A 1,151,651-nucleotide genomic window follows, 5' to 3' on the forward strand; every position below is an offset into this window, starting at 1 on the left:
GGGTCATCGTTGGTGTTATTATATGAATTATCGCTTCAACACTTGATTGTGTGTCAAACTGGAAAACTTTCGGCCAGGTGGAATAATTTTTAACCACAGATGACTGGTTTAAAAAAATACACCATGACTTTCTTTGTTGTTACTATTGTTAAATACAACACTAGCTGTTTTCAATTATTATTTCACGGCAGTACCTTGTTATATGACCAATCATGCAACTAACTAATTCATCAACAAAGCCGGCTCACATCCATTGGTACTTGTTGTCATATTTTATATTAACAACTTTGACAGTCAAAAAAAACGAAGATTTAAGTGACGAATGGTTAATTAATTATGGGCACGGATAAGAGTCAGGGTTGGAAAATTGAATCTCAATTTCAACTTTAAATTTTGGCGGTAAAGAAAAATATTTTTGAACCTCTAATAAATTGAAAAAAAAAATTTCTTGGAGAAAGAGTAAATTTTGTTTTAAATTTATAATTCTAAAAATTTCTTGCGCCAAGAAATAATTTTTTTCTGAATAATTGTTATTATAATTGTAATTATAATGGAATGGATGAAGCTGCAGACAATGAAATGAGTAACGTTTGATTTTATGAAAGAGACAACTTATGGGAATGTGAGACTTGGAAGCGCCGAAAAGTCTCGCGGAGGTGACAAAGGTGAAGGAGGTGGTGAAGTAGGAGTATCAGAAATATCACCATCAACAGTTGTAGTATGGAGTAAGAATAAGAAGAATAAGAAGAGAGCTAGCAAGTGAACGAGCTCTGGCGGTTAAAGAAAAAGAAGTATTATAAAAGCCGAGAGAATAAGATGAGGAAGAAGAGTAGAGTAGGGCACTAGTGGGGCAAGTGACTACCGTTGGGTCCATTCAGACCAGTTGCCTGCTGTACGACGCGATTCTTACTTCTTGGAGTAAAAAAATAAAAAATACTAAAAAATAACTAAAAAAGAGTACAAACAAGCAAAACAAGTTGAAGCGCCCCTGAATTCCATAACCGCACCCCAGTTATATTCCTTTTTCTTCTTCTTCTTAGCCGTCTTTACTTGTTTTTCCTTTTCTTCCTTTTATTATTATCGTATATAGTACTTTCTCGCATTGTTCCTCCTGGAGCAAGAGTTCCTTCACTCTACTCGAACCAGAGCCAGTAACAACAAACTTCTTCGTTGCCCATGACCTCATCTTTTGGCTTCCTCACTTTCATTTCTTCTTATCCTTTCTCCGCCCTCAAACTATTGTCACTTGTAACTTGTGCTAATAAAATTATTGTTTTTTCTTCTTTTTTTTTTTTTACACAAAAAAAATTATAAAGAAGAAGAAAAAATACAAAATTCTAAAAGTGAATGAATAAAAATAAAAAAAAAAAAAAAAACACTTAATTAAAGTCGTAAAAAAGGAAAAAAATGTAAAAAATAATCATTGGCATAGAATTTCAGCAGGGTTATTAAGAAAAATCGGAGATGAGTGGTTGGAAAGGTGGTACATGGAGTGTCCCCTTGAAGAGTTCGCAGCTAGACGGTGCATTAGAACGTGAGCGGGCGCGATAGGTGCAGAGAGGGTTACAGAGGGTACATGTCCTTGTATAACTATATATGATAGTAGTTAGACGGTGAGGCAAGTGCCTACGAAAAGTAGAGAGAAAAAATTCAGAAGGTATATATATATGTACGATGGTAAAAAGCAAGCAGAGAAAAAAGAGGCGAGTGCAGAGGGGGCTGGGGAGGACGAGGGGACCGACGAAGAGCCAGAGGATGAGGATGAAGAGCTGGTGGTAGTAGTAGTAGAAGGTGTAGTAGTAGTAGTAGTATTCAGAAAAAGAGGAAGAGGAAGAGAAAAAAAGAGGTGGCTCGGAGGAAAGAGGCACCATCAGGGGGTGGACGAATGCAGGTAGGGGACATAGGGGGGCAGCAGTTGCCCCAGTAAAAATCGATCCACCCCACTCTTTTATACTTTTACTACCCCAGGAATGGTGGATTGGGGGACGAAAGAGGAAAGAGGAAAGAGGGTGGTTGAGGCTGCAGGGTTCGCAACGCCGTCGGGACGCCTTGTTCGACGTCTACTGTACTACTGTGTATGTACATTTGTGCGCGTAAAAACTTATACACATACGAGTAGTATAGTATATATATGCAGGGTTCCATTTGGGGGAGAATTCGCGATAGTGGACGACTGAGTGTGAGTAAGCTGCGAATGTGGGTGTAGAGATAGAGGTAGAGAGGTATGTAGAGGGTAAGAGGTAGTGGGTGGTAGAGCTGGCATGGGGCTGTTACTGCTCCCGCTGCCGTTGCCGAAGAGGGTAAGGGTAAGACGAAAAAGACGGGCACGTTAAGCGGGGGTAGCAGTGCCCGCTTTTACTTGGTATGCCATCGTCTGTGGCAACGTCGCCCCTTCTATATTATGTATATATATATATTATATATGTATATATACATATATGCCATCACGGCGCTTCTGTCGTCCGCTGCACAACGATGAAAAATTACCCAGAAGCACCAGTGAGCGGTTTTTTCTCACCGGCCCGACGTCGTCTAGCGTGGAGTCCGCGTGCCTGACAGACAGCTGCACCCGAGCCCTGATATATCGACCGGCCGGACCTACTACTCCTAACCAACCACCCCCGCTGCCACCAACTCTTTTTTCCAAGCTCCTCTCCTCTTTTTTATCGTCTCTTTCTCATTCTCTTCTCATACTCACCGAAAGCCCTCACTCTTTCTCTCCCTCACTCGCTAAAATTTTTTAACGCTTTCTACTTTCTTCTTTCTCCTACAACCACCAGTCTTCCACACTCTTTACAAGCTTCTCTCTATTATACACCTGCATCTATTTGGACTCCAACACGCGGGAGTGCTGAGCATGCCTCAAGCCGCCAGCCATCCTATTGCACTCACGTCAACGTACACTTATGTATGTGAAAAAATATATACACATACATGTATTCACAAAAAAAAATATAAAAAAATTTATATATGGATGTGCACTTACACCATCAACCGCGTATTTTCCTTTTCCACCGAAAAATACTCACGCCCCAACGACTCGGGCTGCAAATAAAAAAAAATTCAACGAGAATTAAAAATACGATGGAGAAAATAGGGAAAAAAAGATATATATATATATATATATATATATATATATATATATATATATATATTCTGTATAAATTAAAAAAAAATAAATTTAACAAAAATAATAATAAAAAATAAACGTGTACCGGTAAGCGAGGGTTTAAAATAATTGAAGACGAAGAAGGGTTACCTCTAAACTAGTCCGTCAAAAAATTCAAGAGAGAAATTTTAATGAATTTCCTCAATTTTTTTTTTTCTTAAACTTATTCGTTTACTTTATTTTTAAAAAATAGGAATATGGAAGCGGGAAGATATTTTTATGTGTTGGCGAATTGATGACGAAAAACAACGTTTTGTATTTTTTTTCCTAAATAATTTTATTATGTACAACATGCCTACGTTATTTTTTTTAATGCAGATCATCAAGATTTTATCCATTCCACTGGAATGTGTTGACATTATTAATAGTAATAATAATAGTTATAACTTTTAGTTGTTTTATCTTTCGATTACATTTTTAAAAACAAACAAATAAATAAAATAAATAAACAAACAAACATTTTCCGTTTTATGGAGTTTTACTACGGCAAGGGTACAAATTGTTTTTTTTTTTTTTTTTTTACATTTGTAAAATAATAGAAACTTTCAATGTTTGTTTATTTTTTCTATTTATTTTTTTTTTTTAACTTTTTAATTTTTTTTCTTTTATCATAGATTAGTTGCACGTTACCATCGTCATTTATCAACGTGCCGCGTTTTACTGATAAATGAGAATATACAACCTCTTTGGCATTTATACGACGTAAAAAGAAGGAAGCTGGTTTTATAAGGCAGTAAAAAGAATATCATACGGCACAAAGAAATTGAGTTGAACAAGAAAAATAATAATAATAATAATATTAATAATAATAACGAGTATAAAATATATAATTATTAGGGGTGTGCTAATAGTTGAAATTTACGAATTATTCGGAAATGTTATGGTGTCATAGCAAAGCCGGACCATGTTGACTACCTGACGAAAATTGAAACTAACACATGGAAAAATTACTACCGTAGTAAAATTTACAATGGTTACAGTAATTTGTGATATGATTATAAATTTTACTATGGACATAGTAATTTTTGCATGTGTTCGCTTCAATCTGCAGGTGGTCAACAAGGTCAGGTTTTACTCTGACTGAAGTTTTCGAGTGATGAAAAAATTTTCTTTTGAACGACTGGAAAAAATAATATTTTTTAGTAGAGCTCAGACACAAATTTAAGAAAAAATTATTTTTAGTTACTTAAAAATTACACTGTAAAAAATTTGCGAACGAGATTAAAACCGGACTGAGGAGCAGGTGACTGTTTACTGATTTCCCTTGGAGTTAAATTTACTCCGAAGGTAAGTTCATTTTAATATTAAGTTCGAATCGGAGTGAACGCGGATTTAAATAAAATCCAGACCACTCTGAAACCCCGCTGGAAAAATAAATTTAATATTTATTCCGTATGTGGAGTAATTTTTTCTAAAACTCTGAAACTCTGAGTGACGGATAAAATTCGGATTTAAATAAAATCCGTAATCACTCCGAATTCACTCCCGATTTTTTACAGTGTAAGCCTTCTGTTAAATAAAAATTAAATATGAAGGCTGATCGGAATTTTCTCAATTCAAATCAAGTAATTTGAAGTTTAAAATAATTGGAAAACTTTCAGATAATTCGAAAAGTTATGAATAGTTCAAAAATTCAAATTATTCGATTCGAACACAATTCGCACATCCCTAATAATTACAATGACAACTGAAGAAAATGCAAGCTTGTTTAATTTAAAAAATAAAACAAAGTAGTATTTGTAAAATATTAATCTGGAGACAGTACAGATGGGCAAGAATTAACCCGAAAAAAGAAGTATACAGCAAAAGCATCGCGATTCGTAAAATGCTTAGACTCAAATTCACATATCGATGTATCTTGTTTTATTTATTTATTTAAATATTAAATATATATTTTGTTTTTAAAATATTAATTGGTCATCTATCCTACTGCAATTTAAATTTAATAATTTAATAGACTTGATCTATTGCATTTATTAATTACTCATAATAATCATTATTATTTTAATATTAGATTGTTTAGATGAATTATTTAATAATCAATAATTAATAATAATAATTTAAATAACTATTTGTTACTTGTGTACAATGCGGTCTCTCAAAAAAAGAGTATGCCATACAAACAACTAAAAATAAACGATTTTATTTATCTTACCCTAATAATTAGTCAGTATTGTAAAATGTATATCAGAACTTTGTTTCTTTATTATTTTTCCTTAACATCAAACATTAACGTAAATAATTCTGGTCCATTTATCTCATTATTTATTTTTTTTTATCGTCTATTCAACGTTTTCCCTCTTATTACATACAAACATAAATAATTACAACTGTCATTAATTATTAAATGTATATAATTATTAATATAAGATCACCGCGGTAACTTTTCTTCTAATTTATAATTATTTATATGGACTTAAATATCCGTATGCATTTTTTTTTCGTTTTATTTTTCTTGTACTTAATGGTAAGTTGATTGATCTTTTTTTTTTTTATTTCATTTTATCGTTAACAGTAATTTAGTGACGTGTAAAACAATCACATTAATAATAATATACATCACATATCCGTGACCACATGTCCGACAAATGCATTTGATTTTTAATTAATCAATTAATAATAATAATAATTAATAATTAGTTATTCTGAAGTACCCCTATTCCCATATCATAAAAAAAATCACCAAATGTCAAAATATAATATAATAAATAAATATATATCTTATTATATTACATTATATATATATTATATTTACTATATAAAAATAAATATGATTACGTATAATAAAAAAAAAGAAATTAAATTAAATTAAATTAAATCTTCTATACTGCAGACTTAATTTAGTCTTCTTAATTAAACAAAACAGTAAAATAATTTAATGTTTCTTTAGTTTTATCAAGGAATGCACGTTTAAATGTTAACACGTAATCATTTTTTTTATAAATGAAACTTTTTATAAATTTTATTAATTAACTTTGTTCTTTAAAAAAAAAAAACTGATCATTGAAAATAATTACACTCGAAACATTAAATAAAAATATAAACATATGGCAAGTTGTACTTCACCTCGATAAATATGAAAAAACAAAAATCTATTTATATATACACATATTTAATACGTATATGTATATATCCATATATATACACTTATGTTTTAATTTTTAATAATTGATATTTATAATCGTAATGTTAATAATATTAATAATAATTTCAAATCAACAAAGATATTTAATTTTTTTTTTTTTTGACTGCATTGATATAAAGCTATGTATCAAATACAACGACACATCGCGACTTAGTGTACCTTTATTATTATTTTAAATATCTAATTAATGTATATTTTATTACCGTTGTATTTATTATTATTATATTTATTTTTTTTTAAATAATAAATCGTAAAACTTACGTCGAGGCATCGTCATTACTATCAGCATTAGTACCACCACCATTACTACTACCATTCCCATTGTTATTATCATGATCGAGTCGTGATGATCCGCATACACGACATTTACAACAAACAATACACGGCGCCGCTAATAACAATAGTGGAGAGGCTACGAGAAGTAAAAGGCCAAAACCCGCGAATATACCGATTACTTGAGTTCGATGCCAAATAACAGAAGCTCTTGAATGTCCTAATTTATTTTTACATGGTCCTTTATCGTAATGTCGCAATAAAAAGTCATCCTAAAAAATTAATTCATCAATAGTCAAAATGTATTGTATTTATTAATAAGGTAACGATACCAATAGCGGGTCAATAATTTTTACAAAATTAGTAGAGTGGAGGTATCATTTGTGGCCACTGCTCCATTTTTGAATATTTAATACTTTATTTTAATTAATGAAAGAGTAAAAAAAAATTTCTACTTTAATGGTGGGACATTTAAATTTTTCGTGCCCAAAACTGGCTCTAAAGTGACCAAAAATTGGTACCTCTACCCTATAATTATAATTTTATTTTTCTTAATGATTCTTCTTTAAATTACTAATTACTTTTTTAAATTCCTCGTATATTTTTACGTATACTAAGATTTTTTAAATTAAATGTAACTTTTTAATAACAAAAAATTACTGAAAAAAATTTTCTTAACTGTCCCGCTATTGGTCTCATTACTCAGTATATTAAAAAAAAAAAAAAACATACGTCTAGTGATGCTAAGCAATACCAACAGAACACATGTTTACATCTTTTGCACATCATCTGTGCACAGCCTTCGTCCTTTTCAATAGGCACTGAGCACATTGGACAACATTTAATATGATCATTGTCAAATGGTATACCCAGAGGAAGATTCGGACACGGACCATTGTGCCAGGATTCACGGCATACTGAACAAAAATCCGTAGAACAATTTGGACAGTGTACAGGTCCCGGTGACATACCATTGCTGCCTGGACTATTTATGGAACAAATCGTCTCACAGCCAGCACGTGGACACCACGCGCGGTCTTTGTCCATCGACACATCTGTATAAATAAAATTTATTTTAATCAAAACATTCAAACATATTGCAATTAACAATACAAACTTACTCATTATTTTTTTTAAGATTAAATAACACTTCGTATTTTTAATTAATTAAAAAAAAAAAAAAGTAATAAATTATGCATATTTTTAAAATGAAATTTTATTACCAATTAATCAGCAGACTTTTAAAATGTATTTGTTTAAAAAATATTTAAACTGTCTTGTTATTGTGATTTTTTGATATAACTTACTATATTTTTTTTTTCATTAACACACAACTCAATAAATATAATTATTTAAATTTATAATAACAAAATATTAATTATCATAGTTAATTTATTGTGTAATAATAATTAAAATCAAACGAAATTTCTAATTACCATTTGACATCAGATTACGCAACAATCAATAATCGTTAAAAATATATTATTTTTCTCAATAAATTCGAGAGCGTCATACATTGTTGCTAATTTAGTATTGTTATAATTATAGACATTAATTACCATCAGATTGTTGCATTCATAATTATTAATCAATAAATTAACTTACGTTTAATTACCAATAGATAAGCAATTTTTAAAAATTTTAATATTAATCGTTCGTTAAGTAAAAAATTTATAACTTAATTGGATCAATAAAAATAAATGTAAATATAAATTTAAATTTATACACACATATATGTTTTATTACAAGAAACAGAGAATAATTTAATCTATTTTAAGTAATTTTACGTCGTCTGTAATTTATTGAAACAGCATAAAATCAATAAATTCACTGATGAGTCATCCATTAGAACTTGACCCAGTGTCTAACAATATCATTTAAATAATATTTTTAAGTCCGCTAATTATTAATCGTATTAATTATCAATAATAAATTAGTAAATACTCAATAAGTTATCTATTCAATTTATAATTTTTTTTTTTTACTATTAATTCAATAACCAATGGATATTCATTTACCTTGTCCAAATAAATCATTGAAAGTTAATTTACATTCTCAATAATTAAATAAAATAAAAAAAAAAAAAAATTTAATCTTATACATAAATATAAAAAAAAAAGTTCTTTAGACTTTGTATTCTCGAAATAAAAAAATAAAAGCGTAATTTAATCTGCAGTTTGCTTTAGCATTTAGTTTGTTTGATTAATAAAATTTTTATTGTATATAAATATATATGTATATAATTTTTTTTAAAATTATTATTGTTGTCGTACTAAAATAAATACCTCTATTAAGTCGAAATTTATTATGTTTTTCCATTAACTCTGGACTAACAAGCGTCGATATTTCTTTTAACGTAAGAATAGAAGCCCAATCACACTGTGAATCCGGACAGCTTATTTCATAAGCACCTTCTTCTATTTCAAACTCAACATAGGCCTTCATACACTGAAATAAAATATAATAATTAATTAAACAATCGACATTTAAATTAAAGTAACATTAAAAATAAACAAAAAAGGAAAATAAATAAACGACTAAATGCTATTTTAATCCATATAAAATCAATCGTGACGTCATACTTACATCTCTACAATAAAAACATCCGCAGCCTTCAATCCTGAATATTTTAGACACAGTAACATCAACAAGACAAAGCTTACAAAGAAATTGACTGGATGTTTGCTGCTGCTGTTGTTGTAAATTTATTTGATTAGTTGTAGCCGGTACAAAATTACCAGCAGCCAAACTGTATCTCGAACTGGACGCCAGGGAAAGCAAACTAGAGCATCTGGAGCATACTCGGCTCTTATTGATGGGCCTGTTCTCCAGATGTAGTGTACTGAGACCAACAGCAGTTTCACACTTACGTAAATTACTCCCTGGTGATAAGTTCGCCCAACTGCCACCCCGAGCTCCAGGAACATCAGCAGTTCCTATTGAGGCACGTGTTTCAAGACTGGTACTGCTCTCTTGTCGGCCAAGAAGTGGTACATCAACCCCATTGGAGCTGTTTAGAGCAGTACCATTATCACAACCACCAGTACCAGTTCCCATTACAGAGTTACTCAAACCTATACCACTCAGACCACCTTTTGTAATTGTTCTTTCAGTTAACAAAAAATTATTACCACCACTTGCGTGTTCTTGTTTAACCAACGGTAATTTAAGTCCGACATTACTCAGTTTATTTGTAGCTTTATTACTACTATCTATTTTTTTATGAATTGTTCCATTTTTTGATGACGGCGGGTTAACAGAAGTTACTGAACTGGTAGCAGTACCCATATCCATGAGAGGAGCTCGTCGTACGACGAGCGATTGTAGGCTAGGCATCCCCTGATTAGAGTTTTGTGTGGTCAAAACTTTACAACTTACACTCTATTATTTATATTATTATCACCACCACAATAATAATATTAAATATATTTATATTAATGTATATATTTATCCATATTATTATGTACTTAAATCACTGACTTTATTTACCAGTCATTATACACTTCTTTGTGTACTAAAGCCACAAGATAAACATACTGGACTTATTATCACAATCTTCAATGACACTGATCCTACTGCAAAAATAAAATTCGATGCATCAACGATACTACCAGCAAGTAAATGTAGTTGTGATAAAGAAATAAAGAAAAAAAATTTTATATATACATACATATATTAGTATATATACATATATGTATATATGCAACTGTTTTAAGTAAAAGACACTCACGATTTCACGTTATGGAGATAACAGTATTACTGGTGCTGTAAGATGTGAGATTAAAACACCCAGATCTTTCCATCCACTCGTGATGGATCAACATTTGTCAATAATCATCATCATCATCATCATCACTATCACCATTACTATTGTTTTAAATAATAAAGTTATAAAATCCACTATCACATATACTTAGCTGTCTATTATTATTATTATTGTTGTTGTTATTACTTTAAAATTCGTTGTAAATGTGATAAAAATTGTTTTTTAATTTTTTTAGTATACAAAATATAAATAGCTGAGGACAACAAAAAAATATTTAAAAAAATTACGTCAAGTTTGTTGTTGATAAAACAACTAGATGATGACTCTTCATAGTAACAATACATTTTACAATTGTTACTGCTACTATTAATGTTGTTAAATTAAAAATAATTATTTTAATTATTATTTTAAATAATTTTGGTAGCACTGTTAACACACACGATAATTTATTTTTCTCCATTACACCAAGTGCTTGACATAGTTGACTCCGCGCACTCATAACTGCAGCGGTGCTGTTATATCGTATACATATGTATATATCTGCATATACATACGTATATATATATATAAATGTTGATATTGTGGTAAAATCACTACTACTTTCACTGTCAAGCTAGAGAGGCACTAAAGTATACTGTCGTCACGGTTTTTCTTTGCGGATTACGGATATTTTGTTACTTTATGGTTCGTATATATGTTACATATATATGTATATATTACATATATATACATAAATTACGATATTTAAAATTATAATTAATCTGCGGTTATTTACGCGTTAAATATTAAGTTGTACTTGACAACATCACAATTGTTAATATTAAATATATGTATATAATATATACATATATACATTAATATGTAAATAAATATTTAAAACACTTGTGACAATAACACATTAATGTTTTTAAATAAATCTATTTAGTTGATTCAATTATTTATTTTTAAAATATACAAAGTATATTATTTAACTTTTATAATTTTTTTCGAGCCATTTTAAATTTTTAAATTTAAAAACTTATGTACTCATTGATTGACACATTGTAATATATGTACTTGTACGTATGTTGTTTTTGTTTGGATTCGACATAACGCCCGTGTGACTCATTTTATATTCACGTTTGTAATGCGGTAAGGATACACTGAGACACAGAGAATTGACGAGAATAAGAAACAACAGAGAAACAACTTTTAAATATATTATATATATATATGTAGATATGAGTGGGAGAATTTTGCAGCATGTTATATTATGCATACATATGAGTATATATATACATGTGGATTAGAAGATGATGATTGTATGTTTTTTTTATATATACGTATGTATTTATATATAAATATAAATATATGTATGTGTGTATCGTATCTTTGTTGCTTATTTAAAGACTCACCCACAATTCAGAAATTCTTCATTCACGTTCTACGGAAAAACTCTTTAGCTGGCGAATAAAACTACAGTAGCGATGACACGGTTATTCTGAAGTTCATTGAAAATTGTTGAGTCAGTTCTGATAACATCCGGCTCTTTAAATCCCTAGATGTGTTTTTTTTTGTTACTTTGTTCTAGTAACTTTTTGTGGAAACAATTTACTGGTAAATGGTTATGATGATTGTTTTGTTTGTTTAATTTTTTAAATTTTCTTTTTTCTTCTTTAGGAATTTTAGGACCAGGTTTAAATGAGAGAGTGAAGTTAGCGGGCAGCTGACAAGTTTTTTAATTTTCAAATGGTAGCAAAAATTTTTGGCATAGGAAAAACAAAAAAATGCACGTATGAAAAACTCATTAATCAGTACAAGCATTTTTTTTAATTAGTTAATTTTTTTATATGTAATTTGAAAATGATGGTTTGCTGCATTTGCACTTATGATTTAAATTATTACTGCTGGTATATCTATATGTTATTAATGTAATTGAAGGAAAAAAAATGCGTCTTTTGTTATCTAGGGAATTTTCATTATTGAAATATTTGAGGAAACTCTTGGGAAAAATTAGATTTTAAGAATATATTTAAATTTTCTGTAAAACAAATTTATTTTTATTTATAAACTTTATTTTTATTATAAATATTAGTCAACATAATTAAAAAAAAAATTATCAACATAAATATAGTATTTATCTGGTACTTATAATTATTAATTTATAAGGAAACAACGACTGGTTGACTGAATTCTCCAAGTCTAGAATGGACATCCACAGCTCTGATGGCGAAGTAATAATTTATACCTTTAGAAAACTGAACAAAAAAATTACATATGAAATTACAATGCAGTTTTTTTTTATTAACTTTGAATACTACCTGTGCCAGTGTACGCGCCATGGGTAGTTTTAATGCACGAATATCACCAACTTTTTTCCACATTTATGAACTTGGTGTCTTTTCAGCAACTTGTGTGTACGCGTACAATTGATAACTTTCGATCTCCGCGAATTTTTCGTCCAGTGTCATGTTCCAAGATACAATAATTCCTTAAATAAATATATACTCAACATTTACAATAAACAGATAAATATATATGTACACATATTTATATTAATTGACATCAAGAGCCAGATTTTCAAACCGGGTTTATTTTTTTCGGGATTAAATTAATATTGCTAGTACATCTATAAATAGCGATATTCGAATCTCAATTTTTTTGGTGAATTTCTCACTTTTTTTCATTCTCAGTAAAAGCAAAAAAAATTAATATATGTCTTTAGTAATTAGCCCTGATTACAGAAAACTATTTACTCTATGATGAATGTATATCTATATAGTATTGAAATTAAATTGTTTTGAATCATTTTTTTTTAATCAGAAAGTCGGCTGCCCATTTTCAAAACACAGTAAGGACAAATTTTTTAAAGTCAATATTTTAGTATTTTTTATTTCAGTGGAGTCTTATCAACATTGTTCAATACATACTTCAAAAATTTTATTTTTTTTCAGTTACTGTTTTGAAATTGGGCAGCCGAAGTACACAGTGCAATAACTTTTTATTTATTTAAGCAGTAATTTCTTTTTGTTTTTTTTTCTTTAAATCAAATTTAAATTATACTGCTGATTGGTGTTAAATAAATAAATTAATAATATATATATATATATGACAGCAATAATAATTTAAACCAGGATTAAAAGTCAACCCGGTTTTAAAAATTGACCCTAATTGTAAAATTGATACCAATTGGAACTTTTGAAGTTTTTAGTAATGGTACCGGTGGTGGTAATTTTGACGTCGCATTATCAGGATAAGCAATTGACGATGGAAGTGGTGCAGGATGCTAAAATCAATATATTACAATTACATAATATGTCATTACTATTATCATTATTTTTGTTTTTCATTAATTTATTTAAATGAATTTACCTTCAATTGCTTCGAAACAACCATTTTTTGAGAAACAACTGATTAATTTTAAGAAAATACTTCCTGTTCTATTATAAAAAATATATTGATATTTAAGTACTTGAGTAATTATTTACATTTAATAATTTATGTAAAAAAACATAAACATGTAAAATTAACGCTCTGGTCTCCGGTATTTGTAGCTACTATTGAAATTATTCACAATTACCAACACAGGAAATTATGCAATATTTTTTAACGGAAAAATTTATGGTACTTTTTTTTACAAGGGTTTAGTTTCATTTCTTTATAATCCTAGGGATTTTATTAACATAAAAAATTATTTTCCTTTTCCTGGGAAATTTGTGATTTTAAAATTACAATGTCAGTTTTATAAATTATTTTGTACTAAAAATTGAAAACAAAAATTTTCTTAATACTAGAAAAAATTTCTTGACGAGGAATTTCTTTCTCACTCAAAGAAAATTTTTATTTTCAATTCATAATGCAAAAAATTTTTCAGTGCGAGGAAGAAATCTTTTTTTTCTGTATATAAGAAAGTTGTATGAAAATAATAAGATAATTATTTTAACAATATTTTGAATATTTATTTTCATTTATTCATCAAATAAATATTATTTATTAGCTAGTATTGTACATTCTCATATTCATTAATTGAAAAATTTATAATTTGTTCTTTTTTTATAACGTTGGTTTAGTATCTATTGATTATAAACAAACATATACTTGATAATTGATATATGAAGAAAAAGTAAAAGAAAAAATAAAAATATATATATTGTATTTAATTAAATAAAATAAAAATAAACAATCCAGTTTTAATTACTATTTTTTAAAACTATTATTAAACTGTTTTAAATATACGATACGCAATTAAATAAATTAGCAAACCATAAGATAATAAAGTAAATGAGAATTCGATAAATAAAGTACAGAATTATTTAATTATATCAAACAACAAATGTAATAAAAGAAACAAATTACATAAATTAATAGTAAATAATAGAAAACGATTAAAATTCAACGAATTACATTGTACTTTAATTATGAACAAAAAAAAGTTGATAGCAACATAAGCACAAAACAATAAAATGCCTGATTTTTTTAATTTTGTTTGTTTTTCAAAAATATAAATAATTTTTTTTTTTTTTTGTTAATTTGTTTTCAATTAAAAGAGAATGCATTTTCCATTCACCCATTACTTCAATTAAAAAAAAAAAAAAATGGAGTCTTACAACCATCTATTTACATTGTATGAGTATAAAAACATACCCGGAACACAATCCACAGTACTTTCGTAAATAAAATTTTAAATGTATGTGATGATTATTAAATAATATCATTATAATATGGACTTAATTAATATCTTAATTTAATTAATTGTGTTGAAAACAAATATTAGCTATAAAACATTATCATTATTATTATTATAATTATTATTTTTATTATTAGCACTATTACTATTAGTAGTATATAAGTATTTCAACACAATTAATATTAACTTAATTATCACTTATTAGTTACAGAGAAATGCTTCCTGGTTGACTGTATAGTCCAAATCTGGATAAAGTATCAACAGCTCGAACAGCGAAATAATAATTGTTTCCTTCAGAAAACTGTAAGCAATTAAAAAAAGTTTTAATTATAATTTTAATAATTTAATTCATTGATTTAAGTTTATAGTATCCCAAGTAGCACAGAGACGACTTCAAGATGTCTTTTAAAAGAATGACAAATTTTTTTTGTCTTTAACTCAAATTTTTTTTATATAAATAAGACGTACAGATGTTGGTCCTAGAGCCATAGAAAATTTGTGACATTTTTCTTATCTTAAAAAAGACATTTCAACTAAAAAATCGTTTAGACGACTTATTTGACAATTATTTGTAATTTACTTTTTGTTGTCACCCGTGTCAAGTTTTTTTACCAGATATTTTTTCGGTGACATTAATTTCTGACCGGTTTGTCAACATTTTGGTGCCTTATCGATAAGTCAAAAAACTAATATCTTATAGACGTCACAAGGTCAAGTGTACTACTTGGAATGTTGTGTGACAAGGGATGAAACAAAGCGATTTCAGACCAGAGTCAAGTTGGCTGACATCACCCGCAGGCTGAAATCGTGCTTAATCCTGAGTTACACACTGGAGTTTTCATAATTGCCTGTATTGGAATTTTAAGTTTCAGTGTCAGAAACAAATTAATTTAAAATCAATCGTGTGATCAAGGATCAACGCAAGCGTAAATTGTCATTTGCAATTTATAATAATTAATAATTTTTATAAAAGTTAATCACAGTTTGAACTGTCGTTTACGTAAATAAAAGTTAATGACCTGAAATTACTGTTAAGCAAATGACAAGTATCAGAGTTTAAATTGCGAAAGCTTTCAGTTAGGGGATAGAATAATTCGCGGCATTTGACTGAAATAAGCTTTTTCGACTGACTGTAGAGACACTGAAATTTCGTTTCGATGCTGGTATCAGGAAAAAAGTAAATTTAGTAATTTAAACAATATAATAAATTACCTGGGTCAATGTACAAGCCATCGGCAGGGCTAATGCCCGAACATCACCAACTTTTTTCCACATGGATGTACTTGGTGCCATTCCGATGACTTCTTGATACGCGTATAACTGATAACTTGCAATGTCTGCGTATTTATCGGATAGTGCCATGTTCCAAGATAAAACAATTCCTAAAATAAAATTTAATACCAATATTATCGTTAGTGATAATCATAAGATAGATAAATTACTTTGTTTATCAACAATAATTTACATACCAGTTGGAACTTTAGATATTTTCAACGATGGTGCTGGAGGTGGTAGTTTTGATGTCGGAGTTAAAGCATAAGGCGTTGGTGCTGGAAGTGGCGCGGGATGCTAAAATCATTTTCGTTTTTTTTAAATTTAATAGATAGTTTAATAAATATTTATACACTTAATATAAACTGACAAAAAAATAACTGAGAAAAAAATAACTTCTGTAAAATAAACATTTATTAATTTCATAGTTAACTTGAAAAATAATTTTATTAACAGAAGAAAATCGAAATTTATTCAGATAATTTTTTAAAAAAGTGAGACAAGTATTTTTCCAACTAAACGTAGATTTCTTCGATTAAGAAAATAATTTTGAATGAAATTTTCAAATTTTGAAACTAAAAATATATATTAAGTTGAAGTTGAAAATTTACAGTAGCATAATTTTGTGTAGAAATAAAATAAAATATTTTTTAAAGTTATTTTTTCTCTCAGTGTAATTACTAGTAAATTATAGAATATTTTACTTTAGCTTTTATTGTTGCTGATACCAAATTATTTGGGGCCGTTACAACTCGTAATGAAGCATTTGTTAATGTTTGTACACCTGAATAATAAATAGATATGAATAAGTAAATCTGTAGTTATTAATTCCGATAATCTTAAATAATTAATAGTATTTAATATTTACCTGAATAGGCAATTCCAGGAAAAGATTGTCTGGAATTTGTTGTAACCGCTGGCCGAATCTAAATAAAATAATCAGATAATAATAAATACTCATAATTTATATACTAATATTTACTATATTTTTTTTTTCTTCTATTTACCTGATGATTAGCTATAAGTAATTGTTGGCCAGTACCATTTCCTTTCATGACGAATAATTGTTTAGATGAATTCATATTCATATTATTCTTAAAAAAAAAAAAAAAAAAAAAAAAAATGATCATTATTGTTGCTGTTGATTATTATAATCTATTACTTATAAAAAATTAAAATACTTACAACTAATGCAGTCGGCGTAGGCCGGTCTGAAGGTTGTATGACTTTAATATTGGCAGGTTGCGATAATGTCATAGCTGGTGCCGATTGAACTATTCGCTGGAAACGAGATGGGCCTTTAGGCATAATTGTAGCTGAAGGATCTTTAGGCGTTGGTGCGATTGCAGCCAGTGGTGGTGGTTCTTAAAAAAAAAATTACAATTAAATTAATAAATAAATAAATGTTTCTTACACATCGAATGTGTCTACTAAATATTACTAATGTAAAAAAAAAAAAAAAAATTAACATACTTTTATTCTTTTCTTCTTCACCAGTAAGATCGATTAATGTGTTATCATTAACATTATTACTTCTTACATTAAGCACTTTCGCTGATCGATTAATTGGATTTTGAGTAGTTGTTATCACTCCATTAAATGAAATGGTTTGCTAAAATAAAATAAAATCAAATTAATTACAACCATTTACTACATTTTTTAAATATTCTAGGGTCCGTTCATGAAATACGTCACGTTATGTCACATTTTCTTAACATTAAAAAAAAAACCGAGAGAAAAATTTGCAAAATTGTTTGATGAGCTGCGAAAGTCACGTTTCCTTAGACCTCCCAACCCCCCTGTCAACGTAAACACCCTCACCCACTCATTTAAATGCAAATGTATTTTATGAACGGCCTCATATATATATATATATATATATATATTTATATTTACATTGGGCAGTAATTGATGATTAATAATTTGTGCGGTTGAAGTTATTGGATGCCGATTATCGACTTGTTTAGAAACGACTAAAGCCGCTGGTGTTACGCTTGCGACAGGGTGTGTTAAATGAATAGGTATTGGTTGTTGCTGTTGTTGTTTATGTTGTTGAATAGGCTGTTGTTGTTGTTGCTGTTGTTGCTGCTGCTGCTGCTGTTGAAGCTGTTGCTGCTGTTGTTGATGCTGTTGCAACTGTTGTTGTGGTGGTAATGTTGCTGTTGGTATAACAACTTGGGGCGGCTGAGTTTGAATATGACTTGTAATCGGTATTATACATGTTGTTGATACACTTGGTGAACTTCCAGGACTATCAATCTTACGTGGTGATCGTACTTTAATTCCCTTGACTCCTCTAGTCACGGGACCAATATTGCTATTAATATTATTAACCGACTCCTCATTTGTTTTTATTGGGAAACTAGTCGCGCCATTAATAATTGTTCCTGGTGTTGGTTTACTGTGCATCAATTGCCGCAAATTTTGCAGTCCATGATCCTGGTGATGAGAAATTATTTAATTATTCAATTCAAAAATTATTATAGTAAAATAAATATAAACTTACCGTTACAAAATTTACTTGTAATCCAACAGATCTGTTAATTTTTATTGGCGATATGAGTTTATCAGTTTTATCATGTTGTCTACGATCATTTTCATAACGTTTCAATACCATATCAAAATCTTTGACATGCTTAGCTAATTGTTGACATTTTAAACGCGTCGCTTCTTGATTACGTTCTGATATTTTAGCTTGCTCACGTAATTTACCGATTTCATCACGCATCGTTATTGTCTCAACTATTTTTTGGACCAACAACTCCTCTAATTCCTATCAAAATAAATTGAATATATTTATTGTTTATTAATTTAAATTGTAATTAAATTAAAATGTATTAAATAAGTTGCCTACCTCTTGTGTAAATTTCGACAATTTTTGTTTACAATCTCTCAAGAAAAATTTTCTAACATGTTCCAGAGATTTGTGTTTACTTTCCGGTGTAGTAATATTTTTAATGTCACTTTTATCATCATTATTATCCGTATCCCTCTTTGGTTTTTTTAACGTAGCACCGATATTAAGTGTCTCGTCTTTATCAAAACAGTTACGTTTTAACGCTGGTGGTGATGTTGATCGTGCATTGTGCTGATTATTATTATTATTACTATTATTAATATTATTATTATTACTACTATTATTATTATTACTATTATTATGACTATTAGGTTTATTATATTGAATTAACGATGATTGTTCACTAGATTCTGAATCACTTTCATTATTATATTTACGAATCATTTCCTGAGCTTTTTGTGCAGTTTCACGTTTTTGTCGAACATTTTCTTTCTCTGTAATAAGAATAATATTCATTTCATTAATTTTTTTATCAACAATCACATACATTTTTTATTTACTAATAACAACCATATTCATTTGTCTTTAATTAACATTACACAATTACTCAATTTAGAAAAATAAAAAGACATCAAAATAATATCTATTTAATATCGACCAACTTCATACCGGATTTATGAAAAATAAAACAAATAATTGAAGTGAGTTAGGCCCAGTTTTTCAAACAGAGTTTATTTTTAATCCGGGTTTTAATTATTATTAATTTAATCCCGGTTTAAGAACTAACCCTTAAGCCCATTCTCAGACAGTGCTCTCTACTTTTTAAAAAAATTTCAATTACTTTCGACTGTCATAAGCGTATCAAAATTTTATTAATTAATGTAAAGAAAATTAATGCATCAATTGAAAAAAGGACAACGTGCGATTCCGCTGAGATATAGCATTTAAAATAAAATTACTTACAATTGACATCAATTGAGAGTTAAACAAAATTTGGAAAATAAATTTCAGTGAAATCTTTATGTCAATTTTATAATTCGAATTTTCAAATTTTCTAGGCTTAAATTTATTCAACAAATTTCGTTTAACTTCTAATTGATAACAACTGCAATTAATTTTTTTTTAATTATATATTTTTGCGAAATTGTCTTTTTCAATTAACGTTTCAATTAATTAATAAAATTTGAGTACGGTTATGACAGTTGAAAGTCATCGCATATTTTTAAAAAATGAGGGCACTGTCTGAACATGCCCTCAATAGCAAAAGTAATGAATTAATTTGTCAATAAAAAAATGATCAATTTAATAAAAAATAATTGAAATAAAATAACAATAATAAAATATTTACCTTGCCCTTGATGAAGAGTACTGCTAGCAGGTGAACTTTTCCTTTTCTTACGTCTAAGCTTTCTTTTCGGGTGAACTTCATTTTGACGTTCAGGGCTAGATCTTTCTATATTTTTTTCCGTTTCCGTTACTATACTGGCAGTGTCATTTGTTTCTATACCACTGGCAACATCTTGTTTATTACAATCTGCATTACCATTGACATTATTCAGTATCTCACCATTTTTAACAGTCTTCTGAGCACTATCACTGTTGCTAACATCATAAACTTCAATAGTATCCTTTTGAATCTCAACTATTTCAACATTCATATTGTCATCCTCAGCATCAACGTTTTCAACATTATTTTGTTCTTTATTATCTAACTTTTTTGTAGCTACTGTAGTCATTGTTGTCGATGACATTTCACTAGATGGAACCAAAGTATCAATACAATTTATTTTTTTATTGGCGTTCTCAAAAACGTCATCCGAAATACTCAGACGACGTTTGCCAGTTGGTTTTTCAGTAGTATCTGGTTCACTATTGCCCATTAGTTTTGTTAATGGTTTGACAACAATAATATTGTTTACTTTATCATCAACACGGCTATCTTTATTCAATTCATTCGCATTAGATTCACTTGGTTTATTTATTTTACTACTTTCATCATTATCAAGATTAATCACAGAATTATCATCGGTATTCACAACAGGGTATTTTGAATCGTCAAAATTAATGTCATCAGTTGCTGCCTTTTCTGTCTCCATTTCAGCAGGTTCTAGATGTATAACTTCTTCCTCTTCGACTTCCTCTTCAACTTCGTCTTCCAATTCCTCAATGACGTTTTGTTCTTCTTGTTTATCTTCTTCAATTTCTAATTCTTCCTCTTCAAAAGTTATCGAATCGCAATTATTTATTTCTTGACAATCGTCAACTATACAATCACGTGATTCAACAGTATCCGGTTCATTAATTACCGATGAAGCTTTCGATGATAATGTTGAGGATGACAATGATGTTGATGTTGACGTTATATTATCATCATTTAATTTATCATCCTGCGTATCAACACAAGCTGCTAAATTTTTTTCATTATCCTCATTAGTTTTATCATTTATATTTATACCATTAACCGATGATGAATTATCTAATTTTTTCAAAGACAATTGACCTTCTTTTTCAACTTTAATGTCTATTTTTTTATCTGCTTCAACTTCTAATTGTTCAATTTTACCTTCCTTTACAATGAGTTCTTCTTCATTGTTATCTTGCTTTTCTTGTTTAGTGGGAAAACTATTACTATCACTTAGTGATTTAAATATTTTATCATCTTGGTTGCTATCCAACTTGTAATGAGCATTATCTATTCCGTTTAAACGATCATCAGTACTGGATGAATTTGCAATAGCTGAAACATTTTTTAGGGAGTTAAATCCCATTTTATAATTATACTTTCTATCATAAAACGACCACGGCGATGATGACGGATTTGATGAGTAACGAATTCCATATTTTTTGAAACGTTTGGGCCTTCCGTAATTTAAAATTTTATTGTAATAATAAGTATCACTATCACCGGAATTATTAGAACTATCATCAATGCTATTATTGTTACTATTGTAATACGGATTTAAATTTTTGTTATTAATATCATTAATTGAAAATGAATTGTTATTAGAATATAAATTATTTCTTCTATATCTGGTATTTAAAGACCGATTAGATTCGGCGGGTGTTTCGTTTAGTAAACTCATGGTTTGCTCTTTATCATCACTCAAATAATGCTCCATCAAGTCATAATCATTTGTAAAATCACAATCTACTAAGTGAGCATCGTTATAATAATAATAATAATAATAATAATAATAATAATAATAATCGTAATAATTATAATTATAATAACTGTCTCGAATTAATCGATGGTAAAATGAACTATCTGGAGCATCAACATCAGATCCCGAGTCTGCAACCAACAAGGAATAACCTCTAATTTTTATATTCTCCAGGAGTTTATCAATTGTTTTTATAAATCCTGTTTGCAATATTCTATTTCTTTTCTACTGCTACTACTGATAACAACAATAGCTTTTGTTCAACACAACACAATTTTTTTTAGTTTTTAAACTTATGAAATAACAATAATTCTACTTGTAGGTAGCAAGAGCAATATTATATTTTAAACAGGTTATGTTGTAAAATTAATAAATAACTCATTTCAGATAAGTTAATATCGATTAATTTAGTTTTAAAACTTATTAATCGTATTAATGAAAATTAAAATAAAGTATTTATTAATTTTATTACTATAATTTATTGTATGAACGCCTTAATATTTTCAATATAAAGATTAATATATAAATAATAAAAATTGTTTTATAATTTTTGTTATTTACAAAATTATTCAAATTTCAAATATATGAAACGGGTTTTCCTTGTTTTCTGATCAAAACTTTGGATCATAGATGCTTCAAAAAATACCATTACCCTTTTATTTAAAACTACGTAATAAATCTGTTAATTACCACGCGATAAATTGGTTTTGTTAAAATATGGGTTAGTCAAAAACAAAAAAACAATATATATATATAATATACAAAAGAAAGAAATAGAAAGAAGATTGACTGTTAATTAACGATTAATCAACAACTACAACATGTTAGAAAAAATGAATTTTAATTTTCTTAGGGTTAATGACTCACCAAGTGACTCAGTCTTTAAGGATTTGTGATGATTACTGGAAGTACAAGATGTTCTTTCATCATCAGCATCTGCTTCATCATCTGATAGCCTCAAACGTAAACTATCATCTGAAAGTGCATCATCCTCGTCTCCATCTTCACCGGCATCATACAATAATTCGTCTTCTAACTTTTTTGATATTTCATCATTTCCACGTCCAGTACATGACAGAGTAGAACAAAGGGCTTTGGGTTCGTTCACATGCATTGTTGGTGTTTTTATTGGTTCCATCATTTATTAAATTGTCTTTTTATGGTTTTTATTATTTATATTTTTTTTTAATTTATTTAATTCGAGTTATAGAAGAAATGATACTATGAGTAAACAAAAGCCGCTCGTTTCGTTATTGGTAAAAAAAAAGACTCTAGAATTATTAAATTTATTGAATATTTTCAAATCAAAACTAACTATAATTATTGATTCTCATGTTGCAATTGATTATTACCTTATAGAAGGCAGTGATAATTGTTTAATACTTAATTATTTATAAATCAATTATGAACTAAATAAACAACATTGCAGTTGATTTTTTTCGTACTTCACAGGTGAGCTTCAAATTCTAGGACAGAAAAAAAATACAAAAAATTGTATTTCATATTGTATAGGAAAAAAATCTCTAATACTCTTTTCCTAATATTGTCACATACTTCTAATTAATTAATTTTAAATTGTGAACATCAATATAAAAATTGTTGTTACGCGGCGCGCATGTTATAAATATTCACAACTTTGGGGTAGGGTATTATGAGCGCGCTTAACAAAATGTAATCGAACGCATGGTCGAAACGATACATCGAAGTCGATTCAAATTTCACTTCGAGATTTCTAACCTCTTTTGTTTTACCAATTTTCAGACAATTTAATTAACTAACTAACTAATCAATTCATCACATCTCAATAAGAACACACGAAAATAATTCAAAAATAAAAACCTGTCAAAATTATATTACAATTTGTTTTTTTCAATACCCAAAAAAATGGTTTGAATTTCAGAAAAAAAATTTCAAATTTTCTAAAAAAGAAAACCAATTCTATGAATAATAAAATTTTCAAATTTAGTTTTGATTTTGATAAATAAAAAACTACATTATATTGAAATGCCGCCAGTTTTGACTTTTATTAAATTTGAAAAAATTTCGGAGCTGATTTACCCCTGGTCTGATGAATGAACAATTTTTCTTAAATTTTCAAAAAAGATGAATGAAATAATTTAAAAAAAATTATCATTTTAGAAATTAAGAAAAAAAAAAAAAAAAAAAAAACTGATAATGTGCCGGCCCTGGTTTAAAAACAGCTGAAAGTAAAAGTCTGGTAAAGTTGAGCGTGTCGTGGCGTCTTACTCTACAGTACACAGCGCAAGTACCCCACTACTACAACCCTATCTAGTACTTTACACTACTGTACTAATAAATGTAAATCCGATTATTTAATGATTTAAGTAAATAAAAGCTCAATTATTAATATAATTAAACTGATTACCTTAAAGCCACCCATGTGTATTTACAAATATTTACAATTAAACACTTGAATACTGTTGTAAATAAATAACGTGTATGAGCAAAGTTAGCAAGGCGAATTTATCGACGGCATTGCACGTTTTACGTAGAACACTGAACCTAGGCCCCGGGGTACCATATAATCCGAACTCTACCGAACGGACACGAAGTCAAAAAACATGGCGGTATAATGTTCTCTAAAAGGATCCATTTCGATCCGTACCTAATACACATATAGATACATTTATTTTTGACTAAATGACTATTTATTTAATCATGATACTTAACAATCTATATCACTCTCTAATTACTTTTCGCTCTGCCTATCAACCGCAACCATTATCATTATACAGTAAATTGTCTAATTTTACATTACCCAATTTTAAACTACTGGTATCATAATATTTTATCAACATTCATTGTTCGATTATAAGAAAAAAAAAAAATTATTCCATCTATTGGCAAAAAAAATTAATTCGAAATAGTTGTTTAGGGCTAGTGGACCTTGCGCCCAAAATGAGAACCAAAAAAAAAATGGAAGGGTATTACAGAATAATTTTCGTGTAGTTGGTAAATTATTTGTTACAAATGACTAGTTAATTGTAATTTAATAGAGTACAATTTTGATGAAATAAAGCGAGTGTATTTTTTATTGACTGCTGCCAAAAATTATTAGAATTAGAATGAATGAGCGATAGACGGCGCCCATGTATACTTGTCCATTGATTTATTGATACGTTGTTCATGAATGTCTGCGCAATTATTATTTAATATAATAGTATATATTGAATATCTATGTGTGCATGAATAGATACACACAGTGATAGGGCGCCTTGCTACGCCGGTATTATTTGGTATGAATGGGAGTAAAAAATCTAATTATCGTACGAGAAATAGTTATCAATATGGTGTGTACAACACCCTAGCATAAATTACCCCAACGGTAAATTTTTTGTACTTGTGTTCGTGGACGGTGTGACGTTCAATTCGTAAACTAATCGATTCTGCGCGTTCACAAAATTACGCTTTGCATTATATAATAGTAGTCTATATACATAGGTATATATGTATATATATATATATATGTATGTATATATATATGATTTATTTATATGGCTGACGATATTGTTTTCGGTTAAATAAAAAAATATTGTCGAATATATTACTCAGGTTTAACAATCGCCGAGAAATTCTAAAAAAAATGACTACTGCTTCGTTCATATTCGTATGGACTTTCGTCATATGATAATGATCACGTGACAATGAAAAACTGATGGAGAAGGCCCCACGAGCAGTATTTCTATCTCACGACATATGGCTATAGCTTGCGAGAAATCGATAAGCTTTTATAATAATATTTTTTAAATAAATTCGAATAAGTAATCGATGGCTGCCCAAAAATATCTAAACAGCTTTATCTGTAACTGTACTGTCCTACTATTCCGAGTCGCGACAGCCGCTAAATGATACTGTCGAAATTAATCATAATATATATAACATGTATGCTAATCTTATAAAAGAATGAAATTGTCCCTAATCATGTTCCATTTGAAATTGAGCAGAGTATCAATTTTTGAAAAGAAGTTTTATTCAAAAGTTATTGTTATGGGAATTTCCTGTTGCTTTTATTTGTGAATTCGCATATACTTTCGCACGACTAAATATGTAAAATATATGCACCGCATAGCTAATAGTTTTGAATTCTTTAAAACCGATTTCTAACGGGGTAGGGAATTTTCGATTCCAAAATTATACAGCTCAAAAATTGAGGATTATTTGGCCATTAAATTTCTGATTATTATTGCTTGGGGGGAGGGGGGAGGGGGAGAGTAAAGTCAAAATTTTCGATAGAGCGTATTACTAAATAATCAATTATTTATTAATACGCTCTATCGAAAATAATGATCAAATTCAAAAGTTTGAGTTGATACTTCAACATTGGCTCGAGCCCAATTCTAACCTAAAAATTTTTTGTGTCCCAATACCATATAAAAATATATAACAGCTGAGATTTAAGAGACCCCTGTTTTAAAAATACCAATCCACAATAAAATAAATAAAATAATTAGTAATTGTTATCAAAAATAGGTAATAGTTATGAACAATGTAGAGTTCAAGGGTACGAGCATTCCACCTCTACCCGACCAATCCTACAGCACACGGCATTTCAACAAGATCTTACCAAATAATCATTATTAGTTAAATATAAGTTATATTGATATATAAACTATACTTACATTATATCAGGATTCAGTAGAAGTAATATTTTAAATACACGTATTTAAAAACTATTTTTAAAATTATAAAATATTTAACGCAGTGAATGAAGTTTCAGCCAAGTTGGACGCGCAGTGTGCTGTATCCAACAATCTACGCAACTCAGCAAAATCCGAACAGGCTGATGCGACGTTGCCAGATTATACAGCGTTGCAATTGTGTCCAATGTGGTTTACCCCACAACAAACCTGTACATTTTAACAATATACTAATTAATAAATACTATTTTTACTAATTACAATAGTTTTTATAAATACGCAATTATCGCATCTGTCTGTCTATAAATTTTAATTACCTTGCCCGATAATTTTCTATACATTTAATAATTTTTCAAAAATTTCACGATCGTTATTTGTCTATACGATTTTCACGCATGCGCAATAAATTTTTGGAAAACCTCATGGGTTTTTGGGATTTTTTCATTTGTATACAATATCTTTTTTCATTGTTATCATATGTGTATATATATATGCATGTATATATCTATACTATATGGTAGGAAGTATGTCATTGCTTATTTCGCTGATTGATGCTTCGCGATAAGAAATTTTGAACAAATTTAACAATCCGATTTTGAAGTACGAGTAAAGTACTGTAACTTAATTTATGTACTTCATTATAATTAAAATATATTTTTTTGTGGCTTTCGCAATGTTGGGAAAGATCGATATATTTTACTTTGGATACTTGAGCAGGTTTTTTGGTTCATAAGTTTTCATACTTTCAATTCCACTAAAGAATGTCTGCAAATTTGAAATAAGAAATTCTTGAAATGTTATTTTTTCAGTAAATTGAATGAATGTAAATAAAAATATAGTTATTAGGACAGTAAGGAGACAAATTTTTTTAGGAAAAAGTGTTGCATTGAAGTAAAATCCGGTGGCGCTATCTTTCTTTATTATACATACCATATATCTGCGCATGCGCGACTTCCAGTGTCTTATAATTGTTAATTATTTGGAAATTAAATATATTTATATTTTATTTGCCTAAAGTTAATGGATTCGGGTCAGGTTTTTTGAACTCTACAAAATTAACCCAAAAAAATTGATGTGTTCATATATTGACCCAATAACAATTTAGCGCCAATTATAATAATAAACCTTTTACTAATTTCTGGTTCCTTGTCTCATAAATGATGCATTGATTTAGCAGAGGAAACTGAAAAAAAAAAAAAGTAAATCAATTTAATAGACGTTAACTCTGCAGTACTTGTGTTTTGGTTTGCAGAGCTTTCCATAGCAACAATGCCTGATGAAGCTTTCAGGATTGCGTTCAGAATGAGTCAAAGGCAAAGGCAAGGCATAGACGTATTGTGGGACTTGCTGAGAAATTGCTGAACAGCATTAAACCTTTTGTGGTGTGACGTCACTGCGGCTCATACTGGTGGCTTCTCGTTGGCAGTTGGTATATTCCGAGCCGTATAACTGAATTGGTCTGGTGCTGGTCTACGCTGGTGTGTGTCCGTGTGGTTGAGTAGCGAAGCGAAAACGTACTCACACAAGTAAGTACCATTTGAAGTACATGTTGGGTAGCGAGAGGGGATTCATATGTATCTCTTTGGTCGCCGCGGTACTACTAAAGTCATTTGACGATCGATCGCTGAAATAATATAGTCAAAAAGTAACAAACATTTTTTTCAGTTCAGGTTCAGATTGTCATTGATTGTCTTGTCGTATTATTACGCTTCCGTTTATTGAGCGGCAATTGTCTGATAATTTTTGCTACGAGTGATCGAATATTTCGGTAAGTAGTGATTGATTTTAATTTGCTGAGAGAAACCCGCTCATAGGTTATTGATTATTTTATTAATTTAATTTAATTATTTTAAAACAATGTACTACAGTTTTGAATGCCATTTTGGAACAACGCCGGCGTGATCAGTTGACGTATATAGATCATTGATCCTATTTTAGTGTTGCTGTTCTTTATTTTTTATTTGTAATTCATAATTGTTTTGTTTTGTTGTATTTATGTGTAATTTTGATTAATTACTGTCACTTTAGTTTGTTATTATAATTATTATTGCGGCTTTATAAGGATTTCCGCTTTTTTTGTATATTCCTAGTTAAGAAAAATAATTAAATCCATGCTAAGTGTATATCTATATGTCAGTCGATTCAAATTGTTTTGAATCATTTCAAATAATTTTTTTTAATCAGGGACCCAATTATTTGATTTCTCAGAATTTTTATTGAACTAAAATACAGCTTTTGATGTTTCAATAATGAACATGATTGGATTTTTTTTGTTTTAATTGGTGGTGATAGTTTTTATTTTATTTTTTGAAAGAAAAGTTATTGAAGTTTTTAATTCTCGGTACTAAATACTTAGATTTTATGATCTTCTAATTAAGATTTATTTCGAACAGTTTCGAAATCTGTTATCATTGCTATTAATATAAAAGTAAGGCGTGAATAATGATTAATTCATTTTGATAACAGTAATTTTATCTGACAAACTGTAATCTTAAAAATTTATTTAACGTTGATTAACGATAATTTAATTTTGATGGTATTCTGTAATAATTACAGTTAAAAATGCCAAGCTACAAGTTGACTTATTTTCCGGTGAAGGCACTAGCCGAGCCCATCCGCTTTATCTTGAGCTATGGGGGTGTGGAGTTTGAAGATGATCGTTTCGACAGGAATGATTGGCCAAAAATTAAGCCCAGTGAGTTATTATTTACTAATAATTGTTTTTTCGAATTATAATAACAACAAAAAATAATTTCTATAGCCATGCCCTTTGGTCAAGTACCAGTACTTGAAATTGACGGTAAAAAGGTAAACCAATCCACGGCTATTTGCCGTTACCTGGCTAAGCAACACGGCCTTGCTGGTAAAGATGATTGGGAAAATCTTGAAATCGATGTGGCCGTTGATAATATTCATGATCTTCGCGCTAGTAAGTATTCATAATTTATTTAAACCATTTAAATTTTCTAGTTGACTATAAACAGAAGTAAAAATAATATTTATGTTAAAAAACAAATAAACTACGTAGTGAATTTTTTATTATTTAAGAAATCGGTGCCTGGCATTATGAGTCACATCCAGAAGCTAAGGAAGCAAAGTATGAGCCATTGATGAAAGAAATTCTTCCATTCCAATTGGATCGTTTGGACGAACAAGTCAAGAAAAATGGAGGATACATGGTCGGTGGTAAATTGACATGGGCTGACTTGGTGTTTGTTGGTTTGTTGGATTACTTGAACTTCATGGCGAAATTTGACATCACTGAAAAACACGAGAACTTGAAGGCTCTAAAAGAAAAAGTCCTTGCTCTGCCGAAGATCAAGGCTTGGGTTGAAAAACGTCCTCAGTCTGAATGTTAAGCAATTGTAAAAACATTGTTTGATGTTTAGTAGTATTAGCTACACGAGGCTCAGCATTCTTCCATTTGTACTTTTTCATTATAAATTTTGCACTATTTTAATACTAAATTTTATAATCAAATTATTATTATTATATTAAATTCACTTAATATTCGTATTAAGTGAATGTGGAATTATTAAAAATATTTTTAAATAAAAATTTTCTACAATCAATCAAGTATTTTATTTTATAATCCTTGCCCCGATTAAAAAAAAATGATTTACTCCATGCTAAGTATATATATATTAATCGATTCAAATTGTTTTAAATCATTTCAAATTGTTTTGAATCATTTCAAATAATTTTTCTTAATCAAGGATGTTCCTGATTTTATTTAAGTATTTTTATAATGAATAGGTTATGAGATTTTAAAAATAATTAATTTTATTGCTGTTGAAATATTTGTTGTATGATTCATCTGGTTGATTTTCCAATTACTTCCTTTTCCTGACTTTTTTCTTCAAGGCCATGTATTTATTAACAGCTATGTAATTTTTCTAGAAAACTTATTGCTTTTATGTTGAAACAATTTGATAAATATCAATAACAACACAGAAGTAATTATAATTGAAAATAATTCGATGAAACGCATTAATAATAAAATTGCTGGTCTTCAAAACCAGGAAGTAAAATATTAATCCCTAGAAAAAGAAATTATTCTACTTTGTTCCGTTTGTTTAGGCGATTAAGTTGATAAAAAAAATGGTGGGTTTATTGCTGGTGGTAATTTAGTCATAAACTGACTTATTATTCGTCAGGTCACTGGATTTCAAAAACTTTATGGTCAACTTTTGTCTAACCAAAAAGTATAAGAACTTATAAAGATTTTCAAGGAACAAGTTTTATGGAAAATCAAAACTCGTTTAGAAAAATATTTTCAGGCAGAATACTAAGCAATTTTTATATCGGCATTTTTATTCATATCAAGAATGAGCAAAAACGAGCCATTTTTTTTTTTTTTTTTCATGGCTTTTACTATAAGTGTTTTTATTTCAACATCCATATTAATGAGTATTTTAATGTCTCAATGTTTATTCTAAAGGTACAAAACAAGCGTTGCTTTTTTTTTAAATCCTCATTAGTCAAATGACGTCACCGAAACTTTTGATAAATAAATAAGAAGCTTTACGTTTTTGTACAAGGTATTATAAGATTTATGCATTAAACGTGTTAATAACAAAAAGTATATCATTAATCATGACTAATAAAACTGTTAGCAGTTTAAAATAGCTGATAGATTATTGCATTTACTAAGTTATCAATTTATTTTTTTGTAATTTAAAAAATAATTGATTTTAAATAGCAACTATTTGATAACAATATCAAATTAATTGTGTAAATAAAGTATCAGTTTCTATTAAATCGAAGGCGAACAATAGTTTTTTGTTTGACAATGTCATAACATTGAATGATGATTGTTGTGGGAGAACATTATAAAAAAAAAAAAAATAGATAATGAGACACTTTGTAAAACGATTACTGTTTTTTTGAATAGCAGTATTGTTAGAAAAAAAAAACATCATTACAAATTACAGAGAAAATTATTTTAATTTAAAGCAATAAATTAAAATTACTCAACATTTTATCTCTACGAGAATTGATAAGAGATTTTTAAATTTGATAATTATCAAAAAATTTAAAGATAAAAAATAATAAATAGAAATTATCTTAAATTGTGAAATTTCGAGAACGATAAATGAATATGTTATATAATGATAAATATGCAAGTCGTTTTGATGATATTACAATTAAAGCCTTCTCATAAATTTCTAATCTAAGGCATATGTCATATTTATAAATAAATAGTAATTAGCACCCATATGTAGCCGGTAATGGATGTTAATTTTTCTGGTACTATTCGAGTCATCTGACGTTTATTTATCCAACTATAGTTACCGTCAGTACTTTAAGTATAGCTCAAATACAAAATAAAAATTACATATCGTCGTTTATTTGCGACAATTGCAGCAGACCTTTAAAGGATATTTCATTCCGGTAATTATTTATAGCGAGACATATAATCGGGTGTATACCTAGCAATACATTGTAGTTGGTAATCAGTTCAAGCTCATCTTCACTACCAGAAGATTAGATTGTCCTGTTAGATTTATCAAATAGTATATATTTATTCGTATTATTTAAGTAAAAAATGTTACCGAAACTTTTCAGTGCCATTTCTATGCATTGTCGGCGTGTGACACACGCCGCTGGTAGGTCATTGACCCCATACTTTACTTCGTAATCTTCATTGTTTTACAATACGCATTCCAATATTTTTAAATGTAATGATAAAACAATACTCCTTTATTGATTTATCCTCTTGTATTTTTAAATTACCCATCGTCCAAATGTTAGTACTAAATTACAAAATATATTTACTGTGTTATTTTTCCGACATTTAATTGAAAAATTTTTTGCTGAAATGCATCCGATCATTACTAATTAATTGTACTGTTTTTTTTTTATTTATTTGCTCCTCTGATAGAATGTTTGATTAAATTTTTTAAATTCACTGAAATGTAATTCAATTAAAATCATAAACGAATAAATATTTACACTAATGTTGTTTTTCCTTGTGTATTTTAAATGTTTTTGTGAAGTTGTTTTAAGAAATGAAAATTTTTTTAATCTAGAATATTCCTTGCAACCATTTACGCAAACTATAACAGTGATAAGTGAAATAACATTACCTGATTGTGTTGTCATAAACGGTCTTATCAAAGTAAGAGAAAAATTATATTTTTTTTTTCTAAATAGATTTCATTTATTTTATTTTATCAATGCAAATAGTGCGATTTTTTTTTGTATTGATACTTTAGATAATTGAATGTATTTAAATTTTTTTTTGCTGATAGTTGCAGAAAAATCGCAGCCTAAATTCAAGTTAACTTATTTTCCATCGAAGGCATTAGCCGAGCCCATTCGTTTTATCTTCAGCTATGCGGGTGTGGAGTTTGAAGATGATCGATTTGAACGAGACAATTGGCCGAAAATTAAACCCAGTAAGTTTATATTTGTAAATGAAACTGAATGAAATAAAATAAATGAGTTTGCGTTTTATTGTATTAATTATCAAAGAATGACTATCGAAATTATAATAAATAAATTTATTAATAGCAATGCCGTATGGTCAAGTGCCAGTACTTGAAGTTGATGGTAAAAAAATAAATCAATCTGTGGCAATTTGTCGGTATTTAGCAAAACAATACGGACTTGCGGGTAAAGATGATTGGCAGAACCTCGAAATAGACGCGACTGTCGAAACCATACACGATATTCGTGCAAGTAAGTTCTATCCATAAATTATTTTTATTTATCACGAGATGTTTATTTTAAAAGATAAGTTAGCAATGTAGTAAATAAAAATACTTATCAATTATCAAGTTTATTTATATACACAGTGAAAAAATTTATCAAGAAAAAGTCTGTGTTAAATATTTAACATTTTTGTGTTAATTTAACATACTGTCTAAACAACATTAATATAATGGAAAAATTGTAGTCAAATATCAGCAAAGTTCCTCTATTTTGAAAGTAAAAATTAAATTATTTTTAAGACGCTGCAATTATGTAGTGATTATTACAGTTTCATTAAGACTTTTGCCAGTACTTAATATAGCGTTTCATTCATAATAAAGTTCGCTTTAACTAAAAAGAAAGTAGAAACTGTAAAATTTAGTTGTCTCTAATTGTAATTACTTTATTATAATAATTAGTCTTAATTATCACAGTGCAAACTAAAATACCTCAAGTTTTTTATACCAGGGCCTTGTCTTTGTATTTGAAACTGTAATTTTTCCACTGCTCTTTTTTCTGTGAAAATGTAACTTTAACATAGAGCTCGTGTTAATTCATTAAAATAACACAAAGAATTTTTTGAATTCCGTAGTCACTTGTTAAGATTATATACATAAATTTTTATAAGTATCAAATAACACGTCATGAAAATGTTGAATCAACACTACGTGTTGCAGCTAACATTTAAATGTGTAATAGTTTTAGAGCCGGTAACAGATAATATTAACATTTTATTTGTTTTTTTTTTTTTATACAACTAAATAATGTTAAAACAACATAAAAATTAGTGTAAAATTGAATTTATATTAATAATTATAAATTGTTTAATAATAGAGATAGCTGCTTATCATTATGAAACACATCTTGAAGCTAAAGAAGCAAGATATGAACCATTAGTTACTGAAATTCTTCCGTTCTACTTGTCACGTTTGGATTCCCAAGTAAAAAACAATGGCGGATACATGATAGATGGAAAACTTACATGGGCTGATTTGGTATTCGTCGCATTGTTGGATTACTTAAACTTTATGGCCAAGTTTGATATAACAGAAAAATATGATAACTTGACTTGTCTGAAAAAAAAAATTCTTGATATCCCTGGAATAAAATCATGGATTGAACGACGTCCTCACACTGATCTTTAAATACATATCATTTAATTACAGTCAGTACAAGACTCAATATTTGCATTTTATTTTTTACATTCATTACTGCAATATAAATATTTATATATTGTAATATATACACAATAATTACTGATATTTATACGTATAATGAATTACTTTAATAAATTTTATAAATATTTTGTACCAACACAATGTCGTTTTATTTTATTTTAAACCTCATTATTAATGAAATCACGTATTACAATATTTTAATTAATTATCTAAGACCTTCTACATTCGTGCGAAGAATATAACATTCCTTTCTGTATCAATTGAAGACAAGTTATTTTATTTCATTCAATATATATTACATTCAATTGCAACATCCTCACGTGATTATTGAAAGGGATAAGTTTTTTTTATTATTTTAAAGAAATATTATTCTTTAAAAAAAAAAAAACTATCTTATTATTCAATTATAAATTTTTTTTATAATTATTTTTCCTTCAACAAAGGCCGCGTAATTGTTACAAGTCGTAGAAACTTTTTTTTTTTTTTCAAATCTATAATTTACATTTCTAAGTTATTGATCTATAGACTTTTTATGACTCATTCATTTATAATTAGCACAAATACTTTTTCTTATACAAAAAAAAAAAAAATCAAAATCAATCATTGAGCTCTTTGATATCATTATTGTATTGATTTTTTAAAAATAATAAGTATAAATTTTTATTAACATGAAAGTTAAAAATGAACGTTGTCTCTGAACATCATCATAATAGTTGATATATTGCTATGATATTACGTATATATAAATATATTTATATCTATAATATATAATAGACATGCACAGTTTATAGTATGTAGAATAATAAAAAAACATGACCATGAGTCAGCATTGTGCGAAACGATTACCCCGTTTTTAAATATAGAGGGAATTGTTAGAGAAGATAACATAATAATAATAATAATAATAGTAATAATAATAATGATGATGATGATGATGATAGTGATGGTGATGTAACTATAAGCTAGCACACTAGCTTAGATACAATAACAAGCTGGGTTCTATGCACAGCGAATATGAGTACGTGAGTCAGTTGCAATTCAAGTGTTCTCACATCAAGACCTGCCTTTCCTGCCTCTGCGAAATTCAGGATATTTAATCACGACTTTCGTTGCGTGTAGGTATCAAGGATTTGCCGACTGTAGTTGACATGGTTAAATTTTATACCGGTCGTTATATAATTTTTTGTATATAAATTAATTATTTTAACAGATATATAAAATATTCCAGTTATTATTTATTGTTATCATTATAAACTAAAAATAAATATTTATTTTTAGATTGAATAATTAATTTGTCATTAAAAATGCCGACTTACAAGCTTTGGTATTTTAACATTACCGGTTTGGGTGAACCTATTCGCTATATACTGAGTTACAACAACGTTCCGTTTGAAGACAAACGTTTGAGTTTTGAAGAATGGCCTAAATATAAAGATCGTATGTATTATTTATTTATTTGAATATGAATATAATGAGAGTTGTTGAATTAATTAGCAATTATAGAGGATGATACAGCAATTTAATTATTTAATATAAAATTTTAGAAATGCCTCAAGGCCAAATGCCGGTTCTTGAGATCGATGGGAAAATGTATAATCAATCTAAAGCAATAATGCGGTTCCTGGCTAAAAAATTCGGTCTTTATGGGTCGGATGATCAAGAAGCATGGGAAATTGATGCTACTGCTGATGCTATTGACGATATGAGAGTTCGTAAGTTCATTTTTATTTTTATTTCTATTTATATTATAAATACTCTTCTGTAGACGCCACTGTATATATATATATAGAGAAATAATTCTTGTGTGAAATGATACACTGTAAAAAATCGGGAGTGAATTCGAAGTGATTATGGATTCTATTTAAATTTACTCCGCAGTTTTTTCGAATTTACTCCGAAAATTTTTTACAGTGTATAAATATAATATTTTTACAAAGACTTTAGTAAACTCATAAATTGTATTTATATCAGCTCTATCGACTTACCACTGGGAAAAAAATGAAGAATTCAAGGCAACACTTAAGAAACCTGCATTTGAAAAAAAGGATATGCTGCTCGCTAAATTTGAAAATCAAGTAAAAAAGAATGGAGGATTCTTTGTCAATAATAAGGTACAATATATATATGAATTATTCTTAAATAATAATTTATTCAATTTAATTTAATTTTACATTAATTGCTTACTCGGTTATTTTATTTTATTTTATAGATGTCTTGGGCGGATTTACTTTATGCAGGTTATACTGAGTATTTGTCTAATGTACTTGGTCACGATTTAAACAAGGATCATCCAGAACTTAAGAAACTTGTGGACAAAATTCGTGCTCATCCTAGCATCAAGGCTTACTTGGATAAACGTCCGAAAGTTCAGCTATAAAATACTAAATCGTGCCAAGCGGTGTTCAGATATTTTCCACATTAAACTTTTTTATATGCACTATATAATCAATATGTCTTTGAAATAATAATTACTAATTTGCATACGACTTTATTATTATTATTTAAACCTGCATAGTTTTTAGCGATAGGCGATTTAATTAAAACCATTTTCTCAGATTAAAATTACAAATTGATACTGGATTTTTTTACAAATCTTCAAGCGGTATTTTTTAATTTTAATAAAAATTTAACTTTAATAAATTACTGATTTTTAAATTAAATTTTGAAATTTTAATCTGTTATTCTTTAGAAAAAACTACAAAATATTATTTTTTATAATTTAGTTTTAAAAATTTGATAACTAGATGAGATGAAAGGAGGAAAAATTTTACGGTGACAATTTTAGCTTGGATTTAATTATTTAAAAGTCAAATAAATTAATTAATTCCTAACTATTAATTTTTAAAAATCTTATTACAGCATTAATTAAATCACAGGTAGCTCATACGCAATAATTTACATGTTACATATTTTAATTATTTTTAATACACGTAAAAAAAAATTGATAATTATAAATAAATTATAAAATGCTTTATCAAAAGTACTATTTTTTTTTTTAATTATTTATCATCTCTTATCAAGAGATAATACATCACACATAAATCCACAGTGTAAAAAAAAGAATAATTACAACAATAAAATAAAACATAAATCTATAAAATATTAAAATGCTCTGCAATAAATCTCAATTATCACATATATCAATCATATACAATTTTTTAAAGTCTCCTTGATATAAATATTTAAAATATGTTACAGATATTTATAACACGTTTTTTTTTGTCATTCAATTTTTTTTCTGTTCTCTGATCAAGTGACATGATCAAAATTCAATACTCCCATATATCGCGCAAGTTCAGTACCCATGAATTCAATTTTATCTAGATCTTGAAGGCTTGAATTACTTATAGTACTCGCACTTTCAATGCATGGATAACTTTTTATCTTATTAACTTGATGATTTGTCGATAAAATTTCATTTTCTACAGAACATTTTTTTTTAAATCGTTCATTTTGGTGACCAAAGAGACTATTTGTCTCGCATTTTTTGTTATCACTAAAAATATCTGAAAGCAATAAATTCAAAGTTCAAAATAAATTCAACAGTTTAACCAATAAAAATAAATATATATTTATTTGTATATTTACCAATTGTCACTGGTTTAATAGCTATTTCGTCCCTGCTGAAACATCTATTGATAGCATGAGAAATCCCTCCATTATTATTACAGCTGTCGTTGAAACCTTTCGCCAGAGACGTTACTAAAGTAATTTCTTCTGGCCGTGACCTCGACTTAAAACTATTATTATCATTATTGTTATTGTTATTGTTATTGTTATTATTATTATTTTTATTTATTTTTTTTTTCGTCTGCCAATTAATAACTTGGCCCGACGAATACGACGAATTTGACGGATTAATATTATCTAAATAATGCCGCATCATAACTTGTTCTTTATTATTTTTTTTAGTCAGTGGTGCTAACTGTTGAATGTCATCACTTGCCGATGAAGATGAATGGGGATCATGTCTTCTTAATGTTGACTTTTGATTGCGTGAAAAACTAATGTAAGTCTGTAATAATTGCGGACTGTGTCTTTGTGATGCTGATGATCTTGAAGATCTAGTGCGACAATGCTCCGCCAACATTGTCTAAAAAAATATTTTCTGTTATTATTATTAATTTAATTATCTATTTATTTATTTACCGCTGGATTATATTTTACCTTAAACGCTTCGCGAAATTTATTTGACATGATGTTGTACAGCAGAGGATTAACAGTTGTCGAAAGGTAATAAAATATTCCTGATATATATGTCAAGACTGTGTAGACTGTTACTAAAGCAGCATGTGGTTCTTTACCGGTACTTTGGGCATAAACAGCAAGTAATCTTTGGGCATGAAACGGCGCCCAGCAAATAAAAAATGCAACCACAACTGCAACTGTAATAATATTTTATTATTTTATGATTTTAAGTATACAGAAAAAAAGGAGTTCAGGAAAAATTTTTACTCGCCCCAAGAAAATTTTTAATTGAATTAGTATTAATTGTTAATTATCTTAAAATTTATTAGAACAATGAATTTTTAGAAATATTGTGTTTTCTTCTTACAAAAAATTGTGCTACTGGAAGTTTTCATTCTAATACATTTTCGGTGAAAAAATTTAAAAATTTCGTGCAAAATAATTTTCTTGATCGAAGAAATCTGTCCAACTCGAAATATAATGATCTACTTTTTTTTTAAATGTAAAGAAACTTCGATTTTTATTGATTTACGATTTTTCGGAGCAAGAAAAAAATTTTTTCAGTCCTAAGAAAATTTTTGTTTTCATTTCATAATGCAAAATATTTATGCTAAAAAATTGTTTTTTTTTTTTTTTTTTTTTTGTATATATTTATAATTCACTGAAAAAAAAAACTTTTGTAAAAACAATATTTTCTTACGGAGTAAGTCATTAAAAATGATGATATTAATTTCATTTTTAAGTGGAAATAATTTTCTTGACAGAAGAAAATCGAAGCTTATTTATACTATTAAAAAAAAAAAAGTAGATCAACATATTTCAAGCTGGACAGATTTCTTCGATCAAAAAAATAACTTTAAACGAAATTTCCAAATTTTTTAACTAAAATTGTATTAGATCAAAAATTTCCAGTAGCATAATTTTTGATAAGAAGAAAACACAATATTTGAAAAAATTAATTTCTCTAAAGTATTTTAAAATAATTAGCAATTAATACAACTAAATAATGAAGATGCCGTTAAATGACCTAGAAATTTAATGAAAAATAATTTTCAGCACTACTAAAGATTATTAGATGACACTGATGTACTACCAGATACTTTTAAATATACTACAGCCCATTTGCTTTCATTTACGTCTTACACTCGGCCAACTGAAGGATTTTTTTTATTATACAAGTACATTCATACTGACTTTTATTACTTTTTATTCTCCGCTAGTGTAGTAATTGATTCTTATAGGGTTTTATTTAAAACTTACAACTGAGAAAAACGGACGTAATTATTATTATTACTACGGATTTTTTTTATGACAATAAATTAGTTTAATAACTGAAACTAATTAAAATTTATTTGACGGTAAATTTAATTAAAATTAAAAATTATGAAAATTTATATTGTTAAATTAAAAATATTTAATGTAATTAAATGAATTAATTTAATTGCTGATTGGAAATGTAGCAAAAGTTTGTCAAAGGAATAAATTGTCAGTCCAGACTTTATATTGAACAAATAAAAGAAATCGAAGCCCCTTAATTTTCTTTGTCTTTACAAAGTTTTATCTGTTATCGGATGACTGTAAGTATTATAGAGAATCGAGAGAATAGAGTGATATCTACGTACACAGCGATAACTAAAATAACTTTTTTATTAAAGGATTGAATATATTTCGATAAAGCTTATACAGTTTTGAATCTGATTTTGTGTATCATAAATCGTGTTTACTAAAAAAAAAAATCAAAAAAATTAGCCATGAATCAAAGTAAAAAATAAAATACCAAGTTGAGATACTTTTGTACACAATCTCATTATTTGAATGGAGAGATGAGGGTTAAGATTTAGTAGCCCCCGGAGATGTTTCCAAAAACGTAGAAAAAAAGAAAAAAAAAGACGTTAATCAAAATATTTTTATGGGCATTCCATTTATCAAAATATATATATATATATATTTATGACGGCTAAATTATTTTCGAATAAATTTTGTGAATTTTAAAAAATTACACTCTTATTTATTAACGTGTCGTAAATATTGCGTATTATTTTTTTACTATTTTATATATACTCATATATTATTTCGCAAGGTTTTTCTCGTTGAGATAAATATTTTTATGCCCACACACGTTTTCATATTAAATTTTAAAGTTTTAAGCCTGATCCACGTACAAGAACTTAATTCACGTACTTATTTAAACTTCTAACTTTTTGAACCAAAAAAATATTATTTCCACGAAATTGTTACTTTATATACAAATATATATAGATATATCATCTACTATATCCGGAAAATGTGACTGGATTTCAGAAAAATCAGATGTTTTTGCAGAATATTTTCTATTATATCGGTTTCATAAACACGTCATTTGCATTCGTAACTTGATACGTTAGTTTTTTTTTCTATTGATTACAAAAAAAAAAAAAAGTAATTTACGTTTTGTGAATTTTATCTCACGCTCGTCAGATGCATTTCATTGTTTTTATTGGAGTAAATTAAACAATAAAGAAATAGCAACAATATTTTTAAATGAAGTAATCAGTCGAGAGAACATATACTTTATATATATAAATATATGTGTATGCTATGAAAATAAGAAGAGATGAAGTTTAGATCTGATCTGAGAATATATACATTGACAGACGTACTCATCATTACCGTTTGGTTGATTACGTTTGTAGATATAGGACATGTGTGTGTGTGTATGTGTGTGCGTGTGTGTGTATGGCTATTGGATGAGTAAATAAACTTAGATCGTCGCATTTCCTCATTTTCCCGGAAGTAGATTTCGCAATATCAGTGTGCAGATGTAACTGGCAAATATATATATATATATATATATATATATATATATGGAGGAAATTTGTAGATAGCCAAAATAAAATAAGCAACTTTAAGTTATTTTATGTAATTCAAACGAAACAATTTGGTTTTATTTGAATTTATTTATTTTCGTAATTCTGGATTTTGCTATTTAACGTTAATGAAGTAAAAGATATTAAACGAAGACTTTTGAATTATTGTCTACAGGACACTAATTATGCTAGACAACTCTTTTTGATTAAAAAAAATAGTGGCTGGAAATAGGATTGGTTTTAGGAAAATTAACTCTTGAACTATTCAATTAACGTGGAGATGCTTAAGGTCTTGACCTTCACAAAATATTTCCAAACGATTGAGTTTTTTTTTTTTGCGTATACTATAGCCATAAAATCTTTCTTTATTTCCTTATGACTTTCTTTATTTAATCAGTAAAATGGAAAAAAAAAAACGAAAAACATAAAAACCAGATTTAACGACAAATGTACGAAACAGCATATGGTATACCAGGCGTATTTTTTATGATGATAAAAATAGTAAATAATAATAAAGTTATAATTTTGTCATTAAGATATGTTAATTTTATTTTAGCCTGTTTATAAGCATTTATATATTTATGAATATGTTTAACTTTTAATATTAAGTTTAACCGGGTGTTTAAAAACTTCACTGAGAATTAGTTACGATTTAATGAGTCTGCGATGAGCCGTAGAAATTAAAATTATTTACAAAAAAATATAATAAAATATTTCTGAAAAATAACATTAATTAAAATTATTGTTAATTTTCTCGGTAAATTAATAATAAATATTACAAATATTGAAATCATCTCAAAAGTGTATAAAATAAAATTTTAAAAAATTATCTCTAAGAAGTAATTAAGTACTTCCTGTTTTTACAAAAACTAAGTGATGTTTATATAAAAGAAGATGATTTTAAGGTTTCTTATAATAATATTTCATAGAAATCAATGAACAGACGTTAATGATCATTACCCATAAGCGATTTTTCAAGAATCAAGTCGAGCGAGATAATTTTTTGTATAAGAGCCTCCCATTGCGAAAAGTATTTAAAAAAATTTATTTAACCGGTTTGGTCAAGTCGCAGCAGCCGTTCAATCTCTCACGTGGCAATATCGTCAACTAAATCTTAAAATTCAACACATAAAATTATATAAATATATATTTTTATGCATATAGAACTAACACTGACTGCATCAATGAGACCGATAATAATATCTTTAGCTTGACATTAGCTTTAGCGTTTATTACCATCATTTACTGCATCATTAAGCCACGCGACGGTAACGATTTCTCGATATTAGTTCCAGACATCTGTCGCGATTATGCTGCATTTAAGCTGCTGATTAAAAATAAACATCAGTTACAACATTAAACTCGTAATTGCAGATACAAGAAAATACAAAAGATTTCATTAAATAATCAAATCAATAACACGATATTTAAATTAGCCGACGTCTAATAATTTTTTGATTTTTTAAAAAATGAAACAAAAAAAATATTTTTAAAAAATGCACGTATAGTTTTTTAAATTTCCCACATGTCCATATTTTAGTTTTTTTTTTTTTTATTTTTAGTTATAAAACAAGTTTACAAAACGATTGGAAATAAAAAAAAAATTAAATGTCCTTTTGTAATTAGTAGCGCAATATTTTAAAAGTATTAATTAAAAAAAAAAAATTAATTGCTTTCAAAAATGTCTTTTACTTCGCGCCAGATTAAAAAAAAAATTTTAAAAATAGCTTTGAAATTTTTATCTGGAAGTGTCCTGATAAAAAATTATCTGGCATTTGTAAAAAAAATTACCGGTTATTTAAAACGTCTGAAAATTTTTTTTAGATAATTTTATGTAAGGTCGCAGATAAAAAAATTATTTATAGACTTTATTGGATTCTTGTCATTTAAATAAAGATAAATTTGTTAATATAACACCTTGGTATTTAAAATAATATTATTTTTGTTTGCGACAAAATTTATTAAAACATTAAATTAATACGTTTTTTTTTTTTTTTTTTTTTTTCATATCCACAATTTATTTCTGACCCATAATAAAGAAATAAAGATGATATTAATCAGCAATTCGTTTTATTACTACTTTATTAATAATAAAAATACGCTAATAAAATATATATATAAATAAAAATAAAAAAAACGTACCAAGCATCCTTATGACATTACGTTGAGCCAATCCTCGTGATCTGCCACTATCACCATGATTGAGACAGCCAGGAAATGGATTTCTCTTTATGGTAGTAAGTAGTCTTGAATGCCTCAATTTAATGGCAATGAGTATGTAGAGTACAGTGATTATTGTCATCGGCCCAACAAACAATAAAATTGTCGATATTTCAAATGCGTGCTCAATGATTACCCACTTTACAGAACACATTGCTGTATCCATTATCATCGTCCCATTCATCTCTTGTGAATAAACAACCCCAAATTGAATAGCCTGCGGTATAGCCAGGCACAGAGCAAGAAGCCAAATCGCGACAATGTATTTGACAGCCCGTGAAAGTTTGGACATTGTGTGAGACAGGAAAGGATGACAAATTGCTACGTATCTATACAGACAATGTAAATTTTTTTTTTCATTGTCATTACACTGAAAAATTCGCGGAGTGAACGCTGATTAAATTCGGAGTAATTTCAAAGTAAATGTGGAGCGGATGACTATTTATTTAATTTCCTTGGGGTAAAATGTACTCAAAGGGAAGTTTATTTTCAATTTGAACTCCGGGTGGGAGTGAAATTCACTTCTAAAGAAGTGAATTTAAATATTAAAACTCCAAATCGGAGTAAATGAAGATTTAAATACAATCCAGATCACTCTGAAATCATTTTTACATAAAAATTTTCTAGACTTTTTTTGAAAATTAATTTACTTTGGACATTTTTATTTTCATTTTCGTTAAGTCGTCACTCAAACGATTAAGTTCGTAACCAACCCAAACTTTACTTTTATTTACTTTAATTAAAGTAAGTGGGCTTATTTCGTATTAAAAAATTTAAAAGCAAATATTTATTTTAATTATCAAAAGGACTAATTTAAAAAATCTATTTAAAATTTTTCAGAAAAAAATTCATTTAATTAAAATTTTTTTTTCACTATAAAAAATGCAGAGTGGTTTCAGAGTGAATTTGGGTTTTATTCAAATTCAAATCTGAATACGGAGTTTAATTTTCAGCGGAGTGATGTGAGTTCATTTTACTCCGATTCGTAAAAAAATTCGCTTCAAATTCACTCCGAATTTAATCGGCCTTCATTCTGAAAATCTTTAACAATATACTTATTAATTAATTAATTAATTATTAAAATTACACTGAAAGTAAAAATAGCAATTAATAAAATAAAATTTACCTTTCAACAGTAAATGCCGTAATAGTAAGTACAGTTGCATTAGCAGATGTTTCAGCAGCAAAACTTTGTATCACACAAAAAGATTCACCAAAAATATATGGAAAGTGTGACCATATATAATACATCTCTGGCGGTAAACCCGAAACAAGTAGTAATAAATCCGAAACGGCAAGACTGAATAAATAATAATTTGTTGCCGTGTGCATTGAACGGTTTCTTGCAATGACAACACAAGTCGAAACATTACCCACCAAACCGGTGAAAAATATGATTCCATAAATAATTGTCACCGGTATGACAACATAAAGAGCATCGCGTCTCTCATTCGTTGTTTGATTGAAACTCGATTCTACACTTGCTGTCAGCATTGCAGTCAATGAGTTCGTATAATTATCACTTATCTTCATTGATTTTGACCACTCATTATTATTGTTCTCAGTAGTAATGATATTTTTGTTTTTAAATATCAGCGAATCGATTGTCAAATGCTTCTCACGTGCACTATCCACCCAAACTATTTTATCGTTTTCAATCATTATATATATATATATATATATATTTACCCAAACTTATTATTTAGTTTTTTCTTAACTTTTTTTATCGATGTAACAGAATAAAACATAACTTTTTCTCTTCAATAAATCGTGTTATCATGTTATATTATTTTAACGTTATTCAATGTCACTACTGTATATATTTATATTTATGTATATGTGTATATATACATAGGCCCTATAGAGTAAATTGAGAAAGCAGAAAAAATAAAATAACAAAATACATCTCAATTTTTCTCAATGGCTGAGTAAACTTTATTTTTATATAATATAAATACTTTGATGACGGTCTATATTTATTTGCAAGTTATCCTCAGTGAACTTGAACTCGCAGTGGTCAGAAGAAAAAAAAATTTTTTTTTAAAGTTATTATTATTAAAGTCATTTTTAACGATCACTTTAACCGTACAGTAAACTCAGTAATTATTAACACTGTAGATTTTTTTTTTTTAATTAATTATTTATTTATGTACTGTAATAAGAAGTAACGACAATAAATTGTACGGCAAAACGGCGGTCAATATATGTCAAGTGAATTGAATTACCCTCTTTCAATTTGTATTATTTTTATGTACTATTACTCTCTTACAGTAGAATTGCACTGGCGGTACATAAAAAATCCGTTTTTTTTTTATTCATTTATTCCCCGACTTTATTCAATCACTTGGATCACTGTTACGTTATTTTATCACACTGATGGTAATACAACTCGAAAAACCAAAGCTTCTTGAAGTATAAATAAAAATAAATATAAGGGGATTAAGTAAATGAAAACGAAACGGCAAACTCAAACAAAAGATTAAAGACTTTGTTCAATAGGTGAAATGTCATCCCTGGAATTAAACTCTTGTGTCCTCCCTCGTTACATCACTACTGATGTCGCGGTTTGGTATCGTACGTGCCGATTGGAGTACGAGGACAACTGCCAGATACGGTCTTCTTGCAAGAGATCGAGGGCTTTTTCTTCCAATGAAACGTGGATGAAACGTATGAAAGAGGGAGTACATATATATACATATATATACATGTATATACATGAGTGTCTGCGTATTCCGATAGTGTGATTTTGACTTTTCGATACTTGGCTGTAATTTTTAGGAAAATCTACTCGGCAATAAAATATATTTTACTACTGAAAATTCAATCACATTTTTATTATGAATCATAAAAAAAATACATTTCCTTGATGGTATATATATTTAATAAAGATTGTGGTAGAAAAATTTATTGAGAAATATTAAATTTTATATAAATGTCGCGTACGTGTATTGATTATAAATTATTGAGCTTAATGCCCTAATATTGTTTTTTTTTTTTTTATTGCTGACTGTAGATGTATATAAATATATATGTAAGCTTGAGAAATTTAACCATCAATTTGCTGTAACCTGTTGCACAAGTTTAAGTTGACTAACGACTTGCTGAAGCAATTGAGTATAAAAAACTCCTGAGCTTTTAATTTATTTTGTTCAATTACATACTTAAATTTAATATTTTTTATCTCGATCTTCTATTAAAATCTTTGCGAAAGAAAATATAATTATATACTTAGTGACTTCCATTAAAGTATTACCGATAAAATTCGATTTAAACGCGTTTTTTTAAAACACAGTTTATTTATTTAAAATTTTGAAAAAAAGTGTAATGTTGGTAAGTTTACAAGATTTATCGGGTGTGATAAAGTTCGATAAAATTTTTTGACAAAAGTAAAGCACAGTTTCACAGGTTGAATCCCGTGTTAGTTGCAATGTCTGACTGGTTGTGTGTCGGAGGAACTCGAGTTTGAGCTCGAGGGTGGGAGCCCAAGTTCGCGTCAGCGCTAACACCGAGTGACTCTCATCACATACTCGCGTGTCTGCTGCCGCGGTCGTTGCTGCTGCTGAATTTTACTCTGACTCTGATTCTGACTCTACGTACCCATGCTCGATCTTTTACTCTCTTTACCCCCTTTTATTAACTTTATTTTTTATTCAGCTTTCTCATCATTACTATCACTTACCGTTTTTTATCTCTGGCTTCTCTTTCTATTCGTCGGCGATAAATACGAATTGCCTTTCGATCCTCGGCACAATACAATACAATACAATATATACAGCCTCCAAATACTCATCTCTACATCATAAATATTTATGGAATCGCATGATTATATTTAAGTCATGTTTTTTTTTTAATTTAAATATCCAGAATTATAATAATTATATTTATGTGAGTTCTGTAAAAAAATTGACGTATTGTTTTTCTTTGAAAAATATTCCAAGGAATTAGAACAAGTTGTCAAGTACGGTGGCTCTTTTTTTTTTAGTTTTAAATTCTCATATTTTCTGTTTTTGAAAATTTGAAAATTTTTTTGAAATTTTCAAATATTTTTAGAATTTTTGGCCGAAATTACGCTGAAACCGTAGAATTTTATTCAATAAGGCCTAAATTTGGTCGAAATCTCACTGAAAGCGTAGAATTTTATCGGAAAAAGCCGAAAGTTGGCCGAAAACAGGCCGAAAATTGTTTTTTTTTAAGGCTTAATTATCGGCCATTTTTCGACTTAGTTAGTTTTTTAGCCTAGTGTTCACTAGCTGGGTCTTTTGTCGGTCACTTTTCGGCCGGAAAAATTTTATTATTATATTGACTTGAAATTTTTTTACCAGGGAATTGTAAAACATAAAAAATAAAAGATCTGTATACTTTATTTTCTGTATCTACAAATGCATCTGGACTGTATATAAATTCTGGACACAACATGTTACGATGTCGTAATTTTTATTGAGCGCAGGAACTCATTAATATACGTCGTCAAAATATCGACTTTTACATTAATCTGTGCTAGAGTATTTAATTTATTACGTTGTCTAATATAACTAATAGTCAAGAACTTAAATGACATTTCTATTCACTTAATATCATAAAATTTTAATTTTATTCAAATGATTCAGAATTAATTCTGTTGTTTTAACGTCTGAAGAATTAGACCGACTGTTAGAGGTACTTACAATTGATGATAAAAAATTTCAAATATAATTTTGGCTCTTTTTTTATCATAACATAGAATTTAAAAAAAAATCTCGTGTGTAAAGAATAATTAAGGATACATTTTTTTAGATTTTGTTGAAAAGAAAATCTAGGCCGTAAAAAAAAATATTGAAAAAAAAGTTTAGGAAAGTTTTTGTTGTACAAGCTAGGCTCAACTTTTTTCTCCCTCACTAGTCTCTTTAGTATCTCGTTTCATTTCGCACCCGGATAAAATATCTAGTCAGATAATTAAGAAAATCAAGAAGTAAAGAATAAAAGTAAAATAAAAAAAAAGTCAAGTTTGTATGTTTGTTTTTTCCTCATAAGTTTTTTGCCAGAGTAAAAAATTATCATCAATTTGCAATTAACAATAGTAAACTTTATTATATTTTAAACAAAAACAATTTTGTATTATTAGACATAAATATTAATATTTATTTTTATTATAAATTACAGGATATGAGATATAAATTTTCTATTTTTTTATCTTATCTTTTTTTTTTTATTTCGATTTACGCATTTTCCTTTTTTATCTTAACAATTTATTTTTTTTTTTTGGTACGCCACGACTTTATTATTTTGTTGTATACAGTGTGCCAACGGATTCCCGGGAGGATTGAATTGAAATTTATTTACTCCACAAAAGATAGCGTAGAAAAGTATGATGAATAACCAGAGGTTAATATTTTCATGTGTATTATTGTTTGTTCATATCTACATTTTTTTTTTACTCACATGTATATATTTAGTTATATTGCATGTGGGCGTTTCAGTGGATAAACATCTCACACAAATTATTTTCATACATAAACTACGAGATTTTATAAAACCGATTGTTCTCTCAACCCATTCGATTATTTGTCGCGTTAATTTTTTTTTCATTTGCTTTTATCATTGGAAAATATTTCACAAAAAAAATTCAATGACATTTTCAAAATATTTTAGCTACTCCATAACAATAATTTGCAATTTAATATCGATTTCTATTATTTTTTAGTTTTCGTTTTTTTATCAAGAAATGTCCAATCAATGCTGGAAATTCTCCAATTGTTTGGTGTATATATATATATATATTTATTTATATATTTATATATTGTACTCATATATGGCCATGAATTCAGTTGAGAAAATCCACACGTCCACTGGGAATGCTAAGGATTTTGTGTAGTCGACAACGTAATCGGCCATAGTCTAGATCCTTAAGATCCATGAAATAAATGGCGCAACCAAAGAGGAAAAAAGTGTCAAGATTTTTCAAAAAAAAAAAAATCTTATTCATTTGACAATGATAATAAATCTTAAAAACAAAAATTTCATATTATAAAATTGTTCGTAAAATTTTTTTTCCTTATAATTTTGAAATCATTGATAATTATTTATGAGTGATAATGATAAAGAATAAATTTAAAAAATGGCGGGTAATATAATTAAGTAAAACACTACAGTCAAATGGAAAGATAAATTGTCGTGCAGATAATAATTTAAATTTTTGTAAAATATGCAAATTATTAGTCGTTTCGTAACGAGATACCTCTTTTGACCAGAACGACTTGTGCTTAAGAGACTTTCGATTAATGAACCATCGGCTCACTTTGAGAATACCAAGACGGTTATGCAATTGATTTTTTTTTTTTTACACATGTATATATTTTTTGGCGCCGATATAAATTGCCGCATTCAATGAAAAACAAAAAAAAAGACCGTACAGAACGTATTTTATTTCCGGTTGATTGTTAAAAATCAATGGAAATCGGATGTGTATATACAAAAAAGAAACGATTGTATGCAGAGAAAGCTCTTGAACATAAAATAGTTACAATTTTACTGAACTCGTAAATGCAATCTAGCGAACGAATGAAAACTTTGAAACTTATAATTAAAAAATTCAAATTTATTAGATTTTATATTAAGTTTAATATATAGATAAATAGTAAATCACATTCTTTAGTTTGAAATTATTTCAAGTTTTATAAGATAAATCTTACAATTATAACTTTTTCTTACGGATTATCATAATGTAATTATAGTTTTGTTTCAAGTTTTTTAAGTACAATAATTATTTACACTATATTTTCATAATTTTCTTAAGAGATTCTCATAAATTTATTTTATTTAAAATAACTTAGAATTTTATTCGTCGGTCATTCGTAGAAGTAAAAAAATAATAAAACTTATATTTAAAATTTTTCACTTATCGAGTAAATGCACATTTTCTTTTTTAAATTTTTTAAATAACTCAAGAATTAATTTCCCCAGGAATACGTATTTTAGGAAGAGGGCATCGATCGTTATTGAATATTTCTTGACAAGCGATAGCAACATTTTTACCCAGTTTATCTGTAAATTTAACAGCAGTTCCATCGATTACAATTGGCTTCAAATAGCATCCCGTTTCTTCTGCTTCACATGGAGCGTAATGGTGCAAAAGTGCGATATCCGGTCTAACAATCACTTCGTTGAACTTATCTGCAAAAATATGAAAATTTACTAAGGTACTGGCGGGTAATAAGGCTCAGCTAAGGGAGATTTTGAATAGAATCGAAAATATTGCATTTAATTATCGAAATGTATCATTAATCTTTATTTCAATACATTAGCCATAAAATGTAATGAAGTAATGGTAACTTTTACCATAAACAATAGGCCTTATTTTACTACGGTAGGGTAATAAGACCTACGGGTTAAACAAACTTGAATAGTTTAACTATACTTAATAAAATTGGTATTAGAGATGAATCATCACTTAAATTTAGCAACAATACTTTTTAAGAATCAGAATACTAGATAGTTTTTTATAATTTCTTCTGTGCTACGACAGCATATGATGGATGATGAAATATAGAAGACAGGGAACGTGGTATCGAGACTCTATAAATTTGTCGTAACATCTAAATGCAAAACCCTTCTTCTAGAGTAGCCTTTAGTTGAGGCAATTATTTTAAATATCATTTCTGTCACTTAGGCCTTATTACCCGCGGGTACCTTATTCCAATTTTCAAATCAAATTTAATACTTCAATTGTCTAATTCTTTAATCATATAAAATTTATTAGTTTAATTTACTTGCACTGATTAAGGATTTTATTCAATGCAAATTATTATTCGTTATTCATACCAGAGTCCTGTTTTTCCACGATAAACTGTAATTTTTCCAGTGATCTTTTTTCCATACATGCACTCAGGATTTGATCCACGTTCACTCCTCAAATTTTTTAGAGTACGTCATATATTCTCTGTTAAATTAACCAACGTACCTTTGAGTAATTTAGTAGACTGATAATTGCCAATTTCAACAACATCATGAGTACGAACGATGTATCTACTTTTTACACCTGCTGCATGTGGATATCGCAGTCGCTGAATTTTTTCTTTTGTATAAAGATACGGTTCTATAGAAAAACGAAAAATTTATCAATTTGATGTTTTGCTTCAATTATTTGATACTTTAACTAAATACAAAATAATTCATCTGTAGTAAATACATTATTCCAATTTTTCATAATTTAATTACAATACCAGTAATTGATTTTATTGAAAAAAATTCTATTAATTAAAATTAAATAATTAATTAAATTATTTTTTCTTACCTTTATCATCTAGATTATTTTCATCGTCAGGATACATGGTATAAAAAAAAACATGTTGAAATAAAAAGGACACAGCATTACTATTTTTTTCTTCATACTCCAATGGATCTAAATAATCCATAAGATTTGAAAAATTTTTGTGAATTTTTGTAACTAAAAATTCATCGACATTAAATACTCCGAGATATTTAAAAGAATCATGTAGTGAATTTCTATAGAGACAATCATTTAATCCCGCGTATAATCCTTCTAATCTGAGAGTTTGCTCATAAATGTATGAAGATGATAAATTCCATTGTAAAATTTTCATCAAATCATAGTCAATAGCACGATAGTATTTTAACACACGACTGACACTTTCTGATATTGATGAATTATAAAAAATAAATTGACTTACTCCCATCAATCGATAGTACTCAATAAATTCAATCAGTTCTAAAGGACGGTCGAATTCATGATGAAGAACTGGAATTTAAAATATTAAATTTATAATTTGATAAAGTTTTAATCAAAATTAGTCAATGATTTAAATTACAAAAAGTTTTTAATGAACCTGGAACACAAAGCGCCATAAATTTATTTGAAAACGTGTCTGACTGAATGACTCCGTGCTTCGGATAATTTATATCAATTAATTGTGAAGAAGTATTGTCTGAATTTTTATGAACAATTCCAACGGATTGCGGTAATTGTTTTTCTTGATAAAATATATCATAATTATTATAATTCGTATGAGTTAAATCGCAAGTTACTACTGCACTCGAGTACTTCAATTTCCAGTTGACGTCAAAAAATTTAATTTTGCTCGCAGTTTTTTTTTTATAAAAATTCTTACGGTCTTTAGATTCAAATTTGAAAATACATTCAACTTCTTCAGCCTTTGTGTCAGAAGGTAAAATTGCTATGATTCGTACTGTGGCCCAAACAATATTCGTATAAAAATCATAATTTTCGATAATCACTTCGGGACGGGTGTCTAAGTATGCAGAAAATATATGACCGTCTAGTGATTCAATTGGAGTCCAGTGATCCTTGTCAGGATAAATTTCATTCGGCATATATTTTATTTCCAAATCAATTATGTCAATTATTGATGATTGAAATTTATATATACGAAGTAGTTTGATATTTCGCTATTTAATTAAATAAATACATAAAAACAACTAGGAAAGTGTGTGTTTATTAATTTTTATTGAAAGTATGTTTTTTTAATTGTAATTTATTTCAAAGTTATTTTTTAACGCGGGCTTTATAGTCTGTCTGTGATTATCAAAATCAATTTTTTAAATTGATTTCTTACTTTTTTCTTTTTTTTAGAATCTAGGGCAATTATTTGTATTACAATTATTTCTTACAAAATATATCTATTAAGTTAAAGATTAATTTTTAATTAATATCAATTTTTAATAGAGAGACTTTAATGACAAAAATAATTTCTTATCAATTTAAATCGGTCAATTTCCGCGCCTCAGGCAAGAAAAATAAAATCTCTAAAATTACATTAAAATTTTTAAAAAGCACCCGTATAAAATTTTTTTTCACATCCTTATTTTTTAAATACTAAATAATTACACTGTAAAAAATCGGGACTAATTACGGATGTTATTTAAATCCGAACTCACTCCGTCACTCAGAATTTCGGAGTTTATAAACAAATGACATATACGGAGTAAATAAAGAGTTTGTTTTTGTAGTGGAGTGATTTGGATTTTATTTAAATCCGCATTCACTCCGATACTGAGTTTTTATATTAAAATAAACTTCTCTTTGGATTAAATTTTACTTCGCAAATTTTTTACAGTGCCCGGAGAAAAAAACCTAATTAATAAAGTTTAATAAAAAAAAAAAAGTACTTACAAAACTGGTAGAAAAAAACAAAAACCCAAAAAAAAAGACGGCAAAAACAATTTTAAAATATTTGTTCGCAAAAAATGTATGACGTGTCATTTTTAAAATAATTATATAATCAGACTACATAATTGACGTGATTTTTAAAATTTAAAATACCTGAGCGACGATGACACAGATACTGTGCAGTTAAATACAACGTATGTATTAAAGTACTTACTATCAGAATAATATTTTTACCTCCTCGAATTGCTGATAAGATATCAAAAGTTTAATTTAATTCTTTACATCATATATTTTTATATCAATAGTACTGTACGTGCATCAGATAAAACATAAACGCATTAATCTTTTAAATTAATTTTATTACAATTAATAATTATTAAAAGTGGAACAATTAATATTAATCAGTACATTGTATTAATAATTATTGACGTACATATCTGTAAATAAATGAATAAATGAAAATAAAAAAAAAATATTAAAAAATTGAATAAATGCAAAAGTATATTAATTTAATAATTAATATAAAGTATTAAAAAAAATTATTTAACATGTGAACTCAGCCAGTTTTCTAATATCTCGCTATTTTTCTTTAACCACTTGATGTTATTGGCAACCGTTTCAAGTGCGCGGGTTCTGTAGGCTTTTCCCGCCCCCGCATCTGGATACTTATCAAAGAAAGCTTTCAATTCTTTAAGCTTAGCTTCAGTTGCGAAATTTTTAGCGATACCCGGTACCAATTGTCCCAAATAACGGTCATTTAATGTGTATCTCTTTACTAAAAATTCCCAGTTCTCACGCACCCAGTCCCAAACCAGTGGTCCGCCGACAGGATTAGCAGCAATTGACAGCAAACAATTAAATGTATCTTGTGATTTAACATAGTTAAGATCAACAGCAATACCAATAAATTTATTTAACAAATAACTTGATCTAACCCCAGCCAAACCTCTCATCAGTTTAAGTTTTTCATTAGCATTTGTCTCATTGATAAATCGTTTAAACATTTTGTCCCATTCAGCCTCTTTTCCAACATGACTCATACCGTACTTGTAAATAAACGCGCGAACATCAGGGTGAGGTCTAATGTCATTCGGATCATCAATCCAACGTTTGAAAATCACCCCAGCTTCATCCAAACACTCGGTGTGCTCTACCGTGCAAGCTAAATGTAGAATAATCCGGCGTAATTTCAACATATCGTGGTCTTCAATGCTATCAACTTGCCATGTCACATCGTGATAAGGAATTTCGACTAAATTTCTGACGTAATCGCGGAATTTAGATGATATACTTGTCGAAAATAATAATTTATCAATATTTAGTAGCATTGAAGACGCAACATCCCAGGGAACTGCATTACGCTCTTGGGCTAAGTATGACGTCATGTTTAACGCTACGGAATAATCCAGCTCGGATGCTTGTGCTAAACTGAACGCATCTTCTATCAAATTTGTACGATCGGAAACACTGAAACGCTTGTGGTGCCAACGCAATACATCATGGAGATTTTCCCATGACTGTTTGTCATAATTGATGCGATAGTAACCGATTTGTTTGTGATTAAATTTAATCCACTCGACGGGTTCCGTCAATTTAATGTTTAATTTCGGTGAGTCTTTGTCAAACCACACAAGGGTTGGAGTTGAATTTTTGTCGGTAATATATGTTATTGGTATTGTCCATTTGTAGTGATAATCTGATTCAAGAGGATCATATGTCGCCTCGGGGTCAAGCAAGAAACGTTTTTGCGTTAGCGTTAAATTTAAACCTGTTTTTTCAACATTTACTACGGGGAATCCCATTTGACGTGTCCATGTGTCCATTATTGCTGTTATATTTATCTTACTATTTATTGATTCTTGAAGTATTTTAAATAAATCTGACGTCTCTGCATTACTGTATGCATGACGATTTAGATATGTCGATACGCCGGCGATAAATGCATCTGTTCCGACAAAATTATCCAACATACGTAGTACCGATGCACCCTGAAAATATTTTTTATTATTTAAATTTATTTAAAATATGGGGATAGGGAATTTTATGTCGAATCACTGTGTTGTGGTATGAATCCACTTTATATTTTTTTTTCTTTATTTGATTTCGCGTTAAAGATAACGTCTATGAAAAATTGAAATTTAGTATTTAGAGATTCAAAATCTTAAGAATTTAAAGTTGCAATTCTTTTATCGAAAAATAATGATTACGACACAAATAAGAACATTATTTTTCTTACATTTAAATTTATTTTCAATCCATTAGTATGGATTTTTTTAATTTGAAGTGAAAAATCGAAATTTTTTTTATTTTGAATTTAATGACACAAAATAAATGACAAATCTCGAATTCGTATATATATTTTATAAATTTTAAGACGAAAAAAATTGCTACACTTTTGACACGACTTTTTTTATAAAAACTAAAAATTTTACATGAAAGCTACTTTTTAAATTTCTTAAAAAATAAAAAAATTATTTAAATCAAAGGTGACCATTGACGACCACAGTAATGTGACATAGAATACCTTACATATCAATAATAAAAAAATAAATAAAATACTTTGTTGTAAGTTATGACATCAAAAATAGCTGTGATTTCATCTGGATTTTCAACAGTTTGTACTATTGGATGTGAACTTAATTTAGCATCAGTCACGAGCACACTATGAAGTGTAGTAGTTAAGAAACTATCCATCTACAAATAACATCAATAATAATAATAATAATAATAATAATAATAATAATAATAATAATAATAATAATAATAATAATAATAATAATAATAATAATAATAATAATAATAATAATAATAATAATAATAATAATAATATTACAAGTAACTATTACTGCATTAATAATTAATAACAATAATAAGAGTGTACATACTAATCCCCACTGCGGAAGGATATTATCAGCACTTTTGTACTGCATATAACTTGCGAAACCTTCATTCAACCATAAATCATTCCACCATTTCATAGTCACTAAAATAAATTATTTAATTACCAAAATTTGTATACTACAAAAAAAAAAAAAATTTTTTTTTCTATTAAATTATTTTACCTAAATTTCCAAACCACATGTGCGCAAATTCATGAGCAATTACTTGTACAACACCCTCTTTATCCTCCGTAGAACTTGTTTTATCATCATAAAGTACTCGTGCTTCACGATATGTAATTAAACCCCAATTTTCCATTGCGCCAGACACAAAATCTGGTATTGCAGCCATATCTAATTAATTTAATTACATAAAGTTAAAATTTGATTGATTAACTGATGACGCAGACTAAAACTGACAAATATAATATATACATACCCAACTTGGGCAATGGATAATCAATATTAAATAATTGAGTGTAATATTCAATTATTTTAACTCCGATATCTAATGCGAATGATGCCCGTTCTTTTTGCGCCCTTCTAGTGTAAATACTAATTGGCAAACTTTTACTACCGTCTAATTTTTTGGCCGGTGCAGTTACTGCCACAAAATCGCTCACGATAAAACAAATTAAATATGTTGACATTGGCACACTTTTTGCAAAGGTTACTGTCGTCATTCCCGTTTCTGGTTTATCCACAAGAGTACTCTGTTTTAATTTAAGATAATTATTCAATATTGAATAAATATTAATGTATTATTCAGCATTAATTAAGTATTAAAACATCAATTACTTCAACATTCATGCTAGAAAGTGCTCCATAACAATCACCATTTGGATGAACAAGTTTTACTGAAAATTCAGCTTTGAATGATGGCTCATCAAAGCACGGAAATGATCTCCGTGCATAAGTTGGTTCGAATTTAGATGTCGCTATAGTTCTATAAATAAAAATAATTTATTATTATTTATATTTCTGTTATTAGGTCTCTCGAACATGATCACTGGCCAGACGTGGGTTCGAATTCCAGTGAAGCCGAAAGAATTTTCCACACAAAAAGTATGAGGTCTTTCGGTCCTGAGATTCGTCCCGCCGCCGACTTTTGAATTTGATCTGATTTAAAATTAAATTTGATTTGAATTTGAATTTGAATTCGACTCAGTTGGCCAGTTATGGGATTGTCCGAGGCCTAATAATTTTATGTATATATATCTATACTTTAAAGAAAAATAATAAATAAAAATTTATTATAAAATAAATTTCAAGTGAAGGTAACACTTATTACCTCGTAGCATTATTTTCATCTTTATATGTACTGGCATAAAAACCAACGATCTTATCTGGCTGCAATGCCCCATTGAATTCAAAATACAACTGATAAAGACCTATTTGTATGTCATCATTGCAACTAACAACCAATTCCTCGAGCTTATCGATAGTATACGTCTCCCTTAGCGATATTTCAAAGTTTTCATCACGGTCATAAGTTTTTAGTGTTGTTTTAGTTATGTTAAGATCTTTTTGATGGAGCGCAATATAGTTTTTAACTTCCATCACGTCAATTAAGATCGTAACTTGACCTTTGAATGTTCCATCAACTAAATTTGGATGGAGATAAAGATCATAATGAAGCGGTTTCACTTCTTTTGGCAGGCGAAACGATAACTCTGATTGCTGATGGTTTTTATTAGACATTCTGTAGTACACTTGCGGGTTATTTGGGTCTATAAAAATTTTTGTATTAAAAATTACCATAAAAAAATTAATAATTTTATTTTATTAGTACACAGAAAAAATGGATTTCTTTACCCAGGAAAATTTTTTGTCGTCCCAGGGGCAGGTAAAAATTTTTTGCCACAAGAGATTTTTTTTTCTGTGTAGTTTAAAATTACTATTAAATGTATCAGTACCATGCTTATAAATATAACTGATACATACCAAATATTTTATTATTATTATTATTATGATTAAATGATACTTTATTATTTAAAATAGATAAAAATCTCGAATTTTTAAATCTCACTGCTCGAGATAATCTTTGAATTAAAATCCGATAAATGTTTATGCTCATTTTTTATTCTGTTTAAATTAAATAATAAATAAAATTTAAATTTATCATTTTAAAGACCATAAAATAATTAAAAATTAAAATCATACGATTGGATAATTTAAAATACGCGCCAATATGTTTTAGTTGCGCATGCGCAGAAAAATATTTTTTAGCTGCACAGCAACAGTTATCGCGGTGTAAAATAAAAAGTTACAAGTAATTATTTATTTCTCACCTTGAATAAAGTCTGAAGAATCACTTTTGCGGTAAAGTAGTACTATAACAGCAATTAAAAAACAACAAAGTAATGTAAGAAATAATGAGAGACCAGACAAGCAACCTATCAGTAAACTACGACGCGAACTTTTTCTCCGGTCTCGTATATTTTCAATCTCTAATTTCTGTATGTTGTCAGACTGCAGGGATTCATTGACCTCAGGATTTGTATCATAATCCACCGACATTTTAAATGCGCACGCGTCAAAATTTAGTAACTTCAGCGGTTCTATTCAAAAAAACAAAAAACAAAGGTAATAATTACTGATCACTAATTACTCTTTAGAAAATTTTTACTAAACACTTCTTTTAACAATAAAATATCTCATATTATTGTTAAATACTTGACCCATTTATTTATGTAATTCAAAACATAATAGTCGAAATAATGAAATATCACCCGACTACAATGACTTGAACAAATATTTTAACAAGCATCAATTTTTCAGTGTTAATTCATAGTATATTTTGTTTGTAATAACACATTGAGTTTAAATAAAGTGAAACTGACACACTACTCGTAGTCATGTCACGATTTGTATATGAAACAAGATATAAATATATATATATATATAATACTAGACTTGAGCGCGAGTATAATTGTATAGTCAATGTTTTACTTTCTCTGATGATTCTTTCTCACGTTTTTATTTTTAAATTTATTTTATTCATTTCTTATAACTTTTATTTTTATAACTACTAATAAAAGTATTATTCAAATTCTATACTTTTCAAATTATCTTTTTTTTATTCTTCATTTACATATAATATTAATATATATACATATATATTTTTTTTTTATTATTGATATTTAAATTTACAGACAAAATTCAAACCCGTTAGTTATGACACGAATAGAAAATATGACTAAACTTTTATCTAGCTCCCTATTACCCCACTATTCTTATTGTTGTATACGTAATATAAGCTTACGAACAGGTTTTAAAATGTCTTTGAGTAATTGGTATAAATTGAGTAATTGTCAATGTGCTGATAACGCCGATTAATTTTTTTTCCGTACGAAAAATAATTGACTATAATTATTTTCAAAATTTATAAGAAATAAAAAAATTAATACATCAAATTTTCATTAAATTTTTTTTTAGTAATTAATTAATGTTTAGTTTCAATTAAAGGTAATTAGGGTTAATATCTTTAAGTAGAACAATTGAATTCATTAATTTGTATTCATTATGGATATGACGTTAATGACAATCGCGAATATTTAAAAGAGTAAACGGATAAAATTTGTTTTTATTCAATTTTTTTTTTTTTTAATTTGTTACAAATTTTTTGTTATCCTAAACAACTTTGACATTTTATCATTATATGAAATTTGTATATTTAAAAAAATGTTAGATTGTTTAATCAGATACCTATGAAGGTCATGCGAATAAAAGTAAATTCTCAAGCATCAAGTTTAATGACTTTGTATACATATTTGCATAAAATAATAATAGATAACAAACGTAATTGCACTCAAATTTTTTCAAAATTCATAAATAGTTTATACATTATTTTTATTTATTGGCCTTCATGTTTGTTAATAAAATTGTAACTTATATATAAAAATTAATTTATTGTGTGCAAGTCGGTTGAAAAATAATAATGAGGGTATCGCTAAATTATTTATTACAATTTAGTATTTTTACAGTAATAATTTATTCATAAATACAATGTAATTATTATTATAATTTTTTATTCACATATGAGGTGTTAAAAAATTAGAGGACTTAAGATAATAATAATACATGAAAATTATTTTTTTGTTTTAATAAAATGTTAATGTAATTTAACAATAATCGAATTAAATTATCAATCTAATTAAAATATTCAATTATATTTCCATAAAATTTTTAATATAATAATAATAAAATTTTTTTTGGAAGTAACTCCCTTAACTATACATAATTTAAATATTTATATCAATAACATAAATATAATATACCGGAAGACATAATAATATTTCTGTTAAGTAAATTTTATACTTAGGCAATAGTATATAAAAATTGTGCGTATTGAAATTGATTTAAGTAATATATATATCGCAGACTTTTAATATGCAATAAGTAATAAGTACTTTTGTTACTTATATTAATTTTCAATCTATTATTTAATATTCATGACTTGATTATAAAAATTTAATCCTGACTTTAATAATATTTGAGCCGAAAAGTATTTAAACTTTTTATTGCATAATAATTCATTAATTAATCAATTAATAGTGATAATTTTTATTTTAATCACTTTTCTTACTAATCTGAACTAGATTTATTTCATCAGCGGACATATCAGTGTCACCCCATCCCCAAATTGCACCCTCGTGTGAATGTTCGTCGTGATTTTTAGCGACTCTGGAGCCATCACCAGTACGAGCAGCACGTTTTTCAATCATAGCAACCGGGACGGTTTTAAGGTCATAAGCTTGACCGATGAAAGCGAAAAAATCTATAAATGCGGTCGTGAAGTTCCCACTGTAATTTCCGAGTTCAGCCGCTTTGTAGTCCCATGGGAAAACGTGATGGTAATTGTGCCATCCTTCACCGAAGGCACCCATTGCTATTTTTAAATTATCTGTTGGGCTTATCGAGCTAGAATAAAAAAAAGTAAAATAAAAATGCCATCTCGCAGCCGGAACGGAAGATACATTTTTTTAAAGACGTTCAGAAAATTTTGAGTTCTCATAGTACCAGTAAAATTAATTATACTAAAATTAACTGACGTCTAATAATTTTTGAATTTTTTTTAAAAGCTATAAATGAAAAAAAAAAAAATATTTCAAAAAATTGCACCTGTAGATTTTTGAATTTTCTACATGTGCATTTTTTTTTTGAATTAAATTATTGAGAAAAAATCCGAAAATTGTTAATTGTCTGCTAACTCAGGATCATCAAAATTACTAGTGATTAAAATCATAGTTAGTAATATTCTTGATTTTGTTGAAAGAAATAGTCAAAATATTTAGTTTAAGGACAAAAATTGCAGCTTATCAATCAAACTTTCAAAAACTCTTCACAGAAATTGCCTATAAGTTTTAGTTTTGAAGTTTCATAAACTTTAATAGTAAAAAAATGATTTTTTTGAAAAATTGGGAAAATTCAAAACACCATAACTTCTAAAGTAATCAACCGATTTAGCCCATCTTTGAACTTGATGAAGATAACTATCCATAGGATAAGTGTAGAAAATTTCACTCGGATTCCATAAGAATTGTAGGCACTACAGTGGTGACAAGGCTAGTTATATTACATAGATATATATTCATTTTTGAACGAGTGGTATTTTTGGAATCTACTCAACCAATTATGATGTTACGGCAAAAATTTCTTGAAAAATCAATCATGAGGACAAATACAACAGCTAGATTTTAGAAAAATATCAAATAATAATAATTAAAAATAAATATCTTACCTGTCATAAGGTTTCATTCCCCAAATATGAGCAGCTGAATTAACTAACCACGTAAGATTAAGTGATAATGTATATCTAAATATTGTTGCATACCATGCATACAAAGGTTTCTCATCCCAAAAATGTATTGGTATCCATGTTGGTATCAAAAAACAAAAGATCGGCATCAAAAGAATGTAAAGTCTATAAAAAAATTCAAACTGTTAGTTTTGGAAAACTGATTATTTAAAAAAAAAATAGCCGAGACTAAAAATAAAAAATACCTTCGTTGCCAAACAACAACGAAATCCTGTTCCAAATCACTCATATCAACAGTTTTTCCTTTATTGATAACATCTGGATGTTTACGAATCAAAAGCCAGCCCATGTGAGAAAAGAAGAAGCCGCGTTTTGCATTATGAGGGTCCGCGTCTGTGTCTGTAAATTTATGATGGACACGATGATCTCTTACCCATTCATAAATATGATTCTATAAATAATTATCCATTATTTACTGTTACATAACAAGTATAACTAATCAATCTATTTATAAGTAATTACTTGGAATGCGACGGTCTGAAGAATCATAAGAAGAAACCTCATTGGCCATTTGGCTTTATACGATTTGTGCGCCCATAGTCTGTGGGCACCTGCTGTTATTCCAACTCCAGCCAAAAATCCAAGTACAAATACTAAAATAATTGTTTAATTATTAATTTAAATTTATTTAAATATGTAATTGAAATAAATAGTAGTTACTTACTCCACATAAATGTTAAAAGTTTAGCTCCAGTGAATAATAAATATAAACCATAAACAGATCCAACGTGTAAATAAATAAATGCAATAACATTTCTCCACACAATACTCCACTTATATTTTTTATTATTATTAGTATTTGTGTTATTTGTAATTGACTGTTCGGTGGTTACATTTACTGGCTTATTAGTTTTTATATCTACATTAGGTTTGTTATTATCTTGAGCAACATTTTGTGATGCTTCCAAAAATAGGGTCGCCGAATTGCCAAAAAGATTCGGCGCCATTATTTATCTGTAAATAAACAAATTAATAAATACGTGATACTATTTCTTAATTTTAAAGAAAACAAACGAAATTTGTTAATTTAATTTATGATTCCTATGTAGAAATTTGATAATCATACAATTAAATTTAATTTCGTCACATGAAAAAAATTTTTAGTAAAAATGTCAGAAACAAAAGGTCAGTTGAATAGTTAGTAATTTAAAATACTGAAATTTGAATTTCTTTATTCCATTAGAAGATTGAATATTTTTATCAGCAAATTTCTAAGTCTTATATAAATTATACGTGCTATAAATTTACTTTTGATCGCCGTTAAATAAATTTTAGTGAAAGATGTTATGTCACATAAATGGTAAAATTACTTACAATTTAAAATATTTAAATAGAATAATTTATAGATTCAAATTAAGAAACGTGTAATTTTAAATTTAGAATACGAAATTTTTAATAGAAACTAATATGAAAAAAAATATATATATATTTTTTTCATTTTCTTAAATATTTACTAAGAAATAACTATTGCTCGTTGATATAAAAAGTATATGGTGAAAAAAAAAAGTGATAAGACGTCATCTGCATGGATGGGATTAGAGACGACAAGGTATAAATGAACGAAGCAAACGGGACTTGCCGTTATATTATCGAGCACGAGATGTGATCAAAGTGGGAGGGAGGACTGGGAGTGAAATGAGGAAGAGAAGAAGTAAAGACAGCATATAATAATATTTGTATATATAGATATAAAAACGAAGAAAAGAGAACTTGTACAGAGAGACAAGAACGTAAACGGGTTCTTCTTTGAGTGAAGATCGAGGTCAATGGCGCTTTTCAGGTCGATCTCCACTTAATTCATATATTAATTTTTATACCATTCTCATCAGACGTTACTTTATTGTTAATTTACTTTTATTGACTTTCTATCTCATTTCATTGCAAATTATTGTCTAGTTAAAAACTCCGTTAGCTGTAATTACACTAAAAATTTATTTATTTATTTATTAAAAAAAAAAAAAATTATTTAAAGTTATTGAAATTTTTTAAAAAAATATTAAATTGAGCTTGACGTAGTTTTGACAAGGACTTTGCGATAATATGACCACTTATTAACTTCAGTTATCTATGAATGTTATCGTTAATTATTAGTATTTATTGGCGTCTAGTTGATAAAGAAAACCCGCAAGTTATTGTGTATTAAAAGAAAATAAAATAATATTATAAAATATATAATTTAAAAAAAAATAATAATGATAATTTTACGTCAGTAGAAAAAATAAAAAAAAAAGTTCTTTCGAGAAGACGATAATTAAATTGGTAAATTGATTATGTAAATTATGAAAAAGTTGTTTTAGTAAATTCAATATTATAATATTCTAAACATTTATTTTTTTGGGTTCATGACCGTTAAAAATTTGAATTAGTAATTTTAAAAATTGCCTAATAACCATTAACAATCTCATAAATAGTTAATTAGGGTCTTAAAAAAAAAAAAGTGATTAATGTTTGATGATGATTTTATACTTTATTTCTTTGAGATGGATTTCTAATATTTATGAAAGTATGTCGGACTAAAGAGTGATGCGTGATGAATTTTGTTACACGTGTTCTTAACAGTATAATGAAACGGCTTTACAATTACTTAAAAAAAACTCAAATTTAACTTTCTACATTCTTAGTTTAGATTTTTTAAAGTGATTAACAAGTTCAAGTTCACTTATATAGACTAATGGTAACACAATAAATTAACAATTAATTTTAAAAATTGTAATAAGCAATTAAAATTTTTCCGATTATCAAAAATAAATTTTTCAATCCAAATTCTACTTAAAATTTATTTTTAATCAGTTAATTAATTCACCAAATAACTATTAATTAACTATAAATATAAAAATATATATCAGTATTAAAATGAAATAATATTAGACATTTATAAAATAAAATAAAAGTAGAAACTTACGATTTGAATTCCTATTCTTAGTATAAAATTAAAAAAAAAATTATATATATATGTATAAATTCCTAGTCCTTTATTTCAATAATTAATAAATGTATGTATTTAATGTACTTGAAATATTTGAAATCACTTAAGGTGAGCAAAACGATCCGAACTGATCGCGAGTTTACAACGAAGTACGGGGATGTTAGAGCGTATGTCCCACTTATGGGAGTTACTCTGTCTCCCGTAAAACATTAACAAAACTCCATCTCCCACTACCTGTTCACGGTATTCCCGATGATTCCTTAAGATTTCGAATATATATAAACAGGTATCTGTAATATACAAATATATTTAAATATGAACCTTTAGTTTTTTCCGGAGGTAACATCATTATTTATCACTAATCTGGTTTTATAAAATTTCCAAAGTGTTAACTTGTTTTTTTTTTATTTTAAATGTTTTGCTCGCAATTATTTCTGCGTTCGCTAAAAGTTTAAACGAGTTTACTTAATAACAATGATAAGAGATAGTGAAATAATAAATACATTGTCGATCTTGGGCACGAGTTTAAGCGAAAAATTTTCCTTATGAAAAAAAAAGATAAAAATTACAGTAAATTTTTTACTTTTAAGTATCAGTTTTATTTTATTATTTTTTTACTCATTATATTATTGCAAGAAATATTTTTATTTGCATAGTTTTGCGTCTCCATTAACGTCACAATTTAACATATTTTGTAAAATTTTAGGTGACAAAGTCATACATTTAATTTTTTTCTTATTTACTTTCGAGAATCGAATGCGTCTTTATTTTTCAAATTTCTTGTTTATAATAATAATCATACACCATAAAATAAAAATTTATTCTTCATTATTATTGACAAAATAAAAATATTAATAGCTAAATAAATGGCCTTAAATTACAGCTCAAGAAAAAAAAAGTTACAAAATTGTGGTTTTTGTTTAAAATTTATCACCATTATCCTCATTTCTATGTAGTTCAAAAAATTTTTATTACATTTAAAAAGAAAATTGACATCAATACCTACTAAATTATTTATGTGCTCACTTCTTTATGAGTTATGTTTTTAAATCCGTTAGTTCATTAGCAGAAAATAAAATTTTTGTTATAAGAAATTCAAAAAAATAAATTGAATTAATAAACGATTATTTGAATCGACTATTTTTAACCCTGTTCATTATTTTATTATTCAAAAGTACTATTAGAAAAAATATTATGTATCGTGTGATCTTGAAGGGCAAACCTGTTTGGACATCGACATCCGCCAATGTTAACAACTTATGTTGTAACCATATTTATTTCGACAAATATTAACTCTCAAAATTATATATATATACATATCTGCATACACATATATATGTATTATTTTTTACTAAAATAAATTTATAAGTTTGATAGACATTAAAATATTATTTAATTCATAATATCTTTCAAAAGAAGTATCCCAACATATATATTACGTAATAAAATTAAATAGAAAAAATTTTTAAAATAATTACAATGTACACTTAAGGCTTATAAATATATAAAGATATACTTATGAAGAAAAACGAATTGCACAAACTCAAACTTTGTAATTATTATTAAAAAAAAAATATCACTATATTGTCTATTAATTGAATTAATTTTACTAATGTGTATTTAATGACATAAATATTCAAATATATTTAAAGTATGATTATAACAAGATTACAGCGGCGGGTAATTTAAATATCTCGAAATCGTGTCGATCGTTTATTAAATTATTATAAAGTGTTATTGTTATATATTTACGTTTTGAAATCAATGCAGGAAATCCTCATTCACTAAATTGGAACATTGTAATAATATATTGCACAAATTTTTTGATTATTCAAAATGTCTTTCTTAATTTTTTTTTTCTTTTTATATATATATATATTTTTAATGTTTCTGTGACTGACTCATCGATGAATATGAACGAGCTAGTTCTTAAATGTATTATTTCAAAGTACATACGCAAATTATTCTTTATACTTCTTATTATAATTATGTTACCACATATTCAAATTTATACCCAAGCTCTTAAATAATTAGTCCATTTTTTTTAGTTCATTAATTTACTTTGAAAATAAAAAAATATAAAAGACAAATTTTATAATATAAATTTTTTTTATTGACGTCAAATTATTTCCTGATTTTCGAAAAAATAAAAATATTTATATTCGTAATTAAAACTAAATTTTAAATTCTAAAAATATATCACCATAAATATTTTTATTACGTAATAAAAAAATTAAATAAAATAAAGTATATAAAATATAATTAATAATAAAGAATTTCAGGTATAAAAGCGTGACTTAAATCACGTATTACATTTTTCGAGTATCAAAACAATGACACGAATCTGAAAATAAATAAGAAAAAAAGACAACACTTATCACACTTAAATTGTTTTTTTTTTCTTTTGTTATATTATTTTATTTTATTTTCATGTATTCTACTCTTGAAACGTTTATTTAGTACCTCACATACATTCGTTCTGCAATATTTAACCATACGTGTCATCTTCTCTGAATATCTTCAAGGCCTCAACAATTTCCGGCCAACTTTCCCTCATTTGCGGTAATTTATCAAACACTTGCGTCTGCATCTTAATCCCAATTATTTTTTACTAATCTCTGTCATTACATTTAAAATTCAAAATTCAAAATCTAGTCTGGTTAATTTAATAAATTTATAATTAAATAAACGAATGCTTGACCTTGGAAATAAAAATGATGGAGCCACGGTCGAGGACGTGGGTTAATTTATTAACTCGATTACGATAATTTCATCTCTAGTATTCAAATTCGCTTTGGGCAAAATTTCGATGGGTTCATTGTATCATACAAATTAATGGGCTATTGCGAAAAAAATATTTATGTTTAATGTTAAGTACTCGTGGGAATTTATAATTTATGTAAACTCAAGTATTTTAAATTTATATTTAAACTTAAAAAAAATTTTGATTTTTATCTTCTTTAAATTTATTTATTTTTTTTTTTTAAATTTTTTTTCATTAAAGTTTTCTAGATAAAAAGGAAATGAGTAGTAATAAAATTTAAACAAATGAGTGATTTTGATGTAGAGGCAGCAAAAAAGTGGAAAAAAAAAAAAAAAAAAAATTGTATCGATTAAGTGTAAAGATAAAAAGAGATGATTCTTCTAACTAGGAGAAATCGAAGGTGAACTGAATGCGGGACAAGATCTCTTCCATCAGCTCTATGCACTACAGCTCAATAATACTGTACAACACTTTACTCTGTTCTGTTCGTTATTCTGGTGAACGAACGCTGGTTGAAGCATAGCCACAGAGCAAATAAGGAGGCTGAAAAACGGTACTTGCTATCGGAAACTCAGCAGCGACATTCACATTTTATATTATATTTTTAATGACTCAAATATTAAGACCGGTCATGAGGAAAATTTTCAAAATTTATGACTTATAAATCAACCGGACCAATAATTACTAAAAAACATATATTTGTACTTTTATATTATAATATAATTTATAACTATTTACACTGTAAAAAATTCTGAGTAAATTCGGAGTGATCTAGATTTTATTTAAATCCGCATTCACTACGATTTGAACTTAATATTAAAATACTCCGTTTGAAATGAAGTTTACTCCGTAGAAAATTAAAAAAATAAAAAATCACCCACTCCGAATTTACCGGGTTCACTCCGTAATTTTTCTAGTGTATATAAAATTCATCTATCAAACAAAATAATGACTACGCTTTATTCTACTTATTAATAATAATAATAAAAAAATTAAAAAAAAAATATATGTTGTATTAATTCTCTATAGCAATTACCTAGCACTACATTACTACGTTTATTACTGTTTATTCTATAGCAAATTAAAAAATATATATTTTAGTTGAGTCTAAGTATATATGCGACTTCGAGTATCGAACCAAAAACCACCCTCGGCTGATCAATGACGATGGGGTTGAATCTCAGTCCTCTCAAGTATATTCCTTTATAATTTATCAGCTTTACTTTCTCGTTTTAAATACTTCTCTCCCGTTAATTGTTTATTGATCACGATATGCAGACGTAATAGTATAGTAGTGATACGTAGTAGTTTTGAGCTTTATGATATATTAATAATTATATATTTGTTAGTAGATACAGTCCGTACCCGATCAGCCGGCCTGTCGAGCACTCAAGCGGCGCTACTGCTTTTACAGATTTTAGAACAACTTAGACTACTTCACACATGTTACATGCGCAATACACTGTTGATAAAGCAGTTGACATCAAAATTTTAATTTTATGAGTTGTACATTAAAAATTTTCTCATAAACTTTTCACACATAATAAAAAAAAAAGTTTGAAAATTTATTTTCACTCATGAAAATTTTTTTCTCACATTAAAAATAATTATTTAAATATTGATACATATAAAATAACACATACATATACATATATAGTAATACATTAAAAATTATTTAAATTAAAAAAATTTATTTTCATTGAAAAATCATGAAAATTTTTTCTCACATTAAAAATAATTCTTTAAATAAATATATAATTTTTAAAAAATAATTAAAATTTTCTTTTTTTTTACTCAATTATTTTATATAAAAATTTATATCGGTGTTATAAATAGCAAGTCGTCTGACTCCATTTTTGAAAATCTTCCATTTATGCGAAAAAAAGTAATTTAAAATTTTTTTTTTCATTTAAAAATCAATTACATCTAGTATATATTTAATATTTTTGTCTAGGTTACTCAAATAATATTTTTTCTGACTACTACTGTCTAAAAATTGCCCAGAATCACCTGCTAAAAAATATTAAGTTAGACAATTCGCTAATTAGAATGTCGATATATTTAATATAGAAAAATAAATATTAGTATGATGAAATTTATAAAACTCGATACTTGTATTGATATATTACACGTTTTCTATTAAAAATCAAACATTGACGAACAAATAATAATAAGATGTATTATCTAAATATATATTACAATCGGATATTAACATTTGCATGTGGCCAATATATATAATGTTCGCAATCCTTTCGTAAATATAGTACTGTTGTATTTACAGTGAGATCGCCTGGAGCTAAATATAAAAATAAAAAAAAATTGGGTTGATTGAAAGTATGTAGTGTACACAAAAAGTATTATATCTGGTCTCTCATGAAAGAGGTGAGAGACCCGAAAAAATATATGCTTCAAAAGTTACGTTATGCTCACTACACCGAAGGTCAAGTGGACCTACTTCAGCAAAAGTGTAAAGAGACTCAAATCATCAAAGCTTAATAAATGACAATTATTCTAGAAAGTAACCCGCCAATAAGTTTATTTAAATAATATATAAATACTTGACTTCTAAGCTTATGTTTTTCTTATTTATGGGGTTTGAAATGTACAAGAGTTATGTTACAAACTTATTTATTATTGTATTTTATCGAATATTTATTTCAAACAGTAATTTAATCAAAAAAACAAGTTTTTAGGATAAAACTGGTTTTTTAAATAAAAAGCCATTAATTTGAACATTTTTATAAGACATTTTTTTTCTTGTAAATTACAATATAATAATTAAAACAAAATGAAGTCTATTATACTTAATGATTTTTTTTTTAATTAAACAAAAATGTTAAACATTATTGTTAATTTTAAAAATTAAATTTTATAATCTATCAAATTTTTATGGTGAAATTGAAAAATTTTCGTACCTGGGATTATAAAAACAATTAGTGATAATCAATGATGTAATTAAAAATATTTTGACAAAAATTTCATTAAATTTTTTTAAATTATTTAAAAAAATATTTTTTTAATGAAAATTCTTTACTGTAGTGACATCTTGCGACTTTTACTACTGTACCAGAAGATGATAAGTCAACAATCTATTTTTTTTTTTACTTATTAAAAATAGAATTTGAAAAAAAAAAATCTAAATTAAACACAAAATTATGAGTCAGCTTTAATTAAAATTACAATAAGTAATAAAATAAAACTTAAAACTTGTGATATTATTTTAAATAATCAAAAATAAATACAGTAATTATAAAATTAATTAAGTTTTAAATTAATATTAATTAATGAATAGTTTTTTGTGTCATTGAGTCATCAAAGTAATCAATTATTTTATTATTACTCAGTTAAATTCCACGAAGTCGAGATTATAATCAGCAAAAAAATAGTAATTGAAATCGATCGACTGGAGACTTTCCACTGACTTTAAGTCCAAATAAACAAATGCAAAAAATATCATATATCATATATATATAACAATACACATTTTAATAAACTAAATACATCAACTTACTAATTAAAAATTACATCTAATTACCATATTCTACATAGACTCAATTTCTTCCGAGAATTTCCGAGCTCTACTCCGTGTGACGTCTTGTTTTATTTTTTTTTTTTTATGAGAGACATAACAATTGTCCTTGGGGTGTAACACGTAATTATTTAAAGTCACGTACAATACAAATCATTATAATCTTAATATAATCGTGAAATAGCTTCACTCGAATTGTACTCGCGCAATTTAAAAGTTTCTTAAAAAAATATTTTACAATTATTTGCTTATGCAAAATATATACATATATTTTTAAAACTCAATCATCAATGAAATTAATCTTCATTCATTTAAATAATCATAAGCAAATATTTGAATTATTTGTTAACTGATTATTTACTTTATCATTTTTTTTGTTTTTGAACAATTCAATAGTAAAAATTCTGTAGCGAACTCAAAATTATAAATTATAAATTTAAACTAGTGCCGCTATTAGAAACTTTGGCTTTATGATTTCGAAATGTAAATATAAATATAAATATAAACATATATATGTATGATATAATCTATTACAGTAACATAACATAATATGTATAAAACATATATACAAACACATAAAAGTAAGTTTGGTGAGACGTAACAGCGAGTAAGGGGGGACTTGGGTGTTCCCTTCGTCTTTTAGTTCATGCCGGCAATGTGTTTAGTTGACACACGTTTGTGCTCTCGGTCTTGTAAGAGTAAATCAACATTTATTAATAATTTAAATTTTGTTTAAAGTATTTTAACAATTATTTAATGAGCACAACATAAATACTTGCACTGCATGTCCAGTTAAAAATAAAACTCAAATCGAAGTGTATAATTGTTGTGATAAATACCTAGTGTTACTTATATTTTTTTATAAATATTATGATTTTACAAAATATATAAAAGTACAGTGATCACATAAATACATATTAAGTACGTTGATATTTAGTTTATATATATTTACTAGTAGAAAATATAAAAGTTATGCATGTCAATGATGTCATGGTGTAAAAAAAATCGGTCACTGATATTTAATACTATTTAAACTTATACTTAACCGTTGGTTTTTTTTATTTTACCACTTTTCCTGTTGTGTCATCACCGCGAATGCTAAGTAAAAAAAAAAAAAGTTCGAGAAATATTTCTCAGCTGAAGCAGCGCGTTCGTTGCCATCTAATAGCTACGTAATATATTTTTACATGCGGCTTTATATACATTTTAAAGTTCACTATAATACATATATATATTTACATACTAAAATTATCCAATACTCAAAACTTTCAAATCCAATGATAAAAAATATGATCGGTAAAAAATTAAATTATCAAAATAATTGTACGGTAAATTTATTCCTATATATTACCAACAAATATATGTAATATGTAATTTAACAAATAATATAAGTATCAAGTCTTTTATTTATATTTGTATTTGTCTCTCATATGCATACATTTCATCATATAACGGGCGCGGCTTTATTATTTCAATTGTCAGTTTTATTGACTAATACTCGATGCGTAAATGTAAAAAATTGAATACATTTCTATGAAATAATTCCATTTTTTTACCCGATAATTTAACTTACGAACCTTATCGTTATCGGGCCATGAATTTGTAGGTAAAGATAAGCCGACAGATATAAAAATATTTTCAGCCAGATGTACAGTACAGTACTTATATATTAATTCTTGATAGATTATCGTAATACAAAAAGATTGTGTTGTAAATTATAATCTATACTTTTTAAATTAACATTAATTTATTAAGTACTCAATATATATCCACATACACATGACTCATTGGTAATTATTGTTATCAAGTCTAACTACTTAGTATCGAACATATTTTATCATTTATTAGTTAATTAATTTTAAATACTTTTTTTTTATACCGGTAATTATTAACAAGAAAAATTAATTTCTATTATTTGTTTTATTTTATAAGTCACTGTAAAAAATTTTCGGAGTGAACGCAGATTAAATCCGGAGTTATTTTAATATTAAAACTTCGGAACTCCGAGTTAATTCAAATTTCCAAATTCAAATTTTTTACAGTGAAGCCTAAATAAATTTCTAAAAATTTATCAGTATTGTTTCATGTTTGTCATTAATTTATCATTAAAGCGAGCTATAAATATTTTATCATTAGATAATTATTATTTTATTATTGGCGGTTTACGAATACAACCGAGTGTCCACGAAAATATTTACCAATAGTGTTATTGAAAATGTGTCACGTGGTCTTATTTAAATTAGATCAGATTTAAACTACTATATATATTTAATCGTCCGATAAATATAAATATAAATATAAAAAAAACACAAATAGTTATTGTCATTATTGCCAATCAATGAAAAGATAAAATCACTTGGGGCTTTTTTATCTTGATTACATATGATTCTCGTACTTGTTCTTCAAATAGATTTATATCACCCAAAACACTTGTCGCAGTTTTATCATTTCTCAGAATTGATACGACCTTGGTAATTATTATTATTACTATTATTTTTTTTTTAACTATCAAGTGACAGTAGAATTGAATATTCAAAAATAATAATTATTTTCTCCAACAAATCGACTGTGATATTTCATTTAATCCAAGGTTATTTCGATATCATTTAGTACAGTAAAGTATATACTGTAATTTTTAAATTATTTATTTATTTCGCACTAGACATACTTACTACCGGATGACAAATTTTTAATTGTCATGCTTACCAGAGTTACATAACACTATTGAAAAAATACTATAACCAATTCACTCTTATTATTATTTAGTTATATATTTAATACTTACAAACACATATTTATATTTTTTCTAGATCTCGGAGGATTTATACAAAAGATAAATTTATATATTTTGGAAATAAAAATTTTAAAAAATATATTTCATTATGTCGTCAAGGAAACCGACAGTACAGTCGACTGTTTTAAGTAATGATGATACATACTGTCATGCAAGTAATCTAATGAAGAAAAATAATAATTATACACAAAATAATAATAATGATAATAACAAGAACAATAATAATAATAATGAAATTTATATACCTAAAATAAAATGGTTAGACTTAAGTGTACAGATATTTATTCATGCCGGATGTCTTTATGGAATCTACCTCATTTTTACTCAAGCCAAATTACTCACAAGTCTATGGGGTAAATATTAATTTTTTTTTATTATTATTACTATATATTTATAGGGCAGAGGTGCCGGTTTTGGCCTCCAGAGACAGTTTTTGACATTTTAATCATTTAAATAAACAATTTCTAAAATACGCAATGACGTAATGAATTTTTTTAAATGTGATCAGACACTTTTATCACATTATGTCAATGGAAATTTTTTTTATACTTTTTCATTAATTAAAATGAAGTATGAAATGTCCAAAAATGGAGCAGTGGCCACAAATGTACTTCTACCCTACACTAAAAAATCGGGAGTGAATTTGTAGTGATTATAAATTTTATTTAAATCAGAATTTCCTTCGACTCTGAGTCCTGGAGTTTTAAAAAAAGTCACTCCGAATACGGAGCTTCAATATTGAAATTAATTTCTCTTCGGAGTAAATTTCACTCCGAGGGAATTAAATAAAAAAAGTCTTCCGCTTCGAGTCTGAATTTACTCCGGATTTAATTCGCTTTCACGCTGAAAATTTTTTACAGTGTAAACTTTGGCTCGAATTTTAATTAAAAATTACGAAGCTGAATAATTTAATCAATAGTTTTTTTTTAACTTTTCTACATAAACTTTGCATTAAAAAAAAAAAATGTCCATAAAAAAGTAGTTCACTGCTCAACAGGCGGTAGGAACATTATCCGAATTACAAATCAATATCTCGTGTGTTTACTGACTCATTCGCCTTCTTAAAGTGCTGGACATTCTAAGTACTAAATAGAAATACCTCTCAGGGGTCGTAGATACGCTTTTAATCCTAAGACAATAAACTGTATAAATAAATTTTATTTTTATGAACAAAAAAACTATACTTTGTTATGTTATAAAAGTAAAGTAATAAAATTAAATTTATTAAACAAAAATTTTTTACCTTGATAGATTTATTTTATTTGTTAAAGATCAAAAATGTCAAGCTCGCGTGTATTGACCAACGATAGAAATAGATGATTAAAAAATCATATTTAAATTAGGGTGTATTTTAGGTGATATTTTGTGCTTTTTATTTGATTGCATTCAGTATAGAAGGGAAAAATTATTGACTTAAATTTAATAACTAATTTTTGAATACGAGTAAAATTAATTTATATTTATTATAATAAATAATAATTCCACTGTAAAAAATTAGGAGCGATTATGGATTCTATTTACATTCAAATTTACTCCGATTTGGAGTTTAAATATTAAAATAAACTCCCCTTCAGATTTACTTCGCTAATTTTTTACAATGTGTTATTTTTAATTAATTAATTAAATAAAATTATTTTACAGCTTTTATGACAATATATATGTCAGGATTTGGTATTACTGCAGGAGCACACAGACTTTGGTCTCACAGAGCATATAAAGCCAAATGGCCACTAAGATTACTTCTTGTTTTTTTGTTTACAATAGCAGGCCAAGTATGTAAATCATTATAATTAACAATAATAATAATAATTTTATAGTCAATAAATATACACATATATTTTTTTGATTAATGTAGAGACATGTCTATGCATGGGCGTTAGATCACCGAGTTCATCATAAATACAGTGAGACAGACGCTGATCCCCATAATGCAAAGAGAGGATTCTTTTTCGCTCATGTAGGCTGGTTGTTTACTTCACCCCATCCAGACGTCGTTGCTAAACGTCAAGCTGTTGATATGAGTGATCTCATTGCTGACCCAATTGTTATGTGGCAAAAAAAGTAATTTTTAATTTTACAATTTTAAATAGTTCAATAACTTTGTTGTTTTTTTTTTTTTATCACTTGATAACTGGCCAGTAAATAATTTTTATTAAAATTTAATTTCACAGGCTTTACATTCCACTATTTGCTTTACTGACCATTGGATTACCAGTTTGTGTACCTTGGTATTTTTGGAATGAATCACTGTGGACGTCATTTTGGGTGAATTTTAATTTTCGTTTTTGCGTGACTTTGAATATTGCATTTTTTGTCAATAGTGTTGCACATATATGGGGTCAAAGGCCTTATGATAAGTACGTTTATCAATTATTTATTAATTTGTAACTATAATTATTAATTTGTCGATTAATTTAAAATTTATCTATAGAGATATATCACCAGCTGAAAATTTATTGGTATCGATAGCAGCATTGGGTGAAGGCTGGCACAATTATCACCACGTATTTCCATGGGATTATAAGACTGGGGAATTAGGTAGCTACTCATACAACATAACAACTGGGTTCATTGATGCATTTGCGCGCATTGGATGGGCCTACGATTGTAAATACGTATCACCGGAAATGATACGTAGACGCGCTGATCGAACTGGCGATGGCACTCATACTCACGATAAAAATGTATGGGGGTATGGTGATAAAGATATACCTTATGATGATCTCAAAGAACTCGACACCATGGACTCTCATAATCATTAATATTTATTTATAATTGCTAATTACATTTTTTTTTTAATTGTTCAGTAATTCATTTTTTTTCTTGAAGTTAAATTGTTTTAAAAATTAAATTAAAAAAAAAAATGAAAAATTTAATTTGAAAGTATTTCGAATTTATAACGATAAATAAATTTTTTTATTTTTTATTAAAACAAAAAATAATTCTCATTTACATTTTAAGGAACGTAAATGTCTTGGATATTATAAACTTAGAATTGTAAATGTATTCAATAATTTTTTTTTTTTTTAAATTGTATATTATTATTAGTTTGTATGCGACTTACGAGGAGAATATTTGAAACCGAAGTTTAAGTAAACTAGATTTTTCATTTCATTAAAAAAAAAAAAAAATATTTATTTATCACAAAGTCATCAGTATAATTATTAATTTAATGTATTAAAAAAGTATATAGTATTTTTTTTACTGTCATCAAGTAACTTTAACTGACTTAATTTAATATAAATATTAATTATACTGGTTATAATTTTTAGTATTTTTTTTGTTATTAATGGCTGTAATAGTATATAAAAAAAAGTTTATATTAAAAACTCGACAGTATTCATTAAGTCACGTCGGTTTAAAAATATTAAAATTTCCCTTTTTGTTATTGATTTGTTAAATAAATATACAAATATATATTTATATGCAATAAAATAAAAAATAATATATTATGTAATTAATAAATAAATATTGAATAAACAAAATGATTATTTATAAAATTGATTTAATTATTGGCTGACAAAAAGTCATTTAAATAATAAAAATATTTATGTATATATATTGTCGTGCTGTATTCTATAAATGTGTTTGAAAGGAAATGACAATGTTAATTAACGTCGAAGAGTACGAGTTTAATGAAATTTAAAAACCGGGTCACAAGGGTTAAATAGAGTACCGATCGTTTGTGAAGAAACATTTATACGTGGCCTCACAGTCTTTATTAAGACGTGCCAATAGTTATTTTATTCCCGTAATTCATTCAGGTAACACATGAGTTAAACCACTGTGATTTTTTAATGTTACTCTAGTGTAATAAAATAATTAAGTTTTAAATATTTGTTATAGTAATAGTTTTAGTAAATAGTGTAAAGAAAATAATTTAGAAAATTTATAACTCATAAAATGTCGGAGTCCAAAAAGCCAGATGCCGAAAAAGGAGACATCCAATGGCACATGGTACTTTGGTATATTCATCTCTATGCATTAGGATTGTATAGCATATGGTTACTTTTATTTCACACATCATGGGCGACGCTCTTTTTCAGTGTGTACATTTTAATAATTTTTTTATTTTATTTTATTTTATTATTTTCAAGTAATTTAGTTTTTTTTTTTCTAGCCTTGACAATAATATATATCGGCGGACTTGGGGTGACGATTGGCGCCCATCGTCTTTGGGCTCATCAAAGTTACGAAGCTGTTTGGTATATTAAATTATTTTTAATGCTCGCCCACACTTTAGCAGGAGTTGTACGTTCATATTTTATTGATAGAAATATTAGAAAGTGTCAATTAAAAATTATATAGTTTTTTTTACTTTAAAAACCTAGAATGGATAATGAAGTTTTGAATTAAAATTTAAAATTGTTGATTTTATCATTTTTACATATAATTTCTTTTAGAACTAGCTATTGTACAGGGTCTCATGTCGCAATTTTCAAAGAATTTCACTATAATATATATGATATACAAGCGCCATGTCAGATAGATGATGGATATAATTTATATCAGGCCTTAATGAAACTTAGTATACTTTTTCTTTGGGCAATTACCTTGATCATGTTCGAAAATGAGCAAAGTCGATCGAATAGTTTACAAGATGTGGGCATTTGAAAATTTTTTTGATTTTCGTTACATAACTTTTGAACCGATAACTTAATTTTGTAAAATCAGCTTTAATTTTCATTCCATAACTTGTGTTTTATAAAAATTTCTTCTAACAAATCGATGATCTCGAATATTTAAAAAAAAATTTAAATAATTTGAAAATGAGAAACGCACCTTTCCATTCGGGTATGGCTGGATGACATTTTTTATTTTTAAAATGCGAAAAAAAATGAAATGAAAAATTATGTAGCTTCAAATTTAGCTGTATTACAACATAAATTTTAATAATTACAGTATAGACTGCAAACTTGATGTTGTGTAAAAAAAAAATTTCATCAAAAATCTAATGGCTGTAAAAAAAAATTTTGACACATCCTAATTAAAATAAAAATATATTTTTAGATCATAGATAAAAAAAAAGATTATTTGTTCAAAATTACAGGGACCAATCTACGATTGGGTCTTAGCTCACAGAATTCATCACAAGTATTTTGGTACTGAAAAAGATCCATTTAATCATAATGAAGGATTTTTTTACAGTCACATTATTTCAAACACAATGACTAAGCCACCAAATTATGAACAAACTGCTAAGATTATTGACATGCGTGATATTCATCTCGATGGATACGTTTGGTTTCAAAAAAAGTACTTATTTAAATAAAATAAAATTAAAGTCTTTTAAAAATATATTTATATTATTGTTAATTATATTTTTTAGATTCTATTGGCCCCTATTTTTGATATTTGGAATTCTATTGCCAATAAACGCACCAGCAGAATATTGGGGAGAATCAATAGCTAATTCAGTTTTAGTACTTGGATTTTTACGTTTCGCAGTATTGTCAAACATGACGTGGCTGATCCACAGTGGAATACTAATTTGGGGACTTAAACCACACGAAAAGTTAAAATCAATTCTTGATACATATACGCTATTATTTAAACTTTTTATTTATAAACCACGTAGTCATAGTACTGTAGTAATTGATGATCAAGGAGTATACAGTCAATATATATACTGATATACAAATTCATCTGTTATTAATTAAAAAAAAAATTATTAATTAAAAAGTGCATCTGATATTAATTTTTAATTATTAATAGTACCCAAAAACTTATTTATTTATTTATACTTTTTTTTAAGGTATCCTCCTGATGACAATATGGTATTTTTAATAACAAAATCTTACTGGATTAATTACCATTATTTATTGCCATGGGATTGGAAGTGCGGCGAATACGGCTCTTATGACAAAGGTTGGGCGACGACTACTCTTAAAATTTTTAATGTTATTGGATTAGTCAATAGAATGAAAACTGCATCAAGTGAAAATATACGTGATGCATTATTTAAAGCAACTGCCACGAAAAAATCTTTTCAAGAAGTAATGAACGAAGTTAAAGAAATAGCTGAAGTTGAAGCTGATAAAATGAAACTTCGTTATCATCATTAATGACACTTAATATTATTTATTTATTTATTATTATTACTATTTTTAATTATTATTATTATTATTATTATTATTATTATTATTATTATTATTATTATTATTACTACTATTATTTTTATTATTATTATAAGAAATTTATTGTATTTAATAAAATTAATTATTTTTATTTTTGGCTTACACTGAAAAATAGTATATTACACACTTAGGGCGGTAAAGTAAAAAAGCCTCAGATCACATACTTACAGATTACATATGATCTGAGACATTTCTTACTTTACTGCCCTGAGTGTGTAATATACTATTTTGATTTAAATAAATTATGTACTTTATGGAGTTTTTTTATTTTTATTAATAAAGTATTTATTGGATCTGGATGTTTAGCTTTCGGAAAAATGCATAAGACGAATTTCCACAGAAGAGTTTTATCCTCGAAAATATTTAAAACGTAGTTAGAAATATAAAATCTAGAAATTCGGTCAGTAATGCCGAGCCTTAACAGAATGTGTTACCTAAAAATTGCAGAAGAAAGCTTGAAGAACAAAAGTTAGTTTCAAATTAACAGAAACTTGCGAGAAGAAACTTGAAGAACGAAAGTTTACTTCTAAGTTAACTACAAATTAACATCAACTAGTTGTACATAAAGTTTTTGCAGTCTTGATGTTTAATTTGAGCCGTAGATTTCCGTCAGTTGGCAATCAAATTGATGACAAGTATTTTCTGAAACTGTTGACTACAAATTGTTACCAACTTTCCTAAAAAGTTAGCGACAATCTACTGCCGCAACCTATCGCTAACTTTCTGGAAAAGTTGATAACAATTTCTAGTCAACTAATAGAATGCCAACTTTTGCCACCAACTTTCTCAGAAAAGCGACCAGTTCCCGTCAACTTATGGAAGTGCCAATTTTTGTAGCCAACTTAGTGACAAGTTGCTGCCATCTTGGGTATCCCCCGACAGTAAGACCCTGATCAGGAAGGTGTCAATTATTTGCGATCAAGATGATGACAACTTCAGCCTTCGTAACTGTTGACTACAAATTGTTACAAACTTTTTAAGAAAATTGAAGGCAACTTTCCATCAACTAATAGAATGCTAACTTTTGCCACCAACTTGCTCAGAAAGCTGCCGACCAGTTGCTGTCGACTTATGAAAGTGCCAATTCTTGCGGGCAACTAGGTGACAAGTTTCTGCAGTAGGTCGTCGTCAACTTGGCTATCAGGCTGAAAAAATTTATAAAATATATGTGTATATAAATTTTTCAGCAGTCGATCGTGTAGAATAGTTACTTACTTGTTGAAAAAAAAAAAAAAGTAAAAAAACAATTTTTAAATTCACACTTGAAAATTTATTAATTCTTAACTTTATAATCCACAGGCCATACAATCATAAATATTTAGGTTTATATTCGTAATAAACTTCAATCACAATGTACGTACTTAGATGTATTAATAGATGTTTATTTATTTAAGTTGGCTAGTAGATCGTAAATTGTAAAGCCTCAGATTCAAATGTTTCTTTAATAAATTTTATCCATTTTTTATAAAATTATTTAACTTTATTTTATTTAATTTACAAGGTAAGATAAAAAATAACTGTTTCAACTTTTGGACTATTTAATAAATTTAAATTTAATAAAAATGCGACCATTGTTCTGGTGAAAATTTTTATCAGTTAAAAAACAACTTGAATCAAAAATATATTTATATTATTAAATACTTATACTTTATTTGTTTCATTGTAATACGATACCAATATACTTTGTTCTGGACAATATAAATGAAATAAAATGATTGTACAAAGTTTTAATAATAATCATTCGTAAAATAAATGATATTATTTCAATAATAATAATCAATATTATTATTTATCGACTTTCGATTACTTTTTTTTATTCGTTTACTTTACTCACCATCGCGACTCAAGTTATCAGTATTGTTTTATATTAACTATCATAAATTATTATTCATCTATGAGTGTTATCATATTATCAGTTATCATTGTACATTAGTTATAGATATACTCATACTTTTAAATATTAAAAATGTTTTACTGAAGATTTAAATCACAAAATAAAACATGAATTGACAATAAGAAAAATGGAAGAAAAAAAAAACTATGGAATTCAGGTACCGCACAACAGGGTCTAGTATACAGAAATTAATAAAACTATGTACCGTATAAATTGAACTATATATATGTATATATAAAGATGAGATGTATTTATATTTATAAACATAATCAATAATTGTCATCGCTTAAAAATATTACTCGATATGAAACTCTTGGACGTAAAATAACTCGACACGATTGACATTAATTGATTAATGTATAATGAAAGATGAATTAATGATGCTATTATAGATAAATGTATAAAGAAAAAAAGAATATTAAACAGAAAGAAAAAATAATGATTAATGTAAAAGTACATCAATGGTCTTAACCCATTCTTATATTTAATTCATACTTTTTACTCATTTTTATTAACTTTTTCGTCTTCTTTTTCGTTTTTTTCTTTTCTAATGCCTGAGTTTAAATTGTTCTCATAAATTAAATTAGATAACTGAGAATTTTATTGTGTATGCAAATGATTTGTTATAAGAGCAGCATCTCTTTCGTCAGGAGTTTGATCTTTGTCGCCCCATCCCCACAAAGGATGAGTGCCATCACCGGTCCTTGTAACGCGCTGTCTTATCAATTCCGTGGATACGACTTTAGTATCATAAGCCCATCCAAATGACGCAAAGAAATCGATGAACGCAGTTGTGCTGTTGCCCCAGTATTTTCCCAACTCAGCCGCCTTGTAGTCCCATGGAAATACGTGATGGTAATTGTGCCAGCCTTCACCCAAAGCTCCCCATGCTACCATGACATTTTCAGATGGATTCATGTACCTAAAAAAAAAAAAATAAATAAATAAAACATTTAAAATAAACAGCTGACTACTTCTATTATTAAAAAAAAAAAAAAAAACTCACTTGTCATATGGTTTACCACCGAAGAAATGAGCCGCAGAATTTACCAACCAGGTCATGTGTAATGTCCAAACATACCGAAGAATAACAGCAACAAAGTATGAATTATTCCAGGACTCTCCCCAGAAATAGACCGGAGCAAACGCAGGTAAAATAAAGCAAATGAGTGGCATCAAAAATTTGTAATGTTTCTTTTGGAAAGCAACAACTGGATCAGCTTCAAGATCACTCATGTCAATACCTTTACCTTTTTCTTTAACATCGGGGTGTTTTTTACACAACAACCAGCCGACGTGAGAGAAAAAGAAACCGCGAGTGGCATTATGAGGGTCAGCATCTGTTTCACTGTATTTGTGATGGACTCTGTGGTCTCTGGACCACTCGTATATACTATTCTGTAAAAGAAAAAATAAATAAATGATAATTAGTAAAATTGACAACTGAAATTAACCATCCAATTAACTGTCAATAAAGACAATTAATCGTGATTATTCAATTTGCATATTTACTTGAAAAGCGAGTGTGTTGAAAATCATGAGAATTATTTTCAGTGGTAGTTTCGCTTTGTAAGAACGGTGTGACCATAATCGATGCGCTCCGGCTGTTATTCCAATACCACTGCACATGTAAAGAACGAATGCTGTAAAATAAAAGTTGTTAATATTTATTAGTATTGTAATCAAATGATTTTAATTACTGCATATGGTTAATTAGATTAAAAGTTGCATGCAAATAAATTTTCATTCATTTAAAATTTATTTTAAAATTAAATGTATAATTATAATGTATTTATGAGTTTTTCGATCCCGTTATTCTGACATTCAGCCGAATTGCATCGGTTGCACTGATGATCCTGAAGTCAACAGACAATTAACAATTTTTGGATTTTTTTTTTCCACAAATCAATTACAAAAAAAACAAAAAATAAAAATATGCGCATGTAGAAAATTTAAAAAACTGCAAGTGCAATTTTTTAAAATATTTTTTTTTTTATAATTTATAGTTTTAAAAAAATCTAAAAATTATTAGACGCCGGCTACCTTCAGTAACATGTTGCACCACACGATCGTCAAATTGCCCTTTAACTATTTATTAACGTTTGAATATTGTTAAATAACATGACCTTGAATATATTAATATCACGGATCAACATATTTGTCACGAGTATGCAAATTAAATTTATTTCGTAATAATAAATTAATTTATTCGTATTAACAAAATAACATAAATAAAATTATTTAAAAAATATTTAAAAAATTAAACAAATAAAAAATTACTTACCATAAAATGTTGTTAATAATTTAGCGGATGAAAACATAAGATAGGCACCATAAAGTGCGCCAATGTGAAGCAATGAAAATACCGCGACATTAAACCACACAATTTCTCGTTTATACACTGGTTTTGATGATGTAGTTTTAGCTAAATCCTCTTCACAGAGAGTTGTTAGAGCTGCTGTTACATTTGGTGCCATTATTAATCCACTGTCAAACGTTCGGCATTCACTGTAATGTTAATATGATACTTAATTAGCAAATGAGCAAATCAACATTGGATACATCAGCTTTTATATATGAAAACGAAAATCTATATATAGTATGAGATAAAAAAAAAATTTATATTTTAAGTAGGGGAATATTATCTATTGCATAATTTTCATTTTTGGACGAAAAAAACAAAGTCTGATCATCACGAACACGATAATAGCAAAAAGATTAAATTATTTTCTTATAGAATTATAACTCTATAAACTGACAGGTGACACGAAAGGTCAGCTGATAATATTTGTAGGATAATTTATCATATTATTGATATCAAAAATGCAAAGTATAATTTTTTCTATTTCAAAAAAAAAAAAAATTAGATAAATAAAAAATAATAAATAAGTTTAATACTGTATTAGATTTTATATATCAATTGTATGTATGAATGTATATATTTATAAGCTAAATAGAGGTATCGGGTTTAAAAATTCCATTATTGATTAATTAATGTTGTATATGATTTAAGAGGAGTCATTGATACTGACAGAAAATTTAGCAATAGTAATCGTAATAGTGACGTGTTCATTATTCTTTTACAAATCATAATTAGATTATGATGCAGATATACAATATTAATAAAATACAATGTGCAATTTGATAAGGCAATGATAAAAATCATAACAATATTGACGAACTTTGGCACCCAGACATTAAGATACTACTTTGACAAATAAAGTACAGGATGACGTAACAAAAAACACGAATGTACTTCATGTCCTGAGGATGGACAAATTACCTATTCAAATAATCTGTTCGATAACAAAGTAAGTCCTCAAGTCACAAGATACTTCATATTTATTACTACGTCATGATCTCGCTTGGACTTATAAATAACATGTGAACGACAAATTATTCAAAATTTTCCTTTTATAAAAAATTACTAAAACATCTTTCCACTCGTCCAGTTACTGCAGTTGTTATAGTTGGTAGGGTAAGTAAAAGTAAAATTTTATATTTTAAATTAGTCATGATAATGAAATTAGCGATGATACTGAAGTTGAAAGACGTCTGAGTATTTTTTAATTATTTTTCAAAACGATAAATTAAAAAAAAAAGACATTTAAAAAATTGCACTTATAGTTTCTTCAATTTTCTACATGTCCATTTTTTTTTTAAATTCAATTGTTGAAAAGAAAATCGAAAAATTGTTAATTGTCTGCTAACTACAGGATCATAATTAGCGGACGTCTAATAATTTTTGGGTTTTATTTTAAAATGACAAATTATTTAAAAAATTATTTTTAAAAAATTACACTTATGGTTTTTTAAATTTCCTACATGTGCAATTTTTTTTTTTTTTTTTTTTTTTTTTTTTTTTTCAAATTGATTCGTAGAAAAAAAAAAAACTAGAAACCATTAATCGACTTTACCTTATTGATAAATAGCTTCAGAAAATTCAGAGTATTTAGAAATGCGTACGAAAATTCATTGGTGATATTCACCATTGATAAACAAACGACCAAAAAAAACTTCTCAAGAGATATATGAGCGATAAAAATTAACGAAATTAAAATTTTGTTAAAAGTAAAAAATATGAAATAGATTTTTTTCTTTTGTTTCTTTTTTAATTTGATAAGTATTACGATAGAAGCCACTAAAACTTTGATATCACCCTAATTAAATATTTTTCGACAAAATAAGAGGGCGTTTAACATCATAGAGACGACCTATCGACTGACTGATAAATCCTGATGGAAATAGAGGAGCGCAGGCTTACAATGAGACGCCCCAAGCACGCATAGTTACTTTCAACTGCCCTTAATATATATAATATATACGCAGAATATATATATATAAATACTAGGATAGAAGTATCTAGAAATATCGAGAAAGTACTTCATTTTTTAAAGAACTTTTATTACTAATTATCGATGTCTAACAAAATAAAAATTGTTATTCATTATAATTACTTTTAATAATCACATATATGTAAATATATATGACTAATGGAAAATAAAATGACAAAGCTCATTAATAAAATTCATTAACTCTCTAAATAAATAATTTATGACATCGAATATAGAAGAGTATGTTGAACTTGTTATTTAATTAGTTATGTAATTTGTTATTTAATAAATAAATACATATATTTTTGGGTAAATGCTAACGGTTATCGTTACTAAATCGTTCATGCAAACTCCACGTGATACAAGGTGGCGGCAGGGTATCGTATCTGATGATGCTGACGTGATGGAATTTATGTATCGGGTTTTGTTCTTAATAAACAAAAAAGTTTATTGAATCATCAAGAAACTTCCGATGACTATTTTTTTTAAAAATAATATTCATTAATTATCTTAAACTATTTTTATAATTCACCCCGAATTACATGATGCAATCACACGATTATAAAAATGAGTTCAATTATTTGGTGAAAATATTTTTAATTCAAAAAGAAAATAGTTCAGCTTATAAATTTATCTCTAAAAAAAAAAACATTCAGATTAATAAAAATGTTTAGTCTATTATTGCTCCGAAATTTATTTTTATATAATATTTTTTAAGGTTTTTTCCGTGTTTTTTTTATACGATTGAAATAGATAAACTCGTTATATTTCAAGAACAGATTTGAATCTTTTATAGTCTAAAGTTTAAAACGTATTAAGTAAGCATGGTAACCGATAAGTTTTGTCATAAAAGCCGGTACACGTTCTCTGCTAATGCAAATAAAAAAAAATTATTGTACCTATTCATTTACATATATATATATATATATATATATATATATATATATATATATATATATATATATATATATATATATATATATATATATACAGAGAGAGAGAGAGAGAGAGAGAGAGTTTATATTTGATAGAAATAGTGTAGACATATTCTATACAATTTTAGTCAAAGTGTTAATTTACTACTACACATAAAACATATATTGTAGTGTAGGTAACTTTAAAACTCTTTGGAGAAAAGAGTAGTAAAATTCTAATACATGTATGTATATATGTGTGTATGTATATATGGATGTATGTATGTATGGATGGATGGATGGATGTATAACTCATATTGTAAATTGTAGGAGTTGAGAACATAATCATCATACAACTGATGAAACATACTCATACATTTACAAAAGTGTGTTGGATGCAAGCGTACGTGCGAAAGTGCAGGAACAAGCAGAGAAGTGTTGGTAGAGAAACAATCAGGGGGATACATTAGATGAGAGTTAAAGCAGAATCGACCAATGAAAGACGAGGCAGTACCTCGCGCCACCCAAAATCAACGAATCCGAGAGTCCACCGGAACAGCTGTTACACGCGCGTTTACGCTCACGTCACGGACATGATGTGCTTAGTTCTATCTTCCTTCCTTCCTTCCTTACTTCCTCAATCTCTCTTTTTTTTTGTCTATATTTTGTTATTCATTATTTATTTATTTATTTATTTATTCATTTCTTGAACATATAATTTAAGCAAATGCGATGGTAATTTTGTTTTTTGCCTCACATCATATCAGCAGAATGACTAAAAAATTAATATTCAAACGTCCACGTGGACATATCAAGAGATCGACGTTCGACAAATCAGTATGCTGATTTAAATAAAAAAATTTACTATGTAAAGACACAAAAAAGAATTTATAATGACTTTTTTATCGCGAGATAACACTTTTTTTTATTTTTTTAATGGATTATAGATGAGAGTATATTTTTATAAGACCAAGTTGGAGTAAATGTGGTCCTACTATTATTTAAAATAAAGTAAAAGTTCATTTGTAAATAATATATTATATATTAATCATTATGACCTTGATCTTGCAACTAGCAGTTGAGAATTATCAGGCTTACAAATTTAACTTTAAATGCGGAAAGAAAAATTATCTCTAAGTTCAATGAATTTTATGTAACTTTTTTTCCATATTTAGTAATTTAAAAAATTATCAATCAATTAAAAAAAGTTTTTTTTTCTTTTTTCAATAAAAAAAGAAATCAATTTAAACAAATATATAAATACAATAAAATTTCCCGAGTTTCATTTCGTCCCCGGAAGTTTTCAACAAAACCGCCATCACTTTCCCATGTTAGATAAAACCTGCGCTTCTAAAACTTATTCCATTGCATTCTATTGTATTATTAATGTAAGCATTATATTACTTCCTATACTATTTCAAATAATTATAATTCAACGTATGCTATATTTTTACGTATGTCAATTTGTAACAATGAATCATTATAAATTTTATTATAATTTTTTTGCATCTTTAATAAATCAGATTTTAATTTAAACCACATGATTTAAAATAATAATTTAAGTTTAAAGATAAAAATATATAATTAAAAAAATAATTGCAATATAAATATATATTACTATATATATTTATGTCAATAATATTAAAAGTTAAATTAAAAATTGTACCTGCAACAATATTTTATTTGTCACGATAAATGTTAACTGTACTATGGTATTAAATAACTGTATAAGGTGTCAAGTAAATATAAATATATATATGGATGTATACGTATAAATTATAAGGAAGTTTACTCAATTGTATTTAAGAGTAATACAATAGATCATATATATACATATATATAGGAACTTAAATGTTCTACGTGAGTGCTGACATGATCAAACTCAGGCAACTGTTTCTTTGTACTAAAATATATGAAACTTTTAAAAAATACAACTAATTACTAAAAAAAAAATATATAAATTATTTGTAATTTAAAAAAAAAGGATGAAATAATTAACATATACTATAATAGGAATATGTAATTGTGATGGGACTTACCTACGATTAAAACGACGCCGTAAAAAAAACCGTCTACCGGCTTCTAGGCTTCAAACAAATATATATGTATGAGTATGAGTATTACTTAATATACTGGAAATATCCACGTGGCCTCGAGAAAAATATTTCTTTTCTAATGGGTATATAAAAGTAGCCTTGTAATTACAACCCTTTGTATTTAAAAAATTCAAACGTATTTGATGGTGACTAAACAAGGTATGATGAAATGTAACGTCTCACTAAAATGGAATTACGACATGGACTGAAGACCACCACAGGATCAAAGGAAAATCCAAACGTGAATTGAAGCTCTGATTGGACTGGATTGTAACTAAGAAAACTCGACAATACGCGCCAGATTAAATACGAGTCGGTTTCTTAGGGCTCTATTCTATGCAAGCACAAAAAAAAGATATGAAACTTGATTTTTTTTTCTTAAGTTTTTTTACACTAGATGGCATGGATGTTCAAAGGTTAGAGGATTAGATGTGTCATAATTTTATGATGATAAAAAATTATTACAAAATGTCGTAAATTTTTTTTTTATTTATCATTATATTTGAATTTTTATTTTGTCATCCGATTTAATTATGATCAATTAATAGTTGTAGTATTTTTTGAACTGTCAGATTTTTAAATTTCACAAAGATTCCCGCGCTTTTTTTTATCTTGTGTAACGATAGCTTATCATTTGAATTTATAATTATTATCATTTAAATGATAGTTAAGTAATTTAAAAATATAATAAAATAAAAAAATAAATTTTTATTATTTATTGTGAAATTAAATAAATAAAATATGAGGGCAATTATGTGTACCGACTGTAATAGTATTATTGTTATATGATACAAGATGGCAGCAAAGTTAAATAATTGACGCCGGATATAGTTTGAGTCGAGCGCTGTTTTCTGGAGCTGAGTCTTTTGATCCTCTGCCATCATGGGTGAGTTTTGTCAATTTATAATATTTATTTTTATCAAATTACATCCGCGAATAAACTAAATATTTAATCAATAAATTATAATACAAATCTTTAATTATCGATTGTTTATCAAAATATTTATATATTTTTGATTATTTAACTTTAGTTTTATTGTTAAACGCAACTTAGACAATTGTCAGAGGTTATGAATTCGTTGATCATTTCTATCAAACGTGACTGCTGATAAAAATAAATTTGTAATTTTAAAACTGTCTTCAAAATTACAAGTGATCTAGTGCTGATTTGTTTGTTAAGTGATTTTTTATCCATCAATTGATTAATTAATTAATTTGATTTCAGGTATTTCGCGAGATCATTATCACAAACGAAGGCCCACCGGAGGTAAACGAAAACCTCTTAGAAAGAAGAGGAAGTTCGAATTAGGTAGACCTGCTGCCAACACCAAGCTCGGTGCCCAGAGAATTCACACCGTAAGTTTATACTTCTTTTCAATAAATCATTTATTAATTGACTTAAGAATATTCTCAAACAGTATTCCCCACATTTTAAAAATATTCAATGACACAATTATAAGAACCGTATTGAAATTTTGGCAATAAAACATAACAACGTTGAAGCTTTATTTGAAAAAACGGCTACGTAGTGACAATTTTACCGAGACGGATTTTTAAAAAAATTATTTACAGTTGATATCAATTGGGAGTTGAACGAAATTTGAAAAATAAACTTCAGTTACTTTGTAATTTTGTATAAATTTTTTAGGCTTGATAACAACTGTGAGTAATTTTTTTTGGTATTAATTAATTAAATATTAATACTGTAATTCACCGCCTGAGAATGCTTTTGATCAAATGTCAATCATACTGTTTTTATGATAGACATCCTAGTGTTTTGGGTTGCTATCTTTGACTAATTATTGTTCCAATTTAAATTTCAATTTACTTAAGAAAGTTAATGAAAATAAATAAATAGATCACAAGGAGTCAGGGCACGATAAAAATCAGAACATCAGCTTTGATTTAATTGTAAGTTTCGTCCCTTTATTGGGACTTCCCAGCATCTTATCAATTCATACTCCTTTACATATTGAAAAAACATGAATCGAAGCTTATGTTATGACTTTTACTTTGTCCTGACGCTCTGTGATCTGTTTACTTATTTATTAAAAATTTTTGAACATGAGATAAAAGATTAATGTTAATTGAAATTTTGAAGGTTCGTACTCGTGGAGGTAACAAGAAGTACCGTGCACTTCGTCTTGACACCGGTAATTTTTCATGGGCAAGTGAGTGTAGCACCCGTAAAACTCGTATCATCGATGTGGTCTACAACGCTTCTAACAATGAACTTGTTAGAACTAAAACATTGGTAAAGAATGCCATCGTTACTATCGATGCTACTCCATTCAGACAATGGTATGAAAGCCACTACATTTTACCATTGGGACGCAAACGCGGAGCTAAACTTGTAAGTTCATTTACTTTATTGATTAATTAATTACTGTTAATTTTATAAAGGGAGTCAACTAACTGATTAAAATCATTTATTGTTGATAGACTGAAGCCGAAGAGGAGATTTTGAACAAGAAAAGATCCAAGAAAACTGAAAACAAATACAAGGCAAGACAGCGGCTGGCTAAAGTTGAACCAGCATTGGAAGAGCAGTTCGCAACTGGACGTGTGTTAGCCTGTATTGCAAGCCGACCAGGTCAATGTGGTCGTGCTGACGGTTACATTTTGGAAGGCAAAGAACTCGAGTTCTACATGCGTAAAATAAAAAGTAAAAAAGCCAAGTAATGTAACGGCTAATAAACAAGTCTTCGAAAAAATGATAATACTTCGTTGTTTTTTTTTTATTTTATTATAAATACTTAATTTTTAATTCATTGAATTGACAAATTAAATGCTTAATTAATTAAAAAAATGTCCATTGAAGCAGTAGAAAAAGTTATAGTTGGGATATATTTTTATAATTCATCATTTATTATTTTATTAAATTTATTTATCTATGCTCCACGTACATTTGAAGAATTTGATTGAGCACTCGGTAATAATGTTGGCATAACAGGCTCTTGTTGCGATTGATGAGCATTATTTGTATGAGTATTAGGATTAGCACCATGAGGATTTGATTGTAATTGTTTGTGATGAGTACATTTACTCATGTGACTTTTCCAGTGCTGCTGTTGGCACGTTGGGTTGCAGTAAGACGTATTCCAGCAGCAATAATAAAATGCTTCTTGCCAGCACGAAGCACACCATTGTTTTGCTTTAGTTTCTAGAATATAGCGAGCTTTTTCATCGTTGACTTCTTTACGGATTTCTTCAATCGCCCGCAATCTTTCAACCTCCAAACTCGCTCTCATTTCCCTCAAAGTTCGATCTAAATAATTAAATAATTAGTTATGTCAGATTTATTATCAATTACAGTACAACCTGGTTATAAGTTACTTAGGTGCTACCAGAGAAAAATTTTTTGGAAATGGTTTTTCGTTACTACTATTTTTTACTTGGCGATTACTCGGTTTTATGCATGTGTGTGTCGTGTTTGTGTTTGTACCTGCGATCCTTTTGTGTTAGTTGATGTTTATCATTAATCTACGTACATTCCCCGGGGTATCTTCTCAGGAAAACAGGGGAAGAAACCACTACATGAAATTGCTACTATCGACGAATCCATTGCAAGCCGACATAAAGGAAGCCGATGCTTAGGATTCGATGACGAACACGTAGTGACTGTTTGGCACCCAGACGCAAAAGGATTTTTGATCTGATCATCGATTCTAGGGTAACGCTAATAGGGAGCTTATGCTCAATATTTAGCTATGACTATATTATGTAAAAAGTAGGCAGACTTCGGTCTCGTTAGATTAATTAATTAATTATCCACGTATATACTTGATTAACATAAAAGGACTGCAGAAACAATCACTTTCCCGACATTCGAAAACTTTGTTAATGGAACCAAAGCGGGGATACCATTTCGAGACAAGCAAAAAAGTAGAGAGGAAGTAACTTCTAATTAGGTTGTACTGTAATTAATTAATTATAATAAATATATACCTGTATTGTGTTTTATTTCAGCAAGATGTTGCTGATGCTCCCATTTCATACGTTCTATTTCCAACTCCAAGACAAATCTATTAACTTCTTCTTGGCTGTTTGCCTTCCCAGCAGTCTCTTTGATCGCTTCTTCCATCAATTTAGCCATTTGTCGCACTAATTCATTCGCACTACGATTCAATTGAGTGCTCATTGGACCAGCTTCAGGTGGAGGTAATTGATAATTCATTCCATTGTCATTACGTACAACTGGAATATTTAATTTAATGTCTTGTTTATCATTAACTTCTGTTCTATTACTGATTGATGCTGATTTTAAAAACGACCGTGTCGGAATTTGAGGTGGTTTATTAGGAAATGATTTTTTTGCTTTACTCTGTCGTTTTCCGGGAATTGAATTTGATGGCAGACTAATTGGATTATTTACTAGATGGTTAGTTTTTTCAATCGAAATTTCTGGACGAATTGAATTAACTGAAAATGAATTAGTTTCTACTGATTGATTGGCGCCCGTACTTGAAGTATTTTCATCATTAAAAATTTTTTTTTTCTCCTGGTTTTCTTCAATACTTGACCTTGTTACTGGAGCTGCTGGTTTATCTTGTTCTGAATTATGTAATTTAGCAGCTCTGTGTTTGTAAGGACGCATAATAGCTGGTCTATTTGATCTTCCATGGGCATTCATTGACGAATTTGTTTTCCGTAGACTATTTTGTTTATCGTAAATATCTTTAGATCCTAATCTTGTTGGTCTATTAATTTTATGATAATGTTTTTCAGGTGGAATAAACTTTTTAGAAATCCATTTACGTGATTTTATTTTATTTTCTGGTGCATTATTATTTTTAGTTGATGTTTCTGTTGCTGTTGTTGTTGGCTCTGTTGATGAAGTTGTATTATCTTGAGCTGATGAATCTTCTGATTGTGCCTTTAAAGAAGAATCATCATCAACTTTACTTCTAAGTGATTTCTTAGGTCCTCTTTTTTTCGCCATTTTTTTAGCATCGATTGGATTTCCGTCATCATTCATTTTACGTTTTCGTCCTTTTTTCTTCATAATTACCACAGAATCCTTAACAGGAGTCGAGGAACGTAAATTTTTATCATCCAATTTCTCATTAAATGGCACTGAATTTTTAACTGGTGAAGTTATCTCATTCAAACCGCTAGATAATGACTGTGATAACTGATGATTATGATTGACAAATGTCAAATCATATATACACGTCGGATCATACTGGGGTAGTAAAAGTTTTATTTGATTTTCATCATTCGGATTGTACATAGTCCTCGCCGGCGCATATGTAAAAGGTCCAAATGCCATTTCCAATTTTTTACAATGACGATTTATTTCTTTTAGACAGTCTAGCATTTCGTATCGTTTTTTTTTTGGCAATGATGTCGGTGGTTCTTTGGAGAAAAGATAAATATCTTTGGGTGCTATCCAGGCACGGTCGTGAGCTCCAAAGAATCTGACATCAACATGACCAAGTGCATTGACACGGGGCAAAGCTTTTGCCGGCCAAAATGGAAAACCTTTGAGCTTTGCCCAAATAAGTGGATGGGGTTTACTGCAAGCTTCGACAAACCAGGACGGATTCGCTCGTGGTAAATTACGACCACGCGAGTAACAGTCAGGACATGCTTCATACTCAGATACTTCTTGCCTCGCTATTTTGATAATTAATTTTGCTGCGTTAGTTAATTTTGACGTGTCTGCATACTCGCCACCGCCTGTACAAAAATTAAATTAAATTTTATCAACAGTAAATAAAATAATAATTATTTGTTTTAGCCAACAATTCTTACATGTATTAAATACAATACAATTATGTTGTATCCATTTGGCATCAGCCATAAATGCATCAGTGCTACCATAAAGTTTAGCATCGACATTACTCTCCAATAAATTTAAATCCATGGGTTTTACCACGTAGTCCATGTAATTTGGAACTTCTTTCAAGTCAACAGCATTCCAGAATGGCTCTGACTGCTTGAATAAAAAACAAAATACACATTTTTTATTAATTTAAAACCATTGTATAAACTGGTCCAAAGATAATGAATAAGCTTTTATAGTTAACGTACACCAACAAAATGTTTCATACATCCAATTACATATTTTAAGACCAAACAGAGCTGATCAACAGTGATATGGGCCATGGTAGGAGAACGAGTTGATGCATTTTCCGCTTGCAATATACTCGCGCATTCACCACATATCCAATTGTCGGTCGTTGGTGATGTTCCGCCGATGCACTTACGATGCCAAGCACGTGGGCAAGCGCTGCAGTTAGCTTCAACACCGTCTTTATGGCATCTCCAGCAATAGTTGTCTCGATTATTTGTTATTTTTGGATGTTTTGTATTTCTATTTGATTCTTCAGCGAGAGTCACTTGTACTTCATCTCTAAAAATGCATTACACAACTCGAATAAATAATAGTATATTTGTGACAAGGGGTGAAACAAACCGATTTCAGGGGAGGGTAAAGTCGGCTGACTTCACCCGCAGACTGAAATCGTGTTTCGTTCTGAGTTACACACAAGTTAATTTAAGACCAATCGTGTGATCGAGTATTAGCGTAATCATAAATTGTCATTTGGAATTTATAATTAAGCAGAAACTATGATTACTATTTATTATTGACATTAATTTTTACAAAACTTAATCATACTCAGAACTGTCATTTACGTAAATAGAATTAATGGTCTGAAATTATTATTGAACAAATTACAATTATCAAAGTTTAAATTGCGAAAATCTTCAGTCAGCGGGCAGAAACTATTTGTTTGTTTCTGCCCGCTGACTGAAGGCATTCACAATTTACGCGTTTGCTGATATTAATTCGCGGCATTGAGATACTGAAGCTTTAAGTTTCGATGCTGATAAGGTAAAAGACCTAGTACCCCATCAGGGAACTGGCACCCGATCTCTCCATGTAATTGTGTATTTATATTTAGTAAATAAAGACATACAAATACATGAATGATCGGGTACTGGGTCTCTTTACCTTATCATGAAAATAAAATTGATAAAAATATATATATTTCAGGTACTTACGTTGGTGATTTACGTTTTATTTCATCTGTTGTTGATAATTCATTATTGGTATCATCATTACTTTTACAAGTATCACTAAGTACCTGAGAATTATCTAAATTATCATTTTTTTCAACTTTTTCTTCTTCAACTTCTGTGATTTCTTTTGCTTCTGCTACATCTTTTGCTTCTACTACTTCTTTTGCTTCCGTTGTTTCCTTATTTTCTTTTGCTTCTTCTTTGTCACAATCTTTATCATCATCATCATCATCGTCTTTACTATCAACTCCATTAGCACTTTCATCAATAACTAAATTATGACTCCCACTACTAGCATTGTCAATACTACTATCATTTAATTTATCAAACGACTCTGAATTATTTATTTTAGCACAACATTGTGCATCAGAATCACTGTTACTATTAACATCAGGAGTTACCTTAAGATCTGCCTTCGTCACTTCATTTTTACCAGCGTTATCAACATCATGATTTACTGAATTACTGTTTAACTTATCATGTACATCATTATCTTTATTGCCCTCCGTTATTTTTATTTCTAATTCTTTATTTTCACTCTCGATCGTCTCCATTACTTATCAGAATATTTATATAACTAATTAATTTTTACAATAAAATTATCAGTATATTTTTATACAAACGTTTTTATGCGCAAAATCCATAAACGAATATAATTTATTCGTATCCAATATTTTTGATGATTTCTAGTAAATCCTAAAGAAAGAAAAAAAAACAAAAATTAGTAACTATTTAAATATAAATTATTATTCAAAAAAATAACTCTTACCTCAAATTAATTACATTCATACATTAATATAAAGTAGATTACAGATATACAGTAGATACCAGTTTATTTTTAATTAACGGTAAAAAAAAAGATAGAACACAAATTTATAATAATCAACTTAAACACTTAATTGATGTTAATTTAAAATTGATGTTTATGTAAATAACATAATTATTTTTTAATTCTAAAAAAAATTGGTACTTATATTATATTTAATAAATTTCTGAATTTATAGCATGATTTATTTAAATAAAATAAACAAGGCGCAGACTGAGATTATAAAATTTCACAAAATTTTACAGCTTTATATTTTTTTTCTTATTTTTGGAATACAAGGCAAGCAACAAAGTTCGCTTTTTTTAAATTTGGCAACAATGAAATTTTTATGAGTGTGAATGTAGCAGACATCAGACAAATTTTGAATTAATAAAATTAAATTTTAAAAAATGCGCATTTAAAAAATTCAAAAATTGATAAGTGCAGTTTTTATAAATATTATTTTTTAAATTATTTATAATTTTAAATTTGTCTGATGTCTGCTACACATATTTTTTTTTGTTCTAGTGGCTAACGTGACTTGTCTAATAATTATTTGATTTTTTTAAAAACAATAGATTATTGAAAAGAAAATATTTCAAATAATTTCACCTGTAGTTTTTTCAATTTTCTACATGCGCATTTGTATAGATTTTTTTTTGTAATTAATCACATGAAAAAAAAATTCAAAAATTGTTAATTGTCTGCTAACTTCAGGATCATACTAATGAGTGTGAATGCAGCAGATACGAGCCAATTTATAAATTTGAAATAAGTAAATAAATGAAATTTTAAAAAATGCGCGTACCGATTATTTATTTGTCTAAATACCCATTTTTTAATTTTTACTCTACTTAGATTTTATTCATTTATTCTAAAATTTTTAAAATTCCATTTGTCAGCTACATTCACACTCATTCATATTGCAGCTAAAGCTAACTTCAGTTGTCCTGATTATCCCTTCCCTCTAGCGCTGGTTCTCTTCACCATCATCGTTTACGCAATAGTCCACTAAAAATTTTTTCGTGCAGCCCGACCAGACCTGCGACAATATATTTAATTGTTAATTTAAGTAAAGCAATTGAATAAAACGTTGTAACCATGTTACGACTCGTAGCAGGACGTATTGGATCAGCTGTCCGGGGTATCGCTGCTCCAAGATCATCAGCAGCTACTCTTGTTAATTCGACCAGAAATTCATCCCACGGTCCCGAGGAAACCGACGAGGAGTTCGATACCAGATTTGAAAACTACTTCAATCGCAAGGACATCGATCACTGGGAAATCCGTCATGCAATGAATGATTTAGCTGGTAAGTCATCACTGCCTAATTAACTAATTTCTTAATTAATTACTTCAATAAACTCAATTATCATTAGAGGTTATGATGTCCTTTGTTCAGTTATGTAAAAATTATTTTTATACTTTCTATAACTGAATTATTTATATATATATAAAAATAAATAAATGTATGTCGTAGGTATGGATCTTGTTCCCGAACCTAGAATAATAAACGCAGCATTGAGAGCTTGCCGCCGTTTAAATGATTACGCATTGGCTGTCAGATTTCTCGAAGTTGTCAAATACAAGGGTGGAGATCAAGCCCACGTAATTTGGCCATACGTTGTCCAGGAAATAAGACCGACCCTCGATGAGTTGGGTATCCTTACACCCGAAGAAATGGGATACGACAAACCAGAATTAGCGCTCATATCTCCATACGATGTGTAAATCAACAATTAAACTAATTGCTTAAATAACAATATTAAAGAATGAAAAAAAAAAATAAGAATGATTAGTCTTATTCAAGTCACAATAATTAATATTGATACGCATTGGAGTTAGTTAATTATTATAATAAATTCATTGTAATATTTTCTTGTTAAAATATCATTGTGAGTAAATATAATAACGATTTAATAAAAAATAAATCAATAAATTACTAGTGATAAAGGTATTTAAGACAGTAATTAGTTAAATTTCCTTTTACATTTAAGTTGTACATTGATTATTGATAAAAAGTAACAAAATTAAATTAAATATCCAGGATTTTTGATTTTTTTCTTCATGTTTTCTTCTGTTATCGTCATATTATTTCATTTCTACTGAGTTTAATTTTTATTATAATTAATTAATATTTAATTATTTATGTATTTTAATTTTTTTCTTTTGCATATTTGTTTTTTTCTTTTTTCTTACATTTAAAATAACAAAAGCAAAGTGGGCGACACACAGAATATTTACAAATTACATTACATGAGTACACTGTTAATTCGTTATAGTCATAAACATACATATTAAACTTATTGTTATCATTATTATTATTATTATTATTTATTTTATAATCATAAATATGTATAAATATTTCAAGTTAATGACACGATATATCTGCGTAATGAATTTTTACTTAAATATTTAAATTTACAGGGTGGCTGAATAGTTTCAATGATGGTTTAATTTAAAAAATTAATCGGTTCTAGAAAAACCACAGTGTGAATCTAATCACTTACGATTTAAATTAATTTTATTAATGGTAATTAATGACAACGTAATTAAAATTTTTTAAAAAATGATAAAATAAAATTGCACAAAATATTGACATTTTTGTTGTATTTATTTTTCTATTGATTCTTAGAGATAATTATTAATAATTAAAAAAATATTTAAATTAAAAAAATTAAAATTATAATTTAAACTGAATACGAATTAAAAAATAAAAAACAAAAATATATTAAAAGTCTTATCCTATTTGTACCCGTCAGAAATGCTTAGTCTTCCTATCGGTGCTATAAAACAGATTATGAAATTCTTATAATTACTGCAATTATAATAGTGAATTACACTATTTATTATTTCAATTACTTGTTACTTAATTTATCTATTTATTTATTTCTCTACGAACCAACTAAAATTTTTTAAATATTTACTGTATTGTTTTTTTTTCTTTTTTTTAATTACTTCTAATTATTTTTAAATAATTATCATTACAACAATTAAAATAATTTAATTAGTCGTTTGATAAATTTTCAAAAAAATAATTCAAAACAATGATAAAAATAAAAACAATAAAATTTATCTCGTATCCAGAGTAATTAAATTTACGCATTTGAATTATTTAAATTGCCACATATTCCCGGCATATTTTATACTCTGGATTAATTATTAAACGAGTTAAATTATTTAAATTCATTCGTTAAGTCTACAGTTAATTATTTTTTCATAAACTGTTAAAGTTATTTTATTTATTTATTTTTTTCATTTCTAATTAATTATTCATTTATTTAATATTTTAAAATATGTGAATCTAATTTTCGAAGACTGTTTCAACGTAAATTCTTAAAGATTCACTATTTATCAATTATTTATTCAAATATAATTATTTCACACGTTGCCATATATTTTTTACGTTCCCCCGGTTATTGTAATAATATATATATTTATATTTATAACTTGTGACTAGATTTAATTATTAGACCTATGTAAAATGTACTAATTTATTTACCAGGGAACGTTAAACATAAATGGCATTACTACAATCTTAAAAAAAAAACTTTTAAAAATCATTACTCACAAAACAGAACGGAAAATAAAATAAACAAAAAAAAAATAATAATTTTTTGAATTTAAAATATTTTTAAAACAACTGTTAATAATAAAGTACAATATTTTTAATAATCATAATAATTCTTAAAGTCTAATCGAATGATTTTTTTTATAACATTCATCATTTCTCTTTACCATAATCATCACCATCAATAAAACACATTACAGTAATACATTTTTTTTTTCTAATTATTATAATAAGATCAAAAAAAAACTAACCACGCTTTAACATGCACACTCATCAGATTGTTTATTATTTTTATTTTTAATTAAATTTATCAATCATTGTCTGTTTTTAATGTCTTTTTATTTTTAAAATCTCTCCTTAGTTTTATAAGCAGAGATAGTGTAGAGTTACTGTGCAATTAACACAGTAATTAGTACTGAATTATTAAAATTCGTACTTCTATAGTCATTTGCCGTATTTCCATTGAAATAATTATTATTACAATGATCGTATGTAACGATATTAATAATAAAAATCATTCCGACAAGACTATAGAGTAAACCTCGCTTCATTCGGGACTTGATACTGTTTGCTGTTGCTGGCTGTCTTCGTCTTTTATTATTTCGCCTTGCATTGCTTTTGTCAACGCATTAGCATCCTTGAGTGATATCACTTGTAACACTTGGTGTTCACCATTAGCATTTATCATCGTCATCGGATGACCCTGAATAGTAACAGCTTCAATAGTCTCTCCATTTCCCGGTTCAACTTTTGGAACTTGTACCATTGGTGTGACCATTTGAACGGTACCATCACTTTGGATGTTAGCCACCATTGTTTGGTACATACTTGCTGATACTGGTACTGTGATCACACCGGACACTGAGACTGGATAGCCTGCAACACCGAAATTACCGTCCGTTTTCTTACCCGCGATTTAAGGATTCATTTTATTTATAATTTTTTTTTTCTTATTTTATTTTATTATTTTATCCAAATCTTTTATTCAATTAAACTTGGACCCGATATAAATAATAATTACTATACTAATTATAATTAAGAATTATAATAATAATAATGATATATCATGCGTGAAATAACGTTGATAACTAAACACATAAATTATAAACATTTCAAGTCTATTGTTTGATAAAAACAAATACACAAAAGAAATTATTATTATTATTATTTTAATTTTGCTTAATTTTTTTTTAATCAAATAACAATAAGCAATTATTGAATACGGTTCTAATTAAATAAAACACTTAAAAATTAAAAATTACACATTATTATTGATTAATAATTTTAATAAATGTAAATTGTAATAAATTTAACGCCTGAATAAACTTAATAAGAAAAAATATTTAAATTTATCTACAAATAAGAATAAAGAGAAAAATAATAATATTGAATGTAATTATTTAAAATTCCCGTTTTAAGTGATCAAAGTAACTTTGGTTGATTTTCGATGGCAAACAAAAACAAAAAAAAAAAAACAAAAAAAAAAAACAAAAAAAAAAACAAAAAAAAAAAAAACAAAAAAAAAAGTAGCCTGTATTTTTTTTTGTGATCTAGAACACTCTTTGGTACTTCATGCAAAACTGATTACTCGGTCTACGAAACGAAAAAAAATCCGTGAGTAAAAAAGAAAATTGAAGGTAAATCTGTTTACAGCTATTAAATTAGCCCTTAAAAATTAAGTATTTAATATATTATGTAATTAATTATTCATTTAATATTGTGTAATCATAAAGGGTTTAATTCGTCTCGCTATCTTATGAGATATCTTCTATCTGGTTCCTTTTATTTAGTTTTTTAACCCTCTCTCGCTTTCACTTAATTAGAGTAAAATTATAAAGAATCCATATATCGATCCACAGCCTATTCTTCTATTGTGATGAACTATTTTTATTTATATAAAAAATAATAATTGTTTTACAAGGCTAACTGAACATTTGATTGTACTGTTTGGTTATTAACATTGTACATTGTACTGTTTATTTTTCATTATATATATCTTTTTTTTTTTATTATTATTATTTAAGTATTATTTATGTACACTTCATTTATACAAATCGATAAATGCTATTTTTCGTAACTTTATTATATTTTTAATGTCTAATTATTTAATTCTGTCATTATCGCGTGTTTTAAAATTCTAAATCATTTGTTTATTTATCTGTCACGAATTTTTAATAAAAGAAACACATAAACAAGATATATAATCTTTGACACGTAAAGATGTTTTTTTTAAATATATATGGCTTGTAGATATCAATAAGACAATGGACTCTCCAAGATGTAATTAACATTACTTCTAATTTTTTAATCAATACGTGATAGTATTTACAGTACGAAAAAAAAAAAAAAAAAAAAAAAAAAAAAAAAAAAAAAAATAAAATAAAATAAAAAAAAAAAAGCTACTTTGGAAAAAAAATGAAAGAAAAATTCTACTTCGTTGGATGAAGTAATAAAATTAGAAAAAAAAAGTAAGAACAATTAAATTGAAAAATATCTCATTCTAAGATAGATCGCTGCAGGCAGCATGCAAAATAATAAGGGGTCCTGAACCAATTTAAGTGAATCACTGCTCGAGTAGTTCCTGGCCGGCGACGGTGCAGAGCGTATAGAAAACAGTTTTACCATGTCCATCTTCTCCTGTGAGAATAATTTGACCGTCTTGACCCAGTGTTGCTTCAGTGACACTGTTAATGTCAACAGAAACACTGCCTTCAGCACCTCCTACTTCACCAATTGTTTGAACGTCACCTTGACTCGTATGAATCTATATAATATATTTCATTTCATTTTTATAATCAGTAATGAAACAATAATTATTTATCAATAATTCAAAATTCAATTTTATTAGGCTGAATGAGGTAACGTACAGTGGCAACACCCTGAACTTGTGCAGTTGTACCATCGGGCAATGTTATTATCGGATTACTTGGATCTACTTGAATAATTGATACAGTTCCATCGGGATTCGATATCGTTTGTAAAACAGTTGTTGGATACTGTGTTGTCATCTGTAATTAATTTTATCGAATATAATATTGTAATACAGGTTTATATATAATATTCAAATATATATAGTAAGTTATAATAATGTAAATAATAAAATAAATAACGTAATTCAACATAGGGAAACTGAACACCTAATCAAATGTTAAATAAAACGAATAAAAATAATAGGAAATAATAAAAAATGAAATAATAATAATAATTGAAAAAATTAATGAATTAAAAAAAAGTTAATGCTCAAATAAAAAAAAAATAATAATAAAAATATTAAAAAACAAATAACAGTGAACAATTATTGTTATTTTTTTAAAAAGTCGCTCACTAGCACCTGAGTGGCAGTGGCAAGAGATGTAGGTGACGCGGAAAGAATCTGTTGTGGCGAAGAGTTTCCCTTAGATGAACCCGTGCTGCTAAGCCGAACAACTCCCACCGTTTGTTGCTGCTGCTGTTGTTGTTGTTCATTTTGTCCTTGACTTGATGATGCATGCGACGAATGTGGTGTCGTCTGCTGAACCAAAATATTTGATTTATCGTCGTCTTCATTGAAGGCTGGTAACAGATCCTCTCTTCCATGAAATTTGTAACAATTTATGACTATTTGTCTCAGCGCATGCGTCCAAGAAATCTGAAATATGCATACATACACATATGTTATGGATATTAGCGGGTGCATTCATTGATATTTTTTTCACATTTAAGGTAAGAGACTTAGTACCCGATTAGGGAACTAGATCTTTTATCTCATGTGAAATTAAAATGATAAATAATAAATATTACCTTTTGTTTTTCATCTTCAGACCTTGCATCCATACGTACATTTGCCCATGGCAATTCTTTTGGCCACCATGGTGGTCGTGTACTTTCTCTACCCCAACCTGGTTTACCTCTACCTGTAGAATACTTTAACATCAACGGTATAAATGCCCTGAGCTGTGCTTGTGTCATTTTTTCAACTGGTGTTGGTATCCCATCAATAATTAATGGCGGTAATTCATATAACGATGGATCATCTTGAACAGGTGGTGGTGCTTGTTGTGCTAATGCGCTCTCTAATTCTTCCATAATCATTGATTTTAAATTTTTAACTACATCTTCAAGAGGCTTTGCTCCAAATACTTTGTAACTACTATTTGGTTTTCCAGGTGTGGCTACTAATACTATTGCTTGTTGACCGACTCGTGTCGCAAATTCATCTATGGTTTGCTAAGTAACATAATTAAATTTATATTTTAATTGTCTAATAATTGATTTTTTAAATAAATAGTAATAACTGATAACTTACTCTGAGTTTTCTTAATAAACGATTTTGTTGGCGTTTTCTAATGCTGGGATTTGTTTCAAAACTGTGTGGTCTTTTTCGTTTTTTAGCTGATACGATTGCTGCTGCAGCGGCAACACCAACAGGTCCTAGATTTATTTTAAGGTGAAGAAAAAAAAATAAATTAAATTAGAAAATTTTGAATAATATTTACATTGTCAACATAATACAATAATAATCACGCTAATATAATGATGTGGAAATAATAAAGTAATAAAATACATTCGATAAATTGAAAACATTAAAAAAAAAAAAAAAAGCATAAGCAAGTAGTGATACTGAACGTGCACACGATTCAATAATAATAATGATAATGAAAAAATATTCTAACTCAAATTATCTAACAGTTGTAAAATGATTTTGAATAAATATCAAAATCAATCATTTCCTTTTTTTTTTTTTTTTTAACGATATAAAAATGAATGAAGAAGTAATTGAATGCAATTTAAAATAAAGACACTTAAATGAAAAAATAAAACTAAATTTAAAATAAATTAACTAGCAATTTATATATAACAGTAATTAAAAACAAAAAATACATATGCAATAAATTAACAAAAAAATGCACACAAATAAAAATAATTTAGTAAATACAAAACATTTATGTAAACAATAAAAATTGTTTACATATTTATAAAAAAAATTCTTACTGGATCTCTTGTAAATTTGCTTTTTTTTGTCATCAAACAACAATTTGTTTAATTAAATTATGATTTTTAAATATATTTAAAAAGTCAATCTTTCTTTCGGACTTTGAGATAAAAAGTAATATATGATATTAGAGAAGAAAATCATATATGAAAAAAAGCAAAAAAATGGAAATCACCATTAGCGCATTTGTATTGCCAACCTGCAGCGGCGAGCTGGGCCGTCACATCGTCATCCATAGCTTGTTGCATGAGGTCACCATCGTCATATGCCTCTGATCCACTGCTAGGCTCATCATCGTCGTCGTCCGTCAGTCGGTCCATTCGATCCATGTTGCCAGATTCAGTGCTCGGCAATGAAACCATCCTCCTTCTCTTTATCACCTCCAGCGTAGCGGATTTTTGTTTTAATATTTTTTTATAAATTATCTTCTTCTCCTCCAATTAACGGATTTGCAAGGGCCCACCAGAACTCTATGTCAGCCTTGGATTCCAACCAACGTACATCACCAGGCCCTGTCGAGTGAATAAAAAATATAAAATAAATAAAATCGATTAAAGTCAACAGCTGTAACGACAGCTTGCCTGTAAAATAATTAAACTATTGATTTTCATTCGGATCTTGTTTATTTTTTTTTATTTTTATTCCTAATCGATTACAACACTGGGCTAATAGTGTTCAACCTTGATACCTATGGTTTCTCTGAGTCATTCTTAGAACCCCTAGCATATGCCGTACGTAAGCAAACCCCTCCTTCGAATAATATACTTTACATTTTACAATATTGACCTACGGGGTGCGTACATTATTTATTTATTTTTTTTTTTTTTTTTCACTCAGTACGTCAATCAATTATTCAAGTACACAAAGTATATGCATATATATGTATACTTTGATCAAGTCATTAGTAAATTAGGGCACGAGTAGACTAGCTAAAATAGTTAATATATATCTGGTAAAAGTAAACTATTATAATCGTTGAAAAATATATTTTCCGAGGGAAAAAGAACACGCAATGGTAGATCGCAGGGGGTTGGGAACGAGGGTCGATGAACTGGCTAGGGAAAATAGACCTTAAGTACTCGTTGGTTGAGTGATGTCTAAGACTCAGCTCAGCAACAAGGGGTGAGTTATGATATAGGGGTTGTTGGGATGGGGTAACTTGATATTCAGGCAAATACCATCTTCCTGATAACAACATATAGACCAGACAATCGACCTGGATGTCGTCATCAAAGTCATGACAATAGCTGTTGTTGTAGTAGTAGTAGCAGCAATAATGTATAGAATAGAGAAAAAGTGATGCGTGGATTGACCAAGGAATACCTACATGTTGGAAGATGGTATCATGCTGATGAGCCTGATGACGGCAGGCTACTGTCAAGTGTCTCGTGTCCTGACAAAACTAAAAGTAGCAAAGTAGACTCACACACAAAGAGTATCATGATCGCGCGCACGATTATTAGCGAACGTAAAACGGCGCGTTTATTCGAAGAATGGGGGGCAATGAAAATGCGCAGGGCACACGTTTGGTTGAAAAGTAAACGGAGTTTACAGAACCGCGGGGGCCGCAAAGCTCATGACCAAGGAAGCCGCGAAGCCATGGAGCAGGCCCAGTTGAAATCGGGAGTTGCGTACGCACCTTGTGTGGTCCGTGAGTGGTCACCGCCGATCAGAAGCACTGAAGCTCAGGGGTATTGCGTCTGCGGAGAGGCCGTCGTCAGCAGCAGCAAGCGGTAACGCGCTAATTTTACACCACGCCCTAACCACGTTGTTCTTGTTGTTGTCCGCGTCGTCGTACCACTAACATTTCACAGAGGTTCACTCCTAAAATATTTGTTTTTATAAATTATTATTATTTATAACAATTATCAATTAGAATAACAACAACGGCTCGGACCCAGAACCGCGGGGAAACGAACGCGGCACCCTGTAACAACGTCTCGGCAACACAACGCGCACAACAGACACCATGGCCAGTTTTGCCAACGTCAGCGGCAGCGGCTTCATGTATCGATCGATTACGCGGGCCCTTCATCCATCTATCTGCTATAGGTATACACCACTTGGTAAAGAGCTACTTGCTACTCGTTCCTTGTTACTCGCTCTCTGCTCTTCTCTACCCAACAACTCCAGCACACACGAGCAACAACAAACGCGGGGTTATACACGGCACACGGCCATTTTGAGTGAGTCTGCGCATTAAAACCACCCACCATACTACTCCACCAATAAATCATCTACAGATTACATTTCCAATTATAAAACAATACCTAAATATTTCAATTTATACTTACATTATATTTTTATGCTTATTAATTATTTTAACTTACCAGACAACTACGGAATCTTGGCGTATAACCAACAGCTACAAGTGAAACACGAACACCATATACATGTATACGGGCCTGCAATAATTTCATTGGTTGATATTGTCTGGGGTACGCGTCATGGCGTCCTCATTATCTGCTATTCCATTGGTTCCTCAAACACGTGACGTATTATGTCAGCCATACAATTTATTCCGTTGATTAATATAAACTACTGATCAAGACTAACCTAACGTTTATATTTTTCTCTAGTAATTCAATCGCAAAACCTAAAGATTGCAGAAAATTTTATCAAATTGCGCGAATTCGCACAACAATATTTCATCAGTTATTTACATACTGGCAAAAAAAGTTTTTGAAATTTTTTTTTTGTAATTTTATTCGAAAAAACACTGGAATTTTAATTGTTACACTTTTCTCCTGACAATTATTGTAAGCATTATTTTATTTACTTGTTATTTATTTAATTGTCAAAGTTTTTTTTTTCTTTTTCTTTATTTTAATAATGAAAATTTTTTTAAAATTTGACGATTGGTATCATGAATCGATTGCGTTGTAAATGCGTAAAAAATATTTTTTTTTATTATGTTACTAATATTTTATTTATTATACAACTATTTATTTAACAAAATATATAAGAATTAATAATAATTTTTATTTATTTTTTAATATCTTAATTAAGGAAATGGTGTAAAGTAGCTTTACATATCACATCTGAATCAGGATAACATCACAAAAAAATTAAAATTACAATTAAAAATAATAATAGTTATAATTGTAATGAGTTTTATCGTAGTTAAAATCAAACTGATAATTTTTACTGGTAATAACGATGATGACAATTTAAGTTATTACTCATACTCCTATTTATCCATCTGATGGTACAAAAATATAAAATACTGGATGAGAGAGTTATTACTATTATAACTATACACTTAAAAGTAAAACATTATAGAGTTTGAGTGCTAAGCCCATGGTTTATTTTTATTACACAATTTACCAAACCATCCGGCATCGCACAGACACGTGTTGTCAGGTTGACAAGTTCCATTTCTACATGCTCGTGTGCACGCTGATCTCTGGGGCGATCTTCGGCCTATTTCACAGTGATCACCTTTGAAACCATTTGGACATCTACAGATATTATTTCCTTTACATTTGCCGCCATTTAGACATGGTATTACACATTTTGCTGAAAAAAAAAAAAAAGCAAAATTACTGTTTACTGTTAATTTATGTCGTAAGTACGTTTGTTGTCATTAATGACATTTTTAGATGTACCTGAAGATCGTGTTTTTCGCGAAACGAAATGAAAAGTAAAAAAACTACTGGATCTAGATTTCGGAAATGTTTTGCTTAGGTGTTAGTATGTCAACCAAAAATTGCAGCCACCCACAATTACCCCCAAGTCACTCTTAAGCAGTTGAATTACATACATTTTTTTCATTTGCAAAAAACATTCAGATCTTTAGAGACATATTTTTAGACAATGCCCCCCTCGATTATTTAAAAATAATGACCCCTAACTGTCATAAGTGTATTTACATTTTATCAATTAAAAAGGGTCTATAGTAATTTGTGTCCAAGTTTTTCTGTCAAACGAAAGCTCTAAATGCAAAATTGAGAGGAAGCTTGATGCATTACTCTATAATATAGCAATCTATGTTTTCATTTTCCAAAATGTTTATTTGTTGAAGAGAAAAACGCGAACAAAGTTTCTATTTACTGTGTAAGTGCAACAAGGATAGTACCGTTCATCGCCTCGAGTGTGATAGAGAAAAAAATTCAGACCTCTCTTAATTAAAAAAAAAAAAAAAAAAAAAAAAAAAAACAAAGTTAATGCATTAGTTGAAAAAAAAACAACGCAGTTACAATTTCTCCAATAATTTCTCCAATTAATAAAATTTTAATACGGTTATGACATTTAAAATTTTTGAAAAGTGGGGAGAGAGCACTATCTGGGAATACCTTTAATGCCTGGCTCCCTGTTTAGTTTTGATTTTAGTTTAGAGAGGGAGAGACAGTAATGACGGTACATCAATAAATTCTTTTTAAATCAAATATCAATGGTGGTAAAATCATAAAATTTATTAATAATAATTTAAATATTTTTCTGATCGCTAATAAAATTTATTGCAATTTATCTAGATGACCTTTCGATTTGTTTATCATCATAATATATCATTTGCACTATAAAATAGTTTTGTTTTTCTATGAAATTTTGTAACATTTAATATTCAATATATTGAAAGAGAGTAGGGAGAAATTGAGTAGAGGACTTCCCTTAGTAGAAGGGAACTAACAAAAGTAATAAAAAGGATAATATTGACACGCTAACCTTTTAGGGTAGATGGCTGTTAAGAAAACTAAAAAGATTGTATATTTATAAAACCTCCTGAGTATAGATTAGTGGGGGCTGGGTCTGATGAATAAGCTACCGAAACGTTGGCCAAATCAATAATAACAAATGTCAATAAATATAGCAATCGGTCAAAACAGTACTTTTTTTTTTGTCACTTTATAGATTATATCAATTGACGATGATTAAATTAAAATAATTTTGAAATTGTGGCTAAAAATTAAGCAATTTATTCATGATATTCTATATTTTTTTTTAAAGACTAGTCATGTTATTAATATACTTACAAAATTCGCAGTGTAAACCAAAATATCCTTTTGGGCATTCACAAGTATCTTTTTGAATACATTTACCGCCATTCAAACATTTTTCTGTGCAAATTCCTATAATTAAAAAATTTCAATTAATAATTTAATTGCAGGAGAAAATGTTAAAATTAGGACGTAATGGAGTACGTTTTGCTAGTTCAACATCCGTTGCAACGGCAGATACCAAAGCAGCTAAACTTATCGATTCAATAATACGAGTAAATCATGCTGGGGAATTAGGAGCTGACAGAATTTACGCTGGACAAATGGCTGTCTTAGGTAATATCAATTATTTGGTATTTAATTAAATAGAATAATGTTATTGAGTAAAAAAAAAAAATGATTAGGCAAATCATCAGTGGGTCCAACGATTGAACACATGTGGGATCAAGAGAAGAAACATAGAGAGAAATTTGAGGAGCTGATTCGAAAGTACAGAGCAAGACCAACAGCTCTGCTTCCAATATGGAATGTCGCGGGATTTGTTTTGGGTGCTGGTACAGCGCTTATGGGTGAGAAAGCCGCGATGGCTTGTACAGTAGCCGTTGAAACTGTTATTGTTGAACACTACAATGATCAATTACGTGCATTAATGGAGGATAGTAATAAAGACAATGGTGTTGATGAAGAATTATTAGAGACCATCAAAAAATTTCGCGACGAAGAACAGGAGCATCATGATACGGGAATAGATCTTGGCGCTGAACAAGCTCCGCTTTATGACGCTCTGACAAAAATTATCAAAGCAGGATGTAAAACTGCTATTGCGATATCTAAAGTCGTATAAATTTTAGCGACTGCTTGTTTATATTATAATTTAATTGATGCTCACGAAAGACTGTTATTGATGAAATATTATATTGTATATAGTACTCAAACTACTTTTAAAGTATAAAAATAAATTAAAACGTACAAGATAAAGTCAGTTATTTATGTTTATCTCATTTAAAAAGTAAAAAAAAAAAAGTAAATATATTTACCGCCTTCGCAATAAGGTCCTTGGAAACCAGGAGGACATGAGCATACTCCTGGTGCAGTACAATTACCGCCGTTCATACAAACTGGGTAGCAAAGGGCTTTTTTGCAGTGCGGTGGACCCATGTAACCATCAGGACATGGTCCTGGATTTGGTTCTGAAATAAAATAGATTATCATTAGCTAAATATATCAACTTGTTATTTAATGTTGAAGAACAAATTATAACTAGTGTGGGATTATTTAGTCTTTTTATATTTTTTTAGCATTAGAGTAACACATGCAGAGATTATTATTAATATTAATTTAAAATTAATTATTTAATTAATAAATTTTGATCATAAAGCATGCAACAAATTGGTGGTGATATGATTACTGGTGATACAGAACTGTATGTGTGAGTGGAGAAGTGGTGATCTTGGGCGCGACTGACGCACTCACCGCGCACGGCGCATTCTTTTCTCAAGTTGAGACGTAGGGGAGTCCCATTTAGCGGTTTACCCTTGCGCGTCTCAATGATCAGTCCAATGCTAAATTGTACTACTCCTGAGCTATTGCCAGAGCAGGTCAATAAAATGCTGAATTCTTAAAATAATATTTACCATTAATTTATATTCACTTAATTAATAATATTAATGATGATGATAATAACTGATTAAATTACCTTTAGGTCTTTTAGGCACACGACCTTTTGTTTTTATGGTGATCGATGGTGTTTTTAATATCGACTCGTCAAGTGAAGACAGACGATAAAAATTGTAATAATATTTTTTAACTCCAGACTTCCATGTAAAATTAACATAAGACACTTCACTGGGAATTATCGGTAATTTATTCTCTAATTCTGGGTCCAGCAAATATGACAGCACTCTGCCTTCAGTTATTGCATAGATTTCCATCTCCAATCCTGTAAGAATTTAAAACTATCAGTCTATCATTTGACGCAAAATTGATTATTTTAAATTTATGATTATGATTTACTTTTATTACAGGGAAAAAAATGAGCTCACCGCTAAACATTTTAATTTGCTGTCGATCAATCCAAAGTGATATGTCACCTTCAGGCTTATGAGGATTACCCGTGCGATGATGTCTGGCAATTACCTGTTCAGTATGAAGAATTACTGTAGCAAGAGTAGCAGCGACAGCCGCGAGGATGACATGCGAAACCCACGGCATTTCTCTTTGTAACAGGTGTTTTATCGGTAGCAGTAAAATAATAAGGATGTTAATGATGATGATTATACTTCACTGATTAACTTGTTTTATGATTAAGCTACTCAAGTAGCGTTAAATTTAAAATTTCACGGGTACTTTATTTACCTGTTGTGTTGAAGGAAGAAGAAAAGGATGGTGATGATGATGGTGAGAGAAGTGGAGGTGAAGGTGATACTGGTGATGTTGATGTTGATAGAGTGAAAGAGTAGGAGGAGGAGGAAGCGTGAACCAAAAGACTAGTAAGACAAGTGGGTGGGGGTGGGGAGATACAGAGAATACAGAGTGGATGTCCACAGGAGATGATGGAGAAATGGGGAGCGTGTCGACACGTTCACTGCGGCTAAGTAACTGACTGACTGACTGACTGACTCAATGAGAAAAGGCCTGCAGGCTGTGTTTCGTGCTCTCGCACCGCCCGAGATCCCTATCTACCAGTTCCATCCAATATATCAGGATAAGGGTGTGTGCACACTGTTGCACACCGGCGAAAAACTCCCGCTGCGGTACACCAGTCCCACGAGACAAGACAAGACAAGACAGCAAAAGATAAAAAAGTAAAAGGCTACAACCAAGAAAAAAGATCAAGACGTAGTTCCTTTTGCTATTGAACGTCAACAAGACAATTTTTCACATCGTGAAAACTTTATACCTAATTTTGATTTAGAAAAAAAAAACCTTTTATGCCTTTTGACACTGGTTGAAAAAAACATAAATATATGTCTATTACTGTTATTATTATAATGAGGATTAATAATAATATATTGATGGTAATGGCGTTGAAATTATTTAAATTTGCTAAACAGGTTCGCGTGTAACGAGATGAGTTGGTTGTAATAATAGTGGTATGAAGCTGTTTGTATATATTTATATTTATATATATATTTATTTATTTATACGTAAAAAGAAGAGGGTGTCCGGGAAATTGAGAATCCGGCTGCGAAGTGACTGCGGATTTACGCGCTCGTTGGAGAGGTAACCGATCCGAGAGGAGGGAACCAGTTTTTAACGTCACCTTTGGTTCTTCGGTCTCCTTCGTCTTTGCATTTGGTATTATAAGAGAAGAGGAGAAGATAAAATAAGAGAAGATCAGACTTGTCGACCAACACAAATCGCAGTCCCTCGACCTTGTTTCTCACGATGTCTTCGGTAGTATATATACTCTACTATATAGTTATTAGTAGGTGAGAGCCGGCTACTTAGCAAATCGAATAATTTTCAGGTCACGCACACGGTCAACACGCACGCAATACACACATCACTTTAACGATGCGTTAATTTATATAATGATTATAATAATAATAATATGAATAAGTATCTATATATAAAAAATAGCAATAAATAAACTTGGCGAATATATTTATTATTGATTAATTGTGATCAATCACCATCATTTCTGAAAGATCAACATGAGATAAATATATTCGGATGGAATAAAATAATCAATCCAATTAGCGACATACTGAGACACAATTTATTTTTAATAACTTCTATTTGACTCCGTGAGACACGACTAGTCGACTGGAGAGATATCTTCATCTCAAGCCTAAAGGCCTTTTAAATGCTGTCAAGATTAAATGATGGCAAAAAAATAATAAATAATGCACGGGGTACGCGGGCAAGCAACAGGTTTAAGAAAACACATACGATCAATAGTTGATAATAGTGTTCATTGTACTCACCAAGTATTGAGAGGAATGGGCTACCTAACAAATGGCTCATTGTTATACCTCGCATTTTCTTCTCTCAACTTCCTCTCTCATTTCTTATTCTCTTAAGACGACGACGACATTACAGACCGCGGCTCTTGTTTTATCCCCCGTCGCCCACGTTTCTGTCCAGAGAACTTTTTTTCTTGCTATTTATAATCGTATTTTTTTTACTCATCAACTCATTTAATTTTTCATCCTCGCAGAGATAAAAATATCAACTAATTATTCTTACACTGACCAGACCAATTTTCGGATCTTTTTTTCAACAAGTTCATTAAAAAAAAAAAAATTAAAAATATACACATGGAGAAAATTTTAAAAACTACGGGTGCAATTTTTTAAAATATTTTTTTATACAATTTTTCATTTTTAAAAAAATTTAAAAATTATTAAACGTTGGCTAACTTTGGTATTATAAAAAAATTGATCCCCATTTGCTCCAGTGCTGATTTTTTTTGTATGTTCGTTAATAAAAGTATTAATATATCTCAGTATACTCTAATTGAGAATGGATTGATGAACCACCCTGTAGATTCTGTAACAGTATCAATCGTGATACGACCTGCTACGCAATTGATCTTGTCTTGAATATTATATACAATCGTGGGAGAGATCACACATGATATAAGATCCAACACAAGATATTTCATACAAAGTTTACTTCATGTCTATTTATACGATCAATTTATAACATTCTATTTTTTTGATATTAAAAATAAAAAAAAAGAATATACCTAAGAATAAATAATATAGCTTACATTAATCTGTGAGCAACATCATGAAAGTTTATTTGCGCAGATCGCGATAATCTCCATCTCATCGTATCGGCAATTCTCGATCCTCTCTACTCTCTATATAATACACAAGACCGTACAAGAGAATTATTTTCATCTCTGTCTGCGCTGAAAGGGCCCCAAAGTGAGAGAGATACCGTGAGATCCATGTACACCACAAAAAACCTGTCCCGCATAATTACATTATCGGTCAGATCTCGCACGACTTCTGTCCAGACTCTCTGGACCCGTTCGACCAGGCCGAGAAGCTGCACTCTTGTCTCTTATTTTATAACTCTTTTCGTTTTATCTTCAGTTTCTCTCCTCGTCTTTCTTTGCCGAGTGTAGTAGTAGTAGTAATTTTAGTAGTATACAGATTAAAAGAAAGGAAGACACTCGCAATAACTAGTGAGACTCAAAAAGAGAGATCTGAGGATCCCTCAAAAAGACCGCAGGGGGTCGACGAGTCGTCATCCCTCTACACACCAACACCCTCATGATTGATCCCACGAATATGGATATTAGTCTACAACTATTTTATCATCTTCTTGACTTAACATTTAAGACTAGTAATTAATGGTTTTTTTTTTTTTAATCATTTTTATTTTTTTTTATCATTTTTATTTTTTTTTGACATGGGGATGTTACATGGACGTATGATGGAATGCGTTACAAAAATCGACTATAACTAAAAAAAAAATTTAATTATAATTTATACTTAAAAAATAATACTAATAATAATAATGATGATTTTCTTAACAATATGCAACGTAATAAACGTCAAAATATAATATGTATATATATAATTTGAATCGGACGAGTTGATAAGTTTTTTTTTTTACTGTCATTTGATGCATTGAGATTCATTATTAAATAAAACATCGAGATTCTTATAATAAATTATTTTCAGAGCCAAGTCTGGTACAAAAAAAACTTACGTTTGTATAAAATGGTGCCAATTATTCATATTAATCCACAACTGTATGTAAATATTTAAAATCTAAATGAAAAAAAAAAACTATTTATACATTTAGGCAGAAATATGAATCGAGTTATTTTTGCATCTTAGTACATAATATTTTTTAATTAATAGAGCGTACAATGACAACCATTGATGATGAACCAGCATTAATTAATAATTAATATTTATAATAAAATTGTATTAATTACTCATATAGTGTATATATTTATAATTTAAGTTAGTGTATTTGTAATAAATTATGCTATTAACTAATGATGGTTCATCTATTGACAATAGTATTTTTTTTTCTTAATATAAAAGCTAATTGAACAATAATTTATATTAACAATACAATAGAGCAATTAAGCATTTATTTTTTAGTTTTCATTTTATTTTATTTTCGTTTATTTCTTTTAGTTCTGAGACGTTCCAAGACTTAGTGGCAATTTGTATCTTATACGGCTCTATTGCAATCAATTTATTTTGTTAGTACTGAGTATCTTTATAATAATATTGCTATCAAATAAACTGAGTACCGTTGATTAATAAATTTACGCTGAATACTTATTAGGTATTTTTTTTTGTTTAATTATTTAAATGCGATTCAAAATAATAATTTAATAATATAAAATAAAAAAATATATATTAATAAATTATGTTGCAAAATATATATATAAATATATAATAAGTAATTGGCAAACAATTTCAATAGATTATTACATTTAATTTCAGTTAATCGTGGGCTAAATAATTGCAACAGAAATTTGAGAACAAAAGGATTAATATTAAAAAAAGAAACAAATGGAAATTAATGTGAAAAATACTGGAAGTTTACATGGAGGATTAATAATCCATCTAAACCGTGATCTAAATTTTTTAATTAATTAAGGAGGACAAAAAGTTTACTTTTTTTCTCTATTAATTATTTTTTTCTATGTTACTTTTTTATTTTTTTTTTTTTAATTATAATCATCCGAGATTTTATTACGGTAGAAAAATATACGGAATTAATGCCGATTAGTGTCTCGGAAGTCAAATCATTTATTTTTTTAAATATTTATAATTATTTAATTTAATAATTTTTTCTTTTTGATTCTAAAAATTGCGAAAATGTGCGCAGACATATTTTCCCTTAAGCTTTTAATAAGTCTTTGTTTTTTTATTTTATTTATTATAAACTTTGATACTCTCACAAGTGTTGATTTTATTTTAAAAATGAATTACTTTTAAATATTTTAAATGTTCTCTCATTAAAAAAGATCTAAGTTCGATGAATCTTAAGCAAATTGACTATCAATCACGTTATCTTTGCCATGTACTATTTTATTTTCATTTTTATACTTCAATTCACTCGCACCTTTTTTTTTTATTTATTTTATTTTATTATTTTTTTATTTTGTTTGTTTCATTTTTTTTCTAGTCTAATCATCTCTACACAGACGCGTCGCAACCTAATATATAATTAACTACAGGGACGTGCATTTGGTGCAAATATAATCAATAATTAATAATAATAATAATAATAATATATATATATATATACTTAAACTTTATCGCAATTATTCCATAATAAAAGATAATTAGCGACAATAATTATTATAATTACTTTAATATAATAGCTGCTCTTGTGTGTTATCATTTTCTCTCGAAATTTCTAACACTAACTCAATATATATATATAATATCTCTATATATTTATATATATATGTATATAAATATTCAATGATTCAATATTCTAAATAATCATACATATATATAATATTTAATGTATATAATTACTCTACAATTATAATGGCGCGCCAATTATAAAAAAAATTTATATGTATATATATATATTATATATATAGCCAAAATAATACATATAATAATTTAATAAGGAAGGCTAACTTTCATTTAATTTTAATGAATTTTAAAAAATAAATTTAGCGAAAGCGTGTTTCACATACAAAAAGCAACAATTAGAGGCCTTGTTATCATTAATCACGAGTGTATTTTTTAAATTTAATATACTAATAGTAATAGTAATATTTAAAAAACCTCTGTGTACATTAATAATAAAATGTACTTAATTATTATATCGTCTTCGTTTTTAAATATAATATATTTTATATATCGGTGTTAATATCGAAATTTATTTTCGATTAGTCATTTTTTTTTTATTTTTTAAACATTTAATTTAAATATTATGGTAAATTTTTTATAATTGTTATGTTGAAAGATAATTATATATTTATTATTGTGTTGACAGTTTAAAAAAAGGTAAATTCAGTCTAGGCCAGACCGTGCGACATCAGCTTTGTTATTTTTTTTCACTTAAAACTATCTATAAGATTGCACTTATGCACCATCCGAGTAATAATAATCGTTAATTATATAAGTGCAATCTATAAGAATTAACTTCTGTGTTAAATCTTAATAAAAAATCATTTATTAATTAATTAAAATTTTTAGCGCACAATTACCCTGTTATGCGGGATGTTTTTTTTTAGTTATTTATCCCTAGTAACTTTGTAAAATTTAAATTTCAATAGTAATAAATATAAATATAAATTTATAATTGTGAAATAAAGTGAAGAAAATTTTTTTTAAGGCGATTTCAATAAATTTGTTAATTAATTAATTAACTTATTACGCGGTTATAATTTATATAAAATGATTAATAATCAACTAACCAATTATTTTAATTTTAATTTTTTTTAAATATAATTATCAATCAATTGACAACAATAAAATGTAAAGCTGGTGTACGACATCTGGCCTGGATAAATAGTTTATTTAAAGTCTAATAATTGAAATTATTTTTCGTTCTTACATTAAAACTAATTGTCATTAAATATTTCAATTACTTTTATTTTATTATTTGAATAGCTGCCGGCTGAGGGACAATCTAAAGTATTTGGGTTTTATAGATTTTTTTATTTATTACTTTAATAAGAGACAAATTTTAATGATAATGACTGATTACGAAATAAGATAAATCTAAAGTCTTTTATTATTAATATTACTTTTTTTTCCTGTTCTCTAATAAATCTACAGTATAAAAATTGTACAAGTTACGTCGTTGATGATGAAATATTATAATAAAAGCATAAAGAAATATATTATTTCAGTTCAACAATAAAAAATTTTTAAATGCAATTCAAAAGACTCTAGTATTTTTTTTTCTTTTAAAGGGACCATTTTTTGTTCTCTATCACTCCCGGGTGCATAAAGTCTGTCCACAATTTTCTTCTCAACAAATGAAAACTTAAAAAAAATCAATCAAATCTGAGATTACCGAGCTCCTTTTTTGTTTGAGAGGAAAATTTTCATAAAATATCCAATGACCCCCGGTTAAATTAATAACTACAATTATTTAAATAAAATAATAAAATATGAATTTATATTATCAGTCAGTGTCTCTGGAGATGATTTTGTTGGTATAAAACCCAAAAATAAAAAAATCTAAATTGGCAGTAAAGAATGGACGTTGCGCACGGCGCAAAAATCTTTTACAGAGCAGCTGCATTCGGCAGGCAAGGATTCCCGGCCTCATATTTAATATGACCACGATTTTTAGTATTTAATTTTTAGTTTTTTTTTTTTTCTCTATTATACACATTAGTAAAATTAAAACATACGACGGTGAAGATGTCAATTGAAAACACGACGAAATTTAAACGTAAGTTGCCATCGAACCTGTTGGAATTGATGGTGTTTCATCAGGTCTTCCTTTTGGCCCATACTGACCAATGAATGATCCGTCTTCTGTGAAACGTCCTGTAAATTTCCAACAATCACAATTTAATAATACTGTTCAAAACAATAACAAAAAAATCTAAATACTTTCTATACCTTTATACTGATACGTCTACTTATTAGTAATTAAAGTTTTAAAAAATAAAAAATAATTGGAGATTAAATAAAATGATAAATAGCCCGTTAGTGCCTACCTTAGACTAACGTTGCAAATGCTTGTGAATTGGGCTCTGGTTTCCTTTGACGGCCGTATTGACCAATGAAAGACCCATCTTCATTCATACCTTCTGTTTTTTTTACAACGAAACGTAACAAAAACAAAAAAACAATACATTGGATGGATAAAAAAAATTGATAATTATGGTACCGATAAAAAAAAAAAGATAAAATTTTGATGATTAATAATATGGCAAAACTAATTTGCGAAAATAAAAATAAACGGGGATGATAAATGAACTTTAACTAACAAATAATGTAATAGTAATAAAGACAAAAATACTACGGTGGTTTGTGGAAATTTAACTAAGTAAATAAATATTTTTCTAGGTCCAGAAAAGCATGTGCGTATTTTCTATATATACAACAATTATTATGTAATCTAGAATAATTATAACTTACCGGTATCGCCTTCACCGTATTCAGCCATAGAGTCAGTATCAGATTCCGGATGTTTGCCGTCTTGATGAGATGATGATGCCAGGGAAGTGCGCCCGCCAGCAGATTTAGTATCCAGTGGTTGTGAGTACTCGTGGAATCCACCTTCTTCTGGATAATCACCACGTCCGGCAGCTAGTTCACGTTCATGTACCGCGTATTTGCCACCGCGGTTACGTTTTATTATGCAGACAATTATCAGCACCATTAGAAGAAAGACAATAGCCAGCATCATACCTAGGGTAAAAAAAAGTTCATTTGGCAGCCGAAACGGAAGTAGATTTTTTTAGTGTACATTCATTAATTAACTGTTAAAAATTATTATTATTATTTTGAAATTGTATTTAAGCTAAAAGATTGGGCACGCGGCCCAATTAGGACGGTAGCCAAGAAGGAAAAAAAAAAGCTAAAATTGATTCAATTAACTGAGAAAATCAGTTTTTCTTACTAATTAAACAGCTAGATTTTGTGATAATTTTTATTTACTGTTCATTACTACGCTTTATTTAATTAGAGTTTTTCTTAAACCATCCTTAAATAAATAAGTTTAAATTAAGCTTATGAAAGAAGATTTCAGATGCAATTAACGAAAACGAGCTGTCACTTTCGAATTAAAAATAAAATCAGAAATTCAGAGACCGATTTGAATAATTTTTTATCTTAGGTAAGAGACGTCAAAAAAATAAGTTCTAAGTTTGTGACAAGGCACAAAAAATTTGTTTTATAAATTTAAAAATCTATTTTTCTGTTGGTAAAAAATGGTTAAAACGATTAGTTAAATAGTGTAAATTGAAGGTAAGTAGAGCTTTGAATAGAAATAAACGGTCACCTCTTTATTGAAAATTCTGTACAGATAAATAAAAAAAAAAATAAAGATTTTTTGAATTCCCAAAATTAAAAATTCCCACTACTTCGAAGCTTAGAGAGCAATTTGGATAATTTTTAGATTCGGTCAAGATGCTTAACAAAAAAATAAGTGTGCCAAGTTTTAGAGATTTGTTGGAAATTGTGGCCATCATCCAAGTGATAAAGTGTTATATTTCATATATGTGTATAAACTTTTGAACCAGTGGTTTATTTGGAACCTACTCGACCAATTATGAATGATTGTGAGAAAGTTTTTTGAAAAATCTACCAGCATGAGGACAAATACTAAAACTAGATTTCTATAAAGTCGACCAACAATGAATATTTAATTAAAATTACTTTTAATTAATCTAATAGATAAATATAAAATGATTTGTTTACTTACCAATAAACCATCCAGCTGTGGCGACATTTTCTTTTGGTTGTATGATTGGGCCCTCACTACTTGTTTCGATCTCTTGAGGTTCACTTTCAGTCAAATAGTCACCATCAACAGCGACAATAGATACAACATAAATTTCACTGCTCAAAAGCCCTCTTATTTCGAGATCATCACTCAAAAATTCTTGCTCTGTTTCAAGTGGTATAGTCTCACCTCTGAGCTTATACTTTGCGAAGAAATGACTTCCTGGATAGCCATTAAGATTGCGTAGCCAAGTTAGTTTAATAGTAACGTATCCATTTTCTTTGGGTATAACTTGCCATTGGAATTGTGGCACATCGGGTTTCTGTGAGCTGCGAGTATCGGCGTCAATGTAAAAGTCAACACCTTCACCAGCACGCGTTGTCGCGCGTATGTGTACCCGGTATTTTGTTTCAGGCTTAAGAGTTGCTAATTTAGCAGAAGTGGCCTCTGGATTATTGACGTGAGGTTGTCGCTCTAGCAAAGGACCGAGCGATGTGCCTTCGACAATCTGGTAATAAATTCTGTAGCCCGTCAAAACACCATTTGACTCAGCTGGTTTAGTCCACTTGAGGAAGAGAGCACTCGAGCCTAACGGGTAAGCGTCTAAACTCAATACAGTACCCGGAACGCCTTCAGGTGTATTGAAATTCAATATCTCAGATGGGGGACCGTTATATCTGCCATTGAATACTAAAATTTTAACATAATTTTTAGTGTAAGGAACGAATTTATCAATAATTGCGTTTGTTGTATTAGCACCGGGAATCGTTATTTCTCGCATTCCTTCCTCGGCGTCTCTCTCCGTCCATGTTTGAATTTTATAACCACGTAATTCACCTTTAACGGTATCTCGAGGAACTGGAGACCAAGACAATCGTGCTTTTGTACTCGAAAGTACTTCTTCAACAGTAAAGTTACCCGGTGGCTGTGTCGGAACATCTTCACCAGAATAACCAATAACTACCTTAGGCTCAGACCGCGATTCTCCTACCTCATTAATAGCAACGACTTTTATTTGATATCTTTGATACGTCGGTTGATTATCTATCACATAACGATTTATACGCCAATTTGAAATGTCCTTTCTCTCCCATTCTTTCCCGGGAATATCTTCTCTCCACATAACCCGATACTGAAATTTCGGTCCATTGTGTTCAATTTGCGGCATAACTGTCCAGGAGATGACAATATTATGGGGGTCTGTTCCATTGCCCATAACATTCTTTGGATTTTCGTAAGGTACATCTGGCAGAGTAGTGCAGACTTGGCTGTGTGGTGACGGTGTAGATCGACCGACTTTATTTACAGCAATAACGCGGAATGTAAAGTTGGCCCAGGGCGACATCGGTGGATTGTAAGTTTGTGAAGTGCCGGGAATATTATCACGAACGACTTCCCAAGAGTCGGGTGTAAAACTGGTGTTGTATTCAACGATGTAATGTGAAATAGGCGCTCGATTGTCACCCATAGCTACCCAGTTAATTCGTGCTTCATTTTCGTAGCACTGTATTCCTTGTAATACTGGAGCATTTGGCACGTCTTGGACAGTGAGAGTTGCTGAGGCTCTTGTTTCATCTAATTCTGTCTTGGCTACACAAGTATAAATACCAGAATCCAATTCAGTTGTTTTAGATATCGTTAGCGAGTTGTCACTTGTTTGTACAAAACGAGGTTCAATCTCAAAGTCTATTGAATTGTTGTTTCTCAGCCACTCGATTTCTAGCTCTAGAGTTGAATCCGTGATAGCATTACACCTATTGATAGTGATAAAATATATATTATGTAGTATTTGATATTTAAATATATAAATAGATTAATAAAAAAATAAATAATTACCTAAATGTTGCTGAAGATCCTGCGTAAACTTCATAATCCTCAGGCTTGTCGGTTATTTTAGTTCGTTCTTTAACAACAAGTGTAGCGTTTCTTTCATCTTGACCAAGTTTATTAGAAGCATAACAGGTATAAGCACCTGAATCAATAAAACCAACATTGGTTATCTTCAAATCACCAGAATCCAGAGTCTTGAACCGTCCGCCAGTTAATTCTTGGCCATTGCGTATCCACTTAACCGCAGGTTTAGGTGCACCAAATACTCGACACGACATTATAATATCTTTGCCATCAACTGTCACAATGTCAGCCGGTGGTTGAGTTATTTCAGCTGGCAATGCCAATACATTGACATAAACATCTTTGTAAACGTATCCATGGGCATTGGTAGCGTTACAACCATAATTGCCAGTATCCTTTTTAGTTAATTGTCTAATAGTAATTGAATTTGTTGTTATTTCTCGTCTAGGATTGTCAGGTGCTTCTGCAATAGGTTTACCATTATAAATCCATTTTATATCCGGTTCAGGTACACCATGAGCTTCACATCTAAACGTAACAGTTTCATCTTCCGCGGCATTTTCTATTTCCGGTTCAACAGTAAAGTACGGCGCTGACTTGACTTGTAAATTAATCGAGTATGAAATAGCACGTCCAACACCATTTGAAGCCTCGCATGTATAAACCCCCTGGTCTTGGAAATCAACGCGTTTTAATATCAACGATTTACCATAATTACCGTGCGTAATACGGTCAGATGTTTTAATACGTTCACCATCTTTACTCCATATTATTTCCGGCAGTGGTGTACCACCGAATATGCAGTACAATTCGGCTTTTTTTCCACGAAATGCTATTTCATTTTTACGAGTTACATACTGTCTTACTGGTTCATGTTTATTGTGAGTATTTGAAGATCCGCCGGAAATAACATTCAATAAAAATGAATTACCAAGTTTAAATTCATTACGAGCTTGACTTGTTGCGGCACATTTGTAGTAAAAGTCCTCAGAAACGTCATTTCTGGTGACATTGCTGAACCAGAGTGTACCTTCCGGATCAAGTGTCATTCGCGAATTATTAATAGACTTAATGGCACCCTGGTAGTCTTGAATTAACCAAAAAACATTTGGCTTTGGCCAACCATCTGGTGACGCACAAGACAAATGAAACGGGTCACCCTCGTTAGCGGTCAGCGATTGTACTTCTTCCTCTTTGAACGCATTTAGCTCGGCTTTACGTACAAATACAGAATTTGAAGTTGCTGTACCGAATTCATTTTTAGCGAAACACTGGTACTGTCCCAGATCTTCATCCCGCGGTTTTGCAATCACGAGACTTCCGCGACCAGGTTGTACTGATATACGGTCATCGTACGCAGCATAGTTAAAAGGTTTTCCATTTTTTATCCACGTATAGCTAAACATTAGAAAAAAAATACGACGTCAATATTTTAATAATAACATTGGTATAAAAATATCCCGAAGCAAAAATATAAAATTAATATCATAGTTATTTTATACATATATCAAATTTTTTTTTCTTATTAAAAAAAATACTGTGGGATTATAAAAGTTTAGTCATACGATTTACTAAGGTCAATACGCAATGGATTTTTTATCTTTCTCTCTCACCCGGGCGTGGTAATTTTATACTTGAGACTATGATGAGGTCATCCAACTGATTAAGACTAGTTACTTAAAGCTTTGATGCATTCTCTCTTCCTCTCAAGTTAAATGTCGTGACATAAATGATGTTAAATATTATTATGATAATTTATCTTACATTTTTGTCTGCTACATTAATTTATCGTAATGATTGATTCAAGAAAAAAAAATAAATAAATATAACGATAACAATAAATATGTCAACTTACGCTGGCCCTGGTTCTCCCTCAGCTTCACATTCAATAACAAACGGCTTTTCATTTTCATTTTGCTGCGCTACTTGAAAAAGCAATTCATCTGTCGGTGGTTGTTTTATCATGCGCGGTGGTGATGAAACTGTAAATCATTAAATCATTATTATTAATGTTATCTTTTCTACTTATAAGTATAATTAAATTAACAATCAAACTGTTGAAAAACTACACTCATGTAATTATATATGTATGTGACTGATTAACAATAATCGACTATTGTTTATTTTTCAAGGACACACTTTCAAAAGTTTCAGTAGGGGAAAAAAACGCCTTTTAAAATTAGAGCTCTTAATGTCAAAATTACGCATTTCCTGATTAAAATTTTACATTTAACATTTAAATAACATGAAAAAAAAATTTTTTCAATGCATATTTTTGTAGAGAGTTAAATGCTTGACAAAAAAAGTTTCTTATCAATTTTTGATAAATTAAAAATTTCAAAAGTTTTTTGAGATCAAAGTTGAATTTATAGAATTTCTCTATTTTTCAACTTTAAGATGAAACAATCAGACTTATTACTAAATATTATAGAACATCTTTTGTAGAACGTTTCATTTCCAACAAATCATCCATTACAAATCATCCAAATTTTTCAAAATTTCTGAATGCTCTTTAGTTATTCGCATCCAAAATCAATCAGTTTCAAAAGTCGTATTATAACTGAATGTGATTCTAAAGCAAATAACTAAAGAGCATTGAAGACTTTCGAAAATTTCGTAAGAGATAATTTGTTGGAAATAAAATGATCTACAAAAATGGTCTTATAGTATTTTGTCATAAGTCTGATAGATTCATCAAAAAATTCGAAAAATCATAAAAATTCTATAAATTCAACTTTGACTTCGAATAACTTTTGAAATATTCAATTTATCAAAAATTGATAAGAAACTTTTTTTGTAGAGCATTTTATTCTCTGTAAAATTATGTATTGATCTTTTCAAGAGACTAAGTCTTTAATGAGAAAAAATTTAAAATTCAAAAAATTTTTTCTTATGTAATTTAAATAAAAAATGGAAAATTGCAATCAGGAAATACTTAATTTTGATATTAACAGACATTTTTTTACCCTACTGAAATTTTTGAAAGTGTATCCTTGAGAAAAAAAAATGTGCGATTTTTATTTAATCAGCCTAATATATATGTATATGTATATGTACATATTTAAATAGTAAGATATAAAATAAAGATGATGACAATAATGCAGCAAGGCAATATCACACTGATTAATTAATTAATTAATATTTAAAATACATATAATTAGGTTTATCTGGTGCTAAAAACTATAAACGATTATTAAGTGAATTATTAATTCAAAAAATGTCTTATGGGTATGATGATTTATATTAAAAAAAAAAAAAAGAATAGCACGATAATTAAATGGATCATGACTCATGACTCATGAATTTAAATGCATGTATGTATGATATTATTAAAGAGACATTAATTTTAAAAAACACATTTTCAGGAAGTTTGAATATTAATTGATGATTCATTAAGATAATAAGTAATGAATGTTGTAGCATCTTCTAAATGGTTCTAAATGATTAGAAAAAGCAAAGTAATTATAAAATCTACATCTCTGTCATTAATTGTCTTTCACCTTGTAATAAGCCCGGTAATCGAACTATAATTCAAAATAAAAAATTTATTACTAATTGTAATTCAGTATCTCAAAACTTACATGTAGAAAAAAAAAGTATATAGTAAAATATCTAGTCATTTAACAATGAAATTTTTAATTTAGTTATGCTGGAGAAAAAAATACTCTGAAAAGTCGATTGTTAGATGACTAGATAAAGTAATATTTCATAATATCAATTATCCAATAAAGTTATTAATTAATAAATTAATTAATTGAATTTGTTACTTAAACTTACCAATGGCTGATGCGTAAAGTGCTGAGATTAATATAATAAATATTGAACACTTCATGGTCCCTTTATTGATGAAACTAAAATAAATAAATAAATAAGCAAACTATCAATATGTTAATTTAATTAAATATAAAATATCAATTATTTAAATGTGTAATTAAATAAACCGGGTTCGATAAAATATTTTAATTGGATAATTTACTGTTTTGGAGTAACGGTTGCTACTGGAGACGCGTAAAAAGATGCAAAAAAAAATTACAATAATAATGAAGAATCTTTTGTCTACAATGTAATGAGTATAACAAAGTACTTGTGTACTCAGTTACTAGTTACTGGTATAAAGTTTGATGTCATCAACCTAGAGTATTTTAAAATGAATGAGAATTGTTGAATCTACATTAACAAGTATGTAGAGGAAATATAATGACCACAAATATTACACACTGCATTTATATGTACATATATTTTTATTATATGTACTCAGTCCGATTGTGTAATATCAGAGTAAGACTTAAGAGCTTGGCATGGATTTAAAACACGCGGATTCGTTGATGAAACAGGTAGTTTAGTTCTCTTTTGATGATCTCATCCAATCTCATTTATATCGCGGTTGAATTTTATGCTAAACGGATGAAATGACAGCATGGAATAAAAATAGATTTATATATAAAAGTTTTATACATAAATTTATATACTAGAATAATTATTTAACTGATAGTGTTATCAAAAAATGATCAGTCATTAGGTAAAATATTTTAAAAGTCGAAATATGTATACATATATATAAATATATGTGTATATATACATGTATAAACATTAAACACGATGGAACATGATATTATAGGCTTGGCAAACGGTCACACCCGACAGTAGCATTGATCGAGAATACTGTCACTGGAATCTCAACACATTTAAACATGAAATAAAAAATTTTTTCGGCTGTTATTTGACAGAGGACTTATCAATATTATTATGAATAAACTCACCGTTTAGTAAGTTAATTTTAAAATGGTAAAAAGCACTACTTCAATAATGTATCACCATGTCATTGTTAAAAAAATCCACTGTTTGATTCAACAGTACCGTACGTTATGGAGTATAGATGATGATATGGGTGTCTCACTCGCGGGGATTTCGGTCTTTCTACACACATATATACTTATATACTATGACGAATCATGGAAATATATGTATAGAGAACTACTGTGTAAGTAAACGTGTTTAGAATTACACATACAGCGGATCCAAGACGCGAAGCCCCTCCCGGGATCAGCGCGCCAGTCGATGTCACTATTTTTTATGCTGTTACGAATGCCATCTTTTTATGAATTCGAGTACTACTGTTTCGATCAAGGTAATCGTTATAATCGCTCGGTATGATTAATAATGCTGAAAAGATTTTCAATTAAAAATTAGACGTCAAGTTAATAAAATTAGATTTTTATTTTTTAACTTTACCTTCATATTTAAATATTAGTGTCACTTTTTTTAAAATTACGAAGTAAAGTATCAGTATCCAGCCGATGTATTTGAAGGCAAAAATTATTTTATGACAGATAGTTATTTACTTTTTTTACTAATCGATGAATCGATAGTTTGATTGTAATTTTCATTGAAATCTGGGGGAAAGACTGAATACTAGTATTCATATTCTGTAAATTTACTTATCTTTCTTAATATCATAAGCAATGATGGATGTTAATTATTTTAGCGGCAACAAAAAAAAACTTTGATTGTTTTTTTGTGACACATAAATGTACAAAAACTAACTTTTTAAAAGAAAATTTTTTAAACAGACCGCCAAGTATTGATTTTATTTGTAATTTTTAAATTCGGGAAGACTGCGGTATACTAATGGTCTGTTCGGATTCTCCGCTCGGCGCACAGGGGGCGCTTGCAATATACCCGGGAAAATTTTAATTCATAATTAAAATTAATTAGAAGACAAAAAGTGAATTACCAATTAAAAAAAAAATGTATTGATTAAAGTGAAATTTAAGTGAAACAAATCTTAGTATTTCAAATCAATCATTAATTGATAGAAATTAATGTTAATTTCGTGTGCGAGAAAAGCGTCAAAGTACCCTGGGTGGCGGGTCCGAACACACCAATAGAAATAAAACAACAAAAAAAATATAATTAATGAATTATTTAAAATGTATTTATACATATGTATATACGAGCCGTAGCGTGTCTGCAACCTGTCTCGTAGTGACTGCAATCTGTCTCGTAGCGTGTCTTGAATCTGTCTCGTAGTCTGTCTCGAATCTGTCTCGTAGCGGACAGGATTTTTTTTTGATTGGTAATTCACTTTTTTTCTACTAATTAAATTTAGTTATGAATTAAAATTTTCCCGGTTATATTGCAAGCGCTCCAGTGCGCCGATCGGAGAATCCGAACAGACCATAAGCTGTTATATATATTACCCCCTTCTCTCACTATTACGCAACACTTACGATAAATTTGAATTTCTGTACATTTTCAATGAGTGTGAATGTAGCAAATATGAGTCAATTTAAATTTTAAATAAAAAAATTAAAATGAAATTCAAAAAAATGCGCGCACTGATTTTTTGTTTATTTGAATACGCATTTTAAAATTCACTCTACTTACATTTTATTTATTTATTCTAAGATATATAAATTTTAAAAACATTCAATTATCAGCTACGTTTACACTCATAAATTAATACCGCGCTTTGAAAACTAAAAACGCGCTCACACGACAGAAATGAGAACTAAATCTTTGAGGTATAAAAATGTCATTTTTCAAATTCGATAAACTATTAAACTCATAATTATGAAAAAAACTACTTATATTATTTTTAAAAATATCAACAAAGATCTTAAAAAAACTAAAAGATTATTTTACACTATACTTATATTAAATCTAAAAAAAGATCTTAAAAAACTACGATACAGTTAATACAATGGTACTTATGAAATTAAATAAAAAATCAATTTTTTATTAACGTTTTACAGATTAACAATTATACTCATACATAGGAATACTTTATATTTATAAATATATATTAAACTAAAGTCAAAATTTTGAAGTAATTGAATTTAAATAGTCAGCTTGAATTAAAAATGTCATTTGCATAAAATATAATATTTAATTAAAATATTTTTTCTTACTCTGTTCGACTGTAGGTAATTTTAGTAATAATTAAAATCCTTATCACTTATTATAATTAAGTCGATAATTACTTTCACTGTTGATATTTTTTTTTTTTTTTAAATCCTCATTACATCAAATTGAGAAAGAAAATCACAATAAAACAATTCTTCATGCATAAAAATATTTACATTTATCGAAAACAAAAATTCATCTAAGTACTTATAATTAAAGTATTTATTATCATCTATCTATACAAATATATCTAGTCAGTTATGTTACAATTAATAATTAATAATAATAATAATGGCGTGTAATAAATATTTTAAAGACAATATGCAAATATATATGACTCTGCAATAAAGTTAAATTATAAATTTACTTTATATTTTACATATAAATCATAATTATTTTTAAATCTATTTAATAACGGAATGATAAAATACTTTGAAAAATGTTTATACAAAAAAAGATGTTATTCAATTAGTGATTGCTTATTCACGTCATTATTTTATTTTAAAAGGTTAATTAAAAATAGATATTAATTTTTTTCCGGTTTTTCTTCATTTATGTGTTTTAAGAAAAAGGTTACCTTTACTTGTTCGATATGTCGACATAATTTCATTGCTATACTTTCGCGTAGTTTCATGTGTTCCGTAAGAGATGGTAAATTTAATAATAAAAATGCCAAGCCATCAATTTCCTGTTTGATAAAAAAATAAATAACATTTAAGAACCAAATTAAATTAAACTGCAACCCCAAATATTAAGTATTGAATAATAATAACAATAAAAAAAAATATTTACCTCTTGCTTAACTCTGTAGGCGATGTCTTTGCAGTCATTAGTCTTACGAAGGTACCGGAACACGTCATCAACACTCCAAAATAGTGGATTTGTGTTGAGTTTTCGCGTTTTCGGACGCTTTGCTTCTGCTTTGCATTGGTCTGCCTCGACATAAACGTCTGAATTATCGGACTCAATGCTGTCATCCCAATCACGATCACGTTTATTCGTTTTTGTTTTTTTATTTTTTTTATTGTACTTGTTGCTGTTATTAACAACAGCAGAACTATTATTTTTGCTTTTACTGGTGTCGCTGTTGGGACTATCGGCACTATTTTTGCTTTTACGATCATTGAAAGAACTTCGTGAGTCATCCGAGGCATTGCTGGAAGGAACTTCAGTTTTGACATCGTCTGATTTATCTGACTTCTGCATGTCTTTTTCAATCATGACGTCTATTTCGGATAAAGGTGGCTTGCTGTCAAAGTCTTCGATCTCTTCAAGCTCTTCTTTAGGTATATCTATTGATATATAAGGCATTTCGTCATCTTGATCAGGCTCAGGTGAATTTTTTTGCTTGCCCTCAACACGTTTCTTGCGACGTTTTTTACCCCATGGTTTCGTTTTAGCCTCCAGAATACTTGGGAATCCTTTAGGTTTTCCTCGTTTCCCTATTACTGATATTAAAAAATATATAAATTATTACCATATTATTTATAATTTTATAAATTATTAATTAAATATTTTACTTACAATATTTAGTTTTAGTTGATCGATTACATTTATCAGGACAGTCATCTTCAGGTATTTGATTCGGGCCAAATAAATTTGGACAGACGCTCAATTTTTGGCAAATAGTTTTACAAAACTCTGGTACCATTTCACCGGAAGTTACAACAGCAACACTAGCACGGTAGGTATTATTTTTATGTTTAGCTTTTAAAATTTCAAGATGATAACCAGGTTCTGGTTTAGTGTCACACTGAAGTACTCTTAGAATACGTGCACTTCTGTAACCAACGGACACAACCATCGATAATACCTCTTTCATCACAAGAGTAACTGGTCCAGGACCCACAGATTTAGGTAAATTAGCAAGTTTGCCTTTGGATATCATCGGCCCGGTAAAGCAACGATAATTGAAATAAATTTTCGGACACCACAGAGACGATCGTGATTCAGGTATCGGTATATCAATAAAACTTTTTTTAAAATCTTCTTTCTCAGGTTTTTTTTGTAATTTTTTGCAAACTTCTTCATAATCTCTTGGTGGTTTCAAAGGATAGTGGTTGGATTCGCACCAACCAACGGGAAATATTTTTGATGAATGCATATGAACAACATGCTCAGCTCGTGTTTTATAATTATTTAGTGCTATCCACAATAAATCTTCTGTTATTTTTGATATAAAACCAGCGCAAATAGTATTTTCACTTTGTGGATCAACAGCTTCAAGATGCATACCCACTTCAAAACCAGAGTCGATTGCTGATTCGCGTGAATAAAATAATTCACTGGGTGCAGCTGTTGTATTACTTTCTTTTAAATATATGTCCCAATCAAATTCACCGGGACTGTGCAATGACCAACCTTTGGGTGCTGTCAATTTAACATCGTGCTCTTTAGCCCAACCAACTGGAAATATATAAGGATGGTCTGCAGTACACAGCCAAGTTGTTTTTTCATCGAATGAATACGATGAATTATTACTATTACTTTTTTTATTTGGACTAAAGGTATCCAACTCAACGAGAAAATATATATCATCGATCACTTTGACAACCGTTGCCGGAAATATTTTTGTACGCACAACAGGTGAGACTGCCTCCAACTTCATGCCAACAGTAAATTTATGATGAGGATGAGTTAGAGTATTATTGAAAAGATTCAATGTCTCTTGATATTCTTGTCCAGATTCTATCAGTTCTTTCCACTCTTCGTACGTATGAGTGTCCACTATCGAACTTGGTGGTTCTAAAAACCACTTCGAATTTGACTTAACTGTAAAACCATACGGGTGAAGAGATTCTGATGTACAAAATATCCAGAAATCTTTCACTGGAGCTTTAGAAGTATTTGGTACATCGTACCGTAACAAAAGTCTTCCTCCAACATTTTTTATTATCTAAATTTTAAAAAATTAATAATTTAATGAGAAATTATAAATAAATAAAAATAAATATTGTAATTGAATATAATTTGCTTACAGTAGCAATCCATATTTTGTATGGATTAAAAAAATCACTGACTTCAACCTTCATTCCTTGTTTAATTCTATCAATCATACTTAATTCCTCCTTTAAAATAAAATATTTATTTGTTATAATTAAATAAAAATAATAAAATAAAATAAAAGCTTATTCGATCAATACTTACTCCAGACAAGACTTGAACAGGTATTGATTTCGCAGCACCTAAAAAGTCTCCAAGTTTTTCTAAGCAGTCTGGAGATTTTTTTAAAATAACATCAGGAGGTTCTAATTTTTTATTATTCCCCAAACACCATCCTAGCTCATGGGCAGTTTCTTTTTTTAAATTAAACCAAAATTCAAGTGACTTATCATTGCTACCGAAATATCTCAGTCTTAATAATGATTCACATGCAACAACAATCGTTGCTACCCAATATGAAGTCTCTTCATTGGGACTTTTAGACGTTGGAACCTCTAGGGCCATTCCGATTTCAATTTCACTTTGTAATGTTAATTCTACATGGGGGAACATTATCTGTGGCACCTCAATACTCTCCGTAGCATCGAGATAATCTTGCCATACAAATCCATTATCTATTTATAAATAAATAATTTTTAATTTATCATCCATTGCATCGACATTTTTTTTTTAATATAAATTATTTATAATAATTTAAATTAATTTGAAAAATTTTATTAAAAAATTTTTCTAAAAATAAGACAAAAAAATTGGCAATGATTTTTTTTATCACATTTTATATTTTATCGTCATAAAATAATATATTTTTCAAAAATAAATAGTCGATTTTAAACCAACGCAATAATTTACCAAAATATGAATAATTTGTTACGATCTAATGTACTTTTAATAAGTAAGTGGAAAGGTAATTAACGAAATAATTAAATTTAAAAATATATAATGAGTTAGTATATATCGATAAATAACCAAAGGTTACAAAAAAAAAATTTTTTTCAAAGTTAAATCAATAAAAAAAGAAAATTGAATTTTCAATAATTATATAATCAACAAAAACTAAATGAATAACGAGTAATGCATCGTGTACAGTAATGTTAAAAATATATATACGTATAATACAAAAATGAAAAATGAAATTTAAAAAAATATATTTTACCTTCATCCAGCATCTTGTCTTGCATTTGATTTGTACTCGGTTCCATTATTTTGTTATAATTCACAATCTATACGTGAATAGAAGCGCAAGTGGATTAAAATTATTATCAATTTTTCTTAAGGAAATATAGCTATAGATATTTATATTTCATAAATTTCTTAATATTTCATTAGACAAATGTTTTTGAAATAAATTTAAATTTGTTAAATGTACTTACCAGGAAATTAACCAACAAATAAATTACACTACAATTTTATTATTATCAACTATTTAAATAAATTTGTTATTAAATTTTAATAACTTATACGATATAAATGTACATTTTTTATCATTTATTTTTCTGACTAAAGTAATGTATAAGTATAAAGCATGTGTATGTTAACGGCGCAAGTTATTCTGCGCTTGTGAAATACTCGAACGGCCAACAAAATGTTTGAATCCATTTCTGTTCCACCATTCCGGATTTTCTAACTACACACATGAATATATACACATATATGTGTATTTTAAAATTTTCTAGTATATTCTATATTATATATCATTACTTTAATTCATAAAAGTCATTTCTTAATTACTTACCTAAGAAGTTATGAATTTTTTCAGTTTAAAATTTATAAAATGTCAGTTACAAGTTAATTAGGTTACTTACTTTAATTATCCACTTATTGCTCTTGTACTTAAGCGGGATGATTATTTTAATATGGCGGGTATTTAAAATTATTTAAAATTAATTAATTTTTGATGGAAAAGTTTAATTATAGAAGGTATGGTTTGAAATAAAGTGAATAATTTATAAGTTAATAAATCAACTAGAATATTTTGGTGACATTTTAAAATAAAATGGCGCGAGTTGTATATTTTTTAAAATGCAGGAACGAAAATAATATGAAGAACGAGGAATTGGAACGGGCGAAATATGAAAAGGGATCTAGGATGAAAATAGTTTATTTAGACAAATTAGACAATGGTTTTTTTGATAAATTTATATGAGGATACGATGACTGACTGGTGAAATTTAAAAATAATGAAGAGAAATGTTTTTTTTATTGATATTTTATTTAAATTGTCGGTAAGTTTTAATAATTTTGTCGAGGATAAAAAGTAATTTGTGGACATGGGGTCAGTTTGTTATTTTTAATTTACTTTTATTTATTACAGAAACTGTTGAGTGAATAAGCAATTTTTAATAATGTTATTTTTCGCACGTGGATGGAGATTCGGCGGACGTTGCTGCCGTGATATTCTCGAGTTTAATAATTTTCAAAGAAAGTTTAACATTAACCTCAACGATAGTCGAATATTGGGGCTTAATCATTTTTGTACAAAACTAAACATATCTGTGACGGATAAAAATGTTAAAAAATATATTAAATCAATTACTAAAGCTTATAAATATAAATCTAAAGATGATGAATTGTTGACGTCGATTGTTAGTACCAGAGAGATCGTTACTATGTTGGACAATAGGCTACACATTGAAGAAAATATTAAGAGCCTTGAAGAACTTGGTAATATATATTTTTTTATAGTATATTTGATAGCTAATTAATTTAATTGTTAATTTACAGGACAGAGTGATGAAGAAATGAAAAAATTAGGGCAAGAAGAGTACGCAGATTATCAAGAAACTTTGAATCAACTAGACGAAGAATTAATTGAAGCGATAGCTGGTCATATTGGCAGAGATAATTGTCGTGATATAATATTTGAAATAACAGCTGGTGTAGGTGGTCAAGAAGCAATGCTATTTGCTGTTGATTTAATGAATATGTATCAAGGATACTTTGATTATCTCGGTTTCACTCAACAGCTATTGGACATTGACAAAGAAACAGGAATCGGTGGTATGAGACACGCAAGTATTTTAGTATCCGGTGATGGTGCTTACGAACTGTTGAGACACGAAGGTGGTGTCCATCGAGTCCAAAGAATCCCGGCGACCGAAAAAGCTGGCAGGATGCATACATCAACAGTCACGGTGGCTGTGTTACCGCAACCGACAGATCTAGAAGTTAATTTATTGGACAAAGATTTAAAAATAGAAACCAAGCGTTCAAGTGGTGCTGGTGGTCAGAGTGTCAATAAAACCGAGTCTGCTGTGAGAATTGTTCATTTACCCACAGGTATCGCTGTCGAAGCACAATCTCAACGTACGCAGATACAAAATAAACAAATAGCATTACTTAAATTACGTACGAAAATTTATGACATGCAACTGAATGAGCAAAAATCAACTAGGGATACAATGCGTAAAAAACAACGTGGTATGAGCCAGAGAAATGAAAAAATACGTACATACAACTTTAGTCAGGATCGTATTACGGATCATCGAATAAGTAACGGTACAATGCACAATTTAAAAGGTTTCATGGAAGGCGGCGAAGGTTTGGAAACTCTACAAAAAATGTTACAGAGAAATTTTCAGTTAAAAGTTCTACAAGAAGCTATTGAGAAGTGTAAATAGTTGATAATTATTTTAGCTGTACATAAGGTAAATTTTTAATTAATAAATAATAGATTATAATTTAAAATTAATACTTTATTATTATTAATTTAATAATATTTAATAAATAATTAAATTATTTTTAAAATTAATTTACAACCAGATCAAATTATTTATTTTTAAAAACATACAACAAGATTATCGTTTAACCGCGTGCCGCATATAATTTTAAATAGAAGGCACACAATCTTACATACCGTCTTAAATATTATGATACATTAATTTACAAAATTAATATTATTTAATATTTATTTATAATTATTATTGAGTGTTAGTTATCTCAAATTGATAAATTTACAAAGCGAGATTATAAACGTAAGTAATTATGTAATTTATTTTTAAAGTCATATTATTATAAAATCCTATCTATTGATTTGAGAATGCAGTATCCGATGAACTCGTGATGAGATATTAATTTAGGTGATACATGTATACATTAATTAATTAATTAATTAATTAAGAAACTTACGGAATTTTATTTGAATTCTGTACAATCGTTTTTTTTTTAATTGAATATCCATTAAATGGTCCATTTAAATTTTTAGTGTTGATAAAGATTCGTTTCGTCATCATTATTAATATTTTTTTTTTTTATAAGTACACTAAAGTACTTTGATTAACAAAATCACCGGGTTTAAATCCGATATAGTTTAAATTTGTTGATTATCATTTAATACTATTATTTTTCTTATTACTATTATTATTAATAATAATATACTCTCGTAAGAAAATTAACAGTTAAATTCACAAAATTACTTCTTCTTTTTTTTTTTTACATAAAACGTGCAACAATTTTTTAATTTTATACTATAGAATACTTATAATTTACGCTGTACATCATAAATTTATTTTAACCGTGACGTTAATTTTTTTGTTAATTTTTATCCCTTTTATTTAAAAAGCATTCGGATCTAAATTTAGCGGCTATTTTTTGCGATTGACGCAATAAATACAAGTTCAATAAAATGCAATTTTATCATATCAAAAATTACTAATTTGACATCGGCTCTGAACCGTTTATGGAGAATTATAAATTTAATTTGTTATATATATATACTTATACTATATTATAATAATAAATAAAAATGTTTAATTACGTATTAGTCTTGTGATGGTAAATACCGAAATAATTAATATTAAAAGAAGACCCGCGTTGGGTCCTATCGTCGATGCAAGACCACACCGATCTTTTATCTCGCTTTCCCGCGGATGATTTCTGATGCAAGACGACGGTCTCCGTCGTTTCAGATTTGTAAAACCTTTTTGGCAAGCCAGTGTGGTGTTGAAGTAAATAATTTCAGCAGGTTCCACATCAATGTATGGCTCTGCTGTATTTGGACAATTTAAATCAACAACTATTAATAACATATTGCTAAAATCAACCGGTTGGACGACGTACGGCCGACTGCATTCTTTACTTGTATCTAAATCAACATCATAAACTTTTGTCGAACTATTTTTTAATAAATAGAGATAAACTTCTTGGTCACAAGCCTGTGGTTTAGTTCTATTTATAATTACACGGTCGTATGCTTTCTCCCCTTTTTCTTCAGAGGTCCGGTCGTCATTATCTTCGTAATCATTGTGTCCATTGTCTTCTTCATTATCATAATCAAATGTATGTCCATACGCGTAATCTAATTGCCAGAATCCTACTTTAGCCCATGTCCATACTAATTGAGCTAAAAGCCAACTAGCAGCTTTCTGTATATTTTTAAATGGCTAAAAAATATCAATATTATTACTGCAGTTATTTAACTGACGAATATAAATAATTATTATTATTAATTAAGTAAAATAAATGCTTACCGTAAAAATTAAACTACCGGAATTAGGGTGGTGAATATTTTTAAAACAGACCCCTTGGTAATCAAATATTCTAATTTTACTAAAAATACCTTCATCGACTAAACTATTCATCACAGGACCTCTAACTTGACCGAAAAATTTACCAGCGTCTGACTCTTGTTTCGCAGCGATAATATATCCATTATTATCAATTAGATAACAAGCTAGACTGCTGTCATTGCAATTACGAGGGCAATTGATTGCTTTATCGCAGGTAGACGTGATATTGTGGAAAAGTTTTTGAAGAGCTGTATGCTGAAATTGAAACCCAACTACTGCTGCCGGTGCCTTAGCATTTCCTTCACCTAGTAAAAAAAATAACACATTACATACCAAGGGAGAAAAGTAGGGCATTTCAACTCGCGTGTTTAATTGTCTACCCTCCGAGTTGTAAATACGATTTTCCACCAGATCTGCATCTGAAAGTTTAAACTTCTGCCTCTGTGGGAAGAATGGCGCATGTGCTAATTTTTATCATTTGTTTTTTCATAAAAGAACGACTTTCTTCCCTCTAAACAGGGTGGGAATTCAAACCTTCGGTGCAGATATGGTGAAAAAATAATAGCTGCGATAATTACCTATAAAAATAGCTCGACTAGCAGTAACAAGTGTTGTATTATCAGCTCCTTCATCATCAAGTGGAACTGAGAATACAAAGCTATCTGGTTGAACGTAATACTGCTCAACAGCACGTTTATACCAAATTTCATCAATAGCCCGTGGATATAATCTACTGAAATGATCTTCCGCTGGTATTGATTCTTGTAAATCATCTAACGGAAAATCTTGCCACCTTGTCAACCCACTGTGTGTTGCCATAAATGCAAGTGTAAACCCAAAACGTTGTTGGAATTCTTTCCTACAAAAAATATAATGTCAGTTTATACTCAAATAAATTTTATTTTTTGTTAATTATTAATATTAACAACTGTAATTTTTTTTCAATCAACGTAATAAATAATAAGCTGTCGTGTACTGTCAAATGAGTTTTCTTAAATTAAGTAAATTACAATAAATTATTTAGTTGATCCATGTATTAATTACACAAGAGTAATTAGCTTCATTTATTTGTCATATAGTCGTATTATATTTATCGATTCCTGGTTACTGAGCCTGTAAAAACACTTGAAACCTATCTGTGGTAGACCCTCTTTACGAAAAAATACTTTACGGAGAACATAGAATGGGTTAGGTCGGTGTTAAATAATATACTTCAGATAATTGAAGATTATTCGATTAGGAAATGATGGAAGTAAAATTATGATAGTGGATAAAAGAAATTTTTAAGGAATTATGAGTATTTGGATAAAGATGTATACACTGTAAAAAAAATCGGGAGTAAATTCGAATTCATTTAGTCGGAATTCAGATTTCCGGAGTTAAAAAAAAATCACTCCGTATACGGAGTTTTTTTTCAGCGGAGTGATTTCGGAGTGATCTAGATTTTATTTAAATCCGTACTTACTCCGAACCGAAATTTTAAAATTAAAATAAACTCTTCTTCGGAGTAAATTTCACTCGAAGGAAATTAAATAAATAAACACTCATCCACTCCGGATTTAATCCGCTTTCACTCCGAAAATTTTTTACAGTGTAATTATAATAAGGATAAATAATTATTTAACAATGATCAATGATAAAGATAAATTATCTACTAAAAAACACAAGGTGCGATGTGAAGGCGTTACCTGGGCAGGAGGTTCATCAGCCTAGCTAAAGGTCTGCATGGCGTTAAAGTTGTAAATATTAGTAAAGTGCAATCTAGTGTATTAATGACTATTCGTTATTTACAAATAAAAAGTGTGTTACTCATAATAATATTTTATTAAAATATTATTTAACGTATCCACGTCATTATCAAATAATAAATTTAATGACGAGTGTTTGATGGGACTCCGAACTGTCCTTTACTCATTATTTCCACATTAAGTGTATTTTCTTTTTTTTTTATCACTATTTTTAATTAATTATTATTATTATCATTATTCTAATAAAATCTAGTCGCTTTAAAAAAAAAAAATGAATACACAAACGCGGGTGCTTGCAAATAATTATCATAATTCTTACCCCTTTTCTTCGCGAGTCTGGTTGATGTTTGCAAACCATTCGGTTACCTTAGCATCGTGAACCAGACTTTGTAAAAGTACTCTGTCACAGTAGTATGAATTTTTATCTGAAGTATTTGGATTCGCTAATAAAATAAATTTATATATAATTAATTAATTAATTAATTGATTGATTGATTGATTGATCAAGTAATTGTATGATGAGATATTTAAAAATTAAAAGCCTTACAATGTGACCCTGAACTAGCCGAACCAGAGACAGAATATTCCGGTGGTTGAGACGGCAGCTTTCTGTCGCTCCAAAACCAACCCGGCTGACGGGTCCGTGTCAAAAAATGCACAAGTAATTGTTCAGATGAATTATATTTATCTTTATGTGCATCTTCATAATGATATCTATAACCAATATAATTAAAATATTTAGTAATCCGTTACTCAATGAAAAATTAATTAAACTTTATAAACTCACTTGCAATAAATCCAATCTGGATGTACCCGCCAGTTGCTGTCAGCAAAATAATCTGTCGCATTTTGTCCTAAAAGTAGATTTATTATTTAATCACATTGTTATTCTATGTAATTACTCTACTTTATAGTAAATAACTGAAGCTAAAGTAATTAAATTAATACCATTAACGTGAGCGCGATGTATTTCCTCAGTGGCATGAACACGATAACTGCCATGACCGTGTTCTGGCAAAGAAACCACTAGTGTAAAGGGCGTATTATCAATAGCAGTGTAATCATATTTTCTTTTTACTCTACCAACTCGTTTCTAAAAATAACAAAACATCATTTAACTATCATATCATCTTTCTCTTATATCTACTCTTGCATCTATACTAGTTATCAAGTAGCAATAATCAATAAAATATTAATGATATTCAAATTACCATATCGTCATAGTGATACTTCGTATGGAGTACTACACTACCATTTAACTGATCGATAACTTCGTCTCGGAACTTAAACATCAATCAATCAATTTATTTATTAATTAAACTCTTTTCAGTTTTTTCTTTTGTCAGTTGATAAATTAAATCTAAATGCTTACGGTTAATATTCCCTCGTCAAATTCACGTGGACCTTTATTCGAATCCATTAACTCAACTTCGGCCATATCGACAGCATTGTATGATGGTTTCAGTATACCTTGAAACTTTAATTAGAATTTTCTCATTAATATATGTATATATATTTTTCATGATACCAGCATCAGACTTAAAGTTTCAGTGTCTCTACAGGCAGTCGAAAGAAGTCAATTTCAGTCAATGCCTCGAATTAATATCAGCAAACGCGGCAATTGTGAATGCTCAGTCAGTGGGCAGAAACAAACTTGTTTCGTCCCGAGGGAACAAACAAATAAAGTCTCTGCCCGCTGACTGAAGGTTTTCGCAATTTAAACTCTGATACTTGTCATTTGTTTGATAGTAACTTTAGACCAATAATTTTATTTACGTAAATAACAGTTCTGACTGTGATTAAGTTTTATAAAAATTACTGTGAATAATAAATAGTACTTATAGTTCTGCTTAATTATAAATTGCAAATGACAATTTACGCTTTCGCTAATGCAGGTAATCATGAAAAATCTAGTGTGTAACTCAGGATGAAACATGATTTCCGACTGCGGGTGATCTCAGCCAACTTTACCCTGGTCTGAAATCGTTTTGTTTCGTCCCTTGTTACACAATACACTATTTTTTTAACCCGCATTATTTAACTTGTTTGTAATAAAAAGATAATTACCACTGGTCTGAGATCAGGGTGAATGAGAACGTAACCATTGTTAGTTACGATAAAAGCAAATCCATTAACGCCCAACTAAAATTAAAAATAAATAATTAAAATTTTAAAATACATAAAATAAAAGACCGTATTACTGTCACTATAAGAAATATATTGAACATTATAACTTATTTATTGTATTGAATATAAATAATAGATAAATTTTTTGAACTTTTTTTTTTGATGTTTCTATTACTTGAATAGATCGATTTTACTTATAATAAATAAAATTTTATAAAAAATATATTGCATTTTAGATGATTACTCGTGTACCAATTACTGACATGCTATATAATCTCAAAGAAATTTCCAGTTTCGGAGACGTAATGAAATTTAATTTTTTTCTCGCAAAATCTTTTGTATTATTAACTAAAAGTTTGTGTTTCCTGGAATTCTACAGATTATATAAAAAGGTTAGTAACTTTAAAAGAATTTCTGAAGGAAATTTAAGTAAATAACAATAAAATAAAGTGTTCATAAGTGGTACCTTGTCAGAGATGGTACTGTGACTAGTCGCCTGAGGATAAAATTACCCTCGCAAAATAACCTTGTAGCAAAATAACCGCAGACGAAATAACCATAATATTAAAAAAATAAATATTTCAAAAAAGGCACAATAAGATTTTAATACTATAATTATTTGAATTCAATAAATATAAATTTTTTATAGTTTTTTTTTTTTTTTAATTTAGTTCAAGATCTCAGATTAGTGAATGGATTATTTTTCTAGTTATTATTGTATATATTTTTTTTTCTGCAGTTATTTTTTACGGAATAGCGAAAAAATTGAGTCTTTTAATTATAAAAAATTAAATTAAAAATTACCATATGTGGCATCATGAGTTTCTGTATTTCTTGTATCGGCACATCCGTCCCAGCGACTCCAAGCAAATCAGCAATTCTAGTCTGTAAATATAATAAATAATTAAATAAATAAAATCAATAGTTTAATTATAAATTAAACTGTTAAATTACATATTATATTAATTTAAGCAAATCTACTTAATTAAATATCAATAAATAACTATTATTACGATAAATCTAAGACTGATTCTATTTAAAAATTAACTAAATATAATACGTTTAATATTAATTAATAATAAATACTAAAAATAACTTGATTTACTTAATAATTAACTACTAATTATATCAACTTTTAAAGTCATTAGCACACGCTATCCTATTTATTAATATGTATGTTAAATATTTTAATTATTCTAATAATTCTAATTATCAATCAGTTATTAAAATTTATTTTTTATTTACGAGTAATGTGATTTATTGGTTGCGTTATTCATTATTATATATATATCTCTCAAAATCAATCATGTCGAGCTTTTAATTAATTAAATAAATTAATATATATATATAACATATTTTACGAGGCTTTATCATATTCGCTCTTCATATCAATCCAATAGTATCCAGGCAGGACCTTCTACACGTTGACAATGGGTATCACTAGCTTTGTAATCCTAAACCTACCTAATTACAAAATAACTAATTTTAAAGTTTATTTAAATAAAAATAAAAAAACAAAAAAATTAATAAAAAGATAGCAGAAAGACGAGCGTAGACCTATAAAATAATTAATGCAAGTAGCCGACGATCCATGATTCTTTTTATAAATATTATTTTTTTGTTATAATAAAATAAATTTAATTAATAATTTACCGTTACTGTAAATTACATCAGATATTTATTAAAAATTACGGGAATAATTATAGGCTCGTCGGTTACACGTAATTTCTATAAAAATAATAAAATAAAAAATTCAAGATTCTCAAATTGACAGGGAACGTCTATGCATATTCAATAAAAATAAAAAAAAAACTTTTTTTTATTATTTTTTGCTGCCAACCTCTCTTGTCTGAGGGATCCAGTAGGCTTCCTTTATCAGCACTAGCTCGGTGATATTCTGTGGACAAATATCGACTTACATACAAACAAAATATTCTTCAAATTATCTTATCTATATCCTCATTCTTATATTTTGAATTATTAATTATTAATTATAACTAACTATGTGATTTTATTTGAAATCTTTACAAAAATCATTCATATTCATATTCATTTATTCGTCACTCCATACTTGACCTCATAGTACTCTCGCATAATTTAGTAAAAAAAAAATAGATAATCCCAGTAATACAGTTAAAAAATCTCACCGCGTTTTCCCGTCGATCGTACACAGGCATACTGACAGATGTCATTAATTGATACTCCTGTAAATCAGGATCATTATGACTGTGATGTTGTTTTTTAGGTTTATGAACAAATCGACGATCCTTCTGATCTTTAGAGTTGAATAATTTTCTATCTCTACGATAAGCCAGAAATAATTCTTTCTGTTTTTCGCATTCTATTTGCTCCCAAAGCCAGTCTGTCATTTTGGGATCTGTTATATCTGCATATACTGGTGTCCATATTGTTGGATGATCGGTTTTTCCTAGTACTAAAGGTCTTGCCATTACCGGTACATAATTTAATACCTAATAAATAAATAAATATATTAAATAAATTGCTGTTATCAAATCATAAAAATAATAATAATTATTATTATATATTATACCTGTTCTCTGACTTCAGCATAAGTCGATAAATGTACATAGTAACCCCGATTAGCACATGCCATCCACTTAACTTCTCTAACATCAGTAACTTCTCTCCCTATTAGATAAGTGAAAACTCTGACAGGCATATCAGTTTTGTCTGGTTCATCAGTATTGTTCCAATTCCACTCTTGAAATATTTCCTTGAAATTATATGGTACTCCATCGGTGATAAGCATTATCGCTTGATTACATGCAGCACCTTCTTTATTCAAACGAAAACGCTCGAGTAATCTGAACGATTGGTTTAATACCAGTGAAAAATTAGCAATTCTATCAGTTTTAATAGTAGATATTGCCTCTTTTAATTCACGAACATTTGCCAAGTTTGCTTGTACAAGAGTATCATTAAAACAGGGAACTACCTCATGAGTTTCATTGGTAAATAATATTATGTTAACAAAATCATTGTTTCCAAGTGTATCCAGGATATTGTTCACGACATGTCGTGCTATTTCTTTACGCATTCCGGTCATGCTGCCCGACACATCAACCAGAATCAATATATCTTTCGGACTTGTCGCAGCTTCAATATACCAACCACGTGTTCTACAATCAAACAGATCGACTGGCTTTGGATTCCACGTTGTCGCTGGATATTGTCGCATAAAACCCGTAGCACTACCAAAGTATTGCCACGACAATGATGGATCATGTTCATAATTATTTATAAACGTTTGGTCTAATTCCTCAGACCACTTTATCGCCTTAATGACATCTGGTGCACGATCATAAACATTTGTCGGTACATGTACCGCTGATTTACTGACATTCACTTCACCACCAAAGTGCCGACTGAAGTCAAACTCAATATTATTATTTTTTGCGTTTACATACTGAAATTCTTGACCAGGCATCTCGTCTTTTGATGACAGTGCTGATGTTTCTGCTATGTCCATTATCCTCTGAAAATTTGTAATTATATTTAGTAATTATCAGTATAGTTAATTAAACAAATTTAAGTAGTACATGAAATATATTTACTTTGATAGCTGATATTTTTGATTCCATCATTTCTTTAATATCTTTGGCAATCTCATGGACAAGAGCACTGCCATCATGTGCTTTAACGTCAGCCTGCTTGTAGCTCTCTTCGAATTTTTGAACATTCGTCACGTATTTTCCCAGCTGTGAAAGCTCGAAGCCAAGTTTGTGCGCCCATGTCTTTACTCTATTGTAAAAATAAAACGCAGTATTTTATTAATAAATGATTTTTTTCCCCTCCGGGCGGAAAGCGTCAACATTCATCCCGTTGTGCAAAACGAAGTTGACGTTTTCCGCCTCCGTAAAGGAGAAAAATAGTAAACATATCTTGAGCAGTAAATAAGAAAGCCTCAAAAAACATGTTTGGTAACCTTGGCTTCGTCTCGGCCAACAATTATATGTGATCTGCGACATTTCTTACTTTACTGCCCTAGGTGTGTAATATACTATAAAAAATTAACATAATTAAATTTAAAACAACATAAAGTTGTGACAATTTTAAAAAATGAATTGTCAGTGTGATGTAAACTTTGATCTTCTTTACATTAAGGATTTCACTGATCACGTGTCATGTAATCTCTCATAATCTTCGGGTATCAGCTGAACCACAATGACAACAAATCTTACAACCACTCAATTATTTAAAATAATTTAAATTACAACGACGTCAGATGTGGACAATTACGTTCTTTTAACGCAGACTAAAAAGTGTACATCGTAACTTACGTGGCGAAAGAGACGATGTCGGTTTCTCCTGGAGTTGAAAATGTAATTAGAACAAATAAAATGGGCAGTAAGCATTCCTTCATCCCTCTGCTGATAACCACTTGAATTATTATTATTTTTTAGTCACTGATAATTTAGTTTATTACAATACTTATCACAATGACAAAAAACTAATAAAATAATAATAATAATAATAAATTTAATGATGAAAAAATAACACTGGAATATATTAAATATGACTTGTTTTAACTTAACAGTGATATGACAGAATGAAGAGCACGGTGTGGTCTCTCCCCAACTCCATTATCGATCACGGGGTCGGTTTTCCCGAGCTTGCGCGCGTTACGATATGCACTGGGGGATGCCCAATGTATGTTGTTTTAATTTTCTTTACTGAAGTGCACAGCTGATACAACAAATGTTACGCTCCGCGCAGATGACTGGGTAGTCATCAGCTCGAAGAGCTTAAGCTTAATCATTAATATTAACATAATTGACAGAGGGGATTCCAAGTTACAAAAAAAAAAACTGAAAAAATGACGTTTAAAGTTGTTTGAATTATTTTTACCACTCTTGAGGAGGGCTTACAAAATAATTTTAAGAGTGACTAAAATAAATAGTAATAATATATTAATATGAATTGAATTATGCAGTCTTGTTCCTCGTCCACATTGGTCTATTTCATCTTCCTCGGGATGCTCGGTAAAACATTTCTCAAGACGTCTACGTGGTAAATCGTTTAGTTTTTTCTTGTGACATGGCGCTGGCTCAGTGTCATTCGTATATTCACTAGGGTCTATTTGAACGGGTAATACTTCTAAGCGCTCATAACACGTGGGAAACAGCGTGTCGACGACTACGAGAAGAAGATTTGTATTAGGTACCTGCAATATTTCAAGTTTTTGTTTAGTTTTACAAAATAATGGCCCTGAAGTTAGCAGACGAATAACAATTTTCCAATTTGTTTTCAACTAATTAATTACAAAAAAAAAAAAAATTTTAAAAACGTTTGACTCTGTGGGAAAACCCCAAAACCTCGCTGTTTTCGAGTTTAGAGAGCTATCTAGATTTTTTATGAAATTTCTAAAGAATTTCTTAGACGGCGATCCTGATCAAAATTAAGGCGTCCATGAAATATTTGGAGACCTCGGGGGTATCAGGCAATTTTCAATTTTAATAGCGGGAAGTTGAAAAAAAAAATAAAAATATGCACGTACATAAAATTAAAACAACTATAGATGTAATTAATTGAAATATTTTTTTTTTTTATAATTTATCATTTTGAAAAAAATCCAAAATCATTAGATGTCGGCTAAATTCAGTATCATAATAAATAATGTAATTAAAAAAAAAAAACAAAATAAAATACTGACTAATTGAGCGAAAAACGGGCGTGAACATTGTTCTGATGAATTAGTTATTTGATTCACAGCCATCGTTTGATTCATAATATACAAAGTTCTCTTTAAATCACATGCATATGTTATTTCTACTTCATGCGGCGGTTTAGGTTTCTCTGGTAAATCTTCATCTGAATGTACCCTCGCAAATGTCTCCGGTATATTTACAAATTGCGACATTATCCAGAGTGTACGTACAAATAACCAGGTAATGAGATTGAAGATATTGCGCAGAGGATTAGTCAAAAAACTAGCTGCACCTTCGAGTCCCTGAATATAAATAATTATTAATTTTAAATTAAAAATATTAATTATATTTTTATAATTGATGGACGCACAATTTCTTTGCATAAACCTTGATAGTCATAAACATCAACGGCCTCAAAAAAGCCCTGGACAACCATTGATTTCATAACAGCGCCCTCGACGGCGCCCAAAAACTGACCAGTGTCATTGTGCGCCTCTGATACAACAACGAAACCGTTTTGATCGATTAAATAGCAGTCTATCCAAACGTGTGAGCAATCCATATCGGGATTGCTTGTCACCGAAGTTATATTTATAAATCTTTGATAGAATGCCGTCATGGGCATTTGAAAGCCAACTACAGCTGCTGATGCATTTTTGCCACCGTCACGAGGAAATATTGCCATTGAAGCTGTTACTGTAGCATCTGGCCCCGCATTCCAAGGCACTGAACAAAATTAATAATTAACGGGATTAAAAAAAAAAAAATTTTATTAATTTAAAAGATTTACCTGTCAGTAAAATACTATTTGGATTAATTTGATGTTGAAAAATAGCTCCCTTGTACCAGGGCTCATTGACAGCACGTCTGTGAAGATCACCAAACTCTAACGGACCTTTTGTCTCTTCCAAATAATCCGACTCGATGTACTGCCATCTAGTTAACCCACTCTGGGTCGCGACATACCTCAGATACACTTTATAAAGTTCCGCAAGACGTTTAGAATACTCGTCTTTGTAACTAAAATCTCCACCGTAACTTTGATTAGTTGCTTTTGCATCAAATACTAACAGCTGTACGAGTTCTTCATTGCAATAATAATCATCGTCTTCCAAGACTTGTCTACCGCAGTCTGGTTCTTCTTCTTCTTCCATACTGATGTCATAAGCCGTATACTGATCGGACCACTTCCAACCGGGTTGCTCAAGCCGCCAGAGAAAGTATCGCAATTCTGCTTCGGAATTCGGGAACTCGTGGCCTTCTAAATAGTGATATCGACAGTAAACCCACCCTGGATGTACTCGCCAACGATCGCTTCCAAAGAAATCAGAGATATTGATACCTGCTTGGCGATTTTTTTCAATCTCACTAGTCACCTAATTTACAATAATTAATTTTTAAAATGATTTATCATTTTTTGGATCATATAATTCAAACTCATTACCTTTATCCAAGTCTTTCCATAATTAGGAATCGCAACAGCAATTCCAAATGGTGTACCAGGTAGTGGTGCGTAATAATAATCCCGTTTTTCCAACATAACTCTTCTACTGTCATCATAATGAAACTTGACGGGGACATCTTTCATGCTACCATACTGATGATCCACTAGAGCTTGTCGTAATTTAAGTACTTCCGGTCCTGGATCCCTAAAAATCCATGAAACAAAACATTGTCACATTTTAAAAAATTTAAAAACAAATAATAATCAATAGTACAATTAATTTACCTAGGCTTCCGTCCGTCATCTAGTATCTCAACTTCCGACAAATCAATGCTATTGTAATTGAGCTTGAGTCTTCCTTCGCTAACTGGACGTAAATCAGGATGTAGTATTACGTATCCATTATTTGAGACAATAAACGCGTAGCCATTAACGCCAAGTTTAAATGGTAAAGTTAACTTTTGTATTGACTCTATTGGAACATCAGTACCGACAACACCCAGTAGATTTGCTTGTTTCGTTGCATTATTCCTATTTCCTTTGCGGTCAAACACCGGAATACTTACTGACGTAAGAAGACGGTACTCTTGCCATAAAGTACTATTGAAAACTCCAGCATCCAGACGTGGATCTTCACCTTTCGCGCGCTGTGAAATTTTAACAATAGTTATTATGCTAATAATAAGTGTTAACTGAATTACCAATTACAATCTATAGACAATCTCAATTGTATTTATTTTAAGATGTAACTCTGTGTGCTTTGGTAATTAAGAGGTACCGCTAGTGTGAAATTTTCAAAAAATCATTTTTTTTGCATATTTCGATAGTCTGTACCTTCAAAAATAACAATAAAATTTCAAGTGCATGTCTCGAATAGTTTTTTTGAGTTACAGCCATCTGAAGAGCAGCCGCTTATAGGTTTTCGAAAATACATTTTCCAAAATTGCTGCAGTTATAACTCGAAGACAAATCATCCGATCGATTTGCAGCTTTTTTTATAAATATTTCTACGTACCATGAACCTCCAGTTTTACGATTGAATCAAAAATGTAATTTTGGCAGGCCAAAAATCATCAAATTTTCACGCGAAGTTTGAAATTTTTTTCTTAGCCCGAAGGTTCGGGGAATACCTTCTAGTTTAATAAACTTTTTGGTTTTTTTGATTCCGGCACTGTGAAGGTCGCTTTCACTGCAGCAGTGGGGAGATTTTTTTTGTCGAGCGTTGGGAGATTGTAAACAACTCGCTGAATTTTGAATTTTTGGTCTAAAAATTTGCTCTTATATTCATTATATATCCACAAATATGTCCTTAAAACATTAAAACATTCCGTGCGGTAGTTTTCTTTAAAAAAATTTCCAAAATTACCATTTTTTCAGGTGGTCGCACTAGTGGTCCCTCTTAATGTAAGGAAAAAAATAATTAAAAAAAAAATTTATCGTTAGAAAGGATTTGAACTAGTCTAACGGTAAATTAATAAACTAAGGAGCTGTGATAACTAGTTATATATGTAAACCATCAAGCGTGTGTGGACCTAAAAGGATTAAGTGTAAAAAATACACTTGGACAAACACATTGTTGGGGGTAATTAATTAAAACCTGCTTGATGTAGATGGCATCTTCATTTATTCTCACGCCCAGACGTTTGCCTTCGAGGTACTTCTCCAGTCGTGACTTTTGCTCCGGGTGGTTCATCACTTGCCACAGCCACGAGGCAAGCGCTGGATTCTAATAGGATTCATTTATTTATTTTTCTTATAAAATAAAATAATTAAATAGTTAACTTCACTAAAAAATAAACTACTAGTTACTTAATTATATTTTAACACCTCGTGTTAAAAAAATTATCATTAAGAAATTAAACTTTTGATTATCATTTATAAAATAGCTTGTTATCGTGTAATTCAAAACCCTTATGCGGTGGTCTGTCGTCATTCATATAACGATTACTTTATTATCTATTATTTATTTTTTTCTTTTTATTTGACACGCGCGGTACACGCAAGACTAAATTCTACGAATAATTTTGTTAAAATAATTATCCTAATTTATAAGTATTTATTAATTTTTTTTTTTTTTTTATTTATTAATATTATTAAATTATTTGAATCGCTTGCTGAGTTATGGTAATAAGTATTTTAAAACTCATTGTCATATAAAGACATCAGCACATTTTATAAATTCTTACCGAAACATCGGTGTAAGCATGAGTCCACACAACTGGATGATGGTAGCCTTGAAGTACTAAAGGCCGTGCAACAACTGGGATGTATTTTACTACTTGTTCTTGTGCTTCCTCTTGAGTATGAACGTGTGTGTAATACCCGCGGTTTTCACATGCCATAAGTTGGATTTCTCGTACTTTTGTGACTTCTTTACCTAGCAAATATGTAAAAACACGTACTGGTATGCGCGTACCATTATCATATCTATTCCAAGCGTCAAAAACCTATTTAAAGTTTTAGAAAAAAAAATACCTTATTATTTAAGATAATTTTCAGACAATCTCACACTTTTTTAAAATATTCAATTACTTTGAACTGTCATAGACGTATTAGAATTTAATTAACTGATTAAAAAAAAGTTAAAGCATTAATTCAGCATTTCGCTAAGGTGTAGATTTAAAAAAAATTACTTAGTTAATATCACTTAGAAGTTAAACAAAATTTTTTAAATAAATGGCGGTAAAATCTTTATGTCAATATTATAATTCGAAACGTCAAATTTGGTGGGCTAAAATTTAGTTGCCAAATTTCGTTTAACTTCTAATTGATAACAATTGCAGTGTTGCTGCTTCTAATACCGCTAACTCACAATTTTTTACAGTAAGGAAATTTTTTTCAAATCGATATCATGGCGAAATTGTCCTTTTTTAGATTAATGTTTTAATTTTTTTTTTTTTTTTGGTAATTAATTGATAAAATTTTAATGCGGATATGACAACTGAAAGTAATTCAATATTTTTTAAAAGTGGGAGGAGGGGGCACTGTCTGAGAATGCCCTTAATGATCAATAATTAATATAAAAATAAATGAACGTGACTCATGACCATGACATTAAGAAATGTCGCGTGATCGAGCATGTCAGACAGTAATAGAGATATAATTAAAATAATAAGAATTATTATCATTATTAATAATAGTGACCTCGGATATATTTGAAGCAACACCATCAGTAACAAGCATTATAAGCTGATTACAAGGTGTCTCTGGACCGCATCCTCTCGTTTCGCGATAAGTTTTTAAAATTTCAAATGCCTGAGTAAATGCTTGTGTTAAATTAGCATTCTCCAGTGGATCTAATTCTTCCATATATTCTCTAAATGTATTCAAATTTTCTGGGGTTGCTTGAATAAGTTTGTCTTCAAAACAAGGTACTACATAATCAGTAACATTTGTGTAGTGTAGAATCGTGACGAAGTCATTATTAGAAAGCGTATCCAGAATAGAGTTGACAACAGCTTTAGCTGCGATGATAATAATAATTAATAATTTATAATTGGTTGATTATTAAGTTATAGAGTATGACATAGCAGAAAATTATTACCAATAGTATAACCCATGCCAGTCATGCTGCCACTGGAGTCAACTAGTATAACCATGTCCTTGCTGCAAGTTGCTGCTTCAATGTACCAGCTCCGAATGCGACAGTCGTAAAGATCTGGAGCGTTGGTATTGTCATTTATAGAGGTTCTCCACTGCATTGCTGGATACTGACGAAGTATTCCTGTCATTGACCCAAAATATTGCCAAGATAGAGCAGGATCTGACCTATAGTTTTGACGGAACACCTCATTTAGAGCTTCTGACCATTTTATCGCGTCTTTTACTGATGGCAACAGATCGTAAACATTCGTTGGGATATGAACTGATGAATAATTTGTGTTCACTGGGATATTATAGAAGTGAGAGTCTGGATTCAATTCTATTTCTCTGTAAGCCAATAGATTGATAATTTATAGTATTGATGATGGCAGTTAATTGATTGGTTAATTAATTAAATAAAAAGTACCTATAGACACTGGCATTTTTTCTCATATTTGAAGGAATCACCGGAGGATCTTTATCCATAACAGGACTATATTTACCAGACACATATGAAATATTATGACTAGCAGCTGTTGAATTCCATTCTTCAGCAGCATCTTCAGCTACCTTGAGAATACATCTTACTGCATCCATTTTACGTCTTAACATACGTCCTACGCTCTCACTTATTATGTCAATAAGTTCTTCTCCGGATTTATCCTCAACACGTGCATTCATAAGTTTGTATTTCTGTAAATATACATTAAATATAAATAGTATATAGCAACCATGATAATAGTATTAATCTACGTGCCAGTGTGTAAATGTCAAGCAAATATTTTTATATATTTTTTGTATTTTATGTTTAATATAAAAAATGATTGATGGTCTTGATATTTTTTTACGTATGATAATTTCACGGTCTTTTGATTTTCATGGACAATTTTGATTATCATTAAAACTGCTGTTACTTTTTTACGATGACTATATTATTGGGTTTTTTTTATTTGAAATTCCACCAGGAAATATTGATAATAATAATTTTACATGACTAAAGTTGACTTATTTTATTGTTATTATTTTAGTAAGTAGATATATGTATAATTAAAAAATATATGACGCACGAGTTTAAGTTCGTCAGGACGTGCAACCGCATTTGCTAGTTCCCATAATTCAGAACCAAGATTTTCCGCCCAGCGATCGACTCTATAATAATTAAATTTATTTATTTATTGATTTATTTAATAATAAGTAATATGTAAATGAAATATTTACTCACATTTGTGCATTGCGTGCGAGACAGACACCGGCTATAATTAGTAAAAAAAAATATCTCACCAGATACATAATAATTAAATTTTGTAAATTTATTAATCATCAATAACTTGTCTATTAATTGATAAATTAACTGATTAGTTGAATAGAATGATTATTATTTTTGATCGACAATGTAGCATTGCCATTGCTTTTTGAATACCAGTAACACATTAGCTACAGCCATTCGTATTCGTTCTGATTATTTTTGGTGCACGGGACCCGATGAGATGTAGAGAGCTGGAGTATACGTAGTCTACTCACTCTCTCAGTGGATATATTTATAAAATCCTAGTTCACGTGTTCAGCTTACACACACAGCTCTCATGATTGTTGTATTTTTCTTGAATGTATTATTTTCGATCATCTTAACTGACATATTTTTAAAATATTTTTCTTAGCTTCCGGATTAAAAAATCAAATATACCAAATTCTACGCGATCCTAAAGTTATAAGACAATTAACAATTTTTTGATTTTTTTTTTCAACGAATCAATTATAAGAAAAAACAAAACTAAGAAAATGCACATGTAGAAACTCAAAAAAGCTATAGGTGCAATTTTTTAAAAATATTTTTTTTTACAATTTATCTTTTTGAAAAAAATTCAAAAAATAATAGACGTCGGCTAACTTCAAGCATAAGAAAATTCAAAAACAATTAACAATTTTTGAATTTTCTTTTCAACAAATCAATGAAAAAAAAAAAACTAAAAATATGCACGCATAGAAAATTGACAAAACCATATGTGCAATTTTTTCAAATATTTTTTTTTTATAATTTATCATTTTTAAAAAACTCCAAAAATTATTAAACGTCGGCTAACTTCCATATCATAATTTTCCTCCCTATTTATTAATCCCGACATTTTTTAAAATTTCAAATCTAAAAAAAAATATAATTGAATTAATTAATTATCTGTTTCAAGCCGAAATTTTTTTTCTATTTATAATTGTAATCATATGAAAATTAATTTAATTACTACAATAATAACCAAACAAACATAATAAATTATATCATACAGTAATTGATGAAATAATAATTGAACTTCATAAAATAATTTATGAGCTGAATTATATTTATTAATCATTAGTAATATTGTGTAATAGTATTATTCAATAAAAAGGCGGCAATTAACATTTCTATAACAATATTTATTTGTATTGATAAAAATACTTGATATTTAGAAAAAAAACGTAAAAATAAAGGAAACAAATTGCCGGCAACTCGTTATCAGCTAAAGGTAGTCCTTGACTGTAAAAGTAACTTAAACACATGCATACTATTTAGAAATTGCATTGTTAAGTAATAATAACAATAACAAAAAAGGCAATAAATAAAAAAATAGAAATGACAATGAAGCGTTTAGTGTACTTGCACATGGTGAGATGGAACGTATATTAAGTAATTACAGTGAATCAACATGTATACTTAGAAAAGTCCGACGACCTATTGAGAGAAATCAATCAAATCAAATTGACAAGGTCCTTAATGTCAATGGTCCCACGTTGCTAAATGGGGGTAATATAATATCAATTATTGTTATCATTATTATGATTGTTATCATTATTGATTTTTAGTATATATTCTATTAGTATACATACCATATATACATATATATAGATATATATTATGGTATACCTACTAAATACAGGAGGAAGGGTATAGGCCTTTATATTACATACTTATAGGGGCTTCAGGCTTAAATCGGTAGTAGTCATGGAGAGTCAGTCGGCGCAGCAACAAATCCCACCTGGGATCCATATCGATACGTCTGAGTTTAGTTCCGTACAATTATGTATTAATCCAACTGAAAAAAAAGAGGATAATTATTGTTTATCATCTTCATTTTGTGGTGCGTGATTTATTATTATTATTACTATTATTATTATCTCATAATTTATTGCATGAAAAGAAAAAAAAATTTCTTACGTACTTATATTTTATTAGGCAAAAAAAGTTATTGCTCAAGCGTATCGTTATTTGTTTGCTGCCAATTATTATAATGTTGATTTAATAATTTTTTTAATTTACTACCGGTAAATTAAAAAAAAACAATTCATGTGAAATTTTGCGGGGAAAAAAACGCTGACGTTGGATAGTTTATCGTATGACAATTTTTTTATTTCAAATAATAAGAGAGTTTGGATAAAAAATATTTTAATGTTTTATTAAATTTTTATAATTTAAATATTAGTTTTTTTTTTTTTTTTCAATTTTGAAAATTATTCATTTTTTTTCTTTTAGAATATATACTGTTTCTAATAGTTTTTTAGATTAAGATAATCGTTAAGATAAGAGGATAATGAGTTAAAGATCTCATTACATTTACTTAATTATATGTAATTTAAGTAATTAATAATAGCTATTTTAAAAGTAAATATTTGAATTTACACAGGCATGAAAAAAAAATTATAAATATTAATTTAAAAATTCCGCTGGATTTTAATAAACAAAACTTTTATTTTTCAAATATATTTATTATTTTAAATTATCAAATCAATGTTTATTATTGCGCGTAATACTTATTTTTTATTTTTAAATAAATATGGAATAAAATTTCAATGACAGAAGAAATAAATTTATAAATATTTTTTGTTTTTATTGTAATATCACTAAGTGATTATTATTATTAAAAATATGTAAATATTTTTTTTTTATTTTAGTCATAAAGTGCGTTAGAGATCAAATGTACAAATATATGATGAGAGAGTGGGGGAACCGTTTGAAATGTGCGAAAAATAGGGGAATTTATTACTTATAAAAGGTTGTACCGTTTAATTAGAGTAAATAACTTAATAATCAGTCAATAGGCTCCGACATTACAGGTCAGTAATAACGAAAAGTAAATAACAAGATAAGTTTACGAATTTCGAAATTTTAATTGATAAATAAAACTAAATATTTGTTTATTTTGGTACAGTTGTATTGTAAAAAGATAATAGGGAAATTAAATTAATAAAAATTCAATAGTTAAGTGAAGAAGAAGAGAAAGAAGTAATAAATATATGATAGAGATAAGGTTGAGTATAATGAAAACGTAAATTATAAAATTGACTAAATAGATGATCGGCAAGTAAATAAATTGAATGGAAAAATTCTATATAACTGTGAATATGAATTACCTGCGTTCACGCGACCAAATGTTAATAATAATAAAGACAAGATTGTCACGAATTAACGTTAAATTAGTATAGATTGATTGACCGGATGACCACGACCTCTCATACATAAATATATATATATATTTGTCGCGCGTCGTGTGAACCTCAGAGCCGCAAACCATCATTATTAATTACTTCTTACCGTCTTTCTATTTCTATATTCTTTGATCATATTAAATTATCTATTTCTATAAATTTATTACTACAATTAAAATAATATTAATATTAATAAAATAATTAGCAACAATATAATTTTTAAATTGGAGCTTATTAATTTCGGAGTATTTACTATTTTTAAATTTGAGTACTTCTTTTTTTTACCGCCTTCAGCTAATTTTTATCGTCACCTGAGAATAAAAAATGAGTTATTATTTTTTGTTTAATGAATTTGAATTTTCTGTTGTAATAATATGCTCATTTTATTTTGTTTTCGAAAGAATTTTATTTTTTCATGATAACGAAAATTTTAACGGTACATAATGATACACCTAAATAAATAAGTGACTGAATTTCTGGAGAAACGTTAATAGTAGAGACGTATAGATATTTCTCTTTAAAAACCTGGAAAGATTATTTTATGAAGTTATTTTATGGAAAAATGTGAAAATTCTTGGGACGCTATTTACGATAGATAACTAGATAGATAGATAAAGTGTGTGGTCTGATGTTCAATTAATTTAATTCTTTAATGAGTTTTATAATGATGTGTCACGCCATATTTTACAATCGAAATTGAATACAGTGAAGGAAAAAAGATAAAGACTGAGCCTTGAAAATATTTAAACCATAGAAATAGCAGTTAGAACTGTAAAAATTCAAGTGTTAACTGTACTCATACTTAATTTGTTCCAACGAATTTCAAACATGTGTTCAAATGTCAAAATGTCTTGAATTAAATCCTGGGGATTCATGACTATTTCAAATAGCAATTTTAAAATAATTTCTGTCTCCAGACTCATGACAGTAATTACGATAATTATTTTGAGCAGTAGAAATACAATAAATAATTTGTTTTTCAAAATAAATTTTTTTGACGTTTAGAATCGGAAAATTTTTGATGCTTTGATTATTTCTTTAAAAATCCATTAACTTTATGATTTATAATTTTTTTACGATTTGAAAGATAGTTCAAAATAATCGTAATAACTTGACCTGACATTTAATTAATTATTAATACATAAAATTTACTTCTGTGCAAAAAAAATTCTTACGTATGAAATATGACCTTCTCCTGACAATTTGAATAATTTACATGTTTAGAAACATAATCTCTTGATTTTATAAAATAAAATTATCTTACAAAAAGTATTTTTTATTATATAATTCAAAGTTTGTAAATGATACTGAAGTTAGCCGACGTCTAATAATTTTTTTAATTTATTCAAAACGATAAATTAAAAAAAAAAAAATGGACTTTAAAATTATTCATTTTTTTTTAACATTTTAAAATATTTATAAATTACTAAGATAAATTCGCATTATATTGAATCATTATCCCAGTATAATTATCGCAGATCATTAATTTTTTTTTAAATAAAAAAACATTTAGCCTCATAAAATATTTATAAAATCTTTTATCAGCAATAAATTTACAACTTATCTAAAAAACAACATTCACTTATCATTTAAAAATTACGCGGGTTTTTTTAAAACTAAACAAACAAATAATAACTACAATAATTTACTTATTTTATTCAATAAATAATAATATTTATAATTGTTTATAAATATTTGCCGCGTAATCATTGACGAATTGATACAGTACTAAAAAAGTCAACGAGATGTCACTAGTGTCAACAAATTCTCCAATCAGCTGTTCAGGTGTTGAGTTTAAAAAAATTACCTAAAATCTGGAGATGTATCATCAAAATACATCAGAGTGTTGTATTAAAAATGTATCAGACTACATAAATTTCAAAAATATGTAAATAAATATAAATATATAAACACAAATATAGTGACGATAATCACTCTAGTATAATTCAAAATGTTGAAATTATCCTCAAAAGAATTATGGTTACTATTAATCCAACTGTGTACTCGTAAGTTTTCAATTTACACTTAATCTCCACTTTTTTTTCCAGTAACTAACAAAAAAAAAACAACAATTGCAATCGTAATTGATAAGCTCAAATTAATCTGATTTGTACGAAATCCACTTACGTCACTTTCTATTTCAATGAATAATTTCTTATCAGATAACAACGTTTATTAAATTTATCTCATGTTGACAGTAAATTAGTACGACAGCAGTCAGTTAATAAAAATAAATAAATTGACTAGTTGGTATTCATTTTTCAGGACGTCGAGCGATGGTGAACAAACTCTGGTGCCGGAAAATAAGTCGAGCATGGCTAGAAACAAAATCACCACCACCACATCCAAAATTGCTAACAGAATCAAGATTTAAAGCACACGCATCCTGGTGGTATGTCTGCTATCGTTGGTTGATGAGTCTTGCCTGGATATCGATTGTCATTTGTTCAATATGGGAAATAGGAAGTCAAGATCCGTCAGCAAGCAAATATGGGAGCCGTAAATGGGGCGCTTATTTAACAAACTGGCATTTAACATTTGGAGTTGTGCAAACAATTGTTGGTGCGGTACTCGTTACAAGACGTTGGGTACACCAGAGGTATCCTGACTTCAATCCTTACAATATTAAATTCGGGATGTTGGAGAAAATTTACTGGTTCCTATTTACCGTGTCATCGGCACTGGCTATTGGTGTTACAGTAGCATACTGGGTTGCGATCCATGATCCAAAAATTCACTACGTAGACAGTGTTAATTTAATGCAACACGCTCTCAACAGCGTACTTGTTGTTATAGATTTATTTATCTGCGCAATACCAATACGGCTGCGTTGTTTTTGGTGGACTGTTGTTGTTATTATTATTTATTTATTATTTTCTATTATTTATTATGCTGCTGGTGGCGTTGATAGGAAGGGCTATCATTATATTTACAAAATTCTTGATTGGAAGAAACCTGGTATCACATTATTGGTATCATTGGGAGGAATCGTATTTATAATTGTAGTTCACTGCCTACTTACTGGTCTAACTTGTTGTCTAGACCGATTCAAGTCGCAGAGTGATAAAAGTATTCATGAGCCATCCTTGTCATTAGATAGTAATGAACAGAGGACTAAAGTTAGAGATGTTGAAATTGTTTGAAATTATTTTCATGATACTAGCATCGGAACTTAAAGTTTCAGTGTCTCTACAGGCAGTCGAAAGAAGTCAATTTCAGTCCAATGCCGCGAATGAATATCAGCAAACGTGTAAATTGTTATTGCCTTCAGTCAGCGGACAGAAACAAACTTGTTTTGTCCCTTGGGAACAAACAATGTTTCTTCGCACTGACTGAAGGCTTTAGCAGTTTAAAATCTAATACTTGTCATTTGTTTAATAGTAATTATAAACTATTTTAGTATATTAAACACCAAGGAAGGAAAGTAGGACATTCCAACCCTTGTGTGTAATTGCCTACTCAAGCCGAAGGCAAGGGTGTCAAACACGCGGATTGGGCCGTCCTACTTTCCTCTATGGCTTGTATACAATTTTTGACCAGATTTGTACCTGAAAGTTTGAATTCCTACCCTGTTTAGCGGAACAAAAGTCGTTCTTTTCTTTTATGAGAAAATAAATGACAAAATTAGCGCATGCGTCATTTTTTCTACAAACAGCGGCAAAAACTTAAACTTTCGATGCAGGTCTGGTGAAAAATCGTATACAAATTATGGAGGATAGGACGTCCCAATCCACGTGGTTGCCATTACTGCGTGAATGTCCAACTTTCCTCCTTTGGTGTATAATATACTATTACGTAAATGACAGTTCTGACTTTGTGATTGAGTTTTATAAAAATTATTGTGAATAATAAATAGTACTTATAGTTTCTGCTTAATTATAAATTGCAAATGACAATTTACGCTTACGCTAATAGTCGATCACACTATTGGTCTAAAATTAACTTGTTTCTGACTGGCTGCTGACACTGAAACTTTAAGTTCCAATGCAGGTAATCATGAAAAATCTAGTGTGTAACTCAGGATGAAACACGATGTCAAACTGCGGGTGATTTTAGCAAATCGTTTTGTTTCAATCCTTGTCACACATTATACTATTGTTAAATAAATAGCTAATTTTTTTTTTAACAATAATATGCTCATTTATAGTAATAGATATTAATTTTAATTAATAACTATCATCGGCATCGTATTTGGTGTAGTAATCATTGTATGATATGTGGTATCAATTGATTGTTTTTATATATCAATTATGCGCACGTGGATCTCATAATTTTCATCATCATTTATAATCCATCTATTAATTGTAATTATTATAACTATTAAAAAACGTTAATTATTCTTAGTATTTTTAAATAAATAATTCCAAATATATATTATTCCAAAGAAAGTATTACTATCTGCTATGTAGATTATAATTAGTAAAAAAAATGTCATTCCATTAATTTTTTAATTAGATAGATAATCATAATTAATTGTAATTTTTTCTAAATAAATGAACACTCAGTAGAAGTGATTACTTCTAAATTGTGTTAGGATGATTGGGTAAAATTTAAATAATTTTTGTAATCATTAATCTTATTACTGTTTATTATAAAAAGCGACGACTTATTTTTTATGAGGAAAAAAAAAATTTTGACAATTTAATGGATAGATGCATTTGAATGTATAGATAATAATTAAATTAAGTAAATAATTAAAGTAACACTTTTATGAAAAAATATAAAACAATTTGTTTTTTTATTTATTTATTAATAAAAAATAACTTCTTATAATAATGAGCTGATTATTAATGTTGGCTAAATGAATGTATTATTATTATAATTATTATTATTATTATTATCATTATTATTATATTATTATTAGTACTATTATAAGTTTTTGATCACAGGCCATTTTACAAAGTTAATTAATGTTATATTAAATTACAAATATTGAAATGATTGAAACAATTTTATATAACTTACAAAATTAAAATCACAATTACTGAGTTTAATTTTTAAATTACAAAATTTATATATACAAATAGTTTTTTTACATTCTTTGGATTAAAACTTATTGATAATCAATATAGTTTATAATTAAATACGCCAATAATTTATAATTTATCATAGACAATATTAAACAATCAGTAATTGCAATTTTTTAAAATATAAAAATTCAAAGTATTTATAAAAAATACTTAATTTTATTTATTTGTTTCAATCACTTCAATAGTAATCCTATTGATTATCATTAACAACGCGATTGTTTAATTTAATAGTTAAAAAATTAAAAAATAATGTTGATATTAATAGTAATAACAATAAAAAATGACGTCCATTAGTATGCAGTAGTCTCTGAGTCCGTGGTAGTGGAGTCAAGTAATAAAATTTGACACTCACTACCAGCCATGTCATCGTGATAATACATCGAGGGTAATTCATCTGGCAGTAAAAGACCATCAGCTAGATCTGCTGTCCCAAGTACGACATCAGACGGTCCAATAATTGGGTCATTGAATGTTAAATTTTTTTCACTTTTTATTTTCCAAATGTCAGCATACGTCAGTCCAGTTCTTGCAGACCCATGATTACTAACATCTTTAGCACGATTATTAATATGTTTCAATAATTTATCATTTGGTGGTGGCTTAGGTTCTGGTAAACTCGATAATTCTGATACTGTATCAACTATTTCAATATCACCTTCCCCATTGACGTTAATACACCGCGTTGTCTTCAAAGTATTGTTCAAATTATTAGCATACAAAACATAGTCAGTTTCAGATGATTGACTTAATTCATTTTCTTCAATACAGTACCCATGAAATTTAATAATATGTGATTTTAGTGATACTTTTTTCATGTAAGTTCGCGAGCAATTCTCAATAGGACAAGAAAATTTTGGTTTTGCTGTTATTATTTCATTAACAACCGTCTTATCAACCAGCGCACCACTGCTTGTAGAATTGACAAGATTTTCAGCAATAAATGACTCCTGCAGCTGATTATTATTCACAATCTCCGACTCCAAGTCCATTGGCAATCCATTACAAAAGTTATCTAAATTATCTCCTTCAGTAAACGTCAGTCTGGTGCCCAGCGATTGAATACTATCAGTAGCAGACTCTGTTATTATTTTATTCTGATGTTTTTTAATATGTACATACAAACTACTCTTAGCTGAAAAGCTCGCTTCGCAAATGTAACACTGAAAATAACGTCCCTCGGAGTGTGTAAGTTTGTGTTCCTTCAAATGTTCCGAGCGCATGAAAGCTTTGCTGCATCCTGTGACATCGCAAATAAATTTCCTTTCATTGGTGTGTTTCTTCTCATGTCTCTTGAGTTTACTGGATGACGTGAATGCCCATGAGCACCCAGCAAACGTGCACAGATACGGTTTGGATCCAGTATGAGATCGCAAGTGCGCTTTGAGCCGACACGGCTTATCAAATATCTTCCCGCAACCTGGCCACGAGCACTTGATGTCTATTTCCTTGTAACTGTGGCACCGCTGGTGAGATGTAAGCGCGTTGCTGCTGTAGTAACGTTTACCGCAGCCTTCGTGCATGCACACATAAGGCGCGTGACTCTGGTCATGTGTTTTCATGTGTAACTCCAGCGCTCGCTTGGTCTGGAATTTTTCCTCACACTCAGGAACCTGGCAAGCGATCCGATTGGGTCTTGTGTGTAATTTTTCATGTGTCCACAAATTGTAGACGGTCGTAAAACGTTTATTACAGCCTTCAACTTGACACACATAATCTTTACGCTTCAAATGAGTTTCTTTATGGCGCTTTAATTTGAATTCTGAATGAAAAGCCCATGTGCATCCTTCATAATCACACTGAAAAAAAAAAATGTATAAATTAGCTTTCAATTATTAATAATTATTTATTAATTTATTTTATGTATCAAATAATCAGTACCTTGAATGGACGAACACCGTAATGAGCTAAAATATGACCTTTCAATGCGTACAGACGATTAAATTCTCTGTGACAATCATCACGTGGACATATCCACATTTTACCATTATCAGGCAGTGTCACCGAGACCAAATTATCTTCACTGTACCCCAGCTCCTCGAGTGCTTTTGATATAACAGCTTCTTGATTACTCAACGAATACGATCCGTTCACTTCCGTACAACTATTAATTGTTTCCGTATTAATATTAGTCAACGCTGTTTTAATATTTGAATTTTTCGAAAAATAACCAGTAGCTTCCATCAATTCAGACGTTTTACCCCGATATATTTGTTCGCCTTTGCCAGTATTTATAACAATTTGCGTCATATTGGAACGTTTGTCTGTTGAAATGGCAACCACAGCCATAATTTCATCTTTATTTTTACTCTGACCCCCTTGCTCTTGTTCTACAACCTGGTCATGTACATTACCATCGTCCAGTTGTTCAGGTACTTTGTGGCGCTTAGACATCAGTATGCTCGCAGCTTTAGTTTTTTCCAGCAAATTATCAGCAGCAGAAAGTGACGTATCTGCTGCATCAATCGATACCGTACTCACGGAATTGATTTCATCAAATACTTCATTATTATCATCATCATCATCATCATCATCATTAATGTCATCTTGATTACCATCATCGTAGTTGTTCAAATCACTTTCGTTAATAATATTAACAATATTGTCAACATTAGCCTCATCGTCATCATCAAACTTGTTTTGTAAATCATAAACTTGAGATGATTCATCGCAAATGTCATCAGTGTCTCCACCACTAGCCTTTTTAATGTCACCAGAATAAATATCCTGGTGTCCATTGATAGCAAGCGTTGATGAATTATTGATGCTGGTTGACGGAAGTATTTCACCAGCGACCATCATGTCATTGGGCGCAAGTGTCATGGGATCCAGCTTATCAAGCTGGAACTCCGGCATTATAAAACCGTCTTTCTCACAAACTTCCAGCAACTTTTCACTCTCCAATTCCTGCAAAATCGGGTCGTAACCCAGATTGAGTTTTTTGTCCGACAAGTCGATGTCTATTGATAGCGTGTCGGGATCCTTTTCCAAGAACCCGTGAGGCAGCTCGTCGCCCAGGTACCTGTCGACTCCCTCAAGCTGCCCACACTTTATTGGATCCATTTCCGCTGGTGGTATTGCAGAAGAGTCAGCACACGCTTCTAACCACTTCTCAATGTCGTCCACTGTTTCAATATCATCTTGCACTGGTGTCTGTCGACCACTAGCATGCTGCTGATGTTTTATCAACAAATTATGAGATAGATCTGGACAATCTACTTGATCAAATGTATTCCATCTCGCAGAGTCAACAGTATCTTCATCAGCAGACAATTTTATAATATTAAAGTCTTTCTTTGGTTTATTATTATAATAATAATAATTACTAGTTAACTGATGTAAATTTGTCGTTACCTGATACGTTAAATCCTCATTAACATCAACACTCTCCGGCGTAAATTTGAATAGTTTTTCAACATTTATTATTTCTCTGTATTGATTTATTCTTGGTATCAATTTTGATTTTATTGACGTAAAAACTACGTCCTCACGAGACATTTGATCATCTTATTGCCTTATAGGCTACTCCGGTTAACTTTGTAAGTGTTTTGTGTCAATATATAAAATTATAAAGCTGTATTAATAATTATGTATAGATACTTAACCTCCTTTTTATTACTACTTCAGACGTACCCGCAATGAAACGACATTTTTTATTATTTTTATTTTTAAATTTGTATTGGCACCACCAATTTGCTAATTCATTTTTTTTTACAAAGTTTCTCTGCTTGTCAGTCATGATCATGGACCGCGGATTGGGAGCTGTCGCCATCTGGTGAACAAACTCGCAGCAATTTGAATAAACTTTACGCACCGACACCAACACCGACACGATCGATTACTGCTTTTCATTTATTTCCACAAACGTAGCACCTGAAATAATTAAATGTAAACTGTATAATTAAATATTTTAAATATTTATTTTGTGTCTATTTGGTTCTTTGATGACTATTAATTAAATCAATGAATTACAAATTATTTGATTTTTTAATTTTGTTAACACAATTATCCATTATAATTATTATTATTTATTTATTTATTTATATTATCGTAAATTATTCATCGCCATTTTTAATTCAAACAAAAAATAAGTCTGCAGTGTAAATATTTTTATAATACTGAAATTAACTGTCTAATAATTTTTGAATTTTTCTAAAAAATTTTTTGAAAAATTGCACCTGTAGTTTTTTAAATTTTCTTCATGTGCATATTTTTAGTTTTTTTTTTTTTTTTTTAATTTAAATTGTTGAAAAAAAAATTAGAAAATTTTTAATTGTCTGCTAATTTCAAGATCATATATTTTTTTAGTATTAAAAGTAAAATAGTTTTGTTTAATTTATAAAAAAACTGCTCATTGATTGAAATAAAAAAAGTCTTGTTATTATTATCGTATATAAAATGTGACAATTCAGCATCTTTAAATTATATATTTACAATTTTATATTTTTATTAGTTTACGGTAAAATAAAAAATGGTAATGCCGTATCTGATGTAGAGTGTGGACACGAGTCCAGTGAAGCGACAGCGACACGGTTATACCAACACAGGAGGGATGTCAACTATAACATAAGACGGAGTTTGAGAATAAGAGTAAAACCGAAGACGAAGACGAAGACGAAAGATGAAGGAACGTACGGGGTGTAGATTGATTCAGCTTGGGTAACCGTCCCTACTTGTTCTCGGGTGCATGCCGGGTGGCGGATGCTTCCCATCCAAACAGAGCTTAAGTCTTTTTCAGAATCCCATCCCCCGTGTAGTTGGCCCCAAACGAGTCGCGGTGAGGAAGGGTGTTTACTCAAGGCACGACAATTCATTACGTAATTGAATTGAACGAGGCCTCGGTCTGTATCTCTGTCCTTATCTTCTTACTCACCAGACACGTCTCTCTTATTCATATATACGTTTGCTCAACAGCAATAGCAGCAGTAGTAGGAGCAGCAGCACCACCACCAGCAGTAGCACCAGCGATACAGAGTGTGGTGTCTATCCGACCGATACAGTTGTCGTGTAGTCTCAGTAGTCTACTGTTAAATTGGTAGTGTGGTGGTGGCAGGATACACCGGTGAGCTTGCCGATCTAGCATTCCGGGGTTAGACGGGGTTGGCGGGTAACAATTTTCACTCTCTCCAATTTCCCACATCCACCATCCGCATCCTGTCTTTGTCCCACTCATCTGGTTGCGAAACGACCGAATTAAACGATTAGTTAAACTGATTTCGAGTTAGGGGAATGAATAAGTAATCGGATTTCTCGTTAAGGTAATCGCATTGCGTCCTGATTGGCCCGGCTCGGGCCGCTGCTACTCGGTTGTCACACACAACCTCTTCATCTCTCCTTCCCTGTCCATCAAACGAAATAACTCAGTGTCTTTCTTGTGGGCAATGGGCATCTAGTGTCGCCCGGCTCTGCACTTGTCTCTTTATCCGCTCTGTACTAATAACACACACACCAGACTGATAAATTTACTTCCATCTCACTCAATCACTTTACTGCCAGTAAATTTTAGCGTATGTGTTAAAGTCTCTCTTTCGCAGCTGGTGGTACTGTTGATGGAATGACTAGCCAACGAGGCCCACTGTGGGCTGTCATGTGGAATATTTGCTCGGGCAATTACATTCCCGAATGCAATCGCATTTAAATATTGCCGAGTTTGGTGTCGGCAAACATCACCACTATGACGTGCCAGGGTCGCACTCTGCTATTTTTTCACCCTCTCATAAACATCACGTACAGATTTTCCCTTATATTTTAACTTGTTCTTTGCCCATAATAATTACGTCATTGTTTAACATCATTACAATTTTATATTGTCCAAAACTTGACTTGTTTATCAATAACTGCTTCCATCTGCGCCGTCTGATTCATCGGATAAATAATAATTAAAATAGAAAATCTACAGAAGGAGTAATAAAAAAAAAAGTTAAAAAAAATTTTAAATATATAGAAACAAATGACATGGGTAGTTGATGATACATCGCAGACTTAGCAGACTCCTCGTGGGGCTAGAGACAGCCGCGATGGGGGCATCCGCGCACGCGAGAATCCGCGTAAATGAGTGGAGGAGGTACCGAAGTGTGTTGGTAGTTGGCACCAAGTACGTGGAAATGGGTGAAATGCTAATGAGGTTCCACACAGCTCCCAGTTATCAGGGCGTATTTGGGGATGAAAACAGGGCGGCATTTCCACGCCTCCGATTGTGGGATTGGCGGCCGGCCGAATGGCGGCCTAAGGGGGCGCGTGGCGTCGCGACGCTTTACTCTCCAACCGGCCAGGCCGGATCCGTTGGTCGGGCAATGTTCGCCCCCGTTGGCAAGTGAGTCCCCGAGGATGGAGCAGCTAACCCAGTTCGTCTCCAAGAGCTTTGACCACGCGAACGCGAATCGGGAGTCCATCAGGAATAATACACGTACCGCCAATCTTGTTTGTAGTCCCGCTTCTGGTACCATTACACTTAGTGTTGCTCATCTTATTGGTTCCATTGACAATGCATCTTCTACTGACTCCAGTATGAATTATTTTACTTTTATCTTCATATATTTTTTGTGAAAAAAATAATTTATGTAAAAATGTTTTCTGTTGTTCTGACGGTGGGTCGATCGGGTCGAGAGAAATTTCGTGCAGGTGACGGTGCTAAAAGTAAAAAATTACAGTGTCTATTAAAAATTCATACATAATTATTAAAATTAAGTTTTTATTTACAAAAAAATAAAATATTTATAATTTTATTATTTTTACCTAAAAAATAAAAAACTCTCGATCCGACGCCTTGACTGACTGTGCTGACAAATTGACACTGTTGAACTTGCTTAATAATCTTCAGATGTCAAACCAGCTCCAGATCAATCACCGGACGATTCATCAACCGAGGAACGGCATCACACTGCATCGCCGGAGTCGCGACTGCAGCCAGAAGATCTGTCAGTCGCCACAAAGGTCACCAAGGAATCCGTCAAACAGAATACCGACACAGTACTACTGCCCCTAAAAACGCCAGAGCTAAAGTTATCAGTGAGGAAACTGCTGGGGTGCAGTCCGTCGCCGCCGCCAGTGTCACGGGACTTGTCACCGAGTAGTCCAGTCAACGTCCAAGAGGCCAAAGTATCGTCGCCTCAGTCACTTGACTCGCGGTGTGACAAAACCACCCGAAAAATCCTCGTTGAGGACAACTCAAAAGGTGAGTGTGTTATCATTGACGATCCAAAGACTACTGTCCAGTCTCTACCGTAGAATATATATTTATATAATATATAAAAAGCCAATAGAAGTGTCCGTCTGATCCGACGGAGGCTCAACTCAATACAGACTTACACCACTTGATATTTGAAGGTCAGCCACGAGGGTTCGATGCTTGTTTATAATTCACTAGATAGGCCAATAACGTTCAGAAATGATTCGACTGTTGTGAGTTGATCTGAAGCTTAATAGTCTTTGACTTAAAGATTATAAATCATGATCTTTCAAACAGTCAAGTCATCCCTTGTGTAAAGTCTTTAGCTTGTGACATTATTGACGACATCTGAAACTGATAAATGTAAATATAAATATAAATATAAATTTATAGTGGTAATATGTAAGAATACTTACACATGATGAGTGATGACATAAGGCAAGAAAAATATAATTTCAAAGCTCACACACACCATAGATTTATGATTTAATATTTAAACTCACAACACCATGGCACAAACGCCCCTAACACATTAAACGTCACTTGACACACGGGTCTATAACTTTTCCCGATTAAGCGCAAATCAAAAAGCAATCTGGCTCTGGTATGGATAACCATATACATATAGTACAGTATAACCAGCAGCCCCTACACTAGACCGTTCCACAAAAGTAAAACAATAAATATCATTTTTCCTGGCTGTGTAAGAAATCCAAGTGCCGCAGTACATCAGTCCTCCAACTGACCAGTCTTAGCTCTTATTTTTTATTTTTTTATTTTCTCTCTCTCCCTCCCTCCTCTATCTTTATTTTCCTCACACTTTTATTTATCCAAGTATTTTTTTTTCTGACAGCTTATGTGTTTTATGTCTCGGCACTTGGATTCGTTTTTACACCCACATCTCCATCACTTTGGCGTTTGTTCTACTCGTAGATGTAACTCGAATCTAAAGAGCAGCAATAATTAAAATGAATGTAAAAATAAAAATAAAAATAAACGTAAAAGTAATAAGAATAAAGTCATTGGTATTCAATTGAAATCTCGTGGCTTGACTTTGATTATTCATGAGACCGACGATGAGACGGCATATGCAATTGGTATACGGTTATAAGGTCTTACTATATCGGGTAGTGGAGCTACTGCTGCTGGTAAACGTTTGTAAGAGAAGAAAAATACTGTAGGGTGCGTGGATGGTAATCGAATTAGTGACCCCTCGTGTCCGAGTGTGATTGCTCTTCGGGTTATAAGGGTGAATACTCTTTTATACCCAGTATCTGCTTCTCTAATACAACTAAAGCTACCGTTTAACTTAACTGCCAATGTGTTATTGTTACCCAAAAAGGCTACTGGGTTAGTATTCGGGCCTAAATTTTAAAAACATCACTTTCTACTTATCGTAAAGAAGACATTGGCTTTAAAATCAACGTACACTTTTCTTAAAGCCAAAGCAATTTAATAAAGTTGACTCTCCTGGCAGTTAATTGATTAAAACAGTACATTATGCAGTACACGTTCTAAAACTATGGTAACTTTTCTACTCATTCTATTATATACTTTCTCTCTCGTTTAGTCTTTTATAAATGAGTATCTAACCATCTAGGATATGGTTTTCATAGGGTGATTAAGGTGAAATCCCCTTGGGGGTGACTAACGACCTTGTATATATAAGATACTCGCACCTTAGCACTTTGCTAAATTATATAAATCACGAGCCCATCGTCAAGTAAAGGGAGTTCTTGTATATGTATATATATATATATATTTAATCCCAACCGTGTTGCCATCTTACTTAAACTTTCCTCATGCTTATATATGTATATATCTTAGCACGGATTTACAAGCATTAAAGTATGCCTACTTTACTTTATCTTCACTAACTTTACATTAAACGTCCATTAATTAAGTCTACTGTTAATTGCTCAAGTGGTAATTTAACTCGCGGCAATATTACCTGAGGTAGTTATTTGCCATGTAATCATTGAATACCACTTGACAGCGACATTAGTTATACAAAATCAAATAATATACATTTATATTTATCTTTCGCGTATAAATAATTAAGTGTAAATTACTATACTGTAAAAAATCAGGAGTGAATCCGAAGTGACTACAGATTCTATTTAAATCCGAATTCACTCCATCACTCGGAATTTCAGAGATTTTTAAAAGAATCACTCCGCATGCGGAGTAAATAGGGAGTTTACCTTTTCAGTGGAGTGATTTCTAAGAAATAAAAAATTAATATTCTAAACAATAAATGAGAAATTTGTATGAAAATAGATGAGGATAATACTCATAGAAATTTTATCTTTTCCATACTCTTATCATGCTTTTACCATGCGTTTACTATAGAAAAAAAAATTTCTTGTAAGGTAAGAGACCCAGTACCTGATCACTCATGTAATTGTGTATATCTATTATAATAAATTTAATTTTAATTGTTTTCTAGAGTGTATAGCCACCTTACGGCCTTTTACACTTTTTGCCTTTATATCGCAAACTGCTTTACTTCTCTCCTCTGCCTTTCCGTTGTGCGGCTGTGGCCCGACTTGTGCTTATACTGTACTGCATCATTACGGTGGTGCCCTACAACCTCCCGTGTGCAATGGAGGTACAGTGACTAGAGGAACCACAGAGAAAACCTATAGCCAGTACAGTTCATTTTAGTTGAAGCTCCAGTGATCGATAAAAATTCCCACTTTACCGATCACTAGATCTTCATCCCGCGCCTAGCGATCAGAGACCTTCGTTCGAACCCGACGTGTGGCTAAACGGTCACCCAGCCAAGTAGTGATCATGCTCGATGCTACTTAACCTTCGGTGATGGCCCGAGCCACGCGCGTGCCGAACGGCTGCATCAGCCGCCTCTCTATTAAATAAAATTTCACTTAATATCGATATACAAATACATGGAGTGATTGATTACTAGTTTTTTCTAATCCTAAGAAAATTTTTGTCTTTAATTCAAATGCAAAATAATTCTTGCACCAAGAAATCCTTTTTTTCTGTGTGGATTTTATTTAAATCCACATTTACTTTGATTCGGAGTTTTAATATTAAATTAAACTTCCCTCTGGAGTAAATTTCACTCCGAGAGGGCTAAATAAATAAATAGTCATTTGCTCCGCATTCACTCCGAATTAAAACCGAAAATTTTTTATAGTGTATGTTATTCGATACCGATATTAGAAATATAATTTAAACTGCGAGCTTGAGTTTTGTGTTGTTAGCTAAATATTCAGATATGTAATATGCAATTGTATAAACTGGAGTGTCAAAAGTTTTAATAGTTTATAGCCGTTGTCGAGACGCAATAAATGACCTGTGAATGAAATTGAAAAAGTTTAATAGACTGGAAGAGGTATTATTTTATAATTCATATGAATTTTTAATGCTCATCATCAAGGTCCCAACTGTCGTGGTACTGCGAGTACTGGCGGTGGAGGCGGCGGGAATGGTAAACAGAGAAGATCGAGAACAAACTTTACTTTAGAACAGTTAGCTGAGTTGGAACGACTTTTCGACGAGACACATTATCCTGATGCATTTATGCGAGAAGAATTGAGCCAAAGATTAGGCTTGAGCGAAGCACGTGTTCAGGTTTGGTTTCAAAATCGTCGCGCCAAGTGCCGTAAACACGAGAGTCAATTACACAAAGGTAATTTATCTATGTAATTTTATTTTATTATCTTTTACGACTTATTAACATTCACATACTTGAGGATAATTGTCTATTTCTAAATAAATTAGGGAAATTTAGTTTTTGAATAAAGCGGCATAATTTAAATCGATAAAGAAAAAAATAAATTTTCATTCTTACAATTGTTTAAATTTATTTACTTACTTTAATAAAACTTTAGCTCAAAATTTTGGTACTAAAAATTTTTACGAATCCATGACTTCATTCATTGATATCTTCATGAAAAATGGACTCATTTATAAAAAATTATTTCCTAAAACGAAACAAAAAATAATACTCAACAATATTTTTTTATTTATTTTTCAGAAAAAATTTTAACATCAACAAATAATCTTAAATATTGATTAGTAGAAACTTAAAGCTTCAAAAATTTTCGACATTTCAAAAAAACTATTTCAATAAAAGTCACAACATTATAAACTTTTTTATTTTTCAAAGAATAATGTTATTCAATAATATATTCTTTGTTTGCCATTAAAGGTGGAATGGTATTAGCACCACGAAGTCCACCGACATCATTAGAACCATGTAGAGTAGCGCCTTATTTACCAGCACTGCGGCTTCATCCGCCATCGGTGCAATCATCACCGAATGTCAGTGCAAACACATCTGCCGCATCAGCGTTTGATCCAGCGGTACTTCATTATGCGGCGGCCGGCGGTCTTTTTTGTTTGCCACCTTCTCATCCCCAAGTACACCCGCTAAGTTTAGCGGCTTCATTCGCCGCGGCTGCTGCACGCTCTAAGAACAGTAGCATCGCTGACCTCAGGCTAAAAGCAAGACGACATCAAGAAGCTCTTGGACTTGATAGGCCCGCGTAAGACTAAATTATCTATACAATTTTTTTTGTTCAATACCATTAGTTATTATCATTATTGATATTATGGTAACATGACTAAAGATCCATTGACAAAATATCCACGACAAATTGAATATTATACATTTGGCTTTTTCTTTCAGGAATTTTATAATTTTGACGTGGAAATTTTGTCGTAGATACACTATAAAAAATCGGGAGTGAATTCGGAGTGATTACGGATTTTATTTAAGTCCCATTTACCCCGATTCAGAGTTTTAATGTTAAAATAAAGTCCCCTTCGGAGTTCTCACTCCAAGGGGATTAAATAAATAAATATTCGCTTCGAATTCACTGCGGATTAAATCCGTGTTGACTCCGAAAAATTTTTACAGTGCATTTAGTCATATTACCGATATTATAAATTAATTATTAGACAGCGGTACTGTGATGATTTACGTATATTAATGTATAAACTCATAGGCGGAAGTTCGGAGTGGTACAACTTGATGTTGAAAGACAAATTAATTTTCACTTGCAAAAATGCTTACTCGGTTATTTGGAGAGCTATTATTTGTCTGTATGACATATTAATTTATCAAATATATAAAATTAAATAGGTTGTATTCTTGCGAGAAATCAGAGTGAAGTACTTAGAAGTGGACTTTAAGAGAAAACTCAGCAGTATCCAGCAGCTCGGAGTTTTAGTTCTCATTCTCAGTATGAGGGATGAGTAGAAGATAGAGACGACGCGCAAGAGCATCGAGGGCGCTAATGCAATAACGCACCACCACGCGGATAAATCAAGCTGCAAAAGCAACCGAGCGGCTTCTGTTCAGAGAGCCTCTGCTACGGCAACACCGATACGATACCACCGGATAGGAGTAGTGTAATCGCGTTACCAGCCTCCCAGTCCCACGGGCGCCGTTATATCTCGACTACTACACACTATGTTATATACCCACTATACACTAGACTAGATACCGTATAAACAGTTGCTGTACATCAGGTACTTTCAACTGTATAATGACTTTATACCAACGGGTTAAGTGTATTTAGTTTGTAGCCAATGAGCTTAATGCCATTGACAATTGCCGCAAGCTCTATCAGTATTTCAAATTTCAAAGCTCATGTTGTGCTAATTTATACACTAACCAATTAGGACTTTGATCTCCAACTTTATTATTAATATTATTTAGTAATTTAATTCTTAGGTTTATATTTAATAAATTATTTTAAGGTTTCTCTAAATTTATTGCTTCATTTTTTTGCACGATTAAAAAGATGGGGTGAAAAAAAAATCGGCAATCGCGCGGAGATTTGTGAGACGCTTTTTTTTACCCGAGAGACTTGAATAATATAAAACTCCCCCGTTTTCGCGCTCGGGATAATTTTGAATAAAGAGAAAGAAAGAAAAAAAGGAAGAAGGTGGATAGGTAGATTGCCGGTGGTGATAGTCTGGGTGGTGGTGGTGGTGTCGGAAAAGTAGAAAGAGCAAAATAATACTTTTCGCTTATTTTAATCCGAGTTTTAAGAAGTTTTTTCTGTACCGCACAAATTGGCTGTCGTTTGGCGACTTTTCCTTGGGGATCCACCCGCCGAGAAACAAGGAGTTCCATCATACTTATTTTTATTTTATTTTTTTTTTCTTCATCACATTAACTACACACTTGTCTTAATTTTTTTTTCTCGACATTGTAATGTAGTACAGCAGTAGACGATGCGTTTAAATTATAATAAAATAGTTTATCTCTCGTGGCTTTAGTACATGTACAGAAGTATAATATAATATAATTTAGGGGTGGTAACGGGAAAATGATGCCCCGCGAAAACCATCCACGACTATCAATTACTTGTACAGTAGAGAAGTCTAGTTGTGTTGTGCTGAGGGTGAGTTTTGCTTAGCGGGGGTTCTCGCCACTTGTCCGCGGTAGAGATTATTAATTGCATCGGGTGAATATGTACAAATCGTACATCCTACGTATTATTACATACATATTAAAGCGTTAGTCATAAAGACAAAAAAGTAAATTGAAATGAAGAAAAAGCGTGGACTAAGTTACGTATTTCAAGTTTGACATATGGGAATGTGGATGTCTAGTATGGGAAGAGATGAAATAAAATTGAGTGTTCAAATAAAAACGATTGGTATATTATATTATACACAGAGTACGAGAAATATGTTGTGATTTAGGATAAGCCGTGGATAACTCGCGTTCTATTAAATAATAATAGTGTACTGCGCTTGCTCGATCTCAGTTTGCGTTAAATTTTATCTCTTTCTCAGTCGTGAGTTCTATTCGTATATAACTCGTATTATATATATATATATTTTAAAAGATTCGTCGAGACGCGGGCCGAGGTACACAGCACGCCCGTAGCGGTAAGATAGTGGAAGTCGTCAGAACATAGAAACAGGGGGTGGGTGGCCGAGGCCAACCCGGGCCTTCACATCCCCCACCAGATATATCATCGCTTGGCATTTATGTGTGTCATGAATTTTAGATTATCCTCGGATTAGATTAAGGGGCGGGAAATACTACAGAAGAGTTGTACTGGATAGTAGTTGAAGAGATATATATATTTATTAATATACGTACATATATATAATTTAAAGCGTTCGATACAAATTTTCCATTGGTTTTAATTTACCGTACATGTATAATAATTTAAAGTAAGACATAAATCACATTTTACTTACATAAAATATATTAGTGAATTAGTGAATGGAAAAAATAAAATTTAAATGTCATACTAAATGCTGGTGATTGAACATACGGCGAGGATGTGGAAACTATTGAGTACAAGCGAGCTTTTGGTGATGTGCTAAGTGATGGGTATCCGGGTGGAAAGTCCACGAGGTAGACAGGGGAATTTTATTTGGGCAAATGTATGTGAGTGTTACAAGGACGACAGGGATGAAATAATAAAAAAATAAAGAAGAAACGAGGAGCTAAGCGATGTTTCCGCCCCTGGGCAGGATGCGATGCCGAATCAATTCACGTAATAGTGTCGAGGTTGTATTGAGTATCGAGGGTTAAATCGACTGCGCTATCGCTATCTACGGGGTAGTATCAGTACATGTTTAGTTGTTGCTATTGTTTTGTTACTGCTGGCTACTTCTTCTTCTTTTTTTTACTCAGTATTTCTACTTACGCGGAATAGAACATACGCGCGTGGAACGGAATAGGAGTAGGACACGGACCATTACCACACCTGTCCCTTTAGCTTCAGTCCCAGTAGTATAACACGAGTATAAAGAGCCAGTAAAGCGAAACGAGAGTGCGTCTAATGAAGAGAAGCAATCACTTAGCCAAGTCGTTTTCATCCCCGAGTTCCCCAAGTTTACTATATGATACGTAAGGTTGTATATCTATAAATACGTTTATTCTGTACACTCCACATGTGTGTAATGATGTGATGAGGACAATGTAACATCTTAACGATTTAACGTTTTTATATGTCAATTCATTTGCTGATGTATCGGGATTATAATGTCAGGGGATTAGTGTCAAATAATTTATCATTTACTCAGTTCTCTTGTTAAGCATCTATATTTATTCTTAATTTAATATTTATATTTATACCATTAATTATTATTAAAAAGATGAATTTACAGTTTCATGATTGACGTGCAACACACTTAAGAGAATGTATATTTATGTTTTATTATTAATATTATTATAATTATAGTTCAGATGATTCTTGCGGAAACAGTAAAAAAAAAAGTATGGAAGTATCGTATGGCAAAAGAAAATTATGAGATAAAAAAAAATGAAGCTTAAATTAAACTGTTATAATTTTTTTATAATATAATACAACGACGTGTTATTTTATTTTTAGAATTAAATAGTAAAGTGGCCGATGTTTTTAAATACACTTATGATATTTTTAAAACTATACAGTGCAATTCACTGGTTAAAGAAATTAAATTGCGTTTAATTGGCGACAGACTTAAGAGACAAGAGTACTTATGCTAACAGAGTTCAGTTTTTTTTTTTTTTTTTATTCATTTTATTTAGTTTTTTAAATATTTAGGAATGAATACTTTACTTGTTTTTATTTTTCATAAGATTATTTATTCGTGCCGCAGGGATAGGATTATCAGGTACAAGGAACAGCCCGAGTCCAGATCCTTTGAGAAGAAAGAACTTAACTGATAATTTGGTAAATGGTATGATGGCAGTTGATATCAAAAGACACTTGTTTGTAATAAAAAAAATTTAAGCTAATTTCTGTGTGTTAAGTTAATATTTAATTGATTATTTAAATTAATGAATAAATAAATTTTAATAGTAATAATTATATTAAATTATTATTGTAGTTTCAAAGGATAAGAACCCACTCCGAACACTGCCCGCACGAAACATTACGATTAATTATTATAATAATACACATCGTATAATAATTACAATAATATAGAATATTAATTAAGAAGTATTATGTTATATAGTTTAGTTATTTAACCATGTAATATGGCTCAGTCTATTACGCTAGTCTTCATGCAACAACAACAATAAAGATACAACAATATATTTACTCGTGTGTTTATCATTTAATTTTTAATTTTACTTTAATTAATTCAATTATTATCTCCTTATTTACTTTATTTATTTATTAATCAATTAATTCATTAATGTTAATTCCTTTTGTTCTTCTAGCACTCGATTCATACATACAATACACACGCTTATTCAAAAAAAATTGATGGAATTTACTTATCAAATAATCAATTTCACTTTCAATTAATGTTCAAGTTCCTTTTTTTGTTTTTTTTTTTTTAATCTATCATTTTAAATAGACGTAGCCACGTATTTTGTAGTATATTGTGTGACAAGAGATGAAACGAAACGATTTAGAACCAGGGTGAAATTGGCTGACATCACCCGCAGTTTGACATCGTGTTTCATCCTGAGTTACACACTAGATTTTTCATGATTACCTGCATTGGAACTTAAAGTTTCAGTGTCAGCAGCCAGTCAGAAACAAGTTAATTTTAGACCAATAGTGTGATCGACTATTAGCGTAAGCGTAAATTGTCATTTGCAATTTATAATTAAGCAGAAACTATAAGTACTATTTATTATTCACAATAATTTTTATAAAAATCAATCACAAAGTCAGAACTGTCATTTACGTAATAGTAGATTATACATCAAGGGAGGAAAGTTGGACATTCACACAGTAATGGCAACCACGTGGATTGGGACGTCCTATCCTTCATAATTTGTATACGATTTTTTACCAGACCTGCATCGAAAGTTTAAGTTTTTGCCGCTGTTTGTAGAAAAAATGACGCATGCGCTAATTTTGTCATTTATTTTCTCATAAAAGAAAAGAACGACTTTTGTTCCGCTAAACAGGGTAGGAATTCAAACTTTCAGGTACAAATCTGGTCAAAAATTGTATACAAGCCATGGAGGAAAGTAGGACGGCCCAATCCGCGTGTTTGACACCCTTGCTTTCGGCTTGAGTAGGCAATTACACACAAGGGTTGGAATGTCCTACTTTCCTTCCTTGGTGTGTAATATACTAAAATGGTTTAAAATTACTATTAAACAAATGGCAAGTATCAGATTTTAAACTGCTAAAGCCTTCAGTCAGTGGGAAGAAACATTGTTTGTTCCCAAGGGACAAAACAAGTTTGTTTCTGTCCGCTGACTGAAGGCAATAACAATTTACACGTTTGCTGATATTCATTCGCAGCATTGGACTGAAATTGACTTCTTTCGACCTGTAGAGACACTGAAACTCTAAATTTCGATGCTGGTATCATGAAAAAATATTTTGCCTCTTCATTGAAACTTGAGTTTGATTATGAGTCACATGTTAAACATTAACTATGTATTAATATTTAAATTTAAATTATTTATTTTGTCGCGGTTTTTTAAAAATTTAAATCATATTTACATTGAATGTGTACTAAAAAATGCTTCACTCGTCTCATGTCTATTGAATGTAAAAATATGTTTTTTTTTTTGTTTTATTTTATTATAAAAAAAACCTGAGCTTTATCGTACTTGTAATTGATGAAATAATCTATCGGCTTATTGACTACAAAAAAATCTATAAAACAACTCGATGTAATTGTTGCAGACTTTAACATTTTTTTTTTTTTAATTTTTTTCATTTTACTATAAAGGTAATAATATTTTTTAATTGCATAATAAAAAGTGTAAAACGTAATAATATTTACAATAATCTAATTAATTAATAATTTAAAAAAATAAGCGATTGCTTCAACGCGGGTTGAGTTTTAAAAAATTTTCTACAATAATTTTTATCGAATAAAAATTATTTACAACACGTGACTCAGTTCACTCATTCAAGTTTATTGCTTCTAAAAAAAAGTAAAGAAAATAATATTTATAAGTAATAATATATAAAAAATATTAATATCACAAAATAAGTGCAGGCAGAGTAAGGAAAGGACTAAAAAATAGGGATTAAAGTATTCGACAAAAATATAATTGTCAATTGACGTGGATTAAGTCAGGAGCGGTCACGAATAATTTAATTTAATTCTCTGTTAAATAATTCCCTTCTCTCTTATTATATTAATTTTCTTATTTAATTTATAATTTTATAATATAATTAGGACGTGCAAACTTCATCAAGTGTACTAACATTTTTATAATCCATGTTTGCATTATCCACGTCTACGCCTTTTATTTAATTATTTATTTTATATAACTTTAGCTCTGTTTTATTTTAAAAACTATCATTTACTACAAACTCAAAATTAAATTATTCGACAGTACACTTTACTTGAGCTCGTATTTTCAATTACATCAAAATAAAAAAAAAATTGATAATAAAAATTCACTTATACATTACAAAAACTTTGCTAAGGCTTTTATTTATTAATTTTTTTTTTCTTAAATCAGCCTTAATCCTTTCATCGTCACACGTTAAATAATCTTATACTTGTTCATTATTATTTTTTATTTGGAATTTTTCAAGTCCATTGCATTACGTTAAATAAAATTAAATACATAAACCTCGTTGAAGAATATAATGATCACATGTCATGTTTTCTTTTTCTTTTCCTTTATCTTTTACTCTAAATACATTAATAGTGACAGGATTAAACGACAAATTTATATCGTTGTCACGAGAGTACATTTATTAACCATAGATTTCACGTCGTAGACTCAATAATCTGTGAATATTTTAGATAAAAATAATATAATAAATTACACCTTTTAAATATTTAATTACAAAAAAAAAAAAAAAATAAAAAAGTCTTATCGTAAAAAGACATATGAATTTAATATTAATTTTTTTTTCTTTTTTTTTTATTTTAAGGCCATCAGACAGTGTCCCCACTTTCTAAAAATTTTCAATGACTTAACTGTCATGAGAGTATAAAAATTTTGTCAATTAATTTAAAAAAAAATTTAAGTATTAATTGAAAAAAAAAAAAAAAAACAATAATAATTTAATTGAGAATTAAAAAAAAAATTACTTACAGTTGATATCTATTGAGAGTTAAACGAAATTTGAATTTTCAAATTTTGTAGGCTAAAATTTATTTAAAAAATTTCGTCTAACTCTTAATTGAGAACAACTATAAGTAATTTCTTTTAAATTCTATACTTCGGTGAAATTGTCCTTTCATCAATGAAGGTTTTATTTTTTTTCTTTTAACTAATTAATAAAATTTTGATACGCTTATGACAGTTTAGTCATTAAAAATTTTTAAAAAGTGGAGGGAACTGTCTGAGAATGCCCTTAATGCGTAATAATATAAATATCAAGTAACCTAGTATCACAATATACGTGGAGTTTTAATTTGTGAACGGAATGGCACTGTACGGACGTGTCCAGTCAGCTAATCGTGCAAAAATATGGAATTTATTTAATTCATTTATTTATTTTTAATTATTTATTTAATTATTATTTGACTAAACAAATCTACGGTCTATCATTTAACAACGTGTCACGTAAAAGATATAAATTACTCATATACTTTTGGTTTAGTTTTAAATTATCTTGCTTAATTACCACATTCATTCAATCTGATTCATGTCAATCTGATACATAAGAAAAATTAATTTATTAACAATATTTAATAATAACATTATGATTGCAATCGAACATTTAAACTCACAGTTTTTTATTTCAGTCTATAACGTGATATCTATGATTATTTAATTATTTATTTATTTAAACAATTATAGTAATTTTTAAACGACCTAAATTTATACATAAACTTAACTCTGGAAATAGAAGTTAAGCTGCTGGAGTGGCGATTTAGGTGTAACGCGAGGATATTAGACACCAAAAAGCGTCTTCGTAAATCAAAAATAGGTATAATTAAAATAATTTTAAAAAATAAAGTGTTAGATTAAGGTATCGGGAGTAAAAGATTACATTTTTTTTAGATACCTTATTTTCTTTTTTTTTTTAAGTGAATATCGTTGATGAATTATTTCCTACGATTATACTCCCTCCCGCCCTCCCACCCACCCATAAAACCCACCCACATAACTCGGCCATTTTATTTTTGTTGTTATTTAATAATCCACTTGTTATTTATTTTGATAATTTTAATTTAGTTTTTTTAAAAAGTCGTTCGTTATTGTTTATTTATTTATTTTTTTAAATTATTTATTCTCATCCATTTCTCACCCAGTTCCATTGCCGTAGCCACTCATCATGACTACTGTCGTCCCTCGAAGCTCACTTACGGGGACGAAGCCAGAACGTTGACTCGTCAGTAACCATGATACGATCACGACGACCAAGTAGACGATATTGATGAGAAGAGGCCGTGGTTTCACCCACCCACCCTGTTCACCCATTTTAATATTCCCCGCCCATCCCCAATCGGCCTTGCTTAATAAATGGCCGCCTGTAATTCAAAATTTTTTAAACTTTTTCTTATTATCTATTCAATTTTTATTTATTTTCTTAAATCATTACTATATTATTTTTTTTTCTTCAATATTTAAGATTGTTGAGGCATTATAATAAATTTCATATACATTTTCACTTTTTAAAATTTGGAATTTTATAAAATAATTTAAATTTTATTTTATTCAATAAAGAAAAAACAATAATTTAAAAATAAGAAAATGAAAACCACGTAAATATTAATGGATTTTTTTTTATTTACAAAGTTTTGTTTTTTTTAAATAAAAATTGATTACAAAAAATGATTTATTTTTTCTTTGTTTTTTTTTTTTTGCTGTTTTAATTTTGAAATAAGTCAAAGTTATAATGAAATAGTTTAATAAGTAGATGATTTAGTTCACTGGAACCAAAGCCAGGGTTTACTTTGAAAAGTTTTGTTAATGTCGATGTACGGCCTCAACACCCTCAAATATTTAATTTAAATATTTATTACTTACAATAAGCAGACGGGATTGTTCAGACGCCGTACATAGTTTGAAGACGTTCGCGAAGTTGTATGGGAAATTGATCTGAAAATCTTTTCCAGTTTTCCGCGCCAACTTGATTTTTAAATCCGTGTAATATCTAAAAATAAAAATACAGTTTAATAATATGTTGATTTATTTATTTTTTTAAAAACATAAATAACTAATTAACCTTTTGAAACATTTCTTTTAAATCATCTCTGGGTGTAACCCAGGACGCAACAGCGTCACAGAAAAATACAAAGTCAGGGACAACTCCAGCAGGATTTATTGTTATCATCTGACACATTCCTCTAAATGCTGAGTCTTTTTCTTCATTATCTCTTATATTTCTCAACGATGAGCACCTATTAATAAATAGACAATCTTAATAATTATTTATAAGTCAACTTAATATATATAATTTTAATTAACAATAACAATAATTATAATTATTTTAAAAAAGCTATTTTCCTTATATTCATATGCTTAATTATAAATAGCTATTAAATATATTTAGTCTTGTATAATATTAAACAAGTGTTTTAAGGGAAGAAGAAGTAGCCCTCGAGTCATAGCGTCCAACCCCAACACATTTTAAGTGAAATAAAATTTTTAAATAAATTAAAAATTGTAATTTAATAAATAAAATAATAAATATTTATGAAAAAGCGTTATAAGGTCAGACATTTAGTGTTAGCTATAAAATTTATTAAAAAATTTGTTTAAAAAAAAAATACTCGATAATTGTATAGTAAATAACTCATGCATTTTAAAGTAATTAAATAAAGTAAATAATTAAACCTAAATTGGAGATAAATAAATTAAAATATATGAAAATTAAACGTAAAAAATCGTCACATTAAATGTGCAAATAAATTAATGAGTAATGTAATTATCGATAATAAATATTGGGTTAAATAATAATTGCACGTTTAATGATCAGGTTTAAATGTAAATGGGATATTTAAATAATTTTGTAAAGTGCTAATAATAATAATTAAAATAATAATAATATAATAATAAAATATATAATAATAAGAATAATGTAATTTGAAAATATATAATAATAATAATAATAAATATAATGATAATAATAATAAAAAAATTTACACACCACTGTTGGACAAACTGCTGTAACATGGGGGCGACGTCTTGGGGACACACGTAACCTAGGCGACCGATCGTAATGGCTATACGATAATTAATCGTATTTATCGTATCAGTAAGTAGACAAGTGAAGTAGTGTAGTGAAGTGAACCGGAAACACAAACAATAAGACAAACTGATAGCCAACCAACAATTAACTTAGGTGATAATATGCTGCTTAATAAAACTTTAATCAAATAATTACTAAGTATAATTAATAAATAATAACAATAATAATAATAATAATAATAATAATAATAATAACAACAATAATAATAACAATAATAATAGCAATAATAAAAAATAATAATAATAGACAATGTGAAGCACAGGTAAAAAACGTTTGGGATACCGACAGTCGGACAGAGGAATTATATTATTGTACTATCGTAGCTGCTGAAACAATAATTTAAATTAAGTAGCAGCGTGCGAGCCTACTATTTAATAACTACTTAAGGATAAAAATTGTTTGTCACGATACCGGCATCGAAAATTAAAGTTTCAGTGTCTTTACATTCAGTCGGAAGAAAGTAATTTCAGTCCAATGCCGCGAATTAATATCAGCAAACGTGTAAATTGTGTATGCCGTCAGCGACAGCATTAGTTTTATTACGTACACTATTGCTCAAAAGTAATTGGCCATCTGAATTTTTCTTTATATTACAAACAATATATTAAAAGTACACTATTACGTTTCCTTGTTTGTATTTCACCGCAAAATTTGTATTGTTATTACGTCTAAGAATTTGCTACTAAATGATTAAAATTACTATGAAGTCGTTTCATATGTTCATTTTTATAAAACACCTTTTTCTGAGTGGCCAAATTCTTTTGGGCAGTAGTGTTAATGACAGTTTTTAAATTTAATAAAAATGACTATGAATAATAAATAGTATTTATAGTTTCTGCTTAATTATAAATTGCAAATGAAAATTCACGTTTACACTAATACTCAATCACACGATTGGTCTTAAATTAACTTGTTTCCGATTGGCTGCTGACACTGAAGCTTTAATTTTCAATTCAGACTGCAGGTGATGTCAGCAAATCGCTTTGTTTCATCCCTTGTCACACAATATACTATTATTTTTATAATTGTCGTTTATTTTGTAACAGTCATTGTCATTAGGTAGTACTGTACTATTATTGTTATTTGATATTAGATTATCAACTTAAAACTGTAATTAAAAAAAATATCTTTTTATAAATTGTCAACAACGCGTTTCGGTTTTAATTGAAAAACCATTATATTAATTTTACTATTTCAAATCTGTATATTATATATGGAATTATGAGACTCAGGCGTTCGCACACCACTAAATAAAATTTAAAAAAATATTAAAATACAATGTATGTAAATAATAATATAAATATTGCTGACGTTTTAATTTAATATTCAATTTAAATTGAATAAAGTGTATTGCCTGTTACATTGGTCTACTTTAATACCTATCACAATTAGCTGTTGGAAATAATTAAGTTGTTTTCTTCCTTTAAAAAAATTGAAGATGATTAAATAATAATTAATATGTTAATTAGTCCAAATAATATAGTGATACTGAAAATTAAAAATTTAAATGTTGCTGTGTTAGAAACGTTTAATAAAATAATTTATATATATATAAATATATTAATTAATAGTTAAAAATATTCCTGTTCCTTTCTTCATTTACATGTAGTAGAATTAATAAATTATTTATTTAAATAAAGACGTATGAGTGTACGCAATATTGTTTTCAAATACTTGTTTTTACTTACCGGTATTCTCTAGCAGAGTTTTCGGTGTGTTTGGTCGATTAATAATATCAATGAGTTGATTTATTATCAATGGAATATATACACTCGTGTCAGGTCCTTGAAAATAAAAAATTATATATATATTTATGACGAGTAGAGTTTTTCTCGATTACATTTAAAATTTAAGTGTGTTTATTTTATGTGGACGTTTAATTTTATTACCTAGTTTAATGGCTATTTCACCAATGGCCCATGATGCATTATTACACACTGATATAAAGCTAGGATTTAAATTGTCTCCTAAGATCGGCATAAAGTCGGCTAGAAATATAAATAAAACATTTAATAAATATTTTATTGGTAACACATTTATCGTGTTACTAATTCTACAAGGACTTATATTTATATACGCCCTCTTTGTTTTAGGATACTTTCCAAAGTCAAAAGGGCGCATAATTTTTTTTTATCACCAATCGTTTTGTGGACTTATTTTATAGCTAAAAAAAATTTTTTTTAATTTTCAACTTCTAGAATAAGTCTACAATATGAGTAGCAATTAAAAAAAAAACTATGCGCCCTTTTAATTTTAAACTTGACTCAAGTCAAAAGGGCGTATAAATATTTATTTATTCAACGCTTTCCGCAATTTATAAAATTTTATAATTTTCATTCACTTTATCAGAGTGCGATAATAAAAATTTTTTTTTTTAAAACTAACAAATGATCCAAAAAGAAATAAACATAAAAAGTCATACAGTTTAATTTCACAGGTCCACAAAAAAAAAAGTACTGTGTGCTGGCTGTCAGACTATTATTTCCTCCTGATCAAACTGCAAATATTCAAGAAAAATCTAAAAAAACCGATCAAAATCACGATTTAGTAATTTTCTCCGAACGATATTATCATGACGCGGTTTTTGTTTATTTCTCTCTGTAGTATCCAACCGTAATTTGTAATTGCATAGATTCATTGCCTATTGTGTCTATATTTATAATTAATAATTATTGGACTCAATTTTCACTATATTTTTGGTATATAAGTCCTTTTGGAATTAGTGAAGCGAGATTTAAAAAGAAAAAATATAAATGGAGAAGATACTTACGTATGCATGGAAGTACATGTTGATAACAAGCTTTCGTTAAATCACCAAGCAATGCAAAACTACTTTGCCTAACTTCTGGCATCGGATCTTGCATGCACTGATAAAGTAATTGCATGATATTGCTATTCATAACCAAGCGTTCAATGTGACCGTCCAGTCCTTCGGCTAATCCACTCAAAAGATCCAACGCAACTATCATAAAATCTTTGTCTGGTGCTTCAAACTGCTCGGGACTTTGTGTATTAGCTATATGTTGGTTTAGCGTTTGTTCGACTAGTGATACACAACGTCTAAAAATATAATATATTGTTTAATATTCATATTCTTATTATTTAAAAGAGGTTTGCTATAAATTTACCTGTAAACTGGTTCACAGTAGGGTAAAAATCCCGATCGCAGTGCCGTGGCAACGGAAGAAAGACACTCAAGAAGGGGAAATAGATCTTTATCTTCGTCTTTTAAAATATTCCATTTGTTTATTAATGGAGGCATTAGAATATTTATGTATTCTGGTTTATTTAAGTAGTGTCCTACTGACTCTGCTAGAGTTCCAATAGCATCATAGAGTATCAACAAATTTTTATGCTGATATTTACCTATTGTTAATTTATTTGCATTAATAAATGATAAATTTTAGTTGATAAAATAAATATAAATATATCAAAATTACCGAATGCAAAAACTAAAGTTTCTAAAATGACACCAAGATATGGTACTAGTTCAGTACCAGCTTCCTCCTCGAGTGTAGCGAATGCCGAACAAGCCGCTTCCTGTACACGTTTATTGCCATCCAATATTCTCTTGAGTAATTCCGTCATCAGAGGCTTCAAATAAGTTTCATGGGGTTGCGCACAGACCCAATGAGAGTATCTACTCAACGTCCAACATGTTATGGCACGTACTAATGCTTTTTTATCATTTAAACTGTTTATTAAATATGGGATCAGCTCAGACAAATGTGGAATCATACCTTCCATACAACCTGTTATTAAATAAAGATTACATATTTGTTTTATTATTTATAACCAGTAAATTTAAGAAAATTACCCTCGGCAATCGCTCCAAGTGCGAGTATTCCAGACTCTTTGATTTCCCAATTCTGATGAAATAACGTTTCTTTGAGAATTGGCACTAAAACTGGTAACAAATCATTTCTGAATACTCCAGCAAGCATATCTAGAGCTGCAGCTGAACATTTACGTAAATTCCAATCACTGACACTCGAATCATCGTCACATCCATCATCACAGTCGGAATCATAGCCACCGTTTTCTTCTGAATGTTTATTCATTAATGAATTCAGTGTATGGGTTTTAGTTTTGTGAAAACGTGGTCTTATATCTTCCTCACGATCGGGTATCATTTCATCCTCTTCGACATTAGCCTTCAGCAATATTATATCTATTTCTGAATATTTCATACCACCTACTAGTACAGGGACCAGTCGTGGTAAGTATGGAGCCAATGCTTGACGACACATGTCTTGTTCAGCCAGTGATAACCAAAACTCACAAGCTTCCAGAGCAACTGTCGCATTCGGGTCCTGTGTTCTTACCAACATGTACTCAATAATATTGTGCATATGAGGAATCAAACGATCTATTTGAACCTCTAGTAGCATAACGAATGCCCGACAAACGTTTTTACCAACTTCTGGATCTTCGTCCGTTGCCAAGTGGAAGAGATTCTCGAGAAATGAGTCTATGTGCAGCATCAAAGCCTGAGAACGGTTTACGATGAACTGATTGACACACGCTATTGCGTGCGAGCGTATCTTGGAACTTGAGTGACGGAAAAACTGCAAAAATTTCGGAATAAATACATTCAGAGGCCGGTTTAGTGTATCAGAATCAAGTAATTCTGCGGAATCTTCGCATATTTTTTGCAATGCGCTGAATGACCCATCGCAGACATTGTAGTCCTGGGAATCCAACATCTGACACAGCGATGGAAGTAACTCCGGCCATGTTGTCAGTTCACCTACGTAACAAACCAATCAATAAAATCAATTAGTCCCATTAAATTTTAATTGTTTCTTATTTTTTATTCAATTAAAATATATATCGAATACCTTTTGATGCAATAGTTGTTATTAATATACCCACAGTAGCTCGTATCATCGGATCCGGATCTCCAACCGCAGACAAACATTCTTGTTTTATAAAATTCGTAACTTCTGGTAAAAATTTATGGTAATGAGTCCTCACATTGTTCTTTAAAATAAGACCACTAAGTGACCTAGTCGGCACATCAGCTGGAATAATAAACGATTGAAAATATTGTTAGCATTACTCATACTCATACATCTGATAAGAAACTACAATAATCACCATTGATTTGCTAATAAAAAATTAATAATAAATAAATAAATCTCACCTTCTGATGTAAGCTTGGTCAATACAAAGATAAGATAATTATTAAAGTCCGGGAATTTGTTTAACTCTTCCAATTTCTTAACACATTTGTTAAGAAAAATAATAATAATAATAAGTCAGCAGTATTACATTGCAATAATAAAGCAGAAAAATTATAATAAAAATAAATAAACATATTGATTATTGAAACATAAAACTTACTTAGAATTAACATGATAATAAATATTTCAACTTTCAGCGGCATTCTTAAGATAAACACCGGAATTAAAAGTAAAAAAAATCTATTGATTTAAAATAAATACAAAATGAAGTTTGCGAAATAAAAAATAACTAGTGACATTAAATATAGAGCGAGTATACGAATGCAATTTAAAAAATAATAATTGATGTGATTATTCAAAAGTTTTTTTTTTACTTTTATTACTTTTGCGATACTAAAGACAAGTAAATAAGTATTGACAAGTAAGCAGTTCAAGGTTATCAATTGCCGCCAGAATAACTATTACTATTGATTTTAAATAATGGAAATAAAATAGTTTGATAAATAATATGATAAAATATAACCCGGCTGGATTTATAACATAAATTGTAATTTTATTTGTCAATAAATGCACGCCCTCAGATTAATATACTAAAGTATATATACTCAGTGAGTGTTAATCTAATACGAAATTTACGGTGAATAGTTGTATGAATAAAAAGTGTAATAGTAAGTAATAAAAGCAAGTTATTTAATGTAAATAATATTTAAAAAAGGATACTTGTTGTACAGCGCGTTGTGTTGCTGTATCAGGACTTTGCGATTCACGTAAAAGTGTTAAAATTTGTCTAAGTCCTTCTTCTTGTGGTTGCCACGCCATTTTCATCGTGTTTTTCAACAGCACCACCGAGCGCAACCAGCTTTCTCGTCGGAGCTCCTTCACAAGCGGAAGTCCCCCGTCGCCATATTCCCCTTCTCCGTTTAGTTCATCCCCACCGTTTCTGATTATGCTGCCGCTACATGAACGTGACCATGATAACATTTTTATTTATTTTTGTTATATATTATTTCTATTACTAATTTAATTAATTATTTATTTATTTATTAATTAACACTAATTATTATTTATTTATTTTATTATTATAATTATAAAATTGTTTTATAAAACATTATTATTTAAAATTCGGTAGAAAAATAATTTTGACAGGTTTTGAAATGGACAGTTGAATGTGAAGTTGCTGAAACTGACGCTTACTTCCGGTATACCAGGCAACTTTTTTTTTAACTTTTATCATTTAATTATTGATTTTTTTAAATTTTTTTGAGGCGGTAATTATTTATTATTAAGAAATGTAATTTTTTAAATTTGATTTGAATTTAAAATTGTTTTTAATTTATGAGTAATTGTTTGTTTAGAAAAAGGCGCGATTAGTTATCGGCGGATAAATTACTGAGGACTTTTGCACAGATGGAGTTTGTTTTAATATTCAGAGAAATATTATTTGTTTTAAAAATATTTTCTATCAATAAATTTGATTTCATATTTATTTAAATTTAATGATTTTATTTGACACTTTTGAATTTATGACGCAGATTTTTCAAATTCTAGAAGTTTTTTGTTGCTGTCACTCATTCAATGGTGTGATTTACAGTTATTCTCGAGCCTCTGAAACTTTCTAGAAATTTTCAAAATAATATTAAGTCTAAATTTATTTCTTTGCAAGATTAATGATAATCTTACGCGCGGTAAATTTAAATACAATCAACTATTGTACAATAATAGAAAGTTTAACTTCTAATATAAATATAACAAGTTTAATATTTTTTCATAATTCATTAATTAACACATGTAATTATCAGATAAAAAAATTGTTTATTGATTGAATGCTGCTTCTTTTTTTTTTAAGTAAAAATAATATTTGAATCTCGTCTTGGTCCATAGAAAATAAAGTTTAAAAAATTTTGCAAAAATTGATAATATTTTGCTGAGTAAAAAAAATATTTAAAGTGATCTCTAGAGTAATAATTTGTAGTGATCGGAATTAATTTTAAATCTTATTTAATTATAATCTTCTTTATATTTTGTTTATAAAATTCAACTTTTTCTGAGATTTAAAAACATCCATTTAACAAAAAATTTTTGACTTAACTTTTATAAATACATAATTGTGTAATAATATTTTTAAAAAACTGGTCAATACTTAATATCGTATTTTGGTTTACAATAATTATAAATAAAGATTACGTATAAATTTAACTCAACGATGCATTAATATTAGTAACGTGTAGTACAAAATATTGATAAATGTTTTGTTTTCAATTTAAGAAAAAAAAAAAATTCATGTTGAAATTCGGATAAAAGCAATTATATGAATTGGTGTAATTAATCGTTAAAATTTGTGATAGAATGATAAGTACTTTATAAAAAACAACAGTTAGAAAAAATATAAAGTTAAATAAAAGCTTCATATTAAGATTTTTAATCAATAGTTAAAAAAAGCAAACATTTAAAAATTATTTTACATTAAAACGCATTAAATAAATTTTGGCAGTTAAATTTAAATAAATTTTATGAATATCAGCAGACAAGTTCAGTTTTCGGTCTCCAAATTTGAACTGCGCCTTCTCCGCATACCGCAAGTACTTCGTTCATATAGTCCATCTAATGATACAAAAAATAAATAGTTTTTCATTGAAATATATTTCTTTATATATTTTAGACATTGAAAAAATAATTTTTTCAAATACTTTACTAGCTATATAAAAAAAATGAAAACTCACTCCTGCAATATCACCATGACGGCATTGTAAAATAGTAAATTGTCGTGGTGGATCAGTTGGACTTGAAATTCTTACTGTTGAATCTGCTGAACTGGTAATAATGCTACCTGGTGTAACACGAATGCCCGATATTTTATTGGTATGTTCAGTCTTGTAAGTTCGGATAATATTAAATTCTTTATTTATATCTAATATATGAATATTAGCAGCCGAGTCTCCAATATAAACAGTTCCTTTGAGCATGTCCATACTCATTGGAAATGAATCTTTTGAGATCTGTAATAATAAAATTATCAACTAATTATCACATCATAAAATTTAAAAAAATCTATGAAACCAATTATTGAAATTACTCAATAAAAATATTTTGGTAATTTATAAAAAATAACTAACCCTTATAGTCTGCAGTATTCGTCCAGCTCGTTGGTCCCAAATAGATACATGTTTATCTTCACTTGCTGATACAATATACTGTGAGTCCATTTTAACTTTAAGTACAGGTCCCTTATGAGCTTGATACTGATTGACCAGCGGTTCCTGTAGCCGTGGATCCAAAACAGAAATTGTTTTATTCCATGATCCAGTAGCTAATAAATTTACTTCTGAATTTGATGAAATACACAGCAATGCACTCGTTTTATCTCTAGAAAAATAATAGAATTAAATTAATTGATAATATAGAACCGATTTGTAAACGATAGTTAAATGATTTTCATAGTTTGATATGACAGTTATACCTGAATAATGGAATTCTATTTACAAGATTAATGTCAATGTTAGATACGTCCCATTCTATGACTCTCTGATCCCAACTACAGCTATAAATTTTATTATGCATTAATGTTAAATCACGTATCCATCCGTCATGTCCGAAGCTTTGATTCATTTGAATTTTCTCTTCATGCTCAGCGGATTTTAGCCTCCAGCATATCAACGATCTGTCACGTCCACCAGAAATGCAAGTTCTCCCATTCTGAATATATTTTATTATTATTATTATTATTATTATTATTATTATTATTATTATTATTATTATTATTATTATTTATAATTTTGCCTGATTGACAGTTCGATAAGTAATTAATTAATTATAATTATACGTACATCAATAAGTAATAATCCATCAACAGTACCATAATGTCCATCTTCAAGTGAAAAATTTTCATAAGCTTCGACATTTTTCCATAAAAACGATTGACGTTCAACAACAACACATGATAATTTCCAAAATAATTTATCATTTTCATCTGTAAATATATGTTATTAATATTTATATTCATTTTTATTATTTTAATATACATTCATATTTGAATATTTTTAATTACTTTAAGCGCTTTTAGTGTTAATTGCAATGGTACTAAAAATAACAAGCGTTATTTTAAATTAATTTATTTAATAATAAATAAATTGTCGGCTGCTTTCACGATCATTACGTGTATTTGTAGTTTTACAAAAAATAAAAAAGGATTTCTTGAGATAAAAAATTTTTTATAGTAATAAAGAAATATTTATTTTCATTTCATAATGCAAAATATTACTTGCGCCAAGAAATTCTTTTTTTTCTACGTATAAATAATTTATGATACTGAAGTTAGCCGACGTCCAATAATTTTTGGATTTTTTTTTAAACAATAAATAATAAAAAAAAAAAAATATTTGAAAAAATTGCACCTCTATTTTTTAAAATTTTCTACATGTGCATATTTTTATTATTATTTTTTTTGTATTTTATTTGTTAAAAAAAGAAATCCGAAAATTATTAATTTTCTGCTAATCAGGATCATAATAATTTCAATTGTTTGTATTTCAATAAAACTGTGGTCAATTAATTCGATTAATAGAATTTACTGATTAGTATTGGCTGTGCGATTAAGATGGTACCAATTGAAGCTAACCAGGAGGTAAAATTGGAAACCGTGAGTTGGGCCACACACGACTGATCCTAGTTTTCCATATTGAATCATCATGTAGAATATTAAAAAACTGTTTGCATGTTAATCCTAGACGATGGACAAGCGTTGATGCGTCAAGGAATGAACATATATGCAGAAATATCTGTAATAAATAAAATATTTAATGTAATTATAGTCAGTACATATAAGTATGTATTTTTATAAAATTTTAAATGACTGAAAACAGCAGACACTCAAAAATTTTTTTAAATTCATACTGAAGACTTTTAAAAAACTTTATGCGCATATTCTAAAATAATATTTTATTTGTTTGTAGAAATTTAAAAATTGTTTGACGTTGCTGTCATCATTATCATTTTAAATGATTTAAAAATGGCGTCAATCAGCTGGCGCACTAAATAAGTAAAATAAATATTTATTTTTCAAGTCAAATTACAATAAATATTGAATTCATTATTTATTTAAAAACTTTACCTCTACTGGAAGATCTTGTAATGAAATTTTGTCTGATAACTCATCCTGAGAATTATCTTCTGATGAAATGTCATTGTCTTGATCATCGATTGCTCTTGACATATTTTTTATTTATGGTTAAGTAAATATATTTCATTCGAATTTATCACGGTGTCTTAATATATTATTATATATATTTATTCTATTATTAATATTTAATTATTATTATTCAATTAATTATTTAACTAGGCTTAATCATTTTTTATTTTTAACTTTTTTAACTTTTGTGTTTACTTTTGGAGATCAAAACTTTCTAATGTATGAGGAAAAAAAAAAGACAGTAAAGTAAAGTGAGATGAAAACGCAGTTCTACCAACTTAATAATGAACTTTCATTATAAAATCATAAAATAAAATATGTAACTAATTATAATAATAATAATAATAACAATGAGTGTTAATCAGCAGGCATAGGACATTTTATAAATTTGAAATAAAGAAATTAATTAAAATACCCAGGTAACACACTTGCCTTTGTGACATCTATGAGATATCAGTTTTTAAGCTACTTTTTGACTCGTCAATAAGGCATCAATATGTTGACAAAACGATCAAAAAGTAGCCGAAAAACTGATATCTTATAGATGTCACATAGGCAAGTGTGTTATCTGGGGCACTCATATGATAATTAATAATGTAAAAAATAAATAAATAAATAAACGTCTTCTTAACAACATTGTAAATTTTATTTATAAAATTTTCCTATATTTCAACAATAATATACATTTTTAATTTATATTCATTTATCCTTTCATCAAAATATTATATATATATATAATTTACGTATTGACAATTTACGTTATTTAAATTTTTTTAATATACAGAATACTGTAAAAATAAATTCACTAATTCGCACAATTTTGAATTAAAAAATAAAGTTTTCATGATTTACTTATAAATATCAATCAAGTGTTTGAATATAAACTTAAAGTCGTTGTAAGAAATAATAAAAATATTTTAAATTGGAAGAAGCAATCATTGATTTTAATGAAATTGATCCCTATTAAAATGATTTAAGTAGATGTCAAGTCTTTCGTACCACGTGTAAATTCATCATTCGTTTAATTAAATCTTTGTCTGTATTAAAAACAATTTAAAAAAATTATCTAAAACCCCGGCCATTAATTTTACTAATAAAAACTATGATCCTGAAGCTAGCAGACAATTGATAATTTTCGGATGTTTTTCATTAAATTAATTAAGAAAAAAATGAGAAAATATGCACATGTAAAAAATTTCAAAAACTACATGTGCAATTTTTTCAAATATTTTTGTTTTTATAATTTATCATTTAAAAAAAAATCCAAAAACTATTAGACGTCGGCTAATTTCAGTATCACGAAGAACTACAATTCAATAATTAAAATAAAAAATTATCTATATCTTGTAAAATAAAAATGCTATTTAATGAGCACTTAGTGCCGTACATGGCGAGTAAGTTTGAAATATGTTACCGTATTTAATTAAAGTAAATATCGTTACTGCGCCGACCAGTGACCCAACTTGGGTAGCGACTCCAGTGTAATAAAGTCCACGTCCCGGATCACGACGGAACAATGTCGTGATTCCCATTTTGACAAAACCTAGCAAACCTTTAAGTACAATCCACAAAACTACGACTAATAATTCACCAGCCCAGGTGCCTTGAAGTGGCGGAGTTGGTGATTCAACAGCCAAGTACATAACAAAACTAGATATTACTAAAATAACAGCTGTAAGTATTGTAAAAAGTCTTTCGGACTTTGGAGGATTCCAAATAAACCCAAGACACATCGACAGTGGACTTGCCATCGACGAAAGTGTCACTGTTAAATGATAAGCGACATTGCCGTAGGGTAAACACGCATATGATTGAATACTCGGCAACGTACTGTGATCTAAGAAACAAATAATTCCCATAATTGTTAACAAATATATGTACATTTGCTTAGACATGCTCCACCCTGCAGTTGTCTTGTAACTTGGCGGCGCAGTTGTCTCCGTTGGCAGTGTCTCCATACAACCTGGTGGCTTAACTCGCTCACCACGTGCTGAAGGTAATTTATTTAAACCGACAAATGATATAAAACTTAACAATAATATCGTTCCGAGAATAACAAAAAATATCTCCGTCGAAAATCGTGGCTCGGGATGAATTTCTTTCAACTTCACTTCAGTGTCACCAGGCTGGGTGACATTTCTGCATTCTGAATTACCACCTACTCCTTGTATCAGTGCTATTGTGCTCGGTAAAAAACCACTAAGACCCTCGCCAACTAAATAAGATACTAAATATATTTCACGATAGTTTCGCATATATGGGATAAATAATACAGAGCTTGTACATCCTACAACTGCTGTCAGATACATTAAGCCAAGTAACGCTGTCGAATGATCGGTATCAAATATCGTTGACGTGAACTTGTATGTCAGTGACATTGCATAGATTGCTACAGTTGCTGTACCGAGTAGACCATAAATTATGTAGTGATCTCGAGACCATGGTGAATATCTGAAGAAAATAAAAGTTCATGTAATTATGCTGCTCAGTATAATTGATAAACAAGTAGATATTTATATGAGTGTAAATGTGGCTGATAACTGGCAGTTTTCAAAATTTTCGAGTAAATAAATTAAATGCAAGTAGAATAAAAATTTACAAATGCGTACTTAGATAATTTGAATACCAGTATGCCCAATTTTTTAAATTTTTTTATTTTAAATTTATAAACTGTCTTATATCTGTTACATTACACTCATAATATTTATTGATATGATCCTAAAGTTAGCAGACAATTAACAATCTTCGGATTTTTGTTTCAATAAATAAATTATAAAAAAATAGAAAATAAAAATATGCACTTGTTAGAAATTTTTAAAACTACAGATGTAATTTTTTCAAATATTTTTTTTTTATAATTTATCGGTTAAAAAAAAATCCAAAAATTATTAAACCTCGGCTGACTTTTGAACTTAACAGATGTCTAATAATTTTTGAATTTTTTTTTAAGCAAAAATTGTGAAAAAAAAAAAATACTTAAAAAAATTGCACATGTAGTTTTTGAAATTTCCTATATGTGCATATTTTTATTTTTTACTTTTTCACAAATGATTTGTTGAAAAATAAATTCGAAAATTGTTGATTGTCTTGTAACTTCAAAATCATGGCTGATTTTATAGATAATTACTTACTTGGCATATAAAGTGTAGAGTATCGGTCCCAAATTAGCTATTTGCACCAACATTACCATGTAAGTTGGCAGCTCCCATTTTTCAGGAGCTGATTGAACAAAAAGAGGCAATTGCACATAAATACCATTTACTCCGATCCATGCTCCAATACCGAACATGACAGCCAGTCCATCGACTATCAATTTTCTATTACTTAATTTATGCGATAAATTAGTCATGATTCAAATAAATTATCTACAATTAGAGTTATATCACAAGAGCTTGCCGATGTAAGTACAGTTCTTCAGAGCTCGTCAGTTTCTAATATCATCAGACGTTATCTTTCACAGCCTTACGTTTATAATTAAATGATATAAATTAAGTTAATGATTTTTTATTGTAGTACTAATCCACTTTGTACACAATTATATCCACGTACCTCATGATTGGAATGTTTCGTTGATGATAATTATTTTTTAAAAATTACTTTTATTATTTACAATTATTCTCTTAAATAATCATCTGCTTCGTGTTACATCAGATTTTTAAAGGTTGGGTCTTCTAAATTGTGTCAAATGTCAATCAATAGATATAGATATAGACATGTATATATATATATTTTTTTTTTAATACTATTGACTTTGGTTATTAATTATCACTTATTGTTAGTAATTTTTGCTGTTTATTGACAAATTTTATTTTTTTTGAGCAATTTTTTTATAATTTAATTACTTTTTTTAAAAATCTGAACTCACACAGCCAACAGTTGGTACTAAAGTGATTCTCATGGACTTTCTTACTGCATATGTATATATTACATATGTATGTATGTGTATAGAAAAAGCGGGTTATTTAAAATCAGCTACGTATATAAATGTCGACATCCATAAAAATGTATGTAAGATATAAATGAAATATCTTTACTACTGTACGCACGCGCATAATTACAAAAAATGAGTTGGCTACTTTTAATCACTTAGTACTTAAATCATTCAAAACAATAGAGATAAATGTTATCTATTATAAATAAAAATTTTAATATTTTAGTTAAAAAATTAAATTTTAAGAATGTATACTAGACATGAGTCTGAAGTTAGCCAACGTCTAATAATTTTTTCATATTTTTTAAACGATAAGTTATGAAAAAAAAAAAAAATATTTCAAAAAATTTCACCCATAGTTTTTTAAATTTGCAACATGTGCATATTTTTAGTTATCTTTTTTTTTTTTTTTAATTTAATTGTCGAGAAAAATAATTTAAAAATTGCTAATTGTCTGCTAACTTCAATGATAGTGAAGTAAGCAGACGTTTAATAATTTTTTGATTTTTTAAAAGACGATAAATTATAAAAATAAATATTTAAAAAAATTGCACTTCTAGTCTTTTTAATTTTCTACATGTGCATTTATTCAGTTTCTTATTTTATTCAAATTTAATTGTTCAAAGTAAAATCATAAAATTTTTAATTGTCTGCTAACTTTCAGATCATTTTAAAAATTATATACTGGACACTAAGTAAGAATTAGATGAACGACCCCCGCATAAGAAAAATGATAACAATTAACGGAAGACGTGGCTTTGGAAAAAATAAAAGGTCTTTCGTTATTAATATACATACAGTGTCATCCTTCTCAATCCTTTCCCGCCCTTCTGCTTTCTTGGTTTAGCTCTAGAAAAAAAATTACCCTGAGATTTTGCGAGGTTTTTTTTGATAGATGGCACCATAAGAAATGAAAACGATCATATTGTGTGGAGTTATTTCTAACAAGAGTGAATCTCGCAAGTTCTTGTGGTAAAAAAAAATTGGATTAGAGATTTTCAGGATAGTAGGATGAAACAGGATAGTTATTTAAATGGTAAATAATAAAACTCATTTTTTGAATATAGCAAGAATTTTATAAAAGACGAGGCAGACTCACAGATGGTTTAATAGTTAATTATATGTTATGTATATATATATGAATGAGTGTTTTAAAAATTATTTTTTAAGTATTTTTATGTGTCATGTATAAATTATTTACGCTGGAAGTCGCATGTGGAAACGAGAATTACAAGTAATGTGTGATTATTTTAATTATATTTTATAATTATTTTCATCATAGAGCCGGAAAAAATAATATAGCTTACGTTTTTTTATTTATCATTTTTTAAATTTTGATTTCTGGTCGTTTAGATAAATTTTTATGTTTACTCTCATCAATCCTCTTTCAAATAAATTTAATTACAATTAATATATATTATTTAAGGTATAATTTATAAATTTATCTCTCATACCAAATAAATACATGTATATCTAGTTACTTATACGTTTAATTTCATATGTAACTAAATATTTAAAGTAAGTTTCTTTCAGTTTTACTGAGAATGCTAATTGATTATTTATCATTATTCATTATTTTATCTTTCAAATTTTTATCAATTCATTAAATTTACATTCAATACATTAGTATAGAGTAGTGTTTTTTCTTTGTTTTTTAGTTTCTTTGTTCAAAGAAATGTAAAATATATATTCAGTCGTGTTCATTATATTGATAATTTATTTAAAAAATTATTGTTTCGTAAGTGGAAAAGAGATCTGATGAAATTTAAAAGATTTAAAAATTGAATAGAAAAATTCGTGACTTACAATAAAATAGTAGATAATTGGAATGTATATATATATATATATACATATATGTATGTAATTATTGACTATCGTCATTCGTTTATAATTTAAAAGTAAATAAATAAAATATCTCAATTATTTTTTGTATTGTGTAAATAATCAATAAATAAAATTCGTAATTGTGAGAATTAGGCTAAAAAAATAGTAATAATTATAATTATAATCAGTAATTAAATATAAACATATATCTAACAGTTATTATTTCTATTTTATAATATATATATATTTATAACCCACAATATTATTTTTTAAATAGAATTTAATAATTAAATACTTTAATAATGTGTTTACTCTTCACTTCCTCTTTAAGATTATCGACTTCGTTTAAAACTCTCTCTCTTTCTCTATAATAATTTCCTTGTAATTTATACTAACGATAAATATATCCATATTTTTAAAGTATATATGAATATATTTCTTTAGTGCTCTTGAGAAAATGAATTTAAAAATTTAGTGATGAAATTAAAATTACGTATACCCTGTTATAAATGAGTAGATATTAAAGACATATCCCATCATAATATAATCATTTATTTTTAATATAATATAATATAATATATATTCATTTATATATAATAATAGTAGTAAGTAATAATATTTATTTGTTTCATTTCATTTATTAAATTGACAATCCCAACGCGTTTGGCCAGTGTTTTTTAAAATAACATGAACTTTGCGCTGATATTTTCAAGTAAAATATAATACCGTCAATCATATACCATTTTGTTTTTTATATTCATTACAAAAAATATGTTTTCAATTTTCTTTATTTTTATTTATTTATTTATTTACTATGTATTCATTTTGTTACGCAGAGTAACAGCAAATATGTATTGATAATCGGACGTAAAAAGCGTGAATAAATGAACGCCAGCATTGAATTCCTGTCGATCGATAATTAGAATAAAAAAAAAATTAAATAAATAACGATGAAAAAAAAAAATATTTATCTCTCTCACTCATTTCCTCTTGTATCATAATTCAAATAATAAAAAATTTTATTTTTTATTTTTAATAAATTCCAATTGTCTGTAAAAATAATATAAAAGCTGCAACAAGTTTTACAGAACGTTATTTAATTTTTAAATTATTTTGTAATAACTAAAAAAAAAAAAAATAATAATAATAATATTAATAATAATAGAGTGAAATTCTAGAAATAATAATTTCATAACAAATTATTTATAAATAAAACAAAGCGTGACTTGCTTTCATTTGTGTCTGCGCCTTGCAGATAAAATATCTCTAACAATAGATAATGAAGTTTGAAGTATATTAATAATGATAATGATGAATGAAAAATGTAAAAGAGAAAGAAAGTGAGAGAGTAATGTATATGTCATTATATAGTATCCTTCATACTTAATCAGTTTTCATATTGAAGTGAAGGCAGGAAACTTGGAAAGCTCACTGGGTAATGAGCACAAGTCCTCGTTATGGAATAAATTTAAGTTTTATGTATACAGAAATATATATATATATGTATATGCATATAATTAATAGCAAAGCGCATTGGCTCCGTTATAAACTAACGATGATATTATACATCTATTCATTGTTATCACTATTATTATCATTATCATTATCATTATTATTATTATCAATATTATTATTATTATATAAGAGTATTCAAAGTGACTGGATTATAAATTATTTTTTTATAAGATATTGTATCGAAGCTTTGTACTGCTACAAGATATATATGAGGGCCCGGGCTCATATATTTTTTTTTCTATTTAATTATGTATCGTTATTTTCATTAAAATAGAAACAGTGCTCTCTGCATTATTACAGCTCTTGTGACTAATTACTATAATGCAAAAAGGACTAAAGAATATGTGCGATTGTCTTAATGCAAAAAAAAAAATACTGGCCAACATTAATTTTATTTCATACCGATCTTTTGCCGGTATATACATGCAGATAATTTTTGAGTAAAAATTACCCACGAAATTTGGTACTGTAAGGACATATAGCCAGTAACTAAATTTACTATGTTGTTAATAGAAATTGCAGTTAATTTACATGCTATCGAGTAGTAAATTTTACAATGCGCATGAGAAAAATTTATATATTTACCACATGTTCTCAGAGTATCATACTTTTTGGGTAATTTTTACTAAAAATTTCTCTGCGTATAATTAAAACAAAGTTACATTTTATTAAATCGAGTATGCTACTTTTAAAATATTTAAATTTAAATTTAAAAATTTATATTAGTATTGTGCATTAATATAGTAAAAGAGATTTTCTAGTTTTAATAAATAATGAGAGTTTAAAATGAATTTATAGTCGCTCATGATACGGATTATAATAATTTTTTTGTACGTTTGTGGAGTTTATGTACTTTGTGTGGAGAAGCTTTGTAAATATCGACATATGAGAGATTAGTTTACAACATGTACACACGTATATATTTATATATACATATATATTTGTAGCAGACTCGTGAAAATTGTTCAAGCAGGGAGTGCGCAATATGTGCATACGCTTGATATATTTTTTATTTTAAAGTTAATTAATTATTTTTTCTTTATTTGTATCCACTAAAGATCGATATATTCATATCATATATTGTATAGTCTATAATATGTATAAGTATATTAATATATAATTATTAATTGATAATTGTAGGTACAGATTTGTATCATTATTATTTTTATTATTTATTTGTTAATGCATAACGATTTTTCGTGTTTACGTAGAGAGCTTGCGTCGACTGTACTAGTGCTGTTCAGTTGGTGATGACAAAACGATAGATCCTCAAGCTCTCGGAACTTTAGGATTAATTGGATTATTAATTAATTGCATGCTCCTGGCGTCACGTATACACAAGTCTACGTAATCACGAAGACACCGCGACCGCAATAAAGATTATTCATTAGTAGATATGTACAAAGTATACAGACTCTCTGCTAAATTACCACATAAGAGTTTTTGGATACTTATGACGCTGCTTATGATCGTGTTTACACACTAGTTATTAAATTATTCTAAAAATTATTTGCTACCATAATTTAAATGCATAGTAATTATTTTAAGTGTTTAAAAGAAATATTAATGAATTTAATAAACGATTTCATGCTGACGATTAAATAAATTGGCATCTAATTGATGAAAATCTTTTATTCGATATAAATACGTCGATTAAAACAATTATGAGAACGAAAAGATGCAAATAAACTTCCTGTTAATTTCGGTCACGTATGGGAAAAGTAAATTGATGGTGAAAATAAAAAGTTTGATGAATTTGTTGTTTACTGAGAGAATTTTTTTTTACACGAAAATAACTGTTTGTCAAGTTGTTGACGCAAAACGTAAATTTACAGCTGTCAAAAATTGACAGTAAATTATAACATCATATGGTGAGTGTCTGAGTGTCTGATTGATCTACTGCCAGCGATTAAAATTTGAATTTAATCTACTCCGAGTTATCGATGGCGTTGAAAAAAATTTTAATAAAAACCTGCAAATGCTCAATCAACCAAAAATAAAATTGTTTATAATTTTATACTGAATTGGTAGCGTTTGTATCCACTCTACACACCTTTACTGTAAATTCCTCTTTTAAATTTCTTAATTATTATTATTTAATTACGATTGTTATTCATTACATACCTATAGTAAGAATGAATTCTAATTATAATTGTCAATCGATCATAAGATATAATTTAAACGACCGTTTATACGTAGATAAGTGAAAAAAGTCTTTTGTTATATATATTTTTATATCAGAAGAAAAATATATAAATTAAATTTATTTTTTTGTTGTCGAGAGAAATTGACAAGTAGATAGAAGTGTAATCGGAATGTCAATCTTACTATTATAGTTATTATTATTATTATTATTATTATTATTGTTATCAATGAATTTTTTTGACCTCATTAGAGTGACTACTATTTGAAAAGGAAAAAAAAAAATTGTTTTCCAACATTCCGATTGACGACAATCAACTTGTCTATTCAATTCTCAAAGCATGTCACTCCTACGTGCGGCCATTTTGGCTGCCCTGGAGGCCAAAGCCCCGAGAGAGCACACAAGCCCAGCAAGAGTTTCCCACAGAGTTGGCCGACGTCTCTTTTGATTAGCAGCCTGACCACGCCAGTATGAATCCGTAAATCCTGGAAAGTTTCGTGAGTATCCCCTACAGTTGTAGCTGTTGTTATTGTTATTACTGTTATTATTAATATTATGATTATTGTTATTACTACAGCTATTGTTAATATTGTCTACAGGTTCAGCGTAGCTGGATCGTGATCGTGGCTGCTGCTTGACAACACCACGTCCTTGTCGTGGATCCCTCTGTAGACGCGACGGACTGTATCCGTTGTCACGACAACGGGATCTTGAGTCCGAGTCACGTCGCATCTGTTGCTGAATTTGGACATTACTCAACCGACGGTCCATTAAATTAACAAGATTCTGGTGCAATCTCTGGTCGTTTTCCTGTATAACTGGCAGCTGATGAGCACTGCGTCTTGCTGGGCTGAAATGCTCGCCGGATCGATTGACTTCCGGTAGCACTTGTCAGGCGTATTCGGTGTCCGTTGAGGCGGATCTTTCCAAAGCACCGGCGTGCGGTGAATGTTGGCTGGTAGGCGGTGGAACTCCTTGAACCGCTTGTTGCTGTTGTGCTTGAGCGTAAGCGAGACTCTTCTGGTAGCTAAACAATTGACGTTCGAGACTGTAATTCTCGGCTTGAAGCGCAGCTATTTCACGTCTCATCTGTTGGTTATGTACACGGCAGACATCGTCGTATTTGTGGTAAGTAGCTTGGAATAGTAGATGACTTTCATTCCACTCGAGCCTGACCCTCAGTTGACCCTTGTCCGATAGGAAGGGACAGTGGTCGTCGTTAACTTCATTGACACCGAGACTTGTTTCCATTATGATACCTTCGTCAGCTGGCTCTTGAGGATAGTATCGACTAAATGGAGCTCCGGGTAATAAAATCGTCTCGATGTCCGGTTCATCGCCTCGTATCAAATACGCGGACCAACTGATGTACCTCAAATGATTACGCGGCACGTTATGTATGTCTTTGTAGACCAAATGAAATCTAACAGTGTCTGAGTGTAAGTCAGCGCGCACTGTCCAAGCCTGCTTGTCACGGTCATAACAAGGCGCTGCGGGTAACATTGTTGGTCCGAGTGCTTGAACCGCGACCTCGGAAAATGTACGTGCCTCAATCATTTCCAAAGATACACGCAGTGTACCCTTGTGAGCGATATCCGACCAACGGACACGAGTATGCCAACCGTAACCTCTACCCTCTGCATCTGACAGATCATCAATTTGACCTGACTCAATTCTTCTCTCACCCTCTCCCAGCACCAGGCTGTATCGCACACGGCAGCGATGGTCGAAACCCGTCAGCCGTATTAGATAGACACTCAATTTACCTTCAGAACGTGGCTCGTCTTCCTTGTTGCCTTGCGGATAAATTGCCAAGTTCCAATCGAATCCACCGAATGTAAAATAACTTGTCTCTAATTTATTTGACTTAGAGTGTCCTGCTGTAAACATTCCAGTGGGAAGTCGTACTTCTGCTGAAAATACCGTCCTAACGTTTGCCATCGATAGTTCCAGCTGAAACTCTCCATTTGGGTCGGCAAAGTTTCTGCTGTACAAATCTGATACGGGTATGTAATTTCTGTTCCCTTGAGCCGGTGCATCATAGGTAAACTTAACTCGTTTGCCAGAGAAACCCTCGTTGACGGAAAAATGCTCTCGATTTAGCAGCGTAAATGTGAAGTCAACGTAAACACGAAGACCTGGAGCTGCTCCACGCCAAACTAAATATACTCCCAATACCTGTTGATTAAAATATTTATTTTTTATTAATAAAAATAATAATAAAAATAATAAATAATTGTAGTAAATTAAACCGCAAAGCGTTAAAGTAACTTTAAATAGATTTAAATAAAGTAATGATATAAAAACTATTGATTAATATGTGTAACCTAAGTCTTTCGTGCTCATTAACTCATTGACAGAAATTACCATAAATTTGAATAGATTATATAGCTGACGGTTTAACTCAGCTAATTTATTAACAGGCACTTAAGACCAAATTAAGATATAATCTTAAAAAAATAAATATTATTTTTATCACCATTTAAAAATAGCATAAAATCATATAAGCTACTTGCAAGTATTTTAATTAAAAATTAATTACTGATGTTAAATAAATAATGTCATTACTACGGTGATTGTTGTGAAACAGCGGTACTAAAAGTTAAAAGCTTTCTCCCTATCTTACGTCTCTTGTTTTGTGATTGGCCTGATGCCATCTAAAGGTTTTATTTGAAACAATAATCAAATAAGTAGACGGAACAGAAAGAGGGTTGAAAAGGCAAAGGGTAGATTTTAACTTTTGTCATGGTGGGTTTTAAATAACCAAGTAACATCATTAAATTATTTTATTTAAAAACTAAAGTTAACAATTACGGACTTATAAAATTTATTTCATTAAAAAATAACAAAAAAAAAAAATAATGATTCCAGAGATAAGTTCTTGTAAGAAGCTTATGGTTTTATGTTATTTCCAAATAAAAAAAAATATTTATGGTTTTTTTTATGCTGCGTCAAGAAAAGCTTGGATTACATATTAATTAATAAATAATAATTTCCAAGTAAAAAAATATAATAAGCTTAAGTAATATTAAACCTTGTCTCCGCGTGAAAAAGCAACTGCCCATCTTTGAAATCCACAAACAAGTTCTTTGCTGGTGACGTCTCTCTCAGGATCCCGTACAACGCTTCGGGTTACCACAAAAGAGAAGACCCGCGTGCCACCGCGATCTGGTAGCTGCGCGAATCTGTACAACAGAGCCATCACCGCATCACGAGATTAAACTTCCAACTAAGTTTCCCTATTTCTTTTCCCGGAGCTTATTTTTTATCAACCACTTTGTCTAGTTTCTTCAGCTGTCACGTGCACCTGGAAAAGTAAATTTAACTTTAATTAAAAATTATTGATTATATCTAAATATTAATAAATATATGTACTCTGTAAAAAATTAGGAATGAATTCGGAGTAAATATGGACTTTATTTATGTCAATTCGAATTTACTCCGTCACTCGGAGTTCCGGATTTTGAAAAAAGTTACTCCGCACACAAGAGATTAGAGATTTTTTATGAACCTATAGTTAACAGACAATTAACAATTGTTGGACTTTTTTTTATCAACAATCAATTATAAAAAAAAAAAAAACTAAAAATATGCACATGTAGAAAATTAAAAAAACTACAACTGCAATTTTTTTAAATATTTTTTTTTTTTTATAAAATCGTTTTGAAATGAAAATCAAAAAGTTATTAGACGTCAGCTAATTTCAATATCATGATTTTTTTGGCGGAGTGGAGAATTTATATGAATTTCGGAGAATTTCACTCCAAGAGGATAAAATATATAAAAAATTATCCACTCCGGATTTAATCCGCGTTCATTCCGCAAATTTTTCGCAGTGTATTAAACAGAATGTGTTTTTGTGTTAATACTATTAAGTAATCGTTTATTAATTAATTTGTAATAGTAATATAGAAATGTATCAACGATATATAACAACTGACTAATGAAATTGCTCACGTCAACAACAATATATGTTTATCAACTTGTCTGACAGTTTTACAACCAATATACATGCTATCTTCACTGCAATAATTCAGCATGTAGGTTAATATTGATTTTATAAGATAGAAAAAAAATAAAGAAAAATAAAAATGTGAAAAATATAAAAAAAAGAAACGTCTAAATCACAAAGTAATTTATCAGGTAATTGGATAGCGGCTGATAGTGGTAGTTATATTTTTTTTACTCGTTATTATTATTTTTTTTTCAATTTCAACAGGGTTAAAACTCAGTTATTGCTTATACAAGTAGCTATTGATTTATTTGTTTTGTTATTTTTTTTTTTTTATATACTGACTGTATAAAATCTTCAAAGGTGTCACAAAATATTACATTTGCTATTCACCATCCGACGCGTTTGCTGATACTCCAGCATCATTTCAACTATCGATTTTATTGTAACGAAATCCAATCATGTTTCAACACAAAGACTCGGAAGCTTCGAAGCTACTTTGTGAGATGCATCGTGAGTGGGGTTTGAGGTTCAATAAGACCCAGCAGTATGAAGCAGCAGTAGCTGCGTTTGAGAGATCACGAGAAGAGGCCGGCGATGATGATCCAAGAACCCTTTTGGGCTTAGCCGAGGCATTAGTTAACTTGATGAGGTACTCTCAGGCAGATATTATCTCGGAAAAATGCTTACAGATGGGTATAATATTTTTTATAGTATTAAATTATGTGCGAGCTTTTTTATAAGTTTATCTTTGTTCATAATCATTTTTAAATGGGTAAAAATTACCACACTGTAAAAAAGTTTCGTGTGAAAATTACACCAAATATTGCTTTAAAAATTTGTACACTATCAATGTGTCATTTATGAAAATTTTGTATATTTAAATCTTCAAACTACTATTCAATACCTAAATAAAATTAATACACGAAAAATGGAGATAAAAAACGTACGAATTTTTATTATGCTGTCGACCGAACTTAAGGCAGGAAGTAGAGTCGTCACAAAATTATCCTGCAATATAATTATTGTGAGGATAATATTTTTTGTGGTGTAGCATAATAATTTTTTGGCAACTAAACTTCCTGTTTCAAGTTTAAAAATCTGTTTAATATTATTTTTTGCTCATTAATCAAAATTATAACGAGTAACATGGAATGGTGTAAAAAAGTAGATTACACGGATGTACACCACTCCGGTATTTTACTCTACGCGACCGTGTAAAGTTCTCGGTGGCCATTTTCACACTCAAATTTTTTACAGTGCACAACTTTTAAAATTCATAGTCAACTTGTGTAATAATTTAAATGATTACTGAAGCACCGAAGAATTATCTCGCCAAGTGGATGAGGATAGAAACATTGTACAGGATTGGAGAATTTTCAAAAAGTTTGATACTAGCTTATCAGGCAGGACACTCGTGTCGCTATCCATTCGAGGATGCAATTCATCGTGCTAATGAGACTGTCGAGGATTGCCTGGGTTATAATACGCTGAAGGATATTTTGGTGGCTTTACTTCCTTGGATGAAGAAGTTGGAGAAGCGGCGCAACGACCTGATATCTAAGTTGTCGGAACTCAAGGATGAGTTTGAGGGTACTTATGTCTTTAAATTTAACATCTTGATTCAAAGTTTTATTACTCAGTACTTTGGTATCTGCCTTATTTATAACTTACGAAATACTCCATGATAAAATTTTATTACTTAACATTTAATTTATATTTTTTAAGGTATAGATCAAGATCATTCACGATTTCCAGCTAATGATCCAGTTTACCAACGCGAGTATCGTAATAAAAAATTCAATGACATGTTAACACGCAGGTATCTTGAGCCACTGGCAGTTGATAAGTTTTTCGTTGAGAATTTATTTAAAAATCCGGGATTTAAAACGGCGAATAAAGAGGCGAGCCAGAGGTTACTTACTCTGGCACAAGAGCTCGTGACAGGATCAAATAAAGTAATCGAGGTTAATCGTCTTCGAAAGCCACTTTACGTCTATTACTTTAGAAACAGGATTATACCATCTTCTTTGAAACGCGCAAATCTAAAAGATAAACAACTGCGTAAAGATAATATTGTTATCGAGGCTAATTCACTGCTGATGAGGCTTCACAAAGCACGCGTTCAACGTGACTATAAAAGTTTTTTTATGTATATATATTTAATAATATATATGATAATTTAAATATTATAGATTAAAGTTCAAGTAAATGAATGAAAATATTAAAGATATTTAAATAAATAATTTTTAGGTACGTTGATAGAGTTAAAAATAAATTTGATTCGTATAAAGAATCCATGTTTCCGATGAAAAAAAAATGTTTGGATGAGTTATACAGAATAATATCACGAGCATACATTGATGCAAGAGACGTGACAAGTATTAAAGATGAGAATGAAAAGATAAGATACTTAAAACATCATCTTGGTTTGCGCGAAAGCACGTTCCCAACGGACAGCGATCTCGGCTGGGTACCATACAGTCTTCAAAGCCGGAAAAAAGCCCCAGAAGTGTTCAGAAAACGTCTGGCCATGGCATCTGAGCCACTGGAGCTTGCGTGGTTGTTTCATGAATTTGCTAAGCTTCATGTTGACATGCGACTTCTTGATGCCGGTCGTTATTACGCGAAAAGGTCACGAGACATGGGCTTGCAAGCGCAAGACGACAGATGGGTATTAAATGCTAATCACTTGCTCATGAAAATTGAAATTCATTCGAGGAATAAAAATGAAGCTCGCGATGCTGCACTCCTGGCTTATTGGTGTGCGAAAAAAATAGGCCTGGATTATTTAGTGGACTTTTACAGGCGGTTGGTTGCATTCATCGAAGGTGCTGATGTTGATAAGTTTTTTGGTGTCGATGGTATTGCGATGAGAGAACGTTTGATGGTTAAATTAATGCCGGGAAAATTTAAACGAGATATGGATCTGTTATTGCAACGAATTAATTTTATACCGGCTAAACGTAGATTGTCTGTAATGCCTGGATGTAAGCCCAGGGATCATAATTTCAAAATGCCCTGCAGGAGACATTCGATATTGCAGCAACGCCAGCAACAATATGGTGAAAGCTTTTCCTGTAATCGAAACCGAGAAATGGAAATGAGACACGATTCACTGCGACAGTCTGCTCCTTCACGTCATATTCTTGGTTGGATGGACTTTGAAGATTATCTGTAGTAATTTTATCTTCATGTTTTTTTTTTTATTCATCCAATGTATCTAATTTTCATAGATAAAAATATATAAATATAAATTCAAATAATATTGAGGAAAAATATATAAATAACTCCCAGTGTAATAATAGTCATATCAGGGAAAATATATATGTACAAATATCTAATAAAAAATATAAATAATATGTGTAGCTTGCTGGAATAAAAAATATGTAAATGATACCGCAAAAATAAATATCTGATAAAATATGAAGGAAAGCTATAAATTATGTTGGAAAATATTTTTAATAAATAACATGAGTAAATAAACGTATTTAATTTTTTTTTTCCAGCCCAAATTGCACATGATTAATGATCGCTGTAATTAAGTTAAACGAAAATGGAAGTGAGATAAAAATGTCAACTGTACTAACGACTGTACTTTCATTTTTTTTTTTTTAAACTATTTTACTCACGGAATTTGTACGTGTGATGTAGTAGATGTGGAAATAAAAAATAAATGTTAAGAGAAAAAAATAAATTGTGTTGGTCTACTGGGTGCAAGTACTCCATACTTTTCTGTAAAATGTATTGGTCGTTTTGTTGGGGCAATACCGTATCCGATAGCAAAGTGTGATTATATATCGGTATACCTATGGAGATATATTTTGTATAAAGGAGGTTGAAATAAAACCAAGTTATCTTGAAAGCCTGTAGCTTCGATTAGGAAATCTCGTTATAGTCTGTGACGCTCGCTTTCGTTCCTTTTACTGGGACAGTTTCATCGGCTGTCAGATGTTACCGATCATGTATTTTAAGAGCATTTTCAGACAGACCCCCACTTTTTAAGGCCATGCTCAGACAGTGCCCCCGACTTTTTAAAAAATTTCGATGGCTTTCAACTGTCATAACCATATTAAAATTATATTAATTAATTAAAAAAAAATTAAAACCTTAATTAAAAAAGGGAGCACGCAGGCAGAATTTCGCTATGATATAGATTAAAAAAAAAATTACTAACAGTTGAGATCAATTGGAAGTTGAACAAAATTTGTAAAATAAATTTCAGTAAAATCTTCATGTCAATTTCATAATTCGAACTTTCAAATTTTATAGGCTAAAATTAATTCAACAAATTTCGTTTAACTCCTGATTGATATCAATTGGAAGTCATTTTTTTTAAATTCTATACCTCGGTGAAATTACGACTACGTTCTCCTTTTTTCAATTAAAGTTTTAATTTTTTTTTAATTAATAAAATTTTCATACGGTGATGACAGTTGAAAGCCAATGAAATTTTTTAAAAAGTGGGGGGTACTATCTGAGAATGCTCTTAAAAATATGCAATGATTTTCAACTATCATAACCATATTCAAATTTTATTAATTAATTAAAAGGTTAATTGAAAAAAAAGGTAATTTCGCCGAGATATAGAATTTTTTAAAAAATTACTTGCAGCTGTTACCCATCAAGAGGTTGAGAAAATTTGAAAATTCAAATTATAAAATTGACATGAAGCTTTACTGAAATTTTTTTTCCAAATTTCATTTAACTCCTAATTGACATCAATTGTAAGTAATTTTTTTAAAAATTCTATATTTCAGCGGAAGTGCACGTTGCCCTTTTTTCAATTAATGTATTAATTTTTTTAAAATTAATTAATAAAATTTTGATACGCTTATGACAGTTGAAAGTCATTGAAAATTTTAAAAAAGAGGGGCACTGTATAAGAATGTCCTTAAGTGTCAAAAAAAATATTATACTCAAAAATAAACAAAACACAAAATTTAAATGTCATGTTAATTGCAAAAAATTGATCAGTTATTAATTAAATTAGCTTAGTGATAGATTGAGTATTATAACTGGCATTATAGCTATGTCTTACGATTCGACAATGGAATTGGAGAAACTAGCGAAGTTAGAGGAACGTGTAAAGCTGAAATCAAAAGGACGTCAATTAGCGAAAGCTTTGCATGAACAGGCAGATCTACTATACAACAAGTAAATTAATACAATTAAATCTAATACAATTGAATTTAATTTCATTTCATAGAATGCTATAGTATTGCGATGAAATATAATTTTGCAATCTACTTAAGACTTAATCTAAATCCTGTTGATGAGAAAATTTAATCTCTACTTTGTATGTATTATTGTGTCTATCATAGAGAGGATTACGAAGCAGCTTTGGTCCTGTATTACCGTGCGGCTAGTGAGAATCCTCGAGACACCAGCCATCATATTGCCGCCCGTAGAACGTCAAGAGCCATAAGCTTAGCAACTTCTGCTGCCGCCGCTGGAGATTCTGCTGGCCCTCGATCGCGAAAAATTACACGCCCGGTGATAAAAAATAATTCGGTCCTGCCATCAACTTTATGCGCATCTGATACTGCTAAGAAGGCCAAAGAAATTCTTAAGGGGTCGGTGGATCCATTTATTGATGTCAGCAATATTCTTAAGTGAGTATATGCTTGTTTTATATGGATTTAAAAATACAACGGTTATGTTTTATGTTTTTTTATGGTGGTAAGAAAAAGCTTTTAAATAAATCCTTCGTTCAGGTGCTTGGATTCACGAGGAAACTTTTTTGGTGATTGTGTAAAGAATGTAGGGAAAGTTAAGTCGAAAAATAGTCTGAGAAAATTGGCGAGGTCTAAAGTGCTGCTGAGACAGCAGCAAAACCAACAAGTGAATGAGCCGGTGAATCCAGGTTTTAGATTTTCTGATATCAAAAGGTCTTTCGCTGCCGGCGATTGGGATAAAACTATTGAGATAGCAAGAAATTTATTGCAGCATAAACAAATATCAAATAATAATAATAATTGTGTTGCAAATATTCATCGATATGCTGCATTGGCTTACGTATCAAAAGGGAGACATGACCATGCGGTTGTCGAAGTCTCGAAAATGATACAGGCCGCTAAGCAATCAAATGATGTGAAGCTTTTATCACGATCACTGGCGGTGGTTGGTAAAGTCCATTTGACCTTTGGGTATGTTCACGCAACTGCTAAAGCTTGGGAAAGACTGTCGAGAGATATTACAGAAGCTATACTTAAGGCTTGGTTGCTTCACGAAATTGGCAGATGTTATTTCGAGATGTCTCACTTTACAAAAGCACTGGAGTTTGCTAGAAAATGTGTTTCATATTCTGAACAAGCACAATCAGCCAAGTGGAAATGTTATGGTAAAATTCTTGCTGGTCAAGCTTTTATTGAACTTGGTCAATTGATTCAGGGTCTTGAATCGTTAAAATTAGCTGCCGAAATTCTGGATACTGAAATAAATGACAACGATTTATTAAATTACGTCCTAAATTTAATAAAAACTATATATTATTTTATGAGAAAAAAATATCATCAAGCAAATTTTAGTGGAAATAAAAATTTTATTAAGCCATTCGACGGTACAGAAAAAAATGCTGAGGTTTTAATTAAAATAAATGACCACGCAAATCAGCAGAATGTTGACAGAGAAAATTTCGACAAAAATTCCGAGTTTTGTTTCACAGATAAATGGAAGATGTTTTTAACTAGAAGTAAAAGTTCAATAATGACAAAATCTGGTTCTGTAGATTTTCACTCGTCTAATGTCATAAGAAATAACGATTCAACGAAAAAACAAGTTCTTTTATCTCGATACGACCTAGAAAAAGAAGAAGAAGAAGAAGAAAAAGAAATAGATACTCAGCCAATATTATCAGATAAAATGTCACTAGGACTTACAAAAGTTGAATCTTACAAACTATCGTGTCCTATAAAAAAAAATGAAAATAAAAACTTTAAACTTGAGTCTCCTGAGTGTTTCGAAATGACCGAAGATCAGTCTGACGAGTCTATCTTAACAAATAGAACTTATGATATAACTTGTTAATCAACTTATCTACTCTATTGCTGTCCAATATCATTGAACAATTTAAAGTAACTAACTTTTAAGTCAATACAATAGTCGTCCATCATCTTCATTATAACTTCAAAAATTTTTTGTACGAACAATAATTAATACTCATGACAAATTTGTATCCAGTGAAAATTTTCGATTATCATGGACTTGGATATTCAAGGCAACTGTTACCATGTTATTGACGGCGACACTGTCCTTTATTGTCTAGCATTCTGACAACACTGTATCTTGCACGTGATACCTACATGTACCACAATGATATTTGAACTGTCCAAGTTTCCAAGAGTAAATTTCATGCACGCATGCACACAATGAACAAACCCGCATTTCGTGCACATATCGAATGATGTGAATAGCTGACGTGATTTCGCTCAGATTGTCCCGGGCTACCTGTTGAGTTGTTGATATTCTAAGGCTTCTACTGACATACTTGATACATTTTATTATGTATATATATACATGAATTCCACTAGGCTGTTAAACGGAGACCCTAATCCAGGATTAAAATTATACAGAGTTAATTTAAAATTTACCGAGTTACATTCTCACTTGAGATGTTACTTATTATACTTATTTTCCTCAGGCTTATGAGTGATATGAATTTCATGTATTCTGTAAATATACTTTAATGAAACGATTGTATATTTTTATATGCAATGATTAAAATTCTAGGTCATGAATAAAAAAGTATTCATTACCGTCAAACGACGTCCTATTCATACGAGGCTTAAAACAAAAATGTTTTTGTCAAAAGAATTTTTAAGTACGTCAGTTTTTTTTATTTTTTCTTTTAATCTGTAAAAAAGGTAAGCCAAGCGGGGATATTTTAAGTTTAGCAAAAATTATACTTAAAGTTTTTTTTTTCGTTAACGGAATTTTAAATTCAAGTTAATAAAAAAGAATTTAATTAACCTGCATAAGTAAAAAGTTTAGTAGTATGTAAAACAGTAGCAGTTTAGAAATTGTGAAGAAAAAATTGTCTAATTTTTTTTTTTAGGACAGTGAATATATTATAAATATATTTTTTCTTTTGAATTTCAAATAGTCGGAATGGTGATTACTCACTACACTGTAAAAAATTGGGAATGCATTTTTTACATATGTGTCTTGCTGCAGATACTTGTGATTAGATTTAAATTGTAAGCCTAGTGCAAGCCTTGCACAAGAAATTCGTACCAGATTACCACTCAATTCTGGAGGAAGACAATGTTTGAAAATAGTTGCTTATGACTTGCTCAAGATCTGCTCAAGGCTCAAAATTGACCTTGAACCTTGAGCAGATTTTGAGCAAGCCATGCGTAATATCTACTGTAAGTTATACTGGTGCAAGAAATACGTCAGACACTTTTCATCGTGCCGAGTTCAAGATATCTTTACTACTCTTGCGTACAATACCACGAGCAAAACATACACAAATCTTGACATGAGTTTCTTGATACACGATCTTGCGAAAGACACATACGTAAAAAAGACACTAGCAGCTAGGGGTCTTGCTCAAGGTATTTACTCCAGAATCTTGCTCAAACACGAGTTACTAGGGTACGAGTTTTATTTCCGAATTCACTCCATCAATCGAAGCCCCGGAGTTTAAATAGAAAAATCACTCTGTATACGAAGTAAATAAGGAGTTTGTTTATTCAGTGAAGTGATGTGGGTTCACTTCGATTCGGAGCTTTATTATTAAAATGAACTCTTTTTAGGAGTTAATTTCACTCCGAGGGGATTAAATAAATAAACAGTCTCCCGCTTTGTATTTATTCCGAATTTACTTCGCTAATTTTTTACTGTGTCTCTTTTTAGTGATTAATTCATTTGAAAATTATATTGAAAATACTGTGTATTTTATTTACTAGTGATCAGTAAGTCACTAATTCAAATAGTGGTCTACTTTTCACAGGTAATAAGTGCACGTAAAAAATTGTAGTTGGTATAACAGCAGCTGTAGTTGAGGTTACTACAAGTTGGAGTAAAAGAATGCCAATTCTAACTTCTAACTTGGAATAACCTCAACTACACGTGTAGTAATGTCAGTAGTATTCATGTAGTATCCTTTACTACAATGTTGTGGTTAGAAGGAGCACAACATTTTCCGTGTAAATATATTCATTGCAAAATTATCATTTTAACTAATTCGTTTTTACATGTCAAATTGTTAATGTGATTTATTTTCACAGATCGTCGACCAAATATAAGAAATATTTTTCAAGTAAAATTCATTTTTCAGATTCAATAGATTGTTAGTAAGTAACTCAAAGAGAAAAATATTTGTAATATTGAAGAACTTTATTTCCTTTTGGTAAAATCCCTTATAAAAGCTTATTTCTCACAGTCATTGTAGCTACAACTCATATTATATTTAAAATAACACCTCTTTTTATTATACGTTAAATCATACCCCAAAACACAATAAAGCTTTTAATATTCATTATTGCCTATTCAACGTGAGTTTACATAAAAATATTAAAACCACCCTAGCCACTCTACGAAGGAATTCAGCCTATTTAAATTTACATATTCACATTATTTTCTTAACGCCACCATCCGGCTTCACCTTCGCCTTTGCCTGTATATCCGTTCCGAATACTTGAATTTTCACTGGGGAGTAAATTTAATAGGTAAATATTTAATTCACTAGCAGTATAATAAATTGTCAGTGAGTAGCTCTGAAATTGATCGTTACTATTCATGGTCTGGTCAATTTACTTACGGATAGTGAGTCCATTAGTTGGTGTTCTGGTCCAAGACTAATCGTCGTATATTTGGATTGCATGGAAATGAAGATAGAGAGAGAAAGAGAGAAGTAGGAGATGAGAACACGAAAATCCGAGAAGTAGAGAAGTAAAACTATCATATGTGTTTTATCAAATGATTCTAAGGTAGTTGCCGGAACCGAAATGATACTTAGTACGGTTCTTGAATATTCTCACTTTAGTTAACTGTTTGATAATCCCCGTGAAGTCAAAGCAGTTATAGTTGTTAAGCCAAGTATATATAAAAAAAGGTATTTATAATTTAATATTGAAAAATGATGATCTTGAAGTCAGCAGACAATTGACAATTTTTGGATTTTTTTTTGTTAACAAATTAATTACGAAAAAAAAAAAAAAAAAAACTAAAAATATGCACATGTAGAAAATTAAAAAAGCTATAAGTGCAATTTTTTGAATTATTTTTTTTTTTATTATTCATCGTTTCTAAAAGAATCCAAACATTACTAAACATCGGCGAACTTCGGTAGCGTGAAAAATGTATATTTTCATAAAATTAAAAATTTAATAAGCTCGATAATTATAAAAAAAAAATAATTTTACAACTTTTAGGTCATTAATATTTAATAGCTTTATTCAACAGTAATTTGAGCCTTTGCGAGTCGTTACAGACTATAGAGGAGTCTTTAGACACGTAGTATCGTTAAATAATTATATGCATAAGAAGAACCGCGGATTTTTTCAAGTCATTAACCACCAGCTCCCTCAAATTTTAATTACCACAATTAAATAAAAAAATAAATATTTTAATTGATAAAATTTTTTATATTTTTTTGTTGTACTTTTTTATTTATTTATTTTTATTTTTGACTCTTCTAACAAATATACACAGTGAGAGTTATTCGAGTGGAGTAAAAAAAAAGTGATAAAAATAGTGTGATCTTGACACATTGATATTTTAGTTGAGAAAAATAAAATATCTATAGTTTCGTGTTATTTGTGGAAGCGATTGTATTTATTATAAGGGTAAGATACGAATATCGTGTAAAAAGGGAATGATTTACTGCAAACGTGAGGACACTTACGTAACATTTTTATCTTACTTTTAAATAATGTCTTATAAATATTTTTTTTTGTAATTCAAAATTTTTTTATTGCGCCTTTGAATTTTAATTGAAATAAAATCTAATAACGTAATTTACTATAATTAATAACTCTTTTAAAACTATAAAAAATTTATTTCCCTCATTTTTTTGAATTGTAACGTAAGCTCTTTTGTAACTAAAAAATTTTTTAATAAGAGCTTCAATATAAAAGCGTTTGCGGGAACAAGTAGCATTTTCACACAAATGTTTGTTCACAAGTATATAGTGTACTTATGTTTGTTATTGAGCTCAGAAAACAAAGTGATCTGTGAGAGTTAAAAAAAAAAATGAAAAAAACGACAAATGATAACCGTAATTTCTTAACTCGCGACATAAAACTGCGGCAAAAGTTTATATATCATTTGTAAGATCTAATAAGAAAAATTTCTTATCATAAAAGTTGTAGAGCAAAAGTTTTTAGGAATTTCCGTCAGCAATTTCAATAGCAAACATGAAAATATATGTGCGTAACTTTGTAGAAAAATAATAATAATAATATAATATATGTTTTCTTCAGCGTTTCGAATGTTTATTTTATTTCACTATTGCATTGCAAAAATAGCGATGCTGTAATTCATGAAAATAGAATTATTGCAGATATGTCAAATTTATGAATATTTCAGTATACAAGAATGCAGGGAAAAGTGTACAAAAGAATATAACAGCAAACAAAAAAATAGAGTGAAGAGAACAGAAAATAAAAATGACGACAAGTGGATGATAAGTATAAAATGCCCGAGTGTAAGTCAAATACAAAATGATCTTACTGATGATTAAATAGCAAGTCAACTGTTGACCTCAATACAATAGTATGGGTGTTGATTGAACCACGCTATGAGCATGAAAACATGTAATGCTTATGATGTCATGACATTTATTACACATTTATGATAAGATTCATCATAATTTGTGTTTTTAAAAAAAATCTTGTTGTTGAGTCTTAATATTAAATCCTGAGGAGTGAATTTCATAAAATATTGCCCGTTTTAAAATTTTTCATATTTGTCATCTTGATCTTGAATTCCATAAATTCTTTAAATATGTAATGCTACTGGAGTCGCGAGGGCTTTAAAATATGAAGTCATATTCAAAATCCTTGGGTGATATATTACACAAGGTATTTTGTACAGTATCAAATAGACATCTGGAATGTGACGCGATCGATCTTTATGCAGTAGCCTGTTTATATTCCAGAGAGCAGAGGTTTCTATACCAGAAACTCGAGAGTTTGGTATGTCATGATCATGAGTTTTCGTTGACATGTCATATTGTAATTTGACAGAACGACAAGACTTACGGTACCGGTAATGTCAACAAACGTTATCGCTACTGTTGGGCGCACCTACTATATATTGTGAGGTGTGCATGTATTAATAATTTTATACTTGTTCTACATATATTGTTTATACATTAGTGTTTGAGAGTACGATATAGAACCTGAACCTTGTTCAGAATAAAATATATAGAATAGTGTTAGAGATACGCATTTATTAACATGCCACATACATGCCATGCACGCAATCAAGAAATTGTATAGGAAAGTCTATTAAATCGATCGGATCTATAGTCTTTATGTGATGTTGATATAGATATAGATATTGTTGGATGTATATAGTTTCAAGGCCTGCTAAAACTTGATAACATATTATTATTATTGTTATTATTATAATGTCAATCGAGCTTTGAGTAAACAATAGATACCTATGCCAAGGCTAAAAACGACAAAGTTATTTAATTTAATGAGTTTTGTTAATAAATTAATCAGCAATGAGATTTTGTGGGAAAGTTAATTTAGAAGTTTGATGGAAAAAAAATTTATTATTTAAAAATGTCATTGTGTCATTTGAAGATTTAATATTTAATTAAATTATTAATTACGGAATAAAATCAACCATTCGATAATTTTTTATTAAGTTCAATTTTTTTAAAATTTTAATTTCAACGATATATGCTGAGAATTTATGATAAATTTGGCTGGAATTTTTAATAACTTTGAGGTAGTAGTTTAAATCTCCAGGGTCATTTTATTATTAAATCCGTGATAATTAACTATTTAAATTATCTGGCGGTGCTGTTGAGAAACGATGAAAATAATGGCCTACATTTTGTTTATCGAGTTAATTAAAATTTATACAACAATACTTGTTACTCAACTTGTTACTTTAGTATGCAGTAGAATTATTATCTTGGATTGCTTACTGTATTAATTTTGTCGTAATTTTAAATAATGTTCAAAGGTGAATTATTAAATATAAATTTTTTTGTAAAGAAAAAAGTTTTTTAAAAATGAATTTAAGATAAATATTAAAATTGTTGTAAAGAATTTTTTATGGCTTTAAGTTTGATTTTTTTTCAATAGCTTATTTTTTTCAGAGTTATGTAAGTCTTGAAAAAAAAAAAAAAAAAAAAAAATGTTTTATTGAAGTCTTTATTTTTAACTTTCCGCTAAGAAAGTCGCAAATTTTCAAATAAAAAGGGAAGTTATTGGTTTCGGCCCGATTTTTGAAAATCGAGTTTTCATCAGATGTCGACGTTTTGAAGAGCTCGACGAGTTCAAAAATTCATAAGTAGTAATTTTTCCGAGCTCAGAGAGCTCGGAAACAGCGGGAAGTTTTCGGGCTGGCCCGCAGGGTCAGGCGGTTTTTAGATTTTTTTTTTTGAGAAAATAACAAAATGCATTTTTAAAGATTTTCAAAAAAATGGAGCTTCACTTTTCCATAATTACCGAATTTCAGTGATATTCAATTTTATTAAAATATTAATTTTTTCCTATCAATTTTTATTTTTATGAGTTATTATTTGTCAACAATATTCTGCTATTATTATTATTATTATTATTATTATTATTATTATTATTATTATTATTATTATTATTATTATTATTATTATTATTATGATTGAAGTATTCAAGTGGGTGTGTTTATTTAGTATATTATAGCTGTAGGGCTAGATTTCTTTTATTTGCCAACGAAATGTAATAATTGAATCAATTGTATTAAAAAAATTTATTCCATTTCATTATTAATATCAAAAATTAAATTACTTATGTACATTTATACAAATAGACGTAACTACCCCATTTCAGTTCAACTTTTTACCCACTCATATGTATCACCACTTTTTTCCATTGTATAACCAGCATAAATCATTGTAAAGATATTGTTAGCATGTAATAATAAAACTCAAAATATGTAAGCAATGTTACAGCACAATGGCTTTGAAAAATTGATACATATAATGTAAAAAAAAAAAAACATACAAAATAAGTCGATAAACTTCAAAGTCATTTGTCATCGAAGGAGCATTAGAGCATGAACAATCCTTTCTATATTTTATTTACACGGTCTTCGTGTACGCATCAATCTTCTTTAGCTTTCACATGGATATATCTCCAGATAAAATTCATGGCAATAACTCTGAAAGATAGAAGTGATACTAGAAATAAAAAAAAAAAATAGAAAGAAAAAAAGAGAATGTACATTACGTACAGATAGACAGATAGGTGGGCTTTAACAAAATTGGATTCACCGACTCGATACTCGATTATTGAGTCGATATGTCATTGGTGGCTTGCGAAGATATTCTGCATCTTAAGAATTTTCTTAGCTCTTTCCTCGGGCTTAAAAAAACCGAAGAATGTTCGACGAGTCGACTTACGAGCGGATAAAAAAACGAATTAAATAAATAAAATAAAGAATACGTGAGATAACGGTAACATTTACATAAGAAACAATTCTCAATGGTAATCCTACATATATATCTATTTGTATATATACATATATTATTGATCAATGTATGCTACATGCCATACCCTTGAGATTTTTGGTTAAAAACGAATGACAAAGTTCAATTGGTTTTTTTTTTTTTTTTTTAACATAAGCCCTTACTTGCTTTCACCCTCAACTTCCTCATGGAGAACACGTTTTAGTAATCATCTAGCAGAAAATTTGACCCTCAAACATTTCCGACACGTACGATACCTGAATCTCATTAATAATTATTGTACCAAAAGTTTTATACGATAACTCACATGAATAATTATATTATAACGTAATCACGACTAAAATCATTTTATTGGCTAGTTAGATTAACAAAGACAAAAATTAGTAATTAGGAGATGATTGAATTAAATACGGCATAAAATTGTCCATTTAATCAACTCTTTTCATCTCATCGTCGCTTGCCGTTGTTATGATAAATGCTCCCGGGTATTTGAAAGGACTTATTATATTATATCGAAACTGAAATCGATTCTCGATAAACTTAACAATGTTATAGCAAGTGAAACGTTTATCCAAGTGAACAAAGACAAAGGAAGTTTTCTCTCTGAAAGGAGGTATTTAATACAACTGTTTTTGACTATCAAGTATATAAAAAAAACAATTACTTTTAGCAATATACGTATATATATATATATATATATATATATATATATATATATATTGCTAAAAGCTCTGTCAGTCCACATGTCCGATAGCTATTTCGATCACTTGAGATGCAATAAAAGATGTGGTAGGCAACTCAAAAAATAATAAAAAGCTAAAACTCTTGACTGCTATAGAGTATTTTTGTTCTCAATGCGGTTTTTTATCAGCATATGTACTTTTTTATGTTTACTTTTTATTTTTATACTTACAAACGCTTGAGTTTAATTAACGAGCTAATTTGTTCTAGATTGTGGAGATAATCATAACTTGGTAATGAGAGCAAAAAAATTTTAAAAGTAGTTTTTTTCAGAGTAAAAATGTTTAATCTGTTTATAAAGAAGAAAAAAAACTATTTTTTGAGATTAGTTCTGGAAAACTACACGGAGAAAAATGGGCTTCAGAAATGTACGAATTTTTATTATGCTGCCAATCAAAATTGAAACAGGAAGTTGAGATGCCAAAAAATTTTTAGAGGCTAGCAATAATAATTATAGTACAGCATAATAATATTTTGATGACTCAACTTCCTGTTTCAAGGTTGCTCGACAGCATAATAAAAACTCGTAGATTTTTTGGCTCCATTTTTCTCTGTTTAGAATCAAATTCTAGTAAATATTTTGAAAAAAAATATATTTATATGTATAAATATATATAAATATATTGTGAGGATAAAAATGACAATACGGTGACCTGTATAGAGTTAAAGAGAGTAACCAGTAGCTGTTATAGTAGACTGTGCTTGTGCAGGCTCGAGGACCAGGTGAGTATTGATCGGGGACTGGTCGAGCTGGCGAACCGACGCACCACCGAGGTCCTTTTCCCTGGGATAAAATAACAATCTCGAGTCATTTACGTTTTTAGTAAAGATGAGAAGACTCGAGTAAATAAAAAAAGATTCAAAACTAAAGACAAAGAGACTAAAATAATGCATTAAAAAAAAAAGAAAATAAATTTCAAAGAAAAAATACAAAAAGTTTAGCGTTTAAGATAATCGCTTGGAGTCAGAACGTAGCTTGAGTGATTCTTTATCATGCCCAACTGTTGCACCAACCAGCTGTCTTATTTTTATTCTCACGGCTTTGTTATTCTTTCTTTAGACTTGAGTGGTCATGCCAATATTTTCCGAGCAGATCAGTGAGATTTTCGGATTTAAACAACAGAATGAGTTGGTCGCAATTATTTTATTAGTTTTTTTTTAAATCTTTTGTTCTATTAAACGGTTTGATTTAGCGAGGAAATTCAGGTTGGGCGTTAATCGCTCGGGGATGAATCAATGAACGGAGAGATGGGAAATTGCATGAGCATTTTATATTTATCGTAAAGACCGGATGTTAGCGGGATGTATAGGAAGATAGCTTCTGACCTGGTAAACTGGAGCAACAGGCAACCCTTGCTTCGACCCGGACAGAAAAATATGGTGGGAGAAAAAAAAGTGAGAGGATTTGGTTAAGAATGAGAATGAGAAGGATGAGAGATAGAATATGGATGAGGGGGACAATCGATTATTCTTTCATTCGTCAACTGACACGATTTAATAGTGTAGATAAAGTTTGTGTTTGACATATGTGAAACAATAAAAATTTTTTAACAAAACATTGCCCAGCGAGAAATGATGAATTTTAAAAGTATATTTTAATTTAAGTAGTGGATTTTTTACTTGCTTGCTCCTTTCTCTAGTTGCTGGCTAGCTTATTTGATGTATTATAAATCAGAAAAGTTATAGAGATATTTTAAAAACTACTTTTAAAGTTAAGCTCGAAGGTTTCGATGGAAATTGAAAGGAATTATGTTTAAAAGTCATCATGGAGAGAAATCTTTGAGAGAAAATAGGTGAAGAAAAAAAAATGAGATGGTGAAAAGATGGAGAATAGGACGATAGAAAGGTAAAAAAGATGTTAAAGGAGAAGAAAAAATAAAAGCTCACCGCAAGTTAATGAAAAAGAGAAAATTAAATATAGAGAAGAGCTAGCACGATCGATATCAGTATCAATTATTCTTGAGCTTTTATTTTTTATCTTGATTCAAAAGTTATTTTTCTCTATTTCCATTTTACCTCAACCACGTTTTTCTCCTTTTTTTGTTGCCTTTATTTTGTTTCAGTTAAGCTTTGCAGCTTTCGATCAGAACCCAGCTGAGGTGCCGGAAAAAAGTTTGACGAGCCTGCCAGAGGCTTGTAAAAAATTTAAGTGGGAAACAAAAAAAAAAAGCTGAGAGGCCTTGTTGGCTTGCGATCTGCTGTCGAGATTACAAGTTTTTTTACACCCGCATTTTACAAATAATACACGAAAAGAAAAATTATAACTGAAAAAAAAATTTTTAAAACTTCAATTTAGAATGTTTGTTTGAAAAAATTTTTAATAATATTTTATCCCTAGTCACTGAGAAAAAACTTTCCGCTGCCCAACAGTAATGGCGCCAAAAAAAGTAAATAATAAATAAAAATAAAAATGAAAACCCCGTTTCTAATTAATTTTTTTTTAAAAAAAAGTCAGATTACATGCCCAAGAAACATGAAGGAAAGTGAACTAAAGGAAAAGTTTATATCTTGCTTGGCACTTAGCCTCGAGTGTTTAAACTAGAGTGTTGTCTTAACTTGACTAGCAAGTAGCAAGAAGCAATCTATGGTCTGACAACGATACTTTAGGGAACAACCGGCACCATTATTATTGCCACTAAGACCACCCTTTTGAAGTAGCAAACTTGAATCAAATAAAAAATCGCCTTGAAGAAAAGTATATCAGTTGAATGATGAATGAGTTGTGAGTGTAAACTTCTTAACAACACGTGATTGAAAGTAACTTTGACTGAAACTGAATTGACCTCAACCTCTGTCTCTAGCCTTAGTTGACATAAGCAGTCGTAGTTCATGTAAATTGCCACGTGCTATTACTTCATTTGATTAGTAACTATCAAGTTTTTTAAACCTTTTCCTTCCGTATACCTTCAGCTGACATTGGCAATGTAAATCTGGTCTAGGTCACTAACAAGTTGTTAGTTTTTAAAATTTAATAATTGATGAATTCAGTATTGACTTCATAAAGAGTCAAGTTTACAACAAAGGTAACGTCTCTGGCTTTATCTCTCCTCAAGTAATGCTTTAACCAACTTGGTAATTTCTTGTTTACTTTGTTGTCTGATTGAGTAATTGTATGCTGACTTGTAGAATTATTCTACATCCTTGTTTACAAAATAACAACTCATAATCAAAGTTCAAATATAACCATTAAACGAACCATGATGGCTCGTAACTTAGTTCGTTAAAGTTTGGCACATTTTCACCATTTTTATTTTATTATTATGAGTTGTTTTTGGAATTTAAGTTGTGTAGTGTTATGAAGAGGTCGATTTTATGATCCTGTCCCGTTTAAGAATTTAGTACACGTGCTACAGAGTTCAACTAAACGTGTTCATAAATTTTTCTTTATTTATGTTTCAGTGATTTTATAGGATCTTATGATTTTTTATTGCGAAAATTATGTTCTTTTCTTATGGGTATTATATAGACAGCTGATAATATGTCAGGAGGTGATAATATTGATGTCTATTAAATCCTATTGGCGTTTGACGGAAAGCCAGGGCTTAAATCCTTTTGAATTCGATCAATAGTTTGAATATTATATTGTATATATACATGATATTATATTAGACAGCGGGTGGTAGTTTAATAAAGTTATACCAGTTATTAATTATTAATTTGAATAACGGAAATACTTTTTTCGTACAATAAAACTTGACTGATTATTAAATTTGTTAATTGAGTTAATTAAATTCGTCTGGGGCATCGGTACATTGGTATTGATTTTTAAAAACTGACGATGAGGTAAAATAAAGGTGAAGAAAAAAAAAGATAAATTTTATGAAGAAAAGTAAGAAAGAACAAATTTATTGTTAGAGTAGTAAAGTGAAAACGTCAGCATAACTCAGGAATAAATTTACTGGGTGATGGTGGTTACAATTCAGAAGAAAAGCAAAAGAGGAAGAAGTAGAATATGAAAAAAAAACTTTGTATTTATAGGAAAAGTAAATGAAGATAAAGTGATAGAAAAGGGTTAAAAGAAATCGCTTAACAGTGACAAGTGATTTATAGAATTAATTAAGTAACTAATTTCTTAGAAAATTGTCTTTTTAACCTGTAAGAATTGTATAGTCTCTTTCATGGCGAATTGGAAATACGGTAAATTACGACAATTACCGTAATTTACGGTATTCAGAAGAATTATGGTATTTTACCTTCAATTTGTAGCTCGGGAACGGTAATTTACCGTAGAATTGCGACAAGCCTGTGGTATTTTACCATAAAGTGAAGTATTGCACTGTAAAAATACCACTTATGGTTAAAATACCGCAAAGTGCAGTAAATTGTCGTATTTTTACCATAACTCGCTGTGAAAATGCCGTAAATTACTGTACATTTCGGCAAGTTTGACGTAGAAATACTGTATTATACAGTCAATTACCGTAATTTGAATCCGTCAGAGTTACCCGGTACAAAAAGATCATTAAAAAAAATTTATTAAAATTAAAGGACAAGAGGTGATAAGTATTATTCAAGTATTTTGTAGTGTAATAAGCGATGAATTTGAACGACAAACTAAAACAAATTGGAGCAGACTAAAAGTTATTACGAGTAAAAGTTATCATTTACTTATTTTTTCTAACTTTCATAATGAACTATATACAGTTTGTATATATTATGTGTGAATAGAATGCAAGTTTCAAGTGACGGCTTCATTGAATGAGCTTTGAAAGTATTCATACATTAGTTTAGCTTACATATTCAAATCACGTGTACTTTTTCTTTGAAGTAAATAAAATAAGCACGTGAAAACACGAGTAGGCAAAGGAAATGTGAGAAACAAATTCTTTAGTTTAAATATAAATAGATATTTTTTTTATTAATTTTCGAGATTGAAAATAAATGACGCATTTTATCAAATTACCCGTTTTCATCTGATAGTAAAAAATAAATAAAAAAAAAAGTAAAACCTCGGCTAGAATTATACGAACATCAAATGAATTTACCTTTTCACAACGGGCAATTGTTATTGAAACAAATAGAACACAAGGGGCTAGTTCAATAACATGAAAAATTTTGAATTGAAGATAAAAAAGCGCACAATCAGTTTTATTTTGTGCATTGCTGATCTAACTTTCAAAGCTCGCCCAAAGGGATCGTTTCAGCGAGACGTGATTCACATTTATTCGACTTTATTTTCCTCTCAGTATTTCGGTGGTTCTTATGTCGTATCCCGCCAATTTAGAAGCTCAAACATGTCTATCTGAACAATAAAGACGGTACGTGTAGTTACTTAATATTAATGCTCTCACTTATTTCTTCATCACGCACAATAATTATAATTTTCACAGTAAGCACAGCACTAAATAATTGAGTGCAATAATGAAACATACATGAAAATTTATCTTGACATGAACTAGTGAAGAAACTCGAGAAGATAGTAGTGCATCATTTCACGCACTAATAAGCTTCCCCACTGTGTAGTTAAACATACGACTTGAATTCTCGAACTGCCACAGATTAAATGTCGTAATATCTCAAACACTCTCTCGACTTGTTCCTCGCTTGTTATTTTATCGTCATTAGTGTACAATAAAATTTATTATAATTACTCGTATCAAGAATTTCAATAGCCATAGTTCATTTAAATGCTAACTAACGGCGCGAATTAGTTTAAGCAATCGAAATCCAGTATTATTTGAAATTTAAGCTGTTCTATAATTTTATTACACTGTTAAACCAAATTAATTGATCGATTATCAATGAATGTATTTATATGGTCGCGCACATGCATTAAAATTGCATGAATTGAATAATGATATATAAATTCATTGGAGTTTGATTATTCGGGGAATAGTATACCGATATTTTGATGGATATACTGGGGATGAATTATAAAAGCGGGCACAATCGGTTAGTCGCTAGTTCCAATCGTGCAGTATAACTCACTCTGTACAGGTGATATATAACTATAGCGTATAACTGCGTATAGAAGATTTGCTACTCTATTCAATTCAATATCTAATCGATATCCGTTGGACCGTATGCCGGATCAATGAGTGATATCACATCACACTGGGCGGACATCGTCGTCAGATGAGTCTGATCGTAATGAAGCGTCGACACGTAATTTCAAATTCGATGGTGCTGTTTGCACATCACATTTCTCTTCTATACATCTGCTGTGAAATGTGTTGCTGTAATAATCAAGTCGTTCCGGGTGCATATATATATATATATATATGAGTATATATTATATTGGATGTAATTTATTTTGAAATTGGAATACCTCCATTGCTGAATAATCGTTGGCAGGTGTAGTGTTATGTTACATTTTGGTATAATGATGAATATCTATTGGTTAGTTAGAATAACTGAGTACTGTTGGTGATGTGGATGTTATAAATATTAATGTTTATAAATTTAAATTATTAAGAGAGGTGAGAAGGACGCGAAGTGGTTGTAGAGCACTCAGTTGAGATTTGTGTTGGAGTTTTAAATATTCATTAACGACATTTTCTGTTATATATATATATATATATAGATAAGTAATGGTCTAGAGTCTAGACTCTCTAGACAGTAGACACAATGCTAGACGAATATAAGTTCAACGTTGACGTCGCTTTAATTCTCTTTCTATCTCAGCTCTCATTTCAGCCCGTGAGAATATTAACGTCTGGGTAAATCAGATTCAATCTAGCACTATCTTTAAGTAATATCTTTATGAAAATAGGTATAGATGAACGTTAAATCTCCCGGTGATTGTGATGATATTTTTACTGTGCATATTTTTTAGTCCTCTTTTCCAGAGATTGTCTTTTAATGAACTTTGTGAAATGGACAGTAGTCGTTTTTACAGAAAATATTAATAGCTAAATGATAAATGATGTTTATGATAGGAAATAGATGAATTATGATAACGTTCAGATTTACTGGGTAGCGGTTATAATTTCCTGAGTCCATTTCCGCTGACAGTAAATACACATTACTGGCAAATGGCCAAAGTTTATACTTTTTATGTTTCTTGTTAACTTTTATAAGAGTTTTTATACTACATATATTTTTTCTAATGTATACAGAAGTGTATATGTGTGGATACATATATATGTTTTTTTTTCATCTTCACCTTTACTCTTTACACTCTTGAGTTTTATTTACTTTTTAACCTGGCGGTACGTCATGTTTACATTTATATATATATATTTAAGGATATGAGTACTACGCAGGCAAGTGCATAGTAAATGTGTTTTCACATTTACCTTGTCTGTATGTATAGAACCCAACTCACCGTAAATAAATAGTAAAAGCTTGAAACTCTATATACTAATGTATGAAGGTGTGTGTGTTTTTCTTTGTTCTTTAATGTTCCAAAAGTGTGTATCGATATATTTGAAATAAATTTTTATTCTGAGCTCAACATCTTTACATAACTAAAATACCTCTCGGATTTTTCGTCGGACTTTTATACTCCAAAATAAAATTTACTTTCTCATCCATATGGCAAAGTAAATATGACAACTTATTGAATGAAAAGAGAAGAAGAATAAAAAAAATCTTTTAGATTTTAGCGAGTTCGATCATCGTTTTTCCGTCTCCTACGAGCCACCTCAATATAACCGCACGACTTTACCGCCTCTTTTTTCCCGTTTCCCCTGATCTCCAAGGTACGACCTAGTTACCTGGGAGGATCCATTTCTCGGGCACGAGGTGAGCGACGAGGTGCTCCGGGGCCCAGGGAATGCTACATTATTTTCTCGTCCTAACAATTCATGTCGTTATTTATTTAAAATTTTTTTTCCTTGTCATTTTTACAACTTATATTTACTTTACTTATTTATTTTCATTTAATATCTATTATATTCATCCTCTTGAGCATTTAGAAAATGTTTTATTCAAGGAGTTTATTAATTGTATTTTATATAATAGTGTTTCTAATAAAATTCGACAAGTTTTTTTTTTACTCTATTGGGTTTAAATCAAAATAATTTTTCTCATGCTGAGCATATACATCTCGCTTTCAATTTTCTTTCGATTGGTTATAGATGTGTATAAATTTCATATATATGAATATATATCTATAATCGTGTACTTATTGAGTAAGTGCATTAAATTTGTGTTCAAATCACGTGAAAACATTTCTTGCAAATTTCATCGAAAAATCCCCAGCGTTCGCACGTACGAATCATAAAATAGCCGTGATACTATTGAAAAAAAAAAAAAATATATATATATATATATATATATATATATATATATATATATATATATATAAAATAGACTTTATTAGGCAGCAATAAAGTCTATGAATTACATTTTAGAATTTATATATGATGCATAGCTTACATATGTTTGATACATAAATTTTTTTTACTCTGATATATTTTATTTTTTAAACCGAAATTACCCATAGTCACGACATATGCATTAATCAATATTTAATAGGCGTACATTTATGTACAGAGAGAATAAATATAGCATATGATAATAATGATGATAATAAAAGTATATAAATATATATAAAAGAAAATGATAGAGGTAGAGGGAATAGATTTTCCGCGTGATTGTAAGAAATTTCGAATTTTATCAGTGGAAAGCATCACGTTCAATACAGCGAGTCAACAATGCCGACAACCGAGTCGAGATCGGTCTAACCCTAGAGCAATTTACGTAACATTCTCTTAGTACATTGATAATAGTTGATGACGAACAAGACCGCGTAGATCAGTAGTTGCTGCTACTACAACTCAGTGAATCTCTCAACGTTTTCGAAACCTCAGGGATTATTGGCGTTAGTCTGAGCTTGTGGTGCACCTAAATATGTAAGCTATGCAAATTCTAAATTGATTAATGTTACATCAGACATACATATTCTAATATTAACTAACCCTACACGTACACAAGAATTATAAACACTATTGCGTAGTTTTGTAAACTTTTATGTGAAATTAATAATTTACATTGCGTGAGTTATTTCAGAATAGTTATGTTTACAATTACTTTGTATTATGACTCAAAGTATATTATAAGTTGTGAAAAAAGTTGTAAAAATGTTCAAGTTGATAAATTCACCTTGAATATAATAATTAATAAGTTCTTATAACAAACGATTTGAAGTTGCTTAAGTCCACAAAAGATTTTTTAAATATTTTAGTATTTAATAAAATACAAAAAAAAAAAAAAAGAAAATTTATATAAAATTTATTATGAATATTTTTTTAAGATATATAATAATAATAATAATAATAATAATAATAATAATAATAATAATAATAATAATAATAATAATAATAATAATAATAATAATAATAAGAAAGGTTTATTCCAATAATAATGAAGTTTATTATTATTAAGAAAGTCGAGAGATAACTTTTGAATATAAAATTCACCAAAGAATGGATAGAATTAACGAATGAAAAGAAAAGAGAGAAAAGATTCATTGGGATTTTAGTAGCTGCTACATGAGTAGTATGAGTCGTAGTAAAAGGAAACTTTGTTCGACTGTAACACGCTCACAACTGAGATAATATTCCATGAAAGGTGGATTCACGAGAGACTTTCGTCATTGAAGAAAATACTGTGTAGGTTGTTATGTGAGATTGTGTATTCATGTGTGTTGAGGCTAATGCACTTTCTCTATATATACGTCAATTTTAGATATATACAGATGAGTAAATATTCTGTTGTGCACCATATAGTTAAGTACAGTAAAAGAGCTAAAAGACGGGGTAAGAGACGAAGGAAGTGCATAGTCAACCAGAGAAGTACATGGGAATAGAAATAGAGAATATATATATCTGTACATTTGTATTAGTAGTGGTAATGTGGAATTTCGGATTACAAAGTCTATTAGCTCTGAACTACTCTATCTTCATGATTTTAGGAATATATTATTCGATGCTTTGTGAATGTTAATGTGCAATCGTCTGTATACATTCTGACGCCAGAGATTTACTTCGATTTGAGGTGGTTAAGGAGTTGGAAATATAGATGCTGGGTATTTTATCAGATAAAAGATGGGTGACGTAATATGTAGGCAGCAAAATATCAAGTAGTAAATAATAATTGACCCATAGTTATTACCTTCTCTTTATTGAGCTGAGACTACTGCGTAGTAATTTGAAATTGGATGAATAACTAAGTAAACAACGCAGTAGGTATGTTTGTACTTATAACAGAAATGGAATTAAATAAGAAATGTGGAGATAGGGAATAAAAATATGAATAAAACTGAAGATAAGCCGGGACAATGGCACTTAAATTAAATTTAATACATTTATTTTCTCGGTTCGTTCAATTATTTTATTTATTTTTTTAAAATTTAATTAATTAATTTTATTTCACAAAAGTAAGATTATATTGAGCTTTTTCCAAGCAATGTATATATAATCAAGAGTTGCATAAATTTTATTACGGTAACAAACGCACGAAGAAGTGCTCATTCGACCTTGTTCGTTCATTTAAGTTTAAGGGTTTGTAGAAAATTCTCTTGGGATTAAAACTTACTTCTCCCCTAGTCTCAACTGTTCAAATATATATATATATATTTATTTGGTAATCACACTGAGCACTTAAACTTGCGCCTTCATAATTTTCATCAGCTGTCTTTAGGTCGTTGTCATCTTAGTCGTACTCAGCGTGAGAAGATTTCTAATCGGGCATTCGCTTAGTCGGGACTTTCATTCAAAAGCACGTAGCAACCTCTTCCTTCACCGTCATCAACTTTGTCGTCCTTTCATATACATATATATAGCATATATGTACTAGTAAAATTCGTCTACTACCCAAGCTTACCCTCGACACTAGACTATCATCCAGCTTTCCCAGTGCCCCAAGTAGTGTAAGGCTTAACACCTCATTCTCAAATGCTCTTCAATGTTTCTCTTATACATTGTCGTGATAGAAGAGCTATACTATCATGCCACAAACCCTACACTCTACAACCCTACACCTAAAATCTCTATTCTAGTAATGTAATCCCCGGAATGATACGATGATCGACTTGCCAGAGAGTATATTCATGGGCATTGAAATTGTTTGGATGCTCTTCACTATCAACTTCGAGTGCTGAGCAGATATACTGCTATTTTCGAGGCTGTTTTGTGTCTCGGTTTTATATAACTCTACGGTATTATAGTCATTTATCGTATCTATGTAATGGTTAAAATGGTGAATGGATTCTCGCACAGATTTCAAACATATTTTATATTGTTGGCTTGTTTTGTAATGTGCATTCTGTTGCAGTTACAGTAATGTTACAGTCACAGTAGAGGGAGAAATAGTTAAATGAGAAACAGCAGCATTGCGCAATAAATAAATTTACCTGTTTTTTTTTTGCTTCTGATTTACGCAAAAAGCAACGGAAAGTAACATTTAATCAAGGAGTTGAAGAGCGAAAGTTTTCAAAAGTTGCTTCCCAAAGTCTTGGGTAGAACATTAATCTGAGTAAACTGTTTTGTGTATAAAATTGTTGGGATTAAGTTTAGTACAGGGAAATGTATTATTGGCAAATTTATCAAAAGTGGAAAATTCTTCGTGAATGTATACGCGAGTAAATAAAAAATAAAGTAAAAAAACAGTTTAGTGGTGTACACTGAAAGTCCATTACTATTCACTTACCGGAAAGAGTAACAGTTATAAATTTCATAGCATTTTACGATCTTTTGTGTATATGCGTTTGGTTGTATTTATTAAACTGGACTAGATAACACATAATCCGCGGGGAAAGTTTTAAAGGTTTTATAGCTTCCGGATGTTTGTTGTTTACTTTCGGTTTTTATTTATCGTTTATAAATATCTAGATAAAGGTAGTGGTTGCAGTAGTGGGTGGATTTGATTTACATGTCATGTGTTTTATATTAGACGATAATTAATGGTCTGAGGAAAAAATTCCATTGCGACTTTTTATAAAAATAGATTTGATGTGTCCATTGTTTTATGATAAATATTGTTTTCGTCCTTGCATATCCTGACATTTTAAAAGTGATTTATTGTGTTAAATTTAATCTTTATCGGTAAAATTAATTTAAATTTAATGAAATAAATTATCAATTTTTGTTTTATTTTCGCGCTCACCTCAAGCGTAGATCGTTAAATTTTCTGAATAGCACAGTATTATAAAATAAAAAAAAAAATTTAGTAATCAAGTGCGATATTATTTTAGGTCGATTTACTTTGTCGTTTAATTAAAAAAAATCTAATTCAATTTTCCATTTTGGTGGTTCGTTCGATGGCTGTTTGCGTGTTCGTGGTAACGACAACTTCCGAAATACCGAATAAGTTAACTTTTATTTTTATGGTATGAGCATCCAATTATTCTAGATTGGAATGCTATAAAAATCATTAGTGAGATTTAAAGTTATTAAATGTCATAGCTTGTAGTCAGTAAGGCGGAAATTTTATTTAGTCATTATAATTTGTACAGAGATTCAAATGCTGTCAAATTCACTTAAATTCAAAATATTATGAGTGTAATTATTTTTAATTTAAATTAATATTCATATTAAAATATGAGTGCTTAAGGTGTTGCTTTGATATTCAAACTTTTTTTAATTTCGCTTACCAGTTGCGCGAGGGTTTGTACAGAATTGAATCGGAGAGTGTGCATCAATCTTCACCTAAGTTCATTTTGACGAGTAAATATACACATAACTATTTACCCACATAATTAACGAGAAACCAATTAATTTTTTACTGCATCTTTTTTCATGAAAATTTCCATCTACGATAATTATAAACATATAATATTGCAATTTCGTACTTATAATTATTTATTTAAAATATTATGATAATAATAATGATAATAATAGAAGAAAAAACTTTAAATTAGTTAAAAATTCCATAAATTATAAATGAAAAGCACTCGTTAAATTAAATTATTTATACTTTTTATCCTTAATTAGACTTGACTTTTCAGGTGAATTAATTCACGGAATTTAAACTAAGTATATTTAAATCCGAAAAAGGTCTAATAAATGCACTGGAAAAAATTTAACAAATTAAAATTTATTTTTTTTTTTTCAAATACGTAAAAATAAAAAATAATCAACATTTTAATTTTTAAAAGAATTCAAATATATTGATAGACATTTATAAATATATTTAATGGAGTGAATAATGAAATGTGACAATGGAGCTAAAGTTTTACATTTTTTTTATCGCGAAAATGGAATGCAAAAGAAATAAAGGTTCTGCTGAATGTCAATGAAATATGTAAATGTCTAAAAACTTTTTGACTAAGTCAAGTGAATTTGATAATTTATTCTATACATAATATTATTTTTATCTATGTAATTTAGATGATACCCAATCGTCATAGATAATTTAATGTATTCTTATTAAACAGAAAAATTATACGAGAAAATATATGTGTATATATATATGACAATGGGATTGTTATTGAAAGAAGATATATTGTTATTATTGTCTGAATATTTGTGTTCTAGGGGAACGATTACTATTATTTTTAACAGCTTGATTAAGCAAAAAAAAAATCATATTTTTATCTGTGAATTTCAGTATTTTTGGGTGAGGGTCGTAAAAGTGATAAACAATTTAATTATAGATATGACGTAAATGCCCTTTAACACGTGAATCCGTTAACAGGTCTTGAAAAATATTTATGATAATAACGTTTGCATTATTTTTTATGAGACATGAAACATGCTTGTACAAACCAGCCATAAAATGAAAAAAAGTTTGAAAATCCAAAAGTGCACACCTCAATCACTCATGATAATAATTAATATTTTATTTTTTATTTTTGGTTCACATTTTTTTTTTAGTTTTTTCTTTCAGTATAATTTTCATTATTTAAAATTTCTCAAATCTTCCGCCTTTTTTTCTTAGATGCCGGTTTTTATTTTTTCGTTCTACAGTCAGCTAAGTTTTTCACGAATTACCGCTTTCAAATTTTTTATTAATTACAATTAAACAAAAATGATTTAGATAGTGAATTTCTAAAGAGTTCTTGTGACAAAAAATGCAAAACTGATAAAAAAAACAATTAGGGCAATTTATTATATTTTTGGAAAGTTTTCGTGGTTCCAAAAATTAATTAATTATAAATGGAATGGTAAAGAATCGATTTAACACCGGGTCGATACTATTTCTCAATAGATTTTCTTTATACTAGTACACAATTTAACTCATTTTAGAGTAATCAAAAAATGTAGAGATGATTTAACGTGAGTGAATTAGACAAAAAAATAATTTTGAAGTAAGGCGTTTGCGCTCGAGGTGTGCAACAAAAGAAACATCTATTTAACTTAATTTTTGTTGAAAAGGGAAAATAAGTAAATAAAGAATGAACAGGAAGAAGTTATCTACAGTTCGGCTTTACAAGTTAATTTATAAAACTCTGGACAATGGTAGACAGCTTGACACGATATAGTTCCAAGTCGATTAACCTCAAAGAAACAGCCTTTCTAACTTGTAAGAAACATTTTAAAACTTGATTCCTAACTTAACTTAAAGTTACATTTTAAGACTTCGCGCGGATCTTGTTGCTATTTCTGTTAACCGAATCAACTATTAATTCTTCAAAATTGAGCACAAACTTTAACATTGATTTCGAATCCAAGAATAATCTTCGAGGAAATTCAATTTTGGATGTGAATTAGTGTCAGATAAATTTTAATTTAAAAAAAATATTTAATTATCAAATCAATTTCATTTATTTGCAAAAAGTCGAGTTACCTAAAAGTTATCGGAAAAAAACTTTTTTTTTGTTGAAACTTCAATCAATCAAAGTTTGTTACAGAAAAAGTTACTTTCGTTAGACGACGATGATATCAGTGACAAACAAAAAAAAAGGAAATCACAACATTGTTAAAAGAAATTCAAATAATGACGTGAAATCAATTTTACGGTTGCTAGCAAGTCAATTGTCTGAATGATTTCTAGAGTTCGCTTTCATTAAATTTTAATTAATAATGTTTTGTGTAACAATAAATTAATTAACAAATAATAATATCAAGAATAATTTAAAATATATTTTTACGACTTAGTACCTTAAAGTACTCAAACAAAGTGACATCTTATTTACATAAAAATATCAGGTTCACTTTGTCAACCATTTTATGTAGCCCTGCCTTATATTGGCAAAAAAAAGTTTTTTTACTAAAACAAAAAATAAAAAAAAATTTTAACATTAGCGTTTAATGCCAGCGTCGTTTCTATATTTGCGTGTAAAAAAAATCTGTCAACGACATTAGAGTAAACCGAAGATAAATGATGATAATACATGAAATTTTTATATTAAGCATGACTACAAAAATGACTACAAATTAGCGATCACTATAAATCTATACAGATAACTCGGATCAGCAGCAATTTGTAGCGATGATGATAATTGATGTGCTTAAGCTTGCCCAATGAATAACAAAAAAAACTTTTTCGTTTATTCGAAACAACATTTTTTAATTCCCGGGAATAAAATAATTGGCCTGTGCGCGAAACATAAAAAATAAAAATTTTATTAGTTTACTTAAAAATCTTTTACTTCTGTCAGCGAGTGAAAATTCACGACAATTTTCATCCAGGATAATTTTTTTTAATTACTTCGTAGAAATTACTCACTGAAGATTATATACCGGAAACTGGAATTTCATTTAGACAATTTTCATCAAGTTTACAAGAGAACTTCATGATATTAAATAGAAAAAAAAAACTTCTTATAATATTTTTTTTTGACGAGACGTGTAATTAAATAATTATAAAATTACTTAATAAAAGTATAAGAACAGTGAAGTATTTCATGAGTTTTTTTATTTTTTTAAAAGTAATAATGAATGTAATGTATGTTTAATGACACGTTTCATGAGATTTTAACAAGAGTAATTACTTTAATGGGATTATAGTTGAAATATGATGTGTATCTGTATTATATATGATATGTATGATAAAGTATATAAATTATGAGCATTTAAAAGATGTATTATCGTGAAAGGCGTCAACGCGTAAAGCAGAGTTGGTATATTTTTATGTTTACTGCAGGAAACCGTGAAATATATATGACATTTCCTTAAGAGTAAGAAGAATAGTGTTGAGTTATATAACTGACCCCGCAAAAATAAGAACAAAGTCAAAGAAAAAGGAAGGAGTTCCGAGCAAAGTAATACGCGGTGCAAAAATAAATCTCTGGCTTTAACTTGCGACAAAAGATGAGAAGAAAAAGTATATTAAATGATGAAAGAAAATGAAATAAAAAACATTGTTAAATCTTGTGAGGAAACAAAGACAACTCTAAATGCACGTACTGAAGAGAAGAATAAGTCTTCTTCAGATAAACTCTCAAGATCGTGAGATTTGTGAAATTGCAAGAGCTCTCCGGCTCACGGGAGATAATCATTTTAACAATGAAAAATTTAACAGTGAATGATATTAAAATTTTAGCCGTTAAACTGAGAGACCTAGATAGTATTTGTTTTTTTTAAAATGCAACTACTCAAACACTTAACGTTAAATTTTTAAAATATTATAGAGTACTGCCGTAGTACAGTCTTGATATTTTAATTTAATACTAATTATTATTGAATGTTATCTTTACTTCAAAGTTAAATATTTTTATAACTATCACTGAAGATTAAATTTTTTAAAAGCAAATTTAAATTTGTTTATTTTTTTTTTTCGTTAGAATTATTTATAGTTGATATTGGTAATAATAAAATTTTTAAATTAAAATCTAAAAAAAAAAGAAAAACAAGATGAAATAAGCCGAGTTAAAAATAAGAATATGAATAAGAAGAAAAAGTAGATAGTCATGCTTTGGATGGCATAAGTTTTTAATAAGATTTCAAGTTGAAAAATATGAATATTTGAGGTATCCTCGATATTTTTCAACTGGACAACATGAAATGACATACGAGTTATTGGAATTTTAAATATTTATAAATTTAATAATTCAAAATATGGAATTTAAATTAAATGGAATTTTAAAAATTTCCAATACCATCTATATAATAACCATATATATATAGACATATAGTACATGAAACGACGAGTCAATATTTGAATTTATAAGCTCACAAAATGTCTCTCTGAATTCTCAAGGGTTTTCGGACTCTCGTATATGAAATCCAAATAAAATTACACTCGTCCTCTTATAATCCTACGAATTGAATGAGTAGCTGATAAATCTTCCGCATCATTTCTCCTCAGAGTCAATTTACCTCATCTGTATCACTCAACACCATCTATATGTACTTCCAACACCCGCCACTCTTATCTATTTTTCTCAGTATCTTATTCAAAGTAAATCGATTTTTTAAAATTACATTTTCGCCTCATTGATACTTTTACCTTTATTTTTAACGATAACATTAAATCACAATCTATACAAAAAACTAAATCAATGTTATATCCTTTGCGTTAAATTTCCCAAGACACTTCTGAGTGCTTTGTCCTTATTGTCATTTTTCGTCCGGCGATTTTTCTTACATAGAAATTTTCTTCTTTTCACCACCTCTTTCACAAAAGACTGCACATTAACAATAAAACTATATATATATATATATATATATATATATATATATATATATATATATATATATATATATATATAGTATATAAGACATAACAATTGTCTAGTGGTAAATATCAATTGTCCTTGGCTCCTTTCCGTCAAACAAAAAGACCGGGTGAAACCAATTGCCGTAAAGAATGAAGAAATAAAAAAATAATATATATATATATATAAACCAAAAATATTTCAAAAATTCCAGTCATACATAATTCGTCACACATAAATCACATTAAAAAAATATTTCGTAAAATAAATTTAAATTTAATTATCCATCAGGATACGTAAGCTCTACCCTCTTTGTCTCTCGACGTTACCGATTAATTTTATTAACTTTTGACGTTAACCGTGTGGTTACAAAATATATAACAAACTTGTTGTATATATGTAACGTACTTTAGTGTGCTATCCGCAATTAATTATCTCATTTTGTTTATAATAATAAACTAATAATTAAAACACCACGCAAGATAGTTTTGGTATAATCGAATGCCATAAACCGCGATTGAATTAGCTAATATACTCGGTAATTGACTCAATAATTAGAATACTGAGCGTACATACATATATGTATATAAATATAAATATATGTATGTGCATAAATAGGATATAAGTGGAGTATATTGATGTAAGCTCAAGAGTATAGAGCTTAACACGTCGTAATCACGTACCTGTTACTCTGAACGATGAATGTTATCCAACGTCTTTAGGATGAATATTTTTAAGGTTAAATGTTGTGGCAGATAAAATAATAAATCTTCTTAATTGGAGCTCCGCACGTGTAAATTGGCGCGCAATTATCTTCTTTAAATGAGAGAAATAAAATTTTTTTTTTGATAAATATATAATAATTGTTGTTATTGTTTTAAAAAATAATCTTAATCGCGATAAAATAAGGGCGAGATCTGGCCAATCGTTAAAGTCACTAGTCAATCGGTTGGTTCTGTTTGGCTCGCGGCCAGTGACCGGATTGACCGCACGCTCGGACTCGTCTGTCTTTCAATGAGTACGAGCTAGTATTGTGTACCTAGTGTGCCGCCGACGGAGGCGAACGCTCGCGTCGCGACGCCGCTCTGACGGCGTCTCATTGCTCGACCCGGGCTTGTATCACCTCTCTCGCCCACCTAGCCCCCTAACAAGCCTTCCGTCATACGATCTCACAGAGCTTTTCTGGCGCAAGCGTAATATATTTTTGATACGCGTACACATACATGATCGTATACCAACTCACCGGCGAAAACACACGCAGATGTAATTTCTGGATATGAATGATGACGAAAACAACAACAAAACTAAAATTATAAACATTAAACACACCTAATAAGTTCAACTAAAAGTAAAACAATAGTTATCATTAATGTATATGAAACGTAAACTTTTTTCCACTGGATTTGATAAAAAAAAAAAAAAAAAAAAAAAAAAAAAAAACTTTCAAAGTTAGTTGCTAGTTTAATTTTTGATCTGTGATAAAGTAAACAATGAAGTTTCCTTGAAAATATTTTTAACTTTTTTTTTATTCATTTAATTTTTTTTATCAACTTGTGACTAATTTTCAAAAATTAAGTCACTATTCAAAAAAAATTATTAATTTGTAGTGAAATTAAAAATTATTCATATAAATAAATTCTGCCAGTGATGTTTCAATAGCAGAAATAACTTTTCAATTATTCGTACGTTATGATTGCTAAATTTTATTGGAAATATATTTCATTTAAATATTTGACGTATGATTCACTTTTTAGTAATTATGATTGCTATTTTATTAAAATAAAATTTTTTTTTACTCAGATTATTTATTTTTCGAAAGTTCGTCTCATATAAATGATAAATTAAAATGGATATTTTATTAATAACATCTATATAATCTCCAGCGAAATAATTTGCCGTTTTATATTTAAAATAATCTCAATATCGGATTTTATATGCAATATATAATTTTATAAAATCATATTATGTATAACGAAATTTAAAAATTTTTTTCGTTTGGAAATATTATTAAACGAAATAACAAGCTATATTGGTACGTCGTCTCATCGTTATATTTGAATCGTAATCGAATTTACGCGAAGGTAGAATGCAAGATTTTATTCTGCATTTTTTTTTTTTTTATTATTATTTTTTTTTTTCTAGAGTGTTCGATCGTATACATAACACTGCAAACGATCTATGGGGGAGTAAATTGAGCTTTGTGTCGTGACATCTTTGCTGTAATCTCTTGAAAGTGAATCGTATATCATCCATGTGCTTCTTACTATACGTACTTTACACTTTATCTCTCTCTCTCTCTCTCTCTCTTTCTATCTCTCTCTCTTCTTCTTCTTCTGCTACTACTACTACTACTGCACTACGTAAGTACTACCTGTATTTTTTCCACCGTATACCCTTAGCTAACGACGATGCAATATGAAAATGCGGATAATAAAAAGATCGAGGTCACGCAAGCTTCTGCTCATAAATACTTAACTTTAAGTAAATTCTTGTTAATAATAAAAATGACTAACAAAATATATATATATATATATATATATATATATATATATATATATATATATATATATATATATTTTTTTTGTAAATTTTCCATCCGAAGAAAAATTAATTTTTTTAAATGGAATAAAATAGAAATAATGTTAGTAAATTTAATCAACGAAATTGAACAAGTTGACCTGTTTTATTTACTGATTTGATTTCTATGATAACGTGGAATACTTGAAAACATTGTGATCGTTTGGAATTGATTAAAAAACAGGTTTGAATATTTAATTTATATTTGCCGAATTAATTAGTAGTTATTTTTCTATTAAATATTTAAATGCATGCCATGTTTTAATTATTTATTTTATCGAGAATTGAGGAAATTTATTTATTGACAAATAAATACGTTGAAAAGATAATAAAAAGGGTAATAAAAAGCCCAAGGTATTCATTATACAAGTTTTCTTTTTATGTACAAAGTTTCAGCGGTGCATGAAAAAAGTGTGGTGTATACCAGGGTCAGTGGGTGTTATTGTGTCTACTAATGCGTGAAATGATGTGAGGTGAGGTCTTGTTTAGCAGGTGAAAATGATGGAATTTAGGTGCAATGCATGCATTGGTCAGTGTGCTGGATTTTAGAGTGAAAAGTGTTAGGGGTGACGGGTTGTGTGGGTGAGGATAAACGAGAGCAAAATAGAAATGGAAGGTTGTGGGGTGTACATACTTTGTACTGTTCTATATACACTACGAATATATAGTGATGTATATAAAGGTAAATCGAGTTGTAAAACTCGCATGCGCGTGTAAGAATTACCTCCAGCGATAACTACCTGCGACTGAACTGACTCAACATTGACCATCTCTACTGGCGACTGATCGGTCAAGGCTGCATCTAATATTTGCGCATTTCATTATACATTTTAAATATTATTCTCAATGATATTTAATTTTTTTTTTCGCCCTGAAAGACGTCTCAGTCACACAAAGAACTCAATTTTAGTTTTTATTGTTTTAAAACGGTTTCTAATTTATAAATCTGGTTATTACTCTTGTTCATGAAAGAAGCAAATAATTAAACTTTTAGTTTTTAATATTACTTTTAAAATATATTTCAATTTAATAATTAAAAACTTATTTTTTAAATTTAATAATTTTTTCCAATTTAAAAGTTTCTATAATATTTTGTTGTTGATAAATGTATAGTTTAATCAAGTTAAATTTAATTATAACGCATGGAATATAAGACAAAGTAAAGTATTAATCAACAGATTAATTGCAATTATTATTATTTTTTTATTTGAAATTAATTGGGGGATTTTTTAAAAAGTCAAAGCAATTTTTTTTATATTTGATTCATGTCCTGAGGGGAATCACGGAAATAAAAGGTTAAATCTGCGTAAAAAATATATCATCAGAGTATGTAGATTTTGGGTAGTGAGAAAATGATGAAAAAGTGTGTACGAGGATTACGTACGGTTGGGAAAAATTATATGAAAGGTCGAGTGATGACACCAGGCTTTCAACGGACGATATTCACTCGTCCGTGATGGTGGTGATGCACACGACAGCTACCACGACTACGGCAGAGAAAAAAAGTATAAAAGCTCTGGCTATTTTCAGATGTGGATCCTCTACTCTACTTCTTCCGAGAGTTTGTTCGTATATGAAAATTTTTCACGGGAGACCAATTCCATCCTCGTATCCTTTCATTTTATTTGTTCAATGTGCCTGAGAGCACTGAGTACATTCGCACGAGTTGTGGAAGAATTGGAGTCATAACTGCGAAAGGTAGTCTCAGGAGAGTGTGAATAAGCCAGTGAAAACCAACTCAGTCTACTGAAGATTTAGACAAAAAAAAATTCTTTTAAATGATACTATTATTTAGAAATAATTTTTTTTATTTTTGTTTTTTCAAGAGCTTTTAGCAAAGTATTTTTTTTTAAATTCATTATTTAGCGTAGTACTTTTTTGCCGGTCTGTAAACTCGTAAAAAATGGCATTTTATTTTAATTGGTTTTATTTGTAAATAATCGGTCTTAATTTCAGCATAAATGTGGGCTGTAGGAAAAGAGTAAAGAGGTAGAAGGAAATTGTAACAGTGCGGTGAACGTTCAATTTACAGTGGACCACGTGCACTACCGCACGTTTGTCTGAACAACATTCTGCGGTGGCGAGATTATGAGACAGGGGACCAATTGGTTGTATTCTGTTGTGAAGATGAAACTGTCAAATCGATTTTATCCAATGCACTAAAGTACTGATAGATAAAATTTTTTTATTTTTATGGTCTTTTAACAACCATCGAGACGATTGCACGAGCCATAAAAATAAGCGTTTAGATTTTTTTTTATTGCTTGTAACTTGATAAGTAATTTTATTTCATATCAATTACTTACAAATTTTACTTCTAAGGAGTAAAATAAAATAAATATTGCATTGAACTTTAATTGTTAATAAAATTAATATAATTTGTTGAATAATAAAAAGTTAAATAAATAAGTAAATATCATTGGGTGTATTGAAAAATGCATGAGACATGAAAGTTCAATATTAATGCACTGTAACATGGACTTAAAACATCGACTTCCAGTACTTTGGGTCGCGAAGATAAGGTTTAAGTTATCGCGTAGTTAAGAGGATAAAAATGTACGATCGACGACGACACTTTGAAGAGAAAATGTCTTTTAGATATTCTTCCTGTCTTCTACCATGTGTCAGACTTAAAAAAAAACTAAAGAACTAAAAGGAAATACGAAGGAAAAAGAAGTAGAAAAAATAAAATTAAAAAAAAATAAAATGACGTTTAATCGAAAGCTCTCATGGGTTTTGTTTGATACTGTAAGGAACGTATCCGGGGTCTATATCGATTTTCAACCGCTTTATATAACTCTACCTGCTCGTTTCTAGTTCCACCAATTACCGGAGTTACATGGTGTTCTCTCACGGACGTCCTTCATGAGAAACATAAAAAACGTCAGAGTTCATCGAGCTCGAGGACATCATTTTTGAATGATTAATCGTCTGTACGAGCTCCTATCAACGAATACATATCTGCCACGTGTCAAGATTATCGAAGATTTAACTCAAATAATTCTTTCATTTATCCTTTGAATTTCCCTCCCTGTAATCCTTAAAAAAAAAATCCCTCCCTCGTTATCTTAACTTTTTTCTTTAATCTCTTTCAAGAGTAAAAATTATAAATTACTCGAAAATTTATCGTCGAAAGAGTTGGTTCAATTTAAAAGTTTTAAATTTATATATATCGATAAATCAATTTTACCTGGACGGATAAAAGTTTTGAGCATGTTGTTATTATTTTTTTTTTTTTCATTTTACTTTTACTTTGTACTTGCAACGTGCAAATTTAACAAATTTATTTATTTTTTCTCTTAAATGTTAAAATAAAATTACAGACTGTAAGGGACTGAAATTTCAGTCGTAGAAAGCTGATACTAAAGGAGAGCACAATTGACTAAAAGGAGAGAAAATACTTTCTGTTGCAGATGGTACACGTCTGCAATGCTGTTTTACTTTGGTAAATCGACCGAGCATACTGGACTTACTATTGTACTTCTAGAAAATATACATATAAAGGCAAATATATACATATATATGTGTAATACACGCAAAGAGAATTGTAACCGCAAGCAATATTATTATTATCATTATTTATATATATATATATATAGTTGGATAGGTGAGCATACAACGAGATTGTCGCTCGTTACTTCATCGTCCTTCGTATCTTTTTACCTCATTGTTTCCGTAACTCTACTGTTGGTTGAATATATAACAATACGCATTTATTTTTCATGATTTTGTTTGCTAACTCTAGTGCTTTTAGTTACGGAAATAAAAGGTGTCATACTGTTTTTAAATATTCATTTAAATTTATTGTTGTAATTATGAAAAGTTTATTAAAGAACTATTAAAATAACGTAATCATAAAAATAGCTTTTCGTTTATGCTTTCCGAGTGCGTTTAAAAAAAACATTCCTTATTGAATTGAATTTTTGATTAAAAGTTAATGAATTTGGTAATGAGAGTATTATTCATTAACTTGAGAATCAATTATGAGTATATAAGAGTCGGATTAAACAGGACAAGGTTTGTTTTCCGTTGAAAATAATCTTAGGAACAGAGGGATAGAAAGCAATGAATGAGAACAGAGTATACTAGCCTGTATAGGGCGAATGGTCAACGAGAATTTGAGTTTGTTTCCGTTGGTTTTTTTTTTTGTTCGTTGAAATTGATACGGCTTGAATGAGTGAAGTGGAATGAAACGAACAGGACAAAAAATAAAATAAAACAAAGAAAGAAAAACAATGAAATAAAAATTTTTGAGTGGAATTGTGAAAAGAAAAAATAATAGTATTGCCACAACAATTTTGTCCGCTCGATATTTTCTATACTCAAGAGAATCGTAAAGAGATCAAAAATTTTTTCGGTGTTCTATTTTTTTTTTTAATATTTATTATTTTTTCTTCTATTCGTGTTTTTATTTTTTTTTTTTTCAAATATTTTTCTTTCGTTTGCCAGTGGACTTTTATTTAGTTTTTTTCCCAATTTATTTCTGCTTTATATTCATTTTATTGTGATGTATGCATTTTTTCCGAGATAGTTTTATTTTCATTTTATGGTAAAAAAAAAAAAAAAAAAAAAAATTGATGAAATGAATAGGTGATTGTGATTACGTATCATAAACAAACCGCACGATATCTCGGGGGATAAAAAAAATAGTGAGCAGGTGTGTTTGTTACAGACTCGGAGATGAAGTGATAAATTGACAATTCTCTTTGGATTTTGACGATAACAATAAAGTTTAAGTTAAATAAATAAATAAAACAAATGGATAATCAATAATTGAAGTTAAGATGAAACGGTAGATAAATTTTAAAAAACCCAAGTAAAAAGTTGAATAAATTTTTTTTTTATGGGGGAAATAAAATGATACCGATTATGTTGAAAAATAAGGAAAAGAAACATTGAAAAGTTTATATGAGATTCAGGGAAGATACGGAAAAAATACTTGAAGATTGCGTGTTATTGTTGATGAACGATAGTAAAAAAATCCATTATGGCCTTAAAAAAAAAAAAGAAATGATAAATAAAAATAAAACAAGGGTGGGTTTTCATTTGAAACATATTGGTCTTATCAAAAACTTGATAAATCCTCGACTAAGCAACTAAACCCCATGATGCATGTGAAACTGTGGTATATATTATATATCTCTGACGACGAGTTGGCGTTTTGTGGATTACTGTATGCAGAGAAAAAAAACACGGAAAGAATAAACAGAAATAGAAGAGAGTGATGTTAAAAAAAATCTAAAAACTAACAAGGATATGGAAAAATGAAAAAAATGACATTGCCTCAGGACTCTGTCTCATTTGTTTACTTTTTTATAATAGTTTTTTAAAGTTTGAAAAAAAGTACATGTGACTCATTGTCATCAGAACGTAAATAAAATTTTTTAAAAATGAAATTAAAATATTGAAATAAAATGTAAGAGAAAAGAAAAGGAGAAATTATACTTTCAAATGACAGCTTTTAAAAAGTATGGCGGGTAATATAAAAAGGGTTGCTTGATAAAAACAACTGTTGTGGTGTGATAAAAAAAAACAAAGAAAAGTAAAAATAAGTAGCCGAGGTAAAAGAAAATGGGAGTGTAGTAAATAGGAAAAGCCAGAGGAAAAAGTGAGTGTCGCCACGTGCAATTTCTCAGTACACGCAATACAAAATAATGATAACTATACAAGTTTTCTTAGGGGCTTAATTTTTTTTTATTTTTTTTTTTAATATAAATGAGATATAAAGAGGAAGAGAAAAAGAAAGAGAGTAAACAAATGCACAATAAATAAAAAGAGAAAAATGATTATCGGTTATGTAAAGGAAAAAAAACGAGGTTGTTTCTATTCATAAAAGATATATTCAAAGTAGGAATAGAAAAAAGAAACAGGATGTTGATGAGAGATGAGGAAGGGGATAAAGTAATAAAAGTAAAAAAAAAATAAGAGAGGCTTTGGAATTTTAATACAGCATAGTTTTAGGTAGATACATAAAACGGGTGTGGGTTTGTGGTTTTGTCTTGGTGAGGAAATTGTCCGAGGGCGACGTTCCGCATCCCGAATAGCCACTCATAAGAGCTTTATGAAAAGAGACACCGTGTGTTGTGTTTATAAAGCACAATAAAACCATTTAAAATACATGAGTCATATGAGTTGATAGTAAATTTTCACTCAAAACCATTATTCCGTTTATGGATATATATTATGTAGGGTATGATGGTAGTGATGGTGGTGACCTAGATTTGTAATTTTTATTATCATGTCTCGAGATACATTCTGCGAGAATTAAATATAGAAATGAGAAAAGTTCAATTTATTCGATTTTTCCCAATCGATAATACAATATATGTATTCTTTTATAGTGGATATATAAGAATAATGAAAAAAAAAAAAGAAAAATATGGTTAGAATGTTGACAAAAAAATATGGAATGTTGAAAAATAAATATAAAATATTGTGGAGAAAATGAGATATTTAAAAATTTTAAATCATGATAATAGGATATTAAAGAGAATGTTAAAATAAAAAATGGATTAAACAATAGAAAAAATATGATAAAATTAATAGAAAAAAGAATAGGAATTTTAAAAAATTTAATGAGTCATCAAAAAAATAGCGAGACAAAAAATTGATTAAAAATGACTACTTTGTGTGTGTGTTTGTTGTTTCCTTTCATATTATTTTCTTATCTAGTTTATGAAATCGGTGCGTGAATAAAAGGGCTTTTCTGTTCCTTGTCCCTGACCCTAGTGTAAAACGACATCGTCATCATCCTGTTACCGGTGTACAAACGTTGGGCAATATCTCTTGTGGAAAATACGATTAACTTCGTCTTTCTACTATAAAAATAATAACGAACGTCTGAAGTGAAGAAAAAAGAGCTTTTGAATTTTATATAAAGAAATAGTCAACGTTAACTTTAAAGAGCTCGATAATGAGGTCGACTGAGTCCTCTGAAATGTCTATCTAATTTCAAATGTGATGAAAAAATATTAAAAATTCATTTTTTTCTTTTTATAAATATATAAATATGTTTGGTAGATAAGGATTAGAGTTTGAAAAAAAAACCTTTTTTTTAATTATTTGTGGGAATAAATATTAAGAAGCACTGAAATTTTATGAATGTCATAGAGTAGATAATATTCAATATAGAAATTTTGGATTCATATCGTATGCTAGTGATATATGTTCCAATATATATATATATATATATATATGACAACAGTATGACATGTATAACGATCGTTAAACCAAAGGAACAGGAAAGAATATAAAAAATTTACGATTTATAAGAACAAATAAAAATATCGGAATTTTGGTGTTATATTATTGTTATTACTTAAATATCAAGTATTCAAAATATTTGTATATATCTATAAATGTATATACAAAGGTTTAGGAGACTATGTGCTTTAAAATATGATACATTTACAATCATTTCAACCCGGGTCAAAAAAATAGATCTGTTTTAAAATAAATGATAAATTAAAATATTTTTTCTTTAATTCAAGTTTATAAATCGTATTTATTTTATATAGGAATTTAATCTGTTTTTGTCCGTACTAGTCATTATCCAGGACAAAATCAGACATATTTTCGTATGATATTTAGTCTGTGTTTAATTGTTTTTAAGGACAACCAAAACAGGACTTTTTATAAATATAAATAATAATAATAATAATAATAATAATAATAATAATAATAATAATCTAGATTTATTAATTTGTTTTAATTTTCTTGGTATTTGAAACATGCTAATGCGCTTCTGTAATAAGATGTCACACGGAGAAAAATTTTGGCTCAAAACCTACTAATTTTTACAATGCTGTCGACCAAACTTCAAACTGGAAGTGAAGCATTCAAAAAATTATTGTGCTCTTATACAAAATGATTATGTTGTATCTCAATACTTATTACGCCCGAGAAACATCGGTGAGCTTTAATATCAATTACTTTCATACCTTATAATAATTTTAATGCAGCATAATAATTTTTTATAAGAGTATAGTAATTTTTTGGATGCTTTACTTACTGTTTCAAGTTTGGTCGACAGCATTGTAAAAATTGGTTGATTTCGAGCCAACATTTTTCTCCGTGGCACAAGAATTTAGATGTTTTGTAATGCCAACATATTTTCGATTTTATCCAGTAAATAAGAAAAATTTTTTGACATTTTAAGAGTTGTTTTATCACTTTTATTCAATGCTATAAATATTCAGTCAAGACAACTAGAAATTAAGCTGTCAAATTTTCATTAAGTGCCGATCCGACATTTTTAAACAAAAGATACTGAATAAATCGTAAATAAAACATAAGCAATTCTGCAACTTCATATTTTTTTCATAAATATTGCCTATGAATAAAAATTTTTTAAGTCCAAGAATTAATCTAGTTTGGTCTGCCCGTAGCGCAATTGTTTTTTAAAATAACAGGTCTAAAACAGCTTAATATTTTCGTAAATAACCAATAATGTGTTACTTTACGGTAAATGACTGCAATGTACGGCAAAACGCAGCAAATGACCGCATTTTACCGCAATTTACGGCAATTAGGTAATTTACCGTAATTCGGATCTGCTAGGGATCCTTCCAGCCTAAAATAATTTTGCATATAAATTCAATATTAAGAAACAATTTTTTTCATTAAAATAACAAAAAAAGAAAAAAAAACAAGCTGTAGTATTGTATAATTAAACATTCAACGCTGTTAACTTTAATTTAGCAAATTTGAGAATTAATTCGGATCAAGTAAATTGTCATCCCTCGGGTTATGATTAAAATTTAGATGGAAATTCACCGCCTGAGGGGTTTTCGTTTTAGGGACCTTTTCTAAAAACGTCAAGTTTTACTTCCGTCTCTTATTTTTTTTACAGTAAAAACTAAAAACCATTAACTTTATTATAAAATTTAAATGACAAATAAATTCCTTTATTTTGTTCACTTAAATTTTATTTCAAATTGTATAATTTAATTTAATTCAAATTTAATTCACTCCCAGTAGCTTTTAACTGAGCAATTAAAAGTTTTATTTTATTTCAAACATACTCTACACTCATTTTATCTTTTTTTTCTTAATGCATTATTTTTAAATTCATTTATCATTTTTATCGATTTTAATCTTGTAGAACAGTTTTCTCTTTAGCAAGACTAAGTTTAACTCATAGTTAATCTAAAAAAAAAATTCTAATTAAAAAATAGAAAAAAATTTATTTATTTTTATTATCCTTCTTAAAGAGAATTCAGTTATAAATAGCAAGTTTATTAATAGTACTAATAATCTTTTCCAGTGATTGAGGTCGTATATATATATATACTGTAGTATATGTACTATTTTACACATTTATATCTGTATGACTGTGAAAAAACTCGGGGTAAGTCCAGGTGGTGTAGGTGTTAAAGTTTTCAGTTGGGGTAAATATTATTTTTGCAACTCATGGTAAGAAAGCATTCATTCATTAAAATTTCGATTCGTGGAATATTTTTTAACACCAATTTAACATCGGCAAATCTGTAATTATACCGCCTACACCAGAATAATTCATTTTAAAATCGCATGGTATCAAATTGAGTCTATTTTTAAAACCGCTCTTTTTACCGTGAGGTGAAAAATGACATCAAATGTTTTATTCATAAAGCAACGGAAGAAATGAATACGCATGTTAGGTTTGTTATTCACACATATGTATAGATTAAAAACCAACCAAATATTAAATATCATCGATAAAAAAAAATAATAATAATATTCAACATTTCGAAATGATAATCACCACTACGAGAAAATAATATTTTTATCTCTATTATACTATAATTGAACTGCCGTATAAAATATTAAAATCCGCAGTAGATATATACTAGTAATGTGAATGTATTTTAACCCGGACATAGCAATTTAACGGTTCACGGCTCTAAAAGTGCTCTGGGTTATCGCGATTCTCGACTTACGTATATGAAAATGATAAAATAAAAAAAATATAACAGAGAAAAATTATAACGACACATATCGTTTTAGCTGAACAAGTTGAGGACTTGCAGCTTTGAAAATGTCACATGATCATGCTAAGTTTATTTTTATTCTTATATCACGCACTATGATCAAAGTGCATCAGTATTATTATTATTATTATTATTATTATTATTATTATTATTATTATTATTATTAATAATGATAATAAATATAAAAAAAAATATATTTAATGTATTTGAGTTCCCAAAAACTTACTATATCCTTAAGTCCCCCGTAGTTAAGGGTTCAAATTTTGACTGAATTTTTTTTTTTCTATATATTCTACATTATTTTGAGTCAGATCCTTGAAAAAAAATCTACACTGCAGTATATGCACAAGTTCGCACATTTATATCCCTATTTGCACTGTAAAACAAACAGAGTAAGTTCAGGTGATGTAGATGTTAGAATTTTCGGTTTTAAATTTAAATATTTTTTTATACACAGTTTAATAATTATAATATATATTGTATTAATTAAAACCAATATTACGGAACGTAAATTTATTGATGGACAAAATATTATACCCTTAAAATAAAGCCTTGATTCCCCGGAAACAATCGATTAAACGGTTAATTAACAATCCCGCGTTGTATCGATTTCCAAGCACAAGTTTACCAGTACGTAATGTTCGGAACAAAACTACAAACCCAATTCCAATAAAATGCTAATGATCTTGTGTTAACTCTTTAAGGTTTAAATTGGCATATTACAAGCTATCATATTTTACACATTTATAAAATATTATACTGAAAGAAATTTACGGAGTGAAATTTACTCCTAAAAGGGGTTTATTTTCATATTAAAACTCCGAGCCAGAACGAATGCGTATTTAAATAAAATCCAAATCACTCCGAAATCCCTCCGATGAAAAGACAAACTCCTTAATTACTCCGTATGCAGAGAGATTTTTTTTTTAATTTCGAGACTCTAATTATCGGTGTGAATTCGGATTTGAATAAAATTCACATCACTCCGAATATACAGAAAAAAAAAAAGATTTTTTGGCAAAAAAAAATTTTTCATTATGAAGTGAAAACAAATATTTTCTTACGACTAAAAAAAATCTCGTGGCTCAAGAGAATTTTCGTTTTGTATTCATAATGCAAAAAATTTCTTAGGACAAGTAAAAAATTCATTGAAGCGAGTGAAAATTTCTTACGCCAAGAAAACTTTTTTTTGCAGTGCATATATTGTTCTTATATTATAAATTTTTTTAATTGGGTAAAAAATATAGTACGCGGAAAGCTTAAGTGTGATTAATGTTTTCATAATATTTAAGCACCATGTTGTTGAACGCTCTATGAAAAATAATTTTAATGCGAATCATAAAATAATACCGCATTTAAATATTAATTAATTCTTGTCACGATAAAAATATGGATATTATCATATTATTTTTCATTCATCAAATATTTTTAAAGTAATTAATTTTTTACACTTATTACCTGTTACACTGGAGAGTAATTTATCATGAATGAAATTAAAAGCGCAACTAAGTATACAAAGTGTTTGTTGTATACCGCACATGTGATGTGTGTATAGCCAGAGGTGGATAGTTGATGGACGCTCTGTTGTGTTGGGCGTTACGAGTGCTCCTGAACGTTTGCGAACGTTATACACGAGTTAAACCAGGGAGAGCAGGTGAGGGTATGATGTTTGTGTCGGTAGATCGTGATATTTAATCACAAATGATCATACGTGACTATTGTATCATTGTCATTATTATCATTATTGCTAATAACTATTATTAATAATTATAATTATGTACTTCCGTTAATATTTAACGAAACAAATATTGTTATAATTGCATACTCGCGGTAAGCATGCACTGCAGAATTATATTATTAATTTTATTTTGTAGCAGATTAGATAGAACGAGAAGAGAGAAAGAGTTTAAATTGATTTAAAATGTTGTTTTGAAATTTCCCGGCCATTAATGCTGTTTAAATTTATTAAATTAAAGTTGATAATCTATTTAACGTTATTGGAAATTGATAACTTTGTTAAAAAATTAATGTAAAATTAAAAAAAAGGCCATTCGGCAGTTAAATGAAAGTAGATTTCTCATTAATTGATTATTTCAACCTTTCAAATAAACATTAATAACAAAATACATTTTTTTTCTGACATTCTCAAAAATTCTCAAGGTTTTATAGAACATCAGAAATTATCAAAAATTTTAAATTTAAATGCAAAAAACTTAAGAATTGAAATTAAAAAATTGAAAATATTATCGGAATGGTAAGTTGAATCGCGAGAATTAAATTATCTACGAAATAAATAAATAAAAATAGAAGCTAAAATATCGAGACAGGTTTTTTCAACGTTAATCAATAAAACTTTTTTGTCTTGCTATTAAATTAACATTTAATAATGTGGGCTATTTATATTTTTTTGATTTATTGATACCGGTATAATGATTAGTTTCTTCATCTGACGGCGGTGATTTATTCTAGCACCAAGTGCACGCGACGCAGCTGGTTCTTCGAGACGTAAGCATCGATTTTATCATCAAAAATGTATAACAAAAGGAAAAAAAATGAAATAACCGATTTGTTTTTCTTATATCTAAATTAAAATAATTAATTATGATATAACTTGGTTCGTTAATAAGAAAAAATATCTATCTTAATTAAAAAAAGTTTTTCTTTAATTATCAATTATAATTTTATATAAATCTTACAAGTTTTACAAATTATTCGCTAGTGTCTGTTATTAATTAAGATAATTGAGGCAACATAATTACAAAATCATTTGAACTAGAAATTAATTTAATAATAATAATAATAATAATAATAATAATAATAATTATAATTATAGTAATTATAAATACAACAACTACAAGAGTATGCTCGATTTATCACAGCAATTCGTACAAATTACATACACGTTTGTCATATTTCAGTCCATTAAAAAAATATATTTTACAATTTATATCAACTACTTAATTATTTAAATTATTCAATTCATTTCTTTTTAATAATGCGATTTATTCAGAAAACTTTAGATAATTTGTATAACATTGTCTCAATTATCTTAAATATTTTTTCTCAAAAGTTTATAATAAATAAACTCCAAGAAATTCAAACTTTTAATCAATAATTAAGAATATTATCATTATTATTATTATTATTATTATTTTTATAAAATATACAATATTTAAATGATCAGTTAATTGGTAAAAAAAATTAATTTATCGTGATCGCCGGTAGATATTAAGATTCAGATAAAATATCTTCTAGAGTTTTGTCGTCGTGTAATGGTGAGTGTCCAAGTGTCGGATCACTTTCCAAAAATTCACGCAATTCGGATTCAAGATCCGGAACGCCTGTGGACTCGTTATTGGCCATCAGTGCGGTTTGATTGTGCGTCATTCCGATTTGAATTTGCATTGGAGTTTGTGATGGTGTTGCAAGAACTATTGTCGAGTTTGTTTGCTCATCAGTACTGACAATACTCGTTTGAATGGGCGAAGTATTTGACAGTAAATTTGTGGCAGCAGCACTGGCACCAGTTCTCGATGCTATCCCAGTAGCAGACCGCCCGGAATTTGTTTGATTTAGTAGATCATTCTCAGCTACTATTGTGGGATTGTGAGTGATCGGATCAACTTCCATGGGCTCTGGACCACCAACTGGAGCTATTCCCATGGCGCGTCGCAGACCATCAACCGGCGCTATGGCCGATGGCGGTAATTTCTTAGCTATTTCCGTTAGATTTTCAGAGATCTTCTCAGCAAGATTAACTTCACTCTCAGGTGCTTTTGGTACGTTTGACAAGTGAGCAGGTGGTGGTCCTGATAGCCTGTCATGTTGAGCTTGACGTAATTGTCCCAACATTTGAGACGTCTCGTCTAAATGGTTTTGGAGCAATGAACGATCCTCGCATGACTTTACATCCTCTTCTGAAAATTAATTACTCATTAAAAAATAATAAAAAAAAAAAAATAAATAATGTAAATGGCCAAGTTAATAATTTTTATCTACCAAATAATCATTTATCTTAATAAATATTTTAAAAATAAATTAATTTATCGCGTGGCTTTAAGTTTTACGGGAAAAATTAAATATTAAAACCTATATCTGACCCTTAAAAATTTTTTACGTTCAAGTATTGAACCTTAGAAGTGACCCCAGGTTTAAAAAAGTTAAATTAACTTTTAATAGACCACTCTAATAGCAGTGCTAGTTATTGATTCCCGTATTTTAATATTAAAATAATTTTTTATGCGCCTAGTCATCGCTTTAATCGTTAACACAATTTATTTTTAACATGCACACCTATATTTCATCGTAATTGCGTACTATAATGATAAAAATCTAAGTTATTACAAACTGAAGCTTACTCTAAGCTCTTTTTCCAAGATTTCCACTCCACAACTAAGCTAACTTATACACCGCTCGCCATTAATTAATTTTACTTATTACAAGTAGCAAATAATTATCTAATTTATTTTAATGAGCAGAACTAAAATACTTGATACTTATTTAAATTTGAAATTGGGTCGGAAAAAATTTAAACAAATTCATTAACTAGGCAATTTATTAAAAATTAAAAAATGAACTTACCTAGATCATCTAAAAAGTTGACATCGATTCCTAATTCAGATAAAGTTTTGAGTTGGTCCAAGTCAACTTTTACTTTATCTTGTCCATTTTTGTCTAAATCATTCATTGGTTTTTCTAACAAGTGCTGAATTTTCTTTTCCTCTTCTTTGAGTCTTCGTTTTTCTTCGAGTAATTTTTTAGTTTTTCTATGATCTCCGCCAGTGAGAATGTCCAGTAGATCGTCGACCATTGTCAGTGTGTAGTCACAGTCTTTTGCAAAATCTAGTATAGATTCTGCATACTGTACAGCTGTTTCATCACCATAAGTCTGGTAAACTAATTCCGTTTCTTCTTTAGTGAGGTTGGCAAATGTAGAGTCGTAACTCGGTGCATAAGAACCAAAAGCACCGTAATAAAGTGACTTTACGGGCTTCGACATATTGCGACGATCTTCACGAAAGCCCGCCAGTACACCAGTGCCGTGACTTAACTTCCCAATTAATTGACCAAGTGATACTGGTCGTTGATTCGTACCTGGTATAACACCGTCTCCGTGTACAATTATTTGTAAGCTTGTTGTGCCGTCTTTCTTTTGCCTCAAGAAACCCATCTTGGAGTTGAGCCGTTTCATTGTTAATTTATCTGACGCAGCTTTAGCGGCACTACGCGCTTGTTTTAGTATTTCTTCGGGGGTAAGATCATCCGGGACAGCTTCAAACTTGCCAAGATTGGCTAGACGCATTTTACGTTGGTTTTCTTTCCTTATTTCCTCAGCCTCTTCATTGCGTTCCTCCTGTTCGCGCTCTTTCTCGATCTGCTCCTCAGTCACCAGAGTGTCTGGATTATTGGGATCCTCAACTCCCAGTTCAAATCCTAGTTCATCGCGCGTAATGTCGTGCATGTAGGTCAAAACGGGCCTCAACTGTCGTAATTTTTCAGGCGTAACCATTTTTAAGCCAACGTGCAACAGTTTTTTAGCCGCTTTGTAATAAATTGTCTCTGGATGATTATAAATCATAGCGTTATCACACATCAATTTAAAATCATCAATAAATTCATTTAAATTTTGATAATTGTTATCATCTATTTTTTGTTTTATCGAACTAAAATCCATTGGATTTTTAATTATTGATGAGTAACCAGGTGCTATATTGTCAGTGACTGGCCAGGCAAAGAATTGCTGCGGGTCGCGCTTCTCCATCGACCTTAATAAATGTTCTAAAAGTCGCTGCAGAGGAGTGCGCTCGGCTATTTTTTTCAACACACAAGTACGTGGTTCGCGATGCGGCGACAACGAGCTCGTATTGAGTCCTATTCTATGCTCCGTGCTCGTGGTCAATTTCGGAGGTGCTAAATGATGATTTGCTGGTATTTTTTTTGGTACTTCCATAAAACTTTCATCAGCATCACCAACAGACTCTTGACTTGACTCTTCTCTTCTGCGTTTCTTGTCTTTGTGGTGATGCTTGTGACGTTTATCCTTTTTCTTCTTCTTTTTCTTCAACTTTTTGTGTGTACTCAAGTATTTCTCATACTCGGATTCATTTTGAGTCACCGAGTAATTCATACCCAGCTGTTGGTACTGCTGAGACAACATCGCTGACGAATTTGGCGAATCACTTCCGTACTCAGGAGTCCCGCTGCTACCACCGACTTTTAGAATTAATTTCAATGTAGGCTTATCCGGCGTTGAATACAGCCCTTCTAAAATAATAATTTTTATTTAATTATTGATACTCCTGTCCATATAATCTACATTATTACTTATAATAACAATAATATTAATTAAAACTATTATTATTTATTTACAGTTCGCGTGAGGTGTAAATGATATAAACTACAAGCTAAATAACTACAGCATGCAATCAGCAGTCGCAGAAAAAATACCATTGAAGAGCAATAGAGTAACTAGATTTATTAAAAGAATATTTTTAATCATCGTTCTCTTTCTGGGTGAACCTCGTCACTAAATTTTTTTCATAATTAAAATTATGAGTGAAAAACAATCTTTAGTATTGCTATTCCGTAAAAAATGCTTCGAATTTTAATAGTTATAACAGAATGTTCGAGAGACTTTTGAATTTTAATATTTCCTTTAACACACGTGTAACAGAATAGACATTTTGACCGATTTGTGAACAAATTATGATTTTGCAGTTACGAGATTTTCCCAGAAAAGGGACGTTAGGTACCTGAAGATAGAAACGTTTTTCGTGATACGAAAATTTAAAAAATTTATGTAATTTTACTGCTTAAGAGACAGTTCTGGAGTCGGGGTTGGCTTAAGATTTTCGGTTGACATAACAGTATTCATACGAGAAACATTTAAGAAATCTAGTCATCCAGTAAACTTTTTACTTTCAAATTTTTTTTTTTCGTTGCGCGAAAAACGTCTCGGTCTTCAGATACATTTTAAATTAAAAGCTAAAGTGAACTAAACTAATGAATGATTTTAATTTTTAAAAACAATATTATTCTTTCATTAGTTTAAGAAAAAGTGTCCACTGTAAAAGTAAAGAAAAAAAAAAGAAATGGGTTTTAAAGAATAAAATAATAAAAAAAGAAATGAATTAGAAGCTGGCTTTTGATCATTATTAAATACAGTAGTAGTGACTTGGTTTTCACTTAATAAAACGAACTGGAAGCGAGGTTGGATGTAGATTAACTCATTACACGAGGAATCCACTTGTCTTACAGTATTTTCAATTTATAAATAATAACAATTATTATCAAAATTAAAAATAATAATAATACAGATTATACAAATTGAAAATACATTATTAAAGGGTCGATAAGCAAAGCATTTAGTGGCTTGTAATCGCCACAATTGACAACAGCCAGTTGATTGAAGTGCATCCACTTTGTAATTAAAAAAAAATTATTTAAATTTTAATTGTGGATCGAATGACTCGAGTTTCGATTGGATCGCACTTCAATCGGTACAAATAATACAAATAATATTTATATATATTTATTATGTATGTATTTATAATAATAGAAAAGGGATTTGGGGATTTAAAAAGTAACTCCCGAAATAAAAGTTTTTCTAGCTTTTCTCTCGTGCAACTAGTCGGCAGTTACCCCTAACTTACTTCGGTTCAGGAATTCAGTTCTTGCTATGGAACCTTCGTATTTTCTCTATTACCTCCCAATAATCCACTTTATTACTTCTACTCCAATCTCACTCTCAGTTTGTCCATGATGAAAACGTAGTCATTATTCCTGTACACCATTAAACTATGAGTAAGAAGGATTCATATTAAAATAATGATGGATTATTGTTTATTATATTATAAATCTATGTATTAATAAATATTACCCTTGTTTATAAAAAAAATACTTTTTTTTTATTTTTACACTGAGCAAAAAAATAACTGTTACAAACCATGTAAAAAAAATTGTTGAAAAAGTGTTGACTATTGTAAGTTTCGAAATGTGACACAATCACGAACTTTTTTTAAACTTTTTAAAATTCAAGAGGAAAATCAGTAAATATCTTGATATTATTAAGATATGCTAAAATAAAAAAAACATTCAGAAATAGTTCAAAATCAATTTCTTTCAAGATGTATTTTGCACTGAGAATAATTACGAAATCCAACAGTTTTAAATAACAGTAAAGTTGGCGGACATCTGACAATTTTAAAAAAATAAAATGAAATTGTTTTAACAAAAAATTTAAAAAATGGTTTTTTACAAAATTATAAAATCAGTACATGGACTTTTTTTATTTTATCAGTTTCATTCTTTAATTTTTTTTATGTGTAATTTAAAAATTGTCTTGTGTCTGCTATATTTACACTCATCAGTTTTAATGGAGCATCAAAAAAAATTTACAAATGAGTCAAAAACGAGAGTAAAAAACGAGTGTAAATGTAGCAAACATTAGACAAATTTAAAATTATAAATAATATTTATAAAAAATAAACTTATTAACTATAAAATTTTTTAAATGCGCATTTTTTAAAATTTTATTTTATTAATTATTTACTCTATTTATTAATCATTTTAAATTTGTCTGATGTCTGCTATACTTACACTTATAGCAAAAAAACGTTTTTTTTTGTATTTTCAAAAATTTAAAAAAGGTTCGTCAGTGTCAAGTTTTGAAGTTTAGAATAGTCCACTTCTTCAGCTTTTCTTTCAACGATTTTTTTACACGGCAATGTACACTCTTTTGACAAACTAATTTATTCAAAATAATTTTTGAAATTAATGCGATATTTTAATTAAACAAACAATTTTATTTAAAAAAAAAAAAAAAAAAAACATAATATTTTAACTTGTAACTAATGAAAGAAATTTGTGGTAACGTTTTTCAAAAATGAACAATTGTTTGACAAAAATATCTTCAATTTAATGTTAGCAAAACAAATAATTTAATCAGTGTTGTTTTTTTGATAAAAACTTTTTTTTTTCACTCAGTGTAGGCACCATCATTTATTTTATTTAATCCTTCGTATAAAGATCAACTAATTAAGTATATTTACAAAATTTTTTGTACAGTAGAAAAAAATCAATACTATACGTATATTACAATACAAATAATAAATGACTTAACGTATGACAAAAATGACAGGAAATAAACTTTTGTTTTTTTTAATTTTATAGATAAGTAGAATTTATTGAAAAAAAAATTAAATTTGGTACTTGAAAAAAAAAAATGATAGAAATGATTTCAATTGAAAACTCCGATAATTTTGCGCATTTATAAAATAAAATAAAACAGTTCATGATCATGCGTAAGATTCAAAATTCAAAAATCCATACTTAATAAATAAATAAATAAATCAATTATTTATAAAATAATAATGAAAAAGAGTTTGTTACCAATGAATATCGATGAAAAATGCACTGAGATAAATGATCGGAGAATTGTACTTTAGTATTTTCGTTTCTTTGTGGTAAATCACTGGGGAAGGGTTTAAAGAGTGAAATAAAAAAAAATAAAATAAAAAAAATACAACCCGGTGTGGAGAAACTCCAAAATAAAATAAAAGAGTCTAAATATGTGTACACATCTTACCTTCATGACGTTCACGTTTGTGTTTTTTGTGTTTCTTGGGTCCCATAGTTTGCAGTTGAGGCCACAGTTTGACAGATTTTGAAATATGACACGTTTAAAATAAATTACAAGTATTGTTATTTTTTTTTTTATTTTACGACGCGATTATTTTTAACGTTTGTACGCTAAGAATAATGGATGCTTACAACGATTTGGCGGCCATTTAATTATAACGATAATCGATTACTCGCTCGCTCCACTCTTACAATCGAGAATACTTCAAATCGATCGAGTTGCAATTTCTAAACGCAAGATGGCGCCACGGTCTTTGTTCTACCCTCTCCCTTTTTCAAACGGAAACCGTTTTGAATTTCAAAAATATAATAAATTTTTCTTTCATAAAAATGATAAAAAATAATAACATGTATCAATTTATTTTTCAACGACAACGGAAAATAAAATAAATAATTTTTTCAAAATGAAAATTACATTACTCACCACGCAGCCAAAATTTCTTATCACATATTTCCTGAAACAGAAATTTTTTTTTTTTTTACAAAAGCAGATTTTAAATTTTACAAGTACATAGTAGATAATTAGATATAAATACCAGCAAAGAGAACCAGCGGCTCTGGAACTTTGATTTAAAACTTATCACTCACATCACACTTAAATTAATCACAAGTATCACTAATTATCACTAAATTACCACTTATTTTATTTTTATAATTTGAAATTTTTAACATTTTCGCGCCATTATCGAAATAATAAAATCTACAAATTAATTCACCAACGTTCATTGCAATAATTTTTTTTCAACTTATGACTGACCTTATAGAATATAAATTTATCAAAATTAATTTTTAAATAATTTATGCGAATATTATTTAAATAATGATTTTACCAAAGATGATGGACAACTAAAAAATGTATATTGTTTATTGTAAATATGGTCACTGAATAGTTTATGTATATTAATGTTTAAAAATATTATAAGAATTGACTTTCATACGATTTAATTTAAATTATTTAATAATTATGACGAAACACTAAAAATTATAATTGAAAGTACCGGTAATTTTAATTACAACAATGGCTGTTTGGATGAATACTAAGTAATGCTGCCAATGTACTAAAGAGCAGTCAACTAGTGGCGCTCTCTGTACACCATCTAGCGTCAGATGACTGCGCATGCGTCAAATTCAAGATCGGAACCGTGTAGGTAGAGACGCCAATTTAGCGTAAATTTAAAAAAGTTATTAAGTATCGATAGTTTTATCGATTTTATTTGAAAATCTATATAGAAAATTATTTTATTATTTTAAATACTTCTATCATATTCTGCCGTCATTTTATTTTGATTTATGATTTTTAACTTTTCTCCCATTTTTAATGTTATTTTTTGAATATCTGAATTCACCGCGCAAGTAATGAGAATAAATAATAAATTATCGTAGAAAATAATTAATTCGAGTATGCTGTTTAGTCAAATTAAAATAATTATTGATATGAATAAATTTTAATAAAATTATTAAATTTCAATTTCGAAATTTCGCGCCAAGGTGGCGCCACTGCACGTCACTGTATTCAACGTACTAATTTTTGCTAAAGTCGGGGAGGCCGATGAATCGCAAAATCGATTGCTTCGTATCAACTGGCGGTCCAATAGCGGCAGTCAGTATCATCGACAACTTCAGTAGTAGCCCAGATCCTTTTTTGTTCTTTACGTTTGAATTAAAACACAGTATTGCAGTGGCGTCGTGTAATTATCCATAAAATTTTTTGTTTATAGTTATTGTTTAATTAAATTGTGCAGTATTTGTTAAATGTAAATTGTGCAAAGTGTCTGTAGTGTAGTGAAGTGATGAGTGTCCAGTGCTAGTATAAAGTGTTGCTGATGGCTGATGCTGATACCTTCCAAGTTCCTGAGCAAAATCATCTGGCATCGTCTGGTGGGAAATAGCAGTTAAGTGACGTTTTTTAGCTGCAATACACTTGGAGCAATTTTATTCAAATCTCCAAGTGTAGTAGGACACCCTTCTGCATATTATTTCGCTACCAAGGTTTGTTCAAACACTTACGTGTTTTTTTTTTTAATTTTTTAAATATTTTTCTATTAAATTCTGTCGCCATTTTATTTTGGCGTACGATTTTTAATTTTTCTTTAATTTCTAATAATCTATTTTTCAAATATCAAAATTTACCGTGCAAGTAATAATAATAATAATAATAATTAATGAGTGTGCATTTAAAAAAGTGATCAAGTATCGATAGTTTTATCGATTTCATTTGAAAATATATACTGACAATTATTACTACTTACAAAAATAAAGTTTTACAAATTATTATCATCATAAATGTTTATTAATTAAATTAAATCATTTATATAAATAATTTGATTAAATTTTTAAATTTTCGCGGCAGGCTTATACTGCAGCTATGCAAGCAATATTGCGCACTGCTTATTGCGCATTCTAGAATGTGCCTGAAATGTCGTCATCGTTGTCATTGGAGACGGAGTGTAGATCAGATTAGAACAGACGCCAAATGCGCTGTATGTATTTTCGGTATGAGTATAGTATAATACATAAATAAAAACCGCGAGTTAAATATCGTACCCGGTACTAGTACATGTGTTGTGTCTTAAGTATTCTACAATTGTTTAAATAAAATAAATTTAAATAATATTTTTACTAATAACAGTGAATATTTAATAACAGTGAAGTTTGTAGTGAAGTAAACAGTGATGTTTGTTGGAGACAATGGAGTTTAGCTAAAGACTTGTCATTTTGAAACCAAAGTTCTTATTAAAAATAATACCTCACAAACATTTATCAGCAGGTTAAATTTAAAAATCCTATTTTATGTCCGTATTTTTTATCCCAACATTTATTTATTTTCATAATATTTATATAAAATTTTCGTTTTATAATTCCCATATTTTGCTGCGCATTCATTTCACTTTAGAAAATTTATTTTTGAAAATCGTTATATTTTTAAAATTAATTTCAATAGTATGTAATATTCGAGATTTCATAAAAAAATATTAAATAATTACAAATAATTATTTATCAAACTGATAAAGTAGATTACAAGGAAAACAAAATCGATTTATAAAATACTAGACAGATGCTGCCCTCTTGCAAAAACTCTATCAGCGAATTGTTGTCAAGAAACACCGGTACTATTTTTTTTTTTTTAATTATGTTTCTGTCTGCGTGAATACACTATACGTCGATAACAAGCAGTCTGACAACCGGCATACGTACATCTGTATGTATTTATATTCAAATATATGTAACACACACATCATCCTTTTTAACATCAGTGTCAGTCATTAATCAAATAATATACTATTTAAAATAACCCGCGAAATTTTTTTAAATTGCCATTTAAATATTTAAATTTCCTAATTATTATTCAACTATGAAAAATTCAATTTCTTATAGAAGATCACCATAAATGTCAGGCACGTGGATTGATTGAGTAAATTTTTTTTAAAACACGAGTACGTCGCGTGTATGACGATCGCGTGCACAAATAGTGTTCATGTGTACGTGCGCTCGGTTCTTCACTGCACATGTGAATAAAAAAATAAGGAGGGAGTAATGCAACTAAACGCATAGAGTATACACGTATTTAATATTACATCAGTAGTATAGTTTAAGTTTTATTAAAAAAAACGCGCTCATTTAATTTAATTGTTTAAAAGTTTCGTGTTAATTTCCCCTTCTCTCGCAATATTTTACTCGTATTTCCTCTTTTATTTCATTTTTTTTGTTATTTAGTCCCCTCTAATGTGTATGTCTCCCACTGGGATACGGGTAACAAGTAGTTAGTCAACTACTAATATATATATATATATACATATTTGTATATACATATACATACACATACATTTGTACGATAACTTTCCTCGTTTTCTCATCACATCATACTGTCCAGACCAAACAGTCTCAGTCTAGTTTAATCACCGGGTTTATTCACACGGAATATTGCCCACTGTGCGTTTAACAAAAAAATTTTATAATATTAATTTATAAATATCAATAATAAAAAAACAATTAATAACACTTTTTTATTCAGCGAATGGAGTATTTGTTTACAAAACGCCGTAGGAAAAAAAGTGCGGGAAAATTTTAATTGTTTATTTTTAAAAATTTTTGACTAACTTATTTTAAACTGTGACAAGTGATATTTTATTGACGTGAATAGTTTTGAAATACTGAATTTTAATACTTTGATACTTTGAATAAATAACGAGACAAAATGCAAGAACGTTTTATTGTGACGCCGTTAAATAACACCACGGGGCATTATGAACGTGGTACGCTGCAATCTAATCTATCGTCCATTGAATTTGGTGAGTTTAATTATCTATTTTATATATGAATATATGTATAATTTTTGAAATATTTATTATATTTTATCAGCTATGAATACCTCTGGAATTTATTTGTTTTTCAATACCTTTAGATATTTTATCGATCGATTAATTAATTATTAATAATTCAAATAATTGTCTGTTTTTATTCCAATAATTTTGAATTAAATTAATTCTTTTGTTTCTCAATAATCTATATACATATTTAAATATATGCACGTTGATATATGTATATATGATTATAAATACAAGGTGAACATCTATAGTGCTTCCAAATCTTTAAAAAAATATTTTACTTTATATGATAAAATACTCAAATCCATTTTAGTTAATTAGCAATGAAGGACGAGTAAAATATTTATTTTTAAAAAAATTTTGGAACGTCTCTTGGAACTAAAAAATTGAAAGTTAATAATTTCGTAATAAACGTCGAATAGTTTTAAAAATAAATCAAGTGTCATCTTAAGTTGTGCTAATGACCTCGAAAATAAATATTTTTCTTCGTCTTGGTAAATATTGATTTTAAAATTTTAAAAATATTTATTTGTTTATTATTTTTAACTTAAACTTTTGAGGAATTTCAATGATGGGTTTTTAACCACGACCCAAGATGGTCATGGCGATAATTAATCTATCATCTGTTGTCGTTTATATGAGTCATTGTTTAGATTCAGCCAACAATATTTTAAAGAATTAACGCCGGCGAGAATGCGCCACTATTGACCCTCATAATTTTATATTTACGATTTAATAAATAACCAGTAAAAAGTGGATAAATCTAGATCATTCGAATCAATCATTTTTATTTTTATTTTTTTTTAACCACTATAACTCCATAAATATTTATTTATATGATACTGAAGTTAGCCGACGTCTTATAATTTTTGGATTTTATTTTAAATGATAAATTATAAAAAAAAAAAATTATTTAAAAAATTTTATCTATAGTTTTTTTTATTTTCTAAGTGTGCATATTTTTATTTTTAATTTATTTTTTGAATAAAAATATCCGAATATTTTCAGTTGTCTGTTAACTTCAGGATCATGTATTTATTTATTTGCTTTGGAATAAAAAAAAAAAGATAATATAGATATTGGTGATATTTTTGCGATATAAACTTACATACATGTATCAATGCATTGTTAAATATTTAAAATGTCATGAAATCCTTCTAAGAGTAATGTTTAATATATGTAGAGACATTGAGTAGTATAAAATGTCGTAGTTACTTGTATTTTATTTTTTTGTTCTGTTGTTGAGTGTATACTCTATTTTGGGATTTACTCCCACACCAATATCCAAACATCCGTAGTTTCATATATGTATACACATATACAACCAGCAAGTCAGTTTACTTATGGATTAAAGTAAAAAGTAAAGAGGATTTGTCGTCATCTTTACCCAGTAGTCCCGGAGGTTTACAACTAAGTGCAGAAAAGTTGCATCAACTTATATCCTCTAGATAATTCTTAAATTTTATATTTATTTATTGATCTAGACGATTCTATATCTATATTTCATATCCTACGATCTTGCAATATACTTTTTAAAAAAAATTCCATTAATAACATTACACTCTAATAAATGGCGTTCGATGTACAGAGAAATAAAGTCTGTCGCTATAAAAAAAAATTGATAGAAAAAAAAGTCCAGGTACTTTTAAGTTAACTCTCAGATTGTGTTCCAAGGGGTGTGAAATCGTGACGAGTGTGAGCTTAAAAGTGTTGGTTGCTGCATCGTAGTTATAAAACATGTAATGCAACATAAAGAAACTCTGACATTGGAGGGTCGATAATCGCACCCTCTTTGTTCTTTGACCCGTCTCACTATCACGTGCATTTATTTAGCCTTTTTTTTATTTCCTTTCTCGTCAGTAGCAGGTCGAGAGGTTTAACGTACGGTTCTTATCGTGTTCTGCCTTCCTACCTTGTCTTTAGTTGTCTATTGTATCATTGAAAGCTTTGTAAAAGGTGTTTCTGCACAGCGCTGAAGGGTGGCGCCTCTAGTTATCATAAATTTCAACCCTCTTATTTGTTCTACTTGAGAGTCTGACAAAAATCAAGTAAAATATGTCACGGCATTTTTTTAAAAATTCTCTACATTCTGTATTATACCGAAATTATTGCCACTGCTCCAAATTAGTTTTTTTGATTTTTTATTTCAAAATTATTTTATATTTATATTCAAATCTATTCAATGAATTTTCCCACTCTTCTTTTGTGTTAGTTTTATTTTCCAATTTGATTAATTAAAATAAAAATATGATTGACAATATAGTTTGAATAGGAAACATTTTATTGAAACGTCAATTGATACGATGACCTCAATGCTTTCACTCTAGAGGATGTTCGCAAAATTTATTGGTCAATACAGAAACAGCAGCGAGTTATTTGTAAAAAATGGATAAATAAATATATTTAGGTATATATATATATATATATATATTATAGGGTGGCTCAAAAAAACCGATTATTTTTTTTTCGCTTCTCCAAAAATCACCTCGATAGAAAACTTTCAAGAGGACCTTCACGAATTTTGAAAATATCAAAAATGATTGAAACTCAGATTTTTTACTTCTAAACTTTTTCTTTCTCGTGGCAGCAATAGTTTATATTTGTAAAATCATGTCTATGCTGAAAATTTTAGCCCAAAGTTTAAATATTGAAACGGCGCTCAAGAATTTTGAATAGTAACTGATAATATTGAACTAACACTTTGAATTAATTTTTGTATTTTTTTATGACTCAATTATTGTCATTTCACTAAAATATAGCTTTTGCATAACCATAAATATACAGGACAGTCTTAAACAATAAAATTTGGTGAGTTTTGAATAAACAAAAAAAACCTAAAAATTGAATTAGAAAATAAAGAAGTATGTAAATAATTTATTATTTTTATTTCTCGGGTTATATTTCCATTTATTGTAATCAAAAATGCAAATCGATGGTGAAAAAATCGAGAAGCTTTATTATCAATATTTAAGGGTCGCTCGAAAACGTTCAAAAGACAGCACTCGGAAACATTTAAAATTCTTGAGCGAAGTTTAAATATTTTAGTTTTGGGCTTATATTTTCAGCGTAGTCATGATTCTCAAATATAAACTATTGCTGCCACGAGAAAGAAAAAAATTTGAAATAAAAATTCAAATTTCGATCATTTTTGATATTTTCAAAATTCGTGACTAACCTTTTGAAAATTTTTTATCAAGCAGATTTTTGGAGAGGCTTTTTAAAACATCGTAAACCAACAAATTTTCATAAGAGACTCGAAAAAAAAATAGTTGGTTTATTTGGACCACTCTAATATATATAGATACTGAATTTAATTTTTTTTGTACATATATTATATGTTAGTAACACGGACGCATTATTTGTTCAACTGTGGCACTGTGCCAGTGTCAGTGTAATGACTTTTTTTATGTTTATCAACAATAATGAGTTATGTGACATTCTATACACTTTAAATTTATATATACATGTATAAATGTTGGAATTATACTTATCTACAATGCTCTTACTTATCTCTATCACTCTTACTAATTTAATCTCTCATTATATATTAAATTACTCCTCAATTTATTTTAGAAAACTTTTATATTTATTATTCCCTCAAACTTTATTATTTATCGAACACAAATTTAAAATATTAATTTGGATTTCCGTTAACGAAAATTAAATAAACTTTTCCCGCGTTCGCAAGTAATTGATAATTAATTTTTTCAAACGTACACTATTCAAAATTGTTATTTTGTTTATAATTGTATTGAATTTCATTACAATATGTGTTCAATATAAATTTATTTTCGAATTAAATTAAATTCTGATCATTGTTAATGCGTTAACAATAACATTCGAAGTTTCTGTTTGCTCAAAACCTCATTGAAGCTTCGAAACAGAAACTATGGACATTTAAATTTATCGCGAGTTGTATTAACGCGACAAATAAACATACTTTAGATAATTTATTAAATTAAAACGTTCATACTGTTTTAAAAAATTCATTTATTATTTGATCATTAATTATTATTATAGCAAAAGTATTAATTACATTGTTGGTATAATTAATTTGTTATCATATCAGTTATAATTAATATTCAATTATGATATCGTAAGATGATTAATTATTTAGAGTGACGATAAAAAAAAGTACTTACTTCAGTATGATGGGTCGTTTTACAGTCATGTTTATCAGTCAGTCGTTTAATTTATCTTGGAAAGAGATATTTTTTATTTTTGTTCCACTAGTTGTGTAGTAAATTTATTTAAATTAAAGTACTTGTAATATAATTGATACAAAAATTAAAAATAATTAAGTGTTACATTAATAGTAATTTATTTAAAATTTTTGTGATGACAAATAAAATATTAATTCAAGTAATTGATGAAATTATATACAAGTGCATTGGCTAATTATAATTATAATAAATATTATTGTGTAGTGTTGTGTTTAAGGAATAACGCATAACTCGTAATCATATCAATTGACTGGCGAGTTCGGGCTGGTCCAGTAATAAAAAATAAAGCTGATGATGATAATACTTCCGAGAAATATTTATTTTCATTATATCAAATTTAAAATACCAGAAGCTGGTGGTATAAAAGCAGGATTAGTTGTTAAGACAACCTCAAAGAGTATAGTGGTAGCTTCAACGAGACTTTATGAACCCGTGAGACGCAGTATTTTTTAATCGAAACTCGCAGAGTTGAGAAATTAATAGAGAGCAAGCTCTGAAGTAGGCAACATCAAAGAGAAACTATTCATGTGGAGTTCATGGTCTTTTTTCCGCTTTGGTTTATTCTTATTGTTCTTTTCTCGGTTCATTTATTGAACTTTGTGAAATATTATTCCAGTTTATAATTATTCATTAAGGCCTTGGATAAATAATTAATTATAAAATAAATTACTTATTAATTATTCATGTAATTTATTTTATTGTTATGACATTTTACATTTTAAATCAAATAAATTCAACAATTTATTAACTTCGATTTATGAGTGATTCATATGCTACTGTTGTAAGGCTGTACATAAATATATCTATAGATGCGTTCAATATCAGCAGCATTATTGTCTTCTCGCGACAGCAATTATTTTATTATTAGCCCAATTACAGCGTTTATTGTTTTTACACACTGATCATAATCAAGCTTTGAATTATTTTATCCAACTATTACTTGGCGTTTAATAGCGCACATCACACATCTTTCATTCCTTCACCAATAAAACAATACACGATCATAAAATCTTTTATTGTCGGTATTAAAATGTGTATTGTCTCATAAATAACAATCTACATTACAACTCAAATTTACGATAACCTGAAGCTTCTTAAGTTTGTACACATTCATACTTTTTTAAATACAAAGCAGACAATATTGAAAATAAGGCGATGGAAGCAATTTAACCTCAGTTTTTTCAATACACTGTAAAAAATTTTGGGAATGGACGCGAATTAAATCCCAAGTGAATGAGGAGCAAATGACTGCCTATTCATTTATGAAATTTACTCCGAAGGGGAGTTTAATTTAATATCCAAACTCCGGATTCGAGTGAATGCAGGCTTAAATAAAATCCAAGTCACTCTGAAGAAAGAACAAATTCCTTATTTACTCCGTATGCAGTGATTTTTTGTAAAAACTTCAAAATCCCGAGCGACGAAATGGATTCGGATTCAAATAAAATTCGTAATCACTCCGAATTCACTCCCGATTTTTGGCAGTGTAATTACGATTACTTTATTTAATAGCAGTTTTTCTCTTGAACATACTCTCAAATTTTATATGTTTATATAAATATAAGAGGTATAAAATAATATATAGATATATATAGAGATTAGTTTTTGTTTAAATTATGTTAGTTAAATAAACTAACAGATAAAAAATCAAAAAAATAATTTTTTTTAACCTTGTTCAAAATATCTTTCGAACGAATTAATTGATAGAAAATAATTATTGGCAGTAGAAGAAATTAATCAACGCCCAGCTCTAATTTGATTTAAGAATCGATCTGATTAGTAATTTATAAGTTATCTAGAATTTTTTTTTCTTTTTATTTTATCTATTAGATAACTTAAGAGATGTAAAGAATTAATTTAATCAAAGTCTTAACAAAACTTTTCTGAAAATATATAGGAGACTAAAATCTTCATTCTCGTATAGTACAAAAAAAATAAAATATAAATTGAGTTTAAAAAGAATCGAGATTAAATTTTTTTTTCTTTTGAAATTTTAAAAATTAAGTAAAGAATCATCTTGTTAGTAAAGTTTCCATTGATGACGGAATAAATTATTAACAAATATTGATTTGCATATATTTTCCATTGCCAGTCTAATCTAGTTTTATATTATTTTATAAACTCAAAATCAACCGAAATTCATAAATTAATATAGTAACAGCATATAAACCTTTCATCGAATAATTCAAAATTATTTATATTCAAATATTTTCTCGTATTTTTTCAATAGTGCTGATTTATAGTTACTCTCCTTAATCATATACGTCAGGAAGTTTAAGAAAATAAATGGCTATAAATAAAGCAAACAATAATTTTCACTTTCAATCGCAGAGCAATTTATGACAAATAAAAAAGACAAAATCGATAGGCAATTTCAAGCACTGCAATCGTAATTTAAATACAAGTAGCATATTCAATCGAGTGAGCAGACTACTGTTGATAATCACGAATATACCTCGATGGTATTTGAGTAGAGATCTATAAATTGTTGTTAGGTTGAGCGTAATATAATTTGAATATACGATCGAATGTGTACTTAGTCTCATTTATTATGCAACAACGTCATACACAACATGATGTTGCAGTAGCAACAGGAAATCTCTTTAAGGTCACTCAGAACATTATAAACTCTAGTAATAATGTTTATCACGTCCTTCTAAAGTAGGATTAAATTAATTTACGCATCTCGCATTTAATGAAAACCGATTGAAAACATTATAAATATATATACCATTGTCATGAAGAGCTTCACTATATTCATAATCGACATTTACGTCTCTCTATCTATCCATAATAATGTATTAACATTAATAAAATATAGATATCATATTCGGGTTAACCACATCAACGTGCAACTTGATGTGATCTTTGGTCAAGTGGGTAACCTCGAGCTTCTTGTTACGTACCAACAAATCTGGATAGCTTTCAAAGTTCCGATCACATTACTGACCGAGTTTCCTCTCTTTCTCTCTCTCAATCTCTATTTCTGTTTCACTTTGTAGCTACTTTGTATTTAACTTTATTGTCATTCACATTGTTGTCGTATTCTATTTTCATTTTCTGTGATGAGGATATTTAATAAAGTTACTAATTAACTTACTCGAGTACTTAGCAAATAGTATTGGCTGTATAGTAGTTCTCATTGTCATTATATGTGAAAAAACTTTAGCAGAAAAGTACTTTTTTTTGAATAATATTATAAAAGTTTTTTTTATTTCTATCCTTTATTTTTCGTTAATAGCGATGGACTCAATGTTTAGAGTGGCGGCATCATGTGAGTGTATGTATGTGCAGTCACACCCTTTTACTTCCGTTCCTCTTGGATATCATGCTATATATATATGTAGGTATAAAGAGTATCCAGACTGGATTCATCGACCGAGGGTCATGCCCAGGGCGAAACTCCAGCCACTCACGTTAGCACCTTCTGGTTATTATCTCAAATTCTCTTATCCTCTCCCACTTTTGTACGTTATGATGTAAAGCTTTTCAGACATTATCAGCAACGGCTTAAAACTTTTTAAACCATTTTTTTTTAATGCGCAGTATTATATTCTGAGTTATGACTTATTATACATTTAAATACCCTATCAAATCATTGTTATTAACTATCATTGTTTCTTGAAAAAAAAATTTTCCAAAGATAATAGAAGTTTTTTCCGCAATATTTTTGAATAGTTGTCATTGAGGAGTTTTTTGACTACAATTTTATGCTACACACATTTTTATATAAAAAGTTTCAAAATAAATGGACATACTTATGTATATTTCGGTATAAACTTTTGTCACTGTTGATTAAAATGTTGCAAAAAAAAAAAAAATAATGAAGGCTATATATTTATATTTTACAAAAAGTAAGTTATGTTTGCTTTGCTACTCATATATTTTGAGTTATAACTTCATAACTTATAAATATATTTGGAAAGTCATATTTAGGAGGTAATCATAAAATCTGTATACGTAAACTTTTCAGCTGGCAAAGGAATACTTTTACGAGATATTTTATGAATTAAAGTAGTATTCAAATTTTAATTAGCTTGATGATTTTAATTTTGATCATTATAAAAACTAATTTCTCTACTTAAAAAAATATAATAATGTGTAGTAAAACGGTCATTTTGAAATATTAACGAGAGGTTCCTTTCAATGGAACTTTTCTTTTTTTGAACATCAATATAAATTCATTTCTCTACACAGAGAGGTGTACTCTAGATAAAATGAGCTAAATATGTAAAATAAATTTTCTCCCAATCTATAGAGAGCAAATTTTTAAATAGCAATCGAATAAATTTGAATGAAAATCGAATACTAAAAAAAATATTTAAAAATAAACTTGCATAGTGTAGATCCGCTGTAGATTATACATTTCTAGCAGATTATTTACGATTAGTTTTAGTGCTGACATTGTATATATCCCTATAAAAATCGATTTACCCCGGGTGTCAAGGTTGGAGTTGATTATACGTTGCATAATATATTCTCGACAGTTGTGTGAATCTTCAGTATTTTAAGACAAGAATCAATTTTGTTCCTTACTAAATTAGACCGCTAATTTTAATCCCTATCGATTTTATAAAAGTATCCAATAAATTTAAATAAAACATTAGAAGTTTGTAGGTTTACCTCAAGTGTTGAATAAAAAATAAATCTTCACTAGCCTCTACAAGGATTCCAGTTACGAGTGAGATGACTGAAAATTCAAACAGGAAATTTTACTCGTAAACAATGGATTCAATCTTGTTTAGTGGCATCTCGTCATGCCTTTCTCTCATCCGTTTTAGTCTTTACGTCTCGCTGAAGCTATACACTGTATTTACTCAGCTTTTGCTACTACAATTTATAGGGTATGCTATTGTGGTGCACATATAGAGTTGAAAAAAAAAAAAAAAAAAAAAAAAAAAAGTAGAGAAACAGATTTTCATATATGCAAAAATGCATACATCCATATATACATTCATTCAATGCGTATGACCCATAGAAATAAGTATTACATATATATATATATATTTTTTTTTTTTCAGTAGCGCAAGCGTACATACGCTCAATATTACCGACATAAAATATATTCTCATATATGCCCATGCACCATGTTCGTGTGGACATACAATACAATAATATTTCAAATCGAGGACGGTGGAAAAATATTTGTGGAATTTTTTTTTATTTTTTCGTATTATTTTATTTTATTTCATTTTTTTTTATCTACATCTTTTATTCAATTGATTTTTCACCTTGACTGCTGTGTAAACACTTTTGTGTGTGTACTTCTATATATACAGCAATTTTGTTATTTTTATAAAATATTTGCCAGCACAACAATCTTCGAAATGTCTTGGATAAAAATACCCTTGACATTAAAGAATTTAAAATAGATTAAAAAATTAAAATAATCAATTTGCTCGAATTTTAAAATTTTATTAATCGCTTGGCTATTAATTTTCGTTATAAAAAAAAAAGTTTTTATAATATTCGTGTATTAAAATTAATTATAGTAATTTAATTTGATGGGAGAAAAAATTTAGTGGTAATGATAATTGAGTTGGGGTATGATAAAATTGAAAAAGTAAAATCTTTCTTATTCGTTGGCAAACAAACAAAAGATAAAAAGTATTATCTCAATCATTGTTTCCATTGTTCGTGGGTTATTTAAAACAGATGTTGCTTACTTAAAATGATAATAGAAGAAATAAATAAAAGATAAAAATGAAATAAAGGTGTTGTAAAAAAGAAAAAAAAGAAAAATAAGAAGAATAAAAAAAAGATGATTTTGATTGAAAGAAAAAAAAAGATGTGAATGATTGCCTGCGGGCGTGGCATCAACCATCACAACAATCAAGATCTTTAAGCTTTTTGTTCTCATCCTTGTTCTCATCTTCTCCATCGTCCATTTCTTGTTATGTAGTTGTTGTACTTCTAGTAAAGTTCTTGATAAATTTTAAAGTCTCCAGATGAGGCCCTGAACTAGGACGAGGTTCATTGTCTACGACCTCGACGGTACTTTCAGACCCGTTCATAAATGCAAGCGCAAGTCGATAGTTAACTGACGGCCAGCATGCAACCAAACCTTTCCACTAGTTATATTGCTGTAAATATATTTGTATACATATGTATAAATGTATATATGTATATAGTGTTGACTATGCGGACATTATCCTTGCCCCTGGTAAAGGGGTTGCACGAGCGTGACAATGCCAATGTTCCGCAATAAACTACACGCTATGTTTTCCCATTACATACACACATAATTAGCAGTGTCATTCGTTAAATCAAGGACAATTATTTCAAAAAGGTCGGACTCTTTTATTTTTATGAGTGTTTTCTTTTTTTTCCGCATCATTTAACCTTCACAGTTACCTATCGTCATACGGTTTTTTTTTTTTTTTTAACGATGTCCTGATGTCCTCGTTGGTGGTAAATTTGAAACGCTAAATTTATTACATTTGACAATAATTTTCTTGGCAGATAAAAATCCCCAGACGTTAAAAATCAAAGCCATTTGTTTCAATTCTGTGGCTGAACGACTATTTGATTTTCGCATAGCGTCCGGACGTCCTGACAATTTTTTACACTAATAAAAAAATAGACGGATGATAATAAAAAAAAAAAAAAAACAAAAGAAATGTGAGAAAAAAGTTAGAAAAAAACAATACATAAATAAAAATCGAGATAAAAGGTGGAAAAAAGACAGCGGGTAAAAAAAAAAAGATGGAAAAAATAGTGAAATGCTTTGAGAAAAAAAATTTTAGGGGATGATTGTGAAGAATGGGAATGACGGAACAGGTATGATTGTTAAGGTAAAAATAAATTATCACAATTTATTGTGTGGTATTGATTATATGTCTATATAGATATGATTAGGGAAATCTTATCGGGAGTTTCATTATAAAACTTTTTTTTTGGTGTCGATTGAGGTGAAGAGGGAGCATCTATTTGAAATAAAAGAGATGGAAAATAGTTTTCCTTTCTGTTTAATTCTTCTGTAGAGTATGCACTCGGATAAAGTTGAACGAGTTAAGTTTCTACGATAATTCTAATTTTAAGTGAACGTCGACACAAAACTCTATTTAATTTTTATGGTGGAGAGATATTTTATAAAAAGTTTTTACAGCCAACTGTAATTTATGATGAATAAAAATTGACAAAAATTTAATTTTCATTTTTTTTCTTTTGGGAAAAAAAAAACTTTTTCTTGTAAAAATAAAATATGGATTTTTTGCATAAAAAAAAAAAAGAAATTTCCATTACTTTAAAAAAATATCTTTTACCCATAATTGTACACGAGAAATGAAGTCCATGCGTCGGCTTATAAAATGCCCGGAGATGAGTTTCCGAACGTGACCTCGTCGTCCGATCGTTAAAACGGTTTTTGTGAGGCGCAAATTTAAGTACCAGAATATACTTTTTTTTTTAAAAATGTAATATCAATAAAAAAATTATTGAAATAAAATTAAATACCAAAGTTTTAAGACTTACTGGCATCGCTAAAACTTTATTGATATCGTTATTACTATCATTACTAGAAAAAATTTTTTAAAAATTCGTATAAGCCGAGAAATTTTCATACTAAAAGTGAAACAAGGTTTATACTTTGTTTCACATAACTGTTTATTGCTCTCTAAAATATTTATTTATAAAATTTATTTTAAAAATGTAATGACTTGCGCGACAAATTTTTTTTTTTTTAAATAATTAATTTCTGATATTACTTTAAACTTTATAATCTAAAAATCTAAAAACATAAAATAATCTATTTTTTACCTGAAAAAAAAAATTCCATACTTTTTTACAATAAAAAAAAATGATAATTTATTTTTCCAATTTCCATTAATTTTACATGCAAAGTGACTTTAGATTAACTTTGTGCTTAGTAGTTAATTTTCGTTCTCCTGAGTCAAAAACTAAAAAATTATCGTATAATTTCTATTTATTTAGCTGGACACGTCTAGAGCATCATATATAATAAGCCCATAAAATAAATGGAGAAAAATAAACGGCCGTAGGTTGATCGATACACACAGACATTAAATTGAGAATAAGCGAGAATGGCGATGTTTAGGCGAACGTTCGCGGAGCCTGGGGGAAACGAATCGGGTGGTAGTCGGCGACGCGGCTCTCGAGGGTGGCTGGCCTCCCCTGGTGGTGGTCTAGTACAAGAACCAGGGAGATTCAAAGCTTGGTTGCTAGTAGTTGTAGGTGCGCACCGAACGTTGATATCAGCAGGTGAGTGGGGCAAAATATACCCCCGACAAATGTGGAAATCACCGATCTATCTCACTCTCACTTACCCGCGCTCTATATAACAACTCGCAACTTGTCTACTTCGTCTATTGCCGACTCTATACTCAACCGACTGCCAACATCACGACGGCTATAGTCTTTCCCGTGTTCATATTCTATACAACTTGGTTGGCATCGTATCGTGACAGTTGGAACGTGACCGGAGTTGTTAGTTGACGCGCGAGTTTCACCGCTTTAAGGTATTGGCTCTCTCAATATCTGTCATTACTCGTAAAGACACGTATTTATCATATCTCTTGTTTCGACTATCTGAAGACGAATAGTTGTGTCATTTTAAATCAAAATTTATCTATTGTTTTTGTTGTCATGTACACCATTTAAATCAATATTTCACATCCTCTCTTGTTGTGTTTGTGCTTGTGCCTCTCGAACTCTATAACTTCCGTGCAACAGTTACTACCTCCGTGACATTTGACGTGTCCTAGTGACTTTTATTTTATTTTATTATTTTTTACACCGATATGTCAAGATCAAAAGTGTTTTTTTATAGTTTAATTTGTTGAAAGTGTAATTTATACTTTTTTAATTGAAAAATATTTTTTTTTTCTCGTAAAAAAAAAAAAAAAAACATCCATATATATTTAAAAAAAATTTAATATTTAATTTCCATTATTAAATTAAATATTTAACTTTAATTAAAGTACAATAAATGATATTAATATATGTAAATATATAATATAATATTATATGAAGGTCAATTAAATAATTGGTTATATATTTATAGTATTAGATACATGGTTACGATCGAGGGAAAGCGTTAATTTCATAAAGCTCGCATGTGACTAAATTTATAGGTTGTATTATACACGATACGACACATATACCGCGACATACTTTGTCGGTTACACAAGTTGATAAGTGTATTGACGGCACATAATCGTTAACGGGTTTTAAAAGAAAAATATTTAATTTTACTTTCAATCACTCGATTTTAGTTATCAATTAAAACTCGAGCTGAAAAATTTATCGTTTAAAATTTTTTAAATTTATTCATCGTTGCTATTCATTATTCTATTATTTTTTTAAAAATAGAATTAGTGTCTCCGAAAAGGTAAAAAAAAAATAGAAGCTTGACATTTACAGCGAGAGAGGATGCGAGATAAAAATAAATACTAAATAGAGATAAAAAAATAGTTTTTAAAATTACTGGTAAATTAATTGAATTATAATTTACCACTAATTCATTTTTATTCTTACTTTTTATCTTCGTTTCATTTGCACTACAATAGAGAGAGAGTGGAAAAAAAAAATTAGCGTGTCTGTTATATTAACGAGTTGTCTGACAACTTGGCGTAACTTTTCCCTTTGTCTGACTATAGATCCAGTCTACTACTACTACGACTACTACTAGTATTACTACTGCTACCATTACTAACGTTACCACAACTCCAACTACTACTACTGACTACTATAGTTATTACTACCACGTCGTCCTACGTCGATCCTTCGGACGATTTAATTCTATAAATAGTAACACTCATTGTCATTTGTCTAGCAAAATCGATTTTTCGCGTGTGCTGTTTATATTGTATTATAAATGTTTATATTTAATTTATCATCAACTAGTGTAAAGTAATAAATAATATTTATCATAAGGACTTGATAGTAATGAGTGCTTCCGGGGCAATACCGTTAATTTTGGCCTCCAAAGAGCAGATTATCGAAGGCAAGTAATTTATTAAAATTATTTTACAGAACTCGACCACTCATTTATTTGTATATTTATATTTACGAATTTCACTAAATATATCTATACAAATATATGAAAAAATCGAGTACTAAGTCTTTTACCTTACATATATTTATAAAATAATAAATTCTATTTAAATATTTTTCATTCAAAAATAAATATCGGATTTTAAAAAAATTTTACTACAAAAATTATTTTTTATTTTTTTTATTTTAATGAGAGAATATGAATAAAGGTAACGAAAAAAAAAATAGGAAATAAAAAAAATAGCTGAAATGACGTCGTTATCGTTTCATCGGCTGATGATTAATTTGAGTTAAATGAGCCATTTCCTGCATCATGTTGACTAGTGTCGTCGTGTCGAGAGAGGCATCAGTGGCCCGTTAGCTGTAATGGGATAACTGAGCGGACACATTAAAGTATAGTAGAAGTTATATATATATATTAGATATATATATCTATATATATATATATATATATATATATATATATATAGATTCGTGTATACATGTATATTTAGTAAAATCTTCCCCACTCACCTTTTGCTCCGACTGCCAGAACATCGATCTTTCTACTGTACCTAAGTCGTCAGTATAAATTTAAAAAAGGCTGGTTAAGTCACTTGGGAACAAGTTTTCATGTCTCGTCTTCAAGTTTACTCCCCACAAATAAATCCTCAACATATATTTGATATGGATACTCAGAAATTTAATTTAAAAAATTTTAAACTCCAAAAAATCTAAGAAAAAAAATAATGCGATTTATTTATTATTTTTTTTTTTTTTTTTTTTTTTTATTAAAGTTATAAATTTTGAAGCATCGTTACAGTAAAAATGTTTTATAGTTTTCAATGTGGATGATTTAAACAATAAATTTAACAGAAGTGTAGACCGGGTCGAGACTATTCAATGGGTTTTGTGTCTCGACTGCAATTGTGGAGAAAAATTAGAGCGATAAAGTTAAAAGTGTGGGTTAAACGTTTTCTTGATCTTGCTATTGGACTTGGTGTCTTGTTCATCTTACTTATACTTCTCCTTTTACTTTTTCTTTATTCTTACCCACAACTTTTACCCTTTGAGTTTGCTAGGCAACTGTTAATTCACTTTTAAATTCTCGTTAACATATTTATTCATTCAATTACCATATTCAGTGCAATGATTGCATATTTAAATTTAAATATATGTGCGATAATTTATTAAAAGAACAAGTTAAAAATATTGACAGCATTGTTCGACAGTTAATCTCATTACATTTATCGTTAACTAATATTTTTGCTTGACGAGACGTTTAAATACGAAAATATTGTTGTAATTCATAACCGTATTATGTTTGATAATCTCGACCTATTTTATATACCAGTATGCAATTAAATTTTATTATAAATTCCCGAGTGTAATATTTAAATTTAAATTACTCTCAAATGAATCCTTTTCACTAATTAAAACAGTATGTATATATGTAATTTTATCCAGACTACTAGAATTTTGTATGAAATGTATCAAAACCTGTTAATTTTATTTAATTAAAAAGTATTAATTTCAACGAGTATAAAGTTAAGACCGAATTTCATGTCTTTGATGTCGGTTATCTACTTTTTTTTTGTTTTAGAAATAAAATAAACTTTTTTTAATAACTAAATTTAGTGAAAAATAAAAAAAAACACTTGCATCTAGTATGTTCAAAATATTTTAAGCGACAGAATTTTAATGATACATAAATTTAAAAAATTCTTCATTTAAATTTTTCGAAGAAGAAGAATAAAAAAAAATCTTAAATTTATTCAGGTGTAAATAAATTTCTTTGTTTTTTGCAAACGTTCGTTAAAAGTTGAAGTTGACCTCATCGAAAAAAATAAATTTCGATGAAAAACGCAATTGACCTCTGAGTTTTTTTTAAGGTAAACGAGACGGTAGAAAAAAAATGAAAAAAATACTGGAATCCCTCATGTGAATGAGAATTTCAGTGAGCTTGTCATGTCCTCGTGCTGAGTGGTTAAAAAAAATAAATAATAAAAATATATATGCACACATGTACACACATGTATTAGTGTACATATGTATGTATTTATATAAAGAATGTATATATAAATAAAGGTGTACATACGATCTCTTTTTTAAATCTTTGTAAAAGAGAGCAAAAGGTTTTTTAGAATTAAAGCCAGGATCTCTGGGTACTTGTCGACTATACTCCTGTGTAAAGTTAGACGAGTCTGAAAATTCAGCGCGACCCACATTTTATTTTCTTCTCTTTCCTTTATTTTTTCTTTCTCTTGTTCCATCACGTTTTTTATTATCCTCCGATTGAGATTTAGAGCTAGAATGAGTAATAAGAAAACGATGATCGGTCGGTTGTGTTTTATTTTAGAACATTTGCGATGCCAAATGGACCGATGACCTTCAAGATGATCAAATTTAGGCGCCAATTGGTACATTATAAATAAAGTACGAAGACTTTTACCCTTAAACAAGGAAATTTAACAAAAGAACCAACAAATTTCCGGTTGTAAAATCACCTGGGGCAAGAGATATGTCCATCGATCGATCTACAACGCTTGCTTGCTACTGTTCCCTGGCGATAAATTTATCCTGGAATATAATCCGGAGAAAAATACACTGGCATCCACTATTTTCACGATAAAATATACTCTGTTATTCTTTTGTATTTTATATATATATATAAAATAGGAAAAGAAAAAAATGCATTTTCAATAGATAAAAATGACTGACCGTCGTGTGATAGTGGATAGTATCTTTTATGATTATTTTTTTATTTTTTTTTTCTATTAATACAGAAATAGAAAAAAGTAAATACACAAAAAGAAGAAAAGTGAACAAAAGTAGATAGTGAATCGAGTTATTTGTGAGGAGCTTTCGAGAGAAAAGTAAAGTGTATCATCGTGCTTCAGTTGATGCGCGTGAGCATCGGCTAACGAAAGCCTCCAATGACGCTCTGAGTTTCTCGATAATGGGTGTCGAGGTAAGAGAGGGAAGCCTCGTAATGTATAAATGTTTTATGAGAGCACACGGCCTTACTATCAAGGCTTTCTCCATTTAAAATCTCATCAAAGTACACCCGTTTACTTTATTTTTTTTACATTACATTTAATCAATTTTATTATATTTTATTCAAAGTACCACTAAATCATAGTCTAAAAAATCGTTAAATTCCTCCATGTTGAAAAATTTTTAATTTAATCCTTCTAATTAATCCATTTAAACCCGTGTTTTTATATTCCATTGAAGGTTAGCTATTGTTTCGTTGAAAATTACAAAAAATACTATAAAAAAATAATTCACCTACTTAACCCAATTGCGAAAGATTATTTAAAAAAAAATTTAGTTACATTTTTTTATACAGTAGTAAAAATGAAACTCGCTTTTTATTCTGTGTTGGATAAAAAAAAAGTAGAGATCAATTAAAACTGTTGGCTTAAAACAGATGTCGAAAAAAAAATTTCTTTGTATCATTAAAAAAAAAAAAAAAAAAGAGTTACATGTAGCGTTCATACATTTAACATGAACTTGGGTCAGAGTACAATTACTATAATACACACAAGTTTATTGAACTTACGATCGAACAACTGTGTTTAACTTGTCAGTTTGTTATCATCATCATCATCATTATTATTATTACAATTTGAAAACAACATTCTTTTTACATTGCTCACCAAAATTACGCACGAAAATTTCTTTGTCACCCACGGTAACTTTTTTTATTAAATTAATTGCAATACTTTTCCTCCAGTGATCTTGTTATCAGTTTTTTATTGGATTTTAAAAGTAAATGTCAACTATTGATAAAAAAGTAAAAAATTTCCAGTGACACTGAGCCGAAAAATTTTTATGCTTTTAGTGTCTCTTCACGACAGTATTCAAGTTTAAATAAGTCTATACATAGTAGTGAGGAAGTGAAACAGAGACACTGAAAGAGAGGTAGCGTGAGAGAGTACACAGATACTCAAACTCATTCTACCATGAAAATTCAGGCTCTATAAACCGATTACATGGCAATATCCGGGCGGGAACTGCTGCAGCAAGTTGTTACTGAAGTTGTCTAGGTTTGTTCAGTAGATACCCAAAGGTAACATCGTCATACATACTATACCACACTATATTCTACTTTACTGTCCTGCTATCTAGTCTTGCATATGTGTATATAGATATACATAAATATATGTGGAGTAAACTTGGTATGGTACGGTAGCAAACCGGCAAATTAGGCCAATCGAGTCCTCGAACGGTTCGATACCTACTTCACCACCGCCGTAGTAGAGTAGAGACAAGAGAGTTGAGTAAAGTACGGTGAGAGCAGAAGCTGCAACCGACTGCTTCCTTCCGTTCTTCGTCTACATACAGAATCGTCCATCTAATGTTGGTTGCCTAAAGGGATGAGAAATGCTGCAGCGCTAGCTAAAGTTCTGCCAGGGTCGATCAAGTACTGAGTGCTAGGACTTCTACAAGAAGAGGACGAAAACAATGCTAAAAGTATTCTCACTACTTGATGAATAGAAGTAGGAATAGAAATAAAAATAAAAATCAGGAGCAGAATAAGATTTCATATGACTTTTAAAATTTTAAAAACAACCGTTAAAACCGTTTAACTGTGAAGGACACGTCAAATGAAATTTCACAGAAGCAAAGAGCATTCGATGGATGTAAAAATAGAATGAATAGATATATACGTATATATATATATATATATCTTTGATATTTTTTACTCTTATCAAAATTAAATCGAGGTATCAATTTTTTAAATGATATTTTCTCCTGTATTTGACAGATGGAGGAAAAAATATATATAGAGTTGATTGTAGAAAATAGAAGACTTATTTTTATGTTTCTTGTGACTCAAAGAAACAACAGTAACAACTTTTTTATGATGTAACTATACACTTTTATACCTTTTTCCTATTTCTCATTTCCTTTAGTATTTTTTTGTTAAGACCAATTTATTTAACGACAACTATTTACTTCCTTTTTATTTATTTTTTTTTATATAAGATATATATTTACGTTTATACTTGGGTAGATGATTACGCAGCATTATTTTTGGTGATTCTCATTTCCCCACGGAGTGTCTCGCTAGAAAAGATAGAGGACAAAAAGGTAGTTGATAAATTGTCACTTGTCCTCCCCATGGGTTAGTTTGCCCTAGTGTCCAGGTTTCTATTTATGCGCCAACGTTTTCGCAAATGTATGCTATCCAAGAAGTCATTATGTTCACTTTGTCACTCCATTTCTATTTTCTTTCGAACTTTTTATTTTTCTAAAGTACCGAGGGCACAAATAAAAGTCTCGTATTTTGCATACTTAACTAGTACTTTATTCTTGTATCTTTTCACCCGTCATTAGCTTCAATTGTTTTTCAAAAAGTCTCTAAATACCAGTAGATTATCCACTGGTGTAAAAAACTTTTTCACCCAATTTCAGGCTAAACTTTCTCACATAATTTCCAAAGAAATAAACTTTAGTTCAACAGCAATAAATAGATTTTTTTAATTAGTAATTTATTTATACTAAGAATTAATTATTAATATTAATTATTTCGTAAATGGAATTCACATGATAGTTACAATACAATTTCCGTACAATTTTCATCAGGAGATACACAGTTTAATCTAAATCAATATCTAGATTATGTAAATGCAAATATAGAAGCATCTGGGGAAACGTAAGAGCTCAAGCTTGGAGCCCGAAGAGGGAGACAGAGGAACCGAACGGAACAATGGAATGACTGATGAATCTCTCACACTATGAACTTGGATGTTGACATGAGAGTCCTTGAAATTCAGTGCCTGGGCAATTTTGTCATAAATTAGACAAGTTTGCCAGTTTTACTGTGATTGCCTGTGACGTAATATCCACTTCGGTAGTTCTCCTTTTGGTTCTCCTTCTGTAACTGGTTCTCCACCTCATATACATACATTGATGCTACGTTATTAATTTATTCTAGCATATATACCTTCGTGCTTGGGTACACTTTAAAGTCACGAGCCATCATGTCAAGCCTGCTGCTGATTCATTTTTTGAGATTATTAATCACGCTTCGCTGTACAAAGCAACACACACACATACACACCTTCAAATGATAACAGTTTAGCTTGACATTATTGTGTTTTAAAGAGAGCTTTCTTTATCAGTTTTTTAGTTATTTTTTAAAATCATTATTCAACGTAATGCAAAGTGTTGAAATGAACTTTTTTATACAATAAAGTGCTTTACAACCTGAATAGATGAAGTATGTCTTTATACCGAGGCGCCAAGTTGTCTCGCTTTTTCAAACATTTGGACATTACTATCTCTCGCGAATGAACTAAATTTATATATTTTTCTTTATACATTTAACTTTAACACTGACCCAAATAGTCTATGGATAGCCAACGGAGCTTAAACTTTTTTGGGTTAATATTAAATAAATTTATAAATTTCATCTACAGTAACTACACAAATAAAAAAAGTGAGTTATTCAGGACGATTAGAAATTTCGAGGTTAATTGGACATTTGATTTTCAAATGAACATTTTAAAATTTCATTGAATAGCTCAACCTTGACCTTTATTAAAATTAAAATAGATAAAAAAAAAGTAGCAACTATCATTTGATTGTATATAAAATACGTTTCCTTATAAATATTTTACAGCTACTTATTCGTATTATTTTTTTCATCCATCTCCACTAAGCCAATAATAAATAGCTGGAAGTATCGATCAATATTAGTAGCTGGTTAAAATCCCGCGTTGAGTAAACGAGGTTGAGCGAATTAAGATTTCATTGAATGTTGGATTTGATAGAAGAGATTTGTCTGGCTTTTGTAAGTGCTCCCAATGCTCTATGTCGACAAATCTCACCAGTGAGATTGAATTAAGGAGCTCTACTATCTTCTTTATGTATACACCCAACCCTACTCTTCAGTGCTCCGCAGTTTCTTCACCGACTTAAATAATTGATGAGCTTCTCTGTTTTCACTGAAAACTCGGAGCAACAACCACTATTCATGAAATCACACCACATATTCATGTGCTGATTTAATCACTCAAATTGCCTTGATTACTATCAAAAAAAAAAAAAAAAAAATAGAACGCAAACTAAAATTTAATAAAAATGTAACTTTATTATTTTCTGAGTAGATAATAATTGAATTTCTATACACTCAAGTACTGCATTCGATGGGCAATAAATGAGTTTAGACTATGGTGAGTGGCTTTCAAAAAGATAAAATAAAAAAATTTTTTAACGAACCCGCGCACTCAAATCAGGAGTTTGGAGAAGGTCGAATGAGGTCGAGTATGCGCTCGATGCCCGATGGTCACTGGTGTAACATCGTGCGGGGGAATTCTGTGGTTTTATCGGACTGCACAATGTGGACACTGCGTTTGAGCCCACTGTTTAGTACTCTCTTGATTGCTAACCACCCTGTGTGATGTTTATTGCACCGTTTCTATGTATGTATGCATTCACAATTATTGGTTTTCATTATTATTCCATGATTTTATTTTTTCGTTTCGTCACCAGCTCGAGTTTTATTGTTTTCCATTGATTATATTCCGGTATTCTATTTGTTGCTATCCGAATAAATAGTTTCAGAATTTTAATGATTAATATTTTAAATTATACATTTTAAAGAAACGTCAATTATTTTAATAAGCTGGTTCTTCTACATTTGAATTAAATAATTTATCATTTTTAGCCGACGCAAAAAGAAAAATTTTAACATAAAAAAATGATTAAATTAAATTATTCAAGTAAATAATTGAGTTTTCTTTGTGTTTGATGAATACATGTTTTTATAATTAATCAATGTTGAATAAAAATCTGTAACTTTTTTTGTGATAGCAACCGAATATTAAAATTGCTCCGAGAGTCTTCAAGTTTTTTTTTTCCTTTTCAATCGATCATAAAGTTTACGATGGGCGAAAAATGTCGTGACCAGATTTAAACATTGTTTCAAATTTTATATGTCTGTCAATATTCTATCGTTAAAAAAAGTTTTAAAATTTAAAAAAATTTTTGTTTTTTTTATTTTTAATTTCATTTTAATATCAAAGTTAAATTGCCGCTAAATTGCTTTGATAAAAAATTACTAGGTGATATGACAGGAAATTAATAAGGAAGTTAGTTTTTAAATTGTTTTTATTAAATATTCACTCTCTGTAATTTTCTTTCTTCTCGCTTGTGTTTTTATTTTTATTTATTTTTTTTTATGCTTATTTTATCAGTTTTGAAACTGTAAGCACATTAAAATTTTACAATGTTTTTTTATAAATTCTAAATGGGCATATAAATAACGTATAATCGAGATGACGCGATAAAAAATTTAAGATTTTATTGAAGCGATGGTTAAAAAAGTCTAAAAAAAATTTTTTTTTTAATGGAGCAATCAGCAGATGAAAAAGACATTGATAAGTTTTGATAACTTGGTTCTTGGTTTCATTTATCAACAAGATAACTCCATGAATTCTCGAAGATAGTTGCATCTTTTAGATGCTATCCGATCCTATACCAACATTTTAAGGGGATTAAATTTTATTGTTATTCGATTGTAAGCCACAAAGTAGGTTGTGAATAAAATATATACCGGCTGTAGTATCAGTTGATAAAGCATAATAATCTATATAGATATATATGACCGAACAGAGAGCAGACGCAGACTCCATCGTATCGATCTTTTGCAACTGCAGGAGGGCAAGATGTTCCATGTAATGCCTAAGATAGAGACAGTGAAGATCGAGAAAATTAAAATCCTTTATTGAGCAACGATTCTCAAGGGATTTTCCATTTTTTTTTTACTCATCTCAATTCTTTCTCGTCTATTCGACAAATTTACGCTCAACTCCTTGCGATATTAAGTCAGAAAAGCTTATTATCTTGCTGTTCAAGTTGATGATAAGTTTTATATTATTTGTTCTTTCATTACTTTTCCCAATTTTAAAACTTGGATTTTGATTAACTTTTTGAAATTATGAATTACTATTTTATTTTCCATAAAATAAACTCAAATTTTTTATCAAAAATTATTCCAACACATAAATTAGTTATCGATTAAAAAGTTGTTTCCTTTTTGGAATTTATAAAATTATTTTTAAAAAAGTGTGTATTGGGAACACGGAAAGAAAATTGTGGAAAGTATTCCTATGTATTATGGGAATGGTTCCCATAATGGTATAGGAATTGTAACCATACTATTATAGACATAGTTCTCATAATATATAGGAACCATCCCTATAACAGTATGGGCATAGTTCCTATAATATTATGGGAACTATTCCCATAATTTCATGGGAACCATTCCTATAATGTCATAAAGTTTATTTTTCGCAAAATAGTGTAGAAATTTCCCTCGTGATATGGAAAGATTCAAATAAAGCTTTTTTGAAAGTTCGCGATTTTTTCCAAATTTGAGTTTTTATCAAAATTTAAATTTTTATTTCCCAAATTTGAATTTTCTTGAATTTTCCGTGCTGACAAAAAATTTCTGTTAAAAATTTCAACGTTTTTTCCAAATACGAATTTTTTTTTCATTGTTTGAATTTTTGTTTCTATGTTTAATAATATTTCAGTGTATTATAGAAGTGATTTCCACACTTTTCTTTAAATTAATATTTTCATAATAGTGTGCGAACCATTTCTATAATGTTATGGGAATGGTTCCTATAATTCATAGGAATCGTTTCCATAAAATTATAGGAACTATTCCTCTAATTATGGGTAACATTCCTATAATTATAAGAACTGCTCCATAATTTATGGTTGTCATTTCTATATTAGTATAGGATAAAATTTCACAAAATTATGTGAACCATTTTCATAATTTTCTTTCTGTGAATGATATTTTAAAACAAATATGCAATTTTTTCATTATACTTTCAAATAGAATGGAGTTTTGTTTCAAAATAAAGAGATAAGTGAAAAGAATAGAAGAGAAGAAAATAAATAAAATTCGTAATTTAAAATTTAAAAAAATATTTGACTGCAGATTTAACTGCAAACATGATAAAAATTTAGCTTTATTTTTACTTTCACATGTTCGTTGTTTAAACGAATACTAAAATTAAAAATCATGGGAGTCAAGGTTTGATAGAACAATATATAATATTACTCGTAATGTTTACTCTCTTAACCCAACCATTTCCATACCCAATATCTTTTCTGTATGCTACAGAAAAAAAAGTATAAACGTTCAGTTTATTATATTTTCCAATATTCCTACCTAATATATATTTATAAATACATACCTGCATGTTTGCTCTTTATATGCATGCACAGATAATCGCGAAATGGTTTTCGTGGAAAGCAAATATTAATTTCATCTCAACGATCCCAACATATTGCATAATAAATTTAAATATAAATTAAAACTATTTATTTATATTAAATAATAAATTAATGTGAATAGAGACTATACGTTAAATAAAATAATTTATTATAATAACTCAATGAATATAATAATTATTATTATTAAAGTACTGAGAGATTAACAGGCTTTAGAGCTTTAGAATGCAGAATCATCAAAAGCACATGCACTTAAGCTTACATCGTTTATTCATTATTCAAGGTATTAATTTAAAATCCATAGGTTTAGTCATTGTTTGAAGAATAATTTTAAAAAAAGTCTAAAAACTGTTAACCGAGTTGAGCTAAAAACATTTTATCAAAGTTGGAAAAATCTCATGTTCAAGCTAGCTAACAAGTTTTATCATTGAATGAGTGCCAGGATATAGGAAAAATTATTAGGAAATAAATCTGAGACGTGGTAAAATCTCCTGGGGTTAGTCTGACAATTTTCTGATGTTTCCGATCGCTGACTTTTTCATGTGTTGGAAAAAAAAATCCAAGATTTTATAACTAAGTTACAAACAAACAATTCTCCAAATTTTTAATTTCACGACAGCTGTAAGATCTTATAAAGAGTCTTAAAAATTTTAAAGCCAGTCGAATTATGGTATTATGAATTATTCGAGGGTCACGTGAAAAGTAGTTATTATATAAATTTTCTGCGACTGAAATCTCTTTGACAAATTAAAGCCAATCAGATTTTAGAATACTGGAAAATCTAAATTACTAATTAGTCTAAAATTTTCATGAAATCTGTTAATAAGCTCTTGCAAGTGGTGGTAGATTGATCTAAATTGGTCCAAGATATATGAAATATTCACGCACACATACGTACATATATATACAGACTCATGCATGCCTACAGACACTTGATCATCCTGAAAATAGCCAGAATAGTTTCCTAAGACTTGAAAATATTACATCCGTTAAGAACTGGGTGTTCGAAAATCGGCAGCTTTATGCGAACATTTTCAATTCTCACAATAGAAATCAAAAAAAGAAATAAAATATCAATATTATTAAAAAAGTACAATTGGGCTATTGAATTTTCTTTTGTGTGGTTCTGTTTTCAACAAAAGTTTTAAAATAGTTTACTGTGCAGTGTACATAGATTTTCTAGACTTGTTTTTACGAGTCGCTACGAAAGTTTACTACGGATATAAAACAGAGCTTTAGTGGGAGACTGAACATAGGGTGGAGTAAGTAGAGTGAGAGATACGACTTTTAAGTTTCCGAGATTTTCACGTGATTATCTGTGTGGATTCCAGGTCGATTGGGCTAGGCTACGCTGATTCTCTGGTTCTCACGCTCAGCATTGAACACTCCTGTGCAATTCCATTTAGAATCCCTGTTACTGTGTGTGCCCACTGACAAGCGGCTATTGAAATTAAGCTTTCAAATATATTCCCGCTCACTCCTCTTTGATGAGTTTAGTGCCTGTGGGTATTAACTCTTTATTGTTGCTTGTTCCATGCTCTTCAGTTATTTTATATATACTTAATATCCTCCGCAGCTCACGCTTAATCAGAGCTATTCGCTTTTATAAAACATAAATAGCTGGTTAAATAATCCTGTTTACTTACTTTTTATTAGACAATGAAGTTACCCAATTTTCCAAATTTCAAAAATATGCTTTGAGATTACATTATTAAGGCATTATTCCAAAATTTTCTATAAATATATTGCAAAGAGTATGCCAAGAAACAAATAGTATCGAGCTTCCAAAGGGCTAAAAAATTTAAAACTTAAAAAATGGATAAAAATTATGGAGCAAATTTAATGCGTTGGCGCTCAAAGATATTCCTTTCTGCTTCTGCTTTAGATTTTGCTACTGCTGGTGTTTCGTTGGTTCTGTTCCAGATTTTTAGTGATAATAAATTAGAATGACTTGATCTATCGATTGTCTATGTGATAGAGGAATTTCGTTGGGGACAAGTGGTATTGAATTTAAATTTGCTCGTTCAACATTTCAATCGCGAAATTCCTTACTGCGTACCACTGCTTCAAGCTTTATATCAGTCTACTTTTTTTTTCTGCTTTTAGATAATATATATCTGTCTTTACCCGTATCTATCATTAACTTTAATGATATTTATCCTGATACAATTTTTTTATCCAATCTTTTTTATTAAGTAAGCAAAGAAAATAGATTTTTTTATTAAAAAAAAAAGTATCGGAGGAATTTATCCATCAGTTGTTTTTTTCCACTAAAGTTCTGTATTATTTTTAACCATCACTTCACATTGTTCATTGAAGCTTTAAATAACTTGAACAAAAGTAAAATAATTCGGCACATCAATTAATCTTATTATTTCTTAATTAAAAATAAAAAACTTTTTTTTCCCTCGATAAAATTATTCAACATTTCCCAACACATTTAATAAATTCTTAGTTAATTATAATTACGCTTAAATTAAGTATACGTTATTGAAAGTTAAATTATTAAAATACAATTTAAAATTTTTTTAAGCTCAACAATTTATTTATTTTTTCATCCCATCTTAAATTTATTTACATTAAACCTCGGAATATTTTAAATCTTCCATACAAACGCTAATCCTCAATAATTTATGCATTAAATATAAAATTTTAATTAAAATCTTCCAAGCATTCCAATTAATATTTCAGTCAATCCTACTTTAATAAACTTCTACAAAAATTTGAATAAAAAATTTTAAAAAATTATTCAAAAAAGAAAAAAAAAAGCGACATCAGAAATCTAGTAGTATTAACGGACTCAGGTCAGCCCGTGAGATTATCTCAATAGCCTCTTTATATCCCGTACAACAAGTACTATTTTCAGAGCCTTGAAAATGTAATGCATGAATGCATCTCTCATTGTTTCGTTGTGCTTTAGTATTGCTAATGGTTCGAACATCACACTGCTGGCTCAATTCGCTTAACAACATACCAACCGGCTTTTACGCTTACGACAAAACTTGGCTAAAACATTTGAGCAGAGTTCATTAAATAGTACGTATGTACACTTGTATTAGTAGTAGGGGAAATTATACACAAGTATATACGACTAATCCTTATGTCTTCAAACAAAGTCAGCTGGATAATCATGTCTCGAATTTACACTGTTTCATCGTGTCTCTTAATTAGCTCTACATAACTCCACTCTAATTACCAAACTACTTATATATATATAAATATTTGTATGCATATGTTCCACCTACTTACATATATGTTTATCTGGTACATGCACATATACCTGTGTATATATATATATATATATACCTATATATGTTAACAGCTATTTCATTACATCAAAGTCAATGAATAGCGTTAAGTCAATATCCAAGTCACACTTCTCTACAAATTCTAGCGCCACGTCTCTTTAAAGATTACTTCACCCACTTCTGTTTGGCTATTCCTCTTCTTCTTTCTCTATCTGTATGCATGTAAACGTTCCTTTCATCTATCACTTGGTAAGACTATTTACATTCAAATGCTCTATTGAATCGTATAAACTTAACTTTACAATTGCATTCGATTTAAAAATATCTTGGATTTAATTAATCAATTTTTTATTTTTTACTAAATAATTTTTTTTTTTTTTGGTGAAGTTTATCTATTAAAATTAATATAAATTTTTTTTAATACGATGACTCGACAGTAAAAAGAAAAATGATTTTCAGTTAAGTGTGAAATAAAAAAATTATTAATAATAAAAAAAAAAAAAAAAAAAAAAAAAAAATAGATGATAGCTTAAGAGAATTTTATCATCAGTAAATATGCTTATAATTTTGTTGGTATTTAATGACGACGTAGAACTATCAGCCCCTGCGTGACGTCACACCCTCGTGACGTAAAACCCGGGAGCATTACGCTACGCAAGCGTCGTAGAAGTGTTGGTAGAATAGGGTGCGGTACGATCACCCACTGACCTATATTTTATTTTCCCTGCAGGTTGTGCCTCGAGATTTTTTTTTATTCTGATCTCTTTGATCCGTTGATAACTCGCAGAGGGTTGTTCAATGAGCACGAATACAAAAAATATATAATTTCTTGCGTTTTTTTCTCACATTACGTCATTAAGATTGACGACATTGACGCGCTAGTAGAATGATATATTTTTATATTAATATTTTTAGTTTTAATTATTATAGAAAATAGAGGAAAAAAAAAATTTTTTTTTTCTGCTGTTCATTTTTTTATTATAACAGGATTTGAATATAAGTAAAATATAGATTGTCTCTGAATAATGGGTATTTTATTTGTAAAAATAAATAAATTTTGTTGGAATGATAAAATAAATTGTGTTGTATTGAGTTGAAAATTTATTACGAATTCCGATATGTAGTCAAATAAAATCCAATTTAACCTGCAATATTCATATTGAAGATGAATATAGTATACTTTTCATACTTATTTTGTTTTTTTTTTAATTCTATTTATCAATAAAATACAAAACATTTATTAAATATTAATATTTCTCGCTTACTTGTAATACGAAATTTAAATTCATTGAAATAATTGAAACGTTTAAAGTATACTAATTACTAATTAGTAATGACCTATATTTTGAAATTTAACGTAAAATGTAAATTATCAATGGAATAATTGAAATTTCATTTAAATTACTAATCAAGTAATTCATTACTGATATATTATCCCAACAAAAAAAAAAATTTTTCAAATATAGTACTCACCTTAGAGTGAAAAAATTTTTTATAAATATTTTTAATAAAATTTTCATAGTAAAGTAATTTACATTACAGACAAAAAAAAATCCGATAATTTGATTGATAGAAAAACTTTTTTTCTCTGACAGTTATTCTATTTCCTCTTTATTCTCTTAATAGACGAGGATTTAAAGCCACGATGAAAAAAAAATTTTTTTCGAGTAACCCATTTTGCCCAACTCTAGATAATAAATTAAACAAATAAATTAAATGTAGCATAGCTACTAAGATAAAATATTATAACTACTTGTAAAAGTTCGTTTACTTGCAAAGTAATTTAAACAAACTTTAACTTCATGTACTTTTAATTGTAAAATCAAATAATTAGATTATTACTTAACAACTCATTACAATGTTAATAATGTTATATAACGTTACCGTTAATTAACAATTAAACGAATTATTACTATTATTATTTAGAACCGGTTGAATTATAGAAATAATGCAACAATACTATTCAAAGCTTAAAAAAAAAAATTAATTAATTACTTATGCTCTAATTAAATCGAAAGTTGTTCTGTTAAACGAAGCGGGAAATTTAATAAAATATTGTGAGTATTTAAAAGCATAAAATTTATTGTTTTGTTAGTAAACAAAAGTTATCTCGCTCATGAAATTCGTTTGTAAAGAATGCTAATAATAATAATTAAAACTAAGAATGTAAGAAGTGTGATAATAGCCTGAAAGAGTTTTCCATTCCGTCTGTTTAATTATTATTATTTAAAACATACTCTCAGTCGTCTATAAAGAATTTGAATCCTGACGTTGGTTCCGTCATCTTAAGAACGTCGCAATAGATTTGGAATTCTCATTAAGTTCAACTACGCCTTCTATTCAAAGCGACTTTACTTTACTCCTCTACTTCATTCACTTCTTCATCATCCAAAGACTTTACCTCAAGCTTTTATTTAATTTTCGTATCTTCAAAGTGTTATTATCATTATCGCAACTACTAAAAATTAACAATTTTAATTCAATAACAATAACCTGTTGGTTCATGTAGATTTCGTATTTTTGAGCTTTCAAGCTGATTTAAATTATTATCAAAATAAAATATCAACATTGACTTTCATTTCTCTTCTTCTCATTTGCTAATAAAAACCCGATAAAAGTTATCAAAAATTCACACCTGACAATTTATTTAACATGACAAATGTACACTTAATTTTTAACGATCCCATTACTATAAAATTAACTAAATTATCGATCAATTCATTATTCAATTATGCAGTAAAGAAATTACTGTGTGAACCCGGATTAAATCCGGGGTGAATGGGGAGCGAATAGCTGTTTATTTATTTAATCCCTTCGGAGTAACATTCACTCCAAAGGAGGATTTATTTTAATATTAAAACTCCGAATCGAAATGAAATAAAATCCAGATCATTCCAAAGGTGCAGATCACTCCGCTGGAAAAAACAAACTTTTTATTTACTCCATGTGTAGAGTATGTTTTTTTCTAAAATTCCGGAACTCTGAGTGGCGTAGTGAATTCGGATTTAAGGGGGTATTTTAGTCTAGAAATTTGAAAAAAATCGAAATTTTTTTTTCATAATCTCATAGTTTAGATATTCAAAAATTTCTCCCTAAAAGGATTTTTCAAAATTCGAATTATTTTGAAAGTTATAGCCGTTTTAGTGTCGTGGCAACTACTAGACCAGTTGAGCGGAAGACTGCAACTTTAAACCCGTTTTTCTCGAATCTACTTTTTTCGATGCAGTCGCCACAATATCTCAAGTTCTAATCAGCTGATTTACTTGAAATTCAGCGTGAATATTCTTTAAATATCTCTCTATCGCATGAACCATCAAAAAATGTAAATTTGAAATTTATAATATATTTAAAAAATTCGAAAAAGTTAAAACATTAGTGAAAAAATTGACCTCTATTTTTGAGTAGCCGCCATTTTATGAAAAAAATTTTTTTTTCATTTTTTGTTGGTTCATGCGATAGCGACATTCGTATTAATCAAGAATCCATCATTGTGTTATTTTTCACATGACTACAAGGGTAGAAATCATGGCGACGAGGACACAGCTTTTTTTCCCCCTTTAACTTCAAGTACGCATAACTTAATGAAAAATTTTTTTTTTTTTTTTTAAATTAATGTTGTGTTTTCTTCAAATATAAAGAAACAAATGATGAAAAAATGGATGGTAAAAAAATCGAATGATTTTTTTTTATTAATTGCCGAAAAACGCTCGAAATTCGGGCCTCTAGACTAAAATTCCCCCTTAAATAAAATCCTTAACCACTCCGAATTTACTCCCAATTTTTTACAGTGTAAAAGATTTTTAAATATTCAAAACTAATTATAGATTTTCTATTATTGCGATTGTGATAATTATTAAAAAAAATTTTTTTTCTTTTCAATTTTTTACTGGGATATCTATTAAAATATTATTATCTAGGGAATGTAATTGATGGAAAATGTAATTCGTGGAACAAATCAAAACTATGTGAGCTATTCCCCAATGTATTGTTTTAGTCTACAAATATCTATCTGTCTATCTATCTATTTATCTATTTATCTATATAGATATATTATTATTGTATTGCGAAAATCTGCAATGACGTAGGAGGGTCCTGACCTCGTGACGTTTAGGAGCCCATCAGAATTTACGAAGAGTATTCCTCTGGGTAGACTTGGTAGCAATTGAAAAGCTCCAGATTATATTGACCGTAGAAAAGGTGGTATTACGATAATGATAATGATAATAGTGGGAGGCTTATGCAGGAAAAAAAGCTTTGTGTCTTGTTGAGATTCAACAACAAGTTACTTACGAATCATGATACGCGTCCTACTTTGGTGAAATAAAAAAATATAATAATAGTTATCACAAGTAAAAGAAAAAATACCTACATGTAATAATGATAATGGCTAAAGATAAAATGATAAAGAAGAAAAAAGAAAAGAAAACATAAAAGATAAAGAAAAAAGGTCGTAGGAACTTTTTTTGTGACCTTTACAACTTGATTCTTTTGATCTCAATAAACTTTGAAAGTTAAGGTCACACTGTAAAAAATTGGGAGTTAATTCGGAGTGATTACAGATTTTATTTAAATCCGGACACTCGGAGTTTCGGAGTTTTGAAAAAAAATACTCTGCATACGAAGTAAATGGGGAGTTTGTCTTTTCAGCTGAGTGATTTCGGAGTAGTCTAGATTTTATTTAAATCCGCATTCACTCCGATTCGGAGTTTAAATATTAACTCTTCAGTACTTTCGTTTTTTTAGTGTCTCGCTTGCACTACAGCGACATCCTATAATTTGAATATTGTCCTGTGAGCAAAATGCTCATAACGGAAGTGCTGACAGGTTAAAATAAACCCCCTTCGGTGTAAATTTCACTACGAGGGTATCAAATAAATTAAAAGTCATCCGCTCAGCAATCACTCCAAATCCAATCCGCGAATTTTTCACAGTATACGGAGTAAATAGGGTATTTTTTTCAGCAGAGTGATCTGGATTTTATTTAAATCCTCATTCACTCTGATCTGGAACTTTAATATTATCATAAACTCCCTTGGAGTAAATTTCACCCAAAAGATTAAATAAATAAACCGTCATCCGCTTTGCATTCACTCCGCATTTACTCTGCTAAATTTTGACAGTATGCAGATAAAAAAAAACGGTTTCAATCAAAGAACAATATGGTTTGATATCATCGATAGCAGTCAGGTTTACTTATTAATAAACAATTTGGTAAATTTATTATCTATGTAATATTTATGACCGAAATTCCGTGTGAATAACTCGTCGATTAATCTGTCATGTATTGTCATCGATGTTCGTGCACTGAGGCGTGGCCTTGAATATCTTATGATGCAGTGGCAGAATGATCCAATCAATTGATTACATTATTATATATTTACGACATTTAACTGACTAAAATTATTATTAAAAAAAAAAAAAAACATTGATAAAAATAATAATAAAAAAAAAATTGTCATGCAGTTAAATGATAAAATTATACAAATATTTTGTATTCTAAATAAAATTTTTGACCAATCATTTGGAAACTTAAACAATGAACTTTTTTTGTTATCGGAAATCATCCAGCCGTCAGGTAATTTAATCAATTTTAAAAAATGAAATTTATAACGAGATAACAAGCGGTGGAAAAACAAAAAAGTAAAATAATCAATAAATAAATTGCTGGTTTATGTTTTTTATAAAAAATATTTTCATGTAATTGAGCCAATTATGGAGGTTTTACTCGAAAAAACAGATGGGAAATTCACGGATACACCAATAACAGGAGTAATGACAACAAAAAAAAATTAAATGGCATAAAAAATGATATTCGGGAGCATGAAAATTGAGCTAAAGCGATTAAAACCCATTGGTCATTTTTTGTTTTTGTAATCTAGAGGATAATTTTTTTTAGTACAAGTGAAGTTATTTACGGGAATTCGATAGTAATTTTGCGGTAGGATTCAGCCACCAGTACCTCTTTTCTCAACTTCTGATCCTGCTTCTCCAGCAGAGAGTGTTATCGCCGGTGAAGCTGCTGCTGGTGAAAACGAGAGGCGCGCGCCAGAGTTTTATAAATGTGTATACAGAGATAGTACACATACACATACCTTTAAATATATAAATATATCTATATCCTATATATATACATATACATTAAATGTGTCCCGGAAAAGGCGCAAGCGCAGATGCAAGGGTGGAAAAGCGGGTAGCAGCTCACTGCGCCCGGGACGTCACGGGTCGTGGTACGAAGCTGGAAGAGAAACGAGTAGAGAACAACTCTGAGTGTGACGAGAGTACCAGAGGATCACACGCCCTCTCATCCAAAACTCTTGTGCCTTGGATCATTGTATACCGCACACTCACATCAGGGCCGGAAAATAATTTTCACGCGTTTTTATTTCTTGATTTTTAATAAAACAATAAATAACGAGAGGGCTGGTGATTAAATGAGATCTTGATAAAAATTAAGAGAAAAAAAGTGAAATTTGTTATTGATTTACGAGAGATAGATATTATCGAAAAGTTTGGTTATTTTATTGGAGAGTAAAACCCGTGGTACGAGCGCCGAGAGAAGAGAACAGCTGAATAGTACGACTGGTGCTCTGAGTTATCGACCACGTTTGGCAGCTTCGATGGAAGCTGCGTCGAGGCCGCGATTCGCTCGGTGAAGACCCGGGGGTTGCAACGACTTAAGAGCACCCTCTCTGGAGAGGGTGAACAGTCTTTCGCTGCCTCCCGATTCTCACTCTGTGTGCAGTTACACTCACTCATTATTATCAACGAGTCCTCGTGCTCAGTCTCTCGTCCAGTGGTGTTTCGCTGTTTCACGCCGGAATTCACTCCTCACTTCCTGTACAGTTTATTTACTTTTTTTTTTAAACGTTATCTAGATCAAAAATTTATAATAATTTTTGAATATTTGGCGGGAAATTATAGTGACGTGTTAAATAATAAATACTTTAATTTAATTGTTAAAAAAGTATATTTATGAAAGAAAATATATTTTGAATATCAAGTCAAGGTGCTCGAAAACAGACAGTTGTTTAAAATAAATATTAAAAGTGATAATGTCCAAAATTATAGTTATGGAGAAAATTAGATTCAAGTGTTGAAAATATTTATTGGGGAGACGACTCCCTGGTTTTTGATTTTATAAAAATATTTAAATATAATCAAAAGACAGGTCAAAAATATATAACTCAAGATCAAAATAATATAATTTTATATAAAATAAATAAATTATTTATTTTATAAGTTTAAATTTTAAATTTTATCCGAGTTACTGAAATAAAAGACTAAACCATGAGTGGGGGATCTCCAAAAACTTCGCCGGCTAATCTGGAGTCCGGTATGTTAGTTTACTTATACATACATATTCTTATATTTATCTACTGTCATATTATATAAATATTTGTCATATATATTTAGTTAATATTTTTTTACTTTATATTTTGTTCTTTACTTACTGTTTACTCTGCATTACTTTATGTCGACTTTATTATGTATATTCAAGTAATTGTTGGGAAATGGGGCGCGAGAATTGACCAGTAATTAAGTCCACACCCCTTAAGACTGTATAAATCAAGGGTTAATATAAATTTACCTTAAATTACACGTTAATAATTCACCACACTTTTTTTTATTTAAAAACTATTTTTATTTTCAATTAATTTTTTATTTCCTGCGGTAATTGCTTTTAACAAAAATATTTTTTCTTAATTAAGACAATTAAAATTTGAATTTATTAATTTAAATTATTCAATTATTTCTATTACACTATTTCAGTAATTGCTTAGAAAAAAAAAAAAAAAAAAAAAAAAAAAAAAAGTATTAAGAGAAAAAAAAATAATTAGAATTTTGTTATTACGAGATTCATTTGCTCGCTTATGTGGGTGAGCATAAGTAAAAAAGAGAAATGGAAAAACAACATTTTTTGTCTGCTACGTGCCACTCCTATTGTTTTTATTAGTGCCAAGTGTTTTTATGCTGTATAAAATTTATTTTAGCGACAATTTATACTCATATTTTTCCTCACCACTCTGCTAATTTATTAAAACTGTTCGTAAAAGTTATAACATAAAATTTTACTTTTTATGTTGCTCGAAAATGAATAAAACTTTAATATTTATTATTTTTTTATATTTATCCAACGATGAAAAATACGATAGTTTATTTTTTGTCTGTATTATAGTTGATATATTGGACTTATATGAGACGTTTTAACTCGTATCGATAGTCTCGCGTGAAAAGGCCACTTTATTGTTTTAACCCCTAGCCTAAGACTCGATGGAAAAACGCATGTTCAATTGTAAGGCTGCCTGCAAAAACTCACATTTCTTCGTTTTATTTTTGCTTTATTTTTTTCCAACAGTTTCTTGCATCCATTTAGTATCAAATCCTACAGCAGTTGACCTTCCAACTATTATTTAATCGGTCTAATACCTGATATAATAAAACACTACAATATTCCTCGAACTAAACTTATAGATCATTTCTTTTTCTTTTTATATTAAATATTTTTATTTTCATGAATAATAGTAAAGAAAAAACGTCGATAGTATTCAAGTTTTATTTTGTTCGTTTTATATCCGTCCGTGCTCATAAAAAGAATTTTCGATGACTATTTCAGGTCTTTACCATTTTTAGTATTTTCCTTTCACAATACGATTTTATGAGAACCTGAAGAGACTCAAATAGTTTCAAACTTTTCTTTATAAACCTATATTTCAATAAAAAAAAAAAAAAATCAAAAACTGGAATTTGATAAAGAATAAAATAGAATTATAGTCTGCCCAAATATAATTACAAATTCTTATTTGTCAAATTTTTTAATTCATTCTTTTTCAAAAATTTTTATCAATTATTTGAACGAAAAATATAAATACCAAATTTTGTTTTTTGATTTATGAACACTTCTATAAAATTTTCTACAATTACTGTTATATTTTATAAATACGTTGTAAAATAACATTTAAAAAATGTAGATGGTGAACTAAGCCAACAGTACTTCTGAATTTTTTTTTTAAGTCATTGAAAGTCGGTTACATTGAGTAAGTGCAAAATTTTTTATTTCTAAGTTTCAAAGCTCTAGTTTAACTATTAAACTTTTTAAATATTCTTTGTTCTATTTCTGATAAGTCAATTCTGAACTAGAATAGTCATCGCGTTGATTAAAAGATTCAATATCAATATTTTTTAATAAAATTTTTTATAGAATGGACTGTCCATAGAATATCATTTAATAACCATGGAAAAAAAAAGCTTCCTCGTAAATTGAAATTTTGGTTCGTTATATTTTTACCTAATAAATGCGATTTAAAGGAATTAGCAAAAACTTTGAAAATATTCTCGCCACATAATTCAAATTAATAATGCATTCATTTCCAAAATACTGATAATCGGATTTTTATATTAAATTTCATACAAAAAAATGAACAATTTTTACAAGTATAAAAATAATTGCAACTATTGAAAGATATTAAAAATAATTAAACACTTAATTATAGTATTTCTTTGTCATCATAAATTTAATTCTCAATAAAAAAAAATGATCATACTTTATCCTTCATTAAAGTCGTGTAAATAATTGTAGGATTTCAAGTTACGACAAAGTAATTTGCGTAATAAATAATTATTGATATATGATTATATAATAATAGGTTATAAAATATATATAGTATATAGACATAAAATGATGATAACTATATTACACTACATGATTGTACCATGTTCACTTTAATTACGGTCGACAAGTGACGTCGTTAAAAATATACTTTTTTCTTATATATACATACTTTATTAGACATATGTATCGTAGAATATGAAACTACAAGGGACAGTATAACCCCGATTAAAGAAATGATATCTCTTTTGCCCTCATATTTGATGACACGTGTGATAGGATATTTCATACAAAAAATCAGGTCGCTGAATAACGTCTAAAATATGACTTATTTTTTATTTATCACAAACTAATACACGGAAAAAATTTTCGTATGAATATTGTCATGTTTTTTATTCCAAAAATTACTCTAAATCGAGTAATCTTTGGCCATTACGACTTTTTACTTTCAAATTACGAAATTTTACTCTTTCAGTGAGTAAAAATCAATCAGATTAATTTTTACTCATACTTACGAGTAAAAATTACACCTAGCGGCTGTCTAAATAAGTTCTCTCTTGTTCAATTTTTACTCGTCGATTATGATTAAAAGTTGATGATTCAATTTAAAAAATTTATATTGAATTACAATAAAAATTGCAATAAATAGGCTGAAATCCCATAAAAAATTTAAAAACCATCTAATTGCCTTAGAATATGAATCAATATAAATTTTTTGAAAAAGAATAAAAAAAAAATTACTCGTATTGTTCTGAAAAAGGAAAGATACAAATTTTTTTTTTTAATTTTAAAATAAATATCAAGTTATAGAGAGATACAGAGATCGTCTTTTTTTCCAAACCTACGTTTGTGTGCGTAACATGTCAGTTGTCGCGAGCAAAATAAAAGACCGATATTAACCGAAAATTAACGGAAACTACTAAAATATTACTCTGCAGTTTAGAGTAAAAATTACTTCCATAGATTGGAAAATTTATTTGTGTTAGAAGCAGTTTTTCATCAAAAAATTAATGGGTTTCAAAGGATGGTATATTGGGAAGTAAAAATTAATCGCATGGAGTAAAAATTAATAGATGAAGATGAGATATTCACAATAATCGATTAAATATAAGACTTTTAAAAAATTACTCAATTATAGAGTAAAACATAGTCCAGCAATGTTAATATGTAAACAAAAAGTTTAAATTTAAAACAAAAAACACCAATTTTTTGCAACGGCCCAGGATTACTCGAAATTACAGAGTAATTTTTATCAAAAAATTCTTTCCGTGTACTTTCTTTACAAGAAATACATTTTTTTTTACTTTTTATCATTATTATAAAGTTTATATAATTGCGGTATCTCAATTAAAAAAATGCATTTTTTTTCTTTTACTTAAATAATTCTGTTCATAATAAAACATTTTATTTCCATAAATTATTATTCTTTGAATTTCATAACTAGACAAGTGCATTTATTAAATAACTCATGCGAAAATACTCTCTTTAATATTGTATAGATATTTCATAAAAGCCAAAGGCACAATACTGAGATAATTTTTTTTCTTTTCTTTTTTTTTAAATTTTAAACGGATTTCATTTCAGAGGTTTATTTTATCAATTAAAAAATAATTCAACATTTTTCTTTTTTGTTTATTTATTTATTTATTTTTTTTAACTTATGAATTTTTAGTATATTTTTTATATATTTAGCAGTTGAGTATAACTCAAAGAAAAGTAACTAGGGAATATTTTAACGAGAGGTATAAAGTAAAGGAGAAGGATATAGAATAAGAAATGGAACGAGTAAAGTTTAGTATACGGGTTGTAACTTTGGGATATTATTTCTTCTCGTTTTTGACATAAAATGATGATGATGAAGGAGATAAAGTTGCTTTCATAAAATTTAATACCTTCTATGCCTCTTCGTCATTTACTTAGATTTCAATTAGCATTAAATATAAATAATGATAAGAATTTAACGTGTAACACGTTATCAAAAATTTAATATTTCACTTGGTACATTTTGTATGAGACAGAAAAATAAAACACAACATCAATCTTACTCAAGATCCATTAAGAAAATTTCACATTTTTTGTCAGCTTGAATTATTTTGAGTTACGCCACATGTTACGTGATCATCTACACTTGGATCTTATCCAAACAAATGTTTCAAATTAAATTTTAAAAACCAAATAATCTCTACAAATGTTTTTATCGTTCAATCCCTTTTTCAAATTATTAAACAATGAAATCCCTCAATATGTATTTAAATGAATACATGTTTTATTTTTTGGCACAACAATTATCGCACGTGTTATTAATAGTTATTTCCAATAAAAAAATATTTTTCTGTCCAAATAATTTTTCAATCTATCAAAAAAAGTTGACAGCTCGAATAAATATTTTAAATTGAAACGTTGGTTTTTTTCTATAACAAACATTTTTACAAAAAAAAGTTCAATCACAAATACTAGTAATTAAATTATTGGAATTTTTTTTAAAAATTATTATTGTAGTAATCAGATCGCAATAAATTCAGTGATTCTTTACTGATAAAATAATTATGTTATATACATTACAGACTCAATAATGTCCTATTTAAATTTGAATTTTTCAATAAATAGTTGGTGTAAAGTTTGTATCCGCGTTAAATTTTTTCCTGATTTTTTTTTCCAATTGAAAGTTTATAGAAACATTACATTCACCGATATTTTAAAAATAACAGTTTATTACCCTATAAAAATGATTTATTGCTTTGAAATGATTAAAATAATTTTTCAAAAAATGAAAAAAATTTGGATATCTCAATCCCTTTAATTTTTCACTCAAATAAATTGGCGCCTTATTTTTATCTAACAGCCACTATCTGCTAAAAAAATTTACTTTGATTAATTAATTAATTTATTGCCTACAACATTCAATATTTTTATAAAAGACCTAATTTATGTCAAATCGATATGAATAAATCCATTGAAATTTTTATTTCAAAATTATACATCAGACGAGTATTATTTTCAGTATGTATTTATTAATATCGATATATTCTATATTTAATATCGTATCGACTGACTATACATCGATAAATATTCTATGACAATTTTATACAGTAGCTTAAATCCATTTTCTTAATACGTCTAACTATTTTAATTCCGAATCTACACAACAATTCTTAAGTAACTATCACAATAATTACATAACGGTAAATTTAATAATAATTTTGAACTACAAATAAATTCAATAACATATTAAAAGCAATACTTGATCACGTATTCAATAATCCCTAAAACTATTATCAAATTTTAGTTGAATTAATTAGTTTTGCTTACAAAGTTCTGTAAACATCTAAATTCAATTTCATAATCATCCCTACTCTCTAATAATCAATTCATTTTCATGCATAACAATCCGTATTACAATCTGCTGTAAATTCAATAAACACCAAATGTAATTGTCGAACAAATTTTAATTTCATGCTAAATCAATAATCAAATAATAAAAGATTAATTTTAATTACTAGACATAAAAAAAAATCTGAAAACTGTCTGACTCTGTGGGCCTGTCCTAAAACTTCCCGCAATTTTCGAGTCTTTCAGCTCGAAAATATTATTGTTAATACATTTTTGAGCTCTTTAAGCCCAAAAGTAGTAATTTTACATCCTCCATTGTGAAAATTCAAGTAATGAACCATAACAAAAAAAAAAATAATGGAGTACATCGTTCGTTTTTTTTTATTTTATATCAGCTATATCTTTTGAAATAATAAACCGATTTTGACTTTCAAGGTGACACTCGACACAGTTTTTTACCTACTAAAGTAAAAAAAACTGCCATCAATCACCCTAGTAACATGTGTTTGAGCAAGATTCTGGAGTAAGTACCTTGAGCAAGACTCCTAGCTGCTAGTGTCTTTTTCTATGTATGTATCTTTCGCAAGATCGTGTATCAAGAAACCTATGTCAAGATTTGTGTATGTCTTGCTCGTGGTATCGTACGCAAGAGTATTACAGTTACCTTGAACACGGCGCGATGAAAAAGTGTTTGACGCATTTCTTGCACCAGTATAACTTACAGTAGATACTTACGCATGGCTTGCTCAAGATCTGCTCAAGGTTCAAGATCAATTTTGAGCCTTGAGCAGATCTTGAGCAAGTCATGCGCAACTATTTTCAACCATAGTCTTCCTCCAGAATTGAGTGATAATCTGGCACGAATTTCTTGTGTAAGGCTTGCACTAGGCTTACAATTTAAATCTAATCACAAGTATCTGCAGCAAGACACATACGTAAACGAAGACACTGGCACCTATCAATCTTGAGAGCAGACTTGCTCAAAAATTGAAAAAGATTGTTATATGGGCTGTTCAACGAATTTGATTTTTTGAAAATTTTAAACTTTTCAGCGGGAAGTTAAAAAATAGTAAATCCAACAATATAACGACTAATAATAAATGAACAGTTAATAACGTGAAATAAATTTAGAATTACACTTGACAGTAGTAAAATTGTCGGTCGACAGTAAACTACCTTTAACAGTAATTATTCAAAGGACAATGCCTCGCATACAAGTAATAGTACTCTGACCATTGGTTGTAATTATCTCGAGATACAATGTGCAATTACGGCAGTTGCATGTGTGACACTGTGACCTCGTATTTCCATCAACAATTAAACATTATATTATACACATACCATTGAGTGTTACCAAGTATGAGTGTCTGACAAGTGAATAACACAAAGCTTCTATCTGTACATATCAATCTATCTATCGTGATAGAATCTAATCCATTGACGAATTTCGAGTCTTGATATTAGAGCAACATCAACATCAATGTTGATTAGTAGTTTCTCTATCCGTCACTTTCCAACTGTCACCACTATATTCCTAAATAGCAGTATATATAATTCAAGTGTATAATTCCACCAATAGCCCGTATCATTTTGTCAAATACAATTGATTATCAACTTGTGCATAGCTGCAGTTTGTCAATTACCGTTGGCGCTCTGGAATTTCTAAAATCTGCTCATCCATTAAATTATTTAATTTACATTGTTTTCAAAGCAAGTCAAGTGAATTTTATGTATCCATAGTATTTGCTTCGATTGCTAATAATTTTTTTTTTTTATTATCATTCATTTTTATTTAAATGATGAATCAATTTAGAATTGTACAGAAGCTTTAATTTAATTTAATCCATTTGTTGTTTTATATATTTTTATTTTTAGAGCAATCACTTTGAAAAGCAATTTGAATCTGTTGTTTTGATTGAAAGCTGATCCTGATACATATTAATGAACACCGAAAAGCTTTTCTCCTAAGTACTTGAGATTGTTCAATCGCATATTTATTTTTTTCCTATCCATCCAGCTATCTATAGTTATATATGTATAAATTTGCATCATTTATATTCAGTGTGTATTCCCTCATCACTTGAATTATATTCTCGTAAAAAAGGTCACGAACTTTAATTGAAATAAATTGTGTCTGTTGTGTTGATGATAAACGCGATTCCCATGATGCATTGTCATTATCGTCTGTGGGCGTGCAATGAATTTGTTATAAGAATATAAATCATATCACAGAGCTCCTTTATTTATACTAGAGTACTTGATGGTCGCGCAAAGCAATTAAATAAAAAAATTAAATAGCATAAATAAATTTAACAGAACGGAAACTGCTATTTAGTAGGGAACAAAAGGATTTAATAAAAGAAATATGTATATATATATATATATATATATATATGTATATAGAATACGGATATTTAGAGCATTGTATCACAGTTAGAAATTTTGTATTAAAGTCAACACATTGCGTTCGTGTTGATTTTTAACACTAATTTTTTGTTACATAATTGAACACAAAATCTGTTATTTTGACAGAAAATTTGTGTAAATTTAACAGACGTTTCATGTTAGAATAATCTAATAAATATAAGCGCATAACCTAACCAACTCAAGTATACTGATCTACCCTTGGTACAACTTATGAGTTTAGCTAACAATTAGTTTGATTTTTTGTGATTTTTCTAAAAAACGGAGATATGAATTATTCTCCTGTAAAACGAGAATATAAAAATTATTGAACCTAATCATAAAAATATGAAAGTTATGTATGACTGTATTTACTTGTAAATCAATTAAAATCCTCCGTGAGATTAAGTCACCGTCAGTTTTAACCCCCACTCTTAGAAAACGAGTCTAATCTCACGCTGTTCCCACACATTATCATTACAAACCGAAAATTTCCGATGGATCCCGGCGGCAACTTACTCTCTGGGAAGACTTTATGATCCAAGTTTCCGTGCAGACAATGTTTTGCTTGGTTATAGTAATGAAGAAACGCGCGGGTGTTTAACTAAACAACAAAAATTTTGTGTTAATTTTCGAATAACACAAGAAATCTGTTACACTCAAAATTTTCTAATCATTTAGCATAAAAAACCTGTCAAAGTAAAATAACACAAACGATTTGTGTTAATTAACAGGTTTCTGAGTTGAAAATCAGCACAAAAAATTTAACCAAATAATTTTTGAACACCAATACACGAAGTTTCCAACTGTGTAAATGATAATAATATTAAAGAATAAGATGATTTAAAAACATTGCAACATCAATGATGTAAAAGTGAGATAAGATGTGCGCGGATTTATATACCTGCTGACAGAGAAATTTGAAGCCCCTCCACGGTCGTCGGCAAGTATTCACTCGTGCTCCAATTCGTTCGGAGAGCTTGCAAGAGCGATCGAATGATCGATCGTCGTCGTCCACCCTCTCTATTCACTCACTATTCTGTCTCCTCCTCATATACCATCTATCCCTTTTGCCTCCTTTCCCTCAGTTATACTCAGTCGTCTCTCTAGGTCTACTGTCTCCTAGGCTATTGCAAGAGGGTGAACCGTCGCGCGCGTGTCAGTTTCAGGGACGGATAATTGAAAGGTCACGTCAAGGAGTGAGAGCCTGGAGCTTTAAACACACACCTACCCTTCACACTCATTTACACCGACGTATATTTTCCTAAACTATAAAGCTCTAGTTCCAATATCTTTTACATCGTTAAGTAAAAATATTGCTCAGCCAATCAGCTCGCTACTCACCGCAATCAACATTTTTATTGTCAACTTCGTATTGTCACTTTTTATTTATCTCTATTTTTCCGCCCAACTCTTTTGCTTTTTCCAATGAAATAAAAGTCTATATATAAGTAAGAGGTAAATAGTAATAATAATTATTAAATTGACATGCTCATATTTTAGATTTTATTATGTCTTAATATCAAATATATATATCCGATGGTTACATTTATATTTATGAGATCTATATATCCTTACATAAATAATATATTCATATATTTATTGATATATGGATATTGATGTAACCATATCTGACATTTTTTACTCAAGTTACCTTTTATGATAATATTAAAAAAAAAAGTTTAATAAATAATCTGATGTAATACAGACATAAAATTCAAATTTAAAAGTGAATTTTTCATAAAAAATATTTTATTCATAAGCTTTTTGGTTATTGAATTTAATTATTTATAACATGAATTATTCTTATTAAATCTTAACCACCGAGAATGTCAATAGTAATAATAATAATGATAATAATTAATATTCATATGCAATTAAGGGAATTAGGAGTAACAGATGTAAATAATTATCACTGGCCCATTTATTTGTGAGTATTAGCGCGTTGTATAATGCAGCTAAGCGTAAATTTCTCATTACGGTATACAACATAAAATGTCACATGCTACTAAGAGTATAGTATACATATACAAAGTAAAATATATATATATATATATATATATATATATATATATATATATATATAGATACTTGTTAGTTTATTTTATTCATTTGTGTGGCCGTGAACCCGCAAGGGATTTCCATGGATGGGTAAATTCTCTTGTAGAGCCTGATTGAATTATCGAAGAATAACCGGAGCATAATACGGATTTTCAGAGAAAGATGTTAGACATTAGATGGTACTAGGTTGAGATGTTGGTTGCCAGTAAATGCTGGATCCAAGAGCTAACTGATGCTGGAGTAGGAAGATCGATTTTACGGGAGTCTAGGAAGCCAAAAGCTCCCTTGTTATACTCCAGAAAAGAAGAAGCTTTTTGCGCACAAATACAGTCATATTATTTTCTATGTATGTATGTATATATGAGTGTATATATATACTAACATAGTCAAAGAATTCGGCTTCTCACACCCTTGATGATTCGCGTTTCCTCGCGGAAGACCTACCGACCCAGTTTTCCGAGCCTCACCCGCCACACCCTGTCTCGCGCAATTTCCAAGCACTATTCTCTTTGTATATATGTTTAGGTACTGGGTAGATGTAGGTTGCTATATATATGTACATATAAATGTATGTATGTATATATGTACTCTGGCTTGCCATCGACGCCCTCTCTCGTACCCAATCCCATCCATGAGACTCGTCCACTCCCTCTGCTACTTCCTAGACTTTACATTTGGTTTTGCACAGTCACCGGTGACCTGCCTGATAATCCCGATTGTCCGTAGTAACTGTTGTGGTGAGCCTGATAAGAGAAGTGCTTTCCAACAACTTTCAAAACTATATTTTTATTTTGTACTTAACTTATTTTTTTTTTTTTTCACTTAAAATTTTTTTTATATTTGTTTATTTACGAGCATATATTTTATAAGCTCACTAGACAAAAAAAGATAATTGAGCTCTAGTAATAATATTTAGAAGATTTAAAATTAGCAGAATTTAAGTTTTTTAAAAAGTAAAAATATATGAAAATGACTTTTTAATTTATTGAAAGTCAAGATTCATAATTTCATTTTTAATCTCACTGTACAATTGTTATCGTTACTTTAACAATAAGATCCATATAAAAGTTGGGTTTAAAAAATAAAAGTTTTTAGCGTCACCTGAGGTCTCAATACCCAACGAAAAACTTTTCAGCATAGCGGTAACAAAGTTCTATTACATAACACACTTTTCTTCATGCACTGAATAAAATGTATATGCGCTATGAGAGTAGCTCGATATGCTACTCAAATATATATATATATATATATATATATATATATATATATATATATATATATATATATATATATAAATTTAAACCAATGCATATAGAACAATAAATATAATACTGTATATATTTATATATACATAAAGTTTACGAGAAACTTGTCTCATTTTGAAAACGAAAAATGGTTTATTTTCAACCATTAAATGAACAAGTTAGTGACGTAAAGAGATTGCATAAACGTTTTCTTCATTTTTTTTCCATGAAGCATCTCAAGTACTCGAGAATATTAAAAATAAAATATTGCTGGCTTAATTGTAATTATTCGAGGTAAATATTGTCAAAGAAAAATGAGATGAAACTAGAAACAATTTTTTTTTATTTATTTTTATTTACTATTCCTCGCGTTATTGCATTTAGAATAATTATAAGTATTTAATGTGACATTCAATAAATTGATGATAATTTGAATTCTGGTCTGTAAAATATATGTGAGTAACAAAAGGAGGGTTGGAATAATGAAGAGATGCAATTACAAAGTGCGACAGTTGTGCGATTGTATAATTTGTTCGTCGGGAAATCTTTTAAGTATTTGCATTAAAGAGATAACTGGGAATACTTTAAGATACATAATGTGGGCAAAAAAAATGAAAAAAACAAACAAGATAGAGAAGTAGAGATGGAAATAGTGATAGAGATAAAATATAAGAAAAGAAGCTGTCGCGTAGAGAACATAGACTTCATCTCGTCGTTTTGACGGAAATCATGTTGACCTCATTTGCAGTTCTTTTGTTAAAAACGCATTCACGTTTTGTTCTATTATCACGAGCGTACGTTTTGTCGGCGTTACCAACCCACTAACTATAGAATCAAGTCCTTCAAATGTCTATTTGTTACATTTTTCCACATATTTTGTATCTTCTCTTATATCATGGCGTACTTTACATCCATATATCTTATACTCTGATGATATTCTTATCACGAAAAACCACCCTATCAGTCTGAATTTTCTATCTAACAAATTCTCATGCACAATATAAAATATAAAAGGACCAACTTTAGAATTCAAATGTCTCCGTATGATGTTACAGAAGACGTTTTTACAATAAAGAAAAGTTTACTTGGTGGATTGAAAGGCTGTAAAAGTGAAATAAAGTACAGAAAAAAGTTTTTTCTACAAACTAAGAAATTTTTGCGGTTTTAAACTTCTTTGAACTGTAAGAAACAGGCAAATACCATTCAGCATTACGTTCCATCTCATTCAAATTCAATTTTATAGTTGACTATACGAAAGAATTTTCATCTTGTCATTGCAATCCTTTTTTAAATTTCTTGAAACACATTTTATTCACTTATTCTTTTTTTCCTGAAAATTCTAATTTATATTTTTTCGCATGACCTATTTAAATTGTACATATACTCTATAGATAAAAATTAAATTTTTAATTCAAAAAAAAAATATTTAATCCATCCATTTTCTGTCATCTATTATTTATATAAATTTTTAATAAATTTAATGGATGGTTATAATTAAAAAATAACTTGATTCCCTTGAAAAATATAAAATATGACATGTATGTTTAGATTTTAATTATATTTATAACTTGATTAAAAATATCGCAAATGGAATGAAATATTAAATGAACGTGAAATATCAAATGTATGAGCGTAAGTGTATTATGCTGTCAAGGTTAATAAAAAAATTTTCTCTGATATTTTTCAGGCGATGGCGGTACCGCTGGGGATGGCGAGCCCATTGTCGGGGGTGGCAATTCCGAGAAAAAGCCTGGATATGAGACTAACCTTTACTTGTACAGCGTAAGTACATATATATACAGATATTGTTTTTTTAAATTTTACTCTCAATTGCACTCAAACATACCCACAGACACTTTCTATCCCTACAAACTCTATAATATATAAATGCATATATTCTATGAAAGTTACATATATCATTGCTATTTTTTTTCCACTCTATCAACTATTTTCAGTAAAATACTGTTGTTATTGGCAGAATTCCACTCGTACTATTCACGAGATAAATTTATATGTATACTTAAGAGACAAGTGGACAGAAAATCATTTGCAGACAGATCACTGTCCAGGACTTTGACCGTGATATGAATATATTTTTTTAAATCATTTATTTTTTATATTAATAACATTAATTTTTTATTTGAAACCTTAGCAAGTGCAGCTGCAGTTAAAAAAAAACCGATGCTGTCAAAAAATAAAAAAGCTATAAAAGAATAAAGTTAAGGTCGAGAGACAAGTATTTGACTTCGATCAGCGATTCTTCAAGTCTCTTGTGATGCCGTCTCTTTAAATTTCAAACGTATTCCCAATGCCACTTGTCTCACATTGAAATATCTGCATTCACAATGTGGTCAATAAATATTCAATAGAATTTTTTTTTACTCTATTTTCATTTTCTTCTTTTACTTTTTTTGTTTCTATTTCTGTTTCTATTTTGTATTTTTCTTTTTTTTCTTTGCTTTAAATAAAAGAAGAGTATAGATTTTTATACATTTTTCGCAAGCTTACTTCGCTTTAAAAAAGTAAAGTGGAGGGCCAGGAGGCACACAGTGGATTGCCTGAAGGGCTTGAGCCGAGCGACAATTAAGAGAAGTCGAGTTGTTGGTTTTTTAATGAAGCACTCTTCTCATCTCAACGTGTTTTATACGTTGGCCCACTTTTTCTTATCAACCGATCCTTCGAACCACTATTTTTCTCATCTATATTTTATTGATCAAATTTTATAAAATTCCCCGCATCCTCATCCTCATTCTCACGTTAAATAAAAAAAAACGTCAAATATCTCGTTATTAAATCTATAAAAATATGACTACGTGGTTTTCATTTTGAAATAAAAAATATATCAATATCATAAATACATAAATTTTTTTTTTTTATATCATCATAAAAAAACTTTTGTTATAACTAGTAAGTTAAAAAACAAAAAAACTAAAATAACTTCTCGGGAAACTCGGGTTCTTATCCAATGAAGAGATTTTAGCTGTCATCTTTTCATAAACTTTCATGAACGTTAAATTAAAAAGTCTTGTACGACTTGGATAAATAATGCCATAACTCTCAACGTTTTTTTTTTTGTTTATTTTTGCAACAACAAAAAAAAAATAATGAATGAAAACTCCTTAGATATATATAGAAACTGTTTACTTCGATAACAACTGAAATTAGTGGGTAGAAAAAAAAATTTCTATAACGTGTGTAATCACAAGTTGAAAAAAAAAAATTATCTGATGATAAATTTACGTGAATACCCTCGTTGATTTTATATTCAAAGCTTAGCACTACACCAGCCGCCGGTTCCATCAGAATTAGAAGTAAAAGTTTTCCATTCGCATCACGAACAAAGTGGTGTAGTAAAAAACGTAATGAAAAAGAATATAAGTAAAATAAAAAAAATTTCTCACAAGTACAACTCAAAAGTTATCTGATCTCTTCTATTACCTCGGAAAGATTTAAAGAACAAACTTTATGGGTTCGCGTTAAATTCCCAAGCAATAGCAGTTGCAACAACGTGCTGAGCATTTCAAATTCTCTCTCTTATAATAAGATTATCGTTGTACGTACTACCGTAGTTAGCTTTTATAATTTATCAGTTTATATATTTGGTACATATATATAGGTATACGAAAGAGCCTTGTGGTATCAGAGCAGGTAATAGCTAGAGGAGGAAAGTTGAGCGAGAGCAGAGACGGGTATAAAATAATAAGATGATATTGAGCGTTGCGTCTAAGAGACTATTAGTAAATTAATGGGTTGAAATAAATAATGGATGGAAAATTGGTTTTGATATTTAACAGGAAGACCTGGACAATCGACCGCGCATTACCACTTTACTCAATAATTTGGCGAGCTACAGCAACACGATCCCCGTTGCCACTGACCCTGATGCTAAATCACCGCCACCTGCTGGTGCTCCTGGTGGTGCACGTATGGGTACACTTGTCGGTGTATTCTTACCTTGTATCCAGAATATCTTCGGTGTCATTCTCTTTATCCGTCTCACGTGGGTCGTTGGTACTGCTGGAGCTATTCAGGGATTTCTTATCGTCCTTTGCTGTTGCTCTGTCGTAAGTTATTTATATTATTACTGTCATTTTTATCTTAATAACTTAAATAACGACAAATATCAAAAATTTAATCGCCATTTATTGAGATTAAATATTTAACAGCTGTCGTGATTTATAACTTTATTTACGGTTAAAATTAATAATTACTGATGGCTGGATTTTTTTTAAGACCATGTTGACAGCAATAAGTATGAGTGCCATAGCAACAAATGGTGTTGTACCAGCTGGTGGTTCATATTTCATGATATCAAGAAGTCTCGGTCCAGAATTTGGTGGTGCCGTTGGAATGTTATTTTATACGGGCACGACTTTAGCTGCCGCTATGTACATTATTGGAGCTGTTGAAATTGTTTTAGTAAGTACTTAAAATCCTCTTATATTTAATGGCACCATAAATTATTTAATTTTACAAATGTAATTAATTACACTTTTAACTTATAATAATTATAACTTCAGACATACATGGCACCCTCGATGAGCATCTTCGGAGACTTTACCAAGGACCCGAATATAATGTATAACAATTTCCGTGTTTACGGTACTGGGTTATTAATGGTGATGGGTACTATCGTATTTATCGGTGTTAAATTTGTCAACAAGTTTGCTGGAGTCGCACTTGCCTGTGTCATCTTTTCTATCATCGCAGTATACGTTGGACTCTTTACTAATATCAACGGCAATGAAGCTCTCAAGTACGTTTTCATTAATTCTCCTTCTCCTTTTCCATCTTCTTCATCATCATCATCATCATCTTATTCTCAGTCTACTTATTCTTTATATAATAATAACTCATTATAATGTCAAGTTGAAAATTACTAAGTCATCGGATAAGCTGCACTAGGTCGATGAGAAAAAAAGTAACCCGAGTTCCTCGACCGTACGGCTTATTATTAACGTTTTAATTGTCACCTTATCATGTACATCATAAGTAGTAATTGTATGGTTAATAAATAATTATATTCTGATTGTTTATCAGGATTTGCGTGCTGGGTAAACGATTGCTCAAAGATATTCCCATAACAGCATGTTATAAAAATGAATCTGGTCAGCTTCATGATATTTTCTGTAATAAAACGACCCAAGTGTGTGATGATTATTATAGCAGCCATAATGTATCTATTGTAAATGGTATCAAAGGACTTGCTAGTGGTGTTTTTCTAGGTAATTCAAACCCCTAATCAATAGATGATCAATAGTTTTAACCAAAACATCTCACTATTAATAACTTTTTACTTATTAAAACTTGTTACAATACACTGTAAAAAAACGGGAGTGAATTCGTAGTGATTACGGATTTTATTTAAATTAGAATTCACTCGGAGTTCTGGAGTTTTTATGTACCTAAAGATCGAAACGTTTTTCGCAGAACGAAAATGAAAAGTAAAAAATTTACGGATCTATATTTCTGAAATGCTTCGGACGTCAGCCGGAAATCTTCAGGTACATGAGTTTTTACAAAAAATCACTCCGCAGATGGAACAAGTAGAGTTTCGTGTCTTTTTTAGATAAACCTCGTATTTACTTTTTTTTTCATAATTAAAATTATGAGTGAAAAACATTCTTAAGTATTGCTAATGCGTAAAAAAGCTTCAAATTTTAATAATTACAACAGAATGTTCGACTTTTGAATTTTAATATTTCCATTAACGTACGTGTAACAAAATAGATGTTTTGACCGATTTCTGAAAAAATTATAATTTTGTAGTTATGTGGTTTACCCAAAAAAAGGACGGTTTGTCTTTTCAACGAAGTAATTTGGATTTTATTTAAATTCGCATTCACTCCGATTCGAAATTTTAATATTAAAATAAACTCCCCTTCGGAGTGAATTTTACTCCGAGGGAATTAAATAAATAAGCAGTCATCCGCTCTACGTTCACTCCGCAACTTTTTACAGTTTATAATTTTTCTGATTAGCTATTAGCTTACAATTTATTTAAAACCGTCATCGAAATACTACATTTAAGATTTTTTTTTTAGAAAACTTATGGGGTAGTTTTCAAGAAGAAGGTCAATATGTCGCTTATGGATCCGACCCAGTAGATACTGACAGAATGACACCAACAACATTCAATTTCGTACCAACAGATTTAACAACTACATTTACTATTCTTATTGGTATTTTCTTTCCTTCTGTAACAGGTAATTAACAATTACAATTTTTTTTTTTAAACTAATTATACTGAGAAATCATTTTTTTGTGCGAAAATTACTAAAGTTTTCACAAGAAAGCTTTTTGATCTCGTTTCTAAATAATGCACAATACATTTTTTTCATAAAAAAGTAACGAATTTTCAAAGCAGACAGTTTTAAATTATTGTTAAGAAAAATATTTTCTCAAAATTTATATTTATCAGACAAATATAATATAATTACAAATTTTAATGGCCGAAATTTAAATTAATCAACTCATTAATCAAAGTAAATCCCTGGGGTTTGTTTATAAGCCGACAGAAAAAAAGAAATGATTCTGCTCAACTCCTATAAGCAAATAATAATTAATGAACGCATGTTTTAAAATTACTAGGTATAATGGCTGGTTCAAACCGTTCTGGAGATTTAGCCGACGCCCAAAAATCAATTCCCATTGGTACAATATGCGCGATATTAACAACCTCAACAGTGTATCTATCAACCGTATTGCTATTCGCGGGTACAGTTGACAATTTACTGCTACGTGACAAGTTCGGTCAGAGTATCGGTGGTAAATTAGTTGTAGCAAACATAGCTTGGCCGAATCAATGGGTCATTCTTATTGGTTCATTTTTATCAACCCTCGGCGCTGGATTGCAATCATTAACTGGTGCACCGCGTTTGCTTCAAGCCATCGCGAAAGACGAAATAATACCATTTTTGACACCATTTGCCGTATCATCAAGCCGCGGTGAACCAACTCGAGCACTTTTACTGACAATTGTTATTTGCCAATGTGGAATACTTTTGGGTAACGTTGATTACCTGGCTCCATTGTTGTCAATGTTCTTCCTGATGTGTTACGGGTTCGTTAACTTGGCATGTGCACTCCAAACACTATTGAAAACACCAAACTGGCGGCCACGTTTTAAATATTACCACTGGAGTCTGTCGTTCATTGGTCTGTCACTTTGCATCGCTATTATGTTTATGACCAGCTGGTACTACGCACTCTTGGCAATGGGAATGGCCGGTCTTATCTACAAATATATTGAGTACCGTGGCGCTGAAAAGGAATGGGGTGATGGAATACGTGGTCTCGCATTATCAGCAGCAAGATATTCGCTCCTTAAATTAGAGGAAGGTCCACCTCACACCAAAAACTGGCGGCCGCAAATTCTCATTCTCGTAAAACTGACAGACTCATTGGTACCGAAATATCGTAAATTATTTGCATTTGCAAGTCAATTGAAGGCCGGACGTGGATTAACCATTTGCGTCAGCTGTATACCAGGGGACTTTACTAAAAATTCGGGTGAAGCATTGGCGGCTAAACAGAATTTACGTAGAATTGCTGATGAAGAAAAAGTAAAGGGTTTTGTCGAAGCATTGGTTGCTAGAAATACAATTGATGGTATTAGTGCGCTGATACAGACAACTGGTTTGGGTGGAATGAAACCCAATACTGTGATACTTGGTTGGCCATACGGATGGCGTCAGTCTGAGGACGAAAATACTTGGCGTGTATTTATACAATCTGTGCGCAATGTAACTACGTCACGCATGGCTTTACTCGTACCCAAAGGTATTAACTTTTTCCCGGATTCGACGGAAAAAGTTGTCGGTTATATTGATGTCTGGTGGGTTGTACACGACGGTGGATTACTGATGCTGTTGCCTTTCTTACTTAAACAACACCGCACATGGAAGAATTGCAAAATGCGTATTTTCACGGTGGCACAGATGGAAGATAATTCTATACAAATGAAGAAAGATCTCAAAAAATTACTGTATAATCTACGTATCGATGGTGAAATTGAAATTGTTGAAATGGTAATTTATTTATATTCATTTATATTAGAGTGGCCCGAAAAAACCGACTTTTTTTTCGAGTCTCATATGAAAATTTGTTGGTTTAAAATATTTTAAGAAGTCTCTCCGAAAGTTAGCTCCGTATAAATTTTTAAGAAGTCGCTCACCAATTTTGAAAATACCAAAAATGATTGAAATTTTGATTTTTTTTTAATAACTTTTTTCCCTCCCGTGACAGAAATATTTTCTATTAGTAGAATCAATACCACGCTGAAAATTTTAGTTCAAAATATAGATTTTCGAACGGCGCTTAAGAATTTTGAATATTCTCTTAAACAATAAAATTGAGCAAGTTTATATTTTTGATCATTATGATACAAATTGATAGTAGAAAAATCGAGGTTTTATTATTCATATTAAAAAGTTGCTCGAAAACGTCCGAAAGGCAGAACTCGGAAACATTAAAAATTCTTGAGTGACGTTTGAATATTTAAATTTTGGGTTGAAATTTTCAGCATAGTCATAATTTTACAATATAAACTATTGATACCACGAGAAAGAAAAAATACAAAAATAAAAACTCCGAATATTAATCATTTTTTTACTTTTCAAAATTTGCGAGTGACTTCTTAAAAATTTTTTATTGCGTTGATTTGTGAAGAGGCTTCTTAAAACATCTTAAAGTAACAAATTTTCATATGAGACTTGAAAAATAAGTTTCTATATATATTAAAAAAAAATGTAAAGCGAAATGAGATATTAGAATTAAAACTGATTTAGTAAAATATTTTTTTATACCTGAAAAAAATAATTTGAACCTGTGGTTTGGCTGCATTGAAGTTAAAATTCAAAACTTTTATTTATTTCTTATTTTCAACAAGATTTGACAATCTGATAGAAAATACTAGAATTAACCAGAGGTGGCAGAAATATGAATTCTTATCTATACTGTAAATAAAAAGTCAATAATTAAAATAATATCTATCAAAAAATATTTAATATTTCGAGTATAAAAACTTAAAATTTTATTTGCTTCTCTGTAAAAAATCGGCATAGTTCAAGCAGAATTAACGTTTGCTGCTTCGATAAACTTTAGTTTAAGTTAACTTGGACAAAATAATAATTAATGAAATTAAATTCCACAAAATTAACTACAGCGAAGTTTGCCTTTTCCAACTTTATTGTTAAACTGACTTGAATTTATTTCAATCGAACTCCGATATTTTAATAAATATAAATTAACTCCGTACAAAGTAGAATAAATTAAAACTTTATTGCAATATTTCTATCTATATCTACTATATTTTTTTAAAGACTTTCATTTCGCTTTATCGTCCTCTGAATAAATCAAATAATTCCCTGAAATTTTAAACAATAATTGAAAACTTTCTCAGATGGACTCAGATATTTCAGCGTACACAGTTGAGCGGACACTAGTGATGGAGCAAAGAAATCAAATGCTACGCGAGTTGCAGCTAAACAAAAAAGAGTCACAAGGATTGGTAAGTATCTTAATTTACGTATTTGATAACAACTTGATTATTTTAAAAATAATTTTGAATTATAAATAAAATAATAATTAATAATTAACGTGATGAATTATTTAAATAACGATGGATACTGATAGGAATATATCTCTTTGTTGTGTGCTCGTCACGGATAAGGTGCCGACATTGGTGGAATTCAACGAGGTACACACCGAAGAAAAGTTACCTCTGGTTTGTCAGATAGAACCCCAACTTCCTACATCAAAGCCTTTAATTCCTAATTAACCTTCATTATCCTCATTACCAAGTATGATTTATCACTAAATTTATTATTCAAAACGAGTACTGTTAATATATAATTTTACACTATATACCATAATCCATAATCCATAATCATAGACTTACATAACGTGACAAGTGACGTGACAAATTTCGTTCCGTGTATTTTTATGCACAAAAAATTTGCGGAGTGAACCCGAAGTGAATGCGGAGAAAAAAAAAATTTTTTAAATTAGTGTTTGAAATTTTAACCCGAAGCCTGGGTGTAAATCGGAATTTGGACATTCCAAATAATAAATTTTATAATAAGTGTCATAAATTTTAAATATTTTAAAATTTTTAAAGTTAAGATATTAATTTTTCCTGCATAGATAATACATTTAAATATTCATCTTATAATTATTTACGTTTTAATTATAAATTAAGGAATAACTATTTAGAACGATACACTGTAAAAAAATTTTGAGTCCGCGGTGTGGTGATGAAATTTTCAACACTGCTGGTGTGAAAGTTATACGACGCACGGTGTTAAATGTATAAGTTATTTATTTGAAACTCTCTATTACTTTAACACTAGGCATTTAATTTTTATTTTATCTTAATCTACATCAATAACAATAATGATATACTAGTTATTATCGGACAGTATTTGAGCTAATAACACCGAACGGTGTGAAAGAAAACACTCATACCGTGTTAAAAATACTTCACCGTCAATTAGTAGATCGTGTAAAATCCTCGGGAACCATTTTTACACCAAAAATTTTTACAGTGTAGTATTTACTGATTATCACATTACTCGGCGTTTCTCAATTTATATACTTCATTTTTTTCCATATGTTTATTTATTTAATCCCCTCGGAGTGAAATATTAAAACTCCGAATCAGAATGAATGCAGATTTAAATAAAATCCACATCACTCCAAAATTACTCCACTGAAAAAACAAACTCCCTATTTACTACGCATACACATGGAAAAAAATATCCAATAAATTTTACTTTTTGTGAGTAAAACTGGATCTCCGTGCAGAGTGATGGAATGAATTTGAATTGAAATAAACTCCGTAGTCACTCCGAGTTCACTCCCAATTTTTACAGCCTATAGAATCATTTTCTAATTTCATTAAAAATATATTTATTTATAAATAATTAGTTATTACAACATTAATCCTGAGTCCTGTTAACGTTTTTACAGCTTGGTTGGCATAAACAATCATTGCCCCGGCTTTCATAGATATTTTTTTTTATATAGAATTTTTATTGGCGTTCATAAGAGCTTATCGTGCTAAGTGAATCATTATACACAATTGATTCACTTATAGAAGCATTTCACTATTTATTTAAGTTTTAAATAAATTTATCACTAAATATTTATTATGATAAAAAAATATAGGTGCAAGCTGTTGTCGACCATCACCATATTGATGTAAAGACTGCGACTAAGGTGAGATTCCAGGAGCCAAACTCACAGCAGCCTAATGGAATCGATGAGACGCAGGACAAATCTGCGACACAGGACTCTGCTGATGCTGTCGAGAGCAACGAAAAAGTTGAAGATGCTGTAGACAATAAATCAGCGAGTGGTGGATCACCTAAACCGGACGCTAAAGAAAAAAGCGATAAAGAAACCAAGGAAAATGATACATCTGGATCGACAACCAAAAAACCTAACACTCCGTAATTATTTCATTTTTTTTTTATATTTTCCTTAGATCTAATAGATTTAATTTATGCTCATTTTTCTGTTTCAGAGACCAAGATGACGTGAGACGCATGCACACTGCTGTTAAATTGAATGAAATAATCGTTAACAAGAGTCATGACGCTCAATTGGTTATTCTGAATTTACCTGGTCCACCAAAAGACACGAGAATTGAACGAGAAGCCAATTGTATCCTTAACTATTTTATTTTTATTTAAAATAGTCTTTATTTGAAATAGTTTTGAATTTTTATTTATAAAAATTTTTTATAAATAAAATTTATAGGGAAAACCTAAAATTTTGAGTAATTTTTACAAGTCGTTAATTTTAAAAAAAAAAGTATCGTGTCTCCAGTTTACTCAAATTTGAAATAATTTTAAACCAAGTATATAAATATTAATTAGAAAATTATTTCCATCTATAAATGCTCATTTTTCTTTTCCGTATTTAGATGATTTTAATAAAATTTAATGTCCAAAAATTTCTTCCATGATCATATATAAATCTATGGTCTAAGTTTCTCAAAAAAAAAATATTATTTAAATGATATCTTAAAAATTAATGATCCTACAAAAAAAACACAAATAACTAAAAATATGCACATGTAGAAAATTAAAAAAACTAGATGCGCAATTTTTTCAAATATTTTTTTTTTTATAATTTATCATTTTGAAAAAAATCAAAAAATTATTAGATGTCGGCTAACTTCAGTATCATACAAATAAAATTTTTCAAAAACCAAACTAATCTTTTGCTGACTTTTTTTTTTCAGTTCTCAAAATCTCATACTAAGTATATTTATAAATTTCTTTTTGTCGATATCGATCTAATAGCCAGCATATAAAAATTAACAAGTATTTCAAATAAGGATCTGTTACATACACATATATGATAGTTATTATAAAATTTAATGAGTTGTATTTTTCTTGACTTATAAAAAAATAGATATGGAGTTCCTTGAAGTATTGACTGAGAGCCTGGAAAAAGTATTAATGGTGCACGGAGCAGGCCGTGAAGTAATCACAATGTACTCGTGAAGTGAACTGGCAGTAATACATAATAATACCAAGCATCAACACCACTTGTACGACAATTACCACCACCACGACGTCATTCACACTCTTATTTATTTCAGATCTATCAATAAGAACTGGATGTCGCATATTAATAATATCGTGCCATCGCGCGCGGCATAACTCGCGTTTCTGCTGCGTCACTATCATTTTAAAATTTAATTAACTAACTAATAATCTACGGATTGCGTTTGTTTCTTACTTTGAATAGACTCTTACTACATAGCTCGACGTATATATTAAGTAAATAAATAAAATAACAATTATCGCACGAGGACGAGTTGGAGATTCCATTGAAGCGGACTTACCTTCTGGTCTCGTGACGTCCAGGTTTTCTAACAACTTATCGATGCCAAAGTTACGTGCCAATAGATAAGTTTACTTTTGGTGGATTCTAAGGGACGTTAAGAAAATTAATAATAAATTTAACAATCTACATAAATGTATTAAGTATTAAAAAATATTAATAAATTTAAATTCAAATGGTAGGTACGCACTCTTCGTTAGACGTCACGAGTAACTTGCTCCTTTAATCGAGTATAAATTTCGCTAATAGATAAACCGTCGCTGGTTTTCATTATCAACTTAAAAATTAAAATTTTAAATTTTAAAAAAATATTAATTGAATCCGAGTACCGCAAAAGATTGAGAGCTAGTCCTTGGTAAGAAAAAAAAATAAGACACTATTTAAAAATGTAATTCTTAATATATCTAATTGAAACGGAAATCAAAATTTCAAAATATATAAAAATTTTAATTGCAGTTAAAGTCGAAGTATTTATGAAAAATCACTGCCAGTAATAATTTCTAAATACTTCGGCATTTAATTGACAATTAAAATTTTTTTAAAAAATGTTATAGGCTCATTTTTCTACATGCATTGTCGTTAGACAGTTAGATGTGTAATGTCACTGCTTGTTAGATAATTAAAGTAAATTAAATAAAAAATAATAATAATAATTAATTGATTAATGTATATTTAGGAAGCTAGATTTAAATAATAGCAACTTTATTTTATTTAACTGTCAAAATTAAATATTAAAAAAAAAAAAAAAGAAGAAGAAAAAAAATTAATTTTAATTAAATTCGTGACTGATTAATTACTTTTATTTGGACTTTGTACTTTTAAATCTCAGATCTCGCGTTTATATTTATATTATAAATATATAAATATATGATACTTAACAATACTGTCCAAGGCCTATCGGTCAAAACGAGACGAAGTATCGTTAGCACCAAAAAAAAAAATAAAGAATAATAATAATGATAATTATAAAATTATAAAAAAAATTGTACGCCTTTTCTTACTAGAGATTAATAATTAATTAATTAATTGATAATTTACTAAACACTGATCAAGTAATTTGAATCTTACATATTTTGATCCAGTAAAAAAAAATATATATATATAAATAAATACTAGAGTTTAATTGATTGATTGATTGATGAATTAATGAATTAATTGATCGATTAAAATAAATGAATTTATTGACACATGCGTGTTACGTTGATGTGTATAGTCCCGATTTTACGGCTATATAACTAGATAGGCACTATAGTTTCGTGATCTTTTTAATGAAAAATAATGATAAATATAAAAAAAAATAAAACTACATATATATATGATAAAAAAAATTAACTAAAACTAAAATGATCTGAAAGGTCGTGTAGAAAAAATTTAACTCACTAGATAAATTATCCTGTCAACTTAATCGTGTCTGTAAAGAGATATATGATTATATACTTAATGAATAACGATTATGCGTAAAAATAAAAATTATATAGATAATTTATAAGACTACGACAAACTTCTAAATGTTAAATTTATTTGGACGAGTGTTAATGAGTTTAAAAAATAAAATACAAAAGCAAGATTAATTTCAAAATATAATTGTATTGATTAGAGAGCGTGAATCGAACACGCGGGCGTGTTAAAGTATTTAAAAATATATTTAACAGTTAAACGACAATGAGAGATTTGAAAAAAATATTATTATTATTATTATTATTATGTGGACTCACACAGCTCGATTGTTAAGTGCACAGTGACAGCAATAGTAGATAGGAACTCGAAAGTATGTTATATATAATATAAAAAAAAAAAAAAAAACAGAAAAACATAATAATATATATTATATATAATTAAAAATTAAAAATGAGATATCGCGATTGACGATTTTGTTTATTCACTCAAGTCCCATTTAAAATCTGTACAATTTACTGACTATCATTTATAAAATTTTTATTTTATTTAACGTAAAGATATAAATAAAATAAATTTCAATTTTTGCATATCCTGCTGTTCTAATTTAAATAAATAAAAAATTTACAACTCGTCTGTCGTGAATTTTTCATCGTGAAAAATGTTTTATTAACATAAATCTGAAAAGTACTTTAATAATCAGATTATATAAATATATATGAATAAATATATATTTATATAAATATAAATATCTATAGATTAATATTTATATTTATATATAATTATTTACACGGTTAATTAAGTAGAAAAAATTACCAAGTACTTGGGATATTTAGCATTTAATTTTTACTTACGGTAATAATTGAAAATATTAATCGCCGCTAGATGTCCTGGCACTGGGTAATTTTTACTGTGTAATCTACGTGTAAGTAAAAATATTTAAGCAATATAAACTTTATCTACGAACGATTCAATCTAACTGCTGCATCGTAACAAAAACAAAGTATTTAAACGCAGAGCTGATCAATAGTTTATATTATTAATATCATTAAATTAATTACTATTAATTATTAAGTATGAAATTACTTAAAAAAAAAAAAAAATATTATAGTTGAATAATTAAATTTTATTGTCAATCGTTACGATTTGTATTTTATAATTTTATTACGTTGATTAATTAATTAAATAAATAAATATTATTATTATTAATTACGTATGTATGTATATTTTAAATATCCATACGTATGGCCATATATTTTATGAGTAATATATATTTTATAGAAATCGGCACTGCATAGATTATACGTGAATGTTAATTAAAATTAACCAAAAAAATTTTAATATTATGACGATTTAAAAAATAAATAAATGAATATATATACAAAAGCTGTTTAAATTAAGTTGCTGATACGTTGTAAATAAAAAATTTAAATAGATAGCCAACGAAAAAAGCAGAACATTAATTCACCATATGCCCTGGTAGATTCGAATTACAGTAGATTACCGTAATTTGCCGTAATTTACAGTATTCAAAAAAATTACGGTATTTTACAGCGACATTGCGTCACGTCTGCAGTATTTTACCGTAAAGTGAAATAGTGCACTCCCTGGTAAATTCGAATTAAGTTAATCACCGTAATTTATCGTACTTTACGGTATTCGGAAGAATTATGGTATTTTACGGTAAAATACCATAATTTACGGTTAAAGACAGTATTTTACAGAGAGAGAACGATAATTTACCGCAAAATTGTAGCAAACCTGCGGTATTTTACCATAAACTGAATTATCGCACTATAAAACTATAACGATACAAAAAACATACAGCTTTTATGGTAAAAATGCCGTACATTACCGTAAATTGTCGTATTTCACTGTAATTCATGGTAAAATACCAAAGTACTGTAATATACCGTACATTATTGTATATTAAGGCAAATTTACCGTAAGTTGCGATAAATTACCGTAATTCGGATCCCTCAAGGCTGTCAAAACCCATAAAATAAAAAAGTATGCATTACTTACGGTTAAAATGCCGCAAATTACGGTAAATTGCGGTATGTGACTTTAACTTGCCGTTATGATTATAAATCGCCGCAAATTACGGCAAATTTGCTGGGAAAATACCGTATTTTTACGGGAAGGTTCCGTAAAATGCAGTAAATTACAGTAATTTACTGTAATTCGGATCCCCCAAGGATAATTATAATTAAAAAAAAAAACAATATTAATTAATTAGAATAATTGGTCGTATAAATTGATTATCACAAACGCAATTATTTATTCCGTGTTTATTTTAGTGCACAATACGATTGCCCGTATGATAATTAAATTGTAAAAAAACATAAATACATAAATAAATAAATAAATAACAACGTACGTATTGTATTATATACTTAAAAAAAGATTAATTGATTAACTAAAAAGCTTGGAATTAATTGAATTATTATTAATTAAGTATAAATATCGATAATTAAAATATAATTTAATTAATTATTATTATTTTTTTTTTTTTAAATGAATTCTTAAATAAATTTATTGGAAATAAAATCACCTCTAGGCTGTGAGATGCGAGCTAAGCAGCGAAACTTTTGCTCGAAACCTCAATCATGTGTCAAATGAATAAACGTTTACCTTTATCGTACTTATTATATAAATATAAATATTAATGAAATAATCCTCACGTAAAATATATATAATACATAAATTTACATATTACACAATAGTTGAAATTTTAATCACCCGTTATTTACGATCGAATTATTTTCATGTTTTCGGCATTTAATACTTCACGTACAACAAATATTTAAGTAATTATTTGTCGAGTCTTACAAAGGTAAAGAAATGATATATAAATATATAAATTACCTAAATATAGAAATTAAGAAAAAATGTTTTAAAAAAAAAACAATCAAGTTAAAGTATACACTTATTATTACAAAATTATATATTTGTAGATACAGAAAAAAAAAATTAGTCGTCTGGCTAGAGAGTATAAACAAAATATAGAGTCAATACTGTGAGATACCTATAATCCGCATAGATGCTAGTTGATAATACTTGTAATTAAATTATAATTAATAAACGTAAGATAAAATTCTATGATATAAAAAACGTATTACGATTAAAGTGATTTAAAAATAAATAATAAAAAAAAAATAATAATGATAAGATTTAAAATAATTATTTGTCTCCAGTTAAACTGTTTCTCATATTCTTTCGATTGATTTTTTAATTTATTGGAATTTCAGACTGACATTTTTTTTTAATTTTCATAAGTTTGGAAATCTCTTATTTGATATCTACGTGAATGCATTTTTGAAACTTTAAATTTTTTATCAAACTCGTCAACGATCAAAAACAAAATTTCACAAAGAATAAATTTCAAAAAAACTTTATAGAAAATTTTCATAGTTATTTTTTGTACCCGATCTGACTGATCTCGTCCAGAGTTTACTTGTCAACAGTCGGTGGTGTTTCTACTCTAGAATAATCATTTTTACTTGATAATGATAAAAATACATATCAATAAACACTCATATTTGTTAGAATAAATATCATTATTATATTTTATTATTATTATTATTTTTTTTTTCAAGCAAATCAAAACATTACAATAACATTTATCATTTTTCTTTGGTTTACTCGTATACAATAGTAATGATATGATACATTGACATTTAATTTTTTTTTCTAGAGCCAACTATATTTTTTTTTAATTAATATCATTATTATTATTATTATTATTTTATTCATTTTGAAACTTAACAAACAATTAAAATTCACACTTATAATATCGAATTTCTTACAGCAGTTGCATGACAGTGATTGACTTTTATATTTAATTTGATAAATAATTAAATAAATATTTTGAAACACTTTCTAATTATAGTAAGCAATCACATTACTTTTTATTCTGTCAATTCTTCAGTTTCAAAAACAAACATTAATTTATAAATGACTAGTCAATAGTCAATTGTTACATGAGCAATTAAAATAATTTAATTTAATAAATGCATTCAATTTGTTAATTTGTTAACGTTTGCACATTAATCATATATTTTTTAATTATTATTTATTGTATTACCCTTTTTTGTTAATCATTTAATTAATCAATTAATTAAATTACAACAATGCAACGTTTACACATTTCAACATCAATAATAGTAACATCTATACACTCAAACATATACACTCCAAGTATATATAAATATATATGTACACGAAAAAATTTTTTTGGCGCAAGAAATTTTTTGCATTTTTAAATGAAACCAAAAATTTCTTGGGCGGGAAAAATTTTTTACACCAAATCCTTTTTTTTTGTGTACATATATTGATATATACATATATAATAGTGATAATTAAATTTTCTTCATTGGCTATCGTCCCTATTGGGCTACGTGCCAATAATCAAATTTCATCTTTTCCATAAGTAAATATATATATAAACGAAATTAATAAGTGAAAAATTGTACTATTAGAATTTAAAAAATTCCCAACTCAAATAATTAATGAATAATAAAATTAAATATTTTAAAATGACTAGAAAAAAATGAGTAAAAAAAAATTAACACCTGAGTTTGGCTCGAAAATGTTCAACATTTTCAGAACTGATTTTCTTTTACAGGATTGTCCGCTGGAAAAATAATATTTAGATACGACAAATAATTTATTGTACGCGTAATCAACAGACGGTTCAAGACCTAACATACTTTTGAGAGAAGTCAAAATTACCCTGACGAAGCCAAAGTTCTGAGGTTTACGTATTTCATTTTATTTTATTTAATTAACAGGAGTTGTTACTTTTTTTTCTCTCACATTCAAGAGGACGAACGGTATTATCTTTATTGCACTTGTACAGCAATCAGGAACTATGACCGAGTTTTTCTCATAAACAAACGAATATTATCAAAAAATGAAAGCGCACTTCGCTAGACAAAACAGTAATACATCAATGTGCGGTCTGCAGTTTGTATTTAGAGATCTTGTTTTCAGGAAAAACTCAGCCGAAAATATCTGACGACTCCTTGTTAAATAAATAAATTTTTTTATACTAAATAAGTACGTATATATTGAAATTTGTACGTCTATTTGATGATATAATTAATTTAATAAAAATAAATGGGTATATTTGAGCCAAATACATTGCATGTAAATAAAAATAAAATACAAGTACTTGGCTCTTTGGAATATTGACTTGTTAATTTGAGTTGTGTTAAGTTTCCTGTACTCATACTCCAGACGAGCGTTTACTTTAAAAGTCAGTTTGTGGTCGCTTCGCAAGCCACTCAACGATCTCCGGAATCTCGTGAACTCGTTGTTTTAATCCACGAAGACCTGGGTAATTATCCAATGCTGCTACACCAAATATCTGCTCAAAATTCTCTAGAGCAACTGCCAAAACAAAGTCGGCCCATGTGGTCTGAAATTTTTAAATTCAATTTTAGATATATTACAAATTTTTATTTATTTAAATGTATGGTATAAATTACTATATTTTATTTAACTTACTGTTGAACCAACGGCGAATCCGCCATTTTCAACAATTGTTTGCTCAAACTTGTTGAGATAAAAAGGTATTGTCTCTTTAAGAAGCTTGACCTTCTTTTCTTCTTTTTTTATAAAATCTTCTTCTGTTCTATACTGAAATATAACTGTTGAATAATATTTATTAGCACTCATATATATTTTTTTATCACTAAAAAGTCCAATAAATGTCCGGAAAAATTTATTTTTAAAATTACTGTAATTATTAATGATTACGACTCAATTTTTATTTTCAAAAGTTATCATTATTTTAAAAATAAATAATTTTTCTCCAAAAATTTATCACCATTTAGAATGCCATTGAGTTTTTTTTTTTTTTTTTTATAGAACACGTAAACTTCACTTCTGAGGGAAAGTTTTAAACAATCGTTAAAATTTAAGTAAAAAGTTTGACAGTAGGGTTATTATACAATTATTGTAATACTTAGGATCAGTTATGGGAACATTTTATTTTAAATTTTAACGGCTGTTTAAAACTTTTTGTCAAAGCTCGTACATAAAATTTAAAATCCAATTAAATTCTGAATACCCTAAATATATTTGTGAATTTAATAAAACAATTATGAAATTCCAATTATAGTTTTTTTTTGTTCTATAGAATACGATCGTCAATTTTAAAAATAAATTAAAAATTACTCTGTAAAAAATTAACGGAGTGAACGCGCATGAAATTTTCAATGAATGCGGACCCAATGACTGTAAATTTATTCACTCCCCTTGGAGTCAAATTCACTCCAAAAGGGAGTTTTTTTAACTTCCCGCCAAGAAAATTGAAAATTAAAAAAACAAGGAAGTTATTGATTTCGGTCCGATTTTTTTATATTGAAACTCCGATTCGGATTTAAATAATAAAATAAAAGTCGTAATTACTCCGAATTCACTCCCAATTTTTCACAGTATATTGTAACGAGTTTTCATCAATAAAAAGTAATTAAAAAAGAGATGTTTTGGTCAAAACTATTGATCATCTATTGATTATTCCGATAAACATCGGCAGTTAAATTAAATAATAAAAAAAAAACTTGAAACGATGGTAAAAATTTAAAGTGGATCTACAATTTTTGAAGATAGTACAGATTCTATTAAAAATACGGTTGTATTTTACGCTTGGATAGTACCCGGTCAATATATCCTTGACCAAAATATCTCCAATCACTAATTACTTATATCGTGTTTCGGCTATAGACCCGTAGAAAAAAAATAATTTATTACAAACTAGGTCAAAGTATATGAGCTGTAATTTTCAAAAATTTTAAATCAACATCTAAATTGACTTCTTTAAATCGACTGAGTCACGTAATAGATCTCGTTAAAATTAACAGCTTAAAAATTTTTCTTTATTACATTCTGAAAGCTCTTTTAGATGTAAAATTTTAAATTATAATTGGACAATTTGACCTTTTGATCTTCGTCTACATAAATCTACACAGGATATAACTCTAAATTATTTTTTCCGGTTAAGCTTTTGAGGTAAAAAAATTGACGTCAAAACTGCTTGTTTTATAATAATTATTGCAAATGAGATTTATTATTTTTTGTGTGAGCTTTTAATACCAAGTCATTAAAAAAAATCTCGCCAACATTTTAGTATGTGAATAAAAATATAAATAATAATGATAAAATTTATTGATAAGAGGACAAAATTTGATAGTGTTATATTTTTAGCTTAGAGTATTTATATATAAATACGGGTGGTGTATTGATTTTTAGGCTAATTACCTAACTTAAGATCCCCAAGAGTATCAACGAGTACATCGCAAAGCATTGACTCCCACTCGTTTTGACCTGCAAGTCCGTATTTACGGGCGAGAAATCTTGCCACTGCATTGCTTTGGGCTATTGGTTTTCCGTCAATCTCTAGCACCGGCAGCATTCCATACGGCATTGCTACACCACAATTTCACTTATTATTAATAGACAAACTATTTTTTCCTGTTTTATAAAGATTAAAGAAAATTATTTTCCTTTTTTTATAAACCCACTAGTATAAAAAAAAAAAAAAAAAATTCCTGCAAATACTAAGTAGCTTTTTATTTCAAAGCTTCAGTAGCATTTTTCCATAATACTCTTGTGGAGATTTTTTTAAATCTTTAATCTCGAATAAAAAAAGTTCTACTTTAATACTAAAATAAAAAAAAATAAAAATTTAAATAATAAAAAAGTGCAATAAAATTCAAGTGCTAAATTTGCATAATAAATTTTCAATTTACTCTTAAATAAAAGGTAAAATAAAATTTAACTGGTTTTGAATTTAAATAGAAAAATCAAGTTCCTTGAAATAAAAAAAAAATTTCATGTCCTGATATTTTAAAAAAAATATTTTAAGCTCTCAAGTAAAAAACTAAAACTTTTGCTCTCTAAACTCAAGCGCAAGAAAATTTTTTTTATTCAACTTGAGTATGAAAAAAAGTTTTAAAAGTTTAAGAATTTTTTAATACCGAGACTTAAAGCGAAATAAAAAAAAAATTATTTCTTGCACTTTCCGGTCGGATGTTAAAGCTGTCAAGGATTTATACAAGCATGAAATTAAAAGTGTCAGTTTGTATTTATTCAGGATAAAATAAGATCTTACATCTCTTGACTTCTGGCCAACGTTCGTTCGGAACTCGTTCATCGATGTAATCTACACCGGCGTGTGCAAAAATGTAACGAATGTGCTCAGCTCTTCCTCGGGAATTGAAGTAAATTAACTTATAGCTCGGTTTCTGCTCTTCCGACATCCTGTTAAATTCTCTGGTTAACTAAACATATAAGTACATTATCTTGTAATTTTCTTTTTTTTCCATTTATTCATTAACATAAAAAAAGTTACCTCATAAATAAACAGACGGACATTTTTTTTTATTTACATATGACGCAACCCAACATGTAAAAAAAAATCCAATAGCATTCGCGATGTGAAACTTTTAAATTAAAAATAGTATAGAAATTTGAATAAAACTTCAGAGAATTTAAAAGTAAACATTTTATTCAAAATTTTATTTCAACGCATTTCCACTTCTATACAAAAAATTTTAGAATTTTTTAAAGTATTTGTAAAAATTGTTACGTGTTTCCAAAAGCGTAAATTTTTTTCTATAAACGTCAAAAATAATATTGTGTAATGCAAAAAATTAGTAAAAAAAAAAATTTGAAACTAAGAAAAATAAATTTTTATTTTTGAATTTTCAAAAATTTTTACTTATGATTCTTCACTGCCTGAAATTTAAAATTTATAAATTAGGAACACACGAAATTATTATAGAAATAATTTTTTTTTTACATGAACACGTGACATATGTAAGTAAAAATAAATTAGACAGTAAGATTAAAGAGACTAAATTTCATTGATAATAATAGTAGTAGTAATAATAATAAATTAAAGTTTCCCAGAAAAGTCTTGAGAATTATTAAGCCAACGATGTCGTAATATTTTAACACAATCAACGAAAACAATCGGGCATTTTCTGCTTCTCAAAGTAAACCTAACGTACGTTTTGTCTACAATTCTACTAGTTCTACTCATGCTAGTTTACTAGTCTAATTCGCCCGAAATCTTTATCTTAGTCTTGTGCGATTCTTGTTGGCTGATAAATCCACTGAGACGCTAACACGCAACCTGATCATTAGTTTCTCTGAATAAACTACTTTGATAATCAAATAATAAAAATTTCATGTTGATGTAAAAAATATTTATTTGTTTTAGTTTTAATGAATATTCTTTTCCTAAAGTAAATATTTGAATAAAAGTAAATTTCTGTTATAAAGAAAAAAATTTTTCAAGAAATATAAATTGAGACGACCTTATACTGTTTCAAAAATACACATTTTAAAAAGCCCGCGCTTAATCGCACAGCTGATCTGCGTGAGAACGTAACAGTCTTACGGTAAAAGTCACAACTTCCGTAACGATCGATTTTTGGTAGGATTTTTAAGCGACCCGTTTTACCCCACTTATCACTATCAGTATCTATTGATTATTATTTTCATTTTGATAATTGATTATAATTTCTACTCATTAAAAATTTAAATCATAAGTGCGATTCTTGACCCAAAATCATTAGACTAATAGAATAATTTTAATTAACGAACATATATGAACATAGATATCAATGTCTTTGATACCAATAATTATTTACTACAATCTATCTCAGTAATATTGAGTAAACTAATTGCACAGATTAATTGATGCTTAAGTATCCTTAATTATCTAATATAAATTAAGAAGTATTTTAAAAATAATCAAAGACCGCGTCAAAAAATGATTCAAATATTTTTCAACCAGCAAACTCATAATTAATTAAATAATATCTTTATAAAAGCAAAGAATCAGATTAAAACTAAATGTCTTACTTAAAAAAAAAAAAAAAAAAAAAAAAAAAAATTAGATTCAAGTAAATGCATTTACTTAATGAATATTTAAATTTAATTAAGTAAACATTTTTTAGCGCCAAATGTATATTCTTTGAATTTTTTAAATTTTTACTTGTTAAAATAAAATTTAAATTTATTCAATAAAATCCTTCATTGCTCTACATCAATAACATATTTACTTGCAACTAATGTTTATTTTTCTCGGTATACTTTGCTTTGATCTTCTTATATTACGATAATATCCTTCATATAAATATAGTTTTTTTTCCTTTCAATATTTCATTACCTTTTATACAGACTTTTATTTAAATTCAGTTTAAAATTGAAAAGACATGTATTTTATTCGGTATTACAACGGTAAAATGTATATGGAATTATAAGAAACTTAAATGTATTTTAAAAATAATGAAAATTAAATTTTGAAAAGTAAGAAACGTATATTAAATGAGGTCATAAAGTCACTTGTTTCTTAACTTAAATTTCTGCTTCTCAACTTTACTACAAATATAACATTTGAATACGAATGACAATGACAAGGTGACGCACATGTCAAAGGAATGAACTCGAGGATACTGTCCTTGGACTTTTATTTGTTGTAATGCAGAAAATAAAAAAAAATTACTTATAGATATATACAGATGTTTTATCTACTTTACTTTTCTTTATACTTCGCTTTGTTTGATATTCGGGTATTCTTACAACACAATAGAGTCGACTCAGTGACTATGACTTGCTTCGAGTCTACTTTTCTCTTCATATTTATATCGAACCCATTCTCAATGATAAGAAGAAATATGTAAAAGTTTAAGTATACGTTACATCTACAATTTATTTCCAAGGCAAGATTACTTTTAAGTAAAATTAAAATTTATAAAAGAAAAAAAGTGAACGATGATTAAGAAAGTTAATTAAAATGTATATGAAATCTTAGTAATGAATAAATTATTTGTAAGAGATGAGAAGTTCATAGTCGTTGAATTTTAATTAAAATAATGTTCCTACGAAAATTCTTTTTTAATCACTGTTAATGAATTTATATTGATATTTAGTAGTTTTAATGAATTATTGATCACCAAGTTTTTTTTTTATTTTAATCTGAAGGAAATAATTAGTCACTTGAAAAAAAAAATATACCTGCAACAGGATTTTTGTAATACAGTAACAGTTTTCTTGTTGCTTCCGTAGAATAAATTTTGTCGCAGCAACAGGATTTTTTCTTGTTGCAGTGCCTATTTTTTTCGAGCAAAGTGATAATAATATATTTCATAAATATTGGGGTAATACTTAAATTTTTAAATTCTAGTAATCTTCTGAAATATCTAGATTACTGTCACTATAAAATGTAACTATTCATAAATATCAAAATTCAAGAAGTCCTGAACTATCATGAAATATTATTTATTCAAATTCAAATTTATTGAATCTGTTTATTTAGACAAATATTGATATATTTCACGACGAGAAAAATTATAGGAATTATATTTACACATATCATATATGTACACGGAGAAAAAATTATAGTAACTGTTCCTAGTACGTTTATGAAATATCATCCCATACCGTTATGGTAATGATTACTTGGGATTATGGGATATAGACCCATACTTTCTGGGAAAGTTTCCATAAGTATGGGAACAATTCCTATCATTATGGTAACAGTTCCCATATCGCATGTGAAAGAATCATGGTAATGATTACCATGCTCATAGAAAGAGTTCCCATAAGCAAATAGGAACCAATCCTATAACCACATTGTAACGGTTCCTATAATATTATGGTAACCATTCCTATAATATTATGGTAACTATTCCCATAATATTATGGTAACGATTACCATAATATTATAGTAACCATTACCATAATTCCATAGGACCTATTCCGATACCATATGGGAATTATACCCATAATTATAGGAATGATTACCATAATATATATGGGTGCCGTTCCTATAATCAACATTTCAAAAAAACCGGTTACCATACAGTATGGGAACCATTCCCATAATATATTGTAACTATTACCATAATTTTCTCTCCGTGTAGAAAGAGAAGCAGGCAAAGTAAAACATCGAAATACTTTTGTAACAATAGTTAATTTTATTAAAAATATCATTTATTATTTTTAAACAATTTCAGGTGACGGAAAATTAACTTAAAAAAATTTATAAAGTTATTAAAATTCTTTAATTTTATGTACGTAGCGTTGCCATTTTGAAAAATTTTCTCTGTATTTATTTGTTAACTAGCACTATAATATGACACCTGCATCTTTATATTGCGAAGATACAATAGAAGCAATTGAATATTGCTATAGAGTAAATGATCGAGTAGAAAAAGGCTGTTACTATAATGACAATGCCAAGTAAAATTTACAATACACAAGATGTATTTTTTCAAAGTTGAAATAAAAGGTGTTGAGTGGTAATGGTGGTGATAAAAGATACAATAACAAGAGGAGAATGAGGTATTATTTTATAGCATCTCTAGTTTCTTATAATGAGTGTCACTACGTCATTAGACATTTTCAAGAGACTTTATTTCTATTTATATTTTTTTTCTTCACTTTCCATTAATTAAAAAGTAACTTTACACTTGTGAACATTTTTTACGGTCAAAAATTATAATCTCAAAAATAAATCTACTTAATTTTAAATGAACAAACTATTTTGTATATAAAAAAAAATTAATAAAAATTAAGTAGATGTTTTTTTATGAATTGAAAAATAGAAAAAAAATAAAACGATTGTGTAGTTCCTTCTTTCTTTTTATTTATGAGGTCGAACGTGGTGAAGTGAAATTCAATTTGACTGCGAATACCCACATTGATAGGAAATATATAGATTGTATATATGATTTGCTATCAGTCGTGTATTGATGATGTATCCTCTCGGATCTACAGGATATTGTGGAAGATCAAAAGGATTGAGAAAAATGAAAATACTAAAAAATATAAAGATAAAAATGAAAGTAAAAAAAAAAAAAAAAATAAATGTAAGGAAAGTCATGAAAGAGCATCGAATATGAAAAAGTACGACGTGCACCAGAATAAAATTGTAACGAGAACCCGGTAAAAATGAAAAAAAAATTGTTCTTGCTTATAAATGCGGCGATATTAAAATTACCGGGAAATCAAGTTGTATAAAACGTTAACTAAAATTATAACGCAATATCTGAAATGAAATTTTCCTTTTCCTTTTCAAAATAATAAGTGTATATATAGTTACTTTTTTTTTATAGTGATGTTCATTAATTTAAACAAGCTAAATTTAAACAGAAATAATTTAAATAAGCTAACAAACCGTACGAATTGTTTTAATTAACAACTTTTCTGAATAAACTGTCTTTTTTTTATTTATTTTTTTTTAACGTACGTATTGTATAAGTACATTTCTTTACATACTTATTTCTATGTAATTTATTTATTCAGTTAAATTTATAAAATAATTAGTATACTTTAAAGTTTATTCTTTTGAATTATTTAATTATTTTAAAAAAAAAAACTTTGTTTACTTTTTAATTACAATTTATAACGTGTAATGAGCTATAAATTTTATTAATTAACCAATATATACCAGTGAACTGATTATTAATTTAATAATTAATTAATTAGTAGTTTTTTTTTACTCATGAATTTAAAAATTAAAAAAACTTGTCAACAATAAGCAATTTCTATTCTTTGGCCGATAATTTTTTTTTTTAGGAAAAAATAGCAAAAAAAAAAAAAAACTAAAATGATGGATTATTAAATTACTAGTACTTCCAACGAATTTGCATTAATCGTATTAAATGTACAATAGAATAAAAGAGAGTCCATAAAAGAGAATAATTAAATGACGAAAAAATATATATTTTTACGTAAGCGGTAGATTTTTTATTGTTTTATCTTTATGTACATAGCAACAGTCTATTTTAAAATTTGCTAAGTCATTGGTTGTAAAAAAATAAAAAAATTAGTGAGCTTTCAGGATTTTACGAGCAATCACTCTAATTGCAATTATTTTGATGGCAGCCGGTTTTAGTGAAGAAGATAAATTTTAAGGTTCTTTGTGTTACAATGGGATTATTAGTCTTAGCATTGTTATAGAACCATTTAGATATTATTCGCTATTGTTTAGGTAGAATGGATTAATTAATGGAGCATTTATGGTGACGCACACAAGTGCAAATCATTCAAAGAGATTGATTCTCTGGCAACATAGGATGCGCTGGGTTCACATCATATCTACACTGATGCACTATGAACTCAACTATATATATATATATATATATATATATATATATATATATATATATATATATATATATATATATATGATGATAATAATAATAATCATGGTAGTAATGCTGTTGGCAATGTCATCATCAGATACCAACTGTAGTAGCGTTTATATCTTCACTCTGTTGTGTTTTACAATATGGTTATTATGGTTATAGTTATAGCGCAAATTGGGCTACATTTGATTATTAACGCTGTTAGTGGTATTTAATTGTTAAGCTGCAATGTTTTTTTTCCTACTCGAAAATATTATCGTAAAAATTAATTAATACTATTAGTAAAGTTATTAATTTTTGGTTAAAATGAAAATAATTTAATTAAAATTTAAATTAACTAAATTTTTTATGAAATTTTTTATCCAGAAAAATAATGAAGTATGTAAACCTCAACCAATTTTCCAGTAATTTTCTTGTTGGCTGATCAGCAGTTAAATATTTGCCAGAATGATTTGCATAATAGCTGAAAAATAGTTCTCGTTTTCGAATTAAAAGAAAAAATAAATATTTTTTTCATGGTTTTTTAAAAATCTGACGTTAAATTTTTTCAGAAAATCCAATACGAATTTTTCAATAAGGTTGCAGTTGCGTCAAAGCCTATGAAGATTTTCCATAAGACTGCAAGACTATTTTATTGTAACAGCCAATTTGACTCGAATTCAAAGAAAATTATTGTGAAATCTCCGTTTTCATGTAAATTATAGGGCTTCCGTTTGAAAAAACAAAGTATTAAATTTCAAGTGTATCTTTTTAGTAAAAATACTTTTTACAAAACAATAATTTTTTAATTTTTCAGGTCATTTTAGTCAAAACAAGTTCTCTGAAAAATCTTATATAATTAAATTCAAATTTTTCAAATTTTTAAATAAAAGAAATAAATAACAAATAGGATGACAATTTCCTACAATTTTTCATACGCTCTTAATGATGTTACTTTTTAATTTAAATCATCGAATCCAGTATCTGCAATAACGACACTTATTGAGAATATTATTGAATTAGAAACCTATTCGTTCTAGAAGAACCTCCATCAGTGACGATTTTCAAGGCTACAAGTTGACTAAAAAAAAAAAAAAAATCTTTACTCTCGGAATCATTTAATTTTTTAAGTTTTTCTTTAAAGTTCATTCGACCCAAAAATAAAATGAATTGACTTTTCAGAACAAACTCTAAAAAAAAATTAATTTATAATTGAATAAGTTTGACTTTGAAACCAGAATGACCTTAATAAAAAAAGCCATGTAAAGTGCTATCGATTAAGACTTAAATACATAGTAATGATTAAAAAATAAAAATTTATGACATGTGATTGTCTAAAATATAAACCGAGAGTAACTTTTAAATAAGTAATAGTCAGCTATTCTAGAGCATTGAGGTGGTTGAACTAGTGCCGTAGACGCCTAGGGTTTTCACTGAAAATCAATGTTTTAATATGTATACATGAACACTTTAAATTTATTCAGTTCAATTATTTCAATTGGCAACAATGATTTATTAATATCCCGTAACAGTAAGTTTAGCAAAAATAAAAGTATATTTTCATATTTTCTGCTTCGGTCATTATTTATTTGTAAATAAATATTTATTTTTCATATCTCCAGTATTTAATTTAGAATTCTTTATTCATTCTGTCGTCATGCTTAAAATTCATCAATACAAAGTGAAGCTATGAAAGATTGATGGCGTATTGATTATATATATTTTTTTTGGACGCAAGGGCGTGAAAATAAAAAAAAATAGGGGTGACTCGGATTATTAATTATTTATACCGTTGAATATCTGAGTAGTGACGTTAATTGTTTACTACATTGTAAAAAAATTCGGAGCGAAATCGAAGCGATCTAGATTTCATTTAAATCTGCATTCACTCCGATTCGGATTTTTAATATTACATTAAACTCTCTGGAGTAAATTTTACTCTAAGGGGATTAAATAAATGAACAGTCATCCGGTTTGCATTTACTCCGGATTTACTCTGCACATTTTTTACAGTGCAGTAGAAATAAATAGTAATAAATAGTAAAAAAAAAAAATACACGGTTTAGAAAAATGACTCATTAAACTCGCCGACGGTAAATATTCCTCAAGATAATTCGCTTATTAACTTTATTTTTCACCTGTAAATTATTTTCCGACTTTAGACTAAAAAAAAATTTTTTTAATAAAAATAAAAAAAAAAAATCAAATTTTATTTCCCTTCATTTTCAATTCAATTAACGCTCAGATTTTTTTTTTCATGAATTAAAAAGTATTCCAATTTTTTTTCGCTCGTTTCTAATTATCTCACATAAATGGAGAATTTAAATTGTAGGTTTGAATAAAATTAAATAAAAATTCGCATTTGAATATAAATTTAAAAGTAAAAAATAATTATGATAAAATGCTATGAAAAATTAGCGCGGACTCAGTAAGTGGAATGTGTCACTCATGTTGATTACGAGGAACCATGAATAATTGTTGTTGTTAGAGTAATAATAATAATAACAATAAAGATTATAATAAATCACCCACGAGTTTTTTATTTATCATCATCCACAATTGAAATTAATTTTCTTGGTTAGTGGACGGGATTGCGCTCGCACACGACACAACATAACAATATAATAGTTACTTAATAAATATCCCTAATGGTTCATTAGATTTATTTGGCCATCGTTCAAAGTGCCACGAGGTCACTTGGCTTGAAGGTCATAAAAAAAAAATTGTAAGAAAAAAGTAAATTAATTATTTGATATTTATAAAAGTCAAAACCAATAAAAAAACTTATTTTTTTTACCATCCTTCAAATAATTTCATTCAATACAAAAAAAAAAAAAAAAAATATCAAATCGTCTAATGTAAGTCGGAGTACAGAAACTCAATTAAGTAAAGTAAATTGAGTTAATGTCAGTATAAATAATTTTATCTCAAACTAAATTTTATTTTTCCAAATAAAACTTATGGTGAAGCGATGAACGTAAATTTGATGATTATAGAGTTTAAATTTTGTTTAAATGATAAATAATTGTTTGAATTTCAAATGTAAAGATAAAAACACGAGGAACTTACTCAGAGGGTTGATAAGAACGGAAGTAAGCAAGTTGACGTTGGATAGACACTCGAGCGAACGAAGCTCGGTAGAAACTGAACGTTAAACTCGTATGAGTCGATCCAGAGGAGGTTTAGTTCGCTTCGTCGTTCCTTCAACTCCACTTGCGCTCCTCTCTCACTCACAATTCGACCTACCTATGCTGGTGTACGCCGTTAAAACGTGCCGCCGCGCAACCTCACTAAAATTTATGACGTACCTAGTAGGGTGGCCAGGACGCCCGGCGTCGTCAAACGCGTTTACACTTGCCCACCGTCGTAACATCACACTACACAACTACGCTCATCTACAGCTAACAAGTTTATCTTTTTACACCCTCATCGCTTTATTATAACTTTCCGAACATACCGATAATTATTTTATTGTTTCATTTATTCCCGGGTCAAAAAAATAACTTGATTTTGGCACAATTTCAAAAATTTTAAATAAAGCATCTAGCAAGACGACACCAATTCAAGTTTAAGTCCTTTTTTTTTAAAATAAAAAACATATTGTGAGATATGAAAACACATTTGGTTTTGACTGTTGCTTACTTAGTACCGATTTTTGACAACTAAGTCAAATTAAAGCCACATTGTCTTGGATTTGACTTAATTGTGAGTCAACTAAGTCAAATCCTAGACAACATGACTTCAATTTGCTTAAGTTGTCTTACTTAGTACTGATTTTTGACAACTAAATCAAATTAAAGCCACATTGTCTTGGATTTGACTTCAATGTGAGTCAACTAAGTCAAATCCTAGACAACATGACTTCAATTTGCTTACGTTGTCTTACTTAGTACTGATTTTTGACAACTAAATCAAATTAAAGCCACATTGTCTTGGATTTAACTTCAATGTGAGTCAACTAAGTCAAATCCTAGACAACATGACTTCAATTTGCTTACGTTGTCTTACTTAGTACTGATTTTTGACAACTAAATCAAATTAAAGCCACATTGTCTTGGATTTAACTTCAATGTGAGTCAACTAAGTCAAATCCTAGACAACATGACTTCAATTTGCTTAAGTTGTCTTACTTAATACAGATTTTTGACAACTAAATCAAATTAAAGCCACATTGTCTTGGATTTGACTTAAATAAGAGTCAACTAAGTCAAATCCTAGACAATATGACTTCAATTTGCCTAAGCTATCTTACTTAGTACTAATTTATGCGTCACGTTGTCTTAAATTTGACTTAGATAACTTAGGAGGATATACCATCTATTCTTTTCCTTACACATATGTGAACAAACGAAAGGGTCATTGTTGCATTTTCATTAGCAAATAGAAATTTCAAATGAGTCGCTCTCAGATATACACTGAAATTTCTGAACGAGAAGTATTCATTTGATAAATAATAACTTTACGCATTGAATGAAATATTTTATTTAATGATTTGGGTCTTTATTTGTGAGAAAATTGTTAATTTGAAAGTCACCTACTTCACTCTCATAAAATTTTAAATTAAAAAAGTCAAAATCAAATTATTTTTTTGACTCGGGTTAATTTTTTAAAATTCAGAAATAAATATTATCATAAAAATTTAAAAAAAAATTTAGTATTCTGTCTGACTAAGTTGGACTATAATCACTGAAACAGTGAAGTTGAGTAATACAATTTGAATATTTAATTTGACAGATGACAATTAAAGCAGTCGAGTCATGAGTCACGAATTGTGATCTGGAAAACACGATAATAATTAAAGACGGATCTATTTAAAATGATATTTATAAAAATGTTATAAATAATTATTTGTAGTGAGTATTCATGAATCAATGATACATTTAAAAATATAAATGGTAATTTTACAAGATCCGTATGTCAGTCACGCATATCCGGGTCTGTTGATGTTGCTCTGGAAATCACAGTTCAGGATTTCCTTGTAACACTATCGTAGATTATTTTGTATTAGCGATAGCGAACAGGAGACGAGGACACATAAAATATTATGCCGTTAATTGACCAAGCCAGAGCCAGTTAGTTTCATTATGTTCCCTCTATCTTCGTGAGTTTCACACAATAGAATTCAGCCTATTTCTTCTCCGCCTTCTCCTCTTCTAGCTTCTTCATCTCATTATCTAAACTAATACATTACTACCACCCGTTTATAAATACTACGCCATCTCTTATTGGTAATCCCACTAAATAATCTCATACACTATTTATTTACCTCTAAAGTAATTAAATTTTTATTTTTAATGCTTTCATTTAAGCAATTATATCATTATTTAATTACCGTCGTATTAAAAGTATTTGAATTTTTTTAATAAATACGCAAATTATTTTTTATTTTTCATTAAAAAGTATTTTCATAAATAATTATTTGTCTATTTATTTATTTTGTCAGAATTCATTAGAGACAATGAACAGAAAAAATTAACAAGGACTTGGTCAAGGTCAAAAAAATTCAATGACTGAGTTGAATAGATTAATGATAATAATTAGGAGCGATAATTTATTATGATACTGAAGTTAGCCGACGTCTAATAATTTTTGAATTTTTTTAAAAACGATAAATTTAAAAAAATAAAATATCTAAAAAATTGCACTTATAGTTTTTTAAATTTTCTACATGCGCATATTTTTAGTTTTTTCTAAAATTTTTAACTGTCTGCTAACTTCAGGATCATCATTAATTTACTGATATTATTTTTGAAAATTTTCGAATTTTTTTTTTTCAACACTTTAATTTAGAAAAAAAAAAATTAAAAAATATGCACATGTAGAAAATTAAAAATAATATAGGTGCAATTTTTTGAAATATTTTTTTTTTTAAACGTAACGTTTTTAAAAAAATCCAATAATTATTAGAAGTCGGCTAAAATTAGTATCGTGAAAATTTAAGATTCTATAGAAGTTAATTTATTAGATTTGAGGATCTACGGGTTGGTGTGAATTAAAACAATAATAAATAAGTAAAAAGAGCCAGCAAGTAGGATGCGTAGGAGATATACAACATGACACACGACTGAGTGTGCAAATACGGGGTCTTTGAAAAGCCACTCTCTGTCCGTCCGCAACTTTTGTTATCGCGTGATAGATTGGACGATGCAGTTTAGTGCAAGGTTAGTCGGCGATGAGCAAAGTGACTATCTGCTCTCTTGCCTGGTACTCGAGGTACTGGTGCATCCTCTATTAAGATTACACTGAAAGGATCTGTTTTATTTTTTCCGTAAGAAACATTTATTTTTATTTTTACATTTTATTCCATTTATTTATTTATTCTGTCACAAAAACTTCAACTTTTTTCCTCATCTATTTTTACAGGAAATAACTTTTATGATAAAAAAATTTGAATATTAATAGATGTTGGCTATTATAAATCAGACAGGTTTAATAATTTATTATTTTTTTAATCCAAGATGACCTTATTTAACTTTTTATACTAAATTGCATAATACTGAAGCACTTGATTGTAAACTAACTAGCTCTTTTATGATAAATGTTTTAATCTTTTGATTAATAATAGTGACTCACTTTTACTATTATTATAATTATTGTAGAATTATTTCATTTATAATTTCAGTTTCAAAATTCCATTTGTCAAAATCACACTTTTTAAAAATTATAAATTAAATTTTTTTTTATAAAATCTAGTGTTAATGATTAATTAATAATATGTGAAAATTTTATCGGAATTATCTGATGAAATTATGAAAAGGATTAAATTTCCATATCTATTTTTTAATTATGATGAAGAGAATAAAAACCGGATAATTAATTCATAAACCACTTGAAGCATAAGTATCAAAATTGTTCTATGAATTTTGATAAAAGATAATCAATCGATGATTATTAATAATCACCTAAAAAAAAAAAATTTAGTATAGATTGACACAATACGGTCACGTGAAAATTATCACGGAAATACCTGTCAATTATTCGTCGGAAATGTTCCACACACATATATGAAAATATTTTTACTAATATTCAATAATAGAAACTGTAAAGCAATTTATTTTTCGTCCACGTTAATCTCTTAATCCTCTAGAAATAATATAATTTAATCGAGTGTTTAATTAAAAGATGTAATTTACAATTTTAATATTTTTGTTTATTCAAAGCCGATGAAAAAAACATCCTAAATTAATTCGTCTTATCAAATTAGGTGTCTACTTTTAAAAACAACCGCTGAATTAAAATAGTAAAGTGATGTTTAGTTTCATCATCCGTTTAAAGTTAACCAAATATTTTTTTATCATTAATAACAAAAGTAATTGTTATTATTGTTTAAACATAACAGATTAAATTTTATTGGATTACTTTTTTAAATGTCTTTGAGCATTCATAAAATACGATTACACAACCAACAGTTAGTTTAATTGTAAATTGTCCCACTAAGATGCAGCATCTATATATCAAATCAATATTATTATTATTGTTATTAATTTATTTTTTAACTTTATCTTATTTGACACCCGTACAGTAACAGAGGCTCAAATCATTTAAAAATAAATAGTTAAATTTTTTATGAATGATTGAATCGCTAAGACAATCTATTATTTAAAGAAACGATTTATTATTACTACTATTTTTTTTTTTTTATGATTGATTGATTTTTTTCTCGCCGCTTGACGTCTTTTTATCCGTTGCTGTTTTTTACCCTTATCTATTTTGTGACACTTTTCGTCAATCTATTCAAATAAATATATATACATATATATATTTATATATAACAGTTGTATAATATGATATATTTATCATGTGCAGATATATATCAGTAATTGTCAGTGATGACAAGTGAGGCGGAGTGTCGGTATGATTGGGTGGATACAAAACTGATTGTCTGTCATGAAACATGATACTTAGATTGACTTGTTATCATCTGAAATTTTATTCAATTAATACGTATCATTGCGCTCGCAGCATCAATGCTCATTTAAAACTCCGGCAACGCGATTCGTCCGAATACAATTGCTGGTCAATTCACGGTTGGATGTGCTTTTAAATATGCTTAAGTGTTGTCAAGTGAATCGCGTCATGATACGCTCTTAGTTTATTCAATAATAATAACTGTTATTATTATTATTGTCTGATACTTTTATTCTTTCAATTCATACTACTCTGCTATTCAACATAATTTTTTTTTTTTTTTTTTTTTTTTTATTAACATTGATATTTAACAGGAAAAGTGTCTAAAGAAATATTTATTTTTTCTATGGAAGATTTTTTTTTTGACCTCTTGGTAAAATATCTAATCCGCTAAAACCCATTTAATCCTTAAGACAACCTTGGTAGAAAAGAAAAAAATAGATAATAAAGTAAATGTAGGAAATATTTTTAGGATAATAGTTTTTATGGAAAGCAAAATGTCGACGTGTCCAGAATTCAAATTATTTAATAATACAAGTAAATCTCTTCTTCATCTTCTTTTATTATTTTTATTACCATTTATTTGAATTAAATAAATTAAAAGCAAACTTTGATATTTATTTTCAACTGAAGATATTTAATTTAGAAATAAATATATCGTTGTCTTTGAAGTAAATATTTATACAGGAATTTATTTACTATTTCTTTTCCTTTGTCAATATTTTAAATTAGTTTTCACTCTAACAAAAGCTATGTGTAGATATTCGAGACAACAGCAAATGTATACATATATATGTATATATATTTAGCTGGTAAATGAAATGACTAAAAGTTAATAACACCAGATAGTTAACTTGAAACTTAACTTGAAACATTAAACTAATTTTATTTTTATTTATATGCGGGCTAATGATGCGACACTCGTGCGATTAACGTCACGTTTTCGTGCGAGATAAAATGTTGCGAAGACTTGTAAGTGAAAATAAACCGTCGACGTTTATGGCGTAATACATTTATTACTTTTTTTTATTAAAAATACACTGTGATAAAAAATTTTATTATTTTATATTTTTTTTCTTACGTAATTTTTGTTTGCATATAAATCATTTGTTTTGTAATATGCGTCTTGAGATGGTACCTAATTGATAATTACTTGAACGTTATAATTTTTGATTAAGTAATTATTGTAATTATGAAAAATTTTTTGTGCTATTCTTTATTAATAAGTATCTGCTTCATCTTCATTCAATTGATGTAATAAATTTTTGAATTTTAATTTTCAATTATTACCTCCATGAACTAAATTTATTTAAATATATACACTATTCATTGTTTTGTAAATTTTATATCTTAATTAAGAATAATGAATTTTAAATTTGTTGTTCTATTAATTTTGAACCTGTTTTTTTATACGCTTATTACTAGCATTTAAAAGTAAATGATTGATGCTAGAAATTATGAACATTGATTAAAGATGACGCCAAAAACCCGTATTTATTAGATAAAAATTTATTTTTCAATAACAAACTACAGACTTGTCATTAAATTATTTTAATGATGCAACATCTTGTGAAATAAATTTATTTAATTTTTAAATCTTTTAAATATATGAGAGAAAAAAAAAGTGCGCGGGAAAAATTCAAAAGACAATGTATTAAAATTTTTAATGCAAATGACAACTGGAGATGTAAGAAAAAAAAATGGCTAAATATTTTGTCATTATACAAAATAATGACAATTTGAACGAGCAGTTTTACATATTCCCGTTAAAATATAAACGACGCGTTAATTTAAAATATATTTTTTTTTTTTTTACTTCGCGTTCTCGTTTTTCTTTTCGAGACCCACCTTTTTATCACTCTCACGACGGCCTCAATACGGAAGGAAAAAAATATAAACTGGGGCATGCTTGACAATATCGTCGTAAATTTTTTCCCTACGAAAAGAAGGGCTTAAAAATATAAACACACGAAAAACCACTTCCTTATCTTTGAGAAAATAATTATCATACATTTATAAGTAAAGAAAAAAAAAAATGTCATTTTAAATTTTTGTTTTATAAAAAAAAAAAAAATCGTAATCTTGGAGCCTGGATCTAAAAAAACCATCGTATTTTTTTTTCATTGTTAAATTTTAACCTCCATCTCAAAGCTATTTCGTACAAAGAAAAATTCTTACTTTCACGTTAAACTGGCTTTTGTCTTTTGTAAATAAAAAAAAAAAAAAAAAAAAGAAATTTCTCATTAACTAGGAAATACTATTTTATAAATTAAATTTTTTGTTATATCAAAAATTAAATTTATCATTAAAAAATCTATAGATCATATTCTTGATTAAATATCTACTTATACAAGCTTAAGGTACTTTTTATCCGTATAATTCCTTTTTTAAAATTCCGGTTAGCAAGGGCGCAATAATAAATTTCCACTTTGATACGATCCAACGTTGAATAATTGATGAGAACTCACATACTTACACCTGTACATATTCATATATATATATACCAGTCTATATAGACATACATATATTTAATACACTGAATCGTGAGTCATTATTCATAATATAACTATTTCAAGTAACGTCAATTGCTATTATGAAATTTATATAAAAACATAATTTTTTTTATTGTATCATAAAAAAACTAAGTTGCGGACTTAAATAATTATCTAAGTTGAGATTTCAAACAGATAGTATTACGATCAGTGTAATATTCTATAATAAAATAAATAATAAAAAAAAAAAATAATAATTAATAAAATAAGGAAATCTCCGAGGTTGAGACCTCGCGTTTTTACCCATCAAACTGATCAATATAGACATGCATATGCATTTCTTTTGTGCATCACGCTCACTTATTAAATCCGTTCAACAATTACGACCTTCTTGGACGTGTTTTTAACGTCATGAGTAGAGCAAAAAATAAATTAATTGTTTAAGGAAACCTTGTTTTACTCTGTAACGATACCGGACATACTAAAAGTTGTTGTTTAGTAAACAAAAAATAAATACAAAAATTTTATTTCGTGTCAACTATTATTAACATAAAAATAAATATCAGAGCAAGTCGAATCCTTTAAAGCGATATCGAAATTGAGACTTTTTGTTATCAAGTGTGAAGTAAATTTATCCATGTGCATAATTTTATTGTTACGTGACCTGTTTTTTTTTCTTTTTCCGTTCTCTGACTTCTGCGAATTCGATTTTTCAAATAGTGACGTATTCGTGAATGATTAAATCCGTTAGGATTTTAAAAATATCTATGAATAATTTACAATGTAGATTTAATTTAAACTTGAATCGCATGTAAAGAAGCTCTCGATTCAAATTATAAAGCAGAAAAATGACATTGCCGTTATTTTAATGAAAATTTAGTGATTGAGAATATTGAGCGGTAATTAATATAAAAATACTTCTTTTCTTTTAATTGAGGAAACAAAGTAAGATATAATTATCTAATAAATATGATATAAATATGATAATTTTATCCAGGAAACTGTAAGTTTCTTGTTTTCTTAAGTGTGAATTAACCTTTTCATCAGTTTAATTAAAGATATATCACGTATTAAGATAATTCACGCGCAGTAAATAATATATAACTTATATATTTCATATTTTTTTCAATGAAAAAAATTAAAAAACTTAAATTTGATTATATTTTATTGTTTTACAACTAAATGGTAATTTTGCTAGCAATGTAAGTTACGAGATAAAATACAATTTACAACTACGGTAGGTTGGGAAAATAAAATAAACAACAATTTTGGGCAACGGGATCTCTGTTTAAATTTATGAGCCAACTTTTGGTTCTGTTATATAGCGCACTAAATAGCTGTTTGTTCAGACGGAAGTACTGAGAGATATGTACTCGACTTTTTGTTTTAAACATCATCCCATGGGAAAAATAAAAAAAAAAAATACTAAACAAAAAAAAAAAACAAGAAAAAAATTCGAAAAAAATAGTACGTGATTTGTTTATTTATATTTTTTTTCTACAGTCCATAAATCCGAGGTTAGTTATGCTAGATTGATTTCCTACAGATGACTAAGAAAGTGAATATAGATAAAAAAAAAAAAAAAAAAAAAAAAAAAAAAAAAAATAAGCTAAATTTTTTTGTCACTAAATCATTCAACTTTGATATTAATTCTAGGGTCCAATTAATGTATTATCATATAATTATAATTACCTTGATATTTATTTAAATTTATTTGAACTAATATTTTTAAATAAACGGTAATTTAGTTGAGTAAATTGATAATAGATTTTTTTTTTTTTTTTTGCAAAGTTCACATCATTATTAAATGATATCTGCAGACAAAGTTACTTAACAAACTTCTCGCATTGTGTGTTTAGTATAAAGTTGTATTAGAGTTGAGATAATACTGAAAAAGGAACAGGTTTCGAAACCGGTTTGCGGCAAATTCGGAAGTTTCAAATGCCTCAAAATTCATAAGTAACTTCAATCTCGCTTTGTGCACTTATTAAACATAAATATATCATATATTCTGCATTTATTTATTCATTTATCTTTTGTACATATATAACTCATTAAATGCACTTTGTACAAACCTAAGAACAAGCAGCCTTGATAATGATCTCTTTGTAATTCCTATTCATTGACATGAGTTTTTTACTCTTAAATGGATTTATATTTATACAAATATAAATGTAACTCTTTTGTCTGCTCGAGTATTAATATTTACATATTTTTTAAGTATATCAGTCCTCAAAAATTTACTGCATAACTTATTTGAATAAAAAAAAATTTCTTTCTCATCAAAAGTAAAAGAAATTATTTATTTGACTTTGAGTTCACAGTCTGAGTTTGATTTTAAAATTACAGTTAAATAATAATTGGCCTCTAAAATTTTTTTATTATTACAAATGATCGACAATTTAAATATATAATCAGTGACTAGATTAATGGTTTTTTTTTTCATTTAATAACTAAATAAATAAATCAGCTAAAAAGAGTGTTGTAATATGAAGATAAATTGTTATCAAAATCCTTGAGAACAAGTTTAATAATTATATTTATAAATACATATATATATATATATATATATATATATATATATATTATATGTAATATTGATGTTTGAATAATAATTATGACACGTCAAACATTGGTCTAAATTATTTGTCACTTAGCGATGAAAGCGCGTATAGATGAATATTAATAAAATTTCTTTATTATTTTTTGACTTCTACGAAACCTACGTCATCGGGAATGTCTAACTATCTCTTAAATTGTGTGTTGTGTGTTGATGTAAGGGGAAGTCCATACAACGGAGTTTTGCATATGGTCACTCTATACTTATTGCTTTGACTTAACAACATATTAAAAGTATCAATAAATATAAGATGCAGTATCGGACACCTTGGGAAATTTTGAACCCAGTGACGTCAATTGCAAATACTGAGACCAATGAAACGTGTTTAATTATTAAGAACTTGGGGAATTTAAAATGTAGTGGGGATTTATCTTGGATGTAGAAAACTTATAAAAGGCCCTATGTTAAGAATAGAGTTACAGTACCGTGTTAACTTGTGATTGTACATAATAAGTGTGCGGTACTCTTAGTTAGATATAAAACATTATATATGTGTAATTTTGTTTTAATGATTTGGATCTTATTAATTCAGTATGTAGTTTAGTATATATATACTTATATTGTCGTATTAATGTTAAGTGTATGCGAGTGATTGTGATGAATAAGAAGTGGGAGGATGTCCAAAGTCAAGCATCATTTAGCTTTCGGTATTCTTAGATCTTTGTTACACGTGGTATAAGCAGAGTCAGTTGATAAATTTGTGATTTTATATTTTTATTATTTTCAAATTTAATACAATTTATCAAATAAATTTTAATTACTGAAGTGAAAAAACAAATGAATATTTATTTATATTTTTAATTGTAAAAAAAGAAAAAAAAATTGGGCCATTCTTCATAAAAAGGTGATTTGAATTAAGATGAAAAGTAAATAATTCTGGGATCATAGTGAAATTTGCTGTACACGGAGAGAAAAACATCGTCAGAGTGAGTATACGTTTCGCAATTCTGCCTATAGTCGCATACTCAACTTACTTGACGGTACCCCGTGTAGTAAATTCGGGTATACAGAGTTTCCTCAGTGGACCGTCAAAATGACGATCCGTATCCTTATTTTAGGCATTTTATGAATCTTTGACATGGCTATTACACAAATTACAGATTTAGACAACCGTGAACCGATAACGACAAAACGTATCATCAATTTAACTGTACAGGTTTTGACGTTAGTAAAATAGATAGCGTTATCAACGAAACTATTCGTATTTACAAAGGCTTAACGTGACAAATAGCCAGACAATTTTAAATTACGTGAATGAGTACTCACTTAACTTGAACACATATCGGCAAATTATCGAAACTTTTTTTATTTTATTTTTTTCCTTTGTTGGCTATCGTCTCGATAGGACCACATGCCAGCATTGACAATACTATAGACTGTTAAATTAACATGCGAGTATTCTTAAACAAGGTTAACGAATCGTTATTCTAAAATACGTCATTTGAAGATATTTTTCTCTCTATGTAGTAGAAATTTGCCTTAAAATATGTTTAATTTTTTATCTAGTTTAATATTTACGAAATTATTATTTAATAACTTAGTATTAATTGAGCCGAAGGAAATTTACTAGTAGATTAGATAACACATGCAAAAAAAAACACGACGGAGTTGCAGCAAAGTTTTTAACGGGCTTGACGAAAAAGTGCCACGGAAATAGAGTTTTAAACGTTGCACATCTTCGCACGTGTCTTTGAATTAAAACTGTGTCAAGAAATCTAAATACATAAAATTACACGTTAGATATTATATTTATTAGTTATTATAATATTGCTTCATAGTCGTTTTCACCGAGATATTATTGTCATATGTAAGTTGCAGAGTTACTTGTTATTAATTACTAGCTACTTTATATCAGGGATTGTGAATTAAATTAATTGCTAATTATAATAATTTGTTTTATTCAAATTTATTTGTATCGGAGAAAAATTTATATGATTTATGTTTGAATATTTATTTTATTTTATAAAAATATTTTACTTAAACTGCTTTTACGGCAATGGAAAGTTATTTAAATTTTATTTTATTTCGAAACAGTTGAAAAAATTTCAAGACGATTATTTCGATTGATACTATCTCGAAAATTTCTCGATACTAATAAGTTTATTTTTAAAAATAAAACTATTATCAATTGTATTGTAAGTTATTTTTAATTATCTTTTGAATCTTGAGAAATATTCAACTAACTGCTATCATTTTTTAAATTATTTATTGACAGTACACGGAGAAAAATTTATGGTAACCATTGCTTGTACGCTTTTTAAATAGCACCCCATAACGTTATTGTAATAATTACTTGGAATTATGGGATATAAGCCTATTCTTTTTGGGAAAAATTCCTATCATTATGGTATCAGATCCCATATCGCATGATAAAGAATTACGGCAATGGTTACCATACTCATAGGAATAGTTCCCATAAGCAAATAGAAACCAATCCTATATGCATATGGGAATAAACACTATATATTATGGTAACTATTCCCATAATATTTTCATAATCGTTCCCATTATACTATGGTAAACGTTACCATATATTACAGTAATCATTCCCATATTGTATGGGGATTATTACCATATGATTATGATATAGTTACTACACTGTGAAAAATTTCCAACAAATTTTACTATGGGTGTATTGTAACCCCGGACCATAAGAAAACTGCTACAAAATTTACAAGCGTCCCATAGTAAACGTATGCGCATAGGTCCAAATCGTGTCGTCTGCGCATACCATTTACTATGGGACACTTGTAAATTTTGTACCAGTTTTCTTATGGTCCGGTGTTATGCCCCCATAGTAAAATTTGTTGGAAATTTTTCACAGTGCATGTATTTTAGTAATGCTTATCATATATATGATGAATTGTTCCCATTATACTATGGTATACGCTATCATGTTTTAGTAATCATTCCCATAATGTATGGGAATTATTACCATATGATTATGATAATGGTTACTATACATTATGGGAATGGTCACAATATATTCCGATGTCAATTTTTATAATATTATAGTAATGATTACTATAATATAGATGGGCACCTTTTCTACAATTGACATTTCAAAAAAACTGGTTACTATGCGTTATGTAAGCCATTTCTATAGTGTATTGTGATTGTTACCTTAAAATTTTCTCCGTGTACGTAAAAAATAAAATAATTTATTTATTTATTTAAATTATAGAATAAAAAATGACGGTGGCTGCAGAAACTAACAAAGCTGAAGAAGGTGAACCCCGAGCAAAAATAGAGACATTTGATGACATATTGCCTTATGTCGGTGAAGCTGGTCGTTATCAACTGATTTTATTCATTATATTATTACCCTTCACGTTTGTTTATGCATTTCTCTACTTCACGCAATTTTTCCTGACACTTATTCCTAATGAGCACTGGTGCACTGTTCCAGAACTCAATGGCTGGAATTTAACCGATGCACAAAAGTTAGTATGCTATTTTTATTTTTTATTTTTCTAAATCTATCGAATCATGACTCTCCAATTTTTTTTTTTATTTTTTATACTGAGAAAATAAAAATTATAAAAAAATCAAATTTTACAAAAAAAAAAAATTGTTACAAATTACTTTCTAAATTTGAATATTTTATTTCATTCATTTCGATTTTTAATGTCAATGTATAATTCGAATGACAACAGTTACTTATAAGTTATATATCACTTATATAGTACATAGCCGTCATCGAATCGAATATTGAAATTTTCTAATTAATAATTACTGTCTACCTCTAGTCTTAATAGAAAATCAAAAATTTTATTTTTATAATTTTTTTCAATTATTATCGAAAATTAGCATTCACATTCTCGCGACTTTCTAAAAATTTATTACTTATTAATATAATTTGAAGTCAATTTGAAGAATATATTTAAACACGGAAATAGTAATTAATATAAAACAATATTCCTTTTAGACAATACCTTCAATTATAAACAATAATTAAATTTGTAATCCTATTGATACGATATATCAGAGAGGTAATTAGTGTTATAAAATATACGAAATACCATTTTGCATATATTTGTATTAATATACGAGAATAAAAAAAGTGCCAACGGCTTCTGTTATTAATATTTTTTATAACTCGATTCCGCGAAAGGTAGACTGATCTATTCGACTGACCGTGATTTCTTTCAGGTAATTTCACAGTGTGAAAGAGCTCGAGGGACTTAACCTTGTAGTCACTCCCTGAGTCTTAATAATATATTATTTAAAATATTCATAAGACCAAGGTCTCGCTTAATTTTAAAATTAATTCATAAAATGTGAATGAATAGTGATTAACTACAAATGATTGCATCAAATAAATGTGACTTAAAAATGCAATAAATTAAAGTTAATTGAACTTTATGTCATGAGTTATTTTATTAATTATTTCATCGGAATCTTGTTGATGCTATTAATTTTTTTTTATCGTTAATTTTATATATTATTGTCAAGGTGTTTACATAAGTAATATAATACATTGTGTTATACATTTTTTTTTATTAGCGACACAATGGTCATTAAGCTCGCTAATTGTTTCATTTGAATTTTAAATTTTATTATTATTGACAATAATAAATACTCATAAAATTATTTTAATTATGCTTCAAGAAATTTAATGCTATTATTAAGTTTTTACTTATAAATTAATTTACTTATTTTAATAATGAAAATCTTGAAACTATAAATTTATATACAAAGTGCTTTTATGACTGTAAAAAAAAAAAGTTTATGAATAATATTTTTGACTTTTAAGAGTTAATTATGTGGAAGTATGATTTCACTCATTTCCGTTTATAAACAATAAAAAAGAGATATCAAAATTTTTCAAAAAATATTTTACTTCGCAGTCATTTGATAGAAAAATATAGGGAATTTATCATAAATGAATACTTTTATAAAGTATAGATTTTATTCAGTTTGCATAAAAGTTTTTATAGGTAATGAAGTTATTTATAGAATAGTATAAAATAGAAATACCATTTGTGACCACTGGTCCATTTTTGGACATTTAATGTTTTATTTCAATTGATGAAAAAGTATTGAAAAAAAATTCCATTGAAATAGTGTGATAAAAGTATTTTTGAACGCATATAAAAAATGAATTATGTCATTGCGTATTTTACAAATTATTTTATTTTAAATTCCTAAGTGGCCAAAACTGGCCTTAAAGAGACAGATTAGTGTAATGTTACAGACCTAGCTCATTGAAAAATTTTCATTTTAATTTCAAGCTCTTAAAAAAGTGATTCTGACCGGAAAAGTAAAAAGATCTCCAACTTTACTTCGAGCTCTAATAACTTTTGAACAGATGGATTAATAAAAAAATGATAAGAGACCTTTTTTGTAGAGGGTTCAATTTCCTACAAAAATATGTATTAGTCTATTTGATTCATTGATTCGTTAAGGATTTAAAAGTACCTAAAGCTAAAAAAAAAAATTTATAGTATTAAAATTGAGTTGCCCTAATTAAGAAAAATGATTTGAAATGATTCAAAACAATTTGAAATGATTTCAATCAATTTGAATTGGATAATATATATAGATGTACACTTAGCATGGATCAAATCATTTTTCTTTATCAGGGTGTTTTGAATCATTTGTATATTCGTTTCTTTTTTAATCAGAGATAAAACAAGACAATTTCAGACAATTTGCATTACAGTTACACAAAGTCTTAAAAATCGTGTTTTATCTCATGCTGCACAGTATACTTTTCATAGTTGCCTGCATAGAATTTAAAAGTTTTAAATATCTGGAGCTGGTTAAAACAAATCAATCAAATACCAATAGCGCATGTACAGATTCAAGAATCAACTTGGTTAGTTGTGATGACGTATGCTTATTCAGAAGTTTATAATGAACAAGTGCGATTCTGAACTTTGATAGGGCTGAAATTAAGTCAGAAACTAACTATGCGGGTGGAAAACTAGACGTTCCTTTCCTGTAGAAGAAACCATCGACTTTCAACCCGCAAAATTACATTGATCTGGAACTGAGTTGTTTCAACCGGCTAGACAGATATTGAAACTTAAAGTTTCATAAAAGTTTTTATAAAAACTCATAAAATAATGAAAAAGTTTGTTTTACGAAAATAATTAATGAAAAATATTTCTATAGAATAAGTTTATCAATTCCATCGGCGAGCGATGTAATTGAAGCTCAATCAGAGGGTACGACTCATTTTTCAAGATGTCATGTGTACGCTGTAAATTTTACGGAAATATTGAATGCTGGTATAAGAGAAGCTGATCCTTCATGGCCTACTAAACCATGTGAGCATGGGTGGAGTTTCAATTATACTGCGGTACCATATGCATCGATTGCTGCCGAAGTAATTTCACTACACTAGTAATTTTGAATTTTTCTATTATGCCAAAAATAATAATCATCTTATGTATAAATTTCAGCTCGAGTGGGTTTGTGACAAAAATTATTTATCTTCAGCAGCACAATCCGCTTTTTTTATCGGCAGCATAATTGGAGGTTTCATATTCGGTTACATTGCCGATCACTATGGAAGAATACCAGCATTAGTATCGTGTAATGCTGTGGGATTCTTTGCGTCAGTGGCGACTGCATTTTGTGATAATTTTTGGACTTTTGCGTTAGCACGTCTAGTCGTTGGATCATCATTTGACAACTGCTTTAATATACTTTTCATAATAACTGTTGAGTATGTTGGACCAAAGTATCGTACGTTAGTAGCAAATATGTCATTTGGTCTATACTTTGCTGCTGCTGCGAGTTTATTACCGTGGATTGCTTATTGGATAGCCGATTGGCGTATGCTCAGTTGGGTAACAGCATTACCATTGATTACTGCATTCCTTGGGCCTTGGATTGCACCTGAAAGCGCTCGATGGTATTTGATGGCTGGCAAAGTTGACAAAGCCATTGAGATGCTCAAAAAATTTGAAAAGATCAATGGTAAAACTGTTAAGCCAGAGATTTATGAGGAGTTTGAAAAAAGTTGCAGAGCTATGGTTGAAAAAGACAAGAAATTAAACAATTATACTGTTCTTGATTTGTTCAGGAAGCCAAGATTAGCTCGTATTACTGTTGTACTTGTTATTTATTGGTAAGTTCAGTTTTTTTTTTATTTTTAAGATACGTGTACGTGAAAAATTAATAATAAATTTTTTTTGTAAGTCAGAGTAAAAATTTTGATAAAACACTAATCAGATGTTAATAAGAAATTTTTCAATTGCAATAAAAAAATGTACTTTTGATAAATTGCATTATTAGATTTGAAGGAAATCTTCAAGTGGTTTTAGAAAAATTTTGATTTTATAATCGGCATATTTTTTTATATATGAGTATATATAAAAAATTCAACAAATTTTTTTTTTAATGTCACTATAGATCGTCTAGCGTAATATTATTTCACAAAATAAAATTTGACTAATATTGATGAAATTTTTATTTATTACAATAAAAAAATCCTCGACTGATAGCGGCAAGGCCATTATTGAAAAAAATTAATTTGAATTTTTTAAATGGGTCCATAAATAAAAAATATACCGTGAATAAAATTACTTTTTTGGGTGTTCTAAAAGCCCTTATGTAAATTTACTAAATTAAATAAAAAAAAAAGTGATTTGGCATTTCCATAAATTTGCACTGTACGAACGAAATTATGCCGACAAAAAATAAATATAAAGTTGTATAAATAAAAATTACTGTGTATTTTTAGGTTGTTAATAATTTTGACATTTGATGGGCACGTCTGGAATATGAAACTACTACATCCCGATGTATTTACATCATTTTCCTTAGCATCACTAACAGAACTACCTGCTGCAATATTACTAGCATTATTCCTGGACAAATGGGGACGTAGATGGATGGGTTTTGCATCAATGCTCATTTGTGGAATATTCTCGTTCATCGCGCTAGCAACGCCCGAGGGTACAAATTTGATGACATACTTAAACTATAACTAGTAGTGTTATGCCACTGATTGTATCGCTAACTCCCGCACTACCCTCTAACTGTTACTATATAGTGTAGTCCTGTAATACTGTAATACTACAGCTGCTACACAAGCTCACCAGCTACCACTATACTAAGGATACTGGGAAGCTGTTGAAGCTCATGTACTCAGCATAGGTACACGTAAAATGTCTAAATCGATAAATTTATACTTGATTCAGGTTCCATTACCGTCGCCATGGCGATTCTGGCTCGTCTGGGTGTCAATGTTGCTGCTAATATAGGCTTCCAGTATGCCGCTGAAATGCTGCCGACTGTCGTCAGAGCTCAGGGAGTTTCTCTTATTCATATTATTGGTTACTTTGCTCACATAATTGGACCCTATGTCATTTACTTGGTAAATCCTTCATAATAAACGTCCATTAGATTTTAAAAAATCAACTCATCTTCTATTAAAAATAATTCGGGTTATTTTGAATAAATTTCAGGCTGATGTTAAAAAAGAACTGCCATTAATTTGTTTAGGGTTGATATCAATAATAGACGCGTTTCTTACATTAACGTTGCCAGAGACATTGGATCAAGAATTACCGGGAACTCTTCAAGAAGGTAATGACTTTGGTAAGGAACAAAGTTGCTGGTGGGTTCCTTGTTTATCTACGTAAGTACATAAATATATATATATATTTTTTTTACTATACAAAATATATACATATACATAATATTTTATTGTATTTTTTAATAATTTTAGATCACCTGAAAAGAAGAAAAAATACCGAAGAAAAGTCGGAGCTGTTAATACCGGTTTTAATCCAGGAAGCCTTACAAAAATAGACTCTACTAAATTATAACAATTGTAATTAATTAGTAATTAAAAATATTATTTAAAAACAATTGTAAAAAAAAAACTATTTAATTAATGCAAACATTTTTTTTCGGCACAGAAAATTTATTTCGTTAATTTAGCTGATACTTTTTGTTTACTTTTTTTATTGTTTGTATTCTCTAATTAATTATTAGAGTAAATATGAACTATAATTTAATGAATAATGAATTAAAAAATAACAATCAAAATTTTTTTCATGAAATTATTCGCGTACTTATTTGTGTCAAAAGAGTGTCAATATTATTCTAATTTAAGTATTATTATTATTATTATTATTATTATTATTATTATTATTATTATTATTATTATTATTTTTATTATTAATTAACAGTCAATAGTTTTTTATTAAAATAGGCTGCTAAGAGCAATTAATTGATATTTAAAATTCGAATCGATTTAAAAACTTTGTATAAATAAAATAAAAATATTAAAACATATCACTGTACTATACTCTAAGAATTTAAAGTATACATCATTGTATATCGTTATATTTTAATTAAACGTAACGCTGTAATTATTATTAAGCAATTAATAAAATCGATAGAGTAATGTTTATGATTTTTTTTTCAAGTAGTGAAGTAATTTAATGGTTATTGAGTAATTAATGAATAAAGTGTGTAATATAATTTATAATAATAATCTTTGGAAGATTCGATTCACTAGAAAAATATGTAGATAAATAGTATTAATGATTGTATTATAATAAATGATTATCGTTCTATCGTACAATTACTATTGTCATTTCTATGCCGCTCGACATCGATTTTATTGCAACAGGGAAATGACCAAAAATGATCACCTTTACTGAATTCCTCGCCCTGTTGTAATGTTTGAGGTAGTTCCCGCCCAGCTGTTTCTGGCAGAAATAATACTAACAATGATGTTGTTAATGCTAGTATACCAACAACCATCATTGGTAAACCAGTCCAAATTGATGCCTAGAAATATCAAAAATATATATTTACTTTTGTTTATGGCCTGTATATACTAAAAATACTGGGTATGTTCAGGCGGTGGAGGTGTTAAATTTCAACATCTTCGCCGATGTAAATATTCTGTACCGGTGTTAAACTAGCGCCGGCGCCGGTGTAGATATTCTTTACTGGTGTTAAAATATTTTACTTTGTGAATATTTTTACTTACTCTATTATTGCACACTAATAGAAGGATTTCTTAGCATTTAAAAAAGATGCCTTAATATTCAAGAAATTATTTCTTGATAGTTAGAAATCATGCCTTAAGAAATATTTGTTAAATCCCAAAAAATTATGTTTATCGAATGATTTCTGTGATACGAAGAAACCTTTTTATCAGTGTAGTAAAACAGTATTTTTATTTGTTAATTAAATTAATAATAATTGAAATGGTGGGCGTAAAATTGTGTAATTTTTAAATAAATTACGCATTACATAAATAATTATTTAAATAAGTACATAGCAAAATTGAAATTTCCTCCAGATAATATTCATTAAATTTTTATACTTTCTTTATATGCAATGCATTTTATTTAATTTCTATATGTGGAATTTTTTTTTACACCGATTTAAAACTGGTATTTTAACATCGCCAATTTACACCACCTACATCAATGTTATTTCATTTTAACGCCGTGTGGTATTAAATTGAGTCCATTTTTTATACCGCTCTTTTTACAATGTATGTAAAAGGAGCTGCATTTTTGGATATAAAAATTTTTCTGTGACTTGTAATATTTTTTTTTTTTTTTTTATAAATAATCAACTAGTATTGATTAATTTTTTTGCCAAAAAAAATTATTAAAATGATTAATCAAAAGAGATTAATATTTTAGCTGTAAAAAATCGTGATGATTACCAAAAATATTTTTAGACAGCATCATTAATATTGATTGAAAAGATCATTGTTAATACTGATGGATTATCATTATTAAAAAAAAAAAAAAAAAGCAAAAAAACCTTAACTAAAAAAATCTTAGAAGCGGAAGTAAGTTAAGCCGAAATACAATTTTTTTTTAGCGCAAGAAATTTTTTAATTTGATTTCCTTGTAGACTTTTTGCAGATATTTATTTTATAAAAATGGTGGATGTTATTTTATTAGTTTTTGTTCGTCTGTTTTTTTAATAAAAATAAAATAAAAATTAAATGAGAAAAATGAATCTTACGAGATCAGTTATATAAGGAGCTACAGCGTGAGCGAGAATACCAAACAGATGCACTAATGCAACGCCTTGAGCTCTTACAGGTGTTGGAAGTAATTCTGTAGCGTATTGAAGACCAATATTTGCAGCCATGTTTGCAGAAAATCGTGCCACCACTGATGAACTCAGTTTAGCTTCAGCTGAAAAAGGTAAACGAGTATTTATACAAATAAATTACACTTTCTACCATTCAAGTAAAAGTAATATAAAAGAACGAGAAAAAATGATACCAAATAAACTTTAGTTACTTTGAAAAATTATCGCGTTCAACAAATGTCTTATATAAATATTTATACTTATTTGTTTTTTCATAAATTACTTTAATAGATAACTGAAAAAAAATTCTAAATTTTAAACAAAAAATTGTTATTTTTCTTACAGAGATCTTAAATTTCCGTATGATTAAAGTTTATTGATCGAACATGGTATCATTTTTTTTTCGATCTTTTCCGATTGTTATTGTCGTCAGAAAAAAAAATATTAGAATTTCAATATGCAAATATTGAAGTATTGGAATATTTACTTGATGGTAAATAAAGTTCAGTAAAACTGCAAGCTCCAATAGCACCGAGAGTAAGAAATCCACAAAATCTACGTCCCCATCGATCTAGAATAAGTGTTACAAGCAAACCAGCTGGTAGTTCTGTTGCTGACGACAGAGTAAATGAAACAAATACTGAACTACGTAAAAGTCTTAACGAGTAGATATGTCCATCAAAACAAATAATCATAAACGTCCTGTTGAAATAATATTTTAAAATATCCATCGGTAATAATACTTAATAAAATATTAATATTCATATTTATTACATATCAACATAATTATTGAAATCGTAATAAATATTCAAAAGTAATTAATAAAATATATATAATCATGATAATGAATAAATGAATAATTTATATTATAAATTTAAAAATAATTATAATAGAAAAAAAAAATTATTTAATTACCAAAAAGTAATTAAGAGGATTGTAGTCCTAGCCAGTCGTGGTGTTTTAAATAGGTCGAATAATGTCGCAGACTCAACATGGTTATTAATATCACCAGCATTGCTCTTCAATAATATAAATATTAAATAATAATAATATATAAATTTAATATTGATGATGAATTTTATTAAAATATCACATGACAAGTATTTAATTAATATATAATATTGTTTATGATAAAAACTTACAATGAAGGTCTCATAAATCCTGGGATCTGGATTCTTGTCATTCACCCGGGCAACATTTTTTAAATTCTCTACTACTTTATCCCACTGCTCAGTAGATGCATACCATCTAATTAAATATAAAAAAAAATAAATGGATTATAAGCAAATTTTTATTTTTTTTTTGTTATGGAGAGAAATTAGTTACCGTGCACTTTCTGGTAAAATCCACGGTGTGAATAATCCAATAATTAGTGGTATAGAAACGATATACGCAAAATGTCTCCAGTTAGCAACATAATACGCGACCCATGGCAGCGCAGTACTCCCGAGTGCAAAATAAATTCCGAACGCGATATTAAATACTATTGTCCGTCTATTTATTGCCATATATTCAACAACTGCAAATAATTTATTATAATTAATTATTTTGTAATTGAAACAAAGTTTTTCTCAAGAAAACTTATATAAAATATATAATTAGGTTTAAAATGGTTATTTGTATTATCAATAAAAGTGATTTAATTATCCTAGAAAAATACTGTGACATTAAAAAAAATTACTAAATTTTATGAGTGTTTTTTATGAAAAAAAAAAAAAAAAAAGTCGTCTCAAATATAAATATATCCTAGCAAAACTGAATAAATTTGGCATGCATATTTATGACATTTAATATTGGATGTGACATATTTTTTTTTAAATGTATATTTTTTCAGATGGAAACATGATTTATAGTTTTAAAAATTTTACTAGATGCGATGAAAAGTTTATCAATAAAATAAATCTATCGATTTAAATTAATGAATTACTGCCAAGATTTTTAATTTGATTATATTTACATTTTTTTATCTAATATTTATTGTATAAAAATTATGAAATAATTACGATCCATAAATCGTATTTTAAAAATGAGTTTAAAGTTTTTTCTTACATGTAATTTTTGTACATATTTTGGAAATATTAAAAAATGAAAAATTTGTCGCATCATCCCTTTGTACCTTTCTCTCCCTTAATTTGATCTATACACATATAAATAATAGTAATAATAATAATAATGATACACTGTAAAAAATTAGGAGTGAATTCTGAGCGATTACGGATTTTATTTAAATCTAAATTCACTCCGTCACCCGAAGTTCCAGAGTTTTAAAAAAAATTATTCCGGATCAGGAGTAAATGGACAGTTTGTTTTTCTAGTGGAGTGATTTCGGAGTGATCTAAATTTTATTTGAATCCAAATTTACTTTGATTAACCCTTAACGGCTACATGGGGTGACCCCAGGCTTAAAAAAAGTGGATCTAGAGGTCTTATACCTATCAAGTAAATTGGTCAAAAAACGGGAGTTACTCCACGTGGCCGTTATGTAGCCTGGGTGAGGTGTGGCCTTTAAGGGTCAAAAGTTTTAATATTGAAATTTACTCCAATTCGGAATGAATTTTACTTCAAAGGGATTAAATAAAATTAAAAATACAGTCATCCGCTCTGTATTTACTCTGCGTTCATTCCGCTATTTTTTACAGTGTAATAATAATAATAATAAACTTACCGACAATAAGAGGTATATTAATACAATTATCAAATGCTAATCCAGTAATAAAACGACACAATGCAAAAGTCCAAAAATTATTAGACCAAGCAGTAGCAACAGTACCAACGCCAGATACTAAACAGCTGATAACTAATGCCGGTACACGTCCTTTATGATCAGCAACCCATCCAAATAGAAAGGAGCCAAGTATTGAGCCGCAGAAAAAAATTGCTTGTGTACTCGATATGAGGTATTCTTTATCGCATACCCAATCTAGCTAATCGACAAGGGTCACGAAACAGTCAATTCGGTCGCCTTATATTATAACTAATAATAATAATAACATAAATAAATGTAATAATTTATCGCACCTCGCTGCTTATTGACAAGTAAGGAACTTGAGTCAAATTATACTCCCATTTCTCACATTTAACTGATTTATTTGTTTGCCATGCTGCCGAATTTATGTCTATATTATACTTGATCAGTTCACGAAAGTTTAAATCCTTGTGATTGCACTTGTCATAGTAGGGAAATGTTTCCGAAGCGGGTATTGCCGCCTGCACTCTGTAATTTTATATAAAATTAGTTACAATCATAATATCAATATACTCGCGATCTATTTCAGTTGATAAATACACTAGATAATTATATTGTAAACAGTATAATGTAGCGATAACTACTGCAGTATAGAAATTATACATTTGTTAGTTCATAATATTTTCTTTATGAGCCATACATAGTATTCTTCAAGTTTAAATTGATAAAGGCAAGTGTGTCAACTATTACTTCATTGTTTTGTGAAAAAACAATAGTTATAAGTATAAAAATAATAATTGTATTAATATATATTTAATACGAGATATAATAAAGACGTTGAACTTGTAAATGTCGTGTCATATTATCAATGATAAAATTATTTTTAATTATATGATTATTTTTTAATTAATATGTAAACAATAAATATTTTCAGTTTATTTTTAAAGACAAATAATTTATTGACAAAAAATATTTTTTAATTGATAATAAATTCATCAAAAAATTTTAATTAAATTTAATAAAAAATAAAGATTATATTTAATTATTTTTATATGACGTCAGAACACTTGAAAATACGTTTGTTATTGATTGGACGGAAAAAAAAATTTTTAAGAACCTCCATAATGAGATAAGTTCGTCTATTTTTAGACACTGATACAATAAAATTTTTAATTAATAAAATAAATGAATTAAAAAAAAAAAAATTTGTTTTAATTAAACGTACCGTTGTTCGGCGGTGAGATTCAAATCCTGCAGTTCTGGTACGTAGCACCAGTACTCTTGAGGTACAAGTGTCAAAAAAAACGTCGAAAAATATAAATTTGAGTAAATGAGACCATAAGGAAATAATGCGAGTAATAAATACATCTGATATTTTCCAAAACTTCCCACATGAGGTAGAATGTCGTCAATAGATTCAAATTTTTGTCTCAAAGCCGTGCGTTCACTCAACTCCATGTCGTAGCTCGGTGTCTTCAAGTGTTCCTTCATGATTGCCGGCTTATTAATCTGGATCGTATCTTGGATTTTAATCTTAAAAAGTATTAGTTGTATTTATTATTATATCTTTGATGTGTATGTTATTTTATTTGTCTGTCTGATCAATAAATTTAAAATAACAATAGTCATAAGTTGATTGGTTATTTTATTAAGTTGTGTTTTATACATCTAATAACGTTTTATTAGTCTTTATTAATATAAATCATTATAATTACTAACCACGCACTATTTTTTACTACACACTTGTATAAATCCTTGAGTCAATTGATTTAATCAATCAACTTGTCAAACTATTTATTTTTAAATAATTATTAATCACTTTGAAGACGCATTTTATTCTTATTCTTATTAACATGTACTAAACAATAAATAAAAGTTAAATATTTAGCTGTTATAAAATAAAATACTTACTCGAAAAAAAGTTCGGTCGAAAGATAATCGATCACTGATTTGCACACATTGTTTATAGTTACGAATATTATTATAAAAATCACAGGAAATTTTTGAATAAACGATTTATAAACGCTATCCAATAATTGTGTGAAGTAAAAAAAAATAATTTAGCAAATAAACATGTCTTTTGATTATTTTGGCCTTCGCACTGACGGTAAATAAATTTATAATTTTTTAAGATAAACGCCAGTTTAAAATCTTTACGGAAATTTAAATCTAGCTGTTGAGTAACAACGAAACGAAGGAATGCTATCGACTGATGGACTATTGTATTGTAAGACTTATAATTTACGAATGTGGTACGATAACAAAAAAAAAATAAAGAAAGAAAGAAAGAGAGAGAGGCGCAGAGGAGTATAATTAACAAGAGTCTAATGTGTAAGTGAATTGAGAGAGGGTAAAGTATTTCAGGGAGTTGATTGTGTCATGGTCAGGAGCTTTTCACACAGTTCTCTTATTCTGTATATATATATATATATATATATATATATATATATATATATATATATATATTTAAATATATTTACGGAATGAGTGTAAGTGCATGACATTATGTAAAGAATAAATTGGTAAAAAAGTTTTTTTTTTTTTTAATAATTAATGAGACACTTGTCTTTTGGTAGATTAAATAAATTTTTATCCAGATTATGAATTATTTATGTATTTAATATATGTCAGATATATTAGTTTCTGCATATAAATCTAAAAATAGCAATTATGGTGTGACAGCTTATTTTTTTTCTTAACTTTATGTTAACTATTAGTTTGGTAATAAAATAATAATTAGCAATGAAGCTTTTATTACTTCCGGTGGTATTTTTTTTTATTATTAATCACACTTTTATATTTTTTTATAATTATATATTTACATTTTAATGACTTTATTCTAATTGTATAATTATATTTTTAGTATTTATCATATTTAATCTACGAAAATTTTTTTTCTTACTTTTGAAGAAAAAAAGCGGCAAATAATTTTTAAAAATTTTTTATTAATTTTACGAAAAATAAACTTGAGAAGTAATTCTGGTTTTGATGGAATAAATATATACAATATTGGAAGATACTTTCTGCTAAACTCTAGTGAGTAATTTAATTTATTTTCAATTCAAAAATTTGAAAAATTTTCATATTTAAATTTTGCACAGAGAAAAATAATGCTTACTGCGCTAGGCAGTAATGACCACTAAATATAATCAGGTAAGCAAGGAAATACCTTTTGAGATAACTGAAGTTACGGAAACTTACGAAAACCGAAGATACACGCACAGTATTCACTCGCTGATCCAACTTTACATGTGACTATACAGTTCTTTTTCATCTAAGCATGTAGTAAATTTGATCACCCGAAAAAAAACAATTAGTTCTATATCTCAAGCCTGTCAAATTAAAATAAATTAAGAAGAAATGAGACTTCCGTACAGTTATTTGGAACCGTACGAATTTGAAAAAAAAATTTTGGATTGACTTGGGAAATTTTATTTATACTAAAATTCAAAAATTTGTACAGTTAGATTAATTAACTTTTTGTAATTTTTTATCATTTTTTGGTTCTAAATTAGTACAAATCTAATTTTTTAAATAATTATATTCAAGCGTAAACCTCAATCATTTTTTCAAATATTCAAAGTAAAAATAATAAAAAATTATTATCATTTTTTATTTTTTTTTAAATTCGACATTTTCAAGTTTACGTAATAAATGTAAATTATATCGTCAGCAAAAATTATTTTTCTTGTCACCAATGGGTTTTCATTCTAAAGTTGCAACTTCCCGCGAAAAGAACTTGAATATTAATGAAAAAAAAATTATTACTTATTTCGTCTAAAAATAACTTTCCAACTCCATCATATTAAACCAGAATAACTTCACATTCGCATTTATCAATGTCTATAAAATAATTCAGCTAAACTAAATTTCGAAAAATCTTGTCAATTGAAATCATGCAATCGTAAAATTAATAAGTAATAATAAATAAAAAACGTTATGCATATTTTTTGATAACGCTCATAATGTGCTGTGATAACAAGCAATATCGTCTAAAATTACAATATCATACGATACATAAAAAAGAGATCGATAAAAAAATTATAAATTCGATACTTAAGAATTCTCGTTGAAAAAATATCTATCTTATATTACATCGATTAATACTCGTAACAATTCTCTTTCATAATAATTTCAAATTACAGTGACATATTATACAAAAATTATGATTATGATTTAATGAAAAAATAGAAAAATTAACTTACTAAAATAAAAAAAATGTTAATTTATAATTTTACTACCTCGAGAGGTGTCGACAAATTTTTCTGTGATCTCACACTAGATCTTTGGATCATGCTACTTCGCAACACTTCACCTCGAAGTGACAAGCGGCCAGAACTACGAATACTGTCTGTTCTGTATGACCTAATAAATTCTGGACTTTTTTCATGATCAGCTTTCCTATAATTTTTAAAATAAGTTTTGTTAATTAATTAATTTAAATAACCAGTTACACTGTAAAAAATTCGCGGGTTAAATCCGGAGAATGCAGAGCAGATGACTGTCTTTTTTATTTAATCCCCTGAGTAAAATTCACTCTTAGAAGGAGATTATTTTGACATTAAAAATCCGAATCGGAGTGAATTTGAATTTAAATAAAATCCAAAATCACTCCGAATTCAGTCCCGATTTTTTACAATGTAATAAATGAATAAATATTTACTTCATTAGACAAGGAACATCCCAAATGCCTTGATCTTTTCCAAAATCTTCGCCATCTTGCAGCGTCTGAGGCAATTCGTGATCGAGAGTCTCAGGAAGAAAAAGAGCAAGCGCACCACCGATGATACCCAAAATTCCAAGTAACAATAGAGGTAATACTGGTGATATTACAGCAAGATAAACGATGAAAGGTGCTATGATACTGGCAACATATCCCATTATATGAATAAGTGCCATACCCTGTGCACGTACAACAGTCGGTAATAATTCAGCGGCATACTGAAGCCCAATGTTGTAAGATATGTTTACAAAAAACCTGCCAACGATGGCCAGTGATGCTGCATAAATACCTAAAATTTATTTAAACAACTTTTATATTTATTAATCAATACATATATTTATATTTATAAGGTGAAATAAATAATTTAATTCATTTTTTTTATGGTTTTTATATTAAAAGTAAAAAACTTGCGGCTAGAAACTGCACAGGCTCCAAGGCTAAAGATCCCAGACACAGCCATTGATCCGAATGCTAGCCAACGACGTCCCCACCGATCAAGTAATAATGTCAGTAATGTATCAGCTGGCATTTCTGTGGCCGAGGCTATTGTGAATGTAATAAATACATTTAAGCCAAGATTGTCGACGTTACGTACGTGACCATCGAACACCAGAGATATTGCCATCCTGAAAATTAAGGTTACATTATTAATAATTAGTTGAGAGTCAAAAAAATTATTTATTAATATAATTAATTTATTTACCAGATAATAATTAATAATAATACTATTTTACGTAATCGTGGGCTTCTGAAAAGGTCAATCGCTGAATATGTTTTATCTGTTTCTTCGATTGAAAGTTCTTGTTCACAACTTTCCTAATAAAATTAAATTTTATTTTAAATTTTCAAAAAATTATATTTATAATTATACACGGAGAAAAAAAAGGTAATTTTCTTGTCCGACATAGTAATATTTCCTTTATTTCCATAGGAATTTTTACTATGCTAGCATATGAAAATTTCCTTATATAGGAATTATTCCTTTGTTGACAGTAGAATGTCTTATATAAATATAGGAAGATTTACTATGCATCATAAGAAAATGTACTAGGTTGACACAGTAACTGTTACTATGTCGACACAGTAATTTTTACCATGTTGACACAATAATTTTTATTATATTAGTATCGCACGTTTACCTATTTCGACACAGTAAAAATTACTATGTTGACCCATGAATTTTTACTACGTTGACACAGTAATTTCTACTATGTTGACACAGTGATTTTTTTTATGTTCACACATAATTTTTTACTATGATGACACAGTAATTTTTTGGATGTTGGTACAGTATTTTTTCCTATTTTTCCATAGGAAATTTCCCTATGTTGACATACGAAAAATTCTTATGTCCACACAGTAATAGTTACTATGCCAATACAGAAAAAACAACTTTTTTTTTCTCCGTGTAAGAGTAGTAATTTAAATTACTTTAAAACATTTGTAAACATTGTCAGGAACTTGGGTACCATTGATCCTTTCAAATTTCTTGAGAATATGAATGGCACGATCTATCTGTCCTTGACTTACGAGCCACCTTGCACTCTCAGGTACGAGCCACGGCGTCAATACAGAAATTGCAAGTGGAATGGATAAAACAATAGTGGTCATACGCCAGTCAGCTAGATAATAAGCTATCCATGGAAGTACGCAAGCTGCGGTTGTGAAGAACAATGCGATCGACATATTTGCCACAAAGGTACGCCATTTTGGTCCCACATACTCAAGAACTAAAAAATTTTAATTTAAACCAGACATTTATTTCCATTTATTTTTTTTTACGATATTCATTCATGAGGATAAAAATTAATTGGACCATAATGTCCTTCTCATCACTTAATCACTTATTTAACCGTGAAAAAAAAAATAGTAAATACCATAAAGGTAAATAATTAGTGAGTAATAACCGAGTGACTCTACAGGAGGTTTTATTTTATTATATCTCGATTGTATGCAAGGATATCTCCATTCTCGGTTGGCTGACTTCTTGGATTGTAATAATAATATATTTAAATTCGCACATTTAATATTATCTTACGCAAAACCCGCTTGCGTATTCACAATCTATTCGATTCAACGCTATCTATTTTACTCATTATGGAATCTTACTATGAATAACGTGCAACTGCACTTAGTGTTGGTAGTGCTAACGACCTGACATTATGTCCTTTATATATATAATTACATTTACAATATGTACATACATATTCATCATTTATAATCTTCTATATAATTAACTTTGGCTTTCACAATTTAAAGGTAAGTTGGATTGATGATAATTAAAAAAAAAAAAAAATAATAATGTGAATAAAAAAAAATGTCCAGTCATGTTAAAAAAAAAAATTCCATCATTAATCATCAGTTTCAATAAATAGGTATAAGGGGTTATATTCATTAAATTACCGAATCATTAAAAAATAAAAAAGTTCTTAGAAAGTTTAGATAAATTAGGCCAGGTATTGATATTAGATACGGGGGTCTAGTGAACAATTTAAATTTTAATTAAAGAAATAAATAATATAAATTGCTTGGATACTTGTATAAGTTGATATATATGCATATATATATATATATATATAGAGATTTCAAGGCTATCGAGTTCGTTGTCGTTTGTAATAATTATAAATTGTGATAAAAGTAAATAAATTTTATTGGTTATAAAATTGATATTTAATGAGCGTTAAATGTTAAGTGAAAGAAATTTATAATACTTTAGAGATTGTGTTGTGAGGTAATAAACTGGAGCAGATATAATAGATTTAACTTACCTAAAATATACATCATGGTAAAGCAATTGTCAAATGCAAAACCCAAAAGGAAACGACATGCTGCGAATTCCCAAAATGAATTAGAAAATGCAGTTGCTATTCCGGTGACACACCCGATTAGATTTGCGCCTACTAATGCGGGAATTCGTCCATATCTGTCGGCTATGTAACCGAAAAGTAAACCACCACATATGGCTCCAATAAAAAATATACTTTGAGCGTATGTAGGTAGTGCACCGTCATCACAAACCCAATTATTCTATAATAAATTTATATTACTGATAAAAAAATTTATTTTACTCATTAATTGTGAATAAAACTGGGTCTGGATGGATAATTACTCTTCCGTTCCTTGATAGTGTTTAATTATGGGGTAGAAAAACCAAATTTCGAGTAACTTTTAAATAAAAAAGAGTAAAAATTGAAACTGAAATCAATGTTTAGTCTTTCTATTTTTTTTGTTTTTGACCCAGGTTTACTCTAAATTGTAGGGTCAATTTTATCAAAAAATTATCTCTGTGTAAGGTAGAAATACCATTTATGGCCACTGCTCCCTTTTTGGACGTACAAAACTTTATTTTAATTAATGAACAAGTATATAATAAAATTTCCATTGCAACAGTGTAATGAAAGTATCTTTATACACGTTTAAAAAATTAATTATGTAATTGCTTTTTTTACAAATTACTTTATTTAACTTTTTCAAGCGTCCAAAACTGGCGCTAAGGTCACCAAAAATGGTACCTCTACCCTATAACTTTATTTTTAATAAATATATTCAGAAAAAATCAAGTGAATAAATATGTTGAAGAATAAATACATAAATAAATAAGTAGATGCTAGTATTAAATAATACTTTGATTGGAGATAATTAAGTCTAGAAAGTAAATTGTTTATTTATTTTCATTCTTTACCTCTGTTGCAACAGTTTCATATGGTATTTCCGTGAAATTGTATTCCCAGCCATACTGACATTTTTGTACTGGCCATGAGGGATCAGCAACAGGTATTATTCCAGTGCGGTTTATCAAAATCTCAGTAAAATTAACTTTATACATAGAACAACGTGAATTTCCAGAAGCACCGGCATTATCATAAATCCCCACGGGAGGTATCGCTAGTGCTATTCTATAAGAATAACAATAATAATAAATATATAGATATATATTACATAACTATTTTACAACTATAAATAAGAAAAAGGTGTTAATCAGGTCGTTAATACTTTGACATATGATTAACAGATATGAGGAAATATGCCGAAGTTATTTTTTAAAATCGATGATAGCGATAACTGGTTGTAACGAGTATTAATTGATTCATTGCTTCATGTATATATATTTTTTATCTTTATTATTGATATATAAACGTTAAATTATCAGGGTCTTCTTTAAATCGCAAAAGATACGATTTTTTTTCTCAGATTGATTAAACATGCAAGTGACGATAAACGCAACGGAGTGTTGAAATGCAATGTCCATGCGATTTTTTTACTTTCACGCTCTCATTGCCTGTGTGAAGGCTTTGCATAAATGTTTAATTTGTTTTATTGTAATTCATTTAAATTGCAATCATTTGATAAAATTTTTTTTCTATTCAAACCAAAATTCGATTCAAAATTTAAGCAACTAAAATTTAATTAAAGTTTACTTGACTTATCAAATCAACTAAATTACTCTATTATTTACAGAACAGAGTAAGAAGTTTTATAATCGTAAATTGTGGGTTCAAGCTCTTATACAATAAATAATAAAATGTTTGACTTATAACAGTGACAGTAAGAATATTAAAAAAAAAAAAAAAAAAATAAGAATAATAAGTAATTAAAATCTCTTGTAATGATTGATGATTTTATCTACGCTATTCTCTGGTTATATGATAGAATTATTTATTTATTCAAGGAATAAAAAAATTTTTATCGCACGCAAATAGATAGATGATTATAATTAACTGATTAGAGAGATTTTTCGTCTACAAACTTAGATGTGCGATTAAAATACTCAGAAAAGAATATATATATGTATAATTAAGCCAATGACATTATAATTAATTGCAAAATTGATGATTAATGATTGTATTGTTTGATGGTTTTAAATAATAAATTTTATTTACTAAAACCTTGATCGTTTCGAACCATTAATCACTTAATCATTGAATTATTTACGTGTCTTGTTTTTAGGTATCAACTCTCTCTTACCTCTGTTCAACAGTAAGGTTCTCTAATCCAGGGACTTTACACCAATGTTCAGCTGGCACTAGTGTAATAAATATTTGTGTAAAGTAAACCCATGCGACAAATGAAGCAAATGGTATCATTAATAAAAACAATATTTTTTGATATAATCCAAACTCTCCTACGTAAGGCAGTAAGTCATCGAAATCCATTTTTTTTCCTTCCATTGCCTTGGACACTTTACTTTTCGAAATCGTAAAAACTTCATTATTATTATCGTGTACTAATGAGTTTTGACCGTTGCTATCATTAACCGTTGAATTATTTTCAGTTGTCATAGTCGAGAATACAATAATTTTATATTTATTACTTGTCAAATAATAATATCAATCAAAATTTATAAACTTAAGCCCCATCTATTTTTAATCTTATCACTTTAAGATAAATAATACTGTTGGTATAGATTAAAATTAAATTGATAAATTAAAAAAAAATATGAAGGTTAATTTTTGTTTATAAATTATTTTTCGTATTAAAACGAACTAAAATAGTTAAGTTAATAGCTAGACTTGATAAAACCGCACTGAAACCATTCAGCGTGAGACTGTCTCTTTATAAGTTCCGACTAAGTCACTCTCCCTCTCTTACTTTTTTTTTTATTTAAGTAAACATTAAATTGAATACTGTTATTGAAAGTAATTTAGACTTAAGTATATTATTGATACAATTATTTTGATAGTGCACGAATCTCGATTTTTGAAATAGTTTTTTTTAATTACTCGTTTTTTTTTTTATTTATTCATATAAATTTTCATCACTTTTTTAGGCTCAACTTTAAAAAATTACTGTAGGGTATTTAAGAGGGAGTAAGACGGTCAAGTGTTTTTTAATTAAACAATTGGGTATAAAGTGATCTACTAAATGTTTTATTTAAAAAAATTTTTTTTTTTATTTTATTAATTTTAATCAAAAGAATCTAAATAAATATTTGGAAAAACTATATTATTAAAATACTATTTAGTATCATGAAAATTTTTTTTAAGTCATGTTTTACTTGGATTTAGACATTTTTTTCATTGCATTTAAATATCAGTCAGATGACTAAAAATAAATACACAAAAAAATTTTTTTTGAACCAAGTGTATAGTGTAAATGACTCGGTGTGAATTAAAAATTTTTATACCGCCAAAAATGTAAATATGTAATTTATGATAATTTTGCGATAAGAAAAAATAATAATAAAAATATTTAAGTGTAAAAAATACTATTGAATATCTAAATAATATTAATATAGTTATGGATTGAGTGGTTAAAGATATTCAATGGTGATTCGTTGCTCATTAATCAAAATTATAACAAGTAACACGGAATGGTGTAAGAAAAGTATATTACACCGTATTAAAATTACACGGATGGAAAATTTACACCGTTATTTCACACCAAACAGCCGTGCAAAGTTCTCCGGGTCCATTTTTACACCGATATTTTTTACAGTGTACAGATATCATTTATATCATCTATATTTTGATAATTAAATTACAATTTTGGAAAACTTTCAGACTATTGACTTGATTTTACTAAACTGACATCAGTTGACATCAATGTATATTTAAAATTTGAATAAATTTGATCTAGTCAAATTTCGATAAATCCAAATTATTTATCTATTGTTACTAAAAAGATATAAACAATAAAAAAAAAATACAGATAAAGTGTCAACCCCTTATTTAATTAACTAACTTTTCGTTCATATATGTATGTATATATATGTTATTTCATGAATATCGTTATTCCGGTTTATCAATAAAAAATATTTAAGAATTCGCTTACATCAGATAAATAAGTTAAGTAAGCGTAAATAACAATATTACGATACATATAAAATATGAAACAATAAATGTGACTAAATTTATTTATATGATGCGAGCTTATTAAATTTTTTTTTTGTTTGTAAAACTTTTACTAACTTTATTCCGATGAATTATAGTAACCATAAATATATACAATTACTAATGTATTGAATATATTATGAATTTTCAAAAAATATAAAATTATGTCAAATGAACTTTAATTTTCGAAATAGTTATAATTATCAACGGTATTAAATTTCTTGATTATATAATACAAACATATTGTGATTATACTTTCAGTAGAATATTTTACTTGACAACGGTCAAGAATTTATATTTTTAAACCAAAACAATATAAATATGAATATAGAATGATGTAATGTATTACAAAAGCGTTTTTGAAAAAAAAATGAAACCTTTTTGGTGTATACATAAATCTGATAGGATCCGCACTAAATAGTAATAAATGAAAGAGCAATTTTATTTTTACCTCACCGAATAATTACTTATGCAAAATATTTTTTTAAAGAACCAAATCAAATCTTACATCATTTTATTTATTTTTTTTTTTTTTTGCATTTATACAAGTTGCTTTTAGACTGCCTAGCCTCGATACAATACATTTATTTTTGTCATGTACCTAAGAATAATTGTTTATATATATATATATATATATATATATATATATATATATATATATATATATATATATATATATCTTTAATACTATTTAAATCATCAAAATGATAATTAATAGGCATATTTCATTGTTTTTATTACTACATATTTGTACTTTAACATAAGTGTCAACAGTAATTTTAACAAGGCTATTTCCTTAATTAATAAAATGATAAAAGAAAAATTTTTTTATATTTTTCTTGATTAAAAATTATAAAAGATAGGAATGATAAAAAATTACTATTAAGATCTATAAATAAATACCAGTATCATTTTAGTTAATATGTCGCTTAATTGTTTATATAGCTGTCAATGTCACGTGTTATTTGTTAATGAATACATGTCTAATTGAGTGGAAAAAATGTGCATGGAAATAAATAAATTCATATATGTATAGACAGAGAGAGAGAGAGAGAGAGAGAAACTAATATGAGTTACTTCCTAGAAAATATGTCACAAACATTCATATTAGAGTTATGGGCATGATTAATATAAATCAATGAAGTAACTAATTTCCGTGGACATTCGTATGCACTTGACGAGGTACTTGTATGTCTCATGTGTTAAGGTCTGCTTCAAATTATTTAATTAATGTCATCGTGATAGTAATTTAATAAAAAATGTAAAAGTTAATAAATAATTATAGGAAGAAAAAATACTTCATAAAAGTAAGAAAAATAAAAAATGGGTCAATGTCAATAATTATAGATACTTTTATAGTAATAAAATGTTAATTGAATTCTTGAATTATATATCTAATTGTATCAATTATTTTTTTTTTGCTATTATCGGAAATTAATTATTTCTGGTCACTGAACGACATTGCCTTACAATTGCTTATTTATTATCAATTACATTGATGTTGAACACTAATATTTTTTAAAAAATTATATTAGAAACAAAATTCAATAAAAAGATCGAGAAAAAGAATTTAATAACAAAGTTATTGAAAATTCATAAAGGAAAAAATTCGAGGAATTTTCAAATATGACAAAGTGACAGCTCGTAAAATATGTAATTTCTACTCAATAAAGCTGATGTAAATATAAAAATATATTTTTACTCGTAAAAAATATTATTTATTGTTACTATGTATGGAGATTTACGTACTGATGATCATGTAAAATAATTATTTGTTTTCATCTCTGAATAATTCTCTCAGTCATAAATAGATTTAAACACGAGTATTATATATTATTACTTAAGACTATTATAAATAATATACATTAATAATGATATTTATCGTACTCACATCGCATTAACACTATTTGTAGTTGCATTGTCTGATATGATTATGTATATGTTTATTAATTATGATTCGATAATACATTAAGTTAAACGATAGAAATTATGATAAATTTAATTAAAAACAATTTTTATGTTACGTCTATTAAAATAAATAGTAAATTATTTATTTGATTGTATGAGTGTAATTTTTTTTTTCATGTCAGTTACTGTGATAAGTGAAAAAAATTGATCTTTTGTGACTGAACATCGAGAACGTGAGAGATATATTTTTTGATGTAAATATACGTGAACATGAGAACATTTTTACGATTCTTTTAATTCCATTGCCTATTAAATCACTTAATTTGCCTTGAAGGATAAAAATTTTTTATGGTATTTTTTACTGTAAAAAGAGTGGTGTTAAAAATGGACTCATTTTAACTCCGCCCGGTGTTAAAATTAAATTACACCGGTGTAAAAGCGGAGTGATACTTGGTGTAAAAGAAGGGTAAACTGCGTCCGCTTGGAGTATTAACTTTAAAGATTATAAAACACAAAAAATGTTTGTTCTTTATGATAATTAATAAAAAAAATCATTTATTAACAAGTATAGTGATCGAGTAAATAAAAATATTCTCAAAGTAAAATATGTTAACACCGGATAAGAATATTTACACCGGCGGCGGCGTTATTTTAACACCGTTTTCGGTGTTGAAATTTAACACCGCCGATTTTAACACCTGCACCGTTTGGACTTTCCCCGGTGATTTTTTACGGTGTAGTTATGGTGATTCAATGGGTATATTTATTTTTATTTATGTTTTTTGATTGATAGTAAAGTAAACGGACATCTGACAATTTTAAAAACTTTTTAAATAATAAATTTAAATGTTTATAAAATAAAAATAAAAAAATGCATGTTTAGAAAATTCAAAATTCAGTACATGCATTTTTTTTAATTTCAGTGTTTTAATTATATAATTTTTTGATATGTAATTTAAAAATTGTCGTATGTCTGCTACATTTACACTCATATCTTTTGATATTATTTTATATGAATTAATAATCAAACAAATGTATTATGAACAAAAAAAAATATTTTTGTTTTAAAAATATTTTGTCGTCTCTAATTCGAAAAAATACCGAGAGAATTTATAATTTTTAGTGAACCTTCCAAGTTATTGCTCAATTCACTAATGACATTTTGATTATTGTTTGATAATTAAAATGTGATGTATAGTCAAAACTAGTTACCAGTAATTTTTATGACCGAATGATTAATAGAGAATGAAACGTATGATTAAATTGTGATGTCTTACTAATAGAAACTAATCACTATGTTTACAATTGATTTTAGTATAAATGGTTGAGTTGACTGGAAACCCGAAACCGTAATGTCATTTGCTTCAATTTATAATAGCATTTTAGTCAACAAAGTTATGACAATGAATTACTCGAGTTATAAATTTTACATTCAAACAAATTAATTTAAATGCCAATCAACAAACAGAGTTGAAATAATTTGCTTAACGAAGAAATTCTATAAAAAATCTATAAAAAATTGAGGCCCATGGCTAGGAGCTTAGAGAAAATGTCTTTTCTTTCAACATTTGTGTGCTAGTATTCTTCCAGAAGACTTGTCTGATACCCTCGAGGCCTCGAAGCATCCAACGGACGCCTTAATTTTTATCAAGATCGCCATCAAAGAAATTCTATAGAATTTCTAAAGATAATCTAAGCTCGGCTGTTTGAGTTCAAAAACAGCGGGAAGTTTCGGGATTTTCTCGCAGAGTCAACCCTTTTTTAGATTCTTTTAAACATATTATATTCAACTTCTTGCATCTTTTAAACAGTGCAGATAAATATATCAGGTCTCTGGCAATCCCATATCCGTCTAACTGAGTCGGATTCAAATTCAAATTCAAATCAAATTTACCAGATTAAATTCAAAGGTCGGTGACGAGACGAATCTCATGAGTTATGACCAAAAGACCTCGCACTTTGCGTGTAAAAAATTCTTTCTCCTCCACTGGGATTCGAACCCACACCTGGCCAGTGATCAAGTCAAGAGAACCGCTATTTCATTCTTAACGGCCTATACGCTGCCATCTATTATTTAAAATCCAAACTTCTTTACTGTTTGCCTGCAGTGGTAAGAATTTCATTTTATTCTGGATTTATTTTTTGGTCTTCTGGAGAATAAGTTCTCCCTACACAGAACCATCAAACCTAGTTCCCTAAAGTTTTATAGCAGCGTTACAGTCTACTAAAAAATAATGCGTTCGTATACTTTGATTAGCGAGACTGTGCGCTTCGGTTTTTTACCCCCACCATCAAGACGCAATGTTTTAGGTATGAAATTTAGATGGTGGAGATAAAAACCGAAAATATCGCAAGCGCCAACTCTCGCTAATCCAACTATAAATAACACCAATCACACACATATATAAGTGCGTATATATACTGATAATAAATGTTGTTCTTTTTTCAATAATTATCTAAATATATATTTTCATATAAATAATTCCACACGGAATTAAAAAAAAATGTTTACAATACCCCAAAAAAATACTGACTTATATTCAAATTGTGGGTAATTTAGCATTTATATTTATCCGAATTGAAAACCATATGAAGGTTAGTTCATTACTCAACAACAGTATTTATTTATCTACTTACATATTATAAAGTTTACTTTTTTTCTATTAATGATCATATTTATTTCCACTTATAATTTTTTTTTTTTTTAGATCTAGTATTGAGATAAAAATAAATAAACGTTTGTTTATTTATAACTAAAAAGTACTATTGCGTAAAAAAGGTGAAACGATTTTAAAAAGTACTGCTAGGTAACTATTGACAAAAATTTTAATTTCACTAAAAATTAATTAAAATAATTAAAAAAAACAAAAATGTTTCTAGGAAAATTAATTTTCTTATTTTATAGATAAATAGAGATAAAAAGTTTTGAAAAATTAAATTTATATCATAGAAGAATGACGAAAAATAATATAATGAATAAATTAACCCGGAATTACGATCAAACAAACACATGCGAACTTTCATCTCAAAGAATTTTACGATCTAAAAATCAAGTAAATTCAAACAAAAGTAACGAGCCTATAAAAAATGGTTTTGTACCTCGAATATCCCCTAGAAGAAAGAAACCATTTGAATCGACATTACTTCCCGCTTCAAAAAAAAATCAAGATCCGAATATAAATTCGTCATCAACAGAGACAACCACCGATTCAACGAGTACGATTTGTAAAGAAAAATTTCTAGATAAACTAGATCTCCATGTGAAGCCAAAAGACACATTAACGGAATCAATAACTTGTGAACTCTGCGATAAAAAATTTTTGAATGAAAATAAATTACGTTACCACGTACTTCGTGTGCATAAAATAGTAAATTACAAGGTGCCAATAATTAAAATAAGTCACGGTTCAAAAACAAATTCAAATTTAAAAGCAACGGCGCGATTAATAAGAAAGAGAATTCGACGTTTTGTATTTATACGTAAATATTGCGATCTTGGTAATTTACAGTTTGGTAAATTTCACAATCGTTTTGTTACAAAAGCTACCGAAGAACGTAAAGAACGCAGGAAAGTATTCCGACAGCAGATTGAACAAAATTTGGATAATACATTGAATAGTAATAGTTGTAAAGATATGAATGAGATTGATGACAGAAGCAACTTACAATTACCAACATCGACTGTTGAGATCGACGAGGGGTCAAAGGATAATTTAAATGATAACCCAATATCATCAACATCTGAAAATGGTGAATATACATCGCAAAAAAATCACTTTATCAATAAATTTAAAGAGTTTGTGCTAACAAATGGAGATATAATTAATTTATCTGCTATCAATAATCTCGAAAATAAGTCTGCAGACTCTGATGACGCACTACCGACTTCATCTAGAAGTAATTTGTCCAACGAATTACGTAACGATAAACTAACAGAAAGACAAAATACAGATCCCGGTAAATATACAGGGTTAAAAAAATCAAAGGACACGAAATCATCAGCAGTTTCAACTTCTCCAGATCCTGTTGTACGTAAAGTTTATCCGGGAAAGAAAAAATCAAAAGATTCTGTTGTTTATAGTTTGTCATTCCCAAAAGAAACTCAAATGGACCAAAAATACTGCAACTCTTGCACTGGAGTAATGAAACTAATGATAGAAAATTACAAGCTATCGGATGAACCAGGCGCAGATAGAATAGATTGTAAGTTTTGCTGTCATAAATTTAGGTCAGTAAAGAAACTTAATCGTCACGTTGCGCTCTTTCATTTAAATTGTAACTGCATACGAGTACCAAACTTTTGGGACAACTCGGTGTCCGTTGATACAAAACAACTTGATTTGGCCGGAGATACAGCTATGACTTATCACTGTCAGATTTGCTCTGCAGACTACAAAGTTTATAAAAAATTTAATTTCCATCGTTTTTATGTTCACGAAATGGAGTCATTATCAGAAGAGTTGCCCGATGGTACACCGAAGTATCTTAAGGATATAAAAAATAATTTTATGGTCGGACCATGGGTATCTAGTGCTTCTAAGACAAATTACTTTGGTAAAAAAATAAATAACGATGATTACGAGGACTATGAGTACGACAATGATCTTGAAGTTGATTTGTTTCCGACAGTATGCCACAAATGCAATGAAATATTTTTTAATAACTGCAAATATGTTCGTCATGTAAATAATTGCTACAGTGATTTTCACTTTAAGCCGGCGAAGCCAATTACTCAGTACCCTGTAACAACTAAATCTCTTAAATTTGAAGAGCCTAGAGAGTCTAGTCTTAAACTTGAAACAGACGGAAATCTCAACTGGGAAATAAAATCAAATATAAAATTACAATTTTTAAAAAATAATGTCCGTTCGAAACCGAAAAACCCGCGTAATTATGCAAGTAATTACGACCAGTTACGTAAGACCTGTCGTAAATGTAACAAGGAATTTAATTCAGTCAAGGAAATAAATTATCATTATTTTGTAGAGCATGCGAGCAAAGATAATGTCAATGGTAATAATAAAGATTCATTGTTGAAAAAAAAGGATAATAATGACAAGTGCGAGGATACAAACGATAATATTGATGAAAATACTATCACTTATGACAATTATAAAACTGAATCATGGTATGGACATAAAGTAATTCATAAGTGGCAATGTTTACACTGCAAATTGTCGTTTAAAATATTTCGCGCCTACAGCAACCATTTATTTTTTGAGCATAATGATGAATCGTTGGTACACATTTGCGAGAACTGCGATGAAATTTTAACGTCTATTGATAAAGTCAATAGACATATATGTGTTAATGTCAGTTCTTGGAGTTGTAAACTGTGCGAAGAAAAGTTTGCAACAAGTATGGAGTTCCGGGCTCATAATACGAAAAAACACTTCGAAGTTGCTGAGCCAAACCTTTGTTTGGGCTGTGGTAAAAAATTTTTGACCCATTACATGGTACTGAGACACTGGAAGAAAAATACCTGCGCTTCAGAACGTGTTATTGAGGATTTAATCAGCTCGTATCAGACTGAAGATCCTGAGGATGTTGAGCTCTGTAATGAGAAAGAGAAAAACGAAGACAAAGATATCGATGATTACATTATTAGTATTGTGGATAATATTACAATGGATTCGGAGGAGGAACGGAAAAGAGTTGAAGACAAAACTCTTGATGATACAGGAAATCTTTCAGAAATCTTACAGGCTGTTAATCAGGATGCAGAAGAAAGAACGACAGAGGCGGCGATTAAATCGAAAGAAAGTGAAACTTCATTTGAAGCTGATGTGGAAAAAATAATAAAAGTATTAGAGGAAAAAGAGGAAGAGACTGCTGGTGATAAAGTGGAGGAGACGAAAAAGCAAGTACAAGAAACAGACGATGAAACAATTAAAGAATCAATTGAAGAAGTAATAAATGATGATACTGCTGATGAACAAATTTTTGATGATGTTCCGATGGACGAGGAATCTATTGAAGAGACGAATGATGACGAGTCAGATGACAATTCTGAAGATGATGATGATAATGGCGATGACGAAGATTTTGATGATGAAGAGCTCGAAGACGAAGAGCTAGATGATGAGGAGTTTGATGAAGAAGAGTCAATAGATACTTTTGAAATTAGTGATGAATTAAAAGCATTAAATGAAGATAATTATAATAAATTGATAGAAATAAATGAGAAATGCAACAAAGTTGTTAATTTAAATGAAGACACTTATGACGAATTAGAGGGAATAAAAAATTATGTGTTGAAAAACGAACAAAATCCCAGTGATAGCTGTCGTAAGTCTGATGTGTCAGATAATTCAAATAAGCGGAAAAGAACCATTGGAGTTACCAACGATGGTGTTGAGTCTTTGGTGGATAAAAAGAAGAAATTAACAAAAATTAATGATAATTTTAATGACCAAGTTGATATATCAAATGGCCAAGACAAAACGACAAGTGTGAATAATTCAATAAAGTCATCTGATAAAACATCCACTTCATCCTTTCGTTGTAGTATGTGTAAATTACAATTTTTATCAATGGTATTATTAAACAATCACTTCAATCGGGCGCATGTGTCTGCTGTTGAAACATGTCAGCTTTGTGACAAAATGTACATCACAGGTAATCTTATAAAGCACATGGTTAAGGATCATTTTATAAGTTATACCATAATAGTTGATAAAGTGATTAAACATGAAATAAGTATTGAAAGAGATACCAGAGACTTTATAGGGATTATTGGGAAAATGCAACTCTTAGCACTTTGTAAATATCAAGAGCCACCACAAGCCAGCAGTGACGAGTCTGTCGATTGTTCAGACTGTCCGTTGACATTTGAAAATGCTGATAAATATCGCATACACTATGTCGAGGTGCACGATAAATTTTGTGCACTTTGTCTCACTAAACATCGTAACGGACACTTTGCGTCGAGACACAAAATAAAACATCATGGCTCGATTGCTCGCTACATTTGGTTTGCTAGTAAAGTAATAAACGCTATTGGTGATACTGATACTTTTAAAGAAGCTGTTGGATTGAAACCTAGACGAAAAAATATAACTGTTAAACAGGAAGAAAATGATTTTACACTTAAAGATAAAATATTAGATGTTTTACATACATCAAAACCAGCTTTAGATAAACTTAATTCGGAAATTCAGTCGACTATTCAAAATAATAAAACTAAAAATGATCCCCAGTATTCTTTTCAATTAACAGAAAATAATTCACCGATAAAATCTAATCCATCGGCATCGGCAGTAATAAATAAACATTGTACGGAATTTGAAACTCATAAATTTTCTATGGTAAATGAAACTAATATGACAAATAAGGACACAGATAAATCAACACTATCGAGTGAAGTTTCAACTCAAGACAATGGCGAAAAATTAATAATTATACAGTGTCCTAATGTAATATTGAGAAAAGAAAATAATGATAATAGTACGAGTGATTGTAATGAAGAAGACGATTCTGCGGATCATAAACTTGTGATAGTAGTCACGGAAAGCGATCTTGAAAAGTATAAAAATAATTTACAAGAATTAGCTAAACGATTTGATAATTTGTCACACATATTTTCCACGGATGAAATCACCCAGTTGTTGGCGGCACATTTAAAAGATAAATAAATTTTTTAAACTTTAATTTATCCAATGATAGATTAAATTTAATAATTGTGTTTATTTCAAGATACTTACTTTATTTTATTGAATATAAAATATTTTAATGCTCTTGATAATTGTATGGAAATCTCATCGATGCAATTTTTATCATTATTTTTAGTAGTAAGTATTGTCTAAGTGAATATTTTGTATAGATAAATTCTAAATAAAGATAGTTATTATAATAAATGCATTATTAAATATTTGAAAGTTCAATTATTGATGCCGGTTTATGTATATTGTGTTGGAAAAAATGTTTGCATTAAAAATAAAATAAATACATGTATGTGTTCACTCACCACTGGAAAATATAGAAAAAGATTTGATACTTTCTGAAAAAAAAATAAATAAAAATGAATTTTTATACTAAAATAAGTATGTATTTCTTACAATTATCGAGTAAATAATCCAACTCCCAGCTCTTTAAAACCAGCATTCTAAAAAAATTTTTTTTTAAGTTCGTCACAAAGACAAAATTTTTTTTTTGTTCCTTAATTAATTAAATTTTATTTTTATGCTTATAATTTTCAACAAAATAAATGCTATCTATATTTTTTGTTGTTTTATTTCTATTGGTGTTTCGGACCCGCCACCCAGGGTACTTTGACGCTTTTTTCGCACACGAAATTAACATTAATTTCTATTAATTAATGATCGATTTAGAATACTAAGATTTGTTTCACGTGAATTTCACGTCAATCAATACACCAATAATTAATACATTTTTTTTTAAATTGGTAATTCACTTTTTTTTTAGTAATTAAATTTAATTATGAATTAAAATTTTCCCGGGTATATTGCAAGCGTCCCATCGCGCCGAGCGGAGAATCCGAACAGACCATTAATAAAATGATACTGAAGTTACCTGACATCTAAAAGTTTTTGGATTTTTTTTTAAACGGTAAATTATAAAAAAATAATACTTTAAAAAATTCCATCGGTAGTTTTTTAAATTTCTCACATGTGAATATTTTTAGTTTTTTGTAAATTATTTATTTAAAAAAAATTCAAAAATTATTAATTATCTGCGAACTTCGAGATCATGTTAATAAAATATATATGACTGATAATTGAGTACTTTATCTAGATGCTTAATATTTAAATTACCTCCAGATGATTGCAGAAAAAAATTATCTTCAGGAAAGAGCATTTCTGGAACTTTATAACACAAAATTACCTCTCACATCACTACACTATAACTCGCACTAAATAATTAAACACTTGAACTCGTAAAAATACAAACTAGACCAATACTAATTGCATTTTATCAAATAATTATAAACACTAAAATTTTTGGAATTATTTCTGACCAATTTTTGATAAGACAGTTATAAATTAATACAAATTTACGAGTTTGAATGTCAGATGTCCGAAGGGTTCACTCTCAATTCACATCATTGTCATCTGATAACTTATACACATACAAATATCATTGTTATTTTTACAAAAAATGATGAAATCTTTTATTATCATTTAATTTGAATAATAATTTAATCATCATAAGAACAATAATCATTACTTAATACTGAAGCTACCTGTAACCGTGAGTTCAAGTTCGAACTTCACTACAAACTAAATTAAAACAGCCGCAAGAGTGCGCTCTTTGTTCCCATGAAGATCACGTCATTGGTTGTTTTTAAACCCGCGCGCTTTTTATTATGAGTGTGAATGTAGCAGACATCCGACAATTTATAAATTTAAAATAAATAAATGAATTTAATAAAATAATGAAATTTTGAAAAAATGCCTCTACTTACACAAATTTTTATCGATTTAAGTATACACTTTTTAATTTTTATTCTTCTTATGTTTTATTTATTTATTCAAAAATTTGAAAAATTGCTACTTGTCAATTACATTCAGGGTGTACTCTAAAATGCGATGCCAGCAGCTGTAGCATAGCGCATTTCGGAATGTGCCTTTATTAATTATTCTCATTACTTGCACAATGGATTTTAATTAAACAGTTGAAAAATAAATTATAAGAAATTTAAAAAAACTAAAAATCGTGTGTCAAAATAAAATGGCAGCAGAATATGGTAGAAAAATAATTAAAAAATTAAAAAAACAAAACACGTAAGTGTTTGAACAAACCTTGGCGGAGAAATAATATGCAGAAGGGTGTCCTAATACACTTGGAGATTTAATTTAAATTGCTCCAAGTGTATTCCAGCTAAAAAACGTCACTTAACTGCTATTTCCCACCAGACGATGCCAGATGAATTTGCTCAGGAACTTGGAAGGTATCAGCATCAGCCATCAGCAACACTTTATACTAGCACTGGACACTCATCACTTCACTACACTACAGACACTTTGCACAATTTACATTCAACAAACACTGCACAATTTAATTAAACAATAACTAAACAAAAAATTTTATGGATTACACGACGCCACTGCAATACTGTGTTTTAATTCAAACGTAAAGAACAAAGAAGGATCTGGGCTACTACTGGAGTTGTCGATGATACTGACTGCTGCTATTGGACCGCCAGTTGATACGAAACAATCGATTTTGCGATTCATCGACCTCCCCCACTTCACCAAAAATTAGTACGTGAATACAGCGACGCGCAGTGGCGCCAACTTGGCGCGAAATTTCAAAATCGAAATTTAATAATTTTATTAAAATTTATTTATGTCAATAATTATATTAATTATTCTTATTACTTGCGCGGTAAATTTAGATATTCTAAAAATAACTTTCTAAAAACGGGAGTAAAATTAAAAATCGTAAGTCAAAATAAAATGGCAGCAGAATATGATCAATTGTTTAAAATATTAAATATTTTCGCAGCCCATTTCGGAATCCATACACACATATTTTTTATTTCCCTCGAATTTCAAATCTTTTGAACTTGCGACTAACGCCATTGACGTTGATTTTTAGAACCAATAGGAAAACTCCTCTCTGTAATTTATATTTCACTGCTAGTTTACCAGTGTCGTGATTGTCGTGGTGGTGTAGTTGCTACCCAGTGTACTTACCCAGTCTTCTCTCATTTTCCATGCAATACAAGTAATATATATACATATATGTGTGTATGTATATATTTTGATTCCGCTCATTGTCCTCACAAACTACAAGCCAGTTATTAGTAGCTCAGCTGGGTTCATTTTACTCGGTTGATTCAGTCTCGTTCTGCCTGTTCACGGTTGATGTCTGTGGGTGATTGTGGTGGGTCTGTTGGTGTCAGTTGATGTCCATCAGATAGTGGATACAGTTTACTCGAGTATCTACTTATTCTTATTAGTATAATTATTTATCTCCTGGTACTAAGTCATAATACGTGACATCAAACTCTTGATTTGCAACCCAGTGTTTATTGTAATCGAAACTTTATGGCTTCAGAAGATTGCAATACAAAGAAACAAAAAATGAGCAACTCATCCGGAAGGTTGTCAATAACATCATCGTCAAATAACACGATTGCAACACCAAGTCCATCAATAGTACATCGCGAAATGGGATTCTACTGTTTTGATGTTCTCTATCGTCAATTGAATCAACTTGACCCACCAAAAACACCCAATTTCAGCAATGAGCCATTGTAAGTTGTTTATTTACATCACATAAATCTTATTATTATTATTATTTCATTATTTTCTTTGTGAGCTTAATCTCAATTTATCGTCGCCATCTTACGCTCTTTGTTCTGCATTATTTTTCACTCGACTCACGACCTCTATAAATTTTATTTACCAAGCACCTTCATGTTGTTTGTTAATATTTGCATCACCTGTTTACTGTTATGTCCAATTACTCCGTATTATTTACGCTCCAAAACCACTTTTATTTATTGTTTAATTTATCTTCTTATTTTCTACGCGTGTTTACAATTTGATTTCATTTAAAATATGACCTTCAAAGAGACAATCAAAATTTTACTAACAGTGACTTTAATTGCAGCCCAATATTTGTCACCTGGATGATTGGAAAAGACATGCGTCTACGTGGATGCATTGGTACGTTTAATGCACTGCAATTGCACTCTGGTCTCCATGAGTATGCGGCTACGAGGTTTAATATTTATATTTTTAAATATATCGATATTACAAATAATACATAATTGTTTTCTTTTCTTTTCTTTTTTTTTATTATAATTATATTATTTATCAGTGCATTTAAGGACTCGAGATTTAATCCAATAACTCGTGAAGAATTACCTCGCTTGCATGTGAGTGTATCAATTTTGCTACACTTTGAAGACGGGTCTGATTACTTAGATTGGGAAATAGGTCTACATGGAATTCTTATTGAATTTTATAATGAGAAAGGAAACAAACGTACTGCTACTTACTTACCTAGTGTTCCTGTCGAACAAGGTATTGCTTTTTTAATTGTAAATTATTTTTTCAACCTGCATAAGAAATTTATCTGAAGATCGGAACGTTTTTTACGCAACGAAATAGTAAACAATTTATGTAATTTGACAGCTTAAAGTTGACTTAGGAGGCGATTGTGGCTGAAATCTCTGACTGACATACTGGCAGGCGAGATATCAGAAATTTAATCCAGTAAATTTTCGACATCATTTTGTACTTTTATTTTCGTCTCGTGAAAAACGTTCCGATCTTCAGATACATCATAAGATGGATTTATATTACATGTTTGAAAAGTATTTGGGGTTTTCTTTCACATTTTTATTTCTATTTCTTATTATGATTATTATTTTTTTAACAATTATTGAGAGCAGTGTTACATGTCTACTCACAACATATCTACTTAAGGGAAATGGTTATAACTCTACTCATTTACTTTTCTACTCAAATATTTTTTAACTCAGCTTTAACTCTACTGAATTATATCTTTACTTGTCTTCAACTAGACTCAACTACAACCCTATTCACGTACTTTAGTCCATCGATAAAATAGCAATTCTTTGTGAGTAGAGTTGTAGCTGAGTAATGTTTTCGCTGAGTCCAGTTAAAGCTGAGTGAAGATATAACTAAGTAGAGTTGAAACGGAGTTAAAAAACATTTGAGTAGAGTTGATATGAGGCTGAGTAGAAAAGTAAATGAGTAAAGTTATATTCATTTTTTTGAGTAGAAATATTGTAAGTAACTATATAACACTGCTATTATTGAGAATTTAAAATTGATGTTTTTATAGAAATAAGGACTTATTGATAATTTATTAAAAATTAAACAATATAATCACCAATAAAATGTCAAGTAAAGTTTTCGACAATTGATTGAATTAAATCCTTCTTACGTATTTTAATTAATAATTGATGTAAAGTAAATAAACTAATCTATAATTATCAAATTATAAAATAAGGTTGGGACCAGATTCAAACAATAGATTCATTGCTACACAAAGGAGGATACAGAGGTTCAGTAACACCTGACTTAAGACGTAGTTTAAAATTAAAACGGTATCAATGTGAGAAAATAACAGTCAGCTACCAAGATTACATAACTCACTGGAACAATAAACGTTGTTAGCAAAAGGCCGAAAATCGGGTTTCTATTGCGAGTTTTCCACGTTTGCCCACCAACGGCAATCGCTTTAACAACAGCAAAAACAACGTCATTGTAAATCGTAATAGTTTTCAGCTTCCCCACTTAAATTCTTGTAACTACAATTATTTAACAGAATATCGACAACATGGACGTATGGCTCAAAACAATTATTCACATCAACAAATGGTGTCATTAGTACCACCATCAGTTGCATTACCAGCAATGCCGCAACAGTTGTATCCTTTATGGAAATTACCCGGTCCTTACTCAATTAATTTTCATTACCCAGCAATTCATTCATATATGTTAAATAATACTGATTATTTACGAAGAAAAAATTACACTGGCCGCAATTACTTTTAATTACTTTTTTTTTGTTTATTTTGAAATGGTGCCTAATCTTTATGTACTAACATACATTGTTTCACATACCTACTAACAATTAATTATTATTATTATTATTATTATTATTATTTAACAATAAATATATATTTAATAATCAATATATAAAAAAATATAATTTTTCAATTTTTTTTTCGGAATCATAATTACTTTAAATAAAAACAAAAATTTATTTTGTTCATTTTGAAAACGAGCGGATAATTAAATTACGTATAAATAAATTCAATGATTTATTTCAAAATTGTTTATTAAATTTTTTTTATTTAAAAAAATTAAATTTATTTATTAGTTAGTAAAATCAATCGGTTCAAAAATTTGTTAATTGATGTGTAAACATTTTTTTTCAGTTAATTAATTTATAATACAAGTTTATAATGTCAAGTATTTAAATACATTTATTGTTAATTAGCATGGTTTAAAGTTCATTATTACTATTTATTATTGATCTTATGACATTAAATATGCGGTATATTTTTTTTTTCAGTAATAAAAATAATCAATTGGCATGATTTGATGATTTAATTTAGATTAATGAATATTTTTTACATTAATTTAATAAAATTACATAAATTATGATTGTGGTAAATCAACTTGTATAAAAATTTAAACTATTAAATTATGAAGATATTGATAACGAGTTTATTAATTATATAATAAATTAGAGACAGTAATGACGATAATGAACGTAAAGATCTCATTGTGATTTTAAATGAGTATAAAAAAGATTATTAAAGATTGAATCAACACAAATGAACTTAAAAATGATGACGAGATTTTGTACTCGTTTAATTCATAAATAAATTGCATTAATAACTATTTAATATTTAAATACATATATTGGTGCGTAATTCTTATAATTCAATTAGAATTTTAAAACGTTCAATTATATAAATCGTCAAGTAATGTACTATAATTAAATAATTATCATAGTATAATGTATTAACGACACATTTTAAATAATTGAGTAATTGGCAGATTAACGAAACTTTTTGTGATTTTTGAGTAGCTGTACACTGTAAAAGAAACCAGGGTAAGTCCAGGAAAAGGAGGTGTTAAAATTTTCGATGTTTAAAATATTTTACTTTGTTAATATTTTTCCTTATTCGATCACTAAAGTTAATCAGTGTTTTTATTAATTAATTAAATTATTGGTGATTAAAATGGTGGCCATAAAATTGTCTAATTTCTAAATAAATTACTAATTACATAAATAATTATTTAAATAAATACACAGAAAAATTGAAATTTCCTCCAGATAATATTCAAAAATTGAAAAAATTTTTTTTTATGTGTGATACATTTTATTTTTCTAATTTCTATAAGTGAAATTTTTTTTTTTACACCAATTTAACTACGAAATTTTAACATCGCTCTTTTTACAGTGTATCTTTTCATATATATCCTGCTTTGATTTATTCATAACGGCTTTCTGCCCAGTTTCGTTGCTGAAATTTATTTCACTGCCACACTATTACCGTTGATGTACTAATTGTTGCTATTATTAATTATTTAAAATCATTGATTAGTAGAATACTATGAAAAGCAAATATCTATGTTTTATTGTAACTTGTAATCGTTACTTATGGTTAATTTTATCAAGTGTTGAGATCTCGATTTATAATTTCAGATAAGCAATAAATTAAAATATATCAATCAAATTAAAAGAAGCGCCCAATTAACTGCCAATAATGCTTTATAAAATTGTTATTTAATTTTAATTAGTGTAATTGATTGAAAATTTCATGTTCAATTTGATTTTATTTTTAAAAAATGTGTCGTAAATTTATGATCACAATCGTTATATATTAGAGTATTAATCGCTGCCTTTTTATTTTGCTAGTTCAAGTAACTTACTAACTCTCTATTAAGACAATTAATTTTTAAAAACTTAATAATTAACAAACTAATACGCAGCGAGTAGTTCTCTTTGTTTAATTAATATTTAGTAAAAATTTTTAAGCATAATTTGAATATTAATATCCACTTTTTGCTTACATATATATTAATAATTTATTAATTGGCGTAATTACTCTGTTACAAACAAGTTTACTTAAATTAAAATTACATGATTCTATTCTGAACAAAATATAAATAACTTAATAAATATGAAAGACGATCCTAGAAAATGGCTCACGCTCGGGTATTTAATACAAATATATCTTCTATAAAATTATTATTGCATATGAAAATATTGATATCAACTTAAATTATTGACAATATTTTTATACTGATAAAAAAATAACATTTATAAAGATAATATTTATCTGATTATTTAATTGTTATAAATAATTTTATCAGCTGAATAAAAATGTAAGCTCACTATCTAGTGATTGAATTGAAATAAGTTTTCTTTTGTGAAGAAAACTTGGTTGATTATTCAAAAATTTTTAGAACATTTAACATCTCTAAGCAATTTTTAGTTTCTGTGTATAAAAAATGTCAATTATGAAGATACAGTATTTTTTTTCTTATGAAATAATAATATTTTATGGTAAATATATTAAGAACATTCTTGATATTGATGGAATTGGGAAGAAATTGTTACTTGATGTTTTAATTCTTTTAAACTTATTATTAATTAAAGTTTGATTAAATCAGATAGAATTGTAATTCAAATAAATGTATCAGTTATAAATACGCTTTTCAATAAACAAACGATTAAAAATTATAATAATTAAATAAAGTCTTTAAATATATTTGATCTTATATATTATATATATATATGAAATATATTAATAATTTTTTTTCTAGAAAAATAATTAGTCCAAAATTATAATTGATTATAACGAAATATATTGTGCCTATATGTGAGATTTCAATTACAATTTAAAAAATTAATAAACTGAGTGTAAACAATTACTGTGTTAATGGAAAATAAATTCAAAAAATTTCATACCGATACACAATTTTTTATTTAAAAATAATCTTTACAAAAATTAATCTAATTGTATAGTTAACTAAATAATAAAAACAACTTATTTATTCTCGTTTTCCTCACGAGCTTGATTAGCTAATTCCAGCATTTTCATTCGAATTGTATGAACTGATTTAGCTTCCGCGTAAGTTATACACCCAGCGAACATAAAATTAATAACTGTTAACATCAAAAATTTGTCGCGCATCGGTTTCATGAACTTAAGCCATAATTTGAGTATTTCCTGTCCGTTTGCGAAGTGTGGTAGTCTATAACTACCAATTCTTGCTGCTATCTACAGAATAAATCATCCATCAATTAAGTGTATTCTCAAGTAGTGCTTCTCCCACTTTTATAAATATGTAATGACTTTTAACTGTTATTTTCGTATACAAATTAACATAATTAATTAAAAAAAAATTAAAACCTCAATTGAAAAAAAGACTACGTAGTAATAATTTTGCCGAGGTATAAATTTAAAGGATTTACTTACAATTGTCATCAATTAGGAGTTAAACTAAATTTTTTAAATAAATTTTAGCCGACAAAATTTGAAAATTCGAATTATTAAATTGACATGAAGATTTTACTGAAATTTATTTAACAAATTTCATCTAACTCTAATTGATGTCAACTGTAAGTAATTTTTTTGTAAATTTATACTTTGGCCAAATTGCTACTACGTTGTCTTTTCTTCAATTAAGATTTTAATTTTCTTTCAATCAATTAATAAAATTTTGATACGCTTATGACAATTAAGTCATCGAAAATATTTAAAAAGTGGAGGGCACTGTCTGAGAATAGTCTTAACTAATAATTAATCAGAATAAATTTAAATAAAATAATATAGATATAAATAACTTACAACAAAATTAGCTAGTGGTGCACTAATACAAGGATACAATACGGCACCGGCAACTTGAAGAAATCCTGCTCGCGTTTCAATACAAAGTGGGCATGGAGTTATTCTTAACAGAAGGTCCTGAGTTATATACTGATAAAAAATAAAGATATTAATGTTAATGTTCAAGTTCATAAGTAAACAAATGAAGTAAAATAAAAAGTATAAATTACAGTAAGATGTGGTGCGGTCGCGAACATAATAGAACTGATTGCAGTAGCAATTTGTGATACTATTAAGCCATCACGTCTTAATTTTAATTTTATTCTAAAATGACGATTTATCATCAAAGCTGATATACCAGCTAAACCAGCAAGCATTGGGACTCCTACTTTAAATGACCATCTGAATTTAAAATAAAACAATAAATATGATGAGTGTGAATGTTGCAGACATCAGACAAATTTAAAATTATTAATAGATAGAGTCAATAATTATTAAAATTAAATTTTAAAACGCGCATTTAAAACATTTAAAAATTAATAAGTGTATTTTTTAAATCTTATTCGATTTACATTTAATTAACTTATTTCAAAATTAAAAAAATTGACAATTATCGGCTAGATTTTCACTCATAAATATGATACTGAAGTTAGCCTACTTTTAATAAGTTTTAGATTTTTTTAAAAGCTACAAATTATAAAAAAAAAATATTCAAAAAAATCACCTATAGTTTTTTAAATTTTCTACATGTGCATATTTTTAGTTTTTTTTTTTTTTTGTAATCGACTTGTTAAAAAATATTCGAAAATTGTTAACTGTCACCCTCAGAATCAATTATTTTTATACTATCATTAATAATATCATTGTTAAAATAATATATAATATAATTGTTTAAATAATAAATCCTTACATATCACTAAAATGTGGCCAATTTTTAATTTGCTGGTATTGATATTTGAATGCTTCATTTCTATTAAGTTTAATTGCACCTTCAGGTATTGAACCTTTAACCGGTAGTAATGCCATTATTTAAAATGAATTATAAAAATAACAATTAAACAATAATTGCATAACCTTATTTGCAAATAAATATAACAATTACAATTCCATGAAAACGCGCGCACTTGATTCTGCGCTCAAGAATTGCGCATGCGCGCTACCAGTTGAAATTTTAAACAGTCACCACAAGATGGCGCCCGTTGCCTAGCTCGGCAGCTAGTGACGCGACTGTTAGTGAAAAGAACTCGTTCAAAATGCCATAGTATTTTTTACCCCTCGGTAAATAAGTTTGAATAGGAGCCAAGTGTATTCTGTAGTGTACTTGTAGTGGTTTAACCCTTTCAAACCTGATTTTTTGTTTTTTGGAATTTTCATGAACCGATTTTTTTCCTGTTATAGTAGGTACTACTGAGTATGGAAATATTGAAAAAGCTTTTACGAAGTTTATAATGTTCGCAAACAGAAACAACCGTTTTTAGTTACGTAAATTTTTATTTTGCTATATTTATTTAACAAAACTTTAATGTCCTCAATTGTGCACGGTAGGTTTGAAAGGGTTAATATAGGGATGATTTTGACAGACGCATTCTACAAACCACCACGGGTTCGTAGCGTCGTTGTGTGACGTCACAAGACGCAATCGACCAATCACACCAGCCGGGAGTCAGTTTTCCGGCTGCTCTAAACTCGCGCTTACGCCATATTGCCGTGGTCGTGGTGTGTTTATGTATTATATTGTTATATTTTATCGTTAATTATATTTATTCGCGTTGTTTTACGTGTAAAATCTCTCGAAATTTTTTAAAACCATCGTCAAATGTCTTTAATCTATTATTTTTATTTACTATACGTGTGTTAATATTTGTGACACTAGTGTTTTTTTTAGTCAGTGTAACGTGAACGTTTGTCAGTATTTTATTTTATTTAAAATTAGTCAGTTTTTTTTTTTTAAATTATCATTAATAATCAGTCGTAGTTTAAATATTTATTTTAACTGTGTGTAATTATCGCGAGTACGCGTTTTGTCATCGAGTTTTTCGTCATCATCAACCCCTAGTAATTGACAGTGGGATAAACTGCAGCAATCAGCTGAGATGCCTGTTCGTAAACAAGGTGGTAAGCTCATAAAATAATAATAGAGTTTTTAAGTTTATGATTTTATATTTTATTTATTATTATTATTATTATTCTCTTTCATCTTATTGACGTTTATTTATTTTTAAAAATAAATAAATCGTTTTACAAGATGCCGATAGTCGAGTGGTAAAGTAGATTTCAACCCCTGGAGTTTGCCCTGATTTATTTGAGGTCACTCGGTCAGCTCTGACAATTATCACACTACCCTACATTAACATAAATCATAACATAACTTCCTCAAGTTGTTATGAGTAGTCGATATTATTGTTTATTTGAAGCTCTTTTTGGCAATTGTCCTTGTCAGTTTGCCCTCGAGACAGACGAGACAATAAGTTTTACGTCCGTTTACGCAACCCGACATTGTTCTTCCATCATCGCAACCGACATGTTAGTTTCCGAGCAGTCTGCTTTATTAATGTAGGCCAAGATTCTGTTGCAATAATATCTATATCCATAGATATATAAGTTTGTTGCATTGTCTCTGGACAAATGCCAAGTAAATGTTATAATTTCAGTGCTGGCGCGACAGCCTTTGATCGTTTTAAAAGTTCATACTTTAATAATTTTTCAAAACTTTTTATTATTATTGTTATTGCTCAATTCTTTTTGGAGTAAAAGTTAACAAATTAATTAATTAATTAGTTTTTATTTATAAGCGACAGAAATATTTTAATTAAAAGAGCCATTATTTTTATTTATAGATAATAAGGTCTCTTATTATAGGAAATATAGTCGTGTATTTTTTTTCCAAGCGTTAATGATTATAAACAATCGATAAATCGATTAGAGCTGATGATTTTAAACCAATTAATGATTAATAAATAATTTGCCAAGTATTAAATTATGGGGAGTAAAATTTTTTTTATTTTTTGTAATAAATATAAAAAATTTATCGTGGATGCTTGAAACTCTTGATAGTAATTTTTTTATAAGAACGTGAGCTGAAAGACTATAAGTTTGATATGAAAAACGCTTAGGTTAGCGGTGTTTACATCTAGATGCCAGAGTCATTCGACCCTATCATCGTGTGTCTGAAAAAATATACAATAGCACTTAAAAGATTTCAGTCTCTGCATATTGAGTGTCTTCTTTGTAGTTATTAATATGCAGTACTATAGATATTGTCTATTGCAGATTAAGATGTAGACAATAGAATAACGAAAGATGTGTCAGTAAATTTTTAATTTTAATCTCAGCATCGGAGAATTCAAAAATAAAATTATTTCTTTGATTTTTTTTTTGTGGTGAATGTATTCGAATGACAAATGTCAGAACTGATGATTAAAAGTAACGGGATGAAAAGTGAACTCCAATTTTACTGGATGTTGGGCAGCCGCGGATTCGTTGATGTCATTTACATACAAATGGTTCAGTAGATTTTCAGTTTCGATGTGTGTACACGTGGTATACGCAACCGCGTGTGAACAATTGGATTCATAGAGGTTGTGGCTGGGATTTTACATATGACGCATTGAATTATTACAATATTCATAGATTCATTGAGCGATAACAGAGAATAATTGACAAATAGCTGTAGTATATTTATATTTTACTTTTAATAGATTTTGAGTCATTAAAAGGTTTTTTTATTTTGGTACATTTTCATTATAGTATTTTGTTTAAATTTGTTTTTTTAATCGATCAATTTAATTTGCTGAACTCAATTACACGTAATAATTTACTTTGAATATTTTTTTATCAATTGAAAAAAGTAGAAATAACAGAATTCGTACCGGCATCCTCTGAATATTTTATATATTTATAGAATACATTTTTTTAAAAATAATGTCAGTTGATTTTTTTTTTCTTTTAATGAGGTAATTAATATTTTTACATAATTTTAACAAATTCAGACAGTAATACGACAGTTAAATAGTCATATACGAATAAAGAAAAATACTGCAAGTTTTTCTTACTCGTGTTTGACTTTTCTGATGTTGTGTTGTCATTCCTAACACTCTTACCGTAAAAAAATGAGTCTCATTGCCATCTAGATATAAAAGAAATAAAAATATAAGTATATAAATAAAAAATTTCTCAGTGAAAAAAGCTAAAAGAAGGAAGAGCCTATGTTCTTTTTGCCGTGTCAGAGCTTTTTATATTTTGCTTCCGTTTTCTCACCGTCACCTCATCGGAAATTGATTCCCAATCATTTTCTTGCCTCGAGGAGTCATCTCCCCCAGATAAAAAAAATCCGAAAAATAAAATAAAATATAACCCTTGAGAAGCTATATAAGAGTACAGATAGAAAACTGTCTAAAGATGCAGTCAACGCGGTCGCCAATATCTCGTTTCCTATACTCCGATTACACCTATACTCTATACACATTTATTATATCCTCACGATCTTTGACACGGGATAGGCTCAATGGGATATACGATGTCATGCTATCGTTTTGGGATGACGAATTTAATGCGACCCAAGCGTGGAAACGGTGCCAGAATAGAGCGCCATCAAGTCCCGCCGTAGTCCCTCTGGCAAAAGAAAAACTGAGAAAGATGAGAATAAATAAAGTCAACGAGCCTGCTCATGTTCTTCGAGATTTAAAACGAATATAAGCCGCAGTTCACATTTCAGCTTTCGGCATTCGGCTTTACGAACCAACCATTTTCCATTTCCAAGATTTAACTAAACCACTACGCATACATCTTTAAACTATATGTGCAAATGTATTTCCGTTGCATTCATGCATATAATTTTAATATATAACAACGTATATACATATTCTCATCTACGGATGATACAATGTCTCATATTGAGTAAACATCCATATGGATGGTTACATTTGTTTTGGATTAATGTTCAGTACATATACACATTTGGTACTACATAATATGATATATTCTCATTCTCTACATCTCATAAGTTTACATATATGTATATGCTGACATTAAATTTCGCTGTAGTTGTTGGTTTATATAGTATCAAACATACGATGAGAAACGAGATAAATTTGTCGTTAGAATATGTATTCAAGTTTGGCGAGCGATCCAACTGACACGTTCGGCAACCGGCTTCAAGCACTAATGGTTTTACTCGGATCTTCGCTTCCTACTACACTTTACTAGACTAAACTACACTTTGGCCATTCCACAGTAAACCAACGATGCCATGCTACTGCAGCATATCCAAAATCACTATTACATAAAGTTCCACCAGCAGTAACAGCAGCGCGCGTCCACCGTATGCAAGAGTACTTTAACATTGATACGAGGCATCGTGAAATGTCGATAAAATTATTCATGCACTAGATAATACAATATTACGCCGGTCAAAGAATATGATTATTGTTTTTGTTGTTATTAATGTCGACGAACAACGTCATCAGCATCATCGCGCGAGTCAGGTTTTTATTTTAAACGCTTTCCGCAGTCACCTGAATTAACAAACAGAATGCTTTTAGGCTTAACTTAGTTGACGTTTTAGTTTTTTAAATCTTTTTTACGTTAGTGACGATAGGCAGCACCAGAGGCATCAGCGTAGTGGCAAAACTATGTGGAACACATTCATTCGAGATCTCTAAATTTAGTCCGAACGAGAATTAGAATATAGTATATAGGTAATGCTAAGAATCTTTAAATCCATATAGTAGAGTGATCACTCAGTGAGTATTCTCAGTGGTAGTGGGCCGTGTGGGTTTTAATGTAAGCTTTTCCGGTTCTGCTCCTGGATAGCCTCGAGTTATATTTGACGGGATTTTAATCAGTACGACAAAAGAATATAGATTTTTTATTATTCTACATTCTGTATGTATATATTTAATGTGTGTCTGCAGCTGGTTTTTTTTACCGTCTTTTTTTTTATCACGTCTTGTTTTGACATCTTTCTGTGGCATACACATACACATCACGTATGTGTATAACTGTGGCAAAACTCCGTCGGCACAGATATACATTTAATTTACCTCATTCGTACGTACGTACATTCGGTCGTTCGTTCATCTTCCTCGTCACGTGTCTCATCAGTATCCACGTGGTGTTTTGTGATAAATAAATATTACATACACTTGATACTGGCAATGAGCCAGTAGACGTGTCGGTTTACTTATAAATTTGGAAGTACCTAAAAGTCATATAATATAAATAACAAGTTCAAGTTGATATTTATAAAAAATACATCAGACATTTTATCGGACTTTTACTCTTTTTTTTTTTTTTTTTTTATTTTTGACATGACAATGTGGCTGCCGGTTATATCCATAGCATGGAGTATTGTTTACTTGGTGCAGAATAGATTGCGTATTACAGGAACTGTATCTAGCGGTAGTTCAACAACAGCACGTAGGAATTTGAGAGGTAATATTGACCTAATATGAAATTTATCGTCTAATCGTGGTATCCAGCTTGGATGTAGGGAATCTTTAAATTTTCGTCGGGTTTACAAGGGCAGAGGGGCAGGAATTATGAGGAAAATTGGCGACGTGTTTGGCCACGGGCCTAATGATACAAAGCTTTCTCTTGTTCTCCCTCTATATTGTTAGTTTGTGTGCTCTCTACCTCCGTCGTATTCTATATTGGTGTCGATGTGAAATACGCACAGAGCTGGAATTATACTCTCCAATCATCTTGTGCGCATGATTATACTATTATGATCCTTACTACATTGTACAGATGTTGTTATATAAATAGATATATATGTATGTATGTATGTCTAGTAATTTAACTGAGAGGATAGTCCTGTTTAATACATCATCTCGTGTGACCGAGATATCTATGAAGTTGCCGTTGTCGTGTCGTAGTTAAGACACATGCATTTAAACGAGTTGGTTTTTCATTAATAAATCATTTTCCATTTTCAAATACTTCTGCATCTACATGTATATTTATAAATACATATGTGTGTGTGGATGTGTATGTAGGGTATGGCAGAAGGTTCATGTTTACATACACACGATTGAATTTTTTAGTGAAACCCATTTGTTTAACATGATTTTTTATTTTTAGCTGATTCACTTATTCATTTTTTTATTCCATTTGGAGTGTTTTTAATGGCTCGGTGAATTTTCGATTCGTTAATATTTATCTTCCATTGAGTTGCGGTGGTAAAAAAATTGTTACATATATAGATTAATAGCTCGAGGGTGAGGGAAAAGGATGAAGGGTGTGAAGGGAAAGCCAACCATCAATCGTTAATGTTGGAATGGGATACGTCAAAGAACTGAGAGAAAGATAAATTTGTTATTGGTTTGGATCTTGCAACCAGTTGAAAAACTCATAATACTTTTGAGAATTATTTAGTTTTTATAAAAACTAAATAGTTAATTTGTTTATTTCTCTTTTTTTTTTCTAATGTGTATATTTTGTTTGTTTCGCGGGGATTGGTAGTTTTGATTTAAAGTGTTTGGATAACAGATATTGAACTCGATTATTCAAAAAAAAAATTGAAGTGCATTTGATCTTTTCAAAAACTAAAAAATCTTCACAGAATATTTAATGTCAATATCCCGAGTAGAATTTTTTTCTGATTTGCCTGAAGTACTAAAGATCCTCATGTTCTTCTCAGGTTAATATAAGGTTTGCCTGAATAGGGAAAACCTAATGTGTTTCTAATCAAGACCACATTAGGATTTCCTTTTTCAAAAAAATTTTATTTGTCATCAGTTAAACCTGACGTGTTCTTTATCAGGATCACATGAGGATATCCTTATTCAAAAAAATTATATTCGACTATTAGTTTGTTTTTTTATCTCTTAAAGATTTTTAATTGGCAATGATAAACGTTATCTTGAAAATTCATATTTAAATAATTTTTTTGTTTCATTGTTGATTGGAATGGATCCAAAAGAGTATGCAGATATGTCTCATACATGTTGGTCAATTGGTCAAGGTTTAATTGCCAATGAAAAATCTTAAAGTTTGTTAAATAAATTAGTTAATTTTAATTTATGGAATATTTGTTTTACAAATAGAAACAGACAGTTTATATATGATAGACGTAATCTATTTAGAGTTTTTCAATCTATTTATAAATTTTTGCGTGACGTTGTGATTATAAACGGAAATAGAGTTGCAAGGGTACAAATGCCACGGGCACTTAACAGTCTCGACGACTGCTACTATGACGACGACGATAACGACGTCTAGCTTGTTCACTCGTTTGTCTTTACTTTGTACTTCACTTGTCCCAGCCAATTCTTTCACACACTACTTTTCCGCTTGTCGTAATGTAGCGTGTCACGACTTACGAATGTCTTAAAGGTCAAGCTTTTCAAAGTAAAACCTCATGACATTTCTATCGACAAAATTCTTTTATTTTTAAATATTTTATGTACAAAGGCACGCACTGACGTTTTTTGTCAACGTCATGGATAAAGAAAATTTTATTTTACTGTTGAATAAATATAAATATATTGTTTCAGTATTTTTTTTCTTTCATTAAAAATTGTTAAAATAAATTCAATATAATTTTTTTGTTGAAACCGCTGTCAAAAAAAAATTTACATGATATTGCTTTTATCGAAAAATATTTGAGACAACCATTGCATGACAATTTTTCATCGCGATTATTTAAAAAACCATTTTTTTTACTTTTTATTTTTCGAAAAAATTTTAAGTTGGAAAATTACTAAAAATCTTTCTGAAAATTAAATACAGAATTTTATTTTCAAAAATTTTCTGTCGGACTTATGATTTGATTTATAAAATAATTCATATAAACCTTGAAATATGTTCTTGAAATAAAGTCTAGATCTATTTAATTTTTAATCTCGATTACCTAAGAATAAATGTCTCAAACAATTTACGCTATTTGAACTTGGCTGTTATTTAATTATCGCGTAACTTATGTAATTATTATTCTATCGATGAATTTATATTTTTTGCTTTTTAATTATTTCCTTCCTGCAATTTTAATTAAAATTGATTCATTTATTATTTTCTCTTTTTTTTTTTTATTTTCTCCATTCTCAGGTATTTTAAATTATGCATTTTATTAAACATACTGGTTTTAAAATTATAACAGCAGGAAAAGCCGATCGTTTTGTTTCAAAATTGAGAGTTAAGTGGGTCAGGGGTAGCACAGGAGAATCGTATGCATACAGTGTAGTGTAAAACACATGTATATGGATATAAAGTAAAGGGGGTAGAGGGCAAAATGGAGTTGAGAGAAAAAGACCCATAACGTGCGAACCATTTTCTACAGGCCTGTAGGTAGACGTTATGCGGTAAAGAGAAAACGGGTCTCGCGTATATCGATCGTCCTCCAGTGCTTCGTTATGAACGTTAAAAAATAAAGAAAAAAATATAAATGCTGTAAAAAAAAAAAAAGAAAGAAAATATTACGACGTTAGAATGCAATAAAATTTTTTAATTACCACGATTACTGAAAGATGAGGGCGAAAAAAATATATTTTTTTTTCCTTTTAGTTTTATTTTTAAAGAAAAAGCTCGAGTACAGCTTAAAAATGATATACATATTACATTCCACAATAGTAACACACATTTCCCTCTTATACACGTCATCTTAAAAGTGTCTCCTCATATATCCGTCGAGTACACTTGTCTCTATTTCGTAACTTTTATTTTTTTTCTGTTAATTATACTGCGTAGCATTATCTTCTGCTCTACTTTAGTTTTTTAAAATTTTTTTCATTAATAAAAATTTTATTTTTTACTACACTGCAGTTTTTAAGCATTTGTTTAACGATTATATGGTTTATTTATTTTATTAGTTACATACTTTGGTATTAAAAATATTGCACTTAGAGTCTGTAAATTTTTTAAGTATCGAGCGTTACTTTTATAGCTGACTTTCCTGTTTTGTTATCTTGTTCCAGGTGAGTGCCTCGTCCTCGCTCCAGAGCTAGAGCCGTCGAGTAAAATTACAGCATTATACGCTCATGGCATTTGGCGGCGAAATTTTAATACAGGTAGCGTTGTGAAAAAAAAATTTTAAAAAGATAAATTATGGTATTGAACTTTTTTTTTTTACAAAAGATTCATTGCTAAAATTAATAACTCTTGGATATTTTATTATACAAATAAAAATGATTAATTCGTTAATTATACTTTTATTAAGTGCGATAACAGCACGGAAAATTTTACTTTTTACTGCAGTGTCTCTGCACCATGTAGGCATTCACTTGTTTGAATAACTTTCAGTAGGTTTTACTATGCAGATATGTATGTCCATTCCTCGTAGTAAAGACCTAAGAGAATTTTTCACTTTACTTTGCGCAATTGCACAGGTCAAAAGATTCTGTGGAATGAAACTAAATATATATATATATATATATATATATATATACATAATTATATCTACGACCTTTTCCGGATTTGCTTGATGGAGTCGAGAAATTTTCGTAGCATATCCTTTTTCCGGGAAAGACTTTTCGATCGATCATATCCTTTTTTTTTTCGCGTTTTAATTTTTTTTTTGTAAAATAATTTCCTGTATACTATGATATTCAACTAACCACTTCTATCATTTTATATATATTTTTTTTCATAAAAATTTTATCATAAAAAAAATTTATTATTAAGTTAAATAATATTTAGCAGAAGTTCTGATGAATTTTCAGTAACTTGTTTTACTCGTCGACATAACTTTTTACTTAAAAAATAAAGTACTATAAATATAAAATAGCTAAAAATAAAAAGTTTAAGTTTTTAATTATATTATTAAGTTATATATATATATATATATATATTAAAAAAAAAAGTTTATTTGCGTTAATTAAAAAATAAACAACATTTTGTTGTGGCTATAGCTCGAAGCAAATAATAAACAATGAATTTAAAAAATACGCGAATTTCATACAACGTTGTACGTCACGAAATATTTATTTTAGTATGCATATGAGCAAGAAAGGACAAATATTGTGTATATGCACTCACGTTTAAAGGGTTTACTCGTAGGTCGAGGGTGCTCGACCTCTTATTGAGGAATACTCACTACTAAAATACAAATTTATATGCATATACAAACTCAACCTTTATATCTCAGGATGATTGTTCAAATTAACAGTAAATTTAGTTATTAACATATTTTGGGTGTAGTATTTAGCGACGAACCCAATCTCTTCATACCTCAGCATCATGATGATTGAGTTACTATCACAATATTCTCATAAGCCAAGTCCTGAGGTAATTCCGTCAAGACACCTAGCAAGGGACCTCAAGGGTCGATGGTAACGATAAATTATGACAACGTGACAGCCGTTGCTCATCCTTCTGCTTCATCTCATGTTTGCTATATCTATGTTGATGTATATTCTCTGAGAGTAATGAGATAAAATTACTTACAATTAGTTCTCGTATACTCAGAGACTAGAGAGTCATACTAACATAAAATGCCCGTCATCATTCATCTCATTCCTCTATAATTTCTCAGTTAATATTTTGCTTACTGACTTCAACTTGTTAATAAAAATTTATCATACTTTCAAAAACCTCTAATCTGGATTTATCATGAAATATTTTATTTAATTAATTCATTGTATTCTTATAGTAAATCTCGAAATAATAAAAGTATACTTTATTCGACCTAGAGTATACCGATGTTAAAATCCACCCATAATCCGTACTTTTTATTTCATTTTTGTAGGTTGAGTTGATAAATATAAATCTAGGTTAGTTGTGGAAGTCTGTTGAGGATCAAAACACACAGCAGTGGCTCTCGGGTGATCTCTTGCTCTCTTGTACTCGGTGGGTTGGTACTCCGCTGCAATAATTTGCGGCCGGCTTACCTGTCATGTTGACCACACAGAGGGGGTCATTTACCCCTCTGACCCTTTCCAGTTAGCACTCTGGCTAACGTCTGATGACAATGCGTGGTCATAAAGTACGTATATCCGTGGGTATAATGTAGATACGGGTGAAGCGGTAAACTCAAGGGGTGCAAGTTGTTGGTCATCGCGTGCCGTCACCCTCTCTCCATTCTATATAACGCGCCCGTATACTCTCGACTAGATCCATCTACTAACTCCACTACTGTACACTTGTCTATGTGCTGCTATATTTAAAGGCATCTATATCTATACATATATGTATTTAGTATGTGTGTATACTTATGGTGTTTGGGTCAGTATGCTGGTCGTATAGTGGTAATGGTGGTGGCAACGACTTCGGCGAACCGCGTGCACCGGATTAGTCGTCTAGAGAGTGTAAATGGCACTGGTGGAATTGCGCGTAAATCATCGGGTGCACTATGAGCCTTGGCGTACTCTGGCGTACCAGAGAGTAAAGGTATAGCTGGACAGAATGCACCAGTCACCGTTAAAAAATTAAATAAAAACTATAAATAAAAAGAAATGAAGAAAAGAAATATGACATGGATGATGAGCGTATGGAATGAAAATCGTTAAAAAATACGATTATCTCCACTAGCAGAATTTCCCCAGCTTTATAGAACAAGAGAAAGCGAAAGAGAAAGAGAGAGAGAGAGAGAAAAAGAGTGACAAGAAAAATAATTCATGTACTTGGTGGCTTCAGATAGTAATAAATAATATTTTTATTAATTTCAAGCACTATTTTCTTGACAATGCTAATATATAGTAATAAATTTTTATTACGCTAAAAATAGCCTGACGAGTAGATATCAGTATTTTTTTAATTTTTGAATATTATTTGCTTATTAAGTAGTTACTGATAAATTATGACAGTAGGATTTAAAATTGATTTAATATTTTTGATTGTTTGCAATGATAATATTTTCATATATTTCTTGTCGTATGACTTTTCTTATCAGTTTAGGTGGTGTTGTTTTATTATTATCGTCACTGTCAGTTTAAATTAGAATCTCAATCTAGTTCAATTGTCAGTAGAATGTTTCATCTTAGAAATTTATTCAAAAATTGGCATACATGGCCTCAGTGGTTCGCAGCTTTTGACAGTAAATATCAATATTTTATCCATATAATTTCACAATTTTGCTAATATTCAATTAAATAAAACTGTGAATTATGTATTAGAAGAAGTTAAAAAAACTTTTATTAAATTAAATAAAATTTTTAACAGTATTTTTGATTGCCCTTGTGGTTGGTCTCGAAAATGGCTGGGCCTCGCCGTCATTAGCGAAATTAACAAGTAATAATTCAACATTATCAATAAATGAATATCAAGCATCATGGATAGCATCGTTATTGAATACAGGACGCGCATTTGGTGCAATAATAGGATTCATAAGTACCGAATACTTGGGAAGTAAAACATCACTAATTTATAATGCATTTGTACATGGCACCGGTATGATGTGTCTACTGTATGCGTACTCAGTTAATTGGCTTTATGCATCACGTTTTATCGTTGGTCTTGGCTCAGGAATGTGGTCAAGTATATTTCCAATTTACGTTGGTGAAATATCAAACCCTAAAATCCGTGGTGCATTAGTATGTCTTATAATGATTGGTATGCCAATAGGTTTTGTATTGGGCAATATTATTGGTGCTTACACAGACATGTGGCTATTTGGTACAATTAGTTTGATACCTATATTGTTATTTTTGATTTTATTTATGTGGTTTCCTAAAACCCCCCACTATCTTGTATTGAATGACCAAATTGACGACGCATTGATATCCATTGAATGGTATCAACGTGATGCAAATGCAATTATTGATCTGATTTCAATAAAAAAGTTTGTTGAAGAAAAACGTTGGTTAAAAGCATCTGACTATGCTAAGGATTTGATGCTACCATTTAATCGAATGGCGTTGATTAAAGTTAATATTATGCATTTCTTGTTACAAACAAGTGGATTTTGTACTATAGGTTATTACATGGAAATAATATTAATGCAAGCTCAAGTGACATTGATGGATACTGCATTAATAGTACCAGCCATCGCTGGAATAGGACTAATAGGTGGAGTTATATCGATATATACCTGCGATAAATTAGGTCGAAAAGTTTTACTAAGTTGTAGTAGTATTGGTATGGCATTTGGTGTGCTTGGTATTGGCATCTATTTTCATTTATTAGATTCAAACTTTGCTATTGCGTCATACGATTGGATACCTATACTGTTGTTTATAATTATAGAATTTTCCAATGATTTGGGAATTGATCCAGTATTGGGTACTATTAATAGCGAAATATTTTCACCTAATATAAAAATAATTGCCTGCTGTTTGACTAATTTTATGTCAAGTATATTTGCATTCATCGCGACACAACTTTATCAAACGCTTGTCGACACAATGTCCATACAGTATGTTTTCTATTTTTATTGTATGAACATGACATTATTAGCTCTATTTGTATTGTACTTTTTGCCAGAAACAAAAGGGAAAACGTTGCAAGAAATTCAAGATATGATGAAAAAAAAATGATTCAAAAGTTCATTTTATTTAAAAAGTGGAAATTTTATGTTTTTACGAAAATAATTTTGTATTTTATTACTATGAAGAAAAAAATATACGTATTATTTACTAATTTCTTCTTCATTTTATTTTCATTGTAAATTTGGGTTTTGGATTTGGAATTTATTGAAAAACTTTGAAATGTCACTTTATTGAGGTATTGACATGGGTGAGAACAATGGAATCTGGATGAAATAAAAGAATGTGTTACTTTATTCTTTTTTTATTTTTCTTTTTTCTTAACACATATAAGTTGACACTGTCGTAAGGTAGTTTAGAGTCAAAAGTTGAAGTTTGGAGCCTGAGGACTCGCTTCTTCTTTTACTACTTTCTCTATTTCTTCCACTTATAACTTCTTCGATGGATTTATAGAAGTGGTTGGGATGGGTTACTGAACCGCGCCTTTGGATTTCTATTTTCAATTCCAGCTTTTTTGGCATCTATATATATATATATATTATATAAACGCATATAGGATACAGTATGCATTATTCCAGTGCTAAATCGTTTGTGAATAATGGCTGTTATGAATCTTCTGAGCATCGATGAAACTATCTTAGCATGTAGTATTCTCATTAGCTTGGATCAAATTTACTCCACTTGATAATGCTCTCCAAAAGTCATTAGTATACTGAACAAATTATTTTAATGAGAACTTACTATAGTCAACCTTTTATTACCATAAATTACATTATGTTGTACGTAACTATTTTATTTTTGTGTAAACATCATAATTAATGATTTAATAAAGTTTAAGTAATTAAATATGTCACATAATTTTGATACGATAGTCGACATATTATAACGACGTGCATCATAAAATTGAATTGTCAATAGCAGTATTTATTAGTGTGTACATTAATGGATTTAAACTCATAATCATGTCAACATGAAAATAATGAAATTTTCAATCAACTAATTGATGCGTTAATTTATCTGTTATAAATATTGTAGTTTGATATCAATTGAGCTTGTATATGAAAGTTTTAAGAGGAGGTTTTAACGGTTGTAGATAAAAATAAAAAAAGTATAAGAATGGGATTAGAGAAGCAGAAGGTTAACACTACCGAGGATTTACGATCTTCCAATCGCTTAACTCTCACAAGGTGGCTGCTATTTCAGCATTTTTTGGTAACATCAGCAAGTTATTACGGCTAACGTTTTATCATCTTTTGCAATATACTTTCTTTACAGAATTGAAATTCTCGTATAATATGTATGTCTATATATATATTCGTTAAAGATGTGTTATAAGATATTCCAGCATGCCAGTTTGGTAGACTTACATTGAATGAAGATATCATAAAGGAAATGCCCTAAGGATTGTATACGATGAAATAGTAGTCTTGTAATGGTTCGTTTCGTGCTGCTAGTGGCAGCATAGTCTGGACAAGTTTCTGGAGGAGTAGTATAAAGTACTTGTGAGACAAGTGGCTGGTTCTCAAGTCTCTTCACACTGAGACTCGGTGGGCTTAGAGTTCAAAGCTACTTAGAGTACTTCCCTTAGCCTTTTTTACGTTTTCATACAGTACTCATTATGTCATTATTTCTTTTATATTTTCTTTTTTACTTTTTGTTTCATTTCGTGATTCCACTTTGCTGGTTAGTTTTTTTTTTATAAATTTCACATAAATTAACAATTGAATAAACTTAAATTGTATTTGAATATATATTCAATATAGCTTATTGTTCAATTAAATTAATTGATCTGGAAGTTTATGTATATATATATATATACATAACTTATGGTTATTTTATATGATAGTAGAAATAACTGAGGTAAACCATGGATGGTTAACAAATCGATAAAAGCTCTCATGGATTACCGGAAGTTGCTTTTCAGAAAATTTAGGTCATCTCTTTCCCAACCCTTTAAACGAATGAACGAACGAGACTCATACTCACATAACTTGGCGTATAACCAATGTTGTTTGCTCTTGTGTATCGCTCATGCCCACAGCATGACATATAACTCGAACTCTGTCGGAATTGTCCGTAGCAGATTGGAAAATTTAGCCGCATTCAAGGGGTAATTCATTGACTATGACTGTAGACGTGTGTGGTAACGCGAAACCGATTACATGGACTATTTATCACTTTCATCAATACCTTCACTACTATACTTATTATTATCATTACTATTATTATTAGGATCATTATTGCTATTTTTATTTCCATTTTCATTTGCTGAAAAGAGTTATTATGATCTATAGAAATAGTGTAGTGAATAATACAATAGTGGTGGTACACTAATCAAATTATTTTTTTGCGCATGTTAAACAAATCGATAAAGCTTATTCAATGCAATAATATGACGGATTAATGTTTGAACAAGTTCTAATTAATTTAAACCATTGGTAGTTTTCAATTAAGCCGCTGGGAGGTTTGATTTTGTAAACAACAAACCAATAAATTAATTAAAAACACTATTCAAATGAATAGATTTTATATTTCATTTTTATTCGTTATACAAATTGTTAAGTTTTTGAACTAATAATAATCGAATTTTGAGAATTTTACTTTTTTAAAAATATTTACGATGAATTTTTAATAAAAAGTAAAACAAATTCTGATACCATTTGAATATCGTGTTCGCCTTAAACATTATTCATATTAGGTGACAAAAGTTTAAGCCGCGTGTTGTGTAGTGGTATACTGTTTTAGTATAATAGCCTGCTTCTGTATTGATCCAGACATTTGAATAGAGCTTAGTAGTTTCCTGATACGATCACGTGGTTTGCTTTTTTTCTCTTCACTGAATGAATTCACGCAATATATGTATCGAAATATTATATTTCAGTCTGCAAGATGTCTTGAGATACTTGACCTACTTGTTAGTTGACTAATTATTTGTAGACGCACATAGAATGCTGAGTTTGCAACCGATTTTAATGAGTAAATGATGCATTACGGAATTAAACTTGGGGGGATTATCATTTATCTTTTATCCCTTACATATATCATGTATTCGCATTGGTTTTCACGTGAAATTATGATTGACATATATATATTTATAAATAAAATGAAAGTATAATAAATCAACTAATATAGAGATGGAAAAATAAATCTATTTATAATTTTTGTAATGAAAAAAAAGTAATATATATGTGAAAACCAGACGGAATAGGGCACTGAAGATAAAATAGACTGAAGGGGTATCAAAAAATTTTTATTTCTAAAATGATTTAAAATCATGTTTTTTGAAATAATTTTAACGTAATTAAAAATGCTCGAGATTCATTTCTGCAAGACTATCTTCTTTGGTTTCGCTATACTCACAATGTGTAGCAAGTCGTTTTTTTTTTATTCAAATTTATACGTGAATCATAATTTTTAGTAAATTTCGTTGAAAAATTTGATCAAAATCTATTTTTTGAGCAAATAAAACACAAGATAGCATACTCAGGATCAATAAAGTTATTTTTTTCTCGTTATAATTTTTATTTTTTTAGGCTCTCCACTAATATACTTTAAAATAAATAACCAAACAATATTGCAGTTAATATATTTATTTTTATAAGTAATAATTGTTATTTCAATTTTCAATTATCATAATAGTATTATATATAGTCATATCTATATTTGTAAATTCTCATTTTTATGATAATATTTGAGCATTCATATTTGCAATAAACAATATTCAATAACCATTACTTCGAGCTAAATTAAACTATATTATTTAACAAGCGAATTTTTGATGCAAGCTTTTGTCTGAAAAATTAATACTGAATGTTTATAAATTAAATAACAAAGCAGTAGTAATTAGTAACTAAAATTTTTTTATTTATAAAAATAAATATGGCTGGCATATTGATTCAGTTCTTTCAACAATAGTATTGTTACTGGTTGAAATTAAAGGCACATTACAAGTAAGGTACCCGTGGGTGATAAGGCCTGAGTGACAGAAATGACATTTAAAATAGTGGAGGTGATTTAAGTTGGCGACAATCCTGCTTTGACATTTGACGACAGTAGAGCACTGCCTCGCCGACTCGCGTTCGAGGTGTGCAATAATCACCTTTACTAAAGGCTACTCTAGTAGAAGGGTCTTACATAGAGATGTTACGACAAATTTACAGAGTCCCGATACCACGTTCCCTGTCTTTTATATTTCATCATCCGTCATGTGCTGTCGTAGCGCAGAAGAAATTATAAAAAACAATCTTGTCTTTCGACTCTTAAAAAGTATTGTTGCTAAATTTAAGTGATGATTCATCTCTAATACCAATTTTATTAAGTATAGTTAAACGATTCCAGTTTGCTTAACCCGTAGGCCTTATTACCCTTCCGTAGTAAAATAAGGCCTATTCGTATGGTTTTTGTAAAAATACAATTTTTTGTTTGTTTATGGTAAAAATTACCATTACTTCATTACATTTTATGGCTAATGTAGTGAAATAAAGATTAATGATACATTTCGATAATTAAATGCAATATTTTCGATTCTATTCAAAATCTCCCTTAGGCCTTATTACCCGCAGGTACTTTAGCCTCAGAAAAAAAATTTGATTTATTTATTTCGAAACTATTCTGAAAATTTTTTTTATTAAAACATGTTCAATATCTTCAAATATTTATACTTTTATTTTGAACATATATATAAGGGCAATTATATAGCATATCACTCACAATGGTTTCAAATTATAAATCCAATAGACATTAGACATACATTTATCTGACTATGAATCTATAACAACGTCAGAAATGTTTAAGACATCAAAACAATTATTGCTGATGTAACATTATCAATATAGACCGCAATTCATTTCATTTCCAGGGGAAAAATGTTATCATTTACACTATATCACAATATCAATTATATTTATTTGAAATAATACATAATTGAGATGATTGGTCAACACAAAGACTATCGTTTCAATAAAAACTATAGTTCAAAAGTATAAAAGGTATCTTGAGTATATAAAATTATATAAAGAGTATTTCCTTTATTCAAATTATTGATCACCATAGATCTCGTAAATTATTGTCATCATTGAATTACCGACTGTTCAAATCATTCTTAACACAAATTGGTATTCACTAAACCATCGTATGAAATTTAATACAGTTAAACGTTTTAATCAAAAACAAATACTGTAAATAATTCTCGACTAATTTCAGTGGAAGTAAATTTAACGCTTACGTTATTTGTATTAAAATGTTTGTACCCATCACTGTGTGACAAACTTGTTTCTTGCTCATTTATAACATAACATTATGAGATGAGTAAGCACAAGTAAGTACAAGACTCATCTTGCTTCCATAATTATATGCACAAGTACCGCACCTGTGACGGCTTTAAATTCACGTCCTAGATTTAGAATTGATGCTATCCAAGTTGCTTTCTCAACTGATTTATCGTCTGTCAATTTAGTCTGATATGACGAAGACCAATCGTTAGTAAATCCTCATTGCATAAGAATAAAAGTTATTTCTGCAAATAAAAAATTAATTTTTTAAATGATAGCATTTTTTTTTTAAATAATGCATATATTTATACACTATATTTAGTTCTTCAAAGTAAACTCACTTATGCTTATGGCTTTGTAGATTATAGCTAGTCATGTATAAAATTCTCCTTTAGGAACATTTGAATGTTAGTTTTATTACACAGTTATGTTTGTATGTTTTGTCGAGACTGAATGTCAGGAGGTAAACGTTTTGAATTTTATTTAATAATTTTGACATTACCCGTCATATGGTTATTGCGTTATATTGTGTACTTTTTCTTATATTTTAGACTCTTAGTGGAATATTGTACGTTGGTAAATAAGAGACGAGATGATAAGATAAAATACATCGTCCTAATGAACATTTAATACTAAAATGGAGAGGGTTATTGTTGTAATTTTATTTTTTCATTTGCTACAGTGATTAATTATACACTACGTATCCTTGAGTAAATTAATGATATTTATATTTGATTAAATCTTAATGATGTTTAAACATCAGTAGAAATACGGAATAAATTTATTTCATTTTATTTAAACGAATAAATAGTTTCTTGTTTTTTTGCTGCCGGAATTTGATGCTATCATAAAATACGACTAAATAAAATTGATTTAGATTTTTGTAGTTCAATTTTGTCCTGTTATTCAATGGTAAAAACTTTATAAAATCGATTGTCTATGTACATATATTTCTGCAGATGTTATAGGTGATTACGATTCGATGAGCAAAGTTCAATAGCAGAATATGTGCAATTTTTAGCATGTGGTGTAGAACAATTTTCACTCTCTATCTCGGCTTGTTTTTACTTATTTTCATCTGTTTCATATATAAAGTCAAATAACTAAATTTAATAATAAAGTCAAATTTATCGATAACGAGCCTACTTTTGGTTTCAAAATAAATAAAAGTGACGAAGCATATCTTCGAATAAGAACAAAATTATAAATATATATTTAAATATTAATATATATAACGTATACAAGTACACGCGGTCTCTTTCACAATCATTGTCTTGTGAGTAAGATTAAAATTATCAGGGTAATAAAAAATAAGTAAATTTATCTATTATTTTAATGGCTCCATTAGTTGACAAAAAGTAATTATCGGGAAAAAATTTCCACTTATTAGGAAATGAAAATTATTTCAGTTAAAAATACAATTTCAAAAATGAGCATTTTTTATTTTACTTAAACTATGTCTTCACACTTGCATTAGTTTGAATACTTCACAGTTGAAACTACATACTAATAATATTTTTATTATTGATTGAAATTTTGTAAACTTATATTTTTCTACACTTGTATCTCGAAATAATAATGAATAATGAAAATGGAATTAAAATAAAACGTAAAGATTAAGAATTTATAAATTTAGACTTTAGAGTTTGCTTAGAATTTAATTTTTATCAGAAACAAATATAATTATAAAATATAAAAAAAATCATAGTCATTATAATCATATAAATTAAAATAATTTAATCTATATCACAACTGTCATATTTTTTCAGTAACTTTAATTTCATCTTTTTGTTTATTTTTATTATTTGATTTTACTTTAACACCTTGAGATAACATTTGTTGTATTTCCGCAAGAGATTTACCTTTTGTCTCAGGAATAAAAATTATTGAGTATAGTCCCGAAATAATCATGAGTAAACTATAAATCCAAAATACATATTTCTCAGATAATACATCTACCATAGGTTGATAACTTCTGCTTGCAGCAAATGCACATAATCCAGATATTACACTGCTGATCGAAGCACTGAGATTTTTTACATTTGGTGCAAACATTTCACTAATCAATGTAGAGGGTACCGGCAGCAAGCCTACGGGAGCTGACATTTGATATATAACTAATGCAACTATAGAGATCCACTGCAAATTTGGACTATCGAAACTGAGATCCAATAATTGATAATGAAGCCCCCATAAAAACATCGCGATTCCTACACCGGTAGAAGAAATCAGAAGCATCAGAGGTCTACCGTACTTATCATTCGTGTAAATTGATAACCAACTAGAAATAATGCTTACAACGTTCCCACTAATTACTAAAGTTGAAGGCACTATAACGTTTATACCCGCTTTCGTTAACAAAATTTCCATGTAGGCATTTACTGTGTAATTGCCACTGAGTTGAAAAAAAGCAAAAACAATATTGACCATTATTAATGCTTTCCGATTCACTGGTGTATTCAATTCACGTATCGTATCTCTAAATGTCAATGACTGATTTAACTGGATGAATTCTTTAAGATCTTCGAGTTGATTTGTGACGTCAGCATTTCGATCATAAAATTCAATCGATTTGGCAGCTTTTTCTATTTTATTACAACGTATTAAATAGTGTGGTGTATGTGGCATTAAACCAAATGAAACTAAAAATATTAAATTTGGCACAAGAATTATGGCTGCATAAACCCACATATCAACGAATTTTCCTATTATCGTGCCACATAAATTTCCTACCATAAGACCTTGCATAACTAAAGCTACTAATGCACCTCGAATCTTGGGATGCGAAATTTCTCCGATGTACAGTGGAAAACAACTGAAAAACATTCCGAATCCGATACCTCCAAGTGTACGTGACGCATAAATAAAAGTCACCGAATTCTGGATGAGAAATAAGACCCAGCCTAGTGCTATTGGTATTCCAACAAACAGCGAAGATAATTTTGTGCCGATAATATGAGTAAATATTGCTCCTAAAATTGCACCAGCTGGCCGGGAAAGATTGATGAGCGATGCTATCCATGAAGCCTCGACTTTATTTATTGGTAGTTCAGAATCTGGATTCTCTATTTCGTCCAATTTAGCCAAGTATGGTGAAGTCCATCCTGCTATTGCACCCACCATCACCGATAGCAGGAATACTAAAATCATTACCAATTTACAATTCAAATACGACTAATTATAATATCAAAATAGTTTTCCGACAAATATTATTTTACTTACATTCAGTACCCGCCAACCATTGTTGAAATAAACCAAACTTCTTTAATTGCTGTGATGAATTCATAGTTACACAATTTTCTCACTAATTGTTTAAAGTTTTTTCATCATAAATCGTAATGTGAACGTTTACCCGTATTTTTTTTTATAAACTATAGTTACTGTTACTACTGCATTAATAGAATTTTCGTTTGCGCTCCGGACTAAGAACAAAGAATATAATTTTAGGCATAGCCTTTGCCGAAGTGACAGAGTCGACTGAAGTTTTAAGTTGGATCTTATCTTTGCTTATATATGTTTGTCGGTGTCGGTTCATTAGAAGGTAATTGAAACAGTCAATCATATTTTATAAATTTAATAAAGCATTAACAGCGTCAAATAATAAACACTATCACAATAACTCGTAGTAGATAATGAAACTAGTATTATCAGTACCGTCATAATGTTTATGATTATCACCACTGTTGAAAATAAATATTCTAGGTAAACAAAAAAGTATATATAATTTTGCCTGATCATTTATAATTACATATAATTATAGATATGAATTGCATACAATCGTATATAATCATAATTACCAAATTTTTTTTACCTGGGATATTGTGTATATTAAATATTGCTTATATTACTATATATCTAGGGAAGTAAAGCAAGAAATGGCTCAGATCACATGTAATTGTTGGCCGAGTCGAAGCCGAGCCACATGTCGAAGTGTTTTCCGATAGATATCAAAATTTTTAAAATAAAATATAACTTACCATAGTTACTGAAATATCTATGCTGTTATGAAATAATGCTACTAAAAAACTATACCATAAATTAAGATTGTCAGTGAAACTGTTATTGCTTTTCTGATAAGAATTCAGATAATATTTACGTGTTTTATAGATACAGTCAATTGGAAATTGTGTGAACTAATAGTTATTATCTACTGGTCAAGTAAATATATTTCATAATTCAATATCTTGTGTTAGCTTGGAAAATTATCGATTACATTTTATTCCAATGTTAATTACAGTTATTATTTAATTTACCGTTCTTGAGTTTGGAAAGTAACGGGAAATTTAGGGGTTGGATCAAACCAACTACCAAATCTGCACTCAGAAAATTAAATTATTGGAATTATCATCTAGTTATGGTAAAATTCTTACCATCAATCTAATCGTAGTGAATGATTGTATAAATCATCTAGATAGTATTCACTACTATCAAATTGATGGTAAAAATTTTACTACAACTAGATGGTAACTCTTATTATTTAATTTTTTGAGTGTGGAGAATCTAAAAAGTTTCCTCGAACTTTCAGTTGCATCATTTCAATATACGTAGGAATTGTGTAAAGTCCGCTTTTAGCGTGCAAAAATAACATTAATCATCAGTGATATTTGACGATTTACTGGAGTATTAATAGCAGACAATATTGTTCGGAATGTTGGAGTTTGATTTATCTGCATAAATTGTCTGAGAGCATCAAGTTCATTGATGACGTCAGCATTTCTATCGTAGAATTGAACTGAGTTAACAGCATCTTCTGTCTTATCGCGAGACACTAAATAATGTAGTATATGTGGCATTACACTAAATGAATCAAGAAATGGTATATTAAGAACAAGACCTATAGCAGCAAATTGACACATGTCTAAATATTGTTTCATTATACTGTCACACAAATTACCCATCAAATAATCTTGCAACTTTCTCCAATATATAGTGAAAACTCGCTGTAATGTATTCCAAGACCGATATCACAAAGTTAACAAGAAGCATAGACAAGTGTCAAAATGTAATGTGTACTGAATCCAGTTTTGATAAAAACAATGAAGTCAACTCGACTATCAATTCGGTCATCATTGACATTGAAAACACTATATTTTTTTTACCAATTAGTGTTCGTCTGTAGAGTTGTTTGCTTTCTTACTAGTAACATCATAAACCGTACAAAAAGTTTTTTCACCATATCTGCACCAAAAGTTTAAATCTTATCCTGTGTAGGGGAAAGAAAGTTATACTTTTCTGATCAGAAAGAAAAAGATGGCAATTCGCGCATGCGTGATTTTTTCCTCAATCAGATGAAGAAATTTAAATTTTCAGGCTTAGTACTTGTGAAAAATAGTATACACGCAACGGAGAAAAGTGGAACGTCCCAATCTGCGTGTTTGTCACTCTCGCCTTCGGCTCTAGTAGGAAATTACACACGCGAGTAAGAATGCCCTATTTTCCTCTCTCAGTGTGTAATATACTATTACTCGATAAGTTTAGTTGATTTATTTTTTTATCGTATACTTACTTTATTTTCTTTCTATCATATAAATATGTCCATATTGTTTTTAAATTGCAATTAATCAAACAAGTATTTTATGTATCAAATATAAAATTTATTCAAGATCTTTTTAAAATATTACTACTTCATAATTATCATTATTGACATTCATTCGTAAGCATTCTAAAAATAATTACCAGTATTAGAAAAATACTATTGTCACTGTTAGTTAGCAACTTAAATTACAAATAATGTAAAACAAGGTAGACTGGTTGAAAGTAATGATGTAATAACCTAAAAATATATATATATATATATATATTCTTAGTTTTTTTTTTAACGTCGTCACCACTTATATTAATTGAAAAAAGTTTTTATTTCGAACCTACAAATTATTTTATGAAATCTTAAATGTATATTAAGAATAAATATAATCATTAGCTTACCAAGTATTTTAAATTGAAATCAATTATAGAGTATTGTTCAGTATGAGTAATAATATATATTAAAAAAAATTCTAATGCCAGAATTTTTAACCAATTAATCTACTGCTGACAGAATTGCGTTCGGCTTTATTACTTAAACTTTCTACTTAATATTATAATGACTTTATCAGCCAAAATAAGTCTTATAAAATTAACGATTGATATAAAAAATATTTAGAAAAAAATAGCCATTATAACCATACAAATGAAAATAGTTTTATCTATATCACAACTTTCATACTTTTTCTACAACTTTATTTTCGTCTCTTATTTTACTTTCATAATTTGGTTTATTTTTAATACCTCGGGATAACATTTGTTGTATTTCCGCAAGTGATTTACCTTTTGTCTCAGGAATAAATATCATCGTATAAATTCCAGTAGTAATCATAAGTGAACCATAAATCCAAAATACGTATTTCTCAGATAGAATGTCTACCATAGGTTGATAACTTCTGCTTGCAGCGAATGCAAATACACCAGAAATCCCGCTGCTTATGCAAGCACCTATACCTTTTACACTTGGTGCAAACATTTCACTTATAAGTGTTGTGGGTACTGGCATCAGGCCGATAGCAAGAGTGAATTGGTATACAATTGCTGCAGTAATTGATAGCCATTGTAGGTTTGGATCGTCATAACCAAGATCCAACAATTGATAATTCAAACCCCATAAAAACATTCCTAATGCGACACCAATGCTTGAAAGTAATAGCATAATTGTTCTACCACATTTATCATTAGTATACGTCGCTATCCAACTGGAAATAATACTTATTACACTAACTCCGATTACTAAACTCGATGGCTTTATAACGTCAACACGAGCTTTTGTTAACATTATTTCCATATACGCAGAGACAGTATAAAGTCCACTTAATTGTACAAATGCAAAAATAATATTAACCATTAATAATGTTTTACGATTTATTGGAGTATTGAGTGCACGCCAGGTATCTCTGAACGTCTTTGTTTGATTTGACTGCATAAATTGCTTGAGAGCATCAAGTTCACTGATAACGTCAGCATTCCGATCGTAGAACTTTATTGATTTAGCAGCCTCCTCCATCTTATTGTGACGTACTAAATAGTGCGGTGTCTGTGGCATCAGACTAAATGAGCCCAAAAATATTAAATTTGGAACAAGACTAATGGCAGCAAAAAACCACATGTCTAAATATTTTCCCATCATTGTACCAAATAAGTTACCCAACATAAGACCCTGCATGATCAAAGCTACTAGAGCACCTCTAATCCTAGGATGTGATATTTCTCCCACGTAAAGTGGAAATGAGCTGTAATACATCCCGAGACCGATACCGCAGAGAGTACGTGATACATAAACTAACGTCACTGAATTCATAATTAGGAAGCTTGCCCAACCCAATGCAAAAGGAATCCCAGCAAGCAACGTTGTTGGTTTACTACCAATATTATAAACAAATATCGCTCCTAAAATTGCACCACCTGGTCGGGAGAGATTGATGAGTGATGCAATCCAAGATGCTTCAACTTTAGTTATTGGAAGTTCCGAAATCGGATTTTCTATGGCATCTAATTTAGCTAAATATGGCGATGTCCAACCTGATATCAACCCCACCATCATTGACATCAGTAGTACTAAAAATATTTTATTCATTTCCAATTATTAAAATATTTACCCCTTTTTTAAACTAATTAATTTTTTTTTCTGCTTACGTTCTACAGCTGCTAACCATTGCGGCCATAAACCAAAACGATGCTGACTTTGTGTCGATTGGTTGGTCATTATCACTTTAATTTATTCACTAATCTATCATAAATTTATTTATCATCCAAAACACTGTCACTGTTTGAATATTCAATTATAAAGTTATTTATTTTTTTTGGCTATTATCTTCAGCACATTCTTTCGCGGTAAATCTCATTCTTTATCTTATTATCTAATAACAGAAACCGTACAATACTGTTTTTTTTTCTTCCTTATAGTTTGTAACGACAATGATAACTGAAGATTTAATGGATGTATCATACTATTATATATATTAAATTGCTTCGCGTCGCTTAGTTGACGCACAACACAACTGACAGAGTCAATCATATTTTATCATCTTAAATGAGCATTAGGAGAACTAAAAAATTGATAAACGGGCTTATGACACAATTTTTTAGATAAAAAAATTTAATTTGTCAACCTTGTTTATTTTATATTATATACATATATACACATATATTTTTTTTATCGAAAGCAGTTCTAATTATAAAGATAGTAAACATTATATTTTTAAATCTCGTTGGTATATAAATTATAAAATGTGTAAATATTTTTTTGGGAACTCAATTTTGATATTTGTCTAAATATATATCGTTATCATCTACAAAAAAAAATTTTCATAAATTTAATATAAATTTGTCCATCATAATTTCGTTATGAAAATATGAAATATTTAATTCGATCTTTATAATTTACGTAAACACTGTAATTAAAACATCTACAAATATTTATTTTACATTAACCTAAAAAATATGATGTTTTATTAAAAACAACCCAAATTAATTTAAAAAAATTCTTTTTGCAAATGTTTTTTTTTGTTTCTGAGTTTGTTTAATAATTTATCGTAATACACTTATCACACGGAATCTTTTTTTATAAAATTGTTATTTTATTGTCATTTAAAAGTTTACAAAAATATCTTATCAAATCCAGTATTTAATAATACCATTCATATATTTTTTCAAAATTTTGATATGTTAAACTCAAATCAGTTTTATTTGTTATAAGTTCGCAATTTATGTCTGCATCTAATTGAACTTATCGTGTATTCAATTGAACTCAATAGGGCAGAGATCAATATGCTATCAATGTCACTATCTGTTATTATTAGCATTGAAAAAACTTGAAATAATTCATCAGTTGATAATCATTCAATCACTCTTTAGTAATTTGTTATTTTATTCTTTATCACATTAATTATAGTCCAAAACAATTGTTCATCATCTCTCTACTCAATTCAGTTATTTATTTGTCGTAAATTATATACTTCCTTACTACCGCAATTAAAATACTAAATAACAATGTTTTTTTTTTTTTTTTATTGTATGATTATCTCTAAAGCGGAACTTTTTCTTCAGTTGATTTCCTCATATTAATGATAATAGTATACATATTATTATCATCTTTATTTTTAATTCTCACACTGAGAGAAAAGTGCATGGTTGTGGTAATTAGAAAGGAATGGAAATGAAAAAATAGTCATCTTAATTAATATTTATAGTTTCTTGAACTATATTATAATGGCCGAAACTATTTGAAACTAGTAGTGTTAAGTATTTAATATTATTTCTCAGAACTTATACTTCAGCAGAATCACAAATGTTTCAGCAATCGCACGATTATAAATTCATTAATTTAGCATCATTTAAGTCGTCGACGAATATAATTACGGATTTTTCTTCATTATTTTTTTGTAATAAGAATAGCATTTTTTACTTAGTTACGTTCGCTGTTGTCATTGTTCATTGAACTATAACACAGTTAAAACAACTATGATATCATCGAACATTTTACAACTATATATTAGCTATCTGAACTGAGGGTTATAGTGGAAGCTTCATTGAACTATGTTTTTCATATTTCAAAAAACCAGTTTTTTCTCAGTGCAATTGCAAGATAGTTAGCTAAATGGTAAATCAGTATTTAAAGCGGTTTGTGAATCATCACCTCGGCTAGTATATGCAAAATTGATTTAGTTGATGATATCCAGCTTGAAAGATCGTCAACATCATTCTTTATCAATAATCGATAAGCGGCATCGCAGCACGTGCCATCTAAAGATAAGAATTGAACTTTTATAATGTATTTTGACTCCACCAATAATTAGTATCTATTCCAATGAATTAAAAGTTTATCGATGTAACCAGACCTCTAATTGATTCATCAGCTTTATTGGTCTATTGATTTCAAGTTGTTCGACAGTTGTTAGATGCCAATTTCAGAATGAAGTTGTTAGAAAAGCTATCAACTAAAGAGTCAGATCAAATCCAGACCTTCCAGTAGTTGAACTTTTAGGACTATACAATATTTATTAGCGCGTATCAATTACTCAATTATTTTTAAGCTAAAATCTCAATTAAAACTTAACTATGGTATACTTTTAATTGATTTTTTTTCGCTGCTTCATAACTAAGAATTAATGATCAATCAACGTCCGTAAATTTTCTAGTCTCGACGGTTTGTTAGTAATAAATAAACAAGGCAAGGTCGTCATAAGTAATTTTAGTAAGTGAAGACAAGAATGGTTTTTAACAGGTGAAAAATATTCTAGGTTGAAAAATTTTATAATAGCTGTCGGCTGGCTATTTGTCCTGGTAAGTCGTTCATCTAACGTAACGACGAGTAATAAGGCGTAAAAGCCATTAGGTCGCTAAGATCTAATACGCCCTCCCATTTCTCCTCGAGGCACTAGCTCGGTAAGCGTTCACGAGAATACGATGAAAGAGGATTTTTTACTTTCTTAGAACGAGAGTACAACGAGGGTCGAGTAGTTCCTGAGGGTTCAATCGGTTTCTCCAGCCTGTTCTTGGAAAACCCGTCTCCTTTTCTCTCTTACAAACCCCTACATCATTTCCTTCCTCCACCTCTTTTCTTTCCTTCCTTATTTACCTCCTTCCTTCAACTCTGCTTCTTCTACTTCACCGTAAACTTTTTTCTTAAAAAACTTTTCTAAATTCCGATTTCGAATCGGAAGCACCACAAGAATTGTCTCTGGAATCTCTAACAAATTCTCCAATGTCAAGTTTGTAAAAATATTTTCCCTGTCTCACGTTCATAATGTTCACCTTTTTTAACCTCTCAAAAACTTTTACCCTTACACTGCAGTATTATTTTAGTTTTTTATTTGTCGTGTTTTTCTTTTTTACTTTTTGATACACTGAGAAGAATAGCAAAGACACATGAATGAACGAGTGACGGTAGTTTGGAAGAGTAGACGATGAACTCTTTTTTTTCCACTTCTTTCGTCTTTTATCTCAAAAAAAAAAAAAAAAAAAAGAAAGCTTTAAGTAAAGTAAGAATAAGAGGTTCGTGCAACTCCTAACCAAGGCAAACATAACACAACACTTGTTAAGTATGTGTTAGAAAGTGAGGCGACGTAATACGGATGGTGGATGATTCGGAAGAAGGCCAGAATCATCAGAGATATAGCTTGGTGGGAATGCGGATGAGATGGGGTAGTTGTATAGTGGGTAGTTGGTGCTACTGCTGGTGGTGGTGGTTGCGGGGTCAGGGATGCTGCACGCTAGGTCGTTGGGGGTGAAAAGAGGCGACGCCGGCAGTCAGTGGATTCTAGTCGTTCTGTTCGGTCGTCTCTGTGTGGTGGTAGTTTTACTTTGCCTCGGCTGTGCTCAACAGTAGTTTTGTACGTGACTCAAGCTGCATTGCTCCTGACTAAAATACTAAATTTCTGTGACAATCTGTCTATTTTCAGAAGGCTCAGCGCACTCGTTACTCGTGGATTACCCTTAGATGTTGTGCAACTTTTATTACTTTTCTTTCTATTGATGGATTTTATTTTATTGTGGAACATAAATTTTATACTTCTTTCTATTCTTTAACAAAAAACATATTTATTTTATCACCAAAAATTTTTATTATCTACAACTATGAGTGTCTGTAAATTTCAGCCACTTATATTTATCCATTCAATTAGTGACCTCAGTTCAAGGTCTATGCAAACGCTGGATATATGATTCACTTACATATTGTTAATTTTATTAATGGTTACAGATGTTTGTTGAATTAATATTTTTCAATTACGGTTACTTACAATTGCCGTTCATATTTTTTCAATTACGAAGCCCATAATTACAGAGTATTTAGTGGCCAAATCATATTACTAATCTCATTAACTATACTTGTGTTTAATAAATAATAGTTTCTTGAGATAATTTAATCACCAAAATAGTTAATGTAAAATGTATAATTTCAATTTGAATTATGGTTTGTTTTGTTTTACCAACCAGTATATTCCGCCACGCGAGAGAGCTTAGTTTAAACACATATAAATACGAAAATTAATGGTAAACATGAAACACAGACAAATATTATTCAACATGATGACAGATATTGTAATTATGGTAATTCAAGTACATCTATATTGTGAAGTTATTTGCAAAGTGGTTTTTAACACTTCATTTAACTAAAAATATGAAGTACAAGGGACAGTATTGAACTTTTTATTTAAACATTTTTATTTTATTTATTTTTTTTTTTATTATAATATAATATTAACTATGAAATTTTGAGAGGAACAAGGTATTTAATAATTATCTGACAAACAGATTTAATTATTGTGCGAATTAAACATATTTGTGATGAGTTGATGACGCGGTGTTAGTGACAACATTAGTGAATGCTAAAGATTAATGGATCAGTAACATTGATAGAATCCTGTCACTCGTTATGAATAGTTGACAGATGAAAAAAAAAAAAAAATGACAAAAAACGGCTAAAAAAAGTGAAGGCATGTTGAAGTGATCTCACGAGAACAATACTCGATCGAAATGTACGCACACGTTCACGGAGAAAATGGCACGTGCTGTTATATACCAACTGTTCTTTACCTTGAACGTTACCGTAAGTTTACAAATTAAGTACTCGTGTTTTTTTATTTTTGTTCTTCAAAGAAATGTTACATCGTTGACATATAGTACCTCAAATTAACCACAAGCACATTGTAAAAAACAGGGAATGGATTCGGATTTTATTTAAATTCAAATTCACTCTATCACACAGAGTTCCAACGTTTTAGAAAAAATCACTCCGAGTACGGAGTAAATAAGGAGTTTTTTTCCAGTGGAGTGATTTCGAAGTGATCTAGATTTTTTTTTTAACATTCACTCCGATTCGGAATTTTAATATGAAAATAAATTCCCCTTCGGAGTAAATTTTACCTCAAGGGAATTAAATAAATACGCCGTCCGGCATTTACTCCGAATTCAATCCGAAAATTTTTTACAATGCATTGATAAGTATTTGAGATAAAACGGTAACTGCTGTTTTTCCTGCAACAGCTTTTGCTGATACAACTGTATAGATATCAGAGTTAAACAAATTTTAAATAGAAATTTGAGTGATACTTGACTTACATAAATATGGTAAGATAAGACACATAAAATTTGATAGACGACACTCTTGAACTATTTTTGATGGGAGATAATAATCTGCATAATAAAGTTATAAAGTTTTGTTCATCCTCACTGTAAACTCATGCCTGTAAATGAGATTTATTCTCCTTCCTGGTAACAATATATCTAGAATATTTTACATCACATGATAATTCAATGGCGCATGTTAAAGCCAGTTTAAAAAGTTTCACATAAAGTAATTACTTAACTGAGTTGAAATTTTTAAATTAATTTAAAATTAAAGTAAGTCGGAAAATTGAATCGAACTGTGTAAAAAAAAACTTGATAATTTGTCCGTCACTTGTTGCTATTGAATCAGATAATAACCTGTTTCAAATACGAGTGATTCCTAGTGCATTGAGACTGAAAAAAGGACGGAGAAAAAGCAATCGCAGTGAAATTAATGCGCCATGAAAAATAGTTAGATTTTTTTTTCGCTTTTTAATTATACGCGAGGATTTATTTAAATTCAAGTTGAAAATTTTATTCAAAGATAAATCATGTGTAATTGAACAACACATAAATACCTCACGTATTTATAATTAGAAGATAATAAATTCATTAATGTTTACTATTTACGTCTTGTTTTACTGATATTGCACAATGGGATTTTTAATTTTTACAATGCTTTTCATTGTATTTTTTCTTATTTATATTTTATAATCACGTTATTTTTATAGTATAACGCATTGATTTAATGGCATTGAATTCAATTTAGTTTCATTAGAGTTTTCAGAGAAATCATAAGTCAATTGCATTTATTGTTGTTGCAATAAAAATAATCTACGATTTCAATTAAATATAAATTTTTTTTCAAATGAACTTCAAACAGATTCAACGAATCATTTATGTAATAGATTCTTCGATTATTATAATTGTGAACGGTAACCAGTACAAAACAATTGCTTATTCCAAAACCTGTTGCGTCTTTATAAGTATAACCATCTTTCGTTTCTTTCTAAATGGTTTTTTGGTCTGAGTTTTAAAAAATTTTTTTATTTAAACAAAGCAATTTTACAATTTCCAGTAAAAATTTTTTTATCCCGATTCAATTATTTTATTGATTTGAAATTTCTCTTAATTTAATTTTTAACATTAAATAATTTTATTATCTTGTCGTTAAATTTAATTTAAAAAATAAAAATTTTAATAAGGTATTAATAAAAATAATAATAATAACACTTGATTTAATTTTCAAGCACTGAAATTGCATTAATAATTCCATTCTCATTCCAATATACAATTTCTCTAATTGGGATATGGTAATTAATTATATTTAATAGTGATTTACGGTTCACTTAAAATTTACAAGTACTCTACTTCCAATAACTCATCGCAATTTTTTATTTTAATTTAATTTTTCTGTTTTTTTTTTTAATTCCAATTAGCATCGCCTGTTCGTCTGAATCTGCGTAGGTAGAGCTGAAAAACGATTGATAGAAAAAGGAAGTTTTCATCTGACGTAACGTTGAAAAAGTCATAAAGGACTTGAAAAAAAAAAAAAAAAAAAAAAAAAAAAAAAAATAAATAAATAAATAAAAATAATAATACACTTGTAGTTACATGGCGATAAAAATCCCTTTTTTCTATTATATTACTTACGATAGGTTACGTTGAAATGTTTTTAAATATTTAGTTATACATTTAAAGTTTCAACGTATATTTTTAGTTGACTGATCACTTTATATGGATGTTGTTACTTTCCAAACGTTCTCATCTATAACCCCCATCTCGTTCTCTCCCTCGTTTTGCAACATATCCACTTTTGAATATAAAAATTTTCAGTAGAGTATTCAACAGTACAGTTGTCATTTTTTTTTTATTTCTATCCCTAGGGCGCGTATGCTGTACAGAATAAAAATTATCCATACCTAGTTTTCTTCGTACGCGATATGAAAATCCAACCGTGTTTTGTTCCGGCAAAACGAACAGAATTACTTTACCTTTTTAGATTTTTATATTTTATTCAACTTGTACAAAATATTGAAGGAAAAAAATCCAGGTATTTTTTATATAAAAAAAAAAAAAAAAAAAAGCGGTAACATAATTAACAGACAGTTGTGACGTAGAAACTTTGAGAAATCTTAGAAAAATAATTTATAAATGTAATCTGAAAATTATAAGGTATTAAATTTAAATAATAATAATTTTCCTAGGAAATTTCATTTTTTATCGTAAATGTATTATCCTGAAATTGTTTTCGTCATACATATTTTTTTCTTATGCATGTACTATTAAATGAATAAGTAGGATAGAGCACGAGGATAGAAGAGTAATCAATCGTGACGTAGATATAGAGAATGTCTGGAATAAGTTGATCGGCGCCTAGTATATTCTCTAGTTCCTTGGCGGATGTATACGAGCAATGACAGCACTTGATAAGTGAGCGAAAAAAAGAAAGAGAAGGATCGTTTTGTTCATATATATATATATAGATATATATACATAGCACAATTATCGTATGCTGTTTCTTGGCGCCGCGTTATTTCTCTGCACTACATGTATAGATGTATATTTTATTTGGTTGTACATGGTTTCAGAAAGGATATAAATAGATATGCTGATGGTTAAAAGCCTCGTTAATAAATAGATGACAATGTCGTTTGGATTATTCATTGGGTTATTCAATATCAAGTTAGCGGAAATAAAAAAGTCACAAGTTTTTAAGTATTGGAAGTAGGGTTTTTTTGAATTTTTGTAACGGATTGAATATTTATTTGGAAGCTGATTCTATTTACTAGACGAATTAACAATGAACTGACTATTACTTTTATTATTGAAATGCTACTAGCCAAAACATGTTTCTATGTTCTATCTAGTAATCGCTTTGAAATTTATTTATTCGAGTCATAGAATTTATTTATAAATTTTGGTTTTTGTCATGGAATTCTGATCACTGTGGTTGACGATAATTCAAGTTATTTATGTTATTTTGAGTTAATTTAAAAAGAATAAATCTTATAAATTGAAACAAAGACATTTGTTAGGTTTATCTTGTAGAGAATAAGGGCCTCCGAACATTTGTCTTGGCGAACATTTGCATGTGAGAATGATATATGTGCACTGGCTTGATCCAGACTCTAACGTATAGTACAGCGGTAGTTTGCGTACGATTACCACTTTGGGCTATATGTAGACGCTTTCACGTTCACAATTGCGAGACGACGAATTACGGGAGCTGTATAAAGGGGACTCGATGAAGGAATGAGAAAGCAGATAAAATAGACGAGAGAGAAACGGAAGCTTCTCTTACGGTGAACAAGCTTCTCGTACTCACGGGGTACTTTTGTTGGCCTCAATATTTCATATCCGTTCAGTGGTCGTTGTATATTCCTAGTATTACTTCTTCCTCCTGTCCCTCTTTCTCATTTTCACCCTATACACATACAAGTGGTGCCTTTCACTACTAGAATAAAGTTGTAAAATTCATCATTGTCATGTTAAAGCTGTCGACACTTTTATTTCTCAGTCATTACTTAAATAACTTTTGAAAGCTATAGATATACGACACACATGACATTAAAATATTTTATTTTATCTGTTTTAAGAAGCAATACCAAATAAAAAATAACCTCATAAAAAAGTATCTGGGTTAACAGTAAATGATTTTTTTTTCTTATTTCTTCTTTTAACAATATATTTTCCTGGCTGCGTGCTGGCAAATGTAGAGAAAAAATACATCGTCATATTTTTTTGACTTGACGAAAACGCTTTCATGTCTAGATATATAGAAAAGAAATTATATATATTTATACAGAATACCAAAAAAAAATATAAAATACTTTTTTCTCTTTTTAGTGAAATGCGCCCTGATTTATTAGGGTGCATTTTACGTTTTTGAGTCTATTCAATTTCCTATTGACAGATTTAATAATAATAAATCTACTTAAGTATTTATACAGAGAGCAGAAAGCAGAGCATAAAGAAAATTATCACAAAGGAAAGGTGAAAAATTCTTCTATAGCACTCTCACAATCATCAACCTGGCATTTAGTCACGATACGTGGGTTGTTAATGGACCACGTAGCTCCATTACTTTTTGTAATCGATCGTCTCACCAATCACTACCAATCTTTTTAAACTTTACACGTATTTTCTGCAGCTCACCACCTCGCTGCATTTTTAAACTTACTCTCTTTCAGATTGTTCGAATGCTTAGGTAAATATATGTTTATTATCTTCAAACCAATATCTTCAGCTTTTACAGATCGGATTTAGAACTTTTTTGATACGACATAATAGTTATTTACGTCTAAGCATTTTTATAATAACATATACTACAAATTTAAAAAAAATTGAATTACGATTTAATATAAAAAATGATTTTCAAAAAAGAATTTTCATTCCTGGATTCTTAACAAAACTGATAGTGGAAGCAATGAATTACGATTAAAAACTGAAAAAAAAAATTTGGGTACTCCATTTTACCCGACCCTCCTTTGTAATTAACTTATGCATCATCAATTCTTCTTTATTAAAATTTTTTGTTCTCTGAGAAATTATTATGAGCTTTTGTTAGTTTTCTATACACATGAAAAGATAAAATTGTATAAAGAGAAGATGCTTATAGGATTAAGTTTGGATTCTGTGAATGTTTCCAGTACAATATCTTGCCTCCTCGCTCCGACGTTAACGATCGTGACGCCTAATTCATTTAACGATGTTGGAATTTTCCTAGTCTCATTAGGCGTAAGCTTGTGTATAATTTTTCAATCTTCAGCTTAAGGAACACTTGTTTCCCAGACTATTACTATATATATAAACATCTTAATTATCTGTTCGACGTAAAAAAAAATATCCAATTACAATTAAAACTTTTTGTTTTTCCCCATTTTTAAATGAGAATAAATTTTTCTTTCCAAACTTGAATTTAATAAATTTATTTTTCAACAAAGATTAATTTATAAGAGAAATTGTCAGCAGTCATTTTAACGATCGCCCTATCCATAGGTCAGAGTCTTAATCTTGTGGGTTTAATGGATGAGGGTCGTTCGAGTTGTAGGTTGAAGCGAAAGTTTTTTTTTTAATTTATACGTTTTACTTGGACTTTTTTTTTCTTTTGGCACGTGACCGGATTTCCCAGACACTTTTATATGTAAGTGAATATAAAAAAGGGTAAAAGATCCAACGTTACTGCGAAACGAGTTATCGAGAATGAATATGTATACATTAAAATCGCCTTCTCTCTCTATGAATCTCGAAAAGCAGTCAAGTAAGGAGATAGACCGATAAAGAGAAGCAATTAAAGTAATTGCAAATGATAGAGATTAATTGAATACCAGATTTTCATTACTATCAAAACTGTTACTTAATCGTAATTGTCTATTCTGATCAATATTAAATGTAAGCACAGAAATACTATATACACCTTGGTATACACGGAAAATACTTGTTTCTAAAGCAACACCATTGGTACATATTTATAACCATACGCTGTAAAAAGTCCATAGTGAATTCGGAGTGATTATGGATTTTATTTAAATCCGAAAATTCTTCGTGACTCAGAGTTCCAGAGTTTCAGAATAGAAAGTTTTTTTTTTTCAGCGCAGTGATACAAATTCTGTATCAGTTTTTGCGCATGCTCAAATTGATCATAGATTGTAAATAGCTATAGTTAGGTTTCACATTAGACTTTATAGAAATTTTTAGATTTTAGGAATTTAAAGAGCAAACAATAAATCGTCCCCTTTCTGGGTAAACTTCATAACAACTTTTTTTTTCATAATTAAAATTATGAGTGAAAAACATTTTTTAGTACTGCTATTTCGTAAAAAAAGCTTCAAATTTTGATAATTATAACAGAATGTTCGAGAGACTTTTGAATTATAATATTTCTATTAACGCAGTGTAATAGAATCGATGCTTTGACCGATTATTGAAATAATTATAATTTTGCAGTTACGAGATTTACCCAGAAAGGCGAAATGTCATTTTAATTTTCTATGTTGTGGAAAATTAAAATCAGAATAATAGTTATAAATTATAAATGTTTTAACGTATACAAAACTGTAGAAAATTTAGTATATTAAATACCATGTAAAATACATTCAACACAAAATTCAAATCAAGTGGTATAGTTTTTTTCCTTCTATTGAATTCAATTTTATCTTTCGTGCTGTGGTTATAAAATCTCAGGTTACTTCAAACATTCACTAATTGATGAAACTGATACTAATTATTAATATTCACAAAAAGAATATTCATTATACGTTCAATTTCGCATCAACTTCAATCCATTTTTCAATTTTACATACGAATCTAAGCTTTGACACCCGAAACAATGATCTACTCTGTATGAATGCATACATGAAAATTATTAATCATCATTCTACAGCCTGCGCAAAGCTCATACAATTGGATCATAATTATCGTTTTTGTTTCGTATTAACTTGCGATTGTATTGAAATCTCATTATAACTAATATTACATTTTCTAAAAATACAGAGTTAATCCTTTAAAACATGTGACTTTTGCAATCGATGTTAAATTTAAGACAAATTGAATTAAATTCGAATTTGTAGTTGCCTTAGTACTAACCCACAGGTTCAGAACGTCTTTTTACACTTAATCTTGCTTTTCAACCTGTCCTGTTTGTTCCGCACCGTATATAGGTTAACCAAAAACTGAAAAGAAAGTAAAGAAAAGTACGATCACAAATCAACATTAGACGGTTTTAATAAATTCTAATAAAATTTAATCAACACATGGCTTAAAAAAAATAAAAAATATCTAATCTTGTAAACTGACTTGAATTACTGAATTTTCTTTTTAAACCAATTTAAAAATTCAGTTTTTTTTTATTTATATTTATATTTCTCAATTGTCTGAACTAAACAACTTTCCATGTATGACAATTCCGGACCTATAGGTCTTCAGTTTTGAAACATCTCTGCTCTAAGTTAAATAATAACTTTAGAATGAATTGAAAATGTTAAAGGTTTCAATATCCAGAAAATATAATTTTAATCAAAAGTTGGCCATAGATGAAAAAAAACTTGGAAATTTATTCAGTCTTTTCGTATTTACTGCCATTATTTATATTTATGTCATTAAGAAAATGCACTTGGTACCTTTTGTTTCATATATAGTCAATAGTCGTTTTAACTGAATAGGTAATATATATATTACCTTTATACACATACATATATCTGGCTATACACCTAAAGTTTCGTGAAAATGTCCTGACACACTGATCTCGCGTATACATATAATAATGTGTGTAATAGTGTTAAGTACGTACGAAAAATAAAGGTGATGCACGAAATGGGGATGAAAAGTACAAGCGAAGTAGCTATGAGCCAGTGAGAAAGGAATGAGGATCATCTAGAAGAAAACTTACTAGGAAGACTAAAAGAAAAAGTAAAAAAAATAAACAAAGTTAAATAAAAAAAAGTTCAGTGGAACGACGTTTTTCGCTTGGCGTGGCATTGTATCAGGAAGCCGATGCAATCGCCATTATTTGTTCCGACTCCCAGTACTCACGTTAAGGTCATTTTCGCGTCGTTTACCATACAGCTTATAGTTATATATACTTACATTACATTAAACTGCACGTCAGCTGAATATATATGTTGCAGTTGTACTTGTTGTTTTATTTTTATTTTTTTTTGGAAATTGTCTTGTACGAAAACGTATCTAGTAACTATTCTTATACTTATTACACACAATACAAACATATTTCATTTCCTTACAAAAAGTATTGCTAAACTTTTTACTTCCTCAATTTATAATAATAATAATGGTGGTTGTAAAAAATATATAAATAGTAATAAATAACTATAAATCAGGTAAAAAATTAATTACATAAAAATTTATCCATAAAGTAAATTGAGATTAAATCTCATAATTTTGCATCTTCGATTTTATACTCTCTTGAGAAGAAAAAAAAAACAGAGCAAGAAGGATAAAAAAAAAGGAAAGCGCCAGTGATGTGGCGTCGCTTCTCCTCGTAACTTGCTTATTGAAAGTAAATTTAATAAAGGTCTAGGAGAGCACCGAGAGAAGACGATCTTACTTTTCACCGAACAGAGAAGAGAGCAAAAGGCTAACAGCTTTGACGTTGGTATACGAACCAGCAATACCAGTCTTCACTGCCAACGACTGCTGTAATGAAATTCAATCTTGTAGCTCGTCATATTATCCAATGTTGCTATTGCTTCCGTACACTTATAATAACATCAACTACTTAACTGTTTATACTGTTGTATTTATTTTTGAATCAGTGTATATTTTTAAAAAATATTTACTTACGCATTTGTGGTTACAGAAGCTCATCGGGCGTTAGAGCTGCTCGAGGATTATCACGCAAAGCTGACAAGACCGCAGGATAAACAGCTACGGCTTGCTATTGAGCGAGTCATCAGGATTTTCAAGAGTAAACTTTTCCAGGCTCTTTTGGGTAAGTTTTATTTATGCACTTGACTTACGTACACATCAGTTTTGTTGTTGACTCAAGAAGATTTAATGTTTGCTGTGAAATTTACTTGAATTATATTTACAGCAACAAACACTGTTGAATTAGGGAATTAGTATCTATGGGTAATTACAGGGTTCGTTGCAAAAGTACATGTCAGACGAGCTTAGATGCACATTGCCTTGTGTTTAAAGCGTAATAACTGGCAACAGGAGATATTAAATTATGTGCATTAGTTGTACTATCTTGTGAAACATTAAATACATGTCTTAACAAAATTCCGTTGTAAATCATCACTAACATGTTACGTTGATTATTATTTTAAATTGATTACCGTCATTATCAAAATTGAACTAACTCAGTAGTGAATATATTATTCAAAGCTAAAATTATCCATATATATTACATACTTTATAGTTGAGCATTCAATTGATATAGAAATATACCAGTGCACATGTAGCAATAATGATCACAAATGAATAGACTTGTAAGGGGTCAAGAGGTTACTCGACTGGAATTGTTGCCAATTCATTGGATGCTTTTTCAAATATACATTCATTTGAAAATTATATTACATTACTATATTAAAATTTAAAATATATATGAAATTTTATTATGTAGATTTGAATATTAGGATAGAATATAAGGGCATTTTTACATTTACATTTTTTTTTATTTTTGCAAAGACGCCAGTAGAGAATATTGTAAAAAAAAAAGTTCACTCTTTTTGTATCCAAGCTGCAGCAATTTAAAATAAAAAACAACAAGGTATATTTGATGAATACTTTGAAAAATTATAAAAGATATAAAATTCAATGTGTCGAAGTCTTCAGAGATTCGTTGTTTTTTATACATAAATGTAAAGATAAAAATAATAATGATGACGATGATTGTGGTATGAATGCTTTGTACAGTAAAAAATAAAACATTGCGTCTTGTAGGTTTCGTTTTATTGTCGAAGTAAAAAAAAAAAAACAATAATAAAAAAAAAAAAAAATGTCAGAATTTCTGCTGTTGTGAAGACTCATTATTGTTCTGCAGCTCTGTCAAAGATTAATCTTCTTCCGTGTTTCTTTTGTTTTGAAATACATTTGGAGTTGAGAAAGGTTGTAGATGGTACACATGTTGAATTATGTTGACTTTGTAATAATAATAACAATAATATTTATTATTATTATTATTATTTTTATCACTATTTTTGATTATCGGAAAATTAATTCAAACTTATGTGATGATTTATGAACGAGATTTACAACTGAAATAGTATTTGATATTAATCCTGAAAAATGACATTCTTTAAATGCTGTGTAAAAGATGAATGGAATCGTATTATTACTTTCTTATGTATTTATATTATCATTTAGGATTTATTTTTTCACAATGCAAATCGAGAATAAAATGTATCAGCACGCAAAGCAAGAATTCGTTTATCATATGCAAATTATTCCTTATGCATAAAAAGAATTTAAGACTCTTTGCATTAAATAGAACAGAATATATATGATAATCGAGTTTTTAGTTTCTAGTTTTTAAGTTTCCTTTCGGATATTATATTACTATCTACGGATCTAAGCTTAAATGACTTTGTTTAACGATGAATATTTTTATCTCTTTAATTATTTCATTTGATATTTTTTTCTGTTCATTCAATTTGAATTCAAGTACACGGTCAAAATGTATGCGTACTTTTGTTCTCACTCTCAGATTACACTCATAAATTATTACTCGTTCATTATATTTCTGTAAACGGTAACACGGAAATCTGCAAAATGGAGCGTTATAAAAATTTTAATTCCTAATTTATACATTTCTACACTTATTATAAAATAATTTTTTTTTTTACATAAAAAAAGTTTTAGAACATACATTTATGCACTATTTTATACTTTAACTGAATTTTAAAACTTTTTTAACCGAATTGTTGAATGAAATTAAACAAGAAAACAATTTAAAATCCTATTTCTTTTTTTTTTCATTAACTTTTATTTTCAACTTACGAATTATTTTTTTGTCTGTGAGAAATACTCTAAATGAAGTATTTACCAAGTAAATTCTCTTATTTTTTATTTTAACTCTACACCAACAGCACAATCGCTCGGGTGTTAATAAGTATGTATATAAGTCAGGTTAAATAATTTAACGTACTAATTTAGCACTTAAATATTGACTTACTGTCTAGAAATAGTGATAATAAATTTAATTTATTTTTATCACAAATTGCCGTAAATTAAATTTTTAAAATAACATAAATCATAACAAAAAATACTACTGTGTAATTAACGAAATAAATGTATTACCCGTATGAAAAAACAATATATGGTTAAAATATATAAAGCATATATGTTTGCAACAAAAAAATATATGATATATTATATTGTATATTGCAAACAATCATAATAAGATTTTCGCCGATTTAATATAAAATTATATACAGTAGTAAATATATGTATTCTATATATGTAACTTATATGTTTTTTATATTAAGCCATATATACATTTACATTTTCCTTATAATATATTGTATTGATATATTTCTTTTCATATTAAAAAAAAATATCAAATTTTTATATGAAATGAAATATATGGTAGCATATAATTTATATTGTGTATGGCACCATATATTTTCTTTGTTATATTTAAGCATACATTTTATTCGGTGTATGTATATGTATATGGGTATATTATATATTCGCTTCAAATTAACTTATTTCGAGAATTTCATCTCCAATTTAAAGAGCATATTAAAATTTAGATCTAATTTAATTGGAGCTGGTCATACGAATAAGAAACCTTTTTTTTCCATACACACTATAAATATATGTTTTTATATACGATCAGAATATATTTTTCGTATCTGATAGAAGTATATATTTTTATGTATGATAAAAATATAGTTTTTGTATATGACAAGAATATATATTTTCATATATGATGAAAATATATTTTTTGTATATAATTGACATATATATTTTATATATGTTAAACATATACGGGCTTATATATGATGAATGTTATATTTTTTAATATAAAAAAAAATATAGTTAAATTCGCCACATATATTTTCTGATATTTATCATATATTTTGACCATATATGTTATTTTCATACGGGTAATTCATTTGACAAATGCGGTTTATCAAAAAAAAAAAAAAAAAAAAAAAAAAACATCAACTTTGAGTATCGTATCACTTACAATGTACGTGGACTAATGGTAGTAAAGATACTACTTACTAACAGTTGGACTCTCGAGTAAGTTGTGTTCGCCTTAGTAGTCTGTGCGATTTAATTCAAATTTTATTAAGTTCCCATGAGCATCGTTGGATTCCTAACTAAGTTAAGTAGTGGTTTAGAATAGGAGATACACGAGAGTCCATCTGCTAGTTTAGAAAGCTATATAGGAGACACGCGATTCAAACTTGCATTTTGCCTTCTATTCTGTAGTTACAATCCTCTTCAAAGTTTATCTTCCTCCTTAGTTTAACGTCAGCAATGCTGCTTTGAACCTGATCTACAAGACAATAATATAAAAACTTGCTAGCTAATTATTCTATTCACAGAATTTCATTTGTAAAATATGATTATTTTAATTAAAAGAGCCTTCGTATATTTAATTAACAAGAAGTCGTCGGTTCGAACCCCAGCCAGGGTATTTTTTACCCATACATTTTTTTTTCGTTTTTCAAAATAATTAGTTCGTTTTAATCAACTTAAAAATGCTTATTTTAATAAATAATTTTATGAAATATTAATTTTGTTAGTCAAAGATTTAAATAAAAAGCAATTAATCATTATTATTTATTTAAAAATGATGAATAAACGTTTTTAATTATGATTAATATGACGGTTAGTACAAGTAGTAAAGTACAAGCGTAGTTTCTAATTAAACCGTGTCTACAACTGACAAACATTTCTCATTAGATCGACTACTGTCTTATATACAACAACCGTACATTCAGTACGGATGTACTATCTAGTAGTTTTAGTTTGGTGTACGATCTTTTACGAGCAAGTATACAGTTAAACTTTCTTTAAATTCTGTATATATACTGATAGATATATAAGAGTTTAAAAAAGTATAAAAAGTAAACTAATTTCGGTTCGATTGAATCGTAGTTTTCTCTAAAGCAATTAAAACTTTAATCTAGTTTCATTGAGGAATGATTTTTTTTATTTATTTTGTTTTGTCTATTTAGTTATTTTGTCTATAAAAGCTAATATTTTAAGAGCCAAGTTAAAACTAATATTTTAAAAGCATGTGGGTTAGCTGCTTATAGTTTTTTTTTTTTTTTCTACTGTAATGAAACTATTTTCATCAAAGTACTTTCTTAGTTACAGCAATAAAAGTTCGTTCATAAACGTTATTTCTAACGTACTAAAAAAAATTAATTTTTTTTTATTCTTCATTGCCCGGTGTCCGATTTGTTAGAGTAGTTTCATGATTCTCTGGTGAATAATTTTGGAATATGTTAATTTCTAAGCAAATGAGAGTAATGGATACGCTGTAAAAATAAATTATTTAAGTGTGGAAAATGATAATTAACTTAAAATAATAATCATAATATAAGTTAATTATTAAATAGTTAAAATGGTGAAAAGATGGTGTTAATAATAGGTGTGATGTAGATTTATGGAGGTTTATATACATGGATCTATATAAATTTCTTTCATGCCCAGTTTAGTGTAAACATGTATGTTTATTGAGGATCGTAAAGTTAACGAGATACGTGTAAATACTTAAACGTATTAAATACTTCAACCGGCTTATTTCGTGTTTAAATATTTATACATCCGTGTACCTTGTGTGTGGTATGTCTCGTTATTCTTAGAGCCATTAAATGCACATAAATGTCGTTGTGGTTTATGTGCTGTGGATGTTTTTGGTCCGTCAAATTCTTGTTGAAATTTCTTTTTTCTTACTTACCAACTTAAGGTTCTTTGATTTAAATTTTGTTTTATTTTTAAACAAAAAGACATAATTGGAAAAACAGTAGGAAAAGAAAGAGCAGAATGAAGTAATGAAAAAATAACCAAATTAGTTTTTTTATAGTCTCATAAAAAGATTAAATGAAAATTAACATTTTCAAACATTATCTTTTATTATTCAAGTAATGATAGAGCTGTTCAAATGTTTGTATTCGTTTCATTTGAAATTTCAAATTTTCTTTACGTTTTTTTAGATTTTTATAATCGGAAAAAAAATTGGATGGTTCTATGAAAAATGGTCATACAAAAACAAGAAAAAGGATCCTCGAAGCTTAAAATTCGAGCTCAACGAAGCTTAAATGATGAAATGGTTGATGAAAAGAAATATTTCCCGTAATTTTTAAGAAATAAATTTCAGCTCTATTTAAGAATAAATTATCTTTGAAAAATAAATTAGAAGTCAATAGAAAATACATTGTCTCGATTTATAAAAAATATGTCATATATAAATGTAATAGATTAAATTTCTTTGATTAATTTTTATAGGGATGAGAATAGACCTATGGGAAAAATCATCGCGATAAGAATGATTCCGGTAATTCAGAAAAGGCTCACAGAATGTGCTTTAGAAAAATTTATTTTTTATTTAAAAAGTTATATTTAGGGATATTTTCGAAAGCTTCTGGCTCGGCTGAATGTAAAATAGTATGGATCGATAGCTTAGATTCCTTCGGTTTCGTTTTATAGGGATAAAAATGGACGTACAGCAAAAAATCTCGATGAGCATAATATTTCCGTTCAAAAACCCCTTAAGTAAGTTGATTTTCGGATTATTTAAGCATTCAACGATGAAAAAGATGTTTAAAATCAACTCTGGATTGAGGCGAAGCATTTTTTTTATCTATTAAAATGTTCTCCATATATTTACTCTATATTATATCTATATAGATATATACTTGCCACAAGTTATGTATTGACAGTATATGATATAATTTTTTCATTAAAGTATATTATTCACGTATTTCAATATTTATTGTTCCGTACACTAAATATATATTATTTTTATAAGAAAATTTTGTATGCAGCTGAAGATTCGAGCAGCAATCGGTTTTTAAAAGTGTTAGTTCAAAAACAAAAATTTAAGAATTTTTTTGCTTCCTTTTCCTCTGGCAACTGTGCAGGAAAAATTTTATCTTCGGAAAAACTAAAAGCATTTTAAAGTAAAGACTTTAAGCTTCCAATCGTTTTTCTTTATTTCGATTCGACGATTTTGACCCAAGTTGTAGCCTTCGGAAAACTCGTATTTTCTTTGAAAAAATAAATAACTCTTCAATTTTTTCGATTAATTTTTTTTTTTTAAGCTATAACAGTAATTTTTTTCTAAAAGCAAGTTATTTCAGTATGATTAATCATGAATTTTTTCATAATATACGTTAAAAAATATTTTCTGCATTCTTGTTACAATTAAAAAAAATTTCTAATTTTTTTATAAAATCGAATACTCGCATATTTCCTTTGTAGTACATCTTGTTATTATCTATTTGTGAAATCAAGATGCATATTTTTAATGGAATTTCTTTGTATTCCATCGAATATTTTTAAGTTATACTTTATCGTATCGTTTTTTAACTTCATTTAACTCTGATAGATTTGAAAACAAATTCCTCTGTATTGTATCCAATAAAAAAAGAAGTGAATACTTTTTAAAAATTTTTTTTATTGATTATAAATATTGAATAGTAGTTATTGCTAACGGAAAAAAAACATTCAATATTTTTCAATCTCAATTATTCGAAATACTTTTTTTATATTTATTGAATATAATTTTCAGGAATTATTAGATGAAAGGCCGTGCCTATTCATTTTTAACAGCATTTAAAGTGAACATTAATTCCAAAAGCACTATACGTGGAGCAATTATTATTATTGATTTCTCGTGTAGTGAAAGAAAAATCGTATTTCAATCTTTTTATAATTTGTGAATTATTCAAAAACAAAGCGCGGCTAGACTGATAATTTTTTTTATTTCACTTTACTAAATTAGTGACTCGCCATGGTAATATTTTGAAAAAAATATAAAAAAGACTGAAGTACTTTTTCGCAAGACGCAATATCGTTGTGCTAATGACAAATATTTCTTGCTGAATTGGCAAGCCAAGTCTGGTGTTTGACGTTTACGAGCAGTCAATGAACTTTCTCGCTCACACGGGGTTATATTAGACTTTAAATGGGAATACCATCAGCGAAGCTGGCGTATTTTGTCGATTAAATTATTGCTGGTCTATATTAAATAACCGAGGACGCAGTTCTTTTATTTTTTTAATATTTCAATTTACAATTAATGGACTTTTTTATGGTAATAAATATAATTTAATTGCTGAATAAAGTTTATCATGCTGGAAATAAGTGAAATTGAGTTGGCTAATCGAGAGTTTAGAGGTATATTAATCTAGGTGAACGAGAAGAGTGAATCATGTATCATATTTCCACTGTATACTTCTGTATGCCAACAACAACAGTTTAATATAAATCACAAGTTCTGCATCCAAGACTGCTACTATCCATTCAAGCGTGAGACTTTTCTCATTTCTGTCATCACCTTATAAAATGTTGCTTGAATCAGACAGCAATTACATCGTAAAGTTTATTTCAAGTACAAAAATATTTTAATAAACTCTTATATAAGCTTTAGTTATTTTATTTGATACTTCTCAAAGCTTATAGAGTATCTATATTCATGATAATCTTTGAAAGAGCACTGAATAGATGAAAATAATAATAGGGATGGTGGTGTTTATTTTCATTGAGACCATAAGACTTTGTTCTTTAAGTTTAGAAGTTAGTATTTTGAGTAAATGTGAAAGGCTACAAAGAAACTTGGGGTTTTTTATTTTTTGATAAAGAGTAGAAAAGAGAGATGATGAAGACGGTGTTCATCATAAGCAGCTTTCTCATTTGATGCTCATCCGGCTCGGTCTTCACTCTCTTTACTTGTTCTACTGTGAACCTCATTCGAGACGATGTCGTTTTACAAGTATATACTTAAGTGTACATACAGAACTTATGCTCTGTGCATCATGGGTTTTTAAACTTTCTGCTCTAAAAATTTTAAACTGGCGGAAAAAGTAAAACTACTGCGATCAATGCGGCCATTAAATATCATTCTTTTCAATAGATTTGAATTTTCAAACCGAGATGATTACTTCTAATTATTTTTTAGAAGACACTGGAGTCAACAATCTGTGCTTGAGGTTTTAGATGCATTTTCTAATTTCATAATAAATCTATTCGAATAGATCAATCAATTGATGATAAAAAAACTTATGATTAATCCGGTATACATTACTCAGTTGTTAAATTGAATCCTACTAAAGTTGAATACATTCTATGATAATACAGTCGAATAAAATAGAAATGAAAATCGATTTCAAGAGTAAGAAATTACTTTTCTTAAAATTGAGTGCATTTATAGCTTGAGGGGAAACATCTATTCTATTTCTCACTCAAAAAAAATAAATTAAACTTTTGTTACTGCATGCACACAATAAATGTAAATTTTCAAATAAATTTTCATTGTTATGGAAATCCGAAATTTTTTAAAAATCGAAATTTACAAAAAATATCTATAAACGTATATTCGATTGTTCGAGCATTTCTTCGCGAAGAAAATTAAATTCAAGAATTGGTTACCATTTTACTTCTTATTAATTAGATACCATTTTTTTGTTTTTAATTTTTTTCTGAATAAAAATATAATACATCATTATTATATTTTTCAATCGGAAATTAAAATGAGACCAATTGAAAAAAATTAAATTCTAGCAGAAAAGATACAGCTTTAAAATCAGAGATACAGGAATATATAGTTTCAAAAATAAAATAAAAATGCTTTATTCCAGATATAAGCTCCGCTAAAATAGAACAATTAACTACATATGGCGAGTCCATTAAACAAAATTTTCGCATGAGTACTGATCGTATACAATTATTCACGGAAATATTATTTCAAAAAATACATTTTTTCACATCCATCATTCACCATTAATATTTATATTATTTATTGTAGTTATTCATAAATTTATAGCCATCATTTTAATTATCACAATTTTTTCCAACCTCAACAAAATAATAATTTCAAACATATCAAAAATTTTCAGTTTTTATATAAAGAATTTATTAGTTAAAATCGTAACACATAATTTTATCTATATTTTATGTATATATGTTAAAATACAACGATAAATTTAATACGACATTGACATTTATTATCAATATAAAATAAATGATCGGTTTTTTTTTATGAAATCGAATTACAAGTACTTAGTATGTTGATTTATTTTTCATATTTGATGTGGTCTACGTTTACGAAATTATTATTTAAAGCTTTTTATGTATCTCGTTATCATCAACAGTTTTTAAAAATATAAAACATTAATTTCTTAACCAGAATATTATTGTAATCATTTTTCAAAAATATGTTCTTGAAAAATTTTGAAAAAGTTTTAAAATAACAAAAGGCTCCATGATTTTTATAAAATATTAAAATTAACGGCAATGTCACTAAAGTTCATTTATATAAAAATATTTTATTTTATTAAAAAAAAGTAACTGTATTTTTATCCTGAATTCTAAGCTAATGAAAATAAATGTAGAAAAGTTTTGTTGATATTTTCATTAGCCAATAACCTAGATTAAAACTTTTGTTCACAATAAAAAAATCCAGCGTCATAAACTTAATTAACTTCATTGTCTCACCTAAAGCTATTACCGTAATATTTATTAAATAAATAATTAAACAACTTACATAGTTAGCAAATTTTTCTCTATCAGCTATAAATATAACAATAAAAAAACTTCATAATTTATGGAGTTTAATTTTCATTAAAATGTCACTAGCAAAAAATAAATTTTTTCACACAAGACGAAGCTAACAAATTAACAAAAAATTTCTGTCTTATCATAAAATTCCTTCTGTACCAACCGTGTTCAAAGCTTTTAATTCTTCATATCGACATTACCGACCTTCGCAAGCTCAGCTTTTTTTCGGTAATGCAGATGTCTAACCTTGCTGCTGTTTTCAAACATTTTTCTCGTTCTTCTCATCATCCCTTAATACAACCCTGATTTCTCTTTATCAACAGCAACTTCCCTTTTGTTATCGTTGTTACCATGTGCACATAAAATTCACCCTGTTTTTCCAGTGAGAAAATAGGAAATTCTCTCTACTAGAAATTTTCTACTTTCACTATAACATTTACCTTTCATTGAAAATAAAGCGAAATTTCAAAGTTTTCAATTGAAGGACTAAAAAATATCCTTCGTATTATTACCGAAACTAAAAACATAAGTTACAACGATTGCTTTGATTATTTAAATATTTTCCGCTATAAAAATTGAGGGCAATAAAAAATAAACAAGGATAGGTGACATGAAATACGTACATTCAAAGTATTTAGAACGAAAAGTTTATGCATTGAAATTGTAAGAGGTTACAGCTTGCTCTGGTACTAATGTTTATATACATATCTATATATATATTTATAAAAGATGTAAAGTAATTTATATGATAATTACCAAGTTCGTAAACGGCATCTTTCGAATACGTAAATTTGTTCATAGCATTCAAGTGCAGACTCGTCTTCTTGCTTTCTTCTTTCGAGTTTTTATCATAAAATGCACTTTACGCATACATCTTTGTTTCTTTTTTTTTTTTTTTTTTTTTTTTAAAGGGACAAAGAATTAAAAGCAAAAGTGTTTTCTCCCTTTTCTTATGTATTTTCGTACTTTATTTATTCTCTTCTACATACACGCCAAGCTATATGTGTTCATCAGCCAGCAAAATTTTCATCTATATTCTAAAGTCTATTTCGTATTGGATGTTGATAGAAAAAGCCAGCAAGGCTGATGAGAAAGGAAAATAGATTGCTGTAAAGAAGGAAATTTAAAAAAAAAAAAAAAAAAAAATTGGCTTAAGTTGAATCCCACGAGAAATCTTCTCCATTGCTCTTCACTTTAAGTCGATGCTTCTTTATTCGGTATTTCTACATTCGACGTGTTGTAAAAAGAAAATAAGAATAATAATAGAAAAAACTCAGACGTACACACAAAGTGATCTTGATAGTTTCATATATATTGCTCGAAGTAAAAAATGAACGCACACCACTCTGTTATCATTATTATTTGCAGAATTTCTAGGGAATAAATTTTTTATTTTTCATTTTTTCAATCGTTTTTTTAGACAAAATTTTTTGTGTTATTTTTTGAGATGCATTATGCTGAAGAAATAGAAGAGATGAGCGAGATACATTTCATGTGGAAGATGATCCGCTTGGGTATCTTGGATTACAGTTGAATACAGTTTTTAAAAGCACAGAGAACCGATGGTCTTCTCTTTAGTGGTCGAGGATCGATTTCGATTTGTGACCCAAATCATGAATAACTGGAACCATCGTTTCGCTATACCCATCGGCTATCACCGCAAGCCCGAAGTCTCAATACCATTTCATTGTTAACCACTGGAGTGAACTCGCTGATAATAAACCACTCAAATTTTTGATACAACCAATAAATAAATAAATACAAGTGTAGAATTTAAAACCGAACTACAATCAATCGCGTCACGTATTACTAACGAGTTGTGTATAGATTTCAATATTTGTTAAGCCGTAAAACGATGAAACATTGATTGAAAACTACTGAGGTATGATAAAAATCATTCGAATGAATAAATGTTTATACATAATTTCAATCGGTATTGTGATTAAATAAATTTTTGACGTGACAAAAAAAAAGTAATGATGACAATGTTCGTGCAAGTATTAAATTTAAATTTATTTTTATGAATATTTTTTTATCTGCATTTTCAAGCATTAAAGCTTGTTAATTTGATCTTAGTGAGCAATTTATATAGTTCAATTACCACTAGGTAACTCTAATTTATCCGAGATTAAATTGATTTCCAGAAGCAATTTGCATCCTCGGTTTAATATACCAGAAGCATCTAATTTCAAGTCATTAACTTTTCTCGTCTTCTTATTTAATGAAAAGTTGATTTTGACTCTTGCTGCAGTTGCTTTTTACTGCTGCCAAGTTTGCTTATTACTTCAATAACTTTATGATGTGTTAATTCGCCAATCAAAGAGTATGGCCATTAAATCAGAAAAATAACTTATAATTAAATTCATAGATGGTTCTATTGAAAAGATTCCTAAATTAATCATATTGAAGAAAATTTTTTTTTTTATGTAATTTAGAAACAAACTTTCGGAAAGAATTTTTTTTACGTAATTCATCTTAAACAGCGCCCTAATAAAATGAAAGGTTTCATTAAATATAATGTGCTGAAATTTTTCAAATGAATGAAAATTTTGATAAAAAAATAATGACTAACTTTTGTTATTATATGTATATATCAAACGGAGGAATATTCTTTAAAAGAGGGTCATGAAAGTCTGTGAGATTTTAAGAGAGGGTACTTATATTCAGCTGCGACAGATTCTTATTAACGGCCCTTGACCTCGTGGCAGACTTTGAAGCACCTTGATTCAGCATAAAACGTACTAAAGAATTTCTTTTCCCTTTTATATTTTTCTGCGTACAAAGAGCCCATTTAAGTCGGATTATAAAATAAAACATTTATTATTTGTTAAACAATGTGATATAGAAAACGACAGTGAAGCATACCGACGATCAATTATAGACAAACCGATTCATTCGTTGTCGCGTCGTTTCAGTTACTGATAACGTCGGTTCGGATAATTTACGAATATCAAAACCCGTTATAGATAATAGTATAGTTTACCCAACTATATACAACAGCTACTCGTATGACGGATATTGTCAAATTCGTACGCTGTGAATATTTGCTTCCTACAAATATATTGGGTCCGATCGCCGAGTCGCGCTGGTAGTCAGATAACGTTAAATGGGATCTAGATAAGAGATAAAATTTTATTGCCTTCGGCATCGCGAGTAGAAAAAATACAGCGATTTATGTGAACATTGACTAGAACCGGGAATTTAATTTACCGTAGGTAATTTCGGTGATTAAAGATACGTTGTTTTCGAAGTTGTTGAAGAACATGAAGTAGAGTACATAATATGTACATCGGAAAGTAAAAATAGATTTGTTTATTTATTTTTTTTTTAATTATGAGTGCTAGAAATTATGTTGGCTATGAAAAGTTACATAAAATTTAGTGCATTTTAATAAATTCAGAAGAAATTGTTTGTTTTACGAATTTAATTAAAAATGCGTTTAATATAGTATTTTATGGATACTTGAAATACTTCAAAATCTTGATACTTTTAAATCTATTTAAAAAAATTTAAATAAAAAATTTATACAAAAAGTTCTATAGTGATAAAAAAAAAAAAAAATACGGAAAATAGTTAACTTTGTGAGCCAGCCCAGAAATATTTCTGTGCTTAGTAACTCAAAAATTAGGCAGATTAGAGTTCATAATGTTGACATCCATCGAAAACAGGGAAATAAATAAGAATAATATTTTTTCAGCTGTTTAACATTGAATTTATTTTAAAATAATATCACAAACATTTTCCATGAATATTTAAGATAAAAAAATGTGTTTTAAAACTGAAATAGTTGAATAGAGAAATGAAAATGTCAATGACATGATTATAATTCCATTCCTTGAAATTTTAGCAGGGTTGCTTGCTCAACGCCACGATGATACAATTTAAATTTAGATTTGTGATCGCGGAATTTGCTTGCGGTTTCACCACGGCACGTACATTTAGATCCACTGCCTTACCACTACTACTACTATTAGTACGAGGATAAATTCACGTGCCTATGAAATTTCATAATGTCACATTTCATTCCTCATCCCCGCACTAAATTATTCTACATTATTGCACGTTCATAGTTGTATAACATTGTTCACCTCCCCCATGTATGTGTGTATGTAAGATTAAAATTTAATCTAGTGATGCATCTAAGTATTTTGCCAAACACTTTACAGAACATACTTCTAGACAGTAAATACCATGAGATAATTGTTTCACGCCGCATGTAAGAAGATTAAGACTAGTTTTGAACCACTGTGCATACATATATATATATATATACATATTCACTGACACTATCTTTGATGTATATATTTATTCATCTGTATATATGTACAACTCGCAAGACTAATTAGTTAATGAGACAACTTCCCATCTCTACTATCTACAAAGAAGTTAATCACTGTGAGGGTAAGAGCGTAGGTACTACTTGGTTGCTGCCTGTCACCTCTAATTAGATTCTCCGTGTCAAAGCTTCTCTCTCTGTCTTTATCTCTATCTCATTCTATACTCGGTTGCAGAATCTGCAAGAACGCGAGCCAAGAGAAATGAAATTCCTTGCAGTATTTCGTTAAATAAATTAACAAAAAATAATATTAATTAATTTAACGAGTGTTGTGTTTCCATCCACTATAAATAATTATTTATACTTTATTTCATTTTATCTTATTCAATTATTCAACGTTTTTGTCCAAATATTCACAATAGTAACTTGAGAAAATAGTAAAAGGTAATAAATTTAAGAAAGTTAAGAGGATTGAGGTCATAAACAAATTTTACACGTACACTTGCACACTAATTAAAGTATTTATTATTAAAATCATTGGATTTTACTATAGATAACAAATAAATAATTTATCAGTCTCGAAATATTTTAATTGGAATTTTTTAAGTGAAATTATGGATTAAAAAAACATACAATAAATAAATAAAGGGGTATTTTTTTTTAACAGAACCAGCAGACAGTATTAATTTAGATAAAATATTCAGTTAAGTGAGTTGTTTGTTTTAATTTGTAATATAACGTGTAAGCCATTTAAAATCACTAAGACATTAATGAAAGTAGCATTTTCAACTTAATTTTCAGCAGAACTAATTTACCAAGTTAGAAAGTCTTAGTAGTCCATTTATATTAATGAAAACTCTCTTTGCTCAATTCCACCTGCTCTTACACTCAACGCATACATTCAACTTTTTCATTTATCACCAAGCATCCATGTACATCTATATACATATACAAATATCTTACAGCAGGGAACATTCTTGTAGTAGTGATTATCAACATTTTTGGTACGACAGCGATCGTCTTCTATAATTATTATTTTTCCTTATTTTCCTTTACTTTCGCGTTTCTCGTTTGCTTCATCCCTCTACGACTATTTAATTACTTTTTTGTCTGATCATTACAAAAGTACGACGTAACTACCTGGTTAATGTAAAGAGTATTACCGAACTCTGAACAAAGTCACTCGACAATACGATTATTAAACTTTTCTGATCTGCTTTAGTCTTTTATTTAAAAAAAAAAAAAAAAAATTAATAATAATAATAATGAACGCTGACAATTAAAGTCAGTACTGTATACTTATATTTTTTAAAATTCATTTTCGCCAATTTTATGATCACTTGATAACTTTTTTATTATCGCAATCAAAATAATTTATTTTATTTTAAATAAAAGCTGTTTTAAAAAGTTTATCGCAAGTATGCAATGAAAAAATTCCTCAAAGTAATATATATATCTATATAAATGTATATATAAATAGGTAAAAATTTCAATTAAGGTTTCTTAATAAACTTTTAAAATGCCGAAGGATTTAAAAAAAAATTACAAAAGTATTTCGACGAAAGTTAACGAACGAAGTTTCCTACTTCTATCCGCTTCAAAAAGCCAGTAATAAGTTTATAAAAATTGTCGGGTGTTAATTGGTATTTTTAAATTAAAAAGCTTATTCTATATATAAGTAAGATATAATTAATAATTGCAAGTTATGTATCATATGTATATGAGAACTCGAAGCTATAGATCCCCACAAAACAAAACTAACGTTTCAGATACTTGGGGAATTCTATCATGTGGTTGCATTCTCGTAAATCCTATGGGATAGTCGTTTATCGTACGCTCAAGTACCTAAATCAATTAAATATCTCTCTGAGCTTGAGTGCCAACTCGGAACAAGTTTAATTTTCATTGGCATAGTTTTCATCTCAATAACTTGGTTCGTACGGCTAAAAAAACCTTTTTATTTAACTTAACAAGCATAGAAAAAAAAACCTAATTAGAACAATTTTAATTGAACTCTAATTTTAATTTTATTACATCGATTAAAAATAAAAGTTTAACACTACGAACTCGACATCCTTTAAAAATAATATTCCAGTGTTAATATTATTTTTACTTATCCTCAATTAACTTCCGGTATGTCATTATGCTCAATACATTTCTTAACATCCCCAATAATAGAGCAGCCTGCTTTGAATACTTTCTGCAGAATTTTTTTGTCGCACTCCAAAAATTTCATGATAATGCGTTTTTTAACTTTATACTCGAGACTGAAATTGCTGTCAATTTTTTTTGCAAGTGCATTAACATTTGTTGTTAAACTAGAGAGACTTTTATTTAAACAAGCCAAACGATTTTCACTGCGCATGCAATCTGCAAAAACCTTGTCAGCTTGATCTTTTAATTGTAGCGCTTCATTGTGCAATTTTAATCTCTCTTCACATATTTTATCTAACTCGACGGTATATTTTTTGTAACACGTTACGAGTGTTTCTTTCATTGTTCTCTGCATGTTATCTAATTCTGGTGTTTTTTTATCGACACACATTTTCGCAATTTCATCCATATTTGCTAATTCCACGAGATAGTCTCTTGTGTATGCTATTGCTCTTACAATCTAGTTCAAAATTTCAAATATGTTAAACATATATAGACAATTAAGTACTTGAATTAATAATAAATTTGAATAATTTACTTCTGTTTGTGCACGATTATCCAAATTATCCAATTCAGTGATAACTATTTCACGGGTGACGGATATTAATGATGATAATTGTCGAATTACCCGATGTGATTCAGACATGAGCCATTCCAGAGTAACACTTTGTTGAACTGACGTACCCACGCCCATGACGTCAAAATTTTTTTATTTATCTACCTCTTTTTATTTATTTTTTTTTTTTTTGTGTACTTATTTTTATTTTACTTTTGGATTCTTTCTTTGTTCTCTAGTTTCAATGTTTTAGCTCCTTGAGAAGAGAACAAGAAACAAAAGTTTCATATTCTCAGTTGAACGTGAAAAAAAATCCAAAGCAGTTAGACTTGAATTGTAAGACGACGCCTTGAGAAATTCAAAGTTCCGGCATTAAATATATGAGAAAAAAAAAAGTTTTTTAAAAAATAAAACAGCAAACGATATATTTGATCTTTTCCTTGAAATAAACATTTCACGTTCTACATTTTCCGTATCCGGTCATCCGCAATAATCATTTTAAATTTACTTCCGCTACAGCCAGCGGCACAACCAACTCATTCCCTTCATTAAAATAAATAACAAAATAAAAGGTTAGAATATTAAATTTCATTTTTGTTTGCATATTATCTCAAAAATTTCAATATTAATATAAATGTTCATTCATTTACTTTAAATTATTTTTTTTTTTTATATTAAATTCAAACTTGAATTGTTAGTTGAAAAATAAAAGAAATAAAATTGACAGTTTTCATTTTTTTTAATTACAATTCAGAATTATATTATTGATGTAACTAGGATACGCGCTTATGAATAAGAGATTCGTAATTAGCCGCAGCAGAAGCAAAGCCAAAGTTTGATTAACGACGAGAGCGTGTTGCATTTATGTGCGGTTTTGAACCTCTTGCAAACATAAATATATTCATACATATGTATGATACAAGCATTAAATTGTTTATCGTTAAAAATTAAAATTACCTCACAAATTTCCATTCATTTTTAATTCATTTATTGTTATTCGAACGACTTGCAATTTTTCTGGGTTAAAAAAAACCAAGACTACTTAATTAAAAAATCTATAATAAAAAAATTAAAAAAAAAAGAATCGATTGTTCATGTATAAATTAAGTGGCTATATTCATGACACACAAGTAAACAGTAAATATAAAATTGTCAATAAGGTTATAATTGAATTTATTAAAAAAATTTTGAAAATAAATTAACGATAATAATTAAATTATAGTACATAAAAATAAATAGTTAATTAAAATGGGATGTTACTGGTCAAGTAGATCGACCCAAGATTCAACTTCGATAATTGACATATCGATGGACCCATTTGTTGATACAAGTAGGCTTGCTAATATGCCAGTACCTATTGTTTGTATAATCGGTGGTCCAGGAGTCGACAAAACGCGTCTCGGAAAAAGTTTAGCCGCTGAATTTGGACTCACTTCTATTACATGCTCAGAATTAATCAGACTAGAAGTATCTGCTGACACGGAACGCGGTAAAAAATTCAAAAAAATAATGCTCAAGGGTCGTAATATTCCGGGCGAAGTGGTTTTCAAGATGATTCAACAAAAAATGTTGGAATTCGATGAATCCCCGGGTTTTATGATAATTGGTTTTCCGAGAACTAAACATGAAGCACGTCTTTTACGTAGTCAAATTAAAAATCCTGATTTGGTACTTTATATTTGGGCGAGTAAGCAAATGCTCGAAGACAAAATGTCTGGACGAATTGTCGCCAATGACAGATTTGATGACACTGAGGAGGCTGTTCATGTTCGTATTAAAAAATTTTTGCGTAATATTGAAGATATTATTAGGATACATAAAAATTTTGTGACTGTTGTGGACGGACAGAAGAGTTTTAACGATATTTTGCAAGCTTGTTTCAATGCTGTCAATATTGTGTTAACCAAACATAATTATTATCAGCAAAATCGTCCTACTTAAGATCATTCCTTAACTATTATTGTTATTATTATTAACCTAATTAATTATCATTTTTTTTTAAATATTTAATTTATTAATAAAATTTATTAAAACATTTATTTATTTAAAAAAAAATTTTTTATGAATTATATATAGGTTTAAAAAAAAAATTCCTGACTAAAAAAAATTTAATCCGATGGGGTTGATATCAATCGAACGTACAATAATAGCAGAATGTGAAGATAAATAAATGGAAAAGAAGATTCTTGGACATTCCACAGCTCTGGAAGTTCAATTTAGCCCATTGAAATTCATCGAATCTTTGAAGGCGTCGAGTGGATACAGAGGTTGAGATGAATGTTTCTATCTCTATTTATATTTAATTTATTTTTATTTGTTGTGTAAAAAAACTTGCGGATGCAGAATAATTGAACGGTTCTAAAAGTTTTCGGTCACGTAAAGGTCGTCTTGATCTTCAAGTAATGCCCCAGCCTTTAAGATAAAACCCGCTACATTTTTTATTAGCTATTTTGTCTAAGTCTTTTACCTTTTTCGATCTCATCTTATTTTTTTTTTTTTTATCTATTTTCTTTTTTTTTACTCTCAAATTATTTACAAACACTAAGACAATAAAAAAAAAAATTTATAGCATGACATTCAGGCAGCTTTTATTGTGAATAATAGAACACTCGTATCCGAATTATGTTAGTGAAAATAAAAATAAAAAAAAACTCCGTACACAAAATATAAGATTGAGATAAATTGAATTTTCTTAAAATGTCACGTATCACGTAGTTCCGTACGGGATGTTACAATAGTTTCGTGACGTTAGACATTTCGTGGGAAAAAAGAGGTCGTTTGGATAGTATATATATTTTAAAATGGTAACAATAAGCTTGAAAACTCTTGAAAATGGGATCAGACGGTCAGACTATTTGCTGCTTCTGCTACTACTACTACTAGACCATCAGATAACTTGTAAAACTTGCCCAATCAGCCGTGGGATTGCATATCCCAGTTTCCCTAGTGGTGTAACCCAGACACAGTCCAACGTCTGAATCGAATATCTTTCTTCACATGGGTCAGTCTAATATTATCTTTTTCATAGTGAAACGTTTTCATGCCATTGTTATCTATAAAATTAAACTTTTATATTTAAACTTGATATAACCATAAAAAGTCATGTCTTCAAACCTCAAAGGCATTTAAAATAAATAATTATAAGTAGAAAATATATACATGTTGGAAAATCATGAAAAAAAAAAATAGCGCAATTGTAGGAAAAGGAAAATCTACGCGCAGATAATTTTTGAGTAATAATTACCCATAAAATTTGGTACTGCAAGGACATCTAACCAGTAGCGAAATTTTTACTATGTTGGTAGTAGAAATTGCACTTCATTTACATGCTATCGAGTAGTATATTTTGTAATGTGCATGGAAGAAATTTAAATACTAGGTAATTTCTACTAAAAATTTATCTGCGTGTACTTGCAACTAGTATTTATATTTAAAAGTAAAGTTTTTGAGTTAAATCTACTTAGACATAATGTTTTTTTTAATTTAAAATTTAGTTTTGCACGACCACTAGTTTACGACATCAATATCACAGTAGTAAATCCGAAACTACAGCGCCAAAGGTTCAAATATCCCTTTGTCATACCTTGATTCGTGATAGGTCTATTGTTCGGGTATTTTAACACAGAACAATAATTAAACCGGACGAATTTCAGGGAATAGAATTATGTTCCATGAAACGGAAGATTCAAAATTTTATTCAGTGAATCTCCAGCTGTAAAAATACCACAAAACATTTATCATTTTTTTATCAAAGAAAGAACGTACACGACTTTATCAAAGTAAAAGTGTAATTTTAATTTATAAGCCGGGTCGGAATCTGGTTATAAAAAGTCTTGTTAACGGAAAAACAAGAAAGACATCATACAAATTATTTTCTTCAGACATCTATTTTGCCTCTGTTTACCTTATGGATATTTATTTTTAAAATTATGCAATGAACTTGTCATAAATTTAAAAATCCATAAAATGACGAAGTTCTGAAGGCAGATTTTCTCTTGTTTCCACATCTATACGTTAAGTATATGTTGAATATTTTATTCATATTTGAATTCAACTGTTCTTCGTATCTGAATGATTGTTGACATAAGCATAAAATTCCACCTCAATTTTTATAATCCCAGCGGATACGTCATCTCATCTTGCATGTGTATAGTGAGGACAAGATAAAAAATAAGAAAAAGAAGAGTAAGCAGAAGCAGGGGATGTAGAAAAGCCTCGACAATGTTCCTCAGAGGGTGTATGCATTGCATTACAAGAAGCAATATTTTTGAGTTTGCTACTCCTGTGAAGAAAAGTATTTCTACTATAAACTACACTTTATGACTTGCAATTTCAAGTTTGTAAAAATGTAAATAACACTAGGGATCTCTTGCTCAACATCTTTGTGACTATACAGCCTTTTTGAAAAAACAGCTAACAAAAAAGGTTCATCTAAATATAGATGTTAATAAATTTGTCTATTTATCTTAAACTTATATACATATATTACATATTTTTATACTAAAGCTAATATTTCTTCAATAAATATTTCAAACATCATTTTAAAACCAATCATATTTTGTAAAAACAATTACTTTTTTTTCGTGCTTCTCAAAAATGATAAAGCTGTCATCAATGTATTCAAATAAAATTTTGGTTACTTCCAAACGGTAAAAATAATTAAACGTCAATAAGGCAATATTCATTTAATAGAGTAACTTAATTACACAAGCCGTATCCAATGCAATCTTAGGGTTTCTCTAATAGCAAATATAATACATCTGTACTCACACACTATCTTTGTAGATAATCGACCTATTCTCCGCCATGCATGTCTGCAAGTCTATCCAGATTGTCGAGTTTCCGGTATTTCCATCGATTGTGGATCCTCTCAATACCTCTAGTCTGCATATCCGCTTCTATCCATATCCATATACATTTATCTGGTTTCTCGACCATCACCGTAATACTCTCTAGTCGTAAATTTACATGTGTCCTATATATACTACATACTTTACATACTCGAATTATTTCAATTTACCTCAAATAGTAAATTCACTATCCATCCATAATCACTCTTTCTAAATTATTTAAAAATAATACCCTGCGGGACTCAAAAATTTTATTCCGACTATATAATTTTTTTAATCCGATTAAATTGATAATTTATTTATTAATTAATTAATAATTAAATCCTTGGAAAGAAGGTAAAAATACATTACTATATTGCAGGTGTAGAGACATGTTTTTTTTTTTTTTTTTTTTTTTTTTTTTTTTTTTTTGTATTGAAACTTTATTGGGCTTCGTAATCATACAGTCATATAAGTACACGAATGCGCTCTGACTTAAATGCTTTTCATTATGAATGTCTTCTTGTTTATTTTTGTCTATTTTTCTTTGTTGCAGTTAAATTTGCTTACTGTATCTATTTGAAATGCTTTACTCACTTTTATTTAATTTGAAATATTACTTATTTCTAGACTTAGATATTTATAATTAATTTGATTCGTGAATACTAGGACTTTCATATTCAACTTATGAATTTATGAAATGCCAAGGAAAAAATTCAAAAATACGTTGTATAAATTATATATTTTATCTTTTGTGTGTTGCAAGTAGGAAGATAGAAAGGCATGTAGCTTAAACTTCAAGATACATTTTACGGATTTTTACCCTCTTCTGGCAGTTTTCGACATCCAACTCTTTATGCTGTCTGCATAAATCATTTTCTACCTTGACTTATAATACCCCTTCCTCGACCATTTTCTACCATTACCATCACCATCGGCATCACTGTTACTAATACCACTGTACTATATTTTCAACAAGAATCATATACTTATATATTATTATTTCGATGGTACTTGAAAACTTTACATTCATCTTTGGTTGAATAAATGCTGCTGCACTCACTTTTATTTGTATATCTATATGTACATTTAAAAAAGAATAAATATATATATACATAAGCATCTTTGGAGTAAATGCTTTGTTATTGTCTTTTATACTTCATAGCCACGCAAAAAATTTTTTTTTTAATTCAGATCAATATTGATCTCGATCAGTCTATTTAAATTTACTCGACTTCATGCAGGTATTTTTTTTATCTGTATTTTTTTTTTTTTTCATAAAAATTTGAAATCGTTTTTAAAATTAATATTTGCATAATTTAAATAAAATAAAAAATTTAAGTCTTTGTAAATCCAAATTATTTTTCTCGGATAATCATAAAAAAAAATTATTAAATTGATGCATCAATTTCCGCGTAAGCTACTTTTATAAATCTTCTCAAAATATTTAAAAAGTTTACTTTTTTTCTGTCAAAATATAAAAAAACAAAATTTAAGGGTCGATGTTATTAAAAAACAACTAAAAAAAATCTTTCCCTTTTTTTATTATTACTTTCTTTTATTTTTCTCCACAGTTACAGATAACTTTTCTTTTTATCCTCATTCACCCTCTGAGTATTAGAGTCTTAACACCAACGACTTGGGGATTGGGCTCTTTGTTCAAGTTCTATATATATATTCGAACTAAATCCGCCTGTGGCCAGCAAAAGAGGAGACTAAGTTCGTAAGAGGGATGGTGTAGTATATTATGTGAGGAGTGTTTTGTAGGGAGGTTAGAAATTGTGGTGGTACACGAGTCTGCAGATGGCTCAAGGAAATTACATGATTCCGATACGATTGTCCACAAGTTAATCAAATAAATGGAACCATGCCCTGATTGTAATAGTTTACCAGATGCTTTTACATTTACATATACATACCTACATATATACATACATACATACATACATACATACATTTATATCTACATAACAGACCCACATGAATCAAAATTTAAATTCAATATTCAACAATAAATAAAAATCCTATCAGTACTCTAGGGCACTAAAGTTATTAAGCTCCGTCAGGATTAAAGTTGTATTTTGATAATAATGATTGAAAAGTTATAATTGATATTCAAACCAGAGTTTCGTGAGTTATAACTAATGGTAAACAGCAATTAACAATAATCAATGAATTATTCACGATAGAACGGAAGAAGAAATTAGCAATATCACAGTAAGCAAGTGTGGGTTGTGTGAGAATGTAAGACTTATAGCCCAAGGCACTTTACTACGTCTAGACAGCTCGGTCTCTACATCTTTACGGACCACTTCACTTCTAAATAACTGCTGCTTCATCGTTGCTTATACTATATACATATGTACTCAACTAAAACTACCTGCACTGGCATACTATAATACTTGGACTTGGTTTATCCTCAAATGAAATGCCAACCAGGAGTTTAATACCGCTATTACAATTTCTGTTATATAAAAGAGACTTAACGCAATATCAAATTCAATTCAGTTTCCTTATACTCACAGCTAGAAACTCAAATGGACAATCAATAAAATTTCATTAACATCAAAAATTTAATATAGTAATTTATTTTTTTAGATATTGTGCATTCAAGTCCTAAATATTATAGAAAAATATCAATAAGACCGAGAATAATGAAAATATTTGATAATATAGAACAAAGTGGCTAGAGTGAAAAAAAAATTCACATTTTCGTATTAATAAAAATCTAAACCAAGACTCTGGCATTTTTTACGTGATCCGAGTACGCTAGATAGTCGTGGTATTACATCGCTATATCTTTTCAACCAAGAAAAGATTCTCTTTTGTTTTATATATAGATATACTTATGTACATATATATAACCGTTGCGCTATATAATCTCATACTCTTTCCGCTGAAGTATACTTTTTTTTAACAAAGGAAATCTATATGCTTAACAGGGAAAATAAAATTCTTGAAATATTTTTCGCCTGTTATTTTTTTCCCCAACATTTTAATTTTCATTTCAAACAAATGCTGATAATTTTTTTGAATTTTTATTTATTTTTTTTTTTTATACATTTATATTAAATTTATTTTTTTTTCTGTTGCAGGTAAGCAGCTTATTTAATTAAATACCGAATAGTGAGTAAAACGAAATGATTATGTTGTATTTATAAATAAAAAAAAAAAAAAATGATAATGACGTATATATTTAAACGTATAAAGCGATGCAGAACGTGACACAACGTGCTATTCATATAACTAAAGTTATATCTCTCGATATATGATTTTTATGTATATATTTATATACATTTATACTGACTATATATGAATGTATAGAGCAAGCACAAATTTTAAATCGTATGCTTCATCTTTCGCATATATATTTATAGTTATATTTATATATGATATTGGGAAGACGTTGAATGTGCTGGCAATTTCTTTAGCAACTCTGTCACGATTCAACGAGCATTGAAATGCTATAGAATAGTATGGAGATCTTGTATATTATTAAATTTATTTTTTTGCGAAACGTTATAGTAAATGGAAAATAAAAAAAGAATTTTTTTTTTTAATCTATTTATTTATTGACTTAGGGAGTAAAAATATTTTATAAGAGATAAGACAGAAGACAGGAGTGTTAGTATTTAGGAAGAATTAGATGCTCGAGTGAAAGGAAAATTAAAATAAAGTTTAAATTTAAGGGTCAAAATGTAAGACAAATTAGTTGTAGATAAATTTGTAGAGCTGGCGGGTCAAAATAACAGGACTTGATCCCGAATTAGAGAAGGTAGGTCGCGGTAAAGGCTGCGGTGGAAGAAAAGTACTGAAACAGGGTCGAGGGTAGCCTCAGGGTTTCATATAAAGTCGCTTGACTCTCGTGGCAAGGGTTTCCAACTGTTAGAGCAAGGGGACATTTTTTCAAGGGTTTTGAACATAAAAAAAAAAAATAAAAGTAAATCTACGTATTTACTCTGCTGTTTTTTATTAACTTGAAAATAAATTTTATTTTTTACAACCAAATGAAAAAGAAAAAAAAAATTTTTTTTTCTTCGTGGTTCTGCTAAATATAAAAGGGAAAAAATGAATATTTTAAACTACAAATTTGCACCATTAACTTTTCGAAGTATAAATTAAATTTTTTAGTGGATAATTAATTTAAATTATAATTCCGGTGAAAAATTTTATTTTAGACTACTGTAATAAAAAAAATTGATATTTTAGAGAATCATTAAAAATTTCAATGAAAGATGATATAATAATTCGCACATTTTATATCGAGTTATGAAGGAAGAATCGATGTGACGGTAATGGCAATAGAGGTTGTGTAGGTGATGGTGGTGATAGTGGTAGTTTTGCCAACAAGAACTGTGTTATGAACAATGACAGGTGCGGAGGGTAGAAAAGTGGCATAGTTGAAAGCAGGAGAGAAAGTGCTGCACAAGTGGTAAGGCTAGTCTCCGTTCACTAAGTGCTGCAATTTATTTTATTACTTTGCGTCTCCATTCGACCTAGAGTTTCTTTTGGAGCCAACAAGATAGCTACAAATACACATATATATATAGAGAGAGAGAATGAAAGAGGAATAGAGAAAAAATAGACTAGAGCGACAGTAAGACAGCAAGATAACAAGATAGGAAAAGATAGGGTGCGTGGAGTGCGCCTTGAGAAAAAAAAAGTAAAATAAAAATGTGAATATAACTAGGTCTCTCGTAGCCTAAAGGAAAATAAACGTGAGAGAGCTAAAACTTTATTTAATGAGTTGTGTTATGCCAAGAAGAGGTTCACTTCAGCACACGCCAAAAAAAAAATAACTTTTACCACCACCACCAGCATCTGGCTCTACCACCATCGCCACCACAATAATTCACGCCAAAGCATTTCTCTCTCGTATTCCACCGGAAATTCTCAGTGATGTTTTATCGTGGAAACTCGATTAAACGAAGCGCTCTGGCGTTATACCCAGGTTATCCCCCTGACATTTCATGCAACGGCACTAAACTTGTAATTGAAAGTCTCCTCCTCAGCTTAAGTAAGACTGAGAAGTCATAAGATGAAGTAGGAAGGATAAAAGTTGAATTTTAACTTTATATATTTCTTTCTTAAACTATTTTAAAGTATAATTTTGTCATTTCTGCACCTGTCAACAATATTTCCTATTAACGTAATTCTGATTTACGAGTATATTTAGGTAATTTTTTATTTTTTATTGAACCATCTTTTATTTTCCTCCAAATAAAAAAATAAACGTGATGAAGAAAAATAATAATCGCCTACAAACAAAGTGTCCATCTAGGTGGAAGAAAATTCTTTTACAGCACTTTTATGTCTCTGACGTTATACTTTATAGCGAATGTGAAAAATTTTTATCGATAAAATTTAACAATAATTCTTAGCGGAAATTCTATCTATATATAACAATAATATCCTCCAAGAAATTACGTTCATTTCCGTCCAATACAAAGTAACATAAATCAATCTAATTGTCATCAGCTTTGATTTCTATTTTTATCATATTCCTTTTATACTTCTAACATTATTTTCTTTATCTGCAATTACGTTTCAATACAATTATATCGTATAGAAAAATAAAAATGAAGATAATTTATCACAATGATTCTCTTTTTTCGTTATTTATTTTTTTTTTTTCTATATAGAGGTAAAAAAATTAATAAGACGTGATGCCATCAGACAAAAGTAATTTCTGATGAAATTGTTATAGATTATTCTTATAATTTTTTTATATCGAATAGTTTTTTAAAGAATTGAGGATATTTACGTAACAAAAAGTGTGACATATACGAAACAATTAGACAGTAACTGTGAAAGATATCTCAGTATAAAAGGCATCAGTAAAAAGAGAGTGATATTGAGAGAGAGGAAGAGAAATTGAAGGGGATATAAAAGAGGGCGCGAGTGAACCGTGGCGTTTGCGCCTAGGGGTCGTTGAGAATTCAACGGGGGTGGTTTATTTCTAGGGTGGATGACGGTTGGTTGCGGCAAGGGGAAGGCGTGGAATCGGTGAAGGCAGTCAGTGGCTCGCCGCGCGCCACAACGATCATCATTTCATCTCCTCCTCAATTTATAATCTTCGATATTATTAATTCTGCATTAAGCACTTGTATCGTATTATTGTTATAGTGCTCTAATAATTACACTGGATGTTAATTAGTGTTGAGTGATCTTCATTTATTACTGTGATTATTGTTATAGCTACAACAACAATAATAATAATAATAATTGTGCTTTCATTTGAATATAACTTTGGAGATCAGTAAAAGTTTTTTATAATATTTTAAAAACTCAGTGACATTTAAAAGTTTTTGTGTGATGTCATTTGTGTCGTAAAGTGATAGCATTAAAAAAAAAAAAAGAGTAAATTGTGATATAAATTTTAAAAAAATACATGCTTATATTTATATGTAAAAATATTTACATATGAGGTAATGTATAGAATTTAATAAGCAGGTTTAAACTTTTCGATATGGCTGACTAAATATGGAGGAAACTACTGATGAGGAAAATCCCTTTGACTAAGACAGAAAGCTGTTGGTCAAAGTTTTCTTTTGTTCCGTGTTATTTAATTTACAAAATTGGTTCCCATTTATTTAACTGTCTTGATCAGATTCAATAACAAATGATCCGCGATACGAATCATGAAACAATCAATTAATAGTAATAAATTGCATCCATTGTAATTAATTATATTATTCGCATTCGCGAAAACAACTTTATCGCAGTATTTATTTTTTTACTACAGAAGTATTTTATGGGTTTGGTTCGTGGGTGATGAAAAAAAAAAAATGAGAGAATTATGATTGAAAGACACATTGAATTTTATTACAAAGATCAAAAAGATATTCCTCTATTGTTTCCTCTGTTATATAGTATATTCTTTGACATGTCAAACCGTTTGTTCTGTTCATCTCAAGTTTGTTTCATTTATTATAATATTTTGTTCTTGAACTTTGAGTTGGTATAGTTAGTGGGTCGTATAAAAAAAAATTTGATAAAGTAAATTTATATCTACACGTTAAGGATTAAAGAAACTTTGGTACTTGAACATGAAATACAAGTAATACGATTGTAGAACAAGAGAAAGGATACTTGTTTTCGGATTTTTTTTTTATTGTTCTCGTATTTCTGACTGGGTAAAAGGATAAGTACGAAAGAAGAATAAAGTTTGGGCAGGGGGAGGGAGAGTAGGTATAATAAGCAACTATTCTACATTTGAAAAGTTTTCAGTCGTAATATTTTGCCGCTGTTGTGTAAGAATGACAGGATAAAGGTAACTGCAAAGGATAAAGTGAACTAGTAGTAGGAAAAGGTTAAAACGGAAAAAAAAAAAAGAAATTCTTGTATACGTCTAAAATACGAAAATAAAAAAATAAATAAAATTGTGAGACAGAAGGAAACTGAGGGAGAAAGGTAACGAGTTGCACAAAGTAACGGCGTAATAAGAGCAACAAAACTTACGGTACTATGTTCTAGGGTCACTCGCAACCCGTTATATGACACGTTGTACATCCAACAACTGTGACAGCTGTAAAGAGATAAAAAAAAAACTTTGAAATATCTACTGCTAGATATTTTTTATAAATTATTATTGCTATTTATTTTACGACATAAATTTTTCGTTTTTTTTTTTTTTTATTATTATGCTGGGAAAAAATAATACTTTTACTAAGAAATATTTCTCGATGAAAACCGTTAATTTAAAAAAAATTACTTTACTTCGAGTTGAAGTGATGATCGATTTGAAACCTTGAAAATAAATATAAATTTTCTTTCTACAAAATTTGATTTTAACATCAATAGTTATTTCTGTCAGTGTAGATTGTATAAAAAAACTTCTATTTACCTAATAAATTTTTACGCTTTTAAACACTTTTTGTAAATTAGCATAATGTTTAACTGCTGAGTGTAAAAAAACTAATTAGATATGTAAAATAATGCAAGCGAAATTATTTGGGTAAAGATAAAAAATATTTTAGCTCTGAAATTCGATAACTCGATAATTACTTTTACTTGTTGTGAAAAACAAAAAATTTCTATATAGTATTCAAAATTTCATAATTTAGTAGACACAATTATAATAATTAGCAAATTATTGTATCATATCATGAGCATATTTGTTAAATACTAAAAAAATTGAAACACCGTTGGCTATATGATCTGGGAATCGAACATTATACGATTTTGATACCGTATCTGTAAACAACAAACGAGACTCCGGAAAATATAGACCGCCTAAGGCAAATAAATCAGTGTTTACTACAATAGAGTGTTTTCATAAATTTCATCCATCTATTTTGAAAATTATATGGAATTGATATATGTTTTCAAATAGTTACCTCATATCTGTACAAAATATACATCATATTAATCATTATGCCATTCGAATATAATTTATTATTTAATTAGTTAAAACAATAGTGACAATCCTCAATTTCAATCATCTCGCACTGAGTGACCCGGAATATAAATCTTCTGAAATACATATTAAATTCATCCAACAAATAATTCCATACAAACGAATTTAAAATTTAAATATTACACCACAGTATTACATTTACTATACATCACTCTATTTTTCTTCTTTAGCCACTCGTTTTTCTTTGTCAAGTACAATCGGAATTCACAAAATTCAATGGCATATCGAGAAGTACTTTACATACACGCCGACACACAGTCAGAAAAATCGAGAACCGTGACAAAAATTTTCAAAGTAAAAACATAAATATATTTCTATCAAAGATTTACTATTCACATATATATGTATGTACACATATATATTTTCACATAAAAATACATCCCTCAGGATACATACACAACTAGTGTACAGTACGCACGTTTGATTCCATTGGATTTAACGTTGCCGGGCTTATAAATCAGAATAAAATCGATCCGCATATTTGTACCATTCTGATGCATATTTTAGAAAGTAAATAAGTAGCCATCGGCCTTAAATTTTTATTCCATGCAACTGAAAAGCTAGTCAAGTGTGTTCTCGAAAAATATTTCAAAGTATCTAAAGTCTATAAAAATCTGTGATCCCTGTCTCCTCATTTCTAAATTCAGCGTCTTCTTATTCCCATTTTCGTCGAATTTCGACCAACTTACAGTTCAAACTTTACCTCCCCTCATAATGATATATTTTATATATAATAATACGGGATAAAGCTAAAGAAAAAGAAAAAGGAAAGTATGTAAACGAAGTGGCTCGACAAGAGAGCTAGATAACCTCCTATATCTATAATTTTTTTTATATATACTTTTCTTTATTTTATTTTTACGGCGGAAACACGCTCGTCTTCTTCCGGTTCCTTACTCATGGTGATTTTCTTTTATATATTCGTCGGTACTGCCATCTTTGCGTCGTATATATATACCTATCTATTATTCGTTATATATAGACATATATACTACATATATATACATGAATATATATGCAGTCACGTCGTTGATATATGAGCTGAACGGTAGATCATACTTTCAACGTACGCTCATCTCCCCCTAAATCCACAAAATTTTTTTAAAAATTCTTTTTCCTTTCATTTCTTCGGTTTTTTTTTCATCTTTCACTTTTTCCCATACTTGAAGTGTCACAAAAATTCCCTATATATTTGTGTTGTTTTCTATTAAAAAATTTAAATGTGAGTTAAAAAAAACTCAGGTCCTGTATGTTTAGTATGGTCGAGGTATACTTTGTCAGAATACGGCGTATTATGGTTTGGTATTAAAACTCTGTCATTGGTGAAAATCCGTATTAAGTGGTATCCTGAGCGTCTTTGAGTCCCGTGGGGATTTAAACATACGCTACCAAGGGGTTAATGGACAAGTAGTTTGAGTTTAGACACCACGTGACGATAGCCAGACTACCCACCGCCAAAAGTTTCCCTTGAGAGTGCACTATTGCTCTATAGTCATTTAACTACAACCACTCGTTCTACGCTCATAATTATGCACTTTCGTGTGCAAGTTTAAACTTCACATTCGACTTCTATCCCTTACCAACACATGCATATGTATATTGCGCCGTCTATGTCCATATACATACTTAAACGTCACAGTATTTAATATTTTAATTTTCTCAATAATTATACATTTTTAATGAGATTTTAATAATTTTCATTACTTTAATTATTTTATCAAGTAATTAAATACTTTTAATTAATTTAAGTCAATCGAGAAGTGCTATTTATTACAAGCTGACTGTTATTATCGTTCGGTATATACAGGCCTGTAACAATATTAATGATAAACTAATTATTTTCATTTTACCGTGAAAGCAAATTTTTTTTTTTACTACAATTGTAAGTTTATTTATTTATTTATTTTTTAAATTCTCTATTGAAATTACTGCGCACAGGATATCTCGGAAAATTTTAATTAAAGAGGGATAGAGAGTAGCAGAAATAATAATAATAATTACGTAAAATTTTTTCTCATTAATATGAATATATATTACTCTGTACATGTATAATATATATGAAAAATAATTATATTTTATAAAATTTAAAGCTGTTTACTTGAAAGTAGATTTAAATGAACGTAGTCTCGTCTCTGAAGACTATGAAAACAAAATAAGAAAAGAAATAATTTATAATAGCTATTGTCTGAAAGCAACGGAAGAATATAAAATAAAAGGCGAGTAAGAAGTGACTAGTGCCGATGATTTATGTTGGTCTTTTCAACAAGCCGAGACTAACGACTGGTGGGTAACTAAAGCTCACATAGACGTAGAAAGAGTGGAGTAAAGTAGAATAGAATATGGGATTGAGTGAAATAGCGTTAAATTTATATACATACATTCATTATATATGAGGAAGAGTGAGACTTAGTAAGGTGGGTTAGTTTCGGTGATGATGTGGAGGAATAAGGACTTTGGAATATCAAGAGGAGTTGGAGTCGCGGTGACTTCTCAGCTCGGAGGGGTTAGAAAGGGTTATCTTGCGGGCGTAAGAGATTGCTCGTAGTTCTCTGGCTATATATCACTACAGAAACAGTTGAAATGGTGTCTACTTAAGCCTCTAGGTATATCCTCGTAAGCGAAACGATGAGAATATTTGCGCTCCTCTCACTCCGTTTCTACAACAAAACCATTGAGATTCACTATAGTTTCACATGACAACGACAAAGTACTTCTAGATTCCAGACAATGAATTTCGGTGCCTAGCCTTTGGTCTCAAATAAACTACTCGACTTACGTGATTTGTCTACCACAGTCCTAAAAGGACTTTTTGAACTAATATTCAAATTTTTATTTTTGTAACGTTATTATTGTCATTAAAATTTTTATCAATATTTATTATGATTTCAAATTCAAATCAGTCCCGCTTGAATTAAAAATTTATGTAGCAGGTTATTAAGACCTTGGAGTTAAAAGGAAATTATGATGTAATTTTAGTTATGATGAAATGCCTACAGGCCGCCAGAAATGAAGTTAAATCTATGCATCAAGAAGTTTAGGTCAATATTTAAAACAATTTCAAGTACCATAGTCTTCTTTGACGTTACAGAAATTAATTTACTTTTTCATTAAATATTACATTGAAATTCTTCTCTTTCCACGGGTACGCACTTTAATCATTAACAATTTTTTTTTCGTTTTACTCACTTCAGTTTGTCCCAATAGTTCTTATAGTATCGTAAATTGGTATAGAAAGTGCACTATAACAGAGGGAAAATCTTGATAAATAGATTGATGTTGTTTTATACGCGATACTACTATCGAAAAATTAAATTGAATTTTAAATTTCGATGCCGTTTTGATCGTATGGATCACGATAAAATTCAAAGGATGTAATTAACCCTGGTAATTTTTTTTTCTTCACTAAGCAGTAACACTCGATTTATGAAAGAATACTAAGCAAGATGGGGTAGTCAAAATTTTAATAAAATTTTTTTTCATGCTTCTACTTTTAACTTGGATTAAAAATCACATTTCTCACACAAATTTACTCAGTATAAATAAGTAGTAAAAAATTTAACCTGTTCGAATAATTCAGATTAATATTTTTTGTTCTAAAGCGATAGTTCGAGTTATAAATATAGCATATAAAAAATAGTTAATTACTAGAAGTACGTTATAAATATCTTAATGAACTCAAGTAATGTGAATATATATCAAGAATCAGTATATTTGAATGAGAAAGTCAGGTCTTTACACTATTACTCAGTTGTAAAAAGACAAGTAGACCCTTGAGCATTTTTCATTAAGAAGTTACTTCGGGTTCGTGCTTCGAGGATAGAATTAATTAATGTAAAGACGTTTTCACTCACTCGCATTCACTTCATCTTCTCCTTTTTCGTCTTCTTCTTCTTCTTCTTCTTCATCATCTTTGTCTCGTCGAGCTTCTATTTATTAAGTATAACATAATTACAACAATTAACCGACTCCATATATTATCACTTTAACAAAATTATATTTTTTTAATACTATTTTCTCATACATAATGTTATTTATTTAATATATACAAAGCGTCCTTTTGTGTATGTCACAAAAACGTATGCAGTAAAGCAGTAAAATAATTAAATTTAATTAAAATAATTTTATAAAATATATTTTTCGAGCGAAAAACTGTTATGTTTTTCCTACGAAAAATAAGAAATAGTAGATAAAATATATCAGAGCAGGTATAATTGTCTCGTATGTTGAAACTCGTATGAAACTACTACTTCTGGTGGTGGTAGTAGTGATGAAGACGAGAGAAAGGTGAAAGCTAACGTGGGAGATAATTGCTTTGAAGCTCTCTCACGTTGCACAAGTTCCAAGTGTGAAGAGTCCAAGCACGTGCACACGCAGATCTACTGAAAATGCTTGGATGCTGACAAGAAGTGTTGAGACGTGAGGAACTAACTCAGCAGTTCACTTCCATTGAATATAAACGTCAAACTTATATATTGTATTAATACTTTGTTATATTCTCACGTCTATTTCTTCATTTAATCTATGTCTTTAATATATATAAGTATATATATATATATATATATATATATAATGTTTTGGCACATACACTCACCCGTCATCTGCAGAGATTTCGCATCATAGCTATTTCATTTTTCGAGGTGCTTGACTGAAAGCTACATATAGAGAAATTAATTTTAATTAACTTTTTCCCCGTTAGTCTATTGTTAATTTCGGAATTTTATTAACAATCTGTCATTTTTAAATTTTAATTATAAATTTCCATTGACCTTTTAAATAATTAAATTAAATATTTACTTTTTAGAAAAACTTATTATTGAGAGTACTAGTTAATTGAATATTAACAATATTATTAACTTATTGAAATTATGGAATTTTAATAAATAATTAATTAAATTGCGAGTATGCATTGAAATATAAATGGACAAAACCGTAAACACTATTGTGAAATCGAATTTAGAAATAATTTTTTAAAATAATGGCATTGTTATCACGTGATATATAATTTCAATGATATTACAATCCATTGAAAATGAAATCGTTTGAAGTCGTTCTGAGTATACTATACAACGGATTATCGAAGCAATCGAGACGGATAAAATAGAATCATAGTTACGAAAAATGTCCATAGCAGTGAGATCATTTATACTTCTATACATACTTATACAGATATCAAATACTTTTTAGTGAATTATATATAACGTATTATGTATATAAGTAGTTGTAAAATGATATTCGAATTTGTACATCGTACAGACTTACTACCACGCAGAGGATTATAAATACCAGAATATATTCCGGATAATATAACTTACGTAATCGTATAATTTTCGTGGCTTGTATCATCCTTTCTCTTATAAATACATATACATACACATTTCCTTTATCTTTCTATTTCACTATTTCTCACGTTCTCTTTTGCGCTCTATTTCGGTTGGATGCAAAACGATACATCACATACAAACGGATGTCCTACGACTCTCCAACTCATTCACTAGCCATGTTTTCTACTACCTTCTTCACTATATATATACTGAGCTTACACTTTTCCACTTGTTCGTATCTACTTTTGTCGACCTATTTGCCATTTCTTTTTAATTCTTTTCTTTTATTCATGTATTTAAAATTTTAAAGCCAAATAAAATTTCGTAAAATTTTTGTTAGCATTACTGAATAAATATACCTGAAAAAACACATTATAAAATTATTTTCAGTGTATATATTTTTTTATTGCAATCTATTATATTATAATCTTGATAAATTTTTTATTTTCTATCAGGTTATGTTATCATTACATTTAAATCATTTAAATGTCAAATTTATTTAAATTGGCTAATTTAATACTGAACATTTTTTTTTAATGAAAAAAATGAATTCAATGTAATTATAAATAAAAAAAAAAAAAAAATGGTAAACCAGTAAAATATAATTGCGCAGCGCAATAACAATATTAGCATCCTCGTTTTATAGAATTCGTTATGTTGAAATATGCAATGTGATTATTTTGTTTCTAATTGAGTGCGAATCGGCCGTGTCGAACACTCGCATGCATATAATTCAAAACCGGTTAACAAATTACTCTATACATATATATATATATATTAGTTACATGAACACATACATCTGCACGCGCGTTGGCTGTGTTGCAAAAGTGATGCGAGTCGCGCGAATTAGCTCGTACATATAGTTATAAATGTATATACATGAGCGAACGCAGGCAATTCGGCCAGGTGGTCAATTTTGCAAATGACCCTCGATGCTGTGGAGATAACTTCCACTATGACGAGCTGGATAAACACACGCTTGTCAGAATATTAGTGTTAAAATGTTTAACGAACTGTAAGAGTACAGGCCACCCCTGGAAAACTAAAAAAAACTGGGATAAAATAAAAAAAAAAATGTCATGATGTCTACCCGCGAGATTTCGATTTACGGTAGAGTAATCACAAATTATGACTTACCATCCTCCCATAGTACATCTTACTCTCATAAATCTAACATTTCTATGAGCAGGTTCAACAGGTTGCTTCGATGCTTCAACACTCACCTATTTTATCCTTTATTCACTGTACATAATTCTCTCAACTTTCAACAGCTAAAATAAAAATAAAAACCTAAATAAACCAACAAACAGGACAAAAGTTATATAAAGAAATGATAATAATAATAGTAGGCTAATAATAATAAAACAAAACAAACTTAATTTCAAGCACATTTACATTATTCTTCATGCTCGGTACTCACTTATAAAACTTTCATAAACATTCAAAGAAACATTTTCAGTGATCCTGACACACTCCTTTGTAGTATAATGTATCACTTTTTTAAAGTTTCAAAAAATAACAACAACTTTATAACCAACGTATCCTTTTTCCACAATTTCATTAGGTCCCTTTACAATGTTTTTCATCATCGTTATTATTATAATTTTCTTTGTTTTCTTCCATTTATTTTTTTATTCTTTAATTTTCCTTCAACCGAATGAATGAACTTGAAGGCCTGAATACCCTCAGCGGCAAAATGAGCAGAGAACAAGCGAGAGAATGAGAATGAGTAAAAAATATAGAAAGGGTAAAAAGAAAAGGTTACACCCGAGAGAAAGAAAAAAATGAGCTGGTACATGACTGCTTCAACTCGAGTCGGTTCTATTTAAATTCACGGTACGCTCTAACCAGGCCAAAAGCACACTTTATTTTACCAAGGCAATTAATTAGTTGACTCTCGTCGTTACCATCGCTGGTACCTCCGCCGATATGGTCTACCGGGGTAGATACAAAAGCTGCGCGACAAAGTACACCGTGAGATGATGGGATGCATTATTAATGTAAATTGAAGCTCATCATCTGACGAGCACAGTGTCAAGGCAAATGCAGATGTGATAAGAGACACTGGTATTATCTGAACAGGTTACCTGTATATTGCAAAGAAAAATTTTAAACTTGCATATATATTACCTGATGTCAGGATGATACAATGAGCAAGATTGTTGTATACAAGCTAAGAAAACAAGACAGAATTTTTTAAATTGTCAAATTTCTTTGCATATTTTTGTTTGCATATCATGCAAGCATTCTGCAATAAATATTGGATGGGCAAAATTTGAATAATATTATAGAATTATTATCATTACTCGGAGAAAAATATATTGTGATTAGAATGATCTAATGGACAATGATGTGCGTATCGTAAAAGGAGTGATCTGTAGAGCTACAAGCGGTATTCATCATAGTCTCGTTCACGACCCGTATTGTTGTCACCATTATATGTATCAATATTCGCATTAACCTGCAATATTGCACTGTATCGTATTGGTCGCGATAGATTTTTCATTGTGTAGTATCCGAATCTAGTTTATTGTTACATGGAAAAATTGTTCTTGTTTAAAACGCTATGGTGTGATAGCAGTGCTGGACCATGTCGGCCACCTAAGAGAAATTGAAATAAACGCATGGAAAAATCACTATAGCCATAGTAAAATTGGCAACGAATATATCTCGAATTACTGTAACCATCGTAAATTTGACTATGATCATAGTAATTTTTTCATTATGTGTTTATTTCGATTTTCGTCAGGTAGCCGGCATTACTGTGAAACCATAGAATTTTGAACAAAAATAATTTCTACATGTATTTTTGAAAATTCAATGTAATCTCCATGTTCCAAAAAACGTTAAAATTCACTTTACTTGCAAATAGAGACAACTCGATAAAGGGAGGGAGGGTAAAGATAATACTATATGACGTCTCGTTGGGTTCCCGTCAAAATGTCACGAGCTAGAGGTGAAATCTCACGTCAGAGACATCGGGTTTCAAGATATCCAGTAAGCAGAAGTCTGGGCAGCAAGGATAGAGTTAGTTTACACGTTTATGAAAAACAAGTTAATAACTAGTGATATAAACAGTTTTTCCAATAAATATAATAAAATATATCCAATGAAAAATAACAGTGGCAATTATTTGATTTTCATAAATATTTGGTTACTGAAATTCAGTCAATATAATTAATAAACGTTGAAGCGATTTCAGTTTGTATAAAACAAATAATATAGTATTGATATTAAAATTTGAATGCATGTCCAGCATACATATTTATAATTAAATGAATATTGTTGATTCGTGTGGTTGTAAGTAGCTTGTGTATGTGTAAGGGTAAGAGCTAACAGTAGGAGAAATGTAAACTGAGATACACGGATGAGGGTAGAAAGAAGCTAGAGCTGAAGATAGTTGAACTAACAATGCTTGTAGAGATTGTGGAGTTGGATATCAAGCACTTTACTAGATTAACTCTTATATCATCGTTTCAACGTAAATGTCAATAACGAGACAATTAATAGCCATGATAAAAATAATCGTTTCAGTTTGATACTTTTAAGAGATGTATTTTCAGTAGTAATACACGAGCGTAGTCAGCCACTATTATAGTGAATTGATATAGGTTGTACTAGTTATTTACTATAAAGATTAGTTGCTTCATACTCAAGGTATTGAGATGCTATCAGTACTATAAATGTGTTTGTCAAAATTTATGGCAGCATTTTTTTAAATTGAAATCCATCATTTACTTTTTTTTTTTTTTTTTTTTTTTTTTTGTAGAGTAGCTTATATTTTTTTGTTATTGATATGATTGTATTGTCATGATATTTCAATGAAAAAAATAAATTTGGGTATCCAAGGTTGAAGTTTTCAAAGTTCGAAGATGTAGAAATTTTTGATAGTGGAAGTATAGATGATTGAAAAATAATAAAGAAGGATATGAAATTGTTAAGAGCCAGGTGCTATCGACATTTTATGAATAAATTGTAAAATTAAGTCGAGAATAGTTGTGTATAGGATTTTTTATTGTATTGATGTCATACATTTTATAATTTTGTTGAGGAATGGTGAAAGCCCTGTTAAGCTCCTCCGATACTCTTGATAACATAACAACAGCAGCAGAATCACTAGCCAAAGAATGTAACTCCGCACAGCAAGTGCAGAGATATGAAAGCACTTGGAAGTAGTTGATCCAAGAGAGAAAAATCTTGGCATAGTATCAATTTACAAGGAGAGAGAAGAAGTTACATAGTAACACAGTGTGTACATCAATTCGTGCAACGACTCGATTATCAGACCGACAGAATTCCCGTGCTCGTTATTTCCCTTTGGAATCTTGCCAATTTACCAACTAACGTTTCAAAAAGTACATCATCAGTAACAACTATTTTTATCCTCGTTAATATTTTTTTTTTTAATTTGTTTTACACCTTTAATAACATTTATTTACTATTTAATTGCTTTTAATTTTGATATCAAGTATTTAATAATAATTGTTAAAATTCTCATAATTAAATATGAATATTAAATCTCGTAATTTGTCCGTTGACCTTTTTAATGATGGTTATATTCGGACCATTTGAGGTTGAAGCCAACGATGCGGGTTATTTAGTTGAGAATTAGAGTGTGTTAGTAGATGTGAATATATATGTATATATATATATATAGAAATGTACATTGGATTCAGAAAGCGAGCGCACTTGAGAATATAGTAGAGTATAGAATATAGTCACTTGGTGAATATTCTAGCGTCAAGCTATTGCTAGGATTAATACGGTCTACTGGCTAGATTAGAAAGCGCACTGTGGGTATGGAGTACTTTCGTAGTCCAGCTGTACTGTTATTAACAGGATTTAGTTTGTAAGGATCCTTTAAATTTTCAATGTAATTACGCTGTTAGTAATTTCATTTTTTATTTTATTACTGCTAAGGTAGACTCGAAAATAATTACGCAACATTGAAAATAAAATTTTAGTTACATAGCGTAAAAAGTCATATTATTATCTAAAGTCCGATCATTAAATTATCATTTATTATTTCTAATATTACTGGTGGTATTTTATTTTCATGAATGAATAGTTTTTAACTTATATTTGGTAGTAAGTGGTGTAAACATGTGTGGATTTTTTTATTTTTGGTTCCGAGGATATTGAAGCTCTTTGCTCTTGGCGAAACGTGTTATGTGGCTCACAAAACGTTTGCTCCAATACCGTTCGCAGGTTATGAAATGATATCTCAGTGGGGTCACGAACTATGCCAGATGCAATGCCGAAAAACTTTTTGCGGTTTCCTCATCGATTTTTATTTATATAATATTTGTACAAAATATTTCTTCGGTTATATTGAGTAGCAGTATTGTATAGTTACTGTGCACTTACTTTTGACACTTGTATTGATACTGTATATATATACTGTAAAAATATTTACATACTTCTTATAACTTGAGTAAAGTGTCTACTCAAAAGTTGTGACGTTCTTGTTGTTGAGATATTGTGTGCAAGTACAATTTAAAATTTCAATTTCAAAATATTGTATCCAAATTGTATACATATATTTTAAACGAAAAAATTTGGGCAGTTTTATAAAATGTTGTAACCCTTATGGTAATTAATTTTACGTTTATTAGTAAGCAAAAAATTGAAATCGAAGTATTGGTATTTATTTTAACATTTCATTGAAAAATTTTATTATTTTTGCTAATGGAATTACATTCATGCATTCTTTGTCTATTAAACTGTATAACCAATTATTTTACAAAAGCAATTTTTTTATGTGAAAAATATTTTTCATTGAAGTATAATCACAAGCTAATAAATGAAAAATTCTATCAAGAATGTAGATTAATTAACAAAAAAAAAAAAAAGTTATTTTTAAAGAATCTTGAAAATCAAATAATTCAATTAAGAGCTTATTGAGTGCCGAATATGATCTTTAACAAACTATCATTATCTTTATACTGAAACTATTTTTCATATGCATACACCAGAGTTTATTCTCGTTATTTATTCTTGGCAATTGAAATACTTGAAATACAATCCAAATATTTGTTTAAAATAAATACAACATGTGGAATGTTTTCAAGTTGTTATTGACATGAATATTGAAATGAATGCAAAAAAATACGACGCATATTTATTTACATTTTGTATTGATTCAAAACAACATATACGCGATTTTCCAAATAAATTGAAAATAAATAAAAGTAACGTAAATGTTGTTAATGTTTATCTTTTTCAAAAATTAGTATTGTCCAGAATTCTCCGGCATTCCGGCAGAATCTAATACCAAAACTTTTCTGTTGGTATCATCATGAGTTCAGTAAAATTTGCAAGGCAAGTGACTTAAGTAGATTGGTTTGCTGGGCCACTCATATATATTCATTCAAGATCCAATCCATTAGGAGTGTTGAAGTGTTGAAATGAAAAACCGAGCGGAAGTCGAAAAAAAGAAAATGATCAGAGCTGAAAATTATCACCTTGATAATTAAGAATTGGTCTCAAAATAATTGAATCAATGTAAATAAGTTTTATTTTTGATAAATATTATTTATTTTGTTTGAAATTTGAATAATATGCCCGTGTGTATATTTAAGCGTGAATGTTATTTCGTGAGAAGTTGGCACATTCATAAAGAACATCATGGCTACTATACCACATCATTGTCTACACTCTGCATTGATTCTTTAGGGAATTCAAAGGTGGTTCATATACAACCACCATCTCAACCGTACATACAAAGTCCGTCTGCTTGAACGAATAGAAATCGAGCCAAAATTTCAGTCCACCGGTCCGGAAGAATGTTAAATTAAATCTTTGTGCAAATTCTCGTTATCACTTAAATTCCTTTACGCATTTATTACGCTTCGTTTATTTATTACCTAATTTGCCATTTCATAATGTCATTTATAAGTTCCTTTTAATTTAATTTAAATACACAGTGATAAAAAAATTATTTTGCTGTGCGATTAATTGATGGATTGAAATTTTTCCTTTACATTCATTTTTGAAATTGAAGATAAATTATTTTTATGGAAAATTTTGAACGAAAGTGTGCAGAATCTAATTATCTCGTAATTAGATAGATCTTTGGCTTTGACTCGCCTCTTTTCTGTTCATAGATAATTGAGTAGAAAGTCGTCTCAGTTGGGTCTTCGCTTTGCAATGCCACGAAAGACCGTTGAGATTTTAATACTCTCCTGCCGCTGGTTCTGCTTCTAGAGCTTTAGCTACCGAATATCCTGCTGGCTTTGACTTGTTCATTTTCTCTTAAGTCCCTTCTATTTTCCGACTGCTCTTTTTTTTTTATTTTATCTTTCATCCCTTTTGAATTATAAATTCACAAATTACCTCGCTACACACTAAAGTATATGTATATATATATGATAAATAGTTCCCATTCATTCATCATCTTAAACTTAATTATTTTCTTTTATACTCGGTTCACTTTGAACTTTGTTGAGAAAATTATTGCCACAATAATTTTTAAACTAAAAAAACTGAACGCTTTATTTTCGGGTTATTGAAAAAATAATCGATATTAATATTTACTTTTCATCTTTTTTCGTAAAATATTCCAACTGACTGATATGTAAAGTAGCTCAGAAAATGTGTGTGATAATTTAATAAACGTTTTTTTCGACTTTTTATCATAATTTCATTTTTACGTATAAGTATAAGAATCTTAAGATTTGAATTCTTAATCTTCAAAGCATTTTCCATCAAGTTTCTTTCTTCCGAAAAAACCACAAAGAAAGCTTTCTGTCTACAGTATCGTAGCTTCTCAAAGAATATCCATTATCATAAATGAAAATAAATATATAAAATCTCATAGCTGCCACATAAATGGCATTGGTTCGATAATCGCTTCGACACATTTGCAAATAGTATTAAGGTACGTATTGAGAGCATGGGCGATGGCAAATATTGCTATCTATCGATTCGAATGTCGCGCTAATGCATGCGCTAGTCGATATAGATATCTAGTCTGGTCGTATATATACATTGTATATATATATATATATATGCATGTAGATAGAGAATGGATGCTTATTCCATCGTTACTGGTTGCACAGGTGGACATCATCGTTTATGTCCGAGTAATAACATTTTCAGATGTAACTGAAAGTGACATTAAATCATTTATGCATTTGTTAACACACAAAAATTTGATTTATTTCCTGTAAATATTTTGGAAAAAAAAGTTTACCAGTATTTAATTTCATGTTTCATATGATTACTTTTATTTTTTTAAATACTTGAGATAAATTTTTTTATGATCCCCGACTTGTTTAATCAGCTTTGAGCCTCCTTCACTCTTTGACAAATTGAAGCAAAATGGCAGCCTCTATTAATCCGGCTTCGAAATTCACTCGAGAACTAAATTTAACGACAGACAAAAAGGGTTTCCAAAAAATTATACTGTAAAAAGTACTGAAGAAGTAAAAAGAGAAACGAGAGCTGTTAACAAAGTACAAAAGTAGTACATCACAAAGCCGGTCGATGCAAATTTGATCAAGTTAAAAGCAAGAGAATTGAAATAATTGAAAAAAAAAAAAAAAATTTAACGCAGTCGAACAGCTGCCGAGTATTGACCAGTAAAAGAATGCAGAACGAGAATAACTAATTACAAAGCTTGTGAGGGCGATGAAAAGGTAAATTGTCAATGATAAAAAAGTTGAACAAGACGTAGGAGTAAAAAAATTAACTTTTTTGGATTGTCGAACGTTGTCGATGATCGGATTTAATTAGTCAAATAAATATACTCATGTGTGACACTTTTTGTATGTACATACATTGTTTGTCTATCGTTTGTGAACATTATTATGAATATGCATGAACATATGTTTGGGAAGTTAGCTTTATGGTCTCGACTGGATAGAACATTGGTTTATATTTAGCAATTAGGCAATTTGTAAACCGCCGACCAACAATCAGCTTTAATATACATTATACTAAAGTATACTTTGTTAACTATATTATCGTTAATTATTTTGTGGGTTGCTAATCAATAATCCTTAGTAGAAAAAAAAGCTTTCATAATTTCATTAAATTTTTAATATTGGTTTATGTACGCTTAGGAGCTTTTGCACCCACTAAATTATTCAATCGTCAGGTCGGTAACTATTTCTACAATGAGATTTCTGCTTAGCTCTTGGAAAACACTCTTAATAATTGTTTATGTTTATGTAACCAATTTCGTTTGTTTTTACAAAAAGTATTTGGTGGTTTTTTGCTCAAAAGAATTAATTTTTGAAAAATAGGTATTTTAGCAATTGAATCGATAAAAGCAAGAAAATAAGGACAAAAAAACTTATAAATTAGTTTAAGATAATTACGAAAAACAATTTATCAAAAAAATAAATGATTGTTTTTTAAAGAAAAATTTAAATAATCTCTATGACTTATAAAAGGAGAAAAAAATATTGTTTTGAGAAATATACTGTATGGTTACAGTAACAATACGCAATAGTTATTTACTAGATTGTTACTGCAACGATCCACTGTATCGTTCTGAACCCTATCTGACGCACATTTGAAAATCTTTATCATTAATAAATAAATGATTAATAAATAATTTTGATTAAATAAAATAATTTATAAAACTGATTTATCATTTTCAATCTAAATAAATTTAAAATATAAATATAAATGTATTCTTTAATTTTTGAGGTTATATATATAAATATTTAAATATAATATAAATTTAATTACTTAAACCAATATAAATTGATTTTTACATAATTTTCACAATTGAAATATATAGCAGTTTTATTAGATTGATCATTAGGTAAATAGTCAGTAAGGTTATGGATAGTTAACAAATTTTTTAAAAAATGAACTCGAATTGTTATATTTGAAAATAGGCGCCAAAATGGATGTTTAATTAGGTTAGACGGTGGCGTGTGAGATGACGACTACAGTCGTATAGGGCTCACAGCTATCTAATAGATAGTTACAGAAACGATATGGTTTTTTTACCACAAGTATACGTATCGTGGTGGTAAAAATCTACGAGTTTTGCTATACTTTAAATCGTTCAAGGAACAATATTTTTTTTCCGTGTATAAAATTGGTCTTTGAGCACCGTCAGTATTTGCAGATGAATCAATTACGCATGATTAAATTTTTCAAGTACGAAAAGTTTATAAAAGCTTTTTTTTCATTTTTTTTTACATTGGATTTAACTTTTTATATTTTTTCCAATACAATCAAGAGGTTAAAACGTTAAAACTTATTCATACTGTTCAAAACTAGAATACTAAAATATTAAAGTACCTTCGCTTTTATTTTATTTCTTTTTTTAATAATAAAAAAATTTTCATAATATATATAAGCTTTTTATCTATTTATTTTTTTTCTTTTTCGTTCTTAAGTATTAAAATTTCCTATATTCAATTATTTTCTTAATCGTAAAGAAGTGAAATAAAAAGTAAGAAAATTTATTATGTTTGCCATCACTCTATAAATTTAATTGGATGGCAATTTGAACAATAGTCTGTGAAAAAATAACAGAAATAAAACAAGAAAAGTACATAAAAACATTTTATTTTAATTGCATATACGACTGATTACTTTTGCTGATCAAAGGAAGTAACTTTTTATGGGATTTGGCTTTATCGTTAACTTTATAATAAATCTGGAAAACATTTCAACTGACGTTGAACCCGATCATAAGAATTTTCTGACGAAATAAATCGAATCCGATTTCGTGACGCAGCAAAATAATTATTATTTTTAACCCGCAGTATTTTGATATTTTTTATAATATTGCAATCGACAGTTGTGTAAAATCTACGATGCAATATATTTTATAAACGAGAAAATGAAAACAAACATGTCCACTGATCAGTATATGCTTTTTAAATAAAAGTATACGTATCGTCGCGGTTATTTAAAAAACGTGGAAAAAAAATAAATAAATAGGGCGAAGAGCGAATAAATGTTTAATAACAATAGTTGTATATATACATATATATATATATACTTGTGTAAAGGCAGTGTTAAAGAGTATCAGAAAACGAAAAGTGAATTTCCGATATCCTTTCCAGCGAGTGGAGTTCTGTGTCTTTTAGATTAGTTTGAAAATTGGTTTATCGAGTGGGCGTCAGTTTCTTCAACAAAATTTTCATTTCTGTTATATTAGTAAAGAGAACAAAAGAGAGAGAAAGATTAAAAAATTTAATAGAATAAGAGAGGGATAGCATTCACCTGCAATGTCTAAGAAACTAACTATAATTTAAACTTCTGCTCAGAAATATTCTCGTTTAAAACAATCTATTTTCCATGTTAATATCTTCTTATTAAATACCCTTGGAAATTTTCTTCCATTTACACCGGCTGAATAACTCAAGGCAATTTTATTAAGTTTAATGTTGCATTCATTTTACTTAATTTATCGATTAATGATGGCTTGATAGTAAGTTCATTAGTTTGCTGATCCAGTTTTCTTATTATTTGATATTTAAGAATAAAAAAATTCATGTCTTCAAGCATTGTTATGAAGGAATAATATATATGCAAAAAAATCATACATTTCAACTAAAGTGGAGTACAGCTTTTGTATATGAAATAATAAAATAGAAAAATATGAAGCAGCGGTGAAGTATTATCGTCTATTTTTTTTTTTTTTTTTTTTTTTTTGCATAAAAATAAAGAGCAATAATAGTACTCGTCAACCATATATAATGCTTTAATGATATTCTATTCCCGCAACTTATGCGGAACGGCATGACCTACTCGTTCGTAATGAGAATTGAGAAGGAAAACTTTACGCTGCGTGCAACAATAAAAAGTATAAACGAAAACATTTTTTTTTAACTAACTTCATGTTATTAATAACGACCCGGTAATTATATTTGACAGTGAAACAGAAAAAAAAATTAATTATTCAGAAATATATATTTAATTTAAATTTAATGAATTCTGTATTGTGAAATAATTATATCTCTATATTCAAAACCCGGTTTTAGATGATTTTATCGTTAATACAGTGTAGCATACCTGGGAAAATTTTCACTTTCTGATCGAAATAAATGTAAATTACTACCATTGTCAGATTACTTTATTTACAATGTCAATTTTTTTTCATCCGTACTCACCGGAGTTGAATTCCGATACATATAAGTATATTTTTCCAGCTTATGAGTTTGCAAAAATAAAAGCACATCATTTATTTTTGATTTCCTGTGTGTATTAAATAAAGTAAACTAAATAAAAACTTGTTTCCAGAAGTTGTAATAAAAAAAAAACTAACATTGTAAAATTTTAATTTGAATTTTAAAATTGCAATCTGAATCAAGTTTATTGGTTTACCGGTGCAGTGTAACTATATCTTTTGATGGGGTAGGATAGAAGGATAGTAGGATATTGATGAAACATCAGTGTCGTAGGTGAATAGATGCGGTTACACGACGGGAATTCATTTCCGGCAGTCTCAAAACGATCAATCCGTTGAGGGTTCACTATCTACTTTTAAGTGCGCACGCGTATGAGTGTGTGTGTGTGTGTATCTGTGTGTGTGGATAAGTACGTGTTCAAGTATGTTTGCATGTGTGTGATCGTCAAAAGTCAAACGTTTCCCGTCAAACACAATCAAGACATCAATAATCCCTTTTCCTGACTTTGTCGAACAAACTTTCTTATTGTTTTAACCTCACTCTATTTTGTTCATTCTATATCTTCTCTTGAATCACTTCCCTTTTATCATTAATTCCCAGAGGAGTGTAGACAGATAAGTGATATATATATATATATATATATATATATATATATATATATATATATATATATATATATATATATATATATATATATATATATATATATATATATATATATATATATGTGTGTGTGTGTGTGTGTGGGTGCATAACATGTTCTAAATTCTCATTTCGATTTAACCCTCATCGCGATACTCAATCGAGCGTATCACTTGATTCACATAATTCCCTCTAAAGCTTGCATGTGAACGTTAAATTTGACATTATAAACGTGTTGAAATGAAACTAAATGTAGACATAGCACTCGATTGCATCCGAACCGGGGTGTAGCGATTTTCCGGGACTCATGTCATAAATAAACAGGTCGAGTGTATCGTTTCATGCAACATATATAATGAATAATATAAAATAATATAATATAATATAATGGATATTATATTTATTTAATGTTTTATATATGTATATAATATAAATATGTATATTTATTGATACCTTGTGCGCACAAGTTTCAAAACTACTAAAATTGCATGACTTACAAAAGTATAATGCGGTTTAATATTGGACTAACATTGCCGTCATCCCCATCTATGCAAGCTCAAATAATAATGTACTTTCCTGTGGGTCATGTGTGATGGTTTATTGCCGCAAATGTGTCGCTACCCAGCACTCGAATAACATTCGCTTAGTTTACGTCAAGTGTACTTTGTATAGCTTAGCGCTGCGTCCTTTGAAGTATTGAAAGTCATATTAGTTACTAATTAAAGTACTGTAATTGATTAAAAAAATTCATGCTAATATTTCTTTATATTCTCAGATAATTTTTTTTTTAAATTTTAAATACAGTCGGTGTTCTTGATGATTTTTGTAAAAATTATTTATTCAGTAACATAGTTTAATTTAAATTCAAATAATGAAAATGGAAATAATGGTTTAATTATTTTTTTGTCAGAAGGTTAAAAAAATAAATTTATTTTATGCAATTGACGCGAAAATGTCCAATAATTTCCGCATTTTATCTCGAAGCAATTCACTGGAGAAATTATCGGACTGCACAGTATAGACTTCATTTTACCTCTCTACTATTTTTTTTCCTCTATACACTCGATGAGAAATTACAGACCATTCCTATATATGTATATATATATATTTATTTATATATTTTTGCTCATTGTCCTGTTTGACGAGGCGTCCCATTTAGCCTCATTCATAAAAGCTATATAACTACATCAATAGCAAGCTCACTTTATATATACGTATATACATGGATATGATGGAAAAGGTTAGGTCGGATAAAAATTTCTCAATGTACAAAAAAAAAGCTTTGCACAAATTTCATCTGCAAATTGAGAACGGGGAAAAGAATGCAGATAATAGAGTCTCGTTAAAGTTGAGTACTCAGTTCATCGTCCGAACTTCCGTCATTAAAATTTTCTCATCAGCACACTGGACCTGATAACAAAAAAAATGAAATAGATATAAAAAAAAAATACAAACAAAGGGAATTAAAATAAATAATTGACTAAAAAAGAATATTATACAATAGAATTAAATTTTTAGCATTTTATTCAAATTTCGTATCGTTAAATTATCAGGGTTCTATTGAAAAATATTCCAAAGAGATTTAATTCCGAATTCACTTCTATATTTTCCGTACACAATTTAGTGTGCTACAGAATTCCAATTCTTTTTTTTTTTAACTTTTAGTTAATTAAATATTTTATCACTACTGAAATACTCATCATTCTTTTATGATCACTAGTTTGTAGAGTTGTAAATAAATTTATTTTAGTTACGTCATAACTATTTGCAAAAGGGGTTAATGATCATAAGAAAATTGTATGCTAACTATATTCTATCAGTGAATGTATATAATAACATTGATTCGATTATATTACTTGAAGTATCTGGAACGTATTGGAAATTTGAGTTTACGACTAAGTTTTAGGTACCCTCTATTACTGAATACCGTTCTGAACGTAGTAATTTTAATGCAATTTAAAATTTAACTGACTGGTCATTTGCTTGGACTTAGGTCTATAAATATCCATTAGTATCTATCTGACGAGAAAATGTATATGATGAGTGATGAGAACTTGCACATGTGGAAATCATATAACTTGACCAAAAGCCGCCAATTTTCCATTTACGGCATCATAAAATATCCTATACAAAATCCTGGATTTATAAAACCCGTTTTCAAGATTATATAACATTTGAGCTTGTAATATTTCAGAATAATCTGTCGACACACTATAAATCATAAAATAAGTAGATAAAGTAAATAATTTTATGATAAGATAAATAAAAAAAAATGAGTTAACTGTCACAAAAAATATATTTTCAGCAATAGAATTATAAGCATAAAATATCAGATACTGGAAATTTATAAGAATTTTTTTGTTACAAGATGTTGCGTAAGAAGTTTTTCATACAAATAAATATTGAAATTTATACAGCGACCATTTTTTATGGGTGAATAAATTTCTAGAGTCAATAAATAAAGTAAATTAAATTCTATTGGTTGAGTTATATATATTTATATTTATATTTATACTTGTTTTTTGTTTTTTTTTCACTGAAACACATGTAGAGCAACTAAAAAAAGTTGTCTCGTGCAATCCTGCAGAACTGGTGCTGCATTTCAATGAGGTACAAATCGGATATTGAAAGACCTGGTAAAGCAAAAGATAAAAGAAATAAATATAAATAAAGAAAAAAGAGGATCGTGATTGAACATCAAATATTGCGCCGTCAGGGATCTATTGTGTAGACAGAGTTAAGTGATCAATGTGTTTTTATTCTCAGATAATAAAAAAAACATGACTAGACTTAGTAAATCAACATGTAACAAAAAAAAGGTTTCTTACTCAAAATGTAATTAAAGTTTATAAAATAATTAAAACAAAGTTACAAAAGAGTAGAGGGTACATAAAGCGAGTTAGTGTCATCAGTCGTAAATCAAAGGACAAATATCAGAAATTGCATTAGGTTTAAAAGTAATTTATGTCTTAAACTTTTAAGAAAATTCATTTTGACGTTAGTTTTCCACTCGGTAACTAATCCTCTCAACGTTTGGAAACTTTCTAGGGATCATTAAAGAATGGTTCTCTTTCTCTAAACTGTAGATTATATTGGATCGATATATATATATTACGTATATATAAAAAGAGCAAAAGGGGGATAGAAATTGAGTAAAGTGAGTAAAGAGAGAGACTAGCCGTTATTTATACTCTCAGCTGATTTATTTTTAACGGAAATCGGAAAGGAAGGACGATTAAATTCTCGCGACGTTTCTCTGTGTGTATACTTACTACACTATTTTCTTCTTCCTCTTCCTCCTCGTTGAGACGTACATTTTAGCAAGCACGTTCTTTTATTGAAGAAATAAATAAAAAATAACTTATAAAAAGAACAAAATACATCTTGCTTGTTTCTTCTTTCCCAGAAAAATTTTATAATAAAATTCAATATACTATAAGTTGTTTTAAATTCGTTGATCAAAACAACGGCACATTTATAGCCTGGTATTTTTCTTCGTTTTCTTTTGTTATTCTTATGGTCGTGGTTTTAAGGTTTTTAAATTATTGATATAAAAAATGAACTAATTTTAAATATTTCTAAAGGCTCAAGTGTATCAATTTAATAATTTGAAACAAAAAGTTTTAATACTGAACGCAGTAATAGTCAAATTAATGAACAAGTTGTTAAAATTTTATACGCTTATACAAATTATTCATCAGGTAAATTAATAATTTAAAACTTCAAAGCAACTTTAATCCTGTATCATCAATTTTGCAGTCCGGTTAAATATCAAACTTTTCTCATTTATTTATAAACACATTCAAATAAACGATAATTTGAATAATTGCTGAAATAAATTATTTAAAAGAATTAACTTCTTTATGTTTACTATTTTTTTTTACTGAATAATTATTTATTAACACTAATGTACCTGGTACACCAAATATCATAAAATAATGTACAAAATTACTCAAACAGTTTCTTTGATATAATTTCAATTAAAATTCTGTTTATTTCATTTTTAATGTCATGGTTCTATTAGCAAAATGTACAAACCGGATTTCCTTCAAATTCATTAACAAAAATGTTGGTTTTATGAAGTTTATGGACTGGAACAACTTTTTGTCACTTGGAAGAAAAAAAATTATTTTTATAAATACATTAATAAAGTGGTAGAAGTTTTCAAAAATATTCCATTAAAAAAATTTTATATTTACGGAAAACTGATTAAAAATATTTATATTTATGTTCATGATTTCATTAGTAATCCGATAAATTATTCGTCGAATTAGCGAGTGAATTTTCAATGCTATTTTGATAAACTCATTATCCTAATTGACGTACGTATATAATTTAAGCATGATTATTGATTTATAACTGTGGAACGTAAATTCAATTTAATGAACGAATTAAAAATTTATCTAAATGTTTTGTAAATTATTATTCGGTATTAAATTTATTCAAGAAATTTCTTCAAGCTTTGATGAAATGATTTTTTCGAATAACTAGAACATTATTTAGTAGTGAAAAAAAAAAAAATGTTATTAATTATTTTGATGTAATTCATATCTGGCATATCACGAATTTTGAAATTTTTATCTTTTCTAACTCTAAAAAAATTATTGATATTTCCTCAGTGCTTCCTACGTGTGATCAGCCTGATAAATAGATTTTTCCAATAAATTGTATTCAAGAATTTGAATAAATCGTATGCATTTCTATGTAAACGAAAATAAAAATTCCAGATATAAGAATCCATTCAGTTTTCTCTTCGTTCATGGCATTTCAATTTTAACGCTACTTTGTTTCCCTTCAAAATGCAAAAAAAAATGCTATTTCAACATCGCTTGTGCTGTGTTGATTTATCTATATTACATATTAAAAATTTATTTTTTTTTTTTACTTTTCACCTTTACTCCTTTGTTTATTTTTTCTTTCACCTGAAATATTTCATATAAAAGACGCACGTTTCACTAGATCCAATCCCTATACTAAGCCAACCTCGTTTTTCTCGTCTCTTCTCATCTCATTTTCTTCCGTCTCGTCTCTCATTCCCGACGGGATTCACACTGTTCCTATAATGCAATTTCGTTTGCGGATACATTGACGAAAAGGAACGACTGCTACACCTATTGAAACAAATTCATCCCACATCTATACAAGAACGACAACGACAACGACATGAACATTAACATTAACATTGAAATCGAGTTAGTATCGGTCACATGTTACATACCGCATCTGATCTACAACATCAACCACCCTAGCTTTCTATACACATCAATTTTATAAGATACCAAAAGACCTTTCCTACCAATTTTTTATGCTATCTAACGTATATGAAACGACGTTTCTTCTTTTTTTATTATTTTTTTTTTTTTAGCTTATTTTTCTTCACTGTAATACTTGGTCTAGCAAGAGTCACAGATTTTAGACAAGATATATTATACGACAGGTGCAATCATTTTTGCTTGCATTTCCTTTACACGATGATGAAAAAAAAAATTTTAAAAAGTTGCTACAGAAGACCGTGATATCGATAAGAATAATGTTCACATGGTAGCAACCGATTTTATAAATTTATAATATTTATCATCTTTTCAATTTCTCGTGTAAAAGCTAAGCTACTGCCGTTTAATATACCTGACGTTTGGTTAAATAATTTTAATAACCACTCAAAGTTTAACGGCATGTTTGTTAAACGTCATACGTTAACACCAAAATATAAATCCATAATCCACTTGAAAATTTACATTTTAATGTAAGCCGGGCATTTATTACACGTCATAGCGCCTGTTCTATATTTACCGCGTGAGTCTCAATTTTATGATGAAGTAAATACACCATTTTTTTTTTCAATGCATTATTTGAAAATTCAGTTAAAAATGAAAAAAAAAATTTTGTAAACAGACACAAAAGAGTAAAAAACGTTTTGGCAAGTCAACAACAAACATCGTTGAAGCTTCATTTTTTTTTGTTTTTTTGAGTAAAGTTAAGATAGTAAGACGAGTAAGGGTTTAGGGAAAAACGAAACCATCTGGATAAATACGAGGGATATTGGAATGCATAGTAAAGTATAAATAGAGTGTATTTAATGAGGGTATAGTGCAAGCGTTGTTTCTAAGCTTACATTCAAGATGTAGTTCTAAGTACTGCGCCTCGGTGAATTCCATTTCGGATAAGTATTACTACTATCCTCATCAGATACTTTTCTCCCATCTACTCATACTTTAGCTCAGTAAACCTTACATTTCTAAATCCACGTTCAAGTACTCAAAAACTTTTTACTCATCCCACGTTTTTTACTCAGCAATGAAAAATAATCCTTGACGGGAGCAGAAAGACTAAGAGTAAAAATAAGTTAAGAAAAGTCAATTTGAAATTCTTTAAAGTCTTGAAAAATTCTGCTACTTGGCTCACAAAGCAGTTGTAATTTATTTCGCAATTTTTTTTTTGCAAAAAAGAAAAAATTAAAAGTTCATTCGAATCACATTTTTTCGCCTCTTCTTTTTTTCCATCCAATCGCTCGCGAATGATGATTCTGTATAGGAAGCGACAGTTTCTCATTTACTTGCTATTACTCCTGAGGGAAAATCATGGGTCTATATACACCTACACATATATATAAATATATATATACTATATACACACATACATGCCACATAGACCTATATACACCTCTGCAGTATGTAATATTGAGTCAGAGCTTGTGTGAATGCTGGAAAATCGAAGCAAAACTGATCGTATACAGTCAACATACTGTGCACATTCACACACAGACTTATCAACGATTCATCGAAGTTGAAAGCTGTGTGCGTCGATAGTCGAACCATACCGTGCACTAGAAAAAAATTTTAAATTATAAAAAAATAAGTAAATAACAAAAATACTGACTCTTATATAGGTGCATATAGAAATGAAATATGAGAGATAGCTAAATGAGAGTAAATAGATAATTAAAATTGCTTATCATCCAGTTCCATTAAACAAATTCTGTACGCAAATTTATTTGATAAAACTAATAAATATATTACCTGATGTTCTGTATTCATATGGCGCTCAATTTCAAAACACAGTAACTGGAACTAAAAATACTAAAAAATCGATTATGGAAAATTTTCACCTTACTGTGTTTTGAAATTGGGCAGCCGTACACAGAAAAAAAGGATTTTTAGGCTCAAAAAATTTTTACTTATCTCAAGGAAATTTTTACTTTTCCTAAAAAATTTTTCGCATTATGGATCGGAAACGAAAATTTTCTTGAGGTGAGAAAAAAATTTTCTTGAATTAAGAAAAAACTTTTTGGGGTGAGAAAACATATCTTGCGCCAAAAAATTTTTTCTAGCTCTAAATTTTTATTTTCATTTTATAATACAAAATTTTTCTTACATCAAGAAATCATTTTTTCCTGTGTATTTATTATCAACTAATTAATTGTGCTTTAAAATTCAAGTTTTGTATTTAAATAATGTAAATTATGAAGCAATATATTGTAGTTAAGATATATAAACTACTTTGTCCATAAAGAATAATTAAACTATTTTGTTGATAAATTTATATAGTTAAGATTAAATAAATTGGAATTTATTGCGTGAAAGGTTGTAACTTGTTCTGGCATATTAGACTTTCTGTAGGTCATAGTATAATTAACTGAGTAATTTCGACAATTTCGAGTACTAATAATCATAGCAGGAATTCTCATGGTAATTATGACCAGTGTACTGGACGATGTATGATATGAAGTGGTATCTGAATGTCTAAAACACAGACACGTGAGAGCAGGTTGTCTAGGGTAGAATTTACAAACTACTGGATTCGAGGTTATAGCAGGTTTAGGAAACATGAAACATCATTACGTGATTGGGGAACTTGTATACGTATATATCGTTCACTTGTTAATCCCTAAGCAATTGGTAACCCTTCATATTCACTAAATCCTTGGGGGGTTAATCCTGAACTTGTTCTAAGAAGTTAAACCCTAAACTCTGTCAACAAAATAAACTTCTCAACTATGTGGCTTATATATAAACTACGTAATACATATTTCTATTCATTAAAACTCTATTTTCTTTATTGAAAATTATGTATTAAAATTAAATATATATAGTAAAGTTATTTTAATTTAACTGAGTAGATGTAGAGAAAAGAGCCAAAAGCTGATATCTGAATGTTATTATTCATTTATAATTTTAAGAAAAAAAGTTGCAAGTTCAGAAAAGAGAAGAGCAAAAATAAAATTCCGTTGGCATTTAGCCTGATATATATGGAGCAAAAGTCAAAAGCTTTTGAACAAAATTTTTACTTTGACTAAATTTTAACTGCTGACTTTTTTTTGTAGTTAAGTAAATTCTTGTGCAATTTTCTTTTCGACGGAAGTCTTTGATTTCTTTTTTATTTCTTTGAAATTCTCATATTTTAATGTTTATCATCATTTCCATTTCTCTGGATAGCATTAGAAATTCTCGGCTATTAAATAGATGTGAAGTGAGATAAACCGTGAGACGCGAAAAAAAAAATCTTCACGTTTCCTAGATCCAAGGATAATGGATATATGCCAAGATAGTTTGGTTATATAGAATAAAGATGAAAAGTAAACTCTTGGCGTCGCCGATGTGTGTCTCGCGTGGTGTCCTGATCAACGACTTTCTTCCGGTTAAGATACCACGTACTCTGATTCTAGAAAAATATTTACTCTATACAACGGTAGAGCCCTATAGATATAGTATATTTAGTACAGTCACAAAATTGTGAAAAATAAAAGCTACCGGATATTACCGATAAAGTGATTGTCCTGAGCCAAGTAATCGTGTGCCAAATTTATTTTATGCCTTCTATTTTATACTTCTGATATAATGGATAACCTACTTTTTTTTTTATTTTAATGCCCTACTTTTTTATACTAATACATTTTATGTTATTTTAAAAGCATATATTTTACTCTACACACTAAAATATATTTGTGATAAGTGATAACAATGATACGGAAAACGAGAAGATATATAAAAGAACAGACGTAGAGAAATATTAATATGAAAATAATTTCTGTATCCCTTTACTTTTCCATTTGACAAAAAATTTTTTTTGTTTTTGTATCAGTGCTGTGACTATTAAACAAGTATTTAAAATTATTTAAAATAAAAAAATATTTTTTCACAAAAGAATTTGAGTTTTTCATTCCATCTAGATTTTTTCTAAATCTTTCAACGATACAATGGAATACTATTTGAATTAACGATTAACTTGATGTGCTATGTAGTATCCTCGCGATTAAATGTATATTAATCTTACATTATTTCGAATACGCGACGTAATAAAGAGAAATTTAATATAGATTTGAATTAATTAAAATACTTGACCCAGATTTTTGAAACATATTAATAACTAAAACCGCGATAATTGCGAGCGGCTTTACCACGGAAGTGGCATTATGCTTAATGCTATAGTATAAACATTTAACTGTGTGCTCAACGTTATTTCCATCTGACAGCAAAACTAAATGATCAAAAACTCCTATTAAACTTTACTTTTCAGAAAACTCCCTTAATGAAAAACAATTAAAACTTAATTTGCCGCATTGCTAGACGGAAGACAAATAGATGCCGAGCACTGGGTTTAATTCGATCAAACAAACAGTTTTTTGCTTGAAAATTTAGCGTCGTTGAGCCAACGATAGCTTTGTTTTACAGACAATCAAAAATAATAATAATTTTACGAGTTTTTGTTTATCATTTACTTGCTATCAGTAAATATGAAAAATTTAAAGAGCAAATTCCTCGGTATAGAAATAATTTTTTTTTTATTCTGAAAGTTAAAGAAAATAAAATTATTATATAGAGTTTATTTTAAAACGACGTACGTTGATAAATTAAATTTCATCAAGATATATAAAATCAATTAATGGATCGAGACTCGTAATTTAAAAAAAAAATGAAGTAAAAAGTGATTTAAAAAAATCCTCTACATGACAGAAATATAATGTCCAACGGAAATGGATTTATGTCATCGTTCTTCAATTTAAAAATCGAGTGTGTTGGTGTTTTTTAGTATTATCGACAAGCGATGTCCATTATTTTCCATCTATACCGAGTTCATTTTATTTTATTTCCCTTTTCCCTGCCACGTATTTTGCGTACGTATAACCTATAAATATATATATATATATATATATATATGTATATATGTATGTATAATCCGCTAATCGAAATCAGCAGTTCATTAAAATTCATCGCCACCGATTTATCGAGTACGCAATTAAAATTTTCATTATCAACATCACAGTCTAATAATAAAAAAAATAAAAAAATCTGATATGAAAATTAATGAATGCTGATTAAAAAAAAACATGTTATTGTTGTAAAAGCACGAAGGTATTTAGCATGACTGTAACAATAATAACATGAGTCCCACAAGTAATGTTTAATGGTTTTAACGTCATCGAATCACTCTCTCCGGAGTAATACACATGATAGCTCTCAATCCATTGGTTTTGCTTTAACATCATATACATATACATGTACATATATGCATACACATGTACAAATTGTAAATCGAGTTGAGTTAACTCATTCGTTGAAATATACATAGGACTTTGTCATTGACAATACGAGACTTGTGATGATGTTTTACTAACAGATTAATGGGCTTGCTTTTGCTACTCAATAGAGAGAACTGCAGGCTATATTGCACTATACTATGTACTGTTTAAATGATTTATACCCAACTAAGCATTAATGGACGTGTTATTATTGTTCATGGTTTGATCAACAGGATACCAGTGATTCTCTAGTTCCATGTTAGCTAGATTTCTATTCCTACGTTCTATAATTCTGACAGTACCAGATTTCGTTTGATCAGCACATTTGTAATCACACTGCCACACACTGCTTTATAAGCTATTTTTACTGTAATTTGTAACTTGGAAAATAAAAAATTCATGTATTAATAGATTATTCGTTGAAACATGACGAAAAAAAAGGAACATGACAGTTATAGTTTCTTAAAGTGGTGCGACGCTTCAAACGGAAAAAATTAGTTTTAAATATTAATTTTAGAGCTTTACTAAATATTAAGCTAAAAGTATAGTTTAAATTGTAAAATTCACTATTCAGCTATCGATATTACAGAATTTTGTCAAATTTTTCGAATTTTTATATCTTAAAAATCGCATTATTATACATGCAATTAATTTTTGAATAAAAATTACCTATGAAATTTGCCACTGTAAGGATATCTAGTCAGTAACTAAATTTTGAATATGATGTTGTCTACGTTAGTAGAAATAACACTTTATTTACATGCTATCGACTAGTATATTTTACAATATGCATGGAAAAAATTTATATATTTACCACATGTTCTCATAGTATCAAACTTTTTGGGTCATTTTTACTAAAAATTTATCTGTGTATATGAAACTGTAACTTTGCGTGATTTATTTAGATTTTATTCATTTTTAAACTATTTTATTAAACTGAATTAAGCATTAGTTTCGTTTATAGACCAAGAGACTTGCATTCCAATCTACATTTTGTGGAAACGGTTGTACTTTTTTTTTTGTGTGTTTTTTATTTTATTTTATTTGTTAAGGTTACTGCAAATTTATTCGGAATTTAAGTACTTCACTGTCGGCAACCCAGTTAAGTACGAGCCATTAGAATTTTATCAGTGACTATACCTGTAATTACAGTATCATTGCTTTGGGATTGAGGCCAATGTCTATTTATTTATTTTTCTAAATTACTATGTAGCATTGCAAAGTATTAAAAAAAAAAAGTCAATGAATTATTTTATAGACTATTCAAAAAACGTTAAAGTTTATTAAAAATAATAAACTATTTTTCCAATTAGAATTTTCATTCAAAAACCATATAACTTTTAATCCAAACTTTTTACGATCATAAATTTATTAGTCAACAATTTATGTAATTTTTTAACATTCAACTTAAAAAAAATATGTGGGTTTTATGTTAGTAAAATTTTTCAATGAATGAAATGCCATATTTTTAAATGTTGTTACTCAGAATTATTCGTCTTTATCAATTCATCTAAATTTTATAAGTAAAGTAATGAAATGCAAATCTAATTTTTGGGAACTTGAATGACAAGTAGCGCTAGTTTAACATGACGTTATAATACTAGGCTGATTACTTGGAAACTAAACTTCTAGGAGTCCTCAATCACTTTATAGCTCGAGGTTGTTTTGTAATTGGTCCCTTCTGTTCTTACTTTTGATGGGTTTGAAAATAAAAAATGAATATTTTATAAAAGAAAATTTGTTTTGAATAACGAATCCCTAAGAATCCAAAGAGGTTGTGAATTTTTAAACTCAAGTCCAAAATTAGCTGGTTGAATGTTTTTATATTACACAGAAAAAACAGGCGCTGCAACAGGATGCCGTCTTGTGCCTGCAATAGGATTTTGTCTTGTTAATGAAATAAGAAACGTCCTGTGAGAGCAGCAGGACAAAATCCTGTTTCAATAACTAGACAAAATCCTGTTGCAGCCCCTATTTTTTTCCGTGTAGAAGGGAAAAAAAATAGACGCTGCAACAGGACGCCGCCCTATCGCTGCAACACTATTTTGTCTTGTTAATGAAACAGAATTTTCCTGTTGCTACAACATGAAAATCTTATTGCTGCAACAGGATTTTGTCCTGTTGCTCTCACAGGACGTGTCCTGTTTCATTAGCAAGACAAAATCCTGTTACAGCGACAGGGCGGCGTCCTGTTGCAGCGCCTATTTTTTTTTCGTGTACAACGAGTATGCATACTTTTGCAAAAATGGATGGCATGCCATCGAAAAATTGGATTTAAATTATCGATTCATTTGCAAAATTTGTGATCCTTGTAATTAATTTTTTATTATAGTGTAAAATATACCTGACTTTTACTCCCTGCCAACTTTCTATAGTTTATAAACTCACTGATTCTAAAGGAAATGAAGTTCGATGATTCCAAAATCTAAAAATAACGTTTAAACGTTTTTGTGCTTCAGAAATTTTTAGAAGACAAGTTTTTGGAATTGAAAATTGATATCTTTTCTGAAATAGTGTACCATTATTAATTACTTGTTAAGAACTGATAAACTAATTATCGTGAAAGTATCGGATCACAAATTTTAATTAGAAAAAGTATCATTAGAAACTGGCAGAACAGAAGACATTTAAAATTAGTTTGCGTACTTTTTTTCCACCTTGGTAGTGTACAGTCATGGTTCCAAGCTGTGTCAAGAGACTAAAAGTTACAGTAACCAATTTCGTCTCCAGCAAACTTCTTTTGCAATTCCGTAAACTCTGTTCTAGCTTTCAGCTTACTTACATCATTCCCCCTTGACAATACAATGACGTAAAAAGTGTAACAAAAAACATTCGCATTAATCACGAAAAATTTTTCCCAGTACTAGAATAAATTTAAAATTTTCCAATTGTAGTAAATGCTACGGCATTAAGTAATTAACTAAATTACAAATCGTTAAAACCACCCATTAATTTATTAAAATTAAACGCACAATTTCGATTAATGAATTCCATGTGTGATATTGATGGCATATATTACCATTAATTTCAAAGTCAACAAAATCGTTATCGTTATTATGATTACCAGTGAGTTGATTGGAGAATTGGAAAATGCAATCGATTAGTGTCTTTTGAAATAATTCACAATAAAGTATAATATTGTTTATAGTGCGCAGGTCATCGTGATTGTGAAATACGTGTCTATTATCAGGTTCCTATATTCATGCGATAATGGTAAATTAAACTTGATATCGGGTTATGAAGAGTTTTAATAGAACTTTCAACATAATATAGATAAATATACATGCAGACATATATCGCTCCATATAACGCAAATGGTTTCGATTGAATCATTTTCGATTGTACAATCCTGGTACTATGCATTTATGAGTATTGTATTCATACAAATAGTTTATTATTTCAAAGTATTGAATTTGGTAAATGGGACAACTCATACATTGATCAGTACATAACATACTTTTCTTCTATTTACGTGTATATTGAAATATGATGGTGTAGTTTATTAAACTGTAACGTGTATGGTATAACATATGTCGATTTAAAATATGGTCAACAGAAATAAATATAAATATTTGTACACAAAGTTATTAAAAGCGCTGCGTTTGTGTGTCAATAATAGTTTTATGAACTTTTAATTAACTTGTTGATTTTATGATGTTTTTAGCTTGTTCGGATTTACAAATACCAATTATAAATGTGAGAGTATTTATGGATTACTTAAATAGAATAGAGGAAAACATTTATGAACCTGAAGATCGGAACGTTTTTGGCGGAACGAAAATAAAAAATCGGTCTGTCGGTTAACCCTGCGGGCCAGCCCCAAAACTTCCCGCCTATTTCGAGCTCCTGGAGCTCGAAAAATTGTTTTAGATACATTTTCGAGCTCGAAAATACTTTTGTATGCCTTTGTTTAAAAAAAAAAAACGTTTTTTACGATTTTTTCTCGAACGATATCTCTCGAACGAATAAATCGATTGAGACGTTCAAGGTGGCAATCGTTGCATTTTATTGAGTTCTACAACTGAGCAGATTTTCAAATTGATTTATCCAGTCATTTTTAAGAAATTTTCAAAATACTAAAAAATTTGTTTTTTTTTTAATTCTTTCGACAACGGTTTCTCTTGAAGGAATGGACCCATTTTGAAGTTTAAGGTGACATTCGACGCGGCTTATAAAGCTTCAGAGCCCAGTTGATTTTGGAATCAACCCATCGAGAACATAAAAAGTTATCCAAAAAAAACATTTTTGAAAGAAGTTTATTTTTGGAATATCTCTGAACAGTCCGTACCGATCAAGTTTATTTTTTTTCAGCTTCAAGATATTCGCAAGCCGCGTCGAATGACACCTTGATGATCAAAATCGGTTCATCCGTTCAAAAGTTATAGATATTTACATACGTACATGCATACACTCGGACATTATTGTGAAATTAGTCAGGATAGCTTCCTAGAACCTCAAAACGTCAAGATCTCTTAGAAATTCGATTTTCGAAAATCTCACTGAAACCAAGAACTTCCCGAATTTTTGAAAATTTGCAATTTTCTTAGCGGGAAGTTAAAAAACAAAATGAAAAGTAAAAAATCTACTGAGTCTAGATTTCAGAAATGTTTCACACAGGCGCTAGTATGTTAGCCAAAAATTGCAGCCACTCCCAATTACCCCTGCCACCCTTTAGCAGTAGAATTTCATAAATTTTTTCATTTTCGTTGCGCGAAAAACGTTCCGATTTTCAGGTACATAAATATTTTAAGAAAAAAGAGTGAAATGACAATCATGATGAAGATGAAAAAAAGTTTTATACTATTAAGTTGACGCTGATAGATCCTGTAAAGTAATACGAACAGCCGAGAAATTTTACACTTCAATGTCTTGAGCTAATCCCCTCGGAACATCATCCAATGTTGTCCTGCCACCTCGCCGACCCTTAGAAGACACTTGAGCTAGACTTAGACACTCATATTACACCATTTTAGCTGTATTAACGTAATGCGAGAGACAATATATAGACTAAAATGATAAAATTGCACAAAACAAACTCTTAACTAATTAAATTTATTGACTAATAGTCTGAACAATTTATAATAATGAAGAATTTAATCTTTTCATCTGAGCCAAGGCAACTATTTGATTTATTAAATAGTTCATTATATCTCTTTACAATGTTGAAAACTGTAAGCTTGTTTTATACTATTTAATCAAATTTTTATTGCGACAGAACAAATTTATGTTACAACGTTTGATAGTAGCAATTAGTCTAACAAACAGGAAACTTCACCTATATTTACTCTAGAACTCAAACTGTACGGTACAGTGTATCATCGAAGCGGAAAGGTAATGCTTGGAGCTGCTAATTACTTCCTCCTGTGATGAGAAATCTACATATTTTTGTAAATATATGTTGTATATCCTAAGTGTGATATCTCATAACGAAGTGAAATCTTGTTAATTTACTTAGATGTAGTTAAAAGGCATGCTTAGATTTCTGCTTCAAATGAATTAAATACACAGACTCTATAGGAATCAGCCTTTTGGTGAAACTTTCTTAAATTTTCTGTACAGCTTGTATGGTGCATAACTAAAAATAATGAGATGGTTCGTTTACAGAAATTTCTTCAACTTTATATGCTAGATATTATAATTTGAATACGCTGGATCTTTCTCTTCTTGTTTGAATGAATATAAGGCAAATCTTTATTACTGGTATACATTTTTTTTTACCAAAGTGGCGTAACTCCGAAAATAAAAAAATTATTTTTTCTCTATTTTCAAAAAAATTTAATAAATCACTAGATTTATTCATATATTTGAATATGATAATTTACAAGACAATTGAGAAAAAGAGTAAAAAAAAAAAACATTGAAAATATAATTACTTCACATCCGAAATTATTTTAAAATGAATGTCAAAGTAATAAATTACAATTTCAAACTGTTTTTAATGAAAAAAAAAATTTTCATTTAACTAAGTACATTTCTCTTTGCCAACGAATAATTGGATATTGTTGATTGCAAAATATTTATCAAAGCTGTTTTAATTAAATCCTCATTGCTATATTGTAATTACTTAAACCTTACCTATTAATTAATCAGTATGTGTAATTATTACTGTAAGTTGATTAAATATTGAAGAATCATAAAAATATCATTACATTATAGTTCGCTTCGAAAAAGTTTTTAAAGCAAATTAGCTCATTTTTAACAGTTTTGATCAGCATTAAAATTTCAGCTCATTTAACAAAAAATTAATTCCCATAAAAAATCCACGGAGTCCTTGAACGTTTTTAATCATAATTATTGTAAGCTTAATTATATTTTTTATATTGGAATTCATGGAATAAAAAATTTAAGTATCATCATAATCTAAAGATATTAATATTTGAATACTTCTATAAAATAAAATATAAAAAAAAAAGTTTTTCAATTAAAAGTCAAAAAGATCTAAAGCCATGCTATGCAAATTTTTTTTTGCATCTAATTATATTTAACAAATATAAATAGAACAGTTCATTATTAAAGTTTTTCATAGAATACTAATTACAGTAATAGCGATGAGATATAAAAATAAAAGTACACAAAGCTCTCAAACGTTAAGTAGTCAGTTACTTCAGAGCTATTAGAAATTTTTTTAATTTTCATTATGAATTAAATATTTCATTATATTGAACAAAGGTAATTTATAATATCGCTAATAGCGGAGTAGCATTGAGAGATGAGAATTCATCGAAGTTATTTCAGTCGGTGACTTGATTAAAAATTTATATAAATATAAATAATAAATATTTCAAGAAGATATTTTGAATATTTTTGATATCTTAGTCCTTGTATAGTTTTGAAAATTGAGTAAATAAATTTTAAGTGAAGAGAATGCTTATAGAATGGCTCGGAAATGCGCGTAAAGTCTTGAGAAAGATTATTGATTGCTCAGGAATTCCTGATGACAGATTCAAAGCTTTTTGTGAGAAAGCATCGAAGTAAAAATAAAATTATATGTAAAATAAAAACAAAATAGTGATCGAAGAAAAATTCCAAGAGATTTGTTCGTTAATTTTATAGCAACCGGATAACGATTTTACTTTACAGTTATTAAATTTTTTAATACTCTAGAATCTCATGACAAACGCACAGACATTGCAACGAATACTTAAAAAAAAAAAAATGAACGAAAAGTTCCCATATTTCTTATTTTCTGAACACTTTCATACTTTTTGATATTCGACTCTGCATATCCTTGTTTTAACGGTACGTCTAGCAAATGAAAAAAGTTTTTATAGCACCTACATATACCTTTCAAGTTTCAACTTACATGAAAATTGTTTACGATCAATACTTTCTATTGCTTCACTCATTTCTTTTGGTTTCTTTTTTTTTTTTTTTTTTTTTTTTTTTTTTTTTTTTAACAATTTCGTTTATTTTCGTTCTTTGCTTCTATTTTTATATTTTCTTGTTGATGAAATAGTTTATTTAGGACTTTTGCTATCGATGACTTTTAACTGAAAAATATCGTTAAACTTTGAGAATAAATCCTAGAAAAAAAGAGCACTGAGTTTTGTAACTTGGTAAGTAACAATGCTAGGTCAGCAGCTACTCTCGAGACTTTTCAGGAAACAAATTTCTGGTTAAAAATTGCCAGCAGACATACAAATTTCAACTTTTAATGTTATTCAACAATATTTATAGGATTATTATTATTATGAAAATTTTCTCTTATTTTGCATACTTTGAATGCGAATTTAAAAACGCAGTCGTTACGTGAGACAATTTTCGTTAATACAATCATTTAAACTTGTCTACAGTTCAAAATATTTGATGAATTGGTATGAAAAGTCCACTATTGTTAAAAAAAGATCCTTTTAATTAAAATAAATGCTGTTTCAAGTTGATATATTTGGAAATTTATCACGAAAAGTCGAAGTAATTTTTAAGTTTTAGTATTTGCAGGTGCTCTGTACATATAATTGGTTATAAATTTGTGTCTACCCGTGTCAAAATATCTGGCCTCATCTAGCCTTATCGAAGCCAAGTAAGCCTTAGTCCAGCCTCACTGAGCAAAAAAAGCATTTTGAACCTCAAATGATGTTCAAAAAGCCTCAATGAGTCTTAAATAATGCTCACAGAGCATCAATGAGCCTCAAATGCTGACCAAAGAGCCTCAAATAATACTGATCGAATTTAAATTACATAGTCGAGGCTAAGTTTGTTGAGGCTCATCGAGGCTTAGTGAGGATCTTTGAGCATTATTTGAGGCTCAAAATGTTTTTTTAACTCAATGAGGCTGATCAAGGCTTACTTGGGTTCAATGAGGCTAAATTGAGGCCAGATATTTTGACCCGAATATATATACACAACAAAAGACGATCCAATAATTTGGCCTAATAAATTTTTTCATTGAATTTAAATTATTAATGTCTAATGTATTAATTACTCGCCAAGTATTATGAATAAATTAATAGACGCTTTGAAAGTTTTATTGATTGAGTTGTTATCAGAAACTGTCAATAAATTACTGACGGAGGGTTTCCCGGTGTTTAATTAAATAGAACTATACTAAAAAAAATCTCATTAAATTATTTCACAAGTTTTAATTAATATTTTAAATTACAAAATGAATGTTTGAGGTACAAATTTTTGACACAAATACTTCTAAGTATAGCAATATAATATAAGAAGTAAAAAATAACTTAAGCAGGCGGATATTAAAAGAAATGAGAATAATTGAATTTAAAAAAAGGAGAAGAGAATGGGGTCGTTGTTGTAGCCATTCAATTTTCTCAACCGCAATCTTGAAGATTCGTCGACACCTAGGAGCTTTGAGGATAAGTCGTCTGTGTAGTTTTGAGATGCTCGAAATTTATCAATTTACAGAATTGGACACGTGACAAAATCGTATTGTCTAACGAACTGTGTTGTAAAGTGTTAGAGAAATAGTGTATATCTTTTATATATACACTAAAGTGGGTACTCTTCTCAACTAAACGTCTCGACTGACTAACGAAGGGACTTCTACGTCAACGGAAATTGTTACCGGAGCTTCTTCTTCAGCGAGTTTTTTTTTTTTTTTCATCCATTTTCACGTTTTTCGTCTTCTTGTCTGCCAAACCAATGTCATTTTACGTTCGTCGCGTCTGTTCAATTTTATTATTATACTTTTTTTTTCTCGTGGATAAAATTTTCCTCAGAGCCGGCGTCAAATCGACTGTGATTCAATACGCCAATTTTAAATCGCCAACTCAACGTTTTTTTTAAATTACTTAAATTAAACTTAAGGTTTTTCACCTGTAATATAACAATTTTTCTGTAACTTACATAAAATTTACCTATTGAAATAACCGTAACGAATGTTGTAAAATATAAATTCACATATTCTTAAACTAACATAAATTTTAAGCCATTGAATTTTATTTGACGTTGAGAGTCAACTTTATGTCCTCTAACTTCTTTAGAAAAATCATCGTCAGAATATTATCGCAATATTTATAATATAAATTCAAAAATTATTTTACCCTTTATTTATTTATTTTAAATATTTTATATTATTTGCTTTATGCAGTCGCGCAAATTTATGATAAAATAAGTAAATAGTAAAGTAAAAGCATAAAAATAAAATATATACTTAAAGTTTTACGTAAACCATTTTAAACATAAACATTGACACAATGAATTATCAAATATATAACGCGGGCTTTACTACTTGTTTTACTGATGTTTTACTCCGTTAAAACTTTAGATAAGTGGTGATATAAAAACAAACAATTAATTTTAGATAAATTTAAATTCACGAATGCATTAAAAGTTTAATTTTACAAGAGAAACAAACTGTTGAGAAAAAAAAAAAGTATAAATTGGTTATCGAAAAGCAACGAACGATTCTTATCCTCTCGACTTTTCTCGGTCGCAAGCAAGAGCAACTTGAAAACCGCGAATGAGGGTGAGTTGAGGTCAGGGGAAGGGAAAGAGGAGATAAAGTTGGTCCGATCGTTGACGCGAATGCGTTCGTCGGCTCCCTTGAGGCTTAGCCACTTTTCCAACTGCTTTCTTGCCACAAACTCAACTTTTTTTTTCTTTTTTTTATTTTTTCCTATCACTTTGTTTATTGAAGGAAAAACTTTATGTGGCTGAGCTTTGGTCCAAGAGCTATCGAGTTTAAATCTCTCGAGTACATCGAATTTTTTGTATACAGTTTTGTGTAAACTGGATCTTCGTACGACTGCTAGACCGAAATTTACCCAACCATCTATCAAAGAACAAAAAGTAACGAGTACACAAAAGTTAAGTAAGAGAGTAAAATTCCCCATGATTTGATTTCATTAGTACTCTTAAATGCTATATTAAGGTTAATTAGTACCGTCGAGTCATGAAACCAAATATAATATACAGTTTATTCCCTTTACGGTAATTGTGTGAGGTATGCAGTATTACAGTAATTAACAGCCCACACAAGTAAGCGTCTTGCATTCAATAATAATTTTACTACGTAATAGGGAGTGCAATTTATAATCCACATTGAAATTTTCGACATCGTAAGCGCTTTATCATTCACTTGGGCATAAGTCTCATCAAAGAGGATTGAGTTGAAGAATTATTATCATCTCTAGAGAATTACACAAACTATACCACTGTGAAGGCTCTTCATCCCATCAGAGATCTATCTGCTGGGTTTTATGATCTTTATAGAACACCGAGAGTGTGAGAGTGATAAAGGAGAAATGTAAGTCAGTTTACTCAAGAGGCTGTTGAAAACCTCATGGGATTACTGTAGATACTTACAGATTTTATTGAAAAATAAAGCTCATTTGTAACATCAATGAGTTTTCAAGGTATTAAAAAATTGATTTTCTATGGTATTAAAAAATTCTAATTTGTTACTGATAATTATTTATCGAGTTGAATAACAAAAGGTGTTTATTTTGTTATGAACACCTTTTATCATGCAGCAACTTTATTTGAGTTCAAAAGTTAAGTAGTGTATTACAAAAATTTAACTACGACCGTAACATACAGTTGACAGTAGTAGTACACTTGTCATTCGTACAAATCTTCTGGTGTCTCTCGCAGTTACATCAACTCACTCTTGTTGAAAACGGAACAGTAGCATTTAACAATAGTACTAACATATATACAGTAAAATACAATAAAACAACATTATTCGTTGAAATCTGCTACAGCGCTTTGAATAATTCACTGACAGTGAGCGAAAAGTTGTGTGCGACATAAGTATGACAAGTTCAATTTTCTTATTTATTCATCTTGCTTTTATCAGAAGCCCTTGATATCCGTTTGCATAATGACAGTTTCATTGCTCGGCAAAAAAAAATTCTGTTCCAATTAAATATAAAACAAACAACTTCATAGCCATTTTGATTTAATCTTATAATTTAAAACTAAAAAAAAAAAAAAATGTTTTTATGCAAGTGAACTAAATCAAATTATCCGCTCAAACAAAACGGACTGCACAAAAAATTATCAGCAAGATTATCTTATTGATCCTGGTTAGACTTGAGTAAATTAAATTTGTAAATACAATCTTGTTGAGGAACCTTGTTAAGTAAAGTTTGGTTATCTTTGTATATATCTCCCGTCAAATGGTCGCCATTACTTAGAGCTAAAATTGTTTTCTCAAAAGATCAACTTTTCATTATGATACTCAAGCATCCCATGAAGCCTCTGTGCATTTTTAATTTCATCAGCATTAAAAATATAAAAAAATAACAAAGGCTTTTTCAGGTTTATCTTTAATTCATTGAATATTTCACGTATAAAAAGAATTATTTACTTGAAAATGACTGAATGTTTTTGAGAAGTCAAGTGAATTTAAAATTCACAATGAATTTATCTAGTGACAATGTTGAAAGATAATCAAATAAATGCTCACACACACATATATAGATATATATACATGCTCAAATAACCAACAACATGAAATTCGTGCAATAGTGATCTAAAAGTCCGTAAGTTACTGGGGTTATTGAAAGAGAATACTTAAACGTAGCTTTTGAAATGTATATACTTGCTCAAGGCTATTGATCCTTGATGTTTGTAGATTCAGGTTTGCTGACTGGCTCTCCAATAGCTATGTAGAACCAGCATATTTGCTAGGATGCAATAAAATAAATATCCAGACATGGGACCAAGATATTACCCAAGATGTTATCTCTCTATTTCCATACTGTTTCATTCAGTGCAGCTTCTGACTTGTCCTGGGCTGTTTGCTCATGCAGTTGTTTGAATCTGCTCATCATCATTTTGTGTGAATACAAGTGGATGTAAATTGAATTGAATCCTATCCTATGACCTATATGATCTAGGAAGGAACCACTGGCATCACTGTCACTTTCTCTGTACATTCCGTACTCCGTACCTTATTTTAGCATCACCACCACCACCACCGTTTCTCCTGCTATCAGCATCACTGCCGCATAAATTGGATTTCCGAGATATTACGACAGTGCCGTATGCTACCATACATCAAGTCTCGCTTCAATTGCACAATTTACTGTAGTACACAAAAACTCAGCTGTTCTTTACATCAGTAGACCAAATCCCTCCCTTTTATACAATTTATTGTCTCCAAAAAACCCTCCTCCATAGATATTACTAGAGATTTACAGCAATATCAACCCGCACTAGTATTTCGTATATTAAATCGATAACCACGCCTACACAGTTTTTAAAACATTATTTTAAATTATATGTGCATATAAATTATTTTTATTTTCTCTCAAAAACAAAAGAATTTTTTAAATCAAGGATATTTATATTTATATATATTATTTCACATCAATCAGGATCTAATCAATTTCGTTCTAGCATTTATTCACAGACTTGAGTGTAATATCATTCGATTGATTTAAGAATAAAATGAAAATAAAATAAAGTTTTCTTAAGGTTGCCTGGTCGCTTGATTTTTCTCAATCTCTCAGCTACTACATGGTGATGTTGGTGTGTGAGGGTAAATATTTTTCTTTCAGTCGATGGTATCGATTCTACAGCGATAGACGTACAGTAAATGTAGTAGAGTAGTTGTTGGAGAAGGAATGGAAACCCGTTGGGAAGTGAACTCATGACTGGACGTGCACACATCCAAAGTTTCTTCCTACACGTTTTCCTACATTTTCGATGATAACGTTGCGGTCGAATTTCGGTTACGTGCACCAGTTTCAAAAGCAACCATTCGAATGCACACATACATTCATGAACAAGTATTCGCATATATATATATATATATATATATATATATATATATATATATATATGTATACGAGTTGGCTTATCTCTACATGATTATAATCCGTAATTGCACTTGTATCCTTGTTATCAGTTCGAATTTTAGTTGGTTAAGTTATATTTAAGATTTGGCCATATCGAAAAGTTTAATCCTGTCATTACATATTTTACTTAAAAACCAAACACTTTACTAATACCACTAGGATTTCACGTATATAAATTTTAATAAATTGAAGAAAATTTAATTTAATTTATTAAAACGGCTTTATGTCAATAAAGGAATTTAAAATTTATAAATTTGGAGAGTGAATTTTTGCTGTAGAAGCATAAAAAAATCATGTAATGTAATGCGACGTGGCTCTGTGGCTTTAGTAAAGCTGGAAAGTATTTGGTTAATACAACGTAGGTAATATTTTTCAGGTAATCCACAAAATAAACCAGCTAAAGTGATTACTCTTTAGCTTGAAAAAGTAAAAAGCAAAAGACAAAAAAAAAGTAAAAACAGTGAATAATCCTCAAAAATGTGAAATAGTGTTTTTTTTAGTTTTTTGAGTTTTAACAAAAAAATATAAAGAGAAGAATAAACAACACCAACTACAAAATAATCTGTACTACTCTCGATGATGTCGAGCTGTTAGAAATCTCGTCACTTTTATTCCTTGAGAGCTTGATCTACCTTTCCCGAGTATTACTACAACTACTACTCTCAATTCCAACGTCTCGAGGATTTTACCTTTTTATATTTACTCTCATTCTGCCTTCGCCAAACTATGAAAGCTTCACGATTCCAAGTGAATACCATGATTTCCATTCGCATTCAGCTAAAGTGCACGCAAATGGAACAATCCAGCCTGAAATTTAAACGAAAGCCAAGTGTTCCGATGAATTGAAACTTTTCTCAAGGCGTAATTCATTCAAGCTTATATTAAACGTACTTCTACTTCTTTTTTATTTTTGTATATGAAACAACAACAATAAAATATTTAAAAAATTCTAAAAGGCATAAGCTATCAACCAAAAACTCAATAACTGCCAATTTTAATTAAAAAAATACTAAAAATCATTTTTCATAGTAAATCTCAATTCCCGGGATTCAATCCCACGAGAACAGCTTTTATAAATCTCAAGAGCATTAGACATTGACTGATGATTTTAAATCAGATTAGCATTTTTTTTTATTCTTAATCCCATAAATTACGGAACCAAAAAAGAACTCAACCTAAGGTTATCTCGTAACGATCTTAATCCACCGAATTTTTAAAACGTAAAAAATATAAAATTATTTTTTCTACAAAAATTTGATCAATCGAGATCGTAAGTTAAGTAAAATAGACGTCAGGGATTGGTTGGTGATGTGTCAGAAGGATACAACTGCAAGCCTCAATGACTGTGATTCAACGAGCATGAAGCAACCGCCGAGTGAGTGCGTCTTCGAGGTTGCCATGGCACTGTTTGGTATGGTTTGGCTGTTGCGTGTTCGTTCGGAGATGCGTCGTTGCTCAAAGTGCCGACGCGAAGAACTGTTGACTGATCAACAACAACAGCAGCAGCAGCAGCAACAACATTTCCATCAACAGACGCACCAACGTCACCACCACCATCATCATCATCAGCAACAGCAGCAACATAATCCGCATCAATCACTGTCTCAAACGACTAGTTTGATTCAAACGCCAGATGACGGCATCACAATGTCCTCTGTAAATACATTGTTTACTTTGGACACTCCTGGAGCAACTGGACCAGCTGGAAGTTACTGCGAAGTTCACGGATACGTTGCACCCAAAGAAGGTATAATCAATCTATTTACTTATTACATATTCTGTAGTCAACTCAACTCAACTCCTCCGCCATTTCCGTCGCTTCCTTTACTCACTTATTATCTTGCTGAAGATTATCAATTATAACTTTACTCATTGAACAAAATGTGTCACACTAACACGATAACTTGCGCAAATTTCCAAAGCCGATAAGCAGGTCTTACACCACTATTCCATCGACGTAATATCCATGTATATATATATATATATATCCTCACTTGCTTGTTATACTTACTATGGGAAGCATCTGCGTGCTTATAGTTTACTCCAATAATATACGCGCTTGCAGATGGTGCGGTTTAACAAGCCATCGTTGTGACGACATAAGCCCGTAAAATTTTAAACGTGCAAAACTTAGCGTAACTTTTTGGTCAATGTCAATTACTGAATACATCATATGCTATTTAATTAACCAATCGTTACATCATACTTGAATTCAAAATTACAAACGCAGTAAAAATTATTTGTTACAATTAACAAGCCATAGTTGACTTTCTTGCAGCATACAACTTTAACAAAGAAATTAATTTTAATTTTGGGGAACCAAAAATGATCAAAAACCCAATTTTGCTGGTACTACAAGTGTTGTACTACGTGTTAGGTTCTTCCATTTGCAAGATACTTTTACGCGTTACCATTACATTTCTCATTGTAGAGGAGCGTTAACATACGTACTGCTAGTATACACAAAGACCAACCTATTCAGCTGACTACGCAGTCTTTCGAGATATATCACGGAAAACTCCGACCCCAAAAGGAGCTTTTATAGCTCTGTTCTACGCGTGACTTGAACATTCTCACGTACACTTATATTATAACTATATATAAACATGAATACTTACATACATAAATACACCTATTTATATATATATATATATATATATATATATATATATATATATATATATATATATATATATATATATATATATATATATATATATATAGTGTCTAGCATTTCTATCTTCAATATAACGTAGCACACAACTGTGACGAGTGAAATGAACTTGAGCCAACTTTACTATTGTTACCCAACAAAACTCTCATGACATGAGTCTGCTGGTACAGCTTCATCTCTCACTCTCTTCCTCTTTTGCTTTACAATAATAACAGTATAACTGTAACAGCAGTAGCTAACACCACGTACTCCAGTTCGGCTCTTGTATCTTGTATACATAGTTTTGTTCATTGTTCCCTGAATCAACACACTCTCTAAAACTTTTATTAAAGCTTTGTTCCCAGAAACATTATCAAGTACACGCAACATCAATTAAGTGAATTAATAACAAAATTTCGCAACGAATCAACTCTACATTTATTTATTTTCCTTCTCTACTATTCTTCCGTACATACAACAGATCTCATTATTTTTCGAATACACATTTAGTCTGACGAAAGTAAACATGCTCTCTCGAGACAAGTTCAATATTTAATATATATATGAAAAATAAAAAAAAAAGTATATAAAAATAATGGAACATCTATACAGGTACTTTTTAGTTTAGTATTCTTGTGGACTGCATGACCAGAACACAGAATGGTCATCATGACATTACCCGAGACTCAGTTGTAAAACAGTCCTTCTTTACGGCCGGAAGCCCAAGGCGTACTCACAATATCGCACTTTAAAGCTGAAAGCATGTTCGTGTTAGCTTGTTTCATTCCAACCACCGCAGCTCAGCTTGTCTACTAAACATATATATATATATATATACTCTTACCACTACTAGCATTACTACGCCGAGTTTTTTTTGTTGTGTATAATATTGCTTACAAGTTTATTATATGCCAACCACCATCACACAACTCTGACCTCTTTCAAAACAACCAAATCCACCCATATATTCCATACAATATACCATATGGCTTTCAACCCCGTTTTTTGTCATTTGCTACAATTTTCTTCCATTTTTCACCATTTCTTATTGTCTTATTTCTTGTTATTAAGAGCATTTTTTTTTGTTTAGCTACGTAATTTTTAAAAAAAACTTAATTCACATTCTTTGTACGCTATGCCATTAAAATAATTGGACATTTTTTATCCATAAAAACATTTATGATTTCATAAACTTATAGGTAATTTTCTAAACCCATAAGAACTAACAAAAATTTAAAGTTTTTTAAAAATTAAAAAAAAATGGCAAGATTGTAAATAAAAAATTGGTTAGTAAATAAAAAAAAAATGATGTTCAAGTTAAATTACTTTTATGTGGGCAACCTTCTAAAAACAGTTACGAGTGTTGTGATAAATAGTCCAGGAAATTAGAAAGCTTTACTATCTTCTGCAATCACTTTTTACCTTTATTTTTTGTTTCGTCCTAGTTTTTTATTTTTATATACTTTCATTGTTTATATATACATTGAAAACAACATTGCGTTATTCGGCGAGTTTAATTTTGGTGTTACACCATAACATCGTGTTATTACATTTTTTTATTCTCAAACATTTTCTCAGCGAAATGAGCATAGCTATTTTTATTTTTCTGCCTTACCCTCTTTTTCGTTGGTAGCTTAGTAAACGTTATAAATTTTAACGGTAAACTACCGGTTGAGAGTGTTGTAGTTAATGTACAAAAAAATGAAAAACTAAAATAGTTTATTCATGATTAGGTAGAATGGGACGATTCTCCAGTGAGTATAATTACCAACGCTTAACTTCTTTACATATGATAAAGTCAAGTGTGTACTGTTTAAATTTTAATGTCTATTATCACATAAATAATAAAAGCTTAATAATTTTATCTCGAAAATTTATATCCAGTTCATTTTTTCACTCATTTAATTAACGAAGTTTAACTATCGCATCAATTATATAGAAAAGAACTAATGAAATAAAAAAAATTATTGCATGTTTGAAATAGTGATTTAAATGTAGGATTTAAACTGTGAAAAATCGGGAGTGACTCCGGAGTGATCGGAATTTTTTTATGGGTGGAGTGATTTCGGAGTGGCGCGGATTTTACTTCAATCCGCATTCTCTCCGGTCCATAAAGTGAATACTTAAATAAATTTATATTTAATAGAAACAGCTGTTAATCTCGGTTCGATATGAAATGTTATCTCATGGTATGGTTGATGTGTCATATGACAGTTCGTGTCTCAGTGGAATTATATTTGTTCAATTTTTATTATCAGTTGCTTATAATTTTTAAAAATCATTTCGCGTAAATATATGGAACGAAGCTCGTAATTATTTCCGTACTCAATATAAATGTCAAAATATCAAAGATCTAAGCTCACTTTGAGTAATTTTTTTTATACTTAATATTTTACAAAACTCCCCTTCGGAGTGAATTTTACTCCGAAGGGGAGTGAATAAATAAAAAGTCATCCACTCCGGATTCACTCTGCGTTCACTTTAAAAATTTTCAACAGTGTAATTTTGCATTAAACAAATAAAGTATTAATTCAGTAGAGCACATAGTGGTTTTATTTTGTTTTCTGTGATATTAAGGAGTAAAAGTCACTATAAGTCTTGCCATTTTACATGGACATACACTAAATGCTGGTAGGAACGTTCCAATCCATTTGAGTCATGCTCACTGACCACCTGAGTGGCTATTCATCGTCCTGAGGGTGTACATCGTCTGTATAGATCTATACATATGGGTATACTCGTGAATTTCTCGTTCTCTGCAGCAGAGCATGTATCGATAGCCTCGTACTCCAGCTTCAATAGTTAATTTCAACAAAAACGATTTTATACACAACTTCCAGTATATCTATACCCTTTATTGAGGTATTTTCACCGTCTATGTCTATGATTGATGCAGGAAACTATTTCCATGGTTGAAAAAAAATTTCTCGGTTTAAAAAGCATTCTCGTATGAGCCTGTTTTGTTTTATATTTTTTTCATAGCAATCAAAAAGTTGATTGATTAAAACTTTCATGATACGATTTATATAGATTAAAGAGTTAAATAATAATAATTACAATAATACTTGATTTGAAAATTGTGCATGTTGTAGTAAGATAATGCGGTTTAATATATAAGTTTGTTGTTGATGTCAAAAAGCTTTGATGAGATGAAAAAAATTACAAAGAAAGTGATAAATGGTTTACTTCTCGTGAAACTATTAGTTCGGGGTTTTTAAATAATTTATCTTAGTCTCCTGTGTGTCAAGATATGAATTTGTTTATCATTTTTTTTCTACTGGTTACTCTGGAATTTTTTTCTAAGAGAAATAAATCAAAAATAGTCCCGTGTCTCTTCAGAAATTATTAAATTTTTGTTACCTATCTTTAAAAATTCACGTTATAAAATTAATTACTTTTTTTTTTGCTTTTAGTATTAATATTGTTTGCATTTTGTACTCTCTAAAACTGAATTAGTGAAATTCAGTATTCACTAATTTAGAGTCATAGTCGTACCACTTACCTCTAAAAGTGCTACAACTATAACTCTGAATTAGTGGATATTCACTATTTGCTAGTGTATTTTGCTAGTTCACTTTCAGAGAGTACCGAAGCATAAAAAATTTTGATTCATTAATTTAATTGGCATTATTTTCTATAAAGCAATTATTTGTATGGAATTTTTTGTCCGAGCAAAAATGAATATCAATATTTATATGAATATCAGCTCACAAATTTAAATCAACTCAACAATGTATTGTATGAAAAGTTTTAGCAAAAAAACATTATCAAAAAATTAAAATGAAACCAATCCTCAAATTGTACGGAGTGAAAAATTTTTAAAACCATTTTCTGTGCAGCTTTTTGTGAAGTCAGATGAAATCTGTACGCTTTCATTCATTTCATTATTTTAACATACACAGAAAACTCGTTATCACTGAATGTTGAATGCACATATATACGAATACACTCATGCCAATTCTATTTGCAAGCTACATATATTTATACATATACCTTTATACGGTAAAGCTTAATGTCATGCTATTTTTCTCGTAAAAATAAATTAAATTGTACAACTAATGATGTACGTTAGTATAAAAAAAAATAAATGTAAAAAAAAAAAAAACCTTTTTTTTCTCATCCTCCTCGGCGAAAAATATTTTTTTCCACCGAGTAAAAGTAAACTTTTTTTCCACAATGAAAAAAAATCTAGTTATATTTTTATCCTTTATAAAAAAATTCCACCTCCAATTATGTAAATTTCATGGTTTAAGTATACGTTCTTTATTCACGTGCATCTTTTACGTTTATTCCTTTTCTCCATAAGAAAATGAAAGTAAAAAAACACTACCCATATATTTATATTGTTAATTATTAATTGAATTTATAGTTCACAATAACATTGCCTATTAAAATACGCTATTCAAATATTTAATTAAATCAATAACAAGTGATTACACTATTTGTAAATACCAATAGTACACGAATAACAATGTTTATCTAATCATTTCGATATTTATCTATCGATATTTGAACATGTTCAAATTCTCAATAATTTTGATTAACGAAAATAAAAAATATGGAAAATAAACAAAATAATAATAATGGTAAAAATAAAACTTTGAAAGGATCATTCATAAAATATCATATCTATAAGAATATGCTTAAACTGGTGAAGTAACAAAGCTGTTGAACATATACGAGCAAGTAAAGCTTCATATCCGGGATCTTCTCATGAAATTAATAGAATATTCTCTGGCAAAAATGTATAATCGTATATCGAAGATTTTAGACAGCATTCAAGTACGGTAACATGGAGAAATCGACATTTACTTTGATCAGAGAGATTTTATATATATATATATATATATATATATATATATATATATATATATATACATACTTTTTAAACTGGTTCAAAATACTGATTAACCTTACGCCGGTGAAAGCTTTCTCAATAATTATTTCAGCAACGGATTTTCTTAAGCAGCTTTAAGTAATACTCTTGTACAGTGTTTAATCGATTTAAAATAACTGAATGAATCGTTTTTAGTATTCAATTCACTAACTACTTTTAATAATTCCACTATGCGAACATATATTATTGACCAATTTCAAAGCTTTTGTTATTTTATCTTTTTAAATATTAAATAATGTTATTTTATTTCGTCATTGACCTATTATGCTCCTGTAAATTTAACTCAATTCGAAAAAATATACAACTATTGATTATTTATGAAATTCAATATATAACACATTTTCTGTGTATGAAGTAAAATTTTGAATACTGCTTGAATAATTAAATTCATATTTCTCATTATTTTTTTATAAAACTTAATGGTATTCAATTATGATATTATTATAATGACCAATTATTATTATTATTATTATTATTATTATTATTATTATTGTTGATGTTATTTAAAATAATTTTCGAGATAAAATGTTTTTATAAATTATGATGAAATACAGAGTAGAATAAAATATGCAAAGATTTTATGAATTTAAAAATGAAATAATTCAGCATTAATGTATTTTTTAGTAGTATTATAAAAGTCTTAAAGTTATTCAAGATGACTTTTTAATTCATTGGATTTATATTACACGATAAGAATATTAACCTTTATAAAGCCGCGTCTCGCACAATCCACTAGCTCGACTACTACTGCTACCGCTACTACTTAGTTTGCTTGAGTAATTCTGGGAATACTTTGCAAGTGGTCTCACGTGACTAAAAAAAAATTCAACGAGATATTCATTGCAGAAAATGTTTAAAACTGTAGATCCCAAACCTATATCTATGTATATTTTTTTTTCTTTTTCTTTTCTCCGTAATGTCAGAATATGTTCGTTATAAAGTTTTATAGAGCTGAAAAAATTGATATTTTTAGTATGATAAGAGTCTACGTGGCTATCAGAGATTATATATTATAATGAAAATAAACTTTAATGGAAAATCGAGATAACTTTTAGTTCTTTTTTTAAAAAGGGTAAACATTGAAATAAAATGAAAATAAAAACCCCGTTTAAAAAAAACGAATTTTTCACAACTTTTTAACACCTGGTATCTCTTATTGATTTTCCGGCTATTACAATTTTTTTTATTACACTTCAGACATAATTTTATTACTTGTATAAAGATAAAAAAAAATTATCGCAGTAGATAAATCAATTTTTTCTAAAATCTTTTTTCTTTGATAAAAATTTTATGTTACCAGTATGCTTGTAAAATACAATAAATCAAAAAAATATGAAATATAGACATACCATTCTTCTATTTAACGAAAAACTATTTCAACAACAAAGAAAACGAGGAACGAAATTAAAAAATATGAATAACATATTTAACATATGAAATAATGAATTCATGTGTGTATTTTCCATAAATTGTGTCATAGCAATGTATCATACAATTTGGAAAATATGCTGATCCGAGTTGACATTTGCGAAGAGGGCAAATGTAGCGGCAACTGAAAAGGTATACCACCATTTAAAATCACAATGATTTATTTTACATTTTACTGAAAAATAAAATCAACGCATGATTTAACATTGCACATGATAAAAAAATTATATATATTATCTAATAGCATTATTTATAAACAATTACAATAAATTTATTCATGTTCATAATAACAATATGTTAAAATATTTAGCCTGCGACTCTAGATAAGCGCGTCAATAGTCCGTTAAATTTTTATATCTCCTCATAAAATATTATTTAAAACATTTTATGCAAGCCATGCCATGAATTATATTCAAAATATTTTACATTACGGCAATAATAATAATAATAATAATAATAATAATAATAATAATAATAATAATAATAATAATAATAATAATAATAATAATAATAATAAAATTTAAACAGTAAAACCAAAATACATCAATAGAATTTAATGTATAACATTTAACACGTGAACTATTTTCCATATAAATAAACAGATAAATAGTAATTTGCATTTACAAATACTTATACATACAAAGTTTGCTATGTGGACCGACATGAATCGATGACTACTTGTAACTTGTAGAGAACTGTTCGAAACTGTCGTTCATTACTATAATCCAAGTATATAGCACATTTCCACAACTTGCTGCAGGAATATAACTTACAGCAGGAAACTGAATACATCCTGATTATGCGCATGTAAGCTATTGTTGCTTATACATAAACACAATCTACCCTCAACTATTTTCACATAAATAAATATATATTGTCGTAAAACACAAAAACTTTAAACATTATTCTTATTATAGAGGAAAAGTGGACAATAAAAAGAAAATATCAGCAAAATTTGACTTACATGAACCCAAGATATAAGATACCGTTATAAAATAACCATGTATATAGAAAATTTTTGTAAGTTTGAAATATATTTATGCGGATCTTCAGAGCGAGGCTGCCGGAGAGTGTATTCGCTGTATTCGCAAAATGCTTTTTCAGCGAGCGAAAGAGTAAAGAGGTAGAAATTACGATCTTCCGCGGACTCTGGTAACCTGCAGCAGACACATCATGGATGATATATATTTTTCTCAGCTGCTGTAGTACGTACACATGAGACTTGCCGTCTTTCTCCTCATATGAGCCCAGAGTCTGGTCGTCTGGTTTCGAGCCGACTCTTCTCTTGTGGAAGTTAGTTTAAACTATTGAAAGTAATGTTTCTTTCTTATCTTGACACTCACTTACCCATAAACGTACTGACCCAGAGTACTAACTTATATTGTCTACTCATACGTTAAAGTGATTTATTTATTGTTATTTTTTCTTTAATGTTTTAGATATCCAGGAGTTTTATGAACTAACGCTGCTTGACGAGTCTAAGTCAGTGCAGCAGAAAACTGTAGAAACAATTCGCATTGCTGATAAATGGGAAGCCAGTGACGGTCCAATAACACCAACATTTGCATCAAATGACGTAAGTTTAATAACCAATAATTTTATTTATCAGTTTATTTTCGGCTTAGTAACTTTTTATCTGAATATTTTTTAATTAAACAAAAAAATCGCATTTATTGAATCAAATTTCATGAACTAAATTCATTCGTTTGAAATCAAATTACTCATGCTATCTTTCCCTATATATGTGTATATATTAACAGACTAATGATATATCATCGGAACAAATAGTAATTATAAGCTAAAGTCAGATAGCTAAATACCATGATAATATTATCACAGAGTAACGGCAGTAATGGCTTTAGAGTAATTTTATCCAATCCACAGTGAAATCCACAATTTTAATTGCTAATTGGGTTTTATCAAATGCTACATTCATACATACATGCATACATATATACATACATATTTGTATGTATATATTAATGTAATATCATAATACTGCAGCACATGTAAATCATTCAGGGTTACAGTATAAATATATGACAAGACTGTCTGTCATAGCATCTAACAGGGCCAAAAGTAACAAATTTAACATAAAACAAATGAGTAAAGTTATGTTATCTTATTATTGTTATTGTATTGTTATTATATTGTCTTATCTATAAAGTGAGGTTTGTGTTGTTTGTATACGTTTGTTTCGTCATATAAAGTGGATACAAAGTTGATATGATTATCATGAGAAAAGAGAGACTGAAAACACAACAATGGAAATAAGCATAATTGTAAAGCAGAAGGCGCTTTGGTAATGACGTAAAAGACCCTGTCTCAAGTATATAAATATGGTGATGGAGGTAGAGACGATGGTGGTTGGTTGGTTGTACCAAGTTAAGGATCCTTGTATAATATGAACTCTCGGTGGTCAGAAAGATAACGCGAAACGGCTGTTATGGAATGGCCGTACACGACGCATATGTGTTTTCTTGAACACGTTATAGCGATAGTTACATATCCAGTCTCGGTCCCAGTTCCAGTTACAGTTCCCGTTCCCGTCCTAAATGTAGTTGGTAGTTACAGTAAAACGATGGTAACTGGTGGGCAAATACCCAAGCAGTAGCTGTAGCAGTAGCAGTTGGTCGACTGTCGCGCTTGAGAGTAATGCGGGCAGGATGCGGTTACACCAACATTCCAGGAAGTCTTTGATTAAACAGACGCGCGTTAGTGCTTTAGTTAGGTAGTAAGAGAGTACGCGGTCAAAACCAAAACCAGCGTGACATGAGTCGAGTGACCTGGCTGTATATTGTGTATATATTCTATGCACATATAATGTATGGCATGCTGGTGCTGCTACGGCGATCCTTCACTCGCTTAGTTGCTCATTCACTCGCTTGCTCGCTTTCTCGTACACTTGCTCTTTGACTGACACTGATGTTTAATGTCCAGTCATTCACTTGGAAAATTTACAGTTAACCACTAAATTCAGCTTCTAGTCACTGGATCTTTGTAAATTGATGCCATGTCAAAGCTTCCCGAGAAGTTTAACAAACATAAGAGCTATTTAGTATCATACGCTAAATTCCTACATAATTGTTTGATGCAATTATCCTCTGTGAAAATATTCTCTCATAGGCTCAACAACTTAGCGTAATTTTTTTGTGTTTTGCACTATTTTCGTAAATTACAACCATGAAAGTCATAAATAAGCAAAATTTTTTGAAATGAAAATAGCGAAAGCAATCATTTGAAACTGAACTTCAATTTCATATCAATAAAAAAATTGTTAAACAAAAAAAGCAATTATACTTTTCATCTGCGTTTTACATAGGAAAAATCTATGTGCAGACTTTAAATTCAAATCCGGTTATTGAAGATACTTTGATCGAGAGCAAACTGATGTTTACCAATCAAATATTTGCTGCTTCTGCTTTTAAATCTTCTTTTCTCTGACTATACAAAGCTTCAATATTTTTCTTATATTTTAAATAAAAACAAAAAAATTAAATCTATGATCTTCTGTGTTCACAATGTTTTTATACAAATAGTTTTAGTTGAAAAGATATCTTAAGCATAATGTAATATGAATTTTCCCCAAAAAAAAACATAAAGTAACATAAAATATGTAATAAATGTATCGTACATTATGGTTTCTTCGTAGTACAGTAGCATTATTCATGAATTATTTCAATATGTAAAAAGCACACGCTATTATTTTCCAAGGGTTTCTCAAGCCCGTGATGAATCAACGTTACCCAATATATATATATATATATATATATATATATATATATATATATATATATGTATATCTCGACTATCAACGCAGTAACATTTGTTACAAACAGATAACCGACGTATAACGAAAACCAGCTAAAACTTTTTGTGTTTCAATTAATCATCATTAAATAACGGAAGCCCCGGAAAATTGAAATCTTCACGTAATACCGAAAAAATGAACCATTGAGAAAAAGTATAAATGGTGAAAATGAGCATTTACTAAAATTATCTGCGAAAAAAAAGCTTTAAATAGAAAACAAAATGCGTATAACCCCAACTGAATTTCACGATCATGAGAGACTGTGGTCGGATGATGACGTCACATTCATCAAGTAACATCCCGCAGTTCACCTCGGGGCATGCGGACCGAGAACTAATATCGCTGCTTCCTCAACTACCATCCTGCTCGCGTGTGATTGCATTTATGGCTAAAGGGTACCACTAGTGAATACCCGTAAATTACGGATAGCTTGTATTGTATATTGTCGACATTTAGTTTATGTATATTTGTGTACCTTTATACAACACAAAACTGACAATTGGATCTACTTCACTGCAGCTATTTGTACCCTCTATCAACGCTTTGTTCTCTGCTAAGTATTTTCATTACCAACACACACTAAGAAAAAGAAAGATAATTAAATCCTTTGTGTGTACCTTTTACTCTTAATTAACCACAAAATAACGGACGTAACAAAAGATTCGCCATTCTTCCTTGTAAATTAATACAAAGACAAAAAGTCTCCTAAAATCTCAAGACAAAGAACCTATTTTTTAGTTTGTTTTTCATTTTAAAAAATAAAACAATGTTATCTTACTTAACTTCTACTTTGTTTTATTTCCCGCAAAAAAATAAACCATCTTAGACAATTTGTTTCATGATAATAATATTTATTTTCTTCCCTCAATGATTATAAAGTTAGTTCGAGTTATTAATGTATACCAAGATAACAAGAAATCTTGGGTATTTACTCATGCACAAATATATATATCACGTCTTGTATTTATAATATATATGTATATATATATATATATATAGGGCCAAAGATTCGCCCTCACGTAGGAAAGCCAAGCATTGGAGATTTGTCAAGCAGTGATTAATTAGCTAGGTAGGAGCGTAGCCGTGTGTTTACCATGACCCCTGTGCTAAATGCAAGATCCGAATGTAGCTTGCTGCAATTTATGTTCAAAACCGCGTGCGGAAGTGTGCAGGATGACGGTAGCAGCACCAGTACCAGCATCATCAACCGAGTAGACTCCTCTGGGCAACGGAGCGTGTGAACTCTGTGGGATCTGGTCAACAACCATCTGTTCATCGTAATTTCTTTATTTATGTATTTTTATTTTTTTTTACTCAGTTAACTCATTCCATTTGATATAGAGAGAAAAGTTTAACTTTGAAGTTCAATTCATCAAACTGATAATTCAGATATTAGATTATTTCAGTCGATCAATTGATTGATTGATTGATAAGCTTTAACATGACAGAAGAGTCTAAATGGGCGCCAATAAATTGGCTTTAAAGTGAACAATCAAGTTTATATATTTTACTGTGAATACTTCTAGCATGTATTGAGTTATTTGGTAATATCAGAACTATATATCAAATGATGTATGATGAATAAGTGAAGTAGCAAAATGTTTGCAGTAGATTATTCACATTTGGCGACAAAAGCAATTTGTTAGTCATGACCTCGTAGTATATTTCATCTTGTTGAGCGTTTCGCCTCTTGATATGTCTATGTCTCCATTCACCACACTGTTGGTTGTTTTGAATATGTGTCTGCGACAACGCAAACGTACACAGCAAGAAACCTGTTATCAAGTAAGCAAGCAAGCTACCAACCAACCAACCAACCAGCCAACAGAAACAGAAATAGAAACTGAAACAGAACTATAAGCAAAAGCAGAAGCTATAGGGAAGACATGGTTTCATCCCAGTTGATAGATGTTGGTGACTAATACTAAGAAGAGTAACACAGAGCGTATAGACCGAAATACGGTAGGAGGATTTCCTTTATATACGAACACACTTTGCCACACGTTGATGCCCTTATTCTGTTGGTGTCTGTATGCATATACACACGTACTGTCAACATTTCAGGCACTCATGGAGACCTAGAGTAAATACAACAAGAAACGACGTGACTCTCAAGATCTCGACCCGGTAGTACCAAAGACAACGACTACCGCTACCACCACTACTACAAAGACACGAATGAACGCATTCCTCTCGATCTCATATTCAATTGTCTTGTTGTTGTCAGCTGTAAAGATATATACGGTAGTTTATCAATGTACTTTTTCCCGAGTTGTGATATATTAAATTTTAAAAAATATATATGTATTTTATTCTATGGTAATGTTGATAGTAAGAGATACGGTGATGTATTTACTATCTAAATATAGGGAACGTGATTTTAATAGATTAAATATTTGATAATAATTAACTCGATGTTCAGTGGGGAATATTGTGGCATATGGGCCAGTGTGTGCTCTTGTTAAGGACCTGTTACGTAAATACATATGCTCATCATCATCATCCTTGTTTGTGTAGCTATTAAGTAAATATTGGTAACGGTTACCTAATTATATGATTTATTTTTTTTATTTAACTTATTTTTTTATTATGATAGAAATGTTTTAATTATTTAAAAGATATCAAGTACCCAGTTTGAAAGTAAGAACATCAAAGAAAAAAAATTTTTTTTAATTATTCCTTGAACACGTTGAATTATTTCAAGTGATTGTAAAAATTATCAACTACAGTATAAAAGTATTTTTAAAATAAATTTTTGATCTCCCTAATTCTTTAATACTTTTACTAATAATTTATTTATGTTCTATTTAAAAAAAAAAAAAATTGCGTGTTACTAATTCCAAATAGACAGTAAGGCTTTAAAAAACTCTCTAAAGCAGAACGGGCGTACAATTTTTTTTTACTGCCAATTGTTTTGTAGACTTATTTTATAGCTAAAAATAAAAAAAAAAAATTTTAAAGCCTAAAGGGGATATAACTTAAATTATTAGCCCCTTTGAATTTTGAATTTTCAATTTTCGAATGAGTTTACAATACGATTAGCATTAAAAAAAAAAAATTATACGCCCTCGTGGTTTTAAATTTAGTGACTAAATCCAAAAGGGCGTATAAAAATATAAGTGACGTGATTTAAAAATTTTTTATTTAAATAAATTTGACTTTAGTTGAATTTCTTATTTATATCAATAATTAGATAACCGTATTCATAAAAATAATAATTATATAAAATCCATAGGTTGAAATTGATTCGAATTATGTAATCCATTAATATCTTAGAGCAGCGTTTAGGTTAATTGAAGTTAAATGGCAATTTGACATCAATCCGTCATTACTTGTTATATCCGTAATGCTCATGACAAATAGTACCCCTAAATAATATAACAATATTAACGTACCAAGTGGAATTAACTCTAGACACAATAACCATCACGAAGGATGGAATTAATAATTATCGCTTTCCACTTTGTTACTAATTACATTCAAATTGTCAACCAGAGTGTACATTAAAAAGACGAGTGTAATTATTTATGCCACAAGCTCATTCAATTAAACTAAACACGTTTCTCATATTCATTCCATTCATTCAACGAGTTATTCTATTTGCTCTAATATTTTCCATTTAGTGTTAATAGCATTCGCAGTAGAAAGGGGATTTGAATTTTTTATAATGAGAAAATTTGCTCATTTCACCCGAAACCAAAAAAAAATAATTATTTTCGTACTTAAGAATGATGAATTTATAATGTGGGCAGTGGGACTCCTTTTTACAATTATTTTTTTCTTAAAATAGAAGAGTAAAATAAATTTATTTGCATAAAAATAATAAAAGGGTAGGATAATAGTGATAATGATAATAATAGTAGTAAAAAATATAAAGGGGAATAAAATGTAGAAATATTTTTTTTAGATTACTATCAAGTGAATTTTATGATGTCAGAAAAAATGCACTAGTAAGTAAAATGTCTACTTGTGCATTTTTCCTTTATTTCAAGCTTCTTTTTCTCAAATAAGAATGAAAAATATGTATATGTATATATGTATGATTGTTTGTATGGGTGAATCGACTGCTGCATCGTGTTCAGTTCCTGTTAAGTCGACCAAGTCTAATGCAACTCGACGCTTTTGCGACTTTTCTGTCGATTCAAACTTTTCCTGATGTGAAATAGGAAACTAAAGTTAAATTTATCTATTTGTTCTTACTTCCGGCAATATTTTTAAATTTATCCAAACTTAATCGATTCTTTTCCTGTCAAAAAGAAAATTTCCTCTAAATATTAAAAAAAAATATTTCAAATAAATGTCACTTTTTATTCATGTAGATTTATTTAATAGTAACAAAATAATTTGAAAATAAAAATATACAAGAATAGTAATAACAACAGAATAAAATAAATAAGATCAATGGGCGTATTATTTGAAACAAAAATAACAGACTAATAAAAATACGATACTGTGGAAAATTTTATAAGAGCTTAAAGTAACAACTTGAAGCACAGACCAACTTTCGCGCTCTAATGAATCTCCTGGTGGAGACGCGAGCGATTCTCGATAAGGGAAACTTTACCGGAAAAACAATTTCCTTCCTCCCTTGATTCGCTATCTACGACAAGAAACTAAAACACATTCAATTATATATCTGTATATAAACATATAAAGATAGGTCGGTACGTACAAAGATCAGTGTGAGACGAATTTTCTCGTCTTTAGCGCCCTAAGCCTTAGTCTCATTTAGTTGTCTCTGTGCTCTCGTGTTCACCAGATTAATCTGCAATTCGATTTACTTTGATTACAACCCGAGCTGTACTAAACACGTTGATGGCAACAACATTCCCGTCCACCAGCATCATTAATCCTTTATTCTCTTTACAAATCATTTATTTACGAAATTTCATTCTATTATATATACTTTTAGCCCTGTATTATTTTGCTTAATTTGATACAATGTGCAGTAATTCAACTAATTGATTAATATTCTGATGCAATGTTGAATAATTTCATGTCCAAATTATGATTATTAAAATTAATGATTTTCCATTATTATTCTTGATAATTTACAATGCAAAAATATCAACGCTACTAATTTATGTAATTGTAATAACGTAAATTTACATACGACGTTAATGAAATTATGAAAATCTGATTAAATCAAAAATTTAAATAATATGTAAAAAAGAAGTCGTTAAGTTGATATTTAATTTCTAGTTTTGGATTTTAGTTTTTGCTTAAAAGTGGCGAAACTGTTTCTTCACATCACCCACAATGAAATTGAGAATTTTAGCGCGTGTTTAACCAGTCGAAACAACTCAATTTCAGATCAATGCGATTTAACAGGAAGACCATCATTAGTTTCTTCCCCGGGGAAGGAAACATCTAGTTTCTACCCACAAAATTAGTTTCTGACTACATTTCAGCCCTGTCAGAGTTCAAAATTGCATTTGTTTATTATTAACTTTAGAATAATTATACGTCATTCTAACAAATCAACTTGACAGTTGAATTTATATTTAATTCTTTATTATTTTATAATAAACAATGACGGAACGGAAATTTAGAGTAAATATAATAACTAAAATATTTGATATTTTAAAGCCAAATGAAATTATAGGATGCTTGCGATACCCAACCCCATTTTTTTTGCATTTATTACCATCATAAAAATTTTATTTTCACAACCTCCCAATGCTATAAAAAACTATATTAATTAAAAATTTATTTTATTTTCTTTTTTTCAAATTTCGAATTTCAAATTTATAATTATTCTAAAATTGAAAAAATTCATCGCAATTGTTTCGATGTGGTTTGATTGTAATTGGAAAAAATATATCAGTATTATATAACATTAAACTATGATAGAATATTTTATCTGAATAAAAAAAAATTTTCCAAATTCAAATATCTTAAATAGAACTTAAATTTTTTATTAAAATATTCTGAAATAGTAATTTTCTATCCACGTGGCACTCTTATCTACAATTATAAGATATATAAGAATAACAATAAAAATCAATACAATCAAGATATTAAATATTCGACTAAGAGAATCAAAGTGCTCCTGAGTATCGATTGTAAGATTCGAGAGTGTGATAAGATTGCTATTGTACGTGATTTAACGATTGAATTGAGTAGACGTAGACTAGAGAGAATCCAAAATGCTTTCTCACTATTTAGTTGAGCTTTGAGCTTCCACTACTGACTATCGAACCCTCGTCCTACACACATACACACAGTGACACAGCTCGTATTACCTCCACACTAAACCATGCTACCAAACACACACACACACATCCACAAATACCAACACCAACACCTATACAACCTATACAACCTGGTGAAGTGTAGCACGGTAGAATATTACTATACACTTGGGTTTGTTTGCGATAAGTACTCGAGAGTCGAAGCCAGCCAAAAGCACAAGGTACTTATTGTTAAATCCCTTAAGTTCCAACTCGTAGACGTGCTTCATACTCGTTTTGTTATCAACTATTTATATTTATATCATCTATATCTATAACTAAAATCTTAACATATAGTTATCAACCGTTAGTATCTTAATATCTACTAAACATGAATGGGATTTAATAAAAGTTTCCTCCGTTAATGAAATATTCAAAACTGAACTTTTAAATTTACGATATAAGACCGTGTAATTAATAATGACGTGTCTTTGAAAGTTTGTAAGCGCATAATGCCAAAACTACTGTCAATATAGACTGGGTGACTAGATACCTTCAAAGTTCTTGGTATTTGCTCAACTTGCTAATCCATCAAGTTATCCGTAAGGTCCTTTCAATCTATCTATCCAACTAACTAACTATCTATCTATATGTCTGACTCTGTATATCTACATATCTATCTATGTATATATTGCTGATGCACAACACCGTCAATGTCATTGACCCATTTCAACAGAGGAGATAGAGCTGTGGTATCTGCACTGGAGGCTTGACTCTAATTCCATCCAACACTAGATAGTTATACATGTACATCTATTTATAGACATATATGTTGGGTTATCTTATCATGTCTGTTTGATTAAAATTGTTTGAGACATTTTGCAGAAAGTCAATAACTTCATTAAACTATTTCTTAACATATTTTTTTGTAAAGTAAACTTGCTAATAACAATAATTCCTATCCATTAACGGAAATCCGTTTCAGCTTTTAAATAAAAAGGTTTTTCTTGAATACATTCAGTACTTGGGTAAGAGTTAAATCAACACACGGTTTCAGTGATTGTTTGATTAACGTTGAAATCACAAAAGCTTTTTGTTTTTTGAATAAAAAAGTTGGTTGTACTTTTTTAAATTAAAGTACTGAGTTGCTTTTATGGTTATTATTATTTTTGTTCGTGTCAAATTCTCTGTGTACTTTAGTCATGTGTAACGTGATGTATTGCAACAAGTACTTATATAATTTAACACTTGTCCAGAGTATGAGCTCCATTTCGTAACGGCTCGTTTCAATATCACTGATTTTTCCCATTGGTCAACTTGGCCGGTACTGTCCCGATAATCCAGCTCGTGTTTCATGTTTGGGGTCATTGAAAATCGATCGTGCCAAAATGCTATTCACCGCGTGGCAGATCCAATTATTTTCACATGTCATTTTTTTATGCGTGCATTGTTTTTTTCTTTTTAAATTTTATACATTTTTTTTCTTTTTTTTTGTAATATGCATCAGTGGCTTTGAAATTTTTGGCTTTTGGTGCCAACTGAAAAGGGTTTCATCGCTGACTTGGCACTAGAAATTCGAGGATATCACACATGCAATGACGCTCGTAAATTTTGAAACAATCGTATGAAAAGTGTGATACTGGAAAATAAATTTTTTTGTTCTCCTTTCAATATAATAAACGAAAAATAAATCATAAATTGTAATAAGTAAACAACAACCATAAATATCAATTTCATGTATACATGTTATAGTTTTCTGAATGAAAATTTATAGAAAAGCTGAATTTTCGAAAAAATTATCGTGATAAAATAAATTGGAATATTTTGATATTCAAGAACGACACGTTTTTCACATCTGGCTGTTTCTATATACAAAAGACTACGATTTAAAGCCCAAAAAGTTTAAAGTCATATAAGAAAAGAAATGACACCACTTGAGCCATAACACTCTATGTGCTTGTATATAATGCACAGAAAATACCTTTTTAAGCTAGAAAGCCGCATACTCACTCACCCATTATAATACATGTATATATATTGAATATATACATACAAGATGTGCATTCTGAAGTAGACATATATAGATTTTCAAATAGCTCGATGTCTAGGAAACAGAAGCCTAACCTAGATGGGCGTAACCTAAATGCTCGCAGTGCCTTCAACCCTCTCTAGGGAACTAAATAGTGTTTACCATTAAGGCCGTAGGGACTAGAGATGCACTTAGCCCAAATTCAGTCTGCGGGAATGACGATCTTCCGATTTTAAAATTATTTCTTTCCACTCCGTTACACAGCTACATTACGTGACAAAATTAATAACAAAATAACCTAACACCCTATTAAATTAACATCATTTAATTTAACGCCCTCTATTTTTTGAACTATAATATAATAAATTGAACCTCTAATTATATTTAACAATAATTAAGTCTCATATATTTTGTTAATAAGTAGTATAATTTGTCGTTGTTAATACCAGGTAGTTAATGTGACAGGTGATCCTCTCTCACTTCTATAGACTATCTATTTTCACTCTCTACGGTGCTGTACCAATAAATCCAATTATCTTGCATGACTACTTGGTTAATGCTAAAATAATGCCGTACAACAAGTATTTGCAAACGCTACAATAGTCTATTTGCATATCGATAAACAATTAAGCGAGATTATTGCTTTATATAGTTTAATACACCGCCAGAATATTTTTACGTTATTTTTAATTTCGGTTCTGTAAAAAATTATTTACAATTTTATTTTTTTTTTTAGAATATTAAAACGGTAGCCCGGTGTTGAGTTTAAAAGTCATTAGGGCTTAAGGTTTTCAGATACTGGTGTATAAAATAGAATATTTATAAAAGTGAAAAAAAATTAGTGTAGCGTCTAATAGGGCTGTTAGCAGCTGCTTGTTGATAATGAGCTCGTTACTTGCTATTTACATATATATTGTATTTGATGCATATATTTTAACGCTTCGATAGATAGGTTATCATATATACCCTGAATCATATATATATGTACTTATGAATATTCTACAATTAATTAGAAATATTTAATATTTTTTTCTTTAATAAATTTATTGTTAAAATTGTTATAAGTATTTTTAATTAATAACCAAATAGATTTGAAGTATTACAAAAAATTAATTTTTTAAGTGATTGAAGTGAAATATATCAAAAAATGATGGAAAATGGCCTTAAACAACTAAAGTCACTTAACTTAGTAAAAAAAAAAAAGTTGACTCACAATTGGTTGGATGCATTGCTACAAAACACGTCATCCAGATTTAAAATTTATGTATGAAAATCCTCGAGCTTGGAGTTCTGATCAAAATAAATTCACCCTCCTTCTGCAAACTAGACAAAACTAAAAAAAAGTAATCCAAAACAAAAATAAAGTTACCGGCTATAAATCATTAGAAATAATAAACGTGGCCGTAGAAAATCCATTTGTCACAGCGGACACAGCGCCGGATAGAATCGCCGGCAGAAAAGTTTGATCTGTCGTATGCTTGTCGATACATTTCCAGAACTAAAATAGAAGCGATGCCACATCGGTCATGTCCAGCAAACTAATCCCGACAATTCCCAGACTTTTAGATAACTTTGCTCACCATCCGCCATACGACCAACTATACCGATACTATTTAAGGAGAAGTAATCCAAGTAGTCAAACTCAAGGTAGACATCCATTGCAGAAACGAAATGAAAAAAGTAGCGAGAAAAAACAGAAAAAAAAATTAGACAATATAAAGCTAAAAAAAATAGTCATTGTGAACATGTTTGTACATTGCTCAATAGTTACATTATCCTCGTCGCTGTACGTAACACACATCCATTGTTAAATTACTCTTATATATATAGATATATATCGTCTTTTTCATCTCCACCGTCTCTATCGTCGTCGTCGTCGTCCGGTCTGCAACCAATGGATTCGCATTACCAAGCACCGTGAAATCCTACTCCGACTACTGCCTACATGACCAAGTATTCCAATGATATTGTTCAACTCTTAAGTCATATCGATTCCATTACATATATATATATATATATATATATATATATATATATATATATATATATATATATATATATACACTCTTTACTCATTATTCTACACTCAACACTATACACACCTAATATATACTTTGTAATCTATATATCAGCTTTTGGGTATGTTATATATTCTCACGTGATACGATTCATAAAAATTTTCAAAAAAATTTTTCAGTAAAAATATATTTTATTATTCTTTAGGTAAATTTCATTTACTCGAAAGAATTATCGGTTCGTATTTATCTTGAGTGTGCATACGTGTGTATAAATTTATAAATTTGTATATGAGTATGTATATGTGTGTATATTATGTATGCATGTGCCATGAGTGCATAAAAAAAAAATTGCATTTCAACACTCCAGATCCTAAACTCATTCTTGTGGTTACATTTGTATTCTCAATCGAGGAGAAATCACATGGGTAGGAAAAATAAATGCGCATGTTTTTATATGTGTATACGAGGCAGAAAATATATATAAAGTATAGAAGAAAGGAGGGTAGCACAAAAAAAAAGATAGATACGCGAAAAGCAACTGAGGATAACAATCCGTGGTGTGGTTGCTTGTTATCGAGAGTAAACCCATTTCTCTCGCCATCGTGTTGTCTTGAATACACGTTTTAGTTTTTGTTTCACTATTCTTACAACCCTTTTTTCTGTCTTTTATTTATTTTTTATATACATTCAGCAGTGTGACTGCGGTTGAATTTCGCACGTACGTATACCACGTGATGTGTATTTAATGTGCTATAATATAAAGTATGCAAAAAGTGTTTCTCTTCAATTACACTTCGATTATTTTGGTTCATTAAAAAAAAAAAAAAATTTATTTATAATATTTATATGCAAATAAATTAGTCCGCAATTCTTACAAATATATTGTAATTTTCTATTGTATTTTTTATACGTATTTTCATATTTTTCTACATTCATACAAATTATCGATTCAAATAACTAACGTAGTATCTAAACCCTAATAAACAGAAGTATCTGAACCTTAAAAAATAATAAAAAATATTTAAAAGGAATATATCATATTTCCAAGCATAAACATATGACTATAATGAATTTTTTAAATTATGAAAGTATAATATTCATAATGTGTAAGTTAATCTATGGCGGATTAAAACTTGAATACCATTGTATTATATTCTATTTTAATTCTTTTTATCATATAAAAAACACACACTTGAACAATCTGCGCTTTATTTCTGCTTGAAAAAGATAATTCTCGGGAAAATAAAAAGTAAAATACATAAATATATTACGCAATAGTCAGGGACGGCATAGAGAAATAAAGAATGAAAAGTAAAAAATAAAAAAAAGTGAAGCGAAAAACGCTTCTGTGCCTATTTCAATCTCTCTAATTCTCTGGACTGGCGTTGGATGCTCAGGAGAGAGAAGTAGTACAGAAATTCGCAGCGTCAGCCCTTGAAATAATGGAAGAACCGTAGGGGAAAGTTACCACGTACACATATACACATAGATACAGATATAAATATATGTACATATAGTTGTCAGTGTGATATAAAGGGGTATGGCGTGCAAAAGTGGATGTTGCCATAAAAAGAGTGCACTAGTAGTGTTGCCTAGGCGATCTGTCGTTTTAGCAATTGCCGATGGTGCATCTCGATTTTTTCGACTAAAAAATTTATTCGCTCTTTGTTCATCAACCGCGTTGGGCTCCGAACCATGAATTAATTTCTTTTTTTTCCATTTATTTTTATTAAAAAACCTACACGTGGTAATACACACATGTAATAAAACAATTGATGGTTGTACGTAACATTCGTACACTATTATTTTGACAAACTTTATATTCATTTAAACTCATACTCTGAAGTATACTCCAACAGATATATATATATATATATATACACATATTTTTTAATAGCGATTAACAACAATACTACTGGTTATATCTATGACGTTATATTTTTTATCTTATTGCATTTACACTTTTATATCAACATCTGGGGGGTTTTATTATTTTTATTTGTTTTTTTTTTATTATCATCAGAGTACCCAGAGAGTTATAGTTTTCATAGCAGCGTTCAACGGGCAGTTTATAATCGAACAAATAGTTGAAAGGTGGTTGTTGCAGCAGTTCCATGCAGTAGCAGAGTAAAAGAGTATATATATATATACCTAGCTTAGTGCGAACATTCAACCTGGATTTAAATTCCATCATGGAGCATTTATTATATAAGGATTTTTCATGATAAAAATTTTTCAACACTCTATTATTTAAAAATTTTTATTTTTTCACTTTATCGGTTTTTCATTCCACAGGGTATTAATAAAAAATTCATCGAAACTTTTGTATAAATATTGAAAAAGTATAACTTTTGTCGTAAAAATAAATTCTGTATTTAGTACCAGGCGTTGCAAAATTTTTAACAAAGAAGTTATCTACAGATATAAGTTAATGTGCGGAAACAATTCATGGATAACTTATATACTGTAGTGTATCCATATGTACATGTAGTATGTGTGTGTATGTAAATATGTAAGTGTGTAAAGTGTAAATGCGGGTGTTTCGGCGTGTAATATTAACGTTGGGCGATGAAATAAATTCTGATGATCACGGTGGCTGTTACCAGGAGTAATCCTGGGAAAAGTAAATTAAAGTGCGAAAAGCTTACGCAAAGAGAATAAAAAACGGTAATACGTAACATGCGACATCTCGTCGAATTTCATTTACGCCGAAGGGCTAGTTATTAAGAATTTTAATAGTTCGTATTTTAAAAAGAATTATTCTATTCTTTGTTCTTCATTATTTTTTTTTTTTTAATGTACTTCTTGTCCTCTTATGAAAAATTTTATTAATATCTATAAATTACTTTAATTTAATTTTTCTTCTCACGTTCTTGGTGTCATGGAAAATTAAATATTCTAATAATTTACTCAAAGTGTCCTATATTTTATTTAATTAAAAAAAAGTTTTTTTTTTTTTACACAATACTTTAATTAACTTTATTACTTTGTAGTCAAATATTTAACAGAAAATATTGATGATATTTTTAAATTCAGATAAATGTCAGTTTTAATATTTGTGATATAACAATCCGTGAATCTGACAGTGAAATATTTAAATTGACGTTTGCACGCGTGTTATTAACAAACAAAGTTGCTGTAATTTATACCGAGCATTTCATTGATTTTTTTCTTTTTCATGTATTTTATTATATGCTTTCAGGGTGGGCCAGCTTCCGCTTTTCCATTGACACAAACATTGTTGAACATTTACGATCGGAGGTCAGCCAGCCCTGATACTCCGATAGACCAAAATCAGGTTCGTAAAAACTACTCGCTACATGAATGAATAAATTATTGAAAAGTAATTTAAACTTTCACAAATATTTACATAATAATATACGTAAGAGGTAATTTCAAATTTAACATAAACTGAAAACTAAATCCGTACCGAAAAAAAAAAAAAAAAAAAAAAAAAAAACGTATTTTTTAATTAAAATCACGAACGTAAAGTTTTTCAGAAAATTCACAACAAGTAGTGTTTCACACATATTATAACAATTAGTTTTTTTTTAATCAAACGACATTTCAAGATTTAAATTTTTGGTAAAGAGCGAAAATATCTTCTTTTATTGATTGTTGGCTCGGTAATTATTATAATCAGGCAAATAGTAATAATTATTTCCATATTATTGATCATTTGGAAAGCCGGTATAAGTTTCCGAATTTACCGACGTAAGCACAAAAATGCATCTAAACTCTTCTGTACCTCGGGAAAACCCAGATAACAGAAAAATTTGAATTTCAGTTATCTTTAGGTCGGTAAGTTATCAACTACATCAACGCGGTTTGTTTTCAACAATCGGCATCACCTAGACACTAATTATTTTGCTTTTATTAAAATATAAATGAAATTTAATTAAAATTATTAAACTCATATGTTTTTTTTCCGCGATATCTATTTTTAGTATCTGATTTATTGGAATTTATTTTAAAAATAAAATTCAAAAAATTTCCAATGATCTGTATGAAAAAAAGCTGCGGTTCAATAAGCAATTTTCCAACTGAAGGACCAATTACATCCGCATCAATACCAGAACATACCGTAATATCTTTTTTCTCTATACGTTGTCGATTGTGTTTATTGGGTAATAAAAAACAAAATTAAAAAAAAAAAATTCTTTACCAATTTTCTCACTCGTCAAATAGAATTTTATTTTTTAGCATTTTGTATTGATTAATCTTTTACCAACATCCATATTTTTTTATATCAAAAAGGGTATTTAATTTCATCAGTTCCATTAGAAACTGAAAAAGTTTTATTACATTCTCGGTTTATTATTACTAAAATTTTTTAAATATCGGGATCATAGTGTATCGTCAATTTAACTGTGTATGCGTGTGAGGTCAAGGGAGGAGACTGTATGGGGTCATGGTTCATCGGTGTTTCACTGGAATAAGCTTCAAATAAAAGCCCCCGAACAATTAAATCGACTTCATTGTTTTCTCTAATAGTTTATATAGTACCAATCATTCAACTTCCTTGTTTTTATGAAAATATTACCCGAGTAACGATTATAACTAATCTGAAAATGATAATAAAAATTATTATCATTGTGTATTATCAAGATTGAATATCAATTTTCATAAAAGTTTTCATTTAATTCATTTTAGAAACCATAATTACATTGTGGAAAATTCCCATTAAATTTTACTATGGTTGCATTGTAACACCGGACCATAAGAAAACTGGTACAAAATTTACAAGTGTCCCATAGTAAATTGTATGCGCAGATGACACGATTTGGACCTATGCGCATACGATTACTATGGGACACTTGTAAATTTTGTATCAGTTTTCTTATGGTGCGGTGTTACAATGCACCCATAGTAAAATTTGTTGGAAATTTTTTACAGTGTAGTGTAAATAATAATAACAGTAATTGAATACTCTAATTAGCGGACTAAAAAAACATCAAAGTCGCAAAAATCAGGATATCTTAAGTAAACGAACAAAGTGTAAAAAGAACAACTCAAGTACTCTTTATAGACTTCGTTGGTCTTATTCACAAGACTCAATACGTGATTATCACTAGTTTGCTATAAAATTTAGCTTTACAATTTAATGAAAGGTCAATAATAAACAGTTTTCTACAGATACCTTACAAAGGGATAATTAAAAGAAAAAAAAAAGAAGATATTTGTTACAAAGAAAAGTGTATTTCAAAGCAAAAAATTAATCTTCACACGGATGTACAGCTGAATCAGCAACTCTGACAATGGAGCCTCTTTTAGACCGTTTTCTCATTGAAATATAAAAAAAAGGCGACTAGCTCTACACGTCAGTCACACTGCTCACGTGTATTGCAAAGCTCGTTCAGTTGCTGCTGTATAAAATTTTAATATATTTCATGTTTAGTTCTCGTAGTATTAAAATATATAAATTTTTATTGATATTAAGTGCAGTTAGTTAACTTGTCTACCATGATAGATTGGGTGTCAATTGTACGACATTCGCGGCGTCGTTTTAGCGACTACGTCAATGCAGTACCGATGAAAATCCGGAAAAATAGACAAACAAAACGTATAGATTTATTATATGTGTCAAGTACAGATGATGAGAATACTCGTGATTATTATGGGCGGTTGTGTGGTTTATGTTGCAACGTAAGTTATATATATTATGGTTTCAAAATAAAGAAGAATTTTAATTTAATGAATATATAATAGTATAATAAATATAAATTTTATTATATTTATATTTGAAATTCTTGAAAATCATTTAATTTGAATTATGTTACGCGGAATTTTTTGTTTATTTTTATTACATAGCTATACTTAGACGTAATATTATGCTCGATATTTCAACAGAGTAAGAACAGAAGCTCGAAAATTGTGCTAATGTAAATTCATAATTCTAGGTATAGTACTTTTATATATTATTCTAACGCACGTTCCAAAGCTTCACTTATTTACAAAATTTACTGTTAACGTTTTAATTTTTTTTTAATTTGAGAAATTATATAACTATCAAATTTCAAATTCTTATTAATTTTTCATACATGGATTGAAAAAAATTTTATGATAGATTTTATTTTGAATCCGAAACCTTATAAATAATCCGATTAATCCAGATTTATATTTCAATGAAATATAAATATACCTTTTGTTATTATTCTGAGCCACGTATTACCTTTATTGCATAACATGATGTTATTTTGATTACTTTTAAGCCCAGCAAGTACGAGACAGTTTATAAATATTCGATCAATCGATACTCTATTAATAATTTGTGGGGACATGAGTAATTTTAAAAAATTCATATTTCAGAAAACGAGATATGCAACGAGAAATGTAGACGAACAATTGCCACCGCCGCCTTCGCCACCTCAAATAAAAGAGGCTGCTCAAGTAGACGGAGTGTCAAGACCAAATTCTGTCGAGCGTGTTGTACATCCAGAATCATCGCCACACATTTTGGCAAATCATGACACGCATAAAGTAAGTACTTTTTAAATATTTAATTAATTATTACTTAATTTATTTTGAAAATTTTACTCAAGTTTTAAATTTCAATCAAGTTTTAGAAAATTTTAATTTTCGCGCATGCGCCGTACAAATTCGCGATCGTGACATCTGTAAGCCGAGTCATGTACTATTGCAAGATAAGCTCAGAAAATCAATGAAAAGCTTGTGCTTGCAGCTGGAAAACTGTTATCATTTTCCTTAAGCCGAAATTCTGCATTACCTACAGACTATCAAGTATCAATAAAAAAAATAAAACTTAAAAAAAAAGTTAAGTTGTTTTAAGTACCCGAAAATAAAAAATATCAATAGGATTGAATAATAAAATATAACATTAGATCAATAGTAATTTTTAGTGCCCATAGAATAATAAAATATGTAGGTTATTACATATATTAAACACGCATGTCGCCGGTGCACTAACAACTGGTATAGCCTTGGACAAATAATATTATCAGCTCTGCTTATCGCACTCAGAATAATTGTTTGGTCTGCACTCTTAATTAGTACACTTACGGTTTGAAATAATTTATCCATTTATGAAAAAAAAAATAAAAACTACTTTATTAGTTTTGTTCTAAGCGTGAGATAAACAAATAAAAAGTCACGTCATTTAAAGAGACTATTTTACTGGATTATTGATTAAATAATTAGATGACGGAATTAATTTGTTATTTTTTTTTATTTTCTCGATGAAAATTTAAGAGATTTTTTTTTTAATTGCCGATAGAGGAAGAAAAAAGTGATGAAGAAAATATATATTCGCATTACCGAAGGATATATCCGTTTTAAATTTTATCTAACTCAGTTAGCTAGTATAGTGTTGGATGCTAAACCGGGTAATTTTTAGGTCGTCAACAATGCATGTGGCAGCACACTCGTGGCAATAAATAAGACCTCTGCGTCACCGGTCGAGTATCGCGACTGCACACGTGCAACAGTCCTACCTGCATCGCCGCCGCTGCACTACCTTTCAATCGTTTGTCTCGCTTATCATTCTTTATTTATTATTTTTTTTTTTTTTTTATTGCGGATCCTTAAAAAAGTACAGGAATTTTCTGCCAACAAATATACGAACGCTTGACAAATTGTTCGCGATAAAATAGTGCAGTGATTAAATAATAAATTAATTACGTATCATTAATTATTTTGAAAGATAATTAGTGAAGAAATTTCATTATTGCTATTAGTTACTAATTAATATTGCACCCAGAGGTATAATTTTACATTAAATGCCGCGATAATCGTTTTTGAAATATTTACGATAATTTTGTAATTTACTAATTATCGATCTACGCTGATTTTTCAATTACCTCAGCTAATTAATAATAAATGACCATTAATCTATTAAATAATTTAAATGAAAATTTTTAAAAGCTTGCATTTGACATTAAAAGTTTGAAATTAAATTTTGAATTAGTTTTTATGTCAATTAATTTTAATAATCGATTGAAATTGATTATTTTTTATTAATATTTAAATTTATCTGGTTTATGTTGATTGGCATTAGCGTCGCAGATGTTGTATTAAACATAAGTTATGGTAGATTTTATTGAGTGGATGAATTCAAAGTGAATAGAGAATGGTATTGTCAGACAGCAAGAGATAATCCTTGAAACAAATGCCTTACTACTGTAGTTCGCGAGTACTTGTGAGAAACAAAGTGGTAAACCGGATATAAATTTGAACAAAAGTGTTTTCTCTGGGCTTTTTGTGTGTCACATTAAAAAGAGAAATGAAAAAAAATTTTTATCTGTTTGAAACTTAATGCTGCATGTGTAAATATGTAATATATATATATATATATATATATATATATATATATATATATATATATATATATATATATATATATATATATATATATATATATATATATATATATATATATATATATATATATATATAGTTTTACATATGTATATGTCAACAGGGTTTGAACAATGAAAAATACATTGTTCGTGTAGATAAGCCTCTAGAATTTTAATTAAAAATAGCCTTGAGCATTTCATTGATCTCGTTTGGGATAAAAAAAAATTTTGAATTTAAAACGCAACTGAGTTTTATGTTTTAATTTGAATAATGGTTAATGCGAGCTTTATTAATGGAACTAGCTTTTGTTGTAGCTTGATAAAAATATGATCTAAGAGATAAGATGAGTTTTTTTTATTTTTTAAATTGTTTTTAGTCGTTTTGTTTTGTCTAAAATGTTAAACCGAGCTTTTGTCTAAGCAGTTTCTTTTCATATTTATCCTAATATTTCTTGCTTTCGCGATATGAAAATAAAAGTACGTGTCTCGTTGTAAGTTTTTTTAAATAAAAGATAAAAAAAAAACCGACGGAGAGAATTCAGTGAGCATGAAAATAATAGAAAAAAAAAAAAAAAAACAGTAAAAATGTCTGCGGAGATGTCGCTGTCGGATTCATCTCGGTATTACGTTTTAAATTCCCAAGTTATGCCTGAATGTGAAGCGAATCCCAAAGTCACAGCTTCAATATCCAATGGATCATCCGTATTACTGAATACTTTACTCAGCGAATATTCACTGTGCGAGTCTGAGCAATATTTTCTTCATCAACGTCTGTAACACGAGAAATAAAAAAACTCACGGATTCAAATCAACTTGTTTCTCTTTTATTTTTATCTATACATATATTTATTGCACCTTTTTATTAATATTCATCTTGTTTTTTTCTCTGTTTCAATACGAAAAGAAAAAAATGATATTTTATTTTTAAAGTTTTGCGACAGCAGATGTTACGAGTATTTAAATTACTGTAACTAAATTTTAACTTTCTCAAACCACAGTATGATTTAAATTTCCACCGAGCAAAGAGTAAGTAAGCTCTCGAGACCAACTAGTAATCGCGGCTGACGTTCGTGACGTAGGTCAATGATCTTTCATCTCCGAAAAAATTTAACATAATATCCAACTTAATCTTTAAATACTGTAATTATTTAATGCTTACCGCACATGAAAATCCTCAAATCAATCGACTAAAATATTTTTATAAAAATACATTATCCGCAAAAAAATTTCCGATTAATTTTAAACGTTAAATGTTTACTGAAAAATTCTCAATTAACTAAAAAAAAAAAACGGCAAATACGTTAAGCTTGAATTGACTTGAAAGCTTTTTAATTAATAAACCATGTCCAATGTACTTCAAAATAAACTAATCAATCATAACAAAATTAATAAAAAATCAAACTGAAGTAAAAAGTAACTTTACTCGATGGATTTTAAAAAAAGTTATTTCAAAATAAATGATTGATGTATTTACACAAACAACTGTCATATAAAATAATTAAAGCCCCTGCTGATAACAATGAAATACAATAGTATAATCAATGGAAGTGCAATCACATAAGTCATAATATACATTCTCGTTCACTGATATCAACTTGATATAACCTTTGCATATCCCTGTATATCTATATACACATATATATGTATTACTGCATTAAAACAGAGGTGAGGTATTGTACGAGGTTGCTAAAGTTTCTCGGCAAGCGTTATCGACCTATACCGTCAACGTAATGGTTTATTCGGTCAACCAAAGACTAAGTCAATGATTTATTTTACAAATAAAGGATAACTTTAAATCCACTCAACCGTATCATATTTTATATATTTTATACCTCTTTGTTTTAAGGATTTAAGGACTTTATTTATGAACATCATTGGCTTTAAACAATAGTATTATTTAGGCTTCAGTTATGAGTTGGACACGTAAATAGCTGCACGGGCCAAACGATTTCCTGTAGAGTAGCAGTGAAGCTTCACTGTAGCTAACAAATAATACATTAATTGTGTACTGACGAACAATATAAAGTGTACTTGAGTGCTAGTATTGATAACGTTAATTAATCCGATTAAATGTATGATGAATCAGTGAACCAATCAACGTGTTTGTTTTAAATTTTCATTAATAATTAATTTTACGATACGTTTAATTATGACAATCAGTTATTATTTGATATTGTTTATTGTTCATTAATTAAATTGTCTCTATGGAAGTCTGTTATTTGGTACAAGTTATTGAGAAATGATAAACAAAATTCTAAGATTTAGGATTTCGAGACTTGAAACCGCTCACTGGTACAGAAGCGAACAAAATTTAGTTTCTCTTGTTGCCAATGAGTAAGAGTAGATCTCTGTATTCTGTAGTACCGACTTACACGAAAGCTCGTAGTATTTTAATCGGTAAATGATATGAAAAGCTCGGATTATCATATGCTTGTATATTTGTTGATAGATGATTAAATGTAAATAATAATAATAATAATTAATAGTTATTACTCATTTATTTACATATTATTTTAATGTATTGAGGGATATTCAAATATTAATTAATAAAATTGCTTTGAGCTGATTAATAATTTGAATGATTTATTGATAAAGCCTATGATGATTAAGTAAAAATAAATTTTAATCAGTTTAAGAGAAAACACAGTAATGTTTTTTTTATATTTAGTGATGGACTAATAGTGATTATTACATTTAATTTATTTAAACTGACAAAAAAAAAATATATCGAGAGAACTGATGATTATCATGCCCCCGACTATTCCGTCAAATCCGGCAATGTGTTCGCTTTGTCCACGACCTAAGAAACCGCAAAAAAAATTAGTGCGTTTTGATTCTGTTGTTGATACATTCTCTATTTCTGACTCTAATGGACCAAGAAGGGTGAGTAAATTTTTTCAATTTATTTTGATTAAAAATTTTTCAGTCTTTTTTTCAATTCTAGCTTTTGTTTATTTAAAGAATTTTTTTTTTTTTAATGATTTGTTTAATTAATTTTCGATGTTGATGAAAAAAGAATTTCGGTGAATGGAGAAAGTGATAATTAAAAAAGAAAAATGAAAAACGGTTCTTTGTTAGAAAAAAAAAATATACGACATTAACAGCAAACAAAGCTCTTGAATGAAGTGAGAGATCATGTTCGCGAAAATCGAGTAATTGGATCCGCGATCACACAGTACATTTTCCACATAAATGAGGGTGTGTAAGTGTGTGTGTTGTTTTTAGATGTACGTAAAGAAGAGAGGATAAACCGCGATAACAGTAAATAATTGTTTCAACAGACTGAAATAAAACAAATAGAGGCGAAAACTGAAAGAATTAAAAATGAAACAAATATAAATAATATAAAATGCAATTGGCTTTTTGGTCTGTTGCTATTGCTACTGGTACTGCTGACTCATTCTAATTGCTCTATCCAAACATATAACGAACCCGTTGCGGTAATCCTATGCAATAGTTATAACGGATATTATCTCACTTATAACGAGGATTTCATAGCAACATCTAAAACTCTGCTTGAATTTTCACCTCAGTTTAAATTATAAATAACGATAATTTTATTCACAACATGTGTAAACTTTCCACGTATGAAACTAAACAAAATAATCAGCTTATTCAACAAACAAAAATAACAAAGTTTAATAAAATGAAATAAATATATAAAATGTATATTAACAGAAAGTTAAATGAAGTCGTCAAATAATTAAAAACAAATAAAAGGAAATATGCAAATAGGCTATTGTATGAAAAACAGGGTAGTCGCGGTGTAGAAGCGATTCGTGGGGAGAGGGATGGACACAGCGTGTGGGGGTAGATCTTGCGCTGTTCACCTTACTCGGCAGCATCCCCCGAGTGAAACTGAATCTATCAAGCAAAACGGCAGTCACTCGCGCGAATCGCGACCTGCAGGATCACTGAACCCATATACATATTTTTATAGTATTTAAATTTATTTGTAAATTTTAATTCACCCCCTTACGTTATGTTAATAAATTTTTTTAAAATGGATTTATAATTTTTTGTATCTTTGAAATTAAAAATGAAATTGATTAAATTTACAAATGTAAATGAAAAAAAAAAAAAAAAAAATAGATAAATAGAGTCACGTGCTCGAAAAAGTGGTTTATACTGAAAATAATCTCGGACTATATAAATAAAATAAAGGAGTCACGTGCAAGTGTTTTTATCAGTACAATAACAGTATATAGAGATAAAATAAAGTTAAGGAAAGAGTGAAGAAGATTTAAATCTAGATGTCAGGTAGAGACTGCATAAACTCTTGAGCGTTATCATTTAGAGATACGACTTATCAAACTGGAGTATCAATGCGGATCACGTGTGGCGCCCGTCTTTATGGGGATGGGCATTAACGATAAAAAGCTGCGGAGACTGCGAAGATTGCGGCTTTTTGGCCGCGCTAAGGTTTACCTCACAGTCCGGTGGCCTCATCTGGTATGTTTGCCCACCCAAAAACTTTAGCACATAGTTATTATTTTACCCCGTCTCCTTGTTTCTAACTATACTTTTCCCTTTTACTCTAACTCGGAAAAATATTTTTCGCTGTATCATACCACCAACTAAGTGTTATCGCTGGTTTGTAACATATAACTCATCAGAGTACGAGAAAACTTTTTGGAAGTGAATTTGATACTGCGGAACCAATTGCTAACTTACTTAATTTTTTTTTCTCTACTTTGTAAATTGGCGTCATTATTTCATAGACCATTTTTTTTTTTTTTTTACTATATACATTATATTTAGTTTGCTAAATACAAAAAGTATTAAGAGATATAAGGGAAGAGTTTGAAAAAAAAAAAAAAAATATATATATATATATATATATATATATATATATGATTCAATTATCAAGTACGTGAGAATAAGTTTTTTATCTTAGTTTTTCTCTACACACCCGATCTTCCAATTGTCCACTATCACACCGGTTTGCCGCTATTAAAGTTTGACCTACTTTTTGTTCAATTTATCCCACAAGGTGTCACACAATTTCATACGCTCGTTGATCCTCGTTTCGCTATAAAAATAACACACCATTTTTCTTCAAATAACTTTTATCAACACAAAACCACCGTTAAAAATTTACTCAACAAAAAATTTACCCAGATAAAAAAAAAATCTCTAAATTCAGCTCACTAAATAAAATCAATGAAATAAAAATTTAAATTGCACGTATTTTAAACAAAATTATTGTGTTAGTGATTGAAAGCAACCTGTATTTTAACTCTTTGTTAAATGTTTTAATTTTTTTTCAAACTTTGATTTTAACTCTCTAGTAAAGTAGAAGGCGGTTTCATGTTCGGAGTATTTAACGCAAAGTACTTCACAAAGGCGGCAGGTTGTATAAATCTAAAGCGTGCGTGGCTCCGACATCGTTCGGCCCAACTACACAAGAATAGAAAAATAAAAAATAAAAGCAACCTTTTTTATTTTTTTTATTTTCTTTTATTATTTTTTACTTTTTTTGTTTAAATAAAACTCTTGAGAAAAAAAAATTGAAGAATAAGTATAAGATGTTGAAGTACTACAAGAAGAACAAGAGGTAGTGAAACATAAAAAAATAAGTAACAGGGTAGAAACAAAAAAAATGTAAAACTGTAAAAGCGAAGCGTGTACATCTCCCAGGAGAAAACTCACGTCGTTATAATGGATCTCATTACTTTTATCGTCTAGGCATACATCTTATTCTTAAAATTACCACTCTCAAAATGCGAAGGCCATCATGTTTCTTTCAGGTATCATGCTAAATTTAAAAGATGAAAAATCCCAGACTTAAACAACTTTTCTCCTCTGGCACACTAATTTTCTTCCTCCTCAAAATGTACTAAATTTTTTTAATTTCCGTCTTTCTTATTTATTATGGTCTCCAGGAATTGTGCTGCCCGTAATTATTTAAAAAAAAATTACTTAAAAGACTTTCTCATTAGATAATATTGTAATTAATGACATTAAAAAAAAATAATGGAACGAAATAAAATAAATGAAAATGATCAAGTGAGCGTGTCAATAGGCAGTGTAATTTGTAATTCAATAGACAACAATAGAGACAACGTGGTTAACGCATAGTCCAGTCTAGCGTGTATAGTGTCCACTGACAGGCATAGTAGCATAGTGTGACAGGGCAATATCCCACCTGATACGTTATATGTATACTACCACGTAAAGGTATACAAGGGTGGTCCGGTGGGTATATCAAACTCATCGAACGATCGTGGTACTTCAGTGGCAATAGCTATTGGATTTCGTATATCGTACGACGTCCATGCAGTACATACCCGTGATACATCGTTATATATTGCCTTGCCACTCTCTGTGCTGTACACTATTCAATTAACATTGTTGAACTTTGTAACCCCGTCACTACACAATGTGGCTTCAGCAAATCATTTTTCAACTATTCAATCGATCATCGACGTATCTAATATCTTCATCACTTTGATTCAGTAACCAATAAGACCTACTAGAACCGCATGGGGTACAAAAAAATTGAATTTCCATGAAAATTATTTTTAGCTCCATTAAATAAATCTTTTTCCATGAATTTTATCAAAGAAATTCATTAATTTTATTGATAATATCAATATTGAAGTATTTGAAAAGAAATGACTTGTAGGAAAACCATTATAACGAAATTTAAAATATATTACAGCTTTTATTGTATGATTAAATAAATAGTAGAAACTTTACCGTATTAGAGACCACAAGAAAATAAGTTTTAATCAAAGTTAAAAAAATTAGTTATCAGATAAATTTATTGAAAGTGAGGTTAAAAAAAAAGTTAAATTTATTCATGAAATAATTCTAATTTCATTTCATACAAATAACTTAAAAAAAGTTATTTTCCACTATTTATCTATATCAGATTCTAAAAGTTCACATTTCAAGAACTTTTTTCTTTATATTTCTGTAAGTTCAATTTAACAGAAATATCAATAGTAGAATTTCTTAAAGTTCCCATTTCACCCCATATTCTCCTCAATTCAATATTGTATTTTTTTTTTTTTTTTTTTTTTTTTTTTTGGGAAATGACAACAAGCATAACATCAAATTCAATGACTTTATGAACAAATTAAACATCTATATCATAATAATAAAATAAATATTTACCCGGTAATAAAATTTATCGGAAAATGGAAATCAAATATAATGTTACGACGCAAGCATGCTTGAATGGCTAGTTGAGTTTGTTTTCGACTCGATTTGTGACACGACGAAACTCATCGTTAATGACGTAACATGAAATGTCGTTTGCTCATCACTCGACTGTGAAAATTAGTGTCGTGAATCAACATATATGACCCTCGGTATAGTACCATATAATTTCGGATACATTGAAAGCCCTAATATCTCTCTCATTTCTAATGTGCTCTGTGTACTGATTGATGTCTGATGTATTTGATGATTGTTGACATTGTTAATGTTTGACAACCTAAACAATAACGAGCTAGTGTAGCCGACGATAACCATTACGACGCAAGGAATAAAAAAAGTTAAGAGTAAAGTGACGTTAATAAAAATAATGATTTATGATATTTGTATACTTTGGCGGGTAGTTACTGTAATGAGACAATCGATAAAGTAAGAATGTTTCATAAAGTAATTTAGTAATCCAAGCGAGCATGCCAGACAAACTAGCCTTGACCATTTTTTATTTTTAGAATCTACAAGTTTGGTCGATAATCCCGGAAATAACATCGCAGCTTATTATACTTTATAGTTTATTTGTATTCGTGGCATACTGCAATAAATCTACAGATCGATGTGCCGTTGAATTCGAGTACTTGTCATTGAGACAAAAATTTATTGTTTTTTAAAAAAAACATTATTTAGAATTTTTTCTGTCCAAGTGATCGGAAAATCGAAAGACAAAAAATTATTTAAATAAAAAATTTATTTACGGGCATGAAAAACTTTAAAATATGCATTTATTTTATTTTTTAGAGCTTTAAGAGTAGTAAAAAAATATATGGAATACTATATACATAAAAATATAAGAAAAACCTCGTAACGCCTCTTTAGTACCTCATAATTCACTCAAGAGCTTTTGAAAATGTCACTGTTGCTGAGCTCTTACTTTAAAAATCTTGTTCTTACCTTCTTTAAAGTCTAGTTTCCGTTGTAACCCATGTCACATCAGTACAGCGGATATATTTTTAAAAATGCTTCGAGTTATGTCTATAAATATTTTTTAAAATGTCCGAAAATTGAGGTAATAAAATTTTATTTTATTTTAGAATTATTTTTTTGATTATTCTGTAAAATATGCATACTGGTAATGCATGTTCGCAATAAAAGAACAAGTGAAAATAAAAAAAAAATATATATATATATATAATAATAATAAAAAAATAAAAAAAGGCAAATAGACACCAGAGTGTTGTAAAAGGGCAAAGTGCCAGGAATTTAAGTGAAATAAAATGAAATTGTAAGATTTTGCCTTGTTGTCTCGACGTCTCAAGGGTGTTAGAAGCAAGCAATTGACTTCGATGGCCCGAGAATCTCGATGCGTTTGCAATTTTGCTTACTTTTTTATTATTATTATTATTATTATTATTTATTTTCGTCAAGATGTAGATAGGGTTTATAGAGCACTGGTACTGTATTAAAGTCTATTAAATTTAATATGTCTGTTGAAATAGTAAAAGTGATATTATAAAATAAAAAAGGTGGTAGTAGAACATTTTAAATTCACTGGAGCGCGATTATTGGCTCTGATGGTTGTTACGCGCGACGTCTTACGCCGACATCATTCGAGAGATCTCGCACAAGGAAGTGCATCGTACCGAGCGGGAGGATGTCGTCTGGTGTCGAAAGTACGGGTAATGCTATTGAGAAAACTCGAGTGTGTCTCTTTTTTTCCTTTTCCTACCCTCTCTCGCTTCCTTATCTCGCTCGGAATATCTTCACCCGTACGCTCTGTAAAACCCAACATCTCCAATGATATATTTAATTGAAAAATCATTGGAAATGGGATAAATGGCTCCATATAATAACCAATAATAACTAATTACAATCTTATACTTTTAACTTCTTCATCTTTATCTTCATTTTTTTTACTCTTAAAGTCTTGAGAATTTTATCTCTATCCGCAGTTTCTTTATTAATGAAAAAAAAAAAAAAAATGAAATACTAAAGTATAGAGTTCTTATTGATTAAATACTCTCTTTAATTTTAACAGTGAACAAGTTAATTTTATCAAGTTCACTAATGACAAAATAAAAATTTTTAATTTCACTTTATTCTTTATTTAAAAGAAAAAGGTAAAATAATATTTTTTTTTATCTGTAATTCATAAAATGAAAGAAAAAAAATATTTATATACTATTTTTGTTGGTGCAATATATTTTATCAACAATAGAATGGTTCAATTTGAAAAAAAAAATAAATAAATAAAACAAACTACTTCATTCGATCTTTTATAAATATAAAAGATAAATGGGTTTGAGGTTTTTTATTTTTATACTATTTTTGTATGGACAATACGTGCTAGTACAGCGCAATGCTATATTTATATAGATATATAGTGATACATATATCCGGTTCATGAGACGGTTGGACGATAGTAAGGGACGATAACGGAAATGCGAAGTGTATGGTATACAGTGCACACATAAGAAAGTGGAGATGAGGGGGAGTAAACGTTGGGCCATCTGGTATCTTGACTACTGGGCGACGAAAATCTCGAGCCATAGCGAATAATCGGTTGAATACAGCAGCAACAGCAGAAGAAGCAGGAGTAAAAGCAATAGGAGAAGTCGCCCGAGTAACAGTTCAGAGCAAGAAGAAAGATAAGCTTGATAGGGATTGTAAGTCTTGAGTAGTACGACGAGCCAGGGGGCAACGTCTAGACTCTGAGTTACTTTAACTTGTGGGTGAGTCTCATTTCACAGGAGAGTACATTTATTCATGAGACGATGTGAGTTTTACTTGCCCAAAGTGCTTGTTTCACATCATGAGTTAATAAGTCAAAAATAAAATAAAAACTTTTTACTCTCTATTTGATTAATTTGCTGCAATTATCTCTATCAAAACATCTATACATTCTTAACATACATATGTATATATAAGTCCATACTTATTTTGTAATTATAAAGTTAGTTTACAGCAGATTATTATCACTTAAATTATATTCTTAATTTAAATGATTTAATCTGGTTCAATTAAGTTTTGCAATTAAGATATGATTCAAATAGTTTATGATTAATAATTTTTTTTTTCGTCAAATTATAATTAAATGATAAACTTCGAATTAATTCATAGCGTGATACATAAGTTATTTATTGGAAGGGTAATAATTGTTTTATTAAATCACGAAAAAAAAAATTTTACTGAGTAGTAGAGATACGAGTTTAGTCAGACGTGTGGAAAATTTTTTAATTAATATATTTGTAGTTGAAATAATTATTGATAATAATAATAATTAAGTCCCGAGAATCAATAAAGTTTGCATAATTAAAAAAAATAGGTGGGAGTAAATAAAAAAGTACAATTGTACACCGTCTGGGTTGTTTGAACGGAAGTGATAAAATTTAAATTGGACATCGTGTTTCATTGTGTCTGTAGCAGTTAAATTCTACCGATACATGCAATCAGTCCTGATTTAAAAATGAAGAAATAAAAAATGTGTCAAATAATAAAAAAATTCAGCTTGTTAGTTAAACTTTTTTTATATTTATAAATTTTTTTTTTGAAAATAATTCTTGCTATCTGTCCAACAGTTTGATGTTTTTATTTTTTAATAGTTGATATATATAGATCGATAAATTTAGTTGCATGCATCATTCAATTTTTTATAGACGTGTAGCGAAGTTTACTGTCTGTGGCCTACGTGAACTCGTTTAATTGGGAAAAGAAAAAAAAACGTAAAAACAAAAAATGTAACCTTAATTAATAAACGTGACGTCAACGTTTTTGTTTGATTAAAAAAAAATCTAAGAAACAAGAAGTATTTTTGTTTCTTTCACTCATTAAATGACTCATGAGAAATTTTCAAGTTTTTGTGAAAGAAAACTATAAAAAAAATATTTACAGTATTTTTGCTTAATTAACAAAAACTTTGAGCTTGTGATACACGTCTCATATTAGATTATAAGTTAGAAGCCTCTGAGACGGGAAGTCTTGTTAATAGACCTTAATATATGGGGTAATAATATTGTATATACTTAACGGATACTATTCTAAGCCTTGGAATCTATGATAGAGTTGAAGTATGCTTATCATAAATCCTTCGACTGGATCCACTCGTGCAATCAAGCCCGAAAGCTTGAGCATCCGGGATATTTAGTATAATATCTTATCCACCCACCAAGCGGTTTATGGTTAATCGAAATATCTGACCCTCCAATAGATTCTGTTACGACTATCATAGTTATACTTATAACAGAATTTAACTCACCAAAAAAATTAATAATAGAAGTAAAGAAAATAAAATATATTTATAAGCTTCTCAGTAGAACGGAAAATAAAATTAAGCTGAGCAGAGTAGCATTGAGTTAACTTTATACTTAGTTCTATAAAGGGTTTTCTGAATCGACGATTTTGAATCTCATAGTTGTCAAAGGTATTATGTAAATACATTATTTTATATTCTATTTATTACTAACAGAATAAAATATATAAAAACTCGGAATAAAACAAGATAGCATTTTGGGAAAAGAATATTTTGTTTTTGTTTTAAAATCTTTACTTAGGGTCAAAAAAAAATAGAAAAAGTTCACCACCTCCACAATATGGCCAAAAATTGTAATAAAAAAAAAGTTTTTTGTTACTAAAAAATGTTCGTTATTCATTTTTTTCTTGATTTAGAAAAACTGAAACAAAACATTACTATTAGAAAAAAAAAAATTTTTTTTTGGTCAAAGTTTCGGAGTTTCTATTCTGCTAGAGGCGATCAAGTTGGCAAATTCTTTCCTAAACCTCTAGGAAACGTTTTAAAAAAAAAGATTTTTTTTTCTTTTCATACAGTATCCTATTCACCCCCAAATTCCCTTTCAAAATCTATTTTTGATAATTGAGAATTTTATATTTTAATTACTAACAATATTTCTGTTAGCGTATTATTGAATACTTGAAGTTATACTGATGACAGTGATGATAATTGTGATGATGATGACGATAATAGTGAAATTTAGTAGTTGAACATTCGACGCAAATTAAATTTTGAAGAGTAAAGTTAAACCGAACGATAAACAAGTTAAGGATGGAGTAGAGGAATACACGAGAGTGGATGTGGTAATAAGAGCGCCTTGTATGTAGGAAATAGGCGGTGGTTTCTTAATTATGAAGATGTGTCTCTCGATTAATTAATGTACGAAGTAATAGGTTGTCTAGTCTTGTGTTTTACGATGCGCGAAAATACTTAGTTTACTTGTGTGCTTTTAGTTCTAATTATATGGCAATGGAAATTTGAATAAGATAATTGCAACAACGGAAATTAGTAATTTGTTATTTTTTTTTATAAATTTTTTTTATTTTAGAAACTGATAATTATTCAGTAGTTATAATAAGAGCACTTTGTAATGGGAAATTTAAATTATTAAGGTAGTAAATGCTCAAGTTAAAAAAACAGTGACGTTAAATTTATGAACGAGTTTTAAATAAGTATGACGTTAACAAATTAACACGGTTGATTAACGTTAATAATTATAAATTTATTTATTTAATTAACAAGATGGATTTAAAAGATAGCAGTGACTAGGCATGTCCTCATTAAATAATGAAATATCTCTTTACTTTTTCACATGAAAATTATTAATGCCCATAAAAAATGTTCCTATTTAAAATTTTATTATTAAGTATTGTAAAGATAATTTTTTGGCGGGAATTGAAATTTTCTAAATTTATTTTATTTTTTTGATATGAAAATAGCATTTAAAGTTTTTAAAAATACTGTTGTGAGTTTTTTTTATGGTTGGTGCAACGATTTTCCTATCATAAGTTCATGTGAAAAAAATATATTTTTTAAAGTATACAATATTTTTGTTTGAAAGGAATAAGTTTCTAAACATTTAGAATTCAATAAAAACATTGTATTTATTCGCCAATTTAGTATTGAATGTAAATTCAAAAAACTGAACCAATAAAGAATTTGTTTTATAGGCTATTTTTTATGTATGCTAAAACATTAAGAAGAATCAAATGTTCAATAAAAAAAGCAACAATCAATATTTATCTGATGTTTTAATTAAAATACGTAATTGAAAATAAAATAAAATTTTAATTCGTCAAAAAAAATTGATTTATTGCTTATCTAACAGTATTTTCATTTTAGTTTTATATCCGAGTACAGAATTTAGCCATTTGTAATTTTATATCGCGATTCAAAATGAAACATTACGTGAATAATTTTGAAAGCGGATGAAAAAGTATTTAACCTCGATTATTGTTGTGAGGAGAATAGGGTGTATTCTCTTCTCTCTATCGTCGTAAAAATATATATATATTGTTAAATACCATATAGCAACCATAGAGCACGTTTCAGCGTGGCTTGAGCTCGCTTATATCGTCGCTATAAATCTAACAATGCGGTTCAGCATTAACCCGACCCGGTAGTACCGCCGCGACTACTGTACGCGAACGAACGAGCTTTATACTTCCGGTGGCACGCGAGTCTATGCGTATCCGATAAACTGTTGTGCAAAAGAGATGAACATACATACTATACCAACACCATATCTATATCCATATAAATCTAATATATTATTTATATCAATTTGATAAACCTCCATTACTGTCCATTCAATCTCAACTTGCCCAACTGGATTAATAATAAACACATATATATGCCCACATAGGCGCCCAAATGATTGGTTTATTGGCACAATGAAAGATTGAGAGTCAGATAATTTATTGCTAAAATAAATTAAACTCATTCTCTTTATTCGATTATCCGTCCTCGACATTCATCAGCCCAATTTATTAATTCAAACACTTAATCAATCGATGAATATAATATCCGGCCAGGTGTCACTCTATATTCAATGATTCATCATTTTTATTTACTCATGATTTATTTTCGTGTATATAATATAATTATGATCCAATAATATTTTTTAGTTTATTATTGCGTTTAAATAATTTATTAAATAACAACAAAAATAGAAATGTATGAGAATCCGGAAGTGGAAGTTATCAGCAAAAGATAAAACACAAATATGAATATAAATTGCCGCGATATATTTTTTAATGCTTTCGGTTTTCATTGTAAAAATATGATATACATATTTGGATAAAAAAATAGGATTACGATGTTGTTATTCGGAGAGAGTATAATTGGGACGATTAATTGAGTTTTTTCGAAATTATGGTGGTTATATACATCCATAGAATGATTGATGGGCGGTTAAAAAATTTTTTAAATTCATTATTTCTTTATGATAATTTAGATTGAATGATTTAAAAAATATCAAGTTTGTTTGGTAGAGTATTTTTTGATATATGTATACTTTAAATAGTATATATATGCAATATACAATAACATGGAGATGAGACCATCTGACTTTCTCGTGCGAGAGCTAAGCACACCCAAATGCCTCGCGTTTTAGGCGTGCAATAAATAATAAAATCATAAATATTCATATAATTTATTTTCACGAGTTATGAGTCATGACTGAAGTAAAATTCTATTTTATATAATTTAAATAATAATAATAGTAAATATGTAGGAGAATAAAAAATATGAAATAAAAATACACATATCGATATCAATGCAAATTATAAACCCGCTCGGATGATCAATGCGGGAAATAGCAATCTCCTTCGATATGAATATATTTTTATATTTATATGAGTGATATAAAAAAAAAAAAAAAGTGAAATAAATAAATCGATTTGAAAGCAATAACATATCGTTTTTCAACACTTTATAGAATATGTTGGATTGCCGGGATATTCGCAATAAAAATTCAAAACTTGTGGAAATATTTCGTGATTACTTGGTTTTTTTTATATTTTTTTCATGCTTCATCCCCAATTTAGAGCGCTTTAAAGCTTATCGATACTGTTTGTAAAACATATTCATGAATTTTAGGGGATTTCAAGCATGGATTATTTATTGTGTTTTTTTTTTGTTACAGAGCCACGACAGCTGGCAGGGGCATGATGAGGATCAGGTAAGCAATAAATTAATCATACTTTATAAACTATTCATAGTGTAATGCATGATGCTTGTTTATATTTTTTTTTTTTTTGCAATCTAGAAGCTTGAGTGCATGCATTTGTCTGTTGGCTTCAATATTTATTTTTAATTAATGATGTAACACTTTACACGGATAAAATATAAGCCATTGGGTCTTGACTATCTTTTACATTGAAAAATAACGACGCTTATCTTTGAGAAAACAATTCTGGCTAAAAAGCAACTTCACCACTCGAGTCGATTATTCACAAATAATTGAGAATAGACTCAGCATTTTTTTATTTTTTGTCCGTTATGTTTTTCTATCGTGAGAATAAAAAACTCTCTACACTTCGGGGTGATAAATGTTGCCGAGTGTCAAGTGAGTAAAGAAGCGAGCAATCGATCTTGTCTTATCATTTAGATCCGCTTGAAATGTCTTAATACGTGCGTGAATAAGATATTTTTACCGCTTTTATAAAACGATACAATGCTAAAAAAAATTTTTTTATCATCCAAAGTCACGTAAATTCTATCTGTCGTCAAATTAAAATCTAAATTCTAAAAAAAAATGCTTTCATGATTTAATAACAAATGGAGGTCAAAATAAAAAGTATGAAAAATCAATACTCGAATGTAAAGTGGTTTTTTTATGTTCAAAGAATGTCTATTAAAATCCGTGGCCCTTCAATATTATATTCTAGATTGAACACGAGGACAAAAGGCCACTCATTCTAGAGACACGAGTGTGGAGGAACGAACGAACGGACGAATGAATTGTCAATAGATACTCAGTCTCAAGTAGACCGTTGTTTAGGGCTTTTTCAATTCGAGTGTTCTGACAATTTTTTTTTTCCTCCTCTTTACCCTTTCTCTTCTTCATATAAAAAAAAACTCCCATTCAACTTTTGAATATTTCCCAATAACTCGATCACATTTATATTTAACCCGACTTTTTCATATTTAAAAATTTTTCCTGATATATGGTGGTAGCTACTAAAGTGTCAACTCTTTTAAAAGCCCAGTTTTCTGCGTGAATCGAGTTGTCGAATTCATTCAAAGTCAAAACCTTAACACGTATCCATGAGTAACCACCAGAAAAAAAAAAAAAAAATGAAAAATAAAAAAAAAAGCGAAAGTAAAAGGCAAAAAATTTGAAATTCAAACGAGAGATTCGCTTGGGGGATATCGTACCAAATCTTCTTAGACGTAAGATTGTGAAGTGGAAAAAGTTTTATCAGGTTTTCAAGTGATACCGAGAGATGAGCACGTTTTATATATACTAAAAAAGAACATATGTCTTATGGTTGATTTTTCCCTTACAAACTTATTAAAATGAACGCAATTTTCTTTTCATTTTTTTTCTACCTGTCATTATCATTATTGTTATTATTTTTAATATTATTATTATTAAATTTTTTTTATCAAACGCATTACGTAAATGAGTTTGAGCCTTCCAAGCTCGTCAACTCCCGCGGCTACTATACTTTAGAACACTTTGCTTCCACGACAGTGAGTGTGATGGTGAGGTAGTTACTCTCATTTTCTAATTTAATATCGTATAATGAGTACAGCAAGTTTGCTTCTCTTCCGTGCAATTTGTTTAAAATGTCGCGTAGTATGTCGTAGTAGCATAGAACCTCGAGTATAAGAAGAAGAAGAAGAACAAGGAGTTGGAATAGTAGGAGTAGGAGTTATAGTTGTAATACTATGACAACAGAATGAAAACAAAATTTACGTTACTTTCTGATGTACGTGCGTTAAATATTACGCGAAATTGTTCTCATACTTAGCATGTTATGACAATGGGAATTTTATTAACAATGGAATTGGCTTAAAATATTTGTAGTTGTCACTAATTCATTACTCAGCTCATTATTTTATTTTTATATTTTTATTTATTTTTTTTTTTAATTATTAGGATTTGATCGCATGGAGTTATTTGAAGAGATCAAGACACTAATTTTGATGCAACCATAAGGAATGTTTTTTTATTTTTATAATATATATTGCAAGTGCAATTTGTTATTATTATTTTTATTTTACGTTTGTTTTTGTTAATAAAATTTTTAATGAAATAATTTTTTATAATTTTTTATTTTTGTTTATTTTTTTAAAATATTTATCCTGTTTCCTTGAATCCAATTGTGCACGTTTATGTGATTTACGGAGCACGAGCTATTGACAGGCAGATTCATCAAACGACTGAGCGCGTGTTAAAACAGTGAATGCATATGAAAGGACGAGAATGTTGTGAGTAGAATACAATTGCTAGGGTACATGCTGTTACTACTGGGCACTCAACATGTCGCAGCCGTAGCCGTTGCGCACCCACGTTAAACTTCACTACACTAAAAATAAATTTTTATCCTATGACTGAATTTCCAACCCGAATTTTATAGACAGGAATCCAGCAAAAAAATTTACATGAAAAATTACAGAGCGTAATTTTTTTGTTATTTATTATCAAGTTAAAAAATTAAACGAATTTATTCCAGTACCAAAGCTGCGACATTTTTATCAAATTTCTTTAAATCAATAAACAAATATTTCTTACGTTATTGGTAGTCAATATTAAGAGTTTTTTCAATCAATTTAAATATGTTAAATTTATCACTTTTACTTATCGACTTAAAAATATATGAAAAAATTCTTTAGTAAAGAATGTTTTTTTTTTCTTTTACGATCATCGCGCATGCGTGGTAAATCTCGGTCTGTTTTACCGATAAAGTTAATATTGATTGAATCCACAAGATGTCAGGTCACGTCAGAATTTCTTCGACATTCGCAAATGCTAGATTGGGAACTCCCAAGGCCTATTGTACCTCTTTCATATTTTTTAATAAAAAAAAAGAAAAAAGACATTCGCAAATAATACTTTTGTTAAATACAACAGTAACTACACGTGGGCTTTGCTAATGAGGAAAAAAATATGTCAATTTTTTTGCTAAAAAATGCAACTAAAATTTGAAATTCTTTATTATCAACAATTATCATTGTAATTATGAAGTTTATATTTATTAACATTATAAATATAAACATAAAGCATATATTAAAAATAGACATTAATCTATATGAATCTCCAGTCATTTGATATTTATATCTCGACACACTCATCACCCACATCCACTATTCTATTCTCTTTTGATGTACTCTAAAGAATTACTAAAGCTTCCGGGTCATAGCTCTAGGGTACCTATTCCAAGTGTGAGGTGACACACTTAAAATACTCATTTTTTTTTTTGCACTGCCCGTAAGCAATTTAAAAAAAAAGAGTCGAGATTCCTTTTTACACGGGCTCTCTCAATCTTTCTTCTCTTCTGCCTATTTTTCTCCATCAACCACACATTCATCACTTTCTCGTCAGTGCTCATACACTTCTCTCTATTTTGTTCTCATGTTTGTGCTACACTGCGCGTAACTCAGTGCTCTCGTGAAATTTGAATGCTTCATGACCCTGGCGGGAACAAGAGCCCCAAGAATATTGTTCCCAGTGGAGAACAAGGTCATATACATTTGCTCCAGTAAATTCTCAGCTCTAGTATTTTTTACTTCAACCTGATGAAATTTTAAGTATTAACAAGTACTATTTTTCATACAACAACAACAAGAATAATAAATTAAAAATATTTTTCTCTTGACTATTGTTTAAAATTAATTAAATCATAGCTCGGAATAAATAATTCATTAAATTTACTTCCCGATATTTAAATAAATATTGAAAATCTACTAAAACTAATATTATCAGATCAGTTAGTATTTTTAAAAATCTGTAGTTCGCACCCACGCAATCGTATAGAATCGTAAACGTTCGGCTGAGATCGTGTTAAATTATTTTGTTCGTCTGTTGAGTATGTTCAGTCTAGTCTAAATATACAATCTAGTCAAACTATATTGTGTATTATCTTGACTCGTAGCTCTCGTAGTAGATCAAATAGTACACTCCTACACAGTAGTACTATGTACTATATACACAGGTATATTTAAATGAATAGTACGTATAACATTAAGTATACAGGCTCTACTTTATATATAGTTTATGTATGGTGACGTCAGCGGTTACGGTATCCAGTGTCGCGACAATCGCGACCTGCAAGAACTGCTGCCGCCATTGAAATAAAATAATATATATATGATTATTTATTCATTCGGGCAGTTAGACAGAGTATACTATTTATAAGTATAGTATAAAATAAATATTTTATGAAGGGCTTGTAATATTGGGGGAAAATATTTTTAATATTAAATTTTAACTTGAGAATTTAATAAGCCGCAAGCCGGTTCCACAATTTTCCGGCACTTTAGACAGAATTTCAAAGTGTATTCAAGTGCACCGTGAAGTTAGTCCCTGAGTCTATGGTATTTTACTGGAGAAGTGGGAGTTAGTTTTATCGTGTATTAGTGCAATGGACATTTGTGTTGACGTGTAGGTGTACGTAGGACAGGGGCAAGAGAACAACTTCTCTGTGCAACCTGTTTACGCGAGACGCCGTGAACCATGTCCAAGCCTATTCTCCGGGCGCTTGTTTCACAGTAAATTCCCTGACTGAGGAATTAAAAAATATCCATGTATATATTGTAGTTAAATATAACTATTTATGGTTTTACCGGTGCAATATAAATAAAGTGCATTTGTAAATAACGTGAGATAGTTCGTACTATTGTTAATATACGCCTCGGATATTATTTAATATTTATTAGTGTGTGTATGTATCATATATGTACATATATATATGTATATATATATATATAGATATATAAAGTGTATAAAATATTGTGGAGGGAAATTCAAGTCGTTGATCTTGGACTACGACGACGCAACAGGCGTGGAATGCGGCTTAAATATATTACAGTTGACAGTGATTTTTTAGTTCTACGCGTGCCCAGTGTCGAAAAAATACATTTGTTGTAAAATAAGGCAGATATATGTAATTTCATACATAAATTCTTTTTTAATGTGCGGATTTTTAGTGAAAATATTAATAAGTTTTAAAATGGAGTTAGATTAAAACCGGTTAAATTTCCGGCTCCAGATTCATTTTTTATAACTTTTAGTAAAAAGCTACAATTTTTTATTTATCAAGTAATTTAGGATTTTATTTAACATTTACATCTACCTTTTATTTCCCACGTGTAAAAAAAAATTTGAATCAAGTTATTTGGAGTACATTGTACACCTGCATGTCAACCTGCGATTGATATCATCCCATTAATAATAACAATAATAAATTTTTAAAAAATTGACTGCACTGAGGATTACGCCCTGACCCTCATAGTCACGGTACTCGACTCCAGCCCCCTCTTTTTTTTTTTTTTTTTTTTTTTTTACAACAAACTCGTCCTTCCGATTCTCGTTCTCATTCTCTGTTCTATCTCACATTTTATTATCCCTCTTTCTCATTTACTCATATATATGTATATATATATATATATATATATATATATATATATATATCAGTATATACACATTACATATATACGTATGTATGTAAAATATATATATATTTATATATATATGCATATAAATATATAGCAGTTGTAACAACACAAACGACAACGTGGACATGTGACCGTGAGAGTAACACCCACCTGCGAACTGACGGATAGGGACATTAGGGCAACGACGAGCAATACGATAGTACACTTGGTACTTTATTATCGTTCAACTACGCTAGTATTTCCTCTTCACAACAGCATAAAATAAAAATAAAATACAAATAGACAAAACTATTATTCTACTGGAAGAAATAAAAAAAATTTTCAACCTACTCCCCAACTCAAACTCCAATTTAAAACATTAAATTTTTTTTTTACACGTGAAATTATTATTTTAAAATTTAATTTTTCATTTAAATTATTTTTTTTCTGCGGTTGCAATAGTGTCGCAAGGTAATAAAACGGGAGATTGATGGAGTAATAAAAAAGTGTAATATATATCCATTGCAATAAATCGGGTTTAATTTTACTATCAGTTTACTTGGTGAAACTCGTACATTACAATAGTGGTTTTGTTATAAAATGTGTATCGATATTTAAAAATATATAAATAAATAAATTTATATATCAAAAATATCATAAAAATTTGTTACATTGTTAAGTACATAAAGCTAAAGAGTTAGCCTTGGATTAATTCACGTTCGAATTGCCAAACTCTGATCGCGAAGAGTAAAGGATATGGCTACGACGAGAAGGAAGAAGAAGTCGCAAGACGGGTTTCTGAAGAAAGTCTCGAGCCTGTTTAATCTCGATACGGTGAGTCATCGTCACTTAAAAAAATACTACATATTCTTCAATAAAAACCGTTGTACATTCGTCGATTTGTGTTCATACTTGAATGGTCATTATTGTTAAAAAATTTTTTTTTTTTATAACAAAAATTGTTACTGGGGTTATTTATACTCATGAAGCTTTTCGATAACGTCGAACACAGATCCGTGAAATGAGATCCGTTGTCACTAACATTCGTATTCCTCTCTATTCATACATTTATCTATATTTGATTCCCTTTGATAACAATAACAGATTTCATCAGATTGAAATTTGAAATCATCGTTTATGTTTCTGTTTCTGTTTCATTCAACAGCACACAACGAATCGCTTATTGACTTGCTATAAAAATAAATAAACAAGAAATTCTCTTGGGAAATCACTGTGCTAATTAACTCGTACAAAGATAAAATTGTTTATATAACGTTGTAAAAACTTTAACACGAAAGATTATATATATTGCGAGTATAGAGAGATGAATAGATTATAATTGGCATGACAGATTTGTTTGTAATATTGTCATGATTCATATATATGAAGGTCGTACAACTATAATATTATATCACATTTTTTATCTTTAAAGTCTTGTCTTTTATGCTATAGATATTGAAAATATTTAAATAATACACGTATGTTAGTTGCGCAGTACAATAGTATAATAATTGGGTCTAAGTGAATGAAATTGCGTTGTACACTTTTGTCAAGTAGATATTACATATTATATTGTATTGCGTTCTATTATTCGCTAGTAAAAAGTGTAATAAGCAGTGATGTTTCATATGATGTGACGACAATGTTACAAATGTCTTGATGATTATTATTGCATAATCGGTTTATGAATGTGTATTAATATGTATTGTCCGTGTATGCAATTCAATCAATTGCAAACTATTCATTTATATACATACATATGTATGTTATGTATATATATAAATAGATGATTTCGTAATCCATATGATAAAAAGTGAACCGGCTGGTAGGATCTGATGTTCGGTTGTATTGGTGCCACTGGAAGTAGTAATAGTGGTGGTAATACTTGTCTATATTATGTGTGCCACGCGATCAGTTTGTATGATTGTGCTAACCGGCCGTGACGGCCTCGTAACCATTATCATCAATGTAAATACATTCACGGTTGGATGGTAAGAAAAACGCGAGCGAGGTCCTGATTCTAATAGGTAATACAAGGAGCAAGTTCAAGGTTTTCTTTATTTATTTATTTATTCGTTAAGTAATTACGCTGTGAAAAATTTGCGAAATGAACGCGGATTAAATCCAAAGCGAATGACAGTAAAATTAACTCCGAAGGGAAGTTTATTTTGATATTAAAACTCCGAATCGGAGTGAATGCGATTTTAAACAAAATTAAGATCACTCCGAAATCACTATGCTGAAAAAACAAACCTTGAATTCACTCCATATGCAGAGTGATTTTTTTTTTCTCCGAAACTCCGAGTGACGGAATGAATTCGAATTTAAATAAAAGCCGTAATCACTCCGAATTCACTCCTGATTTTTTACGGTGTTTGCAATGATTTAAAATTTCCCAAGTGATAAAATTGGTTGATTGTAAAAAAAAAAATATTTTAGCTATAAAATTGATTTAAATTTGAATGGAAAATTGTAGAGGATAATAAATGACGTGAGAGTAATTATTACGACGAGTATAAAGTACGTAAAAGCTTTATATATCCGTCGATATTCCGTTTCTCTTCAATTTTCGGTTCACCGCAAGTGGAATGAATATATAGCACGTGGTAGTATAGCTGAATGGAGTGTACGTTTCACGGAAGACTGCCGACACATAGATTTTGTGGTAGACAGCTCGAGTATGGGATGGAATGGAGTGTATGGTATGCTGCTCTACGAAATACCATGGTACTGAGTACAGAGCGTACTGATAATACAGAGCCAAGTATCCAGTCCGGAGAGCATCCTATGCTGTGTGTTTTCTCACCGTGACTGAAGGGATTTCTCAAGGAAAAGCAATTGTGGCTCAGCCTTCCTAGACGTTAACTGCTTTTCCTACGTTTGCACACCACTGACTAATTGTCCATTTGATAAAATTAACTTTTCATTAATTTATCAAGTCACTTTATTAATTATTCGAAACTTAACGTAACTATCCGTCGTGCCATGAGCTATTGGTTATCGATCATTATTTATTATTTTCAAATACCTATTCTAATATTTTAGTTTTATTTATTCATCTGAATATTACACTTTTTTTTGCTCTAATAAATTCTTATTACCATTTACAAATTTATCAACCCAACGTACTCTCTATGTATATATGTGTAATGCTACAATATAAAGTTGATCGCAAACTTGCGAGAATCGCAAGAGTTACTAATTTCCCACGCGAGTTCGCCCAGACTTATTGGACTTAATTAATACTTGAAACAACTTTCGAGTAACGGATTTTCAATTGAATATTATTTGAATGTAAATTATTTACTGAAAGTATTTGTTATTTTAAGTAAAAATTTATTCATAACTATTTTTAAAATTTATTTATTTTCATTATAATTTTAGTCGGAAAATAAGAAAATATATAGATATTATAGATATATATATATATGGGTTGTAATAGATGGATCGATAGAAGACTAAACAGCTGGGCATTTTAGCTGAGCAATAAATTCTGAAAACGATTCTTGAGTACTCAGAAAATTATACGGAAGCTGTATAAAGTAAATCCATACAAATGAATTGACTGCTATCTGAACGTAGTCCGGCAGTTTATGTTAGTTTGGCGTTTCGTGTTCTCAACTAAATTGGACTTGATGAGAAATGGAACTAGTCTATTTTGAAATAGTGAGGAAAGCTAAAAAGGTTGGACGGTCAAGTCGGTTGTGGAGTATAGGAATAGGAAAACCGGGAGCCACACACTGCTCGGTAAGTGCTGAGTGACATTCAACAAATGAATTCTCATTTATTTGAAAACCCAAACTTCAAATAACGATTTTTAAATTTTATTTTTTCTTTACCTACGACTTCTTTTTTAGTCGCTATAAAATAGTTTAAATTATGGTCATGATCAATTTAAAGTTCTGAAGACAATTTTTTTTTTTTTATTATTTTAATTTATCCATTCCTAAGTACGTTGTTGAATTCCTCAAGAGATCCTACCGAATAGTGGTATAGAGCTAAAATCGTTAAGCTGCACGCGACGTACCCCTTCATGAAGGCGTAAAACTCTTGCATCCGACTGGTTGCTACGACGAAATTACCCTCATTCCTCAAAAGCTCTCGGTATATATGTATTATGCCCAGACATAACTCTAGAAAAGAATTCTTAGGATTTATCTTTTTATTTTCTCGTTTCTAGTTAAATTCGTTATACATATGTATATGTATATTAAAATATAAAAAGTTAAACTTTTCCATACTATGTATAAAAAAATCAAAATTGAAGTGCTTTACATAAAAACATTTTATTTATAATAAGATGCAAGAAATGTTGACTTTAGTAGCAAAAATGTTATATTATCTGAATTATTATTAAAATGCATTTATTTCGAACAGAACTGCATATTTTGTTCTTTAGGATAATAATAAAAGATTACTTAGTATGTATTAAATTCCAGTCCTCATAATCCTGTGTCATTAAAATATTAATATTATTTTGGAGATGTTTATTTTTTATGTATATTCTTAGTATTGTCATATAAAAATATCATTATTTTTAATGTCTTTTACACGGAAAATTAAACCGAAATCTTTGTAAAGAATGGCCCAGACTAACATTACAACTAAAATCGACTTTTATTATTGCATAAAATATTTATAAAATAAAAAATACTAAACAACATAAAACAGTAAAAATTTAAAACAAAAAATTATTATGATATATTATTTTATTATTATCATCCATTATAGTAATAATTTCGCGTTGTAGCAAAATAATGCACTTTTATGAAGAAAAAAAACGTGTAACAAATTATAAATTTTTGTTATTTTACTTTCGAGCAAAATGGGATGTCCTCAAAAAAATTTAAGAAATAATAATTATACTATTTTCAAAAAAAGTTAACTAAGAGGTTATATTTCGCGGAAATTTAAATTACCAATATTATCTGCAATATAATTTAAAATGCTGGCCCTCACTTATCTGAAATTTTAAATTTATTATTTTTCATTCTCCAAAAAAAAAAAAAAAAAAACAATATTTTAAATATTATTCATGAAATAATTACTATTAATATTTACTCAAAATATACAAATGGTGCTCTCTTAAATTTGAAATAGTGAAAATAGTGACTATTCACTGTTTACTAGTGAAAAGTATGTCACTAATTCAAATGTTGGTATACACGGAAAAAAATTCCTGTTTCAGCAACAGGAAAATCCTGTTGTTGCGACTTAATAGTAAAATATAGTTACACAATAAAAAATTTTGCGTCATTGTGTCAAAACATTGAGTGTTAAATATTTGATAGTTTTATGTGTACAGTTAACATTCATTCTGTTAAATCAATACAAAAAAGTGTTAAATATTTAATACAAAAATTTTTAACACTGTTTTTTGAGGCAATGACGCAAAATTTTTTAGTTTGTAACTATATTTTACTATTAAGTCGCAACAACAGTATTAATTCTGTTGCTACACCAGGATTTTTTCCTGTTGCTGCAACATGGCTGCCTCCTGTTGCAGCAATAGGAAATTTTTTCCGTGTACTTTTCACTAGCAATAAGTGATTATTGGCTGCCAAATAGTGATTGTCACGTGATTTTCACTAATTCGTTTTTAGAGAGTGACATCACCCACGATATTTATCCCATTTTCACCCTACATTATTTTAAAAATATTATAAAAATGAATTTTTCCATTCACTGACGTCATTTCTTTCAGTTGGTTTGACGTCACCTTTACACATCTATTAAGTAACTTGAATTTATTTTTATTCTATGACCTTAACGAACAATCCGTCAATTTGTAACATATTTACGTTTGTATTTTTAAAGTATATAATAACATATAAAACCCGATAAATTATTGAAGATAAATATTGGCGCGTAAAATATGTATTTAAAAAATATAAATATTGAATTATTATAAATATAAATATAGATTCCTTTGATATACGACTATTTAACACACGGCGCTTGTAGTCGCGTTTCACACGATATACTTTACTCACCGAGCACAAAATAAAATATATAATATATACTTTATACTATATGTTCTATATATAAATCTGACAAGAGATAAAGCACGCAAAAATTTATTAAAATCACGCAGAGCTGATTCTAAAATATATTTTGTTTATATAATAAAAGAAGTATCATTAAAAGTATAATTTAGATAGCAATAAATATCACTATCCTAATTACTTTTGTTTATACAACTGCCAATTTATTTTATCACGTACATTAGTTTACTTTAATCACGCATTAATTTCATTGATGTTTAAAGAGTCATTAAACTATGAAATTGATAACAATGGTCACAAATGTTATAATTACAAACAGATAAATATATTTATCTATATCATTAAATACTACAATGATAACATGTAATACGTTATCTATTTATAGATATGTATGTATAAATATATATATATATATATATATATATATAAATATATATATACATTAAATTACCAATAAATTTCCAATCGAGTATATATAATCCAAATACCACTTGTCGTTATATTTATTTAATAACCGTAAACTAAAAACGTCTTTCATAAATTTTTAAATTCGTTTCACTGATTTCACCAAGAATTTTAGTATCAAATAAAATGTATGTTATATATTTTATTAAATGGAATTTATGTACAAGTGTGAGGATAAACTGAAAAAATAAAATCGATATTCCATAAATGTGTAAATTTAGCTGAATTCAAATATTTAATTTTTTTTATTTTTATATATATATTTATTTCTTTTTTTATTTTACGAAAGAAAGTGCTACCATTAAGCTTTTGCTCGCACACCTGTCGTACACCACTACTATCGTCTTTACGAAGCACTTTCAAGACTTATCTCAACATTTTCCAAATACTAAAGAAACATCACAAATGTCTAACATATATATCCACCTACAGCCTTTTTATACGACATATTGCGATAGAATAACTCGTACCGTTTTCTTATTCGATGTATTTTTCTACCTCTTCTTATCTCTTCATAAATAATTCGTGAAAAATTTTTTTTATGCTAATGCTAATTTTTTTACTTTAAATTCGCCGTGACTCATACTCATGAGTAAAGATAAAATATATTAAGTACATATCGTATATATATATATACATTTTTTTGTTAAAAATTTAATTTTTTTTTTTTCTACCAAAAACTTAAGAGGACGAGTACTCTTGAGTCTCGGAACGTTTGGACGACGAATTAATTGAATTTTATATTTCGCTGTCGGTGCAAATTAACTCGACACTCCCCCGACGGTCCGCTGAATTAATTATTCTACTGGCCAGTTGTCGTCGTCGGCGTCGTAGCTAGCGAGAGTCGTCGAGGTAGTCGTACAACAGCGAAGAAAAGATAGAAAACCATCGAGAACTTTTGGGAAACGGTTAAAAAAAAAAAAATAATAAATTAAAGAAATGATAAAAGAAAAAAAAACATTTAGTTTCCATTCTCGTTAAGCAAAAAAAAAAATTCATCAGTAGAATAACTTTAGATTGATTAAATAAACGTCTCCTAAATAAACGTCTTTCAATGTTTTTTTTTTTTTTCATTTTTAAAAAATTCCAAGATAATTAAATGATAAATTTTTAACTATTAATTCCTGCACTTGAATTATTCTGAGATACAAACTTGTACTAATTAATCGTTATTACTATTATTATTATCATATTATCATCACATTTATAGTAAAACTTTCTAAATACAACAATATCTCACTCAGCTTTACTCAAATAAGACCGATTTTATAAGTCTGCATAAGTATATACTCGTATATAGTTAGTAGTATATAGTCAACAGTCTAGTTCAGAAACTACCGTTCAAAATTAAACCCATTATGGATGAAATTTCACGAATGAGAAAATAGATGAATAGAGAAGAGTACAAAGTGTCGATCAGTACGATAAAGTTGGTTCAATAACGATGATAACATGGTCTTGGAATATGTGCACCCAAGAAATTCTATTCCCGTATTATAGTTGTGTACCGTATGTACAATATATTCAGCGTATACTTGAGACCGATACTAAATAAAGGTGAACGGTAAGAGTTTACTATTCTTACCCACGAGGTTAGCATAACTTAGCCATGTACGTTATCAATAGAATCCGTAATCATAGCTACTGGGTTCAAATTTATCAAAAATAATTCATCTTTTATATTTGATACATTTCATGGACTAAAAAAAAAAAATATTTGTCCCAAATAAGTCAATTTCATCAATATATATGGTATAATAACGGAAAATTTGGCGGTGCTTAACATATATTTGAAGCACATGGCCCAACTAACATTTATTTGCAACAATTGGATCATTTCTTTACCCCAAATAAATCACTTATTTCACACAATTAAGCTGCTCAAATATATTATGTATCTTTCTCACAATTAAATATTTATTTGGCCATATCCGAATATACGATAACTTTGGCTCAAATAAATCTTTTTTTCAGTGTAGACAATTAACTCTCAAAGGAATGTTTTAATAAACAACTTCAAAGACATTACCGAAGTCAATAGCACTAGAATAATTTTGTTTTATAAAGTATTTGAATATAGAAGTCTGATTTATTTAGTGAGAATCAAGAGGTTTTAAGCGAGTTCTACACCAAGACAATAACGAGTATCATAACCTTCCTGCTATCTTGTCTTCTCGGATCGTTTCTCTGACGCAGCAAGAAAATCATCAGGACCACCACAATGGCTTCGTATCTCTCCTTCCACCTCTCTCATTCTCTCTTTCCTCCTTCGGATCTCGGGATGTCTTGAAAACCGCTCTAAGTCCTCACCAGCTATTTGACCTGTTTTTCGTCTTGAAAATTACTCTCCCGAAGGCATTAATTAATTTTAAGCGGATAGACTAGACAAGAAACCTCAACTTCCTGTAATATTTATCCTCTAAGTATTTATAATTATTTAACACAAACTATTTTGCGTTTTAAAAAATTTCAATGATTAAACTGGTGCTCGGATTTTTTTTTTCTTTTTTTTTTTATGATTTGCATTTTATTTTGTACTATAATTCATCACATGATCGGTGCAGCCCTATGGCAAAAATCATTCACTGAAGAATTTAATTGAACTAGCTGCGTAAGCTTGTATGAACTGTACAATGTAATATATTTCAAACAAAGGAAATAACGAGCAAATTTAATTAACGAATTTACAGTACGATGAAGTTTATAGATATATAAATGCATGAAATACATTGTGCAGTGTCTGAATTTTTTTATTTTTTGTTACTATTGTGAACTATTCCAGTAGATAGCTTGTAATATACTCTCTGCATGAAATGTTTCACTAGTAATGAATTTTAATAGCTTAGCAAAATAGCACATGAAATATTATCAGTATTTTATAGAAAAACAATTAAATGATTCAAATTCTTTTTCAAATTAAGTGAAAATAACGCGTTGTTACAGGCTCATACCCCGCTTCTCGCAGCGGACCCACGGCATGTGAGTAAAATACTAACATTTACTTTCTTTACTAACAAACATTTTTTTAACGTTTATTCAAAATTTACACTGTAAAAAATCCGAAAGATTTGAATAATAATTAAACCCGCAGCCACTCAGATTCGAAGTTTTAACGTTAAAAATAAACTCCCCTTCGGAAAAAATTTTACTCCGAGGGAATTGAATAAATAAATAGTCATCCACTCCACATTCACTCCGGATTTAATTTGCGTTCACTCCCCAAATTTTTTACAGTGTATAAATTTAATTATTTTTTAAATATTTATTTTCAAAAAGGGAAAATTAAAATTTTCCATTTAATCGGTTGTTTTATTAAAACTAAAACTGTCAATCTGTATTGTTATATTCGACAGTATTGTTCTCTTATTTAACCTGTCACTATCACTCTCAGTGTTCAATTTACCACAAAATTATTCAAACAAACTTTGCCAATTCTGTATGTATCGAAAACAAATCGCGATGGTAGTCGGGACATTATATAAACTAACATTTCCCATTTCAATTAAACTGCTTCAACAAACTAATATTTTAATAATTTTACAGGACAAAAAAATATTTTAAATTGTTAAAAAAATTAATATTTTTAAATAAAATATAAAGTCTGGTTTTAAATAATGAGCTATTTTTAATTAACGATTAAAATAAACTGTACAATTTTAAAATATTACCAAAACAAATAAGTAAATAAATTGTCGACAAGTATATTCATGTTACCGGAGTAAGTAGATTTCGTAACAATAAATAAAACAAGTAAAGTTTTGATGAGAGATAAACTTTATCAGTTTTAAACCCTTTCATTATGCTTTTACTCACTAACTGTTCTTTGTCTTCACTACTCACTTTACAAAATTTATCTTTCTACTAATTCAGTGTTCACCTTTACAAAAAAGCTCGCTCTGTAAACCATAAGCTTCTGTATTTTCTCTCGTCTATTTTACCAGCCCAGAAACGAAAAGAAAGAAGAATTGTCAGTAAGAATTTAAGAAAAAAACGAAACTAACAATTGGATTCTCTTAGAGATTTAAGACGAGTAAAATCTGGTGGTTGACCCTTTTACTTAGAAATTCATCTCTTCCTGTAATTTCTGCACTTAAACATTGTCACTTCCCCCAGAGCAGCATAATAGCTCGACAGGACGCGGTTATAGCACCAGTGTCACATCGTATATATCATTTTGGTTGACAAACGCACACGTTACATCCTCACTCGTCTTCCTTCCGTTATTCTCTTGCGCCCCCGCAAATTGGTGGGATTAGTTTGCCGGCTGCTTGCTCTAACACTCTCGAGGTTTAACTCGACAGCAACTAACATATCAACGAGATTCTGTTGTCATAAGCATCAAACAATCTAATATATTTATATATATATACAAATATATATCGTACTACAACGGATGCTGACAATTTTATGCTTTTCAATTAACCAGTCATATAAATATTACATTTTATATTTTTAATAAGGATGTATTAATATTTTGTTGATCCGGTGAATTAAAATAGAAGGTTCCGTATTCGAATAATCTCGGTAAATTAAAATTTAAGTAAAAAATTTATTCCAAACAGTTAATCCTCATAGATAAAGATGAATGTTTTATTATTTTTTCCTCTTCTTACTTTACAAAAGTATAAAAAATTACTTCTGAAGTAAATCCAAATTGTAATCTCACAACTCAGGATAGTCTGTAAATCCACTTTTGCGGTGAGAGTTCTAAGTAAACATTTTATTTCTTGTCTCGTTGGATAACCACCAGCGAGTCAAGTTTTCCAATTTGTCGTCGTAGCTCGTAAAAATAAAATTTCCATGCAAAATACTTTCCGTGTAGGAACCTAAAGTAAAGGTAAAAGACGCATTTTCAGTTTTCTGTACCTCTTTTACCTTCTCTTTTATTTACCTTTACACAAGTTTCTTTTTATACTCAAAGCTTACAGTTTTCATTCAACTCGTAGTAGCGTGACATATACATGAATTCTTAGCTGCTCCTTTGATAGAGCATACTTTAATGTTATAATTATATCGATTTTCCAAGATAAAATTGAACGTTAATAAAATATTATCTACTCCTCAAACTTTTATGTATATTTATTTAACGGTAAAGGAGGAAATATCTTTTAGCGTAAAACCGCACGTGTAATCTATGAGTTTCAATCAAGTGTATATCATCGGTTCGTGATAAATTGAAGCTATGAGGAAATAGATAGATGGTCATATGATTCTCTATACACCACTGTGTTAAACCCGTGAGTTTGTAATGCGAAACCTCCTCTTTATAGAATGCTTTGGTATGGAATAGCAAAGGGATTGGAATGTGAGGTGGTAGGGATTGTATAGGAATATATTGGGTTGAATGCTCGATATATGCCGCCTGAGTTTCGGGTGGAGGCTACGGGTAGATAAACAAGTTGAGAGAGTTTGTACAAAAGTACTACTCGTTGGGGGGATGAAATTTATTTGTGAGCTAAGCTTGCGGAAAAAACATCCACCTTTACAACTATACTATCATACTCATGTACAATCTGGTAACATCGTGTTGTAGTGTAGTAGTATACCAGTAGTTTACGTTGAATCTTTTATCGGCGTAATTGACTAAGAGGATCGATCGAACGAATGAATGTTGCATGAGGATTAGGAAAAGGGGTTGATAGATAGCATGGTGTTGACAACCTAAAGCGTTTCATCCTAGTATATTCATATAAAATTACTTGTAAATTTGTAAATGCACGGATTCATTTTTATTTAAATTATTTATATATTTTATTTATTATTACTTATAAATTCAATAGAAATAATTAAAATTTTTTAAGATGAAATAAATGTTTTCACCTCACGTTTAAAGTTGAAAGCGCTTTCATATAGAAATTAATAATGTACATTTCATAGGATTTTTATGAGATGAGTTGTGTTGGGTTGTTTTTTTTTTTATATTTTTTTTATCGAACAATCGATGAAAGAGAAGTTTAACGTAGTCACGTACAGTCGATCGCGTCGACCGGACAATTGTATCACCTATTCGCATCGGAACGTTTATCCCGTTCTCTCGACATCCCTGGAGAAAAAGGAGGGCAGAGGTAAAAATAAAATACAGAGAGAGAGGGAGTGAAAGAGAGAGAAAGAGAAGGAGAAAAAAAATCAGCGCCGAATAGAAGCAGGATTAATCCGACTCCCAAAGCACCGTAAATTTATTCCAATCCTGTATTCCACGCTGGTGTGCATTTGCTCTCTTTCTTTACACAACTCTCTGTAGCACTCTCTGGCTCTTCGTTTTCCTCCTCTTTACTTTACTGCGTTTGAAAGAGAGTGAGGTTGCAAGTGGAGACACACAAAGGAAGCTTACCGTTATCCTGGTCACGTCTGTCTAGTTTTCTTTTCTCATTTTTACTTTTTTTAATTTTATTTTTTTGTTTAAGTTTTTTGTTTTTTTTTTTTTTTTTTTTTTTTTTTGTACGTTCATTTTACCTCACAATGTGTTCTATCGTCTTTTACCTCAGAGAGTTAAAAGGTCGGCTTTTTCGGTTAGAATAAAACAACTCATTGTTTCTTTTCAGTCACAGTGACGATTTATTGCCTTTAAAATGCGCAATTTTAAGAGAATTGAGTGCGATATCTTTCATGAAATAAGGGGCTGTATTCATGAAGAGAGATAAATAATTTTTCCGATATAATGCATAGTAAAAGAGTATTAAAATATTAATTTAATGGATAGAATGTAAAAAGTATGATTGAATATTTATGCATGGTTTTGTCGATAATACAGGTGGCGATAATATATTATGCACTTAAAAAGTTTTTTTTTCCTCATTTTTTTCGGGATAAAAAAATAAAAATAAAAGGAAAATAGATGAAAGCTGTCGTATGAAATTTTAAAAACGATTTTTTTTTGTTAGTGTTGAAAAAAAAATTGCCAAAGAGTTATGATTCTAATTTCTGGAGCTTCCAATATAGACTTTTTTTTTTCGTTCAAAGGAAGAATTATAAAATACGTGGCTATTCATGTAAAGCTCTTGTCCGGGCTTATAGAGGTTTTATAAATTTAAAAAGTTGCATACAGATTTTAATATTTTTCTATTTCTTTTAATTTTATAAATATATGCCGTTATTTAAATATTAAATATAATTAATATTTTCCTTTCTTCTAATCACATAATAAATATATTATATTTTCATAAATAAAACTGTCGTCAATCTTGTTTTATATTTACAAACAGAGTGTAAGGCGTTAAAGTTAACAGATTATTTTTAGTAAGTTACTTAATTAATCAATGAATAAATTAATTTTGAATTCTTGATGGGCGCATCCTTTTAGCCACTTAAAACTCTTAGCTCAGATCTTTATTTACGTCAGGTATGAGGGATATTACGGATGAAAAGTTTTGTAGAAATTTAAATTTATCAAACTTCTTTTACTTGCTCTCAAACTTGTAATTTATATCATTTAACTGCAGGCACATTTTATTTACTTATTTAAATTTTTATTTTATTTTTAAAATTTTCTCATTAATTTATTCTTTATAATTCTTTCAGACACTCAAATCCCGAGTTTAAATTTTTTTTCAAACGTCATTAAAAATATCTATACTTATATTAATTGACTTAAATCGTTTTACCATAACTAAACAAAAAAAATTTTTGATATATATTCTTTTTTTTCACTTGAAATTAAAGTATAAAATTTAATCAATATTATTTTTAATAATTTAGATAATTATAATAATTGGTATCTATCTTGCAATTTAGTATAACAATGAAAATCGAATAAACTTGGAGATATTCCAATTTTCTTAATGCACTGATCCCTCCCGGGTACGAGCTGGTACACTCGTAGACGAAAGTATTCACCGTCAGAATCAAATGTTCGGTATTAGAAATGGGAGGAGTTTTCAAAAGAGTACTTGAACTTTGTTAATGTACTCACTTTCAAATATCCTCATAGTCATCGTCTATAAATACTTAAATAACTATCAGTATCAGCAATTAAATTAACTAACTTTAATCCGACGTTACCTCAACAATAAAATTTATAAATAAAAATTTAAACTGTCAGAGTATCATACTTATGAGTTATAACAGAAAAAGACGTAAAAAAAATTAATTCATTTTTCAAATTTAAATTTAATTATTTTTTAATGACAATTAATTATTTTCCTAATTTGCTGGTGCTATTAAATACATGTGCATACAAGTGCACTATTAAATATGACGATGACATAATGAAACTGCGTATAATGTTGCTACCGACCTCGGCGCTCATTATTGTTTAGCAGAGATATCTGAACGAGTTTGCTGCAGGTAATACAAGACACTCGACATGCTCCAAATGTCGTTTCCGGCTCGTAGCCACGCGACAAGTGCAACTAAACACACACTACGCGCAACCACGTGGCTACTGGCTATTTTATTCACTGCTTTAATAATAAGTGTAACATTAACCCCCGTATCTCATAGTTATTTTTATTTAAATTATATCTACATTAAATAAAAAAAAAAGAAATTATAAGCTTCCTAGATTTTATTTTTTAAATTTCTTGCACAGAAAAAAATTAACTATATAATTTGAGAAACGATAAGGAATATAATGATAAAGTGATGAGTAAATTCTATCACTTTGAATAGTAATTGAAAAATTGAAATTCTAACTTTAAAAATCGTAACTCAAACATTAAAAATTTATAAAACGTATTATAAATTTTATCAGTCGGAATGTTAAGACTCCCTGTGTTGGCACTCAGTTTCCGGGTTATAATTTCAAAGATTAATTTTTTAAATTTATTTTTTTCCGTGTGTTTATATAAATTTGAAAATACTTTAATTAAATAGTAATTTCCATCTTTGCACAATTTGTTAAAAAAAAAACTTCAACCTTTTCAGAAGCTCGAATTATTTATTTTTAAAATGACTTAAAACAAAAAATGTAATTAAAATCAAACATTTTCGAACACGAAATACATTCTAAAAGTTAACTATCGTAAAAGCTATCTTTCATTTTATAAACCAATATTATCAGTTGTGTTTCCAGCAAACTGTTTACCATAGATTTAGTACATATATATATATATATATATATATATATATATATATATATGCATACATCAAACAAATATGAATTCCGCGAGCTTATACTTTGTCTACTGTACGTCCCAACCAAATTCACTCTATACATATAGAAACAAATATTTGAAAACTCACTGAACGTTTTCATCAACTCAATGCAACACGGGTTTAAACTTAAACTTCGAGGTAGATATGTATGTGGGTATATAACTCGGTAAATATTCAGTCCAATCATCTGTTTCGACGCGTCAACTAAAATCCGCGACACAAATATATGTAATAATAAAAAGTTCTCGAGTAGGTACGACAAGGTGATAAATAAATTGTAGCGGCGTTAAGCCAAAATTCAGCACAGGAATTATATACACTCGGAGGTGTGACGAGTGCGTGTGGTAGCAGCATATGACCGCGAGAGAGTTATTTCGGATAGCATACGTCGTTGCCTATGTCTATGTCGTAGTCGATGTGACAACCAGAGTACAGTTGCTGACTCTGTATTTAGCACCCCCCTGTATTCCTTCATCCACTGTACTCCTCCCCTTGAGTATATTTTCACAATCAGTTGAAAATAGTCAGTCGGAAATAATATTCACAGGGATATAGGTGGAGTATAATCGTCACCACGGTGTACATTTTTTACACGTCAGTTTTAAAAGTTTATAACTCTGTGATTTAAACGTTTACATTTTTTTTTTAATTTAGTTCACTTCTCTACGCGTCATGAAATTATTAAAAAAATAATAACAATAGTAGTAATAGTGAAAGACAAGAGAGAAATAAAATTGAAAAGTGTGTTATGTTTTATTTTCCTTACATCACTTGTCTGTTTGCCTTGGCAGTGAATGTTTAAATAAAATGGATCTTAAAAAAAAAATTAAATAATCGTGTGCGTGTGTGAGTAATGAAACTCTCGGCGTGTTGTATAATAGGCTGCACGTAATGAACGTCACAGTCGTCACGTCATGGAGCGTTGCGTGAGCTTGTTTTGAAGCAGCGCATACATATAATATGTAATAGTAACACGAGCACAATTGTTATACGGACTAGTTAAATGTTAGAATACAGTATTATAGTTTTCGAGATATATACAATATATAGAGTGGTGGTGCACGGACACAATATTACACGAGAGAAGTGATATGCCAGTGCGTTGACGATGATTGCTACGACGTGGACGTACCACAATCTCGCTACACGACCAATGGTATTTTACATGTATACATATATTAATATACATATGTTGTATCATAATGTTATATGTCTACGTAATAATTTCAAACTCGCTTCCCTCTTGGATAAAATAATTGTGGCAATTAATTAGTTATCAAACGGAATGCCATCGCGTGTTTGTGAAAAATTAAATACGCCTACGATATTTCCTGGATAAATATATATATTTTTCGGTTTAATATCCGGTTCTGAATAATAATCTTTCTTCTCCTTAGTTTTTTTTTTAACTCAAAGTATTATTTTTTTTTTATTTTATGCTGACTGTTTAATAAAAAATTAATTTTTAATTATTAAATTATCAATTACGTAAAATATTTCGGTATTTTGGCGTAGAGTTTTTATATATTTAATTTAATTTGGGAATTTTGTTAATTAAATTTTCATTATTATTATTTTCAAATAATAATTTTTTTTATTTTATAAATAAACGTTTTAAAAATGAAACTAATGTTAAAAATATTTTATTACTTTTAATTAATGAAATAATAATAATAATTTATATTGAATTGTCAACAGGCGAATGGAGATGATGACTGGGAGTATGAAGAAATTATACTGGAACGAGGTGGTGCGGGTTTGGGTTTCAGTATCGCTGGTGGCACTGACAATCCGCACTTTGGCAACGATACAGCAATATATATCACAAAACTTATACCAGGCGGTGCAGCATCAGCAGACGGGCGTTTACGTGTCAATGACACGATACTCCAGGTGAATGAAGTATCAGTTGTCGATGTCCCCCATGCATCAGCGGTCGACGCGCTAAAAAAAGCCGGAAATACTGTCAAATTGGTAAGTCTGACCATGCCATCATCATCATCACCATCATCATTATTAAATTTTTTTATTAACATTCTTCACTCTTTGATACTTTAATACTTTGCACTCGACATTTCTTAAACATGTTTTATCCACTACCATTTCTCACTTTTCTGACTAGTAGTGTGCCCACGGCCGACGCGCATTAATATCTCTCTCAGTGAAAAACTTCTCTCGACTTACGGAAGACTTCTTGTATCTGACATGAAATGAACGATGGTCTCATGGGTGTACCAAGGGGTCCATGACAGTGAGCCCGAGTTTCTTGAGACGTTGAAAAAAAAAATATTTTTAACCGTCAATTATTATTTTTTTCTTCCCTACTTAAACTTTACACTATTAAATTTTTTTGTTAAATAGAAATGTAATCCTTAAACTATGACTCCGAAATAAAAATTAAAAGAAAGAAGAAAATAAATTGATTAAGTCTTCGAGTATATTGGAAATGTCAAGGGTCCGATAGTAAGATCTCTAAATGTCCAATTATCGTTTAGAGATTCGGTCGAATACCCATATATCGTTCAAGTTGTATCCAGAATTGTTGGGATTGGAATAAGTCCTCCTGTACATTATTCCTCTGGTATATACATATATATAAATCGTTTTTTTCACTCCCTGAGAGCTTTTTCTCTCGAGAGAACGCGTCTGTTCAGTCAACTCCCTTATCCCAGCAAACTTTTTTTTCTACTGCTCGTGATATTTGAAAAGAAATGGCTGACGTAGCTACGAATCGATGCGTCGATTTTTGTGAATTACTACTTTATATACTTACTTATATACATCTGTATATCTATATTTATTTATATAGATGTATATATAAAAACCAATTTTCTATCTCGCAACATTTTCTGACATATTACCTTAGATATAAATCATTGATCCATTCCGATAAACATGATATTGCTTTTGTATACTCATTGTTTTTTTATATTTCTATATATTCTACAATATATTTATTTAAGTTTCATATTATACAATGACGTTTATTTTCGGTTGTAAAAATAAACGAACACGTTGATATAACAAGTAAACTGTTATTTTTTTATGCTCACGAAAGTATAAAAAAATTAAGTAAATATTATTGTGATTTGTTTTCACAAATAATAAATAAATATTATGCCATAAATTACTCATTTTCTGATAAAAATAAACAAGTAATTTTTTTTTAATTTTAAATGTTAATTTTCAGTATGTGCGAAGACGACGACACACGCATCTAACCGAAATAGAATTAATAAAAGGTTCCAAGGGTCTTGGATTCAGTATTGCCGGAGGTATCGGTAATCAACACATACCCGGTGATAATGGAATTTACGTCACGAAAATTATGGATGGTGGAGCGGCACAAGTTGACGGACGTCTCGTTGTTGGGGACAAATTAGTCGCTGTCAGAAACAGCTTGGTAAGTTCGATACAATTTCAAGCCAATAATTACTTTTTGATTAATAAAAAAATTTTTTAAGCTAAAGTTTAAACTTTTTATTACGATAGTTGGAATAAATAATTAATAATTCGGGTAAAAAAAAATAACAATAGTCATAACCCGGTAATTTATCACAAGAAGACTGTTTTATTGGTACGTCAAAAAAAAAAGGATTTACTTTTTTCTTTTTCTCTCACTTGAATTCCCTTTCTTTATATCTGTGTCTATATCTACACAAGTACGTCGCTGCTTACTATAGCGAGTCCGCAACAAATGGATGGTTAAGTGCGGATGGGAGAAATAGATTAGGCTGTAGAGTTAGGTCACCATGGCGGTAATTGATAGCTTTACCCGACGTCTGCACGTAGCACAATCTAGTGGAAAGCCTTTTCGCGATTTTCTACTTTGACGACTCCCCCACGTATTTCGGTTTTCGCAATAGACCGATTTATCTTGGTCATCCCTAGGGATCTCCCGCTGTTATCCAAAGGGCAAATGAAAAAAATCTTATAAAATAGAAACGAATAAAATATAAAATACTAAAGCCAGCAATTTCTAGCAAATAGATATTTTATTATTCAATTTCCCTATTTTGATCACTTTCGATAAATTTTCAAGAGAAATATACTTTTTTTTTTTTTTTTTTAAATAAATCCTTAAATTTAAAGAAATTAATTAAAATGAAAAATATTATAACGGGTTAAAACTTTAAATTCTCCATGACTTTGTCAAAAGTTTATGACCACCTGTGCAACCGGAAGACTACGAGTTTGCGATTCGTTGGGCTTATAATCGCATTTCCGATGTAACAAACGAGAATGGAAGCAAACCATTTTTTTTTCTGTTCTTTTTTATCTTTATGTATATATACATTTTTTTTTATTTTTTGTTACGGTGTACTAACCTGGTGTACTAACGACGTCGCAATAATGACCACCGTTAGTGCGCCAGCGTTTTCGTTCGCCAAAAGGAACTTCTCACTTCAGACAGTAGCAATAAGAAAGGCCATTATCGATCCTGCACACTCTCTCGCTTCCTCTCGTTCTCAAACTCACTATCTATCTTTTTACTTATGCTCAGCTCTTCTCCCTCTCTCTCCATTATATACCCTTAAAAAAAATACAGCGTACCATCCGTGTCCAGACGCTTCTTGTCGTTTCGCAAATAATTCGCTTCGCTAATTAGTTATTCGGTGTAAGCTAAGGACCAAAAAATATATATAGTACAGCATTAATGTGCGCCAACTACTTGTCGTAAACATTTAGCAATTAACAAAATTTACTGAGCAAAAAAACATTAGCTGAAAAAATTTTATTTGAATCTAAACAGTGATGTTATAATTATTTTTGACTTGTTTATTTGTTTACAGGGTGATAAAAACTTGGAAAATGTAACACACGAGGAAGCAGTGGCGACTTTGAAAGCAACTCAAGACAGGGTAGTTTTGCTGGTCGCCAAACCGGAAGGCGTACTGCCACCACCGCCACCGGCTTCAGACCACTCGCTTTCACCACAACCACGTAAGCACACAGTGGTCAACGGATCCACTTTCTTTTTATATTTTTTTTTATACACACAACATTGGATGCTTTTCATACAACGAACCCGCAAGTTACTGTAACACCACCGACTTTTCTGTATTGTGTAAAGTATACAGACTCAAAAGAAAACTCTGTAAGCTACATAACTTGCTCGAAAAATTTTTCACTGCCTTCAAAGGTTCAAAACCAGAAACCGTCTACGGCCTTCCGCTCGATAAAAGTTTCACGCCGCGCGAGATAAAACCACCTTTACTTGGCATATACACCCGGTCAGTTCTCTTTTGTTTGCAATCTCTGGCATGAAAACCGGAAATCTCACCCTGCTTGCCGCCTTATTTTTTTTCACATCAACAGAAACTCAGAAACAAAAAAAATATATGTATATACATTTTATTATACTAAAAAAAAAGAAATTAATTAAAATCACTTTAATTTTAATTATTCATCCATCGTAAACAATTTTTTTCAATTACAAGAAAGTAATTGAAGAAAAAAAAAATTAGAAAAATAAAATAACGTTTTTCTTCACACAGAATTACAAATTTATTTTCTTTTATTTTTAATTACCAACGACTTACGCTTCGCTTGATTAAAATATATTTTTTTTTATTTCCGTTTTCTTAAGGTAAACAAAATGGCTCGGTAACGGCATTGGAAAATAATTCACTGGCATATTCACAAGAATCGCGGCATGCTTCTTCACTGGCACTTCATGGAGCAGTAACACCACGAGCAGTATCTCAGGAAGACATCTCACGGTGAGTTTAATATATTTATTTCTTTCTTTACAGATAAAAAAATTTATTGCTTTTTCACGAGTCTCTTCATATTTTAAAAACTCATTTTAAAGATAAACAAATATAACTTTTTTATAAATAAATCATCCATAAAAGAAAATCGGTATCGTACAAAAAAATATGAGCGTTGATTACGAAAACAAAAAAGAAAAAAAATTAAACGAATTGAATTGAATTTGAAATGGAAAGATCAGTTAATTATGCATATGGTTAGCTGGACATTGGCCGTATGTGTATCAGAATTATATATAGATATACTTATAGAGAGAAAGGAAGATGATCAGAGGACATGAGATGGGCCGGTAGGAATTATGCTAGCCACTGCTCGAGCTAATTGCCAATGGATTAAGGGCTTATCGAATAGACCAGGCATTGGATCGGACACGATATACTGATCGTAGTATAGTTGGGCATCCTTCCATTGACCTGTCGCTCAACGTTAACCCCATCGAGCTCTAAAGTCACGTGCACACAAATACACCTAACCCACTATTGTTGTCTTGTCATTGTAATTGAGAAATTCAACCTCCGAACATCAAAATCCTTCTCAATCTTTAAATCTCTTTATTGCTTTCTCTAATCCAGCACATACTAAACTATTTCCCTTTTATCTCACTAATCCAAATAATTAATTATTAGACAAGAGTATTTACAACCAAAAGAAATTTAATTTAATTGTTTAAATTTATATTCGACGTTTATAATTTTAGTAAACTTGTCGTACCACTTAGCAGACTATAAAAAATAAGTTTTCATACTACAAATTACTTAGTCTTGTAATGAGAAATAAAATGACCTAGTGTAGTAAAAAATAGCTGGTACTTGTTTGCACGTACTCAAACGAAATTTTTTGCCTGGCATTCATGTTCCTTAATGTAATTTGAAGAAAAAATTTTCCGTCGTCTTGAAACTTTTATTGAGGTAATAAGAAATTAAATAATGAGAAAAAAAAAATAATAATAATAATAAAGTATTTAAAAAAAAAGTGCTGACATTAAAAGGGATTTTTTTCCATTGAAAATATAAAAGGCGAAAAATATTTCGTAGTGAAGCTATTTAACTTACGACAATAGTGTGTCTACAGTAGATTAAATAAAAGTTATTTTCTATCGATCCTGGAAATTACGATTTTTTAAATTCTATTCGAGAACTGATTTTTTTTTTCAAGTACATATCTAGCAAGGACATTTATTCTACTAAATGTATGTATCTATCTATACATAGTATATATGTATTCATATAGAAGAATGCCTTCTCTCTCATGCCATTAGAACAATAATAAATCCCAGCGACAACCCACTCGCGTAATACGCTGAAAGTACTCATGCCATAGGTATATATATTCGTATATCATCTTAACCGCGGACAAACGGCTTAAATGAACTTCCTGACCGTCCGCAATCTATGGTTTTGAGATTATTACTTTTTGGTTAAATTATAGATATTTTACTCTCTACAATATCAATTTATCACTATTTCAATTGAATTTATTGTATAATTAATCTTTTTTTATTTTAATAAATTGAATAATCCTGCAATAAAAATTACTAAGGAAAATTTAAGAAATAATTTATCAAAAATTTTATATCGAAATGGAATTTATGAAATAACTTAAATATCTTATATCATAAGTTATGAAATATAAAATACGTAACTTGGTAAAGTCGGAAGAAAATTTAAAAGCTAAATAAAAATAAAAAATCGTAATGGTCTGAATAGAAAGCCCTTATCAACAGAGAGCATAATGTGGCCCAAGTAGGCACTCAAAATCATAAGTATGTTCAATGCTCGTAGCACTTGAACTTTCTGAGTATTTATGTGTGTGCATGTGTGTGTGTGTATGTGTGTGTGTGTGTACTCGGGAGCTATATTATATAGTTGGCGAGGACGGTATACATGTGGTGGAGATTATAAGGGAGGGAAGGCGGAGGAATTTCTTGGCAGTGGTGCGCCAGTTCCGAACATATATAATCCCGCTTTCAGATGCAGTAGGCCAGGGTCAGGCAACATGCACACCATTCTGTCACGAAAGAAAAAAATATATAGTATTGTATTGTCGATGATTGATTCACCTGATAAATTATTATTACGTTTTTTGCTCTGAACAATGCCATCAATTTATTTTAATATTTTTTAGTAGAGAGACTGAGCCAGTAAATGAACACTTGGCCAGTGAAAGAATGGTCATACTTTTCAATATTTTAATGTAGAAGGATAAAGCAAAATTATAATTGAAGTTCTCAGAGTTGTTGAGCAAACAACAATGAAGAATTTTCTCTATGTATATATTCTAAATGATATAGAAAAATTAAATAATGTTCATTTACTGGTCATGGTCATTCCCTGGATTGATCACCCCATTTAGTTAAAGAAAAAAATTTTTTTGTTGTAAGAAAGAGATTGATAAGTTAATTCTAGCTTTTATTTCAGAATGGAATTAAGTTTAAAAAAAACTGTACTTTGTTTTGACTGACAATGAGACGAGAGAGTATAATAGAGGATTAGAAGATAAAAAGTAAAGTATTTAATTATGTATATATGTAAAGGGAGAAAGAAAAAGATGAGGGTATTTGAAATCCTTCAGGCTTTTTTATCCAGTGGTCACATTGTCATCCGTGAGTATAGTTATCCCGACACGTACTAAAGCATATGTAGAGAAAGATAAAAAAATTTAATTTTTTCTACGCTCACGTTTCTGTTTGACGTTGAGCTACGTGAAATTACTATCCCGCGAAATCTAGTTCACAATGTAAACTCGAGAAAAAAAATAAAAGAAAATCAGTTATGCTAAGAAGAGTTCATACGTACCCGTAGATTTACATAACACATATAGATATAGATATATATCTATATTTTAAACGTGAATTGCCTGCTGCTGACACAGCGACAATTTCAAACTCGACAAATACAATTTTTACTTGGGATATTTTCTTAACGCTGACGCGATTCTACTCGGTAATAGTTTGAGTTTCGAAAAATATAAGATAAAAAGTATTACATAATTTTATAAAAAAAACTAGACATTGAAGTTGTTATTTCATACTACACGATGTCCTTGACAAGCACATTTATGAACAATGAAAGTAACAACGGATTGAGTAACCGTCAGGCAGTATACAGGAAACTGATTAATACTTTTAATTAATCACGATAAAGTGTATTGTTTAGTTTAAATACTTCTCAAGCCAATTTGTTTTATTAATTAATTTAAAACAGTATATTTTATTTTTTTCTTTATCTACGACGTCCACAGTATGTTGAAACGAAATTTAATAAATTGAAATTTAATTTTTTTTTCTTTGAAACTTTGTAATTTTGATTAAAAACGACTGTATAATTTAAAATAATAATAACATAAATAATTATAGTTAGTTTTAACGAGACTCAAATCTAAGATCTTCTATTCAGTACGCAAATTTTATATCGATTCAATTGTTCTGGGAGATAATATGGGAAAAAATAAAATATGAGTAAGTTTTTTAATAAAAGTATATATACATAAACCTCATTATTAATCGTTAAGATAACAAGCCGATATATAGTCGTTAAATCTATAATCTATAAAGTGTAAAGCAGTTATTGACGGGATCATAATCAATGTGCTTTGATGCCTGAAACGAAGGCTTTCAATTGTGCGGATATCGCGGTCGTTGATAATACTGAGAACAGTTCATTAACTATTGTATGTATGCCTGTAAACGTGACGTATTAGGTAACGAGGGTAAGGAGCGACACAAATTGTACTTGCACTTTGGAAAGAGCTCGCGTTCCCTTAAATATTATCATAAATATATGCACAGATCGAAATTTATCATCTTACTTGTCTATAAACAACTTGGGCATTGAAATAAACTAATTACAATCTATGCATACTAAAAATTATTATTTATGTCGGTTTATCTGAAGCTGGTGATGCGTATTATTTTTCCGAGTTAGTTTTTATCAGGGTCTAAAAATAATTAAAAATCCCGTTAATTATTCAAGATCGAACACAGAAATATAATGAAGATATTTAAATGTTAATTAGTTGTTGCAGAAGATAAATACAGAGTACCCGAGAGTTGGCGCTAGTAATAATAAAAAATAAAAAATACATTATAATAGACAGAAAAAATGATTTTTCTTCTTCCATTTAAAATTAGTTTCAAGTAGAATCAGACAAGATAAATTAAACGCAGATCTCACAATTTTCTACTCATGACTTGACGCGCAAATTTCCTCACGGAATAACTTGTGCAAAATTCATTCATCCTCGTTACTCGCTCGACAAGTTTATTTCATCTGTTCTCTTGTTCTCTTTTTATCTTATGATGTTCGTGCAATACGAATAAGTTTCATCACTCCTTACCCTTCATTTTTTTATTTTTACTTTTCTTATTCTTCTTATTCTTTTTCCACATCTACATTTTCTATTCTTTTGCTTTAACTACCTATTCTTCCTCTTCCACTTCCTTTTCTATTTTTTCTTCCTTCTTTTTTTCATTTTCCTCTTAGTTACCTTGTCGAGCGTATTTAACCAGAAGATCTCCCTGAGTCGTAAAACTTTTTGGATCGAATCATCGAGCCGTTAAAAATACGTAAAATGAATTTATTGATCCTAATTAAACTTCTTAAACCCCCTGTGTTTCACACTAATCACAAAAATAATTAATAAAGCAAATTACTTAATTAAAAAAAAAAAACAACAAAAAGTAATTATTTTAAATTAGTCTTGATAATATATAAAAAGTTAATGACATTTTAAAAAACAATAATTAACACTTAATAATTACTGTAATTAAAATTGTTAATTTAAAAAAAATATTAATAATTCCTTTTGTGGAATTACTAGTGTATTATTTTAAATTATAGAATTTTAATGTGTAAAAAAAATGATGATAAAAATAAAGTGAATATTTTGTATAAAACCATTCATCGCTTGAAGCGAGAGTAAAATTACATTTAGCAATTTCGTGCTTGCAGTTTGTCTAATATTACAACCATACTATATATATATATGAAATCTATGCAGAGTACAGAGAGACAAGTAGCAAAGGAAAATGAGCGAATAGGATCCTTTCATAGGACAGCCAGCACTGATTCAGGAAGTTAGTCAACGACTCTAGCCACTGGTTATAGAAGTAGAAGCAGCTCTCTTGCTGCCAGAATTCACGTTGATGAAGAGAAATATTGTATATATATGTATACATATATATATATTTCTCAGTTCATGTGAATACAGCAAGAGTTAACATCACCTTCTATTGAAAAAGTTATTCGGGTCATTGACGCAGCAGCATCGTCAGATGAAAACTTTGTTTACTCTCTACTATTATCCATCTCATCTACTATTCATTTACTCTTTAACAGTTTGTCAGTATTCATAATAATTTACATAATTTAAAAATTTTAATTTTCCTATCCATCTTCATCTTTCTCTTTTTTTGTATTTTAAACTCAATAAACAATGTTATTATGACAGCTAAATGCTTGAGAGAAATTCGCATTTAACAATGTTATCTACCAAAATAACAACGTTTATGTTTTAATAACATTTAAAAATAATAAAATACTTGTTTATTTATTTTTTTTCTTTTTAACATTCACAACTGCATTATCTCATGGCGATGAGTAAAACTAAATACCAAGCATTAAAATCACTCATAATTAAATGACTCATGATTTAATAATAAATTTGAATAAAAAATTTTTTCCATATAAAATAATAAATTTATCATTTTTATAATTTATCAATTAAAGTTAATTAAATCTTATGAATTATTAAAACAGAAAAAAAGCTAAATTTACATTTAAGCTTAATGACATTTAAACTTAATCCTAATATGTACAAAATTACTTTCGCTCGAGTTAACTTTACTAAACTTGTATGTATTTGGATTCGAAACTCTTATGGTATTACAACTAGTGCACTTCCGTTTGACCCAACCCAACAAAGTACATACATACGTATAATATACATACATATATATATACATACATACAGTTAAATATATCAGCGAGTGAGTTTGGGTGAGTCAAGAGTCTCTTATCACGTGTCATCGACTTCCATTTGAACGACGTGTAAATTTAAACGGACAGTTAAATACAATTAGTCTCCTGTCGATATCTTTCCTTTACTTCTCTCATCCTCTCTTCATCACTCTTTACCCTCAAATACCCATAATACCAACGGAATACTGTTAAAGTACAAGTACAAGTAACTATTCAGATGGAACATTACTCGGCAAATTCTCTATGAAAGTCTACATTCGTCTACTTTACAAAGCACAGGCTACTTCCATTCGGTTGAATCGCTTTTACTAGTCTAATATAATGTTATATGTATGACAAAAAAAAAAAAAAAAGTAAAGGTAAAATACCTCAACCCGTAACTCCAGTATTCTATCTAGTATTCCGTTCAAGTCCGAGCGAGTAACCATCGCATTGGTAATCATATGACACGTCTGTACGTCGTTAGTCGTTGTGTCACGAGTCTGACTCACTCTTCTGCACATAATACAGACACATATATATATCTATATCTACATCTAAATAAATATATACAATGATGGGAAGGAAGGTTCTCCTACTGCTTTACACACTTATTTCTATTCGAGACTTAGTATTCCATTGCTTGGCAATCACGAAACATTGTCGATTGCTTTAAGCGGCTTTAAACTATCCGAAAAAAACAAAATTTATTTTACTCTAGTCTACTTATTTATTTATCATTAATTTTTCCGATTAATACCGTGAAGTGCAGTCGTTAGTTTATGGTGAAGTGAAATTATCCAAGGGATTTATCTGAGCTTAGGTAATTTTTTGTTTGTTTTAATTCAGACTTTATAATTAATCGGTTTATTTAGTGATGTTTTTGTTGTTTATTTCATATTTATTATTTAACCTATAAAAAACATAAAAGTCTAGTGCATTATTCAGCCGGATGCAAAGATAATAAAACATACGATAGTCGTTGAAAACACCTGCTGAACGTTTTGTACGTAAGCATAAGTAAGAGATGTGCGAATAATAAATAAAGTATATATAGAGGATGCATAAATTACCGAAATACATTTTTTGGAGTTTATAATCTTGACTTTATTATATGGGATAGAAAAGGGCATTCAATTTTCTTTCTCTTTGTCTGAGTTTAAATTTAACAAAATAAATATTTGTTTTTAGGTGAAAAAAATATAAAAAAACGAGTAAAAGAAAGTACCATAGTCCCAGTGCATCCATACTTTATGAAGGTTTATCTGTATGCCAAAATGCTGTGTACACGCGACCACAGCTGCATATATTTTTCTATTTTATATTTTTATTTTCCTGGTACCGAACATATATAATATACTCTTTCGTCTCTTATATTTTTTATGTCTTTTATTATTATTATTATTATTATTATTATTTTTTGCCATTGGCATATACAACCACTGCTAGTTATGGGAAAAGAAAAAAAAAAGTATAAAAATAAAGTAAAGTAAAGGATAGTCTAGAGGAAATCTCAACATTACGGCAGTAGACCAGGCGATGCCGTACACGTGCGACCAGATTTATACGGTTTATTTCGAGTTACTCGGCTGGTGGTCTCGACGATTTCATTATAGCGTGAACGAAAGAAGCATTAACAAAAAATAAAGTCCAAAAAATAAATGAACGAACGTAAAATAAAATTTAAAAAAAAAAAATAATAAAATAATAGTGATAATGGGATATCAAATGCGGTGAAGACACCGACAGATGGTCCACTTTGTATAATTCAAATCTTCAGTTGTCAATTTTAAATTTATATTCTCTTGATATTTATTTTAAATGTCAATATAGATTGACAAGTTGACAGAAAATCTTTTTGCAAACGAAATGGTGTAGAGAATAGTAGACATTTGCTTTTAAAAAAACAGTATAGATTCAAACGAAAACAAAATAAAAAATTTTTTATAAATGTTTTAAATATTTTTCAAATAAAAAAAGATCTGTCAGCTATTTGTTTTTCGTTATTTAAGTGTAACAAATAAAAAATATATATTTTAAATTGAATCTATCGAGTTTATTTTACTGTCATTTTGTTTTTTATGATATTTGTTATCAATCAACGATTCGAATGTTTATTCATTTATTTATTTATTTGGCTATAATGAACACATTGAAAATAATAAAAAATACGAATTATAAAATAACAAAATATTACTCAATTTACCATTAAGATCTGCAGAATACTAACAATGCAGTTATGTTTTTATTTAACGTCAGTGAATTTAAAAAATTTGACTGGATCGCTATGGCTCAAGTTTGATAGACATACGTGAGGCGCCGATTTGAAGCTTTGGATGCCATAGATTCTCTCTACTGGTGGTCTTAGCTCCGAGTATTCGCGATACAATGAGTCCCTACTGGACTAATATTGACTGCAAACTATAAACTAAACCGAGACTTTACTAAACTACGTAGAGTAGACAAGACAAGACAAGAGTCTAGTGTATATGCGACTGTAGTATACTATGTTATACTAAATTATAGTGTAGTATATACTTGTATTAAATATACAGAATAGAGCAGACGAGAAGATAGGTCCGATGAAATGAAAATACACGTTGAGTACAGAGAGATTGGTTGAGTTTCTGTTGCACCGCGTTATCGCGCACTAAAATCGAGTAGCAGATACTACACTGGGGGAGAATATTCACACTGGTAGTGAGGACGTTGGATGGGCATACGAACATACTATGTGTTTACATCCAGGTACTACAACGTCCATTGGAACTAACGATACCGCGGATTTGGCATTAACGACGAGCTGCCGTTTATTTTACGATACCCTCGATTCTCTATAGTTATGCTAGACTTTACTGTCGCACGGTATCATCAGAGACACAATCGGGTCATTTACGACTAAATTACAATGTTATATTGACCGTAAAAATGAATCACATATATATTTTTTTTTTATTTATTGTGAAAAAATTTTTATCTCACGCTCAATTTTAAAATATTTACTTCTAATTACTATCAATCGACAGAAAATTTTTTGCAATAATTAATTATTGATTGACGTTTTTCAAATATTAAAAAACTTCGAATAAAATCTTATCATTGATAAGTATCCAGTAAAATGAATTCATTAATTTTATCATTATATCCTATGAAACTTCATCAGATTTAATTCAATTCTGTCAATTCAACAGCCTGTGAAGTATCGCACACACAAAAAAAAAATTTTTAGATTCGTGGATTCATTTTACCACTAAAAGATCTATCTGCGTTGACGCAATGTCCGTCTCCATTCTCCAAAATCTAACATTGCCACTGGCTATATACATATTCATAGAGAATGTATGAAGCTATAATGTAAGATGGGTAAATCGATATTGGTGTAGTGGCGTACATCGATTATCTATACAATGTTCATTGAGTCTCGCAGGAAGTTTCGCTTCAATTCTGCTTTCTGCATATACGCCATGTCTTGCTTATATATACGCATATGACATCATGAGCTTATTTTGTGATAATAGGTTGCTTTTCGATAATAGCTTGAAATTCATAAATATACATATTCAAAGACACATTCATATATATGTATAATATAGTAATGTGTACGACAAGTTAAATCAACTTGACATTTCTTCAATAATAAGTATTTCTTCAATACTAACACACATTTATTGAAATATATATATATATATATGCATCTATAATAACATGTCTTTTCATTGAACATATTATACGTACATTCGTATATGACAGTTGAAGTAAGAGTAAAAGAATAAGATAAGTCTCAGTTTATTTCTGACAATAACATCCATCCACCCAGTGAATATCCAAGTAAAACGTCATAGTAAACGTTAAAATATCCACTTTGTTGATACATATATGTATACACTGAATGTAGTATACTGTAGTACGCGTTGATGCTTGTGTGATATAAACGTGAGCTATAAGTTTAGATAATACGAGTTGGACCAAAACGACTACGATGATGTCGTGCGAGAAACTCCCGCGGGAATCCGACATATTCTCCTGTACTTCCATTCCATTCGTAATATTCTCAGCTATTTCTAGCAGTATAGCTGTAGATACACTATGATTGTGTATATAAGAAAACACGTTGTATGAAATACAGTATATATATATATATATATATATATATATATATATATATATATGTCTATAAATGCTTTTAGTATAAGAAAAGGAGAGTATTCGAATCCCAGTTGCTTTCGTCAGCCATGCAAATAATCCAGTCAATCCTCAACGACTAAACTCGTGTTCAAACGTCACTACTCTCATGAGAATAAATATCCACGTTGCACAAAGTCAAAGCAAATGCGATGTTATGTAAAACAATGAGCTATTTTTTATCATAGAAAATTTATAATATAAATTATAATTAATGAAAATTTTAAATCAATTTACTCTTGTACGTAATTAAATATTTCTTTGATGGATGTAATTTCAATGAAAATATACAAAAGTTAAAATACACAAAATTCAAAATTTAATAATTTTGTAATTGTACTTATGGGCAGTCATCAAATTAAATATTCGATTAACAGAAATATATTAAAACTATCATTGATATAAATTAATTGCAAATTTCAAATATTTCAAAACGGAGAGAATGATATCGTGAAATAATTAATTACTGGCCACTTTCATATAATAATTTACAGTATACTTATCATAAATAATCATTATTATTTTAATAAATGATTATAATGATACATAATACCCATATTAAATATTGCTATAAATTTTTATTATTAAAAAAAACTAACTATTTATTTTATTATTTTCTGTTACAGGTGAGTAAGATTGGATAGTTATAAATAGCAATGACTAGTTACGAATAAGAAAAAAATGGGTAAGAAATAAATATTAAAATTATTTAGTTCGTAAAGAAAATCTATCACGGAAGTGATATAATAAAATATATAAAGTATTATTGGAGCCAATAGTTGCCGGTTGAGTCACAAGCGAGAAATTCCAGGAAAGCCCGGGGACATGTTATGTTATGTAGTTATTTCCTCTTTCACGTGTTTAAATACTTTCACGTTCAATGAACCACGTGATACAGTTTATTTTCCTGGAACAGGACTTGCAAGTACGTTACAGTAAGGTATACCCCCGAGTCAAGTCCGTATAGTAACTAAATATATAGTTGCATATATATATATATATATATATAGTACAGCTAAGATAATTCAATCGAGCTTGATAGTTGAGAGTAACTAAACTGTGATGCTGTGAAGCGTGTCTCGTCGTGGTTAATCCAACGTACACTACTATCTAATGATATTTCGTAGAGCTTCCTACTTGTAATTAGTTACTAGAGACATTACCGTAATATATATGCATTTAACCATCTGTAGATTTATCTTATCTCTTATTAACGATTTATAATTAACGCATTCTGTACGTAATGCACTCGGGATTTTTTGTATATCCAAATTTTAATCCCATGTCCTTTTAATTATTAATATTTTTATTTTTTAAAACAAACTCAAAATGATTTTAAATTCATATTTATTAAAAAATTAAAAAGTTAATTTTTTTGAATACTTTACTATAATTTCCAAAAAATTTTTTAAATAAAATTTGAAAATAAAATTATTTTATCAGTTGCTAGTAACAAACTTATTCGAGCGATTAAAATAACAATAGATTAGCTTAAGTGGCGTGTAAAAATTGAACTTGTTATACGTAAGATCATGAGAAAGGCATACAGATGAAAACTGCATTAGTGTCTTATATGTATATATATTACGGTACCTCTCAGCGATCGGTGATGTCGGGTTGAAGAAATAATAAAATTGAGGTCGGATGTTATCAACTCCCACGTAGATCTTTATGAATCAGTCATCGAGATGATGAGACAGTACATTAGATTAGTATAATTTCTAATAATTCATTTCCTTGTATCTTATAGCTTCCGTCTACAAAACTCCATATATATTTATGTACAAATAATAATGATGGGTGAAAAATTACTATCATCTAGTAACTGAAGCCTTATTATTTTTTAAAATTTATATTTTTTCTCTCGTTTTGATACCAAACTCAATCAGACATTCATAATAATAATAACAGTAATGATTAAGCTCGTTAGATGAATTGAAAAATGTAATAATAATAAGTCATATTATGTATACATATATATTGTATGTGAAAAAAAGAGGCGAATGAAATTAAACTGATACAAAGTATGCCGCAAAAATAATTTATATAATTGAATTATAAAGAAATAAATTGCGTTTATTGAATTCAAAAGCCAAATTGTTAAAGAGATTAAATTATAATTTATTATTACTGTTGTTATTATCACTATTATCAAATTATTCTCACTATTATTATTATTATTATTATTATTATTATTATTATTATTATTATTATCATTGTGATTGGAGTAAATTATAAAATATAAATAGAGAGTGAGAGAAAGAGATGAGGGAATATATACAAGTTTTCTCAAGCTCATTAATCTAAGTGCACTCTTTACAAGAGTCTCAACACAAAGCACACTAAAACCCGATGATAATTTCCAAAGTACCGTAGGACGTATTGTCTTTACAATTTCTATGAAAATTTAGATAAATGACTGTCATACTCTAGTGTGCACGCACCGGTGAATTAAGTCTCTAAAATTGTTATTGTTTTTAGTCTTTAAATAATTTATTTATTGTTAAAATATTCTGTAAGCAGTTGCTGAGTTTTTGAGGACTCATAAAATTTCTCATGAGATATCCTTACCGCGAATAATTTAAAAAAACGGGTATATAATGGCTCAGATAAGTGAGATGTCGAGCTAAACGATACTTGCAGAAGAAGAGCAGGAGAAAGAAGTAGTAGAGTGTGATTTTCTCTTTTTTATTTCTTAAAAACCCGTTCTCTCTTTACTACTTCGAAGCCTTGAGGACATAATTACCCAAGTTTCTAGTCTAAGATCTTTCATGCTAAATTATTATTATTATTATTATTTTTTTTTATTCTACTTGGAAAGTTTAGAAGAGACTTTTTCCATAAAGATTGATGCTGAAAAATATCAATTTATTTGAATTTATTGTTTCTTCAGTTAAGTTTTTTGATTAATATAAAATATTATGAACCTTAACTGGATTTAACTGTCAGCATTTTTTTATTTTTTAATTAGTAGCTTAAGTAAAGTAGTTTGAAAGTTTACAGCCGATTGAGATTAAATTGAAGAATAAGACACACTCGTGAACAGTGATTTAGTCGGTATGAGAGACATCGCACGTGGGCGTTAGGCATTTTGTACTCTCGTAAAACGAGTAAATTCACGCTGTTACTGAGTAAAGTAAATACGTGAATATACTCGTAACTACGCGTGATACAATACAATAATGCTTTTAACCGTGAGAAACTGTGTGCTATCTAGCCAATGAGTCACCATTACCTTATCTATTACACATAAATTAACATTTAAATGTTTTATATACAGTTACAATTATAAACTCATTAATCTTTACACGCATTTATTTTATAAATCCATCATAAAAATTTTCGAGGTTTTATTCCGTCTATAATTACTTTAAGCGATTAATTTTATTCGCTTATCGGATAAAAAATTTCAAATTATATGGAGAGTTAAATGAACAAAGTAAATTAAAATAATTTAAAATTAAATCGAGTATTAAATTAAATTCATGTGTGCTCTGATTATGTGCAAACATCTAATAAAATGTACCAATTTATCGAAAATCAATAATGCTATTGAATTGAAGTAGCAATGGTATATCGAAGGGATATGGGAAGAATGTAAAGTGTTGGGTACGAGTGTAAATACATATTGTTAGACAATATTGGATATGATTGTCTGTAATAGACCAACAAATAATACACTACATCTATATTTCACTGAGATTTTGACCGAACCTACTGTAGAAAAAATTTATATACAATAATCACATGGTGAATTTTATAACAAAACAAATAATACAAATACGCCGGTACAATTGCTTTGAATAAGTGATATTTGCAGTTGTAATTTATAAATTTGCATTTTATGTGTGAACAAAAACACAATGTTTATAAATTTTATAGTATATATAAATTAAATGGAGTAATTCATAATGAATTTAAAAATTTCAATGTAACTATCGACATCTAAATTGTAAATTGGACCAAATTTTGTGCTAGTTATATATGTGTGTACGGTTTTCCTCTCTGACGATCTATTTAAAAGAATTTCTTACTCTGTTATATATATATATATATATATATATATATATATATAACAGAGTAAGTAATATATATATATATATATCGACGTTCTAATTAGCAAAGTGTCTAACTGATTATTTTTCGTAGGTAATTGTGTGCAATTTTCAGATACTAATAGTCAGAGAAAAAATCATTCGAGTAGCCTTGATAAAAATACTATACTTATACTAGATATAGAATTGATTTTTAGATGAAAAAAAATTTTCAACTTCCTTTTTTTCGCATGAATAGAGGATTTTCTGAAATGGAGTTAGACCATTTACTAATTAAAACGTCGATATATAATTTATATCAACATATATTTACACATATGTAGACATACATACTGTTGACAATAATATTCGAAAACTAGTTGCGTGATTTTGTCAAACTGTCGAGTATTACAATGTCTCATACAAGACCTCAATGTCTACACTGGTATTTATATATATATATATATATATATATGCATGTAGAGGTTTACCGACATTGTATTGCACGAATGCGAGCAGCTAGACGAGGTGACCAATTCCATCTACATACCATTGTATACCACAAAATTCAAGTATGCGTGTCGATAGTATTCATCCGCACGTATGTTACTTTGACCGCAATGCAAACTAATATTCAAACTTGAGTGTAATAATCAATTTTTTTCCTATTTCCAGTGATCAAAAACATTCTATTCAATTGTTCATGAACAATATTGTATATTTTTATTTCTGCACTATAAAGGTTATTTTCCCTTAGGACAAATAAATATTTTTTTTTTTTTAGTTACATCCATCAACAATAAATGGTTTAATTTCGTTTTTCGTTATATTAATTCAATTAAAACAGACTGTTCAAGTTATAACGGTTGTAAAAAATAACTCCGAAATAAAGTCACCCTCGGGGAAAAAAGATCTCTAAGCGAAGATCCCGGGGTACTAATATACAGGATCAAGTCGGTTAAGATTTTTTGAGTTCCGTTGAGAGTGCATCGTACTATCCTATATACTATAGTATTATACTATATATATTATAGTATTATACATATATATGTCGTGAGCTCATGTAAGTTTCTCACATACTTAGATCTAGCAGCATACAATAATCAAGGGTGAGTTGTATATGTGTAGCATACACAATAGGTAAAGAAATAGTTGGAGCGTGTGTTGTAAAGCAGAGAAGCCCGGTGGGTTGGCAACCCCTCTCGCGGTGGTATAACCGGGTGGTGCGTGTGTCTTTACTTTTCAGCCTTAAATACGTTAGTACCAGTTGGTGCGGCAATGTAAGAGGTTCTCGTACACATTTATTACTTTACTTTTTATAAATTTTATCAGACTATTACCTTCCATAAAAGTAAATTACATCGTGCGCGTCTGGTGATCATTTTATTAAATAAAATTAAAAAAATTTAAAAATAGAAACTTAATAATAGATGTTTAAAATATTAGTGTAATAAAATACAAGAAAATATATAGTATATTACTATTATGACTGTAATTATTTTCTTATTACTGTTATATAAAATAAAAAAAAATGCTTATCAATGTTTGTATAAATAAGTTGGATAATATAAATGAATATTTAACGAGTAAAAATATCAATAGAGGAAGTACATATAGCGGCAAAGTCTCGAATAAAAGTTATAATCGTAAAGTGGCACCATTTGCGAATAGTGTTCGTGACAGCTCGGAGCGCGATATAGCAACTAAACGAAGAACGCGTACTTTCACGCTGCAAATATACGCAACGGTATTCTCTATATTCTCCTCCACCCATCGCTCGACACGATCTAGACAAACGAGCCGACGACATCCACCGGGTCGAAGGGCGATTATATATATATATATATATATATATATATATATATATATATACATAAATGTATATATATAAATATAAAAGTATATTCAGAGCCGCGGCAAGTCAAGACCGTGCGACGATAATCTCTCTGGTGAGAGCTTTGCTAAATCGCCCACGAGCCTTCAAGCTAGAAAGTCCACATTATTATTCTCCTTTCTGTCTTTCTTACTCTCCTTCTTCAATTCCTTTATTCTTTATTACATTTTTGATCTCCATTTCCGGTTAGACTAATCGGGTTGATGTTGAATATAATTCTTCAGTGTACGCGATACCTTGGTGCATATTTTAAATAAACTCCAGATTAAAGTACGGCTTCATAATTTTTTTTCTTTCTCTTTTATTTATTTATTTTTTTTACATGTTTGAATCTCGTGGCAGCTGCATATGAAACCTTTTAAAGCGTATTATTGATTTATACATGCTTTTAAATTTTATTGTCCATTCATTTTTCCTTTTTTTTTTCTATAGAAAGAATTTATATTTAGATGTAACATAAATTTTTTGATTGATTTCGAGTAGAAAAATTTTTGCTTTTATGAAAGTAGATTTTTTTATTAATTTGAAGTGGACGAATTTTTCCATTAATGAAAATACATTTTTCTTCTCATTTGGAGCAAAAGATTTTTTTTTACCTAATGTATAAAAATACAAACTTTTTAAATTAATTTCCAGTCAATATACTGAGTCAAAAAATTTTATTACTAATTTACTAAAAAAAAGAAAAATATTGAACTAATTTATTTATAAGTTTAATTAAAATAATTTTAAATCAACTCGATGAAGTTAATTTTAGCTATGAATGTACAATAAATATACTGTGATCCACGTGCGTCATAGTTACGATGAAAAAACGAAAAAAAAAAAAAGTATAATATTACGTTTCTGGCAGTTGTATCATTAAATCCATTCAGTTAAATTACAAGCACACATTCACTCGCAGACCGTTGATAATACAGAGTTTATACAGTAGTGTTTGAATAGTCTTCGGCGTGACTTACGTGGGTGGAGATCAGTATGGATGACGCAGAGGTAAGGAGTGAATGCTCCTCGTGGCAGTAGACAGACAGCAGTCTGCGACGTGCGACCACTCCAACTTTTCTCCTTTAAATCAGACTTCAGCCTCCCGCTAAACTTTATCAATCTCATCTCGTCATTTTGTTAGTCACAAGTATTTTTAAATTTATATTTAATTCCCGCGGTTTTTTTCGTCTCTAAAAATAATTATATTTATTGCAAAGAAACAAATGACGCGTTTCTTGATGGCCGTCGACAGCAACTTTATAATTTTTATTTACTCTACTTTTGTGATTTCAAACTCTTTTGTTGTTGTCTACATTCGTTTGCCCTTCGCGAGTGTGCTCCCTTTGTTCGGGTTGAAAACGGTTATTCCGCACAGGACACAATTCCCCACGTTGACATACCAGTGAATTTAGTGTTTTTATTTTTTATTTACTTTTTTTATTCTTTTGTGTGCAATAACTCACTTTTCCGTTTGACATTTTAGAGCAAAAAATAATAATAATAAAATAGTACAAAGTGAAAGATCAATTAGAAACAATTTGTTTGCTTCTGAATAAATTTATAAAAAAAATCAACATTAAAAACTAAAAATAATTTGACATGAATTGGTTCGAATAATTTTCATTACAACATAAATCATATAAAAATAAGTTATTAGATAAAAGATAAGAAAAATAAATAATTTGACAGCAGCTGGTATTTGATAAAAAAAAAAGATTGTCTTTTAAAAAATAATAAGAAGCCAATGAAAAATATGACACGAAACAGGCAGCAGATTTTTCCTATCGGCCCCTTTGCCACTTTGAGACGTAAACTCCTGAGGGATAAACTCGTCAAAAGGTATAGTAAGGTTTATCTTTATCTTGACTTTTTATTTTTTTTTAAATTTTTTTCTTGTTCTTCATTCGAAAACCCGTAAGGATAAGACGTAAATTCTTTACTTCCGTATAAATTGTACAGCATATATAGCGTAAACGTATCGAGGGCCTGATGTCGTGACACAGCGATTTATCGCCATTCTCCAAAGAACGTTTGACCTGAATCTAAAGCTCCGCCGCCGACGACCATTACATATATGTATACGGACGAAAAGACACTCTACTCTTTCTCGTCATCATTTCTCTTTTACTCGCGGCGACAAAATCGCCTCTGCACCGAGTGTGATATGACCTACACGCTTTAAATCAAACGTGTAATAAAGTGTCACGCTGATCGAGTAATATCTCAAAAGTCAATACTAGTGAATATATATATATATATGCTGTATTGTACTCTTCAATCTCAAATCTTGGCTTTTGTTTTTTATGACCGTGTGGAAAAAATGATAAATTATTTGTGTGTAGATAAAACTGTCAGTTTATTTTATTTATCAATAATTAACCTTCAGAAATTGCATCTAATTATTTATTTTAATGTCAAAAAAAAAAAAAATGGAATTTTAAATGAAGAATTTAATTATGTTACATTATGATAATTTTTTAAATATTTGTATTAAAAAAATGTTATCTCAGCAAATATTACAGCAAATTTAACTTTCAAATTTTAGGCATAAAGAAAACAATTACCTAAACATCAGTGACTAGGTCAGGCATGAGAATTTATGAAGAAATCATGTCCTTCCAACCGTTATATCCTGACCTAGGTTATATATACGTCCCCTTTTATTATTCTCCCAACTCTCTCGCTCTTTTATCAACTGCTTCCTCGGGCTATAAAATCAAGGGTCAAGTCGGCCCTCAATTCCTCCTTCACATCCTACAACCCGACTCCATCAAATCTCCTCTAAAAATCCCCAATAAAAATCCTCGACATTTCCTCTCAAATAAAAAAAAAAAAAAAAAAAAAAAAAAATTTAACATGAAAACCGTTAAAATAATCTTTTGACCCACGTTATTGGTTTAAAGGTAATTGGTTGAAAAGCTATAGAAATTTTCCAACCAAACCTTCAAACTTTCGTCCATTTTCCAACATAAATACTATTACTAAATAATATAACTCTATTGGAAATATATATTTTGTTTTTCTCATCGAAAAGTTATCAAACAAAATCAGATTTATCAATAGTTTTCTGCAACATTTATTAAATAATATCAAACTCAACTTTATGGTCTCAATAAAAATTCCATCTTAAATTTCTATTCAAACAATTAAATAAATGTATGGAGCATCGATTCAAATTATGTTTTTGTCCCTCAACAATCGAAATTAATTTTAAATTTTTTATTTCCTATGATTTTCAACAATTGAGTTTCTCATCCCACGTCTTCGAAAGTTCCTCAGGGACTAAGAGAGCGTATTTAATCCTATTAAAGTTACGAAACTCCTTTCCAAGGAAAGGGTTGCCAAAGATTTTACTGAATATACTATATATACTAGTACCAATAAGTCTTCTCAGCTAAGTTTAAATTCAAGCCCTCGTACTTGCAATACTTTGGTATGCAATACATACAAGAGTACTCAATGTTAATCTTTAATCGTTATCTCAAATCAAAACATACAATTTACGTTTAATTCTATTTGGTAGCATGCTACTGTGCTGATAATATCAATGAATCACCATACATATGCTGCAGTAGATACTATCTATATATATATATATATATATATATATAATATAATATTTACCCGGAATTCTATTGTGAAGTAGGTGTTCGGTATCTGAACGGAAATGTCATCAAAGGAAAGTCCAAAAGGCTTCCACTCTATGTAACTCGGTCACCCGATCTATATATGTACAAGCATACATATATGTGTATCTGTATATACGAAAGAGGTGACTGAGGAAATATTTCGATAGCTTAAGCTGACAATGTCCAAAGAACGTTGCTTTTTTGTTTCGTATTGAGAAAAAAAAAGTGTCGGTGAACTTTAATATGGGTACATAGCTACATAAGTACTACTTTACTTTTCTGTACTGTATACTGTGCTATACTGTATTCAGTGACACGACACTTGTGAATGTCAACTCGTCGCGAGAAAAAGGGTAGAATAGGCGCCTTGAGTAAACGTATCGGATCTCTCGAGATAAACCAGACAAAGAGTATTCCCTTTTGTGTTATAATATCTGTGTTAAAAGTACTTTGCCAGTGACGTCTTAACCTACTTCACAATTTTTAATTCAATTATACAAAAAAAATTGTTAAAATAAATAATTTTTTTTACACTTCATTACAACCATTAACTGTTTCTGCTGTTAAGTAAAAATTTTATTTCAAAACAAAAAAAAATAATTAATTTAGGGAAAATAACAAAAGTTCTATAATTTAACTATTTTTATTCAATGGGAGAAGTTGTATTAAAAAGGAACACCTTGTGGGTCATAAACTAACATCGCTGGGGTTTGTTATGTCACTCTAGTTACTTTAGATACCTAGCTCATGAACGTGTCTAGAAATTGTGCGACAACTTGGCGCGTAAATACGAGCTCTGGGTTGTCGTAACGCAGTAATGTGTCGTTACATAGCCCGGAAATTTGCATTTTACGAGATCACGTTTTCATCAGGTCACGGTGGATAGATAGAGCACCAACAGTGAATTTGAACTACTACCAAACGATATACACTACATAACATACATATATATACTATGTACATACACATTCATTTTACATAAAACTTTAAAAATTCGTGAATTTACTACACTGGCAGATACATTCGTTACCTTTATGCCCTCGTTAAAAACCTCTTGCATTTATGCATAAATATAAATCTTATAAAACTCAAAGTCTCTTCTCTATGCCAACAAGTTAATTTATTTAATTTAATATTTAATAACAAATTTGCATGCTGTTATTAATAAAATAATTATATTTTAATATTTTTATTATTTTTAAATCAAATCACACGGTGTCGTGCTCGTTATTATGAAAAAGAAAGAATATAGAAACAAAAAATCTACTTTTCAGTCTCTCATTTTCCACGTTTTTTTTTTTTCCTTTATGAGTAACGTTTTTCTATGTTTGCATATTGTCGAGTAATTTCGCGCTCGTTATACTCCAGCAAATGATCCCCAGTAGAAATAAAATTAAAAAGGCATTCTACAGTCTTTATTATGCTCGTAAAAATCTTATTCACCTTTGACATTTTATTTTTTTTTTATTACTGCAAAATAATAATTTAACTATATGGCAAAAATTTTTTTTTTGTTAATTATTTTTATTCATTTATAAGCCACGTATTGCCGTATAAATTATATTTATAAATATGAAATAAAGTTAAATGTTAATTAAACTGAGTAAATATAGTTTTTAATTAAAGAAATAGAATGCGTTGTTCAAAATGATCATTAGCAACATTTTAAAAGAAATAAAAGAGGGAAAAAATAAGCGGGAAATTTAAAAAAATTGCGCGCGCGACACGTTAGAAAATACTTGACTTATATTTCTCTATCGATTTTGTATGATAGCTCTTCCGTGAGTGCGGGCGAGCCGCGCATGGCGACGCCGTCGTCGGTCGGTCTTTAATCCGTCGCGACGCTCCTGACGTCGAAAGACTGAATAGGAAAAGCCCTTCAGTATACTCAATACAACTTGGACTTGTCTCACGTTAGTTGCGATAGTTGCAATTCACCTGTCTGCATTAGCACCCATCAATTACGCACAAAAAAACTTAAAAAAAAAAAAATTATCTCCCTATCTCTTCTCGAGCACCGTCTAGACTATCGTGTGATGAGATAAAAGTAAATATCTTCCATATGTGTTAGATACGTAACGTGCAGTGTTAAAGTTGTCATATAAATTAAATGCAACATCTGATAGCTAGTGCAATCACAATCACAATAGTGACTTATTTATCTCAGTACGTTTAATTACATATATATGTTATATAAGTTACAACCAAAAGCGATAAGATTATTAACACACTGACCCACATTTAATAAAGTTATTTTTCTGCCACGCCCAGTGATACTTTAATTCCACATTTTTTTTACGTCACTCAATCGTACTCCTACGGGAAAATTCTCATGAGTGACGTAAAGAATTGCACGTAAAAAAAATATTTACAGTCATAATAATGCAACAGAGTGGATGTTTGATGGTGGGAGGTGAATTCTTTACTGCGTTACAGGTGGTATTACCACCACAATTACTTTATCGTAGTGCACACGCGCTCACGCAGTAACTACCACGCATATTTCTGCGCGCATTCATTCAATAAATGTATGTAATATTCATAAATTATTTATAACCAACCAAAAATATTTTTAGTTTTTTAAATAAGCATTACATTTTTTTTTACTTTATCACGACTTTTTTTCAATAATCGATAGAAAAAAACAATTAATAAATGGAAATAATATTATTAATACTTAGTATGAAAATTTTAATGAAAACCGAAACTATCTGTTGAAATTATTAATTATTTTTCCGATATTTTATATAAAACTTTTACTTTTAATAAAAGAAATTTATAATTTAATTAAATATAAATATTTTTAACCATTAAATCGATAATATATTTTTAATATAAAAATATTAAATGTGAAAGCTTTGTTTTATAATTAAAGTATTTAATTTTTTTTTTTTTTTTAACACATTTTATATTAAGATTTTTTCACGAGTGGGCTTTCGAGAGTTTTATTAATACTTTATCTATTGTCATAGATATTGACTAAGTAACTAAGTATTCATCAATGTAATCGTGTACCAGCCACTGGAAATGATTGGTCATAAATATTTAATGCCATGATCGATTATTTGACAAGTAATATTGCAAAAGCTCTTGAATAAATTACGTAGAACCTACAGACAAATTATAAATTTAACAGTACGCTGGATGATCTCGAGTATCAGTGGAAAAATTTAACTACATATACGATCATTATTATCATTATCATTTTAATTATAATTTACATTAATTGAGAGATTAATTAGCCTTGGTTAGTCATGCAGTCCATTTGGTAATTAAACCCATGCAGAAATAACGAAACATTACTATTTTTTTTATACTCCCTCGTATAATTGCTATGTCACGCATATTATTGACTGATTTTAATTTCATTTAATCACAACTAAGCGTGAAAATTCATCAAGTATAAAAATATTTTAATTCAATTTACTGCTACTCAACTATAAATAAATATATATTTAAAAATATGTTATCATTTATACTCCCAAAAGTATTCATTAACGCCCACTCCTAAAAATTTTAATTTATTAAATTTTTCTACCAATTAGCTCAGAAAATAATTTATACTATAATTAAATTATTCATATTGAATATTTTTGTTTAAAATTTTAAATTGTATTAACAATATAGTTAAATATATAGAACAATTTTACTGTTTGATACTCAACACTATCAAATATCCTCATAACACATGAATCAGTGAAATATTTCCATGATTATTCCTATTTTATCAAAGAGTAATTATATTACCATAATATAATTTTAAACCTTATCAGCATCCATATTTTGTCCATCTACATATTATATACATATACGAGATACATTTTACAAGCACATCAACCTGATGAAACGTTATCAAATGGTACGCATGTGCATAATCTATCTACAAAGATATGTAATCCTCTGAAAATATATATATACATATTATATGTAGGCAAAGCTAGAAACGAAGCTATTCCATAGCCTGATTCTCTTCCCATTTACATCTGTTAGGTTGAGTTTAGTTCTGCATAATATGTCACATGACATAACGTTAATGAAATTTCGTTGATCCGTATGTGGCATATTCACTCCTTGTCGCTCGATCTGCCAACTAATTTGAGGTCTTTGTCAGAGTGCTCTGTGTATCGTACATTCCACTATCTATATCCTTCGTTGCTATACAAAGCAAAAGCGTACATGGTATCTATCTATATACTATAAATACCGAGTATGGTTTCAAGAGAATTTAACTGCGAAATAGTGCAGAGGTACTTGATGCTTTTACTAAAGTGCTTGAGAAGTGACATACTGGACTGGTGATACTAAAAGTACTATCAGTATTGGTGAGTGAGCTTGTACATTAGAGGATAGAAATTGCCACTACTCTATTAATCGCACTGATCCTCGGTATTATTCAGAAGTAAGTCAAGAACCCTTCTTCACTCACCAAGTAATTCCATCGGTATCTCTTTCTTTCTCTCCCTCTCTTCCTCACTCTTCATCTTTCTCGGTTGGTCTTTCAGTCGACATAACTTGCTTCTCGAATCCCCAATGAAGATCTCAATTAACGTGCTAATTTTACTAGTCTAATTCACGATCTCTTGTTTTAAATATTCAAAGAGACCTGAACCCCTTAATAAAGTACTCTTTTCAAACAATTCAAACTCTCATAACTCTTTCAACATTTCATTTTACATGCTTTCACAAGCGATTATTTAATTACAAGCTGATATTTTAATTATTTTTTATGTATTTTATACTTATAAAAAGTAATTTAATAGACTGATAAGAGACAGTTGAGATTGAAGTAAATGAGTGGCAACCTGTTGCGTTTAAATTTATTATTATTATGTTTTTTTGTAAAAAACTACGAATGGTTGGACGTTATCCAGGATTAATATCGTTATCGTTTTTTTTTTTTTTGTTGTTGCCATTATAGTGAGGTACGCACGGTGATACTGAACAAAGGATCATCTGGGCTGGGATTTAATATTGTTGGCGGTGAGGATGGTGAAGGCATCTTTATCTCTTTTATCCTAGCCGGAGGACCCGCTGATGCTAGTGGTGAATTACGACGTGGTGATCAAATTCTCAGTGTCAATGGAATTAATCTCAGAACAGCTACTCATGAGGAGGCTGCTGCCGCACTCAAGGTATTTATTATAATTTATTTATTTTTTAATGATATTAATAAGCATAATAAATTTCATTAGGGTACTGGACAAACTGTAACAATTGTAGTACAGTATAAGCCTGAAGATTACAACAGATTTGAAGCTAAAATTCATGATCTTAAACAACAAATTTCTCAACAAAATTTAACCACGGGTACTCTAATGAGGACCTCACAAAAAAAGTCCCTCTACGTTAGGTAACTTCATATATTAAATTTGTTTTTTTTTTAAACCTCATTATTTATGAACGTTTATTTTCATTATTATTTTTTAAATTAACCAGGGCTCTATTTGATTATGATCCGAACAAAGACGACGGTCTACCAAGCCGCGGCTTGGCTTTTCGTTACGGCGAAATATTGCACGTGACGAATGCCAGTGATGATGAATGGTGGCAAGCGAGGAGAGTCACCCCCCATGGTGACGAAGAGGGTTTGGGTATCATCCCCTCGCGTAGACGATGGGAGCGAAAACAACGGGCCAGAGATCGTTCTGTCAAATTCCAGGGCCACATGCCTGTTATATTAGACAAGGTAAATACTTTATACTAAATTTAATTATTCAATTAATTAATTAAATAATTTTTAAAATTTTAGCAATCAACGCTTGATAGGAAAAAGAAAAACTTTTCATTCAGTAGAAAGTTTCCATTTATGAAGAGTAAAGACGACAAGTCTGAGGATGGTTCTGATCAAGAACGTAAGTATTTTATCCCATTGATATTTTTTTTAATCTACCATAAATATAAAAAATATATATAATTAATAATATCTGATATAAATAATATTAATTGTTTGCACGATCGGAATATGCACGTACGGTTTATGTTACTATTAAATTAGCGTCGTAATATTGAATTAATTATATCTATTTTGATTGAAAATTAAAAATAAATATAAGACTAAAAATATGAGTAATATATCCTCAAAAATATCAAAACAATATATATCCTATACTACAATTACAACATTACACTAAAGTATCTGATCGTAAAGAAAATTAATTTTGTTAGTCCTGTATTGTACAGAATATATTTATATATATGTGACCAAGTATGTTACTTATAATTGAAATACAGCAACAATAATACGTAATGCTGTTAATACCAACGTAAATATATCCCGAATGAGCTTCTTTGTGTTATTTTTTTTTATTTTTTTTTCATAATTTTTTTTTTTTTTATAATTGTGTTAATTTTTTTTCGTACTTGTGATACGTGACATGTCTTTTGTTTTGCCTGCTTGTGTAGGGTCGCCCACAACACCTGAGAATGAAAACGATCCTACTCGTAAGTATTTTATGTAAACCATTTGAACCACACACTCATAAACTCTCTTAAATACTATGATAAATATACTTTTATACTTTTAAACTCTTGAACTTTTGAATTAATAATCAATCATTATAAAATGATATCATACATACTTCTTTTCATTGACATTATATTTTATTTAAATATTAGTTATCGCAATTTCAAACTTCCTTCCTAATTATTAAAGGAGGGTCGGGCAGAATGTGGATGTTCTAGTAAAAATTCAATTTTTCTATTCTGACTGCATTAAATCTTTGACGTTATACTAATATATAAAAAAAAATAAAATTTTGTTTCATGTTTTCAATAAATTTAAACCATTAAGGTCTTACTCATATACATTTGACAACAAAATTACCGCAATACAAATTAAACCCATGCTCAGAGTGCCCCCCACTTTTTAAAAAATTTTAATAGCTCTCAATTGTCATAACCGTAGTCAAATTTTATTAATTAATTAAATCTTTAATTGAAAAAGAGAGAATGTAGTCGTAATTTCGCTAAAATATACATTGAAAAAAAAATTACTTGCATTTGATAATTCTTAGGAGTTAACCGGAATTCGTTAAATAAATTTCAGTAAAATCATCATATCAATTTTATAATTCGAATTTAAAAATTTTGAAGGCTAAAATTTATTTTAAAAATTTCGTTCAGCTTCCAATTGATATCAACTGCAAGTATTTTTTTTAAATCTATATCTTAGCGAAATTACGACTACATTCTCTCTTTTTTAATTAAGGTTTTTATTTTTTTTTTAATTAATTGATAAAATTTCAATACAGGTTTGACAGTTGAAAATCATTGCATATTTTTGAAAAGTGGGGTGCAGTGTCTGAGAATGCTCTTAAATGTCAAAAAAAAATAAAAAAACAATTTTGAAAAATAACATTTTTTTACCAAAATTACCCTATTTTGCTCAGCCCTCACTTGTTAATTCCATACTAACACATTTGTATGTTTCCAATACTCTGTCTAATTGTTTGTCTACTCAGCTTGATGTTATTATTAAATGTCAGGGTGATGCTTTGATATAAATATATAATTTATCTGTTTGATTATTTTATCTATTCATATCATTTATTTAATCTACTTAACCATTAACTTTTAATTACAATTATTATTATTATTTTTTTTTTTAAATCATGCCAGTAGTGTAGTCTAGTTGAAGTAGTTTAAAAAAAGTATATATAGATATTTATTATATTTAAAGTAATAAATGATAATAATTTAAAGATGACAATGTAGTTACACTTTTAGCTGGCTTTCAATGTTATTATTCAATTGTCAATCTAATGTGTTTTAGCATTCATGCTGTGCTATACCCAGGACGACACTAATACTGAAGGTAATATCACAATAAATGTCACCCGAGTTTATATTTATCATAACAACTTAATAAAAATTAAAGAAAGGTTATATATATATATAATATTAAATATAGATAATAAGGTATTGACATTAACAATTAGCTTTAATTGCATTAATTAATATTGCACATAATAAAAGGTTATTATGTGTGGAAAATCATCAACGCCCTGACTTAAAAAAAATTTACAGAATAGTTCATTATCATTAATATTAATTATTTTTTTTGATGCTTTTGTAGTTGTTTTTTGTGTTTGTCAAAATTATTTATTTGTTTTGTTTTATTTTATTTGTTTTTGTTTATTGTTATCGTTATTGGGTGGGTTTAATTGGTATAATTTGTTGTTTATACAAAAACAAAAAAAAATATCATTATTTGGTGTCTCTTTATTTTTTTTTTCCTGTTATTTAATAAAGATTTGTCATCCGTCGCAGGAAGTAAAGAAATTTTATATCGCGTTGAACTACCCTATATGGAAGAACTGACTTTAGTTTATCTGGAAAAGGAGGACGATGAGAATAATGTTGATCTTTGTAAGTCAAACGTGTGAGACAGTGTGAAAAATAATGACCAAAAAAAAAAGACTAATAATGCTTCTTTATAAATAATTAACAAAATTTTATAAATTATTAGTTGAGTAATTTTTTTTTTATTTTAATTAATTTTTTTATCGAGAAGTTCCGTGCAAGTAAGGCAGCCGCGGTACGCATGTCTCGAAAATAATTTTTTTTTATTTTCTTATGCTAAAAATACTTTTCTGAAGAAACGAAGAAAAGTTTTAATATATTATGTATTTAAAATAGAAGAAAAACCCTCTAATTAAAAAATAAAGTAGTCTAATAAATTTTCAAACCCTGGTGATAAAATTTTTTTTTAAATGCTAACAAATTATTCGAAAATTATTAAATGAATATTTCTTGACTAAAAGTTTTTTTTTGTAAATTTATTTTTAGGTAGCGAAGAAAATGTATTATCATATGAGCCTGTTCAACAAATGACCATACAATACACACGCCCTGTAATAATATTGGGACCGTTAAAAGATCGTATCAACGATGATCTTATTTCTGAATTCCCCGATAAATTTGGAAGCTGTGTACCTCGTAAGTTTTTTTAGATTTATTAAAATTATTATTAATGTTTCTGTAGGAATTTAGTTACGCATCTACTGAAATAACTCACAATGAAATGAGTGTTTAAATGAATCATCGTTATTTTTATATTTTAGACACGACGAGGAGTAAACGAGACTACGAAGTTGATGGCCGAGATTATCATTTCGTTGCGTCGAGAGAACAAATGGAGAAAGACATACAAAACCACTTGTTTATTGAAGCTGGACAGTACAATGACAATCTTTATGGCACTTCTGTAGCTTCTGTACGAGAAGTATCAGAAAAGGTAATTAATAATAATAAATAACAAATTACCATGTGCTAAAATAAACTCAAAAATTATATGACTAAATATTTTAAAATAAAACATTTACAAATAAATATAAATATTATGACTAAGACAGTAATTTTCACCACAGCATCAATACGACAACGCAAATTATTAAAAAATATTATGATTTTTTTACTAATAATTTTAGGTCATACAAAATAATTGAAGTTGTCAGCATAAAATTACAGATATCTAGACATCTTATGATATTTAAAATTTTAAGTCTAAAATATTTAGTCATTGAGAATTGAGTTGATCAGTTGAAATACTAATCAATAATTGATAATTATTTTTGAAGGGTAAACATTGTATACTGGATGTAAGTGGAAATGCAATTAAGAGGTTGCAAGTTGCTCAACTTTATCCAATTGCCATTTTCATTAAACCCAAATCCGTAGAATCTATTGTGTAAGTAGTATTTATTTATATTTAAAATCAGGTAAAAGACCTAATACCCAATCACTTCGTATATTTGTATATTTATATGTAGTAAAATTTAGTAAATATAGATATACAAATACATGAGTGATCGGGTACTGGGTCACTTACTCTATATAAGTTGAAAAGATATAAGACTAATCAATAAAATAATTAAAATTGTTACAGGGAAATGAACAAAAGAATGACTGAAGATCAAGCGAAGAAAACGTACGAACGTGCGTTAAAAATGGAGCAGGAATTTGGCGAATACTTTACCGGTAAAAATTATAGCATTCATTTATTGTTGTTAAATAATTGAGCAAAAATTATTATGAATTATTTTTAAAAATCATTTTTCAGCGGTTGTGCAAGGAGATACACCCGAGGACATTTACGTAAAAGTAAAGGAAGTTATTGCCGAGCAATCAGGACCGACTATTTGGGTACCATCTCGGGATCAGCAACTGTGACGTCCTGCCCCCAATGCGTCTCAAGGTCCAAATTCATGGACCTTACCGCCAAGGCGTACCGAATAATAATAATAATAATAATAATAATAATAATAATAATAATAATAATAAGAAGAAGAAGAAGAAGAAGAACATCAACAACAAGAACAACAACAAAAATAATAATAAAAATTAAATTAATGCAGCTTGACTAATACGCCTATATATTATTCAAGTAGCATAAATTTATCCGAGACGCGTCGAAATGAACAAAAAAAAAATATTAAACGTCTCGCTAATGACATAATAAAAAATATAATAATTGATTTTATATTTTATTTTATTATGATTATCAAAACGGTATTAATTGTTATTAAAAAATAACAACAACAAAATATATAATATAATAAAAAAAAAGTTTTTCAGTTCTTACGTAGTTTAGAACTGATGAGATCGGTATTTTATGATCACGCAAGTTATAGTTGATAATTACTAATTTAAAAAATAATAATTAATAAAAAAAATATTAATTAAAAATAACGGAATCAAATTGATATTCGTTAGTAATAGTTAAAATTATTTTACCAAGTTAATTTTTATTGAAACAAAAAAAATCTAAAGTTATTTAAATAATTATTAAAAATAATTTTAATACACTGACAAATTAAAATAAATTTAAAACGCGCCACATTTTTTTAAAATATTAAATTATTCATCTGTACTTAATTTGTAAATTAATTTTAATCAACATTAATTTATTGTTTATGTTTATGTATTGATCGACGTATTTGTTTATAAATTGGCGCTAAATCGTGTGCTTCGAGCGAGATGTTTAGAGATAATTAATTAATTATTAACGTGGAATGGAATAGAGATGAAGAAAAAAAAATGATAATTGTGACTGTGAGATAATAAATCGTACCATCTAACGGATAATAATAAACTGATTGACTAAAAAAATAAATATATAAAAAGTTATATAGTATTGCAAAGTCAAGCGCGCAACTTTACGATCTATCCGACCTCACAAGACAAATCGTTAGTTATTTAGGATAGACGATATATAATGTTTTGTACAGCTAGATGATAAAAATAAACCAGTAATGGGTTACGTGCAACATTATATAGAAAATAATAATAATATAATAATAATTAATTAATTAACGACATAAATAATTAAATATTGTAATTTAAAATGCTACTACTAATTTGTTATATAAAATAGTAGTACGGAATAATAATTGTAAATATTTATTATTATATTATTACATAAATAAATAAATGAAAAATATATATATAATAATGCCTGATATATTTCGGAGTGAAAAAAAACGGATGAAGAAAGTATAAGAGGTTTTGAATGTTAATTATTGTAGGCAGTATTTATAAATAATTAAATTTAAATAATATTTCACATCGCGAACTCTATACGCAAGAGATATAAATATATAAAAATATTATTAATTAATTATTATTATTATTATGTATATGTATAACTTATGATCTAATTAAGTCTTTATTATTAACATTTTAAATTCGAATTGTTGAGTCGCGTACGTTTAACGTCTTCGCGACACTTGACGTCACATCACGGAATATTTTATTATTAATTCAATAATTAAAATTTTTTTTTTTTTTCATAATAATTATTATTAGCATTAATATTCTCGTGATTTGACTGTTAGTTGCCTTCGCAAATGGAGTTCTGTATTCAATAAACGCGAGATAATTATATGAAAATATAACAATAATGAATTTTTAAGAAACGCGTTTTGATTTTAATTTTTTTTTTAAATGGACTGTACTTATTTTATGTTACGTGTTTTTATTATTTAAGAAAGTAAATGAGAGATGTTAGTTTATGTGTAATAGGCATGATATTATGACAATTGTTTATCAATTTAATTATTAATATCAATATTATTATTGTAATATAATTTTTAAAAAGAGAAAAATATGTAAATGCATGATTTAGTTTGGCCTGAGGGTCTACACAGTAAATTCACTGATCATTATCATTAATATTATAATTATTATTATATTATTATTATTAAATAATTACTGAAACATTGACACGTTAATATTTGTAATAAAGAATAAAATAAAAATCTCAATAATCTCTAATTAATTTAACTTTAATGTAACTATCACAAGTTAAATTTTTGTAAAATGTAATGATAACTAAAAAAAATTAATGAAATTTTGAAATCTTCGGCGTTAATTACCGTGCATTGTAACGAATTGATTTATAATTTTTTTTTTGTGAGAATAACTGCCGTGGATTTTTGTTGGGGATTAGATAAATATATGTAATAAGAAGTGCACCGCCGAAATCCACAGGTTGTGCCTGACTATTATTAATTATTAATTAATTTATTAATTGATTCATCATTATGATAATTATTATATTAGATGTCGTAATTTAATTACAGTTGACTTAAGACATCTGTCTCAATGTAAAGGAACATATATATAAGATAAAAATAATAATAATTACGGACACTTATTATTATACATCTCTATAGTCTATTTACTGATAATAATAATGACGACTTATTGAATTATCAATCTCATGTTCACCTTGTTTCATCGTTTTTAAATAGTTAATAAAAGTTTTACCAATTTTAAAACACGACTATTATTTTTATTTAAATCCTAACTTAAGCTGTCATACTTCCGACTGATGATTCTAATGAAAGATTTGAAAAAAATTAACCGACGTTTTTCCTACTTGACGATTATATTGATTTCTCAACATTTGTTTAAAGTATTGGTGAAAAATAAAAAAAAAATGAAGGAAATTTTTATCGTATGGACCATTTCTGTACAGAAGTTCAGAAATGAACTAGCACATCTAGATTCACTTACTATTAAAATTTTTTGTAAGTATCCTAGGCTTGCTAATTTGCTACTGATTTAATGACCTGGTTAGCACGTTTCTAATTTTGGTAAATTTGTACCAAACATTCAAGAAGAGTAAATTGTTATTAAAGAAATTGATTTTCTAACAAAAACTGATCAAATTAAATTTCTCATTTCGGAATTATGAGAAAAGTTATAAAATAAAATCAAGTGGCAATGAACGTGATCAGCTTTATCCGATGTATTTGCATCGAACAAATATTATTTGATAACAAGCATGCTTAAATAAAAAGTAAATGCATTTATTGACTCACCACGCCAAGAAAAGCTTTGAATGATCATTCACTTGACTGAAACAAAAAAATCAAAATTTATAAATTAAACTCTTTCCCCATCGATTAATTCTATCGATAAGTATGGTTGCTTGGTTTAATGATTACCTTGGCGGACGATAGCTCAGCAAATACAGCAGCACCAGGATCAGGAAGCTGACAGCATATCTGGAAGTACTCGATCATCTCCAGCAATATCACCACTCACTTCACTACACACTTAATTTACTCAAAACTACCACTAATTACCACAATTACACTACTCACTTCACTACACTTTTTATTTACTCACCACTATCACTAGACAACACAATTTAAATATTTAAATGCTAGACAGACTCGACCATCACCAAAACTATCACCACTCACTTCACTACACTTTTAATTTACTCACTACTATCACTGAACAATACAATTAAAACAATTAAATATTAAATAGGATCGATTATCACCATCAAAGTCCTAACTCACTTCACTGCACTTTTTATTTACTCACTACTTTTACTAAATAACACTTTTTAAAAATCACACCCACAGAAATAAATTAAACTACTGAAATATAATTTTTTTTAATCACTTGTAAAACTTTTTCAAACTTTTGCCGCCAACAAAATAACCCAAGTCTCCATCGTCATCTAGATAAATCATTTTACCCATTTATTTGCTGAAATCTACTGCGATAATGGCTACTCAAATTATTTATATCAGTATGAAGTAAAAATAAAGCTAAAGTAATATTTAATCATCGCGAGTTCATAATTTATAATTAAATACACGATTCTACACGTGCATATTTTTTTTTTTTTATTTAAATAAAGCTCAAACACGAGTGTAAAAAAATCATTTTTGGTTATTTTAAAAACTAATCTCTCCATTTAATAGAAATTAAATCTTTGAAAGCTAATCGGAATTTTCTCGATTCCAGTCGAGTGATTTAAAAAATTACAAATAATTCAAAAATTCAAATTAATCGATTTAAATTTCGAATCGATTGTAACGATTCGATTTAAACGTGATTTGCACACTACTAATTATCACTTACAACACATTTTATATTAATTGTTACTTTTACAAAAAAAAAAAAAAAAAAAAAAAAAAAAAAAAAATATTTTACTATCGATAATCGAGCTAAAAAAAGTAGATTTAAATTATTAAAAGTACAAATTAGCTGAATTTGTACTGATTCGACTCAAAGAACAATGACTCTGGCTAAGTAACGAGTGACAATGAACGGAATTATTTTATTGACAATTTAAAACCTCGATTTATGATAATTTATATAAATTTATATTTATAGACGTGACTTTAATCATATGAATAACAATTTAGCATTTATTGATAATTATTAACTATTAAAAAACGTAAATTATTACCGAGTACTTGCCGGAGCGTCGTCCTGCTTGGGTTATTTGCTAGCGACTTGTATCAACTCAACAGCTTTAAGCCATTGGTTCTGAAGTGGCGCTGCGCGCATCTTCTCGAACAGTTTGAATTAAAACACAAGCGGGCTGGTAAGCGACCAATAGCTGACGCGCATTTTCACCCAATCACTCACTGCGCATCTCAGCGCGTCAGCAAGCCGTTACTACTGACTCTGCGCCTGCAGCCTTTGTCTCAGTCGAAATAGCTCCAGCTCTTAGGTAATTTATACTTTTTTTAATTAATATTTATTAATTATTTTGAATTCAGCCGTTTAAATAAAATATATCGTTGATTTAAAAACAAAAATTTATATAAAATATAACATTAAAAATAATAATAATGCTGATAGTACATTTTGGTGTTCGTCAGTATGTTCAAGCTGTAGAATCCTGTGCTAAATTATAAATCATGAACTCGCGATGATTAAAAATTATTTTAGCTTTATTTTTACTTCATACTGATATAAATAATTTGAGTAGCCATTATCGCAGTAGATTTTAGCAAATAAATGGGTAAAATGATTTATCTAGATGACGATGGAGGCTTGGGTTATTTCGTTGGCGGCAAAAGTTTAAAAAAGTTTTACGAGTAATTAAAAAAAAATTATATTTCAGTAATTTAATTTATTTCTGTGGGTGTGATTTTTAAAAAGTGTTATTTAGTAAAAGTAGTGAGTAAATAAAAAGTGCAGTGAAGTGAGTTAGGACTTTGATGGTGATAATCGATCCTATTTAATATTTAATTGTTTTAATTGTATTGTTCAGTGATAGTAGTGAGTAAATTAAAAGTGTAGTGAAGTGAGTGGTGATAGTTTTGGTGATGGTCGAGTCTGTCTAGCATTTAAATATTTAAATTGTGTTGTCTAGTGATAGTGGTGAGTAAATAAAAAGTGTAGTGAAGTGAGTAGTGTAATTGTGGTAATAAGTGGTAGTTTTGAGTAAATTAAGTGTGTAGTGAAGTGAGTGGTGATATTGCTGGAGATGATCGAGTACTTCCAGATATGCTGTCAGCTTCCTGATCCTAGTGCTGCTGTATTTGCTGAGCTATCGTCCGCCAAGGTAATCATTAAACCAAGCAACCATACTTATCGATAAAATTAATCGATGGGGAAAGAGTTTAATTCATAAATTTTGATATTTTTGTTTCAGTCAAGTGAATGATCATTCAAAGCTTTTCTTGGCGTGGTGAGTCAATAAATGCATTTACTTTTTATTTAAGCATGCTTGTTATCATATAATATTTGTTCGATGCAAATACATCGGATAAAGCAGATCACGTTCATTGCCACTTGATTTTATTTTATAACTTTTCTCATGAATCTGAAATGAGAAATCTAACTTGATCAGTTTTTGTTAGAAAATCAATTTCTTTAATAACAATTTACTCTTCTTAAATGCTTGGTACAAATTTACCAAAATTAGAAACGTGCTAACTAGGTCGTTAAATCAGTAGAGAATCAGCTAGACTAGGGCAATTTCGTCCAACTATAGTAAGGTATATAAAACGTCGAATTTTCTAGTTGTACTCGCGAATTGAAGTATTCAATATTAGATCATACAAAATAATAATATCTAAACTATTTCAATTACAAGCTTCCCTCTAATTATTTCGAAAAAATGACCCAGAATTATATAAAATCAAAGGAATTTGCATTATTAAAATTAAAGAAAGCGGGATCATGGAATTAATCACTAATTTATCTTCCAAATCCAAATTAATAATCGAATAAAACAGAATCTTTAATTGTATTTTGTTTTTAATTTTTTCCTTTTTTTACAAATCACAGAAAATCTCTACTTTGTATTTGTTTCTTTGCATCAATACATTTATTATTAATTTACTTTATTTATTTTTTCTGAACAAAATTCATGAAATAAAATATATATATATATATGTATATATATTTGTGTTTCTATTTTTACTTTTCATTTAGTTATATTTTTTTTTTTTTGTAATATATAATACCTTTGTATTGTATTTTTTATATTTATTTGAAGCAGTAGCATTAACACATTTAGAAGTTTATTTATTATTTATTTTTTTTTGTATAGTTATTATAATTATTGTTTATTTATTTATAATTATAATTATCTGACTGTTCTATAAAGTTCAGGAAATTAAATTATCAATTAATTTCTAAGAAAAAATTTACATCAATATCTATGATACTTTACAGTACATTAAAAAAGCGAATTATTAATCGCGTGATAGTCAATATATTTTATTTAATCATAATATTTGTATTTATTATTTATTATTTATAGTAATAATATTTACAGTATAATAGCAACTCTGCAAATTTTGTTCAGTGCATCACATATAACTAAAATTTAAAATTATTATTATTATATAAATTAATTATAATAAATTCTACAATAGCTGATTAATATTAACGCGTAAAATTAATAATTACAATTAAAAATACATACAGTACATACACATATTATTATAATTTGTAAATTTATTTAAACTTTATCAATTTTTATTATTATTTTAAATGGAACGTTTTATTTTTATTCTATTTTTAATTTATGTTTATTATTTTTATTTCTTTAATTAATCGCAAAATATTTTGATATTTACAGAAAGCTAATAAATTCACAATTAAATAATAACAATCTCATAATGTACTGCATTGTTATCTACTTATTTCTATTTTTATTAATATCGGAAGATAATTATAATTATAATTAACTATACAATTAAATTAATTTCACAAAAAAAATACATGCACAATAAACCCACGTTGACATTTAATTATTTTTTTTCGTCGTTCATATGCGTTGTTAATAATTATCTTTAAGTGTTTATCAATGTATAAACTATCGGTTTATTACAATTATAATTCATTCATTTTTTTTTTATTTTATTTTTTTACATAAATATTTCCCTGAGACTGATTATAACGATTGAAAATTTTAATTTATTTATTTTTGTCTGAAAAATTTTACGGTTTTACGACAACTTTTATAAGCTTTAAAATCACTCATACAATTACTCAGAACTTAACATTTTTCTCTATTATATTAATTTACAAAAAAAAACGGATTCTTAAACATAAATTTCATTGCAAAAAAAAATCGATAAGTACGTAATAAAAATTTAATTTAATCGATTTAAAAAAGAATTTAACTATCAATAAATCTGATAAAGTCGATTTCAACGATAACGCAGCAAATAATGCAAATTAATTATTTAAAAACTTTAATTATACGAGCATCAATAAATTTATTAACACTTAATCAATTTTTTTTTAATACAAGCAATTTAATACGCTATTGCACGATCTAAATAAACAATCAATAATTATTAATAATTAAAAATAACACATGACAATAATTAGTTAAAATAAACGGTAATTAAACTACATTAACAATTAAAAAATGAATAAACTAACGAAATTTAATTATAAAAGAGTATTGTAAACAGAAAAAAACTTATAGTTGGTGATAAATTAATTACATATTATTATTATTTCATTTTTAATAATTGTCAAATTGCACTTGCCAACTGTTAAATGCCTCGTTGCACCAAAAAAAAAAAAAGAAAAAAAATTATATACATTTGCAATACACAACTAATATAAACCGTATTCACGAAAACTAATTACAAATAATAGTAATAATAATTATTGGTAACATTTTATTTATCATAATAGTATATCTCATTGATAAAATAATTATTGGCTTACGTGAGACGTTAACAAAAAGTTTTTTACTCCACGTGATTTCAAGTATTAAGTAACTTTTTATTATTATTTACTAACATTGCCCCATTTACGTCACTATTTGTTAATAATTATTAATATTTATATTCATTTAAAAGATAAATCACGTTATGTCTATTTATAACTTAACTTTTATATATTTTTATAACGACTCAAGTTTCTCTATATTGTCGTAGCGGCAGTTCATATATCTAATAAAAAAGCGTTAAATTATAATTATTCAGCTGCCGAGGCATTATATTTATAAATTTATATTTATATTATTTTCTATTATAATATTTATCAATTAATTAAAATTACATATTTTTATTATTCAATAAATATTCTAATATAATGTCACAGGTCGCTGCTTTATTTTATTTTTTATTTACTAATTAATCAATTACTCAATTAACGTCTGAATCAAAATTGCACCTTTATTACTTTTTTTATGCACCATTTGCACTATCAGTCATTAATATAAACAAAAAAAAAATCAATAGAAATAAAAAAATTATTTTTAATAACTATAAATTTTTTTTCATTTTATTTTTAAAGATTCAGATAAATTTATCACGTGTAACTGAGTAAATAAATAAATTAATTAGTAAAAAAAAAAAGCAAAAAAAAAAAAAGAACTAAAGCATAAACTTCAATTAATATTTTATTTTTTTCGTAAACGTTCACGTTTTGTCATCACTTTGGAAGGAGATTTAATCTCATTTGTTTTTTTATTATTGTTTTCATTATTGGTAATTGATGTTGACGGTATCTGAAGAGTTGCGGACGTATTACTACAGCTATTACTATTATTATTACTATTATTTTTAATATTATTACTAATACAACTCTTCAGATTATCCTCTTGTCACCTCAAGTTAATAACAACCCGTTCGACATTCAACAGTGATTTAACTTTGTCGTTGTACTTAATGAGGGTTACTTTAGAACCGCGAACATTGATGCGCTCACCGGAATTTAATAAATGACAACAGCGTGATTGTTCGAGAAAATCAGTCAATTTAAATTCTCTCATAACACTGCGATGAGCTATTGCCGGTGGTCCAGTTGCTTTTGGATTTATTTGACGCAATAATGCATCGCGACTTTTTAATTTCGATGCGGCCATTAGATCTTGCAGTAGTACCCATTTGTCAGGATCATTTGCTATTGTAAACAGAACTGGTAAATTAACGTCACTAACTTCCATTTCTATTTCATCGATTTCGGATTCAGCTGAATCTATTGGAGGATCTTCCAATGGATTATAACCAGTCTCTTCGGGATCTATTAACAAATAATTAATAAATTAATAATAAAAATGAAATACATTTTAAACAATCGAGACTGAATTCAGAGTGATTACGGATTTTCTTTATTCGGATTTGATTCAGAGTTTTAATATTTAAATAAACTCCCCTTCGGAGTAAATTTTACTCCTAGCATTAAATAAATAAACAGTCATCCGGTCCGCATTCACTTCAGATTTAATCCGCGTTCACTCCGCAATTATTTTACAGTATAATTTAATTTAAATAAATATTGTAATTAACTAACCGAATATGGTTGAAGGGCCGCCAAAACTCCAAGGTACGGTTGAACGGCCTTGAACATCGTCCAAATGTTGTTCGAGAATAGCATGAGCGTCTGCGTCGGCCAACATTAACGGTGTTTGTCCGGCATAAGTTGCCAATAATGGATCAGCACCATACGATAATAGTAGCCTTACTAATTCTGTAGCACCATTTTCGGCGGCTTCGTGAAGAGGCCTAATTAACAATTCATTTAATTCATTCATTATACATTTATTTATTTAATAATTTATTTATTTATTTTTTCATATAAATAAATAGCTACCTTATTCCGCCATTAGCACTCTCACTGACATTAGCTCCATATGCTAATAATAATTTTGCAATTTCCAAGTGGCCGCGGGAACATGCTTCGTGGAGTGGCGTGTATCCTGCATTATCTTTCGGACTAGGTGCACTACTCAATTTTTCTAAACAATAAGCGGCAACATCCTACAACAAAAAACAATAAATTATTTATTTAAATTCAAAATTAACTTTATTAAATAACAAAAAAATAATTATGATAGTAAAGTTAGCGGAAAACTACTAATTTTTAAAACTTCGAAATAATAAATTAAAATGTTTATAAAAAAATACATATTTGGACAATTAAAAATTTAATAGATGCATTTTTTTAAATTTTATTATTTAAATTATTTAATTTTTTTATATGTAATTAAATAATTGTCGTATATCTGCTACATTTATACTCATAAAATAATTTTATCATGATAAAATTTATTTTTAAACTATCAATTACAACTTTTAAAATTAAATAAATGAACAATTATAAACTTACAGTATAACCCAGTCGAGCAGCACGATGTAGAATAGTTTCTCCAACTCCTTTCTTGATAACCCATGTCCTAATTTCGTTTTGAATATCCGCGACACACTCAGCATTCGGTCTTGATATTGCCGGCTAAAATAGTAAAACGTCATTAATTATTTTTTATTTAAACTGAGATATTAAAAGTTGAGCAAATTTACTCACTTTTTTACGTTCTTTGGTAGCAGTTTCATCTTTCTTTATCGGTTTTTTCTTTTTACGAATGTAGTCAAAGCCAGAACGGAATTTCCGTCGTCCAGTGCGTAATTTAAGTTTCTTTTTACCCAATATCTCAGTGCTGTCATTATTATCATTATCAGGCTCTTGAATATCCTCCGTTTCATCTTCATCCTGTTCGTCATCTTCCTCGTCATCATCAGCCGGCGCAACATCGACTTCCTCATCCTCTTCTTTCTTAATTTCTTTCTTTATTTTAATACCGCCTTCAGCACCACCACTGTTACTATTATTCTTCGTTAATTTACTATTCTTACTCTTATTTACATTAACGTTATCATCTTCGTCATCGTCATCATCGATTGATTTGTTCATCAGAACCTTACGTCTCTGTACCGTCAGTAAATGACGTTTTGAATTAATAACAGCTTTATTACTCCTCAATATTCCAGCATTACGTAATCTATTAACAACCTTTTGCTTAAATAATTTACTTTTATTACTACTACTGTTACTATTACAATTATCAAGAGTACTTTCTTTAATTTCATCTGTTTGTGAGTCGTCGTCCTGCGAGGTATCGCCAGCATGATTTTGCATAGGCGGTGCAGATGCCGGACGATCTTCGCCAAATACTTCTCTGATAGTTGCCTGTTTTTTCATAACTCTAGTTTCAGTACGAGTGCGACTCTTTAAAATAAAAGTTGAAAATTCATTCGGCAGTGCATAATTATTTTTAAACGTGTCGCGAAAATTATTGACAGTCTCTTTACGAAAGTAACCCAACAAGTATGAAGATGATGAGGATGATTCATTTGTCGCGTCAATTTGTTTCAACAATTTACTACTATTATTTTTAGTCGGTGTTTTACCATTATTTCCTTTAACTTTAGAATTACCGGTTGAATTATTATCATTAGCTGTTGCACCAGTTATAAGCGGAGTAAAGCTAGGAGTTGCCAACAATTCTGGTTCATTACTACCCTTGGGCAATATTTTACTACTGCTCAAGCTTTTTTCAAACTTATCTTTACATTTTTTTCTACCGTCTTTCTTACCATTTCCACCGACTTTACGCGCCAATAAATCAATTATTGAATTTGATTCAGACCTTGTTTGCCGGGTTGTTGTCATTGTCGTTGTTGTTTTAGGCGGACACGATACTGTTGTTGATGATGTGGCTTCCTCATCATCAACAACTTTGCTACCGCCACCAAGACCTAGACCTAAACCGCTGATACTAAAGCTATAATTTGAATCGACATCACTGTCTGCGGCGGTCGCTGCTTGTATTGTTGTACGTTTACGTAGTAAGCAAACATCTGCGCTGTCCATTGACAGAGCAGACAGTGCCGGTGAATCGGGATCTAAATCAGGTAACGACGTTGATAAACGATGAAAACGTGAGGGTTTTGATACGCTTATCAAACGTGCTGGCATGCGCAGTGATTTTTTATAAATAAACACTTCTTCCTCCCATCCAGGACGAAAATCGCTTCCATCACCAAACAATGGTTTCGGTTTAGATTTATGGGATACATTATTTTTAGTTGCTTTCTGTGGTTTCTCCTCCTTTATTTTAGTCTCACGTGGACGTAATTTCATACCGTCAGGAACTGAAGCAGAAGCACCACCGGCAGAACCTTTACCAGCACGTTTACGAGGTCGTAGTCTCTGTGCTACAGTAGATCCACGGCCAAACTCCGTACTTGCGTCACTCTCTTCCTCCTCCTCTTCTTCATCCTCTTCTTCCTCTTCATCATCATCATCATCATCCTCCTCCTCCTCTTCTTCATCAGCTTCTGCTTCTGCTTCCACTTCTTCTCCTTCCCCTTCTCCGCCTTCGTCACTCGACGACTCACTCGCGCTCGATGATTCTAATTTAATCCTACTACCCCTCCTTACTTGACGTTTTTTCGTAACTATTTCTTCATCACAATCACTATCCTCTTTTTTATTAGACGCCTTTTTTCGTGACTTACGTTTTACGATCGGCAGCTCGACAGACTCATCATCATCCGTATTATTACAATCTCTTTCATTCACAACCTTTGTTATTGCTACTCCTGCTGCTCCTGTTTTAGATGGACTTTCTTTTTTATCTTTTTTATCTTTTTTAATTTTAACCTCTGATCTTGATTTTGTAACCGTATCCAAACTATCGATTTTACCAGCAACTGCCTTTACTGACTCAGCATTAATTTTATTTTTCGTTTCTACATCGTTGTTTTCGTTTTTCACTGTACTATTCTTTGTAGCCTTAGCCGTCGTCGTCGTCGTCGTCATCGTTGTCGATACCGTCGTCGTCGTCGCCGTCGTAGATGTAGTAATAGTACTACTACTAGTACTAGTCATAGTCGTAGTAGTAGTAGTAGTAGTAGTAGTAGTAGTATTAGTATTAGTAGTAGTAGCTGTCGTTTCATCGTCATTAATCTCTTTCTTGATGTCCTCAGGTTTTATTACAGCCACTGTTGACGTAACAGTAGTCGGAACTTTATTTTCCTCTTTACGATCACCAATAGTTTTACTAGTACCAGTAATAATATTACTATTTATTGTAGTTTTGCTGGCTGAGTTATTAGTTGTAGTAGAAGTATCGCCAATTTTTCTTTTTCTACCGCGTTTTTTAACAACAGTTGTATCAGTACTGCCACCACTACGTAATTGTTCAATAAATTTATCACAGGTTGCTGACCAAAATGGATCCATCTCACTTACATTATCGTTTTCCTTTAACTCTATTTTAACAAGATCGTCAGATGAGGTCATGCCAATACACATCGCATCGTCAAGTGAAACCGGAGGCTGTACTTTAGACAATTGCTTACGATCGCGACGCATTTCCTCGAGTGTTTGACGCTCAAGTACCGGCATTTCACCTTCCGAATCGCTTTCTCGAAAATCAAATACCGAAGTTTCACTCGAGCTACGGAACCCACTGGCACGTGATGCGACCGTTGCCGCGGATGCTGTTGCTTTAATTGGTGCTGGTGTCGCGGCGGCTTGTGCTGCGGGTATTGTTGCAGCTACGGGCATATTATCGTCGTCTGATCGCGAAAAAAGACGACGTCGTGATGGTAAACATGCCGTTTTTTCACACGTTAATTTTGGCGGACTACCTGCTGACGATGCAACCGATTGAGGCGTTGATGTCGATGCCACACGTTCGTAATCTGTAATTATTGTTTTTACTTTATTATCAATATACATATGTATATATTTAGTTGTTAATATAATAAATAATAATATAATCTTGATTGTATGATCAGATATTTAATTATAACATGAGAATAAACATGTGTTATTGATGCTCACCATTAGGTGTTGTATCTTGAGATAGTAACACCGGTTTTGATGCAAACTGACCAGTTCCAACCTACACAAAAAAATAATAATAATAATAATATACTTATTTTAAATTAACACGTGTATAAATAAGGATTTTTTTATTTTACTTTTTTTTTTGTGTTTGAGTGTACTGTAAAAAACTTGCGGAGTGAACGCGGAGAGGATGATTTTTCATTTATTTATTTAAATCCCTCAGAGTGAATTACACTCTGAAGGGGAATTTCGTAAAATATTAATTATAAAAAAAAATACTAATACATAGTGAGCTTCGGTCTTTGATATTTTGACATTTATATTGAGTACGGAAATAATTACGAGCTTCGTTCCATATATTCACGCGAAATGATTTTTAAAAATTATAAACAGCTGATAATAAAACTTGAACAAATATAATTCCACTGAGTGACAAACTGTCGTATGACTTACATCAACCATACCACGAGATAACATTTTATACTGTACCGAAATATAAAATATTCCCATAAAAATTATGTCACTATGTATTATATATATGAAATTATATTTTAGCGAGTTATTAAAAGATTTAAAAAATTTTAATTATTAATATCTGAATGAATTATTTAATGAAATAATTGTTTCTAATTAACAACTGTTTGTATTAAATATAAATTTATTTAAGTATGAAAACTCTGGGCCGTAGTGAATACGAATTGAAATAAAATCCGCGTCGCGAATTCACTCCGCCTATAAAAAAATCCCTATTTACGCTGCGTACGAAGTGATTTTTTTTAACTCCGAAACTCCAAGAGGGAGTGAATTTGGATTGAAATAAAATCCGTATTCACCCCCGATTTTTCAAACTATAATAAATTTAATCTGTCGATTATTAAATGGAGTATAAATTAATATACCTGCTTTAATTCAGCTTTGGTGCGAATTTTAGCAGCAAGTATAGCTGCAAGGCTATCGTCCTTATCACGGTGAATTTGATTTTCAAGTTCTCTGGGACCCAAAAGTGCCTCTTTACCCGCGGGTAAAGTAGCCGATGAATTAACTCTCGAAGCGTACAAGCTGCGGGGAGTTTCTTGAGTGATTGAGTCTACTGCCCTTGGCACATGGAACTTATAATGCGGCGGTGTATTGCTATTACGCTCGAGTAAACTTGCCGCTGTAAACGGCGATAGATTATGTCTGCCTATGTTTGTTTTGGGTTCAACCGGTGCCACAACCTACAATAATAAATAACAAATTTTCTTATCCATTTATTTATTTATTTAAAGATTAGCTTTATCAAGTATAATTCAAAATGAATAAATAAATTACCTTGTTTTGAAAACTTTGTTGGCTATGATTAACCAGGATAGGCTGCTGACTGTTATTGAGCTGTTCCTCTCGCTGTTGTTTATTCTCAAGGCTATTTCTCAATAAGCTGAGTACCCGTTTGTCTGCGCCGGTATTACTAGTAGGTTGATCCAGCGATTGTGGTGATAGATTGAGGTAAGGTGATTTCAGACCCTGGCGCGGATAACCAGTAGAAGGATAAGCCGTTTGACTAGCTGTCGGTTGCCCCGAGGACTGAGCCGCGCTCATATGAGACGACTTTTCACCCGGATGAGGAGACATTGTACTGTTGTTATTGTTGTTACTATTACTGCTGTAGGGTATAGGATTTGAATCTCTTGGGAGTTTAGTGGACTCAGTGTAAGTCCGTTTATCACAGAAACCCGTGTGTTTCTTTGGTGGTGCCGGACAAACAGGATTGTCCCTTTGGTTAAAAGAAGACGGCGCCACCAGTGTTCCATTTGGCATCGCTCGCGGCAAGGTCGCATCAAGTCTTTTCTGCTGCTCGTGCAGTATACGTGCTTTCTCCAACTTTTGTTGCAACTCTTTGTCAATAATCATTTTCCAATTTTCCGGACGCGGCTGTTTGGCCTCGGTTGCGCCAGTTTCACTGCCACCCATCGACATCGATTCGCCGGGACGTTTTGCAGCAACTCGATCACGTGTCGCCGACGGTACACTCGACGGATAATGATGATGAGGAGGAGGCCCGTGGGGATGAGAATGAGGATGTGAGTGTGGATGTGGATGTGGATGATGATAAGAAGGTTGGTGAGGATGTTGTTGCTGTTTACTTCTACTATCCATATAATACTTATTATCGGACGGTGAGTAATCATGAACCGGCAATGCCGGTGGTCTGGCTGGATCGGCTGTTGCGGTGTATCTACTGAATGACGAGCGTGAACTATTTGATGAGTCGCTGTTAATCGCTGAATAAGATGATGTTAAGGGTCCTTTGTTGTCAAACAATGGAGTACCGGTAGGCAGTGAAGTCTTTTTGAAAGTAGACATGTGAGGTAAGGGCATAGAATTTGAATGCTGAGATGGCTGCGGTACGTATAGATGCTGTTGAGATGAGCTGCGACGCATTGGACTTTCCATCATGTGATTGGACTGTTGTTGACTTAGCTGTTGAGATGGTAGCGGTAGTGGCTGATGATGATGATGATGATGATGACGTTGCAGCGGCGTCGAGTTAAAGTTGGGAAGAAAGTCGACTTTCGGCGCACAAACAGGCATTTGTGGGGTCGACGGCCGTAAGCTTGAAGCAACGGGGTTTCTTCTCGAGTCATACGTAACGTAAGGAGTTACTCGGGCTGGTTGTACTGGTGGTGGGAGCATGTTATTTCTACCAACAGTGGTTCTCGAATTACTGCTGCTACTTGAACTGCTAACTTGCTTGTCTGCGGAGCCATTATCCAAATCATCGCGGGCAGTCGAGTCCGCTGATGTTTTTATAGTCTTGACAGATAAGTCGAGTGGTGATTCTCGTTTCCGTAGAGGTAATCCGTTTACTTGAAGCGAGCTTGGTGGTGGTGTTGATCTTATCCCACTCACTGCTGATTGGCTACTTGTAGGTGGCAATGAATTTCCATAGGAATATTCTTTGTAAGGATAATTATCAGTCGTATTAGAAACTGATGATGAGGCTGATGCTGACGATGAAGACGATGGTGGATGATGGTAAGCACCAGTGGTTCTTGATAGTGGATCGGAAGACGGGCGTGCGTGTACTGTTGTAACGGCGGACGGCGCTGAAGAACGATCTGGCACACCAATTGATGTAACTGTTGTACTAGAATTCCCATGGTGACTCGGTGCTACAGTTGTCGCGTAATTCCTGTAATTCGATCCACTGTATGACGTATTTATATTACTATTATTATTATTATTATAATTGGAGCTTGTGGTAGTAGCCGAATGAATGACACTTGATGACGAGTTTAATTGATAGTCTGACGTAGGTACTCCTCTGGGAGAATGTGCCGTTGACTGTGATACTGAACTGTTTCCACTGCCGCTACTAATGGTATTTTTATTATTATTATTATTAATACTACTACTACTACTCGGTACAATCATGGATGCACGTTGTCGTGAAATAGTTTGAGCTTTACCAATAGCTTCTCTCGAGTTTCTATTTGAGTGGTAAGACGATACCGCAGCAATGGGTAAATTGTGCGTGTTGGTATTTCGCTGAACCACTGCCGGCATACGGTATGAATTACTATTATTACTATTATTATTATTATTATAAGATGTAATTTGATTAGCTGGAATCGTAATATTTCGTTTTGGATCAATAGTACCACCATTGTAAATACCAGTTGATTTATTGGGTGATGTTAGATAAGGCGAAACGCCATTTACATGATTGCCAGTAGAGCTCGTCGATGCTGGTGGTAGAAGAGGTGGTGGAGGTTGATTCAACGATTGTTGAGCATACTGTTGTTGTTGTTGCTGCTGCTGGTGGTGATGTTGCTGTTGGTGCTGTGATCGCGATGTTGATTGAGAATAAACGCCGCTATGTGAATTCTTCTGATAGGAATGATACGAAGACTGATGTTGCTGCTGCTGTTGCTGCTGATGCGGCGAATAAGCGCTGGCAGGATAATTGGCTGAAGGCGGTCGATGATGTTGCTGCGACACGGCTGTAAGTCCGTACGGATGAGCTGGTGAGCGTGTTGGTAGCGGCGGGGGTGGATAGGTTGGCGAATGAGGCTGAAAGTTGCCGGTATTGTGGGGCGAGGGTGTGGTATTATGATGGTGAGGAGAGGGAGTATGATGATGGGGTGAGGGAGTGTGGTGATGAGGAGAGGGAGTTGTATGGTGAGGGGAAATGGCGTTGTGTGGGTTGTGCACAACTGTAACGTGCGGTGATTGTCGCTGTGGTGATGGACTGGCATGATGATTCGATTCGTGAGGTGAAGCCGTCGTTGCTGTATGATAACTCGATGTTGTTGATGACGACGACGACGACGATGATGATGTGGATGATGAGGAGGGTGGTAGCATTTGTTGTTGATTTACCATTGAATTGTGAGGCGAAGGAGGATGAGTAGACGGATAGGGATTTGTCACTCGGGGATAGGAGTTAGACGTGATATGGGATGACGTGCTTATTCGACTAGGATGTTGGTTTTGCAGGTGTTGTTGGTGTTGGTGTTGATGATGATGAGGTGCGGCGTGTGCGGAGGACAGAGACGGAGGCGGTGGAACCGAAGCCACTGGCAAATGCGGAGACGGTATGTGCCCCGGATGATTGTGTGAGGAAGGAATGTGACTTTGACTGCCGTTTCGTGGACTGCAAGGATTTGAAGAGGCCGCTATAACGGAATGCGTACCATCCAATGGATGATGTAATGATGACGGCTGGTTGTAAGAATTTTGTGGCAGTCCTGGACGGTTTGACTGGTCGCGATTGTTTGTTTCTTGATACGATGAATAATTAGACGCTTGATGCTGTTGTTGATCTTGAAGTCTATGATGATCCGTATCTACATTACTTTGCGATGGTCGTTGATGTTGTTGTTGTTGTTGTTGTTGTTGTTGTTGTTGTTGTTGTTGTTGCTGTGGTGGTTGTTGTTGCTGTTGAATTGGAGCCACTGAAGGCGTAGAAGTAGCCGTTTGTGGCGATTGATAAATACTGCTCTGCGAGAAAGGGGCTGGAGCACTTTTAGTAATATCCGGATGATGATAGCGTGGATAATATTGTGTCCGTTGTGCTACTGCTGCTGCGGCGGCGACAGCAGCTATCGGAGCGGAAGGCGGACGTTCACCACCAGTAGTAGTAGGTGACTGGTGATGATGATTGTGATTGTGATGATAATTAGAGTGTGAATTAAACATCTCAGAGGCCCGATACGAGGAGGATCTCGGTACAGTATTGAGCTGCTGATAGACGGGCGGTGAATGTGGTGGTTTAAGTGCTGGCTCAAGTTGGTGTAATTGAGGGGACGGACTTGCGGCAATAATATTTTGCGATTGAGGCCTACTTGGTGGTTGCATTTCCGTTAAACTTGTATTGGGACTGGCTGTGCGCTCGGGTCCCCCGTCGTCGGGCCTCGTGTCTGGTACCTCAACACGCGTCGGTTGAGGTGGATACGGCTCGACAATTGACCGTAACTCATTTGGATTTGCTGATGAACTCCAGTACGAATCAGTGTCCCTATTATCCGTCCCAATTGTTGATTTATTCTCGTCGTACCTTGAATCACTCGAGGTCGTTTTAGAATTCTGTTGGCTCGTATAGCCATTACTCTCGTTATTTTGACCCGATGATGACGACAACGATGACGACGATGAGGATGGCGGTGGTACTGTTGTTGTACTTGGCGCGGGCAGTCCCTGAAAGTACTGGCGAGCCCCCTCTAACACGTTCGTGAAACTCACATCCATGTCACGCCGACTCACGGATCTGTTGACAAAAATAGATAAAAATTATTACTTTTAATTATCAATATTATCAATAAAAAAAAAATTTTTTTTAATTAATAACATAAGGCGTCAAAAGGGGAACATTATTTGAAGGATGATGGACATTATATTAATGTCTATTAGTTGGTCATAACATGGGTCATGTTGAGAGATAATTTCTGGTGACATGTGGGCATTGTTATATACGCTGTAATAAACCAAAGGGAGATAAGAAGAAGAACGTGTGTGTGTGTGTGTAGTGAGTATGATGTGAGATCGATCGAACTATGTGTGTAGAATCACAAGCGTACGGTACACAGTATGTATATATACAGGGTCGAGTGGTGGTCGGAATTGTAACACGGGGGGTGCACTGCCGAAAGATAGTTTCTCACGAGACAGACAACTGGTGCCATGGTCGCGTCAGGCAACATTAATCTTCATCCTCTTGTATTTGTCTTGTCGTGTTCACGCAAGCTTCCACTGTATACTCTTAGTATCACTATCCTTTATTTTCTTTCTCGTTATATTACCCACACACACACACTTACTATTATACCTCGCGTTCACTCACTCACGCTGCTTTATCCACCTCTCACATCACACTCCGCTACACGTCGCTACTCCCGCAACCCGCTATACTCTTTTATTTCACTTTGGGACACACTTTCGACCACGAGAATTTCACTTTATTAATCGAGTTGCTTCGGTTTGCCAGATATAACATCATCTATAGGATTACGGGAGTCTCAATCGATCTGTCTAAAAAAATATCTATTCATAATTATATTTATTAATATTCAACATGAATTAAAAAGACTGTGAAGTAGTCGCTAACTTCTATGAAAGAGTAACTCGATTTAAAGCAAAGTTTGCTTGAATAACTGAACTTGTTTTGTGTGAGATTGAATAGTACGCGAGTTTATAAATATAATGTATGTAAAAAAACATGTATAGTTTAAAACGTTAAATCCTTTTTGGGCTGGTTATAATGATATAATGATATAATGATATAATGATATAATGATATAATGATAACAATCTAAATGACTGCTCAACTAAAGCTCATCTCGTTAACTATACACGCTTATACTTTTGTGTGACTTTCAACCCTCGAGTATGTGACACGCTTTCACTTGGTTAAACTCGGTATAACTTGTTTGTTTTTTATTTCATTTAATTTTTTATTTTATTTAACGTTATTCATTTTTATTATATCTTCTTTTTTAAGCTTTTATTCTACTACCTCTGCTTCCATTTAATTAAATACGAAATAATTTCACAGTTAACAAAACAAAGAGAACGAGCCGCTCAATGGTTCATTTAATTTTTGACGGGTGTTCATTTTTATTAAAAAGATAAATAAATAAATAATAATAATTCACTCTTAAATGTTTATATATTAATTAATCTCTTGTTTTTTATACAAACAGTTTTGTGTATATATTATTAGAATTTGTTTTTTTTTGCAATAATTGATCTAATTAACTGTGGTTTGTTACTTCATATATTTGCGTGGAACACTTGCGATAATAAATTAAAAACTAAGAGTTAATTTGTGTAAATAAGATAAATTTGAATTAAGAAAAAAATAAAAGGATAAGAATAAAAGACGCAAAAAAGATGAAAACAACGAAGTAGGGTATAAAAATAAAAATAATACGAAGAAGTTGTCGACAGCTCGATTTATCTTGCGTTTCAATGGCCGACGTATCGAACTGCCAATCGTGTTGCGGTTCATTGAGACGTACATAGTACTCTGGAGTTGGTATACATCGGCGTAGCGGGATATAGTAGTAACCAGTAGAGTAGACCAAAGTAGTATATATATATATGTATAGATAGATAGATAGAGAACGCGAGAAAGCCGTCGATATGAACGGAAGTTGTGCGGTAGAAGGGTGTGAATAGGAAGCGAGAAATCCATGAGTTATCAGAAAGTCATAGAGAAAAAGATATTTATCTTATCTATACCGACAACGTTTTTACTGTGCATACTCGAAAATTGTTTTATTATTTATTGAATCTTTAAATCACATTTAAATTTGAGCGGAGTAGAAATAAATATAAGGATTACTTAAGTTTATAACATGGATAACAGCCAGCGGAAGTTAACAATTCAATTAAAAAACTGTAATAAATTGTTTGAAAAGCTCGTCATTATAACAACTGAATAGCCAGAAAGTAAAGTACACAATTTCGACAATTCAATAGTAGAGTGAGCAAAACGCGCGTCGACAATTTTGTTTAAAGCGAACGAGGCAAAGGATACTTTGTGCAGAAATAAACGAATAGATATATAGATAAAGGCCAAAAGAGAAAAGAGATGGGAATAAAAATAAAAAAAAAAAAGGTTAAAAAACAAAAAAATATTTCTTGTAGTTCGACTTTGAAATCTAGCTTTAGTCTGTGGGGAAATCAACTTGAAGAGACAGTAAAACAGATAAAAGAGACAAAATGATCAAGATTTACGTTTTTATTTTTATCTTTTTTATTGTTTTGTTTTTTAACGTGTTTATGGTGAAGTAAATTGCTGTATAAAAATCAATATGAGGTTTTTAATGTTGATAAAAAAAAAAAATTAACAAAAATTTGTCATAAAGAAAATGTTGTCAGTGTAAGATTTTAGATGAGGAGTCTTAATACTTTGGTTTTGCGGTTGTAACTTGGTGAAAACGGGTTTGTCTAGACAAGTTTGACTATGTTGTCGAGTGAATTGCCGAGCCAGCATTGCAATAAGACTAATGGGAGTAGTAAAGGATGTCCACAGACACAAGACTTATACTACTCAGTTAAACTCCCTGACCCACTCTAACATCAGGTTCTCTGCGGCTGATGTTGGCTGACTGGCTGCTTCTGTTGATGCTGAGCTCCATACTGAGATATCGCCGTGCAAATATTCTCGTTGCCTCTTTCTCCCTATCTCCCTTCTGTCTTTCTCAGAGCCAGTCAAGTTAATTTAAGTGATTTATAAACACCTTATACAGATAAATGAACATTTTTTTATCCGCGGTTTATTTATCTTTAATTTACATATGACAGTATGTGAAACTAAAAATAATTGAACTTTTTTCGGCAATAAATTATCATGGTTATTTAGTGCAGTTTATTGAAAAATAAATTACTCTGATAAAGTTAATTTTTTATTTATCATTAAATAGCAATAAAGAAATTTAATATCAACGAATAAGAAGTGCAACGAGTGTAAAAGGACTAACGTTAACTACGCTTGGTAGATATATAAGAGCAGATGAGAATGTAAGGTGAAGATTTTCAAAGAAATTCGGTGTACTGAGTAAAGAATGATCTATATTACACTATGTGTCAGTGGAATTTCTCATTCCTTTCTTTACTGTTCAACTATACTACTACTACTATACTACTACTTGTACTACTCCTATTAAAATTATTTAACTATATATACTACTTCTGTATTCTCAAGTCGTTTAAAGACGAAGACTCATGACAACCAACTCTTACAGTCCCGTTTCATTTCTCACACTTGATGATTTATTACAACCAAACTTTTCAGAATATATTAGCGAAAAAAAAAAAAAAAAAAATAATATATGATAGTAAAACACAAACAAAAGCTAAATAAATTTTAGTCATCGTGATGTATGAAAGGGAAAAACGCTGAAGGAGTATTTAAGCTAAAAGATTTTATTGTTTCGGTGTGTATAGTGAGTGAGGTATTTGGTTTTTGAAAAATAGTAAAAGAAGACCACAGTGTAAAGTGTTGAGTTAATCGTGGAGAGCTCGATTTTATTCTTAAACCTCTTGTTGTCCGGGATAACGACCCTCTTGAGACGGAACGCGCGCTGGGTGGCAATGGGGTCACGAGAGTGAAGTTTAAGTAATGCTGAAAGAAAGAGGCAAAGAAATGAGGGTGTCGCTGCATATAGGTATAGAGTATACGCTCTTAGAGGGTGGTAGAGGATGGAAAATAACTCTGGAATATAACTCTAAGTCATTATGTTAAAATAAAAAACGTCTGTCATTTTTCTTAAATGGATACGCCGTGTTTTTATAAAGTCAATTTTTCATATTTTTATCAAACTTTGCATTGTCAGGCTTTGAATTTTTATTAATTTTATTCAAGACGATAAAATTTTATTTAAAGTTATTCTGTTATAATTTTATAAAATTAGGAAAATATTTCTTAATTAACAGCTCCTCATAATAAATGTCAAGTGTCGTTAGCACATTGGTGCTAATGACAAACTATCTCTTAGCGAAGTATATATACATATATAATATATCAAAGGAAGTATTTAGATATAATGGCAAACGACAGAAGGGAAATTACCCGACATTAAAGGTAAAGGTAATTTAACGAGGATTATCATCGGAATTTTCACTCGGTTGTCATAGGCATACAGCAGCTGACATCAGACACTCGACAACATCCGTTCTTTTTTTTTTCACTCCAACTACTAACATGCGGAAGTATAATGGCAATAATAAGAACAGTAAAATAAAAATAAACATAAAAAAAAGAGTTATACAACTGTATACGGCGCTTCATCATCCGTTGCTATTCATTCTTTTTTATTCACAATGACGCCGGTCATTTGGTGAAAAGCCTTGAGACATTCTCCATGGCTTTGCTACTGTTACCGTACTTTTACCTTTAAATTATTGTTACTATACTTAAAAAAGTATAAATAAATATAACAAGTACTCAAGGTCTTGCCGACTAATTTCTCAAGTATTCTTTTGAATAGGAATTATTATTGCCTACCTGTTAACATAAATTTCATATTTCGTTCTTTTTATTATTTTTTTATAACAAAATAATTTAACGATTGATCGCGTGTTTATTTGAATATCTCTTTTTACCTCAAGTACATCATGGAATATTGAAGATTGGAAATAAAAAAAACCAATATAAAACTTCAGCGTTCCCGAGTGTGGAAAATATAGATTCCAGTGTTTTATATAGATATATATATAAATATACTGTAACAACTTAGACCGCATGTTCTCGTTGTCAGACGATCGATGCCCGAGTTCACGTAGGTGGAGTATTCGTTCATTTAATTTCCTGCCCGCGTACCCAAGACACCTACACTTATGCGGCGAACCAAACCACGGCTAGCGGTGCCCGATACCAGTATATAGTCTTCTCTTCTCTACTACACTCGATGTTTTCATCAGAATAATTATAATCAAGGCCGCGGTCTGGGACATTGCCTTCCTCACCAATACATTGTTTTTCCATCAATATTTTTTTCCACTTTTTCTACTTTTTCCAAGTCTTTCAACGAGTTAAGAGCTCTTTAGAGTTACTTTTGAAAAAAAAAAAAAAAAAAAAAAAAAAAATTCCAAGTTTTCCCATATTATACTTTATTTATATTTGAGTATTTTATCAAGCATCAAAAACCCCACAAAATAGTAAACATAAACTTAATATAATAATATACTAAATAAATAAGTTTTAAAAGTAGTTTTTAAGTTTGTAACAGAACTACTAAAATAATAATAATAAAAATAAAAGTGAATGTATAAGAAAAAGAGTAGGATAATAAATTTCTGTGTTCACCGTGATTTGCGAGCTAGCACGCTCACACACAGCAGCACCCGGGGCGTTACGAGCTACGTATATATATATATATATATATACTTTATAAACGGAGTGTAGAACGAAACAGGGATACGCGCGCGGATTCGATCATGCAAATCGTCGACAAATATGCGCAGGTAGATAAAGAACAAAAGAGAATAAGAATTATTGGCAAAGAAACCAGAGTATATGTAAAAGATGTAAGACTATATATATTGAGTAAATGAATATGTGTATATATTTAGTATGGATATATAGATAGGGAATAATTTTTTTTTTTTATTTATTTATTATAAAAAGAGAAATAGATATAATGAAAATGAAAAAGCGATAGAGAATAAAAAATGTCAGGGCGTTCGATAAACAGAGTCGTCGACCTCTCACCGACGACTTTCTTACCTTCTTTTCGGCTTTACCTTGTTCTTATTCTCATTTTTTGTCATTTTTCTATCTACCTATCTGCACTACGATTTTATTGCACGTCTGTAACGGCAGAAGAGACCTCTGTCGGACGTGAGAAGTTGAAGCACTGAAAAGACCATGACGACGACGCGGACAAGGACAACGTGGTTATGACGTCGACGCGCGAGTATATATAGTTTTAAATTGAAAAGAAATTTTGCCGTAGGGATGCTTACTTTGCTTTCGCTTTGTCTCCTACTATTATTTTTATCTTTGTCTTATCATTTTATACCAAATTAAAATTTTAATTTCATCTAATTAAATTTTACTTTTTTTGCAACTTTATAAACTATAGTTTTTAAAATTAGTTACCATTTTTTTTCTTTAATGCACAACATTTTTTTGGCCCGTTAATAAATTGCTCTTTGTTTTTATTCTTTTTTTAAGCGCGCGTAAAGTTTAAAACAATAGAGCAGTTTGTATTTATAAAATTCTATTCATAAAATATCAAGGGAAAAATTTATAATGCACTTAAAAGAGAATGTTGAGTATACAGGATAATTAATAAACTATTGTTTTTATCATTATTATTATTATTAATTGACAAAGTTTATTACAGTCTAACTTGTTGGCATTTAAATTTTATTTAAATATAATTAAATTGCATAACAACGAATCACTCGACGTTATAAATTAAATTAAAATTTTCCATAATAAATAGACGTAATAATAACAAAGTGATTATTTATTATTTGAGTATAATTTTAGAACACCTGTAGGTCAATTGTACATCGCTAACTGGCTTTAATTGTATTATATGGAAATTATATACAAATATTATATTTATAGTAACCAGTGATGGTAATTAGCCGAATAGATTATTTAATTAAAGATATGTTGAGTTAAATTTGAATTAATATTGATAATTTACTGGTCGATGATAAACTATAGGAATAGGTAGTAGAGAATGATTAATAGATAAAAAGTATTTGCTAGAGTACAGATACAATTTGTGTGAAATAGATGTTTTAGTTAATAATGCAGTAATGATTACGCGAATCTGTAGTGAATTGTTTGCGCAATCCTAAACTACACAGACGAGGAAATACACAGGTAAGATAAAATTTGAGATGGTGGTTTCAGCTGGCAGTAAGCCAACTACACAGTTACACATGCCTCCTAATGTAAGATGTGAGTCAGTCTTTTAGTTTATACTCTCTTTTCTCTACTTTAATCTCTGTTGGTATTTATTTTAAAATGTTAAAGCTTTCGAAACTTTTTGTTTTTATTCTTTTTTCTGGTTAGTAATTTTGCTTTATTTTTAACCCTACTATTTTGGCTTTTATACTCTTTGAACGCACATATTTTGGCAGACCAAGTTGTAATTTATTCAAGTTTATTTTATTCAATTAAATTTCATTTTTAAATAGATCTTGAATTTTTTGCTTATAGTAAATTATTTATTTAATGAGGTAATACAGAGAAAAGAGAATATAAATAGATAAAATATATCAGAGTAAAAAAGATTGATAAGTTTTCAATCATGTGAGACTGTTTTATGATGCTTTAAAATGGTGCAAATAATATCATAAATCGAAATCGTACTCAGATCAAACTTTTTTCCTTTCCTTCATCCCTTGAGAAACGAAAGAATGGGATAGGGATTTATAAACTTGGATATAGATCTTATAGACGACAATTTGGGAATATTGTTTATATATATACGTCAGTTAAAATATTGAAAATCGAAAATAAATCGAATAAATTGTAGTACCCAAAAATTTTTGAGAAAAAAATTTTAAAACGTCCAGGATTTATATTTTCAAGGATCAATAGTTCAATTTCCTTAAAAATATGAAGAAAAGATCATTTATTTAATTTTTTTTTATTTTGATCGTGCTCCATTTTGCTCAAAGATAAAAACAAAATTTTTTCGGGTAATTTAAAATTTGTCTTACGTTTTTTAAATATGTGAAAAGTAAAAGATTTGCCGTTTAATAAAAATAAAAGTGCATTTTTTACAAGCCTCCATATTTCGCCCGCACATATTCTATAGATAGCACGACCGTTGGATTTCTATTTTATATTAACAGTATTTTATTATTTTTTTACTTGAAAATTGAATAAAATGACCTTTTTATTTTTAAATTTATTATGCATTATTTATATCTCTTATACGATGACAATTTAATGAATTAAAGAAACGTTAGTGGGATATAAAAAGAAAGTAACAGCGGGGAAATCTCAATTTAATTCACGAGAGCGCGCTTGAATTTCAGTTGACTCGGGAGAAGGATTTTGTTAAATTTATGTTGCGATAAACATGAACCGCGATTTGAAACCGACCTTTTGATACAGTAAATCCGAAGCTGGGCACACGCTCTTGCCCGATGGAGTAGTAGTCGTAGTCGAATTAATGGTATTTCGATCGAATCAATGCGATTATCCGGATTTTCGAGGTCACTACTTGATGTCAACTTACTCCTATACAACAAAAATCAGATAAATATCTTCAATAAAAAGTAACTGAGTAACAAAATTAATGAGGCTATTCAAACAATTTTTTGATAGCTCTGTATTGCTTGCAAGTTAAAATAGTATTATTAAGTAAACAATTTAATAAAATCTTTTTCTAAAATAAACCTTTCGTATGCACTTGTTATCCATCATGTGAATGGAATAATACATAAGACTAACAATCTTCAACGACTTTTTGTATTGAAAGACGCGGATATCCGGAGTCAGTATATGCGTAATGACCCGTTGAAATTCTCACGGGTGCAACCGAGCGTGTGATCAATACGTACAGCAGACGTACGTGATGTTAACGTGAGTGGACGTGCGGACGAGCTTCACCATCACTATCGCCACCAGTACTAAGCCAGTATTTGTGTAACGCGTGTGTCGCATCCTTGAAATAAAACTGTCATTCTACTCTGTACTCCAAAGACTGAAAGGCTAAAAAATATAAAAAACTAAATAAAAATCTGACGAAAAAAACGACTTGAAGAAAAAAGAGAATGGGACATAGATCGGATACGAATTGCGAGGCAATGTACTGGAGAAAAAACAACCGAGTAAAAACAGATGAGATCGAAACGTGGTTATAGGTTTCTGTATCTATCCAATTGAAAATCCCAATCGTATAAAAATATCGATACCCTCCTCTTCTTTATTTATTTTTTATTTATCTATCTATTTATTTAGTTTTTTTTTTTTTTTTTTTTTTTTTAATTATTTCTTTATTTTTTATTACCATCCGCAGTCGAATCGAATTTCAACAACGTAATTGTCCAACGTATAAGTCAAAATAAAATCGAAAAAAGTTAAAACTAAATCAGAAAAAAACGTACAATTTTTATTTCTCTTCACACCCAATAAATTTTTTTATCTGACAGGTATAGATAATTGTCAATGTAATTTATAAATTTATTTTAACCTCTCTACACATAAATATACATATATATACTTGTGACTAACGAAATAGCATTCAAATACTATACAAGGAATGATAAAAAGCTTTTCCAACATTCTATTTAATCCTCGCTATAGAACCTCGACTCAGTAGACTACTCCGACATCCAAACAGTGTGTCTGAATTTTCCCCTCGACATTTCTCTGCTCTTACTCAAACTCCTACATATACATACATATATACCGTAGCCATATATATTATATAGTTACAGAGAGGACAAAAGCCATCGTTAGTATAACTTGGTTCGTCCCACAGCCAAGTTGCCCGCATTCCCGGTCAACTACAGCAAACCATCTACATCTAATTCCGTTCTATATCTATAATATAAACTAGCCAGATTACTCTCGATCTCTCCCACAGGCTCCTCATCTTGCTCTTCTTGTAACCATTTCACAAATAACCTCACATTTAATTATATATACTTGGCTTTCCCTCTCTATATATCCACGGAAATCAATACGCATTTAATTTTGAGTTATTATTGCATTAAATATAATACACAGTGATTATTTATCTGAATCATAGTGTAAAATTAATACTCAGATCGGCTAATGAAAATAATTTATTGTACGAATAGATAATATAATCAAAACGTTAATGTTGATTTGCGCGGATGGACGTATTTCATGAACTTAGTTCGCGATATCGATATAGATATATGTATGTATGTATGTATATATATATATATATATATATATATGAATATGTTGATGTAAATGTGTAGATGGAGCAGAGGGTATGGTGGTAGCGTGATAAATAGTGAGGGGTAATTGGACGGTGATTGAAGAGCTCTCGGAAAGCGAAGCAACCGTGTCGCGATAGAGCATTATTCATGCATTGTCCACCATTATAAAGCTCATTATAATCGTATTAATTGATGATGATAATTATGATGTTTACTATTTAACGAAGATGTTTATATTATATAGTCTGTGTCTTTTGTTGCGATGTTTTATTAATGAGTAGTTAATACAATATATTATTCCATACTATAATTAGATTTTATATGACATTAAATACGTCATCATATTTCAATTCATTTCATTTTTGTCATCAGTAGAATATTTTTTTTTATTATAAAGTCATTTCATCGTAATTATTAATTTTAAAAAATGTTACCGTTCTCGTGAGTTATTAACTTATGTTTCATTTCTGAGGGTTTTATTACTACGGATTATTTTTTTCCATTTGATTAAGTTATATTTATCGTCATGAAAAAAAAAATTTTTCAAATTAAAAATATGTCATTCATGAAAACATGTGTGTTTGTTGATGAATACATCCGTGTTTATTTTTTGAATTAATAATTTAGTTTTGAGAAAAGATTATGAAAAAAAAATTTGAAATCTCAAACTCGTCAATAAAGTGATTAATTAAATTACGAAAGCGCGAGTTTAAATATATACGTTAAAAAAATAAAAGGGCAGAAAATGGATTTGAATAAATATAGTTTGGAGTAAATTTTTATTTCGTTGAACTATTGATCAAATTAGTAAGCAGATTTTGTGGCATGACAATTAATAGCATAGAGAATAAAAACAAAAGATACTCGAGAAACGATGATAGCAATAACAAAGAATGAAATAGATCGCGTATTATTAGGAGAAAGGGAGATAACAGTAGCTCGAGTGAACGGCGTATCGTGGCCTTATTCGCAGAACAGCGTATCGGCCCGATTGTACTTTACTGAGGGCTTAGTATGTGGGTTTTCGTGTACTGCACAGTTACTGATGTGTTATATAGGCCCAGACTATCCGGCTGTACACGGCTGCAACAATGAAACAAGTGTGATAAAACTTTTATACCTATAATCTCAACACAAATACTAGCTTTCTCTCTTTATCTCTTTCTGCATTTTTCTCTTCTCTATTTTCTGTTTCATTTCATACACATTTTTCGACACGACACGATACAAATATCTAGTAAACGGGAGATGGTTGATGGAGCATCTGGTGGTTGTTACTGCGTATATCTTGCCGATTTAGATATAATAATACTGTACCGTTAAAACGTTATACCTGGAATTGAAACGGCCGGGTATTTTACTACTACTACTATTACTACTATTACTACACATCATATGTGCCTATGTGTGTGTATATATAGTTAATAACATCCAGCAGTCGAGACAGTCGATTTATCATCTGTCAAGGTTGACGATTGTATGATGGATAAACATTGTAACCTTGGATGTATATACTCATGAGAATTAATGTTCGTGTCTGGAGATCAAGCGAATAATTCTTAAACCAACAAAATTTATTTTATATTTTTCTTTACGAAAAAATTTTTTGCTAATAATTATTATAATTAAATGCAAAACAAATTGAATTCATAAAAAAAAAATAAAAAATTTTTATAAAATGAACTACAATCAGTAAAACAGCATATAAAACCAGAAAAAAAAAATTTGACGTTTACAAATATCGGTGTAAAATAAATTTCACTATAAAAAATTTAAAAAATTGCTCTTTGAAATGTCAAAATGTCTTCAATTAACTCTTCGACGCTTCATTACTACTTTACACAGTAATTTCTTAAGTTTATTTGTTTTCGCGTACACAGAAAATATTCTTGAGTAAAGAAAATATTTTGGAAAACTAACGATTTCAGGAACAAAGCCAAGTTTTTTTTGAGCTAAAAGAATTTGTCTTGATCAGACGATATTTCTACTTTGAGGTTTTCAAAATAATTTTTTTGAGTCAAGAATATTTACTTGAAGCCGATAATTTTTTTTGTGTGTGTATAGAATGATAAATAATTTTTTTGTCCGGTAAATCTACGTTTCGGTTTATATCGGTTTAGGTCAATGAATAAATAGTTTAAGTGGAATGCAGAATTTTAAAAGCAATTGTGGTGCCGTAAACATACCACAGATTCACCGTGACTGTGAAATAACTGTATCGTGAAATCGTGAGGGAACTTGAATAACGCTATACAGTTAAATCACAATCTTATTGCTCTTCTTCACTTTATCCTCTCCATTATATACTTATACGTATAAAGTATATTTAAGTGTATATATATCTATATATAAATAAGCTTTTCCTTCTTCCGTTTTATTCCCTTTCCATAACATTTACTTACCTATTACGATTATTATTATTACTATATACGGTGGGATATACCGGTCGGCATGAGATAGCGCAAACGAACAAGCGATTTATATTCACCCGGTGTTTATGAGGCGCTTCCATGTGAAAATGTATGAATATATATCTATATATAAAGTGTCAGAAAGTATGTGTGTATGTGTATTATTATAAAAGTGAAATTCCGTGTTACGAGGATATAACACAAAGAAAAATGAGTGAACGTTAATTTATGAGTATTGATTATAGTTTTTAAGCCTACTCATATTTAATTAATTCAAAGTGTTAATAAACGGTGCTATAATTTTTTATTTTATCAATTAAACTTTGTAGAAAGTCGATCAATTTTTTACTAACTGAGAGTATTTAAATTCTTTAAAATTAAATCCTTTGAAATACGATGCGAAAAAAATAATCCGCGACTATCGATTCAACTTTTATGTAAAGTTATTAATACCGGGAAATAATTATTCATAGTCATAGTACTATACAAGTACGATAAATTTATCTTTTACCGGTTTTCGAGGTGATTGACACCTTATTCATAAAACACATACATCAATTTATTTTAAACTTGGATGTATTCGTTTATATTTTTAAAATATGAGATTACCATTTAACAAAGTTTAACAATTTTAGCTCAATGCTCCTCGAAAAATATCACCCGTATATTTTGCTTTCAGTTTATTTAAATCAAGCAAAAAAAAAATTAAATCTAGATAACTTTTTTTTCGGATTAATTGTAATTTTAAAAAGTTTAATGATTCATGAAATGGTTCAAGAGATTTTTCAAGTATCAAATAACGTAAAAAAATATTTTTAATAGGCGATGGATGTACGATGCTAAATAAAATCGATGATATTAAAGCAAAGCAGAGACCAAGTTAAATTATCTTGAGGATCGTGCTCGCTTCACTTTCAACTACTCAGTTTAGATGGTAGACGCGCCTCAACTATACAGACTCTCAGTAGCAGGAGCAGCAGCAGCAGGCACCAAGCCACACAAACTCTCAGATGCTCAGAGCTGCTAACAGAACCAGCAGTCAAGTAGAACTTTAACTCCCGACCTCGGATAATTCGAATCGACGGCGATAACTGACTCACAAACAAGTAGAGAAGATAGCTTAAGCCAAAGAGACTGAGAGAGATAGATAAAGTAAACGACAAGAACTGAAATAGATCCGTGTAACTATTTAACTATGTAACTATATGAATCGCAAGTAGATATACATGTATATTTAACAGAGATAGTATAGAGATACGTCAGCTTTCAACGTTTACTACAAATTGAGTATGAAGCATGAGGGAGTCTCACTACTTCGCAACTCAATGCATCAGCGTTTAAATCCTAAGGAGTAATGAGAACAAGACACAAATTTACTGGTTTCTTTTTTCTCTTTTTTTTCATTCTTTACTACATTACTTTGATTTATTTTTTTCAACAAGTTCGGGAGAAGCCAGAGTATCAGAGAAAGAAAGTGAAAGAAAGAGATAAAAATGTAGATGAAGAGAATGTGTAAGGGTGATGAGGAATGCCAAGGCAGTATTGAAGTAAGTACCTACCTCAAGCGGTCGTGCTTGTGGTTCACGCGACGCTCTGTATAATTAGATCAGGGACCGGGAGCATCGGCGTGTCATGCATATTCCATGAGATAGGAGGTCTGTCTGACGATAGAAATGCTAAAGTCGCGCTTTGCTCTCAGCAAAAATGACTTATCGATAAAACCCATTTACTTTCATACCAGCAATACAAATGTAATAATCCTTTATTACAATTATATAACAAAATAAAATATAATAATTATAGATCCAAGACCAATATCCACACGAAATTTTCATCCTGACTTTTTCATCAGCCGAGCGAATATAAGACGATAAAACGAACTGACGTCTGTTGCTCCCAGCAACATATTGCAACAGCTTTATCTCTCTTTAACATTATATACCCTATTTTCTCTTTCGTCCTGGGCTTCTCGTCGCCGTCGTCGTCGTCGTCGTCGTTGTACCCAACGCCATCGCCATCCACATCCTTATTTTCATCGTACATTGTCGTCGTCTTGGGTTATACAGTCCGTACATTCTTCTCGAAAACCCGTTAGACATCCATATGGAAACATATAACGACAGTTCGATGACACTCAAGTATCGTTTAGAACGTGAGCTGACTTTAAAGATGTTTTTAAAAAATATTTACACAAAAATAATTGCACAGGGAGTTTAGCAAAAAATAAGTTTAAATAGATGATAAACATTTAGTTGTTTATACAGACATCCGGGTTTGCTCGTCAATAGACGAGTAGAAGGATGTGACAGTGACAAGTATAATCAATCGTAGGAAGCAGCAGACCGCAAGCCACCGTCACCGCCAATGCCACCACCTTAGGGGACACATCGGTAACCGACCGGTTGTCGCATGGCTAATTAATTTGCCGCGTAACGTAATTACTCGCTCGCTGTGCTTCTCTCAGTGCGTCACACAACTAAACTGAGACGTCTCCTGAGAGACTCGTGGGAATCATTCCCTTGTTCTCGTCTCAGATTTAACATCCGTCGAGTTAACATTGTAAATATACATACGTGTATACATATCAATGTGCACTACTGCTTTCAGTGAATTACTTAACAATATATTGAAGAAAAAAAATTTTATTGCTTTGATTTTTTCGTTGAATAAAATTTTTTAGTTTAGTAGTTATTTAGAGTTCCGCAAGTTGAGACTATAGTCAATTGATTCTTTGTTAAAAGCCTCAATGACTCAAAGTGTCTCTTGGTTTCTAATGAGTGTGGAAATAGTGAGTAAATTAGAGAACAATGTAATCGTATCCAATCTATGCACGCTACTATGGCTTGCATTGGTACTCGTATTGCTGCTCCAACTATAGCTATAGTTATACCTATAGCTACTGTTACTGGTATATACTAGTACTTCTGCAGATGTCTGTGCTAGTGAGCTAGAATTGTGGAAAGCCGGTTTACTTGTATTTGCGGTACACAGGATTCACCACTACTACTACCACCATCACCACCGACAGTACCACTATTACTATTACTATTACTATTACTACGACTACTACTACTAGTGCCGCTACCATCATGTAGATATTCGAGATCGTGGATAACCTGATATCTCGCAATCCAGCCACTATCCGTTCTATCCAATAGTATACATATATATATAGATATATATTTATATATGTACACGTGATACGAGGATACGACTGACCGAATACGATGCATTGATTTGAGATAACCGCGATTGCCTTGTTTTAATTTATTGAAAAATACTTTGTAAATATATTTAATTAATAAAACTTTTAATCTTGCTCCGTTTAAATTTATGTACTAAAGGTATTTAAGTACTTAAATCAAAAGCGAGATTCAAGTGTAGTAATATGATGAATAAACATAAATAATTGTTTTGAAAGTTTAGCGGTGAATGAAATTACAAAAATAAAATGTTTAAAAAAAAATTTTAATGACTTTTTGACCCTTTGAGTATGCATATATAAAAGTTAAAAAAAATGTAAAATAAAATTAATTATAAGAATAAATGTATGAGGAGAGATTGTGATATTTAATAACACAGTGTCAGAGAGTAAAATATGGAAGTATAAATTTTTTTTTTATTTTACTTTTTTTTACTTTAGACTCTTTACTTCTTTTCCAACAATCCTTTTCTCTTGTCTACGTTCCACTTTATTTTCCTTTAATCAACGTTACTTGCAGAAGAGCTACTTTTTTTTTATTTTCCTTCTTTTTTTTAAACTAATCCAATTACAAGTACTTTATTTATTGTTACCTTTTGTCATTTTATAATATAAATATTATTTTTGTTAATAAAGACAAATATGTTTTTATTTTATAGTTGTTCTTTTAAGAGCTATAAAACTTTGGTACATAAACAGAACTTTGATATAGTTAAACTATTAAATAGCAATAAATAATGATATAAAAACATAAAACGATAGACAATTGTGTAAGTTAAATGATATGACGTTAAATTCAGTCAGGGACGATCGTAAAATCAAATTGACCAATTCGCCTCGGGGAAGGGCTAATTTACTAACTAGCCTGTGTAGAATAATATCTCTCTCTCATTCATTTTTATTGTGCATATATACATATATATGTACATGTATACAAACAGTTGTGTAGACATAAATCCGACAAAGTTATACTAAACTATCTGATGCATCGTAAACATCGTTAAGTCAATCATCCTGTTTACCTCAATTACATGTTATATACTTTAAATCCATCATATAATTTGAATATTAACTGCTCGTGTTTCCAATTTATACCAAGTTATATAATAATAATTAACAAAATGTATTATCTGCATAAATTTATTTAAGTATGATAAAATGTTGAGTAAGTATTAAAGTTTTTCACGAAAGTATAACATCAAAAAATAAAGTAACAAAGGAATGTATGGAATAAAAATATAATAAAAAAGATTTAAAGAAGAAAAATTGATGAAAATCGTTTGGACGACAGTTCTAGTGAATGATCTAACTTTAACGGAAAGTTTCCTGGGGAAGTTTGGCTAGCTCAATATAACCGGACTGTGCGAAGAGGATTACTGTACTGTAAAAAAGAAAAAAGAGATGAGAAAAATAGATAGATAAAGATGAAAAAGTGGGTAGTGTAGGGAGAGTTGAGGTAGGCAGAACTAATTTCACTAGCCCAATATCACGGCTAAATACGTGAGAGGATCTAATATAAGTTTAGTTTGCTGATGAGTGAGTGTGTGTGTGTGGGTCTGTTGTACCCATGAGATTTATCTGTAATTCCCCATTGGGTTTTCAGTATACTCTATAAGTTTACTGGGGGTTTAATCAACGTCTTTTAAAATATTTTTGCGGTCTTTTTAAAAAATAAATTCTGTAAGTACATTGAAAGTTTTTTTAATTAAATAGAAGAGATTTAGTAAATTTATTTAATGTCAATATTAAAATTTTTTTTTATTGTTACTTTTAATATTTATTTAATATTTGAGTAGACAGGTTAAAAAATAGAATAAAAAAGCTCGTGCGCGTGGATAGAATTCTGAGTAGCATTGAATAATCCAACGATTGTCGTGCAATAAATTCATAGAGAATGAAAGCTTGATTAAAATAATAATAATAATAATAATAATAATAATAATAATAATAATAATAATAATAATAATAATAATAATAATAATAATAGTAATAGTAATAATAATCGTAGTATGTTGCACACTAGCCTCATGCTCTGCAGCAGGGCAGAAGCTTGCAGCATAAGCACTAGCAGTAGCAAATAGATGTTGGGTCATGGACACATATATATACATATATAGATATATAGAGGCGTACAGACACAAGCACATTAACACGGTCGATCGGTCGAAGCGCGAACGTGCTTCTCTCTAGCAGTAGACGTAATTAAAATTCTCCCACGACAACTCTTGCTCTCTCGGCGTGTATACAACGAGTCACCAAGTCGAGGGCGAAGGACGACGACAACTACTACACTACTACTAACACTGTGACTACTCTACTTCTCTACTTCTGCTTCTACTTCTACTACTATTGCTACTACTACTACAATGACATTTTCACGATTCAAGAGGAAACTCAACTGAGAGAAATTTCCAAGGAGAATTGAACTCGGAAGCCAGTGCACACGGATAACAATTGCATTACAAGAGGGTAAGGAAATCGACTATACAGCATCAAAAGAAGAAAAGCTTCTCACGATAATAGTGGTCCTTTGATAAATAAGATATCTATTATAATACATACTTTATATTAATATATTTTTATATTATTCTTTATGTCTCACAATAGATGATAAAAATTTTCCAAGAAAATAAATAAGATCCTAATTAAAATAAATTAATAGCCTTAATTATTTCAAGTGTCTCAAGTTTATTCTGTTACAAATCACAAGAATGCTTACTTTAATTATCAATAGCAGCTTTAGTAATTTTTTATTCATAAAAAGATTATTTATCTTCACGTAATTATAATTCAATTTAATAATTAATTAACCGAGATGAACTTAAATACTGGGTAAATAAAATTAGTGGATAATTTTTAAAAAAATATAACGATATATATTCATGCACGATTATAATATATGTTTAACTAAGAAGGAAAACGAGCGTGTGACATTACAAGATGTACGAGAAATAATTCTTGGAGAAAAGACAATATTTACAATGTCTCAGTATGTTAAAAGTAACTTTTGGAATATATGTATATAAATTTATGTGTAATGACGACAAGGACACGTTTAGTGTAGGGCGTAGGGGCAAGTATAGCGAAACTATGCTATGACGACAAGGAGGATGATGCGCGTGGTCTATTCGGAGATTTTGTGCGCTGCTGCAGTCGACGTTTACCCATCCAATTTACACGTGTGTGAGATGAGTAGAATGAGCTGGAGCGGGCGCCGGTTAATTATGAATAAAGCGGCTTCACGAACTTGGTGGCTGGGTTGATAAAGTGCCACGTTACCTCAAAGCAAGAGCAACTGAGAAAGGGAGAGAGACAAAGAGAGGACGAAAATGAATTGTCGACAGGTGGAGGATGCGCGCGAGAATTAGAAGAAAATGACTAAGAAGATGCTCGTGATGGTGAAAAAATAGAGAATTAAAAATCAACTTTTGAATAAAAATAAACGTTTAAAAAAAATTTTTAAAGTTTAAAAGACGATGAATATTGAAAGAAGAATAAAAAGAGTTTATGATAATTTAATAATTCAGCAAATTGTCCACAAACTTTTTCATTTTATTCATTTCTACATATCATGAAAATTTAAATTAATTATTATTATTCAAATTCATTTATCACCGCTAGCTTTTTTTTTTTTTAATTTTTATTTAATGAATATTTAATTCCTTTTAAAGTACATGACTTTAATTATTCACGAGTGTATTATTTAACATTCAAATCCACAGTGAGTATTGATGTAAACATTTATACGACTAATTGTTTAAAATTATATCCATTAAACATGCTAATATTATTCCCAATTAATACTGCCATCATTATTATTATTATCATCATCACAATAACATAAATCAAAATATTAACAATAGAATTTTATTTTAAAATTTTAAAATACCAAAAGTTTACAATCCATTTAAACACACAAACCATTTCACATAGATGAAAAAGAGGCCAAAAAAATCTCTGATATAAAATCCTCTCAATTCTGCTCAGATAAGTTGACAAAAAAATTTTCTTCATACATTTCCTTAACTATCATTTGCTAATTAAATATCACCGAATTACTGATACTTAGAAATAGACAATCAGTTTATTAAAAAATAATTCCACACTTTCAAATTGATTGGATCATATTTCTAGACGTATATTCATATATATTCATACATTTTAAAAGTTTTATTTGAACGTAAATGTAAATATTTATTCCATAAAATGCTCAAGGGACTTTAAAATTGCATTGTTCCATCGTAACGATGTATGTATATATAAATATATATATAGATAAAAATATGTAATACTTATTCAGTTGCACATTGTTGTTTTCTCTTTTGCTCTTTAGCTTTAGCTCATGTGTCCCCTAGAGGTATGGGATATTAAATTTCGCAGCAGTTTGCATGGTGCAGTCGATATGACCGCGCGTGCTTATCGCATCCGTTGTAAATATGTTTTCTATGTATAAATCCATGTATGTATACATGTATAGAGCCCTACTACCATCCTTTGTATATGCATAGTGTAATGTGTAGCATGTATGTAGAGAAAGTACTTTGTATAGGCAGTATGTAGCTAGGGTATATTCAAAGCCACCGTATGCGGTGGTTATTTTGGAGTAAACTCAACCAAGCTAAGGTATTCACGGAAGTCGCTTTGGGTGCGAGAAGTCGAGTAGTGGCGATGAAGTAAAGTTGGGTCGACGCCACGTTTGGGAGTGTGAGCTACTAACTCGTCGCAATAAATCCTACAACTAACCACTACTATTAACAAACTTGCTTTTTTTTTTTTTTTTTTTTTTATTCAAAAGTTCAAAATATGTTTTGAATGTATTTATTTTTTATTTTAGAGTCTATCGTCGAGTTTATAAACTGCTGTAGTATTTTATACTCAAAATATTTAAACCAAAGATCAAAGTTTTAACACAAAATATAATTTAAAATGAAAATTTTATTTAAATATTTGAATTTATTTGATGTTTTCAATAACGTGGAGAAAAGGAGGATTTAAGTTACATTTGAAAATAATGCGGGTGAATCAAGAGGGCAAAATTTAAGTGAAATTCAAACGGCTATCTAAATATTCCTCTAGTAAACATCTCTATGAAACGCGAGAATGTTATAAAATGTAACTAACGTGAATTTCTCATTTCCGTTACATAAAAAGTTTAAAAAAATGATAATTTACAGATAGAATAATTTTCGTTCTCTAGAGATTTGTAGAAAATAAATGGGAGAAAATGATTATCATTATTATTTTTTTTCTATCTGGATTAGCGGTAATAAATTATATTAAATTATTACAAGCATGTATTTAAAGTTCGATTGGTTATATTGGGGTCGGTGGAAACACACGTGACGACTTATTATTAAATCATCGCGTAATTAGGTGACTGCAGCATATCCCAGAGAGTTACAACGAGGTTTGATAGAGAGAGAGAAAGCTACTGAGTTTCCTCTTACTCTTGCTATCTCGTTCTTCGATCCTATTTCATCGCATTATATACATATACATCCATCCTCTTTCTTGCTCCCCATGTTCTCTACACACTCGACCCTACAGCATGTGGAAACGACACAATTTGCCCCAGCTTAATTACGTTCCGAGTATCGCAAGCTCGTTCGCTCTCTGGGAGCTCGGCCATTTTGCCAGACAACCATGTGAACATTTGCTACCGAATAATTTTTCTTAATCATACACAATTAATATCCGCTTTTATTAAAATAAATATTAAGTCAAAAAAATTCTCAACGGACAGTATAAAAAAATAAAATAAAAAAAGTTTTAATAACCTGGGTATGTGTGTACAGATTCGAGCAATAAAAATATTAATATTTAAATGGGGATTTGAAAGCGTCAGTGGAAACACGTGTGTTCCATTTATGAAAATACTCATATGCACATTGCGTAACATGTATATGTTGGGCTGACTGTCAAGGGAAGAGATACTGGTAATAAATGTCCTGTGGATGAATTCACGCGCTTGCTTTAGCCGGCTCTTGTACTCCACCTTGTCCTCTATTATTCTCTCTATATACATATTATTTATCTGTCAACTCTAAACTACAAATTATATGCATCTACTTACTTACTATCCAACTACAAGTCCAAGTTTGGCAAATAAATCACAAAACTAACCGTACAAATAAATTACTTGTTAATATTCAATTATTAAAGGAAAGATAAATTTTTAATAAAAGTACTGCGATTTGACAGAATGATAAAAAGTTTTTTCTGTCATTTATCCTTATAAGTTTAAATAGTGGTAAAGACAGTTATAGAAAATGTGTCAGTACATACAATAAGACGCGGGTTTTGCTTTGAACCTCGAGGAGGAATTCTTTCATACAATATTATAAAAATCGATAACATGTGTTTACTTTCATGACTACAGCTGTGCTTTTACTTTTTGCGTATTTATACATTCATATTTTTTCTTTTTTTTTCATCATTACTTTTTGATATTTTGTGTAAAAAAAAAAAAGTGCATAAATTTCTTGTCAAAATCAATTTTTTTCCAAGAATAACAGAATATGTTTATCAAAAATTTAGTAATTAAAGCAAGATGTATTTATTTTATAATTAAAAAATAAAAATTAAATCTTGATCCTCGTGATAAAATTAACAAAACAAAATAATTGCAATTAATAATATGAAAATAATTAAATAGCTGTATCGTGATTGACGTGTTGATAAATCCGTCGATTTAACAAGCGTGAAAATGACCTGACATGACACACATACACAATCACAACCATGAACATTAATATATATGCACATATATCGGCATGTTACGAAAATTTGTATGTATAGTGATATCCATATACTTAAATGTATGTACTCAGAGCAAGTGAGATAATTAAATAGGATAAAGTTAGCACGATAAACGGTTGGACAATGAGAAATGATAATAACATATATGGCGATGAATCGATTGCATATGTATGTTCCTATAAGATTCATGAAACAAAGCACACTCGGAGTGCGCCCTATTCCGGTATTGATTTCACATCGAGGGTCATGCCCGGATAATGCCTCGTCTCTGTCCCTCCTACAGCCTTTTCAACCAACTCAACTCAACTCAACTCACCCTCCCTCCCAAACAACCTTCTACCCTCCTATCCTCACACACCACCACCTACTCACACCACACAATCCTACTCTACACCATACCATACCATACCATACCATACCATACCATACACTACACAACTTCTAGCTGGTCCCCTTGCAGGTTCCTATTGCTAGTATTATTACCCCTTATACAAAAGCATCATATATATATATATATATATATATATATATATATATATATATATATATATATATATATACGAGCCTCGACAGTTGACACGAAGCTACGAAGCGTGCGTAATTCGCGTCTCGCTGTATTCAGCCACGTAAATGATCGATCACTTTGCTTGCAATCCAACTAACATAACTATACAATATATTACAGTAGGTTTATATAATATGTGTATATCAAACACATAATTCCATGTCAATTACAATCGCACATAATCTATCGATATTAACGGTAATAAAAATTTGTTAAATAAATAATAAGTTTAATAGGTCGTTTTTGTAGAGTAAAAAATTAAATGAATAAATCTAGTGTATTGAAGTAATAAAATAGGGAAAAATTAATTAAATGGATGAGATAATGGGTTGAGAGTGTGGGAGAATGAAAAAAAGATAAAATATTGGAAAATATTTTTCATTTATTGCTCTTATTACACTAAAACTTTAGTATGGAGTAATATAAGAGGGATATAAAGAGACGGTTAAAGTAGGTACTTGCGGAGACTGGTGGACTATGCGGAACCCGCGCGTGTGGCCACGAGTAATTAACTTCAAGTGGCTAATTAATATCAACGCCCGAGTGCTTTTCTCTCTCGTCGAAAGACCTTCCCCTTGGCCTCCTCGTTCATTCTTTTACATACTTTACTAGCTAATGTGTTATTCGATATTTTTTCCTCAATTTAGTATTATTAAATATTTAATAATGGATACCACATATTTTAGTATATACTAAAAACACTCAACACTCGTTATTAACATTTAATATTTATTACAATTGTCAAAGATCATTTTTTTTTAAATATTCATTTCAAATAAATAATAAACGCAGTTTAAATTCAATTACTCACTATTATGATTAATTAATGATAAATGATTTCCTACATATACAAATACATCATTCAAATTTCAATCAATTAATTAATAATGACAATTGTAACAAAGAAATGGCGATGTATAAATTTATAAATGATAATAATTACCAACTGTCAATTGACACCTAGTAGATTGATTTGTCAATATAAATATTATATGTCGATAATAATGACTAACGAGGACTATTCTAGCCGTACATGTACACTAATGTTATTTCATTACATTATAGAAATTAGAATCTATATTGATCTGTCTATAGGCGCTACACTATAAAAAATTTGCGGAGTAAATCCCGACTTAATGCGAAGCGGATGACAGTTTTTTTATATAGTTAAACTTCTCGGAGTAAAATTTACTCCGGGTGGGAGTTTATTTCGATGAAGTGAATTCGGATTTAAATCCGTAATCACTCCGAATCCACCCCCAATTTTTTGCAGTGTAAAAATATAATACAAGCTGTATATAATGATCAGTTAAATATCTAATGTAAATAACGATCAATAATCATATAATCAACATACATAACTTATAAAATAAATGAATATATCAATTAATAAAAATAAATTCATATGTACCTGAAAAACGGAACGTTTTTCGCAGAACAAAAATTAAAAAAATTTATGTAATTGGAATACTCAAGGGGTAGTTTCGGGGATAAGGGGTGGCCTAAAATTTTCGGCTGACTTATTAACATTTACATGCGAAACATTTCTGAAGTCTAGTCATCCAGTAGACTTTTTATTTTCAAATTTTTTTTTTCATTGCGCGAAAAACGTTACGATCTTCAAGTACATAAATTTATTATATCTCTAAACATGAAAATAATAGTCGCGCCTGATATATTTAAATCTTTAGAAAGTAATAATTTTTGTGCATCCTTATTCTCGTTGTTAGTTGAGAGAATTTTCAGTTGCTAAATTATTGAGGGAACTGAATATTTTATCAAAACATGGTCAACAGAGATAGATTGCAAATGAGGCGGAGGATTATAAGAGTGGCAATTTTTTAGAACATTATCGCACGTAAGATAAGAGTGGAAAATAGTGTATATGAGAAATAACGGCTTACCTGGTGTCTGGCTGCGGGGTGTCGGGGGCGGGCTTGGGCTGTGCCAGTGTCTATTAGCCAGCCGTACTTATGGGGCGCATTTGCGCAACCTCCACTTCCGAACTACTTCGGCTACGTCTCTGCATTCTGTAGCAAAAAAAAAAAAAAAACAATTTAATGCACGTTACATATAAAAGCAAAAAGCTTATCATTATGACTATTATTACTTATAAAAAAAATTGTCGAGCCAAACTTTTTGGAATTATGGACTTATAGATTAAAAAATTAATTTACTTCGTTCTCGATTGCTGCTACGAATAATTAAACAGGATTGATATTTCAAACTTTTCAAAATAAATAATTTATTCAACAATAGTATGAATCATATTTGGTGACGTTTTAGTTCAGAGTACCTGAGCTATCATCGGGTCATAAATTAAAAATAACGATAATAACAATAATGAGACTTACAATTTATGAACAATTTAATTTGCTAATTGTTTGTTTAATTATTTATCATGAAAGGATTATACCGGAGCATTATTCCTATTTGAAAATTCAAAAGAGTTAATTTAATCGGCTTTAGGACTAACAACAATAATTTTATCATAAATGGTTATGAACTCTGAAAAGATCAAATTGTTCTTAATTTTAAAGGAAATACTTGACACTGACAAAGATTTAAAATGCAACTGAAAAATTAATTGTAGCCAGATAAAGTTAAATTTGTAAGTGGATGCAGAAGTTAGAAAAAATTTACGTACAGATGATTTCAGTTAAAAAATAAAAAGAACTTTATAAATAAATTATTTAACTGATAAATTTTATGTAAATGTCTTAATTTATAAGTTTTAAAGTTTTAATACTTAACTCGAAAGTACTTATTATATAACTATTTCCATTTGTTTAATTAAGAACGCGCTTAACAATTCTTCAAAGCATTTTAATGCCAACAATTAAAAATAAAACTGACAATTAATTGATCGTCGAAAAGGTTAAAAGTATTTTAACTCGACAATCACAAGAATATATTACAGTATATACTGAATTATAATATTTTACAATTTAAATCGTTACTGATTTGTAAAATTACTTTTCGAATAATTGAACTACGGAGAAACTTTAGTCTCGACATTACTACCAAACTGTTAACTTCAAAACTACTGGAATACTGCGAAAGTCATAACTTCCCGTACTTGATACAAAGGTATATCCCTTAAAATTTCAATTGTTTCTTATAATACCATTTACTTAAATCTGTTCTATTCAATTTTAATTATTTTAATTTAAAACCTTATACCTGAAGTTCGCAGCATTTTTCGACAACGAAAATGAAAAAAAATAAAATCATAAAAAAAGGTCGTCTTACTTTCTAGTTTTTTTTTAATATTGTTCATCACGACAACAAAAACGTGAAAAAAATCGCAGCCTCCCCCTGTGCTCCGGAACTACCCCTAAGACCTACCCTAAATTTATCGAAATTTATTTACCCCAGATCGGGGTCGTCTTACTCGCTGGATTTTTTTTTATATTGATCATTAAAACATAAAAAATTACGATAAACAACATAAAAAAAATCTTTTTGTTTTCGCGATGAACAATATTATTAGAAACTAGAAAGTAAGGTGACCTTTTTTTATGATTTTAGTTTTTTTCACTTTTGTTGTCGAAAAACGTTGCGAACTTCAGGTACATTGAAAACCCTTGGAGATGGAGACTCAGACCAATCACGGAAGAAACATAAAAAGTTTAAAACGAGGGTGATATGAACCTTAATAATTAGAGTTGCTACGAAGTAACCAGGGTAGTAATAATGTTGTAGTGCACAAGTTTTCCGTTGTTCAATTATTCAAATGCTGACTATACAAATTACTAGTTGGAATAATTACATGCACGTACATTGAAAATTGTTAACTATGTAGTAATATTAATACTTTTCAGAAGCTTATGATTTTTGTAGGCAATAAAATGATTGTTAGGGCGGAATAGGGCACTATCGAGTTCTTTTTTTCATCGTCTAGTTTTATAAATTTAAATTATATATTTTATATTGGTATAATGAGGCACCTAGAAAATATATTTAGGGAAAAAAAACTGTTTACCGGAGAATAAAATTTTTTATCAAAAATTCGCAAAATTTATTTCAGTCTAATTTGATATAAGAAATAAATTTGCGGAGTGAATGCGGATTAAATCCGGAGTGAATTTGGAGCGGATGATTGTCCATTTATTTAATCTTCTTGGAGTAAAATTTACTCTAAAAGGAAGTTTATTTTAATACTAAAACTCCGAATCGGAGTGATTGCGAATTTAAATAAAATCCGTAATCACTCCCGATTTTTACAGTAAAGGAAAAAATTTTTCAAAATGAAAATTACCCAAAAATGATCATGAATTATTTGAAACTAAATAAAAATAAATAGTGAACTCTGTTTAAAATTAATTACTCGCTTCGACACCTCATTGTGCCGTACTATCCTTTATATTTTCATTTAATAACAAATGCTGACTTTTTAATGACCAAGATAATTGAAAATGATAAACAAAAGTTTTCATTTACTTTAATGTAAATTAAATTTTTTTCTCGATAACTAAAGATTTCAAAAAACTTAAATTACAATTCTTAATTAATAAATTTTAGTTCCAATCAAATGACTAAATTAAATAATTTTGTTATTATTATTAAAACTCAGAGAAGTTTAACAAACAAAAATAAAATATAAAATTATTTTTGCCCTTAGTTTTATTTTCAACAGTAAACTTTTAGAATTAATATCTTCAACTCATTTATAAATTAATTTTCAATATCAATGAATTTTTCCAGTTAAATAAATAAGATATAATTAATAAATTTATTTCGATCAATGCGTAAAAATTATTACTTAATTTCTATTTATGTATTTATTAAGTTTAATATTTATTGGTAAAGTTGTTAAAGCTTTAAAGTACGTAATAAACATATAAAAAAGTTATAAAAACCAGCGAGTTATTCAGCAGTTTATCAGTCTGTCATATGTATATTACATAGTAAACCGCATATTATCGGAAAAAATCAAAAAAGTTGAGTATGTTTACGTTACATAAAAAGTAAATAAAAACAAAGTAAAATAAGATGAAAAATCGCGAGGGTGAAGAGAGCGAGCATTGGTATGCGAGCAGTGTGTCTGATTAAACGTCGATATGCGCTCCTATCCCGGGGACTAGCCAACTAAAAAGTAAAGGTATAGTAGTATAGACTGGTTGAAAAGTTGGGCGTCTTAAACTCACCCAGCCACCCACTTGCCACCCCATACTCGCTACTACTACTCTCTTCACTCCCTTTGCTCCCCTGACGGCGTAGTAGTCTCGCGCGTCGCATACTACCATACTATACACTAGCTCAACTCAACTCCTCTTCTCTTCTCTTCTTCTCTCTTCTCTTCTCTCCTCTTCTTTTACAATACGGCCCTTGCTCCCTCTCAGTAACAGAGAGCAAGTAGAGGCAAAAGTTTATATTGGATTTCATATTTAATGCAATACATCGCAGCCCGCGCTACTGCTGCCGGATAAATTATTTATGTCCGAGGGCTTGTGCAGTTTCGTCTGCAGTTTTCTTGTAACACGACAACTCTTCTCTCTTTTCCTGACGTATAATCTATTGTCTTAAAGTTTAACATGCAATCTTTATATAATTATAATTTGTTAAAATAATCCTTCACTTATGATTAAGTAAAAATAATATAATTTAAAAAAAAAATTTAAACTCATGCGAGGACGTTTTAAGGTCAGAGTATTGAAGGAGGTCGATCATGACTTGAATTTCTCATCATTTTACTCTCAGTATCTCTATCTTTGTTTACATCGTTCTTTGTTACTCCATTCAGTTCATCTCTCTCACTCTCTTCCTCAGAGATTATTATATTAAGGTCGTTCTACAAAGGCGAAGGCCTTGCCTTTAATATCTTCTACTGAGATATACCTAAGACAGGTTTAACCATCGTTTGGTAGTGTATATATGCCATGCCAGAGAGTAGTGTTACTCTGTGTGTTGTCCAACGATGAGCGGGTCTGAGTCGGTGCTCAGATGATGGGAATAAGCTCGTTTGTAAGGCTCTACCACTTATATTCTATATGTTACATTCTCAGATGTGCCAAGAAATAGCTCCGAAAGCAACGTCCAATTCCCAGTAGTCTTCAGTGATGAGTAAGATGTTGAAGAAAAATAGGAAAAAAATTTATGTTTTACGGAAATGGGTCAGGCCTTAGTTATTTTGACTCGAGAATTTCATGGTACTTTTTTTCTGTAACTTAAGATTAGAAAATATATTATTTTTTTTTAACGATGTTAAGTAACGCAGAAATTGATGGTACGTTAAGCGAGGGCATTATGTCAAAGTTAAAAGAAGAAGAGAGAATTAAAATGAGAGAGAGTTGCAGAGTGAATTCACACCGATAATGAACCACTGCCGGTAGTTCGACGGGCTTATGTACCAGTTCGTGCTAATTGCCGTACCTTCAGCTTCTCTGTCTCTTTCTCTCTCTCACTAACTCTCGAATTCTCTCTTCGTCAGTTGATTCCAAACCGGGAATTACTGAGAGTTATAGACCAGAAAGCAAATCGTAGGTACTCAAGTCAGTTCCTCCAGCATACTAAATACTTTCTATTCATTTGCTTTTTTTTTTTTTTTTTGTTTTGGACTATCAACTAAAATATAATAACCGAGAGGTAAAATAAAAATCCCCATATATATTTCATATTTTAAAAACGATCATCCACTTATTTTTCATTCATTCATTTCAAGGATTCAGTTTAAAAAAAAAAAATAAAAATATTCATAATAATTTAATTCATCAACCAGGTATATAATTCCCATGAGATTTAAGCAAAAAATGTTTTTTAAATTTTAATAAAATCCTATAGAATTACCGAGTTCTTATTTTGATATCATGAAATTAAAAAACAAGTTTCAAAGTTTAGAAATAATAAAATTGAAATTTTAAATGAGTTTTGAATTTAAATGATAAAATCGTTATTTTAATTTTATATTCATAAGGCTTTGATAAAAACATCAAAACCACCTTCAAAGTTTAAGATACAAGTTTAACTTTGTTACAAGTTATATTCCTAATTAACAGTAGGAATATTTTAAGGGAAACCACTAAATAAAACAATAATTAAAATATAAGAAAAAATTTTTCAATTAACAATAAATAATATTTTATTACACTTGATATGTAACGTCGAGTTATTAATTTGTAATAAAAAAATTTTAATATTTAAAAATTGATAATTATACGAAAGATATAAGTTGATGATAAAAACACTTATGATACACTAAACTGAATACCGATGACGCGAGTTGAGGATTTCTAAAACCGGTTTAACATCCTACCGAGCAGTATCCATACTATATATCAGTAGATAGAATAACTAACACAGCAATACTACATTAGTAAGAGTGTATTTGCCTGTTGGGAGTAGGATGATGATACACGCAACCACATTTCTGTATTTAATTTAATTCGTGTTTACCCACAACCGATGCAGACTACAAACATTTATAGACTTTCACTATCTATAAAACTATAAACACACAAATCAATAACACGAAAGAAAAATAATATTTCAACACCACAATTATAGTAATGGATAAATTTAAAAGTAAACATTTACAATAATAATAATTTTTGTGATTAAAGGAATTTTACGGTTTTTCTCTTTCTTAAAATGAATCAGTTAAAAGAGCTGTAAATCAATGATATACTTGGGACTACTTACGCAGTAAACATTCACTGATTAATTCTAAGAGAGCTAATCTGTTTAATTGACAAAAGTCTGATCGTCAAGTAGATTCACCATCAAAAATAATTATCCGAGGCTAGGGTAGAAGTACATACCGTTTTTTGCCATTTTAAGGCAACTTTTGGTCACTTTATTTTAATTAGAATAATTTGTAAAGTACGCAATGACATAATTAATGTCTTAAATGTGTTCGAAGATACTTTTATCACACTTTTACAATGGAGTTTTTAAAATACTTTTTCATTGATTAATATAAAGTATTAAAGATCCAAAAATGGAGCAGTGGCCATAAGACTTCTACCCTATATATATAAATTTAATAAAAAATCCTTTCAAATTATGATAGCAAGCTTGGAATACTTGTTTTGACATTATCATATAGAGAATTACCATAACCTTCATTAACATCATTCAAACGATCTACAGTAGAGTATACTTGCATCAACTTTACTGATGAGCCCAAGTATATTCGGGGCGAAACCGTATTTATAATATTAACATTTTTGAAAATTAAATTCTATTCAATTAACGTATGGTATTACAGTGATGTACATAAAGATCGGAACATTTTTTGCGAAACGGTAATGCAAAGTAAAAAATCTACTGGATCTAAAAATGTTTCGCACGTCAGCCGAAAATTGCAGACCATCCCAATTATATCTTAAGTTACCTTTAAAGTCAAATTACATAAATGTTTTTCATTTTCGTTGTGTGAAAAACATTCTGATCTTCAGGTACATATTACGGTGCGCATACAAAATAATGCGATTTAGCATTATTAAATCACATGTAATCACTCATTCGCAGTTATGATTCTAAAAAATATTTTGTCAATTAAACAGATGAGTAAAGCCGTAATTCCTTCAATCACAAATATAAAAAAGTCTGATCGTTAAGTAAATTAACCATTAAAAATAATAACAATATACAGTAAATATTGAAATAAAAATACGTACACAAGCTGTTGTAGTAGTAATTATCACAACACTAAGCTTTGTGATCAGTACATTTATTTATTGAAACGAAGCGACAACGAAGGATAAAGAGACATGTATATATATATACATATAAATATATAATACAACAACGCGGGCTCGAGGATTCAGAGATCATTAGCAAGTCTCGCTCAACTGCGAACTATCTCGCGCACACGGCGTCACGCTTGGTTTAATGCATCGCACGTTAGAAAAAAATAAAAATTTCCGACAGAGACAGAGTTTACAAAAAGAGAGACAGACAAATGATTATAATAATAATAACAAATGTATAGCTTATAAGGTAACACTGAAAATTTTCTCTCGTTATTAATGTCAAGTGTCAAGCTTACGTATTTCAATGCAAAACGATTCAATGAATTATTTTTAATTTAAAAAAATATGTCAATTAAATAGTAACGAGTTGAAAAATAATTTTAATTTACAAAGTATAACGGATTGTAGAGTAATTACTGACTTAATTTGTAATGAGTGTGAATGTAAACAATGAACTCAGGTGTTTAAGCATGTTAATGACCATGTCAAACATTAGAGATAACAATAGAGTGTATGTTGACTCTATATTTATGTTTGTATATTTTTTTGTGTCAGTATGTATGAATGTATGTAAGAATGTATACACACAGTGTAGAAAATGACTCAAGTTTAACGTCCGTATCATGAACGTATTATCGGTCATCGTATTGTGCGACTAGACTTTTAGCCAGTCAACATTCTCGACGGCTGCTGTAGAAGCTGCTGCAACATCTTCTGTTCTATCCTTGTTCTTGTCTTTGTCATTGTAAAATCTTTGTTACGATGAAAATGCTCGGAACATTCTCGTCGTAAGGATATTGGTGATCGATTTTTCACTCAATTCCATTGTAAAATTGCTCTTTTCATACAAATTGTCCTTTTAATCGTTTATTTTTTTACTTTGATTCTTTTAATAAAAAAAAAAAAAAAAAAAAAAAAAAAAAAAAAAAAAAAAAAAAAAAAAAAAAAAAAAATATTTATTTACAAGAACTTGATATTATTTTTTTTTAAACGTTTTCTGCAATTAAAATTTACTAATTAAAAATTAATTGAAGTGAAAAAAATTTGATGGTTGGTGTTGTAGATAAAAAGTTTAGTGAAGTAGAGTTTGAGTAAAATAAAAATAAATAATAAATTGATTTTTATTGCCAACTCATAAGTCAATATGTATAACAGGAGACAAGTGAGTTAGTGTATATACCCGTAAAAGTATCTCAATAAATCAATGAGAAGAGTGTGAGTTTACGAGCAAGTGTCTATATATTTATAGCTATATGTGATTACTATTATTATTATTATTGTTATTATATTATATACTGTGTAGGTGTCTTTGTCGTTGTTGTTGGATGAACATAGTCGATGTTATCCTATATAATCTACTCTCGATTTACTCGATAACAACATTTAATGCTCCAAGTTCGTTCTTGCTATTATACTAACTTATACTTATCTCATTTAGATTATATGCGTACAAGTTAACTTTTAGTAGGTGTGTCAAACTTAAATTTAAACTTTAACAGTTAATAAAACTTTGAATTTTCGTCCTTAAATATTTTAAAATATGATACATAATTAATGCCTGCTTAAACTCGTTATTACCGATAAAAAATTTATAAACTAGATTATAAAATTAAATAAACATAAATATTAAAATGAACATTTTTTTTTTTATGAAGAAATAATTTAATGCACAATAAATTTAACATTTTATTGAGGTTAAAAGATATGTTTTATATAAAGAATATTGCTAATAAAGTAGAAAGTAATAATTGGAGTCAGGTTATAAATTAAATGGGTCTAAAAAAAATAAAAAATTTCCGGTATTTTTAATCCAGTTCACTATAGTTTGGTGTGCTATAGAAAAAGTACTCGTCATAACGAGTTAATGGATGTACTACACGAGTTATCAGGTCTAGTCGTTGAGTTTTTTTATTTTTTTAAATTTTATTACGAATTAAAAAAAAGCACGTACAGATGGAAAAAAAAAATACTAACGTTGATGGAGCTGCAAACGCGATAGAAATGTCGAATTTTTTTATTCTTTTTACCTCTGTAATTTCAATTTTATCTTCGTAATTCGATAGAGCCTTTTCCCGCGGAGCCTCCGCCTGTGAATCGGAGTAACGTACAAAAAGTATGTTTAAATTCAATTTGAGTATATTAAGTATATATACATACATATATATATATATATATATATATATATATATATATATATTTGAAATTAATGATTTATTGAGTAGGTAAAAATAGAGTGTAATTAATGGTCAGTGTGAGAATATAACAACAACTAATTCAACAGTTGATTCTTTTGCTCATTAACTGATACTCGTTAATTGAATAATTAAACGATTGGTACGAGTCAGATATATGGCTCACACAGGTCCGGGTTAATTAATCTCTTGGAGTTTTTTTTTTAATGTATGTACTCTACACCGGTACACACAATTATTTATCGGGCATGTGACAATAATACAACGACTGTTAAACATATCACATTAATTATATAACCGTGTTCACACATTTTAAAATTTATTCGTCTAATTGTTGAGAAATGAAATTTTAAATAATGAATAAAAAGAATGACTTTTTTTTCTTTTTTAAATAAAAAAATTTAGCAGTGAAAACTTTTATAACTAGCGAATTTTTTGCATTTGCATTTCAATCTTGTCGTGCGCACAGCCAACACAAACTCTCGGAAATATAGTATAGTAACTGAGTATAGCTGAACCAAGTTTAAAATTAGACAAAAAAAGTTACGTTTTATTTATTTTAATAAAATTAATTATTTATTTTTTAATATTTAGTTTTAATATTTTTTTATAGAATTCCATCTTTTAATTTTATATCAATCAAGAAATTTACTTTTAAAAAAATATAATAATCATCTTAATTACGACTTGTTTGCAATTAATTATCATTCGTAAATACTTTACGTAATTAATAATAATTATCCGCTTTTCAATTAAAAAACTAAAATTAATTATGAGATAAAAATAGTAATAAATAAAATTAAAAAAAAAGTTGGATTGCTATGATTACCATTAGTGTAAGAAATTATTAACGTTAGTTACGATGTTTAGCTTTTAATACAAATAAAAAGCCTGTTAACTCTGAGAACGTAATAAATTTAGTCTCGGGTTGTACTCATTTTTACTGTTGCCGTGTACGCGATGTATGGGCAGAGTGTGTACTAGAGAGAGAAATAAATAAAGAAAGAAAGAGTATATATATGTATGCATGTATATATAGTATAGAGTATAGCGTGGAGGTTAGAAGAGTGTATGGTTGTGAGCCTCGCGATATATATCGACGTCGAGACGATTCCCCGGACGGCACACGATATTTATGTCAGCAGGCACACGGTCGCTCGCGTGTTCCAACCGGAAGTTATTTACTGGAGATGCAATGTTCCGTGATAGCGGGAAATCGTTCCCGATCCATTGGGAATTAAAATAAAAAAGGTCAAAAAAAATATCAAAGTATCCTACCCATGAACAACCATCAGTCTCGCGAGATTTAAAACAACAAGAGTATTAACTTTTTCATTAATTCCGTTACAAAACATCCAAGTGATGGATCCATTGATTTCGTACTCCTCGTGATTTTGTATTCTCAACAGGTGTATTGATTTAACAAAAATAAATTTTATTAATTAAATATAAATTACGTTAAATGTTTAAATTGAAATTTTTAAATTAATCACTCTTTTTATCGGGTTTATTTATTGGTAATTTAATATTTATTCTATCATTAATCATTCGGTATGTGGTTCGCAATAAATAATATGTTATAATAATTTAAATTGGCTTTTAGCCAGTTTAATTTTTCAAGTAATTACTTATATTTCAATAATGACGTCTGGTATATTTGTAATAAAAAATTTAAAAAATATTTAAATGACATTGACAATTTTAATATTGCCTTTATGAATATATATCAGGTGGGATCATTTGTATTTTTAAGAATGCGAATTATAAAAGAATACTATAGTATCTGGAAACACGCCAGTACGAATATAAGAAGAAGAGAATGAACGAATAGATCGTGATTTTTCTATCACAAAAATATTTCTCTTTTTATTTTTTTCTCCTTATATATAAAAGATAAAACGGGAAAAGAAGTTGAAGTAGACGTACAAGTTGGATGAATCGGGTTGTACCCTCATCTCGTCTTTCAAAATATTTCTTATTCCCTCGGTCTTTCTTCTCTCTCCAGCTTTATCACTTTCTTTTTTTATCTTACACGTCTTTCGGGCGCAAAACACTGAGGGGAAATATACATTCTCCAAGGGATGGTGCGAAATGAGCCCTGGCACGTGGCGAGAATAATATTAATCTCGTCTTTTCTCAGGAGCGGTAGTACCACCAGCAGCCAGCAAATGTCAGATATCTAAAGGTCTAGGTACTGCTTGAAACTTTCTCTGCTGTATACCGTTCTCTACTACTTTCCTCATCACTCACACATATCTCGTCTCTCTCCCTCCCTCTTTTTCATTCTCAGTGTTAGCAGTACAAGTTAAATATCCATGTGATCAGTCAATGTCTTGTGCGTGAATTAAGCCGATAAGTAAACGCATCCTGCTGCCAATAATCTTGTCGATATTCTCTCAAACTAACCAACAAATATATACTATCATAAATATTTTATTATATAATTTAATAATAATGATGACGATAATAAATTCAGTGCACGTATCTCATATATTTGCAGTATTATATAAAACATGTATGACCTTTTATGTCAAGTATTGACGACCTTTATATCAAGGAAATGAAGACAAATCTATAGACGACAAGTCTAACAGATATTCTCGTGATTGCTAGACTAGTATAGTAAGAATAAAAATTACGAGTAAAAAAAAGTAATGAAGTAGATCTTGAGAAACGATTTTAACGAACGTAACATTTTTTATAGCCACTTGAGCTTCAACGTGCTACAATTTGTAACATTTCTTCCATTTTTTTTATCAAGAGTCATTGCCATTAAATGTTGAAAAAAAAGAAAAAAGAAAAAAAAAACAAAAAATGAAGGAAAATTATTCATCGCATTTAGATTAGAGTATTAAACTTTTTACACTCGTATATATTTATATGAGAAAGTTTAAAACTTTTTGTTGTCTTAAAAAAATTTTCTATTTATTTTATTTTATTATTATAACTTTTTTTTTTGTTTAATTAAAGAATAAGTAAATAAATTAAGCATGATAATTAAATTGATGTATCTAGATCAGTGAGCATACAGGAAGTTTGAGTCGATTGAATTAAATAGAGTAAGAGAGGGAGGGAAGAAAAGGGAGGAGTAAGTCTGATAGAAGACAGTGTAGTAATCGATCGATGTTATAAAGTCGAGACCGCGGAGTCTTGGACTAATCAAACTTGGTATAGACTTCTGACCCGTCCATTCTTCGTCTCCTTCTTCATTTTCATCGTTATCTTTTTCTTGTTAAACTTGCTCTTCTACTTTGTTCTACGTTTCCTTTTCGAGCTCACTTCTACCATGCACTAGAATTTTATTTCCAGGTCACAGGATTCAAGGACGAATCGCTTTTCCTAAATCGAACGCTTCTTACCAACTACTACCGCAACCATTATTACGGTTATACCACTACCACTACTACTACTACCATCGTTTTTTTATTTTCACTTGGATGGTTATCAGGAAAATCCGAGGCAAATTCACTGGAACATCCATGACTAGCTCTCTGCTATCATTTTATCCAAATAAGACGATCGGGAATGGAAAAAAAAATAAAAAAAGGAAATAAAATTTTTAAATTTTCCATACTAACTTTTTTAACTTTACTTTAATAGTGTATTTACTCCTATATATCTTCTATAATTATTATATTTCTTGATTCAATGGTTAAAAAAAAAATAGTGCATAGTGAGCGGAATATTTTTCATTATTATCAAAGATGACAGAGAAAACGAATACGAACGAGTAGGTTGGGAAAAGTCTTAAAATCTCACCAACTGCAGACTAAGATAAAGAAATAAAAAATCCTGATAGAAAAACATTCCCGCCATTACGTCGAGTAAAGTCTACGTTATAGTTTAAAGGAAAAAAGTTTTTAAAACTTTAGCAAACAAATATAGCTGGTAACTTTTCTTTTGTTATTTTAAATATATGCACACATTGAAAATTCAAAGTAACCTGGTGTTAGTGTATGGGTGAGTTGTGGGTAACATGAGAAGTGAAACGCGGAATTAGGACAGTTTCATTTTAACTCCGGTGATTCAGTGTGTAGGTGTACTCTCGCAAATAGTATAGTTAGGAAGCTAGTTGCTGGAACCCGGTACTATAAGACTGCTAGCAAGACTACTGGGAGAGCGAATCCTGTGGGAGCGGCCAATTACGCGAGATGCATCCCCGGATGGTCTCATGTTCCGGCAGCTGTATCCGTTCTCTAGTATTCTATCATTCTCTATATACTATCTAACTGAGCTTTTACTTACATACATTCATATACATATACATGTACATATTCATATATATATACATTTACATAATTATATATAGACCAAGTATAGAGCTAGTTAATTTCGATAATTTTCCCTATATTTCATTCGAATTGGATAAAAATTAATTAATAAACCAATATACCTTATAATATATATTATATATTGATAAATTTGAGGATATATATATACCTTAATGTTTCTGAAGCATAAAATAGGGGAATAGAGCAAAGCAGTTCTGCGGATATTCAGCACGTACGATTTCCACTGAGCGTATCGCATTAGCGCTTGGCAATGTCGCATTTTACCCTCATGTGCGGTGGGTAGTTTTAAACGGTGAGAAAGCTATGTGAAAGAGATTGTAGGATGGTGTAGGTGTAGCAATGAAGTGAGTGCATGAGTGAGTGAAAGAGACGGAGAGAGGAAGCATGTGTAAATGCTGTAGATTGGCGGTCGTACTAATTCACGTACAATTATTTCCAATGACGAAAATAATTTACCTGCTTTACACTCTATTCATATATATGTATATTCAGCTATTATATGTTATAACCTATAACATACATATATACCTATTGATCTATTCAGACTCTTAATTAATCCGCCTCTGCATCAGAAGATTAATTATTATTAATTCAGTAACAATTTTTAAAATTTAATTTTTACAATGGAAAATTTTTTTCAAGCGAAAAATAACATGAATAAAATAGTCTGGGCTTGAAATTATAATTTGGAATTTTTTGTGACGTAAATTAAAAAAAAAATATGTAAATTAATGTAAATGTATCGTTATATCAACTCCCATCATCGTCCTCCATTAAATGTATTCTATATCATACACACTACAGGTTTACAACAACTTGAAACACGTCGCAAAGTTTCTTCTTCTTGGAATACCAACTATATATGTATATAAATATAAGTATATAGTTAGTGTACCAGCAGTAGTGTACGATCGAGGACGAAGATTACACTTTTGGAATCCCTTTACTCGGCTAACATCTAACTTAGTAAGAAAATTATCGAGATGGAGGTTTCGTGAGGTCTTTTAACCTTTATGAGAACACGCTCGTGCATTATATATTTTTATCCTACGGCCTTCAAAGTGAAATACAACTCGGTGTCGTATCGGTATTGCAATAAAAATATAAATTTTCATTTTTTTGATGGTCATATTTTTCTATAAGAACACATAAACTTTAAACTTAAGTGTTTCTGCAACTTAAAAAACGAAAAAGCTCTAACTTTCTCTTTAATTTGAAATTTTAAATTCAATCTTTTTTATTTTCACTTCAACTTTTACTCTAGTGTGACAAAAAATTCTATGCGCACCACGATAGAATGGCAGGATATCGCAACCCGGGTAATATCCTACGCCCTTATCCCTACATGCGTAATATACTATTGTATATATGTGTGTTTACTTTTTCTTTTGTCGCGTTTTAATATTTTTTGTGGCTTAGAAAATTTTTCCAAGCTTTCGGAAAGTGCAGGATGAAAGAGTTTCGTTAAATTGATACTCGTGTTGAATATTCGATTTTAACAAAGAAGTTCGCCCACGTGTGCGATCGGCCGGAACAATCGCGCCGTTAGGAGACCACTCGTGGTTACATATATACTTTATATACTTTTATGTGTTTATATATGTATACATTGTGGTGTACATTGTACAAAGATATTTGCACAGAGAGTGCAACGTAGAACGGATCGTTTGTGAAGCTGGTAAGAAGCCTACGGCAAAACACGCTCCATATAGGATAGGAGTTTTAGTTGAGTCTTGAAAGCTGAAAGACGAATCGATCGGTTCCCGCGCATGACTTTGCATAACAAAAACTATAATAATAACGACTCATGCTAACGTCGTCATTGTATACTTATCATCTAGTAATAATATTAAAGAATTTTTTTATTGCACATTAAATTTTCGATTCAATTCAAAAGTCATTTATTTTTTGGATGAAAATTGGAAGCGACTTCTACAAAATTTTAACAAGCAATAAGTGATTTATTAAGTGATGAATGAAGAAAAATAATAAATATTCGATGATTGAAAACAGGTGAACGTGTAGTTGACAAGTCAAAAGGAATAATATGAGAAAACGTAGGTACATATATATTTAACATGCACCCTAGTTTTCCCGACTCGTTTGAAGTCTTGTGTGACATACGGGAAAAGACTGTTGAATGCCGGAGTAGAAAGAAGGATACTAGGGAGTACAGTAAAAGAAAATGGAAATGAGAAAAAAAAAAATGTTTGAGTTAAAGTAATGCGAGAAATAGGAGGGCGAGAGTGTAGAGCACAGTTGGGATATATTTGCTGGCGCACGGGCGGCGAGAACGAGCCGGTAAACAACAATAGAATAGAATCACCCCCGCGTATGTGCAGTGCGGTAATCGACGTTGGAATATTCATGAGAGTCACTATAACTACAACTACTGAGGGTAGAAATCGTATTGCCGGACAGGAGGGCTAAATGTTGAGAGAATCTCAAACTAGCGTATGTTATACAGAGAGAAAGAGAGAAAGAGAGATATAGATATATGTAAGGAGTAGACTGAACTGGAATACACGAGCACATTAACAGAACTCAACTGCTGGTTGGTGGTATCGGTACATGAGTGTTGCACCAGCAATGTGCTGTGTGGGTATGCCGTGCAAGAGAGACTTTGACCGTGATGTTAATGTGTAAAATGCACCGAGCAGCTCTGCTATCGAGCTAGTTTGCTTTTGTGATCGTTGTCACGTTCATGAATAAATCTCATTCGTTATAAATATATATTTATATATAGACTTATTTATTTATTTATATAAATTAAATTAAGAGAAATAGTAATTAATTGTTTAATGAGTTGCATTATTTTGTAAAAAAAGAAATTGCTTGCGTGTAAGCTGTGAAATAAAAATAACCAAGATAAGATAATATGAATAAAATAAAAATATTCGATAAGAGCGAAAATAAAATGTTATAAATATTTTTATTTTTATTTTTATTTTTATTGTGTTGAACTTTTTATGAAATATAAACTCGAACGTAAATATTTAAGTTTGATATTTGAGTTTTAAAGCAGAGAAAATAAAAAATAAATATAAAATTTGAAATTTTTAAAGAGACGGAGCAAAGGCTGATAGATAATTCGTAGTAAACGTCGAGGCATGAGTACAAGGAACGACGCTAATTGTTTCCCTCTCAGGCATAATGGGCCGCTCTTGTAATTAGTGCCGGAAAGTAGAATAGGAACTTACTGGAATAGTCTACCAGTACCACCGTCACTACTATTACTGTACAGAAACATAACCACTACAACTATTATTACTGTAAAATAGAATGGGAGTCATCTTGAGATGCGCGACGAAACGAAAATAAGAGGCGTGCAACAAGAGTAAGTCGACGATCAAGAATAAGAAAAATAGTAAAAGAATAAGATGAACGAGGAAACTCAAAGCTATATAATACAACAGCACAATATAGTGTTGCAAGGAAAAATGTAGATTTCAGCTTGTAGCCAGAGAGCCATCATCTTACACTCGTTTCCTTTTGCTTTACCTTATCCTCACTTTGTATACTCCTCAAACTACCACCACTGCATAAATATTATATAATTTTCTATCTTATTTTACATCCTCGCATTATTATGGAGCCTCAAAGTTGTTAGCAAGATGCTTGAAACAGTGCCTTCAATTCCTACCTGTCTATCGCATACACAAGCCCATCTATACATGTATAACATAATATATATCATATATGTAGTATAGGTAAATGTATCGTTGGCTGTAAACGTAAGCTGTATAGCGAACTTTGAGGAAGCAAATGAGATTAATTAAATAACCGATGACAAAGAGAAACACTATATACTCATACTGAACATAATAAAACCGGGGACATCACGACAGTTATAGGTACAAACATATACCACACACACAGGTTATATATTATCTCGATGCAATAGATACTGGACGAATGCCAAATAGTCGATAATAGAGACTCGACAATCTACATTTTACTGTTTCTTTTAAATCCTTTTATTTATATCTACATTTAATTTATCACTTACTGCATATTTTAATTATCCATTTTATTTTATATTCTAAATTTCTTTTTGTCTTTTAAATACTATGATATTCACAAGCAAAACATTTTTTAAACTTCTTTATCGTCATATTTCACAAAATACTGAACTAAAAAATATAAAATAAATAGCATATTCATATATTTATTTATTTGTATCGTGACTGAAGACGATGAATTCTCGTATCGACGATCGTACAACATAAGAGAGTTTCAGCTCAAGAATATCGAGTCAAGTTGATCAATCAATCATGGGTTCTTCGACAAGCCAACGAAAACGAGTGCATAAATGATTTATCACAGTGTAATGTGTATCAATCTTATCGCGCGATTCAAACATCGAATGTAGTACATGCAGTTGCATAACGAATTATTACACCAGTAAGTTTTTTTTTATTCGCTTCTACACGCTGTTCGTTATTATGTTTTTTATTTTTATACTCTAAAGGTATTTCCATTAGTCGTGTAATAATAGTGGCCTTGCTTCATCGTCAGTTGTGTGCACATAAAACAAGACTCATGCACAAAGACGATAGATCAAGCTCTTTTACACAACACTAATATAGCAAAGTTAAGTGTCATGTTTACGGTAGTTTGCAATAGTATAGAGTATAGTATATCTATAGTACGGTTATATCTATATCGAAACAACTAATACGACGTAAAATTGCGTTGACGACTGACGTTCCATACGCGTAAATACAAGGCAAGATAAATCTAAGTCAAAACATTACGCACGCGCAAGTAACGTGTTTTATATCATATATATTTAGTATATATATAAGTATATAGAGCAATTCTATCCTGCACGATTATCAGACATCGTGAAACTTAACCCTGATCCGAATAGCGTCGCAAGGTCGCGGACAACTAATGATGTTATTTAAGTTGTCTACACATTATTTTACCAAATGAATTGTATCTATTATGTTTATTTTATTTATTAATTTACTATTTAGTGATTATTCGAGTGAGTTATTTGTGGATAAGTAATAAAATAAAATAAATTAGTTTTTTTTTATTAAAAAATAATAAAAAATGTAATTTAGCTGTTTATGATGGCAGTGACGAATTGTTAGTACAGCATATGCGTCGTATCGGTACGGTGTAAATTGACGCTTCCGCGTCGAGCTGCTACGATAACGCGAGTCAACACGCAAGGAGAAAGCGAAAGCGGAGACGTGACTGACACGTAACAGAATCGAGCCCACACGAGCTTTCCTGAGACTTGCTTGTGTATATAGAAGATGTTTTGCACTTGTATTGTGTTTTAGTAGTGGGAGGAAAAGTAAAAGGAGAGAAGAAGGATAAAGAAAATGAGGAGAAGGAGGAGATTACATGAATTAAAACAAAGTTAAGTGAAGTAAAGGTGTGTCGAAGCAATAACCTACTTTACACTGTAACTTAAACTTACTAACTCCCGATCTGGATCTTTGCACCTGTTTCACCGCGTAAATTTTCACTTGAGATTTAAAGGATTAAATTATTTTTAAAATTTGTTTTACTTTAAATTACGTTTATTTGGAGTGGATACTTTATAATTCAAATTAATTCAATAAAAGTATCTGTAAGCATCCGATACTTGTTTGGCAACAAAGTTTTGCCCTCTAATTTTATAACACGGTTAGGTATTTTTAAGCAAAACCCAGGGGTGAAAAGTTTACTGAGAGCTGCAATTGAGTAGCCAGTAGGTTATATAGGACATTTAAATATGCATTAGAGTGTGGAGCGCAAATATGACAAAGTTAAATGCAATTAATTTGTAATTAAAGAGTTTCTGAGAAGATGAAACGTTTAGAAATTAGCGTCATTAAATCGATTAAACATATATGTAATGAACTTTTATATCAGCCGAGTGGACGACAAGTAAATCGCAGGCTATAATTTAATTTACCTGTCCCACGTGCCCACCAAAGTCGGTCAAACTTGAAGAATCAAATGCTAAGAAGACGCCAGGGAGTTGAGTAGTCTCTCATCTCTTCTTTTAGATGACCGAGTTCTCTTGAACTTACCTGAAACAAAAAGATTTATTTTATTTTATTTTATTTTATTAAGACAGATAAATATATCAAGTTTGATTTAATACAAAATAAGTGAGGGAAGAAATTGCGTGTTTATTATTAAAGTTTTTGGCAGTAGAAAAAAAAAAGTAAAAGATGAAAGAATCACAAGTAGAGATTGATCAAACACGAAACCCACTGATAAGGGCACCAGTCAAAAGCTCTTTTATTTGTTTTTTTTTAATAGTTACTGCACAGCATCAAAGTACTAAAAGGATGTATAGAGTAGCTGTGTGGTCGTTACGAGAGCTTTACTTCAAAAACTCTAAACTGAATAGCCATTATTGGGTCGGGTCAAACTTTTACTTTTTTCCAATCGACTGATCGACTAAACACCGCTATATAGTTGTCGAGTTTCGAGTACTGTGTTAACTTTTTGTTAAAGATTCGTGTTTTTATTCTTACATCGCCGCTTTTAGGTAGACAGCAAAGAGAAATAAAACTTTTTTAATAATAAATTATTAAAAAATAAAATTTAAGATGACAAGATATTTATTTACTGATTAGCACTTTTTTTAAAAATATTTTTTTGTAGTCAACGACAATAACTATGTCTGTCTTAAAAAAAAAACCAGAAACTGTACAATTTATTTAAATATTTGGGTCGCGTGCAAATAAATAAATTTCTAGGACAATGAGCAAACAAATTGGAAGTGCTTTTTAAAAAGACGTCGGAAAGTATGAAAAGTGAGACATCCTTGGAACGTCGGCAGACTCTTTGTTAAAGTTTAAAAAGAATTTAAAGTTTTTATTTTACTTTTTCACTTTCAGACTTAACTTTATTTATATTTTTTATTTCATTATTTTATAATTTTATTTTTTCGTCGATACTTTTAGCAACTTGTCATTGCCGAGACTGCCGGAAATGGAGCAAGTCGATGACACCGATCGATCGAGATTTAATCACCGGACGAGAGTTTTCGCGCGGGTGAATCTTTGTCCTCCTCTTCTTCGACTTAGCGATCGATTAGCGGTACATTCAACTCATACTATCGAGATCACCAGCGCTTACTGTTTCCATTCGAACCTTATGGCCAGTCTAGTGTCTAGTGTCGGTAGTAAGTTCAGTAGATGTTAAAGACCACTACTACTTTTACATCACAATGTTATTGCCACGGTTCACGTACAATACATTGACGCAACCATTCGATTACACCGTATTATATGTCCAACTACCGTATTTTATATGACACAATGAACGCTGATACATTTGTATGACGCCAGATGTCTCATCGCTTAATTTTATCCTTCAAAAGATTTATTATCACGACTAGTTTCTTTATGAATATCGTTTTATTTTTTACATACTACCCCTGCAGAAATTTATTTCGGTACAATGGCTCGATAATTGGATACATGAAAGGTGTAAATCACTAGTCAGGGTTATAAATTATTTATTATTGTTTTATTTATATATATATTACAAGATAAAAATTACGACAAAGTTTTCCTCTCGTAAATAAAATTTTATCAATTTCTTTTAAATGGTTTGACGTTGAAAATTTAAAAAATATAAATTTATAAAATTTACGAGCAAAACCTTGAAGATTAAAATTATTCATTTAATAAATTTGATAACATTAAAAAAAAGTATACATTGATATAATTTGTTAAATATATATGTCATTGAAGCCTTGAGTGTGCTTTCTGCGAATTACGTCATCGGACATTTACACACGGGAATTGGGTCAGTGAAAGAAAGCATTAACAAAATAAACAAAAAGATGAAATAAAAATTTACGGTTATGCTTTTTTATTTTATTGAATGAATTATTTTATTGCGAAATTATATTTATATTCAAGTATGAGGATAAGGATTAAGATGTTTATTAAAAAAGAATATTTTTAAATTTTTTTAAAGGTCACGGTCGCTTTAAAGACCTTAAGTTTTAAATTTTAGTAAAAATATGCTATAATACGAAGTGTGTAGTATATATATATTGAAAAAAAATGATACGAAAGATTTAATGGATAAATGATAAAGCGTTTAAAATCGAGTATTCACTCTAGAATCACCGACGGATAAAGAAAAAGGTGGGCGGGTGCGAGGAAGGATTGATGTCGGCTTCACTTTCACAATCAACGGATTGCGCGGTACTTAAATCCCTCTCTCACTTCCAACTCTTATATTTTTTATTCTTTTCCTTTCTTATTTAATTTTATTTTATTCCCGGCTTACTGGCGCAGACCCGAGTGCGTTCACCCTAAACGTCTTGAGATTTTCATTTAAGCGTGTCGTCACTCTGCATCAACTTCTCTTTACAAAGCTTAGAAAATTCCGCGTTAACATTTTTTTTTATCTCCACATACACATTTAAAAGTAAAAGTCTTCAAATATTTTTCTAAATTTGTCACTCGCTTACTTTTGATATCCGCGTGATTCATCATCACAGCAAATGGTTATTCATACATACATACATGGAAACATAAAAATAGATTAACCCAAGAAGATAAAAATAATATACGTATTTTTAAATAGTCAAAGCTTATTTATTATCTCTCTTTTTTTTTATATACATATTTTAATTATATGTAAATAATTTCCCTATCCTCGGGTCGTTATATTGACACAGAGATTAATATCTCAAAGACAAACAAATAATTATATTGTACAGTTAATAGCATTATTTATTGACGTAACAAATATTTCATTTTTAAAATCAGTCAATTAATATATCGTGTGCTTGAAGGTAAAAGAGCTTATAGCTAAGAGTTAATATGGATTTGTGGTGAAAGGGCGTATAAAAAATTTTTTTTTTGCCATTCGGTTTAAAATTGTCTGAAACGTAAAAATCTGTGAAAAAAAAGTTGGTATCCTAAAGCTGAAAGGGCGTATCTCAAGACATCCGCCCTTTCACCTTTAAGAATTTTCTTTTTTTTAATTAAACATTATAATTTTATGATAATTGTTCATGTTTTTAAATTTTATAATAACTATTTCTTAAAATAAAAAGCGAGTGTTTGTTTAAACTACGAATATGTTCTTTTGTGAGCTGACCGAAAAAAAAAATGATACGCCCTTTCACTTTTAGATCTCCAAAATTTCGAATTCTTAAAAGTAAAAGGGCGTATAATTCAAGACATACACCCTTTTACCTTTCAATTTTTTTTTTTTCAATTTTAAGCGTAGAATGTGTCGACTACTCGATTGGCAATAAGAAAAAAAATTTGCGCCCTTTTACCTTTGCAAAGGTAAAAGGGCGCATAAATTGTTATAAGCCCTTTTACCTTTAAGCACGCGATATTTATTTATCATAAATTATCTGTGTAAATATATAAATAAAAAAATAAATAATAGTTATTTTTCGGGTGATGCATAATACCCGTGGGGGTTTGTACCGTAAAAATAAATCTCATTCGTATATATATGTATATATGTATGTATGTATGTATGTATGTATGACATATTTATATGTATATGATAATATAGCTGTAGTATAGAGAACTCTCTCACGAGCTGGAGTATATACTAAAAGTAAAAGAGAACGGATAGAAAGAGGGAGAGAGAAACTTTAATCGCGGGCAGCATCGTCGTCGCGGGGATTCATTCGCTCGGCAGTCGCCGTTTCGCGAGACGGGTAGGACAGAATAGAATGGAATGGAGAACTAGTATATACATATATATATACAGTGTTGTGTATATAATAGTACAAGTACTGAGAGACGCCGGCGCGTGCGGGCAAACAAGGGATACGATACAACAAGTCGACTGACCTCACATGTATTTAAAACTTACACACTCTTGACCATACAACACTTTAATGTGTTAACTTTTTTTTCTTTACTCCTTTACAATCTTATCCGCACTACACCTCTTATTTTCTTATTTCTCTTCTCTAATACTCTATTCTATTTTATGTACACACTTACATGTACACAAACTTTATTTTCTTTCCTTCAATCCATTCCCTTTCATTTCATTTCATTTTAGTTCCTTTCGTTTCGTTTCGTTTCATTTCAGTTCTCTCGCTCGCCTTTACTTCTTTTCTTATAATACTCGACATGACGTTCCGTTGCAAACACTTCAAGTGAACGTCGACGTTTTGCTCGCGTCAGCAACGTCGGTACGGGCAAATATTGGCTAACGGACAACGCTCTCTTGGGTGCACCAAATCGAAATCATTATTCTTTATCTGCTTTTTTTTAGATTAGATATCATTTCTATGTGTCAGTTTTATTTTTATTAAGAAGTTATATCCCCGGGAATTTTCAAATAATTTTAATAAACTCACCAAATAAATATAATGTAATCCTGCAACAGCTACGTGACTGCCCGGTTTCAACTGCTAAGTTTACTTAGTAAGTTTTAAATTAAATTGTTTGCCCAACCATTTACTCATTGAATGTTAAAAAAAAATTATCGATTACATGATAAGAACTTGAAAATATTTTTCATTTTTCTATTGATATTACTTTTAAATTCTTAACCGTTCATTTGCTATTGTCGCAGAGGTGTATTGTCTTTACTCTCTACAATGCTGATCTTGTTTTTCAACTTTTATATTTAAAACATCTTTTCTTCTAGTCTTTTAATTTTTACTACCATTGAAACTCAAAGGAAAATTCTCTTTTGTATTGAATCTCAATCATTAGTTGTCACAGAAAATTTTAAACTTTATTGTTTTATGTTTTGTCAAATTTTTCTTGGTAAATTTATTTTTCAATCTCAATAACTTCAAATAATTAAAAATAAAAAAATTTTCGAAGTACAGTTTTGAAAATTTTTAAATTACACAAAAAATTTTTCATTTTATACTTTGATGCTTGATAAATATCTACAGCATTAAACTTTTTGGATATTAATCACAAAAATTATCTGCATCATGATTCACAAAATTTTCCTTGTTACTCATTATATAATAGAAATTATAAAAATTCATTTTTGAAAAATTAAATTTTCATTTTTTGTCTATATTTTATTATATAACTTATTGAAAATATTTTTTAAAAATTTACTTCATAATGAAACTTCGCTGATGCTAAACTGTCACAAATTTTCGCAGTTAACACGGATTAATCGCGGAGCAGATGATTGTGTATTTATTTAATCTTCTTGGAGTAAAATATACTCCAAAGAAAAGTATATTTTAACCTTAAAATTCCAATACGGAGTGAAATTTACTCCTAAAAAAAATTTATTTTAATACTAAAACTCTGAATCGGAGTGAATGCGGATTTAAAAAAAATCCAGATCACTCCACTGGAAAAAACTCTTTATTTACTCCATATGTGAAGTGATTTTTTCCAAAACTCCGGAACTCCGAGTGACGGAATGAGTTCTGGACAGATTTAAATAAAATCTCTGATCAACTCTACTCCCGATTTTTTACAGAGTAAAAAAAGGATTATGCAAATACAATTGTAATTTGAATGTATATCTATGTGCATATATTTATATTCAGTAGTATGGTAGAAAAGTGAAGTGAAGTGTAGTGTGAAGTAAGTATAATGAAACAAGAAATAACCTCGACCGAAAACAAGGCCAGTTAACAAGCTCGTAGGAAGGTACGTACGCCGGTAGTTAAGTGTTTCACCTCGTGTGCATTATCGCGCGATAATTACTCTTTCTTCGTCAAGATGTCAAGCTAGCTGGAGCCTAACAGTTTGTTGGTTAGATATATCTATACTGCTTGCTGTTGCTGTTGCTGATGTATGCGAGACGAGATTATTAATGGTCTTCGTTATGACAGCCAAGGTTGTGCACGATAGATATATAATAGACATACATAACACCAACTGAATCAATTATCAGTATATTTATTTTAATATACATATACATTACTCACGGAAATAAATTAACGTCACTTTGATGTTTAACATAATTTTTTTTTTTAATCTTCCAACTCATCGACTGTTTTTATATCCTATTGTTAACTGTACCCATGAGCTCTGATAACGAGACAATTAAACTGCGATTTCATTTTTTAAAGTTTACTTTTCTATTTTTGTTGCATCGTTTTGAGAAACAATTACGATTGGGTATTTCTTTTTTTTTTTACTTATCTTTACTTGTTCTCAGGCCAATTAAATTCAATTAATTGACATAAAAAGTTTATTTGTGTCTATTTTAAACGATTGACAAATAATAATTACATTAGTAATTAATCAATATTTGTTAATTGAATAAAATACATACAATTTTTATTTTCATAAATATTTTTAAAAAATTCTTTATAATAAAGTTAAAATTTTTGTTCCATAAATTATTATATAAAATTATATTGAATTTAATAAATTAATTTTACTGAAATGTATTTATAAAATTAAAAATTCCGGTTATTTCAGTGCGTTCTGTAAAATTAATATCTACATACTTGTGATTTTTTAAAATCAATTAAATTCCAGATAAAATATGACATTTACTGTAAATTCCATTATAAAAAATGAAAAATAATTCGCAATGATTTTAAATCGCTAGCAAACTATTATGGAGATAATAATAGTAACAAAAAGTGATTATTGGTTTAAATGACAATTTAATTGAGTGTAAGATTAAAAATTCATGATGAATCAAGAGCAACATCTTAGTACAACAGAATAAGTTATCTGACATTGTGTATAGATATATAGAAGCGTGTGGGCTCTCAAGAGACTTTTCATGCACGCCTCTCATAAAGCGGCGACTCTGGTGCTGGTGGCTTCTGGCGCACGAGATCAACAAGTCAATGGGTCGAGAGACGCAGCTGAATAGCGAACGAGATCTATTTGCATATCTCCACGTCCATAAACGGCGCTTTCCTTTTCCTCCTCTTCACATCTCACCCACCCTTTCTACACACATCTCTTTCTCCTTTACCGCCTCCATCTCTTCGCATACATATCCCGTCACTTGCCACTCACTCACTCACTCTTTATTACAACTACTCGTTTACTCTTTCTCCATAACTCTTGGCGTCTTCTTTCAATTTCCTTCAGGCCATCCACTCTCAGTAAAACCCTCTCTTTTTATTCTGTCCGTTACTTCCTCTTTCATCGACCTCGTCATCGTTATGCTCGTACTCAGACACTGCTCTTCATATATATATATATATATATATATATATATATATATATATATATATATATAGATATGTTTGCAGCCACTACAGTCAAAATCTATTTTTTTTTACTGCTACTGCTGCACTCGTTTCCACTCCTCGGATTTTATTTTTATCATGATGAGAATTCACTAATACACTCATCGAATTTTTTTTAGATACATACACACATATATATATATATATATATATATCTTGTATTTATATGTAACCTCATAATCAGTGGATTTTATAAAACTGTCAAGATTTGTATTTACACAGTAAAAAAAAATTCAACGGCGATCTTTAAAATGAAATTTATCCAACTAATAATACCAAAATAATTCTCAATTGACATGCGGGCATTATTGACAGATGGAAAAAAAATTATCATTTTCTGGATGTATTGAATAATTAAACTGATGATTTAAAATATTTAAAATACTGATAGAAATTAGTAAAAAGTTTTTATTAATTTATCTTATCAGTAACAACGAAAAAAAGTGCGCATCAAATCAAGACCTTGGTTAAATTTCATTACTTTATTTATTTAATAATAAATATAAAAGAAATTAGATAAAACAATAATAGTGTAAAGTTTATAAGAAGATAACGAAGTAAAAACGGAGTTTGTTATTTTTATAAATCTTTCTAACACAAGAGAGATTTTATATTATTTTCATATTTTTTTCCATCATTTTCTGACTTAACAATTCATTATGTTTTTATAATAACATAATGAAGAAAAAATAAGGAAAAAAAAATAAAAAACAGGCAGTTTATAAAAGAGGACAAAACATCGCGGCTTTGTTGGTGTAGTTCAAGACTCAAAGGAATTTAAATTGATTGCCAGTGAGTAAATGAGGATAGGTATTTACGATAGAACGATTTCACGGGATATTTACAGCCATGATACGCCTGAGGGAGATTCACTTGCCGAGAATTATATTACACCCCGGGCCTGCTGGTTCACTTGCGAGCAGAGCGAGTGTACCGCTCACGAACCAAAAAGGTTCATGTAACGAACGAGCATGGGCATTAGCACGAGAAAGAAAGATAATAATGAGAGCAAGGGAAAGGCTAAATGCTCTTGGGAACGTGTGCCAAGAGCGACAACAAAAATATTAAAGAAAAAAAATAACATCATCAACAACAACAACAACAACCACAACCTACATCCGACATCTAAATTAATAATTGCGCAGTATCACAAAAAAACGACATCACAACTTTTTTAGTTATTTCCACAAATAAATGTGTATCAAATAAAAATTTTTCACATCCATACACTGAAAAAAACATTTATTTGAGTCAAAGATATCGTATATTTGGATATGGCCAAATAAATACTTAATTGTGAGAAAGATATAATACAGTACAACCTCGTTATAAGTTACTTCCTCTCTATTTGTTTTTGCTCGTCTCGAAATAATACCCCCACTCCAGTTCCACTAACGCAGTTTTTCGGTTGTCGTGAAGAGTTTGCGTCTGCAGTCCTTTTATGTTAATAAAGTATTTGCGTATAGATAAATGACAAACGTCAACTAACTTGTAAAAGGACTGCGGACACAAACACAAACACAACGCATACATATCCAGAAAACTGAACGGTCATCGAGTAAATGATAAGAGTAGGGGAAAGCCATTTCCAAGAAATTTTTTTCCTACAGCCTCTAACAGTAACTTATAACCAGGTTGTACTGTATTTTTGAATAGTTTAATTGCGTGAAATAAATGATTTATTTGAGGTAAAGAAATGATCCAACTTTCTTCAGTGTATAATCCGGAAAACGTTGACGATACTCTTTTGATCATAAAAAAAAAGAAAAAAAGAAGAAATAAAAAGTGAACATTTGCTGATGCACGAGACAAAATAATTAATTTGATACTAAGCGGGGATTGAATATGATGTTGTCGCGAACAGCGGGATAATTTAAATTCAATGTATTCAGCGCAAAGCTTCAGCGCAGCATGCTCGTCGTTCCATAGCGAGAGAGCAACCGCACGATACGTCACGCACGACACGCTTTCAGATAAAATACATATATACAAATACATAAATATATACACAACATTTATTCATTGAATACTGTTAGTCCAATGGAATGAACGCACCGAGATTGTTGGTGTCATTGTCTATTTTTATTTTTATTTTCTCTCTATCAGTCCCCTCGTTTACTAAAACTATTTCGTCGATTTGTTGAGCATAGCTGTACAAAGTAGAAATAAAATAAACAATAAAAAAAAAAAAAAAAAGAAAAAAAGAAGAGTACTTTTATCGGGAAAATGCACTTTGGGCATTTAAAAAAAAAACTGAAGCTCCAGCACTGAATTTTTATTGGCACGTTACGTGATTTGCTCTTTATCAATATCAATAACTCCAGCCCACATTCACCCAAGTATTTTATCATCAACGAATCAATAGAATATACATTGTTTAGTTTAGTTATCATTTATTTTTATTTATTTACTTAACGTTATTTTATTATTCATTTTTGTATTTTATACGGATATTTTTTTCAGTTGTTTGTTTAAAAGGTTTGCGTTGTTTATTTTTAAAATATTTTTATTAACTCCATTATCGCGAGTCGTGTTGTGTATCGATTGTACCTTTTGGCCCCACGTTTTATTCTCAAAGCTGCTGCACGGAACCACCTAGTGTAGTGTGGTGTAGTGTAGTGTGTAGAGTAGAGCTGGTGGATAATGTACGATAAAGTTTCTCTTGCTTTAACTCTTGTGCTTTCTCTTTATCTTTCTCTTTAGCTGCGTTCGTATCATGTGCGCTCCCCCGCATATCATGTGGCGAGTGTGTAAATGAGTTAGCTCATGTCTTTGTAAATGTGTTTACGTATGTGTAAATATGCATGTGTCCATGTATGTGAGTTATTTATTCTCGCTTCGTGACGCGCCCACGCGTTCTACGCTCTGACGTGATATAGCTAACTAAAATAAAAATAAAAAAAAAACACGCAATCGCTAATGTAAGAGAATTATCTTATTATTAGTCGTTTATTACAAACGTATTAGAAATCCATTAAATTTCAATTGTTTAATAATAACCGTAAAATTATTAAAATTTACTTAATTAATACTTTGTTAAGCCACTTTTATTACCACTTTTTATTCTTATTCTTCATTTTTTTAATCTCTCTGCTTTTCGTTTTCAAACTAAAGTCATTTCTTATCCGAGTAATATCGTTTATATTCATTTGTAAATTGACATAGTCAGGATTATTCAAATTCTATATATAGATATATTCATTTTTTATCAACCTGACGATCATTCTGATAAATTGATTGCAGGAAATTTTTTATATTGGTATTTTTGAAACTTTATAAAAATAATCTATGATATGCAAATCTGTACAATCGAAGTGTGAATATACAAATTTTTTTTCTCTCTTAATTATTGATTACGACGTTGAGCATTTATGATAATCATATGATATCAATATTTGTCATACAATAAATCGTTGAAGATTTTGATTTGTTGAATTAGAATTTTCATTTTTTTTATTAGTGGTCAAATTTCGTAAATAATTTTATCGATTATTTTTTAAATAAGTTTTTTGATGGACTAAAACCTCTGACTAAATAATTTTCATTTAAAATCTATACAACTATATATCTTAAATTTTTTGAGCTTAGCTTTGAAGATCGGGGATAGGGGAATACTTGTAATCGATTTTGATTGGTTTTTTTTTTTTCAAACAATTAAAAGTAGATTATAAGAATCTATTGATTATTAACTTTAATTTGATTCCCAACATGTGATTTTTTTTTATTTACATTTGAAATAAATTCTCATATAAATTAAAAAAAAAACAATTTCATATAAAAATTTAAACTTTCCTGGGGTTTGAGAAAAATAATTTTATTTTTATGTTAAATTTTGATGATTAAAATTAAATATTCCAAAAAATATTTAATTATTATCAAATATGAGAGACGCATATTCTCGCGATCTTGTAAGTGTTCCATTAAGGACATACCAAAAAAAAAAGTTTTTACCATTAAATTTAAAAAATTTCAAATTTAATTTGAAATAATCAATTATGTAAAATCACTAGAGTTTATACTGAACCTCTGATAAAATATTTCAAATTTTCGGCGGCATAAATAAATTAATTTGTTAACACATTAAAATTTTAATGTAATTAATCTGATAAAACATGGCAATTTCACATTTATAAATATAACATTTTGTACCCAACATAAATATAAATTCGTTATTTAACATTACTATTTAATTTTCCCTAGTTTGAAAATTTACATATAAATAACTAATAACGAAAGAGTTTATAAATACAGACACTTTACCTCGTGCATTATTTAAAGAAGGCCAGATAAATATTTCAATCATTATATTCATCAAAAATAATTTAATTTACGTAATCAGCTAAAGAGATTTTTAAAATTATTAAATGTACTGATAATGAATATTACTTAAAGTTCATACATATTTAATTTTAAAATTGTTGTAGACATATTTTAATAATTCGTTTACATATATAGAAATCCATTTGACTTCACATATGTAACTATTAAAAGATTATATGTTATGAATGCATATAATATATGTATATTACCATAAATAAATAAAATTAGGTAATAAAAATTAATTTAGAATAACAGTAAATCATAACTTTCAACATTTTGTGAATACCGTGTTTTATTTTTATACAAATAGATAACTCTTGTTCATATTCTCTTTGGCTAGCTTTTCAGCTTTTCCAACTTTCTCTATCTCTCTTTCTCTGACATTGTGTAATTTTATTTCTTACTATTCACATCTTTCTTTGCTTTTGAATACTCACATTTATATATAAATATATATATAGAATAGTGATATATTTCTATTACTCGCTATTTTTCCATCTCTCTCTTCCTTTCTCTCCTTTGGTCGTTGAGTAAATATAAGATAGAAAAGCAAATTATTGATGCCATGAACACGCTAGTGTAGATGCAGTAGCGCAGAAGACTGGTTGGTTGGTAGGTAAAGCTATTGAGCCAAAGTATAAACTGCGAAACTTGCTAGTGCTATATTTATACATATATAAGTATGTACGATGCTAGGATGTATATGAATATGTACTTTAAAATGATACCCGTAAGTTCTTTATAGGATAAATTACATCTATTATCTTTTCTATTTTACAAATATTTTTTCTCTTATTTTTCTATATTATTCATGCATATTTTTTAATAATAATAAAATATATTGATAGCTCATTTTATTAATAACTTCAATATTGATAATCAATCAAAATTTAAAAAAAAAATTCTGAATTGCCGTGAACTGAGACTGATTTTGATCAAATGACAGCAAATGGTTTATTTTTTTTTTTAAATTAAAAAGTTACTCAATTGTTAAATTACCGAGATTTCATATCAAACGTGATTGTTTTACCCGTAGCGTATCTTTATTCACACTTGACAGCTACCAATTAATTTATTTAATTGTCTAATTTATAATTAAAGTATAAAAAAAATCAAAAATATTGAATCCGGAAATTTAAAAGTCAATTTTTCGCGGGTTTTAATTTTATCTATACAAACAAACGAGCAAAAATTAAAAATCAAATGTATAAATTAACATCAAAGGAAACTCATTTCAATTTACATTTCTTTTAATCGCTATAATTTCCTCTAAGAGTTTACTTTTCAAACATATTTATACTTCCATATAAAGTGAAAATAAAATTAAAGAGCATATCAATAAAAACACTCATAACTTTTATCGTTTGATCAGGGCAAATTGAAAAGTTTAAATAAAAAATGAACCAATTAGCTAAAATAAAAATAAAATATCTTAAGTATAAAGAAGTGGATAAACAAACCCTTGACCACAAGTATTATTTCTATATGATATCCCATCCGCGATTATTTTTCTCGGATCGTTGCACCCATGCCAGTTATATGTATTACATATGTACACAAGGACCAAACTCAAGTGAGCAATTTCAAGACGTTTGCCTTGTACTATTTCTTCTCTCGTGTTATGCTTTGTAGTATGTTGACTCGGGTATATCAGATTTTAAGTCCAAGAAATGTTTAGCTACTGGACTATTTCGAGTTCAGAATACTCCCGACGGTAGATTCCGTGCATCTATATCTATATTTATTTTCTATAACTGTAGCGGAAGCTCTAATAAAGTAAACAACAATTTCGTAGCACGTTGCAACGTGACTTTACGGTACCCTATTAGAGTTTACTTTGTTTAAAATACTCTTGACAAATCTGGAGTTTAAATTTATGCGAGGATATTGGATAACATGAAAACTTTGCACAGTGTCAATCCAAGTCAATTGTCACTGGCAAGAGTTAACAGGACAATGAGCGATTACTTTGATAAAATTTTATCTTGCACACTATTTTATTGTACTTCATTGCGTTATACTGCCAACTGTACCTCCATAGTTTACCTCTCGCTTATTCTCTACTTCGCTTCATGAATTTTCATTGCCGAATAATAAATCGCGTAGAATAAAGCACAAGTAAAATAAAATAAAAAAATAAAATAAAATTAGTAGACAAACTTCAACCCCGACTTGCATTTATTTTCATCTCTACGATCAATTACAAACTCTATTGATTTCAATTTTACGGTTTATATTTAATTACTTGAAATATTGACGCTTTATTACCTAGAGTTTATAAAAGGGTTCTAGTTACTCTATAATCATAATTTAAATATTTTATATCTGGGAGAAAAAATAAAAACTTTATTCAATTATATCTCAATTATTTAAATAATTTTTTTCAACGAATAAATTTGTTAGAAACTTCCTTGCTACTTAATCAATATTTGAATAAATTTATTTTAAATATTGAAATATTATTAAAAAGTTAAATGCATCTATTAAAATATTTTTTTTTTTTTTTTTTTCAAATCAATTTAACTGAAATATCGTGTTTTATCAAATATAGAACTTAAAACGGATGTTTAAGTACATATGCAGGTTTTTTACTAAAAATAAATCCTATGAGTATTTTTATTGATTTATTTACTTTTTTAAATATTTTTCTTTATGTTATAAAAAAGTACATGGAAATCGGATGATGTATTAACGAACTATATAAAAATTAACAAAATATTTGCATATTTATTTTTAAAAACCGATAACTCTTTAGCCGGAGGGGACCAAGTATATTTTTAATTAACGTTAAACTCCGAAAAAAAAAAAAATAATAATCGAGTATACTTCAAATGAAATGTGAGATAAATAAATTAATATTATAAAAAACTACAAAATATATACGATAACAAAAAATAAGACAAACGAGGTAATTTAATTTGTTGTAATAATTCTTATCGTGGAGTGCACAACAAAGCACACACAAACACACACACACACACACTTGCGTACCACACAATACTTGATTTGGATTGGAACCAGCCGGAGAGTGAAATGCAAGGAACGATTGAAGCCTTTCCCTGCTCTCCGTCGTACACCCCGACACATCCCTCATCCCGTTTAGTTTGCGATCAATGCAGCAGCGGCAGTAACAGCCCCGACGATCCCAAATGCCATTCAACCCCAATGTGAAAACGTTTCGACTTCCGGCAGGCACAAACGAATTCCGACTGGTCCGTATGTACGCGCTTTGCAAATTCAAACTCGGTACTATTACCTACTACTGCACAAAACCTCTATCCAGTTCAATCAATCGTCCTCACTGACGATATGCACCTCTATCAAAACTAAAATTAAAATTTAATTTTTAAAAAATATCAAAAAAAAAAAATAAAAAGAAACGTATTCGGTTGATCCTGTGGGCCAACCCAAAAACTTCCCACTGTTTTCGAGCACTCTGAGCTCGTCATTACTGGTTAACTTTTGAGCTCTTCGAACTCATAAAGGGCTGAACTACAAATATACACATTTCGCTGAAAAAAGTAATTTTGGTCCGACGATATTTTCGAAACAAATCAGTCAGTTTGCTCTCTTAAATTTGAAACAGTGAAAATAGTGACTATTCACTGTTTACTAGTGAAAAGTATATCACTAATTCAAACAGTGGTATACTTTTCACTAGCAATAAGAGACTATTCACTGCCAAATAGTGAGTGTCACGTGATTTTCACTAATTCGTTCTTAGAGAGTGCACGAACTTTCCGGCAATCTAAAGAGCTTGTCAAGACTTAGATTTGATCAAATTCAGAAACAAATCGGTTGAGCGATTTACGAGTTATGCAACAAAAATTTTTGATTTTTTTTTGTTTCTATTGTTCGTATAACTTGTAAATTACTCTGCTGATCGACTCCAAAATCTATCCAGTTATAAGTCTTGTAAATCATTCGATTACCACCAAAAACTTTCAAATCGGTTGATTCGTTCCAAAGATATCATCGGACAACAAAAGTTTACACATACACATGGCCGGACGTCCATCTGGAAATAGTCGGAATAGCTTCCTACACAGTTGAAAAATTTGTGTTAAATTTAATACAATTCACATGTCCCAAATGGTCCACTCAATTTCTTGTGTTAATTTAACACATCATACTTGTGTCAAATAAAATACAAGTTTAAAACTTGTTGAGATCAGATAACACATTCAACTTTAGTTAAATTTTGAACTTGATGGTGTCAAATAATTGACACAAAATATTTAACCATTGAATTTTTATACACAAGAACACAAAATTTTCAACTGAGTAGGACCTCAAAATGTCGATATCTGATGAAAACTCAATTTTCGAAAATCGGACAGAAACCAATAATCCTCTTTTTGAAAATTTTTAATTTTTATAGCGGGAAGTTAAAAAACTTGATTTGAATGTTTACAAAACCAAAAGGCCGCGATGTCTACGGTTTTTCTTTAAATGTTTTTGTAAAAAATCTTAGCAAACTACAGTCTTGAATTATTTCCCACCATTCGTTTACTTGGTTCAAGGCTTATAATTACTGGAGCCGCAAGTAGGTCGCTTTCTACTCGGCACTTTGCACAGTACCGTATACTGCCGAGACTTTAAAGAGAAAGAGTATACAACTCCGACTTAAACTTGTTCAAAACTCATGGGATATGTCTATATCTATATCTATAATAATGATAATAATGAAACTTTTATCGTGTATATCTTCAGTTTGTTCACGTCAGTTATTTTTCAATTTGTCGTAAGATTAATTTTATCTATTAATTAAATATTTACTTTTGTAATCTTTAATATCAATAGTTATAATCGATTTCGCTTTATTTTAAATATAATAAGTTTTTTATAATCTATAAATATTTATTACTGTATTACTATGCTATGTACATATTTAAATAATGCGTATCAATTTTAAAATTTAATATGGACACTTGGTTTAAATCGATTAAATTATTATTAATGTTTAAAGTTTGCTAATTAAAATTACAAAATAATCTATTGAAATTGTATGTTAATAAATATCAATAAATGCTAATGACCGATTTAATTCCTTTAATCTCAATGCATTGAAAATTAGTAAAATAAATTAATTTCTATTATCAATTTATATATATATATATAGATGTAAACAAAACGTTATGTCATGGAATCGAGATTCAGTGATGGATATGACTTTTGTAACCACACATCTACTCGATATAATTATCATGTTCAGCACATGTGTAACATAAAATATATATGCTATATGTTATAATCTCTCTAGAGTAATTAAAATTCAACAAATTGATTAACGAATTGAACAAAACAAACTTTTTTAATTATTAGTAGATACCAGAGGTAATTTTGAATAATTTAATTTATTATTTTATTTTTTTATTAATATTTTGTGTTGATCTTTGTACGCTGGCTCTTTTCATTTTCATTTCACTTTTTTTTTTTTTCCGTTTTTTTCTTTGCTTATCTTTTTTATCTTCCACAAGCGCTCAGCTTTAAAGTCTTGAGGGCTACTTCCCTTGTCCCCTTTGCCTATACTTATACTAGTAGTGCTCAGTAGACTCTTTGCTTGCGTCTTGGCTTCTACAACTCGGCGCCATACTCAACTTCTTTATTTCCTTTACTTTCGTTCTTTGCTCCTTTGCTCGAGATATATCCAACCCCTCTGGGCTAGAAAATGTCTTCGTGGCTTTCTCTCTATTTTCTATTCCTCTCTTTTATAGTCGACTTCTACTGACACCACTGCCTACATATATACACACATATACCAACAGTTGAGACCGTTTCATATAAATTTTGTGATGTAAAACGTGTTTGAAATAATACTACCATGAAATCACTATTATTTCAACTTTTTTTTCCAATTTATTTTTTATTTTTTCCTGTCCTGCGACTCGTAAATTTTACTGAACCTTCTAAATAATTTTTTTACGTTTTAAAACACGTGACTTGATAAAAAAAAATTAAACTCAGTTATTAATATATAAAACATTACAATTTATAAAAATATAAATAAATCCTAATTAATTGACGTTAATAAACATAAAAGAAAGACGTTTAAAAGTGTTAACGTAAGTCAGCAGTAGGAAAAGTAAATACCAACCACAATACTACAACCAAAGATCTCAACGCTCCGAATTAACTTTCTACCTCTACTCTACTCTCTACATTTACTCTTTTCTGTAAAACTCTTGGCGTCTCTTAACTGCACTTCTCATTCCCGCTCAGTACACCACCCAGATGAAACTCGCTCAACCGTCTGCATTACTCTACAAATACTACTACCATACAACAAGTACATAGACAGTAAACTGTAATCTCTGTACAGACCAACATGCTGACGATACGGATAGGAACCGGGTGGTAAAACTTAAATCCGTCAGATTGGATTCGCCACTTTCCTCCAACAGTTATACTGGCTGGCTAGAGTCCAGAGCGCAAGAGATTTCCTGTCAAGACATTTCAATCGGTCATCACGTCCTGATTTTAAAACTTACAAATCCCTTAAATTATTCTCCACATCAGCTTACTTCGTTTTATCCTCAATCACCAAAAGTAAACAAACAAACAAAAAAGAAATAAATCTAATCTAAATAAATAAAATACCAATGAAGCTAATGCAGAACCGCGTCATACGTCACAAGACATATCCATGAAAATTTAAGTGCTTAAATAAAAAAAAAGTAATGAGAAAATACACAGCAAGTGTTTCATGTCTAAGCACTTACATTTATTAACGTTATTTAAAATACTTTCGTGTTTCACACGAGTATATTTATGACCGACGCATAGTAAACTTTAGTAAATCGAAAAAAAAAAATTCTTGCATGCTCGCGCATACCTGCATCTATATATACACTTGTACATATGTTTGTATGTATGTCTGTACCAAATAGAGAATTATGCTGTATAGTATCTCCTGCTCACTCGTAGAGTCTTTATATATATTTATAGGTACATATATGTAGATATATTTTCATTGGAAGTCGTGTATGCAAACAGCATATCTTACGATGGCTCGTTTCTTCTCGGTCTGCCATGCAACAGTTTCAGTAGTGTCGTACATGTAAATGTATACGGCCTTGACATCATCACTCGACTTGTTGTTGCTTTACACCATCGCGAAAGTCATCTTTATTATATTATAATATAATGATATCAATGTATTGTACTGTAGTTTTTTAAAATCACGCAAACACGATATTCGCTATGTTTCATTTATTTAAATTTAAATAAATTCGTTGTTATGAATGAAAATTATTACTATGATTCAAATCATTACATTTGTTTTCTTTAGATTATAGTTGTTTTTTTATCGAGTTATGATTGACGGCGTATTTATTTTTGTTTGTATTTACAGTAATCTGGATATTTCACGATAGCAATGTGTATATACATATAAATATATATATATATTTCGGAGCAGTGTGTATACGTGGGCGAACGAGAATTCTCTTCGAGACCTTGGGACGTGATTGAATCCTACTGGTTGACCCACTCTTTATAAATTGTCTGTCTTTTGCACGAGAGAAATAGCGATGTTGAAAATAAATTTTCTTTTTTCTTATTTTTTTTTTTTTTTTTAATAAATAAAGGTTGGATTTTTATTTTTAATAAATTAATATAAATAGCCATGTCAGACATGAAAATATTGATGAGAATACAAAAGTTCACTAGTTGACCTTCTAATTATTTTTATTTCAACTGAAATATGTTAAAATTTTTTTTTATAAACTCGATAAAAATGTTAATTAAAAAATTTAAAGTAACGATAATTAAGGAGGATTAGATAAAGAAAAAGAGTTTTATTTTTACGAAAAATAATCCTCGTCACCTCACTATCGAGTTTAACGTGGAGCAGTTGTATATAATATATATTTAGCAAAATTTGTGGAGCGGATGCTACATGGATTGGCGCAAGTCCAGTAAGTTCAGGATTACACACCGTTCGTTGTTTAACTTGAGCTTCTGTTCCTTATACACACAAGCTCTCCTCATTCTCTTTTCCACCATCTTTTTTATTTTTATTTTTATTTCTATTTCCTTTGTAATTTTTTTTTCTTTTCCCGGTGTCTCCAAGTGCATTCGACACGCTTTTCTCCCTTTGGTCTTTACGAGGAAGAGAACAACCGCTACACACGTGTGGCTTTTTTCCTTTTGCCGTCTCCGTAGACCTTCTTATATTCTTAAGAACTACCATCCCATCAGCCATCACCTCTATTACAAATACATCCTCTACACTATCGCCTCAAACCAAACTCAAACCATTCTTGAGACTCGTTTCTCAGCAATTTAAAGTCTTTACTAAGGCCAATTATTTATTTTTTATTTCAAAAAAATTCTTCAACCAAATTGCATCAAAAAAGTATAAGTTTTATTTCTTAAAATCTCTTACTTAAAAATTTATTTTTCGAGTATAAAAGTATGTGTAAAAAAAATTGTTTTTTTTTTTTTTTTAGTTTTTTCATATAAAGTATAAAAATAATTATAATTAAAGATGAATTTGGGCGCGAGCGATAGTAAAGTCGTGCTCCAATTCCAACCATGAATAAGCTATTAATATCACAGGCCGTCGCAAATCAAGCCGGACGTAAAGTATGCTTGGAATGGCTGCTTCTCCCTTCTCTGTGTAAAAGACCAGAGTTCTCTTTGCCTCTCTGTCGTCATGATCATACACAACACACCGGCAGCAAGCCTATGCTACTTCATCTCTTCTCTTCTCTTCTCTTCTCTGCTAAACTAAACTAAACTCAACTCAAACTCCACACGGCTTTTTTCCTACACATACACTCTATAGAATATTACACACCGCCGACTCGCGCGTTTCCCTCGATCATCGCGCATCGTTCGTCCTCGTCTCGTTTCGTTTAAAAAACACATATGTACATTCAATATCACTCATACAATACACAATACATAGACGCATACACATACGGTCGTTAGAGAACTACTACAAACTGATATATGTATCACTTAAAACATCCTAAAGTGTTCAATTCAATTTTACTATTTAAGTATTTCAGTTTTTTTTTTTTTTTTTTTTTTAACTCTACTTTATTTCAACTTCACTACCGTATATGTAATACACTCCAACTGCAACTACTACTACTATAACTAAATACAATAATTACACTACTATTTAAACCTCGTTTATGATATAATATATTTTTATGAATTTGAAGCTTACACTAAAAAAAAAAATTTTTTTGAATCATTGCACGTAGCGAAATTTTTAATAAAAATTATCCAAAAAGTTTGCGATACCACAGGATGTTTTCACAAGAACATGTGGTAAATATCTTAATTTTTTCCATGCACATTGTAAAATATAGGGTAGTGATACCGTTTTTGGCCAGTATTAGACACTTGAAAAATTAAAAAGAAATAATTTGTAAAAGACTGTGACAAAATTAATTTTAAAAATGTGTTCAAAGATACTTTGAACCCGCTATTAAAATGGTAATTTTGTTTTGCACTTTTTCATTAATTGAAATAAAGAATCAAATGTCCAAAAATGTAGAAGTGGCCACAAATGGTACCCCGACCCTACTACTCGATATCAATACTCGTAAATTAAATGTAATTTCATTTTGATAATAACATAGTCAAAATTTAGTTACTAACTAGATGTCATTACAGAACCAAATTTTAAAGGTAATTTTTATTCAAAAATTATCTACGTGTGTATATTTTTACAAAAGGAAATTATGCTATTGAAAATTTTGAATCTAGTGTATTTTTGGAGAAAAAATTTGAAAGCTTCATTCAAAATCATTTTTTGAATCAAAAAAACCCAAATTTATCTCAAGATGTTTTTTTTTTTTTTTCAATAATGAAAACAGATTTTTAATTTTCTTCTAAAAAAGAAACCTTCTGGTTAGATATAAAGTTAATTCTAAAATAATTTATATCGATTTATTACGCGAGATAATATTGTCTCCAAAAATTATTTTTTTTTTCATAGAGTATAACTTTTAATGTTTTGTATTTAACGCCATCAATTTTATCCATCGTGAATATTTAATATACAATCATTTCCGTCTATTCTTTGTCTTTATCATACATATAGATATATTATTGTAATTATTTTTTCTTAAGTAAGCCAATTAAAAAGTAACGACGTATTATTCACAGTAATGAATAAATAAAATAGGATTTTTTTATCTATCGGAATAGAAGGATTATTTTATATGCATTAAACTTTATTTCTGTATAGGTTAGTGTAAATTCCATTAGCTCTTCCGAGTTTTATCATACGAATAAAATATTGTGTTTATTAAATAACGATGATAATAAAAATATATTCTCACTTTATTCACTGAGACAAGTGTCCGCAGATGGAATTTAAATACCGACTTACCTGAAACAAAAATAATAAAATATATTAATATAAATTTTTTTATTGCGTACTTCATTAATTTTGTGGTTAATAAAATAACCACTGATTTACATTTTTATAACGATAGTAGTACAATGTGCATACAGTATCAGTAAAAAAAACTAATATGGGATACGTTGAAATCTTAGCAATAAAAAAATATTTTTCTTTTCAAAACCTTGTATTTTTATTTAAAACTTTGTAGAAAACAATTTGCTGAATAAAATGAGTACGTAAAAAATTAAACATAAAAAAGAATTGGCTTTTTTAATGTACAGTTTAGTCTCAAAAAAATTTTTTTTTTATTATAAATATTTAAAACTCATTATTCACAGTAAAAAAGGATTCGTCAAAATTAACACATGTCGTGTGTAAAACGAACGGTTTACAATTTTTTATATGTTATGTATTTTGACATATCGTGAGTATTGAAAAAGTTACACACGCATATGTTAAAAGTAAAAATTTTCCAAAAATTTTTTTATAATGGTCGAGATTATTTTGAACATATTTTTGTGTATTAATATGACAGTAACATATAACAAGTGTTACTTTCGTATAAAATAATATTTTTGTATGTTGAAAAATCAATCGATTGCGACAGTTTAAACATGATAATTACTGTGTATTAAATTGACATACAAAAGTGTAAAAAATTTAACATTCAGAATTTTAACACACCCTTGTTTTACACTTTGACGGTTCGGTTTTTATTGTGTATACGGAGAAATTATTCTTGTCTGAAATGCTATGGTGTCATAGTAAAGCCAGAGCATGTTGGTCATCTGACCAAAATCGAAATAAACACATGCAAAAATTACTATGAGCATAGTAAAATTTACAATGTGTACAGTAGTTCGTGATACATCCATTGGAAATTTACTATAATAATTTTTGCATGCGTCTATTTCAATTCCCGTCAAATGGCCAACATGATACGGATTATACTATGACACCATAGCATTTTACGAGAATAACACCTTCGTGTAAATTCGCTTAATATAAGTGAAATGTAATTGCGCAGAGTAATTTAAACTATAAAAAAAAAAAAAAAAAAAAAAAAAAAAAAAATAATAATAATAATAATAATAATAATAATAGTAATAATAATAATAAATTTTCAAGTATCCCGGATTTCTTTTTTTTTTCTCCATTGGATTAAATACTGTGACAAATGTGAACAGAATCTTTTTAAATATAAATTAAATACCTGCTTAGGTATTTCATCGTATCCCATATTCCCTCACATTATTTAAATTTTCTATCTAAAGCGTAATTATATATTTTAAACCAAATCATATAATTACTACAAAAAGGTCATTGACTGAAAGATATTTAAAATTTTTATCAATTTTATCAATGATAACGACGTCATTAAATAATCCAGTGATAATAAAAATATTATTTTTCACTAACAAATTTAAATTCAATTACTCAAAATAATTTTTTTTTTCTGTATAATTATTTACCACAACAAATAAATAAATTTTTATCGAACATTTAAGAATGATGCAATGTTACAAATTGTTGTTACTGACAATATCAAATGAAAATAATAGTCTGCAACAACAAGCTCGTTGTCAACGGATAACAGCAGAACACGATACATCCCATGGGTAAAGATATAAAAAAAAAAAAAAAAAAGAAGGATAAATAAATTGACAAAAAAAAAGAAGATTTTCTCTCGAGAAAAGTATCAGCAGAAAAGTATCATACAAGTGCGACGACTGGGAAATATTTGCATCCGGTAATTGGATAGATATGCGACGAGGTGTGCGAAAAAGAGAATGAAGCAAATGGGAGCCCACAAATGGATGCGTTACAAGGAGATGCAGTTCATAATGTTGAGAGCGTGATATAGCTTTAGAATGAGTATAGGTTTGTATAGTATAAGTTCAGTATTATATTGTGAATAGAACAAGTAGGAAACGAGAGCACGCAGTCAGGAAGTTTAAAGAATAAACTAAGAAAGAAAATAAGATAGACGTATAATATAAAGTTAAGTGTGTAACAACTATTTATCTCTGTCTTTATCTGTATCACGTACTGGCTACTATATATATATATATACATATATATTATTCCTATACTTGTACATATATTTGTTAGTTCGCGTCCTCCAGAAGCCCTTGTCATGCTTTGGAGTCTACAGTATACATTAGTACTGTACGTCTTATCTCTTTCTCTCTCTTTTTCTTTTGGTCTTGCCAAGTGCCGTGAGACATCCCGTGCACCGACTTGCTAATTATAGACTCGCGATTACAGCACACAGCCGTTCGTTACCAAGAGTCAGTCCAACCAACTAACTTCCGTTTCTCGCACGTTTTCATTAGTTCAGTTTACAAGTAACGATGTAATATAACTATATATGTACAATACTATTGTGTACTCATATATAGATATATATGTATGAATGTATGTAACTACAGTAGCATAGTAGTAAAAGTAGTAATAGCTTTTATACTTTACAATGACAATTGTACTAGTGAACAACTACTTTGTTATTGTAACTTTGATATTTTACTCACTTAATATTTTTTTTCCTGTAATAATTTATAATTTTTAATGCATTCATTTTCAGTACTTTATTTATGAACAAAAGAATAGTTTTATTAAGTTAAAAAGATTATTTAATGTAGTTTTTAATTATAAATTATAAATTTTTGAGTAGAATTAAATTTTTTACCACTACCACTACTATTACTATTATTTTTATTGTTATAACTTTTTCTGTTGAAAACTTGAACGTAGGTCTGTAACCTTTTTCTTACTTCTTTCCAACGTACGATAACGTCTGGCTTTGACATGTTTCTTACTATTTTCACCTTGTTATTTTGTAGAGTTTGTCGAGCAACTCGACACAGAAAGAAAGCGACGATAGAAATAAAAAAAAAAAAAAAACTTTATATCCAAGTTTGCTTCGATACTCAAAAGAACCTTGACCCGACATCAGTTCATTAAATTTATATCCGTCTGATAATGGATACTCGCATCGATATAATTATGAATATCAAAATAATAAAAAATTTTTAATTTTTTTGCTATAAATAAAAATTTATAACAAGAAAAAAATAAATATATTTTGTTTTTAAGCCAACAATATTTTTTCAATGTCTATGTATTGATTTACATCGAAATCACTTCTATTATATAGACGTTTTGTCATTCGACTTTATTTTTATACGAGATGACGTGGTGAAAAAATCGCATAAAAATATAAAACTATAAATATGAATGATAAAAATGAGAGAAAGTTTTGTGCAAAGTATTGTCAGAAATAATGATACAAAATGTTTAATAAACAAATATATATGTATGTACATATATATATTTTTTAGTTAAAGTTTCACTTTGAACTGACGGTTTTAAACTTGTACGCGACATATATATTTTACGTTTAGAGAGAGTATATACGACACAACGTTCCGTAAGTTCCATACTCAACTATCGAAGATATATATATATATAAATATATATGGTAGGACGGGAATGGCCGCCACCCAAGGCGTATCACTTTCACGCTGCATACGCTCGATCGAATCCAGGGATCGGAGGTGCAAAACTCGACCAATGAGTATCCAATGTCTCGGCTATTGGTTTTCATCTCTACCAAAAACATATTACACCTTTCAGCCAACTTATATTTTATTAAACATATCTATTCAATATACATATATATACGATTCTCAATAAATGTAAACAAATAAATATTTAAATATATTTATTTAACAAACATAATCATTTACTATATACATATATATATATATATATATATATATATATATTTTATTATGAATAAAAAAGAAAACCAGCTGCGTAATGTGTTATTAATATATGACAGACTTATGGAATTTGTAAAAGCTGATTAGAAATATATATATATATATATATATATATATATATATATATATATATATATATATCGATGTATAAATTGTTTAAATCAACTTGTCGAGCTGACTTAACACTTTCTATCCAAGCAAAAGACAACCGGCGATGAAGGTGCGGGCGAAACTTTTAACACAGAGCGATTTCCCACGCGCAAGATGGCGCACGTCAGCACTTCCGCCGATCCACAACTAAACATTAATCATAAAAGTTTCGGACTTTAGTTTACGTATACTTTTAAAGTCTCGAGGTTGTGGAAGGAATTAAAAAAATAAATAAGTATGGACGTTAGTAGAGCAACGAGACGTAAAAATAATAAAAGGCCTAAAGTCTACTCGTGGATAATTAATAAACTTTGTATGTGTTTACTTTTATTTTTATATCAATCAATTAATTTAATTACTTTTTATTTATAGACTTCCACAGTCATCCGCTATTTATTTTTATCAAACTCGACCGACAAATCAATTGTCGCATTAAACAATTTTAAATTTATCTTTATCAATAAATTATTTGAAATAATTATTATTGCGAGATAATAATTTTCAAGAACTCGTTGATAAAAAAATATATTTACATAAACCTGGGGAAAAGTTCATAAGAGTGACGTTTGAATGCCAAAGTGAAAAGAGAATAAGTAAATTTGCGTTAACCGGTTCGTTAAAAAAATAAAAAATATAGAGAGAGGCTGAAAAGAGAAAAAAAAGAAAGAGAGGAGAGATAAAACTGCGTATATACGTTGGCAAGTATTATCGATCCTCAGTATATCGTCGGCATGCCAGACACTATTGCATGCTTGCGGTGCACGTGTGCGCGTATAGTCCACAGTTCTCTCTCATCGTAACGCTCTATCCCCCGTCCGTCGTATTCTGTACCGAGTTAGAGAGCATACTCAATGCTATATTGGCGCGCAAGCGTTTCACACACGTTAAACGCATATGCGCCCACGTAATCTCAACCGCCCCCGGATATCTATGTATTTTAGCAATGTCCTCGGTGACTTGCAACTGACTAAGACTACTTCCCCTATATACAAGGCCTTTAATTACTGTCCGACGCATGTTTGGCAAATCACTTGTTTTTACCCTACCTCATCATCCCAATTACCATCATTATCATCATCATCATCATCATCATCATCATCATCATCATCATCATCATCATCATCATTATCATCGTTATCATTATGAATATTTACTACATCCGTTTTATCTACATAGAAAAAAAATATTTCTTGGCGCGAAAAATTTTTATTCACCCTAAGAAAATTTTTACTTTACCCCAGAAATTTTTTGTATTATGAATTGAAAATAAAAATATTTTTGGGGAGAGATAGAATTTTTTTGAGACTAGAAAAAATATCTTGCGTTAAGAAAATTTTTCTAACACTAAAAAGGTTTTTGTTTTTATTTGATAGTACAAAATGTTTCTGTTTATGAAATTATTGAAAAAAAAAAAAAAAAAAAGATAAATAATTAAGTAAACAAACTTTACCTTGAGTACAATAAATGAAAATGGCAATTGGTTATTTAACAAACGAAATATTTCTCACGGTTGCGACATTTACAGTACTCGGAACAAAGTTTTTAAACTCGTGAGAACAATTTTAAAGCAATATAATGGTTAATATAAATAAATATAATGTTGTAATATTTTAAAATAGATTGAAATGTTTTTGTTTATGATAATAGACCGAATATCGAGTAAAGTATATGAATATAGCAGGTGTATTAAATATATAAAATAGCACGTTTTATTTCGTAAATCGGAGTAGCTTGCTCGAGTCGTGATCCAATAACAGAGTCATCGTTTGATTTATTGATTTAGGATAATACTGCATTAAGGATCATGACTTTATGGTGACTTGCTTTGATTGTTACCATGACTAGATGACTGAAGTCTGAATGCAGTGGGGAACAGTTTGATATAATACATCAATGGTGTGTGTATGTGTAGGGTATAGTATATATGTATGTGTGTAATAATGTGCATAACGTAAAGCACGACTTGGGCTCTACTTACAATCAGTATTAGTGTATGTTCAATCGATCTGATGACTTGAGCTTTTTTCCTACGGCGACGATAAAATAAAAAATAGGGATACCTAAACAGTGCGAGGCTTGTCAGTATTATCTTATGAGTTAGTAAGTCTAAGTATTATAACTGTATATATTTGTATATATACTGTTTAAGTTGTTAGAATGGCTTTAGGCGCCGCATCGTAATATATATATATATATATATATATATATATATATATATATATATATATATATATATATATATATATATATATATATATATATATATATATATATATATATATATATACTTTATTTTTAAAAAGAAACGGGTCGCGGGCTTGGATCATGCAACGACCCGTGGGTAGATTGGGGTCACGACTCAACATAAAAAACCTTCTCTCTTTCTTGGGATCGATTGAAAATATATATATATATATATATATATATATATATATATATATATATATATATATATGTATATTTATATCTTTATAGATTTCTACGTGAATGATCGTTTCATTTTAGTGAGGATTTTTTTTAAATTCATGAAGAAAAATGAAAAAAAAAATGTAAGAAAAGGTACGGTATTAAAGTTTGAGATGAGAGTTTTTGTAAGCTTGAAGGTGGATTAAAGGCAATATGAAAAATGATTTTAAAAAAATAAATAATAATAATAATAATAATAATAATAATAATAATAATAATAATAATAATAATAATAATAATAATAATAAAGAGATTGATGTATTTTCATCAAAAGTATCTCTAATCGAATACTGAGTGATACTCAAAGATATTTAGACCATGTACACACAAAAAAAAAAAAACATTTAATTAGTTAATGTATTTTTTAAAAATACTTGACAACCGTTTTTTTAAAAAGAAAAAAAAAAGTTTTAATAGAAAAATATGTTGTGTCGCGATAAATTCAAGCTTGACGGTTAAACAAATTACACGCATTCATATTATGTTTTTTTTTTTTTTTGTTTTTTCTAACTGAAGTATGACAAAACAATTTTATTTGACATTAGAGAGTTTGAGAAAGTTTTAATTAAAAAAATAAAAAAAAATTACTCTAAAATGAAGCTAAAAGAAATATCTTAAAATACTAATTTTCTCAAATTCAATTTCCTGGCAATAATTAATTATAAAATGGGTAGAAAATTTCTACTATTATTATTTAATCTTTCAACAGATAATTAAGCAATAATAATAAATTGGACATTAAAAATACAACCAGAGTAATAAAAAAAAAGTTAAAATGTGTAAAACGTGATCTTAATGATTGCACAGATGTTTTTGTTTAACTCTCACGAAGGGAATTTTATCTGAGTGATGAAGAAGATTGGATTCCCTGGTGATTTTGCGGTGGACCCCAGAGGCAATAGCACTTCTTGCTTGCTTGCGTCTGCTGCTTCTGCTTCATATGTATATATATGTATAATAAATATATGTGTGAGTTAAGCGTTGAGTAGAACACATTGTACATCGTATACATAGTCTAGTCGATCGATCGTAAACTTGGAAGCGTCGATACGTCAAGCGAAGAATAAGAAACTGTTGCAATTTACGGCACGTTAACGATTATCAAAGTCCCACAGGTATACGTTATTTTAATGTTAAATTAATGTCTCTAGTGACGTAACGCTTCTTCTTTGTTAAAACAACAATTTAATCCATATTTCAATTTAAACTACGCGATACTTTTTACCACACACTTAATAGTTATTAATTATTTCTTAATACTATTTTATAATTTTAATTTCAAATGTGTAAAGTAATAAAAAGTTTTAAATTTAATTATACATCAGGAAAATAACAAATATATATATGCATGTAACGAAGTACAGTTGGTGGTACGTTGTCGCTACGCCAGACAGACACAAATTACAAACTCTCTCTCTGATGGTAATGCAAATGACTATTCTATTCCCTAGTAGAAACTATCACACTCAACTCGTTCTATTTTACTCAATTTTGTGACAATTTTATTGCTTTTGTACACTCGAAATTATTTTAACATTTACATACATATATAATGGAGACTTCAGCTGAGTAAAATGGGGGAAGTCACGAAAAATTTATTTTCATCTTGATTACGCTAAACCTTTTACTTTTCACTTGAATTCAAAGATAAGACAAATTTCCAATTGCCAGAAAAAATTTTTTTTTTAATTTCCGGAAAAGATGCGATCTTCAGAACAATCAAAAATAAATTTTTTTTTAATTTTTAACAAAACATAATAAATATACGGACTCACGTAAATTTGAATACAAAATAAAAAAAAATTGAAATAACCCGGGTCAAAAAAGTAACTCGATTTTGACTGATTTGACTTCCTTTGACTAATACAATTTTTTTGACTTACATTTGACTTAGTTAACTCGATTTTAACTATACTTACTTTTTCAAATTCAATATATGACTTTTTTTTATACCAATTCTCAAATTCAAGTCTGACTTAAAAATTTTAGTCAACTTCAAGACAACATGATTTTAATTTGACTTGATTGTCATAAATCGGTACTAAATAAGACAACTGTCAAAAGCAAAAAATAAATTAAAAATAAAGAAATAATCACTAGTGTTCCCCCTTTTCACAGACCCTACATATTACGTATCAAATATTATTAAAATTAAATAACAATAAATCAAAAGATAGTATGGATTAGTTTAGGAAGAGACAAATATGTTTGTCATGCAAACCGTCGCCAGAGAGTGAACAATTTACCAGATAATTATTCTAAACACGCGCGTGCCGATTGGTTCAAATTACAGCCATGTTGATGACGATCAATCGAAGGTCGGGGAATCCCAAATCAAATTCAATGCGGATTTACTATCATCCGTCTTACACTTGCCAATCCCGATCTAATGCATACCGATAAAAATACATTATACTGTTTTATATATTTTCTTTCGTATTACATATATTATATCTACTGAATATTTTTCCTCAATAAATAAAAAAAAATAAAAGGGACGGAAAAACATATATATAGACGTATAAAAATATATATATATGTGTACATAAAATTTATCGGTTACTTTTTTAGCGATTTTTTTTTTTTTAGTAAATAGATAAAAGAATGTGCTGACAAGATTATTTCGGGGTATTGCTCTCACTCTGACAGACAACACACACAACACACACTAGTCACTACACAACTTAAACTGAAACTCCAAGTAGTGTCGACGACCTTCTAAGAAATATTAACACATTTATTTCGAAATCAAAACACATGTTTAAATAAATAAAACCTCTAATACATGCATATATATATATATATATATATATATATATATATACATCGCGATGTGAGTGTGTGATTGTAAATATAAATAATAATATGTAGTCAATTGAATGATTGATAAGAACATTATACTTTAAACATATGGGTGACACTGTAAAGAATCGGGAGTGAATTCGGAGTAATTACGAATTTTATTTAAATCCGTCACAAATTTCGGAGTTTTTACAAACAATGAATCCGCGCAAGAAGTAAATAGAGAGTTTGTCTTTGTAACAATGTGATTTCGGAGTGATTTAGATTCTATTTAAATTCGCATTGACTCCGATTCGGAGCTTAAATATTTAAATAAACTCCCTTTCGAAGTAAATTTTATTCTGAGGTGATTAAATGAATAGTCATCCACTCCGGATTACACCCGCGTTAACTCCGTAAATTTTTTTACAATCGAAAATTGCGTGTTATAAAAACGATGAGAGAACCCTTGAGTAGATGACGATGGCGAGTCAAGAGGGAGTGAGTTTCGATCAAAGATGCTCATTCACGGGGATAAAATGTACCTGCGGAAGGGATCTCAAGACCTTTATATATCTTTATTGTTACTATTATTATTATTATTTCTATATATAATAAAAAATAAAAAGATGAAAAGGTCATTGGATTGGTTGGTTGTGCGGGTTATCCGTTAGAGAAAAATAATGGTCGTGATTTCCAAGGTGAAGGACATGCGCTTATTGGCTTTTCAAACTGACGCCTACGACGAGTACGCCCACTTAAAATGCTTATCAATTTACTGTTGGATAAAATTGTTTAAAACTTTTATGTGCGCAAAGTAACACGCATAAGTGGATGATAATAAAGACTTTATTAATAAAGCGTTAATTTAATTGTCAGGTGAAACGTGAACGGTTTAATAAAGTTTAAAAAAAAAAAAAAATGAAAAAAAATTTCACAAAGATTTAAGAATGATCGTCTATTCAATTGTATTGTCATATATGTCGGGTAAAATAACAAGCTAAATTCATGTCCGGTAGGTCAAGCTTCTTTACTTTCGTGGTTTTAAACTTTTCACGGGTGAAAATAAAGGAGACAATGTGTGTTGTGTGTAAGTGTGGGGATAATACAGCTCATAAAAGTACAAGTAAAGAGTAGACTTTAGTTTTGTCTTTGTTTTATTTTTTTTAAACTCTTACTTTGTCTTTGACTTGCGTCTCTTTCTATTATTGCTATTATGTCTCTTCTCATTCTAACGTTCGGGATTAGTGATAACACCGTCTTGCTTGACGCACATGCGCGAGAGTTAGAGCTTAATGTGCGCCGACGTGCCACATGGCCGCCACCTTGGCAATGCGTTGACCCTAAAGTGGCGCGGCGTCGGCATACGAGTTGGTAGAAATATATATATATATATATATGAGGGGAAGAGTTTGAGAAACGGAGAATGTGCGAGGGAGAGAAAAAAGGCGAAAAAGAGAGAGAGAGAGAACGAAAGGTTGATGTTACTCTTCGTGTGCTTTGGTCGGAACGCTGCTGCGTGACGGGCAAGAGGACGATCGAGGGTAAACGAGTCGAGAAGAAGAAGTAGTAAAAGAAAGAGAGGATAGTATGGGTATAGTAGAAAGAGATATACTTTAAGAAAGGATAAAAGATAGTTAAATGTGTATATCGATGCACAGGACCGTGATGTTTACAACGTTGCGGGTCTGGACCCAAGCTGACTCTTGCCAATTTATGCACGGTCATGTTACTCTCGAGCAATCTAAAGCTCTCCTCGATATTTCGCGAATGGATTTTTCACGGTTATTTTTTATGTTATGTCAAAAGATTCTGTTGCTTATTAACAGGCGATAAAAATAAATTATCATTCATTATATATATTAATTTATCTGAATAAATACGAATTAGAATAAAAAAGAGTATTATTATTATTAAGAAAATTAAATTTACCTAGACAAAAAATAAACGGAAGTGAAATGATAAATTAATTGCACAAGAAAATATTGAAAAACAACATATAATTGTAATTAATTTTATTACTCGCGATCCCACTTTAGCATTTATTTTAACGACATAATAACACACTAGATATCCAAGCCATTATCATTGACCTCTTTCGCCTTTTAAATATATTTTTTATCCACATACATATGTACGTATTTTATTTCATTAAATCAAACGCATTTTAATCATCATCACCAGCAGTACACAAGTACTCAGTTTCGTCAGATATCTTATCTGACCACGATCCTGCACACACATTAACATAATGTTTAATCAGTCGTCGTTATCGGGTTTCTTGACAGTAATCACTAATCACGATTAAATTATCCCCGGTAAAAAAAAAAATTAATCATACTTATACTTGGCAAATTAAAAATGCATTTTAAGTTAAATCAAATATTTAATATATAAATTAATTTGAATATCGCAAACTCGTTTTTTAATATATGTATACACATATAAATATATATACGATTGTATATATTAACTTGCCAACGAAATGAAACGCATTAATCGCTTCTCGTGTGCTGTGTCGAGAATCGATTACGAGTTGACCTACTTCGCACAACGTTGACCATGAAGACGTGACCTGACCGATAAAAATGGATATTTTAAATTTTCAATTGACAATCAATATTACTGTCATACGTATCGACTATTAATTTTATTACAATTACTTGGCTCACATAAAAGAAAAGTAATAATAATAAAAAAAATAGCGACGCAAATATTTTAATTGTTTCTCTCCCGTAAATATGAACCCAAAGATCCCTTTTGAAAAAAGTATTTTTCCAATCGTCGAATCACAATTCTGAGGGTCTGTTTATCGTAAAATAAAAAAAATCGGTGGGTGTTTACTGGCGCGTCGACCAGCAACAGAGCTGGCACACAAAGACCTTATTTCTTATATTTTTTAGTTTTTTTCTCTCTTAATACTTTTCCTCATCCTCACTCGCTTTTATTTTCCCTCAACTCTATCCCTTGTCTGCTGCTCCTTTCATCCTTTTACGGTATACGAACGGATCCCTCAACAACTACAAAGTTCATACTACTAACCACTACCACGATATACATTGTTTACTCTTTACTCAACTCTCTCATGCTCTATAATCTACCCCCAGTTTATACCACCTGGAAAACTTATTCAATCCACTTTATACCGTGTCGCTAAATGACAAAAGAGAATATAAATTATCTCGTATAAAAAAATATTTATTTCATTTATCTATTCATTAATTTATAAATATATATACATACGTATTTAAGAAATGTTACTCGGAAAAAAACGAGGAGCTTTTTTTATCTTAATTATGCGAGACCTTTTATAATTGACTTGAAGTTTTTCACATTAGAGATAATTTTCAATTGCTATGAAAAAAAATTTCTTTTTTTATTTTTACCTAAAATGGAGTAGCTTCAAAAAAAAATATTTTTTTTCCATATTTTTAATAAAAATAAATATCTCAGTTGGCATGTGAATAAATATATTAACATATATTTATTGTAATAATATTTGAGAGCAAAGTATTGAAAAAAATTTTTTAATAAACCTTCGGGATTAAAATTCGCTTTAAAATAAATTTAAAAAATATAAACTGGAGTTTCAAACCATTAACTCTTCTCTCATATATATGTAAATAGTTAATTCAATTAATGCGTATCTTATATATAATTATTTTAATTTGTTAAATAAATAGTTAATTAAAATTTTCGTCAAGTCTCGAGTATTGTGGAGTAATATTGTGAATCGGAGGAAAACGAATCAGAGAAAAAGAGAGAATGAAATAAAATATGTGTATATATATATATATATATATATATATATATATATATATATATATATATATATATATATATATATATATATATATATATATATATATATATATGTATATATAGTTTGTCCTCGAGCATAAACTTGCGCAACGGAAGATTGTCGCGTTTGTATTTCAACATCACGAGTAGAAATGCCGTGTACTGTTTAAAGTTTTTAACGCCTCGTTGAAACAACGTATTCATAGTAAAGTATGAGTAATGAAAATTAGTGTAAATAACAAAAATATTAAAAAAAATATGATGCAAAAAAAACGAGGCCGTGGTCAAAAATTTTTAAAGTAACGAATTCTCATATTGGTCTCGAAAAATAGCAGCTCCGCTATAAATAGAATAAATCTCTCTCTTTTCTGTCTCGCGCGTTCGCGTGTACAGCAAACAATCGTCCGACTAAACTTGCCAGACGCGCAAAAAAAAAAAAAAAAAAAAATCGTTTAATAAAATATAAATAAATGCATTTAACCCACGAGTCGGTTTGTTCACCTCCACACAATTAAATTTACACTATATTTCTTCGATGAATAATTTGAATTAAAAGTTGTAAATAAATATCTGGGAGTGATTGATGAAAAAATATTTAGTTTATTTAAACTTATTTTACGAAAAGATCAAAAGAAAAAACGGTGAAAAATCATATACGATAAAGTGTATTATATATGTGTGTGTCGAGAAAATATATAGCAACGTTTATCAACCCACACACTGATCAAGAGTCTGAGTAAAGTCTGTTACAAATATCTCAACTCTCAACTGTCCGGTATTGGACATTACACACCAGACGTTCGGGTGCCAGTTAAGTATTGTTGCCACTGTACTCTACTACACCAGTCTTGTCTACACAGTCGAGATTTATATATACGTGTTCTATATATGTATATATGTAATAATAGTTGGTAGAGTTTGAGAAAAGAGCATCTTAGAATAGGAGAATCGCAAGAAGTTCGTCGACTAACGTGAGAAATGAGGGCACGTCAAATATAAAATATAAAATAAAAAAAAAGGAGAAAATTACGTTATATTTTCTTTTTCATGTTATTTAATTTCCTTTGCTTTGGTTTCCTTTATTTCTCATTCCTTATCTCTCTTTTTCTTCTGTCTTACTTGTACTCATACTGTATCCTTACGAGTCATTTCGCTGTGGCACAGACTTATACACAACAACTGTTCTTCCCACTTAACCGCCCGCTCATTTTACAAAGTCCACGATACGAGAAGTAGCGAGCGGGTGCACGAGTTAACCGAGTGAGCGTATATATACTTGTGTACATCCATATTACATACAACACGAGTAGAATAGAACAGAATATAGAGATACGGTGGAAGTATGTAGCGGTCGGGTGATTCGTACGTACTAGGAGAAGCCAACGAAACCTATTTATAACGTCGACGTGTAAAGCGAGAATAATCGGTCACTCTGATGATGTTAAAACCTTTCGGGTTTGTATTTGCCGACTCATTTAACGCGTTATTACGTACGATTAAAAAGGATAACAAATTGCCAACAGATTGATTAATAAATCAACACTTATATTAAGTAATCCTACTCTACGTATGGGTTTCATATAAATCTTAAATTTAATTAAATTTTGATTTAAATTATCATCATAAAAATATATGTATATATATATATATATATATATTATTTAATTAATGGACTATTGTAATAATAGTTGGAGTAGTGTTTGGCATCGGGCCTTTATAAAAGGGCCGTTACAAATTTAATTTAAATAAATAGTCTTAAAAAAACCAGTTAGACGAAAAAATATAAAAATTAATTTATAAAAGTTTTGGGAAATGAAATTTAAAAAGCCGGGAATTGAGTTGGCAGACTGAAGCAGCGCATAAGCATTACAAGGCAAGAGAATGAGAATGAGTGAGTGAATGAGTGAGTTAAGGTAGCATGTAACGATGGAGCAGTTCAAGGGTTTATCCCTGTTACGTTGAGCGAAGTGATATACACGTGAAAAGGAAGAGAATGAGGAGTATGAGCATGAGAAAGAGGTGATAGAGCTTTGAGTTGATGGTGTAGGCGCGGAAGACAAGAGAGAAAAATGGGGAGTTTGGTATTCGACGTCGTAGTCGGATAAGTGGATAGACGAGGATAAAGAGTAAAAGTAAATATATAAGAGAGAGAAAGAAAAGAGACGGCTGGTAAATCGATATTACCATCGCCATCGGCACGACCTCGTGCCCGTCAACCTTCTCCATGCTTGAACCCAGACCTTCACGATGCTATACTACCACATTCTGTGCTAGTATACATTGGCTGTCTACCGACGTCATCGATTATCATCAATCCTCTTTTCTTATTCTTTTCTCATGTTATTTCGTCGTTTTATATATACATACATACATTTTTTTGCCGAGACGATATAATGTAAGAGCAGAATTCTGTGACCGAATGAATCATACGGAACATTACGAGTATTTATTTATATACATATATGTAAAAAAAATGTACGCGGGTGTGTGTTTGTGTAGGTCGCAGCCGTTTTACTTTTTATTTTTATTTTACTGACACAATAGCAGAATAGCCGAAAAGAAATTCCAAAAGTATTACTAAGGAAACTTTAAAGTCGAACAGATTTCCCGCGTATTTTTCCGACTGGAATTTAGATAAAGAGAAAACGAATGAATAAGAATGAGAAAAGATAGATACTAGCTCGAGTCAAAGGATATTTGGAAATGAAAGTAACGACTAGCGGATTTTATAAAAAATACTTTAAAGAGGTATTCATTTTAAGGAGTAAATGAAAAAGAATAAGTTGTTGGGAAACAAATTTATACATGGATAGATGGATAAATGTATAGTGATTGTTATAAAATGCATGAACTGCAAGTAAACATATATACATATATATAGATAAAGAAAAAGAAACATCGCGCGAAAAATAAAAATATAGTGAGAGGAGAAAACGAGAGGGTATAAAGGATAGACGCGAATTTATAGCGTAAAGAGAAATGTTGTTTTCCTCTGAAAACAATACACTCATACTTTGTGCTATGGTACTGAGTAAAGTATAGTGTAATGTCTACAGTTGCTGGGACTTTTACGTGAGAAAATAGAGAAAAAAAAATAATATATAAATGGACCGTATAGTCTAAGAAAAAAAAAATACTTCTGTATGTGCAGTAATCAATGCTTCAAATATATGTTTATTTATAAACATAAATTTAACTGATAATAATAATTTTGATGCCTGTGTTAATTTGTATTTTTAAAAATAATGAATTATGCACAAGTCATTTAAATAATTTATGAAAACTTAAATTTAAAAGCTAAAAATTTTAAATGTAAATTATAATTATGAAGTCCCTCAGCCTAATTATTTCACACATTTCTTTTCGTTAAGATAAATATCTACGATGCAATCAAAATATATATATTTCTTAATCCTTTAGATCTATCACTACTGTAAAAAATTTGCAGAGTAAATTTGTATTAAATTCGGAGAGAATTCGGAGTAAATGCGGATTTAAATAAAATTTAGACCACTCCGAAATTACTTCGCTGAAAAAACAAACTCCGAATGTACTCCGTTTGCGAAGTGATTTTTTTTAACTCCGAAGCTCCGTGAATTTGAATTTAAATAAAATCCGTAATCACTTTAGATTTTTTACAGTGCATGTATGTACTTTTAATCAAATATACTATTTTATTGTTAAAAATAAAATAGGGGAGTGCATACGTATACACCTAAACCAGTCTGTAAAAAATATTATCGCCGTCATTGGTCAATGCCGTGGAGTGAAGTGAAATACACATGGCCCAGCTCCATTTAAAATAATAAATGAATGAACAAGGTGGTGAGCTGGTGCGAGTACTCTCAGCCGATTATCTGTCGTAATACATCAACAGACGGTGGCATTGAAAAAAAAAAAAAAAAAACGGTATAAATTATAATACCATAAAATAAAAATAAATAAAATCGTACGCGGGAAAAACAAGAGCTCAAAAGAATACAAAATGACTGAAAAAAAAGAATAAAAACAAACATTTAAAATTGTGAGACTAAAAAACTTTACAACTATGAAAAACCCACATCGACTTCCTGCAAGCCCGCATTGAATTAATGAAAATAAAAAATAAACCGTATTACAGCGAGTAAATGAATAAAAATGTTGATTAAATTGATAAATAAGAAATTTATTAGCTTTTTAATATATAATATAAATAAAAATGAAAGGAAAAATTGAGTGAAATTAGATTTGATGAAATCAACCGGGTAATCGGGCTGGTTTGCGCGATTATTTTATCGTCGTAGTGTAGGCAACACACTACTGCCACTGCGAACAGAAGGGTCGACGTCCTCCTCAACCGAGGGAGACCGGAATGGAATAAGAGACCCATATTACTGCAGAGAATACCATAGCAGCAAGGGTAGCTATAGTAAGAGTTCTAGCAGCAGCAACAGCAGCAGAAACAGGAGCAGAAGCAGACGAAAAGAGTAAAATTGAGTACAATGGAATAGAGAGTAGAGAGTTGAGAGTGTAAAAGACAGAGAGAAATGATAGATAGATGGATAGATAGATGTATATGGAATAGTATGTAGAGAGAAAGCGAGAGAGCAGTACATAGTTAGACATGGTAGGGTATGGCATGGCATGGGTATGGGTATGGGTACAGTATAGCAACAGGGAATGAACGAGGACGCGGGTAAGGGCCTGAGGGTGCGGCTGCAGTTGTGAACAAACTCCCCGGTCGTCGCAAGCGCGGGAGGCCCGACCGACCGACCAACCAACCAACCGACGAACTAGCGAATGAACCCTCGTCGACTAAACGACCAACATTGTGCTCAGAGGCTCACGTTGCACGAACGTTTCTCGCCCTGGCATTTTGACGGGTCGATGGGTAGGTAGTCGAGACGAAACTTATATTTTACCGATCTCGCGAAAGAAAATACCACCCCCATTTTTAATATATTTATAAAACTACCTCTTTTGTTGTTAATATTATACATATTCTATTTATAATTAATTGTTAATGAATAAATTAAGTGTTTATATAACTATACAAGCAATTAATTGTATTAATTACAATAACCTGTATTGATTACTTAACGCTATTATTATTTGTGAATGTTAAAACATGTGATTAGTTTTTGCTTTATGAATGTATGGATGTATAAATATTATTTTGACGTTTATTTATTATTTCTGTCACGCGCACCGAGCTTTAGATATGTCACTGCCAAGTAGATAAGACGGTTTATGTATTTATAATGACCGAAGAAATTGTTAAATTTAAATTTAACTAATGCCGTTTTAACTTAATTATAATATTTTACTGCACTGAGCATTTCGTAAAACCGAGGGTACAAATGACAAAAAAATTTTTATGTTCTTTTTACTTTATTTTATGACACTACTCTTTTGTAAGTACATTTGCAGTAGTAATATAAAGACCCGACGGATTATTACCTGGGAAATATTATTTTGAGTTTAAATAGACAGTAAGTAGTACGGTACAGATCTTAACTTGAATTCTACCCAAAACTTTTAGTCATTTGCTAATTTATGATTTGACTACCTGAGGGATTTCAAAGTAAAGGTTACAGAAAAACAAAAATACCAACGACTTCAGGTCGCCAGTAAATATATTTGAGTTTTTAGAAAAATTTTAAACGGCTCATTTTAAACACTAATTAAATTAAATAAAAAAAAAATTTAATCCATAAAATAAATTTGATTACCGCCTTTAAATTTCTAAAAAAAAAAAACATACAAAAACTAAAACGATTAATTTAAATTACGAATTGTCTGCTGACAAACTTGATATCAAAGTACGAAGACTTCTCGGTATCCAACAAAACAACATATAAGTAAAGCCAGGCACGTGAGAACGAAATAAGGAAACAAAAAAAAAAAAAAGAGAAAAAAAAATAATAAGTAACACAAGCAAGCAAGTAAGCAAGACAAGAGTGTCAGCCGATATCCGGCGGAACGGGTTTGTGATTGGGCTGATCCACTCTACTCTCCACTACTAATATTACTGTTCTGTTGGATGAGTACAGTATACATATATACATACATTTATATAAAGAGAGAAAGATAGATGGTATGAAAGTTCGGGTCTGCTTTGTCCCGGTCATCACGGTCAGGCCGTGTTGCAAGTGAAACAGAGGAATTAGTGCTGTACCGTTTCACGAGATAATTACTGAATCCGTTAATCGAACAACTTGGACAGTTGATTAGCTATTGATTAACCTCAATGACCCGTCTTCCATTCACTTTCCAATCTCACCAATTTTTATACCATTATACCTTTGATTAAACTCATTACTTATAATTAAATGTATTTATTAATATATTTTTCAAGTTTCCTGGGATTAAATGATATTTTGAAATATGATTAAGTTACTAAACGATTAATAAAAAATTCGAAGCAAGTAAATTGTCTGTAAATACGAAGCCTTATAGAGGTAACAAGGTGTGCAATTGTCGACCTCGTGCGACGTTACGTCAGCAAACTTTGTCCTTGAGAGCAAGCAACAAACGGCTGCAACATACACACTACACCATCACGATCTGACGTTTTAGTTGTAGAGGTATAGAATAGATAGAAGAGGAGCGGTTCAATATATATATATATATATATAGTATGGCGCGTGTGAACGTGTGCCCGCGACAAACGACAGGAAATTGTTAAAGATTCGCGTCCTTGACTATCCTCTTCACTAGTGTGTATTCTAGTGTTATATATATATATATATATATATATATATATATATATATATATATATATATATATATATATATATATATATATATATATTTCACCAGATCATTGCTTTATTGCTTCTTATAAACTTCCGATCAATAAAAAAAAAAATGTTAACATTAAATAGAACAAATTTATGTTATACCTCAATATCAAATATTTCTTCAATTTTTTTTTTTAATTGATCATTAATATATATATATATTTATATATATATTCACAATAAGATAATTAAACTAGAGTAGAAATAGTATAAAAGGTAATAAAGTAAATATAGAGTAGAAGTACCGTTTTTGGCCAGTTTTGGACACTCAAAAAATTTAAATAAAATAATTTTTAAAAGGCGCAGTGACATAATTAATTTTTAAAATGTGTGGAAAAACACTCTTATCACTCTATTGCAATAAAAATTTTTTTTATACTTCATCATTAATTAAAATAAAGTATTAAATGTCCAAAAATGGAGCAGTGCACTAGCCCACACACTAAAATATTTATCGACTGTAAAAGTAAATTTCTCAATAATTACCACAAGTATGTCTATATATATATTTATCTTAAGAAGTCATTGACACCATAAAAAAATTTTTTATTCACTTTAAATTGAGTTTAATAAATTTTTCTTAACCATAATATATATAGATAACAAAAAATAATTCTAAAGTCAAGGAAAACTGTTCTGAACATAAATATTTATTTCTTTTAGTGTATCGTAAGATTCAGTGTTTTTTAAAGAAGGTTTTTCGTGTTCTGTTACTTTCAGTCTCTCATCCAGAACTAAATAGACTCGAAAAATTGTACGTATATTATTTTATTTTATTTAGGTTTTTTATATAAATTTATATTATATATTGTTGATATTTTTTATACAAAGTAAGTAACATTGCCACAAATTAAATTGGCACACAGCAAAACGGCGGGAATATTGCTACTATATATATAATATAAAAGTAAAACGAGCAGAGTGACGACAGTTGACTCGATTAATGTTTAAATACACACTACGCGATGAATAAAAGAATAAGACAAATGAGAGAATAATGTGTCGAGTTAAATATAAAATAATAAATTGTAATTAAATAAATAAATAAATAAAATAAAAATAAAGCGGTAGATTCTTAAAAGTAGAATAACCTTATTTACTTTTAAACAACCGCCCGGGATTAATTTTATTTATTTCTTATCGTTATCTAAACGTATTAAAAAAAGAGTAAAAAATAAAAAATTATCTCAGCCCAGTTCTTCGTCTTAATTTAAAAGTCAACCGATAAAAATAATATTTAGTGCTCATTTTAATGAGTATTTATTAATTGCTATTTAATTTATTTTAATTACGTTATATTACAATAACGTTGTTAAAAACACTATTCAATTAATGAATAAACAAATAATATATTTAAATAAAGATTAATTTTAATTTGTAATCGAGTATTTAGTTTTTAATTACTCATTATCGATTCTCAGTAGTTTATTTTATTTAAATTTATAAATAGCTAAAACGAATAAATGTTAAACATTTTACTTTTACTTGATAACACGATAAATTTTATATATAAATAGAAAAAAAAACATATTTATTTTCCGTGTCAATCAATTTTATATAATGCGACAAGCACACACGGCAAAATTTATCCGTAAGAAGTATAAAGTGATATATAGTAATAAAGAAAAATAAAATAATAAAACGAACGACCGAAATGAAATTACATGAGAGATAGTCTCTTATAAATCTATATAGAATAAAATAGAATATAACAGAAAGATTTGTTCATTTTCTATAATATTTTATACTACATATACTAGAGTAGATATCTTGGTACTTATTCTATTCACTCTATTTCATTGTTTGTTATATTTTTATCAATCGCTTGCATACTTTCTCTAGCTATTTTAATTCATTTAATTTTTTTTACATACTTTTTATTAATACAACACGTATAAATTTATTTTAGTAACACACGTCACCTTCACGGTGGCAATGACTCTCTTTTACCACGTTGCTCATCGACGAATAAGTGTATATAGTCGTGCAGTAGTTACCGTAGCCTGTTCGCCGGTTATTGTAAGCAACACGCACGGACAACTCAACTCCCCAACAACAACGACGACGAGGACGACGACGACGAACAACCGGGTGGTATCGACCGTCCTCACTCTTTGCAACAACGTTCATTTCTCTGCACGCAAACTCCTTCTCTTCTTTTACTTCTTTCGTCTTTCTTTTCATATATATTTTCTCTACTTCTCCACACTCATTCTGGTTATACTCCACGGAGAGTAGTCGCGCGAATGTATATTTGGCATTTACGTCACGATCCTACTGCGATTCGCTTCTACAACTTTTATATATATGTATATATGTCTCAGGAAGATTGTGATGTTAAAAAAGTAACAAATATCACATAATTTTTTATAAAATTATCTCGAAATTTTTTTTAAATTTTATATTAGAAATGAATTGAATAAAATTAATTACACCGGTTTAGTCAATAACTATAAGTAAAAAAAAAAAAAAAAAAAAAAAAAAAAATATTATTTTTTTCACCATAATAGCAGATGCTGAAGAATCTTTTTCTTTTTCACTGCACTCGGACTCTTCCGGTCGTAGTGCTTCGCCTCGTTTGATACGGAAAAGTACAATACAGAACATATATACATATATATGGTATATGGTATATAATACACATAAAGGAGAGAGGAAAAGGGCAAGTATAGAGGGCAAAAGCGGAGACTCATGTCCACAACGTTATAGAACAGCCAAGTTAGCTACTCACACTCCACCCTCTTATTCAACTTCAACTTCTCTTTACTACTCCCTTTCCTTTCACAACACTCTTTTACACTACAATATTTTATGCTCCTCTATCTATACATGCCTAAATTTTCTCTATTCCCAACAACATGTACAACCCGCACAACCCTTATACATACTTCCCACCGATATATTTTCCTACTTCAATAACCCGATCTAAATGCAACGACCGTATAAAAATATTCTGCTTTGTTCTAAAAATATATTCATATATATTTATCTAAAAATAAAAACCACATACTTACATACGGTATTTTAAAACTCCCAAGTCTAATACAGTTAAATTTTATTTAAATAAAAATTATTAACCTGCGCATTAAAATTACTTTTCATATATATATTGTTTCACTAAATAAATACCATACTATATAAATATAAATTTTACGTTTGAATTTTATCTCACGATTCATTTAACTGTTTATCTGATAAAACAAAACTTTTGTATACATACACGTCTATCTATACATACAGTTTACTTGTTATCAAGGTATTTATGATAATTATACCATACGAATAACCGTTATTGAGATGTTAATAAAATACTATACTAATATATAAATATATATATAACTATAGATTTAACGTCAACAATGAATTTAATATTCTCGTAGGTAAAATGTGTGTAATAAAGGTGAAAATTGAAAATAACTAACAGTTATTCATCCTTTCACTAACCCGTCTTCTATATAAACACGTACACATACACTTATATTATCACAGATATATATTTTGGCATATTACACCACAATTTTCTAAATTTTTTTTTATTTATTTTCCCGGTTCAATTTTTTTTTATCCATTTGCCCTTCAGCGTATACCATCTCCGTCAATACTATTTTCTATTGTCCCTTCGGGTCACGTTTCAAGCTAGCAGCGTGAAAAAGAGAATAAGTAAAAAAAATATATTATAAAAAGACACTCGAATGTACCGATCCCATCAATTCCGGATTTTCAGTGTGTCTAACGACCGACGGAGCACTTTTAAACGATTAACGTTGCACTCGCTGACTCCAGGGTCCTTTTAATCCTCAAATTATTGACCACTGTACCGTTAATGTTTAGATAAAATATATCTATATATGTTCACTTGACAATAACAATAATTTTGACTTTAGAATTTCATTATTTTTTATCTTCAATAAGAAAGAAATTGTCATAAAAAAGGATTAAATACTTGAGGGCGTTTTCGCGTGCGGCTTGCAATTTATCAAAATTCAAATTTTATATTTTTGGCAACAATCAATCAAAAATTATTGTTTTTGAAAATTTCAGTGAATGTGATCGATCATTTGAAAAAGTTATTAATGATTAAAAACTAAAGATTTAACACAGAGTCTTATAGGAAATTATAGCTTATGATGTTTCAACTTGATTGAAATAGACAAAGGGACAAATAATGTTTCAAAATATTCTTAAATTTATGCTAATGACATGATCGTTGTAAAAAAATAGTCTTATCGATGACTTTAATTATTTATTAATAATTATAGTTACTAAAACTGAAATTCCGACGTCACGTCATTGGCCATTTTAAAAACCGGTAATGGCACACGATGGAAAAAAAACATAAGTTTGTAAACATACACAAAGAAGACCAATTTAAACTGTCAAAATCTTTAAATTATTTGTTTAATCATAAGTAATTAAGCAAATTTCCTTTTAAAAGATTCATCATCATTTTTCACATTATAATAATTATTCTTATTATCATCCATGATGTGTATTAATCGTATATTGACAAATATATGTATGTGTTGAGATTTAAAAATTGCGGTATTAAGTCAAAGTAATGTCTAATTGAGAATTTATATTTTTTACAATAACTGTTATATAAATATTTTCGATAGTTCGAAAAAATTGGTAAATTGAGAAAAATTTAATAGCCTCGGAATTAAATTTGAAACAGTTAGCCCTCATCTGACTCACGAGTCGCGCAAGAACGTCCTTTTAAATATTAAAAAATAAAATTTTATTTGTAAAATAAATTTTAATAATTTTTCTATGTAATTTCATGTTCACTTATCATCACGTTCATGATTTGTATAATTTCTAAATGAATATTAAAAAAAAAAAAAAAAAAAAAATTAAATACATATATTAAATATAAATATATCGTCGTATTCGTAGAATCATTGGGTCAGTTGTTCGGTACGACTTAAAAAACGTGAGAAAAAAAAAGTTTATATTTATATGTATAGATATATATATATATGTACAATATAAATATATTTTTTATTTTAATTTCGAACGCGAGAAATTTAAAGGAACACACGTGATGAAGTCAAACGGATATGCGTTAGCTTTTAAACGAGTGTAGTAAGTGTAGATGTATAGAGGCCGCGAGAACGAAAGAGCAAGATGGTAAAAAAAGATGAGAGGAGTGCGAGGCCTTTTACTCTGAAACTCGTCGGCTCGACCGTTGCGGTCAAGATTTATGTTGTGAGCAAGCAAAGAGAGTGGAGGAAGAGTAGCAACAAGCCGACGAAGAACGTTAACAACGGCTGAAGAACTTGGTGTAGTTTTATAACCTACTCTGTGTATACGAGAGCGAGACAGAGGACTGGGAGTACAAATAAAAAAAAATAACACAAAAACGACGAAAAGAGAAAAAATAAAATAAGAAACGTCTTAGAAGATCAACGAATCCTCGAGATCCTGGCGGGACCTCTTCAAATAAATACGTCGTAGAAACTTATAAAGAGTGAGTGAGATAAAAAAAGGGCGCAAAGGCATTGAGAAAGATGAAATAAAAATACAGTCAAGAAAAATAACGAAAAAAATTTTTGAATTCCGTACAACGAATAGAGCGTCCAATTCGCCTCGACTTAAATGAATTTACTACTCCCTTTTTTATCTCTATGCTCTATACTATATTTTTTAATTTCGTTTTTATTTTTTCATCCCGCAAAAAACCTTGAGTTTATTACTCGTAATAATAAATTAAAATGGTTCAAAAATTAAAATACACGTTCCTCGTTTTGTTATATAAGCGATAAAAAAATTTTTTGATTAAATTGCTTAAAAAAAAAAAAAATACATACATACATACATATATATAACACATAGTTGCTTCGTTACACATTACAGTGTTACATAGCAATGAAGTGAATGGAGAATTTATGAGATGAGAATAAACTCGTCGACTGGTGCACACACACACACACGCTTATTTAAACTACACAGTGAACCACACAAGTGGGCCATTTAAAAGGGATAAAATTGACATTATATCGTTTTATATATAATTGACAAAGCGTTTAATAAGATGTGTATTTCAAGTGTATGATCTTTAAAAACGTCCTTGATACAGACTTGAATGGCACATCAGACGACTTGTATATCCTTTGAGACTCTTGCAGTGGCTCATAAAGTGGGTCATAAATATTGCACCTACTCTCTTGAGACTTGATCGATATCGAGCGTGACTCGTTCAAGCGCACGACTTTTCTACCGCTACTCACATATGCCTATACATATACATATACATAAATATACACACAACTGTTATATATGCATTCCAACGGAATTTCTGTCATTTTTTTTTATTCTACCTTGCTCGAGGACGAATTGTTGGCATCTTGAATCGATCAAATCACGCATTGATGCACTCAAGTGACAAACTTATCACTTTAATATATATATATGTAAGTTATTTTGGTATTATTTTTTAGCATTTTTGTATTGTACGATAATCACGTACTGACAGTTTTTTACAGAATTATATATGTAACTAGTATAAGAATAGTTGTCTTCTTTATATATTTACGTACGTCTCTTTGATCTAGATTCATCGTAAATCTACTTATTTTACCGTTAATACGACACTTGCTATTGTTACACTCAGTGCACGTGTGACGCAACTGACGACAAGGTTAAGGCGAGACAATTTAAATTTATTTATTAAAAAGACCGTTCTCATTAATTATTAATGAATAAATAAATAAATTTTAAAAAATTTACAAATGTTTTTACCATGAAATTCATATAAATTTAATATAATAATTATGCATGTACATTAAATATGAAACCATATTTATTAGTACAGATTATATTTCCGCAACACAATAAATATTTCATATATAAATGACATTATGGTTTTTTTTTTTTTCGTTATAATGAAAACAATACTCAGGGGTAATTACACATATGTTGTAATAATTAAATGCCATGATTGTGCTCCGAAACATAAAATAATTCTCTTAATTTGTTGCCACTATTCACTTTTATAAAGCTGATTTATTTTTAAAAAATCGATTGTTCGTGAACCAAAATTAATAACATTATTAATTAATATGCAATTACATCAAATTATCAATTGTGCCGCTAACAAAATTATTACAACATTACAATTGCAAAGCAATTATCGTTTTTTTTTTTTTTTTTTTTTTTTCGAATTACTAAATAGTAATTAATTATTAATTAGGAAAAAAGCATATGGACGTACAGATACATGTTTATATACAATATTGAGCATTAAATTAATGGGGTCGTTAACATTATAAAAGATATCTAAATAGGCCTATACGTATGTAAAAAAATAACCGGATAGATAATTTTTTTTTCATTTTTAAAGCTTTGTACACATGCAACATACATACCGCGATCGATAAGTAACATTAAAACATTTCTTTTTTCTATAATGAACCGGCGCATCAAATATCTACAATTCAATGATGTTATGAAATCGTATTTTTAATTTATTGCTGAGATAATGTAAAAAAAAAATTTAATTAAAGAAAAAAGTTGTGTTTTAGTGAGTGAAAGGTTTCTGGCAAATGCATTACAGGTCAATCATTAAAATGAAAGTTACGTAAAACAGAGATGGAGATATAAGTAAATATGTATATATATATATATATATATATATATATATATATATATATGAAGAGAAGAGAAAACTGGAATTGGTGAAAAGTGAGTATGTAGGTACGGGGAAATGAGATGAGAGGAACCGGCACGAGTGAGAGTAATGAAAGACACGACGTGGCTTCTTCTACTGCCCCTCAGCTTCTGCACTGCCGTGGGCATCCAACCGAAACCGGGATATAACTGTTGGAATTTATACGACAGTGAATCGAGAGACAAGACGACGACGACGACGACGACGACAACGACGAGTAAGTGACGAGAGAAAGAGAGAAAGACAAAGAGAAAGAAACAAAACCGTGACAATCGGTTCTCTTATATATTCGTTTCCCTACTGAATACGCGTACTATATTATCGTATCTCTTTTTCCCTTGGTCTCATCAGTACTCGCTGATGATAAAAATGAAAAAAAAAAAAAAAAAAAAAAAAAAAAAAAAAAAAAAAGACAAAGTAAAAATAAAAGTATAACAAAAAAAGTTTATCTTTAAAACTCTCTAAAGCGACATTCACCGCAGCAACTTTACGAATTTCATCTTTACCAGCATAGATATCATCGTGTTGTCTTTGATTAGTCTTGATACATTTGTGATGCACAAATGCTCATCCTTTTTTTTCTACATCTCTTTATTCTCAACTTCCTATTCTTTAAACATATTTATTATAATAAATAAAAAGCCATTACAAAGAAACTATTCATTATTTTTCAATTGCTCTTCTGACGTTTCAATAAACAAACTTTTTAAAAATAAAGTTTTAAATTTTTTTTTAAAAGCGAAATATTTCAATGACAAAATATAAAACCGAGTAATCGATACTCGCGTGTGTCTATCAAACCGTGACACTATAGACGTGCCCTAGAGTGCATATTGCGATAAATATAAAATAAATAAAGTAGATTATTATTATTTATTCCATTTAATTTATTTTATAATAATAGAATTAATTGTTATAATATATTGTTTATTAGTCGTGATTTATTACGATTAATTAGTGTATTGAGAGAAAACCGCAGCAGAATGTGTATTCACCAGTCAATAAATACATACGCATATATACAAATATATATGTATATATATATATATATATATGACGTATTCAAACGATCAAGTGTATTCAGATTTACATAAATCAAGTAATCCAATATGTCAGACAATGACGCATCAGTTGAGGGATGACAACTACGGATAGGAATTGAGTAAACGAAAGATAGAAAGAGAAACACAAACTCTCACGTAAAACTGACAACCGCTACATTAACTACAGTATCTAAAGCCAGCAATGTCGACAACTATAGTATGTACTATATAATATAATATAATATGACTACTCTAAGCCGGTGAGTAACGAGGTTACTGGAACGCCTTTGGATTTAATTCACTCTCGAGCAAGTAAGCCAAAAACTTAAATAAAACGTACGTCGGGACCCCAAACATTTATTATTCCTTTTTTTAAATTTTAAATCCATATGAAAATATTATATCGGTACTGCCATTCTAATACTTCGTATCCCACAAAATTTAATATTTTTTTAAAAATGGAACCATTGCAACAATGTGCAGTTTATGTAAAAATTTTCTGGGTAAAATTGTTTATTTAGTATTTTAAATAAATATTTTGTCACGCTTAATGTTTTTAATTTTAAGTTAATTTAAGGACGCAATTAACGACGAATAAGAATTTAATTCAAAATTATTTATTCACTACAAATGCCTGTATCTTATTTATGAAAAACATGACAATAAAATTAATGATACTGAAGTTAAAAGATGTCTAACAATGTTTGGATTTTTTTTAAAATGATAAATTATAAAAAAAAATATTTGAAAAAAATGCACCAACAGCTTTTTTAATTTTCTACATGTGCATTTTTTTAGTTTTTGTATTTTTGTAATTAGTTTGTTGAAAAAGAGACCGAAAATTACTAATAGTCTGCTAACTTGAAAATTATATAAAATGAGTGTGAATATATCAGACATCAGATAAATTTAAAATTATTAATAAATAGAATAAATAATTAATAAAATATTTTTAAAAAAATGCGCAATTAAAAAATTTTTAAATTAGTAAGTGCATTTTTTATAATTATTATTTTTTTAATTATTCACTCTATTCACTTATAATTTTAATTTTGTCTAATGTCTGCTACATTCACCAGCATGAAAATAAATTTGTAGGTTATACTAATGCAAACATAACTTTTTGCGACCGTGGAATGTTTTTACCGTCTCCTGAAAAATTTCTCAAATGTGGGATACGCCATATTAAAATGGCAGTATCGATGTACTGTAAAATATCGGAAGTGGATTCGGAGTGATTACGGATTTTAATTCCGGATTCACTCTGTCACTCAGAGTTTCAGAGTCTTCAAAAAAAATAATTCCGTATACGGAGTAAATAGAGAGTTTATCTTCTCACCGGAGTGATCTGGATTTCATTTCCTCATTTACTCCGATTCGGAGTTTTAACATTAAAATAAACTCCCGTTCGGAGTAAATTTCACTCCAAGGGAATCAAATAAATAAACAGTTATCCACTTTACATTTACTCCGGATTAAATCCGCAGCTATTCTACAGTATAAATTAAAAGTCAGTGATAACGCCGTCTTAGTTTTAGTTTCCGTAGCTGCGAAAATGATATTAAAGAAACGAAGAAAAAAAAGAAACAAAGTGAAAGAGGATTATAAAATGATTGTAACAAGAGTATATAGAAGCATGAGAATCTGTGAGAGGATATTGTGGATTTATCGTGGCCGTAACATTAAGATTTAGTGTCGGTTGCCAAGAGACTCAACTCCCGTTGCAACCCCTGACTATTCTCTCTACTCTCTTCTCTATATTTACCCTCTATTCTCTATCTCCACCTTTTCTCATCGGCTCTATCCCATAGCTAATTCAATTTCTCATCAGACATAATTATCTTACATATATTTATCAAATGTCTTCTTCACAACCAGTTGGTCTTAGCCAATCAACAATAGATAGTTACAGATTTATATTTTTTACCGCCTGTATTGTGACGCTCAACAACTTATTGCTCAATGCAAATAAAATTTTTCACTTCCGTCCTTAAATTTCTAAGATAATTAAAAAAAAAAAAAAATCTTTTACTCCAAAGTATCGAGGGTAAACGTCGACCGTTGAGTCATAAAAATAAATGGCAATGCTATTAATAATAATAATAATAAATATATCAGTATCAAAGTATTATATATATACATATATACTTACATAAATGATACTCGAGGATAGTTAGAGCAAGTAAACGGCACTCTTCCGTTTCGTCAAGTCGGTGATGTGTTAATATATCCAATAATAAATCCACAGGGGCAGATTGGCACGGGTACACTTTATTATCACTTGCTCGTTGAATCACTGACAAATAACACTGTCACATAAATATATATACAAATACAAATACATTTTTATTATTATTATTGCTACATCCATACTACGTGTACACTTATGACGTTTTAGAATGCGTGTTACATATAAATATAAATATAGATATTTATATGAGAAAGATGAGGATGTGAGAGAAACACAAGGCAACAGAGAGCACCAGAAGCTGTTGTACAAGTAGCTAATGATAAAGAGTACACAAGTTGAGGATCAACTTTGCACACACTAATAAATATACATATGAGTGATAAAGATACGGGGAATATTAGTCGTGGAACTTCGTTGTCAGTCGTTCAGCTCAGTTACTACGGGACACTAATCTCATTAAAATTGTTTTAATCACAACACATATATAAATATATATATATACATATATTTATATTTATTCCTCCTCGCTTTCACTGATATCCTTACGATGAATTTTAAAATAATTAATACACACTAGCACCTTTCACCGTCACTTAAAATCACATGATAAATAAAATTACTCGTTCCAAGTTATTGAGAGGACGAAATATCTGAGTTAAATATTCCGCCGGTAGACGAGAGCTGAAACTTTTAAATTTAGTTCCAGCGAAAACTGATAAACTTTTTCACCGCTCTGTGTACGAGTAAATTTAAAAATTAAAGTAAACAACAATAAAACGGAGCACGAGTGTAATAACCAGACAAGATGTTGATTTAAATTTTGAAAAGAGAAGAGTAGATTTAAGAGCTGAGTGAAAACTTGTGACTGTAGCTGTAGTTAACTTAAAAAATGTTATAACGGCGTGGAGCCACGTAGTTACGTAAAAGTGCGCGTCGGTTGTTAAAACTGGGCCGTCCGATGCGAGTACCAGAGCAGCGCGGTTTTAATACCGTGTGTATCGGGCACTCGTCAAGGACACGCACTGGGGGTAACCTACTTTTCACCACACGATTATTCCCACTTGGGGGAGGCGGAGGAGCACACAGGTGTGCTCTACGTGCTAATACTTAACGTATAACTCTTCTCTATCTCCTCTCTCAATATTTAAATATTTGAAAAAAAACTCTTTTTCACTTCACTGCACTTTATTCAACTTAAACAAACATAAACCTGCCCAAATTATACTTTATTGACAGCCTACTATTGTACAGACTCAAGACACCCACCATTCACGAGGACACCAGACTTTATTCTCAAATATCAATAATAATAATAACCGTTATTATTATTATTCATTTATTTACTTAATCCACAAGCTGATCGGTTCCCTCCTACACTTATAAATATATTTAAATTGATAGCAGATTATTATTATTATTTAATTAAACGGATACACAGTTTATCGTTGCCGCGCGCGCACTGCAGGACACTCTCTGGTATAGAGTATATATAACAACTATAGGGAAAGGGAGTAGAGTTTAGTTTTATTAATGATACGACACGACAAGTGAGACGGACAAGCGACGAAACGTCTACGGCGGAGGTCCGACTCGAACTGAGCGCCGAGCAACTGATCGCAGCCAACCGACTCGGCTCGGGCGCTCGGAGCACCCGCCTTCGGGGCTCTTCGCAACTATACGATACGATAGAAGGATAGAAGTACTGTACAGTGCTAATATATATATATATATATAGAAGTGCGATGCTGTCAGTGTGTGTGGTAGTTGATGTCAGTGGTGGTGTAGCCAACGCGTTGCTGGCATACAGCAGTACCCGCACACATGTACACAGTGTACTCGACTCTCGTCTCCCATACAGCACCACCGCGGGTGAACGCGGCGAAATGAACGAGTGAGGCCGATGCGACTCTGCTGGCGTATGCTAGTGAGATCGGCTACTCAACTAAACAGCCGATACGAGCGATGCAAAAGTGTGGAGCATTATCAACACCAACCGAATGTCCACCCGGAAACTTTCCATCCCCGCGGTCATTTATCGGAAACACTACCAAATCCTGCACACACCATCATCGTTCCCGCAATAAGATCCTTTGTGGTTTTTATCACATAATTGCGGGTTAAGGGCCGTCCTCTACCCATGCTGCTTTTTATTTTATTTTTTTAAAATACCACAATACGGAAAGAGAGTTTTAATACCCATGACACGTAGTGTTTAAACTTTTTTTTTTTCGTCTTTTTAGACATTAGTAGAAGGTTTTGTTGTACATACGATATTGCGGACCAAAGGTTATTGGACTAAATAATGAAAAAGTTTTTTTTCTTTTTAAAAAACAGAACTTGAGGCGTGTAAGTCATTGTACGGTTCCGAGGATTCTTTTCAATCTGTCCGAGACGATAAATTTTCTTCTCGTCCTTCCGATACTGCTGCACGTGAATCTATATATGTGTGCGTGTGTGTGACAGTATTATATGAGAGTTATACTCAGTGCCTGTAAAGTCTCAAATATACACATATATATCTGTAGTCTGTAGTGTGATGGGATCTCTTGAGAAAACGAATAGGATAAAAAGAAAAATCCGTTTGTCCTGAAATTTTTTTCGCGTCTCTTGCTGCTGACTCCCGTGAGGAAGAAGAACGCGCTTAAAGACGAAATGAGAAAATCTATTTTCTTCGGGCCTTTTCCTCAAGATCTGGCATTTTCACCATACCAGCAACTCAACAACTAGATACAACAGAGCAGTGACTGCTGCATGTTACTCAGAGACGGCAGAAAGACTTTTAGTTTCGCACGCGACCAAAAGTTTCTTACGCTTGTCGTCATCGCGATCGCTTTCTCCCACTTTACTCTCTGTCCGCTTAACTAAGGAACCATACCACACTACACAGCTGAAGAAAAGCTGTAGTTATACGGTTCAGATACTCGCGCCTCTGCCACTGTCTGCTCTCAAAGTACATACCTCTTTCTCTTTCTCTCTTTGCCGAGCAACTTGGTGCCAATGTCCAACAAGTTGTCGTTGCTCCGGTGTTTCGTGAAAGCGACTCAGACACCGAACGCCGAATAGAAGCTTTACTTTATCTATATATGTATACAAACATACCCATAGTATGGAAGAGTACAGTAATGTAATAGCAATCGCTCGTGCGAGTTAATCCTCTACTTGCTATGCTACTGTACTACTCTATACTCTCTCTCTAACTACTCGCGTAAGTGATTAATTCACGTTACGTTCACGCGAGCCCGCCAGCGCATACATATATATATGTACCTATATATCTATATACTAGCTCACTCTCGTTAATGCTGATAAAGCAACTATGATCATTCTACGCGTTAAATTTAATGGGAAATGTCATCTCCTAGATTTAATATTTTACCTTCATACATAATATCTATTGGTTCGTATTTCTACTGTACACATAAACTTTCAATGTATACTTTAAAGTTTAAAAATACATATATATATTAACTTATTACTCTTGAACTATTTTAATAGTTTGCTAACAAAGGCACGTGTATCAGGTGTCACTTGTACTTAATTTTATTTATCGGTTGAAAAAAATTAACTCCAGGTTATTTACTCATACAATATTTATTGCCTATACTTGATCTTGATTATATGTAGTTGTTTGTACAGAGACAGTAGATATGTGAGGCAAAAAGACTCGAATGTTGTCATCGATGGAATTTCCGCAAATTTCCGCTGCGGAAAGGCCGCACCTGATTTACCATCGCCACTATTACTATGTACTGTACATTCAACACATCGACAATGGCACCTCATGCTTTGCGTGGCAGTGGTGAGTACTCATATATGTATATAGTACATACCATCGAGTAGTCACGCATACTGCATATGTAAAGAATAGTATGTGTGGATACAAATACATACTCACGTACGTCAGCGGTGATGCGACGTTGCACGACGATGGTGAGGAATCGCAGTGGCGCGCAGGCTACGCACTGTTGCCAAGTTGTACTTGAGCCACTGAGTGAGCCAAGTAGAGAGAGCCGAACCGCTTTCCCGTCAAGCATTGCGACTCGTCATCGAGTCCGCGCTGGCTGCAAAAATGACATGTACTCCGTTCTTTTAATATTACACATACGTACTAATACCTGTATTACGAGTATGGACATTTTAACTAATGTTAATAAAATAACTTAATTACTTTCTCTGTAATAATATTACGCATGTCTATTCAAACCATTAGCAAATTTAACAATACAACGCCGTGAAAAATTATCGACACGAATTATTACTTGCTTATTAGTTTTTGTTATTTTTTTCCATGGGAATACGAGCACACGTCAAACTTTCACGTCCGCTTGTTTAATGAAAGATTTTTTTTTTTTAATTTTTTTATTAAGTACAAAAAATCCCAACTACTGTAGGTAGTGCCGTCAACGAATCTTTCTTGCTCGTTCACTGGCTTGCCGTCAGAATAAAATTTCATAACTCCGTACATAATGAGAGAAAAATAAACGAAATGGAATAAATAAAAGTGAAAAATGCAAAAGAGTTTAATAAAAAGAAATAATAAAATAAAATAATGAAACGAGGAATAGAGAGAAAAGAGGATAAAGCAAACACGATCTATACCAACATTCGAATATACATATGATATAACATTTCGTAAATAATATATAGCCAATAATATCGCATCATCGTTTTCCTGTCTCGTCGAATCGCAAATCACCTTGTGTACCTTCCACACTGTGTGTCAGTGTAGTGCCGCGACACGATATACAGTACCGTTCATCCTCCGATCGATACCAGCTACTACTACTACTACATACTACTACGACCAAATACAAACTAAAACCCGAACCCAAAAACGAGGGTCGGGTAATCACCTACGATTTTTCATTGTCATTAAATTTTCCTTCTATTCTTCGCCGCCAACACGCTTAACAACCTTCACTTAAATCCATCACACCTAAAAAATTTTTTTCTCAAGCATAATTACACTTGTATTAAAAAAGAAAAAAAAATTACACCAACAAAATTTCACTTACCTAAATAAATATATTTTAAAATTTTTTATTTTCTGGTATATAATACATTTGAATATATTATAATAGTGAAATATAAAACGAGAGAATATCAAATAAGTTTGGACAGCGAAAAAATGTAAAAAAAAAAATCTCATCAGGGGTAGGTCAGCACCGAGCAGCATAAGCGAGTACCTGCGCTTGAGAATGACGTTCGAGGTATGGTATAGAGTAGTAAAGAACCTGCCAGGTGAACCGCGTGTTGTCGACATGAGTGCGACACGCGAGCTGATACTCCCCTTTTCATTCTTTCCTTCTCTTTCCCATTGGTTCTCCATTCGTTTCCCCCTGCACTATGTTTTTATTATTATTTTTTTTTTTTTTTCTATTCAATTGCATTGTACTACACCACCTGTCGGTATCCCAAGACTTTTCAATCACTTGTAAACTGGTAAAGTTAAAAAATAATTAAAAATTTGACGTTAAATACTTAAGTTGTAAATTTATGTTTTCAGTATATTGTCTGATCGATTATCGTAGATCACATAACGTCACATGATTGAATGAACACGTCAATGGATTTTAACCCCCCGAATTATAGTACTAATACTCGACTCTCGATAATTCCCTGATGACAACATTCGGAACAATTGTCAAAACCGGTTCTATTTGCGCGTCCATGGATCGCTATTCAAGTGTACCACCAGAGCACAGTGTGTAGTGGATTGGTCTCAATAATACGAGTATGGTAGAGTAGAACTTGACAAGTGTCACATACTCACGAGCTTTCTCTTTCTCTTTTATATATTCAGACGTATATTATATCCCAGACGGAACATTTATCATATAATCAGTTATCTTAAAACAAATTTTAAATATTATTTTCGTCCAGATAAATTTAACTTTATATATATATAGATAAATATGTACAGATGATATTTAATATCAAACTGTTAATAGCAATGAGTTATTTATAACGTTTATAAGTCATGAATACTTGAACTAGTTTGTTTGTGAATCAAGTGCCAAGGACTCAGAGGCAAACGTTAGGTCAGTAAACCGACGGCCGAAGGCGGATTCTACAGAGTTTTGCATCAACATATGACAGCCAGAAGTTAAACTCTCAGCTTCATATGTATTCCTATTTTACCTTGAGTTATATATTATCTACTTATGGATGTCGATGAGCAATAGTAACTCGAATATTGCGATAAATTACGTGTGTGAAATTGTGAATAAATATATGTTACTAATTGTCAATATTTGAAATATAAATAAAAAGTATTTAACAGTGTTTATTTAATAATGTCAATAATTCGTCCTTGAATTGTTTAACGTTCATGTAAAACACTCTATAACCTTAACTCGCGGTATTATCTTAAACTTATATTAAGCTTGTCACGTCGCTCGAGCGTAAAAATTAAATCCTGCACACAATAAACGCGGGTTATTCAATCAGACAAAACGCCATTCATTGTGCTGAATTTGAGAAATTTTTATTGTTGATAAAATTTTTCAAGCTTAATGAATAGAATAAATGTGTGTTTGTGTGCTTTTTTTTAAATCTATTAATATAAATTAAAAACACGAACTGGCTGAGAGATTTTAAAGGATTTCAATCGTGTTTCACGCTCTAGTATTTGTATCGTTGATTTTATTGTTGATTCGTTATATTTTAAATTTAATTATTTTCATACATTTCATCGGTAAATAAACGTTCTATTGATACTTTTTTTTTTTAAATAAAATAAACTCGTGTAAAATATTTGAAAAACAAACAAACAAAAAAAATTTACTTATTTTTTATTAAGCAAAATAGAAATTTTGTATTGAATTTAAAAAAAAAAAAATACAAAGATTACTCAAGTATTTCTGAAAGCGTGCTTCTAATTTGTGTATCATTGGGTTGTAAATTTTAAGTGGCGGTATATCAATTAAAAATGCAATATTTTTTAATTAATGATTACTCATTACTTGGCGCACTAACTTCCTTAACTGTAATAAAATAAATATATGTTTAGCAGTACATAACATTGACATTAACATAAAAAAGAAAATTATTTTGGGTTTTCGCAGCTCTTGGAAAAAACTTTTTATTTTTTTAATTGAAACTAAAAACGACAAATTCATTTATGAAAACATTTTTTTTTACTCTGCGATTATTTTTCACAGATTCATAACATTTTTCATTACAACATTTTCAAAATAGTTGTCAAAAAAAAAATCATTTTATTATGTTCACATTCATAAAATTCCAATAATAAAATATGAAGATAAATTTTTTTATAAATATAAGTGAAGTATTATTAAATTTGTGAAGCTGAAATATAATATAAAAATATCACAGTTTATTATCAGGTTTGAAAAATTTATATGCACTCTATAAATAACACGAGTTTTCTAAAAATAATTAAGATAATAATAACAATGCCTATTTAATTATTAAAATATATTATAAAAGTGTAAAAAAAAGCATAGAAGATTATGCGAAATTAAGATTTCATATTGCGCCAGAAATAATGCAAGTTACTTATGCAAACAGCTCTCGGAAACTCTCCGTTACACTGTTACACACCGACAAGACTAAGGTATGGATGTATATATTCTTGTACTTGTACCGAGGGCAGCGTGCATAAGGATGAGAGTTTATTTCACTATTACACTTGGATTATATCATGCAATATTTACGTACATCGTCCATTGTACATAATATATATATATATTATATATCATAGATTAGACTTTGATAATACACGGACATATTCGTTGAACTCAAGAATCAGTATAATAATGTAGGTCAAACGTCACCTGCAAAATATAATTATTACAGTTTGACAATATAGAATTTACCGAGTATATTTAAGCTCGTCTTATGCTCAATTAATTAGTCTCTCATATTGAAGATCGGCAGATTATACTTGACAATCATAATCTCTTGTTGACTAATCTCTTTCTCTCGCTTTATAAATATACTGTATATGGATATACAAATACATTTATATATATGTACTAATACTCATCCTCATCCCATACTCATGAAAATAGATGAGCTGTAAAACTCGTGAAAATATATAACTGATGGCCTGCATGAACTGCGAAAACTTTTTGGCGACTATCGCACGTTTACGAAGAGCGTCACCGGAATGAATGCATGCATGTTACATGTTGTTGGTTGGACTACGGTTTTGCTTGTCGGAACGCGTATTTTAACGCTCGGCCGCACGTGTATTTGTGCTGCCGCTGTTGCTGCTGCTGCATGACCTCGCAAAATGTTAAAACGATCATAATTCATCGAACATTTCGGAAAACCAATTTTACTCAGGCTAATTATTCCTATTTTCATAAATATCATTTAATGATATTTACATTAAAAAAAAAAAAAAATTAAAAAAGTAAAAAAAAAATCATGAATTTTTTTATTGATAATTTTATTCAATGAAGTATAAACTTTAAAAATATGAATAATTTCATTTTTAGTAGAAGCTAATTTAATAAATAAACCTTTAGGAGCCTGTCAAATAATATTTTAAATGAAATTAAAAGAAGTGAGGCAAAAAAAAAAATTAATCGAAAAAAATTCAAATTTTTTAATTATGCGCTTTATAATTAATTAGAAATAATTAAATTGCTGACGAACAATGGTTGAAAATTATGCTGGTTACTTAATTATAAAATAAACAAGAATCTTAATTAGTGAATATATTCCTTATACTGGTGTTTCAATAAAACTTTCATTCCACGTACGAAAATTTTATTAACGCTCCTAAAATGATTTGATTGTTTTGAAATAGCATCACATATGTCAGTTGACCCTGCCTGAGTTTTTATAGGCGATATTTCGTGGACTGTCCGTTTGTAGATTGACACCAAGACGATCATAAAACTAAACACACAAGGACTATCAAATATCAAAAAAAAAATAATATAAATACAAAACTACAAATACTGTTTCCAATTTTCAGTATTCACAATTAAAAAAAAAAAAATACCAATAAAAAATTTAAAAACAATAATTATAAAAAGAGTAGAATTTGAGCGTATCATAGCGAACAATAGCTAATAAAAAAAAAGAGCGCGATGCATAAAACAATAAATAAATCTATTATTATTGATGGCATTCAAAACATTCGATAATAGATAAAAATCGGAGATAAAGGTATTAATAAAATATCAAGCTTAGACTTAAAATTCAAATGTTATCCCCCGGATAAAAGATCTGCGTTGTGCACGAGTGGACTAGATGTAAAGAAAAGTATAAATGATAGTCGGCAGATCAGAAAGGTAGTAGAGTATGTATAGTCGGTATTAGGTCCTTGGTTTGTGTAGTAGTGGTAGTACAGTATAAATCCATCGAAAGACGCGCGTCGAGACATATTATAGTCGTCGGCGGCGGCGGCGGTGACGGTCGCGGCAGTGGATAGGAGGTAAAGCCCAGGCATGGTTGCCATGGTACCCGCGTCCATCCCCCACGTCGTCAGCAGCTCTCTGCTTCAACGGTCTTCCCGCGCTCCATACCGCTATATACACAACCTCACCACCCTACACAACACAAACTCCAGCATATTCTGGAATGAACCACCCTACGCATGTTCCATAGCACCCTCTTTGGTGTGTCGTTTATATACACCCATCATTCGCCATCCTTTCTTGTCTGCAATAACCTTCTCCGCATCCACTTTTTCCGTCCTTTTTTCTTTTATTATCTCACTCTACTCATCACATCCCGTTTTATTTATCCACCTGAGATTATTTTATATATCAATCACTACAATAAAACTAAAATTTTATCATTATTTAATGTTATTATCAATTTTTAATATCGTCATTATTGTTTATTGACTAGATGACTAGCTATCGTAACAAACTATTATTCAGGTCAGTGTGACAATCTTCGAGTTTACTATGTCATTATAAACATATGGATGAAGATAATTGCAGACGATTATACTAACGCTATAACGTTTATGGAACAGACACGTGAGTTGCAGAATATTAGCGTTCTATGGGTCTGCTTTAGAATCTGATTGGTGTAGGTGTGCGGTCATGAGTGTATCGCCGTGTGGGTTGTATATAAATACGTTCAATATGTACATGTGTATGGGTGTTGTATGTAGTGAAGAGTCGAATAACAGATAAACGCAACGTTACGTGTGTTATGTAGGTACACACAACACACATGGGTTATATAGAACCTAGACGGCCGGATGATAGAAAATCGATATAGGCGCGAGAGCTATGAGAACAGAATTACTCTACTCGGACTCTTGTCGCCCCCGCTAAATCTATCACTATGACGTGAATCATGTCAATTGCACATGTAGGAAATCATTGAGAAACATTGCTGTACATTAATATTATTATTATTATTATAGAGCAAGTGATATGGTAATTATTTTTTACAATGTAAAAAAATTGCGGAGTGAATGCGGATAAAGGGACGGTGGGGCAAAGTGGGCCCCGTAAGCTAGGAATAGGATTATCTTTACTTTTCTTTACTCCTTACTCTATAGTCCTTTGTTTGTTATTTAACATTGATTAGCTGTGTCCATTCAAATTGAAAAATCGAAAACTAGGGGCAAAGTGGGCCCCTATCTAAAAAAATTGTGTAAGACAAATTTATTGCTCGTTTTACTTTTTCGAAATTCTTCACTTTAAATATGTTATAAATAAGCTGTGTTCATAATAAATTACGAATTTTAAAATATGGGGCAAAGTGGGCAAAAATGGGTAAGACATAAATAAGCTAATAAGTAATAAATAAATAGTCGTGAAAAAGTAAACGTGACTTATTATGATCCTCGTTCATAGAAAATTTCAGGGTGCTCACTTTGCCCCACCCTCCCCTAAATCCGGAGTGAATACGGAGCGGATGACTGCTTATTTATTTCATCTCCTCAGAGTAAAATTTACTCCAATGGGGATTTTATTTTAATATCGAAACTCCGAATCGGAGTAAATCTGGATTTAAATAAAATCCAGATCACTCCGAAATCATTCTGTTGAAAAAACAAACTCCATTTTGTATGCGGAGTGAATTTTTCTAAAACTCCAGAACCCCGAGTTACGGAGTAAATTCAGATTTAAATAAAATCCACAATCACTTGCAATTTATTACAATGTATGTGTTTAATTTTGTAATAATTTAATTTAATTTTTTATTTAGTCTTCAGAAAAAAAAAAAAATTTGTACAGATTCTTTGAAATTGTAATTCGTTTGACTAGACATTGAACAAAATTATAAAAGCTTATCAAATATCGAAAGTCACAATTTTTTGTTGGTCATCATAATTATTAATAATTTATTAAAAAAATTAAAAATAAAATTATTTCAAACGATTTAATAAATAGTATCATCGAAAATCTATGAATGGAGTACGATTGTTTATTATTGTCATAATATTTACAAAATTAAGTAATTGGCTATCACGTGTGTATATGGTGTGAGACAAAAATAAACCGCGTATCGGAGCACGCAGAGAAATTGATAAAAATAAATTTTATAGCTAAATAAAAAAGATAAACCTATAAATAAAATACTTTCTCTTAATAACTTTTATTATTTTATTAAATCAATTAACTTTTATTGTATGTATAAAATACATGTACATATTTATCTTCATTCATGTCACGTCAATTCATAAAAAATCAATCAAATGAATACTAAATTTTTTTATTCATCTTTTAGAATCCTTAATTTTGAAGTTCAATTTCACTTATAAATTTTAGCCATAACTCATAACGTCATATAAAATAAAATATATTTTTATCAGTGATGTAAATGACATCAATCAAAAAAAAGATTAGACGGTAATTAAATTGAAGAGCCGGCAGTTGATTTATTTATTAGTTAAATAGATAAAAAGGTTATAATGATGATAATAAAAGGTGAACGTTTATATTTTTTTTAAGTTGTATTATATTTAATTCGCGTTCTTAAAGTCGTTGCAGTCACAATGTGTCGCTGGTTTCCAGGCAGACCGTAGAGTAGCAGCGGCTCGCAATCTAACGGTACTCTCCCTCGCTGGTGAGCCACCATACCATACACACATACATCTACATACATACATACATATATAGATGAATGCATGCAGACATATAAACACACACACACAAATGATACCAGATAGTAGACTATACACAGCATAGCAGGACGGACTGGAATGGCATCAAGTTGGAGAAGCCAGCGGTTCAGTGACCGACCGACCGACCGAGCACGTCGCATCTCCTGCTGCAAGCACAAGAGGAAGAAGTATTACCAGCAACTATGTACTCACATCATCAACCTATGCTACTCTTTCTCTCTTTAATATTACATACACACATTTAAAACTATACTTAATACTTAATAAGTATCTATGTGTAAATGCGTTTAGACGCATGTTCATTCACCACTTTTTTTTCATTTACAATTTTAAACAGCTCTACCGCGAATCATTCATTATGAGATCAAAGCCTCGTTTCCTTTTTGATTTAAAAAAAAAAAAAAAAAATGAAGTGATAAAATCTTTGGGTTAATTATTTGAATAAAATAAAGCTTGAAATTATTTATGACCGTAAGTAAAATTCAAACAAAATATTAACTGGAATTATTTATGTAGATAAATTTCAGTGTACACTAAAATGTCACAATATCGTCAAAATTAATTTGCATAGAAACGGACTTGGGTTTGAGAAAATAAAATGATAATAAAACAAACAGCATACAAAAATCATAATCATAAAAATGTTATACAACATTTAAAATAAATGTTTTTTTAACTTGACGAACCACTTAAGAAAACTCTCAAGGTAAATATGTATAAAGAGTGGAGATACTCAAATTACGAATTTTCTTGGCTCAAGCACTGAGTTGGCAAATTTCATTTTCATCCTTAGCTTTAGCTTTTAACCAATTTCTTCTTCATATCTCTTATATATCACGGCTGCTTTGTACACTAAACTACACAAACAGTATATACGCACGCCTTCAGATACATGCCTGGGCATAATATAAGTAAAGTAAAGAAGTAAGAGAGTAAAACAGTAGATACATAAATATACAAGTAGAGAAAGAGAAGAGTAAAAACCCGTGTTGTTATACATTATATTAGGTCTTGGTGTTGGATGCGCATATGCCATTCGCGACACAAGTTTTATTTCCGGAATAAATGTACCTCCCTTACGTCTTTTTCCTCAACTCCCCCTCTGCCCCCGCCTGCCGCCCGCGACTGCACACTAAAATTCAGCTTTGCTCTTGGATCTTGCTATATATATACATAATATAGAGATCTCTCTTGCTCAGAGTTTCAGTATATAGTAATAACTCTACGCCGGGAACACAACGTGGCCCTCCTTGCCCCCAACTGTGCCATCATGCATGGGAAGAGCCCGTTGGGCGCGATCTCTCCCGGCTCACTGAATAAATTACACAATTTCCTTGCTCGACCCCTACTCACTCGCCATCCTTTTCTTCTCTATCATCTCATTCTTTTTTTTCTATCTTCTATATTCTATCCTCCGTCCTCTGTACTCCACAACGCAACGTTTACTTCACTTGTGCCCTCTCCTCATCCTTCGTCACGCATTGTGTCACATTCCCCTAGGAATTCCACGTGAATGCTAACCTTCCATACATATACATCTATATCTATATCTATATACAAACGACATAAAACTGAAAACGGAAAAAGTGGAAAATCTCTTATTTTTATTCTTTCATATCTCAAGTACTCGCTAATAAAAAAACAAAAAATAATAATAATTAAAAATTCATTTTTACTCCGTCTACCGCGAAAATTTACGCTGTAATAATTTTTTTTTTTTTATTTTATACAAAAGCTTTCTTTTATTTATTTAATTAATTATTTTTAAATTTAAGTAATTTTTTAGTCCAAGTGGTTTAGGTTTTCTTGTAATTAAAGAGGAAAAAAAGTATAAAAAATAAAAATATTGTCCATTCTAGTTAATTTTTTCATAAAGAACTCGGATAGAATAGGAGTTACGGTTTGGCCGGCTAACAATTGAGCCGATAATCGCTCGAATGAATTTGACTCGGGCGTACATGACTCGAGAGCGTCAGACAACGACGATGCGCGCGGATATGCTGTTGATGCTGATGCTGATGCTCGGTAGTAGTGCTCTGATGCTGTTGGAGAGCATCGCGGGGTATCGATTAGCTTGTTATACATACAAGGTCCAGCGCATCAATGTTTTACGTTAAATATGTAAATTATGCGCATGCCGTGAATAACACTAACATCCTCTACTAAACTATTATTATTATTCTATTCAAATAATCTGTTTTATATTTTCTTTCAATTGCATTGTTAATTGTATAATTATTTATTTTAAATTTGTAACAGATTTTATAAATTATTACATTTTTATTGATTTAAATTTTATCAACTGGGACAATTTTTTATAAATAAAAACTTCAAATAATGTCAAAAAAATATGTCGACTAATAATAAACAATTAATGAAATAATAAAAATATTTAAGACCTTGTGAATAATTTTGTAGCTCTGCTGAAAATGGAACATGGAGGAATTTTTTTCTGTTGAATATATTTAACATTTTTTTATGTTTACTTGTTTATTTTATTTTTATTTAGAAGTTAATATTTAATTCTGACAGTTTTTAGTCTGCTGGCGCCAAAAGCTTATAAGCAATTAATTGTTGATTATTATTATTTTAATAATTTAATTATTCATATTTAATTATAGATATTTTTATAATTAATATAGAAAAAGTTGAAGCCAACAGTATGTTGCTATAACTTTTGACATTTAGAATTTAAAATTGATAAATTCATTGTCATTATATATTCCCACGCATAAATAATTTTAAAATAACAAGTACATGTGGGCAAGGTAATTTAATTTCAAAGCTAACATTTTGATTGTGTATTTTAATGGAATAAAATTAATTTATATTTTACCGTTAATTATATTAATCGAATGTACATATATCAAATTTCTGTCAAAACAAATTCAATTTTTTGTTTTTACTGACTATTAATTAACTTTTACTGACTTAATTATTTTAAAAAAAATTAAGCGTGCATCAACAAAATCGAGTAAAAGTTTTCTGCGAAAAAGATCAATTAATATATACATGATTCAATTCAATAATTCATCATATTTTTTTTATTTATATCATTTGATAGAATGGTGTAGGGTGAAATCGATGTTCTAATTAGCGAATTGTCTACTCCATTTCAGAAAACCCTCCATTCATATATACTATTTTTGTCTAGGTTACTCAAATGATATTTTTCTCACTATTACTATCTGAAAATTACACAGAATCATCTACTAAGAAATATCAAGTTATACAATTTGCTAATCAGAACGTCGAAATGGTTAGTTAAGAATTTTTAATAAAAATTTTGAGAATAGGTTCGAAAGTATAATTTCGTAAGATATCCATATATGCAATAATATATGTACATATATTTATCATAATAGACAAGAAAAAATGAATAAAAAAATTTGAGTAAGAGTAAGCCGCTAATTAATATAATTCAAAAGTTGGTGGAACGCATAGAAGATTTACGATGTGCATGCACGTAACATATATATACTGATAAGTATATAGATTTATATATTATATTATGTCTGGTATATATATGCGTGTGGGTTGGATGAGTATATGTACTGGTAAGAAAGACGTAGATAGAGTGATCGATGGAAATTCCTAAGTTAGCCGCATACCCAACATAGATCTAAGCTAACTCGAAGCAAACTATAGGGAGAGACTACGCGATTACTGTGGAGCTTGTGGTCTAGGTTCTATTCATGAGTGACCTTCCTTCGTATACACGACCATAACAGACAAATGTGTCATTTCCTTTCCAAGGCTATCACGTTCATTTTCACGTTAATATACTTACTAATGAGATATATAATATATATATTATACATATCAAACAATTCTCTCTCAATTAAAAAAAATAAATAATCAATTTTTTTTCCTACTAGATATTTAATTATAAAATTCATTAAACTTGATAAATTAAAATTAAAAACTAACTAAAACGAACAGCTTTTTTTTATAAAACTTTATTTAAAAGTTTTAAGTTATTACTAAATGTAACTGACGTTTAATAAATTATAAATTAAAATTTTTAGTAAAAAATAATTTAAGTTAAAGTTTGAGTAAAAATAAATATTTAGACGTTAGACAATGAAAAATTATAGTATATTTATAGATAATATTAAAATTACAGCAAGATTTATTGAGTAATACATTTATTTAATTTAATGCACTTCGATTAGATAAAATAAAATAAAAATTTCTCTTTTAGAATAAAAAATACTCATCCTTTACTAATATTTACACTTGAATTGATCACGTGGATATTAATCTCATAAATATTTCTTGGATAATAAATGTACATATATAAATGTATATGTATGTCAGATGGTATATAAGAAATACGACGAATGAGCAATCACAAGACCCGTCGATTAAATGTTGAAGCCCCAAACGGTGTATTCGTCTCGACGATCTACTTTCACAACTTTCTTCGTATTGTCTGACAGCAGACTAGAATATAGATTCAATAGATATTATCAAATGTAATAAAATATAATATAACGATAAATATTATATAGATTTAAATCCGGATAATTGATTCTTTACTATTGTCGTCAACATAAAATGACAGTTTTCAATATAAAATATTATGCAACAGTTTCATATGTATCTATTGTTACTGATATATATTACTTTCCGGTTTTTCAACATTTTAAAGAAACAATTTTAAAAATAATCGACAGCTACGGAATAGATTCAACGGGAATGACGATGACATTGCAACAGCGAGCACTTCTCTGCCTCCTCAGCATCTCACTTGGTTTATACGTTTCCGTTCTATTCGGAAAGTTTACGATTCAAGTTACTTTGCCCTCGGGAAAAAACTCTCTACTATATACATACATCACAATATACGATCTCTTGCTTTGTACGACAAAACTTTTTATCTACATACTTTTTTCCTTTGCTTTTATAAAATACATACATACATATTTCAGCATTATATATTATGGTCTTTATCAAATATTCTATTCAAATTTTACTTAAAGTTGACAATTAATTATTTCTATTTTTCATTTGTTATTAAATACACCCAAGTAAAAATGAGCTTCTTATTAAAGATAAGAGTTTCTTATTATTGTTCACATATTATCGTAAAAAAAAATACTTACGAGAGCAGTATTTAAGAAAAAAAATTTTGAGCTTAAAATAGAATTCATTTGTATTTATATCATCATAAATATGATAGTTATTAATTTTAAATATAAAGGACTATTATGTATTTATAGTAAATAGGTCAGACAATAAAATTTTTTTTAACTGTCTACAGCGAAGGGGTGGACTCAATAGGGAGACTATGAAAAAAAATACGTTTTTCGATCTTGGTTGTACTTAATTTTTTCCTTTCCACTTATTTTTGCCGTAAAAACTTTCAATTATCATCAAAAAAAAACTTTTTTCATTTTTGAACAAAATGGAGAATTTTCAGAAAAATGAAAAAAAAAATTTCATACTTTAAATAAAATTTGTCAAATTCGATGATTTGGAAAAAATTAAAAAAATTTCAAGCAAAAATTCCAAAAGAAAAATACTTTTGAAAATAAGACCCGGGAATTTTTAATTATTTGAAAATAATTTAAAATTTCAAACCATTTTTATAAAATTTTTAAAGTTCTTCATTGAAATTCTCCTTATATAAATAAATGTCTAGTGTGATGTAAGAATGTATGGCGGTCAAAAGTTGATGTTAATGTCATACAACATGAATTTAAAATAGTAACAGTTACCGCGTTTATTTATAAACCAACCAGAGTTTTTAAATTTAAATTCTTATTATAGAATAGACTACTTGAAGACCTTAAATAATAATAAATTCAAACTTTAAATTAACCTTTATCACTTCCTTAAATTATTTATAATGTAAAATCAATTAACTTCTATAACAAAAGGTATAAAGTTATTTCTATATTTGATCAGCAATAATTCATGAGACTCAAAATGACAATTAATATCACCAACACTAAATTCTGTTACCAAGGACTAATTACTCTAATAAATATTTGTATTTTTTTAATTACCGGGAATCCAACAAATTTATATCTATTGATGTAATAATAATGACTCATTAATAGTAATACTACTCATATATATATTACATAAAAGTCATATGATTTTAAGACTTAAATTAATGTGACGTATTTTAGTTGTTAAAAATGAATACCATTCTTAATTATAATGAAATAATTTTTTATCATAAACGATAAAAGTAATTGTACAATATCAATTAGTGTACGACAATTAGATGTAATTGATGATAAAATTAATTTTACTTTGTACAACAAGTTGTCAGGTTTGATATCTAATCACACGTGACACAAATCATTTGCCTAAGCACACTATTACCATCGACGATGATGCATGGCTTACCGGATATTCCTCCAATAATCCTCGGAACAATCAAGAGGATCAGTAAATAGACAAGTTTCCATCAATTTACTTACCAATTTTTGTTTTATTTAAAAAATTTTCCTATATATCGACAATATTTAATAATCATCTCACAAATATTGATTATTGTTATTTAATTGTAAAGTATTGACTGATTTAATCTGAAAAAATTAATTATGAATAAAATTTCAAGTTTAAATAATAAAATTAAATTTTATAAAAATATCTTATGAGGATACTTCCGTATCAAAGTATCCTCAGAGTACATGAAGATATGTGGCCTACAGTATAGCCGGATCTCCGATTTCTCGAATTGAGTCCAAGGCTAATACTTTAATACTTTCGCGCATCAGCCAACGTGTACAGTAGTAGAGATCTTCTCTTGGAACCAACAACATCAGCACCAGTGTCAGCATTAACACCAGCACCAGCTTTAAAATAACAAAGTAAAACCGTAATAAAAGTATATGGTAGCTGTGTCGAGACATCACGTTTTCCGGACGACCAGCATGCGCTTTTTACATTTTTTTATTTATTTATCTATTTTTTTTTCTTTTGGCGCATTGGTGCAAGATAATGCTCGGCTACTGCATCACTTCTCAAACACACACACTCTTAAACTGGGTTACCAGGGTAAACTAGAGCGTGGAGCGAATGATGACGAACAACATTCAAAATGGAATTGACAAAAATTAATCATATAACCAACAGTTAAATTAATATGAATTTTTTTTTTTTTATTATTCCTTACACTGTAAAAGGTCGGGAGTGAATTTTGAATGATTATGGATTTTATTTACATCTGAATTTACTCCGTCACCGAATGTTCTGGAATTCTAGAAAAAATCATTCCACATACGGAGTTTGTTTTTCCAGCGGAGTAATTTCGGAGTACTCGGAATTTTATTCAAATTCACATTTACTCCGATTCGGAGTTTTAATATTCAAATAAACTCTCTTTAGGATTTAATTTCACTTCGAACCAGAGTTTAAAAATTATAATACACCCCCTTTTGTTGTGAATTTTACTCCAAGGGAATTAAATAAATACACAGCCATCCATCCCACATTTGCTCCGAATTCACTCCAGACTCAATTTGCGTTCACTCCGCAAATTTTTTACAATACAATATTCAATTGAAAAAAAGAAAGCCCATCTTATAATTCATCTTGTTAATCAGTTAATGCAGTTCTGTTTAACACTTGTCTGTCATTACGACACATTTTGAATGTAAGAGAATTGTAGTACATCGAGACATCTCGCGGTAAATTGTAGAAAACAAGTACTTCAATACCACTGATGATAAAATTTATATTGCTATTTATTCAAATTAATCGAAAAATAATTTATTCAATTTTTCTTGACCAACCGTTAAAAATAATTTTTTTATCCGCTAGTTATTTAAAAAAAAATTATCAGATTGATAAAATTAAAAATAATTATTCCAATATTTTAATTCAACAAATTTTTAGTAATCAATTCAAGTGGAGTAATAAATGATTAGTGCAATTACATTCATAACTTATTAGTAATATATTTTAGTTAGCATTGATAATAATAAATTATCAATATATTAATTTGATTGATAAAACGAAACCATTGGCTATCTAAACGTAGAATTATCAATCATTTTTATACACATCAGCGTATTCCAATAGATAATAATAATTTTTTGAAAATGAATACCAGTAATCCACAATGCAGTACCACCGGAGATATTATTTCGCATTAATGTCATTAATATTTTATGTAATGATTCAAAAATTCATCAGCTGTTTCTATTATCACGATTATATTAAAATCTCAATGTGCATATGTATTTAATATTTCATTGTCCTTCACTCTTTGTCATTAAATTTATCAACTGTATACATTCTATGGCAATTTTAAACAAACAAAATACTTGCGTGTAATTAACGTGTACTAAAAATTCAATTTTATACCAATGACAAATCAGTTTTTAGTTATGATACTTTTTTATTTGTAATTATTATCTATTAACTATAAATAATATTATAATTTTAATGAGTAAATATTTCATGCATGTAATGTTAGAGTAATTATTGATGTCATTCAGACGAGAATTATATAAGTAAGTTGCAAGATGCGTGTGCGAATGATTAAAAAAATATAATAAAGATTAAGTGGGGAGAAAAAACGGATACATTATATGTTGCATGTGGATAGTGTTTTTATTCAGACATTATTTGAAAGGCCAGTTGTATTGCGTCGACTCGATCAACCAGATCATTAATCGCTGATCCTTAATCGTTGATCGTTGATAGCTGATATTATCAGACACTTGATTTATTTAAACAAAAAATAAGATTTATTTTTTTTTAAAATATAAAATCATGGATTTACAGACCTTAATAAGTACTATTTTATTTTCATTTATTTTTTTATTAATTATGGTACATTTTTATATACATGGAAGTAGACGAGGACGACTTTGTGATAAAATTCCTGGACCTAAATGGTATCCAATTATTGGTAATGCTTTGGATGTTATGGTTCCACTCGGTAAGTGAGCTTAATTCTTTTTTTATTTTTGATTTACAAAAGCTTATAAATTTATAATTAAATTCTTCATTTATTTTAATTGGCTAATTAATTATTTTAAAGAGGATCTTTGGAATTTTTTCCGACGTTCATCAAGGAATTATTATCCTGTTTTTAAACTGTGGCTTGGTTTTTGGCCTATCATTAATATTCGTCATGCTGATGATGTTGAAGTATGAAATATTATTTTATTTTTATTATGAATCTTAAAAAACAAGTAATTAATTATAAAAAAAATTAAATTTTTTCATAATTTTGAATTTCTTATCAAAATATAAATGAGACATAGTAATTTTGTAAAAATAAATTTTGAATCGGATTTTCTAAAAATTTGAATTTTTTCAGACTTATAATTTTAATCGTTTTTTTTTTTTTTAAACTACCAGACAATAATTTGTCATTTTAATTAAACAAAAAATATTTAAATATTTAAATATCTACTTATAATTGTTCAGTATTGAGTCACAATTAAAAATACATTCGAAGATAAAACGATTAAAAAAAATTTATCAGTTATCATCGATTAAAAAAAAAACAACTTTTATAAAAAAATAACAAAAACAATATTTACAGTCAAAAGTTTTCCGATGAATAATTAATTAATAAAAAAACACCTACTTAAACTATTAATCATTATTTAAATTATTTGATTAACAGATACTACTTAGTAGCAATAAAAATATCAAGAAAAGTTTATTTTACGATTATTTACATCCATGGTTGCATGATGGTCTGCTTACAAGTACAGGTAAAGAGTGACATTAATAAATCAGTTATTATTTAATCAAAAAAAAAAAATAATTACAAGTGTACAAATAATTATTAACTAAGACTGTAATTATAATTAAAATAAAAAAAATTTTCAATAGGAAATAAATGGCGAAGCAGAAGAAAAATATTGACACCAGCATTTCATTTGCATAATCTTCACGAGTACATGGGTTCGATTACCGATCATACTGATCGTATGATTACCAAAATAAAATCTGAAATTAAATCCGATGATGGAGTTATCAAGGAACTTTTGCCGCTGCTTACAACATTCACACTCAGTACAATTTGTGGTACTGTCTAAAATAATTTAATTATTTAGTTGAATGAAATAAAAATTATTAAAAAATATTTTTAAATAGAATCAGCAATGGGAGCAACAGCCATAGAAAACGATCCTGCTCAAAAAACCTACAAGCAGTCGGTTTACGAAATCGGTGAAATTTTTTACTACAGGTAAAATATTGGCCTTAACCATTTTTTTTTTCTCATTAAAAATAAACAATAATAATTTTTTGTTGTAGAGCTGTAAGACCGTGGTTAAAAAGTGATTGGATCTTTAATTTAACAGCCAAAGGTCGCGAACAAGCTAAATCTTTAAAAATACTTCATGGGTTTTCTGACAAAGTTTGTAAACAAAATATAATATTATATTTATATTATCGAATCATCAATAAGATAGATAGATTTATTTGTTTATTTTGTTTGGGCTGGTTTGTAGATAATAAAGGAACGAGAAAAATATCATGAAGAAACCAATGGTAAATATTTGAATGACTTTATCTCAGACGGAATAAATTCCAGTTTACAAACTGAAGAGAAAGGTAATTTGAATAAAATATATAATCGTATGGGGCAAGTGTGCGTACACTTGCCTCACATGACTCTACTGTAAAAAATCGAGAGTGAATTCGAAATGATTAGAGTTTTAATATTAAAATAAACTCCCCTTTGGAGTAAATTTTACTCCGAGGGGATTAGATAAATAAATAGTCATCCGCTCCGCATTTACTCCGAATTCGCTCCGAATTTAATCCGTATTCTCCGAAAATTTCTTACAGTGTAGTTAATAAACATAAAAATAATATTTATAATATTAAAAAAGTAACAATGATTTATTTGCAATAGTGAAACGCAAAAGACTTGCTTTCCTTGATCTTTTGATCGCTGCCTCAAAACGAGGACTGGGTGTTGATGATCGTGGCATCAGGGAAGAAGTTGATACCTTTGTTTTTGAAGTAATGCCGAATAATTTTTTTTTTATTGTTATTATATAATGCACGACAATTTAAACTAATTTCATTTTCAGGGTCATGATACCACGGCCATGGGAATGTTTTTTGCCATTTTACTTTTGGCTGAACATAAAGATATACAAGTAATATAAATTATGCTTGTAGTTTATTTTTTTATTTTAATTTTTTGATAATTAGTCGAATTGATGACTGAAAAAAATTTTTTTCAGGCACGAGCGAGAGAAGAAATAGATGCAGTATTAAAAGAAAGTAATGGGAAAATTTCAGTTGATGAAGTTCAAAAGTTTACGTACCTAGAATGTTGTATTAAAGAATCATTACGACTTTATCCTAGTGTGCCTATCATAGCTAGAGAAATCCAAGAAGATTTACAATTAAGTAAATATCATTCATTCCAATTTAAATAAAAGTAAAAAAAAAAAAAAAACTTAAAAAAGTATTCTAAGTTACAACAAAATTTTATAGAACTCAAAATAAATCAAATATTTCTGTACGTTATTAATAATTACTAATTTTTTTATTTATAAATTTTTAGAAAATTGTTTCGTACCAAAAGGAGCTTTAGTAAATATTCATATAGTAGACACACATCGGGATCCAAATTTTTGGCCACGTCCAAATATTTTTGATCCCGATAGATTTTCGTCTGATCGTATAGAAAAACGACATCCTTTTTCGTACATACCGTTCAGTGGGGGCCCACGTAACTGTATAGGTAATACACAATAAATTTATAAGTATCAATTTATCTAAGAAGATTTTATTAATAACAAAAATAATAAATTTAATTATTGTATCTCAGGTCAAAAGTTTGCGATGCTTGAACTAAAAACTCTGATCGCTGGATTGTTGCATAATTTTTATTTAGAACCACAAGAAATAGCTGCGAACATAAGCATTCTTCCCGATCTTGTTATCAGAGCAGCACATCCAGTCTTCGTTAAATTTGTACCAATAAATAAATAATAAAAAAACCAGTCCTAGAAGTTATTTTTTTAAAACAAATATATATTTATTTTTTCCCAATATCATCATATTCATTTTTCTCACTAGATATTTTTATTCACCCCCAATACTAAGCGACTTTAGCGATAGACGTCAGATATATCCAAGGTTATCATAACTTAATAAACCTCATATTTTCATACAAACATTATCGACATAACTTACAACTTTTTTTTCATACACGTGATATGTTTCCATTAGTTAATCTCGAGACGTCGTGTATTAAACAAGTGTCTTGTTATATTATCAATAAATATAAAACTTATTAAACGCAGAAATGGTTTCATTAATTTTAATATCTCTATTATTGTTTATTATTTATTGTATTTATATAAGTGTCTTAAAACGATCACCTAGAATCGTATTTTATTTGGAAAAAATTCCTGGTCCTAAAACCATACCAATTATTGGTAATGCTTTGGATTTTTTAGTCACTCCAGGTATAAATACAATTTTAAATTTCTTAATTATTTTAAATAAATTTAAAATAAATACTTAATGTTTAGATCAATTGTGGGATACTGTAAGATCAATGAACGATAATTATTATCCAATTTATAGAGTATGGAGTTTAAAAAATGGTGTCATTAATATTCGTCACCCTGATGATATTGAAGTAAAAAAAAAATTTACTTAACCCTTTCCCGGTCGACCTTGAATCCGTATTCTTAATTTGAATCGTACGTCTTATTCTTAAAAGGAGAGAGCTATAGTCTGTTTTCTAGAGAGGGGGCCGGAAAAATGGTAGAAGAGGGTGCTCTTCTACACTACCACATCTAAACTTTCACTCATACAGACTCACGATGGACTTTCATTGGCTCTATCTCCAAATGACACACCTAGACTCACCAATGCTCCGAGCCGGGAAAGGGTTAATTAATATTTTAATGAAAATAATTTATTTTATGTACAAAAAAATTTTTTAATTTAATATTTAGGTTTTACTATCAAGTTCGAAAAATATTTCTAAAAGTATGATCTACTTCTTTTTATATCCTTGGTTTGGTACTGGTCTTCTTACAAGTACAGGTAAATATCTTATTAATAATGTTTATATATATTTAATAATATTATAGTTCGAACTTCCTCAGGTCAAAAATTACTAGTCCATAACTTGTGGAATGTTTTGAACACTGAACACATTTGAGATACATCAAAAAAAATTTTATCGATGCACTGAAAAAAAAATTAACTTTTGTATAAACAATATTTTCTTAAAAATATTGCATTATTAATTCTATATTTAAGTTAAAGAATAATTTCCTTGGTAGAAGAAAATCAAAATTTTTTTACTATACTCCAAAAAAAAGATCAGCATATCTCGGATATCTTCGATTAAGAAAATGATGTTGAATGAAATCTTCAAATTTTTGTTTTTAAAATTTTCAATAGCATAATTTCTTGTAAGAAGGATGTACAATATTTCTAAAAGTTATTTTTTCTCTCAGTGTAAGATATTCTTTTATCTAAATCTAGACTCAAACGTGAAAATGATTTCTTGATGTACCAATTCTAGTGTCAAAAAATCTTTGACGTTTGAGAAATAATTTATCTATGACTAAAATAATTTTTTATTAAAATATTTGACTTTTAAAAATCGTAAAGTATTTTTATGGTTGAACAATTTTTTTCCCCTAATTTAGGAAGCAAATGGCAGAAAAGGAGAAAAATATTAACTCCAGCATTTCATTTTAATGTATTACGAGAATTTTCTGGTATTTTCGATCAAGAAGCTCGTCGTATGGTAAAAGATTTACAATTTCACGGCCAAATTGCACTAGATCTTGTTCCTTTTATAACAAAATACACTTTGAATGCTATTTGTGGTAAATTTATAACAATTAATCATAAATATTTATTTTGTGACAGTAAAAATTTATTTTTATTCTAAGAAACTGCCATGGGAACTTCGCTAGAAGGTCAAAAAAGTTCGATGGACAATTTCCAAAAAATTTATCGCAAAGCTATTCATGATTTAGGAAATTTAATGTTACACAGGTAATGATAATTGCATAAAATAGTAATTTAATGACTAACAACTACCCAATTTGAATTCAGATTATTGAGACCCTGGTTACACCCAAATTTTTCATTTCACCTTTCACCTTCATCGAGACTTCAAAGTAAATGCTTGGATATTGTTCGAGGTTTTTCTAAAAAGGTTACCCAAATATTAATCGACTTTTCAATTAATTACTACTCGAACTATTGTTCTCTAATTTATTTAAAAGAAAAAAAATATATAATTGTATAGATTATTGGCGAACGTAAAAAATACCACGAAGACACTCAAGGAATTCATTTGAAAGAATTAAATGAAACGAATGTCACAGAAGTAGATAAAGAATATACACGAAAAAAAAGATTAGCAATGCTTGATTTATTAATTGCGGCGATGCGAAACGGGCATATCGACGAAGACGGTATCTGGGAGGAAGTTGACACTTTTATGTTTGAAGTAAGCGTTACTTAATTTATTTCATGTGGTTATTAATTTTTTATATGATTACATCACACGCATACTAATAGACTAGCAGGTATTTAACTGGCGATAAATTTATGCTGAATCATAATCATTTTCAGGGTCACGATACAACAGCAATGGGTATTTGTTTCACTCTTTTACTCCTTGCTGAACATAATGAAATCCAGGTTGCTATTAAATTATTAATTATATGGATACAAATAATTACATACAATTTAATATCTGATGTAAAGTTTGATAAAAAATTATAAATTATTGTTCATTATACAGGAACGAGTAAGGCAGGAATTTGATGATGTTATTAAGAGTAATGATGGACAAATAGGTATCACAGAATTACAGAAGTTATCATATCTTGAACGTTGTATCAAAGAAGCTTTGCGTTTGTATCCAAGTGTTCCTTTTATTTCACGTAATATTACCGATGACATGCAACTGAGTAATTTATTCTTATATTTTTTTCACTTCTTCTGAGTGCTGCAGCTTTTTAAATTAGACTGTTTTATTTTGCAACATTCTTTTTGCGAACTCACTGTTCATAATCATTTTTTCTACATTTATAAGATAAATTTTAATATTTTTTAAAAGTTTAAAATTCTATGCTTCACAAACTTTAGGCATATATGGGGCATTATAAGGGATGAAATAATTGCTAATTTTTTTTATCGTATACTAAATGATTTTAAAAAGTGATAAAGAAAAGAAGTTGTTGCAAAGTAGAACAATTTCAAATAAACAAACTTAAATTTTTTTTCTATATTCGTATCAAAAATTTCATTAAAAAAAATTAATTTTCAAAAATTTATCTATGATACTATTAAATTCCGACTGATCAAAAGGTAGCAGTCACTCTTTAATTAACACATACTTTTTAATTTATCAATCATAAGAATGGCATTATGACAAGCCGCTCTACCCAAAACATGTCTATCGTAAATTAAAACTACTGTTGAACTAATTATTTCGAGACATCTCTATCCAGAACAACTCTCTCAAGCTCAAGCTTTACTCCGACATTTCTATTCAATGCTAAGACTATCCGAAATAACACTATACTCAGTACTATCTCAGAGAGTTGCCACTATTGTTTTTTCCGTGTACCGATGATTTTTTAGCTGAGTTAATAATGAATAGTGTTATTTCGGATAGTCTTGGCATTGAATAGAAATTTCAGAGCAAAGCTTGATCCTGAGAGAGTTGTTCTGGATAGAGAGGTATTGGAGCGACTTGTCATAATGACATAACAATTATAAGTAATTTTTTATAACATAAATTACAAAAAAAAAAATTTCAGAAAAATATTTTATACCAAAAGATACAATGGCCCATATACACATCTACGATTTACACAGAGATCCAAATTTTTGGCCCGATCCGTTGCGTTACGATCCAGATAGATTTTTACCCGAAAATATTCAAGGACGACATCCATTTTCGTATGTACCGTTCAGTGCCGGACCACGTAATTGCATTGGACAAAAATTTGCAATGCTAGAATTGAAAGCAATAATAGGTCATTTGATACATAATTTTTATCTCGAACCCATCGATCTGGCAGGTGAAATTCGCATGCTACCAGATCTGGTATTGAGACCGAAAAATTCAGCCCGCATAAAATTAACTCCTCGTCAATAAATTATCAATAAATATAATAAAATAAAATAAGAAATAGTTTTCACAACAATTTTTTTTGTATTTCATACAATTCCTTTACATCATAACTACGAATGTAATTTTTTAAAAGCTTTTTTTTTCTTTTTCAATAAACAAAAACGATACATTGGTACTTTATTACTTTGTTAGTAGAAAGGCATCTTAAAATACATCATACACATTAATTATTACAACTACAATTGTCATGACATTTTATACATTCAATTTAAACAGTTTGCTTACTGTCTATTTTCTAGCCAAAAAAATTTAATAAATAAAAAATAAATACAATAATAAAAATAATAATAAATTACCAATAGGGCTTTATAAAAAATAGAGAGCAAACCTTTTTCAAAAACAATCATCGTAATTTTTTTTCTTTTTTTTTTCGTCGCTTAATTATACATGTAATACGCAAAATATTAAATTTTTAAAAAATATTTGGTTACAACGTACAATTAACGAGAAAATAATAGTAATAAATATCTTTGGTGACTAATGAAAAAGATTTTGGTATTCTTGCATACAACTTTTTTTTTTTTTCTTATAAAAAATATTTAATTGAATTAAATATTAATAATAATTCACGACTATTATGATTGTAAAAAAAAAAAAATCAATGCAAGATAAATCATCAAAGATCAGTACGCATTGCTATACAATGTAGTAAATAGCTGATTCTTACTTTCACACATGCACACAAAAATTGTTATACTAAGCAAAAAATTTAGATCTAAGTCTAATCTACATCACAATCGAAAAAAAATTATTTTTTATAAATAATTTTACAGCTTATTGAACATTAAATATCCTGACTAACTAAAACACTCCATTATTTTTTTTTTTAGATCTATCGACGTTAGATTTTTTTCTTTTAATTTATAAACACAAGCACAAATAAATATTGATTGATTAAAATAATTAATAACTATCATTAAACTAATCACTTGGTTGCATTATTTAATATATATATTTTTATGGAATAGGATAAATAAAATAATAAGAAAAGGATCGACCTTTGGTGTATAGTCAAATTTACCACGTCGACTTTTTGTTTCAATTTGGTAGAATAATTTTAATTATTATCATATATTTTTATTCACATTATCTTCATTGAAACTAAAAGTTTAAATGCCTGTGCAATCAATCGAATGCAGCCAATTTCTGACCTGTGGCTAAAAGTCTAGTGAAAAAATTCTCCAAATCTATTTCAGCCGTCAGAATTTAGTTTCAAATTACGACTGACTCCAGGCGTTGGAACTTTTAATTTCAATGCAAGTAATTATGAAAAATATGAGCGGCGGGATGAAGGCTTGCTTGCTGAAGTCGTCTTGTTTCATCTCTCGCTACCTAATATACTATTTTGTTCATGAATGACAAGTAGAGCAAATTAAAAGTAAAAAAAAAAAAAAAAAAAAAAAAAAAAGAATTTTTTTTAATTGCGTCAATATCCATTTTCTCAGTCTTATGAAACCCTACACTATAAGATCATTATTTTATTTTTATTTTTAATTTTAATTTGTTGTAAATACTCAATATTAATAATTATGTATAAAGGCACAAAATTGACAGTTGTACTGACCAAATGTAAAGGCATTCAAAAAAAGGTACTGTTACAAAACTTAGTTTTTTAATCAAACCTCATTGATTAATTAATTAAATATTCAATATTTTATGGAAGATAAATTTACAAATAAAAAAATTAATTTTCATTGTGCATAAAAATGATTATTACTTTGGTAATGACTAGTTTTTATAATTATTAATATAAATATGTGTTATATATATATATATATATATATATATATATATATATATATATATATATATATATATATATATATATATATATATATATATATATATATTGTCAAATTATTATTATTATTATGACTTGTGATGGACTTAACGGAGCGCTTTTTTATTCATCGAAATTATTATTAAACAATAATTATATAGAAAAAAAATACTAAACATTATTATGGCGTACTCGAGATTCCAGACTAAAAAATTTAAACAAATTACAGATTTGATATAACAGCCTGACGATTAAATCTATTCCCTTCTTATTATCTTAATCCACATTCTTATATAATATTAATATTAACAATAATAATAATAATAATAATAATCACATATCAAATAATTAAAAACATCAAAGAAGCTCACGGATAAAATTAAAATTGTATACGGTAATTACTTGGTCGCGGTATAGATCTAGCTTTAGTAGGTGGTAACGAAGATGTAGATGCTTCGCTACTGGCAGTGCCACCAGAGTCACGTCCACCGCTTTTGCTGCTGACCATACTACCAGTACTCAACCCACGTGCTGATAAACCAGTTTGTTTCCTCAGCGTAGCTTTGGCATCACCGTCACTCAATCTTCCATAGTCACCCACGATGCGTCTTGAAGGGGGTGGTATCAATGAACGTCCTTGAGTCTCGCGATGTTTAACATCCCCACCACCACTGCCGCCACCACCACCAAGTATCGTCTTCTTTCTATCAACATCACCCAGTCGTTCGTATTCTCCATTGGACGGTTTCTTCAACGTGTTTGGCACAAAGGCATCAGCAACTGATTTTTTGCGTCTGAATCCTTTACTGTTGTCAAATCTTCCATACTCTAGAGTACAATTCCCCGAGTCACGTGGCGTTTTTATGGTATCAATGACACTAGGTCCAGGATCGGATTTTTTTCGTGTCTCAGTATCACTCAATCGACAGTAACGTGAATTTCCACTTGATTTTAAGGCACGTGGTGGACGTGGCAATGAACTTGGTGGTAGACTGCCGGCTCTACGAGGTTCGCCTTCCTGCATACGCTGTCTCTGCGAACTTCTACCCTGCTTCTCTAGTAACATCATATCCTCAGGTTTACCGTCAGACAAACGTGACGATACAGCAACAACAGTGTTAGCTTGTTTGTTGTATCTCGCAGATGTTGAGCTAGTAAATTCAATCAATCCTCCTCCTCCTCCTACTCCTCCACTAGCACCACCACCAACACCACCACCACTACCGACACCAACACCAACACCAGCAACAGTTGGCTCACCCCCAGAGTCGTCCAACAGACGGCTCTTACTTGAAGCGGTACTGGAACTACCAGTGCTATGATCTACGCCTGCCAATAGTGGTTTGGATATTTTTCCTTTTCGCGACGTAGTGCCTGGATTAGAGAATCCTGGAAAACAGCAAAGTGCCCGCTGAAAAAGAGAGAAAAATTCCTACGTTGGAAAAGGAAACCAGGATTTGTGTGTCTGGATTTTTTTTTGTAATTGGGTTAGTGCTCGCCACAATAGCTCATGCGCACTCTGATAATTAGGATAGGATTTTTCTCTTCTTTTTTTTTTACAGAGGAATTAGTTGGGATCAAACTTCAAATCAAAATAAAAAAATATAAAAGAAAACTTATTAATCACGTAAAATCAGGTATAATCTCTCTACACTTATTGTATATAATAATTAATTATATTTATAATAATAAATAATAATTGATAACATGACAATAATTATTTTTATGTAAAGTAAATGAATTAAGCAAATGAAGTAAAAAAAAATTTAATTGTTTAGACGATTATTAAAAATTAACGGTTTTATTTTAAACTCAATTTAAAATGATTTGTCATTATTTTATCAGACTTTAAAAATTTAATTTTTATTGACAAATTTTTGATAATTTATCAAATCACCTTTGTCAAAGTGACTAATTACATTGGTTTATTTTTACCTAATTACCGACATTATTTATTATAAATTAATAGATTTCATCTAGTTAATTAAACCTTTAAAAACAATTAAGGGGTATTGTGGATTTCACTTAGATATTAAATCTTTAAAGTAATCCTTTTGCTGACTAATAAATTTTAAAAATAATAACAAACACAAATTATTTATTACAATTTATTAATAATTTATATAAAGAGATTAATAAATAGTTTATACATTAAATAAAAATTTTTAGAAATTGAATCTCCACAATACGATTTATTTATTTTTTAAAATTATTATTCACGCATTTAATTATTTAGTTTTTTATTTAAGTATTAAAGCTATGATTATTTTTTTCGGTTGTTAATTAGTAATATATTGTGTAGCGAAGGATGAAAACGATTTCAAACGAGAGTGAGGTTGAATGACATCACACCATTTCAAATCTTGTTTTTTCCCGCCACACACTATATTTTTCATTATTACCTGCATTCAAATTTAGAATTTAAATATCTGGTACACGATTTTTTACTCAATTTCGTTTAGGGGTCGTTCATAAGATACGTTCGCACTTATGGAGGAAGAGGGGTTGTCACTTACTGTGACAAGATATGACAAGAAGGGTCGGGAGTCTAAGGAAACGTGACGTTCGCAATACATCAAATAATTTTGCAAAATTTTCTCTCGGTCTTTTAAATTTTATTTTTTCGTTACGATAGAAAGTCACTTGTTTCATATTTGTAGATATATGGAGGAGAGGGATTTATCATTTGCGACGCAATATTGATAGGGGGAATCACAGAAAATTTGACAGCGTAACGTGGGGAAGGGATCTAAGAAGGTAAAATTTTGCGTGACGTATTTTATGAGTGGTCTCTTATTTCATTTTTAGTTTCAATTTAATTTAGCGACAAAGATTGGAAATCTTAAACAAAATTTTTTTGCGTTTTCTGAAGTCTCATCAGAAGGCAAATTATTGTACTTAAAAAAAATTCTATCTTGCCTCCGGATATGATTGTTTTTAAATTTTCATATACTGTGGGAGAGCAACAAAAATAGTTCCGTTAATTTCTCCGAGTATAAAAAAAATGATTGGTGAAATTTCACTTTAAAGATACTCCCGATTATAAAAAAAATTAAATGAATTTAAAATGTCATAAGTCATAACTGTTTTTATATTTTGTCAAGCAAAAAACGTTATTCCATATTATATAAGTATCAAAATCGATAAGTTTGTCAGATAGATGAAAATTTATTTTATATTGAACTTTCTTAATAATAATTTTTTTTTAATCTTCAGACTAAAGGATTCGACGAACAATTAAAATAACAACATCGAATAAATTTGGTAGTGATACGCTCAATGAGTGTGAAATTTTTTCTCAACTGACTAAACAGACATTAAAACTCGTAGTTTATATGCAGGTAATATGAAAACAGTATTTTAATTTATATTATGCTCAACGTTTTTTATTTTAATTAATTTTATAATCGCCTTGTAAATTTACGTTAAATAAATAATTAAATTAATATATATATATATGTATATTTATATATAAATATATATGTTTTTTTTAAGTTAACAACTAAACTAGTTCTGTTTTAATTTACTTTTAAAGCAGCGAAAGAATTACCTTAAATGTTATGCAGTTTTTAAAGTTGCGTAATAAAACAAGCATACCGAGAGTAATTAAACATTGGCAAATATTATTTTTTGTTAAAAATATTATAACTAAAAATATAAATAATAATTTACTTAAATTATAAATGACAATGTTTAATACTTTCAATTTTCTAAAGTAAAAAAAAAAGAAATAAAAAAATTTAATGAAAATCACTCCACACAAATGCTAGTACGGTACCTTGTAAAATTGACCTTATTTTAAAATATTTTTTTCATAATCTGAAAAATCTAATAACCGTTGCCAAAGAAAAACAAAAACAAATAAAAAAGATACGCGATTAATAATAAATTATAAAAATCTAACAATTAATTCCCGCTTTTATAATATTAAAAAATTAACAATAATAATAATAATAATAGTAATAATATTAATAATACGTATTATCAATTAAAAATAAATGAATTTAAGCATAAAAATGAAGAACAAAAAAGAAAAATAAATTTTCTCAATAAAAATGAATCAAGACGCAAAAGAAAAATAAAAATATGTATTTTAAAAATAATAGTATAGTAATAAAAATAATAATAGTATATATAAATGTATATTGTAACAAATTGAACACACAACTACACTGTGGAGATTCTGCCTACCTTACTGAGTAGCTGGGAATCAAGTTCTTTGAGTTGATCATCAAGGCTCTTGTTTGTTTGTTCAAAACTACCTTGCTTACGATACTTGTAGCTGTCAGTAACGCCGTAGGATGTTCCAGTACTGCCGTATCCACTGGTCCCACCCAGCACACTGCTCACTGATGACATACGTGAAACTACGATGAGACAATGCAGATGCATCGATTGCATTTGTGACATTAGAACAATACCTACCTAATTCAGGAGTGCCTGTTAATCCAGTGTGATCTGCAGACGTGCTTGAATGAGAGGAATGTACTGCTGGATAACTGCCCATTCCACTGCTGCTGCTACTGTCTTTGTCGTATGTATGCTTCTGTAGGACACGTATCATTGCATCGCGCTCAGCTAGCTTTGACTCTAGATCTTTCATTCTATTTAATTTTATTAATTTATTATTACAAATCATTTTATTCTTCAATTACAATTTAAAAATTCAAATGATTATTACCGAGATTCAAGGTCAGCTAATTTTTTCTGAGCGGCATGAACTTCATCCATATGACGCATTTTTTCAGATCTCGCTTCAGCGATCATTTTTTCAGCGTCTTGACTTGTCTTCTCCAAAGCTGCTATTTTAGCATCCCTATTAAATAAATTAATATTATTATTATTATTATTATTAATATAAGTAATGTTTACATAAATTTAATTTATTAAAATAAAATTACTTGGGAAGACTTGCTGCGTCAATGGCTGCTTGACGTAACGCACTCTCCTCCAAATATCGTTGCTCCCATTTAGCAACGTCACCTTCAAGCGACATTATTTTTTCATCTCGCTCGCGTAATCGTCTCTTTAATTCAGTTATTGTCTCTCCGTTCGATGAATGCTCGTGACCATTAACTCCATTACCACCTTCACGTAATTCGCGTTCAAGTTGACCGCGTAAATGTCGCTCAGTCTCTTCACGTCTGTCACTTGAAGCTTGTAATGACGATAATGCACGTTGTAGTTGACCCACACGCTCTACATAAATTTGTTTTTTACGGCACTAAAAAAAGATAATTAAAAAAATACAGAATTACAAATAGTAAATAAACTAATGATTAATTTATTAGCGATCCGTACTTCTTCTTCTAAGCGCACAACATTCCCTTGGGCGTTTGTTAATGCGGTATCTAAAATATCAATATGCGTACGTTGCTCTTGCAAAGTTGCCCGCTGTGCCGCTAATTCTATTTCCTGTCTCTCCTTAGAGGCCGCTAACTCTTTATCTACAAAAAATAAAATTAATTAAATTACTAATTTAAAAAAAAATACAGAATTTATAATCAAGTAAATAAAAATTTACTTTGAGTAATAAGTTGTCCAATCAATAATTCTCTCTGCGTCAATTCTTTACGCATGGATTCAACGATCGGTGGATTATCAGATCGTGAAGACATTAAATCAATTTGATCTCTTAAGGCACGATTTAATTCAGTCAACCGACGACAGTCGTTTTGAAGCCTGAGACGAGCCGCACGTTCAAGTTTTTCACGTCGCTCACATGATGCAGCTAACTCTTCGTGTGCTCGATGAACTTTTGATATTTCTTGCTCTAATTTTTGTGATTTAGCAACTTGACTGTAACATCGCTCTAGTTGTAGCTTCAGGGCACTGTTTTCTTGAATAATTATTTGGACCATTTCAGATGGGGGCCAAATTTCACCAGTTGCTATATCAACTTCCTCTCTACCTTTCGTTTGAGGTCTTTGAATTCAAAAATAAATTTATTAACTTTAATTTAATTATTCAATAAATAAATAAAATTACCGTGGAGATGTCGCAGGTGAATCATAGCCATCGAAATCTAATTTATCAATTCGTGATAAATCCGGTTGTGATCTTGACAATGTTAATTTTTCCGTAGGTCCTAATAATCTGTGTTTACTTTTCGCAGGCATTAGTATCGACGTATAAGACGACTGGGAACGATCATTGAACTCATTATTTATTTGTTTAGCTCTATCGACATCGCGCATTCTTATTTCTAAATTATTTCCACCACTCTGTAGCTTAGAGTACGGCTTAACTTCTTTCGCAAGATGTTTCAAAACCTATTTACCATAAAAATAAATTAATAAATATATTTAATAGCACACATTAGAATAATTTTTATCAACTATAAAGTTATGAATAATAAAAATATTAACAAAATACCTGAGACTGATTAAGATAATCATCAGGAATATCGTTAATTTCTTGACATCCATTGTTCGGCTGCTCATAAAAACGTTCGTCATGCGGTAAACTCGTTAAGGATTGCATTGTCGGACTATTTGAGTGACCTTTGCCACCACCACCCCCTTCACTATACAAATAACCCACATCGCCGGCATGCTCGCGAACGATACTAGACAAACGTCCAGATGGTGACCAGCCATTTTCATCATTAGCATTATGAATAATAAGTGTATTGTATGAGCTAGTTGATATATCGAGACTACTACGATTAGATCCCACGCTTGTTCGATTACTCAAATTGTCCTTCAAACTGTTACGATTCGATCCATTGATACTGTCTTTAAGACTATTTCTATTTGACCCATTTAAACTCTCCTTCAAACTGTTTCTGTTTGATCCATTTAAACTATCCTTCAAGCTATTACGATTTATCAAGTTACCCTACATTTTTAAAATATTAATATTCATTATTTATTCATTCATCCGTGCAATTAAACTGTCTTGTAAAAAATATCATTCATTAATCTACTATTTAATTTTGAAATTCAAATTAATAATTCATGAAAAAAAAATCTTGTCAACCGATCGTTTAAAAAATTTAAATAAAATATATAGTTACACTGCAAAAAATTTGCGGAGTGAATGCGGATTAAATCCAGAGTGAAATTTACTCCGAAGGGGAGTTTATTTAAATATTCAAACTCCGAATCGAATTGAATTGAAATAAAAACTAGATCACTCTAATATCATTCAGTTGAAAAGACAAAGTCTCTGTTTACTCCGTATGCGGAGTGATTTTTTGTAAAAACTCCAGAACTCCGAGTGACGGAGTGAATTTCAATTTAAATAAAATCCGTAATCGCTTCAAATTTAATCCGGATTTTTTACAGTGTGTTGAGTGAATTTATAAAAAATAAATTGAAAATCTAAATTAATATTTTAGATAATTTGTAAAAATATCAAACTAATGAATAAATAAAATTATTATTATTATTATTATTATTATTATTATTATTATTATTATTATTATTATGGTTGATATTTACTTGAATATTTGGTATATTTTCTTTATGGCTGGAAGATCTTGATGGACTTTGCTGTTGTTGATTTTCCTGGCCTTGAGGTTCTTGTCTAGCAGTATGTCTTATAACGTATCTCTCTTCATTGCTTAAATTTTCATTGGATGTTGATACATCGGTATCACTTCCGCTCAAACTTTGGGGTAAAGCTCCTAAAAAAAAATTAAAACAAAATAAAATATAAACATTACTGAACAATAAATAATATTTTTTCAATAAATTAAAATTAAAATAAAAATTACCTTGAGTCGACAACTGCTTACGCTGTATATTACTGCTGTTATTAGTAAACGGCAGGAATCTACCAGTTTGTTGAATAGAACTCATTTTATACGTTCATTTGTGTGTATATTTGTTTTTTATCTTCAAATTAATCTGTACAAATATTAAAAAATTAATTAATAAATACTTTGAATAATTCAATCCTTCTGACGAAATAAAAAATTAAATAATAATGATAGCGGACATTTTAAATAAATAAAATTCAAAAAATTTTAATTTTAAATAATTAAAAAAAAAAGTCGTGGCCATGATGAGCCAGATGAATGACAGAGGTGTCAACACTATGGAATTTATATAATCTCATATTACAATCAATTTAATTCATCATTTCCAAATACCTAACAAATGAATCACACAATTGATAAAATTATATACGTATGTGCATATATATTTATATATGTGTGTATATATATATATATAATTTAATTATCAACAATAAAATTAATCAATCAATCAATTAATTATTACGTAGCATAGTAATAGTAATAATAATAATAATAATAATAATAATAATAATAATAATAATAATAATAATAATAATAATAATAATAATAATAATAATCATGGAGGTATTTTTAAAACACTTAACATATAAAGTCAGAAAGTTACACAAACAAACAAAAGGACGGATTCGCCACAAATTTTTCATCTTGTACTTTATTTTTATTATCATTTTTTTTTTAAACCATCATAAATAAATTTAACTTTACGTCTTATAGTGTAAGTTAGCTGATAGATCAAGTTATTAATTACTGTATTTAAGGACTTACTCTAGAGAAGGATATAGTTAATGAAAAAAAAAAACGGCTTTAAACAATAAATAGTTTTAAATAAAAAAAAATAAGTTACAATATACACTTAACACAGAAACGTCCGTCTCAGTCTCTTACATTACATTAGTCCATAGCAGTTGGAGTAGAAAAATAAAAATTACTAACTTTGCACATTCCTCGTAAGAGTGCGACACATGTTAAAAAAGGGGCCACAACTCTCTTACAATTTTCACATGATCACTATCTTTTTTTTTCTTTCTTTATTTTATTTATTTATTTTTTTTTTTTCATTCTGTTTCACAAGATAAGTGTCTAAAGTGTCTATACATTTGTATGTCTTGTCATATAAATTTGGATGAATAATATATACATATATGTGTGTATATATACATATATATACATATCTACATGTGTGTATTTATAAAATATTTAAACATATTAAATATAGAAATTTATTTTAAAAAAACTTTCTGTCAAAATTACGATTCTTAACCATTCAAATTTTGATAAATAATATATATATATATATATTTAAGATGTAGAGTTTTTATGTTAAAAAAAATCTTCCAGATTGAAAATTTTAAATAATATTGAATTGAGCTGACGTTTAATAATTTTTGAATTTTTCTAAAAACGATAAATTATAAAAAAAAAAATATTTCAAAAAATTGCACTGTTAGTTTTTTTAATTTTCTACATGTGCATATTTTAACATTTTTTTTGTAATTAATTAGTCGAAAAAAAATTTTGTAAATCATTGTCTGCTAACTTCAGAATCATAATTTTAAAACACTTAAGGGAAAATATAAAAACTGATTAATTGTTGAATTAAAAAGAATTAAATAATTGTGTAATTATCAATAATAACAGAGTAATTGTTTTAAAAAAATATTTAACAGTTGTTATGCTTAACTAGACGGGTATTTAATAGAGATAAGATAGAATAAAAAAAAATTACATAATTGGAGTTATAAAAAAAAAACATAAGGATAAGATTAAGAAAAAAAACGGAGAAAGATATTTTTGAATTTATTATTATTATTATTATTATTATTATTATTATTATTATTATTATGAATAATTTACTTATTCGTGGTTATCGTGTTATTTTACTACGCTCATGTTGGGGTTATATTTGTAAAGATAAAAACAAATTATACAAAATATTTCATATTGAGGGAGTTAATCGATTCACTAAAAGTATAAGTTTATTCTTATTTTGATAAATATATACATATACTTTTTTATTTATCTGTCAACTATCAGTTTTTGCAATAGGATATATGAGTTTTATATGATTTTTTTTTTTAGGCAAAGTGGAATTGGTAAATAGTGTTCATTATTCGACGACGTCTGACAATATGCGAGGTCAGGGTGATGAAAGGAATGTAATTGGCTATGAAGAACTTATAAAAGATCAGAAAGATGATAAGGTTTTGATAATTGATGTTAGAGAGCAAAAAGAGATTGATGAAACTGGAAAGTTACCTGGAAGTATTCATATACCTAGTAAATATATATTTTTATTTATGATGAAATCATGAGCCAACCAACTACTTTTTTTATTTTTAAAAATCAAATACAATATTCCTAAAAACTAAAAAAATTTTTAATTTTAAAACTAGAAAATTGTCGGACGTATGATATTTTTAATATCGTTTTTATTTTTCAAAATAAATGACTCATTGAATGTTAATTGTTTTTAGTGGGTAATGTATTGAACACGTTGAACTTAACAGATGAAGAATTTAAAAACCAATACGATAAACCAAAACCTGATAAGGATACCAAGATAGTATTGAGTTGTAGATCTGGAGTAAGGAGTGCTAATGTTCAACGAGAATTACTGAAACTTGGATATGAAAAGTAAATTACTCAATGATATATTAATAATATTATATAAATTATAATTTATTTTAAATACAACTTTCTTCAATGCAATTTATAATTTTTACAGTGCGTATAATTACATCGGAGGTTGGTCTGAATGGGAAAGTAAACAAAAAGCATAAATTCTAAATATAAATAATTAAAATATTTAATGAAGTTAATTACTTAACATAAAATCTATAATTAACGAGTAATTATATACATGAGCATAATGTTTAATTAACCTAATAAATTAAAAAAATTTTTTATATACATAATATACAGCTATTTATTTTGTTCTTGTGCCAGCTTCTGGCTGACCATTTCCCTAAATTGTCCTAGGATGAGATTCTCACGTTTCTGACGTTCCTCTTTACTGAACATCGCCAGCGCACGTTTTTCGTCCGCTGAATAGATCTGGTTTTCTTTTCGTATTCGGACAGCTTCCATTCGCCGATGTCTACAAAAATTAAATTAATTATAAATAAATAATTGAAGATCTCTTTTCCAGACCTGCACCTGGAGGTTTAAATTTTTGCCTTCGTGAAAAATTGCGCATATGCTAATTTTTATCATTTGCTTTCTCATGAGAGAAAAGACCGACTTTCTTTCCTCTAAGCAAGTCAGGAATTTAAACTCTCGGCACAGGTATGGTAGAATTTTTCTTTATTTTGAAAATCACTTGTTAAAATAAACCACAAAAATTTCTCTCTCTCTCTCTTATCAGTATTAGTTTCTTGCGCAATTAATTATAATTAATAATGTGACTATTATATACCTGCTACCACTCATGACGTATCCAACAGATTCATAAGAAGCGATTTCATCAGATGTAAGACCTATTTCACCACGACGTGGAATACGTTTGCCCTCAGCAATATAAGCAGCCATTGCAGCACCTTCACCAGGTAGCAAAGCTTTACCAAAGTCTTTAGCTGACAAAGTCACATGCTGTTTTTGTATCGGTCCAACAATACTCTCGTCACCGCTGTCATCAGAACTAGACCCTCGTCTCTTTTTACTTTTAGGCTGCTCACTACCTTTTTCCACCCACTGTACTTTACCATTCTCTTCACCAGACGATACTGAACTACTTGAACTACTCTCTGAATATTTACGTTTTCTTTTTTTGCTCTTCTTTTTTTCCTTTTTCGCTTTTTTTTCTTTTTTTAATTTTTTGCTTTTCTATAACAAAAAATATTATAATTGACAGTAACAAAAACTATTATTTATAATAATAGAAAACTAAATAAAAATACTTACTTTCTTTTTGTCTTTTTTATGTTTCTTACGTCGCTCAGGTGAATGATCGTGTTTTTTGACAGCTATCTCGTCTTCATCATCAGAGCTATAAACAAAAAGTTTATCTAATAAACAAGTAAATATCTTTGATAAAAATTATTTTTAGGTTAGATGGCAAGTATTTTTTATACAAATTAACGCCTGTATAAATATAATTAAATTTTATATAAATTATTAATTAAAAACCTAAACTTACTCTTCTATTCTTGTTGGTGATTTACCCCAAACACGACTTACACCAACTAAACCGATTTCTTCACGTTCTCGTCTACGTGCATCCATTTTAAACTTTAAATAAATATATACTCAAACCATATGTAAAATGTTTATTTTTAATATTAGTTCTTATTATTCCCATGTGATTACACGGCGGCACCGAAAGTCGCGGTAAAATTTAAATAATGAATAAAAATTTCATGATAGTGAAGTCAGTCGAGGTCTAATAATTTTTTGATTTTTTTTAAATGATAAATTATAAAAAAAAATATATTTGGAAAAATTGCACCTGTAATTTTTAAAATTTTCTACAGGTGCATACTTTTAGATTTTATTTTTTGAAATTGATTTCTTGTAAAAAATTCTAAGGTTGTCAATTGTCTGTCAACTTCAGGACCATAAAATTTAATTATAAATAAATTAATAATACAATAAAAAATAATAAAATGTTATTTATTATGTTTTCATAATTTTTTTTCTTTTATTTGTACATTTCCCATAGTCACACTAATTATACACTAATAAACAAAAAGATACACTATATAAATAAGATAATAATTATAATTAATTAATAATATATCAGTTCTCAGGGTATTGGAAGTCTGTACGAGATTCTCGTGATAAAAAAATTAATAAAAAATAGTACAATAAATGTTTTGCGAATATCACATTAAATAGAATTCAATTAAAAAAAAAAAAGAAACAAAAGTAATTATTAATTTTTAATTAATAATAATAATGATTTTGTTTGTTTTATATTCTTGACAATTGTTGTAATAAATTAGAGGGTAAAATAGCTTCTAGTTTATCAAGAATGTAATAAAAAGGTAGGGAGAGCCAAGCGAGCATTGCTCTGGCGACGACACCCATGGTATCAGGATACTGATGAGTCAACAGAGCCAGCAAAGCTGTGAACGAGCACAATCCAGCAGTAAACAAAATGAAAAAGGGCAACTCTTTCTTGGGATAAACACTGACGTCGTGAAATGAGGGTAATAGCTCTCGATCTGCACACTCGGTGCAAGTTGGGTACGGGTAAAAAAGGTGTCCACGTTCCAATGGATAAGGTAACATTCTAAAAGTCCCTTCCCACGTGCAGTGCAGAAGATTCAAAGCACCTTCCATTTGCTTCCAGTGCGATAAATGGAAAAATGCGTATGCAATAGCTTCGGAATCGCCGCGTTTTAATACATGTTCGGGTGGTAAAATAAGCGGTTTCATTTCCAATAGATACTTTGGTACATGAGGATTGAATTCAACAGCACGATGAATAGCTTCTACCGCAGACATCTCGGCAGTTGTTAATCCACGTTTGCTGGCTATGTCCGGAGAAAATTTATCAGCAACCAGTCTTGCTTTTAGCAGAGCTGCTGTATAACATATTGTCGCTGATTTAGGCAAACTTATGTCGTCATATTTAGCTAAAACAGCTTGTACGTCTGCATACGCCTGCATCTCTAACAGTGCTTCTATTAAATTTTCATGTATATTTAATACATTCATTATTGGAGGTACTTCTTTTGTTAAATCACGAAACATTTTAACAGCTTCTTTTAATTTACCGAGTTTCCTAGCACACATTGCTAGACGTCTTTTGATGTAAATTAATACATTGGTATCCCTTCTGTGTATCGCTTCAGCAGTAGCACCCTGATGCTGAGTATTTTGTGACTTTCTGTAATTATTTTCAGCAACTTTCAAAGCTTGTTTTAAAATTTTTTCAGCTTCAAGTATCGTCGTAGCTTCTTCTTCAGCAAGCAAAATATAAGCTGGCGCACATTCAGCATTATGTTCAAGCGCACTGTGGGCAGCTTTTATTCTCACCACGGGATTACGTTCACGCCAAGCTGTTTGCATGATCTCGTACTCAGCTTTACCGGTGTCGCCTTCGCATGTAAAAAATGTCTGATGGTCTTGTGCTGAAAGATTCATGTCATAATATGTTAAAGGTTCTTTATTTGTCGCCCAATAAAAACGTTGATACTCAGCACCGCGGAATAAATTTATCGGATTACGCCATACTTTACACTCTGGTACACTCTGCTGATTTGACGAATTATTTGTGTTATTTATATTTGGATTATTGTTATCAGATCCACTGTCATTACCACCAATCCAAGGTGATATGTGATTCAAAGATACTTGTTCAATAAATGATGTCCCATATTTACGAAAGTACCACCATTCAAATATTAATATCAACCCGGATATTAATGATGATGTACCAGTTAGTGCAACGTAAAATTTAGGTGTCAGTGTGCTCAGGAACATTGTCGAGTCCCACATGCTTGTAAACAATAAGGCCATTTATTTATTTAAATAAATAATTAATTTTTTTGTTTTTGTTTATCTTAGAGCTAAAACAGACAAAAAACACACAGGGTTAGATTGTTTTTGTTGTGTATTTTCAAGTTTATTTTATGGGGTTTAACACACACAGCTAATCATTTATCAACTATTCTAGGGAATAATTATTTATTAATTGGTTGTTTATTCATGAGTGTTGATTTATTTATAATTATTACTTAAAATAATTTAAGTACGGTTGATTACATTGTTACACACGTAACATCGATCACTGAACTCAGCTTTTTTTCAACAGGATTACATACACATGCGGGAAATTCTTTTTACCATCGATATAGATATACAGAACAGCAAAGTTTCAATTACTGACTAAAGATGACTCGCGTAATCTCGTAACTTCTTAGAGTAATTTATCCTATTTTTTTTTTTTTTTATTCATTTTCGTATTGCGGTATGAAAAATTTGAATGAATTTTGTTGATATGATGAAATTAGAAGACAAACTGTTTGAAAATAAAATTATTGATATTGACGGTGCGTACGAAAATAATTTAAATAAATATGTGATGATAACACTAGATGGCGATATAAAAATTTTACAGAAATCAATTTTATGATTGAAATTTTTCAAATTTTGTAATAAAAATAAATTAGAAAGTAATTGATAATACTGACAAATATTTAAATGTAAATTTTTGAATTTTATTTCTTAAATTATTAATTTTTTTCTTATCCTAAAAATTTTTATGATATAAACATGAAAATAATGTTTTATTGATAAGACATGAAAGTAATATATCTAGTTTTAGAAAAACTACCGTGAATTTCCATATTTTTATACATAAATAGTTATATATATTAAAAAAAACTGTATTTTATTAATAATTAAATTCTATTAAAGTCACTGCTGAATCAGTTCTTCCGTATCATTGTGGACATCACTAGCATCAGTTAACTTTTGTTCAGTGTTTGAGATTGAACTTTCGCCTGAAAACCCTCAGTAGCTTTCTGTGAGTTGTCTTGGGTTGATTTCAATTGTTTGATAACTTTTGTTCTTAAATCATTTCGATTGTATTTCCACGCAAAATATAAATTTGTACGGAAATTTCCTCTTTCGTTCTTTCTCAATTTAAAATGATGGCAAAGATCCGAAAAAAGAGTCACATTTTGTGCTGGGTTGTCACCAATATCATCAGCTCGTTTCGTATACAATAAAATTGCAAAATAAGTCTTAGTTACATTGAATTTCATACTTTTTTATTTTGTTATTTGAAAATAAATGATTTCAGTAGTATTCTAGATTAGAAGTAAATGACAAATAAGGAATTAAATTAGAAATTTATATTTCTTGATAATATTTTATTATAATATATTTAGTACCTTTTGTTTAAAAATGATTAATAATTCATGTGACAATGAAGCATCAGTATACAAAATTAGTTAGCTAACAGTAATATTATTTAGTTAGTTTATATAAACGTACTGAATAATATATATAATTAATTATAAATCGTTGTAATTTTAATTAATCTAAAGACAAAAAGTTATATTTGAATACCGCCACACAAGAAGTGTCAAAATATAGGGCGTATGCGCATGAGCAAATACCAACTATTCAAAACTTATGAACTTTGGCTTATTTTTTATTTATTATGTTGTCAGTGAGTGATATTTTTTAAAAACGTCAATATTTATTGAATCAAAATATTATAGTATAATTTAACTTATTTGTCATTACTAGATGACTTATAGAATTCAATTAATAAAAAATATAGCTTTCTTAATTTATATATAAGTGTATGAATTTTTATCTATAAGAGTTTTGTATATTTGTTTCATTTTTTATTGATAAAATAATATTTTCCTATTTATACGTCATTATAAAAATTTGTAGGATGAGAGGCAAATTAAAATTTTTTAAAACTATACATGTAGTTTTTGATGAAATGAAGACATGGATTTTTTTTTTATTATAATAAAAGAATATAAATGGGTTAGTTTGATCTTTTTTTACTAATACATATTTTTGAAAATGTTGATTTAAGTTTTATTTTAAAAATTAAAACTCCGAAAAAAAGTAAAAATGCACGTAAAAATAATTCGAATATAAATTTATTCCCGGTTCTAAAAATTTTTTAAATCGTTTTCGCAGAGATATCGATTGTTGAAGTTTTCGATTGTCATATATCTGCTGCATTCACACTCATTTAATTGAATACTTTTTTTAATTTTAACTTTCACATTTTAACAATTCGTAAATTTAAATTACCAACCCATTTTCATTTAAAGTAAGCATTCATGGTTATAAAATTTTAATAATTAAATTATAATATTTATTTTGAACCCTACCGCGATTTTTTATTTTTTATTTAAAAAGTAGTCAAAACGAAAATATTTATTTAAATGTCAGCGGGTTGAATTTCATTGGCCGGAGTGTACGGAAGTTAAAATACAAACCGGAAGTGATGACTATACGTCAAAAAAATACTGATAATAATAATAATAATTCTTAATTTTTTTTTTTTTTATATCCCAATGGCTGCCAACTCATCACGATGTTGACAGACGTACGTGGTTGACATTGTTAGCAATAGTACTAAGAACAATATACTTGTAATAACAAAAAAAGTGTAAAAATTAATTTAAATAGAGCGCAATTTGTCTATAGTAATATATAATAAGTAGACTGTTAATAATATAAATAACGTTAAAATGAAATCAGTGTTTTATTGTGTAGTGGCGTTACTATTAATAGTAATAGCCGATGTACAGAGTATAATGTTTGAATTACAGCCGAGTGCTAGAAAATGTTTAAAAGAAGAAATACAGGCACAAGTATTGGTTTCTGGTGAATACCAAGTATCCGAAGCTCCAGGGCAACGTGTTGACTACGTGGTAAATATCATTATTCATTTTTTAATTTACTTATTTTTTGATTACGTCAACATAATCTTTAAGGTTAACTACTGGTTAACTAACCTGCAATATGGTTCAATTGTTCATTAAAATATTAATTATATTATTTATTACCAATTATTACAGGTAAAAGATTCTAAAGGCCATATACTGTCACAAAAAGAAGATATTCCTCATGAAAAAAATTTAAAGTTTTCATTCGTTACTGAAAATCATGATACCTTAGAAATTTGTTTCACTTCACATTTACCAGCTCGTTAGTATTCATTTATTATATTTTATATTTATTATCATAAGTTAATTTGTTAATTTAATTACATTATTTTATAGATCAACGAGGCATGAAACAAGACATTTTATTAATAACTAAACATGGTATCGAAGCTAAAAACTACGAAGCGGTAAGTTTTAAAAATAAAACTATACTATTTTAAATTAATATAATAAAGTAAATGTGTTTTTATAAGTCATAAAAACAGATATTTTTATTGTTTTCTTCTTTTTTATGTGAACTTATTCGGGCGCTCAGATGGTAAATGAAATTTGCTAATTTCTTTTGCTTGTGTGTTCACTATTATTGTTTATTATTACTATTATTATTATTATTGTATTTGATTTTTTTATTTATTGATAATAACACTACACATAAATTGACTGCTACCTCGTTGACCCAATGTACTTTCTTTTTGTTTAGTTATTTACGTGACGTGTTATTTTTATGTTTTATACTAATAGATTTTGAGATGTTTTTGATAAATTAAATTAAGAATTTTACTAAATATTTATATTATTATTTCAATCAATAGCTCGGTGAAGCTGCAAAATTGAAGCCTATTGAAATTGAATTGAAGCGTCTAGAAGATTTATCTGAGAGTATTTTTCAAGATTTCGCGAGAATGCCCCAAAGAGAAGAAGAAATGAGAGCTACAAATGGTATGCTCTTATTATTAATATTATTATTATTATTAATTGATTAAATAATTACTGAAAAATTATTAATAATTATTTATTATTTTTCAGAGCAAACAAACTCACGTGTGTTGTACTTTAGTATATTTTCAATGTGCTGTCTTTTAGGTTTAGCAACTTGGCAAATATTTTATTTAAGACGTTTCTTCAGAGCTAAAAAATTAATAGAGTGAGCTTAGAATAATTATAAGTCTTCCGTGATTAAGCGTATTTTTTCATCAATTTATAAAATTATGTATCAAAGACACGTAAATTTAAACGATGCGCAAATAAATAAATATCTTAAATCTTAAATAATAAATTAATTCAAGAGAAGACTTAAAAGTCATATTTTTCAGAGTGATTAGAATGTAAACGTAATTTAAATTAAAAAGGAAAATTCATTGTACAAAATAACTGTTCTGCCATTTTTCACCTTGTCACTCACGTTTTTTATTACACAATCAATTGTAACTTTGGATAAAGTATAGTCCAATTAAATTTTTAATCTGCTGAATTTAAATAATTATGACTATTAATTTAAACTGTAAATAATTGAAAAGTATTTGATTTTTGAATTTATTGATATTGATTTATTTTTTTTGTACCTTTCATACGACTTTGTTTTTTGTATTCAAAGAATTTAATTCTTTAAAAAACAAATTATTTAAATATATTAGTTAAATATAATTAAAACAAAATACTTTTCAATTCATAATAACTGGCGATATTGTAATTAATAAATAATTATTAATTTTAAGATGGTTTATTATTATTGCATTAATATAATTTAAATATAAAATAAATTTTTCAAAAATTTTAATTTAATTGTTTATTTCAAATTAATATAAGCTAATATTTGTTTTTTAATTAATCATTACTTGGCAGAAATTTTATTTCATTTATATATTTTTTTTCAGAATAAACAACTAGCGCCATACAATAATGGAACCACATTGTCGCGAAAATTACAATTTCAAATGTAAATAATTTTCATAAATATTTTTATTTAAATGTCAGAAAAATTCAATCGTTTTTTTTGCCTTCTCAATAAGAACATAGTCGTGTGTTTTTTCGATTCTTCAAATATAATTGTTAAAACTTCTCAAGTAGCACAGAGACAACTCTAATAACCACTTTAACTTGAAATTGACAGTAATTTGACGATTGAAATTATTTTACATTTTTGGACGTTAAATTGAATTCTAATGCGGATAGTAATTTTATGTCAAATTGTATATCAAGTTGGGTACAAATTGTCGTCAAAAACGGAAAAGCCCGAAGTTGACGGACATTTGGCGAAAAATTCAAGGAAACTTTTGCTAAGCAAACTATGCTATTAGGGTAAACTTAAAAATGTCTTTAAAAAAGACAAGATAAATTCGGGTTTTGTCTCAAAGCCAAATTATATATATATAAATAAGACATACAGATGTTCGTGCCCGGAGTTTTGGGAAATTCTACTTCTTTTTCCCGTCCTAAAAAGTAATTTCAATTATAAAATCGTTTAGATGACTCAGGTGACCATTATCTGTAATTTACTTTTTGTTATCATTCATGTCAAGTTTTTTAAGCAGATATTTTTTCAGTGAAATAAATTTTTGATCGTTTTGTTAAGCTTTTAGTGCCTTATCGATGGATCAAAAAAACAGCCTCAAAACTTCTGTCTTATAGATATCACAAAGCCAAGTGTTTTACTTGGGAAGTGTCAATCAACAATATATGGAGTTTTCGAGAAATTTTTTAAATTTCGCGCCATTGGTTTCACCGCTCCGCACTGAACACGCAGCACATTTGAGAATGTACTCCAAGTACTAGGATCTGAATGCGGTAATTAGATTAATGAATGTTTAACCCTAAATCACATGTGTGGACGTAGATAAAAATAAAATATTTCGTAATTTGTAATCAACAACGTTGATTTATAACATCATAAACTGTCATCCCGGTACGTAGAACAATTATCTTTAATTCAGTTCTCAATTAAAATAGATAAGTGAATTATTAATACAGTATTCAGTACTACAATTATTAAATTAATTGTATATATCTAATGTTATTAATTTATTGCATCATTGCAGGATAATCCGGAGCAGATAAATCATGCCCACGATAAGTGTAAAACGTGATTCGCTCTTTAAAGCACTTGGACAAACATATTGTACATAATTTATATATTATTATTATTGTTATACTAGTTATTTATTTTAATTATTAAAAAATTTTTTTTTAGCCGATGATGAGTTTCAAAATTTGTGCTTTGCTTTTGGATTGGAGCTCGATGAAGTTGTAAGTTACTATTTACCATAATCTGTATAATTATTTAATAAAATATTTAAATATTTAATTTTAAGACTACCGAACAACAAATGATTGCCAAAGAACAAGGAACAGAATACACTAAAAATGCATCTGAAGAAATAATTTATAAAATAGATGTACCCGCAAACAGATACGATCTATTGTGTCTAGAAGGTTTAACCGCTGGTCTATTAGTTTTTCTAGAAAAGTAAATAATCATGAAATTTTATCTCAAGTTCTCAAATTAATATAACAAATTAATCTATTTAATCGCTTATTATTATTTAATAGATGCCCGCAACCACGTTACAAGCTTATTTACCCACCATCTCCAAAGAAGCTTGAAACAATAACCGTAACAAACACGGTAGGCCAGAAAATAAATAATTTATAATCTTAAAAGTACAGTAAAAAGTTATTGTTTATTAAAGTAATAAAATAATTTATTACTATTTGTAATAGTGTAAGTACATACGACCTTTTGTGGTTGGCGCAATATTACGAGGAGTAACATTAACTAAGGAGTCATACGATAGCTTTATAGACCTTCAAGATAAGCTACATCAAAATATAGGTAGAAAGCGGTCGTTGGTATCGATTGGAACCCACGATCTAGATACTATCAAAGGCCCCTTTGTTTTTAATGCTAAACCACCGCAGGATATTTGTTTCAAGCCTCTTAATCAAGATAAAGAGTATACGGGTGTAGAAATTATGGATTTATATGCCGTAAGTTCTTTTTTTTTTTCAAACTTCATTTTAATAATCAATTTTTCACTGTACCCGCACCGAAAGTTTAAATTCCTACCCTGTTTAAAGGGAAAAAAGTCGTTCTTTTTTCTTATGAGAAAACAAATGATAAAAATTAGCGCACGTGCCATTCTTCCAATGAACAGAGGCCAAAATTTAAACTTTCAGTTGCAAATTTGGTGAAAAATTATATACACACCACGGAGGAAGGTAGGACTCACCTTTGGCTGAGTAAGACAATTATGCATGTGGGTTGAAATGTCCTACTTACCTCCCTAGGTGTGTAATATACTAATTAGTTTATTTATCTTCTTAATTAATCAACTTTATTTTATTTTTTATAACAGCATCATCCACAATTGAAGCAGTATTTACCAATTATTAAAGATAGTCCACTCTATCCAATTGTTTATGACAGCAATGGTGTCGTATTATCATTGCCACCAGTTATTAACAGTGATCATTCAAAGATTACTTTGAATACAAAGAATATTTTGATTGAATGTACCAACACTGATTTAACTAAGGTATTGCCATTGTTTAATAAGTATTTCAAATATTTATTTATTAATTAATTATATTTAATTGCGTAGGCACAAATTACAGTAGATACATTAGTATGTGCCTTCAGCGAATATTGTAAAGATAAATATACTGTTGAGCCAGTAGAAATAGTTTATGAAGAAACTAAACAAGTATTTCGTTCACCGGAACTCAAATATCGTATTAATGAAATAAATTGCGACGACGCCTTAAATTATATAGGAGTAAAGCAAACACCTAAGGAAGTAGCTAAATTATTGTCGAAAATGTGTTTGAAGAGTGAAGTTAAGAATGATAATAAAATAGCTGTGGAAGTACCACCGACACGGCATGATGTTATTCATGCTTGCGATATTTATGAAGACATTGCTATCGCTTGGGGATACAATAACATCATAAAGACAGTTCCTAAAACCCCGACGATTGGCCAAGAGTTTCCTATTAATAAATTGACTGATCATGTACGATTTGAGTTAGCGCAGTGTGGATTTACGGAAGCTCTAACGTTTGCTTTGTGCTCACGTGAAGACGTTTCTGATAAATTAGGCTGGAATTTTGATCAGATACCAGCAGTTACTATTTCGAATCCCAAGACACTAGAGTTCCAGGTTGCGAGGACAACTTTACTGCCGGGTTTATTGAAAACAATTGTCGCTAATAAGAAAATGCCATTGCCATTGAAGTTATTCGAAGTATCTGATGTTGTACTCCGGGATCCCAAAGCTGAATGCGGAGCTAGAAACCAGCGAAGGATTTGTGCTGTCAATTGCAATAAATCTGCTGGTTTTGAAATAATACATGGACTTCTTGATAGAGTTATGCTGTTGCTCGAAGTACCTTGGAGTGTCGATAAAACTAACAATGGGTACTATCTTGAAGCAATTGAAGGTAAAATTTAATTATTATTGATTGTAGTGAAAATAGCAGACAGACGTCCGATGGTTTTTCTATTTTTGAATGAAATATTTTAACTTCATTGGTAATTATTACAGTGATTGTTTTTTTCTTTTTTAGATCCCACGTATTTTCCTCAACGCTGCGCAAATATAATAGTACATGGAAAACCAATCGGTAAAATGGGTGTACTTCACCCAGACGTGTTACATAAATTTGATCTTCATCTTCCTTGCTCAGCCCTCGAAATAAATATCGAACCATTCTTATAATCATAATCATAGTATTTTGATTAAACAAAAAGTTTGTACTATTTTCCACAAATATAATATTAAATAAAAATAAAATAATTATTCACATTAAATGTAATATACATTTATTATTAATACAAACACTGTAAATAATTAATATTAAATGGCAATGAACTGTCATGTTAATTAGCATAAAAGTAAAAGGACTACCAATTAAGAATGAATAGACAAATTTAATAGTAATAATATAAGTAAGAATGTATGAATGTATGTATGTATAAAATTAGTAATTAAAGAAAGTAATTTGTATAAATTATGAGAGCGAGAATTTGAGTTAGGCGCCAGTAGATAGCGACTGCGTCGTGTTTTTTGTGAAATGAAATGTACATAGAGTATGGCTGTGGTCTTTTCGCGATTGGGCCGGGATTGATAGTGCGCAAGAAGGAGATAGAGAAAGTAACAAAGTGAGAGATGAAAAAAGGGCGAGTTATAGAGTCAGAGTGAGCAAGAAAGCTATTGCGAGAAGGCTATAAGCGGCCCCTAACGTTTGCATCCTCCGAATAGCAGCAGCAGCAGCAGCAACTGCGGAGGGTATCCGGGTAGGTTGGTTGGGTTGGGGAAAAGACTAGGAACTGGCTCTGGTCGGCCATAGTCGGCCATAGTAGACATGGCGGGTGTTAGCTTACGTGAATGACGGCAATTGTGAATAGTATAATAATAAAAAATCGTATAAATTGGATATTAACAATATATATATAAATAATAAAAGTGTTCAATGTGTGTATCTAAACACGAGAACAATAATATTGGTGTCATATGATTAATTTAGTAGGTAAAAATGCAGAATGTAGCACAAGGAACATCCTCGGATAGCCAGAATAACGATAGAACGAGTGTTGTACACGACATTACGTCGTCTACTCCCCAGTCCTCGAACTCTAGCCCCACAAAGTCTGAGACCGAGACCTTTTCGGAACCACAACCACGCTTTATGACAGACTCATCTGAGAGTGAAGAGGACAGTATTTCAGAGGTAACTTTAATATTTGAATCATCATCATCTTTACATCCACCATCAATCCTCCATTTTCTTTTCATACACACACACATCCTACTTTGTACTTTTTTTTTCTTTCCTTCGTTCGTTCCTTCTCTTCCTCTCCATCCATTTTCATTGCGCACGAGGGGCGGCCTTTCGTTCGCATCGCAGTATGCCTTCCTCAACTCACTGCCATCATCAGGCCCTCATTCATTCCATCGTTTAAATTCAGCCTATATATATTTATATACCTACACACATACATATATCTATCCATCTATCTATTTATCTCTGTACATTGTAAATACATACATACTGTACATACGTATATATACATACGTGTGTACATATATGTATATACGTTTACATACGTAAGTACGTATGGATGCATGCATGCATGCATTAATCATTTATTCATTTTCCATTGGACAATTCCTCGTATTGTTTTTCCCCTTTTTTTATTATAAAATTAACGCAACCGCTGAATCACCCAAAAAATCATCGTACCGTTCGTTTAATTGAGAAAGAATGTCAAAAGAAAAATAATAATAATAATAATGATAAATCCGGCGTGGGGACGTACTAGTTGTCAATGACCGGTGAAAAAAAATTTATCAAGCTGGTGAAATAAAACTTTTTAACGCGAATGCAATTTAAAATCTCTGTGTTTTACATTACAAATACTTGAGTTATGACGTGTGGAAATTCGAATGTACATGTGTGGCTATAACAACAACACCAATAATAATAATAGTAATAGAATTAATAATAATAGTAATAATAATAATAATAATGAGTAAGAGAATTGCAGGCAAGAGATAAAGACAACGCGATAGTGAGAGGCAGTACGTCGTCTCGTGTCGAGTGAGAAAGATAAATCCTGTCTTTATTCGCAATGTAAGTTTGTTCTGTGTGACTGTGACATGATCGGATAATGAAATTTATATCAATGGGGACCGATCGTTTCATGTGTACACTTTTTTTCTCTATTATTTTTTTCTCTTTATCATAATCTGTGTCTTGACTTTTAAATAAATTTACGAAAAAACTTTGGCATGTCAATGAGATTTATATTCAAAATGTTCAGATAAATGGCAACAGCAACAATATTTATAATAATAATAATAATAATAATTGAATTTAATGGTGTTGATCGTGGTGGTCGTATCCCGCAGTCGCGTCAGGTTGCTGGTGCCTTTGATCCGAGGCCTACGACCTAGCTCTCCCACTATAATACACGAGGCCTTACATTACTTGCGCCACGAATCCACGATACGCGACTGCGAACAACTATTCTCTCTTTTTCTTTACTTATACACTTCTTAGCTTTAATACCTAACCAACTTTTCTCAACTACCACTACGGCGACCTTTTATAACCACGAACTAAAAAAATAACCTTACTAATAAATCGACTGGGGCTAAAATTTCTGCGCTTTTGATTACATAACCGGAAATATACATGCGTTTAAAGGTATGCATCGCGAGACGTCAGTCAAATACACGCACGCGGGTTCGTAAAACGCAAGTTAAATACACTTAATACTACACATTCTATTACTATACTAGTACTATTACTACTACTACTATTATCATCGTTATTAATGTTATTATTATTACTATAATTACGATAATAATAATAAAAGTTAAATAAGTTATCCGCCATTTTCATTCGCAATAAACGGAGATCCGTGTGTCCTCAAATCATTTAATTCACATCATTTACATAATTATTATAATATTTATTTTCGACTTCATTCTGTTCCATTTTTTTTTATCTTCTCTTTTCTTCACTGCTATCATTATTTAATGCAATCTAACCCATCCCAAGTAATTAGGCCTGACGCACCGTGCTTTAAATCATCTATGGCCGCGTCATTTACACCAATTTAAGATTCCGAGATGTTCTCATTGCCCCTCCTTTACTTTTTCTTACAATTGCTCGTGCATTTACACACACATGGACATTCTTACACACAACAATAAAAAAACACACACACACACTACAGCATACATTTAAAGCGCCACCATATTACATATTTGAAATCCTTAAGGAGAATTATTTTATTTTCCCAAGCATCTTGTGCTGCACAGTATTGGATTTAACTTCGCTGGAGCTCTTAAACTCAGATGTCCAAGGAATAGTGTGTGCCCTTTCTCTTCTCCACCCCTGGTCGATCCTTTGTTACGCCTCGATAGCACAGAGTGAAACATTTCGATAGTGTGTCGCGACTCGCGAGTGAATCAGCAGGGCCGTAGCTAAAGGGAGAGAATTAGCAACTAAACTGCTTGTGCTTGTGCGAAAAATAGTTACGTGCTGAAAATAATACATAATATTAAAACTGCAATAAATAAATTTTTTGACGTAAGTGTACTGTAGCTTGTGAGTATGATTGACGTGAAATTGACGTGTGTGAGTAAAAACCGTCCAAGTGTCAGTAGTTTACTTTTTTTATCATGATGAATCCAGCTATCTGGAATAACTTTTGATAGGAATGGCCGTGCATTGTCGAGTTTTCTGTTTCTTATTTCCTACTTCTGTAGTATAGTTGGTTAGATCAAAGCCTGTAACAGAGAACGAATAGTTTTCTGTAGAGTTGAGTTGCTCTGAGTAGTCCGAATCACCCAGCCGAGGTAGAGGCTCTCAAACAATTCGATATATATATGGTATATATATATATATATACCTAATACTGACGTGCATCAGCTTATATTATACTTTCACCCAAGTGTCTTCTCTCTATTCCCTGTTGTTGTTCATCCTTACTGCTGGTACTGATCATGTCGTGACGTTTTATTTTAATTATATGCTCTTCATTAGAGTGGAAAAGTAACATTCTTCATATTATCACGAGTGTATGCTCAATAGTACACAGTAGTAGTGTATAGTTTGTTACATTTTTTATGTACAATAGGTATATATATATATATATTTATGTATGTACATTTTTATTTTTTTTATAATCCATGGGTTTGTGGAGTAAGTGAGTGAGCGAATGAGTGAGTGAGTGAGTAAGTTCACATTGTAGCTTATAACGTCACTGAAGGTTTTGTGCTATTCTATTCTCACGGCAATAAAATTAACCTCATGTTCAGTTTATTATTTTGTTATTTAATTTCGTTTTATTTTTAATCTTTTCGTAACGAGTTTGTTAAGGTGTGACTAATGTACGTTTTTTTCCGATAACTTGTTCTTATTTCATGGAAACTCACCTAAAATTAATGTCCTCTATCCTGTAGCACATTCTATGGCTCTTATATATATAGATACATATATACTCGGGCGGTCATAACCTCAATTTATCATTTAACTCGTTCTGCATACCAGAGGAAATCGACGTCATTATTTTTTTAAATACGCATAAGGAAATGTCGGACACACGTTAAAAGCACAATGTTGATCTAACGTTAAGATTAAATACATAAATTATATAATTACAATAATTATCTATATATATACATATACATTTTGAAGTTGTTAATTGAAAGAAAGACCGTTAATTTTTCATCGCCGCGCATTAAGCATCAAACGAATTTTGTTTTCTGTTTCATTTTTTTTTAAGATGTCAAATTAATAATTCAAAAAATGACACTAGAATCATACTTGAAAAATTTTCAGCCGGATATATTTCGTGGTCCGCTTGATCAATCTACATTAGAGGAGGGTCATCATCACCTGGAGCCATCAAAGTTTTTATTAACACCCGAAGATCCAGAACGTTCTGTTGATCCAGAGACACAAGCGAGGTTAGAGGCACTGCTGGAAGCTGCAGGAATTGGTAAATTGTCATCAAGTGATGGAAAACATTTAGCTGACCACGAGGTATTAAGAAGATTAACGTCTAGCGTGTCTTGTGCGCTAGACGAAGCTGCTGCGGCATTAACTAGAATGCGTAGTGATAATCCACGTGGGCAGAACGAAAAACGTTCTCTTGTAGAAGCCTGTACTGACGGTGACGTTGGAACTGTTAGAAAATTATTAACTGAAGGACGCAGTGTCCACGAAACCACTGAGGAAGGCGAAAGTTTGCTTTCTCTTGCTTGTTCTGCTGGATATTATGAACTAGCGCAGGTTTGTTGGAGTTATTTATTTAATTATTTATAGTGAAAATATATTTCAATTGTTAAAGTTGTTATTATTGTTGTTATTTCTCAACACAGGTACTGTTAGCAATGAACGCCAACGTTGAGGATAGAGGTATCAAAGGAGACTGCACTCCGCTGATGGAAGCTGCGAGTGCTGGTCATGTTGACATTGTTAGTTTGCTCATCGCTCATGGGGCAGACGTCAATGCGCAATCTACTTCCGGTATGTATGACACTTTAAATAGTATTTCTCATGTGACCTGACTTGTTTCTTTGTTTGTTTGTTTATATGATCAAGTATTTATATACATAGATATCTCTTAAAGAAAAGCCGTAAATGAGAACATTGTTTCTAAATTATTAATAGGTAATACACCATTGATGTACGGATGTGCCGGTGGCCACGAGGAGGTAGTTAAGGTATTACTTGAAGCTGGCGCGAATGTTGAGGATCATAATGAAAATGGGCATACACCATTGATGGAAGCAGCAAGTGCTGGCCATGTGCCAGTAGCTAAAATCTTATTGGAACACGGTGCCGGCATTAATACTCATTCGAATGAATTTAAAGAGTCGGCATTAACACTCGCGTGTTACAAAGGTCACCTTGATATGGTAAGATTTTTGTTGGAAGCAGGTGCTGATCAAGAGCACAAAACAGATGAAATGCACACTGCGCTAATGGAGGCATCGATGGACGGTCACGTAGAAGTAGCCCGACTGTTGTTGGACTCTGGTGCCCAAGTTAATATGCCGACTGATAGTTTCGAATCGCCGTTAACACTGGCTGCGTGTGGTGGTCATGTTGATTTAGCGATGCTTCTAATCGAACGTGGAGCAAACATCGAGGAGGTTAATGACGAGGGTTATACACCATTGATGGAAGCTGCACGTGAAGGTCATGAAGAAATGGTGGCATTACTCTTAAGTCAGGGTGCGAATATTAATGCTCAGACTGAAGAAACCCAGGAAACGGCACTCACGTTGGCGTGTTGTGGCGGTTTTCTTGAAGTTGCTGATTTTTTAATAAAAGCAGGAGCTGACATTGAGTTGGGAGCATCAACGCCTCTCATGGAGGCTGCGCAAGAAGGTCATCTGGATCTTGTACGTTATCTCCTTGAGTCTGGTGCAGATGTTCATGCTCAGACTCAAACCGGTGACACAGCACTTACCTATGCGTGTGAGAATGGTCACACGGATGTTGCAGATCTTTTACTTCAATTTGGTGCTGATTTAGAGCATGAATCTGAAGGTGGACGAACACCTCTGATGAAAGCCTGTCGAGCTGGGCATCTGTGCACCGTGCAATTTTTAATATCTAAATTGGCCAGTCTCAATCGTAATACAACCAACAACGATCATACGCCGTTGTCGCTTGCCTGCGCTGGCGGACACCTTGCGGTTGTCGAGCTATTGCTTGCCCAGTCTGCCGATCCATTCCATAAACTCAAGGACAACTCAACTATGCTGATTGAGGCGGCCAAGGGTGGACACACCAGTGTTGTTCAACTATTACTTGACTATCCTCATAGCATTATGATGAATGCTCAGCATAATGCTGCTACCCCTGCTCCTATGCTGCAACAACAAATGCAACAACAGCAGCAGCCACAACAGCAACAGTTACAACAACAACAGCAACCACAGCCTTCTCAAATAATCCAACCGCAACCATTGCCTCAACAACAACAACCACAGCAGCAGCAACAATTGCAACAACAACCAATAATTCCCCAGCTACAACCACAAAACCTTAGTCATCAACAGCAAGTACCGATGTCTCATCAACAAGTACCATCACTTCAACAACCCCAGCATCAACAACAACAACAACAGAGTCCTGAACAAAACCAAAACCAAAATTTACAACCGAAGCATAATAGCCAAAAATCATTGCTTCGAAAGAATCGTTCGGTGACGGTGATGCCAGACGCAAGTTTAACCTCCGCTGAAGCGCAGCAAGTACGAACTCAGCCTGCAGGTGAAGCTATCGCTGCATCGATGGATGACACAAATATATTAGATAAAGGTAGTGGTGTTTTTACCAGTTTATCAGAACCTAATATTGCATTAAGTTCAACGCCATTACCTGTTACTGCGTCCACGTCTGCTGAGAGTCGTAAGAACACGCGACACGAACAAATTCTTCATAAACAACAAATTCTCGAAGAATTACAGGTACATATTGATATCAATAAAGTGAAATGAAAATAATAATAACAATAATTAAAGGTAAATTTTTGAATTATTGTAATGTTTGCAGAGGGTAGAACGCGAACTTCAGATCAAAGGCGCAGGCCATTTGTTTTTAGGTACTCCCAATTTAGATGAACAAAAAAGACAACTAAAATCCGGCGATGGTGCGGATTCAACTGATTCACTACTGCCAGGAATGTCGAATATTGATTTACCAGCTCAATCAGCTACTGCACTTCATGGTAAGTAAATAATTACTTTTAACTAAATATAAGTTATCATTTAATTCAATCGCGTTTCGACGTATTATTTATTTTAAAAATTCCTCCCTCGATTAATTAACGCCGGTGTCAGTACATTAATCAAAATTATTAAAATTACTAACGAAACGGGCCGGGTTGATTCGTTTATATATACTATTGAACACGTACAACGTTATATTGTATTAGTTATTTATTTATTTTTTTTTTATTACACTTGATTACTTGTTTTCGGTTACATACTAAAAACAAAAAAATTGATTAACTTATTGGGAAAAAAAAAAAAATAAATAAATATTAACAAGTTGCTGATCGCGTGAGTATTATCAAGGTAAATTTCGTCGTAAGACCGAAAATGGCACACTCGTTCGAATGGTATTGGTGTTTCGTTAGGGTTGGTTTGCGGTGGCACGACATCCGATTTATCGGGAGGCCTGTTGTCATATCAAGATACCAATCAGGCACTAGCGTATTGTCGCGGGTTATATCTCGCCAAGCGCTTATCGTTGGAGGAACGTCTGAGACTAGCCCAATCCATGCCTCTGGCTCCTCCTGCAGGGGATGCAACATTTCCTACAACGATGACGATGGCCAACTTCACGACAACGCCACCGCTGTCATTGCCAAGGGCTGCTGTCAGTGTACCGGGGATTACTGGGACATCATCAGCAGCAGCAGTATCAACTGGAATTGGAATACAATCACCGCAGATCACTGGCACTTTGACCCTTCCTCATCCAATAACGGCTAGCAGTGATGTCAGTCAAAATACTGCCATCAGTGATCGACCCAAGGCTAAACCTGTCTCTAAGAAAGAGGGAAAAAATCTTCGTAAGCCCAATCTTGCTGCTGGCAAGTTCATTCAACAACAGACACAGCAGCAGCAACAACAACAGCAACAACAACAGCAACAACAGCAGCAACAACAGCAGCAACAACAACAGCAACAGCAACAACAGCACCAACAACAACAACAACAGCAGCAGCAGCAACAACAACAGCAGCAACAACAAGTAACATTGGTGGGGCTCCAACAGCAATATCAAGAAAAACAACGACAGCATGTGTATCAGCTGCAACAAGTTCATGACCTTCAACAACTTCAGCAATTGAATCAACAGCTTCAGATGCAGTTAGACCAAGTACAGGTTCGTCGATTGATTATCATCATGCACAGTTAAACCCAGAAATTATTTTCGAGTCGGTTACCATAAACAAGTTTTTGTTGTACTATCAGATGAAAAATAAAAATTTTTTTTTATCATGAGTTAATGTTGAAATAATAAAAATTAATTTACTAAAAAAATCATTTGAAATTGAAGTAAAAGACAAATTAAATAAATAAATGAGGAAATTTCGGAATAAAACTTACTAATATCTGATGACAATGAATAACTGGTTACCCACTCGGATTGCTGGACTGATGGACTGAATTTGTAATGAGACAATCTATTGTGGATGTAATATTGTGTGACACTATTGCTAATCTCTGAATACAGGTACAGCAGCAGCAGCATCATCATGATGTACATCAATTTCAAGCTGGTGTTCTAAGTGACAGTGGTGCTATTGTAATGCCCAGTCAACTATTGGCTCACCTTCACCCCACTCAGACCCATCTTGAGCATCTTCACGATCAGGTACAATCAAGTAGATAGAAAATTTAACAATTAAAAAAAAAGAAACTAATAAATCATCAGAAAATAAATGATTTTTTTTTAACTTACATTTAATAACAACTGCTTCCACATCATTTGGATTTTAAAAATTATAAATATATAAAAAAAAATGTAATATTACGAAATGATGTCTTGATGTATATGCGTTTGACTTTAAATGTAGCAAACAACTCAGCAAAATATTCCGGAGCCTTTGGACTCTGAATTGGCAAGATTGCATAGAGACACTACCTGCCCTTTCTTTGCTGCCGCACCTAAAGCTAAAGCATTGACTGCTGACAGCACTGTCCTGAAATTAGATGACGGAATGCAGATACCAATGGACGAGGTTGCCGAAATAATCGAATCAATTACCTTCGACGATGTGCCTAACGGTAACTATATGGCTCGTAAGATCATCGCGATATTTTTATCTATTATTATTAGTACTATTATTATTATTGTACATAATTTTTTTTAATGATTATTATTATTTGTTATAATTTTTGTTCGATTTTACTTAACTCTATGCTTCCACAGTTGGTCAAGACGATCAAGATGAATTAGAGCTTAAGAAATTTGGTATTTGTGACAAAGACCAAGAGCAGCTTTCAAAAGACCTTGTATCCATGGAACAACATCAGGTATTGCGTCAAGTTGAGCAGGTGACTTTTACATATATATAAAATATACTCGGATATAATATTCAATAAATTAAATTATTATTTTTAACTTGGGCTTTTTAAATAATTAATTTGTAAATAATAAATTTAGGATGCCAGCGGCTCTGGAAGACGATCCAGTGAGAGATTAAATCGTGAAAAAACTCTAGACGATGTTTATAAGAAAGGTTTTAAACGCGGTTTGCGTATGGCAGCTGCGCAAATACGTGGCACTGAACCATCTTATGAAGATCCTGGACTTGATCCAACAAGTATGATTATAATAATTAATTATTTTTTTTTTTTTTAAATAAAAGTTTTTTAAAAATGTAAGATGTAATATTGATGATAATAAAATTTTAGTTATAGATAATCTAGTGCTGGGTTGGAATCTGAATGCAGCTGCACGGAACAAGGAAAAAAATGGAGCTAAAGTTAGTGCTGGTACTAGTAGCAGTAGCTCAAGTAGCAGTATTAGTAGTAGCAGTGCAAGCAGTAATCAGGTTCAAGTAGCAACGCAGACTCAAGGACTGGCAACGAGCACCGTGACAAGTCTTACGGAACCCGATAAAAAACAAGTATATACCGCAAATGCCTGCGCTAAAGAGAAAAAAGCTAGGTATGCTCTTTTATCACAGCAGCCTTCTCCATGTCAACAGCAGCAGCAGCAACAACAGCAGCAGCCACCGCAACAACAAACTACTGCTGGTCCGGTGGTAACTGGTCATGTTCAACAGCAGCAGCAGCAACAACAACAGCAGCAGCAGCAGCAAGTGCAGCAACAAGTTCAACAAAGTTATCAATTAGATCCAGCGATAAGTGTACCAGTTGGAGCGTATGCAGGCAGTGTTGTAGTACCTACAGGTGCGCAGGTCACCGCAGATCCAGCTCCAGGTACTTATCCACCGGCAAATCAGAATCAGCAGTTTGCTTGTATGGATGTTGATTCAGAAACAGACAGCAATCATGACACGGCTCTAACGCTTGCATGTGCTGGTGGCCACGAGGAACTCGTTGAATTTCTACTCAGTCGTGGTGCGGACATTGAACATCGTGATAAAAAAGGTTTTACACCATTAATATTAGCAGCAACTGCTGGACATCAAAAAGTTGTTGAAATACTTTTACATCACAATGCAGACATTGAAGCCCAGTCTGAACGTACTAAAGATACACCATTGTCACTTGCTTGCAGTGGTGGAAGATTTGAGGTTGTAGAATTATTACTGTCTCGTAACGCCAATAAAGAACATCGCAATGTATCTGACTATACACCACTTAGTTTAGCTGCATCTGGTGGTTATGTCAATATAATAAAACTTTTGCTGCAGAATGGTGCTGAAATAAATTCACGAACCGGTTCAAAACTTGGAATATCTCCATTGATGCTTGCTGCTATGAACGGTCATACTCAGGCAGTTAAATTACTTTTGGATATGGGTAGTGATATTAATGCGCAGATTGAAACAAACCGTAATACTGCTTTAACTCTTGCTTGCTTCCAAGGTAGACATGAAGTTGTAAGTCTGTTACTTGATCGTAAAGCAAATGTTGAGCATCGAGCAAAAACAGGACTAACACCATTAATGGAAGCCGCCAGTGGTGGTTACGTTGAAGTTGGTCGTGTTTTATTAACTAAAGGCGCGGATGTTAATGCAACTCCTGTACCCTCGTCGCGTGATACTGCCCTTACTATTGCCGCGGACAAGGGTCACTGCCGTTTTGTTGAATTATTATTAGCACGTGGTACCCTAGTTGAGGTTAAAAATAAAAAAGGTAATAGTCCGTTGTGGCTCGCTGCAAATGGCGGTCATCTTAATGTTGTTGAACTTTTACACAATGCCCATGCTGACATTGATTCTCAAGACAATCGTAAAGTGTCTTGTTTAATGGCAGCGTTTCGTAAAGGACATACTAAAGTTGTTAAATGGATGGTTGGTCATGTAACGCAATTTCCAAGTGATCAAGAAATGACAAGGTATATTGGTACTGTTAGTGACAAAGAACTATTGGAAAAGTGTCAAGAGTGTGTTAAAATAATACGCGCTGCTAAAGAAACTCAAGCAGCTAAAGCCTATAAAAATGCCAGTATACTTTTGGAAGAACTAGATATGGAAAAAACACGTGAAGAATCAAAGCGTGCGGCAGCAGCACGTAGACGTGAGCGTAAAAAAAAGAAAAAGTTGGAAAAGAAAGAAGAAAAACGTAAATTGCATGAGGAAAATAAAAAAAATGAAACAATTTATGAGGATAAAGAGGATGCGTCGAAAAAGTCGGAAGATGAGGATGCTGATAGAGCTGATGAAAGTGACAATGAGGGTGGTGCTGACAGTTGCGAACGTTTGGACAATGTTCCGTCACCATCGCCAGTAAATCGTAGCCCTGATGATCCTGATAAAGAAGAGGGTGACAGTGGTATCGATGCTAATAGCCAAGGAAGCTGTAGCAGCAATGATGTTAAAGCACGCGAAAGAAAGAAAGATAAGAAAAAGAAGAAAAATAATAATAACAACAGTAATAATAATAATAGCAACTCAAATAATAGTAATGATAAAGACAACTCCCCACATCGCCCTCAATCTTCAGTTTTTGCTTCTTCTCCTTCATCATCAAATATATCCCAATCCTCCATAGTAGCACCTAGTAGTAAACTTCAAACTTGTTCTTCAACTTCAATTCCTAACTCTACTTGTGCTCCTGATAAACGCGCTTCAACTAGTAATAGTAATGCCGGAGGTTCGTCATCTTCAATGGCTACCTCGTCTGGCAATTTACGACAGCCAGTTGCATCTTCCTCTACTAGTGGTAATAATAATAATAATAATTCCTCCGAGCGTAAGCTCAAAGGACAACTTGTATTTGAATCTTCAAGGCATCCTGCAGAACGTGAGGACTTTGAGGCAACCGGTAATGAAAATTATGTTTCTGGGAAGGGAAAGAAATCTAATAGCATTAATAGTAATCAGTATGATAATGATGGAATAAATAATAGTGTTAAAACAATAAATTCAACGAGTCCCAAACAGGCGGGTAAACGTGAAGAGGGTTGGAAGGAAGTTGTTCGTAAGGGACAATCTGATTCTGATTCTGGTAGATTCATGAATTCTCCATGTCGTTCTAAAAAAATATCGGTCCCACCAAATGCTATTAGTCGTGTTATTGGTCGAGGTGGTAGTAATATTAATGCTATTCGCGCTGCAACTGGTGCTCATATTGAGGTTGAAAAGCAGAGCAAGTGTCAAGGCGAACGTATTATCACGATCAAGTAAGTAGGTTACTTTTTCGTAGAAATTTAGAATCATCATATAAATTTTTCCCATTTCATCAATTACTGTAACATTTTTCTTTATTTTATTTAATAGAGGTCCAACTGACGCTACTAAACAAGCTCATACTTTAATAGCTGCTCTTATAAAAGATCCTGATGTAGATATCCTTCAGATGCTGCCAAAGAACAAACTTACGGTGATTTCTTCAACTTGGGATAAATCGACGGCACCATCGAGTGCCGTAAGTTTTTTTTCTTGTTTTTATTTTTTATTCAAATTTTCTTAATACCGTATTTTTTCTAATCGTTATTTATTTACGGACTTTATTAGACATCCAAGCCTAAGACGGGGCCGGTAAATAAACCACCAACCACTGTCTCCGGGACCACTAGTTACGCAACTAAATCTGGTTATACTTCATCGGGATTATCCTCTGTCGGTCAAATAATGCCCTTAAGATCATCATCATCAATAAAATTAGCCGGTGCATTTTCAGCGCCTCTATCACGTGCAACTGCACCGCGACTAGTAGCAGCTGCCGAAAAACGTGCTCATGCCGCGGCAGCAGCAGCAGCAGCTGCTGCATCTGGACAGGTATCATCCTCGTCATCTAATACCAGAACAACAATGTCTTATACTAGCGCTATTATGACCTCGGGACGGGCTACTAAACTTATAACAACAACTGCACCACAGACATTTGCTGCTAAATTGTCGGATATCACTGCCTCGACTCACACATCAACTTCAAATGTACAATTAAATCATACAAATCAGATTATTAATAACAACAGTAATAATAATAATAATAATAACAATAATAATAACAACAACAATAATAGTAATAAACAAAAGTCCTCAATATCATCAATATCTCAATCTCAAAGTTCAGTGAATAATGTTATGTCATCAACACCCTCGACATCGCTTAACTTATCTCATCAAACCATGACGAGCACATCGCCCAAGCACTGCCGTACACTGCCGTCTCTATCTACTCAAAGTATATCAGGACATTATACTAGTAAAACTTACTCATCGTCTGGTCCTATGACCATTCAATCCTCCACAATAACATCTACTGTTGTTTCAAATGGCTCGGATAATATTGTGTCGTCTACTTCTGTTAATTCTATGCGTGTTACACCATCTCCACCAGTTGTCACGCAATCAAATAGTTTTCAACAACAGCAATCTCAACAGACACAGCGTGAGCAACAGCAGCGAGAACATCAGCAGCAACAGCAACAACAACATCAACAACAGCGAGAGCAGCAGCAGCAACAGCAACAACACCAGCAACAACACCAACAGCAGCAACAGCAGCGAGAGCAGCAGCAGCAGCAACAACAACAACAGCAGCAACGAGAGCAACAGCAACAACAAGCTCATCACCATTCGCATCAACAGCAGCAACAACCACAACCAATACGCAGCACGACTCCAGTTATTTCAGGAATTATGGAACAGACTGGATCACATCAAGCTCAACAGCAAACAAGTACACCACTTGAATACTCGTTGTTCAATGATAGTTTTTCAAAGGTTGCTCAACAATCAGTATGGGGAAATCGTGAAAACGAATCTCAGAAGGGTATGAATTTTGCAACAGTTGCTGGTGGTGGTGGATCTACAAATACTTCTAGTGCTCCTTCCAATAAATTTATTGACAGTGTACCACCACAAGTTGATGCTTCAAAGGCACCTGGTTACAGAGGTACATCAATGTGTTCACCAGTTTCCAGTAAAACAAGTAATAGCAGTGTTATGTCATCGGGTAACTCAACAATAGGCAGTGTACAAGGTGTATCACCCTCTGGTATTCACAATAGTCTACAGCAACAGCAGCAACAGTATCAAGCATCAATGAATTATGGTATGAATGATCATCAATTGCCAAGTAAAACAACAAGTTTAGCAGTTGCACGGCCAGTTATGAATCAACAGCAGAATATTGAACTACAAAATGCTGGTATTAATCAATACAATAGAGCTGTATATGCCAGTGATCTTGCCTCGCGAAATCTCAATGTAAATCATCAGCAGCAGCAGCATCAGCAATCTCAGCGTGAGATGCAACAATCGCAACAGCAACAATCACAGCAGCAACAACAGCAATCTTCCCAACAACAACCTACTCCATCTCAGCAGCAACAAGCTTCTCAGCAATCTCAGCAGCAGCAACAACATCAACAGATGCAATCACAGCAGCAACAACAGCAGCAGCATATGATGGCATCAAATTCACAGCAAAACCTCGAGGTTGGTTTATTTAAAAACAACTCTGGTGGATACGACCATGCAAATGTTAATTCTAGTTTATTGAAAATGGTACCAAATGATGGGCAATCGAGTGGTGGACATCCGATGATGCCATTTCATCCACATATGCAAAGTTATGCTCCATCGATAAGCCAATCGGCGAGTGTCAGTACGACTGTAAGTATGTCAAGATTAAATCCACGTGCTCCTGACTTTTCAAGTTCATTACATCTCAATAATAAACCACAAGTAACGATGTTCAATCCACCAACGGGTATTCATCCAAATATGTTTGCACCGGTACCAGCAGCACCACCAACTGCTATGCAACCAAACAATTTAGCAATGCTTGGTAATTATCCTCTAAATAAATATCAGCAACAACAACAACAGCAGCAGCAGCAACAACAGCAACAGCCAACTGGTGGACCAAATTCACGTGGACCACCACCACCGACTCATCCATCAACTATATCATCAAATGGGCAAGCAAGATGGCAATTCAGCCATCCGCCACACAGTAATTATCCACCGCATCAAGATCCAATGATGGCACAAATGGGATTCCCCAATCATTTGGGTAACATTGGTGCTGCTCAAGTCGGTGGGATTGATCTGATAACTGGATTAGAGAATGGAGGTTCGCCGACAATGTCACCCTCATCTCCAGGTCAAGTTTCACAAGAGATGAGTCAATTAAAATTAGAAGACCGTAAAGTACCGAGGCCTATTGGTACTGAAAGAGCATGGAAAAATTATAATTGTGGTATGGGACCTGGTGGTGATGCTGAGCCTCCAGTAAATTGGATGTTAAATGATAAATCTGTTGGGTCATGGAATATACCTGGAATGGAGAGACAACAAATGTTCCGAACAAATGCTTCCTATAATCGTGTTTCAAATCTTGATCCAGAAATTCAACAGATCATGGATTCAGGTTTTCAGGTAAATAGTTTTATTTTATTTTTAAAAAATTAAAAATAAAGATTCATTGAGTAATTTAAAGGGAATTCTATTTTAGAGGGATTTAAATTTTTAAACAATAGTAGAAAGAATGAATACTAATATTATTATTTATTTATTTATTTTTTTTTAATAATAATATTAATTTATTTCATTACGTTTTAGGGGCATATGGAAAATCCACAAGCATTCCCTAACGGTACTGCAGCAGCATTATCAATGATGCCTGGATTAACATTATTTCCAGGACAGTATGGAAGTGCGACTGTTTTATCAGAAATACCACCACCAAATGACACCACTAAAATGGATGCGCCAGGATGGGGAATGCCTGATCCGACAGCACAAGATAAACATCATCCGGTAAAATATTTTATTCTTAATATTATTACTATACTTATACAAATGTAAATATTTATGAGTAATTATTTATATTTATGATTATGTTACAGGGATGGAACAAATGGACACACTAATTGCTGTAGCTGAGACCTTAATTCTCGTTACACGGCTTCTTTTTTTTCTCAATACTGCAAAAAAAAAAAAATCGACAACAAACCACCATGAAGATGCAAGACACTTGAAATGAATTATTACTATTAATGATAATGAATAATAAAAATTAACATAACAAAAAAAAAAAAAAAAACAAAAAAACAACAAAAAACATAAAAAAAAAAAAAAAAAAATCTAAAATGAAAAAAAAAAAATACTAGTAGTAGTAGTTGATGAAACTGGCGTAAGCGTGTTGTTTCTAGACACCACAATTAATTACATTACTACCTTATATTCATTGACACCCAGAAAATCCAATATATTACTTGTCATGTTAGGTGATAAGATGGTAAATCCTTATTACAATTTATTGCTATTATTATCTTCTAATATACTTATTCGATACCAATTAATAAAATTGGACATATGTGGCGGCGTGGAGGCTAACGTGAGCCAAGGAGCGGTCATGTGAAAATAAAAAAAAAAATGCAAAAAAAAAAAAAAAATAACAAAAAAATTAAAATTCAGTGGTTTGATTATTTTGTAGAACATTATCGAGAAATCGATATTTGTACTACTTTATTACCTTTTCCTAATATTTTTAAGATCTCATAGAATTATAAAATATTAAATAAACAGTAGGTTAAGTAATGTTGTAAATTGTCATTAGAATTAACCAATTAATAAATAGTATTAAAGCCATTCTCAGATAGTGCTCCCCACTTTTTAAAAATTTTCAATGACGATTGTCAAGCGTATTAAAATTTTATTGATTAACTAAAAAAAAATTAAAGCAGTAATTAAAAAAAGAACAACGTGGTTGTAATTTTGCTGAGATATAGATTTTTTAAAAATTGCTTACAGATGATATCATTTGGGAGTTAAATGAAATATAGAAAATAAATTTTAAAATCTTCATGCCAATCTTAAAATTCGAATTTTCAAATTTTGCATATATCGTTTAACTCCTAATTGATAATAACTGTAAGGGCCAGTCTTCAAACCCGGCTTAAAAAACTGGCCCTACGTAATTTTTTTTTAATTAATTGATACAATTTTAGTACGGTTATGATAGTTGAAAGTCATATTGTATATTTTTTGAAAGTGGGATGACGAGAACACTGTCTAAGAATGCACTTAACGATAGTATAGAATAATATAATTTAAAAATTATAATTTTTGCTGTTTGATTTGAGACTGATTTCAGCAATAGATTTATTACAATTTTTTTGAAAGCTGTCTATTTCTTTATAAAAAAATATGGTTGCAGTTTCTGTTTATCATACAAGTGTATCAAGAAAAGTATTTTTATTCTATTAGAGTAAGAAAAGTAATTGTGAATAATTGAGGTATGTCTGTCAAAATAGTTGCAATAACATCATTAACTCGTAACAGGTAGTAAGTGTAAAATTTCCCTCCCTAAAATAATAACAATATTTTTTTTGTTTTTTAATTAATTTGGTTAAGAAACAAAAAATTTGATTTAAAATTTTTTACGCGTGCGTGAATTGCATGGCGCGTAAATTTCATAAACCAAAATGGCAACTGCAAGGTTATCGTCAAGTTATTTATCACTTTTAAAATTAAATAAACAATTAAATAGGATTAAGTCTATTCATACAATTAGATCATTATCTTCTTACAACAACAACAATGATGATGCTAATAATTTAAGTGGTACGAAATCAAAATTTTTAACACCAGGATTTTCAAATAATTTATTAGTGCCTCATAACCTTGATTGTTTGGTAACCAAACGGTGCAAGTCTACAAAAAGACAAAAACAATCTAGTGTAATTAATTAGTTGGTTAATTAAAAATATCTATGGTAAAATAATTGGTTTTATTTATATTTATTTGTTTGTTTTAATTAGAAAAATGACGATGACAGTGACGATGAAGAGGAAGAAGTTGATGATGGGATTTCGTCACTGGTAGCTGGCAATAGAAATAATAAAATAGTGGTGGCTAATGTGAATTCAATGAGAATTGATGCTGTAGTTAAAGCTGGGATGGGTATACCACGCAAGTAAGTACTTTTACTTATTAAAATGTTAATATAATTATTGATCTTTAATTATATAGTATATTGAGTGACATGGGATGAAACAAAACGATTTCAGACCAGGGTGACGTTGATTGACATCGTCCGTAGTTTGAAATCGTGTTTTATCCTGAGTCAAACACTAGATTTTTCATGATTACATGCATTGAAACTTACAGTTTCAGTGTCAGCAGCTAGTCAGAAACAAGTTAATTTAAGACCAATTCATGCTTCATGTTTAGTCTGCTAATTATTACTTGTCATATTATTGATATATTTATTTTTAATTTTTTAGTCAAGCTGAAACTGCATTCTATGAAAGTAAATTACGTGTGAATGGTTACAAAGTGCTCAAAAAAGGTCACCAGGTATTTAAAAAAAAAATATTACATCAATATAAAAAATATTTTTATTCAAAGATGTACGAGCACGGTAGCAAATATTAAATTAAAGTCCATTTTTTTTTACGGAATATAGTTTTAATAATTAGGAATAAGGTAACAGACAATTAGTCAAAAATATTTAATTAAGTTAGTAGAAGCAGTCAATAAGAGAGTATATCAAAAACCTTTTTCTTTACCAAGAACCAGCCAACGCCTGTCTGCACTCCGGTACCGAGCCCGTACGTCCTAAAGTTACTGATTTATTATAGACATTTAATTGATTTATTTTAGATCGGGCTTGAAGATGAAATAGATTATATTCACGGTCCAAGCCCAAGTAACCCTGATTTTTTATTAGTAACACGTTTAACTGTATTGAGTGCTACCAATCAAGATGAAGGATATAAAGTAAAATTGCTCCGTGAAAAATCTCTGACAATTGAAAATTACGATAATGTGAAATCTTCTTCTGAGGAATCATAATTTTACTATAAATTTATTTAAAAATGTACAAAAATATACTACAATATTACTGTGTAATAGACAAATTAGCACTGGCTTCATTCAACATCATAATAGACTGTAAATAAATAATTGAAATTATTAATATATGATTATTTATAAATTACCTATTAAATGATTAACTTACTTGATAAACAATTGATACGCCTTTGCTCGCAAGTTCCAATAATTTATTTATCACTTGATCGTAATTTATATTTTGTATAATTTCCTAAAAAATATCATTTAGTATTATTATCAAACTTCAATAGATATACACGTATATATTTATATAAGTGTTTAATTGTTGAATTAATTGATACCTGTAAAACAGTATTTTTTTCATCGCCGCTCAAAAAAGGAACAAGTGCCGCCGCAAAATGAGGCTGCTTAGCCACAATGCAATACTTAATAATTGAACCAAACTGTAGTTTATCAATAATCGGACAAACGTGTAATAGTCTCAATGCTTCGATACAGTTATCAATACTTTCAGAACTTTGATCGAGTTTATTAAAAGGGTCATTGATTACTATTTGCCACGCTGCAACGTAACCAGAGTAGTTGACAATGCAATCAATAGACCCGAGTTTCAATAAATTTTTTTTCAATTCTTGGACGAGTGAGTATTTGACCATGTACTCTAACGCAGTATTGAGAAAACTGTGATCCTCAATTTCGTAATCTAGATACAATTGAGGAATCAGTCCTAGTGCACGTGGTGTACTGTACTGACTATTAACCAGTATCTGTACAAGTTTTTGTTTAGAACACGAATCAAAATTACTAATACTGTAAGACAATCCAAGTCTTTCTAACTCCGTTAAATACTGCAGAGACTTCATGTACTGATTAACACGCTGGGGATCCCGTTTTGCGTATTCCGCTAGCGCTGACTCATCCTTGATAGACTGAAGCACCCTCAGAGCACGAAAACGCATACCTGGTCCATAAAGATTTGTATAGTCCTCATCTTTAGCCTCTATAAGACTGATATTGAGTAGATAATTTGCGTAATTCTCGGAATTATCTGATCCGACGAGGTAGCAAGCTCGCAGTAAATTGTCATCAGTTGTAAAAGTGTCACAAGCAGCATTGCTTGACAGAATTGAAAAATCATTGAACATATTAATGGTATCATTTGCCTTGTTGTCGAAAACTTCTGGCTGCAGCCATTCATGCAGCAATGCAAGACGTATTTTCATCAAGTTCAATGTGAATATATTTCCTAATGATGTTACTGCTGAGTTTATGTCCGGTCGGTTTTTAATTACTCCTTTGTAACGAGCTGGTATAGTCTCATCATTATACAACTCTCGAACTAGCTTTTCTGGATTCTCAACCAAATTTAAATACTTATCTTGTCCCAATCCATGGGTGTACAATATATGCTTCGATGTATACTTGAAATATCTGTCCTTTATTTTATGCAGCTAAAATTAAATAATTTATTAGTTTTTTAAGGGAGCTGTAGACTGGGGAGTTTACCTTATAGTGATTAATACAATTAATTTTTTAGAATTACCTTAAATTTCATGGAATCATCTGGAGTTATTGGATCATCAGCTTGTTGCTGCCAGTTCTGTGCATACAAATAACATTCTCTAGCAGCAGCAACTCTGTCAGCACCAGGAGGCATGTAATTAACGACATGATACCAAGCTGCCGCTCCAATTTCATGTTTCTGTTGAATGCAATTATTAATGCATTTCTTTATTTCTTGAAGTAATGCACCGTTGCGTAAATGTATTGACCATTCATTGTGACTAGAAGTCTTGTGATTATTAGCATTTGTGGGATTATGAGGCCAAGCTTCAGCAACAGCTCCTTTAACTGCCAATGAACCTATACAGTAATTAGTTATTTTAAGAACTGGCGCTATTTCTAACCACTTTTCATATGTTTTCAAATTTAATTCCTGTGTTATTTGTATTAATTTGGAAAGCGATATTTTAGGCAAATATGGAAACCGCCATTGAGCAATTACTGGCAATGATTGATCCTCTTGTGAATAATTCAACCATTCTTCACGTTCAACGTCAGTTGGTGAACTCGCGCGAATGTAATCTTTCAAAAAACACAAGTAACTTTTTAACTCAAAGTCTTTTTCTTCGGCAAGATCCAGCAACAAAATAAATATTTCATAGTGATAAAAATTAACACGTGATTTCAATTTCTCCAAGTGAGTCTTTATATCAAATGGATTATTGCTATCAAGCTCTTTTATTTTAATCATCAAATTTTTACAGACACTCTCAAGTTCTTTTATATCAGTTTCGTCTAATTTAATAACTTTCTTTCCATCTTTTCCAGTGATAAGACTGTATTTTGGTTGCCAAGACAGCAGCAGAACTTCCAAGTACATGAAGTAACAGTCTTTCAAATCAAACCCAAAGTTATGACAAAAGTCTTCGAGTATTCTGATAACATCCGGTTTCTTAGACTTCATAATTCGCATCATAATGGTACGTTTGCCATCAATATTGCTCTGTAATACTTCCGATGCGGAGATACCATAATTTCCAAGTATTTCTGCCCAGCAGTGAATAATTCTTTTGCTATAAAATATATCACCATGAGTGTCATCTTTAACTAAACGACAGTACTCATAACCCAAGTCCTGAATAACTCGATCGCGGGATGGATCTGTTTGAAAGGATTTTGAAATAGACACCAGTATTTTAAAAGCATCCTCCTGGGAAAGTAAAAATAAACATGCTAGCCCTAGATGAATATCAAATGATCTGTTACTTATTAGTTTTTTTAGTAACATATAAATACAGTGTTTCATTACTGATTGGATTTCATTTACAGCTTTTTCACTAGCAGGCTGATAAGAACACAACTCTGTCTGGATTATCAAAAATATCTTTAGCAACGCGTAATCATGATGCTCGCTCTGAATAGCTTTAACTTTATGAAACAAACTCTTGGTCAAGTATCCAATAACTTCTGGATCTACATCTGAATTTGTACCATTATTTTCATAAATATTTTTGTAATGACGACAGATATCAAAGGCGTCTTTCAAAAGAGGCAACAGAATATTTCCCGGTGAAAAAGAAGCATCTGTATAAATAGTATACAATTTTAATGACGGAGTTTGTAAACCAGTTTCTATTTTTTCAGCACCAACTGCTTCATTGTAAGCATCGATACGATTCGCTAGATATAAATTTTCCATTAAATTATTTATTTTTTCTGTCGTGTGAATCAGAGTTGACGAGCATGAATTTTTTAAACAAATAGCCAGCTGAGAATTATCATCGAGATTAATCAATAATTTCGAGCAGATTCTAATTATGTATTCATTTTCATCAGGATCGGGAGAAACTGATGCATTATTCAGCCGATCGATGATATAATTTTTCAGAGTCTGTGAAGGAGATGTCTGCTGAAGGACTTCATAGAGTCCAAAGAACTTCGGCAGCTCCAGTAAACTACTTACTCTTTCAACACACCTGCAAATATTTACCCAATCCACTCTGTCTTCTTCGTACGAACTAACAATTAATTTTATGTAATTGCGTATTATTTTTTCTTTCCGCAAACAATAGTCTTGCTGATTAATATTAATGTCAAACTCTTTATACAGCCGATAAATATTTTTCAATATCTTCAACGTTTGATAAGAATCATCTAATTCAATTAACTTACTCTTCATAGTGACGATTAACACTTCTTTAAATTTATTTTCCAAAGTATTTAGTACTTCCATATAATGTTCTAATGATTTATCAACCTTATTCAAATTTAATTTAACTTTAACCATATCGACTATGTCTTTACAGCAGTTTAGCAATAAATCATCATCCAATCCATCAATTATTTCCATAAATCTTTCAATATTACCGCGACTCAAGTGATAATTAAGACAATTAAAAATAACTTTTTGCCTCAAATCGTTGTCTGTTTTTGTCAACTCGAACAAATCTTCAATCATACTCGCGCGGTTTTGCTTAATAATATTATTATATAAATTATAATTACAGCCTATATGAGCGAATCCATATTTCTTAAGAATTAATTTAATTGTAACGTTGTTGCTTTCAGTGAAAATATCCGATACCAGTGGATGATTGTAAGTATAAGACTGGTCAGCAAGTGCTGTCAAAGCATCACTCCAAGGTACCGGTGCTTTTTTCAATACTTCCAGTGTCTGTTGTAATCGATTCTGTATATTATGAATATAATTAATAACAACAGCGAGCCGTTTATCCCATGGCGCTTTATCACCGATCCACCATTGTTTTGAATTCTTCAGAGTGTTCTGGATATACGTTGACAGTATTTCATCATTCTTCAACGAATGATTGACCATGTATTGATTTAGAAAATTATTAATCAATCCGGGAATCTCATCAATGTGAATTTTATTGAGTAGCAGAGTGATAACGTCTATTGGATTACTCAGATAAGTATTGAGAGGCAGTACAACTTTGTAGTGTGTCTTGAGATCTAGTAGATCGGAGACCGCTTGCATCAAAGTCATCAGTCGGTGAAACTGCGAATTTTTATTTGTGTATTGCTGATGAAGCTGAAAACAAACTTTGTACTCTTCAAAACGCAATAAATCAACGAGTCCTTCTGTGAACTGCAATCCAATGGAAGGCCATTGGTCACGATGAGACTTTTCTAGCGACTTGGTCTTCTTGTAACCCCATTGAATAATTTCAGGTAATGAACTGGGTATAAAAGATGTTACGGAAGGTACAAATTGATGCAACCAAGGCCACAGATCATCGGGCCCTAAATGACCGGGTATTATTTCGAGAATATGTTCTACTGTTCCTTTTATTATTTTAGGTGCTATCGATGAGATGTGACGGGTCCATATGAGTGCAGCTGCATGCAATTCACCCAATGACAAATATTTAATGCACTCCTGAAGTAAATCAGATCGTGAAAATTTATTCCACTCATTTATATCCGGTAATTTATCGTGATTATTTTTATATCTCACTCTCTGGATACATTCAAAAGTTTCCAGTTTTTTTAATACGTCACTTACTTCATGCAGAAGATAAGAAACGTCCTCGTTGATAGATTTCGTTGATGACGAATTAATACAATCAAAAATACGCTTCTTGGTGTAGATGTAAAGCCGCTTGGTGTCTTGATAATCACGTGTCAGAGCTTTACTACAACACTCATAAATATATTTGATATCTTTTATTTGATCTAGAATCGAAATAAAACTATCTAATTCTACAGTATCATTTTGATCTAACTGTGGACGCAACTGATTCATTAAAACAGATAACTGGGCTTGGAATATACACTCGCAGTTTAATTTAAATTTACGTGCGAATTCTCGTGCTTCATCGAACCGTTGCTGTTTCAGTAGTCTTTGGAGACGATACTCTGGCAGACTTTCTCCAATAGCTTTTACACGAATACTACTGACCAGGTTGCTTGAATTTTTTATACCCTCAATGATAATTAAACTGTCTATTGATTTACCACCGATGATATCAATCAGGTAAGTTGTCCGCGGTACAGTCATGGTAAAAATAATTTGAAAATCTGGAAAAGACATCAGATGAAGTGATGTCAGTGTTGCTGAAGGTTCAGAGTCCATCAGAACAAGCATGTGATTACTGTCTGTTTCTTGCAGAGTTACAAAGTCAACGACTGGTCCACTCCATACTTTTTTACCAATGAGTGTCTTCAGATGAACGACACTAAGACTTTTATCGGCACGCAGACAAATCATCCCGCTGTAATTATCGAAAAATTGCGCTTTGATGTACTGATAAGGCAAAGATTTTAATGGACAGGAAACACCTTTTGGAAATAAATAGACATCATCACCTAAAGTTACCAATGACTTTACTGATGATTCATTTGATTCTCTGAAAGCTGCGTACTCAATTCTTGATGTCTGTTGCGGCAATACTATGATCGTCTTGATAAATTTATCAATATCTCCATCGCTAACTACGTCAGCTTGATTAAAATTATTTATTCGATAAATTTTACCTACAGAAGTAACAATAATAACATTTACGTTATCGTTTTGTTCTTCTAGACATACTTTTATAATACGGTTGCATTTAAAGTGTCGGTGAAGATCAAGACAAAATATTTGCTGGCCAGTTTCCGTGAGATTGAAGCAGTGGAGCTCTGCTGGTTCGACGGATACGAATAAAAACTTGCTGTCTTTTGACAGACAGTAACTGGTGACTGATGAATCGAAGCCAATACTTGACAGCACGTTATTGCACGACAAATCATCGAATATTGTTATAGAATTATCAACACTTACGCAAAGTCTTGTGTAGAAAATAGCTGCCGCTACTTTAGGATCCTTTACAACTTCAATGTCCGGTTGAATTACTGCAAGTGTCCAGGTCTCGTAGATGGATCCTGCGGTTTCGGCGAAATTACGGGTACCAAAATTTATTGTTTCGTCTTCAGCATCGAACCCAGATGAAATTTTGGTCCACATTTTTTTACTTAATACTGATTACAATATTTTATAATAATAATTATTGTCAATGGATGACATTTAAATAAAATTTAAAAGATGAGTAAAAAAAAATAATTTCAAATAAACTGGAGTAAACAGAAAATGAAGGTTATACATAGTAATGTAAGCACATTCTTTGAACCGTTGAAAATATTTTGAATTTAATTCTGATCACTGATTGGCTGAAAGAAGTTTTGAATTGAGAAGAAGCGGTAACATCAATTTCTAATGAGTGTGAATATAACAGATGTCAGACAAATTTAAAGTTTTAAATAAATGGAGTCAATAATTAATAAAATAATATTTATAAAAAATGTACTAATTAATTTAAAAATTTTTCAAGTGCGCATTGTTTAAAAACTTTATTATATTAATTATTTACTCTATTAATAATTTTAAATTTGTCTGATGTCTGCTACATTCACACTCATCACTTTCTCGCATAATGGCCCCCGGTCTCAATTAATAAGTAAGAGAATGATAATATCATAGAAAATGTAGAAAAAAATGCATCAACATCAACAATCATTATTTAATCATATAAAAATATCTGGCTTTTAAAAAAAAATATTTTTTATAAATTTATTTTATAACTTATTTATGATTTGAAAAATTTTAAACTTTAACGAGGGATTTATTTAAATTTTACCAAAAATGAGTGACGATAAAGGATGCCAGATATTTAATTTAGATCCCGAAAGTGAATTACGTTTTGAGGTTAAACAAAAAAATGAAAAAGTAATACTAGAGGTAATTTTATTCAGATAAATTAATATATTTATTTTAAAAAATTATTTTTCATGTAATCATGTATTGGTTTTTATAAATTTAGCTCAAGAATGGATTAGCTGAAGTATTCGGAGCAGAATTAATAAAGGGAAGAAAATATGAGTTTGGTTTTGGATTTAAAATTGGTGTGTTTACATGGCAAGGGTGTACAATTGAGTTGACTGGAAACACAATTCCAGAAGTAGCGAAACAAACTCCAATGGGTCTTTATTTAAACTGTCATGCCGCCATGGAACGAATGCGGGAATCCGCTGAAAAAAATAATACTGCTGGACCAATTATCATGATTGCTGGACCAATGGATGTGGGTAAATCAACTTTAACTAAAATTTTATTGAATTACGCCGCAAGGATGGGAAGAAAACCCATTTATGTTGACCTGGATGTTGGTCAAGGACAGATAACAATTCCGGGTATAATCGGAGCGCTGTCAATTGATAAACCATCGGATATCATTGATGGGTTCAACAGCCAGGGATCTGTTGCTTTTCATTTCGGTTATAAAGGGCCTGGTTCCAATATTTTGTTGTACAATCATCTGGTTTCGAGGATCGCTGAGGTCTGTTCCGACCGTATGGAGACAAATAAAAAAGACAAAGCATCGGGAATAATTATAAATACTTGCGGATGGATACATGGTACTGGTTATAAAATACTGACTCATGTTGCTCAGGCATTTGAAGTTGATGCTATTATTGTTTTGGATCATGAAAAATTATATAACGCGCTAGTTAAAGATATCCCAGACTTTGTTAAAGTCGTTTTACTGCCTAAAAGCCATGGAGTTGTTAATAGAGATACTCCACAGAGAATAACATCAAGAAATATGCGGATCAGTGAGTATTATTATGGCACTAAAAAATTATTGACTCCTCACACCTTCGATGTAAAGTGGAGTGACGTTAGGATATTTAACGTTGGTACTCCAGCCACTGGTGGTTCAACTGTACCAGTAACGTCTAAAAGTAAAGCCATTAAATTAATTCCTGTGACACCTGGACCTAATTTAAAGCACCACATGCTGTCTATTTCACTAGCTGATCCTGCAAAAGACGATATCGTGCAAACGAATATAGCTGGTTTTGTTTGCATGTAAGTATTTTATTTTTTAAACGCTCTATTTATTTTTTTTCCAATTTACCAGTAATGTAAACGATCTAGTGAATTTTTTTCGAGTATTTTTAAATAAATATAATTAAAATTTCAGCTTAAATCAAACACTTCATTTTTATTATATAAAAATACAACTTTTCGGTGGTTTAGTTCTAAGTTTACACTTCCAAAAGTGTCTAGCTTTTTCATTTATGTCTTCAAAATTTACCTAAATTTCATTTAATTGTACAATGATCGTGAATCAAACAATTTTTCTGGCATATATTGTTTTGCAAATTTGCGCTATGCGCAGTATCTTCTGTACAAAAACGACCAGCCAAACATACGATTTATTATTTATTTATCCTAAAAGTATTAACGTGCAAAATTTCAAAATGAATCAAACTCTTCATTAAAATGGGTCACCAGCTCTCCGACCTAGTACCCGATCAGGGAACTAGTACTCGATCACTCCCTGTATTTGTATATTTATATATAGTAAAAATAGATATACAATACATGAGTGATCGGGTACTAGTTCCCTGATCGGGAACAGGGTCTCTTAGCTTATTCTCCTCAGTCCCGAGGCATCATTTTGTTTGCTATTTGAATAATTTTTTATCCTTATAGACCTTTTAAGAAGTAAAAAAATTTTTTATAGTTTTTAAAGCTGTAGCAATAATTATTTTAATGGTTCAGCAAACAGCTGCTAGTTGCTGAGCCTGGCAAAATTGTCCCCTATATGGGGCATCAGGATCGAGAAGGTTATTGATGATAATTTTTTTTTTTTTTTTTAGAACAAATGTGGACGTTGGAAGACGAACTTTTACACTTCTCAGTCCTTTACCAGGGCCGCTGCCAAATAACGTTTTACTTCTTTCTGATATTACATTTTCGGGGAATAAGTAATTATAATAATAAATTAACTTAACTAAAATTGTAAATAATTAATATTTATTTTTTAAAATTATTTTCGCACATGCTAATGTAAATATATTTTTAATGTAATTGATCATTGAATGCTGACGTATGTTGAATGAAATATTAGATATACATTATTAATTAATTTGTAATTTAATATAATAAAAAAAATTAATCTTTTAATTAACTTTTAAATATAATATTTGTGTTGGACATTTTAATTATCACCCAATGATGTTTTCATGATAAGTGTCGATTTAATACGTATGTATATATGGACCGTAGTCCCGTGCCTGCAATCTGTCTCGTAGTGACTGCAATCTCTTTCATAATTTTTTTTTTTTTTTTTTTTTTTTCGTAGCTGATTTGTTTAAAAAAAAAATTTGAAAATTCTCAATTGTCTGCTAACTTCATAGGAAATTTTGTAATAAAATAATAATGCCGCCAAACATTTAACAAGCAGCGACATCTTGAAATATATTTCGGCTTTACTTGAGTCTCCTGTCCACGATGCCGGCGCCATGTTGAGACAATTGATTCTGTAAATTTTTTGTGTCGTATACGTGTGTGCGTCTACTGACGAATTAAATCATAAATATGATAATAATTAATCATACATAAATCCCTTGAATAATCCATCTGGATTATCAATTAAAATCCCGCGTAATATTGTTTTTAAGTAGCGACTAAATCGTTAACAAACGTTGATTTTTTTTAGCTGAGTAAACATCTCGTGTGGTTGTGGTGTTGTGGCATCGGGATTTTGGGGTATTTTAGATCCAATAATTACCATTCAAGATGATGTACACGGTAAAACTTTTTATTAAGTTTTTTATCACGATTTATTACTAATTACTTAATATTTAAGATGATATTTGTATCCCCGCTAATTATTTACTTTTTATTTTTATCATCAAGACATGTTGCGTATGTTCATACGTATTTACCAGTCTTATTCGTTTTATTTGTTAATTATAATTTGTACGGTGATATATTAAATAATAACTAATAGGGTACAACTGCATCGCAGGACACGCGGTTCAGTGACAAGGAGAAGAAGTTATTGAAGCAGATGAAATTCGTGGACTCATTAACGCAAAAGGTATTTAATCACTTATTTATCAGCTCAGTAACAATTGTTAATTATTTATGATACTGAAGTTAGCCGATGATCCTGAAATTTACAATCAACGATTTTCGGATTTTTTTTCAACGAATCATTAAAAAAAAAAAAATACACATTTAGAAAACTCAAAAAACTATAGATGGATTTTTTTAAATGTTTTTTTTTTTCTTTTTTTTTATAGTTTATCATTTTGGAAAATAATCCAAAAATTATTAAACGCCGGCTATTTTCGAGGAGTGTGAATGTAGCAGACGTCAGGCAAATTTTAAATTATTAATAAATAAAGTAAATAATTAATAAAAATAAATTTTTAAAAAATGCGCATTTAAAAAATTGAAAAATTAATAAGTTTTTTTATAAATATTTTTTTAATTATTTACTCCATTTATTTATAATTTTAAAATTGTCTGATGTCTGCTAAATTCACACTCATCGCAAATTGTCGGCGTCTAATAATTTTTAGATTTTTTTTAAATGCAATAAATTATTTTTAAAAAGTATTTGAAAAAATTACACCTACAGTTTTTTGTGTTTTTTAAATGTGCATATTTTTAGTATTTTTTTTTTTTTTTTTCTGTAATTGATTTGTTGAAAAAAAAGTAAATCATAAAATTTTTAATTGTTTATTAAAATCGGGTCATAATTATTCATGTGTTTTAATTGATGAATATTTTAAAAAAGGTGGACATGAAGAAGGTGAAGCTTGATGTCATCAAGCCATGGATAACTACTAAAATTACTCAGATACTGGGTATTGAGGACGACGTAGTCATCGAATTTGTCTATAACCAATTAGAGGATCAGGTAAGGCTCGATACTACAATTTTCGTTAATTAATTAGTTTATCTATCAGTAATTAATAACATTAATAGAATTTAAAAACTTAGATAGCATTAATAATTCATCATACCAAGCCAATTAAAACATACTCTCACTAGGCTTTTTCCCCTCATCTTAGGAAACAGAAAAAAAAAATAAATTTAGAATAAAAAAGAATGCAAATTAAATATTATTTCAGCACAAATTATCATGTCAGCATTTATAAATTACGGTGTTGCGAAACATCGGATCTTTAGATATTTACCTTTTTTTTTTTTCATTTTTATTTTTTTTTCATCTAAAAAAAGAAAACATTGAGACTAGTGTTGTCAGTCTGTTGTGCTTTCGTTAACTTACGTTAACATTAACAATAATTTATATTAATTGTAATTTAATTCGTGGTTTTAACTGCGATTAAGTTATTTAAAAAATTTTCATACAATACAAAATTATAATGCAAGAATTAATAACAATGTAAATCTACTTGTATATTATTTTTTAATGTCTTATCACATGTCTTTGAATTCCCCGTTAGTATAAGTAGAAAAGAAAGAGAGAAAGACAGAGCGAGACCGATTGGTGGGGCTCTATCAACCGATTTGTCCAAATGGCATTCGGAAGTACACGCCCATCTGACTCTACTCCGTCTTCAAACTTCTTCTTCCTCCTCTTCGTCGTCTTGGCATTATTCAATCAATCAATCAGTCAGCCGGCTTTATAATCATCGCAGACACTTGTCATCAGCTCTTCCTACCAGATCAACTGTAATCGACAGCATCATCATCACCAACAGCACCAGCAGTTGCAGTAACAACAACAACAGCATCTTCAGAACCAGACAATCATGGACATCAGACATCATCATCAGTCCAGTCTTCATGCCAATGCTGAATCATCGTGCCTAAGTACTAGGCATTCCTGCAGCTGATCATCATCACTGACATCTTAAGATGTCGGTGATAAATCTCCGCTGTCACGGACAGCAGGCATATAATATGTCTGCAGTGCAGATAAAATACCATCAGGACATCCCCAAGTCATTTGGAGTACAACCACAGCTGGACCCCAGTTCAAATCCTATTGCTGCTCAACATCATGCTGCTGGTGATACCTTGGGTCTGTCATCGAGAGGAATGGACACCTTATCCTGGGACTTGAGTCAACACTCTTGGAGGTATCAATCAAATGTGTGTTATTTACGAGCTGGGCACATGTATCACATGGCAATAGATGCTCTCTGTCTCATTGATGTGACAGGTTGGTGATTACGCGTACCTACGGATATAAATTATGGATTTAATCATGTTTATGTAACAATTATTATTATTATCTTATGTTTAATATTTAATTACAGCTTTTTTTAATGTAATAATGTTCTAGATTGATGTCTGTTTCACTATGAGAGGTATCTAGGTCTACGCATTATTTGTCAGATATAATTTTATAAATGTATATATATTTTATTCCAGCATAACATTGATATATTTTTTTGGTTGATATAGGCGATGAAGGGTGGTAAGATAAAATATATAAATAAAATATGAATCTGCTTTTTCGAGGGGGAAAAGCAGTTGATTGAGGAATTATTAATTAATATTTGTTGTTAATTATTATTATGACGTATATTATTTATTTAGTTATTAAGTTAATTTTATTAAAATTAAACAGTGAGTTGGGTATAAAAGAAAAATTTAATTTATTTTCATTTAGTTTCCGGATCCACGAAAAATGCAGATTAATTTAACGGGTTTTCTGAATGCTAAAAACGCACGCTCGTTTATGGGCGAGCTGTGGGATTTGTTGGTTTCAGCGCAAGAAAGTGTTACGGGTATACCCGAAGCTTTCTTGCAGCAGAAAAAAGATCAGATTAAAAAACGTTTGGTAAGTTGAGCTAATGGTTAATTATTTATAATTTTAATATTTTATTATTTTACTTTCACTTGACTTGTGGCTTCTATACCTTTTTTTATTTTATTAAATTGTGTAATAAAATTGTCGCTTATGAATACTTTTTTCGGTAGGAGGAGCAAGAAAAACTGCAGGCGTCAATAGCTGAGAAGGAGAAAGAAAAGGAGAAGGAGAAGGATGATGCGGATAAAATAAAGAAAGAAGAAAAAGAACGTGGCAGTTCAAAAGATCGTAAAAGAGATCGCAGTCGTGAGCGCGACAGAGATAGGTATGTTGTATATTTTTAAATAGCTACGTATGTTAATAAATATGATATGAATTGATAAAATAATGAGATAAATTTTTAAGATAATAAGATTTTGATTTTATTTATAATTTTTTAGAAACAAAAGAAGTCGATCAAGAGACAAACATCGTGATCGCGATCGTTCAACTCGTAAACACAAATCGAATTCAAAATCGCCAAGTAAATCAGTGTCTAAAGATAATGGCAAAGATGTAACAGATGTTAAAGTTGACAAAGAAGATTCACCTCAACCGGAAAATGCAATTCCTCTTATGCCTATTAAAACAAAACCGTAAGTATTTAATTGATTAAATTTAATTTAAATGTGAAAATGAATTATTATATTTATTGATTAATTTAAATTATAATTATAGAGAAGCAGCTGTTGCAATATCGCGATTACAAGCAAAATTAATGAGTATAGCTGATGGTAAAAAGAAAAATCGTTCGGTGTCACCGGAAAATGATAAAAAGAAATCACGTTCAAAATCACCAACGACAGCTACAGTAACATCAACAACAACGACAATTACACCGACAACGGCAACAACTAAAAGTAGCCGTAGATCACGGTCACCAGTGTCGAGATCACGTAGATCCCGTTCTAAATCACGATCTCGTAGATCAAGATCTAAATCAAAATCACGGCGTTCTAAATCACGTTCCGGTGATCGCTCAAAGTCAAGGAGGTCAAAATCACGTTCGCGTAATTCACGCAGCAAGTCGCGATCGCGATCTAAAAAATCACGATCCAAGAGTGTAGATCGTAGCAAAAGTCGCAAGTCGCGATCCGATTCAAGTGACTCGGGTTCGTCTAAATCAAGATCTAAATCACCGGACAAAAGGAAAGATCATAAAAAACGAAACGCCAGTTCGAGCAGCAGCTCTGACAGTGGTGACGATAAACGCGGTGGTAAAGATAAAAATGATTTTGAAATTCGTAAGAAGAAAGACGGGGTTCAGGCCAAAAGATCGTATCGCAAAACAAATAAAGATGATAGCGGCAGTGATAGTGATTCAAGTCGCGAGAGAAAATCCGGTACCAAGAGACGCAGTATTTCACCGAGGAAAGATCGTGACAGGTCGAGAGATCGTGACAGATCACGAGACCGATCACGCGATCGCAATCGCAGGTAATTTATTAATGTTACTATTAAATTAAATTGAATTAAATAAAATGTAATTTATTTGTTTATTTGTTAATATATTATTAGACGTTCAATGGATCGTGATCGAGATCGACGAAGGGATCATGACAGAGATCGTGATCGCATGGATAGATATAGCGGCGGTCGTAACATGAGACCGCCATCGTCACGGCGTGCGCCTGATTGGCGAAGGTAAATTATAATATCAATAAAAATAATGTATCTAATAACAATTATAATATTCTATTTTGTTTATTATTTTAAATAGAAGTCCACCACGTAGAAGTCCTATGAGATATCGCCGGCGAAGTCCCAGTCCCAATCGACGCAGACGTTCTCCAGATCGTCGTCGCAGGTCATCGGAGCGTCACGATCATCGTAGATCACACGAACGCCGCAACAGCAGACGTTCACCAGATATTCGCGATAGATCCAATAGGTATGATAGGTCTTCTTCACGTGACAGATCTACGAGGAGAGATCGTTCGAGGGATCGTCGGGATAGGGACAGGAGATCGAAATCCAAAGACGTACGCTCGTCGCTGGACCACTTGAAGGACAACAAGAAGGTGTCTCCCGATCGTACCAAGGATCTGGTGAAGGAGAAGCCCAAGGAGAAGAAAGCTGTTGATGAAAAGCCCAAGGTTGCCAGTGATTCTACTACACGAAAAGAAATTCGTAATGGACGTTCTAAGTCTAGTAGCTCTGACAGTAGTGATAGTAGTTCTTCTGATGATGAGCAAGCTAGGTATATATTATTTTAATCGAATAAAATCAATTGTCTATAAATTTTTGTGATTATTAATTATTATTTAATTTTTTTAGGAAATCGACAGAACTTAAATTGTCACAGGAAAAACGTGAACGCGAGCAACGAGAACGTGAGCAACGTGAACGCGAACAACGAGAATGTGAGCAGCGTGAACGCGAACAAGCTGAAGAATTGATACGACGGGAAAAGGAACGTGTGGCTAAAGAAGAAGCTGCTAAACGTCAGGAAAAAGAAACTCTCAAGAAATTTGAACCTATTCCTGCAGCTGTTCCTGCCACTATTCCGGCCAAGAAACCTGAAGTCAATGTTTCACCTAAAAAACTTTCTGCTACATCATTACCTCTTTCACGTCACAGGGTAAATTAAATTAAAGTTATATTCATTTTAATATTTGAGTATAAAAATTTATCTTACTTAAAATATTTTTATTTTTCAGTTTTCGAAGAGTTTGTCACGCACACCGTCACCTTTTAAGAAAACTGAAGATATCATTGCTGCTGCCGCTGCTTCTGCTAAACCTAAAGCAGCTCCCAAGTAAGTATCATTTGTAATTATATTGAAGAAATAATAACAGTTGATATTTTGTTTGAATCTTGAATATTTATAATTTTATTTTATTTTAAATTATAGAGACAACAAAGATGATGCATTGAAATCAATAACGATGCCACCGACTGAGGTATTCCAATTAAAGAAAGACGATCGGTCGTCATTTAAATCAATAAAATTGCCGGCGGAAGATAATAAAAAACCAGCGATAAAAGTTCTGGAAGTAGTTAATACTAAAAAATCAATGGAAATAATTAAGAAAACGCGTAAAGATAAAATAGAGCATTCGTCAGATTCCGAAGATAGTGAAGAAGATGTAAGAGCGAAGCAGCGTAAAAATGACAAGTCTAGAAAATCGAGAAAGAGTTCGATTGAAGAAGAAAAAGCTGACAAAGCTGACAGCAGCTCCGAGTCTGATGACGAACGTACAAAACATTCTGATCAATTGAAACGTATAAAGGAAATAACAACACGCGCTGAATTAATTGACGAGCGTCTTAAGGAACGCAGTAAAGAGTTGAATAAAAAACGGGATGTTAGTGAGACTGATTTACGTAGAAGATCACGTAAGGATATTGAAGAGGAAGTTAAAAAATCTAAACGTACAAGAAAAGAATCCTCGTCTGAAGAGGATGAACCGAAGTCTAAGAAGTACAGTCGTGATGATGATAAATCACGATCAAGAAAATCTAAAAAGGATTCTAGTTCGGATGATGAGCCTAAGAAATCGCGGAAACGACGTGACAGTTCGTCGGATGGAGAAAAATCACGCATAAGAAAGACTCTAAAAGACCCAGTTGCAAGTGATGATGAACGGCCAGTTAAAGTTAAAAAGTCAAGGAAAGATTCTAGTTCTGATGACGAAGAAGTTGAGAAAGAGTTGAAGAAAAAACGTAAAGATGATAGTTCTGATGATGAGAAGGTCAAGAAGAAACGTAAGAAGAGAGCTAAAACCAGCACAAGCGAATCAGAGGTAAATTTTATTGTCCTCTATTTTTATATTTATGGGATCATGGTCGTGAAAATTGATAGTCTAGGTTTTTTTTTCTTCATTTAAAAAGAAATAGGGACAAGAGGGAGGGGGGTAAAACCAAACTAGATCTCCAGTGGTTTTAAATTGAAAAAAGTGTATTGGAACGAATCGAATTATTAGTTTATATTTAATGAACACTGCATATTTAAGTTGCTATAAAATTTAAATTAATTACCATCCAAATGAGTTTGTATAATTTTCAATTTAAATTAGTAATTAATCATTTCAATTGATAAAATATTAATGAAAGAACTTCAAAGTGTTTTAAGCTTTCGATGTATTTTAATTTTCATTAAAATTGTTTCATTACTTTATGTAATTATCTTTTTTTTTACAGGAGAGTGAAGTAGAAGAGAAGAAACGTAAGAAAGAAAAGAAACACAAAAAGCATAAGAAGCACAAGAAACATCGTAAGCATAAAAAAAAAAAAGTTGCTGATTCTGAAGAATCAGATGTGAGTGAAGGCAACACCGAGGAACTTGAAAAAAAACTCCGGGAAAAAGCGCTTAAATCAATGAAGAAAGGACATAGTATCGAACGAAGTGACTGAATATTTTAAAAAATAACAATTTTTTTTTTCGTTTTTTTTATAATTATTAAATACTTACAATAGAATGAGAATATTTTAAAGTTGTGTCACTTGACTGGTGTGCGTTGAGTGAAAATATTTTCAACATTTGATGTTTTAGTTTTAAGAATTGTGGATTACTATCAATTTGATCCACTTACGGTTCTCAGCGATCAGTAAAATAATCATTCAGTGGATATTACTAACGTTTACTTTAATCAGTACATAATTTAGCGTGTAATGTATGTCAAAAAAAAAAAATTATAATTATAATAATAATAACTCTAAAATTAATTAATATAATGGCAAGTATTTATATGAAATTTAAACGTGATTATTTCTGAATGCTTAATTAATATTTGTAAATTAATGTTAGTGTTTTAATTAAACGCTATTCATGAATTCAATGACATAAATACACGAATTTAAACAAAACTATTTATTATTTATTTTATTTATCCATTAATATCAAATTATAAAACAACATTTTTAATTACATTTTAATATTTAGTCGATTCAGCATATTTTCAAAGTCTGGTGTACATATAAGTGTACTGTTAACCGCTCCTAAGTTTATTAGTTCTTTGCTATTTTCTTCGATTTTAGCAGCAATGACATCCTGCAACAAAGCATAATTATTAATATTTTAAAATAAAAAATGAAGTGATTGATACTCAATAAGCGATAATGGAGCTAATAATTAAAAATTATTACTGTATGATTGTTGATGATACTTAAAATTTATTTTAATTAATAACTTGATCAATTATTAATTGCTTTAAATAACTATCAGTAAAACAATTTATTTAAAAAGTTTGAAATCACTTGAATATTAACTATATATCAATTATGACGGACTTAAGTGAATTTATAAATACAATTAATAATAATTACCTGTCTGAAACCAATATGTGACCCAACATCAACGACTAGATTGTTCTCACCGAGTATAAGTCTAGCTTTTCCTGATCTAAGTATTTGCAATTTACCTATTGGACCAGGTTTCAAATCTTTCAGAGTACAAAAGTTTGCTTCATCAATTTTATCCGCTGATCCGCTGGCACCACTGGTGACAGCCTTAGTTTTGGGTGCTTGAGTTGATGGACCACCGATATCGTCATCATTGCTAGGGAATCCCGGCAGACAGTCTGGAAACTAAAAATAAAAAATTAATAATTTTTTTCTCAATCAAGTGTTTTGCTAAAAAATAATGGAACGCACTCTTAACATGATGAATCCGTTTTTATCAATAATTTGCTGTACTGTAGCTTGATTTGTGTCACCGTCCGGCGGTGGAATTAGTTTTTTAGCAGGTTTTGCTTTTAATTCAGGCGGTGGTACAGCAACACCGTTTTCTAATATCGTTGGTTTAATGTCTCTTTCTTCTTCAGGTTCATTATCAATAGCCATCGGGTTCATGAAGTTTTTATCTTCATCCTCACTTTCTACTTCGGTTTTTATTTCTGTTTTTATTTTCTTCACTGACTGAATTGCTTTTCTATCTATTAAAACATACATAAATAAATCATTAGTAGAATTGAGTACCTGATTGTTAGCCCCCTTTATATCTTATTGATATAATTATTTTAGAGCAGATAATTAAACATTTTTCTTACTGACTTATTTTAACCGGAAAGTAAAGAGGGTTGAAAATTCACGTATTTTTTGTTTTCTAACACTTATAATTTATCAATAATTACAAGCATAAAAAATAAGTTTTATTGATAAATCATCTATAGAAAAAAACTAAAAATTTTTGTGGCATTTAAATAAAAAAAATAAAAATATTCAGCTAGTATTTAAAAGGCTGAGACATACAAACCTTTAATTAATGGTAATGCAATTGGTGCATCTTCCATACGAATATCATCGTCACCGTCATCAATAAAATCATCTTTTAAAAGTAAATCCAAAGTTTTTTCTTCAGCTTCTTTATCATATACATAATCCAGTTTAAGTAAAGGTTTTTCTATGTGTTCTCTACTACCACCACCTCCTCCTCCTCCTCCTCCTCCACCGCCACCACCTCCACCACCAGAGCTATATCTTCCAGCAGAACGTGGATCAATATGTATCCCTTCTGAAAATATTCCAGTAGACTGAAAAAACAAATATTTATATAAGAATTTAATTGATAAATTACAACTATAATAAAAATATATATATAAAATAAATAAAATACTTGGACAATATTGTTGGGTTTTCCTCGACCTCTACCACGATCATTTGAGCCCTGACCTCGTCCTCTACCTCTACCTCTACCTTTTGCTTTGGCAGGTTCACTTGGTACTACTGTACCATCCCTAATTTAAACAAACCAAATAATCAACAAGATAAATAAATTTAAAACCAATTTCTTAAATAAAAAAGATAAACTTACTCAGCTCTTTTATTACGTTGAACATTTAAGTTTGGTTTAGGAACATTTTTATTGATAGCACCACGTTGTAATTTAATATTACCTTTACCCTCAAGTAATAAATTACGTGGTCCAAGGAATGACATCAAACGATTAGTTGATAATGATGGACTTGAAGATGTACTAGGTAGTGATTTATCTAGACTTTTTTTTTCTTTATCCATTTTTTTACAACTTATTAATTACCTAACTATTTAATTAGAAAATAAAATACTGATCAATATTTTTATAATCACTATGACTAACCTACAACAGTATTAAAAATATAAAAAACTACTAGTTTATAGAATCGACGACTAATTTATGTATTTATTTAGTTTATTAACTTATTTGTGTTTTTATTAATTACTTATTATTGACGTGTAATCAATAAATCTGTTTAATTAAGAAATAAATATTTTACTTCATTGTGATCTTACACGTGAAAAATTTCGATGTAAACATCTTGCATCTTACCACATTTTTTTTTAATTTAAATGCGCGCGCATTTTTTACTTTGAGCGCGAAGTTTAAATATTTGAATTACTTGAATTTCATGATAGTAGAGTGAGCGGACATCTGACAATTTTTAAAATTTTTGAAATAATAAATTCAAATGTTTATAAAATGAAAAAAAGAAAATCCATGTTTAGAAACTTCAAAAATTAGTACATGCTTTTTTTTAAATTATATTATTTTAGTTATTTAATTTTTTTATAAGTAATTAAAAAATTGTCGTATGTCTGCTACATTTACATTCACTTCAATTTTTTAGTAAAACTGACTTATTAAAGGTTAATAAAATTTATTGCTAATATTGCTGGGCTGTAAAAAATTGGCAGTGAATTTGGATTTTATTTAAATCTAAATTCACTCCGAATTCAAAGTTCTGGAGTTTAAAAAAGTCACTCTGTATACGGAGTAAATAAGGAGTTTGTTTTTTTGCGGAGTGATGTGAATTTTATTTAAATCTGCATTCACTTCGATTCGGAGTTTTATAAGTAAAATAAACTCCCGTTCGGAGTAAATTTTAATCTGGAGGGATTAAATAAATAAACATTCATTCCAGATTTATTCCGCGCTCACTCTGCTGATTTTTTACTGTGTGACAATAAAAAATAGGCGAATAAGTATTAGAAAGTAATTGAGACAAAATTTAATTTGGTAAGAAAATAAAGAGTTCTTTGAGGTTTTTTTTCGATAAATTTTTTAGAATTTCCGCTTCCGTTGGGTAATGTACAATAAAAGGACCTCGACCCATGATATTAATCTGAAATACGAGTCGAGCCATTGGCTATAGCATCACAAAGATACATTCGCGCTTTAATACCCGATCAATCGATTTTTTAACGCTCAATTTAATTTCAATAATGTAGGCGTATGTGTTATACATATGTGTATTCAATGAACAATTAATAAATAATTAATTATAATAATATGCTAAACAATAACGTAATAAAATATCAAAATTCATTAGTTACTGCTCTATATATACATCCTTTAATTTATTAAATATGTAGAGAAGCCTAGAGTACCATTGGTTTAAAAATTTATTTTGTTTTTCTGATTTATAAAAACAAAAAAATCAAAAATTGCATGGCTTCAAAATATCATTAAATTTAAAAAAATAATTCCAAATAAAAATTCTTGTTTGACTAGAAATGAAATTCCTCATTCGAATAAAAATCACACAATTATAATTTTTCGGTATGTAAATAAAATTGACATATTTTTTTTTTTTTTTTTTTTTTTGATATTTTGTCGTATCCTCGTCTACTCTGTAATTAAAATTTTAGGTGATAATTAAAAATTAAAAAATAATTCTACTGAGAAATAAAAATAATTTATTTAAAATAAGCGTAATATTTAAAAAAATACGTTTTTAGTAAGGTTAGTAGAAAATATAATATAAGTCTACGGAGAATGAAAGAACACATTACACATATAACCAGCTGGTGATGAGGTCATCGTATGGTTTTTTAGCCGTGGCGGCAGTTGCGACGCGGAGCTCATAAACGCCGGCCGCTGTTACACTGACTACACTACTACATATGTCTTATCCAGTAAATCTACTGTAACTGTACAGTATATATCTGTATAAAAATACTGTTTATAATTTAGTGTAATCAGTAGTGTAGTAGCCGTATGTGAAGAATAAGCAATCGCGAATAACAAATCACAAATTAGTTAATATTTTTTTCGCGCCTGACAGATGCGCCACGTGCTCTTAGCTCGCGCTAGTCACCCGCACAAACTTAAATGCAAGTGCAGCCGAGCTTGCAAACTACTGAGCGGCAAACAAGAGCCGCGAGTGCAGTGTCCTTTTATAAATAAATCGATTAATGATATTCTGATTTAAATAAGCTAGTAAATTTTTTATTTTCACGGACATGGTTAAATTTTTTGTTGAAATATCTGAAGAAAATCAGATATTTTATTATTGTAACGTGAGTATTAATTTCCAAGACAGTTTAAATATTTTTAGTTACTAATTTTAGAGGCAGTAATTGAACCATGAGTTTTGATAACTAACAGCAAGCAATAAAAAGTTTGATTGTAAATTCAAAAAAAAAAAAAAACGATGGAAAATGTAAATAGTTAATTGTGATATTTACTCTGGATATTGGGTGATGTGGAAATAAAGGTTTGTTTATTTGGTGGTAGAAAATTTTTTTTGATGGAAAAAAAAATAAAAGTAAATAAATAAAGTGCGCAGGAGTGATTGAAATTACCCCACGTGCGTTAACGAAATAAACGTAAAACAAAAAAACGCGCAAGCGCAAAACTTTACTCGGTGGACTTGAGTTTTGAATTTTGTGGTACTGTTCAAAAGTGCAAGGACGACGTGCGCGTTAACTATTCGTACGCTCCGAAATAATAAGCATTTAAATTATAATTATTATTATTTTGTTTTTATTTAAGAATTAATTATTAATTTTATTTTATAATTTTTTTGCTTCGATTAATTGATTTTTTAATTAATTAATTTTTTATTTAAAATAATATTAATAATTAATGATAATTTTTGTTATTATTTCTTGGTAATTAGTGTGAATAAATTGAAAAAGAATTTTTTTTGGCTGTGACAAAGCATTTTTTGACTTCATGCGTCATCGTAAAAAATATCGCATTCTTATAACTGAAAGTAAATTAAGTGACTAATATATTTGTTTTCGGGACTCATTACTTTAAATCATTTTGTGTTTAATCACTTTTTAAAATTATCAATAACAGAAAATTAATTATATATCAGTGATAAATAAAAATGATTATATTTAAATTTGTAATGTTGAAAAAAAAATGTAATGTTCAATAAACATTTTATTGAAATCTATATATTTGTCAGCAATCTCAAAATTTGAAATGAATGGAGACAGACTCATTTCCGTCGAGCCTTTCGACGAACAAGTAAGTTTTACAAAAAATTTACTTTTATTTTTTAACTACTTAATAAAAAATAATTGAATTTGAACCAAGCTATTTTGATTTTAATTAATGACCATTGGATTGTAATTAAAAGTCGATGAATGCGAGAAGAATAATTGGTACGTCTTGTTTAATTTGTAATTGAATAGTTGGAGTAGTGATTTAATTGAACAATCAGGATTGCAGGTGTACGATTTTGTCTCAGGTGCGATTCTACTCGATGACATATTTTCTAAATTCGTAAAACCAGTATAAGTGAGAGTGTGTCCTTCAACTACACAAGTTTCTCGTTATATATATGTAAGGATTGCGATGTATATATATATATATATACAACACGCATGAGATTAAATTAATGTCGACTTTAATCGCCTGACTGCCTACATGCTCCAGAGACTTGAGAGAACTGAATGGCATTACGTGATCTTGAAGGTTCGGAATAGAATTCCATTTATTGAAAGATAACTATTATTATTATATTACAATTCAAAACTCGAAAGAAATATATTTAAAACTGGTATAGTATCAACTTAAAACTTTAAATTCCCAGTACATTAAATAAAACATCTACATATGTATATAAATGTGAATATAAATTTAATTTATATAAATATATTATTTCCAACTACTGTGACCGTGAATATTTACCGGATACTGACCGTAAAAAATTTAAAAAAAGGTAAAAAATTATTGTTTAAAATAAAATAAATAAGTTCATTAACTATTTACTTATTTTCGTATCATCTGATATGATTCGGAAGAAGATATAGAGATAACGATACGTGTATCCTTGATAAATGTGTCGTAAGTAACAGAAATAACAGAATTGTTTGTAAAATTATCGCTTAACTTTAAGAGCAAAGCCTATAGTTTATCATACCATGAGTCACGTAATTTTTTTTTTTACGATAGTCTATTTGTCTAGAAAATCATTTTAATTTTTTTATCGAATGATCTTGGCTTGGAAGGTACAAAAAACTATTGACTATTGACAGTGGATGCTGTGAGTTTTTTTTCAACCTTTTTTTTTTTTTTTTTTTTTTAAGTATACACCTGTGTTTTATTTAAATTTAACGCTTTTTTATTTATACTATTATTAAATTATGGATGATGAAAAATCAATTGACATTAAAAGATCTATTGTCCGTCAGACAATGCACTAGTAATACAATGAGTGTATGCTTATTATAACTTACATTCATACATGTACATTTGTCTCCTACGTCGATAGTTTTTTAGTCACAGCTTCTGGAGTTATCTCAGAATTATTAATTATTAATATTAATAATAATAATTATTATTCTATGTTTTTATGATGTAATATAAATGTTTGAAAAAAAAAAAAAAAATTAAATTAAAAGTTGTAATTAAAAGAATAAAAAATTAGCTCGAGATTATCGTGGATAAGAAAATAGTTTAAGAAGTGTAATTTAACTTATGGAAGAAAACACGTAAGGCGGTAGATAAGAATTAATAAAAAAAGGCATTTAAAATTTTTTTGCTACTTGTTTTATCTATTTATGGTAACCAATCAAATATATTGATGCAATTAAAGTATCGTGGATCCTTTCGCGGGTATTTAAAATATCGCCGCAGGCTTTATGCAGGGAATGCTGAGTTGTGTATCTCAAAAAGGAAAAGTATAAATATTTTATTTTTCAAATTAATTAATTATTTATTATTTATTTAAAATATGCTGAGGATTATTTATCAATTATTTATATTAGATGTTTTATTTATTTAATTCATTGTCGTTGTAAGATATACGATTGTCTGTCTTTAAGTTAAGACGGTCATAAAGATGCATCGATTTACATTCGTATACAAGAGTGTGACGTAGTCGTGTTGTGTTGGTTTACGAGCTCTTGCTATTAGGAAATAAAATTTAAGGTAAAATTGTTGTGATAAATAATTTATAAAGTTGTTGAACGTGACAGGATATAAAATGACTTTTTTTTATTTTAGAAAAAAATTAATTATTTTAATAAGAAATAAATATAAATAGTGTAGTTGAGAAAGTTGCTGCTGGTTGGTGAAGATTACGGGAATAGAATTACATTATATGCATTATCTTTTCTTTCCATTCGTATTTGTCTTGATTAAACTGTGAAATCAACAGATTTCCTTACGCTACTTTAACGGTGGATTATATATAAATAAAAAAAATTAAATAATCTATGATTAAAACATAAATTACTGGTAGAAATCGTTTGAAAATAACGATTCAATTAAATTATATACAATAAATTAATAAATATGAGATTCGGAATGCAATTCTGGTTAAAATATTTAACTTATGTAAAAAATAACTTAAATCTTTTTTGTAGGAAATTAAATTTCCTATAAAATTGCTTACTTTTATTTTTGACGTAAATTTAAAAGGTAAGCGGGAATTTCGATTTAAAGAAAATTTTTGACGAGTTTTATTTTTTTTAAATTTATGAATTTATTTCAAATTAATATTCCGATTGAACAATTAAAAATCCATTAAAAATGTACAGAAATAAAGTTGTTGAGAATTTAATTTACTATTAGTTAAGTCCTTAGAAATTTTTCCGTAAGATCGATAACTTACGAGTTATTTTAATTCAAACTTCAGCGTAACAATATCAAGTTTTTTTTTTGTTTAATTTAAATTGAAATTCTTCTAAAACTACTGACTTTGCGTTAAAGACATATAGATTTTTTGTACAGAATTAGTTTCGTTAAATTTTCTGACACAATTTTAAAATGTCGAAAGTGTGGACTATAGGTCTATATAAACTTATATGTATAGTTAACAAGGGGTTTGTAAAATCGATTAAGTGATTGTCCTAGTGAATATACCAAAGTAAGCTTGCGTGATTCAACAAATAATTTGAAAGCGTGCAATGATTAAATATTGCTAAAAACGTCCAGAGATAACACTTTTTGTGCAAAACAAACAAAAAAATCAAATTACATGTTTAATTTGCTAAAAGGCATGCAATCATGATGATAATTAAAAACGCAAATTACTTGAGTGTTTCAAATAAAATATAAAATAACTGAATTTTTTTCAGTTTACAAATGTTTCGTACAAAAAAAAAACGTGGATCTAAATAAATCAAAATACTTTTTTCTACTTTAAGAGTTTTATCAAAACACTTACACTGAACAAAATCGGAAGTGAATTCAGATTTTATTTTATTCCGAATTCACTCCGACACTCGGAGTTCCGGAGTTTGGAAAAAAATCCATCTGCATACGGAGTAAATGGAGTTTTTTTTTACAGAGTGATTTTGGAGTGAACTGAATTTTATTTACTTCGATTTAGAGTTTTAATTTTAAAATAAATTTTTTGTAGGAGTGAATTTAACTCCGAACTGGAGAATCAATATTAAAACAAACTCTCCTTCGGAGTTAATTTCACCTCAACGGGATTAAATAAACACACAGTCATCCACTCCGCATTTACTCCGGTTTCAATCCGCAAATTTTTACAGTGTATATAACCAGTACTTTAATTAATTACTGCTAATTACACTGTGAAAAATTTCCAACAAATTTTACTATGGGCGCATTGTAACACCGGACCATAAGAAAACTGGTACAAAATTTACAAGCGTCCCATAGTAAATGGTATGCGCAGATGACACGATTTGGACCTATGCGCATACGTTTACTATGGGACACTTGTAAATTTTGTACCAGTTTCCTTATGGTCCGGGGTTACAATGGACCCATAGTAAAATTTATTGGAAATTTTTCACAGTGTAATAAATAATAATAGTAAAATAATTGATTTGATAAAAATGAAAATATTTGAAGATTTTATTGGTTAAATAGACCCTAGTCTTTTGGATGGTGGTGTAAGTAAACTATTAAGACCACACCTAAACCGCATTATCAAAGCTGCACCCTCGAGTCCCTAATGATTAACGATAGTACACGGTCTGTAAGTGTTTCCTCCTCAAGAAAAATGAACTATTAACACATAAATTACCCGACATCAAGCAGATTTAACAAAAAAAGCACAAAACTTTCTGACGTCACCGAGAATCTCGTGTTTTCTTATTTATATTCGTAATATTGATACAGCTGAATAATTACCTTTTACTGGCAATGAATTTCTTCGGGAAATGTAATTGAGTATTCATACCTTCGAAAACACCGTACTGCCCATCGATGTACACAGATTTCAATTAGTATAACTATTTCAGAGTATATTGGAAGGCTTTAGTTTGTAGTAAGTCTGCTCAAACGTACTGTTAATTGCTTTCCATACAATTTCTATAATTTAACCTTGTAATTAATCACTTTGTTGTTTCTTTCTTCGTTATTCTCTCTTCTCTCTTTTATAATACTCATCTCTATCAATCTTATTTCGCGCTCTCTTTGCAAGTTAATTTATCACAACTGGATTTCTTAGCAATATACTCTATAGCTTTATTATTAGAAGTATAATTATAATTTATAATTAAAAATGAATATTATTGTCAACTACAAAGAAAATTAATTGCAGTCAACTTTTGCTTTATGAATGAAAGCTGTTATTTTAAATAAAAAATAATGTTATTTATTTTGATTCAATGAGAGCTAGAATTGCTAACAGAAATTTTAAAAGTATATACTTATGGATATTTTATTAAAATATATATAGAAAAGAGAAATATGCAATTCATTATATAAAATTTATAGTTGAGTTTTATTTAAAATTCGCGTCAGGTTAAATATTTATGTTATATTTACTAAATACTGACATTAAAGCAATAAATTTAACCGGTTAAAAAACATTTTTTTTGATTAATATTATCAAGCATACTTTTAAGAAACTATAAATTAAATATAATGGGCAATAATAACCAAGAGTTTTATAGGGATGTAAAATCATTGAAAAATCAATTTTAACTATTGTCGATAAACGAATGCATAATTCATAAACGATTGCCGCTCCTTGAGTGCCCATTTTTTATTTCTTTTATCATAAATATACAAACCTTTAAAAATTTTTTATAGCTCTTTGATAACAACATTTAACTCGAGCTTATAAATATATACGTACATTAATTAATAATAATAATAATTATTTTTATTGTTAATTTAATTGTAAAAAATAAACAGTTAGTACATTTAATACTTGGAGTTTTAAACCGTTTAAATTCCATGTCTAAATATAAACGTCTACGAGACATTTCAAATTCCAATCGACAGACTATTACAAAACGTCTGAGAAAAAAAATTAAAAAAATGCAATACCTTTTAAGTATAATCGAATTATATATAAAAATATCGTTTCATACATTAAATAAATTGCCAATTAACGTAATATTCCAAATGGTACGTTAATCAATTTTTTAATCAACGAAATTACATTATGAAGCAAATTAACGGCATTAAATAAAATACTTAAATATATACGTGACATAAAATATTAAGACCTGTATATTATATCCCGAGTGTAATGTGATGTTAAATATTTTTTGATGACACGAAAACATGTCACGTTAATTTGACTCCTCGGATAATTCCCCCGTAGTTACTTACGTCGTATAAACAGTCATTAAACTGTCATAACTAAATATAAGTGAAAATAAAATTTTTAAAAATTTTGTCTATTGATAGCGATGAAAAAAAATATAAATAAACAGTTAACACTTGCAGTGTGTTGAATCCATTAGTTTTGTTCAATCAACTCCGACATTTCTTTCACGCTGATGATTTAAACCAAGTGTCGTATGTTCGCGTACTTGCTATTTTAATGCGTGGGCGTATTTGACGACAAACTTTTATAATATTTATATATATATGCATACGTATATGCATATATATTTACAATTTATATATAAATAAATATATGGTAGCGTATAGAAAGACGATTGTCCGTGTCGAAGGAGCATATAAAAAATAAAATAAAATGATGACTACGTCACCCGTGAGAAAGAGAACTATGCGACATATAAAAAGGAAACTGTAGGTTGCTTTGTTAACTTTAACGCCTCGCCTCAGGTGTTGCACCTATATTTTTAATATATATATATATATATATATATATATATATTATATATATGTATATAAATTTATTATTTATTTTTGCTTTAATACAAATGTAAACATGATAAAAAACAATTAAATAAGAACTAATAATTATTATTATTGTTATAATAGTTACATTATAAAAAATTGGGAGTGTATTCGAAGTGATTACGGATTTTATTTAAATCCTAATTAACTCTGTCACAGAGCTCCAGAGTTCTAATATTAAAATAAACTTCCGTTTGAAGTGGATTTTACTCCAAGGGAATTGAATGAACAGTCATCCACTCCGCATTTACTCCGTAAATTTTTGATTGGGTACAGTATTATTACACTGTAAAAAAATTAGGAGTGATTGCAGATTTTATTTCACTCTGAATTCACTCCGTTAATTGGAGTTTTGAAAAAAAATCACTCCGCTTACGGAGTAAATTCGGAGTTTGTCTTTTTAGCGGAGTGATCTTGGAGTAATCTGGATTTTATTCCAATGTGCATTCACTCTAATTCGGAGTTTTAATATCAAAGTAAACTCCCTTTCGAAGTGAATTCTACTCCGGAGTGGATTTTCAGTGTTAAATTAAAGTCACCTTCGGAGGGAACTTTACTCCAAGGAATTAAATGAATAAACAGACATCCGCTGTTACAATTATTTACTTATTTTTATAGCCAAAATAATAATAATAATAATGTGATATTGTTAAGATTAATATATGTTTATTAATAACATTCTGATGTCACTTCCTAGGAGCTGATGTCATTAAATACGCAGAGTATTTATATAAATTATATTATAATAATTTTATTCTTGTATGAGTATTTTTTTTTTAGTTCGTTGAATTGTCATTTGAAGGTAACAAGTAGAGTAGATTAATGTTGAATGACAGTGATGATTGTTATGAACTGATAAATAGTTAATAAGCGTGTGTAAAAAGCGGTTTATTTTTGTTTAATCGTAGGCGTTTATTTTTGAGAGGGACATAAAGCCGGAGGGAGTTGATAAAAATGAAGGAGAAGAGGTAGAGAAGAAAGGACTAAAACTAAAACGTGCATTGAATCTTTCAAGTTTATACTAAAAATTTATATGAATTATGTATTAACTTTTGGGGTTTTATTTTATGGTCTTAGGCGTGGGTTAAGAGAATAGAAAAAAGTCTAAGACTACATAACGCTACGATAGTTAAACTAACGAGCTGGATCATGAGCTTCAAGATAGTCAATCTTTTTATTAGTCATTATATTTTTATTAATTAAATTTTATCGCGACAGTTAAATTTTTTATTTGAATTTTATTTGCTTTCAAATTTTTTTTTAATTAGTATACATTTTATTTTTAATTAGTAGCTGAGGAGACATTTGAAAAAATTTATTCAAAAATTTTTTTTTCTTAACAATTTTTTTTTTTTTTTGTAGTTTTCTATTTGAATTCTAATATCGACTGTGATATTATGTCGTGTATAAAACAGTGTGTCTGTTGGACTATAGAGGGATTATGAGCCGATAATGCTGTAAGCTACATTATTAAAACATTTAAATATTTATTGTAACTTACAACTTATAAATAATACTTATGATAAGATTTATCAACTTTAAAAGTTATAGTCATAAGTTATAAGTCGTAATATACTATATAAGAAGATAAAAGATAGTGAAAAGTCATATTAGTGTCGAATACTGATATATTATTAAGATTAAAACGACGGGAAATATTGAAAGGTATTGTGACATTTCCACTTGGATTTCATTATTGTACTAAAATATAAAAATTCAAATGTCCATTCTCTTCAGCACATAAGCTACATACGTTCAGAATACTGTGGAGAGTAATGTAGTTCTGCAAATGACTCACCGTTACTACAAATCAGAGCTATTCACCTTTTTTTCTCAATACACAATAGCCGTTACTATTAAAATATATCAGTACACTTTCATTACATTTTACTGTCAATTATCACTCGATCTCAACCAATTTACTTACTCGTAATAATAACAATAATAATATTAATAAGCGAAGTAATAAAAAATTTTTATGTACCAAAAGAAATGTTTTTAATTAAGTAAAAAAATGATAAAATTTAATTATGTCTTGCTAATAACTTCCTTTTCTACTTAAAGAAACGAATTCATAAAAATATTTTAACTAATTTATTATAGTATTTTTACTAACTCTTAATTAATTAATTAATTAATTAATATAATGGAGGTATTCAGCTTTAACTTTTGTTTGCAATAAAAAAATTTAATTACTATATTGTTCTCTACTTAACTAAAGTCTATAAAAGAACATAAAACGGGTAAATACGAGAGAAAATTTATAAAATCTGTAAAATATAATTTTGAAATAAAATAAAGTTTATCAAGTTGCTCTATAATTAATTATTTAATTAATTAGTCCGATGACCGGAAAAAGGTTTAGTTTGAGAGGTAGTCGTCATCATGATGATCATCATCTCTTGATCGTTGTCGCTGGATTTGCAAAAGCAGAGGCGTATATCGAAGACCTTGTTACATCCCACACACAGGGCCGTGAGCAAATCTTGAGAACCAGGGCGTGGATATACGATAATTTAAACTAATCAATCACCGAATTAATGTAAATTCAATTCACCTTAATTATTAGACGAGCCAAAAGTTTAGTTTTTGGCTTCATCATATTAAATAGAAATGAGTTAACCAAACAAAAAAGGAACAGCAAGTATATGACTCACAGGATTTTGAACTCCAGGCATAGCAGGCAATGAAATACTCGATCGCCCGCAGAAAACGGAACTTAATTGCGATGATCGTTGGCGCGTGAAACCGTTAAACTCGGCGCTTTTGCATCGATCTGTTAGTTTTTAATCTTAATGAAAAAAAGCAACATTTCTTTACGTTAAAAAAAGTGTTATAAAACGGTTTAAAAAAAATAATAAACAAAATAGATTAGATACGGATGTCGATGACTCTAAGACGAGTTGACTAGTATTTTTCATCTCCTCTACGCTCTAGCCTGCATCCAACACAATCATCTTATTTTTCTCCTCTTCCCCCTTCCTCTTATGTATCCTCTATCCAGAGATACCAGAGAAGTCTCAGGTGCAGGTAAGCCAGGCAGGGCGTCACCTGCTTGCTCTCCCGCGTGTCCTCAACCGGACGGACCGGCTGGATCTGTCGACATCGTCTTCTGCGTCCATCAGTTCGTCGCACTCACTCGACCTACGTCCTCACCAAACACAACCTGTATAATCTGTTAAGTCCTTCCTCATTATTTATATTATTAATATTTAACTCTTGCTTGAAGTATCAACAACATCAACACCACCGGGAATACGTATTCAAAAATATTATTATTATTGTTTTTTTTTTTTTTTTTCGTTTTGGCGGGCGTAATCTCAGTGACCACGCGGTGATTCACTGCCGATTTCCACATACTGAGTGGCTCCAAAGACTCTGGTTTGAGATGAACGATACTTTTTTAGGTCTTTGCGTCAGCGTGCAAACAAAGCAGACGTCAAGTATTAAAAAAGACACGTATTCTTATTGGACGGTTAAATGGTAAATGGTGACAGTGAAAAATAAAGGATAAAATAAAATCGAGAGTGCAGTTTATTAAAAGAATAGGAGTAAAGTGAGATAATAAATATATATATAAATTTATAAGAGAGAAATGGAGAGGACGGTGAATTCATTTTAGTGACAACAAAAAGGGAAGACTACTTATACATGAGGGAGACCAAGACCAAGAGCAAGACCAAGAGCTAGAGCTAAACCCAAGACCCAAGACCGAACTCGGCGATCCAAGAGCAAGAGCAAGAGCAAAAGCAAGATCCAAGAGTTGCGGCGGACACAAGAAGGCGAGCAACACGGCAAAGTGCACGCGTACGTGAAAGTCGCCGGCGACTTTCAGGGTCGCTCTCTGGCCCGCCTCGTTTTACTCTTCACCTCTCTTTCTCCCTCACTCTGTCTCTCTCTGTCCCTTTATTTCTCTCAATGCTTAAAATTCTCTGTTTCTCTCTTATCCACCGGTGGTAGTGGTCGTATGTGCGGACTCTTACATTACATTACTTACATACACTCAACGGAGCACGGTATCCTGCTCCATTGCCGGATTTGGTGATTCGGCTTTGACCACAAACGATCGCGTCGCGCCGGTACAAACAATAACAATAATAGTAACAATATTATAAACAAGAGAGACAAAGTTGGTTTTTTATTATTATTTAATATTGCGATTTGTAATAAACATCGGTTTGTATTGTTATTATTATTTAAAATAACTTCCTTATTAAGTTCTTAAATCTTTCACTTTGTCTGTAGCCAGCATTCGATTCGCGTGGGATTCAATCGCAAAGTCATCCTCCGGGTACAATCGAGAGTGTCGACAGTATTTGTCACGCGTTCAACAAGCAACACGATCTTATATTGGGTTGCAATTGTGTTTTATTATTAAGTTTTTTAGTGATTAATATTTTCATTTAATTAAAATTATTTATTGGTTGTGAAAAATATATAACAATGAAGTCACGATTCTGGAACACATGGACGAAAGAAGAAGCCAAAGTGAGATCACCAATTATTATAAAAGATCGTGATCAAAATGAGTCTTCACGTGAGTGCACTAATGGAAATCGTAAAAAAATACATCAGTACAATTTATCCTCACGTGATGATCGGTTTCAATTAATAACTGACAGTAGTAATGAAAAGTTACGTAATGGACATAAAGAAGTTAATGTTAAAAATAAGGAAGTAGATGATCTGCATAAACAGCAGCAACATTTGTCACGTCGTAGGGATAATGTTAAAAATAGTTGGGAATTGGGAAGAAATAGATATCACAATCATGATCATGATCATGAAGAAGAACCGCAGCAGGTGATTAATTCCCGGCAAAGGAAGTCTAAGGGCACAGCATCAACATTGGGTAATAATAATGACAGCAAATGCGTCGAAGCGAAACTTACAAACGGGAAGTTACGAACGTCAAACAACGGTTTTACAAAACAGGTCAAACGATCTGACGAATCATTGGATCGTGAACACAGAGGTGCAAAGTATGAGCAAACTTACCAACAGGACGACAGAAGAAATTTTTTTTACGATGTGGAAACATCGACTAACGGGATGCGCGAGCCCATTAAATTTGTGCGGAAATTCGAGGAATACGAGTGTCGATATGACGATAAGCCTGGAGTCGATGTAGAAGACGATGAAGATGAGGATGAGGATGTGGATGATGATGATGATGATGAGGAGGACGAGTGTTACAAGCAAACGCGTTATTCATCGTCATCATCGTCGTCAAGAAAATTAAACGGTGACTTTAAACCCGGTAGATCATTATCGCCGTTAGATGATACCGTGAGTAAAGGTTGTAAGCGAGAATTTATTTATTTGGATAAAAGATCTTGGAGGCATAGTGATGAACAGTCTCCGGACCGTACGATCGAGTTAACGGCTGAAGAAAATTCAAATGGTATAAATTTTGTGAATGGGAATAGACGTAACGGAAATCGTTGTGATAATTATCTTTCGGGAAAAAAAACTGTTAGTGATAAAATAAATCGTGATGATTTTGATCCATCTGTTGGGAAGTACGATAAGATTAAGGAACACAAAAAAGGTTTTAATCTAGTCAGAAGTACAAGAGATTCTCCTAGTGAGCATAACGGAAGAAGAAGAAATTTATCAGGTCATCGGAGTTTGGAAGATAACAATTATTCTAAAGTACAGAGCAGAGATCCAACGAGTAAACGGGAGTCTTCGAGAGAGAGACAAATATTTCATAGAATTTCATTTAAATTGAAAGGCAAAGAGGAAAAGGAGTCGACGATGATGACGAGGAAGGAGAAAGACATAAAAAATAATTCCAGTGAGTCAGAGTCTATTAAGAGTAAACCCAGGAGAGACAATCGACACTCGAAACCTCTCTCTCCACCCACGTTAGAAAATCTCGAGGCTGACGAGGTGGTGCCGCGACAACACCGTAAGATATTCTCGCTGTCTAAAGATCTTCGTCATCAGCAGCAGCAGCAACAGAAGCCGCATCAACAACAGCAACAGCATCAGAAACAGCAACAACAGTTAAGGCTACGTGAGGATTCTGTTGGTAAGAGAAAAGAGATTAAAAAAATTAATAACCACAACTACCAGCATCATCACCACCGCGACTCACGTGATTTGTCGTGGATCGAGAGAGAATTGTCGTCGTGGTATTCAAGTGAAGAGTCGCCGGAACGTGAGAAGAGTAAGAACAAAACTAAGACTAAAATACCGAGAACGTGTTGCTTACTGTCAGATGACGATGATGATGAGGATGGGGATGAGGAGGATGATGATGATGACGACAGTGATTTAGGTTTTTCCACGCGAATTGAACGCAACGGAGCTACAGTGATACGAATTCACACGAGTCCAAAGACACCTGAGCGGTTCAAGAGTCCTGAGAGGATTAATGACAGACGATTTCAGTGCAGACGTACTCGAAATGTCTCCTCTGAAAGATACACATTTCAAGAGGATGACGATGAGCTCGAAGACGAGGAAGATAATGACGATCGAGATGATTTGGATGGTGATATCAAATTTTTTGACTTGCGGAAACATTCTACTGACTCATTTAGACGGAATTTTCGTCACTCGGTACGATATTTATTAATTATAAATTATTTATATTAAATATGGAAGTGAGTTCAATGTACACAGATATGCCAGTCCAATTAGAATAATTTTACAGCTATACTCTTAAGCAATTACAGTGACTAACTTGGTAAAAATTTATCGCCTACGAAGTTATTCACGTTCTTTTACGATTTCCGTGATGCTATATTTTATATTTATTTTAGTATTAAAAAAAATTAAGGCATATTCATATCTTATTTATTTTTTTATCAATTAAAATATTACGTTCAATGTAGTAATTAAAACTCGGTTGAAGCAGTTACATTCGTTGATCTCTGTATAGAACAGGCAAAGACGCCGAGACTTATTAAAAAGTAATATAATTATAATTATGTTTATATTTACGTTTATTGTAGCGTATATAGTACACAGTATGTAGTATACAGTTTACATACAATATTTATGAGTATGGACACATAAGTGACGAGCATATTATGTGTCTAGTCGATATTTGGCGATGCCGAAGCTGACGTGGGTACAGAGGTAGTTTATGTAGGCGTTCTTACCATATTTGTTTTGGTACTTGTCTTTCTTTTTTACTCTCGGTCCTCTCATTCTCGCTGCAGCCATCCTTTTTTTTAAGTGATTAATATTATAATTACACGTTATAAAGTAACAAATATACACAAGTCATTGAAGATCGAAAATAAATAAAAAATTTCATGGAAGTATAAAAAAATGTTATTAATTTACATGTTTTTTTATGTTCCAGAACGTTCAAATCACGGACCTTGAGGATGGCCAGCCGTGTTTGCAGTGCGGCGAAACATGTTCCGGATTTTCGCCACATACGTGGAGGTAAATAAAATATAAACATTATATTAAGTAATTAATTTCATGATAAATATTTTAATTTGCGTCCTCAGTTAAATTTTTTTAATGACACTTTCTGCTGTATGGAATGACTATGATATAAAAATAAACATTGTTATTATGCTGAGTAATTTTTCAATGACAAGCGCTCGCTATTAAATTTTTTATGGAAATCATTGCTGTGCTATTTTACATATACTGAAAACAAAATAATTTTTTTAACAAAAAAAAATTATCGTAACCCAAATTATTTTTATTACCGGGATTTACTTCTTTTTTTAAATATTTACGTCTATTAGAAATAGAATTAAAAATTTTCCATGGTAACTATTATCAAAAACTTGCTTCACAATAATTAAAAATTGATCATTTTTCAAGTGATTGTTAGTGATAATAATTGCTGTTAAAATTTTTTAATTATAAAAAAAACTTAAGAAGGGTCTATAATTATTTTTGTTAAAGATTTTCTCTTAAACAAAACCTTTAAATGCAAAATTAAGAACGAGGTTCAATGGATTACTCTACACAGAAAAAAATGATTTCTTGACGCGGGAAATATTTTGTATTATGAATTGAAGACAAAAATTTTTTTTTCGTCCCTAGAAAACTTTTGTTTTTAATTTAAAATGCAAAAAAAATCTTTGGACAAGTAAAAAACTTTCCGCGCCAAGAAATCCTTTCTTTCTGTGGATAATCTAGCAATCTACATTTTAATTTTTAAAAAATGTTCAATTGTTAAAGAGAAAAACGTGGACAAAGTTTCCATTTACTTCGCAAGTGCATCCAGGATAGTACGGTTCGTCGTCGAGTGCGATAAAGAAAAAAGTTCCCTCTTAATTCCTCTTACTGAAATTCATAATTATTATTTTCTATGACAATTGTCACTTAAGAATTTTTTTCATGGCATGTTAAATTGTTTTTTGTTACAACAATAACATTTACTTGACAGATGTGATCTATATCGTGATATACATCACAGTCTCACAGACTGTTGATTTTGGCGCGTAGGAATGTTATATCTCGTATCATATGTACGTATATGTCGGTAGCACATGTTCCTAGTGACACTTTGACGTTTGAACATTCAAATTAATAATAGTATAATAATTTCAATTACGACAGCATAACGATAATAATAATAATAATAAGAATAATAATAATAATAAAAATAATAATAATAATAATAATAATAATAATAATAATAATAATAATAATAATAATAATAACATAAAGTGTCGTATCGTGAACAAGGTGGTTTATTATCGTTGATTAAACTAGAGTTTAAAGAATCCACGAGGTATAACGAAGGCTGTCAGACTCGGGAGCGCCAGTTAAATTATCCACGTATAATTACACACTTTGGATCTATGTACTCAGATATATATTGTAGACGAATGAGTCACAACTCACAAGACAAGAGTCTCTCTATACCGCGCTACTACTCGGTAATAACGAATTAATTGTGTGCTTTCTGATGGGACTTCGTAACTTGGCGAAGCCATCACACATTCACCGAACTCTCAACACATTATTACACATATATATTGAGGTCATGATTTTAGACATCTGCATACGCGTTGACAACTTCTAAGACATTATTCCAACATCTGTTACGTCAGATATCCAATAATTAATTATTGCTTTCTTTGATTATTTTCAACCTTAATTTACTCTCTCTCTATTCAAACAAACGACTGTTTCCTCTACTCTAATTTAATTTAATTTAATTTACATTTTTAATTAAATAAATAAATGAATAATATTTTCCAAGTATCCAAAAAATTAAAAGTAATTAATTACAAGCTAAAATATTTGAACAATTATTCATTTAAATGTTTAAATGACAGCGTAGTTTATCTTTACCACATGAGTAATACACAAAATAAGTGGAAATAAAAAATAAAATAATACCACCGATGACTCTTTCTATTTTAGTATTTCACAATTCGTTTACTAACTTACTTACTTACTAACTAACAGCTTTTGGCTCACAATCAATTTACGCGAAACGACATGGTTGTGACAAGTAAATGCAGAATAATGGCTAATGAAAAAACACTTTAAAAAAGCCCCATATAATTTTTATTTTTTTGTCAACCGGTGATTCATATTATTGTTGGTGTTGGTCAATAGCCAAAGACACGCAAGATCTCTCAACCAGTTGAGTACCAAGTGAAAAGCCTCTTTATAACAACATAAAACGTTTGCCGATGTTTGAGAACAAGTTAAGTACAAGTACAATCTTTTGTTATCATAATAATCTAGTGATATTTCATATAATTACCAGTCCCATTGCTGTAACTGATGTATTTATTTATCACTAAAAATAAAGTTATATATATTTAGTCACAAGATTACCACCCACTTTGTGTATTAATAAAATAAACTAGTAAAATAATTCAGCGGTATTCATTGTGTGGCACGTGCTCTCATTCTCATTGCGACCACGAGACATCTCGTATCTCGCATCACCATCATCATTACACAGTAATAGATGTAATACAATAATAATAAGAGTCTGCGGACTTCTTTTGAGCGTACGCTCGGGTACTCATTACAATAATAGTCAACGGTCAGATATAAGTGGTTTTTTGTCTCCATAAGACTTGCAAGTGTTCAAAAAAAAAAAATAGTATCAGAAAAAGTAATAACAGTAATAACATAATGGGTAATAATTATTGTTATTAATGAAGCGTGAAGTGTCATTGGAGAAAATAATTGATGTAATAATTATTAAAATTATATAGTGACATGATTTGTATTAATAACGTAATAGTAATGACACACCTTGGTGGAATAAATTTAAAGATCAGTTTTATTTGTTAGTCAACTGTGGAGTATGTTGCTGCAGTCATGTTATTATTCTTTGTATTGTGATGTGTGGGTATGAAACTAAATTTGCCGTGGCTTAGGTGTCCTTAAGAATTGTTGATATTCAAATCACGCTCAAGTGTTATCTTTGTTCAAATTATTTAGACTAATATATATATGTTTTTATTTACAAGTAGATGGTGTTTAAGTGTTTTGGTGATACTTGATATGTTTATTTGGATGTCAGATATAAATTTGATATATTAATTACAAGTAAGGTATTGTTTTTTATTTTTTATCACCATTGTGTTTTGGAAAATTTAATTACTCATATTTCGTTTATTTTTGTTATTATTAAATCAAATTTATGTGGTTTCTTTCTCTATTACAAACGTCATATTGATAAAAAATAAATTAAGCGGTTTAATTTCTTATGATAAATTTAAAATGACTCAACTTTTATAGTACTTTTTTTTATACTTAAACATCTTAAATGTTTTCAGAGAATTCCATCATCTCTTGACAATTTACGTATTTGTAATTTTTTAAGATAATTATCATTTCTTGGATATTTTATTTAAACATTTATTGTAATTATGTGTTTAAAAAATTCCAAGACCTTTTACAAGCAAATTTATTATTTTGATTCATTTTTTTTTTTTATTTTATAATGAAATTAAAAGTAAAGGTTAGACGAAGACATTTATCGTATAATGTCGGCTATAATACTTTATTTGAAATTATGATAAAAAATAAAAAAAAAAAAGTTAGTGATAATCTCGAGGTGTTGATACGTGTTAGACGTCATTAGAAGTCATTAGATGAGACAACAGACCTTGAATGTTACACTTGGATGCATTTAAGATAAATATTTAGGTTACCATTGTGTACATATTTAAAATAAAAGGTTTTATTTACACAATAATTTAAAAAGAAAATTACTTAAATTAAAACTCCCAATGTATAATTAGAGCCTGATTATATTTAAATTGATAAATATATATGTATGCGTACATATACCACAAAAAAAACTAAATCGACTGTAAAATTAAATGAGTCAGAATTATTTGATTTAAAATACATGATTAATATGTATAAATAAGTATGTAGAGGTAATGTACTTTTAAATTGATTATCTCAAGTATAAGTACTTACACTCAAGAGTGGAGTACCGCCGCGTGACCGCAAATTTTAAAGATAAGATTTGTATTTCATGTACACGATACAGACTGTCGACTCGCCGTTGAGCTTGTTACAATCAGTTATGACGCATTGTCAATTCGTTCAACATCAACTCATGTGTGTACGTAAACTCTTACTTGCATTTCACTTTTAAATCCGTATTATATTATATTATATTACATTATATTTTATGTATACATACAATACTTATAAGGCTTACATTAGAAAAGTGTATACAAGTCGTTGTGTATTTGATCAAAGACCGCGTTCTCTTAACTTGTCTTTGGCTGTGTTCGCTTCATCATATCATCTTAGTCCCATTGCTTGGTTGGTTATACCAAGCAGGGCAACAAGCATCAAGCACTAAATAGCAACCACCAAGCAGTAAGCATAAACCATCAAGCATAATATCAAGCTAAAGGGGACTGAGGCGTGATTTTAATGTCTGACTATATTTAGAATGTGATCATACATCCGAAGCGCGCTATCGCACGAGTCTTCGGATACTTATAACATTCAGCGTGACGATAAAACGAGTTTCGGTGGGTGTGGATCTATACTATAACACAGTATCAAAAAATTTAATCTATTGGGTATATAAGTAAAAAATATATATATATTTTTTTTTGACTGTTTTCCTCTTTTTAATTCAGTGTGTAACTTTGCTCGTGAAACATAAACGTTTACTGGCATTTGGTGTTTCATGTGAGACCAAGGCTGTGTTGTTTGTATTTTTATTTTTATTTTCTTCTGTTTTGCGGCAATAAAAATAAGAAAGGAAGTTGCGAGTATTGTCCAGAAAAACGTGATTGAAAGTGATATAATTAACAATGAACGACAGATGGGAGATGCGAAAACACACTGCGATTGTCCATAATCCTGGGAATGCGTACGATGACGATGACGAGGATGAGAATTACGATAATGATAATGGTAATAATGATAATAATGCTGATGATGATGATGATGATGATGATGGCAATGAACGATCGACTATTTACTGCTCGGGGTGAGTGCTTTGTTGTTTATTATTTTTTAAATTTCTTATCGCTCATCTACAAAAAAAAAAAAATAAAGTTTACTTAAAGTATTTTTATGTTTCAATTTACCGCATTACTCGGTACAATTTATAGATACTTTATTATTTATATATTTAATATACGTTATCTTTTAGTCATTTGGATTTATTAGTACGCGTGGAATTTATTTAATATGTATAATTTAATATGCATAAGTAATACTATAATTCATAATTTATGCAAGCTGTAATTAAATTTATTTTTAATTACAGCTATTTATACATATGATTAGTATTTAAATATATATTTTGTATTTCAAATAACAAGAATAAATCTTAAGATTTATCAACAGATAAATGACTTTTTTTTTTTAAATAATTCTTTTGTAATGAGTTTTTAAAGAAATTAATTATTTTATTAACAAGTGATAACACTTTCATCAGCTGGACAATGAGCTCTCAGGCGTTAAAATGATAACGGTGTTATTTATTCTGCAGATATCGTTATCAATACAACACAGGCACGTAATCTCAGTATAGTACTGAAAATATTATTGAGAATAACTGGTGTAGAGCAGTTTAGTTTGATTTAACAGCGAATAGAGTCGAGTTTAAGTAGAGAGTAAAGTGTTGTAATGGCATCGTAACATATCTACAGTTTCATCCTTAGTCTCAAAGTATTCAGTAACTGTCGCGAGTGAAAGTGCTTCTCTATATTTAAGTAGTATAGCCAAGCAGCCCAAAATCATATATATATTTGATGGTTTCTGTGTATTTGTGCGTGTGCGTGTGCGTGTCACACAATTTATAATTTTTATTTGATACACAGCATTCCGTTGTCGAACGTGACACGCAGCACATCGGTGTGTAATTGCACAAATGAAAATTGCCATACGGACAATGGCTCGTAATAAAAAACTGTGTACGAAGGTCGCGGGTTCTTTCGAGTAGCCGTCTCTTGTACGCTGCAACCAAGTAGCTGTCATTTCTATTTCGTTTTCTTTTTCTTCTTAATGTTGGTTTTTTCATTATTTTTTGTTTTTTATTTGACTTCTTCAAGTGGAACGTGCAGTGCAACTTGCAGCTGTAGAAGGACGTGTCAGTTGAAAACGCGATGTCGTTGTGAAAACGTATACGATTTTAGTTGATAAGATTATAGTATTTCGATGTCCATGTCCGTGGTCAAAAACGTTCTCGTATTCACGTAATCGTTAGTAAGTACCAGTAGATTGATTGTCAACAAGGTCATACCCGTTAATTCTCATGTTGAGAGAATTTGTGTCCGGTTATTAAATTGTATATATATATTTTGTGTTGTATGTTTGGTACTTATATCGGACATATCAATGTCATATTCATAAATATATATAAACATTTTATATATTTTATTTAATTGTTGAAGTTTAAAAAATTTTTTTTTAATTTCATTTTATGTAAAAAGTGAAAATACTTTTGGACTTTAGTTTTTTAAATATATTAAAAAAAAATTGGAATAGTATTTATAACAATTGATTATTTATTTTAAAAAATTTTAAATTGTATCAATTTGTTGTCCATTAACCCAATTGGTACAACTCAATTTACTGGATTACGTCGACAGACTTTGTGTTCATGTTGAGTTTTTTGCGGTCATTGTTGTTTGTCTTGGCTGACAAACGCATTAGTTTCACTTAATGAATCGTCTGAGATCATTTTTCCGGGAGTAATTATATCAGTGATATTTATATTATTATTTTTCTTTTTTTACTTAATAGACATACAGACTAAATCTTTAGTATATTATAAATACTTGTACATGATAAAATAAAAATGGTTTGGGACGACCGGTTATCAGTGAAAGAAGTGACGGAAGAAAAGAAAAAAACACCGCGTTTTCCGTCGCGGGAACGAAATTTTGCGGTGAGAAGAAAAGGCGCTCGAAGAGCAGCTCCGACAAGGGAAAGTGGATTTTCAGTTAGTGATTTACCATCTCCGATGCCTCCTCCCCCACCACCTCTACCACCGCCACTGGCATCAGTTGTTCAAGATTCACCGCATGAAAATTTATGTTTACACTGTCCTTGTAACGAAACCTTCGGACTTAATGAGTAAGATTAAGTAAAAATTAATTCAAAAAATTTTATAAAAATATAAACATGAGTATTTTAAATGTCCAAATTATTTTTACATAAATTATTATTTTTTTTTTAAGTTCACAATATTAACAACAGCAATAATAGTAATAATGATAATAATAATCATGTAATAACTTCAAGGATCAGTGATTGCATAAATAAATCATCAAGACAACGTGACTATTTTTATTACCATAAATCGTAAATTTAATCTAACGAAAAAAAAAAGAAAAAAAAATCCATTACAAATGTAAATTATCTAAAAATGGTAACTCTGTTAGTTGATAAATATATTAAATATATTTATCCAGATAAATAAATTTAAAAATGTATAAAACATGTTCAGCTTAAAGTCACTGTATTTATTAATGATTTATGTAAGAAAACAACATTAAAAAACTATAAGTATTTATAGCGACATTAAGTAATAAAAAAAGTAGTACTTTATGACATCTGGATAGTATATATCTGTAAATTGGCTACAAATTTAACTTTTAATAATCCGATAGTTTTTTCATCTTTATTTATTTCGTTAATTTGGAGCAATTAGTTTGATGCGAGCAACTGGAGACCGAGTAAGAGTGTACACTTTTCACTTTTTACTCGGCAATAAATCTTACGAATAACTGCGGAAACTTGAAATCAAGCCCAAACCGTGGAAGCTTTATGAGCCATTATGACTTTACATTCGTATCAGATCAGAAATCTATAAATACCCGCAGTACAAAAAGCGCAGTATTAATCATGATAAAAATATGACATTGATCAACCGAAATTGATAATTATCTGTGTCTATTTAATATATTTTTATCTTTTCAAATATATTACATATATTAACACTTGTCTAAACAGCAGTAGCATTTCTTAATATTTAAATAACCCTAATATTTTTTGTAATCGTTTAAAAAATGATTGACCCATTAACCTTGTCAATAATCTAGATAATTTTTTTTTTAATTTATTGCGTAACCAAAGTTTATACTTTTAAGTCCAATAAGCATTCAATTGGACAAGATTATCATAAGTAAATTTATAAAAAATTTATAGGCTAGATAATTAAATGTCGAAAGAGTAACGATAATTTTTTTGAATATTCATTTATTTATTGCTGAGTGATGATAAATAAAAGTCAATTGTTTGTAAACAAGCGTTATGTTAACACGGAAAATGATATATGACAAATAATTTATGATAGACGAAAAAAAAAAAAAATTTCTATAGTTATATGAATGAAACAGGAAACTATTAGTAACAGCAGACTTGCTTAGTAAAGTTGCCAAATAGCTGTCACACTATTCGGGCATCAGTTCACGGTTACACGTACAGACTTTAGTGTAAATGTGTTAAACTTTCAGGAGATAGCAATAGCAGTGAGCTTTTCGTGTAGTTTAGAGTCAGGAGACTATTACGTTGCTAGCCAGTGCTTTGACGCAGCTTTTAAACATATATTGTACAGCTCACTTTACTCATAAACGTGGCCTTACATAAAAAGCCCCAGCAGTAGTCAAAGACAAGAAAACCAAGGTCGTCAGTCCGTCATTCCTCGTCATCGTCGTGCTCTTCTCACTAATGAAATTAAAGAAGATGACTATTTTTTTCTACCCCGCCTTTTTTTCATTCTACTAAAATTTAAACGCTCACTAAACTTTGCGGATTTCTTTTTATGCTAAAAATAATAATAATAATGGTAATAAGTTTTGAAACTTTTTTCCGGCAATGATTACTTCACTGCTAAAAAAAAATGCCGACAGCAAATTTAAATTAAACTATAACGGTAAATACTTTTGTGAAATGAAAGAAACAAAATACGCAAACTCAACATTAATAAAAATGCGTACTGCAATCTAGCATTTAAATTTATTCAGGACTTTCGGTCAATCCTTAACCTTTTCACAGAATAAAAATTGTATTACTATAATGTATATGCTAAAAATAAAAAATTTTTCGATTAAAATAATTACAAGTGGAAATCTGAATTACATTAATCACAAAGTTTAGTGATATGTAAAAATTACCTGACATGTTTACTCAGATAAGCTTTGAATTTATTTTATTTTAACAATTGTAAATGAGAATATAAGAATCTTGTTAAAAGTTTTCGGTGTTTTTCCATATGTGTACATTGAAATATTTAGTATACAGCGATGAGAGTAATAACAGTAACCATAACGTCAAAGACCCTAAACGAGTAAAAATAAAAATAAATGGTAAGAAAAGCTTTTGCAAGTTCTTAATAGATGACACCGAGAAGTTGCGCGTGCGCGAGTAATTCTTGAATCACACGTAGAATGTTTTTCCGCGTGTATAGGTAAGGCCTACCTACGTGTGGACTGAACGAACCTCGTGGCGCCAGTTTGAAATATGCTCCTTCTGTGGATGCACTGTCGGTCAATTATTATTGCACATACGCTAATTAAAATATTTTTAATTTCCCCGAGTAATTAATACTAAATAAATACTTACAGGCTAGAGAATTTAAAAAAGTGCGGCTGCAAATAAATCAGTGGTTTGTGGGGGTAATTTAAAAGCAAAGCTATACAACTGATCACGTTTGTTGACGATAAGCGAATATATAACTGTAATAAAAATATTTTGAAACGATAACAGCATTTAAATATCCAGCATAAACACTTTTTATCTAATTAATAGCCATTAGCTGAGTCTATAGGTAGCACAACAAACAGATATAATAACGCCTTTGGGTGACTTAACTCGTTGTGAGATAGACTTGCGAGTGTGTAGGAGAAATCTCATGGCCTCTTTTGATAACACCTGCGCGTATACAATGCGTCGTCAAATAATTTATTTATACTGAGATGTAAATAACTACAAGAAGTCATTAAATCGCTAGGTCTCGTGATTTTATTTCCATTAGAAGCTAATTTGTTTTTTTTTTTTTTTTTTAATATAAAAATAATAAATAAAATAATTTATCGTAATTAAAGACTTAACACGAGAGTACTTATCAGTATCTGTGAGAAAACTTATTGCTAAATAATTTCGCACATATGTATATCGTTTATTTTAATCGTGATATCGCGAGAACACCGTAAAGCACTTTAATTTTGTTTATTGTTGACTTTTTAGTTTGTTTGAAAAAAAGAAAAAAAAATGTGAGGGCGTAATCGAAGTACGATAAATTTATTAAGTCTAAGGAATAATATTTTTTCCGAGCAATAATTTAAGTCGATAGCAAGGTCAAAATAAAGGCGTTTTTCACTATCAATACAATAGGGAAAGAAACCAATTGATTAAATGTAGATTTTTTGTTGCTGTTTTTTTTTTTATTTTTATTTAATAACCTGAAAAGGTAACATCATTAAAAGCTATTTTTTTTTTTTTTCAAATTTTTGTATTTTCGTTACCGTTATTATCGATTGTAACAAAAGATTTTCAGTCCATGGCTGACTGATGGATCTGAGTGTATAATGGAATTAAACAATGAATAGCTGTGTTTTCGTGACAAAGATGAAATCGTACAAGACGACACGCTGAACGAGCGATTGCAACGGCGTCACACGACGCCAATTCTACCACCGTGTTCTTCTAGCACAAGGATGAGTCCAAAGGGACGATCTGGAGGTCACGAGATACCTAAAGTTGAAGTACGTGTTTCGTGTGTTGCTACACCGGGTGCTGAGCCACAGGGAGTGCGTGTTAGAATTCCAGAACCCAAGAAACGACCAATGAGTCCGCCCTCGATCCGCACCAGGTGTCCTTCTGTGCCTGAAAAGGATTTCTACAGGAAGACTGCATCTTTGGATCGCCGTGAAAGGTATCCGACCTTGTCTGGTGCTGAGATAAAACAGTATGTAAGCGGATCTTCTGACTTTCCACGTGCTAATGCTTCTGCGAGGCGAAACCCCATGTTGGATAGAAGAAATCGGTTCCCTACGATTTCGGGCGCTGAGTTGAGGCGCAGTATGACTGTAGGTCGGTGTCCACTAGAAGATGGACTCGATCTCAGTTTAGCTCCTTGGCCGGGAATGAAGTGGGCCTGCGTTCGAGTGCTTCATCTCTACTGTAAGGTCTTCGATCAGTATGAACTCTTCGAGCTGATCGTTAGGTAATGCAACTAGTCACGAAGTTCATTTCTGATTCATGTGTTTTGTTTTTACTTTTATTTACATTTTTACTTTTAAAAATACCAAGACCAGATGGGATTTAATCAACAATTCAAGCATGTCACGTTGGGTTGAACCATTTATATATAAAAGCAACTGGACATGGACTAAATAAATAAAAATAACGAGACTACTGAAGATTATTCAGTTCCTTATACTACAACTATATACTTTATATCAGCTACTGTACTCTTTTACCACCACGGTGTAAATCGGATTACCCTCATTTATTATCAGGGCGTTGTTGTTTCCTCACTAACGGCTCGCAACTACTTGCTCAAGAATTAACGGGATTTTTTTTTTTAATTTATTATTTAGTTTTGACCTCTTTTTTTTACTATACGTAGATTGTAATATTGTTTTATTTTTAAGTTAAAATTTTTAATGAGACAGCATGCACAGATGACGAAGTTTTTTTCTATCGAGGGGAGATTTTCTCTTTTTTTTTTATATTTAAATTTTAATGATGTTTTAATTAACGTATTTATTTTAAAAAAAATTCTTGCTTATTATGTTGTTTTATAATTATGTTACGTATGGGCTTTGAAGAATCGTGTTGAATGTAATACGGGGGTGTTGACGACATTTACAACCCCACCTATTCTTCAGCGTGTTCTCGTTAGATGTGCTATACTTCTCATCGGGGATAATGGTGTGTGGAATTGCATCTAACGAGCGACTAGGGACAATTAACATTTCATCGTGTATACTGTCTGCGATTTTATGTGTCACCTTTTTTTTTATTGTCATTTCAACAATATCTCAATTGTTTTTTTTTTATTTAAAAAAATTTACGATACTGAAGTTAGCCGACGTCTAATAACTTTTGGATTTTTTATAAAACGATAAATTATAAAAAAAAAAAAATATTTCAAAAAATTGCACCTATAGTTTTTTTAATTTTCTACAAGTGCATATTTTTAGTTTTTATTTTTTGTAATCGATTTGTTGAAAAAAAATCAAAAAATTTCTAATTGTCTGCAAACTTCAGGATCATCAAAATTTAATTTATTTTTTTTTTATTTTCAAAACAAAAACAAAAAAAAAATAATTTATGTTCGGGATATTTTGATACATAAGAAATAATCGGAAGCTGAAGATATACCATCGGGACACTTTCCAAACTTTTCATTACATTAGCCGCACTTGACATTGGCATTGACGCAAATAAAAAATTATTTTAATCTCACTGAAAATAATAAAACGAAAATAGTTTCAATTAATAACTAATTAGCAAATAATACAAATACTAATTAAAATTAATTTATTTTTTTTATACTGATAAATGATATTACTGATTATGGGGAGTGGAGAAATGAATTTCAAAAAATATATATAATATTATCCGCAATGTATTAGAGTGTTTGGGACCTTGAACAGACGTCCGGAAGGGCGCGGTAGAAGAGTTAAATGAATATCGATATGCAGTTTGTTGATTGTCGTATGATAAGGCATTAAATTATTCAAGTTCAAGGACTATTTAATTAACACCCATTACTAATTGCCATAACATCTCTGAGTTTATCGATAAATTAATTAAATAAATTTCTTTATCGTTTGATTTATATATTTAGTGTAAGAAAATTTAATCACGTACGGATAGTTAACTTTTTATGACTCATAAGATTGGGTATAGCCAAGTATATCAAAGTGTTCAATAAAACCAGTGGGAGGATAAATATTTGTCATTCCTTTACCACGTTTATCAAATACTCTTTATCGGTGTTCTATATATTTATTTTTAACAATGAAAATTTAATTATAAGTTATTTTGATTTTTTAATTTTTTTTTAGGAAAAATTGTACGAGTTGCAAATGTCCGAAAGAAGTCCACGATGTTTGTCACGAAGAATGGGTATCAGTACGAGCACGTTTGGGTTTGAAAGGAGAAGGCTCTAATAATTATATTGGATTTGAGCCGCGAGATCGAGGACTTGCTTGGGCACCACCTGGATTACCACCGCATAAGGTAATTTAATTATTTTTCAAATATATTATTTTATTAGGGGCGTGCAAATTATGTTTGAAAATGATTTGAAACATTTTGGATTATTTTTAAAATTTTAAATTACCCAAGTTTACAAATTATTTGTAATTTTTCAAATTATTCAATTTGAATTGAAAAAATTCTGATCATCTTTGAAATATTCTATTTTTATTTAATAGAGAGTTTAGATTTTAAAGTAACCAAAAATAATTTTTTCGTAGATTCATGTCTGAGCTCTATTTACCTCTGACGAAAATTTGAATTGTTGGAAAAACATTGCAATTTCAAGGCATTAAAACAAAATTTTGGTATTATTCGTAAATTTTTGAATAATGCAAAAGTTCAAACTATTCGAACATGTCTATATTTTATTAATTATTATTTATGGAACATCTAGAGCTAATTAGAATGTTATGTAAATATATAAAATATTTCTTGACATTAAGAGCAACTGACGACGTACATCTGACGAAATAAAACGACTAAAAGCACGTGGCGATGATCACAAACGGTTAGCTTAAACATACGTTATGTTTGTGATGATTAATGTTTAAATAAAGCTTCAAAGAGCGATGTGATTGCGTGCTGAGGTTGTTGGAAAATTCAGGAATTAGGTGATGACGAATATCGCGGATCGACTGTGACTTTTAATTTATTTAAATTGTTTAATGTTTCAATGTAATGTGTCCTCTGCTGTTAATGATTTAGATAAAATTTTTTTTTTTTTTTTACGACCGGTGCTCTTGAACACATTAGTTTTACCGAGTACTGAAAATCCTGGCACGTGGCCAGGACTTCGTAAAATAGTTTTGAGAAAATTGATCTGAGATGTTTTCTTTTTTTTTTTTAAATTATTTTATACTGAAAATAATTGTAATTAAATTAAAAAAAATTTTTTTTAATTAATTATATTTATATAATTCAGTTAAAAAAATTAGTGACAGTTAAAAATTAATGTATGAGATAAATAAAGAATAAAAAGATTGAGTATTATTAAATTATATTAACTGTTTCCCACAAGTTTAACGATTATCCGTTTTATGATATACATACATATAAATTTATGATCGTAATATTTAATTGAGTGAAGTGTTTGCATCTGGTTTTATTTGATATTCCGTGGGATTGATGCCAAGAGATGCAGCTGAACGATTAAATGCACCGATAAATGTACAAATGCTATAATTTTGTAATTTTAATCAATCAAAATATCTATAATACACTGAAAAAAATTTACGGAGTGAACGCGGATTAAATTCAGAGTGAATGCGGAGCGAATTCCCTTGGAGTAAAATTTACTCCGAAGGGAAGTTTATTTAGATATTGGAACTCAAGTTCAGAGCGAAAGGGAGTTTATTTTAATATTAAAAGTCTGAATCAGAGTGAATGCAGATTTAAATAAAATCCAGATCACTCCGAAATCACTCTGCTGAAAAAATAATCTCCCGATTTACTCCGTAAGCAGAGTAATTTTTTCTAAAACTTCAGAACTCCGAGTGACAGAGTGAATTCGGATTTAAATAAAATCTGTAATCACTCCGACTTCACTCCCACTTCTTTAGATTGTAATACTGATAATGATAATAAATAAATAGATATACATTAAATGTTAAAGGTGGAAGAATATTTTTCAATGCTGCCAGAAATATCAGTACCGCGATTAGGTACTCCTGGGGAACGTCATCGAGATCGTCAACTGGCGACTCAATTACCCAAGCAAGACCTCGCACGAACTTACTGTCGTCACTTGGACCTCAGGCACGCGGCGAGTGCTGATGATTTTATGGCTGCGAGAAATGAAATAGCTCTGGACATTGGTAGTGTCCAGGAAGTACTTGAACGAGGACATGTGAGTTATTTAGATTAAATTATATTAAAAAATTTTTTACTTTATGACAGAAATAATAGTAGCGATAATTTATCATAAAATTTTTTTTTAGGAATGTGGTGTTTGTCACGAGCCGTTAAAGTACGGAAGTCTTGCCGTGATGGCAAGTAAACTTGGATTACTTTATCATCCCTCGTGTTTCCAGTGTACACAATGTCGAGAATTGCTTGTTGATCTAGCTTATTGCGTTCATGACGACGCTTTGTATTGTGAGAGACACTATGCTGAGAGACTCAAGCCTCGTTGTGCTGCTTGTGACGAGGTAATTATTTTTTTATTTAATTTATCTCATAAATAATTTCTTCGCAGTAAAAAAATTTTTCCATTTTCCACTAAATTTGAATCATGAAAAAATCCATCGACTTTTTTGTAAAAAATTTTTTTACTCCAGAAATTTAATTACCAAAAAATTAAAATCCCTGTTTTTACAACATCTTTATTATCGACTGGTTAAACTTTTTTAATTGCAGTTGATAATTAAAGTTTAATTGCATTAATTACAAAAAAAGTTTTCACTTGAAGACTTTAATTATTTAATTAATTGGACGTCAGAATATTTATAAGATTTTGAAAATTAAAAAACAAGAAGTGTTTTGATTTATCGTTCATTTCTACGTTATCTTTAAATTTCAACACAATAAGTAGTAGCGCCTGTAGAGGTCAGCCTGTGACGCTAGTCTGACTCACATCTACTTTATCTACTCCCTACGCCGTTATCGACATTCTGATTCTTTATTCAAAATTACGCACATATTTTTTCATTTACTTTTTTTTAAATTAAGTATTTTGATAACTCGGTTAAAAATTACTCTAATGAATTTAAATGATCATTTAATTTAATTTGGATGTGTTATCTTAACTATACAGTTGTTATAAATGCGATATCTATGTGTAGAGTCGAATTTTATTTAGTTAACACCCAGTGATAAATTAATTTCTCTGAATATCTGAAAATATCTGACGAATTGCATTAACAATATAATAAAGCAATGTCGAGTATTATGTTGATGGTCGGGCTTACAAGTACATTTGACAGTAACTAGGGCATACTTAATTTAGATATTCTAAAATAGCGAGGTCACGAGAGTTAACCGAAAAGACGGAATATTTTGGTAAAATAATTTGTTAATCGTATGCTTACATCTCATCGCAATGATAATTAACGCGCAATTTAAATGTTTTTTAATAATAATAACATTAATAACATTTATGATGCACTTCAAAAAATTCGGAGTGATTACAGATTCTATTTAAATTCAAATTTACTCCATCACTCAGAGTTTCGGAATTTAAAAAATTACTCCGCATGAAGAGTAAATAAGGAGTTTCTTTTTTTCAGTGGAGTAATTTGACTTTTATTTTAAATCTGTATTCACTCCGATTTGAAATTTGAATATTTTCCTCCGAATTAACTCCGGATTTAATCCACATTCACTCCGTAAATTTGTTACAGTGTACTGGTGATAATAATGATGATTTTCTCATTATTTTGATTGATAAAATACAGCAATAAAATACATTAATATTGCACTGATTCATTGACCACCTGTTGAAATAACGATTGACGTTATATCAATTCGTGCTTATGAGTATTATTCTTTTATTATTAATTATTCACTTTATACAAATATGAATTTAAAATTATATTGCTGTATTATTTTTTATTGTTTTGATTTAGTGGTAAATTTTGTAATTTATTTGCTGCATGTTTAACGTGATTATCATTATTCTTATTATTAATAATTATAAAATTTGGTTTTATTCCAATGTAAAATATAATATATTGCGAGCATATTACTAAGAATTATAGCAATTGACGCAATCTATTTTGATATTTTGTGTAGCCCACGATGGCGGGGCTTTTTGCATCCAGACTTGTATCCTCCTTCTTCAGATTTTATTAGTCAGTCACAGAAACACAACCGACTATCGTAAACTCTTCTCAGGTCACCGTCTGCGTTAAATATAATTTTACATTAAACGAAAAAAAAATAAAAATATATATATTTAATTATATTTTAGGTAAGTTGTGTTAGAAATATTTTTTTATCAATTAATTAAAATAATAATCCAATAGAGAGTGATAAACGACTTGGATTTATTGTTACTGATAGTATTTATGAATAAAATTAAAGCATAGGGACTTGTCGGAAGCGTTTCTTGTGGAGTCCATTGGCTTTCTGCGCCAAGAAATCTTGTTCTACTGGCATTTATATACCAGAGAAGATGAGTTTTACGGTTATTTAGTATAAGTCATTGTCTATTTTGAGATTGTGTCAACAGGAAAATATCCAGCGCGATGTAAACCAACAACAAGATGTAAATAATTCACCTCTAAGCCATATCTTCTCCTCCCTCATCTTCTTCTCCTCCTTCTATACTTATTCTTACACATTTAACTTCTTTTACTACTGGCGCCTTTGTCATTTTTACGAGTTTTTTTTCTAAATGGCCACCGTTATTCTTTCTTGATTTAAAGTGTTACCTCAAGTGATTTATCATTAAGCTATTTAAATACGTGACTGAATAAAATTTTGCACGCGAGACCATTAGATTTAAATTCACAATCTTTTCGTGCGCTTTAATTTCCTTTTTACAATTATTTTATCTTTTATTTCTTACTCTCATTTTATTTATTTCGGTAACCTTGACACGGTAACATCGGTACCAGGGCTCGATAATTAGCATGGAACTTCGTGTCGAGAAAATTACATCTGCCTGTTCACCTCGAGATAAGCCGTAACGTAGTACAAAATTAAAAGCAAAAAAAAAAAATCTTCAAGTCAGTTCACGATCTGTTGTTTTACATCAGGATTTTAAATTTAATTTTATTCAGGGATTCGTAATTTGAGAGCCAAAATCCGATTTATTCTCAAGACAGTTGATGATAAATTAACATAAAATTTTCGTCTATTAGATTGAGATTAAATGTATGGGTGAGTCTCAGTTGTATATTTGAACAGAAGATGAATGGATAGAAGTGGCTCGAATCTAGCTCATGGTACGGAAATAATCGAGACTCGATGGAAGCATTTCCAATGCAGACCTATTACTATATACATATACTGTACACTGGGCTACTGATCTGTTAGTGTCTTAGAGCGTGCGAAAGGGTTGCAAGTTTTGCGAGCCATGCATTCTGACACGGTTCTTGCTCTTGACCATTCCTCAATGCCAAATATCTTATTATTTAGTCACTTAGTTTTTTTTTTTTTTTTTTTTTTTTTTTTTCAATAATGATAAATTATTATTATTAAGTTCTCGGAGGAAAAACTATAGTGGTTTTTCCCAATATGTCGACATAAACTATTTCTATGTAAACATGTGAGAAAAATTTGTATGCCCAGTAATTTTTCTTCCACTACCAGGAATTATTTTCATCACAGAAAAAATTTCAATATTGCGTTAAAAAAAATTTCTATTATTTTTCTGTGCAAGATTAGCACATTAAATATAGAAAATAAAATTTTACTTAAACTTTTAATTTCGTCGTTTAATATTTAAATTTAAATTTTTGAAATATTTTTTTCGCTTTTATAAAATTTATTCTGAACGACCATGGCTGATTCAATCATCGACTGAAATAACGCTGGCATTGTTCCGTTTTCTTCCAGCCAATGCCCGTATTTCCATACTCATTAAAACAAAACCGTTAAATTCAACAATTATATACTTTCAATGTAATTATTTTCGTACTTGCATTCAATTTTTAAAAAAATAATATATTCAATTTATTTTTAATAAATTCATTAACTTTTTTACAAATTACTTTGAAAATAATAAATTATTATTATGACTAATTTTTATTTCAAATTAGCAAAGTAACAAAAAAAAAAAAAAAAAGTTGAATAAACTATTGAAATGGTGATTAAAGTAGTATTCAAAGAGATGTTTATTTTTAGAAGATACTTCACAAGATTTTTAAAACGAATAGGAGCGAAAGATTATCGAAAAATGTTAATCTGAGTAAAACGTGGCAGTTTTACTGTTAAACGGAAGTATTCATCATGACATGAGTAAACAAATATAAAAATACATTTTATAACCATTAGAATGTTTTTTTTTTATGATTTTCTTATACTGTAATAATAATTATCGTTTTTTATTGATATTATTAAAATTAAAAAAAAGTTATTTTTATTTAATAAATATTAATCCGTTAATGCTGATGACCAGTTGAGAAGTTTAAATATAAATTTATAAGTTGTGAGTTCGATAACGTGGATGTGAGAGCATAAACGCTGGGGGTTTAATGGTTGGCACTTGGCCAGAGTTTCGTACCGCGCGCAAAACGCGTATGGATGATGGTCTTCTGACGCTGGCTTGTAACCGATGAGGTAACCAAAATAAGATCTATCGTTCTGTCTCGACTGATCTCTCAATGTATAAATTGCTACTTGATATTAAAAAATAAACCTCTGAAACTCGATATATCACGTAATCTCTTTACATATTTAATTTATCGAAATTATCTGATAACCAGCGATGGAAATAAACATTTATATTTTAAAACCATATTCATAGGTTACTCTCAGATTCCTTCAAAAATTCATAACGTTTCATTATTTGTCTACTTTCTATTTTTGAACACTCAATGGATTATTCAATTTACCTGAAGATGTTACATGAGATTCTGATATGTCATTGGAACAATCATGAATTATTATTAATCTAGTTTAAAGTTACTGTCACCTACAGGATAAAAGTATAATTAATTCATTACTGCATTGAAATTCAACTGAAAAATTTTAATTTTAATTGTAAGCTTTTAGTCAAATTTATACTTGGTCTTTTTTAATAAATTCTTAACATTAAAATACTTTAAATTTATCAAGTGGATGTGATTTATTATATAATTAACAATTCATATTGATATTGATATTATCAGTTAAAGAATATCGTGAATTTATTATTTCATTCAAATACAAGCAAGTTTTTAATTTTAAATGCCTGCTTTTACTTAAATATTTATGTCATTTTTTGTGATTAATTTTGGTGACAAAATCAATTTCGGAGCGGATGTAATTTTTTCGAATGATGAAATATTTATATTTAAATGGTCATTACTTGCTGGATAAAAATATTATTAATTCACTATTTTGTCGAAATTTATAAAAATGCATCAAATAATTAATCCCAGCCTTTTAGTAAAATTAAAAAATTTTTTTTTTCACGTACGATCGATCCAAGTAATTAAAGGATTACAGCAGAGTAATAAATGTAATTTTATCAAAAGAATAAATTAAATTTTTTTTAAATTTCAAAATAGATAAGTTAAAAATAAATTAGTAGTATTAATTATAAAATAAAAAATTTTATTTATGTAATAAAAGATTTAATTCAGATAAAATATGACTCATCAAAATACAAGTGCGAAAAATAATATAATCATTGCCAAGATCTTAGAGCTAAATCTCGTAAATTAATTCGGTGAACCTAAGAACAAGTATACTAAACGATTACAAAGAGCACAGATCGTCATTGTCGTTTTTGTCTACTTAATTTTACAATGAACGTGAAAAAGCCTCGTCTGTTATAATGAAATTAGTGCCAGAAAAAGTTTTTGCCGGTGGTAATTAATTAACCCTGACGATCTTCGATCGGTAACATGGTTCTAAGGACACACTGTGCAAGCCTATGTAACCAAGTTCTCAGGGCCATATTAATCTAACTTTAGCATTTCAGCCCGGGAATGTATTTGTTGGTCAGCGACAGATAGAGATACATATGTATACATTATTATATCGAGGTGACGTTGTACCTACTAACTTTAAAGAGCAACTTTGCATCGGCAGTTTTTGTCCGATCTCGTTCATCTGCAAACGAATTAAATAAAACAGTTGTGCACAGTAGTTCGACATCCGGTGAATCTATGCCTATTCTAGATCATTTTTTTGCGACGGGGTTCTTTATATTTATATTGAATACATTATAACCGAACACGTTAACGTCATCAATAAAATGTGCAGAAGTGAAAGATAAATAAAATAAAAATAGTCTAAATAATTCAGAGCTGAGCCGAGTAAATAAGAGTAGCAACGCGTTTCATAGTAGTACGCGAAATGAAATACGTGAAATGAATGTGAGCTTTAATATTTTGTCTTAGCATATAGAGGCGTCAATGTGGGTGGGTAATATTGCGCAATCAAAAATGAATTTGCTAATTCAGGAAACACCTGTACATTTTTTGGCATTTTCAATTTTAAATGTTGGTTACGTGATTATATATGTTAAATTTACACGTGCTGACTTTAAGCTGTAAACTTGGGATTTTTTACGACGGTAGAAATTTGAAAGCTACTTTGTTTTAAAAATCCATATAAAGAATAAAAAATAAAATGGGTTTGCTATTATCGATTCTTGTCGGATGTGTGGGCGCCATTGAATTGCTTGCATGTTTGAAACATTTAACGGATGAAATAACAATTACTCCTGCGCCATGTTTGTCTTATCATGGGCCGGCGATGGTGGAAAATCCAAGTTTTCACGATTCTCTTTGCGGAATCAGTCACTCGACAGACATCAGAATGCCTTCTAGTGCACGAAATAAACTGGAAAATCTTCACGAATACAGCTTGAGAGTACGTAGTGAATTGAAGTCACATGGCTACGCGGATGGAAGCACTTTGTCGGAGCTGAGTAGTCGTGATCTACGAAGCGTATCACGGGCGGATTCCAGACTTAGTTTGGATTTTGAGTTGATCGAGAAGGATGCCGATGAACCTTGGCAGGGGCTGGTTGACGGCACGCGAGATCAATTGACTATGATACTTACGGGAATTGATTTAAATGATTTTGATAAAACTTCAGCTTATGATGATAATGATGATGGTTATGATGACGACGAGGACGATGGGTTAATTCTTGAAGAAATAATTGAACCTGATAAATTAATAACAGAGGAAGAGACTCGTAAAAATGAAATATTTAAACCTGTAGCAATTTTCCCGAAAAATTTATCAGCTTCCAGTTCGTCGATAGAATTGAGCACGACATTTGAAAATGATTCGGGCAATGAATTACCAACGAAAGAACACTTTAGACACGTGCCAGTGGTTGCCATGAGGCATAATGGAGAATCCTCTTCGTCAGCTCACTCCTCGTTTGAGGATCCTCGTGTTTGTAGAAAATTATTGCCGAAAAAAAGTTGCATTAAGAATAAAGGAGCTGAATTCAAGTCGCCGGATCACTCGACAACGACGGCTGAGATAACTTCAATGAGTTTTAAAGAGGGGCTTCCGTCGAATGAAAATGTCTTTTCAGTTTCAAATAATGATAGTGCCTTGTCGATAGATAGGGATGCGACGAATGGAGAAAAGGAAATTGAAGAACGTGGTACCAGTCCAATTTCACATTACAGTCAAAAAAGGCAGAAAGTTAGGCAGACTAGTGTTTTGCGAAAGTCAACGAGGCTTAAATCGAAGAACGCGGAAATAAGTAAATCTGCGGAAAATTTGAGCACTAAAAAATTAACTAAAAGACAACGAGATCCAGAGAGACGAAAATCCGATATTTCGATACAGACTACTACTAATAGCGAGTATTATCGTGATGAATGGACAAATACGTCACCTACTGACAGTGAAAAATCGATGTCAACAAGTAGATCAAGTTTGGTGTCAGTTGAAGTGCAGACGAGTTTTGAAGCCGACGATTATAATGATAATCATAATGACGTTTCTGGATGGAAATATTTTCAGCCAAAGTCTGAGAGTAAAAAGGATGGTTGGATGAAAAACGGAAAAAGGTCGTTTGTGAGTAAACGTTTTCCTAAATCACGATCGCTCGATGATCACTACACGAACGAGTCTATTGAACCCGATAACTCTGACCGGCGACTCCATTACAAGGAGACCGATTTACGATTTAGAGCGAATAATTCCAGGCTAGAGGTTTCTACTGCAGCAGCAGCAGCTCCTAGTAACACGATTACTAGGGATGCTGAGACTAGGAATAGTTGGCGACCCTCCATAATGCAGGGCAGTGAAGAGGATTCTGTCGATGAAGAAGAATTTGTGGATGCTGAAGATGAAAGTATTTTACAAGCTACAGGACCCATTGAATACTGCATACCTAGCGTTGAATCTAGTAAAGCTTTTTGGGTAAATTTTATTTTTATTTATAAAAAAAATAAATTCAATAAACGCCAAGCAATTATTTTTAAAAGTATATCTAAATATAAAATCATTTTATTTTATATTCTATCTATTTATTTATTTTTTTCATGTGGACGTGAAATCAATTATATTTATAAATAATTTATTAAAAAAATCATTTAAAAGACAAATTTTTCAACAGGAAAATATTTTTTTTTTTTTTGCTAAAAAAACAAATTTATTTTAAAATCCATTTGTTATTCAAAAATACTTAAGTATTTAGCTATTTATGATTTAATATTCACACTCTTGAGTTGAGTGACGACGCAGCCACGCATATTTTGTGGTGCCGGGTGACTCTGTTCATAGCGTGAGGCAGACGAAAATAATATCTAAATCGTAAGAATTCAATTACGTGGGTGGGAACGACCGTCCGAGTATGAAAGACGATAGTGATTTTTTTTTTATATCATGGATGCTTATGGATCCTTACAAGCTCAGCAATGTCACACAGAATTATAAAACTTTTTTTTAAAAATAATATTTAACTTGCATCTTTGCGTCACGCCTTTACAATAACAGTTTCATCATGTATTTATAATTATCTGCATACACTTTTGCGATTCCTAATTCGTAAAATGATGATCAATTAATCAAATAAACTCGAGGCAAACTATTCATAATTTATTGCCTGTTCAAGCTGCTTTGAATAATAAATGCCAAACAATAATAATAATAATAATAATAATAATAATAATAATAATAATAATAATAATAATAATAATAATAATAATAATAATAATAATAATAATAATAATAATAATAATAATTACTATGTCGTCAATGTCACAGCTTGCAGATAATTCATATGAAGTCAATGTCAATAGAATTTATCAGCTCACAGTAAAAGATATATTTGTCATATTTAATCTAATATTTTGTTATCAATACTTGAAAGACTAAACTATTTAAATAAATCTCATGTTACTAGACTTATTCATCAGTATGAAGAAAAAAAGTATTAAATAAAATGAATAATATATTGAGTACACGTGGGTGTACCAGACATTGGTGATGCGTGGAAAATGCCGACCTACTTGCGCACATCTTTTTATGTAATTTTTTAAATCCCCACTCTGTAAAATCCTTTTGAGTATCTATCTCGCGATGTTAATGTCAAAATCCGGCATGATGTCTGAAAACCACCTGCTTGGCACAACATCAAAATGTCGTGAACATTGTCTTAACTTTCTTTTTATTCTTTTTAACTTTATGTCATGACTAAAAAAATTTATACAACTTTGAAATTTTTTTCCTCATAAAATTTTTATACTGCTAATAAAAAACTTTTGACATTTATTCCATATACCTGCTAATAATTATTTATAAACATTTGATTTCCAAAAAAAAAAAAAAAATTAATCTTCTGATAAAGAAGACAATAAATAAATTAAATTAATTTTCATTAAAAACGATAAGAATTTATTCTCGGTTTAAGTTAAAGTGATACAGACTGGAATTCGTGGTGTTTCCTGATCTGAGTTTAGTTTGCGTAAACGTCAGGTACTAAAATAAATTTCGTCTTGTGTATAGTAGTGCTTTTAAGATGGAGAGAGAGAGAAAGACTGAGAGGAAGAAAGATAAGTAGTCGGTGAAGGAGATGAAAAATAAAAGAGATAAGAAGGAAAGAGAAGAAATAATGATAGTAGCTGTATGTTGATGAGAATACCGCGAAAAATATCATTGGACGTGCGGTAGTGTGTAAGCTGTCCGCGGAGAAAAGTTGCACCCGGCACACATGCATCGCCGGTAGCGGCAGGCGACAAGACGATGGATGAGGAGGTCGGTATTAACTGACAACCAACGGCACGACCACGAAGACGAGGATGACGGTGACGACCAAGAAGATGAACGTTAAATAACGGTGGTGGGACTGAGTTAGACATTAACATTTAAAAAGAGAGTAGGGGCATACATAGGCAAGGGATCATGATCAAGTTGGGACAAGGGGTAAGAGACGGACTCTGGAATCGTCGGGACGCTGAAAATAGCGTCTCGATATGAGGATGACGCCCAACGCATTCTGTTCCTAGATTTCAGTCAGTTCGCAAACCTCCAAGGGAACAACGCGGTACTTTCTACTAAATTCACTCCGCTTTAATTTATTTATTAACTTATTTATTTATTTAATTAACTGCTGTTATTTAACGAATCGATTTTAATTTTCAAACTTTAAATTGTCCGGCGATAAATAAAAAAAAAAAAAACGAGTTTGTCGTTTGTACGTTTATTTGTTGTTGAACGTTACGAGACTGCAATCGAGCGAGAATGGCGGATGTAGACAGTGTAGTGTACACGACCACGGAGCGAAAGGTTCGCAAAGTGAAGAAGACGACCAAGCGCAGGGAGAGCCACGACCAGAACGCGGAGGTCACGATCACCGAGGTCGACAGCACTCAGAACAACCATCACGCCATCGAAGAGTATGTGCTGGCTGAAAACGCTAGATTCGCGTCCTTTCAATTACATTTTCACTTTTTTTTTTTTTTTCTATATCTTATCACGAGTTGATTCACGTGTCTTACGAGAGGGGAGGCTTTGCTGACTGCTGAGGTTGCGAGGTCTCCCTGACAAACGTGATAACAACTCTGGGTTCCAAGACACCCCATGACACGGGTCTATTTATTTTCTTAGAATGAAGAGGTACCAAAAAAAAGGCCGTTATCAGACAAGGGTTCTCCACTCAAAATGTCAAAAACACAATCAATTATGATGAAAATCTATAATACCTATATATTTTTTTTATTCATGCCAAAGATAAATATAAAAAATGATCATATTTATATACTATTATGACAGAAAAAAAAATATAAAAAATTTATGTATAAAATTATTTCTAGTAACACTTTTTTTTGATAACTCCAAAATTATTACCTTTAAAGGGCTAAAATATAAATGTGTCATATACATTTATTAAATATATATATGTATATATAAATATTATTCAGCCAGCACATACAACAGCACTCACACAAGGTACATATCTCAGTGTGACAAAAAAATATGAATACACCCAAAAAAAAATTACTATAAAACTCAAATTTCATACTCTAAAAATATCTCATCGCCAGATAAATTTAAAAAAATCAATTAGTCCAATTAAGTGACTCCGATAACTGTAATTAACTAATTATTAATAAAAAAAATTTATTTGTTGCAGTTGATTTTCAGTGGCGAGTACACAAAGGCAATGAACAAGGATTGGCACAGCGGTCACTTCTGTTGTTGGCAGTGCGACGAGTCCTTGACCGGACAGCGTTACGTCCTGCGCGACGAGCATCCCTACTGCATCAAGTGCTACGAAAGCGTATTTGCAAACGGCTGCGAGGAGTGCAACAAGATCATCGGTATCGACTCAAAGGTACGAAGACCGAGACCAAAAATAAAAAATTATAATACATAAAAAACAAAACCTAATTTTTACCAAGTCCTGTTGTCATGTACAATTCTGCAAAATGCAAGACCCGAATAAAACAGTAATAACAATAATAATAATAAGAGTAGGGTAGTACTTAAGCTTATTTGGTGCCAACGTAATAATTGCATTTTGGTGCCAATGGACGACATTATAATGTCGGTATAACTAATGTAGTAATGTAAAAACATAAACGAAGATACTATACGGAACAGCAAGAGACACGGGTGTCGGCTTACTCACTCCTCGAAATAGAAACACCCGATGCAGACATCGTTGCCTTTTGCTGTAGTAACCATACAGTATATCTTATCGCTTGCTTATTTTCGTCTTCTCCCACCGACGCGATAGACCGACTAACATCATTTTCATACTCCATAGTTCGTTACACATACATAGATATATAAATAAATATACATTTAGCGGTGTAATTTGTAAATTTCGTTTGGACCGTGCCAAATAATTATTAAACAAAAATAATAATTTCCAATGACACTAAACCGAGTTAACTTGCCAAAATATTGTTTGTTATGTTATAAAACCAGGCGATAAACAACTTAGGACGTAATATGAGACAATGTAATGATTGCCGTTTTTTTGGACACTGTCATGTAAATATCATATATAGCGATGATAATTTTGAAACAAATTTAATAATATTTTCACAGGATCTTTCGTACAAGGACAAGCACTGGCACGAGGCTTGTTTCCTCTGCAACAAGTGCAGGGTCTCTTTGGTGGACAAACAATTTGGAAGCAAGGTCGACAAGATTTATTGTGGCAATTGTTACGATGCCCAGTTCGCAAGCCGTTGCGATGGATGCGGCGAGATCTTCCGCGCTGGTATGTTATTAATTATACTTAATTTATTAGTAACCCTTAGTTTATTATTTGAATACGAGGGATATAATATTCCAAGTTTAAAACTTTAAATTAAATTAATATTAATTTTTTTTAATTAAAATTTTTGACACAATGTTAATAAAAGTATTTAATTAAAATCAGTTATTTAATGTGAATTAATTTAGAGTCTACTTCAATATGCAATAAATCACAATTCAAGATCATATAGTGAACTGACAGAGAATATTAACGATCGATGATTGATTAAATTTAACAATTTAATTGCTATCACAGTAGCGAAGCCTCTCAATTCAATTTCGTTGGATTAATGAATATACGAACAATCCACTGAGTGCTTGTAATTTTTTTTTTTTATTTCTTATTATTTTATCTCGTTCACATTCGTATCTTATTAAGGTAAACGAGTCAAGGCTTATGCGATTAGACATTGACAATTATCACAACCAGTCTCAACCTCTCAGTCATCAATACGAGTGTGACATTTTTTCATTAAATTAGTCCTTAAATATACCGATTTAAAATAAGTCTTTTAATTAATAAATAAATCCGATACAAATGTCTTACTATTTTTAAATGCCCGAGCTTATTAAGTCTCTTAAGTAAAAGATTAAATTGTAATTATAAATTTTATAGTATGATGACATGAGACATAGCATAGCCAAACTAAACGAAGCAGTTAATTTAAAAAAAAATTTTTTTTTTTACTAAATAAATATATATAATAAAGTCTAGGAATACTTTTGACTATGTAAATAGACAAGAGTAGTTTATACGTAAATATATAACTATGTATACATAGAAAGTGTATCAACTGTCGAGTATATTATGTATATAGTTGATATAGTACTTGATAATAGAACAAATGAAGATTCATTCATGAATAAAACAAAATGTAAATAGTATTATAAATTGTATAACGAAAGCCTTATTCACCGGCAGAATCCCCTTGTGTACGTGTTTTATATATATCTATACAATGTATGTATTTTATAACCACTACGGAATTATTGCGCCTGCTCAATAATTTACTCTACATAATGATAATAAGACAAGAATATTAAACCCGCAGTGGCCTATAAGCTTGCGGGCTTACCACAGATTTTATTTTTTTTATATTATTTATTTTAATATTCTATCGCCGAATTCAATTACTAGTTTCATAATATTTTTTTTTTAACTCTTTACATCCATAATTAATTTATTTTTCGATTTAATTAAGACGTTAATTTTAATAAGTGACGCAGTAATAATGATATGTATGTACTTAGTGTGAATATGGATATTAGTTTTTATAAAATAGGAAATGGTATTAAATGTTGGCTAGACCGCGTGGCGCATTAAAGTATCACAAAAGTTTAAATGTATGTGTGTTGTCGAGTAAAATCAAGGTAATTCAAGAGTAGATAAGACTGGGAGAGGTTTAAATGACGGTACGAGTAGAGAAATAAAGGAGAGAGTGAGAAAGAATAGGAGGTAGAGAGTAGGATAATCGAGGATGGAAGAGACTTTGAGAAGGAAAAGGTTTTAAATGGTTTGTGGGTGGGGATAACGCGGGTTCTTTCAATAAGTATCTCGGCACATCGATGATCACGGCTTACTTCGCGTATAGTAATCACTCTACTTGCGGCTGGTATACTTTGCTGGATAAATTTTCGATTTATTTAGTATCGTTAAACAAGTGTTGTTGTACTTTATTTTTTAAAAACCGGGTAAGATAAGTATAAATATAAAAGTAAAAATGGCGACAGAGGCATTGAGAGAACGTTTATCGACAAATTTACGTTTCACAACAAAAACAATAAATGAAGACCGAATTAAAAGGGCTAAAGAAAAAGATGAAGATGTCGCGATATTTAGTATGATTCCTGTCGAAGGCGATCCAAGATTTCGATGTTGTTTAGGACGCGATTGCAGAATTGGTGATTGGAAAAAAGCTGAACCAGGTATTGGCTCATGTTTTAATAATTTTTTTAATTTTTACAATAATATGATATTTAAATGTAGCGATTATTTAAATAAAAATATATGTTATTAAATTTAAAAGTGATTGAAAATAATTAAAGGTCGTAACTGATAGTAATGTGGGCCGAGGCGCGCATTAATACGTCATGCAATAGCAACCGGTCGATTTCTTCAACGAGCCTGTACCGAGGTGTATAGCCTTATCGGGTATACCAAGTGTGATTTTTTTTTATGTACAAAATCATGTGTTGCATTTATGACTGCGTGGATTGGCTGTGCTCTGTGTACAAAGTAAATAAGACACACTTTACTAATTGATAGTTACTTACGGTGACGATGTTTTCTTTATTTTTTAAACTCTTTGCGTTTATGTTTACTTTCATTACGGCTTAGCGATCGATCGAAAGCTTGCCTTGACATCTGTACCATGACTACGGTTGACCTTTTCCTGTACCGACCAATTTGGATCGGATTTCTTGTTAATTAATATCCGAACAATGTAAACAATTATGTAAACAATCTATAAGTATAATTGAAGAAATTTTTTGATAATTATTTACGCTTTGTAATTCAGTATTGAAGTATTTATTTTAATTACTTTCGATGGATACTTCAAGTAATTAACATTATAGAAAAAAATTTCGTCAGAATTATTTGAATGTAAATTAAAATTTAAAATTAAGTAATAGAAGGTTGATAATTTTGAAAAATAGTCTAAAATTTATACTGAAATAAAATGACAGTTAACATTTAACGTGGTATATACTTGTGACCAAGTTGCGACAATCGGCCTTGAGGCCCATCTGAGTTTATACATATACGGAGGTGGTCTGGACATTCTGACGTCATTTTGCGGTCCTACTGAGTCATCGATAAATATTTTTTAAAATAAATAATAAGTTAAATTGTTAATGAGTATTAATATAATTGTAAATACTTCCGCATTATTTAAATAAATTACTTAAAAATACATAAAATATTTAAATTGGTACTGATAAATAAAAAAACATTAAAGTAATATATGAGAAAAGTACGGAAAAATTAATCAACTGTAAACAAGTTTGTAAAAGATAAACATGTGTAATTTACTTTCGGACGTGATATCATTAATCGTATCGTCTTGTGGCTAATCGTCCGAGTTAGATCATCAGTGAAAATAAATACGTAAAAAAATTCGTTAAAATTTATTGCTTGAGATAAATTTCTTTTTTTAGATAAAAAACTAAAAAAAACATTTTTAACACGATTATTATTAAAATTTTTTTATCGATTGTCGCGTCTACTGATTTTGGCAGTTGATTGGAGTAGAAATTAAAAAATTTATTGTTTATTTAATTATTGACGCTAATTAAAAAAAAGGGAAAAATAAACATGATATGTAGAGTCCATTTAAAAATATTGATAAAAAAAAATATAAAAATATGAGGAAAAAAAAAAAAGTGATAAATTAATCAATATATCATTTATCATATCTTTAAACGGTTAATAAATTTAAATAAAATAAATTTAATGGTAATTTTTATAAAATTGAAGTTAAATCCGTACTCGCGTTGCTGTTAATTGAAAAATGAATAGCCATGCAGGGAATGAGTCTAAAATTGGATGTGTCATCGTTAAAAAAAAAAAAAAATAAAAGGGATGGTGACACACAATTCTTTAGAGAACGAAAAAAAAATTAAATTACCTAATTTAGTTGCCCGCCTATTGTTCATGTGAGGCAGACTTTTAAAAGCAAATGTGCAATTTAGTTGGTAAAAATAAAACAAAAGTGAATTCTATGACTTTTATTTATAAATTTACATGATTGATTTTTTTTTTTTCAAGCTTTTGTTTTTTTTTTATTTTTTATGGGTTGAGTACAAGGCAAATATGTTGTTAATGGAACCGGTAAAACGACTTTACAGATTTTTCACATCAGCGTTCCAAAAATTCAGGTCAATCGGATTCATGCACTTGTTCGATATCAAAAATGGAAAAAAAAATTGTGATTTATTGTATCACTTATTGATGCATCTGTTTCTCTGATTCCAATTTAAATCTTTAATGGTTCGCATTCCATAATAGGCACGTGCTATGTACAAACAAGTATTTATTATAATGCGTAGGTGACAATCTTAACATTTTAATTGCTTTTTAATATTTATTATAATTTTAAAATAAGCAATTAATTATCTTAACTTTCAAATTTACATAAAAATAAAAATAAAAAAAAATTTTATTTTGTTATCGTTATTACACATTGTAAAAAGAACGGTGTTAAAAATGGACTCAATTTAACACCACGGTGTTAAAATGAAATAGGTAGTGTAATTTGCGGTGTTCAATTGGTGTCAAAAAAAATTCAAAGTATAGAAATTCGAAAAAATAAATGCATGAACTATAAAAAAAAATTTAATGGATATTATCAGGAGGGAATTTCAACTTTGCAATATACTTATTTATGTTATACGTAATTTTTTAAAAAATTACAAAATTTTACACCCAACATGTCAATTATTATTGATTTAATTAATTAATAAAACCACTTTTTACTGTAGTAATCGAGTAAGTAAAAATTTTCTACACCAAAAGATATTTTAACACCGAAAATTTTAACACCTACACTACCTGCTTACTCCGGTTTTTTTTTGTATAGTGTAGAGATAGCGTAAAATAATATTGCAAATTGATTTTAGAGCCAGACATAACGCCAAAAGGAAGAGATACGTAAACATGAATTATTTAAATTTACAAGATGTTTTCATTAGACCAAGCCCTTTTTGACCCATCTTGTGGGTTGAACATTTGCTCTCACTAGTCTAGATGTATTTGTACTATCTCGTTTATCTTTAATTAAATACAAAGTTATTCTGTTTATTTACACACCTCTTTGGGTGTTGTTGTTGTTTCTATGTTTGCTAGGTACCAAGAAGATGGAATACAAGACTCGACAGTGGCACGAGAAATGTTTTTGCTGCGTCGTATGCAAGAATCCCATTGGTACAAAGAGCTTCATTCCGCGCGAGCAGGAAATTTACTGTGCCGGTTGTTACGAGGATAAATTTGCCACTCGTTGCGTCAAGTGTAATAAGGTAATTGTTTAAATATATATTTTTGATAATGTAAATGTTTATGTAAATTGGGTGGTTATTAAATTTACAAACATGTGGACACCGAAGTCTCGTTTATTGCCGACAAATTTATGGTAATTTAATACACATATTTATTTATGGTATTTATATATTTGTTTTATTGACGTAGATTATCACCAGCGGTGGCGTAACATACAAGAATGAACCATGGCACAGAGATTGTTTCACTTGCAGCCATTGTAACAATTCACTGGCAGGCCAGCGATTTACTTCACGCGATGATAAGCCGTACTGTGCTGAATGTTTTGGCGAGCTTTTTGCCAAGAGGTGTACAGCTTGCACGAAACCAATCACTGGTTAGTAATAAAATTACAATTGTTTAGATTCTTTAATTTTTGAAATGTAGAAGAGGGACAAAGTGGGCATCTTTAAAAAAATTTCAATACTGTTTTTTTTTTTCACTTCTACTATTTTTAGTTCGCGAATAATTATTTGGTATTAATATACGTATAAAAAAAATTTAGAGGGGGCAAAATGGGTTGACTTGAAAAAATTCAAAAACTCTAATTGATTTTACTTGATATTTTATTTTAATTGCAAAATAAACCCCTCAATTTTAGAATCTGTTATCTGAATAAATCTTGTCGATGTGAAATTAATTTTTATACATGAACTGTAAAAATTTTACAGTACAACCTGGTTATGAGTAACTGTTAGGGGCTGTAGGAAAAAAAATTTCTAAGAAACGGCTTACCCCTACTGTCTTTTACTCGATGATCGCTCGGTTTTCTGGATATGTGAGCGTCGTGGTTGTGTTTGTGCCCGCAGTCCTTTTATAAGACTAGACGTTTGTCATTTATCTACTAACAGACTTGGTTATCTTATAAAAAGACTGCAGAAATCTCCTTCACGACAACCGGAAAACTTCGTTAATGGAATTGGAGTGGGGCTGCCATTTCGAGTCAAGCGAAAAAGAATAAAGGGCGAGTCACTTATAATCAGGTTGTACTGTAATTACATGAGTGAGTATTATCGGGCTAGTTTAGGATTTTTAAATTTAAGCCTATTTTGCCCCTCTCTCTTATTTATTTGTTGAATTTTTTAAATGAAAAATAGTTATTTTATTTTCATTAATCAACTTGAGATATTTATTTAAAATTTATAGGCATCGGTGGCACACGTTTTATCTCGTTCGAGGACAGGCATTGGCACAATGACTGCTTCATCTGCGCTGGATGCAAAACCTCACTAGTCGGACGTGGATTCATAACTGACGGCGACGACATCATCTGTCCCGAGTGCGCCAAACAGAAGCTCTCGGAATGAAAAATTCGCGGCAAAATAATATAAAATAAAAACACCATCAAAAAAAGTATATTTAAAAAAAAAAAATAAATAAAATAACGAGTGTTGATGACGAGGAAATTGATAAACGAGGATTTAAGTTTATAGAGAATATAATACGTGTGAAAAATAAAATAACAATAAATAAATAACGACGTATTTAATAATACGAAATTTATCTCGCTATGATTTTAAATATTTATCAAACTTAATTTCACTATTACTTTTTTTTTGTTCTTGTTTTAAAAAATTTATTAAGATATGTTAATTTGCAATTAGTTTTATCACTAATTTGTTACTGTAATAGTCATTTGTAATTTCAACTTTTATTTTTAGCTCCTTAATAAATATTTAACACAACTCCAACATTGCTCGAGTTTTTTAAAAATATTTTTAATATTTCTCGAGTACTGTTGGATTTGGCTATTGTTTCAATGTATGAGCTTATAAAAAATATATTTAAAAATCTCTATATATATATATATATATATTTAAATATACATTATATATACCATAAATAAAACTGTCCCTATGGATCATAGTGGGAACAATGTGCAGTTGCCTTAAAAAATCAAATTGCTTAATATTAATATATATATATATTACACTATACGTATACTTAATAAATAACAATAAAAAAAAATTATAAAATTAACCTAATAGAAGCGAGCCAAGTTACAAGTGATCTTATAAATATTATTTCTTAACTTTTTTTTATTAAGCAAAAAAAAAAAAGAGAAATAAAAAGTCAGAAGAAAAAAATTTGCTAATCAATTTAACGACTTGTCAATTTATATTTTTATTTTATATCGAAATTAATTTATTCATTCATATTGATCCGTTTAGCCGCTCATTAGTACGGGAAATACGAGTCTGTAAATGACTAAATTGCATGCGGCTATTTAAGCGTTTAAAAATAATATATAGTAAAAGTAAATATTAAATTGCTACTGTACCAGAATATGGCAATAAATGAAATACTCACACTCACACTCACACTTACACATACACATGCACAATACAGACACACACGCACACACATAAACATACACAGTAATTTATTTTGTGATTAGTTACAAAACCAATCAACACATGACTATTGCTCGAACACAATTGCCAATTTACGCTTTTCGTGGAATTGTATCGAGGAAAAAAAAAGAAATTAAATTTTTTTTTGGTATTAAAAAATATGAACAAAGATAATTTTAATTGTCATATCACATCTGGACATTTATATAACGCACAGATATTTGATTATATGTATGTGTGCATTTAACAAACGAAATTTGAGGCCTTATTGTGATTACTATATTACCTATAATTCAATGAATATAACAAAAAAAAAATCTTACTGTTTTGAATAATAATAGTAATATTAATATTATTTATCATCAATAACATGTTCTATGTAAATTTATAATCAACCACAAGCGAAATAAGGAATTGAATTTAAATTGACATTATATAATTTTGTCATGTATAATAATTAAACAAACGAATGAATAATAATAACAATAACAAAAGCTTGAATTAATAATAACGACTATATATATATATATATAAATATATATATCATGACGAACCAATGACACTTGCTATGTAAACATTTAAAATCACTGACATCTACTAATCGTTTTTATTAGTAAATTATACATAATAAAATAATATAAAACTATAAATATAAATATAAATATGTGAAACGTGATTATGTACTCGAAACATCAAATTATCACGATGTAAAATTGATTAAATAAATGTTATTATTTACAAACTTAAAAAGCATTTAAATTTCATTTATTTCATAACTTTTTTTCCCTTAAAAATTGATTGTATCTGAATAAAACACGCAAGTTAATCATCCCCTCGTAAGATGGCAGCACTCGGTTATTCCGAATTTGCAACCCTTAGCAATCAGCTGTTTCGTAAATTTCACGGCTACAAAACCACGCGATTTATAATTACACGCACAAAAATAATATTTGCTTAATTGTATTTAATTATTACGGATTTGTTTACGGGTCGATAAATAAAACGTATGAAGAAGAGACGGAAAAAAACATATAATTATACAAATGTATCGGATTATTTTGTGGAAACAAATTTATTTAAAAGCTGAGTGGAAGTTACTGTTGTTTATATTTTATATTTTGTGTTTATTGTGATTTGATTATTTAATCATCATTTAATATTTGTGCAGCACTTAATTATTAACTGACAGTTTAATTTTCATGGATCACAGAAACTCTTCATCATCACGGTTTGTTTATTTAAACAAAATATAAATGTATATAAATGTTTTATCTTATTACTTTTTAGATATTTTATTTAAAAACTAAACATTTTCATTCGCGGTGTGTAAATATTTTTTAACGAGCACAAAATCATAATTGATTGTTTTCAATAAATATTGATAACAATTCCCAGTATTATTATTATTTTTAAATTTTTTAATGAAATATCCGTATCAATATTGAATTAAAATATTTATTTAGTATTTAATTTATATAAAAAATCGGGTGAGTTATTTTTTAACAGAATTAAAAAATTTAAGTGATATGTAGTAGCAACTTGGTAGATGGCACTACGCAGTCTAGTCAAGAGCTTTGAAATAAATCAACCGAAAAAATAATTGGACCGGTGTAGTTTTATCGAGTAAACGATGCATTCGACAACAGATCAATCCACTTTAAAAGTAACCAGACATTTGCTTACGATAAATTTATTATCTTTTATTTTAAAGGATCAATAGAGTGCAAAACAAGAGAGCTAGGATGTCGGACTAATTTAACAGTTAACTACTTGCTTGAAACTTTGTAACTCTACTAATATCCGTGTTTATCCTCAAAATAAATAATTCAATCGATTAAATATTGAGAGTGAGATCTTGACTAATTTGATAGATGATTGACTTAATAGAAAGTGGCTAGAAGATTAAATTAGGAAGATAAATTTTATCGATTTAAAGCTAAACGTCGTAGAATCGATACTTGGACTTAAACTTCTTAGTGGTGTAATGAACAGTCAACAATTTAAGACAAAGTACATGAACTTTTAGCTATTGATATTTTCTTCGCAATCAATATATTAATCTCAATCTTTGTTATAAGGACTTTTCGATCCGTATTTCAGCTCACGGATTCAGTAAACTTTTTTTGTGGGTTTCTATCCCAGTGGGATTGGAAAATATGACCGACACGTGAGAATATTTCTTAGATATTATCACACATTTTAACGGCTCTATCTATCTATTTAATAAGATAATATTTATACAGACGGGTTCCATGCTATAAAAACTTGTTATAAATGGATTTTGAAAGTAATTAATGTAAGTAGGATTAAATTTATAATCTATGAAAAAAAGTTTTTCACGTAATTTAAATCTGTCAAAAGTGTAATTTCGTTAACACGCATAATTATTTTAATATTATGTAAAAAGTTATGTAATGTCAGTTGCCGAACAAATTAATCCGGTGTCCAATATGGCGGCTGTAAAATTAAATTAAATTTTAAAAAGTATAATTTGTAATCAACTTTTACGAGTACGGTAAAAATTTGTGTGAAAAATCCATTAGAGTATTAAAAAATGAAATGAAATTTTTTCATTATTATTATTATTATTATATTGCAGTATAAAATTCATCTTGAATTCACGGTAACGCAATCTCGCAAGGTTTCAATTTTACGAAACTGATCGAACTCCTCTATAGATACTATTCCGTTTTCGTACAACTTTAAATCCGTCACACTCGACAGGGCGGAATCGATATCGAGAATCAGTCGCCTGTCTTCCAGAACTTCTTCCGAGTACCGGCTCGAATCTCAAGACCTATCTTTTAAATAATCGAGGTCATTCAGTTGTAATCTTTTTTTCATTACGTACAAAAAACTTTTTACAATATCAATTTTATACCATTTTCATCAAAAACATTTTAACCAATTTCAATTTCAAGTTTTATAAAAAAAGTTTAAGCAACATAAATTAAATGGAATCGAGCTTAGAATTTTTATGACGGTTTCTATGAAATTCTTTGGTAAGTACCTGGATTAAAAAATTTTATGATATTATTTTTATTCATTATTTATAATTAAGATGACATTTTCGTATTTCGAGCGGATAAAAAGGTTGATAGAACTGAAATTGGATATAAAACCTTTGAGTTGCGTATTTGTATGATCCATTGACGATGAGCAGTAATTCAGCAAAAACTAGTTCGAGCTTTCAAATAAGCTTGGACAGTAACTGCATGGATGAAACGAGTCAGAAACTGAAAAACGGCTTTATATATATGTATATAATAGATAGCTAGAGCTCTGGTATACAGAGAAACTAGTAACGGTAAAACATCTTACGGAGACATGACCAAGGACCAAGACGACATTGATCTTTTGCTAAGTCCTGGTGTTTCAGTATAAAGTAAACGATATAGTAACTTGTCACCGGTTAAATCGTACGGCCGCTTTGATGATGCCATCGGATGAAAAACTTGGGCATTTTATTCAGCAAATCTATACATTGAGCATTTTATCTCTATTAAGATACGCAGTACTATCTCTTTAGTATTTTTATTCCCTTTAACAAAGGCTGATCTCTGCTTTGTATCACGACAGTTGATACAAAGAGACAATGTACAAAACAAAAATATTCTGGTTCTTTTGTATGTGAAAGAAATAACTTCTGTTGCAGTAAAAAATAAAGAAAATATAAATATAAATAAAACAGACAACTTGTAGAAAAATGTCTCGGTATATGACGAAGGATTTTTATTTTTAACCAACGTTACTACAAAAGAAAATATCAATCATTTGAAAGGATTGAAAAGAACGCGGTTCTCGGTCAATAGATTTTCTCAAACAAAATGTTATCAACCCGATTGTTACCCTCGAAGAAAAGCATCAAACCAAGCGTCTCGTAGACTTAAGTTCTTATTATGATTATTGTTTTTTTAATATTATTATTATTTTATTTTTATCAGCATCATCCTCTGTTAAGGTGGGTTTCCGTTCAATAGACAGCCACCTCGGAACAATAGATAAGCTCTTTGTCATTTACTTCCAAGCAACCATTTTATTCCTTTCATAAATTTAACGCGTTTCTCATCTTTAGCATTATTATAGGTCTTATTCAAACAATAATCTTACTCTCTAAAACGTCCGCTATGACACACATACTCAGTAACAAAGTACTAGTCGGGAGTATTGGAAGTTTCATAACCTCAAGGGCTTTTGTTAACCAATAATTCTCAACACGGCTTGAGTCAAGACAACGTTGTGTCATTTGAAAACTATAGGAGCCACACAACTTTGTTCCTCAGTAAACGTTCTTGCTTGTCGTTGTCAGTATCGTCTCGTCTCGTCTCATGTCTCTCCTGTACTACTAGTCGTGCATATAGTATCTTTCGTATAGTAAAACAGGAAATCGTCTCAGCAAAGTTTGCGACTAAGTTTACAAGCGGCAATGTCTTACGCCAAGCATGCCAGAATTTACTTGCTTCAGTATTTCTAAAGAAAACTATTAAATTGATTATACAATCAATCATTTGTTAAGATAACATGGACACAATGACGTCTATAAAAAATATTTAACCAAGATTATTTCTTGCCCGATTTTTCCTTGAGAGGAGACTCATTTTTTATGCACATTATCTACAATAATTTATATAAAATAACTTCGAGATGATATATATTTTTTTTCTCTCTCGTGTTTTACTCATCCTGGCTTTGATAATTTTTTATTTATTTAAAAACTTTATTGCTATTTTTAAAAATGGGTTTCATCGACACAAAACACCGGAAATGATACGGTCGCCTGTTTGCTTGAGCATCTTTTCTTCTCTCGAGCAAACGGTCAACCGGATGGCCATCCATATCTGAAGATTCAAACAACAGCCAGCAAGCAATCTGATACAACAATGCCCTGGAGCTTTGGCACCAGAACTAAACCAGCAACTTTGTGCACTCTGAGGCCGTAAATCAGCCTGGACTTTTGTTACAGTAACTGCTTAGTAAGTGCAAGACAATCTGCTGTGCAGACAGGACATTCACGGAGTACCAGATCATAAGCAGTGCACAAAACACATGTATTGCTGGCTTTGTATAAAATTTAAAAATGTGTCTTCCATTTTATTACTTGTGTTGGTGCTTAAAGACTATATATACATGAAAAAAAATATGTACATGTACTCTGTAGTAGTGAAGTTGATATCGACGTCTAGGAATTTCAAGTTTTCTTGTTTCCATGCCTCCACGAATACCCGAATGGAAGCAATGCCCGTCCTGGTGCCTACCACTGCCACAATATTGCGGCTTCCTTGGCTCCATTCCAAGTCCTACTGCAACCCAAGTCTCATATCTATATGTACTGTATAGATATAGGCATATATATTGTAACAGTGTGCGGTCGTTTTTAGGATACCTTTTAATCTGTAACCCTCTCGTCATAACTTTGATATCGTGCCCACTGCCGATTCTTATCCGGCTGTTCAACCCACTGTGTCCTTAATACTATGCTTGCTCAAAAGAAAATCCAAAGATTAAAAATCCTCGATTTTACATTTTTATTTAAACTCCACTTCAGCGGAAAATTTCAATAAAAAAAGTTATTGTCTAATGATTTTAAACAAAATACCTTTTTTTTAATTAATCAACCATGAGAATAATAATAACAATAATAATAATAATAATAACTAACAATTTAATTCAGGAAGAAATTTATGAATTTTTGATACTCTATATTCTCTCCCGTATCGGTTGAATATGTAAAATAAATTTAAATAAAACAATTAATTAATATAAAGTTATCGTTATCGGGAGTTATTATTATTACTGCTATACTATGGTTATTATTATTGTTATTATTATTTACAGAGTGGTGAATAACTAACGGTGTTCTGTTTTATGAGTATCATTGTACTGTTTTCCGCGTGTATACACACAGGAAGGGAATATTTAATCAGTAAGTATTAACATTCGATTGGTTGTAATGCGGCATGTATGTACGAGCGTAATTTTGGAAAAGCCGTAGACTATAAATCAGCAATTTCCAATTGTACGGTGTTTACAACACGAGTACGTCTGCTAGTTACTCGTGTATTTTAGAGTGGATCGATAAGTTCACGCACTCATCCGTACCCGCGCACCCTTTTAACTCGCGATAGCCCCATGTTTAGTGGGATCATTTTCAGGAGACGGGTAAGCGCGGAAAGGGAGTAGGCCATATACACCAATACTCGTGAAACTATATAGCCAAATGTTGGTCGAATATTTGGGACGAATCGCGAAACGCATTTAGTCATCCGTGCGAATTTTACAGTTAGAGCAGCTGTGTGCAAACTCGTGCTCGTTTGAGCACGCTGGCACTAGCTCGGGTCTCACTGCTGATGCCAGTGCACACATTGGGCTATTGATGATATATCGAAATCATCGTCTATCATTGTCGTCCCACATGAGTGCAAGTCTAACTGAATATATTTATTCAATTGATCTTTTACGTACACATATCCACACACTTTTCTGTCATGTGTATCGATATCAACCAGCGTAACTTTCATAAACATACATATACGTTTATTTCTTTTTTTGTTTGTTATTATTTTTTACTGTCATAGAAAATGGAATGCACTATGGAAAAGTCCATGGATTCGATAAGAAAAACTTTAAAGTTGTCTGACCCAAGCATGTTGGGGCACTTTTACTTCTGGAAACTCGTAATACTTTATTTATCCCAGTAGTATAAAGTTGATATGTGTATATTCAAGTTTTTCACTACACTGGACTATATCTTACTATGCGACTATCACCAAGTATAGTATAACAGATATGTATGAAAGAAAAAAAAACACCACTAGTCCACTTTGTTGCGACGTCGATCGCACATACACACATAGTTGCGTATTATAGTGTGACGACAGTACTTTATATTAAACTTTTTCGTTTTCACACAAAACGAAAGTGCGGCTTTGGAAATGGAATATATGGCTATATCTATAGATAAAAAAAAGTATATAGTTAGATGGGTGGTTGGAGTTTGGTTTGGTTGGTTAGTTGAGTTGTGAGTTACGTGAAAAGAGGAGAAATTCAGTATAGCAAAATGTCGCTGCACTGGAGTATGATGGATGCATTTAGGAATTATTCACAGTAGTTTGAGTATTTTCCGGATGTAACTGAGTTTGTGTGCGGAATTTCTCTGAGACAAACTACAGTCATTTGTCACAACACATTTCTCTCGGATGGTTATGAATACCCTACTAACTGTAGGTAGGTATCGTAATTTAGCGTTCTCCTGCTAATAAAGTGACTGATAATGTTCTCACGGTTAATATTCATTTCTACGAAAATAATTATAATAAAGTATTTATAAATGAAATAAAATTTAGTGATTCGTGTCCCGGGTTAGAGTAGAGGGATTAGTTGCACGTGATACTTGACTTTCGCATAAACTGAAGAAAATATTAAAGCGTAATGTAATTATAGATAAGGCGTTGTGTTTCAAAAACACAATTAAGAGATTACGGGAAAACTTATAATTAAAATGTCGTTCAGCGGGTGTATGTGTTATTCTACGAGATTTTCTTATCTTTCGCTTTATGCTCTACAGTCTTTTCTCTTTGTTGCTGCTCACTTGGTTTATGTCAATCTTATAGCACTGGTTGTTTCTCCTGATTATCAAACTACGACCTGGCTTCTCTGCTAATATTTCATTTAAAATTTAAACTCAAATATTTCCATTGATAATTTTACTCAATAATAAATTTTATGAACATGACGTTGCTAATTGTTTGGTAGGATTAATTAGGGTACAATTATTTTTAGTGAATTTTTTAAGATGTCAGATTAATTAATTAAAGTGCTGAAAACATACAATAGAGTTATTGTTTTGGTGCAACTGTTATTTTTTAAAGATATATAATTAATCATTTAACTGAAAGGGGTAACGCAGTTGAAAACAACTTGATAAATGTATTTTTTTGTGATAACCTTGAACCTTATAAAAGTTTCTTGCATCATAACACGAAGGAAGCGTGTAATTTGCCGGATACTCATCTTTTAAAAGCAATTTTGAGAAAGTGAATGAGGATATGAGAGAAAAAGAGATAAAGAGAGAGAGAGAGAGTAGAGTTGAATAGAGTAAAGAGTTCTTCTACCTTCATAATCTCGCCTGTGTTTCTTCTATACTACATACTAGTGCAGTGCTTGTATTAGTTTCTACGAAAAAGCTTCGTGGTTAAAGCAAGTTTTACTTGTAGGTTTCACCCGTCCGACAAACTCTACCCCTCGGTGGATCCTACTGTTGGATACGCTATCGCTATCGTCCTCAACTTTTTTATCTGTCTTCATTCGCGTTTTTCAGCGACTGTAATGACCCGCGCCAATTTGTCTTCTTGGGAAAAAATAAAGCACGATGACAACGAGTTGGAATAGGAGGAGGAGAAGTAACGAAGAGAGAAAAAAAAATTATTAATGAAAAAGAAAGACAGATAATGGTGAGTTGGCAACTTCTGGTAGGAAATTGAGCGAAGAAAAATTTTTATAACTAAAAAAAATATTTTTATTTCATATTATTGTTTCTATGATTATTTCCAGATAATGTCACTATATATTAAAATTGACTTGTAGCTTTTCATAAAAGGTTTGTTGTATATTTTTTTTAAATAGTTTTTTTGAACCGGGAGCAACATATTACTCCAGGTTTAACAATGCTGGGAGAAGACTTACTCTTATCCGTTGTAAAACTGAAATCCAAACATACAAAAGTAGCTCAACAAGAGTCTGGTAGACTGATAACAAGGACATATCCTCAACCTCTAGCACCAGAGTATTATATAGTACGACACAGGACCCGGAGTCACTTGTGCTGGGCTGCAGAACAAGAGACCAGAAGTTCCTTTAGTTGCAGTTTATTTTCGTGGATGACAACGCGAATCCCAGGGATATATCCTCTTACATTCTCTCTTATACTATCTTTTTTATCCCATAAACATTTGTCTTGGCATAGTTCATATCGATCCAAGTAATGCTCGTTAATTTCAATAGACACCTTAAATATAAAATTACAGCATCCAACAAAATATATCACCCAACTCAATCAATTTAATCAACCCGCCATTTATTTTTCATACTGATGAAAACTGAACTAACGAGAGCTTAATTGCCATAAATGAGTAATTTATTGGACATAAATTGTTTTAGGGATGAAGCGAAGTTAATGAGTAATTCTGTGTGCATCTAACTATTCTTCCTGTCCTGAGTACTTTGGAATGTATATTAGTATTAATATAGGTAGTAGTGGGAACGTACCATGTGACAATTAATTGACGTAGATATATATCCTCGAAACATCTAATGTACCAATGCTCTCTCATTTGTAATTCAAAGTGACCGCATGTATGCGTGAGGAGGCACTTTATGCATCTGTCTAGAGTCTGAACTCGCTTTACTACACTAGTAAGAGTAGTCGTCCTTACTCGAGGGATTCACTTTGGGCTGTATCTAGCACTTTGAGAGACCAAGTCTTCTCTCTATCCTTTCTCTGCAAGTTAAACTATTCGGTACACGGTGAGAGGAAAAGCTTCTTGCTCCTTCTCCCTTTCTCTCTCGGCTCTTTAGGTTGAGTGACGAGGGAATATTCAAGTTAGATCTAACTTAACCAGAGATATACGACATCCCTTTCAACGACTGTTGTACCCTCGCTTTCACATCCACTACCCTGGTTCGATCAAATTTACATGACCAAAACTCTCACCTCGAAACTCAGTTATATCACTTGGATTACGCTGTGGCAAAGAGTTATGAAATAAATTATGCATCAACAAAGCATGGCACTCATGGCCGACATGAAAAACAATATTTCTAATGCATGAGATTGAAAGCCTTGTTTCTATTTTATTTTTCCTTTCCTCATTCGCTTCCTCTCTACTTTGTTTTTATTATTTTTTTTCTTTTTTATTTTTATACAGCAGTAACTTTCCCGCGTAAATGTATTCTTTTCGCAGTAAGAGGACGCGTACTAGAGAGGTCGCTTTAAATATTTCATTGTGTTAATCAGACTTTTCTTTTCCCTCTAGTTTATATTTTTTATCTTTATCTTTTTAAATATATTCTATTTATGTTTCTCTCTTATACACCGAGCCCAGGATATTCATTTCTCATTTTCATTACTATAATGTTTTATTTTTTTTCTTTGTGCCATTTCTGTGGATAAAAAACACATTTTATTTTAAACCGAGCTGTTTCAGGTCGCTGTTTATACTTATTTATTATGTTCATCATTTTTAGTTAACCCATTAAACTAATTATTTACATTAGACATAATCAATAAAATAACCAGTGAAATTTTTTAAATACACTATTCAAGAGCTACATAGTTGCTCCAGCAACTGTCGTTTAAATAATTATGCATACATACAAATATATATTACAGTGACCTAAAAATAAGTATACATGAAATAGAACATAGTTCTTATGGAAAAAATTCAATAATCCATTAGTTCGCTTTCAATTTCGTATATCGATTGACCTAATTGAAGTTAGCAAGACATTAATTTAAAAACCCATTAACAAGTATCTAAAATATGTCGGATATTAAATAATCTCAGAGCCAGTAAATTAATTTGACACTATTCCAAAGTATCTCTCTATAGACGTTGACCCTCCATTAAGGTACAATGTAATTGTGGCAATATAAATAATTTCCGAATAAAATAATCCATAAAAACTTAAACGAGGGGTAAAGACAGATCCGATAATGCATATTATATAGACTAACAATGTTGTGAACCACGATGATACCACGCGTAACAGGAGCATTGAGCATCGATGAGAGTCAACGATCCGTTGGATTTGCACGACGTTTCACGAGTCAGCAGTGACGGATCGACGATTGGAAATAGGAATGCTGCGAATCGTTGGCGGATTCGATCACCGCTATAATTACCTAATCGTGCTTGCGTCCGTCCCCAACCTACTCTCGTATTTCATCATTTCGACAAGCACGTCGTTCTCACGCGTTTATATACATCCTATTTTATTGATCTGTATCGCAGGAAAGTCCATTTGTATATAAGGCACAATACACTACACTATACCTCATAACACACACACACACACATTTACACAAAATTTATGTACAGTACACAAATATATGTATGTGTAAATATATTATCATTGGCGAAAATCTTCATGGGTTCTCGTTCGTGACAAGTGAACATTTTAGTGTAGGAAAATGATGCGTGTTTTGATATGATTCTTGAAAAATAAAATGCGATACTAACAATATTGTATATATGTGTGTACGAGTTGGTGTATCTTTTGGTATATCTAGACGCAGAAATATGTATTATTATCAAAGCAACGGGAATCGACTCGACGTATAACGACGTACAGTAAATTATATTTTATTTTTTTTTAGCGATTCTGTTTCTTTTTTTACGGTCACCCTTATATTCAGTCATTTTAGTATAAATATATTTGTGTATATATTTAGATGTGTGGACATCGACATGAGTCGTACGTGACTTTGATAATATAGTTCTACTTATTACATGATAATCCAATCGCATGATGAGGAAATAATAATAATAATAGTAATAAGCTTCTTAGTCACACCCTTATTCGTACGTTGTATACAAACTCAATCGAAGGATTCTGAGAAGTTTAATAAATAAGTAAAGAAATAAAATTATTAGTTAGGAAAAAAAAAGTAAAATAATAAGTTATGGTGAATGAGCATAAATAATTTACAAATGGGTCTTATTTGTGTGTTTGCTGTTATTGTTATTATGACTCAGTTGGGCGTTTCTCAATTAACGTAAATGCACGATACTGTGACATTTCTACGTTATCAAAATAATTACCATTGAGTTCATAGATAGAGTTAGACTGATTCCCCGAGTTCCCATTCTATTAGTCGCCTGGGGCTTCACTTAGTGCTTAAACTTAAAGTTTTCGCGAAGCTCCACGAGCATTTGCAACTGCACATCCTTGAGTTATGTATATAGATATAGCTGTGTAAATGTATATTATATATATCTTGAGACCGTAACTCGTGGCGAAGTATAACACTGATGAATGACATGCAGTTAGTTTTGTTAAGTTATGTCGAACACGTTTGCGATACAATACTGATTATAATAAATCTCAATAACTTATGATGCATTATACATACTATTCTTAATATATAATTGTTATATTATTATTTTAAATGTAATGTAAATGGAAAAATATTCATGAGTTTGAGGATTTCATTAAATAACCGATGTTGAGATAGAAAAAAAAGGGATGACTACGAATAGAACAAAAAAAAATGAAATAGAATAATAATAATAAATATAAAAAAAAAAACCTGTGTTGGGCATATGGAATGTAGAATTTTGTCTCTCACGGGAGTACAGCCCTGACTCGGTGTTTCGCGCTCCGAATTCCCGGGGCGGCTGTCAGGGCTCGATAACTTTATCTTGCCTATTAACCGCGGGATTCGAGAATTTCCGAGCAAGTTGGACCACCAGATATTCAAGAAATTCCACAAGCTCGGTGTAAAACAATACAACGTAGACAGTAAATGGCGATCCACATAAATTTGATTTTATTGTTATTTATTACAATCAATTGAATTTTTTAAGCATAAATATATGACAACACATATTTTTAGCAAAAATATTTATTGAAAATTATTTCCACTAAAATGCGGATCGGAAGCAAATATTTTTTTTATTTCAAGTAGAAAATTGTTCAACTTAAAGTTTAATATTGTAATAAACTTTATATTTTTTTTTGTTAAATGGAAAAATAACTTTTGGTATAAAAAATAAGTGCCAGGCTTAAATCGCTAAAGTGGTGTGTATTTAACTCAACAACAAATAAAGGGAATGCAATAACTCTAAATATCAAGAGGGTCAAGACCACATTCCCGTTTCTCTCGATTAGTTTGGTCTATTTTGCCCTTAGGCATTGTATATTTTCCGGAAAATATACAGCACAGAGTAAAAGTACACACAGAAACGTCGTAGAAAAGCAAAAAGCCGAAAAAAATATCTATAGAAATTAACTTCTCTCGCGGATACCCGCGGTGGCATCGATCAACTTCTTTTTCTTCTTCTTCTTCTTCTTCTTTTTCTCCTTTTCTTATTTTTCTTAGTCGGTTGTTTCCCGTAAACTCATGTATAGTAGTCTAGATGTATATATAGAGAGTGTGTGTTTGAAGAAGTCGATATTACCTTCCGCTCGATTGTCCACCCAATGAAGCGACTCTTAACTTGAAGGATATTATTTTCAAAGACCGTTATCACTTTGAATTATTGGCAGTTAATTTTAAATGAAAATTCTCATCTAAGTACTTACTCATTGACTTCTCGCTACTTGAAGTATACTTTTAAATCTCAACAAAATCATTTTTCATAACTCAACAAAGTTATTAATTCTTACTCTTTTTCTTTCGTGAAATTAAAGTTCGCTTTAATTATAAATTAACATGAAAATATTCAAATAGATTTATAAAATTTTAAAAAATGGACAAATGAAATGATTAGCATAATAAATTTTTCTGAATATTCAATAGTCGTTATATATGTATATAGTTAATAACGGAGATGGAAAAAATGAATGCCGCTGTAGGCTACTCCGTGAGATAAAAAATAAAATAAAACTAACGCGTACTAGTAGAAACTTGGAAATCCTTTTATCCATTCGCGACAGTGGGTCGTCGTCTTGGGACGGTAGACGTGCCCGAAGGGCACACCAATCTACATTCAGCAAAACTTTACTATACCGTCACTATATACATTTATATATATATATATACATCTGTATATATATATATATACATATATATATATATATATATATTTCAAATGCATGTATGCATTTGAAAAGGTCTCGTTAAGTATAGCAAAACGATATGATTCTGGCACAAGCTGAGATCGTGACTCTTCTTAACGAACCGCCCAAAAGCCGTAAATTTTTTTTTCCTCCTCTTGCTCTCTCTTCCTATATTTTTTTGTAATTTTTTTTTTCCGTTATTTTACATTAACTCATCACCTGGCAATTGTACGCGTGCGCACTCTCTTGTCGAGTAGAGAGTTAGAGAGTTGGCTCTCGAGTCTGGCGAGGGTGGATTCATGTAAAATTCATCCGGCACTCGGGGTTGAGCGATAGACGACCGAAGGGAGACAAAGAGGACACTGATGGTGGTTGAAGTTCCGTTAAATTTCATTTATTGCTCAGTAAGCGCAATTGTTCACTGATTTCTTTTTTTAGATCTGTTTTTTCATTCCTTATTAACCTACAATTCGATAGGTATCAAATTAGCATTTTCAATGCGTTTTTTTTTTCCTAAATAAAAAATGTACCACTATTATTTCACTGAAATAAAACGTAGTATTTTAAAGAAAAAAAATTTATTGTTAAATTTATCCACTGCTTTTTTTTCTTCTCTCAACTTTTATCTGTTTATTTTTTTTTTTTTTTAAACAATAAAGTTTGCCCTCATACCATAGTATTTTTTTGAAACTTTAACTCCATGATGAAGTAAATAAAGCCTTCAAGTCCCTGATTTTTATTCATAGTCGCACTGTTTACAAAAATCGAATCTCCCGGCTAAACTACTCGAGCTCTCAAAGTGCAGGAGAATTTTTGACTATTTAATTTCTGTTAATTGTACAAGTAATTTTTTAATTAAAACAAAAAAAAAAAAAAACAGTTGCTTTATTCTTCAATTTAAATAATTTGCAAAGTAAATTAAATCCTATAATTAGTAGTCCATAGAACCCAGGTATATCTCGGTATATAAAGTAATCAAATCAGTTAATTATCTTGTTACTGGGTGCATCTTACTGTAATATAGCTCTGGGAAATCTCAACTGTCGCTAATTAATCAGTAGTAGCATGGTTGTGTTAATTGAGGTTACCTTACTAAAACATACCAACGATATGCTTGAGTGATTACCTGAGCCGAATTCCCTAGATATTTTACACCAAAATAGATAAGTTTTATACATATGTATAAAAGCGGATGAAGAGATAAAATGTCTCCGGAAGCATTATTCATATCACTAAAAATGTTAGTTTTACCACTTTTTCACGGTATAGGCTGGCAGGTTTTTTTTCACACAAAGTTTTGGTAGCCTATCCATGCCTATCGAATTGAGTGACAGGGTTATTTGGAAACTTCTATTATTATCACGGCGATGAATTCGCGAATATCAAATAAATGTCAAAGTCAGATTTATCCGGGTAAAGTTTTCAACGAATTCCAAACAATTTAAAGAACAAAGTGTCGAGAAGCACCAGCAGCCAGTGAAAAAGTGCAAGTTTAAGTACATAAAATAAAGAAAAAGAAAAAGTTACAAAAAGAAAAAGAACAAGTGGAATTAAAGATGAGAAGATGAAAAGAAGGATGCAAATAACAAAAATCTTGTTCCCGTAAGAGCTGGAATGGAATTTCACTGTATAAGTGAAGGAGGAGTAATAACGGCAAAGTTCAATAATTAAGAGTGAACCCTAGTCTAGGTCGTTCAAGTTTCTCCGCTCCGGCATCGTTAATATTAAATTTCTTCATCGCTAAGATGCCAGAATAATGCGCCGCGAACTTTGAGATATCTTGCAGCGCAACTTGTACCTCTTTGACTATATACAATCTAATAATATGTAACACCTTTCTATTTAATTTGCTGAACCGAACTTTACGCATGCTCTTATATGCGTAAAATATATAGTTAATTTAATAAATTGACAAAATTGCAATATTTTTAGTCTGCTTAATTAAAAGCTGTATTGAATTTGAGCTAACGATGTTTGTTCTAGCTGTTAGAGTTATTGGTTCTGTAAATTAATATAATTAACTCGGTAAATTATTTAATTTAAAATAACGAACCGAGGAGATAGAGAAAGATAAAGAAGAAAGAGAAAGAGAGAGAAGTAAAGTGGGTTTCATTAAGAGGGTGTTGTTTAGCAACTATTAAACGGTCGATAACTAGAGAGGCTGTGTCGTGTTGGCCGATGTGGCCTCACCACGACTCCATTCGATTTCTGTTTCCTGTCGCCTCTGCACTACACCACGGCATAGTCTGAGCGAATAGAGCTGATGATAGTCGGCTCATCGACTCTACCTTGCTTTGATCTCAATAGAACACTCGCTATGTCGTCATCATCACCATGACCGTCATTATCATCATCATCATCATCATTATCATCATGCTCTATATACATTCACTCAATCACAGCTCTCCGTATCACTCAACCGAGTCGACAATTGTTTACGAAACTAAATTCAAGAGTAAATCATACAAATTCATCTATTATACAAATTCACTCATTCATTTACGGTTAATTAAAATAATTTCAGTTATTCAAGTTACGGTTTAAACATTTTAGTTTTACAGCGTTATTAATTAAAGTATTAAATTATAACAGTGTAATGCGAGTATTTAATTTGGCTTAACTGCAAGGAATGAAGGATAAAAAATGTAGAGGAAGTAAGAGTTTAAAAAAAAAATTAAATGAAAAAAAATATTAGGGTAAAATAAAACGATCTTTACAGAAGATAGGTATATTAATCGAAGTGCAAACTCACCACAAGTTCCGCTTGGATTCCCTGGGTGGTTGTTCGCTCTTGCTCTCGCTATTCCTACAAAACTCATCGCGTATCCGTGATTTATGCCGCAAAGTACTCGCAAAGTTCACTGAGCTTTTTGGGGGAGAAATACGCTGCACTCCACTAATTGCAACCAGACCTATTCCCCTTCATTCGTTCAATTCAGTTTTGCACCACCTGCCTTGCATTTGTCTCTCTATCTCTCTCTCTTTTTCTTCCTCTTATTATTTCATTGCTCTTATTCTCGAGCACACTGTCTTCTTCTCTGATTAATTCAACAATTTTTTTCGTGGAAACACTCAACACAACCAAAAATAACTACAATAAATTTATAAATTTATTGTTTTTATTTTTAATATTCATGTTCAATTTATGTTCACTGAAAAATTTTTTTATAGCTTAGCGGGGAATTGGGTATTAAAGTTGTACGATAAGATAAAAAAATTTGATTAAAATTATAATTAAATTTTTATAATAAATATCGATAAAAAATAATTGGACCGTAATTATTAATTATTGATCATAAAAGTTTGAAAAATTATTTCTCTCGGTATATTATAGAAATAATTAATAAGCCTAATATTCCTTAGACAATAGACTATTCATTCACTATATAAGCTCTTGAGATTATTTGCAATGCTCTCGTGAGGATAAAACAAATTTTCAGACGATTTTAATAGCTTATGCGTTGTAAGAACTAAATCCTTCTTACTCTATCTCATTAAATATATACCTATGTATGCGTATAAAAAGTCTCACCCTGTGGTCTACACACAATATATCTCACACAAAGATCTAGCTCTGATATATGAGTGCCATAGTGAGACACATACAAAAGCACCAATTCTATAGACACCCGACGACAGGAGAAAACGCCCTTGAATTGTGTTGGTTCTTCTTTTGTACGTCCAGAAAGGACTCGTTCTACTCTCAAGCATCCTTCTCCTTATATATCATATGTACATATATATGTGTATAAGTCTATGTGAATGTTAGTATATAATGTATACACACTCAAGCTGGAATTTTTTTGTCGGGCATCTGTAAAGTTGAACGAAATGCAGACACTCGAACAAAACATACACCAAAAAAACGTTATTGAAATAATTCGCTCTGACATTACTCGATCGAGCGATAAAAATATGCATTTATATATTGAAAAATACAATATAAATGTATAGTAAAAACAAAGAGAAAATTTAAAGAATAATATATGCTGAATTTTCTGGGTGCAAGTCGATAATAATGAATTTTAAAAATTATATGATTATAAACATATATATTTGCATTCGTAATTTCTGTAGTTGGTATGCAAATATTCAAGTCTATCAATAAAAGAATTGTGTTAGCAATCATGTGTTCACTTTAGTACAATGAGCACTTTTTTATAGTCAAAAAAAATTTAACATAAATTTTAATTGGTGAGAGAAAATGTTACTATTTATTTAAAAATAAAAAAAAATAAAATTCAACGATTTTTATTTGATCTTTATATATTTGAATATATAATCAATTTTTTTAAAAATAATTATTGAAAATTAGAGAATTTTAGTTAGCAGTTCATCGTCACACACGAGTGAGAACTAAATTAATTATAAAAAATATTCTTGTTAATGTTTTTGTAAAAAAAAAAAAAAAAAGTATTTGAAGCTATTTAAAATTGTAATGAACTTTAGACCGTTAAATTTTTAGTAGAAAATCAATTATCGATAAAATGAATGTAATAAATAATGAAAATAATATTTTAGCATTCAATTTTCAGCATATGTCGCATTATAGGTACACCGTACATTTTTTATTACTATAATATCCACAGCAGGATCTCATATATCTCGGTGAAGACATTGAAATAGCGTTCACAAACATTCACTTGTGCAGCTCTACGTACACACACACAAGAAAAAAATATGTACATATATATACACACATGGAATAACGTCTTTTTTCTACAGCACTCCAACTGAATGGCTCATTTTTTTCCAAACCCAGTTGCCCTATCTCTTGAGTTTTTCTTTAGCATGGGTGTGAAAAAAAAATATATAAGAAACGTCTTATGCGATATCGCAGACACCCCCAACAGAGCATCAACCCAAATGACGAATGAAAAAGTACACAGGCTTTATGTGGTGCGATAACACGTCGCTACCATAGAAATCATTAGCATAGATGGTAAATTTATCTATATGCTTTTGACATGATCAAACACTAATATTTTTCCCCAGTAAAATAATACTTTTATTTATTATTTATGAAACAAATTTTTATTAAGTAACTTTTTAAGAAATATTATTTAACTAGAATTAAAGTATTATTAAATTTTTTCACCATAATACTATTATCAGGCTTATTATGGTCGGTGTGCGGTGAAGCGATAATCGATTATGGTGTAGAAGGAGGAAGTTACCTAAAGTCTTGACAAAGTTTCATGACGCACTCGCGATATTAAGTAAAGCCAGATTAACCTGCTGCCCAAATTGGCGAACTTTCGGTACAGTTAATTATGTTACAAAGAGAGTACTATGAGTTAAGTTAAGAGACACTAAGGGGAATTGGAATTGAAAGGATAAAAGAGGACCAGAGAAAAGATTACGGATAAAATAAAACGACTTTATGTTTATTACAATACGGATAGAAAAGTAAAATCCTGCTAAAAATCTCTTTTTTTAATCGCAAATGGAAATTTTTATATTTTCTGTAAGTGTAAGCGAAGTGTTAAATATTTTCTACATTCAGGATTAATCCTATTTTTTTTCAACGTTCCGATTCTATCCAGCCCTCGCCTATTACATAAAAAAAAATAAATAAAAGTACAAAATAGGATTTTTTTGGTTTGCCCGATTTTTTTTCAGTCAAAATAGGGCTTAAGAAAAAAAAATACTAAAGCAACACGAAAATTTTTTACTGAAAATAAATGATCTATTCATTCTATTACGTTACTAAAAAAAGTAAAGGCTTAAGAGAGCATAGAGAAGTAATTATCAATCTTGTGAATAACAATAAAATCTAGACGGAAATGAAATCTATTTGACTAGCTTACATCATCTCTCTTCTATTACTTGGTAGAAAACTCACCCATTTCTTGTTCTCTACTTGGTGCAAAAGCTCCGGAAACTCCTGCCAGCGCTTTGTACTCTTTGTTTGACTTGCCCTCTAACTACTCGCTCGTACCTTATATTTTACTTTTAACCCGTTCCACCGTTCACTGTTCATGGTCTCTACCTCAGCCAGCTTTCCTCTTCACTCCAACCCCCTCCCCTTTTCCCTCAACAACCCCTCAGAGGGGTAACTAAACTATTGAAAAGTGGTAGAACCGTCTCACTGTCAGCCCAGTCTACTCTCTTACTCTCCATTCCGCTTACTCTCTTTCACTTACTCCATTCTATTTTACTTTCTCTTTCTGCCAAACGTATTATGTCTTTGTCTGACTTGCGATTTAATTTTGTCGGCGAACTTTTCGTTTGAGTAAGGGTAATTTGCCATGATTTCTATTACCAACTCTCGTGAACATTTGACACACAGAACACAACTTTTATAAAATTTGTTTTTTCCTTTATTTTTATACGTCTCGATTGCTCAAATAATTTCGTTCCTTTAACTATCGACAAACAGACAAATTTAATGAGCCTTTTTTCATAAATTAATTTTATCTTTATTAACAAAAAAAAAAAAAAAAAAAAAAAACGAAACTAAAAGAAACTCCATAAACTCTGAATTAAAGTAAGTAAGAAAAAATTTATATTATACCAAACTGTGTTGATCTTAAAATGCGTCGTAAAGATAAATTTTCCTTATCCCAAGGATATAAAAAATAATCATCTCTAGTATTTTTTTAAATTTATTTAATCTCTTGAACTACTTCCTTAATCATCCGCATTTCACATAATTTAATCATCAAACTTGACATTTTTCTATAACGATAAATTACTCTTAAAATAAACTCCTTACTTTGAAATTCTAGTATACAGTTGAAAAATTTTTGTTAAATTTAACACAAATCACATGTCCCACTCAATTTTTGGTGTTAGTTTGAGACATTATACTTGTGTCAAACAATAACACAGGTTTAAAATTTATTGAGATCAGATAACACACTGAAAAAAAGAAATATTTGTCCCAAATAAATGAATTTATTTAAAATATGTCTTAATGACAAATAAATATGTTTGGTACAACTAAATATGACAATTGGTTCAAATAATTTCATAATTTGATTGAAAAACATAATTTATCAGTAGTAAGTAAATGACATATTTTTGGTAAAGATGTTGAATTTGTGACGAATAACAGAAAATTTGGCGATACTTAAGCACACGGCTCAACTAACCTTTATTTGCAGCAATTAAATCATTTCTTCACCCCAACTAAATCACTTATTTCATGCAATTATAAATTGCTCAATTATATTATACCTTTTCACAATTAAATATTTATTTGGCCATATCCCAATATACAATATCTTTGGCTCAAATAAATATTTTTTTAGTGCACATTCAACTTCAGTTAAATTTACACTTGATGGTATTAAATAATTGACACAAAATATTTAACCATTGAATTTTTACTCACAAGAACACAAAATTTTTAACTGTTTAGTAGCTAAGATCAGGTATATATTTTTTAAATTTAATTTATTTAGGGCCAGTTTTTCAAACTGAGTTAATTTTTATCCGGGTTTTGCTTATCATTACTAGTATATCTATATATTATTAATATATAGATATACTAGCAATATTAATTAAAACCCGGATATAAATAAATTCGGTTTGAAAAACTGGCTTTTATACCTTTATAATTTACTGTATAAAAATTATTTATAACCTTTAATTCAAATAGGGAATAATTATATAAAAATCCTGGGGCAACGTATTTAAAACTGCCCGTTAGAAAAAGTCATACCTTTTTTATTTTGTCATGTGTACAGAGCGTATAAAAAAAAAAACGGTTGACTGAAAAAAAAGCTAACCAAAGTCCAGTCTCGTTGATGTTGCTGATAGGTTCCTGATGGTTCTACAGGAGCTCGTCGTTTTTGTGTCGTACTACCGTAGAACCTTCCGCTCTGCATGGTTATTCAAACGGAAGAGATACCCAGACCTACGCTGTCGACGTACATAAATAAATCGTTAGTCGTAGGGGAGCCTGGGGCACGAAGGCCCCCCTGGGGCATAAAGGCCCTCTTCAAAAATTAGGTAAAATTTTTTTTTTTTATTTTCCGTCAAAGTATGACCTTCATAATGTTTTTAGTATATTTTAAGTCAATACGTGATATGAGGGGCAAAACGGACAACTCGAAAAAAAAATTATAAAGAAAAAATTATTTTTTTTTTATTTTCCGTCAAGTTAATTTTTTTGTGACAATTTTTTTTTTTTAATGGTCCATTTTACCTCATACATCACATACTGGCCTAAAACGTCATAAAAACATTATAAAGGTCATAACTTAACGGGAAATAAAAAAAAAATTTTTGTTGATAATTTTTTGGAGAGGAGGCCTTCGTGCCCCAGAAAAAAAACAAATTTTTTTTTCGATTTTTTGCAAAATTTCTACTTATTCTTTCGATATCGACGGAAAATAAATGAATTTTATGGTTAAAAGCCACAAAAAGAAAAAACCGGCTTAAGGGGGCCTTCGTGCCCCAGGCTCCCCTATATGTCTACACACATCCACAATATATTTATATCCATACATAACCCAGCCATTTAATATTTTTTTTACTCTGATGATGTGAAATTTTTTCGTGCCATCAAAGCTCGAAATGTTGATCACTCGTTGAAATAAAATATAAAAATATAATTGGATCAAAGTAATTAAATTTATGTAGTAGTAAAGAGAGAAAGCTCATGGGTTTATTAAGTAAAACTTGTTTTTAACACTGAATAATATAATAATAAAGTCACTATTTTCTCGACGATTAACTCAACAGGAAACCGAGTAAAAAAATTTACAAGGATGTTGGATAGAGCTGTGTGTGTGTATGTGTGTAACATAAGTCCAATTTACTTACATACTTGAATACTGTCGGTGTATTCGCTTGTGTGATACGTCGACTTGTGGGTCCATTTTTCTCGACTAATGCACACTCGCATTAGCGTCATCCAAGTCACTCTTTACGAGAGGGAAAATTATAATTTCCTGGGAAGAAAAAATCTCCGTTGGATTTACTGCTGACGCGATATGTACACCTCGTTGTACCAAGAGCTTGACAGCATCCGGTTTTCATTCTCATTCTACCACCTATTTTATCCTCGTTTTATATTTTTTTTTATGCGCCGTACACGCTAACCATTAGCCTATCTATCATTGCCAATGAATAGTGTACGTTAATGTTGAATGAAAAAATAGGAAAAAAAAAGCGTTGACATTCCCTCTGTACTTTTAAGATATCTTGACTTTAGTAGAAGATAAATTCATCTTCTTCGGAGTTTCACTACCGAGAGTGCAAATATTCATAAAGATATTCGTCAGGCGTGAGGGAGATTCCTCATTATTTTCCGCTTTCTCAGAAGACGTCGTCGTCGTCGCAAACGGAAAGCGAAAACGAAGAAACGACAAAAATAAAGAAAAAGAACAAGTTTGAGGACAAAAAAAATACATTTTTTTAACGGATTTTTCTCTCGTTGCTATCATCCTAAAGGGCTTTTTCAATCTCCCTGTCGATTCTCTGGCGAGAGGCCACGCCGTAAACATCACCCAGACTTGCTTGAAATACGGCGACGAATAAAAATAAAATAAAGGAGAGTAATGAAAAAGACAGAGTAAAACGGACACTGTAAAAAAAGGGGAATTTTATTCAATTTAACTTGAAGAAGAAGAAAACGAAGAAGAAGAAGGCGACAATGGGATTGAATGTAATTTATGATAAAGGATGCCAATAGTTCCTGTACAGTGACGAAAACAATGGACGAACAATGAAGTTATATATATATATATATATATATATATATATATATATATATATATATATATATATATATATATATATATATATATATATATATATATATATATATATATATATATATATATATATATATATATATATATATATATTGTATATATATATATGACAGTGGGTTAAACGGGAATGACAAGACGAAGTATGTGGTCAAGCCGGAAAATAAACCGCAATCGCTTTATCTATTCAACCTACTGTACCAAGCAAGATATACGTGCTTCACGCATCACCGTCTAATGCGGATTCTACGCCACCGCACTCACCGTTAAATCCGTCTATCTTTTGTTAAATCATTCCATCCCTTTTGTCTCGAATACCACATAAACAGACAATTGTTTTAGAAAATAATAATAATAATAATAATATATTATAATGCTCTGCTCATATTTAAAACTAAGTTTCCCATACTCACGCGTATCACATCGCCCATAAGCGATATTACTCCAAATAATGCGTGTATTGTTCCAGGTAAAAGTGCGCTAAAGCTTAATATGAACAAATAGTACTTATAATTTCGAATTGTTATTTATGTATGCATGATATATAAATTCAATGCCAGTTGCTAATGAGTTGACGTCCTAATAAACACTAACATGAACGACGTAATGCTCGACTGCTTCGGATGTTAGTCAGTCTCACTAACAAGTCCTGATGTAGCTAGTGTAACTAATACAAGTATACGACTCTAGTCTGTAGATGCAGACGTATACATATATATGTATATTTGAGACGTACGACTGACTCACAAACGTGTATGCTATTAATTCGGATTCACCCGCTGTGGCAGTTTACTGTGGGCAAACCCAGAACACGTTTGGCTGGCGATGGGACACGCGTTACATGCCACCGTTAAGCTACACAATCGCGGGTATGTGGATGCATCTGTTTTGCAAACATAAAAAAACAAGTAAACTATAGTCATACTAGTAGATAATTACAGGTATTGTAATATTTTATAGAGTTATGTTGGTTGTTTTTCGTGGGATCATTGATGTGATATAATTTAAGGAATAATTTAATGAACATATTTGAAGATATTTATGAAGTGAAAATAACTTTTGTTCATGAGAAATTTGAATTTATTATTAAATTAATATTGTGTCAAGTATTTGAAATATATTCAGACTTTAAAACTATTAACAAACTAAAACAATCAATGTCAAAATTTGACTTTGATTATTTCTTTTAAATTATGCACAAGTTTAAATTACAATCTGACTAATTTATATACAGATTATCAAACTTTCTCTTTTGTATATTATTCTGTACAACTATGCATACATATAACATTTTGGCTTATTATTAATCTGCGGTATTCAATTTTATTGAATTGACCTTAAATTTATTATGTATAGAAATATACAAAGCGAATAAAAATATATATTTTTTTTTCCTGTACACGTTTTTTTTTATATTTATTAATATAATAAATTTAAAAGAATAAACCGCGTATAGTTTTTTTGCTGTAATAGATTGGATTGTAAAATTGGAAAAGAGAAAAAAAAAAAAAAAATAAATATGGAATAGAGTTGTCATGGCATCAGGATAATACACTCGATGACAAAACAGAACGCTGGTATAAGAACACCAATGCTGGGACAATGGAAAAGCAGAGATATTATTATTCCACAACGCGTAATCCGGGTGTCCGAGCGAATATTCGACGCAGCCGGCGCCGGATTCGATTGCATTTAAAGTACCTCATTCATGGGGCTGGTTAGCTGGTCACGGTGCCAAGCTATAGCGCAGCTAGTAGTTGCAACCCGATAAAAATATATCTATTGGTACGATTAAATACCGCCCGTAATGCTACGTGCTCAATCCGATCATGAGTCACACACATTACTATTATATCTGCCGTATATATCTGTTATGCCGCTATGAAGAAATAAAGCCGCAGTGGTTTTAGTTCGATTGTGGTCAGACCAATTATTAAATTTTGTAACAAATATAAATTATAATACTTTTTAAATTTATAGGACTTTTTTTTTATACATTTTATGGAAAAAATATAAAACATAGTGCTGAGAAAAGTTCAATTACATACCATAGGTCCATTTTCACGCCCACCAAAAACAGACCTCGGAATTCGAAACGAACTCACGCTACCCAACTTAAAGCCAAGGCTGAAAAAGAGTTAGCAAACATTAAATTTTTATGAAACGAACTCAAGCACATGAGATGATAAAAAAAGAAAAAATTGATTTTTAATAAGACCTGAGCATAAAATAGGAATTTAATTATAAACCTGAGGAGCTGCTATTTTGGAGTGACAAATTCGTCGTTACATTCACCAGGTTAAATTTGCACGGCATTTAATCATTCAATAATTAAATCAACGTAATGAGAATTAATTATATCCGACTAAAATAAAATTTTTATTAATGATTTTTAATGTAAATATTTCAAAGCAATATACGAATGGTATTTTTTAATGATGTGTAATTAGTTCAATTAAATTTATTATGTGTTTCGATTTTATTAATTATGACTAAATTAATTTTCAAAAAGCTGTATATATTTTTAATGAACGGATTGAAATTTTAATTAAGTTCTGAAATTTAAAAAGCAGAAATCGTAAGCTTTTTAATTCGGTTAAAAAAAAATTGTTTATAATTACTTAATGAATAAAAATAATAATTATTTCTAGAAAATTCTAAGCCGAAGAAACTTTTTACGAAATTAAATAAATAAAAAACTATATTTCTTAATTAAAATTAAAAATGATAAACTATGTATATTTTTTTAATTTATCTAAGTGATGGTAAAAATGTCAAGCTTAATTAAAATTTATTATTGCTACGGATACTTGAATTCCTGTTGAGTAAAAATGTCAGACATTAAGTCGCCCTTCTTATTTTTAAATTCTCGTTGTTACTACTGTACTTTAATCCTGTATTATACGAATATAATAAAGTATTTCTACTCGGGGTTATTCTCAGATGTTCATTCGCACACACACACATCAATTCCAGTAGTAGGCAGTAGGTACGCGAATGAGCTTGCGAGTTTAAAAACTCGGTCACGCGGCTGTTAGTCGCTCAATTTAATAAAACAGTCGTGAATATATTTATACATATTTTTCGTTCCGTGACTTTTTAAACTTATACTAAAAATAATAAAACAACAGAACAAAAAAAATCGTGAAACAGTACTCTTTAAATAATTCCGAATATGAACTTAACTTTATTATATATAACACACGTTAGTTTATTGCTGCTGTTATTGTTGTTGTAATATATTGTCTACTGGTAGTTGTTTCATTTTTCAATTGTTGAGAAAGCCCGCTTGGCAAAGAAATGACCCAGGTGTCACACAGTCCGCACAAATTTTATTTTTTTGTTTTATTTCGGCTTTTTTTTTTTTACTTCATTTTTTGTGTCCGAACCGCAATCCAATTCTGCGGTAGGAAAACTAATAAAAAAATAAAAATAAAATAAATCGAAAAATAATAATAAAAAAAAAGAGTACACGATGATAAATCTCTGGAGGTACGATGAAACTGCAGACCTATGGAAGTGAATCATGGGAGCGCGAGTCGTGCAATTGGAAACCTGGTAAAATGTGTATACACACATTCCTGGCGCAAAGTACGTTACGATTGAGAAGTATAAGTTGGCGGCGTGGGGTGGTCTTCTATATAAATATACATTTATACTACATAGGTATATAAATACAGACGCACAGAGAGTCACAGTTTTCAAACTAATTTCGCTGTACTATTTCCTGCCATCCTCGTAAAACCTTTATACCATTATCGCGGATGCTTGACATTTTCCATTTAACTTTCTCTCAATTATAATGAACAAACTAACGAGTGATCGCTGACTCGTAATAGAGTTTACCCCCAAACGCTCGACCTTTTTCTCTACATAAAATACCTACATAAACTTATGAGCTTGTCTAATTAATGCACTTTTGATCAGCTCTGTCGTTAACTTTCCTTATTTGTTTAGCTTTTGCATCGGCAAATTAATCTAAACTTATTTTACACTACAAAGAAAATTGTTATTTCCTAATATCTATATTAGTTATAATTTTATTTCCGAAAACTCTACTACTGCTAAACAAATAATCATAAAAAAAGTCCAATTAAATTTTAAATTTCGATGAGGTCAGCTGGTCTGTTCATATAGATGTACGTGTGTAAATATGATATTTTTTGAAGAACTCAATAACTCAATCTGATTTTTTTTTTTTTTTTTTTTTTTTTTTTTTTTTTTTTCATGAAACTTTAGATTTTGATTGGAAGGAGCCCTATTGAATATCACTATTTAAATTATTTTCGTTCAATTATTATAAATATATTGAAAGGACGAACTTAAAAGAAAAAAATCGAAAAAATTACGTCAAAGATATACATGCATTAGGATTAAATGTTTAAGCCAATTAACAATAATTTAGAGAACCTCTATCTTGAAAATAATTATTTATACATTTTCCGGTGACAAAGCAAAGCTTTATAATATCATTTAAAGTAGATTTATTCTGTTAATAAAATAAGAATTCATGATAAGGCATTGTCTGGAAGTTGCCAAGCGTTAATTGAATGAAAAAGTTATTTGAGTTGAGAATTAAAAACCTCACTGTCATAATTTATTACTCATAACATCAAAATTTTTTGATTTTCTTAATTAATTTGTTTAATATAATTATTATTTTTTTTTTTTGTCACAAGTAATATAAAAAGTTACTCAGCTTATAATAACCCGCTGATGTTTAAAAATATGTGATCATAGTCACTGCTACTGCTATCGTTTTTCATGCATTTTTTTTTGTAATTTATAAAAAATTTATAAGAGAAATTTTTTACTGCATAACTATAGACAGCTACTCGAAACGTTTAATCGCGACTCTTACAATTGAATAGCTCTAAAATAATTAAATTAATTATTTACTTTGAGAATTTAATATATTTTTTAGTATTGAATTATTTCAGCCAAAAGATTCGTGAATGAAGAAAAAAAGAGGTAATCAAACAATTTCATATTCTATTCCTATACTAAATATATATACAATGAAAAATAGTTTTACAATAAAAATGCAGCTTCATTAATTGGAAAGCTTCTAAAAAATTTGACCCTCGGAAAAATTCAATTTAAAAAAAAAATTTTTTTCATTAAGGGTCCGTTGTTTTTTTTTGTTTTGTCATCGAGCTCTTCAAAATCGAATTATTATTGACATGCGTCACGGAAAAAATAACATCAATAAAACATTATCTGTACATTTTCCAACACAGTGAAGTAATGTTAAATGTCGAAAAAAGAAATAAAACATTTCGTGGAGTGCAAAAAATTTATATACGGTTGAACAAATAAATAGCGTCAATAACGTAAACCCTCGGCCATACGTCACAGAGTGATACAAGTTGTCACAGTTGGTAGAGAATATTGGGTTCGTATTGCAAGCTTTTATACACCCACATGGATTCACACAAAAGTCTGCATACAATTGGATTTTATACACATATCTACACAAATACCCACGTTCATATGGTATAATATATGCAAGTACTATTATATGTATGCACATATACCTGTACTAACGCGTGGCTTAAGCTGAATGCACTTCTCTACAGTTTCTCTTGCATGCTCTCACAGCGGGAAGCTTGACATTGAAATCTGACCACAACAGTTTCAGCAACAATCCACCGATGTAATGCAAGTGTAACACGAGAAAATGAGTGACATGTGTGCTGACGTTGAAAACACCAGCATGCACGCGGTCGAGAATGTTACCATTTGTATGAGAAAAGATTAATAAATATATATACTCTTTATTCCGGCGCAAGAAGAATAGAGAAACCACAGATGGTAAAATACATATGCAACCACGAGCTAGAGAAGCATAAATAAAAATAAGTAAAAGTAATAAAAGAAAGACAGAGGGCATATGAACGTCATAGTACAGATACCAGCTTTAAAGAGCTTTCAGAGGCAAAAGAGCTGCCAACATTGTCAGAATTTCTGGTACAAACTAAAGCAGAACAAACGACTCTTCCTGATGTGCGCTTGTTTCGTTTCCCATTTGAATAACAAATTACCACGATATTGTTGCATTCGCATATATGTATATAAAGCTATATAACTATATTATATATTCCTCCATTCTCTTACCATTAGTTATTCGACGCAATCGTCGTTTCAATGAGCCTAAAAAGACGTTATTCATTCTAAGAATTTCTGTGGAATTACTAGACCACAGTCCTAGAATAACTATAGAATTTTTTTTTTTTGTTCAGTAAAAAAAAGTGTTTTAATATTTTAGAGTAATTGTAATCCAGAAAACAATTGTTTGCACAATTTCAATAAACATTTTAAGTGTTACCGCATCAATGGATTTCAGCAATTCAATTTATAAATATATCTATAAATATATTTATATGTATAAATTGTACAGGGTTTTTGTTTTACAAATAAATGGGTGCGAATGGGTCGATGAAATTTCAATTTATAGTCGAGTAGGCGGTCACACGCGGAAATTATATCCTGGCCGATTAAACCAAATGAATCATGAAAAATTGATGTGTCAGGGTTGGTAGAGCGGCATTAAAACATACACCTAATTGTCACAATAACATGGTAATTTATGTCCTTGTTGTTAAGAGCTTATATAAATTCAATCTTCTTTACGAGCTCATATACGAATTACTAGGTTCATCGCTGTTGATATCGTCGAGTATATGCAGACGCAAATATGAAGGCAGACTGCAGCAGTACTCTGACTACTGCGTTCGAAAACTACTTGAGAGAAACGGCAACAAGGCCACTACGGTATACCTACTGCATGCTTGGTGTATGAAAGCTTGCACTTGAGTTGTATTTGAACGTAGTTCTACTAACAGCAATAGTAGGTTCGACTATAGAGAGTAAATATATGAAGCTATGCGAAAGCCATTTACGCGGATCATCAGTAGTGACCTCTATATATGCTTAAACATTGTTTTGCTATAATACACAAGTAAAATGAATTTGCATATGTACTCCCTATACATTTATACATTTTATACACGTATGCATATACATGTATTATTTTGGTGTGTGTATGATGGTGTTATGAACGGTGCTAGTGTTCAAAATCCTCGATGCGCAAATCCGCAAGTGATACAAACGCATTCAGCTACGTTATTCACTGTTCTCTCTCTTGGTGTCGTTACCATTTCATTGTTGGGTGTGTATAGATATGTGATGGGATTAGCTTCTGTGTCAGACGTATATAAATACATTTACACCTGGTTATATATATTGACCATTCGATCGTACATATCTATGTATGCACGTACGTGCATTTATTCGATTTTTTTTATGCGCCCGTGCGTCCGTTCGTGTGATCGTTCGGTTTATGCTGATGACAAACGGGGTATTTTTTAAGTGGGATAAAAAAATATGTAGTAGAGTATTTTATGCAGTACTCGAGGGAATTTGGTTATTGGTATACTGTTTAAATAGAGAGTACATCAGCTGAAAGATGTGTTATCTGGGACGATTGTAGATGGGGAGTTGGTGTCTTCATTGACAGCGGTTCTGCGATACGGTGGCGAGACTATGCCATACAGAGCACACGATAAAGCTATAGAAATTAAGCTCAGCTTGATGACGACATCAATGCCATCGACAGGAGAAGCACCGGATACGCATATACACCTCGATACGGCTTTGATATCCGGAGCATTAGGTAAGCTTGGCGTTATCGCTTCTAGCTTCCAGAGCCATCGTTGAGGAAATTTACGGGGCGAAGGTTCAAACGTCTAGTCACTATGCTCTACGATATTAGCCTAATTGAAGTTTCGAGATATAATCTTCAGGTTATGGATCGCTGGATGTTAATAGCTGAGATTCTCTAATGTAGATGTCACTCTAATTTATTGGTCGTTTTTACGGAATAGTTGATAAATTGTTTTTGAATAGATGTGTTTTTGTGTTGAGTGAACAGAAAATGTAAAAATAAAAATAAGCTCGAGTATTTAGCATTCTAGTCGATATTCAACAGCGATTACTCTCTATACGGATCAAAAAGCGTGAAAATTGCCGAGAAAATTATTTTAAACATCGAGCGTTGATAACAGTACAAAATCGTCGTTGTTGGTTAGTAATACAAATGGATAAAAAAATAATATACATATATATAAAGAAAAAAAAATATCTTACGGTATTGAAAAAGAAAAAAAAAATAAATAAATAAATAAACAAATAAAATAAAAATAGATGAATAAAAATGGAAAGAAAAATATGGAAGTATACAACAACGTGAAATAAATTTATTCGATGAAATGTGAATTTATGGTGGGCATTGTAAGAATGTTAAAAAACGAAGGAAAAGAAGAAAAGGAGAAAATGATGAGTATGAAGGTGTTAGTATTCTACGATGGTGATGTATAGGAATAAAAATGTTACGATGGCTCAATATTCTCAGTCATTAAAAGAGATAACGACGTGATTGTAATGATTCCTGTTAAATCACTTGTAAAAAAGCTCTGACTTTTCAAGTATTAATGATGTCTTGTCTGCAGTCGCAGTCACGTGTCAATTATATTTTTTTTTATTCTTAAATTTAAAAAAAGAAATCTATCGCAAGTTTTTTTTCTATTTTTATTGCAGCTCGTATAAATTGGCGAGTCATTTAAAATTATTTTCACGCCGCTTGTCAGTTGTCATTATATTTTTTGTTCCGGATTTTTTTTTTACGAATATGACATGAGTTGAGATGAACTCGGCCTGAAATTTTTATTTGAAATTTTTTCAGTCTAAGGATCATCATTCTAATCTTTTTTTAAATTTTATTGTATTTTAAAAAAAAATATATATATTTTTTATCATTTTATCTTTCATTCTTTCACTTTCGCCACCAGCAAAGAACGTTCCCCAGTTTTTTCGAGCGTGCAAAGGACGGAAGTCTTTCGTTCTACGATCCAAGAGAAAATCGTCCTGTCGTTTCTATACTCTTCGTCAGTGACTTTTTGCTACGATCACGCTTACCTAACTCTCTTTTCTCTTTTGCTCACTTGCTCGACTCTTTTTCAGTGACTAGTACACGAGCTTTAGCCCCGTATTCGAATTATTATTCCGGGCCGGTTCGTACGCGGACGTTGAGTGAGATTTTTTTTTCCGGACACGTCTGCACTTTCCCCTCCGAGTCAGAGGCTGGCTTTTATAGAACGCATTCTCATCCTACGAATATAATACTTCACTCAGAAAAATAGCCAGCCGTAAAAACGATGTAAAAAAAAATTTCACGTAAAAAATTATAAAAATATATAAATGTTACACAATGAACATTCTGAATATTCTTTCATATATATATTTATTAAAAACTCTTTGTATACCAAAAAAAAAAAATATATATAAATTATATACCGAAATAATAATTTAGTGGAGCTTTTGTTTACACGGGTTTCAATATTTTCCATCAGTTGGTTGAATTTGTATAGTACTAGAACAATGCGGTCAATTTTGTCACGCGCGGCTGAGCGAAATGGTGCACCCGCCAGCATCAGAGCAGCAGAAGCTAGTTGCACGGAACGATTATACCCAAGGGCAATGACGACGACGATAAACCCCCAGCGGAAAAGGGGTCGACTGGTTAGGGCGGCTACGAGAAAACCCTTAAGCCGAGATAATAATTACCGTGGTGTAATTAGAATAAATTGTGCAGTGCTAATTGCGCTATTTATTCGCGGCCAAGCATAAAGCTTCTCACGGCGGCCTTGTTTGCCCGCCAATTCCCGAGACCAAGAGGAATTGCGTCTTCTTATAACATTTAAAGTTATATGTACATATATTTAGCAACAGCAAGAGAGCGTTGTCTGTTGGATGAACGGTGTAAGGTGTAGTGTTCTTACGAAGACAAGTGAGAAACACAAACTACGTCTGCTGAGAGCGATCCACCCTTGTTGCTGTAGCTGATGGCATGGTGAGAGCGTATAATTTCCTCTTGCTGTTATCACGTAATGATATTATATAACAAACTCAATTCCACCGTCGATTCAATCTTCTTAATAATACTTTAAAAACAAAATAAATATTATTTTTGAGATGTTGATAACAATAACGGAAAATTGCAGTTATTACAGACAATAATTGTATAACTGACTACTGTGCTTACAAAACGCTTTTAACAATATATTATTTATTATCATCATATCTTTTTTTTAAACCATCTATTTTTAAACCGAAGTTATATTTAAAAGAAAAAATGATTTTACTATATAGTAAAACTTTAATTAATATTTTAAAACCTCGAGGCACTAAATATCGAGTATTAAGTTTGGTTCTCTGTAAAACTAACTCTGCTCTTTCGTTTTTTTATTTTTTATACTACGAAAACTATGTCGTTGACATATTCAAGTATAAAAAACGTTGATGAATATTGAAAAATTCTGATACTGACGTAATAGTAAAAAAAAAAAATAATAAAATGAAGATAATGAAAATAATGCTCGAGAAAAAAATTGAAAATGAAAACAAGACCCAAGTATGATAAGGCTGCAGAAAACCAACACACAGATATGTATATAGATGTATAGAAAACACCCAGAGCAGTGGACATAAACAGTAAATGGTCGACAGTGCGGTATTCCAGCAGTATGGCCAGTGCATTCATGACAACAAAACAGGTGGTAGCACAATTAAAGCCAGTTACGGCTGTATCATGAGAGTTCACTATATAATGCGACTCAACGTCGGTATAACGACGACGTCAGTGCCACTCGGAAGTAGATTTAACTTTACCCTCTTGGTCGTGCATATTTGACCATGTGTATATGACTGCATTGCTTTGAAATAGGCGAGTTGTTTTTCGTTAAGAATTAACGTCTTGCGGTAATCCGTTTTAATTACTCTTCGTGCGCTTCGTAACGACTAACCTCATTCGTACGTCGTTATAACCACAAGGTTATATAATATATATATATTTATATATATATATATATTTTTTACAACCAACGGTAATGTGTAGCAGAGAAACAGTGAATAAAGAAAAACAAATAGCAGAATAGATAATGGTCGATGCATTATTCGAGTGGAAATAATAAAAAGCTCTCTACGTTTCCCAACGCTGATTTTTTTTTTATTTCTCTTGGCTTTCCTCTTGTAGCCTTCAATTAAATTGCAAATTAAAGCGCATATTTTAAAGCTCGGTACTTTGAAATCAGACGAACGCTCGGCGGTACTTCTTCGTCAGTACCCCACTGGGAGAATTAAGTTTTCCGTTTTAGCGTTTAATTTTTTTCTTCTTGGCTTTGGATAGATGCTGCTGCATGGGTATAAGAGAGGTTGGAAGAGAAGAAAGGGCTGTTTCCGTTTTCAACTGCTTCTACCTCTTGTCTTGTATTACATTTTCTGTCGCCTCAGGTCTCTAGCAGTTATTCCAGTCTCTTTTATCATCATCGTCATCCTCATCATCATTATTATCATCCCCAAGAGCTTTAACTTAATGCCATGTTGTATCACGTAGCAGTGTCTGTGGAGTCCTCAGCTGCCCTTAACTTACAGTTTAATCTGATCACTGAGTTTATAAACTTAGTTCGTTTGTAAATGAATCGAATTTTTTAGCACTTACCTTTACCTCAACGACTCGCTTCAATACCAAGCCCATGAATGCTGACATTTTTCAAGCTTTGATGCCATGGTTAATATTATTTTCTATTTCCATTTTTTTACTTAATCATATTTTACTTTTTTCTTTCTCTTTAACTACAGACATTCCTATAAATAAGTTATTCCGGCGTTTAATATTTCAATCATTTTAATTTTAATATTTTTCGAGATCAAAAAATATTCTACAGATAGTGATAAAAAATATTATGAATAAAATTAATGATTAAATGTCTGAGATTTATTCTTTGATGCTCACATTTTAAGTTAAAAATAAAATATCAAAAGTTCAATTTATTGTATCACGATATAAAATTATTTAATTTGACATTTGATTCGACTGATTTATTAATTTTAGTTAGAAAAAAAATATTCATATGATTGCAAGTAAATTTATTTCCATGAATAGAATTAAATAAATAAATAAATAAACAACTTGCATCTTATGAAGAAAAATTCCGTGCTTTGATTATGCTCAGATGAGTTTCATGTTTGAATACCTGAAAACCAAGTAGCAATTCCTTTTTAACTAGAAGATAGTAGTTAAAACAGAAAATGGCAAAGGGCACTAAAACGTCACATGTAAACAGCTCGCATAGTTAATACCAAAGAAAATACGTCTGAGATTGTGGAAGCTTGCGCTTGAGTTTGTTGTTTTCACCAACTTGATCCCTCTACTTTCTACTCTCTGCTCTTTACTCTTAGTACGCTTTATGTATACGCTCTTTCTTTTAATAAAAAGAAAATAAGGTAGAAAGCAGCGGGAAGATAATAGATGACGGTGAGATTTAAGCCCCGCAGGCACAAACCCCACAATGCACCAGTACCAACAGTCGAATAGAGAAATAATGGTTTGGGCTGTATTATATCGAAACTTTGTGCGAGGCACAAGAGCTAGAGATCTCGCGTCGTTTCTCGGGATTCTTCCAACAGAGAGCTTTAAATATTTGCACTGACTCAAGCACACCAACCTCGAAAGAAATATCCGCGTCGTCAAGGTAGTCTATGCGCCCCATTTTATTTTACCATCTTAGATATTTTAGTATAAAGCCCGTATTTGAAGAAATTCGAGTATATTTATATATAAATATATGGAGAAAAAGAGAGAGAAAGAAAAATAAGAAGAGAAGAAGAAAAACGACAGACCGGCTGAATATTTTCACAGACTCATGCTGTATTTTTCGATCCATGGAGTAGAGAAGTAGTCGGCTACCCTGGGAATGCAAACATGAAAAGAGGTAAGTCGATTTGCCAGCCAAGGGAAATATTGGATATATGGAAAACTTAGTGAAAAAGTGCTTGGAGATTTGTATAAGAACGAATGTGTGATGTAGGTATTTTATTGTTTATTCAAACGTAATTCAGTTTTGGCTTACTTTATATAAGGTTACTAGCTTACTAGCTCTCTCACTCTCCGTTCCTTTCTCTTGTTATGTGTCTGTTGTTTAGTTATTTTGTTAGCTGCTTCTTTGTTTCACCCGGTGTACATTAATTTAACACATTTACTCACTTACTCTCGCACTGTATTTTGTCTTTGTCTGTAACACTACTGCTCAGTTTGCTGGCTTAGCTCTCAGCTCTTACGTCTCATCATGCAAATTCCAGGTCTTAACCCTGGAGCTACTTGGCGGACGCACGTACCGCGTAAATTGTTCGCTAGCATACCGTACTAGCTACCCCCTTGACGCTAAATTTAACGTGGCTCTGGCTTCTGAACTTGTAATCTCAATTTGAGTAAAAAAACTTTTCCTGCTCAGATTTATTATTCGTGCATGGTCAAAATTCACATTGCGTTATTCTTTTTATCACGCGAACTGATAAGCGAATTCACTGAATTTTTAAATTACAACTGAGTGACTGCTTCTTTACTTGTCAAATATTTAAACTTTTTTTTTTATACAAAAATACTCTGTAAAATTTTATATTAAAGGGGTTCATGAAAAATTTTCTAAAAAAGGTTTTCTCGCAAAACTTTCATAAAAACAGTTGATGGGATAAAAAAGAAAAAAAAATTCTTTTAGAACGTAATTCTGTGAAAAATTAGCATAAAAACGGATGCTATGAAAACTTGACTCAAGACATCAATTTAAATTTATATTTAAGAATAAATTGCACTCATGAAAATGTAGAAAGTACTTATACTAAACATATAAAATTATTCAAAGACTCTTTGTTTATTATTCCCCAGAATCAATAGAACTAAAACTGTCTTAAGCTTTTCGCCGTTACTTGGGATACGAATGATGAGGTATTCTAGAGATACCAAAGAACATTATTACCACATTCATGAGAGAGATGAAACGAGAAAACTCATTATGCTACTCGATTGGATACTCCAATTATATTCTACAAGCTATATATTATGGTTCTTGTCATGATAAAGCGTTTTAATTGATTAGCGAGAATGTGAACGTGCGCCACCACGCCCCTGCTGTTCACTCAGCTCACTAAATCGATTACTGTACTTCATTATACTTTGTTATTATTTAATATTATGAATATTACCTGTTAATGAACTTAATTATTTGTATATACAGATCATAAAATCCTATTTATAAATTGAATACTAAAGCCAAATATACTTTTAATTTTCTCTCGCATCAATTTCAATTTTAATACTTGAAAAAACATTTTTTAATAAATGAAATCCTTTGAAAGTACGCTAACCGGTCTCCAGCTATCTTAAAAACTAGCGCTAGAGCACAAAAAAAAATTTGTTTTTCTATAAATTTATAGAACGTAGACGTTAAAATTTTCATTCGTTGATTCTAGAACAATTGAACTAATAAGTAAGAGACTGCTAATGGGCTGGTAATTTTTCAAACTCGAAATTTTCATCTGATGTCTAAAATTTTAACATCAATTTGAATATTTTTTTCTTTTATAAATTTTTTCGCAATGTTAATATATAATCGTTATCAAAGAAAGATCTCGATTACTATTGTATAGAATTTGAGATTCCCTCCTTGGCTTTCTTCAGATCAATATAAAATATGCATAAGTTCAGGAATTAATTTATTTACTAGCGGAATTTAGAACATTATGAGTATCTCGGGAGTACAGAAATAGTTATGGAATTATTTACATAATGTATGTATTAAATTAATCATGAGAAAGAAAAAGATAGAGGACGACATAAATTCAGTAAATAATTTAAAAATTACACAAAGTTATAAATTATAACAATTGTATATTATTTTTGTGGCTTTTGAGCATCGGGCATAAGCTGTTTGGATTTATCTCGAACAAATTCATTATAATTGAAAAAAAAAATCTCCCGGGCACGACGGCCCCGACTACAAAAAATGATTGAAAATAAACATTTTGTAAAAAAATTTTTTTTTTTCGTAAATAACTCTACATGGCTTTTCTCTAAAATATCGTTTTTTGAAAATCTTTTAATCGCAAAAATTGAATTTTTTAAAATTATGATATTTTTTTAAGGAAACCAGACAGTTTTATCTGATAACTAGTGAAAGAAGTTTAGATAATGCCGCTGAATTAAATATAAATATATATATTAACTCATAAACATGTAAATTAATGAACTGAAATGAACAAATTTCAAATAATTAATGAAATTACTATTCGCAAACATCTAGAAATACTTTAAAATTATAAATTTACTATGATATTAACGATTCTCAGTGAACTATTTGATGTAAATATCTATAACTATAATACATAATTAAATATCTGTTCGAAACTATTTATGGATTTAACATTTTAGCTATTTCGACTTGCTATAGTATTTCTACATAAGTTATTATTTTTGTGCTTAGCACGGCGGTATATCATACCACAGACTTCAAAAACGTTAAAGCAACAAATTATTAAAACAATTTTAGAATATCCTCTTGGATCATGCATTGTGTGTGTTATTACTACAAAAAAATTCTCAAGTAATTCTTCAAACTTTTACATGCAAACCCTTTGTTTTCTCTCAGGAAAAAGTCATTGTTTCAGCGTAAGCAGTACACAGTAAATGCATCAACACAATGAAATACAAAGAAAAAAAAATCCGATTGTACTGATTAAAAGTACAATTATTGATTCAATTTCGGGTATTTGTAAAAAAAAAAAGTTATAATTATTGTATTATCCTGTCGTAAATTTATAAAGTCGATTGACTGAAAAATTTAACGCATCACACTTGACGTATGACAAAAGCTGGCAGGACACTCGAAGTGAACTTTATATTTTCTCGGCAAACAATTACCGCAGAAAGTAGCTTCGGTTTTTGTCAGTCTCAAGGGAGGGGAACTGAAACCCGCGACTTTTCCGGTCCTCGTCATTCACTTGGCCGCATTCCCAGTCTGCCTTTACGTGTTATTATATCTCGTTTTATTTTTCCCCTCCGTTTTTTTTTTTTACTATTACAACTACTACTACTATTATAAATATTATTATTATTATTATCATTATTATTATTTTTTTTTTTATTACTACCATACTCTCATTTTATTTTTTAATATTTCTTTCTCTGTCTTTTCATCATTCTAGTTTTTCACTTACAGCTATCTCACTTCTGCTAGTATTTCTATCTCGCTTATACATTCATTCGTACCGCTGTTAGTATGCATATAGATGTCTTTACTTCAAGTCAAGTCTAGTGAGCTTGGCCGGTTTTTAATCTATCCGGAGGACATCTTTACATTTTTTTTGTTTTTTAACTTTCAACCTGTCGTCTCGTCTTTTTTTTTTTTTTTTATCAACTTTTTTTCATTATATACTTATCTTTTTTCTTTCTATGTCATTTATTTTGCTTTGCTTTAGAGATTATATATATATATATATATATATATATATATATATATATATATATATATATATATATATATATATATATTGACAAGGAGATTCTGTAACCCCTGCCAAAAGAGAGATAACGTTAAGCGTGCAGTACTCCTCTTGAATATGCATGATGACATACAAGCAAAGCTGTAACATTACATTTATAGAGAAAGTTACGTTGCAGGTTAAACCAACGACTAAAGCGAAGGTAACAACTCTGCGGCAACTGGTAAATTTTTTTAAGTGTGTTATACTACTGGCTTTCAATTAAGAATAATTACATTTTCACAGAAGCAAACAGCAGCAAAAAAAAATATATATGGTTATAAATAATGATATATTGAAATTAAATATATTTTTTATAGATAGTAATTTTTAAATTAGAATATTATTTTCGAATCTCTTGTGTGTTGGGTTTGTTTAACTATTATTTCAAATAAAAATGAAATCGAGATGGTTGAAATGATAAAATAAATAACGTAAAAATGGCTGCGTACGGGCAATAAATTACGATGTAGTAAATTTTCGTTGAGATTGATGATAAAACAATGGAGGTTATATTTTTTCAGATATAAAAAAATATATAGACATGTTATTCACATGGGAGAGTGCATAGATACTAAAGGGACAGAGCGGGAAAGGGAAGAGAAAGCTGTAAAATGAACATTTTGCTTATAAATCCATAGGACTTGATAATTATTAAATCTATATGCTTACACATGGATGTATAACATAAACAGCAAGCATATGATATTGACTTTATGCATATGGATAATCTTGAATGTGTCATAAGTAAAACGCCGTTGGGCAGATTGTCAAGAGAAGTGCAAAAGTACTTATACCCATCGAGAATCAAACGCTCCAGGGAATTGAGAAATTCTATCGGTCGTTCTAGTCTGCTGAAAATATATATAAACGTTATACTGAGAAACTGAGAACCTCAAGTTACATTAATTTTTTTCATCCCATATAATGTGATACCTTCTATAAAAAGTATTTTTTTTTAATTTTGCTTTATAGTATTAAAGAAATATAAGAAGATATTTTTTAATGAAAAAATTTTTTATAAACGATAACAAAAATATTTCAAAGGATTCAAATTTTACTTTAAAAAGGTAGTAATAGTAATTGAAACTTAATAAGGGATGAAATTAATCTGCACTAATTAATCTCTGAAAATGATACAGACATAAAAATGGTTAAATTCTGGATAGAATTGACAGGGAATTGTAACCGTAAGCTTCATTCAGCTGAGGATTAATTAGTCATAAAACACAATGCATCAGAGCTTTATGATACTCAGTAACACTATGCTATATAGATTTAATTTGAGTTAATTTTACCCCTTTTTATAGAGGATGCGTGCATAGAGCCTCTATGGCATAACATCAAACGGTGTAATCTTCTTTTTTACACCATTGTGTGTTCCTCGTTATTATTTTGATTAATTAGCAACAAATGATCATTGAACATTTTTAACTACTCAATCAATAACATAATTGATTTTATTTAGATATTGAATAGTATTTTGAACATTTCCATATTTTTATGATTTTTTCTTAACGCAAAATTATCATAGATTACACGTTTGACGGTGTAAAAAATTTTTAATTGACACCGCCTCAATTTAACACAATATTTTGTGTAATTTTCACACCAAAATTTTTGCACCGAATAATTTACTTCGCCAGCCTGTCTGATTTTAAAGAAGATCTTACTTCGTGGCAACGCAAGTCATAGATAGCCAGTAGCTTTCTTTATAGGTAATAAAAGGGCGATTTACTCAACCATAAAGTTGAGCTTTCGCTTATCGATTACTACTTATGAGTTGAGGTCGCTTATCAGGTCCTCAGATACAGTTATTTAATAATCAGAAGACTGTTAATTAACTGAATCCAAGTGGTCCAAATTTTATTTTAACTAACGAACCACTGCATACATCTTAGCAAATTACGTAGTCGATTCTTTCAACGTTAGTTATGTTTGTATGCATAACTGTAATGAAAACAATATCAATCACATATTTAAATTATCCAGGAGAGCGCGAACGCGCAGTATCCAATGAAAATATTTCGCTTGAGATATCCACAGGAATATTTGCAGACATCAACTCAATCGAATTAAATAGAAAAGCCTCACCTTGGAGTATCCGCCTTTACGATTACGGTATCCTCGGTGCTAGACAAATGAGCTTATGCTGATTTCGCAATTTTTTAATTTTTTTTTTATTATTAAAATTTTTTTTTAAATATTTGTTTTATTTTTAAAAAATTTAACTTTAAAATTATTTTTAAATTTAATTTTAATTTAATTTCCTCTATAGCTGGGTATTAATCGTAATTCTCTAGAGTGTTGCCTGCGGGTTAGTTCAATAAAAAGTCAAATCTCCAAGCGAATGAACCTCGTTACCAATGACGATTGATGGTGATCGGTCCAAGTAAAATTGGCCGACAACCGGGCGCTTCAGGGGTGTGATTTTCGAGCTCACTGAACGTTATTATTACATCCAATAGAATAAAAAATAAAATTCTGCCAGCGATTAACGTCAATTTAGCATCCAGAGCTAAATCTTTAATCATTTAATTTTCATTAACAGAGATCAAATAAGCTCATCCGCATTGATTGCATACTACATGCACTGTATGCGTAAAAGACTCGTAAAAAATTTTCTGCTGTTGCCATTCAACATTTTCCATTCCCATGGTTTTTTTTTCCTCTGCATATAGAATGAAAACGTCATAAAAAAAAAGAAATCCTGACTCTTTCGCACTTTGTGAAGCAACAGACCACTCTCGCATATATAACTTTGGCGCATCCTCGAGAATTTTTACCGTTACTTTTTTTCTTTTTCTAGACATTGCTTAACACGCCGTTGGGCAATCTTTTACCCTCGTTTTACCTAAGAATCGCAATCCATCCGTATAACGAGCTTCTCTTGCCTTGTGTCTGCATATACGGAATTTTTTCTTTCAAAAATTTTTTTATATGCCCGCTCTACTCTCAACTCATACATTAATAAAACTTTAAAACTTTGTAACCATATTAATTCTTGATTTAGAAAAAATTTAGCTTAAACAATAAATTTTTGTTTTATCACACGATTTATTATCCTAGTTTGTAGTAAAAAAATACGATTTAGCTTCTTGTTAGTCCTGTTGCAGTTTGAAAACTAGTTTTGTAGTAGTGTATCTTTTGGCGTTGATAAAACTATAAACCTTATTGTCGGATTTGTTAACTATTTTTTATTTTTGTTTACTTTTTTTTTTTTTTTGCTAACCTCAAACTCGGCTTTCACCCTTCACTTTGTACCCGGTTCTAAGAGTAGTCTCGCAGAAGACAAGTTCAGAGTCATGCACGCCACAACAATGCTCTAAGTTTTCTTCAAGAAGTTTTGTTCTGTGTTCTGTCGTACGGCTTCTCTTCTCCTCTTTTCTTGAACCCTACAAACTTACTTGGTCTCTTTTTACAAACTCACGTATTTATACAACCTGTCTTTCTTTAACCTCGTATACTTTAGCTTGTCTGTCGCATCTAAAACTCTAAGACGTGGACGGGGACAAGGACGAAATTTTACGAAATCCCCCGTTGAAAATAAACGAGAAAACGAAGAGGAATAAAGAGAATATAAGAAGGCGGTGAGTAAGATAAAATATACTACTACGAGTTTTCCTGTTTGCATCGTCTCACAGTCGACAGGGCGCTTCCGGTAACGTAAATCGAAGGAAAACGGCTTTCGGGTATTGTTGAATCGGCTGAAACGCCCATTACGATTGAGTTAAGATATTTTTAGATTTTATAATAAACCCTACAACCATTTTACGACAAATAAATATAAAGGAAAGTATTAAGTGCCATTAATATTTTATTTTTCCTTCATTTTCTTTCCTTAATTCATTCATTTATTTAATTTTTTCTTTTTATCGCAGTAATTTACTATTTTCTGAGCTAGAGTAAGAGTGAAGAATATTTTAAAAATGCCATCTCGACATAACGCAGCAGCGTGCAGCATGTGTACCAAGAAAGTGGGTTCACTCATCATTTAATATTTTTTTTTTGTTCCTTCGTAGCTCTTGCATACCTCTCCCTACTTATTCAACCTTTGTGCGCCAGATTTTAGCCGGAAAAAAAAAATTATATTTTATGTCGACATTCTAATGAGATTTTGAATTATGCTGCATTTACTTAACCCAGATTAACGCGAGCTCGAACTGTGAGGATAAAAAAAGAAAAGAATATTATATAAATTACAAAGCTATTGCGGATGAAAGGTAGTCTATCATCTGGAAAATATAACGGCATAATTGGAAGCTAATAGGCGATAAGTCGTCGTTTAGATATTTTTCAAAGAAATTTATACTATTATAACCATTACATCAACTTCAAAGTTGAATAAAAAATACTGTGAAATTCAGATTTAACTAAAAATATCAAGTGATGTATTTATATTTATTATTGAAAATTATTCATTTTTAATAATTTGATTGCAGTTTTAAAGTAATTGGAACTGATGCAAACTTTGTAACTGACAGTTAAATGTTTCATTATTATAAGAATTATCTAAACGAAAATAAAAAATAGACATTTATATATTTATTCTTATTTAATAAATTATACGGCACTATCCTCTAATTGCCATTTTGAATGGCAGTTTCCTGCCATTTAAGACACCACTACATATTCCCGTCCAAATAAAAAAAAAAATAGAATATAATAAAAAAAAAAAATTTGACATTTTATTGTACAATCAAAGATTAATTTTATTTTATCTAAGAGATAGCGCAAATAAGAAAAAAGTCCACAAAGAAAAACAATTTCATTATACATATTTGAAAGAAACAAACCAGGACTACAATTTTCTTACTTTAATAAAACAATTTTTAAAAAATTTTCAAATATTCTCTAAAACATCTTTGTGCGCTGGCTTTCATAAAAACTTTACGATTAAACTTTTCTTCTCTTGTACACATTGCCAAGATATGAAAGTTTTTTTTTTTCTTACAGTACGCATGTAGCTATATATTAATCATTGATCTTCGCGAGCTGCTGGGATCTCAATAGAAACTTACTCATGTACACGAAGAACGACGCGGATTAAAGTAGAAAAAAAGAAAATGTTAAGACGTATTTCTTTAAGCTTCAAAAATATACATCAGATTGATGCGTATTCATCGAGTTGAGTTGTACAAATCCGACAGATCTAAAAGAGATTTAGCATGAATGACAGGAATAAAATATTTAAAATGATGAGCATGAGGTAACCGACATTATTGCTTCAATATTATCTGATGTCATGAGATGCGATAACGTCCATATTTTGCCTCAAAGAACTCATCCGTGAGTGTATAAAACTGGTGCACACAAGTGTTAGATTTATTGTGTCTGTATATATATATATATACATATATAAAGTTATATAGTAACCTGGCACACGGCGCGACGTTATTAAGCCATCTCTTACCGGTTATATCCTTTCGTGAAGTCGAGTGCCAGCCACAAGGGTCGAATTCGACCTCAAGCCAAGCACCTAGGATCTAAAATCTAGATCTACGTATACACGCCTCACTGCCGCTCACTGTATACCAAGGGATGGATACTGTTTTGTAGTAAGCGAGAAAGTACTTTAGCGAGAGAGTAAGTACAGTACAGAGTGCACCGTAGAGAAGGAAATACTGCAGACTAAAGAATCAACGGCTGACCCTATCTCGAATGTTTCTACTGGCTTACAAAATGCTAAGAGAGAGACGCTAAGAATTTATGCGTGACATTTACATCCTGCTTTCAACGACTTAAAAGCTTTAAAAACGACAACTGTTACGACCTTTCTCACTTATTTATGATTACGCGTTTCACTTTATTATTATTAATTTCATGAAGAAAAAATTTGTAACAAATTTCATTTATTTTATTTTATCATTATAATGCCTTTTTATAATATTATATGAATAATTCTTTCTTTTTAATTTTCTTGATAATTTCAAGAATTTATGTAATTATCAGTAAATTAAAATTTTTTATTAATGCGAAAAAATTATTAATTAAACTTTTAATGGCATTGAAGTCATGTGACCCTAATAATTTATGAAGAAGAGATTTCAACTTTATTTTATTAATAAAAAAAAAAAAAGTTAACTAACTTCAGACATTATTTTCATAGGTACCGCACCGTACCATAACTATTAAATGAGTTGAAGTAAAAATTATTACCACAAAGTGGAGAATTTCAGTAATTGATAACTTCAATTAGTAATTATCAAGAGAACATGAGTGAGGGTAACGAAATACACATCAAAGAACTGAGTACTGGGTATTCTATACGCGTTATAAATAGATATATATATATATATATATATATATATATATATATATATATGTGAATCGACTATCCACACATTGAAACGGCAACAATCCAGTTATTGTTCGTAACATCAGAAACAACACACATTTACACGAGCTATTGTTGTTCACTTGAGTTTGCCATCAACATACTATGAAGACTTTTGAATGAATTCCCATTATCGAGTATAATATGTACCTTCCTCACCCATTAAATCATTTTCAATCAATCTCTCAAGGGGTTTCTAGTTGATTTGATGTTACTGTAATTTACTGCCAGTGACATCATCCATTTAAATTATTGACATTACGTCGAAATATATTTTATATTATTTTTTTTTTAAATACCTTAATCGCTACTAATAAAAAATATTTTTCTTCTCGTCGAATAAATATTATCATAAAATTCTAAATTAGTAATTTATGAAACTTAAATTTGTTTAATATTTCAAATAAAATATTTTCTAATACTTGATTGTTTTTTTTCTTCAATTTATAATCTGCCGTCTATTTTAGTATACTTCGCGCGACTATTAAAATAACAAATGAATAGTCAGTAATCAATAATTCGTAAATGGATAATACGAAACTAGTGCAATAATATCCCGTCAATAAATAATTCAATTAAACGTAATACGCGTTCAATATTTGTGATTGGAAATATTCTATTACATTATACTTTAATAAGAGATTTTATTATAATTGATGTAAAGTGTAATATAAATTAAATGATCACAATAATGCGTTCCCCAGCACAATTTTGTTTGAGTTCATACTAGAAAAATCACTCGGTATTATGATAGTATTCTGTGGTCTGAAGTGAAATATACTTGTACCACTCGACTGATAAGCCAAGCAAGTACAGTCAGCGTGAGACCGCTGATGCATAAAAACAACATCTGCGCAAATTTTAATTTTTAATTTCTCTAAGTCACTGTTAGGCTATAAATTTTCTACTATAGTAGAAGACTATATATATATAATATATAGTATTCTAATAAAGTTATTAAATTCAGATTTAAATTATTATATACTTTACTTGATCGAACAGGGCAAGGTTCGACTTTATTTTCAAAATAATTTATTTTATTTATTACCTCTGTTAAAATATTTTTACTTCCTCAATCACCACAGTTAAACAGTGTTTTTATCAATTAATTAAATTATTGGTGATTGAAATGCTGGGTGTAAAATTGTGTAACTTTTAAATAAATTACATACATAGAAAGATTGTAACCCAACTAGTTACTGTTCTGCACCTCGACTCATATGCGCACACAATTCAGTCAGGCCCCGCACAGTAATTAATGTAGTGCTGCACCATAACCGAACATTTTCTTGAGTCGGATGCAAAAAAGTAACCAGTCAGATTCTAATCTTTTCGTGAATAACATAAATGATTATTTAAATAAGTACATAACAAAATTGAAATTTCCTCCGGACAATATTCGTTGAATTTTTATTTTTTTTTTTTTTCTAATTTCTATACGTGGAATTTTTTATTTTTACAACACCAACGTCAAAATTATGTCATTTTAACACCGTGCGGTGTTAAATTGAATCAATTTTTAAAACCGCTCTTTTTACAGTGTAATATCAGTATTATGTTAATCTATCATTTATAACATAAAATTTAACGATACATATACATTTATTTGAATACGAACTATACACTCGAGTGTATTTAAGAACTACTTGAAAACCCAACCGTTAACAATCATAGATTATCATGTTCTGATACTTAATTCAGCTTCTGTTAATACGCTACATCTAAAGTTTGTATGCCAGAGCTATATCTAGAGAACTCAAACGAATCAACGTATCGTGTTGAGATTACTTGATTCACCGTTGATGAGGACAATCCTCTTAATGTTTAACTATTGCGAGCGAACCGTAATAATACTCGCGAGATATGGCTCTACAAACCGGAAATAGAATTGCCTTTAGTTTAAGTTAGTTGAGGCGGTAACTCGATGACAGTTTGAAGGCGACCATGAAAGACACTTTTCACCATTAAATTATCTCGCATAAAAATTTCATACTTTACTCCTTCGATTTACTGTTATTTACATATTGAATTATTTATTTTATTGAATCATAACGTATGAAAAATTTACATACCCAAAGCTTTTTTATTGTTCTTTGATTCGATTGAATACTTTCGGCAATAATAAAATATTTTATAAAAATAAAAATTATTTAATTCCTTTTGAAGTTTTTTTTTTTTTTACATTTCATGTAAAAAAATTCACTATTTACTATCAGAATAAATCTTTTAACATGAAACGGTAACTGTTTTTAACCAGCATAAAATAAAATAAATAGAGATTGAGGCAACATTTTATATTGATTTTTGACTTTTAATTAACTTCACACTGCCCTCGTATATTTAATTTTAAAATAATAATCTGATGACAGTTTGAATGATTTAACGAACAAAATCCCCGTGTATTTTGATTTATTTTTGTAAAATGCATGGTTACACATTTTTAATAAATAACTCAAAATTCCGGCAATAAAAAAGTTTAATGAATTCGTGATAACGTTCATGAAAAATAAAATAATATAGTAATTTAAAGAGGCGTTGAAATGAAAAAAAAAAAAAAAAAAAAAAAAAAGTTTTAATCGACTTTAAAAATGTTTAAATTTTTATTGACGGTAAAATAAAATACTGCGTTTGAGAGTACGAAATAATGATCGATCCATTATAAATTCAATTATATCTCAACGTTTATTTAACAGATGTAACAAAAATTTTTAGCGACACTCTCTGGGGCTATAATAGTCGATTTTTCACCAATTCCGGACCAATTACTTTTTCCCGGAGGCACGATGCCACGCCGGAAGTAGCCAGGGTGGCGATGGCAATCAAGTATTTCCACAGCGAATGCTCTGAAACTCCTCTCTCTTCTACATTCTCATACCACGCTCGATTCATTTCCGTCAGTTTGACTCTCACCATTAAAAGCAATCGAATCAGCACGAAAAAGAAGAAAATAAAATATAAAATACACTTTAACCGATAAATTTTTTTACAATTCATAGCTAACATAATTTTTTACCGCTTTATTGTAAAGAAATTTCAAAAAGTTTAATAATTTATCGCTAAAAAATATCTGTAATAAATGAAATTTAATGAAATATTTAAATGATAATTAATTCCGAAGTCATAAAGTTAGTATTCAACACCATTAGACGCGAAATGAGACCGAGAAGTAAGAGAGTCAGTAGTGAGAATGGTTTTCCAAGGCGCCGCCGGAAGCACTCCCAACGTCGGAAGTTACACATCGATCGCTTTTCCAACTGGCCAAAGGGAAGTTAAACGAGAATGAGGACGAGCAAGCGGGAGTGATAGTAAGAGTAAGATAGAAAGGAAGGTGGCAGACACATTACCTGGCTGAGGGTTCGTAGGTCGCAGAGCTATCTCCTCGATCAGGAATAGATTAAGCCCGAGTTCCGGATACAACCACGCCGGAGAGCACCTCTGCTTCCGCTCGCTACGATGAGGAAGGAGTACTCTCTTCGATAATTATTTCCTCTGATGATCGCCACCCGATTCAAAAAATTACTTCGTTATATAAATTTTAAATTTAATCATTTGAGTTTAATAAATATTTCATTTTTGATATTTTAACCCGGGTCAAAAAAATCACTTGTTTTTCGCGTAATTTTTGAAATTAAAAATAAAGCAAGTCTATTTTAACTTAGTATTTTAATAAATGATAAACATATTTTAAGACATCAAAACACATTTGGTTTTGACTTGCTTTTGACTAAGTTGTCTTACTTAGTATCGATTTACGCCATCTAAGTCAAATTGAAGTCACGTTATCGTTCTCTCTAAACGAATTAGTGATAATCACATGACAATCACTATTTGGCAGTGAAAAGTATACCACAATTTGAATTAGTGACATACTTTTCACTAATAAGCAGTGAATAGTAACTTTTTGCACTATTTCAAATTAAAGAAATTGGATTCGACTTAATTGATTTAAATTTCTAAGTTAAAAAGAGTAAGTGTAGCCAAATTCAAGTTAACTAAGTCAAATGCAAGTAAAATAAATAAAAATCAAGTTATTTTTTTGACCCGGGTTATCATTATTACTTTTGATAGATTTATTAATTGACGTTAGATATATATATTGTTATGGAATTAGTTACATTAATAGGCACCTTATATCACTCAAGAATGACATTCAATATAAATAAGTTAAAAAGAATAAGTGTAGCCAAATTCAAGTTAACTAAGTCAAATGCAAGTAAAATAAATAAAAATCAAGTTATTTTTTTGACCCGGGTTATCATTATTACTTTTGATAGATTTATTAATTGACGTCAGATATATATATTGTCATGGAATTAGTTACATTAATAGGCACCTTATATCACTCAAGAATGACATTCAATATAAATGGGCCATTCAACAACCGAATCGTGAAAATGTTAGCAAACAACGGTGAAGCCCTTTGCTTTGAACTATAAACCCTCGTGCATATCTGCCCTCATTTTACGCCAGAATACTGAATACCAAGCTCAACACAGCTATATAAAGTAGCTTTGTACTCCACATAGCTTACTCATACCCTTTATAACTTTACTACCAATACAAAATGCTATTTCACCGCCAGATTATTATTTATTTCATAAAATAATATTTAACACTACAAACTATTTTAATTGCCGTTTTTTATTTAATATATATGATAAATAAATGCTCGTCCAATCTGTTTCTGTTTCTGATATTAATTAAATTTTTAAATATTTAGTATTTATTGCCTGTTAAAAGTTATCACGAAAATAGCAAATAAATAGATTCTAAATATACCACAATTTGCGAAAACAATATCATATTAAAACTATGGTCATAAATTTATTATAGGGATTGTTTCAATAAGTTAGAAATAGAAAATTAATAATGATATTTATATTTTTAACCATGATTTAGTAAATCAATAATGTTGAATTAACTATTCAAATATCTCTTTTGACTGTCATTGGATAATATTCACTCGAGTGTTATTAACAACATTGATGTATGTACATATCATATGATATATATTTTGACCGTAATTCTATCGAGGTATATTTATTTGATGCATTTATATAATTAAAAAAATTTTATCAGCGCATTCTATGGGAAATTTAAAAGCGGCGTCACTAAATACTACCCGTAATTGAACAACATTTATAAAATTAAATTTGATAGATTATATTAAAAAGTGAATTTAATTTCCGTATTAAAAATATCAGTGAAGGTGAAAACAATCTTGGTAATTAAACAAGAATAAGACGATGTTAAAATGTCGAGGATAAACTTTTGAAAAGTTGAATAATTTCGTCAGATCTCTTCTCTTAAGCCGTGACAAGATAAATTATTTTCCTAATTACTGACAAAAATCGGATAAGATGTTGAAAAAAATTTGTTAAAATTACCCTCAACTATTTTTTTATTTTTATTTTTTTTTTTTTTTTTAAGACAACTTTATTATGTACAACGTGATCATCAATATTTCACGAATAATTACTTGATAATACTCAAGAGGTTAAATTCCTTCGAGCTTAACTATAATTAAATAGCAAGTTTCGAAAGTTTAATTATCGTTATTTAATAGAATATTGAGAATGGTATTTTATTTATTATTAGTTTATCGATAAAAATCAATGTTTCAAGACCAATGACCGGAGCGCTAACCGTGTAAACGTATTTCTTGGATATTCAAGAAATATATAAAGCTAAATCGATTGCAGACTAGATATATGTACAGTTAACTTTTCGTGTGCACGTCAGTGCAACTTGCACAAGTTGGTACTCTATTTTCTGATGACAAATATGATAAAATTAATATGACAAGTAAATTTAAATTATAATGATAATAAACTTTGTTATAATAATATTAAATGTCAAATTAAAATGTCTCAATAAAATTATAATGAGTTAATAGTTTTTAATTGCTTAATTTTACAAATAACTTTACCGAAAATTTTCATACAAAAGCTTAAATTTTTCTTGTGTATTTTACTTTTTGGTGATGTAAAACTTTTTCCACTTGAACCGCCCTCACTAAAAGCTGTACACTATATACTTTTATAAGCGGACGCATACACACATTCATATATATATATATATATATATATATATATATATAGTTATGTACTGTACAAATTGCACGAAGGTCGGACATTTTTAGAAGAGTATACAATGGACAGAAAAGTAAAGAAAAGAGAGTGATGTATACAGTTGAGAGAGAGAGTGAAAACTAAAGAGAGAAAAATGAGCAGAGACTCTGTACTTTGTACAAGTACAATATAGTTGGTAGCAGTAGTGGTAATGCTTAGAGCCTTCGCGGGAAATCGACGAAACTTTTGTAAAGGGGTAAATTAACGAGGCTAATAAAACTCGGATCGCCTCTGACGCTTTATCGTTAGAATTTTTTTTTTCCACCCTTCTTTATTAGCTCAACTGTTCATGACTATCCTTTTTCCCTTGAATTCAACCGTTTCTAGAGAATTGTAGTAAGAAAAAATGAAACCGAATTAAAAAAATTATAATAACAATAAAAAATAAAAGTAAATTGGCGCTTTTTAAAAAGCTTGTTAAAAACAAACGTTTTTTTATCTACTTTTTTTTTTTATTCTAGTTTTATTTAAAGCTTTTCTTTTGCTGTTCGTATTTTCTGGAGTTGATGAAACGTGAAGGAAAGCTATGCGGTTATATTGACGAGGAGTAATCACGAAAAGAAAGAATTGTTTTAATAAGAATTTCTTAATTTTTTTTATTTTTATTGAATAATAAAAATAAATTTTATGCTTTCGGTTTACAGATGAAAAAATGTGCCTAGTTTTTATTACGATCATTATTATTATTATTATTAATATTACGTTTATTGGCTTGTGTAATTTGCATTTAAAAATGAGTATCCCAAGCCAGCACTTTCATTTACTTTTTTATATTACTTCCCAGTAGTTTCATCAGTCGCGGCGATAACCGCGATACCGTCATATCAGAAAATCCAATTTCTGGACCCTACATATAGATACACAGACAGTAGACACTTATTCGAAATACACATTACTATTTTTTGCTGACATTGCCAATTTCATTTAAATCGTATTAGCTTTTAATAATACATAAAAAAAAATTTTTTTTTTTATTTTTCCCTTCAAGATTAATAAAATAATAAATACCAATAATTTGAATTACTTGATATTGGAAATGCAGCGAGCATAGATTTTTTATTTCCACTATAAATTGTAAAGACATTAAACACAAAAAAAAAGTACAATTGAATTCAAGTATACTTGAACAACGTTCGATATTGGCTGTTATCGAAACATATCAGCGTGTAATGCGCGATAAAAAACTATATTTTAAACCGGAAACAAAGCTAAAAAATGTATAGTATTCTATGTTTCATTTTTATCTTTCTACAGATAAAAATTTTTCGTTTAATATTTTATTTGAAGTATCTTGAAATGTTATGTGACAAAAATTCATATTTTCGCTTTAAAGTGAAAAATAATAAAAAATCTATACATCAAAATATTGCCTGACTGAAAAATATTAGAGTGAACCAAAGTACATAAATAATTACAATTACGAAGGATAGAATTGTTCCTAATTATTTATATTTCGAGACGAAAATGGCGGGATCTGTATTATTAATATTGAAGTGGGTAAAATTTTAAGTACGTATAAATTTTTCAAAGAGATAATTCATTTGTAAAAATAACGAGTTTTCCCATTGGTGAGATTTAAACACCGGATGACCTGAGTATGTAAATACTTTTTTAAATTTTTCTTTTGGTAAATAAAAGTTCAAGCAAATGAACAAGTATAGAAAAACTCGGACAATACTATTTTCACCGCACGTTCACGGAGACGAGACGCTAATCCGCTTGAAAGTCCACTTTTGTTATCGAGCGAGAGAAAATAAATTATCTCATTTTATTTTTTTATATGTAAACTTTATCGTAGCTCGTAGGTGTGTAAATGAATGAATTTCATCTCTCTTTTATTACATTATTTTATTATTTTATTAACTAACAATCTACGCTGTTAGGTTAATTAAAAAATTAGTGATATAAAACATTAAAATGTATTCATCAAACCTACTGAGAAAAATTACTAAAGAATTTTTCCATCAGTGTAGAGCGAGTAATTAAATAATCCTTGCTAATTAAAAGTTTATGTAGGGTTGTATTATGTATTTAGCACATAGGCATATTTATACATAGTGTAGATAGGGTGAGTACTATATATATATATATATATATATATATATATATATATATACAGAGATCGACTTAAAATCTCAACATTTGTCACACTGTAATTTTTTTGCATTATATGTATAGTATTTTATAAAGCTTCAAACATATTATATTACTTTTGCAGCAGCCACCTGGGGAAGAAATTTGAGAAATATATCAAAGTTGCTATGAAAAACAAATTTTTCTATCTTGTCACTCAAGAGCAAAATATCAATTTTCTTTCATTAGAACCTTTTTGTATTAAAATATTTATTCATTATGTAGAAAATTTGTGTTACATAAAAACTTTATGTGATAAAGTTAAATTTTTATTTGTATAAATAAAATATTCCATATGATTTATATTTCAAGTGATATTACCAATTGATAAGAAATAAAGAGTGAAAAAGCGATGACCATTTTAATATATATATATATATTTTTTTTACATGCGTTTTTTTTCCTGAAATTTTTTTGCCGTCATTTGACTTTAAAATTTATCTACGACTTATATGTATGGGGTGGTTTTTCATCGACATTCGTGCTCACGTCGTATCCGCCGCCGGTTATTGAGAAATTTCTCTGGCGCGTTTTTCGTGCTCTCGAGAAATGGGAACGTAACCAACGTGTGGCTGCTCTGTACGGATAGAAAGAAATTCCAAATACGAATGTCACAAGAGAATTTGCACTTTGGTGCCGAGTCGCATACCAGAGCTTTATATACTAGACTACAAGTCTAGTTCTTGTATTCGACGTCGATCATACTTGATATTTCTTCAAAAATTTATATGTATTACTAAGTCTGAAATTCACCTGACAAAATTACTGCTGCAAGTTTTATCGCAAAAAAACACCTATGAAATATTTATCGGAAAAAAATCGCTTATTGTTCATTTCAGTGTGACCTAATTTTTTAGTCATTAAATTTTCAACGTTTTGCGGTGGGTATTGAAACTACTCAATAATACACTGTAAAAAATTTTTGGTGTGAAAATGGTCCTCGAGGACTTCAGACAGAGAAAAATGTTAGCCCGAAACCTACCAATTTTTATTATGCTGTCGACCAAACTTGAAACACAAAGTGAAGCATCCAAAAAGACTTTATGCTCTTATAAGAAATTATTATGCCGCATCACAATTATAAAGTATGAAAGTAATTGTTATGAAAACTTATCCATAAGTGTATCACACCTAGTAAGTAATGTGATACATCGTAATAATTTTATGGATGCTTCATTTTCTATTTCAAGTTTGGACAACAGCATAATAAAAATTGGAAGGTTTCAAGCCAACATTTTTCTCCGGGTAAATTGACGGTGTGAATTTTTTTTGGAGTAAATCATCAAAAGGTGGACTTTTAACACTGTGTGCCGTTTACTTTTCTCACCAAATCATTCACACCACACTGCGACTCAAAATTTTTGACAGTGTATGAGACTTTATTAGTTTTCATACAATTTTAGAATATTTTTTTCAAAGTAATTGAATTTTAACTGCAATAATGGAATAAAATTCCAAAAAACTAAGACCTAGGTATGCCTAAAAATTTTGTTAGATCTAAGTTTTAATATAGTTTACTCTGAGCCCAACTCATTCGGTTATTCGAAAGTGTTTTTTATTATAAAATTTCAGGTTTTCTTTTTTCTTAAGATTTTAAAGTTAAGATAAACTTTATAATGACACGCAATATAAATTTAAAAAAGTATTTACAAGTAATTTGACGCAGTAATTTAAAAAATCGACACAACTCTACATTTCTTATACACATAAATATATGTATAACTCAATTTGTGTCTATCTATAAATAAATGTACCTGTCATCTTCAACATTTCTTTAAACTTTTTTTTATATTTTCTAGTATTTTCTTTTTTTTTAAATTTTTTAACATTTTGCTATAGATGTTTCGATCAATAACGCGTGACTTGCCAATTTAAAATTCAAAAGATGCAACTAGCACTTTTCCCGTCATCTATGCATGTCTACAGCTTGTAAAGTCACATCTTATTTCGATCAAATTGGTGCTGAATTATCTTTAACTAAATGAAGCATAATCGATAATGCATCTAAATTTTGCCCTTTCACATAAATTTAATATAAAAAAGTACCTATTATGTTATAACTGCTGGAGTATATAAAAAAAAAAAAAAAACTTTTTTAATAGACATTGTATGGCAAGCCAAGTGTAAGCACTGAATCTGAATTTGTCGCGAGTATTCTTTTTCTTTTTCTTCGTATCCCACAAAGAGTGTTGGGTCGGCTCTCAGATTGGTTGTTGGTGTTCTATGTTTTTCACTCGCGTGTGTGTTGCATTTTTAAAACGTACCCAAGCACATCTCGTCGACGACCAACCATTTCCAGCAAGTGGTACGTGCTCGTCTCGCCTCATGGTGAATGTATAAAGAATGCAAGAACTAAGCTGGACATGGCACAACAGAGAGTTGAGGATAAGAGAGAGAAAGTATCACTATGTACTCACTAGTGTTCTCAGCATTCTTGTATATACTTTCGACTGAAATGCTTTGACAATAATAGCAGCCAACAAAAATAGTCGTTTGTCTTGAAATAATTAATTTTTATCTTCTGTAATTTAACTGACGACATATTTCTTTTTGTCATGATGAAATAACCATATTTCCGGCTGCTTATTTTTGTCATTTAGTTAAATCGAATTTAGTGACTCGAAATATCGGTTCATTATCAGTATTGAGAAGAGAAGCTTGTAGACAGCGCTTTTTAGCGTCAAATAATTTATTTCATCAATATTCAATATTTCTGTTTGGGTTTATTTCTCAAGCATTCGATATTGAATTTTATGATAAACTGATTGAATAAATGAAGACTGCCAATGAGATTGACTACTCAATTTGTATGTTATCAAAGATAAATAAAATATAAGGTCTGGAAAATGAATTTTTAAGAAACAGAGTGGAAATATAAGAAAATTAAATGATAATGAGAAAAATTTACTTCGTTAAGTATAAAAAATGTATTTTTATTTTTCTAATACCTGAGAGTATTTCTTGTGACGTTTTAAGTCGGAAGGGAAAGTAAAGAGGGTGATGTGTGTGATTCTAGTACGGGATTCTTCAATCTTTTATTTTTTTTATTTTTTCAAAGTAAACTGGGCGTAAAAAAGGATTTCAAGGAAAATTTGCGTCTTTATTGTACATATAGTGAGATGTTTAAAATGCAGTATTCAAAATTACGTGCAGATGTTATTATATTTAGTAATTTTATGAAGCACAAAAAATTTTTTTTTATAATTGAACAAAAATAAAATGAATTTGTATAATTTAAAAAATATGGTCTGCATTTAATTTTTAATATAAATTCAAACTTATGCAATTATGTTTTTTTTTTTTTTTTAGTTAGAACACAGGCCATTTTAAAGAGACAAACAAATTTAATTGTTGAGTGTACAGAGAATTGAATTTAATTATGAAATTACTGCGAATGTTTTCTTGCATTTGACGCTTTATTGTATAGATACGCGTGATTGTCTAATTTACGTTACGCTTCTCTACTTTTGTTGTATATATCAATTTATATAGCTGGTATATACCGTTTGAATTTAATTGAAGACAGAATTCGAGTTATGAGATTATGTGTACTAAGACATGAAGAAAATGTATGAGAGAAATGTATGCACAGAAAATTAAGCAGAGAGAGAATGGAGAAATTTAATAAACATGAATCAACTTGACTGTGATTGAAACAAAAAAATATTTTATCAAATCACTGTTTAAAAATTCTAAAAATGGTTGAAAAAAAAAATTATGAATAAACCAGATTTAAAAAGCTTTTAAGGAAATTGGTACAATATACGATTCAGTGAATGTTAAATTTTAAAAACAAATATTCTACCATTATAAATACTTTATAACAATAATAAAAATATTAAAATCAATAGAACTGCTAAAAAAAATTTATAAGAATTGTATATCTAAAAAGTCTAGACCTGAATATATTAAAACTATTGATGAAAGCAAATCAATAATGGAAACGAGTTTAAGATAAATGAATTAATGATTCAACATTTAAAAGGGGATTTAAAAATATGTGCCTTTAATTTGAAAGTTTCCCTTTGAATTTATATATTTTATCCAATTTAATCCAACACAATTTATCTAAGTATTTTTCTCAAGCCACGTGGTAATAAAATAAATTATCTTCTCAACAAAACAACATTTTAACAAATATATCCGACAGTTTTAACGTAGCCCAAATCCGTCAGAATTTATATATAGATATAATACATACATAAACACGAATTTCTTAAAGCTAAATTCTGTAGTAAAGTGAGAGTGCAAGCAAGCTTTTCCTTTACAATGTCAGCGTTAAAAGGTGTATTTTCAACACCTGAACCCCTGGAACCTCAGCCAGCACGTAAGCTGTGTGTTGGATAACCGCGAGAGCTGAGAATTTATGAATCTATGCATACGTAATAGGACATACGACTTTGTGCATAGAGAGTGCACCACACGGATGTTATCATCGGTATAAATGCCGTTTTCTCAAATAGCCCACGGCCATACATAGCCGATAAGAAGATAAGAAAAACCTATTTCCGTATGGACATACTATTCCCACACTTATACATATTGTTTCATAAAATCTTATTCTCAAAAGTATACATTTCTTTTCTTAAATTTGTTTATCAGCAGGGAAAAAAATTGAAAAAAAAAAAAAACTGACTAATTTAATAAAAATAAAATGAAAAAGTATATTACATCTTGGTAACGTGTTTAATGTCATTTTGAGCTGTCGTATTAATGGGCTTCTAAGGGCAGAACGAGTTGCACAGAGTAATTTTTTCCTTATATTGTTTCTTCTTCGTATACTTTGTCGTCACATAACGGTTATATACGCGTGTGTCGCATAGCGTACAGCGATGTACACTGAAACTGTGTAATCTACCTAGTGTAGTGTAACACACGAGCGCTATGTCGTTACTTCCCGTCTTAGTTTTCCCGCTTCCATATTACCTACCGTGTACTGCCTGTATACTATAATACTGTATAGCGTAAACGCGAGCACAGAGGTGGTATATGGAGGTTGCTGGCATAGTAGTATGTATCTCCTCGACTCTTCGTCGCCTACGAGTGTCTTCTGCGTGAGAAGCGTCGACACGCGAATCACGTTGCACAGCCGAGACAACTTAGTACCTCAGCAAGAAAACTTACTAGCGTTGTGTGCACTCCCCCATCACACATATATATATATATATATATATATATATATATATATATATATATATATATATATATATATATATATATTCATTTTACACTCCAAAAGTCTATACTACATGGGGACGACAGCGCGGAAGAGGTAATGGTTTAAGTTTCGAGGTCGACACCTCAACATCTCCTCCTTCTCTTCATCTTCTTCTTCTTCTTCTTCTTCTTCTTCTTCTTCTTCTACGTCTCCTTCTTAGCAACCGGGCCACATGATGACTTTTCTAAGCGCCAGTGGTTTGGTTGTCGTTGCAAGCGTCGTTGAAATATTGTAATTAAAATTGTTCTGTTCACACTTTACCTTTACGACTACAGTACTGTACCTTTATACACGTATATTTATTTATATGTATAGAACGACAAAGAGTTTTAAGAAAATAAAAATAAAAAATAAATAAGAGAACAAAGAGATTGAGAGAGACTGGCCAGAAAAGTAGTTGGGTACGATCTCGTTGTTAATTTGTCACGAGCAAGACTTTAGATATATATATATATACATAAGTTTTTTTTCTTTTATTTTATTTTTATTATCGCACTTTCGCTACAGCTACCTCATCCATGATGAATATTCATCCCTTGTCGGTATGCGAGGACGACGAGGATGACGAGGCGAATGAGTACGAGAGACGAATTGTATGGACCTCAACACACAGATACACACACACTTCAGTGCCCGCCTCAACTCTTTTATATCTCGAGTCGCCAATTTAAAATGCGATAATCTTTTATCTTTTGTACGTAAATAGTACGTGTTGCAATGGAATTTTAATTAAATTAATACTGTGAAAAATTTAATTAATTTACTTTTGTTTCTTAATTTTTTTTTTTTTATAATTTTTTTCTTAACGTCTTTTTTGGTTTTTATTATTAAACTACGCCGTTTACACGTTCAAAATAAATATTTGCGTCGGAAATAATTTAAGTTATTACGAACGGAGATTTTCCTCGAGCCATTCTGACCACTTTACGCGTTCTCTGCAGAGAACCGTGGCAATTATGAGCATCTGGTGCGCACACCAAATTCACGTATTTAGCTGTCATCAACGAGTTTTCCGGTAATTTTAAGACCTGCTAAGACCGAGTTAAAGTTACTCCCCGGCCGAATGATATTTTTTTATTTTTTATAAGATATAATAACCGTTGGATAAAAAAGATATCCCGAAACTAAACTCGACGGTATCATATGCTACAAAGTACTTATTTGACTTTTAATATAAGATTAAATTTATGTATACAAAGTGATAAATTAATTTATCTTTCGTGGTTTCTCATCCGCGTTAAACTAGACTTTATCAACCGAGATAGTTCAACTTTTATATTTAGAAAAATTATTCTTAAAGAGTATCTGCAGAGCATTATACTTTCGTAAAACATCAGTGTACTTTTGATGATATCCGAAACTATATTATATTATGTATATTAAACTGGCGAGAATTGACAAACAATACTTGATGATTTACTAGAGTACAATTGTGTAATATTAGACAATGTGTCGTGTAGGTTTCTAAAGTTCCCACAGCGTGGAAAATTAATTGGCAAGATTGAGAGCGTGACGTTGGGTTTCGGCAGGCTGATTCTACGGCTATGGTACCCCCTAAAGTGCCAGAGTACAATTATATAGAACCGAGTGGTAGTGATTCTCTTCGAGGATCTAGTTATACTATCAAACTGGTAGAAACTTTGGCCCATCGTGCACACACCCTTCTCATATTCTCATCCCCACTGGCTCTCTTCCTCTCTCTTCATTTTCTCGTTCTAGCAGTATCACAATACTTAGCAATATAATCCTCAGAGTTCATGTTTCACGTTGCACTATAATGATTATACTTGATAGAAGACGCAGATCACTGGTTAATATATCTATATGTATCGAATCGAATACCTAGAACAATAATTTGTTCAACAAATTTGACTCTAAAAACGTAGCATTCAAAGTCATTTGAACTTGCAAACAAGTTTACGCGACTAACTACGTACACTAAGATGCGGACTCAAACAATCGCCTTGAATTTATTGTTATGAATATTTGTGTCTGTGTGTGTGACCCGAAAACTTGAATAACCGAGCTCCGCACGTCCAGATTGTTGCAATAGCCCAGCTGGTCGAACATGAAACTCAACAACTGCTGAGTCATCCATTGTTTACTACATTTAATATTGCAATTTAAGGGATATCATTTATAGCTTTTCTTCATCTGAGATTGCTCTAAAATAAAGTTAAAAATAAAAAAGTTAAGAAGTTAAGAAACGAATGAAAGAAAAAAGGGAAAAAGAGTTAAAAGCTGATCGTGGCAAGAGTTTCATCTTGACGATGGACGTCTAACATCAAAAGTTACGACGTGGTTTATCCGTTTCGCACGACCGCACCTACTACTCCCAGCTACTGTTACTGATGCAACCGCCGCTAGATCGGATATATACATTTACGTTATTTTTTTTTTTTTTTTTTTTTCTATTTTTATTTCTTTCTATTTTATTTTTCCAACAGTGTATAGCTTCTTCAACTGGCGCTTCTTGCTAGGGAAATTGTTCGTAAGAACGGATCTCTTTTAGGAGCATCTCGTAAATCTTATTTCTTCTGAGTAAACTAAATTTGCTCTGACACTTATTCTTTTTCTTATTCTTCATCTACGTATCTTCGTCTTCTTCTTTCTCGCTACTCTTTATAATCTTCAAGATGAATAACCGAGTTTTATTATTTATGAAATGACAATAAATTTATTTATGTAAATTTTTAAAAATGTGATTTAACTCTTGCTTTAAAAGGTATGTAGCGAAAACTTCCTGATCTAATTTATTTAATTATATTGTAAAGAATAAGGGTGACATAAATATCAGGATTTAAATAAATACTATATTTCATACTTTATTGAATATTCTATCGAACTTTTATCTATAATTACTTACTTTTAGCGTTATAGAAAATCACTATTTTATCGAACAGTAATAAAAAAAAATAGCGTACGTTAATAACAACAATAAAAAATAAATATTGATTAGATTATCCTCGTCATCAATATTTCGATCACGTTCATTACTTATAGTTCGGTCTTTTTATAGAGCAATAAAGTGTTGTCGACTTTTTTTATGTATTTTTATTGTAAAAAAAAAAGAAATAAAAAAACAACAACAATAATAAGTATAAAAAATCGAATAAACAGAAAAAAAAATTAAACACTGGATGTAATGTTGATGGGAAAACGCACAATCGCTAAGCTGCTTTACTCTCTGAAAGGCAAGAGAAGTGTAAAGCTAAAGCACTTAAAAGGCAATTCCAGTTTTATGATCGTATCGTAGTTCATTGAACGTCCATTATTTTCTAGTAGGATTAAATTAACATTGATGTTTACTAAAAATCAACTATTCTCGTATGTTGCATAATTATATATCAAGTACGCATTAAGTTAGACTTTTTTAAAAGCATTTTTACTTTTTCAGTATTTTGATAATGCAGTATAAGGGAATATGTGGGCGTCAAAGTACTTGAATTTGTTTTTATGATTTTATTCGAATAGTGTCATAGTTAAGTACAAAATTTTATGTATTCCACAATAGTTTTTTTTTAACATAAGCTAGAGTCTCGATTTTCTATCGGATTTCTATAATAGATTTTCTTATGAGGCGATTCTGACCTAAAGTACAACTTCAGTTGGACGTTTTTGGTCTTTGGAAACATCAGACAAGTTGTTTGGAAGAATTCTACCTCATAAAAGTATAGAAAAAAAAATTTTTATATTCCAGAACAATGAATTGAATTTATATCAAAATCAGTGTAGTTGCTCGTGAAAAAAAAAAAATTTTTTTATTTTTCACTCGGAAATTCGTTGAAATAGAGATTTAAAATTTTTAGGATTTCAATTTTTTAGTTGTACCAATCTATCCGAAAAATCCGGGAAAATTCGATTTTCCCCAGGTGTTTTTGTTTTATTAATCAGTTGGAAGTCACTTCTACCGACATATTTACACGTTATAAAATTTTTTACACGAAACTAATTGCAAATGGTTATTTTCATATAGAAATGTAAATATCCCTCGTGTACTCGTGTAGCGTGAAGTACTGCTGTCTGCAGTCTACATTATGTATGCAAGTACCGAGTGCATAGTCCAGAAAGAAATTGCCGTTACGCTGTCTGCATCTTGGGACATGCCTTGGTGTGTGTGCCCTGCTGAGAGTAAGCAGTCTCATAAGCTGCGAAAAATTTCAACGATCGATCGAAAATTTTCAAGCTCTTCTATCTTCAGTATATATTTTCAGCAGGATAACGAGCCACTTACATGATTCAAGAAAAAAAGTTAAACATATATATATATATATATATATATAATGATGCAAGTAAGAATAGACGCACAGATATCCATACGTGAAATCTTTTATTCATATCTGCGTTGAAAAAAATTGACGAGAAAAAAAATACACAGACATAAGAACTTAAGAAAAGAATGTATGATTTTTCCATCAAAGGTATATGGCATTATACTCTTTAATCATTCAAACCTTATCGACAAAGTGCCACTCACGTTCATCGACGGTGCACTTTCTCGATGTCCCACGTAATCTCTTTGTCGACATCATCAACATAGACTATATTCAGGAAAGCTACATTGACTTTCGAGCTTTCTCATAAGCGGTTTTGTGCTCTATAGATTCCCTTCGTATTTCATTAGGGCATCCAATTCGCGTTTGGTAAGCTTGATGTGTCAAATTTAAAACCAATTGAAAAATTTTTAACATATCACTCAATATTCAACGACGTATTTCAAAACGATTTAATTGCAAATAAAAATATTTTTCAGTGACAAAAATACAACAAAAAATAAAAATAAAAAATCCATATAAAAAACAAAATATGCAAACATATGTCTAGTAGGTCTATAAAAAAGCGCGTGTACTGCATAACAACCATATTCGTTTTTAAAAAGCTTAATATAGAACAAAAATAATAAATAAATAAAATTTACGATCCCCCACAAATCATAATAGACATTGTCACAAAATTAAGTTACCCCCAGTATTACGGTAAAGCAAAATGGCCAGTTGAGAAGACAAGTTTGACATAATTTGCCACACGCCATATAATACCCATCATGTCCAGTAATAGACTCCTTTCATCATAGGGCATGGAAGCACCTAGGTTAGTTATTACACTTAGAGCGTCGGCCGAGACAATTTGAGCGCGTGGCCCTAGTCGGCCAGCCAGCAACGGTCGAGAAGCAGCAGCAGCAATTCGGCTAGTAAGTTATCGACTCGAAGATTATCACCAGTACGTGCTCGGAATACCGTCAGCACAGGGACCAAGAGACATAGAAGCTATAGAGCCGTACAGAGACAAGTATTGAGTGCACACAGCTATACCTATCTTGGCTCTGTCTTTCTCTCTCACACTCACTTATTGTCTATGTACTGTTATGTCCATTTCTACAGCAACGCTAGGTTAAACTGTTATATAGAGAAGCAACTACGTCGTCCAGACATTAACTCCCACGAGAGGAGCAAACTCTCTCGCGTTAATGCCGTCGCCATCGGTGCATATAACCGGCACGTGGATACTGCAGTCGCTTAGGCATGCATTGCAGCTTCAAACCGAACGGCATTATCGTCTAGTTTATAGGATATATATGCACACATTCTCAAAACTATCGCTCAAAGTATCTACAGATCATCCATTCCTGAAATTATTCAGCCGTGTATATCGACAATATAATATTTGTTGATCCAATATCCATAACCCCCCATTTATCAAGTAAATATGTATACAAATATTTTCAAAACCTTTGCAAATATTTTTGTTTCTCATTCTTATATATTTATTTAGTTTTTTTGTTCATTTATGAATGCGACTCGTATAACCTCAGTGTTATTTACGAGGTCGTTAAATTCTCATCTCGAGGCCGATATTTATCGGAAAATTGAGCTGACGCGAGGAATGGAAGCAGACGCGATGCAGCGAGATCGACTCAGCTTTATATATATGTACGCTGTACCGCCTGTGCTGTATATATATGTATATATATACATATCCATGTATATAGCTATATATATATATACCTGAGCATGTTTTTCGATATATCGAGAGGCCTCAATTACAGTGGCAACCACACTGGGACGACGTTGTTCGTAACGCGACGAGTATAACGCGTCCTCGACCATAAATTACCATCACACATCACACAGCACCAGTCAACCAACCAGTGATGCAAGTATCTATGCTGTAGTTGGAAAATTCTCTGTGGTAAATGTATATATACATATGTATCGATATATATGTATATATATATATATATATATATATATATATATATATATATATATATATACATAACTAGAGTAGCGTGATGAAAATCGAACAATTTAGTTGTGCTACTTGGTTGTGGAATATAACGTAAACTAAACGTGTCGAATTCGCAGCACGAAATAAACGTTACATTGGGCATTGGATCTCAACTCAAAATGTCTAGTGATCGTGACTGGTGGTGACACACGTTAACATTGACCAGATGTTGTTATGGAAACATGCTATATATTAGCCATTTAAAAAGCACACAACCGATCAATTCTAATAAATAATAACAATAAAATTAATGCTATGGGCACACAATAATTTATATATATTGTGTATCCCGCATCAAAATTTAATGAACCACACACGATATGATAATACTTATGATGGTAAAATTTTTTTATTAGTGTTTTATATCACACTCCAATGTTGCCGGCTGATATATCGTGAAAATAAATTTATCGGTTAATCGTGCTACTCTCGCTGAATATAACAGCGGATGGGAAAATCATTCAAATGGAAATTGATCATTTTCGTATCTTTATCACGTGAATTCAATGTATTTTGAAATTGGACTATTTTAGTTAATCACGCGTAATTTTTTTTTATCATTCGTTTTATTATTTCAATCAATATATTTATCAATGCATATATTTAAATAATAATAATAATATATATTTAGATTTTTAATAATTTATAGTAATATAATTATACTAGTATGTGTAATCTACTGTAAGAATAATAGTCTCGTATTTAAATCGTATACATATATATTATCGAAGTTTACGGTGCAAATGATAATACAGGGTGGATATATAGAGAATACAAAACACGGGCATTGGCAAATTTAGTCGCGAGTATTAACTCCCGAAGGAGATATATAGAAGTGTGGCATTGGCATTAGAGATGGTGGGTTAAAATCCGCGGGTTTTCACACACTTGGATAGACGGTACACTCGATTGCACTACTACGAGTTGACTTATCTAAATGTCTGCATACAACCAAAGATATAACAACACAAGAGACCAACGAAAACATATATATGTATGCATGAAATAAAAGCGGTTGTATGGGATAGAGAGAAGAGCGAGAACCCGAGCATGCATGGCGCGTTAACTTTATCGAAACTCGTTTTAACAAACTGTAACGAGTAATACAGAGTGGTGTGAGTTGCATACTTGCCTCTTCCACGACACTGGACAAAGTACAATTGGAATGAAAATTAGGATATGCGTTAATTTGTAGTTAAATTACTAAAGCCACAAACGGATTTACGTTTCAAATTGCAATGTAAGACCACAAAGTCTGCTCGTGAATTTTTATATAATTTTATTTATTTTATTGCACCTTTTTTTAAATTTTAATTACTTGGATTATGACATCGTTATTTAAATTTATTTTTTAGTTTAAATTTTATCGTATAAATCTGCTTTAATGTGTTACCGCTAAAATTCAATGGCTACACCATGTGCTAGCTCGTTTATTATAATTATTTTATTTTTTTTTTTGTTCCTCTATTACTATAATCTTAATTAGCTTAATTATTATTGCTTCTATTAATTACATTATAAATAATAATTTTTTGCCCATTAGTTAATAACAAAATTCGATACCCTAACCTACCGAATCCTTCATGCGTTAAGTATTATAATGCATATGAAGTATAATGTATGATGAAGCAAGCAGCCCTCTAACATCACTTATGCATGCACAGAGAATCCCCTGTGGTCGATTTGAAACGCCGTCAACTCAGCGATGTGCTGTCTGATAAGGTTGTTTTACACGGCGTACATCAGTATTGTATAGTATATACAGCCCCCACATTACATCAAAAGTAAACCCCCGGTATATATTTTTAGCTATTTCTTATTCGCACAGAACGAGGGTAAGAAAAAGAAAAAGAAAAAATTATAAAGGAAATAAAAAAAAAAAAAAAAAAGAAAAAAAAAGAGAGAATAGTGCATCGGTCACTCGTGCTCGTGCTCCTGACAGAAGCCCTTAAAAACCCGTAACCCCTTGCATTATTTATGCGTCAGCTTTTCTGCGGGCGGAAGAGAAGGCCCACCGAATGTTGTAGTGTGGTATGGTATAGTGCACAGTACAGTTAAGAGAGGGTATATATATAGATATAGATATATATATATATAACTGCAAGAAAACGTATTATATAGAGATGCAGAAGCAGGAGTAGTGTGTTTCGCATCCGTTCGTGTGCCCACACGCGGAAATACTACTTTCGGAACTTGGGAGAAAACTTCTGACGGAAACCACCGGGCACGGAAAAGCGGAAATTTATGGATTTTGTTTGGAGTCCTTGCTTGCACACTGCACTGATTTACGACAACCAAGCCAACTCGTCGTTTATATTCTACAAAGATATTGAGTGCCTTGCAAGTCAAGACTTTTGCAAATATTGGGTGGATGCTGCTGTAATACAAAACTTTATATATGCTATTTTATATTTTTATATATATATGTATATATATTCCTTTATTTATACACTTACGTAAAAGACATATGTATATATATATGAGTTTTTTTTTTGTTTCAAATAACTGTTATTAATCATTACCATTATTATTGTAATTACAAATAATAACAGCTTGTAATAACTTTAAAATGCAGTTATAATTTGCAGGAATCTTAATAAATGTAATTCCACAAGACAAACCAAATGTTATAATTAAATGGAATTTAATTTAACGAAATATATATAGGTATATAAATAGTTGAGAAAGGTAGTAATGTAAATGTATATAGTACTCTGATAACTAATGATACACAACAACTTGAGGAATATTATAAAGCAAAAGGAAGTTGTTACCACCTCAAAGTGTCCTTTGAGAGATAGTGATGCACAACTTTACAGAAAGTTGTCCCTACGGAATTATCATATCTCAACAAATTAACGTTAAGTGGCTTACAATTGTTGATATCGAGTTGTAAATATTTCGGAAATTGTTATATTTATACATACGTAATAATTATTCATATTAATGTGCAATGATAAACATCGCTGATGTGGCAAGAGCTTAATAAAATACATTAGGCTACTCGGAAAATAATCCAAATGAATAATCGGATTAAGACTTTGTGTTGATGATAGTACTACGCAAATTCCATTTAGAGTAAAACAATGCGCGTAGTTTTATCTCTTTAAAATTTTTTTTCATAAGACTCTTAGTCATAATACCCGGTTTTGTGATTTTAAATATTCTAATTATTCATATTTTGTTAAGTATGTTCGAAATATTTGTAAAATTCACTTCAGTTAAAAACATTTTAGTAAACTGATGTACATTCAGAATTAATTTCAAATCAAGGAAATAGTAAAATTGAAATGTAAAATGAGTGATATTATTAGTGAGCTTCTGTCAAGTAACAAATGTATGGAATTCAATGTTGAAACTATTTAGTTAATTAAATGTTTTAATGTTTTTAAAAGTGAGTTATATTTAAAATATACACATAATATTCACGTAAGAAAAATTAGTGCATTTTGTATAGTAAATGTATATAAATATACCGTGAGACTAAAAATATAAAAGTGTAACAAGCAGACTGCAAGCAGACCACGAGAGTAAATTCAGGTTGAAACTAAAATCTCTTGTGATAAAATCTGACAGGGAGACACTTTTCTCACTCGTATCGTTGTCGTTGTCACAGTAGTACGTCGTCGTAGTCATCGTTGTCGTAATAAGTATAACATGGTGCATTAAGTGAAAAGTCGAGAGTTGAGTAAGGTATTAAATGTGTATATATGTATATATGTACATATATAGCATACCCAGTACGTAGGTCGAGTTTTGATTTAACTTGTGTCAAGCACGCGGATTTCTGCTTAACGATAAGGCTTCGTAATACAGCCAACTTCCGTGGATAGTTTATGTTACGCTGGAATTTATTTGTCAACTGTTAACAGAGAAAGAGAGACCGAGAGATTTAGTTGACTGTGGGAATTAAGTCCACAAGAGATTTGCTACTGTCAACTCTGTCTTCTCTCGTGAAAATTAGATTATTTACTCGGAATATTTTCACAATTTGTCATGAATTTTTAATACTATTTAAAATTTAATAAGATTACATTGTAATGTAATTTTTAATTTTATAATCTTATCACATCACGCATTTCATGGTTAATAAAAAAATGTTTTTCATACATTTTATACCTTCACTACTTCAAAATTTATAAACTAATTAAAAAAAAATTTCTTTTTTAATATTCAAGAAGACAAAAAATATTGTCAGTATTGATAATTTATTATGTGATAAAAAATTCATCGGCACTAACGCTTTTCACAGTTTCTCATTTAACATTCGTCGGTGTAACAATATATCCGTGAAAATGAAATAAAAAAAATTCCATGCACATTTAATTTTTATTTAAAACCCTCTTACTCATACCACCTATGTACATACCTAACACTACACATAATATATATATACATACATAATATTAACAGCTAACATCCATTACATCTCCGATAATATATATTACATTTATTGCATTATTGTATAAATAGACGTGCGTGTCTGACGCACACTTTATATTAAAGTAGAACGCCGACAATGCGACTAGTACTAGCACCGCATACTCTAGAGATCACAAGTGCTTCACCACACCACATGTATACTTGTGTATCACTATATATAATATATCGCACGTACACACAATGAGGTGTGAAATTTCTATGTGCAAAGATGGTCCTAATATACAGCCCGTATGTACTCATATTACATACATACATAGATTGTCGTTCGATCGACCTACTTCATTCTTCATTTTGAAGAAGCCCGTATATACATCGTCAATGTATGCATCAACTCACAACCTACACACGCTCGTATACAATGTATTGGAATAGAACGTGCATGATTGACATGATACCCATTCTCATTGACGACATTACTTCCGCTTAAGTATCGCCAGAGACGATGAGACGTTGAGTGAGCCAAGCCAAACATCATTAGATGCACATAGTACATACTATATGTCTATATATATATATATATATGTATATATTTATTAAAAGGCTCTCTAATGCATTGACGTAACGTTAAAAATATGTAAATACATCACAAGATAATGAGAATAAATAAAAAAAAAATACAAGAGTGGTGAAATTTAATGAGAAGCCAGTAGCACTTCTTAACCAAGAGTGCAACGAACATCAATATGACGTCCCATTCGTCTCAGTGACATATAATAGTCAGTCCTCAGTCGTAGCTCGCAGTAGTTTTGGGCGCGACCGCGTGTCGGGACCCCGTGGCATGAGTTCGCGAATGCGCAGTAAACATCACCGCCAAAGTATCTCCCACCCCGGGTTCGCGGCTTACCCACACATTCAGTTATCCCAGCGCAGGTGGGGGGTTACGACAGAGGATAGAGTGGAACCCACATATACACAGCTATCGTGACTGTCGACGTCGGCGTCGAATCGCTATAGTATGGAGGGGAGTAAACGACTTGTGTCGGTGGTACTCACACTACTACGTCAGATTTCTCTTGTTATATACGTGTAGCGGGGGTGATCTGTTGTGTGGGTAAGAAACCTACAACTACACCTACGACTTTGTGTACATTCTACACAATGTTTATCGTATTCTATCCTCTACTATGCTACTAAAGTATAGCATACTATATGTAGGCATATGCAAATGTATAGTACTCGTATCGAGACAGTAGACGCAGAGACCTAACGGGTTTAACTTTGACTGTTAGTGCTGAGGGCTGAGGGCTGAAGACTGAGGACTTGTGTTGAGAATACAGCAACTAAAGCGCTGGGTGACGCGGTCCACGCGCACATCACTGGACATGCAAGAGTAAGAGATTGCGCGCGAGCAAGGTTTAATGTGAGTGCGTGAGAGAGATACCCTCAGACCCATGTGTTCGTTGGCAGAGAAGAGTAGAGTAGACAGTAGAGAGTACAAGTACAGAGTGGAATGGAATGAAAGAGAGTAGGGGTCACGACTCGACATGAGACACGCCGCGGAGGGGATTTAAGGGGAGTTCACTGTTACATACAACTTTACGCTTTATATATATGTATGTATATAAATATACTACTACTTGTACTCGAATCGGTCGTCCCTGGCTCTTGTCTCCTTCTCCTAATACTTTTTCTCTCTCAGTCGATGCTGCTGCTGCTGGTGCTGGTGCTAGTACTGTTTGCTCCCCGTTTGGTCGTCACTCTCTCGGCAGTTCGACGCCGGTCGCGCACTCAGCATGGCTTGATGCCGTTGGATATTTATCCCATAAACCTGAATCCAACTTGTGTGTTTAATAATCATACCAACAACAATCCACCTTTACGTGTACACACTTTGTCTGTATACTTATTTTTCTACTTACTCGCTACGCTCCTAGTATACCTAAATAATAAAAAGTGATACTGCTGAGTGAGTCTGGAGCTATTTAAACTGACATGGACCTGTGTTATGTGTACTTAGTAACGTCAAATGCCCAGTGAGACTTAACCTCAAACAAAAAAACTTAAGTTTTGTATGTACATACAGGGTACTTTTATTTACATACAACTTTATTCTTTATTTAGATTTTTTTTTTCATTGTTAATGTAATGTGAGTAATAAATTCAAAAAATTGTTATTAATGCACCCGATGTATGTATGTTTTGACATTTAAAATAGTGCGCTACGTACTTTAAAATAATACACAAACGCCCACATGTTTGCTTTTGGAGCAGCAGCATCATCAAGTGCATCGACAATACTTACTCCGAAAAAATAGTTTTCATTTTTTTAGTGTGATAAGTTATGAGACAAAACACTTCAAGTACAGTAGTAGGAGTCTATGTACATATATGTACTCGATTAATGATGTGTGGTGCTCAATAGCTCTTTACGACTTTGTTTCCATTATTTTAAAACACTTGTCGTATCACAGTGACACAAAATTATATCGATTTTGTTTGAAAATGTCAATGTGACGGAAGCATAAGACAAAACATCCAACAGACTACTTTATGTTATGGTAAGTTTATTAATAGTTGCCGAGAGTTGTATTGAAGTTATTTTACAGCTGCCTATATATATGTGTATAAATTATGTACGTACACATATGTAATATACATATAAATTGTTTATAATTCATAAAAGTTGTACGTCTATTGATTGAATGTATGTATGTATGGATGTATTGTGAGTTAAACGTTTTTGAGATTAGATGTGTAGTAGTTTGAGAAATGAAATGAAATTTTTTAGAGCGCATGGTTACTGATATACACATTACTACGTTGTCACGTGCTGCGGAAGTGATCTAGCCGAAAGATCTATGTACATGTCTAACCGGTGATTGTTGCGTGTCGTGATTTAAATCATGGACTGCACGAAAATTTAATATGCTCACTTTTTCCGTTTATAAACGTTCAGATTAGTTTGTAGACAGGGTAAAAAATATTTTTTTTTTCATTGTTACTGATTTTACTTTACTCGAGTACATTGATACGCTTCATTGACAACCAATGACAGGGTTTGAGTGATTCATTATCCCACGATGTTTATTAAAAACTTCAATCATGCCAGGCATATGAATATAACAATGCGTAATAATGAATTCATCATGTGGAAAAAGGTGATAAATATGACGCAAAAAAGTTTTTTTTTAGATTAATATTGACGGTTTATTTATGAAAAAATAATATCGATAGTTAAATAATTGAAATGTACGGAAATTAAAATTTTACAAAAATTCCTGATGGATTTAGAGTTTAAAAACATTTTTTTTTTTCAATTTAAAAATTTTTAGTGTCCGTAGAAATTTTTTTAAAATGTCTAGAAAGTTATTATTATGAGGCGTGAATTTTTTTAACAATACCCAAATAGTTATAAGTGGAATTTTCAGAGGAATTTAGTTTTTTTTTTTTAACGACACAATGTGACCTGGAGCGGTCGCCTTTAAAGTACCGAGGCGCTCCTTTAATGCACTGGTGGAGGGAAAAAAAATCAAGAGTGGAGGACTTATGGTATGGCCGTGGGGTCGCTGTAAAAATTTCACATCTGGGGGATGATGCTCGTATACGTGAGCAAAGGCAAGAGCGGGAGCTGTGCCTTTGAGGGATGCTGTTGAATGAGCGCCAGCTAATGTAAGGAGCGCAAAAAGGAAGGAAGATCATAATGATGAAGACTATAGACGCGAACGAGGAGCTAGAAAACTGGAGAATAGGAAACTGGAGGGCCAATAAGGAAAGGCCATGGAGAGCTTAGTTTGCTCAAGTGAAAGGGAAAAATATATAGAAAAAAGAGAAAAAATAATATAATAAAAAGTATAAAGAATAAGCCTCTCAAAGCTGTTGTCCGTGCGCAAAGTTTTCGTTAGAGTTTGCTTGATTTACCGAACCATTTCGAATACTCCAGACCTACAAAGATTCTGCTCGAAAGCATTTCAAATATCAAGTTGCTCAAAAATAACGAGCATATGTTTGCAAAAAAAATAAAAAATAATTAAGAGTTATTTATTACTGCGATTTGACAAACTGCTAATTTTTGTTTGTGACAGTTTTTAATGCGATATATTTTAACTCGACCATTATTAATTTCCTAAAATTTTAAAAAGTATGTTACTTTAAAGTTTCATCTAATATCAATTTAGTCTGATTATTTCCTGCTTCTAAAGACGGGACACTATTTTCCATGCATAAATTATAAACTCATTACATACACATATACTAGTCGTAGTTAAAAATTATCTGTTCATATTACCACAAATCTGTATAAGAGTCTGCATAAATTTTTATGTTAATATCATGTAATTTATTTTTAATAAATTTTCGTAATGAAAAATTTATGTAAAGTATTTAAGAAAGAAAAATTATAAAGGTCAAATATTCATTACATACTTAATGTTGATTATACTAAAATTCATCATTAAATATGTATAATGAAATGACCATTGTAAATAACTGGTGACATTCAATTCTGTTGATATGTAGACGAGGGTCGGGCAAAATCGAGTCACTAGGGACAAAATGTGCGTTTTTTATTTTAATGTCAAAAAAAATATTTTGAGTATCTTAAATTAGTAAAAAATAATAAATTATGATTTAAAGTTATTTAAAAAAATCTGAAAAACAGTTGACCCTGTGGGCCGAACCCCAAAACGTCCCGCTGTTTGCGAACTCAAAAACGGTTGGACCAAAAAAATATATACTTCACTGAAAAAAAAAAATCATTTTTGTCCGACGATATCTCTAGAAAGAATCAACCGATTCAAACGTCCGCGGCAATCAATAGGGCCTTTTGAGCCTTCGGTTTGATTGAACTTTGAAACAAATCAGTCGAGCAATTTGCGAGTTATGCAACAAAAATCTCAAAACAAAATTTTTAATTTTTATTTTCCGTATAACTCGCAAACTACTCGACCGATCGTCTTTGAAATCTAATCCGTCCAAGTTTCTGTAAATTCTTTCGATTGCCGTCAAGTTCGTTTAAATCGATGATTGGTTCCATAAGTATCGACGGACCAAAAAAGTTTACATCCATACACGCCCACACACAAACATCCATCTGAAAATGGTCAGAATAGCTTTCCAAGAACTTAAAACGTCGATATTTGATGAAAACTCGATTTTCAAAAATCACTAACTTTTCTTTTTTTTTTTTTTTTTGAAAATTTTCAATTTTCAATGCGGGAAGTTACAAAAAATTGGGTACTCTCTTTTAATTAGATCTCCCCTGAGTTAACTATGTACAAAAAAAAAATGCATTTATTTGTATTGATATTCAAATGACATTAACGTAAAGGTTATAAGGTATAACAGTGAATTGATAAACAGCATTACGCTTTCATATTTCAAATTGTGAATAAATTAATAAAATTTTAAATTCATTTGTGATTACTTCTCTTTATAAAAAAATAGATGCATCAAAATAAAAAAAAAATAAAAAAAAAAAAAAAGTAATTGCATTATGAAAAATTATGATTTAATATTTTAACGAGATAATCTAAATTTCTTCATAAAAATGTAAAATAATGAAGAACGAAACATCAGCAGAGACTAGATATTTTTAACACATAAAAAATTAAAATTGGGTGATATTTTATTACCGCGTGAATATCGATTGCTCTGAATTATATAAATTCCAATCTACTCTTTTAGAATAACAACACAATTATTAATTAATTGAGAATTTATCTATCCATAGCAAATGATCTATAGTAATGAGAAACTATTTGCCCTTTAGAGGATGAGATGAGGAGATTTCAATGCTGACCCACTTGCCATCTCATCAGGCGGTAGCCTGGTCGTAAATACATGAATAAAAGTGAACCCAAGTTTGAGGACTTTGAAGAAGATTCGTTCTATTCCTGTGAAATTCCACAGGTGACGTTCTGTTCTATTCCGTTCCACGGACTCAGGAATTCGTTTACCCACTCGTGAAACTCATGGAGTTGCTATAAATTATTAGACGAACGAATTATAAGTTCGTACTCCCTGCAGTAGATGCTCCTTAATCCTTCATCTAGATCATTTTTAATTTATACTTTAAGAACAATCAGCATTATTTTCCTTTTAATTTAAACCGCTTCTCTTAATTTATTTTTAATACTACTTCTATACCTATACCATCACATCAGTGATGTACGTTCCTATTCATCATTCAAAGTTAAATTCCACTCTGCGGTCGTTTAAAATATTTAATTGCTAATCGTTAAATATATAATCTCAAAATTCTTTCAAGTCTAACCCGCCGAACCTGGATCAGGTTTTCTTGACATAACTCATTAGGAAACAGGTATAGAAAAACAACTGTCAAGATTTTTTTTTCATCAAACACAAATAAAATTCCTGGTACTCCGATCACTAGATCAAACAAAAATATAATGAATATTTTTTTATCTAGATTAGAGAAATAAAAAAGTTTTAATTTACTTGCTATTCGAAATTTAAAATTATAAAACGAAAATAACTTCATATATTTCCATACCGTAAAGTTTTATAATTAAAATCCGGTCTACATCGTAAATTTCATATATTTCTAATATATATATATATAGAACGTAGAAACAATAAGAAGCGCTCTAAAACGTAACATAAAATCTAATTTTATGGCAAAATCAATTTAGTAAAAAAAAAAAGAAGAAAAAAAGAATTAGTAGTACTTAAAAGTTTATGACAGCGAGTAGATTTCAAAAAAAAATTTATTGCTTCAAGTACACGTTATTGTTATAATCTTTTAATTCAATTATAAATTATTTCCGCGATTTAAAATAACAATCGTTAGTCATCGTTTAATTTAGAAATAAATCCCTGTATAATAAATTGCGTTGCATACTTTATGAAAGATGAATGATGAATAAACGATTTTTTTTTATATAACGATAAAACTTAATATATTTAATCTCTGTACGTAGTAATTGCTGTATGACGAAAGAAAAAGTGATAACAATAACAGATATATGTTTATAATATAAAATGATACTGATCCAAGCACCTTGAGAATAGTGTATACATTACTGTTGAAAATTCAAAAAACGTTTTATGTCAGTGACTTTGAGGAAGGAAAAGGAGCTCGAAAAAATTCACAGCAGTGCAACGATGCGCTATTGGGCTAATATGAAAACGTGAGTAGCATGGAAATATGCTAAAGAGATTGAGGGCACAATGTCGGGTTTATTTCTTCTCTACTGTGTATTTGTTATATATGTACTATTCTGTTACAGCTTATCTGTAGTATATATATATATATATATATATATATATATATATATATATATATATATATATATATATATATATATATATATATGTATGTATGTATGTATAGTATAAGAGAATATCTTACAAATAAGAGAAAAATCACAAAATGAACTTGTATATGCTGACAACATTAATCGCCTGGTCTTACACGACAATTAAATGCATTCTAATAAATGGATTGACAAACAATGCACGCAATTATAAATGTAAACTATGGAATCACTGATACGCGCATATTTTGCAGAGTGCATGTGCACAAATATGTTAATTCTAAAAGCTATACATTATAACTACAATGTCAAATATATATTTAAAACAATAATAATAAATAAAAAAATCGAATAGTAATTTCCTAGAAAATTGAACACGGACGTTGAAAGAGTCACTTGTAAGCGACGTATGTGTACGTTCATAGAATTCACTTCCTCGTAATTGACGAGGTAGAATAGAATGTAAGGATGAAAACGCGAAACGTGACGATGAGAGTAAAATTTGAAGAATAAGAGAAGAAAAAAAAAATTGTAAAAAATTGTAGAAACAGAGTAAGTAACGCGCATACCTGACATGCGTTGACTACCTGACCAAGTCCAATGGGATTGGCTGTAGTGAAGACAAATGATACTACTCTGTCATGCTCTGTACCATTGCTAGAATATTATCTGTCTCTCTGGGATATGCATCATTCCGGGAATTCGGACGAGGGTGACGTTATTTGCCTCAGGGACGGATCTTCTCGAGTACTGGCCCACTTTATGTCAAAATCCATTTTTTATGTTTCATATTAACTCCATTTTTTTTTCTCTTAAATAACGTAGTGTGTTCATTTCAGTGTGTACATATATATGGATACATATAGAGACATAGTTGAACGTTTGAGATGGAAAAAAAAAAAAAAATTTCTACGAGAACAAGTGGCGAAGCGTACGAGTGCTAAATGACACTAAAAGTTAGTAGACAACTAAAAAATGTAATATTTACGAGCAAATGGTTATTTTCCGTGCTAAGTTTACTTAAACGTGTATGTTTGAATAATTATGGTAATAAAGAATTTTGGTTGAAGGGTAGTAGTATTTAGTCATGTATTTATTAATTAAGTATGTAACTGAAAAAAATAAAATCTGAAATAGTTTAGTTTTTAAAAATATGTACGTTTGTCGGACAAGAAAAGACAAATATTAATTTTGCATATGAAATACTACTAGCTGGAGGCGTTTTCTCATATCAACCGCGAGAATGCGATGTAAATAAATAGAGGTTGAAAGAGAGAGAAGTAGAGTTTAAGTTTGAGTACTGACTCGTTTCTGTTTGCTGTGGACAAGGTATACACGGATTAAACAGTTTATGTAGAACAAAAAAAAATACATAAATAAATAAAACATAGTGATACGAATACATATGTGCTACGTGTACAATAGAACGGTCATGACAGCACACATTTCGGGCTCGTTGTACGGATGAAAAAAAAGCAGAGGAAAATGAAAATAAAAAAAGAAAAAAATAATAGGGAGTGGGTAAAAAAAATAGGGAAAACGGACAACTCTCTCGGTACCTGCAGCGTTGGCAAAGTTTTTGTCTTTTTGACCTGTACTATTGTGCGATTGGATCTACTATATCTGTAATGTATGTTGATTTATATATATACGTATAAATATATTAAACTTCACCGATATGACTCGATCAACGAAACTTGATAGTTTACCGCCAACCGTAAATGCGACCTTTTATATCATTTGAAATCTTTCATATTTTTAGTCGTTAAAACTTTTTTTTTTATATTGAACATCAATTTTTACTTTATCTCGGTAATTTTTATCGACATTTACATAAAAATTTTTTTCGTACATTACGATAGAAAAAAAATATTTACTAGATAAAAATAATAAAGCTTAAATTTATATAAAAAAAAGGCTATACCCAGTAGTTAAAATTTTTTTTTTCTATTAGTTAGTTATGTTTTTATGCCTTTTTATTGATATTACTAAATGGAGTTTTATCGTAGAATGTTTTGATGAAAGTAATTTTTTTCTAAAAAAATTTTCTGGTAAAAAAAGTTGAGTTGTATGAGTTTACTGTTTTAATAGTTCAAAAGTTACAACCTTTAAAGTCGAGTAAAAAGTATCTCTGAACATCTGTCACAACTGAACTATTTATTTTACATAAAAAAAAAAAAAATTCTAAAATGATCTCCGAATAAAAATTTTTTAACGATTGACTCTGTGTCGTATCAATTTCAAATAAAAAAATTTCTGTACAAATATACTGAGTTTTTAATTGGGACTGCAACAAACTTTGTATATACATTTTTTTTTTTTTTACGAAAAGATTTTTAGTTTATGAAAAAAACTGCCCTAAAATAATACGTTCAAATGCGTATAGTTTTTTTTATGTTTATTTTTTTTCTATCCACGTGACAAAACTTCAACGGCATCAAGAGACACGGATGGAAATTTTTTGAAAGCATATTACTAGAGCGCGCACAAAAGTTTTTCCAATGAGTTCTATAAGAGCAAAAAAAAATCAATAATAAAGAACGTGAGTTTATTAATAATTATTGTATTATTTTTGTAAAACTTTTTATCCATTTATTCAATAAATAATATTTACTATAAATAATTAATGAGACATAAGTTCTACCCGTAATTATTAAATTACTCGTTAGTATTTCACTGAACAAAGTTAAATCTATACCATACACACGGTTTATTATTGAACGCCCTATTTTATCTTTTGTAAACTTGAGATAATTTTTATTAATTTATTATAACTTATAAATATAAAATTTTTTCGTAACAAAAACTAATTACATAAATTCGAGACTATATACTATAAAACACTGTTGCAAGAATAAAAAAAAATGAAAGAGTAAAAAAATTGTAATCTCATTAAAAAGCACAAAAATAAATTTTAAAACTTGATAAAATAAATAATTAAAAATAAAATTCATCCAGGACAGTTATAATAAGTGATAAAAAAAATATTAAATAAAGCTCTAATAAAATTAAAAATGTCTATTCACTAGGATACAATTCAATTCAAATTAGGTATCGTTAAATTATTTTCCGGTTACAGATAAAAATTATAGAACGCGAGTGAAAGAAAATCTTAATAGTATAGTATTAAATTCACACATGAGTAACGAAGACCCGGCAAAGAAAATTATTTAAATATATATATACATATATATATTAATATACTGGCAATGTAGGCTTTTGTTGCAAGTTTAGCAGAAACCGTGGGCGACCAACGCAAACATGCATATTATCGTTGAACATACGACTGACCACAGCAAACAGAGACAGGCAAAGAGACTGACATATGCCGAAGAGAAAGAAAGACGATTCGCTCGAGAAAATGGATAGGAATAGTGAAATCAAACTATAAACCATACTGAAGTGTATACGGAGAAAAAAACATAGCAACCTTTACTTAACAACATGAGTTAAAGCTATTAAATTCATATTGTACCCTTAAAACGCTATTGAAATTCTGTAATTTTTACTATCTTGAGAATTTATTTTTTAGTTATATTTAATAATTTTTATTATTTAAATAGGGTAGAAGTAGCATTTGTGGTCACTGCTTCATTTTTGGACATTTAATACTTTATTCACTGAAAACAAAAAAAAACTGTATTTAAGTGTCTGTGTGTTTGTAACCTCCCGAGAAAATTATTTGTTTAATCTTGATAAAAATTTACTCCAACCAAAAATATTTTCTTAAAATAAGTATACAAATTCTTAAATCAAGAAAATATTACTCGGTTGGAGTAAATTTTTATCAAGATTAAACAAATATTTACTGGAGAGGATACAAACACGCAGATACTTGAATACCGTTATTTTTTTGTGTTTTAATTAAAGAAGGAGTATAAAATAAAATTTCGATTGGAATAGTGTGATGATAGTATCTTTGTACACATTTTTTAAATTATGCCGTTGCGTCTTTTACAAATTAATTTATTAAAATTTTTCAAATGTCCAAAACTGGCCCTAATGTGGCCAAAAACAAGTGCTTTGGAAAAATTACAAGCCGTTTAGTAATTTTTAGTTGCTGCATACAATACTTAATTATACGCTATCCATCTGGTCAACAGATAATACTAAACAAATTGTGATTTTTTTATACTGTAGGGTATTTAATGCATATTTTTTCAGTTAATTTTTATATTTTTACAGAGTAAAAATCGTTTAATCGTATAATTAAATTTATTACTATACGTTTAGTAATAATTTAACACTTTTTTTATAAAAATTGCTGTTCAATTAATAAAGAGTACGAATGAAGTAGTAATAAAACTAATAATATATCAACTTTTCAGATAAACATGTAGTATTAAATACCATTTTGTGATTTTTATTACTATACATTTAGTAATCGATAGTGAAAGTAACGCACTCATTTATTTACATTAATATTTCTCTCTAATATATATTTAATATTAAAATGTTTTTGAGACTCATTATCTCCGTGTAAGTTCTAGAAAAATGTGACGAAGAAAAGAAAGTATAATTTTGTCTAAAATTTAGTCAACAACAAATAGCAGTCCTTTGGCTACTGTGACTTGCAGATTATAAACGTTTTCGTTTATAGTTGGGCACGGTGTGTAATAGGTGTTACACCCAAACGCAATTAAGACGCCGACACAAGGCACCTCGTACTTAACGTATACACTAGAGTAGTGTAAGCGCGGTAACAACGGCATAACACTGTACATTTGTAGCAGCGACCTTAAGCCCTGATGAAACTCATTAACACTGACGGAAACATTTAGAAACAGCTTGAAGGTAATGACAACCACTTTTAGAAATTTACTACTTACATTCATACTGTTTATTACACCAGCAAACGTTAATTAAAACGCTAAATAAATCTCAGTAACACGCGTGTATGCATATTTATGCACATACAAGCGCAATTAAATTTATAAATATGAATATATTACCTATGGAATTTTATGAAATAAATTGTTTTGTTCTTTGAAACCGGATTTGCTAAATTTCATATGTACCCTGCTGCCAATTTAAAATATGTTTTTCAGTTATGATAATTAACTTTATTGTAATTGGAAATGCATGAAAAAATATAAAATTGAACACAAGAGTTTTATTAAATACTGATGGTTATTCCTATAAATGAATTTTAATTTTTATCTCATTCGATTTATTCTTTTTTTAAAGCCTATTTGCTAAAAACAATAGTTATACAATGAACAATTTTATAACAATGGTTACTATGGAGTCTAAAATAAAAACCTGAACAGTTAATAAAAATTATTGGATTGGAATAAAAATATATTTGTAGAAATTAAAAAAAATTTCAAGAGTTTTTAAAATATCGAATAAAAATTTCCTGTTAAAATATATGTGGTTGCAATAGCAATAAAAAGTTCACAAGCCATTGGGGTTTGATTAAAAAATTTCTAATCATTCACGAGCATGTATTAAATGTGTTAGTAAATATATATGTAACTGTTAAAGTTGTATAACTAGTGTGCAATTATCAAAATGTTTGAATTACCTTTTTGGTTGTATAAATATAATAAGAGAAAAAAGAAAAGAATTTTTTTTTCACCCTCTAAAAGCTCATTTTACCCAGAAACGAACGAAATAATTGTTCTCGAGGGCGAACATTAGAAGAGGGCTGTTCACGCGAATTAAATTGCAGCCACACGATCCGCCGCACGTTTAAAACCACTTTACCACCATGACGACGTTGAAGTTACCCTTGCTGACCGTGTATGGTTAAGTAACCGGAGATGCGATGCTGCAATTCACTGTGTTTAATATAATAAAAGAGAAGCGAGAAACTGTACAGCTATAAGTCAAAGTAAAATTATGAATTTATCTATATATTTATTCATCACAATTATATACTCATATACATACATAAATCTCGAAACCCATCCACTTTACATGGATTTTAACCGAAATCCAAACTTTTGCTAATAATGTAGAAATTAATTAATGCGAAAATTCAAACCAAATGACGAAATTCTATTGATGATTATCAAATAATTGAGATGATGCATTATAAATTCTTCACGATTCCTCAGTGGGTAAATATTGAGGTATTAGCATGGCAATGGTTCAATTATTACTGTGTATTACTATTCCCTGTGGTATTAAATGATATTCAATAATAACAATAATTGTAAACCATATATATACATATATGTGTACATGTAATTTAAATATCACTTGTGCGTTCATTGACATCAATCAACGCAAAAATGTCAAGTGCAACTGAGTAAAATATATATTATTCCAATCATTACAACCTCCGCCCACAACTTAAAGTCAAATACATATGTATTGACATTTATATAATGAAGAGACATATACTTTCACATTCAACACACTCAAATACATAAACTCTTATTGATAATTTTTAGTTGCGAGTGTTAAGGTCAGGCGAATAATGTGCACAGAGCATCACATATATTTTATTGTCATAATGCGATTATCTCATTGTATTGATTTGAATTGAAATGTCAATGCATTATTATCTCTAATACTTTTATAAATTTATCGAATTCGAAATTACATACTTGACATGGGTATGAATAGAAACCATATCCGATTATGTGGAATTTACATTTCTCCTCATCAATTTTCAATTTATTATTTTCGTAATAATACAGCCAATAAAAAAAATAAAATAGAATAGCAATGCGGAATTAAATGAAGAAATTATAACAGATTCTGGCGTGATTCCAGTCCGACTAATACGTAAGACACAAATCGATTTGTACTGGTTATATATACATATGTGTACATGGGTATGTATATACATAGAGAGAAATAGAGATTTGAAATAAGGCTATGTGAGAGTGTACTTCACAGAACGTTGCGTTCAAACGTGTCCGATCGGATTAAACCGAACGCTAATTCCCACTATCCGATAACCTATGCCACAGTGACGTATTGCTACGCGTAAGGCTAATGGATTCGAATTATACCGATGCTCAGTGTGTTGAATTAGTCACTGATCAGAGATGTCCATCGCTCGTAATCCAATGCTAAGTCTCTAATTGTAATAAAATGCATTTAATTTATTAGTATGGCTGTTCAATGTTCCTATTCATAATTTACTGATATTAACTACGTTAATGTGAGCTAATTACCTGAACGAATAATTTAGCGAAATCTGTGTTAATTATATATACATGATATATTTTCGAGTACGCAATTTAATCATTACTAATTCACTTTATATATTCAAAATTTTAAGTAAATTAATTACACAATTATAAATACATAAGTATTAAATAATTGTTAATCTGCTAGAAACAGTTTTTCGCGTTTTCTTCAATTAAAATTTGTACATTGTATTTTTAAATATTGCACACCTCAAGCTAAAAATGCTGAGGATGCTTTACTAACTTAAATTTTAGCATACACTGTGAAAAATTTCCAACAAATTTTACTATGGGCGTATTGTTACACCGGACCATAAGAAAACTGGTACAAAATTTACAAGTACCCCATAGTAAACGGTATACGCAGACGACACAATTGGGACCTATGCGCATACATTTACTATGGGACATTTGTAAATTTTGTATCAGTTTTCTTATGGTCCGGGGTTACAATGCACCCATAGTCAAATTTAATGGGAATTTTTCACAGTGTACTTATTTGAAGAATAAATAAATATACCTTACTAATAATGTAATCAAAATTGTCTTTAAATGTTGAAGAGTTAATTAATTACATATAATTTAAATTATTTTGTACGTCGCTTGATTTATAAAATACCATAATTATTCATATATTTAAATGACTGTATTATGATATTGAAATGATGATAATTAGATTTGTATCCGTGACTGTAATCAGCCACCCCATCCTAATCAGTGGTTTGTATACACACACACACGCACACACACAAACTAATACCCAAAATGAAATGACGTCACATATTGCATATTATGGACCATGTGTAACGTTAAAAGCAAATATATAAACATAAATACACAGGCATGATATAAATTTATACTGATTAGCACACTGCACCACAAAGGAGTACTTGATGGTTTAGCTAAACTCCAGACATGTTAATGTCCACACCGAATGTTCTAATATTCGAAATGCCATGTTTACCACGAATTCTCTACAGATAAACATACATACATACATACATATATATATACTGCATCGACAAACATACGAAATATCCATTCACATGACGTCATTCCGACGAGTAAAGCTAACTACGAGCTATTATATACTCTCAGCTACTGTCGATCTTGCGTGATCACTAAATACAATCAACCCACCTGCAAATCAAACATTTAAATCTAAGATACCATGAATTATATAATATCGTGCTCCATAAATGTAAATTCGCGTGTTAATTCAACATTTTACTCCCTCGACTACATTTTTACAATCAGCAATACAAATAGCATAATAGTAATAACCAGAAAAAAATAAAATAATGACGTGACTAACTTAAACTCGCATCAGGAAACTCGAGAAACTCGATGACCGAGTCTTTTGCAGTCATTGGCCTCTCTTCCTTATCTCTCTACACTGAAGGATCGAACTGGTATATACAGGTCGATTATACACAGATTGCCCGCGTATTCACATGCGCTCACAGTTACAGGCGACGACACACACACACACATGAGGATACTGAATCCAGATCCAGTGCCAGAGGTTCTCCGACCAGTGCGGTGTTCTAGCTGCTGTTTGATTTTTCTTCTGCTTGATCGTATGCACGTGCGCGTACACAAATATTCAAGTACCGCTGTACATGCTGTACATATATATATGTACATACCAGTGACGTATATGTTGTGTATATAAGTATACACGGTCGATTGGTAATGGTGTATATATCGTTGTATAATATAGTATAACTGTAGTGCTTAGCCAGGCTTACCTCGGGACGCAAATCTCAGGCCAACGATAATAAACGAGCTTTTACAATATCACCATCCTGTGTTTGTGTGTGTGCTGGTTCCCGCCACAGACGTCTGGCTTTGGCTTGAGCTTGAGCTTTAAAATCGTCAGGCTCTTTTTTTCTTACTCTCAATTCCAATATATAACACATATACACACACATACACATACACACAACACATTATTCCCTCTTTACATTTTCTTTCTCTCTTTTTTATTATTTTCCTTCTATCGTTTCTCCGCTTACTCATTGAAATCGAATATTTCGTTTGCGGTGATTTTACGTTCACTCGGATAATCGATCCTTGCCCACAGACTCCACATAAAAAAAAATAATTAAAACAAAATAACAAACAAATTGAGGAACTACAAAGAATAAACAAAAATCAATTGGAGTAAGTTTGAAATTTAAAATGCATATCAAATGTGACAAGGGCCTACATAAGATTAAAAGACAAAAGTACAATGAGAACGAAAAAAAAGAATAAAATAAAATAATGAAAGTAGTAATGCTAGTACTTGGCACCGTCTGGAGTGGATGAGTAAAAGAATTGAGTAATAAAAAATATAAAAACGTGAAGATGAAGATGAAAAATAAAAAGGAGGTAAAGATAAAAAAAAAGACGAGAAAAAACGGCGGTGGCAGTTGCGGAAAGACAACAAGTAAAGGCTTATGGTAGAGAAGTTGCTCCGGAAGAGTAAACACTATCGCGTCGTCATTCCATCGGAAAATCGCGCGTGATCTCAACCGATGGCTTCTGAGATACCTTCTCACATAACTTGAGGGCTGTCCTTCACTTTTGCTCTTGCTCTTATACTTACACAGCTTATAGATGTTATATTTTTTTTATTCGAGTAAAGATTCTTGTGGACTTAAGGTTGCGTGTGCGTGTGTATTTGTGTGTGTGTGAAACCAACTGCTTGTTTGCCACCACCAAGTATATCATTACTATGAGCTTATGGTATGTAAGTGTGTGCGCACTCGAGGACTTTCGGACATAGAAACGATGCGAATAATTCTGTTTATATATGTATTTATGGATATGTATATGTATGATAGTAAATCATTGAACAGAACGTCCTCGAGACGCGCACGCGTGTCCACTCATCGCGTGATAAAGTTAACGATATGGACTCGTTAATGTGCTCAATTAATCGATTGACGTAAAAAAATGTCCGAGCTTGGTAAGAGATATTATATTCGAGAAAATGTCGCTCTACTTTCTTTCTTGCTTTTTCTGGCATTGCGGGAGTTCTACTATAAAGTGATGAACGTGACACACCACTTCAAAGTGATAATCCTCCCAGGGATTGCCGACTTACGAGTGTTCGAAAGAGTAGATAAGCTTCTAGACATGATGACTATTGGGCCGTATAGATACAAGCTCGAAAAGTCTTTTCGGTGCCAAGTCTCTAATTACTTTCGTTTAATACCTTCCAATATCGCCTATCTCTCGTTTCAAGCTGACACGTACGTACTTTTATTTCCATTCATTTATTTTTTTTAATTGATAAAGCCATCTTGAATCTCCACAGAAAATCGTCCTTTAACTTTATCTCATTTATTTATAATTTTTTCACGTAATCCACATTGAAAGTTTTAATGAAAATTCTACTTTGTCGCGTTCAATAATAAAACAAAATAAAAAAAAAATTCTACTTAAACTTAAAAAAATTTTTATGTCAATGTAGATGTAAACTACGAAGTACTTGATTAATTAACAGGTCCTTATATAACAAGTCTTCCATCAATGACAACAGAAACAACAAAGATAATATATATCTATCAGTGGTTTCACGATTCACGTGATAGGTCTGCCCTGCAGCAGGTTCTACAAGCACACCGTCATAGTAATCCGATTCCTTTGTGTCGAGTGGCTGATTGATTCCGTTTGCGAAACCCTAAACTCAATCGCCGACAATTTCCTCACAAGTATCATTGCATATATAGTCAGACTTGATTCATGAATCATGACGAACGACGAGGCTTACCGTAAATACACTAAACTCAGTTGCAATGTACAATTTTAATAGGATTGCCGATCAATCACGTGAACATTTGATTGTGCTACAAAATCAATTTCCAGCGATCAATTATCTACATTTATACTGAGAGAAATTTCTTATTTTACTTAATCTAGAATGATTTTTGTTACAAAAAAAATTGTTGATTTTGTTCATCCCATCATACTTCATCTCAGAGCTTTTCGACTTTTAAACGTTGACTTTTTTTTATTTTTCTACAATCGGAAATTGATAGGAAAAGGACGTAGGAAGAGAAGAGCTGTAGAGTGAATATTGAATTCGATTGGGACACGACGACGCGTGCCCAACGGCAGGGCAATTTCCAGAAAGATAGAATTTGAATAAACGCTCTTTCTCTCTCTTTCTTACCAGCTCAGTGCAGTAAGAAAGACAAGGAGGAACTATTTTCTACATTGACAGATATTATATCTATATATGTATATGTATACATATGAAAAGGTACATAACCTATAAAGCCGTGGATCTTATGAATTGAAAATTTATCCACGACACTGAATTTCCCGGGATTATTGCAACGAGAACTAAGGCAAACATTAATTTCCTTTGCATTTATAAGAGGTTGGAGACAAGGTGGTGCTTAGGCGATGCACTTGTTAGATTAAAATTCAATGGATAAGTCAAAACAGGATAGAGGTTTCGTTATGAACAACAACATGTGATGTCTTTTAAAAAGGTATAAATATATAAATAAAATGGGCATCCTCTGTATGATACAATATGTAATGCGAAATATAAATTCACAGGGGAATTGGATTCACATCAATGGGACTATAATTTGAATATAGAAAATGCAGTGTCTAGTTCGTTGAATCCACGAGGTGAAAAATAACGAGAAATCGAAAGATATGACATTTTCTTTTCATTTTATTTTTTTGAAATACTGATGCATTAACTCATCATCTCTTACTTCTCCAGGGAAATAATATGAAAATGGAATATTAAGATATGAAATGATTAAAATATAAAATGATGATAGTAATAATAATATTAACCAATTCAATAATGTTAAAATGTTATACAAAATCAAGGAATGGCTTTATCGAAAATGATGTTGCTCAAAAATAAATGGAACAGAATCGATGAGTTAAAAGATGAGAGGGCCATCGGGAAATGAAGAGAAAGATGTGCCGGAGTATAGGACTTGGAGTAGGAGGATGATGATAGGGCGTGATCGAAATTGACTGCACGATAATCGAAGATGAGGTCCCAGAGTAGACTGGTCGACTGTCTAGTACGTAATTAAATTCCTAGCACACCCGACATCTCGTCTTTCCAAAAGAGACTGCCACTTCCACTCTCTTTCTCTCCTTTTTTTTCCCATCCCACAAGTTTATTTTTACTCCAATCGGCGAGTTACTCTCATCATCACGAAAACCCTAGACGTCGATTCTTTTACTACTGATTTTTATATTATATACATACATATAGTTATTAAAATATATATGTATAGTTTTTTCCTTGTTCGCATCCATCTCGTTGAATCACTTCACCGGCTTACTATCTATATTTATGTATCAAAGAATAAAAAAGTGAAAGAAGGGTGTAGAGACCTGTGCCGAAAGATATCAATATTTTAGCTCTCGAAAAGTGCCAGGTCAGGTCACGTGGGACATCGTAAAGAGATGAGAAAATGTCAAGAATATTATTTATAAAAATTTATATATTAGATATATTTTAATATTCAACTATTTATTATTGTATTTTACTAACCGAAGTAAATTATTCCTTTTTCATCTCACCAACTCGTTTACTAGCTCGTGGTAATTTTCAATTTAATCCTAATGTTTTTCATTTCTTGGACAAGACTAGATCGCACCACTCGGAAGAAATACGCTAGCTCTTATTTGGACAGAGGTGGCATCGGTACGCGCACAAGCAATAAGTAATTCTAGACGAAGGGAGGACTTGATTAATGGACTTCTTGTCCGCTGAACACAGTGTATGTCTAGTCGGTAGTACAGTACAGTGGGCGACTCATGAAACGCGGCCACACGGCCACGATGAAAAGACAAAATAGAATTAAAAAAATATAAAGTAACTAGAAAAAAAAAAAAAAAAAAAAAAAAAAAAGAAAATGAAACAAAATGAAACAAAATAAAATTTAAAAAATCGGTTCATTACAACAGCAACGACGACGACGACCAAGACGGTATAGCGCAAGTACAGTCGATTAATTGTGGCTAGTAGTATATACGTATATACTTGTTTAACTACCTGCCCTGTGCGACTTCTCACCCTACTATTCCCACAAGTCTGTTATTGCGCGGCTGCTTAAACGATCTAGGATAAATTCTCGGGGAAAAATACCTAAGCTTTAAAAGTCAATTTTTTTTTTAAATTTCATCTTTTTAGTTTGTTTTTTTCTTCATTAAGAACGTGAGCCCGCAGCCCTGCATGGTTGTTTCGCGGTTTTGCAGCATCGTTTGTATAAGGGAAAGAATGATTGTCTGGGATGAAAAATAATTGGACGGTATTATGTGGTGTTATTTATTTGTTAGTACTTTTTTTTCTCTATCCTGTATATTTTTCTAATTTTTTTCTTCTCTCGTTTGTTACAGGAAGAAGCGAGGTGTTGTGCAATTACACAGAGAATCAATCTGCGGTGTTCGCACCGCCGTCGAACGTTGTAAAAAAAAGAAAGATACGACTCTGAGAAAGTATTGTAGTACTACTACATTGAGTTTAATTGACAAGCAACACAGTAGTGATAGCACAACTAGTGGCCAAGGGGTAGTAGTGCCACCACAAATAAAAGTTACGACAGGGTATCGTAGTGGTACGTTTAAATTTACGACTGGACAACTGGACCATCGCGGTGCTGTTACTATCACTACTGCTGCTTCTACTAGTGGTGGGGACGTAGGTGTTGGTGAGGGTGAAGGTGAGGGTGAGGGTGGCGGTGGTAGTTGGAAGTACATTGGAGTGTACCCCTTGTGCAAGTACCGGTAACGGATGGCCATATACCCCATTCGATATCGCAAGCCACTGAAATCCCCAAGTGGCCGCTGCCTCGCGTGACATTTCAATAAAATTTATTTTCCCACTTTTACTCAAGTCTATGTTATTCTCATGATATTTATTATCCAAAGAATTATTGAAAAAATAAATGATAAATAAATAGTTGTAAAATTGTATCTTTATCTATTAGATAATGAATTTTTCAATGACTTGAAGTGTCTAAAAAAATATCAAGTAGCATAGCATTAAAAAATTAATCTGGGAAATTGAGGCCAGATGGGTTAGAAAATTTTTTTTAAACTGCAAAATGGCGGTCGTGACATCGCGACCGCGAGAAAATTTAATTGAAACATTGAGAAGGATAATTACTATCGATATGAGATGAAAAAAAATTTTATTTTTCACAAATGAAACTGAAGACTAGAAGAAAATCAATTGTCTAAATTGAACTAGTATTTTTTAAATTATTTTTATTTATATTTTTTTTATTTAAATTTTTTCGAGTTGATTTTTTTGTACACTTTATTTACGCTCGAGAGAACTAGTAGAAGTAGCAACGAGGATGTCAGGGTCGAGTGGTTGTCAGCAGTCGTTTAAAAGTGCCATTAGTTTCATGGATCATTGAAGTCACTGATGCAAAATAGTTAGTTTACAAAGTAGACAACTCTCGAGTTTTGACTGCATTGTGTTGTATTGTATAGTATACATATGTATATTGGAATACATATATAGATCTAATTGTATCACACGGCTGAAAGTCCAATAGAAGACTCCTGAGTAGACCGTCTGTATCAGAGAGAAAAGTGATATCCAAGACTACTACAAAGACTACATTATATGATAGCAGGATGAAGATATCCGGGGTGGAAGCAAGTGTGCCATTACTCGGTGCAATGGCTCCTAGGTGTATTGTCAAACAGGCCACTGTTAAACGTTGCGTTGCCGCACTTCTCCTTGTATCGGTAGCCAGCATTTTTTACTACACTCATTATGTTATCAGCACTCCATTGTCCAGGTAAATTATCTCATTCTTGTTACAATATACTTCTAAAAATGTATACTTTAAATATATACCTATAAACTTGCTGTACGATGTATACAATAATAATTGACGGCGCATGTTTTCAAATAGCATATCAAGAAGTAATCTGCAAGCTCAGTTGTTAAGCGCGACACGTAATACTCGCATCGATCAAGCCCCGTGAATTTTATGAGCTTATCGCATATTTATTTTTAACAAACGAAAAAACAGGCGGATAACAATAAATTCTAATAAACCAAAGTTCCGATGATGATCAAATAGCCATAGCAGAGTTTACCATCAATAGCAAACAAAGTATTATAGATATAATGATTATTTCACTATTAGTTTGTGGTAAATTTTATTGGTTTAAATGTTTATTAGGTAATTAATATATACGTAGGTTTGTGTGTGTTTTCCTCATCGTTCTCGCGGGAAATAGAGCTTTGGCAAGGTGGAGACGAGATGGCAAACACACGTCTAGTCGTTTGGCTGGCCGGACGTTGGATTTGAACTGCTGTGCTTGCCGCGAGCTCTTGCTGGTATGGCTACTACGGCAAACTTTTAGTTAACAAACTAGAGAATCGAGGCAAGCGGGTCATTTAGCGTAACGAGTTGCCTGGTACCTCCCACGGGTTTAGAAACTCTGTCAGGTTGTTATATATATGTATATGTATATACATATACATGTACGTGTATATTGAGAGGAAAGTATATCTAAACTGATACTGAATGTACACAAGAGTGGTGGAGTAGTGGAGAGTACGGCCCTTTTCGAATGAGCCCAGAGTTAGTTTCATCAACAAGGACCCGATCCTCAGTGATGAGTTTTCTTTGGAAGCTGCCTCTGGCTTTGTGGGATTACCTTGATTTTGTTTAAGCTAAAAGGGTTTATATAAATATTAATTAATCCCGGTGGATTTATTTCGATATTTATATACACAAACATCATTTTTCATTCAAGATTGTCTAAAAAAATTTGCAATTTATATACAATTCAGAGATAATGAGATTTCTTTGAAAACTATTTTTTACCAAAAAAACAAAAATTTGGTTTAAACTCTTATTTGCTAGGATGAGTTACACGAACTGTCGTTTATACGTTAACAATCATCATATCTTATTTAATTTTAATTTATATTTCTAATGGAAAATAATATATCAATTACTCGGCGTTTGCTATCGATTACGATAATTCTTTTCTTTTATTTCTTTTCTTTTCTTTTCTTTTATTTTACTTTTAACTATTAATTTGTGAAAGAAATTCTATATTTTATATTAATTCGCGTTCAATTTAATTAAATTTGAGGGATTGTTAATACAGTTAGTCAATATGGGGTTTGTACAAGTTTAAATTATTTGATTACTGATATTCTATATTTTTCGTGGTACTAATATAAAATGAAGAATAATTTACATTGTTTTTGAAAAAAAAAAAAAAAATAAGCGAAACCATAATAATAATAATAATAATAAATATCTGTGTAAATTGAGAACAATAGAAAAACTTTTTGATACACAATGAGTTATAATTATAATTATATAAACAGCAAAGTTATTATCAACAATGCTGATTAATGTATCATGGTTATTTAATAATATACTAAATTCAATATAATAAACACGAGTTACCGGTGTATTTAAATAATATTTTTTTATGCTTCAATGCACTCTTATAATATGAAGTCTACTAGAACACAACATGTTACTTTCGCATCGATGATTTAATTAACAAACTCTTTGACTTGATTTACTCTTTGCTTCCATAAGAAAAAAAAACATCACGTTTATGTTTTTAGGTATTTATTTTTTATCTTTTAAAATAAAATAGTATGAAGTTCATATGTTTTGTCTGTATGTACGCTTATTGAATAATCGTGAACAAAGTAAAAGTACAAGACAAGTTATTTAATATATTGTATAACTTGTTTTTGCTTCAATCGTTTTATATTAAATTAAGTAATTGTACAAGTTGGGAAATGAAATTTAAAATATTTTTGAATCAGCTATGGCTGTGAAAAGATATAACCGGGAAGTTTAATAATTTTGAGCAAGTCATCAAATGTAGTGATTAATAACCAAAAAAAAAATGACATTTTACAGACGTCTATATATATATATTTGACCAATGAAACTAGTTCAATTGCAAATTTCAAAGACGGCTTTTCTCGTCTCCGCATTTCTGTTAGACCCAGGGGAATTACGAAATTCAGGATGAGAGTACTTTCCCAGTTAAAGAGAGTGAGTGAATGAATGAATGAGAGAAGAAGTAAGAAGATAGATGAACGAGGGAGAAAGGGAAATGGAGAAGGAGTTTAGGTGAGTCCATGCTTAATTAGAAGAGACATATATAACTTGGAGTAGTCTCTGCGTACATCCTTTACCCTCTGACAATCTAACGCGAACCAATCTCAGGTCTTCACATAATCAGGAAAGGCGTGGAAACTTAGTTCATGATGAACGGGATCTATAAAACACTTTGCAACCTAATCTAAAGACGCTTGCCAACTTTATCCGACCCCAGTGTCATTTACCTTCTTCAAACATTATCCCTTTTTTTTTTCATTTTATTTTCAATGTAGTTACCCTCGTCTTTTCACTATTCTTCTTGATAATACCTACTAATACATTATCCTATTTTTATTTTATTAATTTTCATTTAACAATCAGATTAAAATGGATTAAATAAACTATGGACAGTAATTTTAATGTTAGTCTTTCATTAAACGGCGCTAGCCTGCGTTGGCGGTGAAATCAGGCCGGATATTTATCACACGCCCAATCACTATGCCAATTCAAGTGTCGTGCAAATGAATACTATACGTATATTGGCCTACATTGACAAACCAAACTCTCGGAATATAACCGGCCTCAATACAAAATACAACATATATATACTCGACTGGTCTCACTCACTTTCGATACATACAAGTATTTCGTTCTATATATCAATATATAATATACACGCACCTACCATAGTACTATATTTTATACATACTGAAGATTTTCATTAAAAAATTTGCTACATAAATATTTGGTAGAATAAACTATTTCATCAACTAGGTTAATAAAAAAAAATGAAAACATAATCCTTATCTTTCGCAAACATAATTTCGCAGTATCTCAAAGTTATTTCACTATAAATAATACACACTTAATAAAAAGTTCTTTATTATGGGCATTGAAACAAGTACTTGAGCGAGAAACATTTAACCCGGGAATTGATGTGAGAAATATTGGATAAAACACACGAAACACGCGCCAGACCGGGAAATTGTGAGGAAGGGTGCTCATAAAAAGTTTCGACTATTTCCGGAGCAAATGTCTATCGATTGCGTATATCTATACAAATATAAATATATATATAGATCATATGTAAAAGAAAATCATTCAAAAGTTAATGTTACGAAATATTTATTTGTTTATTTCATTATCGAATCATAAACACATATATAGGTCGAGCATATACATTTATTATTGCCTTTCAATAATAAACATACATATAAAGATACCGATATACATTTGAAAAATAATATAACCTATATATAAAAGTAAAGTGTTATGAGCTCAATAAGCTAAACATGTGTTATTGAATTGATTTTCTGTTCCTTCACTATCGCATCATATACGTGTGTATGAGTGGGGATGTGAGTTCAATGAATATGTGATGCTTATATGTTGTGTGTTATGGTTATTGTCTATGTAAATAAATTCAGCTAATAAATAAATAAATATATGTTCAATAAATAAGTAATAGACTCTGTTCATGCCAGGCAATCGGAAATCACGATAATCTTTTATAAACAAGTACGAATTATCATAATGTTTAAAGACGATAATGATGTATATAATTTTTGTTTATATTTTTTTTCTTTGTCATCTAGAATTATCTTTAATACTTTATCGCGATTCGATGACGCAAATGTAAAGCCACTATGCAGCAGTATTTGTAACGGTAATCAGACCACGAGATAGACCGTCAGAATGACTAGGCTATCGCAGTGTGTAAACATTAATATGCATATTTATCGTTGCTTGTGATATATATGTATATATATACTTTTGTACGTCAGTTTCATATACAACCAACCCTTGAAAACACATATTTATTTATTTATTTATTTTTTATCTTCTACTATTTCACTCATATATATGTGTACACTATTCCATATCCATTTCACAGTACAAAGTGTACCCGATGGGTCATTGGATTAATTGTGATGTCCACTGTGACAATATACTTGTTTATCTGATCAAACGTAACTGTCAATTCCATTAAATGGTTTTTTACAAAAAAAAAAAAAAAAAAAGATATTTAAAATTCAATAGTAAAATGTTTTAATTACTTTGAATATTTTTTTAGCGGCTCTATCACCAGAATGAATTAAAATAAAAAATTGTGTATTCATTGAATATTAAGTTTTTTATTCTTTGTACACGCTTTTAACGTAAGCGCACGGTTTTTATTTACATTTATACCGAAAAAAAAATATTTTCTGCAATATCTAGGCAGGGAAGGATCCTTCAACTTTTATAGCTCCATTGACTACGATATAGTTGATAAAAATTATTGAGAAAACCATTTTAATTGAATGACCGTATAACGATGAGATGCTGATATTTATATAATATAAAAAACATTAGAACTACTCGACAGTCCGCTTTCATCTTGTTAAGAAATAAATGAGGCCAGATAACATCATCAATTCCAATATTCCGTAAGACGAGCGCAATATGATATTTTTTAATATTATTATTCTTGTTTATATAAATTTTCCGATGAACTATATAAATAAATGACCAGGAAATTAATTGATTTTTTAAGTTTTGTGAAAACGAATTTTAAAAATAAAATTTATAAGGGCAGAATGATGATTCTAAAGTACGCAATAATGTTTCAGTAAATGTTTACATAGACAGACGAGGCAATCGTACGACAGTAAACATACGTGAGACATTAGAGTAACAAACAAATGCGCCTGAGTGCAAACAAACGAAGTAAAGTGACATTGTATGTGTTGCCCGTTTAGGAGCACGATGTCCGCCGTCGATGCGCCACTAACATTAATGTGACCCCTACGGGTCGCATCTGAATGTTGGTGGCTGATTGACGACTGGCAATGTATGCTGCTAATCACGCTCTTGTAGGAAATTAACTCCTGGTATAGTTGTATAGTACAGTCAGTCAAAGGAATCGATGAGGAACATAATGTGCATTCATTTTGCTTCTAATTACATTTATCACTATCTGTTATTGCAATCAATTAAATTAATTATCAAATGAACTATTTCATATAACTCTCATATAAATATTTTTTATTGTACATTTAGTTTATTCATTTAATTGGAATTTAGAAAACTTTACAGGTCAAATTCATTTGAAAAAATTGTTGAAATATTTTTGAAAAATTGTTGAAATATTTTTAAAAAATTCGAAGAATTTTTCAATCAACGTTCAACGTCGAAAGTTTTTTGCAAGGGTTGAAATTCATTTGTTGAATTTTTTCACAACGAAAAATATTTTGAAATGTCATTAATTACATCAATCGAATTTATTTTTTCAACAATTTCTGTGAGCAAATAAATTTTTAAAAATCCATTAAAAATTAGACAGTGAATAGCCATTACAAATAGATCAAAGGGCAGAGAAAAGTAATTAAATTTCGTTAGAAATGAAATTTTTTTAGATTCGAAAAAAAAAGAAAAAGTTTATTCATAATTCAAAGTAAAAAAAATGTAACAGATTGTGGAAAAAAATATATAAAACATATTAAAAACAACAAAGAAGACCAGATTCTCGCAATGAAAAAGAATAAACAAGTAAAAGCCATACATATGACTGGTAAAGTCAATATAATTTTTTTTTATTATTCTATCAATAGTGTGTATTGATGGTGAGACTCGTGGGTGGGTAAAGTGTATACGCAGCTAGCCAGCGTATCAGAGAGTAATATACAGATATACATAAACAAGTATAGTCATAATGGAGTGAATAAAAAATATGGCAGCGGGTGTGGGAGGGAAAAAATCTAAAAAAACTAGTAATAGTGAGTGAGATAGAAAAAGGCTTTTTTCCAATGGACGTATACCGCACGGCCGAACGATCGCGCTCTATTGATTAGAATTCCAATTATTGGCTCGGACTGAGAGGTAGTAGTCCTTTTTCATATATTGTTTTTTTATTTGTTTATTTTCTTTTTTCATTTTTTCATTTATATATTTTATTTTACTTCCTTTTGTTCGTATTCTATCATTTTTCCTCTTATTCCAAAACACTACCACTCGTTATTTCTTCTTTCTCTGGATTCAATATATTACCTTAATTTTTTCACATACGCACTGTATATATCTCGTTTTATGTCGGATCCATTAGTAAAAGCTTGATCGCGGTGATGATTGTCAAAATAAAAAACTTTAATAATCGGCTTACAACAAAACCGTGACTTTGATTTTAATTCCGATTCCATTTATTCATTTTTTCTTCTTTAGGAATCATTAATTGTTGTAATAAACTTTTTAAACCACAAAAGCATATGCAGAAAAGAAAAAAAACAACGTCAAATGAAATATTTTCTGCATTTATTAATATTTATAAATGTATGTATCGAGTAATAAACTTTGAAATTAAACGAAGCGTCAACAATTCTGTTGAATATTTTTAATCATACTGCATGAATAGCCTGAAAGGAACTTTGTGCATTGAATATTGATCAAAGACTCTGCATTATTCACTCCTCCTGCTCTCTTCTCTCTTTACTGTTGTAGTCTTATATGTGCTTTCGATAGGAATGGAGCGAAGAATCTGACATCGTTCAAATTAGAAGTGCTTTTAGACTGTATGACAAAAGCTCTTTTGTACAGTGTCATGATACTGTCTTTACTATTCAGTTACTTTATATCAGTCCACTATTTAATATTATTATATTAAAAAGGTAATATTTAATATAATTTATATTTTTCCAATAAAACGTTTCATTGACGATCAAGTGTCTTTAGCCGTTCAATTTTAAGTAAATCACTTTGAATTTTCTCTGTACTTTGTAAAACGATGTTTCTTTCAGACTAAATGTAATTAAGGGTTGTAAGAATTAATCTTGGAGACGTAATGATCGTCGCATTTATATCACTAACGATACATTAATTGCCCAAATTAAGGGAATTTGCCGTGCAGATCGCTAGCTCATCGCCCGTCCGTCCTTCGAATCCCTTCGATCGTTTCCACTCTCTCGCTCCCATGATAATTTTCACGTCTCACAAACATAATTGGATATCACATCAATCTTCTTGCTGTCTTATTACAAACGTTTTACCAATAATACACGGGGCCATTTGTACAGCAATTTTGAACCAATCAACGCAAACTGTTGATCTAAGACATAATTATTATTATTATCGTTTTAGTTTTTCTTTTGATTGGCTTTTTTACTTATAACAGAAAATAGTTGTGTTGAATTCAATAGCATTGACGTTAAAGGTGCCCTTAAAGATTTCGAAGAAGTAATTTTATCCTCGGTGAAATCAGTCTTCCGGAGGTTCGCAAATTACCGGAAAGTCTCCCATAGCATGGTAGCTGAGTTTTGTCGTGATCTTTGTCTACTCAAACAGTTCTACTGTCCCATCATCTTCTTTATATATATACTTTTTTTTTTTTTTTTTTTTTCATTTTCTGTTACTGGTGTACTATATACTAAAGGTCTCAAGATATATAGCAGTCGAATGCTGTCTTTAGACGTACAATTTTTTGGATTTTTGTCTTATGTCTTTTCTCTTCTTTCGTCTTTCGTCTGACGAGACGGTTACAGGTTCTCGATAAAAGAACATTTTTATTTAGCCGCCGTGAAATGTCAATAGTTATAAAAGTAAGACTAGACGAAAGTGTATATAGTAACAAAAGAAGAGAATTGAAAAAGAAAAAATTCTCTAGTAAAAAAAAAAGATAATAAAAAAAATTTCTAGCTGGCAATTCACCCGCAGCTAAGGATGTCAAATAGTCGAAAAAGAAATCACTTCTGATTTCTGACATCCATCTACTCACGGATGAAATCGAAAAATCAGATATCGACTCGATACCTATATACTTATATAATTTATGAAAAACTTTTTATATATAGTTATTTCGTTTCAATATATTTGCTATAAAAAAAATAAAAATATATAACTCAAAATAAATTCGCAAAAGTTATTTTCTCGTAGACAGAAATGTCTGTGTAACGTAATATTTTTTAACGTAAACAAGTATCGAAAATTTTATTTTTGTATACTAGTAAAAAAATTTACAAAGGAGTTTTTTGCATGACAAAATCGAAAGAAAAAAGGTGAATAGATGATATAAAATCCCCCTTACACGCAATTGTTCGTGTTTAAAGTATAAAATATACAGAATATGTAGTTTGCTTTGTAGTAGCCGCAATGTCGGAGGCAATTAGGCGAATATCACTGATAGAACACGAAGTATCGTTATATAGAGACACATGTATATATACACGGATATGTTGCCTTTGAATACATCCGGCTGATATGATGGCCACGCACTCTACTAAACTATACATGCACCACACGCTGGTCTTCCCTTATCATCATTTTATCTCTCTTGCTCTCACTTTCTCACCCTCCGAAAAGTATGACTTTATCACGAACACGAAAGTTGTAAGAGATATCCAGGTTTACGAATATATAGTATACAGTAGAACCTCTGTGGACATCATATCTCTTGAAACACAAATCTTTATTATTCATATGGTAAACTACCATTTCCTTAAATTTGTAAATTAAGCGGTTGCTATGAATAAAATCAAGATTCTCGAAAGAGTATTTTGCATAATTTTCACTAAACAATAGTGTGGCTGCGTAATTTTGTTTCTAAAAACTGCAACACAAAAATTATTTTCGGTTTAGTTTTTCTGTTAAATTACACTTTTTCTTTGAAGTTTTTTTTTATAAAAAGACAAAAAAAAATAGTGAGGTAAAATTAAATATTCAACACGAATTATATTTTTTGTCGACGCAAGTTTTCAACGACATAGATCCCAGAGACACGACAAATGTCTCGAGCGACAAATTATTAACGCGGAAAAAAACATCTGACGAGATTTTGAGTGGACGTCGACAAATTTTCTCTTTCTCTTTGACTCATTTTCGCTCACTTTATTTATCCCACAGTTTACATATAAGCACATAATACATATGTATATATAAGCATTCTCTCATTTATTTTAGCGTTTCAAAGTATATATTAATGCCAGAGACCATGGTAATAACTGAATGTGCTTCACATTTATGCTTTTGAGTCGGAAGTGAGCCCATGGGATCCTCGGGTGTTCGTTTGCATGCATATCTAAATCCCAATGCCAGTGGGTTTCCGTGAAGTGTATTTAGGATTGGTGGACATGTACGTCTGCAAAAATTCCACCGTGTGTAGGTATTTGCTTTTGAGAAAAACACAGGAAGAAGATTCCGGACGTCATAAAAGACAATAACGAAAAAAAGGCCAATTGCAAGCTTTGTTTTTATATATATTCTTTTGTTTGGATTTATTTTGTGCTTCTTTTTTTATCCTCGTAAACACAGAAGCTATAACCAACCTCTGTCAACATGTAAAGTCCAGATTGGTTGAAAGATTAAAGCGTGACTTTTCTGTTTCCGTTGGACTCGTAAAAGGAATATAACAAAAAAATATATAGAGACACACAGATATACGAAAATGTACTGTACACCAATAAACGAGCATCCTCGTCTCAAACTTTCTTCTTCATGTTCTTCTTTTCGATTAAATGGAAAGATGTAGTTTATAGTTAAAAGACTTCCTGACTTTTAGCTCTCAGTGCTAGAGATAATTGGGACCTACTGGGAATATCATTTGCTTCGAGCCAGAAGAATTTGATTAGTGCAACGTACTAAAAACTGTAGATTGAATGAACGCCATTACGATTTAAAATAAAAGTATTAACAGTATATATATTTACGCTTAGAACACTGTAAAAAATTTTAAATCCGCGCCCTGATTGAGAAAAGTTATTTGAAATAATTTAAAATAATTTGAATCGGGTAGTATATAGATATACACTTAGCATGGATTAAACCATTTTCCTTCATCAAGATGGTGTGGTGTGAATGATTTGGTGTTCAAATTTTCAACACTGCCAGTGTGAGTTACACGGAGCACGGTATTAAATTTTTGATCATGTGGAATAGAACGTTCACACCACCAGTGACGTAAATGTATAAGTTATTGATTCAAAACTCCTAATTACTTCGACACTAGGTATTTAACTTTTGTAATATATACATTATTTGATAATTTTTAACTACAGATTATATTATCGAACAATATTTGAGGTTATAACACCGAATAGTGTACTAAAAGTACACTGCTTGATATTTTCAACCAAAAAAATTTCAAACCGTCAATTCACACCGAGCAGACCGTGTGGAAAGTCCTCGAGAATCATTTTCACACTTAAAAATTTTTACAGTGAATATTTGTTTATTGTATCAACTCACTAATAGGATGAAAAACCGCACGTATATATATATATATATATATGCTTGTATGAGCTTTTTTTTTCATTGATACTAGTAGAGTATTCTCTGAATGCTGATAAAACCACAGACAAATCGAATGACGTGTTATCGTATTTTCATTTTTCAAAAAGCAACATGTCACGTCAAGTACCGATCATTTTTTTTCAAACTGTCTTATTTACAACAGCTGGAGGTCTATCTCACTGTATGTATAGTAACTCGCATTCTGTATCGATTAGTCTCTGTTCGGGAAACTCACTTAGATGATGATACACGTCCGTCAATTTTTGTCACCTTAAAATACTCCATCATTGTCTTGTACAATAAATGAAAAAACTAAATCTAAACTTGATAAAATGGATTATTTGTTATATATTTGTATGAAATATCTATCTAAATAAATATACATTTATTTATTTATTTATTTATGCATGAAAGAGTACCGACTCTTGATTTATATTGATAATACGTAATATTGCAGCTTGATCCATCGAGATACCAGACCTGAACCAGCGATACGATGTTCAACCCTGAGGGGTGCTACGAGGCTACCAGCGGCTCCAGATCATCGCAGCGAAGCAAGATTGAGGATCGACCCAAAGGTTCTAGTCTTTGTCGAGACTCTGTACTCAAGGGTGGGTCGAGAGATCGCCGAGTTGCTCGTTTACAATCGGATTAAGTGAGTACGACAGGCACATTCATAAAATGATAAAAACTAAAAAAGTCGAACCGTCAGCTTTTCTTTTTCTCTTTTTCATGGCTGTTATATTAAAATTTTTTTATGCTTGTTTCATTCACATAACTATATTTATATATTTTTCATTTTATGTCAATACTCTGTTTGTTAATTTAATTTTTTATGTTAAACCTTAATTATTAAATTTGTTAAAATATAAAATCAATATTTTATTTTATGTATTTTTATCTCATTCATAAAATATATATTCGTGTAGAAAATAAGTACAAAAAAGAAAATATCTATAGTCAAGAAAATATTTTGGAAGACAAACGTTTTTAAGAACCAAGTCAAGATTTTCTAGATCCAAGAGGATTTGTCTTTTTTATTTTTCTGTGTATTTTTAAAAAAATACTGAGGACTTAAATGAAGAGCTTAAATATAGTGATATGTATTTTTTTAAATTTGGCGTTATTATAGCCTCGATATAATGAGGAAGAGATAATTGGTATGATAATGAGATAGGGGCTTATATTGAGATATAGGTTTATTGAAATTATCCGAGGTTCCATGATGTATATGTGTATAGACGAGACTAATAAGTGAGAAATGAACATCTATATATTTATATTAAATTTTGCAAACTCCATGTAATTTCCTGTAGTCGATAATCATAATAAGAGTCTATAATATACAGCGTGATTGCGTGATGCAAAACTTAATTAAAATAAAATAGAAAAATAATTAAAAGGACGTTAGAATTTTAATTAATCAAATTCCGAATAAAAATATAAAAAAGCCAAAGACCAGCGGATTTGTAGCAATTATACTGGTTATAAAGTAAGGACGAGTAGAATAAAAAAGGTGTAAAGTGTGGAGGAAAAGCGAGAATTGAATCAACCGACAAAAGTCGATCACACAGCTCCAACAAGAAGGTTTAAATAAAAGAGCTGCTGAAGGTATAAATTGGCGAAGAAGGTGGAAATTGACGAGAAATGCCAGTACGTTCATTAAGATAATCACTGATGCCTGAATAAATTTCAAACTCGGATCGCTCCCAACGATTTGGCTCGCTTTGCAGCATATACACGTTATTTCCTCTTGGTTGCATCCTCTCTATCTACATTTGCACACTAGTTAGGTATGTCGTTTTCACTGGCACGAAATAGTCGTACCAGCCAGCTTCTCTCTCTATTACCCCACGCTATATATTTACATATATATGTACATATTACATGTAATCTTTGTTTTTCAACACTTATTTCCGGTAATATAGTTCTTCTTTATACTCAAAAAATTATGAGTTTACAAAATTTTTACATCTTCGAGATCTTATTACTCAGTCATCATTTTTTTTTCTTTTCGATTTCAGTAAAAATAAAATGTTCATTCTCATGGAAAAAAGTTTATTTTTCTCTGGCTATCCAATAAAACAGGCGTATCATTTTAAATACTTAATTATCTACTTAATAATTGCAATGGAATTTTTGATAAAAATGCAATTAACAGATAAATAAATACCGCAGTATATTAATAAAGCAGTGGTAAATTAAATCAATACTAATGTTGATTGATTGGTTGATAACAAATTACGCTATAGTCCACATACCTCTAGTAATAGACTATTAATTTCACATAATGAATGTTACAGCGAATTTACAACAACGTCGAGAGGATATTGAGGTAAAAGTATATTTCGTTGCCATAGATTAAATCTCTTTATCAATATCCATCAGATTACAATTCAATCTAGAAAATGGCTTCGAGTTCATACAACCCACTCACTAACAGACTCATTCAACTTTTACCATTTATGCACTTTGTTTCATTATAATCATAACAGTAGTAATCAACTTTAAATTAATAGATCATACTTTTCATTGTGAAAAAAAATAATTACCGTCAGATTCAATTGTCATCTGCTTAAAAAGTATTAAAAAAACCGCAACTACTACTCAAATATCTCACAGTATTGGTTCTATTGTGCAGTATCTATATGTAACAAAAAGCTATATTTCATCCATTTGGTAGATTAATTTAAAAAATAATCATGACAAAATATCTAAATAAAAGATAAAAATTAGTATCAAAGGGCTGGCAATATGAAGATTAAAATGTATTATTTGAATGATCAATCGGAAATAATAAACCGTAACAATGTAACAATACCTTTGATGAAAATTAATTATCAGTTAGTTGCACACATAACTTTGTCTAGTGAATTCAATTCTAGACCGGGTTGGTCATCCAAATGACGTTTCTGCACAAGTAGATTACTAATACTGCTCGGTTATTGAAAATCCTTTGTCATTGTAGATTCAAGAATATAATATAATATATATATATATATATATATATATATATATATATATATATATATATATATATATATATATATATATATATATTTATTTATTTATTTATGTGTATATATATATATATATGCATGTATACAGTATTATATACGATATGAAGACATAGATAGCTTTGTGATTAAGCCTTGTGTAATTCTCCGCGGTAAAGCCCTTTTAGTATCCACGGAAGAGAGGTCATTGAATTCTGAAATGCCGACTTGAAGCCAGAGAACGTCCTGGGTTAAAGTGGAAGCCAACTATGCTCAAACAGTTAATCCAACTGGACCGCATTGTTTGGAAAGAGAATCGATGAAACACGTGCCAAACTTTCGTTGAAATAGTCCAGTTGAATGTTCTGTCCGTTCAACTGTCGTCGACATCGACATTGCCGTCGACATAACTACTCTGTATGCATATGCCAGAATTTTTTTATTGCTTTTATCGTTATTTCTTTTATATTTTATAAAAATTTTCGCAACATCTTGAAGTAAAAAATCGATTTAAGAAAATTACCCTGAATGTGAACAATTACGTCGAGACTTTATAAAGAAAAGTGTAGTCTTGAGATTAAACGAAAAAACCAAGATAAAAAGAAAAAAAAAATAATAAAAAAAAAAAAAAAAAAAAGAAGTTAAAAAGCTCGTAAAGATATCCGACAACCCAGACATCTACTGAGAGTTGAACATTATCTCTGAATGTCGTACCTTTTACCCATTATGTAGTTTCATCTTTAGGAATCCATACAAACCTTTGAGCACTTCCCCACTAGGTAGCTATCATCCCACTCAATAGTTTCATCCTCAACATTTTTTTTTGTCTTTTATATCTTTCACAAGGACTCTTGTGTCCGAGCTTTCACCATCATCATCAAGTCCATTCATTTGTTCTATTCTCACAATAGTAAAGTACTGCAGGCGTTTTTTTCCTCTAAATGAACAGCAACTATAGAGTTCATGTAGCCTCAATGATTTTTTTTTTTTTTATTTACTTCTTCATTCTAATTCATTTGGAAAATAATGGATACGAAGATTTACGATTACATTCATGTAGGATATAACTGCATAATAATTTTTAATACTCGCTGTCAATTATGAATAAAAAAAATTTAATGAATAATTTAAAGGATGCGATTAAAATTTTGGATCAATACCAAAGTAATGGAAAATGTTCGATGAAGAGTTCAGGAGTGCCTGAGGTATATGCGGTAATAAAAATGATGAAGAAGAAAAAGAAAAAGAAGTAAAAGTAAAAGTAAGTAAAGGAAAATGGTGTGATCGATTAAAAAGTACGTTATTGGAACTAAATCTGAGTGCTACTGGTTGTATGATGGCAGATGTACTTCAGATAGATCCCTGAAGGCTACATACCATCTAAACGGAGAAAAAGTGACATGGAAAAATCCCGAAACACGGATGGACGTTATTACTAGTTGAAATTGTCAAAGCCGCAAGCACGAACGAACTGTAATGTGAAAAAGGTCTAAGCTCTTGAAAGAGTGGTCGAGAAGATAACCTGAAGCCAATACCACGTGTTCACTCTACTTTTCGGTAGACAACTTCCAATTCGATCTGAAATCTGGCGTCTGTTGGATACGACGAACAAAACTACGAAAAGAGTTTGGCGTGCTATCCTCGTTTCTTCGTTCTTTACGTTCGTTCGTATATACTTTTTTGTTTTTTTTTTTCAACTTTCGCCAACTCCTTACCGATCAACTTGAAACGATCTCCTACTGTACAAACGAGTGTTTCCCAATTTACGAAATTGTGTGACTGCTATTTTCTCATTCTCCGACGCGCCCTTTGTTCACGATTGGCACTTGTGTTGCATGAGCTTTACTCGGCAAATATTCTCTCTTGGGACTACATACAACGCACACAATATACACTGTATGTATGTATGTACAGTGTATCGGATTGGTTATTTCGCGAGCAAAGCACGAAACTGCTTTCAGTGTACTTGCGAATCGAGACCAGGGACTACGCATCCTTCATGAATAATTCCACGTGTCGCGTTATATTCTGTATATAAGAACGTGCAGGATATTCGTCCAGGGAATCTAAAGACCTTTCAATCCACAATGTCGCGTAAAATTGTCTTTAAAGTTAAATCCATAATAAAAAACTGACCTCAGTCTAAAATCTAAAAAAGTTTGTAATTAAATAAATTTCAGATACACTGAAACGTAATTAAAAATTCTGGCAATTAATATATTGGTTATCTAAAAACTTTTAAATTAAATTATCGGACTTTCATTTAGCAATAATCTATACACTTCCGACAACTGAATAATTCTCAACACATAATTTATTATTATTATTATATTGATAATAATTCCAAACACATCCTTTATGACTCTGACTTTACTGACAATCAGCTAAGGGCCGTTAGTCAATATCATCATCACGTTGAACTTAATTAAGATTTATTTTCATTGTAGGCCAGTTCGAATGGCTGGATGACAAGATAAGAAGACGTCGCATTGATCCAAACCTTATCCTGTGAAACGTTATGTAAGAACACTCCCGGAGGTATATACGTGACATGAATACCGAGAATCTGTCGAGAAAAATACAAACTGTACATACATACACACATACACATTTATATACTTCCATGAGAAGTGTCAACTTTTTCCGTATTGATAATCCCTTTTGAAACCCAATCTTTTATATCATCGTCTAATCTATTAAAAATTAAACTATCATCAAAAATTTAATGAAAGTGTTTTAATAAATAATTTTACATTATTTTCGTTTCTTTGTTCTCGGTGTTACGTTTGAGGTATTATAAAAAATAAAAGAAGGGAAAAATAGTAATAACAATAATAAATAGACTATTTGCGCGAATTTCGACAAAAGCCGCTGAGAAAGTAACAGAGAATCCCATGGTGTTGGTTGACAATACGACGCAGCTGGCTAAAGGACCCTTTTAAATTACATTCTATCTCGAGGTATACACACACTACGTTGATAAAAAGAATATATATATATATATATATATATATATATATATATATATATATATATATATAAAGTATAGAGAGTAAAGGCGAATACAATTCAGAGACTTGACAAAAGATCGTACACTCGGTTTTTCAACTGCATTTTATCAAACTGTCGGGTACAATTTCTTTCCTTTACCCTTCAGTCAATCATTTACTTTGTTTAGCGAATTTACAGTGATAAATAAAAGTTTATTAAATAAATATACAAATAAAGAGTGCCTCAAAATTTTTTTAATCATCGAAACACGTTTTAATTTAATCAGATAAAAAATCTTTCATATGTATAAAAAAAAAATCAAAGGAAATTGATAAAAAAAAAAGACTGAAAACATCCCCAACTATTTACAGTTGGAAAAAAATTTTTTACGTACTGATCAATATTTGACTGACTGACTCTATTGGGAATTGATTCACACAAATAGTATTTGAGATAAATTCTCTTTGCTTAATGAAAATAGTTATATTGTATGCATATAATTGTATATATATATATATATATATATATGTGTTGAAAAATATATAAATATATAGTGAATAAAATGAAATGGGTAGGATTGAATACACAGCTATAGTCTCAAAGTGATTTAGTATTAATATTGCTGGTAGATGTGTATGTCCTAAGAGGGTTCTGATAGAGATACAGAGAAAAGAGAAACGAGAATAGAGAAGCAAAAACATTGTTGGATCTAGTCAAATTAATAATGCACTTGTACACGTGTACACACGACCCAAGAGAGATATTGTGAATGACATGTTTATATATCTATATATGTACTTGAACAGAAAGGGTAGCAAATAGAAAAAGAACAAATAAACACCGGACATCGTGGGGCAAAAGAGACGAATCACGTTTTTTTTCCTTTTTCAATCTCCCAGCCTCTACTACCTTAATCGTGTTGATTACTTAATTAATATTAGTGGGCCTGCATACATATGTGCCAATATATGTATGCATACGATGTGCGTATTCGTGGTGCATGATGGATAACTAATTAAGTCACGTCATCGCCAGAATCTATTTTAAAATCCACCCCCTCCCCCCGATTTCAATCAAAATGCACTAGTTTAGTTGACAAATAATTCGATTGATTAATTACTTAATCAATTAACTCGTGGATCAATGAAAAATTTATGCATGTATTTAATTGAAAAAAAAAAAAAAAAAAAAAAAAAAAAAAAAAAAATGTTTGTTTACAGATACAAAGTAGAAGTAGCGGGTAAATCATTGCCGGTACTGACAAACCTCGACAAAGGTAGATACGGTGTGCTGGTATTCGAAAATCTCAACAAGTATCTTCAAATGGACAAGTGGAATCGTGAGTTACTCGATAAATATTGTCGTGAATACTCGGTTGGAATTGTTGGATTCGCACCACCTGGTGAGGAGAGTCTCGTTGGCGCCCAATTGAAAGGATTCCCATTATTTATACACACGAATTTACGTCTCAAGGTAATTAAAAACATATTGTAATTTATGGATTATACTAAAGATAAATAAAAAAGATTTTAATGAAACGTCTTTTTAAATTTATTATTTAATCGATTTGAGTAAAACAAACCGGAATTTTCTTCATGACCCATGACCTCAACAAAAAAAATAATAAAAAAAAATAAAAAACGAAGCTAAGAGCTAGCTGATTAGTTGCCCTCGTGAAACGCGATTCAGGGTCGAAAGTTCTTGCTCCATTTCCGAGATTACATTCCCTCGTCTTTAGATTTTCTGTCTTTCGATTCAGTGGCGCGTGAAGGCGTGATCCACATTCACCGAGGATACTCTATTGTTCCTTTGAAAATACCAAGACTAATTTTTTTTCTTTCTTTATTATTATTATTATTTTTTTTTTTAATCTTTGTTTTATTGTTCATTCATACGATTTACTTTGGTCGGTAGGATGCTCAGTTAAACGCAGCCTCACCCATCTTGAGGTTGACCAGATCCGGCGAGACTGCCTGGGGGCCTTTACCCGGTGGTGACTGGACCATTTTTCAACCAAACGACAGCACGTACGAGCCACTAGCCTGGGCATACCGAGACAGTCTCGACTATACTAATCAAAAAACTCCTCTTGCTACTGTGATACAGGTATTATTATTATTATTAATTTTTTTTTTTATGTATTAAATTATTTTCATTACTCAGTGACATTAAATTTTACTCCGTGATAAATGAAATATTATCTCGTAAAATAACATTTTCACTTGAAATTATCTGGAGAAATATCTTCAACTAACATTTGAAGGTAAAAGTATTAAATTGATAATTTTACAGATAACGTCATCGTAATTCAATTAAATGAATGTCAATTTCCGTCACTTTATATGTAAAATAAAATGAAATTCACAAGTAGAATATTAAAAATTATAATCATTTCGACGAATATTGATTTTACTTGCTGCCATTAACTTTCAGCAAATTTAAAATTAAAATGAAACTCGCGTTAATTAATAAAGTTTAATTTAAATTCAGGTTACCTGCAGAATATACAACTTATTAATGTTTTATAGCAGTGATTTAATGAAGTAAATTTTTTAATTGCTTGAAGAATGTAAATAATAGAAATAGTTTTAAAAAAGATAAATTGCAAGCACAGAAAATAAAGTATCGGTTTTATAATTACTCCGAGTCTGTTGGAGACATTAAACACTTGTGGCTAGGTCATAGTTGAATAGGACAGAATAATGGGCGCGAATTAATACAATAAAGACAACGATGACAATGATCAACTCAAGTAGGTACTTTATAAACGTATAAACTCTTACTACAAAGATACGGCGTGCGTAACTAAAACAATTCGTAAAGCTGTTTAAACTCGCGTTTGCATTTAAGTAGAAATTTCACTTGCAATTGTACCAAATTCCTTTCCAACGAGTTAAATTGTTAATACATTGAGCAATGAAAGAACCTTCTGATATAAAACGTTTCTCGTAAACTTTTACCAAGTTATGATACACTCAATATTCTTTAAAAAAAAAAAAAAAAAAAAAATAAGATGAAAGGCATAAAAACGGGAAATTCGCTTTACAATAAAGTTTAAAACAAGCATTTTGTGTGTTAAATCGTTTCGCGTACGTCCACAATAGAATTGAATATTTTATGAAGCTGCAGGATAGAATATTTTATACGAAATTGGATCGTTAATCAGTAGATAAATGAGAAAACATTCTAGCAGTAGAATGTACGTGCGGGTGTGGGTTTGTGTCGCGGATAAAACAAATTGACAATACAGACCAATGTGTGCGGGTTAACGTAGGCGCATTGCTGATTAATCGAATGAATCCACAGCTGATTGACTCCAGATTTAATTATCTGAAGTTGCAGCGGTGATGAGGATCATAGTTGTTCAACAGCTGATGCACCTGGTCTGCGTGTGGGTTCACAGGTGACCCTTTAATTACATTATCAGTGTGATTATTATTGTTTAGTGTTAACAAGTTCACTTGAAACTCAGACACACGCACACATACACACATACTCTCTAGTGCTGGAGTTTCTAATGGCACTGGTACTGATTTTGTTGATGTGAGCGAGGATGAGAATAGCGTAGAAACAACTGAAGGGTTTGTTGATGTCGACTAACATAATTAACTGTTTCTGCCAACGTGTCACTCGTAATACAGTTTTCCAACAGTCTCTATTGTTATTTCACTTTATATATAATATGTATATTTACACAGAATACAATGGAGTAATAAGCTGTATGCTGGATAATTAATATTTGAATAATGTATTTTTATTTTTAATTATAACTGATGATAACAGTGATAATAATAATAAAAATTACAATTATTGTCATCATCGCATACCGCCATTGCTAATGATGAAAATTGTTGGTCATATTTATAGGATCACGGAAGATACGACGGTATACAACGAGTATTTTTTGGAAGCGGCCTACGTTTTTGGCTGCACAAATTGTTGCTACTGGATTCCCTTTCGTATTTATCGCACGGACAATTGAGTCTCAGTCTTAACCGTATGATACTGGTGGACGTGGATGATATATTTGTGGGTGAAAAAGGCACGCGACTAAAGAAGGATGACGTTCTTGCGCTTTTGGCAACACAACAAAGGATTCAAGCACTTGTACCAGGGTTTAAATTTAACTTGGGGTTTTCCGGCAAGTATTTTCATCACGGAACGTCCGAGGAGAATCTTGGGGACGATATGCTGCTGGAGAACGTCGACAGGTTTGTTAATTTATTAATATAAAAACAAGTAATATACTTTTTGCTAATATTAAATTTTTTTTTTAATTGTGCGTCAGATTTTCGTGGTTTTCACACATGTGGAATCACCAACAGCCACATCTTTACGAGAATGTAACACATCTGCAATTGGATATGGGTCTGAATAAACAATTTGCCAAGGAACACGGTATACCAACAGTAAGCGGTTACAGTGTCAGTCCTCATCACTCAGGAGTTTATCCGGTACACGAGGGACTATATGAAGCTTGGAAGAGAGTTTGGAACATCAAAGTCACGAGTACTGAGGAGTATCCACACCTGAGACCTGCTCGACTTAGGCGTGGCTTCATTCATCGCAATATTATGGTACGGGAAAATCGATAGTCCTACTAAACAGTAAGAAGGAGCGATAAAGAGAGAGAAGGAGAGATATATATAGGTATATAGATACACATACTTACATGTATACATATAGATATACCCACATATTTATGTATAGAGATTCAACGAGTATTGAGAGAGTTTGCTATCAATTTACGAGTTGCAAAAGGCTTCAAGCCATTTTGCCAGGATCATTCTAAACTGTTCGACTGAGATATTCTTTGATGCAGTATCAAAGATTCTCAAATAAGAAGAACCGTCTCAAGTAGCTCAGTCAGCAATAAATTTATCTCTTTCTCTCTCTTTGCCATCAACTTTACCCGCGATCAAAGATTATCGTTCTTTATACCGTACTTATGTATATATATATATATATATATATATATATATATATATATATATATATATATATATATATATATATATATATATATATATATACAATACTATGAGTTGAAATAATTTTAAGTTTAAATTGTATTTTGGATTACAATACAGTATTTTTATGGTTAAAGGTTTTGCCACGACAAACTTGCGGGCTCTTTACTCATACAATTTTCATTGAAAGATATCCCGGTGGAAGAGACAAATTGGATGAGTCTATACAAGGAGGTGAATTATTTCAGACCATTGTTTACAATCCAGTAAGTTTATAATAAAGTTCTTAATTATTTTACTTTTGTTATTTTTGTTCACGATTGTTATTGTTATTGTAATTATAATTATCGTTACATCATTGTTTATTGAGTTATTATTAAAAAATATAATTAATTAATTATTAGATAAACATCTTCATGACGCACATGTCCAATTACGGTAATGATCGTCTGGCTCTTTATACATTTGAATCGGTCATTAAATTCATCCAGTGCTGGACAAATCTACGGCTCTCGAGTGCCCCACCGCTCCAATTAGGAGAACGCTATTTCCAATTATACCCCGAAGAGGCGGATCCCGTTTGGGGAGTAAGTGAGCTAATTAATCTATAATTAAGAGTAATGTTGATAATACACCTTCTCACTCACTTATTCATTCATCCAATCATTTATTTACTCGCTCACATCCTATCGCACCCTCTTTTATACTAATTCCATAAAATTTCATTTCAGAATCCGTGTGATGACCAACGGCACCAAAAAATATGGTCTAAGAATAAAACCTGCGATCAATTACCGAGATTTCTCGTTATCGGGCCACAAAAAACTGGTACAACAGCTCTGTACACGTTTCTTTCAATTCATCCAGCAATAAGTAGCAATTTACCGAGTCCGGATACTTTTGAAGAAATCCAATTCTTCAATGGAAAAAATTATTATAAAGGACTCGATTGGTAATGACATTTTATTTTTACTTTTTATTTAACCAGACATTAATAATACCGATTACTATTTATTATAATCAACTCAAATTAGTTTTTAAATTTCAAAAATTTTAACCCTAGTCCGTTATTTTCCTCAAAATATTCTTAGAGGTTTTAAAAATAGAATGAGCAAATTTTGAACTTCAACATAAATATTTACTTTATATTAAAGTACAGAAAATAAATCTAGTATTCAAATAGCTGATTTCAAAACCGATTGAATCTAGTACATGATCAGTGCATGCCCTCAATACCCGCAGCAAAGATAAATATATTTATAACTGAGAAAAGCACTAAGTTATTCAAGAGCCAGTCTAAAACTACTGTACGCATCATTTGATTTAAGTTTTGTATCGTACCCACATTAGGTAATCAGCTTTAATTAACTTCAAGGCTTGACTAATAGTGAGAGCTACTTGAAAGAAAAAATTACAGTCTTGTTTATAGGCGATTCATAGTTGCGGTTACTTATCTGAAAATGTTATATTATTGATTGCCGCAGTAAAAATAAGACTTGAAGTGTAAACTAAAAAATTGATCGGGTATTAATTCGACGCGTAACAAGATAAATTCCTACTAGATCAAATATTTTTATAAAAACAAACAATGTAAAAATACAATGAATCTGTATTAATCTTCAACATACATCAGTAAATATTATTATTGACTTGTTTACAATCCACTAGCTTCAAAAATAAACTACACAAAGCAACTGCCGCCACTGACAAACGTACACTGAGGCGAGTACGCATATTATTCATAACGGCTGTTTTAAAGATATATATTTTTATTTTATAAATCATACAAATATTTAGACGAGCTGTATACTATATCAATAATCATTTTTTTTATAAGACATTTTGTTTTGTAAAACTTTATAAATGTATTTAAAATAAATTAAAATGGACAATTTCCGTGTGAAAAAATTCATTCCAAAAAAGTTTGACATGTGGAACTTCTAAACTTGAGATAGATTAGAACTTTGACTGGAAGTTTTTTTGAGCTTTTGTAATTTTGATAGTTAAAGAAAAAGTTTAAATAGGATTTAATATAAGTGAAATTTGAGTAAAAAAGAGAACGTTTTCAAAATATATTTCTCAAAACGCATTTTTACTACATTTTACCCTCGTTCCGAAAAAGTTCCCATTAGAAACCAAAACCCCCTAAAAATAAAAAAACCTTCATAAAAAGTTATAAATTTGAGGTTTTTGAACTTTTTCGGAACCAGAGTAAAATGTAGTAAAAATAAATTTTGAGAAATATGTTTTGAAAACGTTCTTTTTTGACTCATAATTTGTTTATATAAAAACCTAGATAAACTTTTTTTTACTATCAAAACTATAAAAGTTCAAAAAAAAAGTTCCACTAGAAGTTTTAATCTGTATCAAGTTTAGATGTTCCACATGTCGAACTTTTTTGAAATTTTTTTCACGCGGGTTGCTAATAAAATTTTTAATTGTCACATAAAATAAAAATATTTATAATTTTTACAGGTACATGAGTTTTTTCCCTGCCTCAAAGAACGAAAGCTCTCGTTATTTATTCGAGAAATCTGCGACGTATTTCGACGGGGAATTGGTACCGCGACGTGCTCATGCACTTCTACCAAAAGCTAAACTCGTCACAATATTATTGTCACCAGCACGACGAGCGTACTCGTGGTATCAGCACACACGCGCTCACGGTGATCCGGTAGCAAACAACTACAGTTTTCATGCAGTGATAACAGCAAGTGACACTGCACCAAAACCACTGCGTGATCTTCGCAATAGATGCTTAAATCCCGGTAAATATGCACAGCATTTAGAACGGTGGTTGTCATACTACTTGCCTCAACAATTACATATTATCGACGGGGAACAATTGCGTCAAAATCCCGTTGAAACACTACACGAATTGCAGAGATTTTTAAAAATAACACCAGCATTTAATTACTCAACTCACTTGAGATATGACCCGAAAAAAGGATTCTTTTGTCAAGTCACTAATGAAGATCATACAAAGTGTCTCGGTAAAAGTAAAGGTCGTCAGTATCCCCCAATGGAGGACAGGTCATACAAACTGTTGCAGAGGTATTATCTATCTCACAATACAGCATTAGTTAAGCTGCTTAAACGACTCGGCTCAAGAACTATACCCCAGTGGTTAAAGGACGATCTCACAGACACTGTGATGACCTAGCAAACGTCAACCTCTGATTACTCATGGTTTACTTTACCCTCTATTTCTGAGACTTTTAATTTTATTACCCGGTGATAATAAATTAATAAACGATTTTTATCATTCATTTATGTCATTATTATAATTATTAGAAAATTAATTATATGTATATTAATTATATTTTAATCTATTGGTTGATTAAAGCGCCGGGAATAATGATGGGTTGATGTGTTTATTAAAATACTGTTGGCATATCTGAACCATCAGGTAAATCATTAAATCTCATGTGTTTCGACATGTTGGTCAATAACCTAGTCAGTAAAACGGTGACTGAATCAGTAAATAATCTACCTTTATATGTATGTCAATATTCGTTAAATAATTCATTTTTATCACGTGATTTGTATCATGATGGTAATGAATAGACGTTCAAGTTATTGCGATCTATGCTGTTTATTTGACATCCATCGCAAGTGCCATTTTGAATTTTTTTTTTTCTTATTTGTAATTACTCTTTTTTTTACCCGACTGTTGAAACTAAAATGTCAATTTTTTTTACTCACCTCAAGAGATTTAAATAAAAATAATTGTATAAAAATAAGATAGCTAATTATAATTAAATTGTATAAAAAAAATTTTCAATTTAAATTGCTGCTAATAAAATAAAATCATGTTATTAGGATGTATATTATTGGCTCTGCAATGTATCAAATGAATTTATAAATGTGCTAATTTTTTTTGTACATTCTCATTGATGTTAATTTACTCGATCATTGTCGTAGGTAGGCATAATTATAATTATTATTGCTGCAGCTATTATTATCTATGCAAATGTTTTTAAAATAATAAGAATGCAATTGTGTATATTTTGACATTATTGATAAATATGACATTGAATGGAAACAACTGCGGGTATTACCGCTTATGTAAATTATTATAATGTGAATAATAATTCCATGTCAATATTAATGTCTATCAAATTGTTATAATGTTTTTTATGTGACGGAATGGTCGTTTATAAATTGAATAATTATTAATTTTGGAATATTGACATCAATATGTCGAAGCTATTGTTTTTTGTTCATAAGTAATTTAAATATAAATATATATTAAATAGAATAAATAAATAAATAAATTTTGTTGAAAAGATAATTTTCAACGATTTAAAAACGTCCATTGTACAGTCCAAAGATAAGATTTGTTTTGTGTTCAATTTTAAAAACTCCATTTACTTTCATAGAAAATTTAATCATGTTTAAAATACTAATGAGATTTGCGAATTAAGTTGTGAATTTAAGTCAGTATTTTACACAGAAAAAAAAAATTTCTTGGTACAAGAAATTTTTTTCTCACTACGAAAAATTTTTTCTTGTCTTAAGAAAATTTTTGTCTTCAATTCAAAATACAAAAAATTTCTTAGGGCAAGTAAAAATTTTTTCGAAGCGACTAAAAATATGACTCTGAAGTTAACCGACGTCTAATAATTTTTGGATTTTTTTTTTTTCAACAAATCAATTGCAAAAAAAAAAAACTAAAAATATGCACTTGTAGAAAGTTTAAAAAACTATAAGTGCAATTTATTGAGATATGTTTTTTTTTTAATTTATTATTTTTAAAAACATTTAGAAATTATTAGACGTCGGCTAATTTCAGTATTGTAGTAAAAATTATTTGCGTCAAGAATTCCTATTATTCTGTGTAATTAAATTCTGCCATATAGACATTCTAATAATAATTATCATTAAAAAAAATAAACAATTAATTATAATTGTTATGTTTGTAAATTTTTTTGAAAATTTTTTTTAATGAATATATATTTATAAAATAAATGAATAAGTATCCATATAAATGAAGAAAAAGTTAAGATTAAAAAAAAATGTTTAATGATTGTACAAAGTTTAATGTTGTCGAGGGTAAATTTTTTTTTAAATTTACCCCGTCAATTGTGCCATTTAAATCAGTGTTGTAAATATTATAAATATACATCATACGTTAATATAAATATATGTATATTAATTATAATTATATATTGATAAGTCTCTTGTATTCAACCCTCGAGAATCGTTTGTTAAACATCATGACTTTTAAATTATTGATCATTCATTTAAATCTATAATTATGTTAATGAAAAATCATTTTAATTAATTAATAAATCAATTAATTTGTTAATTAATGATATCAAGAAAATATAAATTGCACGCTCGCTAGATAACAAATAAAAAATCCATAAGCTTCGTTACCTGACAATAAAATCAACTGCATTTAGTGCAATTAATCAAAACAAAAAATGTATTTCTAATATTTTTTTAATTTAACAGAAAAAATTATAATATTTTATTTGCTAAAGTTCCTGATTATTTAACTCACGATACTCAATTGTAAAATACCGTCATCAAAATAAAAACGAATATGTGAGAGAAATAAAAAAAAATTGATAACAAAATGAATATATATATTTATTATTTAAACCATTACTACTGTTCAGCATTAATTTCAGTTAGTTTCGTTTTTATATTTTCATCAAATGTCGATTTTTTGTTAAATAAATTTGAGTCATTTGCATCGTCTTCAGATTCACTGTGCGCACAGGAATAAAATCTCGGTTCAACGATTATATTTACTTTTTTATCGTCTTCAATAACTTTTTCACAATTTAAATTTAATGAATTTAAAGTTCTGTAAAGTTTATACGAAGGAATTTTATCAATATCTATAAATGGATTTGGTGAATTATAATAATCATTGACATTTATCAATTCGTATGTTATTTTTGGCAAAGTTAAATTTTTAGATTCGATAATTGTCTCATGAGTTTTATGATCTCCGACAGCAAGATTTTCATAATTTTCATTATCTACTTTATCAGTTGACGAACAAATAGTGTGAACTTGTCGAGCTTTTCTTAATTTTTGTTCTACAGTAAATTCTGAATAAACAATAACTTTTTTTTTATTTCAAAATCTAAAATCAATACTGCATGGAAAAAAGAACAAGAGAAAAATTACAGTTTCAAGTATCAGCAAAGTCCCTCTTTTTTGAAACTGTAAAAATTATAAGACGTAGCAATGATTACAGTTTCATTAGTTCAAAATATATTAGAAACGGTAAAATTTGGTATCGGCAATAATTTTATTCCAATCCGAGTTCACTTCGTCACTCAGAATTCCGGAGTTTTAAAAAAATCAATCCACATACGAAGTAAATAGGGATTTTTTTTATGAGCGGAGTGATTTCGGAGTGACGTGGATTCTATTTCAATCCGCATCCACTCCGCTCCGGAATTTTAATACTTAAATGAATTTATATTTAATAGAAATAGCTGTTAATTATAAACATAATTATTTCAATAAATAATAAATTCAAATATTAGTAATTAAACTTAAAATATCATGTTTTTAATTTACAAAATGTTTTAGTAACTCACTGAAATATAATTTCATATATATGATATATAGTAAAAATATTAAATTATTAAAGAGCTATATTGACATAATTTTTATAGGAATATTTTATATTTCGGTACAATATGAAATGTTATCTCGTGGTATGGTTGATGTGTCATATGACAGTTTGTGACTCACTGGAATTATATTTGTGATAATTTCATTCTCAGCTGCTTATAATTTTTAAAAATCATTGCGCGAATGTATGGAAAGGGAGCTCGTAATTATTTCCGTACTCTATATAGATTTCAAAATATCCAAGACCTAAGCTCATTATGTATTAGTAATTGTTTTAATAATTAATATTTTTCGAAACTCTCCTTCAGAGTGAAAGTCACTTCGAGGGAATGAAATAAATAAAATCCATCCACTTCGCGTTTACTCCGCAAATTTGTTACAGTCTACGAGGGCCCTGTTTTTACACTAAAAACTGTAATTGTTCCTGTATACTTTTTTCCATACAATAAATTAAAATTATTAATTTACCTTTAACACTTTTAAAATTACTATTAAAAACATTTTGAGTAATAATATTTTGTTCGGGTATTTCAACTCGTGCAACAGTTTCAGTTCTTGAAGTTCTAGGTACCGAAATATTTTTAAGTTCTTGATTATTCAACTGTCCTGGTTGTATAAAAACCGTTTCAGGATCAAGATTAAATAATCGTTCACCAAAAGATCTACATAATGAAGATAATCTATGATAATATTGATGAAAATTTGAATTAAACGTTAAATAAAATACCTAGAAGGCCTTCGTTGCTGTGCAGCAGTTGACCTCAAGTGATTTAAATATTCAGATCTATTCCTCAGCAGCCCTAGGCAATCGAGTATCAAAAACATCGGGGTCACTGTTATGCTAACAAACAAAATAATACAAACAGTGCATATAAGATGCCAAAGTGCATCAAGTAAGACGATTGAATATCCAGAAGATTCGTCAGAACCACTATAGAAAAATAAAGCAACGCAGCTGCCCATAAGTGCACAGATAACATGAATACCAACAATATTACAGTAATCTTCTAATGCACTTTTAAAGATAGCTTTTGTAACGAGATAAAACAGGATTCCTCCAACAAAACCAATACCAAGAGCTGCCGTTGGTGTGTAAATATCAGCACCAGCTGAGATAACAACAACACCCGCAGTAACTGCCTGAATACATCTCATTACTGTCCAGTGATTAAATGGATCACGCATCAGGAAATGAAAAGCGACTGTTACAAGTGTACACATGGACACTGTTAATAAATTATTGATAATTATATGCGACAACCATTTGTTTATTACTTCACTACCGTCTTCAATGTTATTATAAAGCAGTAGACTCTGTAAGGACAATTTAAATTACAACCCAGTTAATTTTAATGATACTGAAATCAGCTGACGTCTGATAATCTTTGGTTTTTATTAAAAACAATAAATTACAAAAAAAAAAAAATATTTCTAAAAATTGCACCTATAGTTTTTTTAATTTTCTACATGTGCAAATTTTTAGAATTTTTTTTTGGCAATTAATTGGTTGAAAAAAAATTCCAAAGTTTGTAATTGTCTGATAGCTTCAGGATCATAAATTTTAAATACTATAAATAATATTTATAATATAGTTTATTATTTTTTTTTAAACCTGAAGGCCTAGAACGACAAATAGATGACCGATGAATGTTGTACCAATAGATCCAGTGGCGATACTAGCTCTATCAATATCACGAAGTTTGATAATTCTTCTGCCTAATACCAAGCAACCAATCAGTCCAGTAAGACCTCCAACGATGTGAACAACAGTCGAGCCACCGTAATCACGAAATGGTACGCGTTGATCACGCAATAGGTTCCAGGACATCCAGCCTTTGGTTGTCCAGGTCCAGTGGATTATAAACGGTTGCACAACGCCCGATAAAATAATTCCAATGACAAGAGATGCTATTGTGTGGGTACGTCCGACTATACAGGTTGTTGATATCGAGGAAGCAATCATTATCGCTTGCCAGCCGATAACTGCTTCTTCTTTGTTAACTACTTTGTCACCTATCCAGTGACCTCCGCCAACGATTCCAGTCACATCACCGGTATAAGCTATCACTGATCCTAGGATGATGTAGATGAGGCTTACCCAGCAAAAGTCAACGATATTTTGAAGCAAAATTAGATTTACGTTGGTCACTGGTACACTGCCGATTTGGACGAGTGTGAATCCAATGCGTAAAAAAATTACCAACATAATCCGTATCACGGGTATCAATGTTGATACATTGCCTTGAGAATTATTGTCGTTATTTGGTACTGGAGATAAAGGCGAGTCATCTAATTGTCGAAATCCTATTTCCGAATCACTTGTATAACAACTATCAATGTCATCTGACATTGTTTATCAAATAATCAATCTATAATTTTATTAAAATGACTTTAAAAATGTATCTGTACTAAATTTAGTGACACATGTCACACAAATATTCTTTTGTTAATTTTTTGACACGCGGGAAAAGTTATTAATTATTGAAGTTCATTTTTTTTAAATAAATTTTAGCTAGGAGTAATTAATTATTTGAAAAAAAAATTATTAAAAATTGGAGAAAAATTAAAAATCGTAAGTCGAAATAAGATGGCGGCAGAATATGATAGACAAATATTTAAAAAATTTAAAAAAAAACACGTAAGTGTTTGAACAAACCTTGGTGGGGAAATAATATGCAGAAGGGTGTCCTAATACACTTGGAGATTTAAATTAAATTGCTCCAAGTGTATTCCAGCTAAACAAACGTCACTTAACTGCTATTTCCCACCAGACGATGCCAGATGATTTGGCTCAGGAACTTGGACGGTATCAGCATCAGCAATCCACAACACTTTACACTAGCACTGAACACATATCACTTAACTGCACCACAGACACTTTGCACAGTTTAAATTTTACAAACACTGCACAGTTTAATTAAACAATCACTATAAACAAAAATTTTTATGGATAATTACACGAAGTCACTACAATACTGTGGTTCAATTCAAACGTAAAGAAAGATCTGGACTACTGCTGCCGTTGTCGTTGATACTGACTGACGCTATTGGACCGCCAGTTGATACAAAGCAATCGATGTTGCAATTCGTTCTCCCACCCCCACTTTAGCAAAATTTTGAACGTTGAATTCAGAAACGCGCAGTAGCGCCATCTTGGCGCGAAATTTCAAAATTAAAATTTATTAATTTTGTTAAAATCTGCACTCTTTATTTATTTATTCAAAAAGTTAAAAAATTACTTCTTATCAGTTACACTCACACTCATTAATTTATTTATTTAAAAAAAAACCCAATTAATTGAATTTATTTTTTCTACCAGCACTAAAATTAAAAATCAACTACGATCACAAACACCTTTAACACAAATACTATTCACTACACGCACACACTTCACTATAACTTCACTAATGAGACATCAGAATTTTATAACTATCACTTTAATAAAATTTTTTAATAAAAAAACTGAACTAATTTAATTAGATCCATTTAATTTAGTCGTTTTTAAAAATTTATGAATTTTAAGCGCCAATTAAATAAACCGAATTGTCGACATTTTTTAACCACTACATTTTATGCAAGAATATAATGAAATAATAATTTATCGATTTATTTGCTACTATATTCAAAAAACGAGTATATCGATATCGAATGATACTGAAGTTAGCCGATGTCTAATAATTTTTTTTAAAACGATAAATTATAAAAAAAAATATTTTAAAAAATCCACCAATAGATTTTTAATTTTGTAATTGATTTGGTGGAAAAAAATCCGAAAATTTTTATTTGTCTACAAATTTAACGATTGTAATATCGATCAGTAGACATCAAAGCAAACCCCAAAAGATTTATCAATGATTATAATGATTTTTTCGCGATAATTATTATAAATTATTATCTCAATATGTTCCCAGAGTATTTATTTTATTAATTTATATTTCTTAAGTTGATAAAAATGACAAAAAATAATTAGTTATTACAGACTGCTTAGACTTGAGGTCTAGTTTGAGTCGAACTAAATGCAAATGGCGTCGCAGCGCGACTGGATGTGCAGTGAGTTAAACGAGAGAAAATACTAGTCGCTGATTGGTTACTGTAGATGCGCGCGTAAAATTTATTGTTCCTCCTGATTTCAAATTTACAAATGCGCTGAAATAATTAACACGCATACCAACAATGAAAATTACTTTTTTAAAAATAAAAAATATTATCATTTTAAAATTTTAAAAGTTTTTGTTATTTTAAGCAAAAGTCAAATCAATTATTAAATTAAAATCATAACCAAAATACAATTTAAATTTTTAAACTCTTACTATTTATTCTACATTTTGATTTTCTAGATAATCTACAATCATCACCAATCACTTGAACCCTCGTAGAACTGGAGATGAAAATTCCTGGAAGATTCTAGACTATCTCATTGGTACCAAAATACTAATCCCCCTCCCATGATTACGTCCATTGGTGGCTGTCAATTAATGAATAATGATAATTAACTAAAAATGAACTTCATTATACAAATTTTTTTGAAAAAAGCCTTTAGCATTCAAACTTTCAATTTATATTTAAATATATTAATATTTGAATTATTAGCTACCATCAAAGATGGAAGATAATAAAAATTTTTATCAAAAAAGATTGAAGAACATTCGGTTGTTTTAATTTTATTATCAGTTTAAGAGGACCGATACTTTTTAGTAAATTAATAAATTACTATTTATTGTTAATAAGGTATTGATTAAATTGTATTTAATAAATATTAAGTAAATTATTTATAAACCAAGATAATTTCCAAGCAAAAGTAATAATGGATTGCATATCATTTGTTGATGTAACAGTAAGGAACACCCCTACTTTGAACATCAGATAGATTCTCTAAAATTTGAAAAAAATTACTCTAAATGGGAATGTGCATTAAAACTATTAGTAATTCTCTCGAATCAATCTCCTGCAGATAAAATAAATAAATTATTTCTAATGATTATTACTAAGAAATCTTATAAATAAAAATGATTTATTTTAATTATGATTTTTTATTTAAATATTATGATAATTATTCTACATTGTACCATGCATCAATATTAATTAAATTATACTGTGATATTAAGACGCCTGTAATTAATATATTTTCGCGTATCTATTAACGAACGTGTTGACGCCGTATCAATTAATAATACGTATTAATTAAACTACGTCATCAAAATAATCATCAGTGAAAAATCAATTGATAACCATCATCAACACATTATACATAAATTAATAATTGATTGTTATTGTTAAAAAAAAAAAAAAGTTTATTATTCACATGTAAGATCCTACAAATTAAATCGATACAAGTGAGATCAAATTAATTGATTGTATGTATGTGTGTATGTGTGTATGAACGATTCTGATTGAAAACATTTGCTATTAATAATGAAAAAAAAAATTAAAAAAAAAAAAAATTTCTAGTTTAAATTTCATATTTCATGTTTTGAATCTCACGTAACGGTAATCCATAAACCGAAGTTAAATATATGTATATATAAACAAATTTATCACTAAAAAAAAAAATCACTGATTCCTCGTCTTCTCCACGTCCGCTGGTGCTGGTTGAAAACGATATCCCTCGCGCTTTTCGTCAATTAAACAATGATGGATGTACTGGTCGCCAACTCAAAACTTCACTTCCATTCCGATTCCAGGCTGATGTCCTCCTTCGTCACTGCCAGATTGTTTGTCCGATTGTTTAAGTACTTTGCCAGGGAAACGTAGCAAGGATACTGTGAAAATTGATTATGATCCATTTGCTCGATGAATGCTGGTGCAAATACTATTAGAAATATATTTATAGGTACATTTATGATATTGATGTGATCATCTTGAATATGATGAAGAGCGTCGTCGTGTCGGTCGAGTCCGCAATTAATTATTCACAATTATAATATTTATATAAATATATATATACATAATTAATTATATGATTTAAACGAAGCAGTAGTTTGAAAAAAAATTTTTTTAAACTTTTTATCCGTCATTATTACTGAATTATATATATACTCTTCTTGAAGCATCTTGATATATATTTTAATTTGTATAAAATTTTATTTGACTCACTCGAAGAGCTTTTATGTATCACGTAACGTCTCGTGTATGAGTATATATTGATAAAAGCGAGACCAAGTATCTCGGGACGACAGTCCCCGAGGCCTTAGCTCACGTCAAGATGAAAATTTGATCGAAATGCTTGACCATAAAAGGCTACATTATATGTATAAAAAGTTATATACATACATTTATATAAATATATACATTATATATAGTGTGTGTTACTTATATATATAATATATATAATATATATATAACATTATTAAAAATATACATAATTAAGTAAATGTACATATGTACATGTCCGCGATAAAGCACAAAGTTGTCTCCTATTACGAACAAGTGGCTCATTTTCTTTTTTTTTCTTTTTAAATAAATTTTTTTTCTTTAACGAGAGGGATAACGAATTTTGTTGGATTTTTTTTTTTTTTTTTTTTTTTTTTACCAACCACCTAAACAACTACTGCTCGCCTTGCAATCAAGGAGCCGTCGCTCGGAATCGGCATAAATAAGACCAAAATCACTGACAAATTCATAAAACTTGTCCAAAGATTGAAACGCCAATTCCGTAATGATGAAATCAACAGCCAAATTTTGCCGATAGCTAAACAGCAGAAAAATAAATCCATTAGTTACAATTTAAATATAACCTGTTTAGTAATAAGGAAAAGAATAATAATAAATATGTTTATGAATAATTATATAAATTATTCAAAATAAGTTTTTAAAAACTCGTTGATAACGACGGCCTGAAACAGAAATCTTGGATTTGTTAGACATATAAATGGGGAGGTTCGGGATGATTTATTTGTTGAGTTCGATCCTTTTATCGATCGACAATCTATAAATGAAATGAAAATAAAAAGAAAATTCATAACTAGTTACAAGTAAAGTAAAATAAATAATAAAAATCAAATTATTAAATCGATATTTTTGATATATAAAAAAGTTTTTTAAAAAATAATTTAAGGAAATGGACAAATAAAATAATATACATACGACTTAATCATGGTCTTCAAAGCGTTTTTGCGCTCACGAGCAATGAACCAATCCATTAGAAATGCCGCCATACGCGGTGCGATTTTATATAGTTTGAAGAAAACGTGAAAATTACCCAGCCACCATGCAGATCGTACTTTAAGTGCATGTTTTATACACTCATCTTTTTTGTCATCCTTTGTCAGAGCAGCCATTATCGTAGTGAGATCTTAACACAAAAGAAAAAAAATATATTAATTTATTAAAAATTATGTCTGTCAATAAATTTGGCTGCTCAGTTTCAAATCACAGTAACTGACAAAAATAAAATTTTTGAAATATGAATTAAATCATGTCAACAAGACTCCACTGGAACTAAAAATACAAAAAATGGATTTAGAAAAATTTTTCCCTTACTGTGTTTTGAAATTCAGCAGCCAAAAAGTTACATAGAGTTTTTTTTATAAAATTGTAAGTTCAATATCTGCAAATTGATGAAAAAAAATTTACTTTATTTGACATACTCCGAAATAATGTTTTTTTTTTTTTTTTTTATTAATCCTTACGTAAGAAAATAGATAAGATATAAATAAAGAAAAAATTGTTCAAGATAATTTGTTACAACCAAATATAACCAGGATCATTCTTAAAAAAAAAAACTAAAGTTGGTCGTTGGAGAGGTCGCTTAAAATTTTATATCAAGATGTAAGAATAGCAAATAATAATGGAGTAAAAATATTACCCTGCGTATTTTTGGTAAAGATGTAGTAGAGGATTCGATAAGCTACGAATTCACAACGGTTATCGCCACCGACATCCTGGTAAAGCATCCGTAACTGCGTCTGACATTGATTAAATTCCTCGTGGTCTCCACGCTCAAGTGCAACACGAGCATGAGTCTCATAAACATGTACCGTAAATGAGTCTCTGATGCCTTGTACTGTTAAGTCTTGACGTATTGACTTAAGCTGATCGCACGCGTATCTGTAGTCTTGCTCCGACACCCAGCGTTTTTTCACGTGAGCCAGAGAAGACTGAAGAACACTTACCGGTCGTACTGCCGATGCAGCTGGAGCCTGAAGCAGTAAAAAATATTTAAAAATGAATCAAGTAAATAAACAGTAAAAAGAAAATAGTTTTATCACTAAAATAAATATAAAAACTCACAGAGGTAAGACGGAGATAAGGTTTCTCAAGGTCTTTGCATGTACCGATGATATGTAATCCTGTGAAATCAAAGTCTGCTGTATCATCTTTAACAACAACGGTCCTGCTAATTGAATCATTAAAACGAGCTGCCCGCTGTTGTAGTTTTTCTTTCGAGCCTAATTCCTCAGCATTGCCTGAAGCTAAACCGAATTCAGAATAGAAATGTGACTTAGGTTGTTTATTCTTCTTAGATTTTTTCGCGCTATGACTATCCTTGCTTCGATTATTAGATTTTTTAGAGGATTTTGACGACGACGATTTGTAATCATGACTACCACCACGATCACTTGTATTCGAGGATGAGGAACTGCTACGTCGGTATTTACGTGACGGTGGGCTAATACTCCGCGAACGCGACCTTGATTTTGATTTAGATCGCGTGCGTGACTTGGGTCTTGGGTGCCCTGCTGCTGATAGACGGGCCCCTAGACGTGCACCAAGTGACGTCGAGAGGCCGCCTGGCCTACGTAAATTATTGCTCATTGTGATTGTCAATGAATTGTTAGTGGCTTTGACGATTGGGTTTTTAGCTTTTATCGTCATAGTCATACGCTCGCTGTGAATACTTGGCAGTGGTTCTTTGTCCCAGTCCTTGATCCAGAGCGAGCCGTCATTAGCCGCGCGTGTTATTTTACCCTTTAAAATAATCTCAACCTGATCCTTGTCAACAGCCGTCTGACATTTTTCGTAACAGCGATTTACGTAATTCTTTAAACTATCGGGCCAGTCACCCACAGGATTGGAGTTCGTTCCCGTTACCGGAGCACCAATAGTAGAAGTGTTGCTGTTCGTGGAGGAGTTGATGCTACCTACCGTGGATTTTTTTGAGTTAACTTGAGACAGATGGACGCTTGTGGGTTGAGCTGTATTACTAGTTGGTGCCGGAACTATCGGAATGTCGGGGATTTTAATTGCTGGTGGGACTGTTTTCGGAAGTGCCGCGATATCCTCGGTGGGAGGCAACGGAGGTAAGCTGTCGGGTTTTATATCTGTACCCGGGGTAAAAGTTGTGACTACATTATTTGCCTGAAATGAGTTGGTATTTCCTTGAGAAACCGTCACGAATTTATTCTTCCGTCTCTTCTTCTTAGCTGCTCCGCTGTTACCAGATGGCACAGAACCAACACCAGCTTTCTTGTTTGGAGGGTTGAATCTCACTTGCTGTTGCTGCCCATTGTTGAACTCTGTTAAAAAACAGCAAAAAAAATAATTATACCATTATACATTTAAATATACTAATAAATATTAATGATGATGATGTAACTTACGTGACATGTCATTTTGATCACCCCATCCACCATAATTTGAAGGATAATACATAAACATCTGAGGCTGATTCTGTAATGGAGGTTGAATTTGATTATTATGTTGAGATGGTTGTTGAGTAGGAGGTGGCGGTCCTGGAGGCAAGGGGGGAAGATCGGCATCATCATCTAAAACCATCGGTTGAATTGGCTGTTGTGGCTGCTGCTGTTGTTGTTGCGGCTGCTGCTGAAGTCCCTGTGGTTTGTTACCCTGATTGTTCTGAATATTCTGCTGCTGCTGCTGCTGTTGCTGAGGTGGAATCTGTTGAGCATTAAAATGTTGTCCGTATCCTGTCATCATTCCTGGAGGATAGTAATACATTTGTCCTTGAGGATTGTACCCTTGGGGATACATTTGGCTGTTGAATGGACAAATTATAAATAATTAAAACTTTGCTGCAATAGAAAAATTATTTAATTGAGGGTAAATAAACTTACTTTGGAAAACCTTGATATTGATGCATATTAGCTGGTTGAGGATACTGCCAAACCATGTTTGCCATCGGGTTGGGATTAAACTGTTGATTAAAATGCTGTTGCTGTGACTGCTGCTGCTGCTTTTGTTGGGATGCAACGGCTTCACTTTCCGACATGCCTGAGTCAAGTGATCAGACAAACTGAAACCCACTCGTCGACCTACTGGTTGTAATCAAACGAGCGTGAATTTTTTTCCTACAATTATATTCTTATTCTATCTTCTTAATTAATTATTCATTTAATATTTATTATTAAATAAATAATATGGATTATTATCTTTATAATTAAAATAATTTAACCATCAACACGTAATGACACAGTTAAATAAAACAACGATCAATTAACCACACAATGAACTGAATGAACACACAAATATGGCTGCGTAAAATAAAGTTACTTTACACTCCTATTTTATTCCTTTCACTGAATGAACCTTTATGATATTTCGTGTCTCTCTTCATCCTTAACGCTACTGGTGAGCAGAATTGTCAAGTGCTGCTGTCAAAAATGTGCCATCAGAAATTCGCACTACAAGCTGCAACTTAGCGCGAAATTTAAAAACTTAAAGTTCAAAATTTTTTTTACTACTCATTCAAATGTCAACAATTATCGCGCACACTTAAATGATAACTTGATAGACATTTATTATTAATTATTGTAGTGTGAATGTAGCAGACATCAGACGATTCATAAAGTTTTAATAAATAACTTAATTAATTCAAATAATGAAGTTTAAAGAAATGTGCGTGATTATTAAAATATTTAAATACGCATTTTAACATTTTTATTCTACTTACATTTTATTTATTTACTCAAAAATTAAAAAAATTGCGACTTGTCGGTTACATTCACGCTCATATAAAAATGACTCAATAGGTACAGAAAATTTGGCGGGAATCATCTGTCAAAGCGAAAACTTTTGTTTATTTGTTATAAAATATAATTATATTATTTTCTTGTCACTAAACTATCAGTTAATTTTTTAATACTGTAGTATAATCATACAAGTACAATTGAGTAACTTTTCAAAATTTAAAATTCAAAGTATAAGTAAATTTTTATTCAATTTAAAATATTCTGTGTTTGCTAGGTTATAAAATTAATTTAATAAACAATGTCTGATGCTCAATTAATTAAAAATATACAAAGTACATTTTCAATGTACGGTTTTATTATCACGAGGTACGTAAATAATAATAATATTGTAATTAAATTGAACTTCCCAATTAATTTATATAATTTATTTATTTTTGTAGAGATGTAAGTACTTATGTAGCAAGACAATTAAAAAGTATAGATGCTAATGAACGAGAGGAGTGGCTGATAAAAATAACAGATCAATTGTCAAATTTGAATTTAGAAACTCCACATATTACATTGAATCATGTGAAAGAAGCAATAAAAGAATGCTTGCGACCTGAAGATTCTCTTCAAGAGTCTGAAACAATACTGAATGTGATAAATGCCACGGACATTCCCAAAGTTGTGTATGATATTGAAAAAAAAAAATTTGTGATAGAAAAAGTAACGTCAGAATTGTTTGCTGATGCTCTTCATAAATCTAGTATTTTTCGCGATCGTTTGGAATTACTGAGACAGGTAACGCTTAAGCAAGAACCATTTGCTCCACGAAAATTGGGTGAAGTTAATGTTGAGAAATACGAATTGGTTCCAATTGAATTTTTATTAAGTAATTGCAGTAAACCTGGAGAAGTTTACGTAATGGGAATTTTATCACAACTTACTGAAGGTCAATATTACTTGGAAGATAGTGATGGTTCTGTTAAACTTGATCTTAAAAAAACAATATCCTTTTATTAATACGAATTATGTTTACTTCTACTTTTATAACCAGTTGATACTAATGATATTTAATAATATAATAAACTATTTTTTTCTTAACAATTAAATAAACTTTTGCACCAGGATTAATTGCAGAAGGATGTGTAGTAATAGCACGAGGAATATATGAGGATGGTTTCTTACATGTCCGAGAAATGGGTTTACCACCAGCAGAATCATCAGCCGAATCACGAGTGTCATTCGGTGCTGAAAATACGTTCGGTGGCGGACACAAAACTTTATTGAAACTATCTGAAAAATTAAAAATTTACGAACAATCGCACAGCATGAACATGATTGTATTTTTATCCGATGTTTGGCTAGACAATTCCGACGTGCTTGATAAACTGCGAGTAATAATGGACGGTTACTCAGAAGATCCACCTGTGGCGTTCGTATTCTGCGGACACTTTTTGTCATCGCCACCGAGTTATTCCAGCTCGCAAAAGTTGAAAGAAGGCTTTAGAAATTTATCTGTGATGATAAAAGAATATCCAGATATTCATAGATTTTCGAAATTTGTCTTAGTACCGGGACCACTGGATTTGGGTGCTCCGAAAATTTTACCACGTGGTCCGTTACCCAAAACCTTGCTCGCGGATTTTATCAAAGCTGTGCCTAATACTATTTTAGCCAGTAATCCATGCAGAATACAGTACTGTACTAAAGAAATAGTTGTACTACGTGAGGATATTTTAACTAAATTTTGTCGGCACACGTTTCGTTATCCAGAGAATGGTTACATATGGGATCATGTAAGTGTTGATTTCTAATTTACTCTTTTCAATCTATTAAACGTGTGATATTTTATTAAGGGGTAATAAATAATTTAATTCACGGACATAAACTGGAAACCTAAAATAGAGAGTCTTCTAAAACAGAGAGCTAAAAATTTCGTATTTTCAAAAGTTCTAATTCGTCTCCGAAAAAAATAGTTTTAAAATTATCATTTACTCTACGAGTGGAACAAAGATAGTCCCGTTTATTTTTCTAAGTGTGAGAAAGAGGTCCGGTGGCATTTCCCCTTAAATTTAATTTATAAATTAATTCGGTCAATTAAATTAAAAAATTAATTTACACTTTATCAATAAAATTTAATTCAAATCAAATTAAACTGCCCTGCTTAAAAATATATGTCAATTATATTATTTTATTTTATTTCAGTATGCGAGATCAATTATTTGTCAATCACACTTAGCCCCAATGAGTTTGCCAGTGGTACCAGTTTACTGGAAATATGATCATGCGTTACAATTATATCCATCTCCAGATCTTATTGTTGCAGCTGATCAATTCCAAGCCTATTCCACCAGCTACACTGACTGTAAAGTTATTAATCCTGGTACGTTTTTACGTAACAATTTTTCATTCAAAGTTTACAAGCCTGGTACCGACGAAATTGAAGAGTGTGAAGTACCACCAGACGATGATGTATAAATTAATAATTATAAATCTTAATTATAATAAATTAATTTTTTACTGTTAATGAAAACTAATTTTTTAGTCTCTTTAAAATTTATTTACTTTTTTGTGTAATAAAGTCTATTTTTTTTTCAATTTTACAATACTTTGGGAGACATTGTTCGTTTTTTTTTTTATCAATAACAATAATAAGCTTAACTTAGTAGTATTTTTTTTTTTTTTTTAATTAAATTAAGGACAAAATTAAAAAATAAGTTAAATAGTTATAAGATACTGAGTAATTTAAATCTTATAAACATTAAATATTATAGTAAAATTAATATTATTTTTAATTACAATAATTAATGACAATTGATACTGAGGTAATCGATTGTATTTTTATATAGAAATGATTTTAAAAAATTAATATCCTCAGGTAAATGTGTAGATAATACAATGCAAGCAAAAAAAAACAGAACAATCCTGATTACAATTAAAATAAAAAATTTATCGTATAATTATTATAATAAATAAATCTATCATACATATCGTAGGAAAAATACATAAATTTTGAAAAAAATATCGCAATTTATTTTTATTTAAAATTTTATCTTTACACTATCTTACTTATTTTGCATTTTTTTTTTTTTTTATATATTCTCACAATCTTAATGTACAGAATAATATTACAAATCTAAAATAACTAAGTTAATTTAAATAGTCAATTAATTAACTAACTGGAGAGTTTAAATAATTTAAATTACTGGCCATTAATAAAACTAATGGCGAGTATTTAAAATATTATTTATAAGACTGGACTAATAAAGTTAATACAAATTTAATTTATTTATTCTATCTAATTATTATCAGCAGGATCAGTTTAAATAGTGATGAAAGGCGAAGTACTGAGTTGAACAAAAAAAAAATATATAAATTCCAAGTCAACAAATAAAAGAAGTAGGAATACATGTAATATAAATAGATAAAATTTAAATTTACGTAATGTTGAATACTAAAATAGAGAAAAAAAAATTAGCATTAGGGTTCATTGCACTTTTTTAATTGAACGTATATCATACTGAATTAAATGTTAACATGCTGCTAAACATCACTTAATTCCTGCACATTTATTAAACGACAATATATTTTTTTTTTATTCAATAATACTTGTGATGTGTTTAATCACGTGTTTTTTTAGTGTATAGAATTATTTACACCTTTTATATTTATTTATTTATTTCTATTATTCAATTAAATTTTTTTTCTTTCGATTGTTTGAGTGGAAGAGTGATTTCCTATTAGTAGTAAATAATCACAACAAAATAATTATTTTAGTATTGTAAAGTAATTAATTACAAACGGCATCACATATTTTTATTTTTTAAAATTAACTTAAGGGATTTCGTTTATCTTTTTCTTTTTCATATTTCTGACAAGCACGGGATCGTTCCGCGGCATCGAAATACCATAGAGTTATAGCGTATCTAGTTTTATATGCAGGCTGTACCTCATGTGGATTTCTTCTATCCGACCAGAAGAAAATAATTCTGTCAAAAAGCGGTTCAATGTTTGCTACTTGATCTTTCCAACCTTCAGGGAATATTCTCAACAATCCTCCATTTTCCTAAAAAAATAAACATTTATTAAATAATGATTATAAATTTTAATAAAAATAATAAGTTATATTGATGTCTCAATTACCATACACTGACAATTAATAATAATATAAATATTATCTATAATCTATATCAAGAAGTATATTTATTATTAAAGACATCACTCTTCAGGGAATTGTATTATAAAATTTTTATTTAACTATTTTTGTACTCTATTGTATCTTTAATGGTACGATAAAAGCATATTGTTGACACAATTGCTACTAAACTAATTATCGTTATCATTTTTATTATTCATCACTGTGCAATTCCGACTTTATAGCTCATTAAATAAAACTAGTTAACTGTCTAGCTTAACGTAATTATTATTTCTGAATAATATTTACAATAATAAATAATTAAAGAGACTATTATAATTTTAGAGATAGAGAGATTGAATAAATTACTTATCTAAAGAAAAGAAAAAAAAAACATCACGTGTTATTCGATCGTTATCTGAATCTTTAGGTAATTTTTTTATTTGTTAATATCAGTAGCCAATTAAATTATTTTGCTAACCGGTAAATGAATATGTCCTTGGCTAAAATATCTCACATCTAAGTGGTCTCCGATAAATAATTCGATTGATGATATTTGTTTTCTTGGTATTTTCAGGAGAAAAATTTACGGGACAATAAATAGTTTAACGCTAATTGGTAATTACAAGAAAAAATTAACTTACAATAGTATTCCAATTAACATTGAGGTAATAAATAGCAGTAATGCATCTGCCATCACTATTTGGATTATCTACATGTTTAACATAATGAGAACCATCGCCAGGATAACATGCTAACATTGCCTGAAAAAAAATCACAATTATTAAGTCTATAAAATATTTAATCACATCAATAAAAAAAATAATTAAGTAGAGTAAATCTGATCGCCAGCCCCTTCCAGTATCTAGTCATTTTATATTTCATTAAAATTACTATAAATAAGAGACATATTAATAATTATTTTTTTTACTAATTAATGGGTTTATTAATCAATCAATTTTTCATGTTATTAATATTCAAACATAAAATTGCGGAGGGCAGATTACTGATTTGTCACAAATTTATTTATTAAATTTTTTTTATTAATTAGTATAAAAATTAGAATTAAGTTTAATTCTTATAAAATGCATTTCAAAAAATTATATGGTATTTATGACGTAAATATAAATTTATAAAAAATAATTTTTCAGAGGATAGGTTTTAAATTTCAGATATGCCTGAAGATCGGAACGTTTTTCGTGTAACGAAAATGAAAAAAATTTACGTAATTTGACTGTCTAAGGGATAGTTCCGGAGGTTGAAAATGATCTAAAATTTTTTGCTGACATGCCAGCGTCTATATGCGAAACATTTCAGAAATCTAATCATCCAGTAGATTTTTACTTTCCAATTTTTTTTTTATTGCGCGAAAAACATTACGATCTTCAGGTAAATATTTTAGGACAGCTGAGGACTGGGTAATTTATTTTAAATAAACTAATTATTATAATAATAATTTTTATTTAAATCTAAAATAGTTGAAGATACTAAATGATATTTAATCCTGATAGATAATTAGAACAAGGAAAAAAACAAAACGATTCATAGAATTGTAATCCGATTTTTATCAACAACTTTAAAGTGTTTACATTTGTAAATACTTTATAGGACATTAAATATTATTATTATTATGACGTTATTAAAATAATAATCGACGTAATACTGACTACCAGGAAACTATAAGGAAAAACAAAATATTATATTTAATAACATTATTTTTTATAAATATCTATTGTAACGTCGATTAAATATAAAATAAATTTCAAAAAATTAATAATAAATGAAGTTCATTAGTATATATTTTATCGTCAACTTAAATGGAGACAAATATACGTATTGTACTGACGTTTTCCAAAACGTTACTTAGGTCACGTATACCATTTCTGTGATACCTTTCGCCTGTCGTATGCGTTTACAACCAAACCATCACCCTAACAGAGGAAAAAATCCATCAACAAACACGAATAGCTGTTAACTAGTACAGCACATATAATATATATCGCGTGGCATTACTATAAACTCGACAATATTTAAATATATACACGCGTGAACCAGAAATTTTTTTCTCGATCAATACTATAATAAACACGCCATTACAAATATATCATTTTTTAATGCTGCTTCATACTGCATTAGTTAAATTAACTACTTCTATTCATCTATTTCTTACAATTTTTTTTTCTAATTTCAAGTATTTTATAAAAAATTTAAATACACAAATGTTCGGTTAAATATTTTAATTCAAGGTTTTATTAACGTTTCAGTAACCTTAGCCCAATTTTTACTCAGACCTTGATAAAATTCAACTTTACACAAACAAGTACTTGATTTTAAATATATCTCGGATAGTATTTTTTATTTTATTTTCAAAAAATTAGATTTTAAATTTGAAATAAATTAAAACCGTCACTCGAAAATATTTAAATAAATAAATACATTTATTTTCGACTGAGAAAAAATAATTAAAAAGACACTACATGTCTACAAGAGGATAACATTATCAATGTAAACACATGTTGGTATATTATATATGATAAATTGGCCACCACCATGTCGGTACGCTAAAGTATTATATACTGTAGCATGTAACATTTAAATTCTCATATTAAGAACTGATGAGTAATTTCGTAAAAGACAAATTTTAATTATTCAAAATATTAATTATTTAAATATTTAAAAAGTAAGTCGATAGCTATGAAAAATAGAAGTATGTAATGTAATAATAAGATAAGAGTAAAGAGTGCTCATAATAATGTCAATAATTGCCAAAAAAAAAAAATTAATAATAAATGTAAAATATTCCAAAGTGATAAAACCAAAAAAATTAGCAATATTCAATGTTGGTTGCTCTTGAACCAGCAGCAGTGACCAGAGGACATTTGTAGGTCACTTACGACAAATTACTTATAAAGTATTAAATTATTATTGAATTAATCATCAAACTTTCAGTAACTTCTTTAGGTATCTAAGAATAATAATGAATAAATAAATAAATAAATAAATTAATTAATTAATCAATTAATTAGTTATTGTTGACACATGTCAATATAAATTTATCAGACGATAAAAAATAATAAAAATTGAATGCAATAATGCACTGGCAGAATGCCGATATTTGTTTTTATTGCATTAACAAAATAACAATCTTACGAATATAAATTTTCAAAAATTTTTTCGAGGTCACTTCAATTATAGCAGTGACGTGTCTGAGTAAAAAATTTCTGATATATAATATTTAAAATGTAAAGATAAATAGTTATTAGTTTTTTTTTTATTTAATAATGCTCAGTACTTTTAAAAGTAATTACAATTAATGGCAGGAAAAGATCAGTGAAGTTTGCAAAAGGTTTTTTTTATTTTTCATACTGTCCGGTTTTTAAAATCTCATTATAATTTCACCTTGCAAAAGGTTACGACTGAAAAAATAATAAAACAAAAAAAAAATATTCGAAGTCAATGACATGATTAATATAATAAATTAAAAAGTATTGGAGAATATATTAATTTGAAATATTTAGTAGATGATGTATATTAGAACGTAGGTGCACGCGGGTGGCTTCTAAGATAGAAAAGAAAGATCGAGAGAAGGGGGTTGTGGCGTACGTGACCAATTCCACTGTTATATATAATTATCTTTGAAAGTGAACCACATATTTGCAATGCTAAATCGTTCAAAAAGACATTTTTATTATCGCCGACAAACTTATCGCACTCGATAAACTAAAATTTAATTATTCAAATTAATCATCCACCAGCAGACTGCTTGTTGTAATAAACTGCGATGTGGTGTAATGGCAACTAAATGAAAACTTAAAACCAAGTGTCAGAGGAAAGTTATTCATAACTCTAGGTCTTACTTGATCATACGGATATAATGACCGCAGTCTGACTTTGCTTTGTCATTCTTTAATTTTCTAACAGTTTACTTTCCGATTATTTCAAGAATATATATTTTATTCAACCTTTAAAAATAAAACGTTCAATATTTAATACCAATAGAGGTATTAAGGATTACTTGAGTTTACTTACATTCCAAAACTTTATAAATAGGATTAACTAAAATGAGTATTTGTCATTATTGAGTTTAATTTCTTTGTTTTTATAAACTTAATCCTTAAAACAAAATAGTTAAAAATTTTTCTTGTTATTAAGTCTTAAGCTATGATGATTTCAAAAACAAATTAGTACAATAAGTAGAGATAATAAGTATGGTATGACTCATAATAAGAAATAAATAAAATAATAGTTACCTTAGTTCTACCATTGATGGTGTAGTTTGACAAAACACCATTTGAATGCATTTTATTCGCTTTTACAATAATAGCATCGACTTGTGAAATAAGCATGCCAATATTTTTACACTCCTTTTCCTTTCCATCAATCCATAGTATCTTATCACCTCTAATTGACTGTGAATTTCTAAGACTAGCTTTATTAGACACCAATTGCCCGGCTTGAAACATCCCAGAATCGTACATGCTCAATACTTCAGACAATACCGAAAGTCCCTTTTCGCGACCGAGAAAACCATCGACAACACAAACTCCATATATATTCATGTCTCTAATAACATTTTTACAGATGCCTTCAAGAGTACTGTCACCATTATTACGATCTCTGCACACAAAAGGTGAAATAAAATCTAGATCTCTTCTCAACACAACTTCCGGAAAGTTCTTCATTGCGTCGTGCTGCAATGACGTATCAGAAACAACACCGTCTGTTTTTTCACTTGGATTTGAAATTTTAACCGATGGAATACGATTCATTAATTTAGCAGTAGCACTTAATATATGTTCATCTAAATTTTCCGGTAAACTTTTAACATCCTTACATTCTTTTTCTTCCGGTGAATTTCCATTAGATTTTAATTTTCTTTTTGCTGGCGCGATATTTTCACTGCGTTTTTCCGATTCAATGTTACCTTCTTTTAAATTATCTAACTCTGTGAATAATAAAACTTATTATTAAACCAATTGCAGACATTTGATACTTAATAAGTCAAGTATCATTAAAAAAAAAAAAAAGAAAAAAAAATTTACTATTATTGTTATTAATACTATTGTCTATAAATACATACCACGAGTACATTTATCATTTTTTTCATCCACATAAACTGCTGACGTTTCCTCTGGTTCTTGCCGTTGTTGTAGCCGTGACAAAACCTCGTTATTGCTATTTAGGTTAGCCAATGCTCCAGTGCTTGTCAGACGATTTAATGATCCGTGGCTCAATGAAGGTTCAACTTTACTACGATTATCTTTATCACAAAAGCCAACTACAGCATCATCTGTAACCAGGGATTGTGTAGGTGACAAACGCGAGGATGATGTAGACGACGACGATGAACCATCAACACAATCAACTTTGTGCTTTCGCCAGTCCGATTTCTGATGATCTTTTGAACAATAAAAAATATTTTTACACCTAGAGCACCGTTGCAATTTATCTGTTTTGTTACAAATAGCACAAGACGGCTTCTGACATTCAGGTGACGATGATAAAATAAAATTATCACCCTTCTCTGGTGATGCTCCCACGCGACTGCCGACCCGATCAGACATATTACGAGTTTTTATTTACGTCTACACAATTATCAACTACGACGACATTTTTACAATAACCACAGTCACATACGCCAGCCAGCCGCGATCCGCGATATTACTCAGACGATCAGACGACTCACAACTCGTTGCGACTCGTAGCTTAATTTACTATGGAACCTAGGCGGCTAACTTTGTGATCGCTTATGGCTTTCTATATACAGATGATACTGATATATTTTATATACGACTGTGTTGGTAGACCATCAAAGTAAGAATGAACCAGAAGTACGAGCACAAATTATTTATAAACTTTCATGGGTATATAGTATACATAAGTATATCATATACATATATATATGTATATATATTTTAGTTTACTTTCTTTACAACTGATGATTGCTATATATTTTTACATGATTTTTGTATTCAAGAAACCAACGAGTGTAAATGTAGCGGACATACAATTTTTTAATTTCATGTAAAAAAATTAAATAATTAAAAGAATAAAATTTTAAGAAGTGCATGTATTGAGTTTTGAATTGTCTAAACATGCATTTTTGTAGTCGTCGACTTGAGTGTGATAGAGAAAAAAAGTATAAGTGTGGATCCAGCAAATGTGAGAAAAATTTTAAATTACAAGTTTAAAAATAAAAAAAAAATGCACGCACTGATTTTCAAACTCCATTGATGCGCATTTTTTAAATTTTATTATTAGATTTATATTTAATCCACTCATTTCAAAATTAAAAAAATTTACAACTGTCAGCTACATTCACACTCATGAGAAAAGTTCAGACCCTTCTGATGAATAAAAATTAATTCATTTTTTAATTATGAAATTATGATTAATATATTTAATAATAAAAGAAATCGATAAAAATAATAATATAATCGCTTCTACAAAAAAAAAATTTTTTTTTAAAATGAACTAGGGATCTTTAGTACCGTAGTTAGTAAATAGATTTATTACCGGGTACTGTTAAAATAGTTTTTCATAAAAAAAAAAAAAAAAAAAAAACAATTTACCATTACAATCTATATTATCAATGAAAAATTAAGAAAAAATATATATATTGTGTGTGTGTGTGTGTGTGTGTGTGTATTTATGTATGGTGTCATTGGATATTAGTTCATAAAACATAAACCATTTCACCTGCCAAAGCGGTTTTAAATTTACGTACAGTTTTAAAACTTTTAAAATAATAAAAAAAAAGTCTGAAAGTATAAATTTAAATAATTTGAATTACGAGACTGGAAAATGGAAGCTGAGCCTTTGGATTTAGAGGATGGTGAGGTTGTTGATGACGAGGTAAAATAATTAATAGTGCTTTCAATAAATAAATTAAGTAACCTCAAAAAAAAATTATATGGTTATTATTTAATTGTTATTACTAAAATGATAAATTTACAGCCAATTGATGCCTTCGAAACTTACACAGTTCTCCAGAGACCTCAGACAATGAGCCATCCTAAAACTATAATTGAGCCAAATTACAGTGATGACAGTGAAGATTCATCAGCGTCTCCAGACTCGGCAAGTGATTCGGATTCTCAGGTTGCTAAAATAAAAAGGCCAAAAATAAAAGCCCGCAGACGTAAAATAGAATCGTCACAAAAGCTAAATAAATATAAAATATGGTGCACGCAAGTTCAAGAGGAAGCATTGACTGAGGATTTGGTTTCGTGTGGGGTCACAAGGAAACTGCACCAAGGCAGAAGTGTTGAAAATTACGATGTACCGAGTCATTTTCGTTTGAATGGTTACGACAAGCATTCGAATAATTTAAGTTCTGATGAGGATAAAGTTGAGGCTTATAGAACAAGTAATAAAAGATCACACACTGACAGACGTAATGTCAAACTTCGACTTGGTAAACGTTCTAATTCAATGGATATTGATAATCAAAAAGGTTCTGTAAGAAGTATTTTAGAGTTGCAGACGAGTATTGAATCAACGGATATTGAAGTCGCCAATGATATAGCAGAGAAGCTAAACGAGAAGAAAGATTCTCTTATAAGTAAGTTATTTAATCAATTGCTTTTATCATTTATAGTTGATTAGTAATTAATTGTGTGTTGATATAAATATAAAATTTATTTTTTGACAGAACGAATAGTTGATATTATTGGTAAGGAAAAATCAATTGAATTTTATAAAAAAACAAAAGAAATAGAAGAAGATGGTGGTTTGTTGATAATGAATGGGTCAAGAAGACGAACACCTGGTGGTGTTTATTTTTATCTTGTAAAAAATGATGAACATATACCACAAGAACAGATACGTGAAATATTTTCGCTAGATAAAAAAGAGGCTAATCATTCTAAGAAAAAACATGGCGCTAAATTACGTGAAAAATCAAATAAACTTATGAAAAGTTTTGAAAGTTAGTAATTCATTAGTTAAGGTCATTCTCAGACAGTGTCTCCCCACTTTTTTAAAAGACTGTTGCTAGTCCGCTAATCGTATGAATAATAAATATTTATTTGTCCTATAATCGTACAATTAATTTATTTTTATTCGTCCTACAGTCGGATAATTCATTTATTTTATTCATCAATTAATTAAAAGAAATCAAAGCATTAATTGCAAGAGGACAACGTAGTTGCAGTTTTTTTTTTTTGCCGATATAGAGTTTTAAAAAAATTACTTACAGTTGTTATCAGTTAGGAGGTAAACGAAATTTGTTGAATATATTTTAGCCTGCAAAATTTGAAAATTCGAATTATAAAATTGACATGAAGATTTTACTTAAATTTATTTATCAAATTTTGTTTACCGCCAAAAGGAATTTTTTTTTTAAATTCTATATCTCAACAATTTTTTTATTAATTTATTGATAAAATTTTGATACGCTTCTCACAGTTTAATGTCATTGAAAATTTTTAAAAAGTGGGGTGGGGGGCACTGTCTGAAAATGACCTTAAATATTAGTTATAATAAATATATCTTAAAATTTTTAAATTAATAATAAACTAATTATTTATTATTTTTATAATTAAGATGGTTCAGAAAATGATTTACCAGCGTTATTAACAAGAGCTGAATTGTCGACCCAACAAATTGCTGAAGAAGCGCGACTAAGGCGTGGTGAAGGCATGGATAGACTTCCTATAGATTCTGATCGCACGGTATCAAATCCACCACCGAGTCCTGTCACTGATGATCCTGATCATTCTGACAATGTTACTATCCAACGAAGAATTCAAGACTACAGCGATGACTTTCTTGACATTGGAGTAGACGTTGACGTTATGGAGATGTTTTAGAATAATATACGCACACTTTATATCAGCATATAACATCTGTTTGTATAATAATAATTCTCGTAACAATTAATGCGAAATTGTCATTATTAAATTAAAAAATCGGAGTTTATATTTTTTAACGTTCACTTTCTCACTCTTGTAATTATAATAATATATTATATTATTATAATATATATTAACAATAAATAAAATGTAAAAATTATTGAATAATAACTTTAAGCCAGTATTATTTAGGTTCAATAATTTTTAATTATATTTAATATATTTTTTTAAATATTATCTGGTAGCAATCATACTTTTGTGTTAATAGTAAAATATAAAGAACAATTAAATTACAAAGAAGAACAAGAATAATACTGGTATAATTATTAAGTAGCTAGAATGTTGACGCAATGGCAAATTATTTAAAAATAAATTACGTTTTATTGCATCTTACTTCAAATTAATTGTAATAATTACGTAAAAAAATATATTTTATTTTTAAGAAAAAAACAAAAATCTTTTAATGCAATACGTATTTTTGAAACATCAATTATTTAAAGTAGTGCTTCATCGATCAGAACTAGCAAAGGTCATTAATTAATAATACGAAATTAAAACAAAATTTTGTCTAACATTTCAGTTAGATAAATTTTAATCAGACGACACTAAATTTATTGCAGTTAGTAAATTAATTGTTATTACATGTAATAAAAAATGTTTTTTCAATATTTATAATTATTTAATAAAATAAAAAAAAAAAATTGAATTTTTATTTTTTCAAAGTTTTTATTAAAATTTTTTTTTGTAGCCAATTTTATATAATTTTTTTTTGTTTCATTACTTATCGCCATTGTAGATCAACCTTATTGCTAATTATTTTATAAATAAGGTAGAGGTACCATTTGTGGCCACTGCTCCATTTTTGGACAGTATAATACTTTATTTTAATTAATGAAAAACTGTAAAATAAAATTTCCATTTTAATAGTGGGATAAAAGTATCTCTGAACAAATTAAAAAAATTAATTATGATATTGCGTATACTACAAAATATTTTATTTTATTTAAATTTTTCAAGTGTCCAAAACTTGCCTAAACTGGCCAATAAACGGCACCTCTACCCTATAATCCATTTCGAACATTATCTATATCTCGTAGTCCACTAAAATTTTCTAATCAAACCCTTACCGGTAATTAATTTAACTTGACAAATTTATTTAACACATTATACAATTAAACAAAATTTAAGAAATATTCAAGTGGCACAAGTTGAAATTGATTTTAAAAAAATATTTAAAACGATCAGGGCCAGTTTTTCAAAGCAGGTTTAAATTAATATTTCTAGTATATTTATATATTAATAACATATAGATATACCAGCAATAATAATTAAAACCCAGATTAGAAATAAACTGGGTTTGAAAAACTGGCCCTTATAGTACTAATTAATAACCAATGACTATAAAATTCACACTTAAACCCAATGTAAAGAGTAAATAGAAAATAATTAATTTAATTTATATATTTTATTACAGACATCGAACATGACAATATAGTTTGGTACCAATGCACAATGTAGATTAATAATGAAAATATTAATAAAATAAGAAATTATAACAACTATAATAAATGAATTTTTGAATTTTAATAATTAAGATTTATATATTTATTTATCGCAATAGTGTATATATAACATTCAAGTTTCATGCATAATTCACACAGATAGTGAAACAAAGCTATTATACTGGGTGATGTTCCGTTTGAGAATGTCTGCGCACAGCCCCAAGACCCGCTCGAAGCGTGCTCTGTCCAGTTTAACGCATTTCAATGGACCGCGAGCTACCACCGTTGCTGCACGTGGCCTGTCTAGCAATAATGCGATCTCACCTGCAGAAAAACCAAAAAAAAATACTTTACTATTATCCATTTACTTTTTTCATAGGCGATTAATTTAATTACAACGAATTTATACTACCAAAATAATCAGAAGGACCAAGTCTTCCAACTTCTGTTGGTTCTTCTCCTTCACTACGCTGCTGAAGAACAACAGCCGTTCCTTCAACAATGATATAAAAATCTTCTCCAGGCTCTCCTTGTCTCACAATCGTTTCACCATCTTCAAAAACAACTGGTTCGAGGGCATCTGCTACCGTTAATCGCTCCCACTTATCAAGCGATTCTATAATAAAACGATAATTATTAATTACCATGTAAACAAATCGCGTCACTAACTCCAAAAAGACATATTTTTATATGCCTTTTTGTCTTTGTCCACAAGTTTAAAGTCAAAAGGGTGTATCATTTTTTTTAATGCAAATCAGATTATAGAATTATTCTAAATCTGAAAATTGGAAAAAATTTTATTTGGCTATAAAATGAGTCTACAAAATGATTGGCAATGAAAGAAAATTATACGTCCGTTTGGTTTTAGAGAGTTTCCTACACTGTAAAAAATTGGGAGTGAAATCGGAGTGATTACGGATTCTATTTAAATCCGAATTCACTCCGTCACTTGGAGTTCTGGAGTTTAAAAAAAATTAGTCTGCATACAGAGTAAATAAGGAGTTTGTTTTTTCAGTTGAGTGATTTCAGAGTGATCTGGATTTTATTTAAATCTGCATTCACTACAATTCGGAGTTTTAATATTAAAATAAACACTTTTTAGAAGTGAATTTCACTCAGAAACGAATTTTCAATATTAAATTAAACTCCCCTTGTAAAGCCAAAAGAACGTATAAAAATATAAGTTCTTTTAGAATTAGTAACGCAAAATAACATAATTTATATAAATTTATAGTAACTCACCAAGAATAGATACTCTAGATAAAAATTCTTCATACATTTTTCTTTTTCTGATTGTAGAGCCCATGAGAATACGTCGATAAGAGTCGCGATCAATTCCCCAGAGTTTAACGTCGGTCTTAGCTCGTACTGTTGCAGCACGTGGAGTTCCATAGATCAACGCCAATTCACCAAAGCTGCCACCCTCACCAATTGTTGTAACTAGTTCACCATTAACAAATATCTCGACTTCTCCTTGATCAATTACATAGAAATTATCTCCTTCATCGCCTGTGCACATTAAAATAAAATTAAATTACGTGCATCTTTTATTATGGAGTCGAAAGGTCAGCTCTCATAAAAATAACATACTTTAAAAAATATATATATTTTACCTTGGCGGATAATTGGTTCTCCAGGTAAAAAAGTTACCGGAAACATTGCGTCAAAAATATCTGATCTTTCATTTTCATCAAGATGTGCGAATAAAACATTTTTGGCAATGGCCTTGCTCAATGCAGCCATCGTTTTGTAATCTTTGGGCACGACTTTTTTGACGTAACTCGTAGCATCTTCTTCAGACACTGGCTCGGCAGATATTCCACCTCGGCGCCGCGGTACTTGAGGTCCTTGTTGACCCGCTGGAAGATCCTCAATGTCCTCGGGACTCGTCGCAATCTGTTGTTTAGCATCGTGCGCTTGTTCCTATATTGATCCACAATAGATAACATTCATTTTCACATAAATATATATTTCTAATAATTAAAATTATTTAAATTTAATTTATACCTCATTCATTATTAACAATTAAACAATTAAATAATAAATAAAATATATAAATTATCAGTTTTTAAAATTTCACTGAAGCACAAGTATATACCAGTAACACGATTCACTAATTAAATAAAAGTAGTGTACACTAAGGAGAAATTGAATTAACTGGAACAAAGTTTAATTGAGTAAGTATCGTTTTGTGTGTGCTTATGTGTGTGTTTGTGTATATTCAGTACTAATTGATACGACGAAAATTACTCTAACAAATAAAATTAACTTATTATTGAGTTGTTATTATATATTTGTAAAACTATCTCTCTTGTACGCAGTAAGATACTAAGGAGGCAAAAATATAAAATCGCGTTTCCATATTTTCATGTTATTACGATAAAACCAGACGACCACTTCTTCTCCCTCTTCTCTATTTGTGTGATATTATAGCTGTTGGCTAATATAACATGTCACTCGTTATATTTCGAGCATATTCTAAGATTAGACCTTCAATCCCCTACAAGTTCTATACACAACAACCGTAAAACCCTCTTGCTACTCTTATACACAGTACACATAGTCCTCGTGTATCATCATCATATTCACAACACATATTTGCATGACATATAACATACATCTATATATATATTTTAAAACTTTACAACATATGTACATACTATAACTTTTATTATTATTATATCATATAGGAAGTAAAGTAATACTCGATGGTGATGATAATGATAACAGCGATGAGTACTAGTATGAGTATGAGACACGGGCACGTGCATTCCATTTTACCTTTCACTACTAACGTCAATATTATTTATTAATTTATGACAAAACATTAACTTCTTCATTGTTTTAATTTAATTAATCTCAATTACTCTGCGACTATTGAATTTAAATTTAAATGAACATGAAGTTAGCAGACAATTAAAACTTTACGGATTTTTTTTTCAACAAATTAATTTAAAAAAAAAAAAAAAAAAACATGAAATATGCGCATGTAGAAAATTAAAAAAGCTGTGAGTGCAATTTTTTAAATATATTTTTTAAAAATTATTAGACGTCTTAACTTCAGTATCATAAATTTAAACATCAAAATATTGAAATGCTGAGAAAATAATAATAAACTAAAACAAATTTAAAAAATTAAATATGTAATGAGACAATATAAAAAAAACTCTTACCCGTTCGAGTTTCTGAAAGTATTCACGTAAAAATGGTATCGGATTTTGAGGTCTACCGACACATAATTGAACAATGCAATCCTTGAGAACCTGTTGGATGTTGTGTCGTTGTACATATTCTTCACATTCACGTAAACTCTGCTCCTCTTCAAGATTGGCAGCCATATTTTAGTCACAAACAGCAACAATCTACTTCTCAATACAACTATCACTACGATAACACACCTGATGACACTTGATTACACCTGTTACCACATTTAATTATTTTATCTAAAGTTCAATTAATATCCGCTTCAATAATTTATTAATTAAATTCTCAAACTCTTAATATTAATAAAACTCTTTTATAAATAAAATTTAAATAATTACTTTTAAAATGTCACGTGTAATTATTTATTTAAATTTTAATAGTGCAATTAAAATTAAAAATAAATATTTAAATCTACTCCACACTCAATTTACACTAAAAATATTAATTGCAGTTTAAATTTGCAAAGTGTTATTGAATCATGCCTACGTAAAGGCATCATAAGTTTATTCAGTTCAATTCATTATTTATTATTAATTATTATTATTATTATTATTAATTGATTATAAATATATACATATATAGCTAGTTTTAAAAACGTGTTATTTAAAAATCCATGTTAGACACACTTGTTAAATAACTATAAGTGCATGTGTACTTGTATTTAGTTTATAACTAAACGCACTTGCCATAAAAAAAAAATTCACATATATAATAAATGTGCAATGTTTACTTATACAGAAGTGGAAGTATATATGTATGTATGTATACACTAGCAGGTATATTTACGTTTACGTGTAACGTAAATGTGTGCGTCAATACGACAGAAGGTTTAATGAGTTTGTAAATAATAATTACTTATTAATGAGACCTTTTAGTAGGCTTGTCGTCGTTGACAAGGCAAACTTACCAATCGCAATAAGTGATATATTTTTTTTTTCACGTATGAAATTTTAATTTATTTATTTATTGTATTATGTCGCACGTTATTTAAATGACATATATATTTGTCATTAACATTATCGGAGATAAAGATGTGGAGTATGATGCGAGAGAAAATGTGCTGAGATCAATAATATTAAGTTTGGCCAACTGTGTAAAATTTAATGATATTTTTTTTGACAGTTGAATGTTCCTAGATTTGAATTATCTCTGTATGGTTATGTTGTATTCTGTTTTATCAGCAGCTATTACGCGGGAAAAACAAGCCCAAGCGCAGAGACAACTTTAAGATGTCTTTTAAAAAGGACAAGACAGATTTTTTTTGTCTTAAAGCCAAGATTTTTTATATAATTTTGATCCTAGGAAATTCATGTTCTTTTTTCTGTTTTAAAAAAGAATACGATAGACAATGAACAAAAGTCTGCATGCATGATTTAGGTCTCCGTAAAACTAAACTATTTTCTCTCGGTACTCATTGATAAGTAATGCACTGTAAATTTTATTAATTTATTAGAGATAAATTTTTAGACGCCTACAGAAAAGATATTTCTATGCAATTGGGGCAAATAAAATTTTCAAATCGATAGATACTACAGTTCTTTTGAATCATAAATTGTAACAAAAAAATTTTAAGAATAATTTTTATCCTACTAAAAAAGTAGTTCGAAACTCGAAGATTTTGCAGACAGTGGGAAGTTTGGTAATTACTATACACAAAGCAATTAGTTGATTGTCAAATTTTTTTATTTACATTTAATAATTATTTACAAAAATGTATATTTTTATATTTTTATTTACATTTTGTATACAAGTAGAGCCATTTGATATAGACAATAATTTAGCTGATAAACCAGCAGCATGTAAATACTTTAAACGGACAGCAAAACCTCTCGAAGATGATGTACTGAAAAAATCAACGGACATTGGAGAGAAAGTAAATAAAAAAAATGAGGAAAAGCACAATAGCTGTTGCGAAAATTGTGGACTGATGAGATTCGGAATAGTGCAAAAAATAATTTATAGTAACGCTAACGATGCTGAGGACGTGTCATTTTCATCGGCGTGCGTTAGATGTGGCCTTTGCCTTGCAATAGCCGATAAGGTCACTGTTTTATTTAATATTATTCATACGCATATACATATTCAGCCCATTATATTGCTTTTTAATTAATATACACTTTTTTTATTTCTTTATGCATTTGGCTCTTAATGTATACTGTTTATGAATGATTCACCAACTACGTATGCGGTTTTCAAATTATTAAACAGATAAATAAAACTTTGATTGATGTACATGACGATCTGTCACCTGATCGATGGCTTAATAATACCGAAGTCCATATTCTTTTTGGCATTATATGCAATGAGTCATTCGTACGGTAAACCAGCTGATATATTAACATCTAAACAACATTTTTAATCTATTCCTTTTATTTAGTCCACCGATTTTTAATTTTATGTATGTAGATATCGTTTACGTGAAATAAATGGGGAACGTTATATAGGCGAAAGCTATCCGGGCTCTATTCTCATTGGATCTACGGCCAATGGCTTATGGGAAAAAAAGTAAGTCTTTATTTATTTATTATTTTTAAGTGATAAATAATTAAAAAAAAATGAGATATTAAATTAATATATAAAAATTAATTGAGCTTGAGAAAAAAATGTAATGAATTAATTGAAGATGTCGGTGGTGACAATTTGTATAATTATTGGAAAGACTGGTACGCTGGTTTTGATATAAAATTTAGGAATATTTTATGTCGTGGTGATGTGGGAATTCTACGTGAATGTCGCAGTTTCAAAGATGTACGTGATTTATCATCATCTAAACAAGAAGAAGAAGAAGGAGAGTCTGAGTATGGTATACAAATAAATGCTAAACTCGAATGTACTTATGGTTAATTTTTTTTATATACTTTTATTTTAATACATGAGATTTCTACGGACATTTTTTTTTTTTCAAAATGTATACTTTATAATTAACTACTATATTTAATTATTAAAAGGAAAAATAATTTGTCTTTTCTGCAACTGTTTGTCGTCATCATTTACTTTCCTTCCCTTCAGTAATTTCGGTGAATAGCCTAAGCGGCGTTTGTAAGCTCCGAAATGAAAACTATAATTATCATTATTTAAATAATCATTAAGCACATTATCGTTCGATTTATTTTTACTGTTTTTAATCTTTGTGTCTTTTTTTTTCAAGTAAATGTCAATGATCATAATTAATTTATTTTTAAACTTTTTTCTTTTGCTCCAAATACGTTCGACGAGTCCAATAGAAACGGCTGTGACGATACCAATAGCAAGTATTATGAAAGCCGAGTAAACATCAGCTATTCTTGCGCTGTGGAATGTTGTTGGATCGCGACATTTAGGCATGTTAGGTAACATGCGATCGCCAATTCTGTCAATAACACCACGTTCCCGCATTCTTAAAATACTAAACAAATTATTTATTAATAAATAACTTTTGAAATACGTTTAATATTTTATATTCTGCACACCTTTCACGCAAAACTTTGTTTGTTCGTTCGTTTATGTATACACAGAAAAAAAAGGATTTCTTGGGGCAAAAAAGTTTACTCGCCCCAACTAATAAATAATTTAAGTTTTACAATATTCTTAGTTAGCTACTGTCATTGTCTGTCAAATGTAAGCAACGCCGGGGCTCGAAGTAGTTAAAATTTTTCAAGTCATATGTAAATAAACGTCAAAAAAAATAAATAAGTCGTATTATGAGTTAATAAAAATTTAAATTGATAATAAAAAAAAAAAAAATATGACATGACTATTTGAGGTGTGCATTTTATTTTTTCATTTATTATGTACCTAAGATTAATTATTTTTTCATAAGGACTAAATTTTTCCATGGGTAAAGCGACAACAGTAAATGTTTGTCCAACTTCAATTTCTTTTAATGAACATCGTTCTTGTATTAATGATGTCCTGAGAGTTCTTCTAGCCAGTGTTGCACTTGCAAAAAATCCATAGCCACCTTTCACGGCTTTCTGGAGACCTTGAGTTGTATCAATACGTGATTCACGGCCATTGAACGCTTTGATGTACAACAACCTTAAATTGCTGTCATTTGTATTCTATTAAAGTATTTTAATTTATTTATACCTTTAAACTATTTATTACAATATGATCATAAAAAATAAAAATTTACTCTCATAAATTCGTCGTCGAGATCACTGTATCCAACTTTGAAATTATTTTGCAGCAAATCTTCAAGTGTTTTAATACCAGTCGCTTGGACAGACAGTATTGAAGTTATGAATCCAGCGTACGCATTATACATAACTAATGCAAAAGTTAGACTAGATAATAGTGCCATTTTGCCTGATAGAGTTTCCGGTCTCCATGGCATACCTTAAAAAATAATAATTTGATTTAATTAAACAAAAAAATAAAATGTATTTAAATGTTTCGAAATCACTGATACCTTGCATACACATAATCCCAGTGCACCAAAGTGTAGCTTCACCAAAAGTTGTTTTTCTTCCGGAATAACGAAAAAAATTTTGCGTAATATAATTTATTAGACTGATAGTAAGAATTATTACAATATGAACGAATGCAACACAAAGCAAAAGACGATTGTTAAAGGGCTGAAGAAAAATATCGCGCATGAATCCGGATTCCGGTGGACGTATGTAAATATTTCTTCTGTTTAGTCAATTAATTAATCATTTTTTAAAAATAATTATGTATGTAAAATTATTTATTAACCCACTCGAGACATTGATGGTTTTTATCTGTTAGTATTTTTAACTTCTTACTGCGAAAATTGAAAATTTTCAATAAAGGGGAAGTTATGGGTTTCATTCCGACTTTTGAAGTTCGAGTTTTCATCAGATATCAACATTTTGAGATCTTGGGAAACTGTGCTGACTATTTTCGGATGGACGTCCATCCGTCCAAGTGTAGTTTGCGGCAATCGAAAGGGCTTATGAAGACTTGAAGGCAACTTAGAGTTGTCCGGCCGAGAAGTTTCCAAGTTGTTCGAAAAAAAAACAATTTTGAAAAATCTAGTTTTAGGTTTGTGTTGCGCAGCTTGTAAACCGTTCGATCGATTTGCCAAAAAATTTGATCAAATCTACGCCTCAAAAAGCCTTTTTATCTGCCGCAAAGTATATTTAAATTGATCGATTTGTTTTAAAGATATCGTAGGAGAGAAATTACTTTTTTAGCGAAATGTATTATTTGCGGTACAATTTTTTTACCAAGGTCAACCGTTTTTAAATTTTTTTTTCCTAGAGACTTCAATTGATTTTATATGTGAAAAATTTAATAGTTGTCAATAATTTTATTTTAACAGTAGTCCAGTTAAAAATTTTTAAAAACAATCATCTCCAGCAGGCTAATAATCATAATGATTGTTATATTATTCATGGTACGCACGTATATCGTATTAAAGGATGTGAAAAACACATATCTCGACGCCGATCATCATTGACAGTGATGTATCCAAGACCAATATCAACGTAACCGTTGTAAACATCGCCAAGAAGATTACTCCATACTTTATTCGTAATTGTTCCGACTTTTTCGTGCGGTACTGTCTCTAAGCTTTATTAAAAAATGATAAAAAAAGACATTAAAATAAAAAATAAATATATGTGGTATGTGGTATACATTTTTAAATCATTGTTGATTTTATTATAAATTATTTTTGCAATTCAATTGATTGAGGAAAAGTTAAACTGCACGTATCGGTCACACGTGGTTTGATATGAACTTTCGATGACTCAGTTTGACCCTGTATTAAAATCTTAACTTCCCACCACGTGAGTAGAGTCCATTGTGCGCAAGTGTCATAAAATTTATTATTACTTATTTTCTTACCTTTTCTATTAAACCACAATATCAAAGTTTATGTATATATTTACATATAATCTACGTATGCTGCCGTGCACGTACCTAGCATTCAAATTGCTGGTTAAAAAATTAATGAAATCATTTAACGGACGATCTTCAGTCGTCTGCTCATCATACGACGAATTCTCTTCATCCTGGTCTTCATTTGTACCATTTAGTATGCCAACTATAAGTGGCAATCGGTTGAAGTTATTTCGTAACACGACATCCACCTGAAAATAATAATAGCAATAACAAATAATAATAATAATAATAATAATAATAATAATAATAATAATAATAATAATAATAATAATAATAATAATAATAATAATAATAATAATAATAATAATAATAATAATAATAATAATAATAATAATAATAATAATAATAATAATAATAGTATTAATTTAAAAAAATATTTAACAATACTTACCGGAAGCTTAAGCATTAATTCACCAGGATTCCATGACCCCAGAGGATCTACGATAAGACTAGAATTGTCTGTTATTCTAATTTTGTAAATATGAACAATGTAAAAACACACACTTGTATTTTCTTGTTGAGAATAATGGAGATTTTTCGTTATATTTTCATTAATATCTTCATTAAATTCAACTTCATTGTACTTGTATTTTTTAACATAATTATGCAGTGAGTCACATGTTCTGTAATCAATTTAATATAGTCGCAGTTAATTCCCCTTAAGTATCACGGAAAAAAAATATTAGTAAATATTACTGAGATTCTCGTCAAGAGCGCGCCTAGACCGAATCTCAGTAAATATTACTGAGTAGAACGTAAGAAATTAATAACAGATTCATTTTTTTGACAAGTGTCTTGTAGTTTTTTCAGGTTTAAGTAGTAATTTTAAATAGTCAAGCAGTATGTTTAAACGATTAACTGTTAATTATAGCAGTTTAAACATTAAAATCATAATTTTACTGATTGAAACGACATTAGTTATTGAACATAACCTAACTAATTACAAGTTGAACTACAATTATTGTCAATCATTTTTTTCCGAATAAATATATGACAGAGTGATTTACTTATTCATATAAAATTTTGTTGGATCACTTTGATTATAATTTGAATAATAAGACGTCGCAACAATAACTTCCGTATTGATACCGATTGTCAGATTGCGGAGACTCGAATCTATTGATATATCACCAGGTCTCGATGCTATTAATAACCACGATATATAATAATCGAATAATCGTTTTGCGGAAGCCTGTGATAAATAATGTAATCAATTAAGAAATTTAAATATTAGATTATAAATATAAAGCAATAAATAATTAATTTTTTTGAGTCATACAGCTTTTAATACATTGTCAGGTGATGTATTATTAATGCTATCGAGTAAAACTATAGCCCCTACACGATGTATATTTATTTGCAATGCTTCAGGTAATTTTGGATTGTTCGATGACTGAAATGAAACACTTATTCCTTGTTGACTCAAGCACTGTATCAAAGGTCGTATATACGTCATAACGGCGTCTAGAATTAAAAATAACAATTATCACGTGCGTCAGTAAATTATTTTCCTCAATAATTTACGGTATCAAAAACAGCTCATATTGACTCTGTAACAATAGAAACTATTATTTTGTTTTTTACACAGACAACAAATTTGTTCCCATTTCAAATACGCCATTTTATTAATCTTGACATGGACTAAAAATTTTACTGTTTTTGTCAAATACGACTTTTTTTTCAATGTTTGAATTTTTATTTTTATATCTAATAATATTTCTGTGTATTGTAGAAGTAATTTCCACACTTTTCTTTAAATTAGTATTTTCATGATTTATCCATGGGAACCATCCCATAATATTATAAGAATGGTTCCTATAATGGTATAGGAACTATTCCAATTGTATTATGGAAACCATTTCTATAATGTTATGGGAATAGTTCCTATAATTTATGGGAATGATTTCTATAATATCCTTTTATATTCCTATAAATTAGAGGAAGTATTTCTATAGTGTTATGGGTATCACTCCCATAATTATGTGTAGGAACTATTCCGATAATTATAGGAAACACTTTTACAGAATTATGGAAACCGTTTCCCCATCCCTATTATTTACGCATCCCTAATTATTTTTACTATACCGGGAACCATAAACAAACACGGCAATAGTTACCTTAATATTATGGTAGTTATTTCCATACTATAAGGAATTTTTAAATGTTATTGTAATCGTTACCGTAACATCATGATAATAATTACTATAAAATTGGAGTATTTTCTACCATGAATTATATGGGATTCATTACCATAATATATCGTAACGTTTACCAAAGTATGTGGTAACGGCAATCATATAGTAGTATAGAAACAATTACCATACTTTTATAAGAACTAATCCGATATTGTATAGGAAAGAAACCCATAACGATATAGGATTGATTACCTTAATTTCTATGGATGCCGTTCCTATAATTGATGTTTAAAAAAAATCTGTTATCATACGATGTTGGAACCATTCCCATAATATAATATAATGTGATTGTTACCATAAAATTATTTCTGTGTATATACTTACTATTTCCAGAGGATAGATCATCAAAAACTACGATTTGTTTCCATGAACGCCATTGGGAGAACTCAAGAATCAGTTCCAGTGTCAAGGGTGACGGAAGTTCATATGCAGAAGTTAGTTTTGAAAAGTATAATGCAAATAATAATATTATAATTTTATTCATTGTAAGCTTTGAATACTGTTTGGTAACAATAATTAATATTTATAAAGATATAATGTTGCACACAAGCCGGTTTTAGTTCAGAAAAAGAGAGAGATAAAAATGAACTGAATACTCGCGTGCAATTTGATAAATGTCAAACTGAAACTCAGCTTAACGTGAAATGTTATATGTCTTGTAATAAATTGGATGGTTTTTTTCTGTGAACGTGGAATTAATATGATAGACATTAGATTGATTAATTTACAAGATAGTAAAATCGATGTGGATAATAAACAACAAACTCATAAAAATACGAGTGGCCTCATTATCTTTTTCAATAGTTCATCGAGTAATTGTGATGACGCAAATTAAAAGGTAAAAATTTTTTACACAATCAATATGTCTTAAATTAAACTGAACAATTTAATTAAACTACAACCAAATTCTGAATAAATGAATGAACAATGCAGTACTTTAAATAACATGAGGCATTAATAACAATAGAAATGAGTTATCTAGGTTTTTTTCATGTTAAAGTTCAAAAATTAAAATTTATTAGTTTTATACGAGCTTATAAAACTGTGTAAGGGAATCTATAAATTTATTTAGTGAAAAGCATCTCGCATGATATGATAAGAGTTATGTCATATTCTACAATATAATATTATTAATTAGTTCATAAAAACTAATATATGTTGCCTTTTTATTGACATAAGTGCTAAAGAGTATCTGTTGAAGATTATCTAAAGAAAAAAGTAGAAAATTTTTGTCGTTAAAATACAGTGTGATGTTAAAAAATAATTTTATAAAATTGCCACCGAATGTTACTAGTTTATCTTCGCATGCCGAAAAATCAAGTACAGAAACATTACAAACAGATTATATAATACCACCGGAAAAAATAAAAATGACTAAAAAACGTTGGTATGAATTCGAAACGCCTATAATTTGGAGTAATGTGTTTTTCATCATAGGTCTTCATTTATTGAGTTTATATCACATTATTACATTCCCGTATTTAGAGCGTAAAACATTGTGTGTATGGGGTAATTATCTAATGACTGTGATATTTTATCAATTGTATAATCATTTATTCATTTATTTGTAGTCGTTACAATGATAATAATGTCGGGATTGGGGGTGACGGGTGGAGTACATCGACTTTGGACTCATCGTGCGTACAAAGCTAAGACACCACTTAAAATTTTTCTAGCCATCCTGTACTACTCTGCTGGACAAGTGTGTTGATAATTAATTTTATAAAAAGTAAACCATTTGAAAAATATTTTGAATGGAATTAATGAATTTGAATTCAATTATTGGATTTACAGAATAGAATTTATGATTGGGTTAGAGACCACAGAGTTCATCACAAATACACAGACACAACAGCAGATCCACATGATAATAATCGAGGTTTTTGGTTCAGTCACGTTGGCTGGTTGATGTTAAAAAAACGACCGGAAGTGGTTCAACGTGGAAAAGGAATTGATATGAGTGATATTCTCAATGATCCGGTTGTTCAGTTTTTCGACAGGTATTTCGTTAGTTGTTTCTAAAAATCTGTTGTTATTAAACAAAATAATTAATTTAATATTAAACTGGTCTAATACAGAAATTATTCTATCCTCAATGCATTGTTCACTTTTGTGATTCCTGTGTTGATTCCCGTTTACCTACTCCATCAAGACTGGAAGTATTCAATCATATCACAAGCGTTCATTCGTTATTCGTTGACTTTAAACTTCACCTGGTCAGTCAATAGTTTTGCTCACATGTTTGGATATCACACTTACGACAGGTAATTATTGTTTTAAATAATAGTTTTTAATAAACTTTTCAGTCTCTGTACAAGTTAAATTGTTTATTTTAGAAGTATTGAACCTGCTGAGAATTTACTAGTCAGTTGGGTTTCTGGGGGAGAAGGTTGGCACAATTACCATCATGTATTCCCGTGGGATTACAAAGCAGCCGAATTCAAAAGTGTATTTTTCAATGCCACGACCGAATGGATTGAATTGTTTGCTAAAATAGGATGGGCCTACGATTTGAAACGAGCAACTCCTGAGCACATACAAAAAGTCGTCGCGAGAACAGGCGATGGAACACATCCTGTATACTTGACGTCTAAACATATCAATTTTAAATAATAAATTGCTGTTCGTAATTTTTCATATATCAGTAAACTCTTGCAAGTACAAATTGTATATAGAACTCATTGCATTTCATTATTATTAGTTAATGATTAGTTATAATAAAATAGTATACATATAATATATATTTGTTGAAGATTTGTTTTCGTTATTATTATTTTTATGTGTATTATTAAGCTAAATGTGCATGATAATCAAATTATAGTACACGTGACAATTAAATATTAATTTATGATAACACAGTGGAAAGGAATGAATTTATTCAGCTATTAACTAAATAAATAATACATCTATAATTCCTCAAATAAAATTTTTCATGAATGTTAAATTTAAAAACTATAGACAAAGAAAAAATTAAACCGAATGTATTGTTACTTGAAATATCAAATTTATTCAGTGTAATACAATGCGATAATTGTTTAATTTCAGGATTCTACAAATTTAAAAAATTTTCAAATGTTAATAACCCAATAGCTATAAATAGATTTTCTTAAGGGCGTTTTCAGACAATACCCCCTCCCATTCTTTAAAAATACTCAATGACCTTAAACTATCGTACCGTATAAAAATTTTATTAATTAATTAAGATAAAATTGAAGTATTAATTTAAAAAAGTACAATGAACTGTAAAAAGGCGGAAATGAATTCGGAGTGATTACGGATTTTATTTGAATCCGCATTCACTCTAATACGAAGTTTTATTCGTAGAATGTTGGAGTAATGTGGCAGATTAAAGATCTTTACAAAATTTTCAAAGTAAATTGTAAACTTTAAGCACTTGAAATTGACATACCTCAGTTACTTAATTACCATAAAATACATAAACAATTACGAACTATGTTGATAGATACATGATAAGTTATTATCCTCTTCTATACCATAGTGGAACCGAATTGCGGTAAATTCCCGTATTGTACCGCAAAATACCGTAATTTACTGCAAATTTGCCATAATTTACGGCAAAATATCAAATTTTACAGTAATTTTTCTAAATGCCGTAAATTATGGCGAATTTGCCGTGAAATACAGTATTTTACCGTAACTTTCCGTAAATGACCGCAATTTAGGTAAATTACCGTAATTCGGATCTGCTAGGGTCATCACTACAGAATTATAATTCACTGCCATGTTTTTATTTAGTTCGGTAGTACTGGTAACAAAGCACTTAATCAAAGGTAGATTTAATGTCAACGACAGTCTTATTGATCAATCAATACATCATTTTTAAAATAAGAATAATTTTTTGGAAGCTCAAAATGTAAAAATCAGATGAAAACTCGATTTTAAAAAATCAGACTGAAAACAATGACTTCTTTAAATTCTGAAAATTATTAATTTTTTAGAGAGAAATTTAAAAAATAACAATTCAAATGATGATTTTTTTTGTTTATTTGAGAACTGTTATAATTGTCAATTTAATTTTAAAACTAAAAAAAATAATGAACATAACAATAAATAATTTATGAGAAAGATTGATTATACAGCAGGAAAAAAAATGTATTTTATATAATTTCAATTGAAAGTTTCATGTATATTTATATTATTTTTATGAAATAAATATCGTATATATTAAAAAACAATTAATCATTACTATAACTTTAAAAAAATAATTAACGTCTCACAAAAGACAATATAAGTTTGAATTATTACCTGAAAGTTCAAATTTTATTTATTTGTACTATAAATCACAGTAGAAATTAATTATTTTCCGGCAATTTTATAGCATTCAAGCTATATAACATCGCCTGTGAGTCCTTCAATATTTTATTATTAGTTAAATTTTAAAAGCGGAATCAATTAAATTGCGGGAAATTTAAAGTTATTAGAAGATGAGTGAAGGTTCTGTTGCAATTTCGAATAAAAGTTTGAAATAAATTAATTTTCAATTAGCGATGCAGCCTGAATTAATGAGCTCTCACAAAAAATTGAGAAAGAAAAGGTGGTATGAGTTTGGAACAGAAATACTTTGGAAAAATGCTATTTTTATAATAGGTCTACACGTAATTTCATTGTACTGTATTATTACCTTTCCGTATTTAGACCGAAAAATTTTATTTGTATGGGGTAATTACTTAATAAATATCACATTATTATGCTTTTTATTTTATATTTTTGTTCACGATGTTTATGTAACAATTATTTATAGGATTCGTCGTAGGAACATGGTCAGGAGTGGGAATAACAGGTGGTGTTCATCGACTTTGGACTCATCGGGCGTACAAAGCCAAGATACCGCTTAAAATTATTTTAGCTGCAATGTACTACACTGCTGGACAAGTGCGTATAATATCATTCGTAACAATATAAATACTTCTAAATAAACGAATTGTTAATTATGATGGTAGAATAGGATTTATAACTGGGTAAGAGATCACAGGCTTCATCATAAATACACAGAGACGCTTGCAGATCCTCATGATACTAATCGCGGTTTTTGGTTCAGTCATGTCGGCTGGTTGATGTTAAAAAAAAGACCGGAAGTCCGTAAACATGGTAAAGAAATTGACATGAGTGACATTCTCAATGATCCAGTTGTTCAATTTTTTGACGGGTATTAATTCTTAATAATTATTTTTACAAGCTTGGTGATTGTAGCTTGTAGCTTCGGAAGAATAACAAATATTTTAATTTATTTGATGCAGAAACTTTATTGTACTCAACACACTACTGACTTTCGTGATCCCAGTCTTGATACCTGTTTATTTCTTCAATCAAAGCTTAAAATGGTCGCTCATATCCCAAGTGTTCATTCGGTACCCGTTGGTCTTAAATTTTACGTGGTCTGTCAATAGCTTTGCTCATATGTTTGGATACCATAGCTATGACAAGTAGTTGATATTTTAAGTTTTAATTTTACTGATATAAAGTAAATAATCATTGAAATAATGAAATTATTTATTTAAGAAATATTGCACCGGCGGAGAATGTCTGGGTAAGTTATTTTGCTGGAGGTGAAGGCTGGCATAATTATCACCATGTCTTTCCGTGGGACTATAAAGCCGCAGAATCAAAAAGTATCTTCTTCAATACTACAACAGATTGGATCGACATGTTTGCCAAAATTGGTTGGGCGTATGATCTACGTCAAGTATCTGCTGAGCATATAAAGCGAACCGTCGAAAGAAGAGGAGATGGAACTCATCGAGTTTATTAATTCAAAGCTAACCAATAAATTATTTAAATTATTATAGACATTCATTAAATATAATAAAAGGAGGATGATAATTCACCAAACTAACTTTTAAAGAAATTTTTTTTCTCAACTTCCTGATATGAAAACCGACGATTTCCGAAAAATTCGAGAAGTTATTGATTTTACCCCGATTTTCAAACATCGCATTTTCATAAAATGACGTCGTTTTGAGGTCCTATTATTTGGATTTTACTCCAAAACTTTCCTCTGTTTATTTGCTAAAATTACTATAGTTATTTCTCCGTGTACTGAAAATTAAAATCAAGTAGTGAAAGAACATTAGTAACATTGCAACACTGTACTGCATTGTAGTTAATTTGCAACCATAGAAACGATATTTGCATACTTATTGATAAAAATACATTGTATCAAATCATACGTCAACATCCCGTATCCTGAATATAAATTCAATCGTCTGGCGAATATTTTTAGTCACTTAGTTTTATATAACGAGACAATTGATTTTTAAGAACGACACTGAGGTTTATTGTAATACTAAGATTTATAATGTGTATTTCTCAATAACTATTTGAAATATACTTATAAACTTAATAGTTTGATAAGTTTTTTCAATTATAAGTAGTGAAGAAATAAATTTATTAGACGTGCCTTTTTTTTTTATCTAAAAATGCCGCCTAATTTTACAAGTTCTCAGTTACGAACTTAAAGTAAAGACTCGATAGAAGAAGAGTTGTGTCTCTTTGAGCTCGTAAAAATTTTTTCTCCAACGATATCTCTCGAACAAATTAACCGATTGAGACGGTTAAGGTGGCAATCGAGACGTTTTATTGAGTTCTAGAGCTGATTATATTTTAGAATCAATCCACCCGGCACATCAAAACTTATAAAAAACAAAAAAACATTTTGGAAAAAATTTTATTTTTGGAATATCTCCGAACTCAACCTACTGATCAAGCTCAATTTTTCACAGCTTTTAGATATTAACAAGCCACGTCAAATGACATCTTGGCAATCAAAATCGGTTCATCTGTTCAAAAGTTACAGATATTTACATACTTACGTACATATACACATACATACACTTGGACATCATCTTGAAATTAGCCGAAATAGCTTCCTAGAACCTCAAAACATCAAAATCTGATAGAAATTTGATTTTCTAAAATCGGTCCGAAACCAATAACTTCTCGAAATTTTGAAAATTTTCAATTTTCTTAGTGAGAAGTTAAAAAAAATGTTATTTTATTTTTCAAATAACTGATTTTTTATTTACGACAGAAAATTGTAGCATCACCCACAATTACAAGGATCCTTAGATTACCGGGTTGTTTTAATTTATCATACAAAGAAAAGCAATTCAATGAACCTTACTGTTGACATTTATACTGCGCTTACATTATGTGGTTATAAATAAGTTAATTTTAAAAAATCACACGTGCTTCAATGTATTACTTATTTAAATAATGCATTTAAATTAAAAGTAACAATAGACAATGACAATAATTAATATAATATGTAGACGTTCAAATTTCACTTACTGCTACATATTAACCAGTTCTCCAATATCGTCCATCTCCAATATGACTAAAGCTATATATATGTTCGGGTTGATGACACACTATTCATTATAAGAAATATTTTCATTAATGTTTAACGAAACGACATAAACTCACAGGCTCAGGTGTTGAGTTCCAATAATAGAAAGATTGTTTTTTTATAATAAGTGCTTGTAACATTTCGAAAAAAACTTCTACATTAAAATATAAGTGCCGAAAAATAAAATATTTCAAGTTTAATTTAAAAAATCTTATTAAAATGATTTTTTGACAGTATGTGTAAACGTAACTTTCAAAAGTTTAAAAAATTAAAGAAAATCTATTATTATAGACAGTGAAAATCTAATTATAGAGTAATTTTAAGTTCGTAAGCGAAGATGCCGCCCAATTTTATGACTTGGCATTCACATCCGGAAAATAAAAAAAGTATGAAACAAGATGAAACAGTATTTATGAAAAGTAAAAAAGGAGCAAAAAGGAAAAATTGGTACGAATTTGAGACAGAAGTGGTTTGGAACAATCTGATACTTATAACGTTTTTGCATATCATGACTGTATATTATTTCTTTACTTACTCGTATTGGGAACATAAATATTTGACAGTTTGGGGTAATTATTAATAAACTATATGCAGATATTAATTGGATTTTTTTATTTTGTAACCTTTACAATAGAAAAAATGATTAATGAACATATTTATTCAAAGGAATTGTCGTGGGGACAATGTCGGGAATAGGAGTGACGGGTGGTGCACATCGACTGTGGACTCATCGGGCGTACAAAGCAAAGACACCGCTTAGGATTATTCTCGCTGTCCTGTTCTACACTGCCGGGCAGGTAAAGTTTATCATCAGTTTTGTTAAAAAAAGAAAAAAAATAGATTAATGAGTTTATTGAATGTGTTTCATGGTTGAGTTCACAGAATAGAATTTATGACTGGGTTAGGGACCATAGAGTTCATCACAAGTACACAGACACACCAGCAGATCCACATGATAATAATCGAGGTTTTTGGTTCAGTCACGTTGGCTGGTTGGTGTTAAAAAAACGACCGGAAGTGATTCAACGCGGAAAAGAAATTGACATGAGTGACATTCTTAATGATCCAGTTGTTCAATTTTTCGACAGGTTCGTGTTTTTATTAATTGGAAACTTTTCTATTAAAATTTTTGAATTAAATCTCGAAAGAGTTATCAATATTTTTAAATTCTTGTTTAGACAATTAAAAATCGGTTTTTAAGCAGATATATGGGCTAAATAATTATACAAACTATTTTCGACTATTTTTCAAAAGCTGTCTTAGCGTATTTACGTAAATTCACTTTTAGGCTTCAATAATCATAATACGAGAAATTTCGAGAACTTACGCATTAAGTTATTCAATTAATGGATTCTATTTGTTGATTACAGAAACCATGTCACTATGAAAATACTATTTACCGTGATAGTCCCAGTTTTTATACCAATTTACTTTTTCAATCAAAGCTTCAAATGGTCATTTATTACTCAAGTATTTATTCGTTACCCATGGAGCTTAAATTTTACATGGTCTGTCAATAGTTTTGCTCACATGTTCGGATACCGTAGCTACGACAAGTAATTAATGTTAAATACAAATTTTCCTGATTCATAAATGTTTAAGTTAATAATTATATATATATATATATTTATAGAAATATAGGACCGGCAGAAAACATTTTGGTAAGTTATGTTGCTGGAGGCGAAGGCTGGCACAATTACCATCATGTCTTTCCGTGGGACTACAAAGCCGCCGAATTTAAAAGTTCACTTTTCAATACCACAACTTATTGGATTGATATGTTTGCCAAAATAGGATGGGCATACGATTTGCGATCTGCATCTCCTGAGCACATTAAGCGGGTTGTCGAAAGAAGAGGTGATGGAACGCACTCCGTGTATTAATCTCTCACCTAGATAGAATTATTTAAATGTAGAATTTTATATTTATTTTATAACTCATTCATTTTAAATTACATACGAATTTCATAATTGACTTGTTTTATTTAAAAAATATTCCATCTGAATAAATTACACTAAAGTTACTCATATTTATTTATGCTTTCTGTATATTTTACAAAATTATTTTTTTGGTAACTACTGAAATTTTCATCATTCCCATAAGTTCCCTTTATTTTTATGATTTCATTTATTTTCCAAACACATATTTAAAAAGGTAACTATGTCATAGCGTATTTGACACTGTAAAAAATCGGGAGTGAATTCGGAGTAATTACGAATTTTATTTAAATCCGAATTCAATCCATCACTCGGCGTTTCGGAGTTTTAGAAAAAATCACTCGGCATATGGAGTATATAGGAAAGGATATTTTTGCTTTTCTAGCAGAATGATTTGGATTTTATTTAAGTCCGCATTTAGTCCGATTCGGAGTTTCAATATTCAAATAAACTCCCCTTTGAAGTGAATTTTACTCTAAAAGGATTAAATAAATATACAATTATCCGATCCGTATTTACTCCCCAGATTTAATCCGCAATCACTCCACAAATTTTTTAGTGTCCAAATTATTTTATTCGACGCGTATAAGCGCACAAAAATAGGTGGGACAAAATAAGGGATAAGCGTGCGGCACGATAACGTTAATATAGTTAATAAATATTTCTTAATAGTTAATAAATGGCTTATTTGAATAGAAGGAAATGACACATGAAGCTAATTAAGTAGGGTTATGACAAATAATTTATAGTACTATTTAACTTTATTTAAGAAAAAAAATAATACGCACAGTAATTAATTTAAAAAATATTCAGCATTTTTTTTTATTTATAAAACAATATTTAGTTGATTATATTTTGAATTTGGTACATTAGACAGTATACTGAAAGGTATTGTAAACAGAAAGTGGCGCTGTAGTCAAAAATTGCGGCGATGTACATTCAAATATGAGATTTATTACCCGATAAAAAAAGATTTTATCTGGTTATATATAAGTATATATGAGTATATATGATTATATATAAGATCATATATAATTATATATAATCATATATGGAATTATATATGATTATACAAAATCTTTTTTTATCGGGTATAACTATCAATTTAAAGCAAAAAAATGCTTATTTTAGCCAAATAAGGCTGAAAAACTGTTTCAAATAAATGCATTTATTAACATCAAATAAATACTTCTTGTTTTAAAAAGAAAGGAAAAAAAGTTCTTACGCATGAGTGAATTAATCTTTTATTTGCATTCTGTAAATGTGCGCTAGTTTTAAAACGTAATAAATTTGAATTCTAGTATGAATAATAGGTGCTGGGAGTTCATGGGCTGTTAAATATTCATCAAATTCACTATATTATTATCATTTGTATTTTAAACGCTCGGCTAAATTCTTTTATGTAAACACAGTCTTATTTAAAGCTAAAAATTAATAATTCTCTTGCAGTCAAGTTAATGAGGAAAGAAGGTATAAAAGTTGCTCATGTATTGACTTTTGAGTCATTAAAAGCTTAAGGCTCCAATAAGTAATATATCATAATATCATTAAGTGTAACATTAAAAGTTTTACACAACCGTGTAAATTTATTAGTGAATTAAAATAAAAGTGTTTATATATTTAAAAGTATAGCAACAAAAATATTTAATTCCGCAAGTGCTGAAAATAAACGAATTTTAACTCTAAAATCGGATTTATTTATAAATAAAAATGCCGCCAAATACAGGCAATGATCTGACGTTTTCTAATGAACATGACTTAGAAAACGATGTAACGACGAAAAATATAAAAATAAACGGTAGACCAAAAAAGTGGTATGAATTTGAAACAGAAGTGATTTGGAAAAACTCAATATTTATGATCGGACTTCATTTGATATGTTTATATTACACGATCACTTTTCCTTATTTAGAACAGAAATTTTTGTCAGTATGGGGTAACTATTTATTTCATTTATTTCAATTAATATTTTATTATATCACTCATACAATCAAAATAGTAATAACAATTAATTATTATATTACTTCTTTAGCGTTTATCATGCTTCATCTAACGGGAATAGGAGTTACGGCTGGTGTACATCGTCTATGGACTCATCGTGCATATAAAGCCAAAACACCACTTAGAATTATTCTCGCTACTTTATATTACTCAGCTGGACAAGTAAGTCTACAAATTAATAAAAATAGTTTTAAAGAAAAAAAAATTATTTTTGCTAACAAATTTTTAAATCGGGTTACAGAACAAAATTTTCAGCTGGGTCAGAGACCACAGAGTTCATCATAAATACACAGACACACTTGCAGACCCTCATGATACTAATCGCGGTTTTTGGTTCAGTCATGTCGGCTGGTTGATGGTAAAAAAACGTCCTGAAGTTCGTCAACGTGGAAAAGGAATCGACATGAGTGACATTCTCAATGATCCGGTCGTTCAGTTTTTCGACAGGTATTATAATCAAAGGATCTTATTTATTATTTATATAAACTTTATTGTTGTAACTTTTTAAAAATAATATATAATTTTACACACTCGATACAGCAACTTTGTTGTACTCAACACACTACTCACTTTCGTGATCCCAGTCTTGATACCTGTTTATGTCTTCAATCAAAGCTTGAAATGGACAATCATATCTCAAGTATTCATGCGTTATCCATGGGTTTTAAACATCACTTGGTCGGTCAATAGTTTCGCTCACATGTTTGGATATCACAGCTACGACAAGTAATTATTAATTTGAATAAATTAAACAATGTTATTTCATCGCTCAGTAGTGAGAAATATTTTTTATGTTTTTCTTTCAAGAAATATCTTACCTGCTGAAAATCTATTGGTCGGCTGGGCGGCTGGAGGTGAAGGCTGGCATAATTATCACCACGTCTTCCCCTGGGATTACAAAGCAGCTGAATTCCGTAACTTTATGCTTAACGTTACTACGTCATGGATCGATATGTTCGCTCAAATTGGATGGGCTTACGATTTAAGACAGGCGAGTCCTGATCACATAAAAAAAGTTATTGCCAGAACAGGTGATGGGTCACATCATCCTTACTTAAGTTAAAAAAAATGCTTTCTTTACAAATATGTTGGTTTTATAAATTAAAATAGTAAAATTTAAAATGTGAATATAATGATGCATCAGCACTTTGAAATAGTTCTGGCGCTTAATAATTTATTCAATCAAAATGTTTTAATTTCATGTCTGATATAAAATATTCAACATATATTTAAATATAAGATGAGTGTATTATAATATTTTGATTTTGTTAAAAAATTAACAAATTTGAAATACCTTTGATCATAGGCCCCGAGTGATATTAGTCATTAAAAAATCATTATTAATATTTTACTTAAATAATAATCATTTTTTACTGTATTATATTTTATAATTACAATATTTCTTTACTATTTTAAAACAATTATACGTGTATAAATATTTATAAAATTATTTAATTAAACTATGATAATAAATAAGTGTATTAATGAAATTATTCGTAGTAATTTATTTATTGTCATCAGTCGATTAATAATTTTAATTTTTTAAATATTTAATTGTAAATAATATCACTTAATTCTCATAAATATTATCAGTTTACAAATATAAATAAATGCATAATAAAAGTACGGATTTCATAAGTGATAAATGAATCACGCAATATGTACAATCGTGTGAATGATTGAATATATTTGAATAAATATATTACAACAACAATCAGCAGTTTGACATGGCAGGTATCACCCCACTTCCGTGCCCTAATATTTTCCAGAAAGATCGTCGTTAGACTTGTTGATTTTCAATCCAAAAATATTATAATAACAGTTTATACATATGTATAAATCGAACCAATTAAAATCATTTATTGTTAATGGATGCGTTTAACGATTTATACCCGAACAAATATTTTTTCTTCCCTTAAATTTTTTCAATACATCTACAAATAAGTTCTGAAAAATAAATTTTAGAGGGAGGGCCTATAGTAACTTTTTTATTTAACTTTTTCTCTTAAACATTTTCTCTAATCGCAAAATTAATAATGAGACTCGAACTCGATGCATTCCTCGATAATCTAACAATCTACTGGTCTGTTCGGCGCACTGGGGCGCTTGCAATATACCCGGGAAAATTTTAATTTATAATTAAATTTAATTAGTAGAAAAAAAGTGAATTACCAATTAAAAAAAAATGTATTAATTATCAGTGTATTGATTAAAGTGAAATTTAAGTGAAACAAATCTTAGTATTTCAAATCGATCATTAATTAATAGTAATTAATGTTAATCTCTACATGTGCGTATTTTTAGTTTTTTTTTTTTTGTAATTGATCTGATGAAAAAAAAAAATATGAAAATTTTTGATTGTCAATTTCAGGATCATAAATCTGTATATCTTATTTATATAAAAAAAACTTAACTTTGAGACAAAAAAAATTTGTCTTGTCCTTTTGAAATACATCTTTATCACATCTTGAAGTTGGCGTCGTGCTACTAGACTTTTTTTATTCTTCTGCTAGTTCCCGAGCTGACCTGAGGGAGCGCGCCCTGATAAATGACATCACCCACAAACGTTTGAATAATTTGACAGTAGCGCCACCTGTCAGTAACTATTCTTACTAATTAAAAATTTAGCAATGCTGCCATATTTCTCCGTTTACACCAACGCACGGTTTATACGGTTTTTTATATTCTTTTTTCTTGTTCAAATCATCACTATTATTATTATTATTACTATATTAACCATAATAATAATAAAGTTGCCTCCAACAATAATCAGGTATCGTTGTCACAACGGAGCCAGCTTTCGTTACATTACACGAATGAGTAAATTTTTTTAGAATTATTTTAAAAGTGTGTTTATTAATTGAATTATATTTTATAAATCTATAAAATATGCAGCCTTGTATATATTGTACATGACTAGTAAATATATTTAATAGTTTATCAACACACTGGTGAGTATCTGTTTGTTATTTACGAGATACTAACACACTAATCTTAAACAGACTATTTATCAATTAGATATAATAAATAATTGTTCAATTTTCAGCAATTAATATATTTGCTTGTCTTCTGTTACTTAAATAAATTTTATTTTATTAAATATATTTAAATTTTATATTTTAGCGGTAATATTTACGTACTGTAACCTATAAAATACTTGTAGCTTATGTTCAAAATTTTTTTCCATCAGCTGTATTCACTTAATTTTAAATTTTATATTATTATTAATCTGTTTATTTTTTTTCCAGTGTTGGAAATTTAAAAAAAAAAAAAAATGAATACAACAAATCCCGGAGAAGCAAGTGGAGAAAAGCGTTTGCCCGAAACAAGTGTCCAGAGTGTACCTCATAATTTAACGACAATTCAAAATGTCCAAGGTCTGCAAACAGTGCAAAATATTGTCCAGAGTACGGTTCCGACAATTCAGTCAACTCAAAACGTCGTTAATACAAGTGCTGCAATTGTCGGTAAATCGATATCGCTTGATTTAAATCAAAAATTATCATTAATGAAATCTGTTGTACAAACTGGAGCACCATCGACTAGTGAACCTGGAAAAATAACAACAACTCTGTGTCCTGTTGGCTCAACAGTACGAATTATTCCCTCTATGGTTACTGTTGATCGACAAGGCCAACCGCAAATGCAGATTCAATCGTCTCAGCCTCAGCAAACCACTCAACAAGTTGTTACATCTATTCCTGCTACCTATCATGTACCTCGTGGACCAGCTGCTGTTGCTAATATTTCAGCGCCGAGATCAACTGTAGCCACTCCAATAGTGAGAGCTAGTACTGGTCAATCCGTTGTTCCTATATCAAGAGTCGGGTAAGACTATATAAGATAATAAATAATATTTGGTTAATTAAAATACATAATCATCACCATCATTAAAAAAACGGCAAAGAAAGAAAATAGTATAGTATAATATAAGTTTGAATTATTTTTAAAAATACATATATATTATTTTATCTGTAGAGTAACTGCGGCTGTAGCAAATACCCAGTGGCCAACAAAAGCACCAATGGTGCATACGCAATCTCAAAGACTTCCAGTACCACCAGTAAGTCGTGTAACAACACGACCGCCTACTGCTGTATACAGCGGACAACAACCTCGACTAGTTGCTCCAGCTCAAACACGGCCGATCCAGACAACAGTGGTAGCTAATGTATCTACAGGAGCTCCCTCAAGACTGTTGACTCCGGTTTTACAATCTAATAGCGCGATCACGCGTATTCCCGTGGCACAGCCGCGAGCAACTGGAACCCAAATTGTCAATACAACGACAGCCGTTCAAGCGGCGATACGTCATCCGTCTCAAACAATTCAGGTTAGTCAGCAGCAACAACAACTGTCTACTCGACCTAGTACCACTGGAAGTACCAACCGCGTTACGGTAGCAACGCCTGTAGGAACCGCCAGTAGAATAGCTAATACGACCCCAGTAGCGATACAGCCGACGATCGGAAGACCACCGAACCCAACATCTGGCGTTACAGCCACGAGTTTTAATCGTGTCGTAATACCTTCACAACAAGTACAGCAACCTGGACAGTCGCATCCACCGGGTACGAGAGTCGTGCAGACGATAACTTCTTTAGCGAATATCAGTACCGTGTCGCGAATAATCGCTGCGACAACGAATCCATCTAATATTGCAAGAGTTACGCCATCGACGCCAACGTCGGTCCCAAGGATAGCTAGCATGACTCTCCATCCATTGCCTATCACGACGACGCGGGCAATTCCTGCACCAGTTAAGCCTCTGATGCCGGGTCAAGCTATCGCTCAAGCTGTTCAAATAAAAACTACTGGACAACCAACAACTCTGAGAGTTGCACCAGCAAATGTTGTCACTACCTCTGCTATCACAACTATCACTACGGCAGCACCGATTCCTACTGGTACGACACCGGCCTCTACTGCTACTATCATAATTAATAGTAACAATAACAGTAGTCATAACTCGCCAACTCCTGCATCTCAATCTTCACTGTACACTCAATATCGTCAAGCATCGGTCCAGCCAGTTAGACTTATCGTTGAACCCAGTAGTCACGAAGAAAATCATGGGAAACCAAATGCTTCCCCACGTCCAAGTATACTCAGGAAACGTGACCACGAAAATTCGCCTGCTAAAGGTCCGTTTTTTTTATTTAATTAATTTTAAAAATTCTCAATCTTATTTGATTTAATGATAATTTTTTTAGGTGCTGCGAAGAATTTAGTCCCAATGCTGACGTCTCTACCTCTGAGCATAGCACCGAATTCAAGCCCCCCTATGTCTCCGAGAAACGACAGAGATGGAGGCTGTCAGAGCTCTGGATCGACAACTGTATCAGCCACCTCCTCGCCGGGACTAGACGAAGAGCCTGAGCAATCTCGGATTCCGATGAATCAAACGATGGAAATGTCTCCCCGTAAAAAACCGCGCAAGCAACAGCTAACTGGCGTAGAGCTCACTGAGCCCCGATGCTCGGAAGAAGACATGCAATTTATTACTGAAGATAAATTTAAACGAGATACCAGAGATGATATCAAGGATAGATTTGGTATGGATAAAAAACAAAATTTAAATTCTCAGCAAGATAGAAGTGCTACGACGCCGACTGTCATCAGGAAAGCACGACCTACTCCAAGTTTGATTGGTAAATTTTATTATAAATATTAATGTTTATGAACTTGATAACAAAAGTATTATTATTATTATTAATTTATTATTTATTTTTTTTTAAAGATCCATCGTGGAAAAATCGACATAATTGTAGACTTAATCATTACCGAAGACCAAGTGATGTGAGGCCTCGTGAAGAAAGACGACCAACTGTTGCAGAAATAGCCCAACAAAAATACGTACTACAAAGACTTCATGGTTGGAAAATTTATCAGTTGACCGCTCAGATGGAAGATTTAGCAGAGCTTGAAAAGCAGGTTAATATTTACTTAAAACTTTTTGATTTATAAGCTGACATGGGGACCCCAGGGTGGACATTTTATAACTTTGTTTAGTTTAAGAAGTTGGAAATTCGGTATTTTGTTACTAAAGTCAACTTAAATTAAACATAAAGATGACAAATGTCTTCCGTGGTCACTTGGGATTTCAACAGGAAGCTGATAATAATTAAAAATTTTTATTTTTCAAATTGAAGGTCCATGATAAATTAAAGACAACGCTCTGCATGCTGGAATCTCAACAGCCAAAGCCCAGGCAAGACGATGACTTGGAGCGCGTTAATGAATTAATAAAAGGAAACATGCAACGCAGTAGTTTGATAAGCGAGGGTATGACTGAAGCCAGGACACAGCTAGTCGCTATTTTTGAGCACAAGAGCCCAGTTAACGACATCCTCCAGCGCTTTGGTAATAAAAGAGCCCAGAAGAAACGAGAAAAATAAAATAAATACAATAATTTATCTGTTGTTGACGCAGCAGTTTAGTATAAATCAAATTATAACTGTAAAAAAATAAGTACTATATTAACAAAATTTTAAAATATCAAACATTTTTCTAATTTGTCAAAAAAATATATGTTATCTAAAATTAATAAATGATTTAAGATTTTTTTAAATATTAATAATCAAAATGAAGGTACACTTATTTAATAACCCAAGTAGCACACTTGGTTTTGTGACATCTATAAGATAGCAGTTTTGAGGCTGTTTTTTGACCTATCGATAAGGCACCAAACTGTTGACAAAACAATCAAAAATTGACATCACCGAAAAAATATCTACTCAAAATACTTGATACAAGTGCTGACAAAAATTAAATTACAAATAAGTCGTCTGAAGAATTTTTTAATTGAAATGACTGTGATTACATAGTTTTCACGAGCATAATTATAATGTGTAAAAAAAAATTTTTAATGCCAAGTTGGTCAAAAGCAATTTAGTATGAAATTACTTTTTTAGGACGGAGAAAAGAAGACAAATTTCCTAAGACTTCGAGGACCAACATCTGTATGTTTTCTTTATATAAAAAAAAAATGGCTTGTCTTCTTAAAAGACATTTTAAAGTTGTCTCTGTGCTACTTGGGAATCACCAACAAATATATAGTGTGCGTTACCAAGGCTACGGATAAATAAATTCGTACTTTGTTGTGACTGTGATTGAAATTAAATATATTTAATCTTTATTAAAATGTGGGGACATAGTCCTCCTTTAGATTTTCAAAATGAAAATTGCACAAAAAAAAATTCTGATGATAACGAACCATTAGAAGTTTTGACAGTGGGTTCGAAAGACCCGAGACACATTATCAAAACTTTGGCATCATTATCTGTAAATCCAAGACGATTTATTAATTTTCATGTTATTGAATCATCATTGGAACCAATTGCTCGGTCAATTTTATTACTTCACATTTGTCTTCAAAAAGATTTAGGTATTTAAATACATGATCAAATACTTGTTTATAATTTACAAACAATGAGAGTGAGCAAATATTTAAAGGCTTACAGGTTGCAAGTCGATACTATTTAGAAGTACTAGGCAACACTCTTTTGACACCAGCAACTGCCAAATACTTGATAAAAACAATTTATCAATTAATTAGTGTCATCACTCAAACGACTCCGTGTCCTTGGATAAGTATCGAGACACTTAAATATAAAGACAAAGATTTAATAGAAGCTATTTTTAAGTAACTGAATAATAATAATAATTATTATTTATTCATTTTTATATTTATTTATTATTTTATTTATTTATCTCTAGATTTTGGATCCGTGGTATTTGTGAAGGTGTACCAGTTGTTAAGTACTGGGACCAACGGATCACAAAATTATTAGGAACTAGATATGATTACAGAGACGGTGCTTTTGATTGGGATTACCATATGATATTGAAAGAAAAAAATATTCCTTATTTGACAGCTCAAGAGTACAGGTAGCAAAACAAAATTTGTTATGTCATTGATTCTTAATTACTAACACGAAAAAAATTACATGCTGCTTGCATGCGCTTTGACTCTATGTAACTAATTAAAAATGCAAATCTATCAGTAATCAAAGTAGATGCACAATCTAATAAATTAAATCAATTATTTAAATATCAAAATAAGCAGCAATGAATATTCATATTCAATTTCAAATTCTATGATACAAATAAATCTATCAAAATATTTTTAAACATTAATTTATTCGTATGCTTGTAACAGAGTGCTTTTAATTACTACTAATATTTAAATTGTTCAAATTTAGATTCTGGAGAAATAATGGAATAGCATTCACGTGGCTGGAAACAGAACCTGCGAGAAGTAATCCGACTTTAATAAGCAACGTGACACCTTATAAACAAGGTTTTATTCATAATGCTTATGCAGGAGACATCACCAATGGGCCTTATTTAACTTTTATTGCTGAAGAAACAGATGATAAAAAGTTAATTATTTATGTCGATACTCAATTAATTTTACTGTACTGGCAGTCATTTCGAGTCACTAATTCCAAAAGAACATATTTTTATACGCTTTTTTGGATTTAGTCACTAAGTTTAAAAAAAGTATAAAATTATCAGACGTTGGCTAATTTCAGTATTATAAAATTTTGGTTTTCAATTTTTAACTATAAAATAAGTTTGTAAAAAATTATACGCCCTTTTGTCTTCAGAAAGTTTTCTAAAGCCAAAAGGATCTGTAAAAATTCAAATCCTTTTAGAATTAGTAACAAGATTTGTTTATTTATAGAAAATTAAGAGCTACAGATGCAGCAGAGGGACAAATAATAAAATTATTTTATCAAATACGAATGCGAGAATATTGTCCTGATGATATCATAGCCGCGCATAGAGATAAATCTGTTTTAAATGGAACATTGGTTACAGAAATGCCAGATATTGATATCGAACAAGAATCTTGGGTGGTAAATAAATCAGATAAGTCTGAGTTCTCTTCTTGGATCGATGTCCCACAAGCAAAAGTAAATATCATCCCAATTAAATTTAACGCTATAAATTGTGTGACTTAATTCTTATTATTATTATTATTATTATTATTATTAATTTATTTGTGGCATAATACAGGTGATTTATCATTCAGCTTCTTCATTTATCAAGTACAAAAATAAACATGAATGGTTGGAAAAATTGGACATGGTATTTGTTGCTCATAATATGATTAATCACTTGGAAAATATCAAGCCTTTGATGAAGAAAGATGGTGTACTGATAGTAGAGTCAAAGCGACTTTTAGTTGAAGAGCGAAAAAAAGAATTAGAAGAGTTTGCTAATGAGTTAAAAAAAATAGCTGATGAAATTGGTATCAAATTACTTGAACCATTTAATCCTAACGATGATAATTTTGCAAGATTTGTTTTGTATTAAATTATTTTTATATTTGTTTTTTTATAAAAGATAGCCGGATAATTATATTTAAGTAACATACTATATTAAAAATGTGAGCTTTATGTGATAATATTTACAAATATATATTATTAATATCAATAATGTAATAGTGTTTTAAAGATTTTCGAATTACAAAATTACACTTAATTTCAAAAATCTTTTACGAGGTATTATCAATAAAAAAAGAATCGATTTAATTATTAATTATAGTTTTAAATTTATTTAACCAAGAAGTTCAAACTCTTCATCCGATGTGTCGTATTGTCGATCTAATTTTTCAAAATCTAAAACTAAATATAATTAATCATTATTTATATCATTTATTAATTATTCATTAAACGGATAATTATTTTAACAAACATACGATTCGAAGATGTTATTCCTAATGCTTCAGTAGCAACGTCATCAACTGGTGACCAATGTGCTGGACGTTCAGCGCAAAGTTCAAAAAGCGGCTGTTTTTCAGGAGTAATAAGTTCACTTTGCATCGATCTACATAATGATTTGAAATCTTTTTCCGTGGCACAGAAAAAACACTAAAAATTATTTTAAATAAATATATATATGTATGTAATATTTATTCATTAAATTAAATTGCTTTAATTACAAGTGCTACTGAAGGATCCATTCCTGTTATCGGAATCCGACTAGCAGCTTTACAATGGTACGTGAGATCCATTTCGTTATCATTTTCATCTATTTTTTGGTTTACACAACCGTATCTTTGAGTCGTGTGAGGATCCAAGTAGATTACATGGTCATCTGTATTAATATTTTATTTTAATTTTTCATTAAAAATGAAAGTAATTGCGCACAATTTCCTATGACTCCTGAGACCAACATCTGTAAGTCTTATTTATAAAAAAGAACTTGACTTTGAGACAAAATATTTGTTTTGTCTTTTTAAAAAAAATCTTTGACATCTTAAAGTTGTATCTTTAGACTTGCCATAGAAAAGATATCAAGACTCTTGCCAATTGAGGTGACTTTTTTAAAGCAAGAAACAGAAGACAAATTTTCTATGAGTCCTAGGAAAAACATCTGTACGTCTTTTTATACAAAAAAAAATCGGCTTTAAGACAAAATAAAATTTGTCTTGTCCTTTTTATGACATCTGAAAGCTGTCTCTGTTCTACTTGGGATATGATTTAGAACATTAATTAAAGATTAATTGAATCTTAAATCAATCAATATGTGAAGCCGTGAAATTGCATAATTTTCGAAGTAAGATATATATATATTTATTATTTGTAAAATTAATACGTACCAACACAGCCGATAAAATACAGTGCAAGATTTGGTTTCCCTCCTATAACTCCAAGAGACTGTGGTAATTTAAAAGACGTCTACAAAAAAGAATTATCTCTATTTATTAACTTTAAATTTAAAAAGTGTTTCGTAATTGATAAGTTAATTAACAAGTTAATTTACTTTAAGGCCATTAATGTATACTGGATTTATATCACTTAGACCTAATCGCAGCGGTATCAAAAGTAGCAAAGGTTTCCATTGACTAGGTGCCTTCAGAGATTCATCACCATCAACTTCAACAGCAGTCATTCCTCCTTCAACTCTACATTGTCTTACTAAAAAGTGTATAATCAATTAGTAAAGATTTTTTTTATCTATTGCAAAAAAAACTTACAAACATCATTAACAATTAACGTGTTGTCGAGCGCCACGTGAATAGTTATTGAACTCCAGTCGTCGTAGACAACTAGCTTTCTATATTAAAAATAAATAAATCAGTATAAATTAAAGATAATTATGAATAGCTTAAATTCAAAATGACTTAATTACTTTAATACTTGTGCTATAGTATTTGGACCAAACCACTGACCAACTTCTTTGCCTTCAGTAGCTCCCATCAGTGCTATTTGATGTATAGAAAATGGTGCAGCTCTTCTGTCTTCAAATCGGCTTAAGATTTTTAAATACGTACTGTCTTTAGTTTCCGGTGCCCATTGCCAATCACGTCCTATATTTAAATAATTATTACAAAAAATTAATTTCATGATTTCTCGAAAAATTTCTAACTCCATAAAAATTAAACAACATCGATACATTAAAGTTATCATATAAAATTTTTTATATTAATTTAAAAAATTTATTTATTATAAATATTAAATAAATTGTTATGTTCACATGATACTGAAGTTAGCTGACGTCTAATTATTTTCGAATTATTTTTCAAAACAATAAATTACAAAAAAAAATATTTGAAAAAATTGCACTTGTAGTTTTTAAAATTTTCTACATGATCATAACGTCTACTCGTTATATAAAAAAATTTTTTGATGTACCTAAATGAAGTGCAACTAATGCTTGTGCTAAAACCATTTGTCCACATCGCAGCATACATCCCCATCCTTTGTCTGACGTAAATGCTGAACTATTTCCTCCAATAGGTATAAAACCTTTACGATATGTGAACCATAATTTAGATCTTATATCTCTTCTTATTGTCTCCAGCTCTGAATCATAATTAATAAAATAATTAATGAGCGTGAATGTATCTAACAACTCAAGTTTTAAAATTTTATAATAAATAAATGAAATGTAAGTAGAAGAAAAATAAAAAATGCGTATTTAGATAAACGAAAAATCAGTACGCGTATTTTTTTAAATTTCATTATATTTATTTATTTAAAATTTATAAACTATCTCATATCTGCTACATTCACACTAATAAATAATTATCAAGTACACAGAAAAAATGAATTTCTTGGCGTAAAAAATTACTCGTCCCAAGAAATTTTTTACTTGCCCTAATAAACGTTTTCATGTCGAATTGAAAATGAAACTTTTCTGGGAGCGAGAAAAAATTTTCTTGTGCCAAAAAATTATTTCTAGTCCTGAGGAAATTTTTGTTTTTATTTCATAATGATAAATTCTTCTTACCCCAAGAAATCCATTTTTTCTGTATATATTTATAAATTAACTAAATAAAATAAATTTATTATAGAACCTTTGATAGCATTATATTTTTTTCCAAGTATCCAAACTGGATCTTGTGTCTGTGGTATATCATCAAGTTCCTCAGATGTATTTTGCATAAATAAACTATCCATTGTTAATAAATTAACAATATAATATCTCAGTTTTTTACTCTCCGACTTGCTAATCTAAAACACTGAATGCCATTATTTACTTATCACAATTGATTACATCGGTAGTTATAATAATTACTATAATTAGAAACAAAATAAATAATTAAATGATTAAAAAAATAACATACGCAAATTGTCTTTGTCGAAAAAAATAAAAAATATATATGTATAAATAATACAACGAGGTTATGGTAATTTTATCAAGCAAAATGTCATCTCATCGTCTTACTCACAATTAAATATATAATTTATATATAGAAGTCATTATTTATTTTTAAAAAATTAAAAGTATGTTATTTTATAGTAAAGTAATTGTAGTACATCATAAGTTACTTTAATCGAAAGTAAAGAGTAGTGATAATGTCAACAACAAAAGATTTATACATATATATAATATACAGTGATGGTAGTGACAGCTGTTGTTATGATTTCCGATTATAAAAACAAAGAAATTTATGAAATTATATGTTTCATATTCTTTTTAAGTCCTTATTTAATAAATATCATTCATCATATATATAAATTATTATTGCAAATTAAAATAAATTATTTTTACTGAATTATTGGTAATTAATTACATTAATTTTTAGTATGATTTATAATTAGAACTGTTGAAATTTTTTAAGCACTGGGTAAATAATGAAAATATGACAGATTGATGAAATTGTAAATAAAAAACTATTGTTAAGAAAAATTTATATGAATCAAGAGGAAGAAATAGTAGGAAGATATAAAATATAAAAGTATTAAATAAATAGTTGTGATATATGTCATCATTACGCATGAATACTTAACATATGTTATGAGTGTTAATGTAGCAGACATAGGACACTTTATAAATTTGAAATAAATAAATAAATTAATTAATTGGAACAATGAAATTTAAAAAAAAAGCGCGTACGGATTTTCCATATGAGTGTGAATGTAGCAGACATCAGACAAATTTTAAATTATAAGTAAAAAGAGTAAATAATTAATAAAATAAAATTTTAAAAAAGTGCGCATTTTTTAAATTTTTAAATTAATAAGTGCATTTTTTATAAACATTAGTTTTTTAATTATTTATTTATTTATAGTTTAAAATTTGTCTGATGTCTGCTACATTCGCACTTCATTCGTCTAAATACGCATTTTTGTAATTTTTACTCTAATTACATTTTATTCATTCATTATAAAATTTAAAAAATTCCTATTTGTCAGTTACTGTCACACTCATTTTTTATTGATTTATAATTAAAATTTTTTTAATTTTTTAAGCACTTGGTAAATAATAAAAACTTGGCGATTGATTAAATTGTAAATAAAAAATTATTGTTTAGAGAAATTTACATGAATCAAGAGGAAGAAATAGTGGGAAGAGATAAAATATAAAAGTTTTAAATAAATAGTTCTGATATGTCATCATTACGCATGAATACTTAACATATGTTATGTTACTTAATTTATTGTAATCAATCTATCAAGATGATGATGATGATGATAATGATGGATACCATCAGTGCAGTGAGATTTAAAAAGCTGGATATTGAATCAGTGTCAAGTCCGCCAGTTAATCCGGACCCAGAGTGTATGACAGATAAGAGCGCGCGGGAGCTATGCTTTACCTTCCAATCGCTTTCAAATGACTTTTACTGTGTCATTTCATCGGGCAAGCCTCGTGTATTACTACTGAACTTGCTGTTTATCCTTGTGTTCATGCGATTGAACAATAAACTAATCGATTATTTTAAAAACTAACAGGTATGCGTTAGTTGGTTCTTATCATGAGCTCGTTTAAAATAAAATTCAAATTTATTTATTGAAGCATAAAATATTTAATTGTTGGGTTTATTTAAATTTTAGTGAAAAGAAATAAAAATCACAGTAAGAAGTAATAACAGAATTGATTCAAGTGTTACAGTGAAAGTTAAAAAATAAACCAGCTGTTATATTAACAATTCGAGTTGACGTATGTTGGGATATAACATATTATAAGGTAATTAATGTACAAATGAATTAGTTCCGAGGTCACTTTTTATTACTGTAATGTATTATGAACTCATTGTTAATGCGCCCGCAAAGACATGCAATTATTGGTGCATGATTATCTTTACGTGCGGTTTTAGTTTTATCACTTTTGTCCGGAAAATACAAATAAAATTGCGTTTATAAAGTTTTATTTTAGATAATAAGAAAATAATTTTTTTGTAGACTATGGATATTAAAGAAGGGAATGATAATTTGAAAGAACACCATGACTACGGAAGGTAATTTTGTAATTTTTTAAAATCATGATATCATGATATAATTATTCGAAAATATTTTAGTGTGCGGAAACAATGGTCTGAAGAAGAAGAAATGGACGAAGCTGTCGGTTGGAAATTTTGGAAAAAACGACGTTATGTTGTTGGAGTGCTGGCATTTTTTGGATTTTTTACTTCGTATATACTACGAGTTAATTTAAGTGTTGCGATTGTCGCGATGACAACAAGTTCCTCTGGGGTATTTCTCTAAACACTAATTGCTCATAGTTAAAATACAAGTGTTTTTTTTTAATGATTTGGATTAATTGTAGAATAAAGCAGAGTTTGATTGGGATTCAAAGCTCCAGGGGCTTGTTCTCAGTTCATTTTTTTACGGATACATAAGCACGCAGTTACTTGGCGGATGGCTCAGTGCGCGTATTGGCGGCAAAAGAGTATTTGGAATTGGAATCGCTGTAACCGCGCTTTTAACATTGATCACGCCGCCTTTGACGCGACATAGTGTTTATGTTCTTATTGCTTTGCGGATAATCGAAGGGATATTTGAGGTAATTTATCATTCAATCAATTTTTTAACTAGTAAGCAGGTTAATTAATAAGTGAATGATTTTTACTCAGGGTGTAACGTATCCATGTATTCATTCTATATGGGCAAACTGGGCTCCACCTTTAGAGAGGTCTAAACTCGCGACCCTCGCATTCTCGGGCAGTTTTGTTGGCACAGTTTTTGCAATGCCCGCATGTGGAATTATGGCTGAACGTCTTGGCTGGCCATCAGTATTCTATATTTTTGGTGCCATCGGTTTGGTGTGGTTTGCTTTCTGGTGGCATATTGTCACAGATAAACCAGAAGATGATCCGAAAATATCACAATCTGAACTTGATTACATTAAAAGATCACTCGGTAACAGTAATCAACAAAAGGTTTGCTAGAGATTTTTTTTTACAACAAACCAATCAGGCTTTTGAATAAATATCAGTTCATTAATAACGATTATTATTTTGTAGACAATTTCGCATCCTTGGAAATCAATACTGACTTCACCAGCAGTTTGGGCAATTGTAGCAGCCCACTTCAGCGAAAACTGGGGCTTCTACACGATGCTTACACAACTGCCGACATTTATGAGCGGTCAGTAAAATTAAAAAGTAAATGTCAAATTTCTTTTGAATGAGTTCATATAACTATAATAATAATCAAGGACTTTTTTGTATACATTTATAAAACCAGATGTGCTGAACTTTAAGCTCGAAAAAACTGGATTTTTCTCAGCCGTTCCTTATCTAGTAATGTCTATTGTATTACAATGCTCTGGACATCTAGCTGACTATTTGCGATCGAAAAATATTCTCAGTACTACTCATGTTCGTAAAATATTTACGTGTGGTGCTTTTTTGAGTCAGACTATATTTATGATTCTTGCCGGATTTACAACGACGTCGACAAGTGCTGTTACTTGTCTCGCTGTTGCTGTTGGTCTTGGTGGTTTTGCTTGGTCAGGATTTAGGTCAGCAGCAATAACAATACAATATTTAATAATTAATTAATCAACTGATTAAAAATTTTTTTGTTATTAAATATATTAGCGTAAATCATTTGGATATTGCCCCACAACATGCGAGTGTTTTAATGGGAATAGGAAATACAATCGCAACTCTTCCTGGTATCGTTAGTCCTTTGATTACCGGTTACATCGTTCAAAATAAGGTACTTATCATTAATATTGTAATTAATTTAATCATTACATAATGTTCACATTATATATCATAACAATTGATTACAGACTGCCGCTGAATGGAGAGTCGTATTGATAATAGCAGGAACAATTTATCTAATCGGTGCTATAATTTATGGCCTTTTTGCCTCAGGTGAACGACAACATTGGGCCCGTGAGAAAAAGAATGATGATTTGAAAGCATACAGTAACCCTGCATTAGATAATGATTCTCATTTATAGACTAATTATTTTGTATCTTTAGTATGCAGATAAAAAATTTGTTGAATAAATTTTTTTTTTTTAAATCATAATCAGATCGATTTTTAAATCCTTAAAAATTACAATTGTGATAATGTATTTGAGGTTTACAGACGTTGGATAAAAAAATTGATGGAGATATCAAAAAATATAATGAAGAGAAACTGATAGAGTAAAATGAGACACATAAAATAGTAAATTATTTTATAGCTTATTAATAATTATTTACAGTCAATAAATTTGTAATCAATCTTTTCAAATTATATTCGTGTCAGTGAACTATATATATCCATCAATATGTAGTTGAAACTGGTTAATCCGGAATGAAAAATAGATTAAAGTTTGCAGCATCTATTATAATTTTATTTTCAATCTCTCTCAAATAACTTTTACTATTTGACTTTATTGCTGACAGCTGCTTATATTCATTTATTTTTTTTCATCTTAAATTGTAATTATTCGACTTTTTTTCCAGACAATTGAACCATAAGAATGTTTATTTTTTAACAAGCAATGATGTATATAAACATAGGCTCCTATTTACGTAATTAAATTTTCCATTTTCTATAAAAAAAATTTAGTGCTATTAAAACAGTGTATAGATTTGAATTTTAACCAGTAAAAAATAAAAATTATATTACTGTGGTGTTGAGAATCGAATAAAATGATCTAGTATAAGTTATGTTGAAGTTAAAATAAACCATCTATTGATAGTTACAATGAACCAAGTGAGTAATACTCAAATAAATTAGTTTCAAGGTTTATTTATCATATAAATAAATGATTATACCTATAAATATTATAAGTGTGCCCGTGAACACATGCAGTTATCGCGAATCGATATAATGTCTCAGACGTTATCTTTTTTATTGGTTCCCGAAATATAAAATAAATTTAAGTTATCGAATTATGTTCCTAACGTAAAAGTTCTTTAAATTCACTTTTCCTCTGACTATGGGTAAGGAAAGAAGAAACTTCAATTTAGAGGGAAGTGATCAGCATGTAAGGTAAATTGTTGATAATTTCTTAACGTATCTTTATAAAAATATAGAAAAATTTTATTTCTTAATAACGTTTTAGTGTGCAAAAGAAATGTACCGAAAAAATCGAAATGGATGATGCGGTAGGTTGGAAATTTTGGAAAAAACGACGTTATGTTGTTGGGATCTTCGCATTTTTCGGATTTTTTACTTCGTATGTTTTACGAGTTAATTTGAGTATCTCAATCGTTGCAATGACCAAAAGTTCATCAGAGGTATTTTAGAGTTGACTAATTAATAGAGAGATACGGTAAGATTATTATTTAATGATTTGGATAAATTAATTATAGAATAAATCAGAGTTTGATTGGGATTCAAAGCTCCAGGGGCTTGTTCTCAGTTCATTTTTTTACGGATACATAAGTACGCAGTTATTTGGCGGATGGCTCAGTGCACGCATTGGTGGTAAAAGAATATTTGGAACTGGAATTGCTCTTACCGCACTCTTAACATTGATCACGCCGCCTTTAACGCGAGATAGTGTTTATGTTCTTGTTGCTATACGGATAATCGAAGGAATATTTGAAGTAATTTACCATTTAATCAATATTTTAGCTAGCAAGCCAGTTAATTAACAGGTGAATGATTTTTACTCAGGGTGTAACGTATCCATGTATTCATGCCATATGGGCAAACTGGGCTCCACCTTTGGAGAGGTCTAAACTCGCGACCCTCGCATTCTCGGGCAGTTCTGTTGGCACAGTTTTTGCAATGCCAGTATGTGGAATTATAGTTGAAAATCTGGGCTGGCCATCATCATTCTATATTTTTGGAGCTTTCGGTTTAGTGTGGTTCATTCTCTGGTCACTTATTGTATCCGATAAACCAGAAGATGATCCGAAAATATCACAATCTGAGCTTAATTACATTAAAAGATCACTTGGTCACAATGATGAACAGAAGGTTTGCTTGAGATTTTCTTACAACAAACCAATCCGAATTTGAAATAAGTATCGATTTATAGATAAAATTTATTATTTTGTAGACAATTTCGCATCCATGGAAATCAATACTGACTTCACCAGCAGTTTGGGCAATTGTAGCAGCCCACTTCAGCGAAAACTGGGGCTTCTACACGATGCTTACACAACTGCCAACATTTATGAGCGGTCAGTAGAATTAGAACGTAAATGTCGAATTTTTTTTTTAGAGTTCATATGACTATAATAATAATCAAGGACTTTTTTGTACACATTTATAAAACCAGATGTGCTGAACTTTAAGCTCGAAAAAACTGGATTTTTCTCAGCCATTCCTTATCTAGCAATGTCTATTGTAATACAATGCTCTGGACATCTAGCTGACTATTTGCGATCGAAAAATATTCTCAGTACTACTCATGTTCGTAAAATATTTACGTGTGGTGCTTTTTTGAGTCAGACTATATTTATGATTCTTGCCGGATTTACAACGACATCGACGAGTGCTGTTACTTGTCTCGCTGTTGCTATTGGTCTTGGTGGTTTCGCTTGGTCAGGATTTGGGTCAGTAGCAATAATAATACAATATTTTAATAATTAATTAATCAACTGATTAAAAATTTTTTTGTTATTAAATATATTAGCGTAAATCATTTGGACATTGCTCCACAACATGCGAGTGTTTTAATGGGAATAGGAAATACAATCGCAACTCTTTCTGGTATCGTTAGTCCTTTGATTACCGGTTACATCGTTCAAAATAAGGTACTTATCATTAATATTGTAATTAATTTAATCATTACATGATGCACATTATATATCAAAACAATTGATTACAGACTGCCGCTGAATGGAGAATCGTATTGATAATAGCAGGAACAATTTATTTAATCGGTGCTATAATTTATGGCCTTTTTGCCTCAGGTGAGCGACAACATTGGGCTCGTGAGAAAAATAACGACGATTTGAAAGCAAACAGTATCTCCGCTTTTTAATTTATCATTCCCGGGATCTATAGAATTATTATTTCATACATAATTTTTCCAGAAAATACGTTATCGGCTAGATTTTATTTTTCATTCAAATTATCAGGAATTATCCTCTAATTCTTCTACCATTACTATAATCAGGAACTGAGTTTTTTGGTCTTAATCATTCTAATCTTAACCTGATGGCTAACCAAAATTGAATACAGATAAGGAAAATATCATCAGGGTTGGCTTTCACCTGTAGTAAATAAAATTATACTATAATTAAAAATTATTTTATATATTGACAAGTTTACCAATTATTAGCATACTATATAATCTCTAAGGAATTCGCAGTTTTTATAAACATCACAAAATCTAATTTTCTTGTTTAATCTTTTGTTTTATAAACTACCAGTTTATTTTATAAGATTTTCTACATCCTGAAGATTATTATAAAAAACATATTAATTTAAAAATACTAAAACAATTTTACTCAGGGTGCATTCCAAAATGTGTTGCGAACAGGTGTAGCGTAGTACATTTCGGAATGCACCCTTATTAATTATTCTTATTACTTGTGCAGTAAATTTAGACGTTTGAAAAATAAATTATCGGAAATTGGAGAATCATAAAAAAAAACTGTACGTCAAAATAAAATGGTAGCAGAATATGTTAGAAAAAAAATTTAAATATTAAAAACAAAAAAAAACACACACACAAATGTTTAAACAAACCTTGGTGGGGAAATAATGTGCAGAAGGGTATCCTAATACAGTTGGAGATTTAAATTAAATTGCTCCAAGTGTATTTCAGCTAAACAAACGTCACTTAACTGCTATTTCTCACCAGACGATGCCAAATGATTCCGCTCAGGAACTTGGAAGATATCAGCATCAGCCATCAGCAACACTCTACACTAGCACTGAACACTCACGACTTTACGCTAGCACTGAACACTCAACACTTAACTACACCACAAATACTTTACACAATTTAAATTAATAAAATTTTACAATCACTGCACAATTTTACACAATGCTACAATGCTGTGTTTTAATTCAAACGTAAAAATACTTAATTTTTAATGTCTCAAGTACGTCAAATATCGGCTTTAATCTGACGTCAAATTCACGCGCAATTTGACTGCTGGTTGAGCTCAACTGGCTATAAGGGGTTCTATTTATATTGTCATTACTTATCAAGATTTCTATATTTCCAGGAAACTACATTATTGACTGCTTAGTAAACAGGAAACATATATTTATATATTTATTTTACAAATAAATGACACTTAAAAAATAGATGCAAGAATGTAAAAGTGTCAATTGTTATAATATTAAAAAAAAAAAAAAAGAAACTTTTAATTCATCGAGTGCAATAATAATATTTAAAATAAACATCAGCGCATGTTAATATTTTATTAAATTGTTTATATTGTTATTATAAAATAAAAATGAGTGATTTTTTAGCAAATAATAATATTTGTGGTCAAAATTTATTGAGAATTGTTTCTCGAGGCAATGCTATAATTGCTGAATTAATGAGATTAAAGGATTATGTACCACCGGTTTTTAGGTTAGTTATTTTGTTATTTATTTATTTATTTTTATTTATTCATCACCTAGTGAAAAAACTTTGTTCCAAAAAAAGTAAAAATAATTTTATGTCCGGTCATCCAACAAAAAAGACTATATTCCTAGTAATGTTAATACATGCACAGAAAAAAAAGATATCTCGTGTCAAGAAAATATTTTGGAAGGCAAACGTTTTTGGAAATCAAATCAAAACTTTTTTCAGCCAAGAGAATTTGTCTTGGCAAAGGAGTTCTACTTTATCTGAAAAAATTGTGGTTTCCAAAAAAATTATCTTCAATCAAGAATATTTCCGTCGAAAATTTTTTTTTCTGTGTGCGTACATCGCAACATGTTAAAAAATACAAAATTTAAACAAAAGTGAAACTAAATTTTAAATATTTGCAATCTAACATTTAAATTTTTTCCTATATATCATAGATTAGAATCTAAACGTCATCTCCAAAAATATGGATCAATTATTATGGACTTTGCTTACTTTAAAGCTGCAAATATAAATGAACAAAAAATAGAAAATGATTCAGTAAGTGATCCCTTCGTCATTCAAAACAAAATTAGTCAATAGAAATTAATGAAAAAATTTGATTATCGTAACAGGTACTCCAGGAACTTGATGAAAATTTAAGAGAAAATTATGCTGATGTATTAACACGATTTTATTTAGCATTCGAAAGTATTCATAAGTACATCACTGATCTAAACGCTTATGTTGATGAGCTGGATGACGGACATTATATCCAACAGTCAGTTGAAACTGTCATGCTCAATGAAGAAGGGAAGCAATTGATGGTTTGCAATTATTTAGCTTTAAATTACTCAATAAAAGTATTCAGTCAATTAATTACTCATTCATTTTCTAGTGCGAGGCAGTATATTTATATGGAGTGATGTTGTTGTTAGTAGATCATCAATTCGAGGGTCACGTACGTGAAAGACTTTTAGTATCTTACTACAGATATAATGCCCAAAGATCATCATCAACGCGAGTTGATGATGTCTGTACACTGTTAAGATCAACTGGATTTTCAAAATCATCTGCCAAACGACCGGCAAATTATCCTGAAGATTATTTTGGGTGTCCTATCATTCATTTCTATCATTACTGTATCTGTTTGCATAAAATTAAAACAGGTGGCTTATAATTTAATTTAATTTTAGGAGAGTACCAATTAAGACGACATTTGTAGATTTGCTTATAGGCCGCTTGAGATCAGATGAGATTTATAATCAAACTCTAGCATTTCCGAATCCAGAGCACCGCAGTATCGCGTCAGCTAATCAGGCCGCAACGCTTGTTATTATTCTATCTTTTCAACCGTCTATAATGCACAATGGTTCTGCAGCAATGCGTGAAATTGTTGATCGTTTTTTTCCAGACAATTGGGTTATAAGTATTTATATGGGAATTGTTTTAAATTTATGTGACTGGTGGTTACCTTACAAAGCAGCGCGTACGGCTCTTAATAATACTTTGGAAAATGGAAATATTAAAACAATATCTCAAAATTACGGCCTTAAAATAAAAGTAAGTCAATAATTTTTTTTTCTCGTATTGGTATATAAGACATTGAAAAATTAGCGGAGTAAATCTGGAGTGAATGCAGAGGACTTTTTATTTATTTAATATCCTCGGAGTGAAATTGACTTCTAAAAGGAGTTTATTTTAATATTAAAACTCTGAATCAGAGTGAAAGCAAATTAAAATAAAATCTATATCACTCCGCTAAAAAAAACTCCTTATTTACTCAATATACAAACTGATTTTTATTTAAACTTCGGGACTGATTGATAGAGTGAATTCATATTGAAATAAAATCCGTAATTACTCCGAATGAACTCCAAATTTTTAACAGTGTAATTACAATTAAACAGTCTTTTACATTTACATCAACCAAATTTAAATAAAAATTAAAAAAAAATTTTTTTGGTCAGATATTATTGCAAAATATAGTAAAATTATAATTAAAATTACAGAAATTAATAGTGGAAATAGAAAAATTACAACTCGTAGTAACATTAGATGAAAATGAAATAGAATCTGTTATAAAAATAATTCGTGAATGTAATGTATCACTTCACTGGATACTTTTGCATACAACAGTACCAACAATATTGCGTGAAGAGTCAAAACGTTCTCGTGTATTACGACAGCAAGTAATTAATGAAAGTAAATATACACCAGAAGAATGCTTGCGTTTGTTACTGAGTACCGCACAAATAGAACAAGACGTTAAACAGATATACAAGCAACTATTACAAGACAAAGAGTCAAAATGGAGTGAAAATAAAAATACATGCGTCGAACGTATCAATGACTTGGCTCAAGTGTTGGATACTAATAAGCACGTGGATGGAGCAGAGACAAATGAGTGTTTGAAAATCTGGTTCAAAGAGATCAGTGCACACGTGAGTTCACTTCAGCAAGAAGACGGAAGGAAGATCGCGCAGTTGCTTCAAGCGCTCGAAGAAGTCCAAGAGTTCCATCAGCTAGAAAATAATCTACAGGTGTCTCAGTATTTAAATGATACTCGAGAAATTTTGCATAATATGCTGCGCACTGGGAGCATTAGTGAAGACACGATGATTGCACTGAACATTTTGACTGACTGCTGCTACGCTTGGAATATAATGGAGACATTTATTGATATTATGCAAACTAATATTAAAAAAAATCCCCCGACTGTAATTAAATTGAAGTCACTGTTTTTAAAAATGGCATCAGCACTAGAGATGCCGCTGCTTCGTGTTAATCAAGCACGCAGCGCAGATTTGTCATCCGTTTCCCAGTACTACAGTCGCGAATTAGAAAATTATGCGCGTCGCGTACTACAAATTATTCCAGAAACTGTCTTTGGATTATTAGCACAAATAGTTCATTTGGAGACAAATGTTTTTAAAGAGATACCAATGAAATTGTATAAAGATAAATTAAAAGACTATGCTCAGCTTGATGAGCGTCTGCAAATGGCCAAATTAACGTACGCGGTTTCGGTATTCACTAAAGGAGTTTTGTCACTAAGAAGTGTGTCTCTAGGTGTACTGAGAGTTGATTCTCACCGATTATTAGAAGATGGGATCCGCCAGGAGTTGGCTAAAAAAGTAACACTGGCGCTGCACAATGGACTGACTTTTGATAATAAATCAAAAGCGAGTCTTGTTGATAAATTGAATGACTTGGCCAATGTGATGGACGGGTATCGCAAATCTTTTCAATACATTCAAGATTATATAAATATCAACAGCTTGAAAATATGGCACGAAGAGATCACGTACATCATCAACGCGGCGTTGGAAGATGAGAATAAAAATTCAACATGGATACCAAATAAATCATGGAAAATGTTGATCACTGATGACAAACAGGATTACTCGAGTTTCGTTGAAATTAACGGGAGTAGCACTTTCATGGGCAGACTTGCCAAAGAGTTGATACGTGTGACAGATCCCAAGACTACTGTTTACATCGAGCATGCTCTAGCCTGGTATGACTTGAAAAGTCAAAACGAAATTCTTAATTACAAAGTTTTCTCTATGATACTGATGGCTATTGGCACTCCGGGGTTACATGGATTAGATAAACTGTTGTCGCATTTTATAAGCATGGAATTAAAAAATTTGTTCAAGTATGTTGACCATGGAGTGCATGACAAAAGCTGGGTAACGATGACAGAGGAATGTGGCGCTATTGTTCAAAATATTGAGCATTGCAAAAGTATGTTTATTTTTTTTTTTATTCATTAATTTATGTAATTATTTAATATATATTTTTTTTAATAGATAATCCAGGTAAACTTTATTCAACTGTAAGTAATCATTCGAATAAAATATGGCCTTATATGATTGAATGTTTATTAAAAATTGGGCATTATCAATTATTGAGAAATAAAATTAGTTATGAATTAAATACTGCATGTAAATTTGAAGCAAAACATGTTGAATCAGCACTAAGAACTCTTAATATGTAAGTATTTAAAGTAAATGAATTCTATAATATATTTATATATAGATATTTATTATTTATATTTTAAATAGAGCGGTACTTGATGAGTTGCGTAAAAAACCTGATGAGTGTCTTACAAGTCAAGAAGAACGTGATTTTATCCATGAATTGAGTGTAAGACTTGACTGGACTGGCATTAGTGATCCTCTTAATAAAACATATCTGAAGTTATCAAATTTAAATAATTTAGATCTCATATTATTTCTTTTTACTATTTCGTATCTTCATAAAGTTCATTACTGCAAGAACACAGGTATTTTTATTGGTATTATTGTTGTTATTACTTTATTTATTTTAATAACTTAATTAAGTAATTAGATACTGGCGTAATTAATTAAATAAGTAGAGTAAATTTGTTAATTAAGATGAGTAGTGTTGTAAAGGTCAATTTAATCTAGATAGAATTTATTGAAAATAACCGTAGACAGACGTCAGTTTGGCGGATAATGTAAATAATCTTTTTGAAATCCATTTTGAAATAGATTTTATATCGATATATGCGTAAGTATACTACGTTTCAATTCAATTTACTCAAAGTACTCAAGATACGAATAATGAATAAATCAACTGATCTAAATTCATTAGAATAAAACTTACGTGCACTTTCTTATTTTTATTATACATTTTTTATTTATTTATTTCAGCTAGTCTTCTTAGTAAAAAAATTCAAGATCCCATTGATGCGGTTGTTTTTACGATCGGCTTACAAACATTTTTGCGACAATTTACTAATGATATTTTTAATAATTACATATCATATCTTTGCAAATATGTTTTGTCTTTCGTATCTAGTGATAGGTAAGCATTAATTACAATCCGATAAATTTTGTCATATTATTAATTAATAATTTTTTTGTCTTTTTTAATAAATAAGTTGTAAATCCCGATCCATATTTTGATGATATATTTTTTATTTAGTAATTATCAAAAATGTTTTGTTTATGAGCATCTGTAGCTTCAATCTGATTACATTATATGTAAATATACTACCAATTTTACATACATATTTGATTTTATAAATTTAAAAAAAAAATTTATTTTCAATATCGCAATTTTATTAAAAAATTTTGCCTGTACTTCAGAATTAAACTTTAGGTATATATATATATATATATATATATATATATATATATATATATATATATATAATGTAATATTTATATAAATAAATAAAAAATTGTATCAAAAAAATATGGAATGAGATTTGACTTAAAAAAAAAAATATATTTTGTACCAATCGTCAAAAAATAAAAATAAATTATAATTATAATTTTTTTTTAGTGGAAAAATGGGGAGCGAATGGGAATCAGAAGGAACAACAATTTTGTATTACTTACAATTAATAGCAAAGTATTCAAATATACCAAAGTCAACAATATTTGAAACAATTCCGGTCATTGTTTTAGACCAATATAAACAAGTGATAAAATGATAGTGATTACATTAATTTAATATAATCAAAACATATATATAGATATGAATATAATTATGGTTTATATTTTATTAGAGTCAAAATAATATAAAAGTATATTTAAAATAATTTTATAATTGTTTAATTAAAATAAAATGATGAATATACGAATACGAGTATGAATATATTAATACGTCGAGTATTGTATGGGTATATAATATATATGTATGTATATTGTGCATATATACATGGGTAAAATGGAGCTGTGTTGTGTAGGGGATGAAAATGGGTAATAAATGAAACAAAATGTAACGAAGATGTAGTAGGCGTGATATATACATACACATTGAGTACATCGGCGGCAAATGCAGCGGCGGCCGATTGCGGTAGGCGGCTGCACGCCGTTCATCGGCGGCAACTGCGGTAGCCGCTGTACAACAGTAGCTTGTTCGTCCTACAAAAAGGACTTGCGATCGAACCGGGTTCTCAGTTGCTAATAGAACTACTCCAATACCGATCATACTTTTAATTAACATTACCGTTGAGTACTTTATAGTTATGCTATACTTAGCTTCTCAATGAAGTCTCGTAAGAAGGTGGATATATTTAAATATTATTATACGGAAAACAATAAACTATAAATTAGTGTCGGAAATTTTAAGGGACCTGAATGTCAATATAGAATTTTAACATTCGAACAATAAATTTTATAATACGTGTCCTAAATTTTTGAAGTTGCGATTTTTAAAATTCAAATATTCATTTTTTTTGCATAGACAATAAATTTAAATACCTACCCTGTAATTATTCGGGTTTTAAAAATTACCACATATTTAGAATGATAGTATTTACTGATCATTATATTACTTGTCGTTTCTCAAATTATGTAGTTCATTTTTTCTGTGTAATAATAGTTATTTAATTTATTGTTTCTATGTTAAGTACATATACTTATTGGATTATCTAAATTAACACGGAAAAATTAAGGTGTGACTGTGCGTGTTTTGCGTCATACTAATTTACCCGAAAAATAAATTTTTTTTTAGTTTAGTAATTCAATTACTGACAATTAGACCAATAAATAATTTTACTATTCATTTTTTTTTATAACTCATAATTAAAAAGTAAACATTTTTTTTGATTACTTTAAATTAATGATGAAATTACTTACGAGTAAAAATACAAAAGAAAAAAATAGAAATTTTTGATGAGAGAGATTGATCTTGAATAATTTTTACAATTCATTATTAATTTGTTATCTAGAAAATAATGCGTTTAATATTGGTAATTACGATTGCAATCTTCGGAGGATATTCAGTCGGAGGACAAGAAACCAGTTCACAACGTGATCCTTCATCTTATGTCGTAAGAGTACGACCAAAGACACGTATTGTTGGTGGATCACGGCCATTTGTTGAATTTCCTCTATCGACTGCAATTGGTTTTGGTAAACGTGATAATAATTATTTTAATGAAAATTTCGAACAAAAAATGAAACGTACGCATCGTGCTGTTATTTACTCCGCTAAAAATAATCCTCGACAGTAAGTAATAATTGATAATTAATCATTTTAATATTTACTTGCATACATATATTAGACTGTGTCAAAAAAATGGACCATTTTTTTTTTAAATTATACAGAAATTTTTGTTCGAGATAAAAAAAAATACTGTTAAAGTTTGAGCTTTTAGTATTAATATAAACAATCGCCTCATCGCAATTTCGATTTTATGCAATTTGATACTTATTTTATGGGTAATTTATCTTAATTAGATTCAAAGATGAATCAAATCGATCGATTATTTTAAAAGTTCTCGTGTTATGAAACACAACTTATGTAGTGAAAATTAAAGCTGTTTTCACGAAGTTCAAGATGCATTTTACGAAATTAAGTTATCGCATTCGGTCAAAAAGTTGTTTAAAGATAAGACAGCAACCAATGCTATTTTTACGAAAATCAAAAAAAAATTTTACCCACATCTTCTAAACTATTCGATCGATTTTTCTCATCTTCGAACTTAATCGAAGTAATTTTTCAATGAACAAGTGTACCAAGTTTCATTACGATCAGATAAAAATTGTAGCCAGCATCCATCTGACATGTCGCGTTATATAACACGCCATATATACATACGTACATACATTATGTATAAGCTTTTGAACTGATGGTATTTCTCGGCAAAATAAAACTTATAGTAAAATTTTTTGAAAACTTCGAGATGAGACCCTCTACAATAGCTATATTTTAAAGAAATATACCTAAAATAAAAATAGTCGAGTCTCTTAATACAGTCTAATATATATATAGATACGCAACTATTATCCATAATAAATCAAATTTCTATTCCAATAGAAATCCAATTTATTGGCTTATGAAGCTCGTGAGAAGATATCCGGGACTTGAATAAAACAGAATAAAATATCCAAGTATTCAGTTGTCATGACATTTAATCAGCTTTCAATAAATATTTAAATTAGTAAATAGATACTTTTATTTATCAAGTGTATTAATAATAATAATAACATAATATGTTATTTGTTATTAACATTAAAATTTTTTTATTTTGTTATTTTGAAATAAATGTATTTTAATAAAGGTTTACGGTTAATAAATAAACTGTATAATTTTAATTTCATTTAATTTTCTTCATCATTAATTTATTTTTTAAAATCTCTTTAAAACTTCAAACATTAGCTACTTTTTTTTAACGCTAGTGATATTTTTCCTAACATACAATAATTACTTTGATAAATTTAATTTTTTTTTATAATTAAACTACATCTCTGATAGATAATTTATGCTATTAATTATTAATTTATATATATTAGTATTTAGTAGACTAGTGATATAAAGCAAGAAAAAACACTTGCAAATAATATAAAAATGCGCGAAGCATATATTATTGTTGTATAATATATATATATATATATATAATAATCAATAAAAAGATTAATAGTTAATAATTAGTAATTGTTAAAATTTTTAATTTCATCAATTATATTTTAATAATCCGATGTAATTTTGTATCACAGAAATACTCATTTTCAATAGATCTTTTTGTTTTAAAAGATTTTGTTATTTGTTATTTTATTTGTGTCTTTTAAAATTTTTTTTTTTCCTAATATATGAATACAAGCATTACAGATACCTTGAGCTATATTTTGCTTGCATACGTAACATACAAGGCACATTCTTGGATGCAAATAAAAATGTGATAAAAAAATGAGTTATCAAGCAACATTGCAGAAAAACTTATATCATTTTCTTTATTATTATTTACTCTATTGCTGTTTATATATTTTTTAAATTCAACAAATGTGCGTTGTCTCTATTGTATAACTCGATTATACGGAGAAAAATATATTTACAACAAAAATTTTATAAATTGTACTGTCAAAAAAAAAAAAAAAATATATATATATATATATATATATATATATATATAATTTTTATTAACTCTACTCATTAAATAACTAAACGTAAAATATTTAAAAAAATGATCTATATAATATCATATACTAATTCCAAAAAGACATATTTTTATTTGGGGTGTGCGAGTAATTTGAACTTATGAACTATCTTATTTGAAATTCGAATATAATAATTCAAATTTTTTAAATTATAAGTTTTCTAATTATTCGTAACTTTTTGAATAATTCGTGACTGTTCGAATAATTCAAAAATTCAAATTATTTGATTCGATTCCTACACCCCTAATTTTTATACACCCTTTCAATTTTTGTCACTAAGTTTAAAACCAAAATTAAAATATCTCAAGCTTATGATTTTACATTTGCATTAGACTTTTGAAATTTTAAAAATCTATTCAAACTAATTATCAATTATCTTTGTACAATTTATACAGCGATAGTTCAAATAACTTATACAGATGATAGTTAATTTTTTTAAATTTTAAACTGCAAATTATTTTTCTCCGTATCATTTAAATTATTGTGCGAATGTTGACAATAAATAACAACTTATTAACAACAATAATAACAATAACAAAAAATAATTTATATATTTATATATTGTTATAATTTTCATAAACTATATCAAAGATTTTAAACAGTTTATTGCTAAGCTAAAACATTCAGCTACGATATATTTATCAGGGAAACTAGATTGATTGATTGATTAATTAATTATTTGTTTAAATAATAATTAATTAATTAAAATTTTAGATAAAATTTTATGAGAGACGTCGATGCGAATCGTGAGGAAGACGATGCGAGCTGCTGTCAGTTGAACTTTCACCAGCACTCGATGCTTTTTTCCTCTCATTAATGACATTACGTCTTGATTTTTTTGGAATTTTTAATGGACGTGTAATTTGTTGTTGTTGATGTTGTTGTTGTTGTTGTTGTTGTTGTTGTTGTACTGATTGATTGTCATTAATTGTTTGTGTGGCGCGTGAATTTAAATCTTCATTATTCACATCGATTGTCGTCGTCTGCTCTTTACTTTTATTTCTATTATTATCAATAGACATGATTGATTTTAATTGACTACGTTTTGTGGTACGTTCACCTGACGAAGGACTAAATAATTTAGCTGAATTTTTGTTGTTGTTGTTGTTGTTATTATTATTGTTATTTGTACGTAATAATGAACCCAGAACTTGGCTGGAAAAAAACGAAGGCGTCTGACGTATCCGAACTGTATTCATATTTGGACTCGCATTATCCATTATTAATTTTTCAGTGTCACCGTCCAATTCATTTCCGTTGTTGTAATATGCGTTTCGTGTACTTTCGGATTTTTTAAGTATAGATTTGGCGCGATGATGCCGATTTGTTACATACGACATCATTGATTCACTGTCTATTGAATCGACTGATAGAGACAGTTTGTTTCCACCTGTTGTGCCTGAAATTTTTTTAAATTAAATAATAATAAAATATTTATAACTAATTTGTTTTTTCTAATTATTCATTTTTGACTCTTTAACAGAATTTTTATTTAAACAATTTTTTAAATAATTTTTCTGCAGACAATTTTTTTTTTATGAGTAAATTCTATTTAAAAAAAAAAGTTTTTATCTTATTTCATATTAATTTCTAATTCAAAATTTGAAAATTTGAACAATTTTTTAATTTGGAAAAATCACAGAAAAATTTTCAACGGCCAAGAAAAAAAAGTTAAGCATTAATTTTGTAAAATTTTTAACAAGCATAATAAATTTTTTTTTTTTATAATAAAATAAGCAATTACCAAAAATTAATTTTTTTCTAATTCTAATTACCGTTAAAGAGTTTATGAAAAAATTTATTATAGAAAAGATATAAATTTATTTGGTATTTTTTCAAAAATAAACACAATTATTTATAGCTTTACTATAAAAATTATTTAAAAAAAAAAAATAAATAAAGAGAATGGGATAATGAATGATTAAAGTGCAGCATATTCAGTATCATAACTTCCGAGTGAAAATAAAGCTTTCATTCGTTATTATTTTTTTTTATTTAAAATCTCTTCTTCACTTTATTGCGAATCCGATTGTAGCATGTAAGTAATCTACAATCAGAAGCATTGTAACAATAAAAAAAAATAAATAAATAATTTAAATATATAATTTATTTAAATAAATAAATAAATAATTAAAAATAAATAATTAAATTTATCATAATAAATCCAGTCGTAGACATTTTCTTTTATACTCTTATATAACAACAATAAAACTTACAACGCTAAATTAAATTCGTACTTATTTTATCTCATTATTGTTATTTTCGTTTTCTGTATTATTGTTTTTTTTCTTCATAAATATCGACTCAGCGATGATAAAAAAATAAATTTATTTACAAGAGCGTGACTTGTTGCGGAAATAATTCGGAACCAGCCAAATAACTTTGTCTTTACAAAAAAAATTATTTATTATTAATTTGTTAATTAATTAATTAATTAATAAATAATATCGCTCTCTCCCTCTCTCACTTATTACTCATTTTTTCCTCTCAATCTTTAACTCCCACACAACAAAAATCTCACAATTTTTTTTTTATCACGAGTTTTAATTTTAAATTATTTTAATAAATTTAAAAAAATGAGCAAAAATTTATCTTAGTATTGAGCATTAAATTATCAATTTAAAAAATCAGAACAAAATATACCGCAACAGACACCAGTAGATAAAAGTTTAAAGATTTTTCCCATGTCATCAGTATTTTTTTTTGTAGTCAATTATTAAATATTTAATTTATATTTTTTTTTTTCAATTCTAATCAATTCTCATACTCAATCTATGTAAACTTTTTAATAGTTTATCATTTAAGCTATGACTTGCGTGCACAGCTACTGACTATTCAACTACAGGACATTTAGACCTTTATATATTTTTATTTATTCAATTTTTTTTTTTATTTTTCTATCGCTTTTGCTTACTTTGTTTATGATACGTGGGCAATATAATAATATATAATAATAATAATTGTATATATAGTAACAAGTCAATAAAATTTACATATATACATATGAGAATTAGCATGTCGTGATATAAATCAAGTGTACATATTATTTCAGCTAGTGTGTGATAAAAACTAATAAAAAAGCACGGCCTAATAGCATACCTGCCATTCATTCGCAACAACTATTTTAAATATCAATTTGTGCCTAGAGCTTGCAATTAATGCAATGAATTTATGTATGTAATGTAATTTATCTATAGCTTTCTATATAAAAAAAATTTTTTTCCAACAATTGATCAATTAATTAATTTATCAATAAATAAATAAATAAATTAATTAATTGAGTAATGCGTGAACAGTGCGTGCGTTTATTTAAAAATTTATTATTTATTAATAATAATAAATTTATTTATTAGACTATTTAATTTTCTAACGTGATAATTTGCATTTATAATTATTTTATATCATTCAACAGTCCTAGAGGAAGTAACAAAGGAGTATAAATGTAATAAATAAATAATAATTATAATAATAATAATAATAATAATGGTCTATAAACTATCGTTCTCCTACGACTCAAAGCAGGGAATGATATGTAATTTTAACTTGATATCTTACATTAATAATAATAATGAAATAATATCTATATACAACAACTTTAAATGAGTAAAACCAGCCCTAATGAAAATTTATTAAATATTTAAAATTACTGAGCGTATTTTGATAAACTATGTGACTTTTTAACAAAGCGTGGGCTGATGGTATCCTCGAGCACGTGTTACTATTGGTTCATTTACCATATTGCTTAGTACTACCGGTTGTATTCCCGACTAGTTGTTGGCTTATCAGTCGTGATGCAGACGCGAGACTCGTCAGTGATGTGTTTGATGTATTGCCAGGCACAGTAGCGCGACCACCACGAAGTCCTACATAAGAATTATTGTTGTCTTCCAGGCCATCCGGTGATTTCGTTGTGTTACTTTTACTATCTTGATCACTTATTATTGGTCTACGTCCTGATGCACTCTGTAATTTTATTTAATTGTTTAAAATTCATTCGTGCTAAAAATCAAAGGAACAGAAAAATTTTTTGTGATTTTTTCAAGGCTGTAACTTTGTGCAATTTTTATCACAGTATTTCTCATGCCTGCGCGGTAGTCGTAGCTTTAACAAAATTTTTATCAAAATGCGCGAAAACTAGAGTTTTCAAACTGTAAAATGGTTTTTTTAAAATCTCGAAATTATTATTTTTCACAGAGTTACACCCTTGCAAAAATCACTAAAAAATTTCCGAAATTTTTCTGTTCCTTTCACTTTTGGCATTAATGTATTTAAATTTGAAATTTTTTTTTTAAATTTCATTGTTGAGATTTATGGACTTTTTTGTCATGAAAAATATTACGTTAGGATTTTCTTGGGTTATTTATTTTTTATCTTGTCTATTTATCCGTCGATTTATGGAAAAAATTATTAGATTTTACTGAAATTTTATTTTTATCAAAAAGCTCCAGGCGAAATGAAGGAGCTTAAGATTTTTTTTTTCAAGCAGAATTGGATTTTGTATACAAATCAAATTTTTTATATCTTTAAAAAAAGTTTTATAAGAAATATTATTCATAATTTTTTATAAATGATTACTTATCAAATTTTAATCAATTAAAACAAAAAGAACTTGGAAATCCCATTTTCCAGCTTTTTCATAGTAATTTTGAATTTTTCAAAGACAAACTTTGAGAATTTACATATATTTTGTGACAATAAAAAAATTTCTAGAATTACATATTTTTTAAACTAATAAAAAAAATACTAAAGAATTTTTTGATGACTCAAAAGCTATTGAACTTCAAAACTACAAAGCCAAAATAATTTTTGAAATAAAAAATAATATTTTTCATGGCCAAAAATAAATGAAAACTCTAGAAAATTCTCGATAAAATATCAACTAAATACCTTAGCGACACGAGTTTTTCGATGTTTTGGCAAAGTATCGGTGTTGACACTGGCCTTAATGGAGTCATGTTGAACTTGAACGCTCTTTGAAAATTCACTAGCATTCGTATTAGTAGATGTCGGCGAAAATAGTGTGGACTGGTGATCTACGATAGGCGATTTGTCGGCAGTTATTTCACGACACTTGTTGTCAGCCGCACCTTCCAGTGGATTTATGTATAGATTACTGTCAGCTTCGTTGGATCCATCACCATCACCAAGCAATTCTTGGGAGTTAAATGGATGAGTTTGACAAGTTGCGTAGGTCTCAGAACTATCAACGCTACCACGTTCATTGTACGATGATTTTGACGGATAAGCCGTCGCCGGAGTGCTCACTGGCTCGGATGCTGGTGCAACAATAGCTGCTACTGGTGCTGATGCTGATGACGCAGCAATTGCTGTTATTTGTCTCAGCGGTGATGAATATGAGTATGAGAATAAATCACCCAATGCACTCGTATCAACACTACTTTCTCTCAGCGAACGCATTTCTTGGCATACAGGATTACGAAAATCACTTGTCGCAAGTGGCATTATATCTTCAGCGTCTCTGTAATCTTTGTATTCCTGTATAACATACAAAACAAACAAGACCCAAAGACAATCAAACATATCATGAAAATTTTATATTTAATTTCAATGTCATATTTATTTTTATTTACAAATTTCTACTCTAAGTTTACCTTATTCTGTTTTTCTGATAAATCTATAACAGGTTCCTTTATATTTTCAATTATTAAATTCAAAAATTAAATTTTTTTTCAAATTTAACTACACATGCAGTCATTCGATGAATTTTTATACAAATTTTTTTAAATTACTAACCGCGAAAAAAAAATTCAAGGGATGGTAATTTAAAAAAAAACTTTTTTTTTTTAAATTTGGAGCTGAGGTTGGAATAAATTTTGAATTATTAAATCAGCGATTTGAAATTTAAATATTTTTTAACTATAAATATTGTTATTGATAGTAAATACCTTTGTAGTACAAAAGCAACATTCAAATTCACTAGGGAATTCATCAAATTTCTCGGATTTTCTGCTGTCTTTTTTATCTTCATCCTACATATCACACAATAACAATAATAAAAATTATACTCTCCTGTTTATTTGTTTAATTATTTTTAATTTTTTTTTTTTTTTCAAAGACCCCATCGTAAACTATTGAACCTTTCGATGACCTTTAATACTCATTATTATTTTCTATGTGTTATAAATCCATTTTTGTGAATAAAAAATATATACGTAAACACAATTAGTGCAAGAAGGTGAAGTTGCTTTATTTTTATTAGAAATGGTTCAAATGTTTTCAATGAGATGAATGCATTCAAATAAAACGGACAAAAAAAATATAAATATAAATATGATAAACAAATACAAATGAATAAAGACAGTAAGCGCTGGTATGAACGTTAACAATGTACGTGAATTATGATGACATTATTATTTTAATTATCTACGGAGCCTGAGAGACATTTAAACTTAATTAAAAAAATAATTTCATTACATACTATACGTTGTTACAGTAAATCATTTTTATAATTAACATAGCAGTAATTAATAACCGTTAAATAAAATGCATTTTCGTAAACAAATTTTTTAAATAAATGAAAAAATGTGTGGGATGTTAAAATAAAAAAGAAAGTGCCACTTTGTGATGCGAAATTACTTACCCATATTAAAATATTAAAATAAATGATTGATGCAGGATAAATATATATTCATGTATATGCGTAATATTATACTGTAAAAAATTTTCGGAGTGAACGCAGATTAAATCCGGAATGAAATTTACTCCGAAGGGGATTTTTTTAAAATAATTTAAAATCTGACTTTAAGTAAATGCGGATTTAAATAAAATCCAGATTATTTAAAAATCATCCCTACAAAAACAAACTCCGAATTTACTCCGTATGCAGAGAGAATTTTTTTAAACTCCGTGACTCCGAGTGACCGAGAGAATTCGGATTTAAATAAAATCCGTAATCACTCTGAATTCACTCCCGATTTTTTACAGTGTAACATACAATAAAAAATAAATAAACAATGTTATGAACAAAAAAAATTATTTATTAATGATAATGATTTTACAAATTTTTCCTGGCCCTCATATGTCTTTATTTATATTTTATTAATCTCACTTTCGAGGTATTGATTTCTTGACTACCATAATTTTATATATATATATATATATATTTTATTATGAATGTCTGAGCACGAATGATTGTGTGATAATTAAAAATAAATGAAATAATTATAAAATAATCAGCTCCACATATAATATTCTGGAATGTCGTCTTCAAAATCTTCATATCCCATTTCACATTTGTACATTCTGTATATATCAGGCGCCATTGTCTGAAAAATACCGACAAATACTATTGATATATTGAATCCTTAATCCGATAATTATCATGTACATTATCTTTTATTATTTTAATAACAATTACTCAAGTTATTTTTCCTACTTCTTAATACGTATTCATCTAATTACTTAATTAAATAAACGTATCCTCTTACGTAATTGCAATAGCAATAAGTAATGAGAAAAAACCAATTTAAAAATCGATAATTAATTTTAAAATTAAATTACAAAACTTTTACAAGTAATAGAGATAAATTGTTATTGAGCCATACTTCGAACGCTTATACTACTTATTATATTGATTGTCTCTGCTCTATTATATTTTGCCAACCAAGCTAAATCGTTTGTTTTCATTGGCATTGTTTCAATGTAATTTTTTTTTCTTTAAAAGTATACATATATATAAATATATCTACATATACGTATTAACAAAATTATTTAGAAGTATACTTAATACATATTTATATATATGGATGTAAAATAAATAACATTTACTACAAAATATACATATATATTATAAAAAATAAATTTAATTAATTAATTAATAATTAAGCAAAGCTTATTATAATAATGTATTCTACTATATTCAAATATATGTAGTTCATTTAAATAAATAAAATTACAATAAAATAATAGTATATTGTATATAGTATTTCTTGAGATAAATATATTTCTGTCATTGGCTTACTCACGATGAAAGTCTGAGTGATTGTATAAAAATAACTATGGGCACGAAGCCACAATTTAAACATTTGTCTCTTATGACAATTGATATTATACAATTGACTGTAATAAATTTATAAAAAATATATGTACATAAAAAAAAAACACTAATCAATAAATTTCATTAAAGCTCAAGCTCTTAATAAAATATCCACACAGATTAAATACATTAATAAAATAAGTAAATTAAATTAGAAAAAAAAATATTTACATTTTTTTTTATATAAACGTACGAGCTTTATAAATTGTATACACACTTGTTAACTTGTCAAGTGGACTCTTTATTTATTTAAAAATTTAAAATAAAAAACAACGATGACAAAGTGGCACATTCTTAAAATTACACGTGAAAACAAAACTGCGAAGCAATACTTTGGCATTTTTATTTTTGTTTATTTATTTATTTTTTTTTTTTTTGAAGAAAATGCAAATTTAATTAATGAATTTTTTTTATGGCCATTATTATTCAATTTATAGTAATATTAGTTCTCGGTGTTAAGTAATTACTTTCAATACCATTAATCATATTAATAATTAAAGTTAAACGTCTTTACAGCTGGTTATTTTCTACACTATATCATATTTTATGCCGAAGGTTGATTGCTTAATAGTTCTGTCTTTACGTCTTTACTAAAATGTCAAGAATTTGTTTAAAATTAAAAAGAAAAAAAAGCAATAATAATAAAACTTTTGTTATATTTATCTTTAGATTATTTTAATAAAGTTTTAATATAAAATAGTAATTGTAAATAATTAACAAAAATATAGTGAAGTAGTTTAATAAACTAATATAATCATTGATTATTTAAATAAGATCTATAAATAAACTTTTACAATAGTTTATTAAAACTGACGTATTTGAATATTTGACGAGTTAAAATTGATATACAGAGAGTATGAATACTATGTATTGATTTTATATATATTTAGAATTTCTATAAATGAAGATATTAATTAATTCATTAAACAGATAATTACGTTCATTTCCCGTTTTATTTGAATATATTGTAAAAAATTGGGAGTAAATTCCAAGTGATTATGGATTTTATGTACTCGTCCCTCGGAGTTTGAAAAAAAATTACTCCGCATACGGAGTAAATGAGGAATTTGTTTTTCAGCGGAGTGATCTGAATTTTATTTCAATCCGCATTCACTCCAATTTAAACTTTTAACAACAAAATAAACTCCCCGTCGGAGTGAAATTCACTCCGACGGGGATTAAATAAATACACAGTGATCTACTCCACATTTACTCCGGATTTAATCCGCAAATCTTTTACAGTATATCATTAGAAGAAAAAAAAACAAGTGCTTAAATTAATTTATTAAATAAATAATTACTTATATTAATATATAAAATAAATTGAGCGTTACATGAATTATAAATATTTATTATATAAATAAAAAAATATAAATGCAAAAGCATATATTAGTCTCAGGCTCCTTATATTTAATAATATTTATTATAGTAATAATAATAATAGTAATAATGATAATGATTTATGACGATGATTTAGTGAGTTGTAACAATACAAAAGCATTGTTGTTGTTATTAATAATATTTAATGCGGCACTATTTTTTAATAGACTATAAATGACATGATAACGTTTGAATTATATGTTATTTCATAAAGCTATTAAATAAATAATCTAAAAAAAATATTCAACTATTAGCACCTATAAATTTATTTTTAAATATTTAACATTTCAATATATATTTAATATAAATTTCAAACGTTACCGGGTGTGGCTCTGTTTTTGTTTATTTAATACTTTTATTTTAAAACTCGATTAAATTCACCCAGGAACGTTCATTTAAATAGTTATTATTTAATTAGCAATTCAAATTATTTTTAAACGATAGCAGAAAATAAATTACCCTTTAAGTGGATGAGAATATCACGAATAAAATTTTTAAAATTCATAAATTTTTTTTCTTCATTATCAATAATAATAATAAACTTTTTTTTTCCTACTTTCCATAACAAGGAGCCGTAGCACTTAAATCACTGGTATATGTATTAGTAAGTCTTGATAAATAACTTTATTATTAAAGTAGTTTACTGCAAGTAATGTCTGGCAAATCTATAACCGTTTGTCTAGTAAATTATTAAAGATTAAAAAATAATATATGTATATGTGTATAATTTATACTTTCAATTCGTTTTAATACTTATTTATTTGGCGTCGTAAATATGGCAATTCGTTGTACGTTATTGTTAATTATTTTAAAATTTTTAATTCTGTGCAATGGCTAAAATTTTTTTTTCTTTTCTTTCTTTGTAAACTATCTTTGATGGTTAAAACTTATGGTATAAAAAATTAAAAAAAATTTAATATGGACGGTGAAGTGTGTCGTGTTGTCATTGATAAATTTATTAATTAGTCCACTTAATAAAAACACTTAATAATATTCTTCAGTACACTATTTACACATACACTATCAGCAGCTAGAATTACACTTGAACCTGAAAAAAATGAACATAAAACTAGCAGGGATGCTCAAAGTGTCTATATATATAAATTTATATTATCTTGGGCATTTTAAAAAATAATAAACTTTATACTTTTTTTTTTTTAATTTTTCTAAAACTGCAGTTGGCAAAACCTAAAAAACTATTTACCTATTCTCATAATATCGATAGCTAATTATTTATTATTATAGTTATGTAATGATTGTGAATGTAGCAGACATTTTCTCAATTTTCATAATTGTGTAAAATAAATGCACATTTATAGAATTTGAAAATTAGTAAGCGCATTTTTAAATTTTTACTCTCAATAAATTTGATTTATTTATTCAAAAATTTAAAATTTCCGATTGTCGAATAATATTGAAGTTAGCCGACGTCTAATAATTTTTTGAGTTTTTTTTCAGCACGATAAATTAAAAAAAAAATATTTTAAAAAATTGCACTTATAATTTTTTTATTTTACTACATGTGTATCTTTTTAGTTTTTTTTTTTGCAATTGATTTATTGAAAAAAAAAAAAAAAACCAAAAATTGTTACTGGTCTGTTAAGTTCAGGATCATACTTGCCAGGTACATTCACACTCGTTGCTACATTTACACTCATGTTATATAATATATATATAATTATTTCAACAGAGCCACATTTATTGAATTATTAGATAACAAATAAAGTTAATAATATATATATATAAATGGGTAACATCAAACATTATCATATCTTTAACACAAATATTATTAGATAAACATTTCCATTCTACCGATGTTACGTGAATAGACTTGTGTTAATGAAGCTGCGATTAAAAAAAATTATTATAATAAAACATAAACAAAGTTGATTTAAATTAACAAATAAATAAATAATTAATTAATTAAATAAATAAAAAAATAATTGTAATAAGGAATAGCTTTATAGATCGAAATGAATAACTTACGCTAGGTGTAGTATTGCCTTGATTCGAGTGTTGAGCGAGCATTTCGTCGTGGTAGTAATCGTCGTTCTGAGAGGCCGGTATATTTTGCGCAAAGTCAAGAAGTCGACGATTAGGACTGTCTGGGGTAGTAGGCATATCATTAGTAACTTGTGGGAATGATGAAGAGGCACTTCTGCGATGTCGTGATATATTACTGGAGTGCTCGTAATTACGATAGCAACCGGCTCCTGTCTGTGCTGGTCCACGTTCGCACGTCGATTCGCCGTCTTCGCTGTTACCGTCTGCACCTGACATATTGTGACCTAAAAGATTTTTATAAAAAAATAAAGAGAAAGATGATAAAGACATTGAACAAGACAAGAAAGAGCACAGGTTTCGTTTTGTGTTTTTTTATTTTTAGGATTTTTTCTAAGCTAATGTGAGATAGAGGAAATGAGCTGGCGAGGAACTTACTCGTTAGACTTTAATTAAATTTGTAAAATAAAATAATACAGTAATGAAATTTTCGAGTTGTCGGCTGTGCATAGTAAGTAGTTTTGTTGAATTGAGCAGAATAAGTTCCTCGCTTATATTATCTTACCAGTGTCGACGATGACGTCAATGAGATCCATACTCTTGGCGAACGCATCCCTCAAATTGATATGATGGAATGATACAATACTGCCTTCACGCTTGGCACGTTCCAATGCCTCACGACGTTTTAACGCTTTTTCACGTCTCATCTGATTTTTATAAAACTCAGCAAAATTATTGACAATAATGGGAATAGGCAACGCAATTACCAGGACACCACATATACAACATACACTGCCAATCACTTTGCCAAGAGGAGTCGTAGGATAAATGTCTCCGTAACCTACGGTCGTCATGGTGATTCCAGCCCACCAAAACGTCTCCGGAATGCTTATAAATTTGGTCCCGGGCTCTTCTTTCTCCGCGAAGTATGCAAGGCTCGAGAATATGAGTACACCCATTGCGAGAAAGAGCATAAGTAGCCCGAGTTCTTTGTACGAATTTCGCAAAGTAAAACCAAGACTTTGTAACCCCGTTGAATGACGTGCTAGTTTTAATATTCTCAAAATACGCATTATACGAAATATCTGTACAACACGTCTAACATCTTGGAACTGATCATTTGCATTTTTATTTGTTTCAACGAGAAACAGCGACACAAAGTACGGTAATATTGCTAGTAAGTCTATTACATTCAAACCGCCTTTGAAGAATTTCCATTTGTCTGGCGATGCACTAAATCTAAGCACGTATTCTAGCGTGAACCACGTAATGCATACTGCTTCGACCATCGCTAGTTGTGGATTATCTTGAAAGTTACCCTTCTCATCGTTTACTTGCATACTAGGAATGGTGTTGAGTGTCAGTGCAATCGTCGATAGCACAATAAACAGAATTGATATCACAGCTATCACCTGAAAATTTTACCATTCACATTTTTCAATTCATATTCATTCAATTTTCCTCTTTTTTTTTACATCAATTTATCATTATCGTCATTATTATTATTATTTTTTTATCTTTTCCTTCTTCGTCGTCTCCATTGTTAAAAATATTATTCATCTTCTCAAACTCTGTATCCACGAGCTGTAAAACCTGCTATTATGGCCTTGACATAACTTCGCGGAATGAATTTCCATTTAAGTACACACTTATCCCAGGTACTAATTTATAAGTTTATCATAAACATAAATTTATATTTTATTTATTTCCAGAACGTAGTATTTTTTCTACGACCACCTCCCACTTTCTTCACCGCTAATTAGTCCTAGCATTATTAATTAGCTTCGTGGAGAGTTTACGTTACTGCATATTACCTTAACGTGTCTTGGTCTACTTATTAGTTACTATTTTTTATATTAATTATATTATGTTACAAACAATTACTTATTATTTTTATTTAATCACGTTTTTATATAGATATACAATCGTATATATGAACACAAGACAAAAAATGCCAAGCGGTCAAAGCAATACACAGCCGACCCAAAATTATTCATTCAATTTATTTACGTTTTTTTTTTTTTTTTTTTTCAAATAGAAAACAAATTTTTTGTTATTTTTCAATTTTTGAGATAAGATTACATAAATAATACACAAGCGTACATAGCGCACGTATGGGTATGAAATTATCAATTCGATATTCTATGAATAAAAAAAAAAAATGATTTATTCATGAAATTATTTTTTTTTTATTGTATCTATTTATAAGCATCGACTTAGGTAAAAACTTTTTTATAAAATAATAATAAAAAAAAATATATAAAGCTACGAACTTGCGTCAATATTTAAGCTCAAGTTGCGCAATGTCAAATCAATTTAAATATAAAACAAAATAATATTAAATTTAAAGCGAGGCTCTATTATTAAATTTATTTATTTATTTTTTTGTATCGTTATTATAATTATTTTTTAATTGAGAGATGAATAATCTTGGAAGAAACAATGAAAACGACTCTCATCGAAGCTTAATTTAATTAATAAAATAAATAAAAAAAAAAAAAATGTAAATAAATGTACAATACAATGAACCCTTCAACAGCCATACAAATCCAATCGCGCATTACCGTTTATTCACATTCAGCAATTAATATTCTACAAGTTAAGCTGGACAATTAAACGATAAATTTAATAAATTGTCACACGTTTATTCTCTTACGATACTCGATGACTCTTCTGTTGACATTGTCCAGTAGTGTCTAGTAGTCGATGAGAATAACGTGTGCAAATATATTTAATACTATAAAGACCCAGTATCCCATGAGGGAATCAGTACCCGATCACTCATGTATTTCTATATTTATATTAAGTCAATTTTACTAAATATAAATATACAAATACATGGAATGAAGTACTAGTTTCCTGATCGGGTACCAGGTCTTTTACTTCAATCGTTTAATTGTACTATAGTATATTGTACTATAGTATATTGTGTGACAAGGGATTAAACAAAACGATTTTAGACCAGGGTGAAGTAGGCTGACATTATCCACAGTCTGAAATCGTATTTTATCCTTAGTTACACACTAGATTTTTCATGATTACCTGCATTGGAACATAGTTTCAGTATCAGCAGTGAAGCAATTAAGCAGAAACTATAAAAACTATTTGTTATTGACACTAACTTTTATAAAACTTAATCACAGTCAGAGCTGTCATTTACGTAAATAAAATTAACGCTCTGAAATTACTATTAAACAAATTACAAGTATCAGAGTTTAAATTGCGAAAGTCTTTAGTCAGCGGACAGAAACATTATTTGTTTGTTCCCTCAGGACGAAACAAGTTTGTTTCTACTTGCTGACTGAAGGCATTTATAATTTTCGCATTTACTGATGTTTTTTCGCGGCATTGGGCTGAAATTAGCTTCTTTCGACTGGCTGTAGAGATACCGAAACTTCGAGTTTCGATGCTGGTATTATGAAAAAAAAAAATTTGTAGAATATTTTCGTTTATTTACAGCAGGCTCTTGCATTTTAGTTATAATTTTGAAAATTTATTTTTTTTTAACAATATATAAAATTTTAAAAATTAAACTGATTTGCGGTTTGGATGGAAATCAATTTAAATTTAGTATTCATTTATCGTATTAAATATTTTTTTTTCTTATTTTTATTGCAGTTGTATTTAATAAATTGGTGAATTGAGGCCGGATTGACGAGCCAACAAACACATCGTTACTGTCCCTTCAAGATACCGTTCCTTGTATTTACAAATAATCATGCATTTGTTTGTTTATTTATTCATTAAATTATTATTATTTTTTTAATTTGTATACTGAGAGATATTAAATGAAATACAATTGATAATCATATTTATGAGAACATTAGATTATTATTTAAGTTAATATATAAATAGAAACAACCAGAGGAAATGAAATAATAAATAGATACGCGTGATCACTTTCCACAGGGAGCGGGAACGAGAAGGGACTCACGTGATACCTGGTAATCGCGTATAAACCCTCCCATTATTATCATCGCGACATTTATGTTGATTATATATTGTTGGTTTTTTAAATTTTTTGTTCGAATTTTTTTAAACATTTGCTTGAAACAAGGTATGATAAAAGCTGTTGGGTAAAACGATTAAACAATTATAATCAAGATGGTTATTATTGAACAGCACCTAGAAATTAAAGTACACATTACAGTAAACAACGAAAATATTTATATTGGCATTTATAAAAGCATGTTGCACATTACCTAAATTTATAAATATTTATTATTTAAGCACTTTTTTTTTAAGTAAAAATGTGTATGAAATTAAATAGCGATAGATTTATTTAATTAATTGGAACTAGTGCACAGAAAAAAATAATATGTATTAGTTATATTTAATTAAAAATTTTTTAAATAAATATTTTTACAAATATGGGTAGGGGTTAAGGCGGACAAATGGGGTACTTCTAAATTTTATAAAAGTTTTTCTTTAAATATTCAAAAATCACTATTGTAAATATAATGCAGCATTATTTTGAATTTTTTTTACTGTTTTCGAAAAATTTTGTTTTTGTAAGATATCAATTTAATTTATTTTCTTATCAATTTACAATAAAAGAACTAGTGTCAAATCACTTCAGATGTATTTCCGTAATTAACTTTAAAATATTTACAATTTCTGTAATTTTAAGCTTTAATTACCTTTTCATAATTTTTTAATGTATAACTTTAAACAATATATAATTGCTTTTTTTAAAATATCTTCTTTAGAATTAAAATTAACTTAAATCTTTTACTTTATAACTTCTTTTATGATAAAAACTATTAAAAATTTTTTTTTCTTCTTTTGCATCCAATTATTATTTGAAATATAATTTTTCTTTATGTAAATTACTTATAAAGAAATTTATATAATTTCCAGAAATTTTCTTTTTCGCCTTATTCAGGGGGTACCCCACTTTGCCCACATAATATAAAAATTACTTCTACTCACTTTAAATATCATTAAAAAAAAAAATATTTAACGTATTTGAGCCCCCGAAAACTTGCTATTTTCTTAAGTACCCCATTTTGCCCAACCCTCCCCTATATATATGTATATTTTTTTTTTTTTTTATAGATTTTCATTAAATAATTTATTGTCCGAAAGATTGACAATTATTTATTTTTTACACAAAAAATATTAATATAAATTAAAATATATGACGTTATCAGTTCAGAGATCATGAAAGTTACCATCAGTTTGATGACAAACATAAAATAAAAAGTGTAACATAAAAAAGATATAACAATAAACAGGTTTATTACACTCTCAATATATATATATAAAATCATTGATGTCAAAAATTAATCACCGATTTTATTATGTAGTTATTGTTGTCACAAGCGAACTAATAAATTATAAACCTAAGTTATGGATAAAGTAACGACGTAGACTGTGTGGCGATACACGAATAAGAGACTACCTGAAACTGCTTGAAGTGATATTCAAAAATTTATGACCCCATATACGACTTCGTGATTCGTTAGTGTAGTCTCCGCCCTTAAATATTTATGCCGAAAGAAGAAAATTAAAATAAAATTACTCAAAATCAATAGTTTATTTCCAAGGGATTACAGAAGAAAAAAAAATATAACGTTGAAGAGAAATACTAATTTGAATAAAAAATTTAAGTATGAGGCGGTTATAAACCTTTGGAAGTTTCAAAGTTTGTTTGAAAGTAACTAGCCTAGAAACGTCGTGTAAGACGTAAAGTTTTGTTAGTTTAATTATTCGAAAATTATGTTTATAAATAGCTTGCTTGCTTATAAAAAGTATATTACATTTCTTGTTAACTTTGGCTGTAAATATTTATATTACTTTTTTTATGTTGCATTAGAAATATTGATTTGGAAAGTTAGATGACCTAAACTGATAACGTTTTCATCTTCATAAATTATAATTGTTTATTTATTGAATTCAATGATTGGAAAAACCGTTGATTGTAATCTTAACTACGATAACTTTGAATATTCACGAAAAAAAAATATATATATATATATACATAATTAATTAGATAATTTATTATTTATATTGAGGGCCAGTTATACATAGATATACTAGAAATATTGATTTAAACCCGAATAAAAATAAACCCGGTTTGAAAAACTGGCCCTAAGATAAAAAAATTTAGTGATTAAAAAAAAATTTTAATTTGAATAAAAAAATAAAATTTTAAATGAAATAAATCGGACATTTTAAGCCGGAACATAATTATTATATACTACTGGTGCTACAAAATTTAGTGCAGTGTGCAGCAATAATGGCGAGCGTACTTGAAATTATTGTCGCTTTAAAGTATGTATAAAAAAACGTACATTAGGAAGCAGTAGAAGAAACAAAAAGAATAATTTATACATCTGTCATAAAAGAGTGTGCAAGCATCACAATTTTTAAATAAAACGAAAAAGACCTTTTTGTTTTCATCTGGCTTTCCATCATCTGTATTACTTTATACAGTATATATATAGTGTGAGTGTAGCAAAGTCTTGTTGAATCATATTGTAACTACCGGAGTATAATTATAGATTTTATTACAACCTTTGTGTAAATTTCTCTTTTATACATTTGCATTGGCCGTCTGGTTTGAACATTTAACGTCAACTTGCTGCTGAGTGGGAATTTGTGAATCGCCAAATGGAATTTAATGTATGCGTGTTTAAATACTCATCATTAAAAAAGGTGTGTGTATTTACACTCGTAATTTGTGTCGGTGTTATATATATATACATATATTTATCTACATACTAACAGATATCTACGTCTGCATGATGGAGAAGAAATTTAGCAGGTGGCACTTCAGAAGTAGTGAACAAGATCACTGGAGACGTCATTTGTCGTGTGAATACGTAGGAAAATGTTTTTTTTAGTTATGAAAACAGTGAGAAGATTAGCGTTTGTTATTGTTAGTGTGAATGATATAAATGATTGATGAGCATAATTGTGTAAATTAGGGATAAAAGAGCAACTCACCCTGGCAGCGATGGACGTGGTCGGTTTCTCGAGCAAGTCCCACAGCCACTTTTGGTATTGCGCACATTTGCCGTCCCCGAATTCCTCCTCCTCCCTTTGCCGCAACGACTCAGCCTCCTTCCTCATCTCCTCGTGAACATGTTCTTTTCTCTGATGGTATTTGTGCTGACAACAACTCTCTAAATATAATTCATCGACACCCCAATATTCAAGATCGTCGCTAAACGCCAATACACACATCTCATCAACGAGATGGAGTTTACCGGTACGATAAAAATTTAATATTGAGCTGAATGATTTCGGATGACGATCAAAAAAATATTCATTATCAACAAGTGAGTAGTCGTCGCATAATTCAGTAATTGCCTCATGGGTATTACAGTCTCGAAGACGTCCAAGTCTTGTGTGCGGTAACCTCTCCAAAGTACGCCATAATACTTCGTGTTTAACGCCACCGACGTTTATCGAGACACGCCTGTTCAAAGCCTTTGATCTCATGATCATAAAAGGCTCTGGGGGCAGTGAGGTCATGGATCGGGAGTAAGTCCGTTGCTGCATCTGAAGAGGAAGAGGAAGTGGTGGTGGCGGCGGTGGCGGTGCCGGTGCCGGTGGTAATGCCGATGGTACAGCCGAGTTGACACTCGTGAATGGTGCATAACGTACTTCTTTACTCCAACCGACACCTGTACCGATTCCAGTCCCTCCTGTCGTCCCTGTCCCTGTTCCTGTCCCTGGTCCCGTTCCCGTAGATCCTGGTCCAGAGGCTGCCATCGAAGAGGTAAGAGTTCTGTCACTGTCAAAGTTAAATCCCTCGATTCCCGACATGTGGTGGTATGGGAGATAGCCATTGCCATTTCGATCCGCATCCACTCCCGCGTCTTCTTCGTATCTCCGATCGTTCAGCATCAGATGAACGTTTTATTTTGTTTTTATTATTATTGCGGCTCAGGGTAACCACACGGATCGACTAGCGGTCAGCCTGATCAGCACCTGGCTCTCATCCGTCGGCGCAGCACCTCTCCGCCACCGTCAACAGTGTGGCTCTGAGCCACCTCATAATCTGCAATTAAACCAACACGTCTTAGCCCATGTTTATTGTTACATATCAAACCTTACGCTACTCAGTTTTATTTTATTACCCTTTACATTACTAAAAGTTTATATCCATCAGAGCATACGTATTTATACATCTACATAAAAGATTGTTATTTAATAGTGACGTTAGTCTATAGTTAAATTTAGTTGGTCAATGCAATAGCATTTAGAACGATCAATATCCTCTACAACTCTGTTTACAACCTTCAAATATCCCTCGTTATATTACTAGGAAATGTTACAAGTTTATACGCCACCACTCCCCGTTATCTGATTGCTCATGAACACGCTTTTGCTCTACCTGCTGCTACCTCCTCTACTATTATAATAATTATATTTTTTATTTTATTTTTACTTTATGTGTTTTTTTTTTCTAACTCGGCAAACAGTTTCCTGGCCGGCCGCGTACTCTAGATCTAACAGATCGTACCCTTGAACTACTTGCTTCTAAATCACGTCATCAGATTTGGACTTGAGAAATTATTTTATAACAATCTTATAATCTTTTAGATCGATGTCTTAAATAAAATTAATATTTTCCGATGTACATAGGTATTATTTTAAAAACCCTTAATCTTAGATTAAGTCACGAATGACCTTGTGAAATTACACTAAACCCGGATGTTGTTTTTAATGTTTGCGTTCATTAATCAAACTCCGAGTAATTTTTCAGTCTAACAAATTAAAAAGACATCATAATAAATAAATTCATAAAATTTATCTGTACGGTGATGCAACATAAAGAAAAAAACGCTCCAAATAATAATGTTTTTTTCCGGTTGACTCGCGATTTGTTCTGCTCTCATCGGCAATTTTTTTTATAGCGCATGGATTTTGGCGTCGCATCAAATGCCGGCTCGTAGGTTTTTGGGTCGTAAATTTCTTAGCTTGACATTACGCTACGTGGGTATGGCTACTGCTGATGTTGATGCTGATTCTAGTATTGCTCAAATGCAATAAATACATACATACATACATATGTATACATAGAAAAAAAAGTTTTCTGTGTGACAGTTCATTGCCAGTTAAGTTGAGGGACTAACTTGCATGCGGGATAAAATCGCGGTCCAATTGGCATTTGCAACAACGGATATCAGTCCTCAAGAACTCGAGCGAGAGAAAAAAAATAACAAGTTAAATCTATATTGACGAATAATTTGCATACAATGTTATTTGTACCCAAGGCTATGTGATATTCTGATGACTGCATGATAATTTTATCCCGGCCGTTTTATTTATATATTTATAATATTAGGCATGCTCTTGAATTTTCATTGATCAATAACAATAAATGAATAGCCGTTAAGTGACTTTATAACGCTACTAAACGTTTAACTTCTTCTTCTTCTTCTTTTACTTCTTATTTGTCTTCTCCCTCTACTCAGAGGGGATTAGCATAAATAAAACGATACACGTAACGCCTTCCATTCACCAACACATTACAGCACACAAACCAGCATGTCGTCGAGATATAAAAAAGAAAAAAAATGAACAAGTGACAATAGGAGTTGATAGTAAAGTCATAACGACTGCTGTGATATTTCTGTAGAGCTTTTTGCCCCAACACTTAAGGAGGGAATCCCCTCTTATCTATTTACTCTCAGACATACCACATATATATATGTATATATATTATATACAAAGACACTGAGAAAGAAAAAATGTTATAGACAGCCGCATCACATCAGGGGTGGTGCTCCACTGCCCCAAATAGAGTAGTGAGTTCAACGATTCGACCCCCACAAGGCCAGAGATGCCTCGATTTATACTTCCGAGGACTTTCCTGCCCTACATGCTCACAAATCAGAATCGTTATCTCGAGGGTAAAATGCTGCTGCTTGACACAGAAGTTTGAATGATAAATCGTAAAAAGTTACCACTAGATCGCGAAAAAAAATAACTTTTTAAATAAAATTTTAAAAACTGTCGTGCTGTTTTAAAGTTTTAAGTAAAAAACGTGTATGGGTGCATGGAGATATTTTAGGGGAGTGTAGGCTGACCAGAACGGATGTGTACATACCTGAAAGTTCACGACGACGCGATTGGTTCTCATGGCACAATCGATTTTCACCCTTATTCGAACGTTTGCCCACGAGGGATAAGATCCACATGATTTTTATGTAGATTTAATAACCAGTAGTTGTAAATAATAAATAAACTCGGTGTCAATACATGCACGTAACTTTACATCGATCCTTTTTTTTTCTACATAAATATCTTTAATTTATGTTTTATCTATACTACACTACATAGTATATATTCTACGATAGTTCAGTAACAGAAAAAAACGTTTCTTTATGTGTTCGTTTAGTACTGCGCGATCGCCATGACTTTAAATTCACACAAACGTATGTACATATGTATATATTATATGCACATACAAATTTTTTTTTTAATATCACAACTTTTTGTTTGAATCTACACGCAAGTAAACGGAATAAAAAAAAAAACTTTCAAAATAGAACGATGGGTGGCTTTTAAATTTTTCCTATGGCCACATTAATATTGTCGTCTACAGAAAAATAAAAATAAAAATAAACATGAAGAAAATGAATAAGTATAAATAGACATGAAAGTTATATTTTTACCACTAAAAAATTAATTTTTTATTTTTTATACTCTATTTTTGTTTTACTTTTTTTAATTTATATATTTATGTTTTTTTGTATTAAAACCCCGGATTATCCTGAGTCTCTCACCTTTTTAAGAAATACTCGTTGGTTTCTTCTTTTGAATCGTACTCAACAACACGTCACACACTCGTAAGCCCAACATTATTTCGTCACGAGTAAACTATCAACGCTCTAGTCGACGGAGCTTGCGAAACGTGCTTTACCACTTGTTTCATGGGCGCTGCGAGCAACGACGATTTGCTCCACTATCGATTGCCATGTGTGCCCCTTGAAACGGGTCGCGTCGCGCGCTTTCTTCTGCTCTCTCTCTCTTTCTTTTCCTCTATCTCTGTCTGTTTTTTTATTTCTTCTTTCCGTAGTTAACTTTTATCTTAAATTTCTTTAAACTTGTTCTCTTACTTCTCTCCTTCCAACTCTCTATAATATGTTTTTTCCGTCTGTCAGTTAAAAACACACGACGTTTCCAATTTTACACAAAAAAAAAACTTCGAGTGACAAATCTGGGAAACGATGAGAGTAAAATTTAAAAAGTTTAAGAAAAAAAAACAACTTGTATATCTGTTCATATATATGTGTATCTATATAGATATATATTAGCAAAGCAAACACTTTTAATTTGGTCAAGGAAGCGGAGCTCGTAATCCCCGAGGACGGGACTACACGACTGAACCGCTCAGCTGCTTCTACTGCTGGCTTCATGTTTGTTCATGACGAGGCGCTTACTTGGACACGAGCCAGCAATGCGCTTGCCTGGCCAATATAGTTAACTTTCTACACCCTACTCTCTGGATCTCTGATCACATCGGACATTTTTCTGAATGACAGTTGATTACGATGTCAAACTACAATATTTATCCTACGTCAAATTAATTCAAATAACGATCAATTCAAATCGACTAGACCAACGAAACTACAATAAAATAATTTAAATAAAAAAGAAAGAGAAAAAAAGACCTACGCTTTTTTTTTTAAACATCATTTATTCACGCCACGATACAAAAACATCATCAGTACGATATCTTTGGACGCAGGTGGTCTCGGTCCAGGGGGTCGGTTTCCCCGTTTTGTACTGCAGTAATCCGGCAACGGCAATCATCACTCCGTTGTCAATACAAAATCGCTCGTCAGTTGCATATAATTTAGCATTACGCTCTTTACACATTATGTCCATCATCTCTTGGAGTCTTTCGTTGCAACCAACACCCCCTACTATTAATACTTCCGATGAACCGACATGGGCCATTGCTCTCTCTACGTAAATAAAATTATTTATATTTATAACTAATCATATCAATAATTTATAAATAAATAATTATAATTATATTACCTGTTATTTCAATAAGCATCGCAAATGTTGTTTCTTGCAAAGAAAAACATAAATCTTCCTTAGTATACTTTCCCGTATTAAGCCAGCCATCTAAACGCTCCTCAATATGTGACAAAATTCCAGAGAATGAAACGTCCATGCCTTTGACAACGTAAGGCAACGGCGCCAATTTTTTACCACTGAAAAATAAAATAAAATAAAAAATCAATTCAATTTAATATATTTAGTTATAACTTTAACCCGAGTAATTACTTCTTAGCCATCTGCTCGATATTATAACCGGGACTAGGATCATTTGATAGCTTCAGCAGTCTGGCGAATCTATCAAGACAATTTCCAACGGCAATGTCAATCGTTTCGCCAAATATCCTGTATCTCTGGCGCGAGTACGCGATAATTTGTGTGTTACCTCCCGAGACATACAGAATCGTTGGATCCTTGCTACCAGTAATCAAACGACCCATTTCTATATGACCCACGCAATGATTTACAGCCACCATGGGTTTGTTGTACAGCTGAGCAACTGTGCGAGCGACGAGAGCCAAAACTGTCAGTGGTCCGCCCATTCCTGGACCTTTGGTGTAGCAAATTACATCGACATCTGTCATTGTCAACTTAGCATCACTCAATGCTTTTTTTAAAACTTCTAATACATGCGCGCGGTGATGTGCTGCTGTTTCTTTTGGTAGAAATCCTTAAAAAAATTTGTGTAAATGTAGTAAACATACAATTTCTTAATTACACATAAATAAAAATTAAATAATTAAAATTTTTAAAAAATGCATGTACTGAATTTTGAATTGTCTAAACATGCATTTTTTTATTTTTATTTTATAAACATTTTAATTTATTATTTCAAAGTTTTTAAAAGGGTTAGATGTCAGCTAACTGCTATCATTAAAAAAAATTTTAATAAATTGATAAATAATAATAATAATTATTATTAATAATATTTATCAGTTGAGGTTAAATACCTTCACCCGGTGGTGTAATATAAGTTCGTCTGACATTCGAAAGTACTTCATTATCACGAATTATCCCAATAGCTAATTTATTAGCACTCCCTTCAAATCCAATTGCTATCACCATTTTTTCTTTATCATTTAAAGTTCTATTATTATTTAATTATAACCTGTCAGAATAATTTAAAATCAACAATACCACATGATTATAATAATAACAAACAATAATATAGCGAATAAGAATTGAACTTTGGCGCCACACTTGAAAGCGCGGCAATTTTTAAAAACTCATAGTTAAATTTTATCAGCAGAGCTGCTCTAGATTGTCGAGGTTTATTTTGAGAGGTTCAAATTTAAAGTTGATTGTCGTCTACAGTAACAATATTATCCTTGACGTTGGACGACGAGAGTTGACGTAAAAAAAATCTGGTTATCCTTGATTGTCATTTTTATAATTGATATCGCGATATACTGGTCAGTATAAATAATACGTGAAGTTGTTGTTTATAAACATAATTCAAAAATGCAATTTTGATTATTGCTATTGCCGGAGTGAATAAATTATTTAAACGTGAGTGCAGTAACCAAAAAAAAAAATATTAACACTTAGCCCCTTATGTGGCTCACCGCGAATGCTTATATATAAAACCTATATACGTATACATATATATTTATTTTTAAGAAATATATATCTATATAAGTATATATACATGTAATTAATATATTTCGGGCGTCATTAATTTACGCGCATCGCGTCTTATTGTGTAAGATTTATTAAAATTATTTAAAAAAAATTTTTTTTTAAATTACAACTTTGGTGCTTTAAATGTATATAGCACACACTACTCAGGACACTTTTTTCTTAGTTGCATGCAAGTTTATTTGACATACAATAATACTGTTAACAACAATATAAATAAATATATAAAACTGTTTTTGGTGACAATAATTAACGACACGAGCTTACGCGGACATTGTTGTGTTGTCCGGTTATTTTTACAATTTACTTTTTACATAAGTTTTTTTTTTTTTTTTTTATTTATTTTTTTTACTATTTTTAAAAATATATATAATATATGTATAAGTAAGTTTGCTTGGTATTCCTTTGTTGCTGATGTACAGGAGAGACATTGCCGTAATATTAACGAGGAAGTAAACAAATATATTTAAAAAATGGTATTATTGAACAACTTGTTAATTGTTTTTAAAAAAAATATTGTCTTTGACAAATTAATTGTTTTTAATTATGCACATGTTGTTATTAATGTCATCGTTGTCGTGAATATGGTGAGATTGTGTCAATATTTCGGGACCGTGTTAACATACGGGACTTGATCGGGATGAAAAAAAAAAATATGAGCACGTCATATTTTTTTTTGACCTGCTTTGATGAAACAAAAATAAAATTTAAACTTGTGGTCTTTTTGTTTTTGTTATCTTTTTTTTTATTTTTTGTTTTTTTTTTTTTAAATTAATAAAGCTAAGTGCCAATGAGATATTTTTGTACGGTCATGCTATTTACGGATCTCGGGATGACAAGAGTACTTTTTTCGCGAAGGCATTGTCCGGATAATGTTTCAGTCGTATAATTAATTGTTATTATTAATTTATGATGATGAAGGTAGCGGATGATTCTCTCGTCTAAAGATCTGTCGTGTCCGCGAAATCGCGGGAAAGTAATTTGTATTAAAAGCATGGAATGTCAATATGGATCGCTGTCAAAGCGACGAGAGGTGTCGCATCCTCGTTACAGAAAAAAAAAATACAGTAAATAAATAAAATTATAATAATATTGCTTCAGTAAAAAAAGAATACAGAATCTTCGTGTCGCGTTTCTCGCGGTTACAAAACGATAAAAAAAATGTATCGATGGAGGCGAAAAACCTCAGGAATGAATGATGATTCTGTTCTCTGAATTATAAAGCAACAATATTATCGTTTTGGATGGTCAATCGTGTAATGAGAACTAACGTCTACTTCACTACTCTCGCAGGCGTTTTGAAGAAGGCTGATTATTCAACGCGGCATCTTCTATAAATTAATTAACTTCATCAACGGTAATTTTTATTATTTTATTTAATGATAAATTTAAATTGAAGATGAACGATTTTTATAATTAATTTTTCATTTTAAATTACAGAAGATGTCACGAGATTACGACAGTAGGAGACGGAGTAATGCCAGTGGATCCAGCAAATTGCGAATGGATACAAGTGTATCCCAGTCACGACCACATGTAGAACCATCGTCAAGCAAACGTAAGGAATTGGACAACGTAATGCGCAAAGCTCGAGAATCACAGTCAAGTTATTGGAATAAAAAATTACTGGAAGTTGAAGAACGTGATCCTAATCGTTGGCGTCACAGCGGTTACAAAGAATTGTATGTTGGTGGTAGTGCTGTCAGCGGTGAGACAAGCGCTAGTCGTAGTCATCCGAGGAGTCCACGTAGTCCACGTCCACGAAGTCCACACAGTCCACGAGGCGGAGGAGGCGGAGGTGGAGCACGTAGTCCAAGATCACCGCGAGAAAGGACTCACAACAGCAAGCAACGAGTGGCGCGTAGTCCGAGCACCGGTAGTACTTGCTCAGATCGCTCGTGTTCCGTGTGCTCACCGAGGGAACGTCGTCGCGTTGTGCCGCAGTCACGATCACGATCGAGGTCGATAACGCCGGTACGACAGCGAGCACACCCGAAGGAAATAGCCGCGTCGTCGAGTTCGCGGGCGGCTGTGCCATCACGTACAGCAAGACCGACAACGAGGCCGCCGCCACCTATGCCGCGTCCGCGTACTCCACCACCTGAACCACAGCCACCTTCATCACGGCACCACAAGGAGTATAAAGCGCTCAAGGAGAAGGAGGCAAAAGAAGCTAGGGCTCGTCGCAAAGAAAAACATCACAATAGTAGGGTGCCTGAAGATCCCAGGGTACCTGATCCTATTCCTTTGGTAATCATCACTTGGTTCCATGACCAAGGAGATGTTCAGACTATAAACTGAATTTTTTAAAAATTACAATAGTATCAAATAGGCTTTGTTGATCTTAGGAGTTAATTATTTATAGTAATAATTTTTTTGTAGATGCGGAGACCAGTTAAAGTTGAAAAAACACATTCAGGGCATCAGCCGGTATCAGCAGTTCACGTCCACCCACCGCCAGCAGAATCATCTGGCAGTGAAGACAGCGATAGTTCATCAAATGCTTCACAAACTGGACCTCCACGAATGACTTTATCAGAACGGTAATTAATTATCATTCAAAAATTTTTGTATCCAAGATTTAAACTAAATTTTTTTTTGGAGTAGATTTGGTAAAATGGCACAGTGGAGCGTTGACAGACGAGAAATGGAGAACATGCGTATCACAAAAGACGGTGAAAATTCAATGAAAGTTGTAATAGAAGGGGAAGAAAGAATCGCAAGATTAGGATACGATTCACCACCACCTGGACACTATCCGGAAACTTTACTTGCACAAGGACCACGTGGGCTTGACTGCTGGGACGATGTGCGTGTTAGGTATGATTACTACAAGGCACGTGGGTATTTGAGGGACTTGAGTCTCGACGACTACGTCAAGTGGGAAGAATGGTGGTACAAATACCAAGAGTGGCTGGAGGCTGAACGTTTTTACGAGCAATGGGCAACGAGCGGTGGTCGTTCTAACGACGGACCCAATCGCGCTGGTCCCGGTCATCGTCACGGAAATCGTGGAGGTATTCGCAACCACATGGGTCGCGGTGGTCTTGCACCTGGTGGACCCTCTGGTCCCCCTGACGGTCACGGTATTCCGATCTCCGAACGCATCGGCAATACCGAACGCGGTGGTATCATTACCAGTGGAATAAGACTACAAAAACGTCGTGGAAGACGTCTCAACGTTGTCCACTAATTTCATTACTTTATTATTCTTATTATTTTTATTTTTTGTTTAATTATTAATTAACTAATTAATAATTATCATAATTATAAATTTATACATAAATATTTAGCTCGCAACGTCGTGTCATTTGTTGACTGCAGCTCAAATATCATCATAAGACTTGTTCTTATAAAAATCATGCTTAAAAGTTGAAGAAAAAATAAATAAGCAAATACACCGAAATAAAGATGTAAACAGTATGTTATAAATATATGTAATAAATATAACATGTGCTATGATTATTATTGTCAATATTTTTTTTATCATAAGGGGTAACGACAACCGACTTTGTAATTTATTTTTATCGTTTTCTAAAAGCAGAATAAAAAAAAAAATTTTTCCTTTAAAAAAAGTTTTTGCGGAATAGTTATTAATTGTACGAGTGAGATTTCTTTGAGTAGAAAAAAAAGGACAGGTGAGGTGACCTTTCACCAGATTTAATTCAAAGGTCGTTGACAGGACGAATTACGTGACCGAAAGACCTCACGCTTTTTATGTGAAAAATTCTTTCAGCTCCACTAGGATTCGAACTTTTTTTTAAATTAAAGTTTATTTAATTATTCAGATGATACATGTTAAATATAAATAAACATATATACAGAGTTTGAAATTTTACTCTGTTTCTGTTTTTGTTCTTTTCTTTTTTGCCTGGTTTCCAGTTCTGTCATGCCTGCTGCTGTATTGTCTAGCCACCAATATTTGGAATCTAGATGATGGAAATCGTTCGTCTACTGAGAATTGCTGTAGAATATTTCAGGTTTTTGTTGTTTTTAATGTACAGGTGTACTGGAATGCTTTTGTTTGCTTTGAATCTGCTTTCTGCAACAGTGGTACTGTGATTCAAACCCACGCCTGGTCAGTGATCAAAAAGATCAACTTCGAGAGCCCAAAATCTTACGCTGGACCACTTGGCCATGATCACCAGTTTATTTGGATACGGATGCTCTGCATTAAAGACGACAGAGTCGCCATCAGACGACAGAAAACATCATCGCCGTGAAAAGCTGAGTGCAGATGCTTGATAAAATAGTGCGTTGAGTTTATATACTCATTCACACGTAGTTAATGGTTGATTCCTTGATTGCAAACTGCAAGAGAAGATAAACAGAGATGAGTATATAAAATAAGTGTTGAAGAGTTAAATCGTTGGATGCTGGAGAAAGAGAGATAAAAAAACAGATTTTACGGTTTAATGGCAAATGGTTGCGTCGTGTCCATTGTATTGATGCTGCATCACGACAAATCCCGGATCTTTATTAAAATATTTTTATTAAGCTGTATTTTTAAAAAATGAAAAAATATTTGTAATTTAAATATTAAGTTTGTTGATAACTTAAACTAATAATTATTTTTTAATGTAAAGTGATCAATGCAAATTGTTTATTATTAACACTGAGAATTGCATTGTAAAGACAATGAAACAAGATTTATACTGTGTGTTGACGGGAATTTGAATTTAGTTTGTTATTTACTTGATTGTTTGTAGGAAGCGCGATAATTTAAATTTGATTTAAATTAAATTAAAGTTACTGACGTCGACTGAGGTTTTATTGATTAATTAATTAATTCGAGTTAATTGTAGTTTGTTTATTTTATAATTGAAAAAGTTTCAGTAACTTTAAAATGTCCGCTGCTGAGACATCGGTGATTTTTGCAAAACTTGAAGCTCTCAAGGATGTCAGGTAATTGTTTTTAAAATTTTTTTTTGTTTTAATAATCGAGTTAAAATTAAATTATCTTGGAGGAAGCCCCTCCCTTTGGTCATTAATTTAATACTGAAAAGTCACCATCTGTTGAGAAAATCTGTAGGATTTACAATCTATTTAAATTTGAATTATTTATTTTAAAGTTTATATTTGGCGCAGGAATGTTGGGTTAACATGAAAAGAATTTGATGATTTAATTTTTTTTCCATGTTTGTAGTGAGTAATTAAGATGGATTTTGTACAAACAATGAAATAATTTATAAATTTATAATTATAGATCCAAAACACTACAGCTGGAGAAAATGAAACAAAGAATTATACAAGAGGTTGAGCAAACGGAACAAGAAGATAAATGTTTGATGGAGTATAAACAGGAAATGGATTTACTTATGCAAGAAAAAATGGCTCATGTTGAAGAATTACGTCAAATACATGCTGACATTAATGCGGTAAATATTTATTGTCTGGCATAAAGCTGTCAGCGGTAAATAAAAATATAAAAATATAAATTTTATTGCAGATGGAATCTGTTATAAAACAAGCCGAAGAAGCAAGAAACCGTGCACGTGAACACGCTAAGTTAATTCATAACAATGAATACCAGCCTCTTAAACACGACATTGATCGTATGCGTCGAGAGTACTTCAATTTAGACAGACTGCCAGAACTATATGAGACTGAAACAGATTTAATAGCTCCTGAGTAAGTATAATTACTGAATAGTCATTTATTATAACTACAGTAAAGTATTTTGTCATTAATTTTTTTCTATTGTTCAGCCCTACTTATTTTTATATATTTACATTTTATTGATCAAATTTAAAATCGATTTACTGTCGTCGTTCTTAGGATATTTAAATATAATTTTTGTTTTATTATTTAGTAGTTTTGAAATTTATACATAAATATTATAAAGTAATCAATAATTAAATGATTAAAAGTAATAAATAACAAAAATTTATTATACTGAGAGATTTTATAAAATCTTGAATTAAAATTTGAATTGACAGTTATTTTGAAAGGCCGATGCAAAAAGCTGAATGGCGAGTCGAAGTTCGTGGTGAAGATTTAATGCAGCCACTAGGTTTACATGGTCATCCAGGTCATTCTGGTGGTTCGACGCCTTTCTTGGCGCCACAACCACTTCAGGGGCCAAGTAAACCTGAGCCAAGACCGTTGCCACCAGCCACAGGTCCACCCGCTCCAACATTCAGGTACCACTGGTATAACTCAAATTTTTATACAATTTATCTTCCACGTTAATATCCGCAAATTTAGGCATCATTATGCTGCATATTTAAAGCTATTTATTATTTTTATTGTGTAAATAAATTTAAACACAAATAATAATGCCTGGCAGCGGATAATTACTCGACAATTAATTATTTTTGTAATTAATTTATTTAAATCAGGCAACAACCGCCTCCAATGAAATCCTGCCTGTCTTGTCATCAGCAAATCCATCGGAACGCTCCAATCTGCCCATTATGCAAAGCTAAATCACGTTCGCGTAATCCCAAGAAACCAAAGAAGAAGGATTAATTATAATTCCATAATTGAATTTTTTTTTTATTCTATTTAATTAAATTTTATCTCGAGTTTTATTCATTTTAAAATATTCTCCGAGATAACTACTCAATATATACACTAGTTATTTTTTAACAATTGTGCATTTTGATATAATTATCAAGTATTATTTTTATTAACTTTCCGTACTATATCGCGTTACTAACTCCAGAAGGACATATATTTATACGTTCTTTCAGCTTTAGTCATTAAATTTAAAATCAAAAAGGGATACAATTTTTTTTAATTGCTAATCATATTGTAGACTTATTCCGAAGCTGAAAATTGAAAATTGAAAAAAAAAAAATCGTAAGCCATAGGGTAGAGGTATTATTTAAGGTTATTTTTGGATACTTGAAAAATTTTAATAAATTAATTTGTAAATGACGTTATAACATAATTAATTTTTTAAATCTGGTCAATGATACTTTAATCATGTCATTGCATTGAGTTTTTTTTTATACTTTTTCATTAATCAAAATAAAGTATTAAATGTCTAGAAATGGAGCAGTGGCCACCAATGATACTTCTACCCTATAATTTAAGGTATATGCCCTTTTGGCTTTCAAAGTTTTTTTTTTTTTTTTTTTTTTTTTTTCGAATTTTTAGCAATGAAATAAATCTACAAAGTGATTAGTGAAATAATTATGCTCTCTTTTGGCTTTAGAGAGTTTCCTGAATCTAAAAGAGCATATACTAAAAAAAAAAAAAAAATAAGTTATCTTGAGTCAAGAAAATATTTTTTAAGACAAACGTTTTTGGGAACTAAGTCAAGATTTTCTTGAGCCAAGAGAATGTGGTTAGAGGAGATTTCTAGTTTATCTGAGGAAATTAAGGTTTTTAAAAAAATTTTTTTGAATCAGAATATTTACTTTCAGTCAAGATTTTTCTCTGTGGACAAATATGTCCTTATGGAAGTAGTAACGATATATTTTATAATATAGATCTCACGATCGGTTGTGAGTGTAACCGATAAAATTTTTTTACTTTAAAAATAATAAATAAATAAATTAATTAATTAATTGAAAAAAATTTTAATTAGACTTATTATGTCTTCTAGTTATTCGAAGACTGATATATTAATGTATGTACATATATCTGATTATATATAGATATACATTTATATACATAATTAAGGTGACTATGCCATAAAAAATCGCTAGTATCAAATTAACACGTAGCTTTTTTATAATTTTTTCAACACACAAACATCTAGATAATAAAAGTAATTTTTTTTTTATTATTATAATTAATATTAATATTTAATAAAAGCAATTTAAATTAGTTGTTATGTATCCAGGTGGTAATTTATTTTAAATAAATTATCGGATTTAATTGAATAATTTAATTAATCAGTCCCATATAATTTTATATTTTAAGTAAACAAAGTATAGATAAATATTAATGTAAAACATAAATTTTTTTGTAATAAAATAATAAAAAAAAGATGAAATAAATAAAAACTTTTACGATCCAGACAATAAATCAATGAGTTATTTAATAAATTGTTAAATCGCGTTGATTAAACTCGAGCTTTAGGCATAAACGAAAGTAATATTATTTTATTTAAATGAATAAGTTTATAGAGCATGTAAATTTACTATACAGTCTAGTAATTTAGGGATCTCACTTTCATGTCACGCGATGCACTTGCACGTAACCGACGCCGATAGGGTTGCACCCAATTTTTAAAGCTCGATATCGCATTATATTATATCCTATATCCTATGTATGGTACGTGTTAGAGTGAGTTGCTCAGACGGGTGTGGGATAATAATTAACGTTTTAACTGGTATGTGGCGTCTGGCGAAGACGTTGAGGGTGAAAACGTGAGGGATAGAGTTAGAGTTAAATTTAAGTCTAAGTCTAGTGAGTGTAAGAGCTATCGAGAGAATAATAATGGAACAAATACCTGAGTATATTTTAGATGGGGTCACGGACGTTCCTTCTTACATTCAACACAATATGACTTCAAGCCATTGTATCTCTAATACGCTCTATATACATACATATAAATGATGCACATATATGTTGTGGTTAATTTGTTAAACCAAGATAGGTATTCATGGGACAAAGATTGTCGTCTTACTGCAACTAATTTATAAATACAAGCGTTCATGTTTGCAGTTTAGTTTTTTTTACGACAGTTTCTCGTGAGCATTCATTATGACCAGACTTGCATGTCGATATGTTAATATTTCATATAAATAAATATATATGAAGGAGTAATTAACACGTACTTAAATTGCGTGTAATTAAAAATTAATGTGTGATAACGTTGATATAAAATTTTATTTTTGGCCTCTTTATCTACCGACAAATTGTTGCCGGTCTCTGAATAATTAAAAATTTTTTTTACCTCTTTAATTCACTGGCAAATGTTTACTTGGCCTGGGTAATTAGCGACGGGAATAAAAGAGTAGAAATTAGCATTCAGAGGAAAAAATATTTAAATGATTAAAAAAGTTTTATTTATTTGTTTATAAAGTAATTTTTAAAAACCGCTTGTGGTATGAAATGATGTGTAAATAATAGAGCATATATGGAAAATTAAAAGTCTAGTGGTTAAATGACTCGTGAAGGAAGAAAATCGAGTTAGGGGAGTGTAATTAATATGCAAATAAAAAAATAATTCGATTGAAAAATAAAAAATGTGATATTGTCATGTGTGGCAAAGCGACTGGTAGGAAAAAAATATAAAAAAAAATTGACGTACTGATTTATTCGTTTATAAATGTGCTTGGCGTACTGTGGATAACTCGGTGATGTGTGTAATATAAACAACACACTCATCGTCATTCAGGCGATTAAATTCTTAGCAGAGAATCGACTCTTATATGGTAATTTAGTTGAGATTAAATAAAATGGTAAGGTGAGTATATTTTTTTTTTATTTAATTAAATTAAATTGAATTGAATTTCGAACAAAAAAAAAGTTTATTTATTTTTATATAAGACACTGAATAATGTAGTTTAAGAGATAAAAAGTTTTTTACTCGTGATAATTGAGTATCAATAAATTTATCGGATAAACGGTGAATTCATTCAAGTGAATAGAATTCTTACGAAAATACCAATTGAAATAATATAAAGGGATTCGAGGGAGAGATTTACGTTTACAAAAGGATCAATTGGGTTACGAAATTTCATTGAAATATTTGAGGTGCATTTAAAGCACTTGACTAATTGTTTGCATCCATATCTCTCTGTTTTGTTTGGAAATTTATCTATTCGTTGTATCTCCCGGATATAGTTATAAACGCCTACATACATACATTTATGCATATATACGCCCGTACATATGCAGTTTATATCTTGTATATGCACATAGCAACATAACGGTATTGATATGTTTCGGATTATACGTCTAAATGTTTTGTTAAAGCAATATATCGGATTAGATGTTGTCTTCTTCTTCCTCTTCCTCATCTCCTCTCTCTCTGTATATTTTTGTCGCTCATTCTTTCGTTGAACATGACGGCATGATATGCTATGTATATATTGTTGATGATCAAACATAACATGATGACGTTAAGGGTGTGCAGTTACGACGAGAGTACAGAGTAGTGGGCAATGAGAGGTATAGCTATTGATGATGAGGATGAGATGAGAAGTGCCATACGAGTTGAGTAAGTACATAAACTAGTTGTTTGTACTCGCTTAATTGACTTTACGTCCATTCACGTACATAACAGGCCTTATGTATTCTCAATAATCGATTTTAATGCTTACTCATGCTTAACTTATATATGTTTATTATCAGAAATTGTTCTATCAATAAACTCAGCAAATGAATACTTTTGGGGTAAAAATATATTTTATATGTATAAATATAATGAATGACTAAAATATATATATGCAGATGTAAATATAGGAATAAATGAAAATATATGGAAAATTTATTGTTTAAATCACTGGAATTTATTTCAATGAATAAAAATTGTGGCTTTTCAACTATGTAAAATATATATGTATTTAATAATACTAATGGTAATAAAAAAAAGAATAAAATAATAATAATAATAAATAAAAGCGAAATAAAAATTGTAGGAGTGTTATGAATAAATTCACAGCGATTCATCGACCCGTTATTTATTCAATCATGCGCGGCATCGATCGCCTATGTTGAATATTATTTAATAAAATAGAAATATATATATTTGAAAAACAATAAAATTCCGTCATTGTCAAAAGAGTCTGAAAATAAAATGAAATATGCTTGAAAAAAAAAAAAAAAAAAAAAAAAAAAAAAAAAAAAAGTTAAGTTTTTGAAAGTACACCACAGAGAATATAACTATATATGTTTATTCTTTCAAAATTACACGACAGACAATACTGCATCCAATTGAGAGATCAAAATAAGCGAGGCAGAAACTGAGATTACTTGTCTCTCTACTCAGCATCACATTGTTCTCATCAAAACAATAGTTTCTCTAGTCTCAAATATATACATATAATATATATAAGTATGTACATCTATACAAGTAAATTTATACATATATATATATATATATATTTCTTTTGAATAAATATCCCCGTTTTTCTTGCAATATGACGCAATTCAACGAAATACAATCCATTTTAAATGACAGGATAAAGAAGATCTCAGTGCATTGGCCGAGCTACTTTTGTTCAGTATACTAGCATAGAACGAGAGAGTTATATTATATTACTATATTACGAGGAAAATGGAAAAAAGAGCTTTTCTACCCACTATACTAGTACGCTAAAGCCACCAGATACAAGAGTAGTAGTAGTAGTAGTACTAGTAATACTGGTCTAGTCTCACATATTGTATGGATATACCATTATATACAAAGAATACACTGCTGAGTGAGTTATATCACTATCGACGAGGATATGCCATCTACCGACCACTCGATTTTATATTTTATATATGTACCATCCCTCCAGTATATATATATAAAGAAAAAAAAAAAACTAAATCGTATTTTATTCTGTACCATACGATGTGTGCAGCGTATCTACCTCTGGCTGTACCTCAATATACCTCTGCCCTTTTGACCTCTGATCCTCTTTGTTTCAATCCCACAAAAATTACCTAATAATGTAAATCTAATGCAATAATAAATTTTATCATCTAATAAAAAAAATTTTAAAGTTGACGTAGTAATAAAATGAACAATGTGAACTTTTATGTAAATATAAAATATAATAACCAATTTGTAAGAGATTTTGAGAAAATATTATTTCAATATATTCAGGTAACTAACGATGGGATGTTCGGAAGACCAAACGTTCATACCAAAGTTTGTTTTATTTGAAATCGACGCCCACACAAAATCCCCAAGCGTTTTTATATTAAATTGACTTTTTCTTTACTCATCTCATTCTATTATTTTAAAATACTCATATATCACTAAATGTACGTTCATACTATTTTCTTTCGTTTTAGTAATCTGTATCAATCGCTCATTGCTACAACCCGATGACCTATGTCTTCTATATACAACAGTAACAACAACAATAACACTCATGACCTTTTTCCTATCCAATAGCGCATTCTGTTTGTTGGGTTTTTTTTTTTATTTTTTTTTTCTGTCTCGTTTATTCTTATTTTCCGTTTACTATACAGCAGTTTTTCCGACTTCAACAGGTGTCACCGTGTATACAGACGTATACAAATGAATAAAAACGAGAAAGAAATTAAGCACTGACATCACACTGTAAAAAAAAACCGCGATAAGTCCAGGTGGTGTAGGTGTCAAAATTTTCGGTGTTAAATTTCAACACTGAGAGCGGTATTAAAATAAAACCGCCGCTGGTGTAAATATTTTTTACCGGTGTTAGAAAAATTTTCCGGTGTTTTATTAATTAATTAAATTACTGGTGATTGAAATGGTGGGTGTAAAGTTGCGTACAACATAAAAATTATTTAAATAAGTACATGGCAAAATTTAAATTTCCTCCAGATAATATTTATTAAATTTTTTTTACACCGATTTAACATCGCCTACACTGATGTTATTTCATTTTAACAATGCGCGGAGTTAAATTGAGTCCATTTTTAACACTGATTAAATGAAATTTATTTGATTAACGATTTCGTTTTAATAATACTAATGTCAATCTTCATCAATTCCTCAGTATTGTTCCTTTGTCTAGTAGTTCTCTACTTGATCATCGTTTGCGTCGACTGAATGAGCATCGCGAAAGGATGGAAGGTGATGATTATGCACCAATGACTACAATACAAAACATTGTGGATTTAATGCTCTCGTAGACGTGCTGTTATAGCACATGCACTATATAATAGTAATTGTATGGTATTGAGTGGTACAGTGGGGAGAGACAGAAAAGGATTTATCGGTCCGAATAATTTCCGAGCGTATTGAAATGTATATAGTTAACTTACCCGAGAGAACTTAATTATATATAAATATATATATGAAGAGGAGAGAGTTAGTGAGTATGAGAAGGTGGTAGAAGAAGAGCATAAGCAGCGGACTCGAATTAACTTAATTGAAATTCAAAAAGAGTACTCGACGTTCAACCTCACTCATCTTTTTCCCTTTGCTCTCATTTGCAACTTGTTTATTCTCTGCCGACAATCGTGATATTACTCTCTCTAACAATATTTATGGGTTTTAATTAATCGTCCAAGGGTCGGCCGTCCTAATTGACATTATTAAATAAAATAATAAAGAGATTAAAAGATGGAGTTAACAAGGGTGGGTTTAAAAAAAAAAATTAATTTTTTATCGTTAGTGTTTGACTGTATCGTTATGTCATGTAGTCAACATGCCGAGTTACTGTACGTGATGTTGATGTATGTGTAGGTGTAGTACCTGATGATATTATTCATCGAGGCAAAAATATGACGGGAGTTTATCGCCAATGAATCTACAGGGACTACGTGACTCAACAAAGCACGGAATTTCAACTAAAGCTCAACAATAGACTCAGTTGCGATTCAATCGTTCCTTTTTTTTTTTATTCTTGCCTTCTTTTTTTTCTCTTTTACCTTTTCTTCTTTTTTTACGTTCGATTCCGCGTGCATTGAAACACCGGGTTTACATCCATCGTTGTTCGTGTGTCCTATTCATACATAAACCTGTTGTGTGTGAGTCTTGTATTATGCGACTGTGCGACTGCAAATGGATTTGCGGCAGCGAGGTCGTTGCGATGACGATTCACCTGGATTAACAAACGGATTGTCAACGAGAAATTATTGAAAGTGAAGAAATAAAAAAAAAAATTCGATTCAAGAGTTTTTAAAATTATTACATCTCATTTAATTTTAGGCATTAACGAGATCGCTGCCTTTTAAAGTGATTAAAAAATCGACTTTTTTTTATATTCATACAAAAAATTTTAATTCGAACGAAGCCGCGTACTATATTCGCGTAGCTACCAGTGTATCATTAAACGATTTCCTGAAAGCTTTTATTTTTTTATATTTTTTCGTACATTCATTACGAAATCCAATAAATATAGTTACAGGTCTTTTTTATTAATGAAAGATAAAAATTTGAAAAATATATTTTTTCTATAGCTTATTAGACATTTCCTCTCAACACAGAACGGCGGATAAAAATAACAGAATATTTAGATGTTGTTTTCGATAAGAATTTTCCGAAATTCATAAAAAGTATTTGAAATGAAAAGATCGAAGTTGCCGTCCCTCTTCAATATACATAAATACGTATATCCATACATATATAAATAAAATAAATTGTATGTACATTTGAAATGTAAAATGATATTTATTTTTATTTAAGGAAAAAATATTGTGTACCGTGTCGTCGATAGATAGAGTAAGAAAGTTAAGGAAACAAGTATACAGGGTATACTTTAAAAATAGTTATATATATCCATACATATATATCAGATTTAAACATACAAGTTTGTCGTTTGAATTTGCAACGTCATCAGGCTACCACCGTCACCGTCACCGTCACCGGCGTCGACCACCGAGATACACGATTGGATGGAGTTCAGTAGTTGAGTTTGGTTGTTCTAAAATTGAGGGTGCTTAACACGCGAGTTCGTGTGGTGTGTTCTATTCGTGAGCAAAGAGCAAAAGATTGAAAGCTCAAGAGAGAGAGAGAGAGAGAGAGAGATAGAGAGAAAGAGAGTGGATTGTGTGCTACTGTAGCTTCTATCCAAGACGTTAGGAGTAGTCGGAAGGCCATTTCATAAGCTATTAATTTTCTAGCTCGATGTTTTGTCAGACGACCTTGCACATTTACTTCTTATACTACTAAACTACACTCTTCATGTCTATTTTCTATTGACCCTTTTGCCAATTGGTTTTATGTAAATTGGCAATATTATTATACACCGTACAACGCAATACAAATAAAATCAATTGATTAAATTTAATGGTAATGATGTATTCTTATCCTTTTACATTTAGTAGTTTATAAAGAAAATTAAATAAATAACCTCAGTATATATACATGATAAATATGTATTGAGGATTTATATAATGATACATATTTAAAATCTATCGATAAGAAAATTTTTATAAAGACATAAATCAGCTTGTCTTTTTATCGAGTGGTATACCTTTTATAAAAAGATGAAAATGAGGATGCGGATGAAGAAATGCAGGATAGGGCGCATATCATTATCGATATATACCAGATATAGCCGGTGGTAAAAACGCACCAATGACAGGGTCTTGTTTCCTTCTTCTTATTCTGGGTACAAATGTATATTCGTCTCTTTTTTTGTTCTCTGTGTACTCACTCGTTGCCTCAAGCAACGTCACCGTTTACTTGTGAGTTATGTACTCATACTAGAAGTTTCTTCCTCGGATTTTTTATCCATCTCTTGCTTACTGAGTTTAGACAGTTCGGCATGGCAGGTGTAACCCCACTTCCGTGGCCGGTGATAAACCAAACTAATAATATTTATGTAAGTCGAAGGCACTAAAATCATTTTGTGTGATGACTAACACGTTTTACGACTTCTACTCGTAAAAAATATTTTTTTAATGGGTTGGAGTCTCACTGATCCATTCCACTTGATAGATGATCCATGAAATAAACAGTGCTAGAATAAAAACATAGTCAAGGTTAGTATAAGAGTTCTGAAATATATTTCTTACCAGGGACGACACAAGTGGCTGGGCGCTATCTAGTGGCAAGCACTGAACTACTCCCGTTGCTGCTGCCGAGCACCGATATTTTTTGCTTATACTTCTACTTCTTATTCCTTACTTTTACTACTCGAATACTACTGTACTCTTCATCTAACGTTCGTACTACTTCAATTCCTCTCGTTTTCTTCTTACGTTTTTGCGTCACGTCGTTTAGTTTTTTATATTTTTTCTTTTTTTTTTTTTTTTTCCCAATCAACCAAGTGAATAAGATTCGCTTTGAAAGCTTTTTTATAAATTTATATATAGATGAATTTCTATAAAAAAAAAAGAGGCGGTTTGAAGAAAAAAGTTAAAGAACAGAGAAAAAAAACTACTGCATAATGTAAGACTGAAGTGAAGCGAACAAAATAGTACAGAAAGGTACATTATTTGTGGTTATTTGAATCAAATATTCAATAAATTTTACCAAACAACTTCTCTCGGCAGCTTTTGTCATTGATGAATGTCACTGATCAGCTAACAATACAATCAATTGAATTTGTATTTGTATTTTTCCTTATTTATTATTTCTATACACAAATAAAAGTCACTGAAACATACGTGAATCATGTACAAAAATACTGTACTCGGGGACACTAGAAAATATTGATATTAAAGTTATACCTTGTTATATATATATAATAAATCTGAGAAGTGCAACTGGATACACCGGACTGTTTTTTATTTTCAGTTCGCTTGGAAATCCGTCACGACGAACTGAAACTCAGCTGAGCTTTGAACGTGATCGGACTTGAATTAAGTGCAGCTACGTGATATCGTTTAAAATTATATCAGAGCGCAGCAAAAATAAAAAAAAATGATAACGATAATAACGAAAATGAAAATGAAATAATTTAAAAAATTAAAGACTTAATAAAGTCATAGTGTTACTGGTTTATGTATATATATATATATATATATATATATATACATATATAGTTTAAATTTAGAGCCAATTGGTCTCGTAGTACGGTTTACTTATAAATCTTGTCCAGATTGCCGACGAGAGGAAATTGAAGATCGTGATATCGAGCCATCCACTAGATTACTCTGCCAATCGAAGGATTCCTTGGATTTACTTCCAACATTTTTTTTTTATATTTTCCTCCTACTCACAGGAATCCGTGCAATCCAGATTCACAACTACGTACATATCTATATACCTTCTTACTTATATATATATATATACACGCGCCTACATACCAACGGAAAAATCATGATTGGTATAATACCATCCTTTTATTACCTCTGCCCTTTTTATCCTTTCTTATTCCAAGTATATATAGTACTTTCTGCATTAAGATTTATCTTAAAGCAGCATTTTATGTTGAACACGAGTCATGAAATTCTTTAAATTCTTTTATTATTATTATTTTTTTTTTCTTTCGATTGTTATGAATAATGTAACAAGTATTTTCCATCACATCGTTGTGTTATTTGTTAATGAGTCACGTAAATTTATTTGATTTACGTATAATATAATTGTTTATCAGTGAGGAACAATGAAAGGCCGATTTTACTTCATTATTAAGCCACAAACTCGTCAATTTAGTCTCGTTATGAGTTGCTTTGGTAAATTATCTATTAAAAGGGGTTGATGATATACGCTATTACCATCCTCTTTATCGTTCTATATACATTCATATATATATATATATATATATATATATATATATATATATATATATACATAAACTATTATTTTGGTACCACCAAAATCCGATGACTAAGTCGAGCTAGGTTTCACATTAACTATTATAACAAACACTCGAGCTTTCCGTGTAATCGTTAACCGATGGATTGTATGTCATTATTAATCACATGTATGCCAGCATCAGTTGAAATATATATGTATATACTCTCTACATGTCTATGTAATGTAATGCGTTAATTCCTGAGGCTTGAGCCCGCACGCACCTTTTGTTCTATGGCTCCATTATCATGATACTGATTTTCCGCAGCGTTTATAATCATCATCATTATCATCAGCATCAACATCAACATCATCTGCAGTAGCAGTAACTTTAGTAGCAGCAGAGTACCATCAGCTGAATAGTTATAAGATATAAAGTATAAAATCTCTGACAGCAATCACGACGTTTTAAGAAAAAAAAAAAATAAAAAAAAAGTAAAATACAGTTTTGTTCTCGATGAACGAGCAAGAGAGCGAATTAAGCGAAAAAAAATAAAAGAAAAGAACGAAATTGCTCTTTACTCAGTGCCTTTTATTTTATTTTTTGTCGTTCCTCTTATATATCTACAAATGTGTGTGAGTGTGTGTGTGTGTGTGAGTGTGTGTGGGATTAGACGGAGATAAAAGTGATCTTGTGTAATATCGGTGCACTATCTCTCCCCTCTAGCTCCCTTTCTATCACTTTATTCTCCTCAGGCACAATTTTATTTTTCTTTTCGACTTTTTATTTTTTTTTCCATTATTATTCAACTCAAAGCCGAAATTTTATTCCAGCGGCATTCAGTAGATCTCGAGGCAACGGGGTAGGGTTTACCTGTCATCGAGAGTGCACACCAGTGTGACATTTTAGTGCGAAAAGCAATTCGTCACGTCGCACGTCGAGCCGTTTTTTTACCAACTTCCTTTTTCGTTTCCTTTTCTTCATCCTTATCCTCATTCCCATCGTCATCTTTTTCTTTCCTTTCTTATTCTTTAACTTCTGGTTCTCTTTATCCAACTTCTCCATGTTTCTTACGCTGCTTCCTTTTTTATTTTTCGACCGTCAAGTTTGCACAGCCGCAAATTCTCAAGAGCTGCATATATACATCATTTCTGCGGAAATGGAAAAGATAAAAAAAAAAAAAAAACTGTGTGACTCGTACAAGTCAAATCGATAAAACTGCCATTCATAGATATAGATATAGACATACCATTTATAATTGTATAATAATATATACGTATACTAACTTGTTTCAATATTTTTGAAGCCAGTAAATTATAATTATTAACAAACATCAATGACTCAAGAATGAGAGTAAAGTGCGAGCGCGACTATTAGTCTTGATCCCGGCTTTCTACCAGCAGATGCTGGTTGATCATACGCCGAGCTAAACTACTGAATGCCACAGAGCAGTCCGTTCTAATGGGGATTGAGTTGGTAGTATTCTGGTACCATCATGCATCACATCTATCTCACTGCCTAGTCAGATAGTACATATCTAAATATAATCACTTCTCGCATTTCCTCTGTCATTACCAGTGCATATATACATCGATGCTTAATGCTTCTATTTCACTAATTAGTCATGTATAGTTGATGTTTCCCACATTGACGTAGACATTTTCACACGTTTAAGATCAATGATTGTACAATACGAGTAGACATGTCAGTTATTGAAAATGTCAGTAGTGATGATGTAGTATACATTGATATTCGAATAGACTCATATCCGGCATAAACTAGAGACTAAATGGACACTCGAGAAAGGACAATAATTTAGTACTTGGTTTACATATATATGTATATATATATTTATACAGAGCAGTCAAGTGTTGTGGGTCAAGAAGTAATTGAGGAAAATTATATAGTTTTTTTTTGTTGGTTGAGGCTGCAGAACTGACAAAGTAAAACTTATGTGTACATAGATATACATATGAAAGAATAAGAGCAGTTATATAGAGGAAGAAGTGAATGAGTGTGTGAACCAAGTGCCACGAAAGGACTACTCGTCTAAACGATGGCAACTTTTATCCTGCTTCACCGCCCATCGCGTACTTTTGAGCATTTCAATTTTCTTTCCTCTCTATATTTATCTCTTGACTCTTTATCTCCCTTTATATTTCTCTTTTTATTCTTCTTCAATGACAAAAGCCATTCTCTTAGTATATACCTCTTTCGTTTTCCCCTCTCCCTTCTAGCTTTTCAGTCACTCGACCTCATTTTCCCATCTCTTTTATCACAATTCTTTTAACCATCCTTTTTTATTCTATAATTCACCTCTCAATTATTGTATCATTTGTATATACATGTATATGTGTTTAGATATAATATAGAAAAAAGGAAAATAATGATAATAACAGTATTGAAGAAAAAGTAAAGTAATAATGAAAAAAAAAAAAAAAAAAAAACAAGAAAATGGTAATAAAAAGCTCTCATATCCATTTATTATTCAGACTATTGTTGTTTGTCTTTGAATTGATCGGCTGATGGCACTAGGATAAATAAAACTTTTTGTTGTTATAAATATATATAAATATATATTTATTTCCTTTGTGAGTCATATGCAAAAATGAAATAATATTTTTTTTTTATTTCAAACTCACTGTTGCAGTAGCGTAAAATATACATTTTCCTATTATAAGTATATATATGTATATACATATATTATATACATGTGTGTATACAAATGATTATATGATATCAATTTTCTTTGCTATTTCTTTGACGACAAAGTGTGTCGCTTTAAAAAAGTAAATAAGCTACTTACCCGTAGGTTGTCACAAGTCTGTATTAAAGCTTCCGTTCGTTCGTCGGTTCATTTTTTCTTGTTCGGAAAATATAAAACATTCTGTCTTACCGTCTCAGTGATAACTTTATTTTTTAGCGTCAACTACGGAAACCGTTAGACAAACACTCTCATGGGATATGACTGTAATAAATTGACAACTGTAAACGTGACATGATAGAAAAAAAAAATATAAAATAAATGAATAAAAAAAAATTGTAAAAAGTAAAAAAAAATACGAGCAATAAACACGCGTAACAGTTTGGACGTTGATGGTTGTTAGTTGCTAACTGACAAGTTGAATGCTCTCTAGGAATCCAACAAGTTAATTGATAGATCGATTTTTATTGGATAACACAAAATGTGTTATTTAATTTTTTCAATGATGTGTGATGTTTATTTGCTTCTTTGACGCTCTGAATTAGGAGTTGAAATACCGAAATACTGGCATGTTTTCACCTCATTACGCTATGGTTCGTTTGAAAAACAGAAAAAAAAGTTAGATAAATGGGGAAAGATAAAATAGAATAGTCATGCGGGATTAACGACCCTAAAATTTTTTTTTTAAATAAATATTTTGATGTATAAATTAATTATTTATTTATAGAAAAATTTTACGGAAATTAATGAGTCAAATTAATTATAATGATAAAAAAAACTATTTGTAACAAGACGGGGTTAACTATTTTTTTTAAATTAAATCGTAAACTGAGCCCTTGAATTTTTTTTTTTAAAAACTAGACAATAAAACAAAACAAAAATCATGAATAAAAATTTTCAAATTTAAAATTGACTTTTAAAAATCATTTTTATCGAATTAAAAGTAATTATTAATTTTTAAAGCAATAATTAAAAACAATAGCAGTATTAATTAATAAAATAAATTTATAAACATGTAAATAAAAAATAACTCCATTGTAATAGTTAACAAAAACTAATTGAATTATCAGAGTAATTAAAATCACGAACATTTTGTTGATGACAATAAATTATAAATGTTAAATTTCAATGGCGTTTTGTCCCGTTAAATAAAATTAATAATAATTTAAAGGAGTAAACCTTTCATTGAACTTGTTTACCAAAGTCATAGCGTAAATATACTCGGCTTAACTATTAAAACATTTAATCAATGACAACTAACACTATTATTTTAAAGTTTTGCGCAGATTTATACTGCGACACCGTTTACAAATGTCCAGAGATCGCTATAACTGACTGCATACCTGACACACGAGCCCGAGCATGTGATCCATAAATCAAGCAAAATAACTTTAATACCAAGTTAAGTCTTGTAAAAATTATTTGAATAATAAATATTAAATAAAATAAATTTAAATGATAAAAGATTTAAATAATGATATAAATAAGGTTTCATATCCTAGAAAGTTGAGTTCGCTTTTGATTAATTTATTTCTTATTCAAATTAGTATCGTTATATAAACCCAGACTTGATATAACAAGTCTATAAATATCTAAAATAAAAGAAAAATGTGCTAGCAGGTCTTAGTGTAGAGAATAATAATTATCGAATGATAAATCAATTTGATCATTATTAAAATTGTACATTAATAATTTTAAAATGTTAATTAAGGTGATAACTTGACTGCGTATTTCATTGGGCTTACAGTATTGTATTTTATTATCATTATCATTACCATTGGCATTAAGAGATTATTTATATTCTGCTTGACTGGCATAAAATGGCCAACCTGCAGTGCAGATGACAATAAAAAAAAATTTATCTGTCTCGGGTTACTCAACATCATACGAAATTTTTTTATTTTTTTTCTATAAATGGCTCTTGTTGATATCAAGAGGTTGATTTTTCGAGAATTTTTTCCCTTAACTTTGTAAACTGTAGTATTTGTATAGTCTCCAAATAGCGACCCTTGCTATATATTATATTTATATATAGTGGTGTGTAGTATAATAAAGAAATAGCAGAAGCAGTAGATGAAAAAGAGTGAATGAGTAACGAAAAATGATACGACAAGAAAAAAGGTTGAATGAGGGTGCCGTCGGATGGTGAGGGTAAATCTATAAACGTTAGTGTATCGATTTACCGAGTAAGCGGTCACCGTTTCAGAAATATAAATAGCCATTGAGACTTAGGTTAGTAATAATGGTGACAACATCAAATCAACTGGATCGTCGTTTTTATTTATTATTTTTTTCGTTTTCATTTTTCAACACATATATGAAGAAAAAATAATGTAACAGTTCTAATAATTTATGAGAACCATTCCTATAATATATAGGTAACGTTCCCATGTGTGCAGGAAATTTTTTATCAAAATTATGAGGAATGCTTCCATGAGTGACCTTTTTCAACGTATATAAGGACCATTCCGATACACATGTCTTCAGTAGAAAGCCGACCAACTTCCTTTTTTTCCTGACAGTTCAAGATATTGGTCGCGTCAAATTTTTTATGTTGAAGACAAAAAATTTTTATGCAAGAACGTTTCTCTAGGATAAGAATTTATTTCGCTGAGGATCCTAGACAAATCCTAGAGAAAACTTAGAAACATTTACTTCGCTGAGGATCCTAGACAAATCCTAGACAAATCCTAGAGAAATCCTAGAAAAAACTTAGAAAAATTTATTTCGCTGAGGATCCTACACAAATCCTAGACAAATCCTTGAGAAAACTTAGAAAAAATCATTTCGCTGAGAATCCTAGACTAATCCTAGACAAATCCTAGAGAAAACTTGGAAAAAATCATTTCAGTGAGAATCCTAGACTAATCCTAGACTAATCCTAGACAAATCCTAGAGAAAACTTAGAAAAACTCATTTCGCTAAGGATCCTACACAAATCCTAGACAAATCCTATAGAAATCCTAGAAAATACTTAGAAAAATTCATTTCGCTGAGGATCCTAGACAAATCCTAGAGAAATCCTAGAGAATATTTAGAAAAATTCATTTCGCTGAGGATCCTAGACAAATCCTAGAGAAAACTTAGAAACATTTACTTCGCTGAGGATCCTAGACAAATCCTAGACAAATCCTAGAGAAATCCTAGAAAAAACTTAGAAAAATTTATTTCGCTGAGGATCCTACACAAATCCTAGACAAATCCTTGAGAAAACTTAGAAAAAATCATTTCGCTGAGAATCCTAGACTAATCCTAGACAAATCCTAGAGAAAACTTGGAAAAAATCATTTCAGTGAGAATCCTAGACTAATCCTAGACAAATCCTAGAGAAAACTTAGAAAAACTCATTTCGCTAAGGATCCTACACAAATCCTAGACAAATCCTATAGAAATCCTAGAAAATACTTAGAAAAATTCATTTCGCTGAGGATCCTAGACAAATCCTAGAGAAATCCTAGAGAATATTTAGAAAAATTCATTTCGCTGAGGATCCTAGACAAATCCTAGAGAAAACTTAGAAAAAATCATTTTGCTGAGAATCCTAGACTAATCCTAGACAAATCCTAGAGAAAACTTAGAAAAATTCATTTCGCTGAGGATCCTAGACTAATCCTAGACAAATCCTAGAGAAATCCTAGAGAAAACTTAGAAAAATTTATTTCGCTGAGGATCCTAGACAAATCCTAGACAAATCCTAGAGAAAACTTAGAAAAAATCATTTTGCAGAGAATCCTAGACTAATCCTAGAGAAATCCTAGCGAAAACTTAGAAAAATTCATTTCGCTGAGGATCCTAGACTAATCCTAGACAAATCCTAGAGAAATCCTAGAGAAAACTTAAAAAAATTTATTTCGCTGAGGATCCTAGACAAATCCTAGACAAATCCTTGAGAAAACTTAGAAAAAATCATTTCGCTGAGAATCCTAGACTAATCCTAGACAAACCCTAGAGAGACTTAGAAAAAATCATTTCAGTGAGAATCCTAGACTAATTCTAGACTAATCCTAGACAAATCCTAGAGAAAACTTAGAAAAACTCATTCCGCTAAGGATCCTACACAAATCCTAGACAAATCCTATAGTAATCCTAGAAAATACTTAGAAAAATTCATTTCGCTGAGGATCCTAGACTAATCCTAGACAAATCCTAGAGAAATCCTAGAGAAAACTTAGAAAAATTTATTTTGCTGAGGATCCTAGACTAATCCTAGATAAACCCTAGAGAGACTGAGAAAAAATCATTTCAGTGAGAATCCTAGACTAATCCTAGACTAATCCTAGACAAATCCTAGAGAAAACTTAGAAAAACTCATTTCGCTAAGGATCCTACACAAATCCTAGACAAATCCTATAGTAATCCTAGAAAATACTTAGAAAAATTCATTTCGCTGAGGATCCTAGACAAATCCTAGAGAAATCCTAGAGAATACTTAGAAAAATTCATTTCGCTGAGGATCCTAGACAAATCCTAGAGAAATCCTAGAGAAAACTTAGAAAAAATCATTTTGCTGAGAATCCTAGACTAATCATAGACAAATCCTAGAGAAAACTTAGAAAAATTCATTTCGCTGAGGATCCTAGACTAATCCTAGACAAATCCTAGAGAAATCCTAGAGAAAACATAGAAAAATTTATTTCGCTGAGGATCCTAGAGAAATCCTAGAGAAATCCTTGAGAAAACTTAGAAAAAATCATTTCGCTGAGAATCCTAGACTAATCCTAGACAAATTCTAGAGAAAACTTAGAAAAATTCATTTCGCTGAGGATCCTAGACTAATCCTAGACAAATCCTAGAGAAATCCTAGAGAAAACTTAGAAAAAATCATTTCAGTGAGAATCCTAGACTAATCCTAGACTAATCCTAGACAAATCCTAGAGAAAACTTAGAAAAACTCATTTCGCTGAGGATCCTACACAAATCCTAAACAAATCCTATAGAAATCCCAGAAAATACTTAGAAAAATTCATTTCGCTGAGGATCCTAGACTAATCCTAGACAAATCCTAGAGAAATCGTAGAGAAAACTTGGAAAAATTTACTTCGCTGAGGATCCTAGACAAATCCTAGACAAATCCTTGAGAAAACTTAGAAAAAATCATTTCGCTGAGAATCCTAGACTAATCCTAGACAAACCCTAGAGAGACTTAGAAAAAATCATTTCAGTGAGAATCCTAGACTAATCCTAGATAAATCCTAGAGAAAACTTAGAAAAACTCATTTCGCTAAGGATCCTACACAAATCCTAGACAAATCCTATAGTAATCCTAGAAAATACTTAGAAAAATTCATTTCGCTGAGGATCCTAGACAAATCCTAGAGAAATCCTAGAGAATACTTAGAAAAATTCATTTCGCTGAGGATCCTAGACTAATCCTAGACAAATCCTAGAGAAATCCTAGAGAAAACTTAAAAAAATTTATTTCGCTGAGGATCCTAGACAAATCCTAGACAAATCCTTGAGAAAACTTAGAAAAAATCATTTCAGTGAGAATCCTAGACTAATCCTAGACTAATCCTAGACAAATCCTAGAGAAAACTTAGAAAAACTCATTTCGCTAAGGATCCTACACAAATCCTAGACAAATCCTATAGTAATCCTAGAAAATACTTAGAAAAATTCATTTCGCTGAGGATCCTAGACAAATCCTAGAGAAATCCTAGAGAATACTTAGAAAAATTCATTTCGCTGAGGATCCTAGACAAATCCTAGAGAAATCCTAGAGAAAACTTAGAAAAAATCATTTTGCTGAGAATCCTAGACTAATCCTAGACAAATCCTAGAGAAAACTTAGAAAAATTCATTTCGCTGAGGATCCTAGACTAATCCTAGACAAATCCTAGAGAAATCCTAGAGAAAACATAGAAAAATTTATTTCGCTGAGGATCCTAGAGAAATCCTAGAGAAATCCTTGAGAAAACTTAGAAAAAATCATTTCGCTGAGAATCCTAGACTAATCCTAGACAAATTCTAGAGAAAACTTAGAAAAATTCATTTCGCTGAGGATCCTAGACTAATCCTAGACAAATCCTAGAGAAATCCTAGAGAAAACTTAGAAAAAATCATTTCAGTGAGAATCCTAGACTAATCCTAGACTAATCCTAGACAAATCCTAGAGAAAACTTAGAAAAACTCATTTCGCTGAGGATCCTACACAAATCCTAGACAAATCCTATAGAAATCCCAGAAAATACTTAGAAAAATTCATTTCGCTGAGAATCCTAGACTAATCCTAGACAAATCCTAGAGAAATCCTAGAGAAAACTTGGAAAAATTTACTTCGCTGAGGATCCTAGACAAATCCTAGACAAATCCTTGAGAAAACTTAGAAAAAATCATTTCGCTGAGAATCCTAGACTAATCCTAGACAAACCCTAGAGAGACTTAGAAAAAATCATTTCAGTGAGAATCCTAGACTAATCCTAGATAAATCCTAGAGAAAACTTAGAAAAACTCATTTCGCTAAGGATCCTACACAAATCCTAGACAAATCCTATAGTAATCCTAGAAAATACTTAGAAAAATTCATTTCGCTGAGGATCCTAGACAAATCCTAGAGAAATCCTAGAGAATACTTAGAAAAATTCATTTCGCTGAGGATCCTAGACTAATCCTAGACAAATCCTAGAGAAATCCTAGAGAAAACTTAAAAAAATTTATTTCGCTGAGGATCCTAGACAAATCCTAGACAAATCCTTGAGAAAACTTAGAAAAAATCATTTCAGTGAGAATCCTAGACTAATCCTAGACTAATCCTAGACAAATCCTAGAGAAAACTTAGAAAAACTCATTTCGCTAAGGATCCTACACAAATCCTAGACAAATCCTATAGTAATCCTAGAAAATACTTAGAAAAATTCATTTCGCTGAGGATCCTAGACAAATCCTAGAGAAATCCTAGAGAATACTTAGAAAAATTCATTTCGCTGAGGATCCTAGACAAATCCTAGAGAAATCCTAGAGAAAACTTAGAAAAAATCATTTTGCTGAGAATCCTAGACTAATCCTAGACAAATCCTAGAGAAAACTTAGAAAAATTCATTTCGCTGAGGATCCTAGACTAATCCTAGACAAATCCTAGAGAAATCCTAGAGAAAACATAGAAAAATTTATTTCGCTGAGGATCCTAGAGAAATCCTAGAGAAATCCTTGAGAAAACTTAGAAAAAATCATTTCGCTGAGAATCCTAGACTAATCCTAGACAAATTCTAGAGAAAACTTAGAAAAATTCATTTCGCTGAGGATCCTAGACTAATCCTAGACAAATCCTAGAGAAATCCTAGAGAAAACTTAGAAAAAATCATTTCAGTGAGAATCCTAGACTAATCCTAGACTAATCCTAGACAAATCCTAGAGAAAACTTAGAAAAACTCATTTCGCTGAGGATCCTACACAAATCCTAGACAAATCCTATAGAAATCCCAGAAAATACTTAGAAAAATTCATTTCGCTGAGGATCCTAGACTAATCCTAGACAAATCCTAGAGAAATCCTAGAGAAAACTTGGAAAAATTTACTTCGCTGAGGATCCTAGACAAATCCTAGACAAATCCTTGAGAAAACTTAGAAAAAATCATTTCGCTAAGAATCCTAGACTAATCCTAGACAAACCCTAGAGAGACTTAGAAAAAATCATTTCAGTGAGAATCCTAGACTAATCCTAGATAAATCCTAGAGAAAACTTAGAAAAACTCATTTCGCTAAGGATCCTACACAAATCCTAGACAAATCCTATAGTAATCCTAGAAAATACTTAGAAAAATTCATTTCGCTGAGGATCCTAGACAAATCCTAGAGAAATCCTAGAGAATACTTAGAAAAATTCATTTCGCTGAGGATCCTAGACTAATCCTAGACAAATCCTAGAGAAATCCTAGAGAAAACTTAAAAAAATTTATTTCGCTGAGGATCCTAGACAAATCCTAGACAAATCCTTGAGAAAACTTAGAAAAAATCATTTCGCTGAGAATCCTAGACTAATCCTAGACAAACCCTAGAGAGACTTAGAAAAAATCATTTCAGTGAGAATCCTAGACTAATTCTAGACTAATCCTAGACAAATCCTAGAGAAAACTTAGAAAAACTCATTCCGCTAAGGATCCTACACAAATCCTAGACAAATCCTATAGTAATCCTAGAAAATACTTAGAAAAATTCATTTCGCTGAGGATCCTAGACTAATCCTAGACAAATCCTAGAGAAATCCTAGAGAAAACTTAGAAAAATTTATTTTGCTGAGGATCCTAGACTAATCCTAGATAAACCCTAGAGAGACTGAGAAAAAATCATTTCAGTGAGAATCCTAGACTAATCCTAGACAAATTCTAGAGAAAACTTAGAAAAATTCATTTCGCTGAGGATCCTAGACTAATCCTAGACAAATCCTAGAGATATCCTAGAGAAATCCGAGAGATATCCTAGAGAAATCCTAGAGAAATCCTAGAGATATCCTAGAGAAATCCTGGAGATATCCTAGAGAAATCATAGAGATATCCTAGAGAAATCCTAAAGATATCCTACAAAAATCATAGAGATATCCTAGAGAAATCCTAGAGATATCCTAGAGAAATCATAGAGATATCCTAGAGAAATCCTAGAGAAATCCTAGAGATATCCAAGAGAAATCCTAGAGAAATCCTAGAGATATCCAAGAGACATACTAGAGAAATCCTAGAGATATCCTAGAGAAATCCTAGAGATATCCTAGAGAAATCATAGAGATATCCTAGAGAAATCCTAGAGATATCCTAGAGAAATCCTAGAGAAAGCCTAGAGAAATCCTAGAGATATCCTAGAGAAATCCTGGAGATATCCTAGAGAAATCCTAGAGATATCCAAGAGACATACTAGAGAAATCCTAGAGATATCCTAGAGAAATCCTAGAGAAAGCCTAGAGAAATCCTAGAGATATCCTAGAGAAATCCTAGAGATATCCTAGAGAAATCATAGCGATATCCTAGAAAAATCATAGAGATATCCTAGAGAAATCCTAGAGAAATCCGAGAGATATCCAAAAGAAATCCTAGAGAAATCCTAGAGATATCCAAGAGACATACTAGAGAAATCCTAGAGATAGCCTAGAGAAATCCTAGAGATATCCTAGAGAAATCCTAGAGAAATCCGAATATCCAAGAGAAATCCTAGAGAAATCCTAGAGATATCCAAGAGACATACTAGAGAAATCCTAGAGATATCCTAGAGAAATCCTAGAGAAAGCCTAGAGAAATCCTAGAGATATCCTAGAGAAATCCTAGAGATATCCTAGAGAAATCATAGCGATATCCTAGAAAAATCATAGAGATATCCAAAAGAAATCCTAGAGAAATCCTAGAGATATCCAAGAGACATACTAGAGAAATCCTAGAGATATCCTAGAGAAACTTAAAGAAATCCTAGAGATATCCTAAAGAAATCCTAGAGATATCCTAGAGAAATCCTAGAGATATCCTAGAGAAATCATAGCGATATCCTAGAAAAATCATAGAGATATCCAAAAGAAATCCTAGAGAAATCCTAGAGATATCCAAGAGACATACTAGAGAAATCCTAGAGATATCCTAGAGAAACTTAAAGAAATCCTAGAGATATCCTAGAGAAATCCTAGAGAAATCCGAGAGATATCCAAGAGAAATCCTAGAGAAATCCTAGAGATATCCAAGAGACATACTAGAGAAATCCTAGAGATATCCTAGAGAAACTTAAAGAAATCCTAGAGATATCCTAAAGAAATCCTAGAGATATCCTAGAGAAATCCTAGAGATATCCAAGAGACATACTAGAGAAATCCTAGAGATATCCTAGAGAAACTTAAAGAAATCCTAGAGATATCCTAAAGAAATCCTAGAGATATCCTAGAGATATCCAAGAGACATACTAGAGAAATCCTAGAGATATCCTAGAGATATCCTAGAAAAATCCTAAAGATATCCCAGAAAAATCATAGAGATATCCTAGAGAAATCCTAGAGATATCCTAGAGAAACTTAAAGAAATCCTAGAGATATCCTAAAGAAATCCTAGAGAAATCCTAGAGATATCCTAGAGAAATCCTGGAGATATCCTAGAGAAATCATAGAGATATCCTAGAAAAATCCTAAAGATATCCCAGAAAAATCATAGAGATATCCTGGAGAAATCCTAAAGATATCCAAGAGACATACTAGAGAAATCCTAGAGATAGCCTAGAGAAATCCTAGAGATATCCTAGAGAAATCCTAGAGAAATCCTAGAGAAATCCTAGAGATATCCAAGAGACATACTAGAGAAATCCTGGAGATATCCTAGAGAAATCCTAGAGATATCCAAGAGACATACTAGAGAAATCCTAGAGATATCCTAGAGAAATCCTAGAGATATCCTAGAGATATCCAAGAGACATACTAGAGAAATCCTAGAGATATCCTAGAGAAATCCTAAAGAAATCCTAGAGATATCCAATAGAAATCCTAGAGAAATCCTAGAGATATCCAAGAGACATACTAGAGAAATCCTAGAGATATGCTAGAGAAATCCTGGAGATATCCTAGAGAAATCATAGAGATATCCTAGAGAAATCCTAAAGATATCCTAGAAAAATCATAGAGATATCCTAGAGAAATCCTAGAGATATCCTAGAGAAATCCGAGAGATATCCAAAAGAAATCCTAGAGAAATCCTAGAGATATCCAAGAGACATACTAGAGAAATCCTAGAGATAGCTTAGAGAAATCCTAGAGATATCCTAGAGAAATCCTAGAGAAATCCGAGAGATATCCAAGAGAAATCCTAGAGAAATCCTAGAGATATCCAAGAGACATACTAGAGAAATCCTAGAGATATCCTAGAGAAATCCTAGAGAAATCCTAGAGATATCCTAAAGAAATCCTAGAGATATCCTAGAGATATCCAAGAGATATCCTAGAGAAATCCTAGAGATATCCTAGAGAAATCCTAGAGATATCCAAGAGACATACTAGAGAAATCCTAGAGATATCCTAGAGAAATCCTAAAGAAATCCTAGAGATATCCTAGAGATATTTAAGAGACATACTTGAGAAATCCTAGAAATATCCTAGAGATATCCTAGAGAAATCTTAGAAAAATCCTAGAGATATCCAAGAGACATACTAGAGAAATCCTAGAGATCTCCTAGAGAAATCCTAAAGATATCCTAGAGAAATCATAGAGATATCCTAGAGAAATCCTAGAGATATCCTACAGAAATTCTAGAGAAATCTTAGAGAAATCCTAGAGATATCCTAGAGATATCCAAGAGACATACTAGAGAAATCCTAGAGATATCCTAGAGAAATCCTAGAGATATCCTAGAGAAATCCTAGAGATATCCAAGAGACATACTAGAGAAATCCTAGAGATATCCTAGAGAAATCCTAAAGAAATCCTAGAGATATCCAATAGAAATCCTAGAGAAATCCTAGAGATATCCAAGAGACATACTAGAGAAATCCTAGAGATATGCTAGAGAAATCCTGGAGATCTCCTAGAGAAATCATAGAGATATCCTAGAGAAATCCTAAAGATATCCTAGAAAAATCATAGAGATATCCTAGAGAAATCCTAGAGATATCCTAGAGAAATCCGAGAGATATCCAAAAGAAATCCTAGAGAAATCCTAGAGATATCCAAGAGACATACTAGAGAAATCCTAGAGATAGCTTAGAGAAATCCTAGAGATATCCTAGAGAAATCCTAGAGAAATCCGAGAGATATCCAAGAGAAATCCTAGAGAAATCCTAGAGATATCCAAGAGACATACTAGAGAAATCCTAGAGATATCCTAGAGATATCCAAGAGACATACTAGAGAAATCCTAGAGATGTCCTAGAGAAATCCTAGAGAAAGCCTAGAGAAATCCTAGAGATATCCTAGAGAAATCCTAGAGATATCCTAGAGAAATCATAGCGATATCCTAGAAAAATCATAGAGATATCCAAAAGAAATCCTAGAGAAATCCTAGAGATATCCAAGAGACATACTAGAGAAATCCTAGAGATAGCTTAGAGAAATCCTAGAGATATCCTAGAGAAATCCTAGAGAAATCCGAGAGATATCCAAAAGAAATCCTAGAGAAATCCTAGAGATATCCAAGAGACATACTAGAGAAATCCTAGAGATAGCCTAGAGAAATCCTAGAGATATCCTAGAGAAATCCTAGAGAAATCCGAGAGATATCCAAGAGAAATCCTAGAGAAATCCTAGAGATATCCAAGAGACATACTAGAGAAATCCTAGAGATATCCTAGAGAAACTTAAAGAAATCCTAGAGATATCCTAAAGAAATCCTAGAGATATCCTAGAGAAATCCTAGAGATATCCAAGAGACATACTAGAGAAATCCTAGAGATATCCTAGAGAAACTTAAAGAAATCCTAGAGATATCCTAAAGAAATCCTAGAGATATCCTAGAGATATCCAAGAGACATACTAGAGAAATCCTAGAGATATCCTAGAGATATCCTAGAAAAATCCTAAAGATATCCCAGAAAAATCATAGAGATATCCTAGAGAAATCCTAGAGATATCCTAGAGAAACTTAAAGAAATCCTAGAGATATCCTAAAGAAATCCTAGAGAAATCCTAGAGATATCCTAGAGAAATCCTGGAGATATCCTAGAGAAATCATAGAGATATCCTAGAAAAATCCTAAAGATATCCCAGAAAAATCATAGAGATATCCTAGAGAAATCCTAAAGATATCCAAGAGACATACTAGAGAGATCCTAGAGATAGCCTAGAGAAATCCTAGAGATATCCTAGAGAAATCCTAGAGAAATCCTAGAGAAATCCTAGAGATATCCAAGAGACATACTAGAGAAATCCTGGAGATATCCTAGAGAAATCCTAGAGATATCCAAGAGACATACTAGAGAAATCCTAGAGATATCCTAGAGAAATCCTAGAGATATCCTAGAGATATCCAAGAGACATACTAGAGAAATCCTAGAGATATCCTAGAGAAATCCTAAAGAAATCCTAGAGATATCCAATAGAAATCCTAGAGAAATCCTAGAGATATCCAAGAGACATACTAGAGAAATCCTAGAGATATGCTAGAGAAATCCTGGAGATATCCTAGAGAAATCATAGAGATATCCTAGAGAAATCCTAAAGATATCCTAGAAAAATCATAGAGATATCCTAGAGAAATCCTAGAGATATCCTAGAGAAATCCGAGAGATATCCAAAAGAAATCCTAGAGAAATCCTAGAGATATCCTAGAGAAATCCGAGAGATATCCAAGAGAAATCCTAGAGAAATCCTAGAGATATCCAAGAGACATACTAGAGAAATCCTAGAGATATCCTAGAGAAATCCTAGAGAAATCCTAGAGATATCCTAAAGAAATCCTAGAGATATCCTAGAGATATCCAAGAGACATACTAGAGAAATCCTAGAGATATCCTAGAGATATTTAAGAGACATACTTGAGAAATCCTAGAAATATCCTAGAGATATCCTAGAGAAATCTTAGAAAAATCCTAGAGATATCCAAGAGACATACTAGAGAAATCCTAGAGATATCCTAGAGAAATCCTAGAGAAATCCTAGAGATATCCTAAAGAAATCCTAGAGATATCCTAGAGATATCCAAGAGACATACTAGAGAAATCCTAGAGATATCCTAGAGAAATCCTAGAGAAATCCTAGAGATATCCTAAAGAAATCCTAGAGATATCCTAGAGATATCCAAGAGACATACTAGAGAAATCCTAGAGATATCCTAGAGATATTTAAGAGACATACTAGAGAAATCCTAGAGATATCCTAGAGAAATCCTAGAGAAATCCTAGAGATCTCCTAGAGAAATCCTAAAGATATCCTAGAGAAATCATAGAGATATCCTAGAGAAATCCTAGAGATATCCTACAGAAATCCTAGAGAAATCTTAGAGAAATCCTAGAGATATCCTAGAGATATCCAAGAGACATACTAGAGAAATCCTAGAGATATCCTAGAGAAATCCTAGAGATATCCTAGAGAAATCCTAGAGATATCCTAGAGAAATCCTAAAGAAATCCTAGAGATATCCAATAGAAATCCTAGAGAAATCCTAGAGATATCCAAGAGACATACTAGAGAAATCCTAGAGATATGCTAGAGAAATCCTGGAGATATCCTAGAGAAATCATAGAGATATCCTAGAGAAATCCTAAAGATATCCTAGAAAAATCATAGAGATATCCTAGAGAAATCCTAGAGATATCCTAGAGAAATCCGAGAGATATCCAAAAGAAATCCTAGAGAAATCCTAGAGATATCCAAGAGACATACTAGAGAAATCCTAGAGATAGCTTAGAGAAATCCTAGAGATATCCTAGAGAAATCCTAGAGAAATCCGAGAGATATCCAAGAGAAATCCTAGAGAAATCCTAGAGATATCCAAGAGACATACTAGAGAAATCCTAGAGATATCCTAGAGATATCCAAGAGACATACTAGAGAAATCCTAGAGATATCCTAGAGAAATCCTAGAGAAAGCCTAGAGAAATCCTAGAGATATCCTAGAGAAATCCTAGAGATATCCTAGAGAAATCATAGCGATATCCTAGAAAAATCATAGAGATATCCAAAAGAAATCCTAGAGAAATCCTAGAGATATCCAAGAGACATACTAGAAAAATCCTAGAGATAGCCTAGAGAAATCCTAGAGATATCCTAGAGAAATCCTAGAGAAATCCGAGAGATATCCAAGAGAAATCCTAGAGAAATCCTAGAGATATCCAAGAGACATACTAGAGAAATCCTAGAGATATCCTAGAGAAACTTAAAGAAATCCTAGAGATATCCTAAAGAAATCCTAGAGATATCCTAGAGAAATCCTAGAGATATCCAAGAGACATACTAGAGAAATCCTAGAGATATCCTAGAGAAACTTAAAGAAATCCTAGAGATATCCTAAAGAAATCCTAGAGATATCCTAGAGATATCCAAGAGACATACTAGAGAAATCCTAGAGATATCCTAGAGATATCCTAGAAAAATCCTAAAGATATCCCAGAAAAATCATAGAGATATCCTAGAGAAATCCTAGAGATATCCTAGAGAAACTTAAAGAAATCCTAGAGATATCCTAAAGAAATCCTAGAGAAATCCTAGAGATATCCTAGAGAAATCCTGGAGATATCCTAGAGAAATCATAGAGATATCCTAGAAAAATCCTAAAGATATCCCAGAAAAATCATAGAGATATCCTAGAGAAATCCTAAAGATATCCAAGAGACATACTAGAGAAATCCTAGAGATAGCCTAGAGAAATCCTAGAGATATCCTAGAGAAATCCTAGAGAAATCCTAGAGAAATCCTAGAGATATCCAAGAGACATACTAGAGAAATCCTGGAGATATCCTAGAGAAATCCTAGAGATATCCAAGAGACATACTAGAGAAATCCTAGAGATATCCTAGAGAAATCCTAGAGATATCCTAGAGATATCCAAGAGACATACTAGAGAAATCCTAGAGATATCCTAGAGAAATCCTAAAGAAATCCTAGAGATATCCAATAGAAATCCTAGAGAAATCCTAGAGATATCCAAGAGACATACTAGAGAAATCCTAGAGATATGCTAGAGAAATCCTGGAGATATCCTAGAGAAATCCTAGAGATATCCTAGAAAAATCATAGAGATATACTAGAGAAATCCTAGAGATATGCTAGAGAAATCCTGGAGATATCCTAGAGAAATCATAGAGATATCCTAGAGAAATCCTAAAGATATCCTAGAAAAATCATAGAGATATCCTAGAGAAATCCTAGAGATATCCTAGAGAAATCCGAGAGATATCCAAAAGAAATCCTAGAGATATCCAAGAGACATACTAGAGAAATCCTAGAGATAGCTTAGAGAAATCCTAGAGATATCCTAGAGAAATCCTAGAGAAATCCGAGAGATATCCAAGAGAAATCCTAGAGAAATCCTAGAGATATCCAAGAGACATACTAGAGAAATCATAGAGATATCCTAGAGAAATCCTAGAGAAATCCTAGAGATATCCTAAAGAAATCCTAGAGATATCCTAGAGATATCCAAGAGACATACTAGAGAAATCCTAGAGATATCCTAGAGATATTTAAGAGACATACTTGAGAAATCCTAGAAATATCCTAGAGATATCCTAGAGAAATCTTAGAAAAATCCTAGAGATATCCAAGAGACATACTAGAGAAATCCTAGAGATCTCCTAGAGAAATCCTAAAGATATCCTAGAGAAATCATAGAGATATCCTAGAGAAATCCTAGAGATATCCTACAGAAATCCTAGAGAAATCTTAGAGAAATCCTAGAGATATCCTAGAGATATCCAAGAGACATACTAGAGAAATCCTAGAGATATCCTAGAGAAATCCTAGAGATATCCTAGAGAAATCCTAGAGATATCCAAGAGACATACTAGAGAAATCCTAGAGATATCCTAGAGAAATCCTAAAGAAATCCTAGAGATATCCAATAGAAATCCTAAAGAAATCCTAGAGATATCCAAGAGACATACTAGAGAAATCCTAGAGATATGCTAGAGAAATCCTGGAGATATCCTAGAGAAATCATAGAGATATCCTAGAGAAATCCTAAAGATATCCTAGAAAAATCATAGAGATATCCTAGAGAAATCCTAGAGATATCCTAGAGAAATCCGAGAGATATCCAAAAGAAATCCTAGAGAAATCCTAGAGATATCCAAGAGACATACTAGAGAAATCCTAGAGATAGCTTAGAGAAATCCTAGAGATATCCTAGAGAAATCCTAGAGAAATCCGAGAGATATCCAAGAGAAATCCTAGAGAAATCCTAGAGATATCCAAGAGACATACTAGAGAAATCCTAGAGATATCCTAGAGAAATCCTAGAGAAATCCTAGAGATATCCTAAAGAAATCCTAGAGATATCCTAGAGATATCCAAGAGACATACTAGAGAAATCCTAGAGATATCCTAGAGATATTTAAGAGACATACTAGAGAAATCCTAGAAATATCCTAGAGATATCCTAGAGAAATCTTAGAAAAATCCTAGAGATATCCAAGAGACATACTAGAGAAATCCTAGAGATCTCCTAGAGAAATCCTAAAGATATCCTAGAGAAATCATAGAGATATCCTAGAGAAATCCTAGAGATATCCTACAGAAATCCTAGAGAAATCTTAGAGAAATCCTAGAGATATCCTAGAGATATCCAAGAGACATACTAGAGAAATCCTAGAGATATCCTAGAGAAATCCTAGAGATATCCTAGAGAAATCATAGAGATATCCTAGAGAAATCATAGAGATATCCTAGAGAAATCCTAGAGAAATCCTAGAGATATCCTAGAGAAATCCTAGAGAAATCCTAGAGATATCCAAGAGACATACTAGAGAAATCCTAGAGATATCCTAGAGAAATCCTAGAGATATCCAAGAGACATACTAGAGAAATCCGGGAGATATCCTAGAGAAATCCTAGAGATATCCAAGAGACATACTAGAGAAATCCTAGAGATATCCTAGAGAAATCCTAGAGATATCCTACAGAATTCCTAGAGATATCCTAGAAAAATTCTAGAGATATCCTAGCGAAATCATAGAGATATCCTAGAAAAATCATAGAGATATCCTAGAGAAATCCTAGAGATATCCTAGAGAAATCCTAGAGATATCCTAGAAAAATTCTAGAGATATCCTAGCGAAATCATAGAGATATCCTAGAGAAATCCTAGAGAAATCCTAGAGATATCCAAGAGAAATCCTAGAGAAATCCTAGAGATATCCAAGAGACATACTAGAGAAATCCTAGAGATATCCTAGAGAAATCCTAGAGATATCCTAGAGAAATCCTAGAGATATCCTAGAGAAATCCTGGAGATATCCTAGAGAAATCCTAGAGATATCCTAAAGAAATCCTAGAGATATCCTAGAGATATCCAAGAGACATACTAGAGAAATCCTAGAGATATCCTAGAGATATTTAAGAGACATACTTGAGAAATCCTAGAAATATCCTAGAGATATCCTAGAGAAATCTTAGAAAAATCCTAGAGATATCCAAGAGACATACTAGAGAAATCCTAGAGATCTCCTAGAGAAATCCTAAAGATATCCTAGAGAAATCATAGAGATATCCTAGAGAAATCCTAGAGATATCCTACAGAAATCCTAGAGAAATCTTAGAGAAATCCTAGAGATATCCTAGAGATATCCAAGAGACATACTAGAGAAATCCTAGAGATATCCTAGAGAAATCCTAGAGATATCCTAGAGAAATCCTAGAGATATCCAAGAGACATACTAGAGAAATCCTAGAGATATCCTAGAGAAATCCTAAAGAAATCCTAGAGATATCCAATAGAAATCCTAAAGAAATCCTAGAGATATCCAAGAGACATACTAGAGAAATCCTAGAGATATGCTAGAGAAATCCTGGAGATATCCTAGAGAAATCATAGAGATATCCTAGAGAAATCCTAAAGATATCCTAGAAAAATCATAGAGATATCCTAGAGAAATCCTAGAGATATCCTAGAGAAATCCGAGAGATATCCAAAAGAAATCCTAGAGAAATCCTAGAGATATCCAAGAGACATACTAGAGAAATCCTAGAGATAGCTTAGAGAAATCCTAGAGATATCCTAGAGAAATCCTAGAGAAATCCGAGAGATATCCAAGAGAAATCCTAGAGAAATCCTAGAGATATCCAAGAGACATACTAGAGAAATCCTAGAGATATCCTAGAGAAATCCTAGAGAAATCCTAGAGATATCCTAAAGAAATCCTAGAGATATCCTAGAGATATCCAAGAGACATACTAGAGAAATCCTAGAGATATCCTAGAGATATTTAAGAGACATACTAGAGAAATCCTAGAAATATCCTAGAGATATCCTAGAGAAATCTTAGAAAAATCCTAGAGATATCCAAGAGACATACTAGAGAAATCCTAGAGATCTCCTAGAGAAATCCTAAAGATATCCTAGAGAAATCATAGAGATATCCTAGAGAAATCCTAGAGATATCCTACAGAAATCCTAGAGAAATCTTAGAGAAATCCTAGAGATATCCTAGAGATATCCAAGAGACATACTAGAGAAATCCTAGAGATATCCTAGAGAAATCCTAGAGATATCCTAGAGAAATCATAGAGATATCCTAGAGAAATCATAGAGATATCCTAGAGAAATCCTAGAGAAATCCTAGAGATATCCTAGAGAAATCCTAGAGAAATCCTAGAGATATCCAAGAGACATACTAGAGAAATCCTAGAGATATCCTAGAGAAATCCTAGAGATATCCAAGAGACATACTAGAGAAATCCGGGAGATATCCTAGAGAAATCCTAGAGATATCCAAGAGACATACTAGAGAAATCCTAGAGATATCCTAGAGAAATCCTAGAGATATCCTACAGAATTCCTAGAGATATCCTAGAAAAATTCTAGAGATATCCTAGCGAAATCATAGAGATATCCTAGAAAAATCATAGAGATATCCTAGAGAAATCCTAGAGATATCCTAGAGAAATCCTAGAGATATCCTAGAAAAATTCTAGAGATATCCTAGCGAAATCATAGAGATATCCTAGAGAAATCCTAGAGAAATCCTAGAGATATCCAAGAGAAATCCTAGAGAAATCCTAGAGATATCCAAGAGACATACTAGAGAAATCCTAGAGATATCCTAGAGAAATCCTAGAGATATCCTAGAGAAATCCTAGAGATATCCTAGAGAAATCCTGGAGATATCCTAGAGAAATCATAGAGATATCCTAGAGAAATCCTAAAGATATCCTAGAAAAATCATAGTGATATCCTAGAGAAATCCTAGAGATATCCTAGAGAAATCCTAGAGATATCCTAGAGAAATCCTAGAGATATCCTAGAGAAATCCTGGAGATATCCTAGAGAAATCATAGAGATATCCTAGATATATCTAAGAGACATACTAGAGAAATCCTAGAGAAAGCCTAGAGAAATCCTAGAGATATCCTAGAGAAATCCTAGAGAAATCCTAGAGAAATCCTAGAGATATCCAAGAGACATACTAGAGAAATCCTGGAGATATCCTAGAGAAATCCTAGAGATATCCAAGAGACATACTAGAGAAATCCTAGAGATATCCTAGAGAAATCCTAGAGATATCCTAGAGATATCCAAGAGACATACTAGAGAAATCCTAGAGATATCCTAGAGAAATCCTAAAGAAATCCTAGAGATATCCAATAGAAATCCTAGAGAAATCCTAGAGATATCCAAGAGACATACTAGAGAAATCCTAGAGATATGCTAGAGAAATCCTGGAGATATCCTAGAGAAATCATAGAGATATCCTAGAGAAATCCTAAAGATATCCTAGAAAAATCATAGAGATATCCTAGAGAAATCCTAGAGATATCCTAGAGAAATCCGAGAGATATCCAAAAGAAATCCTAGAGATATCCTAGAGATATCCAAGAGACATACTAGAGAAATCCTAGAGATATCCTAGAGATATTTAAGAGACATACTTGAGAAATCCTAGAAATATCCTAGAGATATCCTAGAGAAATCTTAGAAAAATCCTAGAGATATCCAAGAGACATACTAGAGAAATCCTAGAGATCTCCTAGAGAAATCCTAGAGATATCCTAGAGAAATCCTAGAGAAATCCGAGAGATATCCAAGAGAAATCCTAGAGAAATCCTAGAGATATCCAAGAGACATACTAGAGAAATCCTAGAGATATCCTAGAGAAATCCTAGAGAAATCCTAGAGATATCCTAAAGAAATCCTAGAGATATCCTAGAGATATCCAAGAGACATACTAGAGAAATCCTAGAGATATCCTAGAGATATTTAAGAGACATACTTGAGAAATCCTAGAAATATCCTAGAGATATCCTAGAGAAATCTTAGAAAAATCCTAGAGATATCCAAGAGACATACTAGAGAAATCCTAGAGATCTCCTAGAGAAATCCTAAAGATATCCTAGAGAAATCATAGAGATATCCTAGAGAAATCCTAGAGATATCCTACAGAAATCCTAGAGAAATCTTAGAGAAATCCTAGAGATATCCTAGAGATATCCAAGAGACATACTAGAGAAATCCTAGAGATATCCTAGAGAAATCCTAGAGATATCCTAGAGAAATCCTAGAGATATCCAAGAGACATACTAGAGAAATCCTAGAGATATCCTAGAGAAATCCTAAAGAAATCCTAGAGATATCCAATAGAAATCCTAGAGAAATCCTAGAGATATCCAAGAGACATACTAGAGAAATCCTAGAGATATGCTAGAGAAATCCTGGAGATATCCTAGAGAAATCATAGAGATATCCTAGAGAAATCCTAAAGATATCCTAGAAAAATCATAGAGATATCCTAGAGAAATCCTAGAGATATCCTAGAGAAATCCGAGAGATATCCAAAAGAAATCCTAGAGAAATCCTAGAGATATCCAAGAGACATACTAGAGAAATCCTAGAGATAGCTTAGAGAAATCCTAGAGATATCCTAGAGAAATCCTAGAGAAATCCGAGAGATATCCAAGAGAAATCCTAGAGAAATCCTAGAGATATCCAAGAGACATACTAGAGAAATCCTAGAGATATCCTAGAGAAATCCTAGAAAAATCCTAGAGATATCCTAAAGAAATCCTAGAGATATCCTAGAGATATCCAAGAGACATACTAGAGAAATCCTAGAGATATCCTAAAGAAATCCTAGAGATATCCTAGAGATATCCAAGAGACATACAAGAGAAATCCTAGAGATATCCTAGAGATATTTAAGAGACATACTAGAGAAATCCTAGAAATATCCTAGAGATATCCTAGAGAAATCTTAGAAAAATCCTAGAGATATCCAAGAGACATACTAGAGAAATCCTAGAGATCTCCTAGAGAAATCCTAAAGATATCCTAGAGAAATCATAGAGATATCCTAGAGAAATCCTAGAGATATCCTACAGAAATCCTAGAGAAATCTTAGAGAAATCCTAGAGATATCCTAGAGATATCCAAGAGACATACTAGAGAAATCCTAGAGATATCCTAGAGAAATCCTAGAGATATCCTAGAGAAATCATAGAGATATCCTAGAGAAATCATAGAGATATCCTAGAGAAATCCTAGAGAAATCCTAGAGATATCCTAGAGAAATCCTAGAGAAATCCTAGAGATATCCAAGAGACATACTAGAGAAATCCTAGAGATATCCTAGAGAAATCCTAGAGATATCCAAGAGACATACTAGAGAAATCCGGGAGATATCCTAGAGAAATCCTAGAGATATCCAAGAGACATACTAGAGAAATCCTAGAGATATCCTAGAGAAATCCTAGAGATATCCTACAGAATTCCTAGAGATATCCTAGAAAAATTCTAGAGATATCCTAGCGAAATCATAGAGATATCCTAGAAAAATCATAGAGATATCCTAGAGAAATCCTAGAGATATCCTAGAGAAATCCTAGAGATATCCTAGAAAAATTCTAGAGATATCCTAGAGATATCCAAGAGAAATCCTAGAGAAATCCTAGAGATATCCAAGAGACATACTAGAGAAATCCTAGAGATATCCTAGAGAAATCCTAGAGATATCCTAGAGAAATCCTAGAGATATCCTAGAGAAATCCTGGAGATATCCTAGAGAAATCATAGAGATATCCTAGAGAAATCCTAAAGATATCCTAGAAAAATCATAGTGATATCCTAGAGAAATCCTAGAGAAATCCTAGAGAAAGCCTAGAGAAATCCTAGAGATATCCTAGAGAAATCCTAGAGAAATCCTAGAGAAATCCTAAAGATATCCTAGAGAAATCATAGAGATATCCTAGAGAAATCCTAGAGAAATCCTAGAGATATGCTAGAGAAATCATAGAGATATCCTAGAGAAATCCTAGAGATATCCTAGAGATATTCTAGAGAAATCCTAGAGAAATCCTAGAGAAATCCTAGAGAAATCCTAGAGATATCCTAGAGAAATCCTGGAGATATCCTAGAGAAATCATAGAGATATCCTAGACAAATCCTAAAGATATCCTAGAAAAATCATAGAGATATCCTAGAGAAGTCCTAGAGATATCCTAGAGAAATCATAGAGATATCCTAGAGAAATCCTAGAGAAATCCTAGAGATATCCAAGAGAAATCCTAGAGAAATCCTAGAGAAATCCTAGAGATATCCTAGAGAAATCCTGGAGATATCCTAGAGAAATCATAGAGATATCCTAGACAAATCCTAAAGATATCCTAGAAAAATCATAGATATCCTAGAGAAATCCCAAAAATATCCTAGAGAAATCCTAGAGATATCCTAGAAAAATCCTAGAGATATCCTAGAGATATCCAAGAGACATACTAGAGATATCCAAGAGACATACTAGAGAAATCCTAGAGATATCCTAGAGAAATCCTACAGATATCCTAGAGAAATCCTAGAGAAATCCTAGAGATATGCTAGAGAAATCATAGAGATATCCTAGAGAAATCCTAGAGATATCCTAGAGAAATCCTAGAGAAATCCTAGAGAAATCCTAGAGAAATCCTAGAGATATCCTAGAGAAATCCTGGAGATATCCTAGAGAAATCATAGAGATATCCTAGACAAATCCTAAAGATATCCTAGAAAAATCATAGATATCCTAGAGAAATCCCAGAGATATCCTAGAGAAATCCTAGAGATATCCTAGAAAAATCCTAGAGATATCCTAGAGATATCCAAGAGACATACTAGAGATATCCAAGAGACATACTAGAGAAATCCTAGAGATATCCTAGAGAAATCCTAGAGATATCCTAGAGAAATCCTAGAGAAATCCTAGAGATATCCTAGAGAAATCCTAGAGATATCCTAGAGAAATCATAGAGATATCCTAGAGAAATCATAGAGATATCCTAGAGAAATCCTAAAGATATCCTAGAAAAATCATAGAGATATCCTAGAGAAATCCTAGAGATATCCTAGAGAAATCATAGAGATATCCTAGAGAAATCCTAGAGAAATCCTAGAGATATCCAAGAGAAATCTTAGAAAAATCCTAGAGATATCCAAGAGACATACTAGAGAAATCCTAGAGATCTCCTAGAGAAATCCTAAAGATATCCTAGAGAAATCATAGAGATATCCTAGAGAAATCCTAGAGATATCCTACAGAAATCCTAGAGAAATCTTAGAGAAATCCTAGAGATATCCTAGAGATATCCAAGAGACATACTAGAGAAATCCTAGAGATATCCTAGAGAAATCCTAGAGATATCCTAGAGAAATCATAGAGATATCCTAGAGAAATCATAGAGATATCCTAGAGAAATCCTAGAGAAATCCTAGAGATATCCTAGAGAAATCCTAGAGAAATCCTAGAGATATCCAAGAGACATACTAGAGAAATCCTAGAGATATCCTAGAGAAATCCTAGAGATATCCAAGAGACATACTAGAGAAATCCGGGAGATATCCTAGAGAAATCCTAGAGATATCCAAGAGACATACTAGAGAAATCCTAGAGATATCCTAGAGAAATCCTAGAGATATCCTACAGAATTCCTAGAGATATCCTAGAAAAATTCTAGAGATATCCTAGCGAAATCATAGAGATATCCTAGAAAAATCATAGAGATATCCTAGAGAAATCCTAGAGATATCCTAGAGAAATCCTAGAGATATCCTAGAAAAATTCTAGAGATATCCTAGAGATATCCAAGAGAAATCCTAGAGAAATCCTAGAGATATCCAAGAGACATACTAGAGAAATCCTAGAGATATCCTAGAGAAATCCTAGAGATATCCTAGAGAAATCCTAGAGATATCCTAGAGAAATCCTGGAGATATCCTAGAGAAATCATAGAGATATCCTAGAGAAATCCTAAAGATATCCTAGAAAAATCATAGTGATATCCTAGAGAAATCCTAGAGATATCCTAGAGAAATCCTAGAGATATCCTAGAGAAATCCTAGAGATATCCTAGAGAAATCCTGGAGATATCCTAGAGAAATCATAGAGATATCCTAGATATATCTAAGAGACATACTAGAGAAATCCTAGAGAAAGCCTAGAGAAATCCTAGAGATATCCTAGAGAAATCCTAGAGAAATCCTAGAGAAATCCTAAAGATATCCTAGAGAAATCATAGAGATATCCTAGAGAAATCCTAGAGAAATCCTAGAGATATGCTAGAGAAATCATAGAGATATCCTAGAGAAATCCTAGAGATATCCTAGAGATATTCTAGAGAAATCCTAGAGAAATCCTAGAGAAATCCTAGAGAAATCCTAGAGATATCCTAGAGAAATCCTGGAGATATCCTAGAGAAATCATAGAGATATCCTAGACAAATCCTAAAGATATCCTAGAAAAATCATAGAGATATCCTAGAGAAGTCCTAGAGATATCCTAGAGAAATCATAGAGATATCCTAGAGAAATCCTAGAGAAATCCTAGAGATATCCAAGAGAAATCCTAGAGAAATCCTAGAGAAATCCTAGAGATATCCTAAAGAAATCCTGGAGATATCCTAGAGAAATCATAGAGATATCCTAGACAAATCCTAAAGATATCCTAGAAAAATCATAGATATCCTAGAGAAATCCCAAAAATATCCTAGAGAAATCCTAGAGATATCCTAGAAAAATCCTAGAGATATCCTAGAGATATCCAAGAGACATACTAGAGATATCCAAGAGACATACTAGAGAAATCCTAGAGATATCCTAGAGAAATCCTACAGATATCCTAGAGAAATCCTAGAGAAATCCTAGAGATATGCTAGAGAAATCATAGAGATATCCTAGAGAAATCCTAGAGATATCCTAGAGAAATCCTAGAGAAATCCTAGAGAAATCCTAGAGAAATCCTAGAGATATCCTAGAGAAATCCTAGAGATATCCTAGAGAAATCCTGGAGATATCCTAGAGAAATCATAGAGATATCCTAGACAAATCCTAAAGATATCCTAGAAAAATCATAGATATCCTAGAGAAATCCCAGAGATATCCTAGAGAAATCCTAGAGATATCCTAGAAAAATCCTAGAGATATCCTAGAGATATCCAAGAGACATACTAGAGATATCCAAGAGACATACTAGAGAAATCCTAGAGATATCCTAGAGAAATCCTAGAGATATCCTAGAGAAATCCTAGAGAAATCCTAGAGATATCCTAGAGAAATCCTAGAGATATCCTAGAGAAATCATAGAGATATCCTAGAGAAATCATAGAGATATCCTAGAGAAATCCTAAAGATATCCTAGAAAAATCATAGAGATATCCTAGAGAAATCCTAGAGATATCCTAGAGAAATCATAGAGATATCCTAGAGAAATCCTAGAGAAATCCTAGAGATATCCAAGAGAAATCCTAGAGAAATCCTAGAGATATCCAAGAGACATACTAGAGAAATCCTAGAGATATCCTAGAGAAATCCTAGAGATATCCTAGAGAAATCATAGAGATATCCTAGAGAAATCCTAGAGATATCCTAGAGAAATCCTAGAGAAATCCTAGACAGATCCTAGAGAAATACTAGACAAATCCTAGAGAAATACTAGACAAATCCTAGAGAAATCCTAGACAAATCCTAGACAAATACTAGACAAATCCTAGAGGAATACTAGACAAATCCTAGACAAATCCTAGAGAAATCCTAGACAAATTCTAGAGAAATCCTAGACAAATCCTAGAGAAATACTAGACAAATCCTAGACAAATCCTTAACAAATCCTAGACTAATCCGAGACAAATCCTAGAGAAAACTTAGAAAAATTCATTTCGCTGAGGATCCTAGACAAATCCTAGACAAATCCTAGAGAAAACTTAGAAAAAATCATTTTGCTGAGAATCCTAGACAAATCCTAGACTAATCCTAGACAAAACTTAGAAAAATTCATTGCGCTGAGAATCCTAGACAAATCCTAGACTAATCCTAGACTAATCCTAGACAAATTCTAGAGAAATCCTAGAGAAAACTTAGAAAAAATCATTTCGCTGAGAATCCTAGACAAATCCTAGAGAAAACTTAGAAAAAATCATTTCGCTGAGAATCCTAGACTAATCCTAGACAAATCCTAGAGAATACTTAGAAAAATTCATTTCGCTGAGAATCCTAGACAAATCCTAGAGAAAACTTAGAAAAGTTCATTGCGCTGAAAATCCTAGACAAATCCTAGACTTATCCTTAACAAATCCTAGTTTAATCCTAGACAAATCCTAGAGAAAACTCAGAAAAATTCATTTCGCTGAGGATCCTAGACAAATCCTAGACAAATCCTAGAGAAAACTTAGAAAAATTCATTTCGCTGAGGATCCTAGACAAATCCTAGACAAATCCTAGAGAAAACTTAGAAAAAATCATTTCGCTGAGAATCCTAGACAAATCCTAGACTAATCCTAGACAAATCCTAGAGATATCCTAGAGAAATCCTAGAGAAATCCTAGAGAAATCCTAGAGATATCCAAGAGACATACTAGAGAAATCCTGGAGATATCCTAGAGAAATCCTAGAGATATCCAAGAGACATACTAGAGAAATCCTAGAGATATCCTAGAGAAATCCTAGAGATATCCTAGAGATATCCAAGAGACATACTAGAGAAATCCTAGAGATATCCTAGAGAAATCCTAAAGAAATCCTAGAGATATCCAATAGAAATCCTAGAGAAATCCTAGAGATATCCAAGAGACATACTAGAGAAATCCTAGAGATATGCTAGAGAAATCCTGGAGATATCCTAGAGAAATCATAGAGATATCCTAGAGAAATCCTAAAGATATCCTAGAAAAATCATAGAGATATCCTAGAGAAATCCTAGAGATATCCTAGAGAAATCCGAGAGATATCCAAAAGAAATCCTAGAGATATCCTAGAGATATCCAAGAGACATACTAGAGAAATCCTAGAGATATCCTAGAGATATTTAAGAGACATACTTGAGAAATCCTAGAAATATCCTAGAGATATCCTAGAGAAATCTTAGAAAAATCCTAGAGATATCCAAGAGACATACTAGAGAAATCCTAGAGATCTCCTAGAGAAATCCTAGAGATATCCTAGAGAAATCCTAGAGAAATCCGAGAGATATCCAAGAGAAATCCTAGAGAAATCCTAGAGATATCCAAGAGACATACTAGAGAAATCCTAGAGATATCCTAGAGAAATCCTAGAGAAATCCTAGAGATATCCTAAAGAAATCCTAGAGATATCCTAGAGATATCCAAGAGACATACTAGAGAAATCCTAGAGATATCCTAGAGATATTTAAGAGACATACTTGAGAAATCCTAGAAATATCCTAGAGATATCCTAGAGAAATCTTAGAAAAATCCTAGAGATATCCTAGAGATATCCAAGAGACATACTAGAGAAATCCTAGAGATATCCTAGAGAAATCCTAGAGATATCCTAGAGAAATCCTAGAGATATCCAAGAGACATACTAGAGAAATCCTAGAGATATCCTAGAGAAATCCTAAAGAAATCCTAGAGATATCCAATAGAAATCCTAGAGACATACTAGAGAAATCCTAGAGATATGCTAGAGAAATCCTGGAGATATCCTAGAGAAATCATAGAGATATCCTAGAGAAATCCTAAAGATATCCTAGAAAAATCATAGAGATATCCTAGAGAAATCCTAGAGATATCCTAGAGAAATCCGAGAGATATCCAAAAGAAATCCTAGAGAAATCCTAGAGATATCCAAGAGACATACTAGAGAAATCCTAGAGATAGCTTAGAGAAATCCTAGAGATATCCTAGAGAAATCCTAGAGAAATCCGAGAGATATCCAAGAGAAATCCTAGAGAAATCCTAAAGATATCCTAGAAAAATCATAGAGATATCCTAGAGAAATCCTAGAGATATCCTAGAGAAATCCGAGAGATATCCAAAAGAAATCCTAGAGAAATCCTAGAGATATCCAAGAGACATACTAGAGAAATCCTAGAGATATCCTAAAGAAATCCTAGAGATATCCTAGAGATATCCAAGAGACATACAAGAGAAATCC

The 1,151,651-nt window shown here is 29.8% G+C and overlaps 80 protein-coding genes and 2 long non-coding RNA genes across 173 annotated transcripts; 40 read left to right on the top strand and 42 right to left on the bottom strand.

Annotated features, from left to right (window-relative positions):
* Nucleotides 1–2,986: 2,986 nt before the first annotated feature.
* LOC103573162 (cullin-9) lies at nt 2,987–11,824 on the bottom strand. Of its 3 annotated transcripts, XM_053741277.1 has the most exons (7): nt 11,748–11,824; nt 10,318–10,606; nt 9,174–10,162; nt 8,873–9,035; nt 7,320–7,642; nt 6,576–6,859; nt 2,987–3,045 (listed from the first exon to the last, which is right to left on the bottom strand). In XM_053741277.1, the coding sequence occupies exons 3-7, from the start codon at nt 9,921–9,923 to the stop codon at nt 2,991–2,993; spliced, it is 1,575 nt and encodes a 524-aa protein (XP_053597252.1). In that variant the 5' UTR covers nt 9,924–10,162; nt 10,318–10,606; nt 11,748–11,824; the 3' UTR covers nt 2,987–2,990. The 3 variants fall into 3 exon arrangements, with proteins under 3 accessions (XP_053597252.1, XP_008550341.1, XP_008550342.1); XM_008552119.3 differs by lacking the exon at nt 11,748–11,824 and having other exon boundaries at nt 10,318–11,105; XM_008552120.3 differs by lacking the exon at nt 11,748–11,824 and having other exon boundaries at nt 10,258–11,105.
* A 2,905-nt stretch (nt 11,825–14,729) lies between these two features.
* Nucleotides 14,730–27,052, bottom strand: LOC103573158 (bromodomain-containing protein DDB_G0280777). Of its 2 annotated transcripts, XM_053741256.1 has the most exons (15): nt 24,636–24,802; nt 23,602–23,715; nt 23,117–23,520; nt 20,437–21,825; nt 19,146–19,582; nt 18,798–19,064; nt 18,188–18,730; nt 17,765–17,903; nt 17,477–17,655; nt 17,299–17,385; nt 17,160–17,217; nt 16,996–17,075; nt 16,489–16,588; nt 16,232–16,401; nt 14,730–15,320 (listed from the first exon to the last, which is right to left on the bottom strand). In XM_053741256.1, the coding sequence occupies exons 3-15, from the start codon at nt 23,388–23,390 to the stop codon at nt 15,225–15,227; spliced, it is 3,819 nt and encodes a 1,272-aa protein (XP_053597231.1). In that variant the 5' UTR covers nt 23,391–23,520; nt 23,602–23,715; nt 24,636–24,802; the 3' UTR covers nt 14,730–15,224. The 2 variants fall into 2 exon arrangements, with proteins under 2 accessions (XP_053597231.1, XP_053597230.1); XM_053741255.1 differs by lacking the exon at nt 24,636–24,802 and adding an exon at nt 26,890–27,052 and having other exon boundaries at nt 23,117–23,715.
* Nucleotides 27,053–28,501: 1,449 nt separating this feature from the next.
* Nucleotides 28,502–37,267, top strand: LOC103573316 (uncharacterized). The gene is made up of 11 exons (XM_053741577.1): nt 28,502–28,675; nt 29,464–29,602; nt 29,669–29,836; nt 29,956–30,261; nt 33,162–33,308; nt 33,424–33,591; nt 34,438–34,598; nt 36,068–36,218; nt 36,326–36,493; nt 36,753–36,892; nt 36,991–37,267. The coding sequence occupies exons 2-11, from the start codon at nt 29,470–29,472 to the stop codon at nt 37,156–37,158; spliced, it is 1,710 nt and encodes a 569-aa protein (XP_053597552.1). The 5' UTR covers nt 28,502–28,675; nt 29,464–29,469; the 3' UTR covers nt 37,159–37,267.
* On the top strand, nt 32,074–34,825 carry LOC128667246 (glutathione S-transferase-like). Of its 3 annotated transcripts, none has more exons than XM_053741257.1 (5): nt 32,074–32,301; nt 32,940–33,028; nt 33,162–33,308; nt 33,424–33,591; nt 34,438–34,825. In XM_053741257.1, the coding sequence occupies exons 4-5, from the start codon at nt 33,426–33,428 to the stop codon at nt 34,746–34,748; spliced, it is 477 nt and encodes a 158-aa protein (XP_053597232.1). In that variant the 5' UTR covers nt 32,074–32,301; nt 32,940–33,028; nt 33,162–33,308; nt 33,424–33,425; the 3' UTR covers nt 34,749–34,825. The 3 variants fall into 3 exon arrangements, with proteins under 3 accessions (XP_053597232.1, XP_053597234.1, XP_053597235.1); XM_053741259.1 differs by lacking the exon at nt 32,074–32,301 and adding an exon at nt 32,328–32,588; XM_053741260.1 differs by lacking the exon at nt 32,074–32,301 and adding an exon at nt 32,329–32,359.
* Nucleotides 37,268–37,938: 671 nt separating the features above from the next.
* Nucleotides 37,939–45,562, bottom strand: LOC103573156 (pyrokinin-1 receptor-like). Its single transcript, XM_053741578.1, has 6 exons — nt 45,162–45,562; nt 43,958–44,364; nt 38,949–39,166; nt 38,551–38,874; nt 38,370–38,514; nt 37,939–38,287 (listed from the first exon to the last, which is right to left on the bottom strand). The coding sequence occupies exons 1-6, from the start codon at nt 45,527–45,529 to the stop codon at nt 38,031–38,033; spliced, it is 1,719 nt and encodes a 572-aa protein (XP_053597553.1). The 5' UTR covers nt 45,530–45,562; the 3' UTR covers nt 37,939–38,030.
* Nucleotides 45,563–50,673: 5,111 nt separating this feature from the next.
* Nucleotides 50,674–54,333, bottom strand: LOC103573155 (uncharacterized). Its single transcript, XM_014443887.2, has 5 exons — nt 54,312–54,333; nt 52,840–53,437; nt 52,305–52,769; nt 51,972–52,106; nt 50,674–51,184 (listed from the first exon to the last, which is right to left on the bottom strand). The coding sequence occupies exons 2-5, from the start codon at nt 53,360–53,362 to the stop codon at nt 50,955–50,957; spliced, it is 1,353 nt and encodes a 450-aa protein (XP_014299373.1). The 5' UTR covers nt 53,363–53,437; nt 54,312–54,333; the 3' UTR covers nt 50,674–50,954.
* A 193-nt stretch (nt 54,334–54,526) lies between these two features.
* On the bottom strand, nt 54,527–59,914 carry LOC103573154 (glutamyl aminopeptidase). Its single transcript, XM_008552099.3, has 8 exons — nt 59,329–59,914; nt 58,329–58,767; nt 57,836–57,983; nt 57,477–57,750; nt 57,221–57,391; nt 57,044–57,141; nt 56,718–56,852; nt 54,527–56,146 (listed from the first exon to the last, which is right to left on the bottom strand). The coding sequence occupies exons 1-8, from the start codon at nt 59,555–59,557 to the stop codon at nt 54,698–54,700; spliced, it is 2,943 nt and encodes a 980-aa protein (XP_008550321.1). The 5' UTR covers nt 59,558–59,914; the 3' UTR covers nt 54,527–54,697.
* Nucleotides 59,915–61,258: 1,344 nt separating this feature from the next.
* On the bottom strand, nt 61,259–66,221 carry LOC103573153 (acyl-CoA Delta-9 desaturase). Of its 2 annotated transcripts, none has more exons than XM_008552098.3 (6): nt 66,106–66,221; nt 63,523–63,812; nt 63,321–63,451; nt 63,044–63,249; nt 62,781–62,963; nt 61,259–61,960 (listed from the first exon to the last, which is right to left on the bottom strand). In XM_008552098.3, exons 2-6 carry the CDS (start codon nt 63,803–63,805, stop codon nt 61,609–61,611), a joined length of 1,155 nt encoding a protein of 384 aa, XP_008550320.1. In that variant the 5' UTR covers nt 63,806–63,812; nt 66,106–66,221; the 3' UTR covers nt 61,259–61,608. The 2 variants fall into 2 exon arrangements, with proteins under 2 accessions (XP_008550320.1, XP_008550319.1); XM_008552097.3 differs by lacking the exon at nt 66,106–66,221 and adding an exon at nt 65,761–65,971.
* Nucleotides 66,222–72,587: 6,366 nt separating this feature from the next.
* On the top strand, nt 72,588–77,973 carry LOC103573152 (acyl-CoA Delta-9 desaturase). 3 transcript variants are annotated; one of them, XM_053741406.1, is made up of 6 exons: nt 72,588–72,998; nt 74,888–75,224; nt 76,513–76,643; nt 76,727–76,932; nt 77,043–77,228; nt 77,303–77,973. In XM_053741406.1, the coding sequence occupies exons 2-6, from the start codon at nt 74,960–74,962 to the stop codon at nt 77,631–77,633; spliced, it is 1,119 nt and encodes a 372-aa protein (XP_053597381.1). In that variant the 5' UTR covers nt 72,588–72,998; nt 74,888–74,959; the 3' UTR covers nt 77,634–77,973. The 3 variants fall into 3 exon arrangements, with proteins under 3 accessions (XP_053597381.1, XP_053597382.1, XP_008550318.1); XM_053741407.1 differs by lacking the exon at nt 72,588–72,998 and adding an exon at nt 73,457–73,867; XM_008552096.3 differs by lacking the exon at nt 72,588–72,998 and adding an exon at nt 73,994–74,548.
* A 566-nt stretch (nt 77,974–78,539) lies between these two features.
* On the top strand, nt 78,540–81,307 carry LOC103573151 (acyl-CoA Delta-9 desaturase). Its single transcript, XM_008552095.3, has 6 exons — nt 78,540–78,635; nt 78,718–78,916; nt 78,992–79,122; nt 79,922–80,127; nt 80,201–80,386; nt 80,627–81,307. Exons 2-6 carry the CDS (start codon nt 78,775–78,777, stop codon nt 80,934–80,936), a joined length of 975 nt encoding a protein of 324 aa, XP_008550317.1. The 5' UTR covers nt 78,540–78,635; nt 78,718–78,774; the 3' UTR covers nt 80,937–81,307.
* Nucleotides 81,308–83,320: 2,013 nt separating this feature from the next.
* Nucleotides 83,321–90,559, bottom strand: LOC103573150 (acyl-CoA Delta-9 desaturase). The gene is made up of 5 exons (XM_053741408.1): nt 90,190–90,559; nt 85,187–85,410; nt 84,415–84,545; nt 83,909–84,300; nt 83,321–83,824 (listed from the first exon to the last, which is right to left on the bottom strand). Exons 2-5 carry the CDS (start codon nt 85,377–85,379, stop codon nt 83,503–83,505), a joined length of 1,038 nt encoding a protein of 345 aa, XP_053597383.1. The 5' UTR covers nt 85,380–85,410; nt 90,190–90,559; the 3' UTR covers nt 83,321–83,502.
* Nucleotides 90,560–91,031: 472 nt separating this feature from the next.
* On the top strand, nt 91,032–92,966 carry LOC103573149 (40S ribosomal protein S8). Its single transcript, XM_008552090.3, has 4 exons — nt 91,032–91,132; nt 91,472–91,602; nt 92,348–92,599; nt 92,689–92,966. The coding sequence occupies exons 1-4, from the start codon at nt 91,129–91,131 to the stop codon at nt 92,926–92,928; spliced, it is 627 nt and encodes a 208-aa protein (XP_008550312.1). The 5' UTR covers nt 91,032–91,128; the 3' UTR covers nt 92,929–92,966.
* Nucleotides 92,967–93,035: 69 nt separating this feature from the next.
* Nucleotides 93,036–98,351, bottom strand: LOC103573148 (protein kinase C-binding protein 1). Of its 2 annotated transcripts, none has more exons than XM_008552089.3 (6): nt 98,045–98,351; nt 97,258–97,971; nt 96,283–96,604; nt 96,004–96,187; nt 94,195–95,928; nt 93,036–93,514 (listed from the first exon to the last, which is right to left on the bottom strand). In XM_008552089.3, exons 2-6 carry the CDS (start codon nt 97,827–97,829, stop codon nt 93,138–93,140), a joined length of 3,189 nt encoding a protein of 1,062 aa, XP_008550311.1. In that variant the 5' UTR covers nt 97,830–97,971; nt 98,045–98,351; the 3' UTR covers nt 93,036–93,137. The 2 variants fall into 2 exon arrangements, with proteins under 2 accessions (XP_008550311.1, XP_053597379.1); XM_053741404.1 differs by having other exon boundaries at nt 96,004–96,184; nt 98,045–98,350.
* Nucleotides 98,352–99,051: 700 nt separating this feature from the next.
* Nucleotides 99,052–100,037, top strand: LOC103573147 (cytochrome c oxidase subunit 5A, mitochondrial). Its single transcript, XM_008552088.3, has 2 exons — nt 99,052–99,392; nt 99,561–100,037. Exons 1-2 carry the CDS (start codon nt 99,182–99,184, stop codon nt 99,809–99,811), a joined length of 462 nt encoding a protein of 153 aa, XP_008550310.1. The 5' UTR covers nt 99,052–99,181; the 3' UTR covers nt 99,812–100,037.
* Nucleotides 100,038–101,799: 1,762 nt separating this feature from the next.
* Nucleotides 101,800–109,035, bottom strand: LOC103573143 (DNA-binding protein P3A2). 5 transcript variants are annotated; one of them, XM_008552074.3, is made up of 8 exons: nt 108,954–109,035; nt 106,799–107,135; nt 105,937–106,061; nt 105,432–105,857; nt 104,983–105,279; nt 104,519–104,659; nt 104,274–104,415; nt 101,800–102,527 (listed from the first exon to the last, which is right to left on the bottom strand). In XM_008552074.3, the coding sequence occupies exons 2-8, from the start codon at nt 106,983–106,985 to the stop codon at nt 102,199–102,201; spliced, it is 1,647 nt and encodes a 548-aa protein (XP_008550296.1). In that variant the 5' UTR covers nt 106,986–107,135; nt 108,954–109,035; the 3' UTR covers nt 101,800–102,198. The 5 variants fall into 5 exon arrangements, with proteins under 5 accessions (XP_008550296.1, XP_008550298.1, XP_008550295.1 ...); XM_008552076.3 differs by lacking the exon at nt 108,954–109,035 and adding an exon at nt 108,263–108,352 and having other exon boundaries at nt 106,823–107,135; XM_008552073.3 differs by lacking the exon at nt 108,954–109,035 and adding an exon at nt 108,263–108,352.
* On the top strand, nt 108,271–112,546 carry LOC103573145 (5-demethoxyubiquinone hydroxylase, mitochondrial). 4 transcript variants are annotated; one of them, XM_008552081.3, is made up of 4 exons: nt 109,037–109,125; nt 109,203–109,382; nt 111,731–111,896; nt 111,965–112,546. In XM_008552081.3, the coding sequence occupies exons 3-4, from the start codon at nt 111,737–111,739 to the stop codon at nt 112,402–112,404; spliced, it is 600 nt and encodes a 199-aa protein (XP_008550303.1). In that variant the 5' UTR covers nt 109,037–109,125; nt 109,203–109,382; nt 111,731–111,736; the 3' UTR covers nt 112,405–112,546. The 4 variants fall into 4 exon arrangements, with proteins under 4 accessions (XP_008550304.1, XP_008550303.1, XP_008550301.1 ...); XM_008552082.2 differs by lacking the exons at nt 109,037–109,125; nt 109,203–109,382 and adding an exon at nt 108,271–108,356; XM_008552079.2 differs by lacking the exons at nt 109,037–109,125; nt 109,203–109,382 and adding an exon at nt 110,108–110,190.
* Nucleotides 109,600–114,008, bottom strand: LOC103573146 (protein shifted). Of its 4 annotated transcripts, none has more exons than XM_008552087.3 (7): nt 113,767–114,008; nt 113,603–113,696; nt 113,257–113,499; nt 112,983–113,177; nt 112,598–112,750; nt 111,597–111,692; nt 109,600–110,142 (listed from the first exon to the last, which is right to left on the bottom strand). In XM_008552087.3, the coding sequence occupies exons 2-7, from the start codon at nt 113,610–113,612 to the stop codon at nt 109,916–109,918; spliced, it is 924 nt and encodes a 307-aa protein (XP_008550309.1). In that variant the 5' UTR covers nt 113,613–113,696; nt 113,767–114,008; the 3' UTR covers nt 109,600–109,915. The 4 variants fall into 4 exon arrangements, with proteins under 4 accessions (XP_008550309.1, XP_008550307.1, XP_008550306.1 ...); XM_008552085.3 differs by having other exon boundaries at nt 113,603–113,775; nt 113,916–113,992; XM_008552084.3 differs by having other exon boundaries at nt 109,602–110,142; nt 113,603–114,008.
* A 6,812-nt stretch (nt 114,009–120,820) lies between these two features.
* LOC103573142 (neuroglian) lies at nt 120,821–129,814 on the bottom strand. Its single transcript, XM_008552072.2, has 8 exons — nt 129,533–129,814; nt 128,550–128,623; nt 126,628–126,754; nt 124,755–126,170; nt 122,898–124,672; nt 121,610–121,882; nt 121,186–121,278; nt 120,821–121,012 (listed from the first exon to the last, which is right to left on the bottom strand). The coding sequence occupies exons 2-7, from the start codon at nt 128,602–128,604 to the stop codon at nt 121,187–121,189; spliced, it is 3,738 nt and encodes a 1,245-aa protein (XP_008550294.1). The 5' UTR covers nt 128,605–128,623; nt 129,533–129,814; the 3' UTR covers nt 120,821–121,012; nt 121,186.
* A 1,989-nt stretch (nt 129,815–131,803) lies between these two features.
* Nucleotides 131,804–136,589, bottom strand: LOC103573141 (scm-like with four MBT domains protein 1). 2 transcript variants are annotated; one of them, XM_014443886.2, is made up of 7 exons: nt 136,424–136,589; nt 135,775–135,841; nt 134,826–135,235; nt 134,657–134,746; nt 133,203–134,574; nt 132,471–133,126; nt 131,804–132,366 (listed from the first exon to the last, which is right to left on the bottom strand). In XM_014443886.2, the coding sequence occupies exons 2-7, from the start codon at nt 135,818–135,820 to the stop codon at nt 132,205–132,207; spliced, it is 2,736 nt and encodes a 911-aa protein (XP_014299372.1). In that variant the 5' UTR covers nt 135,821–135,841; nt 136,424–136,589; the 3' UTR covers nt 131,804–132,204. The 2 variants fall into 2 exon arrangements, with proteins under 2 accessions (XP_014299372.1, XP_008550292.1); XM_008552070.3 differs by lacking the exon at nt 136,424–136,589 and adding an exon at nt 135,992–136,190 and having other exon boundaries at nt 131,805–132,366.
* Nucleotides 136,590–136,686: 97 nt separating this feature from the next.
* Nucleotides 136,687–161,505, top strand: LOC103573138 (peptide chain release factor 1-like, mitochondrial). 2 transcript variants are annotated; one of them, XM_014443884.2, is made up of 4 exons: nt 136,687–136,843; nt 136,933–137,282; nt 137,343–138,265; nt 161,416–161,505. In XM_014443884.2, exons 2-3 carry the CDS (start codon nt 136,964–136,966, stop codon nt 138,236–138,238), a joined length of 1,215 nt encoding a protein of 404 aa, XP_014299370.1. In that variant the 5' UTR covers nt 136,687–136,843; nt 136,933–136,963; the 3' UTR covers nt 138,239–138,265; nt 161,416–161,505. The 2 variants fall into 2 exon arrangements, with proteins under 2 accessions (XP_014299370.1, XP_014299371.1); XM_014443885.2 differs by lacking the exon at nt 161,416–161,505 and adding an exon at nt 144,237–144,256.
* LOC103573139 (voltage-dependent calcium channel subunit alpha-2/delta-3) lies at nt 139,085–148,617 on the bottom strand. Of its 3 annotated transcripts, XM_053741599.1 has the most exons (17): nt 148,557–148,617; nt 148,302–148,471; nt 147,576–147,762; nt 146,552–147,496; nt 146,148–146,471; nt 144,805–144,885; nt 143,941–144,015; nt 143,246–143,350; nt 143,085–143,156; nt 142,822–142,966; nt 142,661–142,727; nt 142,421–142,587; nt 142,193–142,316; nt 141,814–141,846; nt 140,704–140,984; nt 140,087–140,430; nt 139,085–139,999 (listed from the first exon to the last, which is right to left on the bottom strand). In XM_053741599.1, the coding sequence occupies exons 2-17, from the start codon at nt 148,382–148,384 to the stop codon at nt 139,367–139,369; spliced, it is 3,666 nt and encodes a 1,221-aa protein (XP_053597574.1). In that variant the 5' UTR covers nt 148,385–148,471; nt 148,557–148,617; the 3' UTR covers nt 139,085–139,366. The 3 variants fall into 3 exon arrangements, with proteins under 3 accessions (XP_053597574.1, XP_008550287.1, XP_008550288.1); XM_008552065.3 differs by having other exon boundaries at nt 148,302–148,577; XM_008552066.3 differs by lacking the exon at nt 141,814–141,846 and having other exon boundaries at nt 148,302–148,577.
* Nucleotides 148,737–157,718, bottom strand: LOC103573314 (voltage-dependent calcium channel subunit alpha-2/delta-3). 3 transcript variants are annotated; one of them, XM_014443882.2, is made up of 13 exons: nt 157,400–157,457; nt 155,918–156,395; nt 155,763–155,844; nt 155,123–155,388; nt 154,658–155,043; nt 154,258–154,577; nt 153,300–153,560; nt 151,399–151,760; nt 151,114–151,318; nt 150,460–151,045; nt 150,040–150,395; nt 149,675–149,971; nt 148,737–149,185 (listed from the first exon to the last, which is right to left on the bottom strand). In XM_014443882.2, exons 2-13 carry the CDS (start codon nt 155,983–155,985, stop codon nt 148,886–148,888), a joined length of 3,489 nt encoding a protein of 1,162 aa, XP_014299368.1. In that variant the 5' UTR covers nt 155,986–156,395; nt 157,400–157,457; the 3' UTR covers nt 148,737–148,885. The 3 variants fall into 3 exon arrangements, with proteins under 3 accessions (XP_014299368.1, XP_053597575.1, XP_014299369.1); XM_053741600.1 differs by lacking the exon at nt 155,763–155,844 and having other exon boundaries at nt 155,977–156,395; XM_014443883.2 differs by lacking the exons at nt 155,763–155,844; nt 155,918–156,395; nt 157,400–157,457 and adding an exon at nt 157,636–157,718.
* LOC128667237 (protein rolling stone-like) lies at nt 157,636–163,791 on the top strand. 2 transcript variants are annotated; one of them, XM_008552067.3, is made up of 2 exons: nt 157,636–157,805; nt 161,416–163,791. In XM_008552067.3, exons 1-2 carry the CDS (start codon nt 157,670–157,672, stop codon nt 162,291–162,293), a joined length of 1,014 nt encoding a protein of 337 aa, XP_008550289.1. In that variant the 5' UTR covers nt 157,636–157,669; the 3' UTR covers nt 162,294–163,791. The 2 variants fall into 2 exon arrangements, with proteins under 2 accessions (XP_008550289.1, XP_053597577.1); XM_053741602.1 differs by lacking the exon at nt 157,636–157,805 and adding an exon at nt 160,912–161,156.
* Nucleotides 163,792–163,932: 141 nt separating this feature from the next.
* Nucleotides 163,933–167,843, bottom strand: LOC103573137 (zinc finger Y-chromosomal protein 2). The gene is made up of 2 exons (XM_008552062.3): nt 166,059–167,843; nt 163,933–165,976 (listed from the first exon to the last, which is right to left on the bottom strand). Exons 1-2 carry the CDS (start codon nt 167,673–167,675, stop codon nt 164,471–164,473), a joined length of 3,123 nt encoding a protein of 1,040 aa, XP_008550284.1. The 5' UTR covers nt 167,676–167,843; the 3' UTR covers nt 163,933–164,470.
* A 2,661-nt stretch (nt 167,844–170,504) lies between these two features.
* Nucleotides 170,505–175,866, top strand: LOC103573313 (paired mesoderm homeobox protein 2). The gene is made up of 4 exons (XM_053741579.1): nt 170,505–170,682; nt 170,998–171,351; nt 174,752–175,003; nt 175,526–175,866. The coding sequence occupies exons 1-4, from the start codon at nt 170,505–170,507 to the stop codon at nt 175,864–175,866; spliced, it is 1,125 nt and encodes a 374-aa protein (XP_053597554.1).
* Nucleotides 175,867–184,326: 8,460 nt separating this feature from the next.
* Nucleotides 184,327–192,514, bottom strand: LOC103573136 (transportin-1). The gene is made up of 13 exons (XM_008552061.3): nt 192,329–192,514; nt 191,569–191,644; nt 191,264–191,446; nt 190,240–191,172; nt 189,863–190,174; nt 189,551–189,788; nt 189,193–189,482; nt 188,312–188,410; nt 188,111–188,206; nt 186,321–186,396; nt 185,397–185,571; nt 185,198–185,324; nt 184,327–184,698 (listed from the first exon to the last, which is right to left on the bottom strand). Exons 1-12 carry the CDS (start codon nt 192,431–192,433, stop codon nt 185,217–185,219), a joined length of 2,691 nt encoding a protein of 896 aa, XP_008550283.2. The 5' UTR covers nt 192,434–192,514; the 3' UTR covers nt 184,327–184,698; nt 185,198–185,216.
* Nucleotides 192,515–194,004: 1,490 nt separating this feature from the next.
* LOC103573135 (F-box/WD repeat-containing protein 9) lies at nt 194,005–197,032 on the bottom strand. The gene is made up of 7 exons (XM_008552059.2): nt 196,716–197,032; nt 196,224–196,383; nt 195,433–195,575; nt 195,066–195,301; nt 194,722–194,971; nt 194,329–194,604; nt 194,005–194,209 (listed from the first exon to the last, which is right to left on the bottom strand). Exons 1-7 carry the CDS (start codon nt 196,815–196,817, stop codon nt 194,126–194,128), a joined length of 1,251 nt encoding a protein of 416 aa, XP_008550281.1. The 5' UTR covers nt 196,818–197,032; the 3' UTR covers nt 194,005–194,125.
* A 450-nt stretch (nt 197,033–197,482) lies between these two features.
* On the bottom strand, nt 197,483–200,773 carry LOC103573134 (solute carrier family 52, riboflavin transporter, member 3-B). 2 transcript variants are annotated; one of them, XM_008552057.3, is made up of 3 exons: nt 200,343–200,773; nt 199,925–200,254; nt 197,483–199,244 (listed from the first exon to the last, which is right to left on the bottom strand). In XM_008552057.3, the coding sequence occupies exons 2-3, from the start codon at nt 200,140–200,142 to the stop codon at nt 198,158–198,160; spliced, it is 1,305 nt and encodes a 434-aa protein (XP_008550279.1). In that variant the 5' UTR covers nt 200,143–200,254; nt 200,343–200,773; the 3' UTR covers nt 197,483–198,157. The 2 variants fall into 2 exon arrangements, with proteins under 2 accessions (XP_008550279.1, XP_053597096.1); XM_053741121.1 differs by having other exon boundaries at nt 199,925–200,773.
* Nucleotides 200,774–207,097: 6,324 nt separating this feature from the next.
* On the bottom strand, nt 207,098–244,001 carry LOC103573133 (uncharacterized). Its single transcript, XM_008552055.3, has 3 exons — nt 243,703–244,001; nt 209,241–209,513; nt 207,098–208,384 (listed from the first exon to the last, which is right to left on the bottom strand). The coding sequence occupies exons 2-3, from the start codon at nt 209,406–209,408 to the stop codon at nt 207,098–207,100; spliced, it is 1,455 nt and encodes a 484-aa protein (XP_008550277.3). The 5' UTR covers nt 209,409–209,513; nt 243,703–244,001.
* Nucleotides 210,620–213,339, top strand: LOC103573312 (outer dynein arm-docking complex subunit 4). The gene is made up of 4 exons (XM_008552347.1): nt 210,620–210,854; nt 211,476–211,751; nt 211,887–212,310; nt 212,412–213,339. Exons 1-4 carry the CDS (start codon nt 210,620–210,622, stop codon nt 213,337–213,339), a joined length of 1,863 nt encoding a protein of 620 aa, XP_008550569.1.
* A 14,258-nt stretch (nt 244,002–258,259) lies between the features above and the next one.
* Nucleotides 258,260–265,346, bottom strand: LOC103573132 (bromodomain-containing protein 7). 5 transcript variants are annotated; one of them, XM_008552052.2, is made up of 4 exons: nt 265,154–265,346; nt 263,220–263,349; nt 260,149–261,831; nt 258,260–259,484 (listed from the first exon to the last, which is right to left on the bottom strand). In XM_008552052.2, the coding sequence occupies exons 3-4, from the start codon at nt 261,722–261,724 to the stop codon at nt 258,796–258,798; spliced, it is 2,265 nt and encodes a 754-aa protein (XP_008550274.1). In that variant the 5' UTR covers nt 261,725–261,831; nt 263,220–263,349; nt 265,154–265,346; the 3' UTR covers nt 258,260–258,795. The 5 variants fall into 5 exon arrangements, with proteins under 5 accessions (XP_008550274.1, XP_008550275.1, XP_053597026.1 ...); XM_008552053.2 differs by having other exon boundaries at nt 263,220–263,364; XM_053741051.1 differs by lacking the exon at nt 265,154–265,346 and adding an exon at nt 264,958–265,101.
* Nucleotides 265,347–267,668: 2,322 nt separating this feature from the next.
* LOC103573131 (solute carrier family 12 member 6) lies at nt 267,669–331,243 on the top strand. 3 transcript variants are annotated; one of them, XM_008552047.2, is made up of 13 exons: nt 267,669–267,973; nt 269,078–269,495; nt 317,591–317,685; nt 319,698–319,967; nt 320,137–320,322; nt 320,424–320,659; nt 320,944–321,128; nt 321,948–322,109; nt 322,495–323,933; nt 325,307–325,414; nt 327,073–327,356; nt 327,431–327,570; nt 328,327–331,243. In XM_008552047.2, the coding sequence occupies exons 2-13, from the start codon at nt 269,402–269,404 to the stop codon at nt 328,416–328,418; spliced, it is 3,291 nt and encodes a 1,096-aa protein (XP_008550269.1). In that variant the 5' UTR covers nt 267,669–267,973; nt 269,078–269,401; the 3' UTR covers nt 328,419–331,243. The 3 variants fall into 3 exon arrangements, with proteins under 3 accessions (XP_008550269.1, XP_053597162.1, XP_053597163.1); XM_053741187.1 differs by having other exon boundaries at nt 269,219–269,495; XM_053741188.1 differs by lacking the exons at nt 267,669–267,973; nt 269,078–269,495 and adding an exon at nt 304,460–304,591.
* Nucleotides 331,244–334,259: 3,016 nt separating this feature from the next.
* LOC103573129 (glutathione S-transferase-like) lies at nt 334,260–347,495 on the bottom strand. Its single transcript, XM_008552045.2, has 5 exons — nt 347,376–347,495; nt 338,276–338,444; nt 337,423–337,590; nt 335,668–335,810; nt 334,260–335,578 (listed from the first exon to the last, which is right to left on the bottom strand). The coding sequence occupies exons 2-5, from the start codon at nt 338,421–338,423 to the stop codon at nt 335,411–335,413; spliced, it is 627 nt and encodes a 208-aa protein (XP_008550267.1). The 5' UTR covers nt 338,424–338,444; nt 347,376–347,495; the 3' UTR covers nt 334,260–335,410.
* A 2,984-nt stretch (nt 347,496–350,479) lies between these two features.
* On the top strand, nt 350,480–366,374 carry LOC103573128 (carcinine transporter). 3 transcript variants are annotated; one of them, XM_008552043.2, is made up of 8 exons: nt 350,480–350,574; nt 360,511–360,769; nt 363,447–363,660; nt 363,737–364,407; nt 365,023–365,237; nt 365,483–365,658; nt 365,750–365,922; nt 366,013–366,374. In XM_008552043.2, the coding sequence occupies exons 2-8, from the start codon at nt 360,519–360,521 to the stop codon at nt 366,110–366,112; spliced, it is 1,800 nt and encodes a 599-aa protein (XP_008550265.1). In that variant the 5' UTR covers nt 350,480–350,574; nt 360,511–360,518; the 3' UTR covers nt 366,113–366,374. The 3 variants fall into 3 exon arrangements, with proteins under 3 accessions (XP_008550265.1, XP_008550264.1, XP_008550266.1); XM_008552042.3 differs by lacking the exon at nt 350,480–350,574 and adding an exon at nt 357,570–358,252 and having other exon boundaries at nt 366,013–366,373; XM_008552044.3 differs by lacking the exon at nt 350,480–350,574 and adding an exon at nt 358,954–359,133.
* A 31-nt stretch (nt 366,375–366,405) lies between these two features.
* Nucleotides 366,406–373,054, bottom strand: LOC103573127 (solute carrier family 22 member 3). 2 transcript variants are annotated; one of them, XM_008552040.3, is made up of 10 exons: nt 372,958–373,054; nt 372,272–372,579; nt 371,379–371,574; nt 371,026–371,284; nt 369,687–369,879; nt 369,503–369,608; nt 369,276–369,379; nt 368,848–369,062; nt 368,289–368,464; nt 366,406–367,085 (listed from the first exon to the last, which is right to left on the bottom strand). In XM_008552040.3, exons 2-10 carry the CDS (start codon nt 372,535–372,537, stop codon nt 366,858–366,860), a joined length of 1,743 nt encoding a protein of 580 aa, XP_008550262.1. In that variant the 5' UTR covers nt 372,538–372,579; nt 372,958–373,054; the 3' UTR covers nt 366,406–366,857. The 2 variants fall into 2 exon arrangements, with proteins under 2 accessions (XP_008550262.1, XP_008550263.1); XM_008552041.3 differs by lacking the exons at nt 372,272–372,579; nt 372,958–373,054 and adding an exon at nt 371,647–371,795 and having other exon boundaries at nt 366,407–367,085.
* An 852-nt stretch (nt 373,055–373,906) lies between these two features.
* On the bottom strand, nt 373,907–381,378 carry LOC103573126 (organic cation transporter protein). Its single transcript, XM_008552039.2, has 8 exons — nt 380,735–381,378; nt 379,452–379,665; nt 378,538–378,796; nt 377,201–377,499; nt 376,473–376,585; nt 376,181–376,395; nt 375,710–376,058; nt 373,907–375,447 (listed from the first exon to the last, which is right to left on the bottom strand). The coding sequence occupies exons 1-8, from the start codon at nt 381,046–381,048 to the stop codon at nt 375,273–375,275; spliced, it is 1,938 nt and encodes a 645-aa protein (XP_008550261.1). The 5' UTR covers nt 381,049–381,378; the 3' UTR covers nt 373,907–375,272.
* A 5,499-nt stretch (nt 381,379–386,877) lies between these two features.
* LOC103573125 (uncharacterized) lies at nt 386,878–392,377 on the top strand. 2 transcript variants are annotated; one of them, XM_053741316.1, is made up of 3 exons: nt 386,878–387,102; nt 387,216–387,314; nt 387,388–392,377. In XM_053741316.1, the coding sequence occupies exon 3, from the start codon at nt 387,462–387,464 to the stop codon at nt 392,139–392,141; it is 4,680 nt and encodes a 1,559-aa protein (XP_053597291.1). In that variant the 5' UTR covers nt 386,878–387,102; nt 387,216–387,314; nt 387,388–387,461; the 3' UTR covers nt 392,142–392,377. The 2 variants fall into 2 exon arrangements, with proteins under 2 accessions (XP_053597291.1, XP_008550259.1); XM_008552037.2 differs by having other exon boundaries at nt 387,413–392,377.
* A 2,749-nt stretch (nt 392,378–395,126) lies between these two features.
* Nucleotides 395,127–401,254, top strand: LOC103573124 (AMMECR1-like protein). Of its 2 annotated transcripts, XM_008552036.3 has the most exons (5): nt 395,127–395,450; nt 395,530–395,728; nt 396,088–396,198; nt 396,298–396,503; nt 397,459–401,254. In XM_008552036.3, exons 2-5 carry the CDS (start codon nt 395,556–395,558, stop codon nt 397,623–397,625), a joined length of 657 nt encoding a protein of 218 aa, XP_008550258.1. In that variant the 5' UTR covers nt 395,127–395,450; nt 395,530–395,555; the 3' UTR covers nt 397,626–401,254. The 2 variants fall into 2 exon arrangements, with proteins under 2 accessions (XP_008550258.1, XP_008550257.1); XM_008552035.3 differs by having other exon boundaries at nt 395,127–395,728.
* Nucleotides 400,934–402,945, bottom strand: LOC103573123 (uncharacterized). Its single transcript, XM_008552034.2, has 4 exons — nt 402,714–402,945; nt 402,034–402,205; nt 401,825–401,953; nt 400,934–401,254 (listed from the first exon to the last, which is right to left on the bottom strand). The coding sequence occupies exons 1-4, from the start codon at nt 402,827–402,829 to the stop codon at nt 401,021–401,023; spliced, it is 651 nt and encodes a 216-aa protein (XP_008550256.1). The 5' UTR covers nt 402,830–402,945; the 3' UTR covers nt 400,934–401,020.
* A 545-nt stretch (nt 402,946–403,490) lies between these two features.
* Nucleotides 403,491–620,450, top strand: LOC103573120 (disks large 1 tumor suppressor protein). 19 transcript variants are annotated; one of them, XM_008552016.2, is made up of 24 exons: nt 403,491–403,918; nt 411,715–411,807; nt 442,822–442,953; nt 525,208–525,344; nt 541,002–541,097; nt 544,109–544,279; nt 561,204–561,239; nt 576,076–576,111; nt 583,924–584,199; nt 585,416–585,628; nt 587,019–587,169; nt 587,816–587,948; nt 612,600–612,813; nt 612,874–613,031; nt 613,118–613,367; nt 613,431–613,533; nt 614,084–614,122; nt 615,453–615,494; nt 615,932–616,048; nt 616,469–616,618; nt 616,744–616,916; nt 617,260–617,369; nt 617,568–617,659; nt 617,742–620,450. In XM_008552016.2, the coding sequence occupies exons 1-24, from the start codon at nt 403,897–403,899 to the stop codon at nt 617,849–617,851; spliced, it is 3,054 nt and encodes a 1,017-aa protein (XP_008550238.1). In that variant the 5' UTR covers nt 403,491–403,896; the 3' UTR covers nt 617,852–620,450. The 19 variants fall into 19 exon arrangements, with proteins under 19 accessions (XP_008550238.1, XP_053597319.1, XP_053597318.1 ...); XM_053741344.1 differs by having other exon boundaries at nt 442,825–442,953; XM_053741343.1 differs by having other exon boundaries at nt 403,491–403,915.
* Nucleotides 414,696–416,210, top strand: LOC103573116 (facilitated trehalose transporter Tret1-like). Its single transcript, XM_008552013.2, has 2 exons — nt 414,696–414,770; nt 414,896–416,210. The coding sequence occupies exons 1-2, from the start codon at nt 414,704–414,706 to the stop codon at nt 416,206–416,208; spliced, it is 1,380 nt and encodes a 459-aa protein (XP_008550235.1). The 5' UTR covers nt 414,696–414,703; the 3' UTR covers nt 416,209–416,210.
* On the bottom strand, nt 421,043–424,918 carry LOC103573118 (facilitated trehalose transporter Tret1-like). The gene is made up of 3 exons (XM_008552014.2): nt 424,650–424,918; nt 421,769–424,567; nt 421,043–421,672 (listed from the first exon to the last, which is right to left on the bottom strand). Exons 1-2 carry the CDS (start codon nt 424,711–424,713, stop codon nt 423,183–423,185), a joined length of 1,449 nt encoding a protein of 482 aa, XP_008550236.1. The 5' UTR covers nt 424,714–424,918; the 3' UTR covers nt 421,043–421,672; nt 421,769–423,182.
* On the bottom strand, nt 427,276–429,427 carry LOC103573119 (facilitated trehalose transporter Tret1-like). The gene is made up of 2 exons (XM_008552015.2): nt 429,090–429,427; nt 427,276–429,011 (listed from the first exon to the last, which is right to left on the bottom strand). The coding sequence occupies exons 1-2, from the start codon at nt 429,157–429,159 to the stop codon at nt 427,627–427,629; spliced, it is 1,455 nt and encodes a 484-aa protein (XP_008550237.1). The 5' UTR covers nt 429,160–429,427; the 3' UTR covers nt 427,276–427,626.
* Nucleotides 620,451–624,965: 4,515 nt separating the features above from the next.
* Nucleotides 624,966–736,139, bottom strand: LOC103573115 (serine-rich adhesin for platelets). The gene is made up of 11 exons (XM_008552012.3): nt 734,524–736,139; nt 681,964–682,081; nt 662,771–662,896; nt 633,365–637,802; nt 632,953–633,270; nt 632,048–632,108; nt 628,721–631,905; nt 628,526–628,648; nt 628,010–628,176; nt 627,710–627,921; nt 624,966–627,439 (listed from the first exon to the last, which is right to left on the bottom strand). Exons 4-11 carry the CDS (start codon nt 637,781–637,783, stop codon nt 627,021–627,023), a joined length of 8,904 nt encoding a protein of 2,967 aa, XP_008550234.2. The 5' UTR covers nt 637,784–637,802; nt 662,771–662,896; nt 681,964–682,081; nt 734,524–736,139; the 3' UTR covers nt 624,966–627,020.
* A 19,060-nt stretch (nt 736,140–755,199) lies between these two features.
* Nucleotides 755,200–762,814, top strand: LOC103573114 (uncharacterized). The gene is made up of 22 exons (XM_008552011.2): nt 755,200–755,543; nt 755,646–755,755; nt 756,240–756,330; nt 756,452–756,646; nt 756,716–756,809; nt 756,878–756,980; nt 757,075–757,177; nt 757,482–757,591; nt 757,663–757,731; nt 757,819–757,987; nt 758,145–758,324; nt 758,412–758,565; nt 758,951–759,054; nt 759,121–759,230; nt 759,553–759,643; nt 760,258–760,440; nt 760,507–760,612; nt 760,673–760,775; nt 760,869–761,072; nt 761,198–761,266; nt 761,370–761,538; nt 762,394–762,814. Exons 1-22 carry the CDS (start codon nt 755,375–755,377, stop codon nt 762,732–762,734), a joined length of 3,027 nt encoding a protein of 1,008 aa, XP_008550233.2. The 5' UTR covers nt 755,200–755,374; the 3' UTR covers nt 762,735–762,814.
* A 1,842-nt stretch (nt 762,815–764,656) lies between these two features.
* Nucleotides 764,657–773,235, bottom strand: LOC103573113 (angiomotin-like protein 1). Of its 4 annotated transcripts, none has more exons than XM_014443877.2 (12): nt 773,081–773,235; nt 772,271–772,403; nt 771,996–772,180; nt 770,926–771,390; nt 770,539–770,822; nt 770,075–770,475; nt 769,852–769,997; nt 769,452–769,774; nt 769,232–769,366; nt 768,976–769,154; nt 768,742–768,899; nt 764,657–765,961 (listed from the first exon to the last, which is right to left on the bottom strand). In XM_014443877.2, the coding sequence occupies exons 2-12, from the start codon at nt 772,353–772,355 to the stop codon at nt 764,930–764,932; spliced, it is 3,393 nt and encodes a 1,130-aa protein (XP_014299363.1). In that variant the 5' UTR covers nt 772,356–772,403; nt 773,081–773,235; the 3' UTR covers nt 764,657–764,929. The 4 variants fall into 4 exon arrangements, with proteins under 4 accessions (XP_014299363.1, XP_014299362.1, XP_053597391.1 ...); XM_014443876.2 differs by having other exon boundaries at nt 768,742–768,917; XM_053741416.1 differs by having other exon boundaries at nt 768,742–768,917; nt 773,201–773,219.
* Nucleotides 773,236–773,302: 67 nt separating this feature from the next.
* On the top strand, nt 773,303–775,236 carry LOC103573112 (rhodanese domain-containing protein CG4456). 4 transcript variants are annotated; one of them, XM_008552008.3, is made up of 4 exons: nt 773,303–773,493; nt 774,395–774,592; nt 774,790–774,949; nt 775,041–775,236. In XM_008552008.3, exons 1-4 carry the CDS (start codon nt 773,439–773,441, stop codon nt 775,093–775,095), a joined length of 468 nt encoding a protein of 155 aa, XP_008550230.1. In that variant the 5' UTR covers nt 773,303–773,438; the 3' UTR covers nt 775,096–775,236. The 4 variants fall into 4 exon arrangements, with proteins under 4 accessions (XP_008550230.1, XP_053597396.1, XP_053597395.1 ...); XM_053741421.1 differs by lacking the exon at nt 773,303–773,493 and adding an exon at nt 773,840–773,933; XM_053741420.1 differs by lacking the exon at nt 773,303–773,493 and adding an exon at nt 773,861–773,954.
* Nucleotide 775,237: 1 nt separating this feature from the next.
* Nucleotides 775,238–776,571, bottom strand: LOC103573111 (NKAP family protein CG6066). Its single transcript, XM_008552005.3, has 4 exons — nt 776,451–776,571; nt 776,216–776,300; nt 775,731–776,137; nt 775,238–775,412 (listed from the first exon to the last, which is right to left on the bottom strand). Exons 1-4 carry the CDS (start codon nt 776,534–776,536, stop codon nt 775,238–775,240), a joined length of 753 nt encoding a protein of 250 aa, XP_008550227.1. The 5' UTR covers nt 776,537–776,571.
* Nucleotides 776,572–776,972: 401 nt separating this feature from the next.
* LOC103573110 (protein ST7 homolog) lies at nt 776,973–779,093 on the bottom strand. The gene is made up of 2 exons (XM_053741418.1): nt 779,024–779,093; nt 776,973–778,827 (listed from the first exon to the last, which is right to left on the bottom strand). The coding sequence occupies exon 2, from the start codon at nt 778,775–778,777 to the stop codon at nt 777,224–777,226; it is 1,554 nt and encodes a 517-aa protein (XP_053597393.1). The 5' UTR covers nt 778,778–778,827; nt 779,024–779,093; the 3' UTR covers nt 776,973–777,223.
* Nucleotides 779,094–781,304: 2,211 nt separating this feature from the next.
* On the top strand, nt 781,305–783,400 carry LOC103573109 (transmembrane emp24 domain-containing protein bai). Its single transcript, XM_008552003.3, has 5 exons — nt 781,305–781,671; nt 781,819–781,948; nt 782,023–782,093; nt 782,499–782,625; nt 782,713–783,400. The coding sequence occupies exons 1-5, from the start codon at nt 781,489–781,491 to the stop codon at nt 782,832–782,834; spliced, it is 633 nt and encodes a 210-aa protein (XP_008550225.1). The 5' UTR covers nt 781,305–781,488; the 3' UTR covers nt 782,835–783,400.
* Nucleotides 783,401–784,435: 1,035 nt separating this feature from the next.
* Nucleotides 784,436–787,492, top strand: LOC103573108 (phenylalanine--tRNA ligase beta subunit). Its single transcript, XM_008552002.3, has 9 exons — nt 784,436–784,588; nt 784,722–784,801; nt 784,874–784,929; nt 784,995–785,149; nt 785,233–785,308; nt 785,404–785,670; nt 786,039–786,218; nt 786,285–787,122; nt 787,249–787,492. The coding sequence occupies exons 2-9, from the start codon at nt 784,744–784,746 to the stop codon at nt 787,398–787,400; spliced, it is 1,782 nt and encodes a 593-aa protein (XP_008550224.1). The 5' UTR covers nt 784,436–784,588; nt 784,722–784,743; the 3' UTR covers nt 787,401–787,492.
* Nucleotides 787,493–787,795: 303 nt separating this feature from the next.
* LOC103573107 (ankyrin repeat domain-containing protein 17) lies at nt 787,796–804,758 on the top strand. Of its 5 annotated transcripts, none has more exons than XM_008551995.2 (15): nt 787,796–788,412; nt 792,037–792,489; nt 792,579–792,726; nt 792,871–794,681; nt 794,767–794,941; nt 795,353–796,107; nt 796,459–796,599; nt 796,802–797,027; nt 797,158–797,282; nt 797,392–797,551; nt 797,643–800,544; nt 800,642–800,789; nt 800,879–803,755; nt 803,939–804,136; nt 804,226–804,758. In XM_008551995.2, exons 1-15 carry the CDS (start codon nt 788,218–788,220, stop codon nt 804,247–804,249), a joined length of 10,338 nt encoding a protein of 3,445 aa, XP_008550217.1. In that variant the 5' UTR covers nt 787,796–788,217; the 3' UTR covers nt 804,250–804,758. The 5 variants fall into 5 exon arrangements, with proteins under 5 accessions (XP_008550217.1, XP_008550219.1, XP_008550218.1 ...); XM_008551997.2 differs by having other exon boundaries at nt 797,158–797,261; XM_008551996.2 differs by having other exon boundaries at nt 796,802–797,012.
* On the bottom strand, nt 789,673–791,326 carry LOC103573106 (uncharacterized). Its single transcript, XR_549154.1, has 3 exons — nt 791,105–791,326; nt 790,865–790,982; nt 789,673–790,734 (listed from the first exon to the last, which is right to left on the bottom strand). It is a non-coding gene; the product is annotated as an uncharacterized LOC103573106 (long non-coding RNA).
* Nucleotides 804,759–805,684: 926 nt separating the features above from the next.
* LOC103573104 (mitochondrial transcription rescue factor 1) lies at nt 805,685–807,298 on the top strand. The gene is made up of 4 exons (XM_008551993.3): nt 805,685–806,061; nt 806,143–806,297; nt 806,608–806,680; nt 806,987–807,298. The coding sequence occupies exons 1-4, from the start codon at nt 805,807–805,809 to the stop codon at nt 807,176–807,178; spliced, it is 675 nt and encodes a 224-aa protein (XP_008550215.1). The 5' UTR covers nt 805,685–805,806; the 3' UTR covers nt 807,179–807,298.
* Nucleotides 807,190–813,903, bottom strand: LOC103573105 (kinetochore-associated protein 1). The gene is made up of 4 exons (XM_008551994.3): nt 808,722–813,903; nt 807,520–808,629; nt 807,345–807,428; nt 807,190–807,275 (listed from the first exon to the last, which is right to left on the bottom strand). The coding sequence occupies exons 1-4, from the start codon at nt 813,645–813,647 to the stop codon at nt 807,225–807,227; spliced, it is 6,171 nt and encodes a 2,056-aa protein (XP_008550216.1). The 5' UTR covers nt 813,648–813,903; the 3' UTR covers nt 807,190–807,224.
* Nucleotides 813,904–814,174: 271 nt separating this feature from the next.
* On the top strand, nt 814,175–816,629 carry LOC103573103 (protein CLP1 homolog). The gene is made up of 3 exons (XM_008551992.3): nt 814,175–814,418; nt 814,501–815,549; nt 816,347–816,629. Exons 1-3 carry the CDS (start codon nt 814,323–814,325, stop codon nt 816,456–816,458), a joined length of 1,257 nt encoding a protein of 418 aa, XP_008550214.1. The 5' UTR covers nt 814,175–814,322; the 3' UTR covers nt 816,459–816,629.
* Nucleotides 816,630–816,982: 353 nt separating this feature from the next.
* Nucleotides 816,983–825,117, top strand: LOC103573101 (serine/arginine repetitive matrix protein 1). Of its 2 annotated transcripts, none has more exons than XM_008551987.3 (13): nt 816,983–817,280; nt 817,483–817,572; nt 818,278–818,400; nt 820,126–820,296; nt 820,437–820,591; nt 820,707–820,901; nt 820,984–821,742; nt 821,824–821,949; nt 822,026–822,505; nt 822,583–822,886; nt 822,966–823,063; nt 823,160–824,051; nt 824,449–825,117. In XM_008551987.3, the coding sequence occupies exons 1-13, from the start codon at nt 817,269–817,271 to the stop codon at nt 824,659–824,661; spliced, it is 3,618 nt and encodes a 1,205-aa protein (XP_008550209.1). In that variant the 5' UTR covers nt 816,983–817,268; the 3' UTR covers nt 824,662–825,117. The 2 variants fall into 2 exon arrangements, with proteins under 2 accessions (XP_008550209.1, XP_014299381.1); XM_014443895.2 differs by having other exon boundaries at nt 817,501–817,572.
* LOC103573102 (DNA-directed RNA polymerase III subunit RPC4) lies at nt 825,104–827,541 on the bottom strand. 2 transcript variants are annotated; one of them, XM_053741167.1, is made up of 7 exons: nt 827,425–827,541; nt 827,060–827,344; nt 826,862–826,982; nt 826,502–826,778; nt 825,901–826,181; nt 825,574–825,834; nt 825,104–825,298 (listed from the first exon to the last, which is right to left on the bottom strand). In XM_053741167.1, the coding sequence occupies exons 2-7, from the start codon at nt 827,260–827,262 to the stop codon at nt 825,173–825,175; spliced, it is 1,269 nt and encodes a 422-aa protein (XP_053597142.1). In that variant the 5' UTR covers nt 827,263–827,344; nt 827,425–827,541; the 3' UTR covers nt 825,104–825,172. The 2 variants fall into 2 exon arrangements, with proteins under 2 accessions (XP_053597142.1, XP_008550213.1); XM_008551991.3 differs by having other exon boundaries at nt 827,060–827,288; nt 827,518–827,536.
* A 1,543-nt stretch (nt 827,542–829,084) lies between these two features.
* LOC103573099 (four and a half LIM domains protein 2) lies at nt 829,085–879,624 on the top strand. Of its 10 annotated transcripts, XM_008551981.3 has the most exons (11): nt 829,085–829,939; nt 830,127–830,485; nt 843,867–843,952; nt 857,011–857,185; nt 858,819–859,052; nt 859,144–859,353; nt 870,408–870,608; nt 871,331–871,505; nt 876,390–876,559; nt 876,729–876,915; nt 877,725–879,624. In XM_008551981.3, exons 2-11 carry the CDS (start codon nt 830,441–830,443, stop codon nt 877,883–877,885), a joined length of 1,644 nt encoding a protein of 547 aa, XP_008550203.1. In that variant the 5' UTR covers nt 829,085–829,939; nt 830,127–830,440; the 3' UTR covers nt 877,886–879,624. The 10 variants fall into 10 exon arrangements, with proteins under 10 accessions (XP_008550203.1, XP_008550201.1, XP_008550196.1 ...); XM_008551979.3 differs by lacking the exons at nt 829,085–829,939; nt 830,127–830,485 and adding an exon at nt 830,873–830,935; XM_008551974.3 differs by lacking the exons at nt 829,085–829,939; nt 830,127–830,485 and adding an exon at nt 840,659–843,115.
* Nucleotides 879,625–951,097: 71,473 nt separating this feature from the next.
* LOC103573098 (bifunctional heparan sulfate N-deacetylase/N-sulfotransferase) lies at nt 951,098–998,644 on the top strand. Its single transcript, XM_014443896.2, has 11 exons — nt 951,098–951,915; nt 970,155–971,569; nt 982,578–982,775; nt 989,328–989,580; nt 990,022–990,213; nt 991,975–992,318; nt 992,396–992,684; nt 993,215–993,343; nt 993,482–993,664; nt 993,809–994,029; nt 995,553–998,644. Exons 2-11 carry the CDS (start codon nt 971,403–971,405, stop codon nt 996,238–996,240), a joined length of 2,664 nt encoding a protein of 887 aa, XP_014299382.1. The 5' UTR covers nt 951,098–951,915; nt 970,155–971,402; the 3' UTR covers nt 996,241–998,644.
* A 1,412-nt stretch (nt 998,645–1,000,056) lies between these two features.
* LOC103573309 (uncharacterized) lies at nt 1,000,057–1,002,030 on the bottom strand. Its single transcript, XM_008552343.1, has 4 exons — nt 1,001,293–1,002,030; nt 1,000,408–1,000,994; nt 1,000,180–1,000,342; nt 1,000,057–1,000,074 (listed from the first exon to the last, which is right to left on the bottom strand). Exons 1-4 carry the CDS (start codon nt 1,002,028–1,002,030, stop codon nt 1,000,057–1,000,059), a joined length of 1,506 nt encoding a protein of 501 aa, XP_008550565.1.
* Nucleotides 1,002,031–1,004,715: 2,685 nt separating this feature from the next.
* Nucleotides 1,004,716–1,010,141, bottom strand: LOC103573097 (leukocyte receptor cluster member 8 homolog). Its single transcript, XM_008551972.3, has 6 exons — nt 1,009,694–1,010,141; nt 1,009,220–1,009,614; nt 1,007,910–1,009,135; nt 1,007,485–1,007,818; nt 1,006,764–1,006,971; nt 1,004,716–1,006,368 (listed from the first exon to the last, which is right to left on the bottom strand). Exons 1-6 carry the CDS (start codon nt 1,009,846–1,009,848, stop codon nt 1,006,206–1,006,208), a joined length of 2,481 nt encoding a protein of 826 aa, XP_008550194.1. The 5' UTR covers nt 1,009,849–1,010,141; the 3' UTR covers nt 1,004,716–1,006,205.
* A 402-nt stretch (nt 1,010,142–1,010,543) lies between these two features.
* LOC103573096 (DNA polymerase epsilon subunit 2) lies at nt 1,010,544–1,013,175 on the top strand. The gene is made up of 4 exons (XM_053741191.1): nt 1,010,544–1,010,914; nt 1,010,989–1,011,540; nt 1,011,648–1,012,329; nt 1,012,739–1,013,175. Exons 1-4 carry the CDS (start codon nt 1,010,847–1,010,849, stop codon nt 1,013,009–1,013,011), a joined length of 1,575 nt encoding a protein of 524 aa, XP_053597166.1. The 5' UTR covers nt 1,010,544–1,010,846; the 3' UTR covers nt 1,013,012–1,013,175.
* A 315-nt stretch (nt 1,013,176–1,013,490) lies between these two features.
* Nucleotides 1,013,491–1,020,504, bottom strand: LOC103573095 (egl nine homolog 1). Its single transcript, XM_008551969.3, has 4 exons — nt 1,019,749–1,020,504; nt 1,018,919–1,019,613; nt 1,015,313–1,015,432; nt 1,013,491–1,014,599 (listed from the first exon to the last, which is right to left on the bottom strand). Exons 1-4 carry the CDS (start codon nt 1,020,230–1,020,232, stop codon nt 1,014,363–1,014,365), a joined length of 1,536 nt encoding a protein of 511 aa, XP_008550191.1. The 5' UTR covers nt 1,020,233–1,020,504; the 3' UTR covers nt 1,013,491–1,014,362.
* A 786-nt stretch (nt 1,020,505–1,021,290) lies between these two features.
* On the top strand, nt 1,021,291–1,024,137 carry LOC103573094 (phosphorylated adapter RNA export protein). The gene is made up of 4 exons (XM_008551968.2): nt 1,021,291–1,021,523; nt 1,021,626–1,022,232; nt 1,022,323–1,022,598; nt 1,023,216–1,024,137. The coding sequence occupies exons 1-4, from the start codon at nt 1,021,473–1,021,475 to the stop codon at nt 1,023,479–1,023,481; spliced, it is 1,200 nt and encodes a 399-aa protein (XP_008550190.1). The 5' UTR covers nt 1,021,291–1,021,472; the 3' UTR covers nt 1,023,482–1,024,137.
* An 832-nt stretch (nt 1,024,138–1,024,969) lies between these two features.
* Nucleotides 1,024,970–1,029,299, bottom strand: LOC103573093 (cAMP-dependent protein kinase type I regulatory subunit). 3 transcript variants are annotated; one of them, XM_053741019.1, is made up of 6 exons: nt 1,029,137–1,029,299; nt 1,028,199–1,028,443; nt 1,026,639–1,026,948; nt 1,026,268–1,026,534; nt 1,025,438–1,025,641; nt 1,024,970–1,025,349 (listed from the first exon to the last, which is right to left on the bottom strand). In XM_053741019.1, the coding sequence occupies exons 2-6, from the start codon at nt 1,028,361–1,028,363 to the stop codon at nt 1,025,177–1,025,179; spliced, it is 1,119 nt and encodes a 372-aa protein (XP_053596994.1). In that variant the 5' UTR covers nt 1,028,364–1,028,443; nt 1,029,137–1,029,299; the 3' UTR covers nt 1,024,970–1,025,176. The 3 variants fall into 3 exon arrangements, with proteins under 3 accessions (XP_053596994.1, XP_053596993.1, XP_053596995.1); XM_053741018.1 differs by lacking the exon at nt 1,029,137–1,029,299 and having other exon boundaries at nt 1,028,199–1,028,561; XM_053741020.1 differs by lacking the exons at nt 1,028,199–1,028,443; nt 1,029,137–1,029,299 and adding an exon at nt 1,027,033–1,027,798.
* Nucleotides 1,029,300–1,029,953: 654 nt separating this feature from the next.
* LOC103573308 (uncharacterized) lies at nt 1,029,954–1,030,935 on the top strand. The gene is made up of 4 exons (XM_014443858.2): nt 1,029,954–1,030,270; nt 1,030,438–1,030,547; nt 1,030,636–1,030,734; nt 1,030,853–1,030,935. Exons 1-4 carry the CDS (start codon nt 1,030,157–1,030,159, stop codon nt 1,030,863–1,030,865), a joined length of 336 nt encoding a protein of 111 aa, XP_014299344.2. The 5' UTR covers nt 1,029,954–1,030,156; the 3' UTR covers nt 1,030,866–1,030,935.
* A 139-nt stretch (nt 1,030,936–1,031,074) lies between these two features.
* Nucleotides 1,031,075–1,037,073, bottom strand: LOC103573092 (glutamate receptor 1). The gene is made up of 10 exons (XM_053741030.1): nt 1,036,599–1,037,073; nt 1,035,359–1,035,543; nt 1,035,087–1,035,271; nt 1,034,471–1,034,702; nt 1,034,098–1,034,267; nt 1,033,579–1,033,746; nt 1,032,620–1,032,843; nt 1,032,344–1,032,546; nt 1,032,004–1,032,269; nt 1,031,075–1,031,614 (listed from the first exon to the last, which is right to left on the bottom strand). The coding sequence occupies exons 1-10, from the start codon at nt 1,036,756–1,036,758 to the stop codon at nt 1,031,164–1,031,166; spliced, it is 2,244 nt and encodes a 747-aa protein (XP_053597005.1). The 5' UTR covers nt 1,036,759–1,037,073; the 3' UTR covers nt 1,031,075–1,031,163.
* A 310-nt stretch (nt 1,037,074–1,037,383) lies between these two features.
* Nucleotides 1,037,384–1,042,127, top strand: LOC103573091 (uncharacterized). Its single transcript, XM_008551959.3, has 10 exons — nt 1,037,384–1,037,783; nt 1,037,846–1,037,976; nt 1,038,069–1,038,274; nt 1,038,353–1,038,538; nt 1,038,611–1,038,872; nt 1,040,777–1,040,954; nt 1,041,037–1,041,167; nt 1,041,236–1,041,441; nt 1,041,533–1,041,718; nt 1,041,795–1,042,127. The coding sequence occupies exons 1-10, from the start codon at nt 1,037,525–1,037,527 to the stop codon at nt 1,042,042–1,042,044; spliced, it is 1,995 nt and encodes a 664-aa protein (XP_008550181.2). The 5' UTR covers nt 1,037,384–1,037,524; the 3' UTR covers nt 1,042,045–1,042,127.
* A 1,549-nt stretch (nt 1,042,128–1,043,676) lies between these two features.
* Nucleotides 1,043,677–1,045,523, top strand: LOC103573307 (acyl-CoA Delta-9 desaturase). Its single transcript, XM_008552341.3, has 5 exons — nt 1,043,677–1,044,209; nt 1,044,307–1,044,437; nt 1,044,523–1,044,728; nt 1,045,011–1,045,196; nt 1,045,274–1,045,523. Exons 1-5 carry the CDS (start codon nt 1,043,978–1,043,980, stop codon nt 1,045,521–1,045,523), a joined length of 1,005 nt encoding a protein of 334 aa, XP_008550563.1. The 5' UTR covers nt 1,043,677–1,043,977.
* A 1,550-nt stretch (nt 1,045,524–1,047,073) lies between these two features.
* Nucleotides 1,047,074–1,048,835, top strand: LOC103573088 (acyl-CoA Delta-9 desaturase). Its single transcript, XM_008551957.2, has 5 exons — nt 1,047,074–1,047,513; nt 1,047,610–1,047,740; nt 1,047,820–1,048,025; nt 1,048,119–1,048,304; nt 1,048,386–1,048,835. Exons 1-5 carry the CDS (start codon nt 1,047,288–1,047,290, stop codon nt 1,048,639–1,048,641), a joined length of 1,005 nt encoding a protein of 334 aa, XP_008550179.1. The 5' UTR covers nt 1,047,074–1,047,287; the 3' UTR covers nt 1,048,642–1,048,835.
* Nucleotides 1,048,836–1,050,241: 1,406 nt separating this feature from the next.
* LOC103573087 (histone deacetylase complex subunit SAP130) lies at nt 1,050,242–1,054,130 on the top strand. The gene is made up of 6 exons (XM_008551956.3): nt 1,050,242–1,050,529; nt 1,050,827–1,051,406; nt 1,051,557–1,052,722; nt 1,052,792–1,053,229; nt 1,053,319–1,053,512; nt 1,053,731–1,054,130. Exons 2-6 carry the CDS (start codon nt 1,050,853–1,050,855, stop codon nt 1,053,974–1,053,976), a joined length of 2,598 nt encoding a protein of 865 aa, XP_008550178.1. The 5' UTR covers nt 1,050,242–1,050,529; nt 1,050,827–1,050,852; the 3' UTR covers nt 1,053,977–1,054,130.
* A 340-nt stretch (nt 1,054,131–1,054,470) lies between these two features.
* LOC103573085 (dynein axonemal assembly factor 3 homolog) lies at nt 1,054,471–1,056,948 on the top strand. The gene is made up of 6 exons (XM_008551954.2): nt 1,054,471–1,054,965; nt 1,055,034–1,055,223; nt 1,055,298–1,055,468; nt 1,055,783–1,055,962; nt 1,056,268–1,056,499; nt 1,056,603–1,056,948. Exons 1-6 carry the CDS (start codon nt 1,054,722–1,054,724, stop codon nt 1,056,900–1,056,902), a joined length of 1,317 nt encoding a protein of 438 aa, XP_008550176.2. The 5' UTR covers nt 1,054,471–1,054,721; the 3' UTR covers nt 1,056,903–1,056,948.
* A 122-nt stretch (nt 1,056,949–1,057,070) lies between these two features.
* On the bottom strand, nt 1,057,071–1,060,476 carry LOC103573086 (cysteine protease ATG4B). 4 transcript variants are annotated; one of them, XM_053741243.1, is made up of 10 exons: nt 1,060,162–1,060,476; nt 1,059,892–1,060,056; nt 1,059,227–1,059,397; nt 1,058,724–1,058,901; nt 1,058,569–1,058,648; nt 1,058,355–1,058,509; nt 1,058,191–1,058,269; nt 1,057,531–1,057,685; nt 1,057,288–1,057,459; nt 1,057,071–1,057,207 (listed from the first exon to the last, which is right to left on the bottom strand). In XM_053741243.1, exons 2-10 carry the CDS (start codon nt 1,059,992–1,059,994, stop codon nt 1,057,146–1,057,148), a joined length of 1,155 nt encoding a protein of 384 aa, XP_053597218.1. In that variant the 5' UTR covers nt 1,059,995–1,060,056; nt 1,060,162–1,060,476; the 3' UTR covers nt 1,057,071–1,057,145. The 4 variants fall into 4 exon arrangements, with proteins under 4 accessions (XP_053597218.1, XP_053597217.1, XP_014299390.1 ...); XM_053741242.1 differs by having other exon boundaries at nt 1,057,071–1,057,213; nt 1,060,267–1,060,475; XM_014443904.2 differs by having other exon boundaries at nt 1,057,071–1,057,213; nt 1,059,892–1,060,048; nt 1,060,162–1,060,475.
* Nucleotides 1,060,477–1,061,311: 835 nt separating this feature from the next.
* On the top strand, nt 1,061,312–1,067,207 carry LOC103573306 (vesicular glutamate transporter 2). The gene is given in 17 exon segments (XM_053741580.1): nt 1,061,312–1,061,773; nt 1,061,876–1,062,008; nt 1,062,224–1,062,279; nt 1,062,340–1,062,514; nt 1,062,588–1,062,824; nt 1,062,895–1,063,200; nt 1,063,285–1,063,408; nt 1,063,508–1,063,784; nt 1,063,864–1,063,984; nt 1,064,061–1,064,231; nt 1,064,366–1,064,424; nt 1,065,333–1,065,819; nt 1,065,890–1,066,195; nt 1,066,278–1,066,401; nt 1,066,500–1,066,776; nt 1,066,857–1,066,977; nt 1,067,052–1,067,207. Coding segments are annotated over 15 exon segments (2,994 nt in total). The 5' UTR covers nt 1,061,312–1,061,773; nt 1,061,876–1,062,008; nt 1,062,224–1,062,226.
* A 1,235-nt stretch (nt 1,067,208–1,068,442) lies between these two features.
* Nucleotides 1,068,443–1,074,476, top strand: LOC103573084 (WASH complex subunit 5). The gene is made up of 10 exons (XM_008551953.3): nt 1,068,443–1,068,758; nt 1,069,196–1,069,298; nt 1,069,373–1,069,564; nt 1,069,636–1,069,850; nt 1,069,934–1,070,300; nt 1,070,750–1,072,487; nt 1,072,553–1,072,736; nt 1,072,808–1,073,028; nt 1,073,420–1,073,573; nt 1,074,057–1,074,476. Exons 1-10 carry the CDS (start codon nt 1,068,637–1,068,639, stop codon nt 1,074,205–1,074,207), a joined length of 3,447 nt encoding a protein of 1,148 aa, XP_008550175.1. The 5' UTR covers nt 1,068,443–1,068,636; the 3' UTR covers nt 1,074,208–1,074,476.
* Nucleotides 1,074,477–1,074,636: 160 nt separating this feature from the next.
* Nucleotides 1,074,637–1,076,621, top strand: LOC103573083 (uncharacterized). The gene is made up of 3 exons (XM_008551952.1): nt 1,074,637–1,074,782; nt 1,075,450–1,075,730; nt 1,076,541–1,076,621. Exons 1-3 carry the CDS (start codon nt 1,074,765–1,074,767, stop codon nt 1,076,593–1,076,595), a joined length of 354 nt encoding a protein of 117 aa, XP_008550174.1. The 5' UTR covers nt 1,074,637–1,074,764; the 3' UTR covers nt 1,076,596–1,076,621.
* A 1,700-nt stretch (nt 1,076,622–1,078,321) lies between these two features.
* On the bottom strand, nt 1,078,322–1,100,459 carry LOC103573082 (potassium voltage-gated channel protein Shab). 2 transcript variants are annotated; one of them, XM_008551949.2, is made up of 8 exons: nt 1,099,841–1,100,459; nt 1,096,047–1,097,106; nt 1,089,661–1,090,507; nt 1,089,081–1,089,382; nt 1,083,565–1,083,648; nt 1,082,546–1,083,154; nt 1,081,393–1,081,621; nt 1,078,322–1,079,057 (listed from the first exon to the last, which is right to left on the bottom strand). In XM_008551949.2, exons 2-8 carry the CDS (start codon nt 1,096,950–1,096,952, stop codon nt 1,078,381–1,078,383), a joined length of 3,654 nt encoding a protein of 1,217 aa, XP_008550171.1. In that variant the 5' UTR covers nt 1,096,953–1,097,106; nt 1,099,841–1,100,459; the 3' UTR covers nt 1,078,322–1,078,380. The 2 variants fall into 2 exon arrangements, with proteins under 2 accessions (XP_008550171.1, XP_008550173.1); XM_008551951.2 differs by lacking the exon at nt 1,083,565–1,083,648.
* A 274-nt stretch (nt 1,100,460–1,100,733) lies between these two features.
* LOC103573081 (probable tRNA N6-adenosine threonylcarbamoyltransferase) lies at nt 1,100,734–1,102,293 on the bottom strand. The gene is made up of 4 exons (XM_008551948.2): nt 1,102,076–1,102,293; nt 1,101,354–1,101,795; nt 1,101,102–1,101,280; nt 1,100,734–1,101,025 (listed from the first exon to the last, which is right to left on the bottom strand). Exons 1-4 carry the CDS (start codon nt 1,102,188–1,102,190, stop codon nt 1,100,754–1,100,756), a joined length of 1,008 nt encoding a protein of 335 aa, XP_008550170.1. The 5' UTR covers nt 1,102,191–1,102,293; the 3' UTR covers nt 1,100,734–1,100,753.
* A 75-nt stretch (nt 1,102,294–1,102,368) lies between these two features.
* On the top strand, nt 1,102,369–1,106,228 carry LOC103573078 (serine/arginine repetitive matrix protein 1). 5 transcript variants are annotated; one of them, XM_008551947.2, is made up of 5 exons: nt 1,102,369–1,102,634; nt 1,104,057–1,104,120; nt 1,104,204–1,104,992; nt 1,105,146–1,105,306; nt 1,105,371–1,106,228. In XM_008551947.2, the coding sequence occupies exons 3-5, from the start codon at nt 1,104,207–1,104,209 to the stop codon at nt 1,105,954–1,105,956; spliced, it is 1,533 nt and encodes a 510-aa protein (XP_008550169.1). In that variant the 5' UTR covers nt 1,102,369–1,102,634; nt 1,104,057–1,104,120; nt 1,104,204–1,104,206; the 3' UTR covers nt 1,105,957–1,106,228. The 5 variants fall into 5 exon arrangements, with proteins under 5 accessions (XP_008550169.1, XP_008550166.1, XP_008550165.1 ...); XM_008551944.3 differs by having other exon boundaries at nt 1,102,369–1,102,537; nt 1,104,204–1,105,013; XM_008551943.2 differs by having other exon boundaries at nt 1,102,370–1,102,634; nt 1,104,204–1,105,013.
* Nucleotides 1,106,229–1,107,086: 858 nt separating this feature from the next.
* LOC103573077 (zinc finger C4H2 domain-containing protein) lies at nt 1,107,087–1,110,536 on the top strand. Of its 3 annotated transcripts, XM_008551941.2 has the most exons (6): nt 1,107,087–1,107,530; nt 1,107,600–1,107,668; nt 1,107,970–1,108,141; nt 1,108,213–1,108,394; nt 1,108,703–1,108,915; nt 1,109,105–1,110,536. In XM_008551941.2, the coding sequence occupies exons 2-6, from the start codon at nt 1,107,610–1,107,612 to the stop codon at nt 1,109,232–1,109,234; spliced, it is 756 nt and encodes a 251-aa protein (XP_008550163.1). In that variant the 5' UTR covers nt 1,107,087–1,107,530; nt 1,107,600–1,107,609; the 3' UTR covers nt 1,109,235–1,110,536. The 3 variants fall into 3 exon arrangements, with proteins under 3 accessions (XP_008550163.1, XP_008550164.1, XP_008550162.1); XM_008551942.2 differs by having other exon boundaries at nt 1,107,087–1,107,668; nt 1,108,703–1,108,906; XM_008551940.2 differs by having other exon boundaries at nt 1,107,087–1,107,668; nt 1,109,105–1,110,535.
* A 7,166-nt stretch (nt 1,110,537–1,117,702) lies between these two features.
* On the bottom strand, nt 1,117,703–1,119,084 carry LOC103573076 (uncharacterized). 3 transcript variants are annotated; one of them, XR_549153.1, is made up of 4 exons: nt 1,118,991–1,119,084; nt 1,118,794–1,118,916; nt 1,118,446–1,118,641; nt 1,117,703–1,118,278 (listed from the first exon to the last, which is right to left on the bottom strand). It is a non-coding gene; the product is annotated as an uncharacterized LOC103573076 (long non-coding RNA). The 3 variants fall into 3 exon arrangements; XR_549152.1 differs by having other exon boundaries at nt 1,118,334–1,118,641; XR_008404108.1 differs by having other exon boundaries at nt 1,117,703–1,118,641.
* Between the last annotated feature and the right edge of the window lie 32,567 nt (nt 1,119,085–1,151,651).

This window comes from Microplitis demolitor, chromosome 8, assembly GCF_026212275.2.
Source record: "Microplitis demolitor isolate Queensland-Clemson2020A chromosome 8, iyMicDemo2.1a, whole genome shotgun sequence".
Lineage (NCBI taxonomy): Eukaryota > Metazoa > Arthropoda > Insecta > Hymenoptera > Braconidae > Microplitis > Microplitis demolitor.

Excerpts from the sequence above, each read along its gene's own strand:
- LOC103573084 (XM_008551953.3), top strand. The coding sequence starts at position 1,068,637 with ATGAGTGATTTTTTAGCAAATAATAATATTTGTGGTCAAAATTTATTG. Across the intron at positions 1,068,759-1,069,195 it reads TATGTACCACCGGTTTTTAG|ATTAGAATCTAAACGTCATC; the intron begins GTTAGTTATTTT and ends TATATATCATAG. Across the intron at positions 1,069,565-1,069,635 it reads AAGAAGGGAAGCAATTGATG|TGCGAGGCAGTATATTTATA; the intron begins GTTTGCAATTAT and ends TTCATTTTCTAG.
- LOC103573098 (XM_014443896.2), top strand. The coding sequence starts at position 971,403 with ATGAAGATATCCGGGGTGGAAGCAAGTGTGCCATTACTCGGTGCAATG. Across the intron at positions 989,581-990,021 it reads ACACGAATTTACGTCTCAAG|GATGCTCAGTTAAACGCAGC; the intron begins GTAATTAAAAAC and ends TTTGGTCGGTAG. Across the intron at positions 992,685-993,214 it reads TCATTCATCGCAATATTATG|GTTTTGCCACGACAAACTTG; the intron begins GTACGGGAAAAT and ends TTATGGTTAAAG.
- LOC128667246 (XM_053741257.1), top strand. The coding sequence starts at position 33,426 with ATGCCGTATGGTCAAGTGCCAGTACTTGAAGTTGATGGTAAAAAAATA. Across the intron at positions 33,592-34,437 it reads CATACACGATATTCGTGCAA|AGATAGCTGCTTATCATTAT; the intron begins GTAAGTTCTATC and ends GTTTAATAATAG.
- LOC103573143 (XM_008552074.3), bottom strand. The coding sequence starts at position 106,985 with ATGGTTTCATTGCCGAGCACTGAATCTGGCAACATGGATCGAATGGAC. Across the intron at positions 104,416-104,518 it reads AAGTTCAGGGTGTTGCCACT|ATTCATACGAGTCAAGGTGA; the intron begins GTACGTTACCTC and ends TATATTATATAG. Across the intron at positions 102,528-104,273 it reads CACAGGAGAAGATGGACATG|GCTATCCAGTCTCAGTGTCC; the intron begins GTAAAACTGTTT and ends TCGGTGTTGCAG.
- LOC103573077 (XM_008551941.2), top strand. The coding sequence starts at position 1,107,610 with ATGTCCGCTGCTGAGACATCGGTGATTTTTGCAAAACTTGAAGCTCTC. Across the intron at positions 1,108,142-1,108,212 it reads TACATGCTGACATTAATGCG|ATGGAATCTGTTATAAAACA; the intron begins GTAAATATTTAT and ends ATTTTATTGCAG. Across the intron at positions 1,108,916-1,109,104 it reads CCAACATTCAGGTACCACTG|GCAACAACCGCCTCCAATGA; the intron begins GTATAACTCAAA and ends TATTTAAATCAG.
- LOC103573119 (XM_008552015.2), bottom strand. The coding sequence starts at position 429,159 with ATGACCAACCAATCGACACAAAGTCAGCATCGTTTTGGTTTATGGCCG. Across the intron at positions 429,012-429,089 it reads ATGGTTAGCAGCTGTAGAAC|TACTACTGATGTCAATGATG; the intron begins GTAAGCAGAAAA and ends AAATATTTTTAG.
- LOC103573102 (XM_053741167.1), bottom strand. The coding sequence starts at position 827,262 with ATGGATAAAGAAAAAAAAAGTCTAGATAAATCACTACCTAGTACATCT. Across the intron at positions 826,779-826,861 it reads AACCCAACAATATTGTCCAA|TCTACTGGAATATTTTCAGA; the intron begins GTATTTTATTTA and ends TTGTTTTTTCAG. Across the intron at positions 825,835-825,900 it reads ACGGATTCATCATGTTAAGA|TTTCCAGACTGTCTGCCGGG; the intron begins GTGCGTTCCATT and ends TTTTATTTTTAG.
- LOC103573134 (XM_008552057.3), bottom strand. The coding sequence starts at position 200,142 with ATGACTAATTTATCGCATAAATTAAGTAATAGAAAATTGATAGTCGAT. Across the intron at positions 199,245-199,924 it reads CTCTACACTTTATATGCCAA|ATATTCACCATGGTCTCGAG; the intron begins GTAAGTAATTAT and ends TATTTTCTTCAG.
- LOC103573136 (XM_008552061.3), bottom strand. The coding sequence starts at position 192,433 with ATGAAAATGGCGTGGCAACCACAAGAAGAAGGACTTAGACAAATTTTA. Across the intron at positions 191,645-192,328 it reads CACAACGCGCTGTACAACAA|AAATTGGAAGAGTTAAACAA; the intron begins GTATCCTTTTTT and ends AAATGTGTTAAG. Across the intron at positions 188,207-188,311 it reads TGAAATAGCCATTAAACTAG|GACCTGACACGAGTGTATAT; the intron begins GTAATAAAATTA and ends TTTATTTTCAAG.
- LOC103573145 (XM_008552079.2), top strand. The coding sequence starts at position 110,125 with ATGGTATTACACATTTTGCTGAAAAAAAAAAAAAAGCAAAATTACTGT. Across the intron at positions 110,191-111,730 it reads GTTTACTGTTAATTTATGTC|GAGAAAATGTTAAAATTAGG; the intron begins GTAAGTACGTTT and ends ATTTAATTGCAG. Across the intron at positions 111,897-111,964 it reads TGGACAAATGGCTGTCTTAG|GCAAATCATCAGTGGGTCCA; the intron begins GTAATATCAATT and ends AAAAATGATTAG.
- LOC103573146 (XM_008552085.3), bottom strand. The coding sequence starts at position 113,771 with ATGCCGTGGGTTTCGCATGTCATCCTCGCGGCTGTCGCTGCTACTCTT. Across the intron at positions 113,178-113,256 it reads TGTGCCTAAAAGACCTAAAG|AATTCAGCATTTTATTGACC; the intron begins GTAATTTAATCA and ends TATTATTTTAAG. Across the intron at positions 111,693-112,597 it reads AGGACCTTATTGCGAAGGCG|GAATTTGCACAGAAAAATGT; the intron begins GTAAATATATTT and ends TTTTAATTATAG.
- LOC103573093 (XM_053741019.1), bottom strand. The coding sequence starts at position 1,028,363 with ATGGCTGCCAATCTTGAAGAGGAGCAGAGTTTACGTGAATGTGAAGAA. Across the intron at positions 1,026,949-1,028,198 it reads ACTTTCAGAAACTCGAACGG|GAACAAGCGCACGATGCTAA; the intron begins GTAAGAGTTTTT and ends GGATCAATATAG. Across the intron at positions 1,026,535-1,026,638 it reads AGAACCAATTATCCGCCAAG|GCGATGAAGGAGATAATTTC; the intron begins GTAAAATATATA and ends TAATGTGCACAG.
- LOC103573156 (XM_053741578.1), bottom strand. The coding sequence starts at position 45,529 with ATGCTGACAGCAAGTGTAGAATCGAGTTTCAATCAAACAACGAATGAG. Across the intron at positions 44,365-45,161 it reads ACGGCATTTACTGTTGAAAG|ATACGTAGCAATTTGTCATC; the intron begins GTAAATTTTATT and ends TTGTCTGTATAG. Across the intron at positions 38,875-38,948 it reads AATTTCGCGAAGCGTTTAAG|ACAATGTTGGCGGAGCATTG; the intron begins GTAAAATATAAT and ends ATATTTTTTTAG.
- LOC103573085 (XM_008551954.2), top strand. The coding sequence starts at position 1,054,722 with ATGTGGGGACATAGTCCTCCTTTAGATTTTCAAAATGAAAATTGCACA. Across the intron at positions 1,055,224-1,055,297 it reads TTAATAGAAGCTATTTTTAA|ATTTTGGATCCGTGGTATTT; the intron begins GTAACTGAATAA and ends ATTTATCTCTAG. Across the intron at positions 1,055,469-1,055,782 it reads TTGACAGCTCAAGAGTACAG|ATTCTGGAGAAATAATGGAA; the intron begins GTAGCAAAACAA and ends GTTCAAATTTAG.
- LOC103573115 (XM_008552012.3), bottom strand. The coding sequence starts at position 637,783 with ATGGATGTGAGTTTCACGAACGTGTTAGAGGGGGCTCGCCAGTACTTT. Across the intron at positions 628,649-628,720 it reads CTACCAAAGAACGTAAAAAA|CCGGCAATATCAAGACCGAA; the intron begins GTGAGTAAATTT and ends TTACTATTTTAG. Across the intron at positions 627,922-628,009 it reads AGTGCTAATGGCGGAATAAG|GCCTCTTCACGAAGCCGCCG; the intron begins GTAGCTATTTAT and ends ATTGTTAATTAG.
- LOC103573111 (XM_008552005.3), bottom strand. The coding sequence starts at position 776,536 with ATGGATGCACGTAGACGAGAACGTGAAGAAATCGGTTTAGTTGGTGTA. Across the intron at positions 776,301-776,450 it reads TCACCAACAAGAATAGAAGA|CTCTGATGATGAAGACGAGA; the intron begins GTAAGTTTAGGT and ends TTTTGTTTATAG. Across the intron at positions 776,138-776,215 it reads ATAAAAAAGACAAAAAGAAA|AAAAGCAAAAAATTAAAAAA; the intron begins GTAAGTATTTTT and ends TTTTTGTTATAG.
- LOC103573105 (XM_008551994.3), bottom strand. The coding sequence starts at position 813,647 with ATGTGGACCAAAATTTCATCTGGGTTCGATGCTGAAGACGAAACAATA. Across the intron at positions 808,630-808,721 it reads ATGATTCCATGAAATTTAAG|CTGCATAAAATAAAGGACAG; the intron begins GTAATTCTAAAA and ends ATTTAATTTTAG. Across the intron at positions 807,429-807,519 it reads AAAAAAATACTGTTTTACAG|GAAATTATACAAAATATAAA; the intron begins GTATCAATTAAT and ends GATATTTTTTAG.
- LOC103573108 (XM_008552002.3), top strand. The coding sequence starts at position 784,744 with ATGCCCACGATAAGTGTAAAACGTGATTCGCTCTTTAAAGCACTTGGA. Across the intron at positions 785,309-785,403 it reads CAATAACCGTAACAAACACG|TGTAAGTACATACGACCTTT; the intron begins GTAGGCCAGAAA and ends TATTTGTAATAG. Across the intron at positions 785,671-786,038 it reads AAATTATGGATTTATATGCC|CATCATCCACAATTGAAGCA; the intron begins GTAAGTTCTTTT and ends TTTTTATAACAG.
- LOC103573110 (XM_053741418.1), bottom strand. The coding sequence starts at position 778,777 with ATGGCCTTATTGTTTACAAGCATGTGGGACTCGACAATGTTCCTGAGC.
- LOC103573087 (XM_008551956.3), top strand. The coding sequence starts at position 1,050,853 with ATGAATACAACAAATCCCGGAGAAGCAAGTGGAGAAAAGCGTTTGCCC. Across the intron at positions 1,052,723-1,052,791 it reads CGAAAATTCGCCTGCTAAAG|GTGCTGCGAAGAATTTAGTC; the intron begins GTCCGTTTTTTT and ends TAATTTTTTTAG. Across the intron at positions 1,053,230-1,053,318 it reads ACCTACTCCAAGTTTGATTG|ATCCATCGTGGAAAAATCGA; the intron begins GTAAATTTTATT and ends TTTTTTTTAAAG.
- LOC103573109 (XM_008552003.3), top strand. The coding sequence starts at position 781,489 with ATGAAATCAGTGTTTTATTGTGTAGTGGCGTTACTATTAATAGTAATA. Across the intron at positions 781,672-781,818 it reads GGCAACGTGTTGACTACGTG|GTAAAAGATTCTAAAGGCCA; the intron begins GTAAATATCATT and ends CAATTATTACAG. Across the intron at positions 781,949-782,022 it reads CACTTCACATTTACCAGCTC|ATCAACGAGGCATGAAACAA; the intron begins GTTAGTATTCAT and ends ATTATTTTATAG.
- LOC103573147 (XM_008552088.3), top strand. The coding sequence starts at position 99,182 with ATGTTACGACTCGTAGCAGGACGTATTGGATCAGCTGTCCGGGGTATC. Across the intron at positions 99,393-99,560 it reads TGCAATGAATGATTTAGCTG|GTATGGATCTTGTTCCCGAA; the intron begins GTAAGTCATCAC and ends TGTATGTCGTAG.
- LOC103573112 (XM_008552006.3), top strand. The coding sequence starts at position 774,157 with ATGAATAATTTACTTATTCGTGGTTATCGTGTTATTTTACTACGCTCA. Across the intron at positions 774,593-774,789 it reads TGGAAGTATTCATATACCTA|TGGGTAATGTATTGAACACG; the intron begins GTAAATATATAT and ends AATTGTTTTTAG. Across the intron at positions 774,950-775,040 it reads CTGAAACTTGGATATGAAAA|TGCGTATAATTACATCGGAG; the intron begins GTAAATTACTCA and ends TAATTTTTACAG.
- LOC103573120 (XM_008552016.2), top strand. The coding sequence starts at position 403,897 with ATGCCTGTTCGTAAACAAGGTG. Across the intron at positions 411,808-442,821 it reads GCGGCGAAATTTTAATACAG|AAGCTCATCGGGCGTTAGAG; the intron begins GTAGCGTTGTGA and ends TTGTGGTTACAG. Across the intron at positions 585,629-587,018 it reads TCGCTGTCAGAAACAGCTTG|GGTGATAAAAACTTGGAAAA; the intron begins GTAAGTTCGATA and ends ATTTGTTTACAG.
- LOC103573150 (XM_053741408.1), bottom strand. The coding sequence starts at position 85,379 with ATGGCACCAAATGTAACAGCAGCTCTAACAACTCTCTGTGAAGAGGAT. Across the intron at positions 84,301-84,414 it reads TCAACACACTCGCTTTTCAA|AATAGTATATACGAGTGGTC; the intron begins GTAAATATGCAA and ends TTTCTTTTACAG. Across the intron at positions 83,825-83,908 it reads GGTGGTAAACCATATGACAA|GTACATGAATCCATCTGAAA; the intron begins GTGAGTTTTTTT and ends TTTTTTTTTTAG.
- LOC103573083 (XM_008551952.1), top strand. Across the intron at positions 1,075,731-1,076,540 it reads GCTAAAAATAATCCTCGACA|AAATCCAATTTATTGGCTTA; the intron begins GTAAGTAATAAT and ends CTATTCCAATAG.
- LOC103573132 (XM_008552051.2), bottom strand. The coding sequence starts at position 265,199 with ATGGGACCCAAGAAACACAAAAAACACAAACGTGAACGTCATGAAG. Across the intron at positions 261,832-265,153 it reads CAAACGTGAACGTCATGAAG|AAGGGCTGTATTCAACGCCG; the intron begins GTAAGATGTGTA and ends TTATTATTTTAG. Across the intron at positions 259,485-260,148 it reads CAACTTTTTAGATGATCTAG|AAGAGGATGTAAAGTCATGC; the intron begins GTAAGTTCATTT and ends ATTAATTTTCAG.
- LOC103573113 (XM_014443876.2), bottom strand. The coding sequence starts at position 772,355 with ATGAGTTCTATTCAACAAACTGGTAGATTCCTGCCGTTTACTAATAAC. Across the intron at positions 770,476-770,538 it reads TCACCTGCGACATCTCCACG|ACCTCAAACGAAAGGTAGAG; the intron begins GTAATTTTATTT and ends TTGAATTCAAAG. Across the intron at positions 769,367-769,451 it reads GACGCAGCAAGTCTTCCCAA|GGATGCTAAAATAGCAGCTT; the intron begins GTAATTTTATTT and ends TTTATTTAATAG.
- LOC103573127 (XM_008552040.3), bottom strand. The coding sequence starts at position 372,537 with ATGAAGGAACACTTGAAGACACCGAGCTACGACATGGAGTTGAGTGAA. Across the intron at positions 371,285-371,378 it reads ACTTGTCAATAAGCAGCGAG|CTAGATTGGGTATGCGATAA; the intron begins GTGCGATAAATT and ends CTTGTCGATTAG. Across the intron at positions 368,465-368,847 it reads TGAACTTTATTTACCATCAA|CTGAAGCTAAACTGAGTTCA; the intron begins GTAAATATTCCA and ends TACCTTTTTCAG.
- LOC103573088 (XM_008551957.2), top strand. The coding sequence starts at position 1,047,288 with ATGCCGCCAAATACAGGCAATGATCTGACGTTTTCTAATGAACATGAC. Across the intron at positions 1,047,514-1,047,609 it reads GAAATTTTTGTCAGTATGGG|CGTTTATCATGCTTCATCTA; the intron begins GTAACTATTTAT and ends TTACTTCTTTAG. Across the intron at positions 1,047,741-1,047,819 it reads TATATTACTCAGCTGGACAA|AACAAAATTTTCAGCTGGGT; the intron begins GTAAGTCTACAA and ends ATCGGGTTACAG.
- LOC103573309 (XM_008552343.1), bottom strand. The coding sequence starts at position 1,002,030 with ATGTCAGATGACATTGATAGTTGTTATACAAGTGATTCGGAAATAGGA. Across the intron at positions 1,000,995-1,001,292 it reads TTGTCGTTCTAGGCCTTCAG|AGTCTACTGCTTTATAATAA; the intron begins GTTTAAAAAAAA and ends TTGTCCTTACAG. Across the intron at positions 1,000,343-1,000,407 it reads CAGCAACGAAGGCCTTCTAG|ATCTTTTGGTGAACGATTAT; the intron begins GTATTTTATTTA and ends TTCATTATGTAG.
- LOC128667237 (XM_008552067.3), top strand. The coding sequence starts at position 157,670 with ATGGAGAGTCAGTCGGCGCAGCAACAAATCCCACCTGGGATCCATATC. Across the intron at positions 157,806-161,415 it reads TTTATCATCTTCATTTTGTG|GACGTCGAGCGATGGTGAAC; the intron begins GTGCGTGATTTA and ends TTCATTTTTCAG.
- LOC103573152 (XM_053741406.1), top strand. The coding sequence starts at position 74,960 with ATGTCGTCAAGGAAACCGACAGTACAGTCGACTGTTTTAAGTAATGAT. Across the intron at positions 75,225-76,512 it reads ATTACTCACAAGTCTATGGG|CTTTTATGACAATATATATG; the intron begins GTAAATATTAAT and ends ATTATTTTACAG. Across the intron at positions 76,644-76,726 it reads TGTTTACAATAGCAGGCCAA|AGACATGTCTATGCATGGGC; the intron begins GTATGTAAATCA and ends TGATTAATGTAG.
- LOC103573103 (XM_008551992.3), top strand. The coding sequence starts at position 814,323 with ATGAGTGACGATAAAGGATGCCAGATATTTAATTTAGATCCCGAAAGT. Across the intron at positions 814,419-814,500 it reads ATGAAAAAGTAATACTAGAG|CTCAAGAATGGATTAGCTGA; the intron begins GTAATTTTATTC and ends TTATAAATTTAG. Across the intron at positions 815,550-816,346 it reads ATAGCTGGTTTTGTTTGCAT|AACAAATGTGGACGTTGGAA; the intron begins GTAAGTATTTTA and ends TTTTTTTTTTAG.
- LOC103573107 (XM_008551995.2), top strand. The coding sequence starts at position 788,218 with ATGCAGAATGTAGCACAAGGAACATCCTCGGATAGCCAGAATAACGAT. Across the intron at positions 788,413-792,036 it reads AAGAGGACAGTATTTCAGAG|CCGGATATATTTCGTGGTCC; the intron begins GTAACTTTAATA and ends AAAAATTTTCAG. Across the intron at positions 803,756-803,938 it reads TCATGGATTCAGGTTTTCAG|GGGCATATGGAAAATCCACA; the intron begins GTAAATAGTTTT and ends ATTACGTTTTAG.
- LOC103573118 (XM_008552014.2), bottom strand. The coding sequence starts at position 424,713 with ATGAATTCATCACAGCAATTAAAGAAGTTTGGTTTATTTCAACAATGG. Across the intron at positions 424,568-424,649 it reads ATGGTTGGCGGGTACTGAAT|TATTCCTGCTATCGGTGATG; the intron begins GTAAGTAAAATA and ends TAATGATTTTAG.
- LOC103573135 (XM_008552059.2), bottom strand. The coding sequence starts at position 196,817 with ATGTCAAGAGCAATCGATGATCAAGACAATGACATTTCATCAGAAGAT. Across the intron at positions 196,384-196,715 it reads TACAAGATCTTCCAGTAGAG|ATATTTCTGCATATATGTTC; the intron begins GTAAAGTTTTTA and ends TATTTATTACAG. Across the intron at positions 194,605-194,721 it reads GAATACTGCAGACTATAAGG|ATCTCAAAAGATTCATTTCC; the intron begins GTTAGTTATTTT and ends TTATTATTACAG.
- LOC103573086 (XM_053741242.1), bottom strand. The coding sequence starts at position 1,059,994 with ATGGATAGTTTATTTATGCAAAATACATCTGAGGAACTTGATGATATA. Across the intron at positions 1,059,398-1,059,891 it reads AAAATATAATGCTATCAAAG|AGCTGGAGACAATAAGAAGA; the intron begins GTTCTATAATAA and ends ATTATGATTCAG. Across the intron at positions 1,057,686-1,058,190 it reads GTATTTTATCGGCTGTGTTG|ATGACCATGTAATCTACTTG; the intron begins GTACGTATTAAT and ends ATATTAATACAG.
- LOC103573154 (XM_008552099.3), bottom strand. The coding sequence starts at position 59,557 with ATGTCGGTGGATTATGATACAAATCCTGAGGTCAATGAATCCCTGCAG. Across the intron at positions 57,984-58,328 it reads GATGAAAATAATGCTACGAG|AACTATAGCGACATCTAAAT; the intron begins GTAATAAGTGTT and ends TTTTATTTATAG. Across the intron at positions 56,147-56,717 it reads ATGTCATAACTTACAACAAA|GGTGCATCGGTACTACGTAT; the intron begins GTATTTTATTTA and ends AAATATTTTCAG.
- LOC103573138 (XM_014443884.2), top strand. The coding sequence starts at position 136,964 with ATGTTATTTTTCGCACGTGGATGGAGATTCGGCGGACGTTGCTGCCGT. Across the intron at positions 137,283-137,342 it reads TAAGAGCCTTGAAGAACTTG|GACAGAGTGATGAAGAAATG; the intron begins GTAATATATATT and ends GTTAATTTACAG.
- LOC103573124 (XM_008552035.3), top strand. The coding sequence starts at position 395,520 with ATGGCTTCAGAAGATTGCAATACAAAGAAACAAAAAATGAGCAACTCA. Across the intron at positions 395,729-396,087 it reads AATTTCAGCAATGAGCCATT|CCCAATATTTGTCACCTGGA; the intron begins GTAAGTTGTTTA and ends CTTTAATTGCAG. Across the intron at positions 396,504-397,458 it reads TAGTGTTCCTGTCGAACAAG|GTTGGGACCAGATTCAAACA; the intron begins GTATTGCTTTTT and ends TTATAAAATAAG.
- LOC103573126 (XM_008552039.2), bottom strand. The coding sequence starts at position 381,048 with ATGACAACTGAAAATAATTCAACGGTTAATGATAGCAACGGTCAAAAC. Across the intron at positions 376,586-377,200 it reads ATGTTTACAAATGTTTTAAA|GAAAGTTGTGAACAAGAACT; the intron begins GTAATTTAAATT and ends TAATTTTATTAG. Across the intron at positions 376,396-376,472 it reads TTATTATTAATTATTATCTG|GATGGCAATATCTCTGGTGT; the intron begins GTAAATAAATTA and ends CTTAATTTTCAG.
- LOC103573158 (XM_053741255.1), bottom strand. The coding sequence starts at position 23,390 with ATGATGGAACCAATAAAAACACCAACAATGCATGTGAACGAACCCAAA. Across the intron at positions 19,583-20,436 it reads TACTCTTCATCAAGGGCAAG|AGAAAGAAAATGTTCGACAA; the intron begins GTAAATATTTTA and ends TTCTTATTACAG. Across the intron at positions 16,402-16,488 it reads AATATCTAAAGTTCCAACTG|GAATTGTTTTATCTTGGAAC; the intron begins GTATGTAAATTA and ends ATTTTATTTTAG.
- LOC103573095 (XM_008551969.3), bottom strand. The coding sequence starts at position 1,020,232 with ATGTCTGATCGGGTCGGCAGTCGCGTGGGAGCATCACCAGAGAAGGGT. Across the intron at positions 1,019,614-1,019,748 it reads AAATGATAAATGTACTCGTG|AGTTAGATAATTTAAAAGAA; the intron begins GTATGTATTTAT and ends TATTATTCACAG. Across the intron at positions 1,015,433-1,018,918 it reads CCATCAATGGTAGAACTAAG|GCAATGTTAGCATGTTATCC; the intron begins GTAACTATTATT and ends ATTTTTTTTCAG.
- LOC103573141 (XM_014443886.2), bottom strand. The coding sequence starts at position 135,820 with ATGGAACCGAGTACAAATCAAATGCAAGACAAGATGCTGGATGAAG. Across the intron at positions 133,127-133,202 it reads ATCAACTAAAACTAAATATT|TAATAGGGAAACGAGGAAAA; the intron begins GTAAGTAAAATA and ends TTTTAATATCAG. Across the intron at positions 132,367-132,470 it reads CCTACAGAGTTAAGCAAGAG|GAAATTGATGGCTTGGCATT; the intron begins GTAAATATTTTT and ends TTTATCAAACAG.
- LOC103573149 (XM_008552090.3), top strand. Across the intron at positions 91,603-92,347 it reads GTGCCCAGAGAATTCACACC|GTTCGTACTCGTGGAGGTAA; the intron begins GTAAGTTTATAC and ends GAAATTTTGAAG. Across the intron at positions 92,600-92,688 it reads GCAAACGCGGAGCTAAACTT|ACTGAAGCCGAAGAGGAGAT; the intron begins GTAAGTTCATTT and ends TATTGTTGATAG.
- LOC103573316 (XM_053741577.1), top strand. The coding sequence starts at position 29,470 with ATGCCAAGCTACAAGTTGACTTATTTTCCGGTGAAGGCACTAGCCGAG. Across the intron at positions 33,592-34,437 it reads CATACACGATATTCGTGCAA|AGATAGCTGCTTATCATTAT; the intron begins GTAAGTTCTATC and ends GTTTAATAATAG. Across the intron at positions 36,219-36,325 it reads ATGGCCTAAATATAAAGATC|AAATGCCTCAAGGCCAAATG; the intron begins GTATGTATTATT and ends ATAAAATTTTAG.
- LOC103573133 (XM_008552055.3), bottom strand. The coding sequence starts at position 209,408 with ATGGCTCTGTTGTACAGATTCGCGCAGCTACCAGATCGCGGTGGCACG. Across the intron at positions 208,385-209,240 it reads CTTTTTCACGCGGAGACAAG|GTATTGGGAGTATATTTAGT; the intron begins GTTTAATATTAC and ends TTTAATCAACAG.
- LOC103573078 (XM_008551944.3), top strand. The coding sequence starts at position 1,104,207 with ATGTCACGAGATTACGACAGTAGGAGACGGAGTAATGCCAGTGGATCC. Across the intron at positions 1,105,014-1,105,145 it reads TACCTGATCCTATTCCTTTG|ATGCGGAGACCAGTTAAAGT; the intron begins GTAATCATCACT and ends ATTTTTTTGTAG. Across the intron at positions 1,105,307-1,105,370 it reads CGAATGACTTTATCAGAACG|ATTTGGTAAAATGGCACAGT; the intron begins GTAATTAATTAT and ends TTTTTGGAGTAG.
- LOC103573092 (XM_053741030.1), bottom strand. The coding sequence starts at position 1,036,758 with ATGAATAAAATTATAATATTATTATTTGCATTATACTTTTCAAAACTA. Across the intron at positions 1,034,268-1,034,470 it reads AATTAATGCTTAAGCTTCCG|GTGGATGTCGTGTTACGAAA; the intron begins GTAAGTATTGTT and ends TATTATTTTCAG. Across the intron at positions 1,033,747-1,034,097 it reads ACCAGCAATTTGAATGCTAG|CTTAGAGACAGTACCGCACG; the intron begins GTACGTGCACGG and ends TTTTTAATAAAG.
- LOC103573312 (XM_008552347.1), top strand. The coding sequence starts at position 210,620 with ATGTTTCAACACAAAGACTCGGAAGCTTCGAAGCTACTTTGTGAGATG. Across the intron at positions 211,752-211,886 it reads ACTCAAGGATGAGTTTGAGG|GTATAGATCAAGATCATTCA; the intron begins GTACTTATGTCT and ends ATATTTTTTAAG. Across the intron at positions 212,311-212,411 it reads GACTATAAAAGTTTTTTTAT|GTACGTTGATAGAGTTAAAA; the intron begins GTATATATATTT and ends AATAATTTTTAG.
- LOC103573081 (XM_008551948.2), bottom strand. The coding sequence starts at position 1,102,190 with ATGGTGATAGCAATTGGATTTGAAGGGAGTGCTAATAAATTAGCTATT. Across the intron at positions 1,101,281-1,101,353 it reads ATCGAGCAGATGGCTAAGAA|TGGTAAAAAATTGGCGCCGT; the intron begins GTAATTACTCGG and ends TTTATTTTTCAG. Across the intron at positions 1,101,026-1,101,101 it reads GATGCTTATTGAAATAACAG|AGAGAGCAATGGCCCATGTC; the intron begins GTAATATAATTA and ends TTATTTACGTAG.
- LOC103573142 (XM_008552072.2), bottom strand. The coding sequence starts at position 128,604 with ATGAAGTGTTCAATATTTATTATATTAATCTCAGCACTTTACGCATCA. Across the intron at positions 126,171-126,627 it reads GAGGGAGAACCAGGGCCAGC|CTATACGTGGATAAAAAATG; the intron begins GTAAGTTGACAT and ends TCTAATGTTTAG. Across the intron at positions 121,883-122,897 it reads CACAGCTGGATGGTTTATTG|GTATGATGCTGGCTATTGTC; the intron begins GTAAGTAAACAA and ends TTTTTACCCTAG.
- LOC103573101 (XM_008551987.3), top strand. Across the intron at positions 820,592-820,706 it reads CGTGAGCGCGACAGAGATAG|AAACAAAAGAAGTCGATCAA; the intron begins GTATGTTGTATA and ends ATAATTTTTTAG. Across the intron at positions 820,902-820,983 it reads ATGCCTATTAAAACAAAACC|AGAAGCAGCTGTTGCAATAT; the intron begins GTAAGTATTTAA and ends TTATAATTATAG.
- LOC103573099 (XM_008551974.3), top strand. The coding sequence starts at position 840,989 with ATGAAGTCACGATTCTGGAACACATGGACGAAAGAAGAAGCCAAAGTG. Across the intron at positions 843,953-857,010 it reads TTTTCGCCACATACGTGGAG|GAAAAATTGTACGAGTTGCA; the intron begins GTAAATAAAATA and ends ATTTTTTTTTAG. Across the intron at positions 859,053-859,143 it reads AAGTACTTGAACGAGGACAT|GAATGTGGTGTTTGTCACGA; the intron begins GTGAGTTATTTA and ends ATTTTTTTTTAG.
- LOC103573155 (XM_014443887.2), bottom strand. The coding sequence starts at position 53,362 with ATGCCGAATGAAATTTATCCTGACAAGGATCACTGGACTCCAATTGAA. Across the intron at positions 52,770-52,839 it reads AGGTTCATTAAAAACTTTTT|TTCTTCATCATGAATTCGAC; the intron begins GTAATTTAAATC and ends TTTAAATTCCAG. Across the intron at positions 51,185-51,971 it reads GTCTACTAAATTACTCAAAG|ATAAGTTCAACGAAGTGATT; the intron begins GTACGTTGGTTA and ends ATATTTTTGCAG.
- LOC103573137 (XM_008552062.3), bottom strand. The coding sequence starts at position 167,675 with ATGTCTCGTGAGGACGTAGTTTTTACGTCAATAAAATCAAAATTGATA. Across the intron at positions 165,977-166,058 it reads ACGGTGTTCGTCCATTCAAG|TGTGATTATGAAGGATGCAC; the intron begins GTACTGATTATT and ends TTTTTTTTTCAG.
- LOC103573125 (XM_053741316.1), top strand. The coding sequence starts at position 387,462 with ATGACGAAAAATAATATAATGAATAAATTAACCCGGAATTACGATCAA.
- LOC103573308 (XM_014443858.2), top strand. The coding sequence starts at position 1,030,157 with ATGAGATTCGGAATAGTGCAAAAAATAATTTATAGTAACGCTAACGAT. Across the intron at positions 1,030,271-1,030,437 it reads GCCTTGCAATAGCCGATAAG|ATAAATAAAACTTTGATTGA; the intron begins GTCACTGTTTTA and ends ATTATTAAACAG. Across the intron at positions 1,030,548-1,030,635 it reads TGCAATGAGTCATTCGTACG|ATATCGTTTACGTGAAATAA; the intron begins GTAAACCAGCTG and ends TTATGTATGTAG.
- LOC103573082 (XM_008551949.2), bottom strand. The coding sequence starts at position 1,096,952 with ATGCTGAACGATCGGAGATACGAAGAAGACGCGGGAGTGGATGCGGAT. Across the intron at positions 1,081,622-1,082,545 it reads GAAAAACTCGTGTCGCTAAG|AGTGCATCAGGACGTAGACC; the intron begins GTATTTAGTTGA and ends ATAAAATTACAG. Across the intron at positions 1,079,058-1,081,392 it reads CGGTAGTACTAAGCAATATG|GCACAACAGGTGGAAACAAA; the intron begins GTAAATGAACCA and ends AAAAAATTTCAG.
- LOC103573151 (XM_008552095.3), top strand. The coding sequence starts at position 78,775 with ATGTCGGAGTCCAAAAAGCCAGATGCCGAAAAAGGAGACATCCAATGG. Across the intron at positions 78,917-78,991 it reads ATGGGCGACGCTCTTTTTCA|CCTTGACAATAATATATATC; the intron begins GTGTGTACATTT and ends TTTTTTTTCTAG. Across the intron at positions 80,128-80,200 it reads TACGTTTGGTTTCAAAAAAA|ATTCTATTGGCCCCTATTTT; the intron begins GTACTTATTTAA and ends TATATTTTTTAG.
- LOC103573114 (XM_008552011.2), top strand. The coding sequence starts at position 755,375 with ATGGATTTACAGACCTTAATAAGTACTATTTTATTTTCATTTATTTTT. Across the intron at positions 757,592-757,662 it reads TTGATACCTTTGTTTTTGAA|GGTCATGATACCACGGCCAT; the intron begins GTAATGCCGAAT and ends TTTCATTTTCAG. Across the intron at positions 761,073-761,197 it reads TTGACACTTTTATGTTTGAA|GGTCACGATACAACAGCAAT; the intron begins GTAAGCGTTACT and ends AATCATTTTCAG.
- LOC103573307 (XM_008552341.3), top strand. The coding sequence starts at position 1,043,978 with ATGCCGCCCAATTTTATGACTTGGCATTCACATCCGGAAAATAAAAAA. Across the intron at positions 1,044,210-1,044,306 it reads TAAATATTTGACAGTTTGGG|GAATTGTCGTGGGGACAATG; the intron begins GTAATTATTAAT and ends ATTTATTCAAAG. Across the intron at positions 1,044,729-1,045,010 it reads GTTGTTCAATTTTTCGACAG|AAACCATGTCACTATGAAAA; the intron begins GTTCGTGTTTTT and ends TGTTGATTACAG.
- LOC103573131 (XM_008552047.2), top strand. The coding sequence starts at position 269,402 with ATGCAAGAACGTTTTATTGTGACGCCGTTAAATAACACCACGGGGCAT. Across the intron at positions 317,686-319,697 it reads CTAACCTTTACTTGTACAGC|GAAGACCTGGACAATCGACC; the intron begins GTAAGTACATAT and ends GATATTTAACAG. Across the intron at positions 327,357-327,430 it reads ACCAAAAAACCTAACACTCC|AGACCAAGATGACGTGAGAC; the intron begins GTAATTATTTCA and ends TTTCTGTTTCAG.
- LOC103573148 (XM_008552089.3), bottom strand. The coding sequence starts at position 97,829 with ATGGAGACGATCGAGAGTGAAAATAAAGAATTAGAAATAAAAATAACG. Across the intron at positions 96,605-97,257 it reads ATAAAACGTAAATCACCAAC|AGATGAAGTACAAGTGACTC; the intron begins GTAAGTACCTGA and ends ATGCATTTTTAG. Across the intron at positions 96,188-96,282 it reads GTATGAAACATTTTGTTGGT|CAGTCAGAGCCATTCTGGAA; the intron begins GTACGTTAACTA and ends TTTTTATTCAAG.
- LOC103573314 (XM_014443882.2), bottom strand. The coding sequence starts at position 155,985 with ATGTATCTGGTGAGATATTTTTTTTTACTAATTATAGCCGGTGTCTGT. Across the intron at positions 151,319-151,398 it reads GATGACGGACGGAAGCCTAG|GGATCCAGGACCGGAAGTAC; the intron begins GTAAATTAATTG and ends ATGGATTTTTAG. Across the intron at positions 150,396-150,459 it reads AAATAGTATTTTACTGACAG|TGCCTTGGAATGCGGGGCCA; the intron begins GTAAATCTTTTA and ends AATTTTGTTCAG.
- LOC103573139 (XM_053741599.1), bottom strand. The coding sequence starts at position 148,384 with ATGAAGGAATGCTTACTGCCCATTTTATTTGTTCTAATTACATTTTCA. Across the intron at positions 147,763-148,301 it reads GACATCGTCTCTTTCGCCAC|AGTAAAGACATGGGCGCACA; the intron begins GTAAGTTACGAT and ends TTTTTACAATAG. Across the intron at positions 140,000-140,086 it reads CCGGTAGTTTAATTTTTACG|CCATTTAAAAATATACAGAA; the intron begins GTAAGCATTTAT and ends GATATTTTTTAG.
- LOC103573096 (XM_053741191.1), top strand. The coding sequence starts at position 1,010,847 with ATGTCTGATGCTCAATTAATTAAAAATATACAAAGTACATTTTCAATG. Across the intron at positions 1,010,915-1,010,988 it reads TACGGTTTTATTATCACGAG|AGATGTAAGTACTTATGTAG; the intron begins GTACGTAAATAA and ends TTATTTTTGTAG. Across the intron at positions 1,012,330-1,012,738 it reads ATGGTTACATATGGGATCAT|TATGCGAGATCAATTATTTG; the intron begins GTAAGTGTTGAT and ends ATTTTATTTCAG.
- LOC103573128 (XM_008552043.2), top strand. The coding sequence starts at position 360,519 with ATGACGGTGGCTGCAGAAACTAACAAAGCTGAAGAAGGTGAACCCCGA. Across the intron at positions 360,770-363,446 it reads AATTTAACCGATGCACAAAA|AATAAGTTTATCAATTCCAT; the intron begins GTTAGTATGCTA and ends ATATTTCTATAG. Across the intron at positions 364,408-365,022 it reads GTTGTACTTGTTATTTATTG|GTTGTTAATAATTTTGACAT; the intron begins GTAAGTTCAGTT and ends GTGTATTTTTAG.
- LOC103573162 (XM_053741277.1), bottom strand. The coding sequence starts at position 9,923 with ATGCCTAGCCTACAATCGCTCGTCGTACGACGAGCTCCTCTCATGGAT. Across the intron at positions 7,643-8,872 it reads TAAATTTCGACTTAATAGAG|ATGTGTCGATGGACAAAGAC; the intron begins GTATTTATTTTA and ends TTATTTATACAG. Across the intron at positions 6,860-7,319 it reads ATTGCTTAGCATCACTAGAC|GATGACTTTTTATTGCGACA; the intron begins GTATGTTTTTTT and ends TTAATTTTTTAG.
- LOC103573097 (XM_008551972.3), bottom strand. The coding sequence starts at position 1,009,848 with ATGTCGGAAAGTGAAGCCGTTGCATCCCAACAAAAGCAGCAGCAGCAG. Across the intron at positions 1,009,136-1,009,219 it reads TGATCAAAATGACATGTCAC|AGTTCAACAATGGGCAGCAA; the intron begins GTAAGTTACATC and ends GTTTTTTAACAG. Across the intron at positions 1,006,369-1,006,763 it reads TTGAAGACCATGATTAAGTC|CTATCGGCAAAATTTGGCTG; the intron begins GTATGTATATTA and ends TCTGCTGTTTAG.
- LOC103573116 (XM_008552013.2), top strand. The coding sequence starts at position 414,704 with ATGTTTCATCTTAGAAATTTATTCAAAAATTGGCATACATGGCCTCAG. Across the intron at positions 414,771-414,895 it reads GTGGTTCGCAGCTTTTGACA|TATTTTTGATTGCCCTTGTG; the intron begins GTAAATATCAAT and ends AATTTTTAACAG.
- LOC103573094 (XM_008551968.2), top strand. The coding sequence starts at position 1,021,473 with ATGGAAGCTGAGCCTTTGGATTTAGAGGATGGTGAGGTTGTTGATGAC. Across the intron at positions 1,022,233-1,022,322 it reads GAAGAAAGATTCTCTTATAA|AACGAATAGTTGATATTATT; the intron begins GTAAGTTATTTA and ends ATTTTTTGACAG. Across the intron at positions 1,022,599-1,023,215 it reads ACTTATGAAAAGTTTTGAAA|ATGGTTCAGAAAATGATTTA; the intron begins GTTAGTAATTCA and ends TTTATAATTAAG.
- LOC103573091 (XM_008551959.3), top strand. The coding sequence starts at position 1,037,525 with ATGTTAAAAAATAATTTTATAAAATTGCCACCGAATGTTACTAGTTTA. Across the intron at positions 1,037,784-1,037,845 it reads TAAAACATTGTGTGTATGGG|TCGTTACAATGATAATAATG; the intron begins GTAATTATCTAA and ends ATTTATTTGTAG. Across the intron at positions 1,040,955-1,041,036 it reads AAAAATTTTATTTGTATGGG|GATTCGTCGTAGGAACATGG; the intron begins GTAATTACTTAA and ends AATTATTTATAG.
- LOC103573104 (XM_008551993.3), top strand. The coding sequence starts at position 805,807 with ATGGCAACTGCAAGGTTATCGTCAAGTTATTTATCACTTTTAAAATTA. Across the intron at positions 806,062-806,142 it reads AAAGACAAAAACAATCTAGT|AAAAATGACGATGACAGTGA; the intron begins GTAATTAATTAG and ends TGTTTTAATTAG. Across the intron at positions 806,298-806,607 it reads GGGATGGGTATACCACGCAA|TCAAGCTGAAACTGCATTCT; the intron begins GTAAGTACTTTT and ends TTAATTTTTTAG.
- LOC103573123 (XM_008552034.2), bottom strand. The coding sequence starts at position 402,829 with ATGGCATTACTACCGGTTAAAGGTTCAATACCTGAAGGTGCAATTAAA. Across the intron at positions 401,954-402,033 it reads CGACCGCACCACATCTTACT|TATATAACTCAGGACCTTCT; the intron begins GTAATTTATACT and ends ATTTTTTATCAG. Across the intron at positions 401,255-401,824 it reads CACCACTAGCTAATTTTGTT|ATAGCAGCAAGAATTGGTAG; the intron begins GTAAGTTATTTA and ends TTTATTCTGTAG.
- LOC103573153 (XM_008552098.3), bottom strand. The coding sequence starts at position 63,805 with ATGGCGCCGAATCTTTTTGGCAATTCGGCGACCCTATTTTTGGAAGCA. Across the intron at positions 63,452-63,522 it reads ACTTTTAACATTTATGTGGA|TATTTGTACTTGGATTTTTG; the intron begins GTAAGTAACTAC and ends CAATTATTTTAG. Across the intron at positions 63,250-63,320 it reads TTCAGACCGTCGCATTCCAA|AATCATATTTATGAATGGGT; the intron begins GTAATTACTTAT and ends AATTATTTATAG.
- LOC103573313 (XM_053741579.1), top strand. The coding sequence starts at position 170,505 with ATGGAGCAGCTAACCCAGTTCGTCTCCAAGAGCTTTGACCACGCGAAC. Across the intron at positions 170,683-170,997 it reads TGCATCTTCTACTGACTCCA|ATGTCAAACCAGCTCCAGAT; the intron begins GTATGAATTATT and ends AATAATCTTCAG. Across the intron at positions 171,352-174,751 it reads CGTTGAGGACAACTCAAAAG|GTCCCAACTGTCGTGGTACT; the intron begins GTGAGTGTGTTA and ends CTCATCATCAAG.
- LOC103573129 (XM_008552045.2), bottom strand. The coding sequence starts at position 338,423 with ATGTCGGAAGAGCAGAAACCGAGCTATAAGTTAATTTACTTCAATTCC. Across the intron at positions 337,591-338,275 it reads TTGGCCAGAAGTCAAGAGAT|CAATGCCGTATGGAATGCTG; the intron begins GTAAGATCTTAT and ends ATTGTGGTGTAG. Across the intron at positions 335,811-337,422 it reads TCTTGGGGATCTTAAGTTAG|TTATATTTCAGTATAGAACA; the intron begins GTAATTAGCCTA and ends ATTATTCAACAG.